The sequence below is a fragment of the Chionomys nivalis genome, chromosome X (genome assembly GCF_950005125.1).
Source record: "Chionomys nivalis chromosome X, mChiNiv1.1, whole genome shotgun sequence".
NCBI classification, from domain to species: Eukaryota; Metazoa; Chordata; class Mammalia; order Rodentia; family Cricetidae; genus Chionomys; species Chionomys nivalis.
The window spans coordinates 14694988-15848420 of NC_080112.1; the positions used below are offsets into that span (position 1 = coordinate 14694988).

The window sequence follows — 1153433 nt, forward strand, 5'->3', positions numbered from 1 at the left end:
ATGTCAATATTAGAAGAAACCAATCAAGGCTTTTATGTCCTCAGTCTCATTGTAGAAATGCACATCTTTCCACTTGAAAATCAGGGCCGATGGTTTCAAGGATAAGAGGGGTGTGTGGTCATAATGAAAGATTTAGACATTGCTAAGCTTCTCCTTCACCTTCTCTTGGAACCATGTACAGAGGCAGTCAGTGGGGTAGAGAATGCTCCCTTTGGCTAGTTCTGTTTGGCTCAATTTCCTACCTTAGTAGATGTTTCTTGATGTTTGTAAATTAGACAGCTTTGCTAAAGGCCCCCCCCCCCAGTCACGTTACAGAAAAGCTTCGCTTCTGCTGAAATGTAGCAATTGTGAGCTTTCTGGTTTGAACCTCCCTCTGCTGGTGAGAATAATCCACATGTGTTCTGCTCAGAAGCTGAAATTTAAAGCAAGGGAATTAGCGTTGCCTGGTAATAAAATGCCTTCACTTACTCCTAGTTAATGATTTTGCCTTTTAAGTACAGAAAGAGAAATGAATATTTTTTCCATTAGCTATTACACTCTGATCATTAACTGGCTGTGGCTAAAAAGGAATACAAATTCTTGTGCACAGTGTATTTATATGTAACACATTTCACAAATGTGAAATACAGCAATCCAGATTGGTACTGCCTTGTTTTATCCTTTGGCATTTAAGACAAATTTCCATGATGGCTGGAATGACAAATGAAGTTGAATGGGATAGAATAGCCTGCTTCGGCTAAGGCTTTTTATATTTTCTTTGGTGTTTTTCACTGACTGTGGGACATGGGAATCCGGTATCTATTCCAGTTTGACTCCTGCCACAAATAAGAGGTAAGGGTTCAAAAGTGAACTCTAGGCACAGAGCAAGTGCACATGCTCAGTAGCTGTAATGAATAAACAGAAGAGCTAGCAGAGTATATTTCTTTAGTTTATTTTGGTGGCTCAGAGGAATTTTCTGCTTCCTTTTGTATTTAAGTGACCTTCTTGCTTTTTGAACATAATAAGTACATAGCTTCCAGATACACTGGGTGGTAATTTGCTATTTGTGAGTCCTAGGTCTTAAATGAAAAGGAGACAGCAATGAGAAATTAAACATCATTCTCATAGAAAATGTTTTCTTTTCTTTTACAAAGATGATCATTTCTACAACTTCAGCTCTGCAGCATCCATCCATAATTTATGAAAGCTCCTTCGCTGAGGGATGAAGTAGGGCAATATACTGCAATTGCGGCATCCTTTATCAGTGTTAAATATGTAACTCTTGTATCCATTTGGATCGGAAAATGCAGATGTTCTGTCTTTTCTGTATGCTATCATCATATGTTCTACCTGCTTTTCAATTGGTGTGCTAATTCTGAGGGATATGCAGAGGTGATTAAGAAACGGCTTCTGCCTTCATTCTGCTGATAACTTATTAGGGAAAAGAGATCATGAATACGAACAGTGTTGATGGGATGTGCGGATGAAGGCCACAGTTTGGGTTCTGCTTCCAATAGTATGGCTTTGAACTTAATTGGTTTGAGTTTAATCACCTGTAAATAATAGCTTGTAATGACATGAAAGTTAATTTATGAATCTAGGATTCCATAATATCTTCAAGGAAAATATATGGTCCATAAGAGCAGGGTCATCCCTCTATCGTTTACTGATGCTTCCTTAGCACTTATGGGGGAGTTAGCAAATAGACTCATTTGTTCTCTTAATGATCTAATGAGCAGAGAATGTGCTAGCAAAATCAGAGCAAGGAAAGCTTATTTTAGATTATATGATCAGTGAGGCGTTTATAGAAGAGATAATATTTAAAGATATAGTGATTTGTATTTAAGCTGGGTGTGGTGGTGCATGCCTTTAATCCTAGCACTTGGGAAGCAGAGTCACGTGAATTTCTTTGAGTTTAAGGCCAGCCTGGTCTATGTAGTGAGTTCTAGGATAGTCAGGGCTATGTAAAAGAGACACTATCTCCAAAACTAACAAACAACTAAAAAAATTTGCACTTAAGAGAAACTTGTAGAACAAAAGCTTGGTGTCCAGGTCCAAGCTTTAGTAACTACTAGAACATGTCATCACTGGAGCCACCAGACTTCTCGAAGTTTTAGCTTCCTTAGAGATAAGGTTAACAATGAGAGAAGATAGAAATCACATGACAGATTTGCTATGAGAATATGCAGAGGAAGTGAAGACATCTCATGTAGTGCTAACCTGTGAATTAGGAAGTAGGAATAAGGAAATTTGAAGGAACCTAGAGGTATGAAAAGAAGTTCCTGTATATTTGCTTGCCACAGGTTAGATGCCATATTAGATTCAGAGTGCACAGAAATATGTGTGATATGATTAAAAATACAAATGAATCTAACTATGCTGTATATATTGACGTTATAGAGAGAAATAAAAATAATGCAACATGGTCTCCCCATCTAAAGTCTGTGGCTTCCCCTCCACTCAAGGTTCACATTGGTTGTTCTTTTATAGAAAGGAATCCACACAAAAGTTAATAATAATACATCTTGCTTGATCAGCTTAGCAGCATTCATATTTATAACTCCACGTCACACCAAGAATACAATGGTTATAATACCACAGTATTTCAAGGCCTTACCTCTAAAAGAAGAACTACAGGTGATGAATGATTTCTGAGAGAGGGAAAATCAGTCTTCCCCAGGGGTATGCCTCATGATAGGTAAGTCAACCTCAAAATGTCAGCTGCTAAACACATATGGGTAATACTAAATGATCTTAACAGACTGCATTGACCTGTGTACATTAGGTAATAAATACAATTAAAGAATACGATGCCATGAATTTGGGTAGTGTGAAGGACATGGGAAGAAGTGGAGGAAGGAGGGGATGAGTGAGCAAAACAATGCTCATCTAAGAAACTCTCAGTAGATATCAATTTAAAATGAACAGCAAAAATAGAAGTAACAAAATATGGCCTACAATAGTTAAGATGAACCAATGGGGTTAGAAAGAGCAGGTGGGGCCCGACATAATCCCTAGATTTGGGGCCCAGAAGAAGAGAGGTGTGGTGAAAGAATACAAATTTGTCTGAAGGAACTGTAGCTATTGTTTCTTTTACATAATGTTTTTTATTGATTATTTGGAAATTTCACACCAACCACCCCAATCATACCCAGTTATCAGTCCTCCCAGGTTTACCCCCCACCCTTATGACCTCCACTAAAAAAAAGAAGAAAAAAGTCTAATTTGTGTTGCCCATGTACTCCCAATGGGCAGCCTCTTAAAGAAAACAGTTCTTCTCCACCTGCACCCCCACCGTACATCTTCAGTTGTGGAGAGCTACACGTCAGCATCTTTACGACAAGTTTGTAGAGTTTCTTTTTATTTATTCTTTGTTTCTTTCACATCATGCATCTCAATTCATTCTCCATCCCTGTGTATCCACCCTCTGCCCTTGCAGCCCCTCCCCGACAATAAAATTCAAGAGAAAAAAGAAAAGAAAAAAGGACAAATCTCATCTTGGAAACTGTAGCATGACACAGTGAGTCACGCAGTAGACCCTTTTATCCATATATCTTTACTTGCCAGTGTTCATTGCACAGAGCCATTGATCTGGTCCAAGGCCTCTGGTTTCTACTACACTGTCGATGCTGGGCCCTCAATGGGACTCCTCTTGGTTATTCTGCTGTTGTCCTGTGTCGTGGAGATCCTGCAGCTTTGGGTTTGCAGGACTGGCCTTCCTGTGCTCCAGCAGATCACAGGTGGGGTGGGTGTTGGGGTGGGCTAACACATAGCCCTGGTTCTGGGCCTGGGTAGTTGCAGGGTTGGTCAGCCCACCAGCTCTCCCCTGTCTTCACCTCCAGGGCGAGCTCTCCAGCATTGCCCTGATGAGTTCATCCCCTGCAGCCATGAGCAAGGGGTAGGACTAGTTCTCCTGATTTTTTGTCCTCAGGGTCAGATCTTCCACACCTATACCCTCAGGTCCATCTCTACTGTGTTGCCCAGGCATGGTTTAAGAGCCATTCTCCTGAGTGCTGTAGCAGATGAGGGTAGGACTAGCTCTCCCACATGCCTCGGGGCACTGATGGGTGGGGGGCAGGGGTACATCTCCCACTCATATACCACATGACAGGTGGGTGGTGGGTACAACTCTTCCATGCTCACAATATTGGGGCTGGCTTGCCCACACCTCTGCCAGTGGGTCGACTCTATTTTGCTGCCCACCTGAGGTGCAGGGCCTGCTCTCCTGAGTGTCATAGCTGGTGGTGGGCAAGGGACACTCTCCTGCCCTTCTGACATCAAGGCCAGCTCTTCCACCTGCCTAAGGTGTTGATGGGTGGGGTGGGGGGCATCTCTCCCTCTTTACCATAATTTTTTTTTAAATATTTATTTATTTATTTATTTATTTATTTATTTATTTATTATGTATACAATAGTCTGTCTGTGTGTATGCCTGCAGGCCAGAAGAGGGCACCAGACCTCATTACAGATGGTTGTGAGCCACCATGTGGTTGCTGTGTGGTTGCTGGGAATTGAACTCAGGACCTTTGGAAGAGCAGGCAATGCTCTTAACCTCTGAGCCATCTCTCCAGCCCCCTCTTTACCATCATTTTTAAGAGTTCTCCATGATGGCTTTCTGTTTAGGCCGTTACTTTCTTTTGGGTGGAGTGGGGGTGGAGTGCGGTGGACTGTGGTGGGGACAGAGTAGGGACGGGATGGGGGTTGGGGTAGTGGTAGGAGTTGTTACTGTATATACCCCTCTTTCTAAACTGTGAGTCTGCAGTCATTGATACCACTGCAAAACTAGCTTGCCTGCCATTACTGTCAATGGTAGCATGGAACATGGTCTTCCACATGGTTTCTGGAGACAGCACAGATCACAGACACCCACATGGTCACAATCTAAGGAAGATGTTATGCTTGCCTAAGTTTGAGAGTGAAGCACTGATGAATTTGATCTGTCAGCAGCCAGTTTAAGAAAGATTTGCCAGAAATAATACTTTTCAGGGTCATTTACATGGAAGCCATAAGGAACACACAACAAGTTGTATAATGTCATATTCCTTTTCCAGTCATTATGGCCCTTGATATGCTTCCAAATACTAATATAAATAAACATCCCTTGTAGAATTATGGTGTTCAAGGAAGTTTTCCTAAGTGGTTTACATGGTTTTCCTCTTTAACCCTCACAAAAATCCAGGCAGTGGGCACTATTATTATTTCCATTTTTCAGATTAAGAAAAATGACATATTACACATAAAATTAAAGCAATTGCCCAACTGAATCAATGTGGTTCTGCCATTCAAGTACATAAATCCTTCCTGAGTAGGGTTGCCCAGGTAAATCTACATTTCAGATAAACAGTTATTTTCAAAGTATAAGTGTGTCCCGTTACAAAGCATATGTGCTTATGCTAGAAATTATTCACCATTTATATGAAATTAAAACTAAATTCTAGTGTGTGTATTGGCATTTCAATTGTATTTTAATAAATAAAGCTTGCCTGAAGATCTGAGAGTAAAACAGTCCCACTGGTCAGCCTTACAGACCAGGTTATGGCAATATACACCTTTAATCCCAGTAGGCTCAATAACACACACCTTTAAGTCCAGAAGCCACAATGACATGCACCTTTAACCCCAGTGGTGCACACCATTCTTCCAAGACCGATAGAGGAATATAAAACGGGGGAAGACAGTTCTCAGACACAGTCTCGTTCTGAGATTCCAGGAGGCAGGATCACCATTTCTGACTGAGGTTGAGGTAAGAGCCAGTGGCTGGTTGTTTTGCTTTTCAGATCTTCAGAATGAACCCCAATTTCTGACCCTGAGATTTTATTAATCATGCTTTAAGTGTGTGTGAGTCCTGGATTATTATTTGATAGATCTGGCAGGCCCATTACTGCATCAATTTTATCTTGCTTATTTTGCAATCACCAAGAGAGTGGTTTGTCACGAAAGATACCAAGGAGTGAAATTATGAGTTAACATGCAATGGGAATAAATCCATTCCGAGTGTGGAGAGTGAATGAGCGACTTTCCAGCGAGAGGAATGGCACATGGGAGTGCAAGGTGAGATAACTGTACACAGTGTGTTTACTCTGCTCTAGGCATTTCTTCTTAGTGGTTCCCACTTTCTCTGCTGAAAACTGGCTGAGTAACATATCTTTTGGATGATTTTCCTTCTCATTAAATCAGTTAATTTCTTCCTTCTGCTCTTCAACTGGACCTTGGGAGCTCAGTCCAGTGCTCCGATGTGGCTCTCTGTCTCTATGTCCATCTGTCTCCAGACAAAGGTTCTATGGTGACATTCGAGATAGTCATCAGTCTGACTATGGGACAAGGCCAGTTCAGGCACCCTCTCCTCTACTGCCCAGGGTCCTAACTGGGGTCATCCCGTGGACTCCTGGGAACCCCTCCAGAGTCAAGCCTCTTGCCAACCCCAAAATGGCTCCCTTAATTAAGATATCTCTTTCCCTGCTCCCATATCCATCCTTCCTCCATCTCAACAATCACACTCCCCCAAGCTCTCCCCAACCCTCCCATTCTCCCCTCTTTCTCCCCCTCTCCCCTTTCCCTCACCCCAAGTAAGGACGGACTACGAGGGGTTGGTCCATTCACTGAGACAGTGTGCCTGATCTAATGGGAACTCACCAACTTCAGCTGGACTGGGACTGAACCAGCATGGGATCAAACTGGACCCTCTGAATGTGGCTGACAATTGGGGCAGACTGAGGGGCCAATGATAATGGCACTGGGATTTGTCTCTACTGCATGTACTGGCTTTTTGGGATCCTAGTCTATTTGGATGCATACCTTCCTAAGCTTGGATGTAGGAGGGAGGGCCTTGGCCTTTCCACAGGGCAGGGTACCTTGCCCTCTCTTAGGACTGGAGGGGGGTTGGGGGGAGTTTGTATGGGGGAGCAAGAAGGAAGTGTAAGGAGGGGAGGAAGTGGAAATTTTGATTGGTATTATTTATAAAGTAATAAAAAGGAAATTTAATAAATAAAAAAGACATAAACACTTGCAATAACTGAAAAAAATCAGTTATGTCCTTTGCCTTGTTACATGTGTATTGATAGGGCTTTAAGAGAAAATTCCATACATTACTAACTTAAAAACATCCCACCCATTGTTATGTACAAGTAGTCACAGCTGCGGAACATGCTCAAGTGAATTTGTAAATAGAGTTCAAATATTCAGTGATTTGGGTTCAAACGACTTGAAGAGATAAAAGAATATGGCCTGATAGGTATGTGGAGATAAAGATACTGCTTGATTCAGATCGGCTCTTAAAACCTGAGCTTCTATTTGAGACCTCAGAATGCAAGGGTAGTTTACTCAGCGGGATACTCTCTCTTCAGAGACCAATACTGGCTAGAACAAAGTCATTTCTTTTCCACTTGAAATAGTTCCCAGAAATGCCAAAGTCCCACTCAACAAGTGATGGTGTCCAAACTCACAGTGCAAGCTACTTTATACCAAAAGGAAAGCTTTCAAAAGCAGAAAACGATGCCACTGTCTCATTGAATTTCCTTTTTTATTTTTGAAAAGAATTTAAGATTACTTGAATGAAACATTGCATCAGATGAAAAAAATAAGTGAAGGCATTGTGAATAGAAATGAGGAAAGGCAAAGTGCTCATACCTACCCTTAGCTGTGTCCTGTGAGGCTCCTCTATGTTCTCTGCTGGGTATCTTTCTGTTGATGGTGGTTCATTTTAATTGTGTGAGTTTATGCTCTTCTTTTTCTGACTTAACTCAAAAATTGAAATTCCTGACCACATCCCCACTCTACTAATGGCAACATGAAGAGCTGGATCTTTCCTACTTTAGAAGGTCCTGCTTCTCTGGACTTCTCTCTAGAAATATTGAAGTTGTGGCTAATGACTCTCCAAGTGGGAAGTTTAAGGTCATCCTTCATTTTCAATCAGAACAGGGGCCCAAATGTCTTTTTAATTGGGGGCTAATCACATCATGTGCTATCTGCTTTATACCATCAGAGGTCATTGGGAGACAGTACTAGTAACTTGTAACTAGCTCTGGGCTTCTCACTGAAAGTGGTTTGCTTCTTCCCATTTAGATAAATAGATTGAATGTCTTATCTTAAAACCAATTTGTTAATACAGTTATCATTAATGTAATTGATACCTTCGCATGCCATGCAGTCATCATTATCACTAATGATAGCTCAAGGATAGGTCTAAAGTAATTATAATTATTTCCTAGTGAATATGCATGTGGAAGTAAACAACATCACTACTTTAGGAAACATAGCATATCTGCAATCATGTCAATGATTTGATTTTTGTTGACAACTCCCAAAAAGAGTTTCATGTTAATGCTAGAAATATATTTAGTTGAATTTGGGTCTACCATGGGTCTTCTTTCTTGATAATCAGTAATCATAAGATTTTTCCTTTCTTATAGGGAATTATTTAAAAATTCTCCCTGCAATATATTGTTCTTTATTTTTTACATCCCAACCACAGTTTCCCCTCTCTCCTCTCTTCTCAGTCCCCCCTCACCTCCCTTTCCCTCTAAATCCACTCTCCTCTTCTATTTCTCTTCAGAGAAGGGTGGGTCTCTCATGGATATCAGTCAGCTATGGTATATCAAACTGTAGTGAGACTAGGCACCTCCTCTCCTATTAAGGCTGGGCCAGGCAGTCTAGTTGGAGGATAGGGTCCCCAAAGCAGGCAACGGAGTCAGTGACAGTCCTTGCACCCACAAGAACGCCAAGTTACACAACTGTAACACATATGTAGAGGGCCTAGGTCAGTCCCATGCAGGTTCCCTGATTGGTGATTCAGTCTCTGTGTGCCCCTATGAGCCCAGGTTAGTTGATTCTGTGGTTTTCTTATTATGTCCTTGACCCCACTGGCTCCTACAATGTCCCCCACTCTTCTGCAGGATTCCCTGAGCTGTGCCTAATGTTTGTCTGTGGGTCTTTGCATTTGTTTCCATCAATTGCTGGATAAAGCCTCTCTGATGACAGCTGGGCTAGGCATCAATCTATGAGTATAGCAGAATATCATTATGAATCATTTCAGTGGCCTTTTCTTTTTACCAATCTTGTTTGGTTCTATCCTAGGTTTCTGGGCTATCCCACCTCTGTCCTGGCCCTCAGGGGTGGGCTCCTTCTCATGGGATGGGTCTTAAACTGGACCAGGTATTGGTTGGTGACTCTCACAATTTCTATGCTACCTTTACCCGAGCACATCTTGTAGGCTGGAGGTGTTGTAGCTGGGTTGGTGTACCTATCCTTCCTCTAGAAGTCTTGTCTGGTTACAGGAGATGGCCGGTTCAGGCTCTGTATCCCCCATTGCAAGGAGTCTTAGCTAGGGTCACCCTTCCAGATTGCTGAGAGTTTCCATTGCACTAGGTTTCTACCTGGTCCCAGAGATGCCCTGAGATTCATGAAATATATTTTGATCATATTCTTTCCCCTCCTTCAGTTCCTCCCAGATCATTCCTACCTGTCTACCCACCCAACTTCTTGCTCTTTCTCTCTCTCAAAAGAAAAGAGCCAATACCTCCAAAGAAAACATAAAAGAGCAAAAAGCACAGAAGATAAAACCCCACAAAAATATAACAACAACAATAGAAGCACACAGAAAAATCATAGAGGCCATTTTTTGTTAATCAACTACTCCTGGGCATGGGGCCTGCCCTGGAATGTGGTTGATAAACCCAATCATTCCACTGGAGAGAAATGATCTTTCCTTTGTAAGCAGCTGTCAATTGCAAATAGCCTCTTGGATAGGGAGGGGACTGCATGTGAACTTCCCCCTCTCAGTGTTGGAATTCCAGTTGGCTTGAACTTATGCATGGTTTGCGCATGATTTCACAGTGAGTTTATATGTACATCCATCCTGTTGTGTCCGGAAGACATTGTTTCTCTGGAGTCACCAACCACCTCTGGTTCTTACGATCTTTCTGCCTCCTCTTCCATATAAAACCCAGTGCAATGAAGGGAGGAGCTTGATAAAAGCATCTTATTTAAGGCTGGGTGCTGAGACATTTCTTACAGAATCTCTGCACCTTGGACAGTTTAGGGGAATCCGTGTTAATCCCAGTCTTCTACAAGAAGTTTCTCTGATGAGGAGTAAGTGATGCATTGATCTATGGGGATAGCAGTATACCATTGGTAACATACATTTTAATCTTAGTTTATCTATCTAAATTATAGCAGAATGAGACATTTAATTTATTTCATGTTCTAGATGAAATATGCTAGAAATCGTGTAGTCACAATGCATGCATGGTATGAATATTTAAATGGTAAAATAATTTGTTCTTAGTTTTTTTGGAAGATAAATTATGTAATTATATTTACAGAAAACTTAGCAGTGTACATTTAATCCACTTTAGTGGTGAGTTCTTTGGTCTTGGCCTTTTACAGCTTGGCAGTGCGAGTCACACATTAGGACCCAGAATATTGCTGTCCCAGTGGCAGAGGATTTCATCATATCTGTCAGCCATTGTAATTGGTCCTAATAACTCCCACCAGCTTATCCAGAGCACCCTTGTCTTCCAAGTTAACCTGTGTGAAAGCAGCAGTGGTGCATGTCTTCCTGTGGACCAGCCATCCCAGCCTGGCCTTCCCCTTGATGATGCAGTAGGGGAGACCCATCTTTCGACACAGGGCAGGCAGGAAGATCACCAGCTCAGTGGGGTCCACATCATGGGTAGTCACCACCAGCTGAACCTTCTAGTTCTCCACCAATGTGGTGGCTGTATTGACTTCTGTTCAAAGGACGGTTGGTCACTTAGTTGGGACGTCCCCTTTGCTAGTAGCTTTCCTCTCTGTCAGGGCCAACAGCCTTTGCTTCTTCTCTTGCTTTGTCTCTGGCCTCAGCAATCAGCAGCTGGGTAGCTGTTTCTGGTCCAAGAACTGGGTGGACTGATTAACAGCAAGAGGTACTTTGAGCCACTTATAGAAGATGGCCCTTGGCTGCTGAAGTTTAATATAGCAGGGCCATTTGACGAAGTGTGTGAGATCTCTTTTGGGCTGAATATCCTGCCCAATGCCGAAGTTCTTTGGCCTCTTCCCAAGCAGAGGATTTACCACCTTTTTGGTCTCTTGTTTCTTCATGACAGTGAGGACCAGTCCCACCTTCTTCTCCTCGGTCTTCTTTCCTTTGGGCATGTTGCTCAGCTGGAGGAGAGAACTTTTCTTACCAGTTTTTATTGTATTATTCTTAGGTGTTGAATGGTTTATACGGGAAATTCTGGAATATTTTACACTTTTTTTTACTTATTTTTTCCTTATTGAGCACACATAACCTGTATGTTACCTGAATTTTTCTTATCAGTAATCACTTCAGTCAATTAAAATTTCTTTGCCATTTATATGTATATATAGGACAATTTTAATAATTGAAATTTTTCTTTAGTAATTTTATCCATGTATATAAATCTTTTCTAATTGTTCTTACTCCTTCTCTTTCTCACCTTCTTCCTTTCCCTGTCCACCCCATCCTCTTCTCAGCTAAACCCATTCCCACATTCATGGCTTTTGGTTATGTTTTTGTCTTTCTGGGTTTGACAGGACCATCTGTGTGGTCTTTGGATTGAAACTATTGGTATTTTATGGGTTCCCCAGAAGATATACCAGATAACAACGTGGCTTCTTCCAGAATCTATTAATCAGTAGCAGGTAGTTCAGTGGTAAGGTGCTGGATCTCATGAGCCCCTTCTCCAGTCATGATGGACCATTGAGTGGTCTGTTATGAGTAGGCCCAGTTCTAGTAACTATAGTTTCTGAATTCACAGGATTTTTAAGAGGAACTTCTAAAGTACAAACTTTTAAAAACTCTTATTCATTAATAAAAATTAAAGTTTTTTGAAATAATTGTAGGATCATATGAAGTTGTAAGAAACAACACAGACTGCATTCATTTCTTCAGTGGTGATATTTTAAAAATTAGAATAGGATAAAGAATCGAAAAGGCTTCCTAGAGCCTTTACAGTGATCATGTGTTAAGGAACATGTGGTGGAAATTGTGGTAAACCTTAAAAGAAAATGTAGAATTATTGACTCTATTCCAATGGTATGTACATCCAATAAGAAACTGAAATATTGAACAATGTAAGGTAAATTTCTCCTTGACTATAGCCTCTATGAAAAAATAGAAGTTCTCGTCTGCATAAGTATGTGTGTGTAACGGGGAGCACGTGTCAAGAGGGGGTAATATTTTTATGTCAAGTAGTGGGTTTCTTTTGTAGAAAGTGCTGAAGTATTAGTTGTATGTACTGAGAGCAGGATCTAACTTACTCTAAGAGAAGACTCTTCAATGTTAGAGTTAGATGTTACTGACTTAAAGCGCTCATATTCTGTCCTGGAAAGAAAATGAGACAGAAGGTTGTAAAAATAGACTTTATCAATAAAAGAAGGCTCCAAAAGGATCTTGACTTTCAAACATTCTAGATCTTAGTTTCACTCAGCATTGTTTTTTATTTACTGTATGTGAAGTTATAGAACATATGTAGAACTTACATAGTTATAAACCTTATATAGTAAGGCTATAATGCTCCTAGTTGTAAGGAACTTGGGTGCCAGCTGATATAGTAAATATCAAGCAGAACTAGGGTCATAAAAGATAGGGTGGATCTCATTTTCTTTTTTGGTGCTTGGAATTGAACTCAGAGCTTGAAACCTAGTAAATATGTGCTCTACCCTGAGACATATGTTCAGCTCCACCCCTCATTTTTGACATACCTGAAGCTTTCAGAAGTCTCTCTGCTATGGTCAGTGTTTGTTTTAGTATCTAATATATTTTTTCCACATATAAGGTATTACTAGAGATTACAATTGAAGAATGATATAGAGATGGACAGGTAGATAAATGATGCATAGATAGACAGAAATAAGGCTCACTACTGCAGCAAAATGCAAAGACTAACACTTTATTCATTATGAATGCTTATGTTCAGAAAGAACATTTAACACTCAATGAAAATTGAATAACCAAATGATGTCATTGTGAACAATATCTGTGGTCTGGAAAAATCCTATAGGTAATTGAAAAATCTAAATATTTTGTTTAGGGTAAAAAAAATCATTAATATCTTTAATCAATGTGGTAAGATATCAAATCATTTTCATACCTTATTGTTACCTTAACCAGTTATAAAAATTTTACGAGGACACAATGAATTGGTATGTGACCTAAAATCAAGAGTGAATAGTCATAAATCAAGGAAGATACTATTTTAGGAACAAAATTATTTGAATAGCAAAGCCAAATGTCAGTTTTTGACTGAAATATACGCTTGAAAGTATTGGTTTACTGCTCGTGTAAGACACGGGACAACTCAAGGGCCCAAGTCTTATTAAAAAGAAATTTAATTTCAGACTTCTGTTATCATTTTAATGTTCAAGAACTTATGCTTTGATTTCCCACCACTGTTACTTTTAGTGCTTTATTGTAACATGCTTTCTTTTGAACCACCAATTAGTTCCCAAATAAAGACATAGAGAGTTAATATTAGTCATGAATATGGACAGAAGTTTCTCTCCTGCTCAGTCCCACAGCTGTTCAGTCCCAAAGAAACACACAGAGGTTTATATTAATTATAAACTGTTTGATCTATTAGATCAGGCTTATTACTAACTAGCTCTTATAGTTAATTAACCCATATTTTATGTCTATGTTTAGCTATGTGGCTTGGTACCTTTTCTCAGTGCAACATTCTCATCTTGCTTTCTCTGTGTCTGGCTGGTGACTGACTCTCTGCCTTTCCTCTTCCATGAATTCCATTAGTCTGGTTGCCCCACCTATACTTCCTGCCTGGCTACTAGCTAATCAGTGTTTTATTAAACCAATTTGAGTGACAAATCTTTACAGTGTGCAAAAGCTTTATATCACAGCAGTTTCCCATTTTTTTCTTTTCAAAACATGACCCTATAAACAAAGACAAACATCTATAATCTATGTTTTGGGAATGTGGGTGTGGCTTTTCTAGACTACTACCTGCTGATTGAAGGCACTGGTAATTTTATGGAGACATACAAGGAAAATGTAGAATTATAGTTAAGTCCTGACTGGAGTATTTTGTGAGGCTGATCATTTCAGCCAACAGTCTTGAAGCTGTTCTGGATGTAGAACTCAGAGGAAACTGCAACATAGGTGCTCTAAAACATTGGATCTTCTGGTTCATCTGCTCTTATAAATGATTTTTCAGGGGATCTTCTTGATCAAACCTTATTTCTCTTAACTCAGAATGAATCCACAGCCTCTCATTGCCTGTGGAAACAGAAGCAAAACCTCTTCTCCAAAGTAACAGATCTTTTGACCTAAATTTTGAAGTCAAGGCATTTTCAAAATATATAGATTGGATTAATCCAGCAGCATTTATAACCAAATATTTTTAGCAGCTCTTGTTCCTTCGTCAGCAGTCAAACAATTCAAAGATAATGCAATAGCATACAGTATCCAGATTCTCTGTGTATTTTTCATTTTTACATTACTTTTTAAAACTCTATTTCTTTTATTTTTAATTTTTACTTTTTGGTGTTTTGAGACAGGGTTTCTCTGTGTACCTTTGGCTCTTCTGTAACTCACTCTGTAAACCAGGCTGGCCTCAAACTCACAGAGATCTGCCTTCCTCTACCTCCTGAGTACTGGGTTTAATGACATGTGCCACCATACCCAACTACTCTGTTTCTTTTTTCTTTAAAGGACTTTGTCTATTCTTTTTTTTTCTCTCCCAAGCCTATGTATACCTTTAAATACACTGTGACTTTTTTAGAGAATTTTTTAAAATCTGAATCTGTCTTTACTGTACATCTTTTTATGACCACATAAGTCTTTAATCTGCTAAGCAATATGGCTAGGATTAAAGCTGCAACTTTGGCAGCTGGCTCTGCCCCATTCCTTAGCTTTCTAAGAGTCTAGGTTCGTGGCAGAGGTACTTGGGGGAGCCATGTTTATTGCTACAGCTATGTGGAATTTCAAGGTCCATACGAACACCAGGAAGCCTGATGACAGCTGTTCATAAACAACCATTTAAGTGTTTGGTGTCAAGGCCTCTTAATAGAGCTGCAAGGTTTTTGCTGCTAATGTTAAGTCAGGAAGTCTCTCTTAAAGGAGCTGTGCCTCTGCTCACCACCAGTAGAAAGAGTCTATCAGAGTAAAGATGGTTACCAAGAAAGTGCATTTGACTCTGTTCTTATTTGTCTAGAATCCTTTTTTTTTTTTTTAAAGGCTTTCTCGGGCTTTATGTGGAAATTCTAGCCATATGTTTGGGCACCATTTGTAGACAGAAGTTTCTGTCTTGCCTGGTCCCACAGCCATTCATTCCCATAGAAACACATGGAGGCTTATATTAATTATAAATAATTTGACCTATTAGCTCAGCCTTATTAACTAGCTCTTACAACTTAAATTTACCTATAATTCTTGTATATGTTCAGTCACATGGATGGTACTTTTTCTCAGTGCAGCATTCTCATCTTGCTTACTCTGCTTCTGGCTAGTGACTGACTCTGCCTTTACTCTCCCCAGAATTCTTTTAGTCTGGTTGCCCCACCTATATTTCCTGCCTGGCTATTGATCAATTAACATTTTATTAAACCATTATGAGTGAGAAATCTTTACAGTGTACAAAAGCTTTATCCCACAGCATACGAATCCTTGGCCTTAGCTTTTGCTTGTATTCTCACTAACTCTTATAACTTAATTAACCTGTTTCTCTTCATTTACATTTTCCTTGGGACTTTTTACCTTTCTTTCATTCTGGTATGTCCTACTCCATGTCTGTCTGACTGGCAGGTGGATGTTATTTGACTGGTCCTGGGCATCTCCCTCTCTTTCTCTCTTGTTCTCTTTTCTTTTCTATTCACTCCTCCTAATTATTCCCTCTGCCCATCAGCCTGAACTTTCCCTCTACTACCTAGATATTGGCCACTCAGCTTTATAATAGACCATTCAGGTGCCTTAGGTAGGGAGGGTGAAAGAGCAACACATTATACATAATTAAACAACTGCAGCATAAACAAATGTAACACACCTTTACCTAGTTAAAGTAAACACAACAATTTGTTATTCCTTTGCTTAGTTTGCCTGTTTTCTGTTCTTCATCTTGAAGTGTTATTCTATACATGTCTTGTTGCTTTCTTCCATCTCTCCCAAATAAGGTACTCACAAGGTTAGACCCTGGAGAAGGAAGTAGGATGTCTGGCTGTGTGGAGAGCAGCATGGCTTTTAAAACGAGTCTAGCCACATATTCTTATTAATTTAACAGATCATCTATGCATGTTAATGACAATATAATAATTATTATTAGTCATGCAAAGTTCAGTGTTCTTCCTGATTCTTTGGTTCTGGGTAGTTTCTTTCTAAATTATGCAGCCACTTTCTTCTTGTGATGCTATCATCTTCCACGATCGTCATAGAAGGGAAACAAAGTGCAAGGATGATGTATTAGTTATATTTCTGTTGCTGTGATAAAATACCATGACCAGTGAAATTTATGGAAGGAAAATTTTATGTGGACTCACAGTTCCAGAGGGGTAAGAGTTCAGCATAGACAGGAAAGTCTCACAACAGGTATCTGAGGCAGGAAGCTAAGAGAACACATCTTTATTTTCACACACCAACCAAAAGAAGAGAGTGAATTGGAAGTGGGGTGAGGCTATTGACTTCCAAAGCCTGCTGCTAATGATATACTTCTTCCATCAAGGCTATACCACACCTTTAAACAGTACTACCAGCTGGGGAACAATTTTTCAAATACCTGAGGTTATGAGGGACATTTATCATTTAAACCGCCACAGATGACATACTCAACATGATACACACTTCAATTATCTTTTCCTTCCACTGGACACTAATGGTCGCATGGAACCATACAGATGCAAGAGTAACTAAGAAATGTACCTTCTGGCTATACTGCTACATCTCAGTGATTCTCTATGCTTTAGTGTACCTCTATCTATTTCTAATTTACTACCCTTTGGTTAAGGCAAGCATGATGGCACATGCATTTAATCTCAGCACCCAGGAGGCAGAAGCAGGCAGATCTCTATAACTTCCAGGCTAGCTTGCTGTACATAGTGACTTCCAGGACATTCAGGATTACACAGAAAGACTGTGTCTTAAAAACAAACAAACAAACAAAAATCCTCAGTTGCCTACTGATCTCTAAGAATCCTGTTCTGTTTCTTATTTCTACTTCTATTAGGTATAATTGTAAAATCTTCCTCAAAGCAAAGCCACCAACAAGAAATGCGGTGGATATCTTGGAATTGTAGTGTATGAATATATTTCTACCACCCAGAAAGCTTGTGAGCTATAGATAAGTCTGAGCTGTAAAGTGAATTTGAGGAAAGCCTGGACTATTTACCAATATCATGTTTCAAACAAACAACCAGAGCTAAAGCAAGCAAACAAAAATTTGCAAAGAAAAAACAGAAAAATATATTCTTTCTTTACTTAAATAGTATATCTTGATAGCAGTAGACACTCCTTATAAGTAGATAGCTTTACTATCTTGTTGCTTATGTTTTCTGGAGGCAAAAATATCCCCACTAAAACTGAACCATTACAAATGGAAAACAAATGCTGCATGATCTCACTCGTATGTGAAATCTAATAATGTCAGACTCAGAATAGTTGGTGGTTGACAGTTGTTGAGAGAGAATAGGAGATGTGTATCAATAGTACAAATTTAAATTTGTAATTAAATAATTTTTCATAACTGAATGTGCTACATAGAATCTATAATTACTAATGATGTGTTATGTACTTGAAATTTGCTAAAAGAATAGATTTAAGTTTGTGTGAAGTAAGGGATATATTGATTAGCTTGATGGGGATAATGTTTCACAATGTATAGTATAGATATATCTAAACATCACATTACTCTTTCAATAAGTACATTTAATCAATTATACTTAATAAGCCTAGATCATCACTGAGAACACAACCAAATAAATAATAAAAAAGTTCTGATCATATTTGTTGACTTGGAGTCATTGTTTTTAAAAAATTTGACCTACTTTTCTTAAATGGGAGCTAGATTTTTTAGTGAAGCCAGTTGCATTTCCTGACCTGTTTCTCTCGTCCTGTTTTCTGACATGCACAGTTGTAAGAGTGGCTTCTATTATTCTGGCATTAACCACCTTGCTCTGGGGCACCTTTTAGCACAACACATCAGCAACAAGGGCTAAATATATGTGTATACAGAGGGTTCCTTGAAAGGGCTAAAAATAGAACATTGGATTATTGTATCTCCGTGGATTTTATTAACTTACAGAGACCAAGGAATCATCTGGAGTTCTTAATCTTCTTCATTTAATTTATGTACTGTTATATTTACATAACCATTGATTTTCTGGCCAAGGACTGCTGCTCTCTGTAGATAGAGACATGGTTAAATAAAATATACTACTTCTATATGTTAGACTATTAAGAAAGCTTTAAATTTCTTTTCTCATTTTCTTTTCAAAAACTTTAATGCCCATTACTGTGTGACATCCCATAGTACCCAATGACACTAGGATGAATGAAGAGGTGTTGAAAAGACAAAGGTGAGAGATGGATTACTTTAAATGATTTTTTGTAGAGGCTCTTTTGTGGGAACACTACAGGGGTGAGAGGGATATGGCCAGATTGGGAGGTGAGCGGGACTGTATGATGTGAAATTCCCAAAGAAACAATAAAGAATTATGTTATAAAAAACAAACAAGCAAGAAAACAAAGAACCAAAAAAGTTAGTGATGACAATGATTTTTGTGTCTGAAGAAACTCTTCACTAATATCAAGACCTTTAGGGAGGGTTCATTCAGCTAACAGCCTGAAAAGGTCATTGTCTTAGTTTGGGTTTCTATTGCTGTTATGAACCATCATGGCCAAAAGCAACATGGGCAACAAAGGGGTTATTTCACTCACAGTTCCATATAACTTCTGTGGGAGGACCCTTCTGTATGCTGTGAATATATGTTGTTTTCTTTGGTTGATAATGAAAGTCAGTTTGGCCTAGCCAGGCAGAATAAGGCTGAGTGGGAAAGCCAAATGGATATATAGGGAGAAATGAAGATGGAAGTTACAAAATAGCCCCACACTAGCTCAGAATTGCGTATAATAAAGGGTTATTTATTTAGAGGCAGACTCATAGATCGCAGTCCTCTGAATGAATGAGAACAGGAACTAAATCCAGAAGCTGGGAGAGAGAGAGTGAGCACAAGCTTTATATTGTCATTTATAGTATAAGATGCCATGCCCAAGTGGACTGGTATCTTAAAGGCTACTGGCTGAAAGAGTTCCTACAGCACCTGCACCTTTTGTTTAAATAAAAGAGTTCTAAGCCTAATACAAAATTATATATAATAAGAACAAATAACAAATATAGAAATTAGAACTATAACCAGCATAAACAATATTAAGCAAGGAAAATGTGCTAAATGTTTCAATAATCATTCTATCCTAAGGAGTCAAAGTCTTGTATTAGAAATGGCATGGTTAAATCATAAGAGGAAAGTAACTGTGCCTATCAAATCTTCTATTCCATCAAAGGCCTGAGAAGGGAGATAATATTATTTGAGTAGGCAGGAAGTACAATCAAGCAGCTTCCAAAATGTGCAGTAGATGACAGAGACAACTGGCTATCTGGGCATTCACCCAAAGTCTCATTTGCAATGTTGAAGTAACCAACTTTGGCTAAGGCCTGAAATAACTGACAAACCATTTTTAGAGGCAGGAGAATTTTCAGAACAGTCTTACCTTGTTTTAGCGAAGCTTGGCAGTCTTTTTTCTTGTATCCTGCTTGTCCTTTCTGGACATTGTACATTTTGTCAGTGGTTGAGGTGTGGGCAGTTTCTTGCCCAAAGGTCAGTTTTGCCAAAAAGAAAACAAGCCCCCAGTGTAGTGTCTTGGGTGCTCAACAGTCTTTCGGAATAGATCAGTGCTTCCAGGAGCAATCTTGTCTCAAGTCAACAGAACCCTAAGTTATTTAAATGCCATATTCTACAGTTCTTTGAAATGGTTGAAGATTACCTATCTATGCAGAATACAATCTCTATGTATCTAAAGAACCTGATTAGTCTAACTATAAGTATGACAAACATGAATGAGCAGGGCTACCACTGCTTTTTAAAGCAAAAGAAACCATGCCCAAGTGGGCTGATATCTTAAAGGCTATTGGCTGAAAGAGCAGAAGGAGCCCCTGTAGCATAAGGGCTCATAAGGATCACAGAGACTGAACCAACAATCAGGGAGCCTGCATGTATTTGACCTATGTCCTGTACATATAGCACTCCTTATCAGAGAAGACTCTAGCTCTTGCAACCTTTCTATCCTCTGTTCCACAGTTACATGAATTTTTTGGGAAAAGGTGTGATAAAGATGTTCCTTTTAGGGATGAGCACTCCACAGTCACTTATTCTCTGCATTTTCCAAGTTGTGGTCTCTGTATTAAACTCTGTTATGGTTGTGTAGTTTGGTGTTCTTCTGTGACTCTTAGAAGTGGTAGCAGGATCTGTCTCCAACTCTTTTGCCTGTTTTTGGGACCCTTTTCCTCCTACTGGATTGCCTTATGTAGCCTTAATATTACAGGATATGCCTAATCTTATTATAACTCTGTTTACTACAAAAGAGTCTTCTCTGATAAGGACTGATAGTATAAAGACAAATATTTGGAAGTTCTCTTTAGGGTTTATGACTTCCCCACCCTGGGGTTCTTGACCAGATTTACAGTACTAGGCTTGAGTTCCTGTCTGTGCTGTAGGCCTTAAATCCAATCAGAACGGTATTGGTTACCTTAAGATATCCATGCTACTATTGTACTAACTAGCATATCTTGCTGGGCTTGTCATTATTATAGTTTCCAGGCTTCACATCTGTGCAAGGCTAATGATAACTTTCTCATACTGGAACTGAATAGCATTTTCAGGCACTATGAAAGAAAACTATCAGTCAAGGTGAGTGCTAGCTTGTTTTCTGTATGTTTAGAGAAAAAAAAAGAGTGTATCTTATTTTCTGAATGTTTCTTCTCTCTCTTTATGTCCTCTCTCTTATCTTTATAACCTAGGTTCATCTGGAACTCACTATGTGGAACTTCAGATTCTTCTGCACCCATCTTCCAAGTCCTAGAAACATAGGCTTGTGCCAGCATGGCAGCATTTTATTTATGTTCATAAATATTTGTGGCATTTTTTCTTGTTGACTTGTCCTGTTTGTATATCTTTACCTTCATTTTATGGTATTTCAAAGGAAAGCACATATAATGCTGAATGATTTTGTTTGTGACAATTGAAAGTCTCCCTAACTCCTCCTAGGGACAGATTCTGTTATTTCTTCACTGACTTAACAACTCCTCTATTACACATGGGGTGCTCTTTGTTCTTTGATACTCCTGCCACAGCAGTTAGAGGAAAGAATCTATGGCTAGAGATATGGTTCAATGGGTAAAGTCACTTGCTGTGCAACACTAGGACCTAAGTTCAAATCTTCAGCGCCCAAGTAAAAAGCTACATATGGCTGCATGGGTACCTGTAATGGCAGTAGAGTTTCAGGTTCAGATAGGCTGCCAATTTAATTCCACATTCTGTGAGAGGTGCTGTCTCAGAGGAATAATCCAGAAAGTGACAGAACAGAACCTTTTGGGTTCTGTGTGTATAGGTGTATGCCCTTGCACAAATATATTACATATGCATGTAAGGACAAGATCTGCTCTGCACAGAGGAACTATTAACTCTTAGGTCTTGTTTTTATTTATATTTAGAACAAATTTGGATTTTGGCCTCTGACAAAATTGTGTTCAGATCTTCTACCAGTGATTATCTTCCACAAGGCATAAGAAAACTCAATTAGCTTCTTTGAATTTTCCCTCTATCTAATGGACATAAGTCAAAAGTTTTGCAGCACAATCTAAGTTACCCAAAGCATTAAAGATTCAGTAAGAGAGCTATGATTATATTCATATAAGGGAAAGGATGCATCTGAATAACTGATTATTTGCATAGCTGGTTACATCAAGGAGTGAGAAAGTACATGAACTGAATTAATTATTTGCAACCAAACATAAGAGAAAAAAGTGTTTCATTAGAAAGTCTGATTTGTCTGCTGTAGTCAGTTTAATCAGGAGAGATATGGAAAGAATTCTTAATTAAAGCAAATAAATAACTTATTGGATTTCCCGGTACACCAATGTCTTTGGATCAGTGCTTTACTAAAGTGAAAGCATCCTTCAGATGAAGTATATTGGCCATTTGGGAGGTTGTAAATGTGTTTCAAATACAACAGAAGTGAGTGTAGCAGACTTACTTTACTCTTTCCTGTGCTCTGAAATAAGGATATCTGAAGGAAAACTGGTGTCATTTAAGAGACACAGGACACTGATTTGAAGGAACATATGTGAGATGCATCTCAAGCACATGCCAAAAATGTAATACATACCAAATAAGTTCTAAAAGCTCATGGTTGTCAGATTTTCCTTGAGCTAGATGTGGTTTTTCTGCTGGGAAGCATCTGTTTGAGACATTAAAGGGTGTAGTTTTCTTTTTTTTTTTTAGGGTGTAGTTTTCTTAAGTGGTAATTTGGATTTCCCAGTTTCTGACTTCTGAGTGTAGTAAGGTGTAGTAAGCATTAGCAGCACAAAGCCACAGGAGGCAAATGGGTAGCATGAATCCCAACATAAGAAGTGATGCTGTTCATAGATGTAGTTGCAATATTAAAACTGATGATACAATAATCCCATAGCCATCTCTTGTCAGGGTCTGGAGGTTTGGGTCAGTCAGGGTCTGACAGATCTAAGGCAGCTGCTCAGTCTCATACATCTTTGTTTGAACAATTAGATTAAGGTGATACTTTGATATATTGCTAGTCATCTTTTATGTCCCCAAATTTCTGACACTCTTGGCCTCCTAGATTATTATATGCCTGTTGGCTGGGGCAGTTCTGTGAGTATAGCATTTCGAGAGTCAAAAGAACACAGAGTTTCTATTCTTATTCAAGGATATTCTGAAGCCTTGATTAGAATAGTCAGCTGGATGGCAGATGTTTGGCTTCCAGATGTTTCTCAGTTGATAATATAAATCATTTACTACCTGTGCCGTTTACATAATGATTTTGTTACTACATAATACTCAGTTGACTATCTTTCTGATGAGATATCAATGAAGGAGAACTGATGACTCACTTGCCTAGTTTTATTTATTCTTAAAAGATGTAGTTATTTATTTTTAATATGTATAGGCATTTTTTCCTGCATTTATGTCTATGTACTGTACTTGTGCATGACATCCATGGAGTTCAGAAGAGGGTATCAAGCTAGAGTTGCAGATAGTTGTAAGCTACCACAGGGGTTCTGGGTATCAAACCCAGGTCCTTTGCAAGGGTAATATGTGCTCTTGCCATTAAGTCATCTCTCTAGCCCTTCATTTCTTCATACAGGTTGAAGTGTCATATTTCTTTTTATTATCCATTGATGATAAAATAGTAGCATTAAAGTAAGACAATTTGATAGGACTACTACAATTATTTACTCTTAAAATAATACTATTATAAGAAGGAGAATATAGTGGATTGTCACTGTATATACTTACTTCTTGCTTATGAAGGCCCAGAAACAACAGTATAATTGAAGATTTATGGAATACACAGTGACTCAGACTGACAGCAATTATACTATATTTAATACATTTTTTTGTTTTGTCATTCAACTTACAGATAAGGAAAGTGACCTCATGTGTAAGTTGGATGGGAAGTTGGTTACATAATTCAGCATAGTTTATTTGGTTAGAACTAAACCACATGATCTCACAAGGAGGCAAAGGGTACTGGGAAATTTACTATTTGATTAGGCTGCTATTTCCCAGCATCAGTTCTCTTTGGTACAATTGCAAACAGCTATTAATTTCAATTTGGTGTCATTGCAATCTATTACACTATTTTGTATTCTTTTTTTGGTTGATAATATAAAACCTTTACTGTCTGTGTAGTTTGCACAATGACTTTTTGTTGGCACATAATACTCAATTGTATTGGCCAGTGTTAATTCATTAGATCATTATTAGACATTCAGATTATTTTTCTTTTTTATTAGTTTTTTTTAAATACCAATCCAAGTTCCTACTCCCTCTTCTCCTCCCATTCCACATACCTTCCCACCCCACCCCTATCTAATCTTCAGAGAGGGTAAGGCACATTGCTTTTTGAAAGGTACATGGCCCTCCCTACCATATATAGGCTGAGCAAGGTATACATCAAAAGAGAAGAGGATCCAAAAAAGCCAGTACATGCAGTAGGGATAAATCCTGGTACCACTGCCAGTGGCTCCTCAGTCTGCCCCAGCCATGCAACTGTCAACCATATTCAGAGGTACTAGTTTGATCCTATGCTTGTTCATTCCCAGTCCTGCTAGAGTTGATGAACTCCTATTAGCTCAAGTAAACTGTTTCAGTGGGTTTCCCATCATGTCTTGATCTCTTTGTTCATATTTTCACTCCTTCCACTCTTCAACTGGACTTTGGGAACTTAGTCCAGTGCTCTGATGTGGGTCTCTGCCTCCGTTTTCATCAGTTGTTAGATGAAGGTTCTATGGTGATATTATGGATCTTCTCTCTGCCTTTTGATTAATTTGGATAAAGGTTTGTCAATCTTGTTGATTTTTTTCAAAGAACCGGCTCTTTGTTTCATTCATTCTTTGTACTGTTTTTTGTTTCTATTTTGTTTACTTCAACCCTCAATTTGATTATTTCTTGTCCTCTACTCCTCCTGGGTGAGTCTGCTTCTTTTTGTTCTAGAGCTTTCAGGCGTGCGTGCTCTTAAGTCACTAGTGTGAGATTTCCCCAGGTACTTTATGTGGGCATTTAGTGCTATGAACTGTCCTCTTAGCATTGCTTTCATAGTGTCTCATAGATTTGGATATGCTGTGCCTTCATTTTCTCTATGATTTTGTTGAATATATTTTCTATGCCTTTGAGCAGGAGTTCTCCCTATTCTATTCCTATTAGTCTTAGGTTTGGTCTTTTCATGGTGTACTAGATTTCCTGGATGTTTTATTTATTTATTTATTTTTAATTAATTAATTTATTTAATTATTAAAGATTTCTGCCTCTTCCCCGCCACCACCTCCCATTCCCTCCCCCTCCCCCAATCAAGTCTTCCTTCCTCCTCAGCCCAAAGAGCAAGCAGGTTTCTCTGTCCTGTGGGAGGTCCAAGGACCACCCACCTCCATCCAGGTCTATTAAGGTGAGCATCCAAACTACCTGGGCTCCCACAAAGCCATTACATGCAATAGGATCAAGAACCCATTGCCATTGTTCTTCAGTTCTCAGTAGTCCTCATTGTCCATTATGTTCAGCGAGACCGGTTTTGTCCCATGCTTTTTCAGTCCCCAGCCAGCTGGCCTTGGTGAGTTCCCGATAGAACATCCCCATTGCCTCAGTGTGTGGGTGCACCCCTCGCAGTCCTGAGTTCCTTGCTCGTGCTCACTCTCCTTCTGTTCCTCCTTTGGATCGTGAGACTTCAGTCCAGTGCTCCAATGTTGGTCTCTGTCTCTGTCTTCTTTCATCGCCTGATGAAGGTTAATATTCAGGGGGATGCTTATATGTTTTTCTTTGGGTTCACCTTCTTATTTAGCTTCTCTAGAATCACGAATTATAGTCTCAATGTCCTTTATTTATGGCTAGAAACCAAATATGAGTGAGTACATCCCATGTTCCTCTTTTTGGGTCTGGCTTACCTCACTCAGGATAGTGTTTTCAATTTTTTTTTTTTTTTTGATTTTTCGAGACAGGGTTTCTCCGTAGCTTTGGAGCCTGTCCTGGAACTCCCTTTGTAGACCAGGCTGGCCTCGAACTCACAGAGATCCGCCTGCCTCTGCCTCCCGAGTGCTGGGATTAAAGGCGTGCGCCACCACCGCCCGGCCTTCCTGGATGTTTTATGTTAAGAATTTGTTGGATTTAATTTTTTTCTTTGACCAATGAGTATATTTCCTCTATAGTATCTTCAGCGCCTGAGATTCTTTCTTCTATCTCTTGTATTCTGTTGGTTATACTTTTCTCTTTAGTTCCTGTTCATTTACCCAGATTTTCCCTATCCAGATTTCCCTTGGTTTGTGTTTTCTTTATTACCTCTATTTCAGTCTTCAAGACTTGAACTGTTTCTCTCACCTGTTTGATTGTTTTTTCTTAGTTTTCTTTGAGAGATTTGTAACATGAGGTTCTGCTTGTTGGGGTTTCTGTCCTGCCCAGTTCCCACAGCTGGCAAGTCCCAAAGAAAATCACAGAGAGTCTACGTTAGATATAAACTGGCCCATTAGCTCAGGCTTTATATTAGCTCTTATAATTTATGTTAATCCATTATTCTTATCTATGTTAGCCCATGGCTAAGTACCTTTTTCAGCGGTGCAGGACATATCCTGCTTCTTTGGTGAGCTGGACAGAATTCTAGGAAGAGCTTCCTTCTTCCCAGAATTCTCCTGTTCTCATTGCCCCACCTCCACTTCCTGTCTGATTGACCTGCTTATACTTCCTGCCTGGCCAATCAGTGTTTATTTAAAACATGATTGACAGAATACAGACACTTCTCCTACACCAGAGATTTATTAATTTCTTCCAATTTTTTGTTTGTCTTCTCCTCCATTTCTTTAAGGGACTTTTTCATTTCCTCTTTAAAGGTCTCCATCATTTTCATGAAGTTACGTTTAAAGTGTTTTCTTCTACTTCTTCTTGGTTAGGATGATCAAGTGTTCCTGTTCTGTGACTGCTGGTTTCTGGTGTTACCATATTGCTTTTTAGGTTGTTGGAGGAATTCTTGTTTTGGTGCCTACCCATAGGCCGGCAGTGTCTTGGTCCAATCCTTGCACTGGCTGTCTGTTTGGGAGTTTTCTTGGTCTCCTCTTACTGTCAATGTCTGTCTCAAAAAGCCTCCAAGATCTCTGTATCCCTGCTCTCGTGGTCTTCTCTCCTGATTTGCTTTCTTGGTACTCTCTCTTAATCCCCTCAGTATTGTAGCAAGCTTTTGGTCCCCTCAGTATTATAGCAAGCTCTCAGATCTTAGGCGAGGTATGGTTAGTAGCTTTGGGGGTCCAGTGGATGAGTTTGGGTTTTGGGGGAGCCTAGGTGCAGGAAACTCCCTGCTGGCTAGCTAGAAAAGCCCAGGGAGTTGGGGGAGGGCCCCGGGGTTTTGTCCCACTGAGGTGTTCCTAGAGAGAGGGGCATCCTGCCCCATGGCTGTTCACTCACCTCTTAAGTCCTCTCAGTATTGTAGCAAGCTGTGTTTCAAAGTTCCACGGAGGTTGCAGGAGGATAGGTGGGTTTGTGGGCGGGATGTGGCTAATAGTTTGGATGGCTGCTGGATGGGTCTTCCAGATTATTTTTCTTATCTTGACATTTATACATTTTCTATGTACATCCTTTTTTTCAAGACATTCTTTTTCATTAATTATTTTGTCAGAGAAAATTGTTGTTGGTTAAATTAGTGAGTCAGATGTAAATGGTTACACACTGCTATGTTGTTTTCAAAATGATATTTCAATTCACAAGACCACTAATGAAGTGTGAGGATTTCTAGCTCTACTTATCAAGTGAAGAGAATATGTTGTTTTCCTAATTTCCAGAGAAGCCTAGAGAAAACACAGACTTATTTCAGACTTATCACTTGAAAACTTATCCTTAAACATGAGAAGAAATGTTCTTTGTTTAAGAGAAATATGAACAAGTTCTTCTCAAGTGAGTGAAAAAACTTTGTACATCAATACAGCGGAGGACTGTGTATATCCTTAAAAAAGTGGTGAGAAGAACATCCATGAAATAATTAGGAATGAATATCACAAATAATGCTAAGTAGTATGACAATAATGAGGCCAGAAAGCCTGGTGTCGTGAATTTGATCTCCAGAATCCATAGCAGAAGAAAAGAACCGACTCCTAAAATTTGCCATCTGACCTCCATCCACTGGCTATATTACCTGTATACCTGTTGTCATACACACACACACACACACACACACACACCTCTCTCTCCCCTCCTCTCTCTTCCTCTCTCTCTCTCATGCACACACACACACACAAGTAATAATAAATAAAACTGAAAAGTATAAAATACTATCTAAGACAGTCTAATATTTATGTGATTAAGAAAAAGATATTATAAAAATATGCATTTACACACACACACACACACACACACACATATATATATATATATATATATATATATATATTTGTACAAAAGGGAGGGGAAGAATGAACCAGAAAGTAAACAATGGACACTTATAGGATCTGAGTGAGAAATAAATAGAAAGGTGTAAAAAATGGGATATAGTGACAAGGATAGTTCTTTTTTCTTATGATTTATTTAACACTTATTTTATGTGCAATAGTGTGAAAGTGTCAGATCACCCAGGAACTGGATTTATAATCACTTATGAGCTGCCATGTAGGTACTGGGAATTGTACCCGGGTCCTCTCGAAGAACAGTCAGTGCTTTTAACTGCCCAGCCATCTCTCCAGCCCCTGACAAGGGTATTTGTTAATGTTTATATTTTTGTGTAGTTTTGACTTACAATTGTGGTAATGTTTCACATGACCCAGGGTGATGGTTAATTTTAGTTGTTAAATGGATTAAAAAATCATTAAGAGAGTATTACAGACAATTAAATAATTCCTTTATTTATTTTTTTCTCTTTTTAAATTGATTGTTATTGAGCTCTACACTTTTTTTTTTGGTTTTTTTTGAGACAGGGTTTCTCTGTGGCTTTGGAGCCTGTCCTGGAACTAGCTCTGTAGACCAGGCTGGTCTCGAACTCACAGAGATCCGCCTGCCTCTGCCTCCCGAGTGCTGGGATTAAAGGCGTGCGCCACCATCGCCCGGCCTCTACACTTTTTTCAGCTCCCCTTTCTGCCTCTTCCCTTATGTATGTGTTAGTGTGTCTGTTTGGTATATGCATGGGGATACAGTGGCCACAGGTGTTGGATGCTCCTGGAGCTGGAATGAAATAGGTAGATGGGAACTGCCTGATGTGGATGCTGGGAACCAAACGTGGGTCCTCTGTAAAGGCAGTATGGGGGTTTGTTTAAGATAGTATCTCACTATGTAGCCTTACCTGGCACAGAACTCATTCTGCAGACCACCCTGAGCTGGAGCTCACCTAGTTCTACCTGATTCCGTCTTTGTGCTCAGATTAAAGGTGTGCCCATTTTACCCAGCTTAGTATACATTCTTAACCACTCTAGCCCCCAAATGCCTAGAAGACCAGTGAAGTACACCTCTAGGTAGGCATAAGAGGGCAATTCCAGAGATGATTAGACCATGACCTAATAAAGATAGAAGCGTTATGGCATTGTTGGAAGTTGGGCTAGGTTAAAGAAGTAGGTCACTGGCTGGGCGGTGGTGGCGCACGCCTTTAATCCCAGCACTTGGGAGGCAGAGGCAGGCGGATCTCTGTGAGTTCGAGACCAGCCTGGTCTACAAGAGCTAGTTCCAGGACAGGCTCCAAAACCACAGAGAAACCCTGTCTCGAAAAACCAAAAAAAAAAAAAAAAAAAAAAAAAAAGAAGTAGGTCACTGGATCCTGTCATAATCAATGAGCTAAAATAGTCTAGCACTGCCACAGTTCCTTAGAGTGCTGTAGTATTTGTGTTTAGTAAAGCTTGCCTGAAGATCAGAATGCAAAGCAGTCACACTGGTCAGCCATAGAGGCCAGGCAGTGGTAGCACATAACTTTAATCCCAGCAGCCACACTAGTTAGCCATAGAGGCTAGGCAGGGGTGGTTCACACCTTTAATCCCAACACTAGAGATAAAACAGGAGGAGACAAATCCCTGGCTTAGGCACTGTCTGAGGATTCATGGAGGCAGGATTACTATTTCGGTCTGAGGTAAGAGTCTGTGGCTAGCTGCTTTGTTTTTCTGATCTTCAGACTGAGCCCCAAATTCTGTCTCTGAGTTTTTATTATTTGTACAACATTTCCCGGAAAACTCAATTTCTGGAGAGGGCAAGAGTTAATGTCAACACACTAGCTGACAGCACACCAAATGCACAGTCTTACTTTCTAATATAGGAACCAAGATGTCTTGGAAAGAAATGACTCAGGCTAGTTTTGGAGAGTGGGTAATATAAGATCAATATGAAACATCTCATGGTACCAGAAAAAAATTAACTATTTATGCAGAAAGATACTGTCACATAAAATGAAATTGGAATCCAAAATGACCAAAAGTGGGTTAGTTTAAGGAAAGAAATAATGGTAATATTGTGTTATTACCCATAGAATATAGTAACTCCCTATTTGTCCATACTGGTTTAGAGAAATGATTGGGTAAATAAAGAAGACTTTTTCTTAAATAAAATTCTAATTAATATATGTAAAGGGAATAGGCTAAATATAAAAATGCCATTAGTCAGATATTAATGTGATGATTATTTATAGTAGGATCCACCAATGAAGTAACAAATGCATTGGTTGAACGCTTGAGGAAAAATAAAATATTAGTGTGGTTTTAAACTATCACAGTTATTTATTTGAAGAGAGAAAATACTAACCTTATAGAAAATAAACCATTCAAATACTTTCTTAACTAAGTCAGATTAACATCAATACTGATAAGTAAACATGATGTATTTCTTGATAAGATGCCATTTGAGGAATACAGTGTGACTTATTATTCATGCTCCAACTGCATAAGCTCAGTTTAGTCCCGAGTAAACATCCGGTGAACACACATTGTTCATTCTGAAATATAACTGGTCAGTACCATTTTAAAAAGCCTAGGTCATGGGATCCTAGGAGATGGCTCAGTCAGTCAAGTAGTTGCTCTGTAAGCATGAAGATCTGAATTCAATCCAAGAATCCACGTAAAAATAAACCCAGGCATGGTGCCTGGAATTGTAATTCCTCTGCTGGGAAGGCAAATGCAGGAGACTCTTGGGGGCTGGCTAACTACTGGCCTAGTCTAATTGGCAAGTTCCAGGCAAGAGAGAAACACTCTCAAAAGAGGTAGATGATGCCCAAGGAATAACACCTGAGATACACCTCTAAACTTTACATGTACCGGCACAAATGTGTATGTCTACTTGTATACACCCCAGACACACACACACACATGTGCACACACATGAGCCTAGGTCATAAGCTACAGAAAGACTGACAATTACAGGTCAGAGAATCCTAGAGAAATGACAAGTGACTTCAAGAAGAACTCTAGAAGAGAAAACCAGTAACATTTAAAGATTGAATGTAGCATTTTGCCAATATTTAGCTTCTAGTTTTAAGGACTGTGGTATTGATATGCAAGGTGTTAACATTAAGGGAAGCTAGAATAACGGCATTAATGAATGATTTACCATAATCACTGTTTTCTGCTAGTAAAGTTCCTTTTTGAAGCTCTCTGATTTTATCAGTGATGACAAGACCAGCATGGATTTGAAGAGGAGAAACTTGGTTCCTATTTTATTTCTAAAGGACATACAATTTTATTACCTATGTCTTCTGTGGGCTGAAAATTCATCTTCAGATTCATAAGTTTATAAATAATGATTCTGAGCCACAAACCTGTGACTCAGAATTATGAATTATGCTATTTCTGCATTCTTCCAAATAGGCATTGTCTGTTGCAGGCAGTGCCTGGCACAATGTATTGTGACACCTAGAATGAGCATGCACATTGAGTGGTGGAAAGCCAGCACGGTCACCAAAGTCTCTATCAGCCTATGCGGCTGTGTCACGGTGCTATTTGTACTAGGATCCTTTGTTTGCTCTCTGAAAAGCTCCTTAAACACAGTCACAGACAATAAAATCCTTGGTTCCCTCTTTTGCTCACAGCATAATTTATGTCTTCTGTCTGTGTTTTCTTGGATAGACATTATTTTATCACAAACAAAAGGAGAAGGAATTACATGCAGGCGCATATAGGCAGTACTTGTTCAATGACTTAAATACATTTGCAATTGACCAAACTGATGGCCCTGTAGTCATTTTGACTTGGGAGACTTATGGTTAAAGGCTAATTTTAAGGTCAAAAATAAATACTTAGCCAACTCTTTCTCTTGTTTCCCTCTAACATTCAATGATCCTGTAATTTGTTTAATAGGCATTTAAAAATTGCAAAGGCTATGGTTGAAAAATTATGAAGAGCCGGGCGATGGTGGTGCATGCCTTTAATCCCAGCACTCGGGAGGCAGCGGCAGGCGGATCTCTGTGAGTTCGAGACCAGCCTGGTCTACAAGAGCTAGTTCCAGGACAGGCTCCAAAGCCACAGAGAAAAACCAAAAAAAAAAAAAAAAAAAGAAAAGAAAAATTATGAAGAATAAGTATATAAAACATATTTATTATTTTATGTGTATGAATGTGCTTCATGAGTCTATGTGCACCACACACAGACAGGTTCCCCAGAGGCCGCATGGAATTCCCTGAAACCAAAGTTAAAGGTAGTTGTGAGTTACCTGACGGGACTGGGAACTGAACCTGGGACCTCTGGAAGAACATTAAGCACACTTAATTGCACAGTCATCATTCTACTCCCAAATATATACTTGCATAAGTTAAAAGAAATTGGATTTCAGCTGGGTGGTGGTGGCACACGCCTTTAATCCTGACACTTAGGAGGCAGAGGCAGGCAGATGTCTGTGAGTTTGAGGCCAGCCTGGTCTACAAGAGCTAGCTCCAGGTCAGGCTCCAAAACCACAGAGAAACCCTGTCTCAAACCTCCCACCCCCCCCAAAAAAAAGAAAAGAAAAGAAATTGGATTTCATGTATGAGTGTGTGCGTTTGTGCTTCCCCATGTATGTGGGGGCCACAGTTTGGGGTCTTCCTCAGCTCTTTCTCCACCTTAGGTTTTGAGACAAAGTCTCTTCTTGAATATGGACCTCAATTATTTAGCTCTGTTAGTTGAACAGCAAGCCCCAGGGCTTTTCCTGTATGATTTGCCAACACTGGGATTGTAAGTGTGTGGCCCCGAGCCTAACATTTTACGTGGATGCTGCGGTTCTGAACTGAGGTCCTCAAACTTGTGAAACAAACACTTTACTCACCGAGCTGTATCACCAGCTCCCAAATATACTTTAGAAGCAAGTAATAGATAGCATCACACATTGTGGCTAATATTATAGTGTTCTAGGTGTACAGGTAAAACATATGTGAAAGGAAGAGACCATATAAGCAGCATGTTATTAATTTTAATATGAAATGCTATTAGACTTGTCTTCTGATTTAACAAGCTAAAATGAAGAAATCACTACACCACAGGAAAATCTTTCTTTGCTAAAAGCAATAAAGGATCACTTTAAGATAAAGAAAATGGATTCTAAAGATCATTAAGAAGCTGGGCTGAACTCCCAGAGTCCAATTGAAGAATGGGAGGAGTGAGAATATGAGCAAAGAGGTCAAGACCATGATGGGGACACCCACTGAACAGCTTACCTGAGCTAATGGGAGCTCACCAACTCCAGCTGGATAGGAAAGGAACCAGTATAGGACCAAACTAGTTCCTCTGAATGTGGTTGATAGTTGCATGACTGGGGCGGACTGAGGGGCCATTGACAGTGGCACTAGGATTTATCCCTACTGCATGTACTGACTTTTTGGGAGCCCATTCTCTTTGGATGGATATGTTGCTCAGCCTAGATATAGTAGGAAGGGCCTTGAACCTTCCACAAAGCAATGTGCCTTTACCCTCTCTGAGGAGTGGATGGGGGGTGAGTTGAGGGTACAGTAGAGGGAATGAGAGGAGGGGAGGGAGTGGGAACTGGGATTGGTATGTAAAAATGTAGATAGTTTCCTTTTTAAAAAAATAAAGTAAAGTAAATTATAAAAAAATGAAGTTGAAGTCTTGATTTCTTGTAGGACTCCATATCTTAATTTGTACCAGTGTGAAATGAAGGAGCCTAGCACCACCTTAGATGAGTGACAGCTTTCTTATTTCCCTCGAACTCCCCCCACTCTGCCTTACATTTTTGATGCTTGTCTGTTTTATTTAATCAAGGCTTATAATATTTACATGCTATTCTGCAGTCCCAATTCTCTCTTTTAAGTTCCACATCTAATTGGTTTCAATACTTAACTGTCCCATTACTTTATCTTGCCCTAAGTTCCTCATTAGTTTCTTCTCTTGGTTGACTGAATTTCATTATCAGTAGTATTTTTTGGAAAAGAGAGCTCATTAGGGTTACATTTCCTGAGTCCTTAATTTATTCATGTCTGAGATATTCTGCCTGTTGCTTTTATACTTGAATCACTTGTCTGGGCAAAGTGTTTGAAAGTCACATTTGCTTTCCTTTAAGAAGGCAGCATGAAACTGGCAGGTAGCAAGTTGGGGGGTCTAGGAAGAGTTGAATGGGGATGGGTATGACCAAGATACAATGCATATGTGCATGAAATTCTCAGAGAGAAGCAATAAAAATATTGTTAAGAAAAGAGTTAGGTCTGTCTTCCAGCTCTGAAATCTCTAAGGAAACAGATGAGAAATTCCCCTTTACTCTTTTCCTTGCCAGAATATCTATATGATTTTATTTATACTTAAGATTTAGTAACACACAAAATGGCGTTTTAAGTTTGTTTATTTAATGTGTATTATATTTGTTTGAATGTATGTATGCCACATGCATGCAGGACCATGGAGATCAGAAAGAGGTACTAGCCCCAGGAGCTGGAGTTCTAGGAGGTTGTGAGCCACTATGTAGTTGTGGGGAACAGAATTCAGGTCCCCTGTAAGAACAGGAAGCATGCTTAACCATTGAGCAATCTCCATAGTACCTCAAAATATGGTATGATGCTTTTGCATTGTGTTCATGTTTCTGTGCAGTAAGCTCTTTGATTGGAAGGCCCTGTCTTTTCCATATTTCAAAGATTCAGCATCTGATCATCTTTCTCTGTGCACCTTATTTATTATTTTCCTGTAGTTGTGTGGTGTTCTTTTTCTTGTACATCCATATTCATTATCTAAAATACTTTCTCGATTCAGTTTATTTCATTTTTTTTGATTTTTTAAAAATTTATTTATTAAAGATTTCTGCCTCTTCCCCGCCACCGCCTCCCATTTCCCTCCCCCTCCCCCAATCAAGTCTCCCTCCCTCATCAGCCCGAAGAGCAGTCAGGGTTCCCTGCCCTTTGGGAAGTCCAAGGACCTCCCACCTCCTTCCAGGTCTAATAAGGTGAGTATCCAAGCTGCCTAGGCTCCCACAAAGCCAGTATGTGCAGTAGGATCAAAACCCAGTGCCATTGTTCTTGACTTCTCAGCAGTCTTCATTTTCCGCTATGTTCAGTGAGTCCGGTTTTATCCCTTGTTTTTTTAGACCCAGTGCAGCTGGCCTTGGTGAGTTCCCAAAAGATCATCCCCATTGTCTCAGTATGTGGGTGCACCCCTTGCTGTCCTAAGTTCCTTGCTCGTGTTCTCTCTCCTTCTGCTCCTGATTTGGACCTTGGGATTTCAATCCGGTGCTCCAATGTGGGTCTCTGACTCCTTTCATTGCCTGATGAAGGTTAATATCCAGGAGGATGACTATATGTTTTTCTTTGGGTTCACCTTCTTATTTAGCTTCTCTAGGATCATGAATTATAGGCTCAATGTCCTTTATTTACGGCTAGAAACCAATTATGAGTGAGTACATCCCATGTTCCTCTTTTTGGGTCTGGCTTACCTCACTCAGGATAGTGTTTTCTATTTCCACCCATTTGCATGCAAAATTCAAGAAGTCATTGTTTTTTACTGCTGAGTAGCACTCAAATATGTCTATATTCCATTTGACTTAGGCTCTCCTCCAGAACGTCTTCACTTTTCATCTCTTCCTCCATCCATTACCTGCTTCTTCATTTCTAACAATGGTCTGCTTGTGAAGTTTTTCAACTTGACCCTGTTTATCATTGCCAGCTTTGTCTGAACTTTCTGATTTGGGCTAGTTAATTTCTTTCTTTTTTTCAGTCAGACTTATTTATATGCCCAGACTGGCCTCCTGCTGTTGTTTGCTCTGTTGCAGGACAGTACAATGATCTTTACATTATTTCTCCTTATCTAGATCTGTCTGTCTTTTGAACCCAGGTCCCTCTGTATTGAGCAATGCACTTTGGTTAGTACTGACAGGGAATTTTCAGAAAAAACAAACAAAAAACCAAAATACTGTGTTGGGAACATATTCTCCAAACATCCCCTTAAATACCCCATCCTCTTTTTTGGCCCTATATGTGTTAGTATAATGGCATGAATATGAATATTATAAGGCAGTTTGGCTACATGTTGACTTAACCTAATATCAATAGTAAGTTTTACCTTAGGGCCTATGACATCCCAAGTCATAGGTTTTTTTCCCCTCCAGGTTTACAGTACCAGGTATGTATTTCTTCTCATAGAGTGTGTTCTCAAATACAGTTAGAAAGTGATACATTACACCCCAAAATCATTTTACTACTTTTGCCAGTTAGAAATATAGGACTGGATGGAGAATTAGAGAGGATAACAATGGGGTTCACAATATATTTCATATTGAGATAGTAGAAATGTCATAAACATTATTTTCTAAAGGAATTATCCTAAAAATCAACTTATCATGGAGAAAAGTGGAATGAACTGGCCAGGAGATAGAATGAGACTATGAAACGGATAGTGGGTAATTACATAATATCTGTCTCTAGCTAGCTAGCTGTCAATCTACCTACCCATCTAATAACACTGTAATACACACACATGCACGCATGCACACACACACACACACAAATTCTGTTAAATATATCAATATCCCTGTATGGAACCAACATTATTTTTATAGTGTGGGTTTTACTCCAACTCACACATGCCTTTAGCAAAGGCAATGAATACTGGTGAATTTTCTTGTTATTGCTCAATTCTCATAAAACCAATGTGTTGCCTAATTGTTCTACAGATTGATACTTATTAAAATCTCCAAGCTATATTGTTGCACTTGCCCCAGTTCTTCTAAGTAGTTGGTATGGAGTTAGATGCTTAGGTTTGATCTCTTATGGTTCACTGTTTCTTACCTATTTTCTCAGGTAGAGTTTATATTGATGTGATAAAACACCATGTCCAAGTCAGCTTGGGGAGAAAGGTTTTTTCTTCAGTTTACCCAATGAACACTTTCAATACCTTGGAATGCTTGAGGTGGTCCATGGGACCTTACTGACCGACAACTCAAAAGAAGATAGCTATAACTGGTACTGGGCTTTTTACTTGATAGCCCATATTGTCTGGGAAAGGCATTGTCTTAGGACATTGCTGTGATAAACACCATGACCTAAAGCAACTTGGGAGGAAAAGATCTATTTAATCTTACAACTCTCAGGTCATAATCCACCATGTAGGAAAGTCAGGACAGGAACTCAAGCAGGACAGGAACTTGGAGGCAGATGCTCAGCTGAAGTTGCAACTGTGGAAGACTGCTCCCTACTGGTTTACTCTCCATGGCTTGCTTGCTTAGCTCAATTTCTTATACCATTCTGGACCAACTGCCCAAAGGTGCCACCACCCAGTTAGCCAGGCCCTCCCACACCAATCATCAGTCAAGGAAATACATCACCAACTTGCCTACTGGACAGTAGTATGGAGGCATTGTCTCAATTCAGAATCCCTCCTTCCTAGGTTTGTGTCAACTTGACAAAAGCCAACCAACATACCTATCATTTAGCTTCTCCTCTTTCCTCAGTTTATATGACATGCTCCATCATTATACTGATCCTGTGAAGATATGTCCTCTAGCCATCTGCCATCGTTTCTCACATGCCTAAAGCACAGCCCTTGTTAAGTGCAGCTCTGCCTTCTCAGAGCATTTACCTGTGCAATTGCACCTGGCATGGGAGTCATTATTCTTGTGAACTGTAAGTAGGCCCAAGGGACCACCTAATAATGGCATTACTTTATCTTACTTCAGTTTCTGCAACCACTTCCCCACATGAAAGTTTCACACACTCTATCCTTTCAAATGTCCTCTTCACACTTCTTAGTCATATAGAGTTCATATTGCCTGCTTCACGGATGATGCTGAAATAGTGAGAAGGATACTTTATATCTTTGGAGTGGCTAAAGCTTACACCCTGGGCTTTTAAAAATATTTATCTTAACTCCTGTGATTATTTTTCTGGTTTTATAGATAGAGCTTGTCTAAATATGTCCACTGATATTCATACTTGTATGAGAAACATCTTGAATAGCTTACAAGCATCTCTAAGCTAACATGTCAAAAGCAGAACTTCTCATTTATATTTACTCCCTGATCTGATTTCTCAACTCTTTTCCAGATAATAGTTAATGCTAACTCAACTATTCATTTTTAGTAAGTTAGGCATAAATATAGGTAAACGCCTGGTACTTTTCTGATTCATATTTTCTTATACTCACCCAATCCATTGGACAAAATTCCTTTCATTTTACACTGATAGCTATACTATTTCCCTCCCTTTCATGTCCCCTGCTTTCTTCCCCCTCTCTTCGGTCTCCTTCGTCCTAGTCTTTCTATCACTCTTCACTTTTTTCTCACCTCCATCACTATGATATGTATCTAAGCCACCGTCTTCTTTTTCTTACAAGATCGCACTAGCTTTCTCATTGTTCTGCTTTCTTTCCTTCCCTGGCCTCACAGTCTATTCTCATAGGGACTGTTTCAGTGAGGTATCTTATTCAAAACTGTACATTAGCAATATATTTTACTTAGGCTGAAACAAAAAATTCTTACAATATTCTACAAGGTCTTACATTATCTCATGCCTTGCTGCAATGTTAGCCTCCCCAGTCTCTTCATTATTTGTCAAATTTTCCAGGCACACTCTTTCATATGAATTATCATTGCCATTTAATTGGGCAGGGTAATATATGTTATCTCTGCCTAGAGCTACTGGACAATGCAATACATCAAATTGAGTTCACCAGGATCACAAATTAAGCAATGGGTTTTCTGACTATAGAGGACACAACAAATATAAACACTATTCTTTATTCTTCTTTGTGTGTCAGCTTCAGGTGTTCCCTAGAGAATTCCTTCATGGTTTTAGTAGGAAGAATGGGGAAGACACGAGCTTCCTCAGATTCAGATGACAGTGCCTTTCTTCATGTGAAGCAATTTTCCTAGATGTCAGAGGTCTTCTCTCATTCACATATATGCTATCAGAATCTGGTAAGTCTGAGTATGGTCTTGCATTCCGCTTCACAAGGCAATAGATGTGCTCAGAAGGCACGCTTGGTCACTTTATTTTTCTGTCATGATCAGCCATTTACAATGGTGTTTACTAAACAGTTTGATTTAGTTTGAGGATACTACATTCAGATTGATGTTTCCTTTGTCTTGCTGAGGTAGACCATTCTTTTTAGTGCAGCATACATGTATTTGTGTTATGTTTAAGTCAGGGAATTCTTATAGTGACATCTTGACTTCCTGGGGAGACATACTTGGGGGATTTTAGTCAACAACATTGATTCCAAATAATTAATCTCATAAGTAACTATTTTCTTAATTAACTTGTCCTTGTTTAATATGCAGACAAAATTTATTTATTACATTACCGTGTAATTTTCTAATGCCCAATTTGACTTTCAAAGATCACTGGCATTTCTGGTTGCTAGTTACCTTTAGCATTATTAAAAATAAAAGTAAAGTGAGATTTAGTTTTAAGGCTAAAAAACATTAATATGCTTGGAATGTCTTTGATGTGTAAGCAGAGAGACTAGTAATAAGAAACAAAGAGGGCAGTTTTGTCAGGGATTTGTATCACATTAGGTTAAAAAGTCGATTCTTTCAAAGGACACGGATTGCTCATATTCATCAGGTCTATGAGAAATTAACTGTGTTAAACAGTTATTGGTACTACCTGTGAGTCAAAGGTCTCACTGGAGGTTTTTCAACTCAGAGAGAAAATGCTTCCTGAAAGTACTTTTATTGGTATAATCATCGTACCTTTTATCTTTCAATTTTTGATCTAATGTGAGTGACCTTTAGCAATACTCAGCTAGGGGCAAACTCATTTGCTATGATGAAAGAACTTGTCTTTGTGGGAATTTATTTATCTATAACACTATGACTTTTAAAATTTGAAAAAAAAAATCAGTGAAATGTAATTTTCTGGGTTAATTTGTTTCCTTTTTGCTATGTCTTAACCTCTGTCTCGGAAGTGTTTCCTTAGTGAGCTGAAAAGGTCCTGAGAACCTTTCTCCATAGTTATGTGGAACTTTATTACAGTTGTAAAACACTTTTTAAAACCTAAAACTATTTAACATAAATGCTCATAGTTTCCTGTGAGCATTCAAGAAAAATGTCATGGCACATTAAAGAGGATCAGGTTATAGAATTGTGATCTACTGAACTCAGCAGAAGTCAGTAAGTCCAAAGTGTCTTACTCGTTTTTTTTTGGTGTGGGTTGAAATGTGTGTCCCCCACAAAAGGGGATAATAAAGTATTAATTCCCCTGTGAATGTAAACTTATTTGAAAATAGAATCTTTCATATTCAATCAAGTTAAGAAGAGGTCATGTTCAAATAAGGTGAACCTAATCCACAATAATTAGTTTTCCTTATAAGAACAGAAAAGAGACACAGATATACATAGAGTGAAGAGGACTCTATGCGGACACAGGGACAGGAGTTATACTGCCATAAAGCAAATGATGCCTTGAAGCCACTAGAAATTTGAAATTAAGGCAGAGGTGTCACTGGAGAGTTGTGAGAGCACATGGCCTCACCAACACCTTGACTTTGGACTTCCAGCCTTTAGAGCTGAGGAGAAAAAAAATGTATGATCATTTAATCTACTAGGTTGGTTGTATTTAATTATACCAATCCTGGTACTCTAATACAGTTGCTTCAAAAATAGACAAAACATACATAAAAGAATAAATTAAAACTGCCTAGTGCTGGAGAGATAGCTTGGTGGTTAAGAACACTTCTTGCTCTCACAGAGGACCATTGCTCAATTTCTGGCATGCATATGGTGACTTTTTGGAACTTGTATTCTAGGGAATCAGCCCCTTCTTCAACCTCCATAGGCATCAGGCGTGCCTGTGATGTGCGCTCTCTCTCTTTCTCTCTCTCTCTCTCTCTCTCTCTCTCTCTCTCTCTCTCTCTCGCACACACACACACACACACACACACACAAACACACACACTGTGTAGGCAAAATATTTGTATGCATAAAACAACATAAATAAATCAATTTTAAAACCTTGAAAGAAACTGACCCTGCATTCATGGAGACACAACTTGATGGGCAACAGTATGTATGGTTCTACAAATGTCCAGTATGTGGAATTGTGCACACGTTTTAGAGAAAGTGTTTGCTTAGATCTTAATGACTCATTGAGCAAATTTGAAAGAGATTACAGTGAATTTGCTGTTCAAAGACAAGGCGTGGATTTCCTATGTGTCCATCAACAGATAAATGGGTGGAGAAAATGTAGTATGTATGAAATGGATTTTCTTTATTCATAAGGAAGAAGGAAACTATGACAGTTGTATGCGAATGGATACAACTAAAATCACTATGTTAAATTAAATAAGCCAGACTAAGAAAGACCAATGTTTTATGTTTTCCTTCTCAGTATGGATCTACATTTTATATAGACAGAGACATTTATACATGCATGGCATGAAAGCAAAAGGGAGGCTGGGAAGGGAGAAGACTAGAGGAAGGGAGAAGAAGAGATAAAGTGAAGGATATGAAAGAGGGAATATATATTTTATATATTATTGTTATACATTATATATATTATTGTGTATGTGTAGTTGTTATAATTGTTTTATGGGACCTAGCTCTATGTAGAATGAATATATATAAATAAAGAAAGGAGCAAGCTAGTTTTTCATGGTCAATTCATGTTGAGCAAGTTCCTAGAGTCCTTATCTGAATGGTACCATAGCACTGAGGACAGTATCTGTCTGAATGGGATATTACATACAATCTCCTTCAGGGTATCATCGGTATCATCGCTATAGTGTATGGGTGATGTGATTAAACTTGAAGATATCACACTTACATGATTTTCTATTTAAAAAACATTGCCTCCACTCATGTGCACAGGAAGATCAGTGAGCTGATTTAGTCTGCCCTAAGCCTCTTTCTGCAGTACAGTATTGGCAGTGTGAGAAGTGGGCGGGGAAAAAGTCTGTGCCAGTTTTGTGAGGGATTTTCACAATATGCGTCAAAATTTTGCACCTCTGTCCAATGCCTTGTCTAAACAAGGCTAGACGAGAAGTAAAGTTATTGGTCTGTGTTCTCTTCCTGTCTGTAGCACTCTACTAAGAGTCCCCTTCCTGATAGTCCCTTTCATTTAGCAGACATAGGGAATCTCGGGAAATGGTGTCTTCTTTCTGTTTGCGTCCTGTCTTCATAGTAAGAAAGAGAACACTACTGACTTTCCTAATCTGAATTTTAGGTTAACTGACACAAGGAAGACAAGACCCAACAACACTAATAACGGTAACCACATCATTGCCATCGTGGTTTGTTTCAGGTCTACCATTTAAAGAAAAACAGGTTAGGTTATATAAAGACAACAAAAACCAAACAAAATAAAAAGAAAAGATGTGTCTCCTTGCTCTCAATAGTCAGGAATTCAGTTGAGAATAGAGTGACATTCTTTACAGTATAGCACATTAACATTCGGGCCAGTGAGAGTTTTAGTAAGTGCTATAGGAGTATGAAACAGACAGGCACTTTCAAGGAGATACGTTTAGGAAAGACTCTGTGGGATACGTGGGACTCCAAATGAGCCATTACAAGGGATAATCGATCAAACAACTTAGGAAAAATTGGTAAAGTGCCTTCTACATCTAGATGGAAAGAATATAGTAGATGAAACTCCAAACAAGGAAATATACCAAATAGGTTTAGTTTGACATACTGGAATCCATTTGTCTAGATTGGAAATTTTTTTTTATGAAAAGCAGAGCTGAGAATATGGGAGACTGCTGTGGATCTGTTCGAAGTTACTTCTGGGAAGCCACAGAGAATAGTAGTGACATCTGCATCGCAGGATTTCCAGAGGAAAAGCTAAGGGAAACAAATTATAAAGCTTTCATGGAGCTTTGATGATCGAGAATAAAGTACTAGACACAAAGAGGAAGTGAAGGAGGTGACTGGAAAAAAACATCATTAGGGTACATCTTGTTTATAGGAATGAGAAGAAAGAATATAGAAAAATAATTAAAATAATAAGCAAAAATACCATCCTCTGATTTTAAGTTACCATTTTTTTGTGCCTGAGAAGATTTCTATTTTCTTTTGAACAACAACCATGATGCTCTGATAGCGTGCTGAGCCTCATGGTAGGTACGGGGAACATAAAGGTGGATAAGGAATCATGCCTAGTGTTCAGATGCTTCCTCACTTGCTCTATATAGGAACCATTGGTTCCTGTGATTATATAGTTCAGAACCCTTTGAGACTAAAGAAACCTACACTCTTTCTTAAGTACATAATGCAATAAATTACACAGCGGTGCCCCCACACATTCTAAAAGGCTTCATTATAGGTACAATATAAAGTGATATATATCTCAGAGGAGGATTATAGCCTATTATAAGAGTGTTATGGGAAGTCTTTGTAGAAGGCATATCATTTGAAGGATAAATGGAAACATGATGGTAGTTCATGGGACAGTCATTTCTTGCAGGTGGGGTGTGAATGGGAAAAAACACAAATGGAAAAGGCAGGTGATAGAAACTCGTGACAAGCATATAACACTTTTTGAAACTACACAATGTAAGTAATAGAAATAATATTATAACTGCCTAGAACTCCAGTTTCAGAGGATCTGATGCCTTCTTCTGGTCTATGTAGGCTCTAGGTATTTATATGATATGCAGATATACACTGAGGTAAAACACACATCCACAAAAAATAAAATAAATGAAAGAGAATGTTTATATTGTATCATGTAAGTGCTAGGAATCCATCCAATATTTTAATGCAGAGAAGTTGTATAAGACATATAATGGGAAACTGCTCTAGAAACTTCATAGTATTGGTAATACAGATCATGAAATGAGGAACTAAGAGCTTAAGATCAGACAGAGCAGGTAGGAGGCGATCCCAGAAGCCCAAGTGGAAGTACACGAAGGTTTGGAAAAATGTGCCATCTAAATAAAGAATCAGGTTTTCATAGGTGTGTGGATTTGTGTCTAGGTCTTTGATTCAATTCCATTGATCAATGTGTCTATTTTTATGCCAACACCATGTCATTTTTCTTACTATATCTCTGCAGTACAACTTGAAATCAGGTATGGTCAGGGATGGTGAGATGGTGACACCTCTGACCTCTGGAAGTTCTTTTATTGTACAAGATTGTTTTAGCTATCCTGGGTCTTTTTTTTTTTTTCTGAGATAGGGTTTCTCTGTTACTTTGGCACCTATCCTGGAACTTGCTCTGTAGACTGGGCTGGCCTCAGATTCATAGAGATCCACCTGTCTCTGCCTCACAAGTGCTGGGATTAAAGGTGTGTACAATGACCGCTTGGCTCTCCTAGGTCTTTTGTTTTTTCCATATGAAATTGAGTATTGTTCTTTCGAGGTCTGTGAAGAATTGTGTTGGAATTTTGATGGTGATTACATTGAATCTGTCAATTGCTTTCAGTAAGATTGCCATTTTTACTATGTTGATCCTACCTATCCATGAGCCTGGGAGATCTCTCCATCTTCGGTCACGATCCCTGAGCATTTGGAAGAAGGGGTATGATATAGTTATTTCATTTAGGGCTGAGCATTGTACAGTCTTTATTTCTCCACATGTCGATCAGTTGTAGGTCTTTAATGCTAATAGCCATCTACTACAAAAAGAATCTTTTTCGATGATTATTAAGAGCTTCACTAATCTATTGGTATAATAAATCATTAGGAGTCAGTTTAATACTATGTTCATTTGGCAGAATAATAATAGTATTTTTTCTCTAGGACCTCTGGCACATCTAGCCATAGGTTCTTGGACTTGTTAACACTGTCAGGTATGTATTCTAGCTCATGGAGCAAGCCTTAAATCCAATCACTTAATGTTTGATTAGTCCTACAACATTCAAGCCACTATTGTACTAGTGGGCATGTCTTGCAGGGGTCACAGTTGGGTGAGATTAATGATTAGCTTTTTTCTCTGGCAGTGTGCCTAGCATCTTCTGGAATTAAAAAAAGCTAGCCTATAGGGATGAAGTTTTCCTATCAGTACCAATTTCGTAACTCCTAGTTCTCTGACTTAAGCATGTGGTGTCTTCAGCAATAGAGGCTTACCATTAACCTCTAAAGTGAAATCAAAAACAATGGCACTAGCCTGTGATGTTTGGGAGGCTGCTCTATGGGACACTAGTGGTTATCAGTGCCCAAAGAGATAACCATTCCTGGCACAGAGCTTTTAACTTACTAGCCTATGTTTTCTAGTTAAGAAATTCGCTCTGCATTATAGGGTAACCTCATTTAAAACCTTAAAAAATACATAGTGCCCAGTGGTGGTGGTTCAAGCCTTTAATCCTAGCACTCGGGAGGCAGAGGTAGGCAGATCTCCGTGAGTTTGAGACCAGCCTGGTCTACAAGAGCTAGTTCCAGGATAGGCTCCAAAGCTATAGAGAAACCCAGTCTTGAAAATCAAAAAACCAAACCAAACCAAAACAAAAAACCCAGAATATACATAGCCCAAATTTTCTTCCACCTGTCTGAGTTGGTTTTTATGCCAGTTTCATACAAATTACAATATCTCTTTAATATATGTGATGCTTCTGTTTCATTTGTTTATTTTTTGAAAATCATAATTAATTCAGGTATTTTATGTCTTTGGGTGTGTCTGCATGAATTTTAGGATTTTATTTTAGTTTCTTTAAAAATTTTAGTTTCTTAAAAAAAATGCTTTGGAGTTTTAGTAGAGGATTGCAATTAATCTGTGTATCACATTTTGTTTTCTTGTAGTTGGAATCTGGAATGTCCCCTACAGGCTTATGTGTTTGTACATTTGGCCCTTAGCTGCATCTTAGGTAGATTTGGAAACTTTAGGAAGTGGGTCCTAGCTAGAAGAAATAGTACACAGAAAGCAGGGCTGCAAAGGTTATACCTGGCTCTAGTTTCCTCTTCACTGTGGGGGTGAAAGATCTTCTCTACTATAAATTCTTACTTACTGTGGTGTATTGCTCAAGCACATGGATACAATTCATGGACTAAAACCTTTGAAATTATGAACAAAAATCAATGTTCATTGATTGGTGAGTGGATTAGCTAAATGTAGCATAGTCATACAACAAAATTCCTAACAATACACAAGAATAAAGTACTGCTAAACACAATGTGAGAGAACTCCAAAATAGTGCATGAAATGGTGGAAACTAGATGCAAAAGGTACTTGGTTTTGTGATTCAGTTTACATGGAATTCTGAAAAGCAGTATTATTGTTTCACAAGGTAGATTTGTGATGACTCAGGAGGATAAACAAAAGTGACTGTATATTACCTTATGGAGTCTGAATGGTGAAGGAAAGTTCTACATTTTGTGATGGAGGAGTTACTTTCATTTAATAAAGGAACTGCCTTGGCCCATTTATAGGCCAGCCCTTAGGTGGGTGGAGTAAACAGAGAGAATGCTGGGAGAAAGAAGCCGAGTCAGGGATCGCCATGATTCTCCCACTCCAGACAGACGCAGGTTAAGATCTTTCCTGGAAAGCCAGCTCGTGGTACTACACAGAATATTAGAAATGGGTTAGATCAATATGAAGAGCTAGCCAATAAGAGGCTAAAACTAATGGGCCAGGCAGGGTTCAAAAAAATACAGTTTCCATGTAATTATTTCGGGGCATAAGCCATGCGGGCGGCCGGATGCCAGGGACGCAGCCCTGCCGCTTTTATTACAACAGAAAAAATACAGTTTCCGTATAATTATTTCGGGTAAAGCTAGCCGGGTGGAGGTGGGAAACAGCCCTGCCGCTCATATTACAACAATTTTGATTGCTGTCTGTAGTCATTTCACCTTATATTTCCATAAACCTTAAAATAATGAAAAATTTATTTTATGGTTTATACAACCACAATAAATTATTTTTATTTTTAAAATTACCATTCCAATCCAAACATAGTGGCACATGCTTTAAGTCCTAGTACTGTAGATAGAGGCAGGAGGATCTCTGTGAGTTTATGACCAAACATATCTATATAGCAAGTTTCAGGCAATCCATGAATATATAGTATGGTATTATCTTTCAAAACAAATTAATAAAATATTTTTTAAATATTAAACTAGTTTAAAACCAAATTTCAGGTAATATTAACAGAATAGATGATAGAAGTACATATAAATTGTTAACTAACTTCATTGCTGTGGGACAAATAGTTGATTTATTTTATTTAAACATATTAGAAAATATAAATTGATAATAAAATATGAGAATATAATCTAAACTTACCTGTTGATATACATATAAAGATTAAAAATTTTTGAACTAACAAAAACATGGGACAATAAAAACATTCATTTAAGTGAAAACATTTAATTTGACCAAAAATCCACGCAAAATGTAAGAAAGCATAGTTAAGAGGAAAGGATACTATGAATTAATGTGCCTGACTATTTTTTTTTAACCATGCTGTTTTTAGCTCTCCTGGGTTTTTGTTTTTCATATGAAGTCGAGAATTGTCCCTTCAAGGTCTGTAAAGAATCACATTGAAATTTTCTTTCTTTTTTTAAAAATTTATTTTATTCTTATTTATTTATTTATTAAAGATTTCTGCCTCCTCCCCGCTACCTCCTCCCATTTCTCTCCCCGTCCCCTGATCAAGTCCCCCTCCCTCGTCAGCCCTAAGAGTAATCAGGGTTCCCTGCCCTGTGGGAAGTCCAAGGACCACCCACCTCCATCCAGGTCTCTTAAGGTGAGCATCCAAACTGCCTAGGCTCCCACAAAGCCAGTACGTGCAGTAGGATCAAAAACCCATTGCCATTGTTCTTGAGTTCTCAGTAGTCCTCATTGTCCGCTACGTTCAGCGAGTCCGGTTTTATCCGATGCTTTTTCAGACCCAGGCCAGCTGGCCTTGGTGAGTTCCTGATAGAACAACCCCATTGTCTCAGTGTGTGGGTGCACCCCTTGCGGTCCTGAGTTCCTGGCTCGTGTTCTCTCTCCTTCTGCTCCTGATTTGGACCTTGAGATTTCAGTCTGGTGCTCCAATGTGGGTCTCTGTCTCTGTCTCCTTTCATCGCCTGATGAAGGTTAATATCCAGGAGGATGCCTATATGTTTTTCTTTGGGTTCACCTTCTTATTTAGCTTCTCTAGGATCACGAATTATAGGCTCAATGTCCTTTATTTATGGCTAGAAACCAAATATGAGTGAGTACATCCCCTGTTCCTCTTTTTGGGTCTGGCTTACCTCACTCAGGATAGTGTTTTCTATTTCCGTCCACTTGCATGCAAAATTCAAGAAGTCATTGTTTTTTACTGCTGAGTAGTACTCTAATATGTGTATATTCCAAACTTTCTTCATCCATTCTTCCATTGAAGGGCATCTAGGTTGTTTCCAGGTTCTGGCTATTACAAACAATGCTGCTATGAACATAGTTGAGCATATACTTTTGTTGTATCATAGGGCATTTCTTGGGTATATTCCCAGGAGTGGTATTGCTGGGTCCAGGGGTAGGTTGATCCCGAAATTCCTGAGAAACCGCCACACTGTTTTCCAAAGTGGTTGCACAAGTTTGCATTCCCACCAGTAATGGATGAGTGTGCCCCTTTCTCCACAACCTCTCCAGCAAAGGCTATCATTGGTGTTTTGTATTTTAGCCATTCTGACAGGTGTAAGATGGTATCTTAAAGTTGTCTTGATTTGCATTTCCCTAATCACTAAGGAAGTTGAGCATGACCTTAAATGTCTTTTGGTCATTCGAACTTCTTCTGTTGAGAATTCTCTGTTCAGCTCAGTGCCCCATTTTTAATTGGGTTGGTTAGCCCTTTACGGTCTAGTTTCTTGAGTTCTTTATATATTTTGGAGATCAGACCTTTGTCTGTTGCGGGGTTGGTGAAGATCTTCTCCCAGTCAGTGGGTTGCCATTTTGTCTTAGTGACAGTGTCCTTTGCTTTACAGAAGCTTCTCAGTCTCAGGAGGTCCCATTTATTCAATGATGCCCTTAATGTCTGTGCTGCTGGGGTTATACGTAGGAAGTGTTCTCCTGTGCCCATGTGTTGTAGAGTACTTCCCACTTTCTCTTCTATCAGGTTCAGTGTGTTTGGACTGATATTGAGGTCTTTAATCCATTTGGACTTGAGTTTTGAGCATGGTGATAGATATGGATCTATTTTCATTCTTCTACAGATTGACATCCAGTTTTGCCAGCACAATTTGTTGAAGATACTCTCTTTTTCCCATTGTATACTTTTAGCTCCTTTATCAAAAATCAGGTGGACCTATCTATTGTTCTGATAAAGCAACCTAGGAATAAAATGGCTCCTTAATAACATTCTGCTATATGCATAAATAAGTGTCTTGCTCAGCCAGAATTCGAGAAGTTTCCTTCTCCAAGAGATAGGAACAAATACAGAGGCCCACACTGGACAATGGTCAGAGAGTGAGACCCTGGAACATTCAGTACTAACTGGGATGTCTTCATCAAAGCCCTCCACTCAAGACTCGGGAAACTATGCCGAGGAGGAGGCAGGAAGAGTGTAAAAAGCAGTGAGGATGGAAGACACCAGTCAAAGAGTGCCTGCCAGACACAACAGGACTGAAACCCATATGAACTCTCAATGACAGTGGCTGCATGCACAGCACCTGCACAGGTACAAGCCAAATGGGATCCCAGCACTGACCAGGGAACTGAACACAAATCCCCATCCCTAACCCAGAAGCTATCTCCAATTAGTAATTTCTCTTAAAGGAAAAAAAACAGTTTTCTTCAGTGTTGTGTTACTGGGTATACAAACCACACTTCAGGGAGAGCTCAAGCCCAGCAGTAGATGGCCAACACAAAAACCACAAAATGAGCTCAGTCAAATTTTTGGAGATGTTTTGTCTCATAACTTTTTTGGGGGCAATTTTTTTACCTTGTCTTTTGTTTATCTATTATGGTTTCCAACTTTGTGTTTTTATGGTGTATGTGTATGTGTGTGTGTGAGAGAGAGAGACAGAGAGAGACAGAGAGACACAGAGAGAGTGATACTTTTTCTTTTCTCTGTATGTTTGCTTTGTTTTTTTTTTCCCCTGTTTTTTATAGGACCGTGTTTTCTAAAGAAAGAGAGGAAGAAGTTGTGGAGTGGGATAGGTGGATAGGTAGGTAGGATTTGGGTGGAGAAAAGGCATAGGATGAGAATATACTATATGAAAATATTTAAAAAAGAAAAAGAAAAGAGGTTACACAAAATAAAATGACAGGAATTATCCTAAACATGTCAAAATCACAATAAATAAATTAATTATAACAATACTGGGCTGCTATTACAAAGATGATCAAAGTTCTCAGGTCTAAAGAATGAGATTTTCCTATCTATGGGAACATTCTAGGTTATAGGACACCTCTGTTTCCTGTAGGTTTTATTTCTATTGTGAATTTGTTATTATATGAATAACATTTGATTTTCCAATGTTATACAATTTTAACGTTTGAAGATGAATGATTCTTTGGAATTTGTTCTGTGCCCTTAAAAATGTTTCATGGTCGCCTTGGCCTCTACAAGTTACTACATTGAAAGACAGCACCTCCATCTTACTCCAAAATCCTGCAAGTGCCAAATGTCCTCCAAGGGACAAAATCCATCCCACTCAATTGAAAAACAGTTGCCTTAGCATGCTGGTGCTCTCCATCTGGGTTGACAGGATTTCAACCATCTGAGTAGTGGGAAGAGAAAATGGGTATAGAATATGCATGGCTCTTCCTTAAGAGCCAGGCCCAAAAAGTAGCACATCTGAATTTCCATTTATAGTCCATTGATGAGTGGTTAGTCATATGGGCCTGTCTAACTATAGTGGAGGCTGGAAGCATAAGTACAGCTCAGTCACAATCCCATGTGCTCAGTGACAGTTCCATTTCTGTGAAAAAAAGGAAATGGATTTTGGTGGGTAGCCAGTGGTTTCTGTCACCATGTGTATGATTCTATTAAAAAGAAAGACACACTTACACTGGAAAGTTAATATGTCTAATTCCTAGTCGTTTAAAAAGTATAAATTTTTGACATATGGAAAAGATAAAAATTAGGGGAGAGTCACACATTAACAAAGAAAGAGGAAAAAACTCTGTAATGATAAATACCATATGGAATATCAGTCAAGACAAAGCTTATTGATATCATAGGTATCATTCATATCAGAAACAAGCCATTATTTATTGTAAGAATGATTTTAATACATAAATAAATTATATTTCATGTTAATGGAATCAGTCAATTTCCAAAACACTGTAGCATTCATGAAAATTTAAGTATTACACTCACACTATAATGAATAACAAACCCAAATTGGTCCAATGAAAAGGAAAAGGGGACGAGTCACAGTCTTCTTGGAGAGCAGTCCACATCTCTTTGAAACCAAGACATATACTAGAAGCAGATAAGGACATAGAAGATTTGAGAAGCATAACTAATTTGCATTAACTGTATTTCTGCATTGTTCCAGCAGCTAGAAGAGAGTCTTGAACACAGTTGGTACCCACCAAATGTTTTATGATTTAAATAGACAAAGTTTATACTATAGTAGTATTTTTGGAGACTCAAATAGGACTATTAAAAGCTACCTAAATTTATATGGAAATTCAAGGAAACTAGAATATTTCAAACAATCTTATAGGAAAGTCCATGAAGAACACAGTTAAGCATTGGAGGATATGTATCATGTCCATTACAATGACTATAATAAAAAAGTAATTAAAACTATTTTGAGAATACAAAAAATTGAAACTCTCATTCATTGCTGGATTAACTTTGAAGCAATATGCTAACTAAAAGATATCAGTCACAAAAGATCATACATTGTAGAGTACCATGTAGATAAAATGTCTGAATAGAAAAGTCTGTATGAAAAAAAAAAAAGAAAAGTCTGTATGAGACTTGAGAGATAACTTAATGGTTAAGAACACTGGCTGCTCTTCCAGAGTACTGTATCGTAGCTTGCAGACATCTGTAATTCCTGTTCCAGGAAATCCAGCACCTCTTTTTGGCACTATAGCACCAGGCACTCATGTGGTGCACAGATACATAAGGAGGCAAAACACACATTCACATAAAAAATAGTGTTCTTTAAAAGATAGTATAGATTAGTGATTACTATGGTTGGGGTTCATGCTGAATATACTGTGGCTTGTAGCGAAGGGATGAAAGTTTTCTATCTGTGGTGGTGAAAAGTATTCCAACATTAATAGTGGCAGTGTTGGCATGACCAGGTGAATACTAAACGCTGTTGAATTGTATACTTTAAAGATACCAGTTCTGTAGTATGTAAATTATGTGTGACTAAAGTAATTTTAAATAGCACTTTGTTGTTAGAATAAATAAATTCAGGAAAATCAAAACAAAATCAACATGGATGTTTCTATAATAGTGAACTATTTGAAAAATATCAGGAAGATATTCTCATTTCTAATAGATATGTAAATTAAAATACATAGGAATAAATTTAATTAAAGAAGTGAAAGATTGTTACATTGGAAACGGCTCATGTACTGATGTGAGAAATTCAAGAATAGGCATAAATGGAAAGATATTTAATGTTTATAGACTGAGAGAATTAATATGGCTAAAAGGTACATAGTACCCTAAATAAAATATAGACTCAGTGCTGCTTTATTGAGAGTTCCAATTCCATGCGCCACCACATCTAGTCTTGGGGGTTTTGTTAGATTGCGCATAGTTCTTTGTGGGAAGCACTATCACCTCACCTAACACAACTGCTAAAACATATACATACATAGAGGGTGACGTTTCCCAAGTGGAGTCAACAAAGTCTGTCACATCACTTTGAGGCAGGACCGAGGCCATCTCTGCTATATCTAGGCTGAACGAGGTATCACTCCAGAGACAATGGGCTCCATAAAGCCAGTTCAAGCACTAGGAATAAATTCTGGTCCAACTCCCAGTGGCCCCACAGACTGCCCAAGTCAGACAATTGTAACCTACATATAGTAGGCCTAGTTTGGCTCTATGCAGGTTCCCCTGCTGTCAGTCAAGAGTCAGTGAACTTTCAGTAGCCAGATCCACTGTTTCTATGGGTATCCCCAGATGATCATGACCCCTTTACTCGTATTATCGCTCCTCCCTCTATTGGACTGGTCTCCAGAAGCTCAGCCCAGTGCTTAGCTGTAGAACTCTGTATCTACTTTCATCAGTTGCTGGATGAAAGTTATATGGTGGTATTTGAGGTAGTCATCAATCTGACTACAGTGCAAGGCCAGTTCAGGCACGCTCTCCACTATTGCTTAGGGTCTTAGCTGGGGTCATCCTTGTGAATTGCTGGGAATTTCTCTAGTGCCAAGTTTCATACTAGTCCAATAATGGCTCTCTCAATCAAGATATCTCTTTCCTTGCTCTGCCTCTTTGTCTTTCTCCCATTTCAGCCATCCTATTCCCTCAAATTTTTCTCCTCCTCTTTTCCTCTCCCCCTCCCCTTCTGCCCTCCCTTCTCCCCCAACCCCCACATTCCCAATTTTGTGGAGTATATGTTTTCTGTACTAATGAGTCTCTGGATTTTCTCCTGGTCTGTTGTTATGTTCCCCTTTTCATTTCTGATTTTGTTGATTTGAATGTTCTACTTCTGCCTGTTGGTTAGTTTGGATAGGGGTTTGTCAATCTTGTTGATTTTCTCAAAGAACCAGCTCTTTGTTTCTTTGTATTGTTTCCTTTGTTTCTGTTTTACTCATCTCAGCCCTCAGTTTATTTCCTGTCTTGTATTCCTCCTGGATGAGTCTGCTTCCTTTTATCCTAGAGCTTACAGGTGTGCTGTTAAGTCACTAGTGTGAGATTTCTGCAGGTTCTTTATGTGGGCACTTAGTGCTATGCACCTTCCTCTTAGCACTGTTTTCATAGTGTCCCATAGGCTTGGGTATATTGTGTTTTATTTTTGTTGAATTCTAGGAAATCTTTAATTTCCTTCTTTATTTCTTCCTTGACCCAGGAGTAATTCAACTGAGCATTGCTCAATTTCCATAAGTTTGTAAGTTTTCAGCAATTTGTGTTTTTGTTGAATTCTAACTTTAAGACATGGTGATCTGATAAGGTACAGGAGGTTGTTCCAATTTTTTTTTTTTGTATCTGTTGAGGTTTGCTTTGTTACTGAGTATGCAGTCAGTTTTAGAGAAGGTTCCATGAGGTGCTGAGAAAAAGGTATTCTTCCGTGTTTGGGTGGAATATTCTATAGATGTCTGATAAGTCCATCTGAGTCATGACATCTGTTATTTCCCTCATTTCTCTGTTAAGTTTCTGTCTGACAGACCTGTCTATTGGGGAGAGTGGAGTGTTGAAGTCTCCTACTGTTAGTGTGTAGGTTTTAATATGTGATTTAGACTTTAGTAATTAATGTTCCTTTTACAAATGTGGCTGCCCTTGTACCTGGGGCATAGATGTTCATAATTGATACTTCATCTTGATGGGTTTTTTCTTTAATGGATATGAAATATCTTTATCTTTTTTGATTAAGTTTAATTTAAAGTTTATTTTGTTAGATATTAGGATAGCTACACCAGCTTGTTTCTTAGGTGTATTTGAGTGGAAAATCTTTTCTCTATCCTTTACTCTGAGGTAATGTCTGCCTTTTAAGTTTAGGTGTGTTTCTTGTATGGAGCAGAAGGATGGGCCCTGTTTTCATACCTATTCTTTTAGCCTGTGTCTTCTTATTGGTGAATTGAGTCCTTTGATATTAATAGATATTAATATCCATTGATTGTTAATTCTTGTTATTTTTGGTTTTGCTGTTGTTGGTGATAATGTGTGTTTCCTTTCCTTGTGGTTTTGTTGTTGTGAGGTTATTTATTGCCTGTGATTTCATGGGTACAAGCTAACGTCCTTGGGTTTGAGTTTTTCTTCTAGTACATTCTGTAGGGCTGCATTTGTGGATAGGTATTGTTTAAATCTGATTTTGCCATGGAATATCTTGTTTTCTCTGTCTATGGTGATTGAAAGCTTTGCTGGTATGTCTGGGGTGGCATCCATGGTCTTTTAGTGTCTGCAGATTGTCCAGAACGTTCTGGCTTTCAGAGTTTCCATTGTGAAGTTGGGTGTAATTTTGACAGGTCTGCTTTAATATGCTACTTGACCTTTGTTCTTTGCAGCTCTTAATATTCATTCTTTATTCTGTATATTTAGTGTTTTGATTATTATATGGTGAGGGGACTTTTCTTCTTGTACCTTCATAGGCATATCCTTTTTTAGGAAGGGAATTTTTTTTTTTTTGTATCTTTGAGCTGGAATTCTTCCCTTCTATTCTTATTATGCTTAGGGTTGGTCTTTTCATGGCATCCCACATTTCCTGGATGTTTTGTGTTTTTTGTTAAGGATTTGTTGGATTTCATTTTCTTTGACCTATGAATCTATTTCCTCTATCGTATCATCAATGCCTGAGATTCTTTCTTCTTTTCCTTGCATTCTGTTGTTTATGGTTGCATGTGTAGCTTCTGTGTGTTTATCCAGGTTTTCCATTTCCACAATTCCCCTGCTTTGTGTTTTCTTTATTGCCTTCATCCCAACCGCACTCTCCCTCCTCTCTTTCCAGTCTCTCCCTAACCTTCTCCTTGCCCCCAATCCACTCCTATATTAGTGTAATTTAACACAAGATATGGTGATTTCTTTAACATGTTTCATTATCCTAAGGATTTCTTTGGTTTTCTAGGGTCTTTTGTGCTTCCATATGAATTTTAGAAGTCTTCCTTATTTGTATCAAGAATCTCACAGGGATTCTTTGCATTGAAACTTTTGGTAGCATGCTCATTTTCACAATTTTAATTCTACCGGTTGGTGGACATGGGAGATATTTTAATTTCTCAGTAACTTCTTTCATCTCTTTCTTTGGAGATTTAATATCTTTATTGAAGGAGTTTCTCATCTCCTTGGTTATGTTTAGTCCTAGATACTTTATTACTTTTGTTGGTTACTGTGCATGGGAGAATTTCCATGATCTATATCTCTACATACTTGTTATTCGTATATACAAAGGCTACTGATATTTTTAAGTTGATTTTGTGTCCTGCCACTTTGCTGAAAGTGTTAATCATTTCTAGAAGTTTTGTGGTGTTATTTTTGTATCTCTTAAGTATGATATCATTTCATCTGCAGAAAGATGGTTTGATTTCTTTCCTATTTGTATCCATTTAATACAATTTCTGTCTCTTATTGTTCTAGTTAGCACTTCAAGTACTATGTCGAAAAGCAATAGTATGTTTTTTAATCTCCATGAGTTCTTATAATTTATAGTGATTCTTTTGCTGTGGTAGGATATGCTACAGAATGTTTTTATTTAAGACTAATTTTATGTCCCAGTATATTGTCTATTTCAGAGAAACTTCCATGGGCTGCTGTATATTTTTGGTATTTGGATGGAATATTGTGCAGGTTTCTGTTAGGTCCATTTGATATATAATATCATTTAATCCAACATTTTTCTATTTTAGTCTAGATGATCTGCCTATTGAGAAAGTGTTGTATTGAAATCAGCTGTTATTATTGAGCTGGGGGTTCATTTGTGTCTTGAAGTCTGTAGTTGCTTTTTATGAGATGCATTGTGTCAGAGTTTGCTGTGTTTATGTTTAGGACTGTAGTGTTTTCTTTGTTAATTGTTTCCTTCATTATCTCTTCTGATAAATTTTGCTTTGAATTCTCTTTTGTTGAATAATAGGATAGCATTGCCTGCCTTTTTCTGTCCCATTTTCTTTTTATTATGTGATTATTTCCATAAGTTTTTTATTTTTCTATTCAAAAATTTATACTTCCTCCCCTCCTCCCATTCCCCTCCCGCTCCCCCATTCACCCCCCTCCCTCCTTAAGAGAGGGCAGAGAACCCTGCCCTGTGGGCAATCCAAGGCCCTCCCCACTACATCCAGGCCTATGATGGAGGAGGGCCATCTTTCTATCTGTTGCTTTCATTGGTTAATTAATAAAGAAACTGCTTGGCCTCTGATAGGGTAGAATTTAGATAGGCAGAGTAGACAGAGCAGAATGCTGGGAGAAAGAAGCCGAGTCAGTGAGTTGCCATGATTCGCCCACCAGACACAGACGCAGGTTAAGATCTCCCTGGTAAGCCACCAGATCATGGTGCTACACAGATTATTAGAAATGAGTTCATCTAGATATGAGAGCTAGCCAGTAGGAGGCTAGAGCTAATGGGCCAAGCAGTGTTTAAAAGAATACAGTTTCCTTGTAATTATTTCGGGGCATAAGCTAGCCATGTGGGCAGCTGGGTGCTGGGGATGCAGCCCTGCCGCTCATATTACAACAGGCCTAGAAAGCTATGCATCCAACTAGACTAGGGTCCCAAAAAGCCAGTACATGCAGTAAAAACAAGTCCCAGTGCCTTTATCAATGGCTTCTCAGTCAGTCCCCATTTTCAGCCACATTCAGAGAGTCCTGTTTGATGGCATGCTCATTCAGTCCTGGTCCAGCTGGATTTGGTGAGCTCCCATTAGAACAGGCACACACACTGTCTCAGTGGGTGGAGCAACCTCTCGCAGTCCAGACTTCCTTGCTCATCTTCTCCCTCCTTCTGCTCTTCAACTGGACCTTGGGAACTCAGTCTGTTGCTCCAATGAGGGTCTCTGTCTCTATCTCCATCTGTCACCGGATGAAGATTCTATGGTGATATTCGAGATAATTATCAGTGTGGTCGTGGGGCAAGCCCAGTTCAGGCACCCTCTCCTGACCAAGGACCTAGCTGGTGACATCACGTGGACACCTGGGATCCCCTCTAGAGCCAAGTCTCTTGCCAACCCTAAGATGGCTCCCTTAATGTAGATATCTTCTTCCCTGCTCCTATAAATAGCTTTTCTCCCATCCTCTCATTCTAAGATGGATTTTTAGTTTTCAACCCATTCAACAAACCTATGTCTTTTGATTATAGAGTTGATGCCATTAACATTTGAATATTGATAGCTGTGTTTTGATTGCTCTCATTTTGATGTATTTTTAGTTTGTTTTCTTAGTCCTATTTTATGTTTCAGTAATCATAGCTTAATTTGTTTTCTTTCTATAACTTCTTGATCATGCTTATGTATCTTTTTTGTCCAAGTGTTGCTTCCACTATTCTGTAAATCTGATTTGATTGACATGAATTCTTTCAACCTGTATAGATCATGAAAAGTTTTTCTCTTTCAACTATGGTGGATAGTTTCTCTGGGTAAAGTCGACTGGGCTGACTTCTGATATCTTTAAGGATTTAGAGTACATCTTTTTTAGCATTTAAAATTTCCATTGAGATGTCAGCTGTTATTCTGAGGAGTTTGCCTTTATATGTGATGTGTGACCTTTCTCTTGAAGATGTTATTGCCTTTAATTCTGTGTGTTTAGTCTTTTAACAATAATGTGCTTTAAGAATTTTCTTTTCTTGGCCTGTCCATTTGATATTCTGTGTTTGTTGTTTCTGTATGTGTATGTCTTTCCTCAGTTTGGGGATATTTTCTTCTCTGATCATGTTAAGATTGGTCTACACCATTGACCTAGGAGTTTTCCTCTATGCCTATAATGCATAGATTTGGTCTTTTCATGGTGTCCCAAATTTCCTGTATATTCCTTTTCTAAAAAGTACATTTTTAAAAAAAATTTAAAGGTTCAATTCCTCTATTTTATCTTCAAGCCCTGAGATTGTCTTTCCTTTATTTGATGCATTCTATTAGAAAGGGTTTCCCCCGAGTCATCTAATTGGGTCTTTGGATTTTTCAGGTTTTTTTTCACTTTAAATATCTTTTATTAAGTCCAGTTCTCAATTCTCATCTTGTTTTATATTTTAATATATATCTTTGTGTTTTCTTAGACTTATATTGGAAGTTTATCTCTTTCGAGTATAGGCAAAAGACACCCAGCACATGCCCGTGGCCTCGCAGCATGGGCGAGCAAGTATGTGGTGGTACAAAGAGAGAGATAGAAAAGTGGAGTTGTAAGTGAAATGTGGAGAGAGGCAGAACTGGAGACACCACAGTGGTAAGGGCCAGGTTGTTGTGCGCATTCTACAATCCCATTTGAGTTCTTGGTAATATTCAGGTCTGTGCCACTGCTTGGTGCCATGTCTGGGGCTGAGGTCCTACTGCAGCCAAGGTCATACAGATGTCTAAGGTCTGGGCTACCACCTAAAGCCATGTTGAGGTCTGTGGGCCATGCTGCTATCAGGGGCCATGCTGGCCTGAGTGGCTTGCACTACCTCCTGAGGCTATGGTGATGTGGAAGCAGGGCTACTGCTAAGGAGCACGTCTAGCTCTGTGGTCCTCCTGCTGTAGCTGTGGTCTCTGTTAACTGAGTTCTTTATTGTTTCATATTTTCCTTAGGTCAAAGATTTCTAATCTTTAGACGTATATTAACAGGTCGTTTTAGGTCATATTCTAATATTTTAGTATCTATTTATATCTTCTAATATGCTTAAAATAAATCATTAGCTCTATCTTACCATACACATGAAGTTAATTTCACATCATGCACTGACTGTGAAGAGCAGGGAAACTGCTTTTGCAGTGCTATCCATGATTGCAGAAGCACAGGCAAGAGAGGGACATGAAAGGCTTCCATGACAATCCTACTCCAATCCCCCCAAAAGAAAAGTAGTGACTGAGGAAGGAAGTCATTGAGAAGAACTCTCAAAAGGTGTGATAAGGATGGTGAAATTAGTTCTGTGTTACTTGCTGGATCATGGTCAAACTCTCAGTGGCCTTCCCCTTTCATAGAACTGAGTTGATGGTTTCTGGAAGGCGTGCAGGATGGGAACAGCTTGTTTCTGTGTGAGGGGCAGGACGCTGAGAGTTTGGTCATAATCCAGTAATGCAAATTAGACTTTTTTAATTTTTGTATTTTTTGTGGGCGTGGAGGAATGTCACAAGAGTGGAGGGGCATGAATACATAGAAGGATTAGGACACGAGTGTGATTGGGGTACATGATGAGAAGTTGCCAAAGAATCAATAAAAATACAAAATAAATTTTTAAAAAGTTTCTTTCCTTTGTGAGTTCATTCAGTTGGGTGCTTGTTTACATTTTAATTCCTTATTTCTTGATGATGTTTATAAATTTTTCTTTTAAATTCAGTATCCTGAGTTTTATCTAGATCATTCCTATTGGAGAACATTTTTATAAAACCTGTCATCTTTGGGGGAAGGTGATACATATTGTCATGGTTTTTCAATTGGACTAAGATGCATAGATTTATTTCATTCTTTGTATCTATGGTATGAAATTCTAGACTGCCTATGTTGAGTAGTAAAAATTTATTTATGTTTTTTCTGTTGCTAGAACTTGATTGATTTCATATTAGGTAGGCAGAGTTCTTCAGATACCAAGCATTGATTATTGATTGAAGAAAGTGGAATGATGTCAATTCAGGGGTAACTGATATGGTACTGGGTTCTTAAAAAATCTCAAGAGACATTGCTTGGGTGAAATCCAAGAGAGTCTTCTGGTGCACCTACCAGCTAAGCTTGGAAAGGCGTTGTTATAGGGAAACTGCTTGTTTGTTTGTTGCTACCTAGAACCAAAATTATCACACAGAAACTATATTGTTTTAATCACTGCTTGGCCCATTAATTAGCTCTAGATTCTTATTTGCTAACTCTTACATATTAATTTAACCCATCTCCATTAATCTATGTATCACCACGTGGCTTTGGCTTACCGGGTAAAGTTCTATCCAGCTCCAGCAGGACTACATGGCTTCCCTCTGACTCTGCCTCCTTTCTCCCAGCATTTACTTTAGTTTTCCCCTCCTACCTCTGTGCAGGCCCAAGACAGTTCTTTATTAACCAATGGTATTCACAGCATACAGAGGGGAATCCCATATCAGAAAGGCAGTGTGTAGTATAGGACCAGGCAGATATTTTGAAAAGGCATGTGAATATGGCTCCCAGCTGGACCTGGGCCTGGAGGGCAACATAGATCCAGGACACTGGGTCAGATTCAACAAGGGTGCATGCAGGTATGGATGTCTGCTGGGTCTGGGCCAAGAGAGCTCAAATATGTGGCTCAGGCCTGAGACTTTAAGTGCAGCCTATATGGGCTCAATAGAGTGAGGATCTTGTGTCGGGCTAGGGAATAGAGAACACAGATGTGACTCCTTCTGGGTCTGTGCTTAGAGGGAGATGGTGAGAGTAGAGGAGTGGAGGCACAGGGAAAGGTCAGTCCTGAATCCAACTCAATAAAAAGATGTATGGACACAGTTCCTAGCTAGGCCTGAGCCAGCCTTGATGAGTGCAGAAAGAAATTTTTGGTTAGTGGGGAAAGTATAAGAGATAATGTTTTGCTTAGGAAATTTTTCCAGAGCAGAAAACATGCATGATTAAACCAGTCATGGTAAATAGATTGAGAAAATCCTAAAGTGTATTTCCAACCAGTTGTTGTGACCTGATAAATCACGCTTTTTACCCTGTAGGGATATTTACACCTGGCAAGCCATATGGATGCTTAAGTGAAGATTTTGTAAACATTCAACCCCATTGATTAGATAAAGAAGGTTTTAAGCTAAAACTGAAAAATGTAAGGAAAACACCATGGATAGCTTTGGTTATACTATGGAAAACAGGATGAAGCAAATTGTGTCATATGGAGCTTTATGACTTTGAAGACAGACCTCTGAGACTAACACAGATGGCAGAGAAATGGGAGAAAAATGGTCAGTACCCTTGCACCTGCTAAAGCAGAGCAACTATAATTTTATCTATTCATCTTTTGAGATTCTCCTTAAGACCTCACTGAAAAAGAATTATGCTTTTTAAAAGATTTAAAAACCTGGCAAAGAAAAACAGAAATGGAAGAAGGTGCCCAGTAATTTCCAAGGTAAAAGTCTGAGGGCAATTTTTCTGGCCGCAGGAATTAGTTTCCAATATATATAGATGAGATCATGACTAAAGTGAGCTTAAGTATTTCATACATTAACTTCTAGTGATTCCTTCAGATATGCTGACTCATGTGGAATGGCCTTCATGGCTAGAATGCTGTAAAAAGTGTATATACTTTATGTAAAACCTCATCTGAAAGGAATTAAGTGTTTCAAGATATTACACCCAGTGATTCAAACCCACAGAGCTAATGGAAAACTGGGCAATGAAGTGAGGTGTGTGACAAGGTTGCTGGAAGAATACTGACAGCTTCTTGGACAGGTATCTGTTTAAGGTGATTGTTTTTTTAACCAATAACTTTTAAATCTTAGCAACAATCAGCAAGGAGGATATCTATATTGTACACAAACAGATCAACCAATGCAATAATTTTCTTTTATTCTTTATTTTTTTTAAGTTTTTTGAGCCAGGGCTTCTCTGTAACTTTGGTGCCTATCCTAAAACTTGCTCTTGTAGACCAGGCTGGCCTCAAACTCATACAACTGGCCTCAAACTGCCTGCCTCTGCCTCCCTAGTGCTGGTATTAAAGGCATGCACCACCACTGTCAGGCAATGCAGTAATTTTCTCATGAGAATGTACATTTTGAGTTCATAACATCATGCATGAAGGTATTTCTCATTTCTGGTGTTGATACCCCACATTATCTGAAACTTATCTTTGCAGATGTATGATAACTTAAGTTCAGACACTGACAGGAATTTTGGTGCTTTGTTTTTGGTGCTTTGTTTTGTCTTTTTATTTTCTTTTTGTTCTGTTTTATTTCTTTTCTTCAATGTTTTTTATTGAGCTATATATTTTTTCCTATCCCCTCCTATCCCCCCGATCCTCTCCAAGGATCTCCACACTTCTAATTTACTCAGGAGATCTTGTCTTTTTCTACTTCCCATGTAGATTAGATTCATGTATGTCTCTCTTTGGGTCCTCTTTGTTGTCTAGGTTCTCTAGGATTGTGAATTATAGGCTGGTTTTTCTTTGCTTTATGTCTAAAAATCACTTATGAGTGAGTACATATAATATTTGTCTTTCTGGGTCTGAGTTAAATCACTTAATATATTTTCTAGATCCATCCATTTGCCTTCAAATCTCAAGATGTCATATTTTTTTCTGCTATATAGTACCCCATTGTGTAAATGTACCACATATTTATCCATTTTTCAGTCAAGGGGCATTTAGGGTGTATCCAGGTTCTGGATATGACAAATAAAGCTGGTATGAACATAGCTGAGCACATGCCCTTATGGTATGATTGGACATCCTTTGAGTATATACCCAAAAGTGGTATTGCTGGATCTGGAGATAGGTTGTTTCCTAATTTTCTGAGAAATTGCCGTACTGATTTCCAAAGAGGCTATACCACTTTGCACTCCCAAAAGCAATGGAAGAGTGTTCCCTTTACCCCACATCCTCTCTAGCATAAGCTGTAATCAGTTTTCTTTTATCTTAGCCATTGTGACAGGTATAAGATGGAATTTCAGAATTGTTTACATTTGCATTTCTCTGATGGCTAAGGATGTTGAGCATTTCAATTAGTGTCTTTCAGTCATTTTAAATCCATCTGTTGAGAGTTCCCTGTTTAGGTCTGTACCCCATTTTTATTGGATTATTTTTTCTTTTGATGACCAATTTCTTGAGTTCTTTGTATATTTGGAGATCAACCCTCTGTCTGATGTGGGGTTGGTGAAAATCTTTCCTCATTCTGTAGACTGCCATTTTGTCTGGTTGACCGGGTCCTTTGCTTTACAAAAGCTTCTCATTTTCAGGAGGTCCCATTTATTGTTTCTCTCAGTGTCTGTGCTACTGGGGTTATATTTAAGGGTGGTCTCTTGTGCCAATGAGTTTAAGTGTACTTTCCATTTTCTCTTCTATGAGGTTCAGTGTGGTTGGTTTTATGTTGAAGTCGTTTATCCATTTAGACTTGAGTTTTGAGCATGGTGATAGATATGGATCTATTTTCATTCATCTACATTTTGAAATCCAATTATGCTAGCACCATTTGTTAAATTGTTTTGTTTCTTTTCATTTTATATGTTTTGCTTCTTTGTCAAAAATCAGGTGTTTGTAGGTGTGTGGATTGATATCTGGGTCTTCACTTTGCTTTCATTGTTCCCCCTGTCTGTTCTTTTTTTTTTTTATTTATTTTTTATTTTTTATTTTTTTTTTACTTATTTATTTATTTTTATTCTTTTTTAATTAAAATTTCCACCTGCTCCCCATTTCCCATTTCCCTCCCCTCCTCCCAAATATTGCCCTCCCCCCACTTCCCTCCCCCTATCCCCACTCCTCTTCTCCTCCCCCCACTCCATTCCCCCTCCCTCTCGATACTGAAGAGCAGTCCAAATTCCCTGCCCTGCGGGAAGACCAAGGTCCTTCTATCTACGTCCAGAAAGGTGAGCGTCCAAACAGGCTAAGCTCCCACAAAGCCAGTTCATGTATTAGGATCGAAACCTAGTGCCATTGTCCTTGGCTTCTCATCAGTCTTCATTGACCGCCATGCTCAGAGAGTCCGGAATCAACCCATGCTTATTCAGTCCCAGACCAGCTGGCCTTGGTGGGCTCCCAATAAATCAGTTCCACTGTCACAGTGGGTGGGTGCATCCCTCGTGGTCCTGATTTTTTGCTCATGTTCTCCCTCCTTCTGCTCCTCATTTGGACCTTAAGAGCTCAGACCGTTGCTCCAAATTGAGACTCTGTCTCTACCTCGATCCATCGCCAGATGAAGGTTCTAAGGTGATATGCAAGATATTCATCAGTATAGGATAGGGTCATTTCAGGTTCCCTCTCCTTAGTTGCCCAAGGTACCAGCTGGGGACATATTCCTGGACACCTGCGAACCCCTCAAGAGTCAAGTCTCTTGCCAACCCTAAGATGGCTCCCTTAGATAGGATATATACTTCGCTGCTCCCGTATCCATCCTTCCTATATCCCAACCATCCCAATCCTCCGAGCTCCTCCCATCCTCCCCTTCTCATATTTCTCATCCCATTTCCCCTTTGCCCCATGCCACCTCACCCGCAAGTTCCCAGTTTTTGCCCTGCAATCTTGTCTACTTCCCCCTCTCCATGTGGATGACTATATGATTTTCTCACTGATCTGAACAGAGAATTCTCAACAGAAGAAATTCAAATGGCCAAAAGACACCTAAGGTCATGCTCAACCTCCTTAGCGATAAGGGAAATGCAAATTAAAACAACTTTGAGATACCATCTTACACCTGTCAGAATGGCTAAAATCAAGAACACCAATGATAGCCTTTGCTGGAGAGGTTGTGGAGAAAGAGGCACACTCATTCATTGCTGGTGGGAATGCAAACTTGTGCAACCACTTTGGAAATCAGTGTGGCGATTTCTCAGGAAATTTGGGATCAACCTACCCCAAGATCCAGTAATACCACTATTGGGAATATACCCAAGAGATGCCACATCAAATGACAAAAGTATCTGTTCAACTATGTTCATAGCAGCATTGTTTGTAATAGCCAAAACCTGGAAACAACCTAGATGCCCTTCAATGGAGGAATGGATGAAGAAAGTGTGGAATATATACATATTAGAGTACTACTCAGCAGTAAAAAACAATGACTTCTCGAATTTTGCGTGCAAATGGATGGAAATAGAAAACACTATCCTGAGTGAGGTATCCCAGACTCAAAAAGAGGAACATGGGATGTACTCACTCATAATCGGTTTCTAGCCATAAAATAAAAGACATTAAGCATATAATGTGTGATCCTATAGAAGCTAAATAAGAAAGTGAACCCCCTGTCTGTTCTTATGCCTACACCAGGCTGTTTTCTGTATTGTAGCTCTGTAGTAGAGTTTGAAATCAGGGGCTGTGATGCCTCCAGAAGTTCCTTTATTGTACAGGATTAGTTTGGCTATCCAGTTTTTTTTTTTTTTCCATATGAAGTTAGTATTTTTCCTTCGATGTCTGTGAAGAATTTTGCTGGGCATTGCATAGAATCTGTAGATTGCTTTTGGTAAGATTGCCATTTTTACTATGTTAATTCTACCTACCCAAGAGCATGGGAGATCTTTTCATTTTCTGGTGTGTCCTTCAATGTCTTTCATCAAAGATTTTAAGTTCTTGTCATACAGGTCTTCCACTTGTTTGGTTAGAGTTACTCCAAAATATTTTATTTGTGGCTATTGTGAAGGGTGATGTTTCCCTGATTTCTTTCTCAACTCATTCATCATCTGTATAAATAAAGGCTACTAATTTTTTGAGTTAATCTTGTATCCTACTACATTACTGAAGGTATTATGAGTTGTAGAAGTTCCTTAGTAGAATTTTGGGGGTAACTTATGTAAACTGTAATATCATCAGCAAATAGTGAGAGTTTAACTTCTTCTTTTCTGATTTGTATTACCTTGATCTCCTTTTGTTTTCTTATTGCTCTAGCTAGAACCTCAAGTACTATATTGAATAGATATGGAGAGAGTGGACAACCTTGTCTTGTTATTGATTTCAGTGGGATTGCTTTGAGTTTTTCTCCATTTAGTTGAATACTGACTTTTGGCTTGCTGTATATTGCCTTTAACATTTTTAGGTATGTTCCTGTTATCCCTGATCTAAGACCTTTATCCGGAAATGATGTTGTATTTGTTGAAGGCCTTTTCAGAATCTAATGAGATGATCATGTGGGTTTTTTCTTCAGTTTGTTTACATGATGTATTACATTGACAGATTTTCATATGATGAACCATCCTGCATCTCTGGGATGAAGCCTACTTGGTCATATTGGATGATTTTTCTTTTGTGTTCTTGGATTTGGTTTGCCAGTATTTTACTGAGTATTTTTGCATCAATGTTCATGAGTGAGATTGGTCTGCAATTCTCATTCTTAGTAATATCCTTGTGTGGTTTGGGTATCATGGTAATTGTAACCTTATAAAAAGAGTTTAGCAATGTTCTTTCTGTTTCTATTGTGTGGAACAATTTGAGGAGTATTGTCTGTAGTTCTTCTTTGAAAATCTTGTAGAATTGTGAACTGAAACCATCTGTTCCTCAGCGTTTTTTGGTTGGGAGACTTTTGATGACTGTTTCTATGGTTTTTTTTTGTTTGTTTGTTTGCAGTTATAGGTCTGTTTAATTTGCTTATCTGGTCTTGATTTAATTTTGGTGTTTGCTACCTATCCAAGAAATTGTCCATTTCTTTTATATTTTCCAATTTAGTGGAGTGCAGACTTTTGAAGAATGACCTGATCATTTTCTGGATTTTTCTATTTGTCTGTTTTTATGTTCCCTTTTGGTTTCTGATTTTATTAATTTGTATTGTCCTCCTTAGTGAATTTGCTTCTTTTTTTTCTAGAGTTTTCAGGTGTTCTATTAACTCACTAGTGTGAGATTTTTACAGCTTCTTCACGTAGGAATTTAGTGCTATGAACTTTCTTCTTAACACTGCTTTGTGTTGTGTGGTCATTTTTGTTGAATTTTAGGAAATCTTAAATTTTTTTCCTTTATTTTTTCCTTCACCCATTGGTGATTTAGGTGAGCATTGTTTAATTTCCATGTGTTTGTAGGCTTTCTGAAATTAGTGTTTTTGTTGAATTCTAATTTTAAGCCATGGTGATCCAATAAGATACAGGAAGTCATTTCATTTTTTGGATCTTTTGAGGTTTTCTTTGTTATCTAGTATGGGATCGATTTTTGAGAAGGTTCCATGAGGTGCTGAGAAGAAGGTATATTCTTTTACCTTTTGATGGAATGTTCTACAGATGTCTGGTAAGTCCATTTGAATCATAACATCTGTTAGTTCCCTTATTTCTCTGTTAAGTTTCTGTCTGGCAGACCTCTCCAGTGGTGAGAGTATGGTGTTGAAGTCTCCCACTATTAGTGTGTGGTGTTTAATGTGTGATCTGAGCTTTAATAGTGTTTCTTTTATATAAGAGAGTGCTCTTGTATTTGGGGCACAGATGTTCAGTATTGAGATTTCCTCTTGATGGATTTTTCCTGTGACTAATATGAATTGTCCTTATTTGACTCTTCATTGATTTTCGCTTGATGTTTATTTTGTTAGATATTAGGATAGCTGTTCCAGCTTATTTCTTGCGTCTATTTGATTGGAAATATTTTTCACAACCCTTTACTCTGAGGTGATGTCTGCCTTTGAGGTTGAGGTGTGTTTTTTATATGCAGCAGAAAGATGGATTCTGTTTTTGTATAAAATCTGTTAGCCTGTGTCTTTTATAGGTGAGTTGAGTCCATTTATATTAAGTGATATTAATGAACAGTGATTGCTGGTTCTTGTTATTTTAGTTTTCATTCTTGGTGATGTTATTGTGTGTTTTCCCCTTCCTTGGGATTTGCTGCTGTGAGATTATCTATTGTTTGTGGCTTTGTGGGTATAACTAACTTTCTTGGATTGGAAATTGCAATCCCAGAGGTCATTCTTCAGTCCCATGGAGTTTGCTTGCTCAGGCCTGGTCCCATGGTGATCACTTGCTTGGATATGTTCCCACGGAGGTCGCTGGCTTGGGCCTGGTCCCACAGAGGCCATTGGCTCAGGTATGCTCTCTTAGAGTTTACTCCCTCACACCTGCTCCTATGGAGGTTGCTGGCTTGGGCCTGCTCTGGCAGAGGTCACTGGCTCAGGTCTGGTCCTGTGGAGTTTGCTCACTTTGGCCAGGTCCTGAGGAGGTTGCTATCTTGGGTCTGCTGTGGTGGAGGTTGCTGTCTTGGACCTGCTCTGACAGAGGTCACTGGCCTGGGCCTTGTCCTTCAAAGGTCGCTTGCTCAGGTCTGCACTGGTAGAAGTCACTGGCTTGGGCCCGTTCTGGTGGAGGTTGCTTGCTTGGGCCTGCTCCTGCATATTTCCCTGACTCAGGCCTGCACCTGCAGAGGTCATTGGCCTGGGCCTGCTCCTGTGGAGGTCGTTGGCTCAGTCCTGCTCTGGTGGAGGTTGCTCGCTCCTGGATGATTGTTTTTAATAAAAGTAGAAGGAAAGAAAGACAGAACAGTGACGACATAGTTCAGTTGGATTGATAACAACACACTTTCTCATTCCTCCCGTGGCATTCACAAGTTTCTTGATTCACCTTGCAGGCAAATTCAGCTTTTCCACAGAGGATTTTATGAGTTTAAGAGTGTGTTAAGCATAGGCAGAAGGCACAGACTTATACTTCTAAAGTAGGTAACTATTGAAAAAATAACTTGTGAGAATTTGGTTTCAGAATTTACATCATGATTTTCAGTAACAGTTTTGGCAGGGGATAGAGTCTTTTCTTCACAGTAGCATGTTCATTTGGAATCTCTTTTCCTTCATGCTTTCTAGTTAGTAATCTAAGTTTAACCATCCTCGTTTCTGTAAGAACTTATGTTATGTAATTCCTTCCCTACACGTGCTTGAATTCCTTCTCATACTCAGCCTACTTTAGAATTAAGAATTAAGACTGAGATGGGGTTGAGTAATGGGGCTCTGATTTTCAGGAATCCCCACTGCCCCCATATTACACCTGGAAGGTAGAGTTAGAAGGCAGAATTTAATGAACTAGAAATGTTGTCCAGAAGAATGACACCAAGCCTGATGTTGTATGGTCTTTCCTATATACAAGGAAGAGGAGTTTGTAAAACATAGCTCCTCCAATCAGTGTAAGTGATGCAGATTTTGAACCAGAATTCTAGTGAAGCATCACAATGAGCATTTGTCTCTAATGTCCTAATCAATAGTATGGTCTCAACAGAAAATGGATGTGAATCATAGATTTGGTGATCCTCAGCTTAGATACAGTTCACTAAAATTAAGAAAAGTAACTGTGAAAGATAAGATCAACTACCACATTGACTAAAACAAAGACAGAGGGAGGAACTGCATTTGAAACACTGCCACAGATTGTTTATAGAAAGTCAATGAACTAGTCAAGTATCACTCCATGACTAAAGACATTAGAAATCAGGCCCTGTGTTGTTATAGGCAAAGGTGGGTAGATTTTTGTGAGTTTGAGACTAGCCTGGTCAATATGGCAAGTTCCAAGAAGGACAACACAGTGAGACCCCATCTGAAAAGAAAAGACTTTAGAAAGGAACACAGGTCTATAAAGAAGCTTCAAAAAATGAAGGCAATATTCTTTTTAATTCTTTTAGTATATTGAATTACATGAGACTATTTTCATGCAAGTACATAATTTGCTTTGTGTATATCTCCCAAATCTGCTACATTGCATTCCCTCTTTCTTCTCTCCCATTAGTACTATTGTTACCCTAGTTTCACTTCTACTTCTAACTAGATACATAATTTTATGTATCTACAAAATACCAACTAATGAGGGAAAACACATGATCTTTGATTCTCTGAGACTAACATAATTCAATTAATTGTCTCCATTTGCATCTATTTTTTGAAAGTGAAATTACTTCATTTTTATGGCTAAAATACACACACACACACACACACACACATATATAATTTTGGCATCCATTCTTCTGTTGATGGATACTTGTTTCCATAACTTAGCTAAGTGAATAGCATTGCAATGAGCATTGTTGTGCAAGTATCTCTGTGATATGTTGACTTGAAGTTTTTTAAAGTAAGTACTCAAAAGTGAGGGTTAGATCTGGGTCACATAGTAGATCTGTTTTTAGTTTTGTGGAGTACCTTCATACTGGTTTCTATAGTGGCTGGACTAGTTTACATTCCTACCAGTATTGTATAAGTCAAACCAACCATTCTTGATTCTGGTACACAAGTTGAAGAGCAGCTATAAAAATATTGCTGTGTTCAATAGACGGTGTTGGAAAAAACTTAATGTTTCTCTGAAAAAAATAAAGTTGAACCTGATATCATATGAAAATATTAACTCAAAATAGATGTAAATCTATGGTTTAAATACAAATCTTGTAAAAGAAAGCACAATTATTTGGCAATGGTTTCTTGGATGTAACATTAAAAACCAAAACAACAAAGATAAAATAGATATATTGTATTATATCAAGTATTATATCACCTGAACCCACGTGATAGGAAACACTTGGAACCCCAGTTCTTTGGGAACTGAAGCAGGGGGATTACAAGTTGGGAAATCTGAGATACATAGGGCATAGGGAGACTTTGCTAAAAAATTTTTTTGAAAGGAAATAAGCAAAGATATATCTATATATATGGGAGAGTTTAGACAGAGCAAAGCACAGGGGGAAATGATATAATTATAATCTCAAAAATAAAAGTAAACCCATGTGACAAAAAATAGAACAGAGTGAAAAGGCAACCTACGGGTAGGAGAAAATATTTGCTAATCATTTTTCTGAGGCAGAGTCAATACCTAGTGTAAAGGACATAAAACAACAAAATACTCTATAAAAGGCAGACAGAAGAAATTAAGTAAGCATCTCTTCAAAGGTTGTACAACTAACCAGGAAGCACATGATATGAAGCTAAACACTGTCAGTCATTAGCGACGTGTAAGCAACAAGCACACTGAGCTACCACACGCTGGTATGGCTTCTATACAAAGAAAAAAATTCTGAAAACTTTTAAGTGTTCGCAGGGAGATGGAGAAGTTGGAACCCTTATGCACTGTTGCTGGAATGCAATGTGGTACAGTATGGAAAACAATATAGTAATTCCTTAAAAAGTCAAAAGAAAACTATCACGTAATGTAGTCATTATATCCAGAAGAATTCAAAGCAGGGAGATAGGATCATATGCCAATGTTTATAGAAATTTTCAAGACAGCCAACAATCATGTATTCAAAGGCAGATGAACTGAAAAAGAAATGTAAAAGATACATACAGTGAAATAGTAGTCAGACATTAAAAGCAAGGAAACTGTGACTTATGCTGTAATATGAGTGAACCCAGAGGACAGTATGTTAAAAGGAATACACCAATAACAAAAAGACCAACAATGTCTGAGTTCATTTGGATAAGGTATCTAGAGCAGAGGCAGGGACAATAGCCTGGTAGGACTTGGGATGGAAGGATAGGGACAAGAAAATTTGTTTTGTGAATCTAGAACTTTGTTTTCAACCAATGAAAGGTCTGTAAAGATCTGATCCACAACAATATGAAACACATAGCATTAATATATACTCCAGTGGTTAGAACAGACATTTTGTTATGTATTATTGAACCACAATCAAAACTAAAAACATCTGGGTCTGGAGATGCCCAGCGCTTAAGAGAGCCTACTGCTCTTACAGAGGACCCAGGTTGGGTTACCAGTCGCCTGTAAGCTTCAAAGGCTCCAAAGTTCTCTTCTGGCCTTCATGGCAACTGCACTTATGGGCACATATCCACCCCCTAACACATGCATACACATAATTTAAAAACTTAAAAACATTGGAAAACATTTAAATGCGGCCGTGAAATAAGCTTTCTGGTGGCTCCTGATGAAAGTACCGAGCCATGTTGTGTGCTGTCAAGGAGTTAAGAAAGGACTGTGAGGAGGTTAGAGCTGAGGCGTAGGGGAGGGTATGACAAAAATGTCTCCCTCACAGGGGCAGTGGGAGACTGCAACACGGGGCTTGGTTTCTGGGACAAATGACATGTTATAACAGGTGTTTCGTAGAAGACACATGTGTGCTCAATTTTTCTTTTATACTAATCTAATTCCCCTTTAAGAGAATTGGCCTTCAAACACTCACCACCATGAGATAGTGGGATTCTTGCTTCTCGGGTCATGAAGAGGACTATAGGCAAAGCTTATAATTGCTCTTCCTTTTTGCTGCCTCTCTTTTGGCCTACCTCTATCCGACTGCATCATTGCTCCTGGTATTCGCGCGGGACTTCCCACACCACATGGGTAACAAGAAGACTTAGAACCACCGTCTCTACCACTGGTGCCCCGTGCTACTAGTTTTGGCTCTATCTCCAGCCTACTGTTGCTAAATTGCTTGTGGTCCATTGAGATGTGGTTTAAGTAAGTCAGACCCAAGTCCCAGTTCTAGCTGGATCATCTACTGTTTTTATGAACCTGGAGAGTTCCTAACCCTTTTTGAGCCCCTGCTACCTAATCTGTCAACATATTCACACCACCCCAAGGTTTTGTGAACGTTAGATGGAATGTTTTAAAGTCTCTCAAACAGTGTCTCACTCACAGTAAGAGCTTAGGAAACATGGTTTCTCCTGTTGAAAATTTGTCTGGATACTAGGTCCTTAAGGTATGCTACTGTGTCCACACAGCTGCTTTAATTGCAGGTCCAATGACTAGTAGAAAAGTTTGTCTCCGGAGTCCTAGCCTGGATAGTTAAAGCTTGAAATTTGCCTCTTAAGCAGTTTTTGGATCATTCATTTTATTGCTACCTAAACTGAGAAGTGTGCCAGCTTTGTTAAACTACAGAGCAGAGACTGGCAAATGCACAAAACTTCTTGTGGATATATATGCTATGAAGACTTAATTTAATTGAAAAATTATTGATGGCCCTTTTTATATCCGTCTACATTCTTTGGCATACCACAGGGTCTGGAAAGCTGTGAACTCTACAGATGGGCTTTACTTTAAAGAAACCTAATAAAAGAAAGAAACCTCTAAATTTATAAAGCATATGCAGAGAATTGTGTACCTCAACTTGGGGAATTATTGTCTTTGGGGGCTTTGTAAAACCTCAAACATTCCCACATTTATCATTTTCTCTTTTACTTACTTCTTAAATACTCAGCTACTAAGACATATAGAACATGGATAGTTAAATTTTTTTAAACCCATAAGTGATTCTGAAAAATTCCTGATATATTTACTTGATCAAACTTTGACTTATAGAGTTACTTATCAGTGATATCACTGGGAAAATAATTGTTAGAACTCTGCCCAATGGGGAGACACAACTCCCTTTACAGCAACTCACTCACTTTCAGAAACACATATCTTGCCTAATGTAAGGAATGTATGGGACTGGGATTGCTATTCCAAACTCTCCAAAGTGTTCTAGTGTTTGCTCAATGCTGTGTACTTTCTTTTGTGAGAGAAGAGCTAGGTCACAGAGAACAAGGAAGGTATGAACAAAGGAGATTTCTAATAAAAACCCTGTGGATATGCATATTGGCTCCCTCTTCCCCCACCAATTTTCTATCTACAAAGCACAAAAGGACCAGTGGCTTTTGTTACCTCATTGCCTCTGTAAAAATAAATTCAAGGGCTGGATGAAGCCATGTTTATAGAAAAAAGCAACAGTAGGCTGCACGGGGCAGCAGGCCTGGTGGTGGCTTTTGGTGCTCAGTCTTCGTGTGTGTGTGTGTGTGTGTGTGTGTGTGTGTGTGTTGGGGTAGGTAATGAAAGGCTGCTTGAGTACTTCTCAGGAGATAGCTACTGGCTGGACACTAGAGAGAGATAGCTACTGTCTGGGCAGTGGATAAAATAGCAGCAACTTTGTGTTTGCTTCTCAAAAAGCAACCTAATCATATAGCCTGCTTGAACCTTAAGTTGCCTTAGAAAAACAAAAACTTAGGCTGTACTCAATGAGTGTGTGACAGCCCACTGTATTTCCAGATAAATTAAACAAAGTAGCATAAAACAAGTTTGTTTTCATAAATGATATTGGGATAATTTAATATTATTGTGCATAGAAGTCAATGTAAATTTACAGCCATGCACTATGTCATCAATAGTAAAAATTAAGCTGTAAGCCAGGTGGTGGTGGTGCTCGCCTTTAATTTCAGCACTTAGGAGGCAGAGACAAGCAAATCTCTGTGAGTTCTGGGCCAACCTGGTTTACAGAATGAGTGCCAGGGCAGGCTCCAAAGCTATACAGAAAAACCCTGTCTCGAAAAACCAAAAAAGAAAAAAAAAAAAAGAAAGAAAGAAAGAAAAATAAATAAATAAATAAATAAATAAATTGTAAAATGTGGCTGTAGAGATGGCTCAGAGGTTAAGAAACTATGCTGTTCTTCTAGAAGACCTGACTTCCATTCCTAACATCCACATCTGCTTACGCACAACCTTCTGTCGCTCCATGTTTAGGGACTCTGCTGCCTCTGACCTACATGGGTACTCCCATGCATGTGCATATACCCACCTCGACATATACAATACACACAAGTAATTAAGAAGTAAAATAAATTGTAAAAAAGTTAACATATAAAATATGAAATATTGGGGCTTGAGGCTGGAGAGATGGGCTGGGGAGTGAAAAATGCTTGCTGTTCTTTCAGAGGACCAAGCAATTACATTGGTGGCCTATAACTCTAGCTCCAGTGCAGTGTAATTTTGTTCATAATCTAACAAATAAAGCTCGCTTGCAGATCAGAGTGAGGAGCTAGCCACACTAATTAGCAGTAGAGGCCAGACAGTGATAGCATATATCTTTAATCCCAGCACTCAGGCAACAGAGACTGATGGATCTCCATGAGATCAAGGCCACCCTAGGCTCCCTGAAATTGATCCATCCATTCTAAAAGAGAAATAGAGCCAGGCAGTGGTGGTTCACACCTTTAATTCTAGTACTTAGAAGTCACATGTTTTTAATCCCAGCCATGGGGAGGTGGAGACAGGAAGGTATATGGCCGGGCAGACAGAAGAATACAGTGTGGGAGGAGACAGGAGCTCAGGATTCAGTCTGAGGTTTGGTGGAGACATATGCAATCAGAGGATTCAGTCTGAGAGGCAGTCTGAGGGTTCATAGAGACAGGATTGCCCATTCAGTCTGAGAATTCAGTAGAGGTAAAAAAATCTCACTAGTGGCTGGCTGCTTTACTTCTCTGATCTTTAAGCTTTCACCCACTAATATCTGACCCTGGGTTTTTATTCTTAATACCAATTAGAATTCGTGCTACACTCTAGAGGGCCCAACACTCTCTTCTAGTTTCCATAGATACCTGTACACATGTGCCAATATACTCAACACACATGTACACATTCATAAATAAAAATTAATACTAAAAATATTAAAAGGTAGCAGAAATTAGAACATTTATTCAATAGTTGGAGGTAAAATATTAAAAGAGAAAACTTAAAATGGAAAAATAGACAATGTTGTATAATAAATTAATACAACTAAAATACATAAAAATTTGGAGAGAAGTTAATTGACAAAATAGAGGATGCATTTCATAGTATGATTCTAGATACATTTCAGGACATATTGAGAGTTTGTAGAAGTTTATATTAAGTTTCCTGGGTGGTGATTGAAGAATATGAAGAATGATCACATACGCTGAAACAGCATTAGCATATTAACATTGGAAATGGTGCGTTCTTGACAACAATAAATGAAGTGCAAATTAAAACAATGATGGCATGTCACTTTATACCCCTAAAATGAACAACAATAAGGAGCAATTTTAAAACAGTGATGAGACTAGAGGGAAATTGAAACATTTGGACATTTCTACTGGCATTATAAATGATTTCAGTCAATTTGATGAACAATCTGGCAGTTTTTAGCAAGAGCCGTAAAAATGTTCCTACCTTTTTACTAAATAATCTCACACTTGGACACTTGTTTTAAAGCAATAATTCAGGAGAAGGAAAGTAATATATGTTATTTATTATCATAGAAATCTGGCTATAACCCCAATAGACATTAATAAAGATGCTATAAACTGATGACATTTTAAATTAACAGAATTACATGAAACCAATGAAAATGATTAATATAAAGAATAATGTGATATATGGAAAAGTATATTCAAAATATCAAATTCAAAGGTTGAAATTGAAAGAGCAAATTATCTGAGTTTATGTTAAGATATAAAGTAAAGCTGAAGATGTAGTTAAGTGATAGAATGCTTGTCTAGCATCCATGATTCTAGGTTCTCTAGCCTCGGCAACACACACACAAGGGAACAAGGAAGGGAGAGAGGGATGGAGGGCGGTAGAGGGAGGGGAAGGGTTGGGAAGGAGAGACAACATGAATCTAGAGGAACTAGAGTTCACCAGGATGCTCTTTCTAGGATGGAGTCCCATACTGAAAGAAAAATTTTGACAATTGAGTAGAATTAAAATGTGTTAGAAATAATAGAGAAAATAGAAATAAAAAGCTTAAACTAAAGAAATAGACACAGAAGGAATCTCTGAAGCAGGTTTCCATGTTGTTTAACATTGCATACAGAAGAAGAGGACCTGTGAAGTTAGAAAAGCCATGAGAATCATGTCTCTGCCTAAAAGACTAAGGGAGCTAGAGCAATAGCGCAGCAGCTAAGACAGGTGTTGCTCTTCCAGAAAGCCTAAGTTTGTTTAGAAATAGAAAGTACAAATTGGAAGCAATATTTTGGGACAAGACTATTATTTGCATAACTTTAGCAACATGAGTAAAGAAAAGTTAATTATATACACAATCAAAAATTTGTTAAACACTTCTGGGTGGATAGTAACATGAAGATGACTAGTCAACATCAAATATGCAGTTACTCTTACCATGAATGCCAAAGTGAGAGTGAAGAGAAAAAGAATACAGTCTGGAAAAACAACTAGGTATCTTTTGCATAGTACAACCAAATCAGATGGTAGATGCGTGGAGTGTTTAAACTGTTTTCAACAGGTCAGAGAAGTACTACTCTGTAAGTATAATTGTGTCTTATTTTCTATTTTTTTTGAGAATTGTATACATGAGAGATGTATTAATATAAGTTTCATAGTATACTCTCCAACCTCAGACTCCTTTTGGGTCCCTCCTCAATTCATGATTTCTTTTCAAAAGATAACAATTAAAGAATTGTTATTGTGACTTACATATGTATGTATATATGAAGAAAACCCTCTGAGTCCATTTAGTGTTGCTCATCTTCATGTGTGCTTAGGACTGACCACATGGGTTTGGATGACCTATCAGGGGGCTCATCCCCAGACCAGAGTGATCTTTCTCTTAGCAGCTATCAATTACCTGTAGCTTTTCATTTAGTGGTAGGGCCTGGGAGGATTGTTTTCGTTTTTGAAGACAGGATTTTGCTATTGTAGACCAGGTTGGTACTGAATTTTCAGAGATTCATCTTTCTCTGCCTTCCAAAATCTGGTATTAAAATCATGCACCACCTTGCCTGACTTTGACCTGTCTTATATTAAGAAAAAGCAAGTGAGTAATTACAGAATTTTCCAGGTAATGTCCATGGGCCTATCACCTACAAAAGGACAAAACAAGATTCTTGAGAAACATTAGTATGTCTGTATCAGTGAAAAAGACAAAATTCTTAGTGATGAAGAAATGATTCACAAATGGGATATAGAAGAGATTAAGCAGTATGGCCCTGAATCTGAAATAAAGATGTCAGTATGAAAACAAGAGTCATTTTATCTTTACATGTATTTCTCTTTGTTGGTCTACTGAGATGGCCCAGAGGCATTGGTGAATATATTAGCAGTGAACATCCTTAGTGCTCTGATTTTAGCTTTGGAATATTTCATAAAAAAGAAACCAAGGCTCTTGCAAAAATGGTTGATTTGTGGTTGGATGCAAAAAATGAACAAGACGTATCTGAAATATCTTAATATCTTAGGTGGGAAACTGTCTAACAGACTCGGAGTCAACTTAAAGAAACACCCATTGGCAGAAGGTATAAATTGAAGTGTGATAGTTAAAAAAATCAATAGATTCAAATGTATTATATATAATTCAATTAGTGAGTTTTTAATCTTTTACAAATAAGAATTAAATTCCCCAATCCTACTCTATCTACAAAACTACAAGTGTAGTTTAATAACCAATACTAATGAACACTTTTTCTGTGTGAGGTGCCTTTCCTGATAATAGTAGCTACCACCAATCATCAAAGAAACCTCTCTTTATAGCCAATGCAGAACAGCACAGAAAGCGATAACTGGACACAATGCAAAGATCAGCAGGTTGTAGGAAACCCGTCTCAATGGATATATCTACAGCATAGCTGATGCATCTGTTTCTTAGGGAACATTGCAGTAGAGAGAATGGAAAGATTGTAAGAACTAGAATACCAGGCAGTCTGCTATTAAATAATCTCTCCTAGGAATAGCTTTATAAACAAGACCAGAACAATACATGTATCAATAAACATGTTAACATGGAAAGGAAAACATTTCAGAGGGTTTAATCCCTAGACAAGGAACTACAGGCAACTACTGCCGTGAGGACTGTTAGCCTTTCCCAGGGATAAGGCCCCTTTATTTATTGTCCAGTGCACATGGGTCAGTTGTGAAACCATAAACACAATAACAAAAACAGAGTCAGCAGGCTATGTGTGTATTTATGGAACCATATTCAAAGAAAAAGAGGCTGTAAACTTGAGCGGGAGGCATGGAGGAGTTTGAGAGACAGTAGCAGGAAGGATCTTAGGGGACGAAAAGGAGAGGAGAAACTGACATAATTCTGTTTCAATTAAAGCATATTAAAATTGTTGTTTTTCAACAATAACTTATGACTTTCCAAAGATGGTAGGGTATAAAAATAGAACAAAATACTCCAGAAGTTTTCTTTTCTTTTTTTTTGGATTTTCGAGACAGGGTTTCTCTGTAGCTTTTTGGTTCCTGTCCTGGAACTAGCTCACTCACTCCAGAAGTTTTCTATTCCTACTGTATAATATGAAAGTATTTTAGAAAAAAATTATTTTCCTTTATTATATCTCTGATAATTCCTTCATCTACAAAAGTACTAAGAAAATTGAGAGAGAGATTTAAAAATGTTTTAAGAATCTTGGAATTGACATCAGGCTAGTAGAATCTTAGGAAGTTTTAAGTTAAGAAAATGACTTTATCCCAACAAGAATTGTAAGCTTTGTGGCATTTTTCTATCATTTCCACCCTGTCTCTTTATCTCCATGGCAGCCTTGAAAACAAATAGCTCCATCACCTAGCAAAGCATCACAGCCATCTTAGCAACCAATAGATGGGGGCTGGATGGTACTGAAGACCTTTTGAAGCCTTATTTTCAGAGAATTGTGGAGATATGATAAGCCTGATGGTTTCCTGGAAGCATCTTGGTTTCAGAGATTGGCTTGATCACACCTAGCACATAGACGATTTTCCTTGGACAGTGTTGTTGAAGTTTTCTGGGACAGTAGGCAATAAATGGAGTAATCAATTGGCTACCCAGAAATATTAAGGTGAAAGATATGATATGAGATGTCTATTAGAAATTTCCGAAGTCCTGATAATATAGTATGTACATATTTTGGCTCTACTCAATGTCAACATGAAAATGCACTGTGCTTTTTACTGCTGGCTTAAAGTCATTCTCTGCAAGAAGGGAGTGAAGGCTAGGCATAGTTAACACTGATGTATTGAAAGAATTCTCCATCATGCACCTACTAACACATATACACAAACTTGTTAAAACTGAAGACTTATTCCCAGACTTTAATGAAATTTCTAATAATCAATTGACCACTAATGTGACCCCAGAAGAAACTTCAGTGATAAACACACACAACAAAAATGCAGCGTTATCAGAAGAAACAGAGAAAAATAGCAAAGAATATTGATGGTCATGAAACTTAGTAAATGCACCAATAATCACAGAATCACACAGAATTGTTGATTATGTGACATACAAACTATTTCTTAACAAAATGAAATTTCAACCAAATGAAAATAAAATGATAGAATATGGTAATTTATAATTGATAATTAATAGATGTGGTAATATAAAAGTGAAAACCTGAAACTGAACATTGTTCACCAGGAAACAGTGAGCCATATGCTGAATTGTACCAATAACTATGTAATTAACGGCATGCAGACTGTGGAGAAGTTCTACAGGAAAAGCATCATAGACACTTTAGCATCTATATTGTAAAAAACAGGGTGAGAACACCTATAGATTAATATATTTATTAATATTAAATTACTTAATAAATAATTATTAAAATTGATGAAGTATTTTAAAGTCTTTTTCTTTAAACATATTTATTCATTCTTATTTTATGTTTACCTACATGTTTGTATGTGCACCATATACATGCCTGCTACTTGTGGAGGCCAGAAGAAGGCAACAGATTCCCTGAAACTGGAGTGGTAGGTGGTTGTGAGTTGCTCTAAAGGTTTTAAGAACAGAATCCAAATCCCCTGGAAAAATAGCAAGTTTTTTTTAACATGAGTGAAAATATAAAAGTGAAAACCTGAAATTGAACATTGTGAGTCTAGTCCCATAGTGAGTCTTTAATAAGAATGAGTGAAACCATATTATATTGTCTAACAATTCAGTCTTAGATATTAACATCATAGGAATGGTGAAAAATGATTACTGTGGAATTCTGGATAGTAATCTTATATGGAGAGAGAGAGAGAGAGAGAGAGAGAGAGAGAGAGAGAGAGAGAGAGAGAGAGAGAGAGAGAGGAGTTATATTTGGAATTAGACATTTGGAAGCATATATGTGGTGACTGAGCAATCATTTTAATTTAATAGGCAATATAAGATTACCATTTGTATAAGAATTTACTAAGCTCTGTATTTTGTGCGACTGTCCATTTTTATGTTTCAAAAAAGGAAGATTTAAAATGATGCAAATAATGAAAATGGTTGGAAAAATAGCAAACATGGAGTCCATAAACACATTACCTCAAGTAACATTAATAATAATGCTGAGAAAGGTCAATGATTTGGAGCAGGTTTTCCAAGCCTTAATGGAATAATCCTTAAGGAAAAATCATCTTGCATTGTATCTAGACTATGACAGATCAATGGAATTGTTTAAATGGGCCACTGTATACCAGGGCATCTATCTTGTAGTCATTGAATAATTGTCTAAAAATATTTATTTGAGTCAGTGTCTATAGTCATTTTTCAAAAACCATAAACAATAGAACCTTTATTTAAGGATGGTATGTTGATTTAGGATCCTTGATGCAGGATTTCCATCATTTTAAAACTCAAGGACGTTCCTAACATCATCTCTTTAAAAACTATTTTAAAATTACATTTGTGTGTGTGTGTGTGTAGGGGACAGGGCACACTAATGCCATGGTACATATATGAGGTCAAAGGACAACTTGTAATAGTTTGTTCTTTCATTTCACCATTTGAGTGCTGGGACTCAAACTCAGGTCATCCAGCTTAGTAGTAAGTGCTGCTGCTACCCATGGAGTCATCTTGCTAGTCTATGACAACATCTCTTTTAGTTCTCGGTTAAACTCTTTACTCATCCCAGACTTAGCATATGCCTTTTTATGACTTTCTGAGGCTGGCTTGTTTCTTTATTGTCTTCTTGCCTCAACTTATCTCTGCTTTAGTATATATTGTTACATTTTTGTCTTCAGTCTGAGAAAGAATAGGACCTTCTGCCTCTCTTAAACCTACCTCTATGTCTCTGCGACAGTTTCCAAATTCTGTTGGGCAGTCCAGCTTTACGGCATTGTCATAGACCAATTATTTTCCTCAGATGAACTCCTAAGGTAATTCAGGAGACTGCAAGATTCTTTGAGTGACCACTGATGCTGAAGACATAGATAAGGAAGGTGATTGGTTTAAGAAAATGAAGAGTTACATTTTTGATATGATCCACTTGGAAGAATGGGACCTTCCCAAATGAAAGTAGATGGCTTGTGGCCGTTCTGTTATTTCCTTAACAATATTGGGGTGTTTTGTGTTTAAAGTATTTATTGTTCACTTAGTGAGTGCAAAGTAATACAGAGGGTAATAAAGAAGGGAGTAAGTGATGGGTGAGACATGATCCTTGCCTTCAAGGACCTGAAAGTATCTATTTTAATATAAGTAGTGTTATACAATACAGCAGATAAAATGAGGGTGGGTGAGTGTCAGGATCTGTGGGAAGAAACAGAAATGCTGGGTGTTTGTTGAAAAGGGAACAAACATTTGGAAATTTTTCATTTGGGAAGTTCTGGAACACATATATGAAACGAGAGAAAGTCACAATTTAGAGTACTATGAAAGTAACTTGGGATGCTCAGGGGCAGTCTGCAAATAAAGAGCTAAGTACATAATGGTGGGTCATACAGCCACTGTGTTAACAGAGACCCATTAGTCCTGATGATACTGTCCTGAGTTGTCTATCTTCTCACAGTTAGTGTTCAAATTGTACCAAAATTATTTCTCATGTAAATTCTGAGGATTCTAATAATATGCCTGAAATTCCGGTCCTAGCTCTATCACTTGGAGCTGCCTGATTTGATGAAATATTTGCCTTCCTTCCTTTATGCTGGAATATATAGTATTTTTCAACTAAAAAGAAACCTAGCATCAAAGGCAAGTGTGGGTTTGGTAACATTCATGGCAAGCCCTGTTTGCCTTGAATGTAACTTCTATTGAGTGTCTCCAAAATGTATTTGATATCAAGGAGATTATACTTATCTGAAATTTCTCAGAAAATAAAAAAGAATGTGAACATCTCCTCTATTTTACAAGTTTTTGAGAAGATGTAACAAAGGGGCACTCAGAAGTCTTTCAATTATCAAAAGGAGGATTGATCTTGGTCCTCTTGAGAGCAAGGGAACACTGATAGTTTGGGCCCCGGGGAAAATAATCTTCAAATGCAGATTTCAATTTTAGGCAAGTGGGTTTTCATCAGTCAGTAAGTAACCCCGATGTAAAGTATCCAAACACCAGATTTGCCTTGCTTATGTGTGTTTTCCCCTATACTTAGGCACACTGTAGTAACAACAACATTGTTACTACAACATTGTTACTATAAGTAACAACATTGATTGTGTAACTGAAAGAGGGATAGGAATGGTTCACTCCATATTCACTCCTGAAGTGAGTCTAAGGGTTTTTTTGGGTGGGTGTTGAGTTCTGATCTCTCACTTTAATATTGCTGAGGCCTTGGGAAATCCTTTCTGTTTCTAGGACCTTAGTTAATTCATTAGAAAAGTGATTTTTTATGTTGTTGTGTTTTCAGTTCAAGCATCTTTTAGCAATAAATGTGGTTCATTATAATGTATCGACTGAAGTTTCTCTCATTCAGTTTACCTCATATTTGAGTAAAAACAGCGAGAGGATTATACTTCTTCAGACTGATGATACATAGGCCTAGAGTAATATTCATACCTCTAAAAGCATCTGGAAATTTTATGGCCCTATATTTGATTAACAGTTATCCCTTTATTAAGAAAAAAATATGGCCTCCTGAAAACCCTTATTACTGCACAACATCTCAGCGACAAGCCAGACATTCATTTATTCAAGAGGCCATGGCATTGAGACATTGCATCAATGAAGTGTACTGTTCATGGCATAAAACTTGTTCAAAGAGGTAATTAGAATAGAGGCGCCTAAGTATTGCAACTATTCAATGTCAGCCTCAAGCGGCTACTAACTAATGTTAGGGATACTGTTGCGGTTTTTAATCAAGATGTAGGCAATACAGATTGTCTATTCAGCACAGAATGAACAATGCAAGCTTTGCTACTTTGATAGGAACTTTGACTTCAAAAACCACTGTAGAAATTCGTTTGTAAAGATAATAGAGGTCCTTAAAAGGTTATAAACAAATCTCTTAAAGAAATTGAGGAAAAAGACAAGTGAAAAGTTGGAAGAAAAAAAGTCCTAAGAACTCTGTCCTCAAAGGCCTAAAGCACACAGTTCCAAACAGTTAGTTATGCTGGCTCATATGTCTTTCATTCTTATCTAGTTTGTGTTCAAGCTGTTGTTCTCTTTTCCCCCTTTACCTCTAAGGATCCTTGCAGACAGGTAAACAGTAACCAACCACTCTGCCCTCACTGCACACACTTGCACACACCTGGTCACATGAAAACATAGTTCTCTTGTCCATCTTGTCCAATACTTACACATATTCTGGATCTGAGAATGCAACTGTTTTAGATCTGGAACAGAGTAGAAACATGAATTGGGCCAACTCACTCATTTTATAAATGTGAAGGGGAAGGCTGAGAGCAAGGGTGTCTAAAGCACTGCCAGGACCACAATCTGGCTGTCAGCACTAACACTATGGCTCATCACCGTGAACTTGAGATTTCAATGATGTACAGCAATTGCTTGATTCAGAATATATGTATTTAAGTCTCTTTGTATATGAAACATTGTGCTTACCCCCCAGATGTGCTTCACAGGGGAAAGAAACAGAATCCTGACCTTGTGGAGAGTAAATTTATAAGTATGCAACTATTTTCAGTATGATCAGATGGAAAGCCTACAAGGGACCAAATTAAGCCCTCTGAATGTGGGTGACAGTTCTGTGGTGGCTTGACAGTCTGTGGACCCACTGACAGTGAGACCAGGACTTGTCCTGGGTGCATAAATTGGCATTTTGGAGTCTACTCCCTATGGAGGGATACCTTGATCAAGCCAGGGGAGGGCCTTGGTATTGGCTCATCTTGGTATGCCAGATTTTGTTGACTCCTCAAGGAAGGCCTTACCTACTCTGAAGAGTACATAGCAGGGTGGTATTTGGGGAGGTGTGGGGGCAGGAGAAGAGGAAGGGGGTGTTACTGGGAATGGTATGTAAAATGAAAAATATTTTAAATAAATAAGAAAAACAATATACATGTCATAGTAGGGATGTTAACTCAGTGGTAGAGCTCATGCTTAGAGTGTAAATGGCTCTGTATTTCATTCCCAGCATTGTGACAAACAAAAATGCATGGCAGAACATGTTCGCAAATCAAAGTCTAAAAGCCATATAAATGACTTGAGTTTGCTTGGAAAGGTGATAAAGAGTAGAGTAAGAATCAAGTAATTTTTCTCATATAGTAGACAGCAAGCATCGAAACATGCTTATTTCAAATACTTCTTTCTCTCTTTTCACCAGCTTGATGTTTTCCTGCTGTACCCCCTTTCTCTGAAACCCTTTTAATGACTTAACCACTTTCTCTTGATACAATCTGTCCTTCTTCCATTTTTTGCCAATACCATAATAAAACCTTTTTATATTCCTTAGTGTATCCAATAGAATTTTCAACAATGATTAGAATACTTGGTAAATTTATCTATCTATGCTAGCAGTCACTAGCCATATGTGGCTATTGATTAGAGTGTAGCTGGTTCAACTGAGAAAGTATAATTTTGATTGCATCTAGTTTCATGGTTCAATAATGTTTATTTTTAGAATATAGAAGTGAAATGTTTATATGTTGTTGTTTTGAGAATTTCATACATAAGTACTGCATTTGTGTTATTTCATCCCTTCCTCTTCCCTCCAACTCCTCTCATGTCCCTACCTCAAATTCATAGCCTTTTCTCTTAAAATTACTATTGTTTCACTTCACAAACACACACACATACACACACATACACACAAAAGCAAACACACACTCACACAAAAGCACTTCACAGCATTTATTACCATCCTCAGGCTTTTAAAGCCCTCCCACTGGTTCTTCTGCAATGTTTACTGATCCTTCTGGATTGTAAATGACCCTTCTAAACCCAAGTACTCAGAATCATGTATTCTCAGCACTCTGACTAGCAATGTATCTCACTACTTTCTGAAAAAAAAAAAAACCTTGTCTTATGAAAGATGTAAGCAGCAGAAATCCATGGGTATAAATCTAAACATCAAGAAGGTGCTTATCAACATGAACATTTATTGAAACAACAGCAGTAGATTACCCCATAGGACCTATGACCTCCACAGCCCTGTGTTTTTGATCAGGCATGAACTCCTTTCTGTGGAGCAAGTCTTAAATCAAATTTTTAAAAAAATTATTAGATTTTTAAAAAATACCAATCCAAGCTCCCACTTCCTCCCCTCCTCCCATTCCCTCCACCGTTCCCCCTCTCAGCCTCCATACAATACTCAGAGAAGGTAAGGCACGTTGCTTTGTGGAAGGTCCAAGGCCCTCCCTACTATATCTAGGCTGAGCAAGGTATCCATCCAAAGAGAATAGGATCCATCTAAAGAGAATAGGATCCCCAAAAGCCAGTACACGCAGTAGGGATAAATCCTGGTGCCACTGCCAGTGGCCCCTAAGTCTGCCCCAGGCATGCAACTGTCAACTACACCCAGAGGGACTAGTTTGGTCTTCTGCTTGTTACTTCCCAGACCAGCTGGAGTTGATAAGCTCCTATTATCTCAGGTAGACTGTTTTAGTGGGTGAACCCATCATGGTCTTGACCTCTTTGCTCACATTCTCACTCCTTCCACTCTTCAACTGAACTTTGGGAACTCAGTACAATGTTCCGATGTGGGTCTCTTCCACTGTTTCCACCAGTTGCTGGATGAAGGTTCTACAGTGATATTTAAGATAATCATCATTCTGACTACAGAGCAAGTCAAGATTAGACCCCCTCTCCTCTTTTGCTTAGGGTCTTAGCTGGGGTCATCCTTGTGGATTCCTGGGAATTTCTCCAGAGCAAGGTTTCTGCTAATTCTATAATGGCTCCCTCAATCAAGATATATCCTTTCTTTGCTCTCATCTCTATTCTTCCTCTATCTCGATTATCCCATTCACTAAAGTTCTACTCAACCCTCCCCTTCTTGCCTCCTCTTTCCCTTCTACCTTCTTTTATCCCCCATCCCTATACTCCCAATTTTATCAGGCAATCTTGTCTGTTTCCAATTTCCACGTGGATCTCTATATATTTTTCTTTGGGTTCACCTTATTACTTAGCTTCTCTAGGATCATGAACTATAAGCTCAATGTCCTTTGTTTATAGCTAGTATTCACTTATGAGTGAGTACATACCATATTCATCTTTTTGGGTTTGGGTTACTTCACTCAGAAGTCTGTTTTCTAATTCCACCCATATGCATGCAAAATTCAAGATGTCATTTTTTTTAAAACCACTGAGTAGTACTCTAATGTGTAAATGTGCCACATTTTCTTTATCCATTCTTTAGTTTAAGGGCATCTAGGATGTTTCCAGGTTCTGACTATTACAAATAACGCTGCTATGAACATAGTTGAACAAATGCTTTTGTAATATGATTGAGCATCTTTTGGGTATATGCCCAAAGAACAACATCAACTTCATATGGAAAACCCAGGGTAGCCAAAACAGTCCTGTACAATAAAGGAACTTCTGGAGGCATCACCATCCCTGACATCAAGCTCTATTACAGAGGTACAGTAATAGAAACAGATTAGTACTGGCATAAAAACAGAGAGGTTGACCAATGGAATCAAATCAAAGACAAACATGTTAATTCACACATGTATGAACACCTGATTTTTGACAAAGAAGCTAAAATTATACAATGGAAAAAAGGAAATATCTTCAACAAATGGTGCTGGCATAATGGGATGTCAACATGTAGAAGAATGAAAACAGATCTATATCTATCGCCATGCACAAAACTCAAGTCCAGATGGATTAAAGGCCTTAATATAAATCTGACCACACTGAACCTGATAGAAGAGAAAGTGGGAAGTAACCTTCAATGCACGGGCACAGGAGATCACTTCCTAAATATAACTTCAGTAGCACAAACAGCAACAATAAATAAATTGGACCTCCTGAAACGGAGAAGCTTCTGTAAGGCAAAGGACACAGCCTACTAAGTGGGAAAAGGCAGCCTACTAAATGGGAAAAGATCTTCACCAACCCCACATCAGACAAAGGACTGATTGCTAAAATATATAAAGAACTCAAGAATTGAGACGTTAAAATTCTAAATAACCCAATTAAAAAAATGGGGCATGGAACTAAACAGAGAATTCTCAAAGGAAGAATCTCAAATGGGCAAAAGATACTTAAGGAAATGTTCATCATCCTTAGCTATCAGTGAAATGCAAATCAAAACAACTCTGAGATACCATCTTACACCTGTCAGAATGGCTAAGATAAAAAATACTAATGATAACTTATGCTGGAGAGGACGTGGAGTAAAGGGAACACTCATCTATTGCTGGTGAGAATGCAAACTTGTGAAACCACTTTAGAAATCAGTATGGTGGTTTCTCAGAAAATTGAGAATCAACCTATCTCAGGATCCAACTCCTGGGCACATACCCAAAGAATTCTCTATCATACTTAAATCAAATTTTTAAAATGTGGCTGGTTACCCCTTAACAGACATGCATCATGCCATTATTGCAGTAGTGGGCATATCTTGAATGACAGGTCAGTATTATAACATTCAAATGTTAACGTCTTTTATTTATGGCTGTGAGGAAAAGGGAACTTTTTAAAAGCTTTTTATTGATTCTTTGTGGATTTCACATCATACACCCAATTCCATTCATCTCCACATCACTTCATACTCATCTTCTGCCCTTGCTACCTTCCCCAACGAATAAAATAAAAAAAAACCTCCTGTCATGGAAGCTGTAGTGTGTCACAGTATTCACACAGTGTACCCTTTAGTTCATACATCTTTCCCTGAAAATGTTCATTGCAATAAGTTATTAGTCTGGTTCAAGATCACTGTCATCTGCTACACTATTAATACTGGGTCCTCACTGGGGCTGCTCTTAGATATTCTGTTAATGCCCTGTGTTGTCGAGGCCCTGCAGCTTTGGATCTGCAGGACTGACCCCTTCACATGTTCCAGGAATTAATAGCTGGAGTGAAAAAGGGAACATTTTGCACCACTGGTGGGAGTGTAAAGTAGTCATTTTGTAAATCAGTTGGGAGGTTTCTTTAAAAACTAGATATTGAATTTTTAAACGACCCAGCTATATCATTCTTAGGCATATACTCAAAGGGCAATATATCTCACTACCAAATATACTTGTACATCTATGCTCATTAATACTCTATTGATAGTAGCTAGGAAATAGAACAAATTTAAATGTATATCAACTGTAATTAGATAAGGAAAAAATGGTGCATCCACATAATGGAATTTTGTTCAACTACAAAGAAAACTGACATCATAAAATTTGCAAGTAAATGGATGGAACTGGAAAACATATAGAGTGAGGTCACTTGGGCCTGGAAAGACACATGGCATGTATTTTCCTGTAAAGCAGCCTAGTTTTGAATCTTTTGTTTTGTGTATTTAACTTGGAGTATATATAGAAGCCTGGATACTCTGGAAATAGGCCATCAGAGGAGATTCATTATGAGAGGAGGGATAATGAAAAGTAAAAATGGGAGTAAGAGGGAGACTACTGCAGGTGGAAGAGTTCAAGCATGTAGTGGGCTAGAGGATGGAAAATGAGAGTGTGGCTGCAGAGTCAACCAAAATGAAGGGGACATAAAAAAGCTATATGGAAACCTATGATATTACAACCCACGTAAAAAATAAAATCAGAGGGGGTAGGAGAACACATATGAAATAAAAGAGCATGGGAAACACTGGGGCTTAGATGTTTAATAAAGGATGGAATCAGAGGATGAAGGAGAGGAGGGGGAAGATTAACTAGAATTAAGGACATATGATGAAGCCCTGTGGAAGCCCACTGGTTAGTAAGCTAATGTCATTGCTGCTCCCAGGAGATATGGAGTATTAAACACTGCCAGGAATGTGGTACCTCCCTATAAGTTATTGATTAGGGAGGATGCCGAGGCCCTTCAAACAGTATAAGCTGCTGTTATTGCTCTTCATTGCCTATCAGAACTAGGTGGTTCGACCCTATTGCTGAAGACACTGAGGACATAGAGAAATGAGTCTCATACTAAAATCTCTTTTCTTGCTGGCCAGCTTTCATACTGATGAAATTGATTTTTAAAATTATATTTATTTGTTGGGAGTATAAGTCAAATTACCTACATGTGGCTTGGCTTGTGACCACCAAATTGGACAACGTAGCTTGACTATAAACTAGATCTGCTTACCTCTTTATCTTTGCTTTTTGGGGTACAGGAGATATGAGGATGGTCTAGTGATGTCATCTCAGTATCCACTCAGAAAACATTAACAAAGATGGGAGGATCGTGTATAACTAAATGTTTATTTTGCTTTTAAAGTTATGCATAGAAACAGACATAAATAATAATGGTTGATTTATGTGTAGTAGTATTAGTATTCTTAATTGTTTTCTGTTTCCCAAGTGATTTAGTGAGGATTTATAACTTTCATATTTAGAGAATGATATAGTAAATATGATTAAACATGCCCTCAGCTATGATTTTTCTGAAAAATGTGAAACAGGGAAGGCATCTTTCCTAAGGCTTCTGTAATCAGCATCCACAGCAAGCACTGCCTTGGCAAACGGGGAGAGGCCCGATGGCAGGCCCCTCTGGAGTATGGCCCGGGAATGGCATGTGTAGATGCTCTCCCAGCTGCTTCCTCACAGCAAATAGTTAACAACCCAGAGCTCCAAAGCCAAGCCATTTCCTACTGTCATCATTGATGAAGCCTGTACACAGATGGAAAAGTAAATAAAAGGGAGAAAGGGTGAGTTTCTATATTTGACCCAGTTACTATTTTTGCCAAAGAAGGAGGAAAAGCTTTGAATTTCAAGCACGAGCAAATAGATCCTGATATTGTGAGCAAAAATCCTGCTGCTCTTTTTTAGGCCTTTCTAGATGTGAATTTCCTTCTTGGAAATCAGGCCAGAATTTGACATAATATATACAGGCACAGAGTTGTAACATTACAACCCAACCCAGAAGAGAGGGATCATCTGAGATAAGCATACAGCAAACACAGTGTTGTTGTTTAATTTGACTTGAGAAGCCATAGGATAGGCACAAGGCCAAAACTTTAGAGCTGTCATTGCTGAGCCTACAAATTTGGGCTCTGAGGCAATTTAAAGACAGAGGCTTGTCATGAAAATGGTAAACACCGCTCAGAAGAGTGAAGTATTTTATCCAGTCTGATCAAGCGAACGACCATGTGTTTAGTCCTGCTCCTCCTCAGTATCTCACCACTGTAACGCAGCACCAGCGGATCTTTTGTGTCCCACATTTACCGTCCCAGTGTTTAACATTAAGGGTTTGTCCTTTGATGCATTTCAGGAGTTCTTATGTTTATTCCTTAGACAGTTCTAACAGGCGGAAAAGCTTTATGGGTCTCTAAAGATATTCAGACAAGGTAAACGAGGGGCACTAAGTGAAAGATGGCATACATGGTCCTTCCGAAAGATTATGGCCATCAAACAAGCAGATATTTTCCATTTTCCTTGCTGGCTGAATGAGTCTTCAGAGACAAGTGCCTGCTTCAACACAGCTGAAGGGAGGTGTGTGCCTGAATTCTAGGCCTAGTTGTGTAACAACAGAGGGTAAATTATGTTTTGACTTTCAATTTTGTATTTATTTTCATTGGTTATTTTTAGTTAGCCAAAGTCTAAGAATATTTAAAAATCACTCCTTCCTGAAATAGCTTTTGTTCTCTGAAATTGGAAAACTAAAATGCTTTCAAGTTGCAAATCATTACATTGATGGTTGTAAAATGTTCTTTTTATTAAACAGCCAGAGATTAAGTGAGCAGGAAATAGACCCTCTGGGGTCCTGAGGCTTTTAATGATTATACTCAGCTTGATGATGTTGGCCTTGAATACTGCCTGTTAGTAAACTTTCCATTACTTTAATAAATACTTGACATAACTAACTTCTAAAAGCTTAGGGGTTATTTTGGTTCACAGTTTTGCAAGTTCTGGTCCATGATTGATTGCTCTCATTTCTTTGGGCCTGTGGGGAGGAAACATCATGGCAAGAGTGTATCACAAAGCAAAACTCCACAGCTATGGGGCAGGAAAGAGAGGAGATAATGAAGACCAGGTCAGGGTCCCATAATCTCCTCCATGATATACCCTTCAGTGACCTAAAGACTTCTCATTAAATCTAAAAGTTTTAGCCCCCTTACTCCCTGGGGACTCAAGTTTCCAAAATATGGGTCAGTGAGTGATGCCAACGATCCATTCTATAGCATTTGACTTTAGAGACCCAAGAGTTTACATTCATCTTTCTTTTTGAAATGTAAAACCGTACTTTATTTTATGTTTACTCATACTGTTTACATACTAAATAGCACTGTGGTAAAATAATTTGATGTAGTTTTACAAAGAAGAATGAGAGGGAGGAATTTCAGGCTAAAAAACTTCTCTCCCCCAAACAAATTAACAAAACAAAACAAAACCCCTTTGTTTTTAAGTGTGCCAGAGCAGCAAATGCATTCACTGACCAGGCATGTTTGAGTCCTCTTGAGTTCACGGCCAAGGGAATTAAAAAGCAAACCTGACTCTCACATTCACTGTCTCAAAGGAATAACACATTGTTGGTTCTTTTGGAATGCAAAATGGTTCTTGTTATTCCAGTACCTGGAAAGTTGAATTCTCATATCCACTAGGAAAAAAAGAAAAAAAAAAAACTATGGTAGAGTTGAAATAAGAAAAAAAATAGCTTTATATCCTTTTCCATGACTCATGTCACTTTGCATACATCCTGTCCTTTCTTATTGGACACTTATAATACAGGCATGTGCGCACGTGTGCACACATGCATGTGTATATACACAGACACATACACTCATACACATGTGGGCCAATAGGAAATGGAAGGGATTAATGAGAACTGGAGGATATAAGAGAGGGTGACAAGAGGCAAATAGTATTGAAATACATTATGTATATGTATGAAAACATTACAATGAAATCCATTTTGTGTATAATTAGTGTCACTAAACATTAAAACAAAAAACTAAAGGAAAATATGACAATTATGTCTCATTGAATAATGAATAGTGATAAGAATGAGCCGGGCAGTGATGGCACACACCTTTAATCCCAGCACTCGGGAGGCAAAGGCAGGCAGATCTCTGTGAGTTCGAGGCCAGCCTTGTCTTCAAGAAGTAGCTCCAGGACATTCATCTTAAATGCAAAGGATGTCCAATTTGTACTTAAGAAGTCCCATAGTCTTAAGTCAAGCACTGCTCAAAAGTCCAAGTCCAAATTCTTCTGTGAGATATAAGGTTTATCAACTGTAAGATGCTATAAAAACAGAAAGTTATAGCAGTGACATGAACACAGAGTAACAATGGTATTTCAAAAGAAAGGAATAGGGAAAAAATAGCAAGTTAGTGCAATGCAAGGCTAACACCCGGCAAGGAAGCATTAAATCCTAAGTCTCCTGACAGTATTCATCAGGGGAGAGCTCATCCCACAGCATTCCCACCCCTCGCCACAGGTGTGCACCTCTCCTGGGCAACACACTAGAGCTGAACCCGTGGTCAGGGGACTAGGGTAAGCTGACCCTGAGGGCATGAGAACAGGAGAGTTGACCTCACTCACCTTTGCCTGCCATATGGTGGTGTGGATGAGAGAAAGATGTCCTCCCCCCTTCAGTCATTGCCAAGTGTGGCAGGTGAGAGATCTAGTCCCGGGGTCACTAGTGTGAGAGAACTAGCGCTGCCCCACACTAGCTGCAGCACACACGAGAGCCAGCCCTGAACTCTGCCGGGGCAGCACACTGGAGCTGACCCTGTTGTCAGAGATGCAAGTGTACCAGCCCTAAGGGCATGAGAACTGGAGAGCTGCCCCTGCCCCTGAGAGTATTCCCCCTACAGGAATCAGGAGAGAGGGCCCTGTACCTTGCCTGGGCAAAACAGTTGAGCTGGCCCTGGTGATATGAGTATGGGTGACCTGGACGTAAGGAACTAATAGCAGAACTGGCCCTGCTCCTTGCTGTAGGCCACAGTGGATGAGTTAACCAAGGCAGTTATGTACAGCTCACTCAGGTGTTGATGATGAGGAAAAGCTAGCGGGCTGACCAATCCAGATATGGTCCAGGCCCAGAACCAGAGCTATGAGTTGGCCCATCCCAACATAGATTGAATCTATGAACTATTGGAGCATATGAAAGTGAAGAACCTCTGATTCAAAATAGCAGGATGCCCTACTACAGGACAACAACAGGATACTCAAAAGGAGTCTCATTGAGAGCCCATTATTGTTGGTGTAGCAGAAACCAGAGGTCTTAAGCCAGACCAACGACTCTTGTCAATGAACATTTGCAAGTGTGGGCCACACTACAGCTTGCACAATAAGATACAAGATTTCGATTTCTTCTTTTCTTCTTTTTCTCCTTCTGTCTTGTTTCTTTGATTTTTGGTTTTTTCTCTTAGATTTAGTTTTGATTGAGGGGAGGTTGCAAGGGCAGAGCCAGATATAAGGGGACAGGGAGATAAGTAGGATCAGAATGCATGATGTGATATATACAAAGAATAAATAAAAGTTAATAAAAGAATACTACATCTCCATATACAACATCTAATACACAGTCGTAGGATGTTTATTCCTAAAGGTCTGGGAAAGCCTGTCTGTATGGCCATTCTAGTTACACCCTATGGCTGGCTTTGATCACTGGCAAAAAGTCTGTTAGCAGGCACTGCTCATTATAGGTGCCTATACCTTCTTAGTATCTCCACTGAACTTTTGGCTTCCTTCTCTTAGCTCCATATATTACCCTGTGGGGGAATCCTTGCATGGCCTTGGATCCTGTAGTACATTGATTAGCCACCAAGGGTTTCTTTTGAAATATAAATGAAACCTCTATGACTCATAACTCCTGCATTCTGCAGGTGTACAAAATCAATATCACGCTATTGCCAAGTTGTAGGTGAAAGTTTCTGCTCTGCCAGGTCCTGCAGCCATTCAGTCCCAAATAAACACACAAAGGCTTATATTAATTATAAACTGTTTGGTCTGCTAACTTAGGCTTATTATTAACTAGCTCTTACAATGTAAACTATTCCCTAACTCTTGTCTATGTTTAGCTGTGTAGCTTGGTACCTTTTATCAGTAAGGCATTCTCATCTTGTTTCCTTTACATCTGGGTGGCAACTGACTCTCTGCCTTTCCTCTTCTCAGAATTCTCTTAGTCTGGTTGCTCCACATATGCTTCCTGCCTAGCTACTAGCCAATCAGTGTTTTATTAAAACAATGCCAGTTACAAATGTTTAAAGTGTGTAAGAGCATTATCCCATAGCATTTACGTTTATTTTCTTTTCAAAACAAGACCCTGAGTCTAATCTCCCTTGTTTAGGTTTTATCCTGATCACTATCTATAACAATTTGTAATCAATACACTAAACAAAGACAAATATATGTAATCCATTTTTTAGTAATATGGGTGTAGTTTTCTAGGCTACTTTCTGCTGATAGGGGGCACTGATAATCTTATGGGGACCTAAAGAAAATTTAGGATTACGGTCAAGTCCTTACTGGAGTATTCTGTGAGACTGGATTTTCTCAGCCAGCAGTCTTGAAGCTGTTCTGGATGTAGTAGAAGTCAGAAAAAACTGCAACAGAGGTGCTCTAAAAAATTGTATCATCTGGGACATCTCCTCATTTCAGAGGTTTTTCAGGGGGTCTTCCTCAAGCTAACCTTATTTTTATTAATCTAGAATGAATCCATAGCCTCTCATTTCCTGTGGAAACAAAAGCAAAGTCTCTTCTCCAAAGTAAAATATGTTTTGTCTTAAATTTTGAAGTCAAAGCATTATATATATATATATATTATATATATATATATATGTTGGATTAATTCAGCAGTATTTATAATCAAATGTTTTTTATAAAAGCAAAGCCTCTTCTCCAAAGTAACATATCTTTTGACTTAAATTTTTAAGTCAAGATGTTTTCAAAATGTATATGTTGGATTAATTTAGCAGTATTTATAATCAAATAAATGTCTTTTAGCAGCTGTCGCCCCTTCCTCAGCAGTCAAAAAATTCAAAGACAACACAATAACATATAGTATCCAGATTTTCTGTGTATTTTCCATCTTTACCTGGCTTTTTAAAAAATCTATTTTATTTTACTTTTTGGTATTTTGAGACAGGGTTTCTTTGTGTATCTTTGGCTGTCTTGAAACTTACTGTGTAGACCAGGCTGGCCTCAGATTCATAGAGATCTTCCTGCCTATGCCTCCTAAATTCTGGGATTAAAGGCTTGTGCCACCACATCCAACTACTCTATTTCCCTTTTTAAAGGACTTTCTCTATCCTTTTTCTTATCTCTCCCAAGCCTACATATATTTTAAACACATTGTAAACCATTTAAAGTTTTTTTTTTGTCTGAATCTGTCTTTACTGTATATCTTTATCTTTTTCTGACCACATGAATGGTCATTAGAATTTCTTAATCTCCTAAGCAATATGGCTAGGATTAAAGCTGTGGCTTTGGTGGTTGGCTTCACCCATTCCTTAGCCTTTTGAGAGTCTAGCTTCATAGCAGAGGTACTGATGCATGCCAGATTTATTACCACAAGTCTGTGGAGTTTCTAGGTCCATGCTTCCAGCAAGAAACATGATATCAACTGCTCATAAACACCACTTAAGGGTTTTGTGGCAGAACTTCTTAAAAGAGCTGCAAGGTTTTTGCCACTAATGCTGAGTCAGAAAGCCTCTCTTAAAGGAGCCATGCCTCTGTTGGCCTCCAGCAAACAGAGCCTACAGGAGAAAAGATGTTACTAAGAAACTCTACTTGACTCTGTCCTTGTCTGTCTAGAATCCTTTTATGTAAAGCTTTCTCAGACTTTATGTGGAAATTCTTGCCAAATGTTTGAAAGTTGTAGATGGAAATTTCTGTCCTGTCCAGTACCTCAGCTACTTAGTCTCAAATAAACACACAGAGGCTTATATTAATTATAAACTCAGTTGATAGAGCATGAGATTCTTAATCTTTGGGTCATGGATTTGAGCCCCACTTTGGGCACCAAAGGTAGCACAATTAATTAAAAATCCAGAGATAGAAATCAAGGTTCAACATGAAGGTCAGAAAAGCAAAACAGCCAGCCACTGGCTCTTACCTTTACCTCAGTCTAAAATGGTGATCCTGTCTCCAGAAGTCTCAGAATAAGACTATGTGTGAGAGCTGTCTCCTCCATTTTATTTATATTCCTCTCTAGTGCTGGGATTAAAGGCATGCACCACTACTACTCAGTTTCTATGATAAGCTAGTGTGGCTTCTGGGATTAAAGGTGTTTATCACCACTGCCTGGTCTGAAAGGCTGATTATTGTGGCTTTTTTATGCTTTAAACTTCAGGCAACCTTTATTTATTAAAATACAAATAAAATATCACTATATACTGAAGTCTGCTGCTAACATAAACTGTTTCTTGGTCCACTTGAACCATGGATGCTATGGATTCTGATTGTCTTGTAAGATGATCACAAGGAAATGAATTCCTAGGCAGTTTTGGGTGCTCAGGGTCACCATGGCTTTCTTCTGAAACTCCAATCCCCTGTTGACTTCTTCATTTCTGACTCTGCAACAGTCATTGCATATTATTTAGATTTCATCAAGGCCTCATTTCTACTATCCTTGTGTAAAGGGCTTGAGTTGTTTTAATAGGCCAGTAACATTATTTTCTTCTTTGTTCACACTATTACATGGCTTTTTTTGTGGCCACACTATGAATTTTTCATATTTTTCTATTCTGCTCCTTTGTAGCTGATCCTCACAGTAAATTTGTTTAAAAGCAGTTAGTGATATGCATTTGTTTTCCTGAATGCTTTGCTACCTTAAAATTTCCTCTTTCAAGTAAATCAGTCAATTACTTTAACCTCAAACTACCACAAAGCGTTGAGTGCTGTTTGCACATTCTTTAACACAATATATCCATCTATCAGTCCACTTCCCAATATAATCTTCATTTCTATCTTAACACTCATTAGCATAGTCTTTACATATTTTGTCATAGTCAGGTTTTATTAGGTAGTACTAGAACAACTCATTGAACTCTACTTATAGTATTCTAGGCATTTTGTAGCTTGCTTACACAAACTTTCAAATTCCCCCCATAAAGCAGTTGTAAAGACACTTATATCTTGCCCTATGTATAGTAATGCCAAATATTCATCTTCTCAGTACCAATTTGTATTAGTTTTCTGTTACTTTACTGAATACCTGAGACAAGAAACTTAAAAATTGAGTTTATTTTGGTGCAGTTTTTTTTTTTTTTTTTTTTTTTTTTTTTTTTATTCTTTTTTAATTAAAATTTCCACCTGCTCCCCGTTTCCCATTTCCCTCCCCTCCTCCCAAATATTGCCCCCTCCCCCCACTCCCCTCCCCCTATCCCCACTCCTCTTCTCCTCCCCCCACACCATTCCCCCTCCCTCTCGATACTGAAGAGCAGTCCAAATTCTCTGCCCTGCGGGAAGACGAAGGTCTTCTATCTACGTCCAGGAAGGTGAGCTTCTAAACAGGCTAAGCTCCCACAAAGCCAGTTCATGTATTAGGATTGAAACCTAGTGCCATTGTCCTTGGCTTCTCATCAGTCTTCGTTGACCGCCATGCTCAGAGAGTCCGGAATCAACCCATGCTTATTCAGTCCCAGACCAGCTGGCCTTGGTGGGCTCCTAATAAATCAGTTCCACTGTCACAGTGGGTGGGTGCATCCCTCGTGGTCCTGATTTTTTGCTCTTGTTCTCCCTCCTTCTGCTCCTCATTTGGACCTTAAGAGCTCAGACCGTTGCTCCAAATTGAGACTCTGTCTCTACCTTGATCCATCGCCAGATGAAGGTTCTAAGGTGATATGCAAGATATTCATCAGTATAGGATAGGGTCATTTCAGGTTCCCTCTCCTTAGTTGCCCAAGGTACCAGCTGGGGACATATTCCTGGACACCTGCGAACCCCTCTAGAGTCAAGTCTCTTGCCAACCCTAAGATGGCTCCCTTAGATAGGATATATACTTCGCTGCTCCCGTATCCATCCTTCCTATATCCCAACCATCCCAATCCCCCGAGCTCCTCCCATCCTCCCCTTCTCATATTTCTCATCCCATTTCCCCTTTGCCCCATGCCACCTCACCCGCAAGTTCCCATTTTTTGCCCTGCAATCTTGTCTACTTCCCCCTCTCCATGCGGATGACTATATGATTTTCTTTGGGTTCACTTTCTTATTTAACTTCTATAGGATCGCACATTATATGCTTAATGTCTTTTACTTATGGCTAGAAACCGATTATGAGTGAGTACATCCCATGTTCCTCTTTTTGGGTCTGGGATACCTCACTCAGGATAGTGTTTTCTATTTCCATCCATTTGCACGCAAAATTCGAGAAGTCATTGTTTTTTACTGCTGAGTAGTACTCTAATATGTATATATTCCACACTTTCTTCATCCATTCCTCCATTGAAGGGCATCTAGGTTGTTTCCAGGTTTTGGCTATTACAAACAATGCTGCTATGAACATAGTTGAACAGATACTTTTGTCATTTGATGTGGCATCTCTTGGGTATATTCCCAATAGTGGTATTACTGGATCTTGGGGTAGGTTGATCCCTAATTTCCTGAGAAATCGCCACACTGATTTCCAAAGTGGTTGCACAAGTTTGCATTCCCACCAGCAATGAATGAGTGTGCCTCTTTCTCCACAACCTCTCCAGCAAAGGCTATCATTGGTGTTTTTGATTTTAGCCATTCTGACAGGTGTAAGATGGTATCTCAAAGTTGTTTTAATTTGCATTTCCCTTATCGCTAAGGAGGTTGAGCATGACCTTAGGTGTCTTTTGGCCATTTGAATTTCTTCTGTTGAGAATTCTCTGTTCAGATCAGTGCCCCATTTTTTTATTGGGTTCATTAGCATTTTAAAGTTTAGTTTCTTGAGTTCTTTATATATTTTGGTGATCAGACCTTTGTCTGTTGCAGGGTTGGTGAAGATCTTCTCCCAGTCAGTGGGTTGCCTTTTTGTCTTAGTGACAGTGTCCTTTGCTTTACAGAAGCTACTCAGTTTCAGGAGGTCCCATTTATTCAATGTTGCCCTTAATGTCTGTGCTGCTGGGGATAAACGTAGGAAGTGATCTCCTGTACCCATATGTTGTAGAGTACTTCCAACTTTTTCTTCTATCAGGTTCAGTGTGTTCAGACTAATATTGAGGTCTTTAATCCATTTGGACTTGAGTTTTGTGCATGGTGATAGATATGGATCTATTTTCATTCTTCTACACGTTGACAACCAGTTCTGCCAGCACCATTTGTTGAAGATGCTCTCTTTTTTCCATTGAATACTTTTAGCTCCTTTATCAAAAATTAGGTGTTCATAAGTTTGTGGGTTAAAATCAGGGTCTTCTACTCGGTTCCATTGATCGACTTCTCTGTTTTTATGCCAATACCAAGCTGTTTTCAATACTGAGGCTCTGTAATAGAGTTTGAGGTCAGGGATGGTAATGCCTCCAGACGATCCTTTATTATATAAGATTGTTTTGGCTATCCTGGGTTTTTTGTTTCTCCATATAAAGTTGATTATTGTCCTCTCAAGATCTGTGAAGAATTTTGATGGGATTTTAATGGGGATTGCATTGAATCTATAAATTGCCCTTGGTAGAATTGCCATTTTTACTATGTTGATCCTCCCTATCCAAGAGCAAGGGAGATCCTTCCATTTTCTGGTATCCTCCTCAATTTCTTTCTTCATTGACTTAAAGTTCTTGTCAAATAGATCCTTTACTTCCTTGGTTAGGGTTACCCCAAGATATTTTATGCTATTTGTGGCTATCGTGAAGGGTGATGCTTCTCTGATTTCCATCTCTGCTTCCTTATCCTTTGTGTATAGGAGGGCAACTGATTTTTTGGAATTGATCTTGTATCCTGCAACGCTACTAAAGGTGTTTATCAGCTGAAGGAGTTCTTTGCTGGAGTTTTTGGGGTCGCTTATGTACACTATCATATCGTCTGCAAATAATGAAAGTTTAACTTCTTCCTTTCCGATTTGAATCCCTTTGATCCCCTTATGTTGTCTTATTGCTATTGCTAGAATTTCAAGCACTATATTAAAGAGGTATGGAGAGAGTGGACAACCTTGTCGTGTTCCTGATTTTAGTGGAATAGCTTTGAGTTTCTCTCCATTTAATTTGATGTTAGCTGACGGCTTGCTATAAATAGCTTTTATTATATTTAGGAACGACCCTTGTATTCCTAATCTCTCTAAGACCTTTATCATAAAGGGATGTTGAATTTTGTCAAATGCTTTTTCCGCATCTAATGAAATGATCATATGGTTTTTTTCTTTCAGATTATTTATATGATGGATTACATTGATAGATTTTCGTATGTTGAACCAGCCCTGCATCTCTGGGATGAAGCCTACTTGATCATAATGGATAATTTTTCTAATGTGTTCTTGGATTCGGTTTGCCAGTATTTTATTGAGTATTTTTGCGTCGATGTTCATGAGTGAGATTGGCCTGTAGTTCTCTTTCTTGGTTGTGTCTTTGTGTGGTTTTGGTATCAGAGTAACTTCAGCTTCATAAAAGGAATTTGGCAATGACTTCTCTGTTTCAATATTGTGAAATACATTAAGGAGTATAGGTATTAGGTCTTCTTGGAAGTTCTGGTAGAATTCTGCATTAAAGCCGTCTGGACCTGGGCTTTTTTTGGTGGGAAGGTTTTTTATAACAACTTCTAATTCTTCGCGACTAACGGGTCTATTTAGATTGTTCACCTGGTCCTGGTTTAACTTTGGTATATGGTACTTATCTAAAAAAGTGTCCATTTCTTTTACATTTTCCAATTTTGTGGCATACAGGTTTTTGTAGTAAGATCTAATGATTCTCTGAATTTCGTCTGTGTCTGTGGTTATGTCTCCCTTTTCGTTTCTGATTTTGTTAATTTGCGTATTCTCTCTCCGCCGTTTGATTAGTTTGGATAGGGGTTTATCAATCTTATTGATTTTCTCCAAGAACCAGCTTTTTGTTTCATTGATTCTTTGGATTGTTTTCTGTGTTTCTATTTTGTTGATTTCAGCCCTCAATTTGATTATTTCCAGTCTTCTACTTCTCCTAGGTGAGTCTGCTTCTTTTCTTTCTAAAGCTTTAAGGTGGGCTATTAGGTCTCCAATGTGTGCTTTCTCCGTTTTCTTTATGTGGGCACTTAATGCTATGAACTTTCCTCTTAGCACTGCTTTCATAGTGTCCCATAGGTTTGAGTATGATGAGTCTTCGTTTTCATTGAATTCAAGAAAGACTTTAATTTCTTTCTTTATTTCTTCCTTGATCCAGGTGTGGTTCAGTAGTTGACTGTCCAATTTCCATGAGTTCATAGGCTTTCTGGGGATAGCATTGTTGTTGAATTCTAACTTTAATCCATGGTGATCTGATAAGACACAGGTGGTTACCGATATTTTTTTGTAACTGTGTAAGTTTGCTTTGTTGCCGAGTATGTGGTCTATTTTCGAGAAGGTTCCATGAGCTGCAGAGAAGAAGGTATATTCTTTCTTATTTGAGTGGAATGTTCTATAGATGTCTGTTAAGTCCATTTGATTCATTACCTCCCTTAATCCTCTTATTTCTCTGTTAGGTTTCTGTCTGATTGACCTGTCCATTGGTGAGAGAGGAGTGTTGAAATCTCCTACTATTAGTGTGTGTGGTTTGATGACTGCCTTGAGTTTTAGTAACGTTTCTTTTACATAAGTGGGTGCTTTTATATTAGGGGCATAGATATTCAGGATTGAGACTTCATCCTGGTGAATTGTTCCTGTTATGAGTAAAAAATGTCCATCTCCATCTCTTTTGATTGATTTTAGTTTGAAGTCAACTTTCTTAGAAATTAGTATGGCCACACCTGCTTGTTTCTTAGGTCCGTTTGCTTGATAAACCTTTTCCCAGCCCTTTACTCTGAGTAGATGTCTGTCTTTGTGGTTGAGGTGTGTTTCTTGTAAGCAGCAGAATGTTGGATCCTGTTTTCGTATCCAATCTCTTAGCCTGTGCCTCTTTATAGGTGAGTTGAGTCCATTGATATTAAGTGATATTAATGACCAGTGGTTGTTAACTCCAGTCATTTTTCCTTTCTTTCCTTCTTTCCTTTGGTAGTAGAGTTTGTGTGTTTCCCTTCTTCAAGTTGTGCTGGTGAAGGGTCATTAGATGTCTGAGTTATTGTGGGCATTGTTGGACTCCTTGGTTTGTGATTTTCCTTCAATTACTTTCTGAAGGGCTGGATTTGTGGCTACGTAATGTTTAAATTTGTTTTTATCCTGGAAAATTTTGTTTTCTCCATTTATAGTGAACGAAAGCTTGGCTGGGTATAGAAGTCTGGGCTTGCATCCATGGTCTCGTAGTTTCTGCAGTATATCTATCCAGGACCTTCTGGCTTTCATGGTTTCCATAGAGAAATCAGGTGTAAGTCTGATAGGTTTACCTTTATAGGTAACTTGACCTTTTTCCTTTGCAGCTCTTAATATTCTTTCTTTATTCTGTATGTTTTGTGTTTTGATTATTATATGACGAGGAGATGTTTTTTTTTGATCCAGTCGATTTGGTGTTCTGTATGCTTCTTGGACCTTCAAAGGAATATCTTTCTTAAGGTTGGGAAAGTTTTCTTCTATAATTTTATTAAATATATTTTCTGGACCATTGAGCTGTAGATCTTCTCCTTCTTCTATCCCTATTATTCTTAGGTTTGGTCTTTTTATTGTGTCCCAGATTTCCTGAATGTTTTGTGATGAGAATTTGTTGGTTATGCTGTTTTCTTTGATGAGAGTGTTTATTTTCTCTATGGTATCTTCAGTGTCTGAGATTCTTTCTTCTATCTCTTGTAATCTGTTGGTGGTACTTGTCTCTGTAGTTCCTGTTCGTTTATTCAAATTTTCCATCTCCATCCTTCCCTCGGTTTGTGTTTTCTTTATTACTTCCACTTCATTCTTCAAGTCTTGAACCGTTTCCCTTACCTGTTTGATTACTTTTTCTTGTTTCTCTTGGTTTTCTTGGGTATCTTTGAGAGATTTATTCATTTCCTCTACCTTTTTGTTTGTAATCTCTAATTGGTTGTGGCAGTTTTTCACCTCCTGTTTAAGGTCCTCTATTATTTTCATAAAATTCACTTTTGAGTCGAATTCTTCTAATTCTTCTGGATTAGGGTGTACACTTCTCATTTCGGGATTCCTGGATCCTGGTGATGTCACGTTGCCTTTCAAGTTGTTGGGGGAATTCTTGCATTGGCGCCTGCCCATCTTTTCCTTCAAATGGAGCCAGGAGAGGCCTGATGTCTTGGACCAGTCTTTGCTGTGACTAACTCTCTAGGTGTATCTCCTCAGTGTAGGGGCAGGAACCGTTCTCTTCCAGGTGAACTCCTCAACACCAGAACATGGATGCGTGGTATTCCAATGACCCGCGTAAAGAAGGCCGAATGCAAGGGGTCGGGCGGGGTCAAGTAGAACACAGGCGACACTGCAGTACAAGCTGGAGGTGCCTGCGCTCCCTTTCGGGGGTTGCTGAGGCCTGCCCGCTAGGCAGGCACTCACTGCTCTGGTTGGGTATCCTTAGTGTAGGGGCGTTTGTGCTCTCTACCGGGACCGTCCGCCCCAGGATAGTACACACTCACCCGTCCCGATGAAACTTCTGGCACCTACACAGGAACTCCTGGATGCCCCAATGAGCCAGGGACTAAGGGAAGTAGGGCGCAGGCTGAGCAGGTCCAGGAGATCACAGCAGAGACTGCAGCCCCAGCAGCAGGGGCCCGCTTTCCCTGGCGGGGACCTTGAGGCCTGCCCTCTAGTCAGGCACTCACTGGTCTGGGCTGGTAGCCTTAGTGAAAGGGCAGGAAACTGTTCCACAGCTAAGGACCTTGCAGACAAGGCAGGCTTGGGGGTGGGGGTGGGGGCGGGTGTGTGGGAGAGAAAGCCTTGCAGCAGGAGCTGGGGGAGGGGTGTTTGTGCTCTCTACCGGGACCGTCTGCCCCAGGATAGCACACACTCACCCGTCCCGATGAAACTTCTCGGCACCTACACAGGAACTCCTGGATGCCCCAATGAGCCAGGGACAAAGGGAAGTAGGGCGCAGGCAGAGCAGGTCCAGGAGATCACAGCAGAGACTGCAGCCCCAGCAGCGGGGGCCCGCTTTCCCTGGCGGGGACCTTGAGGCCTGCCCTCTAGTCAGGCCCTCACTACTCTGGGTTGGTAGCCTCAGTGAAAGGGCAGGAAATTGTTCCACAGTAAAGGACCTTGCAGACAAGGCAGGCTTGGGGGTGGGGGTGGGGGGCGGGTGTGTAGGAAAGAAAGCCTTGCAGCAGGAGCTGGGGGGGGGGGGCGTTTGTGCTCTCTACCGGGACAGTGCGCCCCAGGATAGCACACACTCACCCATCCAGATGGGACTTCTCAGCACCTATGCAGGGATTCCTGGTGGCCCCAATGAGCCAGGGACCAAGGGAAATAGGGGGCAGGGAGAGCAGGTCCAGGAGATCACAAGCAGAGACTGCAACCCCAGCAGCAGGGGCCTGCTTCCCCTGGCGGGGACCTTGAGGCCTGCCCTCTAGTCAGGCACTCACTGGTCTGGGCTGGTAGCCTTAGTGAAAGGGCTTTGGTGCAGTTTTATAGGTTCTAGTTCATGATCAAGTAGTTACATTCATTCTATGATGATGCTGATAGTTCTGAAAGCTAATGCTAAGCAGTACATGGACAAATAAAACTTATGAGCAGAAAGCAAAACATTGAAAGTGTAAGAAACTAGGGTCTGGGTGTCATAGCTTATTATCTAAATATGTTTCACTGGACTCTAGCTCTTAAAAAGTTAACCTTCTTCCCATAGCACCTCCTTAGGAACTAATTTTTTTTTAACACATAGTCCTGTGGGAAACATTTAAGATTCAAATTATTGCTGTGAATATAAAACAGTTTCTACAAAACATCATTCCATAGAAGAAAAGTAGCTCTAAAGTTGTGACTGTTCCTTATTTATTATTTGCAGCATAGATACCAACAGTCTTGGTACCATCAATTTTCCAGAAGATTTTCTTACCTCTAATATAGAAGTGCCTTAAGGGTATTATTTATAGCAAACCCATGCTAGGCTAATCAGCTTTCAGTTATCTAGGAACCAGCTTCAATGATTCCAAGGTCATGGTTGGAATCTCAAATGACCCATTTAGCTTTTGACAGATGCTAGAAACTCCTCTTGTGCTTGCCATGTTGAAAATGCACTGCACTCATAAAGAAGACTTGGTGTCCAGCCTATCTGCAGTTTTATTCAATATATTTATAGTAGGAAAATAAGGGTATGATGAGTGTCCAGAGCTCTTGAGTATAGTAGAAGAAAATTAGAAAGACATTAAATCCAGATACTATGACCCTGACTTCTGGCTTTATTAATATCAGTTGTCCCAGACATGTGACATTCATTCTTTAAACCTTCATTTCACCATCTACTAAATGATCATGTTAAGACACAGTTCATAGGATTGGTGAGAGTAGAAAAAAAGCCATTAAACACACTGAAGAATAGCACGGTGGTTGAAACATAGTGGGCAACCAGATGGATGTTTGAAGGTTGCATGTGAAATCTCCTCATTGCTTCTTGAAAGTGAAATTTGGAATGTTGGAGGAGATAGAAGACTTTCATGTTTCAGTGGTGTGGGAGGTACTTCTGTCTGTGTTTTGCTTTGATTGGTTAATGAATAAAGAAACTGCATTGGCCTGATAGGGTAGAACTTAGGTAGCCAGAGAAGACTAAACTGAATGCTGGGAGAAAGAAGGGCAGAGTCAGAGGGAAGTCATGCAGCAGCTGTAGATAGATGCTAGGAACTTTAGCTGGTAATTATGTGGCGATACACAGATTAATAGAAGTGGGTTAAATTCATATGTCAGAGTTAGCCAATAAGAAGTTAGAGCTAATGGGCCAAGCAGTGTTTTAAATCATATAGTTTCTGTGTGATTATTTCAGGTCTAAGCTAGCAGGGTGGCTGGGAGGAACAAGCAAACCTCCCTCCAACATTTCAGTTAATAATCTGATGATGTTTTAAAATTTATTAATAATATCTTACTTTTGTAATTTTTGTAAGTACCAGAGGGCACAAATGATAAAGGAAGAAAGTCTGTTGTCATTGTATGGTCCCAGTGAATATCCAAGTAGGCAAAAATATCAGAGGCCATCTAGCCCATTTCTCATGACTCTAAGGATAACAATGCTACCATCACACTATGAGGGCTTTTCCATGTTCCATCACCCAATTTTTCAGGACCAGATTTCATGCCTGGACTGTTTTCTTTTTCATACAATTCAAAATACTATACACTTTCTTTGTAAGCCCAAATCTGTCTGCTTATGATACCCTCCAGCTGGGCCTACCTGAGTTTGCCTCTTGGAGTCACCTAGAGAAAGCTTATTATATGCTACTGTTTCTGAAACCTTGTGACAAATCTTGATATATTTGAAGAGATCTCATGCCACTTTGAAATTAGCTCTTTTCAGAGACTCCCCAAATGTGTCAGTATTCTTCATATGAAATAACTTCTTCATACTGTCAGATTCTGTTCTATAGAAGTTGATGTTGAAATGAACTTTAAGGGGAAGGATATTTATTATTTATCAGTGCCTGAAAAAGGAATGGGGGTGGAAAGTAAGGATTGGGAAAGAAAGAATTTGAATTGTTATTCAAGTTTGACAAACTGAGCTAATTACCTCTAAAGAGAGTATTGACTGTGAACATTTCCCATTGGTAGACTGAAAGGGCAACTTCTGTCAATCATCAGATGTGGGGAAAGATATCATGTTGGATGAGGCAGAAATCTATGGCTGAGTCTGTCTGTTGACTACCTTCATCTAGACAAGAAGTACTACCCTGGAGACAGGCCTTAGCTAACACATCCTTTTGTAACATATTGTCTACTGTTCCCTGTGCCCTGTGGTTTCATGCATGCCTGTGCCCTGTGTTCACACACATTTAACACATATTCTTCTAAGAATCACTATCCCTCTGTTCCTTAGGAGCTTAGAAAAAGCAGGTCAAAGATACTGATTGGATGAATTTTAATTCTTTTACAACAGTTGGTTTCAGAATCTCAATTAATACCTTGTCCCCCTTTCCCTATCAGTTATACAATCTCAACCTCAGTTACTTCCTCCATGATTCTCATCCCTGAAGTTTTGACATCTCTCTAGGCAACCACTGCCTTACTTGCTTATTTATACTCATACTTGGATAAAGGGCTGCAAAGAGATGTTCCAGCAGATTACCTAGCTTTCAAACCATTACTTAATTGTAGTTATATTTTTTCCTCAACTATATGACACCTTTTTTGTTTGCCATGGGAAATAAGAAGCTTCAAGTACCTAAATTGTAGGTATTGTGTATAAGTCAATGCCTGATGTAGGTGTGTCTTCTATCTATCTGTTACTTTCATTGGTTAATAAAGAAACTGCCTTGGCCCTTTGATAGGACAGAGAATTAGGTAGGTGGAGTAGAAAGAACAGAATGCTGGGAGAAAGAAGCAGATTCAGGCAGACAATATAGCTCTCCTCTCCAAGATGGACACAGGTTAAGATCCTGCCTGGTAAGCCACCACCTCGTGGTGCTACACAGATTATTATAAATGGGTTAATCAAGATGTGAGAGTTAGCCAGTAAGAGGCTAGAGCTAATGGGCCAAACAGTGCTTAAAAGAATACAATTTGTGTGTTGTTAGCTTTATGAATTGGCCCAGAAATTATAAATATTTTTATTGTGGAACTTTCCATAGGGTCACAGTAATTCAAAGTTATTTTTTTCTCATTTGTTCAAAACCAAGTAGCAGCATTGTTCACTGCCAGTCTGTTTTTCCTATGAAGATTTTACCAACAATTTTACATTCTAATAACAATCTACCTAACACTATCGTGAAACAATAACAAAACTCATTGGCTACCATGCTGATCTTGCTAGTCATTAAACTCCAGTTATGTCTCTACAGTTCTGGCATCTTTTCCTATACCTTGATATCACTCATCTAAGTTTGGTGACTATTTCTCTTACACCAACCCTAGATACAATAGTGTACATACCTCTTAAGATTGTTGCTCCTTCTGCCATCAGAACCCTTCCTTTAGTTTTGACACATAATGTGCCTCCAGGTCCATTCTGTGGATCATACTCACTTGATGAGTTTTTCTCCTGCCCTATGAAATAGATCTAACATACCATGACTGTTTCTCTGAGCCTTTAAATATTTCTTCCACCATCTACCTTCACATTTCCACTTCACTCAGTATGAACCATCATCTTTTCTATGTTATTTGGAGTTCTATACTATTTTCTGGAATCCTGACCAGGGTGTAAATTCCTCCATCTTTGGATAACACTGATAAGTCAATCGATTTTTCCACATTCAGTTTGTCTTGCCTTTTTCTGTTTTTTAATTTTTTATTGATTTTTTTGAGCTATACATTTTTTTGGCTCCCCTCTCTTCCCCTTTCCTCCACTTCTACCCTGTCCCATGATACCATGCTCCCAATTTTCTCAGTCTTTTTCTACTTCCCATGTAGATTAGATTTATGTATGTCTCTCTTAGGGTCCTCATTGTTGTCAAAGTTCTCTGGGATTGTGAATCGTAGGCTATTTTTTTTTTGCTTTATATCTAAAAGCCACTTATGAGTGAGTACATATGATAATTGTCTTTCTGGGTCTGAGTTGCTTCACTCAATATGATGTTTCCTAGATCCATCCATTTGCCTGCAAATTTCAAGATGTCATTTTTTTTTGCTGTATAGTACTCCATTGTGTAAATGTACCACATTTTCCTTATCTATTCTTCGGTCAAGGGGCATTTAGGTTATTTCCAGGTTAAGGCTATGATAAACAATGTTTCTATGAACATAGTTGAGCACATGTCCTTGTGGTACAATTGAGCATCCCTTGGGTATACACCCAAAAGTTGTATTGCTGGGTTTTGAGGAAGGTTGTAGTGGGGAGCTGCGGGCTGTGTTCCTGCCACCCTAGCTCCTGGTCACCTGGCTAGCTTATGCCCCAAAATAACAACACACAAACTGTATTCTTTTAAACACTGCTTGGCCCATTATATCTAGCCTCTTCTCGGCTAACTCTCGCACCTGGACTAGCCCATTTCTAATAATAATAATGTGCTTACTGGGAAGATTCTAGCCTACGTCCATCCTGGGTTGGAGCTTCATTGCATCTGCCCTGGCGATGAGCTGCATTGCGCCTGTCCCAGAGAGCAGAGCTAAGGTGTATGAGCTCACTTCCTCTTCCTCCCAGCATTCTGTTCTGTTTACTCCACCCACCTAAAGGCAGGCCAATCAAATGGGCCAAGGCAGTTTTTTTATTAGCCAATGACCTTCCTCCATCATTTCCCCTTTTTCTGTTTAAACAAAAAAAGAAAGGCTTTAACTTTAACAGCAAAATTACATATAACAAAACAGTTAACAAGAAAGAATTACAGTTACAATATTTACATCTACTTTATCTTTTATCATAACAAAGGAAAACAATAACTATAACTAACTATTCTTCAACTCCATCAAAGACTCCAGAAAGATACAATATTACCTAAGCAAACAAGAAATAAGCAACTTCCAAACTTTAGAAATGACAGAGACATCTTGCTGCCTGGACAGTCACCCAAAGTTTCTCTGTACCATTGGGGCATCCATCTTCGGCCTACAGGCCCATGATATTCAGCAGACATTTCCATGAAGCAAGAAAATTCAAAGGCAGTTCAGTCACTATCTGCTGTGTCCTGCAGAATGTCTTGCAGACTCTTTCATGAATCAGGAACCCCGAAAGATCATCTCACCTTTAGGCAAGTTCAGTAGTCCTCTCTCTGTGGGTTCTCTGCGTCCAGTTTATGCAATAGTCCAGGCAAGAGCAGTTTCTTGCCCAAATGGCTATCAAACTTCATAAGGTGCCTCTTCGATGCCCATCTTCCTTTTGAAGTAGATTAGTGCTGCCAGGAGCAGACTGTCTCATTGTCATGAAAAGCCCTAAGTTATTAAAACATTAAATAGCATATTCTGTAGTCTTTGAAAGATATGAAGAATGTCTCTCTAAAATATATCTATGTACATCTAGAAAATCTAACATGACTACAAACTTGACTATTATAGATAACTATTCATTAACAACTTATATACATAACATTTTTACATGAGCTACACAATCACAATACCTTAATCAATATCAGAAATATATATACATATAACAAAATTGACCTTAAATTTAAATCACTAAAGCAAAATCCATATCAATGCAAATTATTCATACCTATATCATATCCCCCTTTAAATGTAAAAGAACATTTATAAACAATATATGGGAACACGGGCACAGTTATTTCTCTCCAAACTGCTTCCTGCTGAATGGGGGCGCTGTTATTCAGGTCTTTTATGGGATAACCTGTCTGCTAGGTTCATCTCAGGCGGCAGTTGAGCAAAGTAATTTTTTGAGGGTGTTCACAGCAACCTTTCGGGAGGGCATGGTCAATCATACCATTTTGGGATGGAAGCAATCCACAGGGTGTCATCGTCTGTGAAAACAAAAGAAGAATCTCTTTTCCAAAGTATCATATCCTGAGATCCAAATTCTGAAGTCAAGGTATTTTCAAAATATCTATGTTGGATTAATTCAGTAGCATTTATAAACAAATATCTTTTAGCAGCTGTTGCTCCTTCCTCAGCATTCAAACAATTCAAACAGAGCATAATAGCATCCAGTATCAAAATTCTCTGTGTATTTTCCATCTTTGTGTGCTTTATTTTAACCTCTATTTTGTTTATTTTTACTTTTATTTTTTGCTTTTTGAGACAGGTTCTCTGTATCTTTGACCTGGAATAACTCTGTAGACCAGGCTGTCCTTGACCTCTCAGAGATCCACCTGTCTCTGCCTCCCAGGCATTGCGATTAAAGGTGTAGGCTACTACCCCTTGAACTCACAGAGATCTGTTTGTCTCTGCCTTTTAGGCACTGGGATTAAAGGCGTGTGCTACCACACCTTGAAGTCACAGAGGTCAATCTCCTTCTGCCTCCCAAGTGTTGGGATTAAAGGTGTGTACTACCACACCCAACTACTTTCTTTCTTCCTTTTTTTACTTTTAAAAACTTTAACTTTTAGCCTGCATATATTTTTAATATCCTGTAAATCATTTAGAAGTTTTCTTTGTTTTTTTGACACTCTCTTTACTGTATCTCTCTCTGTTTTTCTGACCACATGAGTCTTTAATTTACCAAGCAATATAGGTAGGATTAAAGCTGTGGCTTTGACGGCTGGATCCAGCCCATTCCTTAGCTTTCCTGCCTCATGGCTGAGGTACTGCTGGAGCCATTTTTATTGCCACAACTGTGGCGTTTCAAGGTCCTTGCCAGCAAGCAAGTTGCAGCATTCTGCTCACAGATCAAACTCATTTTCGGACTGACTGTCTGAAAGAGTCAGAGTTTACTCTGGCAGGACAGACCAGAAAGCCAGCATTTTAAATAAAACAGCACAAATTTTTTCCTGCTATGGCTGAAAACAAACAAGCATGCAGCCAGCTTTTATCAATACCATTTAAGTGTTTCGTGGCAGGACCTCTTAATGAGCTGCAGGGTTTTGCAGCTAAAGCTGAGTCAGGAAGCCTCTCTTAGATGAGAGCGCTTGCTTGCCTCTAGCAAGCAGAGCAGACCCGAGAAATTGCTGCTACCACGTCGGGCGCCATTTTGTTTCCTAATTTTCTGAGAAATCATTATACTAATATACCAGCTTGCATTCCCACCAACAATGCAGGAATGTTCCCTTTACCTCACATCCTCTCCAGCATAATTTGTCATCAGTGTCTTCAATCTTGGTCATTCTTACAGGTATCAGATGAAATCTCAGAGTTGTTTTGATTTACATTTCTCTGATTTTCCCTGCCTTTTTAAGTCACCAGTACAACTCAGTTCTATGTGTTACTGTCTGGAATCCTGCTGATATATACTGGTTCATTACTGTGGCTACTTTGGAGCATAATCCCTTTCTTCTCTCATCAGACTAAGCATTTTTTTCCATCAAGATTATGCTACATTGTAATCCTAGTGATGGCTTTCTTTGTCTGTAGAGGTGTTAGCAGATAGAGAACTAATTTTTACAACGTAGAATATTTCAGTAAACTCACAGGATTCAGAAGTATTTGAGTTTCACCATAAACTATTGATGATCCTGTGCTCTTTAGCTTCTTTCTTTTCATAAATGAGATCACCCTCTCAATTCTGGAGTAATTTCTAAATGAGTTTATCATTAATTTGTGCCAGAAGATGCATGTGATGGTTTGAGTGAGAAACATCCCTCATTGGCTCATGTATTCTCATGTATTTTGACACTTTATCCCCACTTACTAGTACTTTCTCTGGAGGCTTAAGAGGAGCATCTTTGCTGCAAGAAGTATGTCACTGGGGGGCAGGCTTTGAGATTATATCACTCTATATACATCATACTTGTGGTTGAAGTGTACACGTTTAGCTTCCTGCTGCCATGTCTACTCACCATAATGGACTCTTATCCCCCTGGAACCATAAGCCAATAAATTCTTCCTTACATAAGTAACCTTGGTGATAAGTTACAGAAAAGTAACTAATACAATGCCTAGTCCTCATTGTCATAAAAGTAATGAATTACCCAATTCCAAAGGTCTGTCTTCTGCTCCTGTGTACCATTCCCAGCACTGACTTCTGCATGAAGAGTCTCTGATAGTAAGATGGTATTTCAAATGCAGGGTATATTTTAGGGATCAACTCCTGTGAAAGCACGATTGCACATAGGACGTATTCAATATGCAATATAGCTTTTTCTCTTTTTTAAAAGAGATTTTTTTCTGTGCCATATATCTGATTATGGTTTATCCACCCCATATTCTTCTCAGTTCCTCTCCACCTCCCTTACCATCTAGATTCACACTATCTATGCCTCTCATTAGGAGACAAAATGGTATGTAAGGGATAATAATAAAATAAGATAAAACAAAACAAATAATAACATGACAAGAAAAACAGAAGAAAAAAGCCAAAGGAAAAGCACAAAGAAACATATAGATGCAGAGACATAGATTTGCATACACAGGGATCTCTTAACAACACAGAACCAGAAGCCATGATATATACTCAAAGGCAAAGGACCCATAAGTTAAAAAGAATTCCCCATCTCAATTATGAGTCTAAGAACCTCCAACTTGCCATTGAGTTTGTTTTGTTTTGACCATCTACTGCTGTGTATGGCCTACCCTTTAGAGTAGTTTACTTCCCCAGTGAGACTCCCTTGGAGGAAACTAGTATTTCGTTTGCATGAGGTTATCAACTGGAGATAGCTTCTGGGTTAGGGATGGGGTCTCTAGGATCTCATCTGGTGCAGACTTGTGTAGGCTCTCTGCATGCTGTCACAGACTCTGTGAGTTCATATGAGCATCAGTCATTCTCTTTAAAAGGCCTCATTTCCTTGGTGTCTTCTATCCCCTCTGGTTCCTACACTCTTTCTGCCTCTTCTTCTACAGGGTTTCCTGAGGCCTTGCAAGAAGGATCAGAGGGAGACAGCCCATTTAGGGCTCAGTTTTCCTCCACCATTCTCTACATATAGTCTGCCTGTGGGTCTCTGAATTTGTTCTAATGTGCTGCAGAAGGAAGCATCTCCAATGATGGTTGAATAAGGCACTGATCTTAGAGTATAGCAGAATGTCATTCAAAGTCATTTAACTGTTGCATCCTTTTAGGACATCAGTAGTATTTGATTCTACAATAGATCTCTGGCCTATCTCAGGTTCTTTACACATAAGAAGCATTAGACATGGTTTATATCTCATGGAGTAGGCCTTAAATCAAATCAGATCTTGGTTGCCTACTCCAAGTTCTGTGCCACTACTGCACCAGTGTATCTTGCAGGTAGGTCACCACTGTAGGATCTAAGGTTTTGTAACTGAATTTGTGTTTCCCTTTCTCTTTTGGTAGCATGCAGAATAACTTCCAGAACCATGAAAAATATGGCCTTACTGTTAGTTTGTGGAGAGCAACCAATAGCCTTGGCAACAGCCTGGCTTGTTTGGGGGTTCACATGGGATGCCTTTGGCCAACAACTTGATTGGATGTAACCCATTACCAGTATTGGAAACTCTATTTGGTGATGATAGATGGGCCTCTACCTCTCCCATTATTTGACAATTATCTGATCCCTCACTCCCCTCTTCCCTCCCTCTCCAAGTTTGATCCTCTTATTCTTGTCCCCCCTCTTCTATTCTATTTCCTGTTGCTAGGGAGATCCATCCCTCCCTCCAGTCCCTCACTCTGCACCTAACCTCTGTGGTTAGCTTGGTTATCATCGACTTAACAGCTAACATTCACATATATATATATATATATATATATATATATATATATATATATATATACATACATATACCATATTTGTTTCTCTGGGTCTCAGTTAGCTCAGTCAGGTTAATTTTTTCTACTTCCATCCATTGCTTGTGAATTTCATGACATTTTTAACAATTGTGTAGAATTCCATTGTGTAAACATACATTTTCTTTATCTATTCATCTGTTGATGGACATTTAGGTTGTTTTAAATTTCTAGATGTTATGAATAGAGCAGTTATAAACATGACTGAACAAGTGTCTCTGTGGTATAATGAAATGTCCTTAGGTCAGATGCTCCAGAGTGGTATCTTGAGGTAACTTGAAGTGGATTGATTCCCATCTTCCTGGGAAACTGCCACGCTGATTTCCACAGCAGTTGTATAAATCTGCACTTCCACCAGCAATGAATAAGTGTTCTTCTTACTCCACATCCTGGCCAGCATGAGCTGTCATTTCTTTTATTGATTTTGGCCATTCTGACTAGTATAACATGAAATCTCAAAGTAGTTTTGATTTTCGTTTCCCTGATGACTAAAGATGATGAACATTTCTTTAAGTGTTTCTCATCAATTGAATTTTCCTCTTTAAAGAATGAAAATTCTCTTTAGATCTGCACTCCATCTTTAGTATATATACTAAAATACTGCAGTGTATATACATACATATATGCATGTATAATTTATTCTCTCAGGTAATATGATCCTGTCTGCAGTTTCCCCTCCCTTCACTCTACCCAGCTCCCCCTCCTGTGGCTACGCTCTACCCCAGATCCATTTCCCTTCAGAAAAGAGCAGGACTCCCAGGGATAGCAACTGAACATGGCATAGCATATTATAAAAACAGGTACAAACCCTCATATCAAGAGAGCACAAGACAAGCCAGCACTCCATTTTTAAATTGGGTAATTTGTTTTCTTTATATCTTGTTTTTTGAGTTCTTTATATAGTTTGGATATTAGCTCCCTATCAGATGTGCAGTTGGTAATAATCTTTCCCATTATGTAGTCTCCTATTCTTTCCAAACGACAGTGTCCTTTTCAGTTTCATGAGGTCCCATTTATTTGTTGTTTATCTTAGTGCCTGCATCTGTTCAGAAAGTCTTTTCCTGTGCCAATAAGTTCAAGATCTTTCTGTACTTTCTCTTCTATCAAATTCAGTGTATCCAATCTGTACAGGCTGTTTCCGTGTCAAGTTTAACACAAGCTAGGGTCACCAGAGAAGAGCGAGACTCAGTTGAGGAAATGACTCCATGAGATCCAGCTATAAGGCATTTTATTAATTAGTTATTGATGGGGAGGGCATCAGCCCATTGTGGGTGTGGCCGCCCCTGAGCTGGTGGTCCTGGGTTCTGTAAGAGAGCTGGCTGAACAAGCCACAGGAAGCAAATCAGTAAGCCACACCCCTCCGTGGCCTCTACATCAGCTCCTGCCTCCAGGTTCTTTCCCTGCTTAATTCCTATTCTGACTTCCTTTAGTGATGAACAGCAATGTGGAAGTGTCATCTAAATAAGCCTAAGACAAGGCCTTATAGATTCATACTTATTGCCCTTCAAAAACCTAACTCCAAAGGAACATAGGTTTTAGAGCCTTGGGCAACCTTGTGGAGAGCTCAGGAGCAAGGGTTTCCTTTTATAGTTGCCCCAGCTGAGCTGAAATGGCCAAGATCTTTTACCCTCTCACCGAGTTTGCTCAATCACCACTTGATGGCAGCCTTGGGAAGAGCATTCTTTTGTAAGTGTTGCCTATAGTGGTGATCTAGGATCAAGTGGCTCTTTTCAGGTAAGGAATCCTAAAGAGGGTGACAGCCAGAGGATGGGTGCCAACAACACTCCCTGACTACATTCTGGAAAGCTTTGTGGATAATGGTTAGAGTTTGCAAACATCTAATAGTCAAAGGGTCCTGAGCACAACTCAGTATTGACTCAGTGGCTCCTTAGTTTGTGCACAGTACCCTGGGACTATCATCCTTTGAGAAGGATTCAGCACATGGTCTACATCCTCAATATGAACTCATATTATGCAAATAAGAAAGGCTTCTATGAAGTCTTTTCCTTATGCATGAAATGAGAATCATAAATATTTACTACACATGCTTTATCTGAGAATGAAATCAAATAAGATAATTATGAAAACTTGGTCATTGCTTCATAGCAAACACGAAGGACATCTGGCCCATGGATAACACTCAGATATTAAAATAAATGGATGCATGAATGAACCAATAAATGTGCTATTCCATAAATTCTAGCTCTTTTTATTATCAAAATGTACTGAATAGCTTTCATGTATTAACTTATGTAAGCTTTGAAGCAATCTTATGACTATTGTGGTTTTTCTACTTTCAGATGAAGAACTGGGAGCATAAGATTGCCAATAATCACATGAGCTGGAATGAGAGCTCAGAGTTTCATATCTTGACAACATGTGTTCTGTCTCCTGGGAGACACTTGCTTTTCCTGCTGTCTGTAGCATCACACTGTGAATCCACAAGGTGGTGGATTTTCTGCCAGGTCAACCTCTTCAGAATAAGGCGTTCTTATTTTCTGTAGCTGAGGATGTTGACAATTTGGTATTTATTTAGACTCTATAAAGAATAGACATTTTGCTTCTAAGAATAAATTCACTCTTCCATCTTTTTAAAAAGGACCTCAGAGTCCTCAGAGACTTTTGGCAATGGAATAAGCATCAGAAGGCTGAGAAACAAGACTAATTCACTTATGAAGATTTGATACCAGCTGTAAGACAATGGTAAAATTAATATCATAAAACATGCTTTACACACTTTTAAAAGGACATTTCCCTCTGTTGCTGCAAATCCCCCACCCCGAAACACATTTTTGCCATCATCTTCTACTAACATTTACTGGCATCTTGAATGCAATATGCTGATGAACTTGAGCATGACTCTTTCAAAGGAAATTGTCTTGCCTTGAGCCCATCAGTACACTCCACTCATGAGGCTCAAGTTCATTAAATGCCTTTGAATAAAACATACATTTCAAGATACCCAGACTGGTGCTCTTTGTTTTCCACTGCCTTAGTGTCCTTTTAAGGATAGACCTTCCAGAATGTTTCACTTCCTGGCAAGGTGAAGCTAGGCCATAATTAGCCTCGCCTTGGGCTCTTGCATGCACAGCCAGGCTCAGATCATCATCTCATATCTGCATGATCAGAATCTCGAGTGTTTAAATCTTAACTGATAAATGAACCTTTCAAATTTAAAGGCTAAAATAACTATCAGGCTTCCTGAATAAGCAGCAGCATGATAGCACATGTAGTAGGAAGGTGTGGGGGAACATTAAAACTTTAAAACTAGGCATTTTATATTCGTTTCAGTTTTCTGGCACCAAAAGGAGCCCTGTTTGTGATATAGCACAATACTTAAGAAATGAGAACAAAGTTGACCCTAATGGAGTGGGTAATCAAGCCATGGGTGCTGTTGGAAATGCTCACCATGTTCTTCATTTGAGTGTTCACTCGGATAGATAACTGCCATCACTCACTCACTCACCATGTTCTTCATATGAGATACCTGCCTGCCCTTGTTTCTTTTTGTGTTATTGTGATAAAAAGCAACGTAGGGGAAAAGGGAGTTTATTATGGGCTACAGTTTGAGGGTACAGTTCATCATGATGGAAAGTCACGGCAACAGAAGCCTAAAGCAGCCGGTTATATGGCATCCACAATAAGGAAACTGGGAACAACAAACACTGTTTGTAGTTTCTATTTTCCCTTATATACAGTCCAGGAGCCAGTCCATGAACAGGGCTACCTACAGTGGGCAAGTCTTCCTACCTCAATTAATACAATCAGGATAATTCTGCCACAGGCATGCCTAGCGGCCTATCTGTCCAGGTAACAGCATTAATCATCACGATCACCATAACAGTTATAAGCTAAGTCCATTATTGGCACATCACTGTCAACTCCAGCATCGTCATCTATATATCACTCTCACGTGTGATCATACTTCTATTTGTGTATTCCCCAAGTTTGTTTTCTATAGGTTCCCTCATCTAAACTACTTCCATTGTTCACTCTGATAGTTAACTGCCATCACCCATTAGAATTAATTGCTAATATGCTCCTTAGATATAGTGTATAACTACTTTCTTCAATTTGACTTTCACACAATATATGTGTGTGTTTATATAACACTCACTACAAAATCTAAGTGCCTCTATCTTGAAGGTAAATATTGAATATGATTATGCATATGTGATGTGGGATGTTCTGTATATGTGTTCCTTTTATTGGTTGATGAATAAAGCTGCTTCAGCCAATGAAACCAAGGCAAAATATAGCCAGGCAGAATGTCCAAACAATGATACAGGGAGAGGGAAGGCAGAGTTAGGGAGATACCATGTAGCCACCCGAAAACAGAGATGCCAACAGCAGCCTAAGGAGAAAGGTGCCAGAACAGAGATAATGCCACAGCCTTGTGGAGATACACAGATCAGTAGAAACTGGTTAATTTATATAGGAGAGAGTTAGCCAGTAAGAAGTCCAAGCCATTGGCCAAAGCAGTATGTTTACAAGAGTTATCCTTTAAAAGCAAAAGGAAGTCATGGTACTCTCTTGCTCCAAGTATTTCTGACTACATACGGAATAAAACCTGTACTTCTTGTCATGCCCAAGAGGCTGTACTTGATCTGGGCCCTTGTGAGTTTTAAAGCTTACCTTTAAAGCTCCTTTCCTTCCTTACTCAGTACTAGGTGAACACTAGCTGAACTGTGGCAAGCGATTTTTATGACTTGCATGTTGGAACTTAGGCTGAGAATCAAAACTCGGGGCAATGGAGTATTACTAATTGGGAACAATTAATAATAATTTGTTATCTGGTAGCAAACATTTTTCTAAATGCTTTACCATTGTTTGTGTTATTTAAACACGATGCCATAGGGGCTGTAGCATCAATCAAAGTATGAAGATGATAAAGTACCTTTTCTGTAGTCATACAAACAGTGAATGCAGGGACGTAGGAGATTTAATTCCAGAACTCACACCCTTCAAAGCTGCATTCTAAAATAAATTAGTCTGATGGATTTAGTCAAAGAGCTTCCAGATTCCCTTCTGTATGCTTGTCAAGAGGTGATTGTACTACTTCTCTAGACCCTCACTCCCACTGTCCTATCTAGCCTAGAGAATCTCTGAAAGAATGTAAAAGATTTCCTATATGAGTACTAGATTCACATAATTTTCACCTCTCTTTCTATCACCCTCCAATTTCTCTCATGTTTATCCCACTCCTTCTTAGAACATGACCTTTTCCTTCTCTCACTCTCTCTCCACACATACACATAGACACCCATAGAGACAACCCCCCACCCCCCCACAGACACCCACATACAGACAAACACAGAGAGGCACACACAGAGAGACACATAAACAGACACACACACATACAGAAACATGCACAATCTGCAGAGTCCATCAGTGTTTTCTTATGTACATGTGTTTAGGGCTGACTGCTTGGAAACAGAGAACCTATCGGGAGGCTTGTCTAGAGAAGATCAATCCACCCACTTTGAGCTTGCCTCACCATCAAGCCAAATGAAACTGAGCTGATATATCCTAGTGTGCTGGTTGCACAGAGCTCTTTCCTACCAGGGTGTTGTTTTCTGGCTCTGTATCCGCAGTTTACAGCATCAGTGAGTACCAGGCACATGAGCTCAGTCCACTGGCAAGTGAGAGATAGTTGTGCTAGAGCACTTGTATACAAAGTGCTTCCCCTAAGTAGCTGGGAACACCCAGGAAGGGAGATAGACCATTTGGGCCTTAAGCTACTTGTGATCTAAACAAGGGGGAATGGAAAGCAGAGACCAGGTGCAAAGAGTTAAAGACAACTACAAAAAGACACAGAGAAAAGTCCAGTTGTCGTGCATGAAAACCAAAACAGGCTTGCAGAGGTCTTAATAATGTTTGCAGTTATTATTATATCCAAAAAGGAGATATCAAAACAAAAGACACATAAAGATTTTGAAGGCCATGGATTTGTGTCCATAATGCAATCAGACGTACCAGAAAGATTCAGTCACTTTGATTTACTGGGCTTATCTCTCAAGTCCTGGGACTGACTGAAGGCCAAGACTTGGGAACATTATTACTGGAAAAAATATATAATGAAACTTCTTAGAGAATAATGACTACATCTCATGGCTGCATATGATACAGCTACATCTGTGCCCATCAACTCAGTAAACAGTGCCAGGTTCTCTTGAGTAATTGTAACCAATAATAGGGCAGCTGGCAGCTATGGCCCTGGTGCAGTTACTAGATATATGTGATTAATAGGTAGGCAGCAAAATTAATTAACACATAGCAAAAGCCATTTATGACATAAATATTTTGTTGAGATAATAAGTAATAAAAATATGTGTACACTGAATATTGTAAGTATAAATATTATTTCATTAAATGGGTCTCATGTATTTCTATATATGTATAAATATGCTCATATATCTCATGTACATGCATACACATAACCCATATGTGTACATAAACATTGCACATGAAAATATCTAGCTTTATGGATGTAAATATGTGCATCTGATACATGCATAAGTTATAAAAATGTATATGCTCACAACATATACATCTCTTCCTAGATATGCAAACTATAAACACATGTGCACGTGTATACAAAGAGACACATGTATTCTTGTATATACATAGAGACATATGCATACGTGCAAATTAATATACAATCAGCTGGCACATACAATGTTCACATATACAGAAATTAATGTGTATATACATATGTATATTTTGATACAAAACACAAAATTACACGTCTAGGTATACATTGGAGTATGCAAATATGAGATGCATTCACAAATGCACAGACATATATGTAGTATACATATGTTTGTATAGATCTATATGTATACATAGATGCAAATATTCAAAGACGTAAATAACTGTTTACAAGAATGAAGACTTTGAGACTCTACTAGTACATTGCTTATTTGTTTGTTTTTTTTTTTGTCCTCCACACAGAAATGAGCAGGGTTCTGAAGACTCCAATACAAGATAGTCCATGATCTTTAACAGTCTCGGGCTCTCATCTTATCTTTACTCTCTCAGTTCTGGGCTTGATACCCTAGAAGCTGTGATACAGATGGTGAACTGCACAAGTTCAGATTTCCCTTTCATTTTGTGACATCATTGCTGAGAAAGTGGCTTTGTGGTCAAGGGCAATGTTTCCAGGTTTTTGTTATCATTTGAAGGAGTTGTATGCCTAGTTCCTGCCAGGGACCTAAGAGTGAAAGGGGAAAGCATAACTTCTGGAGAAAATGTGAGTTTTTTACACCTAGTTTTCCTTTGTACCAATCTAATGCAGAGGAACAAAGTGACCTGGGAAGGCATTTATTGAAGATGGTGGAGCTACAAGGTAAATGAGAAGCTGTGTCTAAGCTTTATTGGGAAGAGAGAGAGAGCTGCCGCCTAACAGGAATATCCATGTGAGATTTTAAGTGTGTGGGAAGAAAATATGTAGATGCTTGTTCTGCTTGTTCTAGAAGCGACCTTCCTCTAATTAACAGAAACACCCAATGTGAGATGCATCTTTCTGGATTCATAATTTGTCTCTACGTTTGGTCATTAATTTAAAGTGATATAAAGTCATTTCAAAGTTTTCTGCTGATTACCACCATTAGTGTTTGCACTCTGCAGGCGGGCTACAGGTTTTTAACAAAGCAGAAAAACAGCAGAATTACTCTTGACCTTGAGATAATGTAGGCAGTGCCAAGCATATAAAGATGATTTATTTTTCTTAATAGCTATATAGCACTTACTCTACCAGGCATTGTTATAATTGATTTATAAGCACTAAATCATTCAGTTTTCTCTACACTCCTAGGAGTGAGACTCTATTATTCTCTCCACTTTACATATGAGGAAACTGAGGCACAGAAAACATAGTGCCCAAGGTCTCAGAGATAAACTGTGAAGGTACGGAAACAAGCCCAGGCAATCTAAGACTCCATGGTTTTATCTACAGCAGATTCCCTGTCCTTAATGAACGGACTGGGGTTTCTCCCCTACACTTTGTGAGGAACACATTTGTTCATGTTCATCAACCTCAAAAGAGAGAGAGAATTCCTGCTGCTAACAGAGTACTCAGGACAGTTCTTTTGCTTCCAGAAGGATACAGCTTCCCACCCCTGAACTCTTGTGGGTTAGGAAGTCAAGGACTGGAACCTATTTCCTCCATGATGCCAATTTGAGGTTCATTTGTGTGTGCGTGTGTGTGTGCATGCGTGTGGATGGAGGCAGCAAGCCCTGCAGAGCTGCTTTCCTTGTGAGAATTAATAGGATCACAGCACACAGTGGTATGATTGCAAATAGAAAGACTGCTCTGTTCAAACAAATCTGTTTCTCTCTTCATGCCAAGAGCTAAGTGGGTAAACTTGCATTCAAATTGGCCTTGGTGCATAGAACACCATTTCTTGTATGACAAACCCTTGGCTATGACCAGCTTTTGTTAGTCCACAGTCCCTCCCAGTTTATAAGCTCTGTGGGCAGAAGTGGCCATACTCTGTGGGTTTTCAGGGGCACACCATCTCTGTGGGTGAGGCAATGGGAGAGATAAATATATCACCATCATTGATCTCTTCCTGTCTTCATTGGGTGGTTAACTCTGTAACCACTTCCTTATTCCATGCTTGTAAATTTCTCTGAAACTTCTACACCTCTCCCTTCCCCCATTTTAGTCCTATAGGTCAAACTCATCACTGTCTACATAAATTAACTCCATTGTTGAGGCATTCCTTTCCCCCATCTTTTATTACATCATGAAAACCCCAAGAATATGATGTCTCTGTATACTTATACAAATGTAAACTCATAGGGCCCTAGGATATCAGAGCTTCTGGATCCGTAATATGATCTATCTTTCATCATATACAAGAGAACTGAGAGGCATAGGGGAGGGATATTGCGTGAAAGATGCATGCTTGAAAGTGTAGGTTAGTAAAACTACCGTTGAGATTTGGCCTGTGTCCAAGTCAGTTTTATGATACCAATGGGCTAAATGCTGATGTGTGTGTGTGTATAGTAGACACTTAGGCAGTTGGAAGAATTATGTTCAAAGGTCAATGCAACTTAATGAGTATACTAGACTGGCAGGAAAACAATGCACAACCCTATTCTATCTTTGCCATTGTGTTGTGTTCTTATAAGCTCCAGATCTGTGGAAAGTGAGGGTTGGTTGATATAGCCACATTATTTCAATTTAGTTTCACTGTGATCTGCCAGTGCAAGGTTTGTCGTCTGCTTGCTCTTACCCTTGCCGGCAAATCGACCTGTTCTGTTGCTGTGGCGTTCCTTCACAGGTAGAATTAACATCTTCAGGATTTCAGTGTAGACTGAAGACCAGAAGCTCCTCAAGCATCCTCCAGGTCTTTAGTGCTAGGTTGGAACTGCTGGGAAATTCAGCCTCGTGGACTGAATGATTAGTGGATTCTTGGCCTTTCTAGTATGGGATAGCCATTGTTGGATTACCTGGACCACACCCCATAAACCAATCTAATAATCCCCCTCTGAATATAGTTATTCCTTCCATCTGATATGTACCTTTAGAGAAGGTATTACATAACTTGCCTGGGGTCACCTAGCAAGTACTCAAAGAACCACTTTATGTTTCCTAGTTTTGTTTGACCACACAGTTCATTTGTCAAACACTGACCTGTGTTTTGTTCAGGCTACTTGGCCATAATACGAGACTCTCAGAGGATCTCAGAAGTTTACCTGGACTTGATTTGTCAGCATTCTGATTGCTGTTTGCCCATTTTCCATGGGAGACTCAGTCAGAAACAACCAAGAGCCATGCTTTGGTTGGCAACCAGAATTTGCTCTAGAGTCAGTGAAGCCATAGGAGGTGTTTGGTTTTGGTTCTTACATCAGCTGCAGCCTGTGTTCTCAAGCCTACAGTAACTCATTTGCCCTCAGGTCATCAGTTAGGAGGGAGTCTGATGACACTGCCTTCCAAATGGTCTGTATTGTAATGCCTTCACACAAAGGTACTAGAAATTTTATGCATTTGATTTCTGAGGAGCTGTTGCAATTCAAAAAAGCAAGCGGTTGATTTGCATTTTCATTTAATTCCCAAGTGAGAGAAGGCAAATCTTGGGCAGATGGCTGACTCATTAATGGTGAAACCTGTAGCATTCATGGGTCCTTGGAGGGACCAGGGGAAGGAATGTAGAGCTGAGATTAAAACTCGTTGATGTGAAGTACGATTCCTATTCATACCATCTAGGATCCACCTCCTTTCCTCTTTTAACCATGTCAAAGAAGGGAGAAAAGTGTTTGTTCCCTCAGTACATGTGTCTTAGTTCTTCAGTAACTGGCACAATCCAGTAATAATAGCTGTTTGCCACTGAGTGTTTGGAGCTGTTGTAAGTGCTTGGTCTGATCATTATTTTCCTTAATTATTACACCAATTGTGAGAGCTATAGGCCTATTTTCATTATCATCATCCCCATTTTAAGCATTTAGAGACTGAGACCACGACAGGTAATGCAACTTCCTCCGATCACAGTCAGGAAGTTGCGAATTGAGCAGTGAGAATCTGAGTAGTCTGATGGGAGCACATAACTCACCAGACCATATCTGATCTCAGAGAGATGCCAGGTGGTCATGGTGTGATCCCAAGATGCCAGGTGGTCAGAGTGTGATCCCGTGCAATTACCTCAGGACAGACCACCTGTGCTTTAACTTGGCTCCCGTGCCTGAAAGGTTGTTGTTAAAGCCTGGAGTGCAATATAGGAACTTCATGCTTTTTGTGGGGTTGTGTGCTTGTCTTCTTGCACTTGGTGACCTCAACGCGAACTCCATCCCAGAGCTATCAAGAACAAGAATGATTGACACGTAGAAAAGAAATAATTTTTGGCTTGTGGCTCTTCTCTTGAAAAATTTCAGCTTGATCATTTTCTCTAGTCAAATGTTTCTTCTCTTGGCGATTCTGGTGTAGACCAGATAACCCATTTGTTCAAATGAAAGGAAGCAAATCCAACACTCGACATGCCATATTCCTGAAAGAGTGTGGGCAGCTTTATTTGCTAGTGGTATAGTCTAACGCTTTCTGAAACAGTTTCAAGGGCATGGTAATGTGTAGCAGGATTCTGTCCACTCATACCAACTGATAAAATTATTTAAAACACAACCTCAGAAATTTCATAGTCCTCAAGTGACAATTTCACTGTAAAGGAAAAGCAGGTGCTGAGGAAATTTTTTCGTTTCCCTACATTATAGGAAAAAAGGCCCACAAGTGGTTTTAGTATTCCACATCTGTTATTTTTAGAAGCATCCAAACTCTTATTCATGCTTAGTTTAGAAGGCTGACCAAAATAAATTAAATAAATAAATTGCAGTGGTTTCTGCCTAAATTAGGTATGTCTTGGTTTCCATGGCATCCAATCTGTTAGCACCAACGTTGTAGCCAGGAGCTGTGCTCATCTTTAGGATGGCAACATTTGCTTTAAGGTTTCTAGGGCATATCAGAACTCATTGCGTTTCTCATGCTCAAGAGTAGCGAGAATGTGTGGGAGCCCACCAGTGGTGCTGATGTGATTTCTGGATTCAGTGTTTAGCCACAGCTTTCCCATGGCTCTCTGGGTAACTGCGACTTGGCTCAGATAGTTGTCTCTAGTTATGTCATTCTAAAGCAGTCACTGCAGGTAGCATTAATAGGCTGACCCTCAAAACCGTCACCTGGGGAAACCATTCCAAGGCAGACAGTTCGGAAACAGAGTTTGCACAATTCAGAACTCCTCAATTTTCCACTTCCGGAAGTTTCTGGATGACTCATAAGTACTTTCAGGTGCAAGTATGTCCATTCTAAATTCCCACTGCAGATAGACGAACAAGCAAACTATACACTTGTAGGCCTTCCTTAGACTTCATATAAAATGTAATTCAATGGGTTTTGAACATTTCTTCACAGAAACTAACAGGGTACTAGTCAGAACTAGACAGTAAGACCCCATTATTTATGAAACCAGGAACTCAGGATACAGGACACAGAAGAACCAAACTGAAACTGAGCTGCAGCCTTCCTCCTTGCTGGCTAGTGGTCATAGAGCCAGAAAGTACTATGCAGGCTGCTGGGGAGAAGAGGCATCAACAATGACACTGCGCTGTAGATATTTCATCCTACATTACTGAACTGCCTGACAAAATAGATTCAATGGTAAAATGGCGGTAACCAAAGGCACAGGCCCTGTATTCTATTACTGACATTTTGTCAAATGAACATGTAAATTGCCAATAAAAATCATGTTTATATCCATAGAGTAGTGTTGCTCTTAGACTTTATGAGAAGCTTCTTTTGGTAGTGGGCAACAGCTAATGCAGAGGCTCATCACTGGTCAAATTTCTGAGAATAAGTGACTATTGAATACTCAGCACTAAACACACACACACACACACACATACACACATAGACACACACATGGGCAGAAAGAATGTAGGAACCAAAAGGGGTGAGGAGTACAGTGGGATGCTGTCTTCTGGACATGATGTGGTTATGTTCATCATGAACATATAGTAGTTATGATTGCTTGCACAGGACTTAAAAGAAAAAGGCAGGAGAGATGTGAGGGTAGGAGGTGGACTAGTTGAGGGCAATTGGTATGAGTGGGAAGAGCAGGAGAGGTCGTTCTGAAGGGTGGGGCAGAGGGTCATGAACTTCAGGCCAGCCTGAGCTGCACACAGACGCTCTGTTAAACATGTTCCATTTGTGTACTCAAGCCTTACATTTTAGTAAATTCCTCCAAATTCTCAAAGTTTATTTATAGAAACTTTTATGACTTAAATAAGGGGATATCTTTTCTTAAACTATGTCTTCAACTCTTGTTTTATGTTTTCTGTGCTTTAGGGTCTGGAAAGATGGCCCAGTCAGTAAATTTCCTGACATGCAAACATGATAATGTGAGTTTAGGCATCCTGAACTCATATTTTAAAAATTCAGACTGGGCCATATGCATCTATAATGTGTGTGTATGTATGTGTGTGTGTGTGTTTTTTGAAGAGAAGTGATCATTGGATTTCACTAGTGAGTTGCTAGCTAATTTAGTGACTACTAGATTCAGTATGAGGACCTGTCTCAAACAATATGTTGGAAGGTAATCAAGGAAAATATCTAACACTGACCTCTGATCTCTATACACACACATGTGCACCCCCATGCACACACATATGCTGTAACCTACTACCTCTCCACACCCAAAACAAGTTTTCTATGTTTTAATCAGATTGTAAGTGGCGATCCCTCAGGAGATAATCTTAGAATGGTCTTTTGCTCAGCCTCCTTCTTTTGTGTGTTTTGTTTGTTTGCTTTTAAGATAGGGCTTTGCTACATAGCCCTGGTTGATCTCAAGCTCACTGTGTAGACCTTTAACTCAGAGTGGTCATTCTGGGAGAATGAGTACACACTACCAGTGCTACCTTGGCTCAGCTTCCGTGTCTTTAAATGGAAAAGGTTGCATAAGAATACAGCATCTTAGTTTGTGGATGGGTTTGTCTTAGGGTCTCTATTGCTGTGATAAACACAGTTTTGACCAAAATAAACTTGGAGAGGTAAGGATTTATTTCAGGTTACAATTCTCTGGAAAGAAGACAAGAAAAGAACTCAAGGCAGGAACAAGGAGGTAGGAACTGACACAGAATCCATGGAAGAGTGCTGTTTACCGGCTTGATCCTAATGGTTTGCCCAGTTTTCTGTCTTACAACACCAAGGACCACAAGACCAGAGGTGGTATCACTATGGTAAACTGGGCCTGCCTACATTAATCATCAATCAAGAAACTGCAGTATAGACTTGCCCACAGGCCAATCTGGTGGGAGCCTTTTCTTGTATCAAGTTGACATAAAACTAGCTAGTGCAGTCTTCAAGAAGGAGGAATATGTAATCACTAGGAAACTATGTAAAATTGTGTGTATAAATATAAATGTGATTTGTTCTGAAGACAAAGTATATTGTTTTTATGTGAGTCTCAGATGTTCATATAGCCGCTAAAATTGAAAATTTTATGAAGTAGGTGTATTTGAAGTTCCTATGTAACTCTAAAGTTTACAATTTTATTATAGCTTTTTCTTGTTTGACAGGAGGGTAATAAAGAACTCAACAGGTATCCTAGCAATGGCTATATTTTGTTTGCCACTGATAAGTGTAATTGAAAATCTGGTTATGGAGTGAAATAAGTTAATGTGTGTTTTAAATTAGTCATGACAAAGGTAATAAAGACCAGTAATCAACAAACCTGAATAATTTGGTGGCAGATTAGAAATGCTAAAAATATTTATTTAAGACTGCTCTATTGCCAGTTTTATTATTGCATTACCCATTCACATATTATTCTAACATATTGAGCTAGCCAATGAGCTTTCAGAGAAGTTACCCAAATAGAGAACAAACATGTGAGTGAGACAAGATGAGAATGAGCTGTCTGTGATTGCAACTAGGTCAAATCTATTAATATGTGATATTTATGTCTCTGCAGGGTTGAAACTGCAAATCCTTTTGCATAACATTTCCTCTCACTTTTATAGAAAATTCCTCTCCCAAATAGTTCAAAACTACCACTTTAATTTTTATCACCCTAAAAATTTCATTTTTCAATAGAGCACAATGTTATTATGCTGAAATGGCATATCACCAGATTATATCACTCTATATGGTGTGAAACTCTTTCCTTAGACTTAAGTTCACTCTTGCCTATCAGAAGTTTCCCTGTAAACTTGGGGGATTAGAGGACAGAGCTAATGAGGACAAGGTCATGGGTTCAGTCTCTGCATGCCCATTAACTCAGTTACATTCTGTGGCTAAAGATTGTACCCTAAACCCAGCAAGAAGATTATTAAGGTCAAAATCCACAAGAGAGAATGGAGCTGACTCAGTGTAAATACATCAAGCTTTATGACTGGAAAGACAGCCCAAGAATATTCATCATAGAATCTCCTAATGAAACATTTGGAAGAAACCCCAGGATTCTTCTATTTTCTTTGGAATCTGTTCCACTGTTACTTTTTCAGTGACCTATCAAGTCTTCTTTTGAATACTTCCAGAAACAGGAAACTCATCGTCTCTTAGCATCACCATTTATTCTGGAATAGTTCTATTAAGTTTTGCATATATGAACTAGAATTAACCACTAATCTATACTGTGGTCCAAGCCTTTCCTTGTGGGAAGCACAGAACACGTAAACACTTAAGGTGAAAATAGCAACTGGGGGCTAGAGAGATGGCTCAATGGTTAAGATCATGTTCTGCAGAGGACCCAAGTTCATTTCCTAGTTCCTAGTACCCATGCTTGGTGGTTTATAGAAGCATGTAACTCCAGTTCCAGAGGCATTCGATTTATCTGGTCTTTTTAGGTACCTGCATTTCTGTGAACATATGGACAACACACACATATATGATTGAGAAACTCAAACTCTTGTTTATAAAATAAAATAGCATCTGGGATAAAATAAGAGCTTATAGTTTTATCTCCGCATGCTGACTCTTATTAGGCTTGTGAACAGAGAGAATCCTTGCTGAGAGATCCTGGAAGCAACAATTTAATCAGACGATATAATTATTTTTTTATTTAAAGGACTTGGAGTATAGCATTTCTGGAAGGGTTTTGAATTGCCACCCAGATTTTGAAGACTGCTTCATGTATAACATACCTAGAGGATAAAAACAGGACCACAAAGCAAGTATCTATCAACCCATAACCTACAAAGAATATTAAAATGCCTGTAGGCTGAAAATGTAGTGATTGAGTATCTTCTTTATGTTAGGTGTTAGGAGAACAATGAGCTAAACAAATTATGTTTACTGAGGGATGTAAAACTTAACAACTACACAAAGTAACATACATTCCAAATCATCTTTCATGATACAAATGAAAATTACATATTGTTGGGATAAGCATTCTGGACAGAGGAAACAGCATGCACCAAGGCTCTTGTACACCTGGGAAGAGCCTCAGTTGAAGCATCGCCTCCATCAGACTGGCCTATGGGCCATTTTCCTGACCAATGATGAGCAGGAGGAGCAGCCCACTCCGGGTGTTACCATCCCTAGATTGGTAAACATAGGATATACATTGTAGCTGAATGTGACTTTATGAACAAGTGGTGACTGGGATGTGCAAGCCAAATAAAGATTTTCCTCCTTGTCCTCCTTAGGGTTTTTATTGCCGTGATGAAATACCATGACCAAAATCAACTTGGGGAGGAAAGGGTTTATGTCACTTATATTTTCATATCACAGTTCATCACTGAAGACAGTCATGGTAGGTCCTCAAACAGGAACCTGGAGGCAGGAGTGGATGAAGCTGTAGTTAGTTTTTTTTTTTTTTTTTTTTTTTTTTTAAAAAACTCATTGAAGGCCTGCTGCAATCTATGTTCGAAATAAATACACAGACTTATTCTTACTTATGAATACCTGACCTTAGTTTGATTTGTAGAAAAACCAGCTTTTCTAACTTAAATTATCCTCTTTCTGTTTTACTACGTTTTGCCTTTGAGCTTTTTACCTCTTTTTATTCTATATATTTTGCTTTCCTTCTCACTCCATGGCTGGCTGGGTTTGTGGCTGGCTGGGTTTGTGGCTGGCCCCTGGCGACCCCTCTCTTCTCTTCTCACTCCTTACACTCTTCCTTTTGAGCCAAGTTTTCTCCTCTTATTTATTCTTTCTGTCTGGCAGTCCCACCTGTCCCTCTCTCTGGCCTAGCTATTGGCTGTTCAGGTCTTTATTAGACCAATCAAGTGATTTAGATAGACAAATTAATACAGTTTTACAGAGTTAAACAAATGCAAAATAAAAGAATACCACACATCTTTGCAACCTTAAACAACTATTCCACAGCATAAATTAATGTAACACATCTTCAACTAATACTCCACAACAAGGAGCCATGGAGTGCATGTTACTGCCTTAGTCTCCATGGCTTGCTCAACCTGCTTGCTTATAGAACCCAGGGCCACCAGCCCAGGGGTCATACCACCCACAATGGACTGGGTCCTCTCACATCAATGTCTAAGTAAGAAAATTTCCTACATGCTTGCCTGCAGGCACATTTTATTGAGGCAGTTTCTCAATTGAGGTCCCTCAGAAGACTCTAACCTGTGTCAAGTTGACACGAAGCTAGCTAGCACATTCCCCAAATTGCTTTAGGTCATGGTATTCATAACAGTACCAGAAAACTAGAACAGGCCCTGTGGGAAGGAAGTGTTGGAGAGATGTAGAATATCCAAAAACCCAAAGAAGGGTGTTGTAATAAGAGCGGCAGGGCTGCGTCCCCGGCACCCAGCCGCCCGCATGGCTAGCTTAGTCGGTAGAGCATGAGACTCTTAATCTCAGGGTCCATGATTCTCCCACTCCAGACAGACGCAGGTTAAGATCCTCCCTGGTAAGCCAGCTCGTGGGGCTACACAGAATATTAGAAATGGGCCAAACAGTGTTTAAAAAAATACAGTTTGTGTGTCATTATTTTGGGGCATAAGCTAGCCAGGCAACCATGAGCCGGGCTGTGGAAAGAGGCCCGCAGCTCCCTACTACAGAAGGGTCGTTGTGTTTAGCAATAAGAAGTAAGAGTGCTATTACACAGACAAAGCCAGGCAGGTCATTGGAGTAGTTCAGGGAAGACCCAAAGTCTGCTGTCAAACCCACTGTCAGATCTAAAGGAAAGGGCACAAATGGCTGCCTGTGGTGCCTATTAGCCTCCAGGTTCACTCTTCTCGCCCCCCTACCCTAAACTTCTGCTCATGGGCTTCCCTTCCCCCAGCTTCTCATTCCTATATAACTGTGCCATTTTGTCCAGATGCTTTTTTGGTCCACTTGTCCTCTCCCTTGGCCCCCCTCTCTTGCTCATCTGTCTGTCTCATGCCCCCCTTTCTCTTGTTCTCCTTTGCCCACATTTTCTTCTCTTCCTCTCACTCTCATCTTCCCACTTCTCCTCTATCAGCCATGTGTAGTCGACGACTTTCTCTCCATGCTATGAACTCTTCCAGATGCCTCTGGCTACTCTGTCCTTCATATCTACAATAAAAATCCTTCTCCTAAACCATACAAAGGAATGGCTATATCCTTATTTCATTCATCCATGTAACTTTGTGTTTCTCAAGACCCATTTTCCCTATAAAATCTCTACTGTTTTCAACAATTGTCTAAATCACCCAACTCTTTCAGGTTTTTCATTGCTCTTGTGCCCATGAATGTACCCAGTTCCCATCATACATCTCTCACACAATATATTTTCTAATATTCTTGGAGCTTTGGTTGCTAGAGCATGACAGTGAAAGGCTTTTAATGTATGTAAAGGAACTGTTAATCACCAAAAAAAAAAACCCATGCGTCCTTTCTATTTGTGATTGCTAACTCTTCATTGTAATATGCGAGGCAAAGCCATTTCTATTGTTTTATAGAAGAAGAAACTTGGACTCAAAATTCTTGGGTAATTGGTCTAAGGTAAAATAATAGTAAAATTAATGAACTCACATAGAATAACAAGAGCACATAATGGCAGAGTTTCTGCTCATTTTCACCCAGCAAGTTACTTCTATATGCATTTCTCAGTAGTAGGGTCAAGACCAAATTTATTTTGATAGTAAGGTTCCATTTAAAAAATATATTTAATTTTTATTTATGTATATCTGTGGGAGGTGTGTGCATGTGAGTGTGGGTGCCTCTTGGAGACTATAAACCTTGGATCCCCTGAAACTGGAATTGCAGGTATTTATGAGTTAGCTGATATTGGTACTAGGTATCAAGCCTGTGTCCTCTGCAAAAGCAGTAAGTGCTCTTAACTGCTGCTCCATCTTTCCTGGTCTTGCACAGTCCCACTTGAAATGTATAAATTGAATAAAATCCATGGTGGAGTTTAAAGTCATATTCAGGGAACCTTAATGGTAGTCAAACTACCCTTTAGTCACTAGGATCCATTCTAAGAAAAGTCTGAATGTAGAATATCAACTCTGTTTTAGTCCTTTGAAACCAAAAACACTTGATGTAGCAATTTGTTAGCACTTTCTCCAAGAACTTTTATGTAATTTCTAATGTCCTAATCTACTTGAGGTCTCAGTCTTGGCATGAGATCATCATCAAAGAAACCGTGTTGTGAACCTCATGAAAATGGTTGCAATGAACACAATAGGTGCAATCTAGGATGCACTAAAGGGGGTGTCAGTCTCAAGGTTGGAAAATACTCATAAAATTATTATAAAACTTCCTTCTTCATGCCATTTCTTCAGAAACTCCTCACCTGCTGCAGATACTCCTACACCTCCATCATTTCATATCCCAGATGTCTTTCTATATATAGATGGGACTGCTTTTGTTCCTGGCCACCTAGACCTGAATAATCACACAGAAACTATATTAATTACAACACTGTTTGGCCAATGGTCCAGGCATATTTCTAGTCATCTCTTATATCTTAAATTAAGCCACTTGTATCAATCTATATATCACCATGAGTCTGTGGCCTACTGGTAAGGTTCTGGTGTCTTTCTCCTTCCTCAGCTATATGGCATCTCCCTGACTCTGCCTTCTTTCTTTCTGCATTCAGTTTAGTTTTCCCTGCCTACCATTATTCTGCCCTGCATAGGCCAATACAGCTTCTTTGTTTTTTTTTTTTTTTTTTTTTTTTTTTTTTTTTTGTTTTTTGAGACAGGGTTTCTCTGTGGTTTTGGAGCCTGTCCTGGAACTAGCTCTTGTAGACCAGGCTGGTCTCGAACTCACAGAGATCCGCCTGCCTCTGCCTCCGAAGTGCTGGGATTAAAGGCGTGCGCCACCACCGCCCGGCTTACAGCTTCTTTGTTAACAAATGATAATACATCATATTAATAACATACAGAGGGATATCTCACATCATTTCTATCTCCTGAATTTTCCTCAAATCTAAGTGATGCTGTTAGATTTTGTTGGTTTTACTCTTTCTTGCCACCTTTAGGATTTATCCAGCTGTTTTTCCCCAGTGCCTTTTTACTTAGCCCAGCGTACATCCTTCAAATGGTCTCAGGAGTCAGAGAGGTCTGTCCAATTAGGAGGAGACCATGCCTTAAGTATGTCAACTTTAAGCTCATTATTCTTTTATGTTCATTTTTTGTGTCTCATATAAAACTTCATTTAACTTAATAACAGTGTTTAAAAGTGAGAAATAATCTTCTTTCCATTTGGTTGTCTTTGCAGAGGTTTTATGTGCCTGTAGATAGCCCTTACCTGCTCTTGATTTCCTGGCCTTTTATTGGCAGTTTTTAAAACCATAACACTATTTTGAGTTTAGAGAACCAGAGTGGAAGTGATATGTGTTACTTATATATCTTAAGTTTCTTGTTTGTTTTGTTTCTTTTTTGTGTGTGCATGCACGTGTGTGCTGAGGCCAGATATTGCTGCTGAGTGAATCACTCTTCACCTTATTTTTCATATATATTTTCAGTTTCATATATTTATACAATGAATTTTAGTATTTTTTTTTACCACATAGTCTCATCTTTTCTCTCCTCTATCTTACTTTTTTAAGTGACAGTCTCTCATTGAACCTAGAGATCTCTGATTTGGCTAGACTGGGTGGATACAGAGATTTTAATATCTCTGCCTACTTCCAGACACTGGGGTTTATAGGCACACACTACCATGCTGCTTCCTAATGTGGGTTCTAGGGATAAAACTCAGGTTTCACGATTGCATGGCAAGCACTTTACTGACTAAGTCATCTCCCTACTCCTCTGGTTTGCCTTTTCTAAACTAAGCCTGTTTAATCTTCAATATCAAAATATGATAGGCTAAGTCCAGTCCTCTGATGTGGGTCATTGCCTCTGTTCCCATCTGTTGCTGGACAAAGGTTCTCTGGTGATATTTGAGATCATCATCAGTCTGACTACAGGGCAAGGCCAGTTCAGACACCCTCTCCTCTATTGCTTAGAATCTTAGCTGGGGGCATCCTTGTGGATTCCTGGGCATTTTTCTAGAGCCAAGTTTCTTGCTAACACTATAATGGCTCCCACAATCAGAATATCTCTTTCCTTGCTCTCATATCTGCCCTTCCTCCACCTCAACTATCCCATTCCCCCAATCTCTCCCCAACCCTCCTCTTCACCCTTCCTCTTCCCCTTCTCCCCTTCCTTCTACCCCCTGCCCCCATGCTCCCAAATTTTGCCAGGCAATCTTGTCTGTTTCTAATTTCCAAGTGGGTCTATATATGTTTTTCTTTGGGTTCACCTTATTACTTAGCTTCTCTAGGATCACGAATTATAGGCTCAATGTCCTTTGTTTATGACTAGTATCCACTTATGAGTGAGTACATACCATATTCAGTTTTTTTGAGTCTGGGTTACCTCACTCAGGATAATGTTTTCTAATTCCATCCATTTTCATGCAGAATTCATGATGTCATTGTTTTGTACCGCTAAGTAGTACTCTAATGTGTAAATGTCCCACACTTTCTTTATCCGTTCTCAGTTGAGGGGCATCTAGGTTGTTTCCAAGTTCTGGCTATTACAAATAATGTTGCTATGAACTTAGTTGAACTAATGCTCCCAAGATCCAGTTGAAGAGTAGAAGGAGTGAGAGTATGAGCAAGAAAGTCATGACCATGAGGGGTTCATCCACTGAGACAATGTGCCTGAGCTGAACAAGCATGGGATCAAACTAGTTCCTCAGAATGTGGTTGACAGTTGGGGCAGACTGAGGGGCCACTGATAGTGACACTGGGATTTGCTCTACTGCATGTACTGGTTTTTTGGGATCTATTCTCTTTGGATGTAAACCTTACTCAACCTAGATGTAGTAGGGAGGGCCTTGGACTTTCTACAGGGTGGGATGCATTGCTCTCTCTCTCAAGGGTGGGAGGGTGTACGGAAGGACTGGGAGGGGAGTGGGGGGGAGGAGAAGGAATGGGAATTTGGATTGGTATTTTTTAAAGTAATAAAATAAAATAATAATTTAAGAAAGAAAATATATGAACAGAAAAAATAGGCTGGGTAATTTTTAAAACAACATTTTGTCCCTTGCATTTCTTGGTGATACTGTGGTGAGGAGTAGGATTGGAATCTCCTGGAAGATGATCTCATCGGACTATAGCTATGTTGGAACCTCTCATGCACTGGCCTCATAGCATTAATAGCACTGATATTGTGTGGTGGGAACCAGGCTGGAGCTTCTTGTGTGATGATCTCACAGGGTTGTTGTCAGGGTCACAGACTTCTGCACTGAATTCAATAGGTGATGAGCAGAATTGGAGCCTCTTAGGCTGAACTTGTGATACAGCCTCCGGGGATGTTTCACAAGCTGATCTTGTGGAACCATAGCTGAAATGAGATCTTTCAGGTGCTGATCTTGGGAGAAAGAAGAGAGATTAACGATTATTGAAGCATTTATACTCCCTTTTCTTGTTACATTTTTCTCTCTCTCTCTCTTTTTTTTGATTTTTCGAGACAGGGTTTCTCTGTAGCTTTTTTTTTCATTGAAAAAAATTTTCCGCCTCCTCCCCACCTCCCATTTCCCTCCCCCTCTTCCCGCCCCTATCCCCCTCCCCCCACTCCTCTTCTCCTCCCTCTCCAATCCGAAGAGCAGTCAGGGTTCCCTGCCCTGTGGAAAGTTCAAGATCCTCCCCCCTCCATCCAGGTCTAGGAAGGTGAACATCCAAACTGTCTAGGCTCCCACAAAGCCAGTTCATGCAGCAGGATCAAAACCCAGTGCCATTGTCCTTGGCTTCTCATCAGCCGTCATTGTCTGTCATGTTCAGAATGTTCGGTTTTATCCCATGCTTATTCAGTCCCAGTCCACCTGGCCTTGGTGAGCTCCCAATAGATCAGCCCCACTGTATCAGTGGGTGGGTGCGCCCCTCGTGGTCCTGACTTCCTTGCTCATGTTCCTCCTCCTTCTGCTCCTCATTTGGACCTTGGGAGCTCAGTCCGGTGCTCCAGTGTGGGTCTCTGTCTCTATCTCCATCCATCGCTAGATGAAGGTTCTATGGTGATATGCAAGATATTCATCAGTATGGCTATAGGATAGGGTCATTTCAGGTTCCCTATCCTCAGCTGCCCAAGGAACTAACTGGGGATATTGCCCTGGGCACCTGGTAGCCACTCGAGGTTCAAGTCTCTTGCCAACCCTTAGGTGGCTCCCTTAACTAAGATATGTGCTTCCCTGCTCACCTATCCAACCTTCCTTTATCCCCAATCATCCCGTTTCCCCAAGTACCCCCCATCCTCTCCTTCACACTTTTCTCTCCCCATCTCCCCTTACGCCCATCCCACCCTACCCCCAAGATTCCAATTTTTTGCCTGGCAATCTTGTCTACTTCCCATAGCCAGGAGGATAACTATATGTTTTTCCTTGGGCTCACCCTCTTATTTAGCTTCTTTAGGATCACAAATTATAGACTCAGTGGCCCTATCCATGGCTAGAAACCAATTATGAGTGAGTACATCCCATGATCTTCTTTTTGGGTCTGGGTTACCTCACTCAAGATAGTATTTTCTATTTCCATCCTTTTGCATGCAAAATTCGAGAAGTTGTTTCTCACCGCAGAGGAGTACTCTAATGTGTATATATTCCACACTTTCTTCATCCATTCTTCCATTGAAGGACATCTAGGTTGCTTCCAGGTTCTGCCTATTACAAAGAATGCTGCTATGAACATAATTGAACAAATGCTTTTGTCATATGATAGGGCATCTCTTGGGTATATTCCCAAGAGTGGTATTGCTGGGTCCAGGGGTAGGTTGAATCCAAATTTCCTGAGAAACCGCCACACTGATTTCCAAAGTGGTTGCACAAGTTTGCATTCCCACCAGCAATGGATGAGAGTATCCCTTTCTCCACAACCTCTCCAGCAAAGGCTATCATTGGTGTTTTTGATTTTAGCCATTCTGACAGGTGTAAGATGATATCTCAAAGTTGTTTTGATTTGCATTTCTCTGATCGCTAAGGAGGTTGAGCATGAGCTTAAGTATCTTTTGGCCATTTGAACTTCTTCTGTTGAGAATTCTCTGTTCAGTTCAGTGCCCCATTTTTTAATTGGGTTAATTATCATTTTAACGTCTAGTTTCTTGAGTTCTTTATATATTTTGGAGATCAGACCTTTGTCTGTTGCGGGATTGGTGAAGATCTTCTCCCAGTCAGTAGGCTGCCTTTTTGTCTTAGTGACAGTGTCCTTTACTTTACAGAAGCTTCTCAGTTTCAGGAGGTCCCATTTATTCAATGTTGCCCTTAATGTCTGTGCTGCTGGGGTTATACATAGGAAGCGATCTCCTGTGCCCATATGTTGTAGGGTACTTCCCATTTTCTCTTCTATCAGGTTCAGTGTGTTCAGATTGATATTGAGGTCTTTGATCCATTTGGACTTGAGTTTTGTGCATGGTGATAGATATGGGTCTATTTTCATTCTTCTACAGGTTGACATCCAGTTGTGCCAGCACCATTTGTTGAAGATGCTTTCTTTCTTCCATTGTATACTTTTAGCTCCTTTATTGAAAATGAGGTATTCATAGGTTTGTGGGTTAAAATCCGGGTCTTTTATACGATTCCATTGGTCGACTTCTCTGTTTTTATGCCAGTACCACGCTGTTTTCATTACTGTAGCTCTGTAATAGAGTTTGAAGTCAGGGATGGTAATGCCTCCAGAAGTTCCTTTATTGTATAAGATTGTTTTGGCTATCCTGGGTTTTTTGTTTTTCCATATAAAGTTGATTATTGTCCTCTCAAGATCTGTGAAGAATTTTGATGGGACCTTGATGGGGATCGCATTGAATCTATAAATTACCGATGGTAGAATTGGCATTTTTACTATGTTGATCCTCCCAATCCAAGAGCAAGGGAGATTCTTCCATTTTCTGGTATCCTCTTCAATTTCTTTCATCAATGCCTTAAAGTTCTTGTCAAATAGGTCTTTCACTTCCTTGGTTAGAGTTACCCCAAGATATTTTATGCTGTTTGTGGCTATTGTGAAAGGTGATGATTCTCTTATTTCCCTCTCTGCTTCCATATCCTTTATGTATAAGAGGGCGACTGATTTTTTGGAGTTGATCTTGTATCCTGCCACATTACTAAAGGTGTTTATCAGCTGTAGGAGTAATTTGGCGGAGTTTTTGGGGTCGCTTATGTACACTATCATATCATCTGCAAATAACGCAAGTTTAGCTTCTTCCTTTCTAAAACGAATCCCCTTTATCCCCTTATGCTGTCTTATTGATATTGCTAAAACTTCAAGAACTATATTGAAGAGGTATGGAGAGAGTGGACAGCCTTGGCGTGTTCCTGATTTTAGTGAGATGGCTTTAAGTTTCTCTCCATTTAATTTGATGTTAGCTGTCGGCTTGCTATAAATAGCTTTAATTATATTTAGGTATGACCCTTGTATTCCTAATCTCTCCAAGACTTTTATCATAAAGGGATGTTGAATTTTGTCAAATGCTTTTTCAGCATCTAATGAAACGATCATATGTTTTTTTTTTTCTTTCAGTTTATTTATATGATGGATTACATTGATAGATTTGCGTATGTTGAACCAGTCCTGCATCTCTGGGATGAAGCCTACTTGATCATAATGGATAATTTTTCTAATGTGTTCTTGGATTCGGTTTGCCAGTATTTTGTTGAGGATTTTTGCTTCGATGTTCATGAGTGATATTGGCCTGTAATTCTCTTTCTTGGTTGAGTCTTTGTGTGGTTTTGGTATCAGAGTTACTGTAGCTTCATAAAAGGAATTTGGCAATGACTCTTCTGTTTCTATATTGTGAAATACATTAAGGAGTATAGATATTACGTCTTCTTGGAAGTTCTGGTAGAATTCCGCATTGAAACCATCTGGTCCTGGACTTTTTTTGGAAGGGAGGTTTTTGATAACAGCTTCTAATTCTTCACGACTAACAGGTCTATTTAGGTTGTTCACCTGGTCCTGGTTTAACTTTGGTATATGGTATTTATCTTAAAAAGTGTCCATTTCTTTTACATTTTCCAGTTCTGTGGCATACAGGCTTTTGTAGTAATATCTAATGATTCTCTGAATTTCCTCTGTGTCTGTGGTTATGTCCTCCTTTTCATTTCTGATCTTATTAATTTGCAAATTCTCTTTCTGCCGTTTGATTAGTTTGGATAGGGGTTTATCAATCTTGTTGATTTTCTCCAGGAACCAGCTTTTTGTTTCATTGATTCTTTCAATTATTTTCTGTGTTTCTATTTTGTTGATTTCAGCCCTCAGTTTGATTATTTCCATTCTTCTACTCCTCCTAGGTGAGTCTGCTTCTTTTTTTTTCTAGAGCATTCAGATGGGCAGTAAGTCTCCAATGTGTGCTTTCTCTGTTTTCTTTCAGTGGGCACTTAGTGCTATGAACTTTCCTCTCAGTACTGCTTTCATGGTGTCCCATAGGTTTGAGTATGTTGTTTCTTTATTTTCATTGAATTCAAGGAGGAGTTTAATTTCTTTCTTTATTTCTCCTTAATCCAGGTATGGTTCAGTAGTTGACTGTTCAGTTTCCATGAGTTTGTAGGCTTTCTGGGGGTAGCATTGTTGCTGAATTCTAGCTTTAATCCATGGTGATCTGATAAGATACAGGTGGTTACTAATATTTTTTTGTAACTGTGGATGTTTGCTTTGTTACCAAGTATGTGGTCAATTTTTGAGAAAGTTCCATGAGCTGCAGAGAAGAAGGTATATTCTTTCCTATTTGGGTGGAATATTCTATAGATGTCTGTTAAGTCCATTTGATTCATTACCTCCAATAATTCTCTTATTTCTCTGTTAGGTTTCTGTCTAATTGACCTGTCCATTGGTGAGAGAGGAGTGTTAAAGTCTCCTACTATTAATGTGTGCTGTTTTATGGCTGCCTTGAGTTTTAGCAACGTTTCTTTTACGTACGTGGGTGCTTTTATATTAGGGGCATAGATATTCAGGATTGAGACTTCATCCTGATGAATTGTTCCTGTTATGAGTAGAAAATGTTCCTCTCCATCTTTTCTGATTGATTTAAGTTTGAAGTCAACTTTGTTAGAAATTAGTATGGCCACACCTGCTTGTTTCTTAGGTCCATTTGCTTGATAAGCCTTATCCCAGCCCTTTACTCTGAGTAGGTGCCTGTCTTTGTGGTTGAGGTGTGTTTCTTGTAAACAGCAGAATGTTGGATCCTGTTTTCGTATCCAATCTCTTAGCCTGTGCCTTTTTATAGGTGAGTTGAGTCCATTGACATTAAGTGATATTAATGACCAGTGGTTGTTAACTCCGGTCACTTTTTTAGTAGTAGAGCTTGTGTGTTACCCTTCTTTGAGTTGCGCTGGTGAAGGGTCTCTAGATATCTGAGTTATTGTGGGCATTGTTGGACTCCTTGGTTAATGAGTTTCCTTCTATTATTTTCTATAAGGCTGGATTTGTGGTTACGTATTGTTTAAATTTGTTTTTATCCTGGAAAATTTTGTTTTCTCCATTTATAGTGAACGAAAGCTTGGCTGGGTATAGTAGTCTGGGCTTGCATCCATGGTCTCTTAGTTTCTGCAGTACATCTATCCAGGACCTTCTGGCTTTCATAGTTTCCATAGAGGAGTCAGGTGTAAGTCTGATAGGTTTACCTTTATAAGTAACTTGGCCTTTTTCCTTTGCAGCTCTTAGTATTCTTTCTTTATTCTGTATGCTTTGTGTTTTGATTATTATATGGCGAGAGGATTTTTTTTTTTGATCCAGCCTATTCGGTGTTCTGTATGCTTCTTGAACCTTCATAGGTATATCTTTCTTTAGGTTGTGAAAGTTTTCTTCTATAATTTTATTAAATATATTTTCTAGGCCGTTGAGCTGCGCTTCTTCTCCTTCTTCTACTCCTATTATTCTTAGGTTTGGTTTTTTTTATTGTGTGTCATATTTCCTGAATGTTTTGTGATGAGGGTTTGTTGGCCTTGGTGTTTTCTTTGATCAGCGTGTTTATTTTCTCTATGGTATCTTCAGAAGCTGAGATTCTTTCTTCTATCTCTTGTATTCTGTTGGTTATGCTTGTTTCTGTAGTCTCTATTCATTTACCTATATTTTCCATGTCCAGCTGGCCTTCCTTTTGTGTTTTCTTCTTTGCCTCCATTTCAGTGTTCAAGTCTTGAACTGTTTCCATTATCTGTTTGATTGTTTTTCCTTGGTTTCCTAGGGTATCATTCACTGATTTACTCAATTCTTCAAACTTTCTGTTATACTTCTCATCCATTTCTATAAGGGCATTTTTTACATGCTGTTTAAGGGCATCAATCACTTTCATAAAGTCAATTTTTTCCACTTCTTCATGATTAAGGTGTTCATGTCCTCCTGTTGTGAGGTTGCTGTGTTCTGGTGGTTTCATATTGTTTTTCAGATTGTTGGGTGAATTCTTGCATTGGCGCCTGCCCATCTCTTCCTCTGAATGCTCCCCTATGGATCTTCTTTTACAGGATCAGGTCTCCTTGCCTACTGATGTACCTTCCCAGTGTTGGCACTCCCCAGTGATGGCTCTCCTGGTGCTCCAGTGATGTCTCTCCTGGTGCCGATATCAGATCTCCGTGCTGGTTGGGTAGGTCATAAACAAAGCGCCTACCTTGCTTGGTGCAGGCAGGCCAGTGAAACAAAGGAACTCCCGCCTGCCTGCTTGCCCTGAGGATTCACCCCCATGGCCCTACAGGCTGAGCTGGGTGGTGTTATGTTCCCGAAGAGGGAAGGGGGCAGAAGGGAGGAGGGTTCTGGATGCAAGCTGGGTGGGATAGGAAGAGAGAGGCAGTATGTGGGGAGTAGAGTCCCTGCAGGGAGCCCAGGAAGTATAGGGTGGGGAATGAGGAACTTCTGAGTTCCCTGTCCCAGGCTGCTGCCATGGGTCGGAAACTCACCCCAATGATGGCTGTCCTGGTGCTGAGATCAGCTCTCCGTGCTGGTTGGGTAGTTCATAAACAAAGTGCCTACCTTGCTTGGTGCAGGCAGGCCAGTGAAACCACCCGTAGCTTTTTGGTTCCTGTCCTGGAACTAGCTCTTGTAGACCAGGCTGGCCTCGAACTCACAGAGATCCACCTGCCTCTGCCTCCCGAGTGCTGGGATTAAAGGCATGCGCCACCACCACCCAGCATCTCTTTTTTATTGATTTTATTGAGCTCTACATTTTTCTCTGCTCATCTCCCTTCCTCTCCCTTCCCCTTCAACCCTATCCAATGGACCCCATGCTCCCAATTTACTCAGGAGATCTTGCCCTTTTCTACTTCCCATGTAGATTCGATCCATGTATGTCTCTCTTAGGGTCCTCATTGTTGTCTAGGTTCTCTGGGTTTGTGAATTATAGGCTGGTTTTCTTTGTTTTATGTCTAAAAGTCACTTATGAGTGAGTACATATGATATTTGTCTTTCTGGGTCTGGGTTACATATATTTTTAAAAGTGACATTTGTATATCTGAAGCTAGGTTCTTGGTTGAATTTAGTATGTTAAAATATTTTTAGATTACTGCAATTATTTTAGATAGAGTTTTAGCAATGTTCAAGAGGGACTCTGCTGTTGTAGAGTGAAGTGTTCTGTCCCTTTGCTAGTTTGGTGACCTGTACACCAGTTTTTATTCTCCATTATTCAAGAACCATAGCTATGAAAGGTTAGGACCACGGTTAAAGCACAGCAATAAATTGTCAAAGAAAATAAAGATCTGCCTTCCAGTGTCAGTGGGAAGTAAAGTGGTAATGATGGTACCATGTGCAATAATACAATGGTTATTGTTGGTATGAGTGGAAAGAAAAGGTAAAAGAAAAGAAAAGGACTCGGGGCATTTCTAGTGTTTAATAGTGAGTTAATAGAGAAAATAGGGAAATGGAGTATATAGAAAAGAGCCACCTGGAGGAATAAAGTAGCATCACAAGAGGCTATTTTGGCTAAAGGTTGTGTTCAAGGAGAGGGTTACAGAACTACAATCAAGTAACATAGTGCATTCTCAGTGATATTAAGTTTGTCTACTAAGAAAATGCTCAAAAGCATGGATGATAGTGCAGTATACACAAGGGAAAGTACCCATGACAAATAATTTAAAAAGTATGGGCAAGATATCAACATGCATTTTTGTTTATATATATGCAAAAATATCCACTGATCATTAGCTGCTACACAAACCATGGCTTGACATCACACAGAATACCAGCTGTCCCAATGGGGATTGTATCAGAAGGTCTTATGCAAACAATGAACTAACAGAAATGCTGTAACTTTATTGCTATCATTAATGTTAATATTGAATGGAGTAATAGGATCAAAGGTGATGCTTTCAGTGGTCAGAGAAGATATGTCTTAGGTAGTTACATATAAGCAATTAGAAGGAAAGTCCTATTCTATTTTTCTGGCAAAGGGAAAAGCAAATACAAGATAACAGCTAAGGGAGGGTATTGTCCTAGTTTGCTTTTCCATTCCTGTGATAAAACACTGTGCCAGAAACAACTTGGGAAGGAAAGGGTTTATTTCACAGTCTACTGTGAAGGGAAGTCAAGGCTCAAGCAGGGCATAGCATGGAGGCAGGATCTGAAGCAGAGGCCATGAAGGAATATTGCTTACTGGCTTGCTCAGTTTGCTTTTTTTTATGCAACCCAACACCACTTGCCCAGAGGTGGCACTTCCCACAATGGGCTGGACCCTTCCATGGCAATCATTTATCAAGAAATTCCCCACAGACTTACATACAGGCCAATCTTATGGGAGCAGTATTTCAGTTGACAAAAAATAATAAAAATAAAACTAGTCAGCACAGTTGTGCTTGTTGCAGATGTAAGAAGAATGGCAGCGTGGTGCCTCCAGAGTGGATTAATTGGAAATAACAATGAGAAGAGTGATAAGAGGTGTACTTTATGAGAGTAGCAGGTGTCAGGCCATCAAGAGTTTCCCAGGATTCATTGAGGAATTGGGATTTTATACTTTATGGAAATCCAGTTGTATGTTTTAAATAAAGCGTGAATATGATCTGGTCACTTCTTGAGGAAGGAAATGTAGCACATCAGGAATGGCATTGGAAGCAGTAATATACTCTTATGAATTATGTCAACAGAGAAAAACAACTTTTTTTGCATACAGTGTCGCTATAAGAATGGCTAAAATCTACCCTTCCCAAGCTTTGGACTTGGGAAGTCAAGCAAAAGTATATAACACATTAAGAATTGATCATGTATTTAACACATTAAGACTTGATCATGTATTGTATATTTCAAAAAATGTTGTAAGAGTGGATTTTTAATTGTTTTCTTAAACCATGAATAAATGATAAAAAGATTGAGGAAATACACACTTTTATGAAAATATCACACAATCTACACATAGGTCAAAACATCACAGGGTACCCTATTACATTCTGTTTTTAATATGTCGCTTAAAAGAAAAAAGCAACCACTGCATCTCAGATAGGGCCGTCAGATCTCTTTTCATCTTGGCTGCTCATATTCTCACTATCTCCATCAGTGCAACAATTCTAGTAAGGTAAACAATTTTGCTTTAGAGGTAGCTGATTTGATTAGGAGTGCATCAGAGAAACCTCTAAACTCCCGAGAATAGAAAACAGGGGGTCTTGGTGACAAATGAGTGGAGGAAAAAAAACACCACAGTTTGACTTTGAGATATTTGTTGGTAAGCAATATTCTTGCAGACTGGTCTAAAGTTAAACAGCAAAGTCTGAACAGTGAGACAGAGTATGGTAGGCCTTGATAAATATCCACATATCTCTGGAAGTCAAGGTTGTGCATGTGCAGCAGGTATGCAAAGGAGAGGCCAAAGAAGGTATTATCAACCTGCAAAACCCTTGCACATGACATGAGAAACATAAAGATGCCCAGTAGAAAGAAAATCTGAAACATACCTATAAACTGCTTGAATGTTGAATTCAATTTCCCACTCAGACATAGGGTGAAAAACCTTGCAGTATTTGAGTACATCATACAAATGAATGTTGGCTACTTAAGAAGATAGACTTTGCAATAGCTAAGTTGAATTCAACTTCCTTAGATTAATACCTTCCAATAAATTAAAGATGCTCAACTCTGGGTGTGGATGTAATTTTTCCCAGTGTAAGTACTCTGATATAATGAACAGATAAATTACTTCATAGATTCATGATATGAAGGCATTATTGAGGGGTGTTGAAAATTAGGAGCTAGGGTCTAGTTGGAAGAAAACAGTCTGTGTGACTGTGTTGTTGGGGCATATCTCATCTTTTCTCCTTCCTTTATTGACTCTTCTCTCTGCTTCCTGTCTACCAGTAAATAAAGAAAAGCTTCTAGCACTCTCATGGAACTCAAGTACATAGAACCAAGTTCATAGGGACCAAACCCTTTGAAATAGTGAGCTAAAATAAATCTGTCATCTGCAAGCTGTGTCTGTCAGTTTGTCTTAGCTTATTCTGTTACTGTGATAAATTACCCCAACAAAATAACTTAAAAGTGAAAGATTTATCCTCGTATATAATTCAAGGTACAGCTCACCATGGTGGGGACTTAGGAACAGAGAGTAATGAATTCATGTTAGTGCTTGGTTACTTTCTGTAATTGGATGTTTCTCTCTCACCCACATGTCCCCAAATACCTGGCAGCTGCTTCCAAAATACTTGACTCAGAGACTTATATGAATTATAAATGCTCAGTTAATAACTCGGGCTTATTACTAACTAACTCTTACATTTTAAGTTAACTCATATTCTTTATTTATGCTCTACCACATGGCAGTAACTTTATGAGCATGGCACATTCATCTCCTGCTCTCTCTGCATCTGGCTGGTGTCATTTGACTCTGCCCTTCTCCTTTGAAACATTCTCCATTTGGCTTTCCTGCCTAAATTTATCCTTTTCAGCTATTGGCCAGTCAACTTCTTTATTAAACCAATCACAGCAACAAATCTTCACAGTGTACAAAGGGCTTTTTCCACAACAGCTTTCATCATTTGATATAGTTCAGAATCTCCTGCAAAGATCCCCTGTCTTGTTCACAATCAAGACAAATTTTCCACAATAAATTAACATAATTTACAATGTAGATTGGCTTGATCTCTTAATATACAACTATTTTTACTACACATAAACTTAAGAGAAATGGAAACATATGTCTATACCAACATACACATTTAAATATATGTAGAGACATTATTCTTAATGTTCCAAAACAAAGTATAATAATTCAAATGAACATAAATCTGGTTGTTGTGAGCCACTTTTGGGGGTGACATTTGCTGTGATTCAGCCATGGTGGGTTGATACGTTCCAGGGTAGGGACATGAGGATTATAAAGGTTAGGTAAGAGGAACAGAGATAAGAAAGAAACACAGAGACACAGGATAGTAACAGGAGGGCAACTCAATGAATCCTGAATACTGAATTTTTGCCTGCATTTACTTTCCATACATTTTTATACCCCAATACAAAGGGGGAAGAAAACAAAAGACTGCTTTAATATAATAGAAAAAGGACAACCAGAACAGTTATTTGCTCAAATACTTGACACATCAAGTCATTAATTCTTAGGAAAAGCATCTGATGTCTGGGACAGTGAACACAAACTAGACAAATATCCTGAAGGCAGCTACTCCCTAAGTCAAACCTCCTATTTCAAAAGAAGGAGCAGAAGTATGCTTGAATTCTCTGACCTTTGGTCAGGATGGAGCGGATCTATCTCTTTGGGCCATCTTAATGTCCAAAACACCAAGTAACCACAACCTAGGTCAGGATATCTTATTTTGTAGTTACACTTGTTGTCAACAACTTTGAAAAAGCCATATAAGCTCAAACTCTCTGACCTTTAGACAAAGTGGAATAGGCTCACAATTTTGGGTTCCCATATCTGGTAATGATAAAGGAAATGTAGTATGAATATAAAATAGATTGATGTCTGCAATAAAAAGGATAAATTACTAATATATGCAACAACACAACTAAAGCTTTAAAAAAGCATTGTGATAACTAAAATAAAAGCTATTTCCCAAGCTCTGCATTTTGTTTGATTCTCATTGTATGAGCTAGAGCTAGCCATAAAAGATAAGTTCACAGAGACCTGAAGCAAATCAGTCTGGAGATGGAGGCATGGTTTAATTCAAAAGGATATCAAGAAACCAAGTGTATGAAATATTCTAAAACTAGACTTTTGTTATGTTTACATAATTTCAGATCTTCACTAAAATCATTTTCTAATGCTAACATGGGTAAATTTTTCACTATTTCTATTGAACTTCAATAAAGGTATCAAAATAAAGATTTTTATGGATGACCAAAGGCCCTGTCTTTGAGGGATCTTTATTCACATGAACACCACACTATGCTCCCTTATGAGTAACATCAGGAGGGCAAGAAGAACTGAACAAAATAAGCTGTACAGCAATAAGTGATCAGGTATTGGATATTTCTGCATCTCCTAGTTCTTTACTCCTACTAAGAAGTACCAGCGCAATTTGAGAAATCTGTAAGGGATCTCTACATAGCTTCCCCATTACTAGGACACCTTGTATCCTAACAATGACATTTCCAAGTCCCATCGGTGCTAGAAAGAAATAGAGGGTGCACCAATGGCACCATCTTAAAGAAGCTGACCAAAGTAACACCATTAAGTCTGCCATTGCAACTATAGTCCACAATATGGGATGTTTGTATAATGTCTCTCTTCCAAAGGCTCAGGAGTCTATTTGGAGAGGGGACAGAAATATTTTAAGAGCCAGGGAGAGAGGATAACTTCAAGGAAACAGTTTTCCGATAACAACAAGGTAGATGAACAAAATAGCTCATAGTGATTGGGACAGCATGCAAGCTCAAGCCAGACAAAATCCTAATGTGGATAAAGAAAAGTGGGCACTAAGTACCATAATTAGCCAAGGAGCTATTAACATTGATTGCTACTGTTGAGGGAAAGTCAGTTTTCTTCATTGATGTGACACATTTTTCATTAACCACTCTCCAGGGGTAATTGGCCAACACAAACCAGACTCCATGGAACATTCTGTTCAGTTTTAAAGAGAGATATAGAACATGGAGTTGGTTGTGTAGGGAGGTGGGGGAAAATTTGACCAAGTTGGGAGAGGAGGTTAAATAAGATTAAAACATATTGAATAAAATCCTTAAAGAAAAAATGATATTTATTAAAAAAATTAGGTCAAGACCTGTGTGCTAGACTAAAACAGGGTGATAGCTTGTTGGGAAAAAATTATAACCTTCAGAGTGTCCTAAAATATGGACACAATGTCCAAAATAAATTTAAAAACCATCATAAAAAGAAAATCACAACTTGAATGAAGAAAAAAAAATCAATTGATGCTGAGACTAAAATAAATCTGATGTTGAAATTATCTGACAAGGATTTCAAAGCATTTATCATAAAGAAGCTTTTGCAATCAATTATATATTCTCTTGAAATAATTGAAGAAAACAGAATATAGCAAAAACAAGTCAAAAAGAACCAAATGAAAATTATAGAACTGAAAAATACAACAACTGAAGTAAATGGCTTGCTGAATGGGCTTAATAGGAAAGTGGAGATGGCAGAGGACATAGGTTTAAGGACAGACTAATAAAATCTATCCAGTTTGAACAACAGGCAGAAAATAATCTGAAAAGAAATAAAGCATAAATGACCTAAAGAATAATTAGAAAATATTCCAACATTTATATAACTAGTGTCAGAAAGGATATGAGTTTGAATTTAGGAGACTGAAGCAACACTTGAGGGTAGAAAGCCTGAAAATTTTTATTTGTCACAGAAAACATAAATTCAGAGGTCAAAGAATCTGAGTGATCCATAAAAATCCAAGACAAACGACATCATAAAATATATGATAGTTCTTTAAAAAATTAAGACAAAGAAAAAAATCTTGAAAGCAGCCAGAAAAATATGACATAATCACCTATTAATAAAATCAATTTGAAATTTTTATTAAACAAAGGGGAAAGTGTACATCATAAAGAAGTATCAGATTGTCTATAATTAAAACAAAACTGTCAGCTAAAATTTGTATATCTATTAAAATTAAGAAAAAAACATAGTCTTCCTTTTAAAAAGACTTATTTATTTTTATTTTATGTATATAAATGTTTTGCCTGCTTATGTGTAAATGCACCATGTGCATGCACTGCCCTCAGAGGCCAGAGGGGAGCATCAGATCTCCTAGAACTGGACTTATAAAAAGTTGTGAGCCAGTGTGTGCATGCTGGAAACTGAACCTGGGTCATCTGGAACAGAAATTGGTGATTTTAACTACTGAACAATCTTTATAATCCCCAAAGCTTTCTTTTGACATGGGAAAATTAAAAGAATTTACCACTAGTATAATTAGTATCATATGCTGATTCAGAGTTCTTTAAATAAAAGGATGAAAGAGTGAATGAACTTTGGAGAATCAGAATAAAAGATGGAATGACACAAGGAAGAGGAATATATAGGAACACACCTTGAGACTGGTCATTTTCTCATGAATTTTATAAAGCAGATATTAAAAATATAAAATCCATAGAATCATCTAATACTCAAGATAATTCTGTTTAGAAGTTAGGAAGGTGAGGATATTGAAATGCATGTGGTTTCCTCACTTAATATGATAAAAAGTTGATAATAGGAATCATATTTTCTAATTTAAAATTATATTACAAAGATTCCATAAAATACTTAAAATAGTATGGTCCTGTCATGAAAAAAAGGAAAACAAAGTTCAATGGACTCTGAAATATACCCAAAGATTGTTTAGTCAACTAATTTTCAACAATTTCACCAAAAGGACACAATGGCCTAAGGATATTGCCTTCAGAAAATTGAATTTTAGTATATAGGAGAGTAATACTGGAAGTTGAAATTCCGACATTACACTAAAAGTTCAGTTTTTAAACCAAAACCATAAAGAAAAGTGAGTACACTAAGTTGGGAGGGAAAAGTGGTGGAGGGCATGGGAGGAGTTGGAGTGGAAAGAAAGGGAGTGGATTTGATTTAAATACAAAGCCATCATACTCGTGTATGAAATTTACAATAACATAATAAAATTACATGAAGCTAAAAAAGCTTCTCCATAGAAAAGGAAACATTCAAAATGGAAATGCAACCTACATACAGGAGAGATATTTGCAAACCACATATCAAATTTACAAAACAAATGAACAAAACAAGAATCTGTATAATTTATAGTAGAAAATAAATATTCTGATTTTTTTAATGGACAGAGACAAGAAAATGGCAGACAGCATTGTGAAAAAAGATTGTCTCCTTGAAATTTTCATTGAGATAATTAGAGATTTATAGACCATTAAACCAGTTGGTAACATTTTAGAATCTATTCTAGATGTCTGTAGAAAAGATGAAGAAACTGAACTTTATAGTAATGAAAGGCTTTCCTGTCCAGTGGGAAAAAGCTAATGGAACAGTTGTGTAATGTGGTCCTGGTTATGGTGGGAAAGTTTACATGCGTACAGATGTAGAAGGGAGAGAGCTGTTTGTTGGTTCCTGGCCACTTGGCTAGCTTAGACCCAAAATAATCACACAGAAACTGTATCTGCTTGACCCATTAGCTATAGATTTTTATTGGCTAAATCTTACATATTAATTTAACCCATTTTTATTAATCTGTGTATTGCCACGTGACAATGGCTCACCAGCTAAAGTTTACAGTGACTGTCTTGGGCAGCTTTATGGCTTTTCTCTGACTCTGCCCTTCTTTCTCCAAGCATTCAGTTTAGTTTTAGCTGCCTAGCTAAGTTCTGCCCTGTTGTAGGTCCAAAGCAATTTCTTTATTCCTTAATGGTAACAAAATACATAATAAAATTACATGAAACTAAAAAGCTACAATATACAGAGGAAAATCACATATCATACAGAGCTGTATCTTGGCATGAGAATTTGCTGGAGGGAGATATAAGGAAATGTGGAAGTAATGACATTTTGGCAGTCAAGGTTGTCAAGGTTAGAGAAGGTACTTTTAAAATATGCTTCTTAACTCAATGAATAAAGAGAAATAGCTTTCACTTACCACCTAACTTAAGAAACAGAACATATTACCAAGTAGCTTAAAAGCCACATATCCTCTCTCAAATTACATTCCTCCCATTATTTCCTCCAGTGGCAACCAGTATCCTGAATTTTCTCTGGCCTCACCTCAAAATCTATTGTCGACTATGTATACAGTCCTAAAGCACATTTAGCTGATGAACAGATTATTAAATATGGTACATGATACATACAAACACAAAATGCTCTTTTGTAACACTTCTTAAAAATCACATGTATGTATTACTTGTATTCAAAACCTCATACAAGTATCTCAGGCAATATCTAGACTTTCAAACACAGAACTTTGTGCTTAATGCAATTGTAAGTACCACAAGGAGTCAAAGCTTCCATATGGACACACTTCACAGAGTTCACCCAATTTTGCTAGTTTCCTTGGAGGAGAAAATTTTCATTGAAAAATGATTCACACCCTGGAGATTCTGTCCTGTATGCCTGTTCTCAGGAGGAGTTGTCAATTATCTCCATCTGTCCTCTCTCACCTAGTTGTGTGCCAGCATACCATTAAAAGATTAGATGGGCATAAACGTGATCTCCCTGGGGACTCAGAACTGGTTTTTGGGTTGCGAACCAAAGGCTGACGATGATGATCATTTTAAAGTGGATAATGATGAAAATGAGCACCATCTGCCACTAAGAATGGTCAGCTCCGGGGCTAGAGCAACAAGATGATTCACACAGCACTGAGGCAGATGCAATGAATTTGGAAGGTCATCTAGTGAAAGAAACAGTGACAGTTTTGAAAAAGTTTGTAGAGTCAATGGTTCCCTTGGGGGCTTGATATTATGGCCTTAAGTGCGTGTGGCTCATGCATGGCCTGTGGAGATTAATTAGCAACACTTACCTGTGCAGTGAGGAGACTCAGAAGATGAAGAAAAGGAAGTTGTATAGCTCTTAAGCATGTTTGGAAAGTGATTGCACCCTGAAATGGTATGATAGTACAACAGAACTTGAGACTTGAGGCTAGCAAAGATGATGCGCGCAGTGCTGGAGATGGGAACAATGATAAGGAGGAACCAGAATTGAAAGTTACTGCCAAGGAATCTACACAAGGTACTCTACCCCAAACTGCACAGAAGTCAAGCCAGCATAGAAAACTCATAACCAGCAGGATCAAGTCAAGAGACACTCCCTAAGCAACCACCTAGGATCTAGTTATTCAGAACACAATTAAGTAAAATGGCAGCAAGTACAGAAAAAGGTGGTCTTCCCAAAGTGGAAGACAAGTTGATCTGGTAGGTGAATTGCTTCACGGTGATTGGCCAGGAGGAGGCTATGTAGGATCTGTGACAGTGTTTAAATATGTTTAGGAAAATAGTTTAAATGGTGTGTGGAAAATTTCTCTTATTTCATGTCTGTAACAATTGATATCAGGCTTCCCTTTCATAATCAAAATGAGAACGTTTTCTACTGTGTTTGATAAATATTGGTCAGGTTCTCTTGCCAAGATTGTGTTGTATAAAATGTCTGGTTAGCTAAAAGATAAAATTCTATTTTGCTAAGGGAATAAGAAATATGGAATAATATGCTGTTCCATATTTTCCTCATTCCCCTTCAAGTCTAGCTGGATTGCAGAGTTAAGTTTATGATTATGAATAAAAACTAAGTAAGAAAAAAAAGAAAGCCTGGCACATTCAGTTGAGGCAGGACCAAGCCCCTCCCACATTCATCAAGGCTGAACGAGGCTTCCCACCATAGGGAATGGGTTCCAAAAGGCCAACTCATGCACCAGGGATATATCCTGGTACCACTCTCAGAGGACCCACAAACAGACTAGGCCACACAACTGTCACCCATACACAGAGGGCCTGGTCCCTTGCAGGCTCTCCAGCTGTATGAGCTCCCACTAGCTTGGGTCAGCTGTCTCTGTTGTTCCCTCATCATGATTGTGTCCCTCACTGTTCATGTAATCCCTCCTCCCTCTCTTCAACTGGACTCCCAGAGCTCAGCCTGGTGCTTGGCTGTGGATCTCTACATTTGCTTCCATCAGTTTCTAGATAAAAGCTCTGTGATGACAACTAGGGTAGTCAGCAATCTGATTACAGGCGAAGGCCAGTTGCAGCACCCACTATTGCTTCTAGAAGTCTTAGCTGGGCTCATCCTTGTGGATTCCTGAGAATTTCCTAGCACCAGGTTGCTCCCTAACCCCATAATGGCTCCCTCTATCAAGGTATCTCTTTCATTGCTCTCCCACTCCATCCCTCTGTAACTGGACTATCCTGTTCCCTCGTGTTCTCATACCTCATCCCTTCACATCTACCACCCCAACCCCCAATTTACCCTGGAGATCTCATCTATTTACCCTTCTCAGGGTAATCCATGCATGCCCATTTAAGGGTCCTCCTTGTTACCTAGTTTCTCTGGGGCTGTGGATTGTGGCCTGGTTATTCTTTGCTTTACATCTAGTATCCACTTATGAGTGAGTATATACTGTGTTTGTCTTTATGGGTCTGGGTTACCTTACTCAGGATATTTTTTTCTAGTTCCATCCATTTGCATGTAAATTTCAAGATTTTTTTTTTTTTTTTTACCACTGAGTAGTACTCCATTGTGTAAATGTATCATTTTCTTTATCTATTCTTCAGTTGAGGGGCATGTAGGTTGTTTCCAGGTTCTGGCTATTACAAATAATGCTGCTATGAACATAGTTGAACAAATGTCCTTGTAGTATGACAGAGAATCCTTTGGGTATAGGCTCAAGAGGGATATTGCTGGGTCCTGAAGTAGATTGATTCCCAATTTTCTGAAAAACCTCCATACTGATTTCCAAAGTGGCTACACAAGATTGCCCTCCCCCCAGTAGTGGAGTGTTCCCCATCCTCCACAAAGTTAATATTTTAATAAGAAAAAGAAAAGAAAAAAGATACCCATTGTTTTAATATCCTTGTTATTCTAGCCTTGAGATCATAACCAAAGATAGTGTGTGTGTGTGTGTGTGTGTGTGTGTGTGTGTGTGTGTGTTGCACTTAACTTAAGAATCAAGGATTCTAGCCGGGTGGTGGTGGCGCACGCCTTTAATCCCAGCACTTGGGAAGCAGAGGCAGGTGGATGTCTGTGAGTTCGAGACCAGCCTGGTCTACAAGAGCTAGTTCCAGGACAGGCTCCAAAACCACAGAGAAACCCTGTCTCGAAAAACCAAAAAAAAAAAAAAAAAAAAAAAAAAAAAAAAAAAAAAGAATCAAGGATTCTTTTCCTATGGAAGCTGAGACTTAAGGGGTGATGAGTTGAGGATGGAGGACTGATGGCTCAGAGGTTAAGAGCACTTGCTGCTTCTGCACAGGACCAGATTTTTCCATTGCCAGCACCCACATGACAACTCACAAGTAGCTATAACTCCAGTTCTTCTGGCCTCCCAGGGACTTGTACTTTGATGCTAAACTGTATAGAAGATATGGATTCTTTGTGTTTGTACTTTGTCATTTATGCTGCCTTACCCATCACATTTTAAGTCTGTTCAAGAAAATGGCACATATAATTTAAAAGTTTTGAATCCCTTCATGCTTGATGGTGAATATCAATAGTATCGACAGCAGTTGGTAACATTTCCTAGAGCCTATCAGTAGGGAAGAAAGGAACCAATGTTTAGACTCTAGAAATCAGCCAGGCATGATTTGATGCACATCAGAACTCCTGAAAAGATTTGATCTATTCTGAGTAATTGAGAAAAGCTAGGGAACAAGTCTTCAGGCCAATTAACTGATAAATTCTCTACGATTTTTTGAGCTAAATGTAAACCTCAGCCACTTTAGAAGCAAGACTGCACAAATGAAAGAGTCCGGGCAAACAGCAAATGTGGTAGGTAACATTTAGGTTATCTAAGGGCAATATAATTTTGGAAGTGTTTGGCTTTTTCATATTAATGATTGTTATCTGACCTATTAGTATTCTCAGTTACATTTTCATTAGAACACCTAAATTTATTTATTCCTTTAATTTTACTCTTATATTTGACCTTGTATTCTAGGAAGGACAAACAGTATTGTTTCTCAAACAGTCTCTTAACAACAAAATGACAAAAAAAAAAACAATTAAGCTGACTTAAAATGACCTAATCTGAATAGACATTTATCAAAAGAATATGTACACATATGTACAATAGGTATGCAGTAAAGATAATTCAACATCATTAATCATCAAGAAACAGCAAGTCAAAACCACATGAGATATTAACTCTCACCTGTTCGTTGGCTTGCATAAAAAAATCAATGTTTTTGAAGTGCTGATAATCCTCTGAGAAGTGAATGGGGGGTGAACTGGGGGAGGTACAGGCAGGAGAAATGAAGAAGGGAAAATGGGATATATGTAAAATTTTAAAGTTTTTAAATAAAAGGAATTTAAGACTTTAAAAAAATAAAATTAAATAAAAAAGAAGTGCGGATGACATCAGGCAGTGGTGGCTCATGCCTTTAATCCCAGCACTTGGGAGGCAGAGGCAGGTAGATCGCTGAGTGTAAGACCAGTCTAGTCTTCAGGGCATGTTCCAGGACAGCCAGGGCAAAAGCCTGTCTTGAAAAAGGAAACAAACAAATGTAAACAGACGTTTCTTTCCTGCCTGTCTGTTCCCAAATACCTGAAAGTACTTCCTAAGTAATTGACTCGGAGGCTTAATATTACTTATAAGAATGCTCGACCGATAGCTTAGGCTTCTTACTAGCTAACCCTTATACTTAAATTAACCCATATTTTTATTTATGCGTTGCCATGTGGCTCACCACTTGTTACCTCACTTCCTTGGTGGCTGGCTGTCATCTCCTCTATCCCCCACTTCTCTCCTATCATCCTTAGTTCAGTTGTCCTGCCCATACTTCCTGCCTAGCTACTGGCCAATCAATGTTTTATTAAACCAATTTGAATGACAACTCTTTCCAGTGTACAAGAAGATTACTCCACAGAAAAGAAACGAACAAAACAAGAAGTGCTGATGAGCATGTGGAAAAGGTAATACTTGCACACTATTGGCATGGATGTAAATTAATATGGTTACATGGAAAACAGTGTGAAGGTAATAATTACAGAGAGTTACCATATGATACTGAAGTCCCACTTCTAGTTCTATAGTCAAAAGAAATGAAATCAGTATGTTGATAAAACATCTACATCAGCGTGTGCACTGTGGCATTACTCAGTGACAAAGATATGATCTTATCTTAAATGGCTTGCTCTCACTCTGCTTCCTGATTGCTAGGCTCGCTTTTTACTCCTCCTGCCATGTCTTCCCCCACTTTTATGGTCTGTAGCCCCTTTGGAAGTGCACTATAGCAACAGAAAAATAACTAGCACTGTGTAGCACACAAAGCCTTCTACAGCATAACCTCCTACCAATCTGAGCCATCTTCTCCCCATCCTCTCCTTCCCACAGCAGACTTCTTTTCATGTCTTATTTGTCAGTCTTTTCATTTCTCCCACCATCATGGACAAACTTTTACTTGTACTTGTGAATATAGTAACTATTGAGAGGAAGTCAAAAAGGTAAGTTGCGTATCCTCAACGAACTTATCTCCTGGGAGTTAATTTTAAGTGGCCTTGAGCAAATACAAGAAGTAGAGAAGTTGTGCTTGAGTACTCCTAGGAACCAGGGGCACTTTCACTGCAGAAGTAACATCGAAGCTAAGGTGTAAAGTATGATTAGTTGGGGATGCTTAGTTGGCTCAGAGGTTAAGAAAAAGTACTTGGTACTCCTGCGCAGGTCCAGGGTTTTTTATTTTTGTTCCCAGTACCCACATAACAACTCAGAACTGACTATAACTCCAGTTATTCCTGTTTCTGTGGGCACCAGGCACACACATACTTCACATACATACATTCAGGCAAAACATTCAAACATGTAAATAAGAATAAATACATCTTTACAAGAGAATGTGTCAAATTTGAGAGATACCATATACAAGGGAATAAGAAAACAATCATCCCAGAATCTGTGTACAATTTTGTAATCTAAGAATAAAAATGGGAACAAAAATGGAAGAAGGATGATGAGAATTGCAGTTCTCTGCTGGAACATTGACTGGCTTGATCCTGTGTAGTCTTGTACAGTCAACTACAGCTGCTATGAGTTCAGGGCTCCAAAGGTGCTGTTATGTCCAGAATTCAGCTTTCTTTGGAAAATAGTTTATCTCCTATTTTCTATATCTTGACTGTTTTTCACATTTTCTGGAAGATTTCTGCAATGTTGTATTCCAATATTATTCTACATTTAGTTCTCTGGAGGGACACTAAACTTCTACTCGGCAGGAGAGACGTGTAAATTGGTCAAGCTGACCATGAGGTCCTCTGATGGACCATATCATGTATCCTTCATTTTGGCATCACAATTTTAGCAAAATGCTAGTTTTCTCTGACCATTATCTCTGAAAACAGAAATACTTACATTTCTTCACATTTGGTATAAGTTTAAAGATATAGCTTCTATAGTAGAAAGAAATGTTGTCAAGACTTTGAATGTTATTACTTCTCAAGGTTCCAAAAAAGCTCTTTTCTCTTTTCCCTGGGCTACTACTAATCCCTATTTGAGTAACCAAAAATAAATTATCTAGTCAGGCTCTATGACCTGTTCTTCATACAAGACTAAAAAGAGTATATTTTCTCCCTTGGCTCATTTTGTTAGCCAGTCAAAAAGTATGTGAGTCCTCCAGGCATCCTGGGATATTTTGACATATATCAGCAGCAAATCTTTTCTTGTCCCACGGTTCCCCCAATAGCATATTTGATCCTGATACTATTAACCTTGTCAATAAAAGCAGAAAGTGGAGGGTTATACCCCACTTCTTCCTCTCTCCTCCCTTACTTTGCATATCTTATCCATTCTATCTGACAGGCTTGCTTTCGGTTTGGCTCGTTTCCAATTATTATATGACCATTAGTGTGACCATAGTTTAACACATAGTATCTTATCTGCATCATTCACACACATCCCATTTTTGAAGTTTTCTGCATTTTTCTTAGTACTTTCCAAATAAAGACTAGAGTATGGAGCTGCTCTATTCAAAATACTACAAAGGCTCCCCAGAGTTTTGGCTGAAATCTAAAATCCTTAACATGAGCTAAGCTTAACCTATTAGGCCAGGTATACTCTTTAGTCACACGCTCATGTTTGCTAATGGCCTTGGCATTTACCAGCAATATTTTGTGTGCTTTACTCTAAGCCTTTGAGAATAGTATAATGGGAATCCTGGCTTCCCTATTCTATTTTCTAAGGGTGTTTATGATGAAATTAATTTTCTTTCTTCCTAATCTCCGTCTCAATCTTCCTAATCTTTGTTTTGATTAAAGAACTTCTCCTAGCATTTCTTTCAGTGCACTTTGTCTTATTTATAGTTTTCTTAAACTTATAATTTCACATTTATAAAATAAGTAAATAAAATAATCCAAATGCTAGTTTACCTATAAGTAGGATAGGGTCCCCTACATTCCTTGGTATATTAGCTCTTACTAAATTTGGTGAGTTTTTATTTGGTATAGGATTCTGCATATAGAAATAGGAGACATCTTGATTAAAATTTCAGCTTTGGGCAAAGAGGTAGAGTGGACTGAGCTCGGTATTGTCCAGTCAGCCAGGCAGGAAGACATGAGAATTTAGTTTGTCAAAGTCTATTACACATTTATTCTCTTGAATGCAAATTACATCCTGTATGGGCATAAAAAAGCACTGGGTGTTTACTAAGGCCTCCTCTCTTTTTAAGATTTGGCATTTCCTTAACAGCACACTAAAGTCTAAAGTGCTCCTTATCACCTCTATTAGCTTCCAGGTTCTGGTCATAATCTGCTCCTTAATACTAAATCTTCACTGACAAACACCTTTAGAAGACAGTGCCACTATTGATTCTGAGGTCAGTTTGCCTTCTTAACTGTATGATGTCTAGAAAACAGACAGTTTAAAAGGTGCTTATACAACTTTTAAGTTATGCTTGGTAAGAGATTCTTATTTGCTATAAATTAGTGAAAGATAGGATTTTATGAGTATCGTGTTTTAAATGAGAACTGTTCCATATAGGCTTATGTATTTGGACACTTGAAACCCATTGGTGGTATTGTTTGTGGGGGCTATGGAGCATTTAGGAGGTAGAGCATGGCTGGAGGAAGTGCTTCACTGGAGGTGAGGTTGGTAACCTGCCTTGGCTTCCTCTTCTGTCTCTGCTTCCTGTATGTGGATGAAATGAGATCAGCCAACTTCCTGCTTTGGCTTCCATGCCTTTCCCACCACTATGGATTCTATCCTCCTGGAACTATAAGCCAAAATAAACACTTTCTTAAGTTGATTCTGCCATTTTATTTAAAAATAGCAGCAAAAAGGAACTAATATAATGAAATTCCCTTTATTAAGTTAATGAACTTCCCATATAATCATGACTTTTAGTAAAAGGCATTTTTATAAATAATGAATAATATTAATATTTCCAACAAAATATTTTTGAGTTTGTATTTTTTATTGTAATCTGAAGTAGAAAGAATTATACTGATATGCTTTCCAGAGTACCACCATTTTGGTGTTTCTAGAAAAAAAATCAGGGAAATTGTTTTTAGCATCTTAACTGCTTGAGATATTGCAGACAGCAATCGAACAAATAGCAAACAAAGCAAATTACCAAAATGATGACCTGAGAGCAACATGTCCAATTCCTTACCTATACCAAGTTTTCTCCAGTTCTTAATAAGGTATTAGTACTCAACCAGTCAATATAAATAGCCCTTTCAAGTCTACAGATGCTACCAGAGATTCTGAGTAAAGATATAGAACCCTGCTGTAACTTTTGTTCCCTAGAAACCTAGGCATCAGTGGCGGAGAGGTCTGTTTCTACAATACTACCTAGTTGTATTTGTGATCATTGTTTTATATGAAATTTAACTGCTAAGCTCAGTATACAAACTCTGAGTTTGGGTGACATGTTTTTTTAGCACCTTAAGTGTTCACAGATAGCAATACTTTGGATCGCCAGTATAATGGGGGCTAACGGTTTTCAAACTGCTACTAAATAAGATATCAAATATGCTTAATTGTATTGTGAGGAAAAATCAAGCTTCTCTGTTGCTATTATAAAACCTTAAGCAAACGCAGCTTTTGGAGGAAAGGATTTATTTCATTTTATGGCTTACTGTCCATCATGAAAAGAAGTCAGGGCAGGAGCTCAAGGCAGGAGCCAGGGGCAAGAACTGAAGCAGAGGCTATGGCAAAGTGCTGCTTACAGGTATGTTCCCTGTGGCTTACTCAGCTTGCTTCCTTAGACAGTCTAGGACCAACTCCCCATACTGAGCTGAGCGCTCCCACAGTCCATCACTAAACAAGAAAATGGTCCACGGACTTGCCTACAGGCCAGTTTGGTGGAAGTTCTGTTTCCTCGGTGATGTTAGGTTTTGCCAACTTGACAAAACCTAACTAGCACAGAGATCTATTCAGAACATTGTTGCCTATATTTAGAACTTTAAGTGTTTTTGTTTTATTTTCTTATAGTGGTTTTAATATTTCAGATCTTTGATTAATCTTGAACTGATTTTTGTTTAAGGTGAGACACAGGGATTTAGTTCACTCTTCTACATGTGGGTATTCAATTTTCCCAGCACCATGTTTCATAAACTGTCTTTTCTCTAACACTTTTTTTTGTTTTTAACTAGTTCTTTTATAATTGATTTTATTGGGCAACACATCTTCTCTGCTCCTCTCCCTTTTTCTTCCCTCCCCTTCAACTCTCTCCCATGGTCCCCATTCTCCCAATTTACTCAAGAGATCTTGTCTTTTTCTACTTCCCATGTAGATTAGATCCATGTATGTCTCTCTCTTAGGGTCCTCATTGTTGTACAGATTCTCTAGGATTGTGAATTGTAGGCTGGTTTTCTTTGCTTTATGTCTAAAGTCCACTTATTTGGCAATACATATAATATTTGTTTTTCTGGGTTTGTGTTACCTCACTCAGTATGATGTTTTTTAGATCCATCCATTTGCCAGCAAATTTCAAGATGCCATTATTTTTTTCTGCTGTTTAGTACTCCAATGTATAAATATACCACATTTTCCTTATCCATTCTTCAGTCAAGGAACATTTAGGTTATTTACAGATTCTGAATATGACAAACAATGCTGCTATGAACATAGTTGAGCATGTGTCCTTGTGATATGACTGAGCATCCTTTGGGTATACACCCAAAAGTATTATTGCTGGGTCTTGAGGAAGGTTGTTTCCTAATTTTCTGAGAAATTGCCATACTGATATCCAAAGGGGCTGTACCAATTTCCACTACCACCAGCAATGCAGAAGTGTTCCCTTTTCCCACAACTTCTCCAGCATAAATTGTCATCAGTGTGTTTGATCTTGGCCATTCTTACAGGTGTAGGATGGAATCTTAGAGTTGTTTTAATTTACATTTCTCTGATGACCATAACCCCAGTAGCACAGACACTGAGAGAAGCAATTAATAAATGGCACCTCCTGAAACTAAAAAGCTTCTGTAAAGCAAAGGACACAGTAAACAAGACAAAACAACAGCCTACAGAATGGGAAAAGAGCTTCACCAACCCCACATCGAACAGAGGGCTGATCTCCAAAATATACAAAGAAATTAAGAAATTGGTCATCAAAAGAACAAATCACCCATTAAAAAATGGAGTATAGACCTAAACTGAGAACTCTCAACAGAGGAATCTAAATTGACTGAAAGACGCTTAAGGAAATTCTCTACCACTATTTAAAATTAATTTTGTCAAAAATGAGATAGCCATTTCAGTGGGTATCCCCATCATGGTCTTGATCCCTTTGCTAATAGTATTGCTCCTCTTTCTCTTTGACTGGACTTTGGGAGTTCAGTCCAGTGCTTCACTGTCATCTCTGCCTCTGCTTCCAACAGTTGCTGGATGAAGATTCTATGGTGACATTTAGTCATGAATATGACTACAGGGGAAGGCCAGCTCAGATACCATCTCTGAGGAGTGAATGGGGGATGAGGTGAAGAGGAAGATAGAGGGAATGGGAGGAGGGAGGGAGTGGGAACTGAGATTGGTATGTAACATGTAACATGATAAAATATTTTTAAACATTAATTAATTAAAAAAGAAACTGGACTAAAAAAATCAGATAGCCATATGTATAGATTCATTTCTGGGTCCTTGATTTTATTTCTTTTTTTTTTTTAAAAAAAAAGGACTTGCTTTTTTATTTATTTGCGTTTTTCACATCATGCATCTTGATCCCATTCATGCTTCATCCTTTCATATCTGCCCTCTGCCCTTGCAAAATCCCTTTCAAATAAAATGTAAGAAAAAAAAGAAAAAGAAAAATCTCGTCATGGAAGCTATAATGTATGACACAGTGAGTCACACAGTGACTTTTTCCCTATAACGTTACTTGCAAGTGTTCACTGCAAAGAATAGTTTGAGGCCTCTGGTTTCTGATACACTTTTGATGCTGGGCCCTCACTGGGACTCATCTTGGATATCCTGTTGCAGCCCTGTGTCATGGAGATCCTGCAGCTTTGTGTCTGTAGGACATGCCCATTCCTGTGCTCTAGCAGATCATAGATGGGGTAGATTTTGGGGTAGGTCAACTCATTGCCCTCGTTCTGGGCTTGGGTAGTTGTAGGGTTGGCCAGCCTGTCAGTTCTCCCTAGTTTTCTGGCACTGCCCTAGCTAGCTCACCCTATGCAGCAATGCAAAAGGTGCGGGGCTGGTTCTCCTGCTTTCATGTCCTCAGGGTCTCCCACACCTATACCATCAGGGCTAGCTCTACTGTATTGCCCAGACAAGGTACAGGCAGGGGCCACTCTCCCGTGTGCTGCAGCTGGTCAGGGGCAGGACCTGCTCTTCCGCTCTTATGACTTCAGGGCTAGTTCTCCACCCACTATAGGTGGTGAGGAGTGAGATGGGAGAGGGCACCTGTCCATGCCACAATACAGCAGATGAGGGACGGGCCACATCACCCATGCTCACTTTCTTAGCCCACTGGTGCCAGTCAGCAGTATCAATTCCACTGTGCTGCGCAGAGGAGGTGCACGGCCCACATCCCTGAGTGCTGCAGCTGGTAAAATGGAGGGCCAGCTCCCTCACTATTATGATTGTATCCGATTGGTAGCATGTCTGTTTTATACATATCCCATGATATTTTTGTTACTGAGACTTCATGAAATACTTTGAGATCTAATATTTTGATGCCTCCAACAAATGTTCCTGCCTAGGATTCCTTTTGCCACTTATGGCCATTTCTCTTTCCGTATACTCTCTCAGCATGTTCATTATTTGTAAATAGAGCTTTTCCTGATTTTTATAGGGTAATTTTGGGAATGGCTTCTTTGCTGAATATGTTTGTCATATCTACAATTTTTCTGCTGGAATTTTTAAGGGTTTTTTATTTAGAAAATTGTATTTATTACAGAGAAAGATAATTGGACTTCTTTCTTCCCTGTTTGTATTACATCTGTTTCCTTCACTTGCCTTAAAGCTCTGGATAAGATTTAAAGTACTACATAAGATAATTGAGGAGGATGTGAACATGTTTGTGTCATTCATGGTTTCAAGATAACGTGGGCTATAGTCTTTATTATGTTGAGGTATGTTTCTTCTATTGTGAGTTTCTGAAGACATTTTATCATATAGGGATGTTGAATTCTGGAGGTGGTGTATTTTGTACACATGCATATATGTGTATAAGGATGATGCACTTGTGTATAGTATATGTGCATGTATGGGTATGTGGTGGGTACACGTAGAGGCCAGATGTGCATGCTAAACATCCTGGAGTATCACTCTTGGTATATTCCCTTGAGATAGGTCTCTTACTGAACATGGATCTAGGCTGCTAGATAGCATCCCTAATCTTCCTGTTTCCACAATCCACAGTGCAGGAGTGATAATCACATGTATAGCCAGACCTAGATTTTTATGTGGGTGGTAAAATCTGAACTCTGGTCCTCATGCTTGTACAGCTAGTGTTCATATATACTGAACCATCTCTCTAGCCTAGGATGTTGAACATTGTCAAAACCCTTTTCTGAATCATTGAGATGAATCATGTAATTATGTTTATTAATTTATCTATGTTGAATCAAACTTGAATCCCTGGAATTCTCTGTATAGCTTGTTTGGAGCCTGTCCTGGAACTTATTCTACAGATCAGGCTGGCCTTGAACTCACAAGGATCAACCTGCCTCTGCTTCCCAAGTGCTGTGATTAAAGGTATGTGTCACTACTGCCTGACGAGGTTTATTTTTTGTTAATTTGGCTATTAAATTTGATTGCAAAAATTTTATTAATTTTGGTTAAGTTATATATAGTATCAGGGTAATTCTACATAGCTTTGTGCAATTAGTTTTAAATTATTCCTTTTGCTTCTATTTTATGGAGCAATTTGAAAAGCTTTGGTGCTCTTAAAACGCTTGGTGGAATTCCATTAATATATCTCTTCTTAGGCTTATATTTGTTAAGAGACAATTATTGCTTCAATCTCATTATTAGTCTGTTAATAAACATAGCTTAATTTTTGTAGATCATACAAATCTAGAAATTTATTTCTTTTTTGCTTTTTAAAGTATTCATATATGTTTCTAAAATAGTCCCCAATTTTCCTCTGTATTTCAGTGGTATCGGTCATAATATCCTTTTATTATTTTCTAATTTTAATTTGAATGTTCCCTGTCTTTATTATGCTTAGTTTGACTAGGGATTTGTTGTTCTTGTTTGTTTTAAAAAGGCAATTCTTTGTTTTATTGTTCTTTTGTATTATTATGCTAATTTGAGTTTGGCTTATTTTAGTTCTGTTAAGACCTTGAAATATAAAACTGAAATACTTACTTGAGATACCTTTGTTTTTTAATGTAAGTACTTGTAACTATAAAATTATTTCTTAAACTTGGCACGGTGGTGCACACCTTTAATCCCAATTCTCAGGAAGGCAGAGACAGGCAGATCTCTGAGTTTGAGATCAACTTGGTCTACAGAGTGAGTATGTAATTCTTTATGATTACACAAAGAATCCCTTTCTCAAAAACACAAAAGAAAAAAAAAGCAGAGAAAAATTGCCTCTTAAAACTGTCTTTGTGGCTAGAAACCAAATATGAGTGAGTACATCCCATGTTCCTCTTTTTGGGTCTGGCTTACCTCACTCAGGATAGTGTTTTCTATTTCCGTCCATTTGTATGCAAAATTCAAGAAGTCATTGTTTTTTACTGCTGAGTAGTACTCTAATATGTATATATTCCATACTTTCTTCATCCATTCTTCCATTGAAGGACATCTAGGTTGTTTCCAGGTTCTGGCTATTACAAACAATGCTGCTATGAACATAGTTGAGCATATACTTTTGTTGTATGTTTGGGCATTTCTTGGGTATATTCCCAATAGTGGTATTGCTGGGTCGAGAGGTAGGTTGAACCCGACTTTCCTGAGAAACCGCCACACTGCTTTCCAAAGTGGTTGCACAAGTTTGCATTCCCACCAGCAATGGATGAGAGTGCCCCTTTCTCCACAACCTCTCCAGCAGAGGCTATCATTGGTGTTTTTGATTTTAGCCATTCTGACCGGTGTAAGATGGTATCTTAATGTTGTCTTGATTTGCATTTCCCTGATTGCTAAGGAAGTTGAGCACGATCTTAAGTGTCTTTTGGCCATTTGAACTTCTTCTGTTGAAAAGTCTCTGTTCAGCTCAGTGCCCCATTTTATAATTGGATTGATTAACCTTTTACGGTCTAATTTCTTGAGTTCTTTGTATATTTTGGATATCAGACCTTTGTCAGTTGCGGGGTTGGTGAAGATCTTCTCCCAGTCAGTGGGTTGCCTTTCTGTCTTAGTGACAGTGTCCTTTGCTTTACAGAAGCTTCTCAGTCTCAGGAGGTCCCATTTATTCAATGATGCCCTTAGTGTTTGTGCTGCTGGGGTTATACGTAGGAAGTGTTCTCCTGTGCCCATGTGTTGTAGAGTACTTCCCACTTTCTCTTCTATCAGGTTCAGTGTGTTTGGACTGATATTGAGGTCTTTAATCCATTTGGACTTGAGTTTTGTGCATGGTGATATATATGGATCTATTTTCATTCTTCTACAGATTGACTTCCAGTTTTGCCAGCACAATTTGTTGAAGATGCTCTCTTTTTTCCATTGTATACTTTTAACTCCTTTATCGAAAATCAGGTGTTTATAGGTTTGTGGGCTAAAGTCAGGGTCTTCTATTCTATTCCATTGGTCGACTTCTCTGTTTTTATGCCAGTACCAAGCCGTTTTCAGTACTGTAGTTTCTAGCCATAAATAAAGGACATTGAGACTATAATTCGTGATTCTAGAGAAGCTAAATAAGAAGGTGAACCCAAAGAAAAACATATAAGCATCCCCCTGAATATTAACCTTCATCAGGCGATGAAAGAAGACAGAGACAGAGACCAACATTGGAGCACTGGACTGAAGTCTCACGATCCAAAGGAGGAACAGAAGGAGAGTGAGCACGAGCAAGGAACTCAGGACTGCGAGGGGTGCACCCACACACTGAGGCAATGGGGATGTTCTATCGGGAACTCACCAAGGCCAGCTGGCCAGGGACTGAAAAAGCATGGGACAAAACCGGTCTCGCTGAACATAATGGACAATGAGGACTACTGAGAACTGAAGAACAATGGCAATGGGTTCTTGATCCTATTGCACGTAATGGCTTTGTGGGAGCCCAGGTAGCTTGGATGCTCACCTTAATAGACCTGGATGGAGGTGGGTGGTCCTTGGACCTCCCACAGGGCAGAGAAACCTGCTTGCTCTTTGGGCTGAGGAGGAAGGAAGACTTGATTGGGGGAGGGGGAGGGAATGGGAGGTGGTGGCGGGGAAGAGGCAGAAATCTTTAATAATTAAATAAATTAATTAATAAAAAAAAACAAAAAAAAAACCTGTCTTTGTGGCTGGAGCACCAGACTGAGCTCTTAAGGTCCAAATGAGGAGTAGAAGGAGGGAGAACATGAACAAGGAAGTCAGGACCATGAGGGGTGCACCCACCCACTGTGACAGTGGAACTGATCTACTGGGATCTCAGCAAGGCCAGCTGGACTGGGACTGAAAAAGCATGGGATAAAACTGGACTCTCTGAATATGGCGGACAATGAGAGCTGACGAGAGGCCAAGGACAATGGCACAGGGTTTTGATCCTACTTCATGTTCTGGCTTTGTGGGAGCCTAGACAGCTTGGATGTTCACCTTCCTAGTCCTGGATGGAGGGGGGAGGACCTTGGACTTTCCACAGGGCAGGGAACCCTGACTGCTCTTGGGACTGGAGAGGGAGGAGAAGAGGAGTGGGGGAGGGGGAGAGGGGCGGGAGGAGGGTGAGGGAAATGGGAGGCGGGGAGGAAGCGGAAATTTTTTTTTTTTCAAAAATAAAATGTTAAAAAAACTGTCTTTGTGGCATCTCAAAGATTCTGGTAAATTGTATTTTTATTTTTGTCAGTTTTATACAATGAAAGGTATGGACCCATGTTTTCTGTTAATAAAATTAATCAAATATTTAAGTCAGAGGTAGTTCTAATCAGACACAATCCACTTCAGTTTAAAAAATGAAAGTAGGAGGGCTAGTCCTGTTTTTCCATGAAGCTACAAAACTTTGATATCAAACTCTTCTAAACTATTACAGAAAATTAATAGAAACCAATGTAATGTACCTTTTTCAAATAGATCCAGAAGTCCTTAAAATATTTTCTTAAAACCCAGAAGTTTTAGACGGGCAGGAGAAGCACACACATTTAATTCCAGTACTTGAGAGGCAGAGGCAGAGGCAGAGGCAGAGGCAGGATAATCTCTGTGAATTCTAGGCCAGCTTGGTATGCAGAGTTCCATGACAATCAGGGCTACACAGTGTAATCCTGTCTCAAAAAACCAAACCAACCAACCAACCAAACAAAACAATAAACCCAAATCAAAACAAACAATCCCCCCAAGCAAACACTCCCCCAAAACAAACAAACAAAAAACCACAAAAGGATATAAAACAATACTACATCATAACTTAGTGGTATTTTTATGGTTTATAAATGATTTCATGTTCTCTACACAGCAGGCAAAATTCTTCACCACTACAGAAATACCTTATTGAGATTTTGGAAAACACCATAAAGCAGGCTAGAAAGAGTCTCCTTGTCTGATAATTGCCATCTCTCATGATATTTAGCAATGAAGTAAAAACATTTGTTCCAAAGTTCAGAATTAGGCAAAGATGCCAATTACTACCATTTCTAGAATTTTTCTAAAGAAAAAGTACAATAAGTCAAGATAAATAAATTCAAGATATGTTGGAAAAGAAAATGAAAAAATTATTTTTATTCACACACATATTCTTTGAGAGAATTCTAATGAACCTAATTTAAGGCAATATTTAAAACTGCTAAGTGAACTTAGCAAAGTGGTTTAATAAAAAAGAACACTAACATCTTTATTTTGGCAAAAGAACACTTGGCAAAACTTAAATAGTTCTCTTTAAAGTAGCTTTGAAATATAACATACATTAGCAAAATCATAACACATGTATATGATCTTTTAACTTAAACTTAAGAAAGATGGGGAGATGGCTCATTTGGTAAAGTATTTAGAAAGGAACTAAGATTGAATTTGATCCTCAGTATCCATGTATAAGTCTAACACAATGGTATGTACCTCTAATGCTAGTTTAGGAAATGCAGAAACAGAAATATTTCTGGGCTTTCCAGCCAAGAGCTCCTAGTTTAGTGAGAAACAATCTATAAAAAATAAAGTAGAGAGGTTGGAGAGATGGTTCAGTGATTAAGAACGCATTATTGCTCTTGTAAATGGCCTGGGTTTGGTTCCCAGCACCTACAGGGTGCCTCACAACAACCTGTAACTCTAGTTCCAGGGAATCCATGCCCTCTTCTGACTTCTGTGGGCATCCCTCTATGGGCACCAGGTATACATGTGGTGCACAGACATATATGCAGGTAAAAACACTTATTCATATAAAAATCCAGCAAAATAAGGTAAGTAGTGATTGAGGAAACTAATGTCAACCTCTGATCTTCATGCACACATGTGCATACACACACATAAACACAAACTGATTAATAAAAACTAAATATTGTTAATATATTCACCTTCAAAATAATTGCTAGGTTTATGCTTGTTAGTTATTTTGGATTTATAATGACCAAATCTTCAATACACTGAGCAAGACTGCTTTGTGAGCTGGCTCTTTAGATCATGCCAATGTTTAGTCAACTCATACTGATCATTGTATACATACTATCTATTTATTGATCATGTAGAGAGTACACTTAGAAGCAGAAATGGTGCATTTATTTACTGAGGGGTCTGCAGCTTTACCTTTCTTGGATCAGGCTGGATTGATCTTAGAGTTCCGTACTGGTGGCTAATGCTGAGTCCTTGTTCCATGTTTGTGATGCAGAAAGTAGACTTTGATGCCTTTGGGTTTTCAGAAAACTGTGCGAGCCTTCTAGACTTGTGTTTTTTCTTGATTTATGCTTATAATAAGCTAGTGTTGTCCTATGTTTCACACCAAGTTTTTTTTTTTGGCTTAGAGTACGGCAAAGCCTAAGATTATCATGGATGCAAAATTATTTTCACATATCAATGAAATTATGTGTGCGTTTTCAGCTCCAGAGAGAACGGCTTCAATGAACGGTACATGATCTTAGTGCAGGAAACATTGATGTTTGTGTTCATTACACAGGGAATCCATCTACCTCATCTTATATCCTAAATGCCAGCAAAACTGTAGCTCATTAAGAAAAATTTCACTACTAATTGTTTGTATACCAATCAGTGTTTTAAAAAATTGCTTTCAATTTCTAAAAATAAACTTTTTATTTGCATACAAGGAGCAGAATGTCAAACCCAAATTTGCACCTAAATAAACGCACCTAATAAATAAATACTTGCATTGGATAACATTTCTACCCACCATCTGGAAGTGAAGACATGGGTAATTTGCAAAGCTGTGTTTACTGTGAATAAATTTGAGAAATTCTATTTCAGTATATATTATTATATACTTAATAATAAAACATTATATTAGACAAGGTGAAGATTACTGTTTGAAATAATTGTTAAAGAATAGCCACCTTTAACTATGACCTCAACTGTCCAAGTTAGAAAACATCATAACATGCTGTGATATGTGAAGAGAAAACCACAAGCTGGCTTTGAGAAGATTCCTGCGTTACCCTTGTGGTGTTCACGTCCATTTCAGTTATTCATTTCTGGAGACTTCCCTTGGTCATATGTTATTTTTTTTTTTCGAGTCATTGAATCTATTGAGGCCACAATCAGACAGCTTTACAAGGAAGTGCCCCAAACTCAGACGCTATGATGAATTTGAACCTGGTATGCAGAGTGGAAAACAGGAAGCATGCTGGTGGCTCCGTTTAGGAAGACATACCTTCTGCAAACCAATTTTCAACAGTTGATGACAGCATCATGGTAGAACATTGTCCTGTGCTGTGGAGATCCAAGCCAAGCTATAGTCCAACAACGTCTAGTTGTGATGGAGAGTCCAAGAATCTAGTAGTGCTCAGTCCCTTGAGACTGGATGTCCCAGCTGGTCTCCAGTATATGCTGGAATTCCAAAGACGTAGGCTCCCATGTCAGTGAAGAAATGGATGTGTTGACAGGTGAGGGCAAACAAGGAAAGAACAAACCCTTCCTTCTTCCACTGGCCTAATATAGGCTTCCAGCAGAAGGTGTGATCCAGGTTAAAGGTGTATCTTCCAGCCTCCATTTCGGGGTTAAAGGAGTGTGCCGCCATGTCTTCCCTCCTCAAGGTCTTGATTAAAGGCATATTGTCTTCTTGCCTCAAGATCCAGATGGTAAGTGAGTCCTCCATTTCTTTTTTTTTTTTCTTGCTGATTTTTTTTATTAATTAATTAATTTAATTATTAAAGATTTCTGCCTCTTCCCCGCCACCACCTCCCATTCCCTCCCCCTCCCCCAATCAAGTCTTCCTTCCTCCTCAGCCCAAAGAGCAAGCAGGTTTCTCTGCCCTGTGGGAGGTCCAAGGACCACCCACCTCCATCCAGGTCTATTAAGGTGAGCATCCAAGCTACCTGGGCTCCCACAAAGCCATTACGTGCAATAGGATCAAGAACCCATTGCCATTGTTCTTCAGTTCTCAGTAGTCCTCATTGTCCATTATGTTCAGCGAGACCGGTTTTGTCCCATGCTTTTTCAGTCCCTGGCCAGCTGGCCTTGGTGAGTTCCCGATAGATCATCCCCATTGCCTCAGTGTGTGGGTGCACCCCTCGCCGTCCTGAGTTCCTTGCTCGTGCTCACTCTCCTTCTGCTCCTCCTTTGGATCGTGAGACTTCAGTCCAGTGCTCCAATGTTGGTCTCTGTCTCTGTCTTCTTTCATCGCCTGATGAAGGTTAATATTCAGGGGGATGCTTATATGTTTTTCTTTGGGTTCACCTTCTTATTTAGCTTCTCTAGAGTCACGAATTATAGTCTCAATGTCCTTTATTTATGGCTAGAAACCAAATATGAGTGAGTACATCCCATGTTCCTCTTTTTGGGTCTGGCTTACCTCACTCAGGATAGTGTTTTCAATTTCCGTCCATTTGTATGCAAAATTCAAGAAGTCATTGTTTTTTACTGCTGAGTAGTACTCTAATATGTATATATTCCATACTTTCTTCATCCATTCTTCCATTGAAGGACATCTAGGTTGTTTCCAGGTTCTGGCTATTACAAACAATGCTGCTATGAACATAGTTGAGAATATACTTTTGTTGTATGTTTGGGCATCTCTTGGGTATATTCCCAATAGTGGTATTGCTGGGTCGAGAGGTAAGTTGAACCCGACTTTCCTGAGAAACCGCCACACTGCTTTCCAAAGTGGTTGCACAAGTTTGCATTCCCACCAGCAATGGATGAGAGTGCCCCTTTCTCCACAACATCTCCAGCAGAGGCTATCATTGGTGTTTTTGATTTTAGCCATTCTGACCGGTGTAAGATGGTATCTTAATGTTGTCTTGATTTGCATTTCCCTGATTGCTAAGGAAGTTGAGCATGATCTTAAGTGTCTTTTGGCCATTTGAACTTCTTCTGTTGAAAAGTCTCTGTTCAGCTCAGTGCCCCATTTTATAATTGGATTGATTAACCTTTTACGGTCTAATTTCTTGAGTTCTTTGTATATTTTGGATATCAGACCTTTGTCAGTTGCGGGGTTGGTGAAGATCTTCTCCCAGTCAGTGGGTTGCCTTTCTGTCTTAGTGACAGTGTCCTTTGCTTTACAGAAGCTTCTCAGTCTCAGGAGGTCCCATTTATTCAATGATGTCCTTAGTGTTTGTGCTGCTGGGGTTATACGTAGGAAGTGTTCTCCTGTGCCCATGTGTTGTAGAGTACTTCCCACTTTCTCTTCTATCAGGTTCAGTGTGTTTGGACTGATATTGAGGTCTTTAATCCATTTGGACTTGAGTTTTGTGCATGGTGATATATATGGATCTATTTTCATTCTTCTACAGATTGACTTCCAGTTTTGCCAGCACAATTTGTTGAAGATGCTCTCTTTTTTCCATTGTATACTTTTAGCACCTTTATCGAAAATCAGGTGTTCATAGGTTTGTGGGCTAAAGTCAGGGTCTTCTATTCTATTCCATTGGTCGACTTCTCTGTTTTTATGCCAGTACCAAGCCGTTTTCAGTACTGTAGCTCTGTAATAGAGTTTGAAGTCAGGGATGGTAATGCCTCCAGACAATCCTTTATTATATAAGATTGTTTTGGCTATCCTGGGTTTTTTGTTTTTCCATATAAAGTTGATTATTGTCTTCTCCAGATCTGTGAAGAATTTTGATGGGATTTTGATGGGGATTGCGTTGAATCTATAGATTGCTTTTGGTAGAATTGCCATTTTTACTATGTTGATCCTCCCAATCCAAGAGCAAGGGAGGTCCTTCCATTTTCTGGTGTCCTCTTCAATTTCTTTCTTCAAAGACTTAAAGTTCTTGCCAAATAGATCTTTCACTTCCTTGGTCAGAGTTACCCCAAGGTATTTTATGCTATTTGTGGCTATCGTGAAAGGTGATGCTTCTCTGATTTCCCTCTCTGCTTCCTTATCCTTAGTGTATAGGAAGGCAACTGATTTTTTGGAGTTGATTTTGTATCCTGCCACATTACCAAAGGTGTTTATCAGCTGTAGGAGTTCTTTGGTAGAGTTTTTGGGGTCGCTTATGTATACTATCATATCATCTGCAAATAATGAAAGCTTAACTTCTTCCTTTCCAATATGGATCCCCTTGATCCCCTTATGTTGTCTTATTGCTATTGCTAGAACTTCAAGCACTATATTGAAGAGGTATGGAGAGAGTGGACATCCTTGTCGTGTTCCTGATTTTAGTGGGATGGCTTTGAGTTTTTCTCCATTTAATTTAATGTTAGCTGTTGGCTTGCTGTAAATAGCTTTTATTATATTTAGGTATGCCCCTTGTATCCCTAATCTCTCCAAGACCTTTATCATAAAGGAGTGTTGAATTTTGTCGAATGCTTTTTCAGCATCTAATGAAATGATCATATGGTTTTTTTCTTTCAGTTTATTTATATGGTTGATTACATTGATAGATTTGCGTATGTTGTACCAGCCCTGCATCTCTGGAATGAAGCCTACTTGATCATAATGGATAACTTTTCTAATGTGTTCTTGGATTCGGTTTGCCAGTATTTTATTGAGAATTTTTGCGTCGATGTTCATGAGTGAGATAGGCCTGTAATTCTCTTTCTTGGTTGGGTCTTTGTGTGGTTTTGGTATCAGGGTAACTGTAGCTTCATAAAAGGAATTTGGCAATGACTCTTCTGTTTCTATATTGTGAAATACATTAAGAAGTATAGGTATTAGCTCTTCTTGGAAGTTCTGGTAGAATTCTGCATTGAAACCATCTGGCCCTGGGCTTTTTTTGGAAGGGAGATTTTTGATAACTGTTTCTAATTCTTCGCGACTAACAGGTCTATTTAGATCGTTCACCTGGTCTTGGTTTAGGTTTGGTATATGGTACTTATCTAAAAAAGTGTCCATTTCTTTTGCATTTTCCAGTTTTGTGGCATACAGGCTTTTGTAGTAAGATCTAATGATTCTCTGAATTTCCTCTGTGTCTGTGGTTATGTCCCCCTTTTCATTTCTGATCTTATTTATTTGTGTGTTCTCTCTCTGTCGTTTAATTAGTTTGGATAGGGGTTTGTCAATCTTGTTGATTTTCTCCAAGAACCAACTTTTTGTTTCATTGATTCTTTGGACTGTTTTCTGTGTTTCTATTTTGTTGATTTCTGCCCTCAGTTTGATTATTTCCAGTCTTCTACTCCTCCTGGGCGCGTCCGCTTCTTTTTTTTCTAGAGCTTTCAGGTGTGCTGTTAAGTCCCCAATGTATGCTTTCTCCGTTTTCTTTAAGTGGGCACTTAGTGCTATGATCTTTCCTCTTAGCACTGCTTTCATCGTGTCCCATAGGTTTGAGTATGTTGTCTCTTTGTTTTCATTAAATTCAAGGAAGATTTTAATTTCTTTCTTAATTTCTTCCTTGACCCAGGTGTGGTTCAGTAGTTGACTGTTCAGTTTCCATGAGTTTGTCAGCTTTCTGGGGGTAGCTTTGTTGGTGGCTTCTAACTTTAATCCGTGGTGATCTGATAAGACACAGGTGGACACTGATATTTTTTTGTATCTGTGGAGGTTTCCTTTGTTTCCAAGTATGTGGTCAATTTTTGAGAAGGTTCCATGAGCTGCCGAGAAGAAGGTGTATTCTTTCCTATTTGGGTGGAGTGTTCTATAGATGTCTGTTAAGTCCATTTGCTTCATTACCTCCAACAATTCTCTTAATTCTCTATTAGTTTTCTGTCTGATTGACCTGTCCATTGGTGAGAGAGGTGTGTTGAAGTCTCCTACTACTAGTGTGTGTGATTTGATGTCTGCCTTGAGTTTTAGCAATATTTCTTTTACATAAGTGGGTGCTTTTATATTAGGGGCATAGATATTCAGGATTGAGACTTCATCCTGCTGAATCGTTCCTGTTATGAGTATAAAGTGTCCCTGTCGATCTCTTCTGATTGATTTTAGTTTGAAGTCAGTTTTGTTAGAAATTAGTATGGCCACACCTGCTTTTTTCTTAGGACCATTTGCTTGAAAAACCTTTTCCCAACCCTTTACTCTGAGTAGATGCCTGTCTTTGTGGTTGAGATGAGTTTCTTGCAAACAGCAGACTGTTGGATCCTGTTTTCGTATCCAATCTCTTAGCCTGTGCCTTTTTATTGGTGAATTGAGACCATTAATATTAAGTGATATTAATGACCAGTGGTTGTTAACTCCGGTTATTCTTACTGCTTTTGGTAGAAGAGTTTGTGTGTCTCCCTTCTTTGAGTTGTGCTGTTGAAGGGTCGCTAGATGCCTGGGTTATTGTAGGCAGTGTTGGCAATGTTGGATTCCTTGGGTTGTGATTTTCCTTCTATTACTTTCTGTAGGGCTGGATTTGTGGCAACGTATTGTTTAAATTTGTTCTTATCCTGGAATGTCTTGTTTTCTCCATTGATAGTGAACGATAGCTTGGCTGGGTATAGTAGTTTGGGTTTGCATCCATGGTCTCTTAGTTTCTGTAGTACCTCTATCCAGGACCTTCTGGCTTTCATGGTTTCCATAGAGAAGTCAGGTGTAAGTCTGATCGGTTTACCTTTATAAGTTACTTGGCCTTTTTCCTTTGCAGCTCTTAATATTCTTTCTTTAATCTGTATATTTTGTGTTTTGATTATTATATGGCGAGGGGACATTTTTTTTTGATCCAGTCTGTTTGGTGTTCTGTATGCTTCTTGAATATTCAAAGGAATATCTTTCTTTATGTTGGGGAAGTTTTCTTCCATAATTTTGTTAAAAATGTTTTCTGGACCTTTGAGCTGTGCCTCTTCTCCTTCTTCTATCCCTATTATTCTTAGGTTTGGTCTTTTTATTGTGTCCCAAATTTCCTGAATGTTTTGTGATGAGAATTTGTTGGTTTTGGTGTTTTCTTTGATCAGTCCGTTTATTTTCTCTATGTTGTCTTCAGAATCTGAGATTCTTTCTTCTATCTCTTGTATTCTATTGATTATGCTTGTTTCTGTAGTCTCTGCTCGTTGACCTATATTTGCCATATCCAGCTGGTCCTCAGTTTGTGTTTTCTTCCTTGCTTCCATTTCAGTTTTCAATTCTTGGACTGTTTCCATTACCTGTTTGATCGTTTTTTCTTGGCTTCCCAGGGTATCATTTACGTATTTACTCATTTCTTCAAACTTTTTGTTATACTTCTCATCCATTTCTATGAGGGCGTTTTTTACATGTTGTTTAAGGGACTCTATTGCTTTCAAAAAGTCAGTTTTTTCCTCTTCTCCTGTGATAGGGTGTTCAAGTCCTTGTGTTGTAAGATCATTGGGTTCTGGTGTTTTCATGTTGTTTTTCAGATTGTTGGGTGAATTCTTGCCTTGGCGTCTGCCCATCTCCTCTTACCGATGCTATCTATTGGGTTTGATTTAATTGTAGCGGGGCAATCTGTTCTCAGTGCAGGCTTCACTGTTTCTTGCCCGCACTATCCTGCATCCAGTGCCTCCGCCGCCCGGGCCTGCCTGCCGGTGCCTCCGCCGCCCGGAACTGTTTGTGTGCCGGTGCTTCCACCGCCTAGGCCTGCCTGCTGGTACCTCCGCCACCCGGAACTGTCTGTGCGCCGGTGCTTCCGCCGCCTAGGCCTGCCTGCCGGGCCTGACTGTCGGTGCCTCCGCCACCCGGGCCTGCCTGCACGCCGGTGCCTCTGCCGCCCGGACTTGCCTGCGTGCTGGTGCCCCCGCCGCCCGGGCCTGCCTGCACGCCGGTGCCTCTGCCGCCCGGACTTGCCTGCGTGCTGGTGCCCCCGCCGCCCGGGCCTGCCTGCACGCCGGTGCCTCTGCCGCCCGGACTTGCCTGCGTGCTGGTGCCCCCGCCGCCCGGGCCTGCCTGCGCGCCGGTGCTTCCGCCGCCTAGGCCTGCCTGCCGGTGCCTCCGCCACCCGGAACTGTCTGTGCGCCGGTGCTTCCGCTGCCTAGGCCTGCCTGCCGGGCTGGTCATATGTTATTACAGCCACTCATTTCTTATACATATACAGCATGCCTGGTGCTAGATAACACCTCTACTCCATGTTTTCATTTACAATGAATTTTTCTACATATAATTTCATGTACTCCACACAGTGTGCTTTTGTTGAACAAAAAGGGAAACTAAGGTCCAGAGAATGAAGTACTATCATCATATTACTTGTGGGTGACAGAGCAGATTCTATTATAATTCTTCTCTGTCACTTCAGGTACATTTTTTTTTTGTCTATCAACAGAGGCAAAAGCAGTAAGATACGTGAACTCAGCCAAACCACTTAGAGACCAAGGTAACAAGTGGAGTGCCAGAGTCGTGTAGTCTGGCTCTTCTAAGGCCTATGTCTCAAAAACTGTTTTCTTAGGAATCATGTTTAATTTTCTCTGTGAAAATTGATTTGGAGAGCCCACCAATTTCTCAGAGCACCATGTAGGCCATCCCTGAGTTGTTTTTATATCCATTCCCTCCTGAAGAAACATCCCCAGGTCTCTGCTGTAAGAGTGCCGACTTCCATCTGTAAGGGTAAGGGAAGCCTTTGGAGATGAAAGCATGGCCCTGGTGTCCCTTGGCGTGGGTCCTTTCTCTCTTCTTCTGGCCTCCAGGTAACCGGGAAATATATATGATTTCCTGCTCCCAGGATAAAAGAGAAGACAATAAAAGTAAATCTTGTTCTCAGGGCCTCAGTGAAGAGCTGTCCTGAGAAACTATTGAGTGAAATATAGGATACAAGGCCCTTTCCTTATGTGCACAAGAAGCAGATACTGCAGATCTGGAGGAGCCTGTGGGACCCAAAGCCTAGGTGATTCCTGTGGATGAGAGGAGAGGATGGTCCAATTTTCAGGGTCCTCCTTGATTAATGAAGCATTATCTGGGAGCTTAGCTCAGCTCTTTCCTGCAGACCTTCTTAGCCTTCTCTTCATTCCTTTGTGTATAAAAATGTTCAAAACATTCAGTCACCAGGGAAATGCAAATAAAAACTATTTTCAGATTTCATCTTATACCAGTCACGATGACCAAGATCAATAAAATAAATGTCAGCTCACGCTGGCAAGGATATGGGGAAATTCATTGCTGGTGGGAGTGCAAACTTGTAGTCACTATGGAAATCGGTGTAGCAGTTCCTCAGGAAGATGAGAATTGATTTATCTCAAAAATCTAGCTATACAACTCTTGGGTATATACCCAAAGGATCCTTCATCCTACCACAGAGATATTTGCTGAACCATGCTCATTGCTCCCCTATTCATAGCAGTCAGAAAGTGGAAATAGCCCAGATGTCCTTCACCTTAGGAATACATAATGAAAATATGGTACATTAATACAATCGATTTTTTTCACTTGTTAAAAGAAAAGAAATTATGGGATTTTTAGATAAATTGATGGAGCTAGAAAAAATATGCTGGCTGAGAAAACTCAGATCCACAAAAAACAGTGTATGTTTTTCTCTTCTATGTAGATGTTAGCTTTTAAGCCTCTGAGCCTCTGATAACTATGCTACAGGGCATATAACCACAAATATTAGCCAAGAGTAAGGGACTGGGGCATGAGAGGATGTCTCAATAAAGGGGAAATAGAATATATAGTTATGGAGAGACAGAAGGCAGACTGGAATGTGAGGATTGAATGGGGAGGAAGATGCAAGAGAAAAAGTAAGGGAGGGAATATGAGGAGGGTCAACTAACATTAATGAGTATTTGAGGAGCAATATGAAAACTTACTAGTGCAGAAGTTTCATAAAATATGCATCTATATAAAATAAATGTAAATGAAGTCACCTAATAATGGGGGAGACAATGCCCTACTAGACATCTTTTGCCATCAAATGAAACATCCAGTGCTAGGAATGGTCTATATCTAATTGAGTTGTTGGCCAAAGGGACCAAATGGAAACCCCCAGACAACTCAGGCTTTTGGCAAGGGTATTGATTGCCCTCAACCAACTGATGGCAAGGCTCCATTGCTGAAAGCAACACTTAGATAGCCTATGGAACATAGAGAAGTTGAGCTGATGCCTCACTAGAGCCTTCATCCCTGCTGACCAGTGTTCATGGTACTGGAAGGAACTTTTCACACTACCAAAGGAGAAAGGTAACCATCAGCCCAGCTACAAACCCTGCAATCTACACTGGTAATCTTCCTGCAAAATACATTAGTACAATAGTGGTACAAACATTGAGGGAGTCACAAACCATTCTCTGATTAACTTTAAGGCCTATTTCATAAGATGGAACCCAAGCTTAGACACATAGGATCTTACTGTCTGCAACTGATCCCAGCTTGCAAAGAAAAAATTAGTTTTCTCCAATGGGCTCTCACTGGCTATATTAACCATGCTTAAGAGTAGGACTCATGCCCTAGATAGACAAATGCCATTTTTAAAAGATTTTTTTTGTCTCATATTGCTTTGTTTGAACATTTTTATTACTGTCTTTTGCTTGTATGTTTTGGTTTCCTATTTTGTGGGTTTTTCTTTTATGTGTGTGTGTTTGTGTTATTTCCCCCTTTGTTCTGTTTGTTTCTTTTTTATTTGCCTATTTGTTTTCCAAAGAGAGAGAGAAAAAAATGCATAGATGTTGGTGAGTGGGAAGGTGAGTTATATGAGGTTAGAGTTGGGGAGGGATAAGTATGAGCAGAGTATATTATATAAAATTATCTTTCTATAAAAAATAGTACATTGCAATGTTTTTACTTAATTGGGAAGCTCAACAGAAGATAGAATTGGGTTTATATTCCAAGAAAACTATTAATTTTATTTAAGGCAAAATTATGCAAAACTGGCTTATTTCAATACATCCTAGGGGAGTTTTTAATAACTGTTCAGAAGACATGCATGAGTCGCAATGAAATAAGTACCTGGTATGTTACTTGGCTCCAAGTTTGTTGTTTTGTTGACAAGACTTAAACACTGTGATTTAAAAAATAATATTATCTTCATTATTTGGAGGTGATATATTTACTTGTCAACATATTCAATTTAATTTTCTCAAATAATATAAATTGTATCTGTGAGGAGTGCAAAAGCACACATTATAAAACCTTGAATTAGAAAAAAATTCTGATACCATTCAGAAAAAAAATTTAAAAAGAATGTCACCTAATCCTTTGGTTTTCAGTTTCTTCATCTGTAAAGCAATGGCAAACATTATACTTGTTTCAAAGGACTGTTGTGAAGTAAAGGCCAAGAAAATCTCAACCTCTGACCTGGTGCATAGTAAACACTCAAGAAATGATGGCCAACTCAAAACAATTAGCTAAAATTTGTTAACATTACACTGATTAGCCAAAATACATTGTAACTAATAAACACCTTGGCTGCTCAGTACACCAAGAGAACTCATTTAAAAATTTTCAATCCTCCCCTTGTTCTGGAGTACACCAGTTACTTTTCAGTACACCTCGACATCACTAGGATGAGTGCTATAATATCCTAGGACTTTCAGGTTTGTAAAAACTTAATCATAAGTTATATTGACGTCACATATGAGTTGAGTATCTATGAAATATCACGTGTATCTCAAGAATATTGGACTGCTGTTTAATGACTGGGGTGTTGCTCCTATTGACCTTTTGGAGAGAGATTTCATGGGATTTGAAATGTGCAAGCTGTGTGAATAATATTCAGTCAAATAAAGTATGGTCAAATTGTGTTTGCACTTTTCTTTAATATTAAAAAAGAAATTATGACCAAATTTTATTACCATGGTGACATATTAAAGCGCTCTCTGGGATCTTTTCTAGCTTTAAAATTCTAACATTGTAGAATGAGATCTTGTTCTTTAGGTCTGGGTATGAGTACTATTTTTGAGTCTACGTCTATCAGAACACTTTTTACAATCTGCTGTGATAAAGAGTTTTCTTGCCTACACTTTCCATAAACACTGTTGCACTGGCTTGGTAGGTAAAAGCAACTGGTGCCAAGCCCGATGAACTGAGCAGAAGGAGCAAACTGTTTCCTCTAAGTTGTCATCCAATCTGCACATGTGCCTGTGTGTGCATGAGCACATGCACGCACGCACACACACACACACACACAGACACACATATAAGCACACACTAAAATAAATGTCATTTAAAAGATTCACTGGACTTCTTGGGGGACAATGGTTAGGTCATTTTTTACCATTGTATCTGATGCCTTGTACTCAGCATTTAACAAATAATCAAACATTTAAATTAATGTATCAATAAATAGATTATCATGAGTTCCTTTGAGCTGAACTTTATTTTCTATGTGTACTTGGTGGCAATGGCTCCTTTCTCTCACAGGTCTTTATATCCAGTTAGCTATATAGATGTTACACAAACATGCAAGATAGATCAATTCTCACCATTTCTATTCAGTAAACACTCTTTGGAAAGTCAGTCTCGGGTGTGCAGTTTTATAACCCCCACTGTAAAGGAATGGGACTGTGTCATTTTCTGTTTTGGTCATGGACTCTGCACAGCCTGTGTCCATGTAAACACTCAAGAAATGATGACCAAAATTTTCTACCGTAGTGACACATTAAGGTGCTTTCTAGCATCTTTTTATGTGGGGATATTTTTCCTTGTTTTAGTCTATATGTGTGCTACAGCATATGGCACCTGGGCAGTGGTGCTGTTTCTATCTGTTCCAGGCAGGAAGGGTATAAGGTCCTTTGTTTGAAGCATGAGAGGCATAGGCGCTGATTGGCAGTGAAGCATGATTGTGCTCTATCTCTTCTTTTGGAGTTACGGATTTCATCATCTACTCCTTGTGTAAGTCATCCCTTCCTTGGAGACTCCAAAGCTCAGCGAGTGCTGAGATCCTAGCGTGGGTTTATGGCTGCACAGATGCAGGCATTTCCATACTATGTGCCCTCTATCTGCTGTGCAGCAGGACATTTTCCTTGGAGATGGTAACAAGTGTCACTTCCTCAGCAGTTCCCCAAGAACTTAACAGTTTTCAAGTATCATGTAAGCAAAGAACTGGGGAATTATAAAAGTAATTTAAATCTGGTCTGCCTGCTTCAAGAAGCTCAGAATTTATTAGGTAGTAAAGGTGCATAAATAAAAGTCATTTGCTAATTGCCTACTTTCTGGTCATAGAACTAATGCCAGGTAGAGCCAGGCTTTCTCTGAACCAGTGCTCTTTTTCATTGTACTAGGCATGGAGTTACATAGAGCTCTTAGTTTCTCTTGGAGAGTCTTGGTTTATTCTTGTTGTTTCAGTGAACTCATTAATATTTTCCCTCTCATTCTCAAAATGCATCAGTTTATAAAGTAATTCATACATCTAGCCTAACTAAAGGATTTGAGTTCTCACATATGATGTAGCAGGAATATAAAGAAGAGGATGTTGTAAAAATCTTAGGTCAAAACCAATTTGTTCTTTCTTGGAGCATGTTGTGGTTTTAATGGGAATAGCCCTCATAAGCTAATATTGGAGTAGACTTTTATATTTAAAAATCCCAAACCAGGTCCAGTCTAATTCTCTTCTTGCTTTATGATTGTGTATAAAATGTGAACTATTGCACCAACACCATGCCTACCTTCCTGCTGACATGCTTTATACCGTGATGATCTTGGATTGACCCTCTGAAACTGTAAGGAAGTTCCCCAGTTAGATGCATATATATATATATATATATATATATATATATATATATATATATATATAAAATCAACCTTGGTTATGCTGAGTAAGTATCTTACTTAGGATTTTTATTGCTGTGAAAAGACACCATGGCCATATCAACTCTTTCTTTCTTTCTTTCTTTTTTTGTTTTTCGAGACAGGGTTTCTCTGTGGTTTTGGAGCCTGTCATGGAACTAGCTCTTGTAGACCAGGCTGGTCTCGAACTCACAGAGATCCGCCTGCCTCTGCCTCCCGAGTGCTGGGATTAAAGGCGTGTGCCACCACCGCCTGCCTTCAACTCTTTTAAATAAAACATTTAGTTTAGGGTTGCTTGCTTACAGTTTCAGAGGTTCAATCCATTATCATCATGAAGGAGAGCATGGCAGTCAGCAGGCAGACATTGTGCTGGAGCTGAGAGCGCTACATCTTGCAGGCAACAGGAAGTCAACTGATGGTCACACTGAGGGAACCTTGAGCAAAGGAGACCTCAAAGCCTGTCTCCAGTGACTACTTCTTCCAACAAGGCCACACCTCCTAATAGTGCCACTCCCTTTGGGGGCCATTTTCTCTCAAACCACCACACTGAGACATGATGGATACAGGAAAAGGATAATAAGAGAAGTAGAATTTAATTCATACCAAAGAGGTTTTTTGAGAGGAAAAAGGGATGCTTATTGAAAAGATTTTACTCTTTCTTCATTGTCAGTCTGTCCGTACTTGAATATTCCAAACCAGAGTCTTTGAGTTTGGGTACATTTAAATGCAGGAAGAGTGTATGAATAAAAAAATGGAAGATAATATTTATTGAATAATTAATACATGCCATGTGTGTGCTAAAAATACCATGTGAATTATTTCATTGAATTCTTTTAAGTCTTTAAGATATGATGATAGATAAATCTTCAAAACATATTCTTTATACTTGGGAAATGTCACAGTTATCTTCAGTTATCAACTTGACATACCTGAAGAAAGCAAACCTCAATTGAGTAATTACCTCCATCAGACTGGCTTATGGGCACGTCTGTGGGGTTATTTTTGATTGCTAATTGATGCAGGAGTGCTCATCCCACTGGAGGTGAGTACCATTTGTAGCCAGATAGTTGTATAATGAAGGTGGCTCAATGTTGTGGGAGCTGTGGGCTGTGTTCCTGCCGCCCCAGTTCCTGGTCGCATGATTAGCTTATGCCCCAGAATAACAACACACAAATTGTATTCTTTTAAACACTGCTTGGCCCATTATATCTAGCCTCTTCTTGGCTAATTCTCACGTAATAATTTAGCCCATTTCTAATAATCTGTGTAGCACCCCAAGGTGCGCTTACCGGGAAGATTCTAGCCTACGTCCATCCTGGGTTGGAGCTTCATGGCGCGTCTGCCCTGGAGAGCAGAGGCATGGAGTCTAAGCTCACTTCCTCTTCCTCCCAACATTCTGCTCTGTTTACTCCACCCACCTATGTTCTAACCTATCAGGGCCAAGCACTTTCTTTATTATTTAACCAATGACCTTCCTCCATCAGCTCAATATGACCCTGGAAACAAACCAATAAGCAGTGGTTTTTAATGTTTCCACCTTCAATTCCCAAATCCAAGTTTCTGCCTTGAGTTCTTGCCTTGGCGTCTCTCAAGGATGGATTATAAACCAGACAAGCCTTTTTCTCCATCCTCAGTCTGGTTTGGGTCATAGTGTGTATGACAAACCAGGACAGGAGGAAATGAAAGCCAAGGTTAGGTGATATATAAAGGGTCATATAGTCAGAACAACATGGTGTCAGAATTCTGACAGAGGACAATCTAGCTTACAAATTTATATTCTTACATCCTCCACTATCCTACTTCCAGAAATTTCCATCACCTAGAAGAGAATCCCACTATTGCCCATGTAAGCTTAATTTTAGCTGATTAATAGTGCTTGTAGCCCAAATTTACTGAGTATCCATGATGAGCCAGACAATTTCGATATAATTCTGAATCTTGGTAACAGGCGGGCTCATTCATGGGTCTCATTTTATGGATAAGCATTCTGACATGAATAGAAATTAGAATCCATCTCCTAATTGTGAGCTTAATGTCATTTGAGACAGAGAAGAATGCTGTGCTTCAGAATAAAGTTGGAGAGCACAGGAGCTGTATATTACTCGACTTCATTAGATACTGCCTGACCTGGCGAGAAAGGCACGGACCTTTGAGAAATAACACAGACAGTTATCGCTATGCTCTCTCAGAGGCATCAGCCTTGTCACCCTGAGCAAATTCATTCTTCCCTATGAGTCCATTTCCTCATTTGTGCAGGAGATAACTTCTGTGTCACACTTTTGCCATGAAGATTAAATGAGAAAGTGCATGCCATGTATATAATCCAGCATCTATTAACTGTCTTTCCCTTACCTGTAGTCATAGATACTTCCTTTCTTTAGAAAGTTGGCTGCTTTCAGTTTCAGCATTGCAGTAATCATTGCTGAAATTTAATAATGTGCAATCCGTGCTACATAAGAATTTGGATAAATTGGCACACTGAGCTGGAGCAATCTTGTACTTGAGTTTTTCCTCTGAAAAACCCATGCATTCTGTTCTCTGTCTGCTTACATGGAAATTCTAGCCCCTGAAAGAATTAGTGCATCCCAGAGGTTTCAAAAAATTAAATCGTTTCTTACTTTCTATTTGAAAAGTATGTGCTCAAAGGGGGAAAAAAAAGCAGAGCTACCAAAGGTCACTGAAGAGCAAGTTTCTGTTTTCTATCACCCTAACTCGCAACTCATTATTTTAGAAGTAACCATGGCAATTATTTCTTTTTTCTTTTATTTCTTTTTTGTTTTTTCAAGACAGGGTTTCTCTATGTAGCAGCTCTGGCCATCCTGGAACTTGCTCTGTAGACCAGGCTGACCTTGAACTCACAGAGATCCATTTGCCTCTGCCTCCTGAGTGCTGAGATTAAAGGTGTGTGCTACCACAGCCCAGCTTTCAAGAAATATTCTATCCAAGAATGTTTGCATAATGTTCATTATCTTGCTATTTTCCATGGACTTGATTGTTTTTTTTTAAACTCATTTAACAGTGTATCTTGGCCATTTTTCCCTACGAATAGTTTTTTTTTTCTCTCATTATTTTTGTTTGTTAGTTTTGAAAGAGGGTTTTACTAAATAGCCCAGGCTGGTCTCAAATTCATGGTCTGTCTGCCTCTGACATTCAAGTGTTAGGACTATAGACATGTGCCACCATACCAGGCACTAATTGTTATTTTTAATGACTTTGGTATATTGAAACATATAGATATCCCTTAATTTATGCAAACAATCACAGGATAAATGACTATTACTAGAAATATCATATCACATTTAAACATTTTCAAGTTTGATAAATATGGTAAAATTGTTCTTTTGTTCTTCAAAGAGATTGTATTGATTTACTTATCAACAATGAACAAGGATAGCTCATCACATCCTGGACTAACACCTTGTGGTTTTATCAATTGGGAAATGTTAACTCATTTTGATTTATTATTGTACCTTTTCCCCCCATGAATCAATTGATTATCTTGCCCAATATTTAAAAGTAATTCATGTTTTATATGTATATGCATATAAATATATACTCTTATGTATTCATTGTCCATGTATCTTACAGATAATTCAAATTATTTACTTCTGTGAAAAAATTCTTTTTATGTTGAGAATTTAGATTCTTTGCCATGTATTTTGAAATTATTTTAGCTAACTTTGTTCATGTAATGCAAATGATATTGGTACATTAAGAAATTTAACATTCACCCTAAGGTACTCATCATTGTTTCCTTTTAATGACTTTGTGGCAATGCCTCAGGCTTATTTCTGAGAATGTGGAAAGTAAGTCTTTCCTGTTAACTTTTTTTGGTGGTTTTGTATTACTAAAGAAATAACATCATTTTTCCATCTAGAATTTATTTTGATACAGTTAGTGAGATAGGTAGGTGATCACATTTTCCCTCAAAGACTAGTCCGTTTGCCCCAAAAATTTATTGTGTAATTCAATTATCCCTATTGACTTGACATAATTCCTTTACAAGGAATCAATTTTAAAAATGTATTTGGGCCTGGTGAGATAGATCATTGAGTAAAGGTGCTTGCTGCCAAGCCTGAATACAGAGTTCAATTTCCAGGACCCACATGATAGAAGATAATAAGTAACTAACTCTTCTGACATCTTCATGTCTGTCATGGCATTTGCATGCTAAAACATACACATACATACATATATGTGTATGTATATATATATGTATACATATGTATTTGGTTTCAGTTTTAAAAATCCTTGAGAAGATAGACATGAAACTCAAATCACTGTCCTAGAAAGTGATGCAAAGACACTAATGTAACGGAGAGCACTCTGCATTACTGTTGGAGGTGAATGCTTGCCCGTATCCACTGCAATATATATATATTGCAGAGAGAGGGTTTGGTTATAAGAGCATTTGTTGCTCTTCAGTTTTTAAATACATGGCTATGCAAACACCCCCTAAAAGTTATTTGTAGGGTTTGTACCAAAATGTCTGTACCAAAATGTCAACCTTGGTTTTCCTGCAATAGTAGATGATGATAGTAAATGATCTTTAGTGTGTTCCTTGTATTATTTAGTTACCTTTTCATTATTTCTTGCACTGTATATTCACTAATAGTATGCCAAGAAGAAATGTCTTTTAAAGAGAGTTGATCGCATATTTAGAAGATTAACTTTAGGGGGTGGAGAGATGACTCAGTGATAAGAGCACTTGTTGTTCTTGCAGAAGACCTGGCTTTGGCTCCCAGCACCCACAAGGTACCTCACAAGCAGCTTTAACTCCAGGTCCTCTGGCAGCATTTTTCAGCCTCTGTGCATACTAGGACTGCATGTGGTGCACATATACATAAATGCAGGCAGAATACTCATAAACAGTAAACAAAATATTTTCTTAAAAAGAAGATGTACCTTTGGAATGTAATAGTGGTGCTCATAAAAGGATTAAAGAAATAATATGTGATAAGTTACATAATCAGAGTAGGCTAACTGCTATAATGAGCAACTTTCAAAATACTTAGTTGCTGAACACAGAAAAAATTACTTCCCCATTACAATGTAACTTATGTTAAGGGATGATGGGTGCTGTTGACTGCTATAGGTTTGGGAGGACTATCCTGGAAGGTTATAGTGAGTTCTCTCTTTCCATTGGCCAGTGATCAGTTATATGATAGCATCAAGCTGCAATGGTATCTAGAAAATGTGGTCTACCTCTGTACCTAGCGGGATGGGCAGGGAGCAACCATTATCTTCTCATGAACTTTTAAAAATGAGACAGAGTATGTATCCCTAACTGTCCTGAAATTTGCTATGTATATCAGGCAGTAGGAAGAGACTGCTCATTTCTCAGCCATCCAGATGCAAATAATCACAAAGAAACTATGTTAATTATAACACTGAGCAATAACTCTGCTGTATTCCTAGCTAACTCTTACATCCTAAATTAACCAATTTCTATCAATCTGTGTATCGCCATGAGTCTGCGCCTACCAGTATGGTTCCTAATGTTTCAGCGTGCCCTTTTCCTTTGGCAGCTACATGGTGTCTCTTTTACTCTACCCACTCTCTCTTTTGATCTCTGTTAGGATTTTCACCTGGCCTCACTCTGCTAAACCATTGGCCCAAACAGCTTTATTCATCAACCACTAAGGCAACACATATAGAAGACATCCTATATCACCAGATTGCTCTCAAACTCACAAAGCTTCCCTTGTTTCTTCTTCCAGGTGTGTACCACCACAGTATACCACAAAGACATTTTTGAAGTTGTTGAGATTATTCAGATTGTCCATGACTAATGAAACAAGGAGGAATGTGACCTCCCTACCCATGATTCCTACATAAAATTTTTGGTAAGTGTGCACAGTGTAGCTTTTACTCACATTGAGTCATTGCCAATATTTTGGCAAATCACCAGACTCTCGTTTCACACTGTTATCCTACTCTAGATAGTTTCCTTCTGTCATTTATCTTAGTATGCCCTTGGTCTGCATTGAATGAATGTTGTTTGCTCTACATATAACAGTTTGATCAATTGTTTGAATTTTTTCATATGTTTAAAACTCCATCTATCTCTGGGTTCTTGTCTTGACACTGGGTTATGATGTTGGGGTTTCAAAAGGACTCTGAGCTTTCTTATCTGAACTGATTTCATCTTGGAAAATGTTTGAATAATTGTAACTGCCTGGGATGTTGGAGCATGATTAATGAACCATTTGCTATATGGTTCAATCTGTCTCTTGCCCAGTGTTCTTTAATACCTCAAGTTTATATATGGAAGCTCATATCAGTATGATCTGATACATCTTATTTGGAAAGGATCACTGGTGAGAGGCAGAGTTCATTTACCATGGTGCTAGACAAGTCTCTAATTTTGCCAGCTATATGCCCAGATGGAAAGAATTTGTCTGCTTTTGATTTTTACTTAATTATTTTCTTTCCATTGTTCATAGTTTACTATCCAGCAAGCTTCCAGGCAAACAAAGTACCTGGAGTCTCTGGCCAATAGAGGTCTCTAAAATAACATTATCTTTCTGATTATGAAATAATCAGAATTAGTATTGCATAATAATCACAAACTTTTTAAGTCCAGTTAAAGTTCCAGTACATGGCTTATTCTTATGCCTTCATTGAATAGTCTGTAAAATTTTTAGAGGTAACTATTATTTTCCATTTCATATAAAAATGAAAGTCTAAATAATTTCTTGTTCTAAACGTGGTCACAGACAGGAAGTGGCAACACATGAATTTGAACCTGGATTTTCTGTACACTTTCCCACTACTAGCTTTTGTCTTCATGTGCTGTCATCAGAGGAAAGTTGAAAAGAAAAAGGAGTAATGACGAAAACAAGGATAAAATGGATACAGAATCGCTTTACCTATACGTTTCCATTGTGGTTGATTTATCTTCTCCAAGTCTTAACCCTTGATGAATAGGCAGATTTTTCTAATAATTAACATGTTTTATTCATTGTTCACTGGTTTTAGCATTTAACCTTTGAACAACTTCATTCACTCATTAATTTGTATGTATGTATGCTTGAATGTGCCATGACACACTTGTAGCTGTCAAAAGACAACCCACTTATGTGGGTTCTAGAAATTGAACTCAGGTCATTAGGCTTGGAGGCAAGTACCTTTATAAACTGCTGAGTCATCCCGAAGGCCCAATATTTGGTGTCCTACTGTGAGAATTTTTTTCTTTTCTTTTTCTTTTTTCTTTTCTGAGACAGGGTTTCTCTGTAGCTTTGGAGCCTGTCCTAGAATTAGCTTTTGTAGACCAGGCTGGCCTCGAACTCACAGAGATCCATCTGCCTCTGCCTTCTGAGAGCTGGGATTAAAGGCGTATGCCACCACCGCCTGGCTGAGAATATTTCTAAGTGATTTAATTTTGCTGAAAACATATCATAGTTACATATCATTCAACTGTATTATACATCATTTAATCAATCTCCAGTTCCTCAGCACTAAACATTTTATTGCTTTTAGCATTTGCTACTAGAAAAAGTAAATACAAAAAATTGACCATAAATTTAAATATATACACATTTTAATATCCTTGTCAAGCATAGCATTCTTGATAAATATGTATTTTACTTAGTCACAATGGACTTTGTTATACCTTCTAATTGATTCTACTCAATACTACAGGCATCTTCTTTTATGTATACTGGATATAAAAGTGATGCAGATTATTTTTAAGTTGTTATCTTCTTACTTATCCTAAATCTTAAAAGGGGGTTGAACATCAACCTTATCAAAATAAAAAGAGCTTCTTGACCTCAGAGTTATGTGATGTGTGGCTGGATAGCATTTATAACAGTATATGTCTACCAGGAGGGAGAACTCGCAGGTTATATGTTCCAGGAATTCTGTCTACTTTAAGGATTTTACAAAGATGCAACGTTTGGGATTGACATTGACTAAGAAAGGTACAGATAAGTGGGCTTTTAGAGTCTCTTCTGACTTACACATTGCGTTTAAAATGCTATGCATTTGGAAGTATCATTGAATTTTCCCCACATGACATTCTCACAACAAAATTAAGTATTTTTATCCATATTTAACAGAAAATAACAATAGCGATAGTGGAAAATTGCTAAACCCATACTGTGGGACATCATTGTGCTAAGCTCTTTGCACGCTATTTGCCTTAATCCTTGAAAGAATGTGCTGTTAAACAGGTGCTACATATCATGGATAAAGACAAGGAGGCATGACAGTTTTAAACAGCTTATTTAAACTCACAAATTTAGCGACTGGTAGAAGTGAGAATCAAACCAAGTTAGTAAGAATCTTTTGAATTTTCATGGCTCAAACTTCTGATAACAAGAAAATCACTTACACGGCCATTATGTTGTTTTCTAATGGTTTGCAATTAGTGTGAAGTGCCTAAGCTAACATTTTAAAAATGTCCAGTCTCCTATGAGTAATATTCTTATGAATCAATGTTCTTGGAGGAATAGATGGTGGAATAGGTCCTGTGGACTTGTTTAAATGCAGCATCAGTGCAAATATTTGCAGTTGATAATGCTGTATATACATAAAACAATTATGTCATTTTGAATTATGATATGACTTATTTCATTAAATTCAAATAATAAACATTATTTCAGCTACTTCAATATATGTTAAAAAAAAAAGAATCCAGAGTGCTTGGAATGAATAATGCTCTTGTTTAAAGCAACCAAGCAGGAAACCATGTCTCGGTGCTCAGTAAGTTTTCTTCTTCTAAGGGTGCACTGTACCAATTTGGAAGTAGTTGGCAATTTTAGTCCTCATGTGAAGTACTCAATACTGTTAGGAGTCTCTCAAAGACAGTTCAGGTTCATCCAAAAACACATAGTGGCAAATCATTGGCTTCACTCTTGACACCCCCACATCTCTCTTTCACGTTCTCTCTTTGTGTGTATGTGTGTATGTGTGTGTGTATGTGTGTGTGTTTGAACCTGTGAGGTGAGGTCAAATAGTTGCCACAGACATACTTTTAGCAATGAATCTATAGAGGAACTGAAGAATAATGTGACTTGTCCAAGATGGTATATCTGGGAATGTATTGATGTCACAGTACCCTCTCTCTGGCTTGCATGCAATGTTACAAAATAAGTATTCAGTAAATAATCACAAAACTTAGCAATGATGATATCATTTTGTTATCATAGGGCAATGGATTCTTCTGCTTTATTAGTTAGTCCTTAGCTTTTCTTTTTTTTGGGGGGGGGATTTTTCGAGACAGGGTTTCTTTGAAGTTTTTGGTGCCTGTCCTGGAACTAGCTCTTGTAGACCAGGCTGGCCTCGAACTCGCAGTGATCCGACTGCCTCTGCCTCCCGAGTGCTGGGATTAAAGGCGTGCGCCACCACCGCCCGGCAGTCCTTAGCTTTTCAAATAACAAGCATTAGAGGAGTCATGCATTGTCTTATTGGTACTACATAGAAGATTTGTAAATATAGATTATAATTTACATGAAGAATGACCCAGTCCTAGTTTGCTTTCTATATGACAAATTCCATGAAAAAATGAACTTAGAGATGAAAGGGTTTATTTCATCTTAGAGCTTACATTTTACCATGAAGGGAATTCTGAGTAGGAACCTGGAAAGAGAAACTGAGCAGAGGCCATGGAGTAATAATGCTCCTTATTTCATTTCTCCCCTGATTTGCTCACCTTACTTTCTTATGCCACTCAGGACCACATTCTCAGAATGGCAGTGCCCATAGTGGGATGGATGCCAACACATCAATTGTTAAACAAGAAAATGTCCCATAGATTTACCTACAGTCAATATAATGGAGACAATCCTTCAGTTAACATTCCTTCTTTCCAGATGATACCGAGTTGGCAAAACAAGAACAAGGACAACAATGACAACAAACTAGTCAGTGCTGGCCTCTCATGAAATAGCTGATATGCTGAGAGAAGTTGGCTCAATTCGGAGACTCTCCGAATGTGCTCAAGCTCCAACAGTTTTTAATTGGAGTCATTGTCTTCAACTGAATCAATCTTACACATTTTTTGAGAAGCAGGGGAACTTCTACTTTCACAAAAATCCTGTTCTTGGATATGTCTAAGTCAACATGCTGTGGAGCAACAAGCTTCCTAATCTCTCCACTATTTCAAGTGTTTCATAGCAACCCCTCCCCCGAGCAGTCTAGGAAAGTTATCTTGCAGAATGTGCTGACATAGTGGAAGGGAATTAAATGGGACATCATACCTTGTGTATTTCACATCCTGCATGTTTTATTCATCCTCGCCTGACTGTATGAATGGGCAATTTCCCTTCTGGATGAAGCAGTGCTTTAGTAACAGAAATATAATTTTCTAAAGAGCATTATTGGGCCCATGTTTGGAAGTGATAGGTCATTTTGTCTGGAAGAAATTAATAGCTTCCTGGCACAGTATTCTCCTTACCAGTAAAAATATGGTATGCAGAATCTATCTTGGTTCTTTTTTGAACAAGTAAATGCACGACTTTCCAGGTATGTACAACCTTTTGACCCTGCCACATGACATTATTGTCATGTGAGCTCAAGAATTAAATAATCAAGTTGCAATTAAAATTGTAACACAGTCTCATAGTATTTTAGGTGAGCTTAGAAATTTGAGGTCATATGCAGCCCATGGGACAAGTCTATCAGTCCTCCAGTATAAAAGTTATATATACCCTGGGGAAGTTAGGGCCATTTACATCTCTGGTGTATAAGATAGCTCTATGCTAAGTGATCTGATGATCACTGCCATATATGAAGTGCTTGCTGGGAAACTAGAAAGAATGGCAAACAATTTTCTTCAAAAAGGCATAGTGACAAAAGAAGGCTCATGTTACTGTCTCATCCTTAATCACCATGTATTCTATATTAACATGCTCATGGCTAGCCGCAAAATATGTAGGGCATTGAGTCTTCATTCTTGTTATAAATATATCAGTTATGACATAGAATTAATAAAATTAGTACATCACTGAGCATGAATTTCGTGAAAAAAATCAAGAGCCTACAATTATTTAGTAACTTCTAAGCTCAAAACAGTCATATGGGAAAAGGACTGTTATCCTTGCATGACTGTTATCAAAAGCACTTTATAGACAAGGAAACTAAGATTGGAGAAGGTATTTTTCTCAAGGTTAGACAGCAAGGAGGAAAAGATGATTATTGAATTTAAGTAGCTTAATTTCACAACCTCTGCCTTTTTATTGTGATTTTAATTTTCCTTTGGTAGAATTTTGTTGCATTTTAAGTGTTATTTTATTTGATTTTAAATTCTTTTATTGAGACACAATATTTAGGTACATTTGTTGAGTGTGAAACATAACATTTAAATTATTTTTAAAAATTATAGTATAGTTCCATCATTTATTGCTGGGTAGAATTGTTGGTTACTTCTCTCCTTTGGAAGCTTGTATAGCACTTCTGGTATCATGAATGCTAGTCTTCCAGGAGGAAGCTTTTAGGTCCAACTAGGGTCCTCTAGACCCTGTGTCTGAAGTGCATGGTGTCTTCAGCAATAAAGGCATACCCTCAACCTTTTCGGGCAAGGGGAGGATGATGAATAGGGTTTTTAAGGCAAAAACTCTTAGCCAGACTATTTGTCATTAAATGCAGGTTTTATTTATAAAAGGAAATGCATATATCACACACTGGGTATTAATCCTAAGCCCCTTGTTTGTCTACAAAGACACTAGCTTTTGTTTTAGAGCAACCATATCTATTATCCTTTCAGCATTCAGTGTGTTGATTTCATGTTTTCAAAGCCATTCTATTCCATCACTATTAAAATGAAAATTTTTGAGATAAAGGAAGACATTTAGAGAATTATGAAATGAATGCTAAAATGAAACATTGTGTTTCATATTTACAACCTTTTGTACAATGATGCTGAAAGATTTAGATTTCCATTGTATTTTCTAAACTGACATTAGTGTTTTAGATATTACATCTAAAATTTAATTAGAGGGTGATGTCTATTCGTGTAATTGCTGTCCAGGGTAGTTAGTCACTTGTCTGGGTAGCTAAAGCTACATTTCTTTTCAAACCACAAATTTATGTAAGCTGTTTGATACATAAATCAAGCCCTGGATAGAATAAGCTTAGGAATTCAAAGCATTGAATGGGCTTTTGATTTTAATATTCAATATACAACCAAATAATCCTAAAGGCTTAACATGCCAACTTCCAGTCTTTTCTTAAAGTGAGTTATTAGTTGATTGCTAAATGTACTGTATGTGTCACATAGATAATTTTAGAGTAAAGTTGCCTACAGCCTGGATAAGTGGACAATTATCCTCTCCTCTGAAAGCAAGAATGTTATAGTTTTTAAGCAAAACAAAAGTCACATGTACACATAAACCAAAGACAAAAACCCTTCCTTCCTGGTATTTATTACAGATTCAAAAAACTAAATCAGAAATTTCTAGCAGGGCTACTTCATGTTACTTCTCCACTATTCAATGGTCATTAAGGTTTTTTACTTTTTTCTTTTTTCACTGATATATATATATATATATAATTTTACATCCTGGCCCAGGTGCCCCTACCTCTCCTTCTCCAACTCAACCATCTCAGCCCCCATCCACTCCTTTGAGTGGGTAGGGCCTCCCATAGGGAAACAACTGTCCAGCATACCAAGTTGAAGCAAGACCGAGCCCCTCCCTATTGTATCAAGGCTGGACAAGGTATCCCACCATAGGGAATGGGTTCCACAAAGCCAGTTCATGCTCCCAGCATAAGTCCTGGTCCCACTGTCAAAGGCCCCACAAACAGATCAAGCCACTGTCACCCACATTTAGCCTAGTTCAGTCTCATGCAGGCTCCCCAGCTATCAGTCCAGAGTCCGTGAGCTCCCACTAGATCAGGTCAGCAGTTTTTGTGGGTTTCCTCATCACAGTCTTGACCCCACTTGCTCATATGATCCCTTCTCTCTCTCTTCAACTGAACTCCAGAAACTCATCCCAATACTTGGCTGTGGATCTCTATATCTGCTTCCATCAGTTACTGGCTGAAGGTTCTATGATGACAACTAAGGTAGTTATCAATCTGAGTACAGGGCAGGCCAGTTCAGACACCCTCTCCACTATTGCTAGGAGTCTTAGCTGGGGTCATCCTTGTGGATTCCTGGGAATTTCCCTAGCACCTGGTTTCTCCCTAACCCTATAACGGTTCCTCCTATCAAGATGTTTCCTTCATTGCTCTCACTCTCTGCCCACCCCCACCCCCGCAACTTGACAATCTGGAGCCACAATGTTCCCATCCCCTCACTTCTACCCGTCTCTCCGTTTACCCAGGAGATCTTAACTATTTCCTTTACCTGAAGCCTGCCATATATGTCCCTCTTAGGGTCCTCCTTTTTACCTAGGTTCTCTGGGGTTGTGGATTGTAGCCTGGTTATCTTTTCTTTGTGTCTAATAACCACTTATGAGTGAGTACATGCTGTGTTTGTTTTTCTGACCCTGTTCTCCTGCCTCTCTCATATTTGAGTTCTTTGATTATATTGGTTGTTTTGTATAATCTAGGATTAACTGTTCCTATTAAAATGCTTAATTGAAATCTGCCTGCTAAGCCCCATTTGCTTTATAAGATAATATATGCACAAACTTCAGGAGTGTGTACATCTGTGAGTAGGGTGGGATTATTTTCCATCTTATCATAACTGATAAAACTCTTTGGAAGTGAAATCATAGAAGGAATGCCAGTATGGAAATTCCATCCAGATGGAGATGCTCTGAAATTCACCATTCTACTCCATTCTTTCTGTCCCACTGTAGTTCCAAGGATAACCCAAAGTGGGACAGCCTAGCAATGACTATAACACCAAAGAAAGCTGACTCTCCCTCCCGAGTAGCATCAGCTTTCAATAGCTCCTCAGCTAGGGTAGGATTTTAGGAGCCCATCCTCCATACCTGTTAGATTTTTACTTTTTTTTTTATTTTTTTTTATTCTTTTTAATTAAAATTTCCACCTGCTCCCCGTTTCCCATTTCCCTCCCCTCCTCCCAAATATTGCCCCCTCCCCCCACTTCCCTCCCCCTATCCCCACTCCTCTTCTCCTCCCCCCACTCCATTCCCCCTCCCTCTCGATACTGAAGAGCAGTCCAAATTCCCTGCCCTGCGGGAAGACCAAGGTCCTTCTATCTACGTCCAGAAAGGTGAGCGTCCAAACAGGCTAAGCTCCCACAAAGCCAGTTCATGTATTAGGATCGAAACCTAGTGCCATTGTCCTTGGCTTCTCATCAGTCTTCATTGACCGCCATGCTCAGAGAGTCCGGAATCAACCCATGCTTATTCAGTCCCAGACCAGCTGGCCTTGGTGGGCTCCCAATAAATCAGTTCCACTGTCACAGTGGGTGGGTGCATCCCTCGTGGTCCTGATTTTTTGCTCATGTTCTCCCTCCTTCTGCTCCTCATTTGGACCTTAAGAGCTCAGACCGTTGCTCCAAATTGAGACTCTGTCTCTACCTCGATCCATCGCCAGATGAAGGTTCTAAGGTGATATGCAAGATATTCATCAGTATAGGATAGGGTCATTTCAGGTTCCCTCTCCTTAGTTGCCCAAGGTACCAGCTGGGGACATATTCCTGGACACCTGCGAACCCCTCAAGAGTCAAGTCTCTTGCCAACCCTAAGATGGCTCCCTTAGGTAGGATATATACTTCGCTGCTCCTTCCTGTATGGGCCTTGTGCAGGCAAGCACAGCTGCTGTGAGGTCATGCGTGCAATAGTTCTGTCAGGCCCTGAGAACACCATTCCACAGCTCTTACCCCATCCTCTGAGGTTTACTTTTTTTCTTTTTTGTGTTAATAAATTCCATCAGACAAGGACTTGCTCACTTACCGCAATATTCCTAGAGGCTAAAGTCCTCAAATTGTTTGAGTGAGGAATAACTAATCAATGAATTATGAGAAAAAAATTGCTTAGCCAGCATCTCTTTTAAATTGTCTTCCTCACAATTATTTATGAGTCAGACCTTATATCAGCATTGCTGGAAAAAGGCCAAGTGGGAATGCTGCCACTAGATTCAATCCCAAATCATCTATATGTGTGTACATGCACCAAGTCTCAGTAGAACATATTCTTTCATAGTGCCTTGCGGACATCTTGTAAACAGCCCCTTTCTTTCTTTCTTTCTTTCTTTCTTTCTTTCTTTCTTTCTTTCTTTCTTTCTTTCTTTCTTTCTTCTTTTCTTAAAAATTTCCACCTGCTCCCCACCTCCCATATCCCTCCCCCTCCCCCTCCATCTCCAGTCCTAAGAACAGTCAGGGTTCCCTGCCCCATGGGAAGTCCAAGGTCCTCCCCCCTCCATCCAGGTCTAGGAAGGTGAGCATCCAAACAAACCAGGCTCCCACAAAGCCAATCCATGCACTAGAATAAAAACCCAGTGCCATTGTCCTTGGCTTCTCAGTCAGCCCTCATTGTCAGCCACCTTCAGAGAGTCCGGTTTGATCACATGCTCCATCAGTCCCAGTCTATCTGGTCTTGCTGACCAATGAAATCAAATAGAAGACCCAGATAATGATCCACAAACCTATGAACACCCGATTTTCAACAAAGAAGCTAAAAGTATACAATGGAAGAAAGAAAGCAGCCTCATTCTTTAAGGAAAGATTAGAAATCAGACAAAGTGTGTTAGAAATGAGGGATCTTTAGTGCCTAAAGGCAATTTAGTTAAAAGTTTAAGAAATAAGGAAATAAAGTCCTTCTAGAGATGTAATTTACAGTCAAGAATTGTAGGTAATAATACTGCATTGTATACTTGACATTTGCCAAGAGAACTGATCTTAAAGATTCTTACCATATGCTAACTATGGTAGTTATATGGAGATGGATATGTTAATTAGCTTAATTATTGAAATTAATTCACTCTGTGAATCATATTAACACACCACACTGTAAACATCAAATGCACAATATTTAAATTAATTTACAACTTTTCAGTTTCATCTTATGCAACGATGACTAATTCTCGGGAGGAGGGGATGTGATATAGATTTTCATTTAGAGCTGAGAATTCTACAATCTCTTATTCTCTATACCTTGACCAGTTGTGGGTCTCTGTAGTAATTGCCATCTACTACAGATAAAAGTTTCTTTGATGAGGGTTGAGAGATATACTTATAACAATAAATCATTAAGAATCGGCTTAGTACTGTCTACATTTAGCAGAATAATAGTGATATATTCTCTTTTGGGCCTGTGACCTATCTTGCCACAATTTCTTGGCACTGGTAATTGTGCCAGACATGAGTTTCATCTTGTGGAGTGTGTCATTAATACAATTAGAAAGTGATTGTTACTCTAATAACATTTGTGCCACACTATGGGTAGGACAAATTGGACTTGATGATGGAGGAAGGTCATTGGTTAAAAATAAAGAAACTGCTTGGCCCTCATAGGTTAGAACATAGGTGGGTGGAGTAAACAGAACAGAATGCTGGGAGGAAGAGGAAGTGAGCTCAGATGCAGGGCAGCTCCTCTCAGAGGCAGACACGATGAAGCAAGCCGCCAGGTCAGACATGCTGAATCTTTCCAAGTAAGACTGGTGCTACACAGATTATTAGAGATGGGTTGATTGGGATATGAGAATTAGCCAGTAAGGGCTAGAGCTAATGGGCCAAGCAGTGTTTAAAAGAATACAGTTTGTGTGTTGTTATTTCGGGTAAAGCTAGCTGGGCAGCAGTGAGCCGGGCTGTGGGAAGAGGCCCGCAGCTCCACACTACAACTTGATGGTTTGTGATTTTAGAGAAAGAGAACATAATAAGGGATGGTTAAGAAAGGTGGGTGTATTGAGGTGGAGTTGGGGAAGAGGCGAATATGATCGAAATACATTGTATGAAATTCTCAAGAAATTAATAATGCATTTTTATAAGGAAATAGCAAACTATGAAATGCATTACAAAAATAAAGAATAGAGACTTGTATAATATTATAGAGTATAATATTAGAAGATATGAAATGATACCTAAGTCTATTTTGAATAAAATAATATCTTTTATTCAAAATAGAACAAAGAATATAGTGTTATTTTCATTTTTAATTGATTTTTATTGAGCTCTACATTTTTCTCTGCTCCCCTCCCTGTCTCTCCTCTCTCCCCTTCAACCCTCTCCCAAGGTTTTCATGCTCCCAATTTACTCAGGAGATCTTGTCTTTTTCTACTTCCCATGTAGATTAGATCTATGTAATTCTCTCTTAGGGTCCTCATTGTTGTCTAAGTTCTCTGGGATTGTGGTTTGTAGACTGGCTTTCTTTGCTTTATGTTTAAAAACCACCTATGAGTGAGCACATGTGATAATTGTCTTTCTGTGTCTGGGTTACCTCACTCAAAATAATGTTTTCTAGCTCCATCCATTTTCCTGCAAAATTCAAGATGTCATTATTTTTTTCTGCTGTGTAGTACTCCATTGTGTAAATGTACAACAATTTCATTATCCATTCTTCGGTTGTGGGGCATTTAGAGGTTGTTTCCAGGTTCTGGCTATGACAAACAAAGCTGCTATGAACATAATTGAGCACATGTCCTTGTGGTATGATTGAGCATCCTTTGGATATATACCCAAAAGTGATATTACTGGGTCTTGAGGAAGGTTGTTTTCTAATTTCTTGAGAAATCACCACACTGACATCTAAAGGGGCTGTGCCAGCTTGCATTTCCACCAGCAATGCAGAACTGTTCTCTTTTCCCCACAACCTCTCCAGCATAAGTTGTCATCAGTGTTTTTGATCTTGGCCATTCTGACAGATGTAAGATGGAATCTCAGCGTTGTTTTGATTTGCATTTCTCTGATGACTAAGGATGTTGAACATTTCCTTAAGTGTCTTTCAGCCATTTTAGATTCCTCTGTTGAGAGTTCTCTCTTTAAGTCTGTACTCCATTTTTTTTTTTTTGGATTATTTGTTCTTTTGATGACCAATTTCTTGAGGTCTTTGTATATTTTGGAGATCAGTACTCTGTCTGATGTGGGGTTAGTAAAGATCTTTTCCCATTCTGTAGGCTGTCGTTTTGTCTTGTTGACCATGTTCTTTGCTTTATAGAAGCTTTTCAGTTTCAGGAGGTCCCATTTATTAATTATTTCTCTCAGTGTCTGTGCTGCTGGGGTTATATTTAGGAAGTGGTCTCCTGTGCCAATGTGTTCAAGTGTACTTCCTAGTTTCACTTCTATAAGGTTCAGTGTTTCTGGCTTTATGTTGAGGTCTTTGATCCATTTAGACTTGAGTTTTGTGCATGGTGATAGATATGGGTCTATTTTCATTTCTCTACATGTTGATATCCAGTTATGCCAGCACCATTTCCATTTAATATTTTTTGCTTCTTTGTCAAAAATCTGGTGTTTGATTAATATATTTTATTAATATCTTTTATTCAGTTCCATTGGTCCTCCTGTCTGTTTTTATGCCAATACCAGGCTGTTTTCAGAACTGTAGCTCTGTAGTAGAGTTTGAAGTCAGGGATTGTGATGCCTCCAGAAGTTCTTTTATTATACAGGATTGTTTTGGCTATCCTGGGTTTTTTGCTTTTCCATATGAAGTTGAGTACCATTCTTTCAAGGTCTGTGAAAAACTGTGTTCGAATTTTGATGGACATTGCATTGAATCTGTAAATTGTTTTCAGTAAGATTGCCATTTTTACTATGCTAATTCTGCCTACATAAGAGCATAGGAGATCTTCCCACTTTCTGGTGTCTTTTTCAATTTCTTTCTTCAAAGATTTAAAATTGTTTGATGTTTTTATGCTTGCTACTGTAAATATGGTCAAACTCCATGGATAGGAAGGGCAGAGATCCTAGAGTTGAAATTTGCAGGTGTAGCATGAAAAATAAGAACCCAGAGATAGTTATTAGAGTTTAGGCTAAAGATCAGAAAAGCAAAGCAGCCAACCACTAGAGAGTTCTTAACTCTACAAAATCTTCAGACTGAAAAGAGAACAAGTTCCTCTCTCATCCTTCCTTATATTCTTCTCTAGTGTGGGATTAAAGGCATGCACCACTACCATCTGACCTCTACGGCTGACTAGTGTGGCTAGCTTTGCTCTATAAACTTCAGGCAAGCTTTATCTGTTAGATCATAAACAAAATATCACTATATACAGGTATTGTTTGACTAACTGGTCATATTGTCAAAGTCCCTTCTAAATATTTATGCTTATATTTGTAGAGTTGTGATGCTCTCATCTTGGTCAGATGATGTGCGATTTCTTTCTGTATGCTGTGATTACCATTGATAAATAAAGAAACTGCTTTGGGCCTATAGCAGATCTATACGGGAACAGAACTAGGTGGAAAAAACTAAACAGAATGCTGTGAGAAAGGAGGTGGAGTCAGAAAGAAGGCATGTAGCCCCACCAGAGATAGTTGCCAGAACTTTAGCCAGTAAGCCACAGCCACGTGGCGATGCACAGATTAATAGAAATTGGTTAAATTAATATGTAAGAGTTAGCCAATAAGAAGCTAGATCTAATGGGCCAAGCAGTAATTTAAATAATATGGTTTCTGTGTGATTATTTTGGTTCTGGGCAGCCGGGATGAACAAGCAGCCTCTTTGCAACAGTCAGAGGAGCTTCTTACTGTAGTATGTAGGCATTGAGTCATAGTGCCATTCAAAATGCTGAGAAAATAGGTGACTCTGAATGTTTAACCATAGATGGGACATCCATACCAACCTTCCCTAGATCCCAACGCTCAGGGAATATTGTGGAAGCTGGCACAGATAAAATGGGGGGTGCTATATGATACTGTCTTCTGGACATGACTTAGCTGTTGCACATATAAATTCAAAGCATCTGTGGTTGCCTACACAAGGCCTATACTGGTAAGTTTCTAAGGAGAGCAGGTATGTTCCATTTAGCCGGTATACCCACTCCTTTCTTTTACCTTGGTTTTGTAGTACTTGGGACTGAACTTAAGATCTCACAGCCCAGACAAGTGTTCCACTATTGAACTATATCTGCACCCTACCACTTTCTAGTGTATTCAGTTAATCAACTTCAATAATTTGTGCTTTATATTTGAAAGTGGCAGCTATTTCAAATTTTTGTCATTGTATTAAGCAATCAAACTCTACAACCAAATTGCTGTTTGAGGACACAACCTGTATTTCTGCGTATATTTCACACTGCAGCATAAAAATTTGTTTGATAGAATATTTTTATTAAATACTTATAGCTCAGAAAATACCATAATAAGCTCATAATTAGGACAGTGGGTGAGAATTTGGAGATGATGAAGCAGAAACAGACACTATTTCTTTTTCTTCTGAATAAATCTTAATTGACTTGCACTTACCTGGCATTTTCAACACCAAATGCATTGGAGTCCTTAATTCTCACTCTAGGCAAAATTTGTCTTAGTGACTTGGACTTTCACAATACAATCATATAATATATGGAAAAGATGATTGCAAAGCTAGTTATCTCAAATTTGGGGCATGAGCTCAGTGTGAATTGGGGAAGCAGAACAGAGTTCCAACAGCAGCAAAGAACTGGCATGCTAATCATTGTGACTGGATACACACAATGAGATTTGAAGAGAAGGGTGCATTTCAGTCAGCAGAGCAAGAATCCCTAGGCTAAATTACTCCAGAGAGCAAGTTTCTGGCAGCAAGCATGAGATGAAGCCTACCTCTGAGGAAATGGAGTTTTAGGTATCCTACACTGTGTATATGAGTTTTGCATACAGAGATTAGAGTTACCACATTTCTAAGCATATTATCAGTTGGTCAAAGTCTGTTGCTTGAGCCTATGGATTAGAGGTAATGCCAATATGTATAGTAAAATTATGCAGGTGTATCTTGAAGATATTTCAGGGTAAGTTCCAGACCATTGTAAGAAAGCAAATACCATAGTCAACAAGTTAGAATATTTTGTGACAAACCAGGAAATTTTTGTCTGCAATTTTTTAAGACCTTTTTTTCAGGGATTAGAAGTGATGTTAAATACTGAACATGGAACTTTCAAAAACATTGATTCTGCCACAGAGTATTGATGTGATTTATGTAAATAAAAATCATCTCTTTCTAAATATTTTTGGTTTTTGATTCTTTGAAATTTTCATACATTATACACAACATCTTAATCATATCTACCCCATACCCCGGAAAGCTCCCCTAGGTCCCCCAACACATCTCCAACTCAGCTTCATGTCTTTTCTGTTTTTAATAACTCACTGAGTCCCATTAGTGCTGCCTATGTGTGTATGGGCATGGAGTCATTCTCTGGGGCACGGGCAGAGAACAGATTTGAAAAGGCAAAGTGACAGATTTCAACATTAGATGTAATAGGAAGGACTCTATCTCTATTTTAGCAGCAGTCTCATCTCTTGGGAGCACAACTCTAAGCAAAGCTATCTTAGCAAAGGCACGAGCACAAAAGCTGTGTTGCATCCCGAGTCAGCCACTGATGTCACACAGCTGGGAGACTACCTTGATGGTCTACTCCCTGGAGCTTATATACTGCATAAGTGATAGTGACAGAAATGCAATTTGTACCAGAAATAGATCCTGGAGAAAATGGAATATAAGCTCCACAAAGACATAGCTTCTGTTTGTGGAGCTTACCATTATATTACTTTAATGTAGAATACGTGCCTGGCACAAGATGCTTGTGGGAGTCTTCCAAATGCCCAAGAAATGTTTTGTTATCCAGGTTCTGAACAACTCGAAAAATATGTAAAATCAGGGTGGATGGTAGTTAAAACACTACTTTATGACTTTTGAATAGGATGGCAGATTAGAAATCTCACCATTAAGTTGGGGCGGGACCAGGCCCCTTCCCCTCTGTATTAAGGTTGAGCATGACATCCCACCATAGGGAATGGGCTCCAAGAAGGCAAGGCTTTGTTGACTCCCCATGGGAGGCCTTACACTTTGGGAGGAGTGGATGGGGGTGGACTGGGGGGAGGTGAGCAGAGATGGGAGGAAGGGTGGAAGGAAGAACTGGGGTTAGAATGTAAAATGAAATTTTTTTAAAAATTAAAAATGAAACCTCATCACTAAAACTGTAAAATAAAACAGTTGAGAATACTTCTTATTCTCTAAGAGACAAATTCTGTAAATGGTCTTATTAAACCAGTGGAGACTGCTGCAGGAAAGCTAGTGGGAGAGCTGAGAATCAGAGCCCAGCTTCTAATCCTGGAACCCAGCTGCAAGGCCCCTAGAATCAGTACAACAACACAGCATAATTAAGTTGTACTCCTATAGCAGCAGCAGCAACTTCAAGGGACATGCTGTTACGGGGGAAGTTAGGACTCCCTTTTGTCTTGTTAATAAAATAAAAATGAAGTCATTGGGAAGCTGAAGGACACTTTTATCGGAAGGGAGACAGAGGAGAGGAAGAGAAAATACCAGGGCACTTCTGAGCAACCAAGCGGCAGACAGGTAGTCACGTGGCAGAAAGATGGGAGAGGTAGCAGCACAAAAAAGTGAGTGACATAATTTAGTGTCTAGAAAAGAATGACCAGGCCTGACTCAGTTTCTTAAAGAAAATAAGATGACAACGATGATGACAACAATGAAGAATTTTGAGCAAAAAATATGTTTTGGGGTAGATATCACCATACTTAATTTCAAGTTATACCACAGAGCCATAGTAATGAAAATAGCATGGCTCTGGGATGAAAACAGACATTTGGATTAGTGTAATGTAATAGAGAACATAGATATAATGCCATACAACTATAGTCACCTGATTATTGACAAAGATGACAAAAATACACATTGTAAAAAAGACAGTATCTTCATCAAATAGTCCTGAGAAAATTTGATAGATGCACGCAGAAAAATTAAGGTTGAAACTCTGTTCTCAGCCTTAACAAACATCAATCCCAGATTAATCAATGACCAAAGGAGAATGCCTTAAGCTGAAAAATTGCTGAAGGAAAAAGCAGGGAATGTACATCAAGATCTTGACACAGTTAAGGATTTAGTGAATAGGCTTCTAATAGTTTATGAAGTAAGGCCCGTAATTGGCAAATGGGATCTCATCAAAATAAAGACCTTTGAACAGCAATGGAAACTGTCATTCAAGTGAAGATGCAACATTCAGAGTGGAAGAAAATCTTTTTTAGCTACGTGTCTGGGGGAGAATTGGAATATAGAACATAAACAAAATCCAAGAAACTAAATAACAAGAAAGCATCAACCAAATTAAAATTGGCCTCTGGGCTGGAGCAATGGCTCAATTGTTGGGAATACTTATTGGTTTTTCAGAGGATCTATGTTCAGCTTTCAGCATCTACATGGTAGCTTACAACCATCTTTAACTTCAGTTCCTGGAGATCTGTCCTCCAATTCTGACCTCCATTAATGCCAGGCATGAACATGGTGCATATACATACATAGTCACAGGCAAAACTCTCATACACATAAAATACAATTAATATATTTTAAAGTTAAAAATGGGCTGTGGAATTGAGCAGGGGATTTTTAAAAGAGTATTCAACATCATTAGCCATCAGGAAATGCAGATCCTACTTTGAGATTTGATCTCATGGCAGTCAGAATGACTATCATCAAAAATCCAGATGATGTAAGCTAGCCAGGACGTGGAGAAAGGGAGAAATTTATCCATTGTTGGTGAGAGGATGAATTATTATAGCTACCATGCCAGTAATTGCAGTGGTTTCTAAAAATGTTAAAAATCGAACTTCCAAAGCCGGGCGGTGGTGGCGCACGCCTTTAATCCCAGCACTTGGGAGGCAGAGGCAGGCGGATCTCTGTGAGTTCGAGACCAGCCTGGTCTACAGAGCTAGTTCCAGGACAGGCTCCAAAACCACAGAGAAACCCTGTCTCGAAAAACCAAAAAAAAAAAAAAAAAAAAATCGAACTTCCATATAATACAGCAAAGCACTTTTCGGCCTATACCTAAAGAACTCCATAACCTATTACTGAAATATTTACAAATCCACATTTATTAACACTCCACTGTTAAAAATTGTATCAGCCTAGGTGCCCATCAGCTGATGAATGGATATTGAAATGTGGTACATAGACACAATGGAATATTACTCAGATTTGAAGAAAAACGAAACTATAAAATTTACAGGAGCCTGAATGTAACTGGAAAATATCATACCAAGTGAGTTAGGCCCAGAAAGACAATCGCTACATGCTCTCTCATATGGTGACTCTAGGTTTGTCTCTTAACTGGTGTGTTTTATTAGGGGTGCCGGTAGAGCCCGGAGACTAGAAAGGGCCCATGATATCTAGGAAGGGAGGATTCCTGTAAGGACAGAGGAATTAGTAGAATACATGTAATGTGAAAGTTGAAAGTGGAGGACTGAGTGTAAAGGCGTGAGAGTGGAAGCAGAGAAATGAGGGAGAGAATATAGGGCTGAGCGAAGCAAAATTAAGGATTGTGAAAAACTGTACTTTAAAAAGTACAGTTGCTATTTATTTATTTGTTTACATAGGAAGTAATGTGGATGGAGGTACTCTGTATTGGTGAACAATACCTCCAGAAGACATGAGTTATTAAATGAAAATCTCAGTACTAGGTGTGAGACACGTCTATATTTATTATGGGCCAGGGAGGCAACAGAGATCCCCAAAAGAATATAGGCCATTGCTACTGCTTTTGGTTGCACACTAAAACAAGATGGCAAGAGCCTATTGCTGCAGATACCCAATATGGGTACTTAGGACTAAATTGGGGTACTCTGCAAGGGCACTCTGTGCTTTTAGCTCTGAGCCATCTCTCCAATCCATCATTAGCTAATATATTCAATGGATATAAAAGTTGCTTCATCCTAAGTAAACATTAAAGTCAAGTCACATCCATATGTGTCTGGAAGTCCTGATCAGTAGACTCCCCAAGTTTTGGTTAGCAAGAAGCTAACCAATCAGAGGCTAGGAGTGGTGTGAGTCCTTAAGATTCAGATAATGTAAGATTTGATCAGATTTTTTTCTCTCTTTTTTTCTTTCTTAAAAAATACCAACCCAAGTCCCACTCCCTCCCCTCCTTCCACTCCCCTCCCTCTCCCTCCACAGACCCCCCCACCCCTCCAACCCTAAGGGAGTGCCATGCACCCAAGGCCCTCCCTACTACTTCTAGGTTGAGCAAGGTTTACATCCAAAGAGAATAGGATCCCATGAAGCCGGTACATGCAAGTAGAGACACATCCCAGTGTCACTATCGGTGGCCCCTCAGTCTGCCCCAGATGTCAACCCCCTTCAGAGGGGCTTGGTTGTTCCCATGCTCGTACACTCCCAGTCCAGTTGGAGTTAGTGAGCTTCCATTAGCTCAAGCAAACTGTCTCAGTGTTCAGATTTTTCTACCAAATTGAAGTATCTCCAAACATTGTTTACTTAGGACTTTCTAGCACTGCCTCTAACACCAGTTCTAGGAGATCTAACATCCTCTTTGGCCTCCATAGGCCCCCACATACTTGTAGCACACACACACACACACACACACACACACACACACACACACACACACACAGATAGAGACAAAGACAGAGAAACAAATCTTAAAAAATACTTAAACTTGAAACATAGTACAACGAATACTCACCAATTAAAAAATACAGCAAAACCAAACAAATAGGCCTTGTAAGATGATTCAGTAGATGAAGACACTTACCAAACAAACCTGATGACATGAATTCCTGGAATATATACTGAGAGAGAACTGACTCCCAAGAGACCTGCTCTCTGATCTCTACACACATTGTAGCATATGTGCCTCTGTAATCTTTCCGTAATCTCTGTCTTTGTCTCTATCTCTCTCTCCACACACATATATACACACAAATAATAAAGTAGAATAAATGAATATGCAAGGAAAACTTAAAAACCAGACTTCTGAAGGTTTTACTTGTGGTCTCTTTTCATCTTAGATAATTTATGTGATATATTTCTGTGGAAATGAGATAAATACAAGACCTGGAGAAGCCTGTTGAGAATTCACATTCCTCTAAAAGAATAAACCAAGGTTTAAATAGTATTGGGAACACAATAGGTTTGAGCCAAAGCAGTTGTCCTTCTAGCAGAATCAAGAACTATAATATATTGGTCACAAGTGATACAAGGGCAAGAAGGCCTCTTTAGCATGGTATTTCTATTATGGAGGATACATTACTAGATTCATGGATGGTGATGCCTGTTAAACTGGCTTCTTTCTCAAATAAGAAGACCTTCATGGAGTTCACTGGGTGTAATCAGGACACAGGGCAGCAAAGCTCAAGAGTGCTAAGGAGGCCAGTTGGGAAGAATGTAAACTTTCAGAAGGAATTTCTATCTGAATTAAGAGATTAGCACACATCACATTTGATTTTCTGTACTCATAATTGTACAGCATTTTCATGCTAACCTGGATAGATACCGCTTATTTGTTCCTAGTAGATCCAAACACAGCCAGAGAGTAAGAGGGAATCATTTTACCCAAGTGTTAAGTGGTCACTAATGTCTTTGTAACCAACCTTAATAAGAAACTTCAAAGGAGATGCTAATGGACAGACTTCTACAGAGAGGTAAATCTAGTTCTCTATATTCAGAGTCTTCTTGTATAAGAAAGTAACAACTGGTTTTGAAACAGAAATTGAATTGTGATCCTGCATTTGACTGAATTAATTATGTATTTTTGTAGTTTTAAATAACTGTCCACTTCTTAGTGACATCTGCATAATCAATTTTTCTTCTTTTTTTTTATTCTTTTTTTATTTTATTTTATTTATTTTTTTATAGGTTAAATTTTTTTTTTATTTATTTATTGAAAAAAAAAATTTTCTGCCTCCTCCCCGCCTCCCATTTCCCTCCCCCTCCTCCCGCCCCTCTCCCCCTTCCCCCACTCCTCTACTCCTCCCTCTTTTAATTAAAATTTCCAACTGCTCCCCGTTTCCCATTTCCCTCCCCTCCTCCCACACATTGCCCCCTCCCCCCACTCCCCTCCCCCATCCCCACTCCTCTTCTCCTCCCCCCAGTCCATTCCCCCTCCCTCTCGATACTGAAGAGCAGTCCAAATTCCCTGCCCTACAGGAAGACCAAGGTCCTCCCACTTCCATCCAGGCCCAGGAAGGTGAGCAACAAAACAGGCTAAGCTCCCACAAAGCCAGTTCATTTTTTAAGATGAACTTTTTTTTTAAAATCTGATGCTTCAGTAATCTATTCTGTGCTCTAATTTCTACACACCAACCCAGAGCTGAGGAAGGTTACTGTGAGGTACCTAGAATACTAAGCAATAAGATGTGTGCATGAAGTCTGATTTGTTCGCTCACTTATTTATATAATTATCTGATGATAATAGCTTTGAAAACACATTTTATACTATGGGAGTGAAAACTACTATCATTTCTGAGCCCTTGAAAAGTAATTGTAGGAATAAATTGTAGCTAATGCACAACTATTAGCCCTTAAAGGAAAAATGACATGAAGCCAGAATGAGGACCAAATTAGTGATAAGTGGTAGTTATAAAAATGATGCCTGGAACACCAATCAGTTGGGAATAACCCAGAGACCTGAAAGACCAGATAAACTGTACTGGAGGTGGTTCAGCACGCTAACAACTTTCTTAAATCACACATGGGTTTGGAAAAGCTTAAAAGGCCCCATGAGGAGCTAGATGTGGGGCCATACCCCCAAATTAATGCCCCTCACCAGGATAATGCCTCTCAGATAAAGAAGAAGACAGGAATGATTACATGTGTGTTGCTAAGTTTAATGGACATTTTCAGTCTTCGTCTCTCATGTGCCATCTATGCCAGAAGCCACATCCTCATGAAGCACTCTCTATGCTAGGATGCCCATTCCTGAATGAGTCTCTTCACTCTCCTGAGTTTACTCTCTCTTACCTGATTTTAACTATTGGAGTTGACCAGAGGCCTTTCTTGGTTCTTCTTTTGTGTTCATGATCCATTCTGTCTTGGTGAATTCTTTCACTCTCTGGCTTCAGTTTTCACCAGTGTGCTGAACTGACAACAGGCAGATGTCTATTTCTAGGTGCTCTCTTTCCTTCCTTAAGTTCCAGATCTATTTATCAAACTGCCTACTTTCCTGTCTCAAATTCATTTTAGTTCAATGTCTCAAACTAAACTCAACATACTTTGACCACATTGCAAATGTGATCTTTCTCGCATTCGCCATCTTACTATCTATCCATGGCACCTCCATATTCCATGATCACTATGTCATTCTAGTTACGATGATGATACTAATTTCAACTCACTTTTCTCATTCTCTCTTACTATCCCTTAGTCCATGAATCTTGATGGATAATCCCACCTATTCTGCCTTCCTAGATCCCATTTTGTATATAATAGCCAGGTCTCTCTCATGAAAATGTAATTATGAAATTTTCAGGAAATTGGGTGGATTTGGAAAGTATGATATTAAGTGAAATAACTCAAACTTAGAAAGAAAACCCTGGATGTTCTCTTGTATATATGGCTCCTAACCTGTAATGTATACATGTATATGAATAAATGGGTGAAATTATGGGTAAAATTTAAGAAACCTAGAAAGAAGATCAAGAGAAGATAAAAATAGGTGATTAGGAAGAATGAGAGTGGGCAAAAGGACGTATGACATGAAAAAGGAAAAGAGATGGGGTAGGAAGAGGTTACAAGGGTAATAGGTGTAGCAGGAGGGTAGGAAAGATGGCTGAAAGGAGAATTAAGTAAAAACATAGTTTTTTGATTGTAGTAAGGAGGCCGCTAGTTTGTTCCCAGCCGCTTAGCCCCAAAATAATCACACAAAACTGTATTAATTAAATCACTGCTTTCCCCATTGGCTCTGCTTCTTATTGGCTAACTCTTACATATTAATTTAACCCATTTCTATTAATTTGTGTATCATCACGTGGCTGTGGCTTATCAGCTAATGTTTCAGCATCTGTCTCCAGTGGGGCTACATGGCGTCTTTCTGACTCCTTCCTTCTTTCTCCCAGCATACAGCCTAGCTTTTCCCACCTAGTTCTGTTCTGCCCTATCAACAGGCAAAGGCAGTTTCTTTATTCATTAACCAATAAAAGCAACACATAGACAGAAGGACCTCCCACACCATTTGACACTATAGTGAAGCTGTGTGCGATGGTGCACACCTTTAATCTTATCACTAGGGATGGAGGCAGGCAGATCTCTGTAAGTTCAAGACCACCCAGGTCTACATAGTAAGTTCCAGGACAGCCAAAGCTATATAGTAAGACCTTTCAAAAACAAAAAAAGTGAAAATTATAGGATGGAGTCTAATTCTTTGTGGGCAGATTAGAAAACCTTAAATTATTTTTTAAAATAAAAATAGTCAAATTGAGTCACTCTATTGCTTAAAATCTACCAATACTTCTTTCTACTACTATCCATAAAAATGTACAAACTGGACATTAGGTCCAGGCCACTAAGGTTATTATTTCATTTTAGACCATTCTTCCTTTTGCTTATTACCCTCAGCTTTTTTCCCAATTCTTTAAACTTGTCTCAAGCTTTTCTTTCTTGTAGACGTCCCTCATCTTTCAGCTGGTCTTGTTTTTCTCACTCAACAATTTGTTTCATGCTCTGGTTTGTATGTGGTTTCTTTCCCCAGAGGTTCTTGTACCTGAATTTTGGTCACCAACAAAATACTATGGAGGTAGTATGGCCTTCTGTAGATTATCAGATTTCAGAGCACAACCCTTGGAAGAGATAAATTTAGTTATCCCAGGGCCACGTTTTTCTCTGTGAGAGAAGATTGTTATAAAAGAGTAGAGCTGTCCCTTCCCTCGTCTCTTGTTTCTTTGTTCACTCTTCTGTCCCTTAACCTACATGACTGTTTCCTTGTCTGCTTCTCTGTCATAAAGTGATGTAGGTGAAGGCCTTTGTCAAACCATGCAACTTGAACTTTACAGCCTTCAGAATCATGAGCCAAATAATTGTCTTTTCTTTATAAATCGTTTAGTCTCAAGTGTTTGAGATATAGACACACAGAATTAAGATGCCCAGGTAACTCCGCATCCTTCAGAGCTCAGGCCAAATGTGATATCCTTGGAAACCTCTATAATCCTTCAGCTTGGACCAAACTCCCTATTATTTTTTCTCTTAGGAAACTACACACCTGCACCATTACCTAGAGATCAAAAAAGCAAGCAGTTACAATAAGTATATGGATATATTATTCATTCCTCTTTGCTAGACTGTACATAACATGTGGCCTGATTCAATGGGTTAGTTACTTTATTTCATTGCTATGATCAGATATTTGTTAAAAAAAAATAAAGAAAGAAATAGAAAAAAGCAACTTAAAGGATAAAGGGCTTATTTTGACTGCTGTTTTGAGAAACCAGTGCAACATGAGGAAGAAAACCAGGAGCATAAATGTAAGGTGGATAGCCACTTTGTATCTGTAATCAGGAAGCAAAGAGAAACAAATGCTGATTCTTTGCTTACTTTCAACTTCCTTTTATGTTCTGTACCACAGGTCATAGAGTGGTGCCATCCACATGTAAGGTGGGTCCTCTTACTTCAATTAATCTGCTCTACAAACTCCCCCAGATGCTCCCAGAAGTTTATCTTCTTGGCAACTCTAGATCCCATTCTTATGGAGAAAATGAGGTCTTCATTGGTGAGGGACTTCTTGTCTCTTACCTCATGCGAGCATAATTCAGTGTTTTAAACAAACTAGTGACTCTCAAAGCAACTCCAGCCAGGTGGATTCTGGTTCCTGCTTGATAACTCAATGAATTAAAATTTTGAACAACAAGAGCATGAGTTTAGAAAGGACTCTTCTAGAATTATAGATTGGACCTTAAGGAAAAAAAAAGAGGCTGGAAAGAAGGCAGAAAGGAAGAAAGAAAAAGAAAAGAAGAGCATCTGTGTAACAGGAATGGGTCCCAAATTCAGGGTCCACTGAGATGTTACTGTGAGGCGGCATATTCAGTAATAGAGCTTGACAGGCAGCTCTATGCCAAAAAGGTAGAGAACTTTCAGAGAAAAAGTAGGAAATCACAGAGTGTCAGAAAGTATGCTAAAGCTATTGGCCATTATCTGTAAAATCAATAGATAGAGAAAAACGAAAAGTTCTACTCTCTGTGTAGGAACTCACTGGAGTGGGCAGGCTTAGACATGTTGCATGCCAGCAGCTCTATAACCAGCTGCATCAGAGGAAGGGCTTCTGAGAAGTGTAAGTACATTATCTCATTAAGGAGATAATTATTCTTCCCATCTCCTTAATATGTCTTCAGTTGAATCAGATTTCCTGTAGGGCAATCTCCTGACCAGGTGATTGACAGACCAGGAATTAGATTAACTCTTAAGAGGGGGAGAGAAGAATATTCTATTCTTTGATGCAGATCAGAATGCAATGTCTGCACCCAGGGCTAAAGGTAAAATTAAGAATCCATTCTTTTGACCAGAAAGAAGTAACTTTCCGTTAATGGGCCTGATAGCTCCATCCATTCATGTGCTATTTAAAACCCCAAAGAAAGGCAGCTGTGATGTTTCTCTTTCTAATGTTCCTGGGAAAATAGGAGGTGGTGGACAAAATTGAATTTGAGTCAGGGGTTCTTTCTCAATGGTTAACAATCCCTTCAAATCTGTCGAGTAAAATCAGCATTAACCATGAGTGTCTTTTTATTCATCAGTGCAGTTCTAAAATACAGCATGTGGCTTGGCACAAAATATAAACTCAGTCCACGCCAGTTAAGTAAATAAATGAACGAATCACCTTGTTTTGTTATTTATTGTTTTAAATTGAAAGTTATTCCAGATTTTTGAGTACTAAGTCCGTATCCTTCTTGCTCACCATTATATTTTTATATTTAGCTCAGTGCATAGTGAGTCTGGTCCAGAAACAGGCACTAGCTTCTCCTCAGAGACAGGAGAAAGTTTGTCTGAGCCTGTTACTGAAAACCAAGCTGATAAGAGTATACTTATCTGGAGAAGCCACAGTTTGCAAGGTGGGTCTGTTCTGAAGAGATCCCTGAGGCAATCCTTTAAAGCTTTTTTTTTTTTTTTTTCTAAAAGGAGAACCCAGATCAGAAGCACAGAGTCAGGACCTTCCGCTACCAGTGCCTTCAGAATAGATGGTATCTGTAGTGATACAGGCCCCAGGTCCAGGAGTGGTTGCCTACACAAAACAGACTCTGGATGTGTTCTTTTTGTTTTGATGTTTCTTTTGTCTCATTAGTTTTTGATTGCTTTGATTTTCAATTTTTGGGTTTTTTAAGGAGGCACCATGAAGGTGGGTGAATAGGGAGGTGAGGAGCACATGGGGGTAGTTGCTGGAGGAGAAAGAATATGATCAAAATATGGCATGTGAAGAATTGTAGTTAGAAATACGACTGCGGCGGCAGGGGGAGAAAACAAGGGAAACCATGCAAGATGGTGTTTAGGAGCAGAAGAAGTGGGAGAAGAAAACATGACTGACGGGGAATAAGGTTCTAGAGAATTAGGGAAAACTTTTTTCTTATCACCATTCTCTCTTTTAATTCCTTTTAAAGTTATAATAGAATGGGTGTATAAAGGAAGACTAAAAACAAAGAATAATCTCAGCATTGCAGAAAGGAACACAAGAACAAAGTGAAAGTACCTCAACAAAGCAGTTCTTATAATAAAAAGTGTGTTCCATGACCCAAACCAGTCTAGCAAGCATACTGGGACAGTATGGCTTCTGTTTTTTATCTCTAACGTAGGTGGTAACTGTCCCACATCCCATTGTTGGAGTCTGGCTAATCAGAGCAAAGGGGAAAATTCAGGAAACATGAATTCTTTCTGGGTTAACTACCTTTGATAAAAACAAACAAACAAAGAACTTTAAGACCCTTTGGACAAGGGCAAAAAGCAGCCACTTTCTTAAACAAAATATCACAAGACAAATCTCTAGCGAACATACTAAAATTATTCTCCTCCAAAATCTCTTGAGCACACTCCCAAGAGTTCAAATTATTCTCAGCATCATTATTTTCCATGCACCTACTAATTTAACCCATGAAGCGGTTCTTAAAGCATTCTACTGCTTTCCTCTCCCAAAATACCAAAGTCCAAATTCTTCTAACAAAAACATGGTCAGGCCTATCACAACAATAGTATCTAGTACCAACTTCTGTCTTAACTAGGGTTTCTAATTGCTGTGAAGAGACACTATGACCATGGCAACTCTTATAAAGGAAAACATTTAATTGGGTGGCTTATAGTTTCATGGTGAATTGCTGTCCTGTATTGGGCATAGCCTTTATAATATAAATGGTTTATTTGTGTTACCTAATTTGGTCCTTCCTACAACCCTATATAGATGAATCTATTTATGTTCATTTTATATCTAAAAAACAAAATACCAAAGATTTTCCCTTAGAAAGTGATCATAAGGGAATTCCAACACTGATTCTTTTCCTCCTGTACTAACTTCATCCCCCTTAGTATTTATGTTGGACTTGACAAATAACAAGTCTCTCTAAGGCTAATCTAAGAAAGGAAAATGACAAAAGTGCCAATTCATAGTGTTGCTATGAGACTCCCAAGGCATAATATGCATAGCTAATATATTGTGGATGTTCCATGCACTGTAGTAATGGTTGTAGTAGATGTGGTTGGTATTGATGCTATATTCTTACCACACTAAGCTGCTCAATTGAGCTCTTGCAACCAGAGATTCAAAAGAGAAAAGAAAAGGTTTCTTCTAGCAGGGGAGCATGGTGACATTTTGTCTCCTTATAGTCGCTACATACATTCTATTCTTTCTTCTCCAGGAGAACCAGTGCCAGCATGTGTCACAGCTCTCCCCAGGTGACAATAATTGATTAGATGATGATATACATAATATAAAAGTGAAATTCTTGCACCTAACCAGTCAATGCTTTTAAATAAAACTGAAATGAAATTAAATGAAAGAAGATATCTTTACGATTGTTTAAATCTCTGCCTCTTGCACCTGTGGAAGAGATTTTGTAGCACTCACATGTTGAAATCTAATATGCAAACTCTAATCGCTTAGAACTGATTACTTTAATGAATTTTAAAGGTAGAGCTTTAATTAAAACCAGTCTCTATGGACTGAAAGCATGCTATTTTGTAAGCTCTGTAAATATTGTCTTTTAAACTAATAAGTTCAGTTACCAGAAATACTACTGTGTATAAACAGTTGGCTGTTTTCCCCTGTGCTGTGGAAACATAACGAGATATTGAAGACAGGCAAGCTGTATTTCAAAGCTTGGCATCTGGATTTCAAAATAATAGTGACTTAAATTTGTAAGACATTTTTCTTCCCTGGAACACCAAGAATTATTGAGGCATGATCTCATCCTGTCTCCATACATCCCCCTATGAGGTTGGACTGAAGGAGCCAGTGTCACTATAGTGGCATCTCCAGATCTTTGTGACTCACATGAAACCCTCCATTAGATCCCAATCTCACCCTCTACAAGACTGACAAGTCTGAGACCAGGGAGAGACACACCATAATTTCTTTCTCCTCACCATGACCATGTCACTTTCACCTTTTCAGAAGAGGAATAACACATATCGTTACAGTGATGATTGTGATGCACCAAATCTTGGCTAAGGGTCGACAGGAATTACTTCATCTAATAACATTGAGGAAACAGACTCTAATGTTACTCGAAAAAAAATCTTGTTCAAGTTTGGCTTCTGTGGCTCTAGATAATCCTTTATTTGGAAACTCTTCCCAGGAGACTTTAGATTGTGGCAAGTTGAAAATTAAAACCAACATAACAAGCTTTACACCAGTTACTTTTATGCAATTTACACGTCTAGTAATTCTGTGAGAAAGGTGTCACTATTGATGAGAAAACCCAGGATTGAAAAAACTGAGTTGTTCTTTCAAGGTCTCAAGCCTGGTAACTGGCAACACCAAACTGTTTATCACCAGATCTGTTCTCTTTCTTTTAAATCCAATCCTCAAAAGAACAGACATCTGTTTGAAGGCACATGGGCACTGATGTAATGTTTTATTCATCTTAATTTGTTCAACTTTTAAGTAACACAGTCACTGTTATAGGTTGGGAGGCAGTGTGCATGGCATGGATCACCTGTCATTCACCTCCAATTATGTGACTCAGCTACTGAATACTTTACTGTCACAAAGCTGCTCCTTTCTGTCAGTTAAAGTTCTGTCTTTATTCAGATAAACTCTAATTTGGTACATTGAATCTCCATCCTAGGTTATTTGTAGGATGTATTAGTCATGCTGTGGTCAGTTTCAGGATCCCACTTATTGAGAATTCTAATAACTTGGTGATTTCTCTTCCTTAATAAAAATCAAAGAATGGGGACCCTTGGCCTTGAAGGGTATGGAAGACACTCTTATCACATTCATACCAACATTCATGTTTTATTCTTCTAAGATAAAAACCTCAATTATAGTTACAAGATTCCTGCATGTTAAGATTATAGCTATGCAGCCATGCCACAAAATAGACATAAAAATTTATGTGCACTGACCGTATTTAGACCATTGTATGCTCAGGTGATCCTCTCTTCATGGTTCTCTATATGAAAGTAATGGAGAAAATGCCGGGAACATAGTAAAATCTTGGTCCTAGATCACAATGTGAGAGGCACTCAACCATGAAGGCTTGCACTGGAATGTGTTATAAGTTAGAAACACTGTAAGAAACACTAATTAGATTCATAATGTTGTTTTTACACATTTCTATGTATGTAAATGTATAACAATAACAATTAAAGAAATAGAAAATAACAGATGATAAATGAACAAAGAAAGAGGGCCTAGAGGTAGTTGAAGGTAAACAGTGGGAAGGGATACAGGATATGATAACCGAAGGATACTGTTATGAAAGTAAGCTATAATGGTTGAAGTTTTTGTACAATTAATAAGTCCTATTAAAAGTTTTCTAAAAGCTTTTTTTCTGTGAATCAGGTGATATTTGGATCATAGAACATAGTTTTATTTAACTCCTGCACCTAAGATTCAGAGTACAATGCAAAAGAAGGGGATTCTAAAAGTCAGAGGACCAAGAATTCTGCTTTGAGAATGTGTCTTCTAGAAACTGCATGGATGCTGCAACATGATGCTTCAATAATAAGTCTACCTAGATGAGATCCAAGCTATGACAATGACAATAGAAATGCTAATGAGGAAGGGAGAAACAGTGGGTGGTTCCTCTCCTAGACCACAAGACATCTAATAACTGTTGAGAGAGAGAGAGAGAGAGAGAAAGAGAGAGAATTAGTCTTCCCCAGGGATGAGCTCCTAATTAGTTGTGCAATACAAAGGATCATCCCTGAAATCATGCACATAAAACAATGAAAATAGACTCAGAGGGTTGTATTTATATATTTATGCATTTATATATGTAACAATAGTAAATTTATTTAAAAGCAAGTAGGAGGAATCAGAGGGTTTGGAGGGAGGAAAGTGTAGAAGTTACCATAATTTTAAAGTTTTAACGTTCTGTGAAACAGATGATACTTGAGTCATAGAGCATAGTTTTATTTAATTAATATAGAAGAAAATAGTTTCTGAAAGCCCATAAAGTCAAGAGAGAGGGTTGAAGAAGAAAATAAAATCAGAATCACCAATGAGAAAAATGAGATATGTGATGGAAAGAAAAACTTGATCTTCTGATATGCTTCCTTTTATCCCTTTCCTCTTCTACCTGGAAAGTAAGCAACAGGAAGTTACTAGGTGTGATCTTTTTCGCTCTGTGGACAGCTGATAAAAGTTGCACACACCAATGGCTATTGCATCCTATGCATATGCAAATGTACTGATGAACAGCACTGTCACTCCAACTGCTGTAACATCTCAGAGACATGTTTTAAATACACTCTAATATGTCATTACCTCTACAGAAGAAAGGAGAATAGTCATCCTTATGCAACCTACCTCTTGTGTCTATCTTGGGATGAACCTTTCTTTTTAAATGTCAGCATCCACTATGACCCACAAGGGTTAATTTAATCAGAACTGACCATCGGGGGAAAGGGAATATGTGTAGTTTATACAAGAAAACCCAATCAAGATGGGACAGGAATGCAGTTTTTTTTTTTTTTTTAATATTTGGATCAAGTGACACTGAGCTCAACAGGCAAGGTGGATAGACCTACTCAGCATTCCACAGCACATTAGATCCAGAGTGAGAACTGTACCACAGCCAACTGCTCATGACCCTTTGAAAGCAAACTTGGGTTTTATCATCTCGTAAAGACAAAAAGTTATTTTAATGCAATACATCATTTTCTGTACTGCTCTTAGAGACATTTTTCCCCAAATGCAAGAAACCATGAAAATACAGCCAAGTGAGTAATCTCTTTGTGTATATATTTATTTGAAGATATCAAAATGTTGTAAATGAAGTGTTTCTTTTTGAAGTATTAATTTGAAGGTTTGTCTGAAATCATGCCAATTTTTCCTCTGCTGTGTTATGTATGAAATTTGTTCCTTAATGACTGACTAATAGCTGTGTATCTGTTTATCATTATTCAGTCATTAAACATTTATAGAACACTTATTAGGGGCACCATGCTAGACTTTGCTTGGGGGAATCTTTGGTCAGAGTAGTTTTGCTTTTGCAACTGATTCTGGAGCTCCCAGGACCTAGCTCTGCATTCCTGCATAGAGCCTTTCACCAGTATTTGCCAGAGCATGCCATTCCATCTTCCCTGGTTGGCACCATTCACTTTGATCAGGATCCTTTTCAACTTTGTAGTTTCATTCTTCATTGTTACTTAGCCTCCTTTGAATCAATCAGTTTGTCTTTTTTTCCCCATTGTTAACATTAAACTTTTAATTAGGAAGCACTGTATATTCTTTGTAGATGAGTAACGGGGGACATAATTTATCGAATGTTTTCTATTGTATATAGAGTCTAGACTTTTCAATGTATGTATGTCATATGAAAGCAGAAAGTAAGTTATTTGAGGGGAAGAGGTGGGTCAGTGTGAAAGGAGGAAGGGTAATATAATGGGGAAAATATGAGCAATGTACAAACTTCTAGTTTTTCACTGCAATAATTGTTTCAATATTTCTATCTATCTATCTATCTATCTATCTATCTATCTATCTATCATTATTTATTTATTTACAATTCTCTCTTACTATCCCCAAGGAATAATCTTCTAAAACTTACTTTACACCAAAAGGATATGTACTTTACAAATGTTCTTTTTTTTGTTTGTTTGTTGTTGTTTTGTTTTGTTTTTCGAGACAGGGTTTCTCTCTGGTTTTGGAGCCTGTCCTGGAACTAGCTCTTGTAGACCTATCCCTATGTATGTGACATTTTATCTGTTTTTCCACATAATACTTGCTCTTAGACTGCTTCATTTTTAACTACATAAACTGCGGGTAGTGCTCCACTTGTCATGACTTCAGATCATACAGATGCTAACCATTGTCAGGGCTGTGACTAAAACCTATATTTCTTGACCTAGTGCCTCTGAAACATTTGAATCTCCACTAAGGGTTAACTAGATTCTGCCAGCCTTTACTTTGTGCTCTGGATGGTGTCTGGAAGGAGAATCTGGTCTGCAATGGAGCCCTGGCTTATCTTGGCATTTTAATTTATTTCTAAGTGCAAATCACATTATTTGAAATACAAATATAATTTAATGACTAAAAAATGTAGCTGTCTCCATTCTAATTGCCAATTAGGTAGAGAAAATGCCTTTAGAATAGTTTATAAGATGACACACAGATAAGTGTGAAGCTAAGAGAGAAAGGATGTAAGAGACAGACTGGTCTAATAGCAAAGAGCAATAGGAGCAATAGACCATGGTTCTAATTCTACTCTTCTACTACCTGTAAATGACTTTGAGCTGTTCTGCACAGTTGGACATCAGTGTACACAGAAAAGCAGTTAGACAGCGACCTCTATGATTTCATCTAATGTTCCAAATTAAAGCATTGGAATTTGCAATTAATCTCTACTTATTATTTTCATGCAATGGGTTTTATTGGGATGGTAGTGATTTGGATAGTTTAATTATACCTAGGGTTGTCAGAGACCTACAGAATAAATATTATCTGCCCCCGTATAAAAAAAGCTTGAGTCAGCTTGCAGTGAATTAACTGTCCTGAAAGCCTTCTGAATAGGACTGTCTGAATGTACCTCATAGACTACGTTAATTACGTAAACTGCTGTCTTATAGTATATGCCACTTAGAAACATTTTAACAGTGAAAATTAAACTATGATGCAGTGCTGTCTTAATATAAATTTTATCGTGCATTCCAAAATCAATGATGCTAAAACTCATAAATACCTACCTTGGAATCAACAGTGTTCGTGTATTTCGTCATGAAAGTTTTAAATTTGAATATAGTATTTCACTAAGTAAAAAAACAACCTTAAGATATTCTAGATGTTATAATTGTAGATACCCCTATAAGGAAAAGAGCCAGAAAAGTAAGATGAATTTCCCCAAATTGAGACAATATGCATTTAGAATCAAAAGAAGGAAAAGAAAAAAAATAAAAGCTTTAGAAAAGGGGATGGGCTTGAAGAATAAACAACAGCATAAAAACATCCAAAAATATATCTCCATAAAGCAAGGGAAACATTGGCAAAGACTGAGAAGATCTAATTTATTTTGATTTGTTGATTTATTTATCTTCTTATTAAAAATTAGTTTACATGCCAACCACAGTTTTCCCTCCCTCCTATTTTCCTGCTCCCCATTTGCTCCCTATCCTGCCCCCCCCATCCAAACCTTAGATGGGGTAAGGCCTCACATTGGGCATCAACAAATTCCAGCATAGTAAGTTGATGCAAGCCCAGGCCCATTCCCTCCTGCATCAAAGCTGAGCAAGGTATCCCACCATAGGGAATGGGTTCCAAAAAGCCAACTCATGCACCCAGGATAAGTCCTGGTCCCACTTTCAGGGGCCCCACAAACAGATCAAACCATTAACTGTCACCCACATTCAGAGGGTCTAGCTTGGTTCAATGCAGGCTCCCCAACTGTCAGTCCAGAGTCCGTGAGCTCCAAGCTTGGATCAGCTGTCTCTGCAGGTTTCCCCACCATGATCTTGACCCTCTAACCTTGCTAATATGATACCTAATCCATCTATTAACTGAATTCCATGAGCTCACCACAGTGCTTGACTGTGGATTACTGCATCTGCTTCCATCAGTAACTGGATGAAGGTTCTATGGCAACAATTAGTATAGTCACTAATCTAACTATAAGGGAAGGTCAGTTCAGACATCCTCTCTACTATTGCTAGGAGTCTTGGCTGGGGTCATCCTTGGGGATTCCTAAGAATTTTCCTAGCACCTGGTCTTTCCGTAACCCCATAATGACTCTCTCTATCAAGATATCTCTTTCATTACTCTATTCTTCAGTCCCTCTGCCAACTCAACCATCCTGATCCCTCATGTTTCCATTTCTCCATTCTACCTCCCCTCATTCCCAGTTTACTCAGGACATCTCATCTATTTCTTCTTCCCAGGTAGATCCCTGTGTTCCTCTTAGGGTCCACCTTTTTACTTGGCTTCTCTGGGGCTGAGTATTGTAGTTCCATCCATTTTCCTGCATATTTCATGGTGTCATTGTTTTTAACCATGGAGTAATACTCCATTGTGTAGATTTACCACAATTTTAAAAATTCATTCTTCAGTTGAGGGGCATCTAGGTTGTTTCCAGGTTCTGACTACTATAAATAATGCTACTATGAACACAGTTGAGCAAGTGTCCTTGTGGTATGAGAATCCTTTGGGTGTATGCCCAAGCGTGGTATCACTGGATCTTGAGGCAGATTGATTCCCATTTTTATGAGAAACCACCATACTGATTTCCAAGTTGGCTGTTCATGTTTTTAGTTTGTATTCCCCTTACTCCAGATCTTCTCTATCAGGCTGTCATTAGCACCTTTGATCTTAGCCATTCTGACAGATGTAAGATGGTATCTTAGAGTTGTTTTGATTTGCATTTCTATGATAGCTAAGGATATTAAACAATTCTTTAAGTATATCTTGGCCACTCGAGATTCTTCTGTTTAGAATTCTCTGTTTAAATCTATAGCCAAATTTTAATGGAATTATTTGGTATTTTGATGACTAGTTTCTTGAGTTCTTTATATATTTTGGAGATCAGTCCTTTGTCAGGTGTAAGGATGGTGAAGATCTTCTCCTGTTCTGTAGGCTGCCATTTGAACCTTTGTTATGCAGAAGCTTTTCAGTTTCAGCAGTTCCCATTTATAAATTGTCAATCTCAGTATCTGTACTACTGGTATTATATTCAGGAAGTGTTCTCCTGTGTCAATGCATTCAAGGCTACTTCCTTCCTACTTTCTCTTCTATCAGCTTCAGTGTAACTGGATTTATGTTGAGGTCTTTGATCCACTCAGACTTCAGGTCCCATGAGGTGCTGAGAAGAAGTTATTTTTTTTTTTGTTTGTTTTGGTGGAATGTTTTATATATGTCTATTGAGTTCATTTGAGTTATAACACCTGTTGATTCCATTGTTTCTCTCTTAAGTTTCTGTCTGGCAGACCTATTCATTGGTGAGTGTGGGGTATTGAAGCAACCCACTATTAATGTGTGGGGTTTGATGTATGATTTAAGCATTAGTAACCTTTTTTCTTTCTTTTTTTTTTTTTTTTTTTTTTTACAAATGTGGGTGCCCTTGTATTTGGAGCATAATTGTTCAGAATTGAAATTTCATATTGATGGATTTTTCTTTTTACGAATATGTAATGTCCTTCTCCATCTCTTTTGCTTTAGCTTGAAGCCATTTTGTTAGATATTAGGACAGCTACAGCAGCTTGCTTCTTATGTCCACTTGATTGGAAAATATTTTCCCAACCCTTTACTCCGGGGTAATGTATGTCTTTGAAGTTGAGGTTATTTCTTATGTGCAACAAAAGAATAGATCCTGTTTTCATATTTATTATGTGAGTCTTTGTCTTTTTATTGGTGAATGGAGTCCACTGATATTAAGAGATGTTATTGACCAGTCATTGTTAATTCCTGTTATTTTTGTTTGTTTGTTTTGAAGGTGGTGGTAGTGTATGTGTTTCCCTTCTCTGGTTTTTGCTGTTGTGAGATTATCTTTTGCCTTTGTTTTTGTGGATGTAACTGAGTTCCTTGGGTTGGAGTTTTCCTTCTAGTACTTTCTGTAGTGCTGGATAAGTATTGTTGAAATCTGATTTTGTCATGAAATAGCTTGTTTTCTCCCTCTATGTTGATTGAAAGTTTTTCTGGCTATAGTAGTCCAGACTGGCATCCGAGGTCTCTTCATGTCTGTCAAACATCTGTCCTTTACCTTGTCACCACACTCCCATTCTCCCAATTTTCTCAGGATATCCTCTCTATTTCCTCTTCCAAGGGGGATCTATGTATGTTTCTCTTAGGGTTCTCCTTGTTACTTAGCTTCTCTGGGGTCACGGATTATAGGCTCCTCATCCTTTGTTTTACAACTAGTATTTACCTATGGAGTGGGTACATACCATGCTCATCTTTCTGGGTTTGGTTACCTCACTCAGGATATTTTTTCTAGTTCCATCCATTTGCAGTTGCATGAATTCTTACACCGGCATTTGCTCATCTTTTCTTCCAATTGGTGTGCCGTGCTTGTGCCTGCTCTTCCAATTGCTGTGGTTTGCACCTTTTTCTATTTTTCCAACTGGTATGGTTTGTGCCTGGGCTTTATGCCTGTGGTTTGTATCTGCTGGAGTTTCAGGGGAGGGCTTTCCATTGGGAGGATGGATGTTCAGGTATGTAGGGTCGAGCCACAGAGTATGTTTTGGAGGGATAGAGTCCAGTGGGTGGCTGGGAGTGGGAGAATATCCTGGAAGCAGGTCTCTCATCTGCTTGGAGGCTGATGGGAACTCTATGTATGTTTATACTAAAGAACTAATGTTGCTCTCTGTTTTGGGCAGAGAAACTGTTTTATACACTGGAAAATAGTGACTGATGAGGACTTAGCATTCATATGTTGCCTCCCAAGGCCCTGGGAAATAAAGAGGAGAGATAAAAAAGAATTTAAGAACTAGAGGTTGGGGAAGTGCATCATTAAGTACTACCATCCTGATATACAATTGATATTGCAACAATGAACACACATCATCCATGTGTACCTGCACAGGAATGGACTTTCCAAGTTTCTGTTATAAACACAAAGGGTTTCCATTTTCTTTTCCCAGTCCCCAGACTCTAATCATACAGAAACTATATTACTTACAAAACTGTTTGGCTAATGTCTTAGGCTTCTTACTGGCTACGCCTAACTAAATTAACCCATTTCTATTAATCTGTCTATTGCCATGAGACTGTGGCTTACTGGTGCAGCATGTTACTCCTGTGGCAGCTGCATTGCATCTCTTTGACTCTGCCTACTCTTTCTCTCTTTATCTCTGGATTTCTCACCTGGCTAAGTCATTGACCAAAATAGCTTTATCATTTATAAATAAAAGCAACTACATATACAGGAGGACATCCCACATCAACTCACATTTCCTGTCTAAATAAAAAGGAAGGTTTTAATTTTAACATAGTAAAATTACATGTAACAAAACAGGTATCAATCAAGAATTACAGTTACAATATTTGGTCTTTTTTTTTTTTTTATTCTTTTTTACTTAAAATTTCCAACTGCTCCCCGTTTACCATTTCCCTCCCCCTCCTCCCACATATTGCCCCCTCCCCCCGCTCCCCTCCCCCTATCCCCACTCCACTTCTCCTCCCCCTAGTCCACTCCCCCTCCCTCTCGATACTGAAGAGCAGTCCAAATTCCCTGCTCTACAAGAAGACCAAGGTCCTCCCACTTCTATCTAGGTCCAGGAAGGTGAGCATCCAAACAGGCTAAGCTCCCACAAAGCCAGTTCATGTATTAGGATCGAAACCTAGTGCCATTGTCCTTGGCTTCTCATCAGCCTTCATTGTCCGCCTTGTTCAGAGAGTCCAGTTTCAACCCATGCTTATTCAGTCCCAGTCCAGCTGGCCTTGGAGAGCTCCCAATAAATCAGTTCCACTGTCACAGTGGGTGGGTGCACGCCTCGTGGTCCTGATTTCCTTGCTCATATTCTCCCTCCTTCTGCTCCTCATTTGGACCTTAAGAGCTCAGATGGTTGATCCAAATTGGGTCTCTGTCTCTCTCTCGATCCATCGCCAGATGAAAGTTCTTGTGCCATTCTCCTTGGCCTCTCGTCAGCTCTCGTTGTCCACCACATTCAGAGAGTCCGGTTTTATCCCATGTTTTTTCAGTAGCAGTCCAGCTGGCCTTGGTGAGCTCCCAATAGATCGGCCCCCCTGTCTCAGTGGTTGGGTGCACCCCTCATGGTCCTGACTTCCTTGTTCATGTTCTCTCTCCTTCTGCTCCTCATTATAACCTTGGGAGCTCAGTCCGGTGCTCCAGTGTGGGTCTCTGGCTCTATCTCCATCCATCACTAGATGAAGGTTCTATGGCGATATGCAAGATATTCATCAGTATGATTATAGGATAGGTTCATTTCAGGTTCCCTATCCTCAGGTGCCCCAATGAACTAACTGGGGACATTGCCCTGGGCTTCTGGTAGCCATTCCAGGTTTAAGTCTCTTGCCAACCCTTAGGTGGCTCCCTTAACTAAGGTATGAGTTTCCCTGCTCCCCCATCCAACCTTCCTTTATCCCCAATCACCCCGATTCCCCCAGGTCCCCTCATCCTCTCCTTCACACTTTTCTCTCCCCATCTCCCCTCATCCCCATCCCACCCCACCCCCCAAGATTCCCATTTTTTGTCCATCAATCTTGTCTATTTCCCATAGCTGGGAGGATATCTATATGTTTTTCCTTGGGTTTACCCTCTTGTTTAGCTTCTTTAGGATCACAAATTATAGACTCAGTGGCCCCTATCCATGGCTAGAAACCAATTATGAGTGAGTACATCCCATGATCTTCTTTTTGGGTCTGGGTTACCTCACTCAGGATTGTATTTTCTATTTCCATCCATTTGCATGCAAAATTCGAGAAGTCATTGTTTTTTACCGCAGAGTAGTACTCTAATGTATATATATTCCACACTTTCTTCATCCATTCTTCTATTGAAGGGCATCTAGGTTGCTTCCAGGTTCTGGCTATTACAAATAATGCTGCTATGAACATAGTTGGACAAATGCTTTTGTCATATGATCGGGCATCTCTTGGGTATATTCCCAAGAGTGCTATTGCTGGGTCCAGGGGTAGGTTGATCCCAATTTTTCTGAGAAACCGCCACACTGATTTCCAAAGTGGTTGCACAAGTTTGCAGTCCCACCAGCAATGGATGAGGGTACCTCTTTCTCCACAACCTCTCCAGCAAAGGCTATCCTTGGTGTTTTTGATTTTAGCCATTCTGACAGGTGTAAGATGATATCTCAAAGTTGTTTTGATTTGCATTTCTCTGATCGCTAAGGAGGTTGAGCATGACCTTAAGTATCTTTTGGCCATTTTAACTTCTTCTGATGAGAATTCTCTGTTCAGTTCAGTGCCCCATTTTTTAATTGGGTTAATTATCCTTTTAAAGTCTAGTTTCTTGAGTTCTTTATATATTTTGGAGATCAGACCTTTGTCTGTAGCGGGGTTGGTGAAGATCTTCTCCCAGTCAGTAGGCTTCCTTTTTGTCTTAATGACAGTGTCCTTTGCTTTACAGAAGCTTCTCAGTTTCAGGAGGTCCCATTTATTCAATGTTGCCCTTAATGTCTGTGCTGCTTGGGTTATACATAGGAAGCGATCTCCTGTGCCCATATGTTGTAGGGTACTTCCCATTTTCTCTTCTATCAGGTTCAGTGTGTTCAGATTGATATTGAGGTCTTTGATCCATTTGGACTTGAGTTTTGTGCATGGTGATAGATATGGGTCTATTTTCATTCTTCTACAGGTTGACATCCAATTGTGCCAGCACCATTTGTTGAAGATGCTTTCTTTCTTCCATTGTATACTTTTAGCTCCTTTATCGAAAATTAGTTGTTCATAGGTTTGTGGGTTAAAATCCGGGTCTTCTATATGATTCCATTGGTCAACTGCTCTGTTTTTATGCCAGTACCACGCTGTTTTCATTACTGTAGCTCTGTAATAGAGTTTGAAGTCAGGGATGGTAATGCCTCCAGAAGTTCCTTTATTATATAAGATTGTTTTGGCTATCCTGGGTTTTTTGTTTCTCCATATAAAGTTGATTATTGTCCTTTCAAGATCTGTGAAGAATTTTGATGGGATTTTAATGGGGATTGCATTGAATCTATAAATTGCCCTTGGTAGAATTGCCATTTTTACTATGTTGATCCTCCCAATCCAGGAGCAAGGGAGATCCTTCCATTTTCTGGTATCCTCTTCAATTTCTTTCTTCAATGCCTTAAAGTTCTTGTCAAATAGATCTTTCACTTCCTTGGTTAGAGTTACCCCAAGATAGTTTATGCTTTTTGTGGCTATCGTGAAAGGTGATGATTCTCTTATTTCCCTCTCTGCTTCCATATCCTTTGTGAATAAGAGGGCGACTGATTTTTTGGAGTTGATCTTGTATCCTGCCACATTACTAAAGGCGTTTATCAGCTGTAGGAGTTCTTTGGTGGAGTTTTTGGGGTCGCTCATGTACACTATCATATCATCTGCAAATAATGCAAGTTTAACTTCTTCCTTTCCAATTTGAATCCCCTTTATCCCCTTATGTTGTCTTATTGCTATTGCTAAAACTTCGAGAACTATATTGAAGAGGTATGGAGAGAGTGGACAGCCTTGGCGTGTTCCTGATTTTAGTGGGATGGCTTTAAGTTTCTCTCCATTTAATTTGATATTAGCTGTCGGCTTGCTGTATATAGCTTTAATAAAATTTAGGTATGACCCTTGTATCCCTAATCTCTCCAAGACTTTTATCATAAAGGGATGTTGAATTTTGTCAAATGCTTTTTTAGCGTCTAATGAAACGATCATATGTTTTTTTTCTTTCAGTTTATTTATATGATGGATTACATTGATAGATTTGCGTATGTTAAACCACCCCTGCATCTCTGGTATGAAGCCTACTTGATCATAATGGATAATTTTTCTAATGTGTTCTTGGATTCGGTTTGCCAGAATTTTGTTGAGGATTTTTGCGTCGATGTTCATGAGTGAGATTGGCCTGTAATTTTCTTTCTTGGTTGGGTCCTTGTGTGGTTTTGGTATCAGAGTTACTGTAGCTTCATAAAAGGAATTTGGCAATGACTCTTCTGTTTCTATATTGTGAAATACCTTAAGGAGTATAGGTATTAGGTCTTCTTGGAAGTTCTGGTAGAATTCCGCATTGAAACCATCTGGTCCTGGACTTTTTTTGGAAGGGAGGTTTTTGATAACCGCTTCTAATTCTTCACGACTAACAGGTCTATTTAGGTTGTTCACCTGGTCCTGGTTTAACTTTGGTATATGGTATTTATCTAAAAAAGTGTCCATTTCTTTTACATTTTCCAGTTTTGTGGCATACAGGCTTTTGTAGTAAGATCTAATGATTCTCTGAATTTCCTCTGTGTCTGTGATTATGTCTCCCTTTTCATTTCTGATCTTATTAATTTGCAAATTCTCTCTCTGCCGTTTGATTAGTTTGGATAGGGGTTTATCAATCTTGTTGATTTTCTCCAGGAACCAGCTTTTTGATTTATTGATTCTTTCAATTGTTTTCTGTGTCTCTATTTTGTTGATTTCAGCCCTCAGTTTGATTATTTCCAGTCTTCTACCCCTTCTAGGTGAGTCTGCTCCTTTTTTTTCTAGAGCTTTCAGGTGGGCTGTTAAGTCTACAATGTGTGCTTTCTCTGTTTTCTTTAAGTGGGCAGTTAGTGCTATGAACTTTCCTCTCAGGACTGCTTTCATAGTGTCCCATAGGTTTGAGTATGTTGTTTCTTTATTTTCATTGTCTTCAAGGAAGACTTTAATTTCTTTCTTTATTTCTTCCTTAATCCAGGTATGGTTCAGTAGTTGACTATTCATTTTCCATGAGTTTGTAGGCTTTCTGGGGGTAGCATTGTTGCTGAATTCTAGCTTTAATCCATGGTGATCTGATAAGATACAGGTGGTTATTAATATTTTTTTGTAACTGTGAATGTTTGCTTTGTTACCGAGTATGTGGTCGATTTTTGAGAAGGTTCCATGAGCTGCAGAGAAGAAGGTATATTCTTTCCTATTTGGGTGGAATATTCTATAGATGTCTGTTAAGTCCATTTGATTCATTACCTCCATTAATTCTCTTATTTCTCTGTTAGGTTTCTGTCTAATTGACCTGTCTATTGGTGAGAGAGGAGTATTAAAGTCTCCTACTATTAATGTGTGCGGTTTGATGGCTGCCTTGAGTTTTAACAATGTTTCTTTTACGTACGTGGGTGCTTTTATATTAGGGGCATAGATATTCAGGATTGAGATTTCATCCTGATGCATTGTTCCTGTTAAGAGTAGAAAATGTCCCTCTCCATCTCTTCTGATTGATTTAAGTTTGAAGTCAACTTTTTTAGAAATTAGTATGGCCACACCTGCTTGTTTCCTAGGTCCATTTACTTGATAAGCCTTATCCCAGCCCTTTACTCTGAGTAGGTGCTTGTCTTTGTGGTTGAGGTGTGTTTCTTGTAAACAGCAGAATGTTGGATCCTGTTTTCGTATCCAATCTCTTAGTCTGTGCCTTTTTGTAGGTGAGTTGAGTCCATTGACATTAAGTGATATTAATGACCAGTGGTTGTTAACTCCGGTCATTTTTTTTAGTAGTAGATTTTGTGTGTTTCCCTTCTTTGAGATGTGCTGGTAAAGGGTCTCTAGATGTCTGAGTTACTGTGGTCATTGTTGGACTCCTTGATTAGTGATTTTCCTTCTATTACTTTCTGTAAGGCTGGATTTGTGGCTACGTATTGTTTAAATTTGTTTTTATCCTGGAAAATTTTGTTTTCTCCATTTATAGTGAACGAAAGCTTGGCTGGGTATAGTAGTCTGGGCTTGCATCCATGATCTCTTAGTTTCTGCAGTACATCTATCCAGGACCTTCTGGCTTTCATGGTTTCCATAGAGAAGTCAGGTGTAAGTCTGATAGGTTTACCTTTATAAGTAACTTGGCCTTTTTCCTTTGCTGCTCTTAGTATTCTTTCTTTATTCTGTATGCTTTGTGTTTTGATTATTATATGGCGAGAGGATGTTTTTTTTTTGATCCAGCCTATTCGGTGTTCTGTATGCTTCTTGAACCTTCATAGGTATATCTTTCTTTAGGTTGGGAAAGTTTTCTTCTATAATTTTATTAAATATATTTTCTGGACCGTTGAGCTGCGCTTCTTCTCCTTCTTCTATTCCTATTATTCTTAGGTTTGGTCTTTTTATTGTGTCCCATATTTCCTGAATGTTTTGTGATGAGAATTTGTTGGCCTTGGTGTTTTCTTTGATCAGCGTGTTTATTTTCTCTATGGTATCTTCAGAATCTGAGATTCTTTCTTCTATCTCTTGTATTCTGTTGGTTATGCTTGCTTCTGTAGTCTCTATTCGTTTACCTAGGTTTTCCCTGTCCAGCTGGCCTTCTGTTTGTGTTTTCTTCTTTGCCTCCATTTCAGTTTTTAAGTCTTGAACTGTTTCCATTATTTGTTTGATTGTTTTTCCTTGGTTTCCTAGGGTATCATTCACTGATTTACTCAATTCTTCAAACTTTCTGTTATACTTCTCATCCATTTCTATAAGGGCATTTTTTACATGCTGTTTAAGGGCGTCAATCACTTTCATAAAGTCGATTTTATCTACTTCTTCATGATTAAGGTGTTCATGTCCTCCTGTTGTGAGGTCGCTGGGTTCTGGTGGTTTCATATAGTTTTTCAGATTGTTGGGTGAATTCTTGCATTGGCGCCTGCCCATCTCTTTCTCCGAATGCTCCCCTCTGGATGTTCTTTTACCGGATCAGGTCTCCTTGCCTACTGATGTACTTTCCCAATGATGGCACCCTGCAGTGATAGCTCTCCTGGTGCTCCAGTGATGTCTCTCCTGGTACCAATATCAGATCTCCGTGCCCAAAGACGGCTCTCCTGGTACCCAGATTAGCTCTCCCACTGATGGCTCTCCTGGTGCCAAGATCAGATCTCCGTGCAGGTTGGGTAGTTCGTAAACAAAGGCCTTACCTTGCTTGGTGCAGGCAGGCCAGTGAACCAAAGGAAGTCTCGCCTGCCTACTTGCCCTGAGGATTTGCCCCCAGCGCCAGACAGACTGAGCTGGATGGTGTTATGTGCCCAAAGAGGAAAGGGGGCAGAAGGAAGAAGGGTTCTGGATGCAAGCTGGGTGGGACAAGAAGAGAGAGGCAGTATGCAGGGTGTAGAGCCCCTGCAGGGAGCCCAGGGAGTATAGGGTGGGGGATGAGGAACTTCAGAGTTCCCTGTCCAGGGCTGCTTCCGCCGCCGCCGGTCAGGTCACAAACTCACCCTGCTGCTGTCTCTCCTGGTGCCTAGATCAGATCTCCGTGCAGGTTGGGTAGTTTGTAAACAAAGGCCTTACCCTGCTTGGTGTGGGCAGGCTGGAGAAACAAAGGAAGTCTCGCCTGCCTACTTGCCCTGAGGATTTGCCCCCAGCGCCAGGCAGACTGAGCTGGATGGTGTTATGTGCCCAAAGAGGAAAGGGGGCAGAAGGCTATTTGGTCCATTTTTATCTGACAAAATTAAAGAAAATATTCTATCATCTACCATATCTTTGTGAGTCTAAAGTCTCATATCTAATTTATTGTTTATCATAACTAAGGAAAGCTATAATTATAACTATCTAGTCTTCAATTCCATCAAATTCCACAGAAGGATATGATATTACCTAAATAAACAGGAAGTGCATTGTAAGCAACTTCCAAAACTCTAGAATTGACAGAGACACCTGGTTGCCTGAAGAGTCACCCAACACTGTTTTGTAATGTTGGAGCATTCATCTCCATCCTACACACCCATAGTATCTGGCAGACATTTCCAAGAAGCAGGAAATTGAAGATCTGTTCTGCCTTAAACTGAGAGTTCATCAGTTGCTTTCTTCTGTATTCTTCAGAGTGTCTGGTGTTTTTGTGGTAGAGCAGGAACCCTGAAGAACCATTTCATCTTTTGGCAAGTTTAGCAGTCTCTTTTCTGTGGATTCTGCATGTTCAGTTCATACAACATACCATCAAGCAGTGCAAACAAGAGCTTTTTCTTGCCCCCAAAGCTAGCAAACTCTATAAGGAGCCTCTTCAATGCCCATCGTCCTTTTGTGCTGCCTGAAAGCAAACATGTCTCACTGTTGAAAAAAATATAAGTTCTTAATCCATTTCAAATGTTATATTCTGTAGGTCTCTGAAGTGTTAAAGATTATCTATCTAATGGTTGCTGGAGGAGGAAGTATCATTTTCTCTAACGGTGTAGCCACTGGAAAAATTGGTATAAAGAAGGAAGAGGTTATGGAAAAAAGATGTGGGACACTAGAGTGTAATGGGAATATATATATATATATATATATATATATATATATGAAACTGTCAAAAATAAAGGAAATAAACAGGAATTCTAATATGTGCTAAAATATGTGTGAACTATAAAAACACTATGGTAATTGAAGTTAGGTTATCTCAATAAAGACAAATAATATAGAATTTCCAGACTATGAGGTATCTGTTGCAGTCAAATTCATAGACTGAAATTAAAATGGTTATTCCATGGGGATAATAGATAGAGGAGTTAGAGATTAATTGGTACAGTGTTTCCTATTTTGATGATATGAAATTCTAGAAATTGATAATCATAGTTGTCCCGCAACCATATAAACATTCTTTTTAAAAAAAGTGTGGAGAGGCATGCACATAGGGATGGTGCTAGTAAGTTTGCCAGGTTGTACATGTTAATGTCAGAGGACGACTTTCAGGACTCGGTTCCCTCCATCCACTGTGTGGGTCCTGGGGATCAAACTCGTGTTTACAGGATTTGTAGCAAGTGGCTATCCTGTAAGCCTTCTTATCAGCCCCCATTTGAACACTCATTTTAAATTTAATTTTTTCATGCAAAATATTTTGGTCATGTTTTTCCCTTCCCAACTCCTGCCTGGTCTTCCCCAATCCAATATCTAGCCAACGATATCTATATGATCTCTCTCTCTCTCTCTCTCTCTCTCTCTCTCTCTCTCTCTCTCTTTCCCTCCCTCCCTCTCTCCCCTCTCTCTCTTTCAAAAAAAGTATAAAAGAAAAAACAAAATAAGAAGCACTCACAAAATAACAAAAACAAAATTTCTCACAAAATTAAAATCAAACAAACAAAAGAAAAATGAGAAAAATGCCAAATCAAAACAAAATAAAAAGTTAAAAAAAACATAACCAAGTTCATTTTATATTAGCTACCTACTCCACAGCATGGGGTCTGCCCTGGAGTGTGGTTGATACTGCATTTGAGAAAACTGATTTTCCTTTTGCTAGCTGGCACAAATTGCAGATATCTTCTTGGTTAGGTGTGTGATTCTGTGTGCACTTCTCACTCTCATTGTTGGAACCAAGTCTGACTTGAGCCTATATAGGTTGGTGAATACAGAAAAACAAAATGTGGAAATTTCTTCTATAGTTCTTCCAACTTTCCTGTAAGTTAAAAATTATATCAAATTTACATGTGTTTCTATCAGTGCTTGTCAGTGTTTCAAGCAATCAGAGCTCCATTTTCTTCTTTACAACAGTCCTATGCAAGGTACTATCTACAACTGAAGAACTGAAGACAAAGACAACGTAATTTGTCCCTAGATCTAGAAAATGACAGAGCTGTCTAGCTAGCATCCTACTCCATCAACCCAACCATCATAAATTCCCTAATGCTAAGCTCTAAGTATCATTCACATTTATACTTACCTTTCACTACCATCTCTACAATGATAGAAAGTGCCTTTAAAAACAATACATGTGTCTAGAGTGATGGCTCACTGGTTAAGAGCACTGGCTATTCTGATAGAGACTTGGATTCAGTTCTCAGCATACTCATAGAGCAACAAGCATCTGAAACGCCACTTCCAGGGAATTTCATGCCCTCTTCTGGCCCATTTGGGCACTGTACACAAATGATGAATATACATACATGCAGGGAAAAAAATCCTAAACAAAAAATAAAAAGATGGATCTAATTTTTAATGACAACACAATGCTTACTCTGCTAGGCTTGATTAAGACCTATTTCATTAAATCATTTAAATCACTTTTACTATCACAACAATCTTCCCAGATAGGCATAATAACTCCCCTCTTACAAGCAAAAAAATGAGTTCTTATTGTGTTGAATGGTGTCTTTTGATCACTCAACTGAAACATGGCAGGAGATCCAGGATTTGATCCCAGGTCAGCCTAATTCTGGACCTGTACATTTTCTCATCTGTCTACTATTGTGATGCTATTCATACATTCTGGGTATTATAGCTGCTCAGTTCTGGAATTATCACTGCCTCCTAACTGGTTCTTTGTAATCTATCACATTCTTCAGATGTATCTTAGCATTTTTTGTGGTTATGCTACAGCCTGAAAGCTCCTTAGTTTCCTGCCCTAACCCCTTCAATTATCAATTTCAATATCATAGTTAGTGATCTATGGCTATGACTTTGTTCTAAAGTGTCCTTTTCACAGAGTATTTCGAATGCATCTGTGTGAGTGTTGGGTGGGTGGATAGTTGTGGAGGCTGGAAAGCACACATGCACATTATTTATATCTGAGTCTTTCAAATTTAACAAACCTCCATATTATATATATTCTCTTCATTGGATCTCTCACTGTGTAGACTAAGCATGCATGCTTGGAACTCACAGAGATCCATGTAGTTCCCTAGGACTAGGATTAAAAGTATATTCTACAACACCGGACATTGAACTTTAAAAATATTTTTATTCATCCTTTGAGAATTTCATATAATGGTATCTTTCTGCCTCCCTTTCTTTGAAGTTCCTTGAGACCCAGGTGGAGGGGTATGGTAAATCTTCCCATCAGTGCTGATCAATCCATGGTCTCTCAGTTTTCTGCATGCTGACCAGTTGAGTATCTCCATGATCATTTCTACCTACTTCAAGAAAAGGCTTTTCTGATAAAGGCTGAGAGATGCACTGATCTATGGGTTTTTAATGGTTGGGCCAAACAGTACATTTTAAATTTCATAGTGAAATCTGAGATGTCAACACAATTGAATGCCAGGAAAAAAAAACAAATGTAATAAACAAGTGTGGCTTTTACTCTGCCAGACTTGAGCAAGCTGTCCTTATTAGGTTCCATAACTCACTGCCAAGTGCGGGTGAACTGAGTTAAATGAGATATCATATATACACAAGGTATAGAGAACACTAACATAGACCTCTCTATCTGGATACTCCAAAGTAATAAATAATAATAGTTTGCTTCCAATTTTTTCATTAATTATATTTCAGATACTTTTAGCTTTATGATAGTATAGTAAAATTTTGTCTTGAGAATTGGAATGATTAAACATCCGGAAATAGACCCTATATGAACATTGGTTCATATCATCTTGTGTATTCACTGTGAAAACTCATCTCCTTGAGAAGATTTCACTATGGCTGCAGGCATGTGCCACTGACAGTTTATTAAACACTAATTTAATTTAATTTAGCTTAACAAATCAAAATTGTGTCATGTAAATATAACATGGCAAATATGCATCCATTGGCTATTTTGAATTAACTTCACCTAATTTTCAATTTCTTGTAATAATTAAGACTTCAAACCTGTTCTGTCAGCAATTTTCAGATAAACAATATATTGATTTTAGTCAGTATAATGTCCAAAATGTCCTAAAATTATCCTTCTATCTAAAATGATCTAAAATCATCCTTCTGTGTAGCTGGAATTTTATATACTGGTCTCCACCTAAAAAGTGGCGCAGAATGGCATTTTATCCAGATAGTTGAACAGGAACTCCTGGTAAACAGCATTTTACATTCTACTTCTATGACAACTTTATTTTAGACTCCAAACATCAGAGAGGTCTCTTAGTATTTGTCCTCCTTTTCTTTCACCGATAATGCCCATCAGGTTCATCTATGCTGTTAAAAAGAGCAAGGTTTCCTTATTTTTAAAAGTTGAACAATATTCCATTGTGACTATATATCACATTTTTCTTTATCCATTTTGTCTGATGATAGACACTCTTGGTTTCATAGTTTGAGTTTTGTTAATTCTGTAAAGAAATGTTGAGTTCTTTACCATATGGATTTTTGATTTTAAATATATGCCCAGTAATAGGATTGCTAGATTATATGCTGGTTTAATTTTAATTATTTTTGAGGAACATTCACATGGTTTTCTATAGTATACATACCAATTTAACAGTACACAAACCCCTACTTTCTGTTATGTTTTAATATGTTGTGGCTTGTAACTAGGGAGTTCAAAAGAGGATTAGAATCATTACATTCAGATTCTTTCTAGTATTTGTTTACATGACCAAATTTTCTCAGCTCTTATTTGTCTAAGAAAATGTAGCAGTATACTGTATCTCATCCTGTCAAAAATAGTGTTTATTCTTTTGAAAGTACTGTTCACCCTGACATGTTGTCAGTGCAAAAAACCACAGAGCTCTTACCTCAAAGAGAGTAAGAAATATTTTACTCTGGACCCAGATTTGAGTGACTATCGCCCAGAAACATGGAACTACTAAACTTTAGGTTCCATGTTCCAACATGGAAGCAGTTCAATGGAATTTTCACAGTACCAGAACAAAGAGAGTTATAAACAAAGGCATTTAAAAAGTACTTTGGTGGAAACTAATTGGGCAGTTATAGCAGGCAGAGAAATCTCAACTATAGACCTCGGACGCTATTTGATCGCATCCTTAGTCCTTCCACTGGTGGATCTGAGGGTTTTGTTAAGCTGGTCTAAGAATTTTTATCTGTTCATCAGGATGTTGTATCTATTACAGAGGTGGTCTAGGAATGGTTTATTAATGTCCAAAAGATAACCCAGATGAAACTATAGTCAGGCTATCAGCAACTTTCCAATATCCCAAGCTCTCTATATTCATTGAAGTTTTTATCAGCCCATCAGCCTTTGTAGGCAACTTCTTTCTAGGAATCCTCTTCTTTACAATATAGGAAATGGAAACCTACCCTCACCCAATACATTAAGAAATTAATTTGTTGTGTAATATCTGGCACTTCTCTTGGTTGTGTGTCTGCCAACAACTAATGGTAACCCTGCATCATTCTCACCCACCATAGATATGCATTCCACTTTCAGGTCTCAGCCACTGTAACCCCGACCAGCACCTTGCAGCCACACCTTGAAGGGGTCTTGCCAATGTCAATGCACCCCTATTGAATGAGTAAACGAATGAAGAGAAAGGAAGAAATTAATTTGCAACATTTTACTTTCAGGTCTCATAAGTTTTTAAAAGATTTGTTTAAAGTTAGGTTTTAGTGTTTTCAGTCGGGGATGGGGTATGTGCACCTGAGTGCAGGTTTCCTTGGAGTTCAGGAGATCCCCTGTTGTTAGAGTTACAAACAGTTCTGAGCTTTATGACATGCCTACTGGGAACCAAAGTCAGCAATATCTGTTCTTAACCATTGAAACATCTGTCCTGCCCAGGTCTTAAAACTTTTATGTAATTTTTTTTACTCATTTATATTGATTTTAGTTTTATAGTTGTGAATAATACATAATTTAATCTAGAAAAAAGGCCATAACACAGACACTTGCATTCATACAAAAATATAATTATATTTTACATCTATATTTGGGTATAGGTAAATATTCTATAATATGCTTCAATATAGAAAAATTTGAGGAGCAACTAAGATGGTGGTAGGAAGTCAACAAAATGCAAGGACTATATGTTTGGAGTAGATAAAAATACTTAAGAAATGTTTTGCCACTGTTATAATATGTGAGAAATTTTTCTGTCCATGTAACCATATGACAAAATGTCAACTTGAAAATGTGCAAAGTGGCACATTTTCTTTAAAATTTCTTTTAGGGAATGAGAATGACAGTACTTGAAGATGACCAAAGTGAAGAGATGATAGTCTCTCTCTTCTTAGAAATTATTTCAAGTCAACCAGTGGCAAAAGAAACCAGGATTAAATATACTTTCCATCAAACAGGAAGACATCTGCTACCTAGAATGAAAATATATGAAGAAGTGCTGCCAATTGCAGTTCCTACAGGTGTGCGTGTAGGTATGGGAAAACACCAAGCAGGACATCTTGGCAGTAGATGGAAAATAAAGCTGGCAGGAAAGCGCATTCAACATGTCTGGGCACAACAGAAATAAGATAATAACATGAAATCATTGCTACTTCAAAAATTTTAAAAAGTGCTCTAAATTTTTATATAAATTGATCAAATCCCATGAAAACTCTGCAAGAGTATTTCTTGGTTCATACTAGATTTATACATTATCTTGTGGAACACAAATGCTATGTTTTTGTTTTTTTCTGAATTTTTTGTTTTTGTATTTCTATTTACAAGCATATCATTTTGTTTAGATTGTCTTTCATGTTTGTCCACAACATTTTACAATACTTTTTTTTATAATACTTTTTTTAAAATCAGTGCTGGACATTGAATCTAAGGCCTTAGCTATAACCCCAGACCTAGGCATGGTTTTTTGTGTGTAATTTATTCACTAGTATATTCCTTGTTTTTTAACTGGACTGGTGGATACACCTATTTTTTTGTGTGTGGAAATACACAAATTCTCAAATCTTATTGGGCAATGATGTTCCTTTTGACAATTCGTAATAATGTTTTTGGCCAGATACTCATTATTAGTAACCCATTATTAATAAAGCAATAAAAATGCTTTTAGTTTTCACTTTTTTGTTTGTTTTTTTGTTGTTGTTTTGTTTTGTTTTTGTTTTTCGAGACAGGGTTTCTCTGTAGCTTTGGTGCCTGTCCCGGAACTAGCTCTTGTAGACCAGGCTGGCCTCAAACTCCCAGAGATCCGCCTGCCTCTGCCTCCTGAGTGCTGGGATTAAAAGTGTGCGCCACCACCACCCGGTCCACTCTTTTCTTTTTTTGGACAAAATTTCAACATATAGTTTGGGCAGACCTGAAACTCACTCTGTACATCAGAATAGCCTTAAACTCATAGAAGTCCTCCTGTATCTGCCTTCCAAGACCTCAGATTAAAGACACAAATGGTCATGCCTGCCCCTTTCTTGATTTTGGTTAGTTTAAGTCAGCATAAATTTCATTATAACATTTTTGCATATATTTTGTTCTTATTCATCCTTCTACCCTACTTTCCTCCCCATTCCTTGTGGCCTTATTCTTCAGTCTTCATCCTTTCTCCTAAGAGCCCTCTTCTGCTTTCATGTTATCAACATTCAATTTTCCTTCTAATTTTCTAGTGCATGCATGCACATCTATGTGTTCATGTTTGTACATGGCCATTTGGAGGCTAGAGGAAGGTGATGTCAGATGTCTCCCACCCACCCACTGTATATTTTGAGACAGTCTCACTTAACCTGGAACTCACCAATTTGGCTAAACTGGCTGAGTAACAAGCCTCAATGATTTTGTGTCCTTACCCCTCTAGTGCTGTGATTATAGGCATAGGCCACAGAAAACAACTTTTCAGTGCTTACTGGGAATCTGACAAATCCTTTTCCCATTGAGCTGTCTTCCCAACACTTGTTATTCTTCTTCCCCTTTCTCCCTTCCTTAAGCTCTGTTCCTTCTTTCTCATGGTCCCCTTCCTCATTTCATAACTTATAGTCTCTTCCCATACACATATTAAAAAATAAACTGTATTACGGGAACTCACCAAGGCCAGCTGGACTGGGTCTGAAAAAGCATGGGATAAAACCGGACTCACTGAACATAGCGGACATTGAGGACTGCTGAGAAGTCAAGAACAATGGCACTGGGTTTTGATCCTTCTGCACATACTGGCTTTGTGGGAGCCTAGGCAGTTTGGATGCTCACCTTAATAGACCTGGAAGGAGGTGGGAGGTCATTGGACTCCCCACAGGGCAGGGAACCCTGACTGCTCTTAGGGCTGATGAGAGAGGGGGAGTTGATTGGGGGACGGGGAGGGATATGGGAAGTGGTGGCAGGGAAGAGGCAGAAATCTTTAATAAATAAATAAATTAATAAAAATAAATAAATTAAAAAACAAAACAAAAATAATAAACTGTAGTATCTCCATGAGAGAAGATATGAGTCATTTGATTATTAAATTCTAAAATATTCATTCTTCTACAATTTTGTGCATATATATATATATATATATGTTGTTTATCATAGCTTCTTCCATTATTCTCTCTTATATCACACTGAATCCCTTCCTCCCAAGTTTCCTTCTAACTTTCATACCTTTTAGAGGGATTCGTTGCATTTACTTAGGGTTGCATGTGTGAACATGGGTAGAAGGTTATTTGCTTGAGTGGAGGCTATGCCACTAAAAAACTTCTACTGTCTATAGCTTCTCTGGGTGTTGTGTAACTAAATTATGTGTAAGATAACTCATGTAACAATAATTTCACCAAACTCTTGGCATCCAGATTAGCCTCTTCAGGAGGTAAATATTCAGCTTTTAGCTGTTTATTTGCAGAGAGGATAACATTAGGACATGTTTCTTTTTTCTTCCTGTTTTTTTTTCTCTCAGTTATAGGTTTTTATTTTTCTTTTCTTTACTTTTTCTTAATTTTGACTATGTCTTCCACTGGGTCACACAGAGACGGTTTCTAGTTTGCAATCTTATCTGCTAATCCTTCTGTTCTGATTTTTTTTATCTTCATCAGCAGAGAGTGCCAATTAATAAGGAATAAATGAAAAAAATTATTAGCCATCTTTATAACTTTGACTTCACTTTCTAACATTTAATTATAAAGCACACTGTTTGTTGCATTTTTATAAAAAACTCTTACTAGGTTAAAGAAAGTCTATTTTGATAAGAACATTTAGATCACACATTTATGGAGAGTTTAATTGAGTGGCTTCTTTGCACTTAAGGAGTAGAATCATTTTCTTGTTTCTTCATTAATTTCTGGAATGAATCCAGTTAAGTCCTGAGACATTTTTCAACCTCCTAAATTGATGTAGCTTATAAATATCTCATTTGGAACTTTTGAATTTATGTCCCCAAGTTTAATTTTCCTATAATTTTACTTTTTATTTTTTAACCATGACTTTTTGTTTCTTTATTTCAAGATTGAGGTTTTCTAAGATCATAAAGAAAGTGATAACTTTGCTCCTTCTTTTTATTTTTTTTAGTTGTACTCTACATTTTTTGCTCTGAGAAATTTTCAAAAAAATTGATGCTCTGCTTATTTTTTGAATACTAATTAAATTTCACATTGCTTTTGTGTCTGTATATGCATCTTTATCAAGTCAAGTAACTTTTAAAGAAATTATTCACTTTGTCTGCATTTCAGATTATCAGTCTGTAAAGTTTGTAATATTTTATTATGTTTGCATTAGTAGTAATATTCTTCTTCATTCTAGCACCTACTTATTTTTATCAGCGAGCCACTCTTTGATTTTTTGTGAATATTTTATTTTCATATTGTGATCATAGCATTCTTTCATGTTGATTGGCTTTTTTCAGTTATTTTTCTTATCTCAAGTCTTATATTTATTTCTAAATTTCAATCTTTTTTGGCTAACATATGTGCTTAAAATGATAAAAAAATTTCTTTTAAATATTCCCTGATAGTAGTATATTATTTGTATTTTAATAAATAAATCTTGCCTGAAGACCAGTGGCAAAGCTATAGCCACTAGAGGTCAGGTAATGGTGACACACACTTTTAATCCCAGGATTTTGGAAACAGGATCTCTGTGAGTTCAAGGCTACCTTGGGCTACACGAGGTCAATACAGAAACAAATCTAGGTGGTGGTGTGTCACTCCTTTAATTCCAGTCCTAGAGAGTCATACACCTTTAATCATAGCACTAGAAAGACTATCAAATCAGAGGAGAGATATACTTAGTCTGGTTAGTTTACAGTCACCCAGCCTTGGTAGTTTGTAGTCACCCAGCCACTCTTCTCTAGTGGCTTGGCTGCTTTGCTTTTCTGGTTATCGGGTTGAACCCCAATTTCTGCCTCTGAATTTTTATTATTTGTGCTACATTCCCCTTTTACTGTATTGTACAGTTTTTAACATAGTTGCTTATTGAAAATGTATAATACTTGAAATTTTTATTTATTATTGTTGTGTGTATGCACATAGTATCCATGTGCAAGTGTGTTTGCTATGGTATATTTGTTGAGGTCATTGGACAATTTACAGTGTAAATCAACCTCTACATTGATTTTGGAGATTTCATTATCAGGCTAGTATGTCAACTACCTTTACCCACTACATGATGATGAAAGTTAGTTATAAAATAATCCTACACTAGCTCAGAATTGAGTATAATACATGGTTATTTATTTTGGTGAAGACTCACAGATCACAGTCCTCTGCACTAACAGAGAACAGGAACCAAATCAAGCAGTCAAAAGAGAGAGTGAGTGTGTGCTTTATGTTGGCATTTATACTGTAAGAGGCCGCACCCAAGTGGGCTGGCATCTTAAAGACTAATGGCTGAAGGAGTTTCTACAGCACATCCCCCTTTTGTTTAATTAAGAGAGTTCCAAAGCCAATACAAAACTATATACAATAAGAACAGATACCAAGTATAAACAATATCAAACAAGGAACATATGCTAAATGTTTCAATAATTATCCTATCATAAGGAGTCTAAGTTTTGTATTAGAAATGGCTTGGCCAAGTCATGAGTGGAAAGTATCTGTGACTATCTAGACTTCAGCCCCATAGAATGCCTGAGAAGGAAGATAATATTATTTGAGTAGGTAGGAAGTGCAGTCAAGCAACTTCCAAAATGTAAAATAAATGACAGAGACAACCAACTACTTGGGAAATTACCCAAAGTCTCATTTACAATGTTGGAGCAAACAACTTTGACTAAGGCCTAGAGTAACTTGACAAACCATTTTCAGAGGCAGGAGAATTTTCAGAACTGTCTTACCCTGTCTTGGCAAGGTTTGGCAGTCTTTTTTCTTGTATCCTGCTTGTACTGTCTCAACACTGTACATTTTGTCAGTAGTTGAGGCATGGGCAGTTCCTTGCCCAAAGGCCAGTTTTGCCAAAAAAAACAAGCTCCAAGTGGAGTGTCTTTGGTGCTCAACATTCTTTTGGGAATAGATCAGTGCTGCCAGGAGCAATTGTGTCTCACATCCACAGAACCCTAAGTTATTTAAATGCCATATTCTACAGCTCTTTGAAGTGATTAAAGATTACCTATCTATGCAGAATATAATATCTATGTATCTAAAGAACCTTATTAGTCTAACTGTAAATATGAGAAACATAGATGACTAATGATCTATAATTTTTAATACCTATATAACTTAAAGACTAAGACTTCATATTAGAATATTAAGCAATCTTTAAACAACTGTGCAGCAAATGAGGACAATGACCTTAAAATTTAAACAATGTATAAGTATCTTGATCAGAGGTAGAAATATATATTGCAATATGATAACTATATCTGAAAATTGTATCAATGTGCAAAATGTCTTAAGCAGAGGTAGAAGCATGCATGCATACAATATGACAAAATAACTTTGCCTAGGTGTACAAATATTGTAAACAGAAATAGGAGATTATTCAATATAATTTGAATTTGTATCAACAAAGAAGAACCTATACCAATGTAAATTATCTAAAAATAATAGATCACAAATATTTACTCTATTACTATTATTATTAGTGCGAGTAAGCTCGCACTAATCTACGTGTTATCCCATCCCATCCCTCTTCTTTTTTTAGAGAGATCCCTGATCCTACTTAATTTCCACCCCCAACTGTATACCATTTATAATCAACCCCGAATTGATGTCCCTAACCGAGAGGACAAACTTTGTTTGTAGAGGGGAGGTCGTCTTCTAGAATTACTTCCAGCTCTCATGGGGGTGATGTTCTTTCTATGGGATCCTGTAAAAGTTAAGTATAATTGCAAATAATCTCTGAGCATTTGGTAGAGTTTTTCTGAGGTTCCTATTTGTAGTTCTGGCCAAAATGTTGTAAAAAGGTACACCATTTCAGCTAACCAAGTTGGAACTTCTTAAACAGCTGGTATCCAAAACTGGTCTTACAGTAGTGCTATCAGAATGATGACATCTTAACAATCAAGCAGAGTCATTGTCGTGGGGCCCCATCTTCCTCCTGGAAACTTCAAATATTATTGCAGGAAAATTCATTGTTCAATATGGAAAACTGAAACATTATTTATATAGATAGACATATGTTCAACGAAAGGTACAATAGAGACAAAAATAGGTATGGAGAAAAGTAAAATTTTTACTAAATTCTTTCTGTCCCATCAGAGGGTTCCTGACATGGGACAGAAACTCTGAATTTTTCTTTTAACAGCATGCTTGGATTTAGAGAATGATAGAGCAATTGTCCAACTCCAAAGCCAGCTTTGATTTTTAAGTGAGTCATGACTATTATTCTACTGGGCACGTGAGTGTGTGTGTGTATTTATGTTCAGTGATTTTTGCTCTCAAATGACCTGTCCTCATAAGTCATAATTCTTTTTGCTTGGTGATCCTATCTGGATAGTTATCTTTTCCTCTTTAGGCATCTAGATGTCCAGGGTCTCTTGAATTTTATGAGTATTTTCCTGCAAAGACAAGAACAGAACCCTCCCACAACCCTTATGAGGTTTCCTTACTATCTGCATGGTTGTCACCTTGGCGTATGAGCCACCATTTTACTTTCTCAAGAGGTTTCTCTTTTTCAAACCAAACCTTTATTAATTTTGACGGTATCCATAGCTTTTCTTCTCTTGCAGAAACAAGAGTGAAACCCTGTCCTCAACATAGCACATCTCCTTGTTTCCATTGTGAGGTCAACAATACTTGAAATACACCAGCTAATTTAATTCAGAAGATTTTTTATTATCTAATGTCTCTCTGCTGCTGTTGTTTCTTTCTCATTAGCATTACAAAAATTCAGGGTTAATAAAGCATTATGTAATCTATTTCTGGGGGTATTTTCCATCCCTTTCTGTTTGTTTAACATATCCTTTATAGTTCGATTTGATCTTTCTATAACTGCCTGACCTGTAGGATTGTTTGGTATACCTGTAATATGCTTTATATTGTAATAAAAAAACTGTTTCATTTTCTTAGAGACATATACTGGACCATTATCTGCCTTTCTTTGTGAAGATCCCCATGATGGCAATAACTTCTAATAAATGTGTGATTATTGAATCAGCCTTCTCTGATTTCAAAGCAGTTTCCCACTGAAAACCTGAGTAAGTGTCAATGGTGATGTATACATATTTTAATTTTCCAAAATCTGCAACGTGGAACATATCCATCTGCCAGATTTCATTCCTTTGAGTACCCTTCAGGTTACTTCCTGAAGGTAGTAGTGTTTGGTTATAGAAAGAGCAAATAGGACATCTCTTTATAATCTACTTAGCTTTTTGCTGTGTAATAGAAAACTCTTTCTTTAAACCTTTGCTATTGACATAATGTTTCTTACAAAATTCTGAGGCCTTTAGCACACTTCTAATCAATCAGTCAATTTCTGCATTACCTTGTGACAGAGGACCTGGCAGATCCCTATGGGATCAGATGTGTGTTATGTATGTGGGACAAAGTCTATTCCTGATTATATTTGAACCTGAATGAATGATGAAGTCAATTCTGCATCATCGGTTATAATTTCAATATGTAAGACAATTCTTTCTGCATATTGTGAATTATAAGTATATGGGAAATTCTTTAAAACCCATAATACCATAAGACTAGCACATAATTCTGCCCTTTGGACAGAATTATAGGGTTTTATTCCACCTTACTTAAAACTTCTGATTTGAAACCTGCCATACCTCCTAAGTATTCCAGAAGATTGAGACCTCCTGTTTTTGCCATTACCAGAGGAGACATTATTTGTAGGAATTCCTTGTCTACAATCTCTTCTCAGATATCCTATTATACCACAATTAAAACATTTGGCATTCAATGTCTCCTTATACATTTGGAAATTCCTTCTCCTACACAAACCTTTGCATTATAGTCAAATGTCTATAATGTAATAAACATTCATTGTATGAAGCATCCAAGTATTTTTTTTGCATTCTAAGTTGGCATTTTCAAAAGCCAGAGATTCAATAAGTACTCATCTAGCTTCTTGGTCTGTTACTCCTATTAGTACAGCCTTAGCTAATATTTGTAAAAAGTCAATGAAGTGTTCTCTTTGGCCCATTTTAACCCTAATATATGATTTAATTTGTTTTCTTAGATCTTGAATCCTTCCCCAAGCATTTAAGGCTGCTGTGTGGCACAGGAACACTATGTGTTCATCATGAAGGGTTTGATTCTGTGGCTCAGCACAAGTGGCCTCGCCAAGAATTTGATCTTGGGAAGTCTAAAAATCCTTTTGCTCTTCCCTGCTGTTCTAAAATTTTTGCCTCCTCTCGCCAATAACATTTCCACTATATTTGCAGCCCATCTTCCAGGACCACTGAAAGTAATTGAAGCCAATCATGTAGGGTTGCCTTATTGCTGGAAACCCATCTCTTTACTATCTCCCCAACAAATGGTAAATGCAAGCCATAAGATCCTTCTTCTTACTTAATTTCTTTTAGATAGTTAATACCTATAAGTATTTATTTACATTCTTTGGATCCTTTTGGGCATTTAGAACTTGATGTTTTTACAGAGGAGATACAGGGTAGGAAGCTAAAACTCTGGGTAAGCCATCTCTGACACATACTGGCAATGTTAAACTCTGTTCTCTTACCTTCTCTCCCTGTTCGTCAGCTCTGATAATTTCCTCAATTGTTTCAAATCTTTTCACTACTCTCTTTTGTAAAACCTGAATACCTTGGCCTGTATATAATTCTAGTGATTTCATTGAGGTACATAGCCTTTGGTTCTCATTCTGCACATGTGAGTCCAAAGTATGAAATTTTTCCTTTAAAGATAGCATCTTATACTTGAACATTATTTGGATAGCATGCAGATTGCCTTCCTGGAGAGATACTCTATCTGCTAACCTATTATAATGTTTTAACAGATTTTGATTGTCAAATTCAACAGTATAAATTCTTTCAGATAATTTCTCAGTGCCCTTTGACATGGATTGAATTTTGTCCATCATATTGATGTCATCTTTTTCAATGGTTTTAATTTTTCAGCTAACTTTTGATTTTTGATAATATTAATCCTGTCAGCTTGCTGTTTATTACTAGTCTGTAAAAGACTGTATCATTTCTAAAAGTGCCTGATTCTTGGCTCTGTTATCATACCACTTTTAAGGATATAATAATTTGCAGAAGAAAACCGAGTCCCAATAAATGAAAGGATTAGAAAAAACATATAAGCCTTGCAGAATACCATCTATAGTATAAGCAGAAAGGTTATTAAATTGTTGGGTGATAATATTGTCTGCAATACATAACTTTCAAGTTTATTGATTTATTGATTAATCCCTTGGTTATGGGATTTTGGTTGTAGGTGTAATAATCTTTATCGACCAGCAGGTGTCATGGTTGCAGCCGTGTGGTGGTGAGATGTGATCAACAGCGTCCCAAACAGTCCTGCACTGCTTTGGCTCCTCACATTGGTGCCTAGTTAAATACTGACAAATATGCTTTATTCTTTTCTTAAGAGCAGCTTGTGATCAGGGAACACAAACTCGAAGCTGCGCATGCACCGCACAATTTACTGTGTGGCAAGAAAATTGGCAGGGGTGGAGGGAAGTGTGTGTGAGCCTAGGAAATTTTCAAGTCACCATGCTTATGTCTGCTGTGGTGGAGTTTTTGAAAAAAAAAATGCTTAGTAGGTAAAATCATGTCAGGCAGGCAGGGGTGGGAGACCTTCTGGGCCATGAATCTTTTGGGCCTTTTAAGTCAGTCCACGCAGTAGGTGTAGAGTTGGGATTCACGTTGGGTGCCAGATAATGATGGAAGTTACAAAATAATCCCACACTAGCTCAGAATTAAGGATAATAAAGGGTTATTTATTTAGGGGTAGTCTCATAGGTCACAGTCCTCTGCATGAACAGGGAAGAGGAACTGTGTCCAGAAGCCAAAAGAGAGAGCTAGCACATGCTTTATATTGGTATTTATAGTATTAGAGGCCATGCCCAAGTGGGCTGATATTTTAAAGGCTACTGGCTGAAGGAATTCCTACAGCAACTAAGCCATCTTGCTGGCTCTTGAAATTATTTAATTGAATCATTGATGATCTATTCACATCTTTAAATTAGTCTTCATTTATAAATTTTGGGAAATCTAACTTTTACTTTGTTTTTTAAAATATATTTCTTTTTTATTGATTTTTATTGAGCTTTATATTTTATTCTGCTTCCCTCCCTGCCTCTCCACTCCCCTTCAACCCTCTCCCAAGGTCCCCATGCTCCCAATTTACTCAGGAGATCTTGTCTTTTTCTACTTCCCATGTAGATTAGATTCATATATGTCTCTCTTAGGGTCCTCATTGTTGTCTGGGTTCTCTGGGATTGTTATTTGTGTGCTGGTTTTCTTTGCTTTATGTTTAAAAAACCACTGATGGCAATAAATGTGCTTAAGGAAAAACAACTATATATTTTGGGGTGACAAGGCTGGAACTTAGTAAATTGTCCTTTGTAGCATATGACATGTGCACATGAAAAGAAAGTAAATTCTGTCATAACCAGTTAGAAAACATGTATTATTCAATCTTTTGTAGATTTGCTGTTTTGTTTTTGTGAACCATCCATTTTTGCCTTCCTTCCTTGCTTCCTTTCTCCCCCTTCCTTCCTTTCTTTCTTTTACATTCTGCCCAGACCATAGTTTCCCCTCTCTCCTCCCCTTCCAGTCCTTCCCCACACCTCCCCTCTTCCTCCATCCCTGCAGCTACTTCTCCTCCATTTCTTTACAGAAAAGGGCAGGTCTCAAAAGGATGCCAAGTTGTAGTAAGACAAAGCATCTTCCCTTGTATTAAGGCCAGACAAGGCAATCCACTTGAGAAGTAGGGTCCTAAAAGCCAGCAAAAGTGTCAGAGATAGTCCTTGCTCCCACTGTTAAGAGTCCCACAAGAACACCAAGCTTCACAATGACCCATATAGGGTCCCTGGTCATCAATTCAGTCTCTATTCAGGAACCCTGAAATCTCCTATGAGCCCAGGTTAGTTGTTTCTGTAGGTTTTCTTGTGATATTCTTAGTCCCTCTTGTACCTGCAATCCTTCCTCCCTTTCTACAGCAGGATTCCCCAAACTCCACCTAATGTTTGACCGTGCTCCACCTAATGTTTGACTGTGGATCTGTTTCCATTAGTTGCTGGATGAAGCCTCCCTGGTGATTATTGGGCTAGGCATCAATCTATGCGTAATATAGACTATGGGGTCAAGTGAGGGTGTGGGGGGAGGGTACTGAACAATTTGCAAATGGGGGGCATTTGAGGGTCATGTAGAAACATGATACATGGGAAACTTTCAGGAATATACAAGGATGACCCCAACTACGTCTCCAAGCAATAGGGTATATGTAACCTGAACAGACCATTTCCTGTGACTAGGCAAGGCTTCCAGTGGAAGGATTCCATCAACCCAGGCACATAAACTTCAATTTACAATCTGTCCTGTCTACGGAATGTGCTGGGATAGGAGTGGCACAGAGATTGTAGGAGTGACTAAGCAATGATTGGTCCAGCCTGAGACCCATGCCATGAGAGTGAGCCCACTGCTGACACTGCCTAGAATGACAGGACCCAGAGGCTGGATGGTCCAGAGACCTAGGGTAGAAGCAAATACCACTGGATAAAAAATATCAATATTATAATGCCTAACAATATTCTGTTGTACTCATAGTTTTTTGTTTTGTTTTGTCATGATAGGGTTTCTCTGTGTAGCCCTGGCTGTCCTGGAACTCACTCTGCAGACCAGGCTGGCCTTGAACTCACAAAGATCCTCTTGTCTCTGCTTCCTGAGTGTTGGGATTAAAGGCATGTGCCGCCACTGCCCAGCTGAACCATCCATTTCTTAGCAAAGTTAAATCTACTCTATCACTTTATCAAATTTTATAATACTGCCAATATCTTTACTATATATTAACATATATTATAAGATAATAACTGTGTTTATTTGTTTTTTCCCTTCCTTTTATTTTGAAAAACTTTATTATTTTTACTTTATGTGTGTGAGCATTTTACCTGCATGTATGTAAATGTACCACATTCTCCTGCTGGGGTTAAGAGAACACTTTGAATCCCCTGAAACCAGAGTTACAGATGGTGGTGAGCTGCCATGTCAGTGCTAAAAAAGAAACCTGTGTCTTCTGCAAGAGCAATACATGTTGCTAACTGCTAAGCTATCTCTCCGGTGTTCTCTCTTTTCCTATTCTAAGACAGAGTCTCACTATATAGCAGTCCAGTATGACCTCAAACTCATGATCCTTGTGTATCTAACTCCAGAGTGCTGCAATTGCAGATATGTGTCATCATACCCATCTGAAGTTTTCCTTTGATTTTTAGTCAGTATGTCTCTTTCCTAATAGTATGTTCTATTTTGTTTGATATTAATACTATAAATTTAACTTCATTTTGATTAATATTTAACTGGTATAATTTTCTCCATACCTTTATTTCCTATGTCACTGCTTTTAAGTGTACTTTTTCAAAAGTCTGTAACTGGATAATTCTTAATATTTGAGCCTCATACTTTAGACTCACTCATTTAGTAGATATAGTCTATTTTTATTCATCATTTAAGTGTTTGACATAGTTCTTTGTTTTAATTTTCATTTTCCTTTATTATTGTGTTTGTTACTTTTTATTATTGTGATAAAATGCTATAAGTAAATGCAACTTATAGAAGGAAGAGGTTCCTGGGGATGAGGGGGAGCTTATGGTTCCAGGTAGGTAAGCGTTTATCATGTTAGTGAAGCATGGTAGCAAGTGGCAGACATGGTGGCAGAAGCAAAAACCTGAGAGCTCACACGTTAAAGCACATGCATGAAGCAGAGAGAGGGAACTTGGAGTGGCACAAGGCTTTAATCTTAAAGACCATCCCCTAGTGATGTCTTTCCTCCAGCAACTCTACACCATCTTAACTTGCCCAAATAGAGTCACCAACTGGGAACCAAATGTTTAAATGCCCAGTGAATGAGTGACATTTGTCATTCGAACCACCACAACTATGCATTCAGTACTATTTTCATTACCGTCACCTAAGATTCTTCATTCCACTCTTTTCTAAACTCAATTTGCTATGTATTTTGTTTCTGTTCTTTTCATGGATAGCTTAAGGTGTTTACTCTTTCTACTTCTCATAAACTCAGATTAATATGAAGTTCTATCCTCCTCAACAATGTATGTTGCTTTTCATCTTACATGTTACTGTTATTTAAACATTTAGGTTCAACTTATATTTAGGACTTTTATTACCATTTTATAATTGGTGCTTACTGAAGATTTGATGGAGTAAAGTGGTTATGAGCAAAGGTTCTTTAGTCTGCCTCTGTACTTACTAGCTATGAATCTACAAGGGAGTTGCCTTACTTTTTCACGTCTTAGTTCTCTCATCTATAAAGTAAATTTATATCAGTAACAGTCTCAGGGATTGGATTAAAGTCTTATGAGAGTGTCTGGATGGTGGTAAATTCTTTATAAGTCTCATATACCACTAGTGGAAATATATTTAGATTTATTGAAGGATTTAGGAGGCTATTTGCTTACAGTGCTTTTTGTATCAAATAGTTTCTAGCCCCTACACTCTTCTTAAGCTGACAAATCACTTAGTAATTATGTTAGTCTGTGAGTAATAGACTCAGGATTTATAGGCCTATAAAGTTCTTTCTTTTATGCTCCCTGTAGGATGATAGTTTAGTGGTATACAGCTTGCTTGATTGTTATTTTTCCCTTTAAACTATGAATACATTATTTCACTGTTTTCTGCTACCCCTTTTTGTGATATATTATCAACAACCAACATGATTTTGTTTTGTTCGTGGCTGCTAACGGTTCAGGAAATTGCACTACTTTTAAATTCTCACAAAAAATAATCTGTTATACATTTCTAAAATCACTGGTTGTCATCTATCCTCTTCATGTTTCTGGAATCTTGTTCAGATTTCTTATCTCTTTGTGCTGCATTTGCTGTGATATCCTCAGACTTTCCTTCTAGTTCATTAAGATTTATTCATCTATATTTAACATGTGTTAGTAAACCGATATTAATTTATTTAAATCATCACATTTCTCAATTTCTGAGTTCTCTCTGTTTTTGTTTCCTTAAGATAGGATCACACAATCTAAATCACACTGGCATGAAATTGGCAATCTTCCTCACCCAGCTCCCTAAATTCTGGGATTAAATAATATACCAGCACATCCAGCAATATTATCTGTAGTAGGATACTTGGGTTTTTCAATATATACTTAGGAATAGTATAGCTTGGTTATATGATAGCTCTCTTTTTCATGTTTTGAGAAACCCCTGGGCTGACTTCCAAAGCAGCTGCAATAGTTTGCACTCCCACCAACAGTGTTTGAGTTCTCTATTGCTGTATTCATGCCAATATTTATTATCCTTTATATTCCCGATGATGGCTACTCTGACTGAGGTTTAAAAGTAGTTTTAATTTGCACACCTCTAATGGCTAAGGATGTTGAACCATTTTGAACATATTTCCTATTCATTTGCACAGATACTGCCTGTACTAACTGGGGAACAAGATGGGTAGGCACCAATTCAAGAATACATTTAACAACCTAAAGAGCAATATAACACTATCAGAACCTAATGGTTCTACAAGAACAATACCTGAACACCCTAATGCAGAAGAAGCAGAAGAAAATGAGCTTAAAAATAATTTCATGAAGCTGATAAATAACTTTAAAAAAGAAATGAAAAATTCCCTAAGAAACTGAGGAAACGACTAAGAAAAAATTAAAGGAAATCAATAAATCTACTAAAGAAATCCCTCCCCCCAAAGAAAAAGCAATCAAACAAGTGAAGGAAGCAATTCAAGTCTTGAAAATTGAAAGAGTCAATAAAGAATACACAAGCTAAAAGAAATCTGGAAACAGAAAATCTGGGTAAATAAAAATGAACTGCAGATGCAAGCATAACCAACAGAATGCAAGGGATAGATGAGAGAATCTCAGGCATTCAAGATGATAGAGGAAATAGATTCATTGGTCAAAGAAAACGTTAAAGTCAACAAAATCATAACACAAGATCTCCAGAAAATCTGAAACATCATGAAACACAAAACCTCAGACTAATATGGATAGAAGGAAAATAATTCCAGTCCAAAGGCACAGAAAATATATTCAACAGTGATAGGGATTTTATGTGATCCTATACTTGACCTAAGAATGTGATAGACAAATCCAATGGATCAACTGTGTCAAGTTAAGTTACATGGGTTCTGATTGGATCATTTCCAATACCTTAAGGACCACCAATAACTCCCCTAGTTGTACTGATCCAGGATTTGGTTAGGTATAGACCTTTTCCTTACTATTAGCTCCCATTATTATTAACCCAATTTTAGTTTTATTGGCATCTGTAAAGGCTATAGTGGCCTAGGGGATATTATGTTTGATGTTGTTGCATAATTTTTTATCTTTAATTTGAAAAGAGGAGGGGCAGAAAGTCATCTGTCCACAGGAAATGACTATCCAGCCTGTCCATACTGGACCTAGCAATTGCTTTAAAACAGACTTTCTCTCTAAGTGGTTTGTTGTTTTTTTCTGGCTTTGCTTTTGACAATGTCTCTACAGTTTATATCTATAATTGTAACTACTGGGTCAGGGAGTACACCAAGTACCACGAGCGGCTGCTGACTGCCCTTCAGGGCAGGAAACAGCTTATTTTTATAGACTGTCCCAGGAAGCTGGCTGAGCACATAGAGCATGAGCAACAGAAACTCCCTGCTGCCACCTTAGCTCTGGAAGAGGACCTAAAGCTGTTCAGAATGCTCTCAAGCTAACTCACAAAGACAACAAAATCTCTGTTAATTTTGGTTCTACTGCTCTTCGAGTAACCTCAGCAGAGAGAACAAAAGTATTGGGGCAATCTATCTTTTAAAATGACAGTTATTATGTTACTGAAATCAAAGAGATTTGCCTAGTGGATGAGAACCAGTTCACCTTAACCATTAAAAAACCAAGGCATACCACTTACCTTTATGCAAAAGGAGTGTTGTAGAAGGTGTGGTGGACTGTGTTCCCACCTGGCTCCCACATGGCTAGCTTTACACCCAAAATAACAACACACAAATTGTATTCTTTTAAACACTGCCTGGCCCATTAGCTCTAGCCTCTTCTTGGCTAACTCTCACATCTTGATTAACCCATTTCTATTAATGTGTGTAGCACCATGAGGTGGTGGCTTACTGGGAAAGATTCTAGCCTGTCCGTCTCGGGTCGGAGAAGCATGGCAACTGCCTCACTGCCTTCTACCCAGCATTCTGTTCTGTTTACACCACCTACCTAATTTTTTGTCGTATCAAAGGGCCAAGGCAGTTTCTTTATTAACCAATGAAAGTAACACATAGACAGATGACCCTCCTCCATCAGAGTGTGAAGCCATTGTATAGTCTATATCATTCATATCAGGACCCTCTGAGAGCTTCTACAGTCTCATGCCCAATGATAGCCTTCTTGGCATTTAGGACATTTGGTCTTTGGATGGACCCAGGGACAATCCCAGGGCCAGACATTCCATATACCCAGCAAGTACAGTCTGGCAGGGAGGAATTAACATCCTTATCAAGTTTGGCATTGACCAAGGTATTGATGGAAGCTGTAAAGGCCGAAATGGGCCTGTTCTGTGTGTCAATATCATGGGTGGCTAAGATTCACTTTTGAATATCTTCATTTCTAACAAGTACAATGGCATTACAGATGATGGGGTTGAGACCCCCCCCCCCGTTAGCATTTTAAGAAGGATATCTTTGGTATGGCCAGATGGGACGTGCTTTTCAACAGCATTGCTGACATGGGTCAAAAATTCTGGAAATGGTTCTTCAGCCTGCTGGACCAAATTACAGAAATCACCTACACTGTCCTGGGGTGTACAAAGTTTGAGGGTCTTGAAGACTATGTCAGACACTTGTTGGTAATAGGCATGCAGACCAATCATGGATTGTGATACAGAATCAGTGTATTGTCTAAGGCCAGTAAGCATGCCAAGGGTGACATTAAGTCTAAATTGCAAATTTGTATGGGCTTGGGTCTCTGTTGCATCATCAGAGGCTGAGAGTCACTGGAGGAAAATCGAGGGGTCAAGAACAGACTTTAACATAGTGTACCAATCATAATGCATTGCCCATTATCTGGGTACCTACTCAAAATAAGGGGAATCAGAGCTAAACTCATTAGCTGCCTTTCTAATTAGGGCCAAATCTGAAAGCAGAGTAGGGACCCAAGGTTGAGCGGCAGCATTGAGGCCCATGTTGACAGGGAAGGTGAAAGGTTTGGTTGTGTGTGGGGGTAGCTGTTGGCAATTGCAGATCACTTTGAGGGGGAAATTTAGGGACAAGTGACCTTGCCATGGGCCTAGTTCCAGCCTTCATAGGGGCAGAGGGCTGAATATTTTCCCCAAAATAGACAGACTCAGTGGGATGAGGTACCTTGAGGGACACGGAGCTAGAAGGCTTATATGCTGGCTCCATCACATCCCCTGTTTAGAATTCACAATACAGCAGAGGGGCCTCCAATGAAAGGGAGAATATCTTTTGCACAAGGTAGCCCATAACAAGGTATGAAGGAAAGGGTCAAGCTAGGGAAAGTAGCTGATGTCTGAGGAGAACTTCCCAATCACAAAAGAGAAAAGGGAGTTAACTACCAACCACAGTTGAACAGTCAAAGCCTTTCCATGAATTAAGTGACCAGCTATCACCCCCATGGCTTTTGTTGTTGTTGTTGTTTGTTTATTTTTTGTTTATCAAGACAGTGTTTCTCTGTAGCTTTGAGGTCTGTCCTGGAACTAGCTCTTGTAGACCAGGCTTGCCTTGAATTTACAGAGATCTGCCTACCTCTGTCTCCGTAGTGCTGGGATTAAAGGCGTGTGCCACCACCACCTGGCTCTGATGGCTCTTAACTGGTGGTCACATAGCAGATTAATTGAGAAGAGAGACTAGGAGAGGAAGTGCAACAGTCCACACTCTGAAGAGCCATCAGGATGCCCTGTAAAGCAAGAGAACCTTTGGACAATCCCAGAGAGTGGCTCCAGGCAAAAGTCATCAGTTGCTCTCAGGCTGTGAGGGAGTCACATAAGGAAAAGGACTGAAGGGCAAGGGAAAGTTGTGTTTGCAGACCAAGTGTGCTGTTTATAGTGAAGGACTTCTGCAGTTTATTAGGCTGTGGCCCTATGCTCACACAGTGTTTCTAGGAAAAAAGGACCTATTGGAGGGTCCTTTATTGTTTCTACCTCCTAGGTGGTCAGCCCTTATGTGGAGGTGGAATGAACTGAGTCACAATGGAGAGTTCCTAACCAGGATGACAAACAGGGGAAAGAAAAGAAAATGTAGGGATAGGAAAGAAAGTCCAGACTCACCCATTTCTTAGAAAATTAAAATAGGGTTCAACTCACTGAAAACAGCCAAAGGGGCAAACTAAAGATGCAGGCGGAGAATCAGGATGGGGACAGCAGCGGGGGCAGCAAGGAAGAAAGAAAAATGCCCAAAAGAGGGTAAAGAGGACCCAAAAAGTGAGCAAAAAGAAAGGGTCCATCCAGATCGGGTGCTTTTGGTTGGCTGACAGGTTGTCTTGGCCAATTTTGCTTACTCATTGTGAGTTTGCATGTGCTTGCTTGTGCTTGTGCTATTGCCTTGCATCAAACTCAAAGACAAACATTACCTCAGAGTAAAGGGTTGAGAAAAGATTTTCCAACCAAATGGACCTAAGAAACAAGCTGGTGTGGCTATCCCAATATAGAACAAAATAGGCCTCAAACTAAAGGACACCCAAAGACATGAAGAAGGACATTTCATATTCATCACAGGAAAAATCCCTCAAGATAAAGTCTCTATTCTGAACAATTAGCCCACAATACAACGGCACCCACATATGTAAAAGAAAAATTACTAATGCTTAAATTGTACATAAAAACCCCACACTAATAGTGGGAGACTACAACACCTCACTTTCACCAATAGACAGGTCTGACAGTCAGAAAATTAGCAGAGAAATAAGGGAACCAATAGATAATGTGACTCAAATGGACTTAAGAGAAATTTATAGAACATTCCACCTAAACACAAAGGAATATACCTTTTTCTCAGTACCTCATGGAACCTTGTCTAAAATTGACTACATACTAGGTAGCAAAGAGAACCTCAACAGATACAAAAAAATTGTAATATCCCCCTGTATCTTATTGGATCACTGTGGCTTAAAGTTATAGTTCAACAACAATAGAAATTACAGAAAACATACAAACTCATGAAAACTGAATAATGCTTAGCTGAATAAAGGTCAAGGAAGAAATAAAGTAAAGATGTTATAGAAGTCAATGAAAATGGATGTACAATGTACCCAAAACTTATGGGACACTATAAAAGCAGTACTGAGAGGAAAGTTCATAGCACTACATGCCTACATAAAGATGTAGAGAAATCTAACACTAGAAAAATTAAAAGCACACCCAAAAGCTCTAGAACAAAATGAAGCAAACTCATTCAGGAGGAGTAGATAGAAGAAAATAATCAAATTGAGGGCTAAAATCATTAATATAGAAATGAAGAGAGTAATACAAAGAATCAATGAGACAAAGACTTGGTTCTTTGAGAAAATCAACAAGATAGTCAAACCCTTATCCAAAGTAACTAAAAGGCAAAGAGATAATATCCAAGTTAGAAAAATCAGAAACAAAAAGAACACAATGATAGAAACTGAGAAAATCCAGAGAGTCATCAAGTCATACTTCAAAAACCTGTACTACACAAAATTAAAATTTGAAAGAAATAGAAAATTTTCTGGATAGGTACAAAATTAAATCAAGACCAGATTTACAATTTACATAGATCTATTACCCCTAAGGAAATAGAAACATTCATTAAAAGTCTCTCAACCAAGAAAACCCAGGACAGGATGGTTTCACTGCAGAATTCTACCAGAATTTCAAAGAGCTAGTACCAGTACTCCTCAAACTATTTCACACAACAGAAACAGAAGGATCATTGCCAAACTCTTTTTATGAAGCCTCAGTTACCCTGATACCCAAACCACACAAAGATACAACCAAGAAAGAAAACTACATGGTGGTGAACTTCCTTTAGCCAATGGCCTTTTGAGAGGCTGGACCAGATTGGATGTGGCCTTGGGTATCAAAAAATACAGGCCCTCCTGTGCACTCTCTCTTGCTTCCCACTCTCTCTCACTCCCCACTCTCACACCTGGATTCTGGATTCCATTCCTGTTCCCCCTTGTGATCTGTGAGTTTCCCTTTAAATAAAGAACCCTTTATTATACCCTATTCAGAGCTAGTATGGGATTATGTAGGAGGAAGACAGGTGCTTGTTGATCTCAGCTGCCCAGCTAGCTTAGATCTGAAATAATCACACAGAAACTGTATTATTTGCAATACTGTTTGGCCAATAGCTTAAGTGTATTTCTGGCTAATTCATATTCTAAACTAACCCATCTCTATTAATCTGTGTATCGCCACATGGCAGTGGCTTACCCAGTAATGTTCCCAGCATCTGTTTCAGGAGGAGGATCCATGGCTTCTCCCTGACTCTGCCCTTCTTTTTTCCAGCATACAGCCTATCTTTTCCCATCTAGTTCTGTTCTGCCCTTTCCATAGGCTCAAAGCAGTTCTTTATTCATTAACCAATAAAAGCAACAAATAGACAGAAGAATCTCCCACACTAGGATTACTTCATCTTTTGCTTTCCCCTTCATCTGGTGATTTCCCATTTACCTGGCACATTCCCCTTCAACTTCACACTGATCTCCCTCATGAACATTGATGCAAAAATACTCAATAAAATACTGGCAAATCGAATCCAAGAATACATCAAAAATTTATCCACCATGATCAAGTAGGCTTCATCCCAGAGATGCAGGGTTAGGTCAACATATGGAAATCTGTCAATGTATTCCACCATATATACAGATTGAAAGAAAAAAATCCCACATGATCATCTCATTAGATACCGAAAAAGCCTCTGATAAAATTCAACACCCCTTCATGATAAAGGTCTTGGAGAGATCAAGGATACAAGGACAATATCTAAACATAATAAAAGCAATTTAAAGCAAACCAGCAGCCAACATTAAGTTAAATCAAAGAGATTCCACTAAAATCAGGAACAAGACAAGGCTGTCCACTCTCTTCGTATCTATTCAATATAATACTCAAAGTTATAGCTAGAGCAATAAGACAGCAAAAGGAGAACAAGGGGTTACAAATAGAAAAGGAAGAAGTCAAACTTTTGTTGTATGCAGATGATAAATCAGTATACATAATTGATTCCAAAAATTCTACCAGAGAACTCCTACAGCTGATAAACACCTTCAGTAATATGGTAGGACACAAGATTAACTCAAGAAAAAGTAGCCTTCCTATCCACAAATGATAAATGGGCAGAGAAAGAAATCAGAGAGTCATCACCCTTCACAACACTAACAAATATAAAATATCTTGGATAATGCTAACCAAGCAAGTAAAAGAGATATATGAAAAGAATTCTAAGTTTGAAAGACCCCTGATGGGGCTACAAGGAAATATTCATGGTGCATGAGCTAGCTATTTGGAGCCCATTTTGTATGGTGGGATGCCTTGCTCAATCTCGATGTAGGTGGGAGGGGCTTGCTCCTACCTCAACTTAATGTGGTAGGCTTTGTTGACTCTCGGTAGAAGCCCTTATCCTATGGGAAGAATGGATAAGTGGTGTGGTGGAAAGAAGGCAAGAGGGACAGAAGAGGGGTGGGAGGGAGAACTATGGTTGTAATATAAATGAAATTAAAAAAAACAAACAAAACAGAATAGAATAGCAAAGTTAACAGTGGAAAAAGAAAAAATAACACAATGGTATTTTTGGAGTGTTTGTTTGTTTGTTTCATATGCTTTGCCTGGACATTTTAAACCTTACTATTACTTTGTTTGTATATTTTTTTTCCAATTTTATGTTTTTGTTACCTTTGTGTGCCCCTGTCTGTGTGCATATGCTTCTCATGTCTTTCCTCCTTTTAGAATTTACTCTTTCATTTCAGTTACATAGTTTTCTTATATAACACTGACAAAGAGGTTGAAAAAAGCAACAGGGGAAAAATTCCATTGATAGAAGTCACAAAAGAGTGCCATGAATAAACCTAACCAAGGAAATGAAAGACCTTTACAGTGAAAATCTCAGGACATTTAAGAAAGATATTGAGGAAGACAGGAGAAAATTAAAAAGTCTCTAATGCTCATGGATTGAAAGAGTTACTACTGTGAAAACGATCATCTTTCTCCAACCATTCTGCAGATTTAATGCAATCCCAATCAAAATCCCAAAAGCATTCATTTTTTATTTTATCTTGTCTTTATTATTATTATTAAAAATTTTCACCTCCTCCTCTCCTCCCATTCCTTCTCCCCCTCCTTCTCCAGTCCAAAGAGCAGTCAGGGTTCCCTGCCCTGTGGGAAGTCCAAGGTTCTCCCCCCTCCAGGTCTAGGAAGGTGAGCATCCAAACAGATTAGGTTCCCACAAAGCCAGTACATGCAGTAGAATCAAAACCCAGTGCCATTGTACTTGGCTTCTCAGTCAGTCCTCCTTGTCAGCCATGTTCAGAGAGTCTGGTTTGATCACATGCTCCATAGTCCCAGACCAGCTGGCTTTGGTGAGTTCCCATTAGATCAGCCCCACCTTCACAGTGGGTGGGCTCACCCCTCACAGTCCTGACTTCCTTGCTCATGTTCTCTCTCCTTCTGCTCCCCATTTGGACCTTGGGAGCTCAGTCCAGTGCTCCAATGTGGGTCTCTGTCTCTATCTCCATTCATCGCCAGATGAAGGTTCTATGGTGATATGTAAGATATTCATCAGTGTGGCTATAGGATAGGGCCAGTTCAGGCACCCTCTCCTCAACTGCTCTAGGAACAAGCTGGGGACATCTCCTTGGACACCTGGGAACCCCTCTACCGTTCAGTCTCTTGCCAACCCTAAAATGGCTCCCTTAATTAAGATATATACTTCCCTGCTCCCATATCCATTCTTCCTCCATCCCAACCGTCCCATTCCCCCCCAAGTTCTCCCCATCCTCCCCTTCTCACTTCTCTCTCCCCATCTCCCCTTACCCCCCCACCCCCAAGCTCTCAATTTTTGCCTGGCAATCTTGTCTACTTCCAATATCCAGGAGGATAACTATATGTTTTACTTTGGGTTCACCTTCCTATTTAGCTTCTCTGGGATCACGAATTATAGGCTCTATGTCCTTTATTTATGGCTAGAATCCACTAATGAGTGAGTACATACCATATTCATCTTTTGGGGCCTGGGTTATCTCACTCAGGATAGTGTTTTCTATTTCCATCCATTTGCATGCAAAATTCAAGATGTCATTGTTTTTTTCCCACTGAGTAGTACTCTAATGCATATATATTCCACACTTTCTTTATCCATTCTCCCATTGAGGAGCATCTAGGTTGTTTCCAGGTTCTGGCTATTATAAACAATGCTACTATGAACATAGTTGAACAAATGCTTTTGTAGTATGATAGGGCATCTTTTGGGTATATTCCCAGGAGTGGTATTGCTGGATCCTGGGGTAGGTTGATCCCGAATTTCCTGAGAAACCGCCACACTGATTTCCAAAGTAGTTGCACACGTTTGCATTCCCACCAGCAATGGATGAGTGTTCCCCTTACTCCACATCTTCTCCAGCAAAGACTTTCATTGGTGTTTTTGATTTTAGCCATTCTGACAGATGTAAGATGATATCTCAAAGTTGTTTTGATTTGCATTTCCCTGATTGCTAAGGAGGTTGAGCATGACCTTAAGTGTCTGTTGGTCATTTGAACTTCTGTTGAGAATTCTCTGTTCAGTTCAGTACTCCAGTTTTTAATTGGGTTAATTAGCATTTTAAAGTCTAGTTTCTTGAGTTCTTTATATATTTTGGAGATCAGACCTTTGTCTGTTCTTAACAAACAAAGGAAAAAAATTAAAATTAATATGTAGGCACAGTAGACCAAGGATTGCCTAAATAACCTCAAACAAAAAGAATGCTGTGGGAGGAGTCACAACTCCTGATTTCAAGGTGTACTGTAGAGTTATAGTAAGGAAAACAGCATGGCACTGCCAGAGAAACAGATATGTAGATCAACAGAATAGAACCCAGAACCCAGACATAAGACCTTGCAGGTACATATACCTGATTTTTCACAAAGATGCCAAAATAGAAAATAAGTGTTGATGGTCAGACTGGTAGCACAGGAAATAAGAAAATCAATCAAGAAATGTAATCTCAAGAAACTAAAAATTTTCTGTACAGCTAAAGGAGCTGTGAAACAAATGAGCAGTCAGATCACAGAATGAAAGAAAATCATATCATTGGCTGTTGTTCATATGACAAAAAATTAGTGTCATGAATATACAAGTAACTGAAAGATAAGAACATTAAGAAAGGAGGCAAGGTTCTGGAAAGATGCCTCAGTGTAGCGAGCTGCGTGAAGCCACACCTGATGGCAATGTAGAGAGCTGCATGGAGTCGCACCTGATGGTGCTGGCTCCCGCCCTCCGCGATCCCGCGTGCTCTCTGTGATAATCAACTCCTATGGCTAAAGCCTGACTTATTCTATTATCACGCAATGATTGTCAGCTGCTTGCATATGCGTGGACCTATGAGCAGTGCCCACCTGGCAATCTGAGGTTGGCGGCCCAGGCCTACTTAAGGGCTGGGAGAGCTTTGCCCAGGAGGAGAGAGAGAGAGAGATTTTACAGTTGTCAAAAGGTCCTGAATAAAACTGCAGTGAGAAGAGCTCTGGTGGTCGCGTCATCCTTGCTGGACGAGGGGGGCCGCGACACCTCAGTGGTTAAGAGTACTTACTGCACTTCTAGAGGACCTAGGTTCAATTCCCAGCACCTAAATGGCAGCTCACACTGTTTATCACTCTAGTTTTAGGACACCTGGCACCCTTACATAGACATACATGTAGGCAAAACACCAAAGCACATAAAAGCAAACAAATCTTTAAAAACATAATTCAATTGAAATGAGCTGTTATTTTATTTTAAAATTCATTCAAAGAGGCATAAATAAAATTTAAATATTAAACTATATCTAGTTGGGGAAATCCCAATTTTCTCCTCATGTAATTTTTGTTTTCTTATAAATTTTAATGTCATCTAATCTTTAAAGGGAGCTACTGTCAGGATTCCAGATCCTTACTTTGCATATGAAATCCTATAGGACAATTGGCAGTTTTATTGACATTCCTACATAATTTGCTTTCTTAAAAAATAATTTTACATTTGTTTCATCACTTTAGGTTTTTTGAACACACAGTATAGTATTGTTCATTTGTATCTTACAACCTCTATCAATGCGTATTTGGGAACCATTCTGTGTGTGTGTGTTCCATATATATATATATATATACATATATATGTGTGTATATATATATACATATATATATGTGTGTGTATATATATATATCCCAAGATAGTAAATATATAAAGTAGCTCATGAAGGCGTGTGTATATATGAATCACACCATCAAAAGTATACTATAAACTATAAACATTTGGAAGCAAGTTATAAGTAACTGGCCATTCATGTCCTATACTGGTCTTACTGGCCTCTTGGTGGTGCACATGGAAGTAGGACAAAGAAGTGGGCTGGTCATAGTTTCAGCCATGCAAGAAGCACAGTGGTCAAACAGGAGGTGAGACCAGATTATAAAACTTCAAAGCCCACCCTCTTTGACCTACTCCCTCCAGCAAAACTCCACCTCTAAAGGTTTTATATATAATCTTCTCCAGAATGCTACCAACTATGAACTGAATGCTCAAACACATGCACTAATGGGGGAGTTTCTCATTCAAATCACCACATATCCATGTCTAATTTGCCTTTTGGATCTTTTGCTTTTTCTTTGCATTTTTCGTGTGAGATGATACATCACTAATTTCAACAGTTTTAATCAAACAATAATATAAGTGATCACATTTCCATTTGAATTTTGAAATATCACTAAGAATTCATATCATGCATATGCATTATTCAGATACTGCTAGGAAACATAATTTATGTTTTACTTGTACTGTCTGCTTTGGGAAAATCACTAATTTACATCTTGAAATTACTATTATGTTAAAATGTTCCTGGACAGAAATCAGATATGCCAACTAATACATTTTCTAAAAGTCACCCACTCTTCTCTCTTTTTAATGATTATGGACAGCACTACCCACTGGTCAGTCACTGGCTTTGAAATAGAAAACAGAACCAGATCCCAAACATTTGAGAACAGATTTGAGTGGAAAAGCAAGAACTGACACGTGAGTTAATTCTGACACAGCAGCAACTCTGAGTTCAAGTTACTGTAACTCCACAAGGGTCAGAAAACCTTGGAAAAGTTGTTTAATGTCTCTTGGTCTCCATTTCCCCCTCTAGAAAAGTGGGGCTAATGCCAGAACCTTTGTCAGAGGATTGCTCTGCAGATTCAGTAGTTACATGTAAAACACTTTGCCAGCATATAGTAAGAATTCAATAAGTATTAGTATGAGCTGACAAACTGGAAATTTGGTAATTAAATGTCTAGATAGAATAGAATCAACACATGATTAGGTATTGTAATGATTGGACTGGACAACACTTGTTGTGCTTGCAAAGGATCCAGGTTCAGTTCCTAGCACCTACATGGTAGCTCACAACCATGTATAACTTCAGTTCCAGGGGAATCAATGTCTTCTTTAGATCTCCTCCAGCACAAGGCATACAAATGGTGTACAATATATATACATTGTGTGTGTGTATATATATATATATAATATATATATGTAGACAAAACACTTGTTCATGTAAAATAAATGCAACTAAATTTTGTAAAGATGTCTTAATAAATCTAATGACAGTAATGTGACTTGGAAAGTACCAGTGTTTGTTTACTTGCAATAGATACCGTGTATCCATGTTAAATAATAACACATTGCATTATGAGTTTGATTCAGTTGTCCAATAATCTTATGGAATAAGTATTAGAATCTCCAGTTCATTTACAACATAACACAATGGTTAGGAAGTCTTGTTGAGTCAGAATTCCATGTTTTGGTTTGCTTGTTTTTGAGACAGGATCTTTCTTTATAGCCCTACCTTTCCTGGAACACAGTATATAGACCAGACTGGCCTCAAGCTCACAGAGATTTGCCTGCCTCTGCCTACCAAGAGCTGGGATTAAAGGCATAAACCATCACACATAGCAGAATTCCATGTTTTAATCTGAAAGAAGAGGAATTTAAAAACTAATAGCTTTCCTTCCTTCCTTCCTTCCTTCCTTCCTTCCTTCCTTCCTTCCTTCCTTCCTTCCTTCCTTCCTTCCTTTTTTGCAGGCAGGTTGAGATAGAGTTGCAATATATAGTCCCGGAGTGTCCAAAACTCGCTATATAGGCCAGACTGAACTCCAACTAAAAGAGATCCACTGGCCTCTGACTCCTCAGTGCTGAGAGAAAGTATGTCAATGCCTGGCTAACTCTCTTCTCTTGGTCTCAATAAAGATGAGCATCTCTAAAATGAGTATGATCACAGTCTATGCTAGGGTTCTCTTGGTACTCTAAGAAACAATGAGTCCTGTGTGAATATCAATTGTCTAAATTGGTAATTATGTGGCAACAAGAGTGTACCTGCCTGAGAAACACATGCCAGTAAAAATATAAGGCTTGAAGTGACAGATGAGGTGATAATGGTGCTGCTGACTACAGTTCTGGTATTTTGTGAGTTTTTATTTATCCCATTGTGTTTTTCTGGTGGTTATTAATTTAGAGCAAACATGGTACACTAATCTGACAAACACTGTTGAGAAGTATACCACATAAGAATGGGAGTCTGGCTAAACCAAAGATAAACTTTGTAGTTGGCCCTCCTCTTTGGAGGGATGGAAAAATGGTGTCTCAAGAGAAATGTTTCTGTAAGACAGCAAAGAACTTCGCAAAATAACAACACTGGGATAGTATTGGATACTTCAGGTAAAGTCTCTAAATTCACAGCTAAAACATCTTGATTTCTTTTTGTAACCCAAGAGAATCTTTAGGTTCCATGGCTCCAAAACCAAACCAACTTCAGATTTTTTAATTTGAGCAAAATGATTAGATATTTTTGAAAAATACCAAATAAAAGTGCACCATATTTTTAATCTTCATTTTTGCAAAGGAAAGTTTTCCAGAGCAAATTAATCATGAAAATATAACTTCATATGACCAATACTAATTTTAGGCAAAGCAGAAAAAGCATATTAAATCATTTACATAAATTCAGTTATGCCATTAATGTGATTACCAGTATTTTAGTTCCTACAACTGTCAAGCCAAAGGTTCTTCTGTTCAAAATATACTGATATTGGGACTGGAGAGGTATCTCAATGGTCAAAAGCTCTGGCTGCTTCTCTAGAGGACCCAGGTTTAATTCCCTACCCACATGGCCACTCACAACAATGTATAAATGCAACTCAGGATTCGGTGCCCTCTTCTAGTCTCTGTGGGTACTATATGCACACGGTGCACAGACATATACGCAGTCAAAACACTTATACACACAAAAATAAATCAATCTTCTTTAAAAAGATAAACCAAAATAAAATTGAAACCAAAAACTCCAAATACAACTAAAAGCTGCATTAAAATGGCAAGCTTTTCAAATACATGGCAATAATACAGTGAAGAAGAAGAAACCTCTTTGTGTCAAAACCCAAGAACAACCTCAAAATCAGTGTGTTAAATGGTTACACTTATATAGCACTTCATGGAGCTACAAGAGAAAGGTATGGGAGTTTGTATTATAGTATATATACTGTCTACTCCAGAAGAGCAAATAAAGATCCAAGACATGCAGAATGCTGTAAATATGTTCTGTGTATAAGGCCACATGCCACAAGAAATATGATCTTTATAGGAAATAGGTAATAAGAAAACTGCTCACCAGTCAAGGTAGATTACCATCTTCTTTGCACAGTACATACTAAAAGCCAAGTCTAACTCAAAATGGCATCCAGGGCGCTAGAGAAATGTTGAGTCATTAAAGTGCTTACCATGGAAGCATCCTCACGCTGTATTCAGATTTACAGTATCCCTGTGAAATCCCGGGCATGGTGGCATGCACCTGTAATCCCAAAGCTGAATGGGTAGAGACTAAAGAATGCCTGGAGTTCATTGGTACATCAATAGACAAGCTTTAGGTTTAGTGAGAACTATTGTCTCAAAACAATGATGTGGAAGTTACTAAAGAAGGCACCCGGCATTGACTTCTGGTCTTCAATGGATACACAAAACAGCACAAACACATGCACAGCTCTCCCTACCCTTTCCTTCCTCTCTCTGAGTTCACAGGTACCATTCTTCCATGCAGAACACTTATCTTGTGCTTGTAACTGATCTAGTATGAGAATTCCTTTCCCCTCTCCTAGGTGATGGGGAACTTGGAGGATCCTGAGGCTGATATGAATCCCACATATCTTTCAGGAACACAAAGGTTTTGCTACCTGAGACAATGCATTTCATCTTATTTTACAGGGACAAAAGCCTTTGCTCCTATATCCTTCCAGGAACTTTCAAGACCTGGGCCAATTAGTGGGTTTTGGTTCTGGTAAGTCTGGAGGATGACATTTACCCTTTCCTGTCCATGCCTCTGTCACACAAGAAAGTTCTCTACAGTTCTTTGCTTTTCCTTTACTCTTTCTAGTGAGTTTTGTGATCATCAGTTCTGATCCACACATGATCATTAAGAATCAATTGAAATAATGCTGATAATGTTTTTTAAAGACGTATTTATTTTTATTTTATGTCTATGGGTATTTTGCCTGCATTATATCTGTGCACCACATGTGTGCCTGGTGTTCATGGAGGACAGAGGGGCATTAGATTCTTTGTAAGTGGAATTTCAGACTTTTCTGAGACTCCATGTGGATTCTGAGGATCAAACCTGAGCACCCTGAATGAACAGCCAATGCTCTGAACCACTGATCCAGTTCTTCAGCTACCGATGATTTCTTTTTAACTATACATGTGACACTTTCATTTCCTCCTCTGCCTTAACAAACATGAAATAGATCTGTCTCCTTTGAGGGTTTGCCTATTCTGGAATCAATTTAACTAGGTTGTTTTATGTCATCAGATAAGTTTAAGAAATGTTTTATAAATGGCATACCCCTTAGAGTAGAACTGATATTTTATTACTTCATTTTACACCATTATCAAAAGCCTCTAATCAATTCTTTCTTTGTTTGTTTATTTAATTTTTTACACCCCAATCAAAGTTTCACCTCTCTCCCCTCTTCCCAGTTCTTACCCCTCCCACGCACACCCCATCCATCCCTCCTCCACTATTTCTCTTCAGATAGAGTTAGGCTTTCCATGAATAGCAGCCTGCCATGGCATATCAAGTTGCAGTGAGACTAGGCACCTCCTTGTCTGTTACGGCTGGATGAGGCAATCCAGTAGAAGTAATGGGTCCCCAAAATATGGAGCACAACCACAGATAGCCCCTGCTCTCAATTAGGACTATCATAGGAAGACCAAGTTACACATTTGTAACATATGCAGAGACTTAAGTCAGTCAATGCAGCCTCTCTGATTGTTGGTTCAGTCTCTGTGAACCTCTATGAGCCCAAGTTAGTTGGTTCTGTGGGACTTCTTGTGGTGCCCTTGATCCCTCTGGCTCTGACAATCCTTCATCTTACTCTTCCATATGATTCCTGGAGCTTTGCCTAATGGTTCACTATGGGTCTCTGCATCTGTTTCCATCAATTTCTGGGTGAAGCCTCTCTGATGAGTTAGGCTAGGCATCAGTCTGTGAGCACAGCAGAATATCAATAGAAATCATTTCACTGACTTTTTTTTTTTTTACCATTTGTGCTTGATTATAGGTCTCTGAGTGTCCCACCTCTGGGTCCTGGGCTTCAGGGGTGAGCTTTGTCTCAGGGTATGGGTCTCTATATGTACCAGTCATTGGGTGCTCACACCCACAGTTTCTCTGCCACCTTTACTGCAGTATATCTTGTAGGCAGGACAAACTGTAGGTCAACGTTTTTGTGGTGGAGTTCATGTCCCAGGCCCTCCCCTGGAAATCTTGCCTAGTTACAGGAATGGCTGGTTCAGGCTCCATATCCTATATTACTAGGAGTTACCCTCAGATATTACTGGGAGTGTCCATTGCTCTAGGTTTCTAACTCATCTCGGAGATGCCCCGGATTCCCATTGTCTCTCCCAGCACTCTCTTCCTCCATCCTCCCCAACCTGATCCCCCCTCTTCCCATCACCATTTCCCCTTCAAGGCCTTTCCCCCCTCCACTGAGATGTCTATTCTATGTCCCCTTCACAGTGAGATTCATGCATCCCCTTGTGAACCCTCCATGTTGTTTAGCTTTTTTGGGTGAATGGATTGTAGCATGGCTTTACTTTACTTTACAGCTAACATTAACTTATGAGTGAGTATATACCATGTTTTCTTTATTGGTTTGGGTTACTTCACTTAAGATAATCTCTTCAAGTTCTATCCATTTGTCTGCAAATTTTCTTATGTCATTGTTTATAATGGCGAGTAATACTCCATTGTGTAAGTGTACCATATTTTCTTTAACCATTTTTGGTTGAGGGACATATAGGTTGTTTCCAGGTTCTGGCTATTTACAAGTAAAGCTGCTCTAAACATAGCTGTGCAAGTGTCCTTGTGGAGTGGTGGATTGTCCTTTGGGTATATGCCTAAGAGAAGTTTAACTGGGTCTTGAAGTAGATTGATTCTCAATTTTCTGAGAAACTGCCATACTGATTTCCAAAGTATCTGTACAAATTTGCACTCCCACCTGCAGTAGAGGAGTATTCCCTTTGTTCCACATCCTCTCCAGCATGAGCTGTCATTAGTGTTTTTGATCTTAGCCACTGTGACAGGTTTAAGATGAAATCTCAGAGTAGCTTTTATTTCCATTTCCCTGGTGGCTAAAGATGAAGAACATTTCTGTAAATGATTCTCATCCGTTTGAGATTTCTCTGTTGATAATTCTCTGTTTATATCCGTACTCCATTTTTAATTGGATTATTTGGTTTGTTGATACCTAGTTTCTTGAGTTCTTTATATTTTGGGGATATTAATCCTCTGTCAGATGTGGGTTAGGTGAAGATATTTTCCCAGTCTGTGGGCTGTCATTTTGTCTTTTTGACAGTATCCTTTGCCTTACATATTTTTTTTCAGTTTCATTAGGTCCCATTTGTTAATTGTCAAGAAGTTGTTTCCTGTGCCCATGTGTTCAAGGCTACTTCCTATTTTCTTTTCTATCAGGTTCAGTGTAACTGGATTTATGTTGAAATCCTTTATCCATTTGGACTTGAGTTTTATGCAGGGTGATAGATGTGGATCCAGTTAGACCAGCACCATTTCTTGAACATGCTTATTTCCATTGTATAATTTTGGCTTCTTTGTCAAAAATCAGGTGTCCATAGGTGTATGGGTTTATGTCTGGGTATTTGATTTGATTCCATTGATTAACCGGTGTGTTTTTATGCCAATACCATGTGGTTTTTATTACTATAGTTCTGAAGTAGAACTTGAAATCAGAGATGATGATACCTCTGGAAGTTCTTTTATGATACAGGATTGTTTTAGGTATTCTGAGTTTTTTTGTATATGAAGTTGAATATTGTTCTCTCAAAGTCTGAAAAAAATTGTGATGGAATTTTGATGGAGATTACATTGAATATGTAGATTTCTTTTGGTAATATGGCCATTTTTACTATGTTAATTCTGCTGACCCAAAAGCATGGGAGATCTTTCCATATTCTGATATCTTTTCAATTTATTTTTCAAAGACTTAAAGTTTTGTTGTGCAGGTCTTTCACTTGCTTGGTGAGAGTTACACCAGGATAATTTATATTATTTGTGACTCTAGTGAATGATCTTGTTTCTTTGATTTATTTCTCAGCCTGTTTATTGTTTGTTTATAGAAGGGCTACTTTTTTTTAGTTAATCTGATATCCTGTCACATTACTGAAGGTGTTTATCAGCTGTAGGAGTTCCCTGGTAGAAGTTTTTGGTTCACTGATATATATTATCATGTCATTGGTAAATAGAGATACTTTGACTTCTTCCTTTCCAAATTACATCCCCTTGATCTCCTTAAATTGCCTTATTGTTTTCCTAGAACTTTGAGTACTATATTGAATAGAAATGGAGAGAGTGGTAGCCTTGTCTTGTTCCTGATTTTAGTGGAATTGCTGTTCAACTATGTTCACAGCAGCATTATTTGTAATAGCCAGAACCTGGAAACAACCTAGATGCCCCTCAATGGAAGAATGGATAAAGAAAGTGTGGAATATATACACATTAGAGTTCTACTCAGTGGTTAAAAAAAAAAAAACAAAATAACATCTTGAATTTTGCATGCAAATGGATGGAAATAGAAAACACAACCCTGAATGAGATAACCCAAACCCAAAAAGATGAACATGGTATGTACTCCCTCGTTAGTGGATTCTAGCCATAAACCAAGGACATTAAGCCTATAGTTCACAAGCCTAGAGAAGCCAAATAACAACGTGAACCCAAAGAAAAACATATATAGATCCTCCTGGAAAATGGAAGCAAACAAGATTGTCGGGCAAAAGTTGGGAGCATGGGAGTGGGGGTAGGGGTGGGAGTGAGGATGGGGGAAGGGGAGAGGGGGAGAGGGAAGGGAGAAGAGAAATACTGGCGAGAGCTTGGGGGAGTAGGAGGATGGAGATGGAGGAAGGGCGGATATAGGAGCAGGGAAGAAGATACCTACATTAAGGGATCCATTTTAGGGTTGGCAAGAGACTTGGCTCTAGGGGGGATCCCAGGTGTTCACAGGGATGTCCCCAGCTAGGTTCTTGGGCAGCAGAGTAGAGGGTGCCTGAACTGTCCTTGCCCCACTATCACACTGATGATTATCTCGAGTTTCTCTCCATTTAGTTTGATGTTGGCTGTCATCTTACTGTATATTGTATTTATTATGTTTAAATATGTTCTTTGTATCCCTAATTTCTCTAAGACCTTCATCATGGATGGATGTTGGATTTTGTCGAAGACTTTTCCAGCATCTAATGAGATAATCATGTGTTCTTTTTTACTTTAGTTTGTTTATGTGGTAGATTATATTGACATATTTTCATATGTTCAACCATCCCTCCATTTCTAGGATGTAGTGCACTTGATCATGGTGGATGGTCTTTTTGATGTGTTCTTGGATTTATTTTGTGACTATTTCATTGAGTATTTTTTGCAACTATGTTCATAAGAGTAATTGGTCTGTAATTCTCTTTCCTTTTTTAGTTTGTGTGGTTTGGGTATCAGGGTGACTGTGACCTCATAAAATGAAGTTGGAGATGTTCCTTCTATTTCTATTTTGTGGGTTTAGTTAGGTGTGAAGAGACACCATGAGCACAGCAAGTCTTAGAAATAAATCATTTAATTAGGTGTTTCTTGCTTACAGTTTCAGAAATTCAGTCCATTATTATAATGAAGGGGCACATGGCAGCATGCGGGCAGATGTCATGCTGAAGCTGAGAGAGCCCGCAAGAGTCCAGCATCTTGCAGGCAACAGGAAGTGTACTGACTGTCATACTGTGTGAAGCTTGAGAAAAACGGAGACCTCAAAGTCTGCCCCCACTGTGACACAATTCCAACAAGGCCTCACCTCCTAATAGTGTCACTCCCTTTAGAGGCCATTTTCTTTCACATCACCACATTCTACTCTCTGGCCTCAAAGTATCATAATGCAAAAATGCTTTCAGTCTAACTTCAAAATTCCCCATAGTCTGCAACAGTCCCAAATGTGATTCAAAGACCAAAATCTCTTCTGGGACTCATGACAATCTCTTAAGTGTAATCACCTGTAAAAATCAAGTCAAAAAGCAAATAACATGCTTCCAACATATATAGGACATAAATCACTATTTCAAAATGCAACGAAGGGAGCACATTGAGGAAATACTGGAGCAAAGCTAGACTGAAAACATCTCCATGTCCGATTTCAAAATGCCCTCTACATCTCCAATTCCATTCAGCTTCGTTGACTGTAGCACACTGCTTTCTCTTGGGCTGGTTCCACTCCCTGTTAGCAGCTCTCCTTGGCAGTAATCCCATGACTCTGGCAACTCTAACATCTTGGGGGTATCCAAGGCAATCCAGGCTTCAATTTCACAGCTTCCTGTAATGATCTCTCTACTAGGGCTCCATTCAGGGATAACCCTGACACCTGCCTGGCCTCGGTGACTCTCCTAGATATGGAGGCACATTCTATAACCCCTTTCTTCTATCCTTAACTGTGTAGCCAGGATCACATGGACAAAGTTGCCATCTTCTGTTACTTACAAAAGCTGGAACAGGCTTTCTGTGTTTAATTACATCTTTATCAGCTTTTTCTTTTCTTTTGCTGCCTAAGCTTAGCTGCCCTTGAACTTTTAGTTCTGGCTGGCCTCAAACTCAGAGAGCCTCTGTCTTTCCCTGTGTTTGGGATTAAAAGCGTGTACTACCACACCCGCCTCTAAACTTTTCTTCAATTCCTTTCCACAAGCTTTAAACTTAGCTTGGTAGAATCATGCCTTGAGGTTACCACTCCCATTATTCTATTTCTTAATCTGTTTATCTTCCTGAATAAAAAATTTAGCTCCACTCCACTTCCTGGTGCTCTTTTTCTCCTCAAAATTTCCTTTTTTCGATGTTCCCCAATAAGCTTATACCTTTTTATTATGTGTCTTCATTAGAGTTAACACTAATATTCACATGACAGAGTCTATACTAGACTGTTTTGAGATTTCTTCTGCCGACGAAATTAATCCAAACTCTTCACTTTAGCCTCAGGCAGACTCTTTGGACAAGAACAAAAGGCAACCACTTCCTTCACCCAAATATCACAAGAATGATCTCTAGGCAGCATGCTAAAATTCTCCTCTGAAAACTCTTAAACCAGCTCCCAACATTTCAAATAGTTAGCAAATCATATCGTTGTCCTCCACGCTCCTACTAATATACCCCATTAAGCAGTGCTTAAAACATTCCACTACTTTTCTAAGACCAAAGTCCACATTACTCCAAACAAAGGTATGGTCAGGCCTATCATAGCGATACCCAATCCCTAGTACCAAGTTCTGCCTTAGTTAGGGTTTACTATTGCTATGAAGAGCCACATGACCACAGCAGCTCTTAGAAATGAAAATATCTAATTGAGTGTTTCTTGCTTACAGTGTCAGAAGTTCAGTCCATTATGATAATGAAGGGGAGCATGGTAACATGCAGGCAGACATTGTGCTGGAGCATTGATCTTGCAGGAAACAGGAAGTGGACTAACTATCACAATGGGTGAAGCTTGAGAAAAAGAGATCTCAAAGCCTGTCCCACAGTTACACGCTTCCTCCAACAAGACTACACTTCCTAATATTGCCGTTTCCTTTGGGGGATGTTTTCTTCCAAACCAACGCAGTGGGAAAATTTGAGAAGTATTGGTATTAGCTCTCTTTTGAATGTCTGATAGAATTCTGCACTGAAACCATCTGGCTCTGCCCTTTTATTGTTTGAGAGACTTTTAATGACTAGATAGTTATAGTTACAGTTTTCCTTAGCTATGACAGAAGATAAATTAGGTACAGGACCTAGAACTCACCAAGATAAGATAAATAATAAAATATTTTCTCTAAAACTGTCAAATACAAATTGGCTAAACATTATAACGGTAATTTTTCCTGGTAACTGTTCTTATTATTTATAGTTTTATTATGTTAGAGTTAAAACCTTTTCTTTTTATTTAGGCAAAAAGGGTAAAATGTGGAATAAACTTTTTATACACAGTGAGAATTTATCACTAGAATTTGGTTAATAAAAAGCTGAACAGCCAATAGATAGGCAGGATTTTTGTGGCAGACAAAACACTGGGAAGAAGGGCAGAGACATGTAGAAATAGAAAGGAAGCAACCAAATAGAAAGGAAGCAGCACGTACAGAGTACATGTAAGCAGTGTGTAAGGAGTTCAGAGTAAAGGTAACAAAGCCACAAGACAGAAAGCAGATTGATAAAAATGGGTTAATTTAAGTTCTAAGAGCTAGTTAGTAACAAGCCTATGCTATTAGCGGAGATTTTATAATTAATAAGAAGCCACCATGTAGTTATTTGTGAGCTGATAAGTGGGACAGAAAAATGCACCTACACAAAGAAGTAGAAGTGACAACAGAGATGTTTGTATGGCCCGTGAACATCATGGAGGCAGACCTTCTGGATCCAGACTTTGGCGAATCACCTCAATTTTTTTCAAGAGTATAAGGAGTATGTAGGATCGAGAAGCCTGATGACAAACCCTAATTTGCATTATTAACTGTCATGGTATTATCATAAAGTTTCTTATGTGGAGGTAGGGCAAAGCTCTTAGCACAGGTCTTAGTTATCATATGTGCAGCAGGGGAGGCTTCTAGCAGTGATCTATGCCAAGAGATCAGCTAAAGATAAATCAGGTATCTGCCTTAGAGACGGGTCTCAGGTAAGGTCAGTCCTCTGGGCCCAGAGACCTTCTCCAGATAAAAGGTAGATAGACAGGTTTTGCTGGAGAGGGAGGGAGGCCTGTGTCTTTGGTAAAAGCTGCCAGGCCATGATAGACTGCAACCTTTGACCTGCCGGCAAGGCTTCCCAATATTCCATCTCTTGAATTTCCTCAGTTTGGGTTTTCTTTATTGTTCCCATTTCAATTTTAATGTCATGAACAATTTCTTTCACCTGTTTGTCTGTTTTTTTTTTCTTGGCTTTCTTGGCATTCTTTAAGAAATTTGTTGACTTCCTCTAATTTTTTTGTTGTCTTTTCCTCAATTTCAAGAGAATTTTTTGTTTCCTCTTTAAAGATCGTTCTTTCTTTCCTATTTGGTTTTTGGAAACAGGGTTTCTCTGTAGTTTTGATGTCTCTCCTGGAACTAACTTCATAGTTAGACCAGGCTGGCCTTGCACTCAGAGATCTGCTTGTCTCTGCCTCGAGAGTGCGGGAACGAAAGGCCTGCACCACCACCGACTGGCTCATAAAGTTGTTTCTGAAGTTGTTTTCTTGTGCTTCAAATGAATTGGGCCACTTTATAAACTGGTTATGACAAAAGAGAGAAAAACAGAGGGAACAGAGAAAAGCCTATAAAATTATCTAGATAGCACAGCTCACAGGAAGAAAGAGGTACCTTCTATTCCACTGTAAAGACACAACTCTCTGCTCGCTTGTATGCCTCCTACCCACATCAGACTTCTGCTTCCTCTTCCCTTTCCCATCATGTTTCTTCTGTCTCCTTATCTTCTCTCCCTTTTGGAAGACTAACAAAGATGGTAGAACTGATATTACCAACATTTGGATTAATGATGGCTAACAGAGTATGTCTGGGGGGAGGGTAGAGGGGAAGATGACTCAGCAGTTAAGAGATTGGCTGCTGTTCCAGAGGATCTGGGTTCAGTTTACACTACTCACATGGCAGCTCACAACTACTCGTAACTCCAGTTCCAGGGGAATCCTATGTCTTCCTTTAGCCTCTGCAGACAACAGGGATGTATGAGGTATACAGATAGACATGCAGGCAAAACACCCATGCACATAAAAATAGAAGTAGAAATAAGATAAATTATAATAGCTCACACTGCATAAACAGTGACATTGAACTAGAGGAACACTGAGAACTTTCTACAGAGTAAGATGTGACAAAAGTAAGGTAAAGAGGGTGGATACGAGAATGACTAGCCATCCCTGTTTGTCTCTGACAGTCACTGTTTTTGTACCCAGTTCCTGTATCTCTACCATACACGTACTTGAGTAGACCAGAGTGACTGATCACTCTACTGTTTCCTTATACTCAACCATGTCCTGGTAATTCAGCTTAGAGGGAATAAAAGATCCTTTGCCAAAGACTCAGTAATAACCCTTACCAAGTGGTCCTGCCTGTAGATGTACTGCCATATGTGACTGCTAGACTTTAGAAGCACAGTACATACTACACATAGTACACAGATGGAATGTCCTCTGTGCTCGTACACAATTCCTCACAGACTCATCACAAATTCTCCCTTTCTCTCTTACTATACAGTATAAATTTAAAAAATATTTAGTTTATTGATTTCTATGTATGTGTGTGTATTGCTTTCTATTCAGGCTGTGTGTGGCCCATGGTACAATATAGGAACTGCTTGAGTGTTACTAATAGACTCTTGGGGTTCCCCCAAATTTATTAAATTAGTATTTGTTTTATTATAAGAATGAAAGTTTGAGCTGTATCAGCATCAGTATCACCTGAGAAGTTGTAAGTCATGTAAAGGTTTAAACTTCACCGTACTGAATCCCAAACTCAAGAATTGAGGCCCAGCATTCTGTTTTAACTAGCCCATCCACCTAGAGATTCTGATGTCAGTATAGCCATGATATTATACGTGTTCTCAATTCAGAATATTTAGCCTATGGAAAATATGGCTATTTATTTGTTGACTCTATTTCTAATTGAACCTGGATATAGTCTCAAAGTCTTTGACTAAGCAGAATCCTATCTAGTCAGTCACTATCAGATCGGAGAGACCCTTTGTAAGTCTTGGAAAAGCAGGTATAGGACGTTTTCCACAAGAACCTCTTCAGATATTGACAAAGGAGAGATACTCTCGTGGAGGTGACACACATCTCTATGGAGTTTCTATGAAAATATGGGAGGAGCTACAATGATAATTATGTCCTTTTATTGGTAGTCATATATAGCAATTTTATGGTAAACTTATATTGTCAAGTGCAGTGGTCAAAAACCACACTTACCCCCCCCCTTGTTTAATATGATATATAGCCGCCCCCACTTTAAATGCTCGTGCATTCTGTATGTTTCAGTTACTTACTCATGGACAACAAGTCTGAAGACATTAAGTGAAAAATTACAGAAAAAAGTTTTAAAGTTTCCACCGCAATATAGTGCTGTAATTGTTCTATTTAGTATTAGAGCTGTTTATCATACTGTGCCTAACTAATGAACTGAATTTTATTATAAGCACGTTTTTACAGGAACAAATATAGTCCTGAACAGAGTTCAGTACTGCTTGTGATTTTAAGCATCCACTGGGGGTATTAGAAGGTATTCCCCATGGATAGGTGGGAACTATTATCAGCCTCTCAGAACCTGCAGAAAGCACAGAGCATAGGATAGGGCTAGGCATGAAGAAGGTAATGAAAGTGATCATTGAGTGGAATTATTGCCAGAGTCAAAGGGTACCCTATTTCCTCCAAAAAGTGCAGCCCCTCTGACTTGGTCCAAAATTGAATCTAGACTCAATTCAAGTTGGACTATAGAGAAGGATTTCTGGTTGTTAGATAGAAGCCTTTTCCACCTTCTCACTTCCAGGCTATTACATATTACCTCTCTCTTTAGAAGGGCAAGGTCATGTCATTCTTCCCTCACTTCCACCCCAGCACTATTTTCCCTTCTCATGCACAGCCCTCGCAATAGTCAGTCTGCTTCTTTTACTCTCTGCTCTAAACTCAGATGCCTCTGATATCTTCTCTCTTATCCACAATAAAAAACCTTCCTCCTTAGTCACCGAGCAGCCATTTTCATGGTTTTTTAACCATACCCCTTGCATACAATTATAGCCATTCTGTCTTCTAGACACTCTTGGTTTGGTAAAAACTCCAGCAAAACTCTTATGATAACTGTGATATTCAAGACACTGTAAAAAACGTGCTTGCACAGAAGAGAAGAAATGTTCTATGAGAATTTCAGAAGAAAGAGACATGACAATTAGTGAACCCCTGTTTGGTTTTATAAAAGTAACCATCCCTAGGTTGTGTCCTAGAGAACAGTATGCAGAGGAGGTTTGGGTAGAAGAGTTTGAATAAGGTATGGGGGTGGAGTTGCTTGTCTGACATTGCTGGAATATGGGCTTAACAGAGAAAGGAAGAGAAACAAAGATTGAGAGGCTCAAATATTAACATATTCTAAAAGCTGTGCTAATAAGTTTGTTGAGCAGACAATAGGCAGTCCTCAAAAGTGGTTTAACCAGAATCTTGCATGCACATCGAGTATGTTTTAGAAATAGTGTTTGGAAAACAATGGCTTGCAAATACAGAAGGACATGGATACTACTTGAGATCCTATTCTATTATTCCAGTAAAGAGATAAGGAAGCCCTAATCTAGGTAGGGAGGAGGGGCAGAGAGAAAAGTAGAGGTATAGTGCAAGTTGCAGAGATGAAACCAGTAATATTCAGTAATAAGGGCTGAGGAGGGCTCAAATATCTGGCTTGTCCACTATCACATGAAATTGCCATAAATCCTGTTAGTAGTTTGGAGTACAAATACTACCGATTGAAAGTGACTAGACATGCATCTCACTTTAAGGTCAATTTAAAAAAAAATCAGAGTGTGTTTGTTGCCGTGATAGAGCTAGGAGAAAGAAGAGTGCAGCTAGCATGAGGACCAATGGTGTTAGAAAAGAATGCGATCAGGCATCTCTTCCCTCTCTTGCCTCTACTCTTCCTTTGTTAGCATCCATCTTTCCCAGGGGAGGCTGATATTTTTCAGCTATTGAGGAACAGTAGTACAGCCTCTGCCCCTAACTTACTTCTATGTAAAAACAATCCCACACAAGGATGTGAACTAACTGGGCTTATAGATTAGACATACTATGTACTTGAGCTTACCCTATCATAGCAGCAGCAAAGATAACAGCTTGGATGATTGAACTGCATGTCTCTAGAGTCATATTATCATGCCAAAGAGGACCAGGTCTCAAAAAATAGGTGGGGGCCAAATGCATAACACTGGAGGAGACTTGTGGGATCAGAACCATTATTAAAATGTGAGACCCACAATAGATGAATGTGAAGAAGGTGCTAAAGTGAGCTGAAGGTTTATCTCATATCATGTTTCCAACCAGAGCAAATACTTGGCTGGCTGTGATGGAACATACCTACAATTCCAGACACTGGGGATTCTGAGGCAGGTTTACATAATACAACTGTCTTAATTAATTAGTTGTAGTTGATTAAGAAAGTCTAAGGGTGTAGCTCAATGATATAGTTCTTGTGTGCTATGTGAAAGTCTCTGGGCTCCATGTTGAAGATCCTGGAACAAAGAAAAAACAACCCGCAGTAGGATACCTGATATGTTGTGGAACATAGCTGTCTAGTTGGGGCTGTGTTGTTCTTGAGCTCACGTAGGCATAGTTAGACTGTGTTTTGGATAACTTTTCAGGTTGAGCAAGCACAGTAATAATATCATGGTGATAACATTGGGAAGTATGTTAACGACACTGTCAAAACATCATTTCTCACTCAACTTATCCTTTTATGCTGTCTCCATCATTCATATACTATGTCTCCCTAGATCCTTATAATGACTGTGAGAGGCCTTGAGGATCACTAAGAAGGACAGTGTTGGCCAAATTCAAAGACACAGGTTTATGTCCCACTGCTATCATGCATGAGCAAGTCATTGTACTGCTATGAGGTAATCCGTCTGTAAAACAGAAAGAACCATAACAATTCCACAAATTTCCAGGACAGACTCAACCAGGAAAAAAAAAAAGACACCAAAATGCCTGCCATCTTGTAGACGTTCAATAAACGTAATCTTATGATTTTCTTTCAGCTCTATTACCTTGGGCAAGTTACTAACCCTCTCTGTGCCTTAGATTCCTCTTCTGTGGGAAAGGAGGGACTATTAACAGGGTACTTAACTGGCTGGTTTGTGACATTGGCTATGTCTTGATTTGTGAAGGACACGGAAAAGTGCTTTGCCCAGGGATTGTGCTTGGCCAGCTAAGTTTGATGAATCAGGCACAGATGAGCTTGAATAACAGCTTTTCCATGTATTAACTCTCATAAACTTGGAGAAATCACAGAAACATTCCCAGCCTCATGGAGGTGCTGCTACAAAGGATGGGAAGATAAAATGAGGTCATACATGAAGCTCCTAGCCCTTTGTGTGCTATCAGTTTGTAAATGATTTTATTTTCTTTTTTTATTTAAATGTAGTAGTAATTTTGGAAAAGCCTGAGTGTCACACTAGAAAAGTCGGACTTTTTAAAATATATATTTATTTGTACTTTATATGCATGATTGGTTTTGCTTGCAAATTGTAGCTGTACCGCATATGTACTTGCTACTCACAGAGGCCAGAAGGGAGTGTCAGATCCCCTGGACCTGGACTTACTGACAGCTTTGAGTTTCCTTATGGGTGCTATGAACTAAGCCAGGGTCTTCTACAAGAATGGCAAGTGCTCCTAACTGCTGAGTCATCTCTCTAGTTCTGAAAAGTTAGACTTCTGGTTAAGAAATAAAATCTATAGTGTGTTGAACAGTGGAATTCCTCTGCAAAAGAAGATTTGTTCACATCCCAATTGTTATGAATGTGATATTGTTTAGAAAATGGATACTTGTAGATATAATAAAGTTAATGATCTTGAGAGCAGATCATTGTGGGTTATGATCTGGATGTTCCTTAAACTGCAGGATGGGGGTGTGAAGGAGAAGGGAGGAGAGGAAACAGAAAGGAAAAGAAAAAGGAAATGGGAAAGGTGAGAGAGATGAGGGAGCTGACATAGAGAACTACAGAGAAAAGAGAAAATGGCTGCATACATGGGAATACTACATTTATAGGTGACATACACAAGGGTTGTTAGCAATCACACACACACAATAAACTGAGGGGGAGGTAACAGAAATGGTACTAATGTGTGATCTCTGTTATAACAGTTCAAGGAAGTGGATACAGTCCCTGGTAGAGCAGTTCTTAGCAGAGAAGCTAAATTTGTAGTTTGAGAGTTCCCCTTGAGGCTTGACACAACAACTCCAGCCCACTGCATTTCTCTTAAAATTGGAGACTGGTATACAACTATGGATTTCTAAAAGTCTGAAAAGAAAAAGGCACTGAAGTCATTTCAGGTAGAAAAGCTTTTCCCAAAGCAGAGTAGGAGCTACCTCCTGCTTTGAGCAGTGATCTGACCTCTAAGTACCCTAAAGGACTTTGAATAATCTATGGGGTTGGCTCTAAGAAGCCACTTGGGAAAATGGGGCCAGACAAACTAACCTCTGTCTTAGAGAAAGTGCGAAGAAACAGACTCCATCTGAAAAGAGAAAAGATCATTTCACCCTCTTGGCTATTTTGCCATTCCAATACTTTTGAAAATTAATTTCCACTTAGGAAAAGAAAACAGAACTCTGACTTATTGATTGCCAAGACTCTGCAGGTGCTTAACACACAATTTTGCATTTTCCATCATAACCACCCTAAGAGGAAGACAAGAGCTGTTGTTACTTTCATTTTACTAATTAGGTAACAAAGCCTCACAGCTAGCCAGTGATGAAGTTAGATTTTAAGCTCATCTCTGAAAAAGGCGAAATAGATACACAAGTACACTTATTATTTATCTTGAGAAATAGGACTTTTGTCCAAATTCTAAGGGCACTGTGCTGGACAGTTTTATATCAACTTGATAGAAGCTAAAGTCATCTGAGAGGAGGGAACCTCAATCAAGAAAATGCATCCATAAGATTGGACTGAATGCAAGAATGTAGGACATTTTCTTAATCAGGGATTGATTGGTGTGGAAGTACACAGCCTAATGTTAGTGATGTTAACTCTGGGCTGGTGCTCCTGCGTTTTATAAGAAAACAGGCTCCGCAAGCCATGGGAGCAAGCCAGTAAACATCATCCCTCTATGGCCTCTACATTAGCTCCTGCCTTCATGTCCCTGCCCTCTTTGAGTTCATGTCCTGACTTCCTTCTTTGCTGAACAGTTATGTTGAAGTGAAAGACAAATTCTTTCCTCTCCATCTTGCTTTTTGGTCATAGGGTTTCATCACAGCAATAGAAATCCTAAGACAAGTTGCTACCATGAGTGGGGTTTTGCTATGACAGACCTGATCATGTTTTCCAGAAGATTGCAGAGTAATTTTGAAATTTTGGTCTAGAAAAGTCGCGGAGTGTTGAGAGCTCAGTGGGATATTCTACAGGAGTTTGGAAGATAAGAATGTTGAAAGCAGTGCAGAGGATGGAGGCCAGATTTGTAAAGTTTCAGAGGGAAGTTTAAAGACCCTATCAGATTCATTTGCTATTTTAAAGTAAGATTCTTTTGTTGTGGTTAGCTGGGACTGAAGAGTCAGCAGTGATTAACAGGAGACAACACCACTGAAATATTCGTGTTACTGGGATCATTGATGCTGGTTAGTTAGCTGGCACTAATAAATTAACAATTATTAAGAAGAAACCAGCATCCTTGAGGTGAAATATTCTAGGAAGTGTTTCCTCAGGGTCAACATGCAAAAGCTGTGTTCCAGAAGTGACCAGGGTTGTGTCTGGCAACTGAACTTGGTAGTGTATGAGTCACCTAGGTGATACTGATTTGGAAGGCATGAAGCGGTCATGGAGAACAGCTGAGATTTGGCATTGTGTGCCAGGCTGGAGTCCCTGAGGATCAGAAGAAGCGATTGCTGAAACAGCCCATTTGCAGCAAACCCTTCCCACCCAAGCACTTTTGGAGATGCCAGTGCCATGGGTTGACCACCAAGAACAGAAGCAGCAGTGGAATGGAGGCCCCTGGAGTCTAGAAGACAAACTATCTGTGTTGCAGTGGGTGGAGCCAGAGAAGTGACCCAAGTCCCTTGGATGAGCCCAGAAGACTGTGAATGAACCTCAAATATTGGGCATTGGGTTATATAGTGTTTGAGTTAGATTTTGCTTTGCTTTGATTGTGACTGTGCCCTGGTACTTCCCTTTTGAAGTAAGGATATACTAAATTTACTTTTTATTGTATATGAGCCCACAGACAAAAGACTGAATTTTAAAAGAGATTTTGGGTTTCAGAAGAAGCTTTGAATTTTTAAAAAAGACTGAATTTTAAAGTATTTGAATTTGTAAAGACTGTGGGACATTTTAAGTTTGTAAAATGTTTTATTTTATGATAATTATATTAATGTGTCATCTTGGGGATGAACAGGAAAGGAAAGGAAAGGATGTGGCTCAAGAGGGATATGTTTGTGCGTTAAGTTGAGAAGAGCTCAATTGTACTGCATAGTTTTATGTCAAATTGACTCAAACTAAACTCATTTAAGAGGAGGGAACCACAATTAAGAAAATGCCTCCATAAGATCTAGCTGTAGGTAAGTCTGTAGGGCATTTTCTCAGTTAGTGATTGATGGTGGAGAGCCCAGTCCATGATGGGTAATGCCTTCTCTGGGCTGGTTGTCATTGGTCCTATAAGAAAGCAGGCTGAGAAAGCCACTGGGAACAAGCCAGTAAGCAGCACCCCTCCATGACCTTTGTATCAGCTCCTGCCTCCAGGCTCTTACTCTGCTTGAGTTCATGTTCTGACTTTTTTGATGAAAAGTGATGTTTAAGTGTGAGCCTTTACACCCAAACCTTTTTGGCCATAGTATTTTATCACAGCTCTAGAAACCCTAAGACATACACTATGACTTTAGAAGCTGAAGAATTCTTGCTGGAGTTCTCTAAATGTCATCCTTCTTAACGATCTTTTTAAAAGCCAAAAGCTCCCTTACGTATTTCTGGATTGCCTGAAACTAACTACATAGATCAGACTGACCTTGAACTCATGGAGATCTACTTGCCTCTGTTCCTGAGTACTGGAATTATATGCATGTGCCATGATGCAAGGCTTCTGCTCTGTGGCTGCTTATTCCTATTTAATACTCCTTTACTAAACTGTGAATAATCAAACAGTGGTGTTGTGTGTCCTTTCTGTGTTCATATCACTAGGGAACAAGTTGGTAATACACTGTAGTATGAGGTTGCTTGTTTGTTCCTGGATGATCAACCCAGAAATAACCACTCAGAAATTATATTAATTACAAAACTGCTTAGCCTATTAGCTTATGCATATTTCTAGATAACTCATATATCTTGAATTAACCCATTTCCATTAATCTGTGTATTGCCATGTGGCTGTGGCTTACTGGCAAGGTTCCAACACATCTGTTCCCGGTGCCTACATGGCCTCTCTCTGACTCTGCCTTCTTTCTCCCAGCATTCAGTTTAGTTTTCCCTATCTAGCTCTGTTCTACCCTGCTATAGGCTCAAAGCAGTTTCTTTATTCATTAACCAATAAAAGCAATACATATACAGAAGGACTTCCCACAGCAATAGACAGAGGAATGAGGGGAGGGATGGATGAATAGGTGAATAGATACGGGAATATGCAAGGGACAATAGATGCTGACAGAGTCTTTCCAAGTTTAATATACCAATATTTTTCCATCAGTTGAAGCTTGTGCTATATTAAGAAAAACCACATTGCAAAAACAGAGTTAATACACTTGATCTGTTCAAAATATTAACATACAAACTTAATGAGCATGCACAATGTACGTAAGTTTAATTTTACTGGGATCTAATGGATTATTATTAATAAAGGCTCAGAATAGAGCCTGGTACATAACAAGTGTTCTATGTTGGTTATCATTGTATAGTCATTTAAAGATTATGCCTATAATTTAGTTGTGTGTGTGCGCGTGCATGCACGCACGCGCATGAAGAGGGCATACTGTGGTGCATGTGTGGAAGACAGAAGATAGCTGGAAGGAATAAGTTCTCCTTCCCTCGCATGTGGGTTCTAGGAATTGAACACAGTCTTGGTAGTGTGTGTCCCTACTCACAGAATCATTTTTGGTCCTACAATTTAGTTTTAAAGATTTCTACAACTATGTGCTTCAGACTCAGGGGATGACTTCCCTCACAACCTCCACAGCACAAAATTATCTCTAGTTGGATGAATATAAGAATGAGTGTTCTTTGCAGAGTGTTGCTCATTTAAGTCTCTTGCCCTTTTTCTTGAAAGATGTTACTGTAATGATATATTGAGACAAGCCGGTTTAGATGATGAGGTGTATTCTATTTGGTAAAAACACAGGGAAAGCTTACAAGGAGCTATGCATCGGTAGAAAGAGCACTGGGCTTTCAGTCTCAGCGTTTACCTTACCTCTGTCCCTGAAATAGTATTTGGTCACAAGCCAACTCTTCTCTTTTTAGAATTCAGTCTTCTTGTCTATAAAATGTGAAAGAAAAAATAGATAAGGTGAACATCCTCCCCCCGCCCCCTTTAAGCCTCACAAGTTTTGGAACCTCCCAGGCACTGATAGGGAAGGATCTTCAGAATGAGGAAACTAGTAATGTCCTGAGATTCCTGGGCCACATGGGACATGGACATCCTCTCTTTTTCTTCCATGACAAAGTCAGGGAAGCAGGCTATCAGACAATTTCAAGTAACATCAAGGAATGAAAGGAGACTGGGAAAGAGTGTCTTAGTTCTCTGAGGGCTTTCTACCTGTGTTATAGCAGGGCACAGATTCCTTTTAGAAAAGGCCATGGCTTTCTGTTATCACTTTGGGGTTTACTCTCACTTTCGATGCTTTATCATGGACATGGTGGGAATGCTGTATATTTTCAAACATATTATTATTGTTATCATTCTTCAAGTAAGAAAACCAAAGCTCAAAATCTTTGTCCCCAGTAGATGGACAGACAGCGCCACCTTCATGTCTGCTTGAGTCCCCTTCCGCTTTTCTATTTCCTTATTGAATTGTCGCGTCCTAGATTATCTTCATCACTTCCTTCCGCCGTATGCTTATGTTTTATTCAGGGGTTTATTTTCCTTAAGTTCTCTCCCTTTACTTTCATTCAGCTATTTCTTTGAGTCTTCTTTAAATTCCTTGAATTCTGTAATGAGTTTGTGATTGCTCTTTTAAATTCTATGTAGTGGTTTGTGTAGGTAATTTTTAAAGAAACTTCTAAATTGTATTTGGAACAAAAAAAAGGCTGCTACAGAGACAAGGCCTGGTTCCATGATGGAAAGTTTGTATAAACTATACAGAACAAATCAGCAATGACTGATCTCTGGCACTAACATAGGGAATTCCTTAGCTGTTTTTTCAACATCTAGATTGCACTCAACATGACATTATTTGCTGCCTGACTTTTACATTTAAATTATCTTAAAAAGGTAAAGTCCTGGCTAATTTTTTTCTGGAGTCACTATACTAACTATATTAGCTGTGAGTGCCAGAGATAATGACTCCAGTAATATAAATTACTAAAGAAAATGTTGAGAGAACAATTAAAAACTTTCTCTGTTTCCATATTGAAAGTATAATAGCCAATTAGCCAACAAGCCAATCCTGAAAATCAAAATTTAATGTTTTCTTTCTCTAGAGATTATGCCTTGGAACAGTGTCCTTGTTGAAACACCTGGATTTAGAGAGTGGTGGGTGCTTCTCTAACAACTTAGGTGTATAGATTAAACCCATTAAATACTGTCATTATTAGTGTGGTAACAAAACAGCATCAGGACAAAAACAAACAAAAAGTTTACAAGTCTCCAAGATGTGCGGCTAGAAAAAGTGGTAAACTTGTAACAGCCTATTGGTTTTTCCATTTCATGGTGGCTATGAACTACTACAATCTCTCATAAATAGACTAGGTAGATATTGTTTTCAGGTTGCACTGTATAGGTTTATTTTGAGGTGGTGAGACCTTGAGAAATTACATGATTGTATAAAGATGGAGTTGATCTAATGCTGGATTCTTCCAATCAAAATGAACTACCAGGAGGGGGGATATTAATATACATCTATGATTTCAGCACTCTTAAAGAGCTAGGAGGATCAATCATGAGTTTAATGTCATTGTTGACTACTCATGTAGGTAGCTCTCACTGGCAAACATTTCAGTAGGAGTGGTAGGTTGGGATATAGGCATTATGAATTCTGACAGAAGTCTAGAAGTTGATTGCTGATGAGGCAGGGGTGATCAACAAAAGCCAGGACATTGGATGTGGGATCCAGGCTAGGCACGGTAGGTTAGGAAGAATGCCTGTATAAAGGATTCAGAGAGCTTCGCCAGACTAGAATCTGGAGAAGTCTGTGTAGAGGTTGAATATGGTATGCGTGGGACCTCTTAGTTTCTTTTAAAGCTCTTTAAAGTCTGTCTTATATTATATCTTTCCATATTATTTTATATAAATGTCTTTTATTATATATTAATTTATTAATATAATTGCATCACTTTTCCCATTCCATTTTCTCCCGTCCAAACCCTCCCAATATCCCTACTATCCAATTCTTCCCATATCCCCCAGTCCCTCTTAAATTTATGGCCTCTTTCTTTGATTGTTACACACACATACACACGCAAATGCACACATGCAAACACATATACACTGACACACGCATATGTGTAAACATATAGGTATAATCCATCAAGTTCATTTCATATGGAACGACTGTTTATGATTTTAAGAATGACCACTTTGTACTGGATCACTGATTAGGGGCTCATTTCTCAGAGAGTCTAATTCTCCCTCTCTCAGAAGCCACTGGCTACCTGTGATTTTTTTTGTCAAGGAGTGGGACCCTGAGAGATTTCTCTCTTCCACATTAACATGTCTATTGACATTGTCATTGTTCAGGTCCTCTTTAGTCAGCCACATTGTTGTGGCATCATGAGTGCAGCTCTCTTGTCATTTCGTGGAGATACACTCTTACAACAGCCTTCCTGATCTTCTGACTCTTCTAATTACTCTGTCCTATCTTCTGTGATGTTCTTTGAGTCTTAGGTGTAGAAGTTGTGTCAGAGATGCATCTATCGAAGCTAGGCCCTCCATAGTCCAGATCTCTGTATTATTACCAGTTGTAGCTTTCTCTAATAGTCTTCATTGTGTATAAAGAGATGCTTCTTTGGCAAGAAGCGAGAGCTGCACTTACCTCTGGGTGTAAGGATATGATTTAGAATGCAGTTAGAAATTATGCTGATCTAATAAAACGCTAGTTGGTAGTAGGTTGTCTTTTAGATCCATGCCATCACTATTCCAGGTAGTTGGCTACATTTCGAGTACCATATTGATTTCCTTCCTATTAAATAGGTCTTAAGTCCAACTAGATACCTATTGGTTACCACAAAGGTATGTGTGGCACTATTGTGCCTTTAGGGATATCTTGCCATACTGGCCATCACAGCTGGGTAGGACTAAGGATTGCTTCCTTCCCTTCGCAACTTACTGTATTTTCTGGTACTATGAAAGCTGGTTTGGAGGAAGGAGGCTTTCAGGTTATTTCTAGCACAAATCATCTGAGTCCTGTGTCCTAAATGTGTAGTAAATGGACTTGCTTTCTACCTCAGAGAGGTAACCAAGGGCAACAACAATAGCCAATATTGGTTTGGGAGTCACTTGAATTACCTTTATGGAAGTTTTTCATGCTTGATAATTGAAGTTTTGTTACATATTCCATGACTCTTATGGGGAACACTGTCAACCCATGTTATAACTTTATTTTTGTTGTGTGTATGTTATGTAAAATTTCAGGTAAATATAAAGTAATATAACTAATTCCTTGAGGCTTTATCAAATATTATTGTGATTTTTTCTTCTGTCCTCCATAATTGCTGAGTGATATATATATATATATATATATATATATATATATATATGGTTTTAATCAAATTCAGCTTTCACTCCGTCCCTTCCAACTCCTTCCATTCCCCCTACTGAACACTTTTGCTTCCCAACTCTTAAAAAAGACTTATTTACTTTTATTTTTTAATTTTTTCCCTTTTTATCAAGAACTTTTTAATATAGCCTTTTCTCAATTTTTATAACTATCCCCATTCCCACTCCCTCCTTCCCCCAGCCTTCCCCCCACCTCAAGCCCCCATCTACTCCTCAGAAAAGGTAAGGTTTCCCATGAAAGTCAACAAAGTCTGACATTTCACATTGAGGCAAGACCAAGGCTCTCTCCCCTATACCTAGGATGAGTAAGATGTTCGTCCAAAATGAATATGCTCCTAGATGCCAGTTCAAGCACTAGGGATAAATTCTGTTCCCATTGCCAGTGGCCCCACAGACTGCCTGAGACTTACAACTGTTTCCCACATTCAGTGGGCCTAGTTTGGTCCTATGCAGGCTTCCCCACTATCAGTCAAGAATCAGTGACTTCTCACTAGCTCAGGTCAGCTGTTTCTGTGGGTATCACCATCATGGTCTTGACCCCTTTGTTCATATTATTGCTCCTCCTTCTCTTGGACTGGCCTCTGGCAGCTCAGACCAGTGTTTCACTGTGGATCTCTGTTTCTACTTCCATCAGTTGCTGGTTGAAGGTTCTATGATGAAAATTAAAGTAGTCATCAATCCAATTACTGGGGAAGGCCAGTTCAGACATCTTCTCCACTGTTGCTTAGTCTTAGCTGGGGTCATCCTTGTGGATTCCTGGGAATTTCCGTAGTGACATGTTTCTTGCTAGCCCTTTAATGGCTTCCTCAATCACAGAATGAATGTACTTTTATTTTATGTGTATGACGGATTTGCCTGCATGTATGCCTGTGGACTACATGCATGCAGTGCCTGCAGAGACCAGAAGAGGGTCTTAGATCCTTCGATACTGGAGTTACAACTCGTTGTTAGCTACCATGTTGGTGTTGGAACTGTGTCTGGGTCATGTGCGTGACCAACAAGTGCAAGAGCTGAGCCACCTTTGTGACACATCCATTTACTTCTGTTTCTTTTAAAACCCACTCAGTCCACTTAGTGCTGACAAGGTGTACGTGTTCTTGGGGCCATCCACTGGAAGGTGGGCACGGTCATGGGCCATATCCACAGAAGCTTGACTCTCCATTCCTTAGCAGCCACCAGTAACCAGTAGTTCTTCAGCTATGGGAATGAACCTTGTGAGTCACTCTCCCACCCACTGCTGCTGTAGTAATTCTGGAATTTTTATTGGAATGATTGGGAGAGATGTCTCTTCCCACTAGATATAATAATTAAATTATCAAGGCCAAGGTGAGCCTAGTAGAGGAATCTGTTGTATGAAATTCTGTTAAAGTGTTGGTTTCTCATTTACAACCACAAGTCCTATAAATACTTTTTAAGATCCAAAGTTCTTACTTCTTGTTCATCAACCATTAATTCTCAACAATCTGTTGGTCTCTTTAAGAAGATACCCTAAGCATAGTCAGGTTCTGGCCTAGAGGACTTCAAATGCTCCAACATTGGCTTGCTTTCTCTCCTCCTCTTTCTCTTCCTCCTTGTTCTCTTTATTCTTCTTTGTATTTGTTCAACAAAGCCACTACTTCCCTCTTTTCTGGATCCCCTTAACCTGATGCCCTTATCTCTAGTATTGCCAATTCTGTTGCTGATCCAGGCTTCTGGAATGAAGGTGCATTGCTTCCCTTGCAAATTTCATTTTCCCAGATGACAAACTCTTTGGCTATTCAGGGCACTTCCCTTGATTAAATTATTTTGGACTAAATATAATATGGCTTATAAAAGGCTAGAGTCCATGATTTACTGCACTGGGCACTTTTTAATATATATATATATATATACACACTCACATTTAGTATATATATATATATATATATATATATATATATATATGAAGCAAATGAGGAAAAGTTATCTAGATAGCTTTATATAGGAACATTAGTGTTTAAAGAACTTTGGAAATATCTATTTCCTATGTTTAGTTATGATAAACATTATTGTATTTTTCTTTATGTTCTTTGTATGTCCTTTCTCTGTGTCAATCCATGTACTAGGTTCTCTAGTCACTGAAAAGGGAAAAGAGAGAAAGAGGAACAAATAAGTCAGTCCCAGATACACACAAGTGAAATTATTTGCTGAATGACTTAGTATGTCATTTCTCTGGCCTTAGCCTTCTTATTTCACTTCCTATCTTCATCATATGTCATTGTAAAGAACAAATGAATTCATGCTTGGAAAGTAAAACTCAAGTCTCTCCAGGGGAAAGGAGGAAATGGTAGTGACCCCGTGGTCTTTCTTGGGACTCTTAGATTGATCCCATCTTCTTGTCTTTGACTCTGCCTTTGTCACTCTTCTAGGGGGATAAACTCATTTCTCAAAGGGCAGTGATAAGAAACTCCTCAAGAAAGCTCACAGTAAACCCAGACACAAGACAAAGGCAACAGGAACAGCAGTGAAGAATGGAGGACCATGTCAGTCACCCTAGATTGCTTGGCCTAGAAATTGTAGTTCTGCTCAGAAAGCACCAAGAATCTACCAGAGGGTAAACTAATCTCATTTTCTTTATCTGCTTTCTAAGTTATTTTGTCCTAACTTGCATCTCTGTGGTTAAGCTGTTGTGGCCAGAACCCTGAGTGATTCCTGATGTTTCCATTTTTCATACTCATCCTAACACCCTGTTAGAATTTGAATATGAAATCCTCCTCCTCCTGGCTTATGTTAGTGAGTTCTTGGTGCTATTTCAGGAGGCTCCCGAAACTTCATGAGGAACTAGGGCACTAGGTGACAGGTATTTAAGGCTATCTTAATCTGTTTCCCTATTTCTGTTTCCTGCTTTGAAGTGAGAAGCTCTCCTCTGCCATGTGCTCCTGATATCAGGGTGTTCTGCACAGCTGAATACGGCTAAGCAGCCATAGACTAAACTAAACCATCTGAAACTGGGAGCCAATATAAACCTTCCTTCTCATAAGTTGTTGCTAAGGAGTAATTGTTCACGGAGATGACAAAAGTAAATGATAAATAAGCCTTTGCAGACCACTGTTGACTTTTCTACTGATTTCTTTGTGTGTGTGTGTGCATGTGCAAGTGCCCGTGAAAACCAGAAAGAAGAAAGTATTAGATTCCCTGGAGCTAGAGACACAGGTCACTGTGAGCTGCCCAACGTGGGAACTGGGAAGCAAACTCCAGTCTTCTTGAAGAGTAAGAATCACTCTTAATGGAGAAACCTTCAATCCAGCCTCCCACCCCATGCTGACTTTTCTGTGATTCGCTGTAATAACTGACCCATTAGACCCTTTCTTCTGTTCCTATATTTACCAGTCAAGTTCCATAATATTGTCAGCAGTATGTTTCAAAAATGCAAATCTTAACATTCAAACCTCTAGCTTAGAACACTTAAACGACTTGCAATTGCTTCAGGGGATAATGTCCTCATTATATAATGTGACCCATACGGCTGTGTATAGTCTGTTCCCTTTCTGTCCTCGTAACATTATGTCAGGCTGTGTTCTTAGCTTTACGCATTATGATCATGTTGATTGTTTCTTAATATCTTTTCCCAATTCAGAATCTTCTTTTTAACTTGAAAAACTTTTCTTCCACCCTTCATTCCTCTGCTATCACATTCCTGTAACTTCTGGTCTTGATTTCCTTTCCAATCATCTCCTTTTGGAAACCTGCCTTGTAGGAGTGATCGGAGTAGGGAGGCTTCTCTCTCTCATACCTTCTCTGCAGCCCCCTTTAAGCCCTTTTAAGGATTTAAAAAGTGGAATCAAATGAATGTTCATTTAGCTGATGCTTCTTACCCACAACCCTCCCATCTCAACTGTCACAAGACAGTTAATTTTTCCCTTGTCTGATTTTTGGGGTCTTGACTGTGGCCTAGTAGGGACTTGACACAGAGCTGGGGAGCACTGAATTAACTCATTATGTGACTAAATCATATGAGTTCTATTCCCTTTGCTTCTGTAGCTCTGAAGCTGAGGGAGAGTGCCATGGAATCCACTGAATCCAAAGAATACATTCTTTGCCTCAGGGCTTCAGCCTCTATCCTAGTTCAGGCCCTTACCCTCTCTCTCCTACAGCTGCCTTTTGCCCGGTGCACTTTTCTCATTGGAGTCAGCTCTTTCATGCCACAAGCATACTTCTGCTTTTGCTGTTTGCTCCACCCCAAATGCCCCTTTCTGATATTGCCTTCCATTTGTACTCATTTTTAAAGACATACATTAACTGATAACCTCTGAATTTCCTCTTCTCTACTGTTCCTTGCTTCTGTTTTCAACTCCACTGGCGCTTTATCAGTACTTCTTTAATTTTCTCAGTGCTTTCAGTTCCATATTGTGGCTGTGGGTAAACATGCTATCTTCGCAGCCAGCTTGTGTCAGGGTCGTGTTTACAAAAGGCTATCGTTATAGCTCTATGGTGCCCCGAAAGGTGCTTGCTGCTTCCAAGTGGCACAGTGAATATCTGTAGAATGAATTCCTTCTCTAACAAGGCTCCTTCAGCTGCATTGGTTTCCCAGGGCTTCCATAGCAAGCAACATGTGTAGGAACTCAATGGCTTCCTATTTTTGACTGCTGATATTGCCAGTTGTTTGCTATGGGAGGTCACTCGCAGCCTCTCAGACTCAGTTTCCCTAACTTAGAGTCTAAGTCCATCAGACATTAATCACTTGGTGAGCCAATGATAGTGAGAGAAACCACACAGGGTCCCACATCCGTCAGGGCTGCTCCTATCGTGTTTTTTTAGTGTACCAGCTAACATTTGTCTGAACCCACACCAATGTACTGGGATCTTAGGTTTCTTGACTGTTGCAACTCATAACCAATGCCTGTCCATAAAGTGATCCAGGGAATGCAGACTCTGGGGATTGTTTGAGGATAAATGCAATATGATTTCTCTTCTTAAAAGCAACAACAAGGCTCAGTGGTTAAGAGCAGGTACTGCAGAGATCCTGGTTTGGTTCCTATAATCCATGTCAGAGGGCTCACAACTGCCTGTAACTCTAGCTCTGGGGGATCCGATGCTCTCTTGTGGCATCTGAGGGCAGTGCATGCATATACACAAACCCATGCTCTCTCACACATGCATGCAAGTACTTGAAAATTAGAAAAGAATCTTGGTACTGGAGAGATGCTACAGTGGTTAAGAGCACTGGTTGTTCTTCCACAGGACCTGAGTTCAATTCCTAGAACCCAAAGGACAGCTCCCAACTGTCTGTGATTCTAGTTTTGGAGTATCTGACACCCTCTTCTAGCCTCTGTAGGTACCAGGCACACACATGGTAGAGAGACATACAAGTAGGCAAAACACCCACATACATAAAATAAAAAACATGAATAAAAATTTAAAAGTCTTTTAAAATAAATAAGCATAAAAATCTATTACAGAAAAATTCAAGTACATGCAAAATTAAAAAGTAAATGCAAAATACCTTGTGTTTATTATTTAGATGCAGCAATCATCAACTCAAGGGTCATTTCTGTTTTCATCTGTACATTTTACCCATTCCCATCAATCTCAATAATTTTAAATTTTTGCTTTTTTACCACTGGGTATGTGTTTTTAAATGGTGAAATAATTTTAACCCAGTAGTTATAGTATATCTAAAAATGAATAGTCCTTTCACTATTAAATAAACAGTAGTAGCCAAATTGTTTCAAATCTATGTTCTTACATTTGGTGTGATTGATCCATGATCCAAACAGGGCCCACACACTGTGTCTGATGTATCTCTCAAGTCCTTTGCAATTAAGGATTTCTCCCTTCCTGTTCTGCTTCCTTAGCATTTATTTGTTAAAGACACTGGACTCTTTAACTCATTCATCGTGGAAGCTGGAGAGAACTGTGAGATTTCTATGGGGCGAATGGGAATGAATGACTGAGCAAAGGAACACAGCCTCATCATCCTAGTACAGTGCTAATGGGATCTGCTTCCTAGCTCTTCCTGCTCATTGTTCATCTCTGAAAGAGTCCCTTTGCACTGGTCCCTCAGTCTCCTGGTCTGCAAAGTGGAACTGTGGGTAGCTGCCTTCTGCTCTAGTTCTCCGGGGAGGTTGTGACAAAGGCTGGGATTTGGAAAAAAATAAAGACTAAAACAGCTTTCGGCAATTGATGCTATAAATAACATAGGAGGGATTCTATTATTAAATGTCCTTTGTTCCTAGAAGCTTCAGACAGAATGGAAAGGTTGAGAAGTAGAACCGTTTCACTTTGTTCTTGCCATATTGCTTCCACGAAGGTGGCAGCTGGAGCAGTTAAGGCCAGGAGCATGCCCTGGCCTGGGAAGCCCTGGGACCTGGGATCCCTTTAAACAAATCAGCCCAGCTCTGACTGGAGCAGGCCTGTAATATATCCTATTCCAGCCAGGCAAAAATAGAATATCCAGGAGAACGCGAGGACTGAGACAACTGTTCCTGTTTTGAAAGCCTCGGAAGGATGTGGCTGCAGGTGGGGTTGACTGCCTGTCCCTCAAAGTGAAGCGAAGACAGGAAACTGTAGGTTCCATGGTAGGAAACTGAGATTTGGACTGTACTCCACAGGGCGCCCATGGTCCTACTGCCTGGTGAAGACTTTGGTAAAAATGGAGACCATTTTGCTGGAGAAGTTATACACGCTTGTGATTCAGTTAACTTTTGCTCCATATAGATCAGAAAAGTTCTAACAAGTGGCCAGGAACTGCTACAGAGGAGCTAACAGGTCAAATTTCAACCTTCTCAGGTTTGGAGAGAATTTCATCATGAAAATCACAGCCTTTCCCTGTTGCTCTGGGTTGTGCAAGAAACCAGGAAACACAGGGAAACTGCCTGTGGGACCTCTTTTGCCTATTCAGAAAAAGGGCTCCGCAGGATGCTGTATTCAGTGTTTGTCCCTTTATTAACACCACCACCACCTCCACACAAACCTCCTTTTCAAATGGTAGACTAGCTGAGGCAAGTGCTTCTCTTCTAGAATACACTGGGCACACACACAGGGTGTGTGCCGTGCAAACTACAAAAACAACAGAACCCGGGAGTTTGCAAAATGAGCAAATCACTAGGAACTTAAAAAATAAATTTAAAAGTAATGAGAACCTAGACATTCCCATATGTGAAGTGGGAAGTTTGAAAGTTTCAGCCTTCTCTGAGCTTTCTGTGTACCCAAAAGAGGAGTTTATTTTGGAAATGGAATAAATATGATTTTTTTTTCCTCATCAACTCCAAAGTGGTTGAACCGATTTAGCTCAAACTATAAAAAGATTAAAACCAAATGTGCCCTGGGACAAGATTTCCCAGTGGAATTGAATGGGAGCAACTTGAGGGGCAGGATCGTGAAAACAACAAGCCTTTAGCTCTTCAGAGCCTTGAGGTGGGATTTGGGGCATGGGGTTGTCAGTCAACTAGCAACACATTCAAAATGATACACTCGGTTTATGAATGATTACTGCAAATTTCTATGAATTTGACGTTAGTTTCTAAACATTTCCATGCTCTTTTATTACAAGTTGTCTACTCTTTTTTTTAAAAAAAAATATTGATTTTTAAGTGTGTGTGTGTGTGTGTGTGTGTGTGTGTGTGCCATTTGAAGCCCTTTAAGGCCTGAGGAATTGGATATCCCTGAGCTGAAGATACAGGTGGTTAACAAAGCACCTCACAGGGAGGCTGAGAGGAGAACTTGAGTCCTCTGCAAGAGTAGAACATGCTATGCTGTTAAATGCCAAGCCAATTCTGCACCCCTTATCTTTTATATAAAGCTATCAGTACAGTGAATATTTTTATAATTGCATAACTAATGCTTTTACCCTTGTAAATGATCAATTAAAGAGAGAAGGGTCTTAAGTTATTAAGAGCACATACTTTGGAGACAGACATAGATTAATGCACTAACTCTCTTCTATTAATAAGTGCTTGAGCCTGGCGTGAAGTTTCAGCTAAACTCCAGCTCTTTCTCCTGTAAAATGGAAATGAACCTACCATTGTGAAAATATCTAGGAAAAAGGAGCAGAGCAGTGTTTAATACATAATGAATGCCCCAAACTAGGGGTTGTAGTTGTAGTAAAACTTACAAAGCTCAAGATGGCCTGAAGATTTATATTCTTTTCTACAAAATGTTCCAGATCAGCTTTTTCAAAAGTGAAGTGATGCTGTGATAAACAGTAAGAACGCCATTTTCTGTGGTGCATACATGGAGAGAAACGGAAGTTTTACAGAAGTCACCCTTATTACAAACAATGCACTCTTATCTATTCTTGATTCGGTTTCATTGAAATCTGTTCCAGCCATTTTATTTATTTTCATTTTTTTAAGTGTGGATGGCAGCCTACTAAATAGACTGTATTACTGTCTAATGGGTCACAGCCCACACTTTGTAAACCACTTACCTAGATGAATCTGAGAAGGCAATTAGCACTCTCGGGAACCCAGAGAGCTGTCTGCTTCTGAATTAACACCTGTGGCCAAAGTCTGAAGCCAAAAGAAAATCTTCTCTGAATCTCCTTTCCCCCTAAAATGACCCCTAGAACAACGAATGACAGCTGCAAAGTGCCTAGACACAAATTCTCCTCATACTTCATCCCTGGCTTGGCACAGGGACGATGCCAGTCTTAAATCTGGCCAAAATGTGGTTATAATCTTCAGAACCTGCTCTGTGTGTGTGTGTGTGTGTGTGTGTGTGTGTGTGTGTGTGCAGTATGTTGTTTATAGGAGCCAGAAAAGAAAGTGAAAGGCCTGCCAGTTTTCCATTTTTTTCCTCTCATGTCATCTATGTATCATGTTTCGGCCGTAACAGAGGGGAATGCCCACTACCCGGGGTGGTAACACTTTCCTTTCCAAATGATCCTCCTCCTCCTCTGGAGATAGTGAGGTAGTGATAGTTTTTGGGTCAAAGCACCAAAAACTGCGAGCTTTGCTCCACCTCCCCGCTTTGGTTCCTTCGCCTTGACATAGACTTGGTCCAGTAAGATGATCTGCCCACAGCTGGTCTCCTACACTTAGAACAAATTGGAAGCAGAAGAACTTGGGGAAGGAATTTAGTTTCACTAAAAATAGCTGCAATATAGACCCTGTGACTTACCACTCCTCAGAACAGTCGGATGTGAACCGAACAGGGTCCACTGGCCCCTGAAATTCTTCTCCACTTGTTTTTCCTGCCTGAAGCTCTTAAAGTCAAGGGGAAATTTAAGACTTGATAGTCCTTTGGCCCTGATGCAGACTCTTGAAAACCTCAGAAACGAATGGTGACGATATGACCAAGAATCTTTTTGGCCTCAGGAGTGCATGACTCTTGGCACTAATAAAAACCAGGCCCTTTAAGCGTTTGGTTCATGGTGGGATCTGGCTTGCTTCTCACTACCAGGCCCATTGCATCTCCACTTCTAAGGTAGGTGAACCCGAACTCACTGGGGGAAATGCTTTGGGATTTGGGATCCTGTTGGATAACACAGGCCCAAGTTTCCTCTGCCTGGGGCAGGGTGAAAAATGTCAGGGCAGGATATAGCCTACAAATCAAAAGTCTGTGCTACTAAAACACCAAAAAGCCATGATAGTATGTGGGAATTAATTCGTTTCCTTTCACCTTTTCACTACAAAGCCAAATGATTAGTCAGTAAGAATACACTTAGACTGTTCAGTTAAAATCTATCTCAATTTCTTTACCAAGATTTGCTTTATTTTGGCAAGGTACCTTCTTATTGCTTTTCCCACTAATGCGTGGTTTTGAATTTATCTCAGGGCATCACTTATCCCTATTTGCCTTTTCTGCTATGTAGCAGGGAAGAGCAATCTAGAGTTGACTAGAAATCCCTGTAGTTCAGGCAGTCTCTAGGAAAGTGGGATTCCAACTCAGATTGACAAAAGATTTGATGGTATTCTATTTCCCTTCTAAAATATTTCTGTTATGACTGATTTCTGGGTTTTAACCAGCTCATAGCCATGAACCATGAGGAAGGAATGAGAACTGAAGGAGAGCTGTGTTGTAGGAAGGCTGCTTGTTTGTTTCTGGCTGCTCAGCCCCAAAATAACCACACAGAAGCTGTATTAATTAAATCACTGCTTGGCATATTAGTTCTAGCTTCTTATTGGCTAGCTCTTACATCTTAATTTAACCCATTTCTATTAATCTCTGTATTGCCACGTGACTGTGACTTACTGGCAAGGTTCCATCTGGTGTCTGTCTCTGACGGGGCTCCATGATTTCTCCCTGATTCTGCCTTATTTCTCCCAGCATTCAGTTTAGTTCTCCCCACCTAGCTCTGTTCTGCCCTGCTATAGGTGCAAAGCAATTTCTTTATTCATTAACCAATAAAAGCAGCACATATACAGAAGGACTTTTCACACCAGAACTGGGAAGGTTTGGATGAGAAGTTAGGAGCCACTGAGAGGAAAAGAAGCAGCTTAGCTTTTGGAAAACTCAGAGTTGGCTTTCAAACACTGTGCTAAGCAAACTCCTAGGCCAGCAACCCCACTTGTCAATAATGGTGTTTTCATAGAAATGAAGATGGCTTTCTAAGAGATAAACTTTCTTTAAATGAAAATGGCACTCTTAAAATATCACAACGCTTATGGAAACAAGCCTCCTGATGCAGAATCATCTTTGTATACTTTTCAAAAATGAATTAGATCAATACTTGAACATTATATATGTCCTCTCCACTTCTTTGTGTCTTCTACGCTTAAGATACATGTATTCAAATAAAAACATGAAAATTTGGAGCTATAAAAATCACCTTTAAAATTATGCAGTCCAATCCTCATTAAATCGTGGGTTGCAGCATATTACTATTTAGTCTACCTACATTATTGCTTTATCTTTCCCTGCTACCTCAAAATGACAACTTGCACTTAAAGTTCTTCTCAGTATCACATCCTACTAACACTTTCTCCTTTCTTTCAGCATCTTCTTGAGGCTCATTCACTGTGTTAAGAGACTAGGTGAAACTTTGAACATTCACAGTATTTTTTCCATGGTACATTTAGTGCAGCCATATGACTTTATAACACTAGGTGCTCAAACATGTAGCAATTTATTGAAAATTGTCAAGGGTTTTGATTTAGCCTAGGTATGCATTTTAGGAAAATGATATGGAGAACATAATTTCTTTTTCTTTTGCTGAACAAGGAGATTTACTGGAGGTTGCTTCTAAATAGTGCACTTACCTAGTACTTTGAACAAGTGATTGCCATAATCCAATCTTTATGTACAAAAACAACCTTCCAGGAATGTATTCATCAGTAAAGAAGTGGTTTCCAAACCCAGTCACGAGCCACTGCGAGACTGGCTGCCCAGAAATCACCCTGAAAGATTCTTTAAAACTTAAATCTGGGCTATATCACTGAAAATTCTGATTCAGAAGGGGTTAGCACTCCAGAAACAGGACTTTCAGCAAACAACCCTGGCAATTCTGATGTATCATTCAATCTGGAAATCACTGGCAAGATCCGAGCTCCCCATTGGTGTCTTACTTGTTTGTTTAAATGTGTCAATGATTTTTACTTGCTTCAGAATCAAGTTTAGGCTTCTTACCTCGGCATTCATAAAACTCCTCACACATCTTTCCAATTGTATTCGTTATCTTTGTCTTTACTAACCCTAAAACCCCCAGTTGAATTGTATGAACTACTGTTTTCCATTTTGCTTTCATGCCTGGTCAGTTTCCTCCAGCTACTGCCTTAGATTCCTGTGTCTTTCCTCACCTCTCTGCATACCCATGTCTATGTACTATGGTCTACACAGCAATTCTGTATGTAAGAATGACGTAGAGGACTTTTTCAACATGCAAACTCTTGGCTCTCAATTATTGGACTTCTAATTCAGTAAATGCGGGGTTTTTAAATCAGACATGAAACAAACAAAAACACAAAACAAAAAAAAACAAATAAATGAAAAAAGGGGTTCTTTCAAGATCCAAAGCTCCATAGAAAGAGATACTAGAGCCTATGTTCCTCTGGAAACACCTTAAGCATGTGTGCCCATCACGGGCAAGATAACACTTAAGTCTCTATTCAGGGTACAGGATATGACCTAGAGGGTGAAGTATTTGTTGTGAAAGCATGATGAAGATTTGGGTTTCCATCCCCAGAACCTATACATGTCAGATTCTAGGTGTGGTGGTACATGCCTATAATTCCAGTGCTAGGAGGTAAGGCAAGTGGATTCCAGGGGCTCACTGGTCAGCAAATCCAGTCAATTAGCCCCTCACTAAACGAGAGACGTTTCTCAAAAAAGTAAGGTAAAGAACAAAATAAAAAGATACCTGGCCTCCATGTGTTGAAGCATTCCCCTGCATTCACATGTGCACATGCATTCCTATGTCATAAACAGAAAGTAATAATAAATAAAAACTTAAGTATGAGATCTTTCTGTTATAGATGAATGCAAGAATAAAAGATCCTACAATGAAGTTTTATTTTCTCTAGGATGTAAGACTACGAGGCAGATCCTTTATTTCTCAAATCTGAGATTTATGTAGGGGTGGGACTTAGAAACCTTCTTAGGTTACACAATTTAAGATAGCAATAAATGGATTCCAGGGAGTCTCTTGGCTTCAGTAGGATGGGAAACACCTGGCATTTCTAAATACAGTTCTTCTGCCATAAGGGAGGAATGAACACAATGCCAGGGGGTACAAAGGAGGAACAAGAGGAGTTAGGCAGTGGAGATGTGAATGAACTTGGAATAGGCTTCCTTTTCTTTAATACAGAAAAGTAACTATATCTGCTATAGAATTGCCCATTGTTGAAATGTGGCTATTATTTAATTTCCAATTCTCTCTCTCTCTCTCTCTCTCTCTCTCTCTCTCTCTCTCTCTCTCTCTCTCACACACACACACACACACAAAGTATTAAGATACAATTATAAAATACATAACTATATTACTAGACTAATATGTATGCTTCTATATTTCTATTCTCATAGAATTGTATTAAACATATATAGTTTACATATGTGCACAAATGCCTATGCCTTCCCTTTAAATTATAATTCATACAGAAATTACATTATCAGTCACACTTTTCTGTATTATACTTGTGTAGCCTTTTATTAATAATGTGACTTTACATTCTCTAGGGCTCTGTTTTGTTAATCCAGAAAATGAGAGTGACAATAGTACCTACCTCATAGGGTTACAGAAATGTGAAACAAAGCCAGGCAGCTATTTGTAATCCCAGAACTTGGACAGCTGATGCAAGAGGACTGTAATTTCAATGATAGATATAGTTCTAGGCTAGGCTAGGCTACCTGAAGTACTCAATATTTACATAAATCAGTATTTGCTGTTATTCTGCCATTATTCCCATTTAACAAAACCCACAAATCAACTACAATTGTTTAATTTGATTCTTTATTGCAATATAAATGGAAGTAAGTTATCCAAAAAAAACTTTTACTACTAAAAGGCAAACAAATAAACCTTGACTATATACATTTGCATACTGCCATTTTTCTTACTTTGTAATAGATTCCCAAGAATAAAATAACATTGCTTTTAGTTTCATTCAGTGTTACCTCATTCCTTTCTAAAAAGTATGCAATAGATTCACAGTTACACTAGCAATGGGAGTACACTTCATTCTGCAATATCACCGTGGTGATCTTTCAGCAGGTTCTTTTGTTTTTTATTATTATTTTTATGTGTGCATGCCTTAGTGTATGTGTATGCGCCATGTGTGTGTATAGATTCACAAAACTCATAAAAGGGACTATTCCCTGAAACCAGAGGCACAGACAGTCATGAGTTACTATGTGGGTGCTGGCAACTGAACCTGGGCCTTCTACATTCTGAAAAAGCAGGAAGCACTTTTAACTACTGAGCTTTCTCTCCACCCCCTTTACTAGTTCTATGGGTAAGATGACTTACTGTTCCTGGTTTCACTGGCTTCAAATCAGTGTGAATTCTTTAGGGGAGAAAAATGTTGCCCATTTAAATCCCAGCTCTGGGAAGTGGTTCTTCTATTCCTTTTCTTTCTGACCCACCATTACCACAACATCCTCCTTCTCCTTTCAGTTTGTGTTTCTTGTATTTTTGGCTGTGAGCATAGACTTTACATTATCACTATAAACTCCTCATATATTCCCCAGGTAGAGCTGTGTTTCCAATGTCTTGTCAATTTGTTTGAATTATGGTGAGTTTCGCTTAAATTCTGAGAACTGTATGTTGTAAAATGACTTTTATATAACTTCAAAACTTTTATTTTTGTTTTATTTTTATTTTTTGTTTCATGACTTTAGGGCCTGTCCTGGAACTAGCTCTTTTTTTTTTCTTTTTTTTTTAATTCTTTTTTACTTAAAATTTCCAACTGCTCCCCATTTCTCATTTCCCTCCCCCTCCTCCCACATATTGCCCACTCCCCCCACTCCCCTCCCCCTATCCCCACTCCTCTTCTCCTCCCCCCAGTCCATTCCCCCTCCCTTGGATGCTCACCTTCCTGGACCTAGATAGAAGTGGGAGGACCTTGGTCTTCCTGTAGGGCAGGGAATTTGGAACTAGCTCTTATAGACCAGGCTGGCTTGACCTCACAGAGATCCTCCTGCCTTTGGCAGGGATTAAGGAATGTCTCACCAGTGCCCAGCTATTATTTCAAAATTTAAGGAATTGGTTAAGAGGCTCTTTCCACGAATTGGTTAAGAAGATCTTTCCACTGCACGATTATGTATATCATTTCCTAGACTATCTTAGAGAACTTTTTCTATTCTTCAAATTTGTCTTTACTGGAATATATTTTAGGCTAATAGAGGTCTGATTTGTTTCAAATTAATAGCTAATTGCACCCGTACTGCAATTTCAATTTATCTTTGGCCAACTGAAATGAAATACTAATTTTATCATGCTTTAAATTTCTTTAATTATTATATATGTATAATTCTGCATTATTGATTTTATTCTTAATCATGCTATTAATTTGATTACAGTGACTTTAGTGTGTATGTGTATATATACTATATATACATATGTATGTGTATATATATATATATAATATTCCTCTTTTTCCCTCCCTTCTTGTCTCTCTTTTATTTTTTCATACTTATTCTAGGGCATTTATTCTTACATATAAGTATTAAAAATTTATTATATGAATAAACATCCTGTTTTTCTACTGAAAGACCACATTGGGGATTTAAATTGTAATTTGAAGATATAATATTGACATTGTCAGGATTTGTTTCATGTCTTCCACACTAGTGTTGCAGTTTTCTTCATACTGCCTTGATGTTTTTCTTATCAAATTTATCTCAGTATTATGTGTGGTATTTTTATTACTGTGAATATAATTTTATTTCAGTGTTTATTACTTGAATAGAGAAACACTATTGTGTAAGTGTGTGTGTATGTGTGTGTGTGTGTGAACCAACTTGATATTCAGAGCAACAAAAGTCTCTGAATAAGATGCATAGGTTCTGTTAAAGTATTTTCTTTCTCTAGCTCTACAAATGTAACATTAACAGTTAAAGATATCAGGATAGTTTGTAATGTTTACATTAGTTCCCTTTGGTGTTTTTTATTAGCTAGAAACTCCAAGTCAATGATGAATAATAACAGGGATATGAGGCATTCTTGTCAGGTTCTGAGTTTTATTTGATTGAGTCAGTGCTTTGCCATTTGTGATTATTTTTGGCATCCATTTTTGGTAAACTGTACTGTTTCAAGATACTTCCTTCTAATCGTATTTAATTTTAAATGTATTTTTAGGAGTGCAGCTAAATATTATCAAGTGAGTTTTCACACAATATTAATATCATCATTTATATAATTTTCCTCTTTAATTTATTGATGGCATAGATTATCCTGAGGGATTTGCTGATACTGATAATGAACCTAATTCACATTTCCATATTTAGTAGTATATATAGATTAACGATTTCTGTGAAACATTATCTGCTAGATCCTCAGTGGTCCAGGGTGTTTTAATTGTGATATATATATATATATATATATATATATATATATATATTAATACATATCCATATAAATTCACACATATATATAATTTATTTACTATTTATCTTCTTGTTAGTCAGGGTTTTCTTGTTCTATTGTGATCCTAGGTAAGTGACTCTAATTGTCACTGTAGGTCTGTCTGGCTCTGTTGCTTCAGGTCATGGTAGTTAGTACCAGTTTTTCCTAAGAGAACTCTCATCTTCTACCAATCAAATAAAAAAGACTCATGTAGCTAGTCTCAGGGTGACTGTAGGAATGCGAGAAGAAAGAGAAAAGTGGACAAGACCTCTTGGAGCCTCCCATTGGGAAGAATCACATTTCCAACTCCTTTTATTACTCATGTCAAATCGCTTAGCTAACCTCAAAAGTAAGGTGCAGGAAATGAATACCTTGAAAACACTTCCTGAATGAAGGGAAGGGTGAAATATATCCTAAATTGGTCATATTTTTTATTGAAAGACTCCTGGGTTGTATTTTTTAGTGTTTCATTATAAATGTCAACATATATATGAAAAAATAAGAGTACCTATAGATTTATCTGTTTATAGCCTTTTGTGTGTTTAGAGATTAAATTTAGACTAGTGTAACTTAAAAAGGAATTAAAGGAATTGCCTGCTTTTTTCCTTTTAAAATTGTATTATTATTATTATCATCATCATCATCATCAATTACATCCCAACCACAGCTACCCATCTGTCCTGTTCCCCAGTCTCTATTCCTCATCTCCACTCTCCTTCAGATCCATGCCTCCTCTGTCTCCCCTCAGAAAAGGGCAGTCCTCCAAGAGACATCAGCCAAGTATGGCATAATATGCCACAATAATACCAGGCATATACCATCACATCTTGGCTGGAAGAGGCAATCTAGTAGGAGGAAAAGGATCTCATAATTAGGCAAAAGAGTCAGCAACCGTCCCCACTCACACTGTTAGGAATCCCACAAGAAAACTAAGCTACTCAGCCATGACGTTAAATTAATTAAAGGGCTTGCCTAATTTTTTTTTGCAGCTTTAGAGAACTTAAATGATATTGAAACATTGTTTCCCCAAAATATTTATAGTTATATAAAAACCCATGAATTCCCTTTCTGTCATGACTTGCTCAATGGTAAATATTTATTCAATATTTAATTCTCTTATTTGATAAATGATGAATTGAAAAATTCTGCTTTCTAATGAGTTGATTTAGTTTATTAAGAAAGCATTTCTTTTCAGAATTTTGGCTGTGCTGCTGAAGAATTTTTTTTTTTTTTTTTTTTTTTTTTTTTTTTTTTTTTGGTTTTTTTCGAGACAGGGTTTCTCTGTGGCTTTGGAGCCTGTCCTGGAACTAGCTCCGTAGACCAGGCTGGTCTCGAACTCACAGAGATCCGCCTGCCTCGGCCTCCCGAGTGCTGGGATTAAAGGCGTGCGCCACCATCGCCCGGCCTGAAGAATTTATTGTAGAATTCTTTATATCTGTTTTTACTTCTGATTATGTTCCCTTTCACATTTCAAGACTTGGAAAGATTTGTTTTCATTTTTTTTCCTTAATCAGACTTCAAAAAGGGTTTTCTGTTCATCACTTTTTCTCAAAGGACAGCCTTTAACTATTTTATTAATCCTAGAACTTTTGTTGTTTCCTTTCCTACTTCCTTCTCATTATATTTGGGATTTTCCCAAATATCATAAGACAAGTACTAAGCTAATCTCTATTCTCATATTTGTTTGTCAATGCTCTAAGTACATATAGTTTTTTCCCTTAGTAAAGTTATCCCTGTGCCATGTGTATTTTTGAATAAAATGATTGATTTCCATTGCTTTTCAGATTGTTTGAAATTTCTCTTTGAATTCACTGGTATTCTAAGTATATTTCTTAAGTATTATATGCTTACTTTTGCATCTTTTAAATTATTTCTGTTATATAGCTGTTGTGCTCAAAGAGCTAATTTTCCTTTTTTGTTTTACTGTATCCTCTTTTTTCATCCCTTTCATAGTATCCTTTTAGATTTGTCTTTGAAGTCTCATATTCTGAGTTTCCCCTCAGAATTTGCATTTTAATATTTTTACTTTGTGCTTGTTTTTTCCTGCTATGAGTTATCTTCCTGGTCACTGTTCTGGCTCTCAGCTACACTCTCCTCTTCTACACTTCATCTACTAAACTGTTGATTTAGTAAATCATATTTTGAAGTACCACAAAGTCTGTTTAATGTGGCCATTCAAACTCAATCAGCATTCCTCTTTTGTTGTCTTCATTACTGGCAATGGTTGTAGTTTACAAGCTATTACTTATTCCTCCTTTTACAAAAAAAATAGTTAAAAATTATTTTTGATAGCTTATTGAAGATGGCTTATGGTAAAGGAAGCAGCCACGGGAAAGGACATGTATTTCTAGGTTTGTAGTGTCTCCACCTGCTCTTTTGTTTCATTTCTTCATATCCTCTTGAAGTCTTAGGGCAGCAGGAACATGGTTCTGATATTTTCACAGTCACTGATCTCTTCCATTTTGCAAGGTCTTTATAGTTCTGGAACAGTGATTTACTTTGCACTTAGCAGAGGAAGAAAGACAACAGTTCCTTTTGTTAAGACTTTCACAACATGCAGGACACAACTCCTATTTAGTGGTGTTCTGTAATCTTTAATAAATAGTTTGGACTGTGCCATAAAAAACACTGCAACCTTAAGTTCTCATGACTGGACTCTAGTTATCCTACTTCACAAGGAGTTGCATTATAATAAGACAAGGCTGGTGGTGAATTTAGCATAGATAATTGTAGTAGTTTTGGTGCTGTTGTAAAAATAATCACTAAAATATGATGATGTTGAGCCACCAAGTTGGTCCTAACAATTAAATTCACTTGGTGTCTACAATTATGACCTAAGTTTGATCCAAAACCAATATAGTAGGAGAGAACAAATTCCCACAAGTTGTCTTCTGACCTCCACATGAATGCTGTGGCATGCATATCTGTGACTGTGCACATGTATGAACATGTGCACCCACATACATGGGTACATACACACTCACACAAATGCGTACATATATACACTAAATATCTAATAAAATTAAAATATATTACAATGTTAAAGAATATTATTTATTTTGAATTTAATATGTTTTAATATAACTTTAGAACTGGAGTCATGCGAAGAGTGAAAATACAGACAATTTATGCTAGGAAGAGATCAGACAAATATCTCTAATCACTGCAACTTGAATCCCTGCAGGAGGCAAGAAAATAAACAATTGCTAGAATTCTGTAAAGTTTCCAATTGTTGCTCCATAAGGATAATAGGAAGCAGAAATTCAGATATTGCTATTCATTTGTACTGTCTGACCATCATATCATCGTAAGAGTAGTGAGTCTGTTTTACTCTGGAGTCTTTGATAGAGTTGAAGAATAGATAGTTATAGTTTCCCTTAGTTATGATAAAAGATGAATTAGATCTAATATTGTAACTATAATTCTTTCTTAGTAACTGTTTTGTTATATGTAATTTTACTATGTTAAAATTAAAACCTTCCTTTTTATTTGAACAGAAAAGGTGAAATGGTGTGGGAAGTCCTTCTGTATATTGTTACTTTTATTGGTTAATGCATAAAGCTGCTTTCACCCAATGGCTTGATAAAGTCATGCGGGAAATTCAAACAGAGATGTAGAAAGAGTAGGTGGAGTCAGAAAGAAGTCATGTAGCCGCCACAGTAGACAGACACCTCCTCCAGAGCCTGCCAAACTGTGACGGTAGACCAGGACCTCGTGGCAATGCACAGATTAATGGAGACAGGTTACTTTAGGATATAAGTATAGCTATAAATACACTTAAATGATTGGCCTAACAGTACTGCAAATAATATAGCTTCTGTGTGATTATTTTGGGAGTCTGGGCAGCCGGGAAACAAACAAGCAATCTCCCCCAGTAGATAGGTAAGTTCACAGTTATGTGTTATTGATAGTCACTCAGACTGTGTACTACTAGGCATACATCCACTCTACCAGTACAATATCCCAGAAAGGAAAACAAAGAAGAGAGAATAGAGTTGCAGGAGTGTTTAAAGAAGCCACTGGAAGGGACTCTCTGTCCTTCAACACCATGTCATAACTGGCAAACTTTAATGTGGGATGTATGAATATCATTTCCAGTAACAATAAATTTTGAACACCACTCATTATGGACAGAATCTTCCAGAATCTTTTAACTCATGTCAATCAGAGCCTTCTTGAAAATGTCAGCACAGGTTTTTGAAACAAAAAAAAATTCTGAGGTTAAGTCCTGATGTTGCTATTCAATATTGATGATAACATGAGCAGATATCTTGTCCAGTCTTCTTCCTTCTCTCTCTTCTCTCTCCTCTCTCTCTCTCTCTCTCTCTCTCTCTCTCTCTCTCTCTCTCTCTCTCTCATCTTTTTATATAGCCCTGACTTGCCTGGAACTTCTTATACAGGTCAACCTGGCCTGTACTTTATATTCCACAGGTCTAAAAGCAAAGAACTAAGTAACCAGTACACAAGAATTCTTAGTTTAAACAAAGTTTTTCTGTCTAAAAGTTGATTGCTTTGTGTAGGTTCTTGCAATAGTGGCACTCTGGCTGCCGCACAGAACAGCATGGTGACCGTTTCAAATGAGGGAAGCACAGGCATAAGCACCTTATCATTAAGGAGCCAGGATGTCACTTTTTTCATTTTTGTTCATATTTCAATATTGGTTCATAGTTCTTCTTTCCCTAAAATTTTGTAGCTACATTTAGCACCATTTGAATAACAGATCTTTAGGATAGACATATAATCAGGTGCCTAACCTTCATACTGTAGAAAATGCCTCAAGGTACTATCTAAGATGAGAGAGGGATCTTAATCCAACTGATCACTTAAACCAGGCATGTCCAATGTATGGCCCATAGGACACGTATATCCCCTGATAGCTATGGCTCAACAAATTTGTAGATGACAATGTCATCACAATGTTGAAAGGTTGGATACCTCTAATAAGCTGTAAGAAAAAAGGGAAGATTCCTAGCAAAGGTTTGTACTATATAAGACAGGATTTGAGAGAAACAGGGAGAAATGTCAGAGGCTGAATTCCATGAAAGTATGTGACAAGCCACCATGAAGTTTGTAGTGGGAAGTTTTCCTTAGGAATCAAGAACTGGGGAAGGAAAGGTCAGAAGGTATGACTGAGCAGAATGAGTTGACCTTTGAAAGAGGACAACCACAGCCTTAGCTAAAGCCGGCATGAAGCAATGGAGTATGTACGAGTGATCTCAGGCCAGGTCTCATTTATGCAATGTGAGGTGTTGCAGGAAGGCCATGGCATCTGATGAAGCAGTTTTGCAACTGAGGCAACCCTGATGGCAGTCACAGCTGGAGGATGCCCCCTGACCACAATCCACATGCCTGTTCAGCACTCCTTTTCTGGAAGTGGAATGTGGGAAGAAACAGCTCTGTGTCAACCATAGAGGGGTGGAGTCTGGCATTGACAGAGAATGAAGTAGCTAGTAAGTCCTGTTCTAGTGCCTGAATTTCCCTTTGTGTAACTTTCAGAGTTACTGATATTCCATAAACTGCAAAAATCTGTCAAGTTCTGGAGAAGAAGGAGTAATGAATTCTGGAAGTGAAAAGACAAACTTGAGCCCTTGTCCTGGCTTCCTACTATTTATATTTGTATAAGTTGCTTCACCTTTCAGAATTTGTTTCCTAAACTGGAAAATGGAGCTGATAATAGTACCACAGTATTGCTATGAGTGTAAGATGGAATAATATAAATATTTGGGATAGGCAAAAAACTTAGTGACTCTGTAAATGACATTATGAAGCTGGTATGATGGAGGAAGGTCATTGGTTAACTAATAAAGAAACTGCTTGGCCTGATAGGTTAGAACATAAGTGGGTGGAGTAAACAGAACATAATGCTGGGAGGAAGAGGAAGTGAGGTAAGACGCCATGCCGCTTCTCTCCAGGACAGACATGATGAAGCCAGCTGCCAGGTCAGACATGCTGAATCTTTCCCGGTAAGACTGGTGCTACACACATTAAGAGAAATGGGTTAACCTAGATGTGAGAATTAGCCAGTAAGAGGCTAGAGCTAATGGGCCAAGCAGTGCTTAAATGAATACAATTTGTGTGTTGTTATTTCGGGTAAAGCTAGCCAGTGGCTGGGAGCTGGGCGGCAGGAACGCAGCCCACAGCTCCTGCAACACTGGTATATTTGTTCTGTTTTTTATGTGATAGGTGTTTTGTTAAGTCTTGGTTGGAATGGAATCTGGTCATTTGTTATGAATAGTTACATAGAGTACTCATCATCTGTGGGCATCTTTGTCAAAGAAGTGAAGACACAGTCAAACGCAAATCTGCTAACAACTAAATATTACACCAAAGAATTTCTCAAGAAAAGGAAAATCTTTAACAGTTGTCAGAATGATTGCTAGAGTAAAGGCAATCGGAAAAACTTTGGAAAACTGACCTGGGCCAAAGCGTTTTGTATGTTGTGTGCTGAGCAATGATGTGAAGTCTGTTGTTTGACTGTATCTTTTTGAAGATTGCTTTAATTTTTTGTGTATGACAGTTTTGCCTGTATGTGGTGCCCACAGAGGTAAAAGGGGAATGTATGATACCCTGTTACTGGGGATAGAATGGTTGTGATCTGCCATGTGAGTTCTGGGGATCAAACCCAGGTCCCCTGAAAGAACAGCTGATGTTCTTTTGCTCCAGGCTCCCCTGAATACTGAAAAAGTTGGTTGAGACAGACTTTAGAATGAATGTAGATCATGTTGTGAGAGAAAGGCCAATATTGATCATTAACTCCTCCTTGCTATAGGCAATTCTGAGAGCTGTGGAATGATAGGAAGTCTTGATAGACAGCCTAGACTTCCCAGTGGTATCTATTGTCTTGAAATAAGGAGTGATGGGCAGTCTATGCTGCATAGTAATATCCATTGTTCTGGATTGTGATTGAATTCTTCAGTAAGTCCTATTCAATATTTTCCCCTTCCCTAGAAAAGCAAGTGACAAAACATTTAAAGATGTCAATTTCTCACAAGCATTCTGGTATCACATTGTAGTGGTCCAAATGCTCAGTTTTATAGAAGAAAGAAAATCACCTATCTGCTTGCTGTGGGTTGTGAAGGTCTCAATGTCAAGCTGCTAATGGATAAATTATTGACATCTCTCTGTCTTACAACTGTCATTCACTTCTAAAATCCATTTTGATCGGTAGGAGATAGTCAAACAGGAAACAAAAATCACAGGTCCAATATAAATCTAGGATTTTCATTTTCTTTATCAAGTGTTTGTGTAACAGAGCACCCCAAAACTGAATGTCTTAAATCAATAGCCGTTTGGATCACAATCATGTGGATTAAGAATCTGGATAGAGTGCAGAAAGAAATTTTGTAGATTTTAACTCTGGCAGCAGGCTGAGATGGTCTGACTTGGGTCATATAGCTATAATGTTGGTAATTGCTATCACCTGTGTTCTTCATGCTCTGTCACATGACATCTTCTAATGGCCAGCATTTGGTATCCTGGTTTGCTTTCTGTTGATGTGATAAAAAACTTACCAAAACCAACTTGGGAGAGGGTTTATTTGGCTTACAAGGCAGGAACTCAAGGCCTGATTCTGGAGACAGGGACTGAAGCAGATGCTTGAAAGAAATGCTTCTTACTGACTTGATTTTCTTGTCTTTCTCCCTTCCTTCCTTCCTTCCTTCCTTCCTTCCTTCCTTCCTTCCTTCCTTCCTTCCTTCCTTCCTTGCTTTCCTTTCCCTTCCTGCTCTTTCCTTGCCTGGCTTCCCTGATCCAAATAATCACACAGAAACTGTATTAATTACAACACTGTTCTGCCAATGACTTAGGCATATTTCTAGAAAGAGCAGTCTCTGTCTAAACCTCCCTTCTTACCTCCCTCCCTCCCTCCCCCCTCCCTCCCTCCCCCCTTCCTCCCTTCTTTTCTCCCTCCTTCTCTCTCCTTTTCTCTTTCTTTCTTTCTTTCTTTCTTTCTTTCTTTCTTTCTTTCTTTCTTTCTTTCTTTCTTTCTCTTTCTTTTCCAAGACAAGCTTTCTCTGTGTAATAAGCCTGGCTGTACTGGAGTTTGCTATGTAGTTCAGACTGGTCTTCAACTCACAGAGGTCTGCTTGCCTCTGCCTCTCTAGTGCTTCAGCTACCTTTCTTTTTTATTTTATTGATTTTTATTGAGCTCTACATTTTTCTCTGCTCTCCTCCCTGCCTCTCCCCTCCTCCTTCAACCCTCCCCCAAAGTCCTCATGCTCCCAATTTATTCAGGAGATCTTATCTTTTTCTACTTCCCACGTAGATTAGATCTATGTAAGCCTCTTAGTGTCCTCATTGTTGTCTAAATTCTCTTGGATTGTGATTTGCAGGCTGGTTTTCTTTGCTTTATGTTTAAAAGCCAACTATGGTTGAGTACATGTGATAATTGTCTTTCTGTGTCTGGGTTACCTCACTCAAAATGATGTTTTCTAGCTCCATCCATTGCCCTGCAAAATTCAAGGTGTCATTATTTTTTTCTGCTGTATAGTATTCCATTTTGTAAATGTACCACATTTTATTTATCCATTCTTCAGTCGAGGGGCATTTAGGTGGTTTCCAGGTTCCAGATATGACAAACATTGCTGCTATGAACATAGACTAGAACATGTCCTTGCGGTAGGATTGAGCATCCTTTGGATATATACCCAAAATTGGTCTTCCTGGGTCTTGAGGAAGGTTTAGCTCCTCTGCCTAAGAGGGAACCAACCACAATAGGCCCTTCTACATTAATTGGCAACCAATAAAATGTTCCACAGACATGAACACAAGCAAATCTGATCAATGCAGTTCCTGAGTAGAGATTCTTAGGTATTGTCTACATTTGTGTCATTTTGATAAAAAGTAATTGTGACATTGGGCTTCACATCATGGATTCAGGATGTCCAATGTCTTACATGCTGGCTGGATTTTCCCCAAGGGAAATTTCTTCCAGATCTTTTAAAAGCTTTACCAGGAACTGACACAGCATAACTTCTATCACATTCTATTGCTAAAAACACAAGGATATCTTGGAGTCAACAGACATTACCTGTGTATTGTGAAATGACATGAACTCACAGGTGTGCAAGAACTTGTGTGTTTCTATTACAATTACTGATGCCACATGGAGTATTACCCTAAAACTCGGCATTTATATTAATCAGATAGGCATTACTACAATGAAATACCTGAGGCATCTAACTTCATAAAGGCAAAAGGCTTATTTAGCTCAGTTTTGGAAAACTGTAAGTTCAAGCAGCAAGATGCAGAACCTCTGGAAAGGTGTTCCATGGCTGATAGGGAATGACAGTGGAAGGAGTGTGTATCAAGACAAGCAGTCACATCCTGTGTGCTGTAGGGGAAACGAGAGATGTATGCTGTATTGCGCATATAGAAGCCCTTCCTAGGTTAATAGAAAGTCAGATAAGCAAATATTGCTGTCTCACTACCCCTTTCGTAGTAGGTCACACATGTATCTACAATATCCTCCTTCTCAGTGGCTCTTCACCGTTTAACGATATCACCCTAAAGACCAAGCATTTAGTTATAATTGACACTTGGGGGATACTCAGACTACACCTAAAGCACTGAAGTGGTGAAAATAATGACAATAAAACTACTTAACTACTTAATTTTGACCACAATTCTTTGGGCCAGGAATTTGAACAGGATCCCATTGGCTATTTCTCCATTGAAAGGGTACTCTCACAAGAATGCAGCCAGATGTCAGAGGAGGCTGATGTCATCTTATAATTTGGACTGGTTATCTAAGATGCAGTTCTTGCTTGATTTGACAGCGATGTGGGCTGTTGTCAGGGAGATTAACATAAACCATTAGCCAGAGAACCTAGTGGTAAAACCATCAGGATGCTTTTGTCAGGGTGGGAACGCTTCCTACACAATGGTGGGCTTTCCCCAGAATGCATGTGAAATAGGCCACCAGGTGGGCCAGGCAGCTCTGTCTGATAATTTCCAATTTAGTCTAAAAGTAACAAAGCATCACTTCAGCATATGCTGTAGGTTCAGTGCATTAGAAACCCTATGAGGGTTCTCAGCACTTAGGATGGAGTCATAACAGGATTGTTAATTTGGGGCCAGCCTGTGACTCACAATGATACCTTGTCTCAAAACAAAATAAGACAGATTAAATCTCTTGGTGGTGGTGGGGACCACTTTCTGCTCATCCTAGCACACATACCAGAGCCTCTTTCAGCAGGTCATTTTGCATACCAAGTATCTTGGGAGTTGGACACTGGAGGCTGGAATATGCCTTCTTTAGAACCAGTGCAAACAACATTTTCATATTAAACATGTCAGAGGGCTTAAAAGAAGGGACAGACCCAATCCCTACAAAAGAGGCTGGGTATAACCTCCCTGGCAGAGTCTTCAGGAAGTTTATTTAGATAACATTGCTTGTCTGTGCACTCGAAGAGTCATAATTCCTAGTATCTGGCACTAAAGTTCTTATGATGATCATTGATTTGTTTCAACATGGGTACACATAACTAGTGTTTTTGTATGGGTTGTCTATTATCTTTGTGTTCTGATTCTTTCCTTTGCAGGATGACTTACAGTGAGGGAACACATTTTTACTTACTTGTGCCCATGGACAGGCACCTTTCATTCATTCTCCCAAGCAGACACTGCTCTTCATCAGCTCAGGCATATCAGCTAAGCTAGGTTTCACCCCGTGTTTACTGTTTCATTGTCCCTTAAGGAATAGAGTGATATCTGGCTTCCAACTGGGTGTTATTCTTGCTGATTATAATGCTGGGGGCAGAGCTTATCTGCAAAGACAGAGAACCCTCTAAAATCATCATGTGGAGTTTACCAGGGGGATATAGACGAAGCAAATGGTATAGATACACAGGAAGTGTGTGTATGTGTGTGCATGCGTGCTTGTGTTATATATATATATATATATATATATATATACACACACACGTGTGTGTGTGTATGTGTGTGTGTGTGTAGGTATGTATATTTAGGGATGTTGAGAAAAACTTAGAAGTTTGTGATTTAAAGATATGTCCAGTTAAAGTGCTTCTCCCCTTTTAAGGGAAGTGCTGTAAGATGGCGTGATAAAGAACAATCTCAGTGTTAGAGATAAACAATCTGGATTCCTACCCAGGTTCTACCAATAACCATTTGTGTGACCTTTTTGAAAATTACTTAGTGTGAGCTAGTTGGACTTGGTGGTTTATGTCAGTAACCTTAGCATCAGGGAGTTCAAGGCCAACCTGAGCTCCATAGTGAGACTTGATTTTTTAAAACACTGTACTTAATCACTCCAAGGCCTTGTTTCCTCATTTGTAAAATGGAAATAATAATACCAATACTTACTAGGGATGTTGGGATGGTAAGATATTGATTTAATGATTTAGCACTACTACTTGGCACAGGTTAGGCACTAAATGCATGATAACAATTATTTGGCTTAGGTCATATAGGAACTTGTTTTTTTCCCCCTCTAAAAACACATAAAGTTCCAGCCCTTTTAAATTTCTGTCTTTTGTAGAGAAATTCCTTGTTTATCAGAATACTGATAATAATTAATGGTCTAACCTTGGGTTGGATAATTACGTTGTGTCATCAAGCTCCAGATTATTAGATATTATTTGCAAGAAAACCAGGCCTACAGTTCCTTCCAGACTGAACATGGAGGCTGCAAATTGAGTTTAGAGGATTACTGACCTTTAGACCCTGGCTGGCATCAGGGGCAGCCCACACTCCCGGTCTTGAAAGCCACAGCAGGCTCTTATAATTGAGTTATTGCCTGGGATTCAGTAGGACTAATCCATCTATATGATTTCTTCGCCTGGTTTAATATCATTAAACCAAACCAAATTAAGGAGAGGGTGGGAGTGGAGTGGAATGAGGTGAATGGCTTTTCTGCTTAGAACTCACTAGCTCATCTCCACGGCCAGGATGAAGTCTATGGCTGGATGAACGGGCTGACGGCTCTGTGGACTAAGTCATGCTATTAACAGTCACCCCACTCCCTAACAGCACACATTTGTCCCCACTAACAGAAAGGAGAATAGGGGGAAAGGTTTCCTAATGGTCAGGGACTGGTTGTTGACTTCCATATTTCTGCTTTCCTATTCACCGACTCCTTTCCCTTATGGCCCATGTACAACGATTTCTGCTTTCTGAGCAGTTTTTCTTGCACTTCTAACTCTCAGGGATCTTCCATGGGTTGTCACAAGCATAGTCGGGAGACAAGCTGAACCTAGTTATACTTCTGCAGCTCTAGAGGCTCGTCTCACCTCACTCCACATGAGGTTGGATAACCTGAGCAGTGGGGACTGTGCGGCCAGTTTGCCAACCAGGGCAGACAGCCCTAGGAGGAGGGGCTAGCGCGTGGGGTGTGGGAGTGGGAAGCAATCACCACATCAGTTTCACTCTCTGCCCTATGGGCACCCAGATCCCAGCGCCCTTCTCTCCCTTCTAGGAGAATCGGTCTGTCTCAACTTGGACAGCTGGCCAGAGGTGAAGAACCACAGACTCCAAGACTTGAGATTTCAGCGCAGTTGCCAACAGCGGAGTCCACAAAGTGTAGGTGGTGACCAGCGCAACCAGGAAGGCAGGCACTAGAAGTCTAGGGTGTAACAAGAGTGGAGGCTGGGGACTCCTGGCTCGAGAGAACCCCCTGTGGTAGCACAGGAGGGCCCTGCCTGTCCAAACGGAAAGGGGACACACCGCTGACAAGCTCGCTAGCTCGCTAGCCGGACTCCTTTGGGCTGCCAGGCTTTTGCTAGGCGGCAGCTGACGTCGGCGCGCCCCTGCCGAGCTCTGCTTTTACTACAGCCGGCAGGCGGCTTTGTGGGGCCCCGCCCTCGCCGCCCCCTTCCTCCCCCCGCGTGCCCACACCTTGTCGTTTATATAGAACGCACCCCAGTGCTGATTAGTGGCTCTCTGGGATCGGAGAGTTCTTTGCTGGGAGAGCGGCAGCGAGGGAGCAGGCGAGCTCCAAGGGGGTGTGGGTGTAGAGAGAGAGAACAGGTAAGGGTCGTCGGTTCCCGCTTATCTGCCAGCTAGCAACTGGAGCCCCTCTTTTAGCCAAAAGACAGGAACCTGAAAATGGATTAAATAGAGAGAGGCGATTCTCCCTTTCCGAATCCCCGCGGGTGAGAAGCTGAGCGGCTCTGCGGTGTAACAGGCTCACACGTTGCTCATCACATGTTCAAACATTTCCCTTTCGGGGAGACTCGTTATTTTTAAGTGAATATTTTCGTCTTTGTTTTGATTTTTTTAAAACCTTCCTCGGGGGTTTTATTTTGATTTAGTTGGTGGCCCGCAGCAGATTGGGAGAGGCGGGGAAAAGCAGCCCGTCAGAGCTTGGGCAGCCCACCCAGGCAACTCCCTGCGTGGCCGGTGCCCGCGGAGCGAGCGACCCGCACGGAGCCCGCGCAGGCCAGCGGCGAAGCCGGGGAGTCCCGGGCGCGCCTCCCGGGTGCCCCAAGCTTGCAGAGCGCAGCTGTCCGCGGACTGGTAGGAGTGGTGGGGCGCTGAAGCAGCGGCCGCACCGCTTTGTCTCTGCACTTCTAGAGCGCGGCGAGCGGCTCCTCCCGCGGCCGGCCGCTCGGGCTCGGGCGGCGGCTCCTCCTTCACCCCTCTCTTTTCCTCCCCACTCTCTCGCAGGCGGCAGCAGCGACAGCAGTGGGGAAGAGCGGATTCCGCCCGGAGCCACACTGAGAGCTCGCGGTCGCGACTTGCCGCCCTAAGCGCTCTCCCAAGTCCAGCCCGCTCGGCGAGGACTTCCTTCTTCTGGACGAACCTTGTCAAGCAAGCTGGGATCTATGAGTGGAAAGGTGACCAAGCCCAAAGAGGAGAAAGATGCTTCTAAGGGTAAGCCCACCGGCCAGTCCTCCTTTCCTTTGCTCGGTTGCCCTCGCCCCCTTGTGTGCGCGCCGCCCGGTGGCTCCTAGTCTCCCTGCCAGACCCTAAGCTGCCCATGACCTCTGCGACCCAGGACAAAAATCCAGGAGGTCAGGGCCTCTGAGAGAGTGTGGGTTTGCAACACTTTCCCTCCTTCCTAGCGGAATTGTAGCCCCTCGAGTGCCTCAAATCTCTTCCACTGCCCCTCTGAACGCATGGTGGCGGCGCTGCGGGTAGACGAAGCTGCTGCAGCCTGGAGCGCCAGGAACCGTACTGCCTGCTACATACTGAATGCTTGTCTGTATGTGTGCATGTGTGCGCTTGTGTATATGTGTGTGTGTGTGTGTGTTTGTGGGTCTCTGTGTGTGTCTGTGCGTGCGTGTATGTCTGAGTGTGTGTATCTAAGTGTGTGTATGTGTAAGTGTGTGTGTGTGTTTGTGTAGACGCTCCAGAGAGTGTGTGTGCATATGTGTGCTGCGCGGGTGCAACATGGTGACATACTCAGGAATTTGTCCCACTCTCAGGATCCAAGCTCAGACCCATGTTCAACCCCCCTCTCCCTTCCCCCAATGCAAACAAAGAGCCTGGCCCATATGCAGAACCCCTCCCCCATGCTTCTTTTCACCTCACACCCCTTACTCCCCAACTTCCTACCCATCCCATTCAAAGGAGAAAGCAGAAAAGGAATGTGCACCTTTTGACATGCCGCGTGCAAAAGTGAGCAATCTGGATACCCTGGCGCCGCCCGCGTTGCGCCTCAGTAGCGCAGCCTTGCCAAGCCCCGGGAGAACAAAGGCTCTTGTCCCCTTGCCACTAGTGCCTGGTGGTAGTGGGCCTCTGCAGGAGGGCACAGTCCCTTTTCTCAGCTGCCAAGGATACAACTACTTGGCCCAAGGCGCCTCTGGTCCCATGTCCCCTAGAGTGTACTTTTCGGCCTGGGGCCTCCCGCCGGCAGGATGGGGACATGCAGCAGAGTAGGCTAAGGCTGGGACGAACTCAAGAAAAAGAAGGGGTGTCCTCAGCTACACCAGCTCCTAGTAGTGGTCTCTTTGCTGAGGACCCAGCAAACTGGAGGAAGCAGCCTTGAGGACTAAGGCACAGAGACAGGCACAGGGAGGAGGTGTTGGCGAGCCCCAAGCTCAGATGCAAGTGTCTGGAGAGTCACAGTAGACGCTGGGGTGGGCTAGGTCCTAAGGACCACATGCACCCTCAAAGGCAAAGACTCACTGCTGTTGAGGTGGATTTTCAGCACCTGGGAGTGGGGAGAACTCCAGCTCTTGTTGATGGGGTGGCGGGAGGGGGGAGTTCAATTCTTCCCTGAACCCTAGGGTTCTCTGCCTCTCACTCTTTCCCCATCCCCCTTTCTCCTCGCTTCAGGTCTACTCTTCTCTCAGAGCTTACTTTCTCAAGAGTTTCTAGGTAGTGCCAGCCCACCCCCTGGGAAAGTTGTCAAAGTCTTCTTCATTTCAGGGCTTTTATCCTTATTTCTAAGTGGAGCTGCTTCTCTTCCCATTAGGCAAAGCAGTTGACTAAAGGCTCCGAAGTTTGGGGTCGGTTAAGTCTGTTGTCAGAAAGGTCAGAGGTGTCAACTTAAGGTTTGGGGACCCACTCAAACATGGTGGTCGTTTGGGACACACATACTAACTGTAACACTAAGTTCTGAGACTAGAAGTGCAGTTTCCACGTTTCCGGGGCTCTCTTAATCGTGAAAGGTTGCAAAGATACCTTCATGATAAGGAAAAGCGACTGATGGGTCCTGGACATTTATTTTTGACATGCTGGAGATTATATATGAGGGTCTTAAGGTGAGGATAGCACTTTATGGTTGAGCAACAGCCCAATACCTTCCCCTCAGGTGTCATTTTCCACTTAGAGCTGAGAGAGGGAAAGGCAACCTCAAGGCTTTTGCAGTCTGATTGCTCCAGGTACCTCACTCCGGTCTGAAACTTTTTTGTTGGAACTTTGTTTCCTTATTTCTAGCAGGATTTGTTTCCCGCTACATTTGAAGGATTCTGAGCCAAATTCATTCACAGAAAACGGCTTGCTGTTTTGGGTATACAATTTGCAGTTGTTCAGAATGGATAAGCACATCTCGAAAGAGGAGCACAGGTCTCTGTAACTCAGTAATGAAATCTTCTTGCCAGGCGTATGTCATGACATTTCCTTATGTTGCTTCATCACATTTGAAAACACAGGCCTCTCTGTAGGGATCCTATAATTAGCCATTAGAATTGTGGTTGGAATTAGAAAAATTAATTTAATAGGGAAAATTGATAGAAGGGAATTTACTTTCCTGCGGAAGTGGGGCTTTTCTTCTGGTTAAAATCAAGATTGCCATTTCAGCCATGCTGTTAGTTGTTGACTTCAGAGAGTGTTTTACATAGTGGATGTCAAGTATTCGTTAGTTCCCTCCCCCTCCTTTCAAGTATTTTATATGACAAAGATAAGTTTGGAGATGAATAGTATCAGATCTACTCATTGTTTTAACCAATAACATTTATTTACATAGTGAAGAGATTTGGTTATTTTCAAATGTCCTATATGTAAGTCACATTTGTCCTTTTCAAATCTCAGGTGTTCATTAGCATAATCTTTGAAACATAGTAAGATATGGGATCAAACATTTAATAGATATTTTAAAAATACATGTAATTTTGAATGATGCTGCGACAAATGATTGAATCAAGTCAAATAATTCAGTAGCAACTTGAATGAACTTGGTAATATGTTTTGCAGTCTACTGCTCATTTAAATTCATCCTCCCACCCTATCATTTGGGGCTCATGCCCACAGTTATCATCACTACATTGAAGGTTATTATAGAGCACTGCATTTCCAGACTTTCTCAATCACACACAGTGAGTGATCAGTAGCTTATTTTGTACGACTGAATGAAATGGGGTTTGGGCTGGGTGTAGTGATTATCACTTGTAAGCTCACTACTCCAGAGACCGAGGCAGGTTTAACGCCAGTCCGTCTTACAAATTGAAACTATGTCTAAAAAGCAAAAACTTAAAAATTAAAAACAAAAAGCACTCCCCCTCATGAAAGACAAAGCCCCACCCCAAACAAAGAAAAAGAAACGTAGTATTTAGAGCATATAAATTATCAAATGCCTTTTTTTTTTTTTTTTGTAATGTACTTCAACTCTTTGGGGCCAAGGCTTGTGAATTTTGGTAATACTTTAAAAAATTGTAACCAGATAGGCTAGACTTTTCTTTCTGGGAGAGGGCAGGGTAGGGTACTTGATTCTATTTGAAATTTATTAAAAGGACCTCCTGAATAGCTAGTAACCTTTTGTACTAATGTATGCTTTTCATATACTTTAAAGTTTATCTAAGTGTATATCGTTTAGGTCATGTAGTTCTTGAACAAGATGATGTATTTCCTTCACAGGGAAATAAAATGCATAGCATTTATTTATCCAAACAGATATTTGCATGGTTTTTGCTCACCCCTTTCTGTCATATCACATCAGCTCTATCAATACTCTGGTGTTAGAAAAGTACTCAGAGCTGTGTCCAATTTACTGCAGCTGTTCTGTGACACTGAATAACTTGTAGCAGACAATTGATACCAAATGACTTCAAGGATCAAGTAAAAGTACTAGGTGATACTTTATTCCAAATGGCTCATTTGAGTCATTGCAACACATTTGGACTTAGATGTGTTGATTTAACCACACTTTTCTTTGTGCTTAGCCCTACGGCCACAGGCCAGTTTTAATCCCAGCACTCGGGAGGCAGAGGCAGGCGGATCTCTGTGAGTTCGGGCCAGCCTGGTCTACAAGAGCTAGTTCCAGGACAGGAACCAAAAAGCTATGGAGAAACCCTGTCTTGAAAAATCCAAATAAATAAATAAATAAAAAGAAAGTCACACAGACTGTGGTTCTCTGGTGAGAGCATTTGCATCACCTGAGTTCATGGTGGCCACTGAATGACAGAGAGCAATTCCATGCTATCCACTTACATAGCTGTTGTTATACTAGATTGTGAGACGTATGGGCCCATCTCATTTTCCTTTCCTTGCTGGACAGTTCTAGTAGTCTTTCTACCCTACCCAAAGAAGCACAGGACTTTGTGGTTAGTCAGTCAGCATAACATGGCTTGAATTCTGAATTCCATTACCAAAGGTCATCTTGGCCACTGACACCTACTGTCAGCCTTACTCTTGGGCCAAGCAAAGCAGGTGTTTAGAGCAGGTGCTCACTGGCAAGAAGTCTTGACTTAGATGACCTCTTATTTAAAAAAAAACAGTGATCATAATCTATTGCTCATGTAGAGATTAGTTTAATTGTTTTTTCCCATCATTCTATCATAGACCCAAGGTTTGTAGACAGTTACCATGAGCCCCATAGTCTCTTCTGTGGTGAATGTGGTGATTGCAGCTTCAGGAAGATGGTATGCCAGGATTGGTCTCTAATCAAAAGTGTTTGACTGCTTTGGGGGTACAGGGTAGAGATGAGTGGACACAGTTGCCAGATTTTCTTCTTTCTTATTTCTGGATATGTACAGCTTCTTTATTGACATACACAGAAGCTAGAAGGGGAAGCAAGTTAAAGCAGAGGATAAAGATGCTGTAACTTCTCCCTGTCTTACTACCGTTTTCATGAAGTCCCTTTAGAATAGCAGCCAAGTCATTAAGAGGGGCCAGGCTGCATCCTATGGCTAGTGATAAGGGTGAATCTGGAGTGGAAATAGATGTTGGGTTAAGTCCTAAGTGAAGCAGTGTGGGCTGTGACAAGAAAGAAGTCGCTGAGCACCGTGCTTATGGCAGGGATATAGATTTGTAGTAGTTGTGAAGACAAGTTAGGGGGCGAGGACATTGGAATCCGAGTTTGAATGGTAAGTCAGAATGCTCGTTTTTGAAGCCGTGAGTAGGAAGCTGAAGCTGTTAACATTTCAGGTTTCTCTGCAGCTGTGCTGTTTTATGTCCAAATCAACTCCTCATTCTGGGAATTACAATCAACATAGAACAACCAGAATGTGTTGCAGCTCCTCAAATATAGCCAATAAAAAGTCTTTTTAGTGTCTACTCCATTATGGCTTATATTTTTGAAGTTGAGAAATTTGAAAGGAATGGACAATAATTGCCCAGATTAAACAATTCAAAGCAGAAGAAACACATGGATTAAAGACTGATGGGTAAAGCAGAACCTACGTGTCTGCTACTGTGCCCAGTTAAATACTGCCTTTGAGGTGTGATGATAAGGCACATAATACAATCTTAACAATTAGTACAGAACACAGATATCTGGGTAACTCGTTTTGTATAGTCACTGTTGCACATTGTTCTATTCAGAAGACACAGTTGTCACTACGGCTTATCAGTGCAGGCTGAGGAGTAGATTTCAGTAGGTTACATTGTTCTGTGGAGCGTGGTTCATGTTTAACTTGAAAAATAGGTTATTTATTTATGGTATACAAGGCGAGGAAATTTGGTTATATCTTATATTTGTCATTTTTCCCTTCTCTTTTGTACTTTATGAGATAAGTTTGGAAACTAATCTTGAATATTCTGTGAAATCCAGGCTGGCCTAGAGTTGATGATGCTTCTGCCTCTACCTTCTAAGCTTTGTGATTAAATGTGTATGCTACCATATCTGACTGGGTGTCATATCTCGATGAAACAATTTTAGGGGTGCATTCAAGTTTATCTGTAGGCAAATTCACATTTTTTAAAATTATAGTAGTCCTTTATAGTACTATTCCAGTGCTTACCTTTAATTTCTTTTGAGTGGATGGCCATTTATTTTTCCCAGAGAAATGTTTTCTACATTATTTACCTTGAAAATGGGGGGGTTATTTTTTTTAAAGAGGTATATTCCTGATCTTGAGGTATGGTCAAAAATAAGGAACTATTTTGTTAAGAAAGCTTAGTTTCAATAAACATTAAGCATAAATTATAATTACTGAATGTTGAGATTACTGTAAGGGGAGGTCTCATGCCTTCCCTTGACTCTGTCTCTGTTACATTCATTTAAGCTTTCAACTTCAAATGGAAATGGTATTAGTGTCCCTGACTAATGACCTTCGGCAAAGGCTAAGGCTAGAGGGTAATGTTTTCCTTGTTGGTTCTCTTAAATATGGCAGTACCCTTGACTTTTTGCTGAAGTATAGTTTTATTGACATTGTAGAGAGTACAATAGGTCTAGTCTGAGTTGGGGTACTTGCTTGGCCTGTCTGTCGAGACATCAGATTTGGTTTAAAGGGATTTCTAGTTATGTATCCTGTCAGCAGAGCCTGAGAGGAAAGAAAGAAAGAAAAAAGGAAGAAAGCAAGAGAGAGAGAGAGAAGAAGGAAGAAAGGAAGTAATGAAGGAAGGAAAAAACTGATGAAAGTTAGAGCTGATCAGAAGCCAAATTATGAAATAGTCAATGAAAACATAGTATGAACCCAACATCCTTTTTGGTTCTTCAGGTTTACTGTAATAACATACACATCTCTGAAGGATGCATGTTGATGAATTTTGGGAAATATTCACATCCATATAATCAGCACTAGTGTGATATCTGGAATGTTGTCAACCTACCCTATTCTTTCATGACTCTTTCAAGTCAAAGAATAACTGCTGTGTTGAATTCTATTACTATCAGTACACATTTGTCAGATACCAAAGTATGTTGTAGTCCTTGGTATATGACAAGCCACCACCTCACCTTTCAGCATACTTCCTCCTTGTTGATACCACTCCTTGTCTTGTTCGCTTGTTTCTTGTTTCTTTGAGGACCTCACTCTGCCTCACCCTAGGGCACTTAATAGTTTTATACTTGGTAAGACAATAAAAAGTAGTTACTGAATTACCTAGACAAAGCAGAGGAATCCTTCAGGCAGCATGTTCTAGTTCAACTACTGAAAAACAATAAACATCACTATCATTATTATTGTAGCACCTACATTATTGAATACTTGCTACTTATTAGGCATATTTCATTTTTATTTATCTCATTAAGTCTTTTTATACATTGTGGCACTGATTACCTATCTATCTATCTATTTATCTATCTATCTATCTATCTATCTATCTATCTATCTATCTATCTATCATCTAACTACCTATCTGTTGATTGATTGAACTATACATTTAAAATTATTTTTATTTATATGTATGCTATATATGTGTGTGTTGAGTGTGTATATATGCACGTGAGTACATTTGCCCACATGACCAGAATAAGATGTCAGATGCCTTGAAACTAGAATTATAGGCAATTGTGAGCTGCCCAATGTAAATACTTGGAATGAAACACTAGTCTTCTGGAACAGTAGCAAGCACTCAGCCTCCAAGCTAGTGGTTCTCAACATGTGGGTCGGGACCCCTTGGAGGTCAAATGACCATTTCATAGGGTTTGAATATCAGATATTTACATTACAGTTTATAACAGTAGCAAAATTATAGTTATGAAATAGCAACAAAAATATTTTATGGTTGGTAGTCAGCACAACATGAGGAGCTGTACTAAAGGGTTACAGCATTAGGAAGGTTGAGAAACATTTCTCTAAGTCATCTCTCCAGTCCATTTTTAGCTTTTATGGTAGCCAAATAAATAGTGATTGGTATGCACTGTATGACTGTTGAATGATGTGCTGTATAAGTCCACCAAAGGTCGTTAGTTCTTCCATGTATAGTGCTACATACTTGTAATCCTAGCACTTGGGACATAAAGTCAGAGTGTAAGGCCCTCAAGTCACACCTTTCCATCTGGGATGTAATGCTCACACAGAGGGTCGGGAATTTAATGCCAATTGAGGTTATACAGTGAAGTCATGTTTCAAGTAAACCAAATGGTAAAACAAAAGCACGATTATACGATGTTCTGTTATTTTATATTATGTTATGCTGTGTCAAATTCTTGCTTTGCTGTCTTGTCAGAAAGCAGTACACTGGAGAACGACTCTGTCATTGCCTCTTGGTGGTTTAATCTGATACACACCTGAACATATTTATATTGTAACTCAGGACCACCAGAGTCAAAGCTTTAACCTAAATGAAATGCTTATCAGTGGTCGGTTAGTTTTTAATACCTCTATACGTAGGAGATACAATTTTCATTGAGCATCCTAAAACCAGATGCCAGGGTTTTGACATGAAATGCTTCACAAAATCTTTATGATAATTTATGCAAGATAGAATATACATAGTTTCTTCACTTTTGAAAGATGAAAAAAGTGAGGTGGAAGCTATCTTGTGTGATGTCACTCATCAAGATGTCAGAATGATTGTCCAAAGACTGGGAACGGTTACTAAAGGGGTTCTTACTCTATACCTTTCATGTTCTATAATGCTTACCCATCATAATGACTATGGTGTTGTCAGTCTAGTCTGATGTCATTGTCAGCCTGTACTGACTCTGTGGTTCTACTGACAAGGTCTGAGCCACAACGCAGGTCTTTCAGGAAAACCATTCTGACTTTTGTGATGTCCACACACATTAATTTAAATGTACTTGGAACTGGTTAATTACTATGAAATAAGTTCAACTTCCACTTTATAAAAGGTTTTATGTGTATGCTTTTAAAATAAAAAAGATAACGGAATGAGGATTTGAGCCAGGTTTGTCTGAGGACGGATTTACTTGCTAAGCACTATGTTATATGCTGTATCCCTAGACAGCACGTCTACATCCTTTCAAATCCTGATCTCCACAAATGTAAGTTTAGGCATATCCATCAACATAGATGTAATTAGGGGGAATGTGTTCAGACATGCATGGTTGTTATACTATTGTGGTGTCTACAATGGAACACATCTGATCTTTATTGTTGCTGCTGCTGCTATGTAGTGTACTGTGGTGGGCCTTGGACTGCAGTAGTTGAAGAAACCAGTTGCTACCATAAAAGCTGTGCGAAGAAACCAGTTGCTACCATAAGAAACCAGTTGCTATCATAAAAGCTGTGCGAAGAAACCAGTTGCTACCATAAAAGCTGTGCTTTCTTTTCCTACCGGCCTTGGATATTCTAACTTCTCACTTTGAAAGTATGTTTCACATCACTTACCCATTTCCCTGAGCCCTTGTGGTAGAGAATTGGCCTTTTGACTATGGCTATCAACAGTTAAGCAGTTGTTAGTTTGGATACAATAGCACAATTTTCCAGCGCTGTATCTGGGAAATTTTTACCCATGTACTTGAGCACACACTTCTTAATTCACTGCTGAATAAAATTCCACTTGTTTTATTTTATTTTTCATTACATGGTATATGATTTCAGTCTGCTGATCATCAGAATCATATGTTTCATTTCCCTAGTAGGTCTTCTTCAATTCTCCCTCCCTCTCTATTTTCTCTCCTTCCTGCTCTTGTCAACAGATGTCACTGGATATATTAACTGAATGTGCTTCCTTTGTGTACACTAGGCTAATTGAAGGAGTCTCATTTCTGGCTTTTCTCACTTGATAGCTATATTAACAGCAGTGAGTGAAATCGCCCCCACTTCCTTGAAATGGAGTTGTATTGGATAAACTTTTCACTACTTATTATATAACTAATTTTAAATGGAAGAATTAAAATGTGAGCTTTAGTTTTCATACTACTTGTGCTGCATTCAGTTAGATAATATTTCCAAAAATATACCTTGTTAACAGAGACACCCGCTTTGAACAAGCATATTAATTATAGTCCTCAAAGTTGGGAATCATGTAATGTTTTCCTCTGTGCTGCAGCAACCTATGTTTAACAGCCATAATTAACAGTGACAGGTCTATTGAGTGGTTATAGGTAAGTTTAATAACAAACACGAGACCCAGCTCTTCTGAAATCCCTCCAGGTAGTGTAGGTAGCATTTCAACTGCTCTGAAACTGAGGATTAGTAAACAGTTCGAGTTCTTAAAATATTTATCTTGCTGATAAAAGTAGAAGTAAACAACCCAAAGAAGGCAGGCTGAATGCAGTTCTTGAATATGCCCATAGATATTTTCAGAATCTTTTTTTTTTCAAACCAGACTTTGAAAGCATTGAGAATTGACCTGCTTATTTCGCCTTTGATTCTCTGTGTGTATGCTTGCCTCTCCCCTTGGGGGGTTTATCAAATGTTAAGTCTTCCAAGAGCTCTAGGATCTGCACTGGTTTTCAGAGCTCACAGAACAATGCCAGCCATTCTCTTCGAAACAGGGCAAAGGCGCACCTTCCATGCTCTCCTTCCAGGGAGCACTTGTTTTCCAAGTTGCTGGGAACTGGGCAGTCAGGCATTCTTGCTGTAAGGTCTGGTCAAGCAATGTCCCGCAGTCGCCATGTATCTGGCAGGCAGTTTTATTACAAACCTCAGCGTGCTCATTAACCTCGTGATGTGGCAGGTGCCTAAAAAAGAAACACGGAAAAGTTGTGTCACCAAAGGTGAAACTTGGAGAGGAGCTGCATGGTGCCCGGCATGACAAAGCTCCTTCCAGGCAGCAGCAGACAGCAGGGGCAGCAGAGGGTTTTGCCCCCTTGCTCTTCATGCCTATGATGTGACCCCTGACCCGCTGGAGTGGAAGGGTCACAAAGAGCAGTTGCTGCAGGTTCAGGCCAGGAGGCCTTTGTTTTGAACATACAAATCTCTGCCTGTAGCAGCGAATACTGTGGATTCCAGTGCGCTCCAGCTGATGAGAGACCTGGGACAGGTGTTAAGATTTGCAGCCCCAGCCCTGGGGTGGACTGGAGGAGTTGCCTTTCTCCCTGTCTCCACCCTGGTACTTAGTTCTCTGACATGCTTGCTGGGCACCTCAAAGACCAGAGACAAAAGACCCAAATTGCAGAGAGAGCCTGGAAGTTATGACTTGGCCAATGCAAGAGCTTTTGCATTACAGAATGCAAAATTCTGGTTAATGCTAGTTGTTCCAAAACTGAGCATGCATCTTGAGCAAAATGCTCCCAGCTCTTTTGAATTTATTTATGACTTTATGTTGCTTATGTTTCATTGCGTTGCTTTTTTGAGATTACAAAATAACGCATGTTTGCTGAGGACAATTTGGACTATCATAAATACACAAAGAAAATATCAATCAAGGTTTCATTTGCAGATTAACTTTTAAAAATATTTTCTTTCCAGTCTTTCTTTTGTGCATGCTGAACATACTCATAGACATTGATAATTTTAACTGTGTGTGGAATCACACACTATTAACCATTAACCTTCTAATTTTTCTTCCATTATATGTTCGTGTCATTAAGCAGCCTGTGCCCTCAACCTTAATAAGCCAATTAAAAGACTCAATAGTAGAAAGTGGAAAAAGGAGATTGATTATTTAATATGGCCACATAGTGAAAAGGGCAGAAAGATTTAGGATCTTCAAATCTGCCTTGAATTTAAACAGAAGGCCATGGATTTGCACATCTAAGAGGTCTGGTCAAGGTGTAGCCCTGGCTACCAAGGACCCATTTGTATCTGGGCTTCAGTCTCCTCTTATAAGGTGGTCTGACAGGTTATTAGGACTGTGGCTGGTGTCTTTTCCTTCTGCCAGCATGAGTTTCTTGGGACAGTGTTCGTTTCTTTGGGGTCCATTATTTTAATAGTATAACAGTCAGATTGGGAGGCCCATGTATCTCTTTAGGATATCTTCATTTTTGCCAGGTCCCATACATTAGAATGATCTTTTGTCTTGAATCTGTCATCATTTGTAGTGTGTACTGGGTGAGGACTTGATTATGATAAAAGAGACAGATGGTAATTTTGTGACTGTGAATCAAATTTTTTTTCCTACACCTCCTTGAGATCCTCCTCATTGGACTCCATATAAGTTATATACTGCATAAATGATAGTACATAAAATGCACACATAAAACTACAAATTCAAAATTAAAGACACACGGATACCTGGTCATATGCCTAAATACACAACAGATATAATCCTAGAACAATCCTTTAGGAATATACACAAAGGAATGGAAATATAGCTCATTGGTTGAGTGTTTCTCTAGTACGTACCATGTTCTGGATTCCATCCCCATCTACCCCAAAGGAACCTTTAGGTCAATGGTTCTCAGCCTGTGAGTTGCAACCCCTTTGTAGGTTTGAACTACCCTTTAGCAGCGGTTGCCTAAGACAATTGGAAACATATATATTTACATTATGATTCATAACAAAAGCAAAACTACAATTATGAAGTAGCAAAGAAAATAATTTTATGGTTGGGGTTGCCACAATATGAGGAACTGTATTAAAAGTTCAGAGTTTTAAGAAGATTGAGAACCACTGCTTTAGGTAGTTCATTTAGATATTCATAGTTTCTACTCGTATTCTCAATTTTCAATGGATACATACATAAATATATAATTAATGTTGTAATGTAACATGAATAAAATATTGCTATTGACTAACTTCAAGCTGGCATTTCTGCTCTAGTTCCTGCAATTCCTTGTTCTGTATTATCCGTATTCTTTCTATATCTTATGACCCTTCAAATGCAAGCTTAACTTTTCTTCTTCAGGAAGTCTTTCATTCTTCAGAGAGTCTTTTCCCATGGAACAGGAGCTGCTTGCTCCCTGAACTAGTCTGTAGATTACCATTTGACAGTATGTGTGACTCCAGATAGCTAGCTCATGCTTCTGTCTTTTTGACCCTATTAACTTGAGATCTCCTCACAAAACAAGTGTTCAATAAATGTGTCACCTAGTAACAATGTTCAACACCTTCCCTTGATTTCTGTAAATGGCATTAAAACTTCACACTCAGGTTTGGAGAGATGATTCATTCATTGAGAGAAGGCTGCTCTTCTAGAGGATCCAGGTTCAATTCCCAGCGCCCACATAACGATTCACACATGTCTGTAATTCCAGTTCCAGGACTTCTGACACCCTGACACAGACATACATGCAGGCAGAACACCAGTGAACATATACAAAAATAGTTACATATGAAAAATAAAAGCCACTATCCACCCAAAGCCATTAGAAAGTCAGCAACCACCCGGATTAAATATCACTAACACGTTTTGTGACAACTGCTACTTTACATCTTCTGTATAAAAATGGATGTCTCATTGAAAACATGGATTTTAGAGATTTCAGCTAGTATTTAAATTTCTCTATTATTTGTTTTCTAAACTCCAATTACTATGAGCTATAAATACTTATAATTATCTTACATGATTATTTTAAGAATATGTTATCAGAGACCCTTGCTATAAGGCCTAGATTTATGTTCAACTATTCAACAGAATAAAAGTAAAATAATATAAAATTTATAAAATATGGAAAAACCACCAGAGATTTACATACATTTTGGGTCCAAACTAGGGTGAGAATCATTCCATATGTCTCTTACTTCCCTATCTATTAACAAAGCCAGGTATTGTGTATAAATATATTTAACTCTGAGATGCAGGAGGTTTAACTGGGGGAAGAGTTAAACAAATTACAATTCTGGTGCTTGTAGTTCTTATTACACTCTTTTGAATTCTTGAGTCAGGGTTTCTAGTATGTCAAGGCTGTCTCTACTCTCAGCATATATATATGGAAAGGACCAAAGAGAAAAATAGTTTCTAGAATTTCGTCATTAGTAATATTGATAATGTTACTAAAATAATAGTGACTTTCATATTTATTATTCAAGTTAGAGGATTTTTATTAAAGGGCTTGTGGACAATAGAAAAAATTTAAATTTGTATGTGTACCTGACAGTCAACTACCAATCTAAAGGATTTCTAATTCACTAGTTTATGTTTTAATTTATTAATTGATTGATTTACTTAATATTTATAGAGCCTTCAGTGTGCCAGGTGCTTCTTTTGACACTCAGAAGACAACAGTAAATGCAACATATAATGGTCCCTTGCCTTTATGGAGTTCATAATTTACAAGCTTAAGTTTGGGATGCAGGCTGTCTATGTAAAAGGCCCTTTGTTCCCTTTCAATTGTACCTGTCAAGCAGATTTCATTATTGTTGTAATATGAGCGGCAGGGCTGTGTCCTCGGCACCCAGCCGCCCGCATGGCTTATGCCCCAAAATAATTACATGGAAACTGTATTTTTTTAAACATTGTCTGGCCCATTAGTTTTAGCCTCTTATTGGCTAGCTCTTACATATTGATCTAACCCATTTCTAATATTCTGTGTAGCACCATGAGCTGGCTTACCAGGGAAGATCTTAACCTGTGTCTGTCTGGAGTGGGAGAATCATGGCGACTCCTTACTCGGCTTATTTCTCCCAGCATTCTGTTCTGTCTACTCCACCCACCTAAGGGTTGGCCTATCAAATGGGCCTAAGCAGTTTCTTTATTAGTTAACCAATGAAAGCAACAGATAAAGACCCACCTCCATCACATTATTGTTGATTTTTGAGACAATGTCTCACTCTGTAACACTGACTGATCTGGAACTGTCTATATAGACAGGTCTGGCCTTGAACTCATAGAGGTCTGACTGACTCTGCCACTCAGTGCTTATACTCACTGGGGCTCTGGCTAGGGTAAACTATTAAAGATGTCAGATGATATGTATTCAAGACACAGAGTGTTGATCTTCAGTTCAGGAACCACTAAAGCTGTGGTTCTGCAACCTACATGGACATGAGTATGATCTCTTATCACATGTATGCTCTTCCATGAGAATCTGATTCAGCAGACCTGAGCAGAAGCTATGTACACATATACATGTAAATCTCAATCTCTCTCTCTCCCTCTGTGTGTGTGTGTGCATGTATGGTTGTATGTTTGTGGATGTTTATGTATATGATATATATATATATATATATATATATATATATATATATATATATATCTGGGTATCTGGTTGCTTTTTTTTTTTTTTTTAGTTTTTTTGAGACAGGGTTTCTCTGTAGCTTGTCCTGGTGCCCTGGAACTGGCCTCAAACTCACAGAGATCCACCTGTCTCTGCCTCCTGAGTGCTAGAATTAAAGGCGTGTGCCACCCACCATTGTCTAGCTATCTTGGTGAGTCTTAATTTCAGATAAGTTTGGAAAAAGTTGTCCCAGAAACAATCACAGGGCTCCCATAAACTGCATGAAAATGTGCACTTTTCTGGTGAACAGAGTCCTTAGTCTTGTACAGACTTTTGGAGGTTAGACACTCCAATAATTACCAACTATTTGGTGAAATAGTGCCCTGTGATCTAGGCACAGTGTTATTGTCAGTTGTGAGTGCTTCAGGTCCTCAGTTCGCTCCCATGCTCACAGGTAGAATAGAATATTTAGTTGTTTTCTCTCTTTCACTGTTTTTCCTGTTCCTCCCCTTTCTCTTATCAAGCCCATTTTTCTATTATTGGCCCGTTCTTTAATAAAACATGGTGATAGAAGAAATTAGAAAACCTGGTTCCTTCCAAAGGACTGGGAAGAAGTTTTGAAGAGGATGTTAAGAGCTGGCAAATCCCTGGACAAGGTTAGGATGGAAGATGCCAATGTCCATGTCTAGACCATTCTGTTAACTTGATAAGAGGTGAGAGATATTCCTCTGCCAGTCTAGAACAGGAAGAGGTAGGATGAACGAGGGAATGGCCCTTCTTAAGTATTGCTTTCCTGTTCATAGTTGGTAGCTCTAAGGAGGCAGGACTGCAAGTGTGAGGAGCAGGCTCGGCCTAGGTTCACTTCTACTCTTCGCAGTGTATGGTTATCAAGCAGTGTGTGCTGCAATTGGTTCATGAACAATCAATTGCATTGACCTATTACAGCTAGTTACTTTGCGTTATAAATGGTGTCTATTTCTCTGAATCAGAAATTCATACTGCATAGGATGACCTGGTTTGTATCACATGAGTCTTTGGGACTTTGACAGATTTCATCATTTCATAAAACACCCAGCTTCCTCCTTCTACTTCACTGGACATAAAAGCAACTTTTGAATTTATGACACAAAGAGCATACTTTGAAAGGGCACAATGCACAAAAAGGAGAAAAAGGAAGTGAGCAGTCCACCTCCTCTTCTGAGGCCATTGTCTCCAGACATGCGACAAAGTAATACGTTAAACAATCTTGTATTGATTTTAGTGCAGATCTAGGATGTGAAAAACCTAGTGAGTCATAGGTGACTTGCTTAGTTTACCTGGATAGAAGAGATGAGTATGGCTTCTCTCCTGAGAGTAAAACTTTGTCTAGGATACATTTTTCTGAAGCAAATTATATAACCACAAAGCTCAGTTTACAGAAACTCTACCAGGGACTAGATATCAGTGGTGAATGGGGAGGCAGTTATAATATTGGAAGAGTTTGATGAAGTTTTTCTTTTAATAGCATTATCTGTAGTATACCAAGATGTTTCTTGAGAGATCAAGAGCAGCTTTATTAAAAATAAAGAAACAAAAGCCAAACTTAGTGATCTCTTGTTGAAGTCTTTAGCAATTCTAGCTATTACTCAAATAGCTAAAAAATAATTACTGTTACTTAAAGTGCCTATTTTTCTGCTAGCTTGCTTCTGAGATCTTTAAATTTTTTTATTACTTATGATTTTATTTTCTCTTTCTCCCTCTTCCCCTATTCCCTTTCTCTCCCTCTGTGTGTGTATGACTGAGTCTTAGTGCCTAGCTAAGCCTGAGCTCAATCATTATCCTCTTACTTCAGCCAATGCTGGGATTACAAGCATCTACTAGCATGTCTGACTCCCCAGATTCTGAGTCATAGATTCAATGGCTAGAAGGAACACTGTATGTCATTCATTCAAGTCCAACCTTCTCATTCTAGAGAAAACTCAGGCTTCAGAGAAGCACTGACATATATCCGAGGTTAGGAAACAAGGTAGTGGCCAAAGCCCAGTCCGACCAATTCCACATTAACACAGGTAGAGTTTGAAAATCTGTGGTCCCCTTTACTGATGATAGCAAAATCCAGGTTTGGAATAAATATTTGGGTCTTTTTTTCTGATTATTTTATCAAATGAAAAATTGTGATGTAGAGCCAGAAGTCCTTTCAGATATTGTCAAATCCAGATTTCTTTGTCTCATTTTGCTATTTCCAGACTTAAAAGAGGTTGTTTATATCCTGATTTCTATGATTGAAAAGATTTCTCTCTCATCCTTCCTTCCATTGACTCTGTGACATGCCATGGTTGAAACCAGGTCCTTTGAGGGTGGCTGTTATTAAAAAGCTTTCCTTGGAGTTTTTACAGTAACTTCTGTGACCTAAATAGGTAGGCTTGCATTGTTTTCCTGCATAAAAAGCAAGAACAGTTTCTAAAAGTATGTTCATCTTTTTTCATAACGTTATATTTACTGGTGACTAAAGAACCAAAACATTTTGTTTTTTGTTTGTTTTTTTATCTCTGTGTTAGGTGAGCACATGCTATTTCAACAAAACTTACACATTTGGAACTTTGTGTCCCGCAACCATATTTTCTTAGACAAGAGTTTCACAACAGTTCTACAAAGTGACATTACAACAGAATATCTCTTTAAAATTTTATTTTATTTTTAATTGAGATAAAATATACTTTAAAATTTACCACCTCAAGTATGTGAAGATTGGTAGCATCGAATGTATAACCCACATCTATAGCTTTCTTACGTGAATTTGAAACTCTAAGTCCATTAAATAACTTCCCATTGCTCCTTTCCCATTCTCTGACAATAATCGCTCTAATTTACACTTTTATGAGTTTAATTTCATTAGATACCTCGTGTAGATAGAACCACATAGTGTTTGCTGTTTAGTGACTGGTTGATTTTACTTACCATAATATCCTTGAGGGTTATCGCTGTTGTAGCATGTGTCATAATGTCTACCCCTTTGAAGGCTTAGTAAAAATTCATCGATCACATTTTGCTTATGTTCCCATCCATGGATGTATATGTAGCTCATGTCCACTTTTTGGCTATGAAGACTAATACTTCTACAAAAATGAGTGTGCCACTAGGCCTAGTGGTACATACCTTTAATCCCAGTACTAGAGAAGCAGAAACATCTCTGTGAGTTCAAGGCCATTCAAGCTGGGCTACAAACCAAGTTCCAGATCAGTCAGGGCTATACAATGAGAAATTGTCTTGAACAAAACAAAACAAAAGCTACTTTGATTTCTGCACTTACATTTGTGGACATAAAACACAGATGTAAAATAAAATAAAAATAAATAAAAATCTCAAGAAAATGAGAGTAGATTTTTTTTCTTCTAATTAATGGGCAAATTATTTTAACGTACTTGATGGGTTTCCTTACCCCTTAGTCTTAAATAATTAAAATAGCATGATAAATTAACTACTTTCCCCATGGTTGTTATCAAATATCTGAGAAAAGTAATCTAAGGAAGGAAAAAGTTACTTTGGCTTATGTTTTTAGGGAGACAGTTCATTGTGAAGGAAAAACCATAACAGTAGGAGTGTGAGGTGACTGGTCACGTGTATCCAAGTCAGAAAACAGAAGGCTAAGTGTTGGCAGTCAGCCTACTTTCTGCTTTTTAATCATCCTGGGATCTCAGGCTATGTAGTGGTGTTGAGTTCATGCATGGTAGATTTTTTTCCTCAGTTAAGTTTCTCTGGAAACACTCTTTGCTTTCATGACTAGACTTGTGTCCTCTAGGTAATCCTGGATCTAGTCAGGTTGACAATAAAGATCACCACATGTGGTGAAGAAAATGAAGCAAGATTCCCAAAGGTCAATCCCAGTGACATTCAGCTTTGAGAATTTGAGAGCAGAGACTGATACAATTCTCAATCGCCTTAAGAGGTCAATGTGTTTGTTTAAAACGTGTACTTCCTGTATGGTTACTTCTGTTACCCTTCATGTCTGCATTTGGGCTGGCCATGCCTTCCCATGTCTTTTGGACTATAGTACAAAATTGTTAGACACAGAACCTTTGTTACTATTCTCTTGATTCCCAATACCTGTGACAGAAATGTCCCTATAAAGAAAATAAATTAAAGGATTGCATGAATAGAAATTTGATTCCTTCTGTCATTTAGGAAAAGCTTCCACCCTAGTTTTGGAATAACTACATTTTAATTTGTTTTTTATCTGTTTCTTCCTTGTGTAAAACAAGGCTTATGTCCAGGAGCACGAATTAGATTCAAGTATGGCGCAAAAATTTTCCTTAAATCTTTGAGAGTAGTAACAACATTTGTTGAATGCTTGGCATCAATGGAAGAATGACTCAAACCAATTGTTTAGTTTGGATTTGGGAAAACTCCTCCCACGGTGTCCTTAGGAATTTTCTTTCCTTCCAGCTACCATTGAAAATATGTGCAAAGGTATTACATGTGACTTTGGGGAGTGCAGCTAGAACTCTGAGTGTCATGTTTGTATTAGGCTCCTAACCCTGTTTTTCATCCCCCCCCCCGCCCCTGCCGTCAACTTCTGAACCTACTCTAGCATCTTTATAACTTTTTAGAAACAGAAATCTCCCAAAGTAGATTCTGGTTTCTGATAAAGGTTCTACTTGGAACACACAGATACATTTATTTTCTGGTGAAAGACAGCCATTTATAGACACATGCCTGTGAACCTTAACTCCACTTGCTCAAAGAGCCTTGATGACATGGAAAGTTCGCGCCATGTGCTAAGGAAGCAGGAATGTGGAGGAGAGCTCTCGCTCATCTTCTTTGGGAACTGACAGTAGGGTAAATGGCAAGGAAGCTCGGCTCCAGCTGAGAGCCAGAGCACAATGCTGTAGATGCTCCAGAACTGATAGCAAAGGAAGCTTAATGTCATTGGTGAGGTAGTAGTAGGACCCAAAATCTGTCAAAGGTTTTTCAGTTAATGAGGACGAAGAAGCATGTTTTGAAAAGCAGGAACATTACTCATAAAAGCTGAAGGATGAGCAAGAGCATGGCTGACTTAGAAAATGGAAGAAAGTCCCTTATTGCTAGAGGAGAGACTCATTATACCTACATGGACAACCCCTGCAAATATTGAATTATAGCATTACAAATTCAAGGAACAGTGACATTGATGACACAATTTTCAAAGAGGATGTATAAAATGCCACTTTCTATGCAGTCACAGGGAGGTTTCTTGAAAGGAATAAAGTATATGAAGACACAAATAGACCCAATGTTAATTCTCCTTTTTAAATGCTGGTTTCAAACAAAACCTCAGGCTATCTTTTTTTTTTAAAAAAAAAATGAACAAAACTCATTAGATACCAACCAGAAGTGTTGATGTACACATTTAATCCTGGCACTCAGCACAGAGGCAGATTCCCGTGAGTTTCGGGTCAGCCTGATCTATATAACAAGTTCCATGCTAACCAAGGTTGCATTAGGGAGCATATCTCAAAATAACAAAATGTCAAAAAAAAAGAAAACAAACAAAACAATAAACAAACAAACTTCATTAGATATCAAGTAGAAGCCTCAATTTATTTTATTTTATTTTTGCTGGAGCAAGGTTGGAGGCGTCAAGGTTTTGTCAGTTGTATGCTCCGTGATCAGAAGGCCATAAATGTATTGCAGCTGTGTTCTTTTCTTTATTGGAATCAGAATGAAGGTTCCTTAACTTGGAAAATGAACTGCTTCGCAGCATGTAAGGCGCAAGAGACCAGAAAGCATCCTGATCCTCATTATTCACACAAAATGTAGTTAGATGGCTGCTATTAGTAGGTCATAAATTTTTATTAGGTCAAAAAGACTAACATTATTTAGCATACAGTATTATTCTTGACACTTTGTAGATAGGTAGTCAGTAGGCAGAACACAACTCATTTCTGATTTCAAGTTAATATTGCCTCTGAGTCTTGGCTTCAGTATCTACACAAGAGGCAAGCCCTCTATCAAGATATTTCCCCAAATATTGCCACATGAAAATTTCCAGATAGTTCAGTTCATGTAATTTATCCTTTAGAAACAATCTATTTATTTATTTGGCTATTATAAGTGTGTGAATGTTTTGCCTACATCTATATATGTATACCACATGCATGCTTGGTGCCCACAAAGGTCAGAAGAGAGCACAAACTCCCCTGAATCTGGGCTTGTGGATGGCAGTGAACTACTATATGGGTGCTGGGAACTGGGTAATCTACAAGAGCATTTGGTCCTCACCTTTAGACTATCTCTCCACGACCCTCGTGCCATTTATGTATGATTATGTACTAGGTGTCAAATGTGTGCAAGGCCTGACTCTTGGCACAAAGTGACGGCACTATGTATGACGCCTGCCCTCTCGAGCACTTTTCCCACTGTAGTAAAATGACAGACACGGAGTAGTCAGGATAAGGTGTGGCCAATGATGTCACAGTAGACTTCTTGGGAGTGCTGCAAGCTCAGGGACTAGCACTTGATTCAGTCTTGAAGAGTCATGGAAAATTCCCTGAGGAAGGAATCAACTAGGATCTAAAAAGTGTGTTAGGAACTGGTCTGATAAAAAGGAGGCAAAGAGATTCGCAAACAGACGACAGCGCACATCAAAAGACAAAATGAAGAATGGGCCAGCGGAAAGAAGATGAAGAGAGACTGCAAATAGAATACAAACATATATAGATAGTCATGTGCCATGCTTTCTAGATGGCAAGACATGAGATTCTATAGGAAGAGTAGGTACACAAAGGTCTGAGACCTTGTCTATGAGGGTGAGGAGTTGCATTTGAGAGATTTAACTCAGGTCATCAGGTATGGCTGAAAGCACCTTTACCCACTGAGCTCTCTCTCTCTCGAGCTCTCTCTCTCTCTCTCTCTCTCTCTCTCTCTCTCTCTCTCTCTGTGCATGTGTGTGTGCGCAGGTGTCTCAGACCCTGAATTAAGGGTGCTATTATGAGGGAAATGACAACTTTTAACCATTTCCCTCCAAGAATTCACAGGCAATTGTTAAGGAGAAGGTCTGGTATTGCAGAGAAAAACCCATTAAGAGTTTTGGAGAAAACCAGTATTTTAACTTTATTTTTACTCTGGCGGGAATGGAGGATAGGCATGCCCCAATAGGCCATCAGTGGTCAGAGGCTACCTTGGCTCACAGAAAGAACCCCCTGTGCACAGGTTTGTGTATAGTTCGTTCTTTTGTTTTCAAGCATCAAATTCCAAAGTAAAAACACCTATTGAGAAGAAACCATGCAGGATGGTGGTGGCACACACCTTTAATCCCAGAACATGGGAGGCAGGCAGACCTCTATGAGTTTGAGGTTGTCCTTGTCTGCAGAGCTAGTTCCAGGACTGCTAAGGCTGTTACAAAAAGAAACCCCGTCTCAAACAAACAAACAAACAAACAAACAAAAACAAAAAATAAACAAACAAGAGAGAGAGGGGGGTAACCATTTCTAGTTAAAGGAGAGATGGACATGGATTGGTAATGCGCTAAGTGAAGGTGAATTAACAAACCAGTGCTGGAAAGAAAGGCATAGTCATTTGGAAGCCTCCATCAGAGAATAGATGTCTGAACAGAAGTCTGGAACACTGGCGTTATGTTATGGCTTAAAAAGGGATAGCTACCTTTATTATGTACAAATACATAAAAGAACCAAGACTTCCATTTAACTAAATTTATCAATTTCATCATTTGTCATAGTGAAGAAATGCGTCTTTTTTCTGGTTGTTTTTTCCTTTTTATTTAATTTTTTTTAAAAAATCAATCTTTTTTTCATTTTACACACCAATCCAAGTTTCCACTCCCTCTGCTCTTCCCATTCTTCTACCTTCCCCTCACCCCACTCCCCATCCACTCCTCAAAGAGGGTAAGGTACATTGCTTTGTAGAAGGTCCAAGGCCCTCCTTACTGTATCTAAGGTGAGCAAGGTATCCATACAAAGAGAATGGGTTCCCAAAAGGCCAGTACAAGCAGTCGGAAAAAAATCCTGGTGACACTGCCAGTGGCCCTGCAGTCTGCCCCAGTCATATAACTGTCACCCACATTCAGAGGGACTAGTTTGGTCCTATGTTGGTTTCTTCCATGTCCGGCTGGAGTTGGTGAGCTCTCATGAGCTCAGGTAGAATGTTTCAGTGGGTGAACTCATTATGATCTTGGTCATTATAGGGCTAGGAAGAAATCTGACACTAGAGAAATTCTGGTTGCTTTTGAAGGTAATTTTTGCATCAATAACCTTCAAAAGTGTTATGAAATACTCAGCATACCCTTTCCCTATAAGTAGTTAAAGGTTGTGACCCTATGGTATTTATGAATTCCTTATTATTGGCTCTGCTTTAATGAGTTTTTTTTCCAGTACAAGACAAAGCTAATACAGGTATTGCCTAGGGCTGGTTTCAATTGTGCATGTGCTAGAACCAAATGGTTTTCATTTGAGGTGATCAAAATGAGTGTTTTCCTAATAAAGAGTCCTAGAGCATGCATTAATGCTTCTCTCTGAAGAACACCGTCATATATCAGGAATGTGTTAGCAAGTGAAGAAATGGAAAAGATTATTCACTCTGAAATAACACCTAGAATTTATATGGGATATTTTATTTTGACTTTGAAAACTAGGCTTTCTCACTCAACTTTCTGTCACCAGCTGCTCATTGTCTACTGTCTTGGTTTAGGTTTCTGATGCTGTGCTAAAACGGCTATGATCAATTTATCTTGAGGGAGGACATTTCATCTTATAGCTTTATAGTCCATCATCTGGTGAAGTCAGGGCAGGAACTCAAGGCAGTAAGCTGCAGGCAGGAACTCTTTGTTGTACTGGACATGAGAAGTGTGCTGCTCCCTGGCTTGTTCTCTTGCTTAGTTTGCTTTCTTACATCCAGTACCACCAGCCCACGGGTGAGATTACCTACATTTGGCTGGGCCCTCCCACCATAGCCACTAATTAAGAAAATGTACCATAGGCTTGCCCACAAGCAAATCTTGTAGGTCACTTTTCTTAATTGAGTTTCCTTATTCTCAAATTGCTCCAGTGTATGTCACATTGACATGAGCTAGGCAGCACACATGCCCTTTATATGGCAGTTATTGTTCTAGATGTAACAATATAGTAGTAGGTACAAATACTTTAATTTGTGTGTGTATGTGCTTCCATTCCCCCAGATGCACACTGTAAATTCTTATACTTCTGATTTTGGTGATCATGGATGGATTCACTGAGAAGATAACATATGAGTAAACCCCTAAGAAGTAGCTATGAAGTTATGTGTGAAGAAGAGTGGGTTGCCATATTTTTCGTGTTGCCTATGGAAAAGGAAAAAAAAATCATCACCCAGAAGCCAGGTGTTTAGAATCTTTTTTATTAAGATGAGTGAAATCCCTTCTTTTAAATACATTTCTGTAGAATTTCTGCAAGGCAGAGTTTCAAATGTAGTCTCCAGTACATTTAGTTACTACATTAACACTCTTAAAAGTGTACTAACAGCTTTTTTTTTTTTTTTTTGCATTGCAGTCTTGGAAATTTCTGTACATGCACAGAGATAACATTTACAAGTACTAAATTGCTATGTATCTATGGCTATACCTGCATTCGCACAGAAACTACTTGCTGATTTACAAGTGTAAGCTTGCTGGATTTTCATTTCTAGGAAAGAAAGCATGAAATATTCTGAATTCTGAAGAATAGCCTCTCTCTGGTGCATGCTTTAGCTTGAACTGTTCTGAACCATTTGACTCTTGAAAATAGGAGGGATTATCAGCTAGAATGATCAGTCTCTCCTGAGTGCCTGCAATGTACAGGTGATAACAGTTGTTTTACTTGCCTTGTGTACGGGATGAGTCAGAGTGATGGAGAGGAGTGACTCCTGCTCAGTATTTGTTGAGAGTTAAGGGTTAGGAGTATTAGATACTTCCCATCTCCTTTAACAATGTTCTGCTTAACTCCTGTCTCTTCCAAATAGGCAAGTGGGCTAATGCCCACTGCTTGGGAGGAGTACAGTTGATCTGGTAGTGGGAATATCCCAAGCCCATATTGAAACGTGATTGCTCCAAGCTCCTTTGGAAAAGGTCTGGACATGTCATATTTAAATCTTTGTGTCTATCTCTAAAGAGCAAGGGCATAGACAAATAACTGTTATATGTGGGAAGGGGGCCACATGTTTGATTCCTTTCCTTGATGTTCAGTAAAGTATTTGTCTGTTACAGGATCTGGGTAGGGAGAGTCTAAGGTGGAAGTGTTCTTATGAAAAGAGAGCAAGAACTTGGCACCTTGGCACACTTCTGTTTTATGGATCTTTATAATCAGAGTTATAATACTAAGTACTTACTAAGATTGAAGAATATATATGGGATCACCATACTTTGTTTAAATGAATATATTTAATATTTTGGAAGACTTTTATTGGTCAAAGGCTGTTCAGTCATCCAAAGAAAATTGTTTTTAAAATTTTTATTTTTATCACGACACTCTCCCAAATTAGCACTAGACACGTTTGAAATTATATGTTTGGTTGCACCATATAGGTACCTGGTGCCCTCAAAGGGTCTTGGATCTCCTGGAACTGGAATTGCCGATGGTTGTGAGCCTAACCCAGGTCCTCTGTCCCAGATAAGTTGTCTGGATATCATTTTCCCACACCCTAAGGAACATGTGAACCATTTAATATTGACAAATAAAAGATAATTTATGGTGATAGTGACAGTTTCAAGTCAGCAGGAGTCCCTTCATTTCTGCTGCCTCACTGTCATTAAATGATGAATATTATATAGCTCTGTAGTTCTATATGAACTAGAGGAAATTCTAATTTTAGAAGAAGCACCCTGATGATGCTTCAGTTTGCTTAACAAAAAAGATCAACAATCCTGCTGAATTTTAAATGATGGAGGGATTTTTGGAATAAAATTTTAAATTATTTAGAAAATTCCCAGTAGCCCTAATACTTGAACTTTTTAAACCCTTTTGAAATTTAAATCAAAACAACCCTTAGACAGCTTACTGTAGTCATTTTCCAGTGAGAACATTTCATATCTTAAATTGAAGCAGTATTTTGAGGTGGTGCATTGGATAAACACATATAGTATGTACCTCAGCTTTGCTAATCAAAATGGAAATAATAGTAGTAATAACTCATCATTGTTGCTGTATAGATTAAATTATTTAACATATGTGATATTTATAATAGTAAACACTGTAGAAATGTTTGCTCTTATTATTGGTATTGTTATTACACTCATTATGGAGATTATAAGGAAAAGGTGGTCATGAAGGAGATGGGATCAACAGAAAAGCAAAAAAAAAATACCTTCCACATAAGAGAGGCACTCATGACAATTGTTTCTGGACTGGGACTGAATAAGCATGGGTTGAAACTGGACTCTCTGAACATGGCGGACAATGAAGGCTGATGAGAAGCCAAGGACAATGGCACTAGGTTTCGATCCTAATACATGAACTGGCTTTGTGGGAGCTTAGCCTGTTTGGACGATCACCTTCCTGGACCTAGATAGAAGTGGGAGGACCTTGGTCTTCCCACAGGGCAGGGAGTTTGTACTGCTCTTCAGTATCGAGAGGGAGGGGGAATGGAGTGGGGGGAGGAGAAGAGGAGTGGGGATAGGGAAAGGGGAGTGGGGGGAGGGGGCAATATTTGGGAGGAGGGGGAGGGAAATGGGAAACGGGGACAGGTGGAAATTTTAATTAAAAAAATAAAAATAATAATAAAAAATTAATAAAACGAGTTTGGTTCCGAAGAATAAAAAAAATATTATTTGAAAAAATTTTACATGTATGGGTGCTTTGTTTGTGTGTCTACAGGCACCATGTGCATGCAGTGTCCTTGGAGGTTGGAAGAGAGTGCCAGATCCTTTGGAACAGGAGTTGTAGACCATTGTGAGCCTCCATGTGGGTGCTGGAAACTGAAACTAGGTCCTCTGACAGAACAGACACCGAGTGCTCTTAACTGCTTAGCCATCACTCCAAGACCGGTGATAATTGTCTTTCTGAGTCAGATTTATCTTAAGGTTATATCTAGATCTATATATTTTCCTATAACAATGCGATTTTTTTTCTTCTTTTGAATGTTTGTTTTTGATAGTTTCTCATGCAATCCAAGCTGCTCTTAAATTTATCATATAGCTAGCCAAGGATGACTTTGAACTTCTGATCCTTCTCTTACTTATACCTCTCACTCAAATGTCAGGATTGCAAGTGTGCACCACAGTGTCCTGCTTTACATTGTTTTATTCCTTTTATTGTTTAATTTTATTTGTATGTTTGTGTTTCACCTAAATGTATGTATGTGTGCCACGTGTGTATCTGGTACCTACAGAAGCTAGAAGGCATCAGATTCCCTGGGACTGGTTATAGATAGTTGGGAGATGGCATGTGGATTCTGGAAAGTGAGCCCGAATTCTCCTCAAGAGCAGAAGAACTCTTAACTATTGAGTCATGTCTCCTGTGCCATTGTATCATTCTTAATAGGCAAGTAGTACTCCATTGTGCATATATACCGTTCTTACCTTATCCCTTCATCTATTAATATTCCCACACCTTTTTCAAGTTGCTTCCATACAGTTTTTTATAGTGACCATATTACATTCCATTAACAGCATTTAAGAGTATAGCTGTATTTTAATATATATAAACTATATATATATATTCTGCTTAGAACTGCTTTCACTGTATGCTATATGTTCTGGAAAAGTGTATTTTTATTTACTTCTAGGTTTTATTTTGTAATTCATCCTGATTTCTTGGATGACACACTGATTGTTCGAATGTACATTTTAATCTTGATTTTAAAAGATTTCTGTATTTTTCTTGCTGTTTATTTCTCATTTTGTCACTATAAACTGATAAAATATAAGATATAATTGCAACTTTCTTATATTCATTTTTACTTGCTTTATACCCTACTTTAATTCTCTCTCTCGCGCGCGCGCTCTCTCTCTCTCTCTCTCTGTGTATGTGTGTGTGTGCGCGCACGTATGTGTGAAAGTTGCTGTTATTTTGATAGGTTAGCTTTTCTGTGTGACCTGGCACTTCTCTCTTTCACCTTTCCCTATTTTATTGTTGATTTTATGTATTTTTAAACTATCATGTGATATGGAGTAGTTCTTTTCTGTTCAAATCTGCTAGCTAACACTCTACAAGTCTCCTGTGCCTCTTTCTCAAGATTTAAGAAAAATTTTGGCGTTATTTCACAAAGCATTTTCTTAGGCCATTTGTTTTTACCTTGTCTTCTATGCTCATGGCTTATAACCCTGGCTTTTTCGTGGTGTCTTAAAGGTCTTGTTATCTCATTGTTTTTAAATTGTTTTATTGAGCTATATATTTTTCTCCACTACCCTCCCTTCCTCTCCTCTTCCCTTCTTGCTATTCTATTGTAAATACCTTATTTTTCTTCATCACATGAGTGTTCAATTCATTACCCTGCCTCCCCACCCCCATCCTTCACTGTTCTACCTTCCATTTTATTCAGTGAGGCTTTCAATTGTTATTATATTTGACTTTGGGGCTTTGTATTTCTAAAGCTTCAATTTGATTCTTTTTGAATCTTTGGTTTGTTATTGAGTACTTTTTTTTTTCATATCCTTCGTTGTCTTCCTGTTTTATTCAGCTGCTTATTTGTATTTTTCGAATTCATTATCTAGAAGTTTTTACTTTTTGTATTTTTTTCAGTTAAAGTTGTCAGTGATATTCAGGTTGGATAAGGTTGTGACAGAGGTGTAGTTTCTCACAGATATAGTTCAGTAGGTAAACGCATATCAACATGTTCTCGCCACCAGACTTGATCCTTAGAACCTCTCAGAGATGAATACCAGTCTATAAACAAAAGTTAGGGAAATGCAATAATAAGCAATTAAAACAATCGGTCTTATAATAACATTAGAGGAAAAATGATTAAAGAGGTGACTGCTTGAATTCAGAAGATAATATTTAATAAGGATATGAATGAAAAAATAAGAAACACAATACTAAGGAATAATACTAGGAAAAATAGAAAAAATAAAAGAAAAAGTAAATAGAAGGGAAAAATGAAAAGAGATGAGACAGAGAAATCTAGATAAGAAAATGATTGCATGCAAATGGACGGAAATAGAAAACTATTCTGAGTGAGGTAAGCCAGACCCAAAAAGAGGAACATGGGATGTACTCACTCATATTTGGTTTCTAGCCATAAATAAAGGACATTGAGCCTATAATTCGTGATCCTAGAGAAGCTAAATAAGGTGAACCCAAAGAAAAACATATAGGCATCCTCCTGAATAGTAAGCTTCATCAGGCGATGAAAGGAGACAGAGACAGAGACCGACATTGGAGCACCGAACTGAAATCTCAAGGTCCAAATCAGGAGCAGGAGAGAGAGAACGAGCAAGAAACTCAGGACCGCGAGGGGTGCACCCACACACTGAGACAACGGGGATGTTCTATCGGGAACTCACCAAGGCCAGCTGGCCTGGGTCTGAAAAAGCATGGGATAAAACCGGACTCGCTGAACATAGCGGACATTGAGGACTACTGAGAGCTCAAGAACAATGGAAATGGGTTTTTGATCCTACTGCACGTACTGGCTTTGTGGGAGCCTAGGCAGTTTGGTTGCTCACCTTACTAGACCTGGATGGAGGTGGGTGGTCCTTGGACTTCCCACAGGGTAGGGACCTTGATTGCTCTTAGGGCTGACGAGGGAGGGGGACTTGATTGGGGGAGGGGGAGGGAAATGGGAGGTGGTGGCGGTGAGGAGGCAGAAATCTTTAATAAATAAATAAATAAATTTAAAAAAAGAAAGAAAATGATCTAAAGGAAAAATATAAATTAACCAGTAAACACTACACTAACAACATTTAAAATAAAAATTATTTGAAGAACAGTTATATGAAAGAAGAAACATAAAGCAGATTTCATTGAACACAAAGATAATTTAAAAATAGAAGGATAATGTAGAAAAGAGGGCAAAAATTCAAATATTAAAATCTGGACCTGGCAACTGATGTCTGAACAGCCACAAGCCTGAGGCCAGCCTGGTTTCTATGACAAGAGGCCATTTTGAAAAAGAAATAGCACAAGACAAATGTAGTTAAAGACACTAGATAGTAGATGTAAAGAAGAGGTGAAAGAACGATGTGAGACGGAAAATGCTGCATACAAAGGAGTAACATTCATATGTACATACTTAAAGCTGCTAATTTGAATAAAAATATCATACAAAAATTTAAGAAAAATTGCAAAAGTACCGTACTAGAAAATAAAAAAAAAAAAACAAAGAAAACAAAAAGGAAAACCTAATAAAATAGAGTTTTAGAAAATAAGAACACAGGTTTCTAGTAGTCTAAGGAGGTCAGTCATGTGCATAGCAGTGCAAAATTAGGACTGGTTCTCCATTCTATGCCCACTTAGGCTTGACACCACCTAGGGAGAACAGAGTCTGAATGCTATTTGACTTCTTTTTTCCCCTGTGTTTGCCTAGCAACCAGAAAATATGGCTCATGGCCCCAGCTTGCTGTGATTACTCTGGGATGCCCCACTTATTTTAATGAATGAGGTAGAATCAACAAGATTTCTGCAGGGTGGTTCTAGTCACCTGTGCCTTTAAATGTCTGACTGTGGATGGGGAAGTCTCAGGCAGCAATCTGGCTGTTTGCATCTCATTTGCTTCACCCTTTGGGTCTCCAGAATTTTGCAGCTTATCTCCTTCACATAAGGAAGTAACGGATGTACCCACACAGAGGTCTGTTAGTTTCTCTAATCGGCACCCCCACACAGAGAGTACTCTGCTACTCTTCTCTGTGATTCTGAATGGTTTCTCATTTTCTGTAATTCTCAGGGTCTCTGACTCCAACTGTTTTCCAGATTTCTAGACCAGCTCTGGACTGGAAGCTCCTGGATATAGTATGGGAATAACTTCTGTAGCCACAGACCCAGAACAGCTTCCTGTTGCTGCACTACTATGGTTCCAGAAAGTAGAGAGTACTTTCCCATGACCAATATGGCCTGCTGATTCTGGGATCCCTGTCAGTATAGATTGCAATTCTATCAGTGTTGAGATCAGTGCTTTTTGATGCTTTCTTTTTTTTTCTTTTTTCCTCATACTTTGGAATAATGTATCATAGAATAATTACCACAGAGTTAAATGTTCTATATAGTAAAATTATTGTTAAAAAGTCACTTGTATATATGATCCATATGTATGTGCCAATTCTTTATCTTGTTACTAACTTTTGATCTCACACAGTTCTTTTACTTTTAGAATTATGGAGCAAATACAAAGCCAACAGGTCAATCAAAAAAATTATGAATAATCTTAGACAAGTGAACAAATCCACTTCCAGACATGGTAGAGGTTTGGGCATTATATGCCTAAGAAGTGAAGAGAAGAGATAGGCTGATACAAAGAAAACATTTTCATATGTTTTGGGAGAATTAGTAGAGATTTTCTAGAATTTAATATTCTGTCCATATGACATTATCAACTGTCATGAATCTGTAATAGGTACCACTTAGCATGCATATGAAATTGTCATGAAGTTAGATGTTTGTTAATGGATTGTTACTCTGTCAGCTATCATATATACAACCAGTTTTGGGTAGTCTATCTGAAGAGGGAGGGGCTTTGTGGCCTCCTGGTATCTTGGCCTCAAGGGAAAACAAACAAACAAACAAAAAAAAACAAGATTAGTGCAGCATAGAAATCCAGCTAGGTAATGTAGGAAACACAAAGGTAAAGCAGTATAAAATCATTGACTTGAAATTTATACATTAATTTTTAAAGAGAAAGAGTTTGTTAGCTAGTTTGGATAGTTGATTTCCTTTCATTGAGTCAAAGTATTTGTGGAATGTGATATACAAATGATCTAGAACATAGATGGATGTAACCCAATCCCTTATTCTTCCATGAAATCAGAGGATGAGATAGGTGGATAATGAGAATGAAGCTGTGACAAAGAATTAAGGAAATTGACTATGATTATAGACTTCACACCCAAATTATGATTATATAGCTACAATGATGTATCCTATAGATGGAGATCTGCATAAAGCACACTGAAATGGTTTTTACAGGCACAATTCATATCATGTTGTTTTTAAAACCCTTAACTGTAAGGCTGTCATTTGGGGGTATTCTATCTCTGGTAGTTACCTTCTGGATGTACCCCTTTCCATCCCCTAAATTTTTCATGGAAACTTTCAAACTTCACAGTGATGTAAAAGTTCTTTATCTGATATGGTGGTTTACAGAGTGGGCTCTAAGTTCATGACTGGGAAACCTAAGTTAATATGATAAAGCCCATAGACTTGCCAGCATTGTTTATGGTACTATAAACAACAACAGTTGGGAGAATATGGGCAGGAAAATAATATTATTCTGATATCATATAGGAAGTAATAGATTTCATATCCTCTACTTCTACTTCCATCATCTTACACTCAAGTTATCTTGGAGAAGAAGCCACCATTGTATCTGCAGTTGAAGAGGCTATAATGAGGAAGCTTTTTATAAGAATTGTCCTGGGTAGAGTTTGCCAAGCTCTCATTTCTAACTAGTCCTTGAAGATATTAAGTATTAAATAATCTCTCTTTACAACTCCAGAACCTGTAACTTCTGATGTTATTTCCAACGTCTCTCCTTAGATTTTAGTTTTCTGAACAAGAAAAAAAAAGAAAAAAGAAAAATCAGGCATACCTACTAAATGAGCAAGAGCCCGTTATTTTCCTGCCCATTATCTCCCTATCCTTTGTAAAATCTCTTTGTGCCCCAAAGTGTCTCCAAAAGGCAGCAGGTTTTCCTGTCTTATCAAGACTTCAGACCCTCAACTGCCTCTGATTATATGAATTCTCCTCTTCCCAAGTTGGCCTTCAAACAGCAGGCAATCTGGATCTTTAATTCTGGTAACAGAACTGAAGCCTAGAGAGGGAAAAGGACTTGCTCAAAGATTTGAGGATATCAAAATCTAGATTCTGGAAATTGCTTTTTATCCAACATATTTCATGCTCTTTAAACCTTGATGAATAGCCGGGGCAAGTTGTTTTTGTTTCACTGTATAAAAGAGACAGTTGAGAACCAAGGAAATGAAACTAGTGGTTCAGGGCACACAAAAATAGTGGCATATCTGTGAGTAAAAGCCAGGTCTCTGGAATTTTGGTAGGACATCATACTGTTCTGGTCCCAGGGAATCTCAATGAACAAGGCTTGGTCACTGATCCTGGAAAGACAAGAGTCATTGAGTGGTAAAGGCATGAATGGAAATTAATTATTAACATGACCACCCTGGGAGATACAAAGGCTTAATGACCAGAAAAGTCTGTCTTTGAAGAGCTCACAGCACTCACTGTATGTTTTAAAGGGAAGATAAACAAAGGTAAGGATTGGGGGTTTCCATGGTAGCAGACAAGGTTATCTGGGTCTGTCTGTAGTCTGGTTGAGCATTACCTCACACCATTATCTCAGGATCTGTCATGCAGAGCTATGGGAATGCAATGAGGGCTTTCTTGCTTAGGATATCATTTTGGCCCATTGACCTAAGATTTTCATTGATTATACCTGTTGATACTGATATCTAAGGTGGTTGTAGGAGAGGCAGACTCAAAAGAAAGGAAAATGGACCAAATAGACTCAAAGTGAAGGTTAAGTATGTCAGTGACTGGGCCTTTGTTCAAATACTCACAGTCAGGCATCATCCATTTCTATGGGAGTGGGACAGAAGGTAGGGGTCTGCTATACTGAATCTCACAAAACTACCTCCTGTATCATTTTTGTCATCATCATTCACTGACACTGCCTTTTGGTGATGAAATTATAAAATCTGTAGCTATTTTGTTTTTCTATGTCATAATCAGTCTAAGGATTTGGGCCAGCCACAATTGATCTTGTTTTGGAATCTACCTGCATACTTATCTTGAAATATATGCTTGATGAATGTTTGTTGATAATCTGGTTTGGAAGTCACCTAAGGGATAGAATATTTTTGATATACACTTGGAAGTTAAAGTGTGTTTTGGTTCTTGACTCCAAGTTAAAAAAAAAGATATTTTGGGTAATAAATATTTGCAGGTCTTCTAGTCTAATCAGGTGTTATGTAAAATTTGTAGCTTGATTTGAAAAATTTCTGTGCCTGCCAGCAGATTCTAACTAGTGGAACACGAACATAAAGATTAATGTGAGGTTTCACAGTTCTGGCATAGGGTTTGTGGAATGATATCTAAATTGTATCCAGAGATTTGTGGTGCCTGCCAATCATGAAAAACTTGGCATTTATTTTCTTTTGAAGATTTTTGTCTTTAGAACTTTGTATAGTGTTTCCTTGGGTAACATTGCACTGCTGAAAGCAGACCCTTACAAACCAAGGATGGATCAAATACCAAGTGTGTGCTGAGAGCCAGGGAAGCGGAAGTCAGGTTGCCTAAGGGTCGAAAATGGAGAGAGGGTGAGAGGAAGGAAGAAACAGAAGTGTAAGCAATGTGAGAAGGAGTCTGGACACAAGCCTGATGCTTGAACCAGGAAATAAGTCTGGTGTTGGCTTGACTGCTGGTCATCTCCCCAGACGACATACTGCCCAGAAAGAGTTAAAGTGTCCCTCAATTAAGGCAAGCCTCCTACTCTGCTCAACTTGAATTTCACTGATATTAATGAGCTAAGAGCCATTTCAAACTTTTCCAAATGTCTGTAAAAACATGAGTGACTCATCAGATGGCAGAGAATTTAATATAAATGAAACAGAAACACAGACATATTTGGGTTTTAATGTTTGAGTCATATATTGAGGAAGCTCCTCTAAAACAGTGACATTTATTGAGGACCACTAGGGGAAAACATTCTAGAGAAGCTTAGATTTGGAATCTTTTTCAGAAAGGAAGAGGCAAACTTTTACATTAAAGTGAGTTGAGAGTCTATGAAAGAATCCTCTGGAACAAAGCACAGTTTTCACCTGTGGAAAGTTTGCGGCAGCTACGTGTCAAAGCAATGTCATAGTCACACTTTGGTGATGATAATCCAATAATTTCCGGTGGGAACTTTGTTTCTCCCCCTCCCTTAAGTGCCTGCTTTATTATCTTTCAAACATAAATCAAACTTGTACCTTCTTCAGTGGGCTTATGTGAAGATTAAAGAAGATAATTTATATAAAGTGCTCAACGCAGTGCCTGTCATATGGTAAGTGCTTGATACATTTTGCCTATTAATATTCTTTATTTGTAATCATAATACTGTCTACTTGTCTGCTTAATTATAACATTGGCTTCAAACTTCATATTTTGATAAATTTTTCTTTACTAAGAACACCTCCAAGTTAAGAAAGTGAGTGTCCTTTTACTGTTAGATACATCTTCTGAAAGGAATTGAAGGAATTAACCACAACATGGACTTTTAAAGTTGCTGCAAAATATTTCAGCTATGCAAACAGCATAAACAGTTATCAAGTAAGAACTCAAGGATCCCTGAGCTTGTAGAGCTCACAGAATCTAGACAGACAGCTGGAGAGCCTGCATTGTACTGAACTAGGCTCTCTGCATGTGGGAGACAATTGTGTATCTTAGTTTGTTTGTAGGACCCCTGGCAGTGGGGCCAGGTTCTATCTTTGCTGAATTATCTGGCTTTTTGGAGCCCACTCCCTATGGTGGGATGCCTTGCCCAGCCTTGATGCAGGAGCTTGGTCTTGTTTCATCTTGATGTGCCAGACTTTATTGACTCCCCATGGAAGCCTTACCCTTTCTGAGGAGTGGATGGGGGTGGGTTGGGGGGATGGTGGGGAGGAGTGGGAGAAAGGGAGGGAAGGAAAACTGTGGTAGGTGTGTAAAATGAGTAAAAATAATAAAAATGAACTTATGGACTACCTTACCACTTAGTATAATCTAACATTTACGGATGCAGTCACTTATTTATGGCTTACTGCCTTCATGCCTGGGGGTTAAATAGGATTATGAATTTGGTGCAAGTCACAACCATGCTTCATTATTGCTGTTACATTTAAAACTATCCAGAAAGAACATAATTCTCCATAGATTTCTGGAAGGGATTCCCTCCTGGATGGAATGTCCAAGGATGCCCAAGCCATGTACAGAAAATTGGCTATTTTCCTATAACCTATGCACATCCTAGTTTGTACTTTAAATGATGTCTGAATTGCTTTATCCATCCAAGAAGTTGTTAAAACCCATTGCTTATGGAAAAATGACAAGGGAAAAAAGTTGTTTGTATTTAATATAAATCCCATTTTTATACTTTTAAATATTTTTCATTTGTGGTTGGTTGAATCTGTAGATGTAGAAGCTTTGGCTATGAAGAACTGATGGCATATCATTTATTTTATATTATTTCAGCTTCATGTAAAAGAGCTCTGATTGCATTAACCCTTCTGCAGCTGCTTCCCCCTTAAGCATTATCTAACATAGATGCTAATTTAGACTTACATAGTATGGAAGGAAAATTTGCTATTTATTATCAAGAACACAGTTCTTTTCTTATTGTAAAAGCAAAAGGGATTATATTTCAGATAGCAGATTTAAAACTGAATTTTGGTAACAAAGCGATTTTGAAGTTTTTACTTATAATTAAAGACTCATCAAAAATATTATGTACCTTTTCTGTTATGGTCTCCATTTGATATAAAGAAAGTCGTCTTCGATGAGGAATTATCCTGATCTATCAACATAGTAACAGTAGATACTTTTCTAAGGACCTTGACATCACTAGACCTGGGAAGCTGCCTAAATTTCTAGTATCAGGCATGATTTCCCTCCTGTTGAGACAGCTGTTGATTGCATATCTTGTCATGGTTTATATGTGCTGCAACTAAGTAGGACTGTTTGTGTCCCCACTCCACCCCACCCCCGTCGATGGCTCGCACGGTATTTTCTGGTGTAGAGATCAACAGGTTGTAGGGATCCCTGTCCCAACAGATGCCTCTACATTACCACTCGGGGCATCAGGGGTCAGGGAACTTTGTCAAGAAAAGTTTGAGGATGGTTAAGAGCCAGAATATCTGGAAGTCTATAATGAAACAACCTTTTATTTAAGAAATGGGTGCATAAGCAAGACCAGACTAATGGCAATATCAATAGGAATGTTAGTATTGATATGGGAAAATTTCATAATACCCCTCTCCTAGACAAAGAACTAATAACTGCGGAGAGACAAATTAACCTGGTCTTGGGATGCATCCCCTTACTGGTTATCCAATGATGAATGGTCAGTCCTAAAATCATATATACACAAAACAAAGGCAAACTAAGCATATTTCATATATATGCATATATATGTTGCAATAATAATCAAAGAAGAACAGTATATCAACTTGAAAATGGGGGAAATAGGAGGGGTAGGGGTTTGAGGAAAGGAAACTGTGAGGGGCTACGGGAAGAAAAGGATGGAGGAAAGTGATGTAATTCTATTTCAATTCAATTAAAAACATATTAGAAAATAAAAATAAAAATACTGTGTACTAAACTTGCAACTTACTTACTAGACCTTTGTTGAGTGATTTTATTGTTAGAATTTTCGAAATTCAGTATAAGTAACAGTTGTTTGGATTAAGAAACTTGGCATCTTGCCCATCAAGCATGAAACTGTCATTAAATGTAGTTCATTTCACAGAAGGTATCAGATGAAGCATCTGTGAACTCTGCTCTTATGTGTATGAATTTAAGTGTTTAATTATATTCTAATTTTTCACTCTCAAATCCTGTCTCATATTTGTGCAGTATGACATTTCTTCCTTTTTTATACTTTTAAAATTCAAATGCACAGTTTCTCTTCCCTCCACTCTTCCCATCCCCCAGGATCCATTGCTCCTCCATTTCCCTAAAGAAAGGAGCATCCTCCAAGTGTTACCAACCAAACACAGGATAACAAGATGCAATAAGACTGGGTGCAAACCCTCATATCATGGCTGTATGAGGCAACTCAGTAGGAGGAAAGGGATTCTACAGGCAAAAGAATCAGAAACACATCTTCTCCCATTGTTAGGAGTCCCGCAGAAACACCAAGCTAAACAACCACAACATATATGCAGACCTAGTGGAGACCCGTGCAGGCTCTGTGATTCTTGCTTCAGTCTCCATGAGTCCTTATGAGCCTTGCATAGTTGATTCTGTGTGCCGTGTTTTCTTCTTAAGCAAAATTGCATCATGCTTGAAAGGATAGGTGCTTATAAATTGTGTTTTGGTAAAGTTGCATTGTTACAACTTGTCAAAGATTATTCCAAATATTAATTCCTCAGTGTTTGAAATGACTCCTGTGCTTAAAAAAATTTCTGAAATGTTTATTATAGCACTGTCCCAGAGTTTTAGCTGTTTTAAAATTTTATTGTTATTTGTTAAAATTACTTCATGTTTATTATTACTACTACTATTATTATTATTTTTATTATTATTATTAGTGTGTGTGTGTGTGTGTATGTGTGTGTAGAGGACAACTTACAGGAATTGGTTCTTTCCATTATATCAGTTCCTGGAATTGAACTGAAGTAATCGAGTCAAGCTTGGCAGCAAGCTCCTTTACTCAATGTAGCTGTGTCATTGGAGTGCTTCTTGTGGGAGCCCAAGGATGTGAATTCGGTCCACCTTGACCAAAGGTCAGAGAGTTCAGGCCTAATCTTGCTCCTTCAGGATTATGGCAGGAGGTTTGACCGAGGCTGTGGCTACTAACAGGATATTTTGACCTAGGCTATAGCTACTTGATGCTTTGGGTATTGAGGTTCCTTGTATTGTGGTAAAGAAGTCTTTTGTCTTCCTCTCCTCTTTGGATTGGGGTATATAAAGCCTATGAGAAAGAATCACAGGACGAATTTCAGTACTTAATGGATGCCCTCCCGACTCTACCCTGTATCTCTGGCTTTTCTTTTGTATCTCTGTTTTTTCTATCTGCCATTTCTTAATCCTCATGCTTCCCTCCAAATACCGATGAATAAGCCTGGTGGGACCTGGCTGATGTTGTTGCCCAGATGTGGGATATGACAGCTATATGGAATTTTTTATAGTTTTGTGCTTCCCTTTTAGAACCAGTGTGTGGCTTAACAGCTCAGATTCTTGTTCTTAGATGTTCTGCTTGCATTGCGGAGACATTGGTGGTCAGAATCATTCACAGTAGCATTACATATCCTGTGTGAGGAATTGAGGTCAGTTGAGGTTTGGACACCTGACCAGGTATTTGTTATATTGTTGTTGTTGGGTATAATTCGTCTGGCATGTTATTATTACCATAGTTCTGAGTGAGATGGCTTAATTTGCAGGTGTTGGCATCATGTTGATAATAGAAAGTTACTCATGAAGAAGTTAGAAGATTGACATCAACTGGAGTGAAGGTTGCTAATGCAATCGTGACATGTTAGTTTGGCGTGTGTGTGTGTGTAGACATGTGATTTATACATTGGCTTGCATACTTTTATCTCTGTAAGTAAGATATGTTTGAATTGATGTTTGCCTGTTACCTTCTCAGAAACATTTATCAAATGTTAGTATATGCTAGCTACTAACTGGCTAATGCAATATATGTAGAAGTTATGTCATCTTAAAAGAATCCACACTCTAGTAAGGGAGACAACAGTTATGAAGTATTCCAGCGACTTTCTATATTGTGTATTAGAGGAATATTAAGAAAAGAAGTATTATTTTATGTAGGATAGTTGCTCAAGGGAGACAGTTCAGAGGACTTGCGTCTTGGTGAGTGAATCCGAATTTTCCACATTGAAATGTAAAAGAATATCATTTGTAAATGCTCGGGAGCAGAAAGAGAATGATGAACATGTGTAGGGGTAAGAGGGAGGCCGGGAATATTAACAGAGTCTGGGTGTACTGATTACTTTTCTGTCACTGTGTCCAGATCACCTAAGAAAAATTCAGGAAGGAAAAGTTTCCTTTGGACCACTGCTTCAGAGGGCTTCAGTCTAACATTATGGCAGGGAAGGCACAGCACAACAGCTAGGTCTGCACGGACAGGAACACGGGGAATGGAGGCTCTTTATGTCACAGTGGAGCCAGAAGCACAGACTAAGGCATGAAAGACTTACCCTATTTACCCACTGTGACAACTGAGCTCTACCTCCTAAGGTTTCCAAAGGATTCCCGAATAACACCACCAGCTGCATAGCAAACATTCAATTAGCCTCTGTGGGACATTTCATGTTCAAAACCATAACACTGGGTCAGATCCGGAAGGGCTGCAGATCTCATGGCAAGAATCTTGGCCGTTATTTCTTTGGTAATGGGAAATAGGTTCAGAAATTTACGTAGGAGGAGTTGAAAATCAGTCTAATGGGTTTTATGAAGGATTCTCCTCTCTAAAATAGTGAGCTGAAAGCAGAGGGTAGGGTCCTCTTTTGATCTGGTGTAGTCCAAAGAACCTGTTGAAGCAGAGCATTGTGGCTGAGGCCTAAGACCCTATTGTCGATTTCCCATTTGACCGAATGCTCGAAGACTGAGTCAAGAACTGAGAGTTCATATCTACAACTGGAGACCTTGTCTAAAGCCAAAATATTTCTGGGACTGAATCAGGAAGCTAAAACGGTGTGGATTAAGTCCTAGCTCTACTATGTAGTAGCTATGTGATCTTGACAATGATATAATTTTTCTGAGTTGCAGTTTGTTACCCATGAGATGGGAATGACAATGGGCTACTGTGGGGACCAAATAATCATAATAGTAACCCCAAGCACACTATGGCAGCTGTCCCAGTGTTCATAGGATGTCAGCAAATGTCATATTCCTTCCCACTTTTCTCATATTGACAGTCCTGTCCTTCAAATTGTACCTGGACTTATGTACTTTGCTCTTGGGTTTTCCTAGTAGCTTCTGCCTATACTTTCAAGTGGCTTTGTGTTTACTAGTTCTTTTAGCTTTAAACTCATATCTGTGTGACAAAAGCCATTGCATAAGATCCTAGAACTTTTTCCTTACTCTAATTTATTGTATGCTATAAAACTCAAATGTGTTTACCTATAAATTCTAGTGTTCCTTGTTTGACCTATGGTGGGATATGGTAATATCCTCAGCTTAGAAAATTTTTGATGACTCCATTTATCCTTCAGTATGCTGAATTCATTTAGCAGTTACTATCCCATTGGATCAAATGATAGTGACTTTCCAAAAGATGCCCTAATTTATTTTGTATGTCTGTGCTGTAGGTTTTGTTTTATCTTAACATTCACTTTATTACAAGTGACTGCTAACCCTTGGGCCAAGCAAGGCACTGCGAACTGTTCAGCCACAGTCTCTGCCTCCCCAGTGCTTGCTTTGTGACAAGGCAGAAAGGCTTGTCAGTCACCATGTGAGTGGATATGCAGTTCTATGAGCAATAAACATGAACAACTAAAACAGCAAATAGCCTGTGGTAGGGGAGCATAAAGGGATACTTTCTTTTTTTTTTGGTTTTTCGAGAGAGGGTTTCTCTGTAGCTTTGGTGCCTGTCCCGGAACTAGCTCTTGTAGACCAGGCTGGCCTCGAACTCCCAGATATCCGCCTGCCTCTGCTGGGATTAAAGGCGTGCGCCACCATCGCCCGGCAAGGGATACTTTCTTCACTAAGGGATCAGAGAAACAATTTTGGAGGAGGTGGCTTTCGGCATGAACCTTGAAAGATCAACAAGAAATCTAATGGTTCTGGTAATGATTTAAAAAAAAAAAAAAGCATCTTTCCAAACTGACTGCACCGTGATAAGGCATATGGTACATAAGTAAGGAAAAACATGTTTTTCACTGTGGCCAGAGGGTAGGTGTATTTGGTGATGATGCTGAGCCAAGTAACAAGAATCCTGTTCTTTCTGGACACCAGGTTTAGTAGAGTGAACTTGACTAGAGAAGAGCTATGCATTATTTATATAACATGATACTGTTATTTATATGCTTATATGCTATTTATATTTATATGTTATAATATGTTCTTTACTACATGTTCATTATATGAAACTTGGAAAATAAAGATATACAAAAAAGGGTAGCATAATTCACCAAAAAGGGATAAAACAATCACATTTTGGGTGAATTTCTTTTTAGTGTTTCTTCAATGGAGAATCATGCATTATTCTTTTCTTATATCATTGGGAATGCAGTTTGATGTGACTTAATGGCCCTTAAAGCAGCATTAACGATGACTACATAATGTTCTATCATGAATATGTTTTGTCTAATTGTCCCCGGATAGTTGATTTCTTTATAAATTTATTTTTTATATAAATAAACCTGTTAAAACATTTGAATTGTCAATGAAGGTTTTTGAGGAAGAGGTGTGACCTCCTCATATAGTTTTAGAAAGATTATACTTATGTCATTTTGGAAAAAAAGTTGATGAAAGAGTTAAAATATTTAAGATAAGGAAAATGAGAATATTCAGCTAGTACAGGTGAGAGAAGATGAGAACTCAAGAGAAAGGGCTCGTAAGGGCAACACTCGGAGGCAGAAAAGTGAATGGTTGCCACGATGCGCTGTTAGACCAAGTTTAGCAGAAGAAGCACCATTTGGATAAACAACAGTTCCTTCCACCCGCCTTTGCCAAAGGTTTGATGCAGTACCTGGGAGGGAATCCCGATTTATAATAAGCTCCCCAGGTTAGCTTCATACTTATTAAAATTTATGAAACAAGAAAATCTATCTATCTTTGAATAAGAATGGCCACCAGAATCTCTGTGAGTTCGAGACCAGCCTGGTCTACAGAGCTAGTTCCAGGACAGGCTCCAAAACCACAGAGAAACCCTGTCTCAAAAAAAAACCAAAAAAAAAAAAAAAAAAGAATGGCCACCAGAGTTTCATAATTTTTATACTTGGTCCTCAGTTGGTGGAACCGTTTGAGAAGAATTAGGAGGTATTATTTTGTTGGAGGAGGTGTGCGTCTCTGGTTTTGAGATTTCAAAAGCCCACCTCATTCCCAGCTCTTTTTCTGCCTCACATTGTGGATCAGAAGGAAGCTCTCAGCTACTGCCCCATTCCCACGCCTGCTTGCTGCCCTGCTCCCTGAAATGACAACCATCAGCCCACTCTTTAAAACTGTAAGCCCTAAGTAAACTCTTATAAGTTGCCTTGGTCATAGTGTTTTATAAGCTAATCGGAAAGAGTTAAATGGGACATTCTGATAAAACATAGTTATGCGTGTATTTTCACACACATCTTGTTACCTTTCCAATGTGCTGTTGGTCAGAATCAAGACATACTCAATGGCAGAGAATTACACAGAGGTGCTAATGCTGGGAATGGGTTGTATGGTGTCAGTTTAGAATTGCCCAACTATAGAATGTAGGGGTAAATATAAAATGATGAGATCATTTTTTACATATGATATTTAAGACATTGTGTGTGAAGATATATTTATCATTAGTTAACCTAATGATTTTGTGAATAGGCTCACTTCTTGGCAACATCCTCTCCAAAGCTCTATGTCTAATTTTATATTCACAACCTTGAATTCTGTCCCTAAAATGGGATTCACAGATAGTTTGTATTTGTTCAAAACTTAGCAAATGTTGATCTTTCTTGATAGATCTTTGTTGATAGCTTCTGGGTGAGGAGCTCAATGGATAGTCAGTCAGTTCCAGTACTCAGGAAACCTCTTATAGTCATGGGGAATGATTCCAAGAAGAGCAGCCCCTGGACCCAATTTCCAGTGATTTCTTTGCTCTCGTTGGTGAATTGTCTGCTGTCTAAGATTTACCCTAGTCAATAGCAAGTCTGTGACTTGACTATCCATGGCCTTGCCACTGCTTTGAAAAGATGGTTTAACAACAGCCGTAATAATGGTAGAGGAATCGCTAAGTCAGTGTTTTAAGTACATTTGGAAGAGTGGAGAGGATAAATTTCAGAACACAGTTTTGTTGTCTGGCCTGGTGTTCATCGGGAGTTCACACTTAGCAAATAGGACATGTTGTACCTTCAGGGAAAGCACTTGCTATGCTCTTCTCTAGCCACTGGATGTCCACCAGGGGCACACATATCCTATTAAGCCACCACAAGACAAAAACATTTTGAACTTCCTTTTTGTTCATAGGATATCACAAGTTCCTATTCTACTAAAGTGAATCAGCGAGTCCACAGCTTCAGAATGCTGATGGCAAAATCATAGGGTCCTCCTTAGAAGTCAAAAAGTTAAGCAAGTCCTCAGCGTGAGGATCTCAAGTGCAGGGCTAAGCTGGACGACATACTGAGACCTTGTCTCAAATGATAAAATTAAAATTTAGATTACTTGGTCATTTCCTACCTGAGTATCAAAAGATTTCTTTGTCTGTGGCAGCTTGAGGGATTTTCCTTCTGGTAGCAACTTACTTATCATTGCGGGCAAAGGAGAGCTCTTATAGGAAGATAGCTGGACTAGACTATACCATATCTTCTGCCTTGGGTCCTATGTTAAAACCCAAGCATGTGGTCCTGGGATACTCTTGATGCTCTACATAATGAACATTTAGTGGGTATAAACTCTAGCATATAAGCTACAAAATGTGTGATGATGCTTTGCTTCTCGGTCCTAATCTAGAAGATAAATGCCATAAGGATATTTACCTCACAGTGTTGCTGGCTTACATTCGATATTTTATAATAAGAAGGCTTTCATGAGTAATTGGCACAATAGATTAATGCTATTGCTATCATACAAATGAAAAGAAAGTACATAGTGATTCTTTGTGATTCAATGTTTTCTACATCAAATGGCATTGTTTTTATTTTTCCTTACAAGAGTGCAGATCTGACTGAGGCCTGGGTTCCTGGCTATACTTTTCTTATCCTTTTTGTTTACATAGACTGTACATTTTGTCTCAAAACCTTTGGTTTGTGAAAAGTAATTGAGCTTTTTGTTATTTTCAGTGTTTAGTGCCCATTGTCATTTTAGTATTGGAAACATCTTAAATTAAAACATAATGGTTGTTTAGGCTCACTCCCCCAATTGATATTCCCAGAAGAGCTCTTGTTCATAATTGTTTGGTTTGAGAATCATGTTATATCCCTGTCTATCCCTTTGAGATAACAGATATGTTGTCTAGCTCATTTCAGCTTGATAAATGCATCATTTCATTGGTGGTCTTCAAATGATGAGTTATGGTCTGCTTTGTGTTCAGCACAAAATGTTCTTAGTAGAAAAGCCTCATAGTGTCTCTAAACAGGGCTATTTTTTTTTTGTTGTTCTCCGTTCTGGCTCTTACGCATGTGCTTGTTTTCTGTGTCACGAGAGCCCCATCTTTCTAGACTATCTAAGAAGTTCCACTACCAAAAAATGGGGAGTTGCTTATAAGGAGAAGTCTAGGCATGTTAGAATATATGTTAGAATATGGAATGAGAAGATCTCTTTCTGTTTGTCATTTTCTCAATATGGCATCTGTGATAGTTTCCTAGAACTGTAGTATCAAATGCTCATACATTTTGTTCCTTGGAACAACAGAAGTGTGTTCTCTGTACTTCTGAAGACTGGAAGTCTGAGATTAAGATACTAGTAGAGTTAGTTGTTTCTCAAGACCCTAGAGTATTTTCTTGGCGCTTTTAGCTTCTGGTAGTGGGTAGCAGTCCTTGGTGCTTCAGTCTGTTTTCTCTGTCCCACCAGTGCCTTCTATTTGTGAGCATGTATCTCCCCTTCTCTGTTTCCACGTTTAAGTTGACATCACCCTCTCTGATCTAGTATCACCTCATCTCAACTTGATGACTCACCAGGAGATGCTATTTTCAAATAAATTCCCATCCCTAGGTTCATAGGGAAGAGATTTGAACCTTTCTCTCTTCAAGTCACAATTTAGTACATAGTAGCTCTTTTCCTATATATTTATCCTACTTCTGGTACTGAGGAAAATGAAGTCTCTCCATTTTATGTGGTAGAATAGGAATAATTTGATTCATATGTCTTAAGTACCATATAACAAAAGAAACTGAAGAAAGAAGAGAGGAAACTGTGTCCTATTCATCTTAATTTCATTCACTGAGGCAAGGTGCTTGGAGAGTCAAAAGTTTGATAAGAGACAGAGCGAGTTGATGCTCAGATTTCTTAACTCTAAGTTGAGGACCTTTAAAATGTCTTCATAAACATGTTAGAAGTTGTGACTGAAGAGTCTCTTGTAGCAACAGACACTAAAAAAATTCCTATAAAAACAAAAATAGATGGAAACATTGAATCCATGTTGGAACTGCCCATAATTGACATTCTGAGCTGTCTATAGAGAGTAAATTAACAGTCCAAACCCTTGCCAGGTGCCAAATCTCTCTTCCATGCATTTCAGTTGAATCTGATCAATATTTGAATGAGTTGTTCACCTGGTGTAGGTGCTGGGGACTCACAGATTAAAAGGGTAAGACCTAACCCTGCGTCTACTGAGCTCACAGTCCAGTGAGCTCTTCAATACTCCTGGATTCGTTTACCAGAGGTCTGAGATAGAAGGAACAGTAGGGAGACCCAGTTCAAATTCAGTCCAGAGTGAACATGGGGGAAGTTGAAGGACTGAAACTTAAATGAGAAGGAAGAAGGAGCCATACAGCAAAAAAGAGTACAAGAGGATGGGAGTACACATACATTCCTCAACAATATGAGGGTCATGTGTGAGAACCTGCTGGTGAGTGAGTAACAGAAGTATGGAGATAAATTCAATTTTGTTATACGAGAAATCAAAACTATTAAAACGATCTTTCAGAGATTTAATTCTTCCTCCCATGGCAGTGGGAAGTCAGTTCAGCTTGTCTAAGCCAGGAATGATCAATCATTCAGTCTAGGGACCCCCAGTTTCCAAAACAGAAGCAGAACCTAGTTTACAAAATGTCCATTCTGGGTCAAGCCATTTTTCCAGAGATGCCTTCCCACCCAGGACATTGCTTCACAATTAGCCCCAGCATGTCGCCCATGCCCTAGAGGTGGATTGTTCCCATTGGTTCATCAGTTTTCAGGTTTTAGAGTATGGTTAAGGACTTATGTGTGTGTGGCCTGTGTACTGATCCCCACAGGAACTCTTCAGCTCAGTACACACTGACCTTGTTTTTTAATTTAATCACCCTGCAATTGCTCCAGGGCTTCCTCCATCTTTTGTACTTGTTCATTCTGAACTTACTCATTCTCTGGATCTGTTTTGACCTTGATGCCTATGATTTAAGTAATGATTTCCTCTTGCTGAAGTGATCCTAGTACACAAATGTACTAGTTAACTCAAACTCTGCCCACGGTGCAATTTGCTCTTGTCTGGGCAATGGAGGACTTTATCTCTACTTTTTTCCAGATTTTTAAAATTTTTCACTACTGTTCTCCAAAAAAGTGTTTTTAATGCTCATGCCCAATGGCCACCCATGAAGTTTTAATAACAAAGACATATTGGATATTTTTTATCATGTATATAGCTATGCTTTATAAAAAATAGAAATACAAAGCTTACTTCTTTTTATAGCAAACAATATTACATTTTTAAGTGAAAAACAAAATTACAATTTAATTAAATTGTTAACACTTGTTAATGATCTTTTCATTTATGGAGTAACTAATTTACTCATAAACTATAAAATAATTATAGATTACCAATTTATAAATATATGCCATTTTGAAGATAACACAGTCCATTTTTTTTCTATGACTAAGTCTGGTCAGTGACTCTCAATTAGTTCAAGCTGGCTTCCAACTCCTGATTTTCCCCGACTCAACTCTACTATGTCCAGGTTTAACACTGTGATCAAAGTTTTGCTTTAAAAACTATCTAGAGCCGGGTGGTGGTGGCGCACGCCTTTAATCCCAGCACTCGGGAGGCAGAGGCAGGCGGATCTCTGGGAGTTCGAGGCCAGCCTGGTCTAGAAGAGCTAGTTCCGGGACAGGCACCAAAGCTACAGAGAGACCCTGTCTCGAAAAACCAAAAAAAAAAAAAAACTATCTAGAGTGTGTGTGTGTTCCTGAGAGTATGTGTGTGCACCATGTGAATAGATGACCCCTCAGAAGTCAGAAGACAGTGTTAGATGGCTAGAAGTTGAGAGACAGGCAGTTATTCAGCATTATGTCAGTGCTGGGAACCAAACTTAGATCCTCTGCAGGAGCAGCAAGTGCTCTAAACCACCAAATAATCTCTTTAGCCCCATGATCAAATTTCAAAGTGTAACTTAAAACTTCTATTTTTATGAAAAATAAATATTATCTTCTTTCAAATGCAGTTACTCAACTATTTTTAACTTGTTCTAAATGACTTCAAATTTAACAACTGTTAGGTAAATTTTACAAGAATTTCTCTTTCCATTTGATAAAATTAATGCTGCATTGAATAGTAGTTTTATAATTAAAAAATAAGCCAAGGATCAAATGTCAACAGCACTCAATAACCACTGACTGTCAGGAGATAAGCATTTACTACTTTGTTATATATCCTCTAGATAAACGAACATTCGTGGAGAAATTGGGCTACTGCACAGTCTAGATGAGTGAGGAATCTAAAAAGGAAAGAAAAATTGCATTATTCGAAGCCACCATGTCCAAAGAAAGTCTCTTTTACCCAAACCTCTAGGAGTCAGTATGGATAGTTAAAGGTGATCACTGACTAAACAACAGAATATTTGAAAAATTGGAGAGGCTTTTCCTCTAAAATGTACTAGTTACCACTTAGCTTTTTGGAAGCAAATGCTATTGTGGAATACAGCTCATCTGTTTGAGGAAGACTCAAAAATCTTCCTAATTCCTATTAGTTCATAGGTTTGAGGATCGTTTCACCATGCGCCAGGTGGTGTGAGACCAATCTTTCAAATTCCTGAGCTGACCTTTCAGAGTCTTTCTGACCTTTTCTTTTAACAGGTTTAGTAACTATCATTTTGGGCTATGTTTAGGGACCTACTGGTACTATGTCAGATTATGGTTATAGGATGTTCAAATATATCTGCGCTCTGAGGAGATGCCTTAATGGTTAAGATATCTGGCTTCTCTTGCAGTGGACAGAGATTCAATTCCTAGCACTCACATGGCAGCGACCAACCACTTGTTTCAGGGAATCTGATACCCTCTTCTAGCTTCCGTTGGCATTACTTGCATGTCTTACAAGTGAAACACCTATACACATAAAATAAAAAGAAATAAATTTCTACACATATTACTAGCCAACTCTGGGACTTGTGTAAAGTAAGGTAAAGGAAGTTACCAGTAAAGATCCGGAATCCTTTCTTGTGAATACAAATTGTGTACCTTTGTGTGTATGCGTGTGTGCTTGTGTGCAGCACAGGCATGCACCTCCTGGAGACTTGTTTTGTTCCTCTTCCTATTTTCACCTGGTTTGTGGATGGATGAACTAATTAGAGGGGACTTTTGCTTGGTAAGTCAGTGACTGATTCATATTAGCTGTAAAGACTTCATAAAAATATACACATGAAGTTACTTCTCCTAATGAGCTGTTAATGTGCCTTTAGTGGGGATACACCTTTGAATAAAGGAGAATAGATTTTCAAGTCATAGAAAAAGTTATCTGTGAGGGTACCTGCACTGCTTTCAGCATTGTGGACATGCATTTGGTCCAATAATCTAACCCTCAGTGTTTTTAAGGAGTTAGTGTTAATTAGCATTTGGTTGGGAAAATGTAATTACTTGAATGGGAATTTTGACCCAGATACTCAGCTGTTATTCTTAGCACACTCTAAACTTAAGCACAGTTTTCTTTCATCACACACCCTAGACGGATACATTGAGTGGGAATCCATTACAAATGGCAGAACTTTCAATCCTCAACATCTGTGAAGATTAAATCCCTGTGTCTGTTACACAAACTTTTCTTACTGTAATATGGGGTGTATGCGCCCTTTTCCTCTCAATTCCTTATTTCTATTGTAATTTTACAGGCTTAATCTCATGTACTCCAGTAGTTTCTATTGTGTAGACAGGTCTAGAAATGGAAAGTCTTTAAAATGATGCAATGAGTGATGTGTTAAGTATTACAATTTCCAAAAAGGTGGTGCGAGCATTCTGAAAGAATAGAGGGAGAGGAAAAGTTGAAAAAAGGCAGAGAAAAAAAGTTCCTGAAGGGGAATAATAGGGTTTTGTAAATACATTACCAAATCATCCAAATTGACAGCAAAAAAGGTCAAGGCCATTTTAACTTTGTGGGGGACCAAGTCCAAGTTGCATTTGAAAAGTGATGCTGTTTTGAGTACCTCAAAATTGTACTTACGATTTGATACTAGTGACAAAAATGAATCAATGCAGGACTCTGTGCCGCCTACCCACCTGTCTGACAAATTACTTCGTTATGGGCAGGGAGCTCAGGATCCTGCTAGACCCTTCCCATGATTATCCTCATAAGCCAGATACCCATGCTTCTGGGATTACAGGACCTATTATGCTTGCATGTCCCATGTTTGGAGCCTCTTCTTTAAAGTGAAATCTGCTCAAATGCAGATTTCTGAATGTGTGCTGTTGAACTTTCCTGACCTTTGACAGACACGCAATGTTTACATATTCATGTTTTTAACAATGCCTTTTGGAGATTTATTATAATATTTTATGTCTTTATAAGCTAGTGGCCATTAACATTAGCCAGCCCACTTATACTGAAGCCTTCTGGCTCTACGACTTTGGGAAGTATCTTTAGGGTAATGGGTTTCAGAGTTCTTCTTTCATTTTCCTCATTTGAAGAACTAGACTTTGAGTTACTAAATAGTCAACACATAAACATACTCTCTTACCAAGGAAATATTATCCTTAGTAATGAGAAATTTCAGCATGGATTATAGTGCCGAAATAGAAGAAGGCCAATTTCTGGGTAGCATATGAATTTCTATTGTAAATAAATAGGTGGTATTCTAAATGGGACTGGCCATGTGGATGTGGGGTGAGAGAAGAAGAAAAAGCACAAGAAACATACACCTCACTAACAAACCATAAAAAGACAAAATCAGAAACTATACGATACAAGCAAAAGGACAGTAAAATGAATACTGCCCAAACAAAGCAATATGAGTGGAAATGTCTAAAAAATAACATTGAGTTCATACTGTGTTGGCTATCTACTAGTAGGCATGAGGCCTACCCTTACATGGAGTTTCTATACCCAGTGAGACTCCACTGGAGAAAACTAATTTTTTTCTTTGCAAGCAGGTACTATTTACAGATAGCTTCTTGCTTGCCCGTGTTCACTTCCCCCTATCAATGTTGTTACTCTGTCTGGCTTGGACCTGTGCAGTCCCTGTGTGCTGCTGCCACAGCCTCTGTGCATTCATATGTGCATCAATCTTGTTGTATCTGAGACACTGTTTCCTTAGAGTAATCCATCACCTCTGACTCTTATTTATAATTTGCTATTTGACATTTGTATGTACCATGCAACTGTTGCCATGGTTAATAAAATGATGCTTTCCTTCTCTTCCCAAGGTCTCCCTTGGGATCATTCTTCTTTACCTCTCACCTATTTTGAGGAAGCTGCCAATGCTCATTTGAGTGAGACTGAAATATCTTGTCTTTAATGGGTACTATATATGTATTTAAGTTTCTTCATGTATCTCAACAAAATCAATATATTACCAGTTGACTATAGAAGCAAACATAAAAATCTAGCTGTTTTTCATTAAATTAGGCATTAAAGAGATTTGCAAATATATAAAAATTGTTCTTATTTGCATTTTTGTTGTTTTTAAATTATGGTAATTTTTCATCAAATAGAATTATTTTGCAAAAATTGCTTTATTAATATGAATATGTACTAGGTAAATGGTTGCCCATTTTAAATTAAAGCATACCTCCATAGCTTTAAAAATTTATCCCTATCCTGGTGTATTTTATTTTTATTTATTTATGTTTTCTTTTAAGGCAACATTTTGCTATGTAGTCCAGCTTGGCCTTGAATTCCTGGTCCTCCTTCCTCTTCTTATGGAGTGCTGCAATTATAGATGGATTCTACCATGCTTGACTCAGGTTTTATTGTAATACAATAAATACTGACAAATATAATCCATAGCAATCATAGCTTGTCATAGTAGGTGTTTCCCTAGAAATTTGCTTTTTGTTCTACCACTTCTAGCTTATTTTTAAGACCAGACCCTGAGATCAAACTATTGAGTGTCAATGCTGTGGAAGCTTTAATGCCATTCTAACATTGGTGGAATTCTCCCCTTAACTTGTTGGCCCTTATTGAGGTTCTTCTCAGTAAGCAAGAAAATGTCAAGATTTTTCAGGATTTGAGAAGGATGGATGCCCTCAAACTCAAGAATACTCAACAAACTCAATACTCAAATTCAACAAACAAGGCCTTAGCCTTCTGAGAGCTAGAGTTCCAGGCATGTGCCATCATGGTTGGCTTGGAACCAGATATTGTATGTAGTACCAATTAGAGCTGCCCTTCCATAAAATAAGTTCTCATTTCCTCCATACCTGACTGGGCTGTGGTAGAACTTCATCGAGATAAAAGACAAGACTGTCCAGATTAGGACTGGACTGCATGCAATAAGTCCCTTTGATACAGTAGCATTGATCCAGGCTTTCTTAGCTCATAGGCTTCCAGTAGAAATAGTTTGACTGTGGTGGTGAGATTAGTGGTACCTACTGAGAACAGAAAGGGAAGTTTGAGAGGGGGCACTGCATTCTGCATGACCCACCCATCTATCCTTTGGGCTGAATAGTTTTCAGCTTGGGAGTGGATGGTTTCTAGAACTGATCATTGGAAAGTATGAAAGTGGGAACTAAGAGATTTGGAGCTTGCAGTTATGTAACTGGGAATCAAAGTAAGTTTGGACTTTGAACCTGATATGCACTAGAAGGTTGGGTAGATTCATACAGTCAGCCAATCTTAAGAGTTACTATACTTGGAAGTTTATTTGAACTAGTGTTTTTGTATGTGTGTGTTGAGACAAGGTCTCACTATATTGCCTAGGCTAGCCTCTAACACACAACAGTTCTACTGCCTTAGCCTTCTGAGAGCTGGAACACTAGGCATGTACCTTCATGTTTGACATGGAACCAGATATGGCATGTCATGCCTATCAGAGCCCACTGCCTGAAGACCTTGCATGAATGACTTTGTGGTTTACATCCACCTCGGATGAAAACAACATTCAACACCTCGACACTGATTAGGTTAGCTTGCTTTCAAGTGTAGAAAACAGTTGGTTTAAGCATGTGCAAATCGGAGAGATAGGGATTCTCTTCCCTTAGCTGAGCCTTCACTTCTACAGAGGACTTATCTTGCGGAAAAGTCTCCTCTCATCCCAGGAAGCCAACAATAATGAAGTATATATCCTTTTGCCCTGTGTTAAAGTTCCATTCATTTGAATGTTTTGATTCCAAAATTAGTGCATATTCCAATGGGAGCAGGGGTATAATGCCTAATTTTACAACTGTTATTATTTTGTAAGCACTTCACTTTCAGCCAGGAACATGTTATGGCTGATGTGTGGAAACCTGTTCATTTTCACAAAGCATGGCACACTTGGAAATGTGTTAGGTACTGCAGATGCCCATGGAGGCATTGGGGATTTTCCAAACTACTGGGTCTATTAATAGAGACAAGAGTCATGTGGAAACAATAACCTCGATTACCAAATAAATATCTAGACTCAAATGTGTTAGCATGGCTCCGGGTAAGCCATTTCCCATAGGCACTGCAATCCCATGGGTTGTTTGTATTATTTATTTGGTTTATCAAGTTCGAAGACAGTATTTACATTGTTAAGCCCTAGGGCTGAGTGCAAAGCTCAGTGTTAGAGTGCTTGCTTAGCCTATGCAAGATTCTGGGTTCAATTACCAGTACCGGGGCGGTGGGGGGGCAAGAAAAAGTACACTGCTAATAGTGTGCTGTTACATTTGTGGATGGCCTTAGATGATTCTGTAAGTATCCATTTTTCTTTTGATTTAAAACTCTACCAAAACTTCCACCAAAAGTTCGTGTTATGTGTGGATAATGACAACCACCACTACCATGGAAGTAAATCATATTCGGCTAGTGTTCGTTATGCTCTTTTTCTATACCAAATGCCTTTATCCTTTATAGAAACCGTTGAGACTGGCATTATCTCTGCTGTTTCAAAGGTGGGGAGGAGACCAAGGCTCAAAAATATAACCCAAGTCACATGATTGAAAGTGTATAGGCAGTTCTTGTTCTTAACCATTCTGCACCTGAAATCCTAAAGCTATTTATTCCCTTAAACTATTAAGAAATAAAAATATGCTTTTTAGTAGCAAGTTTTTAAGAGCTGTGTGTTTAATTGAGGTATTCTCGGAAAGCATTTTGATAGTCTCTGAAATTTTACACTTTGTCTATTGGATTGTCTGTGATGCCATTTCTGTTTTCATATGGTGATATTTTGATCATCTCCCTTTCACTTGTTACTTGTGTCCACAGAACCTGTAACTGATTATCTGTGCTATTTTTCACTTGACAACTAAAATATTGACAATAAACATTTCAGTCACTGCTTGCAGCTCCGAACAAATGTGATGAAACACGTTTATTGTAACTGGGTTTTGGAAGCAGATGCGCTTCAAAAGAACCAGTGTTTCCAGCAGTAGTTCAGGTCTCACAGAGGGCACAGGGTTGGCTCGCTTTGCCTCAGGGATCCTCTGTAGAGCATTTACTTTGAATCTTGAAACGTCTCTGATTAGTCTTGAACCCCAGTCCTGAGACTAATTGGTATGTAAATCTTAAAGTGTATTAAAGCCACATTTTTTGTTGTTGTTGTTGTTTACAGGCTATCATTTTGACTGTGTTGCATTATCAGACACTTGCTTTGACATGATTACTATAGCTACTATTTGGCTTCTAGGAACCAGAAAACTGTGTAGGATTGGATATCCATCTTTATAGTTGTGATGGTTAGTCTTTATGGTACACTCAAGTAGATTGAGAAAGACCTAGGGAGTTATTAAAATCCAACTCTGGATATGTCTTTGCGGGCAATAAATCCAGACAATAAATCATTAAATCTCCTATCAATGGAGCAATTTATCACTGGAGTCATAACATGACAGGATGATTGGCACACAGTAATAAGAGCAGATGGAGCCTAGCTGAAGGAAGTCGTTCACCAAGGACATGGCCTTAGAGGCTGTACCTTGCCTTGGCCTCATTCTGTACTCCCTTTCTCTGCTTCATATTGGCTCTGTAGTTAACAGCACGGGGACAAATATTTGGACTTTGCCCTCTGAATCCATGAGTCCAAATAAATCCTTCTTTTCTTAAGTCTTTTCTGTCAGCAAGTTGATCACAGTAACACAAAAGTAACATGTAAAAATCTTTAATACGAATAAAGAACAATGAAGAGTTAGAGATGAATAAGTTACCAACAGAAGGGTGAAAGACTATATAACAAAGATGCACAGGCCACTGGGCCTTAGTCTAGATTTCCAAGACTTCCACAAGAAATGTGACCTTTCTGCTGAGATGGAAGGGTGTGGAGAGGTTCGTCTATGGTAAGAAGAGAGGCAAGCAGTGTGGGGAGTAGGGCCAACATGCTGGAGGGCCTATACATAGCAGACATAAAAGCATTGTGGTAGTAGAACAGACTCCAGGAAGCCTGAAGCAGAAGGAACAAAGGTGCTGTCACAAAATCATGCTGGATTTTCATCCTTTTCTAAGAGGAAAAGGAAGTCATTAAAGGTTTTAAGCCTGGTATTACATGATCCAACTTACATTCGTATTTTGTGAAGGTCAATGTAGTTACAATTCATTGCATGAATAATGATTGAACATTTACTACACTCCAGATAGTGTCCTAGGCTCTGAGAGTAAGCCAGGGACTAATTGACAAGAAAAGTCTTGTCCTTGTGGAATTTGCATTCAAGGAAGAGCAGAGACAGTAAAGTAGGGAGGGTGTGACTACGGTGTGCATGAGAAGTAAGGGATGCTGTGACAGGCAGCAGAGGTCCAGGGTGACATATAGGTAAAGGGCACTAATTTATAGGGAGTGAAGACTTACAGGACATGGCATTTTAACAGAGGTCTAATGGTAGTGGAAGAGGGAGCCACGCAGGAACAGACCCTTTTAGACACAGACAAGAGCAGGTTCAGATACCCCAAGGAAGGAGGTAATTGGCATATTTAAGGCTCAGTGAAAAAGTTAAGTGGCTGGAGTACTGTGAGCATCACAGAGTGATGGGAGCTGAAATCCCTGACATCGTAGGAATCAGACTCTGAAAAGCCCTGGAAGTCAATGCAGGACTTTTAGTTTTCATGCTGAGTTGGATAAGAAGCCACTAGAGATGAGGTAGTATGCATGGATTTTAATTAGTTTTCTGATCACTACTCTTTTCATACACTGTGCATATACTCAAGCATATACATGCTACCAGGTTATGCTGCTGAAGTAGACTGGAAGATGGATGTAGAAACAAAATGATGAGAAGAACCAGGGAATTAGTGTGTACTGTATATAAGATCAAAATGGTTCAATGCAGAACACATTTGAAGCAGGGAGAGGGTAGAAGCACGGAAACCCATTAGTTGGCTGTTATATTAGGCCCTTTTAAAGTTACCTTTGTGTAGAAGTGACAAAAATACCTGAGAGAGAAAAACTAATGGAGGGAAGACTTATTTTGGCTCATGTTTACAGAAGGTTCCGTCTGTGAAAGCTGGGGCCATGCACTAGGGCAAAACATGGTAGCAGGTGACTGAAGAGAGCTGTTTACTTCATGACTAACCAGGAAGCTGGGCTAGGATGATAGAGGGAGACAAGGATAAATAGGAGGGAGCAAGAGAGAAAAAGAGGGAGGAAGGAATGGAGTCCAGGTCAAGACGTGCCCATCTCTAATTAGGCCTCACCTTCTAAAGTAAACAGATGTGACTAATACAGTAAGGTCTAAACTTCCATCCTCAGTCTGTATTACACATAGAAGTTCCAGACTTCAGTAATAATTTTCCCTTTTTATACCATTTCAAGCTCTTTATGTCTTTCTAATAAAGACATTGATTTGAACTAGGATTGGTTTAGAAAGACAAACTATCCTGGTAAATCACAACACCATGCTACTCCATTGAGACAACAAATTGAGACTCCTTGGTCCTCACGGAAAAATTCTACACTTGGCAGCTAGTGCTGCAGGTGAGCTTCTTGTCTTAGTCAAGCAACTTAGGGAGCAAAGGATTTGGCTCATGCATACATCTATGTAACAGTTCAACATCAAAGGAAGTCAAGATAGGAACTCAATCAGGGCACGAACCTGGAGGCAGGAGCTGATGAAGAGGCCATGAAGGATGCTGCTTACTGGCTTCTCATTATGGCTTGCTCAGCCTGCTTTCTTATAGAACCCAGGACCACCAGCCCAGGGATGGCATCACCCATGGCTGGGCCCTCCTCCATTGATTAGTAATTGAGAAAATGCCTTCAGTCTAATCTTATGGAAGCCTTTCCTCAGCTGAGGCGCCCTCCTCCCCTATGATTCTAGCATGTCTCAAGTTGGCATACAAATTGTGTTCTATCCAATGTGCTTACAGCCCTGCAAGTGTAAATCAGAATTCAGGTACCAAGCCTTGAATGCCTTTTGAGAACTTGTGGAAACTTCTTTGGCCTGTGTCTAAAAACATTTTGGGGTTCTCTTCTCTCTAACTATACCATTTCTGTTCCTCTGTTCTGTTTGCTGCTATTCCATTCTTCTCAAATAGCCACTGTAGTGCTACGGAAAGACTGGCATGGTTTCTGTACTAAGCATCCAGGAAATCAAATTCTAGCCTTGTTGCTGGGACTCTGAATATGCTTTCTAACTGCCTGGAGACAGTTGCTGTCTGGTCACTACCATAATAAGGATGTTTTGGTTACTGGATTATTGTGAACAGTCATGGGATAACATAAGTGATTGGTCTGTCTCGTTGTCTGCCACTCATTCATTCTTCGTGCATTGATGAATGAATGCATATTCTGTATCAGGATCAGTCCTGGGAATTATGGATTGTGAAGAGTTGACATAGAAGGCCTGCTGGCTCTCCTTTGAAAGGCTAGCTTTCGTGATTGTTCGTTGGCTGCACCTGAGAATTTGATTGTCAGAAGATTCTCAACTGTTTTCTAAATAACAAAGTGTCTAAATTGAACAATGTGGCTCATTCTCTCATTTGGGGTGTCTGGAGCTTTGCTATGTTTGACAGAAAGTATTCACATGACCAACTTCTGACTGCCGAATTTTTGAGCACTGTGTTTAATGAGTGTTTTTGGTAGATGAAATTTCACGTTTCAGTTTGCTGTAAGGATTAAGGGTGTTTTGCGTGGCTTCAATGAGAGAGGACCCTTGTAAACTTCACCCGGATTCTTCTATAATTTGCTTTATGTGTGCTTTCCCCTACGGTGATTTTCTTTTGTGTGTTTTCGTTGGGCTAAATTGTAGATGTGATTGTGACAATTTCCTGAATCTTGGGAATCCTAGCGAATTCCCCAAACTGGGAGTGCTCTTGAGCCTTCTGACATGCGGATACAAATGTAAATGTAATCATTGCCTTTTCCTTCCTGAAGTTCATGCTTTAGTTAGAAATCCTACCATATAAGCCTGTAGTTACAATATAGTGAGTAAAGTTTAGTGACCTCTGGTAGCACAGAGTAGGAACATTTACCCCAGCTTTAATGGGGAGAGACAGGAAGAGCTTTGTCAAGAGTTGGTCATTTCCATTTAATTACGACCAATCAGAAGTTGTTTAAGGACTTTATACTCAATTGCTGTATATATAGTCTTGATAGTGAACCACAAAATACCTCTTTTTAAGACAGCTTTTGCTGTTAATAAATTGACCTGTGTGCAAATCATCATACTAGTTGATAACCATGAGTGTATGAGGAAGCTTTGCCTTTGTGTGATGTCAGGTAAAGCAGTTGTATTGGTGGTATTTTCAACTAAGACAGGAAAACTACTAAGACGTAGTAGCATATGCAAAGGAACAGTGCCAAGAGAAACTGCGATATAGCCTGTGACAATGAAGCGAGTCAGTGCAGTGAAAGAGTTGCAGGTGAAGGGGATGTAAGAAGGAACTAAGTTTCAATAGGTAACAAATGCAAGATTGAAAAGAGACAAATAGATGCGGTGAGCTGTATTGAGAAATAGGAGAAAAGTTGTACTTAGACAAATAGGATGGTTTCCAAGCAGGATTTGAACAACCACATGAGGAAGAGAGATGGCACATGTAGTGGCACCCATTAGTATGGTCTGTCGGCATGTGTTCTGTCATGCTACCTGAGATTATTGCTTCTCTGGGTGGACAAATTACAAGGAAAATTGCACAAAGAAGTTAAGTATGCAGACAAAAATTCCTTATACACTTACACTAATTGTATAATATGGAAGGTAAGAGGGCTCTGATACACAGTGGAGAGACTTCAGAACTCCACTCTCTTTATGTTCTATACAAATATTACACAAGTAGGAACAAAAGGCTAATAAAACTAGTAATAGAGATACGTTTTAAGAATTGGACTGTTCTAGATGAGCGTACACTCCAAGGGAGAGTGTGCTTATGCCACTTGATTTTGCAAGTCATCGGTAGGTAAGCTAGGTGGGTAGAGCAAGACGGGAAGATCTTTGCTGTAGTCATTGAACACCATCTGACATTCTTATTCCTTTGGTTGGTTGCAAACTGGAATTTTGTTAAGCTAATAGATTCCAAAAGCTTTATACCTATTTGTCAGGATGTTAGGTCCTACAGAGAGGGGTAAGAAGGAATGATTACTTAGTAGACTAAAGATTGCCCATGTTCAATTGTAACCTGTCTTCGGAACAACATCATTCCATCCTCTCCAAACAACTGAGGTTCTAGCTAGTAAATTCAGTTTTTCAGAAACATCTTACTTCCAGGAATCTTCATTCATAGTACCCAGGTACCAAAGCCACTAGTGTATGTAAGATAGTGTCCACGAGGCCCTAGGGACCAGCAAGGAGATAGAGTGAACCAACCTTGAGTACGACCTGAGATGGAAAGTGTCTTTGTTCCTTCAAAATGTATACAGTAGCCGCTGGACCAGTCCTTTCACAAGAAACCCCTTAAACCGTTGTAATTTCTTTGCTCCACTCTCCTATTAATATTTGGGTTTTGTTCATAGTCTTTTAAAAACTACTTTGAACTTGAAAAGTCTTCTGCTAGAGCAGACTTTTACAAGCCCGGAAAACTGCTTACACAGGCCATACAGCCCTGCCTCTGGAAATCGGCTCTGGTTATTGACCAGCAGTGTTTCCCAAAGCGTAACTCATAGAAGATGCAAGTTCTGCAGCATGTTGAACAACAAAGGGTTACATGGCCAAACACTGGGAACTGACGGCTCTCTTAAAGGTTTGTAATCTCCATAAATCTCTAAGAAAGCTAAGAACATTTCCCGAGAGAATGCCTTTGTGTGAATGTTTTTGTCTGCAGGCTTATTTCTTTTTGCCAAAAGTGTATGGCTTCTTCTCTTATGAGCAATTGCCATTTATTTAGAAATTGGTGCATCTCACAATTGTTGAATTTTTACTCTGCTAATAGGAGATCTTACTGTGTTAGTCACATCAAATATCATGAATTCCTGTATTTGATTAAAATTAACACATTGAAATATTTTGCTTAAACTGACTGTCATTCTTATGTTAAGTAGCAACATGAGGGAATTAAATAACAACATTTCATTTTCCTTTGGAAAAATTCCCATAATTAAGATTAGGATCTGAAAAGGAAAACATACATTTCCAGAGTCCTCTTGCTTTCATTTTAATTAAAAAAGGACAGCATAAATTTCAAACTAATCATGTTATTTACTCAGAATATGATGATAAGATTTGTTCACAAATATGTACAGTTCATTCATAAGAATTAGTGATATATATATATATGTATATTCAACTGCTTCTTTTGTAAATATGAAAAGAGAAAAGTACTAAGAAAGCATCTGATGAAGCCATCCTAAGAAGTAAATAGCAGATTAACAGCATACTCCCAAAACAAAACGAAACAAAAACAGCTAACACTTTGATTCTGAAAGAGGCATGGAACCAACCACTCATACATTTAGTAAGGCAAATAGTGTTTTTAAACTTTTATGAATTAAACAGAGTGATATAATGTGGGGAGTTGCTTACATGGTGCTTAGAGGGAGATGAGTTTCATTAAATGTTTATGTGTCTAAAGAAAAAAGGGTAATACGTAATACACAATGAATTGCACTTGTATCTCCTATCTTCAAGTAGGAGCAATGCCAGAAGGCAGAAATAGTGGGTGGATGAGTAATTAGCCAAAAATCTAAAATGAAACTCTGGAGAATAGGCTGATAAAGTCTATAGATGACTTTTAAAAATAAAATTTGCAACTGTGTGCCTAACTTAAAAAGGAGGAGGAAACAGAATCATTAAATTAGGGATGAGATGGAAAGTCTGACAACAAGTATAAAAGATTCAGAAATTTGATGAGAAACAGTACTTTCCACTGTATTGTAATAATCAGATAAATCAGAATAAAATGGATTTCCTGCAAAATTACAAAATATAAAAACTTGTGCGAGACCAATGATAGCCTTTGCTGGAGAGGTTGTGGAGAAAGAGGCACACTCATTCATTGCTGGTGGGAATGCAAACTTGTGCAACCACTTTGGAAATCAGTGTGGCGATTTCTCAGGAAATTTGGGATCAACCTACCCCAAGATCCAGTAATACCACTATTGGGAATATACCCAAGAGATGCCACATCAAATGACAAAAGTATCTGTTCAACTATGTTCATAGCAGCATTGTTTGTAATAGCCAAAACCTGGAAACAACCTAGATGCCCTTCAATGGAGGAATGGATGAAGAAAGTGTGGAATATATACATTTATTAGAGTACTACTCAGCAGTAAAAAACAATGACTTCTCGAATTTTGCGTGCAAATGGATGGAAATAGAAAACACTATCCTGAGTGAGGTATCCCAGACCCAAAAAGAGGAACATGGGATGTACTCACTCATAATCGGTTTCTAGCCATAAATAAAAGACATTAAGCATATAATGTGTGATCCTATAGAAGTTAAATAAGAAAGTGAACCCAAAGAAAATCATATAGTCATCCGCATGGAGAGGGGGAAGTAGACAAGATTGCAGGGCAAAAACTGGGAACTTGCGGGTGAGGTGGCATGGGGCAAAGGGGAAATGGGATGAGAAATATGAGAAGGGGAGGATGGGAGGAGCTCGGGGGATTGGGATGGTTGGGATATAGGAAGGATGGATATGGGAGCAGCGAAGTATATATCCTATCTAAGGGAGCCATCTTAGGGTTGGCAAGAGACTTGACTCTTGAGGGGTTCAGAGGTGTCCAGGAATATGTCCCCAGCTGGTACCTTGGGCAACTAAGGAGAGGGAACCTGAAATGACCCTATCCTATACTGATGAATATCTTGCATATCACCTTAGAACCTTCATCTGGCGATGGATCAAGGTAGAGACAGAGTCTCAATTTGGAGCAACGGTCTGAGCTCTTAAGGTCCAAATGAGGAGCAGAAGGAGGGAGAACATGAGCAAAAAATCAGGACCACGAGGGATGCACCCACCCACTGTGACAGTGGAACTGATTTATTGGGAGCCCACCAAGGCCAGCTGGTCTGGGACTGAATAAGCATGGGTTGATTCCGGACTCTCTGAGCATGGCGGTCAATGAAGACTGATGAGAAGCCAAGGACAATGGCACTAGGTTTCGATCCTAATACATGAACTGGCTTTGTGGGAGCTTAGCCTGTTTGGATGCTCACCTTTCTGGACGTAGATAGAAGGACCTTGGTCTTCCCGCAGGGCAGGGAATTTGGACTGCTCTTCAGTATCGAGAGGGAGGGGGAATGGAGTGGGGGGAGGAGAAGAGGAGAGGGGATAGGGGGAGGGAAGTGGGGAGAGGGGGCAATATTTGGGAGGAGGGAGGGAAATGGGAAACGGGGAGCAGGTGGAAATTTTAATTAAAAAAGAATAAAAAAAAAAACTTGTGCGAGATTAAGTAGGAAACATGAATAAATCAAAACCAGAGAAAAAATGTAAAAAGTCATCGAATTATTACCAGGTAACCAACACAAACCATGGATCTTTAGCCCCAGTAGATTAACATAGACGAATGAAGGTCAGAGCAGTGCTAACAATCATTTTATCCTTTGTACTATTCTTGACTACTTGGCTGTGTCTACTGCCGCCATGGCCTCCTCTCCTTCCTTTCCCTCATCTTCTAGCTGCTCTCCATTGTTCTCCTTTTCTGTTCTCTTCCACACACTTATGCACAACCGTGTGTATATACGTTCTAATCTATTTACACATTATATATGCCTATTAGTAAAATAACATAACAACTGATACATAGACTTAAGAGAGTTCAGTATCTTACTTGAATTACACAGCAAATAAATGAAGGAGCTAGGAATTGAGCCAAGAGTTCACAGTACACAGTTCAGTCTTTTCATATTGTCTATTTTCTATAATAATAAAAACTCTCATAAATTATTTTTAGTTGTTTAACTGATACTAGTTTATCTAATTTCGAATTTACACTTTGAGGAGATTTATGTCAGTAATTAAACTGGAAAAAGGATAAAGGACGAAACTTATAGGCTAACCTTACTTTTGGATGTTCATTATTTGTGGAAAAATTATGAACGAGAAATAATACCACTTAAATTTTTTATCTATATTATTCATGGTGTTACATGTCTTTTAATCTAAGGGCTTGAGAACTGGAAGAGAAAAGATCATGAGTTGAGGGCATGTCTGATCTATATAGTGAGGTCCATTCTAGCTTGGGGAGGTCCCGTCAGAAAAGAATTGAACTCAGGAGTATAAGATAGAATGCTAAATTGACAATAAATATTCTAATAATATATGAAAAGATAATCAAACAATATTTTGGGGCAGTGGAAATAGCTACGAACTCTGAAGACCTGACTCCAATAACCAAGATCCACAAAAAAGTTATACCTATAATCCCAGTGCTGAACAGATCATGACAGGAGAATATCTGGAATTTGCATGGCAGCTAGTCTAACTGAATCAGTGAACTTACTCTGCATCTATCTATCATCTATCTATCTCTATCTATCTATCTATCTATCTATCTATCTATCTATCTATCTATCTATCTATCTATCATAGAAAGTGATTGAGTAAGACACTCAACATCAACCCTGACCTCTATACATATGTGTGTATGTACCTCCCACATGAGCAGGCATGCTCACTTGTCTCAATGGTTATTGAAATAGTTTTTGGGGTATCAACTATTTTTGAAGAATTTTCTGAAAACCTGTAAGATTATATGAACTCTATTTTTTTAAAATATAAAATCCAATACTTTATTTCATGGAAAAGAGTGCATCCTCATAAAAATAAGAAACATTAAAGTGATGAAGACAGGACTAAGATACTATCATTGCAAAAGTAATTTTAGGAACATGAGCCATTGGCATTAGTAAGGAAAAAGAAATTAGATGAACGCCATCTGCAAACAAAGTCAAAACAATCTTCAATAGATCTAGCAAATATTGTATATAAGGCACTGTGAAAGTGTATCTAAGGCATACACACTCACCGTAAGATGGTATGAATAAATGAGCTCAGCAACATCATAAAATCCAAGAGAAATTATGCATGATTTTAATTACAAACAACTGATAAATATAATGAAGAGGAAAATTCATTTGCACCGAAGAGAGAATACATTAAATACTTGGATATTAATTTAATTGGGTACATGAGATTTATTTGAATAAAATTATACAGTCTTTATGGGAGGAGTAAAAGACAATAAATAAATGGAGAAATACCTTGCTTCAACTGCAAAGACAAAACATGGGAACAATTATAATATTTGCTGAGTTAATGTATAGATTCAGTACGTGGCAACTAAAGACCCAGTACAATAAAATATAACCCATTGCTATAAAAATACATCAAAAAAATAGGCAGGGAGGAGAACAGAGAAAAATGTATAGCACAATAAATATAATAATAAAAAAGAGAGACAATATGAAAAAAACAAAAATAGGCAGGCAAAAAATGCTAGTTTTCCAAGTGATTACTGGAAGTCCTTCTGTCATACAATTGTTTCCCCTTGAGTACTTGAGTTTCTATATCCACCCTGTTGTAAGCACTGTACTCACATAATAAAAAAGCACTCCAAAAATATTTGGTTGGAAGGGATCCTCACTGCAGGGTTTTAAAAATTTCCTAGGAACAAACTAGTAGTTTTCTGAAAAGTCTTAGATAATTTATGAAATAGAAGTTCAGAGACTGATTCTCATTTTTAAGTAAGACAGGCATGATCATAGTTTGAAGAGAAAGGTGATCTTGATCAAGAAGTCTACCTATATATGACATCTTTTAAGGAGAAGAATATTCAACCTGGATGTCCCAGTGTGGGGAAGATTTGGAGAGTGCCACCGTACCATGATAGTGGCATTTCTCAATCACTATCTTATATTTATTTATTTATTTTTGTTGAAAAAAATTTCCTCCTCCTCCCTGCCTCCCATTTCCCTCCCCCTCCTTCCACTCCTCTCGCCCTCCCCCCACTCCTCTCCCCCTCCCTCCACTCCTCTCCCCCTCTCTCCACTCCTCTCCCCCTCCCCCCACTCCATTCTCCCTCCCTCTCCCGGACTCTTTGAACATGGCAGACAATGAAGGCTGATGAGAAGCCAAGGACAATGGCAGTAGGTTTCGATCCTACTGCATGAACTGACTTTGTGGGAGCCTAGCCTGTTTGGATGCTCACCTTCCTGGACCTGGATGGAGGGAGGAGGACCTTGGTCTTCTCACTATCTTATTAAAGAAGTATGAGAAGCTTAAGTGAGTATAGTAGCCTGTGGTCTCCTTACTTTCTACCACAGCTTTGGGTATGGTCCCTCTCACTTTTCAGAATAACGAATTCTTTCATCTTTTGGAATCATCTCTGGGATGAAATCTTTCTTGATTCTGATATCAGAATTGCCTTTCATTACTATTCGCTTATGCAATAGTTTACTTAGTCTATGTGGCTTACCTACAGCCATTTAGACTCAATAAATCTTGATGTATAATTAATGATAAACATATTTCATGGTATTACAAATCTTGCATGTTTTATTATACCACTTTATATATAAATCTTATAACTTACATATGTATATAGGGGAGAGTAGAAAAGATGGATTCAGTTAATTACATGCATATATATATATAGTATATATGATTATAATAGAAATTTACACATAGTCTATATCACATACACATTTTATTTTGCCAGAGAATCAGGATTGGGAAAAATGACTACATAACATTAGACAGAGTGCCTTGCCAAAGGAGCTCCTTTTTACTTAATCTTTTCTAGCACGAGGGACTGAACACAGGGCCTTCTACTTCCGAGATGAATGTTCTAACAGTGGACTAAATTCTCAATTAAATTAAGTGCAATGTTTTGGCTAATTATAAAGTTGCCTTGCCCAAATAGCTAAGGCAGGTGCCAGGATGAATTGTTGAGTGTCTGGTAAACACTTGAAATGAAATGTTCTCTGGCCATTGTTATCATTGTTATAAGTAGCCGTTATAAAACATTTATTAATCTCCATGTTTGTTAGCTGCACTGGACACTTTTCTATTTCCTGGTGACTGACTAATAGAACACCTCACAAAGGGAAAAGTCTAGCCATTAATAAATGAATACAATATTTTAATTCTTATAATAACACTATTTTCTCTTCTTCATCCTTATCTTCCTTTCTTCTTACCATCCTACTCTTCTTCCTTATGTCTCTCTCATTTTGTTTGAAACAGGCTCTTAATACATAGCCCAGACTTGTTTTGTATGTGTCATCCTCCTGCCTCAATCTCCTAAGTAATGGGATTATAGTGTGGACCACCATACTCAGCAGACAAGAAAGGAACCCTTCTTATCAGCATTTCATAAGTGAGAAACTTTAGTTAAATTATTCAAGGTCATACAGCTAATGAACAACAAAGTGGAAATTTTACTGCATGGCTTGACTGTACCAAAACCCAAGCTTCTAACAGTTAGTCCATCCACTAGAAAGGACCTTTTTACAACTTAAAGAAGGCATGGATCAGGTGAGGAAGAACATTGGTGCGGAATAGTACATACTCCAGACTGGTTAGCTCAAGCTGTGATTTACATCAAGACTTTAGAGAATATTTATAGTAGGTGATTTGGAGAGCCAGGTGGGATTGGCAACAGAGAATTGAGTAAAGATTCGAGTCATATTTAGGGCAAAGATTACAATTCCCAAGCCTTCTGATATCAGGAAAAATTAATACAGTAGCATATACTTGGAAGACTTGGGGAACACACTTACTCTTGGATACAGAAAAATAAATGCCTTTTATTGTGTTTGGCGTGACTCACTCTGAAGATGGTGAATAATGCTGGCTTATGAGAACTGGTTCCCAGGACCCAAACAGTTCTAGTCTTTTTTAAAATATATATATATTTAAAATATATATTTTAAGTATATAAAATATATATATATCCTAATTGCAGTTTCTCTTTCCTCCTCTCCACCATTCCCTCTCCCACCTCCCCTCTGTCAGCATATCCACTCCCCATTCCTCCTCTATTTCTGTTCAGGTACAATGAGCCTAAGCCCCTCCCCTTGCATTAAGGCTTGACAAAGAAACCCAATATGAGGAATAGAGTTCCAAAATCCAAATCCAGAAAAAAAAAAAAACATAGACAGCCCCTGCTTCCACTGTTAGGAGTCCCATAAGAACACCATGCTACACAACCGTCACAGATGTGCAGAGGACCTAGGTCAGTCCCATGCCGCCTCTCTGGTTGTTGTTTGGACTCTGTGAGCCCCTATGAGCTCAGGGTAGTTCGTTCTGTAGGACATTTCTAGTCTTGATTCTGGGACTCTTAGAAATGGATAGAACTGGAGCTGGAAGTCTAGGTTAAGGGACTTCAGACATAGATGCTGATGTAGGTTCAGGATACAGAGTCCACAATTATCTCTGAAGCATAATGAGACCTAAAAGAAACATCAATCCCTGTATCAAAGTAAAACATGATTCCAAGATAGACAAACATTCCCCTGCTATATTTCCACCAAATTTCATGTTGAAACACCATATTGTATAAATCTGGCTACAATCAGAATACATATACAATTACTTTTAAAGCAATTTTGACTCCTGATGTTCCAGGGCTTGATGGGGTCATGATTTTATATATATATAAGCATTATGTTCCAGGCTCCCATTTTATTGGCAGAAGTAGCTATAGGTGTCTCCTTTACTTCTGAAAGGAAGTATTTGAAATTTGAAAGTCCTCTTGGGCACAGCTTTCCAATGTTATACTAAAAATGAGTTAAGGTAGTGTGCTGGCTAGATATCTATCAACTTGACACAAGCTAAAGTCATCTGAGAAGAGGGAACCTCGATTAAGAAACTGCCTCCATAAGGTCAGGCTGTAGGCAAGCTTGTAGGATATTTTCTTAATTAACGATTGATGTGGAAGGGTGCAGCCCCCCGTGGATGGCACCATTCCTGGACCGGTGGTCCTGGGTTCTCTAAGAAAGCAGTTTGAGCAAGCCATGAGGAACAAGTCAGTAAGCAGCACCCCTCCATGGCCTCTACATCAAATCCTGCTGTGACGGCGTAAATGAATGCAGACAGATTATAAAAATATATACAGCTTTAATAAGGAAATAGACTTACAGGACCACAGGTTCCCGTGGAGAACAGGAAAAGCAGAGCAAAAGGGGCTGCTGGGATCAATCCCAGCAGATTTATCAGTAAACATTAGCCTGAGGCGAACACGCCCCCAATGGGTGGGGCTATATCCCTACATCTCCCCCTTTTGTCTAAATAAGATAGAACTAAATCAAATACAACTATATACAATAATAACAAATAATAAATATAACAAACAATATTGAGAACAAAAGTTTTGCTAAACATTTTATCTTAAGGAGTCTAAATAACATAGAGAGTAACTATAATTATATAATCTTTAACTCCGTCAAAGATCTGAGAAGGGAATAAATATTATTTAACAAATGAGAGATATCCAAAATGTGTAACAATTGACAGAGACAACTGATTACCTGGGCAATCATCCAGTCTCGTTTGCAATGTTGAGTCAACCAACTTTGGCTAAGGCCTAACATAATTGACATACCATTCTTAGAACTATCCTACTCTGTTTTGGCAGGATAAGACAATCTTGTTTTATCCATTTAGAGATATTTTGTATCTTTGTTAGAAGTTGAGGTATGGGCTTTTTTTAACCCAAAGGCCAGTTCTGCCAAGAAGACAAGCTCCCAGTGGAGTGTCTTCGGTGCTCAACGTTCTCTCAGGAGTAGAGTGGCGTTGTCAGGAGTAATTGTGTCTCGTTGGCACAGAAATTTTAAGTTAGATTAAAGGCCATTTTTTACAGCTCTTTGAAGAGGCTGAAGATCATACTATCTATACTAAATATAATCTCTATGTAACTAAAAGACCTGATTAACTTAAAAATAAATATGACAAACATATAATTTTCAATACCTATCTAACTTGAAGACTAAAAGAATAAATAACTGTGCAATATATGAAGACAATGATCTTTAACTGTAAACAATGTCATAGTATCAGAGGTAGAAATGTACATTGTAATATGGTAGATGTATCAATACAATATAGACAAAGTTATAAGTATACTCATACAAAAATAGAGGTAGGAATATTCACATTTAATATTTAATATATCAATATACAAGAAACAGTACCAACATAATTTTTTATAAACAGTAATTTACAAATACCAATCATCCCATAAAACCAGTTGAATGCAGACAGATTATAAAAATATATACAGCTTTAATAAGGAAATAGACTTACAGGACCACATATTCCCGCGGAGAACAGGAAAAGCAGAGCAAAAGGGGCTGCTGGGATCAAGCCCGGCAGATTTATCAGTAAACATTAGCCCGAGGCGAACACGCCCCCAACGGGTGGGGCTATATCCCTACATCCTGCTTCCAAGTTTCTGCCCTATTTGAGTTCCTGTCCTGACTTTCTCCAATGGGGAGCGACGATTTGGAAGTGTAATCCAAATAAACCCTTTCCTCATCAATTTGCTTTTGGTTGTGGTGTTTCACAGCAATAGTAACCCTTAGCTAAGCAGATGTGCTTGGCATCTTGTTCCCTCAGTCTTCATGACTTCCGGGAGTACTGATACTGAGTTTTCCACAACTGGTTCTTCGTTCACAGCATACCATTTGAGACTAGCATTCTGTGCTAAGCATCAAAAATAAGTGAAAAGTTGAGAGATACCATTTGAACCCCATTTCTGTTGGGCTTGCTCACCCGCACATTACAATGTTCTCTTCCATTTGTACAGCATAGGCATTCTTTTCCTATCCCAGACCTTTGAAAGACAAGAGCTACTAACTTGGACACAGGTATTTAGCCTACTTCTTTAAGATCTTTTATTTTGTATGTATGGGTGTTTTGCCTGCATGTATATCTACGTACTGTATGCTTGCCTGGTGCTACAGAGGCTAGAAGAGGGCACTGTGTTTGTTAAGAGTTGTGATCCACCCCCACGTGTGTGATGGCAATTGAACCATCGTCCTCTGGAAGAACCATTGAGCTATCTTTCCAGCACCTAACCTAGTTTGGATTTTTAGGACAGGAAGGATGGACTCCAGATCTTTCCAGGGTAGCATATCATGCTCAGGTGACTTTGAAATTTCAACTTAGGGAAGTAGAAATTCTCCTATATCTTGAGAATTACTACTTGTAGTTAGGAAAGAATAGGTCAGATGTCAATGTGTTCTACAAATTATACAAAAAGAAGCTGAGGGTTTGTGTCATTCCAGGTCCTCACAGTCAAAGAGTGCAGGAGCCAGTAGTAACACCTGGGTCTTCTGACTCCAAGTCCAGTGCTATTTTTGTGGCACTGCATCCCATCTGCTATTGAGATTAATACCAAAGAAATAGTCAGGTTGAAGATCAACACATGAACATGCTGATATATAGGGAGGGAGGCAGTACTCAAAACATGGTGGGCATGTGTATGGTGGGCATGTGGTATGGTGGGCTTATGTTTGACTGGAACTGATTATGGAAAACTGGAATGAAGGAGGTAGGAACCCAACAGTCTGGGTTATGGCTCAGCCTGAAGACCCTGGTTAAGTTGTGCTTAAGAGCTGGTAACAGAGTGGAGAATGATTTGGAAATAGCCTTTAGGGCTCAGGGACTAGTAGAAGAAATTTCCCAGTAAGTAGTAGGGTAAGTTGGCCTTTCCTGCTGACTGTCCTTGAACTTCGCCTATCTAGTAGAGGAAAGCTCCCTCAAGTGGTCAATGAATGACTGCCTGTGACTTAAAATAAGTGTCCAGGTATAACAGTTGAGGGTCTACTGGTATATCTTTGTGTGGCATAAAAATGTATTTAGTACTTTTTCAAGTACTTTTCAAGTACTTTTTCAAGACCACACCCTGTGTCTATGGTAATAGAATCCATAGATGAATGAGCCTGGGCCCAGAAAAGCTGTTGTCTTGTATGATTAATATTTTGATAGGGGTATAAATTGAGTACAAAGTGGGGGTTTACATACAGATACAAAATCTCTTGGCTTACTCCTTTGGAAGGGCAAAAGTTCTTGGAAAGTTTCCCAGAGGAGAGATTCTTAGCTGAAGATATTTATCCAAGTAGCAAACCAGGAGGACATTCCAAGACAGAGGTTCTTAAATGTTTATGAGACAGACACAGATGGTAAATAGTGTGCATTTTGTGTGTTAATAGTCTCTTTTCCAATGCCTTAAATCTATCTCACCATGGGCACACCATGGGCTCTGTAGAAATAAACTTCATTTTGTCCCTATCGTGACTGATTGCTTACATATAAGAAGTATACCCTGTTGTTGAAGATAAAGGTATGCTTGCCTTTTCCACTCAACTATGAGGAAACAGAGACTCATAGGAGTGAAGTAATTTGCTTGAGGCCAACCAGTTGTCAAATCACTTCATGGGAACAGATGAGGAATCATCAGTTGATACAATCATCTGTAGCAGGTACCTGGGGGTATGCACGCCATCTGACATGTAGGTAATTTGGAATAAGTATGCATGGATTGTGCCCGAAGAACCAGGACTTATCCTAGCACCCTGCACTTATCACCTGCTATTCATTCCTAACACACTACCCAATTCCAAGTTATTGGCTCTATGGTAACCTGTGTGCCTGGCAGCCATGCATCTTCAATCATATAACCTCTCCTAAGGCCTGGCCTAGCACAGAGCCTAAACCCAGCCTACATTTGCTTAATCAGTTTACCTAACATTCAGTTAAGGGCCAGGGAATCATGTAGTAAATAAAGAACTCTTCCAGAATATATATATATATATATATATATATATATATATATATATATATATTGGCATTTCCTCAAAGGCAAAAAAAAATTGTTTTCATTCTTCACTAATTATTTTTTAAATGAATGGCAAGTGGAATGCTACAAAATCCATAATTTTGCAAGTGGAAAGAAATCACAGAGCATCATTTTATTGCCAAAAATGCTGATACTGAAGACAATTGTTTCTTTTTTTCTGAATCAGATTGAAGACATTTGTGAAATAATCAGTACTAAATGTGAATATCCCCACAGGGAGGCTGTTTCTAGGCAGACTTAAAAATATTCTTGAAATATCAATTTTTATTTTTGATGACACCTCCCTTTCATTCCAGTATGGATTTAACTGATGGGCCCTTTTTCCACGTCATGACTATTTTGTTCTTATAATGGACAAAAGGTCTTATTTTTGCCTTGTAGACAGCAGCACAAAGCCTGGACCATGTGCTTCGGGTAACTGGATTCCTGTTTTGGAGTCTGATAAAATGAATGTTTGCTGTATGTTCAGCTTGGATGGGGTTTAGCAACAGCATCTATTCCCAAAGGAAGTGTGTCAAAGAGCTCCCATTTGGTTGCTTGGGCAGGTTATGCTCAATTGTGGCCCATACTCTCTCTGCTCTTCTCTTTCCATCTATGCTTATTCCTGTATCCTATGTGACTTTTTCTGGCTTGATTATGGTACTAATAGCCTTTATTGAGTACCAACTGTAGACAGGGCATCTGTGGTGCTCTGAATGAGCACCTCCCCATAGGCTCATATGTTTGAATGCTTTGCTCCTCATTATTGGAACTGTTTGAGAAGGATTAGGTGTGCCTTTGCTAGAGGAAGTGTGTCACTGAGCATGGGCTTTGAGGTTTCAAAAGTCCACCCATTCCCATTTAACACTCATTAACTTCTGCTTATGGATCAGATGTAAGTTCCCAGCCACTTCTCTAGTGTAGTGCCTATCTGCCTGCTGCCATACTCCCCCCACAATGATGGGTATGGCTCTAACTTTCTGGAACCATGAGCCCCCAAATTAAATGTTGTCTTTCATAAGTTGCCTTGGTCATAGTGGTTTGTTTTCAAAGGACAATAGAAAAGGTACTAATACAAATAGACTTCCAAATTATCCTTAGAAAAACCAATGGAGAACTTTCCCTTGTTTCATTTTCCTGATGAAGAAAGCAAGACTCCAAGATAGAAGGTACTGTCCAGATGACTCACAGCAGGAACTACAGGGCTTTGATTGGATTCAGAATGCTTAACACTAGAGCCTTTGCGATTTTGCTTTTAAAAATTACTTTATACATATGGATGTTTTGCTTTATGTGTCTTTGCACCATCTGCATATAGTGCCCATGGAGCCCGGAAGAGGATGGTATATCCCTTGTAATTGAAGTTACAAATAATTGAAAGCTACCATGTAGGTGCTCAGAATTGAACCTCAGTTCACTGGAATAAGAGCTTCTGCTCTTACTTTTCCCTTTTATTGAAAATGGATATTTTCCCTCACATAATATATCCTGATATGGTTTTTCCCCACTCTACTCCTTTCCCTATTTCTGCTCCCATCCAGATCCACTCTTTTTATGTCTCTCATTATTAAACAAACAGACCCCTAAGGGATAAAATTAAAAAAAAATAAAAAGATAAATAAAGCAAGTTGTAAAAATATAATATAATATAATAAGGTAAAACAAAAACAAATACACAAGAATTGGGCAAAGCAAACAAACAGGAAGAAAAGGGCCTAAGAGTAGACACAAGAAGCAGAAACCCACTCATTTGCACATGAAAGCCATAATATATATGCAAAGGACCAGGTTCAGACCCATGCAGTCCCTGCATTTATGCCATGAGATGATGAAGACTGCTCCAAACATGACAATTCCTAATACACAGAGAGACTGACAGAAAATTCTTAGACACATATACTCATGACTTGTAAGTGAAGGTATCAAACATAATTTAAAGATGTATGGGTTTCACATGTGAACACAGTGAGACAACAGGGCTGTGGGAAGATTCTGTAGTATCCACAGGATGAGATATTGTGGTTCCTTGGGAGTATGTGATTGATTAGTTTGAGTAACTCTTCAAGGTGGCATGGAATAGAAACATATTGCAAATATATAAGTAAAAAGCATTTCTGGTCATCTCAACAAGGAGGCTAGAGATCCTATGTTCTGGAGTAAAGGGACAGGGACTATGTGATCAGGACATTTGAGACCCTTCTGATTTTTCTACCTGTCAAAACAGCACAAAATGGTAGGCCATGATTTAGACAGTAGATCACATTTAGTCAGCACACACTGCATGTTGAGAACTTGTCTCACTGTTGGAGATAAATTGAGTGAGAGGCTGCCATTCTAATAGAGAAAACACACCATGAAATATTCAGGATCAGGTTGTGATCCGCCACCTAAAGGGACAAAAGAAGGGGTTCGTCTTATAGCTAGGGAAGGTCACTTGCAGGAGAATATGGTTAAGTTGTGATCTCAGTATTGTGTAGGACCCTGTGAATTCAGGAGCAGTTCTGGCTTGGTCATGCAGGGCCTTCTCAGTGATAAGAAGTCTGGGATTTGAAAAAAAAAACCCAATGAAATATTTTAAAAGATTTTTCAAGAGGGAGATAATGATAATGTGATTTTTGCTTCATTAAAAGACTGAATGCTTATCTTGTCTGAAAACAAACATTAGAAAAACACAGAGATGTTACCCAACCTCCTAGTGCTTGGATAAAGGTAGTGAGAAGTGGTTGATTTAGGGAAGCAGTTCTCAGCCAGGGTTAACCCCTCCTCCAGGGACAGCTGGTAATTTTTGGAAACTTTTGATTTCTAAAACATGAGGATGCTGCTGGCCTCTCACAGGTTAGAGGCAGGGATGTGGCTAAAGGTCACAGTGTACACAATAGACTTACATACCAAACAGTTACCTGCCCTAAAATATTAATAGAGTTAAACACTACATTAGAGTAAATTCTTGAAGATATTTCTAAAAAGATTTCAAGATTTGCTAGTGGGTTGAATACTGAAGGAGAAAGGAAGCAAGGATGATGTTACTGAGTTTTGTCTGAGGTGCTGAGTAAATGACATTTCCCTTTACTAAAAACAGGAAGCCTGAGGGGAGAAGGTTTGGATGGAAGTGATCAGCTTAGCTTTGAATAGGACAAATTCGAGAAGCCCGCTATGTGGCTAAAGATTCTTTAGAGAAGCTGAGCTGTAGCCAGAGAGGGAGAGGGAGAGTCATCACTGGTCACAGTCCTGTTCAGAACCGGTTTCAGTATCAGATTCCACAGGAAAGCTGGGCGAGATGAGAACTGAAAATTGCTTTTAAAGAAGCAGCAATGGGGAAGCGAATGGTGAACTTTGCACACACAACCCCAATGAAGTGGTATTGGTGAAAATCTGCTTGGATAAGGTTCTGCCTTCCGGTGAGTTTTTAACCAGCGGCTTCATTTCTTTGTGGGTCTAAAAGATCGTTGAGAGACTTGCAGTTAGAGCTAATGATATTTGCTTCCAAAATAACCCACTGCCATGATTGCTATCTCCTGCTTTAGCTAATGGAATTGGGGTTTTTCATAACCCTATCTTCTGTTTTCTGACACTTGGATGTCATAAGGACTTGATGGCCCTGAAAGGATGTCCCCTTCCAGTGTTAGTAATATTCTAGAGATTAAAAACAAAGTGCCTTATTTTACTTCTAGCCCAACCACATCCTTTATCGAGCTCATAGAGTCTCACCTACGTTCTCTCACCTCAGTCACCCCAGGGTTAACTTAGGGTGAAAGCCCTTGGAACCAAGTGTCTGAACTGATTAAAACCACACAGCCTTTCCCCTGCTTACCTTACCTCACCTGGTTTATGGAGACCCCAGTCAAGACCCATGACTACATTTGCCTCCTGCCATTTACCTCCTGACTAGTCCAGGTTCTTCTTCACCTAGAACGATATGGTATGGAGAACACCCTGATGTTAGGGGACTGTTAGTATTAAAACTTTTCTATCTTGATTATCACTTCCATGTCTATGTTTTCTTGCTGTTAACTGGGATCTAACATGCTGACTGCCTTCTTCATGATCACAAAAGTGGGGCCACTTCCTGAATCCAAATTTCCCAACTAGACCCGTGCTTTTCCTCTCCTTCCTTCTCTTTCCTTCCTTCTCCTCTCCTTTCTTCTCCCTCTTCCTCTCCATCTCTGTCCACACTTCTTTCCCTTTCTCAACCTTTCCTACTTATGTTCCACTTCGTCTGGAGACGTTAGTCTCAAAATGCCCCACACATGTACATCTATTTTGATTATTTCATGGAAGATGAGAATTGGTAACACATTCTCTGACAGGCTCTATCTATTGATGAGGAAGAGACGAAAATGTAATCAATTACAGTGGTGTCAGAATCGTTGCATTGGAAACCCTTAGGGGACATAAAAACAACAATAAATGATTATGTGCTGCTCCCAACACCATTCTTTCCTATAAAAAATGCTCCTATCACAGGCAGAGAGTCATCCTTCCTTGTCAGGAGAGTGCCACCTGAAATTATTAGTGAGTAAGGTTATAATTGTACGTTTGTGGATTTAAAATGAGTAATACACTTGTCATTTTCCCCTGCCTCCTCTGCCTTCATTAGTCATCTGGGTTTCAGTTGGGAATCTGACTGTCAGTTCAGAACTGACTTCAGGCTGAGGCTAGGAAAGCAGGGGTTTAGGTCTTTGCAATGACCTATAATATACAGGAACATGCAGCTGCTCATGGCATATTCTAAGTTAAAGGAGATCAGAGACCAAAGATGGTTCTTTGGAGGCCTGTATCAGTGGCGGTTTTAAATTCTTTTCTTTGCTTGGTACCTGATATTTCTGGTTGGTGACTAAGAAAGGATGTATCTTGGGGACTCAAGAGGAATAATAGGTTTTCAGGGACTATAGTGTTATTGAACTTGGGATCACAACTTGTTCCCCAAGGCAGGTCCAGCTATCCATCCTCAAAAGTCCAATTAAAAGAGCCAAATTAAAAATAGAAAGCAGAAAAAAAGAGTTTTGTTCAATGTGACTACATCAGGAAGAGATGTAGTAAGATTCAGCGACACCGCTATGCCAGTTAGTCTCTGGGTTCTGAAGTGAGATCAAAGTTTAAGTAAAGGGCCAAAGACATGCACATCTAAGCAGTCCTGGTCTAGATGTGCTGCCACCATTGACCTCCCATTATTTGGGTTTCAGTTGCATCTTGTAAGGTGGTCTGAAACGGAAACAGAGTCCTCCTCTGGATAGCGTCGTTTTTCTTTTCCCAGAATGACATTCCTGAAGAAATTCCTTACGTTTTTCAGTTCATTGTTTTCAATACTTCAGTAGTCTGGTGGAGAGACAAAACTGTATCTTTAGAATAATATAGTGTATGGACTGGAGAGGTGGTTCAGTCACCTTTATTGCTCTGGCAGAGGGCCCATGTTCTATTCCAAGCCCCTACATGGTAGCTCACAGTCATCCATAATTCTAGTTACAAGGGCTTGAAGCCCTATTCTGACTTCCTCGTGCATCAGGCACAAACATGGTGCATATACATACCTGCAGGCAAATTATCTGTACACATTAAAGTTCTTAAAAATAAAAATTATAATATTGTGAGTACTTAGTAAATATGAACTCTGGAACCAGACTCGATTCCAATCCCAAATCTTTTTTATTGGTTGTTGGATCTTGGTCAGCTTATTTAAAATCTTTGAAATTCTGGTTCCTCATTTGTAAATATAGGAGCACTTATATCTACTTGCTAGAGCTAATGTGTAGATAAAATGAGTTTGAATGCATGAGGTAGTGATTTGGAAGATGAGAGACAAAACTGCCTAAATTTAAACCTGGTTTCATGGTTTGCTAGTTAAGAAGCCCTTGGCAAGTAAGTGTCTTTAACATTTTGTGCCTCATCTACTAGGTAGGAATTAAGATAATAGGATCGTCGTCTAGAGTAAATTAATGGACCAATGTCAGCCAACTGAAAGGACACATGTTATATGGAAAAACTATTTATTGACATATTTGTTGGAGAGTTTGTTTACATGCCTGCATTTATTGCTACTGATTATTTATAGCAGTAAGCAAAGGCAATATGGAGAGTAATAGTTATAAAGACCATGTGCTTCAGAATTCAGCAGAACAAGGTAGCTGTTAGAGATGGGGTTTCTGGAAGGCATCAAAAAATGTGTATCCCTTTAGTGTGCCATGTAGCACAGTGTAAAGTAGTCATCTGTGGGCCTACTGGAACTGAGTTTGAATCCCTGTTCAGATCCCTGTAAAGGGAACGATCTTCAGCATCGCATATCACTTTTCTCTGCCTTTTTTTCCTATGGTAATATGGAGTTGAAAGTGTATCTTTAGGATATGCATTTAGGCTCACAGTTTCAGAGATGTCACCCCATGGTTTGCTGAGTCCATTGCTTCTGTGATGAAATAAGGCAGCATACCCTAACAGACGGGTGGAACAGAGAGATCTCTTCACCTCATGTTGGCCAGAAAGCAAAGAGATGCAGAAGAAGAAACCTGAAATAAGTCTCCAGCAATGCAACACTCAGTGATATACTTCCTTCACTGAGGTCCCATCTTGTAGTTTTAGCATCTCTTTAACTATTAAGTTATAAATCTATAATGATCAGTTTATATAAAAATCTAAATTGATCGGTTCATCAAGTCAGAGTCCTCATGGTCCAGTCTTCTCTCAATGATTTTACTAATGCTCTAGGGACAATGAGTCTTCAACACCAAAGCCCTTTGCTTCAACAGTAACACCAAAACATAAAACAAAAAAGATCTGGGATTTGTAATCAGTGAGTGAAATGTTCTTTATCACTCACTACTTACTCATCTAGTTGTCATGAATACAATGAGTAAGTGTAATAGTCTTTGGGGGAGTGCAAGTTACCAGTGAGTATAAAATATAGCCAAAAGCTTGAATGATCTAAAGAGAGGTGTAGACACTGGCAAAGGCAGAAAGGGGAGAAATATTCAGACATTTCTGCTGGTGAAGTGCAGGCAGGTTGGGATCCTTGGACAGGTTCATAAAACAGGAGATTAGGCTCAATGTATGAAATGAAGAGTGCTAGATACCAACATAAGACTATGTTGATAGTCATTGAGTAGGGCAGGTAAAATGATTCCAGAAATATTATGTTAGTTTGACTCAATGTCCAAAACTGTTAGAGCAGAGATGATTTGCTGATCCTTCTTTGTGTATTTGCCCAAAAGGCATATACATTTCTATAAATGTATAGTCTATTGCTTATCTCTGATCATTCAGGATCCATGTTACTGTTACTTCATGCAGGGAACCCTGTTGCCATTTCTTCCCCACTTCCCCATTTTGGTACTTGCAGAAAACTGTGTAACCTCCAGAGACTATTATTTAACATCATCTGGTGGAATATTGTTCATGCTAAAGCTCCGTTCTTCCATTATCTTGGGGAGTCCCTAGTTGAAAGGAACTGTCTCATTCATTAGAACATCTTATCTCCTACTCCGGTCAAAATTACTTTCTTGTACCAAGGAGTTGATCCAAACTGCATAGACCAGTGAGAAAGCAGGAATGCTTTATTAGGCAAATGAATGGGGAACAGAATAATAGAAAACTCATTGTCTGGGTCCTAAGCAGTAAGGATGTATTTATGGGGTGTATTTGTGTGTGTGTGTGTGTGTGTGTGTTGGTTTTAGCTCTGTGTGTGTTGGATTTAGCTCACAGGATTATATACCTTTCTGGATAGCAGCAGGCTTTTTGAGAAGGGGAAGAAGCACCTGCATTTCAACTCATCCACATCCCTGTAGGTTGTGAAGTATTTCTCATAGCAGCATCCCATATTCAAGTAAAAATTTAAGCTAAGAACAATAGATAAAAGAATGGATGCATGAGTGGATAGATGGAAAGACAGATAATATGAGAGACATATTACAACAGATAATATGAGAGACATGATGAACGCATACTCCTTCTAAACCATAATCTCTTCTTTCATACCATAGCAAAAGGGCTTAAATGGTATTTCTCGACCACTATTACTGTAGACTTCTTAATTTTCGTCCAGCATTGGACTACCCTATGCATTTTAAGACAAACATTGTATGTACTCACTCATAAGTGGCTTTTAGACATGAAGCAAAGAAAACCAGCTTACAATTCACAATCCCAGAGAACCTAGACAATAATGAGGATCCTAAGAGAGACATACATGGATCTAATCTACATGGGAAGTAGAAAAGACAAGATCTCCAAAGTAAACTGGAAGCATGGGGACTATGGGAGAGGCCAGAAGGGGAGGGAAGAGAAAGGGAGGGGAGCAGGAAAAAAAATGTATAGATCAATAAAATCAATAAAAAAGATGTTTAACATATCCCTGACCTCTACTAGTTAGATACTAGTAGTATCCTTTTCCCAGTTGTGAAAATCAAATGTGTCTCCAGATATTACTAATTCCTACTAGAATCAGGTGCAAAATCAGCTCCAGTAGAGAGCATCTTCAGTTCTCCTTTAGTGGTAGTTGTTATTGTCGTTACAATTTCCTTCAGAAATTCTTACAGTTTAGCAATTTCACAGCTCACATGGTGACTATTATTCTTAATATCTAAGCTGGTAGAAAATTTCTCCGATTTGCTTATTTCCTTTTTCATTTGTGTTCCCGAGGGACGTCTATCCATTAGCAATCAGGTGGTTGCCATGGAAGAGACAGGAACATGTTCACTGTGAACTGTCTTCCCACCTGCTGTATGTTCTTTGATTTAACTATTTTGCCTCACTAACATTCCCTCCTATGGCCTTTTCTCTCTTCTTGGTTAATGAGCCAGAATACAAAACTTAATTTTCCCTTCTTCCCTTTTCCTTTTTTCACCAACTAGGAGCAACAAGGTTCAACTTCCAGAACAACTTGTAATATTGCTTTCATGAAAGTCAGTGTCTAGGCTAGCAATGGGAAGAGACACTTTTATATTAATATTTATAGCTTCTTGCAAAATTCATGAAGATGGCAAGAGTGTTTATAGAGAGAATTTAACTACCAGAGTGGACGCTGCTACAATTGGATTGTTATACTCTGTTGTATATTAATTACCTCAAACAAGTTGGTCTTTTGGGACAAATTACAAATATTGGTTTGTTCATTTTTATGGAGAAAAAACATTGATGGGAAAGCAATATTTTAAAAGTGAGAAAAGTAAATTAGGATATTAATTATAATACCATAATATGAGTTTTTCGCTGTCTTGGAAATTGTGTATTTTAAAGAAAAATTAATAATGAGCACTCATTCTATATTCGATATCAAGATTTTAAAGTGGTCCACAATCAGTTTGGTTGGTTTTGTTAATCTGCAACTAGTCGATACTCAATAATAAAGTTTTGTGGAGTTATATTAGCACAACTGATAAAGTGTATTTGTGTATTTGGTCATCTATTATTGAATGAATGTACCTCTTGTGGTTTTTTTTTAAAAATGAGAGAAATATAATGTGTCCGTGACATATCACACCATACTCAAGCTTGAATATTCATCTAAAAGTGCTAATTAAACTCCTGTTATGTGTCAGTCATGGGCTGCATGATTGCGAACCAAGCACTGTGGAAAGTCAAAGAGTTGCTATTCCTACTTGAGGAAACAAAGAGCAAAATGTCAAAACAAAGAAATAAATACGTGTAGAAAACCGATAGGGAACACTATAAAGGAAATAAACATTTGAGAGGAGAATTCTTATCAGAAAAGCTATTCAATTCAAAATGACAGAAAGCTTTCAAAGTAGTAGGCTGACTGTGTAAGAAATCTAGAGGTGAATGGTTCAGAGTAGAGGGTGTGCTATATACTATATATAATGTTACCAGGACACAAACACTCTCCTTGAGTGGTGTGGGAAGCCATTCTGTATATGTGTTGCTTTTACTGGTTAATGAATAAAGAAGCTGCTTTCAGCCAATGGCTTAATAGCCTGGAAGATACACACACACACACACACACACACACACATACACACACACACACACACACACACACACATATATATATATATATATATATATATATATAGAGAGAGAGAGAGAGAGAGAGAGAGAGAGAGAGAGAGAGATTGTAGATGGAGTCAAGGAGATGCCATGAAGCTGCCAGAAGAGAAAGGAAAGATGCAAGCCGCCAGCCGGAACCTTGCCAGTAGGCCACAAGCCTTATGGTGAAATATAAAACAATGGAAATGGGTTAATTCTAGATGTAAGAGCTAGCTAGCAATATGCTTAAGTGATTGGCCAAGCAATTATTTAATTAATACAGTTTCCTGAGTGTTTATTTCAGGAGTCTGGGTGGCCAGGAAACAAGTGGCCACCCATAACACTTGAGCTCCCCTAGAATTAAGCTTGCTTTGAGACCTTAAATTTGATTCTTGGTCTAACTTGTATGGTGGCTTTCTAATCAGGGAGGAGGTGGAAGAGGCCAAAGTGTCTTTCTTGTAGTTATAACATTTCCATTGGAAAACAATGTTTAGAACCTCACCCAGTGACTTTCACTTACTCCTTGCATACAAAGAGGGCTTGAACAGGTCTTTTATCTAGCCTCATAGTCACATTGAATAACATGGCATCTTTGCTGCTAAGAAAATTGAAGGCTATTGGGCAGATCTGAATTAGACTGAAGGGATTTGAGGAGGATGAATGAATGAACATTTCTTGAGGGGTGGAAGGCTGTGAGAAAGAGGTTTGGTGGATATCAAAGGTTTATTTTGGGATACATTGCCTTTCAGACTGTTGGTAGACTTCCTGTGGAATTTGCAGGAAGATGTATGACTACTTGAGTTTCCATGTCCACAGAAGGAGTAGCTGGGAGAGCTAATGTGAACATGTAATGTGTAATACATATTCTGTTAACTCAGATTAATTTTATAAATTACTAAAAATAAGAAAGATGCCTTCTTTCCTTCCTTCCTTTCTTCTCCCCATCCTCCTTTCTTACCTGGCCCTTTCTAGAACTATCTAATGAGTATAAAGTACTGTTCTAAATAATGTACATATATGGAGGTAGAGAAAAAATATCTTTATCTCTATGATAAAGATATGATAAAGGTTGAGAGGAGCTGGGTATGTGAACTCAAACCCTAGAAACCTTTCTATGTAAATGTCTATTCTACCCATTATACCACACATCCTTGTTTGCAGGAGATTTTTATTGGGTCTGAGTTCCTATCTTCTGACTCTGAATTGGGAATTCCATCAGTAAATGACCATTTGTTCATCAGAACTGCCCTTACTTCTTTCTTTTCATAGAATTTAATTGTCAGGGTCAGGATTAGAGTTCCTATATCTACCTATCTCCTTTTGTTATGTGATCAGTTGTCCCTGATTCATCTATTTTGTATATCTAGATTTTAGATCATCATGTTTTCAAAAGAAGAACTATTTTTCTTTTCTGCTTAGTGGAGTTTGTTTACTCCAAAAAAATAATAATTCTGACCTGCTATGGGAAACTATTTTCTACAGAAGCCACTTTTCTGATAAATGTGAATTTTTTCTCATTTCCTTCAATAAGCTAGTTTCTAGTTCACCAGGACTTGGGGCTTTGGAAAGAGATCTCAGTTCTCTACCCTTCTCCAAGTCACTCATGATTAAGGCACTTGATGGCTTGTCATCAGAGTTGCAAGGACATTAATTATTTAAATTAAGCGGGTGTTGAGAAACTCCAGCATCAGTTTTGTGTTGCCTAGAGACACCAAATAATCTTAGAGTAGTACAGCCGGAAGAAGTCTTAGTCATCTGCAGTTCAGTCTCCCTAATTTTCTGGAAGAGGAAATAGAGATTCAGATGAGCAAAGGCAGTTGGCCAAGTCAAGCAGTTAGTGGCCTTGTATCTGCCTCCCACTCCACTGCTCTTTCTAGTCTGTCACGCTGTCACATATACATTATGTGAAACACATTATTGCCAAGTGTGAAGAATTGTGAATGTGTCTTTACTAAAGAGGAAGGAAATGATTCATTAAAATTTAAGCTTGCATTCTGAATAATAGACCAAATATAATCAACCACCACCAGGGTTAAAAGAGTAATGTTTACTATTGAATGGCATAGCCTTTTGAGTTCTTGAAAAGAATACCAACGACTTTACCAAGGTTGGAGCATAATATAGCCAAAGGAGTGCAGTGGTCCAGGGTGTGAGAGGACCTGTTTCTAAGTTGTGACTTCACAGTCTACTCACTTTGTGAATCTTTAATTAAAATTTCTCAGAACTGTCAGAGATCCTGATTGGTATGAATTCATATACTGGAGGGAAGAGAGAAGCCTGGTAGAGGGGGACATAGTGGCTTATTTTGGAGCTAAAAAATATGGCTTAATTTCACTGAGTTTCTATAAGTGACCCCAGTCACTAATTTTGATATTTGGGCAACAGTGTTGATAGACACAGTTCTTAGATAAAATTATCTGCACTCAGCATTAGATATCAATGTCTCTATGATTTTTTTATTCACCATTGTTACTATTAGAAACACTTTTATTTTTATTTTATTTTCTGTACCAAGGCTAAATAAAAAGAGAAACACAAGTGATTAATACATGACATTCATGTTGTGTTTATCACACTTGAGGTGTTGCTTTAGAGTTTGGGGATTCCTTCTACCTGAATGATATAAAGACAGGTGAGGGGGGCTAAGCAGAGTGCATTGGAGGGATCAGGCTGCAATAATAACAACTGCCCCTTTCCTGGCACTCACTATGGGTTAGCAATGAGTAGGTACTATATTTCCATTACCTCACTGCATTGGTGCAGTTGACCTATTGGACTGGTAATTTTGTTGCTTCCCTTTACCGTGGAGAAACTGAGGCTGAGTAATAGGAAGCCACAAACTGAGAGTCACACAGCTACTATATTGTAGATCTCAGTTTTGACTAGCTGCAGGGGAGGGAGAGAGAGAGAGAGAGAGAGAGAGAGAGAGAGAGAGAGAGAGAGAGAGAGAGAGGTATATGCATGTGTACTTATGTGCACGATGCTCCTGTACACCCATGGAAGTCTATCAAAGTTGATATTGGATATCTTCCTTGGTTGCTCTTTATTTATTGAGACAGGGTCTTTTGGTGAATCTTGAGCTTGCCAATTCCTGCTGGTCTATCTAGGCAGCTTGCCAGCAGGATCCTCTGTCTCTTCCTTCTGTGTATTGGAATTATAGGAGGCCACCAAGCCTGCCCTGCCTTTATGTGTGTTCAGGGGATTCAAACTCCATTCCTCATGCTTGGTGTGGCAAGATTTTAAGATGAAAATTGCTAAGGGCTACACATGTGGGATTTTAAAACAAATAATCATTGAATTGCACTCGTTAAAAGAGTGAATTGTGTAGTATGAGGACTGTATCTTGAGTTGTGATTATAATATGGCTGGGTAACTAAATGCTTAATGCCAATAGAGAGCTTAGTACATGTGGAACAGTGTTGAGTTTTGTAAATAACTAGTTTATTGAATGTCACAACAGCCATGTGAATTAAAGCAAAACACAGGCCACAATTTAGAGTTGAAACATTGAAGGCTCCAAGAAGTGAAGAAATTTGAACAATGAGAGCCAAGACTCAATTCCAATGTCTATTTGACCCTAAGGCCTATGGGTTTTCTGTCTTCCTACAATAAGGAAATAAGCGGTTTTCTCTTTCTTGTAAAAAAACAAAACAAAACAAAAACAAAAAAACACAGGACCTCAGTTTTTGTTGATCTTAGAATTTATTTTTGTGTCTCCTCTCAAATGGCTTTAGAATAAAACTTTTCAGTGTCTCTGACACATTATAGCCTGCATACCTTATTTTTCTAAGTATCATCTGAGAAGGAAGGTGTTCTTTACACATTAATTTGATGATTAAATTTTAATATGTCGTGTAAAACCTCTAGATTGAGGAATGCTTCATGTGTAAGGAGTTTAGAATGGGGAATGTATGAGCCATTTGTTGTGTTCATTTTGGCAATGCTAAAAGTGTTTTATTTTAAATGTACTGTTCATTTTGGGTGTTCTGTTTTGTTTCTCTTATGTAAACTTCTCCCATTTATGACAAGCAGCAGTGTGCTTTTTTCCCTCTAGAAATAGATAGCATTCATAAACTGAAACAGTTTCATTGGGGACATTTTCTGTGGTGGTGCAACAGAATTTTCTTGGCAGAAATGCTGGAATCCTATAAAATAAAGTTAATATTGATATACTTTAATCAAAAAATTTGTTTAGAAGTAATAAAGTCATTCAGGGTTATGCAGCCCCAGTTCTATCCTTCTCATTGCTGCTGAAAACATCCTTGATCTTTGGAGTCTGAAGATATGTATTTACAGCCTCAGATGGTCCTTCCCTCAGAAAATTCCTGAGGGTTGGAAGGCACCAAGGATCTCCAAACCTTGTATCATTGGGGCACTGGGCAGAGATGAGCAGTCTTTGCTCATATCTAATACTCAATCATGAACTACCTTCTAGTCCCCATAGCAAACATTTGCCAGATATTCTGCAATTGTCCCCTTTCTCCTCAAGGTGACCAGAATGTGTGGTGCAGTTCTCTCCTGTTGTGCTGCTTTGCTCAGGATGTCTCCAACAGATGGGGTGCATTTACCCTCTCCCCTTTCCTAGCTTTGCTTTTAGTCCCTCTACTCTTTCCTCCCCTCCTCTCTCCTCCCCTCCCCTCCTCTAATCCCCTCTTCTGTTCTCCAACCTCCTCTCCTCACCTCCCTCTCCTCCCTTTCCTCTCCCATTCCTCCCCTTACCTGTTCAACTCAGTTATCACTGGACAAGGGTCTAAGTATGAAGAAAATGGAAATTACAAAGTTTATGGTGGTTCTGATACCGTTTCATCTCATTTCTTCCTTGCATTCATCATATGTCTTTCTTTTAGAAAACCAACTTATCTTATTTAAAACTGCTTGCTTTTTGTGTGTATGACTGCAACTTTTGCTTTTTTTACTTGCATATATTTGTATGTATGTATGTGGAGGTGAGCGTTCCTGTTTAGGACAAAGGGCTAAATCTAGTGTCTTCCTTACTATCTGCCCATTCTAATATGTGAGAGAGAATCTGTCACTGAGCCTAGAGTTGGTGACAAATTTGAGTATACTGGTTGACCAGGATGCCTAAGAGGGCCTTTGTTTCTGACTTTCCACCTCAGTTTACACAGGATTTGTGGATCTAAACTCATGTCTTTATGCTCATTCAACCAAACCACCACTGAAGCCTGCCAAAGTCCTTTCTTTTAAAAAAAAAATCATTATATATCATTGTTATTTAAGTCCATTTGCAGATGCACAGAATGAAATCCTAAAATATACACTGAAATGCATTAACCCTGGGTATCTGTAGTTGTTAGATTCATAACACTTTTTAGTTGATATGTTTTATTTGCACGTATATTCTGATTATTTCTAGGATAAGTTGGTACGAGTTTTGTTAAGAAAAGAAAAATAACAAAAGAAAATTCTGCCCATGATCTGATTTGGCATAATGTGAAACATCACATCTATAATATGCCTTTCCTTGTGTTCCTGCCGCTGAGGCTAGCAGATGCAGCATTCTTCTATGGGAGCTGCACAGGTATTACTGCTTTAACAGAGCTTTACTTAGAACATTTGCCCAACTGCCCATAGCTGACAACGGCAGGTAATCAGTGGGCTATAGACCTGGGATCTTTGAACCACTGGATTTATTTTTGTGCATGAATTCCTAGGTATACAATGAGCATATGAAGTGAAAACATCAGTAAAACCAGGCCTTCTTTAGGTCTACGATTCTTCAGGGATGTGGGAACGGGCATTCTTTGTGGTTTTCTTTTGAGTCTTCTTATAGAGTGTAAGCTGCCTTTTGAGTTGAGACCCATTGTCTGCTGCCTCCTAATTGCTGGGATTACTGATGTGGGTCACTATATCTGCCTTAAAATACACTATTTTATGGCAAAATCAGTGTTTCATCATAAGAAAAGAATTTGAGGTAAAATGAGAACTAACGTTCTTACAGGTTGTTCACTTCCATCATCTCTTTTGGTCTTCAGCCCTGACAGGTAGAATAGAGGTTATAAATTCATTTCGAAGATGGCAAAGCCAAAGTCTTATGTGGGTAGGAAGGAAGTGATAGAGCCAAGACCTGAATCCAGATTCTTTGGCATTTGCTACTTCTCCACAGAGTATTCAACAATTAAGGGAGATATTACAAGGTGCTCATTGACATGATCACTATTGCCACTTCTGCTTCTCATTATCTTCCTCCTCTTTATATCAGTTTGCTATCACTGTCTTTTCTTCAATATTCAATATAAAAATATTCAATGTCAGTTAATGTTTTATATTCAAATGGACTCCATATCTATTTATGAGTAAGTCTTCATGATCCATGTTCACTGGACTCTTCAGAAGGTGAGCCATTGCTACCAAAAGCACACAGCCATTCCCTTCTAATTTCTCCCCTACATTTCTTACTCTTTCCATCTTCCTCCTGTTCTTTAGTTACATCTATAAATATTTATTTTAAGCTCTCCTTCCAAAGATACACCGGAGATTCAGGCTTAGCCTTGGCAGATGGCCTGAGAGGGCAGCTTTCATAACCCAATCCAGCAGCAAAGGAGAAATATTTCAGGGTCAGCATATTTTATTAGTGACCTAAGGCCTTTTTATTACTTTCCATATGTAAGGCTTAGGTATTTTCCCTTTTCTTTTAAAGAGTATTTTTAATAGATGTTTTGTTTGTAATAAATAGCTAATTGCTCTAGTTTTGGGGAACCTCATTGTACAGAAACAAGTTACAATATGCTTCTCCCCTCATTTTATGGCTTTACATGTTAACTTACTCTGTAGATATTACCAGGGGCTGCACGTCATTTATGATAGTACCTAGTGTGTGCCTCTATCATAATTTTTTGATCGTGTCAATTTACTTTTCCACAGCCCACCTGTCCATTTTACTGAGTACCTTAAGGGAGGGACTATGTCTTAATCGCTTTTATATCCTCGGGGATTCATTCATACTAAAGGCAGAATATCAGCGGAAAACATAGCATTGTCTCTGTGCAAAGAATAAGTAGAAGCTGCTGAAACCTAACCTTTTCTAGTTGCTTGTTCATTTGTTCTTCAGGAGTAGTAGTGGCCACACAGATGCTGCGCTGGGACTGTCCCTCATGCTTTCCTCCCTCTCACTCCTTGGAGTCATCTTGGTTTAGTGATGTTTCTTGCATAATTCAGTACAGTTCATTTGTCAGAACAGAGTTGAAAACCCATCTATAGAGAATGTCAAATCCCAGCTGAACTCTATGTATACTATCTTAGGCATATTTTCATTACTACATTTGTAATCCTAACTAATGCCTAGGTGTCTCCTTCTTTGGGACAGGAGGGAGACCTGTGAGAGGGAGAGAGGAAGGACTCGAGAGAGGCCACAGGGAGGAAACATGAGAAAAGTTATCACTTATTTCTCATTGCATTTAGGATGATATTTAAAGTCCTGTGTATATACTTTTGTTGTATGATAGGCCATCTCTTGGGTATATTCCCAAGAGTGGTATTGCTGGGTCCAGGGGTAGGTTGATCCCGAATTTCCTGAGAAACCGCCATATTGCTTTCCAAAGTGGTTGCACAAGTTTGTATTCCCACCAGCAATGGATGAGTGTACCCCATTCTCCACAACCTCTCCAGCAAAGGCTATCATTGGTGTTTTTTATTTTAGCCATTCTGACAGGTGTAAGATGGTATCTTAAAGTTGTCTTGATTTACATTTCCCTGATCGCTAAGGAAGTTGAGCATAATCTTAAGTGTCTTTTGGCCATTTGAACTTATTCTTTTGAGAATTTTCTGTTCAGCTCAGTGCCCCATTTTATAATTGGGTTGATTAGCCTTTTACGGTCTAGTCTCTTGAGATCTTTATGTATTTTGGAGATCAACCTTTGTCAGTTGCGGGGTTGGTGAAGATCTTCTCCCAGTCAGTGGGGGTTGCCTTTTTGTCTTGGTGACAGTGTCCTTTGCTTTACAGAACACAGGGCAGGGAACCCTGATTGATCTTTGGACTGATGAGGGAGGGGGACTTGATCGGGGGAGGCGGAGGGAAATGGGAGGCGGTGGCAGGAAGGAGGCAGAAATCTTTAATAAATAAATAAATTAAAAAAATAAAAATTAAAAAAAATAAAGTCCTGTGTAGATTGTGCTGTGAGAACATACAAGGCATGGAGTGAATATTTCCACTGGGGGAAAGGTGGGAATGAAAGTATGCTTCTAGAGGCTTGAGCCCTACACTGCCTTATCTTCCCCATTGTCATTTATGGCTCCAGGTATTATTTTTCCAATTACTTCATTATTATTTTACTTTTAGTGTGTTCCTCCTGCTTGAAATTCCTCCTTGGTCTTTAGCTGTCTAAATGAGACTCCAGTCACTACCTTGACCAAAGCAACTCAGGGAGGACTGCTCATCACGGAAGGAATCCAGGACAGAAACTCAAGCAGGGCAAGAACCTGGAGGCAGAAGCTGATGCAGAGACCATGAATGCTTATTGACTTCCTTCCCCTGGTTTGCTCAGCCTGCTTTTTTTTTTTTTTTTAAGAACATAGGACCACCCACTCAGGGGTGGCACCATCCACAATGGACTGTATCCTCCCACATCAATCATGAATTAAGGAAGTGCCCTACAGGTTTGCCTACAGTCCCATCTTATGTAAGCATTTTCTTAACTGAGGTCCCCTACTCTCAGATGATTTTGTGTCGAGTTGAAATACACTAGCCAGCACACTGCAGTTTCAGGGAGCTCTCTTTCCCCTTTGTCTTAAGGCTCTGATTGCACTGTCTGTATGGCCAGGTTAACTGTCAGCTTTCCTATTGCCTCACTGAATTATTTCCTTTACTGAAATGGTAATCCCTCAAACTCAAGGATCAAATATGACTCATGAGCAGGAGCACAATAATAATCTCAATAATTTGTTTTAGGCATTGTCATGTACTAGGCCCTGACCTCGGTCTTTTTTTATCTGTTTTATCATGTATTTACTTATTTATATGTGTATATGTGTGTGAGGACCAGTGTGCATGCAAATGCTGGTGTGTAGATATGGAAGCCAAAACTCAACCTTGGGTGTTTTCTTTTGACACTGTTCAACTTTTGGGAAGAAATTTATTTATTTTGATCTTATATGTATTAGTGATTGCATCCATGTATCTATGTATACCATGTGTATGCCTGATGTATTTAGAGGTTAGAAGGCATTGAATCTCCTAGGAGTGGACTAAAATGCAACTGTGAAATACATGTAAGTGCTGTGAATCGAACCTGGGTCCTCTGTAAGAGCAAGTGCTAATGTAACTGCTGAACAATTTTCCCAGTACCTCATCTTATTATTTTTTAATTTAATTACATTACTTATTTATTCATATAGTGCTCTGTATGTGTGTGAGAGAGAAAGAGAGGGGGAAGAGAGAGGGAGAAACATACCGTACTGCTTATGGAAGTCAGAGGACAATTTGTGGGAAGTAGTTTTCTCCTTCCACTCTGTGGGTCTCAGGGATTGAACTCATGCTATCAGTCCTGGCGGCAGGCTCATATACCTGATGAGCCTTCTCTCTGGCCCTCTACTGTGGTTTTTGAGACAAAGCCTCTATTTGAACCTAGAGCTTACTGATCATGTGAAACTTGCTAGTTCATGAGCCCCAAGGATCCTTCTTTCTCTGCTCCCACCTCTCACAGTGACGGGGCTACAGGTATGAATCACGCACTGGTACACAGAGGGTATGCTTAGCTTTTTTGATGTTGATTCTTGGGATCTGCACATCAGATCTCATGTTTGAGTGCCAGGCCCATTGCTGGCTGAGCTATCTTCTCAGCCTGGCCCTTTCATTAGGTAACAACAAGGAGAAGTTATCAAGAGCAGCTATTCGATTTCATAAGAGAAAAAACCGTTTTCCAGGGTTGCTGTCACTTCTGTTAAGTGTCTCAGTAGGGGTGTGACAGAACCTAGGTTGAATGGATGTTAGGGTTCCTCCTATTTTCCACTTTATCAAAAAGATATTAAAATGCAACAAAACAAGTCACCTTTCCAAAATCATGTACTTTATAAGTACAGAAACCGGGGCTTTGAAATCGGAACTTCTGTCTCTACACATATTTTTATTTTCCTCTTCTGTAGTGTGGCATTAGTGTATGTTGGGACCTCAACTTGCTGTTTGGTGATGATAATTATCATGCTATAAAACAGCGGGGGAGGAAGAGATGTGCATGCATAAACAACCCAAGTAGCGGTAATACTACAATGTATTATAAATGTCATAGATATTTTGAGAAAAGTCACGACTGCTTCATCTCTCCCTTTAAGGAGGAGATAATGAAGGAGAGAGGAGGCAGACAAAGCCAGGTGCTAAGGAGAGGCTCCAGTCATCCTGAACAGTCATTCTCCTGCACTGACCCAAATTCTCAGAGAGCCTTAGTGATCTTTTCACCACCACTGGGACAACTGTTCAAGGAAAGCAGATAGTTGCATAATATGGAAGATGGCTTGAGGCTTTGTACTATGCTTATGTTTCTCAAAGGCACAGGGAAGGAAATTATGTAATGATAATGACCATCAAAATTACCTCAATTTGGAAGCTCTATCTTAACTACATTTGTATTAGCAAGTATGTCAACACCATTATTAACAGATATAATTTGCGAGAGGGTTCACAAACCAACCCTCTGTGTATCAGTGCATGACTCATGCACAGGCACGGTTCTTATGACGGTAGGGAACAAGTCAACTCTTCTTGGGAGGGCAGTCTAAGCAAAATCCTGCCCTTGTCAGTTGAACAGTGCTGTAGCAGGTGCGTGGTCTGCTAAAGCAGTAAACTTGATTTCCAATCTGTATTTCCCTTCTTATACCACAAGACTGGGGCATTAATTGATTTCATCCGTGGCAGACATTATATTTGTTCTGAAAAGTTTATACTTCCATACATTCTCATTTACAGTCCTCAAGTTTTCAATTTTCTTAAAAGAAAGTAATACCAAGTCCTTCAAATGTTCTTATTCAGAATTGCAAGCCCTTTCTCATGTAAAAATGTGATAGCTCATTTGATTATAAGCAGACCTAATAGCATGCGTTCTAAACAAGGACTGCAGTTGAAGCAGCAGTAAAAGAAATCACATGGGTTTTTAGATATCTGTAGCAGTATATTCAATAGCTTGGGCTTCAAGGATGATTGTAAAATACATTTGTTGTTTTCCAACCAAATCACAGTATTAATAATCTCTGTAGCAATGACACAGTATTGACTTCCTGTCACTCCGGCTCTGTGGAGAGTACAGGTTTTGATACAAAAAGCAGTTGGTTAGCAGGTCAGCATTGTGCCCTGTGTACAGTGCATGCGAGACTGAGCTGCGAATTGTTCCCAGGCTTGGTGGGACTGTGCAGGTGTCAATAGACGTGAATACATTTGCGTCCTGAATGAATACAGAGAAACGAGCTCCTCATTTGACTTGACTTTTCTGTTTCTTGTCTAGATGGTAATTCATAGCAATCAACCTTCCTCACTCACGGTATGTGGGAGAAGAGCCAAGGAGGAGTGGTGGCTTCACACTGGAGCCAAGCAAAGTGGCTCATGTGAAAGTTGAGGGCCAGTCTTTTCTTTTCAGCACACAAGAAATCCCATGCCCGAAGCCAGGCTTTGGGAATGCTGTGATGATTTCTTCAGGGCAATGCTTGTCTATTTCTACACAGTGATCCTTGCAATGAGCCTCTTATGGACCTCTTCACCATGCAGTCATGGAATCCTGTTCTTCTGGGTATTTGTATTTTGCAAAAGCCAATGACCTTATGTTCCTCTTCCCTGTGTTGTAGTTCTTCTTAAGAAGCCTCAGTTTTTCCCAGTAAGAACCCAGGATTGGGGTAATGGTGTGCTTTCTTCTTTTTTTTTTTCTTGCTGATTTTTTTTATTAATTAATTAATTTAATTATTAAAGATTTCTGCCTCTTCCCCGCCACCACCTCCCATTCCCTCCCCCTCCCCCAATCAAGTCTTCCTTCCTCCTCAGCCCAAAGAGTAAGCAGGTTTCTCTGCCCTGTGGGAGGTCCAAGGACCACCCACCTCCATCCAGGTCTATTAAGGTGAGCATCCAAACTACCTGGGCTCCCACAAAGCCATTACATGCAATAGGATCAAGAACCCATTGCCATTGTTCTTCAGTTCTCAGTAGTCCTCATTGTCCATTATGTTCAGCGAGACCGGTTTTGTCCCATGCTTTTTCAGTCCCCGGCCAGCTGGCCTTGGTGAGTTCCCGATAGAACATCCCCATTGCCTCAGTGTGTGGGTGCACCCCTCGCCGTCCTGAGTTCCTTGCTCGTGCTCACTCTCCTTCTGCTCCTCCTTTGGATCGTGAGACTTCAGTCCAGTGCTCCAATGTTGGTCTCTGTCTCTGTCTTCTTTCATCGCCTGATGAAGGTTAATATTCAGGGGGATGCTTATATGTTTTTCTTTGGGTTCACCTTCTTATTTAGCTTCTCTAGAGTCACGAATTATAGTCTCAATGTCCTTTATTTATGGCTAGAAACCAAATATGAGTGAGTACATCCCATGTTCCTCTTTTTGGGTCTGGCTTACCTCACTCAGGATAGTGTTTTCAATTTCCGTCCATTTGTATGCAAAATTCAAGAAGTCATTGTTTTTTACTGCTGAGTAGTACTCTAATATGTATATATTCCATACTTTCTTCATCCATTCTTCCATTGAAGGACATCTAGGTTGTTTCCAGGTTCTGGCAATTACAAACAATGCTGCTATGAACATAGTTGAGCATATACTTTTGTTGTATGTTTGGGCATCTCTTGGGTATATTCCCAATAGTGGTATTGCTGGGTCAAGAGGTAGGTTGAACCCGACTTTCCTGAGAAACCGCCACACTGCTTTCCAAAGTGGTTGCACAAGTTTGCATTCCCACCAACAATGGATGAGAGTGCCCCTTTCTCCACAACCTCTCCAGCAGAGGCTATCATTGGTGTTTTTGATTTTAGCCATTCTGACCGGTGTAAGATGGTATCTTAATGTTGTCTTGATTTGCATTTCCCTGATTGCTAAGGAAGTTGAGCATGATCTTAAGTGACTTTTGGCCATTTGAACTTCTTCTGTTGAAAAGTCTCTGTTCAGCTCAGTGCCCCATTTTATAATTGGATTGATTAACCTTTTACGGTCTAATTTCTTGAGTTCTTTGTATATTTTGGATATCAGACCTTTGTCAGTTGTGGGGTTGGTGAAGATCTTCTCCCAGTCAGTGGGTTGCCTTTCTGTCTTAGTGACAGTGTCCTTTGCTTTACAGAAGCTTCTCAGTCTCAGGAGGTCCCATTTATTCAATGATGTCCTTAGTGTTTGTGCTGCTGGGGTTGTACGTAGGAAGTGTTCTCCTGTGCCCTTTCTTCTATGCTGACCATGTTTGGGTCTCCTCATAAAGTACCTTGTGCTTCTAGTTTGTATTCTTGTTCTTCCTTTGTTCGCTGTTTTCTGTCTCTTGACCTTCCTCTTTTTCCATTTATCTGCCCCTGTTTCTTTCCCTGACCACTATTCCTCAATTTCTGTCCCTTCTTATCTCTAGTTCTGACCCCAGCCATGGCTGTGGAGCCCAAAAGGAACATTGTGTTCTTTGCTTATACTTCAAGCAAAGCAGCTTCATCCTATTAATGTCCTTGGTACATAATCTATTATACATGGGGAATCAGTATTTTGTGAACTGTAGGTCACACCCAATCTTTGTTATGCCATGTTGTGATGTGAAATAATTTTGCCATCAAAGAAATTATGTATTCTTGTTGAAAATATGTGAGGTGTGTGTGTGTGTGTAGACTATGCACACTTTTTTATTGAAGAGCAGAATGATAGATAGGGCCATTGAATTGCATTGTTTGAGTGGGGCCCAGCCACGTTTACCCATGTCTCTCAATTGCTGTCAGTATTTCAAATGATCTTTCTAAGCTTTAGAACTTAATGATCTTGGACCTAGTTCTTTTCATGACCAAAGGCTTTGTAATAGTCAGTTTCCTACCTCTTCAGTTTGTTTTGTTTTGCTTTGCTTTCTTCTAAGTAGGAATTTGCAACCTTCTCTCAGAAATCTCATGATCAATCTAATATTTCCAACAGGTCGATTGGCACTGCTGTGCTTGAAGTATAAGTGGGGAACCCAGAGATCCTCTTATTGTTCCACATCCTCAACTGGGGACAGAGCTGGCAGAAATGGCTCGAGGACAGGAAAGCGAAGTGCCTTTGGCTGATAGCCAGTGACTGATGTTGAAGGAACCAAAGGACAATTCTTGCTTCTTTATTAATGTCAGTAGCACAGCTTTAGGATGTGGACTACTTGTTTCCGAAACTGAATAATATCATCCCCTGCAGTCCAGCACCCCAGGTAGAACCTGCTGCTGCGGGTAGCAGCTCGTCAGGGTTTGTTGTCTTTAATAGAGATTATTTAAGTAACACATGTTCTTATCTTGAGATTCCCTTGTTCCTTCTCACTTGTATTCTAAAAAGCAAAGCTAGGTCAGCTAGACCTAGTGAATACCTTTGTGCTTAATCCAGTTGGTCATCACATTCCAAGGCCAAGGCAGACATGGTCTGTGCTCAGAGGCAGACAGCGGCCAGAGCAAAGAAATCAGGAGGCTGAGATGAGTTTGCCAGTTATAGTCATGAAAGATACTCCCTATAGACTGGGGTGCAGGGGTTACTGTTTTTCAGGGTACTCTGGGGAAGGATCCTCACAGACGGAGAGTAGAGACTTCCCGGTGCTGATCTACTCAGACTCTTTTGCTTTCTCCACATTTTAAGAGATCTGGAGATACTGGGTCTTCTTGATTTTCAACTGAAATACCTTAGGATATCTTATTGTAGACTTATGATATTTTAAAAATATTTTTAAAAAGATAGCTTTTATCTGGTTGGAGAAGTCATCACTTAGTTTTATTTCTCATAAAATTAAGTATGAATGAATGTTCGCTTTTACCGAATTCATTTTCTGTCTTTTGATATTATCATTTAGCATAATTCTTTTCTGTCTCTTTATCTTTGAAGCCTTCAAAATAATGTAGTATTTTAGACTCACAGATTTTGAGCACTTAAACAAATAAATTCCTGGAACAAAGCCAACTTAGTCATGATTTTATTCTTTTTATACATGGCTAGATTTCCTTTGCTAATATTTTGCTTAGCATTTTGCATTTATGCAACCAGTCATATTAGCATGAAGTTTTCATTTTTCATTTTCATATTTTTTGGTGCTAGGGTGAGAGTAGTCTCATAAACTGAGTTGAAAATGTTTTTCTTGTCTTCTTCTCAAATACTTTACATATAACTAAATTATCCGTATCTTTAATAAGCAGAATAATTTATTTGGCATTTGTTTAATGAGAAAAAAATTTAAAAGTAGTACTTATTAGACCATAATTGAATCAATTTTGAAATATAGTTTCTGGTAATCTTTTGGGATTTTTCTGTAGCCTAGCTTTCTGTTTTTCAAAACTGTCTTCCTACTTATTACTTTGAGCTCTATTTATATTGGATTGATTACTTCCCCTGATCAATCGATCAGTCTACCTGTCTGTCTGCCTGTCTGTCCATCCGTCTGTCTATCTATCTATCTATCTATCTATCTATCTATCTATCTATCCATCCATCCATCCATCCGCCCGCCCGCCCGCCCGCCCGCCCGTCCGTCTGTCCGTCCATCCACCCACCCAACCATCCATCCATCTATTTCATAATCTAATGTTTTGTTTATGTTATTTCCACCATTTTCACGATTGTGATGCTGCACTGCTGTTGCCACCACTGCCCTCCGCTGCCAGCGCTGCTGCCGCTGCTTATGATAATGATGACTATACCACTATGACAAGGCACAAAGCAGAAACTATGTAAGGGATGAATGATTTGTTTGGTCTCGTGATGCTGAGGAATGCAATTAATCCTGGCAGGGAAGGCATGGTGGCCAGAGCATATCTGGCCTATGGGAACATGTGTTGGTAACTTGTTCACATGGCTTACACCAGGAGAGAAGTCCTGAACCAGAAGTGGGAACAATAATCAAAGGCCCTTTCTCAGTGAGCTGAATCTGTCAATTAGTCTCCATATTCCAAAAGTTCTACAACCTCTCAACACGGCACCACCAGCTGGTACACAAGGTGTTCAAATGGAGTACTTTTCTTGATGAAATTTATTGCAATATTATTTTTAATGTTCCTTTCAAATTCTTCCTGATCTATGAATTTCATTTTTCCCCAGGCACAATAAAAGATTTTTGCTTCTACTCCTTATTCTCCCAAACTTCCCCACAGGAAGTGGCTTTTAAAACTGTTTAATGGCTTGCTTATATGTTTGTGAACTCTGGCTGGCTATGAGTCTGTGGACGGAAGACCCTATACTATCTGTTTCTGTACTGTAAACACCAAGAAAGACTTTATTCATGACCTGGTTGTTGAAATAAGAGCGGCGGGGCTGCGTCCCCACCGCCACCTGGCTAGCTTTACCCGAAATAATTACACGGAAACTGTATTCTTTTGAACCCTGCCTGGCCCATTAGTTCCAGCCTCTTATTGGCTAGCTCTTATGTATTGATCTAACCCATTTCTAATATTCTGTGTAGTACCACGAGCTGGCTTACCAGGAAAGATCTTAACCTGCGTCTGTCTGGAGTGGGAGAATCATGGCGACTCCTGACTCGGCTTCTCTCTCCCAGCATTCTGTTCTGTTTACTCCGCCTATCTTAATTCTACCCTATCAGAGGCCAAGCAGTTTCTTTATTAATTAACCAATGAAAGCAACAGATAGAAAGATGACCCACCTCCATCATTTCCCCTTTTTCTGTTTAAACAAAAAAGAAAGGCATTCACTTTGACATAGTAAAATTACATATAACAAAACAGTTATCAAGCAAGAATTACAGTTACAATATTTATATCTATTTTATCTTTTATCATAACTAAGGAAAACTATAATTATCTATTCTTTAACTCCATCAAAGACTCCAGAAGGATATAATATTACCTAAGCAAACAAGAAACCCAAAACTCTAGAAATGACAGAGACATCTCGCTGCCTGTACAGTCACCCAAAGTTCTTTTGTACCGTTGGGGCATCTGTCTTTAGCCTTTAGGCCCATAGTATCCAGCAGACTCTTCCATGAAGCAGGAAATTTCAAAGACAGTTCAGTCATTTTTTGCTGTGTCCTGCAGAATGTCTTGCAGACTCTTTTATGAATCAGGAACCCCGAAAGACCATCTCACCTTTAGGCAAGTTTAGCAGTCCTTTTTCTGCGGGTTCTTTGTGTCCAGTTTATGCATCAGTCCAGGCAAGAGCAGTTTCTTGCCCAAATGGCTATCAAACTCCATAAGGAGCCTCTTTGATGCCCATCTTCCTCTTGAAGTAACTGGTACTGCCAGGAGATGTGTCTCATTGTCATGAAAAACCCTAAGTTATTAAAATATTAAATGCCATATTCTGCAGTCTTTGAAAGATATGAAGAATGCCTATCTAGCTGAAATATATCTATGCACATCTAGAAAATCTAACTAACATGACTAAAAGCTTGACAATTATCGATGATTATCCATTAACAACCTATATACATTACATTTTTAAATGAACTATACAGTCACAATACCTTAATCAAGATTAGAAATATGCATATACATATAACAAAATTGACCTTCAAATCCACACCAAAGCAAATTATTCATATCTATATCATATCCCCCTTTAAATGTAAAAGAACATTTATAAACCATATTTGGGAACATGGGCGCAGTTTTTCTCTCCAAACTGCTTCCTGCTGAATGGGGGCGCTGTATTCAGATCTTTCATGGTGTAACCTGTGTGTCAGGGTCATCTCAGTCGGCAGTTGAGTGAAGTAATTTTTTTTGAGGGTGTTCACAGCAACCTTTCAGGAGGGCATGGTCTATCATACCATATTGGGACAGAAGAAATCCACAGGGTCGCATCCTCTGTGAAAACAAAAGAAGACCCTCTCCAAAGTATCATATCCTTAGACCCATATTCTGAAATCATAATACCCTTATATCCATTCTGGTTTAGCTTGGCAGCCCATATAATGAAATGTCTCTCTGTACTTAGCTCCTTCACAGTCAAAAATTTTAAAGAAAACACAATAATACAAAGAATCCAGACTCTCTGTGAATTTTCCATTTTTACGTGGCTTATTTTTCTTTATTTCTTTTAATCTATAACTATCTGTACTCTGTCTCTTTAAAGACTTTACCCTTTTTTTAAGACATTAACTTTATTCTTTATATATATATTTTTTCTCTCTCTCAAGCCTACGTACATTCATCCAACAGTGTCTGAATCAGTTCTATTGTGAATCTATAATTTTTTTACTATCCAGAAGCATTTTTTAAAATGTTAAGCACTTCTCAAAAACTTAAGTTGCACCATGTAGGGGTAATACGGTACTGCCTGTGTCCTGCCCAGCTGAAACCTTAACTGTGCTGTTATTATGGTAATTACAGTAGTTCCTGCCTGAGACCAGCACAGTTCAGCATGGCGGAGCTGAGCTGCTCCTGCCTCAGAGCCATTTGGTGCCCCTGAGCCACAGCACGCAATGACTTCCTTTTAGGCACACAGCGAGTCTAGTTGCCATCAAACAAATCGTAGCACTTTATTCCAAATGCTCCATTCAAAGACTCTGTCTCCCGCAGGAGCCAGACAGAGATCGCGATGGCGGCATAGCCCAGAAAGCCGGCATTTTAAAACAGCCAGTTTTTTTCCTGCTGCTGAGTCAGGACAATTTCTTTGCGGCACGCAACCCACAAACAGCAAAAAGCTGTCTTAAATTCTCTCTCTCTCCTTTTTAAGCCCTCTCAGGTTTTACATGGAGTTCATTATCACGCTGGGCGCCACTCTGATGTAATAAGAGCGGCGGGGCTGCGTCCCCGGCACCCAGCCACCCGCATGGCTACCTTATGCCCCGAAATAATTACACGGAAACTGTATTCTTTTAATCACTGCCTGGCCCATTAGTTCCAACCTCTTATTGGCTAGCTCTTATGTATTGATCTAACCCATTTCTAATATTCTGTGTAGTACCACGAGCTGGCTTACCAGGAAAGATCTTAACCTGCGTCTGTCTGGAGTGGGAGAATCATGGCGACTCCTGACTCGGCTTCTCTCTCCCAGCATTCTGTTCTGTTTACTCCGCCTATCTTAATTCTACCCTATCAGAGGCCAAGCAGTTTCTTTATTAATTAACCAATGAAAGCAACAGATAGAAAGATGACCCACCTCCATCACCTGGTATTTTCAGTGGTGCTGAATTAAACTCAGTATACTTAATTAACAGGTATGAATTTTTTAACAATGTGATGATGTCTTACCTCTAAAAACTCCTCATCAACCAACTGGATAAAGTTTGAATTTCACTATTTGCCCTTCATTCATGTGGTGTAACTTTTTGATCTTTACTAAACGTGCTAAGTTTCCTGGGTAAGTGGAGGAGGTGTCATTTGGGGGATTAACCTAATCCCACAGTTTTTTCTACTCTAGCAAATAATTTATACTGATAGATCATAAGTAAAGAGTTGGTATAGAAAATGAGAGCTTAAGAAATTTACTTACGGTTATTCAAGTAGCTAATATCATAGTTGAGATTCAAAGGTTCAAAGGATTATGTTCATCTATCAGTCAAACTATCTCTTTTTTCACTACCTCCTCTCAAAATCTCAACTGTTTATTGAATTGTTATTTGATTAGTCTGTGCCCCTTGCTACACTATCCTATGATCAAGTTTTCAGATATCCTAATGGTCAAAAGAGACATCTTGTTTGTTGTGTTTGGAATCTCTGTATCTTGCCCCAATGTGAAGAAAGGAAGCTTCTCTTGAAGAGACATTTTCTAATGGATGCAAGCCAAAAGGCACCAGAGAGGGACTGTATGAAGAATAAATGATATCTAAATTGTTTATCAGGCATACTAATCTTTTCATCATTCACATCTTAATTTTAGACTGAAGTTCTACCCCTGGCATTAAACACAATGGCCTCATGCAAGTAATTTCATCTTTTTTAGACTCTGTATTTTCATCTGCTGATATAGATTAAAAAGCCCCACTCTGGTGTGTTAGGAGAACCTAGTGTACTAATGTCTACCAGTGCACTTGGTAATGGTGTAGGCAGCTTGTGATTGAAGAACTATGAAATAATAAGTCCAGGTGTAGGAGTTGTTACCAACTTATGCTCTTATGTCTCTTCTCTAGACACAGTGTTCTGAGAACTACCTAAAATGCACATCTGGATTTCATGGAAAGCTAGCAGGCCAGAACCAATCATGTCCCCACCACTCAATAGGATTAGCTATTCTGCCCTAGGAGAGTAGTTTTTAAACAGTAGATAATTCTTCCAAGGAGTGTTTTATGCCATACCCTCTATTAATATCTGCAATAACTGCAAGCCCATAGGTTTAGAGTATCTTTGGGATTTCTGGTGAAAGGCTAGGAATTATTTTCCTTTTTTTGAGTCAGTTCCAGCTTCCAGTTGCTTCTTCACTGTCTGCTGGCTCCCCTAATAACAGCAGATGTTTAAAAGCCCAAGTCGGCAGCTTCCAATCAGAAAGAACCAGATTTGATAGCAATATATCATATAGCTGTGAAAGGTAGGGTGTGACTGTGCCCAAAGTTTACTTTGAAGCAGGCCTTATACCTGGTGTGGAAGGTTGACTGGCTTAATTTTATATCTCTTTTTCCGTGCAGATGAGATTCCTTACCATTGGATTGGGTCAGCAGTGTTCCACAGGTGTTTATGGCAAGGCACAGTGCTTATTCTGGGAAGAGGGCTGCTTCCCTTTTATAAGCCTTGCCTCTTGTTTGTTGTCCCATATTTGCGGTTCATCCCCTCTTTGTTTTTATGGGAACTTTCTATGTGGGAAGATTTGATGTATACTTGACAAAGTGTACCAATAGAATGTATTATAAGATAAGTAACTCACCTTAGATGAGGAAAACAAAAGGACCTTATTATTTTCCAGCAGATATTGTCATTGAGTATTAGAAAAATGTGCACATAGTTCTAAGTAAGCTAAATGTAAACATGCAACTCCAAAGACTGTTTCCTCTTCTGAGCCTCTTGGGTGTCTGAGAACAGGATGGAAAACTAATCAAGGAACTTCCTCTTCTCCACAGCTACCCATTATGATTGCAGTTTCAGTGAACAAACACTAGATTTTGGGTGCATATGTTTCATGGTATGGTACCATTTCCTGTTACCTTCTGTCCAGTGATTCAGATGTCCTTGTTGTTTGAAGTTCAATGCAGTGAAAATCTCTAGCTCCTAATCAAGATCTTCATTAGTCATAGAAAAAAAAAAAAAAAGAAAGAAAGAAAAACGGATGTCAGAATTGATGCCCACACAGTAAGGATAGTAATTTGTACTTCCTGGATTCTACCTTCCATCTGATGCCCAAGCTGCTTCCTGAAAAAAGAACAACAGTAGAATAGTATAGGTGAGGTCATACAATTTAAGATTGGAAAAGGTGTCCCCTTATGCCAGTTTTGACTAAAGGCATCTCAGTATTGAAGTACTGAGTAATCAAATTCTTTCAGGGATCAAAGATCACTGGGTAGGGAGGGAGATAGAATGTGGGGCTATACACGTAGTGAATCATGTGGGTTTCATTTCCTGATGTTTCCCAGACCATGGAAGAGAAGAAAAAGTAAGTCTGGTCTATGTACCTCGCCACTTCCTGGGCCATTTTCTTATTTCAGGAAAGCTCTCAACACCTTTTGTCTATGTATTGCAACAAACAGACTTCCAAATGTTCTCTAGTTTCCCACACTCCATTTTCTGGCTTTTTTCCTTTCTTGCTTTTTACCATAAAGCAGTGCAAAACATGTATTTCTAAGCCCCAATTCCATCAGCTTAGTCTTATACTCAGAATCCGTCAGAATATCCCTTGCTCAACAGCTTGTCAAAGGGCAGCTGTCCCAATAGCTCTGTAGTTGATTATGTCCCTGTCTTTCTTAAGATCATTCCCCACCAAACTGACTGAAAATAAACTGAGCTTTTTGGTCTTAACCAGATTCTGCATATTATAACTTTTTTTCCTGTCACTCCTTGTTATCTCTTCTGTTTTATCCAACTTTCCTTGATGCCCTAATCCAAGTTAGGCAGAGTGTGTAACTCTGAACTCACATACCATGATGATGAAATGTCCCTGAGGCTTTTTACTCAAAGTAAAAGGTGCATGACTTCCTACCTCCTCCAGTAGATGGTGGGTACCTTGAAGGTCAGGTACAGTGCCGAATTCATCTTCTGCCTCAGGACCCTGATATAACCGTGAGTAGATAGTGGAGCAGTTCCTCTCTGACTGTCTGAAGAAAGCTTGCACAAGCGTCGAGATTTTAGGGAAGGCGATGGTGAGGCATTGCTGCTTTGCTTCAGACATTGGGACTCTGGCCTCCTACTAAGAGAGGGTGTTAGCAATATTTGCTGTCCAGTGTTCTAGCTAGCTCCAGGATTCAATGTCCCGAGTTGCCAAGAAAGGTTTGTGTATCTGAAATTATTGCTTCAAGCTCAAATTGTTTCCCTGCATCATGGACTTATATTTTCAGTATCTTTCTGATTGTGGTCTAGGATTCTATGGCCATGAGGACTGTGTTGGAAACAGCTGTGACACACCACTTATCTTAGCTACTAGACCAAGGTTGTAATAAGAACTTAATGAATATTTGCTTTTAATTTTTATACCTGTGCTTCTGGAGAAGGGACCCAGGCTCTGATACCTGCTAGGTAAGTGTTCTGCTATTGACTTATACCTCAACCTTTGTTGTTCTACTTTTGCTATATTTATTAATAATAACTTTCAAATAAATAATATATCAGTTAAAATTCTAGTTGTGACACTACTAGTGTCTTTGTGCTGTTTATTTCTTCATCTATAATGGTCTTTACTGAGCACGTCCATTGTAATTGCATTATTAATACTACACAAGTTACTTCATGTTAAGATAACTACTATGATCAGGCTGACACTGGTTCAGCATGATAGTTACTCTTATTGTTCATGACCCATGGTTCAACATTGTAGTTACTCTTATTGTTAATGATAGCAGTACTAAATGCCTTGTTATAATACTGGGAGTGAATAATCTCATTCAATGGTTAGTTTTAAGCACCTACGATACCTGAGGGATAAAAACATCTTAATTAAAATAAGAAAGAAAAATATTTGGAATATATGTCATTAGCCCTTATTGAGACTCCCTGCCTTAGGCAACTTGAAAAACTCTACAAGTATCATTTCAGTAACTCCTTTAAAATACCTAGAATATGCATATGCTTACTCCTTTTAGTTTATAAAGAAAACAAGGATACAAAATTGAGAAAATTGTGGAATGGTATCTGAGGATATAAGTTCAGAAGAATTGAGTAACAAAGAATGCAGTATCAGAGGCAAAGTTAGGCCAGGTAGTTTGCTTCTAAAATCTGTTAGTTACACCAGATCTCAATAAAAACAGAAGCTTAATGGTGGGAAGGTCTAGAAAGACATGAACGGGACATTCAAAACCTTGTTTCCACAGCTTCTTAAGAGTTCTGCTATGCTTTATCTGCATGTATGCACAAAGGCATCTGGATCTTTAAAAGTCTTCTAACCGTAATGCTATATTTGATTCAATTAAGTTATTTGGATGAGCTCAAATGATCTTACTGTTTACATAGTTCAGAGACTTTCAACTTTGATCTACTTTTTGAAATTAAATTGTGCTGCCAGAGTTCATGAGCCACCTGCTGTCCTATATACCAAGACTCCCCTGAGTGCTTCTGCCACCTGTTCTGAGCTGCTTCCTCTTGCTCCCCCTCTCTTAAACACACACACACACACACACACACGGACTACTTTGGGGGATTTTTTAAAATCATATTCTGGGTTTTTTGGGCTACTATAGCAAATACCATGAACTTTGTGAACAGCTCGCAAGCTGCAGATATTTGTTGATAATAAGTTTTCAGCTAGGAAGTTCAAGATCAGGATTTTGGCATACTTGGTATCTATTGAATGTCTACTTCCTGATACATAAATTGTGCCTTCCCACTGACTGTCACATAAACTGTGAAGGAGTACTCTGTGGGCTCTTTTAGAAGGACATTATTCCTAATAATCAAAGGTCATTGTGAATCACTAGCTTCCCAAAAGCCCTACCTGCAAACATTTTTGGGAGTTAGGATTTCAGTACATGAATTTTGAAGAATACAAACATTCACACCTACCTGTTAACCCTTCTTAGAAATATGTTCCACAAACATTTTTTTTTCACTGTAGAAAACTGTAGTTGTGAAAAATCATGCCAGCTCTTTAGTCTTCTACTTTTATCCCAAGACTGGAAACTCTAAAAGTGGTGAGATTTTTAGGAATTTTGGTGTTTGTTCTACATCTACACATGTATTTAATTTTAGGAAAAATTGGGTGCGTTTTTTGGGGGTGAAGTTTCTGAATGATTGTAGCAGACTTTGGTGAAGCTGCTTAGGCCTGTGCAGGCTTTTTCTTTGCATTAAAAGCCTTCACTGTAAAACTGACCTTTATTCCAAATGATGTGCACAGATAAAGAAACATTGCGAGAAAGCATTCCCTATGTTCTCTCCTTTTCACTCAGCTTACCACTTAGAATGTCATCACTCACGCTGGATATTTGATAAGAAATACACAAACTGAGATTCTTCTTTATCTTTTTCATTCTGAAGTCTAGAAATGAGCTCAAATCAGTATGGAGACCTTCTTTGTCATGAGTTCCAGGAGTATAAATCTTTGGAGACTGCCACCAAGACTCAAGTCAGAACAGACCCTCCAAGAGTATTCAGACTTCTCAGAAATCCAGGGTTACCCAGTTCATTTTGAAAAACTGCCATTTTGCAGGAAAAGCATACTTCAGTTCAGAATCTAAATGATTATGTGGAGATGTGGCAATCCTGCAAATTGGTGACATGTGACTAAACAAAATATTCCAAAGACTTCTTGCTGCACCCCTCACGGTCCTTTGATTTTAAAGAGCAGATCACAGATAATTCCTCATGTTTCTTTGATTTTAAAGAGCAGATCACAGACCATTATACATTCCAACTCAAGGGGGGGATACATTCAAGAGTCATTTGATCATATCTCTTCTTAAATCGATCCATACAAAGAACAAGCAAGGTATAATTTCCTTGGCTGTGGATAGCAATACATTTTTGTCCTTCATATAAACAATCTAGCGGGTTTATGGCATCAGGACAGTTTGAGCTGTGCAAGCACACACACTGCTGTGTTAATGAAAGTGTTTTGGAAACCCAGATGAAACCTTGAGCTTCCCTGGGATAGAGTGTTAGAGTCAACCATTACTGAGTTAATCCATAACCCAGTGCCTGTTTTCACAACTGAAGTAACTCCATCATACAAGGATGTGATTGCCCAATACAACTATCAAAGCATGCTGCTAATGTATAGTATAGCAAAAGAATTTGGGTGCACAATGCCAATTGAAGAAAATATCATGAAGGCTCATCATTTGACCTAGCTAAATATTTATTTAAAATAATTTTCTTTAAAGTAATCCAGCAAGTTAGATTAATACAAAACCAACAACCAATTATTGCAGAGAGAACATTAGACAGGGGCACTTGACTTCTAAATCTGTTCATAGCTTTTGTGTTCTCTATCCTGTAAAATGAAATATTTGACCTTTTAATCCTGACATCTTGTGATAATGATTAAAGTATGATTAAAGACTGTGGTTTTAAGTGATACATTTATTTCTCTAAAACAAAAGGACAAGGCTTCCTTTAAAAGTTTTATCTATGTGTGCAGTGTCTGCACATTGGACAGATAAAACCAAAAGAGGATTTTTTTACACCTTTAATGAAGTTACTGTTGTGCAATGCCTGTGGCTTAAATTTGTTTTTCAATTGAGGTGAAAGTCATATAATATAGAACCCACTTAAACATAGCATATAGTCCATACACTATATTATTTATCCACCAACTCTTATCTAGTTATTTCATATCTATTCTCAACAGGGAAGGAAGCCCATACTCATTTGCACAGTCTCTCTCCACTCCTTCCCTTATCCAAAATTATACATCCTTCCTTTTTTCTGTCTAAGAGAGTGAATTTGACAGCAATAGAAAAATGCCTATTTGTGTTTCCTGGGGGTTCCGAGACCTCTAAAACAAGCATATCAGCCTCCCAAAAATATTTTGGCTTTTTTGAACTACTTAGTGCTAGATTCTCTAGGTGTTGTTACTTCAAACAAGTACAAATTCATTGCTTAAAAGAAATTATTAAAATCCAGGTGTGATGGTGCATGCCTTTAATCCCACAACTCAGGATATATATAGGCAGATCTCTATGAGTTCAAACCCTGTTTCAAAAGAAAGATTACTTAAAAACATTAGAGAAAGTTTTCCTACAGTCAAAGAAAAAATAAAAACCATGTAAATTCCAAGTCTAGGGTGAATGATCATTTGGTGTCAGACCTCTGATCGTTTTCCTATGCATTTTAACACACATGGAATATATTTACCAAAACAGGGTTATGTGGTACATCATTATAAACCATGTGTGGTTAAATTAGCAAAGCAACTAGTTTGGTAACACTTTGGAGGTTGAAACAAGAGAAGGCTAAATTAAAGGCAAGCCTGGACTATATAGTAAGAAAGTTTCTCAATTAAATAAAGAAAGAAAAGAATCCAAGAGAATTTTATAAAGTACAAAGCAAGACACTTGTTTACCCATGTCTTGAGTTTGGTAGAATTCTCATGTACATTAAGAATTAGTACAAATTAGATTGAGGGGCCAAGTGTCCAAATAAATTAATCATTTAAAGACACTAAAAGTATTAGAGAATAAATTTGCTGAACTTCATTTTGTTTTGCACTGAGAAACAAGTGACAACTTGTGCTATATATTTTTTTTTTTATTTTCAAGACAATCTTATTTTACACACAAATCCCAGTTCCCTCTCAGGCCGGTCTTCCCACTCCTCCCACCTTCTCCCTACCCCACCCCCATCCACTCCTCAGAGAAGTTGAGGCCTCCTATGGGGATTCAGCAAAGTCTATCACATCATTTGAGGCAGGACCAAGTACTTCCCCACTCCCAGGTATCTAGGCTGAGCAAGATATCCCTTCATAGGGAATGGGCTCCAAAGAGGTAGTTCATACATTAGGGATAAATACTGGCTCTATTGCTAGTGGCCTCACAAACTGGACATGCCACACAACTGCCACCTACATTCAGAGAGCCTAGTTCAGTCTTCAGTTCCCCTGCTGTCAGTCCAGAGTCAGTGAGCTCCCACTAGCTCGAGTCAGCTGTTTCTGTCGGTATTCCCATCATGGTCTGTTGACAGGGGTTTCTGTCCTGCCTGGTCCTGCAGTCATTCAGTCTCAAAGAAATACACAGAGGTCCACAATAATTATAAACTGATTGGCCTAGTTCTCAGGCTTCTTATTAATTCTTACATCTTACATTAACCCATCATTCTTGTCTATGTTAGCCACATGGCTTCGCACTTGTTTTGGTGAAGCAGTCACATCTTGTGCCCTTTGCATCTGGGTGACAACTGCAGACTGAGTTTTTCCTCTTCTGGGAATTCTCCTGTTCTCATTGCCACACCTCTACTTCCTGCCTGGTTGCCCCGCCTATACTTCCTGCCTGGCTACTGGCCAATCAGCATTTTATTAAACAAGTACAAAAAACAAATCATTACAGGGTAAAACCATTGTCCCACAGTACTTCCCCCTTTTTTATATGAAGTTTATTAAGTTTAACAAAGACAAACATCTTCTTAGCTAGGTTTTAACCAAAGATTTTATGAGTCATATACAACAGTATTTTAATATTTCTTTTTTATCTTTAATTAGTATATTGTGGGAGTATTTGTGTGTGTATGTGTGTGTTTATGTGTGCACGCACATGCATGCACATGTGAATGTAAATACCTATCGATATCAGAGGTGTTGAAACCCTGCAGATGAAATTAAATGTGTTGAGAAACATCTGATATGGATTCTCAGAACTAAGCTAGGGTCCTCTGGAAGAGCAGTATGTGCTCTTAACCACTGAGCCATCTCAACATTCTTAAGCATTTTTGCACAGTCTTTCAGTTCCTACCACTTTACACTTTAAAGTTAGTATGCTCACACATCTTTCTTTGCTCATTGCAACTTCCCTTATATCTTCTTTGTGCTCAGTCAGTATGTTAGATTTGTTGGTTTAGGTGAAAGTATAAATGGAATTCTGCTACAAGTCCTCTATTCCTTGTATGTATAGAAATTCTAAAAGGGGTAGGTAGTGGAAGAGCAGGGGAGATAGCTCAGCCAATCAAGTTTTTTCTGTGTAAGCATGACAATCTGAGTTGGATCCCTAGAATCTGGTTTTTTTTAAGATTTACTATTATAAATTTTAATTTTACATTTTTATTCATTTTACATATCAACCAGAGAGTTCCCTCCTTCTTCTCATCCTCCCATTTCCCCCAAATTCCCACTCCTACTCCCCATCCACTCATCAGAGAAGGTAAGGCCTCACATAGGGAGTCAACAAAGTCTGGCATATCATGTTGGCAGCACCTGTTTATACTTCTACCACTGGGTACACATAGACAGATGGATTTATGGATCTTGCTATGTGATCACTCTAGCTTAACTGGAAAATTCCCAAGAGAAAAGTCAATGGATGACACCTGAGAAATGGCACATGGGGTTGGAGTCTGACCTACACAGCATGCATTTCCTCTCACGTATTTATATTTACATGCATGCAAAAGTAGAGTAAAATCTAAAGGTGGCTGTAGGAAAGCTGCTCTTTGTTTACAAGGGTTTCTAGAGACTTTTCTTCTGAGCCAGTGGTGCCTAATCTGATGACTAAACTGATAGAACTTTGTTTCTGCCTCTTTCATCTCCATATCTAGTTATATCTTCTTTTTTTTTTGGTTCCATGTGTACTACACTACCTTTTAGTTCAACCTACCCTGTCCCTGTTTCTTTCTACTTAGTGTGAAATATGTTCCTGGCTTCTACTTTATCAGAATGGGCATAACATACTTAAAAGTACCATAGTTTCTGCCCATATTTTACCTACCTCTCCCATAACCATTTATAACCAAGTATCTTATTTCATTGTCATTAAACCTATAAAAGAAATGCATGGTGGGAAAAGGTTATCCCTATTAGAGATGATCAAAATTGGAGAATTCTGTAGATTGTATCCATCCTAAGCAGGAAATTAGCTGTGCTTGAATTCAGCTGCTACATTTTGCTTGCTGTGAGTTTTGTCCGCTCTTCTATAAAATGTATTTTGTGACACTGCAGAAGAAATTCACATGATTGATTAGAATAGGCACAATTTGTGCATATTTCTGCTGATTTTAATTGTAGTTAGTTACTGCTTTAAAGGCCAAGAATGATACTTTAGCCAATTTTGCTCCACTATGAAGTTTCCTTGAAATCGTAGCCAGTATATTTATGGCTAAATCTGATCATCTTCCAATGATAGCTCCTTATTAGTAGTAGTTTAGGGTTCTCATTGCCTGAGAAGATTGATTTGCCATTTTTGAAAACCATTTGAACTGAAAAACAAATTCTTTGAACTTTGTTCACTAATCTTATCAAAGAAAATAGAAGCATAACATGTAGACATAAAACTGGAAATTAAATTTACCTTTCCAATTCCAATGTATTTGATCTATATTCATTATGAAACTGGGACAGTAGCTGCTTCTTGATTCTACAATAACATTTTGTTTTAGACCATTTTCCAAAGTCTTTATAAAATCATTGGGGAAAAAACTGATTATGTTAAATAAGAAGAGATAATAGTCATTCTTTGGTATTAAATTAGTATATTATATAGATAGTGTCATTGTCTTTCTACCCTTATTTATTGAGAGTCATGTGTAGTAGCCCTATCTCTGAAAATGATTGGCCTATCCTCAGTACACGATGAGAATTGTAGGCAGAAATAAATGATCCCACAGTTTTGTGAAGTTCCAGCATGGAAATAGATAAACCTCCTTCCCTTCCTCCTTCTCCTCTTTCTCCTCCTCTTTTCCTTCTCTTTTTTATTTTCCTTCTCCTTCTCCTCCTCCTCCTTCTTCTTCTCTCCCCTCTCCCTCCTTAATTTACTCTTATTTAACCACCCATTATAATCACTATGGAAACTAAATACATAAACTGCAAACAAATCAACAAAATTGATGTGTCATGGTTATGATGCACTAAAGAAACTGATTAAGGAGACAGTGGGAAAAGAGGAAATGAGATGGACTTTGGTGAGATGGGCTTTGGTCTGAATTTAGATCCCCTCACTTGTTAAACATGTGCCCTAGGACATACTATCCACTTTCTTTCAAAGCACCCTCAATTTCTCCATTTCAAATAGGAAATGCCTGCCTTCCCAGGTTCATTGAACAAGTGTCAGGGAGACAGTGCACAGTGGCCAGTATACTGGTGACAAATACTTTTAGTATATGAATGCTTCCTGATAGTAAATCTGAAGTGCCAGTCATGCCTTTTATTTTAAAGAAACTGATACACTATTTAGAGGCACATCCAGAAACTACTCTCAAAAGTTTCTCCTCCTATTTAGTTTGGTTTTAGAACATATGTTAATATGTCAAGTGCAACACGTGAGCATGATAGGTTCTGATTATAACAGGAAAATTAAAGTTTCCCTCTCTGCATCATTTATTTGTTGGGAGATTTTGAGCTCCTCCAAGTCTTAATAAAATACATAAAATGTAGTTTTGAGCTTTAGCACCCCACTGTGCTGTGGAACATGAGGACACATATACCTCTTTCTGCTTTTTTAACGTCTTGTCCAATTCTCCTTCATCTCCTTCACCCCCTCCCTTCCAAACAGTTAGTAATCATTAATTTACCTGTAGGCCAGCTTCTATCCCACCCGGCCCCACAGTTGTGCAGTCCTAAAGAAATACACAGAGGTCTACATTAATTATAAACTACTTGGCCTATTAGCTCAGGCTTCTTATAACTTTTATAACTTATATTAGCACATAATCTTGACTATATTAGCCATGTGGTTGGGTACACTTCATTAGCAAGGCATTCTCATCTTGCTTCCTCTGTGTCTGTCTTCCTGTACAGCTTGGTGATAACTGCAGACTACTTTTTCCTCTTCCCAGAATTCTCCTGTTCTTATTGCCCCCCTGTACTTCCTGCCTGGTCACCCCGCCTATACTTCCTGCCTGGCTACTGGCCTGCCGGCACACCATGCCCGTGTCTGTGCTCTGTGCACTGGCACCCAGTTCGCGAGCTTCGGGCAAGGGGGCTGGAGGTTAAAATACACAAACTCACACAGACAGAGAGACAGCGAAACGGGTCATCCTTGAATTCCCCAAGAATGCCCTCTTTATTGTGTTCAGGGGCAGATTATATAGAGATAGCCATGCCCCAGCCAAACCCACCAGAAACCACTCTCCTGCCATCAGGAACTCCTGAAGGTCTCGTGCTCAGAGCAACTGTAGGCACTCAGATCAGGGGATTACAAGAAATTCAGGATCTGGGGTCTCACTGCTCCCAACACTGGCCAATCAGCATTTTATTAAAATACAATTGACAGGCTATAGACTATTGTCCCACAGCACCTCTCTTTTACTTCCATATGTTAGAAACATGTGTTGTTTGTTGTCTGTTAAAAGATGCCTTTTCATGATGCTTTCCTCAAGTTGGTGCCCTGGGACTGTTTTTGATTTCTTTTGCTATTATTTTGGTTAATAAAACCAAACATATGTATCTAGGTATGAATATATGAGTCAGGTGTTTATGCAGTGTCTGGCACTGGGCTATGGGATGGGAACACAGAGATGATGAAACATTGTATGCAATCATTATATGGAGCTACCTTATACTGGATTCCACTCTAAAGTGAACTTAAAAGAATTTCCAAATGTTGTATGGTACAAATTTGGTGTGAGATTTAAAAAATGGGTTTTCTTCTCTTTTATTTTTTCTTCTCTCATATCTTACACCCTGACTGCAGTTTCCCCCCCTCTCCTCCCAGTTCTTCCCCACCTCCCCTGTCCCCCATATCCATTCCTCCATTTCTGGTCAGAAAAGGGCAGGCATCAGAGGGATATGAACTAAACATGGCATATCAAGTTACAATAAGATTAGGCATATCCCATCATATTAAGGCTGGACAAAGCAACCCAGTGGGAGAAAAAAAAGGGCCCTAAGGGCCCTAAAGCAGTCAAAAGAGTTAGAGACATCCTCTGCTCCCCCTGTCAAGAGTCCCACGAGAACACCAAGCTTCCCATCCATAACATATATGCAGAGGAGCCACTTCACTCCCATATAGGATCCCTGAATCCTGACTCAGTCTCTTTGAGCCCCCCTATGAGCCCAGATGAGTTGATACTGTGAGTTTTCTTGTGATGCCTTTAATGTTTCCGGTTCCTACAATTGTTCTTCTCCATCTTCCACAGGATTTCTGAACTCCGCCTAATATTTGGCTGTGAATCTCTGCATTTGTATCCATCAGTAGCTGAATTAAACGTCTCTAATAACAGTTATGCTAGGCTCTGGTCTACAGTTATAGCAGAATATCATTAGGAATCATTTCGTTGGATCTATTTTCCCATGCCAGTCATATTTGATTCTATCCTAGGTCTCTAGGCTATCCAGCCTCTGGTTCCTGGCCCTCCAGACAGTGTCAGGTCTGGGATCCCTCATATGGTCATGTGAGTCTCAAGTTAGACCAGTCATTGGCCACTCCCACAAGTTCTGAACCATCTTTATCCCAGCTAATCTTGAAGACAGGAAAAATTGTAGATTGTAGGTTTTGTGGCTGGGTTGGTGTCCCCATCATTTCACTGGAAGCCTTGCCTGGTTACAGAAGATGGCCTATTCAGGTTCAATATGGCCCCACTACCAGGAATTTTCACTAGGGTTACCCTTGTAGATTCTTGGGAGTTTTCATAACACACCCAAGAATCTTTCCAAAGAGATTTTCCTGTAAATGAATCAGTAACAAGCACTCATTTGATAATCATTAGTAATATTCCAGAGGCTGTTTTCAAATGGAGATATGTTTTGTTAAGTTTCAACCAGCATTTATTCTCTATTTCTGATGGGTTTGGTAACTATGTTAAGTGAAATCAACAAGAAAGCACTGACATTAATGTGGAATTAATGCATTTTAATGAAAGCTTTGCTCCAAATGCCACTCATTCTGTCTTTTTGCATTACAACAAATTGATACCAAATGCAGTTCAGATGTACTGATATGAGAAAAAAAATGACCTGTTGTCCAGCTAGGCTTACCTCTTCAAATCTGAACATCTCATGACATACTTTCTTCTTGCCTGTAATATCTGTGCTAAATACTGCTTTTTCTGTGTACTGTAGTGGTAGGCTGGCTGAAATACATGTGACATTAATGGGCAAACCCCTGAGAACAATTTGTCAAAAATGCCAGCAGACTCTTCACCTTCAAAGAAGTGAGTTCTTTAATAAAATTCCCGAAAGATCAGAAGATGATTGAGAAAAGAAATAGAACTTTTCCCCCTTCCTCAATTTCCAGGTGACAGTCCTTTAAATGATTCTCTTTTTGTCTTTACGGTGTTCAATTCTGCATAGACCTGGATGGAGGGGGGAGGGCCTTGGACTTCCCACAGGGCAGGGAACCCTGACTGCTCTTTGGACTGGAGAGGGAAGGAAGGGAGAGGGGGAGTGAGAGGGAATTGGGAAGAGGTGGAAATTTTTAATAAATAAAGAAAGAAACATTCTGATTGCTGAGTGCAGTATCTTAGTTATAACTTTATTTAATGTTGATATTTTACCAGATGATGATATGACAGAGAAGAAAACATTAGGTCATTAAAATATAAGAGAATACATTAATGTTGAGTACATTAAAGCAAATTAATCTTTGTACATGCTGAAGGTACTGTGTGGTCCTTCCCTCTTGAATCTTGGTTTTTAGATCTGGTGAACATAAAAGCTATATACAGGGAAAGCAAATAGTTAAGAGCCCAAATGAGTGCACTTTATATTTCCATCCCAGTGTATTTATTCCAATGATTGCACTGATTGTATTTGGCCATGTGATAATTAGGCCACATTCAGGTCAGAAATTTCCATTTTGTACTTTTTGAGTTTTTGAATCCAGAATTTACTAATGGCCCACAGAGTGCTTTGGCGAGAGGTGACCAGAGAAACCATTTATGTGATGTTTTTGCTAATGGCTAACTTAAATATAGGGAAACCCATCTGCATGGATGGAGCTCTAAATGGTGAGCAGAGGGCACTAGGAAAATAATCAGTAATGTAGGTTGCTTCTTAGATTCAAGCCATATAAAAGAAAATATTTGGATAAGTACACACACATATAAACAATTTGTCACTGATGTGATATTCATAATCTCATATACAAGTGCATTTAGGTTTGAAAATAAATTACAGACTCAAAACTCATGGCAAACCAAAAAACAGGCAGGAAGGGAGGCATATGTAGTCTGTGGACAAATTGAAAGTCTTTGGTTTCTCCTTTACTTCTTTAGATTTCCTTTCTTTCTCTGATTATGTGAAGCATTCATCCCATATGACCCAGAAGGGGAAAAGTGGTTTTCAAAACTTTGAGGTGTGCATAAAGCTAGTATTCCTTTCTTATAATAGGCTTTTGGACAGTTTGAAAGAGGACTTCATGGGAACAGTTGTTGTAATAAGAGCGGCGGGGCTGCGTCCCCGGCACCCGGCCGCCTGCATGGCTAGCTTATGCCCCGAAATAATTACACAGAAACTGTATTCTTTTGAACATTGCCTAGCCCATTAGTTCCAGCCTCTTATTGGCTAGCTCTTACATATTGATCTAACCCATTTCTAATATTCTGTGTAGTACCACGAGCTGGCTTACCAGGGAGGATCTTAACCTGCGTCTATCTGGAGTGGGAGAATCATGGCGACTCCTTACTCGGCTTCTTTCTCCCAGCATTCTGTCTGTTTACTCCACCCACCTAAGGGCTGGCCTATAAATGGGCCAAGGCAGTTTCTTGATTAAATGAAAGTAACTCCTTCATCAAACAGTCATCTTTACTGAAGTAACCATGCCCCGATCATAGTGTTTTAGGCGTTTTTTTACTGTGTCTTCTACCCATAAGGAAGTTCCTACCAGGGCAGAAAGCAGTAGCTAATGTGTATTTAGACAGAAGTAGAAATAACCCTGATGAAGCCAGTATTATTATTTTTCAATATTATCACTAATAAATGTGAGTCAGAAAATTGGAGCAATGTAGAACAGAGGGATGAAAAGAGAGCTAGTCTGAAACAGGATGGACTAGGGAGATGCTGAATTCTTAGGTTCAAATCCTGAATGGATTATTTACTTAGTCATGATCTTTGCATGGTTTAATGCTGTCAAGAAGGATTGGTAGTAAAGAGATCTATGTATTTGGCAGAAAGCTGCTGAATTTCACTATGTCACCACATGGTAGGTCCTGTAAAGAAAAAAACTACATGTTATTAGAGACCTGACTCAAACTGCGACATTACTGGTAGAATTTCATGTTCCTAGGAAGTGAAACATGAGTTGATAAATGAAGTTGAAATATAAAAGAGGAATTTTTTAGCTAGCGGTGTGCAAGAGGAACAATAATGAAATAATAACTAGCTAAAAACTCCTAAGGCATGAGAAGAGAATACAACCCATTTTTAATGGACTACTCAGCAACCAGCACAAGAGAGAACACATCAAAAGCTGAGAGTGAGGCAAAAAGAAAGTAGTTGAGCCTTCCAAACCTACTTTGCCTTGATGAAGGACCTGATCAGAGTGTAAGGCCAATGGGAAGCCATTTCCAGGTTTGTTGAAGGCATCATTTTCAGTAAACGACACTGTTAATTATAAGCTGGAGAATGGATGGAACTCTGGAGGCCCGAAGACTGGGTAGCTGTTGGCAGTAATCTAGAATATACATGGTGGTGACTTGATCTAGGGAGGAATGGCAGTAAGGAGCAGAGAAAAAGATAGACTCTTTTTTTGACCCAGGGCAAGGTATTTCATCTCCTTGAGCCTAATTAGCTTTATTACTTTCCACATTTGGCTGAGCATATTTTATGAATCAACAGACAGCAATTTTGCTCATTTTTGCTGCTACGTCTATCCTAACTTTAGGTTGCAACTTTTCAATAAACATATTTTGTCCACATTTGCTTGATGCAAGGAAGATAGATCTACCTTGGAATCACTCAAATTCTTGAAAATTGTATTTAGTCCAATGTGTTGTGTTTGGTAGTCTATGTGAGTTCCTCATTTGTGATTAAAAACTGGCTTGGAATTGAGTGGAAAAATATTGACATGACACTACAATCCTCTCATCCTAGAATACTAACCAAAATGACCAAAAGAAGACATCCCAGCAGTCAACAGTAATTACACACAAATACATTTATTTAGCAAACTGATAACAGTAACACGAAATGTCGTGCCAGCTACCAGAAAAGACAGTCCAAGGACTACATTTTGTTCTGAGTTATGAACACTTCCAAGCATAATTAAAAATAAAGTGCCTTTCAGAGTTTGAGCATCTTCCTCTAAATCTTTGAAACTTGGCAAGAATTTCTTGCCTGCTCATCACACTAAAGCCTGTAATAATTTCACATAATGTCCAAGTGGAATAGGGAAGAAATAGCTGGGTGAGTGAAGATGTGAATTCAGTGTGCCCAGACAACATTCCCAGTTAATAGGAGAATAGCACTCAGCTAGACACTTACTTTTCTCCAAATGCTTCAGTTTTGTTTGATTTCTATTATTTGAAGAATAAGTTCTTTAGGCAAAATTTTGGGTTTGACAGCTTCATGGAAAATGTGGGAAGCCTTCCTCTTTCTCCTTGGTTAGGTAAGGACCTTTTCTCCCTATGTTTTGAAATAAGCGTTTGCATATACACACATATACATACGCTTGTCCTTGCCTACGCATTCCACAGTATGAGTATGGTGATCAGAAGACATGTAGGTCTGGGGAACCTGTCTTAGGTCCTCAGGAATTATTGGGCAAGTGCATTTACATGCTGAGCCATCTTGATGACACCTAGACTTTTCTTCCCTCTTTTTCCTTATTTCTTTAGATTGTAAAATTTATATATATTTTTCATTCTTTGGTAAATCCAAACACACAGTGAAATATGATTGCATATACCCCACTTACCTCCCAACTGACCCCATATCTATTCCAACACTTACTTTCAACTACATGCCTTCTTTTATTATTTTGAATGATCCACTCAGTACAATTAGTGCTGCCTATATGTTCATGTGTGTGGAGCCATCCACTGGGAAACCTACCAGTGACCAAACCCTCAATGAAGAATGATTCTCCCTAAAGAAATATCAGAAATTTGTTTTTCCTAATAAGGAGCCTGAAATTAGTACACAAGATTCTAGAATACAAGAAAGAGATAACTACTTTCTAACCTTAATGCATGGGAATAGAATGAACAGAATATAGGTGGTTGGACTACCATTTATTATTTATTATAATCTTCATGTTTGCAAGATGGCTCAGCGAGTAAAGATGCTTGCTGCCAAGGCTGATGACCTGAATTTAATTTCCAGGACCTACATCATAAAAGGAGAGAACTGACTCGAGTACTTAGGTGTCTTCTAGACTTACCCCACACACACACACACAGACACAGACACACACACACACACAAGCATATATGCACTTAAAAATTTGAGTCTTTCCGTATGTTATCTATCTTAAGCTAATATTCTCATTTAGGCTTCATAACAGGGATTATGAGTTTATCATTCTCATTACATAAGTGAGTCAGAGAAAACTCAAGCAACTTGTCCAAAATTGTGTTGTGAGCTATTTGACTCTAAAACATGTAACCTTGTCTGGTGCTGGGCAGGATCAACTATACATTCTTGAGTTTTGTTTTAAGAAAACCAGAGAAAGAACTCAAGTTCCAAACCTCCTGAGGAAAGAGAGGGAGTAATGCAAGACAAACAAAAGAGGTTGAAACAGTCCCCAAACTAGAACAAACAAAGCAAAAACAATAACAAGTTTTAAGCTTACTGATTTTGAGTTGATAAAGACGGGTTAACAAGAGTATTGTTGAAAGAGAATAAAATTAAAGCTTTGTAAGATGAAAACATTGGGTAGATTTATTTGGTTTATAAAATAGAATATGTTGATTGCAGCAAAGAATTCATGGGTTGCAGCAAACAATAGGACTAATATTACTGACAAACAATTATAAATAGAGGCTACCATTGGCTACATAAAACGATAGTATTACTTTCAGAGTGTTAAAAGAAGATGGGGTTGAAATTCTACACGAGAAAGCATGGAGGATGGTGAGAAGGAATAAGATTTAAAATCTTCTATACCCTTGCATTATATAGGAGTTTGGTAGTGGTGTTGATATACAGTTAGAAGAATGAAATTAAAGCTATACAAATCAACTCAAGGTTGTTTCAAAAACTGTATGTAAGAAGAAAAATCAAAAAAGTGCTATGGGGAAATGCACAAATGAAACTTTCATGACCTTAATCTGGTCAGTATTTTCATTGTTTTTTATTTATACCACCCCCAAAGAGCAAGAGTTATCAGGAAAACTAAATGAAGGAGAACATGCAAAATCCACCTGTATAAAAAATTCAAATGTATCTTTAAAATGGCAGCAATACTGATTTTATCTGTTCCGTAAAATTATAAATGATTGTTTAAACTACATTCATTTGTAAAACACATTTGAATTACATATGTTAACACAAATGTCAAATTTCCTATTAACGTTCTCTCTCTCTCTCTCTTAAATTTTTAATTTGATATCTGTGCACCATGTACATGCCTGGTGCCTGCAACAGCCAGAAGAAGCCATCAGATTTCCAGAACCACAGATGGTTGTGAGCTGAAATGTGGGTGCTGGGAATCGAACCCAGGTCTTATAGAAGAGCAGCCAGTACTTTTAACTGTCAAACAATCTCTCGAGCTCCCATTTTTTTTTTCTTTTTGAGAAAGGTTTATACTGTATAGTGTAGGCAGATATGGAGCACACTAGCCTCAAAATTGCCATAATCCTCCTGCCTCAACCTCTTGATTTTAGTTACAGCTACTCAGGATGCTGCGGCAGGATAATTGTTTTAGCACAGTTTTAGACAAAACTGAGCAATGTGGCAAGCTCCTAGTTTAAGGATAAACTTCCTAAATTTCTATAATATGATTTATAGACTCTACCATTTCACTACTGTAAAAAATTCAACCTCTGATCAGTCTTTTTCTAGGACTAAAAATCGGTTTTGGAACAACAAAGTATGTCATCAACTCAAGGAATTGCTACTTGTGAATGTTTTTGTCTGTTTGGAAAAAGAACTTGTATGATTGTAGATATTATTTGAAAATGGTTATGAAACCATTTTTTAAGTTAGGAACTTCATTTCACAGTACATAAATCTCAAATATGCAGATGCATATGTTAGCAAGTTGGAAAATTTTTCTAAGTACTGAATTCCTGATAGAAACCTACATCTAAAATAAGGACTATGGCAAAGAAGATGCTGTGTCCGTAAGAAGAGCTATTCAAAGATGAAAAATTTAATGAACAAAATAAGAGCAAAGTAACTAGAAGAACAAGTAGAAAAGATATATTCCTAACAAACAGGATAAATAGTATTAGGAAGAACCACTTAAACAGGAAAAAAACAGCAAAAACCAAGATAATTGCTTTATGTGTGTATAAGTAATACATGCTCTAAATGTAGAGAATTCTAAAAAAAAAAAAACTTTTTTTCAAAAATAAATATACATTAAATGAAAATTAACCACCAACACATCCTAAAGCTTTGAAGAAAGAACATCCTTTGCATTTAGAAGAAACAGAAGAGGAAAATTAACTTTTAAAAGAAATCATATTAAAAAATGTTTCTGAAGTAAAGTTTCAGAAAACAATTTTATACAAACTAAGAGACACACTCTTTTAAAAACAGCCATTGCCCTAGTTTGTTTAACGATGTAACAAAATTGATAGAAAATTGTTGTGCTCAGGATGTCATTGTATAATATAATTCAGTTTCCTTAGGTATTTATTTTATTTGTGGAACTACACTAGAATTAGAGAGTTGCAAGGTAAATACTGCATTAGAAAGGGGAAAATCCTACTCACACTATCAGTGAAATGGGAAGAAATGTTCCTTATTGTAGAAATGTCCCTTGATATATATATATATATATATTGTCTTACAGGAATTAATTGAGATATATAACATGAAAATATTTGAAGTAAATGGGAAATGCTATTGAAGATCATGGGTATAGACAAAGAAGAGATAAGACATTTTAACTGTTTAGAAGACTAAATATTTTAACAAGGTTAAATTCTTCATAGAGCAATTTGAAATTCTTCTAAAATTTACTTGAGAAGAGAAAGAAGGCATGTTAGCTCAGGTTCTTTTGAAGAAAACAAGTGAGATTAAAATAAAATTTTTTTGTCAGAGATATGAATTATAATTTATCCATATTAACAGAAGTTATGATTTCAGTATTTGGAGAAACATATATGCCAATGTAACCAAAAGTACCAATGCACCAAAGGGACTGCTTGAAACAAGCTTCCAGGAGCAAAAGGACATGGTAAGCTACCTGTAGTGACACAAGACTTTCAACCTACAATTCAAGGGGCAGGAAAAGGAGAATTACCTTGAGTTTGTAAATACCTAGCTTAGGCTACAGAGTAAATTCCAGGTCAGTTTGGGCTATGGAAAGATGTTTTGTCTCCAAAAGTAGAAGTTCTTGGTGGATAACACTGAGAATATTGGAAATTAATTAAAAAAGAATGTTCACAGACAACTAGCTGTACAAATAGAAAAAAACCAAAATATTTCAACCCACTCCACACACAAATTTGATAAGGATTTAAAAACTAGACATGAAAAATTAAAAAATGTTGCTTCCCAGTGTTTTAAATATTTTAGTGAATGGAGGATGAAGATTGTTTACAACTCCAAGAGTAGCCGGGCGGTGGTGGCGCACGCCTTTAATCCCAGCACTTGGGAGGCAGAGGCAGGCGGATCTCTGTGAGTTCGAGACCAGCCTGGTCTACAAGAGCTAGTTCCAGGACAGGCTCCAAAACCACAGAGAAACCCTGTCTCGAAAAACAAAAAAAAAAACAAAACAAAACAAAAAAAAAATACAACTCCAAGAGTAGACTGTGAAAATAACTTGACAAATTTCTATTCATTAAAAATAAAAATCAAAGCTGTTATTTGTTACAATAAATCACAAAAAGTAGAAAATAATGACCCTTGGGCTAATAGAATGTATTTTTAGCTTCTGTAAATAATGAAAAATTGATATGTAGAAGCTATAAAGTACTTAAATCGCCATTATGGAAAAGGCAAACAGCTCATTAAAACACATGCAAAGGATGTGGCCAGAGAATTTATTTTTCTTTGATAAATACGTAAGATCCCTCTTTTATCTATTTACCATTAAAACAACCTTGTATTTGAATATAGGGACACACAAATAAACATTTATTGCATATAAAAATGAATGTCCAGTGGCACGGAAATGGGTAGAGAATGAAAAATTATTTGGCCATTTAATTGAATGAGCTATATGTCCACAAAGATGGAAGAACATAAGTAAAACAAAGCAATCTAAGTAAGGGGATGTATAGTCCATTTGGGAAAATTGCCCATGCCTATAGGAGCCCTTGGAACTTTGTATATTGAGCCATGTGAGGAGACACTTGGCAAAATCCAGTCCTATGACTGACAAGCAAGAAATAATGAAGTAGAAAGACCCTTCTGGACCTTTCCAGACTGTGTTAAATTGAGAATAGTCTTCTCCTACCCTTGAAGAAAAGACCAGCAAAGTGCTCCCTATAATTGCGGTGGTGACTCAGGTACACTATACGACGGCTTTCTGCTGAGCAGAGCGAGGGGTCAGATGACTCAGGATTCTAGATTAAAAGCTTCAAATTGCAAGCTGAAGAATAGCTTAAATTGTGTAATTTTTCCAAAAAACCTTTATTCATCACTGAAGAGATTTTGAAATAAAATAGCCTGGTGGTTACTTTTTTAAATCATTTACCTTTGAGTTGCTTTTTGTTAAAGAATCGAAAAGGATTTCTCAAAGTTCAGCAGAGAATTCAAGCCTTTGACCACACTACTAATAAAAGTGATATCCAAAGGTCTTTTCTTTCTCCATTCTTCCTTACTTTCAAACATGAAAGATGAAGTTGGCTCTGAGGAGTAGCTTTTTGCTTGATTAATCCCCTTGAACTCCTAAAACTTTCTAAAGAGAAGAAAATAAAGGCCAATAGAGATTATCCTAAGCAGCCAGCCATGCTTCTATCACCACAGTTTAGATGGTGGGTCTGTGGGTCCTGGTATTTGATCTGAAATTCTGTCTGCACATACAAAAGAGCATGCATGAATTAGATATTCATTTGGAAGTTTTCTTCAGTTCATTCTGGAAGCTTGTAAATGTTCCATGTAATGGTTGATGTTGCTCCGAGCTTGTGAGAAGTTCTGACAGTGCAGTGATTCCTTTTTGTTATTGCAACAAAGTATCTACGAAAGATCAACTTTCAAAGGGTAAGTCTTTATTGTGTCTTCTGATTTCAGTGTCTGTAATTCAGAATGGGCTGGCTCAATTGAATTTAGGAGTCTAACGTGGGAATATCACCATAGCAGAGAGAACAATAGCAGTTAGGAGGCAGAGAGAAATAGAAAAGGGAAGTGGAAAGGGAGAGAAAGGAAGAGATGGAGGGAGGGACAAAGGCCAGAGAAGTGATAATTCTCTTCAGAGAGAGGCAACAGTTATTAAGTTCCACCAGCTCCACTTCCTTTAATAATATTTTTACTTATTTATCTGTGTGTGCATGCACATGTGTATGCATGCATACATACATGTGTTCATGCATGTCGTGTGTGCAAGAGCTCACTGAGGCCAGAAGTAGGCTTTGGGTTCCTTGGACCTGGAATTGCAGGTGATTGCTTGCTATGTGATATAGGTGTTGGGATCTGAATCCATGTCCTCAGAACAGTAAGCTCTGTTTACCACTGAGCCATCCCTCTACTACCATCCCCAGCACCCTCTGCCCCTGCCTAATTCATCCATAAATTCTAGAATGGATTTGTTTATTAATACTGTTGAAACTTTTATGATTCAATCATCTCTTAAAAGTCTATAAGATAAACACTAGGACTTTAATACATGAGTCTTTTGGGGATACTGTTACAATCAAACTAGAAGAGATGTAATTTTTGATAACTTGCTTTTTCCCATGTCTTATTTTGATGTAGTTCTCACATCTGTGTAGAGAAAATTTTAATATCATTAACTAATTGGTAAACTAAACATCTGGATAGGAGATTGGACCCAGTCAACTCTCCAAAATAAGGGAAACATTTCTCATCTATGTAACTGTGGAGGCTTAAAGTCAATATTTGTTAGATATATGTGTCAATGAGTAGTAGGAGAGGAAAGATGAATGGAAGAGAACAATCTGCTGGAATGAAAGCTTTTATGAAGGTGTTTATTCATTTTACTTGAGAATTGCTTCACATCAGCTACTCAGACTGTAGGTCACAGATACTAAGTCCTGCTAGGGAGTAGAGGAATAAAATTGCATCAAAGATATACCACTCTTTACCAGAGTTTTGTTCAAAGCTTTCAAGATGACGTGTGTATTTTTGATTGTATAGCATTAATATTCACCCAGAAGACAGCAATATTGGAATTATAAATATCCTATTTTGACATGTTAAATTACGTTTTTAGTAGAATGTTACTCTTATAGGAACGTCCACCAACCATAGCTATGTACTTCATTGTGTGCAATTGAGCAAATCAGAATAATTAACACCCAAATCTAAAAGATGAAGCTCCTAAACACTTTATCCTTCCCCTTGTTAGGTATGATTTTCTCTTCACACAGTGACTACTATAACCTGGAACACTGAAGAATTTACTGACGATATATCATAGACATGAAATAATGTAATATGTACCTTTTGTCTATCTCAAAGTCATTTCATGTAGTAGTGAGCATTGGTACTCCATCATTCTTCTTGTCAAATAATAGTACATTGTATAAATACACTAATAATTGTTTATCAACTCATCAGTTTATGACTATTTGAATTGTTTCTTTGTCACAGCTTTTATGAATGATTTTGCTGCATAGGTTTTATGAAGTCGAATGATTTGAATGCACTTGATTAGCAATATACTTGTTGGTATAATTGTTAGGGCATATGTGAAACTGTTTTTCGATGTGACTATAATATGATATACTCATACCAATAAAGTGTAGAAGTTTCAGTTGTTTTGCATCCTTTTTAATGCTTTTCTTTCATTTTAGCTACTCATACAGTCATGTATGCATTCATGTATACATACATACATACTTACACACATGCATATATACATTCTTATGTCTGCACATCCTATACATATAATACTCACAAACAACTTCAAGACTAACTTCTGTAAATTAACTAATCTTAGATTATTTAAATGAACGGTTTAATTGGAACAAATATATCCCTATCTTTTCCAAAAGTTCCTGCGGGCCATCAAAAGTGAGCTCAGAGGTGACTACTACAGTAAAGCCTCCCTAACTGAGGCATCTTTATTTAGCATGTTTACATGTGTGGCTTTGCCCTGGTGACTTGTTTCTTTTAAGGCCCTTCAATACAGGTCAAGTTGGACCTAGTGAGCAGACCTGACTTCAAGTTCTCATGTTTAAGACTCCCTTCTAGGCACTTCCTTCACTCATCTTTTCTTCCTTGCCTTATTAATTTTCAGAGATTCAAATGAAACTTTAGAAGGGGGTAAAACTGTGTCTAGATCATAAATTTAAAGACAAAAAGCCAGTCTCCTGCCATTGAAATTTTGCTCCCTCACTTAGGGCTATGATAATTTAAGCCAAAGAAAGAAAACATAAAATGACTTTTCAGCAGATCGTTTTTAATGACATACATATAATATCTTGTTCTGTCTTATACTCTGATCATGATTAAGAATTTCAAATAGCTTGCAAAGAATTAAGAAGATTTACACCCACATTATTACTCATAACCACTTAGAGTAGAGAAAGAAATCTTTTAAAAAGATGTTTATTGCTTTCATACCAAATGAGAATCTGAATTAAAATGATTCCCAGAACAATCTTCCATGTTGAAAGTACATTCAGCAGTTTTCAAAATCTCTTGTAATAACAACAATGCTCTGTAATTTCATGGAATTTGTTTTTTTTTCAAAGACGATTAAGAGAAATGCTATAAACACGAACTTGCTAATCTTCATCACGTGACAGCTGCCTTGAAACAATCTTGTTTTTTAGTCTCACATGGAGTTGTTAACACTCCAGTTGCTGTTCAGGTAGCAAAGTTTCACTTTGTGGTTTTCTACTAACGTACTCCACCTTAGTTCTTTGGTGATGGTTTTGATCTTTGGTGTCCAGCCTGTGAAATGTGATCACACATTCTTTTATAGAAAAATCATTTGCAGAAAGCAGTTTGTGCTAGACCATCCTTATTTGGTTCTAATTCTGAGACTCACTTAAAGATAAGATTGTGGACTAGGGATAAAAATAGTGTACTCTACTAGTTTTTTAAAGTCCAATACTCTTCATTTATTCATTATTAAAAAGAAATTTAAATTAATTGATTTCTAATCTTTATATACTGATTTTATTATTTTTAACTTAAGGGGATTTTTTTTATAAATAATCATTATTACCAGTACTAGGTTCTTTATACCAAAACAGTATTAACTACATTGGAAAGTGTTATAAAGCCTAAGTTAGATGGAAATACACCAAACAAACTGATCCTTAGAGTTCTTTAGATCTCATAATTTTCTGATATCTGAATCACCAAACCAAGTATGTGAGACATTTAGTATAATATCTGCTTGTAGCATGGAAGCCAATCTTAGGACTGAACTCATGACAGTACTAGAGTTTTCAAGTGGTTAGTGACTTACATGCTACTTAGTTACATCTTATACATGACTTACTAATTTCAGTGTTTTTGAATTACTGACAAAAGGTCAAAGTGACTTAGTGCTATTTGCCATCTGTACATTTCTACACGTGGTATGAATTTGGTCAAAATACACCATCCATCACCTCCCAAAAAACAAACTGGAAGAATAGTATACATTCCATTTAAAGTACCATGAACTTCCTTTGAGACTGTTGCCACTAATTCACTTGACTTCATGACACTCATTGTTTTTGTACATTTCTCTATTTTTTCAGATTTTTTTTACCTATTTACCTATTTATTTACCCATTTCTGCCTTAGTATTTATTTCTGTAACCTCTGATACTTTTGAGCCCTGTGCTAATTCATAGGAAGACTCCATTATGTACTGTTGGTGATTGAGACATGTGGTGAGCTACACTTCTTGGTATATTGTTGCAGCTGGGACATAAAGTCTTGAAAGATTACTGCTTCTGAGAGACCCTTAGTTAAAATCTGAGAAAGAAAATCAATTGCTGTATTGGAGATGGTTGCTAAGTGGAAGGACTTGCAACGTGTAAATCTTATCCTTATTTCTTTTATTGCTCCATCTTTCACTGTATCACATTGATTTGTTAACACATATCTCTTCCCTGTTAGATGTAGTGCATTTACACCATCATGTTAGTTCAGGTGGCTTGCTCAGTGCCAGTTACAATGTTTGAATTTGTCTAGGCATATATTCTTTGAATAACTGAAATGAAACAGACTTATAACTTTGAAGGAAATGGTTTAAAAAAGTAGAAAATTGTGAGAGTTGTTCTAGACCTTTATTGACATATAAGCATAGAGTTTTAATTGATTGGGCTATGAACTATAGCAAGTAATGTTTCCTGTTTCTCCCAAATGAGGACAATTTTATCCAAAAGGGAGTCTAGGTTCTTTTACTGACTGCATATCATGTAAATGGACAGATCCTAGAAGTCAGAAGAAATGGGAAGGGATTCTAAAATGCATTGTCTTCTGTGCCAGATATGGCTGAAGTCATCCAGTCAGCAAGACAGAAATAACATCTGCACAGGCAGACCACTTAGCAGACTCAGACGACTTTCCTCTGTAGTTCATCTGCCTTTGTTACTCCTGGATATTCCTTGCTGAAAACTGCCAAGAACTGCAGGACAGAAGTGCCCTATTCAGAGTAGACCAGAAATGGTGGGACAGTATATAAATCAAGATTTCAACTTTGCCAAATAAATGGTAAGTTCCAATTAATGTCAGTAGAACCAAGTCTATGGTTTTTCAGAGATAACTTGGAAGAGAACAGCAGAAAAATACATTGACGTTAGGTTTATTTTAGTAAGGGACAGTTTGATTCAAAAATAGGTAATTTATAAGTATGAAAACACACTTAATATTTTTGAGTTGAAATAAGAAAGCCATATGATCAATAATACAGTCAAAAGAAAATATGGAGTGTAAACACCTGAAAGGAATGCTTAATGTTAAGTACAATGGAAATAGAAACTCATTTTTGACATGGTGAAGCATATTTGACATAAATCAAAAGTAAACATCAAAGTAAATTGGGAAGTACAAATGACACTACTCATAAATCACAAATAAGACAAGGGTTCTCCACATTATGAACATGTATTAGCATTGTTTTGTAGACTCTAATTAATGCTATATGTCTATGACAAGAAATAAGTTTTATAAGTAGGAAATATGACAAAACTTACAATAATATGACATATTTATAAAGTCAAAATCATAACAAAAAAGAATCTAGTAGGATAGCTCAATGCAAAATAAATGGAAAATCAATTGGTTTTGTGTATGCCCACATAAACTGCTTAGAAACAGGATGAAGCAACATTAGCAAATAAGGTGATAGCTTAAGAAAAGTGCAACAGAATAGAATTAATTGAAATATATAATATCTTTGAAAAGTTTTGGTTTGTTTCATAGCATAAAACAAGATTTCTATAAAATGAGAGACGTCTCCATATTCCTGCATAGCAGGAACTATTACTTGACACACTCTTTATATTTTTTAAAACTCTAAATAATATTTATATAATTCATGTGGAAGAACCAGTATGCTAGAATTGCTTGAAATTAATGTATAAAAAAAGAATGAGGAAAATACTTCCCTGTTAGATGTGAAATTAAATATAAGCAAATGAATACAAACATGGGCAAGGAAATCAATACAAACATGGGCAAGAAAATCAATGGCAGCAAACGAAGAATACAGATCTAAGTATATATGGACACCTGCTGTATGAAAAAAGGTGTTGCTGAAGTCAGTAGGTAAAGTGTGGCTTTTTCAGGATATGGTGTTAAAAGAAAATAAAAATAGGCCTGCTTATTTGCAACATAAAGTAAATTCTGTATACACTAAAGCCACAACGTAAGAGGGAAGCTATCTAAGTATTAGGAAATAGCACAAAAGGATATTTGTTTGACTGATTATCATTCCTTAAGCATGGCATAGATTCATATATTTAAAGAAAAAAGCCTCTGTAAATTCATGAAACCAATGGAGAGAATACTTTTGCATGTATTTCACTGTTGTTGTTTAATCTAATTAAAGCCTTTAAAGTATGCCCACAATACTATGCAACTAGTAGATCATACAATAATTTAGTAAAAGTATAATGCACTAATCAAAATCCAGGATTAATTGAAAACCCACCCAACTCTGTGAAGTAGAAATATAATATTATACAGTGATGTCTTAAATGATGAATGACCTCACTTTCATAAAATATTTAAAAGGCCATGTTCCGAAGATTTCACAAATTCAGCTGAGATGAACACTGCCCAGGAGAGGATAAATTACAATGTTTCATCTGTCTTTTAAAATAATATTTAAATTAATAGAAGAAACAGGATTAATATCTGTACTTTAGTATTAAAATCAAATATTCCATAAATGAATGTTAATAGATAGGTAATGTTCACTGTGGTCATTATCACACAGTATTTATCCATTTCAGTTACAGCTGTGAGAATGTACTATCATCATATATAATGGGAAAATGTCTTCTTGAATCTGCGTGTGGCCACTATCAATGACCTGCTTCTATTTCTATGTACTCTACTCAAAGATAGTATGAGACTAGCATAGTGTACATATTCTTGGTGTAATTCCTAGATGAAACCATTTATTTCTCACAGTTTTGCCATCATGTCCTCCAAACCCATGTTTGGCATGACTATGTACTCTGTTAGTGTGAGCCAAAAAGAACACCCATCTGTTGCTAAAAATAAAAAACACTATTTTATGGCTGGCATAATTTAGAATTTGAAGTAAAAAACAGATACAAATAACTATACCTCTTTTATTGCTCTGTGGGTTTATTTCAATTAGGTAAGTTAGGTATAATCTTATAATTAATAGACAAAATGCCCAGTATTGTTAATATTAAAATGTAATATTCCGATAGACAGATTAGCAATTTCACTCATGCTCTTGAATAGTCAGATATGCTCCTGTCCTTATAGTCAGTTAAGCAACAAAAAGAGATTGATGTGTGTGTTATTGTTGTTTATATTTATGTAGATTCATGTAAATGTAGATGCCGGAGCCCAACTGGATATTGTGCCACAGAATTTGTATGCTTTCTTTATTTATTTTTCTTTGTTGGTTTTTATTGAGCTCTACATTTTTCTCTGCTCCCCTCCCTGTCTCTTCCCTCTCACTCAACCCTTCTCAAGGTCCCCATGCTTCCAATTTATTCAGGAGATCATGTCTTTTTCTACTTCCCATGTAGAGTAAATCCATGTATGTCTCTCTTAGGGTCCTCATTGTTGTCTAGGTTCTCTGCGATTGTGATTTATAGGCTGTTTTTCTTTGCTTTATGTTTAAAAAACACTTATGAGTGAGTACATATGACATTTGTCTTTCTGGGTCTTGGTTACCTCACTCAAAATGATATTTTCCAGCTCTATCCATTTGCCTGCAAATTTCAAGATGTCATTATTTTTTTCTGCTGTGTAGTACTCCATTGTGTAAATGTACCACATTTTCCTTATCCATTCTTCTGTCCAGAGGCATTTAGGTTGTTTCCAGCTTTTGGCTATGACAAACAATGCTTCTGTGAACATAGCTGAGCACAGTTCCTTGTGGCATAACGGAGTGTCCTCTGGATATACACCAAAAAGTGGTATTTCTGGGTCTTGAGGAAGGTTGTTTCCTAATTTTCTGAGAAATTGCCATACTGATATCCAAAGCAGCTGTGCCAGCTTACATTCCCACCAGTGTTCCCTTTACTTCACAACCTCTTCCGCATAAGTTGTCATGAGTGGTTTTGATCTTGGCCATTCTTACAGTTGTAAGATGAAATCTCAGAGTTGTTTTGATTTGCATTTCGCTGATGACCTAGGATGTTGAACATTTTCTCAAATGTCTTTTAACCATTTTAGATTCCTCTGTTGAAAGTTCTCTGTTAGGTCTATACTCCAGTTTTTATTGGATTATTTGGGTTATTTTGATGACTAATTTCTTGAGTTATTTGTATATTCTGGAGATCAGACCTCTATCTGATGTGGGGTTGGTGAAGATCTTTTACCATTCTGTAGGTTGTCATTTTGTCTTGTTTACCATGTCTTTTGCTTTACAGAAGCTTTTCAGTTTCATGAGGTCCAATTTATTAATTGTTTCTCTCAGTGTCTGTGCTACTGGGGTTATATTTAGGAAGTAGTCTCTTGTGTCCAGTGTGTTCAAGTGAACTTCCCAGTTTCTCTTCTATGAGGTTCAGTGTGGCTGGATTTATGTTGAGGTCTTTGATCCATTTGGACTTGAGTTTTGTGCATGGCGATAGATATGGATCTATTTTCATTCTTCTACATGTTGATATCCACTTATGCCAGCACCATTTGTTAAATATGCTTTCTTTTTTCCATTTGATATTTTTTGCTTCTTTGTCAAAAATCAGGTGTTCGAAGGTGTGTGGATTAATATCCAGGTCTTCAATTTTGTTCCATTGCTCCTCCTGTCTGTTTTTTATGGCAATACCAGGTTGTTTTTAGTACTAAGATACAAATCAGAAATGAAGAAGTCAAGCTCTTACTATTTGCTGATGATATGGTAGTTTATATAAGTGGCCCCAAAAACTCTACCAAAGAACTTCTACAATTCATAAACACTTTCAGTAATGTAGCAGGATAAAAGATTAACTCAAAAAGATCAGTAACCCTCTTTTACACAGATGATAAATGGGCTGAAAAAGAAATCAGAGAAACATCACCCTTCAAAATAGCCACAAATAGTATAAAATATCTCAGAGTAAATCTAACCAAACAAGGGGAATACTTGTATGATAAGAACTTTAAATCTTTGAAGAAAGAAATTAAAGAAGACACCAGAAAGTGGAAAGATCTCCCATGCTCTTGGGTAGGTAGAATTAACATAGTAAAAATGGCAATCTTACCAAAAGCAATCTACAGATTCAATGTAATGCCTATCAAAATACCAGCAAAATTCTTTTTTTTTTTTTTTTTTTTTTTTTATTTTTTATTCTTTTTTAATTAAAATTTCCACCTGCTCCCCGTTTCCCATTTCCCTCCCCTCCTCCCAAATATTGCCCCCTCCCCCCACTCCCCTCCCCCTATCCCCACTCCTCTTCTCCTCCCCCCACACCATTCCCCCTCCCTCTCGATACTGAAGAGCAGTCCAAATTCTCTGCCCTGCGGGAAGACGAAGGTCTTCTATCTACGTCCAGGAAGGTGAGCTTCTAAACAGGCTAAGCTCCCACAAAGCCAGTTCATGTATTAGGATTGAAACCTAGTGCCATTGTCCTTGGCTTCTCATCAGTCTTCGTTGACCGCCATGCTCAGAGAGTCCGGAATCAACCCATGCTTATTCAGTCCCAGACCAGCTGGCCTTGGTGGGCTCCTAATAAATCAGTTCCACTGTCACAGTGGGTGGGTGCATCCCTCGTGGTCCTGATTTTTTGCTCTTGTTCTCCCTCCTTCTGCTCCTCATTTGGACCTTAAGAGCTCAGACCGTTGCTCCAAATTGAGACTCTGTCTCTACCTTGATCCATCGCCAGATGAAGGTTCTAAGGTGATATGCAAGATATTCATCAGTATAGGATAGGGTCATTTCAGGTTCCCTCTCCTTAGTTGCCCAAGGTACCAGCTGGGGACATATTCCTGGACACCTGCGAACCCCTCTAGAGTCAAGTCTCTTGCCAACCCTAAGATGGCTCCCTTAGATAGGATATATACTTCGCTGCTCCCGTATCCATCCTTCCTATATCCCAACCATCCCAATCCCCCGAGCTCCTCCCATCCTCCCCTTCTCATATTTCTCATCCCATTTCCCCTTTGCCCCATGCCACCTCACCCGCAAGTTCCCATTTTTTGCCCTGCAATCTTGTCTACTTCCCCCTCTCCATGCGGATGACTATATGATTTTCTTTGGGTTCACTTTCTTATTTAACTTCTATAGGATCGCACATTATATGCTTAATGTCTTTTACTTATGGCTAGAAACCGATTATGAGTGAGTACATCCCATGTTCCTCTTTTTGGGTCTGGGATACCTCACTCAGGATAGTGTTTTCTATTTCCATCCATTTGCACGCAAAATTCGAGAAGTCATTGTTTTTTACTGCTGAGTAGTACTCTAATATGTATATATTCCACACTTTCTTCATCCATTCCTCCATTGAAGGGCATCTAGGTTGTTTCCAGGTTTTGGCTATTACAAACAATGCTGCTATGAACATAGTTGAACAGATACTTTTGTCATTTGATGTGGCATCTCTTGGGTATATTCCCAATAGTGGTATTACTGGATCTTGGGGTAGGTTGATCCCTAATTTCCTGAGAAATCGCCACACTGATTTCCAAAGTGGTTGCACAAGTTTGCATTCCCACCAGCAATGAATGAGTGTGCCTCTTTCTCCACAACCTCTCCAGCAAAGGCTATCATTGGTGTTTTTGATTTTAGCCATTCTGACAGGTGTAAGATGGTATCTCAAAGTTGTTTTAATTTGCATTTCCCTTATCGCTAAGGAGGTTGAGCATGACCTTAGGTGTCTTTTGGCCATTTGAATTTCTTCTGTTGAGAATTCTCTGTTCAGATCAGTGCCCCATTTTTTTATTGGGTTCATTAGCATTTTAAAGTTTAGTTTCTTGAGTTCTTTATATATTTTGGTGATCAGACCTTTGTCTGTTGCAGGGTTGGTGAAGATCTTCTCCCAGTCAGTGGGTTGCCTTTTTGTCTTAGTGACAGTGTCCTTTGCTTTACAGAAGCTACTCAGTTTCAGGAGGTCCCATTTATTCAATGTTGCCCTTAATGTCTGTGCTGCTGGGGATAAACGTAGGAAGTGATCTCCTGTACCCATATGTTGTAGAGTACTTCCAACTTTTTCTTCTATCAGGTTCAGTGTGTTCAGACTAATATTGAGGTCTTTAATCCATTTGGACTTGAGTTTTGTGCATGGTGATAGATATGGATCTATTTTCATTCTTCTACACGTTGACAACCAGTTCTGCCAGCACCATTTGTTGAAGATGCTCTCTTTTTTCCATTGAATACTTTTAGCTCCTTTATCAAAAATTAGGTGTTCATAAGTTTGTGGGTTAAAATCAGGGTCTTCTACTCGGTTCCATTGATCGACTTCTCTGTTTTTATGCCAATACCAAGCTGTTTTCAATACTGAGGCTCTGTAATAGAGTTTGAGGTCAGGGATGGTAATGCCTCCAGACGATCCTTTATTATATAAGATTGTTTTGGCTATCCTGGGTTTTTTGTTTCTCCATATAAAGTTGATTATTGTCCTCTCAAGATCTGTGAAGAATTTTGATGGGATTTTAATGGGGATTGCATTGAATCTATAAATTGCCCTTGGTAGAATTGCCATTTTTACTATGTTGATCCTCCCTATCCAAGAGCAAGGGAGATCCTTCCATTTTCTGGTATCCTCCTCAATTTCTTTCTTCATTGACTTAAAGTTCTTGTCAAATAGATCCTTTACTTCCTTGGTTAGGGTTACCCCAAGATATTTTATGCTATTTGTGGCTATCGTGAAGGGTGATGCTTCTCTGATTTCCATCTCTGCTTCCTTATCCTTTGTGTATAGGAGGGCAACTGATTTTAGCAAAATTCTTCATAGACCTTGAAGGAACAGTACTCAACTTCATACGGAAAAGTAAAAAATCCCAGGGTAACCAAAACAATCCTGTACAATAAAAGAACTTCTGGAGGCATCACAATCTTTGACTCCAAACTCTAGTACAGAGTTACAGTATTTATTTATTTTTACAACAAGGTCTGTTATTGGCCTAGAACTCACCAAGCAGGCTAGGCTGGGTGGCCGGTAAGGTTCAAAGATCTGCCTATCTTTTTTTCCCCAGGACTGGAATTGCAAGTGTTGATCACAATGACTGGCCTTTTAAATGTGGACTCTAGGGAATGAACTCAGGTCCCTGTGCTTTCGAGGAAAGAACTTCATTGACTAAGCAATCTTCCTGTCCCCAACTTCTGACTTCTTAAGAGACTTATTATCTATTTTTGTGCTTGTGAGTTGTTGTCTGTATGTATAAAAGTGATGAATGTGCATGCAAGTACACATGGAGGTCAGAAGAAGACATCTGATCCCCTGAACACAGTGATAAAGACATTGAGGAGGTTCCTTGTGGGTGCTAGAATCTGAAGCTAGGTCCTCTCTGAGAACAGAACATGCTCTGAACCACTGATCCATCTCTCCTTTCTGATAAAAATGTATTTGTTTTTATTCTATGTGTATTTGTGCTTTGGCTACACGTGTATCTGTGTCATGTATGCCTGGTGTCTGTGGAAATCAGAAGAGGACTTCAAATCCCCTGGAACTGGAGTTACAGATGGTTGTCATTTGCCACATGAGTACCAGTAGCCAACCCCAGTCCCTTTGTCTAGATGAGCAAGAACTCTTAACTGCTGAACCATCTCTCTAGTTCCTGAATTTTCCATAAGAGATGAGGGTCCACGTTCTTTCAACAACGTATATGGTTTGGAGAACAAAGTCTATTAGTGGGTTTTCCAAATTGTTCTACCCACAGTCACCAATGCCTGTAATATATTCAAATGCCTGCTTTTTCATTACATCAAAATTCAATTTGGTGTGGTTAATGTAATTTAAAAATAGCTATTGTGATTACTTGAAGATAGTTAGAATCACAGTTATAATTAGATCAGAATCTGCTTTACCCAAGTAGTGAGATAAACTTCATGAAACTATGTAGGTGTTTGTGGAACTGGCAGGTTAACGCCAGAGCAGGGAGAGTGCTGAGTATACATGATATGCTCAATGAATACTAGTTAAGTGCCTGATTGTCTGTAGTAAGGAAAAAGAACTCTTTTAGATCTATTTTTAGGAGCCAATAGAAAGAGTCTATCCTGTGGGTGAGAGTTCTGGGAGAAATTCTAATTATAGCATGGCTAGGCACACAGGAATGCACTGCATAATCATATCTTTGGACAACAAAAGGCAGCATTTACAATGATGTTCACATAAGATCATATCTTCCTGCTTCATCTGAGCTTTCATAGTCTAAATACACTCTCTATGATGTTTGCACACTGATGAAATCACCTAGAGATTGAGTGGCACGACTCTATAAGCATCAATGCCTCTTTATATGTGCTATAATCCTGGCTAATCCTCTCAAGAGTGCTATTCTATTCATTAAATGTGCTGTCATAGAAAATGGATTTGACATTTCTATTATACATAATAGGAAATTAAAAAGAACCTTTTGCGGTATTAGCATGCACATTTTCTTGGCCAACTAAAAGATGTCTGCACATATGTTTGCTTAGGTGGTTCTAAATTCCCCTCCACCAATCCAAGGACATTGGTTCTTAAGTTTCTTTTGATGTTTTCAATCTCCTATAGATGCTATTTCTAGTTATATTGCATCTTCCCTGCCCACTCTCATAAACTCATTCCTTATGCAACAAATTCTTTTTTTTTGTGATTCTCTTCATTGACTCGTAAAACTGCAGGTGATCTCCTACTTCTCTGGCATATTGCTGCTACACTCATGCAATCAGGCAGTGAGGTGGGCAGTCTCTAAGAGTCAGAAGAAAGCAAGTTGCTCAATTTCCCTCACCTCACTCACTCATATGTAAAAAGTGAATATATGGCATCACTCACTTTACAAAGCTATGTGGTGATGAAAGAGAATAGGGAACTTGGAATATTTCACACAGTCACTGCAAACTTCTCTGAGATGCTACCTCGTTGACCTCCTTTGTTCATTTGAATACATCCAAGGATCTGGAGAGAAAGCACTCTTTATGTCTGGGTACACTTTTTGTCTGGATGCTCTCTACAGGTGCCAGGGTACTTAATTCACTCATGACATCCTCAGAGTGTTTTTGTTGTCCTAGAGACCAATGATAAACAGATCAACAACCTTGCCATCACTGAACCCCCGTTCCATAAGTAGAAATTCCTAGGGCAGCCAGGAATGTTTTCAGCCTTCTTTGCTAGCTCTCTACCATTCTATAATTCTTTCACAAACTATCTCATTTCTGATGACACTATCCCCTTGCCCCCCACAATTCTGGCTACATGTCTTCAATCTGAAATCATACTGTTTCAAGTGTCTCAGTTCCTGGGCTTGGATTAGCAGCATGTGCTTCTGCATCCCAGCTGTCTTTCTCACTCAACTTACTTCCTTTGATGGAAAACATAGAAGCAAAGCAGGCCTTAGACTTTAACTTCTCCTTCTCACCTGTTTCTAGTGTGCTGATCTTCCCATTAACAAACATTGCTTCATATTTCATCTTTTCAAGAGGATCAGAAGCACATTCTTTTTAGAAAGACCTACCTGATTCTGAACATTGGTGTCTCTTACACCATGGCTCTAGCATTACTTGAAAAAAGGAAGGAGATTTGGTGTAAACAACTGAACTCGCTCTGAAACTTCGCCATTTACTATGTGTGTATTCCCTGGAAGACTATAATCAGCTCATCATCCTTTTGTACTTCACTTAAAGTAGGGATTGTGGTTTCCAATCTGCGAGGTTGTCATGGGCTTTCAATCAAAGAAGGTCGATAAAGTACTTTGCTCAAGCCCAGCACAAATAAGTGCTTTATAAATATAAGCTGTTATTGGTATGAGTCACACAGCAATGGATGCCTGGATTCAAATATCCCTTCCATGCTTCTAACTGATTAACTTGCAGAGAGTTACTTACCTTCACTGAGTATTGGTTTCCTGTTTTGCAAGAGGAAATTTAATATCTATTCATCCACATAATTTTCATAAGGATTAAATGAGATTAAATATTTAATGATACTGCAGAACATAGTTTTTCCACTGTTTCATCTGCTGTTCACTACTAAACACATTTAATCCCATATGATCAGCCTCAGGTTTGGGGGAATCATAGTGAAGTATGAGGTATGTTGATCCTTTGCCCTTGTGGAAGTAGAAAAGCAAACAAGTTAAATGATTACAAGTGAAGAAAAAATTACTTGAGGGGAGCAACCAGTACTATTATATAGAATTCTAGTTGTCTAATTTAAATTAGAGGATCCCTGAGGACTTCTGTTTAGAGATGTCCACTGCAGTCATGATGCTAAAGAGCAGTGGAAACAAATATTTAGATCCAGGGGATCACATATAAAGAAGCTTTCCTTCCCTCTCTGTCTCCCTTTCCTTCACTCTTTCTCCTTCTTCCCTCCCTCCTTCCTTCCTGCTAGTCTGTCTGTCTGTCTTATTTTGCAGTGCTAAATATTGAATCCAGGTCTTTTTAGATGCTAGGTAAGCACTCTACTCTGTGATGAATACCCAGTCTGCTTTTTCACTTACTTATTTTTAAGATTAGTTTTTAGTATTTTTAATTATGTATACATGTGTTGTCTTCATGTGGGTACATATACATGAGCATAGGTACCCAAGGAGCCTAGAAGTCTGCCGCGCCAGTGAGGGCTGGAACCAAGAGTCTCGGCAGAGGGTGTCCAGGTTGAATGAATACACAGAGCAGGAGGTTGAGGTGGAACAGCTTTCTTTATTGTCTGCTGGGCTGGTTTTATAACATGGCACCAAATGAGGAGGGGCTGCGAAGGGACTGTAACCTGACCCTGGCAGGGATCAAGGAATGGTCACCATGCACTCAAAATTCCTTCCTTCCCCGCTCCAGGAGCAGAGGGAATTTATTATGTTTTCCTTGCAGATAAGCACCTCAAATGGGGGCGGGGATATCAACTCGGGGCTGCAGTTCCCACAGAAGTCTCAGATATTTTGAAGCTGGAGATACAGATGGACATGAGCTGATGTGGATACTGGGAACAAAACACAGGTCCTTTGGAGGAACAGGAAGTACTCTTAACCACTGAACAATCTCTCCAGAACCTTATCTATTTATTTTTGAGACAAGGTATTTCAAAATTTCACAGACTGGCCTTGAACTTATTTATTAGTTAACTCGATGACCAAAAGCAACTTAAGAGAGAGTATATTTTGGTTTATAGTCCCTGGGCAAAAAGGAGTTCATAGTGGTGTGGCAGAGTCTTGGAGACAAGCAGCAGATATGGTGGCTGGAGCAAGATGTTAGCTGAGAGGTCACATCTTGATTCCCAAACTCAAAGCAGAGACATCAAGCTGGAAGTGGATAAGACTATGTTCCCCAAAAACCTGCCTTCAGTGATATACTTCCTCTATCAAGGCTGTAACCATCCTCCGAAAGCTATACTAATTGGAAACCAAGTGTTCAGATACCCGAGGCTAAGTTTTTTTTTTCTTTTTTTTTTTTTCTCTTTTCTCATTCAAACCACCACATCTAGTCTGTCCTCAAACTTAAAATCCTTCTTCCTCAGCTTCCCAGGTAGCTGGGATTATAGCTCCCCCCTGTACTGGTTTAGAAAAGTTTTGAAGTTGAGGTAATCTGACACTCTAATTATTTTGCCTGAATCTATGTAGTCTTTCTTTTTAAGAAATAGAAACCAAGCTGTGGAATTCTCAACTAGACAGATCAATGGTGTGAGACCAGAAAAGGTGCATGGTGACTTTTCAAAATTATTCTCATTATTTTTCTCAGTCGTATGGAGTCTCAGCAGGAAATGAGTGGCACATGAAAATGAGTGATTAGAGAATAACATAAAAGGGTCTACTTATAAAGCTCAGGTAAGAGTTTAGAGTTAAGAGAAGATAGTACAACAAGGTAGGAAAATGCACACTGTGCTGGATAGTTTTGTCAACTTGACACGAACCTGAACATTTCTGGTTTTTTGTTTGTTTGTTTGTTGTTTTGTGGGGTTTTTTGAGACATAGTTTCTCTGTAGCTTTGGAGCCTGTCCTGGAACTGCCTCTTGTAGACCAGGCTGGCCTCAGACTCACAGAGAACCACCTACCTCTGCCCCTCGAGTGCAGTAATTAAAGGCATGTGCCACCACTGCCTAGCTAAACCTGGACATTTCCAAGAAGACTAAATCTTCAGTGAGAAAATGTCTCCAGAAAATTGCCATGCAGCCATATTGGTAGGGAATTTTCTTGATTAATGATTGATATGGTAGAACCCATTCCACAGTGGGTAGTGCCACCCTTGAACATATGGTCCAGGATGGTATAAGGAAGTGGGCTGAACAAACCATGAGGAGCAAGCCAGTATGCTGTATTCCTCTATGGTCTGCTTTGGAAACATTCCATCTCCAAGTGCCTGCCATGACTTATTCTCAGTGAGGAACTGTAAATTCTAATGTGAAATAAACCTTTTCTTCTTCAAAGTTGTTTTTGGTTATGGCCTTTGTTACAACAATAGACAAAAAACTAGAACATATTCTAAGGGGAGCAACAAGGAGTCCTTCCCACCTCTTGGACTTAGGAGAGGGTGTCAGGGAGCACTTACGGATTGGATAGCAGCTGCATGGATCACCCCTGCTCACAGCAATGTTCTATAACAGAGGACTGCAGATTAGCCCCAGCACCTAGGAAATCAGCAGTGAGAACGTTTCCATCCTCCTTCCCTCTTTCCTTCTGTTCCTCCCTCCCCTTGACAACACTCTACCTATTGGCCAAACCTGACTTGAAGCCAGAATCAGTCTTCTGGGGGCAAGTACACGTGGAGAGGCTAGATTGTAATCTAGAGGGATGAATCAAGGATTCATTCAGCACAGTGCTACCATATAACTGCCCTAGACTCATGCCTTCCCAAATCACATCATGTCCTAATCCCTGAAGCATGTATGCTTTCTTACAGTGTGAAACAGAATTTTGTAGTTTTGGATAAGGATATTGTGATAGGTAATCATTTTGGGTCATACAGGTGTATGCACTACAATTAGAAGAATCTTTTCAGGGTGAAAGTAGAGAAGTTGATGTGATTATAGAAGGAGAAATGAGAGTGATGGCATGACTTGAGCCAGGATAAGCCACAGGTTTCTAGAAACTATGCCGCACACCGCGCCCCCATGTCTGCTCTCTGTGCGCTGGCACCCAGTTACCGAGCTTTGGGCAAGGGGCTGGAGGTTAAAATACAAAGACACACACAGACAGAGAGACAGTGAAACGGGTTATCCTTGAATTCCCCAAGAATGCCCCCTTTATTGTGTTCAGGGGCAGATTATATAGAGATAGCCACGCCCCAGTCAAATCCACCAGAAACCACTCTCCTGTCATCAGGAACTCCTGAAGGTCTCGTGCTCAGAGCAGTTGTAGGCACTCAGATCAGGGGATTACAAGAAATTCAGGATCTGGGGTCTCACTGCTCCCAACAAAACTGAACAGGACAAATGAATGGACTCCACTCAAGATTCAAGAAGAAATACATCCATATTGATACTTTGATTCTACTCAGAAAGACATAATTTTGACTTTTGACTTCTGGAACTATATGCATGCGTGCACGCATGTGTGTGTGTGTGTGTGTTTGTGTGTGTGTGTGTTGGTTGCAACACAAACTTTGATTTTTCTATAAAAACAATAGAAAAAGAATGTGCTATCTTCCTATTTCTATACTGTTTTTCAGTTATAGAGAGCAGGCTTATGAACATTGTCTATTTAATGGTCAAACTCACCCAAGTGAGGTAGAAATTATTTCCTTTGTGTATGTATAGGGGAAATGAGAGGCAGAGATTTAAAAACCCTGGTCGTAGCTGGAAGATTCAAAAGAGGACCCCAGCTTCCTTGGCTCTTCATGTAGTTTCTGTTAACACTATGTTGACTACTACATACCAGTCTAACAGTAATAGGATAAGTAGGTAGTGATGTGAAAAGTGACATAAATGGTGGCAGCACTTTGTCTTTGGAGCTTAATACATTATAATGTTGAGTTTGAGACTACCCTCAGTTTCAGGACAGAGATTCTCACCTAAAACTTGCTCACTACCAGGCAGTGTTCTTGGTTCCATGGAGCCTTGGGGCTTTGGAGAATAGATGTGAAATGATTAGATCCTTAAACCATAAAACTGATTGATCATGTAGCGTATACATGGAACATTTGACTCGTGCGTGATACTTTCTTTGAAAAACACACTAAAGGATTATGAGGCTATAAAGGTGATTGAAAATAATGGTAAACCTCCTCCAGTAAGTACTACCTCAGCGATGATGGTCAATCAAACCTTATGTGTCTCAGGGAAAAGAGATGTGGACAGAACTGACATTTTGGAGACTCCCAGAGGTCTAGCCTTTACACTTCCAAGCAGAGGGTGGCTGTGAGAAGTAACAGACTGCTATGGGTTTGGAAGTATCTGGGTTGATTTGACTTCTAACATAATTTGGAAAAATAGGAACTCTGTCACCCAAGAGCTCCAACACATTTATGATAACACTGTTTTCGTTTTACTGGCAAAGGTTAAAATCAATAGACTTCTTAAATCCTGCCCAATTTCAAGTGTGCTATGATTTCATAGATCACTAATCACTTCTCTGCGATTCTTAAGTATTTTTGATGTAAAAAATAACTATTTAAGTTTACGTACTGGTCCCTTGGCCAACTAAGGATACTTCATGTTGGTACTGTCTTAAATATATCATCAGGAATTATGGCACACTGAGCTGCTTCTTTGCTGGGATGCTAAGAAATGTGCTTGAGTTTCCGCAGAATCCTCTTGGGAATGGTTGAGAGAGGAATCACTGTTTTTCTGTTTGTTTCTTTAGAAAATGTTCTTTTGGTATGAAGTGAGCACATTAAAGACCTGTGTCCTGGAAATTCCCTGCTATCCTCCTACTTCTACCATCTCTGAACTGTTCTTTGGCATTAGGCCATGAACTACTAATAAAGTATTCTCTATGATTCCTCATTGGGGAATCACATTTATGATATGGATAATATTGTATTGTATTGCAGTTTCCAGTTTTTCTATACGCTTTATAAATCCCATGGGAGTGGCTACAGAGATGGCTCAGTCTTTAAGCACATTTTCTGTTCTTGCAAAAGACCCAGGTTCAGTTCAAATTACCCACATGATGACTCATAACGGTTTGTAATTCCAGTTCCAGGGGATCTCATACTCTCTTCTGGTCTCTTCACCCTTCCGCATGCATGTGATATGATACACACACACACACACACACATGCATACTCACATGTCATGCACACGGATGCTTTCTCTGTCAGTATTACAGGCTTTCCTTTCTTTCCCCATACGTAGCCACTCCCATTCATTCCTTATGTTGGTCTAGATGCCACTTCCTGCTGAAATGACTCTGTCTTTTTCTGAATTATTTTCTTGTTGTTAGGTACTTTTCTCGGTGGGCAACTTATTTTACTGGCTAATGATTAGTTGGGGGAACATTCTTCTTGGTAGACTATTATCTTTAGGACATGGGATTAGTTTTATCACTATATTTCTAGCAACTGCTACAGTGCCTGGCACAGAGTCAGTTTTGGTAAATGCATTTTGCTGCAATGAATATAATGTGTGCTCTTTCAGCATTTGAAAGGCAATTGGAAAATATCTAGAATGCTGGCAGAAGTTATTTTTGGAGAAGGACAAACTTGGTTGTTTAGTGAGTGTAGAAAGAGGGTTCAGGCACACACTTTGTACATGAACGTCACTTTTCTCTGTTTTTTATTTTCTCTGCAGATGTATTATAGATTACAGTAAGACATAGGCTAATGGAGAAAAATCAGCTCATTTCAAATTAATTTTCAGTTTTGACATTTTCTCTTTGCTTGAAAATGTCCATTATTAGTTGGTAGTCTTAATGTTTCCAAAACCATTACTGCCTTAAGCAATTTGTAAAAGTTTCTGGAGCTCTGACCTGTGCAGGGGTTGTTTGCAAAGCAGAGGAGTTACTTAAGTATGAAAGGTACAGAAGCACAGAGGTGGAGGCCATGAAAGAGCACATGCATTCTCATTGCATATTTCCCCCAAGGACATCTTAACTCTTTTTCCTTTAAGAAACAATCCATGATAAACTAGGAATACTTTTGATCCTGGATCCCAAATTTTCTCACCATTCTATGTCTCAATAATGTCACCTGGGAGCAAGTCAGAGTATCATTTCAACCTTTCTCACCTTTAGAATAGACAGCTTCCTGGCTACTTGATGGCATTTTTCTCACCTAAATACCCGACTTAATCAGGTTTGTTCAATTCAAATGTCAGGGAAGGCTTGGCCTTTGACATGATGAGTAGGTGTGAATTTCTAGCTCTTTCTTCTCAAAATTTGTGACCAAATTTCATCCTTCAACACTACTTATTTATACAGTATCCTTATACAAATAAGACAGAGAAGGAAAAGTGTCAAAAGTAATTTACATTTCCAAATAAAATTTATGTATTTAATAAAGCAAGAGCTAACAGGAACCCAATTTTGCTTTGATATAATCCAAATGCAAATGGAGAGTTTTCCCCCCTACCGCTGAGGAGAAAAAGAAGGTCTACAAACATAAATTAGCTGCTGAATATGCTCCACATATCTTCTAGAGTATCAGCAGACTCTGGTCCTCTAATTATTTTATCATTTCAGGAAAGAAGAGCTGGCAAATAAGCCCGTCTTCCTGCTACGACAAAACTTAAAGAACTAAACACCAACTGCAGTCCTGCTTGGTGCCATTGAAATGTTGCTGATGTTTCAGCTCAGAATGTGCGTAGTTATAAACTTGCAACAGAAAGGTGGAAGAGAACTGAATAAAGAAGCATCCATCCTTATGAGTTATCCTGGATGCTCTGTCACTGAGGCCCAGCAGAGTATAAAGCAGTGGGCACTGAATACATACATGAGCTCCTTCTTGCCTATACTGGCATCACAGAGATCCTTAGGCTTTTAAGTGACTTGGCTGGTTCCTGTATTCCAACTGATTCATCCCAGTGTCTAAGCAAAGTCGTCTTTGATTCACAGTACTAAGGATTCTGTCATTTTTATGGAATACCATATCCTCATTAACTACCAGTCTCAAACTACCACCTTGGGTGAAAACATATTTTATACTTATTTGGGGCTTAAGTACAATATACATGTTCTGAGAGGATTCCATATAGTTCCAATGCTAGATTTCAAACTGTACTTCAAGGAGTCCTGGAGGTATAATCTGGAAGAGTCTCAAGGGCTACATAAGTAGGAAATTAGAGGATGAATTCTTTGGCACCCATGAAAGAAGTCCCATTTTAGTGTGCATTTCCAATTTGGCATCAGCAGAATATTTTATTTAGAGAAAGGGAGTCTATGGCCAAAACAATTATTGGGGTAAGCATCTGCTTAGCTATGTTGCATAAGCTTGGAGGGTAGAAGCCTAATCTGTTTTATTTATGCTGTTTCATACCTGTTGTCATTCATAGATATATTTTCTCACTGCCAAAGTAGAATGCAACCTCATAAAGATCACTACATCTCGAGTTTATGAAGAGATATCTGGTTAGTTGCCCCTGGGCATAACTGCATTCTTCATAAATTTGTTACTCCTTAACTTTTTGAAGTTCAATTTTTTGAGGGTATGACCAAAGTTGTAGACCCAAATACCTTGAAATGTATCTGTAAGCAGAATAGCTTATACATTCTTTCAAGGACTTCTGATGTCACTAAGACCCAGCTATGTATTCTTAAGACAAGTTTCTCTAACTGGATCGATTTTCTGATGTAACATGTGTATTATTGGGGATGAATCACTAAAGGAATCATGTATTTTTCACTAATACTTGGGACTGTCAATATTATAGTTGAAATTTTCATAATTGAAGCAATACCTGAATATTTTATGCATACATATATTGGTTGTCATGGGGGGCAAGAAATGATAGTAGGAAAAAAAGCCCATTAGTTTCAACTGCCATTAGCCACAATTACCTTTGATATCACTGCTTCCACCATGTCCACAGATCCTTGGGCAATCATTTCATTTCTATGCATCTCAGTTTGTATCTTTAAAACAAGAATTCTGTTATCGTATACTTAACCATGACCTCATTGAGTTGTTATGAGGAATTAGTGGAATATTACGCAAATCATTTAGCAATATAGAGAAGATAAAAGCCTTGGTGAAGATGTCAGTTCTCTGAACTGTGTTGCATATGGAGGGCTTGACATCTGTAGAAAGCTGAATACTTTCTCGGGCTCTCTGCAATTTGGGGACTGAGTCCCTGGTGCTTTAGTCTGTCTTCTATGTTCAGTTGAATTAAACAGAAACTGTTGTAATCTTTCTTAGTTTTTCACTTCAAATAAATTTCATGGGTAAAATCTTGGGCAATGACTGTGTTTCTCCCCCAAAGGTCACCTTTAAAACTTTTTAAAAATATATTTGGATTCTTTGAAGAGTTTTACATCTTCACTACAAAGTGTCTCTGCATGTCCCTTAGGAAGGTGACCAGCCTTTGTCCAAAACTTCTGACAAGATGTAATCTGTAGTCACATAGCCTTGAGAAATACGTATTGAATTATGACCAGATGAGTTTAGTTTGTGATATGATTCGATTTAAGGCTTTTTACATAAGCCCATCAAGTACTGTTCAAAAAGTGGATCTTTGAAATCTGTATCTTCTACTACATTTATTGCGAGTCGTGCTTCCCTATACTCAGGATGTCCCTTTGAATCTGGGTTGACTTTAAGCCTATGAACTGATAGGATTGAAACTGTGTGTCTTTCCACACTAGATTGTAGAAAAACCTTGCAACCACAGTTTGAGTTTCTGGGAATGGATATTTTAGTAGGAGGTAAAATTCACATAGGAAGGGTAACTACATTGTGCAGAGGAAACATTTACTAAAGAACATGTGGCTAAAACTATGCCTGCTCCTAACTGTTCTTACTGTTGCACCATGAGGAACCACATTCACTACATGTATGAGCAGTAACATTTAGTGCTAATCAAAAACATCTTAGACATCCAATCGGAGTGACCCATTATAGGCTTCTAGATTCCATCTGATTATATAATCACAATATAAACCTTGCTGCTTAGCCCGCTTAACCCACAAAAACTAGAGCACATTGTTTGGAGTTACTGTTTTGAGGGCATGGTTTTACACAACAATGGATAAGTAAAACATGTCTCAATTTTACAAGGACACATATAAGTGCTGATATAACGAGGACAGCTCTTTACAGGCAAGGCTTATAGTAGGACTGCTAGGGACCATGGGAATCCCTTCTAATGGGGCTCACTTTGATTGCCAGTGACTCAAATTACCAAGGCTTATCTCCTAGGTCAATAATATTATTTATTATTAGGTGAAGTCAACTGAAATAAGAATACAGATAACACTCCCACTGGACTCCTTGGCTTCCAAATTCATAGTTTCTTTCTTATTTTTCATGTAATTTTTTTTTTATCTGAGACAAGGTGTCATTCTGTAATCTAGTAGTCTAGGTTGGCATGAAACTCACTATACAGTCCCGACTGGCCTCAAACTCATCCGCAATCTTCTTGTCTAAGCTTAGTTAGTGCTGGAATAACAGGGATGGACCACCGCATCTGATTGTGTTATTCTTAATTCTGTGGAGGAGTCTATCCAGACTATGCAGCAGATTGATCACATGCAAAGGTCAAAACTAGAGCTGCTGTTGGCCACTTGCTTTTATAAATAAAGTTTTCTTAAAATAAGCTAATTTGTTCATATGAAGGTCTGTAGCGGTTTGAATAAGAAACTCCCCCATAAGCCCAGGTGTTTGAATAATTGGTCCTCAATTTATGGAGCTATTTCAAGAGACTTCTGCAGTCCTGTTGCAGAAAGGACATCACTGGTTGCCGGCCATGTTCATAGCTTTGTCTCCTACTTTCCTTTCTCTGCCTGTTATGTGTAATTGAGATGTAATCTCCCAGCTTCCTGTGCTGGCTGCTTGTTCCCATGCTTCCCTGCTGGAATGACTCTGCTTCTGAAGCCATAGGCAAAAAGAAATTCTTCCAGAAGTTGCTTTGAGTCACACTGTTTTATCACAACAACAAAAAGTAACTAATTTATGGTCTATTGAGGCTTGTATATTATAAGAACAGAGGTGTATAGTTGTAACCAAGTTTGTATGATAGTCAAAGCCACAAAATTTCCTTCTGACATTCATTGAAAATGTTTCCCCAACCCTAACCCAATCATGTACCTAATTCATTGATAGTATTAAAATTTATTTGATGCTGTGCTTAACCCAAACATAAGAACTTCTTGATAAAGTTTTAATTTCATATTTCCTGGAGATTACCAAATAGACAGGCTCAGAATTATTTAGCTCATTTAAGGGCCTATTGTGAACTAGCTACCAAGATATGTGCTTTCTTTTACACTATACAGTAGTGTATTAAATAATCTTTTGAAGTATTTCTGTTTCTAATTTCTAGAAGGAAATGTGAGATTTTTTTTAGAGAAAAAATGATGTTCTTATAGTATCTGATATGACTGAGCTAGGATGTGAATACAATCTATAGTTTTCAAGTGCTTGTTTCTATTTTCTTCCATCAATGCTCCTCAAATTTGTGTTTTTTTATCATAGGTATATAAGTGTGTGTGTGTATGTGTCTGTGTGCTTCTATGTGTGTGTGTCTGTGTGCTTCTATGTGTGTGTCTTTGTTCTTTAGCAGACTATTTTATGTAAAGACGTAACTGAGGTTTCTAATATGAATAAAACTAATTAAAGCACAGTGGTTTTTTTTTTTTTAATCAGAGTGGACCTGTAGTAATAGCACCTTTCTTTCAAGCTTATTTTCCTTTTCTCTTTCTCCTCTTGACAACCTTGAACTAAACATAGAATGTACCTTCTAAGGTTTTAATTTAATAATGTATGTTTGAACCAACCATCATTTATATTTTCTCATAATATGGGTGTCTGATTTCTCTTTGGCACTGAAAAGTCAAAGTTTATCTATTAGTATAAAATGTGAATGTTTTCATTATCCCCAAATTAGACATTTTCTTTTCAGACCCATGATTACCTGTTTGACTAGTTGTGTGATGTTTTTATATGCGATTTTTGCTAATATGATGTAATTTTACTGAAAATGAATTATAGAATTAGAACAATTTCCCAGGGGTTAAGAGCTCTTGTTGCTTTTGCAGAAAAATGGAGCTCGGTTCCAAGCACCCACATGGTGTTTCACAACCTGTATCTCCAATTCCATGGACTCCAAATCATTTTCTTGCCTCTGCAGGCACACCTATGGTACACATACATACATACATTCAGACAAAATGATAATATACATAGAATAAATAAATACAAAATGAATTGCATATAAAAATACTCAAGCTACATTTTTAATGTTAAGTATATTAACAATACAATTATGTGATGCTGATTAAATGGACTACACAGTCATTGTGTTTGGTACTTTGTATTGAGATGTTCATATTAGCTCATTTTCCCTATAGGCAAATAAAATAGAGCAATTTGCCCTTAGTATTGGTGGTTATCACTGAATAGAGAGTTTTTACTTGATGCTACTTGACTTAGGTGTTTCAGTATCATTTACAGCACATGTGTAGAAGCCACTAGTTTATGAGGAATATTAGTATGAACTGTATTGTGCAACTTCATGGTGTTTCACATATTTGAGAAACAGGAAAATGTTGGGTTAGAGGAACATGTGTATATTGGTACCCAAATTTCCTTACTAAGAGTTTTGGCTTTGTCTATCTATTTATCTATCTATTATCTATCTATCTATCTATCTATCTATCTATCTATCTATCTATCTATCTTTCATTCTTTGTCTACCACCTGCTTTCTTGTGCCTCTTTTTAAATAGTGACATTAAAGAAATAGGTAAAAATAAAGGCCCTTGGCCTTTTATTTAGCATGTTTAAAGATGTATATATACTTACCAATATTTGAATGAAAAAACTGACTTCAAGGAAAACTGTCTGTGTTTTCAATAAACAAAGCACTGGTGTTAATTGATATTGCAAATGCCATTGTCAGCATGTATATCAAGTTACAAATTAAATCCATGAAGTCAGTGAAAATTATAATGAGATTATATTTAGGGACAAATGGTTTGAGACATTTAAAGACTTAGAATTGAGTCTTTTAGAGTCAGGAAAGATAATATATAACATATATTTCTTTGAACTAAAAGTATACTACAGAGTTTATTAACCATGTGGTCAAATTCTAAACAATTATATTTTTCAGAAATGTAGAGAAAAGGAGCTTTATCCCATTACTGGAAAGTCTTGTACATTGATGGTACCCTGAAATTCAAAAAGATCAGTGTTTCATTATGTAAACAGCTCTGTATCACTTAGATTGCAAGTGACAGTATGTTTTATAAGGTTTAAAGGAGCTTACATAAGAACAAATATTTTCCCGAACAATCAGATGCCACTTTGAATAAGGGGCACCGTAGAGGAGATGCAATGGATATGTGTAATGTGTGCTAAATTTGTGATTGCCTTGGGCACTACTAAAGCCACACTGGGTAATTTCACTTGACAGCCAAAAAAGAGGAGCTAAAGAAATGTGGCAGTTTCACCTCCTGTGTCTATTCACAAACTCCCATGGTGACCTCATTAATCTTGGGAGGAGAAACACTCAGAGACTGGCTGCATAATGCCAAAATGACTGCTTGCAAAAATCAAGACCTAGTCCATCTGCCACTGGTTTTCACTACACTGGTGTTTGGTAACTTTGTAACAGGCAATGCCAAGGTATACTAGGTTATGGCTCAGGGAGAAGGCTGAGTGTATGTTGGAGAGTGACACAGCCAATGGCCCCCATGCCTGCTGCTCCTATCAGCTGTTTGAGCACAGGCTCCAGCTCTCTCACCTTATTCAGGGCTCCTGGTTGCTGGCAGGAATGCTAAGGAGGCACATGGAGGCAGACACTAGGCCTCTCCCCCCCCCCCCCCAAAGCAAAGGACTAGCGAGCAGTCATTTACATTCTGGGTAAATACACGGAGCTGTTAATCTCTGGTCTCCCTCTGAGTACTTTAGACAGCCAGTAGGCCTGCTGAGCTTTCTTTGCTTTCTCTACTTTGTGTTTTTTTTCAGTTGGCCAACTGTTTGAGAAGGACGCTTAGCAACTTTAGATTTGAGTTCGACAAACATTTTCTGTATGACTCGCATTGTGTCAGGCAATGCTCTGGTCACTCTGAAATTTTTATCTAATTTAATTCTGAAAAAAATGGGCACTATTGATATATTTCCACTTTAAAATTATGAAATCAAAATCTTTTCTAATATCCTATACTGTGGATCTCTTAAGTTTATGGAGAAATCATTAACATTTTTACAAATAGCATTTTATTGCATAATATGACATAAAGAATCAGGGCATTGTCTTTTAAAAGGCATGTATCATTGTTGAAATCTTAATTGGGCATTGAAAATTATAATAAGACTGTTTCACTGATGAAATGGCATAAGAACAAGGCATTTGGAACAATGAGAATTTGAATATAATTAGCAGAATTAAGCATATACATGCCAAGATTAATCCAGAATGTTTTAGCAGGCATTACAAGAGTGCCCTGAATTACAGAGACGTAGCTAGAACTTGGTGTGTGCACTGTTGCAGTTATCAAGTGGAAGTAGAACAGTTCAAGATGTAAAAATGGCTAACACTGTCACACATGTAAGAAAGTTCTAGAATGGTAAAGTCTAGAACTAGCCATAGGAGTTTGTAGTTGGGAGATCAAAGCTGATTTTGTCATTATCCCCTCATGTAAAACTGAAAGAACCATAAGTCAATATATCAAATTTAATATAAGAAGGAGGTGCAGAAGGAGAGAAGACTAGAACAAATAGTCTGTCCTTTCAAAGGTTTTGCTAGGGAGACGGAAGAGTTTGGTTTATACAGAGAAGACATTCTCAATGAATGAATACCTGTTATACATTCAAAAACAATTAAGTGTATTTGTCATTTGAGAGGAAAACAGAGAATGACTTGAGCTGTAGGATGGCACTTGAGAACCAGGGGCCACATACAACATGAATAATTATTTATAAGTATCTATAATTAGATGAAGAATTATTAAAGGGATAAAGACTGAAAGTCTCAGTTGTTTTGGTGAATCAAGCATGCTAGCCAAATATTAAAATTGGAATGGGTAGTTGTTGAGCAGGGGCTTCAGGCAATGCACAAATCTTTCTTAACAAAGTCATTGATAATAAGAAATTGACCTGATGAAAAGTATAAAGGAGTGTTACAAAAACTTCAGAAAAGTGTACAGATCATAGATTTTTTTCAGTTATTTCTTTTATTTTGGAGATTATAATATACTTACATCATTTACCCCTTCCATTTCTCCCTCCAAACTATATCATATACCCATTGCTTTCTTCCAAAATAAAGGCTTTTTCATTAATTGTTGTTACATGCGTATATGTTAATGTAGGTACATATATATTTCTAAATATAGCCTTCTCGGTCTGTATAATTATATTTGTATATATGTTTTAGGGCTTACCAATGGATATTGGGTCACTAATTAGTGTGCTCTGGCCTAGACATGTCACGGATCTGGGATGAAAACCTATAACCACCACTTTACTAAACCAAAAGAATCCCCACTACATTCCATATATTTGTTCTTATACCCACAGATAAATGTAGTCTGTACCCCTCATCAAGCAAACTTCCCTTTGCAACAGATGAAGACCATTACAGAAAACCACAACCAATCAAAATGCAGAGTTGTGGAGCCTAGTCAAATGGATACATCTACAGACGGACTCTCACACCTAAGGCTCAGGGAATATTGCAGAAAAGGGGCCAGAAACATTGTAAAAGCCAGAAGACCATAGAGTTTAGTGTGAGATCATGGTCATTTTTTTTACTTAATTTTTTTCATTTTGCATAATATCCCCAATTCCTCCCTCTTCCCACCTTCCCCCATCCCACCACCATCTACTCCTCAGAGTGGGCAAGGTGTCCTTTGGGGAGTAAACAAAGTCTGGTATACCAAGTCAAGGCAGGACCAAGTCCCTTCACCCTGTATCAAGGCTGAGCAAGGCATTCCACTAGAGGGAATTGGCTCCGGGAATGGGCACCAAAAGGCTAATTCATGCACCCTGGATATGTCCTGGTCCCACTGCCAGCCCCCCTCCCCCCACAACAGATCAAGCCACATTACTGTCACCCACATTCAGAGGGCTTAGTATGGTCCTTGAGATAATGGGTATTTAATGATGCTAGACTTCCTAACTGGCGTGACTTTCCCTTGCTGTGTGCATTTGAAAGGATGCACTACAGGATTAAATCAGGATTTGTGGTTTGGGGAAGGACATTGGTAGAAAGACACTGTGGGAGCTGAGTGAAGGGTAAGCAGTTTGCATTGGTAGTCATTGTATACATGCAGGTAGGGAAGAAAGTGAAGATAGGGAGTGTATGGTAGTCTGAGAGAAAATGAAGACATTAGTGGATTGTTGTATTCTCTAAGGATACTGTTAAGGTGACTGGATAACACAGTAAATGATAATCCAAAGTCATCCTGGATAGGACATGACTGTTGAAGTTTTTAGGTTGTTTGTAGAAGTATACATCAGGAACACAGTTTAGGAGACCAGAAGTTTTGACATAAAGATTCTACAATTATGATAACGAGAGCCAGATAACCAGTGTTCTAACGCTGAAATATGAGGCATGAGTGGAAAATTAGCTGCTTTCATCTGAGATCCTACATGGAAGACAGACAGTGTCATTGGAGGAGAGATAGGTTGCATGAAAGGTAAAGAGTCAGAAAATCATTCTTTCAAGATTCAAAAAGCACAAGAATCATTAAAGATCCCGAACATAGCATACAAAATCTGTATGGACAAAAACAGCATTGAGAGTTTGAAGCAGAAAAGGGATAAAGGTGAGACTTCAGATAAGAAAGGGACTTGTAGTTTGAGCAGATACAGTTGAGCAGAAGAGTTCAAGATAGAATGGCAGGTGTGGGAAGGAAGAATATTGAGATTTCCTGGCAGAGAGGAAGCTTTATGGAGCTCCCTTTCACTACTGTGAATGATTTGAAACCAAGTTACTTGCAAGAAAGTAGTAACAAATGTGTGAGGTTCAATAAAGAAGAACCCCATCTTTTGGCAAGTAGTGTTTGCCCGTTTGACCATTTTCTTGATTAGAAATATCAAATAATAAACTTTTTTACAGTATTTTAAATGTACTCCATGGAAATTTAAGGTCCCAAATTATATTTGGAGAACAATGTGTAGATTTCACTAATTCTTGCTTTCCTGTTGCTTGGTAGCTTGGCCTTATCTATCTTGACTGTCTTCATTGTGTTCTTCATCAACACAGCCAGTTCCTTGGGGGAAAATTAAAATTTTGTTCCTGTAGACCAAATCCAGACATACTTTAAATCAAGAGATGTAGTCAGAAAAGTTTTATAAGTTTTATCATGATGCTTAACTAGTATGTAGACATGATGAAATTTGACTATTTTATTATGGGTTATGTACAAGGTGTTGGAACTGAAAATTCTCCTGTCTTAGTTTCGGTATTGGTATGACAGCCACATGATACCATATGCAGTGTAGAACAATCACTTTAATTTCCCAATTTGTACATAGTCACAGTTCTCATTTTACATATATTATTCGATGATTTCATATCTATGTTCATATATGTTTCAGCAAAAGTGAGACCATAGCCCCACATTGTCAACTTTTTCCTCATTGCATCATGAGTATGATCACATCATGATATTCAGTGTAGTGTTCCACTGAATAACCATGCCCATTGAGCTTATTTCCTCATGCTATTTATCTGTGTTATTTTCCTTTTTTGAGCTATGATTCAGGCTAGTATGAAGACCCTAAGGAAGAAATTAAGTAAGATATTACTTATTTAATTTCTTATAAAGTGATGAACAGTTCAAGATAGTTTATCTTACTTCCACTCTTTCTTTGTTTTTGTTTTTTTCTATTTCTGCCTTCTTAAAAAGGCACTCTGTTTGCTGATGTTTTATGAAATATAATAGATAACATGTTTATATTTGCAATTACTATGCTGTGGATGCTCCTGATATAAGACCGACCATGTGTGGGTCAATAAATTCACAGGACAGCTTACTTACTAGCTTTGTATCACCTACAAGCTAAGAATTTATTTCAATTATTAAGTAGTGAAAGAATATTTTAGATTTTAAAAATAATGATCCCCTATAATAATGAAAATGATATGAAATTTAATTTTTGCAATCCATTAATAGTGTTTGTAGCATAGCCAAAGCCTCTTGTCCTTATACAACATCAGCAACTGCTCTGCCACTGGTGGAGCAAAATGGATTAGTTCCCTTGGAGACCACATGGTCCACAATACTTGAGTTCCTTTCAGGAATTTTTGTAGGAATGTATTGATGTGTTCTTATTTAAACCATAGGGGTCTAGGGAGTTATTATAGATAATGTCATCATCTATTCTACTTGATTTAAAAATAATTAGCTTATAGTGTTCTATTTGAATTGTGAATCTGAGCAGCAGTGGTGATCTTTATTCTATAAAATAAGGCTACTAATAGGGACAACGGTATATATAAGCCGTGAGTGATTTGAGATACTTGGATTCTACTTGCTTAGAAACTAATAATCAGCATCATAGAAAACTTCAAAGTTTTTACCTAGTATTCCAATGAAAGGATGCACTCACTATTCATTTCAAATGTGAAAAACAAGCATGTTTCTTTTGAAAAAGCCCATAAAAGTAAAAATTGGTCTCCTTTTGAATTTCTGACCTTAATGGGGACATTTTCTAGTACATCCAGTGGTTGACTGTGGTTTATTATGTTCCATTCCTCTACACAGTCACTTTGACATTATTTAAGTTACAAATGTTCATGTAACAAATTTCAGTACAAAAATGATGAGAACTGATTTAGATAAACAGTATATGAGAAAAAAGGCATTTGATATAAAGAACAACAGTTTTTCTTTAAAAAGAAGACATAAAAATGAGATAAATATTTAAATTTAAGTAGATATATTAAATAGTTTTCAAATATGTTGTTCATTGTATGCATTTAGTACATAAATATAAATGTTTTGGGAATCCAATTGCTGCCATGATCAAACTTTGGGGTTTGTAATGTTTTATGTAACTTGCTTGGTTCCTTTTGTACTTCCCTTCACTACCTTCCCCACCCCCCTTACTGGGTTTATAAGAATCTAGTCCTTTCTTTTCTATAAAAGACTTTCCTTTACTTCATTTCTTGTGTCCCACAGTTTATGTGGGCTGTCTTTCTTTGTTCTGCAAATATGTGCTGTTGTTATTGGTTGATAAGTAAAGTTGTTTTAGCCTATGACAGGACAGAATATAACTACGTGGAAAATCCAATCATAGATACAGAGAGAAAGAAAGTAGGGTCGAGAGAGGTGCAAGCAGTCACTGGAGGACTAAGATGCCAGAGCCATGGGCTATGTGGCAATACACAAATTAATATATATGGGTTAATTTATACATAAGAGCTAGTTAGTAATAAACCTGAGCCTTTGGCCAAACAATTATAATTAATATTAAGTCCCTGAATGATTATTTTATAAGTAGCTGTGGGACTGGGTGGGATACAGAAAAACCTCCTACCACATATCCTTACCCAGAAAGTTCCTTGCCATGCTTCATTGACTATCCCTTCCATATTCCCTAGTCTTTTGACATTCCCTTTTAAAGATTTCTCCAGAAAAATTTATCAGGGTTCTCTGATATTTGGTAGAACACAAAACAGAGCATTTAATGTGAGTACACAAAGCCAGGCATTTGTATTATTTCTCAATATCCAAGGTGAAAGAACACCAAGTTGACACGATGACTGAAGTATTTGCCATTTTTATCACGTGTCATGCTTATGCTGTCTGAAATATTTTCTTTGAACCATGAGCTAGTTACACTATCTTTTTATTTTCTGAATACACCAGTGGATAGACCTCTTTCCAACTTTTTTTCCTTCTCTTTCCATTGTTAGTATTTGTTAATGGGTGTAGGAATGTTGAAAAGAGCTTGTACTGTTTACCAAAGCAATTATTGTGAATTTGCAGACATTTCTTCATGCTTAGTATGTGACTAGATTTTCTAATGTCCTATGTGTACTTGGACAGAATGTGTACTTTTTAATTATTGAGTGCAGAGTTTTATATGGTTCAATTACATCAAGCTTGTTAATTATATATTTCAAATCACGTATTACTATTCATTTTTTGGCTAATTGAGCTGTCATTTTCTGAGCGATGTGTGCTAAACCTCCTATTACAATTTACAATTGTAAATTTGTTTTTTCACTTAAATGTGTAAAATTTTTGTCATTTATTTTTAGGCTACATATACTTTATTTGTATATTATACTTAATTATCATACAACAGGTCCTTTTATTACCAGTAAATTAATAAAAATAAAACTTAGAAATCCTTTTAGATACATAATACTTAAGAGATAAAGAAGTGATGTTTTATTTAGATATATTGGTTTTTTGAGATGGTATTTCTTCAAAGCTTTGTGGCCTGTCCTGGAACTAACTCATGTAGACCAGGCTGGCCTTAAACTCACAGAGATCCACGTCTTTCTGCCTCCTGAGCACTGGGGTTAAAGGCATGTGCCACCACTTCCCAGCCAGAAAAAATTGAATGATGATTGATTTTCTTCATCTAGGCCAATGGTTCTCAACCTTCCTACTGCTGGGATGCTTTAATACAGTTCTTCATGCTATTGTTGCGGGAGGTCTTTCCGCTCCTCCAGCCAGTAGCCGCTGAGATACTGGCCCATTAGGGCGTGGTCTCTCTCCCTTTAAAAAAGCGGCCACTTCCCTCCTCACGCTCTCTTACTTCCTGCTCCACTTCCGGCAACTAGACTCCCTTCCTGATTGCGCAGAGGGCTGTTGTCTGTGACAGTGATCTGTAAGTATTTTCCCTTTTAAATAAATAACCATTTTATTAATCATACTTCCAAACTGGTGTTTGTGACTTACGCCTTCGCCTTCATCTGGCGCCCAATGTGGGGCCCGAACCCACGACCCTGAGATTAAGAGTCTCATGCTTTACCGACTAAGCTAGCCGCAACATGTTATGGTGACCCCAACCATAAAATTATTTTTGTTACTACTTTATAACTGTAATTTTGCTACTGTTCTGAACCATAATGTAAATACCTGTGTTTTCCGATGGTTTTAGGTGACCCCTGTGAAAGGGTCATTTGATTCCATAGGGGTTGCAATCCATAGGTTGAGAATCATTGATCTATACAATTTAAAGTATCACAGTAATTGACATAAAATATTTGCAGGTATGAAATACACTGTGTTGCTTTCACCCACACATTGTATAATGTTTAAATCTGAGTAACTATCATATTCACCACCTCAAGCATTTATGATTTCTATGGTAATAGTATTAAAATCCTATTCTGGGTATGATGAAATATATATTCATTAGCTATAGTTACCATGTGATTGGATGCCAGAACTTATTCTGGCTATATTTAACTTGGTACTCACCAATTTCTCAAAATTTTCTCTTCTCTTTCTCTACCTCTGGCACTACAGCAAAACAAACAGTATATAATCACATTAATGTAGAATGCATATATCTTGGCAGTATTATCACCCAAGTTCAACAGAACTTCTCTCTGGCCTGGAACTTGCCAAGTAGGCAAGGCTTGCAGTTCAGCAAGCTCCAAATATCCACCAGTCTCTACATCCAAGCACATGCCATTGTATCTGACTTTTAGAATATACTCCCTATAAACTTATGAGAAAATATAATTGACTTGTTATTAAATTGGAAGGAACAAAATCTTCAAAAGATAGAGTGATTTCATGTGCCCATACTATTAGTCAGGTTTTCATGTGCTTAATTTGATTGTTTTTCTTTCCTCTGGGCTGTATCTCCAGAGTTCAATGTGGTAGTTTCGAATGAAGGCAACAATTACTGAAAATTTTCTGTTTCCCATGCATATATATATATCATATTTGCTTAGGTACAAATCTCTTCCATGATTTTTGTTTGACTTTTGGGATACCCTTTCATCAATGTGATTAAGCTTTTCTTCAACCCAAAGATCTGATGTTTTGGCTTTTAATCCTTGTCTTGTAATTGTCTCTCTCCCTACTAATGTATATGATGCCCAAGTCATCTCTTCCCTTTATATTCCTTTCATTTCATCTCCAAGTTCTTAAGATCTTTAGAATTTAGAATTTGGAGTAGTATTTTCTGTAGTGTTCTTTTTAGTTCTTTGTTTAATGTGTCTCTATAGACCAAACTTTTTCTTGCTTTTTCTACTATTTCAAAAAATTGAGCCTTCATATCCTATTATTTCAAACAAGAGGCTCTCAATGTCTGATTCCATGCAGAGGAGTCCTCAGTAAGTATTTCTCATTGAGTGTCTAAAGAATGTGTTGGATTATGCCTCTTTATGCATCAAAAGAGAGACTAATGCAGTGTTGGAGCCTAGGTCCAAAGTAATATTGGCTTTAGATCCAAGCGTACTCCAGTTTAGTTTATAATAGTTTACCTTATGCCTGCCCCCATTTTCTACCTTTGTGCTCTTGGAGAAGGAGGTTATATTTTTCAAAATCTTCTCTGGATATGCATTTCCCTTTTATAAGAACTAAACACAGTTACATTTTGTAAGTTAAAAATATTTTTAATTCCATTTACCTAAAATGTATCGATTATGCAAATCTACAGTGACACAAAATAGATCTCTGCTTGCTAGACATAGGATGATTTGATGAGGAAGTAGCAATTTGATTTACTAAATAACATTGAGTTTTTCTTTGCAATGATGAGAACATTCTACAGTTGGTTGTAGTGTTGGTTGAATATTTGGTGAATATGATAAAATTCCTTTAATTTTGAACTTGTAAAATAAATTGTGAGGTATATTAATTATATCTCAAAGTTGTTTAATAGTTATGAAAAACAGCATATGAAATTCTTGAAATGATCAAGAATGGAGTTATATTGATAATGAAGCCTTTCTAGCTGCTAGAGGTTGGCCTATAACAATTTGACCATTGAAAATCCATAATGACATAGTTTTAAAATTTTTTATTAAAGTGAAAATAGTTTTTTTCATATAGTGTATTCTGATTATGGTTTCCTCTCCTCGAACTCCTCTCTCATGATCACCTCCCCTCCAATACAAATATACCCTTTCTTTTTTTCCTTTCACATAGTTTTAAGCCTGAACAATGTCTCCCCAACTACAATGCAGTTCTCTTGTAGTAGGATTCTAACTCATTAGAGATTTGGAGAGTTATGTTGGGCAAATACCAAAAGGAAATTCAATGTAAGAATAATTTACTATCTTGTGTTTTATAGAAGGTGGAACAAGTGGCCATTTAACATCCATAGATGAAGGGTTGAGACATGCTTAGATGTTTCAAAGGACTTCAGTCACTTAAGTGTAGGGATTTATATCAGTGGTCTTCAACCTTCCTAATACCCTTTACTGCAGTTCTGCTTCTTGTAATGAACCCCAACCACAGAATTAGTTTTGTTGCTACTTCATAACTAATTTTGCTACTGTTATAAATTGTATGTGAGACCGGTTTTGTCCCATGAACATAATGGACAATGAGGACTACTGAGAACTGAAGAACAATGGCAATGGGTTCTTGATCCTATTGCACATAATGGCTTTGTGGGAGCCCAGGTAGTTTGGATGCTCACCTTAATAGACCTGGATGGAGGTGGGTGGTCCTTGGACCTCCCACAGGGCAGAGAAACCTGCTTGCTCTTTGGGCTGAGGAGGAAGGAAGACTTGATTGGGGGAGGGGGAGGGAATGGGAGGTGGTGGCGGGGAAGAGGCAGAGATCTTTAATAATTAAATAAATTAATTAATGAAAAAATAAATTGTATGTGAACATCTGTGTTTTCCAATGGTTTTAGGTGACCCTGTGAAATGTTTGTTTGACCACCCCCGTCACGTGCCATAACTCACAAATTGAGAAACTGCTGACTTAGGTAACATAGACACATTTGATAGAGTCTAAAAGATCTAAGAGTTAGAGACATGACTTGGGCCTCTGTTTTGCAGGAGGTCATCCTATCTATTTTCACAGCTGACCATTCTAGCCTGTTACACTCTCTTGAGCCATGTCATCTAGGATGCCGAACAGATGTGTTTCATCTCTTAAGGATTTAGACCTAGACTTCTCTTTAGGAACATATTTACTTGCAGTAGTGTTGATTTGCACAAGATATTTGATGTAATCTGAAAAGCATTAATAGCATATATTGCTGATGCTTAATTTTATGGAAATTGTTTAATATGAAATGGAACATAGAAGCCATGGAGACACACTTTTTCAAGAATCCACCTCCATTTGTTTCTAATATGAACCATTCTGAAATAATGCCACCTGAAGTACAGTTACCTGATTTATATTTTCTTGACACCTTCTGTATGCTCAGGGAGCATGAAATGTGAATATATGTGATGTATCTTGGAGGACATCTCAATGTCACTTGTCTCATTTGAAGGCTTAGTTCATGTGTTAAATGAAATGGTACAGGACCTGGTACTCCATGGTTTCTTAATGAATTTTGCTTCCTTTTCTCCTGGACTCTGCTCATACCTAATCCTTCATTCATTCAACCAATGGAGCACTAGCATCTGTACGCACACACGTGTCTGATATATATGTCTCTGGCTATATAATTTTTATAATGTTGATAGATATTTAAGATTAAATTATTTGAAAAGAATAGCAAGACTGTTTACCACAAGAGTCCATTACTGGTTTGAAGGACATGAGTATTTTTGGAAAGATATAAAAACAAATATGGCTCTGAAAGGAATTCCTGCATTTGCATCTTTTAAAACACAGAAGCTCAAATTACGAAAGAGCATGTTTGTGTGGTAGAAAGCAATAGCACCTTGAGTGGCCCATTTCTTCATGAAGTTCCATGCATTATGCTCACTGGAGATGGGCTGGGAAAGGAACTGGGGGAGGGGTGGAAGTACAACCTAGATAGGACATCAGCAGGGAGGCCATGTGATTGGCCCTGAGGCAACTCACAGACTGTCATCTCAAGTACTGTTGTAGAGCCAAATGCTGAAGCAAATAAAATATGTTCTAGTTATGCATGGGAGACCTCCCAGAGCCAGCTGCCATCCTCTGCCCCCTCTCCTTTATTTCGTCAAGGTAAAGCTAAAATAGAAAGACTAGAGAAGAGTCAAAGACTGGGTCAATTCTATCACTAAACTCTACATGTTAACTTTATATTTTCACTATGAAAAGCAGAGAATGCCTTCCCTCTCTGCAACAACATAGTAGCTTCAGTTTGGGAGAAAAACAAGACTGTCGAAAGCTTTCATTTTCCCCCGACCTTGGGAAGACAGCTTCAACTTTCTTTCCCCCCCCCTCATATTATTATCCAAATACACTTAATATCAGGAAGATAATATACCTGGCTCCATCCATTCACATAATTCTCATATAAGTGGGACTAGAATGCTATGTCAGCTCAAGGAGGAACAAAACGATACATGTAAAAAATTTTACACATTATAAGATCAAAGATTACGAAAAGGACGGTGTGTTAAGAGTACAGGTACTTATGGTTAGTGATGAAATGATGCTGTTTCTCTGAGATCAACTTGGTAAACCTTGGAAATTGCGAAGCCTTTGATCTAGCAATTTCACTGGAAGTAATTCATTTGAAATAAAGAATCAAAGATGTGCATCAAGCCATTTCTTAAAACAAGGAACATTCGTTGTGAGTTCTTTTCTTCTTGTAAAATATTAGAAAATTCTCTCTAGTAATAGGAATTAAAAAGCATATTTACAGAAAGTTCATTAATGTAGGGTAATGTTCGCAGTAGTGGATATTCTTTTTTTTTTTTTTTGGATTTTTCGAGACAGGGTTTCTCCGTAGTTTTTGGTTCCTGCCCTGGAACTAGCTCTTGTAGACCAGGCTGGCCTCGAACTCACAGAGATCCGCCTGCCTGTGCTTCCCGAGTGCTGGGATTAAAGGCGTGCCCCACCACTGCCCGGCAGTAGTGGATATTCTTGCTTATGTTTCTTTTAGCATACTGTGTCAATAACGATACAATAACAATAAGAATATCATTGAGTGAACAAAACACAAAAATGAGTTTGTCATATAATATATGCTCTAATGAAATATCAAGCAGTGTTAAAAAGAAAACCCACAAATTTCCAGTACTTCTTAATTAATTCTATTACAACGTTGATGCAAATACTAAGTTTACAAACCATTATATGTTGCTTATCAATAAGTCAAACTTTCTAGCAAGATTGACTTTTAAGACATAATAAAAATGATACGCATTTTATTTTTGTTTTCCCCAAAATTCATGTTTTGGACCTAGATCACTTTAATTTCAGGCTATTAGGAATTGGACTATGAGCAGTGATTATGTTTAGATGAGCTCATGGAGACAGGACCCAGTCATTGAATTTGTGTCCTTACAAGAAGAAAGGGAGACAGCAATGCTTCTTTCTTCTGCCAGGTGAAGACTCTACCAGAAGGCAGCCATCAGCAATGAGATTTTGTCTGAGACATCCTATTCCAGCATTCTAATGGCAGACACAGAAAAATAATGATAACAAAAGTGAACAGACTGCTTTCTACTGTAGGGTTGCAATCGTCCCTTGAGGAGTTGAATCATGACATCTCTAACTACCAGAACTAGTTCAATAAATGTAAATTTATGTGTTGGTCCCAAGAGGAAAGATTGGCTTAGTTGTAACCATTTGCTACTTATTTTCTCTATTAGGTTTCTGGTACTGTGAGAGATACTTTTTATCTCAACTCACTTCATCCTTAGGGTGACACTTTGTATCATTTCATTTTTGTCTTTTCCTTTCTGTTACTGGATATTGAACCCAGAGCCCCCAGTATGCTAGCCAAATGCTTTTCAATAGAGTTACATTTCTAATTCTTCCTAAATTTTGTTTGAGACACTCTTTCTAAATTGCCTGTAGTGACCTGGAACTCACACTCCTCCTTCCTCAGTCTCAGGAGTAGCTGAGGATGCAAGAATATTTCACAAAGCTTGGCTTCATTCAATCTTTATTGTATGTTATGGCTTAGGAACTAAACAAAGCAAATTCTCACTTTGGAGCATGACATATTTTATGATATTAAATGCCTTCTCTTATCACCATTCTTACAAGGTATAATGAGGAAATATTTTCTAAGGTATTCTCATGTTTGATTGTGAAATAATTTTAGGCTATGGGAAACTAACAAAGTTAGACTTCTTGTCTGTTGTAGTTCCCAATCTTTTCTTCTTTATCTTTAATCTTAAATTATTACTGCTTAGGTATGTTTCAGAATGTTTTTCCATGTGAACTAGTATCTCTCTCTCTCTCTTCCTCCCTTACCTTCCACCATTCTTTCTTTCCTCCCTCACTCCCCCTCCCTCCCTTTTGTCTCCCTCTCTCTATTCTCTTTCTCTCTGCCTTAGGGCACATTAGGCAAGTGCCTATCTATTAGCCAGACTCTCAGACCTATACAAAATTTTGTAACGGTTAAGTTAAAATGACAGAGTGATATGTTCTGATTTTACATAAAGTCCTGATTTTGCCATGTCTCATAAGTGGCGATGTTAATTTTGATGACGTGATATGATGTTAGCAGTTTACTATGTTAAGAGCTGATGGTTTCCTTTTTCTGTTCGTACTATCTCTTCTAGTTTTCTATTAGTAGGCTAATACATTTTGACCAAATCTAATTTGGGGAGGAATGGGTTTATTTGGCTTACCGTTCCAATTCATAATCACTAATTGAGGGAGCTAGGGGCAGAAACTTGGAGGCAAGAATCATGGAAGGATATGAGTTTTGGACTAGCTTGTTCTATGGATTATTTTATGGCTCAGTTTTGAACATGTCGGGATTACCTTCCAAGGAATTGGCACTGTCCACAGTGGATAGATCCTCTTGTATCAATTAATATTCAAGGCAATCTGTCTCAGACATGCCCACAGGACTTACCTGATAGATACAATTCCTTGGTTGAGGCTTTTCCGCTCAGAAGGCTCCATGTCATGTTAAGTTGACAGCACAGCTAGTCAGGGCAAGAAATAAGCTAATCTCGTGTTAATAACAAGTTTCTTTACTAGTATGCTTGCTTTCTAAATTATGAGTCAGTCTTTTTCCTGCATGTATGTCTGTGTACCACGTGCATGCTGTGGTACCTGAAGAGCTCAGAAAAGGGCATCACATCTCCTGGAGCAGGAATTACAGATGGTTCTGAGTTATCCTGTTGGTGCTGGGAGCTGAATTCACATTTTCTTCAAGAACAAGTGTTCTTAATCACTGAGAATCTCTCCAGCATTTATCTTTCATTTTTATGTTGTTACTTGAAGCATTTTACTGTAGAAAGTAAAATCTAACTAAAACAGGGTCTGTTACAGCTCCAAATGAAGTTTGTGTTTGCCGTAGTTAAATATGTGCAAAATAAGATAAAGCTACAAGAAAATTTATTGCAAGGCAAAGTTTTCTACTTATCATTTAAATTCTAGATGCCTAATAATTAAATATATACAAGAGTAATAAATTTGACTACATGAAACCAAAGACTACTGTGCTCTAAAATCACCTTAAAAACAACCAATGGACTGGAAAAATATTTGTAATATAGCACAAAAGGTTAATATCCCTGATACACAACTCCCTGTTAAATTCAATGATTAATTTAATGATTTATTGAGTAAAAACATGACAAAACTGAGAAAATGATTATGAAAAGTTTAAACTCAATCATGATTAGAAGAGTATAAATTAATATGCTAAGATGCCATTGATTTCTTATCAAACTGGTAAGAATTTAAAGTCTGCTGATATATTATGTGTACAAACAGGTATTCTCATTATTGTTTAAAGATGAAATAAAGTAAATTTTTCAAGACAAAGTCTGGCTATGTTGTCTATGTTTCCCAGACTTGTGTTGAGCTTGTGATTCTCTTGTCTCATTCTTCACGTAGCTGAAACTATAAGCACTCATCACAATGCTTTCTTTCTTTCTTTCTTTCTTTCTTTCTTTCTTTCTTTCTTTCTTTCTTTCTTTCTTTCTTCTTTCTTTCCTTCCTTCCTTCCTTCCTTCCTTCCTTCCTTCCTTCTTTCTTTCTTTCTTTCTTTCTTTCTTTCTTTCTTTCTTTCTTTCTTTCTTTCTTTCTTTCTCTCTATTTTCTTCCTTCCTCTTTCCCTGACCCCTCTCTTTCTTTCTTTATTTCCCTCTGCATGTTCTTTCTCTGGAAAAAGAAAATGGAAATATATACTGTTGTGGGATATTATTTTAAGAAGTGTTATATTTATTTATGCTGTGGAATATTTGTTTAATGATGGAAAATGTGTTTGATACTTTTACATTGCATTTTTTAACTCTCTAAAGCTGTGTTATTTTGCCTGCCTAGAACACCTGATTGATCTAATAAAGAGCTGAATGGCCAACAGCTAAGCAGGAGAAAGGATAGGTGGGGCTGGCAGGAAATGAGAATAAATAGGAGGAGAAATCTAGGGAAGGGAGAGAGGGGCAAGAAAAAGAGGAGAGGAGGATGCCAGGGGCCATCGCCACAGCCACATAGACATGGAGTAAGAAGGAAAGAAAAATGCTGGGTGATGTGCCCCCTAAGAGTAAAAAAATAACTACAGTATGCTTATAAAGATAAGAACAGAAAAGCCCTTCAGAGAAGACCATTTCTGAATGATTTAGGGGGATAAATTTGCTACAAAGATGGCCAGGGTTATGTGCAGATCATAGAGTTGGTCTAGGTTTGCAGACAAGAGTATTGACTAGAATTGTCTAAGTATCTTGCAAGGTAGGTGTGTCACAAGAAACATGCACTATATCTGTGAGTGTGACAAAACTACTTCTTTAAAAGATTGAAAGAGTTTTCATTTTAGATTACTTTTGTTGTTTTTAATTGTGTATCTCTGTGTATTTTTGAGTATTGGTATGTGCATCTGATTTAGGTGTCAGTGGAGTGTAAAAGCATTAGATTCCTTTGGAGTTGGAGTTACAGGAAGCTATGAGCTGCCAAATGTGTGTGCTCGTTCCTCTGCAAGGGTAATACATGCTCTTAACTACTGAGCCATTTCTATAGTTATAAGATCTACCAGTTTGGTTGTTTGTATGTAATTTCTCTTCTAAGTACCAAAGCTGAGGGAAACCATGAGCTCTGCTTTGTATTAATTAAATTTATTTTGACAAGTTACACCCTTTTGTATGATTCATTCTGATTACCCTTCTCCCATCTTCTCTTATCCCCACCTCTATGGACTCCAGCACTTCAGCCTTCCCTACAAATTCTCTTTCCACATTTGTTTTGTTTGGTGATCCACTGACTATAATCAAGGTTGTCTATGTGATCACAGATTAGGATCTGTTTACTGGAGCATGGGTACAAAACTGAAGACAACCAATATTCCTCTTCAGAATCTCTGTAGACAATAGTCCTGAAGGGAGGGGTAGGGCCTTATGGCCTCTCCGCCATCCATTACCAACCTTGTCATGGCCAGTATTAATCAATAATACTCTATTTTTATTACCACTAGTAATATTTCTTCTAGGATCCTTAGGTGACAGCAATTCATTAGCGTTTACGACTTTCTCACGTTAGTGTGGTGTGGTCGGATTATCCTTTTTTCCTGATGGTTTAGCGCTATATACAATGGGCCTGCCCTAGACTTGGAGTCTTGATTTCAGTGGAAGTTTGGGATTTATAAAATGCCCAAAGACACACAGTTGATGAGAAGTTAGGGACTAGAATCCAGTTTATGTGCTCCTAAGGAAGGGAAACTTTTGCCAAAGGTTCAATGTACTTATACATATAAGATATTGTTTCCTTTGGGGAAACATCCATTCTCCTTACCTAAAGTTCCTTGCAGGTTGCAAGATAGGGTAGTTCCTGTTGTAAATCAAATCCAAGTCTTTCTAAATCTAAAGCTTTTGTTATTCATCTTTATTAAAACAAAACCCAATTTGTATTTTCCATTTTTTTAAACTAAGAAACCTGGATGCTTTAGAAAATATCTAAGCATAATCTTATCCTTTATAGACCACAATTTTGGATCAAGTTGCCTAATTACTCTTCATATGGCCACTAATCATTTTATAATACATACATTTATATTTAATATTTTATAACCAAATTAGTTCAATTTGTACCGCTAATGCATGCATCGCTAAAGGGTGCCATGCACAGTAACATGGCCACGTATCTGGCATAAGCCACACCACTGAAAAATACAGAGGTTTTTTTTCTCCCAGTTGCCATCAGGGGTCAATAACTCCTCAGGTAGGGGTGGCATCTTGTGAATCCCCTCCATATCTATGCTGGAGTATTGACTGGCTTGATATTTTGCAGGTCCCATGCAAGCAACTACAGTTGCTATGAGTTAGATAAAAAGAATGCATGAATTTGGGAGGGAGAATTAGCAGAGAAGTCTGGTAGTATTTGGGGAATGTTGAGATGAATATGATCTAAACACATTGTATTCATCTATTAAATAAATAAATATAAAAAGCTCACTTTACAGGTAATACACATAACAGTTTTTACAAAAAGAAAAAGGCTGAAACTTTTCAAATGTTAGCTAAAACCTTTGTGCTCAGAACTTTATTGGTTTTATAGGTTTTAAAAGCCTTTTGATAGGAATTCATGAAAAATGTTTTAATAATTTAAGACTGGTGGTTGTTTTAACTTATTTGGAGTCTCTAGCCTTTAATAGAGATGGTTTTAATGTGACAGGATTATGAACATAATTTGAGATTGGATAATTTTGACTCTTTATGTATGTTTCATATGTTAATTCTATTATTAGACAGGTCATTTAACCTTTCTCAGATGTATAACCTGATTTTTTCCCACTGAGCAGTAGATTATGAATATTTTCCCATGTCATTATACTTTTACATCATTTTTTATGTCTACACAGAGTTCATTGTATGACTCAACTGTCAAATTTAATCAGTCTCCCATTATGGTTAGATGTCTGTGCTATTTCCCATAGCTATGACGTTTTTTCTTGTAGCTCTGTCTCGGTTAGACATCTAATTATGCAGACTATTTTCAGATGGGATCTGCCTACTTTTGGTGTTTGTGACAATATCAGAAAACTTGTTGTAGCTCAAAAAGGACTAAATATGAAAATAAATTATAGTAGTTCCTATTTGTCTGGCATCTCAATTTACCTAAAGTTTTCTATGGAAGTACTTTAGGGTTGGAATTTTTTTTTTTTTTTTTTTTTTTTTTCCGAAACAGGGTTTCTCTGTAGTTTTGGAGCCTGTCCTGGAACTAGCTCTTGTAGACCAGGCTGGTCTCGAACTCACAGAGATCCGCCTGCCTCTGCCTCCCGAGTGCTGGGATTAAAGGCGTGTGCCACCACCGCCCGGCTAGGGTTGGAAATTTTTAAGGTGCGTATCACGAGCTGTCGACTCTGTGATCCAGTCCAAAAAGGTAATTGTGAAAAGATTGGACATGATCAACGTTTCCTCTTGTTGTTCTGAACAGCATTTATTTGTAGTAAAATAAAGTCCAAGGCCATCAAACAAGTGGCTTAAGGGAAGTCTGTATTGATCAATTCTCTTTCAGAGTAGCCAGCTTTCACTTTGTTTAGTAAATAATAAATCCTTTATTGTAAGAGTGCAAGTACTATTTCTTTTCATTGGTAGGGATGTTTAAAACATGACATTCGATCTGGAGAGACTGTTCAGTAGTTAAAACCACTTGCTGCTCTTGCACAGGACTGAATTTGCTCCAAATCCATATGACCACAACTCCAGGAGATCAGAAACTCTCTCCTGGGTTCTGCAAGCACCCACACTCACATACACAAACAGACAGACAAACACACATACACACACACACATACACACAAATAAAAATAAAATAAATCCTTTTTTAAATTTAAAATGTTATATGCATAAAGTGAGAAATGTGTTTTCCAACTTTCCCTGCAGGCTGAACACAGATTGGATTCCTGTGTGTATGGTGACAGTAGATAGTCAGTGAGGCATATTAGAGAGAGAATGTATGCACCCCAGACTTTAACTTCTAACATTTGTACAAATCATCATTAACTTCCATTCCTCTTAGTGATCACTGGAATATTTGTATAAACTGATGAACAGCCTGAGGAGGAAATGTAGACATTCCAGATCTCCAATAGGAAATATCCTAGCAAATGTGTTCTTAATACGCATTACTTCTTCAAGTCTGTTTCTTCTGGATGCTTCTGAAAGTGCAGAGCCATTTTGAACGACAACATTCACATTCAGAATCTGGATCATGTCTAACAAATAGTAACTAATTTTCTTATTTTTATAGCCATGTGCTTCCTAACCTTTTAATGTACATTCCTGCTGTGTCATATAGCTAAGGCATCTGCAATAAACAACAACTTATCACTATACAGCATAGATCCATTTACTTACTCATCCATTCTGAAAATAGTTAGAAGGCACTTTCTATGTTCCTTCTCTCCTGTAATGAGGAATTGGAAACCTGGTTTACTGCCTTAATTGCCAAGGAAGTGTACCACAGAAAATAAGGCCATTTGAGGCTCATTAGCATATGGATAGTTGAACCAGAGGGTAGATGATATTCATAGCAGGAGAGAGGAGAACTGTAGAAGAAAAAGGGGTTAAGGATGCAGTCTTTGGAAAGCCTAGATTTCCGCTAATGATAGTTATGTAAAAGAGCTCACCAAAGAAACTCCAAGACAAAGGACTGTGAGTTAGGTGGAAAGAGATTCTGCTAGTTGTTGCTCACTAGGAAGTAGAAGCAGAGAAAGCTGCTATTGCACTTTATACTCAAACTATTGTTTTGATATGTGGCTATTTACATTGTTATAATGAAACATCTTTCATCTTTTCTAAAGTATTATAGGTTACGAATGAAATAATGCAGCATGTATTTTTATTCACTGGTCAATGTTTAAAAATTAATTATCAGGATATTTGGTTTATCACCAAATTATTCAACATATATTTTATCGCCTAACACTGAATAATTGCTCTTTGGGTAAATGTTAACGATACTGAAATCACAGGGAAGTTCTTATAAGATTTTAGGAATTCATTAATATTCTTTGATGCATGTCACTGCTAGTGCCATCAGTTAATTTAGTACTATTAAGATTTTTAGACACCATTTAGAGCCGAAAATTTTATTCATTCTTCAAGCCAAGAAGAAGTCATTTTTTTTTATTAAAATACTGAGTTTATTTCACATGTATATTTGTCTCCCTACCATTTCCACATCTGACCACCACTATTACTATGTCCTATCATAACATTCCATACATACTTAAAACCAAGTAAAGGGTGGAGCTCCATCCTTGAAAACTAAACAGGCATTTTAGACAACACATTCTTGGCAATGGAACCTGGACAACATTTATCAAACACAGTAGGGAAAGTTCTCACTTTGTATTATAAAAAGGACAGCCAGATATATCAACTGTTACAGAAATTAAGTAAGACGGAATATTTCAAACTGTTTAAACCATTTTCTTAAAGAGACTTCCTCCACTGCCAGAGATCTTGAATAGCCTCCTGGTCAGTCATCCGGAAGCAATTCTTCACATAATTAATGAACTTGGCTTCCACTTTGGGAAGAGAGCCACCTTTTTCTATACTTGCTTGCATTTTTGCCTTAATGTCTTCTACAGAACTAGGTCCTTTTGGTGTTTTAGGGGTTTTTTCCTGTTTTTTGAAGGACTCTTGACCCTTTGATCTTGGTGTTGATGGTTTTAAGTCTTTTCCATTTTGGTTTGATTTTTGTGCATTTTTGGCTGGAGTATCTCGTACAGATTTCTTAACTGGAACTTTTTCTTCAGCTTCCTCATCATCAAAATCATCGTCGTCATCATCTTCATCATCCTCATCATCCTCATCATCTTCATCATCATCCTCATCAAGTTTTACTTTTTTCTGTGGCACCTTGTTGCTACCTCCAGGAGCAGATCGCTTTCCAGACATACTCAGCAGCTTTACATCCTCCTCATCTTCATCTTCTGACTCTGCATCTTCCTCTACAGCTACTAGATGCTGTCCACTAATGTGCACAGGTCCAGAACCACACTTCAATCTTAAGACCACAGGAGGTGTTATTTCAAATCCCCCAAGAGAAACTGTTGGCTGTACAGACATTTTCAAAGTTGCCAGTGTTACTTTAATTGGACTGCCTTCATAGTTCATTGCTTCTGCCTCTACGATGTGTAATTCGTCTTTTGCCCCAGCACCTAAACTAACCGTTCTTAGAGATAACTGGTGCTCGTTCTCATCATTATCCACCTTAAAGTGATAATCTTTGTCGGCTTTTAGTTCACAACTGAAAAGGTAGTTCTGAGGCCTTAGAGGGCTCATGTCCATGGAGTCTTCCATGAGGTGAAGGCGCATTCTTCGGTGGCAGAGAAGTCGGACGGAGGGTTCTGCCTGCTGCTCCTCAGAACAGGCACGCAGGACGGAATCACGCCAGGGAAAAGCAAGAAGAAGTCATTTTTGTCAGTGACAAAATTATTCAATTTAATGAACACCAGCTACATCTTCACTTTTCCTGAAAGTTCTCCAGTTTGGTATGCAGGTTTTTACATTTAAGCTCTGGAACTGCATATATGGACCTACTTGCTAGACTTATACTTTCCATTTTGGTTTTAATACTTATTTCAAGTTCCAGTATCTGGGCAGGGTATTTAGAATAAGCCCGATGATCATTACTGGGTTAGGATCAGAGTTTAGGGCCTAACACTGTAGAGGACAAAAAAGGATGGTGATCCAAGAGAATGCAAATACTTAAGTCATTACATATTTAGAAAAGAAGATAATGATTTACCTCCTTCTACATATGCTGTTGTTTTTGCAGATGAGACACACATTCCTGGTGTATCTCAAACGATTCTTAATGAGATCTTTGCTGCTTTTTACCCATATATCCAGTTCCTTAACTACATGCTAACGGCATTCACATCTCTTGGACTGTTAAGTTAATGAGGCATTTACTTCAGATACAGCTTCATATTCTCAATATGTTCCATTGCTCTCTTCCAAGTTTTTTTTTGTGATTTTATTCATTTCAAATATTTGTTGTTCAACCAATTGTAAAGCAGTATTTGAAATTTGCCCTGAAGTATTAGCAAGATAATGAATAACATTTTTGTGTCCATTTTCTTTATGTTAATTTTTCATGTTTTCTTTCTGTAATTCCTTCTTTCAATATGTTGCTCAGAAGTTCATGTGGTAAGAAAATTGAATATAGCACATTTTTATTTCTAAAATAATTTCAACTAGAAACTACATTGCTTCTTAAACTCTCCAGCTAAGTTTGTTGATGTGTCAGTCTTCACATAATACTTCTGTTGGGTAGATAATGTGCTCATATCTCTTCTTTGGGAAGCTGTACATGTTCCTGATGCTGAAATGATTAATAGTATTGCTAGTTTTCTCAAGAGCAAATTCAGTTTCAAGTGCATGATATTGGCAGAGGAGACTGGGTCTATGGTTTCATTTCCATTCGTCCATTGTTTGATCTTGAGTCAGGCTTTTGTTTCAGTTTCTTCATGAGTGAATCAGGCTTGTGTATGATAGAGTGGGTCTGTCCATGGTTTTATTTTCATTCACTCATTATTTGACTTTGAATCAGGTTTATGCATCAGTTTCCTCCTGAGTGAAAGGAGACAAATTGTATAGATGGCCACAAAGTGCTATTTTCGTTATAATTCTCATGATTAGTATAGGACTTAGGCTTCATTGCCAACATTGAACAAAATCATAAAGCACCTGTGTATATAGGCAGAAAGGCAGTGGCTATGGTTATGCAGCTAGCTGACTTAGATTTTAACTTTATCTTTGTCATGCACAAGCAGTGTAGCATTAGGTGAGTTTTTTGGCTTTCCTGTGCCTCAGTTTTCTCATTTGTCAAATAAGCTTAGTAATAGTGTTTAGACAACCAGGGAAAGTATTCAATGAGTTGATGTAAAGTGATAGACACAATAGTTGGTTGTAAACAGAGTACAGGTTTTAATAACCAAAGTATATAAATTTGAAGTTCTGTTTGTCTCTGTCTGCCCTTTTCTCTGAGAATGGATAACAGGCATGCTCTGCTTTAGCACTTTGTCAAATCTCTCAAGATATCCAATTAGAAAAGAATATTATGACTAGTCTTTTTCATGTAGCTATATATCATCAAATTTAGTCATATTGGAGTCTAGAACAGGATTTCCATATTTTAAAATCCCAAACAAATTCATTCCTTTTACATAGTATTTTTCATAAATTTTATTAATTAAATTTATTTTTTGACAATTCACATATGTACAGAATGTATATTGATGACACTCACCTCACAAACTTGTGGAAAACAGAAGGTGTATCTTACTCATTTTTGTCTATTTCTCATGTTTCAACCTAAGGTCTGATATATATTTTATTGTTTATTTACTGGATATATAGTTGGTAATTCTACTCCAACTTCTCTGGTCTACCCTATTTGACCATGTTTGGCAATTTTTCTATGAACCCAAAGATCTTAAAGTCAGTCAAATTTGTGATAATTGCTTGGTAAACCCTGATTTTTAATTGTTCAGGAAACAATCTGAATTTCTGTACTATGATATTTTCCTATGACTTTCTGCTTTTAATGGTACAAAGTACGTTTGGAAGCACCCATAGTGCTGACATTCATTCAAGGTCTCAAAAGATTTTTGACAGTTATCAGTCAGCAGTTACATGAGAGGCACATTAGGAGTTGTTTCCCATTTTATAGTTAATTGCAGGAACAAAGTGGCCACTGATACAAAATCTGGTTTCTAAAAGAAATCATTCTGTCCCTAATGAAGTCCGCATGGCAAAGGCAGCATGAAACTATTGGTCATCAGTGGTCACAAGTCAATACACACATGAAGGATTTTATTCTTTCCAACTTCCAGTTAAGAATTTGCGTAGTGTGATATTACATGCTGTAAGGAATCCAGTCAGACTAATTTTAAAGATATAAAATCAAATGAGGTTTTTCTCAAGAATTAAAATGTTCACCTTCCTAGATCTGGATGGAGGGGGGAGGACCTTGGACTTTCCACAGGGCAGAGAACTCTGACTGCTCCTGGGACTGGAGAGGGAGGAGAAGAGGAGTGGGGGGAGGGGGAGAGGGGCGGGAGGATGGGGAGGGAAATGGGAGGCGGGGAGGAGGCGGAAAATTTTTTTTTCAATAAAAAAAAAATGAGAAAAAAATTAAATTCTTATAGAAAATAAAAAAAAAAAGGAATAGGTAAAAAAAAAAAATGCTTCAGAGCATTTGAGAAGTCCAGATTGATAGAGATGGAAATAATGCTTCTGGTTTTGTTGTTGTTGTTGTTTTCTCTTGTATCTTAAATAAATGGCTATGGGTGTTTTAGGACCCTCTGTAATTGTTCTTGTCTTTAAGATGTTTTTGTGTATGTGTGAGTGTAAATGAAGACTGAACTTTCACTTCCCGGCTGCCCAGACCCGAATAATCAAACAGAAACTATATTAATTACCATACTGTTTGGCCAATTGCTTAGGTGCATTCCTAATTAGGTCTTATGTCTTAAATTAACTCATTGCTATTATCTATGCATTAATCTATTTATCACCACAAGGCTGTGACTTACTGGTCATTTTCTGGCATCTTTCTCTTTCAGCAGCTACATGGCGTCTCCTTAACTCTGCCTACTTGCTCTCTTTCTCTATCTCTATTCAGATTTCCTACTTGGCTTTACGCTGCTAAGCCATTAGCCAAAATGGCTTTATCTAACAACCAACAAAAGCAACACTTTTTTCTTTTTTTGGTTTTTCGAGACAGGGTTTCTCTGTGGTTTTGGAGCCTGTCCTGGAACTAGCTCTTGTAGACCAGGCTGGTCTCGAACTCACAGAGATCCGCCTGCCTCTGCCTCCCGAGTGCTGGGATTAAAGGCGTGCACCACCACCGCCCGGCCCAAAAGCAACACTTAATACAGAAGGATAAATGGTGCTTGAGAGCATAGATTTCAGCATAAATATATCACATACTTTTATTTATTTATGCTTTATTTTGACATTGCTCAGTTAGTCCTTTCAGTTTCGGGATTATACGTACAATGTAACCTCAACAATGAAGCAATTTTTATTGTCAAATTACTATGCTAATTCAGATTGGCTTTTTTATAGAAAGAGTGCATTTTCATAATTCCCTGTGACTAGCATGCCACCACTGACTTCTTCAGAATAAGGCCAAAAGCATTGTCATGGTTTGTAATCTGAATGAAATAAGACACCGAGTCATCAATACTTCTTTCATAAGTACACTCTTCTCTATATCCTGTTCCAGTCCTTTGTTGTTTGGTACTCTAGGGAGACTATCCCCCTGGGAGGATGCAAATAATGTTCTACACTAAAATGCAGACTGCTTAGAAGTTTTACCTCACGCATTCATTGGGAAAACGAATGTGTGAACATGGTAGAAAATCTATAAATGATGGATAGCCATTCAAGGATACTCACCCTTTGACAAGTAACATACTCCAAAGTCAAAAATTCCCCTTTTTGGTTACTAATGGACTGATAAAATATTAAGCAATTATCGCAAATTTGACTGACTTTAAGACCTTTGTGTTAGTAGAAAAATTCGTGTTACCTAAGAGGACAATGCGTGTAACCCACTGTAACTTGCTAGTATTCAAATATTTTGTTTTCACATTTTGTATACCTCTGCCCCATGATGTCTCAAAAATCTGTCCAATATGTCCAATATTCTGCTGACATTGTTGACTGAACCACTGACTGAGTCATCTAATCTTAGGAGCAACTGGAGGTGTAAATTGTGGAGATTGAGTAGGTCAGAAAGCGCAGGGAGTTCTACTACGCTGCTTTTTGGTTTTTCAAGACAAGGTTTCTTTGTGTAACAGCCCTGGCTGTTTTGGAATTCACTCTACAGACTAGGCTGGCCCTGAACTCACAGAGATCCACCTGCCTCTGCCTCCCAAGTGCTGGGTTAAAGGCATATTCCATCACCTACTTGCTAAACAATGGGTTTACATAGAGTCAAAGTTTGAGTATGGGAGAGAGTGGATGGGTGGGCAGTGTCTTTAAAGTTTCTCCAAGCCACATTAGAAATAATGGCTTAGCACAGTACTCTGTCCCCTGGACCTTTCTATGAGGACAGAAATTCTATTTTAAATTTTTTTTCATTTACTGAAAATAGGTTCCTTTCTCATATAATATCTGTTAATTATAGTTTCCCCTACTTCTAATCCTTCCAGTCACTTCCCAAGTTCCTTCCCCTCCTGATCTATTCCTTTTCAAGGACAGACATTTTTTTTTTGTTTATAGTCTTTCAAATGGTACTCATAGTCACATGAGCACCTATGGACTTATACCCTGGTTCCCCAAATGATAAAATGAATTTATTATTACATTTAATTTGAACAAACATACAGTTACATTCAAATAACCACACTTGTAAGCCAACATAAATGTAGCACAACCACATTACAAAAAAACACTCAAAGACAGAAAAGCTGTGTGGCTAGAATTGGTGCCAGAGAATTAGGAGGCCTCTTCTAAGTGGGAATTCATATGTCCCTCTTTCAACTCTGTCATTTTTACCTCCCTCTTTATGTCTCCTTTTTCCACTCACCTTTCTTGCCTTTTATCTCTTTCCTCCTCTTTCATTCCTATTTATTTCTAATAATCAGAATCCTGAGCCAAATATGTTCTCATATGCATGTACTTAAAATATGTTCATATCAATTAAAGACAGTAAAATATCCTTGAGTATGAATATTAAGACACATTTGATGTATACATTAATTCCTGAGGAATGAAAGGTGATTTGAGGAAGTTACAAGCACTGGCTGGAACTAGCCTTCTTCCAGTACTGTATTCATACAAAGAGTGAGTCCCTCGATCTAGTGTTGATTCCATTCATCTTTTAACTAACAGACAATGTAGAAGATCATTGCAGAATTTGGGCGCTCTTGGCAAAAGCTGCCACTACTTTCCAGGACTTAACACAATGGTATTTCATACAGTGAAGGGTATGAGACTGAACTTCACTAACTACTTGGAAGGAGAAGAGGTGGGTGCTGGACCATAGGAACTGAGAAACACTCATTTTTTTGCTAAGACTACTTTTGTGGCTATTGTTTGTAGTCTGAACAAAGTTACAGACTTCCTAAAACAAGTCCTTTCTCATCTATAAGTCAAGCGGTTAAAATAGTCCATTGTCGGTATTTTGGACATTTTAAACATACACTGAGTCATAGTTTGTACCTTAAATGACTTGAACATTTCCTGTTTAAAAAGAAGCTATTTTATAGAGCACTGTAAAACTTTTAATTTGTGGAATCCATCCATATTAAAATGATAACTTTAGAAACCTTCTGTAGAGAAAATGGTGACTCTGACCTTTTATTCCATTTGGCCATAGATAAAAGAACTATAATTTCAGCAATCAAATTGCAAATGTGTTACTGTGCCTGTGTTCTTTATACAAAATGCCATTTCATCTGTCAGTTTATAACCCACCTAAACCCATTTTCAGCATACTGTTTTTTCTAGTAAATTCTCACATATGATTCTACTTTTGTGTAATATAAAATAGAATTGTTGAAAACTCTCAGACATGTTTTCAGAAAAAATAGTTTTATGGATTCAAGCTGGGCGTGGCAGTACACACCTTTAATCCCAGCACTTGGGAGGCAGAGGCAGGTGTATCTGTTAGTTTGAAGTCAGACTGGTCTTCAGAGATGTTCCAGGGGCTAGGCTTGTTACATAGAGAAACACTGTTTCAAAAGCCAAAACAACAGGAAGAAAGAGAAAGAAAGAAAGAGAGAGAGAGAGAGAGAGAGAGAGAGAGAGAGAGAGAGAGAGAGAGAGAGAAAGAAAGAAAGGAAGAAAGGAAGAAAGGAAGAAAGGAAGAAAGGAAGAAAGGAAGAAGAAAGGAAGAAAGGAAGAAAGAAAGGAGCAAAAATAGAAGGAAGGAAAAAGGAAAGGAAAGAAAGAAGTAAGAAAGAAAAATTTATTTGTAGTTTCTCTTTGTCCTGTGCATAATGTAGACAATACCATGTCAGAACACCAACCTGAAGATAACAGTAGCTAGTACATGACTCAGAGGACAGTCCATGCTTTTAAATTTCCAATTTATCCTATAGGGCTGGTTATATAGTTCAAGGTAGAGCATTTGCTTAGAATTTGTTGGGCTCTGGGTCCAATCCCCAGCGCTGCAAAACATATTTTTGACTAAGAGAACAAATATATATCCCGAGAACAGAGGTTCAAAACCTGATGAGTAGGTCCCATACAACTCCATCAAATCCTGTTGCTGTGAGCCTCACCCTTCTGAAACATGCCATAGTAAGCCTTGCAGATGCATGCTTTCCCAGCCTATACGTTTAAGCATTTTTTTTTTAATTATTGCTTTTTTATCATTGCCAACCTTCCTTCCCCACTCTTGTATTTTCCTGCAGCTTCCAAACTGCTCTTAGCTTTGTTGGTATCCCCATGCTCCTCTGCAGTCTCTGTTTGTTTATGCCACACTCCTCTGGGTTTTCTGACAAAAGAACTCTTGGGTCCTTCTCCTCCTTCTTATCCTCTTTCTGGTACTCATTTGGGTAGCCAGACTAATCTCAGATGGAGAACAATTTTTTTGCCCAGCCTCAAAGTGATGAAATTGCAGGCATCTGTCACATGCCTGGATTTCCCAATCTTGTTGCAGTTCAAACATCACCTCGTCCAGTGAGTCATCTGGGCGAGTAGTTTTGGTACATTGCTGTAATTCTAGCATTTGGGATATAGATCATCTCGATTTACAAGATCATCTCGATTTACACAGTGAATTTGAGCTCAGTTAAGGCTACTTGAAAACCTATCTCAAAACAATAACCAAACAATACGAACAGTAAAACCTAGGGTACCTGTAAATATAGCACTTGATTTCATGGTGTCTGATTATCAACAGGCCAGTACTGATCCATTGAATAGTCTATTTCCAGAGTTGTGAAAACTGTACAGAGCTATCACATCATATATGGAAGAGAAGCCATAGCTGTTAGCCTCTAAAACACAGTCGCATGAATACTGTTGGATTTATAATGTGTTGGTGTCTTTTTCAGGGTTGAAATTTCTTAGATTAATAAGCCTCCAAGAGTAGAAAATTCAGAATCAGAGAGGAGATAATGACTCAGTGGAAATGTGGAGTGATAGGTTTGAGGACCCAGCGTTGAAAGTTATCAGAACTATGTAGGCTATCAGGCTTGCCTGACCTTTTGTTCCTGGGACTAGAGTATCCCAACTGGCTTTATACAATTAATAGAATATCCCCAGCCAGACAGAAACTCTGTACATCCTCCATTCATATCCTTTTCGTCAATGACCTCATGGACCCAAAACCCAGTAACCACAAGCTACAAATACTTTGGTTCTGATAACCTCATAATTTTTCAGCTTTTTAAATTATTTCCAATTTTATACAATCTCCTCTTCTCCTATTCTTAGTTTACCTCACTTACCTTTCTGACCATCATTTTCCCATCTACCATTAATATTACATGTTGACCTGGGCTTGCTACTGACAAAGAACTTTGAGGCTAAGCCTTTAATTTTTCCTAAGGCTCAATCTCATTTGAATTGTCCTGCCTCTGTGTTTCTTTCTCACACTTTCTCAAATTCCATTCCTTTCTTGTGACTTATTATACGTTTAGGCAACCCCTGGAAGAAAACTAATACCTTTACTTCTTGTGGCAATTTGGACAGAGTAGCATCTTTAGAGTATAAGTAATATGCCCAAAAGTAACCAGAAATTCACATCACTCCATTTTTGTGGCAGTCCTTGGTGATATGTAGTGGGAGCTGCAGGCTGTGTTCCTGACGCCCCACCTCCTGGTCGCCTGGCTAGCTTATGCCCTGAAATAACAACACACAAACTGTATTCTTTTAAACACTACTTGGCCCATTATATCTAGCCTCTTCTCAGCTAACTCTCGCACCTGGACTAGCCCATTTCTAATAATGTCTGTAGCACCCCAAGATACTCTTACCAGGAAGACTCTAGCCTACGTCCATCCTGGGTCGGAGCTTCATCGCATCTGCCCCAGAGAGGAGAGCTATAGAGTCTGAGCTCACTTCCTCTTCCTCCCAGCATTCTGTTCTGTTTACTCCACCCACCTATGTTCTAACCTATGAGGGTCAAGCAGTTTCTTTATTTTTTAACCAATGACGTTCCTCCATCAGTGATACCATTTTATGTTTTCATAGAAAATATCCAAAATGGAGACTGTGAGGTCAGTGCTGCACTAACTTGCTTATAGTCTTTCTTCTAATGCTGAAACAATTTCTAGAACTCCATTTATTTTTGTTAACTGCTGAGACTAAGTATGGTTTTTTGAAGTTGACTCAAGTTGCCAGTGAGTGTCCAATGACATGAAAGTACCATTGTGTTCTCAGTTGACTTATGTAAGTGTCTAAATGTAAGATTTGTCTGTAATTTCTCGAAACTACTACATGAAAGCATAGTATTCCTCATTATATGTAAAAATAGAATTTGATTACCAAGAAAAATATGGCTAATAGGTGAGGATTTAGGGGACAGACTCTGAAAATCTTGACGGAAAGTCCAATAGACAAAGGCCTATTTGGAAGTGATCTATTGACTCCCAAGTGTACTTTTCTTTGTCACTAGTCAATTTCCTGAACACCCATAGTGCTTTGCAGGAACAGAATTTCTTCTAACAGCTCTTAGGCATAACATAACTGGAAACTAGAGACGTGATGGAAAGTTCTAGATCAAAGAGTTTTAGAGAAGATTGCTTTTAGGAGCATCAGAATTGGCACTATTTTTGTAGCCCACCCACCCCTGAAGAGAACAAAGCATTGTTCTACTTCTCCCCTTCCAATGTCATTGTGGAGAACAATCCAGCAGAGCAAACACAGCAAAGACTGTGGAAATGGCATCTAAATCCCCACTGTGTCCTTTACTCGCTGCATGACTCACTAGAAAATGGGGCTTGACAACTGTCTGCCATCCCTCTCTCCAGTGAATTATTGAAAAAAAATGCTTATTGACTGCTCTACTATGCCAGGCACTCTGTTAAGCACCGCGAACACAATGGCAAACTCAACAAGCACTGTTCCTGCCCCCATGAAATTTAAAATGAGCATGCTGTGAGGATTTAATAAGAGTAGTGTCCAAAACATATCACAAAAAGGGGATTTCTTTTTCGTCTCTCAATTTTGAATCCATAGTGTTAGGTATGGTATGCATGGCATATATATGCAATGTAGCCTCAAGTGGGAGTATGTGTTGTGTGTGTGCATGTGTGCGCATGTTTTCGTGTGTGTACACACATGTCTATGGACACACATACTCTCAGATCTCTGTGACTTTGATTTGTTTTATACTAAGACATTTCCCTGTTCAGCCCTTGTCACAGACTTCGCTTATTTGTTTTGAGGGACTTACCTGCCAGCAAAGCAGGATGGATGGATGGATATAGTACTTGAGCCAGGTGCCTTTCGAGGATTCCATTGGCTTTATGATATCGCATTTAGTTTCCTGTTCCTGGTTCTCTGTGGGAGGATATGACAAGAATGAACTCTCGCTTTTTGTTGCAGTGATGTCCTAATTAAAATGAATCCCCGAAACATCGTGTTTTGAGTTCAAAGCCAAGTACTCTCATGAGAAAATAAGACTAGTAAAAAACCTTCCACCATGTTGTCTTGGGGCTTGTTTCATATACATGACATCCCACAAGTCATGGGATTTTATTTTGAGGATGTTATGTAAGCCATATTTGCATGTATGTTCTATTGAATCCTCTTATACAAGGGACTCTCCCCTGTGTGTTTCATGCATGATACTACTGGAAGAGTCAGAAATGTGCAGTAAACCTAAATGTTTTATCCTGATACTCCTTTCCCCAGATCTGTCTCATCACAAAGTTCTCTTGAGTTCCCCCTTAAACATAGCCTTGCCCCACTGTAATTACATTATTTTATGTTCTTATTGTCTCAGTCACAGTTTCTGACAGTAACCAAACAGGATACTTACCTCCAATCCATTCTGCTTCCCATTTTCTATAATTGTTACTCCAATGTCAGTATTCTGATATACTGTTGACCTTTTCACTGTCCTGTACAGTCCTTTTTAGTGATTCCTCTTTGCACAGAATAACAGGCTAAGCTCTTAGTATGATGTACAAAGTTTTGTCTTCTCTTTTCTACTCTGTATTTTATTTCAACTTTTGTTATCCCTGCTTATTTTCTAACCATCTAAAACACGCATGGCTTTGCAATACAGCATTTATTCATTCTCTGCACATCTGTGTGCCAAGTACTTGTCTAGACACTGGGTATATCTTAGCGACAAACAGAGACAAAAATCCTTTCTATCATGGAATTTTCATCCCAATTGGAAAAACAAATAAGAAATACATATACTCTTTCATTATTACTGCCTTTGTGTCTTTCCATATGCCGCTTCCTCTGCCTGAAGTAATTTCCTTATGCACTATTTTTCTAGAAATTGCCTATTCCTCTTTCACGCATGCATTTGTGAGAATTTCGTCTAAGGAGTATTTCTGCTTGCTCTCTACCTTTCTATGGTTTCAGGTTGCTGTTTCTCATTAGTTCCTGTCAGACTTGGCCCTCATGACATTCTCCCTCTAACAGGACAATATCTTTTTCAGCTTTGCCTTCTTATTACTCATCCCTGTGCTGGCACATAGGCAGGACCCTGAAAATGTGATAGAGACCATGAAAGAATGAGGAGAAATAAAAAAATGGAGGAAGGAGATCAGAAAAGAAAAATGCAAAGGAAGGTAAAAAGGGAAATACAATGTACTATAGGGATAAGAAAGGCTCAAAGGAAGAGGTGGAAAAACACACTTAGTTCTACCGCTTCTTAGCTTGAAAGACTTATAACTGATTTTTGATTTTTTGATAATAGATCAGTAGAGATTCAAATCAAGAAAATGCCAGAAAATTTAATAATTAAAATTTGTTTTAAAAAATGAAAGGAAAAGCTATTTCCTCCTGTAATTTGGACTGTGCACCATTGTTCCCACAACTTATTAAATTAAGAAATTAAATGAAATCACCCTCACACCTTCTTGCTATGCAATAATTACCAAAGAATGCAGGAAGTATGTTTTTCTTTTACTTATGTCATTGTTCTAAGCAGCATCAAGATGAAATATTACAGTGTTGGGGCATATGAGGTACAGATTCAGTGCAGCCCCTTAGTAGATAAATGAATTAGGAAGAGCAAGTTCTCAGTGAGGGGCTTTGGTTTCCTCAGCTGGCGAAGGAAGGATACGGGACAATTGTTCTTTCACTGTTCTCCTTTGCCAGTTCTGAGAACATACTAATTTGGTGGTGATTAGTTACACACGGCCTTCATTTTCATTCCATTTTCTCCAAATGAACAGCTTTGTGTTTTTCTTTGGATATAAATAAATCCCATCATAGTCTCTCCACTCAGATGCCCTTGATGTTATCTAGATGTTATAGCCCACCACCCCTTGGGACTTGCCATCTTCCAAAGATGTCGGCCTATCTTTGTTCTGAGACCCTTGCCCATCTCTACTTCATGTCCCAAGGAATTCTGTGATGATGAAGGCCTGCCACTGAAAGTCTGGTATCACACAAGTTTCTTTTCCCTTAATGGTACTTCCTCATAGAGAATCATAAAATTCCCCTCTAAGCTGTGTTGATTGACCTGGACTTGCTACTGACAAAGAAATCGAGGAAAAATGAACTGGAATATTCAAGTGATATTTGGAACATGTTGGGTAGCTTTTAGAATATTAAAGGACAGTATCAAATCTAATTCTTACCCTGTCTTAACATAGACAAGGGAATTTTTGATATGTTAAGGTATAAACTATAAGAGGAAGTGAAAAAGGTTATAATAAAGTTACATATTTCTTTGGGGTCTAGAAAATTTTGTTTTGGAAATGTAAAGACAGAAACATCAAATAAAATGATTGATACATTTGATGCATGAAATTTAAAAACAAACATAAAATTGAAATCATCCATTCATCAAATGCCAAAGCATGCATAAAACCCTAGGATTGATTCCCAGCCTCCCACCCAAGTCAGTACTCAAAAAGCAGAAACAGAAATGAAGTTTTTGTTAAATTTCCAAATGAACATTTGCTAGATTTCTTGATGTGCTCATGAGAGCATCCATTGACCTCAAAAACTGGACTCAAGAGTGATGAACCCAGGATATCTTCAGACACTTTTATAGCTTTAGTAATGGTTAGAACCACAGTGTGAGTTACCTCACAGTTGGCTTCTGGAGAGGGAGTAAAAGGAGAACTGTATCCATCATTTAATTTTTAGGTTAAAACAAACAAAGCACCCAAATTAAGCTCCTTGTTCAGCGCTTGATAGAGAGTTACAGCTCAAAAAGTGGTTAGTTGAATCTGACCACAGTACATTATAAATGCCCTGAGAACATGGGTAAAAACAAACAAGGGGAATAATCAGTGTTGCTGTTTTGCCTGGTTCCTTATCACTTACCTTCGATACCTCATTTCTGAGTATCCTCTTTGAGTGCTTGAGGGTAAGGTGGTTAACTAGAAAGGTATTTCCATTTTAGTATCTCCCAGTGAGACTCAAGAGGTTTTAAATAGGGCACTGACTATTTTGAAGTGAGGGCAGAGAGAATAGAGGCATGTGCCAAGACAAGTTAACTAAGTCATCTAGAATGTGGCAGTCCAGGGATTATGCACCTGGTCATTGTCAATGGGAAGGGAAGTGACCAAAAATCTCTGTGACAGCTATGAAGGAATACTTTTCCAGGCATTTGGTTTCCTAAACTGCCACACAGTGACACCGTTTGACAATGAGAGTGGTCGGAAAAGTATTTAGTGAGATGGGTTCTGGCATTTGTCTAGAAGTTTAAAAGAGGCATATGTGGCCCATGAAAAAGGTCAAGGGCATTTGAGAGAGTTTAATTTTCCTAGCAGTGAATGATTAGGGGCAATCTTATAGACCATCAGCAAGCATTTATTGAGTGCCTACTGTGTGCCAAGAAAGTAGAATGGGGATTCTATTTCAGGCAGCTGAACTTTTAACTCCCATCTGCTTTCATTGTCTTAACCATAAATCTGATCTGAAGGAGCAAAGTAAATCTATTCTTGTACTTGTTCATTCTTCCACCACCTTCTAAATAGCACCCAGCAGCTGCACATAGCCTTTCTGAATACCATGGAAATCATTTACACATCTGATACTCTGTTAGGATTGCATTAATTGTTTTTCTTCACAACAATGCTTTCTAATTAGCTTGAACAATACCCTCTGTCTCATGTTTAAAGAGACTTTGTGGCTGGTGATGATTTCTCTAATTCTGACAAGCGAGATTAGATGGGAACTGATCTTTCTCTTGTTCTCCTTTCTTTCGCTTTTCATCTTTTTATAGATGTATACTAATATCCGAATTTATATCTGCTCTTTATTTAAAAGTGTAATGGCTTAATGAAGTCTGTCAATCTCTTAGCAGGAATTCTTCACTCCTTTGTAGATCTAATGAATGCTGTATACAACCTTCCCCCAGAGAAATACACTGTTCCATATGTACATATAATTCAATTTAGCCAACACAGGGAGACTTGGGCACAGTATGGAAGGAATGCTGAATTTCAATGAGCCTTTAGATAATCAAGGCCACTGCCTCCCAAAATTATTTTAATCACAGAACTCTGTGGTTGAAGAAGATAGGAGGGAGGGAGTGGTTGAATGGTACTTATTCCTACTCCCCTACAACAGGTATTCTGAGGAAAACAGCAGGTAAGCTAGTCATATAGCCCAGTCTCTTCACTCTTTCATATGAGAAAGGTAAGTCACATAAAACACAGTGACTATCACACGGTCATGGACCCCTTCATTGGCAAAACTTGAAATTCCAAATTTGCCTCGCAACGTATCTTGGCACAATGTATTTTAAAGCCCTTATTTATATAAAAATACCATCATTTGAGCAATTAAATTGGGAATGCAAATTAGTTCTGTGTTGTGGCTACATCAAGGTTTTCTTTCTTTCCCCCTTATTTCTGCCACTTCTCTTGTCATGGTGTCCTACATTAGTTCATGATATGTCCTTCATTAGAGTACACACCATAGTCAAAACCAATGCCTTTGTTCTCAACAGTATACATCATGCCGATTTTACATAAATGTATCTCTAATTCTGTAACTCTTAAAGAAGTGGCCCTGGCCCTGGAATGGTTCCTGCTGGACTTTAGGCCACTGACTAGACAACCCAGGCTATTATTTTGTTGCTCTCCACCTTTCAGCCTGCTTTGTCATTGTCAAGAAACTTGCCTGAGATTCTTCTGCAGTATTGACTTGTGGACCGACTTATGGACAGACAGAGTCAGTCTTCTGTGATCTTCATTTTTGTCTAAAGATCCAAAATGAGGAAACTTCTTTAGAGTACCAGAGCCAAGAGGGAAATAAAATCAAGATGGCCAAAAGGAAATTCACAGAATCCTTAGAGACAAGGTGGCCCTTAGACTTCCTGTTTTGAAAACCCATGTAGCTTTGGGTGTGTTCTTTCCCTTCAATATGTTAGAAACAAAGTTAGTTCATCTGCCACACCAGAGATCTACTTAAATATAGCTTAATCTGATACAAGAGACCAAAAAATAAATGAAAGATTAACAGGATGGAGTTCTAAACTTAGAGAATAGCATGTTTTGTTAGGGGTTTGGATTGAGTCAAATATGAAGGTGAACCCTGGCTTTGCCATGTCTTGTATGATCTTGGCAAGGTTAACTTGCTCATTTTAAGCCTCCAAGACTTCATCTGTTCAAATTGAGAATGTGGTGCCCCCATAGTAGACTACTTTGAGGATTCAGAGACAGACAGGAGCAGATGTTTGCTCCCTTTACTTATCTTCCTTGAAATCTCACAGCTGACTTTAGATTCTTCCTTTTTTTTATGTGCCTGTATGTAGTAAAAAGTTGTGGCGGGAAGTAGCACTGGCTGCCTTGTTAAGTTACTCCCAATCTTTTTTTAAATACAGTATATCACACTGAAATTGTAGCTCATCAGTTTGGCTAGTTTAGTTAGCTAGTAAGCTCCAAGAATCCTCCCGTCACTGCTTCCCAGTACCAGAATTTCAGGCATGTTTCTCTGAACTGAAATATTTTGAGTGGATCTTGGGGGGTCTGAACTCAGATCCTAATGCTTTTCTGATCAGCCCTTTACCCAGTGAGTCATTTCTCCCAAGACCTAGGTTTTGCCTTCTGCCTTCTGTATTCACTTCCAGTCATTTGTATTCCCAATAGATGGAGAGAGCATAAGAGACATGGCTCAAAATGAATATAAAGATAATGGTTTATCCCAGAACTCTAATTTTCCAAGAAACAAGAGGCTAAAGAGAGAGAAGGAAATTAAATCAGAGTTCACAAGTTCTATCTGCTGCATTTATAATAATTTTCACTTATAGTGTTCCAGTCTTACCAAGAACTTTTAATGTCACAGATTAATACAAACAGCTCCTTATACCAGCTTGTAAACAGAACCATAGAACAGAATTGATCCACCAAAAATAGTCTGTATTTACCGACATAATTCTTTACATAGAAGTTTAAAATTCCATCTTTATACTTTCATAAATACTAATGAAAATATCTTAGCACAGATATGGCAGACATGGTTATACAACTCCCAGAGGTAAGAACAATTTTGTTTAAAAAAATGTAATTATATGGACAGAATCATGGACTAGTGTTCCAGAATGTGATATTATAGTTTTATGTAAGTAAAGATTTGTTTGTTGTAATATTTGGTTGGTATCATTTCTTTGGAAATAAGCTCTCACTTAGATTGGCCTAAACTCCTGCTTCCACCTCCCTGCTGCTACGATTACAGAAATATCATCATGCCTACTAGTTAGTTTTAAATAATGTTGTGCAGCAGGAAAGGCATGGAGTTTGATATGAAATAAATATGGAACACTAATACATGGATACATTACTTAATTACTGTAATCCAAGTTTCTATCCACTCCAGAATGAAGTTTTAGTGTGAATTGGAAATATTTTTAGTGTTTTATGAACTGTGGATATGTAATCTGGAGCATAGTAAGAACCCAAGAATAAGAATTACTGGTTATCTTTATGTTTAGAGTGACTTGTGTTATTACTTCTAAACATAAGAACAAGCTAAGGTGAGATATTGAATTTCAAATGAGTTCTATCTGGAGAGCAATGGAACGGAGGATAGTTTAATTTTTTACATAGGTTCCTCTGTGGTGTTATAAAATTATATGTATGATATGTGAGGCGATTTTTTCAGGTCACTCATTGATTCAATGCATTTTAAGGTCATAGAGGAGGCTCCCTGGCTATTTATCATGTTTGGATGATAGAAACACACATTGGAAAGAATCTTTGTAATAGAGAAGAATGGGTCTTTTGCTCCAAACACTTCCTCTTTAGATATCTTCCAGTTGTGGTTAATGGGCAGAGGGAGGACACTAGATAATGCATATGAGTTGTTCCTTGCTACTGCTTTTGCTCCTATTTTCAAGATGAATATAGGGAGCAAAGAGTGTAAAAGTATTTCTTTTGCTTTTTGAAGGCATCGAACACTTTAATCAAAGCCTTTCAGATCTGTGTGTATTTGTCCTCATACTCTGGTCTCAGTCTACTTGTGGAAATTTACCTCTTTCTTGACACAGCAAACCATTTATTGTTTTCCCAATAATCTTCACCTTTAACTTGTTCTACATCTTTATTCATAATATGTCTCTTGAAAAACCTTTCTGTATCTATTTGCTCAAGTGTGACATTTTCCCAGAGCCTTTGGCTAGATATGATTGTACTATTCTACTGTAGTGGGAAGATCACAGACTTTGGTTCCATCACTTGTAAACTAGAAATACTAATGCTTACCTCATAAATTTGAAGTATCAGCACATTTGATACTTGCTACTTCTTTCAGTTTATTTTGCTAATTCTCTTTCATTCAACTATCATTTTGGAATAAGAGCAATGGTTCTATTTTAAATAGTTTAGGGGCTAGATGGAACACAGTATATGGTGACATTTTTAATCTGTGAAATAGAGCATGGTCCCTGCCACTACTAAGTCAAGATGTATGTGAACTGAAATTATCAGAAGGAAAGTTTTCTTCACTTGGAATTTTGGCCCCATAACTTAAGTTATAAAATACAAATGATAAATACTTTAGAATCTTTTAACTCTAGAGTTTTAATATGTCATGTTGATTTTGTTTGAATGGTTTCATGTGAAACATAATTTTGGGTAATATCAAGTGTTTTCTACTGATTAAATGCTCCTTATGAGGTAATATAATATCCTTAGACATAGCTGCTTATTCTTACAAAGCCAAAGCATGTACCCCTTAATATTCTACTTGCTCTTCTTCTGGGATGAACTCCTAAAGGTCTAGGATCTGGAGGATATTTTTTTCTATTTATTCTTTTACGCTTAGAGGATTCTACAAGCTGGGGTTCACTATATACTCCTTGTCTTTAGGTTTTTTTTTTTTAATATTCTCAGACCCAACCCTTAATGAATGTTGTTGTAAAAAGTCAATGGTTGTATTATCTCTAAGTTTTAGTTGTCTACTTTTCTAGGCATATCATGAAAATTAATTTATAGTGAATCATCGTCTCATATCATAGTAGAGAGTACTCAGTTAACACAAGGAAGTAAATAAATATAATATACCCATTCCATCTATCTGGGTAAATTAACCTATTGGGACTAATATGATAAGAAGAAAACACAGTAAATGGTTAAAAAAAATGGACTTTGTTTTTTCCTAGTTCTGGAGGCAGTCTGAGATTAGGAGAGTGGTCACTGTGCAGCCCTCTGTCATGTAAACGACTGAGTCTTCCCTTTGTCTTCAGATGATTTTTCCTCTGCCCACATCTGTTTCCTAATTTAATATTTTATAAGGATACCCATAAGATTATATTAGAGGCCTACATATATGACCCCACTCAACTTTAATTATCTCTTTATTGACTCTTTGCTTCAAATATAGTCACCTTCTAAAGTACTGGACATTAGTACTACAACGTGAATTTTGGCAGACCACAACTGCCCTAAAGTGAATTTGTGATCATGATTAAATGGATTTAAACTTTGTGACAGATTTACTATTAGGCTTGACTATCTGCATAACATATCCTCTAAGGTAAGTGAGTCTAGACTCTTTATATAGGCATAGGTGTTACTCCAATATGATTCACAAGTCACCTTCATCTCAGGAGAGGCAAATGAATCAAGGAAGTTTGTATGTGAAGCACAAATGGCTTCTATTCAGGCTTTAGGATAGGATTTGAAAGTTTAAACACTGGCATCACTTGTCAAGATAAATATTTGCTTCTCATTTCGCAAATGAGAAAAATAACATTTTGACATGCCAATATGATTTGTTCAAAGGTGAAAAACTACTTAGTACTGAACTTGAGATCCAAATTAAAAAATCTGATTTTAAACTCACACTCTTCCCACATACATCCTTTTATCTGGATTTGAGATGATAAACTTTCTTTTCTCATTTCAATCCATTTTGTTAAGTGAAACAAATTCTATGTAAGAGTTTCTACATGTTCACAGTGATAGTTTATTCATATGTCCTTTTACCATATGCCCATGTTTAATATGAGTTGATTGTCTTCCTACATGTGCTGTCTCTGTTATTTTTTTTTTTTGAACTTGTCATGCAGACTCACACAAGTGAAAAATCAGGAAAGGATCACAGAAAATGTTTAATTATAGATTTAAAAAAAACTTGGGGGTGAGAGTGCAGAGAGCTTTTTCAGCCACACTGATGCAATGAAGTGATTCAGATTTGTCCTATGGCCTCTGCAATCAAGATCCACACATCACTCTATAGTAGCCAAATGATTTGTTTGAATCATTTCTTAGGAAATTTTCCTTCCATATCCACAGGCTAAACTAGAAACATTCTGGCTCTCTAAACATTTTCTATGCGTGTGATAGATTTGGGGCTGCTTAGTCTTTGCGAATGGTTTAGTTCCTGAGTATTGATTCTGTGCAGAGAAATGGGGTGTTAGGAGTTTTAGTGACAGATACATTTCAGTGTACTGGAGGGCTATTTATAACTAATGAAGGTTGTGAAAATAACAATGTGTCCTACTGTTGAATTCGTTAAAGATTACACAGCCTTCTATACCTCATCTGATTTTCACAAAACATACTGAACTGATCAGTCAAAGATTGTTATGTATACTTCCTAGACTTAGAAACTGGCATTCAAAGAAGTTAAATGCAGGCAGAACAAACATCCAAGTCTTTTGATCACCCTCAACTTTCTTTCTAAATTATTCATTCTAAATTTGACATCCTGTAGTCATTCACTTTCAACTTTGGGGCAACCTTTTTACTTTTGCAAAATTTTCTATGTACAATTGTGACAATTGATAGTTCCTTACTAGTTTTGAATGCCCAGGCAATTGTCTGAATTCTCCGTGGACTCGATGAAGCAGAACACTTAATAGAGTCAATCCACATCTCAATTTTCCTTTCTAGTGTTTTCCTCTTGATGTTAATTTATACCAAATATTCACCATGTATCGAAAATCATTCTTGTGGCAGCTGCTGCTTTTACAATCTTTCTAAAGTTTGTAATATTTCTTTAAGGGAGGTATTATTCTCTCTTCCTTACAGATGGGGAAAAGGAGGCTTGGAGCTATTAAGTAATGTTCTTTTTCAAAATCACACAGTAAGTTGTACAGTCAGAGCTTCAACTCTTAGACTGTACTCAGATGATTACAAGTCTTTAAATTTGGTGAACTGATTTTTTAAAATATGAATTATTTAGAAGTTATATCTCAGAGAAAGTAATTTCTTAGAAAAGAAATTGATAAAAGTTTTTCATCTTAAAATACTATGGAATAAGATGATCTACATAATTCAATAAGATAACAGTCTTCTTATTGATTAGATAGCTTATATAAAGTTGTGAAGTTATGGGTGATTCTGTTAGAAACTTCTCTGAGTAGTAGACCCTATGAGTAGTACATAGAGAGACCTTTTCTGCTCATTCCTGCATCAAATATTTCTTTGGGTTCTTATCTTTCTAACCAACCAAATTCCCCTTCCCTTATAGCTATCACTTTTAGTTCACATAAAATCACTTAATGAGAAACATGCCATTATAAATGTCAGTGCCTGATTGCTGTCTTGATTCTGAGTGTCAGCAATTAGTATTAATTACCACATAATGTACATCCATTGGAAAGGAGGATCTCTTCTACTAGGACGATCCTTACTGTTTAATTTGAGCAGGCAGAGTTGTCAAACTAAGCTGATTTCCTTCATATTCACTACCTGTATGATCTGGAAACATCTAACTCCTTCTTCTGCTGCTACCTGCAATCTACTTTCATCACAAAGTATCACAGAGGTCCGCATCTGGGCTGGACAAGTAATCCATACAAAACTGATCTTCATCATATTAAAGGTCCACCCTATAGAGTAGACTGCTACCTGTTGTTGTACTCAGACTTCTTCAAAGTGTATTATGTTTTGGTAAGCTGAACATGTCCCTTCTGCCCATGTACCTCCAAGAAGACCAGCAAGGGTCCTTAAAACCATGGCTACAAATGACTTTAATGGGAAATTAAAGTGGGAAAAAAACCCAGTGCATAACATAGCTAGCAGACATAGGTTCAGAGGCAAGGAGGGATACATTGTTTTAATATTAAAATAACTTTATGGTGTTAGAGTTCATGTATAGTCATACAATCAATTAGTTAAAAATATATTCATCAATGACTAGGCAATATTTATTCTTCCAAATTTAGACCACCTGGAGCTGGAGAAATTGCTTACAGGATAAAGTAATAAGGTCTCCAGTGACCACATGATAGGGTACATCTCTAATTCTGAGCACAGGGTGTCAGAAATAAGATAATCCCCGAGGCATATGGAATGGCTACTCTTATAAATCCACTGCTCCTAGGTTCAATAACAGATACTGTTTCAGAAAACAAGATAGAGAGTATGAGAGGAAGGCACCCGAAGATGTTGGCCTCTTCCTTGTGCTCATATCTCCACCCACAGCTGCACACACATGCAGAGACTACTCATAGAATTATATTACCAGACCCAGAAAGATGATTATCACATGTACTCACTTGTAAGTGTTTTTTAGACATAAAACAAAGAAAACAAGCCTACAAACCACAATCTCAGAGAACCTAGACAATAATGAGGACCCTAAGAGAGACATACATGGACCTAATCTACATGGAAAGTGGAAAAAGACAAGATCTCCTGAGTAAATTGGGAGCATGGGGACCTTGGGAAAGGGTTGAAATGGAGGGGAGAAGGCAAGAATCTGTAGTGATGAGGCGAGCAGGCCTGCTTTTCGTCCCACCCATCTCCCACATGGCTAGCTTAGCCCCAGAAATAATAACATGGAAACTGTATTCTTTTAAACACTGCCTGGCCTCTTATCTGTAGCCTCTTATTAGCTAACTCTCACAACTTGATTAACCCATTTCTAATAATCTGTGTACCACCACGAAGTGGTGGCTTACCTGGATGATTCTAACCACTGTCCATCTTGGGTAGGAGAAGCATGGCATCTAACTTACTTTCCTTCTTCCAAGCATTCTGTTCTGTCTACTCCACCCACCTATGTTCTGACCTATCAGGCCAAGCAGTTTCTTTATAAATTAACCAATGAAAGCAACACATAGATAGAAGACCCTCCTATATCACAGGAAGGGGAGCAGAGAAAAATGTAGAGCTCAATAAAAATCAATAAAATTTAAAAATATATATTACCCACTTTTTGAATAGAAAAACACTTATGATAAAATTGTCCCTACCACTAAAACTTTACTATGTAGGCATAGATACTTAAGGTGTCATAATACAGGGACTACTTTAAAAGATTTCAACCTAAAGTTAGATTTCCCAGTTTGAAGATGTAGTACGTGGTCTTCATAGAAAAAGTGTGTGCTATGGGATAATGCTTTTGTACTCTACAAAGATTTGTCACTCATATTGGTTTAATAAAACACTGATTGGCCAGTAGTCAGGCAGGAAGTATAGGAGGGGTAACCAGACTAGGAGAATTCTGGGAAGACGAAAGGAAAGAGTGAGTCATTAGCCAAATGCAGAGGAAGCAAGTGTGAATGCTGCACTGAGAAAAGCTGTGGGACCAGGCAGGAAAAAAACTTCCATCTACAAGTGTGTCGGGAGGTTTTGTGTTGGAAATGACAGTCTATTTCCCATAATCAGGTGTACCTTTGCTTTCAGCTGCATTCTGTATTTTGAAGTATGAAGCTTATAAAATTATTTTTCTTATCTTATAATTTCTGCTCCTACTGTTTGTTGCTCAAAGTCATTAATGACTACCCATTTTAACATCTATTTAGCAGGAAATTACGAATGCAGCCTTCATACTCTACAGAATACCTTCTCAAGGCAACAGCATTTGATAGTTAACTTAGCCTGGGGCTGGTTTGATCTTCTTAGGTCTTACAGTTTGTCTCCTTTAGTAACATAGATCTATACATCTATATATTTATGTATCTATATTTATCTAACACATGGACCACCATCATGGCCTTCTTCAGCTATTTGTGAATTCCCATTTGTTGTATGTTCCCATAAAACAAGGCTAAAAAACTAAGAGTTAAAAGGGAAAAGTGATTGTTCATAGATAAAAGAACATTGTAATGACAAAGGGGTACTAGGAATCACATTTCTTAAGTCTCAATCATATTTTTCCACACCCACAATTGTCCTATATCTTATTCTAAAAGTTTAACACTAGGTTTTATTCTTTGATATCAAGAGCTTCCCAATGAGGAATCTGGAAGGAATAAAACTCATATCCGAGGATCTTTGAAGATGGCAGTTAGATGACAGAAAGGCATCATGAAAGCTGAGATGAGCTTCTAGTCCTGTGGAAGAGACACGGGTTTAGTAGTGAGATACACAGGTTCAGTATCTGCCTTGCTACTCTAGAAGCTGAGTAAGTCTAGATTACTTTCTTTTTTTTTTTAAATAGCTATTTATTTATTATATATACAATATTCTGTCTGCGTGTATGACTGTAGGCCAGAAGAGGGCACCAGACCTCACTACAGATGGTTGTGAGCCACCATGTGGTTGCTGGGAATTGAACTCAGGACCTTTGGAAGAGCAGGCAATGCTCTTAACCGCTGAGCCATCTCTCCAGCCCTGGATTACTTTCTTTACACACTGCACACTCTTGTCTCACATATGAAGGGCATTCACAAGTGTTTGGTGAGACAGTAGAAGGGAAAAATTACTTGCCTCATGTGGTTATATAGGGAATAAAAAATCCATAATGGAGTTAATAGATCAACTGCAAAATAATGATAATGGCTAATTTTGTCATGTACTTATAGCTAACCCCCTCTTCTTTCTGTGCTTGATTTCAAACCTCACCTAATACACTATCTTTGTGGTCATTGCTCTTGTGAAAGCTCACTTAGGCAGTTAAGTGGTATCCATGTTTTACTTTGTCCCTGAGAGGAGAAAGGGGGACTGGACTAGTTTATTCTCGGCAGTTATGAATACCTGATAAAGTGATACATTGTTTCTAGACTTACTATATGAAGTTATAGTGAAGGACTTTTTTTTCAAGACAGGATTTTTCTGTAGATTTGGAGCCTGTCCTCTTGTAAACCAAACTGGGCTTGAACTCACAGAGATCTGCCTGCCTCTGCCTCACAAGTGCTGGGATTAAAGGTATGTGCGACCACTGCCCAGCTGTGAACGCTTGTTTGATTTCTGAATTTCCCTTCCTTTTTAGTTTGATCTCTCTGTTTATTACTGGTCAGATCATCTACTATGTGAATGTATTCATTTGCACACTTAATTTTAGGGATGCCTGTATATCATGCATCTTTTCTCAGTTCGCTTATGACAGTTCCTCTAAGTTCTTTGTCTTTTCTCTGCACAGTGTGGATATGCAGATGAGATCCATTACAGGTGATCATATACTACTGCCGGATATATAGTTTACCTCTTCTCTTGCTCTGAGTGACTTCTGAACAGCCTGAAAGACTAGATGATGAGGCCCTACCCCACATTTCAAACTGGCCCTGGTAGGATTCTCTGAAAGTCATCAGCCAGAGATATTCCTAATCAAAGTCTTTTGTTTCTTTGATACCCAAACTATTACTGCACAATCCTTGTCTCTGTGTTACCCATGGGACAAAAAAAATTTTATATCTGTAGTGTAGTTCTTATGGAAGATTTAACACTGATAGAAAAGAATAGGAAGATCTGGGGAGAAGAGCATTACAGTGGAGTCGTTATAAATTTCATGAACAAAGGAAAAGGTAGAACGGTATAATGCTTGCAGAGATGATGTCAGGCTCAAATAAAAAAATAAAATCTTGTAAATGGCCTAAAACAATCCCTAAGATAAAGCTTCTATGTTGAATAGCAAAGCACACAAAATCCTCGAAGAACTCAGTCCAAAAAATCGTCAATAGAGTGAGAATTTCTTTAGTTACATTCTTCAGGAAATATTGAGGGGTTCTCCCCTTGTGTACTAAGAGGTAAAAGACACCTCTGAGTCTAGATAAAACTGGATTCATGGATTCTTAATGAACCATCTAGAGATTTGCTGTTTGAGATAAAACCTTGAGAAAGGTTCCTTCATATGTACAGGAAAATTTGCTTTGTAGTCAGCAAACTATTCCTTAATGGCTTTTACAGAGAAGCTGGGGGAGGAGGAAAACAAAGAGGAAATTTTCTTATCATTTAAATGATCAAGTCTGTAGCTGAATCAAAGCTGAACTAAGAGGTAGTCTGTAGGTAGCCACCAATATGCTTGTTTCTTTGCTCAATTGCAGTGCAGTTATGTTCGGGGTCAAAACACCTACCCTAGCTATTTTGGGAACACCTTACTTCCCAATGGAGATAACATTCTGTGCTTGTTGACTCAGAGAGATACTTTGCTCTAGAGGAGCCAGAGTGTAGGAATAGGAACATGGGTTCTGGAATCTCATCTCTTTCATTTGTTTCTCATTTACCCAGGGCAGATGATTCACCCCCTTTCAGTTTCAGTCTTCTTGATGAAGAGATGGAGAGAAGAATAGTATCAACTTCTGATTCTCTAACTCACCCAAAAACACTTCTTTCCAGGACACACAGACCATCAATATAATTGTTCAAGGAGAGACTGCTGAAAGCAAGTGCTGTCTTTAGAACCAAGACTGTTGATTTTGTTGACTCTACCTCTTTGAACATGATGCTAATGGGAGGGTTTCCTATTTGGGATCAGTGAGTACCCATTAAGAAAAAGTGATACATGTATTGTCAGGTTACATGTTAAAGGTATTGTTTGTTATTTTTACAGACTGTGGCATCGGTTTTGAGGAACTCTGGGTAAATGACTGATTATTTTAAGACAATAAGAGTAGAGAGGAGCCATCGAATTTATATAGATTACTGAAAGAGTCACTTTTTGAGAACACAAGTAGACCATAGATACATCCCAATTTCACCTTGAATTTCAGGAGTATAGAATCCCATGTAAATACCATCAGAGAAGGTTAGGGAATTTCTATATATGATGAGGGCTGCATCTCTTTCTTTTTGCTTTTAGTGTATGAGTAAGGAGAGATACCACTTGATTTGGGTCTTTCGTGGCCAGTTGATTTACGGCTTAGTTTCCACACATATATTCTGTCTAGCAGTTTTGGTACTGCTATTATGTGATTAGAGGAAGTCCAGTTGCTTCATATCCTGGCAGTTTAAATCAAGCATGAACATCTCTAGAAAAAAAAATCCAATTTCCAACGTTTGACTGCTGTTGTTTTAGAGAATAACTTTAACCACCATCCTCTGTTCCCCAAGTATTTGGAAGCAAAATACAATGATGATTGTTTTTAAAGACAATTACCAAAGCACAGGGATATTTTACCAAATATACAGCGAACAAGCCTCTCATCAGAGTTGGTCTACCCATAACTTTGCTCCACACTCTAATCTTGCTGGAGAGAAAATAGCACATTTTGATATATATGAGAAATGTACCTAAGTCTCTAGGTTTAAGACTCAATGTATAGCTGGAAAGTTTCTTGAAAGTACATCAAGCTGAGCCTTAAATCTGAGTATTTGGGGTGGGGAGATCAGTATTTCGATGTTTTCTTTATTGTTGAATAACACATTTAGTTGTAATTCCTACTTGATGTATTCCAAATCATCTTTCATCACAATGAGATCATTAGTTGTACATATAATTGGTGGTTGTATGATAAAAATAGGCCACACATTCCTATTACCTACAGAATCAAAGCCTGTTTCTTAGAACAATGTATATGCATTCATCCACGGCACAGACGTACGTGCATACACACACACACACACACACACACACACAGTACTTGGAATTATACCAGGGACTCACATATGCTCAGCAGAGACTCTGCCACTGAACTATGGCCCTGCTCCCAACTTATTTTACATTCATAAACAATATTTGAACATCACCAGGGACTTCTTGTTAGGCTTTTCTTACTATATTCATACATTAAATATGAATTTATTTATCTGTGTAGTATGCCTCTGAGATTTCGCAAAGAACAACATTTGCCTCTGCTCTCTCTCCTTGTATAAAATCAGAGATGCACAGACCACCACAGATTAACTATGGAAGGTTATTCACTTACAGCTACATCAGGTGTGTTGGAGTCTGGGGCTAATTTGGCCACATAGTTGATTTTAGGAACGAAAACTCAGCCCCCAAACTAGATAACGTGACATGCTACATTTTTAATGAGTTTATATTTCTCCTTCATCTTAGAGGAGTTGGTTCATCATTTTGATTCCTGACAAAAGCATTCTGCTTAGACACTCAGCTCCCGGGTGGGTTGGAGTTTAAAAAAAAAAATCTGTGTTAAAGTAAAGGGGATTCATATTTTCCTAGATAGTGTTCCCATGAAGGTTTCCCACAGCGTCTGTAACCAGAGGTGTCCCTGTCAATCTCATTGCTGGCTAGGGAGAAGTCCACAGTTACAAAACACAGGATTCTTTTCTGTCATATTTGTTTGGTAAAGACCCAGATATGCTGTAGTAAATGCATTGCATCCAGTGCTTAGGCATGCTGGTAGTTCTCTCATCATTGCTCACTACTGCTAATGACTTTGGGTAACTCAGGAGTAAATGCCCTCGAAGATGGAAGTAGGATTGGAAAATGACCAGAATACAGGTTATGGTCAAAAACTCTTTTCAGTTTACAATGTATAAGGAATTTACTTCAGAACAGGGTTAACTTTGCAGGTTTCTCCCTCAATTCTGTACCTTCTTTTCATTTTTCTTTCCATTCACATCCCAAGTTATTATATTCAGGAGATGTGCACCTTGGTGAGGTTTGGGGTGTTTCTATAGCCCTTGACTTTTTGACTTCGATTAAAATCCATTTGGTAAAGTTGTGGTTTGAGCTGTGTGGGCTCACTATGTCAGGCTTTTGGAAAACATGTGCGGTACAAAAGTAGCTAGGACTCCTTTGTGATTATATCCACTAAGCTGTGTGGAGAAGTGTGTGGGGAAGATGATGCAGCAAGGAGAAACTGGTCTAGTTTTAGCGTGCAGGCTCTTGTTCTTAGGTCAGTGTTGGAAATGACCTTTGGTTTGATTTTAAAGAAAAAAAGAGTAAAAGATGCCAGATCTGTCTTCTTTACGTAGCTGCAAAAATATTTTGTTCTTATTCCTTTTATTTTACAATTATTCATTATGTGCATGTTTAAGTGTGCATATATGAGGAAGGGTTACATGTGTACGCCATGAAACTTCTGCGGAACTCAGGGGATTACTTGCAGGAGCTCACTTCTTCTATAATTTGTGTGATCATGATCAAACTCATGTTATAAGTCTTGACAACAGACATGCCTACCAAATGAGCTTGCTCATCGTGTATCCTCATTTGTGTGTGTGTGTGTGTGTGCATGCGTGCACATACATGCATGTGTGCATGTGCCTGCACAAAGTCACATTAAACTTTTGTATGATTGCAAACCATCTGAACTCAGGCCCTCATGCTTTTTCACGGAGCCATCTCCTCATCCTCACCCCTTATTTTTGCCTTATTTTTTGGATTCTGAAAAGTCATCTTTTGAGGGAGAACTCTTCCCCAACCAGAAAACAGTAGATCATATTTTCCCCCTCTATATGCATCTCAGTATTCATGTACCTCGTGTTTGTGAACATTAAAGTAAACAAAACCCTCCCATCCAAATTCTGCTTTAGCTAAGGCAAAATGAGTGAACTTAGTAGTTACTTGCTGAATTGAAGCTGCTTTCAGATGGAAACAGTTCTTCATTATGGTATAAACACAGCAGGGAAAAAAAAAAACAGGCACCCTGCTGCAGCACATGTTCCACTGGGAATCTGACAAACATATTGGCCGCAATGTAAACAAGCAGTATTTGCCTGGATTTGTGAAGCTCGTTAACCCTTTCAGAATCCTTGCTGCTAGCTACCTAATACTCTACTGCCTGGAATCCATACTTTTGAAAATTGTCATGTTTCTGCCAGAGCGAGACTTGGGAAATAGAAATGACAAATTAAAACACAGGCTGCATTTGTTAGACAAGTAGTTATTTATTTATTTATTTATTTAATTATTGTATTGCTGGTGATAGAATATAGGAGCTCTGCCTTATCTTCTCTGTCACCGAGACATAGTCCTAGCACTAGTGATGTATTTATTGAGTACCTATTCTGGCCCAAAATATTACTTGGTACTGGAATTATTACATAGTGAGAATTGGGATTTTGGTTTTGTTAGTCTTTTGAGAAGATCAAACACACACACACACTCACACACACACACACTCACATACATGCACACATGCTCAAATAGAAAGCTCAGGCATTTTTTGACAGTGATCTTGGGTAAATGGTGTAGCACAGTTGCTCTAGGGAGAGGAGCTCATTAATAGGTTCTCATAGGGCGAAGGAAAAGACTCTGAAGAGGACAGGAGAAGGATTCATGGCAATATCTACCTGAACACAAATAATTTTTGAGAGCCTCTCACTAGCCAGATGGCAGAGGCACGTTGAAAAAAAATGTGTCAGGCATGATCCAGACTCTCATGGTGTGTATTCATTAGTGTGGAGTCAAGCATTGTATTGTTTTTAACTGGTTAATTCATTAAAAATGTGCAAGATACTGTAATATCTTGATAATTAAAGTGAAAACTTAAGTAAAAGAGATGGGAATATTGGAGGAAACTTTGGATATCACCTGCTCCTGGATTCTGTGGAAGAATTTAGAAATTTGAAGATTAAGAGCCCAAGAATGTTTTCCTACCATCTTCTGTTTTATAAACATTAATTACTCCTTCTAAGTCTGCTTTAAATCTACCACTCAATTTTCCCGTACTAAAACTATACAGACATAGCCATCTATGTATTCCAGAGGACTTATTTTTCTGCTTTGGCACTCCTGTGGCAGCATCAATCTTAACTTTAAATCTATTTCCTAGTTTGAGAACTAACAGAGATTGACCAGATTTCCCATTTCCTGATGTCAGAGTGACCATTTTCCATTCTGACTCAATCAACCATTAAAACTCCTCTCAAAACTGTATGACTTCCTCTTGCACTTATCGAGAGAAGTGATTATCAATTTAAGTAAAGACAACCATTACTGAAGAAAAGAGCAGAGACCCAAGCAGCAGCACCTCAATATCTGACAAGACATGCCATATTTGGTAAGCAAGGAGACTAGGGTTGATGTAAAAAGGGCTCTATGTGGCAAGGGGTGGAGAAAATTCAGAATGGGATGATAGTAGAACGGGTATAGATTTTAGGAGATTATTTGGGGTATGAAAGGAAGCAGTCTTCATTTGTCTTTAGCTTAGAATCATGTTCTACCCCACAGAAAAGCCAGAAAAAAAAAACCATAAGCGTACTGGGTAATTGCAGAACTAGAAGGTTTACTAAGACTGTTTATCAGCCTATATCATCTTTGATTTGGGGTGCCCACATATCCCTCTCAAAGAAACTTCAGCGTTTTCTCTCTTCCAAAGGGGAATGAGCCACCTTCTCTGTAATAAGGGCTTCCTGGAACATGATCACGCTTTCCTTTGAATCTGTACTTCAACTGACTGACAATACTGTGCAAATATTTTCCTACAAGAGAACCATTTTGCAGAGACAAAAATGAAACAAACCTATAAGTCTCTGCTTTCAAATACTGGATATTATGGCAAATGCTTATAGTCATGATACCAGGGAAACTGATGCTGTAGAATCCTAAGTTCAAGACCAGCCTTATTTACACAGCAAGTTCTGGTTGCATGAGACTCAGTCTCAACAAAACAAAACATCTGACCTTTTGTTCTGTAGGTGCAATATCCCACATATCACACACACATGCCTTACTCAAGGAGAATATATATATATATATATATATATATATATATATATATATATATATATATAGAGAGAGAGAGAGAGAGAGAGAGAGAGAGAGAAAGAGAGAGAGGGAGATAAAATTTTAAATTCAATTTCCCTATATATAAAACTATGTACAAATAGTTTTATAAATAAATATAGTTTTATAGGCATTTCATTATAATAGTGCCTAAATCATGAACATGGAGAGAAAATTAAGTTGGTATTATTGTATCAGTTGTAATTTTCCAATATCTTATTCATATATGCAATATAAAGTTTCAACAATAATATACCTTTGTATCCATTCTTAGTGATATGATATAGACTGAACATTTTCCCATGTCATTAAATATTCTTGATTGATATATATACTTATACAGAAGAACATTAACTACATATTTTTGTGTATTTAACTGTCACGCTTCCTCTTGTGGCATGATACAAATGAATACCTTTGTGTGCAAATATATGTCCATGTGTGTGATAGGTTCACATGCAGCCGATTAATGGAAGGGACCATGACATTTTCTTTTTACTGATCTTATTACCTGTTAGGCTTAGTTTTCATGCTTCTTGAATAGACCATAGTCAAAAGGGAAGTTAGTAATCTCCATGGAGGTAGCAAGTAATTTGTTCTTAGTTGTGATGAATTCAAGAGGAAATTAACTTCAGCATATATAGGAGGAATTAGTAGAGAGGTGGAATTGAAAAGTGAAGGACTAGTAAGCAGTGCTGTTAAATGTATTGGAACTCAATACAAACAAATAAACTGAGTAGACAAACTTGTAGCATGTCCTCGTCCACAGAATACAACACAGGTAGCTGAAGAACACATCAGTGTAGTGGTGAGCACTGTCAACTTAATGTGTAGAAGGCAAGTCTTCCAGTCCACTTGTGCAGGCTTTTCTAAATTGAGCTTAACCTTTGAGAATCGCTGTGAGATATTGTCTTGACTATGTTAATTGATGTGAGAAGGCCCATATTAAGTGTGGGTAGAATCAGTCCTTTGGGTGAGTATCACAGACTATAACAAAAGGCCAATCTCAAGATTAGTATGCATACATTACTGCATTGCTCTTTGCTCTTGCTTGGGTCTGGATGTAAAATGACTAGCTGCTTCAAGTTGCTTCGTCCTTGACTTCTTGCAATGATGGACTGCAACCTGGAATGGTGAGTCAAAGAAACTCTTTCTTCCTTAAGTTGCTTTTCCTAATGTACTGTATTATCATAACAGAAGAGACTAAACCAGCTAGATTGCTCCTAAATTAAAGTCCTGGTTTCAAGAGATCAGACTGGGATAATAAAAGCCAGAATTTTACCTTTATTTGTTCATTCATTCATTTATCCATATAGCATACATTTCTAAGTCAGGATTGTGTTCATATTCATGACTTCTACAACATGGGGGTGAGAGGACAAGCTTTGACTGTTGCTCCTAACATTTCCACCTTTATGAGACAGTATCTCATTATCGCTGTGTAAACCAGCTTAGCTTGCACGAAATTTCAAGAGCTTCTTCTGTCTCCAATCACCATTTCCATGGGTGTGAAGCAGTGAGAGAGCTGTGCTACAAAGACCATATTTTACAAGAGTTTTGAGTATCAGGCTTGAGCAGTGTTCTGAATATTTTTTTTCTTCTCGTTAAAAGAGGCTAGACTTACCTGGAAAGAGGGAAGCTCGATTGAGAAAGTATTTTTATCAGATTGGTCCATAGGCAAGTCTGTAGGGGCCTTTTCTTTATTAATGATTGGTGTGAAATGGCATGCCCATTTTGGGCAGTGCCACCTCTGAGCCACAGGTAGTGCTGTGTCCTGTATATAATAAAGCAGGATGAGCAAAATGTGAAAAAAAGCCAGAAAACACACTCCTCCATGTCTCTACTTTAGTTCCTGCCTCCAGGTTTCTTCCCTCTTTGAGCTCCTGTACAGACTTCCCTCAATGATGGACTCTGATGTGTAGTGAAGAGTGGCAGGACTGCTTTTCATCCTGCACAGCTAGCTTTACACTTGAAATAACAACACACAAATTGTATTCTTTTAAACACTACCTGGCCCATTAGTTTCAGCCTCCTATTGGCTAATTCTCACATCTTGCTTTAACCCATATTTAGTAATCTGTGTAGCACCACAAGGTGGTGGCTAACCACGAAAGATTCAGCATGTCTGACCTGGCAGCTGGCTCCATGGAGGCTCTCTCACTGCCTTCTTTCTCCCAGCATTCTGTTCTATCTATTCCACCCACCTAATTTTCTGCCCTATCAAAAGCCAAGGCAGTTTCTTTACTAACCAATGAAAGTAACAAATAGACAGATGACCCTCCTCCATCACTGATGTGGAACTGTGTCCTGATTTTCCTCAGTGATAGACACTGATGCAGAACTGTAAGCTAAAATAATTTCCTTTCTTTCCATGTTACCTTTGTCCATGGTGTTTTATCATATTGCTATAACCCTAACTAAGACCCACAGCAAAACATTTTAACCCCTAGGGACACACTCTTGTTATTATGACACCGTAAGTAATAATGAAATGGACTTCCATTTTGGGTAGTTTGTTCACAGGACTTAGGTACTAATGCTGGAGAAAAGGTTTTACTCTCTCCCTAAATGCATTTGCATTGTTGTCTAAGACTTTGACAAACAAATATTCATGCTTTTCTAGATATATAGACCTCTTCTGATTTATCAGGCATATGGTCTTTGTGATACCTATTCTTTAGCCTGGAACATGTCTTTCTCAGATATCCATTGGATCTAATGTATCATCTTGTTCAAGAATTTGATCTTTAATTGTTATGTCATTGAGATTCCCATTTAGCACCCTGTTTAACACTATAATATACCCACGCAACACCAATTCTAGAATTCTTGGTCTTCATTCTGCTATCATTCTTTTTTCATAAAAATTTACTTCAATTTTATTATAATGTGAAATTTATTCACTTATATTTAAATTGCTTATCAATTATTGTCTGACACTCTATTTTTTAAGAGAAGAATTTTTGTTATTTTTGTTTAGTTCATGCTGTGTTACTAGAGTCTAAAACAGTCTCTCTTACAGCCCTTATTTTATGTGGAATGAATAACTGATCATAAGAATAACAAGAGACATTGAAGATGATGTTTCTAACTTTAGAAGAATCTTTGCATTATTGACTATGGATTCCCCAAACAAAGACTAATGAACTACAAACCACTTCCATCTATTCCACACGTTTGAGGGTGACATCAGTAGAGAAGGCAGGGCAAAATCAAGGGGAGAATTTGAGTTTACCTAGTGTCTTGAGAATTTCTATCATAGTGACAATTTAACAGACTAACATTTTCAGCTCCTAAAGAAAGGTACTCATCTAAAAATTGAGACCAGGTTTCTGTAACTATTTATACTCCTAAAATCCTAGTTTTTTTCCAAAGTAAAGAGGTGTTTAGTCTCACTATCGTAGGCCATACCCCAAAGCCCAGTTCAGTTACACCCAGTTCAATACCAGCACAATAGATGGTTATGTGAAGAAGAACTAGCAGGAAAGACTCCCGGGATCCTGGTACAAAAGCCTCAGTATAGGAAACTGGTTGGACAGGGAGCTATGTAGTGTTTTCTTAGCAAGTTTTTAAAACCTTTGTGAACTTGGAAGATGTTACTCATCCCTTTTGAGGTGTTGGTAATAGGGTACACGGAGAGCCACAGCTGGTTTGTGCTGAGTCATATACTTGTATTTGTACTTTGCCTTGCATGGAGGAATCCAAGGTTGCTTCACAATGACTTGGTTAAAATTAGCACTGTCAGAGCGCCTCTTAAAAAGCCTTGTGAAAGTCTTCTAAAATAAATCAACCTTCCTGTTGGGATTTAGTCATCCTCCTTGCTTCCTTCTTCAACTGGAAATTATTTTAATGGGAACATAGGCCAGCAGGATTGTTGTGGTTGTCAGTTATGAAGCTATATTGTTATAAACCAGGCTAGTATTGTGGTAAGGGTCAGATCATAGTAGAAGGTCAGAGGATTGATTGCTCCATTAACCTGTGTGCTGTGTGACCATATGCGAGTTCCATTACTTTCCTGAATTTCATGTTTCCCATAAGTAAAACATGGGACTAGTAATGTCTATTTTGCAAAGAGCTACTTGGTATACAATTAAAGTACTTATACTGTATACACACTTGCCTTTTTTATCCAAACAGGTTCTCAACCAATGGAGAAAGGAATGATAATGCTCAGTACTTTTCATCAATCCTCCAAATTAGCATGTCTCGGCACAATATCATCATTTCTGGTCTGATTTCATGGCTAACTTCTGCATCTTGGATTTCCTTTCAGGTCTCTCAGTGCCACCTTTCAGCTAGACTCACTGAGTGCTCATCTCTTCCTCTCAGTTACCATTTTCAGAGCTCTATATCCATGCACTACTCCTTTAGATATGGAATCTTTGACCAGTATCTTCCCATTTCTTTCACCCATTGGAAGTTCCCTGGTTAGAATGGACCATAGCTTTGTTTAGAATGCCTTCTACATTTTTCACTTTATTCTGCTTAAACTGGATGTTTAGTAAACTTATGTAGTAGAGCATAACATGTCCTTCAAGGGCAGTGAGTTGGTTATTTAACTCTCTACCCCAGCCCTTTGACACAGGTAGCTGCTCTGGAAAGATGGGATAGAATAAAAATAAATATGTGGAAAGTTTTGACCAATATGTCCTAAGGGTATATTAAGTAGTACTTGTTACAACCTGAAATTAGCCTTTTCTATTTCTGTGCTTGTACATGTCTATCTTGCTATTGCTTGATTTGTTGTCAACTGTATTCTTGTATTGTGTTAGACAAGGATAAATGCCTAGGCAGCTCATCATTCACCATGCCACCTCCCAGAGAACAGACAGCATATATTTTTGTTCATTGTTCTGTTTCTAGTATTGCGCTTAGTGATTCTGTTTCCTGTCATGGGGGATGGCTTCACAAAAGCAAAACCAAAGACAACAATAGCATCAAAAAGCTAACAAAGAGAAAAGTAAAACCAGGTTACAGAGAAGAGGCAGACTATTTCAGATATTGTTCGAAACCTCTTATCTTGTCATGTTTAAGGCCAACATACCCTCTTGGACATTCCATTAATGAACTAATAAAGTTCCATTGTTGCTAAAGAGAATTTTAGTGGGGTTTTGCCATTTACAACCAAAAGGGAACTGACATTCTCTCTTCACTACATTCTAGAACTCCAGGAAAATCAAAGGGAACTTTTCATCAGCAAAGGGTTAGAAATTCTAATATCAAAGTTTCCACATGGTTATCTTTCCCTGCCTTGATCAATTTAGGAATGCAGAGATAATGATGCCACTAGAGACAGAATGTCCTGGTAATGGGCAAAAGAACACCCAAAGTGTTAGAAAGGACTGTTCCTTTAAATAAAGGAAGTGATATCTGAGCTAACATCTGAATGATAAGAAGTAACTAGATATGCACTTATCTAATTCAAAACATTCCATGTAGAGAATACAGCAAGTACAAAAATCCAGAGACAGAAAAGAGCTCAGCATTGTGTCGAGAACTGTGCTGAAGACCCATGGAGCTAGAGCTGTGCCCTTGCTGAGATGAAAGAAGAAAAGGTAGTCAAGAGTCGTCTGCTTTTTTCAAAAGAAACATGAGTTGGTGAATAATGAGCAGTCTGGAAAGCTAGCCCCATTTTGACACAATCCAGGAGTGAAAATGGGCAACAACAAAGACAGTAGAGAATAGTCCAGCACTATTGCAGTGAGCTCAGGGGGTAACTTGTCTTCTGCCAGCATGTCACCCAGTGGAGCTGTGCAAGACAGTGTCCACAGGATTGTTCCAGCTCATCAGCTGATGTAGTATAACCTGGAAAAGTCAGTGAATCATCCTTCTGTTTTGATCATATAGTAAAATATATTCTGTTTGATCATTTAGTAAGTTAGTAGTACTGAAAATAAATGGATTTGGTTTTGGAAATAAATGAACCTCTCTCATTCCACTGGGGCTTAATTATTGATTGTTTCGTTCTTGTCCTAGATGGACTAGGGGTATGCCCTCTCTCATCATGGGTACAAAGAGTGGAGTACTAAATATGAAATAATTGTAAATTGATCCTAAGAGCTTATAGTACTATATTAATGTTGAAAACAAAGATGGTAAATGTGCCTGCCTCCAGGTGTGATATTTTGAGTTCCATTTCTCACATATAGACATATACACACATGTCTATAGTCCAGAGACTGTGCTCCTCGTATTGAGCATGAGTTGGTGGATACAGAACACTTAACCACATATCATCTAAGCACCATTCTAGTAATAAAGTTAAGGAAAATACTATCACACATTATAAAAATCTGTGTGTGTGCACTGGATATGTGATGATTAGTGTTTTGTCAATTTATTAACACAAGTCAGGCTGGGAAGAGGGGTCAATTGCCATATAGGTCAAATTTGTGTGGTCATATTTGAATTAATAATTATGGGGCATCCCATTGAAGGCAGTAGCACTCCTGCACAGATAGTTCTGTGTTGTGTAAGAAAGCAGGCTGAACAAGTCAGTAAGTAACATTACTCTTTATTTTTCTGCTTCGCCTTCTGACCTACTTGGGTTCCTATTATGTGTCCCCTTCATGATGGACTCTGAGCTTAAAGATATTCCATGATTGTTGTCTTTATGACAGCAATAGAAAGAAAAGGAAACAAAATACTTGTACATATTTGGGACCTAAATTATCAGGGCTTGGAGACAAATTACATGTTGGTTATATAGATAGGGAGAGATAGGATATGGATGTGAAGTCAACAGTATATAACTAGATAAATGATGGTACTCTTGTTAGAGGTGAGGGTCTATATGGAAGTCTAGGAGATTATAGCAAGTGAATATATGGAAGCTGCTTTTATAGATAAGCATCAAAATCCAGATGTGAAGATTAAGATGTTTTGAAAACCATGCCTCTAAAGATAAATGTTGAAGACATAGAAATTGCTTTTCTATGCTCATTCATTGACATGAGGGGATGAGATACATGGAGAATAGCTTTCTTCTGAATAAGGCTTCATAGGCCTATGAAGGCCATTGTGAAGTAAGTTATATTGCATTAACAGTGATCAGAACCTCTGGTACTATCATAATTTGAGATGTAAAATTTAGTGTATTAAAGATTGAAACTGACAATGCTAAAAGTCCACTGGTTGTCTTGGAAATAAATCTGATATATTGAGAGTTAACCTTGTTTTCATTCTGCATACCTAGTAATCTCTAATTTAGATTTATTAGTTATGACAAAATCACTGGAATGTTTTCAGAAATAGAAGGTGGTATTTTTGGAAAGTTTTATTTGGAGTGCAAGAATAGCAAAATTAGCTACTGATTCCCTTGAATATAAACTTAAGATGAGAAAAAATGATACAATCGTTTTCTATCATTTTTGAGGTCCATGAGGTTATTCTTGGCCTGTTTTTTTAGGGTTTTATCATCTCTAGTGAATTCTCAGATCTCTTGAAGTGTTCATCCTTCTGTTTAGTAATTTTAAAAAATCCCCCTCTGGTGCCTAGCACAGTGCAGAACTAGCATAGAATGTAGCCAAATATCTGCTGTGGGAAAAGTGCATCATGAGTAGAATTATGAGACTTGATAGAATGATACTTGAAATACCATCAAGTGTATTCACATGTCTCTGTACAAGATTGCAATCAGGCTGACCTATAAATATAAAATCTCTTATAAATCACAAGATACAGTTCTTCATCTGAAGCCAAAAAGACATGTGGAGAAACTACAACGTCAAGGGCTCTTTACTTCTGAAATTCAGAAATACCAAAGAGATTTACAATAAAGGGGATGTGAAAGTATCCGTGGATGGTTTGTTCTAAAGAACTACAAAGTAGCATCTCCTACACTACATGACCCAATAAAAATGTCACTTAAAACTAAGAATGTAAAAGGGGATAATAAATATGTTATAACAGGAAACCTTTACATTCTTGAGTCTATATTGCAGTTTTTACATAGTAGTGCTGATGAATAGATGAATATTCTTACTCATTTCATTTTTTTTTATAACTTCCAATTCCCTTTAGAGCACTTTGGGGTAAAATGTCATGATCAGTAGTGATTACTTCTGATGTAAGCAAAACTTTATGGTTTGGAATGTGAATATGAATCATAGGTAATTTTCAAGTGTTTACCTGACATCATACTGAGAATTGTATATAGATAATTTCATTTAATGTTTAACCTTCTAAAATGAGTTATGGAGGTATTTGGTAATTTGTCTCAGTGCTGAATGTAAAGCATGTAGCCTAGGAAACCCATGAGTTTCTGGGGTTACATACAAGAACATGGATAATTTATTGAGGAATAATCCTTTACCACTTTAAATAGTTGTTAGTTGCTTATATACCATCATGTAGTGGTGGAGCCTCTTTAAGCTCCTTCCTTGTTGTCTCATTGAAGCTTTCTGCACCACCTTATAGGCCTTCTAATCCTACCTCCCTTAACATGAGGGAATATTAATGGATCAAGTCTTCTGAAGGTCTTGTGTGATCAATCTCAGATGATTTGTTTTCTGCACAACAATACTTGTGATGCCCAGAACACAGTCACACAATTAGCATAGAACTAAAAACAGATCTGTGAGATAAACTAGGTAAAACTAATTGTGTTTTAAATTACTTTTATTATTTATTATAATCAAAAAACAATTTAAGTTAGCAATTTACATGTCTACCAATAGGATCAAAACAAAAGTGAATATTTTGCCTGATTTCCATCCAATCTGTTCTTCCCTTTTTAATTGATAATTACAAATTCACAGATAGTTTCAAAGAACAATACAGGGAATTCCTGTGCCCTTTTGTGCAGCTTCTTCCAATATTAACAGCTTTTATAACAAGAATGCAGTGTCAAAAGCATTGAAAATTTCCAGTTATGCATCCATTCATCTGTTTATATGCATGTGGTTTTGTACAGGTAACTGTATTTCATTATATGCAAGATTCTCCATCGTTACTATATTCTCACCCCTCCTTTCTTCTTTAATTCCTAGAATGTTGTGTGTTCTCTATCTCAATAATATTATTTTGCAAATATTAGATAAAAGAAACTATATAAAATGAAACTTTTTATGATTGATTATTTCCCTTGAAATAATTTCTATGAGGCCAATTCAAATTTTGTATTCTTTAATAGAGTGACATTTAGTATTAATTATGGCTGTAAAATTAAGTCATCAAGAATCAAAATGGCACTGGCAGCCACAGGGGGCCTGAGCACCATGCTCTGGGCTCTTGTTGGTGGCTGTAGCAGCTGTATCCTTAGCCATGGCCTCACTGTTTTTTTTCTGGCCTGGAGAGAAGGGACCAAGTGAGGATATCTCCTAAGAGAAGAGGCTGTGAGAAGTGGCAAAACAACAGGACTAGAGCCCCAAAGGACCATGATTGGGCTCATCAAGAAGCAGATTATGGGTCTGGATTACCTCCCTCAATATGATGTTTTCTAGATCTATAAATTTGCCTGCAAATTTCAAGATGTCATTTTTTTCTTCTGTGTAGTACTCCATTGTGTAAATGCACCACATTTTCCTTATCCATTCTTCGATCAAGGGGCATTTGGGTTGTCTCCAGGTTCTGACTATGACAAATAATGCTGCTATGAACATAGGTTGGGTACAGGTCCTTGTAGTATGATTGAGCATGCTTTGGGTATATGCCCAAGAGTGTTATTGCTGGATCCTGAGGTAGGCTGATTCTCAATTACCTGAGAAACTGCCATACTGATTTCCAGAGTGGTTGTACAAGTTTTCACCCCCACTAGCAATGGAGGAGTGTTCCCTTTACCCCACATCCTCTCCAGCAAAAGTTATCATCGGTGTTTTTGATCTTGGCCATTCTTTCAGGTGTATGAGGGAATCTCAGAGTTGATTTTTGCATAATATGTACTCACTTATAAAGGACTTTTAGATATCAAGCAAAGAAAAACCAGATTACAATTCACAATCCCAGAGAACCTAAACAACAAAGATGACCACCATAAGAGAGACACACACAGATCTAATCTACATGGGAAGTAGAAAAAGATAAGATCTACTGAGTAAATTTGAAGCATGAGGATCATGGGAGAGGGTAGAATGGGAGTAGAGAAAATATATAGCTCAATAAAAACATTTTAAAAAAAGAATAGTTACCAAGCCACATGGCTAATCATAGATAAGAATTATGGATTATTTTAAGTTGTAAGAGCTATTTAATAATAAACCTGAGCTAATAGGCCAAACAGTTTATAATTAAAAAAAGAAATAGATTCTAACCGGAAGAGCAGAGAGAACACCATAACCATACCTGGCTAGGAGAGGTGGGAAGTGAGCAAGTAGATGGTGGAGTCATGGGAGAGAAAGAAGGGAGCAAATAGAAGGTGGGGAAATGGAAAAAGAATGGTTTGAGCACTATGAAGTAAAGTGAAACTAGAAACCCGAAAGGAGTTGCTGTTCTTGTGCTTCGGGAAAAGGTGAATTACTTTGCCCCAAAAATGAAGCCAGTAAAAAACACCAGTGCTAGAGGGCTTATGCCTTCTTCCTTTGGGAAAACCAGCCACCTGCCATGAGAGTCACTGTGACTCCCAGAGTTGCATCCTAGTCCAGGAAGAAGATTGGTTTCTGCAGAATGGAGATCCACAATTAACTGGACATGTTATGCTGTGTTGTATCTTGTCGTTGGTCTATCTATGAATCTCTCTAGTTTGTTGTGGTGGAGGTGCAACCATGAGAGTGGATGACCCCATGTTGAATTACAGTTTTACCATGCTGTGTCTAATTTTGGCCAGAGATTTCTTTCCTTAGGAAGCTTTGGGTTGGAGAAACACTTGAAGGCATCCAGAGATTTTCCCACAGCCACACAGAGTGGGCAGAATGACACCCAGAGATCCCACCCAATGCATGGCCCTCCTGGAACCACTAAGACGTAAAAGTATGGGGTGGCGAGCTGGTAGAGAAAGAAGCAGAACAATTTGTGCACTGTGCAGACAGTCGGGTTTGGAGATGTGAGTGTGGACAGGCACAACATGATGTGAGACATTTGCGAAGTCACCTGAGGCCAGGGTGAAATCTGGCTTGTGCTGCCACTAAGCCAGCACTCAGGACCATGGCCCCGACACCTTGCCCAGGACCTGGTGGTGGGGCAACCAGCCCAGAGGGGATGAGAGCCCGATAATTGGCCACATCCATCATCTGCCATGCAGCAAAGCTTTCCATGACAAAAACATATTTAAACAATATGTATCTACAAACCCAGCCTTACAGAAAGTACTAGAAGGAAAACCCCAACCAAAGAAAGCTAACTTCACCCACAAAATCTCAAGCAACAGATAATCTCACATCAGCAAAAACCAAGGAAGGGAAACACACAACCACTACCACTGAAAAATAACAGGAATTATCAACCACTGGTCATTAATATCTCTTAATATCAATGGACTCAATCCACCTATAAAAAGACACAGGCTAAGAGAATGGATGGGAATATAAGATGCAGCCTTCTGTTGTGTACAAGAAACACACCTCAACATCAAAGACAGATACTACCTCAGAGTAAAGGGTTGGGGAAAGGATCTAAGAAACAAGCAGGTGTGGCTGTACTAATATCTAACATTAGATTTCAAACTAAAATAAATCAGAAGAGATGTTATACTCATAACAAAATCAATCTATCAAGATGAAATCTCAATCCTTAACATCTATGCCCCTAATACAAGAGCACTCACATATGTAAAAGAAACATTACTAGAACTGAAATCGCACATCAAACCCTACACACTAATAGTAGGAGATTTCAGCACTCCTCTCTAGACAATGGACAGGTCAACCAGACAAAAATTTAATAGAGAAATAAGAGAACTAACAGATGTAATGAATGAAATGGACTTAACAGACATCTATAGAATATTTCACTCAAACAGCAAAGAATATACCTGGTGTGGGTGACTGAGGTATATATGCCCTTCCCCCAACCCCTTCCTAGAACACGTCCTACACTAGCTTGGAGAGCACAATAGAGCTGACCTTGTTTGTAGGCTGCACACCCCTGCCCTTGCTAGTGAGCTGGCTCTGAGGGTGAGGGCATGGGAGCACGAGTATAGGTCCTGCCCCTTTTGCCTATGGCATTAGGTGAGTTAGAAGGGGCAGTAGTGGAAAACGCACACTGGTGGGGAGGATGTAGGAGAGCTGGCGGGCTGACCAGCTCACATACCACCAAGGTCCAGATTCAGGGCTATGAGTGATCCACCCCAGCACCCATACCATCTATGAGCTTCTGGAGCATATGAAGGGGCCAGGCCTGCAGATTCAAAAATACAGGACCTCCAGAACAAGGGCAGCAACAGGATATTGAAGAGGAGTTCCAGCGAGGATCCAGTATTCATAATGTAACATAAGTCAGAGTCCTTGAACCAAACCAATGACTCATTGCAAGGAACATTTGCAAGTAAGGATTTAGAGACTAAGGGTATATACTGTGTGACTCACTGTGACACACTATAGCTTCCAAGATGACATTTTTCTTTAATTTTATTTTACTAGGGGGAGGATGCAGGGGCGGGAAATGAGTAAGATTGAAGTATATGATATGAAATCCATATAGAATCAATAAAAATAAAAATTAAAAATCAACATTTCATTTCTCTAGGGTAAATCTCCAAGAGTGCAGTTTTGGGGTTGTATAGCAAATATATTTTTATTGTTAGAAGGTCCTACAAAAGCTATCTTCCTGTTTGGTTGTACCTCTTCTATTTTTTTTTTATTCTTTTTTACTTAAAATTTCCAACTGCTCCCCGTTTCCCATTTCCCTCCCCCTCCTCCCACATATTGCCCCCTCCCCCCGCTCCCCTCCCCCTATCCCCACTCCACTTCTCCTCCCCCTAGTCCACTCCCCCTCCCTCTCGATACTGAAGAGCAGTCCAAATTCCCTGCTCTACATGAAGACCAAGGTCCTCCCACTTCTATCTAGGTCCAGGAAGGTGAGCATCCAAACAGGCTACGCTCCCACAAAGCCAGTTCATGTATTAGGATTGAAACCTAGTGCCATTGTCCTTGGCTTCTCATCAGCCTTCATTGTCCGCCTTGTTCAGAGAGTCTAGTTTCAACCCATGCTTATTCAGTCCCAGTCCAGCTGGCCTTGGAGAGCTCCCAATAGATCAGTTCCACTGTCACAGTGGGTGGGTGCACCCCTCGTGGTCCTGATTTCCTTGCTCATGTTCTCCCTCCTTCTGCTCCTCATTTGGACCTTAAGAGCTCAGACGGTTGATCCAAATTGGGTCTCTGTCTCTCTCTCGATCCATCGCCAGATGAAAGTTCCTGTGCCATTCTCCTTGGCCTCTCGTCAGCTCTCATTGTCCACCACATTAAGAGAGTCCGGTTTTATCCCATGTTTTTTTCAGTAGCAGTCCAGCTGGCCTTGGTGAGCTCCCAGTAGATCGGCCCCCCTGTCTCAGTGGTTGGGTGCACCCCTCATGGTCCTGACTTCCTTGTTCATGTTCTCTCTCCTTCTGCTCCTCATTATAACCTTGGGAGCTCAGTCCGGTGCTCCAGTGTGGGTCTCTGTCTCTATCTCCATCCATCGCTAGATGAAGGTTCTATGGCGATATGCAAGATATTCATCAGTATGATTATAGGATAGGTTCATTTCAGGTTCCCTATCCTCAGGTGCCCCAATGAACTAACTGGGGACATTGCCCTGGGCTTCTGGTAGCCATTCCAGGTTCAAGTCTCTTGCCAACCCTTAGGTGGCTCCCTTAACTAAGGTATGAGTTTCCCTGCTCCCCCATCCAACCTTCCTTTACCCCCAATCACCCCGATTCCCCCAGTTCCCCTCATCCTCTCCTTCACACTTTTCTCTCCCCATCTCCCCTCATCCCCATCCCACCCCACCCCCCAAGATTCCCATTTTTTGCCCATCAATCTTGTCTATTTCCCATAGCTGGGAGGATATCTATATGTTTTTCCTTGGGTTTACCCTCTTGTTTAGCTTCTTTAGGATCACAAATTATAGACTCAGTGGCCCCTATCCATGGCTAGAAACCAATTATGAGTGAGTACATCCCATGATCTTCTTTTTGGGTCTGGGTTACCTCACTCAGGATCGTATTTTCTATTTCCATCCATTTGCATGCAAAATTCGAGAAGTCATTGTTTTTTACCGCAGAGTAGTACTCTAATGTATATATATTCCACACTTTCTTCATCCATTCTTCTATTGAAGGGCATCTAGGTTGCTTCCAGGTTCTGGCTATTACAAATAATGCTGCTATGAACATAGTTGGACAAATGCTTTTGTCATATGCTAGGGCATCTCTTGGGTATATTCCCAAGAGTGCTATTGCTGGGTCCAGGGGTAGGTTGATCCCAATTTTTCTGAGAAACCGCCACACTGATTTCCAAAGTGGTTGCACAAGTTTGCAGTCCCACCAGCAATGGATGAGGGTACCCCTTTCTCCACAACCTCTCCAGCAAAGGCTATCCTTGGTGTTTTTGATTTTAGCCATTCTGACAGGTGTAAAATGATATCTCAAAGTTGTTTTGATTTGCATTTCTCTGATCGCTAAGGAGGTTGAGCATGACCTTAAGTATCTTTTGGCCATTTTAACTTCTTCTGATGAGAATTCTCTGTTCAGTTCAGTGCCCCATTTTTTAATTGGGTTAATTATCCTTTTAAAGTCTAGTTTCTTGAGTTCTTTATATATTTTGGAGATCAGACCTTTGTCTGTAGCGGGGTTGGTGAAGATCTTCTCCCAGTCAGTAGGCTGCCTTTTTGTCTTAATGACAGTGTCCTTTGCTTTACAGAAGCTTCTCAGTTTCAGGAGGTCCCATTTATTCAATGTTGCCCTTAATGTCTGTGCTGCTGGGGTTATACATAGGAAGCGATCTCCTGTGCCCATATGTTGTAGGGTACTTCCCATTTTCTCTTCTATCAGGTTCAGTGTGTTCAGATTGATATTGAGGTCTTTGATCCATTTGGACTTGAGTTTTGTGCATGGTGATAGATATGGATCTATTTTCATTCTTCTACACGTTGACATCCAATTGTGCCAGCACCATTTGTTGAAGATGCTTTCTTTCTTCCATTGTATACTTTTAGCTCCTTTATCGAAAATTAGTTGTTCATAGGTTTGTGGGTTAAAATCCGGGTCTTCTATACGATTCCATTGGTCGACTGTTCTGTTTTTATGCCAGTACCACGCTGTTTTCATTACTGTAGCTCTGTAATAGAGTTTGAAGTCAGAGATGGTAATGCCTCCAGAAGTTCCTTTATTATATAAGATTGTTTTGGCTATCCTGGGTTTTTTGTTTCTCCATATAAAGTTGATTATTGTCCTTTCAAGATCTGTGAAGAATTTTGATGGGATTTTAATGGGGATTGCATTGAATCTATAAATTGCCCTTGGTAGAATTGCCATTTTTACTATGTTGATCCTCCCAATCCAGGAGCAAGGGAGATCCTTCCATTTTCTGGTATCCTCTTCAATTTCTTTCTTCAATGCCTTAAAGTTCTTGTCAAATAGATCTTTCACTTCCTTGGTTAGAGTTACCCCAAGATAGTTTATGCTTTTTGTGGCTATCGTGAAAGGTGATGATTCTCTTATTTCCCTCTCTGCTTCCATATCCTTTGTGTATAAGAGGGCGACTGATTTTTTGGAGTTGATCTTGTATCCTGCCACATTACTAAAGGCGTTTATCAGCTGTAGGAGTTCTTTGGTGGAGTTTTTGGGGTCGCTCATGTACACTATCATATCATCTGCAAATAATGCAAGTTTAACTTCTTCCTTTCCAATTTGAATCCCCTTTATCCCCTTATGTTGTCTTATTGCTATTGCTAAAACTTCGAGAACTATATTGAAGAGGTATGGAGAGAGTGGACAGCCTTGGCGTGTTCCTGATTTTAGTGGGATGGCTTTAAGTTTCTCTCCATTTAATTTGATATTAGCTGTCGGCTTGCTGTATATAGCTTTAATTAAATTTAGGTATGACCCTTGTATCCCTAATCTCTCCAAGACTTTTATCATAAAGGGATGTTGAATTTTGTCAAATGCTTTTTCAGCGTCTAATGAAACGATCATATGTTTTTTTTCTTTCAGTTTATTTATATGATGGATTACATTGATAGATTTGCGTATGTTAAACCAGCCCTGCATCTCTGGTATGAAGCCTACTTGATCATAATGGATAATTTTTCTAATGTGTTCTTGGATTCGGTTTGCCAGAATTTTGTTGAGGATTTTTGCATCGATGTTCATGAGTGAGATTGGCCTGTAATTTTCTTTCTTGGTTGGGTCTTTGTGTGGTTTTGGTATCAGAGTTACTGTAGCTTCATAAAAGGAATTTGGCAATGACTCTTCTGTTTCTATATTGTGAAATACCTTAAGGAGTATAGGTATTAGGTCTTCTTGGAAGTTCTGGTAGAATTCCGCATTGAAACCATCTGGTCCTGGACTTTTTTTGGAAGGGAGGTTTTTGATAACTGCTTCTAATTCTTCACGACTAACAGGTCTATTTAGGTTGTTCACCTGGTCCTGGTTTAACTTTGGTATATGGTATTTATTTAAAAAAGTGTCCATTTCTTTTACATTTTCCAGTTTTGTGGCATACAGGCTTTTGTAGTAAGATCTAATGATTCTCTGAATTTCCTCTGTGTCTGTGGTTATGTCTCCCTTTTCATTTCTGATCTTATTAATTTGCAAATTCTCTCTCTGCCGTTTGATTAGTTTGGATAGGGGTTTATCAATCTTGTTGATTTTCTCCAGGAACCAGGTTTTTGATTTATTGATTCTTTCAATTGTTTTCTGTGTCTCTATTTTGTTGATTTCAGCCCTCAGTTTGATTATTTCCAGTCTTCTACCCCTTCTAGGTGAGTCTGCTTCTTTTTTTTCTAGAGCTTTCAGGTGGGCTGTTAAGTCTCCAATGTGTGCTTTCTCTGTTTTCTTTAAGTGGGCAGTTAGTGCTATGAACTTTCCTCTCAGGACTGCTTTCATAGTGTCCCATAGGTTTGAGTATGTTGTTTCTTTATTTTCATTGTCTTCAAGGAAGACTTTAATTTCTTTCTTTATTTCTTCCTTAATCCAGGTATGGTTCAGTAGTTGACTATTCATTTTCCATGAGTTTGTAGGCTTTCTGGGGGTAGCATTGTTGCTGAATTCTAGCTTTAATCCATGGTGATCTGATAAGATACAGGTGGTTATTAATATGTTTTTGTAACTGTGAATGTTTGCTTTGTTACCGAGTATGTGGTCGATTTTTGAGAAGGTTCCATGAGCTGCAGAGAAGAAGGTATATTCTTTCCTATTTGGGTGGAATATTCTATCTATAGATGTCTGTTAAGTCCATTTGATTCATTACCTCCATTAATTCTCTTATTTCTCTGTTAGGTTTCTGTCTGATTGACCTGTCCATTGGTGAGAGAGGAGTATTAAAGTCTCCTACTATTAATGTGTGCGGTTTGATGGCTGCCTTGAGTTTTAACAATGTTTCTTTTACGTACGTGGGTGCTTTTATATTAGGGGCATAGATATTCAGGATTGAGATTTCATCCTGATGAATTGTTCCTGTTATGAGTAGAAAATGTCCCTCTCCATCTCTTCTGATTGATTTAAGTTTGAAGTCAACTTTGTTAGAAATTAGTATGGCTACACCTGCTTGTTTCCTAGGTCCATTTACTTGATAAGCCTTATCCCAGCCCTTTACTCTGAGTAGGTGCCTGTCTTTGTGGTTGAGGTGTGTTTCTTCTAAACAGCAGAATGTTGGATCCTGTTTTCGTATCCAATCTCTTAGTCTGTGCCTTTTTATAGGTGAGTTGAGTCCATTGACATTAAGTGATATTAATGACCAGTGGTTGTTAACTCCGGTCATTTTTTTTTTTTAGTAGTAGATTTTGTGTGTTTCCCTTCTTTGAGATGTGCTGGTAAAGGGTTTCTAGATGTCTGAGTTACTGTGGTCATTGTTGGACTCCTTGATTAGTGATTTTCCTTCTATTACTTTCTGTAAGGCTGGATTTGTGGTTACGTATTGTTTAAATTTGTTTTTATCCTGGAAAATTTTGTTTTCTCCATTTATAGCGAACGAAAGCTTGGCTGGGTATAGTAGTCTGGGCTTGCATCCATGGTCTCTTAGTTTCTGCAGTACATCTATCCAGGACCTTCTGGCTTTCATGGTTTCCATAGAGAAGTCAGGTGTAAGTCTGATAGGTTTACCTTTATAAGTAACTTGGCCTTTTTCCTTTGCTGCTCTTAGTATTCTTTCTTTATTCTGTATGCTTTGTGTTTTGATTATTATATGGCGAGAGGATGTTTTTTTTTGATCCAGCCTATTCGGTGTTCTGTATGCTTCTTGAACCTTCATAGGTATATCTTTCTTTAGGTTGGGAAAGTTTTCTTCTATAATTTTATTAAATATATTTTCTGGACCGTTGAGCTGCGCTTCTTCTCCTTCTTCTATTCCTATTATTCTTAGGTTTGGTCTTTTTATTGTGTCCCATATTTCCTGAATGTTTTGTGATGAGAATTTGTTGGCCTTGCTGTTTTCTTTGATCAGCGTGTTTATTTTCTCTATGGTATCTTCAGAATCTGAGATTCTTTCTTCTATCTCTTGTATTCTGTTGGTTATGCTTGTTTCTGTAGTCTCTATTCGTTTACCTAGATTTTCCCTGTCCAGCTGGCCTTCTGTTTGTGTTTTCTTCTTTGCCTCCATTTCAGTTTTTAAGTCTTGAACTGTTTCCATTATTTGTTTGATTGTTTTTCCTTGGTTTCCTAGGGTATCATTCACTGATTTACTCAATTCTTCAAACTTTCTGTTATACTTCTCATCCATTTCTATAAGGGCACTTTTTACATGCTGTTTAAGGGCGTCAATCACTTTCATAAAGTCAATTTTATCTACTTCTTCATGATTAAGGTGTTCATGTCCTCCTGTTGTGAGGTCGCTGGGTTCTGGTGGTTTCATATAGTTTTTCAGATTGTTGGGTGAATTCTTGCATTGGCGCCTGCCCATCTCTTTCTCCGAATGCTCCCCTATGGATCTTCTTTTACCGGATCAGGACTCCTTGCCTACTGATGTACTTTCCCAGTGATGGCACCCTGCAGTGATAGCTCTCCTGGTGCTCCAGTGATGTCTCTCCTGGTAGCAATATCAGATCTCCGTGCCCAAAGACGGCTCTCCTGGTACCCAGATTAGCTCTCCCACTGATGGCTCTCCTGGTGCCAAGATCAGATCTCCGTGCAGGTTGGGTAGTTCGTAAACAAAGGCCTTACCTTGCTTGGTGCAGGCAGGCCAGTGAACCAAAGGAAGTCTCGCCTGCCTACTTGCCCTGAGGATTTGCCCCCAGCGCCAGACAGACTGAGCTGGATGGTGTTATGTGCCCAAAGAGGAAAGGGGGCAGAAGGAAGAAGGGTTCTGGATGCAAGCTGGGTGGGACAAGAAGAGAGAGGCAGTATGCAGGGTGTAGAGCCCCTGCAGGGAGCCCAGGGAGTGTAGGGTGGGGGATGAGGAACTTCAGAGTTCCCTGTCCAGGGCTGCTTCCGCCGCCGCCAGTCAGGTCACAAACTCACCCTGCTGCTGTCTCTCCTGGTGCCTAGATCAGATCTCTACCTCTTCTATTTTTAAGATTATTAAGATTATATGTGAGAAGGCCCTAATTTCCTGAAAACTGTTTCTCATTTGATTTGTTCAGTTTCCCAAATTTAGGAAACTATTTTGAAAACTGATTTCTTAGAGCTATGTATTTACTGTTAGTACTTATTTGTTTGCTAAACTAGTATGTGCATATTAAAGTCACCTCTTCATGTCTTTCTAATGGACATATTTTTATTTTTTACATATTTTCAATATAATTGTGTTAGATTTTCCTTTATAGATTGTCGAGATTTAATAGCTCTATGAAAATAATTGAAAGAATGTGGAGATATGGAGAGGGAAGAAGTAAAGTGTGTCGATATTTTTTACAGTTTTGATCTCAAATGTGTTGGTATTATGATTCTGTTCTCTTACCACACAGACACGTGTTCAATCCAGGGTGAGGCTTTATAAAATTACCTACAGTGTCTTTTTCCAGATGAAGAATAAGCAATCACCTTTATTACTTACAGTCTCATCATAACTCAGGAAAATGGTTCACATGCTGAATGAGGGGACGGGGGCTCCTTTTCTAGTCAGTTCCTGCTGCTCCTAGACTTTGATTGCCATCACAAAGTAAGAAGTCTATTTTTAATTAAAGAGCTGAAAACCTGCTCTTATGTCATGGTGACCTGTGGGATCTGACACACACACTTTCATGCTGCCTGAACCAAAATATGCTCAGATCAAAGCAACTTAAAAAAAGAAACTAAAAACCAAATTCTAGAAAAGCACAAAACATAATTAATATACTGGAAGCAACTGTTCAGAAATGAACCACTATCTAGGATTTACTGTAAGTAATAAAAAAGTAAGTTTTATTGGCTGATATTTCATACTCTCAGTGTAAAATCTGAGTGTTTAGTTGGTTTGGGATAGTATAAAAATGCCATATATGACATGGCTTAAGTAATGAACATGTTTTTATTTGTCATACTTTTGGAGGATAACAATCCAAGAATTGCATGAGAGCATGTTCAAGAAACAGTGATGACTCTTTTCCTCATCACAGATGTGTATTTCCTTGCTTATCCACCTTCACAAACTAGAGAGAAGAAATCCAGTGTCTATTCTCTCCTTGTGAGGACACCCATAGTTTCCTGGGATCCCCAGTCCCTTGAAATTATCTAATCCTAATCACCTCGCAAAGGTACCACCTCCTAATACCATTACACTGTCGGGGATAATACGATACAACATAATGGCTCTTTTTAGGGACATGAATATTCAGTCCGTAACAACAACAGGTGGTGTCAAGACATACCTGTGTTCGCATAGCAATTTATTTAGTTTTCAAGATAATACCGCTTTCACAATTGCTTTTTATAATTAACAGTTTTATTGAAAAGTCATTATATGAAGTTAGCTTTCTAATAAAACAGTATTTCCTACCTCTGAATTTAAAAATAATCTCATATGTTAGAAGGAACTTCAGTATAGAAGTTAGGATTTTACCTGTGCTCCACTCTTGGCTACTAATCCACTATGTTAACTTGTGCATATTCTTTTATTTTCATGTAAACAAGTGTTCCTGTCTATAAAAGAAATTGGTGTAGCTCTTTTTTAAAAAAACATTCAATTTTTTGGAAAAATGATTTTTTTCTGCCTCTTTTGTTTTTATGTTTCTCTTAGTGGTATATTTGTCAAGATCAGAAAAAGGAATTTATCAATATGATTCACTAGATAGTACACTTTTTCTCACTTGTTGCTGTGCACTTCTGATGGTATTTTATCAGAATGGAGACCTTTCCTTTGCATCATCATCCAGAACTGTGTCAGATCAGAAGTGCCTTAATATGTGTATGGGAATTGTTAAACATAACAGACAGAAGTTCATGGACTAGCTAGCTTAAAGTCTTGAGTATTTGGGATTCCTCACTCGTAGATTACTTCTAACAATGGATGGCAATAAGACAGAAGCTGGTAATGAGGCTTTAATGTGTCAGTAAGTACCACCGCTTTGCTCCCCCTGTTAATCATGAACAAAATGATAGATAACATTGAGATACATGGAAAGGAAAATATCACTGTGTTTCTGCCTTCTGATACTGTAATGTGGAGCATACAGCTGAGCTCTGTACCTAATATATTCAAATATATATATATATATTTATTTGAATTATTTCAAGGAAAAATTTCAAGCGTGGAAAAAGAGCTGAGATGAACATAACCAGTTTCTACTAAATATATTTTGTCTGATAATGATGATGGCAGAAAGAGTGATAAGACTTTAATTTGGCTTCTCCTTGAAGTAGACTTGAAGTCAAGATTTGAGTCCAAGCGGTTTATTGGTAAGATTGTTTCAGAAGGACCATTCTAGAAATTTGAATGAAAATCATAGATATATGTTCATATCTTTGAACACTTGGTCCCTAGCTGATCAGACTATTTGGGGGAAGGATCAGGAGGCATGGCCTTGATGGAGTTGGTATGACACTGTGTCACTGGTGGGCAGGGGGTGGCTCTGAGGTTTCAAAAGCCCAGGGCATGAGCAGTGTGTCTCAGTCTTTCTCTCTCCCTTTCTCTGCCCCTTCCTCCTTTCTGTCTTCCAACTTGTGGATGAGATGTAATCTCTCAGATACTATTCTTACATCTTTCTTGTTTGCTTGCTACCATGATCCTTAACATGAATGTCACGGACTCACCCTTTGAAACTGTAAGAAAGCCCCCAATTAAATGCTTCTTTAAATAAATTGCTCTGGTCACAGTGTCTCTTCACAAATAGAGGAAGTTCCAGAACAGCAGGAAATGTTACATAGAGAAACCCTGTCTCGAAAAATCAAAATAAATTAAATAGAAAAGATAATGTTCTTTGCTTTAGTTTTTCTGTTGGTAAGGGGAAAGTGAGGATCCAAGAGGAAATGAGAACCAGTAGTAAGTTCCTGGCTTCTGCAAACCTTTGGAAATCAATCCTGGCTTTGAGAGCGCTCACTGTGTTTGCCTGCCACTCACAGATAGAAGGGTATCTTGCACCACGGATGTTCCAGTCTTGCTGCCTCCATCTTTTAGCCATGGAGGGAGTAGGATAGATCCAAGGAGCTAAGTATACACTCTGGGTAGCTGTAAAATGATGATGATTGGAATATTCATCGAATGGGATGGAGCTGAAAGGCATGTATGAGAAACGATGGCTGCTCTGAGGCAGAAGTAGATAGAAACATCTGGGCAGTGTCCCTTTTTCCTAGATCTTAGTGCTTGACTGATTGGAGTACAAAGGAGCAGTAGGAGGGGAGGGTGGAGAGCTCTCCCAGTGGGAGTCGGGAAGGTAGCTTTTCTAAAGGGAACTGTGATTGACTTCTAATTAGTGAAGGAATTTGTCAAAGACCTGGAGGATTTTTTCTGTGGCATTTTGTATTTTCTTTATTTTTGAGACTTAGAAGAAGAGAAATTATCTCAGTGGTGGCCCTGCTCTCATTAACGAGGCATTAGCTTACCTGGCTGAAGCACAGTACAAATAAAACTAACAGCCTAGCAGTGAGAGTCCTTCCTTGGGCTTGGTCTGGATTTAGTCCTGCAGTGAAGACATGTTGTTTCCATTAAGTTATTTCTTCCTGGATTCTTATCTTTGCACTAGACCAAAAACAAGCTGCTGAATTCTGCCAATCATTAAGAGATGACAAAATTGGTCAAATAATGTCATTATTTGTTAGTGCTGATTTTTAAATGTTTCCTGTTCAATGTATAATTTTTTTCTTTTCTCTTTTTGCCTCATTTGTTGTAATGCTAGGTAACTTAATTCATCAGATTTTCACAGGTCTAACAGTATTCCAACTATAATTGGGGTGTCTAAATAGGAGAAACCTTTTTCTTACGAGGTGCAAGAGAACAAAATCATAAAAAAGGGCCTATTCCTAAAAGAGGAATGATGCTGTCTGGTTGCAAATGTCTCTGAGATGTAATGAAACTGTGTTTTCTGTTTATTGTTATGGGTTCGAATGAGCTGCCTTCGTTAGGGACTTGTTTTCTCTTTGTACAAGAACAACACAAGAACAAGAAGCTGGCTTTGATGAAATGTCGAGGACGGGTACTGGGTGCAGCCAGAGGGAGAATGAGACTGTCTTCTTCTGGATTCATGTGCAGAGCTCTTGTTGGAGTTGTTGTACTGGAAGCTGTATATCTTGTTGTTAGACAAACATGTGACATTAAACTTGCCTGCCTAACAGAATATCTTAAAGTACAGTAAGTGAAGCATATATGTTCCGAGAAGCTTCTTACATTACTTTGCACACAATTTTATTTCTTTGGGTAGCTGGCTTGCTGATTAATATGTCTTCAGAGGCCAAGTCTCTAAAGTCAGTGTTCTGTTCTCAAATCAGCCTCTCATTTGAAGAGTGACCTTTAACATCTCCGTGGTTCCTTCTTTTTCTGTCTCCCACGTGAATCCAGCTCTTGTTTAGCATGCTAAATTCAAAAGGAAAATGATTGTGAAAAGTTCAAAATGTAAATTGCCATGGAAACATTATGGCATCGGTAAATTATGTATCCTCAGCAGAGGATGAAGAAGACAGATTAGAGAGATAAAACTACCCATTCATCAACCTTGAATTAATCAATCTCTGTTTGTCACCATAAATAGAATGGTTTAAAAAGAATTATAGGTTTGTGGTCACAAGTTGTCTGGGCTAGTATTTTTTTTTATGTCAGCTGCAAACATTTTTACAAAATGCTCCTTCTCCTGGGATATATGAAAAGACTAGACTCCCAGAGTTGGAAGCTATTTGCTCAGGAATCTAGGATGCCATCAGTCTTTCTTCCTTTTTCTCCCTGGAAGATGGAAGAAGATGTTCTGTCAGGCTGTGCTTGGGACATTCATGTATCCATTAAAATATAACAATCGTTTCCAAGTAACTCCTGGGACAAGGTTTTATTCTGGGTGTCAGAGCAGATAGATCTTAGGAAAATGCAGTTCTTGGACTGACATGCTTACAGTAATGATTACTGTATGAAGCATACAGGTCAGTGGTTAGTTTTTTTTTTTGTGATACAAGAGAAAATATATGCTATGGAGACTCAACAAAAAATGTCCCCACATGTTGAAAGAATGAGAAAGAATTAGAAACACCGGGGATTTGGTTTGACACAGGCACACCTGTTGTACAGTATTTCTGGAACAAGGGCCTGACAGTGTATACTGTGAAGTGATATTTGAAATTGTTTTCAAAATCTCCTGAAAGACTTTCAGATAAATCTAGGTCATGTGTGTAGAGGCTAAGCTTAAAAAATTGAGAGTAGATATTCACTTGTATTGCCATGGAGCGAAAGTCTATTTCTCTAGCACAACAGTATTTATTACAGCATGATGTGTTGTCTTCAACTTGACTTTAGCTGAGATTAAGAAATCTCATAGCTTTCTGGACCAAAGAAAGATAAACTCAGAATTTACAGAGACTTCTTCTGTAGAAGGGACAGTCATTTTGGGGTTCTTTTAAACTGCGGATCCCATTGTTTAGTTTGTTTGTTTGTGTTTGTTTGTTTTGAGTTAGAATCTTGAAATGTAGCCTAAATTCAGGTTTGACTAAAATCTACCACCCACCTGAGTTATCCCCTAGATTGCCAGTGTGCATTCATTAATGCACCTGGCTGTGAAGCATCTGTGTTTTATTTACTCATTCATTCATTCACTCATTATATGTGAAATATATATATATATTGGTACATGCACATGAGTATGTGGGTATGCACTACTTCTGTGCACATACACTTCGAGAACAGATAGAACAACAGGTGTCTTCCGTGATTGCTATCCATCTCATTGCCCCTGGAAAGATTTACTGAACTGGAATCTTGCCATTTAGGTTATTCTGGTCTTTCCAGGAGGTTTCTTGAACCTACTGCCTCTTTCTCCAGTGTTGTAGCTCCAGGAATGCATAGCAGTGCCTGAATTTTTGTGTGGGTACTGGGGTCTCAAGTCCAGGTTCTTGTGCTTTTATAGCAAATGCTCCTCCCATGGATTCACCTCCCAGCACCCTGATTTGTTTTATTCATGTAGTAGGGGGTCTTGTTACATATTCTGAGAATTTTATTTCCTTTATACCTTCTTAAATGTACTATTTTATTTTTAGTGGCAGGTCTTGTCAGACAGTTTTGCAGGGTACTGCTGGTAGTAAAATAAATCGCCTACCTGATCATGAATGAGAGCCATGGACAGTAGTTTGCTTGGGGCCATTCTGACCTTGACTCTGACTCCTAAACATTAAAGAGGATTCATGACACACCCTTAGGCAAATTCAGCCAGATATGTGGTTTGTAGATAGATCTTGTCTCTATACACTCAGAATGAATGAGCTGCTAGTCTAGAATAACTCCTTTGGGCAACCTGGCGACCTTAACCTGCCCTGAGTTATCTATAGGGCATCTTAAACATCTTTGAGAGTTCATGGTAAGACAGAAAGTTAATGGCATAAGAGTTTTGTATGTGGTAACCTGAATTTTAAAACCCAGTCTTCCTGGGTGCTAATTCACATACTCGTTTACCAAATACCCATTAATATGTTCAAATAATATTTTCTTTCACTTTAGCAAGTTCTAATTTAACTCTCAGGGACATAGTATGAAAATACTAAATTTTCTTTGTTTTATTGATGCAAAGAGTAGAGTTCAAAACAGGGTTTTTGATCCTACTGTACGTACTGGCTTTGTGGGAGCCTAGGCAGTTTGGATACTCCTCTTATGAGACCTGGATGGAGGTGGATGGTCTTTGGACTTCCCACATGGCAGGAAACCCTGATTGCTCTTAGGGCTGACAAGGGAGGGGGACTTGATTGGGGGAGGGAAATGGGAGGTGGTGGTGGGGAGGAGGCAGAAATCTTTAATAAATAAATAAATAAATAAATAAATAAATAAATAAATAAATAAAACACTTCTAGTACCTATCTAATACCTCCTTGCTAGCAAGTTATACTAACTAACACACCAATAATTTGCTGTTCTAATAACTTGCTAGCCCTGTAGGCACAAGACTTGTCGTTGGCTCTGCCACATTAGTACAAAGTTCCAATGTCTCTGATAATCAGAACCTGTGTTTAACTCCCTGAGTCTTACAGCATGAATAAATTTGACTTTTGGGTGGAGTGGTACTGAATCAATTCAGGGATGCGAGGAAGCGTCCATTGATTTGTCCCTCGGTCTCGTGGCCAGGAGATTGCTGTGGTTCAGCTGCCATATTCACCTCTCCCTGGATTTGGAATAGTTCTCAAATAGGAGGGGCACAGACCCTAATGTAATTAGTACTTGCTTCACTCCGGGCCTGTTTCTTTCTCTTCTACACCTACTCACAAACCTCCTGCTCTGGCTGAGAGCTGTAGTAGGAGCTCTGGCAGTACTATTGTTATCTCTAGGCTCCAGGGATCAGGAAATCAAGACAGCAAAATTCTTCTTATTCAAGGATATTGCATCTTTAAGTTACAGAAGAAATCCAATTTAAGACAATTAGAAACTCAGAAACTCCATCAAACCAACCTATTCATTTCTTCCTGCAGTAAGATTCCTGGAATAGCATTCAGCATGGCTTAGAGGATACATGCTCAAATTCCAGTGCCTTCTAAGTATTTCATCCTTTATAAAATGGGGATAATTAACGGATTATAATACTTGGTCCTGATTCTTAGTATAGTTGTAAAGATTAAATGAAATAACTGATGTAGCATGTTACATATTTTTTTTTTTACAATGAACACTCCATCACAGAATTTGAAATAAAACAATTGCTTCCACCAAGGGCAGATGTTATGAACACTTTGTTACTACACTTCAGCAGCAATAGCACTTCAAGATCCAGCGTCAGGCCAAATGAGACTCACCAGCAAAGCAGAATAATACCTGTGCAGTTTGAGTTGGAGAAGTCAGAACTCTGCAGATAGGATTAGCTCCTGAAGCACGCAGTGACTCTGGTCATGGTGACTTGAAGTAGTAATAACGCCCAGGTTTTCAAATTGCAGGTCTCCCTTTACCTGTTATGAGAAAAGCTTAAGCATCCACAGAAAAGACATACACTGCCTTCAAAGTGATACAAATAACGAATGATAAAAAATGAGATTGCAACTAAGATCTTTTATGTGGAAAGCACCTTCCTTATTTGAAATGCTCATTGGATGACATATATATGTCTATCTGTCTATTAGTCTGTCTGTCTGTCTGTCTGTCTGTTTGTCTCTCTTTGTCTATCTATCTATCTATCTATCTATCTATCTATCTATCTATCTATCATCTATCTATCTATCTGTCAATATGAAGATCAGGAAATCCATACTACCATTCCACAGGATTGCTGTTATTGCCATTTTATCCAATGTTTTTTTTTTCTGTATCTTCTATATGCACTTTATTTGAATCCCAAGACTCTGACAAAACATTTAGTGTTTTGACTAGAATACCAGGATGACTTTCTAATCAACTTTTGACATTTGATAAACGTTTAGGTTTTAAATTCTACAAGGGAAAGATTCCAATAAGCTTCTAACCACACATGATTCATTAATAAGATGGATTCCATAATGAAATCACAAAAACATAGTTCAGTAGAATGGCCTAAATCAGAGAATCAAGCACAACCCCATCCTTACTCTCTAGAGGCATGCTCAGGGGTATGCCCTCTATCCAAAAATAGTGTTCAGGTTCATGCTCATTCAAGCACAGGGATGGGGCAGCAAATGAGAAGACCACATGATCTTCATACACTCAGTACTTTTGGTGTCAGAAATGCAGAGCCTAGACACTAGGTATTTGGAATCAACTTCTGTTCTCCCTCTGAAGGCTGAATTATTTCAACTCCAGCTGCAGCCTGCATTTCAAACTCCCTGTTCTCTTTCCAGCCCACAGTCTTATTAACAGCTTATGTAGCCTTTGTTTATTAGTGACAAGGGAGGGGGTGTTTGCGGAAAAGTGCCTGAGGTAGGTCATAATGTCCTTCTATTAGAGTCTGTCTTAATGGAGGATGTGCTGTACCGTCCTAGGAAATGGAGGGAGTTGAGGAAACTCCCTGTTATCCCCAATCCCTTAACTAAGATGAGCTAAGTTGTTTTCCCAGGGCTCATCCTGTGCTTACTGACTGGCTGGCATTCCTTGGGGAAGCAGGAACTAACTCTATTGTCTTATCCAACTTGACTGATAAATAAATGAAATGAGGAGCCAAACAGCCCCCTTGTTAGATAGCATCTCTGTGAAGCAGGTGTCTATGTTTAGAGAAGAATGGGCAGGGAAAAGGTAGGGGTTTATTTTTCAGGGCTGGGCAGGTAGAATAACGATCTGCCAAACGTTAACATTCAAGATTTTTTAGCTAGGCTGCAAATGAGACTTTTGCCTGCCTTGGTGCAGTGCTGTCAGCGTAATTGCACATCCCTGGGCAACAAGCACATGAACATCAGAAAAAAAAAAAAGACATATGACCCGTGCCTTAGAATTGAGAGTTATGGGATCATGGTACACCAATTGCCTAGATGATTGAATTAGGAGGAAAATAGCTGGCCTAATAGCCAGATATATTGAATCCTCAGGTCTCAGCTCAAATACCATCTTCAGTGAGCTAGCTCTGCTTTGGCATGCCGTTTCATGAAACTTTTGACTGACATAGTGTTCTTGCATTGGTGATGCTGAAGGACTTGTGCCTCTCCTATTTGGCCACTGGCTTTGGGGATGCCTTTCCCCTGCTCTTGGCAGAACCACACAAGGCTTGACCTGTGTACAGTGGCTGTCTCCTTTCACTGCCTCTGATGAAGATGGTTGAAGGTGTTGGTGATTACCACTTCTCTGGCTTCATTGTGCTGTACGTCCAGCTCTCACCTTAGTGAGATGTGTCCTGAAGCTATTAAGGCTCTTTGGGTAGCTGTGAACACTGTTGCTTCCTGCCACTTGGTCTTTTCTGTATTTTTTGAATTGTAAAATTCCTGAGCCCCTTCTTTTTTTTCTGAGCCTCCCAAGTGTTAGTTTCAAGTATTCTTTTAGGTTTCAAGTTTTCCTTTTAATTTTCTTTTGCGTGTTCAAAAACCATTGCTATATACTTTCCCAGACACCTAGGCTTCCCAGTTATCTGACCACATGCTTGTTTGCTTTTAGTGTATGTGTTACTGTATCCTTAAAAATGAATGAATGAATAAATGAATAAGCAAGCAAGATTTTATTATACTCTACCCCTTTAGCTACTATTTTGGGGTTTTCCTGAACATGTAATAACCTGGTTTTAAAAATCTGTTTATCAATTCTTTCCATTGCCATTCTTACTAGAACATAAAGCTCTATTCACTTCTGTGTTGCAAGATCCTATAGGATCAGGTACTCGAGAAATGTTTCAAACCAGTGAATGAATGTGTAAATGAAGAGATCTGATATAATGAAGACAATGGAATTTATATTAGTAGTTAATAGTTGCTGAATATTGCACTTTTGCCCTTTAATCCCTAGTAGTTAATAGTTGCTGAATATTGCACTTTTGCCCTTTAATCCCCACAGCAGATCTACATGAGCTGTCTTTATCCTTTTATTTTGCACTTAAGGGAAATTGGACTTGGTTTAGTGAATTAATTCTGTGGTCATGTGATCACATCTTAGAAACAATGACAGAGTCAATGTTTGATTCCAAGCCAGGAAACAGTGATTTAGACATACCAGTCTAAAGGAGTCACTTGGTAATACTTTGAATTAAGTTGTGCTTTTGAGTGCTTTTCCGTTTTTCTACCCAGCTTTGCAAAAAACTATGTCATTAAAATGGCCACATGAGGTGAATATTCCTTTTTCATCACTTAAACTATAGACCACATTGTCATATCATGTCATAGCTCAATATCATAAGCTCAGAATAGCAAAGCAGAACACGTCCCATTGTTTGATGATTGAAAGAATCTTGTATATTCCTTGGGTTCCACTGTCAGTTCACGTAGAAGCTACATCAGATGGTGGATAAAAATTCCCTTCTTTCTATGTGTAGAAGGGAGCATTGAAGGCCATTGTAAGGAATTACATGGATCTAGACTTGTTGGAGGTGAGTGTTTTTTAATGCCAGAGAATGTGATGACTTCTTACTCATTGTTTGAGTTGCTTCCATTTTTGACATTTCAATTGGTGTGTAACACTAGTCCCCCAAATAAAAGGCAACAACAATCAATCAGGACACAAAACTACACAGACTCAAAGATGCCTACTAAGGTCCTCAGAGATAGTACACATTTTGTGTGTTTTATTTGCAGTCTAAAGTTCCAGTGTTCCTTCAAAGGATGATTTCTTCATGGGAACTCCCAGGCACTACCAACAAGCTGGCTGGAAAAATTGATTAAATTGCATTTTCATCCCGATTCCTAGCACCTGGTTCAATTCCTTGTCAGAACAGCCACATCATTATCTTCTGTTTATAAAAATTAAAGTTTCCATTGTGATTTTGTATTATAATTAACCAATAAAAGTCATGATGCTCCTTTTAGAGGAGACCTACATTTGAGCGGGAGACCACGTATCTGTGACAGGCTCAGGAGGTCACTCTCTTCTTTCAAAAATTGACAGACAGGCAGCCATGGCGCAGACCTTTAATCCCAGCACTTGGGAGGCAGAGGCAGGCGGATCTCTGTGAGTTCGAGTTGAGTTCCAGGACAGTTCCAGTTCCAGAATAGTTCCAGTTCCAGTACAGGCTCGAAAAAGTACAGAGAAATTCTGTCTCGAAAAACAAAAATAAATAAATAAATATAAAGAAAAAAATCGACAGGCTCTAGCACCTTCTACTCCTTTCAATGTCTCCTTTCTCCAAGAACCTCAGACTATAAAATATTTCTATTTTACACAATGAAGGTAGAACTAACTGGGTTCCCTCTTAGTGTTGAAGTGCCTAGCAGTCTCCCTGAGTCATTCTTCTCTGTTTCTGTTTAGATGGGTCAAGATTATACTTACATCTTTTACAAATTCACTGAGATCTTGAAGTTCTCTTCAATAATATGTACTGAAGCACATCTAATGAATAAATCACCGAAGGACATATAGGATCCTGTCACTTCAATTTCTCTCATGTTAGAAAAAAGCACTTATTTTTCTTTTACCACATCTTAACTCCAAATATATTTTATCAGTTTACTGAGCCCTACTACTGAATATATTCTATCAATTTCAGTTATAAATTGTCCAGCAAGAAAAATAGCCCGAGTGATTCATTCCCATATCTCTTGAAGCAGAGGCTTTTGAGTTTGCAGGCAGCTTGGACACTTAGAAAGCTCTTGTCTTTAGAAAAGTGCTGGGCCTGTGCTCGGTGGTAAAATGCTTGCCTAGCACACAAAAGTTACTAGATGAGCCTCTAGCATGACTAAAGCAACAGCAACCACTTGAGAGGGTGTGTACAAATGACCAATGCTGAGGAGCCGCTGTAGGCCTTGCAAATCAAAGTGGTAGAAGTTAATGTGTACCCAAGATCAGAGACCACAGAATTATTTAACTTCCACTGTGCCCTAGGCCCACAGTTGTATTGTCTATGATCGATATCGATTAAAAATTTCTAATCAAGAAAGAATTTGAATGTTGCTTTTTTTTTCTTCTCTAGTGCCCAGTAAAAGGCCTGAATTCTTGTAGGTCCTCCACATATGAACAAAGAGTTAGAGATGCTCCAAAAATTTCATTTTCATTGATTAATATCTGTCCATGCCAGAAATGCCAATGCAATTTCAATTGTATTTCATTCAGAACTTCCAACTCCAGGGACCAAAATATTAAGTAATATCTTCTTGGAAATTACAAAGAACCCTATGGAAATCTTTGAGTTTCTTCTGTGTACTCATATTTAAGCATACCAAAAAATGCCAATGTATTTTTGATCTACTAGGTTGGAGTTTGACAGATTCTTATTTGAAAGGAGTCATGATTGTGACTCAGCCTGGGCCCCACTTGGCAGGCACCTTTCTGTCTTATGAAACAGAGATGTGAACCCAAACTGTAACTAAGGTATTTTAAATACTCAATGAAAAAAAAAATCCCCCTCAATCTCAGCCTGAGCTGCAAAGAGATTGAGATACAATAGAAGCCTCTAAGCAACATTTTGGATAGTTTAGAGTTCTGCGTAGCACCCTGGTAAACAACTGTGGACTTGACTACACTGGGAGAAATCATTTCTCTGGACCAGACTGATTGCTTTGTAGCCGATGAGGTATAGTTTTATTGATCCCTACTTGTTTTGCTGTTTTAAATTTTTATAGACTTGTCAGATTCCTGTCTTCTTTTCTGCAGTAACATTTTCCAGCAGTGTATCAACCTTCAAGATGGACTGCTTGTGTATTTCGTAATGGCAATTTGAAGAGCTGATTTTTATTGTTCTCCTAGAAGTAGTATGTAAGGGACAGTCATTAAGTGTGTCTCTTGATGAATGACAGTATCTGCTAATTAATGTTTTTGTTTTGTCAAGCAGCTTTAAAATGTTAAACTGCTAGGGACTAGGGACTAGATGCTTTTCAGAAAAACAGGTCTTTCCCTTCCTACTTATCACTCTTTACTATATCCAGAAACAAGAGCAAGTCTAGGTTTCTCTGAAATTGATTGTTGTTTAAATGTTTTTAAATATAGCAGATAATGAAAACTTGACCCCATTTATCTATGAATTTAATATTAATAATCAGAAACTGTCCATTCTCATAAAACTCATAACATTCTTGTCAGTTGATTAGTTTTTGATATTTTATTAAGTCTATCTCAGAAAGTAAAATTCTTTAGTTGAATGTGGCAATGGACCAATTATAGTGACTTAGAAGTGATCTGATTGTGTTATTTTGATATTTAGCTTATGTTGTATATAATTCTAGTTTTTCAATATAGAGTATATTAGCAAATATATTCAGAATTTCTTCATACATTTAAAAATTTCACTCAGGAAGCATAATTTTCTTATTTAAGTATTTCTCAATAGCTATTTCATAAGCAAGGTTTCAACTAATATGATGTTTCTCTTTGTGATACCTACATATATGTACACATACATACATACACACTCATGCATGCATATACACACAGAAGTAAATAAATAAATGTAATAAGTATAATTTCAAATACTTTTTTTCCAAAGAATCTTTATGAGCCAGGTGAGGTAGCTCACTCCTATATTTTTAGCACTTGGGAGCCTAAGGCAAGTGTGAAATCTTGTGTCAAAATAAAGACTTTTTTTATGCCACAAAACGAGTGCCATGTTTATCCTGTTATGGTATGACCATCCAAATAACCACTTCTATTATGTGTCTTCTTTAAGCATGGTAACAGGTATTTAATATCATCAACTCTGCAACTCAGAAGCCTGTGAGTTCAGACAACAGATTTTAACATTCCCCCATGGAACACTCACAACCAAGAACAAAACTCTTCTTCATGTGTTTTTGCTGGTTTCCCTTAAAATGTTGCTTCATGAATCTAAAATTATTCAGTTTTTCTACTCTCTCCCTGAGAATTGTAGGGAATGTTGAGTGTATTAAATCTGATTCCCCAAATCAACACACACAGAATCCTTCTATCGATGTGTTCACATCCATCCTGTTGTCACACACTCTGCATTAACTATCCCTTTCTTTATTGTCTCCAGGTAAGTAGTTATCTAGGTTGATTGTCCCCTTTCTTACTTGCCAAGCTTTCATACACACTGCTCTTTGCATCTGAATTTAGTTGTCTTCTGCTCAAACTGTAGTATATAACTTTCGTTAAAGTTCTTTACACTGTTACTTCTTTCAGTTCTCCTTTGAAAATGGTAGTTGAGATTTTCCTTTTCCTCTTTTAATGGCATGTTAACATGGCAAAGCTGTCTCGGTTTCTACCAATAGTATCAGTGCTTTAAGGAAACCACCCCCTTTAGTTCAGATAAGAAGTCTGTTACAATAAAATCTGTCTCCATAAACAATCTTGTTTTCTTTCATTTCCTTGAAATACGTTTACTCTTTAGACTCCTACAGTTCCATTATAATGACTCCAGGCATGCATGGTACTGTTTTAGTTAATCTTTCCAGGAATTTAATATGTTTATAAAATCTCAAGATTTGTGCCTTTTCCTTCATTCTTGAAAAAATACTCTTATTATATCTTTGAAGGTTTTAATGCATCCATTCAATTTTTAAATCTCTGTTCAAAAAAATCTTGTTACGCTTTCATTTGAATTTTCATGTCTATGAACATTATTTTTATAATTCCCATATGTTTACCTGTCTGTACTGCAGTCTGTTTATTTATTCTCAGAAATCTTCCAGTTTATTGATTCTTCAGATCTGCATGGATTCAAAATAGCAAGAAGCTTTAATAATTCAATTTCCATGAATCTTAACATCTTCAGACTAACTGGAAATTCACTTTGAGTTCACTTATTATGTCACCATTGTGTTGTAATAGAAAGAGCCTTTGATATTTTTCCTGATACTAAGTGCCTAATAAATATTGAAAGAATGAGCCCATTCCCCTGGATAACAGACTTATGTCAAGTGAAGAAATGTATATAAATTATATGTTTATAAAAAATAAACCTGATCTTTTCCTTTATAGAACATGAGTTTGTATGGTACTTATTGAAAACACAGTGCACAAGAGGATGCCATGTACGAAAAGATCATTGGAAGTTTCTGGGGGGCTGAGGTATAGAAGATAGAAGGGACACACTGTGTTTCCACAAGCTCAGAAACTCACAACTGCCTTGTCTGCACACTCTAGCACCATGCAAAGGCAGGTCAGCTGTGCTCTTGGCACAGTGAGATCCCCCCTCCTGTGCAGGTTTTCTGGTGACAGGATATGGAGAGGTACAGGATAGCATGAAGGTCGCTGCAAACAGTCCTCCCCTCGGTATTGTAATTAAATCAATGAGTATTAGTCCAGTGTTAAATACTAAAAATGGGGAGGGAGGAGGAGTCATCATTTTAACAGAAACACAAACTGGTCTAACAAGCCTCTTTCCACTTATTTATTGATTTTTTTATAGGAAACATGCTGTGTAAATCACAGTGTCCAAGATGGACTTTGTATGTGCTGATATCTTGGAGGCTATGTTGTTAGACATTTGGATTTTATCCTTAGTGATCTAGGAAACTGCACAGATTTGAGCATAGGTAATCCAGTAGAGTGTAGTTCTAAATGGCTACTCTGGTGATTGTGCTAAGTGGAAAAAATGAAGAGAAAAAATCCAAGGCTAAAGCCAAACTAGAGGAGTCCAGCAGAGTAAGTGTAGTAGTTTGGGCAGGTAAAGGTGGTGAACATAGATTATTATTCAAAGTAGTAAGATTGGAACTAAATTTGGAAGCACATAGAAACTGCAGATGGAGTCTAGTAGTTTAGCATATGGAGAAAAGAAAACAACCAGCTGCATTCCTAGGTGTTCTTTTCTTTAGGATGGGGAGAGAAACAGAAGGAACAGATGTGAAGAAATGAGGAGCAAGAGATGTAGTTTCTTGTACAGACATCGTGGAAATCAGTATAGCAGTTTCTCAGAAAATTGGGAATCAATCTACTTCAAGACCCAGCAGTAGAACTCTTGGGCATATACCCAAAGGATGCTCAATCATCCCACAAAGACATTTGCTCAACTATGGTCACAGAACCATTATTTGTAATAGCTAGAACCTGGAAACAACCTAGATGCCCCTCAACTGAAGAACGAATAAAAAAAATGTGGTACATTTATACAATGGAGTAGCACTCAGCGGGAAAAAAAAAAAAAAACACGTCTTCAAATTTGCAGGCAAATGGATGGAACTACAAAATAACCATCCTGAGTGAAGTAACCCAGACCTAGTAAGACAAACCCGGTATGTACTTATTCATAAGTGGATATTAGACATAAAACAAAGGAAAAGCAGCCAACAGTTCACAATCCCAGATAAGGCAGGAAACAGGGAGGACCCTAAGAGAGACATACATGGATCTCCCTTGGAAGGGGAAATAAACAAGATCTCCTTAGCAATTTACGAGCATGGGAGTGTGGAAGAAGAGTGGAGTGGAGAGAAAAGGATAGGGGAGGAGAATATGAAGGATTGGGAAAATGAAGTTGTGGGAAAGTCAGAGAAGGAGAACAAGGAAATAGATACCTTGATTGAGGGAGCCATTATGGGGTTAGCAAGAAATCTGGCACTAGAAAAATTCCTAGGAATCTACAAGGATGACCCAGCTAAGAATCTAACCAATAGTGGATACAACGTTTTAACTGCCCATCCCCTGTAGGCAGATTGATGCGTACCTTAACTGTCATCATAGAACCTTCATCCAGCAACTGATGGAAGCAGATGCAGAGATCCACAGCTAAAGAGTGGGTCAAGCTCCTGGAGCTCAGTTGTAGAGAAGGAGCAGAGATAATATAAGCAAATGGATCAAGACCATGATGGTGATACCCATAGAAACAGCTCACCAGAGCTAGTGGGAGCTCACTGTCTCTGGACTGACAGTTGGGGAATCTGCATAGGACCAATCTAGGCCCTCTAAATGTGGGGGACAGTTGTCTGGCTGGGACAGTTTGTGGGGTCACTGGAAAAGGACCTGGTATTTATCACTAGTGCATAAACTGACTTTTTGGAGCCCATTTCCTATGGAGGGATACCTTATTCAGCCTAGATACTGGAGGGAGGGCCTTGTCCCTGCCTCAAGAGATATGTCAGTCTTTGCTGCCTACCCATGGTAGGCCTCACCCTCTTTGAAGAGTAGATGTGGAATGGCCTGGGGAGAAGGCAGGTAGAGCAGGAGGAGGGCAGGGAGAGGGAACTGGGATTGATATGTAAAATAAAAGAGACTGTTTTAATAAAATAAAATTTAAGAAAATGCTTGTAGCTTCCACATACAGTATTGTTAACTTTTCCATTGATGTAATGATGTGGCATGTGAATATATTTTATTACCATGGGTTAACATAGAAGCTGTTTGGGGCCAATGAAAGAGCAGAATAAAGCCAGGTGGGAAATCAAAACAGAGATAAAGAGAGAAAGTAGGTGGAGTAAGAGAGATGCCATGTAGCTGCCAAAGGAGACAGACACAGGACAGAGCCTTACCCAGTGGGTCATAGTCTCGTGGCAATACACAGATTAACGGAAATAGGTAAATTTAAGATGTAAGAGTTAGTTAGAAATATGCCTGAGTCATTGGTCAAGCAGTGTTACAAGTAATACAATTTTGTGTCATTATTCGGGTAAGGGCGGCCAGGAAACGAATGAGCAGTCTCTGCCTACAATATGATAAGATACCAGGAAAAGACAACTCATAGAAAAAAAAGAGTTTATTTGAGCTTAAAATTCCAGAAAGGTAAGAGTCTGTCATGGCAGAGAATCATGGGAGCAAGCAGCAGGCATATTGAGAGCTCACATTTTTAATCCACAAAGGGGAAGCAGAGAATGAACTGGGAATGGCACATAGTTCCTCCAGCAAGTTTACACTTCCTAAGCCTACCTAAACAATACCACCAACTGGAGACCAAATATTTAAGTATCTGAGCCTGTTGGTGACATTCTCATTCAAACAACCACACTTACTAACTGATAGAGGCCATACATAGAGAATATTGTGTAAGGACTGTTTGTTAAGAAGTTTGAATACAGTCCTGTATGCAAACCATACAGTTGGTGGAGATTTGGACACTAGTATATAGTGTGATCTACTTGTGGCATTAAAAATGCTGTTCAGCTTTCACCTCAATTAGATAGATGTCTAGGCATTGTGGTGCTAATTCAAATGTATTCTCGATGAATTAAAAGAACATCATGACATCCCAGGTCTTTTCCATTTAAATTTGTGTTCTTGTTCCATTCTCCCATTTTCTCTAAAACGTAGATCATTCCCTGATCATAAACCCAGAGTGTATGCAAAGATGATCACCCACATGTGGACACTGACACATTCATATGTGCAATCAAGTCAGAAAGTCTTTTAGGGATCTTTCCCACCTTCCTGGTTCATACGTCTGAGTTACAGACAGTATTCTGAGAGAAGAATGTACCAGTTACTTTTGGATACATGTATTGCATGGAAATTTCTTTGGTGATATCCAAGTATTAGCAGGCCAATTCATTTTTGTCCTAGCTTGACATGTTTGCCATTTAGAAATTTCTTTCTCGTTTTGGCTGCTTTATAGCTTAAGATTCAGAAGGCTTTTCTGAGTATACACCACTTGGGACATTCAGTGTCAGTTTTTCTTGAAACCACCCCAGGTTTTTCTAGTTTGCCACCCTTGACAGCCACTTCCACCAAACTGAAAGAATCCACACGGTGTCCCTGGCTTGTATACTGAAGAAAAAGGTGATAATATGACCTTCCCTAGCCTTGGAAGGATGTTCCATGGGATGTGTGCATAGGGGAGAGCTTGAGAAAGGTACTCTAAAGCAAACAGCAGTGGCATTATAATCTGCTTAAGAATCGTGACATTTGGAAATTATATTTAAACATGGGGTTCTATAACCTCATGTTTCTCCTACTCACATATATCAGCTGTAGTCTATAGTCAGTAAATGCTCAGTTTTTTCAGAGTCTGATAACACCCACCCCACCCTCATAAGTTTCTGCTTTCATTTCACCTCTTCTATATCCTTCTAATATTCAAGATCCAGAAACACCCAATTTAGGATTGAATAGAGAACTAAATAATGGTTAAAGAACCCAAGACAAAAAGACAGCGTGTTGACCCTAAGTTTCACATCTGCCAACCTGACAAGTGGAATTAGAGCAGAGGGAAGGCAGTCCCCCCAGCAGAGAAATAAATGCTAAAATAAACTTCCTCAAGGAGAGGAATGTCTACAGCAGTTTTAATGCAAGCATATCATTCTGAACCCTTGTGAGAAGCCTGAGAGAAAGAGAATAGGTGAGAAGGTTGGAGACATTAACTGCTCGCCAGATTCTCTCCCTCACACAGAGTAGCAAGGAGATAATCTGCATCTACAAAATTGCTCTGCTATCTTATGAAGATGTTAAGAGAAATGATTTCATTCTTTGCTTCTTACAAATTCCCCCTTCTTCAGAAGATGTGAGGGGTTTAATCATATCGTAGTTCTTTCTGAATCATCTACAAAAAGAGAAGCTCGGGATGCTTCAGCATGGTGAGGAAAGACGCCAGCAAACAGGATTTTAGAAGTACTGACTGAAAGGAAAATATTCCCTCTGTTTCTCCCTCAAAGACATGAAGTGGGTGCTCAGCCTGTCACAGTTCTTCAGTGCCTGAGAAGAAGTAAACCACCTACACCTACGGTGTACTCAGTAGCGCGTTCCTGGCTTGGTCCCTAGTAGATGTTTGCCAATGTTTTTCTCTTCTCTTTGACCTCGTGCTAGTTTTTGGTAACAAATAAGTGAGTCATATAAGAGGTACTTGCTCTCAGACAACTTACAGCTTTTAGACAGTTGCCTAGTAGGTGTTCACGGGATCTATACTCCTCTGCTTTCCTTTTGCTAATTTCCACCTCTCCTAGGGATCTCTCTTTGGGTTGTTATTGTTAATGGAGGGAGGGTATTTAAACACAAGAGCAAATATGCCACTTGTTGAATGAGAGAGACCTGCTGGTCCCCTGACATTTCTTCAGGCATGTGTAGTTTGATCTCAGAGGCAGTTGGTGATTTGTTGGCAGCATTTCTGAAACCCTGATTGGGGTTACCTAACCTGCCCCGTGAGTTTGGAAAGGTCCTCATCTAGGCCAAAGAAAGACAGGGACTATGGGTCATTTGTCATAGAGAAAATATTCCTATAATCCTGAACCTAGATCAGTGTTAGGATACTGAAATGCCTCTTTGCGATAAATTGCCAGGGCTGATCTTACAACATGGTGTGAAAATTGATATCCATCTCCAGCAGCTTGGTATAAATGAGAGAGACCTCTTTGGGCCCAAGTCTGCTTAATGAGCAGGTGTTTCCAGCCTCAGGTGTCCCTCTCACAGTCTCCTGAGCTCTGGACATCATATATAGTTCTGGAACAGCAAAGATGTAGCAGCTGTAAAACATCTGTTGTAACTCCCTGCTGCTCGGCTGTTTCACCGGCGACTTTCTTTTGTACATTCCCAACAACTGCCCAATGTCACGTGGCTGGAGGGCCTTCTCTCACATCGTTCACTATAGTTATTGATCTTTATAGTATGATCAAGCCTAAGCCTTGAGATCTATGTGCATTAGCCAACCAAGGCAGACTGGAACACCCTTCTGCAACTTTACATTAGATGATGGCTATAAATACTCATTGCCAAATGTATTATCACCTTAGTCTAATATCCACAGATGCTGCTACAGCAGGTGGCATCTTAGCATGTAAGGGTACATGGAGCACCATCCAGAAAGTGATATCAGAGGAAGATCTGGGAAGGCATGCCAGGCAGGGCAAATAAAACGTAAAAGTCCCAGACGCAGAATAGCAGTTGATTTAGCAAAATTAGGTATCCTGGTAACATTCCAGTAGCTGGTGAGTAGCCAGGTCAATCCACTTATCTGTTTAACACCAAAGTCTCTGTTTTTGCCCAAATTTAACCTGATGAAGGCAAAACTAGGAACATCTTATTAAGAATCAGGAAACCATTTAAAATATATGGAGGAAACGTATTTGGTGAAAGCAGTATTTTAGGAAGATTGCTTTGGGGACTATGTCCAAGTTGACTAACACAGTGAGAGACTAGAAATAGAGAATACTTGAGGTATACTCTGAAAGAATAATTTAGAACTCACTGCTGTGTGCTTAGACATTGATATTTAATTCTCCTACCATAATATTTATCACATATGTTTTTAGCTGACATAATATTTATACATTTATATGCTCTAAATGGTGCTTTGATGTATGTATACATTGCAGAATGATTAATAATCAAGCTGATTAACAAGGCTCTCGTTTCACATAATTATTTTCATGATGAGAATATTTGAAGATTATTTTCTTAGTTATTTTAAGTATAAGCTACATCGTTGACCATAGCCACAACATTATACAGTAGAACACTCTCCTCTGGTCCACCTGAAACTTTATACACTACCATTGTCTTCTCTTCTGCCCTACTTCTGGAAACACTGTGATTTCTCCTTACTTCTATATTTGATGATATTAGGTTCTCTCTGTAAGTGAGATCATTCAGTATTTATTTTCCTATAGTTCACTTACTTTGAATGGCAGAATATTCTCCAAGCTAATCTGTGTGGAGGTCACAAATGATAAGATTTCCTTATTTTTTAAAGACTGGATCATATTCTAGTTTTTATATGTACCACAGCTTATTTATTCATCTGTTATTAAAATATAGGTTGAGAAAATAGGTTGATTCAATGTCTTGACTGTTGTAAGACACACTGCAGTAAACACAGGAGTATGAATATCAATATATCAATTTTGTTTGCTATGTATATATACCTGTAATGGCATTGATAGATTATATATAGTTCCCCATTCAGTTTTATAATGAGTCTCCATAGTGTTTCCTACAATAGCTCTACTAGTTCATATTCTTGTATACAATAAAGATTTCCTTTTTCTCCACATGTATGCCATCACTATGCTCTTCTATTTTTGGTAATTTCCATGACAACAAGTGTCCAGTGATACCTCATTGTGGCTTTGATTTGCTTGTCTTTGGTGTGGCTCGATTGTCTTAATTTACTCTGTTGAAAATAAAACAAATAAGGGGAGTTTACTTAGACTGCAGGTCGCATTCCATGGTCTTGAGGAGCCAAGTCAAGGACTGATGCAGACACCATGGAGTCATGTTGCCTATTGGCTTGCTCCTCCTGACTTGCTTACTTTTTTTTTTATTTTAATGAAATGTTTTATTTTTCATCTTTTTAAAATTTATTTTACACACCAAACACAGTTTCCAATTCCCCCTGTCCTCCAGCTTCATCCCCCCACATCCCACTATCCCCAAATCCACTCCTTCATCTCTTCTTAGATGGGGTAAGGCCTCCTATGGGAATCCACAAAGCATGGTACATCAAGCTGAGGCAGGAAGGACCAAGCTCTTCTCCCATGCCTCAAGGCCGAACAAAGCATCTCACCGTAGGGAATGGGCTCCAAAGAGCCAGCTCATGCATCAAGAACAGGTCCTGCCACTGCTAGAAGGATGCACAAAAGAGCAAGCTACACAATTGTCACCCAGATGCAGAGAGCCTAGGTCGGTCCTATGCAGATTCTTTATCTATCATCCAGAATCTGTGAGCTCCCAGGTCAGTTGTCTCTGCAGGATTCTTCATCGTGATCTTGACCCCTCCCCCAGTTTGCTCATACAATTCCTCCACCCTCTCTTCAACTAGACACTCGAGTTTGACCCAGTGTTTGGATGTGGGACTCTGCATCTGCTTTCATCAGGTACTGAATGAAGGTTCTATGATGACAACTGGCGTAGTTACCAATCTGACGACAGGGGAAGGCCAGTTCAGGCGTCATCCCCACTATTGCTAGGAGTCTTAGATGGGGTCATCCTTGTGGGTTCCTGGGGCCTTCCCTAGCACCAGGTTTCTTCATAACCCCACAGTGGTCCTCTCCCCCATTACTCTCCCACTCCATCCAGCCCACAACTCGACCATCCTGATCTCTCATGTTCCCATCCTCTGCTCCCCTCCCTTATACCCTCCCTTGCCCCCAGTTTACCCTGAACATCTCATCAATTTCCTCTTCCCAGAGGTATCCATGCATCCCTCTTAGGGTCCTCCTTGTTGCCTAGCTTCTCTGCAGCTGAGGATCGCATCCTGATTATCCTTTGCTTTACACCTAATATCCACATATGAGTGAGTCCGTACTGTGCTTGTCTTTCTGCCATTTAGTCTTATTGACAATGTCCTTTGCCATACAGAAGCTCATCCATTTCAGGAGTTTCCATTTATTGTCAATCTCAGTGTTTGTACTACTGGTGTTATATTCAGGAAGTAGTTTTCTGTGCCAGTGCATTCAAGGCTACTTTCCACTTTCTTTTCTACCATTTCAACTACTTTTGTTATGCAGTCTATGCTCACCTGCCCAAGGGATAACATTGCCCACAGTGGGTTAGGGTCTCTGATATAAATTAAGATAATGACAAACATACATGACCACAGGTCAGTTTGATGGACACAATTTTTCAGTTGAGCTACACAATTCCTAGGTGTTTCTAGTCTAGGTCAAGTTGAGAAAAACTAAACAGTACACTGACACTGGCCAACTTTTGGTATGCATGTTGTTCACTTGTGTATTTTCTTCAGAAAAATATCTGTTCATTAAGTTATCTATTTTATTTCATATTATTATTGGTTTGAGTTCTATGAGTTCCTTGTGTATTTTTTTTGTTTTTCTTAATTTATTAGATTTTTTTAAAAAAAATACCAATCCAAATCCCCACTCTTTCCCCTTCTCCCATACCCTCCACACACCCTCCCACCCCACCCCCATCTAATCCTCAGAGAGGGTAAGGCACTTTGTTTTGTGGATGGTCCAAGGCCCTCCTACTATATCTAGGCTGAGCTAGGTATACATCCAAAGAGAATGGGTTCCCCAAAAGCCAGTATATGCAGTAAAGATAAATCCTGATGCCACTGCCAGTGAACCCTCAGACTGCCCCAGCCATACAACTGTCACCCACATTCAGAAGGATTAGTTTGGTCCTATGCTTATTCCTTCCCAGTCCGGCTGGAGTTGATGAGCTCCCGTTAGCTCAGGTGAACTGTTTTAGTGGATGAACCCATCCCGGTCTTGACCTCTTCTCATATTATCATTCCTTACACTCTTCAACTGGACCTTGGGAACTCAGTCCAGTGCTCCGATGTGGGTCTCTGCCTCTGTTTCCATCTGTTGCTGTATGAAGGTTCTATGGTGATACTAAAGATAATCATCAGTCTGACTACAGGGCAAATCAAGATCCTTGTATGTTTTATACATTGATTTCTCATTATATATGAGTATCCTCACTGCATATTCATAGATGTTAACTACTTAACAATGACTGATATGTAAATTTGATTGTAGAAATCACTATGTAATATATATTAAGTCATCAAACTGTTTCTTGCATATGTTCAATTTTATTTGCCAATTATACTTTAATAGAGATATAAAAAATAAGTTTCAAAGTAAGAGAGGCCCAAGAGAAGTATCAAATATATTTACAAATTACCTGTGTTTTCCTAGTGCAAGAGTGCAAACACGGATATATTGGGGCCATTTCAAGGGCAAGACACAAACTACAGCCTTGGGAATTCAGGGTGTAGACATGGAAGAAAGAACAAAGGGTTATTACTTTCTTCTTCTTGCTTACAAGGGGTCAGGTGGCAGTAAAGGGTACATGTAAAAGCCCTAGAGACAGGGACTTATTAATTGTTCTTGCCAGCAGCAAACATGGACGAATGTTCTGGTGATGTTGCTGTTGCCCAGAGAATTTTATTGAGTTCTTATTGCTCTGTGGTCTAGTCTCTGGAACTCTCAAAATGATCTTTCCATCTCCTAGAGGCTGTACCATTTGACTTAGGCTATCCATCAGAGCATAGCTATGGCAGAGCAGTTGTCTAAATAATGGGAGAAGTAGTGATGCCTGCTTCACCCTACCTGCTGAATGATTTGGTTTCGCATGCTTGCTTTCACAAGAGAGTTTTGTTTTCTTTGTTTCGTGTCTTGTTTTTTGAGCACCACAGCCCTCAGATGTCAATGTGATATAGTTACTGGTTAGTTATTGTCTTAGGGTTATTATTGCTGAGATGAAACACCATTTCCAAAAGCAAGTTTTGGAGGAATGAGTTTATTTGGCTTTCATGTCTGTATTATAGTCCATCATTGAAGGAAGTCAGGACAGCAACTCAAACAGGACAGGAACCTGGAGTCAGGAGCTGATGCAGAGGCCATGGAGGGGTGCTGCTTACTGGCTTGCTCCCCATAGCTTGCTCAGCTTGTTTTCTTATAGACCCTAGGACCACTTGCCCAGAAATGGCCCCACACACAATGGACTGGGCTCACCCCCATCAATCCCTAATTTAAAAAATAGCCTACAGGCTTGCCTACAGCCTGATCTTATAAAAGTAATTTTGTTAATTGAGACTTCCTTCTCTCTAGTGACTCTAAATTGTGTCAACTTGACGTAAAACTAGTTAGTACAGGTATTATCAAGAAACTTTTAGTTAGCTTTGTATTACTGAAAATAACACCTAGGATAGTTAGCTTATAGAAAGAAATGTCTTATTTTAGCATATAGTTATAAAGTTTTCATTCCATGATCTCTTGAGCCTATTTGATCTTAGCTTATAGCATGCCATTGGGTGCATGTAGGGGAGAAGCCCCACTTAACTCATAATAAAGAATTGACGATAAGAGGCCAGGATCCCACAATCCTTTTTGAGGTTATGGTCCTAAGAACCTAATCTTTCCACTAGGTTAAATCTCTTAAAGCATCCACAACTTCCTAATAGTTCCATTCAGGCAACCAAGCCTTTAACAGATGTGCCCCTGGGAGATATTCCAAACTCAAACCATGCAATACTCCCAGTGGGATCATTTCTTAACTCATACAATCCTCTTAAGATAAGAAATGAATTGAATGTGAGAGGCTAAAAGTCATGCTGTCTGTCATATTCCATTCCATACACAGAGGTAGAAACTTTTTTTATCGTAATCTTTGATGATTAATTATTAATGCACTTTTTTTCAGAGCAGCCATTCTCCTTGCCCTTTCACTGCCAGGATGGAAAAGAAAGATAGCTCAGAGAACATTGAAACTTAATGTGTTTTTACACAAAGAGTCCATTGGCTGCCCATATCTACCCAATGTCTATCACCTTATCTTGTTCTACCCATCTTCACTTGCATACAAGCGGATTCAAAGAATGTATACTCCATACATGTTAGCCTAAATATCATAAACTAACTACTTAAAATCACAGTCAGCTTTGACATAAGAATGTTTCTTTGTTTTGTTTCATGACACAGAGTGTTGCTATTTAACGCTGACTGGTCTGCTGTTCACCCTATTAGCCTGGTGAGGACACCATAGAAATCCTTGTACAGCAACCTCCACAGTGTTGAGATTATATTCATGCACCACCACTCCTTAATAAGATTATAGTTTTGATAAACAATATAGCGAGGTTTTTGTTAACTGATAAACAGATCAACTATCATCACTATATGTGGAAACTCATTTTTTAAATTTCTTTTTGAGATTATATTTATAACATTTCCCCTTCCTTTCATTCCCTCAAAACCCTCCCATATAGTGCTCCCAGTCTTCAAATTCATGGCCTCATTTTTCACTAATTGTTATTGTGTGCATATAGTGTATCAGCTATATTTCTAAATATAATCTTTTCAGTCTGTATAATGTTACTTTTATGTAAGTTTATAGAACTGACTGGTTGACACTGGACAACCAATTGGTGTGCTCTCCTCTGGGGAAGACCACCTCTCCCGTTCCTGGCTTTTCTCAGTTGCCTATAGTTCTTTGTGTAGTGTTAAGGCCTTATGGGCTTTTCCCGATCCATGATGGCATGTCAATTGTGTCATCCTTGTTCAGGTCACATTTGAACAGTCACATTGCTGAGACATCATGGGTATAGTTTCTGATACTCTTCTTCAAGTGTGTTTAAGTAATATACATATTAGATGAGGTCAAAAGAGATAGACATGAGCTGTTCATTCCTTTCTCTGTCTGCTCCACTTCTACCAGTTGATGTGTGTGTCATGTGTCTTCATCTTCAATGAGGAGCAGCATATATGTTAGGGTCATCCAGCAGCAAATGTGATGGCTTCACCATAAATGAGACACTGAATCACGAGCATGTTGCACACCAAGTGTGTGTGTCTCAAGAGTCTTGGTACTAGACAGATGTTCCCTAACTCTGTAAGCCAAAGGAACTCCTGCTATCTTTAGGGACATTTGTCAAAATTCTAGGAGTGCTTAGTATTATTATACTGATTGCAAGAAATTATTGGCATGTTATGGGATGATACCAGAGTTGTAAAATTCTCTGCATTGAGTGTAATTCTTCCCTCAGCAAGGAATTATCTGAATCAAATACCAATGTATCACTATGCAGAAACACTGGAAAGGAAACTCTCTATGAAATTTCAAGGATTATCAAAGGCTATAAGAAACAGTTAAAGTGTTTCAGCTTCACAAACTGGTGTCTGTATCACCAACATCAAAATTACTGGGTTGTTTATTAAAATTTATTTTTTCCTCCATACATACTCTCTCGTGGATAAAGGAACGTATGTTTTGAAGTGTGCTGAATGTTTACTATGTGCACTAAAAATAAGAGTCATTGGAGTTATCACTGGACACTTAAAAGTTATATTTAAAAATATGTATTTTAAATAGCAAGGGTAATACAATGAGACATGTTTTTGAAAATATTAAAAAATTAAAAATATGGGGCTGGAGAGATGGCTCAGAGGTTAAGAGCACTGACTGCTCTTCCAGAGGTCCTGAGTTCAATTCCCAGCAATCACATGGTGGCTCACAGCCATCTCTACTGAGATCTGCTGCCCTCTTCTGGCATGCAAGCATACATGGAAGGAATGTTTTATACAAAACAAATAAGTAAATCTTAAAAAAAATTAAAAATATGGTCTCAGAACCTGCTTGCTCTTTGGGCTGAGGAGGGAGGAAGACTTGATTGGGGGAGGGGGAGGGAATGGGAGGTGGTGGCGGGGAAGAGGCAGAAATCTTTAATAATTAAATAAATTAATTAATAAAAAATATGGTCTCAGTCTCAGATGAGTTAGTATGTAAAATATAATCTATGCATCGCCAATAAACTTATGAGGTGTTCAGTTTCTTTCTGTAGTAAAACAAAGAAATCCAAATTAATAAAATACTTGTTTTAAATGATTTATTTTTTGAGAATTTCATACACGAATACAGTGAATTTTATCATGTTTAGCCCTTCGCAAACTCCTCTCTCTCTCTCTCTCTCTCTCTCTCTCACACACACACACACACACACACACACACACGCACACACACACTCACACACACACAAATTTATTATTATGTACAATTATTGTTGCCAGAATGCACAGAGTTATAGGGCTGATAGAAGTTATTTTCTTATATGTATTTGTGTTTTAATCACAACTGTTGTTAATGAGCATAAAATTTATTCTGACATTGAAGCACACTACTGTTTAAAGGGTTAATTCAAATAATGTAGAGATCATACAGACAGATATATCGTAAGTCCTTAAGTGTGGTGCATACTTGTAATTATACACCTAGACCACAAACTGATATTTTCTTTGTCATTCTTTTGCCTGAAAATCTGTTATAGATGTACATTTCTGCTTTGGGTATTGATGTTTAATATCAACATATTATGTGGCTGCTTACAATTTCAGTTGAGCACATGCTTTATTAACAAAGATAATGTGGACAGCCTATTAAATGGCATTAGGTGGAAGATCAGAGAAAAAAGTTTAACTCCAATTGTGTGGGAGGAAAAAATCCACATTATCTTGGGAGAGGTTTAATAATGAAATTATTGCCAAGATATTAGTAGAGTATTAGATCTATTTGGTGGGTCTATGTTTACTTGTTAGCATGTTTGGAGTTTCAGAGTTTTCCTGCAAGAACTTACTCAACCACAAAAAGCAGAAATAAGTTCATTGAAACATCTACAGCAGCAAACAGAGGTGAGAAAGATACTAAACATTGTTCAGCTAAATTTCAGTAATTGGAGGCAGTGTGAAGAATCATAGATTCCATTTAAGTCTTGATCACGCCTTTGTCTCCTTGCTCTTATAAACGTAGCATTATTAATAAGAGAAATTTGTCCTCTGCAATTTGATACACTGTAGTACACGTCTCATATTATTCTGATGTATAGCTAGCAATGGGAAGGTGGCTAGAACTGAGTAGCTGTTTGGGTGACAGCAACAGATTGAGGTTTGTTCATTTTAATTTACATTTTATGAATATCAAGTAAACTGGATGTGTCATATAGTTTCAATAACACATCAAAAACTTTTAGAAATAAATGATTTTTTTTTTGTTTCATTTCCCCCTGAATGTTCCATCTGCATTCCACTACACTCCCTTGAGTTACTTATTATTTGTTGTCTTCATAGATACTAAATTGAATCTCAGAGGTTATATTATGAATACAGTAATATCCTCATGGGGTCATTTTGACAGGAGAACTTGTTTTCCCCGTGAATAAGAAACAGCTAAACTATTGTTAAATTCAAAGCCACTCAAGGCCATATTAATTGTATTTGGAGATGGAGCCTGGGAATGTAAGCCATCATTATAGAGTGCATGCAAACATATTGATTATGACTATATGCAGTACAACTTTGCAGATTCCTAAGAAAATTAGGAAGAGTTGCTATAAGCTAGGGGATTTTGTTTATCAGAGATTTAGGCTGATGATAATATGTCATGTGTCACACTTGGCTCAGTTCTTCAGATAAGAGGAGTTAGGTTTTAGTTATTTGTGCAGGTGTGATTACATTCTTACAAACAATAACATGCTCATCATAATCAGATACCTCTTTGACTCTGCAGTGTCACAGAGCTGATAAATAGAATTAGGTACCTCCAATGCTGGTTTCCTTTCTTTGTAAGGAAGGAAGGAAGAAAGAAAGAAAACGAGAAAGAAAGAGAGAAAGAGAAGACAGTAAGAAAGATTGACTCAGGGGATTAGTTAGAAAGGCCCGGAAGAAGTTTCTTCTAAATCAAATATGGGAAAATAAGAAACATCTATTCTACAGGAAATCAAATTTCCAGGCTAAGGGGCACATGGGAGACAACCTTCAACACACATCCATCCCCTGGCTCTAGTACAGAATTGGTAAAAGTCATTGGATTTCTTTTATGAAGAAATAAAACCAGAGTTCAGGTAAATCTACTGGATCACTTCCATTGAATCGTTGGCATATCATTTTTCTGGGAAGATGAAACTCTGATCTTTTGTTTTTCAGTGATCCTTAAATCACTGCAGTCAATTAAATTGTTGTTTATAAATACAAATTTGTCCTTCTAACTCCAATTAGGAAAATGTGGGATAATTTGATAATAATTGATAAAATGTGATTTGTTTTTGAGACAAGGACTTAATATAGACTTGGTTGGTCTGGAACTTGTTATGTTGACCAAGATTGGCATCAAATTCATAGATAGCCTGCCTCTGCCTCCAAAATGCTGGGATTAAAAACATGTGGTACCATACCCAACTCAATCATTTTGACTGTCACCAAGCCTTTCTATCCTGTGGTCTCCTATGATAGTCACACTGATTTAAAATTTCTGCTCAGAACCACTGAATCTCATCAGCAGGGAAGGAGTTGGAAGTTCTTTAGTCTCAGTTCCATGTTCCCCAGGTCTCAGCATGTTTTAGGATATGAAACAGTTTTGGTATATTAATATGGTATATTACTTTTGTAGTAAGTGTTCAAATGGCAGTTCATGTCAAAATTTTCAGCCAAACAAGTTCACTTCAAATAGTATAATACCACAAAATATGTATCTTACAGTTGATTTCTGAAGTTTGAAATTTCTGATGGTAGTAAAGTGTAGTGGACCTTTTATCTTAATAATTGTGAATATAAGTGAAAGGGGAGAATAAATGTCCTATTATGCCCTCTGCTCGGCTCACTGGACTATGACTTTATTGGAGTAGAGTGCTGAGGTACATTCTGTGGACAGGCTAGAGGCAGGTCTATTATCATCATTGCTATTTTTGAGGGAACATCTGGACACCAAAGTTGGGTCTTATGCCAAGTGCCTAAATATAGGTTAGATAACTTACTCACACATACTTAAAGTTACTCACCTTGCAAGGCATCAAACAAGAGAGCTATCAGGTAACGCTTTACTCTAAAATCTACCTTTTTTGTTCCCACTCCACAGTGACCAATAACTTTAAATCAACCTCATTGGGAATCTCAGCTCACTCCAAGTATGTCTATACGGTTGGGTGAAGAGAGGATAGGGATAGGCATACCTGATCTGTCATTTATTGACTGCCTAATGTGAGTTCTCAGGCTAGTCATTTCAACTCTAGAGGAGGCAGCTTTCTAATCTGTAAAATGGGGCGATAATTGCTTTCCAGACCACCTAACCAATAGGCCTATGGTACTGTACCGGTTACGAAATCAGTGTGAGAGCACTTTGTAATGTTCAAAGTGCCACTCCAGTCATGGAGGGGTGGAAGTGGAGGGGCAGAATGTCTTGTGTATCAATTGCTGACAGTCCTTTGTCCTGAAATGAGAAGTTTACCTCAATAGTATAGTAAGTGGTTCTCACGGTTTGGAGTAGAAAAGTCAGTAGGTAGTTACCCAGGCTACCTGACTGGGCAGGTCCTTCCTGTTGCTGAGGTTCTTCATCCTTTGTTGAGTCACCTGGTTCCTCCTTTTCCCACCTTTCACTGGGGTTTCAAGCCTTGCATGCATTTATTCAGCTGCCATAGTCATGTTAATTTAGTGGCCTCTTTTAGATATCTACCCTAATCTCATTTCCTTCCTTTTATCTCACTCACCCTTGTTTTTTCCTTTGCTTCATTCTCACATTTATCTATAAATCCTTGAATCCCAAGGGAAAATATTTTGAATGAGTGAGTCTTTGGGCACTGTGATTCTTTTTTTTTTTTAATTAAAAATTTCTGCCTCCTCCGTGCCTCCCTGTTCCCTACCCTTCCCCCCACTCTTGTGATTCTTAAGTGAGATGCACAGACTCATGGCTTAGTGTATTTACTGCCCAGATGTCTCTGCCTGAATTCTAAGCCCAGGTCTCTTGAACTACTTGATATCTGAGCTCTGCTTCCCCTTTCTGGCATTCAAGGGCTCAGCAAATCCAATCAAGCTTATAACTAGAGGCTTCCAGAAAGCACAAGCTATTCTTGGAAGTCCAGTCCTCTGGTCAGTCCATGCAGACTTCTGCTTATTTCCAGGCCTATAGCACAAAGCTCCAGCTGTTCCCTCCCTCTTAAATATCATTCTTTCTCTACTCCACTTGTTCATAAGCATCCCGCATCTCTCCCTTCTCCACATAGCTGTCTCTCTGACCTGCAGTTTATTCAGATCCAACCCTTGCTGCCCCTCTGAAGCACTTATTCCCAGAACCATTGGTATCTTAATTTATTCTTCTGTTGCATATGTGTTGCACATTTTTGCTTAGTCAGGTGCAATACCTACAACGTCGTGATTTTACATAATTCTAGTGATTTAGTACTTTCACTTTGCCCATTTTACCACATTCAGAATAATCAAATAACTTGCCTGTGGTCACATTTCTTGTAGGTATAAAATAGTGATTTAAACCCAGTTTGTATATATTTTCAGAATCTGCTAACCAATTGCTCTACTATCCAGTTGTTACTAATTACTAACCAATTGTTCCACTACATGATACAATACTATCTGTGCCTTAAAAAATGGCTCACGCTAAGTCTGGAAAAGAAGCATTGAATATTTGCTGGTTATGAAATGATGCCCATCCCTCCTCAAATTTAGATCCTGAAGCCCTAACTTCCAAAGTAATAGCATTAGAATGTTAGAATTTGAGACCTTTGGAAGGTAAGTTTTATTTAGATGAGGTAGTGGGCTGAATAAAGTCCTTAAATAAGAAAATGGATGCAAAATGTAGAGCTCAATAAAAAGAATAAAAGAAAAGAAAATGGATGAATCTTATATCTCTATATAGCTACTGCCTCTATATCTTAGGCAACATTGAAGAAGAGGGGACTGTAGTGGCAGTTCAACTGTATTTTAATGATTGAAGACTGCCTGAAGATCCGGGAGTAAAATAGTTCCTCTGCTTAGCCTTACAGACCACACACCTTTAATCGCAGTAGCCAAACTAGTTGGCATAGAAACTGGGCGGTGCATACCTTTAACGGTGGTGGTGCATGCCTTTAATCACAGCCCTCGAGAGGAATACAAGATGGGGGAAAGACAGTTTTCAAGGACAGTCTCATTCTGAGATTCCTAGAGGCGGGATTGCCATGTCGATCTGAACTGGAGGTAAGAGTCAGTGGCTGCCTGTTTTGCTTTTCAAATCTTCAGGTTGAACCCCAATTTCTGACCCTAAGTTTTTATTAATTAAGCTTCAGGGGGCAGAAAGATTGTAGGAGTCAGAATGCTTGAAATTTTGTCATGAGTCACTCATAAAAATGACCGCGTAAACAAGAACGAAACAATGGCTTCATCATTGGATATGTTAACATTCAGTGACTAAAATGGCACAGGGTTTGACCCCTAAATAATGAAATAAAGGCAACTAATGGGTACTGGGAGAAGGAGAATAGTGTCTCTCAGGGATAAGCCCCTTACTAGTGCTCCAATGGAGAGTGTACAGGACCAGGAGGGACAGAAACAGGACTAAACCTGAAACTATATGCATGCAAAATGAACTCAGATGAATGTATTTATATACATATACATGTGTTTATGCACACACACACAGGTACACACACATGTGAAGCAATAATAGTCAAAAACTAAAAGAGGCTGTCAACTTGAGAATAGGGGCAGAGAAGAAGCTGGATGGAGGTTAGTAAGGAGGGTCTGGAGGAGGAAACGGTAGGAAAAAGTGATGTACTTCTATTTCAATTGAAAATATATTAAAAAATATGAAGACAACCAAGACTTTCCTTTGTCTACTATGTGAGGTTATAGGGAAGCAGTCATGTGCACGAGGGCAAAGAACAGTCTCCAGAAGCCAGGTCCTTAGCATCAGACATTGCATTTTTATCTTCTTTAAGTCTTAGGGGTAAATTCTGCTTTTTAAGGCAATCTTAGGTATTGTGTTGTAGCAATATCTTTTAGCACATTGAAATAAGCCCTAAGACTTCTCTGAAGGTCCATATTTGTAGGTTATTTGATTACTTAATAATTAAGAGGCAACTAAACATTGGCAACGGATAGCACAACATATCTCACTTTTTTTTTTTATTATATATTTTTTTTTATTCTTTTTTAATTAAAATTTCCAACTGCTCCCCGTTTCCCATTTCCCTCCCCTCCTCCCACACATTGCCCCCTCCCCCCTCTCCCCTCCCCTATCCCCACTCCTCTTCTCCTCCCCCCAGTCCATTCCCCCTCCCTCTCGCTACTGAAGAGCAGTCCAAATTCCCTGCCCTACAGGAAGACCAAGGTCCTCCCACTTCCATCCAGGCCCAGGAAGGTGAGCATCAAAACAGGCTAAGCTCCCACAAAGCCAGTTCATGTATTAGGATCGAAACCTAGTGCCATTGTCCTTGGCTTCTCATCAGCCTTCATTGTCCGCCATGTTCAGAGAGTCCATTTCAACCCATGCTTATTCAGTCCCAGTCCAGCTGGCCTTGGAGAGCTCCCAATAGATCAGTTCCACTGTCACTGTGGGTGGGTGCACGCCTCGTGGTCCTGATTTCCTTGCTCATGTTCTCCCTCCTTCTGCTCTTCATTTGGACCTTAAGAGCTCAGACGGTTGATCCAAATTGGGTCTCTGTCTCTCTCTCGATCCATCGCCAGATGAAAGTTCCTGTGCCATTCTCCTTGGCCTCTCGTCAGCTCTCATTGTCCGCCACATTCCGAGAGTCCGGTTTTATCCCATGTTTTTTTCAGTAGCAGTCCAGCTGACCTTGGTGAGCTCCCAATAGATCGGCCCCACTGTCTCAGTGGTTGGGTGCACCCCTCATGGTCCTGACTTCCTTGTTCATGTTCTCTCTCCTTCTGCTCCTCATTATAACCTTGGGAGCTCAGTCCGGTGCTCCAGTGTGGGTCTCTGGCTCTATCTCCATCCATCGCTAGATGAAGGTTCTATGGCGATATGCAAGATATTCATCAGTAAGATTATAGGATAGGTTCATTTCAGGTTCCCTATCCTCAGGTGCCCCAATGAACTAACTGGGGACATTGCCCTGGGCATCTGGTAGCCATTCCAAGTTCAAGTCTCTTGTCACCCCTTAGGTGGCTCCCTTACCTAAGGTATGAGTTTCCCTGCTCCCCTATCCAACCTTTCTTTATCCCCATTCACCCCGATTCCCCCAGTTCCCCTCATCCTCTCCTTCACACTTTTCTCTCCCCATCACCCCTCATCCCCATCCCACCCCACCCCCAAGATTCCAATTTTTTGCCCATCAGTCATGACTATTTCCCATAGCTGGGAGGATATCTATATGTTTTCCCTTGGGTTTACCCTCTTGTTTAGCTTCTTTAGGATCACAAATTATAGACTCAGTGGCCCCTATCCATGGCTAGAAACCAATTATGAGTGAGTACATCCCATGTTCTTCTTTTTGGGTCTGGGTTACCTCACTAAGGATCGTATTTTCTATTTCCATCCATTTGCATGCAAAATTCGAGAAGTCATTGTTTTTTACCGCAGAGTAGTACTCTAATGTGTATATATTCCACACTTTCTTCATCCATTCTTCCATTGAAGGGCATCTAGGTTGCTTCCAGGTTCTGGCTATTACAAATAATGCTGCTATGAACATAGTTGGACAAATGCTTTTGTCATATGATAGGGCATCTCTTGGGTATATTCCCAAGAGTGGTATTGCTGGGTCCAGGGGTAGGTTGATCCCAATTTTTCTGAGAAACCGCCACACTGATTTCCAAAGTGGTTGCACAAGTTTGCAGTCCCACCAGCAATGGATGAGGGTACCCCTTTCTCCACAACCTCTCCAGCAAAGGCTATCCTTGGTGTTTTTGATTTTAGCCATTCTGACAGGTGTAAGATGATATCTCAAAGTTGTTTTGATTTGCATTTCTCTGATCGCTAAGGAGGTTGAGCATGACCTTAAGTATCTTTTGGCCATTTTAACTTCTTCTGTTGAGAATTCTCTGTTCAGTTCAGTGCCCCATTTTTTAATTGGGTTAATTATCCTTTTAAAGTCTAGTTTCTTGAGTTCTTTATATATTTTGGAGATCAGACCTTTGTCTGTTGCGGGGTTGGTGAAGATCTTCTCCCAGTCAGTAGGCTGCCTTTTTGTCTTAATGACAGTGTCCTTTGCTTTACAGAAGCTTCTCAGTTTCAGGAGGTCCCATTTATTCAATGTTGTCCTTAATGTCTGTGCTGCTGGGGTTATACATAGGAAGCGATCTCCAGTGCCCATATGTTGTAGGGTACTTCCCATTTTCTCTTCTATCAGGTTCAGTGTGTTCAGATTGATATTGAGGTCTTTGATCCATTTGGACTTGAGTTTTGTGCATGGTGATAGATATGGGTCTATTTTCATTCTTCTACAGGTTGACATCCAATTGTTCCAGCACCATTTGTTGAAGATGCTTTCTTTCTTCCATTGTATACTTTTAGCTCCTTTATCAAAAATCAGTTGTTCATAGGTTTGTGGGTTAAAATCCGGGTCTTCTATACGATTCCATTGGTCGACTTCTCTGTTTTTATGCCAGTACCACGCTGTTTTCATTACTGTAGCTCTGTAATAGAGTTTGAAGTCAGGGATGGTAATGCCTCCAGAAGTTCCTTTATTGTATAAGATTGTTTTGGCTATCCTGGGTTTTTTGTTTCTCCATATAAAGTTGATTATTGTCCTTTCAAGATCTGTGAAGAATTTTGATGGGATTTTAATGGGGATTGCATTGAATCTATAAATTGCCCTTGGTAGAATTGCCATTTTTACTATGTTGATTCTCCCAATCCAAGAGCAAGGGAGATCCTTCCATTTTCTGGTATCCTCTTCAATTTCTTTCTTCAATGCCTTAAAGTTTTTGTCAAATAGATCTTTCACTTCCTTGGTTAGAGTTACCCCAAGATATTTTATGCTGTTTGTGGCTATCGTGAAAGGTGATGATTCTCTTATTTCTCTCTCTGCTTCCAGATCCTTTGTGTATAAGAGGGCGACTGATTTTTTGGAGTTGATCTTGTATCCTGCCACATTACTAAAGGCGTTTATCAGCTGTAGGAGTTCTTTGGAGGAGTTTTTGGGGTCGCTCATGTACACTATCATATCATCTGCAAATAATGCAAGTTTAACTTCTTCCTTTCCAATTTGAATCCCCTTTATCCCCTTATGTTGTCTTATTGCTATTGCTAAAACTTCGAGAACTATATTGAAGAGGTATGGAGAGAGTGGACAGCCTTGGCGTGTTCCTGATTTTAGTGGGATGGCTTTAAGTTTCTCTCCATTTAATTTGATATTAGCTGTCGGCTTGCTGTATATAGCTTTAATTATATTTAGGTATGACCCTTGTATCCCTAATCTCTCCAAGACTTTTATCATAAAGGGATGTTGAATTTTGTCAAATGCTTTTTCAGCATCTAATGAAACGATCATATGGTTTTTTTCTTTCAGTTTATTTATATGATGGATTACATTGATAGATTTGCGTATGTTAAACCAGCCCTGCATCTCTGGTATGAAGCCTACTTGATCATAATGGATAATTTTTCTAATGTGTTCTTGGATTCGGTTTGCCAGAATTTTGTTGAGGATTTTTGCGTCGATGTTCATGAGTGAGATTGGCCTGTAATTCTCTTTCTTGGTTGTGTCTTTGTGTGGTTTTGGTATCAGAGTTACTGTAGCTTCATAAAAGGAATTTGGCAATGACTCTTCTGTTTCTATATTGTGAAATACATTAAGGAGAATAGGTATTAGGTCTTCTTGGAAGTTCTGGTAGAATTCTGCATTGAAACCATCTGGTCCTGGACTTTTTTTGGAAGGGAGGTTTTTGATAACAGCTTCTAATTCTTCACGACTAACCGGTCTATTTAGGTTGTTCACCTGGTCCTGGTTTAACTTTGGTAAATGGTATTTATCTAAAAAAGCGTCCATTTCTTTTACATTTTCCAGTTTTGTGGCATACAGGCCTTTGTAGTAAGATCTAATGATTCTCTGAATTTCCTCTGTGTCTGTGGTTATGTCTCCCTTTTCATTTCTGATCTTATTAATTTGCAAATTCTCTCTCTGCCGTTTGATTAGTTTGGATAGGGGTTTATCAATCTTGTTGATTTTCTCCAGGAACCAGCTTTTTGATTCATTGATTCTTTCAATTGTTTTCTGTGTCTCTATTTTGTTGATTTCAGCCCTCAGTTTGATTATTTCCAGTCTTCTACCCCTTCTAGGTGAGTCTGCTTCTTTTTTTTCTAGAGCTTTCAGGTGGGCTGTTAAGTCTCCAATGTGTGCTTTCTCTGTTTTCTTTAAGTGGGCAGTTAGTGCTATGAACTTTCCTCTCAGAACTGCTTTCATAGTGTCCCATAGGTTTGAGTATGTTGTTTCTTTATTTTCATTGTCTTCAAGGAAGAGTTTAATTTCTTTCTTTATTTCTTCCTTAATCCAGGAATGGTTCAGTAGTTGACTATTCAGTTTCCATGAGTTTGTAGGCTTTCTGGGGGTAGCATTGTTGCAGAATTCTAGCTTTAATCCATGGTGATCTGATAAGATACAGGTGGTTATTAATATTTTTTTGTAACTGTGGATGTTTGCTTTGTTACCGAGTATGTGGTCGATTTTTGAGAAGGTTCCATGAGCTGCAGAGAAGAAGGTATATTCTTTCCTATTTGGGTGGAATATTCTATAGATGTCTGTTAAGTCCATTTGATTCATTACCTCCATTAATTCTCTTATTTCTCTGTTAGGTTTCTGTCTACTTGACCTGTCCATTGGTGAGAGAGGAGTATTAAAGTCTCCTACTATTAATGTGTGCGGTTTGATGGCTGCCTTGAGTTTTAACAATGTTTCTTTTACGTACGTGGGTGCTTTTATATTAGGGGCATAGATATTCAGGATTGAGACTTCATCCTGATGAATTGTTCCTGTTATGAGTAGAAAATGTCCCTCTCCATCTCTCCTGATTGATTTAAGTTTGAAGTCAACTTTGTTAGAAATTAGTATGGCCACCCCTGCTTGTTTCTTAGGTCCATTTACTTGATAAGCCTTATCCCAACCCTTTATTCTGAGTAGGTGCCTGTCTTTGTGGTTGAGGTGTGTTTCTTGTAAACAGCAGAATGTTGGATCCTGTTTTCGTATCCAATCTCTTAGTCTGTGCCTTTTTATAGGAGAGTTGAGTCCATTGACATTAAGTGATATTAATGACCAGTGGTTGTTAACTCCGGTCATTTTTTAAGTTGGAAATTTTGTGTGTTCCCCTTCTTTGTGTTGCGCTGGTGAAGGGTCTCTAGTTGTCTGAGATATTGTGGTCATTGTTGGACTCCTTGGTTAGTGATTTTCCTTCTATTACTTTCTGTAAGGCTGGATTTGTGGCTACGTATTGTTTAAATTTGTTTTTATCCTGGAAAATTTTGTTTTCTCCATTTATAGTGAACGAAAGCTTGGCTGGGTATAGTAGTCTGGGCTTGCATCCATGGTCTCTTAGTTTCTGCAGTACATCTATCCAGGACCTTCTGGCTTTCATGGTTTCCATAGAGAAGTCAGGTGTAAGTCTGATAGGTTTACCTTTATAAGTAACTTGGCCTTTTTCCTTTGCTGCTCTTAGTATTCTTTCTTTATTCTGTATGCTTTGTGTTTTGATTATTATATGGCGAGAGGATGTTTTTTTTTGATCCAGCCTATTCGGTGTTCTGTATGCTTCTTGAATCTTCATAGGTATATCTTTCTTTAGGTTGGGAAAGTTTTCTTCTATAATTTTATTAAATATATTTTCTGGACCGTTGAGCTGCGCTTCTTCTCCTTCTTCTATTCCTATTATTCTTAGGTTTGGTCTTTTTATTGTGTCCCATATTTCCTGAATGTTTTGTGATGAGAATTTGTTGGCCTTGCTGTTTTCTTTGATCAGCGTGTTTATTTTCTCTATGGTATCTTCAGAATCTGAGATTCTTTCTTCTATCTCTTGTATTCTGTTGGTTATGCTTGCTTCTGTAGTCTCTATTCGTTTACCTAGATTTTCCCTGTCCAGCTGACCTTCTGTTTGTGTTTTCTTCTTTGCCTCCATTTCAGTTTTTAAGTCTTGAACTGTTTCCATTATCTGTTTGATTGTTTTTCCTTGGTTTCCTAGGGTATCATTCACTGATTTACTCAATTCTTCAAACTTTCTGTTATACTTCTCATCCATTTCTATAAGGGCATTTTTTACATGTTGTTTAAGGGCGTCAATCACTTTCATAAAGTCAATTTTATCTACTTCTTCATGATTAAGGTGTTCATGTCCACCTGTTGGGAGGTCGCTGGGTTCTGGTGGTTTCATATAGTTTTTCAGATTGTTAGGTTAATTCTTGCATTGGCGCCTGCCCATCTCTTTCTCTGAATGCTCCCCTCTGGATCTTCTTTTACCGGATCAGGTCTCCTTGCCTACTGATGTACCTTCCCAGTGATGGCTCTCTGCAGTGCTAGTCTCCTGGTGTTATAGTGATGTCTCTCCTTGCTTGTTGCAGGCAGGCCAGTGAGACAAAGGAGGTCTCGCCTGCCTACTTGCCCTGAGGGTTTGCCCCCAGCGCCAGACAGACTGAGCTGGATGGTGTTATGTGCCCAAAGAGGAAAGGGGACAGAAGGAAGAAGGGTTCTGGATGCAAGCTGGGTGGGACAAGAAGAGAGAGGCAGTGTGGGGGGGTAGAGCCTCTGCAGGGAGCCCGGGGAGTATAGGGAGGGGGATGAGGAACTTCAGAGTTCCCTGTCCAGGGCTGCTTCCGCCGCCACTGGTCACAAACTCACCGCCCTGCTGTCTCTCCTGGTGCCGAGATCAGATCTCCGTGCAGGTTGGGTAGTTCGTAAACAAAGCGCCTACCTTGGTTGGTGCAGGCGGGCCAGTGAGACAAAGGAGGTCTCGCCTGCCTACTTGCCCTGAGGGTTTGCCCCCAGCGCCAGACAGACTGAGCTGGATGGTGTTATGTGTCCAAAGAGGAAAGGGGACAGAAGGAAGAAGCCAACATATCTCACTTTAAAACATGAGAGATATATTTAAAAGATTTACAAGATGATCAACACTCAATTGAGTAAGAAAAAGAATGTCACAACTCAGTCAAGTTCCTTTATATTTATGTGTCTTTCTGAAATGGTAATTATAATAAACCTTTCTCGTTTTTTTGGCTTTTTTTGTCATTGCTACCGCCATTGCTGTTAGTTTCTACAACTTGAGACAAAGCAGAAATGTTACAGTTGGTGACACCTACCATCCATATCTTTTAGGGAAACAAGCCTTCTCATTGCCTCATCTGAAACCTTTCAGTCTTCCATACAGTTAAGCAAGTACTGTAACTATATTTGTATTATGAGCAACTTGATAAGTGATATCAAATCCCCGTGGGCCCATTGTACTTACATAGAGAAAGTTGAAAAGGTACAGTCTGGATAACATCTTTTCACTTTAAAATGAGTGGATTTTCACTGCACATTTACATCCAGCCATTCTGATAACCCTGGAGGGCAGTTTCTGTCTCACTATACAAGCTGCTGTTTAGACAATAGACCTTTCTTCGTTTGTCACTTGGTTCACAGTTCTCCGAAATGGTGCCCCAGTAACAACTCCTCTCTGTCATATGAATATGAAGGATTTTTCTTTGATCACTCTCCAATGCCTGCTGCTTTGGATAATTTGTTATTTCCTTTAGGGGCTTGTTCAAGAGAGCCAGGCTAAGCGATGTTCTAGGAAAATCACCCATGTTGTCTTCTCTTTGACACTAGAGAAATTGGATGGGTTTCCTTTTTTTGATTCTAAGGAGATATCCTAATCTTGAACAGAGTGCCTGTTGTCGCCTGGGGTTTGTCAAGGGAGCATGAAACCAGAGGACTTTTGTACTACAGGGAAGAAAGAAAGAAAGAAAAACAATAAAAATTTCTCATTGAGGGCTCTTTGAGTGCATCTGGTTAAAAGATCCAGCTATTGCCAGAGACTATACTTTCCTTGTTTCTCTTTACATTGCCAAGTGTGTACCTCTATACTTGGCACAGAGTAAGCATACAATAAGCATCTGTTGACTAAATGAACATCTAGAAGGAATACTAGAAATGTTTGGTTTTAGCCTGTTGAGATTTGGACTGTCTTATCAGTACTGTAGCATAGAAAGTGTTTTCTCTCTGCTTTTCCTAGCATTTGGATTATTGAGATCATTTCTGTACTTCTGCAGTACTCTGCTCCATTCATGTACTTACTGAACTGTAATGACTGTTGACCTCTGTATTTTTTCTCTCCACTCCCATTCCTGAAATTCCACATCTGTTTCACAAGTATCAACAGCAGTGCTGGGCCTATAGTTTCTGTTCAAAAAATATTAGTTGGGCAATGTTTATCATAGCTATTTTAGAGAGCAAAGGTAACAATTACAGTGCTATTACCATATTTATATTACACAAGGGGCTTATTTTAGACAATTTGATAGCAGAAGACTGGTGGCAGACACAGGAATGCAGCCAGGGTGATCACTGGTCATAAAGACTCTTCATTCAAAACTTTGAGGTAACAATAACACTAAATTTACAGGAAGGTCATAGGGATTCTGCAGCAAGATCTTCAGTGGGGGAGAGGTATTTCATAGATCTTATAGCAGCATGTAAAATTTTGCTTCCCTCATTTTTCTTGGTCTTGCTTTCTGGTAGGAAGATAGAGAAGGGAAAATGGCTCTGCTTTGCAGCTAGAAACTACTGTCCTTCCCATTTCCATTTCTTCTCTTTCTCCTCTTTCTTCTCCAAAGAAACATCCTGAATTGTTAGTAGCTTCACTTAGGAAATGTGGGAAGGACTATCCGAGTGAAGGACCTGTTGAGTATAGATCTCAGAGGAGCAGAATAGCAGGGTACTAAATCAAACTCATGCCAGGCTAACAAGATGGGAAAAGGGAGATGAAATTCCGAGCACATAAGAATTCTCTGGACTGGGACTGAATAAGCATGGGATAAAACCGGACTCCCTGAACATGGCGAACAATGAGGGCTGATGAGAAGCCAAGGACAATGGCACTGGGTTTTGATCCTACTGCATGAACTGGCTTTGTGGGAGCCTAGCCTGTTTGGATGCTCACCTTCCTGGACCTGGATGGAGGGGGGAGGACCTTGGACTTCCCATAGGGCAGGGAATCCGGACTGCTCTTCTGACTGGAGAGGGAGGGGAAATGGAGAGGGAGGAGGGGGAGAGGAGTGGGGAGAAGGGGAGAGGAGTGGGAGGAGAGGGAGGGAAATGGGAGGCGGAGAGGAGGCAGAAATTTTTTCAATAAAAAAATAAAAAAAAAAGAATTCCCTTCCCTTGAAATCTGCATGATGCCGATTGGTGGTCAAAACACCTAAGAAGGGCTGCTGTTTTTTTCCATCCCAGCGCCTGAGAATTTTAGATAGCGCATGCATGCTGTGAAATAATAGGCCTCACGGAGCAGTAGTCTTAGGATCTTTGAAGGAGGACATTGCCAAAGAGAGTCGATAATCTGAAACTCCTACCCTGTACATTCTGAAAGGTGATGGAGTCAGGACGGGAACTGCACTGTTTTCTCTGTTTCTCATTTGTTCATTTGCTTATTCATCCAGAGAACAGTTACTGAATTGTTTTATAGCTAGGTAATTGGCTAAGACACAAGAAACTATGGTGGCTAGAAAGATAGGCATGAACTCGTTTGAAAACTGAAGTTATCATACAGCTATCTTTGAGTTTCACAGAAGACATATGAGGAAATTTATAATAGTATGTGAGCCTGAGCAAAGCCTTTTTGAACTAATGATTGATGTATAAAGAAGAACTGAAGTCAAAACCTCTGCAAGGAGGAGAAAAAGTTTGAGATGTTTTACTCAATGTAGAAATCAAACATAAAAATATAAGTACATAAATGCTGGATGAAAAGAGAGATGTTTGTTTGAGTCCTTGTTCAGTCTCCAAAGAACTTAGAGAGATAGACAGGCAGCTTTTATTACCCTTGGGTGCCTAAAAAAAATCAAGACATAGATATGTTTATGTTTTTAATTCATAAAATGAAAATGTTTTTGAGTAAATCTAGGTTGAAATTACTGGCCATTCCTCATCAGAATATTATAATAGGCTAGTGGTAAAGTTGAGAGAATTAATGTGTATCATTTGACTTGATGTCCAGAGGTCTTAACATGGTGTCACATTGTAGTTCAACAAGAACGAGGTCCAGTTAGTTACATTCACAACACCTTTGCCAATTGAGACAGTTGTGCTTTTGTTCTAACCATTGTTCGGAGCTCTTTTCTTGTTCATTGAGCACAGTGGGAACCTGAGATTGAAAAAGGTGAGGCCGATACAAAAAGGGAATTGGGGAGCAGCATGTCGGTACTACAATCATAACTGGCTATTTCTGCGTTATTGTGGGCTAGGCATTTTACACACTAAATACATTCAACAAGTCTCACAATAGCCTCCCATGTGAGGTCAATATTCATTTTTGTACTCATTGATTTGCTTTCCAAATGAGGATGTCTAGGCTCAGGGAGTGTGTTGGAGTCTGCTTAATTTCTGATTCAGAACTGTAGTATGCAAAACACGCAGTTCAACTGTAGGCTGTGCTCCTAATCACCGTGCTCCACTGAATTATACATACGAGGCGCAGATGAAGTCAGTAGTACTAGACCGGAGACAAAGGAGTAGTCTGGGACACGGGCCAAAGATTGCTCTTTCTGGCAGGGCTCCCAGCACGAGTTATTTAACAGGTACAGAAACGCAAGATTAGACTAAGATGAGCAAACTGACCACATCTGCTAATTTCTGATGTAAAGTAGCTGCTAAATTCTAGATTCCTACCATCATGTTCAAAACACTTGGAGAGAGAATTCACAAAGTCTTTCTAATTCCTCTACTATCATCCCCCCAAGTGATGAAAATTATGAAGAATAACTTTTATCCAAGCTGTGGTAAGAGGGTGATAAGCAGCCCAGTTTTCTCACACCTTCTGTGTGTCTCATGTTTTACAGACTTCTTTGCTTCCAATATCTCATGGAATCCTCGCAAAGATGCCATTAATACTTATTCCCACTTTCTCCTTGAGAAACTTCAAGACTGAAAGTAATGTGTTCTGAAACTACCGGGGCATTGAAGTCTGCTAGAATCTTTTCCTATTGACCATGAGTGAAAGCAAATGTGGGCGTGTGATAGATGGCTTAGCAGTTATGAGTGCTTACTGCTTTTTAGGGTATGAGAATTAGGTTCCCAGTACTTACCTCCAATGGCTCATAACTGCTTCTAACTTCAGCAAAAGGAGACTTAACACCCTCTTCTGGATTCTGTGGGCATGCCCCTAATCCCCAGAAAATTATAAATAAAATTAAAAAAAAATAAAGCAAACAAAATGATTGAGAAAGACACACACATTGACTTCTAGCCTCAATATATATGCACATGTACATACCTGCACAGCACAAATACATACAAAGTATATTTAAGAAAGAATAAAATACATTCTTCCAGAGTTTGCAATTGTTTTTGTGCCTGCCCTGAGATGGACCAGCAAGTGAACGACTCGGTTTTGAAATACTGTATATGAAGAAGCACAATGGCACCTTTATCCTTTCAGATCCAACATTGTCTTCATAAATACTGGATTGTACCTCATAACATGAATATAAAAGTACCATGCACTTATGATTCTTAAAAGAAGAAATATATGATGAATATTTTTGGTGGATGTGTGCTACATGAATTTCTCTTCCCATACAGCTTTTAGGGCTTGGAGTCAGGGAGTTATTTCCCTTCTAGCATATACAACATACATCCATTCCCTTTTCATTTTATTTGTGCACTTGGTAAATGACAATGGATTCGTTCTTAGAATCTTTTGTCCCTCGTGACCAGCAAAATTGGTAGCTTTGAGCATTTTCTATTTCCAAACAAACATGAATCATAACCCATGTGGATGCAGTGACTGTAGTTGATTTGCTGAACATTTGAAAATACAAAGTAGGAATAAACAAGACCATTACTGTAAGTGATTTTTAAAATGAACCTAATGCACTGGAAATAGTGTAGATGAAATTGAGGGAGAAAGTGTGAACATTGGAAAACATTCCAGTCAGCTCAGGCATAGAGGAAAGTTGGGTGATTTGCCTATTTATTCAACAAATAGCTAACGACTCTGGCATCGTAATAGGCATTGGGGCTACATTAGTGAATTTCTAAAAAGTGACCTTCCCTCTTAGAACTGACATGTGGAAAGGAAAAAGAATAATAGACACAAAGGAAACCCATTTTGCTAGATGGTGATTAGTGGTGGTGGGGAAGAGTCAAGCAAAGCTGGTTGCGGACCAGTATTTACAGTCTTTAGAGCAGGCAACCTCGAGAAGGAGACATCCCAGTAAAGACCTGAAGGAGAAGAGAGGAAATGAGGCAGACACTTACATGAAGAAAGCTCCAGGGAAACGGAGCAGCAGCTACAGAGAATTTCTGATGATGGTGTACTCCAGTATGACTGCAAGGGAGTGAGCCAAAAATGTGATATGAGAGGGAGAAACATCACTGGTAGGCCTCTAGTAAGAAGTTTTATTTATACAGAATCCAACAATGTCCAATTAGATAAATGTGTGGTGTTCATCCTCTGTCTAAATTCCTTTTCTGGAGGGCATGGACCTATACAATAGCAACGAGCATGATTAATCACTAAGGCTTACATCTCCTTTTCATTATCAGGAACTCTCTAACCCCGGAAACTTTTGTCTATCTAGACCTCAGGCAGTACAAGCAAGATGCTCAAGCCCTTTGACTGTAGATAAGAATAACCGCCTGGCACAGTTCAAGCCGTAGAGCGCTCCACAGGACCAAGTTAAAGCCATATGTCAGGGACCACAGCCTTGCTTTGTTGACTCTGCACCCATCTCTCCTGCTGACTGCAGTTTTCTGCAACAATTCCCTGAGTCAGCATCTGATTCTAGAGACCCTGGCCCAAGAGAACTGTTAGGAAAATCATTTTCGAAAGCTAATGCGCTCTGTTTTTCTCTTCTTGTACCAAATTTGAGCTACATTTTATTTTGCCAGTTGCCCCAAACTGAGACAGATTGCTCATGCCCTTGTCCACCACTTCCATTGTCTAAAGGAGCCAGGAAAGGTCATTTTGAAGCTAGAGATCACAGAAGATCATTGTGGACACCTGTGAATGTCTTTCTAATTTGCTGCTCAATAGAGGAGAGCATTTTAACGAGGGTCTTGACAGCACTGGGTTACAACGATTGATTCAGTTTTCCACTGGTAGGTGAATGCATGGGGATGGGGGCACTTTGACACTTCATTTTTGTTATTTGGGATCTTAGTCGATACATATCGACCTTCTACCTCACAGCTGTGTGTGAATGAATATCATGCCTGGCTTCTGAAAACCAACAACAATTTACAGACCTCTTGTCAAACTACAGCTTTTTATTCCCAATTCTCTACTTTAGCAAGAGAAAGTAAGTTGGGACTAGAAAAATCTCAACTCATCTTCATAACATGAAATAATAAATTTACCTTTCTCCTACTCCTCATGAATGTAGGAAAATTGATGTTATTAACAGGGAAATGTTTAGAGAGCAAATCTCTCAGGTAATAAATATCTGCTTATAAATATAGACTTCAGCAAGGAGTGTAAGGAAGTTCCTACTGAAACCTCTTACGTGATATAATGAACAAATCCAGGGTCCTGAAGTATCCCCCTGCCCAGACTACCCGTTGGTGACATCAGATTTGAATATGGTCCTTGGGACATTTGATCCCCCTTCCTAGTGCTTGCTACTAAGATGTAAAGTCAGAGCAACTCACATGAGTTCCTCATTGTCCTGCATTCTTCCCCTAACATATTTCTGCAGAGCAGTCCTAATACTGGACACTACCCTACCTCCCACTTTAAATAATATTGCTCTGTGAAGTACACAGGGAAGTGTAGTTGTCCTTACTTGCAGATGTAGAAATGCGTATTCCAAAATAGAAGCGATTCACCCAAGATCATTAAGCTGGTAAGTTGCAGAGATAGAAATATTCCCAGGTATTATGACTATTATGCTGTTCCTGAGATCAGTGGTAAGGGAGGGCACTGATTTATCATTAGTTTATGTATTATTTTTCATAATGCAGTTGGTCCATTTCCACTTGCTGTGGAGATAGATTCCATTTGTTCCAGCCAAATCCTTATTTTGTTTGAGTAATTTGCTGAGGTAGCAGCACTCCTCTCAATAAGGCTTCCTGATGACTGGCTGTGCTTCCTGTGGCATGGTGCTCTGAGCCATGTGATGATGGACTTGGGATTTATTATTATTTGGCATCATTTTATATTTCTTCTCTCATTTGTTGCACAGCCATGTGTTTCCTTGTCTGTCTTTATATCCTTATAGCATATGAGAACCTCTTTTGTTTTTTTGTTTCTGGAATCCTGGTTGGTTATTAGTGAAATGATGATATGCCATGCTGAATTGGTCTTAGTACTGTCAGACCCTGTGTCCTCAAGTTCTTTTTCCTCCTGTGATATTTGCTGATAGCAAACATGCAATGAAAAAAAAAAAGAAAAAACATACCAGTCTACCTCAGATTGTTGAGGCTGGCTTGCTTCCAGTTCTATTGGATGATGAAGGTTTTGGAGAGCAGATGGCAGGTGATGAAATGGCCAAGGGATGGGTGAATAAATACCTTGCACCCTGTAGAGAATCTGGTGGATATGTATGTTAGTTTTCTTTTATTAATTAAAGTAGGGTTCTCCTAATGACTTTGTGCTGTGAGGATGGTAGGAGCTTACCTTGCCTACTATTATGTTTTGGTAGTAGACTTGCTAACAAGGTTCTTGCAAATCTTGCTGTGGAATGAGATCAAAGAGTTGCAACTCAAAAATATTGTCTGAACTCCTACTCTGTCTATTGTGGGAAAGTTTCTTTATCTATAAGAGTCTGATGAGTTATTGTTGTAGTCTATCATACTTAAGCTTTCTGAAATTTGATGGTATGGATAATTGCAATACTTTCACTGATGCTATGAACTTTAATTTTAGGTTGACTCATAACTTACTCATTCTCCTGTGCCCAAAGCCTGAATCCTCATATGATTGGTCAGGCATAGGGCACAAGCCTGAATCTGCCATCAGAAATCCATCTATTATATAAAGAATGCCCAAATGAATTCACTACAAGGTAAAACTAGGGGAATGAGGAAAGCCCACCACTCCTCTGTATGGATGCCAGGACATATGCTAGCCTGGCACATTACCCTATCTTGCAGGAAAGAATAAGTCTGATCAGGCATAAGATGCTATGAAAAATCACTGCCTGGCATTGGGAAGTTACTATGAGGCATTTGGCAAAAATGGTACTTCCATTTTTCCATCTTTGAGTGCTGAGCGTGAACATGCATCTAACTGGCAGCATTCACAAATTGGGCTTTATATTTAGATTCATGCCAAACCCAGGGGGCACAGCTACTTATAATTTTCTTGCCAAAACATGGGAAAATTAGAGGTTGTTTACCTTTAAGTCCATGGGGAAAACGCATTAGCATCTACGCCAGCAGCTCACTATGTGGGGATACTGATTAAATATTTGTGTTCCACTCTGAAAGCAGTTTCTTAGCCTGTTTTGGGAGTACCTTTTGATTCTTGTTGTTGTTGTTGCTGTTACTCCACTTAAGTTAAAAAACAAAAACAAAATAAAATACTTGTCAGGAGCAATTTGCTCTCAAGAGGCAACAATGTTGACAGACCTTAATTGAATAATCCTTGTCTAATCGGGTTTTGCTTCTCAGGGTTGCTTCTCAGTTAGCCAGCAGGCTCCCAATCGCCTTGCTCAGAAGGTGGTCAGGGTGTGTACACATTTGTTCTTAGTGTTTAGCCTGGTGCCCTGGAGAAAGAAAAGGCTATGTGCTCATGTCAATGTACCTGTCATGCATATACCTTCCCTCTCTGAACTGCTATGTAACGTAACACTGGAAGAAGTCAAAACTGATGTAACATTCATTGTTTTACCCAGTCCTGTATGCTCAAGACAGAGTATAGAACAGCATCTGGTATGTAATAGTTGCTTAACCAGTCCATATAATAATAAATTTATTTAATCTTCCCAGGAACAATGTAAAAGTGCATTTCTATTTGTTCTATACATTTTGGTAAGGAAACTTAAGGCAAATAACTCTCTCAGCCTCAGCTTCCCTCAATGTTACAATCACTGTCCTTCTTTATTTTAGTTGCTAAGAAGACCAAAATAAAGTAAATTGGGAAAGGATTTTTCACTTGGAATGCTAAGTATCCCAATTGGTTGGTAGTCCCGTGGTGAGACCACATTGTTTTTGCATCTTCTGTATTTTTCATTCACTTTATCAGAACATTTTGATAGTATCTGTTTTAAGTTATTTACTGACTAATTTCATTGAAAATGACAACCTTACATGTAGGAGAGCATATTATGTTGATTTTAACTTTTTACAGGACATAATATAAAATACCTTTGCTATAACTAAAAGTTAACTGTGCCACAACACCAAAGGAATCTGTGGAAAATCTGCTTATATCGTATACTTCCCAGGAAATTGGGATTCATACACAGTGATAAAAAAAGAACTATTGAGACTCACAGTTATGAGATTGTTATTATTATTATTATTATTGAACTATATGAGTTTCAAATCTGGAAAAAATAATACATGGCATGATAAGAGTGACTGGGAGGTCGTATCCTGTAACCTTTGACTGATCTTTCTGTTACTTTCCAATTGGTAAAAAATCTGTGTATTTTTCTTATCTTAGCACTTTAAGAGGTACTTGAGAATATTTTGAAAAATAGCAATTGGAATAGAACTTATAAGCAAACAATAAGCACTAGCTGCTATCATCATTGATGTTATTAGTATAATCATAATCTTCATCACAATGTAAGAGAGGTTGAAATTCACAGTTTGTCCTTAGGTATTGGCACCCAGATTAGTGTCAGCCCTCCAGACTATCTTGTCTGTTTTAAGCAAATATAGCCTTGATGTCTTCCAACAGCATCTTTCCAGACAAAGAAAATGATAACAGGATCCCAATAGGGTTCCAAATTGCCATAGGTCCCACAGATATGAGTGACAGAAACAGTAGCAGAACCTAGGACTCACTATCCCTGAGACTTCTTTGTCATTGACTATCCTTTCTCTCTTTCATTAGTACTGGAGGAATGGGCATTCTGCATCATGAAGGGTGATGATTCACTGTCGGGTGATCCTGTCTTATCCACTAATTCTTCTGAAAGACATAGGCATTTCTATACTAAGTCTGTGTCTTCCTATACAACAACAAATTCAATACAATTTTTTTTGATTTTTGATTTTGAAAATTATATGGCCGAAATAACTGATTTCATTGCCTTGTTTATTATGCTTTTGGTGGCCATAGCTGCATACTCCAGAACCCTGGTCACATGCCCTCTACCCAGTTAAAAAGACTGATTGTTATCTCCTTTCACCCATGCATGCTTTGCTAACTGTAGGCCCTGGTTTTCTCTTTTAGAGATAAGCTGTCATTTATGACAGCAGTTGACACATCCTGGTCTGGATTCCTCTGTCCCTACCAACTACTGTTGGAGTCATACAAATTCTGGCTCATGAAGATGCAATTGGGTTTCAACCTACAGACCAGATGAGATTACTTTTACTATCACTATAAATTTTATATTGAAATGGAAGCAGTTGCAGCAGCTGGCTTTGTTTACTTGGGACCTAGAATAGTAGTTTGCGATGAGTGCTGACACTGCAGTAGAATGCCTCTTTGTTTGAGCTCGTGAAAATCTTGAAAAACTGGTTATCAAAATAAAAATGCTGTCCATTTACCCAAGTCTATGGCTTGTCTCTCCATTTGTGCCTTATTTGGCAGTTCAGAAGCAGGTGCTGGCTGCCACTGACCTGGAGATAGAGGAAATGGTAATGTGTTTGGAACCAGGTCTCTCTCCATCCTTTTTTTTCTAGTCTTAAATCCTGTTTAATAGGGCAATACTTTTCAAATATGTCAGCAGGAGGAAGGTTTAGGAGATGGGAGGTGGAGTAGCACAGCTAGGATCCTTCTGTACCACGTAAACCATAAACCAGATTAACATATTATGTTTCTGTGCAAGATTTGCTTAAACAAAGGGTTCAGCTATTGAGTGCTGAGATTATAGGCATGCACTGCCATGCCTAATTATCATGGTAATCTTTAGAGAACACAGCCATTTAAAAAACTTTTTTATAACAAGACAGCTTGTTTCTTTTCAAGTCATAATTATTAATAAGCATTAATTGCAGATTAGTGGATTTCTTTATGATGTTTTTCCATGTATATATTGTGCTTTGATTGTACATACCCACTTGGAAACCACCATTCCTTATCCTGCCCTTTCTGCCCTTTCTTGTCAGTCTCCCTCTACTTCCTCCTTGCTCTCATTTCTTTTATTGTGTGTCTTTTAAATATCATATATGGGAGCATATATGATGTTTCTTTGTCTGGATTCTTTGGCTTTATAAGGAAAAATGTTCAACATCTTTAGCCATAATGTAAGTGTAAATTCAAACTGCACTGATTTTCCATTTTACCTCAGTCAGAATGATAGTTTCAAGGAAACTAAAAGCATCATACGCTAGTGAGTATATGGGAGTGGAAAGAGAAACCTTTTTACATTGTTATTTGGAATTGAAACTAGGATAGACACCTTGGAAATCAGTATGGAAGTACCAGAAATATTAAAATAGAGCAAAAATATGACTCAGTCTATTTCTTAAGTATTCACAATCAAGACTTCAAAACCAAGAATGTTGGCAGAGGCTGTTTGTTCATTCCAACCTTTCTAACTTGAAATAATCACACAGAAACTGTACTATTTAAATCACTGCTTGGCCAATCACTTAAACATGTTCTTAGCTAGCTCCTCTATCTTTGGTTAACCCATTTCTATTAATATGTGTATTACCATGTGGCTATGGCTTACTGTCAAGGTTCCAGCATGTCTATCCCCGTCAGCGGCTACATGGCTTCTCCCAACTCCACCTTCTTTCTCCCAGAATTCAGTTTAGTTTTCCCCTCCTAGCTCTGTTCTGCTAAGCCACTGGCCAAAACAGATTTATTCATTAACCAGTAAAAGCAACACATATGCAAAAGGACTTCCCATACCACAAGAGCATTTATAGCTAGCAAAATCTATGCAACTAGATATTGGTTGACATGGCAAAATGCATGACATATCACTGGTTGCTCTACTCAGGACCACACAAGATCTGCTATAGGTATGGACTATACTGTATTACTTTATGAAACACAGGCTTGTCAGTTCCTTTGATGGTTGACAGAATTTAGTGCTTATAAGATCAGCATCCCTGTTGATTAATGAATGTCATCCCATGGGCCATTCTCAGATCCTTAACTGCCCAGAGTCTCTTGGACCCAGCACTTTGCCACCCTGACCACATGACACCTCACTTTTCAAGGTCTGTGGGTGACTTTTCTGTTTTAGTGCCTTCAAACAATTTTGCCAAGCTCATCAAAATCAGTATTCCTTTATTTTATGTATATGAGTACTTTACCTGCATGTACCTATATTTATTATATATATTTACCTCATGTGTACAGTGCCTGTGGAGGTCAGAAGGGGGACTCCAATCCTTAGAACAGGAGTAAATGATGGTTATGAACAATAATGTGGGTACTGGGAACTGAACCCAGGTTCTCTACCAGAACAGCAAGTACTAATAATGGATGAGCCATCTACCCGTCAATTTAATGTCCCCTTTGAGGAATTTAAAATAAACTGATAAGTAATATAAACTGGGCTTTTAAAATATTTTACCTTTGCTTCATTTTATTGGCTAAAAGCTTATTTGAGATTTTGCTTGACATTGTGAATGTATGTGATGGTGGTTGGGTGTGGGTGTGTCTACTACTAGAACTGGAAAGCTTTTATGTGGAGTCTGGTAGTCCAGACTCTGGGTCCTCATGTTTACATAGCAAGTGTTTATCAACTGACCCATCTCCCCATGTAGGAGGGAGCCACTTGTTCTTCCTGGTCACCCAAAACTGAAATAATCACACAGAAACTGTATTAATTAAATCACTGCTTGGCCCATTAGCTCTAGCTTCTTATTGGCTAACTCTTATATTAATTTAACCAATTTCTATTAACCTGTATATCACCATGAAGTCATGGCTTACCAATAAAATTTCAGCACATTTATCTCTGGTGGCTCCATGGCATCTCTCCCACTCTGGACCCTTCTTTCTCCCAGAATTCCATTTAGTTTTTCCTGCCTACCTAAATTCTGCCCTATCAACAGGCCAAGGCAGTTTCTTTATTCATTAATGGTAATCACAGCACACAAAGGGGACTCCCACATCATCCCCAGGCCTGCTAGTCATATTGTAATGGAAGAGACTACGTAACATTATAACCCATTGGGCAGCTTAAAGGATATGTCTACCACAATACTGAATCATGAATCACCACAACCAGGTTGAAGTGGGAAGGAAAAGGATGTGTTTTACAATAAAAATCATTGTAATTAAGTCAAACTTTGCTTGAAAAAATGGGAAAATTCTTCCTCCTTATCCTTAAACAAACATCTTAGATGTTTGCTGTAGTTGGAGTTCTATAGAGCTGCATGCTTGATAGTGTGGTGATGGTGGTGGTGGTGGTAGTGGTGGTGGTGGTGTGTGTATATGTATGTGTAGACAGTTTATAACTAACTGTGTCTCTCAGGATTATAGTGATAGGAATGTTTTAAGATGCAAGTTCTATCTACTAGGAAACTAGAGAACGAGGAGAATTGATATATTAGTTCAAGTTCTTAGGTCAAACAAAAGCTAATGATGTACTTCCAAATATACATTATATATTGAGACAGGGTTTCTCTGTGAAAGAAACCTAGCTGTCCTAGAACTCACTCTGTAGACCAGGCTGACTTCAAATTCACAGAGATCTGCCTGTCTCTGCCTCCTGTGTACTGGGGTTAAAGGCATGCATCACCACTGCCTGGCTAATTTTTTTCTTTCTCAGAAGTGGTCAGCCTTCAGTTGTTATTTAGACATTCAACTGATGATTGAATGGATGTCATTCCTATTGGGAATGACACTTTGGTTTACTTAGTTCAGTGATTTGGAAAACACCCCACACACACATGGTAGACACACCCTCAAATAATATTTAAACAGGTATCTTATTATCCCATCTCATAGGCATATTCACACATAACTAACTAGCAACCTACTCTTCACTAATTTTATGTCTCTATTCCAAGGAACTGGACTTGTCCCATAATCATACCAGGTTTCTTTGAATCCCTACCATTCTCAGTGTGTCTGTGAACCTAAATCATGGGTAAGATACTTTTCTCAAGATATGCATCAGTTGGCCAACAACACATTATAGTGGGTTGTTGTGATTTAGATTGTACGCTACCAGTGAGCCGCTAAGTAGAGATAAGCAAACCCCAGTCCAAAGAAAAGTGATAAGCAAAAATGAAGCAATCAAGAGTCTTCTGCTTCCTGAAGTCTATCTTGCAGGCTTTCCTGCATGCCTATTTTTTCTGTTTCTTCTCTTCACTGTAGCTATTATAAATATGTATATTTAAAATGAGATTCACATTCATTTTATGCTTCCCACAAATTTCTTAAGGGACTCCTATAGTTTCTTAAAGAATAGCGAGCAATTATATGCAATGGCTTTCCTGAAAAAAAATATTGAGAATACAATGTTGCCTGTGGATGGATCCATGTTTTTATTACTTCCTAGATATGAGTGTGACCCATCTTGCTTTCAGACCAAATGTTTCTTCATGGTTGCCATAGCTTCACCTAGCGATGTCTCTGCCAGATAAGAATTTGAGTCAAATGATGTCTTGAGGAGCTGAGAATATCTCATGTATATTATGCTCTTCTCTGAGTGCCTGTCAGTTAAACAGGTGTTACACAAAGCCATGGGAGAAAAAGAACAGAATGAATCCTCTCTAGACAATTCTGAAAGTATTGTGTTTCTTCTGTCATTTATAGCAACTTAAAAAATATCTCTTCAACTACCCACAAAATAAATACTTCATTGTCTAGGACAGAATTTATGGCGACCAATTTCCATGGCTTTCCTGCCAAAAATCTTGAACTTCAGTTACCTATCCTTATGAAGAAAGCAGAGGGTATTCTTCTGTATGAGAACTGGGGAATGCTTCTACTCCTTCAAATAACACTTTTGAGCATTGTAAAGACTAGTATATTCCAGCCAGGTGGTGGTGGCGCATGCCTTTAATCCCAGCACTCGGGAGACAGAGGCAGGCGGATCTCTGAGTTTGAGGCCAACCTGGTCTACAAGAGTTAGTTCCAGGACAGACCCCAAAGCTACAGAGAAACCCTGTCTCAAAGGAAAAAAGACAGCATATTCCAATTTCTAGATGACACATTCCTTACTTTCAGTATGCATTTTATTAATATAAAATTTCATGCATATCAGTGGGTTCCAAGTGGAAAGGCCATCAGAAAAAGAGATAGACACCACATTCAGGACATTCATTCTTCTCTGCAACCTGTTGTAGACACTTGTCTCCAGTGCAGTTTAAGAGGAATAACTTCAAGTTAACATTTGTTCCTTGTTTTTGAGCATCCATGCAGATATATGTCCTACATTCCTGCATTATGTTTTCCTGGCCCTTACTTTTGTTTTTGTCAGCCCTAGACTCCTCTGGCACTACATGAATATCAGACAATAACTGGTTATTTCCCAAAGCAGGATTTTAAATTAATATGTTGCCTGCTTATTCACATCTGTGAAGGAGCAAGACACAACTCACCATTTCAGTCACAACAGAACTCTGTTTTTCCTTTTCTCTGTTCATCTGCTTGAAGCTCTTTTCCCCTTCATAACTCTCTGGTAACTCTTTCACACTTCCAGGCTTCTACTCACCTATCTCCTTCTTAGTGAGTCCTTCCATCATTTCTCCATTATAGAAGATTATACCCAATTTGGATCAACCGTCTGAGCTCTTAAGGTCCAAATGAGGAGCAGAAGGAGGGAGAACATGAGCAAGGAAGTCAGGACCACGAGGTGTGCACCCACCCACTGTGACAGTGGAACTGATCTATTGGGAGCTCACCAAGGCCAGCTGGACTGGGACTGAATAAGCATGGGTTGAAACTGGACTCTCTGAACAAGGCGGACAATGAAGGCTGATGAGAAGCCAAGGACAATGGCACTAGGTTTCGATCCTAATACATGAACTGGCTTTGTGGGAGCGTAGCCTGTTTGGATGCTCACCTTCCTGGACCTAGATAGAAGTGGGAGGACCTTGGTCTTCCTGTAGAGCAGGGAATTTGGACTGCTCTTCAGTATCGAGAGGGAGGGGGAGTGGACTAGGGGAGAAGAAGTGGAGTGGGGATAGGGAGAGGGGAGTGGGGGGAGGGGGCAATATGTGGGAGGAGGGGGAGGGAAATGGGAAACGGGGAGCAGTTGGAAATTTTAAGTAAAAAAGAATAAAAAAAAAAAAAGAAGATTATACTGCAGCAAAAGCTCTATCAGGAGTTTAAGTCATAAAGATTGTGTCTTGCCTACATGGATCAAGGGGACAGTCCAATGAAGCTCTCTTCTAAACAGTGACCTAGAAACTCTTGGCATTCTCATCTTACCACAGCTTGGTTCACAGCACCCACATGAAACCTCACAACAGTGCGTAACTCCTGTTCCAGGGAATCTGTCTCTATCTTCCAGCCTCCATGAACACTAGCTACACATGTGGCACACATACAAAGATGCAGACCAATCATTCATACACATAAAAAAATACATTCTTAAAAAGAACTTAGTGAATATGATAATTTTACACACAGGATTTGACAACTGATATTAAAATCACTTTAGAAACCTATCAAAGCCACCTGGGTTTTAAGAACAAGACTTGAGTATTGTATTTGTTTTCTATTGCTGCTATAACAAATACTATAAATTTAATAGATCAAACTACACCAATGATCTTACATTTCTGTAGGTCATAAATCATGCATATATTTTCCCATACTACATTACCCATATATTTTCCCAACTATGTTTCTTTATGGAAGATGTAGGTCTGCTCTCATGCTAATTGTCTTCATTAGCATAATTAAGTTCCTTAGAGATCAGCTATCTCTGTTTCCCAGTTGGCTGCCAAAATATGATCATTCTTAGAATCCAGATTCTTTGGCTTATTAGTCTCTTCTTCTATCTTCAGAGGCAGTAATATCAGAGCAAACCCCCTCTTATTGTTAGTCTTTCCTGCATGTCTTGTTTGTGTCTTTTAGACCCACTCTTCTATCTCCCTCATCTGATTTTATGATTCTGTCTCCTTTGTAGGAAAATAGATGGAACTAGAAATTATTGCATTAAGCCCAAAAGTCAGACTCAAAAAAAAAAAAAAAAACAAACAAGTAACCCATGTTTTTTTCTTGCAAGCAGTTTTCTAGTTTTATTTCTGTTGCTGTGACAAAAATTAACCTATGAGGGAAAGGGCATTTTTTTTTGTAAGTGAAGACAGCTTTTTCATTTCCAGACCATAAAGACCCAAACGATCACACAGAAACTATATTAATTACAACACTGTTTTGCTGATGGCTCAGGCATATTTCTCAATAGCTCTTAATTCTTAAATTAATCTATTTCTATTCATCTATGTATCACCACAAGGCTGTAGTCTACCTGTAAGGTTCCAGCATTTTTTTCTCCTTCGGCTGCTCCATAGCATCTCTTTGATTCTACCTACTCTCTGTCTCTCTATCTGTCTCTCTCTGTCTCTGTCTCTGTCTCTCTGTCTCTGTCTCTCTGTCTCTCTCTCTCTGTCTCTGTCTCTCTCTCTCTCTGTGTATATATATATATATATATATATATATATATATGTTCATATTTCCTACCCGGATTTATTCTGCTCTGCCATACACCAAAGCAGTTTCTTCATTAACCAATGGTAATAAAACATATTCACAATATACAAAGGGGAATCCCACATCACTTTTTCTACTTACAATGCCAGGTTATAGTTTCTTCTTGAAAGGAAGTTTAGGTGTAAATGTCAATCAGTTAGTGACATCACATCTAAAGTCAAAAGGAAAGAGAAATCCATCAGTTTATACGTGTGCTTAGCCTCTTCTTTGTACTTACATAGTCTGAACTCCTGTGCCTGGGGATAATGGTGCACACAATGTTCTGGCTCTAATTCTGATGTGTCATTTTTGTCTTATTTTATCATATTTTTATTACCCTCTCTTAGAAGTCTATTTTCTAATGAAAAACAGAAAGGGGTGGATCTGGATGGAATGGGAAGTGGGGAAGAGCTAACAGGAGTAGATTGAGGGGAAATCATAATCAGGTTACATTATATGAGACAAAATAACTACTTTCAATAAAAGGAAAAAACAAAACAACAACTAAAATCTAAGTGTTTATGATTCATTTATACTTAAATCATTAAATGCTGTTTAAGGATATTTGATGGCTTTGAGCTTTTAAAATAACCATAATGCCTTTTTCTTAAACAGAAATGCTGGCAATAGTAAGCAAACTCAAATACCATTTGCTTTAAAATCCTTCCCAAACAAATTTGGAATGGATTCTAACCTGGCACAATCTATTCTTCCATCCAACTCCCCTGCAGTGACGGCCTTCTTAAGAAGAATAGCTAACTCTATTTACTGAATAGGGAGTAAGAAATTGTGGCAGGCAAGGGTACAAAGGAAAGCACCCATTTAATTGGAATGCTTTTTTATTACAATTATTTTGTGGATTTCAATTATTTTAATTGAGAGTTATGTTCCATTAGCTAAAACTGTGCCACTTTTAACTATATAAGGAGGATGGATCCCTCCACGGCATATAAGTTAAGAAAAGAAAAACCTTTATTTCCTGGAGGTATAGGAGACCATTTGAGCACACAAGTTGATGAATATGATGCTGAAGCCAAATTATACTAACTGCCTTCTGATGAGCTTGAGTACAGTTCATTACTAACTAAGGAGGGAAGGATTTAATGAGTGCATACTTTAAATGAAACAAGAGGACTGGGTATATTGTCTTGATCAACAGAATACACCTTGAGTAGATCAAGGCATTCTTGATCCTTTCATTACTACTCTAATCAACATAGTCAAAGACCATGGCAAGTCAAGGCATACAAAACCATGCTGACAGTTGTGTATTTCAAGTTTCTGAAAGAGAATTGTTAGAAGAATAACCTATATATTGGTGCATGCTTCATGGTTTCTGTCAAAGATTAGTTAAGAGGGGTCACTAATGTACTTGGAGTGTTTTTAATAATGTCACTGGGGGTGGAAAAAGGCAAGAATGGTTCAAAGAAACACACATGAGGAAAGAATCACACATGAGGGTAGAATCAGAATGAAAAGAAAATTGCTTGCTTGAAAATGAAAGTATTGCTTGATTAATACAAACGAAAATGAGTGTGCTAATTACATAAATTGGGAGGCTATGAAGAAGTGGAAGTAAGGTTGATGGCATCTGTCATTCTTCCAGTCATAAATGTTTTAGATCAATATTTCATTCTGATTTTCCAACCACCAATACATAGCAGTTGGCAGAATCCACAGCATGAGGTTTTCTTAGCTACCGAGGCAGGCCAGGAAAATTGGAACAACTACCAGGACCAAACTTCTCTCTAGGCTCATAAGAGCCAGGTGAGCTTTCAAACCCTTGAATGCAATGTTGAAGGCAGTACTGGGGAGAAGTAGTACAGAGTCCTTGTAGCCTGCACTCTGAGGAAGTATGGCACGGAGACATGACTTCTTGGAAGGTGGGGTTGGAGGGCTTGCAAGTTTATTCCAGAGTGTTATTGGCACAGAAATTACACTCCTTCCTATGAGATGCAGTATTTTCAAAATGGGTAAGACATGGGGGATAAAATAGGCTTTCCTTAGCAATTTAGTCTGTGATATTGCATGAGATAGGTCTGAAGATCAAAGGCTTTGAAGACTTCAGGCAAAACTATTTCTGTGAATAGATATGACATCATTCTGTGAGCCTAACTGGGAATTCTGTACTAATAGTTGTTAAAAAGAAAGACATGTGTCTAGTACCCACACGACCACCACCACACTCTACATAGCTGGATGCAAGAGCATGCATGGGCCAATGAGTCTGGGAATCTTTATATTGAAGGACAGTAGTGACCCCCATCTTTGTACATAGAGTATGATGGGAAAATGTGTGTAAACAGAATAACAGGGGCCAATCTGTAAGTGATTTTAAAATGAGTTACAGGTTTCTTTCCCTAGAACAATGTAACCAGAAACAACTTGCATTGTCTGACAAACAAGTAAGTTCAAACAAAAGTTTTCAAGGTAGTCAGTAACAGTGGAATATTTTCAAGCAATTTCAGATGACATCTTGAAAGACATGGCCTGTGGGTCAATTTGATAACCCATAAGTGCTATAGACATCTCCCTTGGGCCTTTCCTCCGTCTTCTACTGCAAAATTGCACGGAAGATCATGGAACAGCCTTGTTATACCACCAATAGTCTAAGTGGTAGAAGTTGGTTCCTGCTCTCCCCCAGGAAAGACACCTTCACTGTACACTCAAATTTAGCATCAGTTTAACATATTTAAGATGTACTTAATATGTATGAGATGGATATCAATCATGGGCATATTTCCACTAATACCACTTTTTTATAATCATTAAAACAACTGTCTTGGGATTTATTTGGTTATCTATAAAAGGTAGAAATTTTTTTCATGGGGTTACACTGTAGGTGACTTTCTTCACTCACCAGTTGTGTTTCCATAAGTATATTTTAATATCTTCTAAAATAAATGTTCACTCTCAAAAGAGAAGGGGATAAAACCATATCCAATACCTACTATATGAGAGTGTGCCTACTAATGTAGTACGTTTACCTCAAATCTTTTTTTTCTTTTTTTTTCTTTTTTTTTTTTTTTTTTTTTGGTTTTTCTAGACAGGGTTTCTCTGTGGTTTTGGAGCCTGTCCTGGAACTTGCTCTTGTAGACCAGGTTGGTCTCGAACTCATAGAAATCCGCCTGCCTCTGCCTCCCAAGTGCTGGGATTAAAGGCGTGCGCCACCACCACCCGGCTTACCTCAAATCTTAATGTGTATAGCAGTTAGCTTTGAATCTTGAGGAAATGTCAGCTATGATTCTGGTTATGTGGTCATGACAGGATTGAGAATCTTCACGTCTGTGTTTGTCCTTGGAGAAGCTATGCAACTGGACTAGAACATACCCTTAAAAGTAGCCACTATATGGGGGCTAAAGACACGGCTCAGCTGGTAAGGGTACTTGTTGCTCTTGTAAACCGCCCAGCATCACTTCTCAAAACCCATTGGTAGCTCACAAGCTTTCAAAACCCCAGCTCCAGGGAATCTGACACCCTCTTCTGACCTCTCTGGGCACATACATAGATGTAGGAAAACAGTCATATAAATAAAGTAAAATTAATAAGTCTTAACTTTGGGGGGTGGAATAAAAGAACTGGCATTTTATTTTAGGGCTGAAGAAACTAAACTTGAAAGTGATCTCTGCCATTCCAAGGGTCACATTGATGGTACTTGATACAGGAGCTATAACTGAAAAGCACGGATTCATTGGAAGATGTTGGTCAGTGACTTTACTGCACTACTGAGGGCTTTTGAAAATTTCCCTGTGTGTAAGCCATTCATAGTTCACACATGACCAATGAGCCTGGCACTTTAAAACCTTGCTTCTTTTCAAATTCTTTTCTTATTCAGGAAAATATTGGTTTTTTTTTTTTTTTTTTGCAGTTCATTGTGCTTATATTTCTGTTTTTTTTTCCTCCTCCAGTTAGACTCCTTGTCAGCCCCCACTGCACACTGGAACCAGCATGAAAACTGCTTCGACTATCAAGGCCCAAACTACACTTATAAGCCAATTAAATCCAAATTTCTAGACATGCATCCTAGGCAGGGACACTTCGTTAAAAGCTCCCAAGGTATTTAGTACGTGCAGTGTTAGAATACTGAATTAGAGAACTTGAAGCAACAGTTTATGCAAAATTTACTCGCAGTCTCCTTTCTTATGATGTTAAAAGAGAAAATCTAGTACTCAACAAGGTTTCCTGTGAGGTTTTAGAATCATTTTGTTCTCATGATCTTGGACTGCCCTGACCTTACAATGGCATAAAGTCTGAAAGAGAGCAAGATGGTCCCATGATGGGGTCATATAGAGATGAGACCAGAGTGAGGAGATGCAGCTTTGTGGAATGGCTTTAGCACGTGTTCCGTAACCCAAGTTCCTCAAGGGCATTAATAAGGACAGAGTTTAGATCTGTTCAGTTAAAGAAAACTGACTAGTGAAGAGACAATCATTTTAAAATGCTTAATACAGGCAAGGGTTGAAATTAGCTGTAGTGAACGCTGAGAAATCCGCTATGGTTGTTTAGGCTGGAGCATAATTCCTGCATAGAGATGTGTGCATTGGCTTAATGTGGTCCAGTGAAAAGGAGAGTGCCACTGCACGCGGATACATGGCATCTCTGCCCTGAGGTGTGGGAAGAATGGAAAGACAAACAGAGAGCTGAAGCTGCCCAAGGAAAGGAATAGCAGGATTTTCATTGTACAAGGGGAGACAGAGGTTTACTTAGAATGCTAATTCTCCACACTGGCAATACACTCAAGTCACCCGAGGAACTTTGAAAGCCAGGAATGCTCAGAGTTCAACCAGAAGAGTCTAGTTTAATTAGTCTGGCATGCAACCATGGGTATTTTAGCTTTAACCCCCTAGATGGTTCAAATGCTCAGTTGCACCTAAACAACCCCTAGTTTATAGAGTTTGTACTATACTACAAGTATAGACTACACATAGGCAGAGATACCGAGAGAGAAAAACCCAAACCCTTGGGATAGTGTCTCTTGGAATCGGAAAATTTACCAGCATCAGCACCATCTACTCGAGACCTTGGGGAAAAATGCCAGTTATGGGCCTCATTCTCAACCTTCATTGTTTGAAACAGTGGAAAAGGCTCCAGCATAAAGGCCTTCACTATGTAAGTGTGTAGGGACACTTGCTATGGCCTTAGGCTTCATAGGTGTTTGTAGGAGGGGAATGCAAGCAGATATGAGCAAAAAATATGAAGGTAGAGTAGTGTGGTGTCCATCCCTGTGATGGTACAATGCTCAATGTTCTAAAAGGGAATCTACTTTGCTCATCTTGCCATATTTTCCTAAATGCGTTATTAAAACAGTGTCAAGAATAAAGTATATGCCATTCATACAGTACAGAGGACCATTAGAACTGCACTGCCTGTTCAGTGAAACCGTACTGTCATAATGCATCCCTTTCTGTCTGTCAGCAGGCAGATGCATGCTCCCTGGACACATGGGCCCTTGCATAAATGGCAGGTTCAGCTTTGAGAAAGCTGCTTACATGAAGCTAGACAAGAAGCTATGCATGTATCTGTGTGGCTAGAATGCTTGCTGAGCAGGCGTGTAGCCCAAGTTTGATCCCCAGATGTGGTGGCAGAGCCCTCTAACCCAGAACCAATGAGGTGGTAACCAGAGGATCGGGTTCCAGGTCATCCTCAGCCAAATAGGAAGTTCAAGGCCAAAATGAGGCCATGTCTCGAAAACAAGAAAACCAAAAGCATAGAGTCAAAATGAGTTTCCACAGCCTCCATTTTTGGCTTCTTCCCTATACTCAAATGAGTATTTTGATTGACTGGGACTTGTCTTCTATTTGCCAGAGACCCCTAGAAGTTATCAGCAAGTGTTAAGTAGTGTCAGTCCGTGGAGAAAGCCTTTACTCTAGACTGAGAAAAGCCCCCACTGATGTGTAACATTGGGCGTTTCAACTGTACCAGTTCAGTAGAAGCTTTCTGTTCCCTGGCTGACAGGCATGGTCACCAATGCATCCTCTTTATATGAGCATCTCCAGGATGCAGATGATGTCCCATGGTCACAAATGGGTTTCAGGGATTCATTATAGTTCCTCATGAAGGAACTTGTAGGCCAGAAAGTTTTTATGAATCACCAATTCCAGTGATTCTCGAGTAAGGTAACTTTGGCTTCATTAGGTGAGGGCATGTTGTTGACTTGGCAATACTTGGAGATATTTTGGGTTGTTACACTGTGGAGAGTGCTCACAGCATTTGGTAGGTAATGATCAGAGCTACTACTCAGAATCCTTCAGCGCACAGAACAGATCCCTCCAACAACAAATCATTGGGCCTCAAGTGTTAAAAAAAAAGAGCCATGTTCTGGAATCCTCTTGAGACACAATGTCTTTTATCCATGGAGCTTGTGTTCTGTGAGTAAAACCCAGAAAAGAAATCAATCAATATATAGATAAAATAATTACAGTTCTCTTCAGACTTACTTAAGGTTGCAAAAAAAAGAAAAGAAAAAAAGAAACATTTCTGAGGTATTGCATTTTGCTAGGTCCATGGGGTACACAGAAAGGCAATCAGAGAGAACAGAAAGAATAAGGCCTAAGGCAGCAAAACCCAGTATAGTTCAGGGACTAGTGGAATCTCCTGTTAGTACACAGGTAGGCATGTGTTGTAAATGAGAAGATAGGGACCAACTATGGTAGTAGTGGGTTTGCATTTCATTTCATTATGAAGAAAGCAAAATAACCTGAAGATGGGAGAGAGAGAAACACACTAGTTTTTGCCTGGGAACTGGAGAAAATCAGAAAGGGAACTATTACTGAAAATTTCAAAATAACAAAAAGGTTGTTTCTACCTTCATCAAATAAAATAATGTTAGCACTAAGCCCTTTCACTCACTGAATCTTCTCATCTCCTAAACATTTGAATCTACCACCTTGAAAGTATCTGCTGCAGCAATAAAGCTAAGCATCATTTCCAGTTAGATAGTTAGCTGGGAGGCAAACTGGAGGTGTCAAGCTAAAGCATCGTGTGGCTATTTGTACTTTTCAACATGACAGGTGTTCAGAGACATGGAAGACTAATTGTGGTAATTAGTCCATTTTCTCCTCCCTGTCTTTCTGATTATGTGAGAATATTTGGTACTCTCTGGATTTTGCCTTATTTTTGAGTTTCATAAGGGCTTGAAAGCCTTTGCTTCTTGGAGTCACTAATAAATATCTGTTAACTTTGATTGGAAGTCCCTTTGATAGGTTCATTCCCCTTGCCCTAGTGATCTCCAATTTGCTAGGCTTTAAAAATGTGTATCGTTAATTATGTTGAGTCATGTTTGGGAAGATTCAAAAGCAGAGAAGACTCATGGTTGTGTACATTCAAAAGCAGAAAATTCACATCATTAAATAATCAAGGGCTTATTGACTGATTCTTTTTGATGGCAGAAAATACTGAGAATTATAGGGGCCTGGTAAGGGGGCAAGTTCCTTGTGTGGTATTGTCCAGTCTCTTAGGCTCTTTCTGTTTTTTTTTTTTAAATGTATTTGAATAAAGACAGAAAATTTCATGGAGCCAATTGGATTCTTTGGAAGTAAGAAGCATGATGGTCCTCAGTGTTGGATAAGGATGACTTTATGAATGACTTACTGTTTTGACCTGGAGGCTAACACTTGTGGATCTTGGCTTCTAAGCTAAATTTTTTCCAGTCCTTGACAGTGTGGATTTTATTGTAGTGTTTGTCATTTTGCTGATACTTGGGCAGCTGTTCTTTGAGGTCAATGCTGTAGCAATTGGTGTCATTTTCATAAGCTAAGAAATTAACTTCCCTATACATGTGGAAGATACATTATTAACTTCTTTTATTAAAATACATTTAAAGGTTAAATCCATTGGAAGTTTTACCAGATATAATTACATTTTATTAAAGATTGGTACTTTAGCTATAGTTTGAAATGAGAGTATTTCTGAAAGGTTATCTTGGCTTAGTCTCTATAAGTAGTTTTTCTCTTACTGTGACTGACTGCTCCTTGGACTTTGTGCCTGTCCTTGATCTTGGTACTAGCTGAGATGGCTAGAGAAGAGTAGGGATTTTCTAGTACTATTTAGCCCACTGCTGCTACTGAGTAAACAAAGCTAGGTCTAGTCTGGCCCACTCAAAAGTTGTCAATCGCTTTATGTCTTGCAAGGGTAACTAACTCTTCCATAGTGTGCTCATAACAAACAATCATTTTCATTACTACAATCTTGTTTCACTCTTGTTACCTCTGTGTCCGAGTATGCCACCAGTCAGTGTCTGTCTGGGAATGTGTGAATTTGTGTGTATGCACTTCTCTTCTCCAACTCTGGACTGCTCCTGAGGGAATGTGAACTCTTGCATGGAGGGTTTTGTTATCAAGACTGGGGCACCAGCTATGTCGTTTGCGTTTTTGCACAGGAACCTATTCTTTGGTAACTGCTCAAAAAAAAAAAAAAAAAAAAAAAAACAGGAAAAAGAAAAAGAAAGAAAACAGAGATCAAGCTAAACCTTTGAAATGATGGAAAACTTTGTCTAAATCAAGTTGTAATATAAATCCACGTCTGGATGGATCTATTGTTGGATATGCAACAGTTAGTTCTTAGTCCGGTGGGAAGTCTTAATCTTCTGCTCCTGTCAACGGCATAACCACTCTCCCATTTGAGGAAGTAAACAAATGAATTCTGTATTACTATATTTTTATTGAAAATATCTCCAAGTTCCAGGATTTTATAGACTCAGCTGAAGTATTGCTTATCCAATGATATCTGATAAGAAAAATCCAGATTATTTCTAACTCCTGGTCAACAGAGCACCAAGATACTGTTAGAGTAACTATCTTTTTTTTTTCTATTTTGCCTGAGTTGAGTAATGTTTGAGGCACTGAGTAAAGACAGCCTGAGACCCAGAACAAAGCCATTAAGTCCCAGATGTTCAGGATTTCCAAGGAAATGTTCTGTGCCTTTGGTTATTACTCAGATGGCTCCTTAAATGCTCTCATCTTGGCACCTTTTGCACTTGCTAAATCCAATTTGAGGAAAGAACTGGAGAGAGGGGGAATTTTGTGGAAAGCAATTAGCCTGCACTTTGGTGACCTTCGTGCTTTTCCCATCATGATGAAGGGCTGGTTCACTCTTGGATCAGTCAGCAGGTTGCTTCTGCTAGAATTGTGTGACATGTTATAGATAACCAGTTTTATCTAATTAAACAATAATGATGCCAGTGTATGACATTTTCTGGGAATTAATGAGCAGCTGGGAAAAACTGATGGCTGGAGAGTCAGCCAAACACTGTTAGCTTCAGTCCACCATTTATCTCCAGAAATGCCCACTTGTGACATCATTGTTGGTATCGAACAATGAAAATAGAAGACAATTTACTGATATTCAGTGTGCAGTCCCTAGTAACACGCTCTCCTTATGCATTATCTGAAAGTTATGGCTTTCCTTTTTAGCCCCAATTTCCCCTTAATCCTAAAAAACAACAACAAAAAAAAATGTTTTCTATATAGCAGTTCCGAAAAATGGGTTTCTTTACAATGATAGTGTGTTTTTAACAGTTCAGATTTGGAGAATTTTATTTTAATATTTTGCAGGGTAAAACCAGAATGTTTCTTCAGCTGTGATACTGGAATTTGAGACATGTATCTATTATCATGACTATCTCCTCATGGCAGGAAATGGTTGCAAATGCGTTGAATAGCAGCTGTTGCTAGCAAGCATGTGAACTTACCAACAAGATTCTTAGAAGTCATAGTAACACTGCTAGTAGATGACAGGAACTCCCTGCCAGGAAAAGCTGAGATGGCGTGTCTACACAATGTTTTTGATTACTGCTGCTGAATGCTAGAGGAAAATTGGACTAAAATATTCACTAGCTTCTTACATAATTTAATAATATTTCTATATACAGGTTCATGTGTGCTATCTATCAAGAACTTTTTCTAAATCCTAAATGGGAATTTTTTTTTCTTGCGTTGTTTTCCATACCATTTGCCTCCTACAAGAAAGAAAGTTCTTTAAGGCCACTGAGACCCCATCCAATGAATTTTGAATTCTTTGCCAAACACAGCCTTTGGATATCATCTAAATTCAGCCATAAGTTGTTTATTTTGCACACCACAGGCATTATTCCCTGTAAGAAATGGGCTGGTGGTAGCCATCAGTCCTTCTAAATGCATGTTAAGTATCTACATTTGGGGGAGTAAAATGAGTCAGCATGCCATTAATCACAGCTTCGGAGGCACTGACTCACTCCTAGGGAAATGTAATGGCCTCACTGGGGAAGGGTGTGAAAGAAAAACTCCATTCTTGGGTCAGTTCCCTGTTTCTGCAAATGCAAATCGAATTTGCACCCACTTCAGTGGGTGGTTTTCAAACTAAAGAAAGTAGCTGTGGACATTATAAAGACACACATCCAGCTTTTCCAGGGAAATACAGTAAGGAGACAGAACCCTGCTTAAACACACAGTGAGCCTAGGAAGAAAAACAGAGCTCACAAGAGACTAGTGGGCATCTAAGCCCCAAATTTGTAAACCTGGCCCTATTCTTGTCAGGTAGGTCTTTGATCCACTGTTAATTTGGGGGCACTCAGTAGAAAGCTCTCATCTTCAGTAAATGGCTTTGAACTTCTGAAAGACATTTACAAGGACTTGGGTCCTTTTTGGAAGTCAAAGCATAGAGAGCAACTTGGAAGTCAAACTCTTGTTAGGTTCAGATTGAGAAGAGAAACAACTGATTGTTGGTGGACCTTGTGAAATTTCATCTTTAAATGGTTAGATAGCCTCTTAAGTTGAAATGTGGGCTCTCTATGGTGTTTCTTTAAATACAACATGCTTGTCAACATAAAAATATTATACTATGGGTACAATTTAACGCTATTAAATTTTATTGTATTAGCAAAGCAGGTATAGATTATCTAGTAGTTAGCTTTTCCCAGGATTTTTTCAGACTCCTTAAAATAAAATTGCCAAGTTGTTAAAACTTTGTATAAAAATGTTGCTTTGTTAGTCTTCCCTGGGAGGAGGTTTGATTGAAGATGTTCGCTGCTTTCATGAAGCTCTAACTTGAGTTCATTTTGTTATGTGGTGACCACAGTTCTGGATGACGCCCCCCCTGGCACACAGGAATACATAATGTTACGGCAAGATTCCATCCAATCCGCGGAATTAAAGAAAAAAGAGTCCCCCTTTCGTGCTAAGTGTCACGAAATCTTCTGCTGCCCGCTGAAGCAAGTGCACCACAAAGAAAACACAGAACCCGAAGGTTTGTGCAAGACAGACACATGTTTTACTTGTTTTATCCTCTCTCTCTCTCTCTCTCTCTCTCTCTCTCTCTCTCTCTCTCTCTCGTTTTGGATTGTGCATTGCCGTGTGGTGTGCTGTGTGTTGTTCAGTCCCTGTGACAGCTGTAGGGGACCCTGGCTCACTGGTGACTGTGTTATGCAGTGTCAGATGGGACACTGTAGAACACAGTCATCTCAGCACAGCGTGCAGCATCCTGCTTCTTGCGGCTAAAATATTTTCCGTTGATGTCATGACACTATTTCATTTTGGCTGCCAAAGTTGCTTGCTCCTGTAACCAACACCTGCCCAAATCTGTTCCCATCGCCTTGCATTCCTGAAGCAGCAGCCAGCTGAGGAATGACACTTCTAAAAGGAAATAATGAGAAGACTGTTTCAAATTTTTCTTTCTCTTCTCCACCCCATAAAGCTTCTGCATTGCTTTGGAAGAATGCTCATGATCAACTTAGTTTGCTAAAGCAGTACCAGACTCCCTACTTAATGCACGTCTACTTGCACTTTGCCACAGTAAAATGCATGTCTCGAGGAAACAATGGGGTGTTTTTATCTTTTTTTTTTCCAGCTCAATACAGGTTTGGAGAACTCAACTTATTACTTCCTTAAACTCAGATTGATATGGTATTCTTTCCACTCCATGTCACAAATCTATCTCTGACGTAACTATTCTGGCTAGAATGCATATTTATCCACTTTCCAACATTTTTGCATGTATCAAGCAGGACGATTTTACACAATACAAATGCAATGAGGTGATTTTATTGTTGTCAAATGTGCATTTCCACTTTTAAAGTGATCTTCGCATATTGCATATTCATGTGAGGGGCTCTTTTACAGTAAGAAATTATCTTCTGGTCATTCATGATTGATGGAGCTTTCCAGTGTACAACATTGGATATGACAGCAGTCATCTCAATGGCAGTTGGAGTATACTTTTTGCATAATGTCTTCATATATCCTGTAAGTGACTTTGTTCCTATATCAAGTTACTCTTTTGCAGCTTCATAAGAATCCTCGTTACACCCATGTTTCTCATGTGGAAAACAATGACACCTGGTTTCGTTTAAAGTTTGGTATGTAAGAAAATGACACACAGTGAGCTCCACTTCATAGTTTTCAAAGTGAAATGTGTCACCTCAAATGTCCCTTTCTCTTTCTTCCAAACAGGATTTTAAGTGCTTATAGGCAGAAAATTAGAAGTCTCTATCTAGGCTCAGGTCTATTTTGGTAGTGGTATAAAACACTTGCACTTATTTCCTACCAATAGTTTTGCTAATCTAAACCATCGACTGTGGCTGAGAGTGCTAATGTTCATAAGTAATCACCTGCAGGTATTAATGGTGACCCTTTACAATGGGTAAGATCCACCTCAGGGTGCGTTAGTTGAGAAAAATTTAACTTGATTTTAATGTTGCTGAAACAAGAATTTTCATCAATGATGATTATTTTATTATATACAATACAATACAGTATGTTCTGCTTACTTTTCTCTCATACTCTTTATGTATGTATATATATATATATGTACACACACATAAATATACATATATATATTATACTGGTAAGCAAACTGAATATTTTGGTTTGCATAATAAAAATGTTGTTTAAGAAATTACTGGTTAAGTTCAGTAAAGCCTTTGGTTAGAAACTTTAAATTTTTCTTGACAAGTTTAGATTTTAGATTAAGTAAACAGTCTAGTAAATGTAAGGCTCCTCCATTATTATTGCATAACTTTGGCTGAATTTGTTCATTTTCAAGCACTGTCTGGAGTGCATTGTGAATACTGTCATAAATGTTTTTAGATATCAATTATTAAAAATGGGTAGCCATCAGACTCTCTACAATGGATGCACTGTTTTCAATCTTTCATTTCAAATCCATAAATTCAATGGTTGTCAATATGTTGAATATTACTGTTATCTTCATGCCTGTAATGTTTTGAAGATAGATGTCATCTTCTTTCAGATGATTGGTTGTCCTCCTGGCAGATACTTTGACATACCAGAACTAAAACTTCCTTTCTTATTCCTAATAATCATTTATAAATAGCATTAGATTCATCAGAAGCTTTCTTTGGAGATATTGTAAGACTATTTTCAGTCATACTTTATCCATTCAAACAAGGAAGGATTCCTGTGCTATTGGTGAACATAGACAAATTAATTAAAACATTTTGTCCCTATACAGATCCATAGCAGGCCAAGTATCTTAGATGGCAGCATTCCAAACGTGTTGTGGACAGACCTTGGAATAACATGCTTATTTTCATGTAGGAAATGGGAGTTTGTCATTTCCAGGAGGTGAAATGTCTATTGATTTGGAAGGGTTCAGTGGCCAGTTTGGCAACCTGGAAGATTTTTGCAAGACTGATTTTTCAGTGCTGTAAGGTATCGTTTCTAGTTCGGTCTCAAAGCTGTAACATTTTGCAATATTTACTAGAAATAAAATGCTGCTTCCATATTTTAAATGGATATTGGTGATAAGTTGTATGGCTACATGGAAACATTTTACTGTCATATGATTCATTGTAATAATGTGTTCCCTTTCATAGTCACTGTATTCTAGCATCAGACTATAACTGACATTAGATGTGGATTCCTATAATTTCAAAGTAGGAACAAATAATGATCAATCTTTCCATTGTTTGGATATTCATATAATATTGGAAACCATCAACCGAAAAATGAAAAAAAATCACTAAGACTTGAAAAAGACAAAAGTTTGAATAATAGCAAAACATCTGTGTATATTATGTAAAAGCTGCTTTTCTCTTAATTAATTGACAAAATATCAACCTGTTTATATTTTTCTGTTTTTTCTTTTTTTTTTTAACGTGGTGGTGAGAATCTTTTATTGTTTTTTTTATTCTTTTTTAATTAATATTTCCACCTGCTCCCCTTTTCCCATTTCCCTCCCCTCCTCCCAAATATTGCCCCCTCCCCCCACAAGTTTTGGTGCTTCTTTTGGCTGTCAGTGGTTATGAAGAGCCAGGCTATTTCCATTGTTTATGACCACTTGAGATGATTAAAATAGCATAGTTAATATTGTTCACAGTCATCTATCTTTCAAAGACATTTTTGGATTATGTTCAAGACCTTCAGAATCCATGCAAAAAGTTCCTAGAAATATCTCACTATTTTGTTGCTTTTTTTGACACACTAAAGCCAATTATAGTTTGCTAAAAGTAAGTTTATATTAATGAACAGCCAATTTCAAAACAAAATTTTAAATCTCATCCAAATTCTTCTGAGTTTATATGATGTGATTATTTCTATATAATCTACTTATGATATAATTGAGCACTTATACATAAACTGGAATTTGGCTGAAGAAGACCATATGAATATCTGAGAGTCTGATTTGGCTCAATACCAGCAATGTTCTTTGTTAGAAGAAAGCTGCTGCATGGAGAGTAGAGATCATTACCAACATATTTTTCTTGTGGTTCCAGGAGCCTTTGGCAAGAGAAAGCATAATCTTCCGAGCTTTGTTCCTTTATTCACTTTCTCTTCCTATACCATGGGTGCCAAAATGAAACCACTGATTTAGTACAACTTCTGGAAGCCAATCTATTTTCAGCATAGCTTCTATTTCCTAAATGCTACTCATTGGGTTTTCTTAATGTTTAAAGATTGCTAAAAAGAGAGTCACAGCCAAGATACCCAAGCTTGAAAGTAGGTAGGTAGTGTTTAAGATCCAGAGAGATAGCTAGTGAATTTCTAGTGTTTGGTTTTACAAGTGAAAATTTTTATTATAATAGTAATTTTTGAAGTTAATGTGATATAAAATAGCATCAAACTCAGTGATCTATCAACATCTTGTAATCTGAAACTTGGATTCTGGCCTGTATACTGTTTTGTATTCATTGTGAATGTGGGTATGTATATACACACATTTTTATCCCTGGGGACATCTCTAATGCTTTTATTCCTGCAAGTATCATTTGGGGAATAAAATATGTCCTAGAGCTGGGTGATAATATACAATACCAGCAAAGTTCAAACAAAGTTTTCTGCTAAGTGCTTAAGAGGTTGTGTTTATAACCACAACAATGGTGTTATTCTGACTTCCATCCCTGCTGTCTCCACCTCACAGCAAGCACATGGCACCATGAGCATCAGTCTTGCTTAGCTAATATGAGAGAGGAAAAGATAGGAGACTATTAAGCAGTATGGATAGGAAAATGTAGGGTTTTCTTTTTCTCATTTTTTAAAAAACAAATTTATTATTTGCTCTTGTTGTGACTTTTTCATTTTAATACCAATTTATCTTTTGGGAAACAAGTTCAGTGTTGATTTGAATTACTACACAATTTGATAAAACTAAACTACTGTTATCAAACCTCTTTGTTGCTAAGTTACAATTGAGTAACCACCTCTGATACTGGATACCTGAAAAGGTCATAAAGGTCTTTTAGGAATGATATATCTGTGTGTCCCCTTGAGGATGACAATTGAGAAGAAATTAATTTTCTATTAAAAAACCTAGAAGGGTATGTTTAGATGATATAAATATAAAGATTTTATGCTTAATCATTTTATTGCATAGCAAATATGACTTAGGTCCCCCTGCCTTTGCTTTATGATCTCAAGAATAAGTAGAGGACACAGAGAAAATCTTCTGCACTCATTGAAGCAAATGGCAGCTTAATTGTTGTCTGTCAGAAATGATAAAGATATTGGTTAGCATAAGATTCAGAAATAAGAAGACCATGCTGATCAGCAATGACTAACATTTCCCCACCATGTATCCAGGTGTGTTTCTTTTGGTTGCATGTCAAGTATTTCCTAGAAGAGAGCTTGTTTCCTAATAACAATAGGAAGCAATCTATGGACTTGAAACATAATCTCCATTCCTGCCTATTTCTTCACCCTATATGAAATTAAGTCAGAATTTGGGCATCACTTTTCTCTTTGAAAAAACTCATGATCTAATCAAGGAAGTATACTTAGCAGCTAATAATTCAATTTCAGCACACAATGGGCATTTATTATTATTCTCTTATTGAACATATACATTCCAGTTCCATCTCCAGGCTAGCTTGTACAGTACAAACCAATAAACATTATTTTCTTTGAAAATATGATACTCTTCTTAAAGCAGAAGACTTCCTAACACATTTAGTTTTATGTGTTTCCATTGTAGTGGCATTTTTCCCTTGTTGAGGTTTTCTTAGTTAATATTAGGATTAGAGATTTCTGCTAGATGAATCTAACTCTGATGATCGATTTGATATATTTATGTTTAATATGGCTATTATGGGAAAGTGCACTGAAGTTTTATTGGGTGAATGATGGTGTATGGTAGTGATTTTGACTACAATAAAATGGCCAAAGTCAAAATCAAATTATCGTATATGAAAAAAAAAAGTAAACCATTCAATCATATTGATACTCTCCCATTCAAAACTATCATATCAGGGATCATGGTGCCAACATTCTCTTGGCTATGGTATCTCAGCAACTCTTTTTTTTTTCATAGTCAGTTGATAAGCCACTTAAGAGAATATGTCCTTTTGACCCAGCTTGTTAGGGCCCAGCTCAATCATGTCCCATGCCCATAAAAGCCTGAATGACATTTTGCTGATGTCCCCAATTAAAGTCAATTATAATGTGCAGAAGTTTTCCTTTATTGAAGAAATATTACTAATGTGCTGCTGCCTCTGATCTGATGCCTACCCTGTATTTTATTACTTGCAATGCTAGGGCATGGCATCCAGGGCCATGTGCATAATAGGTAGATAATCCTAACAATGAGCATCATCCAAACACTCATTGTTTTGTTTTAGATGACCACATGCTTATTTTGTTAATCAGATCAATGCTTTCCAATTATGTTTCTTAAGCCATCGATTGTGTCAGATACTATCATATAAAGATGAATTTTACAGCAAAATATATGTTTGATAAATTACCTACCACTCCTAGAGACACAATCGATGGCTTAAGAAACATAATTGGAAAGCATTGATCTGATTAAGAAAATAAGCATGTGGTCATCTAAAACAAAACAATGGAGAGTGTCTTTTCTCCCAGCATGCCATTTAGTTTTCCCTGCCTATCTAAGTTCTACCCTATCAACATGCCAAGGCAGTTTCTTTATTAACCAAAGGTATTCACAGCATACAGAGGGGGAATCCCACATCACCTCCCCTTTTCTATTTAAATAAGAAGAAAGGTTTTAACTTTAACATAGTAAAATTACATATAACAAAACAGGTATCAAACAAGAATTACAGTTACAATAGTTATATCTACTTTATCTTTTAGTATAACTAAGAAAAACTATAACTATAAATTCTTCAACTCCATAAAAGAATCCAGAAGGATATAATATTGCCTAAGTAAACAGGAAGTGCATTGTAAGCAACTTTTGAAACTCTAGAAATGACAGAGACATCTCTCTACGTGGACAGTCACCCAAAGTTCTTTTGTACCATTGGCAAATCCATCTTCATCCTACTGGCCCATAGTATCTGGCAGACTTTTCCATGAATCAGGAAATTTCAAAGACAGTTTCACCTATATTAACAGTTTGTCAATTACTTTCTTCTGTGCCCTGTAGAATGTCTGGCAGACTCTTTCAGACAGCAGGAACCCAAAAGGATCATCTCACCTTTAGACAATTTCAGCAGTCATTTCTCTGCAGGTCCTGCATGTCCAGTTCATCAAGAAGTCCAGGCAAGAGCAATTTCTTGCCCAAATGGCTAACCAACTCCATAAGGAGCCTCTTTGATGCACATCTTTCTCTTGAAGTAAATTGGTGCTGTCAGGATCAGATATGTCTCATTGTCTTGATAAGTCCTAAGTTCTTAAAACATTTTAAATGCCATATTCTGAAGGTCTCTGGAAGATTTCAAAAATACCTATTTAACTGATATATATATATATGGAAAACCTAATTAACATGAGTACACACTTAACTATTATAGATGATTATCTATTAACCTATATTTCTTACAAATACAATACATTAATCAAGAGCAGAAATAGATATATAACAAATTTGACCTTAAATTTGTATCAATTAACAAAGATCCATACCAATGCAAATATCTATAGCATATTCTGATTTAAATATAAACAAACATTTATAGACAATATTTGGAAATATAGGTGTAGTTCTCTCTATACTGCTTCCTGCTATTTGTTGGGCAAAGTAATTTGGGGGGGTATTCAAGGTGACCTTTGGGAGGCCTTTGTCCATTAAGCCACATTAATCTACACAGGTCCTCATATTCTGTGGAAACAAAAGAAAAACCTTTTTTTCCAAAGCAACATATCCTTAGATACACATTTTGAAGACAAAATACCTTTTAATATATATGTTAGTTACTTAGCTCGTTCACAGTCAAAAACTTCAAAGAAAACATAATAATATACATAATTAAGACTCTTTCTGAATTTTCCACCTTTGCATGACTTATTTTTACTCTATTACTTTTTAATATTTATTGTCTTTACTCCTTTAATCTATGACTATCTGTATTCTGTCTTTTTAAAGACTTTGATATATATATATAAAACCATTTACTTCTTTTCCAACTCTCTATACTCCTTTTCTTCTCTATCCCAAGCCTAAGTACATTTAACCAACACTGTTACCCATTTAGTGGTCTTTTCCATCTGAATTTGTCTTTATGTGTATCTGTAATTATTTTCTGACCAGAAGTGCTTCTTAAAATGCTAAGCACTTAAGACTCTAAGCTGTGGCATTGCTAGGGTATATGTGGAACTTCCTGCTTGCCCTGCCAAGGCCAACATGGTGGAGCTGTTTGCTGCTTCTGAGAGTCATGTACATTGCCCCATTTTTAGACACGTGGCAGGTCTAAGTTGCCATTATGCAAGTTGCAGCATGTTACTCACAAACTCCATATAAATGCTAGGCCTTCTGAAAGAGCCCGGAGTTGCACTGGCAGCTACAGCCCAGAAAGCTGGCATTTCAAAATGGTGCAGCTTTTTTCTGGTAACACTGATTCAGGGAAACCTCGCTTAAAGGAGCCCTATCACTTCTTTCTTCTAGCAAACAGAGCCTACCCAAGAAAATGCTGCTACCAAATCATGCTTAACTCTGTTCTTTTGTGTCTAGGATTCCTTTGTAAGCATTCTCAGGTTTTAAGTGAATTTTATTCAACTATATTGGCACCAATTTGTTGGAGGAGGCCACTTGCTGGTTCCCGGCTGCTCAGCCCTGAAATAACCACACTGAAACTGCATTAATTAAATCACTGCTTGGCCCTTTAGCTCTAGCTTCTTATTGGCTAACTCTTACATATTAATTTAACCTATCTCCATTATTTTATATTTTACCATGAGGCTCATGGCCTACCAGCAATGTTCTGGCATGTCTGTCTCTGCCGGAGGCTCCATGGCTTCTCCTAACTCTGCCTTTTTTCTCTCAGCATGCCGTTTAGTTTTCCCCATCCAGCTAAGTTTTGCTGTATCAATAGGCCAAGGCAGTTTCTTTATTAACCAATGGTATTCACAGCATACAGAGAGGAATCCCACATCAATGTCATTTACATGGGCCTCTTCAGGAAGTGCCCTGAGATTAGAGGTCACAGTTGGACAGGCAGCTTTTATGTTGATCTTTAGAAGTTGAAGACATGGAAGAAATCCATAGTTTCTAACACACACACACTTTCAAAGTTTAAATGTTTTCTTGTATTTTTCCTCTATTATCCATGTGTTTTTAAAAAAGTAACCAGGCTTTTCCATAGGAGTGTAGAAATCTGCCACCTTGTGACCAACATTCTTTCTTACAAGCAATTGTAGCACATTCTTTTTTTCAAAGTGTAGTTAATGGAGCTCCTAGATGTGGGCAGAAGAGTTTTTTCCTGACCCATGTGTGAATGTACTTAGAGTATAAGATGGAGAAGTGACAAAGGATGTTTGGAGATGCAGTAAAATCACTTCTAGTTCTTTACTATAACTCTGGAACAAAATGGTAAATTAAGCTCAACTCAAGCTACTTTGTGACCCCAGGTGTCAGTCCCTGAGCTATTCCAGAGGCTGTCATCATTGAGCCATTGCCTTCTTAACACATGGGCATAATCAGCTACTGTGGCCTAAAATTATCACCGCAGCATGTATTTGAAAACTGATTCTGATGGGATTGGGAGGCTTTAATTGCATCCTTGTTTACAAGTCATTCGGAGTATTCTAAATGGTATGAATTCTGGAATTCGTTTGTTATATGTCACAGCATTTCTTAGTGTTCTTAAGAATAAGCAGCTTGAATAATGCCTAGGAGAAAGTGTTGAACAAGAGACCTTACATTCTGTATTTTATCAGCACTTACCCTTGTCTTGCCTCAGCCAAAATCCACACTCACTTCAACACATGAAAGTCACATGTTCACTTCCACCCAGGTGTTAGCAGATATCTGTTTATGAGACCTGGCTATTTTAAGATATATATTCTCCGAACAGTTCCAAGTTTAACTTGGTCAACGTGTTTTTTATTCTACTGTGTTCAGAGTTATTGTTTAGTGACTGTGCTGGGATAAGCTGCTCAGGTACTTAGCACTTAGTGATTACCTTAAGTCAGTGGACATTCTACCTCAAAATCCTGTTTCATACAAAATCATCTGATGACTTAAGACCTGGTATGATTAAACAGTGAGAAGAGACTTAAGCCCTGCCAAACTGCTTCTATCACTGTCCACCTAGAGGTCTTTGTGACTTTCAAAATGACTAAAATTATACAAAATAGTCCATTTTATGAAACATGAAAAAAGAGGGACCAAATTTTTCTTTGTTGTGTTCTTGACAGAATGTTCTATATTATAATTCAGTTAGGGATAGATGGTCACCTATCATTTCTGTGCCAGTAACTTCAGGTTGAATTCTGCTAGTCTTCACAATCACACAAAAGATAGGCTTCAGCCGGGCAGTGGTGGCGCACGCCTTTAATCCCAGCACTCGGGAGGCAGAGGCAGGCGGATCTCTGTGAGTTCGAGGCCAGCCTGGTCTACAGAGCTAGTTCCAGGACAGGCTCCAAAACCACAGAGAAACCCTGTCTCGAAAAACAAAAAAAAAAAAAAACAAAAAAAAAAAAGATAGGCTTCATTAGTCTTGGAGGGCAGGATGTGGAAGCTGAAGTGTAGATATGTATAACAACTTCTTTACATTGTCACATAGCTAATCAACGTCCTAACAGGGATGTGGAGTAAAGCATGCATGATGTACACATCTAGTCTTTCTTCTGCACTGTGCAGTCTCAGCTCCTCTGATACCTTAACTCCTCTTTTTAAGCCCAGGACAAGAGAAAAGAGCTAAGCAGCATCTTATCCACTGCTGGAGAGTTAGTATTCACAAGAAGGCTATAGAACTATCTAGAATCTCTGAGTAGATTACTGACTTAGTTCAATGGAGTACATTCTTTAGGTATTCTCAACACCGAATATTATCATTCAAAGAAGGTAGGGATTATGCAAACCCACCCCTCTGATACTGTGTTACACGTTTTAATTCTCCATTGTCCCCTGTATGAACACCTGTCGGCTACACGTCATTTGTCCTACAATACTTGTTTAAGTGGAGGAATACTCCAAACTCATAGTTTATCTCATGAAAACACTGGGCCTTTACATAGGCTTTGCTCATTATTCCGTAGGCCACATCGCCATACTCCAAACTCATAGTTTATCTCATGAAAACACTGGGCCTTTACATAGGCTTTGCTCATTATTCCATAGGCCACATTGCCATGCAACAGTTGTGCTTCTCAGGTGGCACCCACAGAAACCTGTATTTCTAGACTTGGACACTTCTAGTGGGAGAACTCACATGTTTAATTATTTCTCTACAAGTCTAGGCTCTTTTTTTTTTTTTTTTTTTGGTTTTTCGAGACAGGGTTTCTCTGTGGTTTTGGAGCAAGTCTAGGCTCTTATACATATTTTGCATCAAAGAAATTCTGTGCACTGAGGGGAGCACTATGCTTTTTGTTTACTCTATACATCGGGACAGGGAAATTGGAGTGATCAACATGTGCATATTAGAGTTGTTCTGTTTATTTTCCTCTCTTTATCTTTCTTCACCTTTCCCTTTCTCCCTAATTTCTATCCTCTATAAACACAAGCATCGTTCTCTGGCCTAGGTACAGACCACTCACTGCAGACTTCCACAGGCAGGAAATGTCTTAGGCAAAGTCTACTAGAGACTTGTCATTGTTTCTGTGGTGACACAATTGATTAAAACACACATACCTACATATACACACATGCACATACACACAGAAACTAGGAAGTTGTTCACTCTGTGGTCATTGGATACAATTCAAGATGGATTTGGATGTACGCATAGACCATTCATTACACATGTGGATATAATCACTATTTAAAATTGTTCATTAGAGGAAAACACAGCAGAGCAGTGGAGCTCACAGGGTTGTTCTACTGGAGCCTTTTCTGGGATACATCCAGCACAGCAAAGCTCAAAATAATCATAGCCCTCAACGGGATAATGTGAGTTCAAAAAAGCCATTCATACAGGGAGGACATTTGTCTAGCAGACTGCCTCAGGCTGGGAATAAACTCTGGCTCTTTTCATGTAACAAGAGTGGAACAAAGGGTATTTCAAAAAGTGGGGATTATAGAAGCTGGCAGCCAAAAACTTTGCTTTCTTCTTTCTTCTTCGGCTATTATTTCCTCTGTACTCATTTGATTTTCCTCTAAGAAGGTAGCATTTTGGATCCATGTTAGAAGATGCATGAATTGATTCAGTAAATCTTTAATTGGCATGCATGGTTAGCTGTTCACTTAGGGGGTAATTGGTTAAATATACCCGGCATATTTGCTGAGGAAGGAAAAAAGTTCCCAAAGTGAAGGAGAATAGTTTGAGAACCTTTTCCTACAGTGCCGTTTTTGCTTTGGGAAAAGCTACGGATATGTTAGCCAGCCTCCTCCTCTATGAAGACTACATTAAACCATGCAGCCTTTATTTCCTTCCTGTCAGTAGAGCTGTACTGAAGAGATACCACAGGCATAGCATAATGTCTGGCAAAAAGAAGCACTCAATAAATATTTATCATCACAAACAGCTAACAAATTTGGATATTTTGAGTTCAATGGGCCATTTGCCCTAATTCCAGGCAGCAAGTGACTGAGTGTTTCTAATCACCATTAACAGAATGGATGTATTTGTCAATAGATATTTACTGAGTGTTTTGCAAAGTGAGATATTATGCTGTGTAGTAGGCACAGCATGACAAGAGAGATACTAAATCTGCCCTATGGAATTAAGGAATGACAGGAAGACACGAATTGGGGCTAGTCTATTAGTTATATTCTATTGCATTTTTAATCATTCTAGAACATGGCAGCTAAAACAATGCCATATACTAATGTTTGTGCTCAGTAGAGAAGCCAGGGTAGCAATACTGTGATGTGTTTGGTCCTCCATGCTTTTCTCATTCATACCCTATGAGTTATTTCTGTTTTTTTTCCTTTCTTTATTATTTATTCTTTCTTAATTAAAATTTCCACCTGTCCCCGTTCCCCATTTCCCTCCCCCTCCTCCCAAATATTGCCCCCTCCCCCCACTCCCCTTTCCCTATCCCCACTCCTCTTCTCCTCCCCCCACTCCATTCCCCCTCCCTCTCGATACTGAAGCGCAGTACAAATTCCCTGCCCTGCGGGAAGACCAAGGTCCTCCCACTTCTATCTAGGTCCAGGAAGGTGATCGTCCAAACAGGCTAAGCTCCCACAAAGCCAGTTCATGTATTAGGATCGAAACCTCCTGTCTTAATTCATGGGTTCATGCAACACTGGTTGAGATGCCTTTCTTTGTGTCAGATACCATATGATGTGATCCTCAAATTTCTCAGGAATGTGTTCTAGGATGTTGATACTCACCTGCCTGTGCCTAATATTCAAAACTAAAAAGAAAGCATCTCTTTGATGATATACTGATTGTGATTCTTTCAGGTAAATACCAGTAAGTAGATTGCTGAATCATATAATAATGCTATTAGTTTGTTTTCAGGAGACACTTAACAGTTTCCCATGATGATTGCACTAATTTATATTTTATTTTTCACTTATTTAAATTTGAAGATGATTTTTATCTGATTTTAAAATAAAGATCCCAGTGTGAGCAAACTGTAGAGCTTGGCAACTGCAAAGAAAAGGAAAATGAAGAAGAGAAAAAGCCATGCTATTTGAGTGACACAGGAATAGAGGTGAACCACCCACGTGATAGGCAAGAGGCATGCAGAAAAACAAACTTATGCTCTGGCTAACATCTTTTAGAAAAACTGAGATAAGAAAAAGGAAAGGGTATATCTTTCTGAACCATGGGCAGACCAAACAGAACTTCATGATGACTCTGTAATGACTGTACAGTGCTTGGGATTCTGGGAAGGAAATGTGCATTGTCTTATTAAAGGAAAGGATATTTCTCCCTTCTCTTTAATAAGGCATTCTGGAAATCACCCTTCCTGAAGGTAATCCCTTAGCCATGCTTTTGATTTGCCCAACAGGATTAACTCTTAAGTGTTTTGTAATCTGGAATGTTAGATCCACTCAGGCCAGAGATTTCATTCTCATGACCCGAAGAAAGTAGCTTCAATTGGTGTGTCTTTAATGCTTGTTACTCCATCATTCCTTCCTCTGAAGAGGTAACCCTCAATTCATCTAAGAGATGGGCTGAAATCAGAGAATGGGTAGAATCCATTTTTACCCTGAATATCTCTCAAACGAATAATTCTACAGCCATTCACCATAAGGGATTATTATCTGACCTAGGGACTCAGTCCTACCCTCACAAGTAGCCTTTTAGGAAGATAAAGAGCTGGAAGTCTTCTGGCATTTCTGATCAGAAAACCAAGAACATTTCTGCATTGTTGTTTCCAGGGACCCCTGTCCTAAGTCTGTTCCACCTTTTGACAAGTCTTCTTCTAATCTACATCTTGATCAGTACTTGCTGTCTTTTTATTGTTAAAAATAGTTTTTCTAGCATATGTATGAGTTTATCTCATTATATCTCATTTAATTTACATCTCCATACTGATCAGTGATACTGAGATATTTTTAATGTATCCATTAGCCATTTATCTGCCTTCTTTTGAGAAGGGTTTATTTAGATACTATACCCATTTGTTAATAAGATTATTCATTTTCTCCCTGTAGAGTTCTTTGAGTTCCTCATAGTTTTTATTATCTATCCTTTATAAGGTGTATAGCTTAGAAAATATTCTCCTAGTCTCTAAGTTGTCTTTTTAACCTTTTACTTATTTTTTGTTGGGGAGAGTCTTCATTTTTATTTAACCCTAATGCACGAAACAATCCCATGCCAGTTTGGATTCAAAGGGGTATTTATTTTAGGGGAAAAACTTACAGAACACCTACAGCCAGGAAAGGAGTCTAATTGCTGGAGCAAGAGCCTGAAGCAAGAGAGGGAGCAGAGGGCTGCTGCTCTTTTTAAAAGAGAAATAGACCACGCCCAGTGGGCTGCTATTTCAGTGGCTATTGGCTGAAGGAGTGGAAGGTGCTCCAGCAGCATAACCATGTCTGTATATTTTTACCTATCTTTCTTCATGTTTTCCCAAAAGATTTAAAGACTGTATGACAAAGTGATATTTAGAGTGCAGCATTATTCACTGTAGCCAAGCTAAGGAATCAAAACTAAAGGGCTATCTCCAGATAGTAGGATAATGAAAATGTTTCTTCTTAAACATATACTTGCATACATACATACATATATGAAAGAAGAAATTCATACATTTACAATAACTTGAATGGAATTAAACAACATGGTGCTGAATAAAATAAGCTAAACATAGAAACATAGATACTACATATTTCTTCTCTTCATGTGGAGCCAAAGCAATTGAATCAATAGAAACACAGAATGAACTAAAAGCTTACACAAACTGAAATAGGGGTATGGACAAAAGATAATCAAAGGATATGAATTCTCCTCTATTCTATAAAAGAAACCAATTTGATTCTCCTTTTCCTTCTTTCCTTCCTTTCTTCCTCTTCTTTCTTTATTTTCCTTTTTTACTACTCCATGAGTAGAGCTAATGTTCAGTGTTCCTGGGAGAGTGGATCTCAAAATGTTCTTATCACTGAGGATATCCAGTTTTTTATCTAAAGGATGGCTTTGTGGATTTTGACTTCCACACCACATTAAAAGCTGTTATGTCATTTCATACCTCCTAAATATGTATATAATAATATAAACTGAGAATAAATCATGACAGCAGTGGACACAGCTAAAGAGACTGGGTTGGCAGTGAAGTCCCCATGAGTGAAATAAGTAAAGTAGGGGAATGAGGTACTAACAAAGCAAAGTGGAGACTTGGGTTCTAGCAAGGAAGTGTCAAAGTAGAAGGAAGTGCTAGTTAATGTATGCCTCTTGTGTATTTCTTTTAACATCTGGGCAGTGTAGTTTAATTTCCTTCAGTGTGTCACTGAATTCTCTCTCTACATATTACACTATGGGGACTAATTGTAAGAGTCATCGAAGTGGTTTAGATTAAATGACTCTCTGTAGATGAACATGAGGAATCACATACAGTCATAATCCTGTCATATCCAATGGTGATCCCTTGCCAGAACTGATTTTTTTCACTTATTATGCTAGTATGTAAGTATGTACATTATGTAAGTATGTACACCACGTACATGCCTGTTTCCCAAGGAGACCAGAAGACGACACAGAACTACCTAGAATTGGAGTTACAAAGAGTATTGAGTTGCCAAGTAGATGCTGGGATTTGAAAACATGTCCCCTGGAAAAGTAGCCAATGCTTTTTACCAACTAACCATCGTTGTAACCCTAACGGTTAGCTGGGGAAGCTGCATGGGACAGAACTTGGCACTCTGAATGTGGGTAACAGTTATGTGTCTTGATCTGTTGGAGGAGCTCCTGGCAGCGGGACCAGGACTTATCCTGGGTGCATGAACTGGCATTTTGGAACCCATTCCCTATGGTGGGATACCTTGCTTAGCCTTGATATAGCGGTGGGGGGTGCAGTGCTTTATCCTGCCTCTACTTGGTATACCAGACTTTGTTGACTCCTCATAGGAGGCCTTAACCCTTTCTGAAAAGTGGAAGCGGGGTTGGGTCAGTAAGAAGGTGGGGAGCTAGTAGGAGGAGGGGAGGGAGGGGGAACTATTTTTGGTATGTAAAATAAACTTTTTTTTAAATAAAAGAACTTAAACCTGACATACCTTCAAGCTGTATTTATACACTGTAATCAAGGATGGTTTGGGGGCCTTAAAGTTTTCTGCCAACTTGACAATGACATGCACTCAGTCCTCTGTGAAAATTGATTCCTTATCTAGTGGTGAAGATATCTTGCTGAATCAAAGTGTTTGCAAAAAAACAAGTTTGATGGTGAAGAAATGTTGAGTTAACAATATGTTATGAGCTGAGTGTTCATCTCAGATTTGAGAATGTAGATCCCAAGAAAATGTTAACTCACCATGAAAAAATGGATATAAGTTTTTTGAGTAGACCATGCTTTTGAACAAAGTCAAATAATTCTTTCTAAATGGCCTCATGAGGGAGAAAATGCTTGTGTCATCTGGATGAGAAACTTAAGAAATTCAGCTAATTCTTTTTTCATTGTTCAAGGTTGATTATTTCTTTATGATAGAAACCTTATAGTTGAACTATTCATTATTATTGAATTATGCTCAGCTATAGTTACTTGCTACTCTAATACCAGGTGGTGAAGTCCCTAGATAATTTTTGGCGAATGACCTTTTTCTCAAGAAAATGAAAATGTCATAGTACTATAAATATAGATTAGGTCTCAGTAGTGGACCATGGAATTTTACTATTGAAAATATATATTCCTGTTACATGTGAAACCCTCTGATATCTAGTATTTTTCCTCCCCCATACCTTAACGTTGAACAAGGCTTTGAATAGGAAAGAGATATCAACGGTAGAAGAGAGAAAGTTAGTTTTTAACTATAACTTAACTTTATCTTCTCTTCTGCTGGGAGGAGGTTCAGTGAGTAGACATAGAAGATTAGAAGCTGGAATTGTCTCCAGAATTCTGTAGGACTTTGATATTTTTCCTCTTTTTACAACAGTACCTAAATTTTCCATATGTATTTGAATACATCAACCAATGCATTTTAATAATTAAAAGCAGTTACCACTGGATAAAAGCATCAATAATTTAATATGGTATATGTGAGATGCAAAGTCCAGTGGAAATGTTTGCTACTGCTTCTTTCTTGTAAAAGCAGTTGATAGATTTATCTTCTCTTCAATCATTTATCCCAGGGTCCCTGGTAGATGTGAGTAGGATATAACCCTATTGATATTGATATTGGGAGACAGATACAGTGACTGTCTTGTCAATCACAGATGCTTGAGAAACATCCCTTGACTCTTCCCTATAGGTAATGGCATCTCCTCAATATCAAAACAAAAAATGTATGTAGAGTCTGCCAGATGTCAAAAAAGAGAAAAACATTTTAAGATAAGTCTTGTAAACTCAGTAGATATGTTTAGAAGATTATTTAGAGACAATGAAAACATTTCTATTTACTCATAACCAAAACTTCTTTTGGGGACTATGAAATAATAGTTTTGACTTAATTCAAATTCTGTGCTTGTCCTCCCAATCCTCCCTTGACTCCTTGAAGACTGTCCTGTTGAACTAAGGTTGGTTCCATGTAAGAAAAGTGAGACAGGGCACTAAATTAATCATTCCACAGTCATTTGATGAGTATCAGATTGGTTTCCCCATATGCCTACCATAAAATAAAAGGAGAAGTGGAACAAAGTCTCTTCTCAGAGCTGAGAGTGGAAGCTCTTGCCTATGGAAGTGGGTTGAAGTAACTCTATCCCATACCCTTGACTCAAATGAAACCTCATTCAGCAGAGTGCTGTAGGCCCTTTGGAAAGTTTTTGTGTAGCCTATTATTTCTTTCCAGGGTTGATTAAAAGTAGATAAACTGTATCATTTGGTTATTTTTTCATGTTTTCATAATATAAGTCAATATGCTAAAGCTTAGTATATTCAACTTAACCATTCAGATCCAATGAACACGGCTTAACTATAACTGTGTTCAGCACCAGACTTGCTGTTTCACTTGTTGAGGACAGAGCCTGAGACAATCTAAAGAAATTAAAAGAGTCTTGATTTTCTCCTGTATCTGCTAGCTCATTTACTCTGCCATTAACCATGATATCAGGAGCGAAAATAATTCTGTGAGATGTCAAATATTTTTTGTGGGATATGCAGGAATTGAACACATCAAGGTTCAGAGAAATTAATACTCCAAAGTATTATCAAAGAACAAAATTCAATTTGGCTCTTTGATAATTTCATATGTTTTGCTTGATTTTCTTTTCAAAAGCAATTGTAATCTAGCGTGTTCTTGTTTTTTTTCCTTTTTTTTGAAAAAAAAAATTTCCTGCTTCCTCCCCACCTCCCATTTCCCTCCCTCTCCCCCTGTCCCTCTCCCCCTCCCCCTACTCCTCTTCTCCTCCCTCTCCAGTCCCAAGAGCAGTCAGGGTTCCCTGCCCTGTGGAAAGTCCAAGGTCCTCCCCCCTCCATCCAGTTCTAGGAAGTTGAACATCCAAACTGTCTAGGCTCCCACAAAGCCAGAACATGAAGTAGGATCAAAACCCCGTGCCATTCTCCTTGGCCTCTCGTCAGTTCTCATTGTCCGCCATGTTAAGAGAGTCTGGCCTTTGCTGGAGAGGTTGTGGAGAAAGGGGTACCCTCATCCATTGCTGGTGGGACTGCAAACTTGTGCAACCACTTTGGAAATCAGTGTGGCGGTTTCTCAGAAAAATTGGGATCAACCTACCCCTGGACCCAGCAATACCACTCTTGGGAATATACCCAAGAGATGCCCTATCATATGACAAAAGCATTTGTTCAACTATGTTCATAGCAGCATTATTTGTAATAGCCAGAACCTGGAAGCAACCTAGATGTCCTTCAATGGAAGAATGGATGAAGAAAGTGTGGAATATATACACATTAGAGTACTACTCTGCGGTAAAAAACAATGACTTCTCCAATTTTGCATGCAAATGGATGGAAATAGAAAATACTATCTGGAGTGAGGTAACCCAGACCCAAAAAGAAGATCATGGGATGTACTCACTCATAATTGGTTTATAGCCATGGATAGGGGCCACTGAGTCTATAATTTGTGATCCGAAAGAAGCTAAACAAGAGGGTAAACCCAAGGAAAAACATATAGTTATCCTTCCGGCTATGGGAAATAGACGTGTTCTTGTTTTTTAGCTTTGCTTTTATTCCTCTGAGTGAAGTGTTCTCAGTGATGTAGGTTACAATGAGTAAGATATTTCTTCCTCAGGTCTCTATATCCTTACCTGTAAACTAAAAACAAACAGGCAAACAAGGTGCAAACAGACTGAGTGAATACTAAAATCCCTTCTTGATGTTTTGTGTAATTTGAATGGTACAACTCAAGGTGTTGTTCTTTTTCCTAACAATGTTATGGTCAGCCAGGATGGAAATAATTAGACTAATAGGAACTGTTTAAGCCTGATCTCATAAACATTTAAAATTTTTTTGGTCCTGTAATAAATCAGGTGGAGGGGTTGTGGCTATGGAGTAACAGTTACTGGCTTTTGTCAGAACCCATATTCTTAGTTAGGACTCTATTGCTGGGATAAAACATCAAACCAAAAGCAATTTAGGGAAAAAAGGGTTTATTTCATCTCTCAGATTACACTCAATCACCGAGTTAAGTCAAGGTAGAAACAGAAGGCAGGAACCTGGAGAAAGGAACAAAAGCAGAAACTTGCTCCCCAAACTCAGTCAGCTGTTTTACATAACTCAGGTCCACCAAACCAGGGATGGTACCACACAGAGAGGTCTGAGCCCTCCTACAGCAATTATTCATCAAGACTGTATTCCACAGACTTTTCCACAGACCGATTTCATGGAGGCATTTCTCAGTTAACATTCCCTTTACCCAGATTTGTCTAGGCTTATGTCAAGTTATCAGAACCATTTCATAACCCTCATGATTTTGATTGTTGGATATCTTTGAGAAAATTAAAGGCCACACACGGTAAAGAAAAATAACCACAATAACACTTTTGGAGCATTTTGTTCTTTAATGTGGTTAAATTGGACAAGAAAATTGCTTAATAGCACAGGATTATAAAGTGGAGAAATTGAGATAGAAAACCATACTGCATTTCCTATGCTATTCTCAGTTTTCTCCAGAAGGGAGACTCCCAGGACTCTACTTGAGAGGAATAGTAACTAAGCATGCTTTACCATTTTGACCCTTTGACTATTTTATTTTGAAGTTCTCTGGTCTTGACACCATGAACCTCCCTATTGTCTTGTGATCCTGATGGGATTAATGCTCCTTTTGTGGTCTTTTACAGAAAAAATATTATAAAGAAAGGCAAATACTTTCACCATGGGCAGAAAGTCAGCAGCTCAGAGTTATAAACTCTGATTGTTTAGTAGGCCAACAACACCTCAGCCAGTATACCTCATATTTATTTCTGAGTGAGGAGAGACCAATAGAAACCATATTTTATGCCATTCTTCATTAGCCAATCCCCACAATTTGTCTTTCCTAGGATATTTCCCCTCATGCTCACCTGTAGCCCCTTCTTTTCCTGCCAGATACACAGGTAGATTGGAATGGCAATGGGAGGAGAGGCTCTATTTAAAAGAAATTAGAAATTCACTCTTATTTACCATATTCATTAGAGATGTGTAGTAGGAGGTTGCTTGTTTCACAACCGCCCAGGAGCTCAGACCTGAAATAATCACACAGAAACTATATTATTTAAATCGGTGCTTGGCCCATTAGCTCTAGCCTCTTATTTGCTAACTCTTACATTTTTAATCTGACCCATCTCCATTAATCTGTGCATCACCACGAGGTTGTGGCCTACCAGCAAAATTTCAGCACATCTGTCTCCAGCAGCAGCTCCATGCTCCTTCTTGACTCTGCCTTCTCCCTCCCAGCATTCAGTTTAGTTTTCCCTGCCTAGCTAAGTTCTGCCTGCTATAATTCCAAAGAAGTTTCTTTATTCATTAATGATAATTACAGTATACAGAGGGGAATCCCACATCAGAGATGTGCTGCTTTTATTGTTGGGAAGTACATGATGGCAGAAGGACTTGTGAATATCAAATTTAGCCATCTACCTACTCCCTAGTTTTCCTGTCTCTATTGGAAAGTTAATGATAGCCAACATTCTTTCTGCGTAGAAACTGTTAGATGAGAATTAGATACAAATTTGAGGTAGTTTTCCAGGTTACTCAGATAATTTATCTGTTAGGTAATAGTCTGTCTTCTCACAATAAATTTTGTACCATTGTTCTATGAACATCTCAGCTGCTACTTAAACCTCTAATATTCCTATAACTAGTCCAAATCTGGATTGTTTTCAAGGTGTCCAACTTACTGAGCCTGTGATCTACAGATGTGTTGGGTTACATTCATATCTAATATGATCTCTGTCCTAAACATTGGACATGCCTGGTATGGAGGAGTTTAAAATGAGTAGTTAGGATATCTGAGAGATGTTTCAGTTTATAGGAATCTTTTGTGAAATAGTGCCTTCATGCATATAGCTACTTCGTATCCCTTGACCCTTGACCTGAGGCTTAATTAAGATTTTAGGTTAGACAAATGGAGGGTGTAAATAGATTAGAAGAACAATGTGATTAGAAGTTGAGACTTTAGGTAATCTAAACTAGATAGCTATTCTAACTGCAGTGTTACCTTTGTTGGTAATACTGACAGGTTCTAAGAGTTGATTAAATTCATATTTTATTTACAAAATATTATAGAGTAACCACTATACTAAACATATAAAACAACACATTTGTGAATCTCCTGTTAACAATAAAAATAGTATCTAAATATATAGGCTTCAATTTTTATCTATTAATAGGAAACCTGGTATATTTAGTATCTATATAATCTATATATTAATGTACTTTTCCTTTTTTACAGTTTATTTTTCTTGTTCTCTTTTATTGTAGATAAAGCAATGCATCAAACCTTGGTCAAATACAAACATTGCTGAAATTCAACCTCATAATCTTCTTTCCCAGATCTAGTCTTATCTCTCACATCCTGGGATACCCTGGGAATCAGCCCCTTGGTCTCTACTTCATAGCACTTTATGGAACTTTTGTACATTGGTTCTTATTACTACCTGCCTGAAATTGAATGGTCTTGTTTTCCTATAGAGGATGCCCTATGTTATCCTGACATTATATATGACCAATACAAGTTTCTCAATTAAGACCATATGGTTCCACTTTAGAAAGTGGGGGATGGAACAACTCTGTTACCTATTAATTGCGAGTGTTTACATTGGTTTTAAGGATATGTTTGTCTTACCACTAAATGACGTTCATAGACTATGTCACACAAGAAGATCTGTCTCTTGGGTGCTGTTACTCCTTAATGAAAATTTAAAACGCGGAGTGAACAATAGATTTATTACTTTCCCAAGGCAATTAGCCTCCATATGGGATTCTCTTGCAGGTTACTACTTTGGATTAGAAAAAAAATAACCCTTCTGGTAACTGATATTCTGCATTCCTTTATCATGAGCTATAAAAATCCACTCAAACATATCATTTGCTGCTAGGATCTTCTCCTGTCCATGATACCATGAAAGTACCTCAGAATTTATTTTCAGTGGTGTATGTTCATGACAGCCAGCTCAAGCTGAATGGGAAGAACACAAAATTGGTTACAATACATAACTACTTCTTCCACTTCATAACTTTGTGATTAGGAGCAAAAAGGGTAAAGTAGACAATGCCATGGGATCTACTTCATGTGGTAATTTTAAGTGTTGATAGAAAACAACAAAAATTATAAAGGATAATTTTTATTGTTAAGGACTATTATTACTTATGTCTAAATGAATCTTTTAAAGTTTTTTGAGAACTTTATACATGTAGTTTTTTTTCTCATTTTAATTTCCCCATTACCCTCTCCTATGCCCCTCACACTCTTACTGAATTTCTGTTTCTTCAACAAGTTCACATTTTGTTTGATTATAGTTGTTTGCATGAGTGTATGTGGGGACTTATTTTCTGGAACATGGACTGCTTCTCAGTGGGTACACTTGGACAAATTGATACTACTAACTCTAGCAAAAGTTATCTACCTATACTCCCTCAGTGGAGTGCGGGACCTCATGAACCCCTTCCTAATACATGACACAATGATGTTGGGCCCAATCTCATGTAGATAGCCAAAACTGCAATGAACTCCTGGGTGCAGGGCTATGCCATATTCAGAATTCCTGGGTGCAGGGGCTATGTCCTATCCAGAAAATATTTTTCCTGAGCATTTGTCACAATCCTCTGGTTCTCACATTTTTTAAATCCCGTATTATCTGAATCTATTGTAAGCCTTGGAGGAGTTGATATAAATGTCTCATGTGGGCTGAATTCTGTGCTTAGTAAAAGTTTACACCAACATTATCCTCTTTGTCTAGAGATTATTCCAGTATTTCAGCATGCTTTAGTAGCTAGCATATTTTTTAATATGAGCTGAACTTTCAAATGTGGTTAATGTAATGGTAAGTATAATCTCATATATAGAGGCTGTGTGCCAAATATGCACCTCCACATGATTCCCCATGTGACAGATAGACTTTGACTTCTCTTTTCAATACCATGCATCAATATACCAGTGTACCAGTATAATGTTATAAGGTCCATCTTACAATAAAACTTGCTTAAATTATATAGCAATCAGGAAGGATTGCTTGGACCATAAGTAAATCAGATTTTAAGCATTACTCTTTGAATATTTGACTTAAGAGAAGAGGTAAATAGGAGTAATTATTCATTTACTAATGGATCTACTGCAAGATTGCTTTGTAAAGGCATTCCAAAGTGTATTTAAATAAGCATTGATTTATGTGCAACTTTCTAAGATCAAACCACTTTATTAGATAAAGTAAGGGGTAGCTGCCTCAGGCTAGTGGTTTGATTTTATCCCCTAGAAACAGTCTTTCAATCTGATGCTTTTGTTTCTGCCTAGTGGGCAAATTCTGAAGGAGATTTTATGAATGGAATATTTTTGAGAAACAGCAACTAAGTCTTTTTGAGAAATGTATATTAGATCTGCTCTTCTTTGTTTCTTATTCCCAAGAAAAACATCATTGTTTTGTTTTGTTCTGTATTGATTTTCTTTGAACGATATAAATGACTTGCTGGAAATGACTTAGGCATTTAAGGGGTGTGCCAACTCTTGGGCCACATGGGTGCTATTAGTTCATTGTAGACACGTGTTATCTAATGTTATTTATTTAGCCTAAAAAGAGTTAAGAGATTTCCAGAAATAAACTCTTTCTCAGGGGTACTTAATGCTTTGAACAAAGCATTGTGAAACTGAAAAGTTATAACACTAAGTTCCCTTGGGAAATAACACAGTGAAACATTTGAGAAAGAATGCTTAATGTTATTCTAGAATGTATCTTTATAATAATAAAGCCAAGCTAAAATTATTGATAACTTTTTAAAAGTGGAAAGTTAAAATATGGATCATTTTTAACCAATAGCTTTTTGTTAAAATATAACATATTTATTCATTATTTGAAATCTTTATGCATATATACAATATCTGCTAATCATGTCCACTATACATTCCCTCCTCCAAATCCTCCAGCAAGTCCCACCAACTTCATTCCAACACCATGTCCTTTTATATGCTTTACTATGTTCAGTTAGTGCTGGACTTAGTTGTAGGGTCCTGCACTGGAGTATGGGCAAAATATTAGGGATCCGACCCATGAAGAAAACTGACTCTCCCTCTCCCAGCAACCATCAACTGTCAATAGCTCCTCATGTAGTGGTAGGGAATTATGAGACCCCCCACCATCTCTTTTGGAATGTCGAGTGCCTAAGTATTGAAGAAGGTTTGTGTAGGTAGTCACTGCTGCTGTAAGTTCATAAGAGTAATGGTATTGCCATGTTCACAAGACACTGTTTTGTTTAGTGTAGTTCTCAGCCCTCATCAGAGAAGTTTCTTTTAGCAATGTACAACATGTTAACACAAGGATTCATGACTATAAAAGTGCAGCGAATAAATGTCTATGGAATGGACCATCTATATCATACCCCTCCTTGCATGGCACAAAGAAGATTAACAATTAGAATGAGAAAGAATCTAAGAAGAAAAAGATTAGCTATCATAGCTAACCTTTATTACCAGTGCATCTAGAGGTGTGTTCTTGACGACATTTCCTTAGGGGACTTCTTCATATCAAAGGCTTTTTATTAATTGCATTTCCCACAAATTCCCGTGCTATTATTGTGACAGCCATAATTGGGCATGTAGTTGTCTTCATCATTTGACTCCGTCTAACCACACAATTTCTTCATTGCCAAAGGAGTTGGAAAATGCTAGTTTAAGAAATCAAACATTAAACCATCCTGATGTGAATTTGGCTACCACTTTGAAAGCAGTATGGAAAAAGTCATTGTACAATAGTAAGAAACCTAGATGTCATTGTTTCCATAAGTCTGCCTCTAGAAAATCTCAGCTGACTTTCCTAAGTTAGCAGTGAACTTATGCTAGAATATCATGTGTATATGTATGTATGCATATAATTTATTTCATATTGTAAAGATGAGAAAAAGGAATCATAGATAGATAGCTTCCCTCAGATCAAACAGTTTAGAAGAAATAGAAGCAGAACTCAAATCTTGTCAGACATTCCAGAGGCCACGTTCTTTAACCACATAGTCTATTTAGAGAGTGAACAGTTACCACAGGGGTTTTGAAAGGTAAGGGACCAGGATGTTATTTTTCCCACTGAAGCAAAAGCAAGAGAAAGTGTTTGGTGATTGTCACTGATCCAGTGTAATGTTAAAGTCTCTACATTTAAATCCATAGTTTCCAGCCTTCAAAGTCTATGTTGTTGTTCGCATAACTATTTTTCATGTTAACTGAACCAGCATATTCTTAATTATATGCAATAAGGAGTCAAATGATGACATTTTATGCCTAAATATAATAAACTTTGATTATATTCATCTTCTCTTTTTCATTTCTTGCTTTCTCATGTCCTCCATATTTCTATATGTGCTTTATGGCTATTATATATGTATTACCATTATATGCAACTTAATGAACCTTGAGACAGTCACAATCTGCTTCAAAATAAAGGCATTACGGTTAATGGCAAGGTAAGAGAAGATGAATGAAATGATGATCCAGCTTTCTTATGGTCTTATTCAGTGAGTCTAGAAGCATGCTATTTGGAGAAAAGCTTTCTTCAGGGCTCTGGACCAGTGATTCTATATGCATAAAAATGAATTGTGAACCACCTGATAAGAAAATGCCCACAGGAGAAAATGACTGAGCACGAGTATCATTCTTCAGCACAAATCGAGTAGGGCATATAATGCCCCTACAGCAAAAGGCAACAGTCTGCTTACTGAAGCAGTGACATTGCTCCCAGTCCTAGGGGATCATAAATCTAAGTGAAGGGAAGGATGTATATTAGATAATTTTTAACATAGAAATATCTAACCACACAGTATCCTTTCTCTTTTGAAGAGTACATGTGAATATAACATGGTTTCTGAGAAACTGCTTCAAAGAATATAAGGCAACTTTCAGTGGAACTTACCCTTTTTTTTGTAGCTGAGGTCACTGACATAGCTCCACCCAATATATACTCTTAACTGTTATGATAGCTAATATTCATTACCAGTGCACCCACAGCTGTGTCCTTGAGGATGTTTCCATAGAAATTTAATTGAGAAGGGAAGACCCACACTGAATACTGAAGTCAGAAGATTAGTCAAATCATTGTCATGGTTATCACCCTCTGTTCTGTCTGGGAACTAGCAGCAAGTTGATCTTATAACCTTATAGAAAACAAGTTAGGGCCATGTTCTTCATCTTTCCTCATCTGTCCCTTCAAACTTACCCATATCTTCCACCCCATATCTCACACCAAGAGAATTGCACATAATTTCTACATGTTCAGTATGCATTGAAGGTTGCATCCTTTCTGACTCCTTCAGTGACTTTGATCTAGAGCACTCTTCCTTACGTTACATTTCTAGCTTGTTCATACTGGGTTTCATGCTCTAAGTGGATGAGGATGACTGACTAGGTCTCTTCCTCAGTCCTTTGTTATAGTCTTTTATATTTTATAATATAACAAAATAACAAAATATAATAATCTCATTTTTCTCCTCATGTTGTTTCTTCTCAATATTCCCCCTTTCTCGATCACATTATGCCATTTCCTGTCCCCAGTCAGAGAATTTCATGCCTATCTGTTCATGCCTATCTGTCCCCTTGCCTTGCACTTTTTCCCCATAAGACTTTCCTTCGCACATGTGCTTCTACAATAGTTCTCAAATTCCCACCCTACTCTGGTACATTTGTTTTGCCACAGCCTCTGTGTCCTCTACACTGCAATTTTGTACATATTTTATTGTATTGCTCTCTAAATCCTGAAGGACTAGCCTTGAGTTCATTTGAATGTATGACTGAATCTGTACTCAAATTGTGATTATTATGACAATGGAAAACAACTGTGACTTCATAAAATAACTCTCCAAGTAAAAGGATCTACATGGCTATAATAAAATTCTGATGACATACACTTTCTTCATTTTTTTTCAAATTTTAGACAATGAAAATAAAATCATCATTTATTGGATATTCTATATTTGGGAAAAAAATACCATCTTTAGTTTCTTTCTGTTCCAACTGATGGTCAGAAATGGATTTGTTTAGCTTTTTGACTACAAAGGGCAGAAGCATTTTAAAAATAATTGACTCCAATAAAGAGAATATCAGCCACTCTTCATTTACCTTTCATTGAGGTGTGAGTTATGTTTTTTTACCACTGATTCACATGTGTTATATTAATATCTTAATTCTTGTGATTATAATGCTGTTGCTGTGAACATGTAAATTCAAAGATTTCGTCAGTATGATGGCACCATTTCTTTGTTTATCTACACAGAAGTAATATTTCTGAATAATGTAGTACTATAGCTGTATTTAATTCTTTCAGGAATTAGTACAGTGTCTTCCCTATGGCTATTCTAAGGTACATCCTCATTAACGTTATTCTCTGCATCCTTTTGAATTTTTTGAGCTATATTTTTTTCTCACTCCCCTTACTTCCTCCTTTCTCCCCTTCCTATTTACCCTTCAACCGCCATGCTCTCAATTCTCTGGAGCTGTAGTCTGGTTATCCTTTGTTTTGCTTTATATCTTCTATTTACTTATGAGTGAGGACACATCATGTTAGTCTTTATGAGTCTGGGTTACCTCATTTAGGATAATTTTTGTCTACTTCCATCAATTTGCCTGCAAACTTCATGTCATTATTTTTTGTAACTGAGTAATACTCTATTGTATAAATGTACCACATTTTCTTTATTTCTTCTTCATTTGAGGAACATCTAGGTTGTTTCCAGGTACTAGCTATTACAAATAATGCTGCTATGAATATTGTTGAGCAAGTGTCCTTGTGGTATGATTGAGCATCCTTTTGGGTATATACCCAAGAGTGGTATCACCGGAGATTGAGGTAGGTTGTTTCCTAATTTTCTGAGAAACTACCATACTGATTTCCAGAGTGGTTGTACAAGTTTGCATTCCCACCAGCAATGGAGGAATGTTCCCCTTACTCCACATTCTCTCCAGCATAAGCTCTTATTGGTGTTTTGATCTTAGCCATTCCAACTGGTGTAAGATGACATCTCAGAGTCGTTTTGATTTGCATTTCCCTGATGGATAAGGATGTTGAACATTACTTTAAGTGTCTTTTGGCCGTTTCAGATTCTTTTTTTTTTGTATTGATTATCTTTTTATTATAATTAGTAATGCAGATTGATTATACAGATTAATTGGTTCACGCTGACATTTCCACACATGCATATTGTGCTTCCGTGGTGTCTACCCTCTTTCCTAGGTCCTCATCTACCAGCGTTTCAGATTCTTCTATTGAGAATTCTCCATTTAGCTCTCCACTCCATTTTTAAATGGATTATTTGGTATTTTGTTGTCTCATTTTTTGAGTTTCTTATATATTTTGGAGATCAGTACTCTGTCTGATGTGGGGTTGGTGAAGATCTTTCCCCATTCTATAAGCTGTCATTTTGTCATGCTTACCATGTTCTTTGCCTTACAGAAGCTTCTCAGTTTCTGGAGGTCCCATTTCTTGATTGTTGCTGTCAGTGTCTGTGCTGCTGTTGTTATATTTAGGAAGTGGTCTTCTGTGCTAATGAGTTCAAGGCTACTTCCCAATTTCTCTTCTATCAGGTTCAATGTAACTGGCTTTATGTTGAGGTCCTTGATCCACTTGGACTTGAGTTTTTTTCAAGGTAATAGATATGGGTCTATTTGCAATCTTCTACATGTTGACATCCAGTTATACCAGCACCGTTTATTAAAGATGTTTTTCTTTTTCCATTGTACCTTTTTAGTTTCTTTGTCAGAAACCAAATGTTCATATTTGCATGGATTAATGTCAGAGTCTTCAAATCAATTCCAATGATTCCTGTGTCTGTTTTTATGCGAATACCAAGTCATTTTCTTTTTCTTTTTTAAATATTGATTTATATTAGAGCTTCAAGTCTGTTATGGCGATGCCTCCAGAAGTTCATTTAATGTACAGGAAATTTTTAGCTATTCTGAGTTTTTTGTCTTTCCATATTAAGTTGGGTAAAGTTCTTTCAGTGTCTGTGAAGAATTGTGCTGGGATTTTGATGGGAATTGCATTGAATGTGAACACTGCTTTTAGTAAGATTGCCATTTTTATTATGTTGATCCTACCTATCCACGAGCATGGGAAATCTTTCGATTTTCTGATGTATTCTTCAATTTCTTTCTTTAGAGACTTATAGTTCTTGTCATACAGTTCTTTCACTTGTTTAGTTAGAGTTACCCCAAGATATCTTGCTTATGTGGCTATTTTAAAGGGTAATGTTTCTCTGATTTCTATTTCAACCCATTTACAATTTGTGAATAGGAGGACTACTAAATTTTTTGAGTTAATTGTGTATCCTGACATATTACTAAAGGGGTTTATCAGTTGTAGGAGTTCATGGGTAGAGTTTTGGGGGTCACTTATGTATATTATCATGTCTTCTGCGATAAACAATAGTGTGACTTCTTCCTTTATGATTTGTATCCCTTTGATCTCCTTTTTGTTGTCTTATTGCTCTAGCTATAACTTCGAGTACAATATTGAATATATCTGGAAAGAGTGGAAAGTCTTGTCTTGTTCCTTATATTAGTGGAATTGCTTTGAGTTTCTCTTCATTTAATTTGATGTTGGCTTTCAGCTTGCTGTAAATTGCTTTTATTGTGTTTAGATATGTTCCTTGTATCTCTGATCTCTTCTAGACCTTTATCAAGAAGGGGAGTTGGATTTAGTTGAAGGCTTTTTCAGCATCTAATGAGATGATCATGTTTTTTTTTCCAGTTTGTTTATATGGTGGGTTACATTATCAAATTTTTGTATGTTGAACCTACCCTGTACCTCTGGGATGAAGTCTACTTGGTTATGGTGAAATATTTTTTAATGTGTTCTTGGGTTTGCTTTGCCAATATTTTCTTGAATATTTTTGCATCAATGTTCATGAGGGATATTGGTCTGTAGTTCTCCATCTTTGTTGTATCTTTGTGTGGTTTGAGTATTAGGGTAACTATGGCCTACTAAAAGGAGTTTAGTAATGTTCCTTATGTTTTTATTATGTGGAACACTTTGAGGAGTATTTGTATTATGTCTTCTTTGAAGTTCTGGTAGAATTGTGGGCTGTAACCATCTGGTCCTGGGCTTTTATGGTTGGAAAACTTTTAATGACTGCTTCTATTTCTTTAGGTGTTACAGGTTAATTTAAATTGTTTGTCTCATCTTGATTTAATTTTGGTATGTGGTACTTAACCAGAAAATTGTTCATTTCTTTTAAATATTTTAATTTTGTGAAATACAGGGTTTTGAAGTATGATATGATGATTCTTTGGATTTCCTGAGTGCCTGTTGTTATGTCCCCCTTTTGTTTATGATTTTGTTAATTTTGGATATATTCTCTCTCTCTCTCTCTCTCTCTCTCTCTCTCTCTCTCATCAGTTTGGATAAAGGTTTGTCTATCTTGTGGATTTTCTTAAAGAATCATGTCTTCTTTTCATTGATTTTTTTTGTAGTGTTCTCTTTGTTTCCATTTTATTGATTTATTTGTCATTTTGATTATTTCCTGGCACCTACTTCTCCTAGGTGAGGCTGTTTCTTTTGTTCTAGAGCTTTCAAGTATTCTGTTAATTCACTAGTATGGGATTTCTCCAATTTCTTGATGTAAGTATTTAATGTTATGAACTTTCCTCTTAGTACTGCTTTCATAGTGCCCCATAAGTTTGGGTATGTTGTACATTTATTTTCAGTGAATTTTAGGAAGTCTTTCATTTGTTCATTTATTTCTTCCTTGACCCATTTGGACAATATTCAGTTTCTATAAGTTTGTAGGCTTTCTAGAATTTGTGTTGTTTTGAATTCTAACATTAAGACATGGTGATCTGATACAACACAGGAGGTTATTTAATTTTTTTGTATATGTTGAAGTTTGCTTTGTTACCTAGTATGTGGTCAGTTTTAGAGTGGGTTCCATGAGGTGCTGAGAAGAAGATACAGACTTTTGTGTTTGGGTGGAAGGTTCTGTAGATGTCTATTAAGTCCATTTGAGTCACAACATATTTTAGTTTTCTTATTTCTCTGTTAAGTTTCTGTCTGGAAGACCTATCCATTGCTGAGAGTGGGATGTTGAAGTTTCCTACTATTAGTATATGTGGCTTGATGTGTGATTTAACCTTTTTGCAATGTTTCCTTTCAAATGTGGGTGCTTTTGTATTTGTGGCATATATGCTCTAAATTGAGACTTCATCTTGATGGATTTTTCCTGCTATGATATGAAATAACCTTTTTGATATCTTTTAATTACCCTTAGTTTGAGGTCAGTTTTGTTAGATATTAGGATAGTTATGCCAGTTTGTTTCTTAGGTCCATTTGCTTGAAACATCATTTCCCAACTGTATATTCTTAGGTAATGTCTGTCTTTAAAGTTGAAGTGTGTTTCTTGTATGCAGCAGAACTATGAATTCTCTTTTCAACCCAATCTGTTAGCTTGTATCTTTTTATGGGTGAAATGTGTTCATTGATACTAATGGATATTAATAATGAGTGATTGTCAGTTCCTGATATTTTTGTTTCTGTTCGTGGTATTGTGTGTGTGTGTGTGTGTGTGTGTGTGTGTGTGCATTTCTCTTCTTTGGGATTTGCTGATGTGGAATTATCTATTGCCTGTGTTTTTGTGGGTATGGCTAACTCCCTTGGGTTGGAGTTTTTCTTCAAGTACTTTCTGTAAGGCTGGATTTCTGGATAGGTATTGTGTATATATGGTTTTTTTCATGGAATATCTTGTTTTCTCCATCTATGGTGACTGAAAGTTTTGCTGAGTATAGTAGTCTGGGCTGGCATCTATTGTCTCTTAATGTCTGCATAATGCTTGACCAGGACCTTCTGGCTTTCATTGTTTCCATTGAGAAGTCAGGTCTAATTCTGACAGATTTGCCTTTATATGTTACTTGGACTTTTCCTTTGCTGTTCATAGTATTATTTATTTATTCTGTATGTTTAGTGTTTTAACTATTATGTGACAAGGGGACATTTTTTTTTGGTCCAGTCTATTTGGTGTTCTGGAAGAAGCTTCTTCTACTTTCATAGGCATGTCCTTTTTTAGGTTGGGAAAGTTTTCTTCTATAATTTTGTGGAATTTATTTCCTGTGCCTTTGAGCTGGACTTCTCCTTCTTCGATCCCTATTATTCATAAGTTTGGTCTTTTAATGGTGTTCATGATTTTTTGGATATATTGTGCTAAGAATTTGTTGGATTTAATATTTTCTCTGACTGATGAATCTATTTCCTCTGTCATATCTTCAATGCCTAAGATTCTCTCTTCCATCTCTTGTATTCTATTCTTTAGGCTCACACCTGTAGTTCTTAATGGCTTTCTCGGCTTTTCAGTTTCCAGAATTCCCTTAGTTTTTATTTTCTTTATTGTTTCTATTTAAGTTTTTAGGTCTTTAACCATTCCCTTCACCTGTTTAATTGACTTTTCTTGGTTTTCTTTAAGAAGTTTGTTGATTTCTTCCCATTTTTGTTTGTCTTTTCCTACACTTTTTTAGAGAATTTTTCATTTCCCCTTTAAAGACCTCAATTATCATCATAAAGTTATTTTTAAGGCTGTTTTCTTCTGCTATATCTGCATTGGGATGTTCAGGTCTTGCTGTTATAGAACCACTAGTTTCTGGTGGTGCCATGTTGCTCGTTATGATGTTGAGTGTATTATTGCATGTTGTCTACCCATCTCTTTCTCCAATCAATGCAGTCAGAGCCTGTGATTCAAGGAGTCCCTCTTCCTCCAATTGATGCCATTAGTGGCTATGAGTCTGTTGATCTCTCCTCCAGAAGCAGGCAGGTCAGAAAGCCTCAGGTGTCCACTCCTGCAGGTTCAAGTGGACCCAAGGCTCAGATGGTCATTCCTCAAGATGCAGATGGAGTAACGGCTCTGATGTTAGCTCCTCTTGGTGCAGGCAGGTCTGTGGCTCTGGTGCTTGCTGATGCAGCAAGGTATCTCATACAGAGGATGGTACTGGATGCTGGCTGGGACACAGGTGCTCTTTCTCAGAGGTACTTCTTAATATAAGTTAATATACCTTCTGGAAGCCGCTGCTCTTGATGCTTCCAGGTCACCACAGCAGGAGCCACACTCTATCTCTGATGCTTCTAAGTGATTTCCTAGCAAATTGAATGAAAGATCTCCCATGTTCCTTGTTCATTGTGTTTAAAACCACGTAAAACATCTGGAGTTATCAGTTATCATCGACTCATTCGAGATGCAAAGTTCAGCTTCAGCATTTAACAAAAGTTTTCAAAGAAGAGAATGCAGTTGGTTGGCAAGGTCTGGAGTACCTAGCTGGTAGAGAAGAAATGGATCGAAGAATAATCAAAATGTAGGGTTATTCTGGATAGGAGAAAGAGGATATTGCTTGCTTTTGAGCTTAGCAACCTTGTGATAGCTAAAGGGTAAGTTTTCTTTTAGTCATTAGGTAGAGATAACTTAACGATCTTTTTTAATTCATCTGTTTATTTTACATTCTGGCCACAGAATTGCCTCCCCTCCATCCTCCCCTCCAAAGTCCCTTCCCCACCCCTTCCTAGCTCCCCAATCCCCTTTCTTCCATCTCCACCCAGAAAAGTGTGACTCGCCTATGAGTATCAATAAAACATGGTATATAAAGTTGCAGGAAGATTAAGCACTTCCCCTATATTAAGGCTGGACTAGGTGATCCAGTATGAGGAGTAAGGTCCCAAAAAGGAACAAAAGAGTTAGAGACAGCCCTTGTTCCTGTTGTTAGGAGTTTCACAAAACACCAAGCTATACAACTGTGACATATATGCATAATGCCTAGGTCAGTCCCAGATAGGCTCCCTGGTTGTCAGTTCAATGTCTGTTAGCCCCTGTGAATCCAGGTTAGTTGATTCTGTGGGTTTTCTTGTGGTGTCCTTGACCCCAATGGCTCCTACATTACTTTCTCCTCCTATGCAGGATTCCCCATGCTCTGCCTAAGGTTTGGCTTTGAGTCTCTGCATCTATCTCCATCAGTTGCTGGATGATGCCTCTCTAATGGCAATTGGGCCGGGAACTAATCTGTTCAGAGGAGACAGCCAGTTTAGAAGATGCCTTAATGATCTTGATTAGCTTTTCCTACAAGGAGAACATCAGAGCCTGCCTATTTTTTAAATGTGAATTTTCTACAGTTGTTTCGAAATGTCCTTTTTAAACCTTTCTTGAACCATTTCAACACTTTCTGCAACTCTATCTTGAGCATAGAAGTTAAGATTCTGAATTCTGCCATTGACCAAATATATGATGATGAGAAAACCACCTAAACTCTCTCAGCCACTACAAGTGCAAAATTATTATATCAATACCTGTCATTTAGTATTATTACAGATATTCATTAAGAGAAAACAGTGAAAAAGTTCAAGTTTACTTAAATTAAATGACTTTAATATTTTATTCCCATCTACTCGCACCACTCTCATTGTGAGACCATAAAGAATAAGGTCAATTACTTTTAATATTTGAAAGTATGTGTTCATTTCCAGAAGCTTCAGAAGATTTATTATGTGCTAGGACCTCCTGTTGGCCATTTTCTCCTTTAAGAATTTGAATGCAAATGGCTTTGGGAACAGATAAAATTAAGAATATTATATATTGTTATCAGATGTTGGAAATTTTTCATTCCATGAGTAGTTTGGAAGACTGAGGCCTGGCTATACAGTAATCTGAATATTGTAAGAAAGCCACTCTAAATTCAGGCCCTACATTGTTTTGTTGTTACACAATATTTTGTATCAGGAATAATATATTTTGTAATGTAAGGCTACACTGTATTTTTGATTTTTACAGACAAAATCTTTGGGGGTTTTAATTTTATTATTTTAGCCCTTCACTGTCTCACATTTTTAAATCAATTGGAATGTTTGCATTTGAATTAAGATTTATTCCCTCGGCATTATTTATACTTAGAGTCAGAGGACTGTTATGGAGGGGTATCCTATGCATTGTGTGCTGTTTTGTACTATCTATCTATAGTCTCTCATTCTCTGACATAGGAGCAGCTTGCTATCATTCTCTTAGGTTCAGAAATAGAAATGTCTCCTAAATTGCCTAAACATCTCCTAAATAACTTTAATTTGAGAATCACTGATTTAAAAATACTTTCTCCACTTTGAAGTCTTTGTATCAGAACATGGAAGAAATTCTTCTGAAAGAGAAACAAATTTTGAAAGATGGACAGAGGTTTTTTTTCACCAACAAACAGCAACAAAGCAATTGTTCATCCGCTCCCAGATAATTTACTGAGTTTGTGTCACCATACAGGCTTGTATATACATTTTTAGTCCTGTTAGCTGATTTGCCATTTTAGGGTTCTTCATGATCTGTGCATCAGTTTAACCTATGATTTAGTTTCTACTTTAGGCTTACAGCTGAAATACATGAGCTGAAGTAAAATGTCAGATAAATTTCCCTATTTGCCCCTCTAGCTCTGTACTAGTTTCTATGTGTTATTTATTTTAAACATCTTTTATAATATTTTATCCCTGCTCTGGTCAAAAGGTATGGGGTTGGTGAATTACCCTGAAAATCTTGTTGTCTAGTTTCACGTTATTTCAGTTAAAAGCTGCTAATGGAAAGTCTTAGCAAAAGCTTGGAGGATACTGTCAGTGGTGCTTCTGGGCAGCAGCTGTTCCTGGGTTTCAGTAATTACTTTTAGAGATTTACGTGAGATAACAACTTTCTGTTCTTGCCCATCCAGGTGAGTTTCACCATCTCTTCAAGTACCCTTATAGCTTTATTAAGCAATCACTTTCCAGTTACTCCTTTTAATCTACCATCTGTTTCTGTTCATATGTTCATATTTTCCTTCTCATATGAAATGTTCATTGTCTTTCAATGAACACCTGTAGCTCTTGGTTGTAATGGTTTAGGTAAAACAGCACCACCATTCCCTGAGTGGCCTGTGGGCCATGAGGGGTAGCATGTCCCAGGCAGGAATCCACGTGGCTGGTAAGAGACTGAGAGTAGAAAGTTCTGAAGGCAGCTAGTCACAGGCAGGGAGTCCCTGAATGGCCTGTGGGTCATGAGGATAAATGGGTTCTAGGCAGGGAGTCTCATGGTGGGAAAGAGACCTTGGTGGGTGATGGAGGAAGGTCATCGGTTAATAAAGAAACTGCCTTGGCCCCTTTAATGGGACAGAAAATTAGGTAGGTGGAGTAGACAGACAAAATGCTGGGAGAAATAAGCCAAGTCAGTGAGTCACCATGATTCTCCCACTCCAGACAGACACAGGTTAAGATCTTTCCTGGTAAGCCAGCTCGTGGTGCTACAAAGATTATTAAAAATGGGTTAATCGAGATAAGAAAATTGGCCAGTAAGAGGCTAGAGCTAATGGGCCAAACAGTATTTAAAAGAATACAATTTGTGTGTAATTATTTCGGGTAAAGCTAGCCGGGTGGCGGGAAGTAGCCCGCCACTCCTCACTACTACAGGTGGGGCAGCCAGTCCCATGAGGAGCTGCAGTCACGGCAAGTGAGACACAGACAGATAGGCATGCCATGCAGAGTGAGGTTGGTTTATTTATTTATTTATTTATTTATTTATTTATTTATTTATTTATTTATTTAATGGGTTACAGAAGGGAAGGGAAAAGATGGAAGGGGAGACGGGAGAAGAACAGAGAGAGAGGCATACGAGGGAAAGGGAAAAGTGGGAAGAAGGGAGCAAGGCAGAAGCTGCATCCTTGGGAGAGAGATGAAAAGAGGAGAGCTCAGGCCAGAAGAAAAAGGAAGATCTGCCTGCCTCAGCAGTGGATAGGGAGAGAGTGGGCAGGGCTTGTCTCTTACAGGGACAGGACAGACAATTACATTGATGTCTTGTTTTCACTGAGTTACCAACTGCCATTGAAGTATCCTGAAAAGTTCCCATCTGTAACTTTCATTCAGAATAATTTAGGCTTATTGTGTAACTATTGCCTGTTGCAGCAGAGAAGGTATGATCTAAAAGTCTAAAATACCTGTTTTCTGACCTTTTATGGGAAAAAATTAGCCTATATCAGTTCTAGGGGATTATTTCAACATTTTATGCATTTTCATTGTTAAATACAATACAGACACATGACAAATTCTCAATAAATGTTTTGAGAATTGATTGGTAGATAAGGTGAAGAAAATGGAATTGATTAACTCTCAATTGAATTGAATATATGGTATCTTTGTATGGATAGTGTTTTGAGGACAGAAATATTTCCAGATACCTTTTTAGAATTCTTTATGATTTTTGCCTTACTATCACTGAATAACTTAGGACTTGAAAGAAAAAAATATTTCATTTTACTACCATCATTCATTTTATTGCACCACATATCATTTTAACAACATTTTTGTATTTTACTTTACTTGGTTCTCAAAAATTGATTATGTCCTGAAATGCTGAGCACTTCTGCCATAAATTTAATGGGCAGAATTTGTGAATTCAAGTCTAGACTTTATCTTTGACCTTATCTATTGTTTTGGTTAAAACTCTTAAGCTAGTTGATTTATATGATTCTCTAACTTGTTAATGAAAAGGATAACATCCCACCTCAAGTTGCTGCTTAAAGTGAATGTGAACACAATATGCAGTTTTATATGTATTATGAACATAATATTGATTTTTTTCTAAAATAAGCTATTTTCTTCCCTAGAGAATGATAAATAAGCACTGTACATACAATTTAAATATTGTTTTTAGTGAGTCCTCATTATTGAAAATTTCCTATTTGGAATTAAAAATTTATAATATATACATGAAAATTTAATACTAACACTAAAAGTATGTTTGCCACTACATTTTAAAATCAGAGTTTAAAACAGAGCTATAATACTATGAATGACGAATTTGAAGGGCAAAGACAAGGTCTAGGGTATAAACAAAAAGGTAGAATGTCATTAAGGAACACCATATGGAGGAGGATTTCAAGTTGCTACCCTATCCATAATACTATACTTTTAATTTTTAGCTTGCTTCTTTTCCATACACCTAGGTAATACCAGGTTGGTTTAATGAGAATAGCTGTGTATCTGCATATATTTATATAGTGCAGTTATAGCTTTGGAAGTTAGGAACTAATAATGTATGTGTGTGTGTGTATGTGTGCGTGCATGTATGTGTGCATGCATGTGTGTGTGTGTGTGTGTGAGAGAGAGAGAGAGAGAGAGAGAGAGAGAGAGAGAGAGAGAGAGAGAGAGATGAAAGAACCAAAGTGTCTCCAATGAATATAACTAGAAAGTATCATATCTGGGATTTGATCTCAGTGTGAGGAATCTGAGGAATCTATGCTGTTAGCCAGTATAGATTAGGGACCAGAGATCTAATTTATCCCAAAGGTCTCAAAATACTTGTGTAAGTTAACTAGCTAAGTTAATGGGACATTTAGTCTTTCATCTCCCAAATCCCAATCTTCTGAAATTTATAATACATACCAGTTCACAATAACTGAGTATATACCCATCTCATTTTAAAATTAGTTTTTAGAAAAATACTATGCTTAAAGGAAGAAAAACCTGGACTCCAAAGCACAATTAAGAAATCTTTTTACCAAATATGCAGGAAACCCAATAAACCAGGATGTCAGCACATTCTGCTTGCCTAGTGAAGGTATATGTTGGGCCAGTCTTTTAATTTGAATGTGAATAAAATAGGTCATAAGTAAGCAAATTGTGACTCAAAGACTAAACAGCACTTATCATTTATCTTTTTAACAAGGAATTTTAAGATTTATTTTATAATTATATATGTATGAATGCTTTACCTGAAGGTATGTGAATCATATTTATACCTGGTACCCATGGAGGCCAGACAAAGACATCAGATATCCTAAACTGGAGTTATGGATAGTTGTGAGCCATGATACAAGTGCTAGAAATTAAATTTTGGTCTCTGCAAGAACAAGAAGTGCTCTAAACCACTGCACCATTTTTCCAGCTCCCTGAAAATAAGTAAATTAAAACTTTTCAGAAATATCATCACACCCATTTATTTTCATCTTGTCTTTGGTGCTTATGTGCTATAATAACAGAAGGAAGAATATGCACATATTTGGGGGTCAATAAGCAACTCACAAAGGCTAAAGTATATTCTGTTTGATTCTGTGTAACAAGTTATAAACCTTCATTGCAGACAAACATGTATATCTATAATTTCAGTTTAGCATCCTAAGCATGAAAAATGGGGAACCCACAAAGACATCATACAATTATATCTGTTAAAGGATAAGAAATTTTTTACAGGACTTAAGCCATATAATCATGCTATCTTTCTGTTGAAAGAGACTTTAGAGGTCACAAATCTCCTGATTTCATGTCTGTTCTCTACACATTTTGTGTCCAAAATGGAATAAATCATTGCAGCACTTCTACCCCTTTTCTTGGTATTGTGAAGCCTTCAGATCTCCCTATGTGAGTCTAACCTCTTGTCCTTTGTCTCCAGGATACATCACTGACATTTCTTTCAAAAGAACAGCGTACATGCTCCCTACAGAGAAGTAAAAAAAATGTATAAAATATATTCAGAATGACGGAAAGAGCCATAGGTGACCTTTGCATTGTAAAAAGGATTAAGAATCACGAATCTTCATGTTACTGTTTGACTTTCAAATCAAATGCATATGAACTCTTTATGTGTACCATGCTGAGAATATCAATCAATATGAAGTCCTTAAGGATACAAGGACCTATGGTCTGTCCTCTTCCACATCTGTAGAGAGTAACACCTGTCTCTGGTCGATATTTTACTACTCCGGTCCAATACCCAAGTTCTGTTAAGTATGATTCATAGATATTCATAACATGTTTAGAAAGAACATGGGAAACTAACAAGAACCACCTCTATAATTTTGCTGTAATATTCTGCATCAGGATGTAATGAAAACACTGACATCATGAAAATAATGTGGAGGCAATAGGTCAAGAGGGCAAGAAAACATCTGTTGTAAGTGAAAGTTAAAAGATCTAAGGATGTTGAAGGTAAAGAAAAGGCAACTTAGGGTACATATCTGTCTTCCTGAGTGGGTGTCTGGAACTCATCAATACTTTAGGAATCAGAACACAAAGTAACGAGAAACAGGACAGCTATCACCTCATTTGACCAAAGAGATGGGGAGGAGATAAGATAGAGAATCAACTAATGGACTATTATACCGGAGCAACAGTAAAGACAAAGTTTATCCGGCTAATGATGGAGAAAGAGATGGAAGATGTGGTTTGGCCTAAAGCAGAACAACTCTAGACACAATGAAAAGGTTTATGGTTTAGGTATTGGCCATCTGGCTGTTAAATAATATTTATGGAGATTGAAAATTTGAGAACAAAACCAGGATAGAGTAGAGGTAGAATGAAAAATCAAGCACTCTTTGATTAGTGAGATTTTAGAATGTCTGTGAAACATTGAAACAGAAATACTTCATAAAAACAAAAGCTTCTGAATGTAGAAATAGAGGAAAAGATCACTAATGAAGCTGTTGATTATTTGCAACCTTCTCATATTTAGGTATTTTCAGAAATTTGACCAAGAGTTGAGCACCTCATTACAATATGTTACATGGCATGTGTCTTTAGATTTGTTTGGCAGGCAATAAAACGATATAAAAAGAATTCAGGAAACATAACTGAGTGGTTTCAAAGTGCTATGCTACACTGGAAATTAAAGTCCTACAATGTAAAGATCACTTTCTGGGCTTGAAAGCTATTGCTGTGCTCAGGGAAAGAGGAAGGTTCTAAGTATTAGAGCTGAGGAATAATCATACTAAGTTCTCCATGAGAATGCGCTTTATTGGGGCCAGTCTTGACTTCGACATTTCCCAAAAGTGCAGATTACACTTTCCTCTACTCTGCTTTCAAATGGAAATGTCCTAGTTTCGCTGCTGTGTGAACTCAGGGTTGAAGGATATGGGTGGCAGAATGACTTTCAAAGAATGTCGAGAATTTATGACCTGTGTGGCCTGTCTCTAGCACCAGAGATAATCACTGCCTCCTGGAATGATATGCTGTGCCCGAACCAGGATACCAGGCCTTAGAGTCACGTCTCCTCAGATTCCCAAAGAGAGACGTCGTAGGAGAATGATACAGATACATCAATGGCAAACTACGTGGAGAGAAAAGTTCATGGTACACTTGGAAGTGTTGACAGATGCAGTTGCCAATGTACCCTGGCTGTCATCAGCAACTTCTGTGGGTCTGCTGAAGCAACTGCCACCAAAGCCCAGTCTGTGCTATTTTGGGAAATTCCCATAATCTAGTTGTCTCTTTTGCCTGTTTTACTTTGTGATATAGTCTTTCAAGTTACTCAGTGTGGTCTAGCTCCAAACATATGTCCTTAGAGCCTAATTATGCGATAGAACTTGGCATTTATCTATCCTTGCTGGAGATGTATTCAAGATCCACCATTTTCACTTTACCTTTGAGAGTCCTTTAGATATCTAGGCTTCAAAGTTCTGACAGGAGAGATGATGTCGGGGGAGAGTATGAGGGTCAGAAACAGGTATTTAGAACATGGTGAAATGCCACTCCCCTATGCATACTGACACTATATTTGATTGTTTTACACTTTGTGCATAGTTCCTGCTATGTAATATTTGAAATATACTGTTCTAAAAACTACACCTAATAGATTCAAAGTCCTAATGCTACTAACCTTCTACCTTTCATTAAATTGGAATAGTTTCTATCAGAATTTTTCTGTTTATGGCTGCCAGTAAAATATAAGAACATTTTTATTATTTTGATTTGGGACATTATATAACAGTAAAAATATGGTATTTTGTGACAAAGTAACCCTTTAAAATTAACAAGAAAATGATTACAAAAAGTTGGATATTTAAAGCTGTGTATGCCATATTCATCACTAAGTTAAATATTATTCCTCTATCTTCTTGTTTATTAACACCTATTTGTTGAACAAGATCATACCTCATCCAGGTGCCATGGACTGACATTCACTCAACATTTGGAGCCAATTGTCTTTCAGTAAATAGGCAACACAAGCTTTTAGAAGTGCTCGATTATTTTTTTCTCTTTCTGTAAGATTAAAAATAGGAAGGAGTAATGGAGATTTTGAAATGAAAAGGCATAAACTTTTAGTTAAGCAAGATGAGTACATGCCAGTATTTTTTATCATCTGTTTTCTTGATGTTAGTAATTGTGACTGGTTAAAATGAAAGCTGAATAGTTTTAACTTGCATTTTTCTGATTGGCAAATTTGGTGAATATATAAAAAGCATATCTCTTAGACATTTCTATTTATTATTTTGATAATTGTATTTATTTCCAGAGTCCAGTTTTCATTGGGCTGTTTGTTTTCTTGATCTTTAGTTTTCTAAAAAATATTATTGTAGATATTAATCTGATGTAAAGTTCATGTCTTAGTTACTGTGAAGAAACACCATGACCAAAGTAACTTATAAAAGAAAACATTAAACTCTGGGCTAGTTTATAGTTTCAGGTGATTAGTCAGTTACCATCTGGGAGCATGGCGGTATGCAGGCAGGCATGTTGCTGGAGAAGTAGCTGAGAGTTTTTTATACCTTGATTCTCAGGAGAGAGAGAGAGAGAGAGAGAGAGAGAGAGAGAGAGAGAGAGAGAGAGAGAGAGAGAGAGAGGCAAATGTGGAGCATGGCATGAGCTTTTGAACCCTCAAATTCCACCCCCAGTGGTACACCTCTTCCAACAAGGCTATACCTACTCCAATACAGCCACCATCTACTAACCCTTCCTAGAGAGTGCATCAACTGGGGACCAAATATCTAAAACAATGTGCCTCTGGAAGCCATTCCTATTCTCTTTTTTGCCATTCTTATTCTTATTCCCATAATAGGTAGTGAAGATCATTTTCCTTATTCTAACACTTCATTTAATTGAGAGTATACTTTTCTGTTAAGAAGCTCTTTGGTTTTATGAGTCCCATGTGTCAATTGTTGGTCTTGAATGTCCACTTCACCAAAGTAGCAATTTAGAAAGTTCTTCTCTGTGTCTGTAAGTTGAAGCTTGATTCCTATTTTCTTCTCTAGAACATTCAGTTATCAGGTCTTAAGTTGAAACTCTTTATTTGTAGTTGAGTCTTGTTCAGGGTGAGAGATAAGAATCTAGTTTCATTCCTCAATGAGTGGCTATTCAGTTTGACAAGTACCTTTATTGAAGATGCTCTCTTTTCTCCAGTATGTATATCTGCTGTCTTGTCAACAGGTAGCTGTGGGAACATGGCATATATCTACATTGTCAATTGACATCAAATGATACTACACATGTGGAAAGGAAAGGAGAACTCATTCACTATTGTTAGGGATGCAAACTAGTGCAACCATTATGGGAATCAATGTGGCAGTTCCTCAAAAAACTAGAAATAAATTTACAGTATAACCCAGCTATACCATTCCTGGGCACTCCAAACGACTTTATATATCCCATAACAAAAATACTACTTATTCATGTTCATTGCTACACTATTAATATGGAAACTCTAGATATCCAGCAAAGGATGAATGGATGATAAAAAAAGTTTAAAAATTAAACTTACATTGATCTTGAAACTTGATCTGTTACTGACTAGCTTTCAGAGTAACTTGGATAGAAAACTAATTAGTAGTCTCATGCAACTTTTAATCTTGTGAAATACAATAATTACCAGCCTGGAAAGATATGCTCATTGATGTAATAGTGGCCGGAATACTTTTCTGTAACCAACTTCTTTCTTATTTGATTTAAAGCCTCCTCCACAAGCTGGAATTTGTGCCTAGCACTGATAACTGGGTCAAGAACCAGTCATTTGTTATGTCAAAAGTCCTATGGCAGAGAAACCACTATATTTTGCTAATGTGCAGAGTATTAAACTGCCTCTAAATACTTTTCTGTATACCCATAATTTAGTTTATATTCCAACCCTCAACGAAGGGTCTACTTTTTGCAGTAGGTTATGATCAACACAGAGTCATACAACTAGTCTAGTTCCAGAAAGAACCTGTGGAATGCTCAGCCATAAATGGAACATCGGTATCACACCCCTTTCTCTAAGGCTCGGAGATTATTGTAGAAGGTGCAGAAAGATTGTGAGAGCAAGAGGTAATGAGATTTGTCTTTCTGTGTCTTATTTCACTCAATATAATGATCTCCAGCTACATCCAGATTCCAGCAAACAGTATAATTTGATGCATTTATGATTTAATTAAACACTATTCTGTGTATATATACTTTCTCTCCATTCATCTATTCATGGACACCTAAACTAATTCCATGACTTGACCATTAAAATTAACAATGCAAAAGAAACATGGGTGTGCTGGGTCACTTGATCATTCTATTTCTAGATTTTTGAAAAATGATGATATTAATTTCAATATTGGAAATAAATCTAAACATATGACAAAATATTCAAAAAGGGTTTAAGGGCAATAAACGATGACCTTTTCTTAGATAACTTATCTGAAAAAACAGAGCATATGACATTTCTTTGTATATTTATCTACCTCATATCTATTACATGTTGATGGCTTGTAAATCTATATTTCAGATTATATTCATAAGCTTAAATATGAAAGAAGTATACATCTACATACTTCTGTTTTGTAGCATGCATAAAATCATGTCAATTTAACATCACACATTAACTTCACAACCAGCTGAAGTGCAGATTCTTTCACTTTCCTTGGTAAAAACCAAGTAATTATTGTGATTTCTTAAAAATATCAAATGAGCCATAATATTGTCAAATACTAAATAATAATTGCCTTGTTCTTAAGCTAGTATTAGGATCTACATTCAAAAATAAATCGTGAAGTTATAATGAATTTTGTAAACAATTCATTATGTAAGTTATAATTGTGCAAAATTGTTTGAAAATTTAAAACATTTAAGACTGAAGGTAAACTGATTCTCTGACATACATTCATGTTTTAAATTCCAGGAGGCCTTTTTAAAATAGACTGTGCGTATTTGAATGAAAAGATTCTAAGTTAATTAACAAAACAGAATAGTGCAAGAAGCGGATGACTTAATCATGATTGTAGTTTTATCATTCAGGATAATAGCAGTAAGATAAGTGACTTCAAGTATATATGGTGTGCTCATGCATTCTACATATATACACTGATATGCATATAAAGTGATATAATTATTGATAAAGAATTTTGGTAAAAGCAGGCCACTTATAGAAGAAATGCTTGTTGTGAATAGTGATTGTGTCTTTTTTTCCTGGAAAACTGATGTCTGATGAATTTGAAAATATCACATTCAGGTGGCACATGACAGGTAGCCCTGATGGCAGGATGCATGATGACAAAACTAGAGCACATTTAATGAGACCACATAATGCTAACATTTAAGAAATTTGACTGTCTACAAGAGAAATGTGAATGGTAGTAATAAACTCAGGAAGGGATCTGAGTGGATATAAATTCTAAGCAGAGTACTTGCTGCTTAGCATCGACATTTTCTCCTCAATTAGGAGGCAAGGATGTCTTAAGTAAATCGAAAAGAACATTGGAATTACGTGCGTGCATATTAAGTCTAAATGTGATAATATGTGCCTCTCTTCGGAGCAATCACCTAGATAACTGACATTTTACTAGGACTCAAGTGGAAATTACACACACCACACCAAAGTGAGTTTTATAGTTTATCGTAGAGACTTCAATCTTGGTGCTTTGAATTTTCTTTTCAGTCTCAGACCACACATGATGCTGCATCAAGCATTGTATCACAGGCCATCTCTGTGTCATAGAAAGCAAATGTAGCTGCAAAGGTCTCCTTTTGCAAAAGCTATGCCTTTGCTGATTTCTGAATCTGAAGTTTTGTGAACGAGAAGAAGGCTTAACCATATCTCTGGGCCCAAACAGCAGCAGCCTGTAAGGAAGGACACATAATTAGATGACTCTCGTAACCAAGAGTTACTTTACAGTGGCATTCTTCAGGAACTCGGGCACTGTCTTAGTTATCTGGGACTCAGATGCCATGCATAGCTTGTTCTCTAAAATAGTTCCTGTAGGTCATACTAAGTCCCACTGAGGCAAGATGTTGGCGTGGAAATTCAAAAGGTCCTGTCTCAACTATCAATATTCAATGATGATAATACAGTATGACCATCCAAAATCGAGCTGTATGGCACAGAATGGACCCCACCAAACATGAAGCAAATAGCCCTCTGAAGTTTGGGTATTTGTTTTGGTTCCATGAACTATACATCACATGAACAATACATGTGACAAGCTCAATTGTGTGGCTAACCCCAAATTTCTTCAGTTCAGAAATGAGCCTTAAACTATTTGAGCAGGTTGTTAAAGAGTTAAGTGTTTTAGCTCAGGCATTTGAAAATCCAGTCTGTGCTTATTTCTCAGGTTTATAAATAACTGAAACCTACGTAGGAGTTAATTAATTTGGCTCTATTTCACCCACAGTTTAGCTTCTTGAGAGAATAACTTGACCCTTCACATACTCTGTTCATAGTTGTAAGGAGAACTCCCAATAGAATGCAGAAAAACTCCTTCATATTGTCTGCATTTGACTTCTTGTGTACTTCCAGGGACAAGCTCTGTGATATCAGGCATAGTACAGAATGTCAAAATACCTCTCCAGTTAAGGACAAACACACACTGCACTATTCCTCGTTTTCCGTATTTAGGACTGTCTTCTTGCTCAGTTGCTTTCCCTCTTTGTTTTTCCTTCTTTTCCTTTCCTCCCCTCCCTTTCCCCGCATACTCCCTTCCTTCTCCTAAACTTCCATTTAGAACAGTTAACCAAGGACATGAGGAGAGTAAAGGAGACTGCTAAAAGCACATAGACTCTTACTCCATCCTGACCTCCTCTTTTCTGAGAGGATATTTAAAATAAAAATATTGCCTTTGGGACATGAGGTCAATTTCTTCTCCTCTGAGGTTGCCAGTGATTAAATAAGAAGTTACACGAGTTTTCTCGGTTGTCAGATTCCCAACACGCAGGGACAAGGAACAATAAAATTAAAAAGACCACTTGTCATGTTGACAGATCTTCCCTGTAACACCCTTAACTGGATCTGACAATTTAGACTACAGGTAAGAGCTGTGAACCCAGCATAACAGATGAAAATGAATTGAGTCATTTGATGTCAAAATGCAAGTCAAGTGTGACTTCATAGAAAGCAGTCCTTCCTAATGCTATGTCCCCTGAATCGTTCAATCACCCTAGCTCAAGTACATACCATCATCCAGTAGCATACCAGAGCTCAGCCCATTAGCTGTCCTTGCAAATTATGTACTTTTGTAGGCTTCATCTTATTGCGAGACAGGAGCTTGCTATGTTGTAAAGGATACTCTTAAACTCCTAGGTACTAGTGATATACTTTAACCTTTTGAGTAGTTAAGACTGTGGGTGTGTGCTACCACACTTGACTCTGTTGATCTTTTTATATTTGTTGGAGGAAAGAGCCACTTGTTGGTTCCCAGCTGCTTAGCCCCAAAATAATCACACAAAACTATATTATTTAAAACATTGCTTGGCCAATTACGTAAGTGCATTGCTAGCTAGCTCTTAAATCTAGAACTAACCCATCTCTATTATTTTATATTTTATCAGAAGGTTCCTAGTCTACCAGCAAGGTTCAAGCATCTGTCTCCAGCAGGGATACATGGCTTCTCTCTGCCTCTGCCCTTTTCCCTGCGCAGGTCCAAGACAGTTTCTTTATTAACCAATGGTAATCACAGCATACAGAGGGAAGTCGTACATCATGTATTTAGTTTTATGTGTATGTATGTGTGTTTTGCTTGCATATATGTCTGTGTATCACATGAGTACAATGCCCTCAGAGGCCAGAAGACATTGTACATCCCTGGAGTTGGAGTTACAGATGGCTTTGGACCACCATCTGGGTGACAGAAATTGAACCCAGCTCCTCTGGAAGAGCATTCAGTGTTCTTTACTGGTGAGCCATAGCTACACTCTTAAAAAAATCTATCTTTTATAACCATTAGTTTCCCACATGTGACCAAATTTTATTTTAATTTCAAAAAATGATTGGTTGCAATCATTAAAAAACAGCCAAGTTAATTTACTCAAGACCTTAGAACCAGTTACCAATAAAGAGAGAAGCCATCATCTCTTTTCAAAAATCCATAACATACTATACTTCACCACCTCTCTGTTTTGAAACCTGCAGAATGCAAAGTCATCTTTCACATAGGTTGCAACATTAGGTTTGAGAATTGGGCCTCTGTCCCTCATTACTAGGTGAACTCAGAAGAAGAAAATCATACAGTCCTCATCTGAGGTTTCATGATGGTTAGACTACAACTATAATTTAGTGAGTACTGGTGTCAATTGCATATTTATGTGAAATATCTCATATTATCAGAGTAAGGCAATAATTACTATATTTATCCTATTTTACATAAAAGGACATTTCTTGCCGTGTCAGCTCCATAAAATGTAATCTTACACAGGGCCAGAATTCTAATCCCGGTTTTCAAGCCAAAGCCGGTGGCTTATTTCAACATGTCATGAAACTTTAAGTGAAGTTTACGGTAAGTCGCTCTGTCTAAAATCTAAGTGAAGTGTTCATGGTTTGAGACTAATATATTTTATGAGGTATTGATTCCTCCTTGATAATATCCTAGCTTTTGTATGCATCAAAAACTTCCTGCAATGCTTGTTATACCTGGAGGTTGCTGAAGTCAAAAGCCATTAAGGAGTCCTGACTGTCACCACTAAATTGACTTTTAATGTATGAAGGTGAACCTTTGTTCTGTATGTGAAATAAACAGTTTCCCACATAGGGATTAAACGGAATTAAATACTTAAATTGGGACATAGATTGAACTGTCCTCTTGTATGAGTAGAAATGGAAGTACCTCAAGTCAGGCTCGGAGCCTACGTTAATTATCTGTGGTTACTCCAAGAAATTCCCACATACTTGATAGTTTAGGACAACACCATTTTATTTTCCTTTCCCTTTGAGAGCTACAAGTCCAAACTCTGCCTGCAGCATCCAGAGGTGAAACCTTGTTTTTTCTAGGGCTAAAAGATTCTAGATGCTCCTTGGCTATTAGATATGATACACTAGTCTCTCTTTCTGTCTTCAAATCATTTTATCTTCATTCTCTTCCATCCTGTCTTAAAAGTTTCTCTGTCTTTCTTTGTAAAGGCCATTTACCAGTAAATTTAATAACACTCAGATAACCTATGATAATCTCATTTTAAAAGCCTTAGTATTATCTACAAAGCCTGATTTTTCAAGCATCAGAATACTCAAAGGTTCTGTGGACTGTGCTGGGAATATATACTTGTGGAGCTCTACATTCTACACATTACAGGGAGCTCAACATTCTGCAACTTTACTCTGACTGACAGGAAATCTGGTTGTTCAGGGACAAATTGGGACAATAGGAATACGAAGATAGGATCACGGTTCCTCTCTTTTTAAAATGGCACCCCTCTTCTAGAATGCTCCTTAGCCCCCAGGCTCTCCTACTACTTGATGGAATTAGCCTCAAACCATCCTGGATCCATTTGCTCACTGAAGCAGTGTAGTACTAAGCAGAGTAGAGATTCAGGAATGTGACAGAACTGGGTTAAATGTTACTTCTGTATGTACTGGCGATTTGACCATAGGCAAGTTACCTGAATCTCATGTTGAAATGAGGGAGAATCCAGTTTTATTGGAAGATTTTTGGATATGGGGAGAAAGACCTCCAAAAGACATGGGTTTAGTGTCTGGTTTTGTCACATGCTAACCAGGATAATTTGTAACAAGGCAAGAAAAACTCAAATCCTGTTTTGTGAGCAGAGGAATATACACAACAGCTTGTAACACTGTAACTCATAAACATGTTAAAATTTTATAGTAATATATATGTATGTATATACTTGGTAGTAATATAGTACTTATTAAATTTATTGCTGCTAGACACAATTTATGGAGTGTTTAACCTGAGGTAAATATACTTTTATGTATGATAGAACAATGCAGAAATGTACCTTAGTTCTCCTATAACTAATTTTGGCCTCTAAAGGTGAAAGAATATTATTCTGAGAAACTAGCAGCACTGGTGCGATAACGCCACATATAACACTATTCAAATAATGCCCACTTAACAAACCTTTCAAATTGTTTCTATGGGATAAACGTTAAGTCATCTGCAGTTTGGGGAAAGATTGTATAATATGTAGGAATTTTGAGATATGAAGAAGCTGGTGCTGAGTTAAATTTTAAAAAACCAACATTTTAAACATGGTAAACATTTCAACATCACGACCACATGTCAAACCTAATGCCTTCTCTAACAAAATTCACAAGTCTTAAATATGTCTTGGAGACAACGAGCGATATTAGATGGCTAACAAATGAGCCTTTTATTTTCATATTTCTGACCAAATGCTTAGGAACGTCTTTCCCTACATATATATGAAACATTTTGACCATTTATACATCTATGTTAAACATAGAGACTGTTTTTTGCTTGTATAGCTTTCACCATTTATTAAAAATTATAAGTACTCTAGAAAGGACTTAAAGTAGGTGAGTAAATGTTTTTAGATTATGTACAGACACCACAACTTATCCATGATATTTGAACTAAAAAGTCTCACAGTTATGAGTCGCCTTGGAACTAAAACCCTGCAAATTCTGAAGAATAGCTGTACTTTCAATACATCAGTCGCAGCCCATAGTCTCACGATAAAGAGTTGGAGAAGAGTCTGCTTTCATAGGAAAAACTGATAATGTTATAATAATAGCCCACAGCTCCTTTTACTCACTGAGCCATCTTGCCAGTCCCTTGGTTACATTTTAAAGAATGAGAAATAACCATGGGGTTATATATAAGTGTAGATTTTACTAATGTCAGAGAACAAAGTCATAAAATAGACAAACATCAAAAATAAAACCTGAGGATAAAAATGTTTTGTAATTAAGTTCTAGACCTATCTGGGTAACAGCTCTAAGGCAATAGATAACATTGTGAAACAACAGAGCATTCTGGCCTTAGGGTTGTGAAGCCTCTTCTTCAGTTAGTCACTAATCAAACAATTCAAGGAATTATTTCATTGACTCTTTTTTTTTGCCAGTTGTGTTTTGTTCTACCCTAGGTCTCTGAGCTATCTAGTGTCCTGTTCCTGAACATCCAGGCAGTGTAGGCCATGGGCTCTCTCCCATGGCAGGTACTTCAAGTTAAACCAGACATGGGTTGGCCACTCCCACAGGTTCTCTGGCACCATTACCTCAGCACATCTTGCAGGTAGGAAACATTGTAGATTAGGAGTTCTGTGGCTGGACTGGTGTCCCAGTTTTCTCTTTCCATAGCCTGCAGAGTGCCTTCCTGGACCAGAGAGAATAGAATGCTGGGGTGAACGCACTATGCAGGCACTGGTTCAACCTCTCTAAGTTCCATGAGATATCTGGATGTTCTCCCCATCCTCAGTGGATTCCTACTGTCAGGTTTCATAGAATGGACCTCTGCCCTAAAATAAGCCTGAGTGGTTTATGGATCTCCCCAGGAGACCGTTGGCTGAAAACTCAACTGAATGCAACTCAATCCCACCACCAGATTACCTGGCTACAAAAGATGACCTGACCAGCACAGACTCCATATCCTCCATTACTAGGAGTCCTCACTAGGGTCACTCTCATAAATTCCAGAAACTTGCCACTGCACTAGGTTTATACATCAAATCCCCATATGAATGGTCCCAAATTCCACCAATCTCTCCTCTCATTCTCTCCATCCTTCCTTCCCCTGATACCTGATTCCTTCCACTCTCATCCGCACCTTTCCCCAAAACACCCATAAAATCTATTCTATTTCCCCCTTCCAGGAAGATCCATGAATCCCATGTAAGTCCTCCTCTTTACCTAGCCTTTCTGGGTCTGTAGATTGTAACTTAACAGCTAATATCCACTCACAATTGACTACATACCCTGTTTGTCTTTGTGGGTCTTGGTTACCTCACTCAAGATAACTTCTTTATAGTTGCATTTACCTGCCTGCAAATTTAATGATGTGGGTCCCTGTTTCCTTGCTCCTCTAATTTACCCTCCCAGATCTCTCCTCCTATGTATTCTCTCTTCCTGCCAGTCCTGCCTATCCTTTCTCCTGCCCTGCTATTGACCATTCAGCTCTTTATTAGACCAATCGGGTGTTTTAGACAGGCAAAATAACACAGTTTCACAGAGTTAAATAAATGCAACCTAAAAGAATGCAACACATCTTTGCATCATTAAACAAATGTTCCACAGATTTAAAAAAATATAACACTTATTAAAATAATATTCTACAACACGTTGGCTTTTAGAGTCTCAATTGAGAAGTCATGGGTAATTCTTTTAGGTCTGCCTTTATATGTTAGTCTTTTTCCTTTGAAGTTTTTAAATATTCTTTTTTTGTTCTGTATGGTTAGTGTTTTGATTAGTAAGTGGTGAGGGAACTTCTTTTTCTTGTCTAATTTATTTGATGTTCTGTATGTTTCTTGTAACTGTAAAGGCACCTCCTTCTTTATGTTAGGAAAATTTTATTCTATGATTTTATTGAAAATGTTTTCTTGCCCTTTGAGTAGGGATTCTTCTTTTCCCTGTATTGCTATTAGTCTTAGGTTTGGTCATTTCATAGTGTTCATTCGTAGTTTCGTCTTTTCAAATTTTTTGGATGTTTTGTGTCAGGATATTTTTTAGATTTAACATTTCTTTGGCTGATGTATCTATTTCTTCTACCATATCTTCAGTTTCTGAGATTCTGTTTTCCATCTCTTATATTCTGTTAGTGAAACTTGCCTCTGTTATTCCTATTCACATTCCAAAATTTTTTATTTCCCAGATGTCCTCAGTTTGTGATTTCTTTATTGCTTCTGTTTCCATTTTCAGGTCTTGAACAATGTTATTCTTTTTCTTCAACTATTTGTTTTTCTTGAATTTCTTTAAAAGATGTATTCATTTTCTCCAACTGTTTGTGTTTTCCTTGATTTCTTTAAGGGATTTATTCATTTCCTCCTTAAGGACCTCTATCATCTTTATATAGTTGCTTTTAAGGTCTTTTTCCTGTGCTTCAGCTATATTGTAATATTCATAATCTGCTGTGGGAAGATAGATGTGCTCTGGTGGAGTCATATTTCCCTGGACGTTACTGATTGTATTCTTATGCTGGTGTCTAGGCATCTGGGTTTGTGGTGATTATAGGTCTAGGTTCTGATTTCTGAGTTTGTCTTTGTTGGTTGGATGTTTTGTCCCTTGGTTTCTGTTTCCTCTCTGGATTTTCAGAGTGGGTTGAGAGTGTGTTTCCTGTTTTACTTGCCTGCTTGGCAGATGTATTCATGGGGGATTTGTTGCTGGCATTGGAGGAAGGAGAGGTCAGTGAGAATTGATCTGTGAGATCCACAGAAGGCATGCTTCGGGAGACTGCCGCTAGGGTTCTGTTGCAGTGTTAGGGGTGACCCTGAGGGTTTGCTCCCAAGGAAAAAGAGATATTGGAAAAGGTCCATGGGCAGCCTCTCAAGTAGTTCTCTTTCTTCCCTGTGAAAATATATAAATAAAGTTGGCCTTCTGCAACCTGAAAAAACTTGAGCATGTAGACACCCTGGTCTTGAACTTCTATTATCTAGACTATGAAAAATAAATGTCTATTGTTTTATCCAGCCAACCTATGCTAAGCTGTATTAGAATCCCTAACAGACTAAGATGCTCTGTGTCTCTTTTGTGAATCTGCATCCTTTCTCTGTGCAATAAGATCTGGGCCACAAAGGCCAGTGCCTCCATGAAAGTTTCACAGCCCCATCTGACTGATTAAGGGATAATTCTAATACAAATTAATCATTCCTCATTTATTTCTTTTCAAACATTTTTACAGTGTAAATAACGAGGAGAAATCTTCTCCTTTGAAAAGCCAGGCAGCAACAACCATGGTAGACAAATTATCTAAAATGGTTGCAAGTGTAAACTATTAAGTGGGCCGATATTGACAATTTCATTTGGAAGCTTAAGATTTCTCTGCTTCTCAAGAGACAGATGAAAGCATTGGCTAACTAGACAGGCTTTACAAGGGAAGAAAAGAAAATTAACTATCGTATTTTGTGACTTCGATGTAGTGCCTGTAGAACTCATGTTTTACTGTTAAAAACTAGAAGTAGATTGTAGAACGTTAGTGTTGATAGAGACTATTTTGGCCATTTTAACAGAGGAGTTATATGGCTTGCATTATTTCACACAGTTCCTAAGAGACAGATTTAGCTGGATTTAGCTGGACTAAATCCTTGAAAGATTTCAGATGTGTTCTGTTTGGTCAGTGCTGTTCCCTGGCCTTGGTGGTCAGTGACGTTTGGCTTTGGGTAGGTGTAAGACATCAAGAGGTCAACAGTAGGGATTGGTAGCAGAATCTTACCAAAGTCTTAGAGGCACATTTTTTTTCAATCACCGCTGAAGCAGGTACTGTAGATTAGAGAAGTCTGGAAATTAAACTCTGAAGGAAAGTCCTGGAAGTATCGGGCTGAGTAACTCTTGGAGAGCGCAACTGTGCCACCTTTATTCTTTACTTTTTGAAATAGAATATATTATTACACATTCCATGCTAGTCTAAAACTTTCTTTGTAGACCAAGCTAACCTCAAACTTGACAACATCCTCTTGCCATATATTCTGAGTTCTGGAATTGTGTACCCACAAATTCAGTGGCCTTTTCATTCTCTACAAATAAGGCTTTATTTTTATAAGAACGAGTGAGAAATGGTGAGGAATTTATGGATTTTGTTCTTTTCATATAGCATTTGAGTTGTCAATTAGCTATCTATGTGGAGCTGTCAGGTAGTCAACAGAACCTGTAAATGGATGTTTGAACTTAAGAAAAAACAAACATAGAATTTGGAAACTATTGGCTTGAATGAGGTTATATAAGATGAAGAAAGAGGTCCTGGAAAACACTGAAACAAAAAAGTCAAGAAGATAGAAATAGATGTAAATGTGTAAACTTTTTCAGAAACTGAGGGAAGAGTGTATCTTATCAACGATGGGCTAATTTTTCATTGTATGTTCTACTGTGAACTCAAGGAAATGAAGTCTAGAGAAATAAGTATGTAGTTATTTGACTGTATGAGGATTGTTAATGATTTTGACAGTGTTTGCATCCCTAGAGCATAGAGACAGAAACTAAACCAGAGTGAGTTCAATTTAGAAACAGGGAGATGGAAAATAGTGGCTACTGACTAATAAGAGATGTTGGCATATAAGAGGATGCTAAGCAGGGGTAGCAGCTGGAAAACAGAGGTGGCACAAGATTGTTTATACACTGCCCATTTCTATTCGTGGGTGAGGATGATTCTACAGAGAAGAAAATTATATAAGATCCAAGAACAAAAGGATACTTAAGAAAGCTGGATGCGATGCAATGCATATGGAGGAAAGGAATGGGTAAAAACAGATTCAGAGACATTTTACCAGTGTTGGTACTTGATCCATTAAAGCAAAGACAACATCTGCAAGTGAATGGCTGATTGTTGGGTGGGTTTTTAGGTTTGTAAATATGCAAAAAATTTAGTGTCACGGTGGATAATAAAGTAATAGTAGTAGGAAGCCCAGAGATAATAGGAGTATCACTTCAAGTTTATTGTTATCATTAAAGAAAGAAGTAGTGGTGAGTATGTTGGGTACCAACTGATGCACACAATATGCAAATCAGTATGGAAGTCCCTTTTTGTGTTTGTTTGTTTGTTTGTTTGTTTGTTTAAGACAGAGCTTCTCTGTGTAACAGCCCTGGTTGTCCTGGAATTCACTTTGTAGACCAAGCTGACCTCAAACTCACAGGGATCTGCTTGCTTTCACCTACTATTGGGATTAAAGGTGTGCACCACCACTGCCCGGCGAAAGCTCCTTTTTTAAAAAGGCTGGGAACCATAGTATTTTCCAGCTCTGCCACTTGTGGATATATACCTGAAGGAGTGTGCTTCATCATACCACAGAGATATTTGTGCTTACATATTTATTGAAGCACTACTTACAATAGTCAAGATATGGGAGCAGACTAGATGCCCATCTACAGGTGAATGCATAAAAAATATGATATACAGTGGGGTTTTATTTAGCCATAAAGAATAGTAAATTTACTCTATTTCCAGTAAAAATAATGTAACTGAGTTAAGCAAAAAAAAAAAAAAAAAGTCAGACTCAGAATGAGAATAACGTTTACTCACACATGGATCTAGATTTAAATATATATGTGTGTGTTCATGTATTTATGATTTATGACATGAAATAAGGGGGATAATATGAGAGGAGAATGATAAACACAAAGAAAAACAAGAGATAAAAATGGATGGATTAATTAAGAGCAATAAACAGTACTATGTATATATTAAAGGATAAAAATAAAAGTACAAAGTATCATAATAGCAAAGCTATTATGGTTAAAATTAATATTCACTAATAACTTTAATATCTCTAGCCATGACGTCAAAATGGATCCTGCCAATATAATGGAGGGTTGAAGAAGCTGATAAGTTAAGCTTGTTTGGAAGAAAATGAATATCCAGCACTATCGAGCCTAAGTTCTGGACGGTTAGATATGGTCAGATGACATGGGACAATAGCTAAAATTATATTGTGGTAGGAAGGGGGGAAAAGTAGACAAGTAGAGCAATAAAGGCCCAAGCATGGAATTAAAGAATGTCGAGTGACATAGAGAAGAGAGGTTGCCCTAAGTAAAATAATGGTAGTAAATGCAATATTGGATGGAGTACAGAAGCTCACTGCTGATGTTTGCAAGTTGGAGAAATGATTACATCATGAAAAAATCGAGATGGGAAAGTTAGAAGACTTTCTAAGTGGTTTGGCTGCATTGGGAGTTTTTAAAAGGCGATGGGGGTAGCTACATAGGAACACGAGGCTCCATGTGGAGGGCTTTTACTTTATTTTAGTTGAGTGACAAGGATGTTTCTAAATTGCAGTTGATATTAAAATAATTATCTGAAAGAGTACCCAGAGACCCACTGCACAGCATCCCTAGATTTTCTCAGTTGTAACATCCCACAACTATATGACACAGTTTGGATATTGACACAGAAAAGAGCAATTCTACCTGGAGTTTTGCAGCCTCATCTGCACTTGTCTGTGAGTATGTGTTCATTTCGGTGGGGTTTCCCTGTTTTACCCCATTGATAAAGCGTAGCACAACTTCTATGCTTGAGGCTCTACTCTGATGCCCTGTTATAACTATGCCTGCCACCCTTGGTTATTACATGTGTTAGCTGTCCTGATAGGTTTGTAGTGCTATCTTATTGTGATTTTTTTTTTTTTTTTTGGTTTTTTCGAGACAGGGTTTCTCTGTGGTTTTGGAGCCTGTCCTGGAACTAGCTCTTGTAGACCAGGCTGGTCTCGAACTCACAGAGATCCGCCTGCCTCTGCCTCCCAAGTGCTGGGATTAAAGGCGTGCGCCACCACAGCCCGGCTATTGTGATTCTTTTTTATGATTATTATTTTTCCCATGATAGCTAATGTAACTTTTTTCAAATTTTTATTTGCCATTCATATAGCCTCTTAGACATAATATTTTTGTGTATTTTTGAACTGGACAATGTGATTTTTTGTATTTGAGCTTTAACAATTCTCTACCAGTTATTTGCTTTTGTTCTCTTTTTAAATGTTCTTTGTCAATTCCTCGAAATTTCTGTACAAGGTATTTTGGTCATATCCACCCTCCCCAACTCCTCTCAGATCCCCTCCCACATCTATACCCATCCAAAATCACGACATCCTTTTCTGTTTTTTAAATCCACCCAGTGCAGTTTGAATTCCTCAAATACCCATGTATGTAGAACTTGCCCTGAAATGTGGTCAACCCACCAGGGGTCACACCAGTGAAGAAAACTTCCCCTCCTTCCAGCAGCTAATGGCCTTAGATCCTCAGCTATGGGTGTGAATATGTGCCCAGCTCCCCCTTCTCCATGCTGAGATTTTGTCTGGCTTGAGCCTCTGCATGTTGTCACAATCCCTGTGAGCTCATGTGTGCAGCCCCATTGCATCTGGAAAACACTGTTTCCTTGAATTCACCTATAGTTTCTGGCTCTTACAATCTTTCCATCACTTCTTTGACAAAGATCCCCGAGCTTAAGAAGAACTGAAGGGGTTGCTAAAGATGTCCGATTTAAGGCTGAGTATTCTGCAGTGTCTTACTGCTTGCAATGTAGCCCATTGTAGTTCGCTGTGTTAATTACTGTCAACTGCAAGAAGAAGCTTCTCTCACAAGGCACCACATGCCAGCACTATGCAAGCTAACCAGTAGGGGTCAAGTGTAGTTGAACACCAGCCTGATCTCTCCATGCTCTAGACTCTAGTATGTGTTGTGCTCAGCAATCAGGCCTAACTGCCCAGTTTTCTAGTATAACCAGGAGCAATGGCAATCACCTGCAATGTTCTAACTGCCCAGTTCTGTAGTATAAGCAAGAGCAATGTCAATCACCTGCAGTGTTCTAACTGCCCGGTTCTCTAGTATAACCAAGAGCAATGGTCTAACTCTTTCTATTTTATATGGAAACCCACTATTAAATCAGCTTCTCTAAAGGGTTTAAATTCCTGGGGGAAAAAATGACAGATGCCTGGTTTGCAAAGGTTTTTTTCAAGTCTGTAGTCATTCTCCGCATACGGTCTTTCACAAGAAACAAACAAAAGAGCACCTTTTAAATTCTGTATTTGGGAAATATTTTTTTGCTTCCTTCTCGTCTCCATGGTTTCGGATGAGTAATCTACTGTCATTCAAATTGATGCTCCTTTATGAGTAATGTGTGGTATCTCTCTAGCTCCTTGTAAAATTTAGTACTTGTTTTTTTTTTCCAGAATTTTAATTATTGTATGTGTCACCAGTGATTTCTTTGGGCTTTTCCCATTCAGAGTTAGCTTCCAGAACCCCGAGGAGGTATATAATTTTAATCAAATTTGAAGAGTGTGCAGTTATTTCCATTCACATTCTTTAGGCTCCGTTTTCTTTATCTTCTTAGGACTCTTATGATGTGCAAGTCGGGGCTTACATTGTTCTTACTCATTTTCCTAGTTTCTGTTCAGGTTTTTACATTTTATTATTCTTTTCTCATGATTATTGCTGCTATCCAATGTAATCTCCTGTGTACTATTAAAATTCTATTTACAATATTGCATTTTGCATTTCTATATTTCCCTTTGGGTTCTGTCTTTTAGTTTCTAATTCTTCCCTGAAAATTTGCTTTATTTTCATTGTGTCAAAAGGATAAATAAATGCTGTTAACTGTTTTCATAATGGGTGCTTTAAAAATCTTATAGATAACGCTCAATTAACTCAGTTTCAACTTGACCTAAATACTCATTACCTCATCTTAAAAATTTTTCTAGTTCTTTATATGAACCTGAGCATTTTGAAAAAAATGCTCTTTATATTTTTGTTAACGTGTTCAGAGGGTATGGTTCTAATTATGTTCTTTCTTGTGTAGGCATTTACTACACAAAGATTTAGTGTGATGGCCATGCCCTAGTTAGTGGATTGCAATGTTAATAACACTTTATTTGCCCTTCCTTGCTTCCATCTTTTAAAATATACTAAACATAACCATATCCCCCCATTTTCTTGCCTCCCTCCAGCCCCTCCCATGCTCTCCCATCTCCTTCTCAATGGAATGACCATCTTGTATTTGATTCTTTTTGTTCCACATCTGTATTGAGATGCACAAATATACGCAAACAGTCTGCTGAGTCCATTTTTGCTGTTTGTATATATAAGATTGTAGGGCTGATTACTTTGTATTGAATAATGAATCAGGGGCTTATCCCTAATCTAGGCTAGTTATCCCTTTCTCTTCACTCATTAGTTGCTTTGAGTTCTTTGTCTATGGCTGGGACTCCATGAATCGTTCCCAATGGCTGCCTAAATAACACCTGAAAAATCAAAACTTAGTTTTTGAATTAGAGCTGTTTTTATCAGCCTGGAACATGAGATATTTCAGGCTCTCCTAGTAGTATCTGTGGGAGAAGGAGAAACTTGTGAAGACAATAGGAAGCAAGAACTTTCTTGGAGAGGTCCTTCTTGTCATTTCTTCCCACTCACTCTATCATTACCTGGCAAGAAGAAGAATGCAACCTCAGGTCTCTTTGTCCCCTTTGTGGGAACAAATCTTTGTTAGGCAGAGGGTAGGATCTTCTTGTTTGGTTTATCCTGGGTTTCTGATGTCTCTTAAATAAGGAGTACATAAAGAACTATGGAGATGAACATTGTAGATCTGCATTTTAGAGTGGATGGTCCTTGTCAGTGCTATGAGAGCACTTGGAGTTTCTAAGGGATCGGAGTCCTGATAGGATGGACAGAGTGCATCCTTTGACTGCTTATTGTGACCAAGACTCGTAACCAATCTTCCTTTCCTTTGCTATTGGTGTCATGATCACCTGATATTGTCAAGGGGTTTATCATATCCTGCAACAAATTAGCCTGTCAGTTGTTCAGGAAGGGATCAGGAACTGTTGAGCCTACATTCCTTATTTGTTGATAACAAGAGGTCATAAGATACCATGCCTCTTCTCGACTCCTTTATAATTATAGCAGTGAGCAGCTCTTTAGGTTGTTGCTTGACTTATTCCCATGGTATATGATGGTATCTTGTGCAAAGGAGCAAATAGAGATGTATCTGTACTTTCTTATCTGTGATGGAGGCCTGGCATATATTAATTGTACAAAAACAATGTTTTCATTGTGACATTTTCATGTATTTACACAATATGGATTAGTTCTATTCACTGTCCTACCCCTTCTTGTCCCTTTCTTCCTTATTCTGGTCCCTATTATCTCCGCAATAGCCACATTTGTATTTCCATGCATTTTTATTTTAACTTGATTTTGTATTTGAGAGGACACATGCATCATTTGACTTTCTAAGTCTGGCTCATTTAGTTTATCATGATGATTCCCAGTTCTTCCTGTTTTCCTGCACATGATATAATTTCAGTCTTTATTATGGCAGAATGATTTGTTGGGTGTACCTCATTTTAATTATACTTCATATATTGACGGACAGCTAAGTTGATTCTGTGCCTTAGCTATTGTATTATATCAGTGAATGTGGGCATCATTAATGTATACTAACATGGATAAATTCGGATATACCCCAAAGTGATATAACTGTATTTAATGGTAATTCTAGTTTTAGTCTATTTTATAGAAGCTATAATAATTTATATTCCCACCGGTATAGTTTGGGAGTTCCTTTCTCCCTAATTCTAGCCAGGATTATTGTTAATTGGTTCTTAATGTTTTTGGCCTGATTATTTCTTTTTTCCTGTGGATTTAGGATTTGACTTATTCTTGTTTTTATGACACTGAAATACCTCTGTGAGTTATTTAGTTGCATTCTGTCAGATATTTTTTAATCTAAATCCTCCCAGCTATGAAATATAATATTACATTTGTCATTGCTGTACCTCAATGTTTTTAATAAGGTGTGTTTTGATTTTCATTTGATTCTAGGGATGTTTATATTTTCTTCCTGGTTTCTTCAATGGTGTACTGATCATTCAAAAGCAGATTTTCCATTCGCCATATGTCTGTGTAGGATTTTTTGCTATTTATGTCTAACTTTATTCTATTATGATTTGATAATATAGAAAAAGTTATTTGTTTTTTTTTTCTAGTCAGTAGCACTTAATTTATGGCCTAAAATGTGGTCTATTTTTGTAGAGCTTACATTTGCTTTGGCTGCTAAGAAGAAAACACATTCTGCAGGGAGGGGTTGGATGCAATCGTCAATATTAGTCTATTATGTCCGTTTGGTAAAAGGACAATTTCAGCTGTCATTCTTTAGGTGCTGTCTGGTGTGTGTGTGTGTGTGTGTGTGTGTGACGGCTTCTGTCACTAGGCTGGAACTCATTATTGCAGACTAGGTTAGTTGGTCAGGTAGTCACAGCCATCACACCCAGCTTTAATTTGGGTTCTGAGAGTCAAACCCAAGTACTCAAGTTTAAGCACTTTCCAGTGGAGCCATCTTTCCAGCCTCAATCCTTATATAATATTTTGGGTTTCTTTTATTAAGACATGCTGACCTTTTAAAATAAAAGATTTCTTTTATTTTGGGCTATAGAGTTGTGTTCCTGTGAGTGCATATGTGATTTTGTGTTCAGAGACTCATGGAGGCCAGTTATTGGATACCTCTGGAATTACAAGTGATTGTGAGCCTCCTGATTTAGGCACTGGGAACTGAATGAATAATGCAGGTCCTCTGGAAGAGAAGTACCTGCTCTTAATCTCTGGATGGTCTCTCCAGCCCCTCAGGTGATCTACTTTATCTCCACTAATTTTGTGTGGGAGTATACTTTATCAGTGACGAGTGCCCCCACACCAGCTTACCTTGAGTTTCCATTACTCGGTATATTCTTTTACATTTGGGATGGATTCCTTTGTGACCCTTGTTTCTTTCAAACAACAACAAAATAAAACTGGTTGGATCTTGTTTTCAGCGCATCTTGCCAGTCTGCAGCATTTAATTAGACATTGGAGACTGTTTACGTTTCAGATTATTGACAAGAAGAAGCTGCTGAATCTTAGACTTTTGCCAGACGGTCTCAAGCATTGTTCATTATCTTCCTTCCCCCTTTTTCATCTCTAACCTTCCTAGTTCATTAGTCGAACATGCTTGATTCTTTCCAAGTTTTTATTTGGTCATCTATTTCATATATTCTATCCTGACTATTCATGTTTGTGACTCTCCCTTATCTGTGTAGGATTTCTTCAAGTGTCTTCTATAATGCTGTAGTTAGTGCTCATTTAGAAGGATCTTTACTCTTCCATTAACTATAAAGTATAAATTCTCTATTTAGTAATATTGGTTGACCATTCTTTACTCATAATCCCCAGAATATGTCTTTCCTGTTCTCTTTTACTCCAGCTCCATTGTGGCAGTGGTTTCTCCCATTTTGCCATCATTTTGCTCTCTGTTATTTGCACAATTTTTAGTATAAAATGTACTATTTCAGAATTTCTTGTGGTTTCTGCCCACTGCTTACTGTTATTCATTATTGTCTTTTTTAAACCACTCATCCCTTTCTCCAGCCACATGCTTGGTGATTTATTTCAAATTATTAGTGGGAAGTACAATTGCTGAGTGTCTCTGAGCTCCAAATTCCCCTGTCTCTATCTCAATTATGTTTTAAATGCAAAATGCAAAGCTTAAAGTGGAAAGACAGATGAGTAAGGTTTTAAATGTGGCCAAAAGAAAACAGCTCAAAACAGAGAAGTGAATATAAGCATGAGGAAGGGAGGAAAAAAAGATGTCAACTCAGGAACATTTCTAGACTTAGTAGTAAAAACTTAGGGAACGTGCTTGCCTTCTGTCCCTAATTTATTTTGCGTTTATTAAATGGAGTTGGAGTATTGGATTTTAGATCCTAGAGTTTTATATCCATATGTGTGATGAACCCTACTTGTATTATTTTCCAGTAAGGAGAATTTTTACAAATCCTCTTCTCTGTGTAATATAGCTTCAAAATAGCTTCATGGTGATTAGTTGAAATTATTTAATATTTGAGAATTGCCTAGATGATTAATAAGTATCTGTTATATACATAAAATATCTCATAAGAGTCTTCTTATAGTTTATTTTGTATTTAAAAGTGTTTTTCATACAATATATTTTAATCTTATTCTTTTCCCTCTCCCAATTCCTCCCAGACCCTTCCAACCTCCTAACCCCCTCCAAATGTCTTTTTATTTCTCAAACAAAATCATCTAAACTGAAAACAATAAGACAAAACAAAAACTCAAAGAAGAACAGGGTCCACTTGTATTGGCTAGCTGCTTTCATAATGCTAAATGAAAATAAACTTTCCAAACTGCTTAGCAAACTTCACGGTATGTAGCATACAGTAAATGTCCCTATAATTTCATGGTTATTCCGTTCTTCCTCAAGATGCTTGATAAATTCAGCTTGATCCTTTATGTTTGACATGCATGGTTTAATGCAAAGGTTGACATAGGCACACAGAACCAGTGTGGGTAGGCAAGGTGGGTATAACTTATATGGGTATGAGGATCTCAAAATGCAGTTCAAATGTCCCTGGGAAGAATAAGGTGATAGATATGTCTAGACCTCCTACCCTGCACCAACCTAGTATACATGCTACTGGAACTCTGCTTGCCTGCAGTGTTCTGGGCAGATTTTTACTTTTTGCAACTTAAAGCTTGAGTGTTTTTCTAGTATAGTGGCTCACAGTAGAAAAGAAATAGTCCAACTCACTGACAGCACAGCATGTATCCATGCTCTAATACATACCTGTATCCCCCACAACACTTGGAAACCTGAAAGAAAACCAGATGTTTTCAAGTGGCCGATATATGTCAATATGATCACTCAGTTAAGTGAATTTAGGAGTAGCAATTACGGTTCTAGTTTTTCGGCAGCTATTATAAAGAGCAGAGATAGATGCTTTTATCACGATGGTGAAACAAATGCAAAGAATTAGGAGTGCCATCTTGTGGAATGATCTGTCATTGCCACTCAGGAGTCAACCAAAATCAAACACTAGTAGAAACTGGATGTTTTCTGTGCATTAAGACCCAATCTGGAAGGAATTCCTGATAGTCACCTGTCGAATTAATAAATTAAAGGTTGGATACTCTTCAGAAGACAATTTAGTTAAGGTAAATATCACCTTCATAGTACATCTGATCCATTGCCCATTGTTAATTGGAAAATAAAGAATAAAATAATGAAGATGTTCAAGATTGCCTAGTTCCTTCCTGTTTGGGTCTTGTCAGCTGTAATGAGTAGATCAGGTGGGATTTTTCAGTTTCCCTAATGATTAAATTATTAAAAATTAATAAATCATTTAAAGATCATAAAGAACATTGGCAGCTCCAGAGCTAGTGGGAGTTGTCTATTTTCTATTAAGTTAGATTAAATGAAATTTCTTATTTTAAATTGAAATAATGTGTATTTCATCTCACTTAACTTAAAACTATGACTCCAGAGCCAAATACAATAACTGCTTTCTAGCCCTAGCACTCAGGGAGTAAAAGTGGCATGGCCATGATGTCAAATGAACCTGAGCTCCACAGAAACTTCCTGACTACCTGGAGCTACAATGAGACTGACTGCCAAAAAGTGAAGGGATGAAGTGTGGCTCAGTCACAGAGTGCTTGGCTAGCAAGTCCACAGTCCACGTTTGATCCCCAGCACCACAAGACCAATTCTGCTGATTCCTTGTGTAACCGAGGAGACAAATAAGAACGAGTCCCTGACATCCAGGATTTCAGTAGTCATTTTCTTGCCTTTCAACTTAAAATGTGGACATTTAACATGTGTTCTGTTCTGCTCAATGCTGTTGGGTTTCTAGAGTACGCCACATTTTGTGGAGGTGCTTGTGGGAGCTTTAGGAAGGCATAAAGAGTTTGTTTGGATGGCTAGCGGCAAGGAGTCTGACACCAAACTGTTTTGTCTGACTGTGAATTTTGTCACTTGCCAGCTGCATGGCTTTGGGCAAAGAGCTCTGACATTCTATGCCCCACTTCCCTCATCTGTACATGGGAATCATATCCTGCGGGCGCCACATGAAGATTAAATGAGGCAGTGTGTACAGAAGAGTCAGAAGCGCTCCTCCATTAGCAATACCGTACAAGTTCTGCATCTTCATTAGCATGCCCATCCTCACCTACCAACATCATCTGCCGCTACAAAGGAAGGACTTGACTTGGCTTTGTAGTGTAAATTAAATCGCATGCTCCATTCTGTCTTTTCAACATTTTGACCAACTTAGTTAAGTTTCTGCTTTTCTCAGTTACTGTGTGGACCATGTAGGACCACTCTTATCTACTTCTTTCCACTAGATTCTCTCCTCTGGAAAGTCAGGACCAGAGGCATGGGGAAATGAAATGCTAGAAGATACGGAGACTGATGTCTCTGGGATATAAGGGGCTTGCATGCCAGCTGTGTTTAAGAGTAAGGCAAAGCCTGGATAATCCCAATCTGTTAGTGTACATGCTTGTGTAAAGCTGAGGGAACCAAACAGAAGCCAAAAGCAACGTGCAATTGCAGGCATGGAGTAGTTTCAGCATGCTGTGTGAAGTATTTGGTCATTGCTAAGTGCTATGTGTGTTCAAGCTGTGATATCACCCCTCTGTGACATATATTTTCCAATAAATTGCTTAATCAGATTTAATTGCTTTGCCATTTCCAATGTGTTTAGAGCAAAGAACTGAGACCATAAAAGTTAACTGCTCTCAAAGAAGTGCAGTTAAAATTCATTTTGGCTGCAATGCCCAACTCTCCTAACAATCTTCTCTACCCCAGCTTCATGAAATGTGGTTAATATTCACCATCTGAGTCTTGAGATCCAACTTCAGTGTTTCAGAGGTTTGGGGCTACAGGGCTCTTATTATTGGCGGGTGATGTTTTAGAATATGTGCTTGATTGAACTGTAGGAAACATAGCAATTTCACGCACAGTCAAGACCACACTTGCTTCCTTGGCTTTTAGGAATCAAGTGAGAGCGGGTTTCTCAGCAAGGCCTGCATGTGGCCAAGTGGGAAGAGCACTACCGTACATCGGGACAGATTTCGGGCCCACTACACACTGGATAACAGGCTGTATGATGACCTTAGTGATTTCATGGCTTTGTGTTACATGACTTGTGTCACAGTGTCTGTGCCTCAAATGATTTCTTTCATTATTTTTCAGAAACTTGTTTGTTTGTTTTTTTTTCTTTACCAAAATATAGACAAGTCATCAACTTGAAATTAAAACAGCGTAGCAGTTATCTGAGGTGGTGATGTGGAAATACTCTTTTCTGCTGCTATGACTGGGACCCACTAAAGATACTTTTACATTTAGTTTTGCCACAAAGCCTCAAAGAATAATGTGTTTCTATATTCACTTGGGAACTAATAATTGGAGTGGTCACACCAGCTTAGCGTAAGATATATGTGAAGCTGGAGTAGTTTATGCATTCTAAAGTATTTCAAAGTAATGATCCATTAAATAGGTCACAGAGACTACACGTGGCTTGGCTAAAATTATAGTTAGTCAATTGGTGTGAGGCATCAAGCTTCTGACTCACAATCTAGTAATTGGGATCTGCTTTTAAACAGCAAGTAAAAGAAAAATTCTGCTCTCATTTATAACTCAACTTATTTATAACTGAACTTGGTGCAGTCTGTCCAATGTCATTTTAAAGAATTCTTTCATTCTATTGTATTGCTATTGTGTGTGTGTGTACATGTGCATAATATCTAGGCATCAGTAATCACATGTGTCAGGGCATACATGTGAAGGCCAAAAGATAGCTATAAAGTGACTTCTTTTCTTTGAAGTTACATGGAATCTTGGAGTTTAGCCCAGGATGTTAGATTTGAGTCTCTGCATTGTCTTCTAGCCCCGAATGTTAGTTTTTAAAGAATAGTTAGTGGTGACATAATTGGTAAAATACTTATTAGGGAAGCTGATACAGGAGGATTCCAAGATTGACATCAGGATAAGACATAAGATAGAGGGAGAAAAAAGAAAACAGAAAGAAAGGAAATGAAGGTGAAGGAAAATGGGAAAAAAGAACAGGTGTGACAAAGGGGGGAAGAAGAGTATAAAAGGGGAAAGAGAGGAAAGAGAAACATGAAGAAGAAAAATGAGGGGGAGCCTGATGTGAGGAGGCTGATATACAGTATAAGGAAGGAAGAGAAACAGCAGAAAAAGTCTGTTTGCTTAAAAGACTAGCTGGAGTTGAGAGTGTCCAAATAAGAGAGCACAAATCCAGTCTTGAAGGTGAAGTTCAATGTCTGAATTTTCTTTTACAGCAGATGCTTTCTCTTCTTTTGTGCATGATATAAAGAAACTTGTGTTAGGTAAATTGCTCCAGATGTAAAAATAACAATAGACAAGATCATATAATCAATATTCATGTCTACAGTATTTCTTCTTTGATGGTATTACATCAATTCTTGCTTTTATAAAAATATGGAATGCATAAAGAATTTACACAGGGGTCATGCTAATCTTTCCTGTATCATTCCAGTTTTAGTATACATGCTGCCAAAACAAGCACCAATTCTTGCTTTGATAAAACCCTCATGCACAGATAGTTATATGTTCCTCAGGGTAGTATTTTAAGCACTTCATTTTAAAGGATGCATAAAATGCCTTTGCTACATGGACACATGCACAGAGTAACCTAACCAGTCAACAGCAAACACAAAAGCATTGCCTACTTCTCGCATTAACAATGACATGCATGTGTTACAACAGCCTCCGCAGAGGCAACACAACCTTGATGTTCTACTATAAATCTTTCCAGAGTTATTTTCATCCCCTCCTTTGGGGACAAAAAGACTGCTTTCTGGAGACTGGAGAGAAGGCTAAGCAGTTAAAAGTCCTCACTACTCATGCACTGGACCCAGACTTTGTTCCCAGTACCCAAGTAGTGGTTCATAACCATCTGTAACTCCAGTTCCAAGGACTCTGACACCCTCTTTTGACTTCCACCCATGCTTCACTGGTGATGCACACTCATTCATGCAGACAAACACTCATACATACAAACTAAAAATAGGTAAATCTTTTAAAAATAAGAGAAAGAAAATCTTGCTTTTTCTTCCAGAATCATCACCATGTGCCTTTTTGTTTATATCATCTGGCAATCAAAGGTGAAACAGATTATTCTCAATTGACTCCCTAATTCCTGACCCAAACGTGCCTTTTATCTGGAAGGGTAGCATAGATATTGCTAACTGGTCATATGCAAAAGCATCACATATAAGATTTCCAGATTTAGCAAACAAAAATCAAGGCTTCTCATGTAAATTTGAATTTCAGAAAAACCACCATGAAATAATAATTAGTATGATTTTTCTAAACATTGAATAAGACAGACAAGTATTAAGATCCATAGTTCATTTAAAATTCAAATTTAACTGGGCATCTTCTATTTTATCTGGCAACCCTTAATGTGATTTATAAATAATATCCAGATTACATAAATAAGAGACAGCAATAAGACCAATTTTTAACTGTAGGATGGGAATCCTGCCTACTGATCACTGCTTTCTTTGAGACAAAGGAGCAGCAGATGTGGGATTTGGTGAATGGCTATCAGCTGAGTGTAACCAACATATAAAACAATTTCAGTAAGAGAAAGGAAACTTGCTATCTCTGTTGATTTGCATAAAGTATGCTTGTGTTTACTTATTTTATACTTACTTAGTTCAGACAAAAGTAGCAACTGAGATCAATTTGTGTCTTAAAATATCCTACTCCAGTCCAGGACCTGCTTCCTTCCAGAACTGCAGACTCAGAGTTAACTGCCAGGCAGAAAGGTCAGTTGGCTTCATGTTTTACAGCCTCAGATTCGAGGAAAGGGACCCCCAACTTCCCAGTGTCCACACTTTTCATGCATGTGCCTTATTCTTGTCAATTCGTTCTCTCCCACAGTGTGCCTGCTTATAGCAGACAGTTTTTTATAATTTCCATAAAGGCACTAAGCTATTTGCCTAGACACACACAAACATTAACACACATTAGCAAAGACACTACTGACATTTTTTTCTGAGAATGAAGAATGGATAAGCCCCTTGCTTTTACAGAATGTGATGAGGGATAGACAAGAATCCTTAATAATTGTGTCATGACAAGGTATCTTGCAAAGGACTGAATGAGTACTGGAATCATTAATGACTTTTTAGAATTTGTTGTTGCTGTTGTTGCTTTTGGGTTAAGACATGGCCTCGTGTGGACCAGGCTGGACTTAAACTTGTTAATATAGTTGAGGCTGCCCTTAAACTCCTCATTCTTCTGCCTCTAAAGTGCTGGGCCACAGACCTCAATCAACTAAAGTCACTTCTTTTTACAGAAGTGAAAACTGGTATTTCAGAATGGGTGAATTCCACATTATACCTCCTATGGTTAGTAAATAGTTGTGTCAGAACATAAAACCACATCTGGTTGACCACAGCTCCCGTTGTCATCATTGTTAAGCCTGAAATATCCCAAGCTTCCCCAGGAGTTATTTCTTTAAAGAAACCTAAGCTGTGACTTTCAGAAATGTATTGTGATGGCTTGGATTTCTGTTCCTTGCAGATATTTTAGAAGAAATTTTCAGGCCCCCAAATGATCATTAATCACATCAAGTATTACTGATCATGTTAACGAAAGACTGACATATTGCGTAGGACCTTGCTTCTCAAAGTATGGTCCATGGACCAATAGCACTAAACGAATGATCTCAGGCCTTATTGCAGAATTCCTGAGAGAAAATCTGAATTTTAACAAGTAACCATTGGGCTTTGTGTTCACATTAAACTTAAAAAAAAAAAAAACATTGAATGCTGACATGGGATTATATAGTACTTATATATTGGAAGATAGGAATAGTGAAATTATTGTTTTGCTCATTTTAAGAAGGAAAAGAAGTCACTGCTGCAGGCTTACTGAGGCAATGAGAACCTGTGAGGAGATGATAATAGAAACAACCTCCCTCATTCACTTTGCTTTTTTTGTACACACTTGCAACATTAGCATGAACTGGATTTACAGTATTCACACACCTGCTGAAGAAAATAGACACCTTAATTTGCTCCAGTGTAAGGAAACATCAGCCATCTCAGCTATGCCTTTGTAGACATTACAAATTATGTGCAATTTCAAAAAGATATTTAAACACCCTAAATATGGGCTGCATTATCTGGCTTGTAATAGCAGTGTGATTAGCAACAGCAAAGGGAAACCGCATTGGAACTGTGTTAGCAGGGAAATGGCAACTGTTCCTCAGAAGGTTCCCTCTTGCTCTCCAAGGTGTTTTGTCAACAGGGAAGTGACAGCGCTGAAATCCTCAGCCCTTGGGCTCTCTGTGATAGTGTGTTAGTTACTTTTCATGTTGCTGTGTCCAAAGAAGTGACAGGACGAAACTCAAGGAAGGGTTTATCTTGGTTTTCAGTTTGAATAGATACAATCCATCATGGTAAGGCTATTCCACGATGGCAAAACTGTGTAGCTGGGACTCTCAGATAAATGTAAAATGCGCATCTTTTTTGATCACATTAATTTATAAGCAAATCAACATGTTACAATAATTGTGGAAAGGGAGTTTTTTTAATTGCTTTATAAATAATACCATTCAAATTTCCACCTTCTCCCCTCCTCCTATTTCCCTTCTGCTCCCCCACTCACCCTCCCCACTTCCCCTCTAGTCCTAAGAGAGGACAGGGTACCGTGCCCTGTGGAAAGTCCAAGGCCCTCCCCCCTCCATTCAGGCTTAGGAAGGTGTGCATCCAAAATAGACTAGGATCCCAAAAAGCCAGTACCTGCAGTAGAGACAAATCCCAGTGCCATTATCATTGGCTTCTCAGTCTGGCCCCAATTGTCAGCCACATTCAGAGGTTCCAGTTTGATCCCATGCTCATTCAGTCCCAGGCCAGCTGGCTGTGGTGAGCTCCCCTTAGATCAGGCACACTGTCTCAGTGGGTTGACCAACCCCTCGTGGTCCTGATTTGCTTTCTCATATTCTCCCTCCTTCTTCTCTTCAACTGGACCTTGGGAGCTCTAAAATGTGTGTCTTTGTTGCCTTTCAAGGACCCTAAGAAGTACAGGTGAGATACATGATAGATGGATAGATAGATAGATAGATAGATAGATAGATAGATAGATAGATAGATGATAGATAGACAGACAGATAGATATTCTAATTCAAATTTCTATAGAACTCTAAGCACACCGATTTGGTTAATAACTGTATTTCATAAAACAACACTGAAAGAGATTCATGCATCATTTCAGTAAACATCTAGATAATACATTTTTTAGGCTCTACCATTTTAGTTCTAGCTGCCAAGTTTACTACTGTACTTAGAAAACAGTCATCCAAAAACAAATGGATAAGTCTGTGTTATCATAAAACTGTAGTTAGGTACTCTGACCTTTGAAGTTCATCTGATTGCCATACGCCATGAAATATGTATCTTTGAGCTCTTTTCGGCCATTTAAAAATGTAAGAGTTGGCTTGGTATGTGAAGTGCTTCTTGTGCAAACATGAAGATCTAAGTTCAATATGTCAGCATTAAGTTCAATATGTCAGCACCTACTCAAAAGCCAATTGCAGCGGCACATGTCTTTCACTCCTGTGTTTGGATGTAGGGGCAGATGAATGCCAAGGCCTCATTGGACAGCTCATGCAGCTGCAATGGCAAGCTCCAAGCTCAGCAAGATTCTATTGCAAAAATATAAGGTGGAAACGTTATTGAGGAAGATTATTTTGATGTTAACTTCTAGTCTCCACATGTCCACATGATCAAGCACACTGAAAAGAGTGTGCACGCACACACACACACAGAAAGAGAGAGAAATAGAGAGACTACACATACACATCACACCACATCACACAAATATACACACACCACACACACATACCACATATCTCTCTCTCTCTCTCTCTCTCTCTCACACACACACACACACACACACCACATACACCACACAAAGAGAGAGAGACCACACACATACACCATACATGCAACAACAACAACATGCATATTCCACACACATACAGATGGATAAATAAATGAAAGTAATTCTTGCGGCTGTTCTACAGCAGAAGTCAGTGGACCAGGTTTGAAAAGTACAACCCCTGGAATTTAACAACTCCTGCCAGAAGCAGATTCGTTCCTGATAACTGCCCTGTTGTTTGTAAAAGTTTCATGTGTAATTAGAAATTTGCCCATTGTCAACTTTACTTTCCAGTGTAATAACTGAACTTGATTTTATGCAGCCAGTGTTTCTGAGGGTTAATTACACATGTTTTCATCAGGAAGAGCTGCAAAGAGTTCATTGACCCTGTCTTAGAGCTAGCATGTTGTCTAAGCTGCTACTCTGTTATCCTGGGCCCTGATCCAGGGCTCTCCACTGATAGAAAGAGTTTCTTAAGTGCTCAACAAAAACCAGACACATAGTCAACAAGGGGTCTTTATACGGACAGAAGAGAAGGTCATTTGGAACAACTCAGCTGTAGTAGCACTAACAGTCTTTCCCCTTTGCTGCTCGGTGCCATATCGCCACTCATCGCCACTCCCTATGCTGGAAGCATGGCTTCAGGACTAGTCCTTTCTTGAGTTCTGCTACCTAAAGCTCTGGGGCTGCGGACTTCTTTAAGAATTCTCATTTGAAATCTCAACCCCCAAAGTCCCTAGGCTTTACATCAGGTGACATGTCCAAATCAGATTTATCGAACTTGGATCGACTTAGCTGTAACTATTATTATATGCCAGATGTTGCACATTTTAAGGCATGCTTTCATTTCATCTGCACAAAAGCCTGTCAGGTAAATAGTACCATCATCCTCATTTTATAGTGGCGTAAACCAAGACATAAGGAGAGTCTGCACACGTCCATGTTGAATAGCTTATCAAATGGTAGGGCTAAGATTGAGATCTAAGGTATTTGACCACTGATACGAGTATCTAAGCCCAAACACTCTGTAGCCTTTCCAAAGGCCAGAATCCAATCTTTCTACATCCTAAGTTTAGTAATGGGATAGAATCAGTGTTGAGAAAAGCATATATTTTACTCTCAACTGCTGGTCAATTGCTTGGACATTTTTTTTTCCAACAAGTTCTCTCTCACACACACACAAAAACAATGAAATTAAAACTCATATGTCTTTTGATAAGTATTTATTTTAACAATTTTTTCTTCTGTAGACTAGGCTTCTAAATAGAGATATTATAAAGTATGGAGTTATGCACTCATTCCATATGTATTGAATATCAGTTAATAAAAAAAACAATCTTGGGGATTTAGTACCAAACCAAAGATACTGAGGAGTCATATTGATGGAGGAGATGCTCAAATCTCTAGGGTGAGGTAAGACTGCCACATGCAGATATCTGTAGTGATATTTCATTTTTATTTTAATGAATAAAGCTTACCTGAAGTTCAGAGAGTAAAACAGTCCCACTGGTCAGCCTTACAGAACAGGCAACAATGACACACACCTTCAATCCCAGTAGTCATAGAAACCAAGCAGTAGTGGTGTATGCCTTTAATCCCAACCCTGGAGAAGAATATGAAACAGGAGGTGATAGGTCTCGGTCACAGTCTCATTCTGAGATTCCTGGAGGGGGCAGGATTGTCATTTCAGACTGAGGTAGAGTTAAGAACCTGTGGCTGGCTGTTTGGCTTTTCTGACCTTGAGGTTGAACCCCAATATATGTCTCTGGGTCTTTATTAACCATGCTACAGATATCTATCCAAAGGCTGTACTATCCAAAATGATAGGAACCTGCTCAATACGGCTAATGAAATTTAAATTAAGTATAATTAAATCAATTTGAAAATGCAGTTCTTCAGCCGCACTACCAACGCTTAATTACTCGATTGCCACCTATAACAAGTAGATAGCATATTATATAGCAAAAGCAGAAAATTCCTGGAATCCCAGAGAGCTCTACTGGACAGTACTGATTACTGACCTGGAGAGAAAAGAAGAGAGAGGACAAAAAGAGAGATATTGACAGACCTTGGATACCATTTACCAAAAGAAGTGAGAAAATGGAAAATGTTGTGATAACAGAGATGATAATGATGATAGCTTGCAAGATTGCTAGGAGAATGTATGGTTGGGAAAGACAATGACAGAAGTGTGACAAAGACAAAAAATGAAGTGTGGATCTCAATGTCAAGTGCCACCAGGAAGACTTGAAGTTAAGGATTGAAAAATGTATTCTGCATTTTGGTAAATAAGTGGTCATTTGGTGCCACCTTGGAGGGCACTGTTGATGGAGCTAATTTCTCCCTGGTACAGCGATAGATAGGGGTAGTCCGAAGGCTCAGCCAGTGTTCTCAAAGCCAGTGTGCAAATGTGGTACATAGACACATCTTTCAATTTGGTCTTTGAGAATTTGATTGTGCCAATAGTTTTAATATTGTGGATGGCAGTGTAGAGCATGCCTCCTAATTTGCCTGCAACTCCGTGTCCTACTTAAGGCATTTGGTCTTGGCCATTTCCAGAACAATTTGGAAATGGCAAAGTGCTCAGAGCCCTAGAAGGGAAGTACTAACCTATTCAATGATGGAATGGTGGTGATTGAGTTTGGTAATGAGACCTTTTAAAAATTCCCCAGCTTGGTGTGATAGCAAGCCAAGGCAAGATAACTGTGTGTTTAAGAGATTGGCCTGGTCTACATAGTAAAATCTTGTCTCATAAAATTAAAAACTGTGATCTTTGTCAAAATCCTTCATGAGTAACCATTAAGTTTTGAGTCACACAGGTGAGAGATCAGACAGTACTGTGGAGACTTTTAAATCTCAAGCGTGGTCAGTAGTATTGGCACACGCCTTTTTAATTGACTGAAATTTGCTTCCTGGGTTCCTCCTAGGCACACTTAACCTGCTGCTTCTGCTAGATCAGGCCAAAGAGAATTTAAATCTGTATATTCAGGAGTCAGAGTCAGGGAAGAGAGGAAAATTGGGTTTCCTACAATGTTTGGTAAAGTCCCAGGGAATGGAGGTAGGCTGAGAGGCCACCCGCTGCAAGTGATTGGCTACAGGGCTGGGCATGAGATTGGAGAAACTGTAAGAAAGGACGGGAAGGAGAGTGAAGATCACTTACTTGATTCTCAGAGTGGTGTGGCCGCTGGCTTTTCAGGTGGAGAATGTTTCTGGATACAGGCATTTGACAGGAAAGGGAGAGTCCTGACTGACAGATGTTTTCAGAAGTTGGGAGAAGCTTTCATTTTTGTTTAGATAGGCCCTCACTTGATTGTTCTGGGGCTTCTCCTTTCCTCCCTCCCTCCCTCCCTCCCTCCCTCCCTCCCTCCCTCCCTCCCTCCCTCCCTCCCTCTCTCCCTCCCTCCCTCCCTCCCTCCTTCTCTCTCTCTTTCTTTCTTCTTTCTTTCCTAAGTACTTCTCTTATGGTAGAGTGTTAGAAAGTCTGTGTAACAATTTAAACATGCATCCTTGTTCAACTCTGCCATTGACTCAGTTACTCGTGGATAAAGACCCTGTGGAGTACTGTGATCTAGGAGGATACTTGGCAGCCCACATTGAGACGTCCTACTAGCTCTGTGGTCTTGGACAAGGTAGCTAAGAACTCTGAGCCTCAAGATGCTGTGAGGGGAAACCCGCTAGCCCTCTCTGTCCTCTAGCCTCCAATGAATGCCAGGAGTTTTTTTTTTTTTCCTTTAATCAAATCTCTACCACTCTGCTCCATCTAGATGGGAAAGCTCCAGAAACTCGGTTTTCCTTTTGGTTGGTTTTGTGATAGAGACTTGTTATGTAGTCCAGACTTCCATGAGATCTGGGATTCTTCTGTCTCGGTCTTCCAAGTTCCAAGATTCCAAGCATGTACCACCACATGAAGTTTCAGAACTACAGTTCAGTATGGGAGGTCAACACCTAGGGATTTGCCTTAGCTGCCTGCTGCTTTGTCCATGGATCAACACTGGAAGGAAGGGCTTGATGTAGAGAAACAGCTTTTCACCGGCTTGCAAAGAGCTTTGATTTTCCATCTTTCACTTTAGAACTAGTGTACATATGAGTACATAGGCACACAAAGACATTCAAAGTGCCTGGTGTCACAGGTTTGTTTATTCCATTTATAGGGAATGCAATGGATTGATGGAAGACAGGATAAATGTGCTTCAGTGAAATGACTTTGTGTTTGGATGCATTGACTGTGCCTAATTCAGAGACTCTCATATGAGCATCTCTAAAATTAATAACAGTTGCTGAGGGCAACAAGTTCAAGATCCAGAAAACTTATTTAGCTTTAACAGTCATCTGTCCATATACCCTGATTACACCCTCACACAACCCACTGACATGCATGACACTTTGTAGAGTTTTCAGTACATAGCAAGAGTCTGTCAAAACCTTTCATTTATACAGTCACCTGGTTAGACATTATTCAGAACAGAAGGGGTGATAAGATTTTGGACTTCAGAAGTAGCAAGAAAATTGAAAATTATTGAATGTCTCAGATCTTTTTCACTCTTAGTCCTGCCCACACAGCCCTAAATTATGGGTAAAGAATTAATACTCTAAGCAGTGACATAATTCCTCAAATTCACCAGGCTTCTAAGTAGCAGAGTTAACGTGGGTCTGACTTATAAGTTTGCGAACTTACTATTTATTCATACTGGGATTGGGGAGTAAATAGCAGGATGTCTGATCCCTAGGCTAGTAGCTATCAGCAATCAACAGTTGTGAGAGGGAGGAAATTTTCCTCAGTGGTGTAGTCATTAGAAAATTGCCCATGATCCAGAAAATAACCCTGTATCTATGCACATGCAAGCAAGCAACTTATTAGAGAGAGAGAGAGAGAGAGAGAGAGAGAGAGAGAGAGAGAGAGAGAAAGAGAGAGGAAATATAAAGGTAGGATAAGGTGTTTGGGGAAGAAGCGCTCCAGAGGATCAACAGGAAACAAGAAAGGGTAATGGTGGTAAATATGATCAAAACATATTATGCATATTAGATTATCAAAGAATAAAGTAAAATTACATATACTTGCATTGTACTTATTTATTTATTTTGTGGGGCCTGGAACACATGTGGACATCAGAGGACAACTTGCAGAAGCTGGTTTCCTCTTTCAACTGTGCGGGTCTTAGGGATCTAACTCAGGTCCTCAGGCTTGGTAGTAAGTTCCTTTACCCACTGATCCATCTCACCAGGCCCCCAAAGTATACATATTTTTAAAAAGAAGGGGAGCAATAGTAATAATACAGTCTCCAGAACTTGACCTTGGAGAGAGACAAGCAGCGGCACTGCCAGACAGGGCTAAAGATATCTTCTTTTCTGTCCCCATGTCTCTTAACAGTAAGCTGGACCCTTGGAGCTGATTCTCCATATTTTCTTTCTTCTCAGCCTATATTCACACGCCATTCTTCTCTTGTTTGCTTGTCCAAGGAAACAGGTGATGAGAAAAGCACACAGGAGGTGTCTGCCGGAGCAGTGCCCTGCTTTGCTTGCTATAAATATCTCCCTCTCTCAGGCAGTTGCCATAAATGGCATTTTATAGGGGAGGTGACCAGTTGGAAATGATGCCTAAGGAGATGTTAGGATACAATAGCTTCTTGGTGAACACAGTGCTCCCATCGTAGAAGGTTAGGGATGCGGATATCGTGAAACAGAAGTGGGTTTATTATTGGTTTCATGATGTCATCCGTAGCCCATGACCAGAGGATGTACAATTAATCAGAAAGTTGCTGCTTTATTTATGAACAAAGGAGCCAGTGACTCAGACCAACTTGTATTGAAACGGAGTGCAGACTATATGCAAATAAAACGTTAGCCCTTCCAGCTTGCACTGATTCCAAAAGCACTGTAAACTGCCTATTACTGCCATGTCAGTCCTTAAGAGTACATGTGTAATGAAGGAACCTGCCTGCTCTTTGGGCCTGCCTGCTAGTCAGATGCATTTACATTAAAGTATATGCATACTTTCCTAAAGTGACTAATAAGGGAAATGGATGGGTCTGAATTTATTCACACAACCCCATTTCAGTATTTTCCATTAGCAAATAGACAAAACATTGATTGTGGATCTATCATTTCATTAGCATAAGTGAAATGACCATTATATGAGATAGAACACATATATTGATTCTGGCTGTATTCTCTTAACAAAGATGAATGTTTTTATTTATGAGAGCTTTATAATAAAAATGATTATTTTTTTGCTGAAAAGCAACCAAGAATTAAGGGTCTGTTGTGCTGTCTCTCACACTAAGATGCCTGAGGCAGGAAAACTTGGTCGAAGGTAAAGACCAGCCTGGGGTATACATTGAATTCCAGGCCAGTCTAGGCTAGAGTATAGTCCTCTATTTCAAATATATAACAGTGAATGAAAAGAAATGAAAATAAAGAAACAAAAGAAAAGGGGACAGAAGCAAAAAGGACAGAGGGCTGTGGGACCAAGATGCTTCCGGAAGAAGATCAGGAATAGATCATCAAGAAGAGACTAATGACCTGGCTGATACCTCCTGGATGAGAGGAGGAATTTAAGATTCTTTTCTGTCATGGCTTGTTCTAGGAGAATAGACTGTTGAGGGGGGCTGGGAGGAGCAGAGAAAGGAAAAGAGAAGAGGAAAGAGGAGTGTAGACTGAAGAGGAGGGGGGAGGGGCGGGGCAGGGGGGAAGGGCGGGGCAGGGCGGGGCCAAACAGTAAAGGCCAAAAGAAGAGAAAACGTGAGTGAATAAAGGCTGGTCACTAAGACTAAGAGTTTTTGTATCACGTGTCAGGTCAGGCCGAACTGGTGAGTTTCCAATGTTTACTTCCTCCCCTATTTAGACCGTGCCTGGAAAGACTGTGTACAAAGGTTGATGATCACTAGGAGAAAGTATATCTTCCACATACAGGGGAAGTATCTTGAGTCTTGATGATCTATTCCTGATCTTCTTCCGGAAGCATCTTGGTCCCACAGCCCTCTGTCCTTTTTGCTTGACTTGTAACACGGCAATACATGCCAGGCTCCTTTTTCTTCTGTGGGGTGTATGGAGGGAGGGATACTAAACCCTGAAGGTGTGATGAGAGAAGGGTACTAGGTGACGTCTATGGGGTTTATGAATTGCTCACTGACTGTGTTACTTAGTTCCTACTAAGGAAAAGTCTAGTCACCATGAGATCCCAGCTGATCGGGCACATGAGACCCTGCCAGTATAGCACAGCTGCTAACAACAGTCAGATCTCTGCAGAACAACTGACCTGGGTTCTCAGATCTCCGTTTTCTTTGTAATGGAGCAAGTCAAGTATCTTTGCTTCACTCACTTTAGAAATGAGTGTTGCAACAGTCCTTCTGTCTCAACATTGTGAAAGGAACTGAATTGGGCACTCCGTGGTGTCCCCCTTGTCACACGGTATATATAGTAGAAACTCAGCAAATGGTCCTCCCCTGCCCCACTCACTTGGTGTTTTCATTCTACTCCCCATGTCCTTGTCCACTTCTCACTGTAATCCTCAGTATGCCGTGCCCCTTATTAATCTAAATGCTTCCATGCCGAAAGTCCTGTGCGAGACATTTTTATTTTGCTGTATTTCTTCCTGCACTTGAGCCAAGTCTGATATACTCATTGCCAAATCTTCTACCTTATACCTATTTCTAGGCACAGTGAGTACAACACCCAGAAAATTTCTAGCCTTTCTTTTAAGCCTCCAAATGACATTTTGCTAATAATTGAAAATGAGAAAATACTGATTTATAGGTTTTCTCAGAAATGTACTAAGGTAAACCAGATATGGTGGTTTATATTGTAATTCAGCACTCAGTAGGTAGGAGAATTGCTGTGAATTTGAGTCAGCCTGGAGTACAAAGTGTATTACAGGTCAACTTGGACTACAGAGTAAGAACTTGTCTTTAAAAAATGGAGAAGAACAGGGATGGAGAGATGGCTCAGCAGTTAAGAGTGCTGGCTGCTCTTCCTGAGATCCTGAGCTCAGTTCCCAGCAACCACAGAGTGGTTCACAACTATCGACAGTGGGATCTGATGCCCTCTTCTGTTGTAAAGTTGCAAATACAGACAGAGCATTCATACATAAAATAAATAAACCATTTTTTAAAAATGGAGGAGGGAAGTAGAAAAAAGGAAAGAGGAAGGGAGGGAGAGAGGGAGGGAGGGAAGGAGGGAGGAAGGGAGAATAAATTTACTGAGGTATCACACTGGATTTAATTCCCCTTGTGGATGTATATTCAATGTCTACTAAATTCAGAGCCTTGTAAGCATCTTTCAAGAAAACTTAGTGGCAGACATTGCACAGAAAGCGTAAGTGATGAAGGAGGGATGGAAATGGGATAAAGTTGGCAGAAGGAGTGCTGAGAAAGCAGTGACCAACATAATAACATATGTGCTACTACCTAAGAGGTGAAGACTCCATACTTGGTCCTCCAGCAACATGTGGTTAGATGCCAGGCAGTCAGTGTCACAATAGGCATGCAGAAAGCATTGTACCCATTGCCTGTACCTGCTTCTGTGTCTCTGCGGCAGCAGTTTGCCTACAGCTCTACTATGTCTCGGGGACACACTCAGGAAAAGACCTCATTGATTATTGTAGTCCTCAAGAAAGACTTTAAGGGACATAGTCCAGCCTGGAAGTGGGCAAAGAGATGAATGAGACAAAGAAAAAGAGGTGATTACAAATGGACTATGTGGAGTAGACAACGGGATCACAAGGCTAGAGCTAGAAATAGGCATGGTTGGTCATTAGAGGAGGGGTCACAAAGGGAACAAGGCACATAGGGAAGAGGGCAAGAGGGACTTCTGCAGTGCAGCAGAAAGGAGGAACTTGCAAGCCAGACTGAGCAGTGCAATGATGTAACTGTACCCCAGGCAGCCTGGCTTGCAAGAAGGCTTCACTTGCCAAAAGGCGGAAGCAAGAGGATTGCAATTAACTAAGAGAAAGTGATTCTTTTTCAAAGCTTTCCCCGTCCTTGTTAGAAGCATATGACCCTGGGTTCCTGCTTTTCTTTTTCGTTTTTATTTCTTTTCTTTTTCTTTCGTTTTTGTATCCTGCGAATCCTCTTTGCTGCAAATTGTTTAGAAAGAAGTGAAAACGGCTGTCAGGCTGCTTGGAGGAATAATCATTAACAAATGCTGCCATCTCCAGGAAGCTGCCTGTTACTATCGGGCAGACTGCAGTAGGCCAGCCTCAAACAGGCTGCCCAGTAATGCTTCTGCCTTCCACACAGCTGCAATGGCTCAATTGGCTTATCCAGCTTGAAAATTGACTGCACAGCTGGTGGAGAGGCAAAGCTGTCCAGGGATTCTAATGTCTACGACTTTCTGCTGCCTTCTCTTTTCTTTGGTTTGCCAGGAATGTGTAGCAAAAGTCAAAAGTTACATAAAGGACAAGAAGGCCCTTGTGATTGTTTGCTGGTGCTACCATAATACTAGATGTCTTTAGCACTTCTAGAGGCTAAACACTGAAGATCGGAATGGCAGGAGGTTTGGATTCCTCTGGGATTTCCAGGGTTTATCGAACTCAGTGTAAAGTTGGATGAGATTTCCTTTGTGTGCATACATCCCCAGTCTTGGCATGTGCTGATCTCTTCTTAGAACTCCAGTCAGATTGGCTTAAGGCCCACCCGAGTGACCCCATTTTAGTTCAGTCACCTGAAAAAGACCTGTTTTCAAACACAATGACATTCTGAGCTGTTCGGGCTTCATCAACATGTAAATAGGGGTAGCACAATTAAGCACAAACTTCCATAGTGCTAACTGAATACTCTTATTCTTTCTTTCTCTGGAGATTTGTTTCCCCATTGTTCCCAGAAGAAACTAGAGTTGATCATATAGATATGGTAGACCTGGTATACCAAAAATTCTAGCTGCCCAGAAGAAAAACTGATAGGTGTATAGCGCAAAGAAATTGTGCAAAACTTGAAACATAGTGAACCAATTTAATGTTGAGACAACGCTTCATTTATCTTCCTTTAATTTCACAGAATTTATTATTTAAAAAGATTGCAAATAAAACAAAAAACATCACACAGCAAAATAAACGAGACCCAGAGACTATACAACTCGGTGAACTTCTATACAGTTGGAAGAGGCATTTGGAACCAAAGCTGTGGAGCTTTACATTGAATTGGAAACTTTCAGCACTAAATTTATTTTGTGGACTTATCAGACACAAAAAGATCTATTACAGAATTAAAACTATAAAAGCAATTAGCTTTATATTTTCTTTCATAACTCCTTCCCAATATCTGCATTGAGTCCTTCTTATTCCCATATACTTAGCCTTTCTTCTCCTCTTTTCTTCATGTTATACTGTGCCCACATATACACTTGTTCAGATATTTCATATATACATACATATTTCTATACACTATTGACTAGATTCTACATAAACCATCTAGCAGAAACTTCATTTTAATCAGTGTAGGAAGGGTTTTACTAGTGAAAGGCAATCTGTGCCATCACGTTTTTCTACGACAGCAGTCTGAGGTCAGTTACCATGGTAGAGCTACAGCAGGAGGCATTCCTATATACACTGCAAATAATAAATCCAAATAACAACATTAGAAGAATGCAAAAGCTGAGGAGAAGATGAAGGAAGGAAGTAGCAGCCTGGAAATGGAAAGAAATTTGGCAGGCTAAAAGGAAGGCAAAAGAGTCAAGTGAATCAAATTAGCAGTGATACTTGTATCTGTTCGGTATTGAGTGTCTATTATGTACTGAGAACACAACAGAGAGCCAAACAAATTCCCATGTCCTCATATAGCCTGCTTTTCAATGGATATATATATATAATTATGTAATATATATATAATTATATAATATATAATTGGGTTTTTCCTCCAGTTTTAAGAAGAATATCAGTATTTACATATATGTAGCACACTCCCTGATTAGAAGAAACACAGGTAAATAAGCTTCTATCCAATAATCACTTGTAGGCCTGCATGTTAGTAATCTATTGCTAACATAATAAATATTGATAAAGATGACTGAGTAGGAAATCTCTTGATATTTTGATCAGAGGCCTTTGCGTTTTGTGAGTTGCAGGTCCTAAGAACAGAAATCCATTTGTGTGCTTGCAGCAAGTCTTCCTCCTCCTGTTCCTCCAGAAGGCTGAGTTACAATGCATTGCTCCTTAGAGGGCAGGAAGACATGAGAAGTCCAGAAAACAGATAAAGCAGCCTATTCCAACACAAAAGCACCAGCTGGGATGAGTAGAATACGATAGAGTCTATGTGTGTATGACTGCTGCTGTAGTTTCGGTTGTATTTTTATTGTTTTATGTGTGTGCGCATGTGCGTGCCATGTGGAGGCCAGAGGAGTCAGATCCACCCTTGGAGCTAGAGCTACTGGCACTTGTGAGCCCCCTGAATTGGGAGCTAGGAACAAAAGTCTGGTCTTCTACAAAGAACAGCACATGCTCTTATGCACTGAGCCATCTTTCCAGCCCTGGTTGCTGTTATTCAATAGACTAAACTAGTCTTGATAACTTGTAGTGTTGGCAGCCAGGTCACATCTCAAGGCTAGCTCCATATGCATCACCTCAACTGGCTATCATCAGCTTAACCCGAGTCATTTCATGAAAGAAAAATTTGTATTTACAGATGTTACACTTAAATTCCAACATCGCCCAGATTTGGCCACGGAAATAGAAAGGTTGAGACGATTGTAGAATTCATACGCTCAACTCAAACGCTCCAGGAGTTTTACGGTTTAGTATTGTTTATTTTCAGCCGAATTCAGTTCTTAAAACTCATGCATTCCAAATAGGCAGAGTCTTGATAAATCAGCTATGTCCTGATGGCTGCACTCTCCAAATCCAAAGTATCGAAATGGAAAAGGGCTCCCACAACTGCGCCATCATTTCCACAACAAAATATTTCCTCACATATTTACTAGAGCTGTATTCTTATCTGATAATTGAAACTAAGTCATTGGCAGTGCCTCCCCTCCTCTGCAAGTGGCTCTGCAGCTTTCATGGGTCTGACAAATGTCTGAAAGAACCCACTTCTAGGAGGAGGAATTTGGACTCCTGATTTCAGAGGTTGCGGGGCATGCTTGGCTGCTTTTATTCCTCTCAGCCTGAGGTGAGGCAGAGAGGGCATGGTAGGGCGATACTGCTCACCTGATGCTAATCAGAAGGCAGGAATGGTGAGGCAGGGAGGGGACGACAACAACGGATTTTTTTCCAGGCTACCTCCCTGTTACCTCCTTCTTTTAAGTAGCCTTCAACCACTGCCTTTCACTTCCTATTATTAATCTGTCAGTTCAGAGGCTTCCTTACACAATCACAGCTAGAAATGCCCTCAGCAACACATACAGAGGCTTGCTTTTCCCAATCCAATCAAGTTTGTAATCATGATAAACCATCATAGGGACTAAGTCACAGTAAGGGAAAAAAGAAAAGAAAACCTTCTAGCATTCAGTCTTTGAAAATGACAAAATTTCAAGACAATGTAAAAATTGAATAACTATTTCAATTTCTTAGTGCCTAGAACTATGCCTGGGATCCACTGTGCTCTCGGTAAATATCCAATGTATGAATAACAGGATTAAATACATAAACACAATATGAAAAATGAAAAAACCTGTAATACGGTCAGTTACCTAGGTACATATTTTACATTTCAAGATTATTTTCATGTTGCAGCTATAAAACAATCATCAATAAGAATGAGTTATGGAAGGTGCTGATTCAAACATAGATACCTCTGACTTTTCCTGACAGTGAGTAATAGCCTCAGAGGATAAATGTCTGTAAAATAAATTGTTCACAAAAATACATTTGGGATTAAATCCATGGTCCATGCTTTGACCAAAACAATGCGAAGGATTTGTGCACTTCAAGGCAGTGTTAGGTGGAAGAGCTCAGCTGCAGGGGTTTGGGGGCTAGACAGCCCTATGTATGATCTCACTGATAGAAAGGTCACAGATAGGGTGGTCTTGTTTCATTGGTTCTGGGTGTGCCATCTTCAGACTGCTTGTTCACACTTGAACTCCTCTACCTGACCATGCATGCTTATGTACAAATTACAAACATCTGTATCTAATGTCTTACATTTGAATTATTTGTCAGTATACACACACATCATATTTAAATTGAGTGATGGACCTAAATATGCATGACCTTGCAATATGCTCTCCTTACATCTAATTGTCCCATGGCTCATGTGAGAGTGGAGAAATCTCTTACCTAATATGGACCATCATAGGTGATTATTAATATGCTGGGCACTGCCATGCCTTATATCTGGTGCTAAACTGTGTATATACATCTGTGTGTGTGTGTGTGTGTGTGCCTGGTACACACCCTGGCCCAAAGTAATTAGTTTTTAGTATCAGAGCTGGGTGTAGTGGTACACACCTTTAATGTCAGAGAGGCAGAGGCAGTCAGATCTGTATGAGTGTGAGGACGGCCTGATCTACATAGTGAGTTTTTGGACAACCAGGGCTGTATAGTGAGACTGTATCCAAACATTCAGAAAGCTTTGGCCTATAGTGGTTACCTGCTGCTCACTTTTAAAATAATGTTCAGTAAGTGTATTTTCATTACCTGTACTAATGAAAAAAATGTGGGGAATGAACTCTGCAGTTCACTGTTGCAATGGATGATAACACCAGCACGAATCTTAGACTACTTTCTGACATCTCCTTCTGTCTCATGGCTCCATCCCGAGTCCTTAACTAACTTCTTCAGATTCTACATCCACATTGGATATGTTGCCCCTTGTATTTTCTCAGTCACTGTATGTTTGTCTTCATTAAGGTTGTTGTCATTGCTCTTTAATCAGATGACAGTCTCAAAAGTCTTTCTTCCTCTAGTCCTAAGATCTGTTACCACTCACTACATCAGACTTCATGCTGCAGTCAGTGAGATCTTTCTAAACTGTTCATCAAATGAGATGTATCCTTTGCTCCAAACCATAGCTTCATTCCGCTCTAGCATTTGGTACTCTCAAGTGTCTTTGTTGACCAGGAATTCCTGGAAGAGATGAGCACTAGCAACTTCCACAGCGTAATCATCCATGTCATCCCTGGCATTCTGTGTTCCAGCCATCCCTAACAGCTTTGTCTTACGTCTTTGAACTTGGTCCCCATACCTTCAATCTCTAAGATTCTATAGTCTAAGGAAAACAAGCTTTCAAAATTAATCTCCAAACCCCTGCTCTAAGAAGGGCTTCTCTGATCACCCTGGGGCTAGGTTTGATAGCCTTCATCTGTAATTAATACCTTATGGTTCATCTCTGTCACTACACTTACTACCTTGTATACACAGGCATGTGTGTTGATCTCTTTCTCCTGGGAGCTAGGAGCCCATTGGGGCAGAGGCTCTTTATGATTCCTTTAGATTCTGCATGTTTATAGAACAGTTACTTTTCTCCATGACTGCCTCTGTCTCTTCTGTCATGTCTCAGCCTCTGGAACGCTTTCTCTAACTCCAGCCTCCCAACTCAGTTAATGAGTTAGATGCCCATCCACGTAACAGAGAACTCCTTAGTATGTTTGGGTTTCTTTCCCTCCCCTCTCCTTCCCTCCCCTCCCCTCCCCTCTCCTTTCTTTTCTTTCCATATTTCCCAAAGCCCAGAACTACAATGAAGGCCCTGAATCTCCATTTCTAGGACAGGAGACTTCTTTATAGGAGGGAGGGCCTTGGTCTTGCCTCGAAGTGAAGTGTCAGACTTTGTTGACTCCCCATGGGAAAACTTACCCTTTCTAAGGTGTGGATGGGGAGGTGGGGTGGGGAAAGGTAGAAGAAGCAGGAGGATGGGAAGGGGTTAGAATGGGGATAGCTATGTAAAATGAGAAAAAAAATTATACTAAAGTTTTTCTTAATATTAAAAAAAAAGAAAAAGACGTGAGTTTTGTCATTTTTTAAATACCAAGTATCCAAACCCCTGCCATTGTGAGCTGCAGTTCTGCTCACTGACCACCTGCACAGTGGTTTCCCATAATGCCAAAAGCATTTGCCTTTCATCTTGACTGGGCCACCTTCACCTATTTGCTTGTCCTTTTATTGCCCACCTTGTTCCCAGGTTCCTTGTTTTCTGGTGAGTGCAGGCAGTTTCCCAGACTAGGCCTTGAGAACCCGGTTTATTGCCAATGGCATGGTCTCTGCCGTTATTAAGAGGAAAGCACACAGATGAAACCACCAGATCCTTTGAAATCTTTGAAGCTGCTGTTTCTGCCCAGGCTACAGGAGTCTGGGGAGACCCCGAGGGAGAGTACCAGCCATCTCACAAAACTGCTTCACTTGGGTACACTGGCCAAGAAGAGGAAAATGCAAGGAGCTAGCCCTTCTCAAGTGCTTATAAGTAAGGCACGATAGTAGGTGTTTGTGTTATGCAACAGCACTTTTACAACTACACTGGGAGATAGGATCTCTATACTCATTTCACAGGGAAGGAAACTGAAGTAGAAAGAGATGAGGAAATAGGTTCATGGAAAGCATAGCTTCCAACTAGAAACAAACTCCAGAGCTTTTCTTGTAGTTGCAGAGACCACACTTTTTATTACTTTGCCTCTTGCTTCTTGGTCAACCTAAAGGGTAAATCCCACCTTCATTATGTTTCCACACATAGTGCCATGGATATCAATAAAAAATACTTACTGCTTGTCCTTCCCCTAACTCCAGAGCCAAACATGCATGGAAATTTCTTTGTAGGTAGCAGAACTAGGTACCTAGGCTGTGTTCCAGGTTTTGGTAGGGTCCTTTCTTTTAGAGACAGGGTTTTACTGTGTAGCTCTAGCTATCCTAAAACTCATTATGTGAACCAGACCAGCCTTGAACTCACAAAGATCACCTGCCTCTGCCTCCAGAGTTCTGGGATTAAAGGTGTGTGCACCACACCTGCCCTATCTGTATCTCTCTCTCTCTTTCTTTTCATTTGTTCTATGTGTCTTTTACATCATGTATCTTGATCCTATTCATTTCCCTGTCCCTTTGCATCCACCCTCTGCCCCTGCACCCATGCAATGAAACAAAATTTGAGAGAAAAAGGGAAAATTAAACATCTCGCCATGGAAGCTGCAGTGGGACATAGTGAGTCTCATTATAAACCCTTTTGTCCATATATATTTACTTGCAAATGTTCATTGCAAAGAGCCATTGGTCTGGTTCTAGGTCTCTGGTTTCTGCTACACATCACTAGATGCTGGGTCCTCAGTGGGACTCCTCTTGGTTATCCTGTTGTTGTCCTGGGTTGTGAAGTTCCTGCAGCTTTGTGTCTGAGGGTCAGGTCCTTCACATGGTCCAGCAGTTCAGAGATGGGGTGGATGTTGGGACGGGCCAAGTCATAACCCTGGATCTCTTATAGAGTTTCCTTTCTCCCTTCTTACCTTTACCTTAGCACATTCTCTGTACTGCCATACAGGTCACCTTTCTGGAAACAGTTGATCCTTTTACAGAGTAAAATTCAATTGTCCTTAGTAGAAAGTCCAAACTCATTGATCTAGCTTACTAAATTCCATACCATCTAGTTCTTCAGTGTGCACCAACACAATCATATCTTCTGTTCTCACTGTTACTGCTACAGTTACAGGATAAGTTTATATATGATATATATGTGTGTGTGTGTGTGTGTGTGTGTGATTAGAGGTTCAGAGACTGCCTAGTGCAATCTTACACAGAAAGAGGCTCTTGGCCAAACGACAAATCTTTTTTATAATGTGTCTTCAGGGCATGCTTCTTATGTTTACAAATTTAAACAATAGAGACAATTATTTCACTGGGCAGTTGTCATCAATAGTTTGCTTGTGTGTGGAATTCTTTTTTTTTTCTTGCTGATTTTTTTATTAATTAATTAATTAAATTATTAAAGATTTCTGCCTCTTCCCCGCCACCACCTCCCATTCCCTCCCCCTCCCCCATTCAAGTCTTCCTTCCTCCTCAGCCCAAAGAGCAAGCAGGTTTCTCTGCCCTGTGGGAGGTCCAAGGACCACCCACCTCCATCCAGGTCTATTAAGGTGAGCATCCAAACTACCTGGGCCATAAATAAAGGACATTGAGACTATAATTCGTGACTCTAGAGAAGCTAAATAAGAAGGTGAACCCAAAGAAAAACATATAAGCATCCCCCTGAATATTAACCTTCATCAGGCGATGAAAGAAGACAGAGACAGAGACCAACATTGGAGCACTGGACTGAAGTCTCACGATCCAAAGGAGGAGCAGAAGGAGAGTGAGCACGAGCAAGGAACTCAGGACGGCGAGGGGTGCACCCACACACTGAGGCAATGGGGATGATCTATCGGGAACTCACCAAGGCCAGCTGGCCGGGGACTGAAAAAACATGGGACAAAACCGGTCTCGCTGAACATAACGGACAATGAGGACTACTGAGAACTGAAGAACAATGGCAATGGGTTCTTGATCCTATTGCACGTAATGGCTTTGTGGGAGCCCAGGTAGTGTGTGGAATTCTTAAACATTGTTGGAAGGGATTCAGCCTCCAATTGAAATATAGTTTATGTCCACTAGGGGATGCTATAAACACAGAAAGAATGAGGAATTGAAGAAACCAAGTAAATTCCTGTCTCTTCTGAATTGCATGCTACTGTGGAAGGAATGAACTCTTTCATCCTGCTTGCAAAATACATATATTTAAGAACAATCCTTACTTCTAAGCCTAGTACGCACGCACACACACACACACACACACACACACACACACACACACACACACACCCGTAGCACCTTTAAAAGGTCTAGGTATCAGGGACAAAGGCATATTATTGGGATGTGTCTTGAATTGATCTTATTACAAATTTTGGCATTATATTCCGTCACAGGAAGAATCAAGAGGGATAAAAGCATCAAGAGGGATAAAAGCATTCACTATATTGCTGCTTTCTCTGGCAGAATATGAGAAGACTGTGCAGGGCACCAGGGGTGAGACACTAGTCAGCTCTTTTCACTTAGAGGCACTGGTACCGGTTACTAGACACTCCCTTATACTGGTTTCTTAAAGCTGAAGCAGGAGCAGTCAACCAAACCAGTGTTTATGGATGCTGAAGTTGGTGAAAGCACAGATTTAGATAAAATCCAGTCATGCCTGCAACATCTTTGATCCTGTTTCTTTCCTCAGCATATATCCCTTGTTTTCTTGGGTTCTAGGTATTTTAAAACTATATTCATGTCTATCTTTCCATATGGAGACCACAGGCTCTATAAGATTATATATTTTCCATATCTATAGTTCTTGCAGCATGAAAAAAGTCCTAGTATAAAGACTGCTAATATCTGTGAATTACTTGCTTATTGATCTGTTTTCACAAAAAAAGAATGTTGCCAAAATGTCAGAAAGGATAGTGGTGAGATTGCACAGAAGATAAGCGAATGTGCAACACCTGACTGAGGGTAGGGGGCAAGGGCTACCTTTCATTTACTGCTCACAAGGCGCGGGTACTGCACTAAAGACTTTATATGAATATCTGACTTAATTGCATAAGTGTTCAATGAAGATATGATTGTTACACAAATTTTACCACTTTTTCTTTAAACCAAATTGTTGGGTTGTGTGTGTGTGTCCCCGTGTGTGTATCTCTCTCTGTGTATACAATATATGCTGTTCTTAGATATGTACAGGATAGCACCTGTGGTTTTCTTATCTCTGGATGTCAGTGGTGCTAACTGGACTTTGGGTGGTGGGCAGGAAAGCCAGTGGGATGTTGTCAAAGCCAGCCCCTGTATTCACCGAGAAGAGGGTATCTACCTGCTTACTATCTTACTATCATGAGCAAAATTGGAGGGAGTTGCAGCTCCTGGGAGCAAGAGAGTGTCTGATGTGACCAGGTGGGGGTTCTGAACTTCATGACTCTTCTCCCCAGGACACCTTCGCAATGTGAAAAATAAGGGTCTTGTTCAGTCCTGATGGACTTCAAATTCGACACTCTGGGGAATGCTTTATGGAAGAGGAGAAAAAGTCATTGAAGCACTGGCCTGGAAGAAGCTTCACTACAAAGCAAGCTTCCAAGCCCCTGTCTGCTTTGCCACTCACTTGCTAGCCTGTGGTCCAGGACATGATCTTCACATTTGTCAGCTCTTACCTAAATCTTTCTCACCTGAAAAGAAAGGAGGCAAGCAGCAAGCAAAGAACAATTTTAACTGAAATCTTATGTAACTATTATGAGGCCAAAATGAGAAAACATGTACTCCTGAAATGTGCTAGACTTTGTATTTTTTTTTTAATAAGCTGCACTTTGAAAAAAACAAAACACTGAGCACAAGCCTTTAATCCCAGCACTCGGGAGGCAGAAGCAGTTGGATCTCTGTGAGTTTGAGGCCACCCTGATCTATAAGAGCTAGTTCCAGGACAGACTCCAAAGCCACAGAGAAACCCTGTTTCAAAAAAAATAAATAGCAAAATAAAACCAAAAAACACCACCACTACACTTGTATTTTAAATTGACTTCTTTCTCAAGTGATTTTGGGCACACAGCAAAAAGTTCACAGAGGTCACATAGACACTCTGTGCCATGCGCACCCCCCCCCCAAACAGTATATCATATTAGAGTGACAGATTTTTCTTATAATAATGAGCCTACATGGATACCGCACTATCATTCAAAGCACCACATTACGTTAGGGATTCCCTCTTGACTATATGTTCTGAGGGCTTTAACAGATGCATATGAGTGTAGCTACATTTATAGCATTAAACAGAATGGTTTTGCTGTCTTCAAACAATCCTCTGTGCTACGCCTCATCATCCTTGCCCATTCCTAGCTCTGGCAGCCACTCACTTCTTCAAATTCTCTTCATAGTATTGCCTTTTCGAGAATGTCATGTAGTTACAATCACACAGCATGCAGTCTGGAAAGACTGGCACTTCTTTACCTAGTTGAAAGTGTCTGTTTCGTCTGTGTCTTGTTATAGCTTGTTAGCTCATTCCTTGTTAACAATGGATAATGTTTCATTTTCTGGTAGCCCACAATTTGTTTATATGTTCACCTCTTGAAGGACATCCGGTTCACCACTAAAGGTAGCAATTATAAGAATAGTGTAAACATCCGTGAGTGTGGTTATGTAGATATTAGGTTTCAGCTTCTTGATACCCAACACTTCTAAATGGAAACTGCATCTGACCATACTCATAAAACTCCCCCTGCAGTTAACTCTTTCTCCTGTGAAGGATCTGTGCAACCAGGATGCTCAGTTTGCAGCAAGATGTTCTTATTAATCAGCTTAGAAATGGCAGAGGCAAGGCAAGTAAACATTGTTCTACAAATTTATTTACACCCGCTTCTGAAGACATTTCCAAACAATTAAACAATCAAGGGGACCTGGAGACACAGCTTTACACTTTAATGCCAAATGATTAAATCTCAGGCAATATTGCCTTTGATGTGTCTGGGCTGGAAGAAGAGGGCAGAGTATTGATTGGGGCCTCCAGGAAGGCAGGAAGCTTACTTAGGCTGCCTGACCACAGACCAATGAAAGCCTGGAGATCTGCAACCTTTTGGATTTAGATTAAAGGCCACTTGCCAGAGAGATAACTAGATTTGCCAGCTTCTGTTTAGTTGGACTGTGCCTGAAGGGACTGTTGATGGATTGTGACTTTGGAGGGGTTTTGTTGGTTGATTGGGAGAGAGGAGAAACTGAGGAGAGGAATGGGAACAAGATAGGGAGGGCAAGAGGGAGGGAGGGAGAGAATATCCATTAGAACAGGATGAGTGACATAGCACTGAGTTCTGACCCTATCAGTGACTGTTGGAATTAAAATTGTCATATGCATTCAACTGGGTAGCCTATAAGTGTCTATATCCCTTGGGTATAAGAGCCACACAGTTCCCAAATTCCAGTACCCTCACCATTGAGAATACCACTATTCCTTGTTGATTTGATGTATTCAGGATGCTTATCTTATTGTACATCATCCGTGACCTCTGGCTGATCCCTCCACTAAAATGAGGGATCATGAAAGCAGCTGAATGGAACCAAGTTTCATGGAGGAGGGATTGAACCTTATGTTGGGTACACTGTGGTCAAAGAGGCCATAATCAACAATAAAAAGTACAAAGAGGCTCCCAGAAAAGTCTTCCTAGAAAAGGCTGAGATATTCATATACAGAAAAAATGAAAAAAATGGTTGAACTAGTGGATGTATGGAAGAAAGTACAAAAGCAGAAAACAGGCAGGTATAGTAGCATTGATGGTGGTCTCCTGCACCAGCAGCTAGTTCAACTTCAACCTGCCTTCCAGGAACTTTCTAAAGGGTACGTTTTGAAAATAAAATTAATAAAGAAATGTAGGAAGAATAAAAAGACACCCTTACAAAGATAAAGAATACCAAATGGGCCCTTTGTTGTTTAGAATCCCTTCCATTTGTCATGGCACCCGAGTGCATGCCTATCGGAGAGCAAGAACTGTGTGTCCATGACAAAATTACCTTTGCAAAAATTGACAAGTTTTGTAAATCTTTGTAACCTCATTACTTTCCTCCACAATACTCACAGAGAGTAGCTATACATACAGTTAGAAGAACAGGTTGATGCAGAAGGCAAGTGATAGGTAAAAGGGCATGTGAAGCAACCAGGAGTGAGCCTTGACATTGGGTTGGAGGTGTCTTGAGAGAAGCAAAAGTGTACTGGTGACTAGGAATTGGTTCATGGGGAAGGAACAATAGCAGGCAATGAAGAAAATAATTTCACCTTCTTTGCCACTTGGATCTAGGTTAGCCCTCATTTTCTTCATTTCAGTGTTGTCTAGACATCAAATGACTGAGCTGCTCTCAACCCCGAGGAACCCTTCCTACTGCACTGACCTATACTGCCCCCCAGGGCCACTCAAAGGAGCACAGCTCAAAGACTGGACCTCTTGTTTAGACCTGATAAGACCACTCAGATGGAGACAACTTAATCTTCTCCCATGGGAAGTGCCTTTTTAAAAGAGCTCTCAAATTGGCCAAGAGACGCTGCCTCCATATTAGGATTTTCTATTTTTGTTTGAAGGAAGTTGGCATCTCTCCTGTGTAAAGAGTTCACTGAAGACTAAATTCTTCCATTAGCCCATTTGCTTTGCAAACAGAGATCCGAGGACATATGACTATGCTCCTGGTGGTCTGAGCATGAGCTCAGCTGCCCAGAGAAAGAGCAATCAATGGGTAAGATCCCATGGCCCCTTCTGAGGCTCATTGTCTCTCTATCCTTTCAAGCAGAATTGGTTATTTAACAACCACTTCTCATAAGGGATACAGTTGCCTGCAAACCATGTAGAATCTGCTGTAAAACAAAAATATAGGGTTTCTTGTTCAAAAACTATTAGTGGATTTCCAAACAATGGCAGCAAAGTAGGAAACTAAGTGTGGGATCCTTTCTAGATCAGTGCCCTACGTAGCCACATAGGTCAGGCGTCCAGGAAATTAATGCTGCCTCCCAAGGAATAGGTCTCCTGCCCATTTGGATTCTAAGAGATCCTGATGCTCAGGTCCTCATGCTATGGATAGTTACTGGGAGGTGGGGGAGGATGTTTGATGTCAGAGCAGAACGAATTGGCTCCATCCTTTGCCTCCTGCTGAAATCCCATCCATACAGCTAACCCAATTCTGCTCCAGGCTGGCTCCCTCTGGGAGGGGCTCCTGTTTGCAGTTGTTGCTGCTGCACTCTTAGTGTTGGATGGAGAGTGGAGGGAGCGAGTGCTCAAGGCAATTTTGATTAAGCAGTGAAGCTTAAGGAAAAATCTGTAAGTTCATGGATTGCTTTTGAATATACATCATCTTTCCATAAAGCTGTGAATATGGGTGATGGCGTTCCATAAATATAGCTCCCTGTGGGTGTCAGTAATTCTTCAATATTCATTGATAGTGACAATATTCAGAACTTGAGACAGATTTCCTTTCTTTCTGACTCAAGGGAAGTTTTCCCAGAGCCACACAGAAGGAGAATCCAATCTGCTCAGTAGAAAAGACTCATTTGCTCCCAGAATAACTTCAATTTCCATTCACATTTGCATTTTTAACCAAAATAGTGGATTTTCCATCAAGCAAAAATTTCAAAAAGGATGGAGACTTAGTTTATGGTTATGCTTTTCCTTAAAATTTTGATTTTTGTATTACGAGCTTCCGTACTTTCTATGATACAATGCTGTCTGCTTGGTGCTTTTGTTGCATTTCATCGAAAGTTTTCTCTTGGCTGATAATTGTTTCTGTAAATATTTAACAAAGGATTTTGATAGAAAAATGTATTTTGAGGGCAAAAATCTTAAAGTTGAAATGGAATCTCAATCTTTTCCACATAATGTTCAAAAGCCTGAGCAACTGTAATTTTTGCAAATGTCTGTTTTGCTTGCAGCATTTTCTATTCATCAATAATTCAATTTCAAAATAAAAGACCCATTTCTATGTCCCAAAAGCTATTGGGGAGGCTTTCAGGCTACAGTATTTCTGACCTTAGGAGAAGCATCTACCAAATGAGGCAGCTTAGCTCCAAAAGCTCCTCTGCTATGCTGAAGGATCCTGTTACATACCATTTTTTCGTAATTCTAGAAGGCAAAAAAAAAAAATTATGCTTGGAAATAATAAGTTTAAGCAAACAGTATGGGCCAAGCTTATATTTGCATCCAAGCAATGGTCTGATTACTGCCAGAATGATACTGCTACACGATGAATCATTAATGATCTGTGAGAGTCATAATGGTCTGTCACTAATGCCCATTAATGATCTCTCTATACCGCGAGTACGAGCTTGATGTTTCTGGCCAGTACCTTGGAGAATACTTTAGATATGCCTTAAACTTTCTCTGATCTCTCTCTCTCTTTCCCTGCGCGTGTCTGCTCCAAATGTAGACAGCAATTGTCTGGGTAGCACCATCTTATAAAGAAGCATGGCTTTGTTAAGGAAGTCGTATTCAGGTAAGATTGATTTAAACAATGTTTTTGAAGGATGTAGATTTGAAAGATAATCCTGGGAATTGATGTCTTTGTGGAAAATAACAAATTAATGCTGGGGGAAATCTTTCTGTTTAGGTCTTTTTTTTTTCTTTTCTTTCTGGATGGGATAGGGATTCTGCATTCCATGTTGTTTGGTTGTTCAGCTTGACTCAGAGAAAAATGAAACCTCTGTTTTGCTTCTTCTAGGAAGAATTTAAGTTTCTGTTATTAAAAACAAGTGTGTAGCTTTGATGGTTGAAAGCCGTTTATAATTAGAAAATGCTGCTGCGCTGATTCAGAAGAGTTCCTACTTGTAAACTTGCATCAGCTCTACTCACATATCACAACCGTTAACTTGAATTGATGTAGGAAGAAAGAGAACAAGTCGCTGTCATTAGCTTTAGGGGTATTTTTCTCTTGTCTTAGTGACAGGAAATTAAGAGAAGCTGACACACGGCTAGGGAAAGGTGAGCATGCTCTAGTTCTGTGAATCCTATTAGGTGTATCTTCAGGGAAATCACAGATGATAGGCAGTCCATAATGCCACAAGGAAAGTGGGAGAGGATGTTTTCCTCCATGGCGGCCACAGACATGCTGCAGGCAGCCAGTGGAACCAACGCCCAAGAACCTCCAGCTTGCGGAAAAACAAGTGCGGGAGAGAAGGTCGCCAGAGCCAATGGCCACTTCAAGCCTCTGAAAACAGCAAAACAGTGATGCTTTTAGAGGGTTGAAATTGCTCCAGTGGCGACTTTTTGCTGGGAAATTATAACACGTAACTAAATGAAAAACATGACATCATTTCTCGGAATACTTTTTTCCCAGTCTTCTTGTAATTTAAATAAATCAACCTCATCAAACAAAGATTTTCATTGAAACCTTTTCACTTTCTATATCACTAAACTTGAAAGGATTCCAGCAAGTGTAAAGCTCTCTAAATGTTTTATTTTGCTAGAACATTTTGTCCAATGAGTGATGGCTCATTGTGATATTTTTGTTTCTTCAAAATAAGTCCCTGTCCCAAACTTCTGGGTAGAAATCCTGTGTTCATGTGAGTAATTGGGATTGGCAGAGTTTCTTTTCAAATGTCTTTTATGATCGACTACATTACTTGGGGTGATTCTATAGCAACCCCAAATGAAAATTTGGATTGATTTGCCATGTTACATGGGCATCATTTGTTTGGTTATTTTGAGTTGAGCTTCCCAAGCAAAAGAGAAAAAGGGCTTACATGAAAGGTTACATCAGCCAAAACAATAGATCATCAAATAATTTGTGAGATTTGTTTAGTGTTTAAAAGTTTATGTTTTTACAGTCTATGCCTCTGATAGATGCATGAGAGTTTACACCTGATGGATAGGGACAGACCATGATTCCTAAAGGACTGCAGACTCTATTTCCCCTGATTTATAATAGAGCATACGTGGCTGAAGAGTTTCTGTTTATCACTCTGTTTGTAAAATATATTCTCTGCTGAGTAAGGTCTGTGACACAGGTAATTCTTACTAATCAATTATTGCACTGACATGTTCATCTATTCATTGGAAATGGCCATGTTGCCCAAACCGATTTTATGCTTACAAAGGACTTTGAGATTGACTGACAGAATGTTACAAGTAGGTGTGCTCATTTTAATAGGCTCATCTTAACATGGGAAACCTAGATCCTATGCAGAAAGGACCACAAGCCAGGATTCACGTCAGCCATGGGGCAGTTGCTTCAGTTGTTCTTTTTAGAAACGAATATGAAAAGTACCTGATGTGACAAAAAAAAAAAAAATGTTGCTAAGTTCCTGGTAGAACAGTGCAAATGGGAGCAGGAGAAAGAATTATACAATGAAAGAATAGCAAATCCCAAGAAAGGTGAGGCAGTTTGTTTTGTCGCTTTCAGGTAGGAAAACATTTCACTCCTCATGTACAGGGAAGACTGGCTCAGCCGTCAGATCTACAAGCTCTCTAAGGAACTCACTTGAACAGCTCTCAATGCAAGAACATTCACCTTAAGTCCCTAAACTCCCCTTTAGTTCACTCCGATGCCTGTCGGTTGGCCCTTATGGATGCTAAAGAACAGAGCTTAGCTGTTCTCTGAGTAACCTTTCGCAGTCTGAAAGCCTGCATGATCTTATATAAGGAACCCGAGTTTTGTTAGCTTACTCCTTGAGGTTTGTTTGTTTCTGGTTTATAGATAGGCTCTTTTATAACACTGGCCACTGGCAGCTGCTGGCTTTTGATGCCTTATCCCCCTTTCCTTACCTCCGAAGTGCTGCGATTACAGGCATGTGCCACCACACTCAGGGATTACAGACGTGTGTCACCACACACTGGTATTACAGGAGTGTGCCACCAGACTCTGGGATTACAGGCATGTGCCACCACACTCTGGGATTACAGGTATGTACCACCAGACTCTGGGATTACAGGCACGTGCCACCACACAGAGCCCTTAGTCTTACCCTTATTTCTAGCATACTATATTTCATCAGGACCATTTTCTACTCTTGGGGTTGTTTCTCCTTGCCCTGCTGCCATTTGCTTCTCCATCTGGTCTCAGTTTCTCAAGTGTCCTTCTTGTTTTTCTTTGTTTGGTACTCTATTCACTGACCATTCTTATACCTACCCATTAATTCAAATATATAGACTTAGAGTTTTCAAATTACAGAGCAGGTGAAGGCAGATTTTATTCTCTTAGGGAACTTTAAGAAACATCACATAAAAATCATCTTACTATAGTTACTTGTGAAATAATGAAGTTATTTAGTTGTTTGTTGCTTTGATTATTATTGTGTGAGTGTATGTATATGATATGTACATAGACATGTATGTGACACAGAACTTGCACAGAGGCCAGAGAACAACTTTGTAGAGTAGATTCTCTTTTTCCACCTTTACATGAGTTCTGGAGTTGAACTCAAGTCATCAAACGTTTATAAGAAGCTTCCAAAAAAAATTAAAAAAAAAAAGAACCCTTTTACATTTACCTGCCAAACTCTTACTAACCTAAGTTATAATGTTTTAGGCAACAATTCTTTAGTATGTTTTACATGGGATGCAAAATGAACTGTAAAAAAAAGTGAACTCACTCCAAACATTAAAGCATTGCTGCCTGGGCACTACTTGAAAATGCCGTCTTATAATACTGCAGTTTTTATTGCCTGGTTTGTAGATAGTCAACTTGTATAGATAGTCAGTTGCTTATTTTTGAGTTGCTATATAACAAAAATGGCTACAAAGAGCACTGAAGACATCAATATATTTCTCTCTGAAATTATTAAGTAATGTGTGTTGATCATATTCAGGAAAAACCCAAATCTCTCCTTACTTCCTATCTTTAGAACACACAGTGATAGCCTGTGTTTGTCATTCAGAAGAAAGGTAGCCTCCTGTGTGGAAAGTGCTGAGAAGTCTCCAGGGATTCTGGTCTTAGGAAAGAAAGATGAATGTGCTATACTTTTTCCTCCCAGCCGTGCTATTGCTTGACAAGTGTGTCTTGTTGTATATAATAGAATAGTTTCCCAAAAGTTATGTGCAAATTGAGTTGCATTTGAAATTAATCTGGGGTTTGTAGTAAGAATATGAAATTGCTTTATGAGTTTGTCTAAAGTTGAGATACCTTGTAGAATGGATATATTTGATGAATCACTCTTTAATATATCCATTAAAAGTATGCTTTTAATACTAGCATGAAAATATGGCATCTACATCCTGTTCAAAAGGACACAATTGACCAGTGCTTGCCAAGGTCATGAATACTACATTTTAACATAATAATGCTTCATTTTGCGGAATGGATGTTAAAAATATTTATATTTAAAACTGCTTATCACTTTAACAAGTATGGGGATGACATATCAGTGTTTCTAGTAGTTACTATCTGATTTGACAAAATAGCATTGCCTTCCAGCATGGGAATGTAAAATCACACAAGCAAAGCACTCCCAAAGGGACTTGTAACAATTTACAAGTCTCTTTCTATGTAAGAGACCTTACTTTCCTGTGAATACTTTCCTTCTTTCTCAAAAACATAGCTGTTCTGCTTAACTGTCCTACTACCCAAGACATCTTCAGTTCTGACATGATTTGCACATACAAATAATATTGCAAAGGCTGCTGCTGGAAGTATTCTTTGTCCCAGTTTCTCTCCACCCACCTGTTCCCAAAGCCGTTTATGAAAAAACCACTTTACGGTTATTATCAGTTACAATCGTTTGGTCAATGATTCAGGTCTCTTACTGGTTAGCTCTAACTCTAAATTAACCCATTTCTATTCATTTATATTTTGCCATGATGCTTGTGACTTGTCACTTTACCTCTTTCTTCCCCAACAGCTATATCTCCCTGACTCTGCCTTCTCTCTCTCTCTCTCTCCTTTTTTCTCTCTCTCTTTACTTAAACTCACTGCATACCTATATTTTGTTCGTTCATTGGCCAAAACAGCTTTATTCTTCAACCAATAAAAGCAACACATATACAGAAGGACATCTCACATCAAAAGGGAAGTTGTAGGTTTCCACACTTCCACATATGTATTTAACAAAAGCATGTATATTCTTCATGAACCCAAGGCTCAAAGTGTTTCTGCAGGTGCATTGTCCTAATTTAGTACTTCCCCAGCAAACTCTATGCCCTTCTCTGTTCCTAGAGAACTGAGTTACATACAGGACCTTCTCATTGCAAGAGAGAGTGATTGTTACTTAGACATCCACAAAGCCTCTAGAGGACCCAGAGCTGAGAAAGCATATTGAGATTCTTTCTTTGGTCACGTGCATACATTTTCTTTGTAAAAACTCAATATAGTAATACTCTTTATAAGAAGCACAGTTTAATATCCTTAAAAACATTTGTAATTTGGGATCTGAAGAGATGGCTCAGTGGTAAAGAGTGCGTACTGCTCTTCTAAAAAACCTGATTTTGATTCCCAGTAACCACACTGGACTCTTGCTCCAGTGGATCTGAAGTCCTCTTTTGGCCTCCATGAATACCTGAACTAATATGCTCATTTCAATATACAGACATATGTGTATATAATTTAAAAATAAAATAAATACTTAAAATCAGATTTTTAGTTCTATTGAAGCAAACTTATAGATGGAGACTGCCTGTTCATTTCCCTGCCACCATGCTGCAAATCATCACACAGAAGCTATATTAATTACAACACTGGCCAATAGCTTAGGCATATTTCTAGCTAACTCTTACATCTTAAATTAACCCATTTCTATTAATCTGTAAATCACCACGAGGCTGTGCCCTACCGGTAAGTTTCTGACTGGCAACTGATGCCTTTCTCCTTCAGCAGCTGCACGGCATCTCCCTGACTCCGCCTACTTTCTCTGTTTGGATTTCTTGCCTGGCTTTACTCTACTAAGCCACTGGCCAAAACAGCTTCTTTAATAAACAATGGTAATAAAACATATTCATAGCACAGAGGGGAATCCCATATCAACAAGTATATTGATAAGGAAGAAGAATAATTCCTAATCACCCCCTAATGTAAATCAAATAAGATCTTTAAATGTCATGCTCCCCACACCCTTCCTCAAAGAAAAACCCTTTTTGTTTTCATATTGATGCCAAGTTAGAGTCAGAGAGAACTGACTTCCTTTTTGGTGAGCAAAACCCAGAGCACTGTGACAACACAATCTAGTGTTACCTTCTTCCTTTTCAAGAATTACTGTTTCAGCCACCTAGTCTTGTTGATTGAATCCAGAGGAAGCTTTCCATTTCATTGCAGTGTACTCCATGTAGTATCCTGTAGTATACCAGAAATACTAAAGAAGGTACCACAACGAAAGGACCATAACCCCAATTTCTAGAAAGCCACAGTCTGGTTGCCAGGCTATCTTACATCAAATACACCTTGAGAAGGGTTGTAATGACAATAAAAACCCCACTAGAAATCAAGATTAAGCCAAATGCCTTTTGTTAGCTAGATTTGGGGTAGCTTCATTGAGATACTAATTATTTATGTGTTACATTTTCATTTTGAGACAGAGTGTTACTATGTTAAAAAAGTATATTTGAGTAAAGAACTTAAATACTTGTGACTTCAGTACATGTCCTTCTAGATGCTGGTCTAAGATGCACAGCTAAGTGGGGTTTCTTCCCTGCCTAGAACTTCCACAATACTTTCTGATCGAGCCACTTATATGCCATTAGTCCTAAACTCACCTGTATTGTATTATTTGTATGTTTGCTTTCCCCACTGGATATAAGGTTTAGGGAAGCAGGGCCAATATCTTTTAAATATTTTACTATACGTATTTATTTCTGTGTATGTTTGTGAGTGCATATGTGGGGGCACACATGCGATAGCATGCCTGTGGAGATCAGAGGGCAGCTTTCAGGGGTTGGCCCTTTCCTTCTGCCATGTCAGTTCTGGGGATTGAACTCATGTCATTAAGTTTGATGGCAAGCACCGTTATTCTCTGAGTTACCTTGCTTGCCCAGTGCTTCTTGTTATCTCACTAATAAACAGCACTAGACTAATGATGATAATAGCTGGAAATATTACATGTCAGCTAACATTGATTGGGTCCTGATAATTGCTTGCCTTCTGAAGTAAACACTGATATGTAGAGGTTTACTAATGTAATCAGGAAAGAAATCTTGTTGCAGTTACTATTACTAGTCACGAGAACAATACAAAACTTAACAGGATGGCCTAACAAGCTTAGCAAAGTACACACAAGTTGTGAAGAATTCTTTTGCCCTCTTTGATAAACTCACCAATTATTTACTAAGAACTTACTGTGTTCCAGACAGAGAGTTCATGCCTGGGGATAAAATACAGAAGAAAATATAGGTTTTATAGACTAGAAGTGACAAAGGAAGGCTTTTGGCCTCATTCTCTAGGTTGCACCATAACCTGCTACAAACACGAAGAAAAGTAGATGTAAGAACAGAAAGTCACTTTCTAATTTTTCTCCTCTCTACGATATTTCCTTTTCTTAGTATGTGAGTCACTTTCTCTTAGCTGTAGCACTTTCTTTGCTTTTCTTCTTTAAAAAAAAAAAAAAGAAGCATGAATAAGTACCCTAATGGTTTGACTGGATGACCAAAAATGACAGCTACTATTAATTAATCTTCAACTCTGTGTCCACCTTAAATATTCCACAGATGTAACTCATTCTCCCAAAACATCTACAGTGTAGGTGAATAGTCCGTATAGAGAGAGCTGGGACTCAGAGCGGTTCAATACATGGACAAAGCTGTCTATAAATGAACCCTAAAATCAGTCTTTCAGATACAGTAGATTTGAAACATGTTGATTTATTGATTAATTGTTGCAATTCTGGTGGAAAGATCTTTGCATATTTAAAATTTCACTGTAGGATGTTCATAGTATTTGATGACATTCAATGTTGTCTAAGTACAGGATTTCTATAGGACAAACATCTATATTCTGGCCTGAAAATGCTACACAACATCTGTTGCCAAACTATAGCATGTATCATTGTCATCTTCTGTCAAACTGGTTAAAGCTGGAGACTCTAAAGTGATTTTTTTTGGAACACAATGATCTATGTTTGATAATGCTCCATTGGCCACTAACACAGGAAGGCCAAATCCATTTAGTTTTGTATCTTCCTGTAAATAGTCTTCTCCACTAATGTCTTGCTTATTGGTGCTTATTGTTTTCCGGTACCAACTCACTTGGCCCACAAAAGTGAAGCATGAAATGCTCTTTAAAGATGTTTTGCTATTTGTGCATAATAGATTTACTTAGATGTAGTATGCATTTTATCTGTTTAAAAAGTGCACACAAGTAACCTCTTCCGTTTTCAAGAGGTAGAAGATTTCTATCATTTTAGAAAGGCTATTTTTGTAGTAAAGCACCTCTTTCGGTCAACAATTACTACAACCAGAAATAACTACTGAACTTATTTCTATCAGATAGGTTACTTTTCCCTATTACAGAAATTTATGTGCATGGGGCATTCAGTCTGAGGACTTGTAGGGACAGGATTCCCCATTCGGGCTGAAGATTTCATAGAGGTAAGAACTAGTGGCTGGCTGCTCTGCTTTGTTGCAAGGGAGAGGGTGGCCCTTTGTTTTTCCCTGCCGCCCAGCTAGCTTACACTGAAATAATCACAGAGAAACTGTATTAATTTAAACACTGCCTGGCCCATTAGCTCTAACTTCTTATTGGCTAACTCTTACATCTTAGTTTAACCCATTTCTATCGATCTGTGCATCACCACGAGGTCATGGCCTGCCAGAAAAGTTTCAGTACATCCACCTCCAGCCACGGATCCATGGCATCTCCCTGACTCTGCTTTCTTCCTCCCAGAATTCAGTTCTGTCTTCTCTGCCTACCTAAGTTCTGCCCTATCAGGCCAAGCAGTTTCTTCATTGATTAACCAATGAAAGCAACATATAAACAGAAAGACCTCCTATACCACTGCTTCTCTGATCTTTCAGCTTTCACCCCATTATATTTGACTCAGGTTTTTATTATCAATTAGAACTCATGCTACATCATGGAAGCGTTACACTATATGCTATTTGCTTCTGTCTGAACTTGTCTATTCATGATACTTTTGAAATTCATTCATGTTTTTATGTATGTTAGTAACACAACATTTTTTAATGAAAATTACAAACATATTTATTTAGTGTACCTAACTTGAAAAACTGACTAAAGGATAACATAACTAATCCATCCAAGGGTTCCTAAAAGGTTTATATACAAGGCAAAATATATGAAAAACTAAGTAATCTAATGTAGACATATAACCAGCTACCCTTTCCAAGACACACTTACTTGAAAATAATACTCACACATTGCCTCATATGTAAATGAACAATGAGCTATTGAGATGATGGTTATCCCATTCTACACATTGCAGCAGAAAATGTCTCTAAGGTAACACAAAATTTTATTGCAGAGTACTAGTTTATTGCAGGATCATGACAGTTTGCATATTTATGCAGTCAGGACCATCTAGATTATTTTGCACACTGGACTTTAATAAGCAAATCTTCTGCAAACACCTTTAGAGTGAAGTTTCTTTGAACAAATCTTTTCATTTGTTTTGGACCAACACCTCCAGTGAAATCATTGGTTCAGAATGTTGCTATAAATTAAACTTAAGCTGCTGCCCAACATCTTCTACAAATGGTTGCACAAATTTTTACCCCCACCAGAAGTGCAGGAGAGTTCTTGTTGCTCACATAATCATCAACACATTTTATGGCTTTTGGTTATTTTCATTGTTCTCCTCTTGTGGGTGTATTGTGGTCTTGCATTGTGGTTTAAATTTGCATCTTTCCAGTAACTAATGCTATTGAGGCTTCCATGTCTAATTGTATATCTTTTAAGAGAATTATCTGTTTAAGATTTTTTTCTATTTTTGTTATTTAATTGCTTCAGCACTCCTATTATCTTTTAGATGTCTTTGGCATCACTTTTATTTTTCATAATAATGGTGCAGTGGGAATTTGTATTAATAGCTTTTGGTTTCTTTATAGTGATTTAAAATTTTATTATTGTTTTCTTGCCTTATTCTACTAGTGGTTTAAAATTTTACTAATATTTTCAAACAACCACATAATTACACGGGTAATCATTCCCATTCCATTCCCTTATCATTGAATTTTTTCTAAATCTTATTACTTTTTCTTACTTATTCAGAGTTCAATTTATTCTTCTTTTTCTAAATTTTTGAGGTTGTAACTTATGTCACTTCTTCTATTACTTTCCTTCTGTTTTTTTTATTTTTTTAATTAATATTTCCACCTGCTCCCCATTTCCCATTTCCCTCCCCTCCTCCCAAATATTGCCCCTTCCCCCCACTCCCCTCCCCCTATCCCCACTCCTCTTCTCCTCCCCCCACACCATTCCCCCTCCCTTGTATTTATAGCTACAAATTTCTTTTTAAGGGTTGCTTTAAATTCACTTCATTTTTACAATATATTGTACATTGACTATCAACTTACTCTCTGAATATTTCTTTTACTCCTGATTTATTTACATTTAGAATGCTTGATTTCCAATTTTGAAGCCTATAGTTTATCCCTGATTGAGACGCTATGCTTAGTATTTTTATAGTTAAGTCACATATTTTATTTGTCTTAAGCCATGGAAACTTGTTTAGATTTATGTCATATTTCAGTGTATAGTTTACTTACTAAACATTCCATTTGCATTTTTGGAGTGTTTTGTTTAGCTTCTTTTGTCCTGAAAATGTATTTTATATCTCTTTATCTTTGAAGAATTATTTTTTGCTAGCTATATAATAGAGGTTTGACAGATTTTGACTTTCTTCCAGAATTTTAAAGACAATATGTTTTCCATTATCTTCTGTGACTCATTATATATGTGTATATATATATATATACATATATGTATAGGAAGTTATACACCTCTCAGATAGCTATTGTACTGTACATGGTATTTTGTGTTGTCTTTAGACTTCAGTTTTGTAGTGTAGCAGTTTGGTTATAAATACCTACTTCTTTCACATTGTTGCTTGTTTTCTTAATCCTTCTTGGTATTCCCTGAGATTCTTAGATATGTAAGGTATTGTCCTTCTTTAATCTTTGAAGCATTGTAGGATATTTTCTGCTATTTTACTCTCTTGCTTGTCTCTTCTCGGGACTGTATTATGACCTTGCTAAATGTTTTGCTGTTGCCTCAGAGATATACAGTATTATGGACTTAAATATTTCGTTTCATTTTGTTGCTTTTTGGATACTTTTAAACTGCACACAACAACTAAAACATTCCTTTTCCTGCCATATTCAGTCATCTGACTACTCCTTAAAAACACTCAGTATCTCTGGTGGCCTTTGTTTCTTTTCTTGCTTTTTCACTTTTTTCTATTTATAGCTTTCTTCTCATTGCTGAAATTATTTCTTTCCAACCAAGCCAGTTAAAATAGTTATTATGCTATTTTATTTCTTCTGATACCAATTCTATAAACTCTATCTTTTAAAATGTTTTGTATTTTCTTATCTTTTAGCAACTTTCCCCCTGGTTATTGTTATTTATCTTTTCTGGATGATACCATATGGGAAAAGCTCTAGCAAATAAACGGTGTCAGTGTCACATTCTCTAAATGTGAATACATTTTTTCTTTTCCTTAAAGCAAGATGGAGTTGAGCTTTGTTGTTGCTTTAGTTATTTTCATTTCACCACAGGCTTTGCATCACTTACCAGCACTATCAACAGCCCTGATTTTCCCAGGCTTTTATGTCTGGCAGCTTGGTAGGTTTCTTTCTATTCTCTTCTTCCCTTAACCTCTTTCTTCTGCACACTATTTGTACCAGAATGTTGACAAAAGTGGATTTTCTTTGTTGTATCACCTGTCCCTCCTGGAAATAAAGGGTCACTGGACAGTTTTTTAGTGTGCTAGTGCATTTTCCCTGTGGTATTATCTTAGCCCTTCTCATACTGTGTACTTAGAATTTTATTTTGGGTAAGAGCTTCCAGCTCTCTTTCCAATTCTCCAAGTTAGACAACCACTAATTCCCACTCATCAAAAGTCTAGAATGTGGAAGCATTCTGTTTCATAATTTCTTAATGTTAAAATAAATAAACTTTTTAATATTGGAATAATATACACCAATCATATCCCTCAATTACGTGCATGTTTGACTACGGAATAACTACATATCAAGGTCATTCATCTCAGACCCCAGTCCAAATGTCAGAATTTGGTTACAGTATATTTTGAATGAAATACTACTGATAATTCTAGGGCCTGTGCATCAGCAGATAAGAGTATTTGGAAATAAGATAAAGGGAAAACTTGGCCTTTGTCTCTCCATGGTTAAATACTAATTGGAGATAAACTGTAATCTGAAACTTTAGTGAACCAGGAGTTATATATAACCCATTTAGCCAGCATAGGAAAGCTGTGAAGAATGTATAAGGTTAGAGTGGAATGTAAGTAAATAATCCATTCTATGATGGATTTTTGATAAAATGCTTTGATTTCATCTAAATTTGTTCATATTTTAATTCCTATAAGAATACCGAGCAAAGAAAGAATTCACACATTTTTCAACTTTTGCTAACTGTAGCTTTCGAAAGGCTCATATAATATTAGAATACTGGGGAAGGAAGCCGGGCGGTGGTGGCGCACGCCATTAATCGCAGCACTCGGGAGGCAGAGGCAGGCGGATTTCTGTGAGTTCGAGGCCAGCCTGGTCTACAAGAGCTAGTGCCAGGACAGGAACCAAAAAGCTACGGAGAAACCCTGTCTCAAAAAATCCAATAAAAAAAAAGAATACTGGGGAAGGAAAAGTCACTGTAAAAGCACAAGTTTTCCCATCTGTCTTCATTTTCATATTTAGAATTATGACCTTGTGAACTTAGAAGACATTTTTACAGAAAATTGAATAAGGATTCTTATGAAAGTAATACCCAATGAGGAAAAACTTCTAAAATCAATACCAGTATTCATATGTATTTAAGTGCCTTATTGTTCATAATAGTATATTTTGGAGCAGTCTTTCATATTAGTGGGCTATACTTTGCCATCTAATTTGAAGATAAGGAAAGAGTAATCATTATCCTAATTCTACATTTTGTTGGACATTTAAAATACATCATAAGAATGTATTCATCTCATTGGTGTCTTAAAGCATTTCTAAAGTAGGTCTAAGAAAGGCATTCTCTAGAAGAATTAAATAGTGTGTATTCATTCCACAGTTATTTCCCCATTGCCTCTCATAGTACTTCATCATGTTAAAAGGTGGTGTGAACACGGATCTTTGGCAATGTTACTTTGAGCACTTTCGACACATTCTCAGGAAGCTTGAACTAACTTGAAGATCCTCTGAGATTTCTTTAGGTGGTTCAGTTATTTTCTCAGTTCTGTTGAAGAGATCTGCGGATATCCACAGGGCCACGAGCCTTGACTTTGGGAAGTTTGCATTGAAGCCTATCATTTTCTATGCTTCATTAATACAGGTGATTGCATATTTCTCAGAAACACTATTGGTATTGTAATCATCTAACCCATTTATACATTTGACACTGATAATATTTGCCTTAATCATACAGGAAAGAGAGAGAGAGAGAGAGAGAGAGAGAGAGAGAGAGAGAGAGAGAGAGAGAGTTTTACAAGTAAATGGATCTCCAGTAGTAACAATGCCTCATTAGGTATCTTTCACCACCAAGTGAAACCTCCAGCACCAGGAATGTCATTGGCCAAAGAAGCCCCATGGACGCTTACACACAAGAAAAGGAATGGATCTCATTCTTGCTAAGAGACCATGTGATAGAGAGGACATGGGTTATTGAAACAGAATCTAAGACTCCCTGGGTCTTTGATGTTTAACAAGCTACTTAATCTTTTTAAAAGATATATTTATTTATTTTACCTTATGGGTATTCTACCACATACATGCCTAGTACTCACAGAAGGTGGTATAGAACTGGAAATATGAATAACAATGGGTACTTGGAACTGAACCCAGGTCCTCTGCAATAGCAGCAAGTGCTCTTTACCTCTCAGCCATCTCTGCAGCCCCTAATTACTCTTTTTTAGTTTTATTTAGCATATAATATCTATACTTATTTATGTGGAAATATTTTAATTTAAAAATGTTATACAACATAAAAAGATGAACTAATTTAGCATTTATCACTGCTCAAACTATCATTTTTATGTTAGGAAACTTGTCTCACTACATTGAGGTATATGGTTACATCTTGTACACTGTAATCGATATCTTTCTGCACTATAGATCTTCAGAACTGTTAATATTTTCCCATATTCTAATCGTTGTTTGTAACTGTTGTCCTCTCTTTTCTACTATCTCCCTTCTCTAGGCTCTAGTGACTTTTCTTCTGCTCACTCCTCTGAAATTTATTTTCTCAGCTTTCACAAATCAGTGAGAACATATACTACTTGCCTTCCCATGCCTGAATTACACATTTTAACATAATGTCCTCCAGTTTCATTTGTCATAAAAGATAAGATTCATTCATTGTGTGGCTGCGCAATAGTACATTGTGAATATATATTGCATTTTTATCCACTCATCCATTATTGAGCATTAGTTGATTCTGTAGTTTAGATGTTGTGAATAGTGCTGCTATAAACACAGGAGTGCTGGCCACACATTGGTAGATTGTTGATTCCATTTTCTTAGAACCCACACCTAATAATGGAATTGCTACTTCTTTTAATAGTTTTGGTTTTAGGTTTTTGAGGAATCTCCACATTGTTTTTCATGATGGCTATACTAGTTTACATTCTGACCAGCTTTGTGGAAGAGTTCCTCTTTCTCTATAGCTTCCAAAACATAGGGGAGTTATGTTGATAAGGCCACGAGGCCTCAACCCTACTAAGAGAACTACAGGCAACTCAGGAATGCTTAGCAGAGGAGAAATGGTCTACCCCTAGAGAAGACCACAGCAACTTGTTCTTCAATACCAAATGGCCATCCTGTAAACATATATAAAAGTAACATTATACAGACTAGGCACATTAGATTTAGGAATATATGTTTATATACATATAGTCATATAATAACAATTAATGAAAAGATGCATGTATTTAAAAGAGAGGAAATGATGCAATTATATTATGATCTCAAAATAAAATAAATAATAGAAGTGTAAGGGAAACTTCACACTGCTAGGTCTTTCTGAGAATCACTTCTGTTTCTATAAAAACTGTGGTAAACACAGCTTTAACCTTGCAAGGATGTTCTAAGTATTAAAGGCATGGTTTGTAATGTTCTTGACAATTAAAAAACAATTAACAAACACAGATTATTATTATGGAAGCAAGCCAAAATATTAAAAAGGGGGACAAAATAGGCAGCATTTTGGGGGTCCAAATCCTTACTCTGCTATTCCCTATCTGCCTCCTAGTCAAGTTACTTTAATTTCCTTATGCTCCAGTATTATAATCTAAAATATAAGTATAATAATAGTACTTCCTCACCAGTAGACTTAGATTAATTCATATTTCAAAGGACCAATGTTTGACACACTGTCATTGTTTTCTTTTAGTTTGCTGTGATAAAACACAGACCAAAAGCAACTTGGGGAGAAAATGGTTTATTTTATCTCCTAGGTTATAGCTCTCCATGATGAAAATTTGGGGAAGAAACACAAGACAAGAAGTTGGAGGCAGGACTGGAAGCAGAAATCTTGGAAGAACAATACCTGTTGGCTTTCTATCCATGGCTTTTTCAGCTACCTATTTTCATTTCTGTTGTTTTTATTGAGCTATCCCTTCTGTTGTCTGATGTTTCTCTGTTCCACCAGTTCCCACATCTGTTTAGTCCCAAAGAATCACAGAGAGGTCTACATTAATTATAAACTGGTTGACCTAGTAAATCAGGCTTTTCTTATTAACTAATTCTTAAAATTAGCCCAATTTCCTTGTCTATGTTAGCCACGTGGCTTGGTACCTTTTTTGGCGAGGCAGACACATCTTGCTTGCTCTGTGTCTGGCTTCCTCCACATCTGGGTGAAGACTGCAGACTGAATCTTTCCTGTTCCCAGAATTCTCCTGGTCTCATTGCCCCATCTCTACTTCTGCCTGGTTGCCCTGCCTATACTTCCTCCTGGCTACTGGCCATCAGCGTTTTATTAAAATAACAATTGACAGGGTACAGACCATTGTCCCACAGCACCCTTCCCTTCCTCCCCTCTTTCCTTTCTACCCTCTCCTATGACTCCCTTGCTCCAAATTTACTCAGATCTTGTCTCTTTCTTCTTCCTATGTATATCCATGTATGTCTCTTTTATGGTCCTCTTTGTTTTCTAGGTTCTCTGGGGTTATTGACTGTAGGCTTGTTTTTCTTTGCATTATGTCTAAAAGTGACTTATAAGTGAGTACATATTATATTTGTCTTTCTTGGCCTGGCTTACCTCATTCTATATGGTTTCTTTCTAGATTCATCAATTTTCCTGCAAATTTCAAGATGCCATTATTTTTACCGCTGAGTAGTACTCCATTGTGTAAATGTACCATTTTCTTTATCCATTCTTCAGTTGAGGGGCATCTAGGTTGTTTCTAGGTTCTGCCTATTATGAATAATGCTGCTATGAACATAGTTGAGCATATGTACTTGTTGTATGATTGAACATGTTTTGGGTATATACCCAAAAATGGTATTACTGGGTCTTGAGGTAGATTGTTTCCTAACTATCTGAGAAATTGCCATGCGTATTTCCAAAGTGGCTGTACAAGATTGCCCTCCCACCAACAATGGAGAAGTATTTACCTTATCCCACATCCTTTCCAGTATAAACTGTCATCAGCGTTTTTGATCTTGGCAATTCTGATAGGCATAAGATGAAATCTCAGAGTTGTTTTGAATTGCATTTCTCTGATGGCTAAGGTGTTGAGCATTTCCTTGAGTGTCTTTCAGCCATTTTAGATTCCTCTGTTGAGAGTTCTCTGTTTAGGTCTGTACTCCATTTTTATTGGATCATTTTTTTTCTTTTGATGTTAAGTTTCTTGAGTTCTTTGTATATTTTGGAGCTCAGTCCTCTGTCCGACGTGGGGTTGGTGAAGATATTTTCCCATTCTGTTTGCGTTGACACAGGAGGTCAGCTACCTATATTCAAGGCAGGACCAGGTATCCAGGCATGGAACCTCCCACAGTGGGTTGGGTCCTCCCACATCAGTAATTATTGCCCCCACTATGTCCACACAGACCAGTCTGGTGGAGGGCATTCCTTAGTAGAAGTTTCCTCTTCCCACATGACTCTAGTTTATGTCAAGTTGACAAAAATTAACCAGCATCCACATTTAGCAAGTGTATTTTATGTATTTCTTACTTAACTTTTCTATTTCAGAAAGCCAAGACTAGGGCAAGCTGGGTAGGTAGGAGATCACTGGAGGACCTCATCTCAGTATTTCTTCACTGAGTTGAAAATAATACTTAGATCTTTACATATATTAAAAGTTATTTGCTACATGCCAAATAATACTTAGGTCTTTACATATATTAAAAGCTATTTGCTATGAATTCTCTGGGAGGTATATACTATTATTATCATCAATACAATTTTACAATACAGTAAGTTGAGAAATATAAATTAAAAAGCACTCTGTGGGCATATATCTAACATGTTATTAATGATTCCATTTCATGTTTCTTCATTCCAATATCTATATTCATAACCCTCTGTCACCTTCTTCATTAAGTTGTGTTCTTGACCTGGGACATCACAATTCATGATCTTTTCCAATAGGATGGAATAGCTATTATGATTTATAAATAATTTGTGACTATATAATCATATCCTACAACTATTATCTTACTGATCAATGGCAGGTTTATTCAATTCAAAGAAGTTGCAGATCTAGACATTTTGGAAGTCATCTGTGTACTTTTGCCAATTTAGGTCATGCCTGTCCACAAGCTTTGTGCCAATTCAATTATTATTTTTCATTATCATATGGATTTTTTGCATGCAGTTTGGGAAAGTCAAGTTTCCTGAGCACAGAAGAACATGCCAAGTACTTTCAGTTAGGAAAGAAGCCATTCTACTACCAATACTGTTTGCCCTAAAAAAAGTAATTTATCTACTAAAATCGTGAACATCATCTATGGCTGGCTCCTCTGAAGATGTGTTGATTTGAAATTCATAATGTGTGCTGCTGACAGGCTTAATGTTGAGAAATCTCATGGCATTGCTTAGAAAAAATAAGAGTGATGTTTCCCCTGGTGACATGAAGAAGCCATTCTTAGCTTCATTTGACTTCTTGTGCACTGACATCTCCAGAAAGTTGTGGCCCCTAGTATATAACGGTATCATGGGTATAGTGTACCATTCTCTGGAAAGAAGATGTGAGCAAACAGTGATTCAACTCACAGGTAGGGGCATCTATGAGTGGCCAAAGAAACAATTCCACCTGCACCTACCTTAGTTAAACAAATAAAGTTAAGTAGGATTTCTTACAGAAGTATGGACAACTTGTATCTCCACTGTAACAAGTCCATCACCCCACGCCAACTCTGAGCAATTGCTAACTCATTTCATGCCCTTGAGAAGACTCTATATTTTGCTCAAGAATGTGCCCTGTAAACTTGTGAAGGCTTCTTGAGGGTAATCATATCTGTTCTGATTTCAAGATGCTAATGGCCATGACTGCTTAAAAGACAGATACCAATCTTCACTTGCTGCTTTAAGAAATGAGTGACCAAAGCAGGTAAGTCTTCCCCCTATAATCATGATGGGACTATAGGAAGTAAGTGATCAAATGGTAAGTCTTCTTCTTCCTATAGCCATGATGGGACTATATTATTTGTATGCTGAAAGGAGTCCCTTCACCTTGAAAGATCATAAAAGTAGCCAAAAATGGTCTTATCTTAGGCCATCTGCTGCAATACCATAAAATAGTATTAGTTATTTCTTGTGTTAAGTGGAAACACTTTATACTAGGTAACCTGTAAGGTGGCATCCAGATGAAGATTAAAACAAAATAAAAGAAGAACAACAAAAAATCCAGTCTGTGAAGACGATCCAGTGGTAGAGTGCTGGGCAGGCAAGTGTGAGGACCTGGGAGTTTGAGTCCCAGGACCCACATAAAATCAGGTGCAGTAACAGTTGTCTGTAATCTAAGTGCCCCTACAACAATAAAAGAGGTAGAGACCAGAGACTTCTGGGAAGCATATGGGCCAGCTAGCCTGGCATATGAATTGGAACAAAATTCAGAAGTCACAGACTAGCACCAGAGATTGTCATATGACCTCCACATGTAGCTACACACATACATGCAAATATACACATGTATCATACACACGTCAGAGAGATTAAACAAATAAGAAATCACAAGGCATATTGATCTATCACATAATAGATGTGAAGCAAGCCATGAAATACAGGAACAATGGTGTAATAAAATTATTTTTATTAAACTAAGTATTTTTAATGATTTAATATTTAAATAGAAGTTATATAAATGGTAAGCATGTTCCAACACACCCTTCATTCAGTTTACTCCCAAAGTTAATATCTTGTATACTACAATACATGTATCAATACTAACCTATTAGTATTAATACACCAGGCATGGTGATACACACCTTTAATCACAACACTCAGGAGGCATAGATATCTCTGTGAGTTTAGGGCCAGCCTGGTCTAAGAGCTAGTTACAGGATAGCCAGGACTGTTACACGGAGAAACCCTGTCTCAAAAAAAGGAAATTAATATTGCTATCAGTCAAGCCATACTTTCACTTTCCCAGTTTTGCAACTATCGCTTTGGTGCCACCCCAGTGTCTATACAGGATAACACAATACATTTAGTCATCTTGTCTTCGTAGTTTTCTCTGATCTCTGAAAATATTTTAAGCTTCATTTTTGTAACCTTATGGTATTTTAACAGTCAGTCCACATGGATCATGTATCTTAATGATAGCATCACTGACTTTCAACAACTTAACCTTATTCACAAATTTGGCAAAGAATTGGTGAGAGCTTACTTACAAATGCTGTCTTGAAAGTATCATTTGACCAAATTCAGTCTCTAAAACCCTGTAAGTACCCTGCTAATTCCTCTCTTTTGAACTGCTGCTGACACAATTAAATGATTCGGTCATTCAATAAATGTAATAATCCCTTCTATGTCATCTAGTAAGCACTGGCACAGGGCTATGTAACACCTTCCACCTGCCTCTCTGCACAAATGCACTGATTACCTCTCAAGATAAGAATGTGTTATCTACTTTTGAATAGTTTGTACTGTTTATAAAAGGCTTTATTAAAATGAACATTAATCTGGTCCTTCCCAAGTCTTCTTTATTTAACCTATTTATTTCCTGTAGAGAACCAAGATACTAAAATCTAGTATAATACTATTATAATATAGATAAACTCCATATATAATCCAAACCCAGATATATTGGATTCCCCAGAGATACTGGGTTTAGCTACATTCAATTGGATCTAGATTTCCTTACTAGGACTGTTTGTTAAATATCTCAGTTTGAATATATGATTCAGTCTTAAGGACTTAAATTCCTTATTCTGTAAAAAAAAATATAAGATTATTACAAAAAATAGATGAGCTAACACGAGTAGAAACACCTATCCCATTAATAGGAACAGGTGTAGAGAAGATGCTTGATAAGTGATGATATATATATATATATATATATATATATATGTTTTCCAGAATAATCAACTCTTGAAAACAAAGGGTTAAATACACCATTTCTGTTGCATTTTATTATTCTTTCTTTTGTCTGTCATGGGTGATTTTTATCTTCCTATTCTTTTTATTTACTTCCTTTTGTGATTACATTTTATATTTCTGTTGACCTTTCTCCTTCAGGTTTTAATTAAGTTGTTACTGAGCAGAACTGAAGTATTCCATAACTTGAGAGGGTTGGTTGCTTACTTACTTTCCTGAATCTAGTATATGATCTATTGGAGGGATTAGTCATGACAGCCAATGGAAGGGTTTGGCAGGGATTAATAAATTCTCCTTACAATCAACAAAAAGTAAAAAGTAGACCCTGGTTCAGAATATTGATCTAAATTGCATATCAATAATAAGATTAACTATTTCCATATGAAGAACAGATTTCAAAACTGTCAAAGATGATGGAAAGTTTTAGAACTCACTTGGCCTTATTTTCTTCATCTATGGCATGGAGGTAATAATAGTTCCTATTTCATATGGTTGGTGTGAGCCTTGAATAAGTTAGTGTGTATCTAAAACAGTCTTTGATTTAATGTAAATACTTGAACAACGTCAGTGCTAATGTTATAACTGTCACTTTTGCCATTAACATCATCACCATCATAGTCATTATCATTATCATCATTGCTGCATTACTGTCATGATTCTCAAACAGATACTGTCTTTCATTTTTTAGGCCATGTGAAGAAGCTACAGAGCTAGAAAGGTTATATTTTCCAATTTCTAATTTTGTTTGTGATAGAAAAAAGATTTGGAAATGTCAGCACTAGAGAGATTTTATAGGTATTATAATTTTCAATTTCAGTGCTGCCCTTAAGAAAATGGTAACTGTAATTCTAGAGGCAGAGGATCTAAGTAAAACACATTATTGTTTAATTTCTCATCAAAATATAGGAAGATGTGAATATCTGTAAAATGTTATGGGGTCATAAGTTTACTTCAAAAACAGAGTTGCTTCATATATACATATGTATATCTGCAAAGCAAAACCAGGCCCCCGCCAGAGCAATTTTCTCTGTAATAACTGCTTCTTTGAGCTTGTTAGGTATGTAGTCAAAATAGGGTAATTACAGTAATTCACGGTTGAATTAGGTTTTTGGTGTGTACATCTGATGGGAGATTTTTCTTTTCAAATGGATGCTGGGCTACAGGCTTTCTGAAGTAAACTTGTTAGCGCGGCTTATTTTATTATTTATTTTTTGTGAATGCCAACAAAATTGCCAGTTATCATTCTTAGCATCACAGAGTTCTGGTGACAGTCTTAGGAGATGGAAAGTGGGTGTGATAGGAGGAGTCACAAACCTTAGTTTGGAACTGATCAGATTCCTGTATTGACTCTTAGCTCTTAACTTTCACTTCAGTATCACTTTTTATTTCAGGTTAAGTTTCTTGTTTCCCATTTTGTAAGTCAGTTTACTTCTTTGGATTGAGATGAGCCCTATATCAGTTCATAAATAAATGCACTGTATGATATGTTGGACAAGTTGTTGAGAGTTTTCTGGTATCTAAAATGGAGCCAATTCAAATCTACTTTGGCTTCATCACTAATTCCCATGCTTATCAAACAAAGACAGGATTGTTAAAGAGTTTAATCAAAGCTTAACAAGTTGTGTACTTCCAAATGATTATTTTCAATATAACAGAGCTAAAATTTGGACCAATGGTAACCTTGTTCCACATTCCCTTTTACATGGAGCTGGCTGTCCTAGTTCTATAGTTCAATACCTGAACACTACTTTCATCCACTTGTAATGAAACCATGGTAAAAAGTCTTATATGGTCTTATTTGTATTATACACGAGCCCACTTCTTTAAAATGTACCTGTATTGCATTCTTTTGTTCCAGTAGCTCCTGTCTACTTTCCAAAGGATCAGTTAGCTAATTAACTTACGCATGGCAATATCATTTACTGAGTTCCTACTCTAGAAATGGAGACACAGGAAGGAGGTTTCAGGGCTTGTTTTTCGAATCATTGCTTAATGGGAACAACCAAAGAAATAGATTAATGTATTTTATGAGTATCACAGCCACTACTGTAAAAACAGGGCACTTTGGAAAAACAAGAAGAAGCTGGGATTTTGCATATGTGTTGTTGTGGAAGGTTTCCCAGAGGACACAATGTCTAAGAAAAATTATATGGACTTTTATGTTTTATGGATAGAAGAAAAAAATTTACAAGAAGACTGTAATTGAGTTGCCAAAGGATTGGACGGATATACTTTAAGGAAAGGAAGTATCCTGGTATAGAATACTTCCTCTGAGGAGAAAATTCAGGAAGCAAGCATAACAAAAATCTAGGGCCAGATAATGAATGACTATACACAATGGAGAGCCACTCAAGACTTTTTAGTGTAGGCTTGATCAGATTTGAAGGGAATATTTGAAACTCTTTGATCAGTGGCAAAAGAAGAGCCATAAGAGGCCTTTATGAAGTTATGATAAATTTCATACAAGTACAGGAAAGTCTTAAAAATTGGAATTTTGAAGAGATATTAAGAAGGTAAAAATCTACAGTCCTTGGTTACTCCTTGATTACAAGGTAGTAGAAAAGGGAAAGGCTAATGGGAGTTCAGGCTAATTTTGGCTGAATTGAAATAGTGGATGCATCCCGAAAGAAGTAGTATACAAAAGAAATGCACCAGTGTAGTGATATTACTTCAGTTTTGAATTTACTTAGTTTGCTACCCTATGGATAGTTGAGTAGAAATATCCATATATGGCACTCAGAGGAGCCAAAAGACCTAATGAAAAAAACTGGAGAATTTTGGCTGTTAACATGTATTTGTAGTTCTTTCCTGAATTATTTATATATCTGTGTCATTATCAAAATTTGAGTCAGAAAAAATATTCTTTCCTTTTTGAGGCTTCTGTTAGACACTCCAATCCCTGAACTACTCCTGAGTATAGTTTCATCCTTCTGTTTTACAATAATGATCACATTTTATAGGTATAGGAGGTCACAATGTATTTTATTGTATAAAATCATTAAACTTCAATTTCTATATAAACAGGATCACTTCCTAAATATCTACAACTCAGCCTTACACAGGGGAGATGTTTGATGAATAGACACATGAAATCAAGAAAATTGGAAATGGTAGGACACAATCATAAAGGACTTAGATTATGCAAAGGACTTTGTAAAAAAGGCAGTCATTAAATACAACTATAAGGGAAAACAATGTTATACAATGGCAGAGAAACCAGAAAAAAGAGCTCATAGTCAAGAAAATGTAACTATGTGTTTAAAAATAACATGTGTTTTTTACTTTTTAATACTGTTTTGTGTTTTGAAATTATAATATAATTACATTACTTCCTCTTACTCTTTCCTCCCTCCAAAGTGCTCCAAATATGCTCCCTCACTCTATTTTAAATTCAGTACCTCTTATTTAAAAAAAAAATCTGTGTGCATGCCCACACAACCACAACACAACCTGCTAAGTCCATATAATGTTACTTTCATGGTTATGTTTTCAGGGCTGACCATTTGATATTGGATAACAATTTGAAGTGATATACCTGTCTATTTTAAGAAAAATTATTTAATAGCAACAAGTGTTGATAATAATTTGTGAATTATTGAAGAACCAATCACAGGATTAAAGGATCTATTTTAATTTTATAGATATGAATGTTGGCTTGCATGTATGTAATTTTATTATGTGAGAGTCTGGAGCCCATCGAGGATTTAAGAGGGAATCATATCACAGGGAGCATGGAGTGGTTGTGGACTGCCACATGGGTGCTAGAAATGAATGCAGCAAGTTTTCTTAATGACTGAGCAATGTCTCCAGATCTGTAGAAGGAGCTATGGGCAGGCCTGCTTTTCATCTCGCCCAGCTCCCACATGGCTAGCTTAGCCTCTGAAATAATAACACAGAAACTGTCAGTAGAGCATGAGACTCTTAATCTCAGGATCGTGGGTTTGAGCCCCACATTGTGCGCCAATCTGTAGAAGGAATAGAGGGCTGCATTCCCGGTGCCCAGTTGCCCAGCTAGTTTTCACCTGAAATTACAACACACTAATTGTATTCATTTAAACACTGCTTGGCCCATTAGTTCCAGCCTCTTATTTTCTAATTCTCACATCTTGATTAACCCATTTCTAATAATCTGTGTAGCACCCCGAGGTGGTGACTTACCGGGAAGGATCTTAACCTGCATCCATCTTGCAGAGGAGAGCTATAGCATAGCATCTGCCTGAATCTGCTTCTTTCTCCCAGCATTCTGTTCTGTCTACTCCACCTATCAAAAGCCAAGGCAGTTTCTTTATTAACCAATGAAAGTAATACATAGATAAATGGCCCTCCTCCATCACAGATCAGTTATAAGATTTAATCACATAAAAGTTATATGTGATCATAATTAGAGCATATTTAGTGCCACAGAAGCAGTAAAGAATGAATGGTAACATCTAGTCAGTAAGTTCAACTTTTGCTTACCTATTTCTAAAAATCACAGATACATTAGATCAAATATTACCTTAGGACTTTAACAATACAAAGAGAATTCAAAAGCCAAAATCAAAAACTACAGGTGACAGAAAGAAGGAATTAGAAACTAATGGATTCTCCAAGAGTAGCAGAAACTAAAAGAAGCATGGGTAGACAGACAGACAGATAAATAAATGAAACCTGTATTTATTTCAGCTGAAGCCATCACCTTAATTTGGAACTCTGAGCTTTCACCATATGAGCAGAATGCAATAAGAAGTATCTGGTTAATGAAAAAAATCAACATCCGAGGTCCAGGGATACAAAATATAGGTTGACTGAGTGTTTAAGAAATTAGACCCCTCACTTGAGTTTAAATTATCACGTACTAAAAAAATGTACCCAGAACCACAGAACACTGAGAGATAAAACCTCTAAATCACAGAGATCAATGGCTAACCAGTGTTCACTTGGGAGTTTTGAAGATAAAGACCTTTCTGAAGCCAAACCCATGCTCAGATTTATGCAGCAAAAAGAAAAACAAAAGCCTATCTAGGTGAGTTAGTAGTATTCTGGAAATAAGGTAGCACAAAATATACTGAAAGAGAAGTAACTGGATGTGGATATGCATGCCTATAATTCCACCACTTTGAAAGCACAAGCAAGATGTATTGTTTTAAAATTGTCCTATTGCATACACCATAACCAGAGCAACTTATAAAAGAAAACATTTAATTGGGAGCTTGCTTATAGTTTCAGAGAGTTGGTTCATGACCATCATGGCAGGGAGCATGGCAGCAGGCAGGCTGGATCAGTAGCTTAAAGCTTACAGCTAGTCCACAAATAGCAGACAGAGAGCTAACTGGGAATAGAATGGACGTTTGAAATCTCAAACAACCCCCACTGACACACCTCCTCTAACAAGGTCACATATCCTAATAGTTCCACCAACTGTGGACCAAGCATTCAAATATATGAGCCTACGGAGAACATTCTCATTCAAACTATCACAGATATGTGGAAGGAAAATTAGTCTTAAATGTGTTTAAGACATATTAGCAAAGACAAACTATAAATTGTAAAATATAAACATATATACTTTTAAGTCATATACAATTTTAGTGTATAATATTTAGTATAGTATATGTATGCGTATATTCTATTGAAATAAAACATGACTGGTAGACTCAACTCTCCTAAGAGAATTAGTGATGCATTCTTTTATTCATAAAAAGATGAAGAAATGTAATGAAGGAAGAGAAGTAAGAGAGCATGAAGGACAGAAGAAGTTTAATATACATAAAATAGAAGTTGTGGAAGAATAGCATGAGGTTAAAAAGTAAATAGAAAGGCAAAAATTCATGGGTAACTTTCCAAAAATGAAAAAAGAAATGATTAAATGTCTCAAAACATATAGGAAAAAAATTAAAAACTATTTTCAAGAAATTCTAATATCAACTATATCCTAGTTGTCATCTCTCTAGTAAATTTTCAAGGAAGAATTGCTCAAGATATAAAATAAAATTACACTAAATACTAAATACAAAATAAGGGCCTCAAGGATAGTGGGTATCTGAACTAAGGTGTTGGCTTGACAGAGTTGCCTGAGACTTGCAGGGAATGTGCATACATGCAACAGATAAACACACGTACACACACACATCCCACATACTATATTTTCTTTATTTAAACAAATGGGACATTACTGCTTCCTTTAAGAATTCTTTTTCAAATCAAATAACAACAGTATTCTGTAAATGAAAGTAGGTAATATCGTAAAGAAGAGGAATGCAATGAATATGGAGATTTTAATGTTTTCAATATTTTTATTTTGTAAGTTTTACTTATTTTTATGTGTTTGGCTGCTTCCATGCATGTATGTCTGTGCACCATATGCATGCCTTTTTCCAGGGAGACTAGAAGATGGTGTTCAGTCTCAAGGGACTAGAGCTACAATGAGCTGCCATATGGCTGCTGAGACTCAAACCCAGGTCCTCTGGCAAAACAGTCAATCCTCTTAACTAATGAGCCATTTATCAAGCTCCTCAATGCTTAAATACCAATCAAATCCAAGTTGTCTTTCTGCAATAAGAGTAGTGAATCTTCATAGAGACATCGCCAGGATTAATTGACTTAGACAATTATTTTATGACAATTTCAATTTAATCACTAGGTTAAATTTTTATTATAATAAAAATATTTGATGATGCTCCTGTGCAAATATCGGTCACCATGGTCAACTGTTTCTTAAGAAAGACTTAGTTACCGTGGTATACAAGACAATGTAATTTTATTTTTGATTAGCATCTTTCTAAAGAGATTATTGATACTAAACCGTGTGTTGATGACAGTAACAAATTGATAACAAGCATATATTTTTATTTGCTGATTTCTCTATTATTATTATTATTTAAAAGGTTTTTTTTTTCATTTTACACACCAATCACAGTTCCCCCTCCTTCCTCTACTTCTTCTTCCTCCCACCCAACCCCCTCCAGTCCTCAGAAAGGATAACTGTTGAGAATATGAACTGAACTGAGCTCTGTGGAAAAGACAATGGGTTTACAAGAAAGATAAAGAAACTTCACAAATGGACACTAGAATGTCCACATAACAAATCAACTTCCCACATTTCTTAGGCTGCTTCCTGTCCATAATCATAATCAACATTTCAGAGAAGTACACTACTGAAGAAGGTTACACAATAATCTCATCATACTGCCATGTGTTTCAATTATAATAACATAAAAACCCAAAGTTTCTTACGTTGCTTCAGCAGAGAAAAATACGTATGACCTGGAAAACAGAATCCAGTCAGTTTGGGAATCGAATTAAAATTACTTAGCTAGGTAGTTTTCTCATTCTCTAAACATCATTTGTCTTGAGCTGTGTTTTCTGAAGCTGAACACATTTCCTGCCCTCTTACCCAGTGTTCACTGTGCATTTTTGGGAGGAGTTTCTTCCCCCAACACACTGGACATTAAGTATAGTTTTACTTGTAACTATTAGTGTCTATGACGCTTGTGCTTCTTATGTTTGCATTTTAATTACTTTTGAACTTCTATTTGGCCTTCACTTGATGCCAGGAACAGTCATGGATAAGGCAAAGAACATGAGGGACCTGACGTCAAAATGCATGAATTCAAATCCTGGCTTTGTCACTTCCGAACTGACCAAAGTAGTTACTCTCTTTGCTTCAATTTCTTCATTTGGAAAATGGGGTTAAACCCTTAATGTTATTGTACACATTATATGAGCAAATAAAGTACTTAGACTAGTAACTACGGTACAGTTACTATTCAATGAGTTATAGATATTAGTATCTTAGCATTCCTTGGGTACTTGGCAAAGAATTACAAGTAAATACTGAATGAATAAATAAATGAAAGAGTGAACAAATGGTTCAGATCAAATTTTTTTAAAGTGATATCTTGCCCCTGATCTCTTCTCTAAAAATGGAATCCATGGTGAGCATCCATCCTCTGTTATGAAAGCTGGTTTAAAACTTGCTTGAGGTCTTTAGTGGTTGCAAGATAACTAACTAACTAAATTCAATCAGTTGATTGTGCTTTTTGCTGTTTGTCAGAAGGAAAAAGTGAGAGCGAATTAGTGAAAATGGATACTGGAGAAACCCCTGATTGCAAAAGGATAGTCATGGGCTTCCAACCATGGAAGTAAATAGTCTGTGTGTAATATTTTTCTCTCTTTTGGCTGAACCCAAGCTTCCTGTAGCTGAAAGCAGATGGCACAGAAAAGCTTACACTGTGGAAAGCCAGTTTTCCCTGTATGAAAAGAACTGAGAGAATTGGGAGTGCTTTAACTTCTTGTTTCTGCTAAGTGGTGATGGAGATAAAGACTGAGAAATTTCCTTTGGGTCTTATAGTGTTCAAAAACCCTGGATTACCAGGGACAGACCCATGCTAATGTCTAATTATTTCCTGGACTGCTAATCCCCAGAATGGCATTAAGCAGTGATTTATAATAACCAAATTTTCATGAAAAAGTGATATTTTCTTCAAGTATCACTCAAAGAAGTTATTGTAAAAGTATTATGAACTATGGTTATAGCCTGCCGGTGTTATTTTCATTTCTATTTATTTTAAAATTCACTCTTATCAAACAAAGGAAGAAACACAATTCAATTGAGAATATGATGTATTCTTCTTCACTTAACCAAGCCAAGACAGAGCCATATCCAGGCACTACTTCAGCAACCCAAATTCCAGACCCAGTGCCAAGGAGGAAAGCCTTGTACACATATATCTTATTGGCTGAGAATTCCTAATTTAAATACTGGCACTGCCACTTGGGTAGGTGCCAGGGAACCACTGATACAACACTTAGTCTCGCTAGACTTCACTTTCTTCACCAGCAAAATGGCAATCATGATAATATCGACTATATAGTTTTTTTTCAAAGAGCACCTGCTTTGTTCATTTATATCCACTGAATCTACTGAGTTCTAGCATATCTGTGACCTTGAGTAAAATAATTTAAAGCAGAGAGGAAAGTGCCATGCCCACTTAGGGCATCTACACAGCTCTCATTGGGCCATCACTGTCTCTTTCAACTTTTCCTTAAGTTCTATTGAATTCAGCAGGTTCTTCTAGAACACTGGTCTGGTGTTAGAAAGCAGTGAGGAAGCACTGAAGAATCCTTCAATTTCCTCTGCTCCTTCCCTTGGGAAAAGAAAATTCTTGATAGAAACCGGTCACCATGCCATTAGAATGTGGGAAATCAAACCAATGTTCTTTACACTGATTTTTGAGCCCTCCCCCATATGCTAAATATTAATTTACATTTGACAATTTACAATTTCTACCCTGACTTCCTCAATTCATGGGTTTAAGTCTTCTTCTACCAGTAACCTTAATTACAGAAATAGCTTAGATGAAGAAAAATTAGATGGTCTTCTTTTTCTTCAAATCTTCCCACTATTTTTCTATAACTTTTCATTTGGATAACCTAGTGCTTTGAGCCAGGAATGAATGTAGTGTTATGAATAGTTTATGCCCACCTCAATGGAAGAAGAGTTTATTATGTCATACAAGCCTCCATAGAAGGAAAATCAGTCATCAATTACACTATCTGACTACTGAAAAGTATACTGGCCTCCTAGAAAATGTAAATCTATACATACTGACACCTAACGCTTATTCCCTATGGTCTCTTTGGATGATCAAGGAGGACTCTGCATCTCAGCAATCTGCTATTTATTTTCATATTCTCTTGATTAAATGGCCAAGCAGGTAACTGGAGGCCTTGAACTCTCAGCTTTTCAGCTTTCATGGCTAATTAAATGGCAAGGTGCTGGATTCATAGCTATGATTAATATCATCAGGGTTTTTATGGTCTTAGTGTTCATAAATTGTGACTGAACAATGAAATTTTATGAGGGTTATAGGATTTTTCTTTTTTAAAGATCAGAATTAATCAGTGTTTTCTCAATTGATTTTAAGTATAAATCAGAGGTGGCCTGAATAAATTCTATGGCTTAAGTATTAAGAGAATGCTCTCAGAGAAAGGATACAATGAAAACCAAGCCACCTTCCCAGTGCAGTGCAGGCAGACAGTCCTATGACTTTTCATTCTGCATGCAAATAAAGACAGCCAATTGATTTCTGTAAAAATTAGTTCTGGATTCTTTTGTGCCTGAAGTAGAAGTCGTCCAAGTGATATGACTAGGAGAGACTCTTTGGTAGCTAGTAAATGTGCCAAGTCATGTTATAGAATATAATTGTCACTTTTTTGTACCTGGATTTTCAGCATGACATTGATAATATCTTCTTAAATTGAGTTTTCTTTTCCTGCTTAGTGTTAAGTGGCAAGAACCTATGCTAAAGGCTCTTCTCCACTTCTCATTTGTATTTCTATCCAGTTGGTTTGGGGGGAGGCTTTTTGACAAAATTAGAGAGAACATACAACGTGTTTCTTGCTGTTGTGTCTTCTACCACCCATACCTTATTTGATGAATGAGGAGATCCCAGTGTTGCTTGACCCTAATACACTTAAATCTGACCCTCTTCCCTCTTGTAGAGCTCATTAGCAGTTCTTGACCTGTAGCTGACTAAGTAGTGATTTGGATGAAGTGTTAAGGGAGGGAGAGAGGAAAAGAGGGCGAGCACGAAAGGGAACTGGCAAGTGGCTGTGATCATGTTTATCTTTACAAAGGAAGGGTGTTTGAAATCTCTCATTTTCAGAGTTGAAGAAAGACAGCCAATTCCTTCCTGCTCAAAAGGTTCTGAGACTGTTCTTGATTAGGCTGTCTCAACTCTCTCGTTTTTGCTCATCACAGTCACATCTGTTTCGGTTTCTGTCTGTTTCCTGGAGAAGCCTCTGGAGAGCAGGTCCCCTCAGCTTCTTACAGCTCATCCGAAGCCTGCCAAAAACACTGGCAGAGAACCATCAGTGTTCTACGCTCTGATAACTCCCATAAATTTTGGAAAACAGTACCACAAACCTGCTTCTCAAGTAAAGTTACAGAGAGGGGAACCAAAGGGCTTAAACCATTTTCTTTGGAATTCCAGTGATACTTTATATTTTGGTAAGGTAAAGAAGGGAAGAGAAAAGAGGCAAGTACCAAAAGATGAGGCAGTTGGAGGAGCAGCGGTATACACAGACTCACAGACCTAAAAAGCCTTTTAAGGAGCAGCTCACCCAGGCATTTTCCAACATTCTGTTTTTAGTAGCTGAATTTTTATGTTTATTTTTAAAAGAAATCACACAATGAGCCGCAGTGCACAGAATAGATGAAAGTAGAAGTTCTATGTTTAAAACAATGTCGAGGGAACTCATTTTATGGTCATGTACTTTGAGGGAGCTGAAGAATACAACTTGAAAGTGACTGATGCTGAGTATACTCCTCACCATGAGAAGAACAGCACAGCCACCAAAGGCACATGGCCAGTTAGTCTCCTGACTAGCAGGGTGCAGAAAAGAATCCTGTGGGGTTGAAAACGGAGAAAAGTGCTAAGAACACATTTGTCTGAACATGGTCAAGGAGTGAGCTTGGTGGCTGCAACAGGGAATAGGAGATTGGTTGGGGAACAAAGGAAAGTAGACCCACATAGCCTAGAAGAGTTCAAACTTTGAATCTGGAGGGAATCCAAAAATCCCAGAGGAGAACTGCTGTGGATAAAGCAAGTCGGGAGAAAGGGTGGTTCAGAAGGCAGGTGTCAAAAGAGAGATCTTGTTCTGCCTCCCACTCAAATGCCATCTATGACGGCAGTGGAGAGCAAAGAAAAGACAAATGGACTTTTCTAGGACAGGCTGCAATTCTGTCTTTCATTTTGCCCTTCTGAGATGGATAGGACTTTTGTAAAATTCCTCTTTGAGAATTTGAAGCTGATATTAATGCTCTTCTTTGAGTTACTAAGCACCTGGGAAATAGAAATGCATGTTAAGAGAGCATAAAGAAGGCCTGCTTTATTTATAGTTAATTGGATAATATGAGTTAGGTGGACCCATTTCTTATGTGTATATGCTCACTGTGTGTGTATGCGTGCTTGTCTGTGTGTCTACCACATGTTGGTGATGGTTCCCATAGAGACAAGAAGACTGGGTTAGACCTCCATGAGCAGTTTGGCATGAGTACCTGGAACCAAACTTGAGTCCTATGCAATAACAGCAAATACTACTACCCACTAAGCCAACTATCCGTCTCCAAGGCTATTTATATTTTTCTTTATGTTCCAAATTGGACTGACCATCCAGTCACAGACATCTTAGTGGGAGAGAGAGGGGAATGCATATGGTCAGGAGGAAGACAGAATACGGAAAATTAGAGACACCCTATTCCAGTCTTATCACCAACACATCAGATATTTTCCTGTGGAAATGAAAGAATGAGGTAGAGGATATAAAGAAGTAGAAGCCGACAAGAAATATGTCTTATTCATTCATACTCCTCTTGTGTGGGAATTAGCAAGATTAAGCGGGGGGAGTTGTTCAATGCGTTAAGTAGCAGTTAGATGGGAGAAAAGATTTCTGTTGTGCCATTGCATAGTAGGGAGTGCCACTGCACAGTAGGGAGACTATACACAATAATGTACTATATATTTCAGAAAGCTAGAAGAAACAATTTTGCATATCTTGACTTGATTTAAGCATTCCACAATGAATATATGTATTAAAACATTGTGATACTCCAGTAATGGTTTTCATTTTTATATTTTATGCAATGGTTAAAAATAAAGTTTATGAGCTGGGTGGTGGTGGTACACACTTTTATCCCAGCACTCAGGAGGCAGAGGCAGAGGCAGGTGTATCCCTGAGCTCAAAACCTGCCTGGTCTACAGAATGAGTTCCAAAACAGTTGTGGCTACACTAAGAAACCCTGTGACAGAAAACCAACCAACCAACCAATCAATAATTAAATAAAATTTATAGAAATAGTTGAGCAGAAAATGATTAGGGCAGGAAAAGCATTTGCAGATACCTATGGGCTCAACTTGTCAGCTTTGGACTAGTGAACCTGAGTACACATGTCCTAGAGTTCAACTATCAATCAAAAAAATGAAGTTGGTGGTAGATAGGGACTAGAAAGGAAGCAGATGATGTTTGCATGTTTGTGTTCACTCCTTTATAACAATAATTGTGCCTCCTGGTTATATATGCTGAAGTCTACCATGGGGTCTGTTTACTGCCGATATCCAGCATAGACCGGCCAATAAATCTACAGGCACTCTGAAGATATTTTGTGGATATTTGAGCAAATGGTAATAGTTTTCCTGGAGAAATGAGGGGGGGAAAGGAGTGTAGGAAAGCTTTTCTCATTTCCCTGTAATATCCTTCAATTCTTTCCATTTTAACATTTCCTAATTCTATCACTTTCCTAAATAAGAACTTTGTCCTTGTTTAGCCTTTTTATACACTGGAAAAAGGATCCCCAAAGAGATATAAGTTGCAAAACAGGGGTCATTGGATACGGTACTAGAGAGAGTCCATCCCACATCCCAACTATCTTAACCTTGTCAAAGTTTCTTCTGATCTAGATTTGGTGAAATTATTTCCCTTCATAGTTCCTGAAATTAAGCCAGTACCTCTTTTTGAGCTGAGACCCCTTTCTTTCCTCTTGGAATCAATACCAACCAGGCACTCATCAATTATTTTCAATGAAGTTTTACTTACTGTAGACTATTCATGAGGTTTGAGCCAGGAAATACCAATTGTTGGAGGCATTTCAGACACAATGGTGCAAAACAGGGTTTCTTCCCACCTGTGAATTAGTCTCATGTGTCCTTTCCTTTCTTGGAGCCTTGGGTACAAGCTGAGCATTGGTTTTCCGGTGAAGTAAATTCTGAAAAGATATAGGAAGGTCTAGTACCAAAAGTGCAAAGCAGCCCTCCTATTAGGAGCTTTCTATTTATTCTCAGAGATCAAATAAAATAAGATAACAGTGTCTGAAGGTATAGAGGTGGATAGACTATTAGTTTTGTTCTTGCATTTCCAAGGATTAAGGAAAGAACTCGTGAATACAAATACAGCCAGCAAAAGGCAAATTTAATTCCAGATTTGGGGGTGGGGGATAGATGAACCTTCTTGGTTTTGAGGCGCAGTTAAGAGAAGAAATCAGGACACAGAAGATAAAACGGAGCTTTCTTTTTCCAGTACTGCCTATATGGTACATGTCCAGGCTCGCTGCGTTTCTCGCAAATGGCCAGATGAGGGGGCAATGAGGAAAGCCGGGTTTTGAACAGCACACATTGGCATGGAATGAAAAGTCAGCAAAAACCACTGGGTGGCAGCGTGGTGTGCGGGAGCAGCTCTGCAGTGCCTGCTGCTGCCACAGTGGTGGGGGCTGAACCCCTCTGGGAGCCCTGGCCTCTCCCGAAGGGCTACAAGTGTCGCCATGCAAAATACCTCCACAGGTCTCTGGTTGGACGCGGGCTATACCTGAGCCAAGTGCAGAAGTTTGGCCAACTTCCCGAGGCTCAGGCTAACTCTGAGATCTGCACTCAAGTCACACTCCTGTCCCTCTTCCCCCAACCCCAAAACCCAGTAAATCTCAGCTCCTGCAAGGCAACTATCTCATATTTCAGTACTTCCTCCATCACCCTTTCTCCCTGAGATTCTTTTAGGGAAAAGAGGGGTTTGGGCAGTGGGACAGTGTCTAGATCCCCTACAGGTGTTAGTGGGAACTGGGACTCTGCACCTGGGGGGTGGAGGGTGGGGCGTTTGGGGGCGGCGGGCGGGCGGGAGCCAGTAGCTGGGTTCCAGGAGGGAGGGGCCGCCGAGGCAGGGAGGGGGCCGCCGCCAGGCTGTCGCGCTCTTCTGGAGGGTGCCTGCAGCGACTGAATTCCTGTGCTGCGACTGTGCCGCGCCCAGAGCAGCAGCCACAGCGACGATGCCAGGCCATTACCTGTTTGATCCCTGCGGGAAAGCTGGCACGGGCCAACTTTTGCCGATTCTTGGGCCGAGAAGTTGCAAGGACTAGTGGAAGCGCCGGAGGGGCCAGGGCGAGGGCGCGCTCCCCCGTGCGCTGCCTCCTCCCTCCTCTCGCCGGCCGCCCGCGCCCGCGGCCTCTCTCCCGCCCGCGCGCTCTCCCTCCGCCCGCCTCCCTCCTCCGGCCCCCTCCACGCGGTACAGGGCGGGGGGTGCCGCGAAACTCCGACCCGAACGCTTGGACTTGCACAGTGTCCTCGGGGCTCAGTGGCCGAGCGCACGCAGTCACAAGCGCAGCTCTCTGCCTCCTCCTGCCAGTCTCGCCTGCGATCCCGGCCCGGGGCTGTGGCGTCAGTTCGGACCCAGGCAGCCAGAGCCCGCGCGGGAGCCGGACCACCGTCAGAGGAGCTCGGACGGCATGCTGAGCCCCCTCCTCGACTAAAGCCCGAGTGCCTAGGAGCCCGGGCCAAGCAAGTGCAGGCTAAGGAGACCCAGGAGGCGAAGGCGCGAGCCGGCGGCAGCGCAGCAGCGGAGGAGCAAGAGGAGGCAAAGGCAGAGAGGGGCCCCCAAAGAAGTGGTGGTGGTGGGCGTCGTGGCCATGGCGGCGGCTATCGCCAGCTCGCTCATCCGGCAAAAGAGACAAGCCCGTGAGCGCGAGAAATCCAATGCCTGCAAGTGTGTCAGCAGCCCCAGCAAAGGCAAGACCAGCTGCGACAAAAACAAGTTAAATGTCTTTTCCCGGGTCAAACTCTTTGGCTCCAAGAAGAGGCGCAGAAGGAGACCAGGTCGGAAGGGGCTTTCGCCTTTCTCTTTTCCCCTTTCTTACTTTACGACTGTGGAGGGGGTTGGGGGTAGCATGGCAGCGTAGGTGAGTTAAGAGCCCAGCTTGTGCAGAGAGGCCCCCTAGCTGGTGTGCGTGCTTGAGGAGGAGATTGCTTTTTTGCCTCCGTGACAGTTAACAACAGGCTTGCTGCATTGCAACTGCCCTGGGACAGGCACAGAGCCCAGGAGCATAGCTTGCTCTGGAGGGGCGCCCTCAGCTTCAGACATGTCACATGCGTGTATGAGTGTGCATGCCCGTGGGCTCATGGAAGGCGTAACTCAGACAAGCTGTCATGTGGTATGGAAATTACAAGAGAGAGGCAGGACTGACACCATTGCCCACCCCTCCTGGAAAACGCAGGGAATCCCTCCCTGTCTGGCTTTAACCTCTGCCTACCAGACCCTTCCCCTCCACATACCATCCCCAAGGGACATGAGTTTTCCACTGTTTAGGCATTTCATTTCTTTTTGGGACAAACTTGACTTGTGGGGCAGCTTTGAAACGTTTGCTGGGGGATGGGACGAGGGGAGAAATATTTCTAGGACCTTGCGTCAAAGATCTTAGTAATCTGGTCAGACTACTAAAACTGATTACTTGGCATTAAATGCAAGAGGAAAGAAGGGACTTAAATCATCTTTAGGTTGTGGGTCCTTTTTAATGATTTCAGTGCAAAGAGTGGCAAGACATTCCCACGACAGGAGAAATTCAGAGCCTTAGGTGTCTGTCAGGTTGCGTCAAGGTAGACCTTCAGGGGGAGCATGCAGCTTATTTCTCATTCTTAACCAAAGGAATTGTTCGCACCATTTTCTTATCTTTTACTTGACAAGTATTACAGCAATGCAGACCTACTCATAGATCAGTTATTTCTCTGTGTGCTCTACACACCCTGGAAGGGAAAAGCAGGCATAGGTCTTCAGTTTGCACGAAGTTTGTAATGCATTAGCTGTCAACTAGGCTTGTTTTGAAAAGACGTAAGCAGTTAAAATGTGTGCTTATGTGACTCCAGTAAATACTATTTCAGCGCAGGTGTCTGTATTCAATAAAAGCAAATTGTGGATATCATGGCTGTTACAAATAAATTAAGTGCTTGATTAATCTACAGTGATTCATAATTGAAGATCATTTTAATCAAGAACCTATGTTTCAGGTAATCATGTTTTTGATATCAAATTTGAAAATAAGTACAATTTAATTTTCCTTTCTCCTTATCAACAGAAACTGTTCTTTTCAAGTCCATTTTCCACAAGCAAAAACCGATCTGATAGGGATGGCAACGGCTGTTTCTTCTGCCCCCTTCTCGTTGTCTTGTATGGGAAGCCTCAGTTTTATAGATACAGGTCCTTTGATGAGATTCTAGGTTAGATACATAACCTTCTTAGAGTGATGGGGATTATTTATACAAATTGTGCTGATTTTTAAAGGAAATCTTTGCTGGTAGGTTTTGGCACCTGGTTGGTAGGTTACTCTAAATTATTTTTCTATGTATTTTCTTCCTCATGGAAAGTAACACATCATTAAGACGATAAACTGTGCCGTTTGCCAACCCATTCAGAGTGTCTAATGAGGTGGAGTAGGACTAAGCCAAAGGACCAGCTATTGCAAATAATGGGTTTTGTCCAAAGCTCTAGTGCATCGCCAGTGTTTTGAACTAGAAACCAAATGTTTCTTCAGATACTATAAGGTTTATTCTGAAACTTTTTATTTGTTTGCTTCTTTTTCTTCTTCCAGAGGACTCTTTGAAAATATGGTTTGATTTTTTCCCACTAAAACTTGTAAACAAACTTAGAAATTTGAACCCGAGTCTCATGAATTGACCTAAACCATTGTTCTCTTTGCAGAACCTCAGCTTAAGGGTATCGTTACCAAACTATACAGCCGACAAGGCTACCACTTGCAGCTGCAGGCAGATGGCACCATCGATGGCACCAAAGACGAGGACAGCACTTACAGTAAGTGACTGCTCGATAAATAGTATGTACCAGCATGTTGTTGACACTAGGTTCTTTTTATTTATTTTTTCATTCAAGCAAACCTTGCTAAATCCTTAGGTGAATGCAAAATCTGGTCATGTGAGACATAACCCTGTTTACACAGGCTCCCCTACAGGAAGCTGAACACAGACACGTCTAAAATAAAAAGTAGAGCAAATAATGTTGACACCATCTGAAGGTTGATCCAAATGTCATCTCCATGGTAATCTCGATAGATTTATGGCTGTCCTTTGGATTTTATTACTTTTTCCCCCAGAAAAATTTCTCACCCACACAACAACCCTGAAATAGCATGCTATCTCTACTCTTAAAAATGAGTCTCATCCCAAGAGGCAGAAGTGGCTTCACACCATGGTATTTTCTTGTTACAAGCTTTTGCTCCCCCTACCCTTGTCACATATACCAGTAACTCTAAGGCTAATTGTTACTTTAACACTGAGTTACTTACACGGATCTGCAAGGGAATTTCTCTTAGACCAACCTGGAGACTGTAATGCTGGATCGAGAAGGAAAGGCATCAAATGGGAGTTTTATTTCTAATTACCGAAACCCAGTGATCTGAAGGGATTTGTTATGTAACCTTTGCCTAAAATATTTATTTAGAATAATTAAAACAAAGACACAAAGAATGCCCCCTTTTCTTCAATATTAATTGCGGTCTTCTTGCAATTACTGATGTCCGCAGACTTACTCATTTGTTTCTGAGACCTAAAGTTCCTAGTTCTCATAATTCATTCTCTGTTTTCTAAAATTTGGATTCGTTTCTCTCGGATTTGTTAATTCCTAGAAATATTCCCATTGTTGGCTGAGAAAACAGCTGAGGAAAGTAGGTCTGGCTGCTAAGGAGTTCTCTGTAGTTCGTTCTTTTGGAACTGCATTACTGAAGACAGTAAAACCATGGGATAAGTGTCCCAGTATTAAGGATTAAAGAATTTCACACCTTTAAACAATGCTTCCTGGACTGGGGGTTGAAATTTTACCTCAATAGAAAGTTACCTTCGATTACCCTTGAAGAAACATCTCTTGGCTCCTAGGATGGAGGCCCTGTATACTGAAAGGCTCTTCAGTGTTGTGCCAAATGCTCTGTTGCAGTGATGACATTAAAGTTTTATAACAAATCCTAGTTACTCCTTCATGCATACTATTCTATTTGAAACAACTACCCAAATGAAGTAGAGCACTTTACTGCCATCAAGTAACACACATTAATACATAGTGATCCGTAATACAATTTCTACCAAATTATGTATACAGATCAATGTTTGGGAAAGGAATTAAGGTTTGTATGCTACTCTATTCTATAGTGTCTCAAGAAAATGAACATTGTTAAAGGGAAGTTTGTGATGAGCTACGAGTCAGGATTGCTCTCATATGCTTTAAATATCCAGGTTCAAATCGAGGAGAAATATTTGTTTCCAGTGTTTATGCAGTTACTCAAAAGGAACAGTTTCGTTTTGTTTTAAGTAGATGATTCAGTGTGCTGTGTCTTAGTGATATGTCAAACTCATAAAGATCATGCTGTACATATTCATTTTAGGAAGTAAACAGTGCACGCATGCGTGCGTGTGCGCACACACACACACACACACACACACAGAGATCTATTTCTTATTATGGATCTTTATATTGTATATTAGGTTATTCTCCTCCATTCCTACAAATACATTGTTTCTTTGGTTGCATTACAACTCTGTCTGACATGCCATTTCTAAATACTAATGACATTCAGAGACCTTTAAAGAACATAGCCAGATAACAAGAATCCATGTCTACTCTGATTAAAACATATAGCCTTAAGTCAATCAAAGGTAAGTATTACCCTAATATGCACCCTGCGAATGGAAAGTATCCCAAAAGTAAAAGCAAGCTTGTCTACTCTGGGTTGAAGAGCAACCAGAAGTCTAGGGGGTTGAAGAGCAACCAGAAGTCTAGGGAACTAACTTCACTTCCCTGTTGCTATTGTGCCATATAAGCCATCATAAAACACAGATGCCTGTGGATTATACTGGTCTATCAAATTGCAAGTGTGGCCATTAAGATCAATACTCACTCAAAACCAAGCAATTTTTTGATATTAAGTTGAAGCAATTATTTAAATGAATGGAACTACGATACAAGTTTTTTTCTACCTGTGACTCATTGTAATAGTATTTCCTTAGCATGCATTCCCAGTATTATGTTTATATTTTTCTTTTTATCATAGTTTTTCATTTAGTTCAATTTAATTGATTTTATGTTATTTTAGCTTTGATATAGTAAACAAGATCATATGATAAAGCAAATAATTTCATGCTTTATTCATGTCTATTTCTAAAACCGAGTTTTATACTATGCATTTAAGGTTATCTTATGTAAATTTATTATAATGGTAAATGTCAATCCAATGAAATCTCATCATGGGCAAGTAAGACATTATAAATTATGTATTTTTCCTTGAAAAGCAAAGATGATAGACATTTCATGAAGGCAGTTTTATTATCAGCCTTGGATATAAAGAATGGATTTTTAAAAGATAGCTCCCCCTTTTTCTTCAAACCTACAATAGTTTTGCCACTTCAGTGTATCATGGTTCTCCAAGTACATTAAAATAATACCTTTGTTAATTATTAGTCTCTTAGAGAAACTGGCCTTACCTTGAGCACTGTGAAGCAGAGCTTCAGTGTAGAGGTCAGTGTAGAGCTCAACTGTGAATGCCAAGCAGGGAGCATAGCCTTGAGAAAGTGACCCCTTTAAGGTATAAGTTTTTTTATATATATAGGAACACTAGCAAACAAATAAGAAGCAGCATGAAGGTTATTAATTAGAATTTTTTAAAAATGCACAAAATGAATGAATGAGTGAATGAATGAATAAATAAATAATATAAATAAATAAATAAATAAATGCCACTACATTTCCCCTTTTTGTCTAAAATAAAAAGAAGGCTATAACTAATATAAGGAAAACTATGTGCAAGAAGTACAATGACTATATACTATATACAGGCAATGAATATGTTGACAATGTCTAGTCCATTTGCATTTAACAAATTCAGAGAATTTACTCCCTATCTATCCAATCTTGGTGAATCCAAAGTCTTGTACCTAATTTAGTTTCTATCATAACTTTCATTACCTTCCAAAACTATCTTTTGATATCTCAGCCTTATATACTTTACATTTCTTTAGTGCATTTCTTTTCTGAGTCTCATAAATAAGGGAGACTATAACTATCTAGTCTTCAACTCCCTCAGAGACCTGAGAAGGAAAATAACATTAGCTGAGTAAACAGAAAGTGCAAGCAAGCGAATTCAAAAACATGTGAGAAATGACAGAAACAGCTGGCTACCTGGACAGTCACCCAAAGACCCTCTGCAACGTTGGGACGTCTGCCTTTGTCCTATAGGCCTAGCATAGATGTAAGTAAGTAAGTAAATAAATAAAACGGGCTGGAATGGTAGTGCACACATTAATTCCAGCACTTGGTAGGCAGAGGCAGGCAGATCTCTGTGAGTTTGAGGCCAGCCTGGTCTACAAAGTGAAGTCCTGGACAGTCAGGGCTCCACTGAGAAACCCTGGCTCAAAAAGCCAAACCAAACAAAGAAAAACAGACAAACAGACCTCTTAAAATCTAGCTAAAAGAGAATAAAAGATTTTAGGTATTTAATTGAATATGTTTTAGAAACACAAATGAAATCAATTACTTATAATATTGATAAATTTTTCAACTTGATCAAAATATTCTTCTTTTGTTACTGTTGTCTAGCTCTATTAACTGTGAGTATAGTTTTCTGGCAAAAAGCAGCAAGCCATAACAAATGCAGTGCACATGACTCAAAGGTGTATTGTAGAGGAAGTTGTGGGTTACTATTGAGATTATTCACGACAAAATCCATCGCTCCTAAAATTGGTATTACCCTAGGTTTCATTTATCATTGTTTATGTTCTGAAGCCTAGCCTCTGACTAAAATAAGCCTGAATTTAAATTCTTCTTGCCATATCTTAAGTGCATAAAGAATTACTCCAAGTTTAGAGAAGGCAATGCAAAGCTATGAGTGGTAGTGCATGCCTGCAATCCTAATACTAAGGAGGCTGAGGCAGGAGAATTGCTCATAGGTCCTGATCAGTCTGCGTTGCATAGCAAGCATCAGAACTGCTAGAGGAAGCAAGATTCTATCTTAGAAACAGGAAAGAGAGCAAGATCACAGTGATTCTATCCAAGCATACTTCTGGTTTAGCTTTTTGCATTTTAATCTGGGAAGACTGCCTCTTTGGAAAAATTCAAAGACATCTCAGTGTGTACTTCATCTTGAATATCTAAAGAAAATATTGGACTGGTATGTGATATATATGATCAACTACTTCACATTTTTCTACTCTCTTCAGTTTTGGCGTACATCTGTCTGTCTGTCTCTGTATCTAAGTTAATAAATACTTAGATTACATAATGAATGGCCTCCTACAAATACAATGCCATTATTCAGGAATAGGTAATATAGATTGATGTTCTTTGCTGCTCTTTCTCCTTTAACTGTCTACTGTTTGAAATTTAAACATTTCATCTCACACTAAAACACAAAGCAATGAAAAGCAACACAAAACTCAAGCCACTATCAATCTCTTCATTTTCTACCTCCCTCCATGCTCATTCCTGACATGAAAAGCTAAATTCATAAAACTAATAAGGTTCAGAATGTTGGTTTATAAAATAAGATTCTAGAAATCATTTTCAATTTCATTTACATTTTTCTCTCTTATATGTTACTATCACCCAATTAGGTTTCAGGCATGTTTTTATATTGACTTTAAACAAACTCATGTGGAGCTTTTTGTTTAGTTTATCATAGTTGAGATTTTTTTAAGTATGAAGTTTTATATAACATGATTATCAACTATTATTATATCCCCCAAACACATGGTCATATTTTCATGATGCAGTTTGGTATCAGTCTACAAATGTGTTGTGAGTACCTGCTGTTAGCAAGGTATCCTCAACAAAAAGAAACATGACTTATATATGATATGCTCAAAGATATGAGACTCATTTTCTGTACATTACATTGTCAATTATAGCACATGATCCTGACTTTCAAACTGTGCAATTAGTTTTCTTTCCTTCACATAACAGAAGGGCACAGCTTTTTATATGGTGAGTATTGAATGAAGTGCCATCAGTGGCATGTGGTGGAAACACTTGTATTTTGAACTGTACAATATGTCCTAGCTCCTCTTTTATAGCACCCAAATTTTAAGGGAAAGATGTATTGTAGGCTTCACAAGGAATATTTTGTTCCTTATTAATATTTTTACCCATATTACTTTATCTAGTGCAACAGAGTGCTCAAAGCTAAGTGATTCTAGAAAAAAAAAAATCTTATATATGGGGGTGACACCTTCAAATTCTTGTTCATGGAAGTAACAGGCCAGTTTATCATCCCCAACAAACTTATGAAACAGGGCAAAAATCATCAATATTGGTTTGTGGCTCTCAGGAGCAAGGTGCACAGGCTATTTTCAAAAGATGTGTGTGGCAAACACTACGTTTTAAAAATGTACTGTTTTATTTTTGTTCGTGGTGTGGGAGGGCGGAGACAGCTGGCAGTGGGAGAACACCCACTGGTTGTCTCCAGTGAGTGGTGTGTGCTTGTGAGGAGCCCTTGGGTGTAAGTTTGATGCAGTAAGACCTTCAGATGGAAAGATGAAGACCTCATTAGCCCACTTGCAAAGATTTTGCAGAAAACATTAGAAAAACAAATAGTACTTTTATTCCATGCCTTATTTTAATACTATAGCTATTGTCTTTGAGACTAAATGCCAAGAGCCTGCTCAACTCTATCATCCTGTGAAATGCCACTTCTTTATGGAATATAAGAATACAAAATAACCTGTTTTGTTTGTTTTGTTTTGTTTTGTTTTTTTGCAAGGCCAAGGTTTATTTCAGAGGTTTTTGCACTGGAAATAATACAGATAATTTAGATGAAAATGTTGGTGTAGTATGTCTGGGGAGAGTACAGGAATTTGTCCTCAGCTAACAGTCCCATCTAACAGTGCTTATGAAAAGTTCAGAAGCTGTCTAGAAGAGCAGGCTAAGAACTTAGATTGAGAAGGATGATATTTTAGTGGGCAGAGTGATTGCTAATACTTTGCCGCCCCCCCATGTAAATATTCCCCACCTCCAGTGCTCTAAAAATCAGGATGTTAGAACCCAAATCTTCCCTTCTTCCTGGAGTATTTGAGAATATGTTGTTATAGACCCAGTTAAGCAAATATAATCAGTAGTCAGATTCACGAGAAAGTAGAACAAGGCTACATTTGTGTATTTCTAGACTCACTGAGTCTCCACTGATTTGAGGAAGCCCCGTGTTCCTGTTGAATACATTGGAGAGCTATCAAATTGGAATTGTAACATTTTCATATTCTTTGAAATTTCAGCTCTGTTCAACCTCATCCCTGTGGGTCTTCGGGTGGTGGCTATTCAAGGAGTTCAAACCAAGCTGTACTTGGCAATGAACAGCGAGGGATACCTGTACACCTCGGTGAGTCTTTGTGTGCATGTGTTCATGCATCTGGTTTTCATCTGACAGGAAAAAAAATGTATGATGTATATTCTTTTGTCATAAATTTTGGTTTTGATTGGAATATATCAGTTGTAAGGGCAAATTATTTTCTGGTGAAAATGATAGCCCTTCCTAATTGAAAACCAGCATGGTCAATATAAAATTAATAGTATTCCTAAAAGTTTTGTATATAGTGCTATTGGAATATTATGTACCATTAAATAGGGAATTGGGCTTTGCAGCTGTGGGACGCAAAGTTGTTACTTAACTACATAACCATATCTGCCCCATTTATTCCTGAAAAATTAATGAGATCTCTCTCTTAGATCAAGTTCAGGACACAAAAACTGGTTTGAAAAGTGCTCCACAGTTGTTATTGCCAATTTGTTCAGTTAGTACAATTGCCATCTGTTTCCATTTTTAATTTTTTTGTCAGAAATTTATGGTTACTGTGTGATAATTTAATAATTGCATACAGTATTATAATGACCAAACCCGGGAAACAAACATTTCCATCCTTTAAAATACTTAAAAAATGTTTTGATTATCAGTCATATTTCTGGTGCACAGTGTGCTATTTTATTACGGTTGTAAAATATTTCCCAATCAGGATCATTATGATTCATCTCTTTATCATAATTTTGTATGTGGAAATATAAAGGTCATCTCTATTCATTCATATTGCATTGTTATATTAAATATAATATAAAGATGAACGTGTTATATTTTATTATACTACTAATGCCATTTTTTGTCAAGTACAACTTAACCTTTTCCTACACACACTTCTTGCTGGTATCTAAGAAGAATGAGGACAGTCATATCTATAAGTTTGTTTGGGTATTATTGATAAATAATATAGGCTACAGATTACTGAGTAATTTGGGACCAAGTGTACTTGGTTAAGCAAATGTTTTAAATTTATATATAATTTTAAAATGCCACAGTACTAGAGTTAGGATTTTACTTCTATAAATAGATCTACCTACCAGTTATAAAAGATCATTGCTATTTTTATTATTTATTTTGAATTCCTGAATTTTAGGAAAGGTACAGGATGTTTAAAATGAAGAAATTGGACTGGTAAAATTGCTTTGTGTTAAAAGGCGTTTGCTATCAACTTTGATTGTCTTAGTTTAATCCTCCAACCGTTCGTCATTCAATCAATGTAGACAATCTTTAGGCTTTCAAAAATGGAAAACATTGCTTATCAAACTGCCTACTAGCCATAAGAATGAGGTGATTACTGACTATCAAAACCCATTCTTCAAACTGCAAATTAAACAATAAATCTGCTTTAGCTCTTGGTCTGTCTTGTTAGCGGAATTTCATTCAAAGTCAGATATCTAAAGACTTGACATACACTGTAAAAATCCTGCATTCACCTTGGTTTTAAGTGACCAAGAGGGAAAGAGATGTGAGAGATGAACAAGCCCACAAAGGCTCACTCACCGCTAGGCACCTCAAACTCTGAGCACCTCTCAGCATTTTGTCTTGTTGCTCATGACATACAGATTTACTTTGTTTGATAAACTAAAACTTTGAATTCATTGCAAGCTTTATGAAATCTATTATCTATCAATACAGTGCTAGTATTATAGGAAAAGCAATGGAATACTTTTAGGTTTGTTAGTACTATAGCACAATTTCATTTCAGGTAACTTCTTTTAGATCAGCAGGGTCAAATGCAAAAGTAGGCATTTAATCTGAAAAATGACTCCTTGAACTAATATGCAGACATGGAAAGGAAATAAAATAATGAATATATTTGAGAAGATAAATGTAGAAAAAGTCTATATCGTTTTAGATAGGGTTTCTATTGCTATGATAAGACATCATGACCAAGGCAACTTAGAAAAGGAAGAGTTTATTTTGGCTTTTGGTTCCAGAGGTTTAGAGTCTATGATGGTGGAGTCAAGGCAAGGTGACACGTGCACAGAGTATCATCTGAGAGCTTACATCTCATTCCCCAAGCAGAAAACTGGACACATTGGGAACGGCATGAGTCTTCTGAAACCTCAAAGCTTACCCTAGTGACACATATCCTCCAACAAGGCTACACCTCCTAATCTTTCTCAAACAATTCTACTACTGGGAGACCAAGTATCCAAACATGAGCCTACAGAGGTCATTTGCATTCCAAACACCACATTTCATTCCCTGGCCCCCATGAGCTCATGCCCATATCATAATGTGAAATGTACTTATTCCAATATCAAAATTCCCTATAGTCTTTCAGTCTAAACACTTTTAAAAGCCCAAAGTTTCTTCTGAGACTCAAGGCAATATCTTACTTGTAAACCCCTGTAAGATTAAAAAATGTATATTTCTAACATACAATGTCATAGAATATATATTCTAAAAGGAACAAATCAGGCATAGGGAGGGAATATTGAACCAAAACCTAGCAGGTAAAAACTGAGAATCCCATTGCTTCACATCCGTTGTTGAAGGGTCGTATGACTCTACCCTTCCAACTTTGCTGCCCTCAAGATAAATCTTGCTCTTAGGATGATTCAACTGCCCATGCACAGCTCGCCTTGGCTGATATCCCTTATCTCTAGCATGTCCAGCATCTTGGGGGTTTCCAACACAACCAGATTTCACTTTACACAATTGCTTCTCAGGGCCTTCATTCAGGAGCTGCCCTGTCATACATTGCCTGGCCTCAATGGCTCTTTAACCATGAAAAAGATTTCACAACCATTTTACTTGTGATTCTCGAACCCGAATCAAATGGAAGGTGCTGCTATGTTTGGCTGTCTGTTTGGAATGCAGTCTGACCCCACTGAACACATTTGCTGTGGCTTTCCTTGGTTTCTCTTTTGAGAAGCAGAAAGTTACTTAGGCATTTTTCTCACAAGTTGGAAACCTAGATGGGTAAGGTCTTGCCCTAAGGGCAATCATCCTTTATTCTTTTGTGGATCAAGCTTCTCCTCAATCTCCTTAGCTCTTTCAGCACAAGCCTTGACTCCAATATTAATTTTTTTCTTTTCAGATGGCATTTTTTTTATTTCTTTTTGCCCCACTGGTTTTTTTTTTTTTTTTTTTTTTTTTTTTTTTTTTTTTTTTTTTTTTTTTTTTTTTTTATCATTGTAGAGCTGCTTAATAGTGGTTACTGATAACCCCGTCCGGGCTGCCTTGAAATCTCTTCTACTGAAGAAATTGGTTTATTTTAAATTTAGCCTCAGAAAATTCTTAGGACAAGGGAAGAAATCAACAATAGCCTTCGCCAAAACATCCTAAAATGATTTCTAACCTAGTTGCAAATATTGTTCTCCTCTGAAATCTTTTGAGTTGGGTGTCCATTGTCTGTGTAATGGTCAGCATTACTATCTCCCAGTGTCCTACTAAGATGACTCATTCATTTCTGCTTACTGCATTCAATCCCTTTTCTTGTCCAAAATCCCAAACTCTGCCACATCCCTTCAAGAATCAGTATGGTCAGTTCTGTCACAACCATAGCACCATTTCAGCACTAACTTTTCTTAGTTACTTTTCTAGTGTCATGATAAAACACCATGAACAAGGCAACTTATGAAAGAAAGCATTGAATTGGGCATGGAGTTCCCAACATTTAGATTCTATGATGGTAGAGGGAAGACATTGCAGCTGGAGCAGCCGCTGAGAGCTCATATTTCAATTCACAAGTAAGGTGCAGAGAGCCACACTGGGGATAAAGTGAGTCTTTTGAAACCTCAAAGTTGCCCCCAGTGACACACCTCTTCCCACAAGGCCATACCTCTTAATCCTTCCCAAACAGATCCACCAACTGGGAACAATATTCAAATATATAAGCCAATGCCTGCTTTTCTTATTCAAAACCCTACAAATACGTATTTCTTATTAAAGGAAAATACCCTTAAATAAGCAATTGAAAACTATGGAAAGTAATTACATTCTTGTTGAAATATTTCTCATTTATACCAGAGCAAAATGTAGGTATAAAATATTCAAACTGTCCTTTTCTAGCACTGAAAACTGAGTCCTCTCAAGATAAATGTTCCAATTCTTTCCATTAGTCAGTATCCATTATGACTTTAGGTCCCTTCAACAAATTTATCACCATCCCCTCTGGAACCCTATTTTATTTTCATCTCATTTAAAATGTTATCTTTGGACCCTAATAGGATAGAATTCTATCCTAATGACTTCATAGTCAACTTACTTGGTAATTAATTTAGGCTCTATAAGTTGGCCATAAAGTGTCTGTCATATCCATTCAACTTTGCTCTTATAGCACAAAAGCAATCATGGGCAGTAAAATAAATGAATGAATCACTATATTCCAGTAACCAGTTTATTCACTAAAACAGATAGCGGGGTGCATTTGGCTTATGGCTACAGTTTTCCACAAATAGCTGCTCTTTGCCTCCTCCATCCCCGTGTTTGGGATTTTCACTGATGACCTTTCATTGTGTGTTAATGGGAAAAAGAAGTAATCTGGCAGAATATCCATTTTACTCCATCACATGCAAACATGGTGCACTAACATCTGCCCCTGTCATCCCGTTATCCTTGCCTCCTTGTAGAGGGTTTCTTTCTCTCTCCTACCCTTTATCTTACATTTCAATCACCTGCCCTTTTACCTTTTACCTTGGGACTTCCCTTCATATATCTTTACGCCCTGTCTACTAGCTCCTGTTATTTAGTTAACGTTCACAAAAAAAAAAAGAAAGAAAGAAAGAAAGAAAGAAACCAGACCAAACAATCAAAGAACCCCACCTGAAAGGCATCATTAAGCTCTACCTCACCTCCCCCACCCCAGATAGTCACTGGTGTCTCCAGGGTATTCAGAGAAATGAACTTTCCTATCCCTCTTCTATCGACTGCCCTGGAAGTCTTTAGCAAGATCACATTTCTTATTTTACTTTGTTTTTTTTTTCAAGCTGTTGATGTTTTTGACCCTGCTTAAAACTCTCTCCCGCTCTAGTGTTGGCCATGCCATTAGATATGCTAAAATTTCTTTTTTCTTTGCTAGCCACTTCCAAATAATATTTGGAAAACTCCTTTCCCTTTGCATGCTACATATTTCCTCTATGCTTGCCATAGTAATAAGTACCATTCATAGTCACTGAATAGATAGAAATGATGTGTCTGCATATAGTGCATTTTAATGAATGTGTGCAATAAGGCTCAGAGGAGGTCATGAATGAAAATAAGAATTTGACCTGTGGTATTTCAGTTGATGGAAAAACCATTATCTAAATGGAAATAAAAGAAAACAGGCAGATTTTATGATTGATATACCAGGGTACAGGTTTTCTATTCCTTCTACAAGTTGTCTTTACATTTCTGAAGGAATGTTCTGAGGCAATGAAAACTGCTGATTCTTGGAAGACCTTTTTAATATAATCTGTTTTCTTCTTTTGATTTCTGCTTGATAATTCCATTTCAGTTCAATTTTCTTTCTTACCTTTATTCATCAAATACAATCACCTACATGTTATTGTCATAGACAACAATTTATGTCTCATGGTTAATCTTAGGATGCTTGTACTGTACACTGTTTCCCCATTTTTATTTCTTGTTGCCACAGGGGACAGACTTGGTGTAGTCTCAAGTGGCAGTGACAAACCATCTGTGGCACAGATGATCATAATTAACCATTATTTCATAACATGTTTACTTTTAACCATGCTATAACTATCTTTCTAGAACAACAAAAAATTACCGTTCACTGTGCATAAAAAATTTCTTACCTTTGGGTTTTTTTAAACTAATAATGAGTTCCATATAAGGGTTTAAGAGTTCTCAAAACTTCATAGCATAAATATTTTATAACATGAAGCTTTTGTAATAAAATTTTAAGTGTGCTTGAAATATATATTAGCTATAAACTCTCAAGAGTTTTAAATATGGAAAAATTGGTAATGTTTTAGTATTTATTTAATAGAATAGTAATATATACTAGGCACAGATGATAACAATGCACAGATAAACAAAAAGTATTTCTTTTTTCTTTTAGAATATTCTAGAACTCATGGCACCATGTTTATCTAATTTCTTATATTTTGTCAAAAGCAGTTGACTTTTTCTGGGATACTCAGTGTCAGTTCTAGCAAAAATGTGTAGATAATAGAGATTTTGAAAGAAGAAAGGCTTTCCAATGTATATATCACCAATAATTTGTGAGAATAATATAACCAACATGATTTGTGGTTTTGGAACTGCCAAAGCAAACCATACGAAGGAAACAAGTTCCTCCAAATTATCTAGTTTCATACCTTAACCATAAGGCAGCCTTTGTTACTGACTCAGGGGCTCCACTCAGTTGTTCTAAATTAAGGGTACAGGTTTTTGTTTTTTCTTTCTCTAATAGATAATTTACACATACTTTAAATTTATCACTTTTTTCTCACATCACATGCAAATAGACTAATATATTATTCGCGACATCCTATGATGCGTTTTCATTCAGGGAAATCACTATCAGAAATACAGAGAAGTCAGGTCATAACAGTCCTCTAGTAGCTATAACATAGAAACATTATTTTTCCTTTTCTGATAACCTAGATTTGCTTCTAATTAAGATCAATTCCTGTATGTAAGGCTCAGGGAAAATTGTGGAAGAAGGGTGCAGGGTAGTTGGAGATTGTGGAACCAGTGGAACAGGAAATCTGCTATGAAATTATGTATACTAGAAATGATAGGGGAACTGTACCCATGAAATCTCACCAACATGGCTGCTAAGAAAAGACCTAGACAAATACAATACCAATAAACTTATTGATATCGAAAGGGGAAATTTCATGAGGCCCCAACCTTCGACAAAGAACTACAAAGAAACTAAGGAATAATGCGACAAAGATAAATAGTCTTCTTCAGGGATAAATGGACTGACCAGATTGTTTTTATGTATTTAGGCATATATAGCTATGTATGCATATGACATTCAAATATGTAACAACTAAAGAAAATATGCCCGTGGTTTTGGAGGAGCAAGATGGAATGCCTGGGAAGGGTTGGGGGGAAGAAAGGAAAGGGCAAAATGATAAATTTTAGTTTTTTTTTATAAGAATGTCATATGGATCAATAGAATCTTTAGTTTAAGTCCAGATGCATTAGTTGTTTATGATTTTGTATCATCTTTCACAAGATTTTAGCCATTGTGAAATTAGTTAAACCTTGCTATTTAAAACAATGTAAGTGTCCCAAAATATTTAAGGTGATAGAAATGCTAACTAGTACAATGTGATCAATGTACATCAACTGTCACACTGACTTGGTAGAACTAAAATGAAGAAAATAAATATAAATGTCAAGTGGAGTATGTTCCCCCCAAACGTTACCTTTCCATATTCATTTGCTTACTCAAGTGTATACATGGGCATGAGTGTTGCAGTATATCATGTGCTTTACATTCTCTATCCCCATTACCCTCTCCTGTTCCCATTAGTCGACTTCCCTTTTCCCTTTCCCCAAATAGTTTCCCTTCTACTTTCATGTCATATATGTCATTGGCAACCTTCCCAGGAGTGATATAATAGTATAACTATAGTTTTATTTTTAGCTTTGTAAAGAAATTCCACACTAATTCCCATGGTGGCGAGAGTAGTTTATAATCTTGATGACTTAGAATCCCTGTAGATTATACACTCTGAGCTCTTTGGCCTTTTTAGATATAGGTATTCTCTATTCCTTGGCCTTCCTAATCTTTTGGCTGTTGTAATACAAGCGGTGGGGCTGCGTCCCCAGCACCCGGCCGCCCACATGGCTAGCTTATGCCCCGAAATAATTACACGGAAACTGTATTCTTTTAATCACTGCCTGGCCCATTAGTTCCAGTCTCTTATTGGCTAGCTCTTACATATTGATCTAACCCATTTCTAATATTCTGTGTAGCACAACGAGCTGGCTTACCAGGGAGATCTTAACCTGCGTCTGTCTGGAGTGGGAGAATCATGGCGACTCACTGACTAGGCTTCTTTCTCCCAGCATTCTGTTCTGTTTACTCCACCCACCTAAGGGTTGGCCTATCAAATGGGCCTAGGCAGTTTCTTTATTATTTAACCAATGACCTTCCTCCATCATTTGGCTACACCATTGGACTTTTTTTTTTATAGTATTTCAAGCCATTGACTATATTAACTGTATTATTTCCTCCTTTTTCTCTTTTGTTCTTTATTTTTTGTATGTATATATGTGTGTGTTCATGTGTGTGAAGATGCATGTTCACACAGAGATCAAAGGTGAACATTGCATATCTTTGTCAGTCATTTTGGAGACAGAGTTTCTAACTGAACATTACATGCACTGACTCTGCTAGAGTGGTTGATCACTGGTCCAGGGATCTACCAACTTGTCCCTGCATCTTAGAGCTGGGAAGACAGATGTCTACTGGGAGCCTGTCTTTTGACATGAGTGGTGCATATTTGAACTAAAGTTCTCATGCTTTCACAACAAACAATTTACCAACTAATCAATGCCCTCATCCTCAGCCTCCTTCCTTCCCTTTTCTTCATAAAAAGCTGCCTTGTTATCCTTGCTCAGGGGCCATGCTAATCTTCTCTGTGTAGTTCCAGTATATGCGTTGTGAAAGATAGTCTAGCCAGGCAGTGGTGGCACCCACCTTTAATTCCAGCACTCAGAAGGCAGAAGTAGGGAGATCTCTGTGAGTTCAAGGCCAGCCTGATCTACAGAAGATAGTTCCAGGACAGACACCAAAGCTATGTATAGAGAGAGCCTATCTCGAGAAAAAGGAAAAAAAAAAAAAGCTGTGTTGTTGAGATACAACTACTAGACCATAAAATTATTCATTTAGAGTATATATAATTCAATAGTTTTTCACATATTAACACATTTTAGCCAACATCATTGCTATTAAGTTCTAGAACTTATTATTACTATGAATGATAAAATTATACCAACTAGCCGGCATATCCCATCCCTCCTCTCACTTCTTGGTAACTGTTAACCTATTTTTTTCTCAGTGCATTTACCTATTTTAGGTAATTCATATAAATGGTATTATACACCATATAATCCTTTGTGGTTGGTATCTTATCACTTAGAATAAAGGGCTTTGATTAATGTATCTGACTTACTTCTCAATACATAATTGACTGACTCTAAGAAAATTGGAGATTAGCACTTGTGCAAAAAACAACACATGCCTTTTGCTCAGATTCAACCCTAATTGCTTTCTCATTCATTCTATTTATGTAGCTATCTATCATGTATCTGTATCAAACAATCTTATTGTTTTCTGCTTTGGAGCCACTTAAGAATACATTAAATTTTGAGCCTAAGGTGGCTGAGGAGATTGCTCGGTGAGTAAAGTGGTTGCTGTGGTGAGGACTTGTTTAGAGACCCAGCACCCACTTAAATCTCAGTGTAAACCAGCACAAGATTGGAATGGAGGGCAGGCTGAGGAGGAGCCTCCTATTTACTCACTGGCCAGGCAGTCGAGTTGCAACGCCAAACTCCAGCTTCAATGAGAGAGCCTGTCTCAAAAAATAAAGTGGAGAGTGATAGAAAAAAACTGCTCAAAGTCATCCTTTGGCTTCTACATGTGTACTTAGAGGCAGGCAGAAGAGACCCCACTCCATATATAGACATCTTCACTAGATGAACAGAGTAGATAAATAAAAATCAATTTGAAATGCTTCATATCTTATCCTTTATTTACTAGCTATAGGTGCAATTCTTAGATAGCCACAACAACGTATATGCCTCAAGTTCAGTAGATTTAACATAAACATATACTGAAAAATTTTAGCCCATCTACTGTCCATTTTCTCGTTTTGTGAGTTGACAGATATGTTTGTTATCACATTTTCTCTACAGTATAGGATCAAGTCTAGAGTAAGAGAGTATATGAAGCTACATAGTCATATTCCTGTAATATCCTCTGAACTAGATCATTTCCAGTACTTTTATTTTACAATATTGGCAGGTTTTTTCTGAGGTAGAGTGTCATCATGTAGCCTCTTACCTAATTTTTTATACAAATTGACATCACTAGTGCAAATGCTAATGTAGAAGTATTAAAATCTGCACAAATTCATTGACCACTTCAGAGCAATTAATGCACTCCAAGAAGTTTTATGTAACATGGGAAATGTTTGGATTATGTCAAATCTGTATAACACCAAGTAGACATAACTTAAGGTCTGGGGTTATTATCATAGAGGATTACAAATTTAATAAAAACGCAACGTAGAACAATGTTTTAGTCATTAAAACTCGTTGAGGAACTGGCGTTATCTCAATCATAAAAGAAAGGAAATTGAAAACTAACATGAGCAATATCATATCCAAAGCAGAAGAAGTTATCATCAAGCTAAAGTGCTAAACCAAAGAGAGTGGGTGCAAAGAAATATTAACTTCTGTCTCTAAGTTTTTCGTGGGTCAGTGAGATAGTGCGGTGGGGAAAGGTGCTTGTTGCTGAGCCCAGTGACCTGAATCTGACCGCCTGAACCCACACGGTGAAAAGAGAGAACAAACCCCTTCAAGTTGTTCTCTGACCTCCGTATGTGCACTGAGGTTCATGGCCCTTCCTCTTCGCACAGTTACAAGTAAATATAAAAATCTAGAACTTTTTCTCATTGGTATACTTTAATGAACAGTTATTGCATTTTTATATAGTATAAAATTAGAAGTTCTAACTGTCCAAATTTCCAGTTTCATTGCATATGTTTTTGTGAAAACTATGATCATATAATCTATATATGCACTCATACATTTTTATGGTGCTTTTTGTTCAGACAAAAGGATTATAACATTATAAGGGTTATTGTATAGACACATTTCTGAGTCGTATCTTTTGGGATTTAAATCGGATGAGATTTGAGAGGAAGCAAAGCTTCATTTTCAAGACCAAGATAGTTTCCCAGACCACATTTGTTTCACCTGTTTACTATTTTTTGTACTACTAAGATTTTTAGGAAAATATAAGACAATCCAGCTTGGTATTTAAATATCCTCTTTTCATGGTCTCTATTAAAAATTAGCCAAAGCTAGTAAGTTATTCATGGTGAAATATATATATATATATATGTTCTTAACTGTAAAAATGAATGAGGATGTTACTTTCTCAGAAATCAGAAAGACAATAGTGGTGGTAGCTAAAGACAGATACCGACTCAGTGATCGACTTCCGAGGGCAAGTTGGAAAATTAATCTAAATTAGAAGTCATGGGGTGCATATTTAGCAGAGTATCTCATGCTTTAATTGGGAGTTAAAGTCATGTTTATAGAAAAACATAATTTGTATTGGAACAAAAATATAAAATAATGGTCAAGACAGACAAAGAAGAATTTCAACAGTTAAAGTAACATGTGAAGAGATTGCTTTTTCTCCTTTTTTTCCCCCTACTTCTCTGTCTCTCTCACACACAAAGACAAATGGAGAAACCAAACTCATACTCTGTTGCTATGATGACACTAGTTTATTTTGGAATTCCTAAAATAATTCTAAGCTTCTAATATATAACCTACCCTGGCCATCAGAAGATTGCTCTAACAGTATACTCAGTAAAATTTAGTAGATATATGGAAGAGAACCAATGGTCTTTTAGCATTATTTTATGTTCGTATACCACGAATAACATGAAGACATTATTCAATGAAGGTGCTATTTTCAGTCCTTACCTTCTTGTTTATTTTAATCCACAATGAGATAAGGAAGAAAAAGTTGTTCACTAATAGGTTTTTCCATGTTGTTCTTATTTCTATGGAACTTGTACTTTGAAATAGTTCGTTTCTAAATTCCAGGATCATTAATTAATAACTGATTTCCCCCATTCTACCCTTAGCCTTATATAAGTGTCTAGCAAAAGTACATTTTTATATTTATTCATTGGCATAATTAATATATGTGCATAATAAAATATAAAGGCCAATCACGATTTCTGTCAGTCCTATTTGAATATTTAAAATATGTTAAAAGACTCAATGATTGCCAATTGCTAATCTATTAAGGGTTAACATTTCAGAATTATGTAAGTCAGTACATTGCTAAGACACAGGAAAAAAACTGAAGGGTTTCAATGACCACCAGTCTTCGAGGGAATTGTGAGTTCTGAATAAAGAAACTTTAAATGAAAACATTTCTCTGATTATTATAATAGCTGTAACCAAGGTTAATAACTGGCAATCCCCTGACTAATGCATTAAATATGTTTTGCTTGAGCTGAATATGTCTAGAGATGGCATGTCTGTGCAAAAATTCTGATTAAGTTATTCATCAGCTAGTCTGATGCTAACTACTTTTGACAACCCTGGAAGTAGAACTACAGGGAAAACCTCAATTGATTTCTTGGATGGGTTTTTGCATATAGCCAGTAGCAATAATACATAACGCCTCCTTTCATAGGGCATCAGATATTCATAGGAGTTCTGGCATAGCACATAGCAGGAAGAGTCAAAATTAGAAATGGCATTCAATTTTACTCAGGAAAATATTTTCATAAAGATTTGGAAAAGTCAAGTGCACATAACAATTCTAAATATTACTATTTAGACTGCAAAAGTAGAGAGGATTACAAACATTCGACAGAGTTTATGAATCGTTCCACAAAACTTTTATAATTGGAAATGAGACACTAGACAATGAAAATGATAACTTAGGAAGAAATTCAAACAGATAGAACTACATTATTTATGGAAAATACTATAACCCATAACAAACAAGCAAAAACTCTGTGCACAACAAGGTCTACCCTGCTCATAAAATCAGGACTACTGCAGCAGTCCTTCTTAGGTGATTGGTAGGTGGTCTCATAAAAGATTTCTTTCAAAGTTCTATATAAAGTATTCCTTTCTTCCTGCCCATATAATAGTGTGGATCACTGTAATGAAAGTTTCCATGCAAAACCCTCTTTTCAGGTGATTTGCACTGAAGAAAATAGAGCCTAGGGGAGTCTAGAAGCTTAGCTCTTTCTGTGTTCTGTCATAACCTTTGAAACAGAGATTCCTAAAAAGGATTTTCATTCCCTACTTTCAGAGAACTCAGTCACATATCTAAGCTCCCAGGGGACCAGAAGCTTTCTGTTGCTATTTTTTTGTATTTTTTCATGGACCATTTCATTAATGTTTGGAAGATTTCGGACATTGTGTTTTAATCATATTCACCTTCCTATCCCAACCCTCCCTGGAGTCCCCCTCCCTTTCCCGCTCTTCAACTTCATGTTTGGTGTTGTTTTACCCCATCAAAGCTAGTATGTACTGCCCAAATACTCTTGGATGTGTGCCTAACAACTATTGGCAATACTCTTAGAGAAAACTGATGTTTCTCAGCTAAAGGATGGGGTTATATGCCCCATTCCCCTCCCCATGCTGGGACTTGGTCCTCCTAGAAGATTTTTATTTATTTATTTATTGATTGATTGATTTCTTAAAGATTTCTGCCTCTTCCCCTCCACCGCCTCCCATTTCCCTCCCCCTCCCCCGATCAAGTCTCCCTCCCTCGTCAGCCCAAAGAGCAATTAGGGTTCCCTGTCCTGTGGGAGGTCCAAGGACCACCCACCTCCTTCCAGGTCTAGTAAGGTGAGCATCCAAACTGCCTAGGCTCCCACAAAGCCAGTACGTGCAGTGGGATTAAAAACCCATTGCCATTGTTCTTGAGTTCTCTGTAGTCCTCATTGTCTGCTATGTTCAGCGAGTCCAGTTTTATCCCATGCTTTTCCAGACTCAGGCCACCTGGCCTTGGTGAGTTCCCGATAGAACATCCCCATTGTCTCAGTGTGTGGGTGCATCCCTCGCGGTCCTGAGTTCCTTGCTCGTGCTCTCTCTCCTTTTGCTCCTGATTTGGACCTTGAGATTTCAGTCCGGTGCTCCATGATCAATTAGTAAATACCAATTAAGTCTCTATAAGTATTGAGTACCCCAAAATGCTATGAGATTGGTCCATGCCGATAATATCTGGAGTTTATAATGTACATAATGAGGTTTATGCTAAATTCTGAGCTCTAATTGCTAATAGATAATTTGCTGTGGGAAGGATTGACATGAAGTATTTCATTTCCAACCTGACCTATAACACTGGCAATGCTATTTGTAGCATAAGACTCAATGTAAAAAAAAAAGTGAAAAAGATTCCTTGAAGGGAAAAAGTTTGAATGCCCTTGAGGTTGGGAATAGGTAAGTGTGTCTGATTATGGAAATATACCAGTCACACCAAACAATATTTAATTGGTTATGCAGCACAATAGTCTCCAGTAGATCACATTAATTCCATGTCCGTATGTTATGGGCAGTATGATTGAATATGACAGAGACACGTTCTTCAAATATATCAAGAAATGGCATTGCTTGAAGTTTACAAATCTCTGTAAATCTGTGATTCTTATACACCTGCTTCCCTGACTCCTGTTTGGAATCAGAGAAACTGCAGGCTCTTGCTGTGAAACTCCACTCCTTGGAGACCTAAAAGAGAAGACCTGACACTCCATTGACTGTTTTCTTTACGTACCTGTTCATGGCAGACTGCTCTAATTAAACTTCTTACCTCCAATGCTCTGCCTCAGTATCCTTGAATTTCTCATCTGTGACCATTCACACACTGTATCTATAATCAACAAATAATAACAAGAAAAGTCACAAGTGTTGGTTTTGTCCTTGGTTTTCACTCCTTGATCTAAAATGCTATATAATTTCTGGTCATGATGATACAGGGATATTGAGGTGTCTTCGATAATAATGGCAACTTCTTGGGGACTTTGAGTCCTGGAAAACCCAACAGCCACAAAAGCCCCTCCCAGCCAGTGGCTTTCAGGTTCTTGTTGATGGTGGGTGTGGGAGCTTGAATAGGAATGTCCCTGTAGGCTCATATATTTGAATGCTTAGTGTGTGGCTTTAGGAGGTGAGGCCTGTTGGAGAAAATATATCACTGGTGGTGGGCTTTGGGGTTTCAAAAGATCAAGCCGGGCACAGAGGCCCTCTCTCTTCCTGCTACCTGCCAATCTGGATGTGGAACTCTCAGCTATTCTTCCAGTACCATGTCTGTCTTCAGGTTGCCTTTCTTCCTGCTATGATGTCAGTGGACTAAAGCTCTGAAATGTAAGCAAGTTGCAATTAAATGTTTTTCTTTATAAAAAATAAAACCATGTCCCACCTGAACAACACAAGTAGATTATAGTAGTTTCTAGTGACTGTATCTTTTAGGTGTAGCAGAGTCCACTTCACCTTTGGACAGTGACATTGAGCTAGCATTCCCACTATTTTTCTGTGAATTGTTTGCTTCAGAAGTGGGAAAAGAGAACAATGTGGACCCATAGATACAACTATGAAGCTACAATAATCAAGGTGCATTAACACAGTGCATTTTTTTTGTCATAGCAGAGTTACCATTGACTGATGGGTGATTAGACAACACAACAGAATTTTGCCCGTTCCATTTGCTCTTACTTCTTTAGAATTCTGATGCATATTTGACTTTTGCAAAGCTCTAAGACTAATTTGCCACTGCCCTTTGAGTAGATGAGTGGCTAGTTCTAGAGTAGGTAGATGCAAACCATAATTATTAAAGCTATTTATTACATTTATAGTCCTAAAATTCTTCTCAGCAGGGAAAATCACCAGTTACTTCATGTTTCTTTTATACTTTTCCATTCCCAGATCTAAGTATTAACTCATAAAAAGTTCTGCTTCCAATTTGGCTATCATTAAAGCATTTAAATGACACCAGGGGTTCAGTCTAACAGGTTTAAAGTATATGTAACAGGCTCAGCCAACACGGCTAGTGTTTCTGATACAGACATGCAACTTTTCAAACAGATGATTAGTTGTAAGAATATGGAAGAACAGAACCATGACGCATGGTTTCTTTCAGCCTCTTGCTTTGCCACAGTCCTTGGTGGTACTTCTGTTGACACAGAGCACTTTGATACGAATCCAGGCATTTTTCCTCTCCATAATTTATACTTGAATTCACCATTCCTACCGAGTAACACCTGTCTTTAAATCTTTAACCTCTGAACTTCTTTCTTTCTTTCTTTCTTTCTTTCTTTCTTTCTTTCTTTCTTTCTTTCTTTCTTTCTTTCTTTCTTATTTATTTATTTATTTTATGTATGTATGTATGTGCTTGAGTGTATGTATGTGCACCATATACATGCAGTGCCAACTGAGGTCAAAAGAAGTTATTAGATTTCCTAGAACTGGAATTACACCATGTGGGTGATGGGAACCAAAGCTGGGTCTTCTGCAGGATCAGCAAACACTGTTATTAACCATCTTTCCAGTCCCAAATGTGTGAACTGTCAATTTTGTTAGTAAAGCTTCCGTGTGCTTCAGGGATATATTGTTTAGTCTGTCTTCCGTATACATTCTTCTGATGTTCCTGTGTTTGCATGAGCTACTCATAATTATTGCTGTCAGGGAAGCAACCATTCTGCTTTTCAGAGCTTGCATATGGGTATGGATCCAGAAAGTAGTCATTTGACAACATACTGCCTATATAGTATATTGTTGGTTATAATATGTATAAAATCAATACATGGAAAAATGCAAGCAAACAAATGGAGAATAACAGGAATCTCAGATGTGCTGGGACAATTCTAGATGTGATTGGTTTTAGACCTAGTTGATGTTATTGACAATCAGGACCCTTTAATCGTGACAGTTTCAGGACGCCAAGATGAAAGTGAAACAGTTTCTTCCATAAGTTTTAGTAGTCTATGAGATTCCAAGTAGCCTGCTAGTCCTAGACTGCACTCTCTAGGTTCACCAATGTGGAAACTTCAGGTCCAGTTGCACTGTTGTTCCTGTCCACTTTTGAAATTCAAACTACAGGAAGTTAGGTAAATATGTATAGGAAAAAATATGATGGCAGGAATTTTCAAATATGCTCAGTGTACTTATCAAAACTGTGATAATAATTATGTACATGTCTGCGAAAACATGTTTTAAATGATTTGGTTACATACATAAGATCAAACTGTCCTGTTTATGTGGCATGTTTGCTAAATGAAGACTATAGAAACATTTGTACACAGTCTTTTTATCGGGTCAATTTTCCATTTGGAAAAATAAGCACTTGTGATCTTTGTCAGAGTTATTATAAACTCCTTTTTTTAAAAAAATGGAAATGAAATGGGATCTGGTTGTTGCTGTGGTGGTAGGTTGTTGGTTATTGGACAGGAGCACTGACCATAAAAGCACCCAGAGAGAAGGTGGACCATCAGTTTGCATTTCTACTTTGCTTGCCATGCTCATGTGTGATTGTTTTTATTAATATCTCCTGAAATGTTACTATGTATCAGTGAGTAATGATTTAAGCCTCACTTAGAACACATTCTAGTCTTTTTCTAAGCATAGCTAATTCTAGCATAGTTATAGTTTACACAGATTGTCATTCTTTAACACGATATAATTTTCTTTGCTAATAGTATATATTGATTCAAATCAAAAATTCACAATTCTGAAAAACTCTACCAATATGCAAAGTCATAGATATAATGGTGAAACTACATTAAGTGCTTTCTATATGTGAGGTGTAATGAGAAGATGCAATTTAAAGCATTGATATATATATATATATATATATATATATATATATATATCCCTATATATTTGTATTTCAAAACAGAGTTTCTCTGTAGCTTTGGAGCCTGTCCTGGAACTAGCTCTTGTAGATCAGGCTGGCTTTGAACTCACAGAGATCCACCTGCCTCTGCCTCCCAAGTGCTGAGATTTTAAAGGCATGCACCACCACCACCCAGTGTACTGGTATATTTTTAATACATAGCAATTGACAGTTAACCATAGATTTTTCAAAATGTCATAGCTGCTTTCATTTTGACAACCCTCAAAATTCTTAGTGTGTTTTTAAGTCAGAGGCAATGAAAATAGAGCCCACTGACAGACCTGGAAAGTATCAACAAAGAAGCTGCTCATTTCTGGCATGGTAGATAATTACTTCCCAAATTTGTTCATTGTGTTCCTTCATCATTTTATAATGACAATCACATTTCTTAAATGTTACTAATATTTAGGTTCTCAGTGAATCTGTGACTAAATTACACATGCTATAAATTAGAATATGAGTGTGCCCAACCAAATAACTTCATTGTGTTCTCAAACATTTGTTGGCACCTCAGAAAAAAATTGAAACCAATTATAGTGACTTTTGCATTGCCCATTTTCCTCTCTTAGATGCCACAGCTAATCTTTGCTACTAAACAGTAGCAGTAAAACGTAAAATAACTTTTTTATAGGAATATTTTCCGAGTACAAATAGAGTGATGAGTTTGCATTTTTATGAGATTTTAGGAAACCTTTTTTTACTGTTATTGTGGCCACCTAACCTATTACCATCTCATCAGGGAGGAGTGTCTAACTCTGTATAAATGAGGAAATTGCTCTTTTGAGAAGCCCCATGCAGAACTGCTATAAGCAGAATTCATGGTGGGTTAAAAGTTCACTGCAGACCCTTGATATAAATGTTTTCTTATATGGAAAGATCTCATTTCAGAGTTAGTTTGTGGTATGACACAGAAATTTTATGACTATAAACAGCTCTCATTCTAACTTTGTCCTGCCTTAAAAATTAGTAAAGGATTTTAGACACAGTCCAGTGTTGCTGTATGAAGAGGCAATATTTGGCATAGTAGTTTATACACTGAAAGGAATCTTGCTTGCACTGTATCACATGGCAGTATCCCCATTTGCATGTCATGTGATCACAAAATACTGCAGCATTTTTATATGAAACATTGTACTGTTGAGTTAAACGCGCAGTTTCAAAAAATTGTCTAAATGTTGTGGGAACAAATAAAAAGGATAGCTTGAAATTAATTTTGCATTCATGTTTGGCACTTTCATCATTGTGCCGTTAAAGATGCCGTGAGTAGAGCCTTTAGTGTTTTAGTCTCTTCTGGCTAGAAAAACATTTCTAGGTAGTATTCTTGAAAGATACATGAGCTTACCTTTAATTGCTGCTAACTCTCAATCATGTACACATTCCGTAGGCTATTAAAAGAGTTTGTATAATTTCCATAGGTCTTCAGAACAGGAACACCAAGACAATTAGATACATTCTTTGTCATCTCACAGAATTCAAGAGAAAGGTCCTGTTATACAGGTTTGGTTGGTTTGAATTAGTTTTCTAAGACGGGTTTCTCTGTAGCCAGTAGCCACAACAGGCTCCAAACTTATGGCGATCCTTCTCCCTCTGCCTCCCAGCTGCTAGAATTACCTTCATGATTAACTCTAGACAGTTTTTGTATGTGTGCACGCTAAATGGGTTTCCATACATACTAACTCAACTGAAAGTCTTGCTTTTAACCAGCACTTTCTTCAATATGAATACCTCTAAAATCATTTTCCCTTCAAAGAAACATGGCATTCTGATTTCCAATGAGATAGGACTTCTTCTGGGTTTTTCTTTGTTTATTGTTTGCTTCTGATTCCTTCTGCATTCATTTTGTGTGTTTCTAAACTGCTAATTGGAGAACTTGACTGCTGAGTTTATTCAGTGAGGTTGGATTGTGTGTCCTTAAATTTCTAATTATTTGTATTTAATTAATTCATTATGAATGTAGAAATTGGAAGAAGCTACCGGGTAATGATCAGACTAGCCTCCCATTGTGTTATGTGTTCAGAAAAGCCTTCAGAACGTCTCGTGGCACCTTATCTTGTTGAGGCTCTCGGAGTACTATGTATATGCCATTTGCACACATCTCTTATTTCCAAATGTTTCTTGTATGTAGAACTATCATTTCATAAACTATACTTTAAGATATTTGAAGGTGAGAATGGCACCTTTTTTATTTTCTTCTGCATCATTTTCACTTTCAAATGCCCAGTACACAATCTATAAATGTATAGCAAATAAGAGAACAAAACTTGAGTGTGTAATAGGTCAATAACTGAGAGGAAATGAATGATTTCTCTAATGTAGTAAGAAAAGGTTGACTGAAGATGTGACTGTTTAGTAAAGAGCTATTTGGAAATTCAAATGAGATCCGTTTCAGTGTGCCTTCATTTACTTATGCCTTTCTCCCTTTTCCTTATGAGTGCTGCGTACACCAAGACTTTATCACCTCTACCAAAATACTGATGAATAAAATGCTGTTTCATTAAGCAAGTCTTTTTCTGTACACGGGAATCACTAGCTGAATACAGTTGTATTGGCAGTTACAATGTGGGTACAATGAGATCCAGGAATGCAGCATTCAATGTACGAATGAGTATATGAATTCGAGCAGCTTTCTTCCTTTGTCGCCATCCCTTTTGCCTTGAATATTAGACAATGCTGTTGGTTTGTTTCCTGTAGTTCCTTGTCTCGTTTTTCTTAAGGTCATAATGACTCAACTTTACATTCATGATGGATTTTTAAATAAGATCCACACACTGAGGATAAGGAGAGCAGAGATGTGATGTGCTTTTTATACCTGGGAGCCAGGTTTTCATCTTAAAAATAGATGAGGTAAACCTAGAAGAAATGAACTTCCATTTTTATCTACTCTCAATCAGAACAGTGGGATAGATTTCTGTGAAATCTTTCACAATAGTTTTCTTTACTTTTCTGCCTTCAATTATCTAGTTCATTTATATAAAAGTAGCATTAGGGTTCTACTAGAGACATAATTATTTTAAGCCAATAAAAGATTATTGTGCCTTCTAATTGCCTGCAGTTAATGGTCCTGCTCCTCATCCCACAGAATAATGTGGAAAATGTCACATTTGAGTTTTCTATGACTCATACAAGAAATGAATGTGTGTGAATGGTGTCAAAACACAGCAACTCGCTGTATGCAAATGATATGATACATAACCAGATATTGCTAAACTGAAAATATTTGCTCATGTGGACTTATAAATACACTTTCTGGGCCCTAAGTTTTTACCATCATGTAATGAGCACTAAATCTGTATTCTTGACCCAGAGTAATGGTCCAGGAAGCAGACCAAGTGACCTCGAATCTGAGCTATCATTATCCCACATAAGAGAAAAATTCATGGTTTCCCTCTGTGTTAATATCAGGTTTTTGTTTCTTTGAGCCTGTTTGTTTAGTTTCCCCGTAGTGCAGTCTTCCAAACATTTGTTATTTTTCCTTTCATGCAATTTGAATTAATGTGGGTGATTGTGGTAGTTAGAGGTTTTTCTCTCCCAGTTAGTAATTATCCAATCTATAGTTTTCATGCCAAACTTAGTGCAACGGAAATAGGAAAGTTGAGACTTCTCAGATGAAATCTTGGTATAATTGACTACATATGATATGTAGGCATTGATAGGATTAAAATAAATTTACCCCCAAACGTGCTGTAGTTCTGTGTTAGGAGGTTTTAGGAACACAACTACCAAATGTCAGGAATCCTCTGGTATATTCATGGGACTCTTGTCTCTTCTATGAATTTGTCAAGTTGTAATTGCTGAGAATTTCCATTATTTTTGTTGCCAAGAAAGTCTGCTTGGGAGTTCTTCGGAGGAATTCTTAGCAGCTGAAACACTAAGCTTTGGTCACCTAAGATGAGAGGAAGTGTGAAAGCACTGGGTTTGCCTTAGTTTTGCTTATTATTTCTTTACATTTTATTTCATTGTGTATCAAAAATGCTGATCTTTGTAATTTTTACAAAGCTAAACTCAAATAGTTCCATGCTCTTCTCTTACAGATGAGGTAGGAAAAAATCATGTCATAATGCATGCATTTATTTTATAAGTCTCTTAAAGGCAATGAACTTAAAGAACACTTTTAAACAACAAAATCTTTCATGAAATTCCTATTTATGCATAAATGTATTTTAGAGAAATAGTAAGGTTGAGATTAATATTCCCAGGTTCATCCTGTAAAATGAAGATGGGGGATTTGTGTAATTCTTCCAGTAACTATGAGAATTGAGTATCCATTTCATTATAGAATGATGTGTAGAGATTCCGCGATGGCGCTCTCAACCATTTGTACTTGTTGCTTGACTGTGCATAAAATTTTCCATCTCATAATCTAGAGGTGCCTAGAGGAAATAATTCCTGTGGTAGCCACTTACAGCCTTGATTTTCAAATATTTAGGCTTACAGAAAATAGAAATATAGAGCCATCCAGACCTGAAACCAAACACAAGCATCATAAGTTTCAATAGCCTATGACATACCATCTCTGCCCTTGAACAAACTACCTTAACTTTTGAACTTCAATAAGAATGGCATTATTTAGTTCTAAAATTCACTGAGATTACTTTTGTGAATTGTCTGTCAAATGTATATGTTCAATAAATACCTGGGTCCCTATCATTCAAATGAACATTGAACTAAGGATATTTTTTAGATAACAAATGTTCTAAAACATTTCTAAACTTTACTATTAACTAAGAAGTATGACTTATGGAAAGGTACTGTTTGTAGACCTTTTGAAGTGAAACATTTTAAAATGAGATGCATCTCTTGTAGGTGCTTTGTTCCCTAGTTGTATTTGGTTGAGAGTATTTCTCTGTTCATTATTGACTGAAAACTCTTCTTATATGAGCTGAAAATACCATTATGAAAATCAAAGTACTGTACTTATTTAAGTTCAAGTTTTGTAGTATAAATCTGAGATCATTTCAGAGATCAGAATTTCCATGGTTCACCAGCTTAACATTAAAAACATATGATTCAAAATCTTAGCACGGAGAGGGGAGTTGGACATGAACTTCCACCCCTAGCTAAGGAGCCATTGGCAATTGCTAGTTGCTGGGAATGAAATAGTCAGGATTTCCTAAGAGTATAACCCCTCATAAGTCAGCCATACTCCAGTGGAAGGACAATTATCAGAAAATGTTTGGGCAGCACAAATTGGCACTGGTGGGAAAACACATACATATGTACACACTCACACACAATAGGTTGGGAATGAAAGGAGCCACCAGGAAAGGTTGGGAAACAAGGGTGGATATTATCAAAACATGCAAAATTCTCGAAGAACTAATAAAATATTAAAAATTAAAAAAGCATGATCCTGTGAAAATATATAAAATAGAGCATTGTGATATGCCCAGAGTTGTAGTCTTCTTTTTATCTTTTTGCATGGACCTAAGAGCACTGTATATGGTATTCGATAAGTATCTGCAGGTGATTAAGAATGCACAAAACCTACCAACAGATTGCTACACACATCAAGAGATAATTCATTTGGAATTCTAAACATTGTTGTATATTTTCATCAGCAGTCCATTATTCTATTTAGGATTTTTATTGTTGTGAAGAGACACCATGACCAAGGCAAAAAAAAAAAAACTAAATGCTTTCTTTATGGTTTCAGAGATTCAGTCTATTATCATTATGACAGGGAGCATGGCTGTGTGCAAGCAGAAGTGCTGGAGTAGTAGATGAGAGCCTACATCTTGCAAGCAACAGAAAGTTGACTGAAACACTGGGCAGTATCCACAGCATAGGAAACCTCAAATCCCACCCCTACAGTGGCACATTTCCTTTACCAAGGCCACACCTACTCCAACAAAGCCTCACCTTGTAGTAGTGCCACTCCCTATGAGATTATAGGGGCCAATTACGTTCAAACTATCACAGTATTTAAATACTTATTTAAATTTATGAATGATTTATTTTTGAGAACTCACAATCTTGGGAATTCTTTATAAATAAATGATGACACTCTCCACAATGGTGATCTATTTTTGTATTTAGATATTGCTGTCATGTACTCTTTATAGCCTCCTTTCTTTATAAATTGGAAGACTGGACACCTAATTAAGGGCCCTCACTAGACATCGCAATGGGCTTTCTAAGTATACTAATGTCACCCAGTTTTTAAAAAAAATACCTCTGAACCTTGAATGACCTCATAAACTTACCCTATACCTTAGTCCCAATCCCGTCAGTCTGAGGGTTCTAGGCTAACAGATTGTGTGGAATTGGTAATAGAAGGATTAGGTAGGTGAGAATTTAAGGTATCATACAAAGGTTCATATAAGAAAGTGTTGTTTAGCCTTTCCTTCTTTATGTTTTGGTCTACTGTCCAATGTTTAGTCAAACCTCTGTCCGTCTACACTCAGTCATTTAACTGCTGAAAGAAAAGGTTTCTATTAATCCAGAATAGTTTTTTTTTCCTCTGGAATAAACACCTTAATTAATAGTACTGGTGCCTTTTAGCAGATATCATCTCTTTTCTGTATGAGCCTCGAGAAACATGAATTGCAAAAATGAAGGTGAGGCGCAACCTCTTGTAGGCGGCACTCAGGACTCATCTTTAGGCTCCCATTTTCTATGCTGTTGTTGCTGTAAGACAATGTGCAGTGCTGTTTTACTCCAAATTCATGACTGTTGATGACCATCTATGGGGGGCATAGAGGAAACTGTAGAGTTGAGAGATTTGCACATGTTATCGTATGGAAAGAACCTTAGAACAGTGCCTGGCACCTAGTAAATTCAGTGTAAACTTCTTTTCGACTCTAATTTTTCCTTTTTCCTGCTCCTTTGCTATTATTATGCTAAATTCTCCTGCTTTTCTTATGGGTTATTGTGTTTTTTTGAGGCAGCCTTATAGATGTTGAGTTCACCCAGATGTGAATTTAAGGAAGGCCTGGAGAAGTTGCCTGTTGGGTCATAATGGCGGGAGATACAGAAAGTGAAACCAGCTATGCATAAGAGAGTGGTTACCATAATGTATAGTAACCTAGGCCACAGAAAAATTTCTTTATACTCTCATCACCATACCTACTTGCCCACTTATATCTCTCTTCATTCTCTGTCTTGTTTGCATTATTCTTCAGTTTCCTTCTTCCTACATAAGGGCAGCCTATACATTGCTGCTGAGAATTCAGCTCTGTCTTACCAATTCCGAAACTGTTCAGGTTGTCTTTGTCTCTTTCATCAAATTTCTCTCTCTGTCATGCCATCCCCATTAGCAAAAACAAATATTAATCATTCCTGTTTACAAAAGAAAAATCATCTTTTTTATTGCATGCTTCACCAGCTGTCCTCCATTTATCTAGGAAAACCTTTCAGAGACTTATATACCCCTTGTCTTCACCTCATCTCATGCCACTCTCTTCCATTCAGGGTTTTATGTCTGTCCTTGTTGGGTGCTGTTTTGAATGTCACATATGAGCTCCACTTTTCTAAATTGAGTATCTGGTCCTCAGTCCTGCTCTCATCGACAACCTGACAGTCCACCACTCCTTTCTCCTAACATCTTTGTTCTCACTGGGCATCCAGAGCACCACATTCTCCTGCTTTTCCTCCCACCACACAGGCTGATCCCTGCAAGTCTCCTTTTTCCTCTTTGTCTGATCTCTTTCAGCTTTAGCCTTTGCTGAGTCCCAGTTCTTTAACTTTTTTCTTGCTACATCTGTACTCTAAATCTATCACTCTCATGCTTTCAAATATTGGTGACCCCAGCCTAATAGACCTTTTGTGTAATATGCAATTATATTTCCAGCTGCTTCCCTAACATCTCCACTTGGAGATTTAAGTAGTGTTCTTCAGTTAATACATCTAAAAGATAACTGTTTATAGCCTGTCCCTAAATAGTCAATACCCTCCCAGTATCTTAGATGTTATCAATTTTTCTTTCTCTTTTAATATGCCAAGCACCAAGATATCTTGATTTTCCTTTAAAATACATACAGTCCAGAAGCAAATAAGTTCTCATCTCCTGCCATTTTAATCTATTCCAGTGGTTCTCAACCTATGGCTCACGACCCCCTTTGAGGAGGTAACTCATGGTAGGAGGAGTCAAGGCCAAAGGCAGAGTGAGAACAAAGGCTCCAAGGCAGGGGCAGAATCATCAGGGTGTAATGAAAGACATCAAGATGTCCTATATGGCCAGAGCATAGTGTGGAAGAAGTGAGAGATAGTAGGTATTAGGAGGGTGTAGTCACACAGTTGATAGACTTCCTCATTGCCTTCTTGTCTCTGGTCACGCATCCCTTCATCAGAAAGGTTTCCCTGATGGATTAATTCAAAATAGCACTTTGGCAGTGTCATTTTTTTTAGATTGATTTTTTTGTATCTATATTATATTTACACAAATTATGTAGCACATTTTAGTGGGTCAAGGCTTGTTGAATTTGTTGAATATATCTGTTAAATCAAATGTTTATGTATATACAGTCAACCTGTATCTGTGTGGGTTCTGCATTCTTGGATTCAACTAAATATAAATTGAAAACACTAAAATTGTACCTGTTCTGAACCTGTAGAAACATTTTGTCCTCTCTATTCCTTGCATAGTGTATGGCAGCTGTTTATATAGCATTGGCACTGCATATATTATTATAAAAATACAGTAGTAGCAGAAAATGTGGGGGAGGCTGTACATCATTCATTTGTGAATACCATGTCATTCTGCATAGGATACTTGAGCATATGTAAAGTTCAATATGGAAGAATGACACGAAGAAACAGATATCGTTAGACAACTGTGCTGCTTGTGTCTGTACTCTAGAATATAAATTCTTTGTAGGTGAACTTTTGGTTTTATTGAATGAATATGTTTATATCTACATATTGCCGCCCCCAAAAGAATGACAACTTCTTTAAGGCAGGCTTTTTTTTTTTATTTAAGGATCTATCCCAGTGCCTGAAACAGCATCTGGCATATAGTGGGTGCTTAAAAATGTTGTTTGAAGTATTTCATTAATTAGTTAGTTCGGAGATTGAAACAACTTCTAAGGGTAATAATTACATTCAATCATAATGATGAATAAATAACCAAATATTTAGATGAGGACAGTCTATTGTTAATATTATTTGTGTTTTCCAAATTCATAATCTTATTTTATCTTTTGCTGTGGTGATAATAATTTTTCAAAGATAATTTTATATAAACAAAAACTGGAGGCTCTATGTGAATTAAACATGTTTCTTAATTTATCTTAAACATCTATAGCACAGTCAACTATTCATCAGATATACTGCTAGGGAGCCCTCTAAGTATAAAGTATACATTTATAAGTAAGTTATTCATTACAAGTCAGGTATACCTGTCTAATTCTCTGTCTGATGGTGTTATTGATATTACATGTGTCATAACTAGTTAACTGGGAATTTGGATTCAGTTTGTATATGTGTACCACACGCAGCCTACCTATCACTAAAATAAGAATGCTGAAATGGCTGTTGTATAAAGTATTTTTAAATATGCAATCACATCTGTTTCCCAGAGAAGTTCAATCTATGTTAGTCCTTGCTTTGTACAGGTCTTGGAGGTAACTGGCTATAGTATCTCAAGTGTTAATAAGGAAAGTTAGGTTATTTGAGGATTCTAGGAACCTTTGTGTACAGGTACTTTGTTCGCTTGCATATGTCTTTTTTGTTTGTGTGTTGGTTTGTTTGATTATTTTCTTGTGATATTTGCAGGTTGCCCTGTAACCCCTAGTGCTGTCTCAGATTCCCTCATGCTAAGGTTACAGTTGTGTACTTGAGGTACTTTTTTCCCTTTTACATCCTGGCTTTTAGTTTATAGTAGAATGAAGGCAAACACTGCTCCAAATCTGCCATCCAGAGATTTTAGTGACTGTTATTCGTATGAGCATATATGGATATGGATGTGTATACATATGTACCTCTGCACTACTATGATAATTCTCTAAAGGGTCTCCTTGCTTAAGTTTTTATTTTCTTTAATTTCATTTATATTCAACTGAAGTCTAAATTTAAAAGAGAGCTTCTGAAAAAAATCCATAGTTTTGAAGTAACAGTTATTGTGGGTTATGATTTTAATTGTTCCATTGTTGTTAATATTTTGTTCTTGATTTATAAATTAAAATTTATCATAGAAATGTACATATAGAGACAAAACAATATATAATGGAACTTAAGCATCCATGGTACAAAGTAATGTTCAGGAACTTGCTCTTTTCCTCTACATCTTATATATATTTTATATGTCAACAAGTTTACAGTTATGTTGTAATGTTTTTAAAGCTTAAAAGTATTCTGTAGTCTGTTTAGACTGAAATTTGCTAATCCAGTTCTCTGTTGATGAATGGTTGCCTTTGTATTTGTTACTATAAACCAGTTCTGAAGCAAATATCTTTATGCATGTATCTTTTAAATTTGATATGAAAACCATTTCAAGATTTCTTCCTTACTATCATGATGTTGTGCTCCTGTATATAAAGGAATCACTAAACAAGTTTCTCCCTATACTATTTTTAAATGATTATAAAATCCAAAGTAATGAAATTGAATAAATGAGATTTTACTCTGTACTTTATACCCAGGAGAAAAAAAAATATGCTCAGAGGCAATGAAATAATAAAATAGCTCATTAACAGAGACAGACAGACAGGTAGACAGATGAGAGAGAGGGGGAGAAAATAAGAAAGAGAGAGAGAGACAGAGAGAGCTATTTAAGTGAACTATCAAAATCTCTTGAACATTTTCACCTACAAATACCAACCTTATCTTCTTGACATTTTTGTTAGATTTGATGCTGACAATAAAAACTTGGGAATAAGCTATAATTTCTTCATCCATGCATATTCAGGTCTGAAAATGAAAGAAGGGTATGACAACTTTGCATGTAGAGCTTCCCACCCACACATTTCTTTCCTTTCTGATTCTGACACTTCAGCCTTTGAAACAGTTCCCATGAGCAACACTGAGATTCAGACTATTCAGATCTGAAGGAAAAACACAAGCTTTTCAGCTTATATCTAGCACCTGGAAACCTCCTTGAAAATGTGCCGAAATGCAAATGGTGCCGTTATTTTTTCTACATACAGGAGAAATCCTAAAGTATTTTAGGAAGAAAGAGGGGAATTTAGAGATAATAAGGACAGGAGTGAGGGAGGAAGCTCAAATTCATATTGCTAAAAAGGCCGGTTTCCACTGTATGCTTACAAAGTTAGCAGGCAAATTGCATGCCATTTTCATGCAAAAGGTTTTATGCTTTATTCCTCGTCTTTGCAAGTGGACAGGCAAACGAGGGAAGGAAATGTTTGTTGAATAAGAAGCATGTGTGGGCTGGGGCGATAGCTCAGTCAGTGAAGTACTTGCCTTGTAAGCATGAGAACTGAGTTGAACTTACCTTCAAAAGGCCAGGCACTGGGGTTGAGGGTGGGCATTTAAAGTCCTAGCACTGGGAATGTAGAGACAAGTGGATCCCTGACAATTGAGGGATAGCTAGTCTAGCCTATCTGATGAGTTCCAGGCCAGTGAGAGACCCCAAAACACATGGTGGATGGGTCCTTGGGTCCTAAGGAACATATGTGATTGTGGCCTGGGCGCACACATAAACACACACACACACACACACACACACACACTATAAATAAATAAAAAGAAAATGGTGTGATAGTAGTATATGGTTATGATCACAGCACTCAGAAGTCACATGGAGACAGGAGGCAGAGTTTCAAGACCAGTTTGGTCTACATAACAAGTTCAAGGACAGCCTGAACTACAGGCAACCCAGCCTCAAGCAAACAAAAGGATAGCCAGATACAGTGGATTAGTATTATAATGGCACAAGTGTTACCAGAATACACATTAAGTTCCAGGCCAGCCTAGATACAGAAAGAATGAAAGAGAGAGAGAGAGAGAGAGAGAGAGAGAGAGAGAGAGAGAGAGAGAGAGAGAGAGAACAGAGACAGGAGACAGAAATAGAGCTTAGATGAGGCAAAGAGCTTAGTATTTGTAGGTAACGGACAAGTGTTCTATCCCACCCCCTTGTTTGTTTTGTATCACATCAAATCAGCCCAAGCCCACAGCAGTGCACTCCGTTACTGGATTTTGAAGTCTTTTACAGTAGCTCTTAATTTTTTAATCCTTTATTGATGAATATTAGTACTGTGAGAAGCCTTATTGGCAACCACTCTCTTTCAAGTAAAAGACCCTGCATCTTTTCAGGGAAAACCTTCTGTATTTCCGCTGATTCTGTTTCTCCTCAGTGTTCTGTGAACATAGATACATTACCCTTCTTACTGCACTTGCACTAACCGCTTGTATGTGGATCATTTCAGGACTCTCTTCTAAAATAACCCACCTGGGATTCTGTTCTCCCTCCCAACTGTTTACCTGTTTTCCTTTGACAGACAAACCAATGTTGCCTTTACTTCCTTCATTTTTCATCCATTTTTTTAATTCTTTTACCTCTACTTTTTTTTATTATATCCTCTGCCCTTATAAACAAACTTACCTTCCTCTTGCTAAGGTCTTCAGTGATTGCCAGTTAAAATCCAGCTCCTTTCAATACTTACTTCCTCTTACTTCTGCAGTATTGGATTCTGTTTGTCACCTTTGGTAACTGAAACTAAGGCTTCTCTCGATTTTCTTAATGTTACTTTCTCTCTACTCTATATCACCAGTTTTTTTTTCTTTACTTACTAGTCATTCTTTTATACATTTTAAAAACATTTGATGTTTTCTCCACCTCAAGTTTCCTGTTTCAGTATTTGCTTTTTGTTTTTTTTCTGTGTCCTCTCACCATTAGTAAATCTACTTACTCCTGCGACTTAAATTACTGCCTATAAACATACAGGTAACTTCCTTTCTGAAAGCCAGATATGTATAGACTACTTGGTACTGCACATTTGCCTACCAAAATAAAAATAGTCACCAGTGAAGACATTGTCTTTATGTTTGCAACAAAATACAGTATCCTTTTAGCTTACCCTAGTGCAATAATCTTTTGATGCTCTGAGGTTTAGTGGGTACCAGCATCATTAATAAATGATACATACTATTTACTTTCAAAATGCCTGCAGTAGGTAAGAGTATTCTGCTAGATTATATGAGTTTGAAACTTGACTGAAATGCTTATAAACTTCATGATTTCTGGCAAGGAGTTGACCTTACTTTCCTTTCCTTTCTTTATATATATAATATAATCATAGTGCATATCTTATTGGATTGTTAAGAGGATCCAAGGAGCTAATACAAACACAGCATTTTGCAACATTATACACATCAAGTTAGTAAATGTTGGAAGTTACTCTTTACTCTTGCAGTCCATAGGAAAGCATGTTGATCTCGGACCACTGTGTAGCAATTATATGTATGTATGTATAATCTGAGAAAACTATGGGAAACACATCTGGCAAATAGTTCCAGTTTGTTTCAAGGCTGAATTAGGTAGATTTATATAAAGTCTCACAGTCAAGTTCTTTACAGACACAACGTGATCCATATTGCCCCAGTGTCCTCCCATCTGCCAGAGTCCCTCACTGAGACAGAATGATTTGAAAGGAAAAGGACACAAGTGTCATCGCTTTCCCACATAAAATCACAGCCGAAGAGAGAAAATCTGGATTGGAATGTTGAAACTGCTGCTGTTGGGAGACCCTGGTCTGCACTCTTTCTGTAAGCTTACTGAAGGGAGAGCAGGGCAGGGTTTCCCATACAGAGGGCACAGGCTACCATCGCATGGCCAGAAGGTTGATGAATACTCAGTTTCAAAGCTGGGATCTACACCAGCAATCCAATGCTTCAGGAACTTCGAGTGATTTGCTGTGAAGAAGAGACTCATTTTTGATAATTCTCTCTAGTTAGTTATTTGAAATGTCCTTGTTGTTGATGTTGAAAAAATTATTTTGAACGAGCCTCCCTCCCTGTTTTTCTCTTTCTCTCTTACCTATGCACACACCCCCACCAGTATTGTATAGTATGCATAGTTTTCTATTTGCATGTAGATTTGTTATTACTCTATACATACCATGTTTAAAAACAGAGTATTAAAATTATATTACTTCACATTGTAAAATGTTTTAAGTTATCATTTTAATGACTGACTAGTTAGATTTTATGTTAGTTTTCATTGATTTCATTTTGGTTTTGTGAAAAAGCAAATGTTAATGTCAAAATGTGAATGCTATCCTTGTCTAGATCAAGCACTTGAATCATCTAGTAAACTTTTAGGAAACCGATTTGTTAACAGTCATCTTTTCTTGCAAGATATGTATGCTTCTGTATCTTGTTCATATACAATAGTAACATATATGGCTAAGAGTCATAATATTTCCACATTGATTTCCGTATTTGATTGCTGGAACTACATTGTGATATTAAATAGAGAAGTTATTATTATTGTGTCCTTACCAGTGTGTAAACTCGTATTCTCAAAATTGTTTCCTAGAGGATGAAAGGAATAGATTGGAGGGTAAAAAGATAGATTTTGGAATTTGGAACCAAATCTTCTGATGCCAGCAGTATTTTTGGTATATTTCCCTGTATTCTACCTACTCCACTTTATTTCAGTGTTTCCTTTTTAAAACCCTTGTTCAGATATTTTCTTATTACTCATTTTTCAAATCATACTGTGGGAGAATGTATGGTTTTCATCAATTTCTCTATTAACAGAAAACTGAATGTGTCTAGATTTTAACAAAAAATACATCTTTCCTTTCAGGAATGTAGATGTGGCAGCCACTAATTCTATGGGAAAGCACTCTTAGACTTTGGATCCTTATTAATTACACTGCTATGGTAATAGAGCAATCCAGTCTTCTTTTATGGACAAGGGAATCCACTGTTTGGTTGACCAGTTCTGAGAGAATATAGACAGCTGCCATCCTGATTTTGAACATCATAATTTCAAAATGTGAATAGTTAAGAAAGACAATAATTGCATCCATATCATAGATATGACCAAAATTCTATTGCAGCAACTGAAAAATAGGGACGCATGTAAAAATAAGAACCTGGGTATGTGGACCCCTTTATCCTAATTTCCTGAGAAGCAGATGCCCATGTAACTTCTGCTCCTGCACCAGCACAAATTCAGTTCATAGTGTTACTGTGCAACCTCTTGATTTCACAGCAGAGTGCTGTTCCTTAAGAGTTTTAGAGTGCCACTTGCCCTCCTCTCTTATCTCATTGTCTGTTTAGACAGTACTCAGGCATATATTTTTTTCTGTTATCTTATATGAGGGTATAAACAAGGCCTTCTGTTTTCATACTCTATCCCAGTTGAACTGCCTTCATTTACTGAACATTCAGGGAACACTGATGCACAATCCAGTGCAAAGTGTCTGCTGCAGATTCTTCATAAATAGGAAGCTTAACCAGTCCCTCTGCTTAGAATCTGTTTGGTAATTTACTACAGTATATTCTGTGCTTATATATTTGCAATAGCAAACTAAGAGAATACTTGGCTTTGAAGTGTTTATGATGTCTTCCTAATTAGTTTTCCCTATTTCTGTTGAAAAGGTGCAGATACCCTCTCCCTGGTTATCCCTACAAACCACAGAGGAATGATTGCAGTAATTTACAAAGGTTGAGGGAGAGTGCATAGGATGTAACGAGCTTAATTACATAGTAGATCAAGAATAGCTTGGGATCATAAGAAGCAGAACATTATTGGCTGTCTCTATGTCTGTTTCTTTCTCTCTTTCTCTGTCTCTCTCTCTCCATAGTTCTTGGTCTTTCTGTCACTATTTCTTTTAAAAGAAGGTAATTTTTCTTGGCCCAATGTGGGAAACCTTCCTGGCATTAGTGCTAAATGCTCTATAACTTGCCTGTAGTAAGGAGCGGCGGGCTGTGTTCCTGCCACCCCAGCTCCCGGCCACCAGGCTAGCTTATGCCCCAAAATAATTACATGGAAACTGTATTCTTTTAAACACTGCTTGGCCCATTAGTTTTAACCTCTTATTGGCTAGCTCTCACGTATTGATCTAACCCATTTCTAATATTCTGTGTAGCACCATGAGCTGGCTTACCAGGAAAGATCTTAACCTGTGTCTGTCTGGAGTGGGAGAATCATGGCGACTGACTGACTCGGCTTCTTTCTCCCAGAATTCTGTTCTGTCTACTCCGCCTACCTAATTTTCTGTCCTATCAAAGGGCTAAGGCAGTTTCTTTATTTAACCAATGAAATCAACACAAAACAGAAGACTCCCACATCATTTCCCCTTTTTCTGTTTAAACAAAAAAGAAAGGCTTTAACTTTAACATAGTAAAATTACATATAACAAAACAGTTATAAGGCAAGAATTACAGTAACAATATTTATATCTACTTTATCTTTTATCATAACTAAGGAAAACTATATCTATATATTCTTCAACTCCATCAAAGACTCCAGAAGGATATAATATTACCTAAGCAAATAAGAAATCCAAACTCTAGAAATGACAGAGACAACTTGCTGCCTGGACAGTCACCCAAAGTTCTTTTGTACCGTTGGGGCATCCATCTTCAGCCTACAGGCCCATAGTATCCAGAAGATTTTTCCATGAAGCAGGAAATTTTAAAGACAGTTCAGTCACTATCTGATGTGTCCTGCAGAATGTCTCGCAGACTCTTTCATGAGTCAGGAACCCCAAAAGACCATCTCACCTTTAGGCAAGTTCAGCAGTCCTCTCTCTGAGGGTTCTTTGTGTCCAGTTTATGCAACAGTCCAGGCCAGAGCAGTTTCTTGCCCAATGGCTAACCAACTCCATAAGGAGCCTCTTCGATGCCCATCTTCCTCTTGAAGTAGATTGGTACTGCCAGGAGCAGATGTGTCTCATTGTCATGAAAAGCCCTAAGTTATTAAAACATTAAATGCCATATTTTGCAGTCTTTGAAAGATATGAAGAATGTCTATCTAACTGAAATATATCTCTATATATCTAGAAAATCTAACTAACATGACTACAAGCTTGATTATTATTGATGATTATCTGTTAACAACCTATATTTTCTAATTATACATTACATCTTTAAATGAACTACACAATCACAATACCTTAATCAAGATCAGAAATACATATACATATAAACTTGCCATCTGCGGATACTTTTATTTCAAGTTAGTTTTTATCAGTTCCTCCCCCGACAAACACTAGTGTTTGAAGATGAATGACCTATTGGTCTCTCTTAAAAACTCCCTGTTCTTCAGCTGAACTTTTTTGCTTTCTTTTCTCAACAGTTTCTCTTAGAATCACATAAGGAACTTAATCGCAGTGGAGCAAATGATGTGGCTTTGGGAGATGTGCAGATGTCAAATATATAACGTTTCAGGTCTTACAAGTAATTTGGAATATCAATGAACTTTTGAGGGCACTGAACAACAAAAAGTTAAAACAAGCTTTGACATTACTGTCTTAAAGGATCCGTTCTCACTAAAGTTCTGTCTCTCTCCAGTGGCCTTCATGCCACAGCAGTCTCCATATTTCTGTGCATCAATTCCACAGTTTTTCTAGTTGCTAGTTCCTGGGGAATTTACCAACTCAAAGATTGTACTATTGAGCCAAAATGGACTACTGAGCAGCCATACCATTTCATTTATTTCAATAGAGCTATTTGAGAAGATGCTATAGTCTTGGGGTTTGTGCTAAGTAAAACCTTAATTAGACCAAGAAATGAACAAATGAGACAAAAGTATCCTAAGAGTAAGGTGCTGTGGGACTTTCTAGAGGGGTTTCCCACTGTGACTCTGGAATGACATTAAGTGAAGACTGCAAAGGACAGACCACATTGACCACAGTTTATTTTAAATTTGGGCTTTGTATAGGTGACCAAAAGTAATTGTTTACATTGTAATTAAAGAAATATCTCCCTGTTCATTGGAATGTCCACTGGTGAGATTCTCTGCTCCATGTGTCTATGTATTTATTATGTGCTTTCGTAGGAAAGAGTGAGGGAGAGTCATTGGAGATGACTCATTTGGTATTTATTATTTTTCCTTCCTCAAAACTTGAGTGGATGTCTGTATGCAAAATTTGAATTTAGAAATAGTCATTCTAAGTTTGTGGTGAAGATATAATGTGCACTTTATTATGGTTTGGCTGTCTTGTAGATTTTTCATTTCTTGGAATTTAGTATACACATTGTAATGATATGTGCAGAAATAAACTAGATAATGTTACCTGCTTTAGGAATTTTGTTGAACCATTGAGCTCAGGATCGATTAGAGGCAGTTGGTGGGAAAATGTAATTTGTATCTGTAGAAAATTTTAATTCCAGCCTGGCTTAGCCTGACCACATCTCCAAATTACTCTTCCCTGGCTGAGGAAATCAGAAAGTATTTGATCATCTTAATATTTACCTAAACAAAATATAATTTGGAAGATTAATTCCTGCCCCAAATACCATGTTGCACAACACAAAACTCCAAGAGCAATCCAATTGAGGTAGTTTGTCCTCTTGAATAACTTATGCTGCTGTTTGCCTCTCCATTAGCCCAGAGTCTAGCCTTTGGGCATGGAAAGAGACTCATCTTATCCAAGCTGCTACTCCTTTCAAAGCACAGGTAATTTACAAACCCTGAATAAAGCTTTAGACTAGATAATAAAAATGGAAATACCAAAGTTCACAGCCTTCTAGAACACAGGCCCATTCCAACTCTTATGTTTTCTGCTTGCTGGTGAATAGTACCCAACAGCTACCCAGTACAAATCCATCTTCGAACCACAGCTGATGCCTCTTTGGACCTAGAGAGGATGAAAGCTCACTGAAAGCTTTTCCCTACTTCTTAATGATGCTCCATTAGCACACCAAGATTTTTATTGCAGAACAGATGAGAAACAGCAATGGAGAGGCTCTTAATGCTTTTAGTGTGTATATGCATCTTTTAAACAGAATCAAAATGCCCCTCCCCAATTCAGATGTGTCATTGCACCTGAATTTCATGCTATTCCTCTCTTGTGGATAATAATTCAATATATATCGTTAATGTCTGTGTTTAATTTAAGATGCTTTTTAAAAGGCATTGTTTAGTGAGCTAATTTTCTCATGCTGAACTACGTGTATTAAAATGATGGTGGAAGCGTAGTCCATACTCATCTTTTCACTCACTCAGTAAGAATATGGAACTATATTGACTGCTCCTGAAACAGTAGTCATTCATTGTTAACTATGGACTTTTTAATCTGCCTGTCATTACCTATTCGTATTCGTGTCCGAAAAGGATCCATTTTATAGAAAAAATTAAAAGACCAATAGAGCTAATTTTCTAAATAATCAGAGTGATTCATTTAATGTTAGGCCCATAAAATACAGGAAAATGCCATTAAGAATTCATGCATTTCAATTTTCCTAATATGGAGAGAGATTTATTTATTTTTATTCATTTTACATACCAGCCACAATTGCCCTTCCCATCCCTCCTCCCAATCCCCACTTGCCTCTCCATGCCCCCACCATCCACTCCTCCAAAAGCTTAAGGCTTCCCTCCCATGGGGAATCTACAAAGCCTGGTACATTCAATTGAGGCAGGACCAAGCCCATAACCCCTGCATTAAGGCTGAGCAAGGCATCCCACCATAGGGAATGGGCTTCAACAAGGTAGCTCATGCACCAGGAATAGATCCTGATCCCACTGCCAGGGGCCTCTCAAACAGATCAAGCTACAAAACTCTCATCCACATGCAGATGACCTAGTTGGGTCCCATACAGGCTGCACAGCTCTCTGTCTAGAGCTCATGAGGCCCAACGAGTTTTCCTATTCTGTTTCTCATCTACACTTAGATGAGGCTTCATGAAAATGAAAATTTAATTATTTATTATATTAAGACATTTGATTGTTTTTCTGCAGTCTCATGCCAGCTCCTCTAAAGAGAAGCAACGTTTGGTAAATATGCAAATGAGAATTTCATTGAGGATTGTGCTTTATTCTTCCCAGGGACTAAGGTGATAAAGGTTAGACTCCACTGGTAAACTTTGCATCACATTTAAAAAAATAGTCTCAGTGAATTTTCTTCCATGAGCATTTTCACAGCTTGATGCTGCTTCTCATTATAATCCAATTATTGAATCAAATAAAACAAAAACATTCTAACAAAATGAAGCACATGAAAATGACCAACTTCCTTGGCAAAGGAACAAAGAAATGCTGATATGAAACTACTCCCATAGTTTCACATTTTTGCATGATGTAGGAACTCACACTATGATTTTTTAACCAAAGTAATATGAGAAATATAAGTTAAATGACTATCTAAAATTATTCATCAGGACAAACGACTATAAATAGGGAAAGCTCCAAATAGCTGCAGATACCTGCTGGACTTCCTAATATCGTATGCACATAATCCAAACTTTTAACACAGGTCCATCAAGATGGCTCAATAGTTAAAGAAGCTGGCCTTCAAGCCTGACACCCTGAGGTAAATCTCTGAAATCCACGTGGTAAAAATTGAGAACCAATTGCTACAAGTTGGCCTTTGACTTTCACATGCATACCCAGCATGTGTTTTTAATCCACATAAATAAATAAAGACAGAGAAATCGATGTTAAGTAGAAATGAAGTGATATGACATCAATAACACCTTCTGAGTTCACAATAGAGGATTGCCATTTCCACTGGAACTGCAAAAGCCGGGAGTGGACCCGGTATCACAGCTTGGAAAATGAGGTCCTTCCTTAATTACAGCTTCCTCTATAAACAAATAGAAACAGAGTTCACAGCTATAGAAGAGACTCAAAAAGAGAAAACATTCCACTACCCTGTATCTGTGAATACCAATGGTAAAAAATTTCAAGCATTTGAAAGGGTGTAATTTGAACGTTACATGTTTCTAGTAAATTTACCCAGTTCTTATTTAGTGTTCAATGAAAGGAGACCTGTGATAGTGCAAGGGACAGCATGGACCACTATCTATCAGGTCACCGAGTTTTTGATTATTAGACAAGATTGTTCTAGTAAATTATTTACAACAACAGCAAACTTCTGAAAAAAAAAACAAGGCAATGTATTTAACTAAAGCAGCAGAGTTAATGTTTCTGCAGAATATGAAAAATGAAGACTGGTGTTTGGAGAAGTGATTCTCCTTACTTAGATTGTTCTTCTGAGGTTTACAAGAGACCATCTAAAGTAGTTCAGGCTTTTCTCCAACCAATTTCCTATATAGCTGAAGTTGACCTTAAATTCCTGATCCTCTTGCCTACACTTCTCCAAGTGCTGGGATTACAAACGTACCTTTATATTCTTATAAGGTGACCAGGAAACAACAGGATATTCACTACCTGTGCAATCTCCCACATATAGTATATTTCAAATAAAATTTATTACCAAGTACCTCTAGAAAGTCCCGGCCAAATTATTGATCTATCTTGCATAGACAAGGTACAAATTATTTAAACAAATGAAGTAAAATAACTGGTGTCACCCTTATTAGTTTGTAAGGTTGTCAAGGAAGGCTATAGAATTTCACTTTTAAACGAGTGGGTTCCTTTTACAAATGTTGCTGGAAACCAACTTGTTGTGGTGCCTCCCTCCTTTAACTCAAGTTCTCAGAAGGCACAGGCAGGTGGGCTTCTGTGAGTCTAAGGCCAGCTTGGTCCACATACTCAGTAGAGCTGTATAATGAGACGGTCTTTTAAAAATTCTAGTTAAAAATGCAGTTAATTGTCAGTTCCGGTGACCAGTTTCTGGTTAATAACCCATATGGTACCTTGATTTATATATAAACATTCAACACATGTATAAAATTAATAAAAATACATGACTTATGAAAATGAGAATATGGGTAAGTTCATAATGGCCATTTTACACCAAGTTTTTAAAATCTCTTTACAGAACATTTTTGGCTCACTTCTTTGGAAGATAATAATGTGCTAGTGAATATATGTCATTCAAAATTTCAAGTTGCTACTCATGGCCTTCATTTTTCAGAGGATTAGAGCCATAAGAAGACCAATTTTCCAAATTACATAAAGTTGCTAGGAAATTCAAACCAGTATTCCCCCCATCAGCTTGAGTTAAGATCCTATATTTTGACTTCTATCATTGAGGTGTGATGTGGGTGGTTTTCGTTCAACTTAAAGTATCTGTCAGAATATGCGGAAGATGAGGGTTTACTCACACGTTAAAAAATAACTTCTCTTTTAACCACAATTTTGAGAAATAAGTCAATCTGTGATCATGTAGCCTTATAAAAATAATGCTCACCATGACTCAACTTGTAAATGAGAAAGGTCAATGTCATTATTCCATTATATAAGCTAGGAAGCCCAATGCTCAACATATTATGTGAGATGCAATGGTGTTTGTTAAACCAGTGACATATCCAAGGGCCTCTTCCTAGAACTCCTGAATCTAATAGACTCCAAACAGATGAATACTCAGCTTCAGACAAACTGAAAACTTATGTCCTGCATTGCCATATGAGCGATTATTCTTCTGTTCATAAACTGAATTAATATTTGTCATAATTAAAACTATCTAGTTATCTGCCCTAGCCTAAGTAAAACAAAAAAATTTAATTTAAAAAGTCTAATTAGAACAATTAGATTAGCTTCTCAGTTTCATTTAAGTATCTATACAAGAGGAAATGAGGTTTTAAGGATTAGTTTCTTACATGTGCTGCGCAGCCTAGCTGATAACTGTTGTAGTGAAGGCAGTTTCTGGCCGTAATTGCTCATTGTGTTTGCTCACACCTTCCTTTAAAGGAACCTTGTTTGTTTTGACGAGTTCACATTTTTGCTTGTTCAGAAAATCACTTGAAAATTACTTGAGTGTAGAAAACTTATTTTTCCTTCTACCTTAAAAAATATGTCTCTCATCTGAGCACAGATATTGTCCTATTGAAATCTAACTGTTCTGCTAGTTGCCTTCGCTTTCCTTGCAGTTTTTCTGTTGAAAATTGGAGCCTAGATACATTTCCACATTTCATGATTATTTCTCAAGGAAAGAAAAGAAATGCGTACTAGTAATTGAGAAAAAAGCAGAATTATCAAAGTGCTGCTTTAATGTGATGTTTCTGGTTGTGATTTCTGCAATGTATAGAGTAATCAGATGAGGACTTTTGTTGTTTTTATGCTGTTTTGTTTTCTATCAGGCACAATTCTAAGAAATAAACTGAATTTAGGTATTGGTTACTACAGAATACGTCTTTATAAAGCTGATTCAAAAGAAGGTACTGGCTCTTTGGAGCAAAGAGGCAAATATCCCTCTTTAACTTCTCATGCTTATATGAGGTCAATGTTGGTGATTCTAATGAGATAATTAAACATGAAATGATGGGCGTTATTTTAATAGTAGATGCAGTCACATGTGCCCAGTTTGTGTGTTGTTTATTCATGATGCATGAGACCTCAGATGATAAAACTTAAAAGGATCCAACTAAATGTTTTCATCTATTACTAAGAATCTGGTATCATAGTACTTTGCCTACAGGCAACATGTAGGTACATGACAGCTAATTAGCTTTGTTCTTGTTAAAATTGATTCCCTATAATTCTTAAAGAACTAGGCTTCATTCAAGAAGAATAGTATAGGAATTGAATTTAGAGTGCATGGGAGTAAGCTATGCAGGTCCTGTGGTCATTTTTGAAAAGCTCCAGTGGGATTATTAAATACAAGAGATTAAATACATGATTACTAAATACAAGATTATTGCACTCATTACTTGTACTAATTGAGGATGTTACCTGAGCAATGGATGGCTCTTTTCACTTCTCTCATTATTAAGATACTTCATGCTCTGACATCAGCCTACTGTCTTCCCTGGACACTGCAGGACCATTGCTGGATTCCTACTGCTCAGCACAACAACTCAGCATTTTATGCATGTAGTATGTGCTCAGTGTTTAGTGAATGAATGCACTGTTCTGCTGTCACAGTGATTGAATGGCTCCCACAGGGAGGTCCTGATGAGCAACATACATTCTCAGTTAAGAAGTGACTGGGGCTGAAGGGAGATGGCTCAGCTACTCTCCCAAAAGATTCAAACTCAATTTCCAGCACTCACATAGTGGCACGTCAGTGTCTATAACTTCTATCCCTAAGAATCTGATACTTGCTTCTGGCCTCCATGTATACCAGGCAGGCACGTGGCACACAGACATACATGCAGACAAAATACTGATGCACATGAAAATAAAAGAAAGAATATTTTCATTATCAAAAGAAATAGTTATGATTTCCTCAACATTCGGCAACGTTATTTCTAAAATCTGCTTATGGCAACAGCGTCTAAAACTTACTTTCCTTCTCCAGCAACTAATAGCCACAGCTACACCACTCTTGGGCATGTACCCAAAGGATATTCAATCATGCCTCGAGGACATGCGCTCAACTATGTTCACAGTGGAATGAAAATGTTTAGATTCTTAAAAACAAAGGACCTTACCCTGTGCTCTGAGAATGAATGATTAAGGACACAAAGAAAAATATACTATTCCCTCCTCAAAAGGTTCACACAATTTTAATGCCTGCTACCACCCCACTCTGGGAACCCCATCAGCTTAAATCTGTACTGAAGTAGACTGGATGCGGCATGCAAAGGCCACTGCTGCCATGGTTTATACACGGGGATGAAATGATTCTGTTAGCAGCATTCACTGTGCTGACAATTTAACTTCAATATATTGTTCTTGTTAATGGGACTAATGGTCCTTTTGCAGATGTGTGCATCCTGTTCTCTATTATCTACTGCCCTCTCAACCACCAGTCATCACTAAGTCTTAGTAGAAGTGTAAATTAGTGCAACCATTGTAGAAAACAGCATGCAGCTTCTTTATTAAACTGCAAATATGTCTGGCATAAGATCCATATGACTGAATTATCTGGGTTTATATGCAATGAGAATATGTTGCTATTATATTCAGTTGTAAAGTAATTATATTTTATGTGGCAGTGAACATGGTACAATACTGCCCTCTGTTTTTAATATACAAGCATTTAATTAAAAAAATCAAATTTGCTGGACATGGTGTGACTCCGCCCTTTACTGCCGGCATTTGAGAAAAAGAGACAGATCTGTGTAAGTTTGATGCCAGCCTGGTCCACAAAGGCAGTTCTAGAACTACATAGTGAGACCTTGTCTCAAAAAAGAGGGTTAGGGAAGAGGAAGAAGAAACCTGTCTTATTATGAGCTATCTGACTTTTTGTAAATTTTAACCTACTTTATCTCCCCAACAACTGTATAGTAAGAACACTTTTCTTTTCTCCCCATTGAAAGATAAGGAACTGAGGCACAGTCTGTATATAGCCCTTGCCCAAACACAAGGAGATTTAGATTATTATTACTGCTTTTCTGCTTATTTAATCTACAACCTGTTCACAAGCACTGTAATCCAAAACATAAAATGAATAACATAGGAGTGTACAGTACAACAATTTGGGGTGGTATTTGCCATCGATACTTCATTAGGAATGCTCGAAGGGTGCATCTTGTGTGCCTTTTCTCAGAATGTGAGAATCAACAAGGAAAGATAGTCAAAGAACGTAAGAGGGTGTGCCTTCAAAACAACCTGGCTGTGGAAAGAACAAGCACAGGGCCCAAAACGCTTTCTGCCTTCCCCTGCTACAAGTTCAGTATCCAGTCCATCACTTCTTTCCAGAAGAATTACATCACATAAGGAACACAGCCAACCTTCATTACGTTCCATCAGGCCTCTGAATCTCTACTTTTGTCAGAGGCATGGGAAACATTTGGTTCATTTGATTACTTCTGAGTCCAGTTATCAACAAGACAGGCATTTCATTCTCATATCCACTGACCTCACCATGCCTGCCAGTGATTGCAATAACATGTCCTGTCACCCATTTTTGAGACATGTCCTAGTTGACTTCCTATTACTGTGATAAAAGTCATGATGAAAGCAACTTGGAGAGGAAAGAGTTGATTTGTCCTACACATCCCAACTACACTCCATCGTTGATGGAATTCAAGGCCAGAATTTAATGGCAGAAACTGAAGCAGAGGCCACAAAGGGGTGCTGCTTACTGGTTTGCTCTAGGGCTTGCTCAGCTCGTTTATTATACACCCCAGGACCACCATCCCAGAAGTGACACCACCTATAGTGATCGGGGCCCTCCCACATGAATGTCAGTCAAGAAAATTCCCCACAATCTAGCCAACAGGACAGTCAGGTGAGGCCATTTTCTTAACTGAGGTTCTCGCTTCCCCAGTGACTCCAGCTTGTGTCTAGTTGAAAACAACGAACCTAAACAGTACAAAAGGGACAAATATTTATTTTTCTATAAGGTGTAATTTCCAAATCAAACTGAGTCAGTCTGGTGCTGTGGGCTGAACTCCAGGACCTCATGACTTCTACCTAAATGTTCCTCCATAGCAGTACACTTCCAGCTAAAATACCTTTTCTCCTTTGTTCTCCATTCTCATCTCAAATTAGTACTCTCTCTGAAGAACAGCGTGATTGTGGTCATGGAGTGATTGCTTTAATATTCTGTTCTATTTAATTAGTAAGTTAGGATATTTATCACTTATTTGACATCATTCCTTCTAATTTATTGTTTTGGTAAAGTGTGATTTGTGGCAAATAAAAATGTCCTGTAAGTCCTTCTATAATATCTCACTCAATCATCCACAGAACAATTGTGAGCTATTTAAGCCCTAATGCTCTTAGCTTCCCAGTCCAGTGATACACCCATCAAAATTTGATGCTAAATCCATAGCTCACCTCTTCTCAAATGTTTAATGCCTTAATCTTTAACAAATCTTAATTAGCTCATGAGAACTCTAGCATTTCATTGGAAATATATAGTTTTTTGTCCAACACAATAAATGGACATTTCCAGTGTCTTCTGGGGATGATTTACTTTCATATATTACTGGGATAATTAATTGAAGTTGGTTATCCTTCACTGCTCTTAGTGATTAATTACTTGCTGACACTCTTTTCAAAGGTGTTTAGCTATTTGCCTTCATCTTCTGCTATTTTTTATGAAAACTCTTTCATGCTTAGCTCAAAAGAATATTACTAAGTTTATTTGGAGATGGAATTAGTTATTTATAATGGCAATCCAGTCCAAAAGCACACTAAAAATAAGGGACCCAAAAGTACCTAAATGGAATAAATATTTTATGAGAAATATAATTTTAAAACATCCAGAGATCTTAATAATATTATAATGATCAGACCTTTGCATCTACCAATAAGTAAGTATTCACCCATCTTTTTCTCCAGTAAAAAAAAAATTTGGCAGAAATACAAAGTACTAGTCACTATTCTGCATACTGAACAGCAATAATTTACAAAATAATGCCCAGGTGTGTATGGAACCCATATTATAGAGGAATAAACAGATATTGAACAAATGACTGCTTGTATAATTTACCATAGAAAATGTATCAGCAGGATTAGGTGAGTAATTTGTTCTGAGAGATCTAGCATAGTTTGAGAATGTCACTGTGTTAAAGTGCCATTAGACAGATCAGGGTAAAAAGGTCATATGGGTATTTAAGCCATAAAGAATCTTCCAAACAGAGGCAGCAAGTTCAAAGACCCTGAGATGGGCATATACTTAACATGTTCAGGAGATAAGCTAGGAAACCAGTAGGATCGCTGTAACATGAAAAAAGGCAAGTAGTACCTGAGAGAAGTATTAGTGGTTGCATCACATGTTATTAAATAGATGAAGGCAAGAACTCATCTTTGACTCTAGGTAAGACCGAAATCTATTGAACAGTATCAAGTAAATTGCTAACATCTATGTATGTTATACTGTGGTATTTTACTGCAGTCATAGCTTATCTGATGTTAATGGCCAACTAGGATAGTGAAAACAGGTGCTTTCAAAGAGCCTGGAAATCCCCCCCCCCCCCCGCCTCCGTGTAGCTTCATTGGCGTTGCCTTGTTCCATAGCAGCAGAGTGTACTTGTAACTTTAACCAAGTACCACAGACCTTTTTTTCTATAGGTCACAGTGGAATTGGCAAGACCATCCCATCCATATTGCTAGAAGGACAAAAAAGGAAATATATTCATTTAACTCAGCAGTACAGAAAAACCAACTCCCACTGAAGTGAGTCAGAAACATACTCAGAAACCACCATAAGCATCTTATGCCTTAAATGATGGTACAGTGGCCTGAAGGAAGTAGAGCACCTTCTAAGCATCTAATTTACTACTAGGCTATGACTCAGACTTGAAGAAAATCGAAGCTATCATTGCTTATTCAAAACATAACAAGCGACTGTTGCTAAATATTGACTCTTTTTTAAAAATGGAGTTAATGAGCCGGGTGGTGGTGGCGGGCACCTTTAATCACAGCACTCGGGAGGCAGAGGCAGGCGGGTCTCTGTGAGTTCAAGGCCAGCCTGGTCTACAAGAGCTAGTTCCAGGACAGGCACCAAAGCCACAGAGAAACCTTGCCTCGAAAAAACCAAAAACAAAACAAAAAAAAATGGAGTTAATGTCGCTAAAATATATATATATATATATATATATCATGCAACTCTTATAATACCCCATGTGTGTAGATGTCTGTCCTCAAGCAACTGCTCCTTTGACATCTATCTCTTTGTCTTTTCATTGAGTCATACATGCTTGTTTGGAACTAAATATCCCAACTCTAATAGCTTGATAGGTGTTTGATTTATAGGGTCTATTTTCAGTTTTCAAAATGAGTAAGTCTTCACCGGACATAACATGTAGATCTCCCACAAAACTGTGAAGTCTGAAGGTCTGTCAGTGTTTCCTTAAAGTCTTCATTCTGCCCTTATTTAGCTCACTTGGTTTATAGTCCCTCTGTTCCTTCTTTCTTTGCTGTGTTAATTTTTTTTACAGATATGCAGTTTCTAATAAGCATTCTTGCAATTGCAGAATTGTAGCTTCAGTGTTATCATAGTGTCTGTGTTGTACATCATGGAGCTAAACCTGAGAAGGCACATGCTTATCTTCAAAGTACTAAGTGCCATGATTGTCAGAATGTGGTTTAGGAAAGCCAATGCATATATTTGGCACTTTATTAATTTGAATAAATTACTCCCTCATAAAATGGTATATATAATTGCCAAACTCCATAAGACAGACAGGTGATGTCGTACATTCTATAACAACACACATGATACACTACAGGTATTCATAGAAGCCCTGGCCTTCTACACAAATTACACGCTGCAATTCTTCATAACAATTCCTTTTGGAGTCAAGAACCTTTAGCTGTTGTTCACGGAAATGGGAAGGGTAAGATCACCTGAAAATCCTTGCTTCGATTGGAATGAACACATACATGTACACTTTTATAAACCATTGGCATTTGCGTGTAGAGGAACAACTCTGTGTTTCTTTTCCCTTCTAGTAGACTTCAGAGGATGAGGAGATGGAGAGGGATAGGACAGGGAGGAGAAATCTTGGTCCTAATCCCACTCTGCTCTGCTGCTGCTGCAGTTCTAACTTGGTCAGGAAAGGAAGAGGCTAAACATTAACGACACCTTACTTCCTTTATGATGCTTACTTTTCTTCTCATCAACCCTATTTATTTTCATTGGAAGACAAACTTTACCAGGGTCTGCCAGAAACTAAGTGGGGAGAAACTGTTCTTGAAAAGGTCACATCTTTCACTTATTCTTTGGGAAAAGTGTTCTCTGTTTCTTCCTGATATTGAGAAATGTCATAAAGATGATGGTCCAACAACCTCCCTGATTTAGGGTTTCTGCAAACTTAAAACAAGATAAGCAATCCAAATGCTGGTATGATTGAGGAGTGGAGGTGGCACACCTATGCTTGAGGCTATGTTCTCTCATATATTAGACATAGACACTTAGAAGAAACTTGGTGTGAAATTAGTGTGAACAATAAGCCCAGACATAGTGTCACGTACCTGAAATAACCAACATTGGCTTTAATGTTCATGAAACCAAAGCCAGTCAGTGTTTCACAGTAAAACCCTGTCTCAATTTTTTTTTCCCTGTCTCAATTTTTTGAGACCCAAAAGGCTAAATACAAATGTATTGTGAGCACTTAATATTTTAGTCTCCCCTGATTATCTTTAAGGTATACTATATATGTATAGTGTACTTGCTGGGAAAGATTTTTCATCACCAGACAGCTGGTAAAAATTAGCCTTAGATAAATAATTTATCTTCCTTCTGTTCAGATACAGTTTCACTACCCTCTTCCTTGATGCTGTGAAAAGCCTTCAGAAATAATCAATTGTAAAGTGCTTTTGCATCCCAGCCAAAGCTGAGCCTGAAAGCTTCTGACATGCTGACGTCTGACTATTTTTTTTCTCTATGCTCTGTGAAAAGAAGAGATGCCAGTTATTAGCAAGGGGCCTCCAAAAAATCACATGCCTGTTGGCAGTCTCAGCACAAGCACACTGCCTGAAAAAAAATTCACAGAATGGAGAACCATGACACAAGACAGCATAGTTGTTCAAGAGCTGCAAATCATTTTGGGGGGTTAAACATAATAATTCATATCATGAAAAATAAATTTAGTAGTGATTAACTACATGTTCCTTGTGACCCAGTGAGTCTGCAATCACAGTGACTATCCCAGACTTGGTCAATAGGAGAATTTCTTTCCATTTATAAAAAGAAAAATATCTCTGCTACTTTTTGCTCTGACTTGTCTTGCTAGAGCTCTCAAAGAGCAGATACCATATTGACCAGGGTCCTGTATGCCAGGCCAGGGAGTTGATATTTTATCTTGTGGGCAGCAGGGAGCCATAAAGATTTTGAGCAAGAGAGATGTAAAAAAAAGTAGAACTTGATTTGGTACATGTTTGGTATAAAAGTACAATGATAAGCTATATTAAGGGAGTGTAGCAGTTCTGTTCTCAGCATGAATATTACTGGAAGATTCATCTCCCCTAGCTGTCTAGTTCAGCCTTTCTAGCATGCAGCTTTTCAGAGCCAGCTGTAAGAGTTCCACAGTAAAAGAACAAAGTAAGAACTAATCACTTGGGTGTAATTACGAAGAAAGGGCATTTTCATGATGAATATCAGAATACTGGTGTCCCAGGAAATCGTTTTAAAGGGTGTCTGTAAAATTATTTGTTATTTGGAGCTTTGTGAAACCATTTCTGTTATATAATTGCCTTAAGGTTTAAGTGCTCCTTGCAAAAGATAATTTATGCATCTTGAATTCACATGCAAATGCTTTAACAGTCTATACTGTTGGAAATGAATGCCAAAAATTACTCCAAATAAGTAATAATTGTCCAAAGCTTGTAAAGCACTAATTATTTTTATATATTCTCAAAGTGCCTATTATTTTATTCATTTCAACTACAGTTTTACTTAGCTAACAAATATTTGAAATTTGACTTGCATGTTTTGATAAAGAACATCATTTGCCTACTTTGAAAATTTAATGTCACCAAGCACATTTTTACATTTTTATTTAAAAGTTTTTTTTTTCATTTTACATACAAACCACAGTTCTCCTTGCTCCCTCCCTCCCCTCCTCCTTCTCCCACCTCTCCCACTTCCTCCTAACCACCCCCCATCCACTCCTCAGAAAGGGTCAGGCCTCCCATAGGGAGTCAACAAAATCTGGCTAATGGAGTTGGGGCAGGACCAAGTCCCTCCCTGCTGCATCAAGGCTGAAAAAGGTATCCCTCCATCATAGGGAATGGGCTGCAAAAAGCCAGTTCATGCGTGCACTAGGGATAAATCTTGGTTCCACTGGCAGTGGGACCACAGACTTCCCCAGCCACACAACTGTCACCCACATTCCGAGGGCCTAGTTTGGTCCTATGTAGGTTCCCTAGTTGTCAGTATAGAGTCAATGAGCTCCCACTAGCTCAGTTCAGCTGTTTCTGTGGGTTCCCCGTAATGATCTTGACCTCTTTGCTCATAATAACACTTTTCCCTCTTTTTTACTGTACTCTGGGAACTCGGCCCAGTGCTTAGCTGTGGAGCTCTGCATCTGTTTCCATCAGTTACTGGATGAAGTTTCTATCATGATGATTAGGGTAGTCATTAATCTGATTACAGGGGACGAGCAGTTCAGACACCCTCTCCACTATTGCTTAGATTCTTAGCTGGGATCATCCTTGTGCATTCCTGGGAGTTTCTCTAGCTCCACTTTTTCTCCCTAACCCTATAATAGCTCCCTCTATCAAGATATCTCTTTCCTTGCTCTCCTCTGTCTGTCCCCAAAATCCTCCATTCAGTTATGTCATGTTTTCTTCCCTCTCCCCTTTAACTCTTCCTCCTCTCCTTCTGCCCCCCTATCCCTGAAGGCTCCCAATTTTCTCAGGAGATATTGTCTATTTCCCCTTCCCAGGGCATCCATGTATGTCTCTCTTAGGGTTCTTCTTATTACCTAGCTTTTCTGGAGTTGCGGACTGTAGCCTGGTTAACCTTTTCTTTACATCTAATATCCACTTACGAATGAGTATATACCGTGTTTGTCTTCCTGGGTGTGGTTTTTTTCTAGTTTCATTCATTTGTCTTCAAATTTCAAGATGTTTTGATTTGGGCCATTTTGACAGGTATAAGATGTTATCTCAGGGTTGTTTTGATTTGCATTTCCCTGAGGGGTAAGGATGTTGAGCAATTCCTTAAATATCTTTTTTGGCCATTTGATTTTTTGTTGTTGTTGTTGTTGTTGTTGTTGTTGAGAATTCTCTATTTAGATCAGTACCCCCATTTTTTAATTGGATTATTTGGCAGCTTGATGCCTAGTTTCTTGAGTTCTTTTGTTTTTTATCACATTTTTTGTTTTTTATTGCGCTATGTATTTTTTCTTCTATCCTCTCCAGTGACCCCCATGCTCCCAATTTACTCAAAAGATCTTTTGTTTTTATCCTTCCTAATTAGATCCATGTATGTGTTCAATTCTTGAGTTCATTGTATATTTTGGAGGTCAGCTCTCTGTCAGATGTAGGGTTAGTGAAGTTCTTTTCCCATTATATAGGCTTCCATTTTGTCTTATTTCCTGTGTTCTTTGCCTTACAAAAGCTTCTCACTTTCAGAGGTACCATATATTAATTGTTGGTCTTAGTGTCTGTGCTACTGGTGCTATATTTAGGAAGTGGTTTCCTGTGCCAACACATTCAAGGTTGCTTCTCACTTTCTCTTCTCTCAGGTTCAGCTTAACTGGATTTATGTTGAGGTCTTTGATGCCCTTAGACTTGAGTTTTGTGTGTGGTGATACATATGGATTATTTTCATGTTGGCATCCAGTTATGCCAGCACCATTTATTGGAGATGCTTTTTTTTTCCATTATACAATTTTGGCTTCATTGTCAAAAATCATGTTTTTATAGGTGTGTGGATTAATGTCAGGGTCTTTGATTCAATTCAATTGATCCACATGTATGTTTTTATGCCAATACCAAACATTTTATTACTATAGCTCTGTAGTATAGCTTGAAGTCAGGGATAGGGATCCCTCCAGAGGTTCCTTTATTATACAAGATTGTTTTGGCTATCCTGGGTTTTTTATTTTTCCATATAAAGTTGAGTATTATAACAGGCAAAAAACCTGTATGACAAGAACTTTAATTCTCTGAAGAAAGAAATTTAAGAAAATATCATAAAATGGAAAGATTCCCCAAGCTCTTGAATAGGTAGGATCAACTTAATATAAAAATGGCAATCCTACCAAAAATCAATCCACATATTCAATGCAATTCCCATTAAAATCCCATCACAGTTCTTCACAGAACTCGAAAGAATAATACTCACCAAGCACATTTTAAAGAATTCATATTAAGTAAAATTTTTCAGTATTTCAGGAAATAAAATTTTTAAAACTGAGCAACTAGGAATTCTAGCATGAATATTGCATACTTAGTCTCTACAAACAGAGAGAAAGCTGAGGCTTCGCTGTAGTAGTTTCTGCATAACCATGGTATTAGGTGTTGTAAGAATCAAGAGCATCGTGGCGATGGCAGTTTGCACATAGAGAGCTGTCATCTTGCTTACTGCAACATAGTGACACATTTATATGTACCTTGTGAAAGTATGATTCATTTTGTGATAGTGACATTCATATTTCAACATGCCTTGTTTTAATTTCACAAGACTTTACACCAATACATACTCTTTAAAAGACCTGGCTTTCTTGTTCCGTTTTAGAGAGGGATGGAACTTACATATAGGAATATCTCCCAGAAGAAATGGAGTTTCTTTTGTGTCTGGTTGATCTGCAGATAACCGGATCTGATCTCTGAGCACGCCTAATTTTTGTACCAGAAGTAGACATCTTTGGCAACAGAGAGGAAAAATCTTATTTTTCTATCTTTTCTTTAAAATCTTTGTCTCACGGGATCATGAGTTGAGAGAAACAAATCAACACACTCTTGACTTTTTCACTCAAATTTTTCTAGGTGCTGTTTTGCTTGCTGAGTTCCTTAGACATGCCCATGTGGGTTTGCCTACATTCAATTTTCCTTTGTCACCTACATCTGAATCTATACAAGTTAAAAGCCAAGTTTTATTTGGTAATGCTCTTGTGGAGTCGCTTTTTAAATTTTCTAGGGTATGGGAGAAGTCACTGGAGAAGAAAAACCCCAAATCAGCTGAAATACTTGGTTAGTATTTTTCAAAAGAAGAATCCAAGCGATAGTAGCTTGCTTGGGTTAGGAGAATGTTAAGTGGACAGATTTGCATGAGGAAAATGCAAAACTGCTTCCTTTTGTGGAGAGAGAAGCAGCAGGCTAAAAGGCAATTTTCCTTGTTTGCAAATCTGTATGAAAACTGCTCTTTCCTCTGGGACTCAGGTCCAAGTTTACAGCTGAAGTTGCCTTAGCATGAGGACCTGTCGCTGGTCAACTCCAGCTGCCTTACACTGAGTCCAGCTTTCTCTAGCAGGAGCTGTTTCCTTGCTCTGAATTCCTGGCACAGCTGAATGTTTCAGCGCCAAAGCTACATTCTAATGTGTGAGCATTTCTCGTTTCATTTCTTCAACACACACACACACACACACACACTGGGGGGTGCGGGGAGGTAAAGAGCTCTTGAGAGAGTAATTTTCTTTTGCAGATCTCTCCCAAATTCATTGTAATCGTTACCTTTGTTATCATTATCATTATTAAGCTGTCCATACCTGTCGCCAAAATGTCGGAACTGTTCAGATTAGGAAACTTTAAATGTAGGCACTGATTAAAGATAGGTATTGTTAGATTTTTTTCCTTATTATTTTTATTATCCGGCTACGTTATGAAAGTAGAACTAGTGAAACAGTGGTTTGGAGCAAAAGAAGTAAGATGACGATGTTGTACTTCTTTGAGCATAATTAGCACAATACATGAAAATGTCATTGGCCATTAGTACTGCACTATTTCAGAAATACCTTTAGTATCATATGTGCTTACTGATTCACATTATAGTAATTCTTGTTTTATAATCTTAAGGTTTTTTAAGACCTAAATGACAGCCTTGCATATTGTTACCTTTGCCATGGAATCAGCACTGAGAGACTGCTTGTCTTGTCTGTATGTTATTAACCCCTTAGAGGAATGGAAAAGGACTCCTCTAGTGCATTTGTCTTTATTGATTGCCATTACTTTTTACAGCTATTTAAGGTGGACAGTGGGATGGACAGGATGGTGCCTTTTGTGACTTATTCTGCAAACTAAAAATGAAGGCAGGAAAGGGATTCTGTGGTCACTGAGCATTTGTGTGTGTGTGTGCTAACCAACTGCCATGCCCTTTCCATCCTCATGGTGAGGCACGTGGTTTAGTTCCCATCTTGTAGATGGTAGGCAATCACAGTAATTGATCAAACAAAATGAGTGATTTGGTAAGATTTTTTTTTTCTGTGTTGAAAGGACATAAAACACTTAGAATGGAAGGTAAACTTTCAACAATTGTTAAAATCATATATTAATCATCTGATTTAATTTAGTTTAATTTTTCTGAGGCAGTGTCTCCCTATGTAGTCTTGGCTGTCCTGAAACTCACACTGTTGACCAGGTTAGCCTCGAACTCACAGAGATCTGCATGTGTCTGTCCCCTGAATGCAACACTATCATTGTTTGATATTTTTTACATTTTATTTACGTATCGTGTGTGTGCACACATGTATGTGCTGCCAGTAACTACAAGTTGGATGAAGTGTTTTTAGAATTAAGTTGACGAAGAAATTATTTGGACTGACAAGATCTCTCAGTGAATAAAGGTGATCACTAAACAAGCCTGATGACCTGTGGGTCAATCCCTAATTTTAAAAAGAAAATTGCTTATTAAAGCCTGCGTTCCTGTTTCTTTTGTTGTTGTTTTCCACACCTTTAAAGTGGGAAATTTTCTTAGGTTAGAGAAATGAGAATCAAATGTATGTGCTATTAAGATTAAGATTAAATCAAAGTACAGCAAGTGAAGGAATTTGCCACCAGTCTAATAACCTGAGTTTGATCTCCAGAAACACATGAGAAAAGGATAGACCTGAATTGCACAAGCTGTCCTATGACTTCCCAATGTATACACACACGTGCACACACAATAAATAAGTAAAAGAAATAATTGGAGATGTTATGCAAAGTAGCAGCAGTTCAGTATCTCTTTGCGAGTGTGCTTTCTCCCTCATTTACAGGAGAGGTCTTTTTGCTCTGCCCTCCCATAGCAGATTCAGTGTTTGCAGTAGTCTACATATTGTAGGAATTTAAATTTCAGCCGTCTGGTGCTCTTAGTTAGCACCACTTTGTACATGTGCAAGTGGGACTGAAAGAAATCTTCTTGGTAAAACGTTGAAGAAGCAGATTCCTGGTTATTCTAAGCTATACTCTTCTGCAGAGATGGACTCCATGCTATTTGATTTAATGCAATTCCTATCCAGCACAAATCAAAACAGTGACTCCAAAGGTTCCTGAAGCAGTCAAACATTCTGTGACCCACCTCGGTTTGCTTTTTATTTAATAGACTATTGTCATTACTCATCTGTTTCAGTTCGTATTGGAACAAAGAACCTTCCTCATTTCCCTGCAGGGTTGTGGGATCTTTGGGAAAATTTTCAGAACTCCTAGGCTTTCATTTTTAGCCAGGAGCTTACAGGAGCTATTTTAAAAGATTCGACCTACTAAGCTTGCTCTCCTGCTGACTACAGGTCCCTCGGAGGTCATTATTTTGCAAATGGATTTAGATGACATTATGAAGTTATTACAAAGAGGAGCACTCCACAGATAAGAAAGCACCAGAGTAATGGAGTGCTTAGACAACACTGTACTTTTAGAGAGCATATCTGATAGTTTTTTGTCTTTTTTTTTTTTTTTTTTTTTTTTTTTGCGGAAGAGTTTATTTGGCTCAACGTTTCAGAAGATTTCACCTTATGACAGGAAAGGAAAGGCGGAGAGAACAGGTGATGGGGGCTGTTCACATCATGGCGTGCTAGAAGGCAGAGCGAGGCAGGGATGAGGAAGGGGTGGCTGTGGTCTTTAGTACCCTGCCTCCAGTGGTGTACTTCTTCCAGTCAGACCCCACCTCCTAAAGGTACCATGACATCATAACTAGTTTTCATGTTGAGTTGACATAGACTAGAGTAGTGGTTCTCAGCCTTCCTAATGCTTTGACCCTCCTGTTGTGTAACCCCCAACCATACAATTATTTTTGTTGCTACTTCCTAACTGTAATTTTGTTCCTATTCCTATTATGAATTGTAATGTAAATATCTGTTATGGAGGCTATCTGATATGCGACCCCTGTGAAAAGATTGTTTAACCCCAAAGAGGTTGTGACTCACAGGTTGAGAACCACCGAGCTAGCGTTATCTGAGAGAAAGGAACCTCAATTGAGAAAATGCCTCCATAAGACTGGGCTGTGGGCAAACCTGTAGGACATTTTCTTAATTAGTGATTGGTGCAAGAAGCCCCAGCTTATTGTAGGTGAGGCTACCCTTGGGCTGGTGGTCTCGGGTAATGTAAGAAAGCAGGCTGAGCAAGCCATGGTGAACAAACCAGTAAGCAGCACCCCTTCATGACCTCTGCATCAGTTCCTGCCCCCAGGTTCCCACCTGGTTTGAGCTTCTGTCTTGGCTTCTCTCAAAGACGGTGTCTTGCTATTCAGTCTTTGCTGGCTTAATACTCACTCTTCAGCCCAAGGTGGCTTTGAAGCCATGACAACCCCCCTTCTTCAGTCTTCCAAGTGTTCAATCTACAAGCATATTCCAGTATACCCAATGCATCCTTGGTACTTGTTATTCACCTTGCGAACATGTAAGTTAGAGACTGAACAGATGGCTCAGCTGTTAGTGGGTGTACTGCTCTTTCAGAGGACCCAAGTTTGTTTACCAGCACCTGTGAAAGCCAGCTCACACTGCCTCCAACTTCAGCTCCAGGGAACCCAATGCCCTCTTTTGACTCCCAGGGTACTGCACTTATGAGCAAATACCCACAGAGATATACACATACATACACACACACACACACACACACCACTTTAAAATAAAATATATCTTTCACAAAATCATGCAAGTCAACACTGCCATTAAAAACCCAGTGCATGAAGTAAAAATACACAGAAAGGAGATATTTAGGGCTTTATTCCTCTAATCCAGTGGTTCTAAACCTTCATAATGCTGCAACCCTTTAATATAGGTCCTCATGTTGTGGTAACCCCCAATCATAAAACTATTTTTATTGCTTCTAAATAACTCTAATTTTTCTACTATTATGGAACATAAATATCTGATATGCAGATGGACTTAGGTGACCCCCATGAAAGGGTCACTTGGCCCTCAAAGAAATCACAACCTACAGGTTGAGAACCATGTCTCTAATAGATGAATGCAATTTACTTAGGAAAAAAAATCTCTCTACTGATTTCTCTGCAATAATGATGTCCCTTATTAAGATTAAACTATACTTTGCTTATCTCAAATCTGTCTGAACAGTATTTTCTTTATTTAAATGATGCACATCTGTTCATTGTGAAAATTCAGTTAAACAGCTCTCACCTCAGATTTCATTCATTTATGGTAACATTCAGGATCTTTTCTTCAGACCTTTCAAAATGCACAGTACATTATTGCTCTCTGCAGCTATCCTGCTATGTGGGAGCACTTCAGAGTTCGTTTCCCATTCTACTTATCTTCTGTGAGACTGTGCAGTACCTCTCCTTCTGTGCCCAACTCATTTAACTTAACCTAATGATCTCCACTTCCACTCATGGTTTCACAAAGGGCAGAATTTTATCTTTTTGATCACTGAATACTGTTCCATAGTGAGTGTTTTCCACAATTTTTTCATCTAGTCTTCAACTGATAAACACTAAAGTTATACCCCTGTCTTCACAATTGTGAACTAAGTTACAATAAACATTGGAATGCAGATGTTACTTAAATTACGTTGCAGGTTTCATTTCCCTTTGATGTGCATTAGGTAGTGAAATTGCTAGACCATAATTATAATTCTATTTTAAAGTTGTAGTTATTATTATGTGTATAATGTGTGTGTTTATGACATGGGGGAGTTGCTAAGGTGCACATTTGAAGGTCAGAGAACAACTTTCAGGAGGCAGTTCTTGCCTTCCAGCACAAATTCCAAGAATGGAAATTTTTGTCATCAAGTTTTCACTTCCAGAACTTCTGCTAGAGAACCATCTTGATGGCCTCTTTAAAAAAAATTGAGGAGCATCCATGGTGCTTTCTGTAATAACTGTACTGACTTATATTTACCAATTGTGTGTTGGAGTTCTCCATTCTTCACATCCTCAATATTTCTTCTTATCATATATCTTTGTGATAATCATTCTTACTAAAAAGGATATCTCAATGTGCTTCAAATTGAGATATGTGCCTTGTAACTAGTGCTGTTAAGCATTTTAATATACTTATTTAACAGTTCTTTGTCTTCTGAGAAATGCCTTTAGTTACAAATCGAGTATTTGGGTATAGCAATGGGAAATTATATAGTTTTCTCTCTATCTATCTATCATCTATCTATCTATCTATCTATCTATCTATCTATCTATCTATCTATCTATCTATGGATTTCTTGTTGGTTCCTGGCTGCCCAGCTAGCTTAGACCTGAAATAATCACACGGAAACTGTATTAATTAAATCACTGCTTGACCCATTAGTTCTAGCTTCTTATTGGATAAATCTTACATATTAATTTAACCCATCTCCATTAATTTGTATATCACCATGTGGCAGTGATTTACCAGCAAAGTTTTAGCATATCTGACTCAGGCAGTGGCTCAATGGCATCTCTCTGACTCCACCTCCTTTCTTCAGAATTCCGTTTAGTTTTCCCTGCCTAGCTCTGTTCCCCTATAGCTCTGCTATAGGCCCAAAGCAGTTCCTTTATTAATCAGTGATATTCACAGCATACAGAGGGGAATCCTACTCACCTCCCTCTTTCTGTTTAAATGAAAAGGAAGGTTTTAACATTGTAAAATTACATGTAACAAAACAGGTATCAAGCAAGAATTACAGTTACACTATTTATATCTACTTTATCTCTTATCATAACAAAGGAAAACTATATTATTACTATCTATTATTCAACTCCATCAAAGACTCCAGAAGGATATAATATTACCTAAGTAAATAGGAAGTGCATTGTAAGCAACTTCTAAAACTCTAGAAATTACGAAGACATCTTGATTGTCTGGACAGTAACCCAAAGTTCTTCTGTACTATTGGGACCTCCATCTTCAGCCTATAGGCCCACAGTACCTGGTAGACTTTTCCATGAAGCAGGAAATTTCAAAGGCAGTTCCACATATATTGGAAGTTTGTCAGTCACTTTCTTCTGTGTCCTGCAGAATGTCTGACAGACTCTTTCATGAAGCAGGAAACCCAAAGGATCATCTCACCTTTAGGCAAGTTCATCAGTGATTTCTCTGCAGGTTCTGAATGTACAGTTCATCAAGCAGTCTATACAAGAGCAGTTTCTTGCCCAAATGGCTAACCAACTCCATAAGGAGCCTCTTCGATGCCCATCTTCCTCTTAAAGTAGCTTGGTGCTGCCAAGAGCAGATGTGTCTCATTGCCATGAAAGAAATATACATATGACAAAATTGACCTAAAACTTATATAAATGAACCAAGATCCATGCCAATGCAAAATATCCATCCCTATAGCATATTCCCCCTTTAAATGTAAAAAAAACAAAAACAAACAAACAAAAAAAAACCAATATGGGTATAGTTCTGTCTAAATGTCTTCCTGCTGTTTATTGGGCAAAGTAATTTTTTAGGGTGTTCACAGCAACCTCTCGGGGGGTCATGATCTATCAAATTATATTAGCCTAGAATGAATCCAAAGGTTCTCATCCTCCGTGGAAACAAAAGAATAGCCTCTTTTCCAAAGCAACATATCCTTAGACCCAAATTCTGAAGTCAAGATACCTTTATAATATACATGCTGGTTTAGCTTAGCAGTCCATGCAATGATGCGATGAAATGTCTCTCTGTACTTAGCTCCTTCACAGTCAAAAATTTCAAAGATAACACAACAATATACATAGTCCAGACTATCTGAAATTTCCATATCTATGTGGCTTTATTTTTCTTTACTCCTTTTAATCTATGACTGTGTGCTGTCTCTTTAAAGACTTTGTTTGTTTTTTTAAATAATTTACTTATTTTAATTCTTTATATTCTTTTTCTTCTCTCCCCCAAGCCTATGTGCATTTTCCCAACACTGTGACTCATTTAGAGTTTTTATGTCTGAATCTGTCCTTATTACATTATCTGTAATTCTTTACTATCTTGAAGAGCTGTTAAAATGGTAAGCAGCTTGGGTGAAACTGCTCTGGATGCTAGCTCCACCTTTCTCCACTTTCAAAACGGTGGAGCTACCATTACTGCCAGCTCTGGGGCTGCCAGGTAAGATCCATGATCAGGACTTTAACTCTGAAAATGAGCGTGCAGCATTCAAACCCTTTTTATCTGAATAATGGCTAAACATGCCTTGCAGTGCACTGCTTGGCCTCGAAATATCTCTGTGTATGGTGGCAGGAATCTGCCATGCTATCCTGTTTGTGTATGCCTAGCAGTTCTGATCCTAGCTGCCTCCCCAGGTGGGAGGGGTGCTGAGATGGTCTCAGCTACTTTCCTCTCAACCCTGAGTGGGCACACAAACACCCAGGCTCACAAATGCCATTCAAATGCTCCATAGCCAGAGTTTGTGCTGGTAGCAATATATATAATATGAAAATCATCAATCCCTTTTCAGATACATAGTTTGTACAAATTTTATCCTATTCTGCGGGTTGTCTAATTTTCATTTCCCCATTCATTGTACAGAAGCTTCTTTACTGGATAGAATCCTCTTTGTTTCTGTTTTTGTTTTTGTTTCTTCTACTTTTAGGCTGTTATCCATAAAGCTAAAATTCTGTGTCTACGCCAGTATCCTGAACATTACCCCTATGGGTCCTATCGTCATTTTACAATTCCAGATATTATACTTAATCATTAATCGGTTTTTAGTTATTTGTGTTTCTTTTGTTTATGAAAGTAATGAATGATAGAGGTCTGGTTTCTTTCTTCTACATATGCATACAAAATTTTCTCAGCACTATTTATTGAAAACACTGTTCTCCAATGTTAGTTTATAAAATTTTTGTAGAAAGAAAATTATCTTTTGGTATATAGATTTACTTCTAGGTTTTCTCTTGTGTTTCATGGACCTTGTGTCTCTTTTCATACTTAGCTTTATTTTAAGGTCTGACAAAATAGTACCTTTAACTATTTTTTTTCTCATTTGCTTTGGATTATGGAGAGGGACAGGCATGTTTGTATGGTTCAATACAAAATTCTACCACTTTTTTCTAGTTCTGGAAAGAATATTATTGATATTTGAGGGATATTTCACTCAAAGGACAGATCATTTTTGGTACTACAAAATAATTATTAAAATTATGTATGTGTGTTTCATCTGTACATATGTATGTGTACCATGTATATGTCTGATGCCCATGACATTTAGAAGAGGGCTCAATTATTCAGCTGTCAGCCACTATGGCACATGCTATAAGTCAAACTCAGATCTTCTACAGGAGTAGTAAGTGTCCTTAACTACTGAGCCATTGCTCCAGCCCCCAAATTGGACATTTAACAATATTTGTTCCTTCAGTCTATGAATGTAGAATGCCATTCTGTTTTTATATAGATAGATCTCTTTAATTTTTTCATCCATGTTTTCTACTTCTAATTGTAGATGACATTACCCTTGTCTTGGTTAGTGTATTGCTGTGATGAAACACCATGACCAAAACAACTTGGGAAGGAAGAAATGAAGGAAGGAAGGAGTTTGTCTTACACTTCCACAGCACTGTTTTCATCAATGAGTCAGGACGTGAGCTTCAATAGAGCAAGAACCCATAGGCAGGAGCTGATGCTGAAACTATGAAGGGGTGCTGATTAATGACTTGCTCACCATGGCTTGCTCTGCCTTCTTTCTTATAGAACTGAGGACCAGCAGCCCAGAGATGGCACTACCAAACATTGGCTGGGACATCCCATATCAGTCACTAATTTAAAAAAATACCCTACAAACCTCCTATAGCCTGATCTTATGAGGCATTTTTTTTTAATTGGGGTTTATTCCTCTCAGATGAATGTAGCTTGTAACAAGTTGACAAAAAAATAAATAAGTAAAATAAAATCACATCCTTTTTGGTTAATTGGATTGCCTTCATTTTTTAGACAAGATTCTACTATGTAGCTGAGGCTGATCTCAAACTCATTATATAGCATAGACTGGAATTGAAAACCTGCCTCAACTTACCACATTGTCACTTCTAATAGATATTTTTTGACAGAGCCTCTGGGGATTTTTTATGTAAGAGTGTATCTACAGATAGTGAAACTTTTGATTTCCTCTTTCCAGTCTCTTGCCTATTTGTTTTCCAGTATTGAAGGGGAATAATGAAAATGGGTCTCCTTATATTTTTAGAAGTTTTCGGAGTTTTCCAATTCAAGATAATGTTAGCTCTTGCCTTATAATATATGGTCCTTATGTTGTTGAACCTGTTCTTCCTTTGCCTAATAGTCAGTGTTGTTATTATGGAGGAATGGTAACTTTTCTCACATGTCTTTTCTGCAATCACTGGGATGATCTTATGCTTTTGTTTTATTTTGTTTTTCATTACATGGTGGTTGTGATTCCTGGTTGTATGTTTGTGAAGAGTCCCATTTGATCATGGTCATTGCTTAATATACTGTTACATTTATTCAGTTTGTTGAGATTTGTTCCTTATATGTCTGTGAAGGTTTACTATTTCTTCTTCACAATTCTGTTTTGGTAACTTACATGTGCCCAGGAATTCATCCTCCCTTCTAGTTCTTCAACTTTATTAGAATATATAATTATTCACAATACATTCAAAAATATTTACATTTCTAAGATGTCCATAACAGTATTTCCCTTTTCATCTGAGTTCATTGATTTCCTTCTTTCCTCTTATTTTAGTGAAGGCTTAGTCACTTCTGTTTCATTTAGAAAACTAGCTCCTTATTTTATTGATCTAGTATTCATTTATGCTTATATATTTATCTTGCTTTGTCACAAATCTTAACAAATTGCTTTCATTTTAAACTATGCTGACCAATGTTAGTGAGGAATGAGACCTTTGAATCATATAATTTTTATATACTGACAAAAATAACCCATTAGCCTTTGTAAAGGGGGTGTTTGTTTTCCTTTATTTCTGGCTTATTTTTAATATACTTTCTTTTAATTTTTTGTTTTGTTTTGTTTTGTTGCGATAACAATTCTCTAAATAGCTCTGACTGTCCAGGAACTTACTATATTGAACATGCTGGCCTCAAATTCAGAGGCCTCTTCCTCCTGAGTGCTGGGATTAAAGGTGTGGACCAACAGGCCCAACTGTGGGTTTTGTTTTGGTTTTTTTTTTTGTTTGTTAGAAATTATCAATAGTTCTTGATCATTATTTATTTTACATTATATAGATTGCCAATGCTTCTTCCAAGAGCCAACAGCCATCCAACAAACCCCCAACACTCAGCTTTGTTTGTAAATTTGAATAGAGTGAATAATCCATTGCATTGCACATCTTCATGGTACTGGAAGATACAGGATGACCAGTACAAAGCTGTAAGAGAACTATGGAACTAAAACATAGTACCTGATCCCTCACTGAGAGGCCTAGTGTTGTTCTAGTTCTTATTGATGATTAATTGTAAGGAAAGGGCAATATGTTGCTATGTTTGTGATGTTAACCTAAGGTAAATTAAAATGCCATAAACTATCCTGGACTATAAAAATGACATCAAGATTTTTTTAACAATATGAGGCAATAGAAAATAGACACAACCAAAAAAAAAAAAAAAGCCAGGCGGTGGTGGCGCACGCCTTTAATCCCAGCACTTGGGAGGCAGAGGCAGGTGAATCTCTGTGAGTTCGAGACCAGCCTGGTCTACAAGAGCTAGTTCCAGGACAGGCTCCAAAGCCACAGAGAAACCCTGTCTCGAAAAACCAAAAAAAAAAAAAAAAAAAAGAAAGAAAATAGACACAGTTAAGCATAATTTGCATTTATTTTCAAATGATTGCTAATTACCATGTGTATTTTTTTCATTTTTCTTTTTTTTATTCTTTTTTTAATTAAAATTTCCAACTGCTCCCCGTTTCCCATTTCCCTCCCCCTCCTCCTACATATTGCCCCCTCCCCCCGCTCCCCTCCCCCTATCCCCACTCCACTTTTCCTCCCCCTAGTCCACTCCCCCTCCCTCTCGATACTGAAGAGCAGTCCAAATTCCCTGCTCTACATGAAGACCAAGGTCCTCCCACTTCTATCTAGGTCCAGGAAGGTGATCGTCCAAACAGGCTAAGCTCCCACATGGCCAGTTCATGTGTTAGGATAGAAACCTAGTGCCATTGTCCTTGGCTTCTCATCAGCCTTCATTGTCCGCCATGTTCAGAGAGTCCAGTTTCAACCCATGCTTATTCAGTCCCAGTCCAGCTGGCCTTGGTGGGCTCCCAATAAATCAGTTCCAATGTCACAGTGGGTGGGTGTACCCCTCGTGGTCCTGACTTCCTTGCTCATGTTCTCTCTCCTTCTGCTCCTCATTTGGACCTTAAGAGCTCAGACCGTTGCTCCAAATTGAGTCTCTGTCTCTATCTCGATCCATCACCAGATGAAGGTTCTAAGGTGATATGTAAGATATTCATCAGTATAGGATAGGATCATTTCAGGTTCCCTCTCCTCAGTTGTCCAAGGTACTAGCTGGGGACATCTCCCTGGACACCTGCGAACCCCTCTAGAGTCAAGTCTCTTGCCAACCCTAAGATGGCTCCCTTAGTTAGGATATATACTTCGCTGCTCCCGTATCCATCCTTCCTATATCCTAACCATCCCAATCCCTCAAGCTCCTCCCATCCTCCCCTTCTCACGTTTCTCATCCCATTTCCCCTTAGCCCCAAGCCACCTCACCCGCTAGTTCCCAGTTTTTGCCCGGCAATCTTGTCTACTTCCCCTTTCCAGGCGGATGACTATACGATTTTCTTTGGGTTCACTTTCTTATTTAGCTTCTCTAGGATCACAAATTATATGTTCAATGTCCTTTATTTATGGCTAGAAACCAATTATGAGTGAGTACATCCCAAGTTCCTCTCATTTTTCAAGACAAGGTTTCTCTATGTATCCATGGTTGTCTTTGAACTCACACTGTAAGACCAGGCTGGACTCAAAACTCAGAGATCTGCCTGCTTCTGCCTCCCAAGTGCTGGCATTAAAGGCATGCATCACCATGTCTAGCCCTATGTATTTTTAAGTAATTTTGTGTCATGGAATTTTACAAGATCTATTTTATTCCTCTATCTCTCTTTTTTTATTTTTACTGCCATGGTTTACAGCACTGCAGCCATTTCATCCTGCTGCAGACAGAAATAAAAAAAGGAAAGGAGAAAAAAGGTTTCCTAATAACCAAACTTTGAGAACATTAAAATTCATCTGTAGCCCTAATTTGGGGTACAATTTATATTCTTTTATATTAGTAAAATACACATAGGCTAATCTTATTCTTGGAAATTGATTCCAGATGAAAAAGAACTCTGAAAATGAAAGAATGTATTTTGACCTGATTTTCTGGTTACTTATTATCAGAAGAAAGCCTTCAGTGAAGCTTCAGTCATATACAGCTTTTCATTGGATCTTTGAGCAAGAGCATAATTAAGTTAACAGAACTGGTAGACTATTACATCATTTTACAAAAATAAAGCCAAAGGATTCGATTGAAATGTTTAGTTATTTGGACACACAAAGATCAGGATATAATTATGTGCCTATGTCTTTCTTACAAGGATCTCTCTTTAGTCTTACTTCAGCTTAAGCACAGTTTTGTATTTCTTTTTTTCCAGATTTTTTATTTTATTTAAATTTTTTTCAAAAAAGAAAACAAACTTTTTTTTTTATTTTACATACCAATCCCAGTTCCCACTCCCTCCCTTCCTCACATCCCCTCCACCTTACCCCACCACCACCCCCTATCCAATCCTCAGAGATTGTAAGGCATATTGTTTTGGGGGAAGGTCAAAGCCCTCCCTACTACATCTAGGCTGGGCAAGGTATCCATCCAAAGAGAATGGGTTCTCAGAAAGTCAGTACATATAGTAGGGATGAATCCTGGTCTCACTGCCAGTGGCCCCCAAGTCTGATCCAGCCATACAACTGTCACCCACATTCAGAAGGTCTAGTTTGGTCCTTCCTATGCTGGGTCCTTCCCAGTCCAGCTGGAGTTGGTAAGCTCTCATTAGCTCAGGTAGACTGTTTCAATGGTGTGCCCATCATGGTTTTGACCTCTTTGCTCATATTCTCACTCCTTCCATTTTTCAACTGGACTTTGGGAGCTCGCTCAGCCCCAAGCTCTGCTGTGGATCTCTGCCTCTGTTCCCATCAGTTGCTGGATGAAGGTTCTATGGTGATATTTAAGATATTTATCAATCTGATTACAGGGCAAGGCCAGTTCGGGCACCCTCTCCTCTATTGCTTAGGGTCTTAGCTGGGGTCATCCTTGTGGATTCCTAGGAGTTTCCTTAGAACCAGATTTCTCCCTTACCCCATAATGGCTCCCTCAATCAAAATAACTCTTTCCTTGCTCTCATCTCTGTCCTTCCTCCATCTTGACTATCCTGTTCCCTCAAGTTCTCCTCCCCCTCCACTTCTCTCCTCTTCCACTTTTACCCTCCCTTCTCCTTCCTCCCCCATGCTCCCAACTGTCTTTCTTAAATTGATTTTTTTAATATTTTTAAAATTTTATGTGTGTATATTTTCCCTGTGTTACTGTATGTATACCACATTTATGTGTGGTGCCCACAAAGGTCAGAAGAGTGTATTGGATCCTCTGGAACTGAAGTTACATATAGTTGTAAACCACCATGTGAGTGCTGGGAACTGAACATGGACCATCTGCAGAGGCAGCCAGAGCTTTCAACTGAAGAACCATCTCCCCAGCTACACTATTTTGTCTTTTTTTTACCCTCTTTTGTTTCCTTCCCCCCACCCTTCTCTTCCATGTCTTGAAGATTGGATTTATCAGGCTGGCGATTTGGCTTATTTGGTAAACTGCCTGCTGTATAAGATGAGGCCCCCATGTAAAACCCTAGCACTGAAGTTTGATTGTCAGAGATAAGTAGATCCCTGGAGCTCAGTGGTCAGCAGCCTGATGAGCTACAGGTACAATATGAGAACCTGTTTCAAAATAATTGCATAGAAAACGAGCATGGAAGACATATAACATCAATTTCTACCTTCCACCAGAATCACCTGCACATGCACCCATAGGCACATGTGCACACACCCACATGAACATGCAATATAATACACACACTCACACATATACACTGGAGTTATCTCTAGGCTCCTTTCCTCACTTTATCACTTACTGTTTCTCCCCTAGGAGGCAAGTACTGTCCGCTTATGTCTCTCCTCTGGAAGAGCCTTCTATTTATTAGGTAGATGCAGTGCCAGAATTAACTCTTTATTTGAATTTGTACAAGGCATTTTCAAAGGTCTCATCATATGACATTGCACTTCACAGATATTTTCATCATATATGTATAGGTCAATCCTGTAACCCATGCCTTATACCAAGAACTGTCCTTAATTATCTTAGTCCAATGGGATTTTTGCATAAAATATTCCCCTTATCATAAATTAACACATTTGCTTGGCTACAGAGCACAATTTGTTGATTCCTGTTTCCTCAGCATCTTCCTTACCATGCTTTGAACTCGGTAATAATGCAGTTTATTTGCCTCAAATATACTCTTGGAGAGAATATCAAAGCTCTGGATATAATAATTAGTCCTGGATTTTGAGATCACTGATGTAAGAGAAGTCAATCTGGGGAATATAGGTAGTTACCTTGTCACCCCATGGGTATAATTTATATTTTAAAATTTCATTTACTTATCTTATAAAAGAGCTGAGACTCTGATTTTAATCTAGTCACGATTTTCAATACGCTAGAGAATAATTGACATACACAAATCAGACCTGCTTAAATAACCTGCACATTTTAAATCCAGAAAATTAATTCTCATTAGAACATGGCTCAAGATTAGATGAATGACCCTTGCTAGTGACAGTAATTGCTAAACTAATTGGAGGATTACTCTGCTGAAAATGTGCTGGAAGATAGAAGGGGAAAAGAGGTCACTGGGAGCACTAAAGAGAAAGGAAAACCTGTTAAAATATGATTATTGAACTTGCTGAAAAAATCATGGTTCAGGACTGTTAGTGATGCTTCTCTTCTTGTTCACATATAAATCTATAAACTGTTTTTATTTTCTGCTTTTTATTTTTTATTTCCTACTTTAAAAATGTCATAGGTGCAGTAAGCAAAATCTATTGAGAACAATAGCTTATACCAGGATCTGTGATGAGAGTCCTTGCTACCCAGGTTTAACATTACCAGATTTTGTAGGAACCACTTCAGTAGACAATTTTGCTCTCCCTAGATCCAAAAGAATCTATGCTGCCTACCTAAAAATATGTTGTGGGGGCTAAATGTGTAAAAAGGACATTTACAGTCTACATGGTAGTCCTGAAAGCTTCTCATCCTGCCTAGATACAAATACAAATGTAACACTGTCACCTTGCAGTGACATCATAGCTTAATCTACAAGAGAATGGAGGTGGGGTGGGTGGATGAGAGTTATTATGGCCTCTGTTTGCTAAATTATTTTTTTAAATTATAAAAGTATTTAATCTTGGTGCATCTGTTCTAATGCTGGAGATGTGCTTATAGAGCCTGACTGACAAATATACACAGAAACCTTAAGCTCTGTTGTTTGAGGTCATGGTTCCTGGTTGCACAGCAATAAACCATAGCCCTACTGGCATCATTCTAGATCAGCTGCTCTTCTAACCCAAGTCTCCTTTAACCAAGCTTTAGCTCCAGCAAGCCAAAGACTAGGCTGTCTCCACACTTTACCACTGTGACTGAAGCAACACAGAGCAGAGCTACATCTGTAGACTCTAAAAGAGAATAATGATTTACACTAGTCTCAAGTTCTGTGTTTTGGGACAATGTTTCTGGCACACCATTAAATCTTGTGTTTATTTGTATATGAATCCAGTATTACCCATTGTGCCTTAAAATGTCTATATTGAGACCTTATCTGTATTGATAGCAGCAGCTGACTCTTAGCATCCTTGGCTTAAAGAGTTCTCTAGTATGTTCTATTGATGTATGAGGGTTTTAAAATGATTTATTCATATTTGCTATTTTCACCTTCAAATAATTATTTACTTCTGAATAATATGAGTAAAGTGGGTTTGGAAAAAGAACTGTTCGATATTACTCTTGGATCTCTGTATTCTCTAAACTTCAATCCCTCATTTCTTGGCCAAAATATGATAATAACTAACTAGTATGAACTACATATAGATAAGAAGTTTAATAGTCACCAAAAAGAAACAAATCTTGAACTTGGAATAAAATACAAATCACCAACAGAGAAGGTCTTTGAGACAGATTATTTCATGAACTAAATATTATTTATCTGGAAAATGTGTATGAGCATGAGAGGTGAACAACATTTAAGAGAAGTTAATGCATTAAAAGTTATTAGTGGGCAATGATGGTGCACACCTTTAATCCCAGCACTCAGAAGATAGAGGCAGGCAGATCTCTGTGAGTTTAAGGCCAGTCTGGTCTACAAAAGCTAGTTCCATGATGGACCCCAAAACTACAGAGAAACCATGTCTTGAAAAAAATAAGTTATAAGTTCCAAAGTACCTTTTATTTTATACTCATATTAAGTAATTTCATAGGAACTATGCAAGGAATTTGTGACTCATATGCCCATTCTGATAGGAGATATTTATCTACTGCCTTTTAAATATAGGGCACAGCTATTGCTGCCTTCATTCAGTGCCTCTTTTGTGTTCACTTTGGTACCTTCTTTCAGGGAACCAGTGTTGAGGCATCCACAACCAATCAAAGTAAATTTGTTCCTTGATGTCCTTTTTACCAGGTCTCCTCAAAATAGGACTTTCTTGGCTTGGGCCAAGTACAATTTCCATTATTGATATTGCTTATATGTACTGAAGAGATGCAGTTGCACCCATAGCTTCTTTGTTGGACTCTTCTGCATAAAATGGGATGCTAAATGTTTCCACATTTTAATAGAATCAAGCCTCTACTGCCTACTCATTCTAACACAGGATAAAAATGACAGTGTCACACACAGAGAACAGAACACTCCCTTGGTTGCTTCAACGTGTTTTTTTTTTTCTTCTCGTTTTTGGCCTCGTTTTCTTCTCTGCTGAGCTTTTGAGTCCAAATTTAGTAGGGATGACTAAGAAATTGTCAGGATGTGACAGAGCATTCAGTTCATTGAGTCCTTCCTTGCCATTTTCCGATAGTTGTAACAATTGCCAAGACTTCCTCTTAGCGTTGTAGGTGCCACATTATTCTTAACAGCTGTTAAATCACTCATGCAAGATCTGTCCATGCAATGACAGCCTCCTTATAAATATAACTGAATTTATTCTATGATATAAAGGAAATTCCCTGCAGACGTTTTGGAAGCTGATACTCTAATAAGTCATGTAATTTTCAGTATTTAGTCTCCATCACTGCAATCCAACATTCATACTAGTCAACTGGTCTACCCTGAGCTTGGGGGATACAGCAGGATAGATTTTTGAAATACAAGTGCTTATCTCCCATGCATGGGTACCATGCCAATGATCTAGGTAGAGCCTCTGGGTGTCGATATAGATTTAATCAGTTCTGATTAGAAGAAATCATGTGTGATCCAAAGAGGAAATATATTTAAAGTAGATCTTGAGGGATGAGGAGAAAACTAGGAGATAGAGAAAAAGAAGGATGAGTTACTAAACAAGTAAATGGCATTTGGAAAGCCATGGAGAACCAAAGAATGGTGGTGACTGAATAGGAAACAACCAGTCAATAGTTGCTTTTATTATATGCGAGGTGAAATCATCCAGAGTTTATGAGGAAGGGAACCTTACTTTAAGTAAACAAATACATCAGGAGAATAAGATAGACCAATTATGAGATCCTGTTGAAGAGGTCCTAAAGTCATCTACTTGCCATAAGTATGCAAGGTGATGGCTATGGGAACATGAAGTAGAAAGCATATGAATGCACATATCTCCTGGATTTAAGTGTGAGAAGCTGCAACTTGGTAGATTCCAGATAATAAAAGAAGAGTGGAAGGATAAGTTGAGGATGGAGTAAGTGTTGACCTGTGCTTCAACCATTATTCCTTATTTCTGAGTTAAATTCATTCCCATGCTTCAAGACTCAAATATAATGATCTCTTCTGTCTATGAAACTGTCTTTAGTGTCCCTGTCAGAATTAGGTCTTATTTCTTCCTCTCTTCTCAGACAATATATATTTTTTTTTGAACTTTCTTTCTGTATTTCTGGCAGTATATACATCTTGTGTGCTAGTCATTTGCCTGATCCCTTCAGATATAGAGAAGAGTATATATTAATTATCACTGAATTTTTTAGTGTCATTCAGATATGTAATAGACCATCTGAAAATGTATATAAAATTAATGAATAATCACTCCTATCACACATAATGCTAAGCATGGCATGGTATGTTTGGGAGACTTAACTTAGGACACATTTTGGTCCTATCTACTCATTCTGTAGTCAGGAATATTTTCTCATGTGGTTTGCTGTGGGACAATGGTCTTATACCCTGTCACTTATATTGTTTTAATAAAACACTTATTGTCCAGTAGCCAGGCAGGAAGTATAGGTGGGGTGACCAGGCAGGAAGTAGAGGCAACCAGAATAGGAGAATTCTAGGAAGAGGAAAGGTTCAGTCTTTAGTTGTAACCCAGACACAGAGGAAGCAAGATGAGAAGGCCTCACTGATAAAAACTGCCAAGCCACATGGCAAACACAGATAAGAATTATGGGCTAATTTAAGATGTAAGAATTAGTTAATAAGAAGCCTGAGCTAAACAGGTCAACCAGTTTATAATCAATGTAGGTTTCTATGTGTTTCTTTGGGACTGAATGACTGCAGGACCAGATGGGCATTTCAGAGGGCCTCTGTTAGAGTTTCCTCTGAGTAGTGGGATCCTCTGGGCCAGTGGTTGAAGAGTGTCACCTAACTTGATCATCTGTAGCATTCAACAGATTTCCCAGGAAATTATTTCTGACATTTTATGAAAGAAAAATCTACTTTCCAAGGAAGAATATTTTATCCAAGTGATGATTTAATTCCCAAGAACTCCAGATATTTTCCTCATCACTAGAGAAACTTTGACTTTCTCTGTGTTGAAAAATCCCACAAAACAGAAAATTTCAGAACCCATAAATAGAACTCCTTTAAGTTTCTCCCATGTGACAGTTGCCCCAGAAGTACATTTCTGCTTTAGTAGGTTGAATTTGTGTGAATCCTGGAAGATCTATGGTGTATTCCTAGTCTGAATGAAATAACCCCCAAATATACTTGACCAAGTACATTCTGCAGAGCAAATAGGGACATAGTACTGAATGAGGTAGGGTTTAATAAAAAAGAAAAGAAAATTGGTTGCAAGCTTCCCTTTCAGAAAAATGCTGAAAAATGTGTTCCCCTTCACTAAAGTAACTTTTAGAACATTTCAAATCTTGTTGCTCAGCTGGCGTATATACTGAGCATGATATTAAATGTGAAAATGAAGGAAAAAAGAAACACAGAGACATTGCTTTAAAAAGACCAGTAGCCTAGAAAACATGCAAACAAGGCTTTGTAAATACTGGGCAAAATGATTAACTGTTGTTCCTGCTAACATTTCAGCAAATTAGGGGAAAGATCTGATAACATCGTTGGTATCTACTTTATTTTTCTTTTTCTTTTCCACTCCAAGTGATCATTCTGCTACTCTATGAATTTTTTTATAGGTTAAAATCTACTGTTTTATTTAGCTTAGAAATGACCACTTTAATATATGTGTATTTCATGTATATGTGCATATATACACGCAATCTAAAAAGAAGGCTGATTTTTGTCCTTCAAACAATCTACTATGGTTAGAAAACTTTCATCTGAATGACCCATTCTAAAGAAAATATGGCACAGTCCAATACAGGAAACCAGAACTCCAGGGTTAAAGTCCTCTGGGTTATTTGCTTGCGTTTGTTCATAGAATTTCTGTAAAGTATTTACTACCATATTGATTTGCTTGTGACTGTTAATTTATGAAAATAATGAGGTTAGAGGTCAATTCTATTTTGAATTAAGATCCAATAAACTAAAAAATATCAATTCTATTTACCTTATGGTGAAAAATAAACTTTTTTGTAAAACTATTTTAGAAAACTAGGCAACCAGCATCCTAATGTTGCTTTAATATTCAGGCAATTGATAACCATACTAAATGATAACCTGAGAATTTATGAAAATCATTAGTCGGGTGAGATGACTCAGCAGGCAAAGACACTTGGCACACAAAGCCTAAGTTCAATCCCCAAATTGTAAATGAAAGTGCAAGGAATGAACATATTTGTTTTCTGACCTCCACATGTGAGCCATACACATCACACACACTACTCACATACACAATAGTAATAATATAAAAATAAATGCAAACTAAATCTTATTTTCCTTTTATTTATTGTTAAGGGAAACAAGACTCCTATAACAGCTTTATGCTTGTCTTCCAATCCCTTTACTCTTGAATTAGTCCAGCATACATTTTTGTGGCTTGTCCAAATCTTCAAATTGCTTACTACAGAGTACCAATCACTGATCAGCCACATTCTCACTTTGGGTGCTCTCTTAGAAGATAACATAAATTGCTACATGTTGTCTTTTGTTTTCCAGTGGTAATAATTTGTTCTATTCTAATAGAATACCCTTCATACAAGTTTTAATAAAGTATTATCTAAATTCCTGAAATGCATTTTTCTTTCTATTCTACCTGAAATTCACACCCTTATAAATACTGACTTTTTTGTTTATTTACTTTTGTTGCAGGAACATTTCACACCTGAATGCAAATTCAAAGAATCAGTGTTTGAAAATTATTATGTGACATACTCATCGATGATCTACCGTCAGCAGCAGTCGGGCCGAGGGTGGTATCTGGGCCTGAACAAAGAAGGAGAGATCATGAAAGGCAACCACGTGAAGAAGAACAAGCCCGCAGCACATTTTCTGCCCAAGCCACTGAAAGGTAAGTTTGCTTGCCTATGGATTCTGCTATGAATATTACTAGTTTAAATACTTCCTTTTCATCCTTTTGTACGTGACACATAATTCTTTCATATTAAGACATCTATACATACATTTTCAAGCATTTTACAGTACTAAAAATGATCAAGGTCAAAATGTAAAAGCCATGCCAACATTCAGACATTGACAGTGGCATCTACTCTCATTTTACCTTAACCATAATAACACCTTTATTAGAAGTAAGTACCTAAATTACAAACTGAAGGCAACTAAGAACCTTACATTATACCAAAATGGCTTGTAGAGATTAACCATGGAGTTTAAAATGTATACATATTTAAACTTTCTAGGAAAAGCCCTTGGTCAATATAGTCTTAAGAATTTTCTTTCACAATTTTTTTTCAGATTAAGAGAAATAAAAGAGTGATCTCAGGGTTTCTATTGCAGTGGTAAAACAATATAACCTAAGACAACTTGGGAAACAATAGGTTTGTTAATCTTATACTTCCACCTCACAGTCCGTCATCCATGGAAGTCAGGACAGGAACTCACACAGAACAGGACCTGGAGGCAGAACCTGATGCAGAGGACATGAAAAGATGTTGTTTACTGACTTGTTCCTCATGTCTTGCCCAGCCTGCTTTCTTATAGCACCAAGGTCCTCCAGCTCAGCCTGATTTCTTATACCACTCAGACCATCAGTCAAGGGTGGTACTGTCAAAAGTGGTCTAGACCCTCCCATGTCAATCATCAATCAATGAAACGCCCCCACAGGCTTACCTGTCCAGTCTGGTGGGAGAATTTTCTTCGCTGAGGTCTTTTCTTCCTAAATAGTTCTAACTTGTATCAAATTGACATAAAATTAGCCAGCACAATTGACTACTTATCAATTTGATACACAAGTACACAAAAACTAGAACCTTCCCTTGTTTATTTGTCCCCATGATGGCATGTCAATATTAGTATTACAGTATAAAACATTCCAATTTTTTAAAGTCCTATGGTCTTTAAATTTTCAAACATTTTAAAAGTTTAGTCTCTTCAAAACGTCCAACATCTCTTTCAAGTTCAAAGTATTTCTGAACTATCTAAAGTCTCTGTAAATTCCCAAACTCTTTCTAAAATACCTAAAGTCATTTAACGGTGAGCTTCTGTAAAATCAAAAACAAATTACGTACTTTCTTACTATAAGAAAGAATAAACATAGGACTACAATCAAATCAAAGCAAAACAAATATTCAACAACGTAAAAAGTTTAGTGCTTGATGTTTGGGACCAATTTATGATGCTCTTTGTTCAAAAACTGCCTTGGGAGCAGCCCTTCTTGAAGCTTTGCTATTCACAGCATACACAACTTCTCTTCTAGATTCAAGCCAGCTCTGCTCCACAGCTGGTGCTCTCCTTGATGATTATGCCATGTTACTAACATCTCCCAAATGTTCACATTTTTACTCCACCTGGGCTGTACCTTCACCAATAGGTTCTTTTGGGCTCTTCTCATCAGGGACTCTTACCCTGCACATGGGGTCAATTTCTCAACTACCCCTTCAATCCTGGAGCTTCTACTTCAACTGAAATTTACCAATGGCCTCTCCTGACCTCTCAAAGTGCAAAACCTTATTTGCTCTCTATTAACCCTTCAAAACTAGTAATACCTGGTAAACACACATCATCTATTTTGACTACCAGCACAAGGTACAGCTTTGGCCACCTTTGAACTGTAGCTCTGTGTGCTGCCCCTAAGCCAACACTTCCCAGATGCTGGTATCTTCTTAATTACATCATATTCGTTAACCCATCTGACAGGTATCAATTGCCCCAACAAAGCAAAAGTTTTACATTGGTGGGTCTTCATTTAAAATATCAAGTAGGTCCATAGAGTCTTTAACGTACACTCAAAAAATCCCTCTGAAACTTCATAAGCCAGGCTTCCATTATCTGCACTGTTCTATATTCGTTGTTCTCACAACAACTCCCTACGTTTTGAACAATCAATGGGTTTTCCAGTCCAACATCCCAAAGTTCACGGTCTTCCCTAACACATGCTCAAGTCTGTCACAGCAATACTTCATGATCTGATACCAATTTCTTTTTTAGCTAGGGTTACTATTTGCTGAGATAAAGCACTATTACCAAAAACAACTTGAGCAAGAAAGGGTTTATTTCACTTCCACTCCACACCACAGGACATCATAAAAGGCAGGAACATAGAGGCAAGGACTAAAGCGAAGGTCATAGAGAAATGCTGTTTCGTGACTTGTTCAGCCTGCTTCCTTACGCATCCAGTCATCAGCTCAGTGGTGGAACCACCCACACATAGGCCCTCTTGCACCAATCAAGAATACCATAATCAAGCTTATAGTTCAATCTCCTGGGGGCATTTTCTTAATTAAGGTTCTCTCTTCCCAAATAACTCTAGCTTGTGTCAGGATAAGACAAACCTAGCCAAAACAGATATAAAGATAAAATTGGTAATAGCAATATCAGAGGGAAAGACATAGACACGAGGCAGAAAATACAAACAAAATAGAAGAAATTACCCACATGAGATTACAGTAGAGGCTTAAAGTAGTAGTGATTGAAATAAATGTTACATTGTGTTTTACAACTCATTTCCTGGGCCAGAATATCCAAAATCAGGTTCTAGCTTCATTTTCACTATCAGAGAGATGGGACTGTATTTGTGTTTGAAGTCTCAACTATATAACCGGGCTTTCTTTCTCCTCCCAGTTGGCCTCAAATTCATGATCTTCCTTTCTAAACCTCCAAAGTGCAAAAATATCAGCATTTGTAACCATGCCCCAATGTTAACTGAATGATTTTGAAATAGTCCTTTTCTACATGTGCCTCATGATTTTCGGTAAAATATAAGTAAGAGAATTCACTGGGCTACTTAGTGATACCAGAGCATCATAGGCTACAATCAGAATCTATCTCTAATAAAAAAAATGAGTTTCTATATCATAGTATTCTTACAAGGTGATGCATGTACTTCACAGGTATACACTAGTACTGTGATGTATAGCCCAACAATAATAATTGTTACCATTTATTTTTCTACGAATCATACTAATACATTTAATCTTATAGAGTTTCATTTAAAGTGTAATAGAAATCAATGTTTTAAAATTGTAAAATTTTACTATTACACTTTCTCAGTGTGTTATAGATTATATTTAAATATCTGAGAGCTTTATTAAATGTGTTTTCATTATTCCCTGCATATAAAACTGTAAGTGATAGAAGTTAGGTATTAAAATCCTTTATGTATGACTATATGAGGACTAGAATTCATTTAATTTAATCTCATCCACACTGCTAAGTACTTGTATGTTTAAGTTAAGACATAGGAAACTTAGTAACAAAACAAAATTTTTGTGTTTGTTCCTTTTCAATGATCAAAATTAAATCTTTTGATAATACAAAGCTGTTTATTGTTTATAAGATATTATATATATAATATATATATATTGCAGAATATATATATATTGCAGAATGACTAAGTTGAGATGATGAACATGAGCTTTGCCCCTGGACTTAGAAGTTTTAAAATGTAAACACCAGATCTATTTTAGAAATTTGGAACAGTGAAATACATAAAAGGCCTTTTCCACCATCTCTGTGCTTTTCAGTGGCCATGTATAAGGAGCCGTCTCTGCATGATCTCACGGAGTTCTCCCGATCTGGAAGTGGGACCCCGACCAAGAGCAGAAGCGTCTCCGGTGTGCTGAATGGAGGCAAATCCATGAGCCACAATGAATCAACGTAGTCAGTGAGGGCAAAACGAGGGCTCCATAACAGAACCTTATGTCCAGGTGCTGTTGAATTCTTCTAGCAGTCCTTCATCCAAAAGTTCAAACTTCTCATTGAGGTTTAACAAACACACAGGCAGAGTTCCCTATTCTATCTGCCATTAGACCTTGTTATCATCCATACTAAAGCCCCATAATTTAGAGTCAGCTTGTGCAAAAGAATGCCAAGCATTATCAATGAACTAAATCTGGAAGAAGGACTGCCAAATAGTCTCATGATCTCACCTATACTTTGGAGATAACAGCAAAAATATTTCACAGCACTAGTGCTGGTCAATTTGATTCCCAACTAAGAAAATTTGAAAGACCACAACTATTCTTTAAAAAAATAAAATAAAATTAACTGCTTAAATGTTTTGTAGAGGCAAACGAATTCTGTGAACTGTGTTGTTTTCTTGGCTTCATGTTTTCTATCTATGCTTGATTCAAGTGTACTCTTAAATATAGTGAAACTGTATGATTTCTGAAATTCTGTAGTTCTATCCACTCTTTCACTTAATCCAAAACAACCAAATTCAAGGTTAAATCTGAATTGGCATAGCAGGCTCAAGGTAGCAGTATTATCATGGGTTGTTTTCTCTCTCCCTCTCCACCTTTATCCCTACCCCCTTCTCCCTTTATCTCTCTTTTTCTCTCTTTTTGCTGTTAATTAGAACTGTAGTATTCTGGTCAAGTTCTTGTGCTGTACTTTGTGCGTAGAAATTGAGTTGTATCGTTAATCCCAGTCAGTATAGATAAATTGAAACAGGATTATCCTCAAGTGTAGATTACTCTTAATTCCATTCGTGTATCATGTTTATCTATTGTTGTGGCTTCTTGTGTAAAGACAGGAACTGTGGAACAGTGGTGTTGTCTCTTGTGTTGTTCAAATAAGAACTGTATCATCTGTACAGGTACAAGTCCTTCTGTTCTCGTACTTGGCACGTGACCATTGTATTATGTACAAGGTAATGTTGAGACTGGTTCCCCCTAAACAACATATATTATACTTGCTACTGGAAAAGTGTTTAAGACGTAGCTAGGTTTCCATTTAGATCTTCATATCTGTTGCATGGAAGAAAGTTGGAATCTTGGCATAGAGTTGCATGATATGTAAGATTTTGTGCATTAATAATTGTTTAAAATCTGTGTTCCAAAAGTGGACATAGCATGTACAGGCAGTTTTCTGCCCTGTGCACAAAAAGTTTAAAAAATTGTTTAATATTTGTTGTTGTATACCCAAATACGCACCAAATAAACTCTTTATATTCATTCAAAGAAAAAAATCTTCAGTGTGTGTTTATTATCCATTTAATGCTATCAAATATATTAGAAACTGGATTTAAAAACTAAATTTCGTAGATAAGGCCACTAGCTTCAGATAAGTTACAATATAAACATCTGTTTTCACATGAACACTCTTTACAGTGTGTCTATTAATCTTAAACTTTCAGATTGGGCATTCAGAAATCAAAGTGTACAAGGATCTATAGTTTGCCATCCCTTTTGCATTCACAGCATCATCACTGCCTCTTTGCCTCACTCCTTTCTTCTGTAGACGAAAAACACAAGACTAGATAGCTAACTTCTTCTCTACCTGGGAGAGTAGAAGGAAAATACAAGCCTTCCTTCCTGTGGATGCCTTTTTTTTCTAGCTCTCTAGAGCTGCTGATGTCTAACAATAAAGGCTTTGGGAGTTGTCAACATGGGAAGAATGGTGGCATAAACCAAATAAAGGGGTGTGTTTCAAAGCATATATAACATAGTTACCATGGCACCAAGACTTTTTACAGAGAAATAAAGGTGATGATTCCCAAGATGTTTGGACCAGATTCAGCAGAAGCTCCTCACCAATCTCATCTGTAGACAGAAGTTTCTTTCCATCCCAGTCCCATAGACATTCAATCCCCAGTAAAGACACAAAGACATATATTAATTATAATCTGTATGGCCTATTATCTCAGGCTTATTATTAACTAGCTCTTACTACTTAATTTAACCCAAAATTCTTATTTATGTTTAGTCACGTGGCTTGGTACCTTTTGTCAGTGGCATTCTCATCTTGCTTCCTCTGCATCTGGCTGGTGACTGCATCTCTGCCTTTTCTCTTCCCAATATTCTCTTAGTCTGTTTGCCCGGCCTATACTTCCTGCCTGGCTACTGATCAATCAGTGTTTTATTAAACCAATATTAGTGACAAATCTTTACAGTTACAAGAGCATTATCCCACAGCACTTAGCCCAGTTACTTTGTGGCTTCATTTTAAGGCCTGTTCCTCTTGCTTCATCTGGTCAAAGCTCAGAAGCACACCTGCAGGAGGAAAGGCTCTTGTCTGTCTTGAACTCAAAGGCTCTTGTATAAGACCAGTACATTCACTTTGCTCCCTATGCTGATCTCCCTTTGTCCAAGCAACTTAATTTTGTTTTTTGGCTGTTTGGGTTGCTGATCTTATTTTTCCATTGTTCAGAAAAATGGCAGGTTACTGGTTATGAACATATGAGCACTTTGTTGTGTCAGGGAAGCCCTTCAAGTACAAAAAGGGTCAAAATGGTCAGTAACAAAGTATACTCTCAGAAGAGTTCTCTTTAAGCTACCTTGCTTTTCATTTTATTTTGTTTTGTTCAAGCAAAGTCTCACTATGTAGCCATAGCTGGCATAGAACCCACTAAAGTAGACCAGGATGGCCAGGAATTCACTGTAATTCACCTGTGTCTGCTTGAAATTCTTTTGAACAGTTTTCATTTATTAAAACACGTCAACAAAGAATTCAAAAAATTCAGAACCCTCTATAAGTAGCTGTGATTGTCCATGCTTTACTGCATGTGTGTGTGTGTTTGTGTGTATATTCTTTATGGCAAAAATATTGGTCCTACCACATGCTTTATGAAAGTAAAAACATAAAACGACTCTATCATGAAACAAAAGACTGAAAACACTGTTGCTTCTATGATTTTCACACAAAAGAAATCAGGTTCATCTGGGAGGATTAGAAGTCCTAGATTGCTGGAGCTTGCTTCCAATGGTTCTAATTTATAGTGGGGCCAAGAGTTTGAAAGAGCTGCATTCTTCACCCTCTTTGAAATATAGGTATGTTTGAATCCATTGCATTCTTCAGAGTCACCAAGATAAGGAGTTCTGTGTAACTTTAAAAAAATTAGGATATTCAAGGCAGACAATCAAGCCTTATTTTCACAGAGCATCTTAAGGACCACAGTGGAGAAGTGGCCCTCAAACTTTTTGTCAGTTCTAGAATCCCACTGTAGTATACACTTGCTTGGTTTTAAACCGGCTCTGAGAAAGCTCCTAAAGTGGGTGGTGGCTGTAGTTTGGAAAAACAATGTTCTATGGCATAGCACCTGACCTCACATTACCACAGGGAGTATGTATAGCTAACCCTTACACTGTGTAGAGCCTAGAATCAAATGTGGAAAATATTGGTTTCTTCATGATAAATGCAATTCTGTGAAAGCAAAACAAGTTCTCTTCTTATCGTGTACCTCAAGAGGGCTCAGGTACATGTTTTCAAGCATTCATTTCTCAAGTGAATATGTGGAGAGGGTGAATATTTAATAAGAACATCTTTCCATCTGTGGAGGCTGATTATAATCATTCTGTGCATGAGTGGTGGTAGACTCAGAACAGATAATCACTTCGAATAAATTTCATCCTAAAGTTCCTTAAAAGCCTCATAAGTCTAAGTGCACTATTTGAGGGTTAAATTGATAGGTGCTCTCTTTAGGATGTTTCAGAAATATCCAGCTTTCTACCAACAATCTCATCAAGAAATCTATACATTGTCTATGATATTTTCAAAATTTTTTCAACCTCTATTCAATGCCAGCTCCATCTTTTAAGTATCGATTATAGCAGAATCTCACTAGCTAGTACCAAAACCTAGACTGGGTCATAGTAGTGCCATAAGATAAAATGATTTATAGTTACAAAAAGAATTGTTGAGTTGTAGCCAAGACAGGGCACTATAACCCCAAAATCATAATCATATTTATAAGTATAATTTGTCATGACTCTATACACAAAATATTGTACCATGGTATGGCCTGCTACATTAGCTATTCTGGAATGAATGATGCCTAGGTATCCTGCCATGAAATTACCTGGTTACTATTCAAGATTTCTCTGTTGCCTCAGGTGTACTTCACTTCTTAATTGTTAAGAATCCTATAGACAGTAATGCACTCAAAGAGTTGCCTGTATATGGATGACAGAAAGATTACATAGTACTACTGGGTCAAACGGTCCATCAGCCTCCTGCCACCTAATAGCTATGACTAAAAGCATATGCCACGGTGTTTGTTTTCTACAAGGGCATTATTTTGCTATGCTGAGGATTAGATCTCAATTCTAGGCAAATATTCTACTACCGAACTGAATCCACAGTCCTCTGTATATAAACATTCAGTTGGTTTTTGTTGTTGTTTTGCTTTTATTGCAATTTTCATACACTGTATTTTCATCAGATTAACTGTAGCTCCTCTCAGATACAACCTTATCCTTCTCAATTTTCTGTCTTTTTTTTACCCATGAAGTCCAGTCTATGTTACTCAAAAGCTCATAAGTGAGGGGGCCAGCAATGTGAGCACTTCCCAACCATGCTAGAATATTGACTGGCTTTATCTTGTACAAGTATAGCACAGGTAACCCCAGCTACTGAGACTTAATGAGTGTGGAGTTATTGTCATATTCAAAAGACATTGTTTCAGTATGATTCTCCCTGACCTTACTATCTTTACACCAACTCTACCATAATGCTCCCTGAACCTTAGGATGAAGATGTATGATATAGATGCCACATTTATGGTTGATGCGTTATCACTGACATTTTATTCTCTGCACACTGACCAGTTGTGAGTTGCGGAATTAATTGCTGTCAAATGCACAAACAAAGAGCTGTGCTAAACTATGTGTCTAAAGATGAATTTATAAATCTGTCCGACACCATGTCTATTCAACTGAACAATCAGAGTAGGTTCATTAATGAGATGTATGAACTTCCTCACCATAGATTCTTGACCAGATTTACAGTACTTTGTATTTCTGCTGATGTTGTCGACCTTCAATCCAATAGTATAGAGACTGGTTATACCCAAAACATTCATACGACTATTGCATCCATGGGTAAATCTTGCCATGATAGTCACTGTAGCACAAATTCTAATTGGTTTTAAGAATAAAAACCCAGAGCCAGATATAGGGGTTAATGCTGAAGATCAGAGAAGCAGAGTGGCCAGCCACTAGAGTTCTTAGCTCTGTCAATGCTTAGACCAAAAGAGCAATCCTGTCTCTGTGAATCCACTCTATAAAACCTCAAACTAACTACCAGACTGAATCTTCAGACTATATCCTCAGACTGAATCCTCAAACGGCATATATCTCTATGATTCTTCAGACTGCATCTGAGCTCCTGCCTTATATTCCACTCTCTGCCTAGCCATATCACTCCTGTCTCTACCTCCCTAGTGCTGGGATTAAAGGTATGTGGTATCAAGTGCTGGGATCATCTTCGTATGAGCTCTATTTCTATTTTAGACCAATTCAATCTTGTGTGTCTCAAGGTGGCCTTGAACTTACAGAAATCTGTCTGCCTGTTTCCCAAGTACTGGGATTAAAGGTGTGTGCCACCACTACCTGGCCTCTATGGCTCACTAGTGGCTTAGCTCTGCACTCTGATCTTCAGGCAAGCTTTATTTGTTAGATTACAAACAAAATATCACTACAAATTGATGTGGGATTCCCCTCTGTATGTTGTGAATACCATTGGTTAATAAAGAAAATTGTCTTGGGCCTGTGTAGGGAATAGAGCTAGGTGGGGAAAACTAAACTGAATGCTGTAAAAAAGGCAGAATCAAATTGAAGCCATGTAGCCCTGCCAGAGACAGACACTGGAACTTTAGCCGGTAAGCCACAGCCATGTGGCGATACACAGATTAATAGAAATGTGTTAAATTAATATGTAAGAACTAGCCAATAAGAAGCTAGAGCTAATGCCAAGCAGTGATTTAATTAATACAGTTTCTGTGTGAGTATTTAGGGGTTTAGCAGCCGGGAACAAACAAGCAGCCTCCTCCTACAACAAGTCACAGTTAAATAAGAAAATAATTTTTTTTTCACAAGTAGCCTGCGTAGTACTTTCCAGTTTTAAGAAAGCTAGCCAACCAGGTAAAAGCTTTATGTGGACATTCTTTTTTTTTTTTCTTTTTTTTTTTATTCTTTTTTAATTTAATTTCCAACTGCTCCCCGTTTCCCATTTCCCTCCCCCTCCTCCCACATATTGCCCCTTCCCCCCACTCCCCTCCCCCTATCCCCACTCCACTTCTCCTCCCCCCACTCCATTCCCCCTCCTTCTCGATACTGAAGAGCAGTCCAAATTCCCTGCCCTGCGGGAAGACCAAGGTCCTCCCACTTCTATCTACGTCCAGGAAGGTGAGCATCCAAACAGGCTACGCTCCCACAAAGCCAGTTCATGTATTAGGATCGAAACCATTGTCCTTGGCTTCTCATCAGCCTTCATTGTCCGCCATGTTCAGAGAGTCCATGTGGACATTCTTGAAGAGGTTTACAACTGTTGTAGTAAGAGCGGTGGCAGGGCTGCGTCCCGCCACCCAGCTAGCTTTACCCTGTTGTATTTGGAGCGGCGGGGCTGCGTCCCCGGCACCCAGCCGCCTGCATGACTAGCTTATGCCCCGAAATAATTACACGGAAACTGTATTCGTAATTCTGCAGAAGTCTTTCTAGAGCATGTAGTATTAATGATGTTAAGCTTTAGAATTCTAAATTAACCCTACATAAGCCCAATTTCTCAGGATTTTTTTTGTTTGTTTGTTTCAAATATTTTCCCCCTGTGTATAAATGTCACACATGCATAAGCATAAACCCCTTTAGTTGGAGATTGTTCATAGGGAGACTAGAACAACCAAACTTAGAAATCCATGATTTTCTGTCTTCAGAAGCAGTCCTGAACTTCCTTAAACTAAGGATTTACTCAGGTTTTCCCTACAATATGTTAACATGGTTGCATACACTTTGGATTCTAAATAATTATGTATATTCTTAAAAGGCTTTGTTTCTACTTTTACATGAGACTAACCATTGGAGTAAAAACATTGGCTAATGAGTGAATGAAAATCCAGCATCTTTGAGTCAATTGCTCAGCTTGTTGTGCTGTGTATATTTATTAACTTATAAACTGTCACTGCTGCACAGCATGTTACTGTGGTTTGGATAAAGCATGCACACAAAGAAAAATGGATGAAAACAGAATCAGTCATAGAGAAAAAGACTTTCTGGAGTTTAGTGACAAGGAAATGTCTTTCTTTTCTGGAGTTAATAAAGTAGAACTCCAGCACTTCATATACATAAAACTCTGTCATAGTCACCTTTGTACAGACTTGATATTTACAGGCAATACTGTCTTTCATTCTTTGAAAATTTGAAAACAGGAATGGACTAGTCCTCAAAGGAGCAGTATGCAAGCTCTGTCCTCCATTTTTAATGTAAAATAGTTGACCAGAACACTTTGACCAATATTTGAGCTTTAAATATTTTGTTTTGGTTCGGTTTTTGGTTTTTTGAGACAGGGTTTCTCTGTAGCTTTGGAGTCTGTCCTGGAACTAACTCTGTAGACCAGACTGGCCTGGAACTCATAGACATCAGCCTGCCTCTGCCTACTGAATGCTGGGATTAAGGCATTCGCCACCACCACCTGGTTGAGCTTTACATATTTTAAGGGCTTTCCAAATATATGGCCATTAAATTCACCAACATACTAGCATTCAAGACACTGTGTGTGTGTGTGTGTGTGTGTGTGTGTTGGATCAGAAGACTAAATAAATCTTTCAGGAAGGTTTAGCTAGAGAGAACTCAATGTTCTTAAAGTCATAGTAAACAGCATATCATATGAATAAACTGTGCAGAGGTTTAGTTTTCTATAAACTCTAGATTTCTAAAATGATAGAAAGCATACAGCTACCAAATTTAAGAGTGTGATGAATTCTGTGTGACTGTAGTACACATTAGAGATTCAATATGTATGTGAATATGATGCAGGAAGGTCATTTGTCAATAAACAAACTGCCTTGGCCCATTTGATAGGCTACCCCTTAGGTGGGTGGAGTAGACAGAATAGAATGCTGGGAGGAAGAGGAAGTGAGCTCAGATGCAAGGTAGCTCCTCTGAGAGACAGACGCCATGCTCTCCTCTCCAGAGTAGACGCGATGAAACTCCAACCCAGGATGGACGTAGGCTAGAATCTTCCCGGTAAGCGCACCTGAGGTGCTACATACATGAACAGAAATGGGCCAAGCAGTGTTTAAAAGAATAGAGTTTGTGTGTCGTTATTTTGGGGCATAAGCTAGCCAGGCAACCATGAGCCGGGCTGTGGGAAGAGGCCCGCAGCTCCCTACTACAGATGGCGCCCACGTGGATAACTGCATCCACAGAAAGCCTGAGAAAGCTTGGGAAAGAATAGAGTAAAGCGTGTTTTCTTGGTAGCAGCAATTTCTCGGGTCTGCTCTGCTTGCTAGAGGCAAGCAAGCGCTCTCATCTAAGAGAGGCTTCCTGACTCAGCTTCAGCTGCAGAACCCTGCAGCTCATTAAGAGGTCCTGCCACGAAACACTTAAAAGGTATTGATAAAAGCTGACTGCATACTTGTTTGTTTTCAGACGTAGCAGGAAAAAAGTTGTGCTGTTTTAAAACTCTGGCATTCTGGTCCATCCTGCCAGGGCAAACTCTGACTGTTTGAGGCAGGAGGGCCAACTACAGAGAGAGGACTTGAGTGTTGTCTGTGGATATAGTATTGCAGCTTGTTTGCTGGCAAGGACCTTGAAACGCCACAGAGTTGTGGTGGTAAACATGGCTACAGCCGGTACCTCCGCCATGAGGCTGGAAAGCTAAGGAATGGCCTGGATTTAGCTGGCAAAGCCACGGCTTTAATCCTACCCATATTGCTCAGTAATTTAAAGGCTCGTGTGGTCAGAAAAAGAGAGAGATACAGTAAAGAGAGATTCAAAGACAAAGAAAACTTTAAATGATTTACAGTGTGTTTAAAAATATATGCAGGCTGAAAGATAAAGTTCTTAAAAGTAAAAAAAAAAAAAATAAGGAAGTAGTTGGGTGTGGTAGCACACGCCTTTAATCCCAATGCCTGGAAGGCAGAGACAGAAGGATCTCTGAGAGTTCAAAGACAGTCTGGTCTAAAGAGTTATTCCAGGACGAAGATATACAGAAAATATAAAATAAAAGTAAAAGTAAACAAAATAGAGTTAAAATAAAGCTGCACAAGATGGAAAATACACAGAGAATCTTGATACTGTATGCTATTATGCTCTCTTTGAATTGTTTTAATGCTGAGGAAGGAGCAACAGATGCTAAAAGATATTTGTTTATAAATGCTGCTGAATTAATCCAAGATAGATATTTTCAAAATACCTTGACTTCAGAATTTGGATCTAAGGATATGATACTTTGGAAAAGAGTTTCTTCTTTTGTTTTCACAGAAGATGAGACTCTTTGGATTGCTTCTTCGATCCCAATATGGTATGATAGACCACGTCCTCCTGAAGGGTTGCTGTGAACACCTTCAAAAAATTACTTTGCTCAACTGCCGACTGAGAGGAACCTAGCACACAGGTTATACCATGAAAGACTTGATTAACAGCGCCCCCATTCAGCAGGAAGCAGTTTGGAGAGAAATAACTGCGCCCATATTCCCAAATATTGTTTATAAATGTTCTTTTACATTTCAAGAGGGAGATGATATAGATGTGAATAATTTGCATTGATATGAATCTTGGTTTACTGACATTAATTTAAGGTCAATTTTATTATATGTATATGTATTTCTGATATTGATTAAGGTATTGTGATTGTGTAGTTCACTTAAAAATGTAATGTCTATAGGTTGTTAATGGATAATTATCAATAATAGTCAAGTTTGTAGTAATGTTAGTTAGATTTTCTAGATGTGCATGGATATATTTCAGATAGGCATTCATCATATCTTTCAAAGGCTAGCGAATATGGTATTTTAAATGTTTTAATAACAGGGTTTTTCATGACAATGAGACACTCTGCTCCTGGCAGCACCAATCTACTTCAAGAAGACAGAAGACGGGCATCGAAGAGGCACCTTATGGAGTTTGATAGCTATTTGGGCAAGAAACTGCTCTTGCCTGAACTATTGTATAAACTGGACACAAAGAACCTGCAGAGAGAGGACTGCTGACTTGCCTAAAGGTGAGATGATCTTTCGGGGTTCCTGATTCATGAAAGAGTCTGTGAGACATTCTGCAGGACACAGCAGATAGTGACTGAACTGCCTTTAAATTTCCTGCTTCATGGAAATGTCTCTGGATACTATGGACCTTTAGGCCGAAGATGGATGCCCCAACGGTACAGAGGAACTTTGGGTGACTGTCCAGGCAGTGAGATGTCTCTGTCATTTCTAGAGTTTAGAAGTTGCTTACTTTTTGTTTGCTTAGGTAATATTGTATTCTTCTGGAGTCTTTGATGGAGTTGAATAATAGATAGATAGTTATAGTTATAGTTTTCCTTAGTTATGATAAAGATAAAAGAGATGTAAATATTGTAATTTTTACTTGATAACTGTTTTGTTATATGTAATTTTGCTATGTTAATGTTAAAGCCTTCCTTTTTTTTTTTTTTTTGTTTAAACAGAAAAAAGGGAAATGATGCAGGAAGGTCATTTGTCAATAAACAAACTGCCTTGGCCCATTTGATAGGCTACCCCTTAGGTGGGTGGAGTAGACAGAATAGAATGCTGGGAGGAAGAGGAAGTGAGCTCAGATGCAAGGTAGCTCCTCTGAGAGACAGACGCCATGCTCTCCTCTCCAGAGTAGACGCGATGAAACTCCAACCCAGGATGGACGTAGGCTAGAATCTTCCCGGTAAGCGCACCTGAGGTGCTACATACATGAACAGAAATGGGCCAAGCAGTGTTTAAAAGAATAGAGTTTGTGTGTCGTTATTTTGGGGCATAAGCTAGCCAGGCAACCATGAGCCGGGCTGTGGGAAGAGGCCCGCAGCCCTTACTACATGAATATTATAAAGGAAGGTGGAAATATAAACAATTTTCTGTGCAACTATGTTTATGATTTATTAATGGACTAAAGACCTCAATATCAGTCTGAACACACTGAACCTGATAGAAGAGAAAGTGGGAAGTACTCTACAACACATGGGCACAGGAGACCACTTCCTATGTATAACCCCAGCAGCACAGACATTAAGGGCATCATTGAACAAATGGGACCTCCTGAGACTGAGAAGCTTCTGTAAAGCAAAGGAAACTGTCACTAAGACAAAATGGTAACCCACTGACTGGGAGAAGATCTTCACCAACCGCGCAACTGACAAAGGTCTGATCTCCAAAATATATAAAGAACTCAAGAAACTAGACTGTAAAAGGCTAATCAACCCAATTATAAAATGGGCACTGAGCTGAACAGAGAATTCTCAACAGAAGAAGTTCAAATGGCCAAAAGACACTTAAGGTCATGCTCAACTTCCTTAGCGATCAGGGGAATGCAAACCAAGACAATTTTAAGATACCATCTTACACCTGTCAGAATGGCTAAAATCAAAAACACCAATGATAGCCTTTGCTGGAGAGGTTGTGGAGTAAGGGGTACACTCATCCATTGCTGGTGAGAATGCAAACTTGTGCAACCACTTTGGAAAGCAGTGTGGCGGTTTCTCAGGAAATTCGGGATCAACCTACCCCTGGACCCAGCAATATCACTCCTGGGAATATACCTAAGAGATGCCCTATCATACAACAAAAGTATATGCTCAACTATGTTCATAGCAGCTTTGTTTGTAATAGCCAGAACCTGGAAACAACCTAGATGCCCTTCAATGGAAGAATGGATGAAGAAAGTATGGAATATATACATATTAGAGTACTACTCAGCAGTAAAAAACAATGACTTCTTGAATTTTGCATGCAAATGGACGGAAATAGAAAACACTATCCTGAGTGAAGTAAGCCAGACCCAAAAAGAGGAACATGGGATGTACTCACTCATATTTGGTTTCTAGCCATAAATAAAGGACATTAAGCCTATAATTTGTGATCCTAGAGAAGCTAAATATGAAGGTAAACCCAAAGAAAAACATATAGGCATCCTCCTGAATATTAACCTTCATCAGGCAATGAAAGGAGACAGAGACAGAGACCCACATTGGAACACCAGACTGAAATCTCAAGGTCCAAATCAGGAGCAGAAGGAGAGAGAGCACGAGCAAGGAACTCAGGACCGCGAGGGGTGCACCCACACACTGAGACAATGGGGATATTCTATTCGGGAACTCACCAAGGCCAGCTGGCCTGGGTCTGAAAAAGCATGGGATAAAACCGGACTCGCTGAACATAGCGGACAATGAGGACTACTGAGAACTCAAGAACAATGGCAATGGGTTTTTGATCCTACTGCACGTACTGGCTTTGTGGGAGCCCAGGCAGTTTGGATGCTCACCTTACTAGACCTGGAAGGAGGTGGGTGGTCCTTGGACTTCCCACAGGACAGGCAACCCTGATTGCTCTTAGGGCTGACGAGGGAGGGGGACTTGATTGGAGGAGGGGGAGGGAAATGGGAGGCGGTGGCGGAGAGGAGGCAGAAATCTTTAATAAAGAAATGAATAAAAAAAAAAGAAAAGTATACTAATCACCTTTGAATTTGGTAACACTAAACTTATTTTTAAGTAGTGTTTTACATTGTGTGACATCCTTTGAGCTTCCCTATTGTTTGCTGACAATGATCCTGTATTTCTTTTTGTTTTAATCATGTATTTTATTTAATTCCGCATATCAAAATAACTGTCAAGATGTCATCAGCATAGATGCTAGGATCCTTAGCATTCTTCCCTTGTATCAGTCATCACAGTCCAATGGGTATTTTCACAACAGCAGAAAGTTTCTGTTCAAAGGAGACATTATTATTTAGCGTATATAGTGTTTGAGCTCAGAACCTGGGATCCAGGTCTCGGATTGTCTTCTCTCATCTCCTTTCCCCTCCCAATAAAGCTCTACTTTTCACAAAAAAAAAAAAAAGAAATGCACTATTATAAATTTAACATACATTGGGAATCTGAAGACAACGACCTTTGTGGAAAGTTGTATACCAAGAGATTACAATTGAATTAAGGTAAAGCACTATAAAATAGCTTGTTCAGAATCCCCAAAAAGAGACAGTGAAAAGGTGAAGATAAACAACATAGAATTTAAAACAAATAGAAAATAAATTGAAGGGTTAATAATATGGTTCCATGTTTCAATAAAGATATTTGCCACTGAGATTGCCATCCTGAGTTTGATTCCTTAACCTTATATGGTGGGGAAAACTGACTCTCCAAGTTTGTCCTATGACCTCCACACACATTCCCTGCATGCACATGTGGGCAAACATGGAAAGGAAGGGTTGTTATAGAGAGAAGAAAATGTCAAAATACAACAGGAGAAATTTTTTTCTATAGAAAAAGAAATAGTGTGAAAAGAATTCAAGACAATTTATTACCTGTTTGATAAGTAATTAGAAGTTATAAGTTCTAAGCTTCCCCATAGAAAGAAATAATAATTGAATGATATTACAATGTTAATTTATTTTATTTGGTCATTACATATTGAATTGAATTTTCACACTGTTCCCATAAAATTCACAAGCTTCATAATTTTATTAACTGAAAAATTTACTGGATTTTCCATGGCACTAAATTCACAGGTAAAAAGCAGCTTTGTTGGATTCATAACAATAAATTATTTGATCTAATTCACTGGACACTATTTCACATTCTATTAATGGATAATTCAAAAAAAATTAAGAAAACAATTCCACTCATTTCTTTTATAATTATTTATATGATCTAATTAATTTTGCCATTCATAGTCTACATATATTAATTCACTCATTCTTTATTACCTAACAAGTTTTAGAGTAGAAGGGTAACAGGAGAGTATAATTGGTGTGACTATGCTAAAATAATACACTGTATATATGTATGAAAATGTTATGATATAACCTATTTATATTCTATTTTGCATAATCATCAAACACTAATCAAGTTTCTTTTAAGATGATTTCACTCACAGTCCCATCAAAAACAGGTTTTCTACTTGTGGGTCGTGACCCCTTTGGAAGTCAAATGACCTTTAAATAGGAATCATATATCAGATATCCTGTATATCAGATATTTATATTACAATATATAACAGTAGTAAAAATGCAGTTATAAAGTAGCAATGAAAATAATTTCAGGGTTGTGGTCACCACAGCATGAAGAACTGTTTTAAAAGTCACAGCATTAGGAATGTTGGGAATCAATGATCAAAGAAAATTAAAGTCTTAAAATTAAAGAAGTAAAAAAGTTACACACTGAAAACTGTAAATCACTTTTGAAAGAAATGAAAAATATAATAATATATTAAGATAGTCCATGCTTCTTTATTAGAAGGCCTCATATACTTTAAAGTTAACATGCATTCCTGATGTGGGATTTCCCTCTGTATGCTGTGATTATCATTGGTTAATAAAGAAACTGTCATGGGCCTGTGTAGGGAACAGAGCTAGGTGAGGAAAACTAAACAGAATGCTGGAAGAAGACAAAGTCAGAGAGAAGCCAGGGAGACACTGGAAACAGATGCTGGAGAACTTTACCCAGTAAGTGACAGCCAAGTGGTGATATACAAATTAATAGAAATGGGTTAAATTAATATAAGAGTTAGCCAAAAAAGAGCTAGAAATAATGGGCTAAGTAGTAGTTTTATTAATACAATTTCCATGTGATTATTTTGGGTCTAAGATAGCCGGGCATCCAGGAACCAACAAGAGACCCTCCTCCAACAGATTGGCATGCCAACATGGGTAACTACATCCACATAAAAGCCTGAGAATGCTTAAAAATTAATTCTAGACATAAAAGAACAGAGTTAAGCATGGTTTGCTAGTGGTGTTTTCTTGGATGGGCTCTGTTTGCTAAACAGAGGCATGGCTCCTTTAAAAGAGATTTTCCTGACTCAGCAGTAGCAGAAAAGCTGCACCATTTTGAAATGTCAACTTTCTGGACCATGCTTCCAGTGTGACCTCTTTTGGCTCTTTCGGGAGTTGGAGAATTTGGATGGGGTTTGTGAGCATCATACTGCGGCTTGCTTGATAGCAATGTGGACTGGCTTTATGCCTATAAGTGGGGTGGTATGCATGGCTCTTGGAAGTGGCGAGCAGATCTGCCATGTTAGAATGGGCAAGGCAGGCAGATCGTACCATATTTCCCCAAGCAATAGTGCAGCTTAGATTCTTAAGTGCTAAGCATTTTAAGAAGTGCTTCTGGTCAAAACATAATTACAGATATGTAATAAAGACAAGTTCAGATTTAAAAAAATGATCTATAAATGGTTCACAGTGTTGGATAAATTTACATAGGCTTGGGAGAGAGAAGAAAAAGAATATAGGCAGTTATGAAAGAAGTAAATAGTTAAAAAATGGTAAAGTCTCTAAAGAGACAGAGTACAGATAGCCATAGATTAAAAGAAGTAAAGAGAAATAAACCATGTAAAGATGGAAAATTCACAAAGAATCTGGAATATGTATATTATTATATTTTCTTTTGAATTTTTTGATTGTGAAGGAGCTAAGTACAGAGAGACATTTCATTGTATCAACTGCTAAGCTAAACCAACATATATATCTTAAAAGTATCTTGATTTCAAAATACAGATCTAAGGATATGTTGCTTTGGAAAAGAGGTTCTTCTTTTGTTTCCACAAAGGATGAGAACCTATGGAATCATTCCAGACTTATGTGGTTTTATGGACCAATACCCCCTGAAAGGTTGCCTTGAACACTCTCAAAAAAAATTTCTTCACCCAATAAACAGCAAAAACCAGTTTGGAGAGAACTATGCCCATATTCCTAAGCATTTTTTATAAATGTTTTTCTTTTTACATTTAAAGGGGGATATGCTATAGAGATTTGCATTGGCATGGAGCTTGGTTTGTTGATACAAATTTAAAGTCAAGTCTGTTATATATATATTTCTGATCCTGATTACGGTATTGTTTTTGTGCAGCACTTTAAAAAATTAATGTATAATTAAGAAATATCGGTTAATAGATAATTATCTATGATAATCAAGCTTGTAGTCATGTTAGTTAGGTTTTCTAGATGTATAGAGATGTATTTCAGATAGATAAGCATTCTTTAAATCTTTCAGAGACCTTCAGAATATGTCTTTTAAAATGTTTTAAGAGCTTAAGACTTTTCATGACAATGAGACACATTTGCTCCTGGCAGCACCAATCTACTTCAAGAGGAAGATGGGCATTGAAGAGGCTTCTTATAGAGTTGGTTAGTCATTTGGGCAAAAAACTGCTCTTGTCTTGACTGCTGAACTTGCCTAAAGCTGAGATGATCCTTAGGGGTTTCTGCTTCATGAAAGAATATGCTAGACATACTCCAGGACACAGAAGAAAGTCAATGACAAACTGCCAATATAGGTGGAACTGTCTTTAATTTTTTCTGCTTTGTGGAAAAGTCTCCTGGATATTATGGGCATATAGGCTGAAGATGGATGCCCCAACAGTACAGAAGAATTTTGGTTGACTGTCCAGGTAGCAAGATGTCTCTGTCAATTCTAGAGTTTTGAATGTTGCTTACCATGAACTCATTGTTTACTTAGGTAATAGTATATCCTTCTGGAGCCTTTGATGGTGTTGAAGAATTTATGGTTATAGTTATAGTTTTCCTTAATTATGATAAGAGATAACATAGATATAAATACTTTAACTGTAATTCTTGCTTGATACCTGATTTTTATATGTAATTTTACTATTTTAAAGTTAAAACCTTCCTTTTTATTTGAATGGAAAAGGGGATGTGATGTGGGATCTCCCTCTGTATGCTGTGATTACCATTAGTTAATAAAGAAACTGTCTTGGGCCTGTTCAGGGGACAGAGCTAGGTAGGGAAAACTAAACAGAATACTGGGAGGATGAAGGAAGTATCAGAGAGAAACCACAGAACCCTGCCAGAGACAAATGTTGAAAATTTTACCCAGTAAGTCACAGCCACATGGTGATATAGAGATTAATAGAAATGGGTTAAATTAGTATGTAAGAGTTAGCCAATAAGAAGTCAGAACTAATTGGCAAAGCAGTGATTTAATTAATACAGTTTCTGTGTGATTATTTCAGGTCTAAGCTAGTCAGATGGCTGGGAACCAACAAGTATCCCTCCTCCGACACATTCCCTTTATGAGTGTGGATTTTACAGAAAATGAGAACCAATAGGGAGAATAAGAGGAAGAAGGAAAAAAGATAGAATTTTTGTTAGGAAGACTATTTTATTTCCTTATTTACTAAATGGAATCAGCTCCCTTGGCTATGAAAGCAGGCTAGAAACTCAAACTCCAGGGATTCACACCAAATCCCTAAAAACTTGCTTTACTCTAGAGGTCCACCACCTCATCGCATAAGTCCCACCCACATTGTCAAAGGCAATTTTTACTTAACATAATTGTGGATGTTAATCCCATGTATATTCATGCTTGACTGAAAAAGAATACCAGCTATTACATGCATCAAATTGACCCATGACCTGATGCAATTTCTCTGAAAATCCAACTGTTGATTTTGTATTAAAATGCAGTTTATCCTGATAATCATTAGGAAAGAAAATACATGAGCATAGCCAAAATGAACACAGAATGCCAGGAAACTTATTTGTATCACACATAGAAATGACCTCAAATGCATATTATTTATGCGTGCACTTAAATATCAAACTTCAAAACTTTAAAATTCTTGAAAGAAATATAGGTATAAACTATGTATTATCTATTTATTTAAGAACATAATGCATAGTATAATTTGTTTTGACCCAATAAACTTATTTCCTCACCTCTGACTTCTTCTATAACCCCTACCACCTTTCCCTCCCAACTTCCTGTACCTAAAAAGAAAGAAAGGAAGGAAGGAGAGAAGGAAGAAGGGAAGGAAAAAGAAAGTTACTGAGTCCACTTAATGTTGTAAGTGTGGCATGGATTTAGGACAACTAAGGGACCATGAGCAGCCTCCCTGGATCTATAGCACAGAAAAAAACTGACTTTTCCTCCTACAGCAGCCATAAGTTACCAATAGTGCCCATGTGTCCCTCTCCATCCATGCTGGGATTTTGTGACTGGATCATGAACAAGTCTTGAGATTGCTGTCAAAACTACTACACATTAAAGTATGCAACTGCCCTGTCAAGTCCAGTATATTGCCTGTTTTTCCACAGTGAATAATCTTTAAAATTCTATCCTGAGCCTTCTGAAATAGAGCATTAAATATGAAAGTGAATAAAGTTGACTGCATCAAAATTGAAAAAAAAATGCTTTTATGCTCCAAAATTCATAAAAGGGAAATGGAAAAAAACCTACATAATAAAAGAAAATGTTTGCAAGCCATATCTATATGGCACCGAACTTGTATCCAGAATTAATAATTATTAGTTACTACTCAACAATAAAAAGTCAATGACCCATATAGATGCAATCAAATTATTTAAACAGACACTTCTCCCTGGTCTATAGAAGAATAGTCAATAAGCACAAGAAAAGATATCCAGCATCATTAATTATTTAAATAATGCAAATAACAATCACAATCAGACATTCATGAACACATTCCCTGAAATGACTAGATTAAAAAAATCTTATATTTCCAAGGATATGAAAACTACAAAATCCTTGTACACTGCTGGTAGGAATGTAAACTGCTATACCTCCCTTGAAAAATAGGCTCAGATTCTAAAAAAGTTAAATGTGAAATTATGATATAGTTATTTCACTATTGCCTATGTAGGAAAGAAAAACAAAAAAAACATTGGCTCTTCAAAAAATTATACTTTGAGGTGGCTAGAGACCTAACTCAGTGTACTGCTGTTGCAGAGGACCCAAGTTTAGGTCCAGTCCCCACATGAGGTGTAACTTCAGCTCAAAAGGGATCCGATGCTTTTGGCCTCTGCAAATACTCATGTACATATTCACACATAAACACATGATTAAAATCTAAAATTAAAACTTGTACAATGAGCCTAGTATGATGACACATACTTGTAATCCCAGCATTTAGGAGGATGAAGGAAGTAGATGGAAGTTACAGGTCACCCTGCATATATTATTATTCATAACAATATCCTGTCTCAGAAACAAATAACAGTAACAACAACAAAAATCCAAAATCAAACAATCATTGGGAGTATAGTAAAGTTGTGGTACTGATACCCTTCAGTAATGGGACATTAATTTTAATTGTACGTCAGCCAGTTGCATGATGATGGTTTACGTTTGAGTTTTATCTACTGGAACTCTATGTCTACTGGAGAGAAGATTCTCTTCAAGGACCCACTTAAAACCCTTTAGATTGTCTTGTGCTTCTAAGGCCAGTTAATTTTAACACTGAACACTTTCCTTTGTCGTTTTATCCAGAGATGATAAACACAACCAGCCAGCATAATTGTTTTTCTTTTCTTAATTTTTGTAAAGAGTCAAAAGTTTATTCAAGAGTCACTAGATTCCTTTTTCCTCACAAAAGGTGAATCAGCATCATCAAATGCAATTGATTAGCTAGGTAAGTTTTTTGTAAATAGTTCATACCCTGGACTTTCAGTGCTCTTCATGCTACCAGAGAAGTCTTTAGTAGCTGTAGCTTTCATTGAGTTGGAAAGCCAGCCAAAAATACCACCAATCCCACTAAGAAAATTTGTCCAAGTCTTATTACTAAGTAGTTCTTACAACTTAAATTAACCTGTAATTCTTATCTACAGTTAGCCACGTGAGTCAGTACCTTTTCTCAGTAAAGCATTCTCATCTTGCTTTCTCTGCTTCTGAATGACAACTGCCTCTCTGCCTTTCCTCTTCTCAGAATTCGCCAAGTCTGGTTGCCTCACCTATATTTCCTGTCTGTCTACTGGCCAATCAGTGTTTTATTAAACCAATTCAAATGACAAATCTTTACAGTACACAAAAACATCATTCCACAGCATTTCCCCTTTTTTCTTTTCAAAACAAGAACCCTGAATTTAATCTCTTTGTTTAGCTTTCTCCTGACCACTATCCATAAAAATTTGTAACTAACATTGTAAACAAAGAAAGACATCCATAATCTATTTTTGGGGAATGTGGGTACAGTTTTCTAGGTTACTTATTGATGATTGGGGGTACTGGTAATCTTATGGGGACCTAAAGAAAATTTAGATTTATGGTCAAATCCTAACTGGAATATCGTGTGAGGCTGAATCAACTCAACCAGTCATTTTGAAGCTGCTCTGGATGTAGAACTCAGAGGAAACTGCAACAAAGATGCTCTGAGACATTTGCTGCTTATTCTGGGTCAGGAAGCCTCTCTTAAAGGAGCCACACCTGTGCTTGTGCCTAGCAAACAGAGCCCACCTGAGAAGATACTACTACTAAGAAGCTGTTCTTTTGTGTCTAAAATCCCTTCCCAAGTTCTCTCAGGATTTATGTAGATGTAATTGCCCACGTTGTGAATATATATATATATATATCTCACAGGTTCTAATAGGTTTTAATAATAAAAGCCTGGATTCAGATATAGGAGAAAATGCTGAGAGATCAGAGAGATGAAGTAGTAAAACCATAGCAACCTTACCTACTCAACTTTCCAACCAAAAAGAGAATGAGCTTCTTTCTCCTCCCATCTTTCCACTTCCTCTCTCCATCCAGTCATATCATTTAATGTTCGTCTGTACAGACCTCCAGACCTCTGTGGTTAGCTAATGTCTAGCTCCACCCTCTGATCTTCAGGTAAGTTTCATTTGTACACACAAGATATCGCCACATAGTAGCTTTCTTCTAAGTTCCATAAGATTGAATTAAAGAGGTTATAGTAGGGCCTGTATCGTGTTGAATGAGATCTATGAGTTATATTTCACAGTGTAAAATAAAGGTATAAGGACAAAAATGAGACTCAAATGACACTTAATATTTTCTCCTTGCTATTGTTGCTACTACTATTTCTATTCTATTATTACATAATATCATCTGGAAAGTGATATCAGTATATTACTCAAATCATTGATCTTTGTTAAGCAAACCTTTACCTAAATGAGTATTTCATTATGGGGGGAAGAAAATAATTTTTATATGAATTAAGCATACAATATACGGTTCTGTAGAAATTTATAAACTGCAGGAAGGCAGTGATTTAAAAATGTAAAATAATAAAATCAAACCTAACTACCCTGTTCAAATGTGTATAAATCTGTATATCTTTTCCTTTCACTCATCTATGTACATATCATTTGTCCATATAGTCATTACAATGTGAGACCCTTTGATAGAACAGTGTGGTATTTACAATAAATGTCTTATCCCACATGTAAACAGATTATATAGTATACTATTAGGGCTAGAAGAACTCTTAGTACATTGGCTAATATTCCATTCCTGCCATGCAAACAGATTCTCTCTGCTAGTTTCATTTATTCCTGATGTTCACATCATAAATACTAGATAGTTAAGTATTCTTCAGTACAATTTTGCATGAAAAATATAATCTAAATATTTTTCAAGATGTGAAAATAGAGGCTAGAGAGATATATCAGTGAATAAGAGTACTTGCTGCTCTTCCAAGGACCCAGGTTTGTTTCCCAGCATCCACATGATGGTTCACAATTACCCATAACTCCAGTTCCAGGATCATGGTGCCCTGTTTTGGCCTCCATGGGCACCAGGTACACAAGCATTTAGACATGCAGGTAAACATTCATTTATATATTCATACATGTAGTGGCATTTCATTTGTATTTTAATAATAAAGCTTGCCTGAGGATCAGAAAAGTAATACAGCCACACTGGCCAGCCTTGCAGACCAAGCAGCAATGATGCACATTTTTAATCCCAGTAGCCACACTCGTTGCCATAGAAACCAGGTAGTAGTGGTGCACACCCTTAATACAAGAACTAGAGATGATTATAAAATGAGATGAGACAGCTCTCATAGTCTCATTCTGATATTTGTGGAGGCAGAATCATTATTTCAGACTGAGGTAGAGGCAAGAGACAGTGACTGACTGTTTTGCTTTTCTGACATTCAGTTTGAACCCCAGTTTCTGTCTCTGACTTTTTACTAATTGTGCTTAACAAACACATAAAATAAAAATAAACATTATATTAAAATATGAAGAAATTATTTTTTTGAGCTTGTCACATTAAACTGTACCATAATGATTGGACTTAAGTATACTAGATTCAATGACATACGACATGCAGCAATGCAGCAAGGCATTTGCATCACACACAGGCATGCTTAATTTTCCTTCTGAATGCCCATGCATCTTCATGTTTAACACAAACTTCAAGAAATCTGTATAAGACCATACTTAAATAGAAGTAGTTTTTTCTTCACAAACATGAAAAACAAAAAAAGTAATTATGATTTTTAGAAGTGTCTCACTATGTACCCCTGATTTACCTGGAACTCAGTATGTAGAATAGGCTGACCTGAAACACACAAAGATTTGTCTGCCCTGCCTCCAGTGTGCCACTATGCTCAGCCCAAGCAAAGCAAGTAAAAAAACCAACAAAGAATATGTTTCATTTCTAGAAATCAGATTAAGGTACCAATACAACACTAGGTACTTTGGAGTCTTTCTTGTAAATTTTACATGTCAGCATATTAAAGAAAAGACACACCTAGAAAACCAGGCCCCCTAAATCAATATTAGCAAAGTTTATATAAACTCACAGAAACTAAAGAAGCATGCACAGGGCCTACATGGATCTGCACTATGGCCTCTATGTATATACTATGCCTTCCAGTTTGATGTTCTCATGGGACCCCTGAGTGTGCAAACCAGTGGGTTTCTGATTCTTGTGCCTTCTCTTGCACTCTTTTCTGATTTGTCTTGTCTAACTTCAGTGTGATGGCTTTGTTTTTTCTCAATATATTCTATTTTGTTTATTTAAAAATGAATGAGTAAATAAATACCTGGTCACTATAGTAAAGGCTAAGAACTGAATTTAAATCTTTTGAGAGAGGGAAAATTGCTTCTCTGATATAACAACACTGGGTATATCAACTACTTCAGGGCAGGTCTAGTGTTCAGAAGTAGTTGATCAGCACAAAATGAACATCACAATTTTTTGTGTATTTTTATTTGGTTATAGCTTTGTGGTTTGGATTGGGAGGCATTTTATTTTGTTTTCTTGGTTTGGGAAGGTTTTATTGTTGTATTGGTAACATGTGCTTATTGGTGCAATAGTGTTTTATTTGGTGAGGAATAACCAACTACTTTTTCTTTGGATATGAGGCCTGATCAAAAAGAAGGGTTCCATGTCTGGTACTGTAAACCTAGTCAAAATCCCATTGCTGGGGGGCATCATAGACCCTTAAGGAAAACTTGCTGGTGTTATTTCAGCAAATAGTTGTGTTGTTAAACTACCTTATTAATGCTTATATTCATAGATTTGTGCTGCTCTCAACTTTTGTCAGAGAAACTTTTTCATTCTTCTGGTGGTAGTTAACTGCCCTAAGTGCTAAAAATAAATAACTGTTAACTTTCATCCATAGATGGTTCCTCCATCTCAATCTCCCCCATCCAAGGCTTAGGGAACACTGCAGAAAGGTGTGTGGAAATAATGTGAAAAACAGAGAAGAGCAAAACTGTGAAACATTGTATTCTGGACATGACATAGTTGATTCAAATATCAACTCACAGCAGCTGTGGATATCTACCAAGAATTTGTACAAGATCAAGTCAATAAAAATTCACAACACAAATTGGGGCAGGGCCCAAGAGAACCCAGCAATAGCTGAGGAGCTATTGATAGTTGATGGTTACTAATGGAAGAAAACACACTTTCTTTGGGGTTGTGTCTGCCAGTAGGTTGCCCAATGGATGACCCCATACCCATTTGCACATGGTCAACACTAACTGGGAACAATGTAAATAATAATAATAATAATCAAAGGGGCATGAAGTTGGGAGGGAGGCAGGTTGGCATGTTCTGGGTGGCATTGGAGGTAACAGTAGGAATGTAAAGATAATAATACATTGTATATATGCATGAAATTTCTAAATAAATAAATAATTTTTCAAGAATCATGATCAAAACTACAGCAATAGGTTGTCCCTTTCAAGAACCTATGACTTCCATAGTCATGAATTTTTAAGGAAAGTTATAGTACCTGAATATAGTACATAAACTTATAGTACCTGAATATAGAACATGAAATTATAGTATCTGAATATAATATATGAATTCCCTTCTTTAGAGCACATCTCAATTCCAGGCAGAAAGCACTTAGTGGCCCCTATAGCAATCGAGCCACTATTGCATTAGTGAATTCAGCTTGCCTAGCAAATTGATATTGTAGCATGCATCGTTCAAAGTTGGTTGAGACCACTAATGTTTTGTTTCCTCCAGCAGTCTACATGACAATACCATCATGAAATCACAGTAGCTGTTTACCTTCCACAATAGATGGGGGAAAGATTGGGAGGCCCCACCCCTACTTGAAGACCCAGTATCAATCAATAAACAGAGAAGGAGAGATATTTGTTCAGCAACATATGTATTCACAAGTTTTATTGCCCATGTAAATAATCCTTTACTCATATTTATTTAGCTGGCACTAATTAATCTTGACACAAACTTCAAGAACACGGTATGAAACATCAATAAAATTTTGTACCTTTTTAAAATATGCAAAAATCAAATAAGCAAAAATAAATTTAAAATATGTCAAGGAATCTTTTTGACTTCTAGGAATCAATTAGTGTACTATTGTACACTAGATGTGTAGAATATATCCAAGAAATAGCCAATATCATAGCTCCATTTGAGAAGGGCAATTGTTTCAAGTTAAAATGAATCTTAAAGAATATGTGACATAGGTCTCTCCAAGTTTCCTTTGTCAGTAGAGAACCATAATATCAAGAAACTACAGTAGAAAGTGCCAGGATACACATAACAACCAAGAACAGCTAGCTAGATATACAGATGGCTGCATTTCTGACATCTGTCCCAGAAAGGAGGCCAGACAGAGCCATCAAATAAGTAGAATAGAGGCTAAGCTGAAAAGACATATGAATACAAAATGCTGTCCCATGGCTCAGTGAATTTACTAAATGGATGGACAATATCACAGAAATAAGAAAATTTCTGTCTGATGCTTCTCTAAGCATGACTCCTTGCTTTTTCTCTATATTATCACTAATGGTTCTTTTGAATAGCTATCAACCTGCTGTCTAGTTTACAATCTGCTATGATAACATCAACAGTCACCTAGTATAGAATGTATATAAGGAAAAGCCTTTACACTTCTGCACATGGATGAGAAAACCTGATTGACAGAGAATAGGAAGGTGACTAACGAGAAGAGCAGAGGTGGACAATCCAGAGCTGGTGCAAGTATTCAAGATGGCAACAGAGATGCATTTACAAAACACTTCTGCTGCTAGCCTATTTTTTATGGCTTTTCATTTCATGATTACCTATTTTATTCATAAATTTTATGTTTGCATTTGCATTTTACACAGGACTGCAAAACCATGTCAAAAAGACATACTAACTTATTTTGCTCACAAAATTGCATACGTTGTTAGTATGTTTAATATAATATTTGTAGTAAGACTGACATATGATCATTTGTGAGTATACCCAAGATAGTTTAACATAGTCCCAGTGAGCTGTAAGAATGTATAGCAAGGTAGTTTAGACAGCCTGGTTCCATAATGAAGGAAAGCAAAGGTAAAGAATATTCTGAAGGTTTTAAGGGTATCAAATCCATATGTTAAAATAAGCAAAATAACAACATGCATAATTTTAACTATTTTAAAAAAGAACTTACTTTCAAAATATGATTTTAAGAAAATAAAAATATAAAAATGATCTTTTCCACAGTCTGTTTTTAATTATTAATCTTTCAGATAGCCACCATAAAGATTAAATATGAGCATAAGAATATATTGCAGCCTGTAGCGCAGGCCACTTGTTGGTTTTCAGCTGCTTAATCCCGAAATAATTACACAGAAACTGTATTATTTAAATCACTGCTTGCCCTATTAGCTCTAGCTTCTTATTGGCTAATTATTACATATTAATTTAACCCATTAATCTGTGAATCACCTCTTGACAGTAGCTCACCAGCAAAGTTTCAGTATGTCTGACTCTGGCGGCAGTTCCATGTCATCTCTCTGACTCCACCCTTCTTTTTCCCAGCATTCAGACCAGTCCTCCCCACCTAGCTCTGCTCCGCCCTGCTCTGCTATAGGCTCAAAGCATTTCTTTATTCATTAATGGTAATCGCAGCACACAGACGGAAATCCCACATCACTTCCTCTTTTCTGTTTAAATAAAAGGAAGGTTTTAACTTTAACATAGTAAAATTACATATAACAAAACATATATCAAGCAAAAATTAGAGTTACAATATTTATATCTATTTTATCTCTTATAACTAAAGAAAACTATATTATTACTATTTACTCTTTAACTCCATCAAAGACTCCAGAAGGATATAATATTACCTAAACAAACAGTAGGCACATTATAAGCAACTTCCAAAACTCTAGAATTAACAGAGACATCTCCCTGCCTGGACAGTCACCCGAAGTTCTTCTATACCATTGGAGCATTTACTCTTTAGCCCACAGGTGTATAGTATCCAGCAGAATTTTTCATAACAGAAAATTTTAAAGACAGTGTTGCCCAAATTGGCAGTTTGTCAGTCACACTTTCCTGTGTCCTGAAGAATGACTGGCAGACTCTTTCATGTAGCAGGAACCCTGAAAGACCATCTCACCTTTAGGCAAGTTTAGCAGTCATTTTTCTGTGGGTCCTGTATGTCCAGTTTATCAAACAGCCCAGGCAAGAGTAGTTTCTTGCCCAGATGACTAATCAACTACATAAGGAGCCTCTTCAATGCCCATTTTTTTCTTGAAGTAGCTTGTGCTGCCAGGAGCAGATATGTCTCATTGTCATGAAAAGTCCTACGTTATTAAAAAAATATTTTTAAATGCCATATTCTGAAGGTCTCTGAAAGATTTGAAGAACACCTATCTAACTGAAATATATCTCTATACATCTAGAAAATCTAACTAACATGAGTATAAGCTTGATTATTATAGATGAGTATCTATTAACTTATATTTCTTAATTATATATTTCATTTTTAAATGAGCCACACAAGCATAATACGTTAATCAAGATCAGAAATATATATACATACAACAAAATTGACCTTAAATTTGTATCAATAAACCAAGATCCATACCAATGCAAATCATTCATATCTCTATCAGCAGCTTTGGCTGTGTGTATGTATCTCTGCATATATATGCATGCTTCTCTGTGCATACTCTATGCTATATATCAGGCAAAAGTAACATGCACCAGAAGTCTGGAATTGTTTAATTCCAAAATGTTATATTAAAATCATGTTTACAGCAGTGGGGATTTCTGAAATAGGTTAAGCACAGATTTAATTCTAAAAAGCTGGAATTTTATGTAGCTTATCATTTAATGATCTATTTCCTCATGCATATGAGCATCTGTAGAATAAAAATTATGAAAACATGTCATTTTAATGTCGATGCTAAGTATTCCTGTGTATGATTTTCAAAGAAACTGCCATCATGATTCTCACCACTCATCTGTAAGTAGTATAACTTTGAAAGGTTGAAGACTGAGAAACTTAGAAACAGTTTATATACTGTTCTTCAAAATCACTGATAAGTGTCAAGCCTAAATTATTTTCCTTTGGCCCCGTGGTCATAAGGGCGGGAGATCTACCTCTGCATGCCACCAGATGCAACACTCGGGAGAGAAGGCCCTGCACCTCACATGGGCAGTACAATTGGTGGAGGTGTGGGTGTGGGTGAGGCAGCGCTGAACTTGTGAGCATGGGAGAGCTGTTTCCATTATTAATGTGTCATGTAGTAGCAGAGGTGGTGGAGAGTGTTTCTCCTACACTCTTCTTCCCCAGTCCCTGCTCATCAATGCCTCAGGCAGGTAGGAGAGCTGACACTGAGGTCTTAAGTGCGCTGTGGTCCTAAGTGCAGGAGAGCTATGCCAGCCCCTCATCAGTTGCAGCATTCAGGAAGAGTAGTCCCTACACCACAGCTGGGCAACACAATAGTGCTGGTCCTGAAGGTGTGAGTGTTAGAGATCCAACCCTGAAGACATAAAAGCAGGAGAACTGGCCCTGCCCCTTGCTCATGGCTGCCAGGGGTGATCACACCAGGGCAATGTAGGAGAGCTCACCCTGGTGGTGAGGACAAGGGAGAATTGGCAAGCTGGCCAATTGTACCCAGGACCAGAACCAGGATTACGTTCTGGCCCACTCCAACATCTATTCCATCTGTGATCTCCTGGAGCACGTGAAGGGACTGGTTCTTCAGACTCGAAGCTGCAGAATCTCAACAGCAGGTTAACCAAGAGAAATGCCAGTGAGGGCCCAACATCAATAGTGTAGTAGAACCCAGAAACCTCAATACAGATCAATGATTTTTTACAATGAACATCTGAAAGTAGAGCTATATGGATTAAAAAATCATTTTCCTCCACCTTATAAAAGTGAGGGTCCTTCATGAGAATGATTTGGTGAGCTTGACATGTGTACGCTAAGGTCTGTATGACGCAGCGTGATTTTTTTTTTATTTCCTGAAAATTATAAAAGTGAAAGGCTATGGCTAGCCAGCTGATCTGTTGACAGTATGTTGAGAGTGGCTTTGCATTTAAACTTTGATAGATTGGATAAAAGATTGTTCTATGGTTCTTCATTATATGTTTCAGGAAATGTTATTTGTCAAGTAGAATTATTTTATACTTTTTTGTACCTCTTACCTTCTTTGTAATTATCACAATAGTTCCACCCAATAGCACCTAGGAGAAAGAAAGAAATTGAAACCAGCACCAGCATCTCCTTCCTTCCTCCTCAAGAGATTTACCAGGCTGTGGTTACCTGTAGTTAAGGAAGCACATGATAATTTGAATGAGGTTTGAGGCCTTAATTTTACACTGAACTGAACTTTTCATTAACTAAAAGTCACTGGGGATTTGTTTCTTACTTGAGAATGACTAAGAGAGCTGTGGAACATGCTGAGTATTTTCTTTAAGCAGCAGAAGGTGTAAACTGAAATAGTCAGGAGATGTCCCCAGTGCCCTTCTGTGTCCAGTTCACTTAATAAAAAAATTCCATAAGTCATATGACATACTTTAAATTGTAAGTAATTCTTGGAAAAGATGCACAAAAATATAAGAGCAATCAGTTTGATCTAAATTTCCATGGACTAAAGGGATAAGCAGTGTGACTGTACTTGTAGTGTGCAATTGACCCAGATGCTGATTGCCTAATATCGTTTCCATTTCCCTCTTATCTGTTTCCAAATTCAGTTTCCTTGGGAACCTGTTTGATGGCCTTCTAATAGGAACCTCCTTTGGAGTACTTAACTGAGTGACCATCTGGCCTGGACTGATCACGCATATCATTTGTTAACTCAATATAGTTGGTTCAGAAATAGCACATGTCCCAATCTGGGCTTATTACAGTCCTGTCAGAAACTTTGGCTGAAGATGGGCTTAAACAGGTACTTTACCATCTTAACTGCCAAAAGAAACAGGAAATCTATCTAAGATGAATGAATAGAAAATGAAGCAGACCTAAGAGACAGCAATATAACATTGATAAGATCATTACTGTATTAGGTTTTGAGTGTTGTGGTAAAGCATCATGGCCAAACAGATCTGGAGAGGAAAATGTTTACTTCACCTTACAGCCTACAGTCTTTTTGAAAGGTTGTTAGCATAGGAATTTAAGGCAGGGATCTGGAGGCAGGAGAACTGAAACAGCAGCCATGGAGAAACATTGCTTATTGACTTGCTCATCATAGCTTGCTCAGTCCACTTTCTTACAGGACTCAGGAACACCTGCCCATGGGTGGCACTGCTCCTCCCAGTGGTGACAGTGAGACCTTCCACATGAATTTTTAATCAAGAAAATTTTTTCATCTGCATAATTTTAACTGTTTTCTTATTGTTAGGTATTGGTGTTCTCTTTAATAACTTGTAGATCTGTATTGAATATTTTGTAGAATTTCTTTTTAATTTTTATAGCTGTTTATTTATATGTAAATTCAGTATTTGAAGTTTATAGGTGACAGACTTCCAAGTCTTAGAAAGCATGTGATTGCACCTAGAAACAACTTTCTGTGATCCTGGGAATCATGGAAGTGAGTTAAGACTCCAGATACTCAACAACATTCAGGTAGCACCATATAGCTGAAATGTTTCTGGGTCGCAGACTACACAAAGCATTGAATTGCTCTTATTTTTCTTATATATAATACAGAATTCCCCTTCCTAATTTTATTAATTTTAGCACATATCAACAGAGTTGGAAATGTCCTGTATTGAATAACTTTTCATTTTATCAGCTCACGTTCCAATTGCATACGGTGTCTTTTTGTTTTGTTTCTGAGCAAGGATCTGTCCTATAACCTAAACTGGCCTGGAACTCTGTGGTTCTACCTCTGTCTCCCAACACCTGCATAAGAGGTTGCACCTTTGCACCTGCTTTGCTGCCTTCTACTAAATGTGTCCTAATGTCAAAATAAAGAATTCTCCCCCCACCCTCTCTCCATCTCACCACCTCAACAAATATGAGCGTGGTACTCAGAACTTTCTGCAAAATGGGAAAAATGTAGACAAAAGAAAGGAAAAAATGAGGAATTTGGTGAATTTTACTGTATCAAGTATTGCTGTTTAAAGCATACAGCTAAGAAAATGAAGTGGAGCTATTAAGACAGCTCAGTGGGAAAAGGCATATGCCATCAGCCTGACAAACTGAGTTTTACTCCCAGAACATATATGGTAGAAAAAGAGAGCCTACTCCTGAAAGTTGTCCTCTGACTGTTTTAAGGACACTGTGGTATTCACGTGCCTGAGCACCAACATACATACATAAATAAAATAATTTTTGGATCCTGAGGTAGGTTGACTCCCAGTTTCCTGAGAAACCACCACACTGATTTCCAAAGTGGTTGCACAAGTTTGCATTCCCACCAGCAATGGATGAGTGTACCCCTATCTCCACAACCTCTCCAGCATAGGCTATCATTGGTGTTTTTGATTTTAGCCATTCTGACAGGTGTAAGATGGTATCTCAAAGTTGTTTTGATTTGCATTTCCCTGATTGCTAAGGAGGTTGAGCATGACCTTAAGTGTCTTTTGGCCATTTGAATTTCTTCTGTTGAGAATTCTCTGTTCAGTTCAGTACCTTCATCTGGCGATGGATGGAGGTAGAGACAGAGACTTACATTGGAGCACTGGACTGAGTTCCCAAGGTCCAAATGAGGAGCAGAAGGATGGAGAACATAAGCAAGCAAGTCAGGATCACCAGGGGTACGTCCACTCACTGAGACAGTGGTGTTGATCTAATGGAAGCTCACCAAGGCCAGCTGGACTGGGACTGATGGAGCATGTGATCAAACTGAACTCTCTGAATGTGGCTGACAATGAGTGCTGACTGAGAAGCCAAGGACAATGGCACTGAGTTTTGATTCTACTGCATGGACTGCCTTTTTGGGAGCCTAGTCTGTTTGGATGCTCACCTTTCTAGACCTGGATGGAGGGGGGAGGACCTTGGACTTCACACAAGGCAGGGAACCCTGACTTCTCTTAGGACTGGAGAGTAAGGGGGAGTGGGAGTGGGAGGGAAATGGGAGGAGGTGGAATTTTTTAATAAATAAATAAAATAATTTTTAAGTAGTTAGTAATTTAATGACGGACAAATGTTACTGTCAGCCAAAATCAGAGAAGTCTCTTTCTGTACTGAATGACAACTTCTTAATGTGTAGAGAATGAATAAGTGATAGTTGAATGCTCAGCCTGAAATCAGATATTTATGCCATTCCCCCACCTTACTTTTCTATTGCTGCGATAAGGCAACTTATTGAAGAAATAGTTTATTTGGGGCTTCTTGTTTCAAAGTGTTGGAGTACATGATCATCATGGTGGGGAGCTGGAGAGCAGGCAGGCAGGCAGGCATGGTGCTGGAGCAGCTGCTAGCTTAGATCTTGATCCACAAGCAGGAAACTCAGAGACACACAGAGACACACAAACACACAGAGAGACACACAGAGACACACAAAGACACAGAGAGACACACAGAGACACACAAACACAGAGAGAGACAGAGATAGAGAAACTGACCCCAAAACCTCAAAGTTCACCCTCACTGACACACTTCCTTCAACAAAGTCACAGTTTCTAATTTTTTCCAAATAATTCTACTAGCTGGGTATCAACTACTCAAACATAGGAACCTATGGGGGCCATTCTTATTCAGACCACCACACCCTCTAAGCTGCAGAGAACATTATGGAAAAAAGGATAAGAAAAATGTAGGAACTCTGAGAGAGGGATAAGGGTGGCAGGATGTCATGTTCTGCCTATTAAATAGTGTTTGTAAGCATAAAGATCACAGCAGCTGTGGTTACCTGCACTGGGTGGGCACAAGACTGAGACTTATCAACTATTAGATGAGAGGTCACAAAACAAAACAAAATGACATGGATATGGAAAAGTGATTTGTATAGGAGAGGGGGAAGGGTGGACAGCGATGAGAGGTAGATAAAGTAGGATGGGTATTAAAATAAAATAATCAGAGTGAATTACATTTATACACACATGTACATATATATATATATGAAATTGTCAAAGGAAAATTTGATTAATAAGAATAAAATGAACAATAGAAAAAAGAAGAAAGTGTAATATATTGAATTTGCTGGAAAGTTGTCTAGCCAATTGGGCATGTAATTGGGTATATAGGAAATCAATTGTGTGTGTTGAAATCAAGGATTTTATTTAGGTTACTTTAATATTTACAAAATTATGTGACGTGAATACATACAATATAATCAAAGGAAGAAAATCAAACCAAGTAGTAAAATCTTATGGACTCCAATGTGTAGATATTTTCTAGAAGAGGTGGGAAACGCAAAAGATGAGGTAGATGTGGAAAACCACCCAGTTGGATACCAGAAACCCCAAGCGGCTAGGTAATTATAAAAACAATGGAAAGGAAATACTTTAAGGTAGATCGAATTTCTCAAGGTAAATGTCTCTTAAAAATAGATTATTTGATTTGGTTAGATGAAATTGTCTCAGATAAATAGAGGAAACATTAATGATTTTTGGCATGTTGCTTGGTAGAATGCTTGTCCAGCATGCCTGGGGTCCTGGGTTAAGTCCCTACAACCACATAAACTGGGCATGGTGGCACACATTTTCAATCCTAGCATTTGAAAAGTGAAAGCATTAAGATTAGGAGCTCATCTGGAGTATGTGAAACCCTTTCTTAAAAAAAAAAAAATAAAGGACTCTTCCAAAGGTCCTGAGTTCAATTCCCAGCCACCACATCCATCTGCAATAAGGTCTGGTGCCCTCTTCTGACCTTCGGCATACACACAGATAGACTGTTGTATACCTAATAAATAATAAATAAATATTTTTAAAAAAAGGAAAACAAAGAAGCAATCGAAACTTATCAATGTGTAAGATGAAAAAATGACATAAATAAGTATATACTATTGCTGTGGGATAATGTTCTTGTACACTGTAAAGATTTGTCACTCATATTGATTTAATAAAAAAACTGATTGACCAACAGCCAGATGGGAAGCATAGGCAGGGCAACCAGACTGGGAGAAGTCTGGGAAGAGGTAAGGCTCAATCTGCAGTCACCACCACCCAGACAGAGAGGAAGCAAGATAAAAATTCTGCACTGAAAAAAGGTACCAAACCACATGGCTAAACATAGACAAGAATTGTGGGTTAACTTAAGTTGTAGGAACTAGTTAATAATAAGCCTGAGCTAATAGGCCAAACAGTTTATAATTAATATAAGCCTCTGTGTGTTTCTTTGGGACTGGATGACTGTGGAACTGGGTGCGACAGAAACTTCTGTCTACATACTATGCATTTAAAGTATGTAGCTCACAGTAATAAAGAACACACTAAACCAAGTTTGTATATCATAGATAAATTATTCTCAGCTATGTTGTATAGTTCTAACAATATGCTGCTGAATTCAGTTACCTGGAGACTTCCTGGAGAATTTTCATATTTATTTCTATCAATTATTGACTCACAGTTTTTAATGTTGTCTTTTTTATAAACCATAGTACTGGTTTTGCCATTCTACAGATGCATCAAGAGCAAACAAGGGTTCTATGCTGCCACACCTTTATCGACACCTACTTCATGTGTTGTTTCTCACCATAGCCAGACCCTGTGTTTCAGTGTTTGTACCTCGCCTTCAGAATTCAGGCTGAAGCATACTCCTCAACATAAGGGCATTGACAGGTGGGGATGCTGAGAATGTGATTCAGTCCAGAGGACTTTGATCACATGAATGTTATGAATTAGTGCCCTTTAAAGAAGTGCCTATGTTACCCCACCATTCTGCTATGTCAACACACGCCATTAGTTCCTCCAGTCTGGAGGACATACAACAAAGAAAAATCTTGGAAACCAATAATGAACCCTTAAATCTCATTATGCCTGTTGGTGCCTAATCTTAGATTTCCTAGCCTCCAGAAATGTGAAAATAAATCTCAGTTAGTATTGGTCTTAACTTTTCATCTATCTATCTATCTATCTATCTATCTATCTATCTATCTATCTATCTATCTATCTATCTATCTATCTGTCATCTATCATCTATATCTATCTATCTACCTATCTATCTATCTATCTATCTATCTATCTATCTATCTATCTATCTATCTGGGGAATATCCATGTCACAGTGTTTGTGTTGAGGTTGAAGACAACTTGCAGGAGTTAGCTCTGTCTTTCCAACATGTGGATCCTGAAAATCCAACTCAGGTCTTCAGGTATAGAAATAAACTTCTTTACCCAATAATCTACCTTACTGGTCCCAGTTAATATTATAATGGACTCATTCTGTGGAATTTTGCTGTGTCAGCATAGACAGTTTATGATACCATCCCAATGGTATGGAGTCGTATAGAAAGACAGGCTGATGGCTGTGATTTTCACTAGGAGAGTATGGTTGGCAGGGTAAATGACTGTAGAGTGAGTCTCCATTCCCTAGTAGTCACAAACCTGTGTAATCTTTTCTTCTTCCTCTCTGGATGTATTTAGTAACACTCCTAATCTTAGAATTTGGCAAACTGGAAGCATGAGTCATTTATGATTTGAATTTACAAAACTGTGTATCTTCTTTCGTAACCCCCCTCTCTCTCTTTTCTGTCTCCATACACTGGCATGGGAGAAGTAAGCTGCCATCTAGTGAGCAACTCTGTTGAGGCTCAAGTAAAATACTAAGTTCCTCCATCCAATAACCAAAACCTGCCAGTGAAATGAATGACTGTGGATGGGAATCTAGTTCTAATCAAAGAATCAGAGCGCCAGCTTCTAGCCTGATGATGGCCTCATGTAGCTGACAATTGGGGCCGACTGAGAAGCCAATGATAATGGAACTGGGATTTGCTTCTACTGCATGTCCTGGCTTTTTGGGATCCTAGTCTGTTTGGATGCACACCTTCCTAGGCTTGGATGGAGGGGGGAGGTCCTTGGACTTCCCACAGGGCAGGGTACCCTGCCCTCTCTTAGGACCAGAGGGGAAGAAGGGAGGGTCAATGGGGAATGGGAGGGAAATGGGAGGAGGGGAGGAAGTGGAAATTGTGAATGGTATTATTTATAAAGCAATAAAAATTTTAAAAAAGAAAATCTGAGCTTCCTCAAACTTCTATGCTACAGCCACATCTGGATCCACAGAAACTGAAAGATAATCACACTGCTTTTAGCTGAAAGTTTTGGGGGGGTTGTTACCCAGTATTAAATAATTAATATGAGCCTATAAAATGAGAGGAATAAGTACAGACTTGAGGACAAATTTATTTTACTTTTAAAATAGAAGGATCTTTTCAGGTCATTCACATTTCACATCAGCATATGAGAATTCAGTGGAAAATAGTGGCAGTTTTAATGCTTGTGTAGGGAAGGAAGATCTGGCAATAATACTATTGCTTCAATAGTTCTGCACACAATGTAGTCTGCTGAGCAAATGCAGTGGCAGAAGAATACTGCAATTCTCTAATTGCTTTCATTTCCTTAGTGAAAGAAGAGAGACAATCTGACCTGAGAATGAGGATAAACAGTGAAAATGCATTAGTAATATGTAATTTTAGAAAAAAACATTTATTCATAGAAATAAGACACAAAATAATTTGATATTTGCATATATTGTTGAGTGATATAATCAGGATGTATTATAATGTAGAATAATCTACTCGGGCCATTTTTAATGCCTCAAAAATGATTGTTTCTGTATATTGGAAACCTTAGGCTCTGTTTCCCAAGTTACACTAATATGTATTTCTAGTAAAAATTAATTTAAAGACAGTTTATAGATTTTGAAAACGAAATCTGTGATGTGTGCCAAATGTAACAAAATACTCATTTCAGCATTTAAATATCCCTGTTCCTAAATTATGAATGATCTGATAAATATAAACTTTGTCCCAGCCAAGTAGAATATCCACAAAAATTCCTGGGCAATTTTCTTTGCAGCAAGTATCTATGAGGAACATATACACAGGTGTATAGTGTCAAGGAGACCATGTGTTATGGAGAACAGCACATAGGAACTTCCATTGTAAAAGCTCATAATAATCTAAGTAAATGCCAAGAGTAGGATTGGGATTCCACGAACTATTGAAATCTGGCTCAAATCATTTTCACTCAGGGTTATTGAATCTAAGGCATGGTAATGTTTAAAATCGTCACCTTGATGACATTTCAACTCACCATGGAAACAAACTTCTAGGTTTGTGTATAAGAGAGGTTAATAGAGGTTGAAAGGAATAATCTAAAAGGGTTGGGCAATCCCATTGGCTGGAGTCACAGACTAAATAAAAAGGAGAAAGTGAGCTGAGCACAAGATTTCTTCTCTCCATGCTTTTTCATCATGGATACAATGTGACCAGATGCCCCATGTTCCTGCCACTATGCTTTTTCTGCCAGGATAAAGTATATGTTCTTGTACTGTGAGCGGAAATAAAGCTTTTCTTCATTAAACTACTTTGGCCATGTGTTTGGTCACATCAGCGAGAAGACAAGCTAACACAAGTGTCAAAAGCTGGACACTAGAGAATAGTATTGACTGAAATCTTATCTAAGCAGAAAATGCTTTAAAATAACAAGAGAGCCGGGCGATGGTGGCGCACGCCTTTAATCCCAGCACTTGGGAGGCAGAGGCAGGCGGATCTCTGTGAGTTCGAGACCAGCCTGGTCTACAAGAGCTAGTTCCAGGACAGGCTCCAAAACCACAGAGAAACCCTGTCTCGAAAAACCAAAAAAAAAAATAAAATAAAATAAAATAAAATAAAAAAAAATAAAATAAAATAAAATAAAATAACAAGAGAATTAGAAATCCACGAATAAAGGAAAATGATCTAAGAAGCTAGATCTATACTGAGGCTCGGAATTAACATTCTAATAGCACCATCATTTCTAAATGAACAAATAAAATGTGTTTTAAATTCAAATCCATTGAGTTCTCAAAGCATGATTAAAAAGCTTTGAATAGTCATTCAGTGAACAGTGTACCGCATGGACAGCTTCACCGTGTAATCCCTTGATGCCTGATGTCTAGCTACTATTCTAAAGCACTTTACTGTAAGATTCTCTCTCACTATGCCAGTATTTACAGGAAACATTTCTGATATGACTCCACACATTCATAAAGAAGGCTTAATGGCTTGATGCTCCAGTGTACTCATAATAAAAACAAGTGAATAGGATTATTTGGCCAACAGGATATGAAACCTATGATATTTAGAGATCAGGCTCACAAAATATCCCTCTGAAAAATCCTGTCAATACCTAATCTTTTATGTAAGAAGGTAATAGTCTCAAAATGCATGAAGCTCATTTCCATCTTTTTATTACTGCGGCATGCAACTCTGAAAACGTGTCTTTATCACTCTATTATTGAACCTGTGTAAAACATGAGCTGTTTGAGAACAATAAAAGTTAAAGCACGGCACTCTTCAACCTGCAGTGGAAAAATTACTTGAAAAAATCAATATTGTTCACTGGATAATAGAATAGAAGAAACACTAACGAATTTTAAAACTACACAAATTGAGTCAATCTGTAAAAAATATAGAACGTCTAAATTGGCATAATGATTTGCTGCTTCTTAGTTTGCAGAATACTAAGAATAAAGCCATATAAAACAAAACAAAACAGCAAAGCAAAAGAAAACAAAAAATCAAACAGCTTCTCTTCAAATATTTATTAGACTTAATTATCTTAATTTTTATTATTCATTACCATATAATGAGTTAGATATCATTTTTATATTTTCAAACAAAGCATGGTAGAGTGATTATTCTTACTTCCCATTGTCCCAGCCCTTGACACTACATCACCTCCCACCTTTTCTTTTTCTTTTTTTGGAAGGATGGAGGGTTGGCAGAAAAACACATGGGACTTGCAAAAGAACAGACCCAATTTTTGTGATTTATTTTATCAAATTGAAACAATAATTAACTCCTATTTTATACAAATTTCTTTTGACTTTTTGAGACATGGCTTCTCTGTTTATCCTTGACCACTTGGAACTCACTCTATAAACCAGGGTGGTCTTGAACTCACAGAGATCTGCCTGCTTTTGTTTTCCAAGTGCTGGGATTAAAGGTGTGTACCACCACCACATGGCTAACCATAATTTTTAATAAATAATTTTCCTTATTATTTACTCATTTGTATTCTTCCTTTGTGAATGAGGGGGTAGGGCAGTGGTTGCAAGAGGAATGTTTCATATATCATGAAGCAGGAGTTACAGGCAGTTGTATGCAAGTGGACACGCTGCAATCTGAACAGATAAGTTTTCTTAATTTATGAAGTATCTCTCCATTCCTTATATAAAGTTTTGACAGAATATTTATATTATAGTGATTCTAAAGACTTGACATCAAAATTAAGTATATTCCAAGAAAAAGATGAGAAAATTTCAAAAAATATTCATTTAAATATATAACACAATATTAGTTATTTGAATTCAAATTAAGACAAGCCCAGGAAAAATAATACTTCATAAAATACAGTGTACTATAAGGAATGAAGAAAATATCCTATATTTTCTAATTAACTAAGCATAAAATGGGTACTTTTGTTGTAAAGGTATTTGTGAAACTGAGAATGGAATGAAACTTCTTTAACTTCATAAAGATTATCTACAAAAACTTAAAGCAAATACTTCTTAATGGAGAAAATATGTGTATGTTTTCTATAAACTCAGAAACTAAATACACATACTGACTGCTACCATAACTTTGGTTCTGACATAATACTAATTTTGAAAATGCAATTTGTTACATCATGATAAATATACTGAGAAAATATTAATTTACCTTTGACATTTTTATGTGATTTGCTATGCAATTTGAGGTGGTAACAATGAAGTAAAGATTATTATAATATTAAAATAAAGGATATCTCAAAATGCCATATGGTAACAAAGATGCCAAGAACATAGTTGAGAAAAGAAAGCATCTTCAACAAATGATGATAAGAAACAGGATTTCCACATACAGAAGAATGAAATTAGATCCAAGTTCATCACTTGGCACAAAAAAGAACTGCAAATGGATCAAAGACCTAAATATGAAACTTGAAACACTAAAACTGTTAGAAGAAAACACAGGTAGTACTATACATGATGCAGTCTTGAATAGGATTTTATTTGCCCAAGAATTGAGGCCAACAATTAACATGTGGGATTCATAAAACAAATAAACATCAACTACAAAAATTTCTGCCCAGGTAAAAGTAAACAACCAACTTAAGAGGAAGCCCACAGTATCAGAGAGAATCATCATCAAAATACATCTGACAAAAAGTTAATATCCAGAATATTTAAAGAATTCAAAAACCAAAAAATAAAACAAAATAACCCATTTAAAATGGCTCTGAGATGAACAGAGATTCCTCAGAAGAAGAAAAATGACTAAGAAATTTCTATGGGAGCTTCTTCAGCCAATAGCCTTTAAGATACCAGCCCATTTGGGCATGGCCTCTTATACTATAAATGCAATTATAAAGCATGTGCTAGCTCTCTCTCTTCCGACTGCTAGATTCAGTTTCTTTTCCCCATTTGTGCAGAGGACTGTGATTTGTGAGTCTAACCCTAAATGAATAACCCTTTATTATATGTAATTCTGAACTAGTGTGGCACATTGGACACTGAATTTGCCACCCACGGTTCTACCCAGCACTCAGAGGCCACAGACTGCTGCTCAGCACTCCCCAGCTCTGTGTTACATGACTGCCCACAGGCTGCTGACTGCAATCCCTGGGGCACACTCCGTCCACACCTCACACTGACAGAAAACCCAAAGTTTTCTGTTTATCTTGGGCCCCAACTCTCTAAATTGTTTCATTGCCTTAATAACCGCTCTTCATTTGTTAAACAAAGCATATTTTTCAATACCTAAGTAAGCAACATGTGCTGTTTACTGCTGCTAGTGTCTCTTGGTAACGTGGCTGCAACAGCAACACCTGCTGGCAGATAATGATTATTATACCTACTTCAATTCATTGTAATTGCCTTATGACAGGTAAGATCTGAAAAACTACAGAAATTATTGATAGCATAACACCATTACCCTCCCTCTCGATACTGAAGAGCAGTCCAAATTCTCTGCCCTGCGGGAAGACGAAGGTCTTCTATCTATGTCCAGGAAGGTGAGCGTCTAAACAGGCTAAGCACCCACAAAGCCAGTTCATGTATTAGGATCGAAACCTAGTGCCATTGTCCTTGGCTTCTCATCAGCCTTCATTGTCCGCCATGCTCAGAGAGTCCAGTTTCAACCCATGCTTATAAGAGTAAATTTAGAAGTTAAAAAACAGAAGGGAGTGAGATTTTAATCTCAAAAATAAAAGAAATTTTATAAAAAAGTTCTGAAAGGAACAACCTGAGTGGATAATAATTTAAGCAAAAATGATCAACTGTATTAGTAATTAGAAATCTGGATGGTGGAACAGTACAAAATTCTTTCATTATATATATCAAATAACCCGAACCTTGAAACCTGAATGTTATATAGTGCTATAAAGAATATGCAAAATTTGGAATCCTCATTTATGCTTACAGAGTATCTAAAGTAATGGAGCCATTTTGCAAAGCCATTTGGAAAGTTTTAAAGTAAATAGAAATAGGCATCTTCCTGAATCCATTTCTTAGTAATAAGTCCAGTGAAATTATTACATAGCCACTCAAATACACATAGAAGCACTATTGGGAAAGTAAGAGAAACAGCCTAAACATTTGCAAATAGAGAACTATATAAATAAAATATTGGATATTTCATGATAAAATATTTTATAGTAGTAAAACAAAATTTATGAGAATACAGTTCAGCCACATTTATTTTATACATAAAGAGAAAAATATAGAATACTACACTTTTTCTCAATATAAAATACAAAATTAATATTATGGATAGTTAAATATCTGGAAAGTTGATTGGCGTGATCCTCACAATGTAGATCATTTTAGTTCCTTGTATGTTATATTACTTCCAAAAGCTCTTTTTCTGTATAGTATAACCCAGATGTAAAATGATCATGCCATGTTTTCTTTAATACTGCCTATAATTTTAAAATAAGAAGATAAGTAATAAATCCCCATTTATCTTCTTTTTACCTTCCTTTTTCACATGTTCACAAGGTAACCAGAGCTTTTTGTCCGGTTTATCTGTTTTTTTTTTTTTCCTGGCCCAGGTTAATCATTAAGAGATCATGAATTTTACTTTGTGGATGTCAATGTAAAGTTTTATGTGCAGAGGATTATATAATGAGAATATTTAAATCATATCACATTATCATTTGATCATTCATGAACTCTTAAAAGAAATTATTCTTACTATTAGTTTCCCAGATCCTATCCACTTTAATTTTTGTATTTTTTATTATTTAATGCATATGGGTGTTTTGCTTGCAAGTATGCCTGTACACCACAAGTGTACATATCTGGTGCCCATAGAGGCCAAAAGAGGACATCAGATCAGTGACTGGAATGACAGACAGTTGTGAGCTGCCATGTGGGTATCGGGAATTGAACTCCAGTTCTCTGGAAGAGAAGACATTGCTCCTAACTGCTGAACCATCTCTCCAGTCTCCCCCCCTCCATTTACTTTAAATATATGTAAAATAGTAGCCAGGAAAATATTTACAATTAGACCCATATTTAACCTTGCTGATAATCGAGGAAAGATCTTTGATAGAAGGCACCATAAAGTCATTTTTACCTATATGTTGTAAAAGTTAAATCATAACCATATTATTTCATTCTGGCAATAGTATAGCTGGATCAGTATCCTCAAATGCAGAATATTTTATTGAAAATTTTACAGACCTCTTGGAAAGTAATCTAAAATATGCAGTAAAATATTCATGGTGTCTCACTAATTAATTCCACTTCTGGGACTTATGCTTGGGAAATTATTCAAAATATAGTAAATGTAATGTAGATGAAAATGTTCAATGCAGCATTACTTAAAAAAACTATCTTAAATTCCTAATGAAAGAGGAATTGTTTTAAAAAGTATGTTACATCTTTAATTGAAATGCCATACACATTAATTAAAATGATAATTATAATAAATAGAGATTACAAAAATATTTTGACTCAAAATAAATATAATCAGACTATTTAAGGAGAAAACAAATAAGTAGAATAATGTAAAATATAAAATTATTGGCAAGTTCTATTAATTTTACATAAATAAACAGCGGTAGTTTTAATTTATATCCAAAATAGATGTGAAATTGAAAAAGACATTTGAACGTGAGAGAAACTTCTGTCTTCTATGATAGCAGAAAGTCATTTTAAAGTAACAGGAATAATTAAAATACCCAGAGCTTCCAGCCTTTTGTTGATACAGAGTGGTTATCTTTAATCTTGGGTACGTGTAAGAATAGGCTGGAGGATTCGAAAACACTAGTCATGGTCAAGGTTAACCTATAGATGTTCTGATGTAAAGAAATTTGGAATTCCTCTTCCCTACAGAAATTCATCAGGTACATTGCTTAAAAGTCAAGGGTCTAACATATTAGTAGAAGACATGTGACATAGAAAAGGAAGTAGGAGCTGGTGAAAGCTGATCTGATGGGGACCAGCAGGAGAGGCAGCCAGGTCCTGAGGTGGGGGCAGAACTAGTGACTGGAAGAGAGATAACAAGAACAAAGTCTGCATGAGGATCCCATGATGAAATCCACTAAGAATGGCACAGGAACTTTCATCTGGCGATGGATCGAGAGAGAGACAGAGACCCAAATTGGAGCAACGGTCTGAGCTCTTAAGGTCCAAATGAGGAGCAGAAGGAGGGAGAACATGAGCAAGGAAATCAGGACCACGAGGCGTGCACCCACCCACTGTGACAGTGGAACTGATCTATTGGGAGCTCTCCAAGGCCAGCTGGACTGGGACTGAATAAGCATGGGTTGAAACTGGACTCTCTGAACAAGGCGGACAGTGAAGGCTGATGAGAAGCCAAGGACAATGGCACTAGGTTTCGATCCTAGTACATGAACTGGCTTTGTGGGAGCTTAGCCTGTTTGGATGCTCACCTTCCTGGACCTAGATAGAAGTGGGAGGACCTTGGTCTTCATGTAGAGCAGGGAATTTGGACTGCTCTTCAGTATAGAGAGGGAGGGGGAGTGGACTAGGGGGAGGAGAAGTGGAGTGGGGATAGGGGGGAGGGGGAGCGGGGGGGAGGGGGGCAATATGTGGGAGGAGGGGGAGGGAAATGGGAAACGGGAGCAGTTGGAAATTTTAAGTAAAAAAGAATAAAAAAAAACACATATAAAAGGGGAAAAAAATCAAACCCTAGTTAAAACATAATATATTCATTTTAATTTAATGTGGTAAATTAAAAAAATCAAGTTACGATCCTTTTCTCAAACATGAACATTTCCCTACTGATCCCACAGAGAAAAAGTACTTCTAGATTCTGGCTGAGAGCTCAATGCCAGCATATGCAAAACAAAAAGACTTACGTGGACTCATGTACAAACTCAGTATGAGTTGTAGAAGCACTGTCACATCACACTGAGGCAGGACCAATGATGGAGGAAGGTCATTGGCTAATAAAGAAACTGCCTTGGCCCATCTGATAGGGCAGAATTTAGATAGGTGGAGTAAACAGAATAGAATGCTGGGAGGAAGAGGAAGTGAGCTCAGACTCGACAGCTCTGCTCTCTGGAGCAGACGCCATGCTCTCCTCTCCAGAGCAGACGTGATGAAGCTCTGACCCAGGATGGACGTAGGGTAGAATCTTCCTGGTAAGCACATCTTGGGGTGCTACATACATGAACAGAAATGGGCCAAGCAGTGTTTAAAAGAATACAGTTTGTGTGTCGTTATTTTGGGGCATAAGCTAGCCAGGCAACCATGAGCCGGGCTGTGGGAAGAGGCCCTCAGCTCTTACTACAAATGGCGCCCACGTGGATAACTGCATCCACAGAAAGCCTGAGAAAGCTTGGGAAAGAATAGAGTAAAGCGTGTTTTCTTGGTAGCAGCAATTTCTTGGGTCTGCTCTGCTTGCTAGAAGCAAGCAAGCGCTCTCATCTAAGAGAGGCTTCCTGACTCAGCTTTAGTTGCAAAATCCTGCAGCTCATTAAGAGTTCCTGCCACGAAACACTTAAATGGTATTGATAAAAGCTGACTGCATGCTTGTTTGTTTTCAGCCGTAGCAGGAAAAAAGTTGTGCTGTTTTAAAGTGCTGGCGTTCTGGTCTGTCCTGCCAGGGCAAACTCTGACTGTTTGAGGCAGGAGGGCTGATTACAGAGAGAGGACTTGAATGTTGTCTGTGGATATAGTATTGCAGCTTGTTTGCTGGCGAGGACCTTGAAACGCCAGAGTTGTGGTAATAAACATGGCTACAGCCGGTACCTCCGCCATGAGGCTGGAAAGCTAAGGAATGGGCTAGATCTAGCCGGCAAAGCCACGGCTTTAATCCTAGCCATATTGCTCAGTAATTTAAAGGCTCATGTGGTCAGAAAAAGAGAGAGATACAGTAAAGAGAGATTCAAAGACAAAGAAAACCTTTAAATGATTTACAGTGTGTTAAAAATATATGCAGGCTGAAAGTTAAAGTTCCTAAAAGTAAAATAAGGAAGAAAGAGAGTAGTTGGGTGTGGTAGTACACACCTTTAATCCCAACACTTGGGAGGCAGAGGGAGATTGACCTCTGAGACTTCAAGGTGTGGTAGCACACGCCTTTAATCCCAGTGCCTAGAAGGTAGAGACAAACTGATCTCTGAGAGTTCAAGGACAGCCTGGCCTAAAGAGTTATTCCAGGACGAAGATATACAGAAAATATAAAATAAAAGTAAAAGTAAACGAAATAGAGGTTAAAATAAAGCTGCACAAAGATGGAAAATACACAGAGAATCTTGATACTGTATGCTATTATGCTCTCTTTGAATTGTTTGAATGCTGAGGAAGGAGGAACAGATGCTAAAAGATATTTGTTTATAAATGATGCTGAACTAATCCAAGATAGATATTTTCAAAATACCTTGACTTTAAAATTTGAATCTAAGGACATGATGCTTTGGAAAGGAGTTTCTTCTTTTGTTTTCACAGAGGATGAGACCCTGTCGATTTTTTCTATTCCAATATGGTATGATAGACCACGCCCTCCTGAAAGGTTGCTGTGAACACCCTTAAAAAATTGCTTCGCTCAACTGCCAACTGAGATGAACCTAGCAGACAGGTTATCCCATAAAAGACCCGAATAACAGCGCCCCCATTCAGCAGGAAGCAGTTTGGAGAGAAAAAAGCTACGCCCATGTTCCCATATATTGTTTATTAATGTTCTTTTTACATTTAAAGGGGAAGATGATATAGATGTGAATAATTTGCATTGATATGAATCTTGGTTTACTGGTATTAATTTAAGGTCAATTTTATTATATGTTTATGTATTTCTGACCTTGATTAAGGTATTGTGATTGTGTAGTTCATTTAAAAATGTAATGTATATAGGTTGTTAATGGATAATTATCAATAATAGTCAAGTTTGTAGTCATGTTAGATTTTCTAGATGTGCATGCATATATTTCAGATAGGCATTCATCATATCTTTCAAAGGCTAGAGAATATGGTATTTTAAATGTTTTAATAACTTAAGGTTTTTCATGACAATGAGAAACGTCTGCTCCTGGCAGCACCAATCTACTTCAAGAAGAAAGAAGATGGGCATCGAAGAGGCACCTTATGGAGTTTGATAGCCATTTGGGCAAGAAATTGCTCTTGCCTGGACTGTTGCATAAACTGGACACAGAGAACCCACAGAGAGAGGACTATTGAACTTGCCTAAAGGTGAGATGATCTTTCGGGGTTCCTGATTCATGAAGGAGTCTGCGAGACATTCTGCAGGACACAGCAGATAGTGACTGAACTGACTTTGAAATTTCCTGCTTCATGGAAATGTATGCTGGAAACTATGGGCCTTTAGGCCGAAGATGGATGCCCCAACGGTACAGAGAAACTTTGGGTGACTGTCAAGGCAGCGAGATGTCTCTGTCATTTCTAGAGTTTAGAAGTTGCTTATTTCTTGTTTGCTTAGGTAATATTATATCCTTCTGGAGTCTTTGGTAGAGTTGAAGAATAGATAGTTATAGTTTTCTTTAGTTATGATAAAGATAAAATAGATGTAAATATTGTAACTGTAATTCTTACTTGATAACTGTTTTGCTATATGTAATTTTGCTATGTTAGAGCCTTTCCTTTTTGTTTAAACAGAAAAAGGGGAAATGATGGAGGAAGGTCATTGGCTAATAAAGAAACTGCCTTGGCCCATCTGATAGGGCAGAATTTAGATAGGTGGAGTAAACAGAATAGAATGCTGGGAGGAAGAGGAAGTGAGCTCAGACTCGACAGCTCTGCTCTCTGGAGCAGACGCCATGCTCTCCTCTCCAGAGCAGACGTGATGAAGCTCTGACCCAGGATGGACGTAGGGTAGAATCTTCCTGGTAAGCACATCTTGGGGTGCTACATACATGAACAGAAATGGGCCAAGCAGTGTTTAAAAGAATACAGTTTGTGTGTCGTTATTTTGGGGCATAAGCTAGCCAGGCAACCATGAGCCGGGCTGTGGGAAGAGGCCCGCAGCCCCTACTACAGACCAAGGTCCTCTTTTCTGTGTCTAGGTTGAGCAAGGTATCCCTCCATAGGCAATGGGCTCCAAAAAGCCAGTTTATGCACTAGGGATAAATATTCCAGGGTTTGCTGATGCAGTGAGGGGTGGTTGGGGTTGTTTGAGGTTGCTGCCTGATCTCAGGGGCTTCAGTGCATGGGGGAGGGGTATGGGATATGCTCCAGACAGTCTTGGGTCTAGAGAGCAGGGTTGTCCTGCTGGGAGCCCAGACACCCACCTCCTCCAGGTGCAGCCATGGCTCCAGTGTTTGCTGATGTGGCTCGGGGTGGGGGTGGATGGTTAGGGGTGTGGAGAGGCTACTGCCAGGTGTCTGTGGCTTCAGGGCGGTAGGGAAGGGGCTTGGAATGTGCCACTGGAGGCTAGGACCTAGAGAGCAGAGCTGTGTGGCTGGGAGCCCAGACACTCAACTATTTTATGATGGTTTATACACTGTGCAACCTGTGAATGAATATGCCCAGAAAGAAGTAACAAGAGAACTTTTTGCAAGGCTGACTAGTTTATCAGAAGTTGAGTTATTCTGTGCAATGGTTAGAATGTTGCAGGTCCAGAGCCTAATATAATTTGGGAGTGGTCTCTTTAGTCCCTAAATGGCAAATACTTATACATCTCCATGTGGTAAACCTCTGTCACTAACAGATACAAATAAATGAAGTCAGCAGAAGCTGAAATTCCTAATAGAGCTACTCAAAGAAGCATGACTGTTCTTTGAGCTACTGAAGTATTGGAGAAGTAGCGTTTTTTTTGTTTGTTTGTTTTAGTTTTTGTTTTTGTTTTTTTTACATGATGGTTGTATTACAAACTAAATAATAGAGAGAAGATTCTGCAAAGTGAATGTAGATACTTCCTAATATTCTTTCCAAACTCTAATAACTTCAAATCATTAACATTCTCAATTACGCTCTATTGGGTGACTTTAGAGGACATTGATATCAAATGTCCCAAACCAGGTTAAAGTCTCCTCAATAAGTGAATTAAAAGAGCCAGACTGATAAAGAAAAGTAGGAACAGGTGATTTTGGTGTGTTACAGGAAATTTCTGAGACTTCTACAGAATGCTTGCATTTCAAGGAAAAAGCTGTATAACACTGCCCTCAACTTCAGTTCAATCCTATGTAAATGGATCTGGACATAAAATTTCATTTCTGAGGTAACTGTTGCAGTCTGCAGCTTTGGGTTCAGATTAGTTCTGCCATGGAGTTTAGAGAATTCTCCTTTAGTCCCTTTAGTCCTGCTTTTCCTGACTTCTCATCATCTGCTTTGGATCAACTCATGTTCACAAACTCTTTAAAGTCATATGAGGCCCAATCCCCAAGATGATTATAGCTAGCAATAGTGGCTATCCATTGGAAATTAAGGTCAAATTAGGTGAGATTCTGAGATGATGAGACTATTGTCTTTAGGAGACAATCTGAAATGGGAGTTCATTTATTTTTTCTCCATTCATTGGAGGAAGAGGTGACGTGAGCAGTGAGAGGCTAAGTGTTCATAATAAAAGATGGAAGCCTTCACCAAAACTCACTATGCCCTCACCCTGATCACAGACTTTCAGTCTTCAGAAGGATGGGGAAATAGATGTCTGCTGCTTACAATTATTTTTTACATCTATATGAACAAAAGAAAAAAAAACAAATTTCCCATAATCCATATTCTTTAGCAAGTCACTTGGGTTCTCTTTTAAAGTTTGAGATCAAGTGAAAGGGTGGTCTTTCTTTATATTGGGTTACATCACCAAAAGAATTGCTGTGCCATCATCGTGCAGCCCCATGGTGATCACTGCTAGATTCTTCTTCTTCTACAGGCAGAACAGACCCTCTTGTTACCTTGTTAACAGTACTACTTTGGCCCAAACACTAAGGAGTTCAGTGAAGATGGTTAGCTTTCCAGGTCGTGGATGTATTGAAAGCTCTTTATTTATGAGAAAGGATGAAGTAAGATCTCATCTACAAAGTTATGAAATAAATTCATTCACAGGGCGTCAATGGCACAGCTTCCAGGATTTATTCCTTTTTGTTAAGGGGCAGAGGATGAGTATAATAAAGTTCTTTCTTCTCCTTGACAATTTATTATACTGAATTATCGCAGATATCTTGCAATCATTAAGGGGAAAAAAGTCTATTATAAAGACACCAACTCAGAGTCCTGCCATTATAGGCCCCAGGAATATCTAACTATAAAATTTATTTTTATCGAAGTCAGGTAAATAAATAACCATAATAAATAAATAAATGAATAATAAATCCCTATAACGTTGATATCTTTTAGCTGTTTATTCTGTTACCAGGCACTCAGTACTCGAGCAAAAAGTATCTCAGAAGTATTTAGGTTGCCTGCATTACAGTTATTATGTAACATACAGGTTACATACTTGCATAATTGAGTTATAGAATAACTAACTGGGTCTGTAGAAATCAGTCTCAGAGCTTCTATTGTTGTGAAAAGACACTATGGCCATAACAAGTTTTATAAAGAAAAATATTTAATTGGGGTTGTCTTACAGTTTCAGAGGTTTAGTCCATTATCATCATGGTGAGAAGTTTAGCAACATGCAGTCAGACATGGTACTGCAGAAGGAGCTGAAAGTTCTACATCTTGATCTGTAAGTAACAGGAGGAAGTGATCTGTATGCCATACTGGGAGTATCTAGAGCATATATGAGACCTTAACGCCTGCCTCCACAGTGATACACTTTCTCCAAATGGACCACACCTATTACAACAAGGTCATACCTCCTAATAGTACCATGCCCTATAGGCCAAACACTCAAACACATGAGTCTATGGGATCCATACCTCTTCATACTATTACAGAATCCAAATATTGTCATTTTATATGCATATGATTATCTACCACATATATTATATATACATATAATTTTAAGTATCTATTTAAGTGTCATATGTTCCTCAAACCAACAATCTAGACTACAAGTTCAACCATCAAGAAGGGGCCTAAAGGATCATGCAATAAGATCAAACTGCAATCTGACATGTGTAAGAGCATTGTACTACTCCCTATATTGAAAGATAATATAATACTTGGAAGAGTAAGAGACTCTCCAATTACTAAGAGGTTATAGAAGCTGAGTGCCAGCAGCAGTGCACAAGATTTGTTTTCTTGGAGCTCAAAGTCAAAAAGAAAAGCTTCTTATGGGGAGTGAGGGAAGGTAAATAGTGTGTGTGTCAGGGAATGGGAGGAGATATATGTCACATTTTCTTCCATATGCAGGTTCTAGATTTAAACACATACATGCACACACGTGTGCACACACGTGTGCACACACAGAGAATGTGCATGCATCATACTTACAAAAACAGAAGTGGACTATCTGAACAAAGAGAACTGAACAAAGTAATAGCAAAGTAAAATGGAAAGACCCAGCAAATACAGCTAATACAGAAATCTGCACAGCTATTTGAAGATCTGCAAAATGGACTGCCGCTAGAGAAATCCCGCTTCCCAACATAAAGCCATGATGCTTCAATGGGAAGCAAACGATGTGGGTCAGGTCTGAGATTAATGCTTTGGGAAACAAAACCCTCCCCACATTCCTATCTCTGCTATCCCACAACAAACGTTACATCGTTTCAGGGGTTGAGCCCCTTTGTGTGTCCCTCCGGAGTCTTTGAGAGAAATGCTGTGGAAACTGTATGTAGAGGGTAACTAAGTGGTGACATGAAAAGCTGTGTAATTTACACACCGCACATACTCTTTTGAGACAGGGTCTCACCATGTAGCCCTGCTGTACTGAAAGTCACTGTGGAGATCAGGCTAGACTTGAGGTCACAGAGACTGTCTTCTTTGGCTTCTTGTTTACTGGAGTTAAAGGTGGGCACCACCACTCCTAGCGACTTCCTTTTTAAGACTCGTAGCTCTAAGACTAGCTGAAGAATGCCAAGGAACTGAGCAGGCATGCCTGGTGAGTAAAAGAACTGGGTATTAAAACACCACATCTCTGCAGCTGTCTTATTTCAAAAAGTCTCCCACATCCATAGTCTTCAGGGGAATACAAATCAAGAATCTATTAGGATTATATCTGTCTTGAAAGACTGTCCCTGGAGCCAAGAACTGCCATCTTAGAAAGTTCAGGTGCACTTGCAAAAGATAATATCAGCTGTGCTTGTTGATGGTTTATATTCCTCCATTCCCCACTCCACACCCATAGTAGGGCATGGGATTTTTTCAGTTGCTCAGTACCACCGGGTAACTCTTCATACGGCTTAGGGGTCGGGCTTGAGTATGTAGAACGCTGGGAAGACTGGAGCGGGGATCCATATATACAACTACCGAGAAACTTTCATTCCTGCTGGGTAAAGATTTTCGGGTGTTGACCTTGGAGTGCCCACACTCCTATAAGTAACCCTTCATGTATTCTCTCTATGGAAGTCAAATAAACTCATTGGTTTCCAAGTGAACCTTGGTGGAATTGTGCCTCCATTTGTTGTTGGGACCTTGGGAAAAGAGGTAGATGTTGCTTTTTGTCTCCCCTGCTAAAGAATTTTAGGAACAACATCTCAACTTAGTAGTGAGAATGACTATTATAAGAAAATATGTCAAGAATGCAGAGGAGGGGAACAATACACTCTTGGCAGGGAAGGAAATTAGTGCGTTCACTATGTGAAGAAGTATGACCGTAGAATCTATCCAGAGCATACTTTGATGGATTGTCCAATTGATTGAATCAGGAATCAACTATCAGAAATGTTTCTGGACAGGTCTGTGATTTAATGAAGTTGAAAGACATAACTTAAATGTGAGTAGCACTTACCAGTGGCAGCCAAATGAAGGGGGCCAAAGGGAAACCTTTGGTTTTTGCCTCATTGCTTTCCTGTGTCACTGGGAAATTCATCTATCCTGATGTTGCTGCTGTTCTCACCATTGTTACATTCTTTCACTCTTATTGGAACTCAGCTTCTTCAGGCTTCCCATATGGAACGAAGACCAGTGGCTCTCCAGGGATCCTCCAAGCCTTCATTTACAGGTTTTAAGTGCTGGGTATCCAGACTCATGAACTGAGCAGCTACTGGGTTTTCAGCCTTTTTAATGTGAAGACAGTCATTTTTAGACTGCCCAATTCATATTGCTTAAGCTATTTTAATATCCACCTCTTTACTATGTATTCATCCTATTAGTTCTGTTCCTCTAGAGAACCTTGACTATCATAATACTCAAAGGAAATGAAGTCAGCATAAAAAATAGTTTCAGGGCTTTTTTATTGTAAGATTATTCTTAGTAGTCAAGGATCATCCTGGAGTGTCCATCAACAGATGAATGAATTTAAAATATAGACTTTTATGTATCTATAAGGGATAATCATGCTATTTTCAGGAAAAAGAATGGAGTTGGAAGATTACAGAAACTGGGCAGCCAGAGAAATAAAAGTAGTGTATTTTTCTCTCATGTGAGAAAACTTAAAATAAAATGATGGCCTAAAAATAATGATTGCACTTTTAGGGAAGGAGACAGATAAAGAAGAGAGGTAGGGAGAGACAGCAGAAAGGAGTAGTGCATTGATTTACTCAAAGTATAGTGTATGCACATGTGGAATTGTTACATTAAACTTGCGTATTTCTACATTTAATATAAGTGAATAGCAATTTAAAAATAGTGCTCATGATAGCAGCTTAAACAGTAAACCATCCCTCTTTTGTATAGGCAAAAATTGTCTAGCGAGGAGTCTTGGCATGTAGGTACCAATCCCCAATGCTTCATGAGTAACCTAAAGGAAATAATCCAATACCTTTGACTCACAGTACCTCCAGGTATAACATAACTTCTGGCAATACTCGAAGAATTAGGGGGCACTAACACAACCCACATTCTGCAAAGCAGAGATTATATGGTAAACTGAATCATTAAGCAGCCATCACATTCCCAGAGAAATCTATTAGTAGCTATTCTTTCAAAGACCACAAAGTAACCGCTAGAGGGGTCTGTACTTGGATGACAATAATATATTCACATCAATTTGCAGCATATCATGATGGTGTCAGAGATTGATGGACTTTTTCCCCTAGTTTTATCTCCATTACAGGCAGAGACAAATAGTCAGATTTCATGAAGCTGGAATTTATCTGCAGCTTAGGTGCCTGAAAAGACACTAAATGCCAGGAAGAGTTTTTGTGAAAGAATCCTGAATTCATTTTTGGTTTTGGCTAGCTACTGTCAAACTGTAGGAAGTATAGGCCTTAGGGAGTGTGATGGATTGACAGGTCTATATCTGCATCTCAGGGGTGGAAGAGGTCTGTTCATTACAAACTGGCTGATTCCAAAGAACACCTCATTCTTAGAACTCGTCCTCATATCTTTAAGTTATCTGACAGCATCACTCATGGTCCAGCCCATTTCCCTTGATTAACATCAGTTAATTTCAATAAAAATGTTACTTGAATGTAACTGTGATTTTAAGTAATTATAAAATGTGATTTTTCACAGAAAAGGCTGACCTGCATTTAAGGAGCTGAAGAGAAGACTGAAACTGAAAGGAAGGAATTACTCGGAATAATTGCAGGACTTTGTTAGTGTAGGACATCAGCATTTGTGCCTTCTATAGAGTACATATTATATAGTTGACTAACTCATAATACAGCAAATGTGGGTTTGAATTCTCACTTATATGACCCCGGGTTATATATTCATTTTAATTGCTATATAACCTTTATTCTTATTTATGGTGTATGATATCATTTATTTTATATATAATTAATATTTATGTTTAGCTGCTTTTTTCTTCAAGGTGAAAGTAAATACTAATATTCAGGATTTTTCAGATTTATTCATTTTACTGAGAATAATTCAAATACTACTACTAATAAAACTTTCTTAAGATAGTGAAAAACTCAAATAAGTCCCCTCTGTGTCTGCTCATTCAGTTGAATACCACCTTGGTAAAAAAAAAAGTGTAGAAAATCATTTTACCTGCACACATGTTAGAAGTGGGCTACAACAATGGCACAAGAATCTAGGGTTGATTCCTACAACTCACCCTCAATAGCTAAATGTAGTAACACTGGAACATGCTTGGAATCTCTCCACTAGGGAAGTGAAGATAGGCTGATCTTTTGGGATTGCTGGATTGCCAGCTGAGCCTACTTAGGTGAGCCCCAGGTCCCAGTAAAAGACTCTTCCTCAAAAAAGTACTTCAATTTTCTAACTATTGTGAATAAAGCAGTAATGAAAGTGGATGAGCAAGTACATTTGCACTAGAATATTCCTTTGGGAATATGCCCAGGAGTGGTATACCTGGACATATGGTAGATTTATCTCTAGCCTTTTGAAGAATCTCTGTACTGATTTTCATAGTGACTGCACAGTTTGCACTACCACCAGCAGTGAATAAATATTACCCTTTTTCCACATCCATGCCAACACATGTTGCCTAGATAATAAAAATAATATTCTATATATGCACATATACATAATAGAATATTATTCAACTGTAATCAAAAATAAAATTTGAAGGTAAGAGATGGAGTTGGAAATAATCTTTATAAGTGAGGTAAACCATGTACAGAAAAACAATGCTACGTGTTCTCTCTCACATATATTTAAATACGTGAGAGAGATGCTATATTTAAGTCTTTAGATACGTGTGTTTAAATTGGAATAGTCATAGAAATCAGAAAACTGTAAGGGTCCATTGTGGGAGACATTAATGGAAAGGTATAGAACATAGACAGTGTAAAGTAGAAAGGTGGAATACTAGATTAGGAAGAGTTAAATGGGGTTAGGCATGGGAAAGCAGGGATTATGGGACATATGACTAATGCTTAATACATTTGACATTCCATATGAAAGCCTACTAATATATCAGCTTTCTAAAAGATATACAAATGCATATTTAAAATGAATGTAAACTGAATTACCCTATAACAAGAAGACAAAAATCTCTCTTAGATACCATAAGCCAGCATATAAAATCCCATGGCAGATGTGGGTTACCTATTTTAGAGTTATTGCTCAGTAGGGTTCCAGAGACATCTCAAAAATTACAAGCTATTATCCTTGTTTCTTGGTTGTTCTACAAAAATTGATGTTAAGACTCTGTTGCTGAAGACTCTTGAAAAAAATCAAGCTGTAACTGACCTGAAAGCTTCATCCCTCCTGGATAACTTTCAAAGGACAGGAATGTGTTATGCATTGTATCAGAGGAGAAATGTGATGAACTGTCTTATTCATCTGTGAAACCTTAGAATTATAATAATGTTTTGTCTAACTAAATGTATTTACTATTGCTTGCAATAGTGCCATGGATGTTGTAGCAGTAACCAACTATATTCTAATTGTATTTAAAGAAGCCTCCACCGGATAGAACTCACACCTGAAACAATTAATTGGGCCAGAAATTCATTCCTGGATAGGTCATTCCTCTCGGTCCTCAGAGAAACTTTTATCATTGATATTGTTGTTTGAGTATATGGTGATTAATACAGGGATTCACAAATGGTCAGAATAAAGAGAATGGAGTAGATCACAATTCCTTGACTCCAAGTCTTGGGTATCATCATGGAAGAAGGTGCAGAAAGAGTGTAAGAATCAGGGGCAGTGGTAATTTGCAAAGACACAGTGTTTGCTGGGCATGACCAGGATATTGCATAAATGAAGTCATAGCAGCTATTATTGTATGAACAAGTACTAAAAAATATCAAATCAGCCAAAATTCTATCACAGATATGGGAGAACCTATGAAGTCTCACACCCAGCTGAAAAGCTACTGGCAATTAATTGTTGCTAGGGGAGGGAAAGTCAATTTTATTTAGGGATGTAGCCACTGAGAGATTATCCATACTCCAGTGGATGGTCCTACACTCATGTATATATAGGTAGCAGTTAGTGGAAAAAGCAGATATTTTTAAGGAGGACATGAAATTTTAAAGGAGAAGTGGTTGGTAAAGAAGAGAGAAGGGAATGGGTAATAGATTTGTTCAAACCACATTATATTCATGCATGAAATTCTCAAACAATAAAAAATTAAAAAGTGCAGATTTTATCTGAAGTTTTACTCCGGCCTCAACACACATACACTTACAACATGCGTACACACCCACATGCAAAAATCTCAAAGTTATAAAAGTGGGATCTATAAGTTCTATTTTCCTCATGTTAGCCTTTAAAATTATGTAAGTGCCATCAAAGTTTTGGGGTGATTTCATAAATTTTAGCAACTGCAAAGTATTTAATGTATGTATAGATATGGCAACTGGTTACATTCCTGCCATTTAGCATCCTAATAAAATTCTCTTAAGCAAAAGCCTCAAAAACACAACTCAGAAAACCAAAACAGCCTCTGGCTCCAGAGTAACGTTTGGAAACAAAAAAAACATTGTTCCTCCCAGAGCCCCATCAAAACCTGACATATTCTTTCCTTTTTCGTCTCAGAGAGAATCATATATACTCTGCCTCGGAGAACTTCAGTAAACAAACAAAAGCAAGCAAACCAAAGTTTTCCCCATATGTCAGGAACCATGCTCAAATTCAAGTGCCCACAGAGCAAGAGAAATAACTAGTCGGTTAGGCCACAATATAAAATAAAAATTCCCATTTTCAATACAATCACAAAAATGGTTGTCAACCGAATCAAGTATCAACAAAAACAATTTTTCCTTTATGACTTCAGGGTAATACAGCCTATGCAACATTGTACATCTTCCTTTAAAACATCATTTAGGATACAGAAAATGCAAACAAAATGACAGTGGTGACAAGGGCTGACAGAGAACGTGATGTTGGGACTAATTTCCAATTAACTGAATCTGGAAAAATGATTGGTTCTATATGAATGACCCACAATATGAAATTAAGTGACAACCAAATAGGGAAGCTTTCATTTAGTATCTGCCCCACAACACAGAAATCCCAGAACCAATATAGGCCTAAAAATTAGAAATGCTTTTCTCTATGTCAAGGGCCTTGTACTTTGAAGTAAACTATGCATTATCCCACAACACCACATATCTTTATGCAGCAAATTCAGCAAATGTATCTACTTTTCATATTTATAAAATGGATATATGTTTACTGTAGAACTTTACAAAATTTATCAACAAAATATTTCCAGAGATACTCACTATTAACATGAAATCATATATCCTTTTTCATGGAGTATTCTAATATTTCAAAACAAGAACATGTTATATATGCCTATGTAACCTTATATTTAGTTTTAAATTTTAAATGATCCATTTTTTGCTTTGTACAACTCCATTGTGCTAATTTGTTTTATCTTATTATATTATATTGTATAGAGTATATATTATACTATATATTATAATGACACAATCTATGTCATTTAACGTATTTTGTATGTAAATACTCACATATATTGAAACAAATACATGTATTCTACTCTTCCATTTGCACATGTGTCGTACAAATTTGTTCAGCTTTAAGATTGCTACCTGAAGGTGTTATGCAAGTACCCAATAGAGAAGAGTAATAAATAGTCCTACCCAGCTGTAAAGACTGCAAATCAAAATAACTGGCCTGACAAAATATTCCCAAGGCTCCAATAGTGGCACTTAGATTTTGAGGTTAATCAACAGATGCTTCTTGGACATACGGCTCTTTCAGTAGTAAAGTTCTCATTCCTGGTACTGAAAACCTGGCTAGTGACACCATAGAATCTAGAGGGCTTCTGATTGCCATTTTTCTAAACCAGAATAATTTCTAAATGCCTTCTATGTAGTTATTTTTCCTTATACCCTCAAATAAGCTTATCTCTCATCCCTCATTATAGATGTTCCCTTTTAAAGTGGAAAAAGGCTTCTACAGAGATTTACATCTGATCTGGTCAAAATGCAGAAAATATGTGATAGTTGAGATCTCTGCCTGCAACCAGTGCATCTACAATTTAACAGCTACACAAAAGGTTCAGAAAACATCACTGCCGAGAAAGTGGGAGTATTTAAGAGGCAGAAAACCTGGATGCTTGATGTGATATAGTGTCTTCTAGACATGACAAACATACTACACTCGTGAAATCTAAATAACTAGATCTGCCTCAACAAGGCAACATGGATGGGGAAAGTGTCACAAGTCAATGGCTACTGAAGAAGGGAGAATCCATTATTTCCAGGTATCGATTCCCAAGTCCTCAGTTGAAGACACATAAACATATGAGCAACACTAAACACTAAATGGAATCAGAAGGTTTTGTTCTCTCTCTCTCTCACACACACACACATCCGAACACAAACACAAACACACACAAGATGGAAGGATGTAAATACAGGATATTCATGTGTGAAACTCTAAAATATTTAAATAAAAATCCACCCATATAAATATTCAATGAAACTTGAACATGAATGTTGGGTTTCTTTTTAACAGTAAAATGTCAGTTGGCTATCTTGAATTTATATGCTCCTGACTATAAAACTGGAATGTATATTTATATGTAACTAAGTGATTGCACGCAATTTTTATTACAAAACAAATTAAATTACAGAAAATAAATAAAAGATGATTGCTTCCTGGGGTTGGAGAGATGGTTCAACATTTAAGAGTGGTTGCTCTTTGCCTTACAGAATGAGAAAAGGAGTGCAAACTGGTACAACAGCTTTGGATATCAGTATGGCGATTTCTCAGAAAATTAAGAAACAACCTTCCTTAAGACCCGGCAATACCACTTTTGGGTATATACCCAAAAGATGCTCATGCATACCACAAGGACATGTGCTCAACTATGTTCATAGCACCATTGTTTGTCATAGCCAGAGCCTGGAAACAACCTAAATGTCTCTTGACCAAAGAATGGAAAAGGGAAAAGAGAGTGCATGTCCTTGTGGCATGATTGAGCATCCTTTGGATATATACCCCAAAATGGTATTATTGAGTTTTGAGGAAGGTTGTTTCCTAGTTCTCTGAGAAATTGCCACACTGACATCCGAAGGGGTTGTACCAGCTTGCATTCCCATCATCAATGCAAAAGTGTTCCCTTTTCCCCACAACCTCTCCAGCATAAGTTGTCATCAGTGTTTTTGATCTTGGCCATTCTTACAGGTATAAGATGGAATCTCAGAGTTGTTTTGATTTTCATTTCTCTGATGACTAAGGATGTTGAACATTGCCTTAAGTGTCTTTCAGCAATTTTAGATTCCTCTGTTGAGAGTTTTCTGTTTAGGTCTGTAATCCATTTTTTATTGGATTATGTGATCTTTTGGTGTCCAACTATGTTCATAGCAGCTTTGTTTGTCATTGCCAGAACCTGGAAACAACCTAAATGTCCCTCAATTGAAAAATGGATAAGAAAAATGTGGTACATCTATACAATGGAGTACTACACAACAGAAAAAAAAATAATGACAGCTTGAATTTTGCAGGGAAATGGATGGAACTAGAAAATATTATTTTGAGTGAGGTAACCCAGACACAGAAAGACAATTATCACATGTACTCACTCATAGGTGGTTTTTAAACATAAAGCAAAAAAGACAGCCTACAAACCACAATTCCAGAGAACTTAGACAACAATGCCGACACTAAGAGAGACTTACATAGATCTAATCTACATGGGAAATAGAAAGTATAAAAGGACAAGACCTCATGAGTGAATTGGGAGCATAGGGACCTTGAGGGAGGATTGAAGGGGGGAGGGGAGAGGCAGGGAGGGGAGCAGAGAAAAATGTAGAGCTCAATAAATATCAATAAAAAAAAAAAAGAGTGGCTGCTGTTCTTAGAGAGGACCCATGCTGGGTTTCCAGCACACATGGAGGAAACCTCATAGCCATCTGTAATGCCAACTCCAGGAGATCCAATGCCTTTTTCTGCCTTCTACTATCAACTAGCTGTGTTCAAGTTTATATACACTAACACAAACATACATACATACATACACATAAACAAAAATAAAAATAAATCTTAAAAACAGATTACTTTCTCAGCTTTTTGTTTTCTGTTGTTAATAATGTTCTATTGAATTACTGTGCATTTTTATTTATATTCATTTTTAATTTTAATTTTTTTGCTTTAAAAATTCCAAACAATATTTTAATCATATATTTTTCCCTCCTACCCCCAATTCCTCCCAAGTCTTTCTCATCCAACTTAATGTTCTTTCTTTCTTCCAGAAAAACAACCCAAATTAAAACAAATAAAACACTCCAAGAGAGAATAAAACAAACAAAAACACACACACATGTGCACAAACACATACACACCTGCCTGCCTGTACATACACACATACACACACACACACAACATGATCTAATATCTGTGCTTATTCAGTTTGAAATAAACATTTAAAGCTTAACAGCTAACATTCACATCTGTGTGAAAACAGGGAGTGTGTGTCTGGGTCTGGATAAACCCACTCAGGATATTGTTTCTAGCTCTATCCATTTACCTAACAATTTTATGACTTTATTTTCCTAGACAGATTAATTCCCAGCACTTACATTGTAGCAGCTCACAGCCATCCATAACTCTAGTTCCAGAGGATTTGATGCCCTCTTCTGATCTCCATGAATACCAGCCACATAATTATATACAGGGAAAAATATCCACACCCATAATATTTTCACAAAACCTAATTTAAAAAAGTATAAAATATATTTCATTTAAGTCATCAACTTTAAAGTTTATATTGCTCTTAATTTTACAAGCAAATAAATTTCAAATCTTCTAACACTTGTCAAATTGATTGCACTGTAGATCAAAGGCATTAATTTCTTCTTGAAAATGTTCTCTTTTTTAATGCTCATTTTGTTTCTTCCTGAGAATGGCTAATGAAAATACCACTAGCGTCATAGGTAACTCACTAGGCTGTTATGTGTCAGCCCTGTTTATCATCATCCCAAGCATCCTCAAAAATCTTGAGGTTTCCTTTTTATTTCAGTGTCTTCCTTTAATTCTGTTATTCAGTGCACATTCCATGAAAATTAGCTTGTCTTTTTTTTTCCTAAGGCATCATTGACATTTTCCTCGTAATATGAAAGAAACAGCTCCAGAAATAGCTTATATTTTTGTCAATATCCTGAGGTAATAGGGGAAAAGGTCACATCTCAGAGCCTTAACAGGATGAATAGATTGGATCAATTACCACCTACTCTAAGAATGGACTCCAAAGGGCTATATCCTCAGTGTAAATGGCACCAAGGGTAAACAAGCCACAAGTAGTCTTGGGTGTCTAGACAAATGCAACATTTAAAGCTGCTCCTGAAGTAGTCTACCCACAGGTACTTATTATAAACAGAAAGTTCTTTCTGGGGAAGGAAAATCCTATTATAGGTCTCATATCATTTCAATTAGTAAAATTTCAAATACAACACCAAGAAAACAGGCAGCTATAACTTTTCACACAAAGAAATGAGCAACAGAGACCCAAGTCAATTAAAACACGGTAGTATGTAATCCCTTGCAGCCCTATAATTCTCTTTACAGTGACTGAAGCAAGGATGCTTCAAAAGAATTTTCAGGATGCATTTAAGTCAGATTGCTTAAGTAATGAAAAACTTATAACTAATCCAAGAACTGAAAATAAATGACTATTAAATGTCACCTCTTAAAGAATCATTGTATTACACTTTCCAAGGCTCAGGGAACACTGTGAAAGACAGGAAGAATGTAAAAGACAGAGAAAGTGGTGTATCTGTGTGGTGTATGTAATACTAACTCCAGAGAATGATATGGCTGCCAGATTCTTGAATGTATAGTTCCTGAGATTACCGACAGAGTTTCGTCACAGGATTGGGTTTCTCAACGTCATGTCCTAGAATGTGGAAAGTCTCACAGGGCCCCACTTCCCACTGAGGATTTAAACCCAGTTAATGGTTGACAGGGGAGAGAGGGTCATTTTCTTTTGTTTTTCAAAGATTTGTTTTTATGTGTGTAGTGTGTTTCTGCCTGTGGTTATGTGTATACATGAATGCAAATACTTGGGAATTCCAGAAGAAAGAATCAGAACTCCTCAATCTTCAGTTACAGGAGGTTGTGAGCCACCCAACTGGGGTAATGGGAACCGAACTTGGGTCCTCTATAACAGCAGTATGTGGTTCCTAGCTGTTGCATAAACACATGAAATCATGTATGTATATAAGGCAAAATTATCTATGGGAAAAAAGGCAACAGAAGGGGAAAGAGAGAAATCGTGTTCCCAGCATCATGATGAGGGGGTTTTCGGGGGAATATACCCAAAATAAAATATATGCTTTTATGGAATTAGAAATACGTTCATGTAACACAGCCCTGTGTACAATGAAGGTTTTTAAAAAGTAAACAGTCAAAACATTAGGCTTCTTTTTTTACTTCTTTTTTTTATTAAATTTTTTTATTAAAAATTTCCGCCTCCTGCCCTCCTCCCTTTCCCCTCCCCCTCCCCCCACTCCCCAAACCCCACTCCCCTCCCCCTCCCTCTCCAGTCCAAAGAGCAGTCAGTGTTCCCTGACCTGTGGGCAGTCCAAGGTCCTCCCCTCTCCATCCAGGTGTAGGAAGGTGAGCATCCAAACCGGCTAGGCTCCCACAAAGCCAGTACATGCAGTAGGGTCAAAACTTAGTGTCATTGTCCTTGGCTTCTCAGCAGCCATCATTGTCCACCATATTCAGAGAGTCCGGTTTTATCCCATGCTTATTCAGTCCCAGTCTAGATGGCCTTGGTGAGCTCCCAATAGATCAGCCCCACCGTTTCAGTGGGTGGGTGCCCCCCTCGCGGTCCTGACTTCCTTGCTCATGTTCTCCCTCCTTCTGTTCCTCATTTGGACCTTGGGAGCTCAGTCCATTGCTCCAATGTGGATCTCTGTCTCTACCTCCATCCATCGCCAGATGAAGGTTCTATGGTGATATGCAAGACATTCATTAGTATGGTTATAGAAGAACTTTAAGTCTTTGAAGAAATTGAAGAGGTTACCAGAAAATGGAAGGATCTCCCTTGCTCTTGGATTGGGAAGATCAACATAGTAAAAATGGCAATTCTCCCAAAGGCAATCTATAGATTCAATGCAATCCCCATCAAAATCCCATCAAAATTCTTCACAGACCTTGAGAGAACAATAATCAACTTTATATGGGAAAACAAAAAACCCAGGATAGCCAAAACAATCTTATACAATAAAGGAACGTCTGGAGGCATCACCATCCCTGACTTCAAACTCTATTACAGAGCTTCATTATAGAAAACAGCTTGGTATTGGCATAAAAACAGAGAAGTCGATCAATGGAATCGAGTAGAAGACCCGGATTTTAACCCACAAACCTATGAACACCTGAGTTTTGATAAAGGAGCTAAAAGTATACATTAAGTTTCTTTTGAAGAGAAGTTTTGAACTGAGAAGTGTTTGACACATAGGTTTTTGTAGATGGGTGGGGTCAATTGGCAAAGGAAGCAGAAATCTGGGACCTGAATGCACACCCACCCTTGCAGCCCAGCTGATGATCATCTAGGCAGCAGAGCATTCAGGCCACACCTGCAAAAGTCTGCACTTGAAGGAATACGAAATTGCAGGTGAAACTTCAGCCTGGCGAAAGCCCTTGGCTCTAGCAGAGAACTCCACCTGAAACTCCAGGGAGCACTACTGTGAGCTACTATAATACTGGTTGCAGATATTGGTTGCAAATAAATTCGTAATAATGTATGGAAAAAAAAAACAGAACAATGATGACCAACAGAGGCCAGAGAATTTGGAGCAATTTTAAAACAAACAACTAAGTTTACTCAGAATAAATAAAAGGCAAGCTTTAAGATGTCAGAAGTAAAAGGGAAATTTCTCACAACTGTCTGCATCCATCTATGCTATAGTAATGTAGATTTCACACAAAACATCACAAACATCAAAACACCACAACTGTATAATCTGAATGCATATACATTTCTTACTTGTCAATTGTATCTCACTAAAGCTGAAGAAAATTGCAAAGGAGTAGTCTATTGCTTCCTGAGTATATGCTTCCTATGGTATTCTATTACTTCCTTAGTTTAAACCACTAGTAAGTTGGATAGCACCCATGAATCAGCAGTTTTCCGACTGGACAACAGGCAGCACAAAACCATTTTCACAAAGAGTAGGCAAACATGTGAGGTATTTCCTTGAAATGTTCCAATTTATCACCTAAAAAACATATTCACTGTAAAGCATCAGGCTGATAAGTTCGCAAAGGACTGAGACCATTGTGTTGCCACCAGCTAGAATTGAAAAACAAAATGAAAACCACACTCTGTAATATAAGCCATAGGGTAGAGCTCAGCAAAGGGCAGTATCATAGTTGAAGAAATAAATATAGGCCGGGCGGTGGTGGCGCACGTCTTTAATCCCAGCACTCGGGAGGCAGAGGCAGGCGGATCTCTGTGAGTTTGAGACCAGCCTGGTCTACAAGAGCTAGTTCCAGAACAGGCTCCAAAACCACAGAGAAACCTTGTCTCGAAAAACCAAAAAAAAAAAAAAAAAAAAAAAAGAAAAGAAAGAAAATAGCAAGGTGAAAAGTATACCAAATTTATCCCAACTAATTTAACTGTATGAAGTAACTAGGTCCAAATTTAATTAAAGGGATAAAACAAGTAAAGACTTTAAGTATAAAAATGTAATGTTTATTATCTAACCTCCACAATGCACCCATTGAAAAGCAAAAAACAAAACAACAACAACAAAAACAAACCAGGAAAATACTGTTTTCTTTTTAACAATATGTCTCAGCTCCCTCATCTGCAGTGGTCCTTGAACGTGCAGGGTCAGTGTCTTGTAGATGTGCCCTTTGTGGATGAGCATTCCATAGGCTCTTCCTCTCTGCACATTGAGCAGCTGCGAGTTTCTGCACTAACCACCCTCCACTCCCACAGAAACCTCTCTTACCTGGTCTGACAGTGGCACTCCCGTGGGCATAAAGGTAGGAATTTTCTATTAATTTTAAGTTATCATATAAAATAAAATAATAGGTATCATTTTTATATTTTTATACATGTAGATCCTAACACTCATAAAACTTTTATGTTAATTTTCATCAACTAGGTATAGGCTAAATATTAAAATATTTTATTCATTCATGTAAGATAAAAAAGAATTTTTAAAAAGGCTGTGGCTCTGTATCTGCTTCCATCAGTTTCTGGGTGAAGCTCTCTGATGACACTTCGACTAGGTACCAATCTGGTCATAGAAGATAGCCAGTTCAGGCTACATATCCACTATTGTTAGGAGTGGGAACAGGAGATGTCTTCGACTCTTTTACTGACATTTGGGACTCTACTCCCCATACTAGGTCGCCTTGCCCAACCTTATAAATGGGTAGATGCTTACTTAGTCTTACTGCAACTTGATATACCATGTTTTGTTTATAACCATGGGAAACCTCCCTTTTCCTAAACAGAAACAGTGGAGGAATGGATTGAGAAGTGAGAACATAGTGGGGTATGGGGAAGGGACTGGGAAAAGAGGAAGGAGGGGAAACTGTGGATAGGAAATAAAACAAGTAATAAGTAAGTAAATAAATAATAGTTTAAATAAAAATATATAAATAAATTTGAAAAAAGAAAAAAGAAACAAAAAGGAAAGACACAATTTTATAAGGAAATTAATAATAAATGGGCAATTCCAAGTGTAACTATGTTAATACTTGCATTAAATATAAAGATACAAGGTATCTCTGAAGGTGTAATAGTAGCATTTATATCTTGATGGTCACAAGTAGCCACCCAATTAGACTTAAGGCCCACTCAATAGAAAAGAACTCATGCCTGCTACTGTAAACATAGCTAACCACCCAGGTCTGGTGAATCTATGAATCCTAGATAATGCTTTTTCCTTTCTCAACCCCTCCCAGAACCTCCCCACATCCCTAACCAGTCAGCACCATGAACTTCTTTTCTCTCTCTTAAAAAATACACTTGAAAAAAAAACACATACATACAAAAGACAAGAGCCATTCCCCACACAAACCCTATAAAAAAAGTAATCAGAAAACAAAATATGCAAGCAAAAGACCAATGAGACTAAATATATACAAACAAAACTATGAGGCAAAAGTTGTACAAAAATACTATTCAATTCATTTTGTGTTGGGTATCTATTCCCGGGTTACCATGAAGTATGAGTAGTATACCCAGTGAGACCCCACTGTAGAAAACAAGCTTGCCTTAGAAAGTGAATTACCAACTTCATAGAGATTCTCAGCTAGGGATAATTTATTCTCTATAACAAATTGTGCTGTGGGACAATGTTTTTTTATCCTGTCACTTGTAATTACTTTTAATAAAATGCTGATTGACCAGTAGTCAGGCAGGAATTATAAGTGGGGCGACTAGAACAGGAGATTTCTGGGAAGAGGAAAGAGTCAGTTTGCAGTAGTCACCCAGATGCAGAGGAAGCAAGATAAAAATGCCTCCTTGAAAAAAGTACCAAGCCACGTGGCTAACATAGACAAGAATAATGAACTAATATAAGATGTAAGAAAGAGTTAATAAGAAGCCTGAGCTAATAGGCCAATGAGTTTATGATTAACGTAGACATCTGTGTATTTCTTTTGTGACTGAAAGGCTGCAGGACCAGGCAGGACAGAAGCCTCTACCAACAAAATTGAACCCAGGGCAGCATAATTAAAGAAAGTGATAGAGAATATATAACCCATAAACAATACATGCACTGTAAAAATAGAGTAGACAAAATGTTTTTCTTTAGAGATGATAGTACAATTCATAAAAGCATGAAAGACGAAGAAAATAATGAATAAAAATCACAGATATTTGCTTTCAAGAATGAATGAACATATTCCTTCACATTTTATAATTTTACATGATTTATATAATGGCAACAAATTAGAAAAAAATTAAAAACACAACTTATCAAAATAAACACTAGATGAAAGAAAAATGTCTGAACTGTCTTGTATCTGTCAAGATAATTGAAGTCAGAAGTAGAAATATCTATATAAATAAAACCTGAAGCTCAGATGATTTCATTGGTGAGTTCTGACAAACATTTCAGTAACAAATCATGTTATACCAACTTAGAAAAAATAGAAAATAATTTTATGGTCTAGAAGAAAACTGAAAATAAAACTTTCTGCTTTCTCTTGGGGCTCTTTGCATTCTGTATGTTTACCTTGTCCAACTTCAATAGGATGGTTTTGTTTTACCTTGTTATAACTTGTTTTATAATGAGATACAGGTCATTCAAAGAAGAGAAAAAAGAGTGCCATGTCTTGAACACACAACTCTAAAATGATCATTCCAACAGTCATGAAATTGTATTCATTAATATGTTAAAACATTGAACACATTATAACCAAGTAGATTTATTTCAGTCATGTAAGATAAAATCTTTCCATATCATCTATAATATAACAGAAAATATTATGTATTAAAAATTAAACTTGATAAAAATTGATATTTCTCCTTTCTGGAAAGCCCTCAAAGAGGTGAAAATGTAGTGATTATCATGGCACCTACATGTCATAAAAATTCCATAAGCACAGTTTAAATCATACTTCTATCGTGGCATGGTATCCCTGCTCTACTTCATTCCCCAATTCCCAGGTGTTTCTGTAAATGGGACTTGACAATATGGATTCCTCAGTCTTGGTTTCTAGATATCATCTCAGATATCAAGTGGAATATTTGAAAATGCTGGAGATCCACTCTCCTTCCAAAGTTTAAAAGTGGCCATTAATTTTGTGGTAATTCTTGAGTTTGTGGCCCCAAACACATGCTAACCATACATTATTCCCCATCCAAACATGGCTTCATTCTAGTTTTAATGATTTTCTGTGCTGTACAAGTGAAATATTCATGATGCTATATTCTGTACTATAAGAGGTAGCTATAATCCAAAATGAACCCATTTAACAAACATATCATGTCTGACTATAATGATTCATCAGTTATAGGCTAACAGATACTAGAATATTAAAAGTTAATGTCTTATATAAGCTCATTTGGGGCGTTATGTGATCATGGCATTTTATATGTTATATTGTCATTGGCAAAAGGAAGCTCTTCACTGCTGGTTGCCTAGGTAAGTTCTCCAACAATTCCATCAAAAGGTTTAAGTTCTGCTTGACTAATGTTAGAAAGGCTTAATGCTCTCTTCAACAAATTACAACCTTGTATCAAGATAACATTTTTAATCTAAGTTCTTTAAATAGTTGTGATAAGCATCGTGTGGTAAAGAAAACTTGGAACATTTAATAAGGACATATCCAAATGAGGAGCAGAAGGAGGGAGAACATGAGCAAGGAAATCAGGACCACGAGGGGTGCACCCACCCACTGTGACAGTGGAACTGATCTATTGGGAGCTCTTCAAGGCCAGCTGGACTGGGACTGAATAAGCATGGGTTGAAACTGGACTCTCTGAACATGGCGGACAATGAAGGCTGATGAGAAGCCAAGGACAATGGCACTAGGTTTCGATCCTAATACATGAACTGGCTTTGTGGGAGCTTAGCCTGTTTTGTTGCTCACCTTCCTGGGCCTGGATGGAAGTGGGAGGACCTTGGTCTTCCTGTAGGGCAGGGAATTTGGACTGCTCTTCAGTATCGAGAGGGAGGGGGAATGGACTGGGGGGAGGAGAAGAGGAGTGGGGATGGGGGAGGGGAGTGGGGGGAGGGGGCAATGTGTGGGAGGAGGGGAGGGAAATGGGAAACGGGGAGCAGTTGGAAATTTTAATTAAAAAAGAATAAAAAAACAAACAAACAAACAAACAAACAAAAAAACCAAAAAAAAAAAAATAAGGACATATCCCACTCCTAGTAAAATGATGCTACTGCTGATAACGAAGGGAGAAGAAAAAGAAGTTTTTGTCAACCTATGAGTGCTCACGGCAGCTTTTTTCCTCCTTAAAGATAAAAAAGGTAATCCTGCACAGGAGATCTGTTTATTAGATATTAAACCCACGCTTGGCAGAACCAAAATAACGCTTCAGGAATTTCCTGCCAAATTCACAGCTAAACTGTTATGCAAATTAACTCCATTTAAATTAAAAGTGCTGAGAGGGCACAGTGGATGGACTCAGAAGTATGTACCATTGTTTTTGGTGCTCTTGGTCAAAAAGTTTGGGGATGCTTTAAAGTAAATAACATGCACCACACTTTGTTTTGTTTCCTGTTTGCTTTTGGATTTATAATATATAAGAAAATCCTGAAAAGTGATAAGAAAATAGCCAAGGGAGAAAGGAATTCAATGCTTAAGTGTTGCATTTAAGGACAGCTGCAAAGCTTTCACAAAACTAAATTGAAAAAAGCAACTTGATGAAATTTTAAGTAGACTCTATAGCTCATATGAACTCTGCATACAAGAAGGAAAGACACACTTTATATCTTATAGGTTAATTTCTGCTGTGATGGTGAAATACATCTGTAACCCTAGTGCTTGGGAGGTGAAGGCAGGAAAGTAATGAGGGAGAGCCGCCTTGGCTACAGAGTGTGCTGGAGGTCATCCAGGGTTATGTCATGAGAGCCTGTCTCAAACTAATAAGTAAATAAATAAGATATAATAAAATAAGGTCTCATTTAGATTTTTATGTGTTCATGCCTTGTTCCCAACTAGATTCTAAAGTAACTAATTATCATGAATAGAGAATCTATCTTTTACATTTGACCACTTACTGAACTATAAATTATAAGAAGGCATAGTCTATTTTCTGTATAATTACCACTTGTTCAAAACCTGATGTATACTAGGTCCTCAATATAAATTCAGAATAAAAAACTGGCTATATGAATATGAATCCTTACATATAGAAATTTTTGTGGCTAAATCTTAGTTATCTATTAATTTATGTGCTTTGTTGTAGGACTTATGTCATTGCTGGGGACATAGTTGTTATCAAGACACTTCTATTCTAATGAAAAGATTGCTATCCAGGCAGCATAACTGAATGAAACTTTGAATTTTCTTTGATACTAAGTTTCAGAAAGAAAGTCCTCAGTACACTGGGGGATATTTTACTCCCCCGGTACTTTGCTTTTGTAAGTGACTGTGATTAAAAGTGGTTTGAAATGACTATTGTAAGCACATGTCATTATTGCAATTGAATAACTTCCTAAGATAACATATAAAAATTACTACAAAATTATACCATTTATTATGACCACATCCTAGGAGTCAGGAAAAGAGATAGTTTCCAACAGAAACACTGATTTCTTTTATTGACAAAGATGAATTTTTCTACTATGGCTCTCTTTCTAATTTCCTGGGTAATGGAGATCAATCAATACTCCTTAGACGGCACCCACTTTATGCTGTGACGAGTGTTCTTTTTTGGAGGCCATTCTTGAAGCTTTTTCATTAATGAAAAGCAGTATTGTAGCATCTTCAGCTACTTCCACTGTTGTCTGGCCTTGCTCCTTCTGGTTCTGCTACTGCAAACAGCTGAAATTAGTACACTGTGATACTATGCAAATGCTCTGACAGACTGAGCTAAGAATAGAGTACATTGGCTGTTTCACTTCGTCACATAAATAATTTTGTATTTTAAATTAAAGAGTTGTATGGACATCAAAATATGTGTCTCCATTAGCAATGCCTTTTCTTGTGGAATTGAGATGAACACGGGTCTGAGGAATCACCTTACCAGTATAGAGTTAGAAATGATAAATTGAGAATGTAGACTTGAGTATTTCTCATAATACTCTTTTGGAGGAGAAGTATAGGCTGACAGCCCAGTAGAGCTTGCTGTATTCAGCTTTTTTCCCACTCACTACAACTAGAAAGGTTCTGAGTATTCTTCACTGCAATTATAAAGCAAACTGGCTAGCAGCGCACTGTAGCATGTGGGCTGCCCTGTTTTGTAAGTTTTTAATAACTTGGATAAGGACATTTATAACATGTATAAAAAGTTTGCTCCTGACAAGAATTTAACAGTAGAGACAATGAATGCATTAATAAGCATAATCAGGAGCCTTAGAAATGTCTCTAAGCAAGACACTTGTTCTGAATCTAAAATTATCAAAATTGAAGGACATAGTTAATGTCATTGTGTTGAATAAGACCTAATCTGCAAGTGGCCTTTTGGGAAATTTTTACCTTATATTAGAATAGCTGTTAGCCAAAGATCAGGGGACATACTTTCTTTCCAGGCACTAAATTGATTAGCTGATTATTTCATAATATTGTTTAGCAACTCCAGAGGACAAAGTAAGTCTCGACTGCCAAAGATACTTTACACTCCAGAAACATAGCTTAGAAGCCTCTGAATTGGAATAGACCCAAATGCCTCATCCCTAAGGAGTAATTCACATGGTACCATGCAAGATTCCAAAGGAAGGAAGCAAACAACAGTCCTACCCAGTCATGATGTGTATGAAGCACAACAATGACCATCAGGGCATGTTAACCCTAAGGAAGCACTGGTGGCAACATACCTTTGTGGTAACCAGCAACTCTAATAGACTCAATATAAGTAAACCATCCCCGGTACTAGAACCTAGCAAACAACTCAATGAACTACTAACAAATAAGGAATGCTGGGACGTAAAAAATCATCTTTTTCAAGGAACAGCATACAAACTGATCATCCAATATCAAATGGTCAGCCCTGAAAGTTGCATATGAGTGACATTATAGAGATTAAATAAGTTATGTTCAGAAATATGTGGGCATACATACCAACAATTAATAAAAGAGAGACTATGAATTTGAAAGAGAGGAAGGAAGGGTATGTGGGATGTGTGGTTTGAATGAAATGTTTGAATGATTGAATAAAAATGGACAATGAGGACTACTGAGAACTGAAGAACAATGGCAATGGGTTCTTGATCCTATTGCACATAATGGCTTTGTGGGAGCCCAGGTAGTTTGGATGCTCACCTTAATAGACCTGGATGGAGGTGGGTGGTCCTTGGACCTCCCACAGGGCAGAGAAACCTGCTTGCTCTTTGGGCTGAGGAGGAAGGAAGACTTGATTGGGGGAGGGGGAGGGAATGGGAGGTGGTGGCGGGGAAGAGGCAGAAATCTTTAATAATTAAATAAATTAATTAATAAAAAAAAACTCAAAAAAAAAAATGGCCCCAAAGGCTTATAGGAACTGACACTATCGGGAGGAGTGGCCTTGTTGAAGTAGGTGAAGCTTTGTTGGAGGAGGTGTGTCACTGAATGTAGGCTTTGAGGTCTCAAAATTTTAAGCCAGAGTTAGCAATTTACAGTCTCTTCCTGAAGTCTACTGATCCAGATGTACAAGTTCTAGCTCCTTCTCCAGCACCATGACTGCCTGCATGACACCATGCGTCCTGCCACTACAATAATGAATTAAACCTCTGAAACTGTAAGACAGTTAAATGTTTTCTTTTATAAGAGTTGCCATGGTCAGGCGTCTCTTTATAACAATAGAACCCTAAAACAGAAGTGTTGAGAGCGTCGGTTCTCAACTTTTCTAATGCTGCGACACTTTAATACAGTTCTTCATATTGTCATGACTTCCAACCATAAAATTATTTTTGTTGCTAGTTTATAACTGTAATTTTGCTACTGTTATGAATCATAATGTAAGTATTTTTAGAGACAGAGGTTTGTGGAAGAAGTTGTGACCCACAGGTTGAGAACTGGTATAGAGGGACAAAAAGAAAGGGGAAATGATATTATTATATTATATACTCAGAAATAAAAGAAAATGGAAAAAAAACAGATAAATTTCCTAGAAGCCATCTTTATCATAATAGATTACTATTGAAGGAAATTTCTAGAAAGGGCATACATGTGGATAATTTTGTCTGGGATTTGTCTGAGTTTTGCTACTTACATTTTTTTCTGCTCAAGCAAATAACTTTGTGTTATATTTTTCTAGCACTTTAAGGAAAAAATACTTCATAAGATCTCTGCCATTAACTATAAAAGTAGTGAAATGATGTCAATTGGATGACGATAGAAATGATGATGGAGGTAAGCATTAGATAGAGCACGAGTTTTTTTTTTCATTTTGCACAACTTGCCTTCAGTATCTATTGCTCTGTTAATTTTTGCTCTCTGACACAAAGGAAGTTACTTAATCTTTCAAGCTTCTGTTTTCCCCTGTGTCAGTGTGATTAGTAATATTGACACTGTTGACATGATAAAAATGATAAAGCAATACAGTACTTGGTACAGTAGCTGCTTTCCAAAATAGAAAAGACTGGCAAATACTTTGAACAAAGATAGTTTCCGCTAAAGATAATATTAAGGTGCAATTACATTTCACTCACAATAGGTTTTTAATACATATGAATTTTGTCTTATGTTTTAAACATTTGCAAGTCACAACTTTCTCAGGAGAATCAAACTCACGTATTACTTCTCATGTAAGTATATATGATTTCTTAAATATTATCTTCTTATACTGCTAGACTAATATGGTAGTCTTAATGCCTAATTCCAAGTCTTACTTTCATGTTTAGGACACTGAAAATTGGGCGTCCTCTCCATTTAGAAAAGGTAAAATGCAAGCAACACTTCAGTTTCTGCCTGGCCCATTGCTCTCTTAGTGTAGAGGCGGGAAACTATTCGTCCTAAAATTATGTAATCAAAGATGTCTCAGGATATAAAACAAGGTGAAGCAATTTTGGAGGGCATCTTATATTTTATTCTGTTCTGTTGCAGTGCATAAATTATCATTTAGTAATCCAATGGCCCAATATTTATGGTAATACTCTCTAAGAGGATGAACAACAGTCCACTAAGCTCAATTTTACAGATGAACAATTACACAATGAGAGTGATATAAAGATCTTGGTTTGGAAGGTCAGAATTTTTAGAGCACTACTAGCATGGCGTTAGGAGAGGCACATGAAAGTATTGTTTGGATGCAGTGGCAAATACCTTTAATTCCAGCATTGTGAGGCAGCAGGAGAAGGAATGCTACAAGTTTGAGACCAGCCTAATCTACATAAAGAGTTTCAGGCATACTAGGACTACATAGTCATCTACACACTGCCTCAAAACACAATAAACAAGTTAAGAAAATAGATTGAGACAATGTATTATGTTTACTATTTGATTGGGGGTTAAATAGAAATAGGTAAACTACAAAACTAGTTTCTCAAAAAGCCGATACACTCTTGGTTTGCATTACTCAAAACTGAACGAGTTTAAAGATAAAGCAATAACAGAACAGATTCTCTTTGCTATATACCAATCATACCAGCATTGTGTATTGTGTTACATTCTGTATTTTCACATAGTATATTTTGAAAGTAAAATTGTCCGACAAGTGCATTTCTATTTCTGGTTCTTTATAGAGATGATATATGAAAAGGGGAAGATGGTGAAGGTCCTGGAATGTTTCATGTACTGAAGAAAGGCTAAAGAAGAACATGACAATCAACTTTAATTGTTCAGTGTCTTATGGCAAAGGCTTGGGCCATTCTACACATTGAAGTATGACTGCCTGCAGAGGTGATGCTTTAGGGATGAAAAGTGTTGCTCTGCTAAGGAGCATCCATGTAGCTGTCCTCTCCAAAAATGAAATGGACAAGCATAGGGGAAAAGATAATCATATTATTAGTGGTGAGCAAATCTCTTAGGCCTGTTAATAAAGGGAACATGTGTATCAGAAGGGCTTCAGGCAAAGCAGTTTCTCCTATGCAGAAGTTTAAATATGGGCAATGGGGACTAATTGTGAACACTGAAAGAATATTTATATATTGTCTATTGTTCTGTTGTGTGTCATTTAACATATTCCTTAGGCTCTTCCTTTACATATCTCCCATCATTCTTATTTGTACTTTATACATATAAGAATACATTTTTATAAGTATTTTTGTATGTATTGTTCTGAGTGTTGCAATATTCTCACAGTAGGAACAATCTACCAAAATAAAAGAGGGTCACATATTTGATGAAAATTTGTTTTGAAAGATAATAATTTCTGTAATATTCTCTCATTCTGTGCATGTCTTTGCAATGCCACTTTGTGCCACCTTCCATCAAAGAGTGGCTTACTTGAATTGGCACTGTATCTCATCTATGTCTTAAGAGGTTTTGCAGCCTCTGGACTTCACTCACTTGGGTCTGAAGAGCTTTGTGAGCAAATGTGACCTAATGTCTTTGGCAATGAGAAAACAAAGGAAAAGGACCACGTAGAAAGAAAAAGCCATTTTATGGAAACCTTCACGCCAAGGCCTCACGTGCTGAGAAAGGTCATCTGAGACCAGTTCAGCCCCAAACAATCCACCAAAAACCTCAAAATGCATAAACACTTCCAAGCAGCATCTGGTGCAACAGAGATAAGCCAAGCTACATGAGCCCTGTCCAAATTGCCAATCTACAAATTTATGCATAAGTAAATGAGTGTTCTGTATGTAAGTTCATTCTGCAATATTGTAATCTGACATATACTTTCACCTAGAAAATTTTGCTTTTTAAAGCTAAATGAAGCCGGGCGGTGGTGGCGCACACCTTTAATCCCAGCACTCGGGAGGCAGAGGCAGGAGGATCTCTGTGAGTTCGAGGCCAGCCTGGTCTACAAGAGCTAGTTCCAGGACAGGAACCAAAAAGCTACGGAGAAACCCTGTCTCGAAAATAAAAATAAATAAATAAATAAATAAATAAATAAAAATAAAAATAAATGAATGCTGTGGGATGTATATACACACATGTATATCACAGTATTCCTAACAAGGATAGAAAATTGTATGCACTACAGATGATTGAAAAATCCATAGGGAGACGATTTGTGCTTACTTAAAATGTATATATAATATTCATAAGTATGTATGTATACATATATAAGTAATTTAATTGAAGTTAGGCCAGTTGGGATGCTAATGCTCCACCATGAGCCATAGACTTTCTAACAAAAACCTCAGTGCAAGGCAAGATAATCTCTCCTTCAAATTGTTCACTAGGTGATTCCAAGAGAATATAGGCTACTGCCATTATTCTTGGTTGACTCCCAGGACTTGGAGGTAAGAGCATATTGATAAAGACACCACACTTTAGACGCAAGACTCAAAAGAGTCAAGCTGGATCTCACCTGACAGAATCCTCCCTGCAAACTATCTCTGTGCATCTGAAAATGCGATGTAAGCTGCCAAGGAAGCAAAGCAATTAAAATTTTTACTCAGCTGCAAAGTCTAGGAACTATAACAATGACCAGCATGGCAAAAGACACATAAGGATGCAATAACAGCACTAATATCTTGGGAGTGTGTTCCCAGAACCATCTAATTTTTCTTAAATACATCTCAGGAGGAGGGAGTTCATGTCTGGTATTGGAAATGTAGCCAACTGCCTGTGACTGGTGAAACCCTGGACCCTAGAGAAATACCAACTATAGCTACTTTGTCAAGCCAATATAATTTCCAACTGCATTCTAAGTATCTATTCTTAGAGCCGCAGTTAAGAGTAATTCTTATCTCTCATCAAACAAGTTTCTTTTTGTAGTAAACAGAAACTACCAAAGAATCCAGAACAGGTCACAATACAGAAAATGATGATGGGGCTTCATCTCCATCTGCAACACAACATCTAAGGTTCAGGGAACAACCTAGAAAAGGGAAAAAAGGATTGTAGAAGGACTTTTGCTGTAAAATAGTATCTTCTACATATGACAGAGATCTGCACGTGTAAAATCTTAACAAGACCTGCACAATGACCCCACCTGTTGACATTCTCACATGCACAGAGGGAATCTCACAAGGCCCAGCTCCTAAATGAAGTTCTATGGAACATTAAGAACTGCTAAAAGAGGGAAAAACAGTCTTCTCTGGGAACAAGCCCCCAATAGGTTATCCAATTCCAAGTGATCTGCCCTAGACACAACACTAAATGGACTTAGCATGCATTATAGTTATATAGTTATATGGTTTGGTATATATAACTACTCTCTCTGCCTCCAGTTTTCTCCTTGCTGCAAAGTGATCGGTATGTAACACCAAGCTAATGATATATATATAGTAATGCAATATATATTGTGATATATAATATGTATTATATTATTATATATTGCATAACCTGCTGTTACCATACCGATCGCTCTGCAGAGAAGAGAAAACTGGAGCCAGATGGAGCAGTTCTTTATGTTCTTTTTTGCTTGGGGATATTTGCACGTATATAGGTGTGTGTGTGTGTGTGTGTGTGTGTGTGTGTGTGTATCAGTCTCACTAAATGTGCTCAACCTTCATCCCTCGGAAAGACTGGGGCATCTTGCTGTTCCAATAAAGCACATGTATACTCTCTATATTTAGATATATAGAGATAATAATAAAGAAGAGCTCATGAATTTGAGTGGGAGTTGGGAAGGAAACAAGAAGACTATGAGGAGGGACAAGACAGAGATAGAAATGATGTGAATATGGTATTCATATAGAAACTTCTCAAAAAATAAAATATATGTTTTTAATTATATTTTAATAAAATAAAAATTAAAAGACATACTTTGACTAGAGAAAAATATATACATATACAATACTATTCAGAAGGATGGACAATAAATTGTCAACATTTGTTAGCTGTAAGGAATTCATCTGAAAGTTGAGGAAGGGAGGAGGAATTTATGCACATTATTATTTACAATACTTTCTGCAAGTGTATAGTACTTTAAATGTCAATTAAAATATGGAAATAAAAACAAACATAACCTTTAACTGCCCTCTCTGTCTCCAGTTTTCTCCTCGCTGCAAAGCAATCTGTATGTATCACCAGGTTAATGTAATTACAACACATTTTTATTTGGGTCAATTCTCTGCTCATGACATCCAACAGTTTTACTCTCTAGCAAAGGTTTCCAAAATTGGATAGGTTCTATTTATATATTTGGGTTCAAAAAAAATTGTCAAGAAAATCCACTTCGTGTAATAGTGAATATGTTGGTATGTGTTTTACTTATACCTGGTGCCTGTAATATAATAATAGAAGAGAAGTTACATGAGTTATCCTGAGGAGGGATTTATTGAAGTAGTCTTGTTCAGTCACTCACTTGCCATTGGCTGCACTACTTAGAGTGGCTGTGAAGCCAGTTGATTTAAGTTGATTATTTTTATTTACTTATTTTTATTTTTTAATTTTTATTTTTTTTATTTTTTGAGACAGGATTTCTCTGTAGCTTTGGAGCATGCCCTGGAACTAGCTCTTATAGACCAGGTTGGTCTCGAACACACGGAAATCTGCCTGCCTCTGCCTCCTGAGTGCTGGGATTAAAGGTGTGTGCCACCACTGCCCGGAGACTATTTTTATTTTTAAGCTTTAGTTTGAAATAAACTTTTACATATTTGATGGGTGACTTCAAATGTTCATTAAAAGACATGCTCTGTTGATATTAATATAAATAACAGAATCCCAAATCAATGACAAGGAAATGACAACTATGACACATCTCCTGCCTTCTATTGTGTCTTCTTCTTAGTAATCGATATTGTAAGATAAAAGCAATGACTGTCTAGTAGAGTTGACAAAGAGAAAACCAAAAGGTAAAAGAAAAGGAAAATTTACTCCATAATTATAATTTTTTAAGTAATAAAATATTTGGATAATTTATTCAAGTTCATTTCACAATGATCAATGGCTTGAGGTTTCTCTTGAGGTTTATTGCCAAGCAACACATTACAGAGGATCACACTTTATTTGTCACATTCTTATTCATTTATCATGATAAAATTATTAAATAATATATGGAAAAATATTATAATCAATTGAAAATTTCATTGAGAGATATATAAAAATTATTGTGGTTATATGATAATATGAAGGATTCTCCAAATCACCAAGTGAAAAAATATAGACATAAGCATACATAATTTTATTCCATGTATACTAAATTTTAGAAAAATCAGGTTAAAGTATAGTAACAAAAGTAGTAGCAGTTTTCTGGTCTAGGATCAGGGTATGGACAGATGGGAGAGGGACTGGAGTAGCCTACTGAAGGTGATGAAAATATCCTAGTTTTTGTATGTGGTATTTATGTTATGGCTATTACATTTATTAAAACTTGAGAACTTGTTCATTTTACATGAATAATATCAAAATAGTATAATGTAACTACTACTAAATACATTAAATTGAGTATAAAAAAAGGAAACTGGCCCTAGGCTCTGTGCTAGAGGTTTTGTAATCACAATAATAAAATTAACTTTCAGTTTTCCTTTGATTACAGGTCATATGGGGAAGTGTGACCAGTAATACAATAATCACGAGTCTCTAATTAGGAAAAAAAAGAGTTAGGAAGAAGAGTGGAAGTTCTTGGAGGTCCTATAAGGCATAAAATAAAGAATGTGCTCCACCTTGTGAGATTAGGAAAGGAAGTTGGAGACTGGTGCAGCGGTAACTAATTGCAAATTTTCATACTTTTCATTTATAAGCTCTCCCTCTGGCTTGGCATCCAGCATACACAGCGTAGGTAGGACGGATATGCACAGCTCTTGCCACTCCCCAAACAGACTGGAAAGAATTGGGGAGATTTCTCATTTTTATATCTTTTTCTCTCACAGTATCTAAAAGGAGAGTACACAGAGGAAGTTACTTTTGATTAATTCACCAATTTGCCTGCATTAAAAAAAAAAAAGACAAGCAACAACAAAATCCAGGCTTGTGGTTGTCCTTCCAAAATTAAACAGAGGCAATGATATTTGAGGTCTGTTCTCCTTTGCCGGTTTTCTTCCTAGGCCTTATATACTGGGGTTCTTTCTGACTCTTGTTGTCTTTCAGAATCACCACAGAAATTTTTAACACAGACCCCAGTATAGTTTTAACTTCACAATTTTGATCTCTACCTTAAAACTCTGTTTTTGCCTTCTACCTCCATCAAACAATTTAGTCACTTTGACAGCCTTAGATACCTAGCGAAACTGGAGAAATATGTGTCAATCAGTTGAAATGTCAACAGTAGCACTTACAAGTGCTTGATCCAATGTCCCAGAGCATAAATTCAACATCTATTTGGAACTGAGATAAAGATAATTCTCCTAAAGTTGTGCTCGGGGTACCACCTTTAACCAGCTTCAGATCTCCCTGGCATCTCACATAACTTTTAAATTCCAACATTTTGAACTGTGGTGGCAGGTCTGCATGCCATCGGTCTTAACATGCTGGTTTAGGTCAATGTTTGGTCAGGTTGCTCCATTGTGAGAAATGTTGTGTGGAGCTGCGGGCCTGCTTTTCATCCTGCCCGGCTCCTGGCTGCCTGCACGGCTAGCTTCATACCCGAAATAATTACACGGAAACTGTATTCTTTTAAACACTGCTTGGCCCATTAGCTCTAGCCCTTACTGGTTAATTCTCATATCCCGATCAACCCATCTCTAATAATCTGTGTAGCACCAGTCTTACTGGGAAAGATTCAGCATGTCTGACCTGGTGGCTTGCTTCATCGTGTCTGCCCCAGAGAGGAGAGCTATTGAGTCTGCCTGGGAGAGGGGAACATGGCCTCTGAGCTCACTTCCTCTTCCTCCCAGCATTTTGTTCTGTTTACTCCACCCACCTATGTTCTAACCTATGAGGGCCAAGCAGTTTCTTTATTATTTAACCAATGACCTTCCTCCATCAGAGAAAACGACCTGTTAGAACAGTTAACACAGTACTGATTCTTCCATAGATTTGTGACTTAATGTATAAGGATATAAAAATTATTAGTTTTGTAGAACAAAGAGAATGTCTCTCAGCTCCGAAGAAAGACTCTCCCAGGAAATTCTGGGGGAGGGAGTTTAAAATTATAAGTAGAAAAGCTATCATTAGGATTGCCCTCAGCAACACCATTGATGATAGTCTTTTAATTTACTTAAAACAGTAGCTCTTTAAAAAAAAAAAGAAAGAAAGAAAAAAGGAAGGAAGGAAATGTAATAAAATACTTTGTAAAACAAATTCTGTGTAAATTGTGAGATGTCCATTATTCCTGATGTATATAAGGGCAGGAACACAAAGAAAGGATTAAATTAGAGTGAAAACCATAGCTCTATGTTGAATTATAGAGTTCTTGTTCATCAGAATAAGATCATTCTTCAGTTCAAAGGCACTGTGCATCGGAATACTGACAGAGCATGTTTAAAGTCAATATTGAAGGAAACCATAGACCTCCAAACTTCAAATCAAGAGGCATTGCACTACCCAAAACTGTATCAATGAATCATGCTATGAGGTGCAGCGCATGCTATGCCAGATTGGCTATTATTCATGTCACTATGCTGTATTAGTCTGGATATTGGAAAGAAGACATGAAATATAAAGGCAGCTATTTTTGCATTTGTAAGAAATCAGAGTGATGGTGTGATAGGCAAGACTGTAAGTGAAAAATGGCAACAGCCAGCATAGGCAACGAACTCTGATGAGCCATTCCAAGTCCTGCAGAAAATTAAGAAATTAGTCATTCTGTAAATTGTCAAAAATTTTATTTTTTTCAAAAACATGTTACTATTTATCTTCATGATGTCAATGAAGATAATTTTCCTTGCTTAACAGGTGCTTTTATTTCTTTATATTTAGTTCTTACAACATCCCTAATAATTTGACAAAAAAATCATACATATAAAGGATATAACTTCCCTCACTGTCATCATCATCATCTTGTTAAACTTCTCTTTCTGAAACCTTTACTTAGCACATCATTAATATAATTATTACAATTTCTTGTACTGATTTCTGATTTTTGAAAAATTTTGAAACTGGAATTTGGTTTTGAGGCTACAAAATATTCATTAAATCAGGCTGACTATTAGAACTCTGTCCTTCATCAAGTTGAAGGTGTTGTACCTGACCTGTAATTCCAAGAATACATGGATCTGGACTTTGCTCTTCATGGTACTAAATAACACCATCCGGGGGAGGGGAGTGACAACATGATGGAAAACAGAAATATACAAATTCAACTAAGCATTCTGTATAGGAGTTAGGGTGATGGGTAGAATTTACCATTGGCAAAGTAGAACCGTGACCTGAAATATAAGACCAGAGCAAGATGGATTGTAAGCAGAGGTTTCTCCCTCTCATCAAGTAATACAGCCACTTCTAAATAATCACTCAGAGGCCTAATAGGGATTACAGAATGTTTGGCCTTAATATTGTTTACAGAATGTTCAGGCTTACTAATTACTAGTCTTACGTTTAAATGAACCCATTTCTATTAATCTATGTATTGTAACATGGCCGTGGCTTTTACTTGTCTGGTGGCATCTTGTTTCTTGGGCAGTTGTTTGTTTCTCTCTTGATTATGCCCTTTTTTCTTCCTGTATTCAGTTTGGCTTTCCTGCCTAGCGATATTCTGCCTTACTATAGGCCAAAACAGCTTTTATTGTTAACCAGTGAAAGCAACAAATATTCACAGCATACAGAGGGGTTATCCCAAAGCATTTTCCTCTTTCTGTCTAATCAAAAAGAAAGGTTTTAGCTTAAACATAGTAAAATTACAGACAATAGAAAACAGTTATCAAGTAGGAATTATGATTACAATATCTAGTCTATTTGTATTTGACAAAATTAAAGAAAATATTTAATTTCCTATTCTATCTTGGTGAGCTTAAAGTTTCATATCTAATTTACCTTTTTATCAAAACTAAAATAACTATAATTACATCTATTCTTCAACTCCATCAAATACCCAAGAAGGAAGTAATATTACACCTGAGTAAGCAGGCAGTACAAGTAAGAGGCTTCCAAAAGATGTGAGAAATGCCAAAAACAGCTTCCTGCCTAGACAACCACCCAAGGTCTCTCTGTAATGGTGGAGCATCTCACTAGACTATCTGACAGATTTTCCAGTAAAACAGAATTTTGGAAGAATTTTCTACTTTCTCTTGGCAAAGCTTAGCAGTTACCTTTCTTGTGTCCTGTTGGTCAAGTTTGGGCAGTATACTAGCAGCAATGAGGCAAAGGCATTTTCATTACCCAGATGGCTAGCTTTTGCCATAAAGAGAACAAACTCCATTCAGAGTTTCTTTATTGCCCCTCACAAGCTTGATGCCTCTATCATTAGGTAACATTTCTCCCTTCTGGAGTTTTTCATTGAGTTGAAGACTAGATAGTTATAATTATATTTTCCCTTAATTATGATAAAGTGGTGAATTAGATGTAAAACTTGAGAGTTGCAAAGATAAAATTGATAATAGAATATTTTTCATAATTTTGTCAAATACAAATAGACTAGATATTGTAACTATAATTCTTACTTGGTAATTGTTTTTGTTGTATATATACTTACTATATTGAAGTTAAAACCTTCCTTTTAATTAGACATAAAGGGGTAAATTCTGTAAAATAATCCTCTTGTACACTGTAAAGATTTGTCACTCAAATTGGTTTAACAAAACTCTGACTGGCCAGTAGCCAGGCATAAAGTATAGGTGGGTTGACTAAACTAAGGATGATGGGAAGGATCAGATTGGGGTCAGAAGTTGCCAGAAGGTGATCAGGGAGTAGGAAATGAACGTGCAGTGCTAATAAAGGTATTGTCATGTGGCAGAGCATAAATAAGGAATATAGGTTAACTCAAATGTAAGAGCTAGTTAGTAATAAGTATGTGATGTAGGAGGGTCTTCTATCTATCTGTTGCTTTCATTGGTTAATTAATAAAGAAAACTGCTTGGCCTGATAGGTCAGAATATAGGTAGGTGGGGAAGACAGAACAGAATTCTGGGAGAAAGAAAGCAGAGTCAGGCAGATGCCATGCTTTTCCTATCCAAGACAGACAGTGGTTAGACTCATGCTGATAAGCCACAGTCAAGTGGTGATACACATTAATAGAAATGGATTAATCAAGATGTAAGAGTTAGCCAGTAAGAGGGTAGAGCTAATGGAACAGGCAGTGTTTAAATGAATACAATTTATGTGTTGTTATTTCGGGTGTAAAGCTAGCCATACAGGAGCCTGACAGGATGAAAACCAGGCCTGCTCGCCTCATCACTACAAGTATGAGTTATTGACTGAGAATTTATAAGTAATATTAAGTCTCAGTGTGTTTTGGGGGGAGTTGTTGGTGGGATAGAAACTTCTACTTACAATATATATAAAGAGTTAGATGAATGATGAAGGTAGATCTAAAGAAAATTTACTGAGCTTCTTGGGGCCTCAATTCAGCTTTGGCAATTTGTGTAGAAACAAAGACTTTAAGCCATTTCACATGCACTCAGATACATAGTTTGAGCATAAATACAAGTTTAGAATGCCAGCTCTCCATGTATCCATTTATTTATTTTCAAGATAAAATGTAGAAATGAATGGATGCTGAATTGTGAACTTGTCAAGAGATCTGTTATCAAAAGAAAACTTCACAATGTTTTAGTAAATTATTATTTACCAAACACTGAACATTCACATAGAATTATTTGTTAATTACCTTCAATGTTTAAATAATCATTCTACTCAGCTTGCAGTATTTCATAAAGTAAAATTGCCAGAAAAATAAATATAACAATGGGGTAGAAGGAGGAATACAAACTATAATGAAATATATGTCAGAAAATGCCATAATAAAATCTATTGCTTTGCTTGACAACTAAATCAATTTAAAGGTCTTCATGGAGGAACTGAAATTTAAAAAGTCATAAGGTCATTAACTTTTGATAGAAATGAAAAGAAGACTGTAGTTAATTGAGATAAGTATTACCAAGATGGGAAGATACAGTTTTATTCTGCGGATTAAGAAAAAGTGTTGAAGTTGGTGCTTGATATTAGAATCCTAAACTCAGAGATCACTTTAAATGTAGCCACTGATAACTGGCCCATGCCCCGGTGGATGCCATCACTGCTATGCTCATATAGGCAGCACTAATTTGACTCGGTGAGTTATAAAAGAAAGGCCATGAAGTGGGGAGAATGATGTGTTGTAACTGGGAGTCAGAGCAGTTATAATAAAGATGTAGTGTATACACGCATGTAATTTTCAAAGAATGACTTACATATTATTCAAATAACTAAGATGAAAACATAAAAAGTAGGTAACAGATAGATAAACAGAAATACACAGACATACACAGGAGACAGAGAAATACAGAGAGAGATCACCTTGGGACTAGCAAGATTTCTCAGCAGTTAAGGGTGCTTTTTGCCAAGTTTGATGACCCAAGTTTGACAATGCCCTTAGGGTTCCACTTGATGGAAGGATAGAATTGACTCCCACGAATTTTACTCTGACCTCTATGTGTGTTGTCATAGAAACATGCACAAGCCAACACACAAAAGTAAATAAATATAATTTTTAATAATATCACCTAAGTGGTAGTATGAAGAATGAACTGGAGATAAAGAGAATAGAATGAAATGAGTTATGAGGCTTTTGCTGCAATATTAGCAAAGGAAGAATGTGGGCCTGGATTAAAATAATGTGAACACAAACAGAGGGCATATACCACTACTATATCAATATAGGAGAGGAATGATTCAAACTGTACTGGCAATAATGGTTCAACAGCTAGTGAAAACTGATTTTTAAAAGTAGTAAATAGTTCTACCAAATACAATGCAGGAATTGGGACACGTGAAATTTTAGATATGAATTTTAAAATTCCTTAATGATTCCCACTGGAAAACACTTTGAGTTTAAAGAATCTGAAACATTTACCTCTAAATATCCATGCAGTAGTTGTTAAAGCATGATCTGGAGCTTAAATTAAAATATAAAATTGGATTAAACAATGCTTGGAAGAAAGATACCGAAGAGAATTTCTTCATCAAAGTTACATTAGGGGTGAATTAGATTCAATATTGTGGGGGAATAATTCTTTCATAAAAATAAAAACAATGAGGGACTGACCAGAAGTAAAACAGGAGAACTTTGAGGTAACCCAATCCATTAAAAGATGGTTTTAATCTTAAGTCTTTATGGTAAAAGTGGAGTTGAAAGTGAGAGTAGCTAAGGACAGTTAGTAACTTGACTTTTATGCCCATTGTTCATAACATGTCATACTGAGGAAGCAACCAAAAGTGTTCAACCCTATCTTAGCCTGGGAAGCAATCTAATATGCTTGCACACATTGTCAGAACAAAATTGTAGTGTAATACAAGTTGCTATAACACAAGTATAAGTTAAAATTTAAAAATGACCAGTTCAAATTAAATCACTCTGTTTTAAAACCACAGTGATTTCTAGAAGTGGTTCTATTTTATAAACTCAAAGTGATTCCATTAAAGCCAGGAATAAGACAAGGCTCTCTCCATATCTGTTCAACATAGTTCTTGAAATTATGGCTAGAGCAATAAGACAACAAAAGGAGATCAAGGCATTCAAATTGGAAAGGAAGAAGTCAAATTTTTGCTATTTGCGGATGATATAATAGTATACGTAAGTGACCCCCAAAACTACCAGGGAACTCCTACAGCTGACAAATACCTCCAGTAATATGGCAGGATACACAATCAACTCAAAATGTCAGTAGTCCTCCTATATAAAACAGTAAAGAAGCTGAGAAAGAAATCAGAGAATCATTTTACATACCACCTCCCCCTCCTCCAACTTCTCCTCACCTCCCCTCATCCCCATCCATTCCTCAGAGAGTTAGGTAAGGCCTCCCATGGGAAGTCAACTAAGCCTGGCATGCCAAGTTGAGGTAGAACTAAGTCCTGCCCCCATGCATCAAGGCTGAGCAAAGGAAATGGGCTCCAAAAAGCCAGTTCATGCACTGGGGATAAATCCTGGTACCACTGTTCAGGACCCCACAAACAGACCAAGCCACACAACTGTCTCCCATATTCAGAGGGACTAGTTTGGCCTCATGCAGGCTCCCTAGCTGTCAGCCCAGTGTCCATGAGCTCCCACTGTGGTCAGCTAGGGTCCACTGCCTCTGTGGGTTTCTCCATCATGATCCTGACTCCAGTTTCTCATATGATCCCTCCTTCCTCTCTCTCTCTCTCTCTCTTTTTTTTTTTTTTTTTTTTTTTTTTTTTTTTTTTTTTTTTTTTTTGGTTTTTCGAGACAGGGTTTCTCTGTGGCCTCCTTCCTCTCTTCAACTGAACTTCAAGAGCTCATCCCAGTGCTTGGCTGTGGATCTACTTCCATCAGTTTCTGGATGAAGGTTCCATGATGACAATTAGGCTAGTCACCAATCTGATTACAGTAGAAGGCTGGTTCAGGTGTTTTCTCCACTATTGCTAGGAGTCTTATCTGGGGTCATCCTTGTGGATTCCTGGGAATTTCACTAGCACCACACTTCTCCCTAACCCCATAATGGCTCCCTCTATCAAGCTATCTCATTGCTCTCCTGCTCTTTCCATCCCCCAGCTCGGCCATCTTACTCCCTCCTGTTCTCATCCCCCATCACCTCCCCTCTTTCTCCCCTACCCCCAGTTTACTTCGGAGACTTTATCTATTTCCCCTTCCTAGGATGATCCATACATGACATTCTTAGGTTCTCTTTGTTGTCTAGTTTCTTTGGAGCTGTGGATTGTAGCCTGGTTATCCTTTGCTTTATATCTAATATCCACTTACATGTGATTACATATTGTGTTTGTCTTTCTGGGTCTGGATTACGTCACTCAGAGTGGAATTTTTTCTAATTCCATTCATTTGTCTGCAAATTTCATGATGCCACTGTTTTTAAAAGCTGAATCTATTTTTTAAATACTCCAATGTAAAGACGTACCACATTTTCTTTATCCATTCTTTGGTTGAGGGGCATCTAGGTCATTTCCAGTTCTGAATAATGCTGCTATGCACATAGTTGAGCAAGTATCCTTGAGGTAATGACTGTTTCGATTTCCTTAGGGGTTATAGGTCTATTTAAATTGTCTATCTGATCTGGATTTAATTTTGGTATGTGGTACCTCATTTCTTTAAATTTTCCAATTTTGGGGAGTACAGTATGATCTAATGATTCTCTGAATTTTCTCAGTGTCTGTTTTCTGATTTTGTTAATGTGGATATTCTTTCTCTGGCTTTTGGTTAGATTTAGTAAGGGTTTGACTATCTTGTTGAATTTCTCAAAGAACCAACTCGTTTCATTCTTTGTATTATTCTCTTTGTTTGAATTTTATCTAATTTAGTTCTGAGTTTGTTTATATCCTGTCCTCTACTCCTTGGTGAGTCTGCTTCTTTTTCTTCTAGAGCTTTCAGGTGGTTGTGCTTATTAAGTTGTTAGTGTGAGATTTCTCTCAATTCTTATGTAGTCCTATGAACTTTCTTCTGAGCACTGTTTTCATAGTGTTCCATAAGTTTGGGTATGATCTATATTCATTTTCATTGAATTCTAGGAAGTATTTAATTTCTTTCTCTATTTCTTCCTTGGTCCAGTGATAATCCCATTGAGCATTATTCAGTTTCTATAAGTGGTTCTACGTTTTTATTTTTTATTCATCTTACATCTCAACCATAGTTCCACCTCCTTACCCTCCTCCAACTTCCCCCCACCTTCCCTTACCCCTATCCATTCCTCAGAAATGATAAGGCCTCCCAGTCAACGAAGCCTGGCAGCTCAAGTTGAGTCAGGATAGAGTCCCAACCCCTTACATCGAGGCTGATCAAGGGAATGGTTCCATGAGGTGCTGAAAAGAAAGTATATTCTTTTGTATTTGGTTGAAATGTTCTATAGATGTTTGTTAGAACTGTTTGAGTCATTAACATCTGTCAGTCCCTTTATGCCTTTGTTAAGTTTCTGTCTGGCAGACCTGTCTAATGGGGAGAGTGGGGTGATGATGTCTTCTACTATTAGTGTGTGTGGGGTGATGTGTGATGTGTGATTTAAGCTTTTTTTTTTATTGAAAAAAAAAATTTTCCGCCTCCTCCCCGCCTCCCATTTCCCTCCCCCTCCTCCCGCCCCTCTCCCCCTCCCCCCACTCCTCTTCTCCTCCCTCTCCAGCCCCAAGAGCAGTCAGGGTTCCCTGCCCTGTGGAAAGACCAAGGTCCTCCCCACTCCATCCAGGTCTAGGAAGGTGAACAACCAAACTGTCTAGGCTCCCACAAAGCCAGAACATGAAGTAGGATCAAAACCCCGTGCCATTGTCCTTGGCCTCTCGTCAGTTCTCATTGTCCACCATGTTCAGAGAGTCTGGTTTTATCCCATGCTTTTTCAGTCACAGTCCAGCTGGCCTTGGTGAGCTCCCAATAGATCAGACCCACTGTTTTAAGCTTTAGTAATTTTTTTATAAATTTGGGCACCCTTGTATTTGGGGCATAAATTTTCAGAATTGAGACTTCATCTTGATGGATTTTTCCTGTAATGAATATGAAATGTCCTTCTCCATCTATTTTGATTAATTTTAGTTTGAAGTCTATTTTGTTAGATATTAGGATAGCTATACTAGCTTGTTTCTTGAGTTCATTTGGCTGGAAAACCTTTTCCTCACCCTTTACCCTAGAGTACTGTCTTTCTTCAAATTGGAAGTGTATCTCTTTTTACAGCAGGACTGATCCTATTTTTGTATCCATTCTGTTAACCTATACCTTTTTATAGGTGAATTAAGTCAATTGATATTAAGTGATATTAATAGACTGTTACATTTTGGGTTTGGTGGTGGTGGTGGTAAATTGTGTGTGTTTTACTTCTTTAGTTTTGCTGGTGTGAGATTATCAATTGCCTGTATTTTTATTGCTACAACTAACTTCCCTTGAGTTAGAGTTTTCCTTCTAGTACTTTATGTAGGGCTGGATTTGTGGATAGATATTGTTTAAATCTTGTTTTGTTGTGGAATATCTTATTTTCTCTGTTTATGTTCATTTACTCAAATTTTCTCTTTCCAGTATTCTCTGGGTTTGTGGGGTTTTTATTGCCTCTTTTTCAATTTTCAAGTCTTGAAGTGTTTCATTCACTTGTCTGATTTTTTTTTCCTCTTGGCTTTCTTGACTTTCTTTAAAGGATTTAATGATCTCTTCCATTTCTTGTCTTTTCCTTCATTTCTTTAAGGGGATTTTATATTTCCTCTTAAAGAGTCTCTATCATTTTCTTAAAGTTATTTTAAGGTCATTTTCCCTGCTTCATCTGCATTGGAGTGTTCAGATCTTGCTGTTGTAGAATCGTAGGTTGTGGTGGTGTTATATTGCTCTTTTTGTTGTTTAATGTACTCTTACATTGCTGTCTACCCATCTGTGTTTGGGATACCTATAGGTACAGGTGTTGATTATTCTTTCAATCAGTGTAGGCCTGTGACTCTGGGGCCTCTGCTGACCTGTGGCTGGAGCGCAATGGGTCGGGGAGAGGAGCCTGATATGCCTGAATGTCTAGGGCCTAGAAACCAAGGCTTTCCAGCTGGGAGACCAGTTGCTCACCTCCTAGAAATAGTTTATTTAAATTATTTTTTATACTGGCTATTCGTCATTTTTCCCACATACTGTGCACCATTCTACCCAAAACTTTTAATAATATTAATGTTAGAATTTAAGAAAATATGTCTTGACTTTAATCACCTGAGAAATTGGCCAGATTTCACTTTTAGTTATAATAAACTTTTACAATACAAATCCATTCTTGAATATCACATTTTGCAGGATCTCAAACCATTTAATTTAAGTGGTATAGACAAAGTGGCACATAGAAATTGTAATCTGCTTTTGCTGAGAGTTAGATTCAACTGCAACCCTTATACAATCTGTTACAGAATTTTTGACTAGTCCATTCAAATTACCTAACTTACTGTATTTATTTTAACTGAGAAATGAATCATAGCTTTCTTACTTCAATATCATTGCTACAGTAAAGGAATTTGTAAAGACTTGACACTTTGCTATAGAGCAATAGTCAATTTAACCTATGTTGCCATGGTTACTCTTCACTTACTTGAGAAAATACGCAGACATCACAATTTTTGCCAGTGAATAATATCAAACACTAACAAAATAAAAGCTTTCTTCCTGATCCTATTTTGTCTTTTGAAGTAGAATTTTTATACATGTAAATAGATATTGGATGCCAAAGACAATTCAGAAAATTGGTTCCATCAATTAAAGTGATGCATCTATGCACATAATAATAGATCATAGGCGTGAGAACCTGAAGAGGAATTCTGAGATCTGCATTGTGTCTTCTCATTTTAACAAGAACAAGTTAGGAAGGAATTGTTTAAAGGCACACAGATACAGAAAATCCTATAACAGAATGAGATAATAATTTTATTTTGCATGATGATGATGGAGATATATGAAATACTCTTGGAATAGAGAAAAAGGAGAAATTAATATGGTCAGGTGTATTGTCTTATGTTTATATTCAAAGTAACACTCAGGAGAGAAGGATAGAAAGATCACTGTAAACTCCTGGCCAGCCTATTCAATACAGTGAGTATCAGGCTGGCAGGAGCTACTGATAAAGACCCTGTCAGAAAAATAACAAGAAATCAGTATATTCTAGCTGTATCAACAAGGAACTATACTTTCAATACCTAAGAAGAACAAGGAGTAATCCTGTAAGGAGAGTGTTATACAAAGTAGCCACGTCCTAGAGGTTTGTTACATATTCTAAAGAAATATGGACATGTCTATGTAACGGAAGTATGTTGTATCCATTACTATTTTAACTTTTATTAATTTTGATTCTACAGTTCCTTTCTGGGAGAATTCACACTCAAATAATAAATGTGTATCTTGTTCAAGATATGAATTTCCTTGGTTAACTTATGGCCATCACTCTTTAACTGTGTGTCATGCTCTGTCACTTATACATCATGTACATCCTCACAGACCTGATAGGTGCATAGGCAGCATTATAGGAAGGAAGTCAAAGCCTTAGAAATAGGTGCAATGATTGAGTCAAGGTCGCCTGGATAGTAAACAGTATGATTACGTGAAGAAATAATTCTTCAGATTGTAAGTTCTGAATTCATTTCAAACCCAGTAAGATGGCTCTATGAGGAAAGCACTTGCCAAGTCGAATGACTCATGTTTGATTTCCAGGATCCGAATGGTAAAATGAGAGAACCAACTCTCACAAATTAGCATCTAACTTGCACATGAACACACTGGCATGATGAGTTCATATCCACATGTATCCTTGTGAGCACACACACACAGAGACAGAGGCATGCATGTGTGGATGCACACAATTAAATAAATAAAAATAAATGTAAAACAAAAAAGATAAAAAGAAAGGAAAGGGGAAGAGACCTTTTAAATGACAATTTGTTCTATTATTTTTATCCTAAAATTATATGAATTTACATTAAAGTCAGGTCAAGACTCATAATATTCTTACAAAAGCACAAATTAACTGAAGAGCTATTAAGAATATTTGAATGAAATAGGAATGTTCATAGGAACATTACAAATAACTTATTTGTACAAGGCAATGATTTACTGTAGTAGATTAAACCGTTTAATCTCTTCAGAAGGGTGTGTCTAAAAATTGAGACATCTCAATATGCATAACCTCTAACAAAGTATACTACCTAATTAAAAGCATTTTTCTTATGAAATAAATCATTCAAAGGTTACATTTATTTTATTAGGCAAGAAATTCAATAATGAATCAATGAAATAAAAGCTGATAAAAATGGGTCTCAATAGAGATATCCTTCAAGTGTAAATGAAGTTGTTCCTAACGTCCACAGGTTATTAAAATTCCATTGCCAGATATGGGACACCTTTTACTAGTTGTTCATCAGTGAGAACCCTGAGACTCTCAAAACAATGAGGGTCTTGCTATTCCTCTTGGGTTCCCACCAGAACTACTTGATAAGATTCTGTTGCTTACTATATCAGATACTTTTTTTGGAGGGGGGTTTTTTTCGAGACAAGATTTCTCTGTAGCTTTGGTGTCTGTCCTGGAAATAGCTCTTTTAGACCAGGCTGGCCTCACACTCACAGAGATCTGCCTGCCTCTGCCTCCCAAGTGCTGGGATTAAAGGCATGTGCCACCACTGCCTAACTAACATCAGATACCTTCGTTGCAAGATATATTGAGCTGCAACTAAGGTTATAGTTTCCTCCTTACTGTTTGCTTTCATAGTGCCGGAAGATGCTTTGCAGGCTGCTGGAAGAGAAAAGCCATTTCGTCGTTTAATTCACCTATGAACTTTATGAACTATGATACTAACCTTCTAGGCAAGATGTGCACACTAGTGCAATAATGGCATATCTGTTAGATGGGTAATCAACTGCATTCTGTTTGAATTTGAAACCCTGTCCAGAGAAGAGAATTCATGCCTAGTTCTGTTGTTGGACCCTGAAGTCCAACTACCGGAAGGAGTCGCACCAAGAGACCATCTCTCACACCACAGTTGATGTAAAAGCATGAGGATTTTATTAATTCTCTCGCAACAGGGTCTTTCAGCATTCAAGAAGTCAGAAAGACCCCGAATGGCTGGTACAGGCTACTTTTAAAGCAAAAAGCCACAGAAACAAGGGGGGGAGTCTGAGGGGTTGTTATTTAACTATTATGATTGGCTTATTCAAAGGGATATTACCAATAATTGGCTGGAGAGCAGTTGCCAGATCAGGTGAGGTAAGAGGAAACATCTGAGGGTTACTTTGCCCTTTTCCCAGAGACTGAGTCAAAACACCAGGAACTGAGTCAACATTTTAAGGGTCATCTTGCCCCTATTCAGTAACTGAGTTCTATTTGGAGAACATTCACAAGGACTCAGGGAGATGGAAAGTTCCAAACATTTCAGTATGTTCATGTATAGTTGTTAGGTCCTTGGTTCTCAGGGGAGAGGGGAGCATTACTGCTGATAGGCCTCAGCTTAAAGTTCTATCTACACTGTAAACCTAGTTAAAAACACATGGCTAAGGAGGGCTGTGCCTGGAGTAAGGATATCACTACTCTTTTATAGGTAAATTAATATAGAATTAAACTGTATTCTAAATATTTCAGTTTATACCTATAGACAAATGTTACTCTCCACCTTAGATAGAAATGTCTCTTTTCCATGTACAGCAGTAAATGTAGAGACTCTTAGCTGGCAAATGTAAGGACAATAAATGATAGGTGAGCATTCATCCCTAAAAAGGACATTTAAGTATTTAAACCATTCTCTCTATGGTTCAGAGATCATCAAAGAAGAGGGTGCAGAAGGAGTGTAAGACTAGAAGACTGGGAGGAGGGCTGTAAAATTCTGTCTTCTGAGGAAGATGCACTCATTGTAAGCATGATCTTATAGAAGCTGTGGCTACCTGTGTAGGACCGGACCTTTCAATGGTCAATCATGGATCAGTAAGAGACTCACAGGTCCCTACCCTTCAATACTGAACTATTTATTGACTACCAATTGATTCTAGGGAAGAGGCAGTCCTCATCTACGTTTGCATAGCTACTGATGAAACAATCAGGTTTCAATGGCCCTGGTTAAACTCAGTCTGTTGTAAAATGAACATGGGTGTGGAAAAGGAAATTGGATGGAGGAGCAGGGCACTCACAGGGGTAGGAAGGAGATAAGAGGGAATGGAGATGTGAGGGCAATTAGAATATATAAGTATACTGTATAGTATTATCAAAGAACAAATTTAATAAGAATTGCTTCTTGAGACAGTGTTTCTCTATATATCCCCAACTATCCTGGACATATCTTTGTAGACCAGACTGGCCTGAATATTAGAGAACCACCTGCCTCTTGCTTGCCAAATCCTGGGATGAAAGCTATGTGCCTGGCAACAAAAATTACTTGTAATAAACTGCTGATGAGTTCTGTTAATAAAGTGGTCTTAATAATTGCACTTTGACCGTTAGGGCATGGAACTTTTAAGCAAGTGTAGGAAAATGGCTACAAATATGTCTGTTCTACATTCCTACTATCAGACAATTCATCAGCCCATCAGAGAGCCCACAGTGTAGCAAAAGAATGGTTTCTGTGAAGTTGTAGATTAACTATTAAATTTTAAGTTTCATTTTTACTTAATTTTGTACTCAAGGCTGTTCAAATAGCACAAAACTAGCCAGTGCATTGAGGAGAGAATGGTACTGGAATATACTAGTCCTTTGACATTGGAATACTACTCTTACCCTAGATTTTTGTTTCATATTATGAGGTAGTTAATGGTGTTAAGTTTTCTTCCATCAAGCGGTTAGTTTATGGTTACCAAGGTATTGTGGTTCAGTCATATAATGCCAGCACATTGGAGGAGAAGGCCGTAGGATCATGAGTTCAAGGACAGCCTGAGATACATACAATAACTTTGGAATAAGAATTCAAAGATGATGGGCTGGAGAGATGGCTCAGTGGTTAAGAGCATTGCCTGCTCTTCCAAAGGTCCTGAGTTCGATTCCCGGCAGCCACATGGTGGCTCACAACAATCTGTAATGATGTCTGGCGCCCTCTTCTGGCCTGCAGACATACACACAGACAGAATATTGTATACATAATAAATAAATAAATATTAAAAAAAGAATACAAAGATGACAAAGAAGGGGAAGAGAAAGAGGGGGAGAAAGAATATAGGGAGGAAGAGATAGCAAAGAAAGAAAGGAGGGAGAGGGAAGAGAACGAAAAAGAAAATAAGTTATTTATACTTAATAGTTGCAAATTATGAACTATAAAAGCTTACAATAGAGCAAACTATGAGTATAGATTGTAAGTGTAGTGTGAAATACACTAATTACAATAATATCAATTACTTGTTACTGAATAAAAGGTGATATCCTGGGAAAATATAGCTGTTATTGGTTTCTTTATAAAATATTTCACAAACAAGGTGAAATCACCAAGTTGCTTAGGTAGATTGAGTCATATAGTATAAAAGTCAGGAAGGGCAAAATAGCTCTTGAACTGATTAATCAGCAAAGGAGATTAGTTTCAAAGCCATTGGTTTGCAAAGAAGATACAATCTAGTTTAAACTGCATGTTGTACCTTGTACTGATAATAGTTTAAAGAGATAAAATGATTTGTTTAAAAAATTAAAAACACTATTTTGCAACTTCCATTATTTTGCAAATAGTAGACAATGCTTTAACTGCGCTTTTAATAAGTGCCACAAAGCAAAGCTTTTAGGCATGATTTAGAAACACAGTCGGAAATTCTTTATAATAGGATGAGATCTAAGATCCTAAAGAAAAAAATGGAAGCAATTTTCAGGGCCAAGAAAATGAAATCAGTGCACAGTAATTGGATGAGCCCTCAAAAAAAGAACAAAGAATAAACAATAACATATTCAATTATTGTTAATTGGAAAAGTCAAGACGTTCCTCCAGGCAGAAATCAGTAATTAGAATGTAGTGAAGCTCATTACCCTCATCTGAGTTGAAAATAGAAGCGGATTGTATCACTTTGCTACCTGTTTTCTCAGCCAACAATATGTAGATTCTTCTATTGATCAGTTGGAGCAATTGATAAGGTAAAACTTAACATTGACAAGCTCCCTTTCTGTAAAGACACAGCACATCTACAGGCTTTTGAAATCCTTTCGCCAATCATAACCTATGAGCTCAGCTCCACCCACACACAGCAGAGAGTAGGAAGCAAAGCAGAGATAGCTGACTGTATTTGAAACCATCAACATTTACAGATCTCACTGATTTCTCCTAATTGGAAAGTTGTCTGACTAGACCTGTGACTAACACTTCCCTACCTTATTTGATCTCTATTTCCACCCTGCACTCCTTCAACCTTGATTGGCATTAATTCCATTTGACCTGCCTACTCCACTGTCACACATGCCTCTAAGGTTGGAGATTTCTTAAAGCCCTTGTCCTAGACCAAATTATTGGCTTCCCCAGCTAGTCTTCGGCACCAGTGTTTGAAAAATCATCTCCCCTGAGATGAAACTTAAGTCTGATTGGACACGATGCATGTTCAAATGCATATGTGGGTCTTCAAATGCATATCTACTGAATGAGAACAGTTGGAGTTGGATCCCAGAAATTGTAATTTAATTCATTACATAGTGTAAATTCAAATTTTTAGAAAAATAAAAACATATCTATGTTAAAGCTTCTGTAATACTGATTGACCAATTAGAACTTGTGTGGGTTTTGGAGAGCTGGAAATCTGCAGGTTCAGAACTAAGCTACTTTGGTAATCTTTAGCCCTTAAATAACCATCCATTGCACACCTCTGTGTGAGTTCTAATTTTTTGTAGCTATCAGGTAAAAATCCTTTGCTTATGAAATGTACAGAAAGATCCCTAGTTTTCAACAACCCCAAAGCTAAGGATACCATCCAGATAGCATCTAAGGAAGATCCAGGCATTATTGCAACCCAAGAGACTTCTCATCAGCATATTTTAAAAAATAGCTTTATTCCTGGGTTTCTTTATCATTCCAGTAAAATTTTCATGAAAATATTGCCATATTGGAACATGGTATTCCTGAAATGTGAAATGGAGGTTATTGGACTACAGTCACTCACATTTGTCTCGAAATTATCTCTTATTCCTTTTGAACTGAATTTCATGTTTTTGCACTGGTAATGGAATATTTAAGAACTGTTGCTTATTTTTCATATCCTTCATGTTCCTTCACTTGTGTTTTCCTTTAGATTAGTAATTCTCAACTTGTAAGACACAACCTCTTTGGCTGTTGAACAACCCTTTGTCAGGGGTTACCTAATGCTAGTGGAAAACACAAATATTTACATTATACATCATGATAGTTGTAAAATTAAAGTTATGAAGTAGTAATGAAAATAATTTTATGGTTGAGAGTCTCCACAGCATGAGAAACTGTATTAAAGTGTTGAAACGTTATAAAGGTTGAGAACCACTGCTTTGGATTCATAGGATTACTCCAGGCTCAGCTCACACATGACCCAAAAGATTTCCAGGGCTCCTCTACAGAAACATGCTTTAGCCTCACTCAGATGTGCCATGTCTCCACAACCTCCCAAAACTGGAATAAACTTTATAATTGTGCAATTATTATGAAAAAAGGATAAACAAGGGTTACAACAATAAAGATTAATCCTTAAGTGAAAACCTATGTTAACAATTTAATGGAACTGCTTTCATAATTTATTTTGTATTTCTTTGGATTATAAATTATTAAGCACAAGAAAATGACTTATGTTCTCCTGAGCAAAAATGCCCATGTATTCAGACATCAGGGACTCATTCAGCATTGCCTGAAGCCCCTTTATCAGAATGTGTAAGATGTAACGGTCCTTCAAGTACACAAATTTATTCTGTTAGTTTAACAATGGTTTCCTGAACATCTGAATTCTATAGTCACTCTTTTGAAGAAGGTAAGTTATTTAATAAAATGCCAGAAAGTCAAATGTTCGACAATCAGTGTTATTTTATGTTCTATTTTAAGGTTCAGTATCATGGGAATTAAGATCTTCAAGGAAAACTCATTCTACTCAAATGTCTACATATGATATATATCTGTATGTATCTATGTATGTATATATACATATATTTATATATGTATGTACATGAATATATGCATATATACATATAATAAAAAGTTGCAATCTTTTATTGCTGTCTTTACCTTACAGATGAATAACAAAGGCTCAGAAAACAAGAAACTTGCCTAATGTTCACATGGAAGAATGAGTAAAAGTACTTCCAGCAAGGAATTGCTTGTCTATTTGTATTACTTGCACAGCCAAGACCTGACTGCATTATAAGTCTATATCTTTCTTTGATATAAAAGACTTGATTATTTTAGTTTTTCATGTATATGAGCATTTGCCTATGTGTATATATGTGTATCCTGTTACAGAAGCTTGATAGTTGGCATGTGTTTCTGGGAAGCAAATCTGGGTCTTCTGAAAGAGAAACAAGTGCTCTTAGTCACTGAAATATCTCTCCAGCCCCAACAAGTTGCTTTTAACAAAGAGTTGCTTTTCTAAAATATTTTATGAAATTAATTAAGAAAAACTGCATATAAATATATAAATGTATTCCTTTTGACTATTTGAATTTATCTCATTTTATTGGAAATACATGTTTTTAATAAGATACATTTTTATTACAGTTTTCTGTCTCCCAACTCCGCCTAGATTCTGCCTATTCCCCCATCCACCCAAATCAGCACATGTTCTTTTCTCTCTCTCCCTTTAGAATACAAAGAGGCACCTAAAACAATAACAATAGTAGAGTAGGGCAAACAAACAGACAATGAAATACTTGAAGCATTCGAGTTAGAAAAGTGGTACAGTGAGCACATGCTAATTTATTTTTAGAATTAACTGTTACAATTCCTACTTTGTCATTTATCTATCCTTCTCTTCACTAATTTACCTCATTTTCTTTAAAGAATTTCAAAACAAATAGTAGACATCCATTTAATTTTGTTGAAAATACTTCAAGGTGAAATTTATATAACAAGGCATGAGAAATCTCAAGTGTAACATTCAGCGAATGCTGACTAATGATTACAACATGTAACTCAAATCTCTATCAAAATATGGGAACATTACCATGAGTTCCTGAAGCTCCTTAATGCCTCATTCTCAGTCACATCCCACCCACATCCTCACAGAGGCAATGCACTGATTGTTTTCCACAACAGATTAGTTTTGCTTGTTACAGAACTTTGTGTCGGTGAAATCATACTGTCTGACTTTAGTTCGTACGTGAATTTAGAAGTATGTAATCTCTTGTGTAAAGTTTCTTTCATTGGGCATGAGTTTTATATTTTCTATATTGTCTCATGAATCCAGAGTTTGTTCTTTGTATTACCAAGTTCTTTTTAATTGAACAAATGTGTACTTTATATTCATGCCAATGACACATTGTTAATCTTTGGTTATGATGTCAGTGACTGAGCTTCATCATTCTCCAAGATGGATAGCCAAATCTTCTGTTGCAATTTGTTTAAAATACATTCCTTTCATCAAAAGAATGCCTGAAAAACATTTAAGTATGAAGAGTGTTTTCTGAACTATCCTTCTTCAATTCTTCTGACAATTACCACAGTCTACAGTCTTAGATTTACAGTAATCCTTAAAATAAAGTACTGTGTCTCTCTCTGTCTCTGTCTTTCTGTCTGTCTGTCTGTCTCTCTCTCTCTCTCCTGGAAGCAACAATCTACTCCTGAGAAAATGAGGGCACTGAAGATACTCTGTATAGAACTTGTTTTCTTCTTGGCAAAATAGCTGGTCACACAAAAAACTGTCCGTGCCTTGACTGCTGACAGTCAACACACTCTCCAATCTGGACAACCAAGATACAAGGGAAAGTGACTGCTGCATCTTGCCAAGACAGAGTAGTACAGTCTTTCAAATTGTCCTGCTTCTTAAAATGGTCTGTCAGGTATTCTAGCCCTACAGCCAAAGTTGGTTGTCCCAATGTTGCAGAGGGACTTTGGGTGACTGTCTGAGCAGCCAGTTGTTTCTGTCATTTCTTATTTTATTTTGCAGGTCTTTGATGGGGTTGAAGGCTTGATATCAGTTACTAACCTCTCATATCTTAGATAAAGCATTTTATGTAGAAAACTTAGACTCTTCAGGATGGGACAGCTATTGGAATAATCTCTGTTATTGGCCAATTATCTATAGCCTGGACATTTAGTATTTATTTCTTGCTTGACATTATTTTTGTCTGTTGTAGTTCTGATTTTGTATATGTTATTACCATTTCTTTCTCCTGGAAGAACTTGATAATTGTTCTTATTTTATATAGTTTTGTATTTGGTATAGAACCCTATTATTTAGACAAAAGGGGATGTGCAGTGGATATTCACTCTGCCAATGACATTGGGCTATCTGGTCTGATAGCAGTAGCAGTGGAGCTTTTGTCTGTCTACATGACCTCTTTAAAGGAAGGGAGGGGCAGTTGCACTCTCTCATGAGATGGTCAGAGATTGGACTTCTGCTTCCATTCATCCCCAGACAGAATGGAAGACCACAGTAGCTATTCTACCTTGCTCTGCATCCATGATTGTTTTAAAATAAATCCTTAATACCCATTTGATTTGGTTCTTGTGAATTTACCTACAGGCCTCTATATTATTTATTCTACTATTTCTCCCTGGGTTAATTGATATTTTTCTTACAAATTTTATTTTTCTTTTGCGACTGTTTTGGGGACATGGTTTTTGCTCTTATTTTTGTATGTATTTAATATTTGGTATTTACTCTAGAGGTTATATTATGCTTCTTTAAAGTAAATATTTTTATTAGGTTTAAAATTTTGTTACTTTCTATAAAATATAGAAAGAAGTCTTGGAACTGTATAAGCCCACTTCCATTCCAATCCGTAATGTTATCTTTGTCACATTCAGTGTACACTTAGAACCAAAAATATTTGTTGGCTTCAAGAAAAGTTGAAATTTCTCATCATATTCAAATGTAATAATTTGAGGAAGATGCTCTTATTGGTTCCAAATTTTAGTGATTTATACATTAATATAGTGACTCCAAGGGAAGTAACAAACATCAGAGATTGACGAAATCATAAAAATCACCCAGCCTAGTGTTTAGTCAAAGAAATTTGACTGGCTTATAAAGAAGACATTTTTTTTATAGAACTGGCAAGACCATTTTAGTAGTATCATTCTCGTCTACCTGCTAAATGCCAAATGCCAGCATGTTTTGAAAATCTTCCCTCAGGGTCAAGAGCTTATAAGCATTGGAATCCATTCTTGTCATTACAGAAAGAAAGAGTCTAAGACCCAGAACATGCAGGTAAGGTATAAATATCAAAATTCTTATTGTATAACACCAAGTAACCTTGGTCCTTATTCTAGTTCTCTTACAAATGTGTCATGCTCCATCTTACTTATTAAATTATTTCACCTATAACCAAAGCATAAGCTAAACTAGAAAATAATTTTAATTTTTGTCTCCTAAGTTAATGTAATATGGCTGAAAAAAAGTAATTTCAAAGAAGCTAACAGCATGGGGTTTTGAACACAATTTTATTCTAAGTGTCATGGACCTTCCCTAGCATTTAACTACTGTGAGGTACTTGCATTTACTATTATTCTCCTTGCAAAACTGATATAATTAGATTTTTTTTAAGTTCCATACAAAACCTTCATAGAAAAAGCCCATATAATTACTGCAGAATAATTAGCGTTTTATTTCATTTCTTCTTTAAAGACTAAAATATACTAATATTTTTAAATACTGAAAAACTCAGTTTTTAGCTTTGCCTCCCTACAATTTTGTGAACATGCAAACAACCTTATTCTTCTTTTTGTCATAGGCACAGCTACTCAAGCAGCTTAAAAACTAGTGTCTACAATTGTACTGTCCACACACAACTTAGTCAGCCTGTCTGTATACTCCAATTATGAAACAATTGCTTGACTCAGTACATTAAATAGCTGAACTTGTTTTTGGATCAGCAATATGGTGAACACGGTAGGTAGTTTGGCTGTATGGTAACCATTAAGGAGATGAGTCTGTAGCGTCAGAATACCCAAGCAAAGAAATAGCACTAAATCTTGAAAAAGAAATGGCTAAATATGTACTACACATTGAGATTATGCATTTTCCTTTGGGCAAGAAAAAAAGTTTAGATGGGACTGAAAACAAAGCTGCCAGCCAAGTACATGATTAGAAACAGTTAACAGATGGATGGGGTAAAGGGGAATCTAAGTGGGTGTTGGCAGAAATTGTCATAGTTCTTGGATTCTCTTCTGCCAGATTGATACTGCTTAAGCAAGCATGGTTGTTGTTAGCATTTGTTAGTAATTATTAGGAAGAATTACCATTTCAATTTATTTATTTTTATTGGCATATATCCACTAGAAATAGTATTGGGTTTCATAAAGTTTATTGCTTTCAAGTATAGCATTCCGGAATTCTCATTGGAATTTTCATAGGAAGGTTTCATCAGAATATGTGTTCAGTTTTCACAAATCAGTATTTATTGAACATTTTTTAAATGACTAGTATTGTTTTCAAAATCATGTGGCTGTCATAGAAAAACAAATAAAAGATTAAAAATTTATTCTGGTGAGGCTAAGATTTTTTAAGGGGTTCATAATGTGGTTGGTAATCAGAAGGGGAAGAAGTCAAGGAAGGAGCATGTTGAAATATTATGTGAGTTGTGACCTGGAGAAAGTGAGGAAGAAGGCAGTGAGAACATCTGGGAGAAGATGGGATAAGGCAGAGACAAGTATACGTATTTTTTTTTAAGTCTGGTAAATTGCAGTACTAGTAAAAGGTAGTACTGAGGGCACAGCTCAGTGGCAAAGTGGTTCCCTAGCATGTGGGGGAAAAACAAAACACCAGCTCACTAAAGGGATGGGATGGAACAAAGAATAGAATGGATATGAAGTTGGTAGAAGATGAAGCACACTATAGTTTCCCTGGAAATTAGAGCTATATGCTGGTGAGATTGATTTTGTGATTTAGGCAAAGGGATCAGTGGTAGCATCCGGTGAAAATTTCCTCACCGTTTACTGCAAATTTATTTATGTCTTTTTCAAGAATAGCACCTCCAATTCCTTATCATCTGTCTTCATACACCTCTTTTTGTTGCCTGTTTTGTGCTTGTCAATCAAACCAGAAGCCAATGCAGACTCGGTAGAAAACACACTAACATCAGGTGCCATTTTATTGCATTGAACCATTATGATGGCTAAGTATCATCCTTCGTAGCAGGTTTAAGATCATCATGACCATGAACAAGCTAACTTCTCCCTGTGAAATAAGTACAAAGTTCTCAGCTCCTGCATACTACTACACTCTGTGGATATTTTCTCACCACCCACAATTCTAGAATACTTCACAGATGAAGATGTATCTTTCATATTACTCTGCTTACTGATTCATATCCATTCTTCTGTAAATCTAGAAATTAACATACTGTCCCAATCACCTGTTGTGGCTTCTCTTCAGTGGCACGAATACTGTTGAGTTGAGCCTTTCCAACTTCTCAGAGCACTTTGCAATATGCTGCAAGCCTACAGTGCAAGCAAGGTAAAGTAGAATAATGGTGGAGCTGAGGGGGATGTTGTGATTGTTCCAGAAAGGGAGAAATTCAGAGAGAAGCGAATCGTATTTAGCTGGAGAGTTGAGTAGGACTTTGTGAAACAGATATTGTTAGCTACAGATACAGAAAACTTAGTGAGTTTGTAGTGATGTCCAGAATTACAAGCTACAAACTAGAGTGAATGTAAAACTATTCACTAAGGCGTGAGATCTCCTGGTAAGACTACACACAGAAAAGCTTAGTTTGAAATGCTCTTAAAAATCAAAAAGCAAAAGAAAACAAAACATCAAGTAGACAGTGAAACAGGTGCATTTCTGGAGAAAAAAAAACGAACTTTGCTTTGAAAATAATTTTTAGACTCATGGGCATATAGATATTAAATCTATATTTAGGTACCTAGGGTATCTGTATCAAAAGAGAAGAAATATCCCCAGAATTGAATTACTTACAAGGTTGCCCTGTTTTGAAGTAGAGTCAAAAAAGGACCAACAAAGGACAACTAATGTGATTAAAGAAAAAAGAGGCTCTTGCAGTTTGGTTGACTTATTTATTAAGGTTAAAAGGTTTCATGAGTACTGTAACGGGACTTTTTCAGATGAATAGATTAAATGTCTGCATTTCCCATGTCATATGCCATTGGGCAACCATTTTAGAATTGCAACTCTGGGTTATGATGTCCGTTAAGTTATAGTAGCCAACTAAATTTAAGTGTTTTAGAAGATCTATTTAACACAATCTTCTAAAACACTTAATATTTAATATTGCTGAAATACTGGAAACCTTTTATTTAAGTTAAACAGATATAATTCTATTGAGTTGTTTGGTATTATGTGGGGAGGCTGTAAAATTTAAAACACTCGTCTGAGTTTTACTGTGACACTCAAATTCATAAAATTTTTAAATAATTGAAATAGTCTGACCCATGAAGCATAATTATTCTAGAGTTTAATACCATCCGTGGCCAGTTAATATATATCATGACAGGTCTGATGGCAACAGCATACAGAGAAGACATTTATATTCAACCAAAAAAAGTGGAAACGCTGGAGACAATGAAGATACATTTGTAGATCATACTCAATGGCCACTAATGAGGCACTATTACTAAATATACTGAGGTCATTCCTCTTGTGATTTTGGCAGCTAATTACTTGCACAAACATAGTTTTTTTTTTTTATTAAAATCCACTCTTTTTCCATAGTAGTTGATAGTAGAGATACTTTGGAATGAAGAAGACTAATTATTCCTGTTCCTAAGGAGACAGAAGCTCCAAATATAGATGTTTTGTATTGCTTCCAAAACGGAGGGTGGGATTTGGGGTAAAGTGGGAGGGGAAAAATTTTGTTTACAAATCACAGCTAAAAAAAGTTCAGTATTAACACACAGAGAAATTGCCTAAGATAATGGGTAGCATGGATGAGTGCTCAATAAATATCTGACGTGCTTTTCTGTTTATTTCCTTTACCATAGGATAATTGTAGTTAACTCACCCTAATCAACCCTGCATGCTGATATTATGTCATAAACAGAGCCTGAAAGAGCTTAGGTATTGACATTTGATTCAAGTGTTTAGCTGTATATTGTATGCTTGTGGTTTATTTATACCAATAGCCCAGTTCCTCACAACACTTCTGACAATTTTTCAATACTTCTTAGTGACAATTGAGCAGGAATGTTCTGTAAGTGGAGGGATATTGACCTGTTTGCTTTAAGCAGCAATTTACTCTTACAAGAGGGAATGGATTTCCATTGTATAAATTAAACACCTCCTATGACATCACATAGAATTTATGTACATGGATTGTTTGAAACTGACCATAGGGCAAGATTAATCTTCCCAAATCATAGTGTTAATCTTCTGACTCCACACACATACATCTTTTAAGATGGATCTCTATAGACTCCAGAATATAATTGACCTCTTAAACCGGCTCTATCTTTAAAGGTCAAAGCATGCTCCTTCCGTTTTCTGACCCTAATGTTGATCCAAATTGTTCTTGATGTTTCCTTGTTTCTATACCCAGGGTACTGTCCTCATGCTATGCCTTCCAGCATGTGTGTCCATCCTCACATTCAAGTTCATTCACATCCTCATCATCCTTTAAAGTAGACTGGGTTCAAAATTTTACCTTCTTCATTAAGTTGCCTTTCAGTCCTTCAGAATAATTTTGTAGTTAATTACATGAAAAATATTTGCACTTATTGTGCTTAGCATCCATAACCTGACCATATCTTTCTTACACTCCTTAACATATCAGTGCTATGGAAATAGAAAAATATTAACAGTTTCTTAAAATAACTGCCCTGACCCACATTTATTGCTACTAAATATTAACCAAGAAGTGATGTGGGATTCTGATTTTATTATTTATCCTTCATTTAGTGTTAACAATCATGTTTCAGTTCAGACATATGAATGCATCAATTGCAATTTGTCTCAACATTACTCTTTTTTGCTGGTTTATTATTATTTTTTATTTTACATACAAACCGCAGTTTCCTCTCCCTATTCTCCTCCCACTACTTCCCCCACCTTCCTTCTTACCCCCTGTCCACTCCTCCTCCATCTCCATTCAGTAAAAGTAAGGCCTCCCACAGGAGTCAACAAAGCTTGGTATATCAAGTTGAGGCAAGACCAAGCTCCTCCCCTCCCCTCCCACATAAAGTCCAAGCAAGGAATCCCATCGCAGGGAATGGGTTCCAAAAAGCCAGCTCATGCACCAGGGACAAGTCCAGTTCCCAATGCCAGAGGTCTGACAAACAGACCTAGCTACACAACTGTCATCCACTTGCAGAGGGTCTAGGTCGGTTCCATACAGACTCCCTAGTTGCTGGTCTAGAGTCCGTGAGCCCCCACAAGCTCAGGTCAGCTGTCTCTTTGAATTTCTCCATCATGATCTTGACCCTCATTGCTCATATAATCCCTCTTCTCACTCTTCAACTGGACATATTACTCTTCCAAATACAAAGAATTGTAATAAGAAGTAGAGTTGGTTCTTCCATTTTGAAATTAAAGAAGTATAAGCATGTTATATTTTTATACTATTTTGTCTTTTGAGAGGATACCTAACTTCTAAACTCTTCTACTCTGTTTTAGTCATGCTAAGCCTATGTTAGAAATCATGAAGTATCTAGGCACTCTGTCATGGATTCATACTAGACATGACTACTTAAATGAACTGCTCAGGTATTTTAAATTTTGTGATACTGTGAATGGAAAAATGGATTTCAAACATGCTAAGAAAAACCATCTATCACTAAAATACATGCCCAGAACCTTGGTATTTAAGTCATGAAGAAGTAATGTAAAGAAAAATAGACAGTGATTATTTCTCGATTTGATAGTTATGTGGCCAGAGTCGGTGACACTATTATTAACTGTCCCTGAAGAAATAAGGGGGATACATTTCTTGTGACTTAGCTAACTTTAGTATTTTATCATCTTCTGAACTTATTTTTCTAGATATCTTACTGCTTTATAAACTATACGATGTTTTGTCAATAATTTTATTTTGCTTTAGTTACTTACAATCAGATACTGTGTTCATATTCAAAACACATAGCTATCTTTGTTCTCCATCTCCATTCAAGATCCCTAAAAATATAAATTATTTACTTCTTTTCTCTCTATACTTAAGGCACCAAAATAATGGCAAATTGTTGATGTTTTAGTATGGCAATTACAAGTATTTTAGATATATAACTCTAAAATATGAAAAATGCAGGAAATGGAAATATCAAAATAATACAGTAGGCCGTGAGAATGTCATGATTAGTGTAGTATAAGCAGACAGAGGGAGAAATTCTATGAATTAAAAAGAAGTTTGATGAAGTAGATTGATCAAGATTTGGTTATTAACTGCTCCTGCTTCATGATAAGGAGGAGGAGAAATGACTACCAAATAACACGTCTATGCATCCTTACACGACATGAAAGGTCAATGAGATCTTTAGGGTCACGTGCATAAAGGTACTAGGCCCATAATTATTGATCTTCCCCTCATCACATAATCACCTACCCTAATGACTCATTTCCTAATATCACCACTTTGGGTTGAGACTTCAGAACATGAATTTCGGAGAAAGTTGTTCAATCCGCAGCAGATGGTACAGCTATGCAATTGAGCATTGGACATCAACACATGAATCTAAGAGAACACAAACATTCAGACCAATGCATAAACATAAGGCTTGTTTTTTTTTTTTAATTTTCTGTAAAATTCAGAAAAGTAGAAAATGAGAGAGCTAGGAACCTAAAATGCCTTTGGTGGCAGTCTTTGTAAAAGATTAGATATTTTCCCCCTTTGGAGCAGCTTTCATTTTTCCATGAAATGATCTCCCAAAACATCTCAAAATTCAACGCTGTAGCCAAGTCATCAGCTCTACTGAAAACCACATTTTGATATTAAGGCTAAAAGCTAAATTCATGCTTCCCAACCTCTGAGAATACATAAGTACCTGTTTTTTTTTTCTAATTATTTTCTACTTTTTGGTTTCCCATTGCATTCCTCTTTTTATCCTATTCATAGCTCCTTAATTTTTAGTGCATATTATTCTCTAATGGATGTAAGACATTTAGAGTGGTTTAAGTTGCTATTTACCTGGGCCTTTGTGGATTGTATACACACCAACAGGGATTAGTACAAAACTGTGCAATTTACCCTTAAGAGACACAAATGATAAATGCTGTAGTACACAACAGAGATGAAAAAGTATAGGCAGTACAATGGTAATCTTGATTGGCAACTTGATTAGAATGAGAGATTCCCAAGAGATTTATAAGTATACTTCTAAGAATATCTAGGAAAACTTTTCCACAGAGGATTAACTAAGAGGGAAAGCCTGCCCTTGAGTGTGTGTATTACCATCATACAGGCTAGGAACTTATATGGAATAAATGGGCTAAAGAGAGAAAATGATAGGATATGCCCAGATGAGTCCTATCTATTTGCTTGCTGAATGCCCTGATGGGAGCTACTCCACCATACCCTCTAAAGCCATGAGCTATATATGGTTCATGTTTAACATTACTTCTTACAAGTGTTTGGTGGCATCGATGAAAAAGAAAGACACAAGAGGTTATATTAGGTTAGGAGGAATGGGGAACCTGAGAGCTTGACAAGGAGCCTCTTCAGTAATAAAGGACAAAAAGTAAATACATGTGAATAGACAAAGAAGGAAGGAAGACTTTGATAGAAATCTGTCTTATTAAAAGGAAATAGTCTCTGATAAACTGAAGTGAGAGATACTACCCAAATAGAGATTTCTAGGCATGACCCCAAGTTTTACAGATGACTATCCTAAGAGAACAAAAGTGTTATTATCAGGAACAAAGTTATTGTGAAGTGAAGTGACTGTGATGTGAATAGTAGCTGTAGGAAAGGGAGTTCACTTGTGGACAAAATTGCATTTGGGGAAAGTGCCCACAGTTTAGAAAGATGCGTCCAGTACCCAGCACCAGCTCTTAGTCCTGACACTCAAATCCAGGCTTCACACTGGAAACAAGTGACACCTGAAGCCACAAGAGAATGCATCAGTTAAAACAGACCAGGTCACTTGCTTGAAAATAAAAGTTACAATTTCAGTGTCCTGATTACAAATTTGAGGTAGGTTCTAGCTGAAATATGAAGTCTCTTTAGACATTAACAAAATGATTGTTTAGCAGGGATAAAGCTTATTAATTCTTTTGGCAGAATGATAATAGGAATATAATAAGCCAGGCTATAATCACAAAGCTGAACATTAAGGAAGTACAGTTTTGACCTAGCAAATTGCCATGCTTGTCTGAGTAATTTATGAAAGTTTTTGCATTGCAAATTTTTTACAACTAAACTCATAGCCTAATTGCAACTGTCTTTAGATTCTGCAGACTTCTGTTATTGTGGAATAGTGGTTCAGTATGTACTTGGGGTTGATTGATCACAGTAGGTGTGGAAGTACATCTGTCCAATGTCTGTGTCATAATCCAGCTAACTGAGATTCCAGGAGTCAAACAAGCAGATTAGAAGTTTTGGTTTACTGAGTTCCATTTAAAACAATTAAGTTAACTGAACTGAACACAGATGGCATAAAGATTGGTTGTCTTCAAGATGAAGTTCCTATGTTAGCACAGTGGCCATATTAAAGCAATGGGGTTTATTTTAGGTGTGCTTATTGCTAAGTAAAGATTAAGTCCTTTCTCAAAACCTTGTAGGAAACAAATATTTTCTATACATTGAAGACATTTTATAGGTGAGGATGGGAGCAGAAAAATTCCAGAATGCATCCACTAATTCAGTGATTGTATTTATGATAAAAGCATGAAACTCCTTGGATATTTGCAGTGATACAACTTGATTCCTTTTTTTAATAGCTTCATATGTTGATTTTTCCAACCGGTTTTGAAACAGTGTGTTAAATGCCAGTATTTAATTTAGTTACACATAATGTAGAGTTTGCATTAAAAAGAAGGTTTAGCGTATTCGGTAACTAAAACTAACAGAAACCAGGTCTGAGGAGAAGCTTTGTGCCTGAGCAAAATAAATCCTGTTTCCTAAGCTATAGTGTGCACAAGGCTTTCCCACACATCTCCCGTTGCTACGGAAACCTCTTTCGTATCTGGGCTCTACACAGCTGACACATTTCAAAGTCAGCTCTCAACCCTCTCTGCTCACAGCTTAGAGTGATAAATGGAAACAAAGAAAAACACGGGAACAATGAAATAGCAATATATACTGCTTGATTAAAAATAAATGCAATGCCGCACATAGGGGGAAGGTTGAGGTAAGGCAAATCCTCAGCTGCTACAGACTCCAGCTGCAACAAAAGATACGGAAACATCAGCAGAGTTCGCAGCCTCTAAGAAAGATTTTTCTCCTTTGGACCTAGTGACACAGAATAAAATGGAAGCTTAAGGGGAGATTCTCAGGAACTCTGCCATGTTAAAGCAGTCCCTGCTCATCAAAGCAGTGCGCATGAACTAGGAGAGGCAGAAAAAGAAGTGATGTCTGCAGGCAATTTAGAAAACCCCAAAGCAGTCTTAGGATGTGTTCAAATATTGAAAGCCTACCTTCTAAGAATGTCCTACAGGGACCTTCCTACTTTAATCTCTTTCCTTAGCATCACTCAGCCAATGTATTTGATGAATAGTTTGAAGACATGATTGTTAAAGGGGAAGATTCCAGAAACCAAGTAGATACTGCTAATAATGCCCACGTGTACTAGTTTCAGACTGAAGGGGTAAATACTCCAGCTCTTGTTTTCATTGGTTAGTCCAGAAGTTATAATAGAATTTTCACACTTTTCAAATATTTTTAATTTAATAATTGCCACAGATTCCAAAGGAATATCGACATTGAACTCCTCAGAAACTATATTTCTTTTATTTTTTAAAAATCCATCTTAGTTCAACAATAACCCAGTTTTGAGCCCCAGCATAATAATAAATAGAAAAATCCTCCTATTTAGATGCGCTTTCACATTTTAAGTGAGAATGTATATTTCATATACGTGCAGATATACACATTGATGCTTTTTGTATCTTACATGCTGATGAAGAAGAGACCTACCCAGTTGTGGACCCCACCAGCTAGAATCGTGACGTGCATGGCAAGATAGGCTCAGTGGTCCAATAGAGACATGATGATTGTGAGGAAAACAACCCATTTTATGACTGGACTTGAGGACTTTTTCAGGGGGGAGAATTCAGACCTACTATTGTGTATTAGTCAGGCTTCCCTAAAGAACAGAACTGATAGAATTAGCTAATATATCAGAGGAGATTTATTAGAATGACTAACAGGCTGTGATCTATGTAGTCCAACAATGGCTGACTCGTGATGGAAAGTTCACGGATCTGGTTCGGTCCATGAGAATGAGTGTCTCAGCAGTTCTAATCTGGTTCTGGAGTTCCAGGGAAGCCCTAGAGAGCTGCCAATTTTCAATCTATGTTGGAATCACAAAGAAGTGGGTGCTAGTATCAGTGAAGAAATAGCCCAGATCAGAACAAATGAAATTGCCAGTGAGAGTGAGGTCATGCTGGCCAAAAGCAAACACTTCATTCTTCCATGTCCTTTTATGGAGGCTGCCGTCATTGGCCTGGAATTACAGTGCATCTTCTATCTCCAGTAATACAACTGAGAAGAATCCCTCACAGATGGCTGCTGGTGTTTTAGTTATTTCCAGATGTAGTCAAATTGACAGCCAGGAGAAGGTTATAGGCAACAGAAGAAAATCTACTACTGTTGTTTTGACAAATGGGTAAGTTATCAAACTATTTTAAGAATACTGATGCTTCTACTGGTAAATTAGCACTGCCTCTCCCAGGGAAACTTCTTTTGCAGTGCACTGTGGTTAATTCAGAGAGTCATAAATGATTAAAGTATGAAGAATAAGTGAGAGGAGAGTAAGTATCCTAAACAGAACATTGTATCACCCCTCAAGGTTTGGGGACTATTAGAACAGAGCGGGTGGAAAGAATCTAAGAGTCAGAGGTTGGGGAGAAGTGTTGTAGAGCACGGACTTCTGGACAGGATCTAGCCACTAGACTTGGGAGCTCGCTGCAGGTGTGGTTACCTTCACTAGATTTGACTCCACCAGCTCATCATGCACAGGAGAGGGGCTCCTGAGGCAGCTCCTGGAGGGAATATGGGTAGTGGATGATTTTTGGAGGAAGGGTAGCATCATTTTTAGTGGTGTATCCATTGAGTAGTTACCCACGTTCCCCTAAATAACTTCACACCTCATATCCATACAAGCAACCATAGGTAGACAAGAGAACATGGTCCACAGAATCAACTAAGCAGGGCTCCACGGAGACTGAAATGACAATCAGGGAGCTTGTATGGGTCTCACCTAGGTCCTCTGCATATATGTGGCAGTTGTGTAACAGTGGGATCCCAGATTGTATCTGACTTCAGTATTTTTAATTTTATTGGTTTTTGTTGAGCTCTACATTTTTTTTTCAGTTTTGAGATGGTTTTCCTCCTATTGGCTTGTCTTGTCCATCCTTGATATGAGGGATTGTGCTTAGTCTTGTTGTTACTTGATATGATGTGTTTGGTTGATATCCATGGAAGGCCTGCTCTTTTCTGAAGGAAAACAGTGGAGGAGTGGATCTGGGGGAGAAGAAGGATGGAAGATTGGAAGGAGAAGAGTGAGGGAAACTGCAGTAAGGATGCTATGTATGAGAAATGAATAAATAAATGTCAAAGTAGGAGGAAGATTCTTGGGAAGAAGAGTTTTATCAAGAGAGGGAGAGATGAGAAAGAAGGCTCATAGGGGCTGAAAATGACCAAAATTCAATACATATGCATGAAATTTTCAAATAATTACAAAAGAACAGGCTGTTTTCAGATTGGATTGTTTCTATTTTCTTCTGTTTCTTGAGAATATTTAGCAATAGAAGTCGATTGAATACATAAGTATGGGTTTGTTCTATTTAGAACACAAATCATCATTGTGCTTTTAATATTTAAAAGTGCAAATCAATATTATAACCATCAAAGGAATATTTTGTGAACAATCATACAAAAAAATTAATCAGTATATATTAAACTTGCCAAATATCACGATATTGGCTCCAAATAGCAGGAAATGTGAATGGCCATAAGGAAGAATTATGCCTGTAGCACAAATTTTATTAATGGGACTGGAGAAATGACTCAACGGTTAAGAGCACTAGCTTTTCTTCCAGGGTACCTGGGTACAACTGGTCTAAATAAGAAAAATGCAAAGTCAGGTATCAGGGTAAATGCTGAAAGGTCAGAGAGGCAAAGCAGCCAGCCACTAGTTCTTACTTGTATAAAAATCCTCAGAACAAATGGGGTAGCCTGTCCCTACAAGTCCTCAGACCGAATGCCTTGAGATCCTGTCTTCACACTTTATATTTCTCTCTCCACCCAACCATATCCCTTCCTGTCTCCACCTCCCTAGTGTTTGGATTAAAGGTGTGAGCCACCACCACTTAGTTCTGTTTCTCTTTTAGACTGGATCAATTTCGTGTAGCCCAGATTTGTCTTGAACTCAGAAGTCTGTTTGCCTCTGCCTCCGAGTGCTGGGATTAAAGGTGTGTGCCACCTCTGCCTGACCTCTATGGCTAACTAGTAACTTAGCTCATCATTCTGATCTTCAGACAAGTTTTATTTGTTACAGCACAAACAAAATATCACCATACATCTGGAGAAGTCAATCAGTACATATTCAGCCTTTGTACAGCTGGCAGATTGACTTAACTGCAGCAATATACTGAAATTAAATTAACAGATATCATTAATAATCTAAAAAAATCAATTGAATCCATTACTAAACTGCTAAATCAAGGAGTTGCTTTTAAACTGAAATGTCTGGATCCCAGTAAAAAGTAAAACCATCATGATAGATTAACTAATGCCCCCTCAAGTATGTTCACATCCTAATTCTCAGCACCTACAAACATGTTAATTTTCATGGCCAGAGTAAATTTTCAGATGTACCTTAAACATGTGCCTTGAGATTGGAATACTCTTCTGAAAAATCAACCTGAGTTAAATGCATTCAATCTTATAAAAGGAGACAGGAGAAGAATAATTTCTAGAGAGAGCGTTAACCTGAGGGAAGGGATGCTTGTAGTGATAGCAATGGAAGATGGAGGGCCACTAGACAAGGGGAGCTGATGGCACTAAAACCTGGCAGTGGCAAGGACAAATATTTCTCTTTGGAATCTCTAAGAGGAGCACAGCCCTGCTGACACCTTCATCTGAGAAAAAGCCTGTTTTACATTTATGCGTTTCAGAACTGAAAGACAATAAATTCCTGTGATCTTTAAGTTTTTAAATGTATGGTAATTTATTATAGAAGTAATTTAACAATTTAATAAATGATGGAGGAGGGTCAAATGTCTATGTATTACTTTCATTGATTAATAAAGAAACTGTCTTGGCTTTTGATAGGACAGTAGCTTAGATAGGCGGAGTAGACAGAACAGAATGCTGGGAAAAAGAAGCAGATTCACGCACTTGCCATGATTCTCCCACCCAAGACAGACACAGGTTAGAATCTTTCCTGGTAAGCCACACCTCATGGTGCTACAGAGATTATTAAATATGGGTTAGCAAGATATGAGAATTAGTCAAGAAGAGGCTAGAGTTAATGGGCCAAGCAGTGTTTAAAAGAATACAATTTGTGTGTTGTTATTTTGGGTATAAAACTAGCTGTGCGGGAGCCGGGTGGCAGGATTCAGTTCGCCACATCACTACAAATAAATAATTTCACTACAGCCTTAAGAACAAGAGGGGGAAAAGTAGACAGAATGGCAAGACAGGTGAGTGGCATTCATTTAATATTTTCCTGAGAATTTCCTATGCGACTATTGTATTTACATCATTTTCCCATTATGTCCCCTCCTTCCATTTCCTCCCAGTGCCTCACATACTCCCTCTCAAATTTATGAACTTTATTCTTTAATTAATATTATCATCTATATAATAGTATATTTATATATGGAAAGAAATTCAATGAGTCCATATAGTGTTATTCACATATGTATGTGCTTTGGACTGACTGGCTGAAATTAGATCACAGATTAGGGAGTCTTCTGAAGAAGGCTGATTTTCCCTCTCGATGGACATTAATTGCTTGTAGTTGTTCATTTAGGGGTGGGGCCTTGTGAGAATCCCTCACCCATGTTCTTTGAACTACATCCCCCCCACCCACACAGTAAATAAAGAGATATATTTTAATTTAATTTAAATTCTATCAATAAAATATAAACGATTAATCAGGTCCACAGCAAACAACACAAAGCAGTAACTAAGTCTCCTCATAAAGAACATCTTTTCTATTTCTGTTTTTCCTTTTTATAAAAAATAGATTCTTGTCTCATACAATACATCCCCACCACAGTTTTCCTTCCTCCACTCCTTCTCAATTCCCACACATCCCCTTTACCCCAGATCTACTCCACCATTTCCTCTGCAGAAAGGAGCAGGGCATCAATAAATGACAGCCAGACAGGGCAAAACAAGATGCAATAATAAAGGGCAACCGCCCTCATATTGAGTATGGAAAAGGTAACACAATAGGAAGAAGAGAGTCCCAAGAGCAGGCAACAGAGTCAGAAACTCTTAGGTTTGATTCCAAGCACCCACATGGCAGTTCACTGAAGTGATCTGTAACTCCAGTTTAGGGATTAAGGATCTTGCACACTCTTATGGTCTGCCTCCATGGACACTGCTCCCACTGTTAGGAGTTCCACAAAACACCAAGCTAACAGCCATAATATAAATGCAGAGGACCTAAGTGAACCTATACATGCTTCCTGATTGTCAGTTCAGTCTTTGTGATCCTCTATGAGCTCTAGTTATTTGATTCTGTGGGCAGTGTTTTCATGGTGTCCTTCATCCCTTCTAACTACTAGCATCTTTCCTTCTCATCTTCTATGAGGTACCCAACATCATTTAAGGGATGACCTCCACATAGTCACTTGTCCAGACTTCAGAAATGTGAACTAGGCAAAACAAAAGACTTTGCATCAGTCCTTTCTATAACTGCCAAAGAGTAGCCTAGGGGATGGAAGGATGAATAGTGGTTAAGAGCACTTGTGTACTTAGGTTTGATTCCAAGCACCCACATGGCAGTTCACTGAAGTGATCTGTAACTCCAGTTTAGGGATTAAGGATCTGGCACACTCTTATGGTCTGCCTCCATGGACACTGCACACACATGGGGTAAAGAAACATCCATGTAGGCAAAAGACTCATATACATAAAATATATATATATATATATATATATATATATATATATATATATAAATTTTAAAAATTTAAAAGACTATTCCAGCCACTATGGACACCAGTATGGGAGTTTCTCAAAACTGAAAATTGATCTACCACATGACTCTTTTGTGTATTTACTTTTTGGTATTTAATCAAAAGATTCAAAGTTACATATCAAATATGTTTTGACATCAGTGTTTATTGCCAGCACTAGTCATGATAGGTAAAAACAGCACTTAAGGAATGGATAAAGGTTTTTTCAGCCACAAACAATGAAATTGCATCATATTCAAGAAAATTGGCATAAATGGAGATAATAATATTAAGTAAAATAAACCACTCTTAGAAGGGCAGATATCATGCTTATTTTATTTTGTTGTGAATTGACTGATTATGGTTCCTAGATTTTTTACAGCTAGATAAAATTCTGTATGTTTAAATGACCTGAAAGTGAAAGTCTGGGGGAACAAATAAGACTAATTGGAGAAATAGGGACAGAAGCTGAGGGTGGCATGAGGATGGAAGTAAAATGCTCCAAGTGTAATACAGACTTGTTTGAAAACATCTTTATATAACATATTACCAGGGACAATGAATATACATGGTGAAAATCAAAACAAAATAATTAAAATTAATGAAAATTGAGACAAAATTAATTAAAAATAATGCTTTGAGTATTAGATCTCTCCTATTCCCTTCATAAAACATGAAACAATCCCACACCACTTTGGATTCTAAGGGTTATTTATTTGAGGGGAAAAAACTTATAGAACACCATCATACATGATAGCCAGGAAAGGAGTCTAGTTTCTGGAGCAAGAGAGAGAGCAGAGGGCTGCTGCTGCTTTTTAAAGAGAAAGAGACCACGCCTCAGTGGGCTGGTATCTCAGAGGCTATTGGCTGAAGGAGCAGAAGGAGCTCCAGCAGCACCTTCAGAATGAAAAAGCAGACCTCCATACCGAGAATGTAAGCTGCAATCTTCTAAACAACGTTGAGGCCAACAAGGTGGACAGAGGGATATGAAGATAGCAATGATGGAGAAGTAAAGACAGCATGAATCTTTCCTACTAGTTTGAAGTGTTTTCCTTATTCCTTGATTTCTTGGTTGATTTGATTTCTGTGAACATTCATATTCTAGAGTTAATATAAACTTGATGTTTATGCATAGAAATGACCTCTTTTAGTTAGTTAACATGTCAATTCTTATTGACGGAAGGATCAGTGATTACCAAGAAGCAGAGATGGCATGGGTTGATATGATTAAATACGTTCAGTGCAAGGAATTTCTATGTTTTCTACCTATTCAATATCTCACTATCATCATAGATATAAACATTTATATTTGCTGAAAGCTTAATCATAGAGAAAGAAATTGGGCACCAATTTTCATGTAAATGAGGATTTAGTTCACAATCAAATATATTTTTACTTTTTAAAATAGTGCAGTTTGAGAAATATGCCCGAGTGTTGAAGCATGCACTACTCTTGCAGAGGATCTGAGTTTGAGGGCCAGAACCCATGTTGTATGGTTTACAATACCTTCAGCTCAGTTTCAGAGGATCCAGTACCTTTTATTTTGTTTCCATGAGCACCTGATTTCATTTAGATATGCCAATGTACAGACACACATGCACATAATGAAAAAAATTAAAAATCACATATATGTGTGTGTGCACTTGTGTGTGTGTGTATCACTATACATTTATGTGGGGGTATATGTGCACATGTGTATGAAGGCCAGAAATCAATCTTATATGTAATTTCTCCAGAGAACTCCATGGTGAATTTTTTTACAGAAGTTTTCTCATGGGGACATGGAGCTCACCAAGTTGGCCAAGCCACATGGATCCACCTGTTTTTAATATCCAAGAGCTTCGTAATAAATTCAGACTACCATGTTTTTAAGGTAAGAATTTTTTTTTAAAAAAAGTGGTTTATTTCACCACACTCCATTAATCAGTGTATCTTACAATGAGTAGAGTGGCCATAATCAACTTGAGTTTGATTAATGATTGTATTACATATTACGTCAAGCTGATTAATAAACTATATTGTGTCCAGAAGAGGTTAGTATGTTAAAACATCTATAAACCATATCAGTTGTTATGAAAAAATAAACTTCAAAATTTAAGGAAATGATAATAATATACATTTTTCTTCTCAGAGTTTTCATGGGACACTAAATTAAGAGAAGTTTATCAGATTGGTTTTGATTCAGTGTCCATTTTTTGGTGAAACTGTGTAACTCATGCTGACCTTGAACTTGCTATGTAACCCAGGTTGATTTCAAACTTGTGGCAATCCTCTTGCCTCAGCTTCCCAAGTTCTGCGACTATGGGTGTGTGTCATCACACCCCATATTGTTTCTAAGGCTGCAGTCAAGATACCACCCATAGATCATTTGACAGGAGCACCAAAAATCCATTTTCAAGGTGAATTTTTCATGTGATTCTTGGTATAAGAACCTTGATGGATTGTGGCATATAGCTTTACTGCCTCACTACATAGAGTTATCTATAGGGTTTATTACATGGCTTTAAAACACAACACTAACCATTCCCTAGAGTAAATAATCTTCAAAATAAGTAGAAGCAATATGTTTTAGTGCTTTTAGTGACATAGTTACACATGAGCACTTCTGCCATAAACTATTTGTTAAGCCAAACTACTCTGGACTGAGAGCTGGGGAGCCTGCATGGGACCTAATTAGACCCTCTGAATGTGGATGACAGTTGTGTGGCTTGATCTGTTTGTAGGGGCCTTGGTAGTAGGACCAAGACTTATACCAGGTGCATGAACTGGCTTTTTGGAGTCTATTCCATCAGCTTTGATGCAGCAGGGAGGGGCCTGGTCCTGCCTCAACTTGGTATACAAGACTTTGTTGACTCCTCAAGGGAGGGCTTGTCCCTTCTAAGGAGAGGATGAAGGGTGAGGTGGGGTGATGTGAGGGGAGGTAGGAGAGGCAGGAGAAGGGGAGGGAGCAGGGATTGGAGTTGGCATATAAAATGAAAATAAACGAATAAATAAAAGAACAAGAGGGGTGATAAACAGTATGACTGAGCAACCACACACACACACACACACACACACACACACAAAGGAGAAAACCAGCACTACATCTTGCATCTTGAAAGAATCATATCAATGAACATGTGAATGTAAAGCTATTTAAAAACTTCCACCCAAATCTTGCAAAGAAAAAGTGAAGGAATTTCATGAAGAGAAAAGCTTTGTAAAAATAAAGGAGTTACCTCAAAATGGTCTTTGAAAAGCAAAATGTTTGATTCTGTTTCCAGAAGACACATGCTGTCAAATAAAAATCTCAGTGGTAAGCACAAGTTGCCACCCTATGAGTTATTGATCAGAGAGGCCCCGGGGAAACTAGAACAATAGAGGATATTGCCGTTCCTCTTGTTTGCTCATTGTAACTCAATGGTTAGACGTTATTGCTGAAGACATCACAACCATTGGTTATAGGACATAAAGATGTTAGTCTTGAACTGGCTAGAAAAATTCTTCCCCTGCTAGCTAGTTTTCATAGTGCTGGAGGGTGCCAAGCAAGATGCTGAGGGAGAAAAGGCATCAGTGGGCTTACACAGCACTGGATCCTGAATGTTACAATACTAGCCAACCAGGCAAGACATGCCTACTAGTCCAATAGAGACTAGAGTGTTTATGCAGATAACCAACTACTATCTTCAATAAAGAGAAAATTTATGCCTGATACCATAAACATGGTCAAAATTCATGGCTAGGAGAGTCAAGGGTTCTAGAGAAAAAACCATTGATGTTTTCTAAATGGTCACATTATCAAACTGCCTTCTAGGTTAGTGGTTCTCAACGTGTGGGTCAAGACCCTTTTATGGGTAAAAGGACTATCTGTCAGGAGCCATGTCCCCCCCAAATTATTATAGGAATCACTGCTGTGAGGAGTTTTGCAGAGAGCCCCACTTCCCAATTGTATTGAGAATAGTCTTATTGACAAAGCCTATCCCACACCCAAATTAACTGTTAATAGAGAGTTATCTGTTAACGGAACCCGCCTCACATTCCAAACTATCTAGAGAACTAGGTGTGTCAACTTGTGACTTCCTGACCAAGGAATTGTGACCTGACCGATCGTAACCTCTTGGCCTACGTGACCGGCATGGACCACATAGCAAGATCCTGTGCCCCAGCCCCCCAAGCTCCTCATCCAGGGGCTATATAAGCTGTAACCATGACTCTAATAAACGAAGGCTTCGACAAATATGCTTAGCCTCATTCCTCTTATCAGCCCATGTCTTTCAGATGGTACCTCTCTGTGACCCTGGAATAACTGACCAGCCAGGCGGGTTACAGACCCTAGACAGAGTAACCCGTCAAGGCGGTCTACAAAGGACCTTTTCACAGGGGTCATATTTCAGATATCCTGAATATTAGATACTTAGATTATAATTCATAACAGTAGCAAAATTAGTTATGAAGTAGCAACAACATAATTTTATGGTTGGGTATCACCATAACATAAGGAACTCTATGAAAGGATCAGCATTAGAAAGATTGAAAAACACTGTTCTAGATACTTATGTTTCCATCCACAGATTTGTGCCACTTCCAACTTGGTCAGAGATGCTTCTTATTGCATTGGAGAGTGATAAATTAAGAGACACATTTCTGTGCAAAGTGTTAAAAACAGGTAATGGTCAGTGCTCAGTCAAAGACAGAATGAATATGGATACCGATATGCCCTTCACCCCATCCCCCCTCCACAAGGGTTAGGAAATATCTCAAAAATGGAGATGGAAAAAACATAAGAGTCAGACTCTGGACACCACACAGAATAGCTGTTGCATGCACAGACTCATAAGCAGCAGTGATTATCTGTATAAGACCTAGCCAGTTACAGATCTAGTATTGGAGGAGACCTTCCAGAGGCCTCAATCCTATTAGCAATTGATGGTTGCCGGAGGAGGGAAGTACTTTTTATTAAGAATGTGGATACTGGAAAGTTACCTATATGCCAATGGATGGCTTCATGCCATGAACATATCAACAGCACTACTTGGGCTCAGTAGTTTTTTTTTTTTTAAAGAAACAATTACAAATGGAAATGATGAAACTGGAAGGAGAGGTGATTGATGGTGGGTCAGAGTGGGAAGTTAAAGGAGGCAGTGAGGGGAGGATAAGATAAAGCTATATTGTGATTAAAATATATGTAGGAAAATTTCAGGAATGTATTTTAAAAAATAAAAGTAACAAAATTATTTTTAAAATAAAATACTGAAAAAAGCAAAATATTATACAAACTGTGGTTCAGTATAGACATATTCTATCTTACCATCAACAGAATAAATAAATGTTCTTTGTCCTGATATTTGCTGCAAAGATTTTGGCAGACACCAAAAAGTAGATTTCAGGACTATTGGGGGAATTCTTACATAGACAAGGTTAGATTATCCTTGAAACAGTTTTCAACTCTGCATTCTACGTCTCAAATCTAGGAAGATAAATTGACATATGGCAAAACAAAATGTTGGGTACTTAATTGCATAGTTGTTCAGAAAAGGAATGATTTATGCTCTGCTAGTCCTCTTGACAAATTATATGAATCATAAACTAAGCAATAAAATCAGCAATGGTTATTTTGACAATGATAAAATGTAATTAATCTATGTATCAGAATCTGCATTTCTTGTATGCATAATTGCACATATATCCCTAATTTTGTATATAACTATCTTTACATATATGATGGCACATATTCATACATATTGTTATATTCTTAGTATGTGTGATATTTTGTAATACATAGCATATTATCCTTTAAGAATGTTTTTGAAATTACTGTTTCTCTGTAAATATGAAATACGTTCTCTGATTTTCAATTTTCTCAGTAAAAAAGAAATGGAAAAACCCATATATCTGTTCATGGGTTTTCTTTGAAGATATTTATTAAGTAGCAAATTGTTTAGTTTCATGCCAGGAACATTAGCCTTTCAATAATCCACCCACAATGGTTTATGAATGTACATAGGTGAGGACTTCATAGGTCATGACTCTGTTTTATTACATAAATATCTATCTCTCCAAGTTAATTTGTTCATCTGAAGTCCAACTTCTCACCCACATCATTCCATTCTTTGATATTTATCTAGAAAAACTCATTTCTATCTAAAGCTACAATCAATATTAGAGAATAGAAATTTTAAATTACAATGAAATAAGTCCCTTTTACAGATGCTCACACAAGAGCACATCAGTCATATTAGTGTTTACATAGGCTATGCTCTGTGATGAGAGTGGCAAGGGCATTTTTAAATAGATACTATTTCTTAGCTTTTTTTCTTGCATTTTGGCCTCTTAGTTATAGGCCCTTACATTATATCCAAGTGTATTAAATATGAAATAATTCAACAAATAAGGTAAGCTAGAAATTTATCACTAGGTCTTTGGCCAGAACGGTACATTAATCTTACAAAATCTTCTTTTTACTGTATTGATGTGTCAATATTAGAAGAATCTTGAGGGACAGTTTCCCTTCAGAATGATTTTAATTCTACCAACTCCAGTTTAAGTGTTATTGGCTTTCTAGATTTTATAATTTTAACATTATCTTAACGAGTCCTAGAATATATTGTCAACATAGACTGGCAATTTCCAGATGGCTGGCCCATGAGAACTAAACAGTTTATTTATTACTTAATATATTTTTTCAAAGAAAATTTAAGAACTAGGTATATAAACATTTCCATTTTGTCACTGAGAAAAATGAAACTCAAGAGAATTTATTACATATTTATAGAGAAACAAATTTTGAATATCAAAATAAAAACCACTAGCAATTTAACATGTCCAAATATAACACCATAACAAATAAACAACAGTCACCTCCAACTAGTCATACGAATAAGCTTGTTAAAAAAAAAAAAAAAAAAAAGAATAAGCTTGTTAGGATAATCCTAAACTTCTTTTTAATAGCACCAATTATTTAGCCATCAAAACTTCCAGATTTTGCTTCTAAAAGTTTCTTCTATCCCCCTTTTTTCATTCCTACCAGTCATTTTCAACTACCATTAGCTCTGTTAGATTCATCCAACCTTAGACAATTTTAATATTTTCTCTGTCCCCCCTTTATCCATTTCAGTGAATTTACCCTGGGTTGTTAAAAAAAAATCTAATTAAGCTACTGCTCTACTAAGAACATGTTAGAAGTAAGTATAAGTGGGCAAAACTACATTTTCATGATCTGATAAATACCCAGTACTATCTCACAATGTATGCCTTTTTTCTTGCATTATTTATTGAAACTATTTTAGACACAATATATTCTAATCATGGTTTTCTCCTCTCACATCACCTCCCAGATCCTGTCCACCTCTTCATTCATACAACCTTCCCCATTCTTTCTTTCTTTTTGGAAAACAAACAGGCAAAAAAAATCAACAAATGAAGCAGCAAAACACACACACAGAGTATTTCTTATACTTGATGTTTCCCACAATGTAGAAATACATTCCATTATCCACATATAAAATTGACAAGTTTAGAAAATATAAGATATTTAGTTAGATTTTAATTTCACATCAACAGTAAACACTTTTTAACTGTACATATAATATATACTTCTTATATGTAGTTTAGTTCATCCAAATTATGTCCTTATAATTGTCTTTACCATTTTATGTCTACCATTTTAAAGATTGAGGTTTGTTCCTATAGGACAACAATCCTCCATCCTGAGTGATTCAGATAACTTTTATTGTCATTATGTACCAAAATGTTCATTTCGTGCCTTTTCTTTTTCATACTTTATTTTTTAAATTTATTTTACATACCAACCACAGTTCCCCCTACATTCTCTCCTCTCCCTCCCCCACTTCCCCCAATCCACTCCTCAGAAAGGTTAAGACCTCCCATGGGGAGTCAACAAAGCCTGGCACCTTTAATTGAGGCAGAACCTAGCCACCCCCCACCCCCAATTCAAAGCTGAGCAAGGAATCCCACCAAATGGAATGGGCTTCAAAAAGCCAGCTGGAGCACTAGAGATAAATCCTAGTCCCAATGCCAGGGGTCCCTGAAACAGACTAGGCTGTGTATCTTCTTATATCAGCAAAATTCCTTGAGAATTGGAACCATACACAATTTGTCTCTCATCGTCATTGTGTGTGTATCTATGAAGGCCAGAAGAGGGCCAGAGAGATCCCCTGGAGGGTTGTGAGCTGCTGTCCAACACTGGCTCCAGGAACCAAACTCTAGACACCTGCAAGAGCAGCAAGCCCTTTTAATGGCTGATTCAGCTCTCCAGTCCCTCATTAAAACTTTGATGAGTGAATTATTTCCTGATATCCATATTCATTTTTCTTTGTCTTTCAAAATAAAAAGGCCATGTTCATCATTGCTCAAGATAAAGATATAAGTGAATGTTTCACAAAAGCAAGAGGGGTGGGGAATCTTTTCTAGAAGAGATCGCCAATCTCACAATATTTCCACGTAGAATGAAAATGAAAACACATTTAATGGAAGCAACTATGTATCTTTTGGGTAGGAAAAGTTGCCATGGAGGTCTAACTATTAAGCCCAGGCTGACTTACAACTCACTATATAGCTACAGCTGCTTTTGAACACGTAATAACTTTCCTGCCTGAGCCTCTGAGATCTGGGATTACAGGAAAGCTATGATTGCTTCTTTTACTTTTTTTTCTTTCTCTCTCTCTCTCTCTCTCTCTCTCTCTCTCTCTCTCTCTCTCTCTCTCTCTCTCTCTCTCTCTTTCTTTCTTTCCTTGGCAGTCTCACTATGTAGTTCAGACTGGTCTCAAACTGGTTATCTTCATGCCCCAATCTCCCATATGCTGCATTCATGTGTGTTTGCTCTCTCTTCCTCCTTCCCCTCCTCCTTTAGACAACTTTGTGAAATCTGTTCTATAATGAATTTAAAGCAACACTTTTGACCTCAAAACAACTTGATTTACTGCTCTATAATGTTTGAATTTGGACTTATGAACTCACCCATCTTTATAAACTCATGTGTTTTTCAAATTTAAAAGATTTACATGTAGAGGAGACCAGGTATATATCCTGATTAACACACACGGAAAATATTCATTTGTTCTAATTCATATCTGTCAACTTGAAACAAACTAGGGCCACGTGGCAAGAAAGAACTTCAACTGAAAAATTGAATCTAAGACATTTTCTTAATTTCTATGTGGTGTGGAAGGGCCCAGTGGCCAGTGCCATCCCTAGCCAGCTGGATCTGGGCTGTGTAACAAAAGCAGCTGACCAAGCCGGAGAAGCAAACCAGTAAGCAGTGTTCCTCTGTAGTGTCTTTGCTAGGTTCTCTCTTGAGTTACTGCCCTGACTTCTTTCAGTGATGGATTGGTACTTGGAAGTGTAAGCCAAATGATCCCTTTTGTCCCCAAGTTGCCTTTGGTCATGGTGTTTATTACAGCAATAGTAAGCAAGTTAGGGCATCCTTCAAGCAGTTCCGTAGGTAAAAATTTATTTCAGATCATTTCCTGCATTTTATGTTACCAAGTTTTTTCAACTTGGCATTTTTGAAAAGGGTGTATTGAACTATCCATTACATAGTGAGTCAGCTGCAAATTTGATATTCAGCCCTATGCTCATGGAAAGCACAAACACATTATTCAATGAGTAAGCAAAGGTTAGTGAGATGGAAAATCAGAATGAAGTGTCTGTTCCCAGGTTTTCCCATTTTCAAAGCACGTTCTTCAGTAATTCACTAAACTATGTGAGGATCCTAAAAGATATACTATCACTCACCTTTAGGTGTACAAGTTGGAGCAAAATACAGTTTATATTATATTCAAGGCACCTTGCATCTAGCCATTGAACAGATTCTAGATTTCATAGACACTAAGAGAGACTTATATAGATCTAATCTACATGGGCAGTAGAAAAAGACAAGATCTCCTGAGTAAATTGGGAGCATGGGGATTTGGAGGGAGGGTTGAATGGGGGAGGGAAGAGGCAGGGAGGGGAGCAGAGAAAAATGTAGAGCTCAATAAAAATCAATAAAAAATGCAGGTGGAATCTTAAAGGCAAATTCATTAGGTATTTTAATGAATAATGAAACAAAGGACCATAGAATGGGCAGCATAGAACAATAGAAATAGAAATTTATTTTTGCAGTTCTATGTAGAAGTTCAAACCCATGATGTCTCCAGTGTTTGTTTCATTTGAGTTCTCTTAGAATAAACTTCTCTTTCTCTCTCTCTGTTTTTCTCCCTTCCACCCTCCCTACCTCATTCCCTCCTTTCCTCTTGGTTACAGTTCCTTGTTTTGTAACTGCATTACTCCATTACCTGATGCCATCTGCACATGACACGGTCAATGTCTTCCTAAGGACACCTGCAATAGTGAATGAGAGCTTAACCTAAAATTCTGAATTTATCTGAAAAGAATGTATTTCTAAATAGGCTCCCTTTCATAGGTACTAGGAGATAGAATGTAACCATATGTTTTAGAGGGATACAATTTATCTACGAACAGTTCACTTTCTGCCTTCCCAAAATCCAGGTCTCTTTCATAACCCAAATATATAACTCTGCCCTAATACCTCCAAAAGTCTCATCTTATTCTAGCAGCAGCTTTAAATTAAAATATCAACTAGATAAGGAACTGTGAAGCCTAGGACACATATATGCTATTTCACAACATAGAACTCAGAAGGCAGTAAGAAGATTGCTAGTCTAAAACAAATACACAACAGAGTAAGATAAATTCTGTGCCACCAAGTAGGGAAACATTGGAGGTATATGTCATATGGATACTACACTCTTTGCCTTCATCTTCATGTAGCAATCTTCTTTTGTCTCTGTTCCAAAATGTTTACTTCTTTTTTGTTTTTGTTTTTTTTTTTGTTTGTTTGTTTGTTTTTTAGACAGGATTCTATGTTTATCTCTGACTCTCCTGAAACTCATTCTATAGACCAGACTGGCCTTGAACTCCCAAAGATCTACCTGGCTCTACTACATCCCTGAGTACTGGGATTAAAGGTATGTGCCACTATTGCCCAGTTTTATTTACCTCTTTTTATAAAGGTGCCAGTAATGCTGAAATAGGGTTTCCTTTAGTGCCTTCCATATATTTTCAAAAAGCACAGTCACAGGTGCTAAGGGTTAGGATGAAATCACTTTTATGGGGATACAGCTCAGTCTATAACAGACAGAAATCTACTAACACTTTGACGTTATAGCCAAACATATGAGTTGTATGCACATATTAGGGGGATTATCTTGACAAATTATCATTCCTCAAACTTTCTTCACATTATGAAAAGAGCTCACAAGGAAAAATATTAAGAGGTGCCACTGAAAAAGTTCTCAAGTGTCTCTTGACAGCTACCTTGTGATTTCCTGATGACAGTGTTATATATCAAGTCATAATTCAGAAAACAAAGCAAAGCAAACCCCCAAGAAATGGAAAGTGAAAGTTCCATTTCATACTTTAATTATATGGGTAACTATGGTTTGTCCTGTCTTCTATCCACAGCAAGGAATTATTCCTTTGTTTTGATATACCAAATTATGAGACTGTCCTAACTCCGTAATTATGTAACATGGCTTTTGTGCTAGTTCTTTTGGAAAACAAACATAGAGAAACACACTTTAGAATTGCAGAATCATTTCTGAACTGAATATAAAATTATTTTGTGAGCCCTCCAAGTTAATTTTACTTACATTTTAAATCATACATCTGATAACAACTGGGTTACTTCCATACTATTTATGTGCTCTAAGAGATTTGTTAAAATTTTTAATTCAATTGAACATGAAACCATTTAACTATTATCTATCTATCTATCTATCTATCTATCTATCTATCTATCTACCATATTTATATATCATATTTATATATCTATCATATTTATATATCTTGATTAGAGATCAATGGGTCATAAACCTGTAAGATGAATTTTAAGCCTTACATAATTTCCTTTTCACTTCACTTACAGTTGAGAAACAAATTACTTACTATTTGGAAGCAGATAATAAATGTAAATTTATCTCCGCTACTAACAGTTTTACTCAATTTGAGTGATTTAAATGGCTTGACAAGCATACCAGGTAAGCTGCTTGATTCATATAGCTAATCTGTATGCCAATTGCATTACAGATGACACTATCACCAGTAACTTTGCTAGTACATTCACACTGGACTTTAAATCGACCTGACCCCAATGCTTACAAAAATGATCCCCCTTTCATAGTTTACCCTTATCAGGATAGGCTATGGTAGGCTAGAAGAAGGAACAGGGTCCCATCATTTCCTGCCTCCAATCTATTCTATCCCTCCAGATTCACCCCTTCATTCTTCAAAATAGCTGTGATCATGTCAATATATTTCTCAGGAATCATGAGTGACTTTCATTGTTCAACATATTAGGTATGAATGCCTCCCTCATCAGTATTAGTTTTTATCATAGAAGGTCCACACCCAGACATCTGAAAATTACATTATATATATATATATAGTCATACTAACTCATACTTTAAATAAATTGTGGAAAATTACATACTATTTTGTATTGAATGGCACTGTGTCAAAATTAGTGGGACTCAAATAAGACTATTTAACAAGAAATATATGTTACTAAGTGTGCATATTAAGATGGAAGAAATATCTTATTTTAATGATATCAGCTTTAATCATAAGAAACTTTATACATAAACAAATTAAACTTAAATAAAGAAGAAAGATAGTAGTAACAGAGATAAAAATATAAATTAATGTAATTGAAATTAGAAATAAGATAAATAATATCAATTGAACAAAAATGTTTTTTGAAAAAATAATAAACCTTGTTGGGTCATACACAAGACCCTAGCAATATACAATACTACTAATAAATATACAAATAAATAAGCAAATATGAAAAATCTAAAGTGGTTGAAAAATTAAAAAACTATACAAAATATGCATATATAAAAGACAACAGAAATATGCAAAAGGGGCAAAAATTGATGAACATTTAAAGTAATCACAGAAATGATCAAATATCTTAGGATTATTCTTAGTTTGCAATTATTTAAGAAAATGGAAAAGTAGCTAAAAGTTATATGTACAGGAAATGAATACAAAATGAAACAAGATACATGAGGGAGCACCACTTAATAGCAAGGAAATATTGTTGTGAAATACAAAATATTGGTGCCAAAAATTGTATTGGGAAAGATATTTGTGGTTATAAATTCACTTAATTCTTTTTTTTTTTTTGGAGAAAAATGAACTTGTATTTCAAAACAGCAAGATCTAAACCAAGTAGAGTGGCACATGCCCATAATTCTAGCATGTAGGAGCCATTCAAGTCCAGCTTTGTCTACATATTGACTTCCAAGATGGTCTCATCTGCACAGTGAGTCCTATCTTATAAAACCAAAACCCCCAAATTAAAGCAACCACAAGGAAAATATTTAAATATTTTAATGAAATTCTATTGCAAATAATGTGTACCTAGTTTATATCTGAAAAGCAGTAGCGATATCTTTAAGTCAAAATAAGTTGCTGAAACGTGGATATTGATATATTCCAGCAAAAGAGGCCTCATCCAAAGAAGAAATACAAAATGTTCACCTGGATCAATAGATTGTCTGTTTCTTCTAGAAGGGAGAATAAAGGAATAAATCGTGTTGTGGTCAAATCATGTGAAATCATAGGGAATCATTTAAGTGACCATTTGTAGTTTCATTAGTACAATGTTTGAGCGAAAACATTAAAACTGTGCAGCACTAAGTGTAGAAAATAAGTGTGTGGCACAAGTATATAATATGTGTGGCTGAAAAGCACTAATAAAGTCATGAATCACAGCCTTTTTATATTTTCTTGTGAACAATAATGATGCACCAACTTAAGAAACCATGCTTACTCGTATGCTATAAAGCTAGATTTATGTATGCATGCATGTATGGAAGTTATAAAAGTAGGAAGGGATATCTATGAGAGGTGAAGAACAAGATAAGGAGGTTAGAGAGGACAATGGAATATAGGCAACCTGAAAGCAGAAAGAATGTCCATTTAATGTAAGGAATTGAACTACAAAGATGTGGAGAAGAGACAATAGAGAACGAGTAAGAATAAAGTAATAGGATATATATGGATGAAAAATGTCACATTGAGACATATTAATTTGTATGATAACCGAAAATTAAAATAAAATATTCTAGTTATCAAAAAAAATGGGTTGAGTGATAGTTAATGAAAGAAAATGCCAATGTAACATTATGTAAATGTTACATTGTTTATAGAAATTTAAGGAGTAATAAATATATTTTTAGCACAATTTGGAATAAATGGTATCACTCACTGATGAAAATATATTTGTAATGTAACTTATGTGTTATGAGATTTTACAAGACATATATATAGCAACAAATGTAATTACAAAAGTGATCCTTGAAATCCTTTTTTTCAGTGTGGTCTCTATATTGTCCTTCAAATAAATAAAAAGATGCAACATGGCCTGATGAAGGTTAATATTCAGGGGGATGTTTATATGTTTTTCTTTGGGTTCACCTTCTTATTTAGCTTCTCTAGAATCACGAATTATAGTCTCAATGTCCTTTATTTATGGCTAGAAACCAAATATGAGTGAGTACATCCCATGTTCCTCTTTTTGGGTCTGGCTTACCTCACTCAGGATAGTGTCAGAGACCAACATTGGAGCACTGGACTGAAGTCTCACAATCCAAAGGAGGAGCAGAATGAGAGTGAGCACGAGCAAGGAACTCAGGACTGCGAGGGGTGCACCCACACTCTGAGGCAATGGGGATGTTCTATCGGGAACTCACCAAGGCCAGCTGGCCGGGGACTGAAAAAGCATGGGACAAAACCGGTCTCGCTGAACATAATGGACAATGAGGACTACTGAGAACTGAAGAACAATGGCATTGGGTTCTTGATCCTATTGCATGTAATGGCTTTGTGGGAGCCCAGGTAGTTTGGATGCTCACCTTAATAGACCTGGATGGAGGTGGGTGGTCCTTGGACCTCCCACAGGGCAGAGAAACCTGCTTGCTCTTTGGGCTGAGGAGGAAGGAAGACTTGATTGGGGGAGGGGGAGGGAATGGGAGGTGGTGGCGGGGAAGAGGCAGAAATCTTTAATAATTAAATAAATTAATTAATAAAATAAAAAAATAAACTACAAAAAAAAGATGCAACATGTCTTTGAGAGTACATTCAAGGAGTAAACATAATATACATTTTCAAATGGAACTTGACAATTATTTTTAATTGACGGCATTAAAAACCAGGCAGTTTCTTCTCTGTGCAGCATTGCATTTGAAACTGTGGGGGAAGACGGATGACTAATCATGGCTTACTAATTGGATTGCATCTTTTTTCTTACTAGTTAAACAAGCAGGAGGCTTGCCAAAAGCTGGCTAGAATCCAGCAAGAGGTTGGTCAGAACTGTAAACAAACAATCTAGAGAACATGTGTTTATTTTTGGTAATCCAAAGCATATTTTTAAGTATTTGTAACATTTTCTAATTATAAAAACAATGCAAGGCATATGTGTTTCATAAATCATAGAAAAATTCCAAACTATAAATAAAGTAACAAGGAAATTTCTTATATATTAACTAACAAGAAGAAATTTTTTTTTTGGATTTTTGCTCAATACTCTCAGTTGTACTGAAGTAGTCTATATAAACGTTTATAAATATAAGTCCTGCAGTCCTTTAGTCTTGATTCTAACTTGAATAAGATTGAAATTTGGGGACATTTGTCTTGCCTAGGCAACTTTGATCTTATATTTTGGGTTATAGAGCTTCTATTCTGTGTCACAGCACAGCAATAGTGACTGAATTTCTACTATACTATAAGAAAAAAATCCATATGAATTCTGTTGAACAACAATTTTCAATTTATTGGACATTAGGACATTGGAGGGCAGTGGTTTTACAGAAATAGAAAGCAAATAACGTGAAGCCTTTTATCGCTGCTGCTTCTCACCCGGGAGATAATGCAGGCTATAATGCATGGCTAGGCACAATCTCCTTGAATTGAGTATATAGATTTGGGAGTACAGATGGGCATATGTAAGCTGGAATCTGTAGCATGGAATATTAGAAGTAAAGAATTCCATAGGAAGGAAACTCCAGAGCCCACATGAAGCTAAGCATACTTTTTCCTATGAGTCAGAGTAAACATCCTCATGATTTATGAGGCAGGAGGTAGAGTATTCTGAGGAGTTCTGCTTTAGTAATGAGGCAATATTAGCCAACACTAAGCCTTGCTTTCCCCAAAAAATTCAAAGCAATGCCCAAAAAGATCATACTGTTTCCAAATAGCTTAACTATGTCCCACCATAAAGGTCAAGGATATTTATTTATAGAATTACAAATATCTAGAACCTAACAAGGTAAATTCACAATTCAATGTGTGACAACCACTCAAAATTATCAGGCATGTGAAGAAGCATGAAATTAAGATTGTTACTGAGGAGGAAAAATCAATTGATTAAAACTGACATAAATAATAGAGTTAATAGGCCAAGTTTTTGAAACAGTTATTATAACTATTTCATATGCAAATTAAAAAGAAGTCAAACATGTTGAATACAGACATGGAAGGCACAGTAAAATCATAAATGAACTTGAAGATACAGGAGTGTGTGCTTTCAAATTAAATAAGAAAAATGGTCAAATTATTAAAAAACTAAAAATGATAGAGTTGTAATAATCTATGGGGCAACTTGAAACCAAATCATATTCAGTTGGAGACCTCAAGAAAAGGACTCAAGGAGAAACTGAAAATTTATTTTGAAGAAATGATAAATGAAAATTGGACCAATTTGATGCGACATATAGCACATTATTCCACCATTCTTTGCCAAAACTTAAAGATTTGGTTTCTAGCAGTTAGAATACAGAGTTAGTATAGCAAGCTCCTTGTCAGACTATCTTTGTACTGCCAGTGTAAAAATAATAACAGGGAGGCTTATTATTAACTATGAATGTTTAGCCTTAGCTTAGACTTGTTCCCAACTAGCTCTTAAAACATAAATGAACAAATTTATATTAGTCTGTGTTCTACCACGCATCTTGGTTACCTCTCTTCCATCTTGCTCCTCCTGTTTCCTCTCTGTGTCTGGCTAGCAATTCTGCCTTTTGTATTCCCAGAGTTCTTGCTCTGCCTGGAAGTCCTGCCTATCCATTCTCTGTAGCTATTGGCCATTCAGCTTTCTATTATAGCAATCAGAGCAATACATCTTCACACAGTGTATAAATAGCCCACACCAAGTTACAGTAATCTGGCTTTTATTAAGCAATCTCATTGCCACCTGAGATAAGTTTCATTCACTGATGTAGGTGGGTCTTCTGTCTATGTGTTACTTTCATTGGTCAAATAAAGAGACTGCCTTGGCTTTTGATAGGACAGCAGCTTAGATAGGTGGAGTAGACAGAACAGAATGCTGGGAGAAAGAAGCAGAGTCAGGCAGACGCCATGATTCTCCAACCCGAGATGGACACAGGTTAGCATCTTTCCCGGTAAGCCACCACTTTATGGTGGTACACAGATTATTAGAAATGGGTTAATCAAGATGTGAGAGTTAGCCAATAAGAGGCTAGAACTAATGGGCCAGGCAGTGTTAAAAAGAATACAGTTTGTGTGTTATTATTTCCGGGGCTAAGCTAGCCGTGCGGGAGCTGGGCAGGACGAAAAGCAGGCCTGCTCGCCTCATCACTACAATGCACCTTCATGGAAATGATTTACTTGGATGTATATTCCTTTTTCTGGATTCTAAACTCTACTTTCTACATGTGAGGCCCAATAGTTGCTTCTCCCTACTTAAGGATAATGAATGAGGATTTAATCCCTCCAAATGCAGCAATACTATGTGTCATGAAAATCATACCAAGGGATGGTCTTGCCATGAGAAGTGGCTCACACACCTGTAATCCCAGCAGTCGAGAGACTAAGGCAGAAGGATAGTCAATAATCTGAGGTTAACATGAGCTACAAAGTAAGACTCTGTCTCAATACAAATGACCAAATGGAAGGGATGGGAGAGAGGATGAAAGGGCAAAGAGGGAAGAGAAAGGGGAGAGGGAGATTATGACAGAGGTTAGGAACAGTGAGATACATAGCTTCTCCAGAATTTTTGAATGCCATTTGAATATTGGAGAGATGCTCCAAGAATTAAATGGATGTGTAGTGCGAGTTATTATTTGAGGGAGAAGAGGGTAGTATAAAAATTATTTTAAGGACAGTCAACAATTTCAGAAACAACAAACATGAACCAAACTATGTATATGGATATCATATAAAACTGTGCTAAGAGAACATCTTTATAGAAGCTAAATATTTCCTTTTAAGAAGAAAAAAATAAATACTATATAGAAAGGATAAACTAGAGAATTATACATACAATGAAAGATTTCAAATCAAAAATAATGAAAACAAAGGAGAATAGGATAGCATCTTTAAAATATTTAAAGGTAAAATGGCAACCAATGTTTCTAAACCACAAGTAAAAAAATTATTAAAAAGGAATGAGACATGTATATGTTTCAGATAGAATACAAAAAGAATACACAAAAGAGTTTACCAAAACAACTTTGTGATATAATAAGTGTTCAAGAAATTGTTCAGATAAAAGGAATATGGTGCCAGGTAGAAATATGTATACTTCACAAAAGTGAGAGAGAACAAGAGAAACTGCAACTATGAAATAAATAAAACATATGTTTACTTTGTTAAATACATGCCTTTAAGAGAAAATTCATAGTTTAAAATAGAAATATCACCACTATACAGAGGGAAATATAACAAGTGTGGGCATAAAATAGATAATGACCACATATCAAAGGCCAGAGAGGAGAGAGAGTGAAAGACACACACAGAGGAGTATGCTTGTCTAGTTTTATGTTTGTTTGTTTCTGACTAGAGTGTGCTCCAATGAGTAAGATGAGATGCTTACATTTTTATAAGCAAGGCCTTTTCACTGCAGTGAACAGATAATCTTATACATGCTAGGGAATCTAAAACTAGGCTGCTCATGCTCCACTGGATGTCTCCACACCCGTGCATATACAGGTAGTACTAATTGGACTCCCTGGGTAAAAATAAAAACAGAACATAAAGTTGGGAGGCAGGGTTGGTGGTATAATAATGGCGGGGAGAAGGCAGAAACCTTTAATAAATAAATTAATTAATTAAAAAAAAGAATGGCTAGTGAAAGGTGTATATGATCAAAACACATTGTATAGATGTACAAAATTCTCAATGAATAAATGAAATAGATTTTAAATAAAAATATCATTTAAGTTTGGAGAACATGGTTATTAGAGTATGTGCCATAAAACCCAAATTAGTTTTCTCAGCTCCCCATATGGAATGCTTATAAGAATAAATTTGCCTTATGTTCTGGAAAGGAGTTAAGACACATATATTAAGAGATTTGAGTTGAGATTAGGCAATTTGAACATCAATCCGAGGTGAATAAGAAGCATGTGAAAGAGGTAGGCTATCAGATTGAAGTAAAATGATCTAGGTTCTCTGTAGGATGGATAATAAAAACCCAGAGTCAGATATTGGGGTTCAACTCAAAAACAAGAAAAGCAAAGCAGTCAAGCTACTAGAGAAATCTTACCTCTACCATGGCTGGTGAATGCAGACTAAGTAGCACGAGCTGCTCTCTCCTTACATTCTGTATTCCCTCTTGGGCTGGAATGAAAGGCATGACTTCCTAGTGCTGGGATCAGAGGTGTCATCTACCACCACCTGGAGTTGTTCCAGCACTGATCTTGTGTAGCCAGCGTGGCCTTGAAGTCACAGGGATCCATCTGCCTCTCTCCCAAATTCTGGGATGAAAGGTGTGTGTCAGCACTGCTTGACCTCCAGGGGCTTAGCTTTGCCCTTCTGATATTCAGGCAAGCTTTATTCATTAAAACATAAATAAAATATTACTGTAGCTTTCTACTCTTGTTAATAGAGACCTGACAGTAAGGTAAAAAGAAGAAAACTTACTGTGGAAGTCAGAGAAATGTCTTTATTGCTCGGCAAAAGAAATAGCAGGGACGTTTGACCTGTACAAGAACTGAAAGGTCAGATAGAAAGTAGAGAGAGGATAAGAAGAGTTTCTGTAAAATCTGAAGGGAAGATGATGCATCAGAAGGAATTCAGTGAGGTTGTTGCGAATGACACAGATGAGTATCTGGGGGTCAGGGTGTATGTATGTATGACTAGCTTTTAAGGCAAAGAAGGGGTTGGAAAAAATAGACTGTAAGGTTTGCTGGAGATACAGAGATTGATGTGCCACAGGATGCTGACAGTACCAGAAATTCTGACAACAAAATTGGAATTCTAAATATTGAGTAAAATGAACTGCACATAGAAGGTTGTGATAAAGTCTGGGTCTGAGAAAGGGTCTTTCTGATTCACAGGGTCTTTCTGATTCCTTAGTTGTACTTATAGGAAGCCTGGAGTTTTTCAGTCAATGTCAGAACCCACTGGACCCAAGCAAGAAGAAACTTTAGAGAGTGAGCAGAACTCTAATTGTATTATTCTCACAATAATATGATAGAGTTGCTTTGGCTTTCTCATGTTCATTAACTGGATTTCTATGGGAAACTTCATTTTAAATGATGAGTCCCTCACGCAAAATTTGGACAACCACTGCCCAACAATTACCTAGGATACATGAGGGGATCCTGGCCTCTAGGTACTTGGATAAAATATTATTTACAACCATTTTGTTTGCTAAAAGGAACTGTAGTTATTGCAGGGCTTCTAGATATCTGGGTTTAGCATTTACAGGAACAGAGACTTATTGAATGTTAACAATCCACACATTAGGGTCCATCCACAAATACACATCCACATGCACAAACATGTAAATGTGTGTTGAGAGAGATGGGGAAGGAGCAAGGAAAGGAAGAAGATTTCTCTGTGTATTTTCTCACTTTCCATTGCTCTCTGGATTTATTAGGCTTCATGTGGTTGTGTTTGAAAACTGCCATGCTTTCAGAAGAGAGATTGTTATATGCATATATATCTTCTTTTCCCCTATATCTTTATTATCAAAATGACCTCTGTTGATGCAGCACAACCTAATCTGCCGGTTAAATTAATTTTCTCAAACAATATGCATTCAATAAATGTTTGTCAGATGAATGAACCAAGCAAAGTATCAGAGGGTCACATTTACAGATCCAAAATACTGAGCATATCAACACCATGCAAGTTTTCTAATGCCACCATTGGTCAAATAACTTCAGAATTTCTATGGGAAAGTACTACAGGATGTCAATATGGGTGTGTCATCCTCCGTCCTAAACCACACTTCTAAACCTGGAGATATTTTCAACAGGATGCCTTCTCGTACTTTCTGCCTTGGAACACATAGATTTCTGCTGATACAATGACTAACTAGACCATTCCTGGTGTAGAAGGTCATTCTGTCTATGTGTTGTTTTTATTGGTTAATGAATAATGAAGCTGCTTTGGCCTATAGCAAGGCAGAATTTAGCTAGGCAGGGAAAACTAAACTGAATGCTGAGAGAAATAAGACAGAGTCAGGAAAAGCCACATAGCCTCACCAGAGACAGACTCCAGAATTTTAACCGGTAAGTCACATCCTCGTGGTGATACACAGATTAATGGAGCTGAGTTAATTTAAGATATGAGTTAGCCAGAAATACACTTACGCTATTGGCCAGAGTATTGCAAATAATATGGTTTCTGTGTGATTATTTCATTGCTGAGCAGCCGGAACAAACAAGTAGCCTCCTACTACATATTCCCACTCATTTCCCACTTACCTTGAAAATGCCTGTATCTTGGGGCTCTCTTCTACTCCCAATAATATATGGTGGCAATGTAGGCCAATAATAAGAGCCCTAGGGCAGCTATCCTCCAGAGTCTTGTGGTCTCAGAATCCAAGGAAGAAAGTAAAAGTTGAAGATACCATCTGAAACATATTTTCAAGGCATGTTCAACCAAGTCATTTCTTCAGTGTTACTAAATTAGATCCAGGACATTTTCACTTCAGTTTCCCTTCTTGGACAGCTTACTTCTTTTTACTTCTTATTAGATTTCCTGCCTGTCTCATCTGCAGCATCTATCACTCATGCTACTCAATTACACAGCCCCAGCTTTTAAGGATGAATCACATGAAGGAGGAGAAACATACGCCCTCCTGTAGGAATCAAGACAGCTCTCGGTTCCTGCATATCAGCCACAGTGCATTTCACCACTAGAGCACCAATGATACACTGAGACAGGAAGTGGTGTCTGCAATGCCACTGATCAAGGTATCCATCCAAAGAGACTTGGTTCCCAAAAAGCCAGTACAAGCAATAGGGATAAACCTTGGTGCCACTGCCAGTGGTCCTGCAGTCTGCCTCAACCATGCAACTGTCACCCACATTCAGAGGATCTAGTTGGAATCCATACTGGTTCCTTCTCTGTCCAGCTAGAGTTGGTGAGCTCCCATTAGCTCAGGTAAACTGGTTCAGTGGGTGTCCCCATCACGGTCTTGACCTCCTTGCTTATATTCTTACTCCTCCCACACTCTGGACTTTGAGAGCTCAGCCCACCACTTGACCATTTCTTAGATCTGCCTCCTTACATAGCCTTGAAATATCTGACTGGTACTGATTCAAACATTTTCCAAGTCTATTCATGTACAGTATCCTGTATTACAGCCAGATTGATTAGCAGATTCCCACCTTCTCTCCTCCTAGACCCTTCTCCAGGCTATACTGAACTCTGGATTATTATTCCTGATCTCTGGATTGAGTTTACATACAGTGTTACATACATAAGTTTTTCCTATGCTTCCATTACTAGATGAGAGGCTAAGGAAGAGATGTTGCCCTACACTGGCTCATAAACATTTGAACAAGTCTGTAGTTCTTTTCTTGTAAAGGAGAAGAGTTCTGTCAGCATATTGGATTTATAAAACCCACCCACAGGAAGTCCATTTGTCTTGATATCATTGCCTAAATCTAACACTTATTGGTGAGGAGTATTTTTCTGAATGTGCAAATGATAAAACACCTCTAGGAGAAGTCCATGGAAGGCCTGATCAGAGATGGGGGAGGAGTGGATTGGAGGAGGTTAAGTGGGAAGCAGGGGCGGGAGGAGAGGAGGGAAGGGAAATAAATGAAAATAAATGAAAAAAAAATAAAAACACACCTCTGGGGCCAAGAAATTCAAGATTAAGTGTCAAGTATATAGATATCTTATGAAAGTTGCTGTCTGCTTCTAAGGCAGCATTCTGTGGGGGCATCTCCCAGTCAGAAGGCTTAATGTTTCATTGCATGGTAGAAAGGATAAAAGAAAAAAGATCTCCCTCTTCAAACTCCACACCTTTTATAAGAGTGTTAAACTTATTCATGAGTGCTTAACTTGCATGACCGAACCATAATCCAAGGGACCATACCTCTTCATTTTATTGTACTGAGGGTTAAGGTTTGCAATTTACCATGAATTATATACATGATACCATCATTAAACCAACACAGGAGATTCGGAAGGAGGCATATTATGTTATGTTATGTTATGTTATGTTATGTTATGTTATGTTATGTTATGTAAGGTTAGATGAATCTGGGCCTTTTTATGAGATATAAAAAGTTGCCTTTGAAGGCAACTACAGTGATTAGCTTGTCAGAAAGGAAGGTTATTGAGTTGGATAAGAATGTATAAGGACATGATGATGCCGGAAAACGGTGGGACAGGACTGAGATGCCACAACGAGAACATAGCCAGGGATAAAAATTCCTGGTTATAAGAGCAAGAGTACCCAAGCAGTAAGTAAAAACAAATCACACATTGTCCTAAGCGCATTTCTGCTTTAAGTATTGGACAGTGTCCTTTTGTCAGCTGAGATATTTTCTAATAGTCAGAAATAAAGTAAGAAACAAAAGCCTGACTTTGGATGGGAGGAAGGGAACAATATGTATGCTAGATAAACTCTTGTCTAGTCTTGAAATGTTTCAGCTATGTGATTCTGGACTAATCCCCAAGGACTAGAAATCTTTGATTGTTCTCTTAGAAGCAGGAGACAAACTGGCAGCCGAGTGAGAATGCATTGACAGTAAACACCTGGTACCATGCCCAAAGATATTGGACATGAATGGAAGTTAGTTTGAATATCATTAATGTGACCCAGATCCTGCCATTCACTCCTCTTAATTTTGTTGCTATTATCCAGAGTATGTCAGAAGATGAAACTCAATAAAAAATAAAACACTGAATCCAAAAATTTGCACACATGTGTGCGTGTGTGTGCATGCACACACAGAGACACACACTAAAGAAACAAAAACAAGCTATGCTTTTCAAATAACAACTATAATATTTTCCCTCATAGATGATGTATTATTTTGGGGCTAAGTCTGCTATGCTTAGATGATAAAATTGAAAATTATCCTAGTGATAAGTAATAAGTTAGCTCTTCTCTTCCCTTTCTGTTCATTCTCCGTATATACTGTGTACAGTAACTTCACTGTCATTAGTTTCTTGACCTTGCTTGAATTTGGACAGATGGCAGTCAAGAACACCTACTTTAATGAATTGTAAGAGAGAAGGCTCTGATTCACAGAGCAGGGGAAAGAATGATGCATTGGAAGGTTTAGGCAGCAACCCAAAGGATCAGTGCCCTTCTGAGTAGAAAATTCAGAGCATGCACTGGGTCCAGGTGGGCCAGGACAAGGCTCAAGCTCACCCTTCACACAGGAAGCAGCTAGGGATTCTCTCTGGTTTTGCCAGAATCTCAAGGGAACTTCTAAGAGCAATTTTCATTTATGACTTTTCTCTTTCCTCTAATACCAAAATTGTGACCCGTGACACCTTTTATGGCTGAATGGAAAGTTCACCACCATGACACTTTTCATGGCTTAATGTAAAATTTAACCCCAAAGTTTTATGGGTTCCTAAGGCCTCAAAATGCATTGGGAGTTTCTCACACAACTTCTGATAATTAGAACCCCTCCTCATTTGTTCCTTCTTTCCACTTGTTCTTTGTGTCTTGACACACACCTCACCATTCCCTTCCATTGTCTCAGCAAGGACGTGCCTTCCTTTTCCATGTACCCACCCCAGTGTCATAGTACTTTAGTACCTGATTGGAGATTATAAAGCCACAATAACAAAATCAACATGGCACAAGCACATAGATACTTAAATAGAATGGAATAGATGTCTCAGAATTGAGGTGCATGGTGTGTAATTCCCAAAGAACCAATAAAGAATTATGCTTAAAAATATCTGATTAGGAGCTTGCTAGGCTCCCTATAGATGAAGTGCTCTCTCCTTCATATGCTTTTACTATCCACAGGAATTTTTAGATGCTTTTTCATGGTCCCTTGCATGGCATCAAATCTAGCATACATTTCAGGTATTAAAAGATATATACAGTAAAGGAAAGAATTAATAGAATAAAGAAATAGCTTTCAGAATAGAAAAGAATTTTCATAATTTTTATATTTGATGGAGAATTAATATCTAGACTACATAAAGAAATAAGAAAATTAAACACCAAAATAGTAAATGATGTAATCACTAAATAGGCAAATTACTTGGACATATAATCTCCAGTGAACAAATACAAATGGCCAAATAAAAAACACATGTTTACCATTTTAGACATCTAGAAATAAAAGCAATATTGTAGTGATGTCCCATCCCACCCTTTTCTGAATGGCAATTATCAAAAAAACAAATGATAATAAATTCTGGTGAACATACAAAGCAACAAGGAGACCATATATACTTTTTGATGGGAATGTAAATTAGTCCAACTATAATGGAAGGAACTATGGACCTTCCTCAAAATAATAGTATTGTAATATGACCCAGCTATAAAAATTCCTTGGTATATATTTCAAGGAATTTAAGTCAATATGTTACAAAGATACTTGTAGAGCAATTTTTATCACAGTACTATCTACAAGAGCCAATACTAGAACCACTCTAGATGCTCATCAACAAATGGATAGGGAAAGAAAAGTTCAGAATATACACAATAATGTTTTATTCAGCCCTACTTAAAGATGAGTGAAATTATGTTATTTGAAAGAAAATGGAAAATGGATGTAATTAGAGAAAGATATATCAAGAAAAACAGGCCAAACATGGGAGGACAACTTTGTTACACACACACACTCACACACACACACACACACACGTTTCAGGAGGCAGAGACATACAGAGAAAGAGGAAGTTGGAAATTGGACTCTGTGAGGAGAGGAATGAATCAAAAGGTTAGGGGAGAGGAAAACCAAAAAGGAAAGAAAATGTTACTAAGAAATATACTAGAATACTTAAAAGTTTTATTAATGATTGCACTAGCCAACTCTAATACCATATATTATATATGACCAACTTTTAAACTGTCATGATGTAGGAGGCTGCTTGTTCGTTTCCTGGCCACCAAGACTCCTGAAATAACCACACAGAAACTGTATTAATTAAATCACTGCTTGGCCAATCACTATATAAAATTCTTAGCAAGCTCTTACATATTAAATTAACCCATTCTATTATTTTATATTTTACCACGAGGCTCATGGCCTACCGGCAAGGTTTCAGCTAACACCTCACGTCTTTCCCCTCTAGCAGCTACATGGTGTCTCATGACTCCACATTCTTTCTCTCAGCATTCAACTGTCAGATGTTTTATTGGGATCATACTAGATAGCATTCAGGATCAAGTAAAGCACTTCTCAGTCAGGATGCCACACATAACAGAAACCTATTCACATGGAATAAGGAACAGAGCAATATGCCTGACACAAACTACTCACCTGACTAATCAATAAATATACCAACTCCATAAAATGGAAGGACTGGGTGGCAAATCACTACTCACATGAGCCAGAAAGCAACTCATGGATGTGACACCTGTCATTCATAAAAACTGTTGAATGATAAAATCCTTTCAAACTATGAGATGTAGATTAGTAAAGATACAGAAAAATAACTGTCCATTCTACCTACATTGCACATACCAAATATTAGCTGTTAACCATCAGTCATAAGTAAATTATAGGAAAGATTATTAATTACTCAAAGAAAAAATAATAAATACCTGCCTTGATTAATTACTTTAATACCTGACCATGGCCAGCTTTATAATCTAATGAGTTATAGGTTAATAGAAGATTACAGGAACTTAAAATAGATATACTTGATAAGTGCATTATCAGACATGTGGAGGGCATTCATAAGATTAATGATTGCACTAGCCAACTCTAATACCATATATTATATATGACTAACATGTAGTAAGAAGAAATATAACAAGATAAACCTCAGATATGTTCTTTGTGATATAATATCTATATATAAAAGGATCATCTCAGTCAGCAGTCTTGAATCTGTTCTAGATATAGAACTCAGAAGAAACTGCAACAGAGGTGCTCTGAAATGTTGGATCATCTGGGATATCTGTTCCCATTAAGGATTTATCAGAGTGTCAAATATTATTTTTATTATTATTATTATATTACTTTTAAAATTACCAATCTAAATTCCTACTCCCTCCCCTCTTCCCACTACCTCCACATACCCTCCCACCCTACCCCCTCCAATCCTAAGAGAGGGCAAGGCACCTTGCCCTGTGGAAAGTCCAAGGCCCTCCCTACCAAATCTAGGTTGAGCAAGGTATACATCTAAAGAGAATAGGATCACAAAAAGCCAGTATATGCAGTAGAGACAAATCCCAGTGCCACTGTCAACGGCCCCTCAGTCTGCCCCAACTGTCAACCACATTCAGAGGAACTAGTTTGATCCCATGCTTGTTCACACCCAGTCCAGTTGGAGTTGATGAGCTCCCATTAGCTCAGGCAAACTGTCTTAGTGAGTGAACTCATCATGGTTTTGATCACTATGCTCACAGTCTCACTCCTTCCACTCTTCAACTGGACCTTGGGAGCTCAGTCCAGTGTTTCCATGTGGGTCTCTGCCTCTGTTTCCATCTGTTGTTGGACAAAGGTTCTGTGGTAATATTTAAGATAATCATCAGTCTGACTACAGGGCAAGGCCAGTTCAGGCACCTTCACCTATGTTGGTTAGGGTCTTAGTTGGGGTCATCCTTGTGGAATCCTGGGAATTTTTCTAGAGCCTGGTTTCTTGCTAACCTCATAATGGCTCCCTCAATCAAGATATCTCTTTCCTTGTTCTCATATCTGTTCTTCCTCCATCTCAATTACCCCATTCCCACAAGTTCTTCTCAACTCTTTCCTTCTCCCCTTCTCCCCTTCCTTCTATCTCCTGCCCCCATGCTCCCAATTTTGTCAGGTGATCTTGTCTGTTTCCAATATCCAGGTGGGTCTATATATGTTTTTCTTTGGGTTCACTTTATTACTTAGCTTCACTAGGATCATGAACTATAGGCTCAATGCCCTATGTTTATGGCTAGTGTCCACTTATGAATGAGTACATACTATATTCATTCTGGGGGGTCTGGGTTACCTCACTCAGGATAGTGTTTTCTAATTCCATCCATTTGGATGCAAAATTTAAGATGTCATTGGGTTTTTTGTTGTTGTTGTTTTGTTTGTTTTAAACCGCTGCATAGTACTCTAATGTGGAAATGAGCCACACTTTCTTTATCCATTCTTCAGTTGAGGGGCATCTAGGTTGTTTCCAGGTTCTGATTATTACAAATAATGCTGATATGAACATAGTTGAACAAATGCTTTTGTAGTATGATTGAGCATCTTTTAGGTTTATTCCCAAGAGTGATATTGCTGGATCCTGAGGTAGGTTGATTCCCAATCATCTGAGAAAAAACCCAGAATAGCCAAAACAATTCTATATAATAAAGGAACTTCAGGAGACATTACCATCCCTGACATCAAGCTCTATTACAGAGATACAGTAATCAAAACAGCTTGGTATTGGCATAAAAACAGAGATGTTGATCAATGGAATCAAATTGAAGACCTGGATATTAAACCTAATTTTTCTTAAGCCAGAAAGAATGCATAGCCTCCCATCTCCTACGAAATCAAAAGCAAAACCTTTTCTCTAAAGTAACATGTATTACTTAAATTTTGAAGTCAAGATATTTTCAAAATAAATATATTGGCTTAATCTAGCAGCATTTATAATCAAATTCTTTTAGCAGCTATTGCTCCTTCCTCAACAGACAACCATTCGGAGACAATACAATAACAAACGACGGTATCCAGATTCTCTGTGTATTTTCCATCTTTACAAGGCGTTTTTAAAACTATATTTCTTTTATTTTTATTTTTTATTTTTTGTTTTTTTAATACATGGTTTTCCTGTGCTTCTTTGGCTATTCAGGAACTCACTCTATAGACCAGACTGGCCTTGAACTCATAGAAATCTGTCTGCTCTGCCTCCCAAGAGCTGGGATTAGAGGCATGTACCACCACACCTGACTTTTTAAGATCTTTATCATTTTTCTTTTCTCTCCCAAGCCTATGTATATTTTTAAACACACTGTAAACCATTCAGAGGTGCTTTTTTTGTCTGAATCTATCTTTATTGTGTCTCATTATCTTTTTTTGACCACATCAGCCTTTAGTTTGCTAATTGATATAGCTAGAATTAAAGCTGCTGCTTTGGCGACTGGAATCTCCCCACTCCTTGGTTTCCTTGGAGTCTAGCTTCAAATGGTGAAAGTATTGGTGGGAGTCACATTTTTGTCACAACTCTGTAGTTTCAAGTCCCATGCCACCACCAAGAAGTATGCTGCTGGCTGCTCATTAACACCATTTATGTGTTTGGGGGCAGGCCTCTTAAAAGAGTTGCCATGCAGTTTTTTGCTGCTAACACGGAGTCAGGAAACTGCTCTTGAAGAATCCATGCCTCTACTTGCCACCAGCAAACAGAGCCTACTGGAGTAAAGAAGGTTACCAAGAAGCTGCGCTCAATTCTGTTCTTATACATCTAGAATCCCTTTTTTAAGCTCTCTTTACATAGAAATCGTTGCCAAACGTTTTGGTGTCATTTGTACATGGAAGTTTCTGTCCCACTTGGCTCCTCAGCCATTTAGTCCCAAAGAAACTCAGAGTCTTAACACATTTATAAACTGTTTGGCCTATTATCTCAGGTTTATTATTCACTAGTTCTTACAACTTAAAATAACCCATAATTCTTGTCTATATTAGCCACTTGGCTTTGTACTTTTTCTCAGTGAAGCATTCTTATCTTGCTTCCCCTGCATCTGGTTGGCAATTGACTTTGCCTTTCCTCTTCCCAGAATTCTCTTATTCTGGTTGTCCTGCCTAAATTTTTGCCTGGCTACTGGCCAGTCAGCATTTATTAAACCAATAGGAGTGACAAATGTTTACAGTGTACAAGAGCATTTCCCACAGCAAGGAAACCCTGTCTCAAGAAACAACAAACAAACAAACAATTATCTGGTTTGTTTAAATTTTTTATACTAGAAAATGTAGACAGTGTTTTCACAGAAGTAAATGAATAGAGATTTCAAACATAATAAATGAAGGTGGTTGCATGGCTTTCCAATAACAGATATGTGAAGACTGAAAAACAATGTTACCCAGAAATGGCATATAAAATGCTCTTCAAGGGCCAACGAGGTGTCTTTACAGAGGAGACATGCAAGGTGGAGACAGACTAGCCATAACTTTTTCAGAGAAGAGAACATACCATTCCAACATTGAGAAATGGGGTCCGATGTGATCAAATAACCTGCATTTTATGGTTGCATTATAGATGAACAGGCCTCATATCTCTAGGGAAGGTGAAAAGGAGAGTAGCAGCCCTCAGATTCTTGGAAAACATGATATTCATCAAAGTACCTTACCGTGTGCAGTACAGTTAAAAGGCAAGTTCTGTATTTCCAGTCATAGACAATCAGAAATGACATAGCCCTATATTCATACAAATGGCCACAGAATGAGCATGAAATAAGTGCCAAACACCGATGACTATGCCAATAGTGCAAATAATCATAAGAAGCCTCACAAAAAAGCTAGAATCTGGGTCACACAGATATTCAGCATGTAAAAAGGATGATTCTCAGGCAACTATGTATGATGACCAGTTAGACGCAGCAACAAGAAGCATAAACTTAGAAAACAAAACACACAAGTTAAAAGAAATCTGAAGTGTCTGATTACTGCATAGATCTACTTCCACCTATAATACTAAAATGGAGGAAATTTCCAAGGGGCCAAACATTAAAATCAAAAGTAAAAAACTATGATGTGGAGACATGAGTATATTAGAATCTAAGAAATCCTGAGGTTAAATGTGACTTATGGACACTGTTATTGAATCAACTTGGAGGAACTCAAAGCTGCATTTGATGCATTACATAGACAAATGCTAAATATAAATCATTCAGTTGAGAACATAAAGAATATAGCTGTAATACTAAATGCAAGCTCATTTGCATTGGGCAAAGATATTGAACTATAGGAACGGTGAGATGCCTCAACAGAACCCGAAAATCCTATACATGCACACGTACACATGTACACACACAGAGCTACACCCACATGCTGCATGTGTATACAGGTACACAAACATGCCCAAACACAAATAATGAGCCTTAAAAAAAAAGAAATAAAAGGTTATTCCACTAAGCCAAATCTCTTGGGTATACATACCATTTGCAGGCTAATGGTATACATGGAACTCTCTGACCTGGGTTAAGATTGGTTAGGATAATGTGACCACCACAACTCAGCGTCATCTAAAAGAATCAGATTTTCTTCCTGGCAGTTATATTTGGATTCCACTTGCTTAAGATTTGCACCTTCAGTCTCTGCAATGCATCAGGTAAGAAAATGAATGTGCGATTCTTCTTGCTAGCTACAGAGCTGTTTCCTGCTCTCAGGAATCCTGCAGTGGGTGGAGTGAGAAAGACTGGGCCTGCTCTGAGTTATTCCATGTAGTACAAAACTCCAGGTATCAGGCTGTGCCTATCTTTGAATTACTTTAATTTAAAAGCAACAGTTAGACCTAAGTTGCTCCTTTTAGAATATAACTGCAGACACAATGACCCTACTATTGTACTTACACAAGTAAACAGCTACTATCTGTCAGCACACTGGAAGACACACATTGATAAAAAATGAATAAGACACCTGTAAATATACAAATCTCATAAGCACATGAGCGTATCTGGTACACCAGATTGAACCCTCTCACCTGGGACTATACATGAAGGGTCACCTTAAGACTGAGATGCTAGAGGCTCATGGAACTATCACCTCATCCCAACTGGCATTCAGAATCGCAACAGGCAACATCCTTTGCCTCTGTCACTAAGCTCCAGGTCCACAGCAGGACCTACTTGTGGGACACAATCCTCTTGAAACTGACACTCAAAAATTCCTGCTAAGAAGTCCTGCATTTAAACTCTGAACCTTGACTAACTCTGCAACAGAAGTTAGCAGAATGGAGGAGGTTCCCTACAGAGACTTTCTGCCTCTGATTTTATAACAGCATCTCTGAATGACAGCTTCTTTGAACTCTGCAGCCCCTTTAACCTTTTCTTAGGAATTCTTTTCTTAGCCATTCTACTACACACACACGCACACAGAAACGCTACAACATGATATGTAATGTGAAAATTGTGACTTTGAAGTTCATATGGTAATTGAGATTGAAATAAAAGAACCTGCAATTGTGGTCACTTTTATTACATCAAAACAGGAATATTTAGTGATTTGCAGCCAACAAATCTGATCTATCTTATGAATTAACTGTGGTTCAGTAAATTCAGACATGTTGAGGAGGCACAAATTTCTCCACCACTGTAACTGACACAGTGCTCTCACAACACTGAAAAGTCAGTATAAGTCAATCAGGGGTAACTGCCAAAGCAGAGAGCACTTCAGTGGAATCAGGGGAACGGTGGGAGTACTCCCCTGAACTGCTATCCTTGACAGTTACCAAACTATGTGTTCTCCACTACTGACTCGAGTCCAGCCTCCACCCCAAAAGCTTCACTTCACTCAACTGATGGGGAACCTCTGTCAGCCAATAATCTTTAAGAGGCTGGATCAGGTTACGGCGTGACCTTTTTATTACCCAGAGAAAACCACCAACCTGTCCAGGGCTTACTCTCTCTCTCTCTCTCTCTCTCTCTCTCTCTCTCTCTCTCTCTCTCTCTCTCTCTCTCTTTCTCTTTCCCACACTACAAAGCTGAGGTTGGACTTCTTGCTCCTGTTTCAGGAGTTTGCCCCTAATAATAACAAAAATATAATTAAAATATTTTGGAGTTAGCCTGGGATTCTTTGACCTGTGTCCTCACCCCATCAATACTCAACCTCTCCAAAGGAAGCCCTGAAACAGCATACCACTCACCCTATCGGGAGCTTCCTATGGATGACTGTGTGGGAATGGAAACATCTCAATCTTCCCTCTTGCTTCAATTCCTTTCTGGCATACTGGCCTTGCTTCCATATATCTCTAGACTAGAAATACTCCATGCTGACCCAGTCCACCTCCCTCACAAAAAGCTTCCATTACTATGGGTTTTAGACACCATATAGAAGGGGAAATGGTACAAAGTTGGGCCTAACTTGGGGCCTCCCACAGCATCTTCATGGACACGCTGGAATAGGGCCCCATATTACTGTGTGGTAAGGAAACTTCCAACTTCTTTTCCAAGTTGTTGCCCTCAAGACTGGGTATACCAACACCACCCCAATACCAAAGTAACTCTTGAACAGAAAGCCTCCCTTATTCTTCTGACACAATGCAAAATGGAAGGAAACAAAAATTGGGAGTAAAGATTTGGTCTGAAGTCTACCTGTGTCTCTTCTGAAGCAACCTGGGCTACCCTATTCCTATGTGTGGGGGACCCTCCCATTCCTCCTTCCAAGTCTTCTTAGTAAAGACTAAGACTCCTCCCCTGCTTATGCAAGTCCAGTTCCTCATTAAAAGCCTTGAAATGACACTCAAGCAATGACAGAAGTCCCAGAGTCTTGGATCTTTGGTTCATTACTACTAGGGCAGATGGAATGAGAGCTTCCTGTGTCTATGGATACATAGAACTCAGTTTCATATTTCTCAATGCTGAGACAAGTCTCTTCTTTGGAAAAGCCTCATGAGATTGAAACTAGAGAAATAAACAGTACATTTCTTGCCACAAGTGCCTCTCGGTGCCAGCAGCTATCGGTGGCCAGACCAGAACCACTCTCTTCATAGAGAAATGTAGTATGAGCGGCGGGCTGCATTCCTGGCGCCCGGCTGGCCACATGGCAAGCTTTACCCAAAACAATTATACGGAAACTGTATTCTTTTAAATTAAACATTGCTTGGCCCATTAGTTTTAACCTCTTATTGGCTAGCTCTTACATATTGATTTAACTCATTTCTAATATTCTGTGTAGCACCACAAGCTGGCTTACCAGGAAAGATCTTAATCTGCGTCTGTCTGGAGTGGGAGAATCATGGCGACTGCCTGACTCAGCTTCTTTCTCCCAGCATTCTGTTCTGTCTACTCTGCCTACCTAATTTTCTGTCCTATTAAAGGGCCAAGTCAGTTTCTTTATTTAACCAATAAAATCAACAGATAGACAAACGACCCACCTCCATCATTTCCCCTTTTTCTGTTTAAACAAAAAAGAAAGGCATTCACTTTAAAACAGTAAAATTACATATAACAAAACAGTTATAAAGCAAGAATTACAATTACAATATTTATATCTACTTTATCTTTATCACAACAAAGGAAAACAACTATAACTATCTATCTATTTTTCAACTGTATCAAAGACTCCAGAAGGATATAATATTACGTAAGTAAACAAGTAAGAAACTTCCAAAACTCTAGAAGTGACAGAGACATCTCGCTGCCTGGATAGTCACCCAAAGTTCTTTTGTACCGCTGGGGCATCCATCTTTGGCCTTCAGGCCCATAGTATCCAGACACATTTCCATGAAGCAGGAAATTTCAAAGACAGTTCACTCACTATCTGCTCTTGCAGACTCCTTCATGAATCAGGAACTCCAAAAGACCATCTCACCTTTAGGCAAGTTTAGCAGTCCTCTCTCTGAGGGGTCTTTGTTTTCAGTTTATGCAACAGTCTAGGCAAGAGCAGTTTCTTGCCCAAATGGCTAACCAACTCCATAAGGAGCCTCTTCGATGCCCATCTTCCTCTTGAAGTAGATTGGTGCTGCCAGGAGCAGACATGTCTCATTGTCATGAAAAGCCCTAAGTTATTAAAACATTAAATATCATATTCTGCAGTCTTTGAAAGATATGAAGAATGCCTATCTAACAGAAATATATCTCTATATATCTAGAAAATCTAACATGACTACAAGCTTTATTATTATCGATGATTATCCATTAGCAACCTATATTTCCTAATTATACATTACATTTTTAAATGAACTACACAATCACAATACCTTAATCAAGAGCAGAAATACATATAACAAAACTGACCTTAATATCCATACCAATGTAAATTATTTATACCTATATCATATCCCCCTTTAAATATAAAAGAACATTTATAAACAATATTTAGGAATATGGGCGCAGTTTTTTCTCTCCAAACTGCTTCCATCAGAGAAACCCCTCATCTTTCCCTCAATATTTTCCCAATCCTTTCTCTGGGCTTTTCCTTACTCCTAACACTAACACAGGCTGTGATTCCCTCTTCAGTGATCCCAGTCACTTCACAAAATGCCTCTGTTCTACATGGCAATTGGAAAACAAATGGTAGGAGATACATCCTGGGGTGTAGAGAGTTCTGTCTCGGAAATATGCTAATATCCTTATTTCTCTTGGTGAAAGGACACTTTTTGCTCTTCCTTCAGAGTTTTTTCCCCATATACAAGTCTGCCACTCATCCATTCTATATCCAAGCCTATCCACCTCAAAACAAACATCACCCCTTAACATAGAAGACAAGTCACAAGCAGGAAACTCTATAACTTCCTGTCTGCTATTGCAGAGTCAGGAGGAATTGTGGTACCTATTTCTGTATAGGAAAGTTACCATTGCTCCACCTGGAACTTCTCCTGCTATTTTCCAAAGATGAGACTCCTCATCTCCTACCCATCTTATTCTAGTTGGCTCACAAAAGCCTCCTCTCTCTCAAACTCTGCACAACAAACCTACGAAATAGTGAGAGTTATGATTCTGCCTGGAACCCACGGGGGAGAATCCACTGGAGTGGCTATACTATCAGCCATATGGTCGTGTGTAGAGGGAGAGATTCCAATCAGCCTCCGTTGAACTCCTGCTTATGTTTTCCAAGACTAACACTAGGACTGCTTCTTTGATGACAGGAATTGAAAGTCTCAGTTCCCTAAGATAAAGCTTAGCAAATTGCAGAGATGGGGTACCAGGCTTGGAGCCTCAAAGAAAAAACTGCCCAGAAAGAATGGTATATCTGCAATGGTATGGTCTCTCAGTCATGAGTTTCTTCCACTGATATTCATCTAGGCTAAGGGGACTTCCATCTGCTGATCTGAAACCACATCCCTCACAATATTCAGATAGAAGTCTGAGTAAATCAAATCTGGCACAGTGAAACTTCTAGGGCCTGGCAACCAGAACTTGTATTTCAGGTATGGTATTTCTTCTCATGTGAGAAGATGCTTTACTCTTCCTTCTATTTACTTACATGATGCCTGAGATTCACCCTTCTGTCAGCAAAAGCTCAGCCTTCTCATATGAAATGTCACCTCACTAAGACCCCCAACATGAAAGGCAGGATACACAATATTCAAGTCTCTTCTTGAATCCTTAAAAGAATGCCTGTTAGGAAAAGGCATGGCTAGGAATTTTCCCTTTCTGTGTGGCATAGAAACAATCTTAGTTTATAACCCTGGCTTTGTTCCTGACACTTCCTGAACTTTCTCTTCCTAGACCTGAAAACACTGGATTCTTGGATGATCAGTGTGTCCAACTTATATTATTTATAAGAGCATAGGTAAGGGTTTACCTACAAGAATGTGGACAACTTAGGGAACACTATAACATTAAAGAAAAATCTGCCCTTAGACAACAACTACCCAATTCTATATCTTTGAAGAGGAGATGGCCCTACACACTCTCTTAAATCACTTACAAATTATGTCATGAAGTATTTGTGAGCCCCTTCCCCTTTGTCATGAAATGTTACTGGATCCAAACTTTTGAGAACCTCATCCCCTTCATTCTAACGGCTCTGATTTCAAGACAGAGGTTAAGGGTCACATCATGCTAGAAGGACAGGGGTCTGCAAAATTCTATCCTTTCACAGACAGGGAAAGGAGTAATTGTGGGGCTAGGAGCATGGAAAACATGCAGTCATTTAAACAGATGCATTCTGGTACACTAAAAATAGAATCTGCTAATTTCACCCTTCTGGTTTTTAGTCTTCTGTTTATCTTCCTGTTCCCTGAACCAACATGGCCATGAAATACTGGCAAGTCTATAAATTGATACATTCAAGCTGCATATGTTATCAGATGAAGCAGTGTACAAGGGATGGCTCTAAGGACAAAGAAGAATTTCCAAGGAATGTATACAGATGTTTATATATTTAGTATAAAGTTCTTATCTAAGCTGATACATAACTGTGTTTAATAATCCACTTTCTTCCCCTCTCAACCCAGGTGCTTTATGCACCATTCTCTGTGCTTCCATGCACCTCGTGAGTTCTCTTCTCAGCGTGCTTTTCATTTCTGAGCTGTCGCTGAGAATTTACCTGTTCATCTACTCCATTTAACTATGGGGTTTGTGGATGCAAAGGCCATGCTCTGTCTCCCATGATAGCCACAGTTTCTGCAAGGTACTCACAGCATAGTGTGCACTGTCAATATTTGGCCGTTAAATCACTTGACATCTTGTTGCCTTTGAATTGTTAAATCAATGACATAATTATTTTAACCATATTTTTCTGAACTCAAAGGTCACATAAAAGATAATGATTTCAGTGTTATAAATACAGAAAGTAGTTATGGCAACCTCTTCCATCAAGTCATATAATACTTTTACTAGGAATAATTAGCATCAACTATTATCTGACCCAGGAATCCCATTTTTCACTATATTTATCAAGTACTTAGGAAAATAACTTTACAAACCCAGTAAAGCTGTGGGATGAAGAGCATATGAGAGAAAAATGTTGATAGCCTGAAGGAAATAAAAACCCTTACATTTAGTTTTCTTGTTTCCCATAAATTACTTTAGTAGTAAAATTTTTAAGAATGTGAGTAGAAAATAGAACTCTAAATCTCAAAGACTGATAGGGTATATTTCTATTCAGGACTTAATAGAAACATAGACATGACCACATAGCATAAATGCCCACATGACTTCAGTATTGCACAGCTGTCTAGCTGGAAACAAGTTCTCTTGATAGTCTAGCATTTCCAACACCAGATTATACAACCACAGATCTACAGCACATGAAAGGACTTGAAAATTCATCTTGTCTTGTCACCTGTCCCACCTTAGACATACTACATCTTAGAAAGTTCTTTATAGAACATACAATGTTTCCCCATGAAGCTATTTACTCTGTTTTATTTCTGTCATGGGACCATAATGAGTTTATCAAACAACTGTCTGTAAATCCTTTATTTTTAATATTAAAAATAGTATATATGAAACTGGTGACTTTTTCTTTGATCATTATTGTTACATGCATATTATATATTCATTCACAATATAAATGACTGCTACCTGCTGAAAAAAAATAGTATATATGTATATCTATGTCACTGATGTAAAGGCACTCAGAGAGGCCAAAAGAGGCTCTTGAGGCCCCTGAAGCTGGAGATACAGACAGTTGTGAAAGGTCTGTTTTACAGACTAGGGAGCAATTCCAGGTCCTCTGGGAGGGGAGTGGATGCTCTTAACTGCTAAGATATCTCTCCAGCCCCCACATCTCCTTTATTGGTTTGCTTATGAGGTAATACACACACACACACACACACACACACACACACACACACAAAAGCATACTTGCAGAAACCGGAACACAACCTGTGAAAGTGGGTTCTCTGTCTCTATGACGTGAGTCCCAAGGATCAAATTCAGATCAACCGTCTTGATAACAAGTGCCTCTATCCACTGAACCATCTCACAAGCCCCAACCCTTGATTTGTGACTTTCACAAATAAGCTGCCACATTATTCTCAAATTTTTCTCAACCAAAATAAATATCAGAATCTTTCAAGGTTTCCTTAAAAAATGAGTTTCTAAATCTTTGCTCTCCATTATATTAGTCACTTACCTCATGCAATTATTTATATTAAAAGCAAGTATTCTCCTTTTTAGTTAAACTAACATAATTTGATGTGCCAATAGCCTCTGGTAGTGAATAATTAATTATTGCAAAAATGTGCTGTTGGCCAATGCTGGTCTAGACCTTTCTTCATTCTGGTCTTTCCCTGTAGAAACAATGTTTTCCTTTGAAATTTTGTCAGAGATGATTAATATCTATTTCAAGCAGAGTTATTTCAAGTTAAAGGACTCACTCCCAAGGTTTCATATAAGAAGTCAGGTGTTTTTTGTGCAATATGATCATCTAGAAATTCGATTCCTGATTCTAGGTCTGAGATGTTTGTCTTGCAGTGTTGTCGCAGAGTCCAAAACCACAGATTCTACAGTCTGAAATATTTTAAAAACTTTGTGATACATATCACATATTACTATGATATTCATTCTCTCCCAATTTTTCCCTTTCTGTCTCCCCCCTTCTTTTATTAGACAGTAATTTACTAAGATGTTTTTTTTTTTTCTTGAACGCAGGCAGATTCTATCCTGACATTAAACACAGAGTTTAATATTTTTGAAAAGGCTGCAGCATCAGACTCTGGGAACAAACAGATATGTAAACTTCTTTGTTTTCTAGTCCAGTAGCCTGCATCTACAAACCACAGCTACTGATATCACCACATCCCCTGATATGGATCCAGGTACTAACCTTGATACTCCACTGGGATCTCTTGCTGTCCTGCAATGCTCTAGACCTCTGGGGACTCATGCCAAGCCAGAATGTTCTACATCTGTATATGTGGCCTGGATGGTCACACAATCTACTCAGCATGCACAGGGCCTGCAGCCCTCATTCAATGCCTAGCACATCTCCCCTGTTTATGCTTCATGGCTCCATCAGACGCAATCCATAGAACACAGAGTCAGAGAAAGAAATTCAATTTGGCAAGAACAAAGCATTAAACAATCACTCGGCCCTTTTAAAAGCAGGGCCACCATTTGAAATTCTCCTATTAAGAATTCTCTGTTCAATTCAGTACCCCATTTTTTAAATTGGGTTATTTAGAATTTTAATGTCTACTTTCTTGAGTTCTTTATATATTTTGGAGATCAGACCTTTGTCTAATGTGGGGTTGGTGAAGATCTTCTCCCATTCAGTAGGCTGCCTTTTTGTCTTAATGACTGGGTCCTTTGCTTTATAGAAGTATCTCAGTTTCAGGAGGTCCCATTTATTCATTGTTCCTCTTATTGTCTGTGCTACTGGAGTTATATGTAGGAAGTGGTCTTCCATGCCCGTGTATTGCAGGCTACTTCCCACTTTCTCTTTTATCAGGTTCAGTGTGGTCAGATGGCTTTTGGGATCCTATTCTATTTGGATGCATACCTTCCTAAGCCTGGATGTAGCTGGAGGACCTTGGACTTCCCACAGGGCAGGGTACCTTGCCCTCTCCTAGGACTGGAGGGAGAGGGGATGAGGATTGTGGCGGAGTGGGAGGGAAGTGGGAGGAGGAAAGGAAGTGGAAATTTTGATTGTTATTATTTATAAAGTAATAAAAAAAATTTAAAAAGCAGGGCCACACCCCCCACTGGAAATCTGGCCTGGTCACAGGAGATGGCCAGTTCAGGCTACCTAATCACTATTGTTAGGAGTCTTAGCTGATGGTATCCTTGTAGATTCTGGGAGTTTCCCTTGCGCCATGTTTCTATCTGACCCCTAAACGCCCCCCATATCAAGACATCTCTTTCAGTACTCTTTGTCTCCACCCACATACAAATCTGATCCTCATGTGCCCATCCTCACCTGTCCCCAGTCCACTCAGGAGATCTCTTCTATTTCCCCTTCCCAGAGAGATCCATATATGCCCCCTTGGGCCCTCCTTGTTATCTAGCCTCTCTGATGCTATGGGTTATAACATGGTTACCTTTTACTTTACAGCACATATCCACTTATGAGTACATACCATGTTTGTACTCATCTAGGTTCTAGGTCTGGGTTAGCTCACGCAGGTTGATTTTTTTTTTCTAGATCCATTCATTTGTCTGCAAATTTCCTGATTTCACTGCTTTTATCACTGAGCAATACTCTATTGTGCAGATGTACCACATTTTCATTTTCTTTATCCATTCTTTAGTAGAGGGACACCTGGGTTGTTTCCAGATTCTGGCTAGTGTGAATAAAGCTCCTATGACCATAGTTCAGTAAGTGTCCTTGTGATATGACTGAACATCCTTTGGGTATATGCCCAAACGTGGTACTGCTAGGGTCTTGGGGTAGATTGATTCCCAATTTTCTGAGAAACTGCCATATTAATTTCCAAAGTGGCTATACAATTTTGCACACCCACCCGGAGTGTTCCCTTTGCTCTGCATCCTCTCTGGCATAAGCTGTTATTTGTGTGTTTGAGCTTAGCTTTTGGGTGTAAGATGGAATCTCAGAATTGTTTTAATTTGCATTTCCTTGATGGCTAAGGATGTTGAGCATTTCGTTTCTCTACCATCTAAAGTTCTTCTGTTGAGAATTCTCTATTAAGATCTGTACCTCATTTTATTAAGTTGGATTACTTGGTTTTTGATGTCCAGTTTCTTGTGTTTTTATGTATTTTGGAGCTCAGTCCTCTGTCGTATGTGGAGTTGATAAATATCTTCCAGCAGAGGAATATGGGACACCAGCTCAGCCACACAACTTGTGACCTACAGTCTGTCCTGCGTGTGAAAGGTGATAATGGTGGCACAGAAATTGTGGAAGTGGTCAACCAATGACTAGTCCAGTCTCAAACCCATGCCACAGGAGTGATCCCACTCTTTACACTTTCTGGGATGCCAGGACCTAGAGACTAGATGGCCCAGAGACCTAGGATCGGACTGAAAATGTTTGGAGAAAAAATGTCAATGTTATTATTGCTGACAATATTCTGCTTTATTCATAGACTGGTGACTACACTAATTGTCATCAGCAAGTCTTTGTCTAGTAATGAAAATATATGCAGAAACACAGCCAAACATTAGGCCAAGTTTGGGGAATCCTGCTGAAGAGAAGGAGAAAGGATTGTAGGAGTGAGAGAGTTCAAAAGCATCACAAGAAAACCCACAGAAACAACTAACCTTAACTCATGGGAGCTCATGGAGTCTTAACTGAAAACTAGGGAGGCTGTGTGGAACTGACTTAGGCCCCCTACCTGTATGTGACAGTTAAATAGTTTGGTGTACTCATGTGACACCTAACAATGGGAGCAGAGGCTTACTCTAACACTTTGCCTGGCTTTTGGGAACCTATTCTTCATACTGAATTGACTTGCCCAACCTTAATGCACGGGGAGGAGCTTAGTCTTACCACAACTAGATGATATGCCATGCTTCATTCTTACTCTTGGGCAGCCTGCTCCTTTCTAAACAGAAACAGAGGAGGTGTACATCAGGATGGGAGGGTAGTGGGGGAGGGAATGGGGGGATAGGAGGGAGGGGAAACTGGTGGGGATGTAAAATAGATACATTTAATTAAAACCAAAGAAAACAAAACAGTAGGTCACATATATCTGTTCAGGTTAAATTTATATTAATCTAGTCCTACAATAAGTTCAGCTTCTCAGCAAGTGAGTAGCATGTTACAAAACTAATAGAGGTAATTGTAGGAATGGATGAGTAGATGAATTAACAGAGTTTTCCTTAGGCCTTTTAAGAATAGGTAATTTTTTAAAAAAGCAAGTCTAACCTCATATAAAAAAGGGGAAATTAATGGCTCATTTAACCAAATCAAAGGAGGGGTCTGAACCCAGAACAGTTGTAAGCAAACTTCAAATAGCAGCTGCTTGCTTACTGTGATGTTCTCATCCTAAGTTCTGTTTCATTCTCTCTTGCTCTTGATCCCTCTCACTCTCCTGTTCTGTCCCTCATCTCCCTCTATTTCCCTCCTACATCAGAGACCGAGAGCCCTTTGCTGATCTTTTGGCCTATCCTGGTTTGACTAAAAATAAACAGTTTCTTAACAAGGAGACAGACATGTCCCTGAGATAAATGAAATGAGGGAACAATAAATCAAGTAATATAAACCATAGACATAGTTTATAAACAAACATCAGAATCTTGTCAACATTTTTTAAACATAGATAAATGCTGCAAGAACATGGATCTTTTTTTTTTTTTGAATGGAAGGAAGTTTTTCTATCCTTAGGGCATTCTTTTGGGATTTATAGGGTATAGGTAAAAAATACCCACAGAGCCAAAGGGAAGCTTTTAATTCTGTATGTTCTTGGGGTTTTCCACTCCGTTTTTCATCTGTATTAACAGTATTAAGGCCCAAATGCCAGAATCTATCCCAATAAAACAAACACTAAGCAGTCTGTCTTTATACTCAGGAAATCCACATATGCTACACTCCTACCTGTATAGGTCGGTACCTTTGGGTAAACTGGGAGCCAAGATTTTTCCTATCGTCTTCTTTTGTAGTACTTATGGGGCATTGACCCTTAAGCCTTGGGCTTGCATATCACTGAGCTGCACCTCCAGAAACAGACAAGAGACTGTGGATAGATGACTAAACTTCGTTTTCTTTTCCCATTAGAGATAGAATGTCCACTAAGGAACAACTATTTATCTTCTAGGGTTTTAGAAATTTAGCTTCCTATATGCGTTTCTCATCTGTCTCTTATGCAGGAGGCTTTAGTTTTTACCCATCTAAGTAAGCTCATTCATCTATATATTTCTTCAATGGCCTGCTTCAAATCATATACCTTCCCCCTTTTATAAAACTTAGATTCTTTTCTCAAAAATATATCCTGATTATGGTTTTCCCTCCCTCAACTCCTCCCAGTTCTTCCCCACCTCCCTTCCCTTCCAGATTTACTCCCTGTCTCTCATTAGAAAAGAACAGGTTTCTAATAGATAACAATCATACATGACAAAATAAAAAAGTAAGATGAAACAAAAATTATCATTTTGAAGTTGGACACAGCAACTCAATAGGAAGAGGAATCACAAGGGCAGGCACAACGGTCAGAGATCTGCTTGTTCTCACACTCAGGAGTCCCATAAAAATTCTAAAATAACAGCTCTATTACATATGCAAAGGAACTGCTGCAGACTCACATAGACTCTGTATTTGCAGCTTTAGTCTCTGTGAGTTCATCTGTGCCTTGTTTAATTTATTCAGACGGCCCTATTCTCCATCCCCTCTGGATCTTACACTACTGCTGCCCCTTCCTCTGCAGGGCTCACCTGAGCTCTGAGAGGAGGGCAAATAATATATAATTAATAAAACCCTAATGCTGCTTGTTAATTTCAAAATCTCTCATTTTCCCCTTCTTTCCTCCACATTAAACTTTGGTCACATCTCATTTACAAAGCAATTTGAGAGTATATTCAAGGGGTTCAGTGGGTATGACCAGGAATCAAAGCATTTTTCACAGTCTATCACATACTGAAGCAATGATGATTGGATCAGAGGAATTCCCGACGAGGGCTGGGACATCCGGAACTCCTCTGCAGAGAATGGGACTGCTCTGTCAGGGAACTGATATGGGATTGTTCCATTGGGAGCAGGATATAGCCTTCAAAAGAGGTTCTGCTAGTTTCAGCAGACCAGTTTCCAGAGTTAGACCTGAGGGACAGGGGCTTTCAAAGGGAAGGGTGCTGTAATTTGACAAAGTACTGGGGTGAAACAAAATGGCAGCAGTTGGATGGGGTAGATCTTTTGAATTCTGGAGCCCAGGTTAGAGGACCCCAGTAAATGTCAGCAATGAATCTCAGATTTTTTATTTCATCTTCCTTATTCAATTCTGTTTTCCATGCTTTGCTTAAAAGTTCTGTTTTGTTTTGCCAAAAACATTACTGAGAAATGAACTATGAGAACAGGAATAGTATAGGCCTTGGTGAACTCGGATGAGGAATTAATTCTCAGACATGCAATTTTCTAGTCATATATTTTGGGCAAAATGCCAGGTGCTATTAGTCTCAGAGTTCTTCGCTGTAAAAGATTTAAGTAAGATTTGGGGTGTTTATGGGATATATACAAAGTACTAGACATATTTGTGTGGTGTGTATTGTATTTCTAATATATGTCAAGTTTTCAAACAGAACTCACTAAAATTTCCTTATTAATAATATACATATTATTTAAACCTATTTAGTTTGGAATTTCCCCAAGTTCTATACAGTTCACAGGATGTTTGTCATTTATAGTTTCTAATTTATCCAAATCATTTTTTTTCATTCATTTAACTGCCACTAATTTTCTAACCCTCGCTTAAAGTTGACAAAACAAATGTCAGGCTCACCTAATTATTAACGACCTCACAGTCTAAATGCGTGAGAACTGGACCTGCCTGGCACCAGCTGCGGCACTCAGGAGAGAGGCCATGCACCTTCCTGGGCAGCATAGTAGAGCTGACCCTGTGGCGGGGGGAGCTAGCCCTAAAGCTGAAAATGTGGGACAGCTGTCCCCACTACTCATCTGTCATGCAGTGGTGTGGGTGGGGGAGAGATGTTCCCCCATAGCCCTCACCTACTGCAACAGACAAGAGTGCTGACTCTCCTCCTAACCAGCTGCAGCACTTGGGAGAGTGGGCCCCGCACCTTGCCTGGACAGCACAGTAGAGCTGACCCTATTGACTAGGTGCAGGTCCATCCGAGAACATGAGCATGGGAGATCTGGCCTCGCCCCTCATCTGCCATATGGTGGTGTGGGTGGGGGAGAGAGCCCTCGCCCCTCACTGCCTGTGGTAGGTGGGAGAGCTGTCCCTGCCCCTCACCAGCTGAAGCATTCAGGAGAGTGTCCCCTGCACACGCCTGGGCAACACAGTAGAGCTGGCCCTGAAGGTGTAGGTGCAGGAGATCCAACTCTGAGAGTGTGAAAGCAGAATCGGCCCCACCTCTTGCAAGGGGAAAACGAGCTGGGCAATGCTGGAGAGCTTGCCCTGGAGGTGAAGACAGGGGAGAGCTGGTGGGCTGACCAACCCTGCAACTACCCAGGCCCAGAACCAGGGCTATGTGTTAGCCCACCCCAACATCCACCCCGTCTGTGATTTGCTGGAGCACAGGAAGGCCAGTCCTGCAGACCCAAAGCTGCAGGATCTCCACGACACAGGACAACAGCAGAATAACCAAGAGGAGTCCCAGTGAGGGCCCAGCATCGACAGTGTAGTAGAAACCAGAGGCCTTGGACCAGATCAATGGCACTGTGCAATGAACACTGGCAAGTAAAGATATATGGATAAAAGGGTCTACTGCGTGACTCACTGTGTCATGCTACTGCTTCCTTTTCCCTTTTCTTAAATTTCGTTTTATTTTGGGGAGGCTTTGTAAAGGCAGAGGTTGGATACAAAGGGATGGGAAATGAATGGGATCGAGATGTATGATGTGTAAGACTCAAAGAATATCAAAAGGAAGTTAAAAAATAAAAAAAAATGACCTTACAGGAGTGGGTTCTCTGAGACCAGGGTTAAGGCTGTAACCTAGAGAATTCTATCCACCACGTGAAGGCAGTATTGTCAAAGTTCCCAGAAATGTTTTGTACACAACGCTTAGGTAAGACATTATGTTCAATAGCACTCAGAAAGAGTTCACGTCACCTTCTATAATGGTCCCCGTCCCCAGTGGAGGTTTATTTCTTATTTAGCCATACTTCAAAGAGAAGTTCTCTGAGCACTTTTTTTTCCTTCTAAGTTTTTCTCTCATGTATTAGACACATTGCCTGAGAATCTGGTCCCTACCACCATCTACCTTAACAGAGGATTTGTGATTTTCCAAAGCCCCCAAATGCCTTGGCTCAAAGTACTGATACTTTATGGCTGATATTTGGTATCCCACCTCCTCAGGCCTTTAACTTAAGTCTTTGTTTTTCACACTATTTCATCATCTTCCTCACTGATATATGAATTTCCCCTGATATACACATGCCTTCCAAAGAACAGACACTGCTTGCTGGGAAAATAGGGCAGTGCACTTTATTAACCTTTAACTGCACATGCATTGTTCACTAAATCAACCAAGTAAGAGGTGCATATGTTTAGCTTCACAAAACAGACAAGAACAATAGAATCTGTCATTTTTTTTTAGATCTTTCACATGTCCAAGGAAAGCTCTGTTGCAATGCTATTTGATCTTCCTCTACACCTCAAAGCTGAGAATGTTCTTAACATGCTTTTCCCAGCAGCAAACTTCTTCTTCTGAAACAAATGTGGGAGCAACAGTTAATGAATGGAGACTCTGAAGCTAATAAACCCTTTAAGAAGGAACAAAAAGAAAAAGAACACAAACTCTCTTCTACATGAATATGTGACTGCTGTCTTTAATCAGTGTAAAGAAGCAGTCTCAATTTACTCAGGGCGGGAGAAGCTGCTGGGCTTGTCCACAGAACCCGAGTCTTCTGGGGCAACAGGACTGGCCATGGAGGCAAGGGCGGTCTGGGCTCTCTCCTCTTCATCCTTCAAGGCTTCCCTATACAGAGCTGTGAAGGCCGTGGGGCTGCTCCGGACAATCTTGGAGAAAAACTCCAGGACTTTCATCTTGCTGGTTTCAGCACGGGCCCTTGGGCCCCACAGAAACTCATAGCATGGAGGATCACTGCCGGGTACCAGCTGGTATTCCAGGTATTTCTCGGAAACCAATTCCTCAGTGATGAACTTTCTGGGATTCCCACAGATGAAATCATGTTGGTCAGGAAATATCCCAACCGTATTCAGCATGTCCCAGATCTTCTCCTCAGGAGCACGGTTGCCCTCCATGAAGATGGCACCAAGGATGAGCACCAGGAGGCCTATCTTGGGGATGCCCTCGTCGTCATCACCACTCGAGCGCCCATCATAGGTGAGGTCAAGAACTTTAAGGAGCTCATAGGAGTGGTTGATAGCATCCACTTCCTTCACTTCTATGCCAAAAACCATTTCCATGCATTCACAGGCATGCTTGAAGATCACTTGATAGTAGTGCTTGTACTCTTTGACAACACTCAGAATTTCTGCCTCGGTGACGGGCTGCTTTGTTGTATACTTGAAACTCAGAAACTTCACCAATTCGGTCACCTTATACTGTAGCTGACTGTTGAGCAAGAACCTGGAGAAGAGGTAGGCCTTTGAGATGCTCTGACGTCTCCCTGCTTGACGAGCAGAACCTTCATTTGGTAGAGTGGCTTGGGCGGGAGCAGAGGAGGAACAGGGAACCTGAGCAGCAGATTCTCCCTCTGAGGTGCCCACCTCCTTAGCTACGGGAACCTCCTCACTGAGCTGACCCTCACTCTCTTCTTGGGCCTCACGGCCCTGCTCATGCCTGTGGGACATTATAATTTGTTTTGCAGGTGGCAAGAGAAAGTTGACAAAGAGTGGCCTGAGGGTGAGAGAAAAAAAATGAGGGTTTGGTAAGCTGTCAGCAGTGACAAAGGTTTTCTCAGTATTTATCTTAGGTAGTTCTCTTAGGTCTCATGGGCCTGCCTCCTACCAACTCTATTCTACTCTATAGTCTCTGGCTATGACTCAGTACAGTAACTATGTCCTTTGTTCCTGGAACCTCCATATAAGCAATTCAGGAGAGGGGCTCAGGTCCCAGACAACAAGCACAGACTGGGACTAACCACTGTATAGAAGTACACTCTGCCAGGTCCACACAGTTATGGAGTGAATGGGTCCTCTTAATAGCAGTGTATGAGACTAGGTTTACCTGTTGTGTGAAAGTGTCTTCTTTCCACCCTCCAACTGACTATGGCAAGGCCTGAGACACCTCTCTCTGATAAACTGATTCTAGTCTCTCGACACTACGGGGGCGGGGGGATACTGGCACAACAAATCAGTATATCAGAAAGTAGGGTCTCTCAGGGTAAGAGCAGCAAATCTCTAAGGGCTCAAGAATTCCCTCCATCTTTGTTCAGGGTCCACATACTGTTTGCTAACAGAACTTGTCTCATTCTTTGGTTGGGCAGATAGAGCCAACTCCACTCACTTAGAACAGTGCCTTCCCCTCACTAAGACCAATAAGACTAAGGATAGTGACCTCTACTCACTATCCTTTAGACCTTGGCAGTGGCAGAAGAATCTAGTATGTACTTCCCTCAGAGTCCTGCCCTCTGGCAACCTGAATTTCCCCATCTCAGATTCCACCCAAGTTAAAAATATCTAAAACAAAATAGTCAACATATAAACAGCCCCACCTTTGTAAAATACTGAACTACCTGGAAATGACAGGGGTCTCATACAGACATGTTTGTCTGGGGCCTTCTTGGGCTAATATTAGAAGAGAAGTTTCTTATTTTTTTTATTGAAATTATTTTCATAGAATATATTATGACCATTGTTTCCCCTCCCTATCTCTTCCTAGATAGATCCTACCTTCTAATCCCAAGCTTTCTTTCTCTCTCTTTTAAGAAAACAAACAGGCAAATAAGATAAACAAGGATAAAACAAAATGAACAAACAGCAAAAAGAAACAAAATGGGAAATAAGCTGACACACAGGTGTATGTGCACACACATTCATGGACACACAAGTGCCACACACACTTACCCAGCACGTACACATACGCAGCATGCATGTGTATGCACGCACACTTACATGCACGTACAAAAGCAAACACACGTAAGCAAAACCCATAAAAACTTAAAATCTGGCAGGGGCAGTGGTGTTGTAAGCCTTTAATCTCAGCACTTAGGAGGCAGAGGCAAGCAGATCTCTACATTTATTTGAGGCCAGCCTGGTCTACAGAGTGAGTTTGAGGGCAGCCAAAGTTACACAGAGAAACCTTGCCTTTGAAAAGAAAACCCTCAAAGTTGGAAACCATAAATAACATAGAAACAAAAGACTAGTGGGGGGGAGGGGTGGGGTAGGGGGTGGAGAGAAAGGGGAAATGGGGAGGAGCGGGATGGGGTGGGGGAGGGGCCTGGGCAGTCAGTCAGGGCATTCATGGGGGCAGGGGATATGGGTTGGCAGAACGGAGGATGGGGGGGCAGGAAGGGGTCCAAATAAAACATTACGACGGAAAAACCTCCACAATACCTCTGAGTTTATTTTGTGTTGGCTATTTACTGCTGGGTGGTGGCATGGGACCTGCCGTAAGCGTGGTTTGGATATCCAGGAAAATTCCCATGGAGAAACTAATTTTTCATTTGTAAGAAGCTGTTAATTTAGAAAAGGTGCTTGTTGTTGGAGACAGGAGCTCGTGCATACTTCCCCATCTCACGGTGGGACCCAGTTTGGTTTGGAATTGTACAGGCATTGGAACTGATGCGCGCCATGAGACACGGCCATGAAACTCTAGCAGTTTGAGGGCCATGACACAGCAGTTTCTGTGGGCTCGTAGCTGAGCGCATTTCCGTAAGCTTTGTTCTGTCTGAAAAAGGTCCCCAAGACTCAACAATATATTCCCGTACTTTGGCGTTCGTCCGGAATTGTCTGGAAGCTTCCCTCTACTGACTAGAGTTAAACTCTGTCAGAGAAATCACCCCTCAGGATTCCAAAATGGAGGGCGCCACCATAAACCAGATCCATGTAACAGGCCTTCCCCACCAGCGCCGGCAGTAGAGGCATGGTAAGGAGCAGAGGCCCTTCTATTTGTGAGGAAAGGTTTATACACCAATGTACCTAAAACTTTTCGCATATCCTTACCTTCAAAACCACCACAGGGCCTACAATCCCTCAGGCAGCTGAAGAGCAACGGCCGTACCTCCTTCGCCCGCCCGTCTTCGCCGCTTCTGATAGCCGAAGCGGAAGTGGAAGTCAGTATACGTCACATTCACTTGTTACCGGAAGCTGTAAAACAAAGACCTCTTACCTCAGATCCGTTTTCACTAGAGGTAGGATGGGTTATAGAACAAGCTAAAGGCCCAGGAAAGGTTTTAGGAAACAGAACTAGAACTTGTGATAGTGATAAGCTGGTACAAAGGAAAATACTGGGAGCAAAGCATGGAAGCCTTCCAGCGGCAAAGCGGCAAAGTGGCAAAGTGCAGCAAGTCCTTCAACATAAAATATGAAAGCATTAAAGGAACCACATTATTTTGTATCTTAATTTTTTTATGAAATAACACTTTTATAAATCAAAACTGTTAACTATCTCCTTAGAGCAGGCCTTTAATCCTTCATTAATATGTCATTTTTAATAAACATAGTGACTATTTTTTAAAAATAGCCTTTATTCTTAGCTCGGTGTCTACAATTCCCGGCACCTTTTTATCTCTTCCTCTTCTAGAGGCCACAACCCCTCAAACCAATATCTTTACTACACTAAGATCAGCAATATGGTGGAGGGGACAGCCCTTGTTTGACAAATTTATAAGAGATTCAGAAATAGCTATATAGGTTTGGGTGGGATTTTTCTATCATTCAGGTTGGAGACTCAAAGCATTTGTATTCTTCTTACTATGGTCTGTATTCCTTGCTTCCACAAGGTCTTCTATTTCCCTGAAACACTTTCCACAAGACTATGGAGTGTGGTGATGGAAATACCTGTCCCAGAAAGCCCTGCCCTAACATTCACAGACAAAGAGGGTGATGTTTCTATGTGAGACCCTCTCAAGGGATTTTCTTACCTTCGTTCATGGGCCAGAGTGCCTCTGTACAGACTGAGTCTTATTCTTGTAATCAGACTCTCACTTCCCTGAGAACAAAAAAACTCTTATTTTTCTGGCATCCAGTTACTGATGTCAATGTGAGTCTTTATTCAATTTTTTTGTTGGTGATGTCCAGAAGAACAGTTGATTGTTGTTTAAAGATATGGTTTGCAATAATGTTGCTAACCTCTTGAAAAATGTGCCTGTATATTCCCTTGGTTTCTATGGAGATAAACTTCTGCAATTAATATCAGTATTGTTCATTTCTAAAGCAAACTTTTTTCTTGCTTTACAACTAGGTAAGCATTCTGGTACAATACTCAATAGTATTGGTGCAAAGTCCATCTCTTAGCTAGATTCTAAGAGATTCACAAACATAACAACATAGGCTTGATATATCCTGAAGTTAATCTGCCAATAACCACATAATACTACTTTATTTCAGAGGTGTACATGAGGTGGTGTTCTCTCTCTCGCTCGCTCTCTCTCTCATTCTGTGTGTGTGTGTGTGTGTGTTTGTGTATTAATTAAACTCATTAAACTCAATATTTCTTTAGATAAAGATTAGTATTATTTAATATTTTATGGCACTGGGAATTGAATTTAGGGCCTCATAGTTACAAAGTAAGCATTATACCACTGAGCTACCAAGCTATATTCTCAGCACTAAATGTCTTATTGCATTTATTTATTTATTTATTTATTTTTATATTTATTGTGAGTGTCCATTAGCACATGCATCATAGTACACATGAAGATATCAGAAAAGAGCATGTGGAAGTCTCCAGACTTGATAGTAATTGCTCTTACCCACTGAGCTATCTCACTGGCCCTTTATTTTACACTATAGTAGATGTAAATAAATATCAGCTAGAATGTGTTACTTGTTCCATATCACTCAAATCATTAGTGTGGGGCAGAGTTCTTTTTTTTTTTTATTTTATTCTTTTTTACTTAAAATTTCCAACTGCTCCCCGTTTCCCATTTCCCTCCCCCTCCTCCCACATATTGCACCCTCCCCCCGCTCCCCTCCCCCTATCCCCACTCCACTTCTCCTCCCCCTAGTCCACTCCCCCTCCCTCTCGATACTGAAGAGCAGTCCAAATTCCCTGCTCTACATGAAGACCAAGGTCCTCCCACTTCTATCTAGGTCCAGGAAGGTGAGCATCCAAACAGGCTACGCTCCCACAAAGCCAGTTCATGTATTAGGATCGAAACCTAGTGCCATTGTCCTTGGCTTCTCATCAGCCTTCATTGTCCGCCTTGTTCAGAGAGTCCAGTTTCAACCCATGCTTATTCAGTCCCAGTCCAGCTGGCCTTGGAGAGCTGTGGGGCAGAGTTCTTAAGGAGTGTATCCAGAGTCTATATTTCTACCTACTATGTCAAATTGAAATATAATTTTATTATGATATGCTTATTTAAAATAACATCTCATGGCTAGAGAGGTTATTAAGCCATTAAGACTGTTTCCCGTATATGTATGAGGACTGGGGTGTGAATCCCAGCACCCACAAAATAAGCTATGTATGTTCTTGTAAATGGCTATAGCCCAAGCACTGAGGATGTCAGAGGCTAGAAGATTCTTGAAGCTTGCTGGGTGCTATCCTAGGGAAAATAAAAGAAGCTCCAGTTCCAGCAAGAGATACTTCCTTAAAAGAATAAGGTGGAGAGTGATGCAGGACACCTGATGACCCCCTTTGGCCTCTGTGCAACTCACATACATGCATGTGCATACTACACAGACACTCTCTCATATGTTTAAATAAATTATATGAAATGAAATCATACTGACACGTATACGACAGACAGTATGTATTAATTATTTTGAAGTTATAATGGGAGTGAAATCCACCTGAATTCATAACTAAGTGGAAATATAAAGAGACATTCCAGTAGCTACTTTGTAATTTCTCTTATCTTTTATGATCACACACAGAAAATGTGGATCATGTTCTTCAACAAAATAAACAATTAAAATCCAACTGAATATCTAAAGTAAAGCAGTGATCAAACACCAGTAAACTACCTGTCCTTATACCATAATGACTCATGAAAAAGTTTATAATCAGCCGGGCGGTGGTGGCGCACGCCTTTAATCCCAGCACTTGGGAGGCAGAGGCAGGTGGATCTCTGTGAGTTCGAGACCAGCCTGGTCTACAAGAGCTAGTTCCAGGACAGGCTCCAAAACCACAGAGAAACCCTGTCTCAAAAAACTAAAAAATAAATAAATAAATAAATAGTTTATAATCAGAACTTGCCACACAAAGCCTTTTTTACTTCAAGAAGACTCATGCTGGAACTTCCAAACTCAACAATCAAACTGGATTGGCAGAAACCTGAGCCATATGATTCATTTGCTTATAACTTCTGAATGAATAAATGGGTGGAAATCATTCCAGTTTTGTTTTGGTTACTCTCCCTTTGTAAACAAAATGAGACTTTGCAAGAAGTAATATTTGCTATCAGGGTAGAAGGCAGTATTTCTCAGCTCTGACCTAATGCTAATCTCATGAGATATGGCAGTGGATAACCTATGAATGAAATGATTCTATAATAAAATTAATTTACAAAATGCTTATACTATGCTTTTCTTGCTATTGATTAATGAGAAAACATAGAATAGAGATCTAAACAATTCTGCAATACATATACATGATCAACTTATTTCAGTGTTCTCAACTTATTTGACTATAAAACATTTTATTGTGACATACTAATTTAATACATTATTGTCTGTTATACCCTTACTAACTGTATATTAGGCATAGACTTGTTTTCTGGTGTATCAGAAAAAGCATTAGAAAACATGCAGGCTTCAGCTACTATTCCACTATCCCTTTTCATTATTATTGTGTATGTAATCATATTAACTCATGTCTCTAATTCTTACAATAATATCTATTTTCAGTCACTCTTTAAGATTAAATGAAACAATAAACAACAAATGCCTCATGTAGATGCACAGCACTATATGTAGCCATTTTTGCTCACTCACCCTAAAGTGTCTTGTCTCCATCAACCTCTGTGCATCCTCTCCGAATGCTTCAAAATTGTATCACAAGACATACAAGAATGCTCCTTTGCTCCTCTAGGTTACACCACAATTTTGTCATACATTTCCCTCCGCATGAGACTGCTCTGGGTATGAATCTGCTCACAATTGCCCTATTATCAGACCAATTTCAGACACTTCTCATTTTGTATCAAATACACTTATAATAAATTCTAAGTCACAGAAATATAAAGCAAAGAACCGTGCTATGTGTACTTTATTTTTTTTTGTCCTAGAAGAAAAAGAATACAACATGTAGACTAATTAATAGTTGTGGTGATATTTTGTTTGTGCTATAACACACAAAGCTTTCCTGAAGATCAGAGTGTGAATCTAGCTAGTAGTTAGCCATAGAAGCCAGGCAGTAGTGGCACACACCTTTAATTCCAGCACTTGGGAGACAGGCAGACAGATCTCTGTGAGTTCAAGGCCACCTTGGGCTCCACAAGATTGACTCAGTCTAAAAGAGAAACAGGACCATGCTGGCTCATAACTTTAATCACAGCATTAGAGAGGTAGAGATGGGAAGTGATATGGCTGGGGAGAAGGAGGAATCTAAGGCGGGAGGAGAGAGGAGCTCAGGATTCAATCTGAGGTTTTGTAGATACATTCAGTCTAAAAAAATGTAGAGAAAGAATATCCCATTCAGTCTGAGGATTTCATTGAGGTAAGAACTATTGGCTGGCTGCTTTGCTTCTCTGATCTTCAGGCAAGCTTTATTTGTTAAAGCAAAAATAAAATATTACCACAAATAATACTGTATAATAAATGATAGACTGAAATAAGGAATAGTGTAACTATGTCTTAGGAAAGGGGGATCTAATTCTACTTGAAAATTTGACAATTCTTAGAAGTCATGCTGGTTATTAGGTTAAGGGCACATGGAAGGGTAATTAGGTAATGATCATTAACTGCTTTTCGTTATTTTATTAAAGTATGTATCTGTTTTTTATTTTTATGGGTATGAGCAAATGTTTTGTCTGCATGTATATTTGTGTATCATGTGCATGTCTGGCGCCTGTAAAGGCCAGAAGAAGGCATTGGCTGTTGTAGAACTAGAGTTACAGAGGTTGTGAGCAACCAAGTGGGTACTGGGAACTGAAGGCGGATCCTCTAAAAGAACAAAAGTGCGCTTAACCACTGAGTCATCTTTCTAGAGCTCCAAAGATAACAACGTGAAAAATTAGAGGTGGGAGCCCAGCTTTTGGTGCTTTATATTAAATCATCTACTGACTTCTTTTGTGGCCTGTTTTCTTTAATTTTGGAAAGCCTTATTTTTTGGTTAAAATTCTCCTAAATCTAGAACTTTTGCACATAATATTCTTCTATCAAGACATAGAGATACTAGAAAGGATGTGAAACTATTTCCAAATTTTCTTATGTAAAATTTAAAGTTATGTATATTTAACAAAATATTGGGTCGCAGTACTTGGATGTCCTAAAAACATTCCAAACTAGACATATTCAAAATTGAACTATCTTTTCATCACAAAGGTTTCCAAAATCTAGCCCAATTATTGAAGTCAGACCTAGGGGTCACGCAGATAGCCTAATAGAAATGATGAATTTGCTAACTCTGCTTCTGGTGGCTTTAACGTGATAAGGGAAGCTTTACAAAAAATTCCACAGAATAGGTAATACTAAAAAAAACCTTCTATGACCAGCATGCTATTAAGACATATGCTCCTTCTATATATAATAGATAAGATATGTATATATATATTCAAGCTAAGTACTCATCAATGAATGAGTGTATATAGAAATGTAGTCTTTATTCATTGTGGAATGCTTTAAACCTTAATTTTTTCATTCCCAACAATATGGATGTACCTTGAAGATATTGTGCTAAGTGAAATCAGTCAGCACAAAAAAGCACATACCACATACTCTTATTTGTATGTGAAATCTCAAACAGTCAAAGTCCTAGCAATTGAAAATGAAAACAGTCGTTATTAGCAACTCGGAATGGCAATATGAGATGATGCTAAATCAAAAGGTAGAATGCTTTCAGTTGTACTGAAGTAATAAATGGTAAGTATTTAAGGTGATAAATCCATTAATTTTCTTGATATATAGTCATTAACACTATTTAAATCATTGCTAAGTACCTCAAATTACATATAATTATAATTTGTCAAAAAGGAAGGATCCATAAGGGAGATAAAACAAGGTAGCCAAACATCATGTGTTTAAGAATGTAGGACATTGCTGCTCTATTCACAATAGCCAGGAATTGGAAACAACTTAAATGTTCCTTAACAAAAGAACAAATAAAAAGAATGGGGTACACTTGCAGGGTGGATTATTATACTTGACTGTTAAAAAATGACCTCGTGAAATGTATAAGCAAATAGATAGAACTAGAAAAAATTACCCTGAGTGAGGTGATCCAGACTCAGAAAGATAAATATGGTATGTACTTACTAGTAAGTTGGTAATAACTGTTAAGTAAATGGTAACCAAGCTACAATCCACAAACCCAGAAAATCAGGTAACTAGGAGGGTTCGATGAGGGAGACACAGGGATCCCCCTGTGGGAAAGAAATAGAATATATTTTATTGTTGAACTGAGGGGAGAGGGGAATGGAAAGATCATGTGGCGAGGGGAGGGAACATAGGGAGAAAGAGCTAAAACTGGGGGACATTTAAGTGGTGGCTTGGAGACCTAGTGTAGTGGGAACTCCCCCAAAATATAAAGGCAATCCTAAGAAAGCCTCTAAATGATGGGGAAGACAGAGGAGTTCCAAGTACCCATCTCTTGTCACCAAATGAACTTTAGGAATATATTTTATCCAAATGAGTTGTTGTCTGAGAGGGTCTCATGGAAATACCCAAACAACTCAGGATGTTGGCAAAATAATAGGTTGCTCTTCACAAACTGGCTGCAAAGCCCCCGTGCTAACAATAACACCCATACAGCTCACTGAACATAGAGAGGACTAGATGGTGCCTACGTAGAACTTTCACCCCCATGCTGTCTTTCATAGAAGAAGGTATCTGCAGGGTACCAAAAGGGAATATTATACCAACCCAGCCACAAAACCTTTGATCTGTAATACTGCCTTGTGTGCAAAATATGCTAGGACTTGGGTGATGAAGAACAAGAGATTCAATAACCCGGATACCTTGGGTAAAATCAAGTACTATTGGTATTTTTTAAAGGTAGTGATGAAATGATTCTTAATGACATTCTGCTACACACATGTAAGTACCTTATTCTTATTCAGCCCTCATCAGATATGTTTTCTCCTGCAGCAGATGGGAACCAATACAGAGACCCACAGTCAGACATTACATAGAATTAGAAAGACTGTGGAATATAAAACTCTAAATGTTGTGTCTCCATAAACTCCCTCCCTTAAGAGCTCAGGGAACCTCACTGAAGGGGAGATGGAAAGAGTGTAAAGGTCAGAAGGGATAGAGGAAACCAGGAGAACAAGGCTCCCTAAATCAGCCGAGCTAAGCTCATACGAACTCACAGAGACTGAAATAGCAAGCAAAAGGCCTAAATGGGTCTATACCAGTTTTTCTATATATATGTGTGTGTGTGTTTGTGTGTGTGTGTGTCTCTGTGTGTGTATGTATGTATGTATGTATACTGGCTTTCAGTTTAGTGTTTTTATAGAATTCCTGAGTGTGTGAAGCAGTGGTCTCTGATTCTTATGTCTTCTCTTGAACCTGTTTTTCTTCAATTTGTTTGCCTTGTTTAACTTGAATGTGGTGTTTTGTTTGTTTGTTTTGTCTTATATTTTATTTTGTTATACTTTGCTATTTCTTAGAAGCCTGCTCTTTTCAAATGACAGAAAGGGAGCAGATCTGGAGGCAAGGGGAGGTGGTCAGGAACTGGGAAGCGTAGAGGGAGAGAAAACTGTAACAAGGATATATTGTATGAGAAAATAATCTATTTTCAATAAATGGAGAAAAAGAATCTATGGCATGGGAATTCAGCTTCCTGAGTCTTTCCCACTCTTCTTTGCTTTTTATCTGTGTGCTTGCTCTATGTGTGTGTTTCTCCACCCATCCCTAATAAAAGCCTTTCTTCAAAAAAGAAAAATAATCTATAGCATATTGAAAGCTTACAAATATAATACTAACCAGATAAGGTAGTTTGGTCCAGAACCCAGTTCAGGAAATTCTATTACCAATAGCTACATAGTTTGTCAATCTATAATTTTATGTACATTCTTTTGTTTTATATAAAATGATCCTAGTTTCCATATTTCTAGTTATGACTCATCACATAATAGGCAATATAGAAAGTACATGTTGTTTCTCTGAAGTACTCAATATCATAAAGAGATTTTAAAAATATGTTCCTAATGGTGTCATAGTCTCATTCTTGAATGGTTCTTGTAACATATAGGTTTGTTGCATGTTCCAACTACAGTTGTCTCAACCAAATCTAAAGCTAGTCAAAGAGCAGTCATGTAAATTCAGCAGTGAAGTCAACAGCTACCTGTTTGATATTAGAAATTTTATCTAGTGGCTACATTTTAAATGTTTTACTATGTTTCCCAAGAAATTGTCAGAAATTAGAAACTGTATAGGATAAATTAATGTCAGAAATCCTTCACCTGGGACATAAAGAGGAACAATATTGTATCATCAGGAAATCCATTTCTTACACACACAATTAAAATTGGCTGAAGAAGTATTTAAAGAACATTGGCTTGAGTGGTATCAAATTACTAGGCATCCTGAGAACATCACTTTTGTAAATTTTGACTCTGAATGTGGAGAAGTAATGAGATAAAAGGCAAAGGATATCACTAGGGGACAAATAACTATCAGGTTACATATGCAATGCAAAACATAGTTTCTCTTGTGTGTCTTTGGGAACTATGGTAAGGAGTTAGCAATGATATTGGCATAATCCCATTTAAATTTCTGACACATCATTCTGCCTGCCATATATAGAAGATTCTCAATACAGGAAGAGAAGAGAAAATGATTAAAAGCAGGAAGGAAATCACCCAGAAGGCTGTTGACACAATGTAGCTATGAAATGATGAGACATTAATCTAGTTTCGGTTGCAAGTATAAAGAACCTAGAAGAGTCAGACTCCCTTCCTGGAGTTATGCCACACGTCCACTGTTGTTGTGAAGGATGACACAAAGTTAAAAGTCCAGCGTGGTTTACTTACACATTTGCATTAAGATGCATGGTGATGCTTAATTGATTGTTGACTTTTTTTACACTGAGAGATAGCTGGGGATTTGTAGAACATGGTTTTGGATATGTCTGTGAGAGAATTTCCAGAGAAGAGTGACATATGGGAGAGGAGCTGAAAGAAAAAGACCTATACTGACAAGGGCCACATCACCTTCCAGTAAGCCGAGAGCATCTGTAGAATGAAAATGAAAGAAAACAAAGCTAGTCAGTATGCACAGGCTGTGTTCTTCCTGACCAAGTGTGTTTATTGCTACTGTCTTCTGTGGATATTAAACTCCTGATCCTTCAGCCTTTCAATATAGACATATCAGCATTTCCCTGGAGTTCTTCTAGGCCTTTACCACTGTTATCAAGAACAGAAATTGTTTCTACTTCTGTGCTTCTAGGACTTAGCACAATGCATGAACACAGTGATGTGGTACTCAGATGTTCTTCAGTCATTGCCCTAGCTATGGGGAATACTGACAGCAGACCATCCGCAGTAATTAGAACAGAGATCATTTTCTTTGCAGAGAGATGCCTTACTAAATAACATAACTCACGCCAAAATGGCCTAGACACAATAAATAATTGATTGAGGCATATGTAAGACTGGCCATATCCACACTCTGTGGAGTGGGCCACCTCTGAATTGCAACAATAGTTAGAGATCCCTGTGCCTGCTATTGGACTGCTTCACAAATTAACTTGTCTCACAGGATGTTTATGCTTATTTCCTTTTCCTCTCCATTGTTTTCTATCTCAAGGGTACTTATTAGAAAATATATGCCACCATGAATCCATCTCAGAAAGACTTTCTGGATAATATAACCAATAGAAGGACTTCCTGGGTAATATAACTAACAATTAGGAGATTTGGAATAAAGTTTAGTTAGACGAATGCTCATCCGATTTTGGCTGAAAAGGGTGAAAATCATGGGCTTTTTGTGTTATTAATTTTATCCCAGTCATCTCAAAGAGAATATAGTAAACAATAAGCTCTGAGATGAAAATATATTCTTTCTTCTCTGTATATTCTTAAGTGCACAGAAATAAACTATACTCTGACAGCGTGCAAACTTCTGTGCCAAAACTATTTCTGTTGGTTTCTTTCCATGTAATTAAATCATGCACTTTCTTGCTGATATTTTTAAAAGAAATGCTTAAATTTTAAGATAACACTAATAAAATGTGAAAAGAAGCTGTGTTGATAATGTATTCCTGGAGAGATTTCAAATTCAAGACATTTTTACAACGTGACTTGAGGTAACTCAAATCTGTGTGTGTGTGTATATATATATATGAAAATTCAGTTTCTCATCATTAAAGTTTTCATATGTGTAGAAAAGAGCTTTTGATCTTGTTTTCACTTATTTGCCATGCTCATCTGTTACTAATGTGTAAGTTCTTGAGCTAGAAATAAAAAACCTTCATAGATCGTTCAAATCTACTGAATTGAGATGAGAAAGGGGTTCAAAATGTTGAAAAATTAGGAAGCTCCTTTTGCAATTTCCCCCACATACATAGAGGCATAAATCTAACAATAATAACTATGCCTGTAGCTGTTCTATTGAGAATTTCAACCCTTGCAGAATGCAGTCAAATGTGCAGAGATGTGCATAGTAGAAAATATACTAAATGGGGCTCCCAAATCATACACATGGATAAAATTCTGAACTGTTTTAAGTGATGGCTGACTTAATCAGTGATAATGATTGTAATAAAGTTTGAATGGCTATCTAAATTCTGATTTCCAAGAGAAATAATGATACAAATGTGTGATAGATACATTTGGAAAATCAAACATATTAAGCCAGACTGTCAATTCAATAATGATGATGGTGCTGGGCTTCTTAGAATAAATAAATACCAGGTTATCTACCCCTGTAGCCAGTGTACATATACAACATCACACACACACATATACACATACATATACACATAGTTTTGTGTATGCAGGGAGACCTCTTAAAGTCTATACCTTCCAAGAATGTCCTACAATTCATCACTGTAAATGAAGGCATTACCATTTGCTGGATGGGAATCTTGAGTCTCAGATTCCTCCATGAGAGAAAATTACACTTATAATAAGTAATTTATGCTGCAAGTAAGAAATAACATGCCACAAAAAGAACTCTGTATTGGATCTATTCTTTGCATACTATGGTAGGTCCAAAGGGTACTAGAAAAATAAGTTTATCAGTAGACATCTGTATATGAATTCAGGAAAAGTTATTGAATCTTCCTTCATATTGTGAAAAAGAAAGAACTTGGATTTATTTGGATTCATAGTATTGAAATTCAGTAGACCTAGGTGTTCAAATTAGAAAAGGAGCCAAGTACCCATTTGCACTTTTATGATATCTCTCCTGATTTCATGACATCATTTTGATATTAATATGAAATGAGCAATTCAAACATTTACCGAGGACTTCTGTCAATTGTTTGAAATTAGGAAATGGATCCTATATCTTACTATAAACACGGAGGATATACAAAGTTTAATAATAAAGAAAATCGGAACCATCTGAAGACAAAAAGGGAAAGGACAAGCAGAGTCAACTGTGCCTGAAATGTGATGTGATGAGGACACAGTACTTCATATTGGTCTTAAAGTCAATTACTTCATGTGTACTTTTGTGGGTCGTGGTATTTATTCTTGAGCAAGGATAGTTGAACTAGTTCAGTTTTGTGTAGTTATTTAGTTCAAACATTTGTTACTCTTTGAAAGTAAATAACCCATTAAGTTAAAAGTAAGCATTGATTGTAAGGAAAATCTATCTCATCTCATTTTACAGCATTTAGGATTAACATCATGAATCTTGAGAAATTAAATCACTTTGCAAATATATTAGCTACCCGATTACATGTGTGTTCATTGATTAAGCAAATGTGCCATTGAACATAAATGGTGCAAAATCTGAGGGCTCACATATAAATAAGCCTGTCCTTGAACTCAGAGACCTCTTAGTTATTTTGTCTGTTTGTTTCTATAGATTGAAAGAAGGGGTAGAGTTGGTGGGTGGGGAAGATCTAGGAAGAGTTGGGAGAGAAGAGACTGATTAGAATATATTGTATGAAAAGAACTGGCTTTCAATAAAATTATTTAAACAAACTGGATACTGCAATGAAGTATAAGAACAAGCAGCAGTATGAGAAGCAAGAAGCAGATACAGGATACCAAGTACACAATGAATTAAGATGTACACAGGAATGTATGCTAAGATAGCTTTGGAGAAGGTGATGAGGCCCAAGTGAAGTGTCATGTGATTATTAGGAGCGAATTCAGGACAGATAGGAGGTGAGCCAGATGCATCAGCTATCACCAACTTCCTTGTCCTTACCTGAACATACTCTGTCGGACTTGCACTTTGCTTGTCAATCCCATTTACTGAAATTCTCTTTCTCACTGTAGACACATATTTTGGATTCACATCCCTAAGAGCTAATACATTTCTTCTCATGGAGATTATTGCACTCTTTTTCTACTAAGGCCACTTATCTCTAATTGAACAATGAAATGCCAGTCCAAAAGAACTGTCTTTACATCAGGCTGTGAGTTTCACTAGCTATGGAGCCATGCACCTATTATCTGGCCATTCTAGGACTTCATTATCTCATTTGTCAAATGAGCATACTGATGATACTTTAGACTAGAATTCTGAGATTATATAGCATAATGACCATCCAACTCTCAACATGACTAGCATGGAAAAATCACTCAGAAACATTTTTTGTGGTCATTAGTATCAGTCTTCTTTCTTAGACTGAAATCTTCTCAAACAATGTCTGGAAATATACAGCATTTGCCTCGGGGTTTATAAATAATGAGGATGCAGGAATCAGCTGTTAAAATGAATAGATTCCAAAGGAGTTACGACAAGTTTCCTAATGGAACAATGGAATAGCAAGTAGCTGAGGACTTGTACTGAACCAATGAATTGTTTCAGACATATATTTACCTATAACCAAAATGTATGATTCATTTAAGTTTCAGGGAATTCTGAGGACACAGTACCATCTGGATGGTATGAGGCTTTTTAATGTGTTGAGTACAAAGTCTGTTTTTTTTTTATCAAATTAAATACATTAGCTGTGATATTTCAGAGCAGTGTTGAGCTGTCTTTAGCTTTGGTAGGCTCACACACCCAATATAAGCCTTTTTTAGATGTGCATTCATGTACTTAAGTTTCAGACTGTGGAAGAAAGACTCATAAAACAGTTTCATTATTGCCTCACTCTGACAATGGGTTGGCTTCGTTTTCCTGACAATGTCTCACTATGTAGCCTTGCAGTTATGATCTTCCTATTTCCAAAGTGCTAGGATTACAGGAATGTTCTCCCATACCAAGCTAAATAGCCATTATTGAAAGTCATTAAAATCCTCAAAATACATCCTTATATTTATGATCAACTAACTGGTATTTATCACAGTTGTACGATGAGTATAGTAGAGTGATAATTCCTTTTAACAAATGGTTTTGTGGTTTTAATTTTTATTTTTTACTTTTGGTTTTTCAAGACAGGGTTTCTCTGTAGTTTTTGAGTGTCTCCTAGAGCTAGCTTTTGTAGACCAGGCTGGTCACAAACTCACAGAGATCTGTTTGCCTCTACCTCCCGAGTGCTGGGATTAAAAGGCATACAGCACCACTGCCCAGCTTCGGTTCTGTGGTATTTTAATAGCATATGCAAATAATGAATTTACACTACTGAGAACATACTCAACAACATCAAAATTAATTCTAAAATAAAATTTATCCTCTCCACATGTCAGAGGTAAAATTTAAAACTTTAAGTATAAAAAACTTTGACTTTGGGATTAGGTAAATTATTAAGTGCAATACCAAAGGTATGGTTGATAAAAGAAGATATTGACAAATAAAATTTTAAGTAAATATAAAGTTCTTGAGTTGTAGAAGATAAATCTTGATGTTAAGTAAAATAAGTGAGAAGCACAAAGATGAATGTATGCACAAAGACAATTGCATGTTTTCTCTCATATGTGAAATCCAGATTTAATATGTGTGTGTGTGTAGGTCATGAAACTGGAGAGAGGATCATGAGTAGAAAGGAAGAGATCCTAATGGAGGGGGAATTGAGAGAGTAATATAAACAATATGGTATGAAAGCTAGAGTGAGACCGATTGGGGAAAGAGGGAACCAATCAATGGGGTAGGCAGTGGGGGTTAGGGAAGACAAAGAAGGGAACTAATCAGAATAAAATATAATGGCACAATATGTATGAAAATTCCTTATTGAAACCCCTTAGATTAAGTGTGAAAAAAGCTAAAATTAGATCTATCATCTGGACCAGTCATAACATTTTTGAGTATACACCCAAAAGACTCTAAGATCTACTGCAAAGATAGCTGCACGCTATATTTATTGTTCCGTATTCACCATCATTAGGAGATGCACCCAGGCTAGGTTGCTATCAATATATATACAAGGGAATTTCATTCAGGTGTCATAAAATTAAACCATGGCATTTTAAGGAAAGTGGGTAGAAATAGAAATCATCACAATAAGTGAAATAAGTCAGACTATGAAGGAAAAATATCACACGTTTTCTGTTATATGTAGAATTTATATGTAAACCTGTGTATTTGTATACAAGTAGTGCATGTGTGTTTGTAGATCATAAAAATGGAGCCGTGAAAAGAAAAAAGATCTTTAAAGAGAGAAGAAAAGCTAATGGGATGCATTTAACTTGAAATTATTAGGCAGCAGTATTGGGGGATATATGGGGAACAACAATAGAACGAGTGACAAGGTAAGAAGGATCAACAAAATTTTATATCTATCTATATATATCATACATATGCAAATAATTATGTGTATATGAACTTTAAAAGTCAATAAGAACAATGGGCATGAGATTCAAATAAAGACTTCACCAGAAATGCATTGGTGTAGTAAATAAGCATATAAAAAGGTTCAACATTTGTTATTATGAAAACATAAATAGAAATTACAAGATCTGGGGAGAGGACTCTGTAAGCACACACATAATGACCAAAGTTCATATTTCAAGTACACACAGAAAAGCAAAATACGGGCAGCATACACCTGTAATCTCAGTGCTGTGACTGTGGAGACAAGAGGATCCCTGGGACTTTTGTTTCCACCAGCTGAGCTGGTGATCTCTGGGTTCATTGAGAGACTAACTCAAAATATAAGGTGTAGAACAACTGAGGAAGATTTCCAACATAGATCTCTGGACTCTACATGTACGTATGTGTGCATGCATGAACAATTACATACATACACACAGAGAAAGACAAAACATAAGCACATAATAGCATACAACCAATAGAATGACTACAAGCAAAGAGAAAATAGCAAGTGTTAAAAAGGAATATGGAAAAAAAGAACCCTTGTACATTAATGATGAAAATGCAAAATGTCTCAAGCCATAATATATAATATACCATATAATTCAGAGACCGTTAACTTTAACCTCCACACTCCCTCTTTATTCCATTCTTCCTCTCATTACTCTCCTGAATTACACATTTATTCTCCTTATACTTTCATAAAAAGTTTTGACAATTTTTTCAATTAAGCATAAACATACCACATGACAATTATCTGTCCAAATGGCTGAAAGAGATGTTCTCTCAAAGACTTGTGAAGAAATGTTCCTCAAAACTTTTTCATGTGAAATAAAAGCTACAGGAGCTGGAGAGATGGCTCAGCACAGTACTTTGTTGATCTTGGCAGAGGACCCGGGTTCAATTCCCAGCACCTGTATGATGGCTCACAATTATCTGTAACTCCAGACTCAGGGGATCGAACGTCCTCTTCCCGCCTGTACAGGCACTACATACATGTGGTACACATAACCCACATACATAAAATAAAAATAAATTATTTTTTTAGAATAATGGGGGTTGATCTACAGTCCATCAACTGGCGAAAGAATAAGCAATATGCTTATCCATCCAATGGAATACTCCTCATTTTTTTTAAAGGGAAAGACTACTGATAGATTCAACAGATTCAACAGGAATGAATTTCAAAAATATAATGCTAAGGGAAGAAATAAAGAAGTAAAATACTGTATATTGTTTGATTTTCTTTATATAAGTACATTTAAGGGAGAAATTTATGATTACAAAAACCATCACTGGTCCCCTGGGCCTGGGTGTGTGTGTTGCCAACACATGGCTATAAAACCTTTCTGAAATGATATAAATGTTCTAAAACTGTACTGTGGAGGCAGATGAACAACACTAAAAATATTAAAATTCATAGAAATGTATAATTAGACTGAATAAATTATATGTAATATACATCACACAACAAGGAAGCTATGAAATGTCACATGAAAACATATACTTCTTTGTGGTACCATTCTAAATTCCATTAAAGGTTCACAAAGAAATATCACACATCTAAAGTCAAACTGCAAAGAAAAAGAGAGGAGATGATAGCAGAAGAGAAAATAAATGCAAAATTGAAAGATAAACAGTAGAGAGGGGTAGTAAATGATTTACCAAACAAAATAACCCTGAAGACTAGGCAAATACAGAAAGAAATAATTGGTTGTTATTTATTTGCTTTAATATAAGACCTTCCCAAAAGCTCATAAGTTCAAGAATTGGACCCCCAGTAGGTTGTGCCATGATGAAGTGATTGGGTCACGAGGACACTCTCTTCTTTAAGGATTAAGTCATTGGTAAATTCATAGCCAAGTGAGCTCTTTAAAGTTTGGAAGAAATAAGTTACCGGCACATGACCCTGAAATATATATATATATATATATATATATATATATATATACATATATATATAGCCTGTGGTTCTTTGCTGACAGTTTCTGCTTCCTAGATAATGTTCTACTTCATCACAGAACCAGAATAATGAGTGCCAAGAACTGTAGGCTGACACTTTTGAAACCATGAGCCAAAATAACTGTAATGGTTAATCTTGTCAACTTGATAGGATTTCAAATTACCCAGGGGGTGAGAGGGAACAGATCACTGGGCATGTCTGTGAGGACATTCCAAGGGTGGGTTAATTGAGGTGGGAAGACCTAACCTAAATGGAGGTAGTGTCATTCCATGATCCATGATTCTGGACGGAAGTAAAAGAGAAAGTCAAATGAGCATCAAGTTTATGGTCTACTTCCTGACTGTGGATGGGGCTAGTATTATCTCAGTGGTCTCCTGCTCATTCTGCCATACATATCCCACCTCGATGGACTGCACACCCTAGACTATAAGCCCAAATAAAGTCTTCCTGTCAGGCATGCTGTCACAGCAACAGGAAAAATAACTAAAATAGTAACACTTTCCTCCTTCAAATGGTTTTTCTTAAGTATTATGTCACGGTGATGAACAACTGACTGACACAGCTAAGTTCTTTCTTTGACACATTTGAGCAAGGCTTTTGATTGGAAGCTCTGTTACACACATATATATGCAAAAATCATATCCGATATTGAGGTGCTGCGAAAGAATCACGTTGGGACTTCGACAAATTCTCAATATAAAACTACTGCAACTGATTTAATTGGGATTTCTATTTCTGTGATAAATCACCATAACCACATTCATCGTGGAGAAGAAAGGGGTTTTATTTCATCCTACAACTTGTAGTTTATCATCCAGAGAAGTCAGGAGAGAAACTCAAGGCGGACCATGAATGAAGGAACTGATACAGAAGCCTTCAAGGAGTAGAGTTTATTGATTGCACCCATAGCTGGCTCAGTTTTCTTTCTTATAGCACCCATTGATAAACAGCTCAGGGATGACATTGCTTGCAGTGATATGGGTCCTCTCATGTCAATCAAAAGTAGAAAAATGCACTACAGGCTTGCCTCCATGCCAACCCGGTGGGGTCATTTCTTTCAATTGAGGTTCCTTTTTCACACATGGCTTTAATTTGTGTCAAGTTGACTTAAAAAAAGCCAGCACACTAACCATGTATTCTGGAACTGGATAAATAACCACAGGATGAATGTGGGGATCCATTGGACCCACTATGAGTGTGACTTCAGTCAAAACACTACCAATCACCTGAGCGCCATATGCTTTTTTTTGCTTCAACTGGAAAACCATGATGTTTTCTGGGGTCTTACAGAATCAGTATCAATTTAGAACCAGGACCTAATAGACCTTGGAAAGTCTTACTATTTCCTTTTCCCAGTGTACAGTTACCCTAGTAAAAGTTTGTAGGTTCCTTTGGAGAATGGTAGAAGAAAAGTTGACAGCAAACTCCAGTATTTTAACAAAGTCATTCCCCAAAGGACTTGGTTTTCTCTCCATTCAATGAGCTCTGGCTCTGTAAATTGGCTCAAGTCTGGAAATTGTTTGATGGGCTAGGATTCCCTATTGATATGGCCCAATGCTGCTTTATTTCCTTTGTTTATGAGTTTTTCTGCTTAGATAGATCTGACAGAAACTCAGTAGGCTTCTAACTTATGTTGTTCCTGGAAACACCATGATTGATTATCCAGTCCCAAAGGCCCATACATGCCATGCCAGTATAGACAAAGTTTTGCCCGTGGTGCTCATTACGGTAATCACACTCACCAAGCCTTTGGCAAATGAAGGCTGCTGCCTGGAGCCTAATAGCATTAAACCCATTATATTTAACTCATCCAATTGGGTTTCTCTAACCCTAAGGTATTGCACATTGAGAAGTGCACGATTGCTGGTGGCCATGTCAAAGGAACAGTAGATGGTAATTGACTTCATGGGCCCACCAGGAAACGAAATGCTAAATGGGTAAATTTTAAACAGCAAGGCCTCAAGACCACAGACCCCAGAGTGTCTTTTGTGCTTCTGCTGTGCCTTCATGTTTACTGTTGCCATCTTTCTCTGGTATCTGCCAGGGAGTGAATGGGTGTGGGGAGACCCCCCCATTGCTTGTAATGCAGTGTGTTTGTCTCATGGAAATACCCCATTCTACTGGGTATTTTTACGTGTGCCTATTATGATGAAGATATTTCTTTTTAAGCTGTACTACGTAATTGATAATAATAATATTAATTTAAGTAGTTTGGGGGTGAAAATAATCAAGGAACTGTTACACAGCTAGAACACATGAGTTTCTATTGAGGAGCCATATAGACTGTGGCTTAGGGTCAATGATTAAGAAAAACAATAGAGTCCTAGTAGCCCAGCTAGTTTAAATTCTTTTAATCTTAATGCTGGGAGATGTGTTCACAGGTTTCTGGGTGCATCACAGCTGAAACATGAAAATAACTTAAGGTTAGACTAAGATGTTTCTGGCAGATAGCTTAGAGGTAAATAACATAAGACAATCTGAAGTTTTAGAATGGCACAGTTGGATCAAGAACTTACTACGGTCAGCGACCGAGAACAAAGCAGCCCAATTATCATTAGTTGATGTGCCTTTCTTGTTAGGATGTACCCATTTCTGCCCTCAATCTCCTTATATAAAAGAACTGTTGATGAGTGGATATGCACTGTAAAGATGTAAAATAGAGCCGACTGATTGTTTTTCATACATAAAAGTTAGGTTTATGATTCCTTTAAGATTCCTCATAAGATTACCTTTAGAGATAAGTCATAAAATTTTTGGCCCTTTCTTTGTAACCCCAAAACATATCCTTCCAGTAAAAGAATTGACTGAGAAAAATATCCTGCTTGCTCACACTCTGTTAACCTGTAAGAAGTTACTTAGACGGAAATGTATGTGGGTTTTGGGATGACTTTGTTTTAATCATGTAAGGGAGATAAAAAATGTTTTACCTGCATTCACTATCATCATTCTTTTGAAAAATAGAATGTAACCACATGGTATTTCTATATTGCGGATGAATTTTGTTGGGGTATATAAGCTGTAGGGAGAAAACAGAGAACCAAGAAAAGAATACAGGAGATGACTAAAGAAGGAAATGATAAATTGAGTGTAAGTATTTTTGCCTAACCCCCACAGAAAATATGCTACAGTACATTGACTCTGAAATTCCCTTTGAGCCCTGCACTGCTGGAGACTGCCCACCCCCCCACGGCAGCGGTTCTTCAAATGTGCAAGTGCCCTCTCACCATTTCTCATCTTACAGCATTAGTGATGCAGATGTTTTATGGCCCTTCACATTGTAGGGGATTAGATTTTAAAAAGTGAACTCATTTGAGTCTTCTGATTTCCCTGAGCCTGAAATCCCTCTACCAACACTAAACTAGGGGATGCCAAGTGTCTCCAGCTTCTTCTCAGAAGGCCACCTTTTGACAAACACTTTAGCCAGCCAATCAAATAAACTCTTGACATCTTTTTAAACCACGTGAGCTTTATCACTAAACCTAGAATCTCCACTCAGTGTGTCCATAGTAATAAACTCAGCCTGATCCAGTTTTATCTTCTTTCTACTATTATCCCACATTTTTAAAGCCCACTCACATACATATTCCCCAGACTTCTATTTGAATAAATTAACAAACTCACTAAGATTTTCATGGTTACATAACACCTCCTCCTGGGACACACTTTCTATACCATCTCTAAGGGCCTGCTTAGTGTAGAGTTTGGTTCTAGGTTCAGAAGCAATGATAGGTGGTTCCTGGGGAACATCAGTGTTGTCTTGCCTGGTACCTTTCAGGGAAGGTCACTGTGGATTGATTCTACAGACAATGCAGGATCAAGTCCCCCAGTAAAAAAGTGGATAGGGCAATACTACACAGACTGAAGGAGATAATGTATCCTATGATAAGGATAGGTAGACTATTTTTTAGGTGAAAAACTTCCAAATCTTAGGGTTCAAATCCTAAGCCTTATTAAGGTCCTGTTATATGTTTTTACCCCCAAGTGCTAGGATCCTACAATTTTTCAGTAAGTCTCTTTGTTTGAACATCTGATATTCTTCAAGTCTAGGATTTGAAACTACACTGTAAGTTAGCCAGTTGTATAATGAAGATTCAAAGTTGATTTTGGCAATTTGCTCTCTGTGTCTGCAGGAGAAAAGATTCCCTTTCAGAGAAAACTTAGAAACCATGTTTATACTAATCTGGAGCTGGTTAATTTTAATCATTGAGCCAGCTTTATTTCTTCAAATGGCCAAAAGTTTTATGTATAGAGTCACTGAACTCCTTGCTGTCACAGAGGCGAATCAGGATCACCAAACACACTTATCTTGACAAGTTCTTTAAATGGTCACCATGGGTTTTCAGTCCTGTCCATGCTATCAGAGGAGGCTTTAGTAACTGTAGTTTGTCTAGTTGGAAAATCAGCACCAGGTAATGCCAAATTAACTAGAGAAATTCATTCCTATTATTCTGTTTGTTCAGAACCACTCCTGGTACCACAATATGTATTAGGGTTCTCTAAAGGAACAGAACTGATAGAATGAGTTATCAACATATATGTTGATAACACATATATAGATATTGATAAACATTTAAAGAGTTTTTATTAGAGTAGCCTACATAAAATGGCCTAACCATAGACATCTCACAATGGGGAGGTCAAGAATACAATCGTTGGTTAGGCCACAAGGCTAAATGTCTCAGCAGTCCCAACCTGGTGGGGAAGGCTTGGAGGAGTCCTGGAGAACTGTTGCTCTTTGGTCTATGTTGGTAGGCTGAAGAGGTTTATTCTAATATCCCTGAAGGGATTCCACAGCAACAGGATAGATGGACTTGCCAGTGAAAGTGAGGACAAGCAGGCAGTAAGGCAAGGTTTTCTCTTTTCATGTCATTTTATTTGGGCTACCACTAATAGGCTCCTTCCACATGTAGGCTGCCTCTTCCTGCTTTGTCTGACAAGGAAATCTCCAAAAAGAGCCCCCAGCAGCTTATGTTTTAAGTTTTAAAATTCAAGGTGCATTCAAGTTGACAAGCAAGATAAGACTGACCACAACATACAAGAATAATTTTGAAATATCAATAAAGTGCTATTAGATTAGATTTGGTGATTCTCCACACCACATCATGTGGTCACATGTTTAATTCAATAAAGAAACACACCAGGACCAGCAGGGGCAATGACAATAGCACAAGGTGGCAGTTAATTAATTAGAGAGGGGATGTGGGAACAGGATCGACAACAAAATATGTATTATGACAATCCTGTGCTGAAACTTGTTATTTTGAATGCCGATCAGAGAGAGGTGAGGTGAGATTTACATTCTGAAAAAAAAAAAAATACCGTTGAGAAGCTCAAGGATAGCTGATGGATACCTTCTCATTAATAAGATTAGAATGCTTTCCATTAACCTACATTTTAAAAACATAGTAAGTTGTTAAAATGTTATTAAAAGTCACTTTTAATGCAAACTTTCCCTCCATTACTAAAGAAACAACAAACCAAGCCTGGTAGCATAGGTGTATAAATTTTAGGTACTCAGGGCCCCCACCCCCACCCCCAAGCCTGCCTTGTCTGCAAGGTCCTTAGCTGTGGAACAGTTTTCTGCCATTTCACTAAGGCTACCAACCCAGAGCAGTGAGTCCCTGACTAGAGGGCAGGCCTCAAGGTCCCCGCCAGGGAAAGCGGGCCCCCGCTGCTGGGGCTGCAGTCTCTGCTGTGATCTGCTGGACCTGCTCTGCCTGCGCCCTACTTCCCTTAGTCCCTGACTCATTGGGGCATCCAGGAGTTCCTGTGTAGGTGCCAAGAAGTTTCATTGGGACGGGTGAGTGTGTACTATCCTGGGGCGGACAGTCCCGGTAGAGAGCACAAACGCCCCTACACTAAGGCTACCCAACCAGAGCGGTGAGTGCCTGCCTAGCGGGCAGGCCTCAGCAATCCCCGAAAGGGAGCGCAGGCACCTCCAGCTTGTACTGCAGTGTCGCCTGTGTTCTACTGGACCCCGCCCGACCCCTTGCATTCGGCCTTCTTTATGCGGGTCATTGGAATACCACGCATCCATGTTTTGGTGTTGAGGAGTTCATCTGGAAGGGAACGGTTCCTGCCCCTACACTGAGGAGATACACCTAGAGAGTTAGTCACAGCAAAGACTGGTCCAAGACGTCAGGCCTCTCCTGGCTCCATTTGAAGGAAAAGATGGGCAGGCGCCAATGCAAGAATTCCCCCAACAACTTGAAAGGCAACGTGGCATCACCAGGATCCAGGAATCCCGAAACGAGAAGTCTACACCCTAATCCAGAAGAATTAGAAGAAGTCGACTCAAAAGTGAATTTTATGAAAATAATAGAGGACCTTAAACAGGAGGTGAAAAACTGCCACAACCAATTACAGATTACAAACAAAAAGGTAGAGGAAATGAATAAATATCTCAAAGATACCCAAGAAAACCAAGAGAAACAAGAAAAAGTAATCAAACAGGTAAGGGAAACGGTTCAAGACTTGAAGAATGAAGTGGAAGTAATAAAGAAAACACAAACCGAGGGAAGGATGGAGATGGAAAATTTGAATAAACGAACAGGAACTACAGAGACAAGTACCACCAACAGATTACAAGAGATAGAAGAAAGAATCTCAGACACTGAAGATACCATAGAGAAAATAAACACTCTCATCAAAGAAAACAGCATAACCAACAAATTCTCATCACAAAACATTCAGGAAATCTGGGACACAATAAAAAGACCAAACCTAAGAATAATAGGGATAGAAGAAGGAGAAGAAGTACAGCTCAATGCTCCAGAAAATATATTTAATAAAATTATAGAAGAAAACTTTCCCAACCTTAAGAAAGATATTCCTTTGAAGGTCCAAGAAGCATACAGAACACCAAATTGACTGGATCAAAAAAAAAAACATCTCCTCGTCATATAATAATCAAAACACAAAACATACAGAATAAAGAAAGAATATTAAGAGCTGCAAAGGAAAAAGGTCAAGTTACCTATAAAGGTAAACCTATCAGACTTACACCTGATTTCTCTATGGAAACCATGAAAGCCAGAAGGTCCTGGATAGATATACTGCAGAAACTACGAGACCATGGCTGCAAGCCCAGACTACTATACCCAGCCAAGCTTTCGTTCACTATAAATGGAGAAAACAAAGTTTTCCAGGATAAAAACAAATTTAAACAATACGTAGCCACAAATCCAGCCCTTCAGAAAGTAATTGAAGGAAAATCACAAACCAAGGAGTCCAACAATGCCCACAATAACTCAGACATCTAATGACCCTTCACCAGCACAACTTGAAGAAGGGAAACACACAAACTCTACTACCAAAGGAAAGAAGGAAAGAAAGGAAAAATGACCGGAGTTAACAACCACTGGTCATTAATATCACTTAACATCAATGGACTCAACTCACCTATAAAGAGGCACAGGCTAAGAGATTGGATATGAAAACAGGATCCAACATTCTGCTGCTTACAACAAACACACCTCAACCACAAAGACAGACATCTACTCAGAGTAAAGGGCTGGGAAAAGGTTTATCAAGCAAACGGACCTAAGAAACAAGCAGGTGTGGCCATACTAATTTCTAAGAAAGTTGACTTCAAACTAAAATCAATCAAAAGAGATGGAGATGGACATTTTTTACTCATAACAGGAACAATTCACCAGGATGAAATCTCAATCCTGAATATATATGCCCCTAATATAAAAGCACCCACTTATGTAAAAGAAACGTTACTAAAACTCAAGGCAGTCATCAAACCACACACACTAATAGTAGGAGATTTCAACACTCCTCTCTCACCAATGGACAGGTCAATCAGACAGAAACCTAACAGAGAAATAAGAGGATTAAGGGAGGTAATGAATCAAATGGACTTAACAGACATCTATAGAACATTCCACCCAAATAGGAAAGAATATACCTTCTTCTCTGCAGCTCATGGAACCTTCTCGAAAATAGACCACATACTCGGTAACAAAGCAAACTTACACAGTTACAAAAAAAATTAGTAACCACCTGTGTCTTATCAGATCACCATGGATTAAAGTTAGAATTCAACAACAATGCTATCCCCAGAAAGCCTATGAACTCATGGAAACTGGACAGTCAACTACTGAACCTCACCTGGATCAAGGAAGAAATAAAGAAAGAAATTAAAGTCTTTCTTGAATTCAATGAAAACGAAGACTCAACATACTCAAACCTATGGGACACTATGAAAGCAGTGCTAAGAGGAAAATTCATAGCATTAAGTGCCCACTTAAAGAAAACGGAGAAAGCACACATTGGAGACTTAATAGCCCACCTGAAAGCTTTAGAAAAAAAAGAAGCAGACTCACCTAGGAGAAGTAGAAGACTGGAAATAATCAAGTTGAGGGCTGAAATCAACAAAATAGAAACACAGAAAACAATCCAAAGAATCAATGAAACAAAAAGCTGGTTCATGGAGAAAATAAATAAGATTGATAAACCCCTATCCAAACTAATCAAACGGCGGAGAGAGAATACGCAAATTAACAAAATCAGAAACGAAAAGGGAGACATAACCACAGACTCAGAGGAAATTCAGAGAATCATTAGATCTTACTATAAAAACCTGTATGCCACAAAATTGGAAAATGTTATAGAAATGGACACTTTTTTAGATAAGTACCATATACCAAAGTTAAACCAGGACCAGGTGAACAATCTAAATAGACCTGTTAGTCGCGAAGAATTAGAAGTTGTTATAAAAAACCTCCCCACCAAAAAAAGCCCAGGTCCAGACGGCTTCAATGCAGAATTCTACCAGAACTTCCAAGAAGACCTAATACCTATACTCCTTAATGTATTTCACAATATTGAAACAGAGAAGTCATTGCCAAATTCCTTTTATGAAGCTGAAGTTACTCTGATACCAAAACCACACAAAGACACAACCAAGAAAGAGAACTACAGGCCAATCTCACTCATGAACATCGACGCAAAAATACTCAATAAAATACTGGCAAACCGAATCCAAGAACACATTAGAAAAATTATCCATTATGATCAAGTAGGCTTCATCCCAGAGATGCAGGGCTGGTTCAACATACGAAAATCTATCAATGTAATCCATCATATAAATAAACTGAAAGAAAAAAACCATATGATCATTTCATTAGATGCTGAAAAAGCATTTGACAAAATTCAACATCCCTTTATGATAAAGGTCTTAGAGAGATTAGGAATACAAGGGTCGTTTCTAACTATAATAAAAGCTATTTATAGCAAGCCGTCAGCTAACATCAAATTAAATGGAGAGAAACTCAAAGCTATTCCACTAAAATCAGGAACACGACAAGGTTGTCCACTCTCTCCATACCTCTTTAATATAGTGCTTGAAATTCTAGCAATAGCAATAAGACAACATAAGGGGATCAAAGGGATTCAAATCGGAAAGGAAGAAGTTAAACTTTCATTATTTGCAGACGATATGATAGTGTACATAAGCGACCCCAAAAACTCCAGCAAAGAACTCCTTCAGCTGATAAACACCTTTAGTAGCGTTGCAGGATACAAGATCAATTCCAAAAAATCAGTTGCCCTCCTATACACAAAGGATAAGGAAGCAGAGATGGAAATCAGAGAAGCATCAGCCTTCACGATAGCCACAAATAGCATAAAATATCTTGGGGTAACTCTAACCAAGGAAGTAAAGGATCTATTTGACAAGAACTTTAAGTCTATAAAGAAGGAAATTGAGGAGGATACCAGAAAATGGAAGGATCTCCCTTGCTCTTGGATTGGGAGGATCAACATAGTAAAAATGGCAATTCTACCAAGGGCAATTTATAGATTCAATGCAATCCCCATTAAAATCCCATCAAAATTCTTCACAGATCTTGAGAGGACAATAATCAACTTTATATGGAGAAACAAAGAACCCAGGATAGCCAAAACAATCTTATATAATAAAGGATCGTCTGGAGGCATTACCATCCCTGACCTCAAACTCTATTACAGAGCCTCAGTATTGAAAACAGCTTGGTATTGGCATAAAAACAGAGAAGTCGATCAATGGAACCGAGTAGAAGACCCTGATTTTAACCCACAAACTTATGAACACCTAATTTTTGATAAAGGAGCTAAAAGTATTCAATGGAAAAAAGAGAGCATCTTCAACAAATGGTGCTGGCAGAACTGGTTGTCAACGTGTAGAAGAATGAAAATAGATCCATATCTATCACCATGCACAAAACTCAAGTCCAAATGGATTAAAGACCTCAATATTAGTCTGAACACACTGAACCTGATAGAAGAAAAAGTGGGAAGTACTCTACAACATATGGGTACAGGAGATCACTTCCTACGTTTATCCCCAGCAGCACAGACATTAAGGGCAACATTGAATAAATGGGACCTCCTGAAACTGAGTAGCTTCTGTAAAGCAAAGGACACTGTCACTAAGACAAAAAGGCAACCCACTGACTGGGAGAAGATCTTCACCAACCCTGCAACAGACAAAGGTCTGATCACCAAAATATATAAAGAACTCAAGAAACTAAACTTTAAAATGCTAATGAACCCAATAAAAAAATGGGGCACTGATCTGAACAGAGAATTCTCAACAGAAGAAATTCAAATGGCCAAAAGACACCTAAGGTCATGCTCAACCTCCTTAGCGATAAGGGAAATGCAAATTAAAACAACTTTGAGATACCATCTTACACCTGTCAGAATGGCTAAAATCAAAAACACCAATGATAGCCTTTGCTGGAGAGGTTGTGGAGAAAGAGGCACACTCATTCACTGCTGGTGGGACTGCAAACTTGTGCAACCACTTTGGAAATCAGTGTGGCGATTTCTCAGGAAATTTGGGATCAACCTACCCCAAGATCCAGTAATACCACTATTGGGAATATACCCAAGAGATGCCACATCAAATGACAAAAGTATCTGTTCAACTATGTTCATAGCAGCATTGTTTGTAATAGCCAAAACCTGGAAACAACCTAGATGCCCTTCAATGGAGGAATGGATGAAGAAAGTGTGGAATATATACATATTAGAGTACTACTCAGCAGTAAAAAACAATGACTTCTCGAATTTTGCGTGCAAATGGATGGAAATAGAAAACACTATCCTGAGTGAGGTATCCCAGACCCAAAAAGAGGAACATGGGATGTACTCACTCATAATCGGTTTCTAGCCATAAATAAAAGACATTAAGCATATAATGTGTGATCCTATAGAAGTTAAATAAGAAAGTGAACCCAAAGAAAATCCTATAGTCATCCGCATGGAGAGGGGGAAGTAGACAAGATTGCAGGGCAAAAACTGGGAACTTGCGGGTGAGGTGGCATGGGGCAAAGGGGAAATGGGATGAGAAATATGAGAAGGGGAGGATGGGAGGAGCTCGGGGGATTGGGATGGTTGGGATATAGGAAGGATGGATACGGGGGCAGCGAAGTATATATCCTATCTAAGGGAGCCATCTTAGGGTTGGCAAGAGACTTGACTCTAGAGGGGTTCGCAGGTGTCCAGGAATATGTCCCCAGCTGGTACCTTGGGCAACTGAGGAGAGGGAACCTGAAATGACCCTATCCTATACTGATGAATATCTTGCATATCACCTTAGAACCTTCATCTGGCGATGGATCGAGGTAGAGACAGAGTCTCAATTTGGAGCAACGGTCTGAGCTCTTAAGGTCCAAATGAGGAGCAGAAGGAGGGAGAACATGAGCAAAAAATCAGGACCACGAGGGATGCACCCACCCACTGTGACAGTGGAACTGATTTATTGGGAGCCCACCAAGGCCAGCTGGTCTGGGACTGAATAAGCATGGGTTGATTCCGGACTCTCTGAGCATGGCGGTCAGTGAAGACTGATGAGAAGCCAAGGACAATGGCACTAGGTTTCAATCCTAATACATGAACTGGCTTTGTGGGAGCTTAGCCGGTTTGGACGCTCACCTTTCTGGACGTAGATAGAAGGACCTTGGTCTTCCCGCAGGGCAGGGAATTTGGACTGCTCTTCAGTATTGAGAGGGAGGGGGAATGGAGTGGGGGGAGGAGAAGAGGAGTGGGGATAGGGGGAGGGAAGTGGGGGGAGGGGGCAATATTTGGGAGGAGGGGAGGGAAATGGGAAACGGGGAGCAGGTGGAAATTTTAATTAAAAAAGAATAATAAAAAAAATATAAAAAAAAATTTTAGGTACTCAGGAAGCTGGGGCTTTTAGGATATATAGCCTTTAATCGACTGAGGATATTATTTTCTATTAGATTTCTAGAACTTTTTCCTTTTATCATAATACTAAATTTTCTGAAAAGCATCTTCCATATCTATTGAAATGATTGTATGGTTTTGTTCTCTCACACATGATTATGTTTACCTACTCTAACTGACATGAAACCCTATTTATTCTAAATGCATTCTCCTCTTTTATGCATTGTGAGCTTATATTTGGAAGTATTTTATTGGAGATTTTTGAATCAATTTTATGAAGGACTTTAATGTACGGTTTTCTTTGTTAGAATGTCTTTATCTGATTTCCTTAGGAATATAATGCTGGTCTCATAAGTTGAGTTATGAAATAGTCCTTTTTATTATGTATAGTGGAAGAATTTTTGCAGAATTGCCATTATTTCTTCCTTAAGCACTTGATAAAAATCTGTCAGTGAAACTTTCTGCAGTATGATTTTTTCTAGTTGGAAATACTTCAACTAAAAATTCAATTTCTTAGAGTTACACAGCACAATTCAGTGTCATCCTGTGAGCTTTGAAATCTTTTAAGGAATCCACATGCTCCATTTAAATTGTACAATTTGCCATTGTGCTGTTTTTAGTAGTTGGTTATTATGATTCTAATACTAGCATTGCTTATAGTGACTCCGTGCCCCCTTTCTCAATTTCTTCTTTTCAGACAGGCTCTAGTTGTATAATATGGCCTGAGAATCTGCATGCAGACCAGGTTGACTGAATTTCTGGTCTCCATCTCTTTGGTGCTGGGATTTAAATGTGCACACCACCATACACAGATAAACTCTTCACTCTTGGACCTATGCTTGAGGATCCCTTTGTCTTGGCTAGTCTGGTGGCATGCTGTTCAAATTTTTAGTGTAGGAGGTCCTTCTTTCTATGTGTTGTTTATGTTGGTTAATGAATAAAGAAACTTCCTTGGCCTGCTAGGGGCAGAACATAGGTAGACGGGGAAGACAGAATTGAATTCTGGAAGAAAAAAAGCAGAGAGGGAGACACCATGGAGCCACCAGAATCAGACGTGCTGAATCTTTCCTGGTAAGCTGCTACCGCATGGCAATACATAGATTAATAGAAATGGACTAAATCAAGATGTAAGAGTTAGCCAATAAGAAGTTAGAACTAATAGGCCAAGCAGTGATTTAATGGACACAGATTCTATATAGTAATTTCAAGATTTCAAGGCTAACCTAGCTGGGCGGCCTAGACAAACAAGCAGCTTCTCCCTACAACACTTTGTTTTTTTATTTTTCTAAGATTATGGTTTCTCTTTGGCCCTAGTTATCCTGCTATTCACTCTATAGACCAGGCTGGTCTTAAACTTGGAGCTCCGCCTGCCTCTGTATCCCAAGTGCTAGGATTAAAGGCATGTATCACCACCCCCCAGAAAATTTGATGACTTTGGAAGAAATCTGTTTTCCCTTTGATTCTCAAGTTCAGAGCTTTTATCTTTTAAATAAATACATGTGTGTGTGTGTGTGTGTGTGTGTGTGTATGGTGTGTGCTTGCCCAAGCATGCATGTGGACCACATGTGTGCAGGAGCATATGGAGGTCAAAGGAGGCATCAGAACCTCTGGGACTTAAATTAAAGATAGTATTGAACCATGTTGTAGGCACTAGGAACCAAACACAGGTCCTTTACAGAGAAAAATGTGCTTTTAACTGAGGAGCCATCTTTCCAACCCCACTGCTCTTATCTTTACATTTTCTCTCTTCATTGTAGTTAGGTGTTCTTTTCTTTGCCTAGTTTTCTTTGTTAAATATTAAAGACTGGGTGTCATTTCTTTCTTTTATAGTCTAGAATTCAATGTCAATTTTCCCTTAGAGTTACTTCAGTTATAATTCATAGAATTTCTGATATGTTACATTTTTGTTACATATTCAAAATGTCCAATTTCCCTTGTTAATTTATTTTGATTTATTTATACATTTTTCCAAGCTTAATTTTATTTTAGTCAGAACAAAATTTATATAGTCTAATCTATTTTAAGCATATTAATATTTGCTCTATGGCCTTGAACATGTTTGGTCTTGGTGACAGTCGTAGGCTTTTGTTTAGAATGCCTTGTGTGGTGATTTGAAAGAAAATGTCCCCCAAATGGAGTAGCACTATTATGAGGTGCAGCTTTGTTGGAGTGGGTATGACCCCCCCTTAGTGGAGAACACATGTCACTATGGAGGCAGGCTTTGAGGTCTCATACATACTGAGGCCATACTCAGTATCTCAGACTACTTCCTCCTGCCTGCAAGTCGAGACATAGGACTCCCAGCTATTTCTCCAGCACCATGTCTGCCTGCACACCAGCCTGTTGCTCCATGAAGAAAATGGACTGAACCTCTGAAACTGTAAACCACCCTAATTAAATGTTTTCCTTTATAAAAGTTGCCATGGTCATGGTGTCTCTTCACAGCAGTAGAAATCATAAGTAAGACAGAAGTTGGTACCAGGGACTGGGGTATTGCTGTGATAAGCCTTACCATGCTTTTATTTAAACGAATATGGTCCTTGGTGCCATGGATTATAAAAGCACTTGAATGCTTTAAGTGCTATGTAGTGAGCTATCCTATTAGGAACATGGAAAATGTTAGTGCTCAGTATCATTTTAACTGTGCCTGCCTCGATCAAGAGGTTTCAGAGAAGAATAATGTTAGTATATTGGGCTAGATACTGTCTTGTGATATTTTGGTGATATTTCAGAAGAGTTCGCCTAAGTCTAAAGAGTTTTTGGATTAATTTCGTTGGCATAGAAAATCTCAAAACAGCCTAGAATAGACTCTGTTTTGTGGTTACTAGTGTTACCTTTAATGCAAAGGAGCAAGCAGAGCAAGGAAAACTATTTGAGGATAAAGGGAGCACCAGAAAGTACAATGGAGCTAAGTACTATATTCAAGGAGGTAAACAGATTAAAAAATGGAATAAAGGGAGTGGTGACCTCAGGGAAGAACTTGGCAGCTTTGGCCACATGGTTCAGGTTTTAGGAATAGAGAATGGGGCTACAGAATTTGTCTCCATAACTAAAGAAAACCACTGAGGCCAGGCAAGTGTCAGGGGTGCTCCCGAATGGAGGCCCGGAAAGTCCATTGCTTGAAGCTGTGAAGTTGAAGCCTGTACTTCCTTGGAGACACCAAGATGTTGGAGATGCCAGATCCATGGATATCTGCCCAGGAAAACTGCTAATGGCTAGGACCAGCCAAGAGAGACAAGTGTATTGCAGTCAACAGAACTGAAAGAATCTGAAGATCCTTTTAATGTCAGAGATGGAGATGCAGATTTTGGAGTTTGCCCACCTAGTTTTCAGTCTTTCTTTGGTCCAGTATTTCCTCACTATGCTCTCTTTCCTACATTTTGAAATAATAATGCATATCCTGTATCACTATATGTTTCATATATATTATCTGCTTTTGTATTTTGATTTTTATAGGGGATTGCAGTTAAGAGATTACATGAATCTCAGAAAATACTTTGAACTTTTAAATAAATTTGAGACTGTTGTAGACTATGGGTATTTTTGAAGTTGTACTGAATGTATTTTTGCATTCTATGGCTGTAAGCCTTTGGGGGCCAAGAAGTGGACTGTGATGGTTTGAAAAAAATAACCCTCAAAAGGAGTAGCAATATTAGGAGGAGTGGCTTTGTTGAAGGAGGTATGGTCTTGCTGGAAGAAGAGTATCACTGTGGAGGCAGGCTTTGAGTTATCATATATGCTCAAGTCATACCCAGTGTCTTAGATCACTTCCTGTGGCCTATGGGTGAGAATATAGAAATCATGGCTCCTTCTTCAGCACCATGTCAGTCTACACACTGTCATGTCCTGACATGAAGATAATAAACTAAACCTCTGAAACTGTAAGCCATTCAATTAATTTTTTCCTTAGAAGAGTTGCCATTGTTATAGTGTCTCTTTACAGTAGTAGACATCTAACTAAGATACCTTGTGAAAAACAAATGTTTAAAATTTTGATGTAGTCTAGGAACTACAACTCCTGGTTGTTGACTAAGTTGCAATGATACCCTGTAATGTACTTTGATAGCGTACCAAGAGACATCAAAGTAACAGAACAGGCAGCGCTAAAGAGGATAATCTGTAGGATGAAGGCTCTATAGGAATTTAGGGATTTTGTTTTTGTTTTTGTTATTTTGTCCAGAAGCTGAACACCATTGTGGATTTAAAAATCAATGGCTCTTCAATGATGGAAGAAACTGTAGAGGCCTCCCCAGTGCGAGACAACTGGTGCCTTCTATCCGCTGAGATGTCGTCTCCTGTTTCCTGGTATCTAAACCAAGAGCTAAGAGTAAGCTCCTGTAGGACCTGATATAGTATGTCATGATTCTGAGAAGAGGATCAACATTATACATTAAATGAGTACAACCCTTTGAACCCCTAACCTTCCTGCCTCTACCTCCCTAGTGCTGGCTTTGCAGATGTATACCACCATGTCTGCTTTTATGTGTTTCTGTGGAGTGAAGTCGGGGTTTTGTGCATGTTGGGCAAGCACTGTATTAACTGTACTACATATCCAGCTCAATTTTAATCATTTTGGAGTATTTCTATAGATGGCATAGATTCCCATTGAAATCAATTCTGGGCATGCTTCTACAGGGTAGCTGGAGTTCAATGATGAATTATCAAGAATCCATTGACTTAGAACACTTTGTAAGGGCACAGTATTTAATACTCTGTCAAGGACTCTGATGGGAAAAACTCACTGCACACATGTGTCTTGAAAGAGAACATGAAACATACCTCATTCTGTGGGACATGGAAATACCAGAATTGTTCTAGTCAATGGTAAAAGAAGCAAAAGAAAGTGTCAGGGAAGTGAATATACAGAATTGGATATATTCTGTATACAGAATTTGATATATTCTGTAAAACCCACTAGACAATTAGGTTCCATGGTGGAATCCAAAGAAATCACATTCTTTTGGATCCTCAGGAATGTGCTAAGGAGAACCAGTAAGAATTTAAGTGGTAACTTTCTTCTGTGGGCCAGGAATGATGGTAAGAGAGATGTTCATAGTCTTTGGCTTGTTAATATGAGAAAATGATACAGCATTATAGGCCAGAAATGACATAGTCTCCAAAAATTACCATTCAAAAAAGCTATTCTGTATGTTGTGTTATTGGGTTCATCTAGGTTTAAGATCTCATCTTTAATATATTTTCTTCTAAGTTGATGGCTTCTTCATTTAACTTTGATGATAAGTAATTTATACCTTCTTTCTTACAACAAAATTCTATATTGTAGAAATGTAGGGGAAAATTAAGGAATAACTTGGAGCATGATGTATCATATTAAAGTGGGCATTCCTTCATCTCAAACTGATTTCCAGGATATTTCCTCCAGATCAATTCCTAGAAGCAGAAACGTTGTCTTGCAGCGGCTGAGTGTTTTCAGAGTTTTTGGCTCATGTTGCTAGATTGCCATCAGAAATTCACTAGATTGCTCTCTCAGTTGCAACCCATTGACATTCCTAGTTTACATTCTATTGCCAATGCCAGCTTTTAGAATTTTACATGGATTTACCAGTACAATAAGTGAAAAGTTATCTCTGTTTTTGTGATGCTGAATTTTGCCATATTTTATCTTGTTTTGTATTTATTATTATCTCCTTTTATTTATTTCTTAAATTCATATAAGTGACAACTTATGACAGTTGTTGCTCATTTTGAATTGATAATAGAATATTAGGTAGTAACTATGTCTAAAATATATTATTTGAGTTCAGCTTTTCTATGGTAGTTTTTCCTTTTATATGGTTAAACTGGATTTGGTTTCATCATATGTGATATATCTCTTTTGCCATCAAATTAACACAGAATTTTAATTATGTATTTATATATGCTCTGTATGTGATGTTTTTCAAAATTGTTTTGTTATAGAACTGCCCTATTTCTTCTTTTACAAAGTTTTCTTAATAAATTGTATACATTTCTTCCTCTTGTTAAATATAAAATTATTAGGGTGTTATCTTCAAAGTGACATTGTTTCTTAATTCTACATCGTTCTTCCTTGTCCTCCTCATTACAGATTTTCCCAGTTATGTATACCCTTAAACCACTAATTCCCCAGCCCTAGCAGCTTGTTGTGCTTCATAGAAAATCAAATAAGAGTTTTCACACACTCACACACACAGAGAGAGAGAGAGAGAGAGAGAGAGAGAGAGGGAGAGGGAGAGGGAGAGAGAGAAAGAGAGAGAGAGTAGCTAGTACACATCTGGTCAACTCCTTAATGGAGAAAGTTAGTTAAGAAGGGACTAAATCACCAGGAAATTCTAGAGGGCAAGGTTAGTGTGCTATGATACATTTTTAGGTGGTTAGTAAGAGCTAAAAAGGTTTATTTTCAGTAAAATTATGAAGAGGGCATGAATTGTTTAAGTCAGCACACCATTTCTTTTCTTCCAGTATACATAGAGGATTTCAGGTAACTAGGCAACCTATGTAAACAACCAAGGAGAAGCTGATGGCTCTTCATCAGATCCCACATATACCAGATGCTGTAGTTTCTATGGGCCTAAGTCTGGAGTTAGATTTACTGCTCTAAGCAAAGGAGAGACCCAGGCCTCTAAATTATCAGTTCTGGGCTATGCTGTTATCCGCTGCTTTGATCATGGGTGTTGTCAGTCTTTCTCTGGGCTGCAGTTAATTCTCCCTTCTGCTGTTCTGGAGAGTCCTGATCTAAAATCATTTGCAAACTGAGGTTGAAAGTGAGTGTAAGGAGTTAAGAATCTTTTGAGTGGGGGTAAAACCACAACAGCAGCTTTGGACAGGTAGTAATTCTATGTCCTTGGGGATCTGTGAATATCTTACTTAGATAGGCTGCTCTCTGCCTGGACCCTAAGCACTGACCAAATGCCTGCTGTTAAAGATAATTGCAGGAAGGCAGATCTTTGGCTTACTTAGGAGAGAGGAATGGAGGCCTGGCAGTGAGAAACTGTCCTCACGAAACAGTTCTATACTGTGGGAATTAATTCCCAAATATGTGATAGAAAGGGATTTAGCTATAGCAAAAATTTACAGCAAAGGACAGCCACTTTATTCACAAGCAATAACGTCCCAAAGCCTTGCCTTTTGGTTTAGCCTTTACCAGATCCCTTTGTTCTGATAAGTTGCTTGTGAAAAGATGGCTGAGTTTTTGCTGTATAATGTTGCAGCTTGTAGCAATAATAAAAACTAATATCTTATTTATTCTTCTTCATACTCTTACCATCTTCATTATAATTGCTATTAGGTAGTGTTACAGTAACATTCATTTCTTCAGCCTACTACATATAGCATGCATCTTTTCCCAAAATATAAAATGAACTGATAGATGAAAGAATTCAAAAGAAGGAAAAATACTGAGATAATGGATATATAAAGGAGGAATGGTTGTCCTTTAGGGCCTTGGAGACGATGCATGATGAAAGTTTGAGTCATTGATTCAATAAAGCAGTTTAATTGATTCTCAGAGTTTGGTGTAATAAATTGTTAGCTTCTAACTCCAGGCGGTGGCTATTATAAGGCTGGCATTTCACACTGATGATGAGGAAAAACTCCCTCCAGCAACTGAAAAAAGCCATTTGGGCTGATAGAATAGATACAGTGTCAATCAGTATGGATGTGTTAGTAGAAAGCAATCACCGTTCCCATCAGAGGTATCCTTCCAGGTAATGAGCATCAGATCTTAATGGCATTGTACACCATTACGTATGTATGAATGTTTGCACATTCCTAAGTATTAAAAAAAAGAATAAATGATGTGAAAACTCTGCAGGTATTCCAATTACTGAGTTTTGACAGAAAAAGTTTTGTCAAAGCATTGTCCTGAAAGAAAGAAAATAAGTCCTATGGAGCACCTTATGATGAATCCTGGTCATTATTTATAAACAGTCTATCAGTTTCTAATATGTTTAATTTTCATTTTCTTTAGGGGAATGTATGTTGACAATGTTAATTCAATCTCCCCAATAAACCTTTGACTATTAACAACGCACATGCAGAGGTACACTACATAATATTGTATGGTTGAAGCTCACACATAATACTGGATTGTCTAGTGAACTAAAATATTGTTGATAAGTTACTTCAACATACCTTAAAATTTCAATATAAAGTAATGCATATCATCAAGCTGAGTAAAGGAATACAGACACAGGAAAACAAACTATTTTTTCTCTCATATGTAAAATGTAGATTATGTATATAATTATTACAATTAGAACTATATTCACTTTTTAACTATATTTTGAAAGAGAAATGAGAAGGCCAGTGAAAGGGGAAAAGATGACAAGGAAAGGTAATACGGATAAACAGGAGCCAAGTATGTGATACACACATACCAAAATGTCATTAAAAAACATGTCACTTTGAAGATAACACCCTAATAATTTTTAAAAGTTTAAAAAAAATCAGCCACAAAAATTTAGTTATTTTTGACATTATTTGAAAGTATGGAAAGTAAAATTTCTGTAATATCGATTATAACAAATGTATATGTTCAATCCTGAGTTACATTTAAATGACACATTGTCTGTTGCATCTGTTCTCGTTATCATTTTTAGGGAGACTATACTGAAGATGAGGGAAGATGTTGATTAAGTTGAACATATAATGAAGTTTTATCAACTCAAGAACTATAAATTATAGATGATACAATTTACTAAAATACTATATTTTAAGGGGATATTTGTATACATGTCAATGCACAACATCAATTAATATCTGTATTTATTTTGTGAGAAAATTGAAAAGAAAATAATTACAAATTATTTTAAGTATTCTATTAACTTGCTTTTCTGCTTCCAAAAAACGCTAGAATATAATTATAAAAGAGCCAGAAGTAGTTCAAAGTATAGATCCTCAATTTGTTGTTGGAAAAGTCATATTCTATCACTTGATCTCTTTTTCTCATGTACAAAGACTAGGTTGTATACAAAGTTCCTTTTACTTCTATCACTAAATAGTTACTAACTTTCAACTCTCACTATTTCTCTCAATCCCCTTCATAAGAGCTAATAAGATTAGTTCTAATTCTTGCCAACCTAATGAAAATGATAATCTTCCCAACGGAGAAAGTAACTTTCCTGAACTTTCATCGGAAATATTGAGTAGCGACTTTTTTCCCCTGTCCTTCCTAGAAGACAGTCTGTGCCTTCTATTGTAGAGGATGAAGTGTTTTAAAGTGAGTGTTAGATGCTGTTTTCTATAGTATGAATTCCCTAGAGCATGACCAAAACCATTTGTCTCCCTACTTGTCACTCCATTGCTAAACATAAGACATCTTACCCTTTAAGGCTACCTCAAGCACTACCCTTCTCTCTGAGATTCCCTTCTTTCTGCAATATATGTGGTCTCTAAAAACTTGGGGGAAAAATATCCCAGTCAACCACTTGCTTAGCAACTAAACAACATTGTTCTTTTAAAGACTGCTATTTGTCATGTAAGAACTAGCTGTTATTTGTCACATACAGTAAGAATTAGCTATTGAAGTAGGTTATACTCAGTACTTTAACATGGAATTTCTTGACCTTCAGGAACACAAAGACTCCTCTCCTTGTTTTTGCAGATTAGATCTGCAGCAGAACCTAAACTTTTGGTGAAAACAGGATTAAGTCTAAGGTAACAGCTTAAGAACATCTCGGCCTCTTTTCAAACATAATGTCTGGCAATGCATATGCATATGACTACCTAAATTACCTGTATCCATTGCTACTTATAACCCCCCACCCACCCACATGCACACAGGGTTCCTCTGCCCACATGCCTTATGTGATGGTTTGAGTCTCAAGTGTTGCTGTAAATTGTTAATACAGTTTTCTTTTTAAGAGTGTTTAGCTTTGGTTCCATAGTTTCTGACACTTGGAAATATAAAAGCATGGTACTATAATCTGTTTATCTTTTGGTGAGGGTTTCATGTTGTATCATAACATGGCAGAGAGGCTGAAAGCCTCTCACTAAATAAGGCTAGCTACAAGTACTGGGAATAGGTTATATCTAAACAAGTTCTTGTCTGAAGAATTCCATGGGAACCCTCAAACAACCAAGGATATTTCCAAGACTCTATAAACTGATGCTATAAACTGACAGCCAGGCTCTATTTCCTAAAGGCAACACCTACACAACTCATTGAACATGGAGAAGTCAAGCTGGTGCCTACCTATAGCCTTTGAACTTTTATGAACAAATTAATATCCATAGTATTGGAAGGTTCTCTGCACAAAATCAAAGGAGAATGGCAAACACCAACCCAGGTATAACTCTTTAATTTACAATGCTGTCCTGCCTGCAAGATACATGGGTGCAATAGTGGCATAAAGCTTGCGGAGTAACCACCAATATCTTATTTAAGTTAAGGCCCATTCTATGAGATGTAATGCATACCCAGCATGGCTTAGGTGGGTGAAGACCTGAGACTAGACAGACCAGGGACATAAAATAAAACCAAATGCTGCAGTTGTACTAAATGAATTTAGCAATAAAATGATTCCCACATTCTGCCATACTCTTATATTCGTGCCTTTCTTGGCCATCATCAGAGACGTTTCCTCCTGCACTATATGGAAACAAATACAGGGATACACAACTAGACAATATGCAGAAAGTGAAAAACTTCAGATCACTCAGCCTTAAAAGAGAGGTCTCCATCAAGTCCTTCCCCTTGGGGCCGTCTACACCCAGCAGGGCTGGCACACATATGAACTCCTGGAGACCGAGACAGCATGCACAAGTCCTGCATGGGTCTGCAACAGATAGGATTTTAAAGCCAAGACAGGAAGCAGACATAGACTCCCATCCCTAACCCAGAAGCTATCTCCAATTGATAGGCCACTTGCAAATGGAAAATTAATTTTCTCCAAGGTAATCTCATTGGAGAAACAAGCTGCTCTTAAGGTTAGACTACATGTACGTCAGTAGATGCCCAACATCAAACAAACTCAATAGCATCTTTGAGGTTCCATGTCTCATAATATTAAGTTGGGGCATTTTTGTTAACTTACAGATTGCTGTGTATTTATTTTGACTTCCGTTTTTGTGTCTTTATGGGATTTCTTTGTGTGTGAATGTGTCTCTGCCTATCTGTGTTTCTTATGGGTTTTGCTGGTTCTTTTTCTTGTTTGTTAGCTTTTCCTGCCCTGCCTATATCTTTGTCAAAGTGGTCTGTACGTAAACCCACAGTCATGTATCCTACATGGTCACATCATCTTTGTCTTATTGGGACTCTGATACAGCAGTGTTTAAGAAATGCAAGTGATTACTTCCTTTGAAATGTTAATGGGATAACACAGACTGGTTTGCCAAGGACTAAAAACATGAATAACCTTCTAGTAAGTATCTTACAATATAGGTTAATTTTAGCCTCTTATGTAAAGTTCTAAAACACTAGGAAAGGGAAATGAGAGAATGAATTATGTTACTGGCAGGATTTTGAAGTAATACTGGATAAATTTAGAACAGAAATAGAGTCCATACTTACTGCTCTATCTGTGAGCTTCATTATTTGGGATATGTAATTTCATTTCCTAATGGCTCTGACTTGGCTTAATGAAGTCAGCTAATGCTTCCCTTTAATTTTAATGGAAACTAATTTTATTTCTTTCTTTGCCTTTCTAAATTATAATATCTCCTTCATCACAAAAAAGAACTATAGCAGACACACATGGATTGCCTGGGTGCTCAGAATCAGAACTTAATAGATTTTAGCTATAGCTAATGGAGATATGAACTTGGTGTCAGTGTTTTGACTCCATATACACAATTGAGAAGCCAAACATAACTTCTGCTGTTTGATGACGTTTTCAGCTGATTCTGCTAATTGGTCATCAGCACAGTATAACCAATGAGAAAGCAGTTGCCCAAATGCTTGCAGTTGTGTTCCTTTGTGCTTGCTTCATTATGAATCAAAACTTCTTTCCTTTATGGACAAAAGAGGCCCTATTGAAAGAAAATCTGGACTTAAAAAATTGTTTCTAATGCTAATTTTCAAGCAAATTGAGCAGAGTTCTAATTTTCTGTATACAATTTGTGGTGGATTTGTTAATGCATTTGATTTTTTTTGGCCATTCTTAAAGCACCTGCAGAGTTTAGCAATGGAAATAATTTGACTCCTAAGTACTTGCATCTTTCTGCTATTTTATGATTTTAGCTCTTTGTATTTCTGGGCTTTGGGCCACTACCCCATGAGGACTTATCCTAGGTGAGGTTACTATGGCAGCTTGCTTGGCACTCGCTCTTGTTTATATCCTTTCCAGCAAAAAAGATGGTTTTCTTGGTCCGCAATCTCACAAAATGCTGCCCACAATGTTAATGAATTTTAGCTTATCCCTTCAAATTCAAGACTTCTCTGATGAATCTATGTGGGATTTAATGAATGGGGACCATTATCAGGCATTTGCAGTGAAAATCCCAGTCTTCCAAGTGAGCACACTGAACCTTTCCAAGCCTGTCCCCTAGCAAGCTCATCTTGCTGCTGAAAATCTTCAGAGCGAAGATGCACAAAGCAGACCAAGGAGGCCTAGAATACAGCTATTTTTCTCCTGCCTCTTGTCATACCCATTAAATGTTAAGACTTAATGAACTGTTTATTTTAGTTGCCTCTCTTTGTGCCCCAGATTGCTATAGAGAAGCCTTTCAGAGCCCAGATGGCAGAAGTAGTTTGTCATTAGCTATAGTCTGGAGAAGAGAAGTACTGTGCTTAGTCATCTTTCACTTTTTAGCTTTCCTAACCTGTGTCGGGGTCTCGAGCCCCTGTAATCCATGAGGATGAAACAAGGGACAAAATGGGGCAAAAGTGAGAATTATTTACTGAGTTTATATTATGCAGAATATGTTTATGGTATACAATGTATACTATATACCATTTAGTAAATTTGCATTAAATATTAATAAATTGGTGCCATTAGTAGGTCCATTTGAGAAATTAGAACACTTAAATTAAGGTGATTGAATGCACAAAATGTACATTTAATGAAACATCTGGGATTGAAACTGGTTTCTTTGGCCTGCAAATCTGTTTACTTCTTATACCAAGATAACTCCTACTTTGTAAAGCAAACAGCCCTCTGGGTTCTCTATATATTTTGCTTTGGGTTCTCATGGATGAAGAATATATCTGATAGAATTTTATAAAACTATGAAAAATTACTTACCATTTCAGCTAATTCTTCTGTCTCTTGGGTAGACTATATACACACTCCAAAATGACAAGTAGGCATCTTGAACCTTACGCCATTTCTAAGACCTCCATGTGCTGCTTATGAGGGAGTATTAATCTTCTATATAGGAATAATTGTTCTGGAGCTGTCAGGTATGCTCTTAAGTTGCTAGTATGAGATCTTTCCAATTTCTTTATGTAAGCACTTAGTGCTATAGACTTTCCTCTTGGCATGGCTTTCCTTGTGTCCCTAAGTTTGAGTATGATGTGTATTCATTTTCATTGAATTCTTCAAAGCCTTTCATTTCTTTATGTCTACCTTGACCCAGAATTCACTCGGTAGAGAGTGGTTCAGTTTCCATGAGTTTGTAGGCTTTCTATTATTTCTGTTGCTATTGAAATCTAGCTTTAATCCATAGTGATGTTCTAGGATGCAGGGGGTTATTCCAATTTTTCTTGTACCTGTTGAGACTTGCTTTGTGACCAAGTATGTGGCCAGTTTTGGAGAAGGCTCCATGAGGTGCTGTGAAGTTATATACTTTTGTGTTTGTGTAAAATGTCCTGTAGGTATCTGTTAGGACCATTTCCTTTATAACATCTTTTAGCTCTAGTATTTTCCTGCTTATTTTTGTCTGGCTGCCAAGTCTGTTGGTGAGAGTAGGGTACTGAAGTCTCCCACTATCAATGTGTGGGGTTCAATGTGTGATTTAAGCTGTAGTAGTGTTTCTTTTACAAACTTGAGTGTTCTTGTGTTTGGAGAATGGATGTGCCTAGTCTTGTTAGGCTATGTTTGGCGGATATTCCTGGGGCCCTGCTCGTTTCTGAAGGGAAACTGATGAGGAGGAATGAATCTGCTGGAGAGAGGGGACACGGGGTAGAGAGGGTCAGGATGGGGAAACGCCCTCTGGATGTATTGAAAACAAAAAATAAAAAAGAATATGAATAAATAGCTTCTAATGCTCCTTTTCTCACATTCAAAGCCTCTCTCAAATCTACACCTCAGATAGGCCTGCCGTTGGCATTGTTCTGTGGTTTTCCCTCCTCACTCAATAACCAAGTGCTAGACTGAAAAGACAGCAGGAAACTAGAGCCATGAGGCCAAAGACACCCAGTCTTCCAAATCTCAAGAACCATTTAGGCTTGGGATCATATTCTGGAATCTGTTAATCTCATGCCATATTTAAACCATGTTGTTCTTCTGTGGCTTCAGCTCTTTTACATATTTCAGGTGCCATTTGGGAAAACTCCTAGAAGAATGTTCCTGCAGTGTCTCAAAGTGTGCTCATGTCCTGTTAGCTCCATGACTTTTAAAATAGAAGATATAGATTCTGTATGTTCCCGCTTGAGTAAGTGGGTCAATCAAGAGAATCCCCTGCAGGCAGCAATAGAAGAAGACAGAGCTGATAAGGGAGTGCTTAATTGGCTCTTCCTGGGGTCCCTAAGCTATAAGCTACCTTTCTGTTATTTTAACTTGTATGCACTCCTTAATCAAGTCTTCTCTGGTTTATTGACATCATTGGCCTGTTAAATAGAATACCACTGTCAAATGTAAGAATTTGGAAATTTTGCTTCATGTGCAATCCCCAGATCCCTATGGATCACATCAAGAAAGCTCAAGGTCAAATTTCGTGTCCAGAATTCTATCAGAAAACACATAGTTTAATTGATCACTAACCACTTAGAATGTATACAAACAGTATATTAGCATACTAGTTGCATATCAGTTATGTTGACTTAACAATCGAGTTAAGCCTTTCCTTTGTGCTATTAAGAAGACAGTTGAGTTTTTCTGTCTCCCAGGATCTACAAAGAGCTATATTGAGGACTCCTTCACAGCTGTCTGCATAATGGTTCATAAGTGTTGCGACTTCTGACTGCTTCTCTAGATGCCTTTCTTTCTTATTATTCTTTCATTTCCAGATGCTATTATCTGGCCACTTATCATATGCAAAGTTCTCAGTCCCATGTTAATTTTCATAATGTCCTCATTGAGGAATTATGGCTAAGCTGCTGGAAATCAGTTGATCCAAGCATCAGTGGGGAAAGTTTATGCGTTATTAAATTTGTTTCCTTGGGGTGAGGTAGTGTTGCTTTCAAACTTTAGTTTGCATATGATAGCGATTTGTTGTTTTTCTTAATATTTCGCCTTATGTTTCAGAGAGCAGACCCCATAGATCACTGCAAGGGAAAAGGGAATACTTGATGTTTCTTATCCTTCACTTTTCCCTTTGTTCTTCAATACCCACTTTCCCTGTTTTCTGTGTCTGGAAACAGGCAATGACTAGACAAAATATTGAAGTTTTCCCAGAGTTTCACAGTCTCCCTTTATCCTTAGAGGTATTTTGCTGACTTTGAATGAATAGAAAATGAATAATCTATAATGAAAGCCAGCATGGAAGTTATACAAAAAAATAGTAGGTGGTTTGAAAAGTGAGGTTTCTTTTCCAGCTTCATGGAGGGTGGTTATGATTAGTAGAACCATACCAATTTCATGACTGATTTTGAGATTCATAGTTTTTGCCTGTCTCAGGACCTGGCACTTTGTCACCTGTCAAAGCTTTGCTCTTTGTGTCATTCATTAACTGCTCTGTCAGCTGTAAGGTCTTCAAATGTCACATAGATAAGAAGATTCTCTTACACTGAGTCATGTAAGCGGTTGAGCCGGACTGAGCCAAGAGAATGAAAACAAAATCTCATTAGTAAAATTTACAAATACGTATGTGCAATTGTTTTCCTTGTACATTTGAAGGGGAAGTACAAGCAGATGAATTTAAGGAAAGATTAACTCTGTTTTAATAAGAGTCTATTATTCTTCCTGGTAATTTATTTCCAAACGTTAGTGTAATAAACTACTTAGCCTGGTGTTTACCTCATATCCATGCCATTCAAATGCTCTAATAAATATAATTAATAAAACATGGACACAGTAAAGAAATTTTTATGATAGGAAGGAGGTAAAGGGACGTGTGCATGCCCAAATTCCAAACTCAGCAAGTAAATGTCTTAGCATTATTATAATGCTGTTTTCAACTCTTATATAAAGGAGACATTTCATTGTATTTTGGGGGAAAATCATTTTAGGCAGTTTCCTGTTTGCTCTTTGCTGTCTTCCCATCTCTCATTAACGTAATCTTACTGTTTTGACAGCTTACCTTTTCTGAATTACAGGTGCTGTCCAACCATTCAATATCTTATGGCTCATAGAGCAATCATCTGCATCTTCTGTTTAGACCAGGTATGCTTTCAGAGCACTTAAAACATCCCCTTTGCAAACTCCCTTCAAATTCCATATGTATTGAAATAAACAAGGGTGAGTATCAACTTAGTGGGAGGCCAGAATGAGAACTTAGGTATCGTGATTTCTAAAGAAGCAGTCTTGACAATGGCCAATAGTTCCTACCAGAGTGTTCTCTAAAAGGAACACATTAGCTGTCCCTGGAAAGGGCCACTTTAACATCCACTAGAGTGGTTCACATTTCAATGGGCATCATTCTAACTTCAATTAGGCCTTTTAGAAAGCATTTTTGAACAGCAATCAAAATTGCTTACATAAGCATCAGACACCCATTTCGGTAATACTTATGTTGGTATAATACTGGTTGAAAACGTAACAATGATTAAAGTTGAGCGTTTTAATACTTTTTGGTTGAGAATGTCAGAGACCATAGTGGTAGTCTACTATTATTGCTATTTTGCTAAATGGTCATGTTGTCAGACTGTTATCTAAATATTTGTGTTTATATTGACATATTTGTGTTGTTCTCAGTGTCGCTCAGAGAAACACTTATAGCAGAGGGTAGTGGTTAACACCAAGCCTCATAACTGGCCAATGCACTGAGCATAAGGGACTGTGAAAGACTGGCTCTAAATGGGGCATCTATATCAGCCCCCTCCTCCCAGAGCTCAGGGAATGTCACAAAAAAAGAGGGCTGAAAGAATCTAAGAACAAGAGTATGGGGAGAATTTCTGTGAAACTGTCTTCTGGATATGACATGATCCCACAGTAACTGGCACTACCTGCATGAGACCTGCCAGTCACCTTCCCAGCTTGGATGAAGGAGGGCCAAGTTGAGTTTATTGGCAATTGGTGGCTACTGCTGGAGGGAGAATAATCATTTGAAGGGGAGAAGTCAGCCACCATGACGTTGCCCATGCTCCAGTGGTTGCTCCTTCACTCATGTGTGCATATGGGCAACTCTAAGTGAATTTAGTGGGTTACAAAGAAATAAAAGAGGACACAAAGTTGGGAGGGTACATATTGGGGAGGCTTTGGGGGAGGTGCAGGGGAAGTAGAGCATAGATATACCAAAATACATTGTATTCATGTAAAAATATTATAAAGAGGAATAGATATGTGGATATCCATCAAGTAGTTCCAATGATGCGGTAATCTTTACTGTAGAAAATACTTCTTTCAAAATATGCATACTAAAATGCTTATAAACAACATGTGCATTTTTTAAAATATATAATTTCACCAAATGGTAACATTGGTAATAGCCAACCCATCAGATTCCTGATGAATTTCATTTTACTTCTGTGTTTTTCCAAATCTCTACAATGATGGTGGATTAGTCTATGACTAACAGTTATTTCTCTTTTGAGGTATGAGATTCTCATATTTCATACACATAATCAAACCAATGTCCCCATTAGCAAGTGTTACTCCTTTAGAGTAAGTACTCTTACTTTTATGTCAAATAAATGAGGTATATTTGTTCACTATTACTTCATATTGAAAGGGATGCAATTTAATCTCCACTATTCTAGTACATTTATATTATGACATTAGGCCATCTCTTGTCACTTGTGTCTAAGTCTTATGGCCCAAAGAAGTTAGGTCAGCTATAAATATTAGCTCTTTGTAGGAACTGTCTGGCTAGATGTCTGTCCATACAAGAAGCCACTTAATCATTTTGTTCTCTATGAATCTATTAAATGAGCGCTATGGTCCAAATAGAAAACATTTTGTTATGCTTCAGTGTTATCTGGTTTTAATGAATCCCTAGAGGTTTCCAGATGCAGTTTTCTGCCAAATGTGATTCAGTCTAACACTGGAAGAGAAGCACTGAACTCGGTGCACCTTGTCTGCAAATAGATTTCCACTTGAAGTAGCAGCCTATACTTTTCATCACAAGGCTGTCCCAATGAATTTTATGTAGTTTGTTGTACTTGAGACCAAATGTGCATATATCTGTCTTCAGATAAATGCTATGAAAACATGACATACTTACATTTAATAATGAAACCATTGGATGGGTTCAAGCTGAGGTGCTGTGACAAAGTGATTGTGCAATATTTGTATAAGTAATAGGGAAATCAGGAGGCAGCTGTTTTATTATAGGGAGACAAATGCAAGTATCAAGAATTTTTACAGACTGACAGTTGATAAAAGAAATTCTTTGAAAAATTGTGAAACTACCTTTCTGCAGGGCATTTTACAATATCTTTCTTGGTATCCTATATGTAAATAATTTAGAACAAAACAGTTGTATGTATGTATGTATGTATGTATGTTTAGCTAAATAATCTTAGAGAGAAAAGATGACAAGCACTGTGAACTGCTTCACACAACACCCTTTTAATTCTTCTTTACTATACCTCCCTTATTCAGAATCTTGCAGTCATACTTCTCACATCCCAAGCTAACTTACATCTAAGCTTCTGAATATGGTGTCCAGGTCACCAAGTCAGAAGTCTTCTGCCTACTAAATTTTAGAGGAAAGTGACTGGGAATAAGAGTCAGAATCTTCAGGAGAAATTAGAGCAGAGATTTTATTCTTTGTTGTTAGAAACCACATGGAGTGGTGGGAACTTATATTAGTGGAAGTTTTACTACATAAGCCCTATGGCTTGGTTGGGAATTCCACACTGCTGGTTTAGAATGGCCAACCTAGGGCCCTTCATACTCTCACACATGTGCTGAGATATTTACCAAGCAACCCTTGGTAAATCTTATGTTTAACTAGAATAGATTCTATCATAATGACATATTATTAATAACCCTGACATATAAACTGGTATAGGTATCAGAAAAATAGCTGAGTGGTACATGTAGGAGCATGTAAAATATGCTATTTATACAAATTTCATTATAAAAATGATAACTGTCTTTGAGGAAAAAGCATGTTCCTCCAAAATATATTTTCTGAATGTTCTGTACCTACTCCATCCTCTTTCTTCATAGTTTCCAAGAGAGGAGGCTAACACCAGCAGATATTTCATAATGTCTTGAATCACTCATTGCACAAAGGGGGAAAGACATATATAAACAATTAAATAAAATGTCACAATGTATTTAATCATCTGAGTCAAATTAATATAAAACTATATAAATACATAGACAGATGCTCCTCAAATTAGAGTGTGATTACATCTTGATGCAGGCATTGGGAACTGAAATTTTCCTCTTACCTAACATTTTGAACATCCTTATTTAGCAACACAGTACTTTATAGGTCTCTATCTTGCTGGCATTCACTGTTTGGACTTGCCAGTTTTCATGAATGCAAGTGCAAAGTCCTTATGACACTTTTATGACTACTTTCATCCATTTTGCTCAGGAATTCTTGTTTTCCTATTTAAGCCTTGGAGTAGGTTTTTCTAAGAGATGAGAAGAGAAAGAAGATGGAGGGAAGGAGAAATGGAGGGGGGAGATGAAAGATAAAGGGGAGAAGGAGGAAGAGAGAAAGATTGAGTGAAAGATTGAGATGGCATGATTTGAGGGAAGCTTTTTAGAATGGAATTTAATTAACTATTGGCTATAACTTAGTCTGCAGAAATGGTTTCAGATGTGAAGTTCCTTACATCTGAAACTTTTAAAAAAGAAAAAATTTCATCATTTGGACCTGGTCACAGTAAATACTTACACTAATTGAGAAAACCATTACTGGTACTTACTTCCCAGAATGCTATAGTCTTTGCACCCCTGAGAAAAGCATAAGGATATCCAGGGGAAAGTCTTAGGTCATTAGAGATTGAACATTTATCATGTTTTCAGAGCATACTAGCCTGGCTAGGACTCACAAGAGGCATGCTCTGCTTATACACAGCTTTATTTGAAAGGAAAATGGAGCCACTTGCTTTTTAAAGAAGTCAAGGAAAAAATACACGTGGTAATTCAGAATTCAGTGATTTGGGGAGTAGGTTTTGAAAGATAAAACAAGGAGAGACCTTTATGATCATAAAAGCTGGTCCTTGGATTTTCATCTTCATGCTTCCTAGTCTTTTTATCCTTTGACTGTAATGAGCAGGGTGGCTTCATTGGTCTCTATTCTTTTTTTTTCCGAGATAGGGTTTCTCTGTGGTCTTGGAGCCTGTCCTGGAACTAGCTCTTGTAGACCAGGCTGGTCTCGAACTCACAGAGATCCGCCTGCCTCTGCCTCCCGAGTGCTGGGATTAAAGGCATGTGCCACCACCGCCCAGCTCTCTTAGTATTCTGAAACATTAAATATATGCTCCTCCAAATCTAGAGGCCTTTGACATGTCTAAGACTTCTATATGTGGCAATTAATTTGAATGGTCAGAGAGCTAACCAATGTTCTTCCTCTCCTTCTGTCCCCACTTAGCCTTTCTTGCACATTTCCTCTCACTGTCTACTTGACAGTTAAAAATATCCATTTCTTTTGGTTTAGAGTTGAAACGAGTTTTTCCCCAGCAGAGAACCTTATCTCTCAACCACATTTCATGTACCTAGTTCATTCAGTTCTTGCTAATGGGCCTACCTGCTTTCACCGTTAAGCCTGTATATTCTTAAAAACAAGCCAGCCAGAAACAGCCATTTTTAAATTAAAGTAGACCATGACACTCTCCTGAAGAAAAAATAAGAAGTCCAAGATTTTCCATATCACTTTGAAAATAATCCAAATCTCATGATACCAGATCTCCCTGACTTTCTTGGCTTGCTATTCTCCTACTCACCCCTCACTCTCTATGCTGTGCACACATTAACCTCATCCCCATTTTTTCAGTCATTCCATCACGGAACAGCTATTCTTTCTCATGATACCCACTTCTCTAAAAGCTAGAGAACATTTCACTTCTTTGCATCTTACCTTCAACATCTTCTCCTCAGAATGTTGTGACCACGTCCTAAACCAAAGTAACCTCATTTCATGTATGTGAGATGTTGCAGTGATTATTTTTCCTGTGTCTGGCTTCCTTAAGTTACCACAATTTCCTTTAGGTTGATCCATCTTATCACAAGTGGCAGGATTTCCATTTGTGGCAGAGTGATATGCCATTACACATAAACAACACATTCTATTTGTTAGGCTTGTATTTTCCCATACATATATTGCTCCCACACTGTGACTATTGGGAATAATGGAAGGATGAGAGGAGGATCTGACACAATGTTTGGACAGTTGGTACAAAGTTTAAATTATGACTAACGGAGAAGTTCTGGAACAAGAATAAAAACGTGACAATATTTAACTCTGAGTTATGTATCTGAAATAAATTAGAAAGTAGACAGAAAGCTTTCCCATCATCAACAACAAAAACGATGGAGAACAAATCAGTAAGTATGAGAGGTGAGGGATATCTTAGACTACATGCTTGTTTCAGAATGTATACACATATCAGAACACCAAGGACTGGGACTGTAGTTTGATGGAGGAAGGTCATTGGTTAAAAAATAAAGAAACTGCTTGGTCCCTCATAGGTTAGAACATAGGTGGGTGGAGTAAACAGAACAGAATGCTGGGAGGAAGAGGAAGTGAGCTCAGACTCGATAGCTCTCCTCTCTGGGGCAGATGCGATGAGGCTCCGACCCAGGATGGACGTAGGCTAGAATCTTCCTGGTAAGAGCACCTTGGGGTTCTACAGACATTATTAGAAATTGGCTAGTCCAGGTGCGAGAGTTAGCCGAGAAGAGGCTAGATATAATGGGCCAAGCAGTGTTTAAAAGAATACAGTTTGTGTGTTGTTATTTCGGGGCATAAGCTAGCCAGGCGACCAGGAGCTGGGGAGGCAGGAACACAGCCCACAGCTCCTACTACAGTAGCTCAGTGGTAGCATACTTATCTAGCCTGTAAAAGTCTTGGAATATATCATCAGCATTAAACACACACACACAAACACACACACACATATCATCATCATCATCATCATCACTAACATCGTCTTCTATATGTTAACTATATGCATCTTTCAACTGTCAATTATATTATAACACAACTAAAAATAGATAACTCTAAACTACTTACCTTCTTTTACATAATGTGTTTTATTTTCTTTCTCTAAAATGTCTAACTAAAGTTTCTCTTTCTACATATTGTGTTTTTTCCCTTCTAGAATTAAAGGTAAGTTTTAGGAGAGAAGAAAATATAAGCAGTGCTCTATTTGCAAAGCTTGGAGGAATATCTAGCATGTGATATGTACACAGTAAATTATAAGTAAGTGGACTAATAGATAATCTAGGGCAAATGGTAAAGAGTATAGCCCATAAGAAGCAGACTGCAAGAATCTGAATTTTGACCCACTAATTACCAGTCTTGAGGAAGGTGCTCAATCATAATCATTCTATACTTAAAATTCACTACTTTCAGAACAGTAATAAATAAGATACACTTTGTGATGATGGTGTAGTCAAATTCATATTCTTGAAATTGTGCCTAACACACAGTATGTGTTAAGCAGGTATTCAATAATCACTCCTGCAGAAATTCCTACTACTGCTACCACTACTGCTCCTGAAACCACCAAGTGACAAGGTCCTGATACAGATCAAAGAAGTTAGACAAATGTAAAAATTAACTTCCCAGGGCATACTTAGAATTTATAAAATACATAATGTTGTACATGTGTGAGATACTTTTATTTGGATCCACAATCAAGTCAATGTGATAATCCTTATCTTTGCTTGCCCTTTTATCACCAGCAGTTGCTAATCTGGGTCCAATGTGCTGATGCGTGAACTTTAATTTCAGGACATGGACAGCCGAGGCTGGTTTTAAACTAATTGACTATGGAATGAGACTCTACCTCAGGAACAAACAAAACAGAGAGATTATCAATCCAGTCAGATAATAGGAGTAAGGTAGAAATGGTTCTGGGAAGAAGTGCTTGCCTTGAGTTTCTATACCATTTATGATATATGTGTAATCAAAAGATACTTTTTGATGTTGATGCATTTTTCATTTCAAACTAAAAATCCATACCAGTGCAGTCATGAATATATGAAACAACTTTAACAGAAAATGCTTGAATAATAAACTATATGAAATTTGGTTTAAGACATCTTAATAGTGGTTTTTAGTATTATTTGTGATTAAAAAACATTTAATTCCATGGTTCTGTTGTTTACAGACATAGGTTAGCATGGTGTGAGAAACAGTTTTCTGACTATTATATCAAAGAGAATTGTTGCACTGTTACTCATAAAAACTTATTGGTTCTCTTCACATGGAGGAATTCTAATTGACTACAGATGTTTAAGTGTTTAAAAATGACTCAAAAAGTAGTCTTCCCTTCAGTGGTCTTTTACAAAGGATGATTTATGAATATATTATAAAGGGAAAACTAGTGCAGAAAGAGCTGTAATTTTGGAATCATGTTTGCTACCATTTTTCATAGTAAGGAACACCTGTTGTATTTGATGGAAACATAATACACTGTTTTGACTGCTCGCACCTAACCACATTTGAGAGACACTAGCAACACAAAAGGAGGTTGGCTGTTCCTTGCTATCATTTTCTTTTTCAAATTTATGCAATCATTTTGCCATGTGACCATATCTGAAAGAGAAGGTACAGTCTTTTTGATTTAGTCATTAGTGATTTTCTTAATATTTTGAATGTTGGAATCCATAGACTGTCATGGTCTTAAGCAACTGGCAATAAATTCATACATAAATGTGAAGTCTGAAAGAAATGTTTGATGACTCTGTTGTTTCCATTTCCTGGCTATTTAAAATAGTGCAGTGCTAACATCTTTGTGATTTGTTCCTTACCCAAGAGTAATATAATGGAGCCATGTGATTGGTAGCCTTATCTCTATCTCAAGGACCCTCAATATGTATTTCCATAATGGATGGAGAGGTTGATACCCCGCAATCACTGAATAAGGGATCCTCTTTCTCCACATCCTCACCAGCATTTGTCGTCATTTTTGATGGCAGTCTTTCTGACTGGTATGAGAGAATGTCAGAGCAGTTTTGAAATTCCTTAACATCTACAGATGTGAATCTTCTTACAAATATTTAGTATTCTACATTCTATAGTCGGTATTCTCTTCTTCCAGAACTCTCTATTTAGTACATTGCATCAATTATTGGTGGATTTTTTTAGACTTGAATTTTGCAGTTCTTTGTCTTTTCTATATATGAATCTCTTCTCTAAAGTATAGTTGGGAGAGATTTCTTTCCCTTTCTATAGGCTGTCTTCATCCTGGTGATACTTTCTTTTGTGGCAGAGAAACATTAAACTTCCTTATAACCTCATCTGTCAATTTGTGGGATTGTTTATTTTCTTGTTTGATCTTTCTCAAAGTGAAAGATCTATAAAACAAACACTTAAAAACACCAACGGAAGAAATGAAAGAAGACACCAAAACATGAAGAGACTTCCCAGGTACATGGATTGCTAGTTTTAATACTGTGAAAAATGGCCATTTTACCATACACTGTTTCACTATCTTGGTCAGTTATTCCAAGATACATTTTTGATGCTACTTATGAATGAAAGGTATTACTTCCTTTTCAGTATGCCTTTCATTTGGATAGAGGAAGGCATAAAGACCTCCGACACTGTGTGCACACATCGCTGAAGACACCACATGCTTTGGTCACAGGACATGGAGGAATCAAATTGGTACTGACCTGGAAGCATTCTCCTGCATGCTACCTCTTAAGGATTATGTAAGCTGCTGGGGAGAATGAGTCATCAACATCCTTACCAAGCTGCGAACCATTCAAGTTGCCAACCTACAGTAATAAACAGCATGCCAATATATGCTCATGGGCACAATAGTGGTGCAAATTCCTTGGCTCACAGTGATGAGAAAATTCTAAGTATGTCTTTTATGGGATGAGTTCACTGCTTCTACCAATATTTGCTTCATATATATATATATATATATATATATATATATATATATATATATATATACACACACACACATGTAGTTGCATAGTTAAAATGAGCAAGAAATATAAAAGTAAAGGATCAAGACTGCACAGAATTACCTGTGTGCTTTTTTTAAATAATTAGATTCTTCAAAATTCACTCTGCAAAATCTAAGGGGCATATGCTCATTACGAGGAATTCAAGGTTTTTAATGGTCACAATCCTATGCAGCATTTTTCTGGACAGTCTATGCCCATGTTTACTTCCAATAAGTGTGTGACTCATGTTGGTTGTTTAGTACATTTAATAATAAATTCTATAAACGAAATTGCTTAGTGTAATTGCTACTTAACTCCCTCTTCACAACCTATGTTTTTCAGGTAATCAGTTTATAATTTAGAAAGACTATAGTTCACAGGCACCATGCTGGATCTTGTGGGTCCATAATCAAGGTTAAAGAAGTTGCCAAGGAAATCAGGACCACGAGGCGTGCACCCACCCACTGTGACAGTGGAACTGATCTATTGGGAGCTCTCCAAGGCCAGCTGGACTGGGACTGAATAAGCATGGGTTGAAATGGACTCTCTGAACATGGCGGACAATGAAGGCTGATGAGAAGCCAAGGACAATGGCACTAGGTTTCGATCCTAATACATGAACTGGCTTTGTGGGAGCTTAGCCTGTTTGGATGCTCACCTTCCTGGGCCTGGATGGAAGTGGGAGGACCTTGGTCTTCCTGTAGGGCAGGGAATTTGGACTGCTCTTCAGTATCGAGAGGGAGGGGGAATGGACTGGGGGAGGAGAAGAGGAGTGGGGATGGGGGAGGGGAGTGGGAGGAGGGGGCAATGTGTGGGAGGAGGGGGAGGGGATGGGAAACGGGGAGCAGTTGGAAATTTTAATTAAAAAAGAAAAAAAAGAAAAAAAAAAAAGAAGAAGTTGCCATCTCTGAGAAATTCACAGTTTAAGTCAGGAGGTATCTCTTTGTCATCGGATAATCGGGAGTAAACTCTTCTAGCTATCTAGCACATGAAATAAATAAAAAATTTGCATATGACCTGGCAAAGCCTGGTTACCAATTTTAATATTGGCATTTGAAAAATCTCCATTCTTGGTATATCTGGGCAAATGGCTATTAGTATGGCATTTATGTTTACAATGACATAACAAAGTGGAAAGTTAGGGAAAGTAGCTTTAAATGTTAATTCTAAAACATGCATCTGAGAAATCAAGACAGCTCAATAGATAAATATTCCTTTATGCTAATGATGTTAATAAAACACCTGCAGAAGACTGTGAATACCATATCAGTTCACACATATCTCAAAAACACCATTCGCATGGCACAGGGTTTGAGATACATACATAGTAAGTCAATATTAATAATGATTCACAAAGGAATTATGATATGGAAAAATAATATCTGGTGAGATTATGCTATAAAAATATTTGCATTTTTAGTCTTTGAATTATCAGTCAAATCAAATGGAAAGCTAGCTTGTAGCTACGCATTATGAAAAGACTGGTTTAGAAAAATGTGATCAAGGCAGGACCATCTGTGGAAACTTCGCGACTTCTAGCATGTATCATAAGCACACTTAATAAGAAATGAAGAACTAAAAGGAAGACCATTTCAAACAGTAAAAAAAGAATTATAGTATGGATATAATTGTCTGATGATTGGATTTTAATTCTCTTGCAATAGGATATCATCATTAGAATTGGAAACCAGAAGAGAAAAAACAAACTCCCTGAAGGCCTTTATTTGCTCATTTTGCAAAATTTAAAAATCATACTAATCTCCCTGTGTCTTATTTGATATTTCAGTTGCATAGAGAGGCTCAGTTGGAAAAATGGGAGGTTCTAGAGATTTTTACTTTAGTTCCAATAAATCACTCACTGAAAGGGTTTCTAACTTGTTTCATTGGTGGAAAAGACAGTTTTCTCTCCACTTGGCCCTATTTGGATAGTTAGGATTTATTTCATGAGATACTTTGCTCAGAATCACATAGACGTATTACCCAGCAGTAAAGACAATAAGCTAGACAAGGTAGGAACTCTGTTACCATGTTTATGGTTTTAGCCTACTTATAGAATTAGATAAAAAAAAGTATAATACAGCGATGGCCTAGTGGGTTTAGAGAATGACTTTTCTATTGTCAACTGAAGTAAATGGAGCAGCAAACTTAGACAAAGAAAGGAGATAAAAATCTCTTTGTAGTCCACTAATAAATTCATCAAAATAATTTCCCTGTATTGAAATGTCATTCCATGAGTAATATCGATAATAATAGTAAGGTCAGGAAGTCCAAATGATGTTTGCTAATTTAATATAGTTCACACGTTGTAAATACAATAAAATCAAAATTCATTCTGATTTGGCTCACAGCTGTTCACTGGAGAACCTTTCAAACCTTATTGGTTTTCAATCAGCCTTTATTAGTCTTTTTATTAACTGCCTCAGGATCGTAGCTATTATCATTTTTAAGATAATGACAATAATACAGAACTAGTAGGTAAATTGTTTCATCACCTCTCAGACCAGATTTTCCTAATAATTTATCATCCAGCTGATTTTAAGGAATATTAAACAGTGTTGTCCTTTGGCAGCACGTTCCCTTAGATGATACTAAGGAAAAAAGGGTGCATGTGTTTCCATTAAAAGTACCTACATGATGAGTACAAAGAACAGGAAGGGTTGGAGCTTCAGGATGAGAATCTACAGAGTTGTATCTATTAATTGTTAGGGTTTAATCTCATTTATGCTTCACAGAAGGTTGTTTCAAAACATCTAGCATGGAATGATAGCACCTTATATTCTCAGGGTTAAAGAGTAGCCTGCACCCTGCTTGCATCTGTGAATGGTGAGGAAGAAAGAAAAGCCATTTCTAAGTCACATCAAACATCCATTCTTTCCCTCCCTTGGGTGAAGGCATTACAATTTCAGCCTATCTTCCTTGAGGAAATGCTTTCTTCATTTAATGGAGAGGGGTGAGAGCGTAGTTAGTTCTCAATTGTATAAGGTTTTATGTTTTACCCATGTTTTCCTCTACAATATCTGAGTAGTCACAAAAATAGTTTCTGATGATCAAGGGAGGTTGGAGGAAAACAATCACCAAAATAAATGGCAGGCAGTATAAATAGAAGGGATCAGTAACTAAATCCACCTCGATTCAAATATGAGCTGGCTGGGTGCTTAAAATGTCCGCTCTGCTGCACAACAGGAAATTTTAACAACATCAGACTAATTTTGCACCTGAAACTCTATCAGCATGAGAATCCCTTAGTGAATAAACGCTAATAGAGTTTCATGAGCACAAGAACACCGAAGGCTACAGCACTGGTAGACTCCAAATAAGGAAGAGAATAAGTGAGGCCCCTGTGGTGGTGGTGCTATATATACTTCACTTAAGTCCAGATTATCAAAGAAAATTCTTAAATTAATGACATTTTCATGAACACGAGAACTTTTCAATGATAAAATTCTCCAAAATGAAATCTTTCAAATAGTGTGACTATTCTGGTTTGGAAAAATTACCAACTGAGGACTAGTAAGATAGCTCAGTAGGTAGCCTAGCAACATGAGTTTAATAAACAGGACCCACACAGTGAAAGGAGGGGATCAAATTCTAACAAACAGTCTTCTGACTTCCACATATATGCTGTTGTTAGCATATACACATATTCACATGCCTGTGTACACACACACACTGCACACACACATGCAGACATACACACGTGCCCATGCAAATGTAACAAAAAGGTACAGTTTCAAGTTTAAGCCACTCAATTTTAAGGGTATTTGTTCTGCTGTCATAGATAAGTAACAAAGAATACTACAGTATGTCAGGTCTGTCAAAAATTAAGTATATAAGATTGAGGTAGTCTAGTATCAGTCCAGTAACAAGTAACAGCTTTTTCAGAGTAACAATTTTTTCAAAGTAACAGTTTATTCAAGGTAACAATTTTTAGTAACTATTTTCTTCAAACAATCATAGCAGGGATGCTAAGATCAGCCCATATCTGAAATCATAGTAACACCCCTAATGAGACCAGGGGAAGTTGTTCTGACAGCATACACAATAGCTCTTACATCAAGGGACCACTGATTTTCAGCACATGAGCAAACAGACCTCTAAGGAAGAAACACGGAATCAGTGTTCAACATATTTGTGTCAAGATCTTATCCTAGAGTATCCTTTGATAAACTGCAATAATACAAAAGGCAAACTGAATCATTTTGTTTAAATATTGCTTTTTTAAACTTGAGATACTTCTTTTCTCAAAGAAAACGATGAACCCAATTTTAAAAATTTTATTTGTTGAGCAATCATAAACAAAAAAATAGAATCAGCTCTAATTTTTCCAGCTAATGAATCACTGATTTCCTCCACATTTTTCTAGTATTTATCCATATTTGTATAATAATTAATCAGTTTTAAATGTAGGATAGACTAAGTTATATATTAGAGTAAGGATTTTTGAAGAAAATGACTAGAACTTTTCATTTCCTATATAAAGCTTGAAATTCTTACCAAGAAATTTGATTATTAACTCCAGATTGAAGAACTTCAAGAATTCTTTGCTACCAAAGAACACTTTCATTTCAGGCATAACTACATAAAGAATATTTACGCTTTTCTCTGAAAGTCAAAAAAGAATGTGAATTTCACATAAAGGAAATTGAATATCCAAGAAACAGGATACACGAGTGTAGTTTTGTTTCTCTGAAATGCAGGAAGATGTGAACACTAAATAAAAATCTGAGAGTGTAAGTCAGAAACTGACAGTGTGCTCCATCAACTGTAGACCACACAGCTGCTTCGTGAGGACAGTTTGGCTGGGGCACTGCCATTCCTTCTGCGCATGTGACAGTACATTAGCAGAGCTTAGTTGAAAGGGGGTCTTACAATTTTTGATAATATTTACAGAAGAAATTGGCTAATTCCTGACGTAAAAACTTTTTTTGTTTGGCAGGAAATTTTTAGCAATTTCAAAGGATGGATTTTAATGGTATGTCATAGATATATATTATTTGAATTTGCTTATTTTTTCTTATAAATTACTCTTCCATTTTCCTACCCCTTTTTCCTCTGACTGCTTCTTTTTTCATGAATGTGTATATATCCATTGATAGATACACAAGTATAAGTATATATAAATATGTATATATATGTTTCTGTGTGTTTACATACATATATGTGTACATACATAAATGTTTTTATTCATTGTGTACATATACACATATGTGCATACATATAGTATTGTGCACTCACACATATGTGCATGTTTACACATGTGTGCATACATATATGTGCACATACACATATGCGTGCATATATGCTTATGTGTACGTATGCACACATGTGTTCGTGTGTGCATGTATTACGCAAGCACATACGTGTGCACATGCATATGTGTATATATACATACGTGTGTTTACATGCATATATATGTTTGTATACATGCATATGTGTGTGAGTGTGTGGATTCCACATAAGAGAGAAAGTATACAATTTTTTTCATGTTTACTATTTGGATATGATATGACAAAACTGAAGTAGAACAATAAGACTAAATGAAAATAATAAGAAAAATAAGATGGACAAATGGAGTTATAGCTAAGATCCTTGAAACGCCCCATAGGTTAGAGATATTAGATGTTAAAAAGATAAAGATATGATCTTGCATATAGAAAAACTGTCTTGGATTTAATACTGAAAGTTGAAATTATATTCAAGTGACTTTTAGTGTGATGATGTCATTATAAGCCTCTTTTTCACACCCTTGGCAGCTTTCAGTATTCACTTGGATGGAGCCAGTAGATGAACCCAGTGAACTGGAAGGCATTTTCCTCTGCAAGTGGCATGATTGTTCTCCAGTCAGCCCTATGTAATTCTAAGTGATAAAACCTTATGTGAGAAAGACTAGCACCCATAAAAGTCAATTACAGGTGATGCATGTGAAAACAGAATCCAAGAAAATAACAATTTCAAAACATAGACCAGAAGTTTTATGGAACAATCTATATATATTTTTAATATATATGAGCTTTGAAACTTAAGAGTACATTCCTGTTTAGATACAAACAACTTCTACATAACTGTTAAAAGTTACCACTTCACCGACTCCCAACTATACAGGAATATACTAAGGCAGTAATTTTATGGACTACTGTTTCAACTTAAAGAAAGAAAAATCTGTATGGGCTTATTTGAAATAGGGTCCATGTTCCCCAAGCTGGCCTCAAAATTATTATGCAGCTAAGGATGGCCCTGATCTTTTTTTTTTTTTTATGTTTTTCGAGACAGGGTTTCTCTGTGGTTTTGGAGCCTGTCCTGGAACTAGCTCTTGTAGACCAGGCTGGTCTCGAACTCACAGAGATCCGCCTGCCTCTGCCTCCCAAGTGCTGGGATTAAAGGCGTGCGCCACCACCGCCCGGCTAATGGCCCTGATCTTATGATCACCCCACTCCACCTCTCAGGTGTTGGGATTCTATGCATGCACTGTCACAGAGCTATTTTGTAAAAAATTGTTTTTCTTATAATACAAATCATTTAGGATTAAGTAGATAAAGTCTAACTTGTCAAATGTGACACTTCTTTCTATCAGTTATTTTTGCTTTTTAAAAAATCTGCTATATAGATAACAAGTTAATCCAAGAAAAATATTTGAGGTAACATACTTTAATTTACAGAAGCCAAACTGCATTGGGAACAGTTTTCAAATTTCATCTTTAAAACTATTTTAAAATAATTTTATTCCTCTTTAAGAATTTCAAGCACTAAAGCCAGCAGGAGAGTTCCCTGCAGGTAGGCTGCTCTAATACCCCCATTCCATCTGTCGAATTCTGCAAGCTACAAGTCCCACCCTACCTCCAATCTTGCCTATCCCCCACAACCTCAGAAGAACTCTGAAACAGCCTGCTACTACACAGAGAGGATCAAGAGGTGAGTGACCAGCCACCTGGTAGGACACCCCACTCTCTAGACCCTCCCATACTCGGGCACAACCCTAGGCCGCTCCTCCACCTGTCTGGGCATCTATAGCCAGACAGTAGGTGAGTTTCCTGCAGGTAGGCTGCTCCAAAACACACATCCCATCCATTGGACCTGGAAAGTTCAAGTCCCACTTCATCCCTAAACCCTCCAACACCCTAGCACAACCTCAGAGGAATAATGAAACACAAGCTGCAACTTGTGACCAAGAGAGGAACTCTGAAGTACAGACTGTGACTACACAGAATAAGCCAAGAGATCAAACCAAAGAGAGTGGACCAAGTGAGCAGTGCAAGAAGGCCAAGAAAGACATCAGTGGTTCCCTGAGACACAGGCACTGACAGTACAGAGCAGACCAAGAACAGTTTCCAAGACACAGACAGCCACTGCAAGGATTAGACCAGGATGGAAAGACACTGCCTGCATTCATTGAAGGAAAAGATGGGTAGGTACAAATGCAAAAATTCATCCAGCAACCTGTAAAAAAAAATATGGTAACACCAGAAGCCAGTGATCATACAACAGACTTGATCACCCTATCCCAGAAGAAGCAGAAGAGAAACGATTTTAGGTGTAACTTTATGAGGATGATGGAGACTTTTAAAGAGGAAATGAAAAACTCCCTTAAAGAAGTGGGGAAAAATACAAACAAAAAATATGGAAGAAATCAATAAATATCTTAAAGAAAGTTGAGAAAACCCCCCCCAAAAAAATCAAAGAGGTGAAGTAAACAGTTCAAGACTTGAAGACAGAAATAGAGGCAATAAGGAAATCACAAACCGAGGGAATTATGGATATGGAAAATCTGGATAAACAAACAGGAACTAGAGAGGTAAGGATAACCAACAAGAAATGGAAGACAGAATCTCAGGTGTTGAAGATGCTAGAGATGAAATAGATTCATTGGTCAAAGAAAACATTAAATCCAACAAATTCTTAACACAAAACATCCAGCAAATCTGGAAAACCATGAAAATTCCAAAACTAAGAATAATAGACATAGAAGAGAAGAACTCCAGCTCAAAGGCACTGAAAATATATTCAACAAAATCATAGAAAAAAACTTTTCCAACCTAAAGGATATTCCTGTGAAGGTACAAGAAACTTACAGAACACCAAAGAAAATGGATCAAAAAAAAATTACTCTCACCAAATAATGGTCAAAACGCAAAACACACAGAATAAAGAAAGAATAATAAGAGTTGCAAAGGAAAAAAGGTCAAGTAACATATAAATGTAGACCTATGAAAATTACAGCCAAATTCTCAATGAAAACTATGATAGTCAGAAGGTCCTGGGTAGATGTGTTGCAGACACTAAGAGACCACGGATGCAAGCCCAGAATACTATACACAACAAAACTTTCATTCACCATCGATGGAAAAAGCAAGATATTTCATGACAAAACCAGATTTAAACAACACCTAGCCACAAATCCAGCCCTACAGAAAGTACTAGAAGAAAAACTCCAACCCAAGGAAGCTAACCACACCCACAAAAACACAGGCAAAACATAACCTCCCACCAAGAAAACCCAAAGAAAGGAAACCACTGAAAAATAACAGGAATTAACAATCACTGGTCATTAATATCTTCTAATATCAATGGACTTAATTCACCCATAAAAAGACACAGGCTAAAAGAATGGATATGAAATCAGGATCCAGCGTTCTGCCGTATACAAGAAACAATTCAACCTCAAAAACAGACATTACCTCAGAGTAAAGTATTGGGAAAAAATTTTCCAATTAAATGGACCTAAGAAAAAAGTGGGTGTAGCTATCCAAATATCTAACAAAATAGACTTCAAACTAAAATCAATCAGAAGAGATGGAGAACACTTTATACTCATAACAGGAACAATGCATCAAGATGAAGTCTCAATCCTGAATATCTGTGCTCCAAATACAAGATCACCCATATGTAAAAGAAACTTTACTAAAATTTAAATCACACATCAAACCCCACTCTCCCCAATGGACACAACTAGATAGAAACTTAACAGAGAAATAAGAAAACTAACAGATGTCGTGACTCAAATGGACTTAACAGACATCTACAAAACATTCCACCCAAACACAAAAGAATATACCTTCTTCTCAGCACATCATGGAACCTTCTCTGAGATTGACCATATACTCGGTAACAAAGCAAAGCTCAACATATACAAAAAAAAAAAATTGGTGTAGCCCCCTGTATCTTATCGGATCACCATGGTTTAAAATTGAAATGCAACAGCAACACTAATTTCAGAAAGTTCACAAGCACATGGAAATTAAATATTGCTCTGTTGAACCACTCCTGTGTCAAGGACAAAATAAAGAAAGGAATTAAATATTTCCTAGAATTCAATGAAAATGGCACAATGTACCCAAACCTATGGGACACTATGAAAGCAGTGCTAAGAGGAAAGTTCATAGCACTAAGTGCACACAAAAAGAAAGTAAAGAGAGCTCACAGTAATGACTTAACGGTATACCTGAAAGCTCTAGAAAAAAAAAGAAGCAGACTCACCCAGGAGGAGTAGGAGACAGGAAATAATCAAACTGAGAACTGAAATCAATAAAATAGAAACAAAGAATACACAGAATCAATGAAACAAAGATCTGGTACTTTGAGAAAATCAATTAATATAGACAAACCCTTATCCAAACTAATCAAAAGAAGGGAGAGAACATCCAAATTAACAAAATCAGAAATGAAAAGGGGGGCATAATAACAGACACTGAGTAAATCCAGAGAATCATTAGGTCACACTATAAAAACCTGTACTCCACAAAATTGGAAAATGTAAAAGAAATGGACATTTTTCTGGATAGGTACCACAGACCAAAATTAAATTAAAATCAGATGGATAGCTTAAATGTTCGATAACCTGCAAGGAAATAGAAGCTTACGGAAAAAAAAAAAAGCCCAGGTACAGATAGTTTTAGTGCAGAGTTCTACCACAATTTCAAAGAAGAACTAATACCTATGTTCCACATATTAGCAACAGAAGGAACATCGTCAAACTCTTTTTATGAGGTTATAGTTACTCTGATACTGAAACCACACAAAGACTCAACCAAGAAAGAGAATTACAGACCAATCTCCCTCATGAACGTAGATGTAAAATTCTCAATAAAATACTGGCAAACCAAATCCACGAACACATCAAAAAAAATTATTCACCATGATTAAGTTGGCTTCATCCTGGAAATGCAAGCTTGTTTATCTTACAAAAACCTATCAATGCAATCCACCATATAAATAAACTGAAAAGAAAAAATATGATTATCTTATTAGATGTTGAAAAAGCATTCATCAAAATCTAACAGCCCTTCATAATAAAGATCTTGGAGAGACAAGGGATAAAAAGGAACATATCTAAACATAATAAAAGCAATATAAAACAAGCTAATAGCCAACATCAAATTAAATGGAGAGAAATTCAAAGAGATTCCACTAAAATCAGGAATAAAACAAGGCTGTCTGTTTTCTTCATATCTATTCAACATAGTTCTTGAAGTTCTGGATATAGCACTAAGACAACAAAAGTAGATCAAAGGGATTCACATTGGAAAAGAAGAAGTCAAGCTTACACTATTTGCAGATGATATGATAGTAAATATAAGTGACCCCAAAAACTTTACAAGGGAAATTTCTGCAGCTGATAAATCTCTTTAGTAACATGGCAGGATACAAAATAAACTCAAAACAAAACAAAAAAAACAGTAGTTTTCCTATGTACAAATGATAAAGAAGTTGAGAAAGATATCAGAAAAGCATCAACCTTCACAATAGTCACAAATAACATAAAATGTCTTAGGGTAACACTAACCAAAGTGAGAGACCTGTTCAACAAGAACTTTAAGTCTTTTAAGAAAGAAATTGAAGAAGATATTAGAAAATGGAAAGGTCTCCCATGCTCTTGGATAGTTAGGATCAGCATAATAAAAATGGCAATCCTACCAAAACCAATATATAGATTCAATGCAATCCCTAACAAAATCCCAACACAGTTCTTTGCAGACCATAAAATAACAATAATCAACTTCATATGGAAAAATCAAAACAAAAAGAACAGGATAACCAAAATAATCCTGTACAATAAAGGAACTACTGGAGGCATCACCATCCCTGACTTCAAGCTCAATTATAGAGCTACAGTAATGAAAACAGTTTGGTATTGGCAGATATAAAGACCCAGTTACTAATCGACACACTTATGAATGTTGGAAAAGTTGCCATTTGTTCATCCCAGCCACCCAAAACCAAAATAACCACACAGAAACAGCATTAATTAAAACACTCTTTGGCCCCTTACCTCTAGCTTCTTATTGGCTAACTCTTATATTTATTTAACCCATTTCTATTAATCTGTATATCACCACATGGTTGTGGCTTACCAGATAAAGTTCACAATGTCTATCTCTGGCGGCTCCATGGCTTCTCTCTAACTCCACCTTCCTCCCCCCATGCTATAGGCCAAGCCAGTTCTTTATTCATTAACAAATAAAAGCAACACATAGGCAGAAAGACCTCCCACACCATATGAACACCTGATTTTGGACAAAGAAGCTAAAATTATACAACAGACAAAAAGGAAAACTTCTTCAACAAATAGTGCTGGCATAACTGGATGTTAACATGTAGAAGAGTGAAAATAGATCCATATTTATCCCCATGCACAAAACTCAAGTCCAAATAGATTAAAAACCTCAAAATAAGTTTGACCACACTAAACCTGATAAAAGAGAAAGTGGGAAGTAGCCTTCAATGCATGGGCACAGGAGACCACTTCCTAAATATAACCCTAGGAGCGCAGACACTGAAAGCAACAATAAATAAACAAGATGTCCTGAAACTGAGAAGTATCTGTAAAGCAAATGGCACAGTCAATAAGACAATAAGGCAGCCTACTGGATGGCAAAAAATCTTCACCAACTCCACATCAGACAGAGAACTGATCTCCAAAATATATAAAGAACTAAAGAAATTAGACATCAAAATTCTAGCCATAAATAAAGGACTTAGAGCCTATAATTTGTGATCCTAGAGAAGCTAAATAACAAGGTAAACCCAAAGAAAAACACATAGTTATCCTCCCGGATATTGGAAATAGACACGATTGCCGGGCAAAAATTGGGATCTTGGAGGTGGGGTGGGATGGGGGTAAGGAGAGATGGGGAGAGAAAAGTGAGAAGGGGACGATGGGGGGAACTTGGGGGAATGGGATGGTTGGGATAAAGAAAGGGTGGATATGGGAGCAGGGAAGTATATATCTTAATTAAGGGAGCCATCTCAGGGTTGGCAAGAGACTTGACCCTAGAGGGGTCCCCAGGTGTCCAGGGAGATGTCCCCAGTTAGTTCCTTGGGTAGCTGAGGAGAGGGAACCTGAAATGTCCCTATCCTATAGCCATACTGATGAATATCTTGCATATCATCATAGAACCTTCATCTGGCGATGAATGGAGATAAAGACAGAGATCCACATTGGAGTACCAAACTGAGCTCTCAAGGTCCAAATGAGGAGCAGAAGGAGGGAGAACATGAGCAAGGAAGTCAGGAGCGCAAGGGGTGCACCCACCCACTGAGACAGTGGGGCTGATCTATTGGGAGCTCAGCAAGGCCTGCTGGACTGGGACTGAAAAAGCATGGGATAAAACCGGACTCTCTAAACATGGTGGACAATGAGGGCTGATGAGAAGCCAAGGACAATGGCACTAGGTTTTGATCCTACTGCATGTACTGGCTTTGTGGGAGCCTAACCAGTTTGGATGCTCACCTTCCTAGACCTAGATGGAGAGGGGAGGACCTTGGACTTCCCACAAGGCAGGGAACCCTGACTGCTCTTTGGACTGGAGAGGGAGGGGAAGAGAAGTGGGGGGAGGGGAGAGGGCTGGGGAGGGGGGGAGGGAAATGGGAGTCTGCGAGGAGGCGGAAATTTTTTTCAATAAAAAATTCAAAAAAACCCAAATAAATCAATTAAAAATATGGGGTAGAGAACTAAACAGAATTCTCAACAGAAGAATCTCAAATTGCCAAGACACTTAAGTAAATCATCAACATTCTTAGCCATCAGGCAGATGCAAATCAAAACAACTCTAATATACCATCTTACGCCAGTCAGAATGGCTAAGATCAAAAACATCAATGATAGCTTATGCTAGAAAGAATGAAAGGAGTAAGAGGAGCACTCCTCCATTGCTGGTGGGAATGAAAACGTACAACTACTTTGAAAATCAGTGTGATGGTTTCTCAGAAAATTGGGAATCAACCTACTTCAGTACCCAGCAATACCACTCTTGGGCATATACCCAAAAATGCTCAATCATACTACAAGGACACTTGTTCAACTATGTTCATAGTAGCATTATTTGTAATAGCCAGAACCTGGAAACAACCTAGGTGCCCCTCAATTGAAGAATGGACAAAGAAAATGTGGCACATTTACACATTAGAGTACTACTCAGCGGCAAAAAACAATGACATCTTGAGATTTGCATGCAAATGGATAGAAATAGAAAAAAACGTCATCCTGAGTGAGGTAACCCAGACCCAGATAGATGAACATGGTATGTACTCATTCATAGGTAGATACTAGCAGTAACTCAAATGATATTGAATCTTATAGTGTATGATCCTAGAGAAGCTAACTAACAAGATGAACCCTAAGAAAAACATACATATATATCCACCTGGAAAGGGGAAATAAGACCATCTGACAACATTGGGAGCACACAAGTGGGGGGAGTAGGGAGGGCAGAAGAGGAAGAGAAGGGGAGAAGGGAAGGGGCAAGGAGAACTCGAGGGAACGGGATAGTTGAGATGGAGGAAGGACAGAGATGAGAGTAAGGAAAGAGATATTTTGATTGAGTGAGCCATTGTGGGGCTATCGAGAAACCTGTCACGAGGGAAATTCCCAGGAATCCACAAGGATGACCCAAGCAATAGACCCTAAGCAATAGAGGAGAAGGTGCCTGAACTTGCCTTGTCCTGTAGTCAGACTGATGAATATTTTAAATATCACCATAGAACCTTCATCCAGCAACTGTTGGGAGCAGAGGCAGAGATCTGCATCAGAGCATTGGATTGAGCTCTCAGAGTCCATCTGAAGAGTAGGTGGAGTGAGAATATGAGCAGAGGGGTCCAGACCATCATGGAGACGCCCACTGAAACAGTCTACCTGAGCTAATGGGAGCTCACTAAATCCAGCCAGACAAGGAAGGAACCAGAATAGGATCAAACTAGATACTCTGAATGTGGGTGACAGTTGCATGGCTGAGGCAGACTACGGGGGCACTGGCAGTGGCATCAGGATTTATCCCTATTGCTTGTACTGGCTTTTGGGGAACCTATTCTCTTTGGACGGATACTTTGCTCAGCATGTACATAGTAGGGATGGCCTTGGACCTTCCCCAGAGCAATGTGCCTTGCCGTCTCTGAGGAGTGGATGTGGGTAGGGTAAGGGGGGATAGGTGGAAGGGATGGGTCGAGGGGAGGGAGTTAGGAGCTGGTATTCATGCGTAAAATGAAAAAATATAGTTTGTTTTCTTTTAAAAAATAATAAAGTAAAAAAAGAATTTCATGCACTGTATCTTGATCATATTAACCACCATCCCCCAACCTCTCCCATATCCATCACCCTTCCCTACTGGCCCATTTATTTGAGTTAATCTAGTCTAATAACTGCTGCCCAAATACTCTTGGATGTGTGTCAACCTACAAGGGACTTGCCTGTTCTAATGGACTCTCCCTTTCCCAAGAGTTATCAATAATGAGTTTCTAAGTTAGGCGTGGGACTTCATGCCAATAACCCTGCTCCATGTTGCAATTTTGTCTGCTTTGAGTTTGTGAAGGTCTTGTGCATGCGGTCACAACTGCTATTAGATCATTTGCTACATTTGGAAACACTCTTGTTACAATTTTCTCCTACCTGTGGCTCTTGCTGTCTTTCTACTCCTTCCCTGATAATCCATGCTTTGGGAGATAAGTGTAAAATGGATTTCCCACTTAGAACTGAGTCCCTACAGGTTTTATTCTCTTTACTTTGACCATTTATAGGTATCTGTTAATTTCTATCTACAGCAATAAGTAGTTGGGTTGAGAGATGCTCTAATCTTTAGATATAGCTCTAAGTCAATAGAGGTCATTTTAATAGTATGCCCATTTAGCAGATTAACATTAACAGGGTTTCTCTTTGGACCTATGAGCAATCTAGATATAAGTATTTGGCCCAAATAATGGTGCCAGGTATGGATTTCATTTCATAGAGCAGGCCTTAAGTCCAACCTGAGTTGTGAGCTATTCCTATAACACTCATTCCACTATTATATCAGTGGACATGTCTTGCTAGGCCACTTGTTATTGTAGCATGCCGGGTTCACAACTGGGTAAGACTGGTGATTGCTTTTATTCTCCAGTACTTTGCATAGCATTTTTCAGAACTAGGAAAGCTAGCCAGTATGGCTGAAGTCTCCAGTTAAATATTAACTGGATTTGTTTCCTCTATGACTGAAGTATGTGGTACTTTCATCAACCAGGTCTTCCCATCAACTTCTGGAGGAGAGCCAAGAACACCAGCAACATCCTGTAATGTTTTGAGGGTATATGAGACTCCCACTAGCCAACATCTGCAAAAAAAAAAAAAAAAAAAAAAAAAAAAAAAGCCTTTTCTAGCACTGGGGTTTTCAGCTGTTAACATGTAGTGTGTAGTAAGGCATTGCTGCCCCACGGTAGGATAACTAACTCTTTTGAAACCTTTGACATATGGATATATTTTAAGAGTTTGAAAAGCATAGTTTTGGAAGTTATAGCCAAACTTACAGTGACAAAAGATAAGCAGATGCAGCCATGATCACATTATGTCTTCTTTCCTTTAGAAGACTCAGGGTTCTTTAAAGGTAGATCTAGTCACCACTTTATCACAGGATCTCAAATTTATTTTTATGGCACACTGCATTGAAATGTTGAACTGAATTGAACTCGTCTCCCTATTCTTAGGATAGGCTTTATTGTAGATTAACCTAGCCCAAACATTAATGTAAAATAGCTTCCTGGCCTGATTCAATAAATACAATCAAAATCAAATCTTGAATGTCTGCAATAAATCTTAGAATTTAATGTGCCAGATTAGACTTTTCTGCCTTAATTAGTTTAGCTTTCTTTGACTTGTACATGGGCCATTAATTTAAATTAAATAAGTAATTCAAAGCATTCAAAGCCTGTGGACAATAAATTAGATAAATGTAAATGTCAAGGATTAAAATCCTCTGGTTATAGTTTATAGATAGTAAATATGGAAGACATCAGAACCAGATATTTCTTTTGATGATGGTAATGAGATGTTCCAAATTAGGAATAATACTGGGACTTATTTTAAAACTCACAGACACTAAAATCATCCCAGCAATAACATCTTCTTGTTTCTGCTGTAGATGTTGTCTCAGTTCTCATATAATTTTAGAAGTCCCCACTAAATCATATTCATCAAGACCCAGGTGATGGTGAGTTATGACTAATGTTGCATTCTCTACCACATATGCTATTCTGGTAAACAATTGTGAATGCTCATCATAAAGTTCACTACTTTTCTGTCTGCAATCCACTGTTTGTCAGAATGTCACCTCTTTTATCTATTTACCTCTTCTACAGGAAACCACACCAATGAAGAGTTTGGTCAAATTAGTCACCAATAACTGTAAAACATACAAGTGACGTGAATCAACTAAAATTTTGTAGCATTTAAAGTATCAGCAAATCCAACAAATTAGCCTGATGACATTTTCTTCTAATGCCAAATTAATGTTTGTGTGTGTGTGTGTATCTCAGGCTTTCCCAAAGCTGCTAGGGTGGGGATTTGAAAAACCTTTTCAGTGTCAACGTAGTACTGCAAAACCTTCCTCTTCAAATGTTTGTGCTAATTGGAGCTGCTTGATGAGACTGAGGTGCAGTACCTAACTGCCAACACAATAACCCATTCTTAGGAGATCTCTATTTTGAGAGGAAAAATATAGCCATGGACGAATCAATTTGCATTTAAAATATTTGTATATAAAGAAATAGCTCTTAGAACATTGAAAATATTCTTTCCATAAAAAGTTACTTCTTTTATTTACAGTAAAATAGTGTTAAGGAAGTCACTGTACTAAAGTTCTACTGCCTGCATTATTATTAATTGAAGACTAGGTCTCAGATTTACTGGTACACTCTTGACTGCATGTCAAACCCTAAACATTTCAAACAAATCCTACCCGTCTAATCAAACTGTGGTATTTGTGTGTATCCTGTGTTTGTGATATGATTTTTATTCATTTACTATACTTAGAATTTAAGGATAAGGTCTTTGGCTCTTCAGTGTTGTATCTTTAACTATTATACTCATGCAACAAAGTCATGGACAACTTTTAAGACCAAAACCCACCAACGGAACATGAAGATTTGGAAAAGAGTGTGAATGAGTATACCCAACTCAATATGGCAATCATTAGTGAGCCAGGTATTTATGTGAGAATATTATTAGAAATGGATATAAATAAACAGTGGAAGTATGAAGGCTTTCACCAGGATCTGAGCCAAAAACAGATGTCTTTGAACTTGAGGAGAATTTAACACATAGGACAGAATTTAGGAATAGTAGTAAGCAATGATGATGAAACCCATGACTGAAAACAGCAGTGTAGGATTACTACTACAAAGCTTGAAACAAAAAAGGAATGATTCTTAGAAACCAGGCAAGCTAGATAGCTGGGAAGAGACATAAGACATAACATACCATTTTAAGTAAAGAGATATTGATACGTCACTGAAGGTCAATATGAGAGATGTCATGGAATATACGCTCTAAGCTAACTTTCCCCTGTTTTCTCTCATTTGACAGTGGTACATACTGACCAAGAAGTTGAAGGCAAGTGAGTTCCTACAAATTAGCAACATGGAGTAAAGAGCAAAGTGGAGAAGGATACAATAGTTGATGCTGTACAGATCCGTGGGTAAAACCTTCCCACATGCCTACCTCTGTCCCACAATGGATAGAATTGCTAGTTGGGTTTACTAAGAAGAAGTGAATTAATTCAATTGAACAGAAGTGAAGATTACCTTTGATCAACTTAATAAAACTCATAATTTCATGGTATAATTTGCTTTGTAAATATATTACAGACTTTAGTAAATAAAATGTGTAATTTATAAAGAACTAAGGATTGAGTATCAAAGGGTCTTTGTTTTTACTTTAACTGTGCTTGGTGGCATTGGACAAGTTACTGTACTTCTCTGAGCTTATACATGGGCAAGATGGACAGTAACACGTCCCATGTTTGTTCCTACTCAAAAGGTTGTTTAAGGGTCAAATGAAAACATGTCTGAAAAATATTTTATAAATGGGAATGTCTCTTTCTATAGATATGTGTCTTCTTCCAGTATTGGAAGATAGAGTTGAAGTAAAAGTGCTAGATTTGGGGAAGAATAAGCTGACTTTCTACTGTTTCTTTTCAGAGATATATCTGTCTCCTTCCACTCAGACAGGCCTCTGCCAGCTTCCCACCAGACTTAATTAGGTTTTAAATGAGATTCAAGAAGACATAATAGCTTATTCTGATTGTTCTTTTTATATCATACAGTCTCTAAATATTCATTGAGCTCATATTATTAAGCTGTAAATCAATAGAAAAAGTCAGTGGGCTTCTTTGAATTTTTTTGCTTTTCCTCATATTTGTTTATATAAGAGTCATCGCAATCTCATATGGGTTTTTAATCTTTCTCATGTGGTGTCCAACCACCTGCCTCATCAGAATGGCTCCTCGGAATTTCTCAAGACCCAGAGTAAATGCCCCCATCCTAAGAAACCTGTCTGGACTCTCATCTAAGATGGCCTTCCTTTCTCTAGTGCATCCTGTGTTTTGCTATTAGTGTAGGTATCGTATCACATTGCATTAGAATTATTTATTTTCATCTCTTTATCTTCCACTAGACTGGAAAGGCATATTGTGTAAAAGTGTTTCCAATCTATGCTGCTATTCCTCACCAGAAAGCAAAGTGTCTAGCACTTTGTCGGGGCTCAGTTAACTGGAATTCAAATTCTGGGCCTATAATATAAAAAGAAATGCTGAGTCCTAATTTTTCTGGTGTTCAGAATTTAACTAGTATTTTTTCCCTTGCAGAATATATCAAGAATCAAAAGAAACTTTGCACAAGTCAGCATATCTAAGTTGGAGGACTGTTTGAAGAGGGTTTTTTCTTCATAATGAAGTTAATGCAGCTAAACCAATAGTGTTACATTTACCTCTATTTTGCCATACGATAGAAAGGTTATGATTTGAATATAAAGTGTCCTTCAAGGGCTTATGCTCTGAGGGCTCAGTAGCCAGTGTTTGGCACTATTGTGAAGGCTGTAGAGTCTTATGAGTTGGAGCCTGGTTGCATGAAGCAGTTCACAAAGACTGGCTGGGTCTTACAATGTGATATTGGTCAGTTTCCATACTAAACTCTCGGCCTTGTGGTCTGTCATCACATAAATAAGGCTCTTGATTCATTTTCCCAAGACCATACATGGAACTCCTTCCACTGGCATGCCTCCCCTCACATGGCGGATAGAAACACTGCTGGAACAGGAGGCCAAACCATTCTTTCAGCCCTTATGCTATGCCTGTGAGGTATTTTAGCACAACAAGAAAAAATACTAATACAAAAATAGTATCAGAGACATGGGCTTGTTGTTGAGCTTAAACCTGATCATGTGATCTGTACACTTACTGCTTTTAAGAGAGAATTTGGGAGAGGGGCTAATACTGTGGGCTTCATTTAATGGCCAAACTGGGGGGGGGGGGATTTTGGAAGACCTAAGTGTCCGTATGAATGTAAGCATAAAGACTGTGCTCATATAGTTTCAGTTGGTCACAAAGATTCTCCTGGGAATTTGTCTAGTGGTCATTACATTCTGGCAAAAAAAAAAAAAGAATTCTATTTGATCTGTACTTAGTAGGACTGAACTGAAAATAAATGGGATAGTTTCTTGGGTGGTAGGAAAACTTAAGACAGCATAAGTATCCAGATTGTTGTATAGTTACTGTTTGCTGCTTTTACGCAGGGTTATAGTCCGAATAGGAAGCAAAAAATACAGAAACATTTGAAAACTTATGCATCTTGGGAATACAAGGGGATTTAATGTTGCTTGAGATGCCAAGTATGGATAAAGAGGCTAAGTTGCTAAAGAGAAATGCCATTAAAAAGAAGCTGCCTTTGTTTACACTAGAACAGAGGGAAAGGTTTCCTGAGGAAAACAACTCTTCCATTGAAGGCTTCAGGGTGCAAAATGCAAATTAATTTAGAGACTTTGATTTAAGAAGCCAGAGCCTGACCAGGGAGAGCTCCCAGGGTCCCCAACTAGAAGATTCAGGTACAGCAGCATTTTCCCAAGTTCAGGCACCTAAGTACTCAGAGTTTCTTTTTTTGGGGGGGGGGCTTATATAGGGCTTTTATTTTTTTTATTAATTAATTTATTTAATTATTAAAGATTTCTGCCTCTTCCCCGCCACCACCTCCCATTCCCTCCCCCTCCCCCAATCATGTCTTCCTTCTTCCTCAGCCCAAAGAGCAAGCAGGTTTCTCTGCCCTGTGGGAGGTCCAAGGACCACCCACCTCCATCCAGGTCTATTAAGGTGAGCATCCAAACTACCTGGGCTCCCACAAAGCCATTACTTGCAATAGGATCAAGAACCCATTGCCATTGTTCTTCAGTTCTCAGTAGTCCTCATTGTCCATTATGTTCAGCGAGACCGGTTTTGTCCCATGCTTTTTCAGTCCCCGGCCAGCTGGCCTTGGTGAGTTCCCGATAGAACATCCCCATTGCCTCAGTGTGTGGGTGCACCCCTCGCAGTCCTGAGTTCCTTGCTCGTGCTCACTCTCCTTCTGTTCCTCCTTTGGATCGTGAGACTTCAGTCCAGTGCTCCAATGTTGGTCTCTGTCTCTGTCTTCTTTCATCGTCTGATGAAGGTTAATATTCAGGGGGATGCTTAATCAATCCAATTATAAAATGGGGCACTGAGCTGAACAGAGACTTTTCAACAGAAGAAGTTCAAATGGCCAAAAGACACTTAAGATCGTGCTCAACTTCCTTAGCAATCAGGGAAATGCAAATCAAGACAACATTAAGATACCATCTTACACCTGTCAGAATGGCTAAAATCAAAAACACCAATGATAGCCTCTGTTGGAGAGGTTGTGGAGAAAGGGGCACTCTCATCCATTGCTGGTGGGAATGCAAACTTGTGCAACCACTTTGGAAAGCAGTGTGGCGGTTTCTCAGGAAAGTCGGGTTCAACCTACCTCTCGACCCAGCAATACCACTATTGGGAATATACCCAAGAGATGCCCAAACATACAACAAAAGTATATGCTCAACTATGTTCATAGCAGCATTGTTTGTAATAGCCAGAACCTGGAAACAACCTAGATGTCCTTCAATGGAAGAATGGATGAAGAAAGTATGGAATATATACATATTAGAGTACTACTCAGCAGTAAAAAACAATGACTTCTTGAATTTTGCATACAAATGGACGGAAATTGAAAACACTATCCTGAGTGAGGTAAGCCAGACCCAAAAAGAGGAACATGGGATGTACTCACTCATATTTGGTTTCTAGCCATAAATAAAGGACATTGAGACTATAATTCGTAATTCTAGAGAAGCTAAATAAGAAGGTGAACCCAAAGAAAAACGTACTCAGAGTTTCTATGGCTGTGATAAAAGAGGGCCCTGTTGCTTCTTGTGGTGGCAGCAGAACTCCGTGTATCTACCTGGTGTTGGTTTTGCAAGCATACAAAATGAGAGAGTTACAGGGATAGGGGTGCTTGCACCAAGGTTAGAGAAAACACCCAGAAGCTAGGCAGTGTGTCACAGGGTCAGAATCCTTGCAGGCTGTAGAGTCCAACATGCTGGATATTCCAGAAATGTGAGAGAACACTAGAAAAGCTATAATCACCAAATACAGCTGGCCCAAGAGAGAAGGCACATGTGCTACATACGATAAGACCAATAGGGAGAGGGATACCCGAACACAATGAAAGTCACATCCTGCCAGCATGTGCCACGGATTCTGGGCATAGAGCTACAGGATCTAATGTTTGCCCTCTGGGTTTCATCTTCCTTTGATCAATTCTTTCCATGCTAAAATTTTCCTCCTTTTTGTAATGGGAATGTTAACTCTGTGCCATTGTATATTGGAAACACATAACTTTCTTTTTGATTTTATAAGTATTTGTGGCTAAGAAATTGACACGAGTCTCAGAACAGAGTTTGGACTTCGCAACAGTATTAGGATTTTCAAAGTGATTATGATTTTTGAAGTTGTACTGTATGCACTGTTTTTATGATGGAATAGTGATGAGCATACAGTGGCTGGGAGAAATTATGATTTGAACTTGAAATTTTCCCAATAGGCTCATGTTTCAAATACTTGAGATCCAGCTTTGAGTGCCATTTTGAGGGTTCTGGAGTCTTTAGAAAGTATGGTGGTTTGATTAGAAATGACCTCCATAGGCTCATATATTTACTCATATATTTAATAGTGTGGTTATTAGGAAATGGCACTACTTAAAGGGATTAGGAGGTGTTGCATTGTTGGAGTTCATGTGGTCTTGTTAAAGGAAGTGTGTTATTAGGGGTGAGCTTTGGGGTTTTAAAAGTTCAATCCAGGACCAGTGTCTCTGTTCCTTCTCCCTGTGGATTAGGATGTAGAACTCTCTGCTCCTTCTCCAGCACCAAGTCTGCCTGTGTGCTGCCATGCTTTCAGCCATGCTGCTACTAATAGACCAAATCTCTGAAACTATAAGCAAGCCCCAGTTAAATGTGTTCCTTTATAAGAGCTGCTATGACCATGGTGTCTCTTCACAGCAATAGAACACTAAGAAGGAAAGTGACACTTGATTGGTAGAAGTCAGTCATTAAAGATGGCTTCTAAAGCCTATACTAATTCTTGATTCTCTTTTGCCATCTATGTTTCCTGGTTGGCTACCATATAAAGCAACATTGTTGTATGATCCTTCCATAAATGGAACCATTTCCGGTGTATGTCCCCATTACCAGGCTAAACTGAAATCCCACAGAAACTATGAGTCAAAACAATGCTTTCATCTTCTAAGTTGTGTGTGCTTTGTATCATGTCAGAGCAGTGGGTAAAGCAATAAAGGATGCAGCGTATCAGTGAAGTGTAAGTCCTTCCCCAATCATGACAGTCTAAGTTTGGGAGAGAGGGACCAGGGCAAAGCTACCTTCATGGGTAGATAGTACCCTAAGATCCAAACTTCTGGCATTCTTGGAATGGGAAAAACTTAGGGGTGGGAGATAACAAAGCCCCCATGCAACAGAGTCCAGTGGTGTACTAGGTGGCAATAACCCTGGACCCTAAAACTACCATCCACGCCTAACCCATGAAAATAGATTGTAGTTCTCTGTGTTGATGACATATCTGGTTTCCATGACAAATTAGCTGACAGAAGCAGCTATGAGGAAGAACTCATTTGGTTTTGTGGCTTAAAAGCAAAGCAGCCCATCATGGCGGAAAAGCAGACTGGTGGGTCCATGATATGGCTGGTCACATTGCGTCAGTAGTAACGAAGCAAAGAGAGATGAATGCTGGTGCTCAGCTCCCTTTGCCTTTTCATTTAGCCTGGTTCCCCAGCCCATGGAACGGTGCTGCTCACATTCAGGGTATCTTCCCTTCTCACATACATCTCTATGGAAACACCTTCGAAGACATACCCAGAAGGGCGTCTTTTAGGTTATTCTAAATCCAGTCAAGCTGACAATGGAAGTAAATCATAAGAGATCCCATATTCTCTTCAGAATCAATGCTAGTTGTCTCAGAGCATTTGCAATGATTAACGAGTTTGTGATAAATTCAATATGGGAATTCAAAAGATACAGAAAAAAATGTAATCTTGAAAATAAATTTGAACAACTTACTACAATGTATAATTTCAAAAGATAGTATGGTATTGGTCTCATGGCATGCATAAACATTGATAAAAACAGAATCGACAGCCTACAGACAAAGTTATAGCTATAAGTTTTCATAAAGGTACCAAACCACTCAATGACAAAAAATAGCTTTTTAGAAGCTATTTTTATTTCATATGCATGAGTGTTTTGCTTGCATATATGTATGTGAATTACATGCATGCCTGATGCCCATGAAAATAAGAAGACACTGGATTCCTCTGAAACTGAAGAACTATTGATAGCTGGAAACTGCTATGTGCGTTCTTCAACCTGAGCCTTAGTCCTGTTCAAGAACAGCAGGTCCTCTTAACCACTGGGCCATCTCTCTAGCCCCAGCAGTCTTTTAGAACAAATAGTGTCAAGATATCTGTGTAAAAGAGTATAATTATATAGCTTTCTTACACCATAAGTATTTTCAAAAATGAATCATTAATCTAAACATAAGAGTGAAAATTGTATAGTAATATTAGAAAACATAGGAGTAAATCATGTGACCTTGACTCTGCAACAATCTTAGATATAACACCAAAAATCACAGTAACAAAAGAGTAGATAAATCAGACTTTATCAAAAAAGTATAATTATGATCCAAAAGGTATCAGCTATACATAAAAATACAAATGAATAACTCAATCCCAGTATATTTGTACAATGCTATTTAGCAATAGAAAAAAATAGTGTACAGATGTATGACTAAGCAAGAATGACCCCTGAAATCATTATGCCAACCTAAAGAAAACATACATAAAAGCTACATATATATGATTCCATTTATATGAAATATCCAAAAGGAGCAAATTTATAGAGACAGAAAGCAGTTTATGATTTTCAGTGTTCCTAGGAGAGAATAATTAAGTATATATTAAGTATAGGGTTTTACTTGCGGAGTCAAAATGTTGATTGGAAGAGGTATGCCTAACTCCAAATATACAAAAGTCATTGGAGTTCTCACCTTACATTGGCAAATATTTGCTATGAATATTATACCTCAGTAAAACTGATTAAAAATATAATATCTTCAAATAATTGCACTTTTAAAATATTGAATGATTTGTAACCACTTGTACGTCTACAAGTGGATAGCAGTACATTTTCTAGTCATTAAAAAAACCCTTGAACCTCCTCCCTTCTTCCTCCCTTCTGCGGGGCCACGGAATCCACCAGCTCAGCCTGTTTGGGTGCTGAGACAGGGTGCTGAGAGCAAAGGGGCCGGCAGGAATTGCTTTGCTTCAATAGCCTGTCTGCAGCAAGGTAGGCCCTTTGTTAACGAGGTTCCTGGCCACCAAGGGAACCTGATCCTGTTCCATAAGATCCATAGGATAGCATTTGAAGGAAGAGATGGGCAGGCATCAAGGCAAGAATTTCTCCACCAATCTGAAAAACAATACGAAAACACCAGAACCCAGTGATCAGACAACAGAGGGTCTTGAACACCCTAATCCAGAAAAAGAGGAAAAAATTGACATTATGGAAGTGATAGAGTCCCTTAAACAGCATGTAAAAAACACCCTTATAGAAATGGATGAGAAGTATAACAAAAAGTTTGAAGAAATTAATAAATATGTAAATGATACCCTGGGAAACCAAGAAAAAAACAAACAGGTAATAGAAACAGTTCAAGAATTGAAAACTGAAATGGAGGCAAGGAAGAAAACACAAACCAAGGGCCGACTGGATATGGAAAATGTAGGGCAATGAACAGAGACTATAGAAACAAGCATAACTAATAGAATATAAGAGATAGAATAAAGAATGTCAGACTCTGAAGACACCATTGAGAAAATAAACGCACTGATCAAAGAAAACAGTAAATCCAAAAAATTCTCATCACAAAACATTCAGGAAATATGGGACACCATAAAAAGACCAAACCTAAGAAATAGGGATAGAAGAAGAATTACAGCTCAAAGGCTCAGAAAATTTATTTAACAAAATTATGGAAGAAAACTTTCCCAACATAAAGAAAGATTTTCCTATGAATATTCAAGAAGCATACAGAACACCAAATAGACTGGATCAAAAAAATCCCCTCACCATATAATAATCAAAACAAAAAACACACAGATTAAAGAAAGAATATTAAGAGCTGCAAAGGAAAAAGGTCAAGTTACTTATAAAGGTAAACCTATCAGACTTACATCGAACTTCTCTATGGAAACCATGAAAGCCAAAAGGTCCTGGATAGAGGTACTGCAGAAACTAAGAGACCATGGATGCAAGCCCAGACTACTATACCCAGCCAAGTTATCGTTCACTATCAATGGAGAAAACAAAATATTCAAGGATAAGAACAAATTTAAACAATACATAGCCACAAACTCAGCCTTACAGAAAGTAATAAAAGGAAAATCACAACCCAAGGAATCCAACATTGCCAACACTGCCTATAATAACTCAGACAACTAGCAACCCTTCATCAGCACAACTCAAAGAAGGGAAAAACACAAACTCTACTACCAAAAAAATAATAACAACCGGAGTCAACAACCACTGGTCATTAATATCACTTAGTATCAATGGACTCAATTCACCTATAAAAAGGCACAGGCTAAGAGATTGGATACGAAAACAGTATCCAACATTCTGCTGTTTACAAGAAACACACCTCAACCACAAAGACAGACATCTACTCAGAGTAAAGGGTTGGGATAAGGCTTATCAGGTAAATGGACCTAAGAAACAAGCAGGTGTGGCCATACTAATTTCTAACAAAGTTGACTTCAAACTTAAATCAATCAGAAGAGATGGAGAGGGTCATTTTCTACTCATAATAGGAACAATTCATCAAGATGAAGTCTCAATCCTGAATATCTATGCCCCTAATATAAAAGCACCCACTTATGTAAAAGAAACAATACTAGAACTCAAGGCAGACATCAAACCACACACACTAATATTAGGAGACTTCAACACACCTCTCTCACCAATGGACAGGTCAATCAGACAGAAACCTAATAGAGAAATAAGAGAATTAATGGAGGTAATGAAGCAAATGGACTTAACAGACATCTATAGGACATTCCACCCAAATAGGAAAGAATATAGCTTTTTCTCTGCAGCTCTTGGAACCTTCTCAAAAATTGACCACATACTTGGTAACAAAGCAAACCAAATGTGTCTTATCAGATCACTACGGATTAAAGTTAGAATTCAACAATGAGGCTACCCCAAGAAAGCCTACAAACTCATGGAAACTGAACAGTCAACTGCTGAACCTCACCTGGGTCAAGGACGAAATAAAGAAAGAAATTAAAATCTTCCTTGAAGACAATGAAAATAAAGAAACAACATACTCAAACCTATGGGACATGATGAAAGCAGTGCTAAGAGGAAAGTTCATAGCACTAAGTGCCCACTTAAAGAAAATGGAGAAAGCACACACTGGAGACTTAACAGCATACCAGAAAGCTCTAGAAAAAAAAAGAAGCAGACTCACCCAGGAGGAGTAGAAGACTGGAAATAATCAAACTGAGGGCTGAAATCAACAAAATAGAAACACAGAAAACAATCCAAAGAATCAATGAAACAAAAAGTTGGTTCTTGGAGAAAATCAACAAGATCGACAAACCCCTATCCAAACTAATCAAACAGCAGAGAGAGAACACGCAAATTATTAAGATCAGAAATGAAAAGGGGGACATAACTACAGACACAGAGGAAATTCAGAGAATCTTTAGACCTTACTACAAAAGCCTGTATGCCACAAAACTGGGAAATGCAAAAGAAATGGACATCTTTTTAGATAAGTACCATATACCAAAGTTAAACCAAGACCAGGTGAACAATCTAAATAGACCTGTTAGTTGCGAAGAATTAGAAACTGTTATCAAAAACCTCCCTTCCAAAAAAAAGCCCAGGACCAGATGGTTTCAATGCAGAATTCCACCAGAACTTCCAAGAAGAGCTATACCTATACTCCTTAATGTATTTCACAATATAGAAACAGAAGAGTCATTGCCAAATTCCTTTTATGAAGCTACAGTTACCCTGATACCAAAACCACACAAAGACCCAACCAAGAAAGAGAATTACAGGCCTATCTCACTCATGAACATCAACGCAAAAATTCTCAATAAAATACTGGCAAACCGAATCCAAGAACACATTAGAAAAATTATCCATTATGATCAAGTAGGCTTCATCTCAGAGATGCAGGGCTGGTTTAACATACGCAAATCTATCAATGTAATCCATCATATAAATAAACTGAAAGAAAAAACTATATGATCATTTCATTAGATGCTGAAAAAGCATTTGACAAAATTCAACATCCCTTTATGATAAAGGTCTTAAAGAGATTAGGGATACATGGGTCATATCTAAATATAATAAAAGCTATTTACAGCAAGTCGACAGCTAACATCAAATTAAATGGAGAGATACTCAAAGCCATCCCACTAAAATCAGGCACACGACAAGGCTGTCCACTCTCTCCATACCTCTTCAATATAGTGCTTGAAGTTCTAGCAATAGCAATAAGACAACATAAGGGGATCAAGGGGATTCGAATTGGAAAGGAAGAAGTTAAACTTTCGTTATTTGCAGATGTTATGATAGTATACATAAGCGACCCCCAAAAACTCTACCAAAGAACTCCTACAGCTGATAAACACCTTTAGTGATGTGGCAGGATACATGATCAACTCCAAAAAATCAGTTGCCCTCCTATACACCAAGGATAAGGATGCAGAGAGGGAAATCAGAGAAGCATCCCCTTTCACAATAGCCACAAATAGCATAAAATATCTTGGGGTAACTCTGACCAAGGAAGTGAAAGATCTATTTGACAAGAACTTTAAGTCTTTGAAGAAAGAAATTGAAGAGGATACCAGAAAATGGAAGGATCTCCCTTGCTCTTGGATTGGGAGGATCAACATAGTAAAAATGGCAATTCTACCAAAAGCAATCTATAGATTCAATGCAATCCCCATCAAAATCCCATCAAAATTCTTCACAGACCTTAAGAGGACAATAATCAGCTTTATATGGAAAAACAAGAAACCCAGGATAGCCAAAACAATCTTATACAATAAAGGAACAATTGGAGGCATTACCATCCCTGACTTCAAACTCTATTAAAGAGCTTCAGTATTGAAAACAGCTTGGTCTTGGCATAAAAACAGAAAAGTAGATCAATGGAATCAAGTAGAAGACCCGGATTTTAACGCACAAACCTATGAACATCTGATTTTTGATAAATGAGCTAAAAGTATACAATGGAAGAAAGAGAGCATCTTCAACAAATGGTGCTGGCAGAACTGGTTGTCAACCTGTAGAAGAATGAAAATAGTTCCATATCTATCACCATGCACAAAACTCAAGTCCAAATGGATTAAAGACCTCAATATCAGTCTGAACATACTGAACCTGATAGAAGAGAAAGTAGGAAGTAGTCTACAACATATGGGCACAGGAGACCACTTCCTACATATAACCCCAGCAGCACAGACATTAAGGGCAACATTGAATAAATGGGACCTCCTGAAACTGAGAAGCTTCCGTAAAGCAAAGGACACTGTCACTAAGACAAAAAGGCAACCTACTGACTGGGAGAAGATCTTCACCAACCCCGCTACAGACAAAGGTCTGATCTCCAAAATACATAAAGAACTCAAGAAACTAGACTTTAAAATGCTAATTAACCTAATTAAAAAATGGGGCACTAAACTGAACAGAGAATTCTCAACAGAAGAAGGTCAAATGGCCAAAAGACACTTAAGATCGTGCTCAACTTCCTTAGCAATCAGGGAAATGCAAATCAAAACAACTTTGAGGTACCATCTTACACCTGTCAGAATGGCTAAAATCAAAAACACCAACAATAGCCTTTGCTGGAGAGGATGTGGAGAAAGGGGTACCCTCATCCATTGCTGGTGGGAATGCAAACTTGTGCAACCACTATGGAAAGCAGTGTGGCGGTTTCTCAGGAAATTTGGGATCAACCTACCCCAGGACCCAGCAATACCACTCTTGGGAATATACCGAAGATATGCCCTATCATACTACAAAAGTATTTGTTCAACTATGTTCATAACAGCATTATTTGTAATAGCCAGAACCTGGAAACAACCTAGATGCCCTTCCACAGAAGAATGGATGTAGAAAGTGTGGAATATATACACATTAGAGTACTACTCAGCGGTAAAAAACAATGACTTCTTGAATTTTGCATGCAAATGGATGGAAATAGAAAACATTATCCTGAGTGAGGTAACCCAGACCCAAAAAGATGAACATGGGATGTACTCACTCATAATTGGTTTTTAGCCATAAATATAGGACAGTGAGCCTATAGTTCGCCATCCTAGAGAAGCTAAATAAGAAGGTGAGCCCAAATTAAAACATATAGTTATCCCCCTGGATATTGGAAGTAGTCAAGATTGCTGGGCAAAAATTTGGGAACTGGGGGGTGGGGTGGGATGGGGGAAAGGGGAGATGGGGAGAGAAAAGTGAGAAGGGCAGGATAGGGAGAACTTGGGGGAATGGGATGGTTGGGATAATGGAAAGTTGGATATGGGAGCAGGGAAGTAAATATTTTAATTAAGGGAGCCATTTTAGAGTTGCAAGAGCCTTGACTCTAGAGGAGTTCCCAGGGGTTCAGAGAGATGTACCCAACTAGGTCCTTGGGCAGCTGAGGAGAGAGAGCCTGAAATGGCCCGATCCTATAGCCATACTAAGGAATATCTTGCATATCACCATAGTACCTTCATTTGGCGATGGATGGAGATAGAAACAGAGACCCACATTGAAGCAATGGACTGAGCTCCCAAGGTCCAAATGAGGAACAGAAGAAGGGAGAACATGAGCAAGGAAGTCAAGACCGCAAGGGGGGGCATCCACCCACTCAGAAGGTGGGGTTGATCTCTTAGGAGATCACCAAGGCCAGCTGGACTGGGACTGAAAATGCATGGGATAAAACCAGACTCACTGAATATGGTGGACAATGAGGGATGCTGAGAAGCCAAGGACAATGGCGCTGAGTTTTGACCCTACTGCATGTACTGGCTTTGTGGGAGCCTAGACGGTTTGGATGCTCACCTTCCTAGACCTGGATGGAGGGGGGAGGCCCTTGGACTGCCCACAGGGCAGGGAACCCTGACTGCTCTTTGGACTGGAGAGGGAGGGGGAGGGGAGTGGGGCTTGGGGAGTGGGGGGAGGGGGAGGGAAAAGGGAGGCGGGGAAGAGGCGGAAATTTTTAATTAAAAAAATTAATAAAATAAAAAAACAAAAGAATATAAAAACTTGTCAGTTTCTGCCTTTTTCTCAATTTAGTTTAAACTCATTTATACATAATAGTTTCATATTCTCCAGCTTCTTCTATTGTATTAGCTGTGCCAGGAGGCTTGGATTACTGATTGATAGGTATCTGTGTGCCTATCTAAATGAGCTTAGTCATTCCAGTTCCTTTACACACAAGACTGCACAGCTCTGAAAGACAGGGCAATGTCTGAGCCACCCAAATTCTAATGTAAAATAAGACAGTAGTCATTATTCAAACCAAGTGACACCGCTGGCTTCTTCAGCTCACTGAAAGTTACTTGAGCATATTACTTATATCGTACTTGGAAAAAAAATCTTATCGTGTGGGCATTTTTTTGTATGTAGTATAACTGTTGATCATTTTCTGAAATACGGAGACAATGTTCTGGACGTTCTCCATTATTCTGTAAGCACTTCAATTACATACTGATAAGTGATTAATTATATCGCCTAGCAATGAATAAAGGAATATATGTACCCAAAGCTCAAGAATATCTGATGCCTTTTGATGTGAAGCCTGTCTCTTAGGTTATTAATAGATTGAACTACAAAAAGAAGAGTTACCACTTAAGACCACACCTTAAAGTTGTATTATTTTATTCCAATTTCCAGATGAAGAAATAAGACACACACACACACATGCACACACAGAGGGGTGATGGCTGGCACAGCAGGAATAATGTAAGCAATATGGATTTGAATTCTATATCTTTCTTGTTGGAACACTCGTCTTCTATGCACTACTATATTATCCTTTTAATAGACTGGAGTTCATTTCATAATATGAAAACTAACTACGAATTGCCACTAATAATTTACAGGTAGTAAAACATAATAGCATAACTATTTTATTGTTGTAGGGTATGATCATACTGGAAAAGGAACCCCTTTCATAACTCTAGTTAGAATGCCAGAAAAATAAAATATCCACATGCTATCTCCAAGGTAATCATCAAATGTTCAGGGATGGCTGGCTCTCCCTATTGCATGAATGAAATTCACTTTTTAATTTAATGTGCATATGCTGGAAGGTTGTTGATCTTCTCTGGGGGGGTGGAGGATGGTGTGACGCTTTTAGCTACAGTTTTACACAATGGGAATTTACTGCCACTTCACATTGAACCCCCTTTTCCTTTAATTTTGTTGTTTCTTTGACTTCTCATAAATTATGAATTGTTTATTCTCATCAGTATTCTTACAGACGAGTCATTTCAACAAAGGAAGAGGCTAGAAAGTAAAACAAAGCAGAAAAGAGATCAAAGGAAGCGGGTTAAGGAAAATAGAGAGTATATGACCAAAAAAGATTAAGAATATGCATGAAATGTCACAATGAAACTGATTATTATGTATTATTAAAGACGCCAATAAAAACATCTTGAAAATGAAACTTGATAAACTTTGATGGCTGCATTTGCTGGTACTTTGTAGTTGAACCAATGAGAATGAACTGAAAACAACCTCAGCATTATTGTTGTACCAAATAGTTTTGAACAATACTAATTAAATCATGATATTGTGGAAGAATCTTCCTAGAAATGCATATTGTTTGGGGGTCGTTATTGTATATCACCGATATGATGGAATAGTTAAAAGAAAAAATACCAGAAGACCCAAATCAAAACTGTAAGCAGTTACTCAGCCCACTTGCTAGCAAGACAGTCTTTCTGCCCTCTAGTGGTAAGGTAATGTAATTTGACTATTTTCGTCACAGAAGAGTAGAGCCTAGAGTTCTGTTTTCTGACCTGGGAATTTACTGTTTGACTCCTTGGATTGTTTTCTATAAGAATCTTCCAATAATGCTCTTTTTTATGTTTTTATGACTTTATCTGAATAATTTCTATATAGGGGTATCTGGTGCTCATTTATTTATCATATGTATATTGTGTGTCTGGCACTAAAAATTTATTTGATGTGTAATTTTAAGTGTGGCACATTATAAGAATGTATTGAGTTTCCATGTGGAGAATGACATTACTTCCATCTATTGAACATTTTTGATGTATAATGTTCTTGTATATATTTTAAATACTTAATTTTATTAAATTCTTATAACACCAAAAGGAATATATATTATTTATCCAACTAAAAATTCAGTAAAATAAGGCAGCTAGAGATTCAATCAGTAAACAGAGGTGTGTGAATGCAAGGATAATAGTGCTACAGATTACAATTTCTCATATTGAATCAAACATAAAACAAAACCACTGGAACATTGGCTTAAACTGTCATTCAAGCATGTCTAAAATTGTTTATAGCTTTGTGATAAATATATTAACAATATTAGTCTTTTTATATTGAAATTTAGTAATCATCATATGAAGGACATTAAATCCCTTGCTTTTTGGTTCCCATCAAAGACCCAGAAAATATGAATTATTCTTTTCTTTCATTGATGGTAAATATTTGCTACCAATCTAATACATTTTTTCTCTTTAATGCATTTGGAATCTAAATAACTCCAGCTGAAAGTTCAGAGAAACTAAATATGTACTGTATCTCAGATTTTAGTCTTATAACCTTCTTAAGCATTTGGATATCTTACACACATTTCCTATTCATTTTTAAAATCCCACATTTTACTCATCTAACACTCTATTTTTCCATTTCCTCTGAAATAAAGTTTTTAATGGATGAATCCCAACGGTACTAAATATAGCACCCCGAAAGGTCCATCATTTGAACTGCTTAATACTTCATCAATGTGCAGTTATTTTTAAGCCTGTTACTTGTTATTCTGCATGCCTCCTACTTCCTTTCACATTAATGAGCTAAGACATTATCATGTAGGGTTGTCATTTACTGGTTGATTTGGAAGGGTGTGTGAGAGAGCAGGACAGAGAAAAGCCAAGGCAGAGGTTTTTTTTTTTTTTTTTTACAAGCTCTGCCTTCTCTTCACAAAACCAATAAAGCTCCTGATGCTGGAATAAAAATACAGGAACGGTCTCCAGGAAACCCAGTCACCAGTTAAGCGACATCACTGCATAGTTTTCATGAGAAGGTTCTGAAGCTTCTTTTTCTAGCACATGAAAGAACCCCGTTGGCCTTCTTCTCTGTGATCAACCTAGGAGTTGTATAATTCTAAAGCAATTACACGTCAAGTTCTTTCCAGCAGGCTTACCTCTTCTGCCGTGACCTATTTTCTCTGCTTTTGTAGGTCAATACTTAACCTATCAAATGGAATCATTCCGACCCCCTGCCTGCCATGGAAAGAAGAATGGGTGTTTTATGCACTTCTCCTCCATCCCTATGGCACCAGACATTTAAAAAAGACAGAGCATACCTAACTGCAGATTAATCAGAAAATTGGTGCCTACTAAAGAAGTATTTTTATTCTATTCTCTACACAGATAAAGAAACAGAAAAACTATATTTTCCCACTAATGTCAGTACATGTTTATAAGCTGTGATCAAAACAACCTATCAAAAATTCTCTGAATTTGTGTTTGTGACCAACATGCTTTCTGAAAAAGCTTGTTTTAGTAGATGATGTGGCAAGAATTAAAGGAACTGTCTGTGTGGGTGTTAAAGAAATATCAAGGAAGTTTTTAGGAGACAAAAGTTTGAGTATATAGATTAAAAGAAAAAATATTAAGAAATAACCAAGATAACACAGAATTTATAACAGGCCAGTGAGAGAGGTAGCAATACTTCCCTCTATATCAACTCCCCACATCTTGTAGTTTGAAAACATAGATATATTGTCCATAATGTTTCCTGTGTGCTTCCATCACTAGGTACTGGTAATTGCATGATAATTGCAAACAACAATTAGGGAGGATTTTAAAAGCTAATAAGGTTTCTAATCAAAATAGACAGTTGGTTTGCCTTCCCATTAGAAGCAGCCATACTACTGGACAAGGCCTCTAAGGCAATAGTTTTCAGACTTTGGACAACAAAGAGGTTTCTGTTTGAAGGCAACTCCCTAAACACAATACGGAGATCTGGAAAGTAAACACAGTGAATTTAAGCACAAGATAAACTACAATGAATGTTCTAGGAAGCGGAAATGGCTGGGACCTGAACAGAACAAAACTGAAAAGGAAGGAGCTGAACAGATGGAAGCTTTGGGATCTGACAAAGGCTGTTGCATGACTTCGTGAATAGTCTGCAGGCACTGAGGGTTGGGGAGTATACAGGGTATATGTTCTGGACAGCAGCAGTGATGAGCTTGTCAGCTGCTGTAGTCCACGAGTGCTAGCAAACTTGGACCAGAGTGTATTTCTCCCTACCCCTTCTGTATCATCCTTAGTATCTGAGAGACCAGAAAGGCTTTCCCCAAAGAGTAAGAACTACAGTGAGGCTGACTCCAGATCTATCCTCAATAAAGAACAAAAAAGACGGGGTGCACATTTAAAATTTTTCACTGGACATATTCATTGTATAACGTACTGTGTTACTTAAGGACACTGTCCTACGTGGATATGCTGGAAGTCAAGCATAGGCTTCCCATGCTACCTTCCCTTCTTCCCTTCCCTCCCTCTCCTGTTAGTCCTCTTTGTTCTATTAGACAGCCCCACTGCTACTTTTATGCCATATATACATACGTGATTTTATGTGTCTATAAAATCTAAGAACCACAAATGAGAGAAAATAAATCATAGCTTTCTTTATGAGCTTAGATGCATAGTTCGGTTAAGATCTAGTTTGTTTAATATGGTTGCATCCATTTCCCTACAAATGACATAACTTCATTCTTTTGGGGGGGATATTAAATTTGAAACTCAAGACCCAGAAATTTGGAGAAAGTTGGAAATACTGTTCTATTTTGAGAGTTGTTACTTACCAACATATGATGCCACAAGAGAATAGACAAATACTTAAAATTAAACACTTTCCAAATTTAATGTGATTAAAATGTGCCACAAACAGTATCCAGTCCAGAAGTAAGTGAGTAGACATACAAAGAAATAAGAAAATGTGATAAATAGTCAAAAGTTAAAAAAGTCAATAAAAATTGATCCACTGATGACTCATGTTTTGGATGTAGCAGATAAAGAGATTAAATGAACTACTATAAAAATAGAAGGGGCTATTGGGAGAGTAAGAAAATTGGAAAGTGATGATGAAAATTTCCCAAAAATGATAGAAATTATTGACTTATGACTGCAATTTGCTAAAAAATAAAAACTCAAGCCAAAACTTAAAGTAAGTTAAACTAGGTCATGTTTACAATCCCATTGTGGGACTGAAAATAAAGACAAAATATTGAAGACAACTACACTACCAAACAAAATTATACTCATGAAACAAATATTAAGAATGGATGCTGGCTTTTCATCAGACAGGGTATAGTACAGAAAACTATGATATTTTAATGAAAAGAAAAGAAAGACTCCCAGTCTGTATACATCCCGCAAAAATATTTTTTCAAGGCAAATGATAAAATTTATCTTCCAAATAAATGAAACTGACACTGTTATTAACAGAATTGAAATAAAATAAATGCTAAAGTATTCTCAAGACAATAGAAGGAAATTATGTTATATGGGAAACAAGATCTACAAAAAGAAGTTCAAAAAGAATAAGTAAGTGGATACATATAAGACACTACATTATATTTTATATTCATGAAAATAACAGACAATTTAGTAAAAATAACAAAGCTGTTAAATGTGTGTGGAAGATATAAATATTCCCACAATGACACAGATGATAAAAGGTGAACTGTGGAGAGTACTATGGAGCGGAGAGTGAGGTGTATCATGCGCTAAGTGGGAAATATGAAGCAGTATTATGAAGAGGCAGGTATGGAGAGATGCAATGGTGACTAGAAATGAACTTTCATAAATTAAGGATGCACTTTGCTATTTCTAGAGCAAGCATACAAAAGTAAGAATAATAATCTTGTTTTCAAAAAGTTAAAAGATATGCTTCTCAAAAGACACAACTAGAAAAAATAAGCAGAGAAGCCATACATTAAAAAATATCAAATTGTATACATCTGGCTATAAACTTCTATTCAGAACACCCAAGCAAGTTCTGCAGCTGAGAAAACAAATAATTCAATTAATAATGGGCAAGTATTTGAGCGTACATTTTATTAAGGTCAAATAAGCTGTTGAAAATACTCTAAGCAGATGCCACATCAAATGACAAAAGTATCTGTTCAACTATGTTCATAGCAGCATTGTTTGTAATAGCCAAAACCTGGAAACAACCTAGATGCCCTTCAATGGAGGAATGGATGAAGAAAGTGTGGAATATATACATATTAGAGTACTACTCAGCAGTAAAAAACAATGACTTCTCGAATTTTGCGTGCAAATGGATGGAAATAGAAAACACTATCCTGAGTGAGGTATCCCAGACCCAAAAAGAGGAACATGGGATGTACTCACTCATAATCGGTTTCTAGCCATAAGTAAAAGACATTAAGCATATAATGTGCGATCCTATAGAAGTTAAATAAGAAAGTGAACCCAAAGAAAATCATATAGTCATCCGCATGGAGAGGGGGAAGTAGACAAGATTGCAGGGCAAAAAATGGGAACTTGCGGGTGAGGTGGCATGGGGCAAAGGGGAAATGGGATGAGAAATATGAGAAGGGGAGGATGGGAGGAGCTCGGGGGATTGGGATGGTTGGGATATAGGAAGGATGGATACGGGAGCAGCGAAGTATATATCCTATCTAAGGGAGCCATCTTAGGGTTGGCAAGAGACTTGACTCTAGAGGGGTTCGCAGGTGTCCAGGAATATGTCCCCAGCTGGTACCTTGGGCAACTAAGGAGAGGGAACCTGAAATGACCCTATCCTATACTGATGAATATCTTGCATATCACCTTAGAACCTTCATCTGGCGATGGATCAAGGTAGAGACAGAGTCTCAATTTGGAGCAACGGTCTGAGCTCTTAAGGTCCAAATGAGGAGCAGAAGGAGGGAGAACAAGAGCAAAAAATCAGGACCACGAGGGATGCACCCACCCACTGTGACAGTGGAACTGATTTATTAGGAGCCCACCAAGGCCAGCTGGTCTGGGACTGAATAAGCATGGGTTGATTCCGGACTCTCTGAGCATGGCGGTCAACGAAGACTGATGAGAAGCCAAGGACAATGGCACTAGGTTTCAATCCTAATACATGAACTGGCTTTGTGGGAGCTTAGCCTGTTTAGAAGCTCACCTTCCTGGACGTAGATAGAAGACCTTCGTCTTCCCGCAGGGCAGAGAATTTGGACTGCTCTTCAGTATCGAGAGGGAGGGGGAATGGTGTGGGGGGAGGAGAAGAGGAGTGGGGATAGGGGGAGGGGAGTGGGGGGAGGGGGCAATATTTGGGAGGAGGGGAGGGAAATGGGAAACGGGGAGCAGGTGGAAATTTTAATTAAAAAAGAATAAAAAATAAAAAAAAAAAAAAAAAAAAAAAAAAAAAAAAAAAAAAAAAAAAAAATATTAGTAACCACCTGTGTCTTATCAGATCACCATGGATTAAAGTTAGAATTCAACAACAATGCTACCCCCCAAAAGCCTACAAACTCATGGAAATTGGACAGTCAACTACTGAACCACACCTGGATCAAGGAAGAAATAAAGAAAGAAATTAAAGTCTTTCTTGAATTCAATGAAAATAAAGACTCAACATACTCAAACCTATGGCACACTATGAAAGCAGTGCTAAGAGGAAAGTTCATAGCACTAAGTGCCCACATAAAGAAAACGGAGAAAGCACACATTGGAGACTTAACAGCCCACCTAAAAGCTCTAGAAAAAAAAGAAGCAGACTCACCTAGGAGGAATAGAAGACTGGAAATAATCAAACTGAGGGCTGAAATCAACAAAATATAAACACAGAAAACAATCAAAAGAATCAATGAAACAAAAAACTGGTTCTTGGAGAAAATCAACAAGATTGATAAACCCCTATCCAAACTAATCAAACGGCGGAGAGAGAATATGCAAGTTAACAAGATCAGAAATGAAAGGGAAGACATAACCACAGAAACGGAGGAAATTCAGAGCATCATTAGATCTTACTAAAAAAGCCTGTATGTCACAAAATTGGGGAAAAAAAGAAAAAAATGGACACTTTTTTAAGATAAGTACCATATACCAAAGCTAAACCAGGACCAGGTGAACAATCTAAATAGACCTGTTAGTCGCAAAGAATTAGAAGTGGTTATCAAAAACCTCCCTACCAAAAAAAGCCCAGGTCCAGACGGTTTCAATGCAGAATTCTACAAGAACTTCCAAGAAGACGTAATACTTATACTCCTTAATGTATTTCACAATATAGAAACAGAAGAGTCATTCCCAAATTCCTTTTATGAAGCTACAGTTACCCTGATACCAAAACCACACAAAGACTCAACCAAGAAAGAGAATTACAGGCCAGTCTCACTCATGAACATCAATGCGAAAATCCTCAATAAAATACTGGCAAACCAAGTCCAAGAACACATTAGAAAAATTATCCATTATGATCAAGTAGGCTTTATCCCAGGGATGCAGGGCTGGTTCAACATACGAAAATCTATCAATGTAATCCATCATATAAATAAACTGAAAGAAAAAAACATATGATCATTTCATTAGATGCTGAAAAAGCGTTTGACAAAATTCAACATCCCTTTATCATAAAGGTCTTGGAGAGATTAGGGATACAAGGGTCATACCTAAATATAATAAAAGCTATTGTACAGCAAGCTGACAGCTAAAATCAAATTAAACAGAGAGAAACTCAATGCCATGCGACTAAAATCAGGAACATGACAAGTCTGTCCACTCTCTCCATACCTCTTCAATATAGTGCTTGAAGTTCTAGCAATAGCAATAAGACAACATAAGGGGATCAAGGGGATTCGAATTGGAAAGGAAGAAGTTAAACTTTCATTATTTGCAGATGATATGATAGTGTACATAAGCGACCCCAAAAACTCCACCAAAGAACTCCTACAGCTGATAAAAACCTTTAGTAGCGTGGCAGGATACAAGATCAACTCCAAAAAATCAGTTGCCCTCCTATACACAAAGGATAAGGAAGCAGAGAGGGAAATCAGAGAAGCATCACCTTTCACGATAGCCACAAATAGCATAAAATATCTTGAGGTAACTCTAACCAAGGAAGTGAAGGATCTATTTGACAAGAACTTTAAGTCTTTGAAGAAAGAAATTGAGGAGGATACCAGAAAATGGAAGGATCTCCCTTGTTCTTGGATTGGGAGGATCAACATAGTAAAAATGGCAATTCTACCAAGGGCAATTTATAGATTCAATGCAATCCCCATCAAGGTCCCATCAAAATTCTTTACAGATCTTCAGAGGACAATAATCAACTTTATATGAAAAAACAAAAAACCCAAGATAGCCAAAACAATCTTAATACAATAAAGGAACTTCTGTAGGCATTACCATCCCTGACTTCAAACTGTATTACAGAGCTACAGTTTTGAAAACAGCTTGGTATTGGCATAAAAACAGAGAAGTCGACCAATGGAATCAAATAGAAGACCCGCATTCTAACCCTCAATCCTATGAGCATCCGATTTTCAATAAAGGAGCTAAAAGTATACAATGGAAGAAAGAAAGCATCTTCAACAAATGTGGCTGGCATAACTGGATGTCAACTTGTAGAGAAATGAAAATAGATACATATCTATCACCCTGCACAAAACACAAGTCCAAATGGATCAAAGACCTCAATATCAATCTAAACACACTGAACCTGATAGAAGAGAAAGTGGGAAGTACTCTACAACATATGGGCACAGGAGATCACTTCCTACTATAACCCCAGCAGCACAGACATTAAGGGCAACATTGAATAAATGGGACCTCCTGAAACTGAGAAGCTTCTGTAAAGCAGAGGACACTGTCACTAAGACAAAAAGGCAACCCACTGACTGGGAGAAGATCTTCACCAACCCAGCAACACACAAAGGTCTGATCTCTAAAATATATAAAGAACTCAAGAAACTAGACTTTAAAATGCTAATTAACCCAATTTAAAAATGGGGCACTGAACTGAACAGAGAATTCTCAACAGAAGAAATTCAAATGACCAAAAGACACTTAAGGTCTTGCTCAACCTCCTTAGTGATCAGGGAAATGCAAATTAAAACAACTCTGAGATACCATCTTACACCTGTCAGAATGGATAAAATCAAAAAGACCAATGACAGCCTTTGCTGGAGAGGTTATGGAGTAAGGGGTACACTCATCCATTGCTGGTGAATGCAAACTTGTGCAACCACTTTGGAAATCAGTGTGGAGATTTCTCAGGAAATTCAGGATCAACCTACGCCAAGACCCAGCAATACCACTCTTGGGAATATACCCAAGAGATGCCCTATCATATGACAAAAGCATTTGTTCAACTATGTTCATAGCAGCATTATTTGTAATAGCTAGAACCTGGAAACAACCTAGATGCCCTTCAATGGAAGAATGGATGAAGAAAGTGTGGAATATATACATATTAGAGTACTCCTCAGTGGTAAAAAACAATGACATCTTGAATCTTGCATGCAAATGGATGGAAATAGAAAACACTATCCTGAGCGAGGTAACCCAGACCCAAAAGGAGGAACATGGGATGTGCTCACTCATAATTGGTTTCTAGCCATAAATAAAGGATATTGAGCCTATAATTTGTGATCCTAGAGAAGCTAAATAGGAAGGTGAACCCAAAGAAAACATATAGTCATACTCCTGGATGTAGGAAGTTGACAAGATTGCTGGGCAAAAACTGGGATCTTGGGGGTGGGGTGGGATGAGGGTAAGGGGAAATGGGGAGAGAAAAGTGAGAAGGGGAGGATAGGGGAGCTTGGGGAAATGGGATGGTTGGGATAAAGAAAGGGTGGATTGGGAGCAGGGAACTATATATCCTAATTAAGGGAGCCATCTTTGGGTTGGCAAGAGACTTGACTCTAGAGGGGCTCGCAGGAGTCCAGGGAGATGTCCCCAGCTAGTTCCTTGGGCAACTGAGGAGAGGGAACCTAAAATGACCCTATCCTATAGCCATACTGATAAATATCTTGCATATCACCATAGAACCTTCATCTGGCGATGGATGGAGATAGAGACAGAGATCCACATTGGAGCAATGGGCTGAGCTCCCAAGGTCCAAATGAGGAGCAGAAGGAGGGAGAACATGAGCAAGGAAGTCAGGACCGTGAGGGGTGCACGCACCCACTGTGACAGTGGGGCTGATCTATTGGGAGCTCACCACGGCCAGCTGGACTGTGACTGAATAAGCATGGGATAAACCTGGACTCTCTGAACATGGCGGACAATGAGGGCTGCTGAGAAGCCAAGGACAATGGCACTGGGTTTTAATCCTATGGCATGAACTGGCTTTGTGGAAACCTAGCCTGTTTGGATGTTCACCTGCCTGGACCTGGATGGAGGGGGGAGTACCTTGCACTTCCCACAGGGCAGGGAATCCGGACTGCTCTTCAGACTGGAGAAGGAGGGAGGGGGGAGTACCTTGCACTTCCCACAGGGCAGGGAATCCGGACTGCTCTTCAGACTGGAGAAGGAGGGAGAGTGGAGTCGGGGGAGGGGGAGAGGAGTGGGGAGAAGGGGAGAGGAGTGGGAGGAGGGGGAGGGAAATGGGATGCGGGGAGGAGGCGGAAATTTTTTCAATAAAAAATTAAATAAATAAATAAAAAAAAAAAAAAAAAAAAAAAAAAAAAAAAAAAAAGAAAATACTCTAAGCATTATATGTCACCCGGAAGAAGCAAATCAGGAATATATGCCTTTGGGATGCCACTTCTTACTCAATAAATTGGCAAATTGGAAGCTAATTATTAACAATGACATATATTGTACTGTATCACACATATACTCTGCACAGCAAAAACATGGGACAGTTTGTTATAATCATATGAATTGGATGTTTTCAGTAGTTTGTTCATAAGAATAAATCTGAAGGAATAAACTGTACAGCCACACAATAATTTTTATATGAATGTTTATAACAGTTTTGTACTTGGAAGCTGAATGTCTGTCAGAGAGTGAATGAATGAACTAGCTGCACAATTTTATGATATAATGTTATTATATATGATATAATATTATTTGATGATAAGAAGCAACATAAGCAATATAGTACTTTGTCCTAATTTTATGCTCTTTAAAACTCAAAACCTAATATATATTTGGTAGAAAGTAGTCACATGTGGTGGCACATGCCTTTAATCCCAGCACTGAAGAGCCCTCTGCAGGCTGATCTCTGTGAGTTTGAAGCCAGTCTGATCTGCAGAGAAAGTTCCAGGACAGCAAGGGCTACATAGTGGAACACTGTCTTGAAAAAACAAAAAGAGCCGGGCGGTGGTGGCACAGGCCTTTAATCCCAGCATTCGGGAGGCAGAGGCAGGTGGATCTCTGTGAGTTAGAGACCAGCCTGGTCTACAAGAGCTAGTTCCAGGGCTGAGCTCGGTAATTGACAGAAAAGTGCATAAGGGAAATGGAGTAAGGGAAATGCTCTAACTAGACTTTTGTCTTCTATGCAGTAATACACTTGTCTAGACTTATCAAACCACACATTTATGATTCCAAATTAATTACACATTGATAAGTATAACAGAAAAGTTTCTGTGTAAGTGTTAGGTGATTGCAGAGGAGGAAAGAAAATAGGGAGAAAAAACCATGGTAAATATTGTGGCTACTCATCTCCCTATATTGAATGTCACAGACATGGTAGAGAAAGCAGGAACTTGTGGTACATAGAGAAGGTCAAAGACTCTCTTTTAAAATAAATCCTTGAAAGAATTCACAATGTAGATGAGAAATAGTGATCATCAAACATGGATACAAATACTCCAAGAATGTCATGCCCACGGTGCAAGTAGCTAGATTATATATCTCCCATAGCTAAGCACCAAAACGTGAGAAGAAAACAAGGGGCCACAAACTATGAATGTATATCTGAGACAGACAGACAGATAGAAGAACAATTATGATCCAGTAAAAAGAAAGGCAGGTTAAAATGTGGGGAATGAATAGCTTTGGAGAAAATTCTCTCTGTGCTTCTGTTTTATAGCTTCACTTTTACTTTAGTTTTGGTTTTGAAATGACATTGTGGAGCACTGACAAATTAGTATCCTGAACAAGGTCTGGGAACCCAGTTCCCATTTGAAGTGAATGCTGTCTTTGGACTTCCTAAGCTTCTGTTTCTGATTTATTCTCCAACTAGGCATTGGTGTAGACTCATCTTTGAGTATCTAAACAAGTTTTTGTGAACAGCCTATCAATGGTTCTTTCTTACTCATCCACATCAGCATTGCTCAAGTGCTTAGACTATGATGATAGCACCACAATAAGGACCACTTCCTAATTGCACCAATGTTTTACCCCAAGCTTCCAAGATGCTACACTAGGGACCAGTTTCACAGGCATGTAATTGGTACAGTTGCAAAAGCTCATACACTTGGAAAGGCTTGGCATTTCAAGTTTGAGATGTTTCGTTCATTTTGTCTTCAAAATTGTGACACTTTTAATGTCAGAAGGAGCAGGTGGCATGCAATGAATTCTGTGAGTTTTGGCCCCTATGCAGTCTTAAATGCTGTCAGGTTACCAGGAGAGATTCTTAGTCATTAATCCTCTTATCAATCAATATCCCTGCTGTTCCTTTTCTCCCCTTGTGCTTATGCTCTGTACCAGGCAAGAGTCATGTTGAAATATGTAGAACTGAATTCTGGTGAAAATTCCAATGACATCTCATGGTAGGGCATGGTGGCAGCCATTCACAACCTTGCAGCACGATAAAATATCTCAACATTAGCCGGCGTCTTGGTGAAAGGGATTCTCTTGCTTGCCCACTCCAATACTAAGTACCACACACATTCCAGTTCAGAGATTTTTAAATCTTTGGGAGTTATTTGCATGCCTTGGGTGTATAAGATGTACATTACCAGGATCCTTCATTCTTAAGTATCCATTGCATAGGACAAATGGATAATGGTAAAAATGACATGACAGAACATGGGTCTAAAACCATGTGTCTAGAATGAAACTGTATGCAAATACCTTGCTAGTGTACTGGGGTCAAAGAGCAGACCTCAGATAATTTCAGGTTCTCATTCTTTCAATTTTACCAAATCTGGATTGTACTTTTTTAAATTCATTTTTCCAACTATAGGCATGTTCCTGAGATAATTCAGAAACTATTAATTTTATAACTTCAGTGATTTTGTATAAAAGTTAAAGTATTTGAGAGTCATATCAAGTTGGGAGACCATAAAAGAAAGAAAAACTTATATGTATTTTTAATAACACATTTTCGGCTCTGAGTCATTTTAAAAACAAGGGAACCCACTACACCAGCATGAAAACACAAAGTCAAATCCCCAGAACAGACATAAAAAGATGGATGGGCATGATCAAACATGCCTGTAACTCTGACATTTTAACAGGTGGAATGGGAATCTGGAGATTGCCAATCATCAGCTTAGCTCTTGGTTCAGTGAGAGACACTGTGTCAGGGAAACAAGACAGCTAGTAACAGGGCAGGATACCACAGCACACATATCCACACCCTCAACCACAAAGAGAGAGGACAGAAACTACATTCCAAGCAAACAGTATCCAAAAGTAAGCTAAAATAGCTCTAATTGTAACAGGCCAGGCACAATTCAAGATGAAATTCGTTTCAAAAGACAAAGAAAATCATTGCATATTAATAAAGGAAACAATAAATTAAAATGATACAGCAATTGTAAATATACACTGAGCATTGGTATACCAATTTCATAAATCTACTGTTGGAAACAAAAGAAAGATAGAAGGCAATATAACAATGGTCAACCAAAAATCCCAATTGTACTCATTAAAAATTCAACAAAGTAGATTGGCTACAAAATACCAAATTGCCAGTCCTAAAATACACACCTATGAGCAATACTAAATGTGTTACTCTTCCACCCCTTTGTGTGTTGGGGGTGAGTGTGGTGTGTGTTTGTAAAGTGAGACTATGTAACGTCAAAATTAATGGTTTAAAGGATAACATTTTTCTCCATTAAGATGCAATTTTATAAAACAAAGAAATCTACATAGTAAGGAGAAAAAGACAAGGTCTTCTGAGTAAATTGGGAGCATGCAGGACACATGAGAGGGTAAGGGGAGAGAGGAGTAAGGGAGGGTAGTGGAAAAAATATATAGCTCAATAAAAAATATAAATAAATAGATGCATTTTTTCTAGGCCTTTAATCTAGGTTGACCACACAACTTAAATGACCAATATGACATTAACGAATATGATCCTAACAGATATGCAGAAGGACATCGTTTTGAGCCATCTTTTTTCCTTGGGATGGCCACCATGTGAATGAATGTCACCACAATGTAGGATGCATTCTGTATTCCTGTGAGCCCAGTCACTCACGCTAACTACATGTCAAATATCAGAGATGGGAAATGGAGTTACCCAGGCTATCTGACCCTTCACCAATGAAATAATATATTGTTCACACAGGAGTGAAGTCAGGAGAGACATGCTGTGCTGATGTAGATGAGAAATACTTCTCAGCCAGATGGTGCTGGTGCATGCCTTTAATCCCAGCATTTTAGGGAGGCAGAGGCAGGAGGATTTCTGTGAGTTTGAGGCCAGCCTGATCTACAAGAGCTAGTTCCAGGACGGCTCCAAACCTACAGAGAAACTCTGTCTTGAAAAACCAAGAGAGCCAGGCAGTGGTGGCACACGTCTTTAGTCTCAGCACTGGAGAGGCAGAGGCAGGTGGATCTCTGTGAGTTCGAGGCCAGCCTGGTCTACAAGAGCTAGTTCCAGGACAGGCTCCAAAGCTACAGAGAAAAACAAACAAACAAAAAAAAAAAAAAAAAGAAAAAGAAAATCAGAGAGAGAGTATGTGTGTATGTGTGAGTGTGTGTGTATGTTTATGTATGTGTGTGTATCCAAATTGCCAGTGTAGTCACACAAGACCTTAAACTTTGGGGTTCAGGACATGTTTCCTAAATTTTGTTGGGAGTCTTAATTTATTCATGAGTTTGTGTCTAAAAAGTGAAGTCGTAGTGAATGTTGGCTAATGAGATATGAAGCAGGCAGGGACTTGGAGTCTTAGCTGATGGATTTGTCCTACTATTCCATTAGGGCAGAAAACTTTCCTAACAATACGTCACAGTCTTAAATAACGATGCAGTTAGCTATAAATAAATTCCATTAGAAAGGTACTGCTAGCTGAAGAAATGCTGTTTCAATACTGAAAAGTCATGTCATTGTGTTAAATAGTAGCATCGTTGTCTCTCTGTGATCAACAGGATTCTAGTCCAGTATGCTATAAATGAGCATGAGAAGTATAACAAAATATTTCATAGATTTAACAATTCATCCTGTTACCAGTTTTTCTTTCTTTTTTTTATTAAAAAATTCTGCCTCCTCCCTGCTTCCTCCCCGCCTCCCTTTTCCCTCCCCTCCCCCCACTCTGCACCCCCCCTCCCCCTCCCTCTCCAGTCCAAAGAGCAGTCAGGGTTCCCTACCCTGTGGGAAGTCCAAGGTCCTTCCCCCTCCATCCAGGTCTAGGAAGGTGAGCATCCAAACAGGCTAGGCTCCCACAAAGCCAGTACATGCATTACGATCAAAACCCAGTGCCATTGTCCTTGGTGTCTCATCAACCCTCATTGTCCGCCATGTTCAGAGAGTCCAGTTTCAACCCATGCTTATTCAGTCCCAGTCCAGCTGGCCTTAATGAGCTCCCGTTAGATCAGCCCCACCGTCTCAGTGGGTGGGTGCACCCCTCATGGTCCTGACATCCTTGCTCATGTTCTCCCTCCTTCTGTTCTTTCTTGATTTTCTCTACAATTATTTTCCATTGTTAACATTTCTATCATCTGTGTATTATTTTATTAGTTTTTTCTTCTCTTTTCTATTAATTTTTTTCTTTTATTTTGATTGTGTTCTCTTGTTCTTAATATTTACATCAAAATTTTGCTGTATACACAAATTGGTACCTTCTGAATAAGATTAGCTCTAAACATTGCCAACTCTGACATTTTCCTTTTTCTGAAAAGAATGTAGAATTCTATACCTATGGTTACATCATTTAAGTTTCCAACTAAACCCAAAATATGATTACATTTTTCATCCAAACCAAAGCCATTGAGACACACTGTTCTGTGAATCAATGACCTCCTACAGCCTTCATGCTAAGTCTTATTATCTCTTAGTTTCTTGGAACCATGTTCTGCTGCCTGATCACTGTCAGGTGGCAAAGTGTTCCTGGTTGTTAGAGGAACAGAGATTGCCTGCAACAAAAATAAGCCTTAGCAAGAAGCTCAGAGAATATCATACATGCCTGCTCCTCACACTGATATTCAGTATAGACAAGCAGGCAAAATCATAGGGCACTATTAACAAGGAGACTTGTATCACTTTCTCAGACAGGGTATCATTCTGCAGTTCAGGGTGACCAAGAAATATGTAGCTCAGGGTGACCTAAAACTCCTGAGTATTCTTCTGTTGTACAACTATAAAAACCCAGAGACAGACATTGGGGTTCAAGCTGAAAGATCAGAGAAGCAAAGCAGGCGAGCCTCTAGATAGCTCTTACCTGTATGAAAACTTCAGACCAAAAAGGGAGTTCCTGTCTCATCCCACCTTATATTCCTCTCTTGTGCTGGTATTAAAGGTATGTACCACTTCTGCCTGGCCTCCATGGCTACCTAGTGTGGCTGCTGGGGTTAAAGATGGGTGCCACCACTGTTTGGTCTGTATGGCTGACTAGGTGTGGCTAGCTTTGTACTCTGATCTTTAGGAAAGCTTTATTTATTAATTACAAATAAAATATGGCTATATTTTTCCTGCCTTACTCTCCTGAGAGCTTATATTATAGAGTCCACCACCACACTCAACATTCAAGCATACTTGGCTGGAGTCTACTTTTTTGTATGACTACATGAGTTAACTGCTGGCAGTCACTTGAAAATTTCCAAACTTTGTGAAGTGTAAAAGAAGTACCTCTTTACCTACAGCTGTTCAAATATAAATATATAGATGTGTGTATATGCATTTATACATACTTGTGCACTTGTAGTGTGTGCCAGGGATCAAATGGGAACTTTACATACACTGAGCTACAGGCCAAATCTATCATTTTGAGTTTCAAATAAATCAAGTTACTTTCTCTGGGAAATCTTCCCTAACACATAATCAACTTTAAGTGTTCCTACTTTTCCTCCGTGCATAATATTTACTTTCTGAGTATTTATCTCAATATGTCTGTATATAATCAATAATACATATATTTATTAATTTGTTTAATATTTGCATGTCCTTACTAGAATGTTACACTGATGAGTCCAGGGGCCAGATCTTTAGGTCTACACTGGGCAATATTTATTAACATAGGCTATGTATGTCAATATAGTTACAAATAGGTATGTGTATATATGTGTGGGTATAGAATAAATGAAAAAATCCTCAGCACAATATTATGTATTTCAAATAAGGACATACTCAAGTCAAGAGCCAATTTCAATACAAGTAAGTAATGTAATCCTTTCTAAGTTCCTTGACATAAATTGGTTTTGACACCTCCCCAGGCAGATTCTGCAACAATTTAAGTACTCTCTCAGCAGGGCTCAATGTTGAGGGCTTACTGTATTCATTGCTTATACATTATAAAATGTCTCTTTTCTATCACTGGTAGAAGTATAGCTTCAAGTTTTTGGAGGTAATTTTCCCTATGAAGGAAGATTGGCCTTTCAGTAGCCGGTTTTGTGGCCATTCATTTTTGTACTGAAGGGTTATCTTCCTGACAGTGTTTCTACAAGGTTTAATACTTATTGTTTTGGGAAAAAAAATCTAAAGCGCAAAATAGTCAACACACATGAACTATATATTTTTACCACAACCTACACATATACCTGATACAAATGTTACTGTAACCAAGGGTGCCAAGACCAGGTTCCAGTTTATGTACTTTAAGCTCAGTTAGATGCCATCAAACTCTTCTACAGGAGCACTGACTAGAAATGTTAACCAATGGTCAGGACCCTTTATTTTTTATGTCTGTGCTTAATTAAGTGAAGGCTTGTAAGGACAGGATCTCAGGGTGTAGCTCAGATGAGCCTAGGATGTGCTATGTACTCCAGGCTGTCCTCAGACTCACAATCCTGTTTGCACAGTCTAGAGTTAGGAGATTACATACAGTCCTGTGCCACTACCATTTTGCTGAAAATGTCTTTTATATTATCAACAATACCTGTGACATTAATAGATGTCTCATTTATATTTGTTTTGTCCTAATAGCTCAGTGTCAAAATAGTATCAGTACCTTCTTCATGCTTTGCAAGTTTGATAACTCATTTCTCTCTGAAGAAAATAAATCAATGAAAAGAACTCTTTAAATTTCCCTCCACATACTTGACATTTCCCTTATGTTCTCTTTGCCCCTTATCATTTATCTGAATCAGAATAGATGGAACATACTAATGCACAATGTTGTCTATACTAATGATCTAGTTTATAAGATCTTCTAAAAGCAAATAAGTGGAGCTACTGGTATAGCTATTATGCACAGCAAGTATGCACTCACTAATGTGATCTGTTACATATTACAAACTCACTCTTCTAACATTTTATTTTCTCTAACACTTTCTCACATATAAACTTTCACTTATTGATACCTTGGAAAATGAAAGTTGACAAGGAGTTCTGCACATAAATCTCAGTATCTGCCTGTAGACACACTTCTTTCAGGGCCCTGTGAAAGTGACAAGATAGTGACAGAAATGTGGAGCAGACAACCATACCATTATTTTCCCACTTATTTTTCAAACTTCTCTACAAGGACATCTTTGTTTGGTGCACACATTTCGGGGCCATTCTTTTTTTTTTTTCTAGCTCTCAGCTATAGAATAATTTCCCAGGCTCTGAATAATGACTGGCAGTGTGGTTTGTCATATAGCATCACTTTAGAAAGTGCGGTCTCTACATGACAATAAGGAGAACCTACCTAGATGCCTGACAGTTATTTCCTTTTGGAAAAGATTTCAAGGTGAAAGGAATGTGCTATAGAAAGAAGTGGGGCCTGCGAAACTGCGTGAGTACTGGAGACGTGTTCAGACAGGAAATGCTCTGAAGCTTCACAGCAACACTGATCACTGGGCCCTGGGCACAGCACTTGATCATGACAGCTGCAAACCCAGGTTCAGGTGACTTTAGCCCATCACCAGCATGTCTTTTTCTTATGTATTTTGTTGTTTCCCTTATCAATATTCAATAGTTGACATTTTCTAGGATTTGTGCCACGATATACTTAACACTCTACTTCTCATCCCTGCAGAAATGCTCCAGGGGACCAATTATGCCACTCATCTTATTTAAATGATATGGCATTAACTGATAATAATTGTTTGAGACAGGGTTTCATGTATCCCAGGTTGCACCTGAATTCACATTGCAACCAAGGATGCCTCTGAACTTCTGATCCTCCTGTCTCTGCTTCCTAAGACCTAAGATCATAGGTTTGTAGCATCACGTCCAATTTATTCAGTGTTGGGGGTTGAAACCAAGGCTTTGCTAATATTAGGTATAGTTTGAATGTGAACTCTCAGAGACTCGGGTGTTGGAAACGTTGGTCTCCAGCTGGAAATTCTATTCAAGAAAATTGTAGATCCTCCAAGAAGTAGTAAGTTGCTGAAGGACAGGTGTCACTGGTGGCAGGCCTAAGGGTTTTATAGCCCGGCCTCATTTCTGCTTACTCTTTGTTTCCTGGGTATGTATCCACCATGACTAGTCAGACACCTGCTAGTCTGCTTGCTCTCCTGTCCTCCCCATCAAGATATACCCCTGGAACTATAAGCCTAAACAAGCCCTTACTCCTTTAAGTTCTTTATATAATGATATAATTGACTCCTATATTCTACTAATGCAAGCACCACAAGAATGGAAATGTTTCTTTTGTGTTAACTACTGAATTTCCAGCAACTAACGCCTAGGAGGCATTTCTTAAATATTTCCTTAAGTAAAAAAAAATTATGATATATGATTATATAATGATAGTTTACTAATCATTTCAGAAGGTGTACATGTATTTAAACATCACAACCTACCCCAAGTGTGTGTGTGTGTGTGTGTGTATATATGTAATTGGTCAAATAAAAATAAGGTAGAACTTTACTAAAGAGTAATGAGTCGAGAAATCTATAATTTGTTTTTCTTCTTTGATTTTGTTTTTGGCGGTGGCTCAATACTAAATTTCATAGTTGTCAGATTAATTTATAGTCCCATAGAATTTACACTAACAGTAAAATATGAGTTCTTTTTTCTTAGTTCCTCATTAGTATTTTCATTCTGATTTGGATGAGATAGAATTTCAATACAATTTTAATTGTGGTATTTAACCAGAATCATCTGAGTGAACGTGAAACAAAGATACTTAGAAATCCATTGAAGCACTATTCACAACATCTGAATTATGGAATCAAACTCTTTGTCTACAAACTGATGGATATCTAAGGAAAATGTAATTCACAATGGCATTTTATTCAGCCATAAAGAACCATAAAATTTTGTCATTTGAAGGAAAATGGATCCAACCCCAATTATCCTCTCATATAAACCAAGTCAGTTTCAAAAAGAGAACTATCCACATTTTTGTTCATTTGTGTATCCTTGATTGTACAGGAGACAGAAAATCATGTGTGAACACATGACATAAAATCAAAAACAAAACTGACAAAGAATATTGGGAATAGAAAAAAGAAAGGGAGAAAATGTGGGAATGTGGTCAAAGAACAATATATACCTTTATGAAAATTCCCTTATTAATCACAGTACTGTGTATAACTAATATATATTAAGAAAAAAGAAAGAAAAGAAGACTACTCATAAAATGAACAGTGACCACTACAAGTACTTGAGAAATTCCCATTGTATTCGGCTTCCATTGCCTCTACTTTCATTTCCCTAGAAAAAGTGTCCTTCTGAACTGTGTTTAAATTGTTCATTTTCATAGTTTATCATGTAATTATGTACCTGTATACATATAAAGCCCACATAAAGATGCTATCATATATGCAAAGCAAACAATATATCGAACTGAACATTGTACCATTTCATCATGTTCCTTTCCCCATTCTCCCCAGACTCTGATAGACAGAATTCTTCAATGAGTTTAACAGTTTTAGATTCTGTATATATAAAAGATGATCTTCTTTTTCTTTTTTTTCTCTGAGCCTGACTTATGGCGTGTTTAATTAGTTTAATCATTCTAAAACACAAACATAAATGTAAACATGACACTGTAGCCTGTAAATATATGCAATTATTATTTTTCAATTAAAATTTAAAAATAAAACAAATCACAGAAGAGAAAAAAACCACTAGGCCGGGTGGTGGTGGCATATGCCTTTAATCCCAGCACTTGGGAGGCAGAAACAGGTGGATCTCTGTGAGTTCGAGACCAGTCTGGTCTACAGAGCTAGTTCCAGGACAGGCTCCAAAACCACAGAGAAACCCTGTCTCGAAAAAAAAAAAAAAACAACAACAACAACAACAACAAAAAAAAACACTGAAAAATCCAAAAGGTCTTCATTTCATTGTCCCCAGTAATAATAATTAGACAAAGGCAAAAGTGGGAAAGTGAACTATTTAGGCATATGGCAGGGCAGAATAGAGCAAGGCAGGATTCCAAGCAGAGATAGAGTAGAAAAGAAGGAAGAGCCTGGGAGATGTCATGTAGCTGCCAAAGGAAACAGAAAACCCAGAAACTTACCAGTAAACCATGAGTCTTGTGGTGAATGCAAAATGATAGGAATGGGTTAATTTAAGATGTGAGAGTTAGTAAGAATCCTGAGCTAATAGGTCAAGCAGTGTTTTAATTAATATAGTTTCTGTGTGATTATTTTTGGTCTGGGTAACCAAGAACAAACAAGCAACCTCTGCCTACAGGAAAGTAATTCTGATGTATTTCTGGCAGATCTAGAGTAGATAGAAGACGATCCACTCATGAATAGACTAGAGGACAAAGGAGGAGTAAAGGATTTACTGATTTGTAGACTACAGGAAAGTTCTTAATAAAGAAGAAATCATTAGAGAAAAATGTTGCATCAAAGAAGCCGGATTTGTAAGTAGTTTACACCAAAATATGCTAGTAATGATCACCAGGTGGAGGGAAACAAGTATTCACATCATAAGGCATTTCTAAAAACATTAATGGTGTTTGTAGAGATACTGGGACAGCATGTGCAACTATTAGCACCTGTAGAGTGAGTTGGCTTCTGTGGATCACTTTGCGAAAGTTTGCTCTCATAAAAGCAAGATTTCTGTGTAAACATGTTTCTATTATATAGACAAGGATGCCTTGAACTACTGATTCTCTTGTCTCTACCTCCCAAATGCTAGCATTTCAGGTATGCTTCACTACATTTGCTTGATGTGGTGCTGGGGAACAAATCCCGGATTTCATGTATACAAATGCTGTGCTGGCTGAGCTATAGCTCCAATGTGTGATGTTTTATTTTCAAAGAAGAAACATAAGTAGTTGCATTTTTTGCACATAAAAATTAAGAGGGAGGCATAGGAAATTTAAAATTTAGATATGACTGCTAGTATGGGAATACTATGAATCTGTCCTTGGGTCCTATCTTATTTACAAAATAAATTTATTATTTTAAAGTATTTATTAAATACTTCTCTTTTGAATTGTGAACCTAATTTGTCTAAACGTTACAATTATGTTTACAATGACAAAAATTTGGATTAACTATATTTGTTTTTCTGAGTTTCTGTTGTTTTTCTTAACACAACTATCTTCAGTCCAATAATGGCATAATTTTATTCTTCTTTGTGGCTGAATAAAACTCTACTGTGCATTTCTACCATATTTTCCTTATCCACACATCTATTGTGCATTCACAGTGGTTCCATATGTTGGCTATTTTGAATAGGTCAGCTATAAGCACAAATAGGTAATTATGTCTGCCTATGTTGACTGGGATGCCTTTGGCTATACTGCCAGAAGTGGTAAAGTTAGATCACATGTCAATTCTATTTTCAGTTTGTTGTGAAAAGCCATAGTGATTTTAATAGTGGTTACATCAGTATAATTCTCACAGCAATGTTCTTTTATCAGCACACCCACAATGGTATTTGTAGTCATTTGTTTTCTTGATGAGAGTCATTCTCACTAGGGTGGGATGAAATCTCAAGATAGTTTAATGTGCACTTCTCTAATGCCTTACAGTGTTCAAAATATTTTTGGCCATATTTGTTTGTTCCTTTGAGAATTATCTATTCACTTATTTTGCTCATTCATTGAACAGGTATTTTGGTGATCAGATGTTTAATAATCTAAATAATTTTTTGTTTATTCTAGCTATAAATTCCCAGTAACACATACAGTTGTTAATTTTTCCACGTTCTGTTCTTTTTCTTGTCACTCTGCTGATTGCTTCCTTTGCTGTGTCCAAGTCTTTTAATTTCATGCAAGTCTATTTGTTCATTTTGGGAATTATTGCTTGTGCTATTAGATAAGGTTTTTTCAGAAAATTCATGCCTATGCCTATATCTTGGAGAGGTTTATCCATATTCTACTAGCAATTTTAGTGTTTCATATCTTAGATTAAATTCTTTTGATGTACTTTTAATTGAATTTTGTATAAAGTGGGGAGATACAAATCAATTTCATTATTTCTATGTATGGATAGATTTCACAGCACTATTTGCTGAAGTGGCTCTATTTTTCTGATGTAGTTTTTGATAACTTTGTCAAAGATTGGATATGTGCAGTTGGGTGGGTATACTTCTGTGTCTTCTATTCTCTTTTATTGGTCTATTTGGTAGACTAGTTTTTTTTTTGTAGGATATCTTTGTAACCGACTTTTCACAAATTGGTTTGAATTGATTGCTCTGAGGTCTTGCTAAGATTCAATTTTTATATCTCATTATATTCTCCAATGTAAGCTAGATATGAGGATATAATAGGCAGATTCAAACTCTTAGTGCAAAGATGCTCCTATAAATAACCTTAATCTCATTGATTCACCAAAAGAAAAGAAATCAATTTTTAAAATAAAAAAAGCTAGTGATGTCGAACAACACAGATTTCTTTCTCAGTTGTAGTATGTATTCATTCTGGATATTCTTTGGATTTTGAGTATTCATTTCCCTCTGACACTATCCTTTAGATCTTGCTAGTTACACTGATTTAGAGAAAGTAATATAGCAAGCATAGAGCTCTAACATTTCATTGATAAATGAAACGTATGCTCATATTTTTATGGGCGCAAACAAGACTTATGACAACACCTAACTTGCAATAGCAGAGAAGAACATTTTTTTCACATGCCATGGAGATAGAATTTGACCATTGGAGATCAGGTTTAACAACTGTCATGTTCATGTCCCTTCACAAGAGAGTAGGGACTATCAAAAGAGGCAATGAATAACAGCAGAACTTCATAACTTTGAAAGTAGCACAGGATGTTTTAAATACATAGAATATGTACACCACAGCCTAACATATGACTAGAGTTCATCATAATTAGCAAAATTCAAATATCAATTTGAGACAGTGATATAGAATCAATTGGATACATAAATTTTCATTGTTCCTGAAAAAAAAAGTCCACCCAAGGTAGAATATGTAAGCTGTTCCTTGGTTCTGTATTTTCACTCTGAAAAAGAACTAAAGCTTTTCTTTCCATACTAGTGCTGAGTGAAATTGTTGGGAGTAATTTGAGGTCTCTAGTGAGCTGTTACTCTGTCTTGATAAAACTTTGCTTGCTTGCCCTCATCTACTGTTCTCAGTCATTATTTTTTTTGTGATTATGAGGCAACAAAGTCAGAAGTCTTTGGCTTGGGGTGACTTAAGAGGCTGCTTACTTCCAAGATCAGAGTCATCTGAGATAATAAGATCAAGGGTTAAGAAAGGCTCCTCTGTCACACTAAATGTCTATTACATTACTATTATCTTCATATTATAAAACAGATTATTTTATCACAAGAAGAAAGGCATAGTCTTAGACTCACAGTACACAGCTTTCTTGCTCCCTTAAAGGGAACACAAAAAATTAAACTTTTGTTGTTACTTTTTCTTCTTGCTTCTCCTCTTCTTCCTCCTTCTCTTCTTCCTTCTTCCTCTTCCTCCTTCCACTTCCTCTTTCTTCTACTTTCTCTGTTTTCCTTCTTCAACTTCCTCTTTGTTTTTCTTCTACTACTTCATTCTTCTTCTTCCTTCTTCCTCCTCCTTCTCTTCTTGGTTTATCGAGACATCTTTCTCTGTGTATATTTCTGGCTGCCTGGAACTAGCTCTGTAGACCAGGCTGGCTTTGAACCCACAGAGATTCACCTGCCTCTATCTCCCAAGTCCTAGGATAAAGGCATATGCCACCACAGCTTGGTGTTGTTTCTTCTTTTAACAAAAGGTCTTTGGGGGCATGAAGATTGCACAGTGCATGAAGTCCCTGCCACATGAGCTTGAGGACTTGAGTTTGGGTAACCAGCACTCAAGTAAAAGTTGTGTGTGGAATGTAATCCTTTACTAGATTCTAAATGTTTGCTGTTAAACATACAGATAAGTGGAGTCCTCACCCCTCATCAAGGAAACTTCTCTTTGTTTTTTTAATTTTTTAAAAAAAATTAATTTATTTTTAAAACAATATTTCTCATTTTACATACCTATCCCAGTTCACATTCCTCCCCTCTTGTTGCTCTCCCCCAATCCCCACCCACTCCTCAGAGAGGGTGAGGCTTCCCATCGGGGAATGAAGTCTGACACATCAGTTTGAGGCAGGACTGAGACCCTCCCCCTATATTTAGGCTGAACAGGCATCACTCCAAAAAGAATGGGCTCTAAAAGGTCAGTTCAAGCACCAGAGATACCTTAATTGTCATCACAGAAATTTCATCCAGCAACTATTGGAAACAGATGCAGAGATCCACAGCTGAGCACTGGGCTGAGCTCCTGGACACCAGTAGAAGAGAGGGGGGAGCAATAATATGAGCAGAGGGGCCAAGACCATGATGGGGATGCCCACAGGAACAGCTGAACTGAGCTAGTGGGAGCTCACTGACTCTTGACTGTCAGTGAGGGAACGTGCATAGGACCAAACTAGGCCCTCTGAATGTAGGTGACAGATGTGTGGCTGGAACAGTCTTTGTGGCCACTAGCAGTGGGACCAGGATTTATTTCTAGCACTTAAATTTCTCTTTGTACTAGACAGAGACCATTACAGAAAAACACAACCAGTCATAATGCAGAGTTGTGGAGCACAGTCCAGTGGATACATCTACAAAACACTCCCACCCCTAAAGCTCAGGGAACATCGCAGAAAAGGAGGCAGGCAGATTGTTAGGACAGAGTAATGTCAGGATCTACACTCATTGTCTCACCAACATGACTGTCTATACATGAGCTGATCAAGGACAAAAACAGTGGACATGTCAATGTTGATGGTAGAAAGTGCGCAAAGCCTAACACTGCACAAAGAGCTACAGGCAACTAAGCATGCTAAGAATGGGAGAAATGAAGACTTCCCTAGGGAAGAGCTCACCAACTCTTTTCCAACACAAAATGGAGACACATACTCATCCGAGTAATATTACACAGATCTGACAGGTTGTAATTATATATTTAGGAACACACACATGCACACATGCAGGAAGTAACAATAAAAATAAAAGAACCCATGAATTTGAAAGGGAGCAGCAATGAGGAGTGTGTGGGAGGAGATGTACGGAAGAGACGAAAGAAGGAAATATAATCTCAAGAAATAAAAGAAGTCATTTTTAAAAACTAAGACAGATAGGAGGGGTAGTAAACACCTGCACTGGGAGGCAGGACAGGTGGGTAAGATGGGATCCTGGAGCTCACTGACGGCTCAGTCAATCCAATCTGTCAGCTCCAGGCTCAGTGAGAAAGTCTGTCTTAAAAACCAAGGTAGAGGGACTAAAGTCAGGACAGTGGTTAAGAGCACTGTCTGCTCTTCCAGAGGACAGGGACCCTATACCCAGGACAAATATTTAGGTTCCAAACTATCTATGCCTCCAGTTTCAAGGATCCAATGCTCTCTTCTGGCCTTTGAGATCATCAGGCACGCACATGGAGCAGAGACATACAGCAAAACAGTCATACACAGTTCAATAATAACAAATACAAGTAGAGATTTATAGAGGAAAGGTACCTGATGATAATCTCTGAACTCCATATATACTATACACTTATTCACTTATATATGCACATGCGCGAGTGTACACATGCACACACACACACACACATGCAACCTATATACACAAAGAGAGTATGCCTACATTATACAAAGCAATGGCCTTAAGAGTGATTTTCAAATGATTTCATTTATGCTTACATGTGTGTCTCTATGTGGGTATGTATATGTGAATGCCCATGCCTGCAGAGGTCTGCAGTTGGAGCTGTAGCCACAGACAGTTGCGAGCTATCTAATATGGGTTAGAAATGGAACTCGGGTCCTCTGCAAGAGCAGTATACTCTTGGCTGCCATAGATTCTCTAATAGTTAAAACTGACTGTAGATTTGACAGAATCTAAGATCACCTAGAAGAAAAAAAACTCTGGATGTATCTGTCAGAGACTATCTTTATATAAGAAAAGGTAAAAAGCAGGAAGAGGAGATTTATCTAGGGCAGACACATTGGTAACAGAGGCAAAGAGACTCAATGAACCCAGAAGCCCATCTTCCTATGATACCTCCTAAAAGTGCGCTATATTATTCCTGTGGTTGATGTCTTAGACCAAATAAAAGGAGAACGTGAGTTGAGAGCTGGCACTCACTTCTTTTTGCTTCCTGACTATGGATTCAATCAGACCATGCTTTTCCTACCACAATAGACTGTTACTTCCCTACCACCGCAGACGGTATCTTCAACCTGTGAGCTAATACAAACCTTTCCTCCTTTAAGTATATGTAAGCAATAAAAGAGTAACTAATACAGAGACTTTGGGGCATATAACCAGGAGTGGTACAGCTGGATTTTATGGACATTCTATTTTTAGTGATTAAGGAACACACACACTGATTTTCCTAGTGGCTATACCTGCTTATACTTTCACCAGCAGTGGATAAGCATTCTCTTTCCCCAAGCATTTGCTGTCATTTATTTTCATACAACAGTCATTCTAACTAGGGTGATGGAATTTCAAGAGAGTTTTGACTTCTATGTTGCAGAAGGTTAAAGATGTTGAACACTTCCTCGCATATGTATTGGTCATTTGTATTTATTCTGTTGAGAACTGTTCCTTCAGTTCATTAGCCCCTTTATTTATTGATTGGCTAATTTGTTCTTTGAGGTGTTTAATTTTTCAGTTCTTTATATATTTTTTAGATATTAACCCTGTGCCCGATGGATGAGTGACAAAGGTTTCCTTCCATTCTGTAGGCTGTCTCTTCATTTGATTTATGCTTTCCTTTGCTCTGAAGAAGCTTTTAAAATTCATGGAATCTCATTTGTCACTGTTGGGTTATTTCCTGCGCTGTTGGAACCCTTTTAAAAAGTTCTCATCTATGCCTATACCTGGAAACTTCTTACTATGTTTCTCCTACAGCACCTTCAAAGATTCAGATCTTATATTAAGGTCTTTGGTCCATTTTGACTTGATTTTACATGTGGGGTGAGAAATATGAATCTAACATCATTCCTCTACATCTGGATATCCAGTTTTCCTAGCATGGTGTCCTTTTCTCCAATGTACATTTTTTTTGACACCACTTTTTTACAAAGTTCAATGACTATAGCCAAGCAAGTCTATTTCTAGGTCTTCTCTCAACTTTCAATGCACTTCCTCCAACTCACAATTTTCCTACTTCTATCTCTTGAATGCTGATATCACAGGCATGTGTAATGAGTTGAAAGAAAATGGCCCCCAATGGGAATGGAAATATTAAGAGATATGGCCTAATTGGAGTAGGTGTGACCTTGATGGAAGAAGTATCTTACTGTGGGGAAGAGCTTTAAGATCACTTGAGCTCAAGTTATGCCTAGCGTCACAGACCACTTCCTATTGCCTGTAGATCAAGATGTAGAACTTTCAGCTCCTTCTCTAGCACCATGTTTGCCTGCGTGCTGCCATGCTTCCCACAATGGTGAATCATGATGATAATGGACTGAACCTCTGAAATGGTAAGCCACCCCAATCAAATATTTTCCTTTCTAAGAGTTTCGTGGTCATGGTGTCTCTTCATGGCAACAGAAACCCTAACTAACACAACATGTGTTACAGCATAAAACATTCACATTTATTCAAATATTTTTTTCTGGAATGTTAGAGAATTGGAGACAGAATATTCAGCATCCCATGGGTGTTGATTTTAAGGATTTGAACAAGAGACTTTACTATTTGCAAATATTGCTTCAAATTAAATAATGTTGACTGATGCTGTGATTTTTCTCACTGGTTATATGGCATATGGGGCTGGAGAGCTGGCTAAGTTGTTAAGAGCACTGGCTTCTCATCCAGAGGACCCAGGTTAAATTATGAGCATCATACAGGATCTAATGTCCTCATCTGGCCTCTATGCACATGTGGTGCACAGGGAAAATAACCATATACATAAAATAGTTTTAAGGTTACATATCAAACAAAAATTAAACACCACAGTTCTGACAGGCTTGATATTGCAAAACTGAGCAATTATCTATTCATCCTGTACTTTCTACGTCCTCTTTACAGAATTCAGATTGCAAAGTTGGACTTTGTTCAGATACACATACTATTAAAACATTTTCCTAGAGTCTTTTCTAGCTACATGCTGCTATGTGAACTGGTTCTGGGTTATGGAATTTAAGTAAAACTCCTAACTACTCATTTCAGATAAATAAATATATGTAGCCAAAGAGCAAATAGAAACCTAGTCAAGATATTTTCTGGTTTAAGAAATTCCTGAACCTACGCTACAGTCCTTTCTCTCTTCTCCAAGATGTTCAGCTAACATACTTCACATTTTAAGTCCTTAGCCTCCAGTATAAGAATCAAACCCATGAGCTGAGGCTAGTGGCACACACCTTTAATCACAGAACCCAGGAGGCAAAGGTAGCTGTTTGCTTTCTATTTCTTGAGTATGGTGCAAGGAGGCAAGGTGAGCAGCCAAGCCCTTGCTCCTGTCACCATGCCGTCTCTGCTTGGTGCTATGTTTTCTGCACCATGATTGACTGTATTATTCAGGAATTGCAAGCCAAAATAAATTCTTCTTCCCTTAAATTGTTTTGTCAGGGTATTTTATCACAGTCACAGAAAAGTAACTAAGACACCAACTTGTCTCCTTTAAATTAATGATCTGTTCCCTGAAGAGATTGAATTAGATGGTGTTTACCTTAATGCCCAGTTGATAGTGCCAAATAGCATAAGCTCATTTGAGAATAATATGATCACAAGAAATGTGACCATGATTGGGCAAATTCTTTCATTTCTATTATAATGAAAGTGAATTAAAAAAAAACAGTTCTCAAGGATGAACAACATACATTTACAGGTTATTTTCTGGCTTCTGTGTCTATATCAAATTTCTCATCCTTTGCTTTAAAACAGTCTGAAAAGACCTAAATGGTCTGCACATCCTGCAGAATAGTATATTGTCAAGTTTGATGCTTTAAATCAATGACTTCGCATAAATCGGGCCACATGAGTAACAGAAAGTTACTGGATAAGAGGCATAAGATAAATTCTAAAAGATTCATTGTTTTCCAATCAGCATAACTTTTCATGTCCAGATGTCAAAAGTGTGCTAGGACCCTTCCACTGGAGAAAAGACTTTGTTATACTTTCCCCTCAGCACAATGAAGAAGGAACTCTTCTGAAGGTCCCTTTAGGATCAATAGTCTTAAACTTGCTGGTTATAGTCCATCAGTACAGGGAAACTGGAAAGCAAGGAATTTGAAATAGCTGGCCCTATCCTATCTAAAGTTAGTGACAGAGAGAAAGGAATGCACCCAGGCTGCCTTTTTCCTTGTTCTCACTGGCTTTCTCCTGCTTTGCAATGTTTGTAGACCAGCTTATAAAATAATGTTGCCCATACTCAGTACAAAAAGGGTTCTTTTGGGAAGTCAAGGCAGAAAAGTTTATATTGCCATGAAAGTATTTTTTAAAAATCTAGAATAATGGTATCTTCAATCAGGTCAACAAGAAGAGATAAAGGATGCAAAAGGGAAGATAAAGAGCTACAGAGTATACAATGATGGCATACAGATTAAGGGAATACTATGTTTTTAGCAGGAGACTGAACAGATTTGCCTTTTACCAGCGATCCTCAAAATGGAACCCAAGAACAAAAGCATCATCTGAAAGCTGGCAAGTGTACAAGTGCCCTGCTAATTCAGAACGTTGGGAGACTTAATAACTGCTCCTGGCAACTCAAATGTCCTCTAAACGTTGAGACTCGTTGACCTAGGATTGACTGCCATGAAGAAGAAGGAAAAAAAGGGGTTGGTGAAGATAGAAGTAAATAAAGCTTGTCTTGGTTGGAGCAATTAAACTCTTTGGAAGGTTCAGTTGAGAGATGATGTGAACACTTGAGAAGCCACACTTGAAAAATCAAATCAGGTAATCCTTTTCACTAATATCAGTTTTATCAGTCTCCGTAACTCCTACTGACTCTAGCCTCGTTTTCTGACTAGCTTCTCTTGTAAATTTTTCATAAAACATAATAATTATCACTGAAGAGAACACAAACCAGACCTCACCCTGCCTGCCAACTGTGCAAAGAACTCTAGGATGACATGTACGTCGTCTGCAATCTACTCTTACCACCTATGACTGCAAACCTTTGTTTATGGCACTTAACCTTTATATAGGCTACCGCCTCTGCGTAGAGGCCAGGTTACTCAGGCCAGGCTGCTAAAACAAAAATTTTATAAGCTGGAGGGTTTAATAATAGATACTTATTTTTTAACAGCTGTAGAGAATGAAAGTTCAAGATCAGGGTACCAGCATGATTGGGCTTCGGGCTTTGTAGATGGTCATTTTCTCCCTGTGTATTAAACTCCAGGTGAGAAAATGCTGATCCTTACTCTTCCTTTTGGAGAGTTGCCAGTTCTGCTAGATTATAGCTCCATCTTTATGAGTTCATTCCATGTAATCCTTTGCTCAATATCTAAACATGAATATATAGGGGTTAGGGCTAAGACAGATAAGTTGAGGAAGAGATGAAACAATATTTCCCAGATGTCTTCCCTTTACTCCTTAATTTGGCTCTTTTCTATTCTCTTTTCAAAATGCAGACTTCCCTGTCTCTTCTCTTTTTGTACTAGATGTTGGCATCGTGCCCTTGAGAGTAGGAAAGAATTAGACTTCAGCTCTGTGGGAGATGTTGCTAATGAGAACTATTACTCCCTAATGAGTTGATGTATAAACAAATCTATGGCATGGCAAAGTTCATTAGCAAGAACTTTACTGAGTATTGAAGAGCTAATTCTTAAAAAACAATTTGGTATCCTTAAATTTAATTTAAAAATATAATACAAATAGAGTTTAGAAACTGGCAAAGAGCTTTATTTCACCGTGAAGATTTAAGCTTTTCCCAAGAAATGACCCAAATATAAACTATGGACTTAGGGTGATAATTATGTGTCAACATAGGCTTATTGATTATAATAAATGAACCTAGCATTTTGGTGAGGGATGTAGACAGTAGGGGGTAATATTCTGGAGAAACAGGTTGTGTGAGAACTCCATACTTTTCATTCATTGTTGTTTGAGCTTTCTTTGTTAAAAAAATGTTTTTAGTTAATTCAAAAAACAGTTCTCAACTATGTTCATAACAGCTTTGTTTGTCATAGCCAGAACCCGGAAACAACCTAAATGCCCCTTGCCTGAATAATGGATTAGAAAAATGTACATTTACACAATGGAGCACTACACAGCAGAAAAAAATAATGACATCTTGAGTTTTGCAGGAAAATGGATGGAGCTAGAAAACAATATTTTGAGTGAGGTAACCCAGACCCAGAAAGACAATTATCACATGTACTCACTCATAGGTGGTTTTTAAACATGAAGCAAAGAAAACCAGCCTACAAACCACAATGCCAGAGAACTTAAACAACAATAAGGACACTAAGAGAGACTTACATAGATCTAATCTACATGGAAAGTAGAAAGTAGAAAAAGATCTCCTGAGTAAATTGGGAGCATGGGGACCTTGTGGGAGGGTTGAAGGTTTGGGGGGAGTGGCAGAGAGAGGAGCAGAGAAAAATGTAGAGTTCAATAAAAATCAATAAAAAATAAAAAAAAAAGTTCAAGCCAGTGTCCTGAAACAAACAAAATGGTTAACAGGTTATAGACAACTTGTACCTTAAAAAAACATGGTTCTAAGAAATAGTCCAACTGCTGATATTCCACTAAACCACTTTTTAGAAAGGTGTAGGTAAGCCGGGCGGTGGTGGCACACGCCTTTAATCCCAGCACTTGGGAGGCAGAGGCAGGCGGATCTCTGTGAGTTCGAGACCAGCCTGGTCTACAGAGCTAGTTCCAGGACAGGCTCCAAAACCACAGAGAAACCCTGTCTCAAAAAACCAAAAAAAAAAAAAAGTAGAAAGGTGTAGGTGGTTTAGGCACACAAACAGGAAGGGAGACTCCTGACGTGGTTACTGCAAAACTCTAGTTGAGAAATACAAGTTCCTTCTTGGGGCAGGAGTAAAATGGTAAATTCTGGAATTTAGTGCAATACAGGGATTTTGGAACCCATTAAAGTTTCATTCCTCAGTGTGCTTGCCATTGCACAGTCCCAGAAGGCAACCCCAGGGAAGATTTCAGAGAAGGTCCTCTGTGTATTAAAATGGATAGCTGTGTGTGGTATGACTTGGCATAATCTGCTGTGAACCATTTTCACATAGAAGTAAGTGGGATGCTCAGGTCCTGTTGTCCACTTCTATAAGCTGTGCCCATTGTGTTTCTATGGTGACAACACCTCTGCAGCTGCTGCTATTTCAAAGTAATTGGTTGAGACACGGCATTGTAATTGCAGGGTGTCTGAAATCTGTCCTATACTTGCTTCCTAAAGGTGATTACTGCTCTTTTAGCATTCATTCTAGCTATAAAGGATCCTAGAGAAAATTTTCCTTAAGAAAATAGAAGGAACATACTTGATTTCCAAGAAGAAAGTTGTTTTGGATGTTTTAGGACCTTTCTGTCAATTGGCTAATTATCCTCAAATTGCAGTCAATCCTGTAAATATTTTTAACTTCAATTTTTTTGTACCAATTTGTTGCTGAATTCAGTCTTGCCAAAATCTTGTCTTTTTGCTCTGACTTTGCTGCCCTAATAGACTGTGTTAGAATCAAGCTGATAAAAGGCTCAGTAGTTAGACTTAGAAACTATCAGCCACTTTTCACACTGTATAATATTCCTTAAACAACAAGCAAGCAAGCAAGCAAAAAGAAGTCTTGGGTCACAAGGCTCATTAGCTCACCATCACACATGCTCCAGAGTAAGAAATTCTAAAACTCCTAAAAATAGAATTAGCAATGTTGACAAGAAAACTCCATGGAGGCTATTACAATAAGGAATTAGGAACACAAGAAGTCAATGCATAGTAAGAGTATCCCCTTTCCCCACCACTAGCTCGTTGTGTCCCCAAGGACAACATGCTGTACTCCACTGAGTCTATTACTCCCTTGCCTGAGTATGTAAATGCAGTGTCTGCCTCACCAGGAAATTTTCTAATTCATTTCAATAGTTATTTGTAGTTAGTTGCAGAGCAATTTTACAATCCTTACCCCCACAAATCATATCTTCATTCTTTCAACTACCTAGCATGTGCCTGGATTTCTGGAAGGTTCTGAGGATGCTGGCATGCCTACCATCACAAAACCGTGGCTCACGTGTAAGAGGCATACCAGAAATCAAACCATTAAAAGCACTCTGTAGTAAGTATTATGGGTGTCTCAAGTATAGAATACTGTGAAATCTTTACAAAGTCTCAACAAGGTTGACAGAGAAGCAATGATCACCTCAATGTCATACATAAGGGAAATAAAGTTCAGTTCATAAAATAACTTTTTCAAGGTCCCACAGGTAGTTGATGGTAATCTGAGAACTTAAAACACAATTTCCCCGATGCCCTGATGCCTTGATTTAATATCCTTTCCAATTCAGAACCTTGTCTCAAGGGCTCTCCAAGGCAATCAAAATGAATAATATATCTTGGCAATATGTTGTCAATGTCAAACGCATTCTTAAACAGTCAATAATTCTAGTGCGGGGTTTACAAAAGAGCTGGTAAAGTTGAAAGCCTGAGGAGAAGCTGTGCATATATTGAAATAAATCGCAAAAATCCCATAATAAAACATTACACTGGGTAGAGATTTGGTTGTCTTAGGTGACTGTAGCATGACTGACTGAAAAGAATTACGCATGCTCAGTGATGTTCGAGAGTAGACCTACAACCAATGTGCTTCCTGCTCCCAAAAATCTTAGATAAAAGGTTGAGGTTACTGACCCAATCAAAGGCACGCACTTTAGACAGGATGTAGTTTACATGCAGGTGTACATAGGAAAACAGTAAACAAAAGATGGGGAAAAGAGAAAGATATTAAGGCAAGGATCCACAATAATTTCTTCTACAATGACAAACTCCTGCTTGCAGAAGTGGGTGGTACTTTAGAGTAGAAAAGCAGAAGGCTTGGCAGGGGAAGGAAAATTATTGTGTTCAGGCGGAGAGAATGACCCTGAAATGACTGGTGCTTTTACATGAAATAGCACTGGTTTTGGAGTATAGTGGCAGGTAGACAAGATAACACTCTAACTTTTCCTTAGACAAAGAACAGAGATCTAGTAACAGCCACACTTAAGAGGAAAATATACTGCAATTCTCCATTTTTAAAATCACCAATGTCCATCCATATTTTTCTCACTATCCCCATCATCATCAACACTGTCATCAATATCAACATCATCAAACCATTATTTTAGGGCCATTTACATAACACCTCACAAAGAATGTTCTCAGATAACACATCCACTGAATCAGGTGTGTATAAACCTCTTCTGTGCAGCACATAGAATATGCAAGTCCCATAAAGGTCAACCAATTTCAAGGTCACTTAGCAAGTCAAAAAGCTATTCCATCTCTTAAAATACCCAATCCTGAGATTGCAGCAGATCCTAAACACATGGCATTTTGATTGGCATCTTCTTGAGGAAACTTTAGAGGCTTGCTTTCATTTCATTAGCAACACATTTTCCCGTCATCTCTTAGGGCTGGCTGCTTCTGAAAAGATTTCCACAGATGGCTAACCCCATCTATTTCATTCTCAATTCTTATCCCAATCAGAATGACACTGCCTCTCCTTGTCCCCTGTCTTTTGAGACACCCTGTAAGGAAGCTTGTAGCCTTCTATTCCTAACTAACTTGCCAACAAATATAAGGTAGTGAAATTATTTTAATGAAGAGGCCGGAGAGTGACCCCACTTTACCTTTTCTGTCACATGTTGCTTTCTTTAACAATGTAGGCCTCCTGGTGACCCAACAAGAACAATTTAAGCTCTCTAATCTTTTTCCTGCCCCACTGACCGCAATTAATAATTTCTAGCTCTTTCTCTTTTGATTTATTTTCAAATATTCACAAACAAATACCTTGGTCACTTACCAATTGTCTTCTCAGCTGCACAGTTCAAATCGAAGTCGTGGTGGTGGGGGGGGACTGGTTTGCTAGAAATTCTCAATTAGTCCTGATTACAGGACCTCTAGCTTGACTGCATGAGGTCAGGCCATATCATTTTTATAGATTGCCACGATATGTTCTTGTTATGTGATGTCAGCTTATAGGCTATTCTGCCAGAGCCTGACCTGAAGGCTTATGTTCTGATTTATTTGTAGCAGCCAGAGCAGGCAGAGGGCTGGATGCAGACAAAGCCGAGCAGCTCCCAGAGCTCTGTGCTTTTAGATTGCAGCTCCCCGGAAGTCAAGGAACAGGCAGAACTAATGATTACATTTCAGTCAGGCCTTTCAGGTAATGATCAATTCCCATGTGCGGGGACTTTTCCTTATTGGGATTCTGCCTGATGAGTAGTAAAGTTTTCCTCTCTTTGCATTCAATAAACAGACATTAAAACTTGTGTCGCCTGTGCCAGAAAGCAGTGTGGCTCCCCAGGAATCAAACACAAGGGACTTCATCCACTTTACTCAAGTGTGCTGTGGGAACATGGGGGATGTAGTGGCAAGAAAGCCACAGGACAGTTTGAAGAGAGCGAAGTAAATACAAGAAGGAAGTTGATTTGGTTGGCCTTTTACAGATGGTCACACATTCAAACGTTTTTGATCCATTTGGAGCAGAGCTGTAAACATGACTTGAAAAAAAAAAGGAGAAAAAGTTGCAAGCCATAGGGCACAGGGGCTGGGTGAAATCAGATATGAATTACTTTCACATTTCAGAGGGAGGGCAGCAGCAGGTATTGACTGCAAACTGAACAAGAACTTGAACGTGCAGGAGGAGGAAGCTGAATATGGAATGTGTGTGTGTCGGGAACCATCAGAACAGGTGTCGTTCTTGAGCAGCCCCAGTGGACTAGGTACCACATTAGGGGCACGATGTTTATAATTTCATCAAAACCACCTATTAGGTTAGCACGTTGATCACCATTTCGTGGATGAACAAACTGAAGCTAGGCAAGGTTATACAAGTTATTTCTTGTCAAGAAAAAGTGTGACGTAGAACGGAAGGAGCCCGTTGGAAGTCTGAGGAGCTCCACAGCCTTCTCTGCTACATGTCCAGAGAACCTTCACATTGCTCCCCAGTTGACGGATTCCCTTTTATTCTGGACGTTCTAAGACTAAGTTATTTTAAGTGTACATTTTTTTTTCTAGCTGTTTAATACTTGGGCATAGACAAACATACACACACACACACACTCACACACACATACAAGTATGGTGTTTCATACAGCTTTGCCTTTAGAAACTTTAATCTTTCTAGCCAGAAACTGAAATTGATGGTTCCTACCAAAAACAATAAGTAAGAATTAGAGATATTCTAAAACTTTGGCTTCTCCTCTCGAAGTGGTGCCGAACAGAATGAAAATACATGTCAGAAACCCTGAGATAAGGACAATCCTTCCTTAAAGCATGAAATGACTTATTCAAGCGTTCCCACTAGAGGAACAGCCTGACCCTAGTTTCTGCTACAGTTTCGATCCTTGCTGACTACGGTGTAATTGCAAACTTCTCATCTCAGAGGAGACCCTACAACTCTTGTGTTCCAGGACCGCGTAGCTGCTGCTTTCTGGTACTCTTCTTGAAGCCTGTTTTCCACCTGCAAGGCCATGCTTTTGGAGACCTAGATAGATGCTTTGTTTCTGCTTGTCCATTCAACAACACCCTTCATTAGCTGTAGCAGTTCTGCTCATAAATTTGGCTGCAAATGTTTTAACTGGTACCCCAATGAAGATGGTGAAAGCAGTCAACTGGATCCAAATTCCTCTGACTTCACGTAGACTCGCCTGGACCTACTAGGCTCTTCTTTTACCAGTGATGTGAATCTTCCACCCCCATCTTCCTGCTCATCTAATTACTTCACCAGACATTAATCTAGGACCTAGTATGTGTTTGATTTTGGCACTGGATTCAACGCTGGCTACACAAAGGTAATATATCATTTCTTCAAGAATTATTTTTCCACTTTCATGTGAGTATGCATGTGTGTTGTGGGTGGGGGGTATATGGGTGGATACATGCCTACAGGTGCCCATATACATGTGTGCACACACTTGTCAAGGCTCAAGGATGGTGTTAGAAGTCAGCCTCGATTACTCTTCCGCCTTTAATCATTGAGGCAGTGTTCCTAGTCAACCCCAGAACTCACTGATATGTCTAGTTTTCCTAGGCCAGCTTGTTCCAGGGATCCCCTTTCTCTGATTTCCAGGGCTTGAATTACAGGCAAGACACCACAGCCACCCAGAATTTACATGAGTTCTGGGGAACACAAAATCTGTTCTTCACACTTCTTGCATGGCAAGCACATAAGCCATTGATCCTTCTCCCCAGCCCGAGGACTGAAAATTTAATAAAACAAGATGGGCACATGCCCAAGAACCTAATAAAATGTCATGAGTGAAACCAAAAGGACATAGTAGCCAAACTTGTGAGTAGCTTCTTATGAGTAACATTTGGAAATGAAGGTAAGAAAATAAATTAAAATAGTATTGGAATATAATTTGAAGTATAAAATAAAAACCTGTGGGCCCATAATGATATAAGCAACCAAGTAAAAAAATGGAGAGAAAAGACAAATTATCTTCATTATAAATAAGGAATCCATTGGGGGGATAGAAAATCACTACTGGAACACTAAAATGATAAATGCTGCATATAAGATTTGAAGGAGGAATTGAATGTAGCCTAAGATTCACACAGACATTTATTAGTTCCCCTGGTGGCTTAGCAAACACCTAGGAATTCTTGTTTTTTCCACCTAAGAAAGAAGTAAAACATCATTCTTCTCTTCAATGTGGGCTGGATGTAGTATCTCCTAAAATACGATATTGAAAAGGAAAAGCAATAACCTTTCAGTAGAAAAATTACGGCATTCTTAGAAACACCTGACCAATATTCCTCAAAAACATCAAAGTTAAATGGTCAAGGGAAAACCAAAAACTGCTGCAAATTGGAGGAGACATGCCAGCCAAATGAGACGATGGACTGTCTTGGATTAGGGCCAAGAACAAAAGAGGATATCAGTGAAAAAACTGGAGAAATCCAAACAAGTCTGGTGCTCATGTTCTAGGATTCAGACTGTTGGTACATTCTTCATCTTTAGGAACTTCCAGTGATTTTAAAATAATATTTGATGACGCATTGTTCTTAAATGATATCTGTTATTGCCTTTGCAACCCTTCTATGAATGATAAAAGTAGTGTGTATGTTTAAAGATGCTTAAGTGGGAACTTCAGACATAGCTGAGTAGATAAGTGCCTTCTGTAATCCGCAGAATCCATGGGAAAGCCAGGCATGGTGCTGCATGCTTGTAATGACAATGCTGGAGAGGTGAGAGCAGGAAGATCCCTTAGAATGACCGTCACCCAACCTTGCCTCCTCTATAAATGCCGGATCCCTGTGAGAGATCCACTTTCAAAAACAATGTGGAAATCTTTTCTTAGGAACACAAGAGGCTGACTTCTGGCCCCTCCATAGGTGCACATGGAAGTGCATGCACACACACACATACACGTGAACATACGTGCACATGTACAAACACTCAGAAATAAATGGATCAATAAATCTTTTAAATGAGGAATTTAAAGTTGTCAAGGGTTTGGTCCAATGGAAGAGGATGGGCTTAGCATACACAAAGACCTAACTCCACATTTCTAGCAATACAGTCAAATTTAAAGTTCTAAAATGTTATAGACTTGTGGAAAATAAAAATAGTCTTTGTCTGTTCCTGGAGAACTTTTCAAAGGGGGTAGATGATGGAGGTGGGTCATCTTTCTATCTGTTGCTTTCATTGGTTAATTAATAAAGAAACTGTTTGGCCTCTGATAGGGTAGAATTAAGATAGGCGGAGTAAACAGAACAGAATGCTGGGAGAAAAAAGCCGCGTCAGTGAGTCGCCATGATTCTCCCACTCCAGACAGACGCAGGTTAAGATCTTTCCTGGTAAGCCAGCTCGTGGTGCTACACAGAATATTAGAAATGGGTTAGATCAATATGTAAGAGCTAGCCAACAAGAGGCTGGAACTAATGGGCCAGGCAGTACGCAAAAGAATACAGTTTCCGTATAATTATTTCGGGTATAAAGCTAGTTGTGTGGGCGGTCGGGTGCCAGGAACGTAGCCCGCCGCTCCTAATACAACAGGTAGACATGTGTGGAGTCCGAAAAACAAAGCAGATCAATCAGGGGGACTAGGAGAGGGAAACCACTCGAGAGAGGACTTCAGGTACAGTGATCCGCTTGGGGTAAACTCTAGGGAGTCAGAATAACTAGACAGTGTGGAACCAACAAACTGTGTGGAGGATTTGAAATTTCTGTCTGCTGGATTCCTTTTCCTGGATTTGTAATACTGATTGTGGTTTTTCTTCCAAACTAAGTTTCATCCTCAGGGAAGGTATGTTGACTTTCTCATCTAGTTCCTATTTCTCTGTGGAGTGTTTTCCTTTATACCTGTGTTTGCTCATGGAGAAGAAGCTATCATCTGGGAAGCAAGATACTTTACATTTGTGGCAAATTAAAACAGAAAGAGCTTGTGATGAAGCTTTAGTTACAATGTGAATAGTCTGCTGGGTATCGTAGCCAAGTTATTAAGCTTAGCTCCTAAGGCCTTCAAATGATAAAGCACTCCTCAGTGTGTTTGCTGGACTGACATTTCTGGGGCAATTGCAGCGTTGGGGATATGATGGATACAGAGACTATAAAAACATGAAGCCTAAATGAAATAACATGTCCTACGATCTGATCGCTTGTCCCTTGGCCTGCAACCCCCAGTCTCCTATCCTTGCTAGATCCTTTTTCTTTTCCATGGACTTCTATATGAGCTGTTGGCAAGTAACATAAACATCATGTAAACAAAAGAATCACATTCTATAGCAGTTGAGCATAGAACATTTACCTCCAAGGAATCACACAGGAAACAATATGGTCTCCTGGGATGGAGAGCTGAGATGCTATTTTTTGCTCACCCTGAAATGGCTTCTGAGCCAGGACACTACCCATCACTTTGCAGATTTTTATCCTCTCTATAAAGAGTAGTCATTGTCTTACTCTTCATAAAAGAGTTGAAAATGAAGAAAAACATCATCATCACAGTGAGAGGATAAAACTTTAGGCCTGGAAGTAAAAGAACATAGATAATAAGGCATTGTAGGATTGGGCCCATGTCCAATGATTTCTAATCCACAAGGCCAAATCACAACTTCTCTTCCAACTGATAACTGGAAGAGAAAACTTGGAGCTAGGGGCATAAATTGAAGCACAGCATTTTAACATGAGGAAGAGTGGTCAGAAAGTGTCAGTACTGTAGTGTTAGAAAAAGCCAATAGCATTGGATTTTGATGGAGGTGGGTCATCTTTCTATCTGTTGTTTCATTGGTTAAGTAATAAAGAAACTGCCTTGGCCCCTTTAATAGGACAGAAAATTAGGTAGGTGGAGTAGACAGAACAGAATGCTGGGAAAAAGAAGCCGAATCAGGAGTCGCCATGATTCTCCCACTCCAGACAGACACAGGTTAAGATCCTCCCTGGTAAGCCAGCTCGTGGTACTACACAGAATATTAAAAATGGGTTAGATCAATATGTAAGAACTAGCCAATAAGAGACTGGAACTAATGGGCCAGGCTGTGATTAAAAAAATACAGTTTCCGTGTAATTATTTTGGGGCATAAGCCTTGCGGGCGGCCAGGTGCTGGGGAACGCAGCCCTGCCGCTCTTATTACAACAGGATTTGAGTAGGGGATTTTGGTGGAACTAGGCTATATCTACCACAGCCCCATTCCTATCATGCTACAGTGTACTAGACTTGGAGGTATCCTAAAACTTTTATAAGCATGGACATATATAAAATAACACAAAACCCTTATAGTTTTGGCTGTGAGCAAAAAAAATAACACAAAACCAGATGAGTGGTGGTAAGTATGTTTTACCTCACTTTCAATATGCATAAAGACAATACTCATAATTTCTTTCAAGCTTCCTCTTCCTCCACTTTTCCCAATCTCAATGAGGGTAATCCGTATCTACTTTTCCACTAAGGTTTTGGGTTAGTTAGTTGGTTAGTTAGTTACATATCTTTTGGCCACTCACATGGGGATGGAAAGTGAAGCCACTCAATTAAGATAGCTTCATTGCTCCAAAAGGATTCACAGAATTCTCTTTTGGTTAATCCAACTAGGTTTAGTAGTGAACTCTTAAGATTCAGTGTAACATTTGCACAATAATTAATGAAGATTAAGAGACATTTTTATTTGCGGTTTCTCTATTCTCACTTGGTAATGAGAGTATATTCGGCAAGCTCATCACAGAAGTCAATAGATGTTTTTTAAAAATGTGATCATTAGCCTAGAAGGATGGGAATCTGGAGACTCACCTTCTGTCTATGTTTGTAAATAATACTAGGTCCTTATGCTTTCTAATAAGTACTCTCTTTACTTGTAGATAGAGAAGCAGGACATTTCATCTTCCTTTCTGAATAGGTTTGTGTGCAAATGAGAAGAAACAAAGAAATTGAATGTATTAGAGGCCATGAGAATAAGGGCCCTAGTACCTCTTTGCTGTCTTTCATAGCCTACTCCACACCAAGGCAGTTATATACCACACACAGTGTAGGGAATGCTCAAATTAGAAATTGCTCTTAACCATATTGTTTTTCTTTTGAAAAATAAGCTTAATTTTTATAAAATTCAGAATTATGCATATGAAAATTCATTGAGATAAAATATTAGTACCATGCAATATAGATATTTTGTAAATACCATATAGTTTGATTTTTTTTCTTGAAAATAAATTCTTCCAACCTACCTCAGGATCCAGCAATACCATTCTTGGGCAATATATCCAAAAGATGCTCAATCATACTACAAAGACATTTGTTCAACTATGTTCATAGCAGCATTATTTGTAATAGCCAGAACCTGAAAACAACCTAGATGCCCCTCAAACAAAGGATGGATAAAGAAAATGTGGTACATTTACACATTAGAGTACTACTCAGCGGTAAAAAACAATGACATCTTTAAATATGAATGCAAATGAATGGAACTAGAAAACAGCATCCTGAATGAGATAACCCAGACCCAAATAAATGAATATGGTATGTACTCACTCATAAGTAGATACTAGCTATAAACAAAGGATATTGAGCCTATAGTTCATGATCCAGGAGAAGCTAAGTAACAAGGTGAAGCCTAAGAAAAACATATAAATTCCCTGGGAAGGAGAAATAGACAAGATTGCCTGACAAAATTGGGAACATAGGGGTGGGGGGAACAAGGGAGGCTAGAAGAGGAAGAGGAGTGGAGAAGGGGAGGGGTGAAGAAAACTTGAGGATTCTGGATAGTTGAGATGGGGGATGGACAGAGATGAGAGCAAGGAAAGAGATATCTTGATTGAGGAAGCTATTATGGGCTAGCAAGAGACCCGGCTCTAGAAAAATTCCCAGGAATCCATAAGGATGACCGCAGCTAAGACCGTAAGCAATAGAGGACAGGGTGCCTAAATCGGCCTTTCTCTGTAGTCAGACTGATGACTATCTTAAATATCACCATAGAATCTTCATCCAGCAACTGATGGTAACAGAAGCAGAGACCCACATCAGAGCACTGAACTGAGCTCTCAAAGTCCAGTTGAAGAGTAGGAGGAGTGAGAAAAAGAGGTCAAGACCATGATGGGTTCACCCACTGAAACAGTCTACCTGGGCTAATGGGATCACACCAACTCCAGCAGGACTGGGAAGGAACAAGCATAGGACCAAACTAGTCCCTCAGAATATGATTGACAGTTGCATGGCTGGGGCAGATTGAGGAGCCACTGGCAGTGGCACCAGTTTTATCCCTACTGCTTGTACTGGCTTTTTGGGATCCTATTCTCTTTGGATTAATGCCTTGTTCAGCCTAGATATAGTAAGGAGGGCCTTGGACCTTCCCCAAAGCAATGTGCCTTACCCTCTCTGAGCATTGGATGGGGGTGGGGTGGGGTAAGTGGAAGGAATGGGATGAGGGGAGGGAGTGAGAATTTGGATGGTATGTATAATGAAAAAGACTGATTTCTTTTTTACAAAATAAAAATTAAAAAATAAAATAAAATTTAAAAAGAGAGAAAATAAATTCTTCTCTTTTATAATATATCCTGACCACATTCCCCTTCCTCCACTCCCCCCAAATCCAGCCCCTACCTCCACTCTTTCCCAGATCTATTCTGCTCCCTTTTTTCTTCAGAAAATAAGAGGACTCCAAGTGACAAAAGCCAAATAGGACAAAACAAGATAAAATAACGCAAAGGAAAATCCTTCATATTGAGGCTGGATAAGGCAACCCAATAGGAGTAAAAGAATCCCAAGAGCAGACAAAGGAGTCAGAGAAACACGCACTCCCACTCTTAGGAGTCCCACAAAAACACCAACCTAAGAACCATAACACACACACAAGACTGCTAGAAACCAATAATTTTTCAACACAAATCATTGTTTAATATTTTCTATATCCTTCTTAATTATTTCTCCATTCATGTCTATTCATGTCTTCAGGACTAGAACCAGCCCTGTTACCTCTTAAGACACAATGTCTCTTTCCAGGATAACAACTCTTACTAATAGACATAGTAGTTTAATCAAGGAGTGGATTTCAATTTCATTCCAGACCTTTCAGGTTTGTAATGCTTGACCACATGCATCCATGATCATTGCTGATTTAAGCCTTTGGAACTGCAAATAGTTCAGGACAGCATATTTTCAGCACATTAACTCATCTTACTTTCTCTTGCATCCTGCCAAAATATAAATGTGGCCATAGTACTGTCATATCTAAAATCCTAGTGCGGGTTATAGTTTCTTCAAGGATAATTCCCAGATTCGGTAGGCCAAAACAAGGGGACCCCAATGAGCTGAGCCCCTATCTCTTTACTTTATACAAATTTCTTTATTCTTTTTCACACTAAAGCCAATGAATTAAGTATTGTGCTTCATATGCTTCCTGTTGTAGCCTTTTCTCCTGATGAGTCCTCTGCGTGACTTCTAATTCCTTTCTCCTTTATCTATATCCTATTTATTGCTAAGCTTCAATTTGTTGCATTTGTCTTTTGATTCTCACTACTGATATGATTCATCATATGAAATTTTTTTTTGTTTTGTTTTTCACGACAGGGTTTCTCTGTAACTTTGGAGCCTGTCCTGGAACTAGCTTTTGTAGACCAGGCTGGCCTCACACTCACAGAGATCTGTCTACCTCTGCCTCTCGAGTGCTGGGATTAAAGGCATGAGTCACCAGCGCCTAACTCATAATATGACAATTTTAATGTGCTATATATTATATAATGCATCATTGTTGAAGGAGCTGTGGGCTGCGTTCCTGCCACCTAGCTCTCGGCCGCCTGGCTAGCTTATGCCCCAAAATAATGACACACAAACTGTATTCATATAAACACTGCTTGGCCCACTAGCTCTAGCCTCTAACTGGCTAATTCTCATATTTTGCTTCACCCATCTCTAATAACCTGTGTGGCTTACCAGGAAAGATTCAGCATGTCTGACCTGGCGGCTGGCTGCATCGCGTCTGCCCTGGAGAGCCACGGCATGGTATCTGAGCTCACTTCCTCTTCCTCTCAGCATTCTGTTCTGTTTACTCCACCCACCTATATTCTAACCTATCAGGCCAAGCAGATTCTTTATTAATTAACCAATGACCTTTCTCCATCACATCATATTACAAACATATTCATTAATAAATATAAATAAAATAATATATATTTAGCAGTACATTTGCAGATCTAACAGTGTGTTTGCCATGGAATAATATCAAGGAATAATTAATGAATAATAATTAATTAATGAATAAATGAATGAATAGAATGGACAGATGGAAAATAAGAATAGTAGTGTCAAAGCGTCCTTCATAAACTATCTTACCCAGTTATCTTATTAAAATGTTAAGGAAATTTAGGCCCAAAGTTACAAATAATCAATGAAATGAAAGTAACATGGTTAACTTAAAAATTGATACAGGTTTAAGAACAAAATTTCTATGTTCCCATCTGTTGTTAGATGAAAGGCCTATGGTGATATTTAAGATAATCACCAGTCTGACTACAGGGTAAGGTCAGTTCAGACACCCTCTCCTCTATTGCTTAGGATCTGAGCTGGGTTCATCTCTGTGTGTTCTTGGGCATTTTTCTAGAGCCCGGTTTCTTGCTAGCTCCATAATGGTTCCCTCAATCAAGATATCTCTTTCCTTGCTCTCATATCTGTCCTTGCTCCATCTTGACTATCCAGTTCCCTCAAGTTCTCCTCAACTGCCCTCTCCCCTTCTTTCTACCCCCTGCTCCACTGCTCCCAATTTTTGTCTGATTCTAATTTCCAAGTGGGTCTATATATGTTTTTCTTTGGGTTCACCTTATTACTTAGTATCTCTAGGATTCTGAACTATAGAATCGTTGCCCTTTGTTTATGATTAGTATCTACTTATGAGTGAGTACATACTATTTTCATTTTTTGAGGTCTGGGTTACCTCACTCATGATAATCTTTCCTAATTCCATCCATTTGCATGCAAAATTCCAACAACCGATGGGAATGGAGGCAATGACTCACATCAGAGCACTGGATTGAGCTTTCAAGTTCCAGTTGAAGAGTGGAAGGAGTGAGAGTATGAGCAAGGAATTCAAGACCATGAGGGGGTCATCCACTGAGACAGTTTGACTGAGCTAATGGGAACTTACCAACTCCAACTGGACTGGGAATGAACAAGCGTGGGAAAAACCAAGCCCCTCTGATGGGGGTTGATAGCAGGGACAGACTGAGGGGCCACTGATAGTGACACTGAGATGTGTCTCTACTGCATATACCAGCTTCATGGGATCCTATTCTCTTTGGATGCAACCCTTGCTCAACCTAGATGTAGTAGGGAGGGTCTTGGAATTTCCACAGGGCCAGGGCGGGGTGCATGGCACTCCCTTAGGGTTGAAAGGGTAGGGGGAGGGTCTGTGCAGGGAGAGGGAGGGGACTGGAGGGAGAGGAGGAAGTGGGAATTTAGATTGGTATTTTTTACATAATAATAAAAAAGAAAGAAAGAAAAGAACAAAATTTCTTTCTCCTGTTGGATTTTCTGGTTTTTACACTACTGTTGGACTTCTTATCTCTTAAATATCCAACCACATATACAGGTACTTCTCTTGAGAGAATTTCACTTTAGAAATCTCTACATAAATGCCTTTCTTCCCTATTTTCTGGCAAGTGCCATCTGTCAACTGGTATTTTATGTGAATGGAATAACAGAAGGTTTGTGCTCTTTGGAAAGTGTTAGAAGTTAGTACTTCCCACTGTGATCCATATTTACTTGCTTAAAGAGAATTTTTCAGCATGAATAAGGGGAAAGATCAAATTGGAGCTTAACTAATCTGCTTACAAACTATGAGTTAGCTCAAGACTGCTCTGATTCTCATGAAACCATTTTGAACATGTGACAAGACTGATCTACAAGAGCTATTTTCAGGACAGGCTTCAAAACCACAGAGAAACCCTGTCTCGAAAAACCAAAAAAAAAAAAAAATTTCAAAAGTAACTCTATTCTCCCAATAATATTGCAATAAGTGTCTGAAAGCATTTTTATTTTTGATTCTATTCAAGAATTTAAAAAAGAAAAACAGATAAAGCAAACTAAATGCCTGTCAACACAAAAATACACAAAATAATAACACAAATAGCACATGAAAAATATAAATGTATCAAAGATTTTTATGGAAAGAAATAAAGAAAACTGTGACATGTGTGATATATCACGCACATATATGTGTATATATACATATGAATTTTATTCAGCTTTGAAGAATGAAACTATACCCTTTTCAACAAAAATACAACTATAGATTATCATATTAAGTGAATTAAATTAGATTCAGGAAGACATGTTTTCTCTCATTTGTGGATTATATATTTTAATAAATACAAAAAATCATACAGATACATGACATAAAAGTAGAAGTGAAATTGTCTAGATGCACAACGGAGATTGACAAAAACGGAGCAGAGGCAAAGGAAAAGGTAGCCATAAAAGGAACATGGCCAAAGTGCATTGTTTATTTGTATGAAAATGGGTTCATGAAATCCATTAGATGTACAAAGATTATATGCCAATAATAAAGAAGAAAAGAGACCACCTTTAAGAGACAATAATAACATATTCATTAGATAAGTAAAAATGGAATTGGACAATATATAAAAAGAAAATGCTGGTGGGGTAGATGGCTCGATGGGTGAGATTGCTTGGTCTGCAAGCATGGGGACCTGAGTCTAAACTGCAAACAGCATGGGAGCCGGGCAGTGGTGGTGCATGCCTGTAATCCCAGAACTCAGGAGGCAGAGACTCTGTGAATTCAAGACCAGCCTGGTCTACAAGAGCTAGTTCCAGGAGCGGCGCCAAAGCTACAACAAAACCCTATCTAAAAAAAAAAAAAAAAAAAAACAGGCATGGCTCCACATGCCTGTAGCCCCAGCACTGGGGGTGGTAGTGAGGGGCAGAAACATGCAGATTCTGAAAGCCTGCTGGACAGAGAATGTACAGAAAATGATGAACTCCTGGTTCAGTGAAAGAACCTGTCTCAGTGCAAGATAATAGTGATAGATGAATGTGATGCTTCTCATGGTCATTATAGCCAAAATCTTATTAAGGACAATGCTAAAAAAAAGTATAGTATATTTTCACATTTCCCTTTACTCATGGCAGAGTAAATATTTATACTTAGGTATAGGGTAGCCTTTGGCATAGTAACCACGCTTCTAAGAATTCACTCTCAGGAAACAATACAAAAAATAAAAGAATAGGAAAATAAACTAAAATCATACAAAGACAATTTAAGTATTGTGTAGAATAGAAAATTAAGCCACCTAAATATTTAATAAGGAAAAATTAACTACTAAAGTATCAGTGATTTAATGATGAGATATTATACACTCATTATATTTGAATTTGGAAGATGATGTAAATGGGACAGAAAATGACACAAACTGAAATGCATAGAGTAAGAAAGAAAAAATGCTATAATCCTGGATATGAGAAATAAATTTTGCTGGAGAATGCATTCTGTTTCTCTGTCCTCTTTTTCCAGGAGAGAGCTTTTGTTTCATCCCCAAGAGAAAGTGGCATCAGAAAGACATTTAAAGGTCCTGCCTTTGTTTCTTGCTTTCCCTCTCCTAGGGAAAAGCATGACTTATCTGATGGATAAGATACAGCAAGGTGTCACTAGGTACATGCATACATCTCTTTCTCTCTCTCTCTCTCTCTCTCTTTTTTTTTTTTTTTTTTTTTTGGTTTTTCGAGACAGGGTTTCTCTGTGGTTTTGGAGCCTGTCCTGGAACTAGCTCTTGTAGACCAGGCTGGCCTCAGACTCACAGAGATACGTCTGCCTCTGCCTCCCAAGTGCTGGGATTAAAGGCGTGTGCCACCACCACCCAGCTATACATCTCTTTCTCACTTTCTTGATTTTGAAAGCACTTTTTTCAACCCTTGCTTTCCTACATGGTTTTTACAGGTGGGTTCGAGCCAGCTTTCTATAGATAAGACTAGGAGTCTCTATTTCTGTTCCTGTAACTTCTGTTCAAGGCATTCCAAGTGCTTCGATGAATAACTGCCTAGTCTATAGACATACTTTTTTTCCCCCAATGTAGCTCTCGTGTTCCTAATGTAGACTTAAGGGGAAGTAATATGAAACCCTCAGTTTGGAAATGAGAGGCATGTGGTAAATACCTCTCTTACACTGACTCCAGGCCACAACATGTGGTTGCTATACAACTAGAAATTACTTCTCCAGGATATAGGTAAGCTTCACATGGGGCATAGGGAATCTTAATATTCAAGGATCATCTGTTTATCTAAATGAGGGGAGGCTAATTCAAAGTGAGGCATAAGGATCTTCGCCCTAGTATTTTAAAATCAAATCTTGGAGAATAAGCTTGACAGATATTTGAAGACAGACTGGCAATTAGGAAAGTATGTTCTGTTCACGGAGTAGTATAATTCTCTATTCCAGTCATTGTCAATTACCAGGAGACTCCTTTTACTTTTGGCAATATGAACCTGTAGATAGAGACTTTTCATTTGTTCCCAGCCACCCACCCGAATAATCACACAGAAACTATATTAATTACAACACTGGTTGATCTATTAGCTCAGGTTTCTTATTAAGTAATTCTCACATTTTAAATTAAAACATTTTTATTGATCTGTGTATTGCTATGAGGCTTTGGCTTACTGGATAATGTTCTGTGTTCTGTTCTGGCATCTTTCTCCTTTCGGAGCTACATGTTGTCTCTTTTACTCCTCCTACTCTCTCTCTCTCTTTCTATATATATATGTGTATGTACATGTGTGTGTATGTGTGTGTGTATGTGTGTGTATGTATGTATGTATGTTCAGATTGTCCACCTGGCCTTATTCTGCAAAGCCATTGACCAAAACAGGTTTATTCATCAACCAATAAAAGCAGCACATATACAGAAAAACATCCCACATCATCCTCCCTTTTCTGTATAATTAAAAAGGAAGGTTGTAAATTTAACATAGTAAAATTACATATACAAAACAGTTATCAAGCAAGAATTATAGTTACAATATTTAGTCCACTTACACTTGGCAACAATAGAACACTCTATCATCTATCCTATCTTTGTGAGTCTAAAGTTTTATATCTAATTTACCTTTTATCATATAGTAAAACTGTAACTATAACTATCTGTCTTCAACTCTTCAAAGATTCCAGAAGGCATAGTATTACCTAAGTAAATAGGAAGTGATGGAGGAAGGTCATTGGTTAAATAATAAAGAAACTGCTTGGCCCTCATAGGTTAGAACATAGGTGGGTGAAGTAAACAGAACAGAATGCTGGGAGGAAGAGAGGAAGTGAGCTCAGATGCCATAGCTCTGCTCTCGAGGGCAGATGTGATGAAGCTCCAACCCAGGATGGACGTAGGCTAGAATCTTCCCGGTAAGTGCACCTTGGGGTGCTACACAGATTATTAGAAATGGGCTAAATTATTACGTGAGAATTAGCCAAGAAGAGGCTAGATATAATGGGCCAAGCAGTGTTTAAAAGAATACAATTTGTGTGTTGTTATTTCGGGACATAAGCTAGCCAGGCGACCAGGAGCTGGGGCGGCAGGAACACAGCCCGCAGCTCCCTACTACAAGGAAGTCCATTGTAAGCAACTTCCAAAGTTCTAGAATTGACAGAGAAACTGCTTGTACAGTCACCCAAAATTCTTCTGTAACATTGGGACATCCATCTTGAGCCTACAGGCCCATACTATCCAGCAGACTCTTCCATGAAGCAGGAAATTTGAGGATCTGTTTTGCCTTACAATGGCAAAGTTCATCAGTTGCTTTCTTCTGAGTCCTGCAGAATGTCTGGCAGCTTCTTCTGTGAAACAGGAACACTGAAGAATCATCTATTTTTTGGAAAGTTCAGCAATCACTTTCCTGTAGGTCCTGCATGACCAGTTATTACAGCCATAAAACAATCCAGGCAAGAGCAGTTTCTTGCCCAAATGACTATCTTTTTTACATTGAAGGCAAGTTCCAAAATGAGTTTCTTCAATGCTCATCAACATCTCTGAATTATTTGGTGCCATTAAAAAAACATGTCTCACTGTTTAGAAAAGTCTAAGTTCTTGAATAAATGGGACCTCCTGAAACTGAGTAGCTTCTGTAAAGCAAAGGACACTGTCACTAAGACAAAAAGGCAACCCACTGACTGGGAGAAGATCTTCACCAACCCTGCAACAGACAAAGGTCTGATCACCAAAATATATAAAGAACTCAAGAAACTAAACTTTAAAATGCTAATGAACCCAATAAAAAAATGGGGCACTGATCTGAACAGAGAATTCTCAACAGAAGAAATTCAAATGGCCAAAAGACACCTAAGGTCATGCTCAACCTCCTTAGCGATAAGGGAAATGCAAATTAAAACAACTTTGAGATACCATCTTACACCTGTCAGAGTGGCTAAAATCAAAAACACCAATGATAGCCTTTGCTGGAGAGGTTGTGGAGAAAGAGGCACACTCATTCATTGCTGGTGGGAATGCAAACTTGTGCAACCACTTTGGAAATCAGTGTGGCGATTTCTCAGGAAATTTGGGATCAACCTACCCCAAGATCCAGTAATACCACTATTGGGAATATACCCAAGAGATGCCACATCAAATGACAAAAGTATCTGTTCAACTATGTTCATAGCAGCATTGTTTGTAATAGCCAAAACCTGGAAACAACCTAGATGCCCTTCAATGGAGGAATGGATGAAGAAAGTGTGGAATATATACATATTAGAGTACTACTCAGCAGTAAAAAACAATGACTTCTCGAATTTTGCGTGCAAATGGATGGAAATAGAAAACACTATCCTGAGTGAGGTATCCCAGACCCAAAAAGAGGAACATGGGAAGTACTCACTCATATTCGGTTTCTAGCCATAAATAAAAGACATTAAGCATATAATGTGTGATCCTATAGAAGTTAAATAAGAAAGTGAACCCAAAGAAAATCCTATAGTCATCCGCATGGAGAGGGGGAAGTAGACAAGATTGCAGGGCAAAAACTGGGAACTTGCGGGTGAGGTGGCATGGGGCAAAGGGGAAATGGGATGAGAAATATGAGAAGGGGAGGATGGGAGGAGCTCGGGGGATTGGGATGGTTGGGATATAGGAAGGATGGATACGGGAGCAGCGAAGTATATATCCTATCTAAGGGAGCCATCTTAGGGTTGGCAAGAGACTTGACTCTAGAGGGGTTCGCAGGTGTCCAGGAATATGTCCCCAGCTGGTACCTTGGGCAACTGAGGAGAGGGAACCTGAAATGACCCTATCCTATACTGATGAATATCTTGCATATCACCTTAGAACCTTCATCTGGCGATGGATCGAGGTAGAGACAGATTCTCAATTTGGAGCAACAGTCTGAGCTCTTAAGGTCCAAATGAGGAGCAGAAGGAGGGAGAACAAGAGCAAAAAATCAGGACCACGAGGGATGCACCCACCCACTGTGACAGTGGAACTGATTTATTAGGAGCCCACCAAGGCCAGCTGGTCTGGGACTGAATAAGCATGGGTTGATTCCGGACTCTCTGAGCATGGCGGTCAATGAAGACTGATGAGAAGCCAAGGACAATGGCACTAGGTTTCAATCCTAATACATGAACTGGCTTTGTGGGAGCTTAGCCTGTTTAGAAGCTCACCTTCCTGGACGTAGATAGAAGACCTTCGTCTTCCCGCAGGGCAGAGAATTTGGACTGCTCTTCAGTATGGAGAGGGAGGGGGAATGGTGTGGGGGGAGGAGAAGAGGAGTGGGGATAGGGGGAGGGGAGTGGGGGGAGGGGGCAATATTTGGGAGGAGGGGAGGGAAATGGGAAACGGGGAGCAGGTGGAAATTTTAATTAAAAAAGAATAAAAAATAAATAAAAGAAAAAAAATGTCATACTCTGGAGATATTTGGAAGGTTTGAAGAATACCTATCTATCTGAAATATATCTCTATACATCTAGAAAACTTAACTAACATGACTAAAAGTTTGATTATTATAGACTACTATCTATTAATCTGCAATTTTTTATTATACCTTACATTTTAAATGAGATGTATAAACATAACTCCTTAAAAAGAGCAGAAATACATATACAATGTAACAAAATTGACCTTAAATTTGTATCAATAGACCAAGATTCATGTCAATGCAAAGTATTCATTTCTATATCATATCCCTCTTTAAATGAAAACAAACATTTATAAACAATCATTTGGAGAATTTGGGCATAGTTTTCTCCAAAATGCTTCATGCTGTTTGTTGGGTGAAATATTTTTAGGGTTTAGGAAGATCTTTCAGGGGACATTGTTCCAGCAAACCACATTAGTCTGGAAATAATCCATAGGTTCTCATATTCTGTGGAAACAAAAGCAGAACCATTTTTCTAAAGCAACATATACTTAGATCCAAATTTTGAAGTCCAGATACCTTTAAAATATATATGTTGGTTTAGCTTAGCAGCCCCCCAAATTAAATATCTCTCTGCAGTCAAAAATTCAAAGAAAGCACAATAGTATACATAATCCATACTCTCTGTGTATTTTACATCTTTATGATATTTCATTTTAATATTTATTATCTTTATTCTTTTAATCTATGACCATCTATACTCTTTTTTATTATTTTTATGGTTCTATAACTGTTTATATTTTTCCTCTCTCTCCAAAGCCTATGTACATTTTTAAACACATTTTGTCTTGTTTGATGTGGTTATGTCTGAATCTGTTCTATCTGTATCTGGAATACTTTTTTGACAAAGAACATTTTAAAATGGTAAGCAGTGTGGTGACAGCATCCCTGGATGCTGGCTCCAACTCTCTTAGCCTTTCAATGAGGTGGAGGTACATTTACAGAAGGCTCTGGAACTGTTGGTTGGGAGCTGTGCTCACTATCTCAACTCTGGGATGCACTGTGCAGCCCATAAACACATTTTGTCTGATTAAATGCTAAATCTACAATACAGAATGTTGTGTGGCTTGGAATTGTCACCATGTATGGCAGCAAAAATCCACCATGCTTTCCTGCTTGTGCATGACTAGCAGACCTGATCCAGCTTCTTCCTTAGGCAGGTGAGCTGAATGGCAGCCATGCTCTCAGCTATTTTCTGCCTAACCAAGACACCAATTCAGAATACTCTCTTATTGGGAATTAAGGATTCAACTGATAGTAGAATGTTCTTTTGAATGTAATAATATTTCTGTGATTCTCATTTGTAGTTTGAACCAAATTATATCCTCAAATTTAAATCTCTGTGAAAAGGTAACTGTTCTGAAGATATGCCATACAAAGAAGCCATATTTTAAATAATCTTGATGCTGAGTATTTTTAAGAAGATTAAACAAAATTGTTCAACATCACTCACTATTGTCTTTCACCCACTCTGCTAGATTCACAGCAGGTATGAATGAGCAACAGATTCATGAATTTTGCATTAGTTAATATCTTTTCCCCAAGGCTATTTGTTTGCTTTATTTTTTTCTTCTATTGGAGCTGTCAGAACAAAGTGATGTCTGATAAGTCCTGTATCTTGATAAGACACAAAAGAATCATTTGATTTTGTGTAATTATACAATATCATGAAGCATGTTTCTTTTTCTCCCCACAAGCTCTTATCATGGCAAAAAGCTGGGGAAATTAGCACAATAAGCTCTAGGAATAAATATGTCAACAAACAGAGTTTATGTGTCTGTTGACTTTATTCTCCATGAAGAATATTGTGCAGAGTTAGTGTTTAGTTATTAAGTGGTACAATGTATGTATTATGTGTGTATATACATGAATAAACATATGTATTAATACAATACACATTGTAAATGCTTGCTCTTTGCTAAGTTAGGAGTTTCATTTTTAGCTCTAAGGAACTAGGTGTGATGATTACAGGAGCTCTCCCTTGAGACAGGTCATCTTTCTGTCTTTGGCACACTGAGAATTCTTTACTTTTATCAAGACTGTCAGGTAAACCTCATATGTCATTCAGCATTGAATTTCCTTTAAGTCAAAATTAGTTTCATATTTGCTGTGAGTGCCATATGTGAATACAGAGATGGCTGATGATAACCAGAAGCTCCATAACAGATGAATGCTAGAAGTCCATGTTAGCAGAATCCCCTCTAACAGCCTTCATCTTCAAATGAATAGGATCAACTCACCAAAAAATATGCCGTAAACACCTTATAGTGAAAAAAAATTGACAACTTCAGGTCAACTTCTCAATGCTTGTTTGAGAGTTGCATTCCAAAGCAATTTTGATTTTCCTCTGCTTCAATGAGTATCTCACAAAACAAGAAACAGAAATCAATATGTTTTGTCTTCTAATCTGCAGCACTTTTCTTAACCATGAAGCTGACCTCGAGCTACTTCTCTAAAACTTTGACTCATTCTATTTTATATTTTTCGCATTCTACTAAAGACTCACGTCAAGGTATTATCCCTCTGGGTTGTATATGTGTCATGGAATATAGGCTAAGAGAAAAGTGTAATCTCTTTGACGCTGATTGAGAAAATGGTGTGGGCAATGACAAAAAGCTTGTGGAAAAATCCCTGTGTTCTATATAAAGAAGTCCCTGAGGACTAAAAATTATAATAGGCTTAAAGCACAGATGAATAGTGCTCAACAAAGAATATTAATAAACTTTATACAGTATGAATATATAGAAAAAGCATAAAGCATAAAGTGAGTTTATCAACTTTGAGAAATAGAAAGCCATTAGTTTTTATAACAATCTAATTATTTGTTTATAAACTTAATAGTTTGTAAAATGCTTTCATTGCATTCCAGTAATCTCAGCATTGTTATTACATAATTTCTCATTTCATATTTATAATAAAACTCCTAGAACTACCTCATAGTCTCTCCTCCCATGGTTTCTGTTTTCTTCTTAAACAGCTTTTCTCAACTGCCTTTCTCTTTTACTTTCTCAGAAACTTTTATGTAGCTAATTTGGTAAACCAATTCTCAAGTTGTATGTGACTTCTGGCCTCTCTAACCTCATCTTACAACACTTCCTTCAGAAACATAATTTTCTGCTGTTTCTCTTGTCTCCTCTCTCACTAATTGTTTTTTCTTGTATTATTTAAATCTGTTTAACATCTTAGTCTTGTAGGTACCCAGGTTTAGTCTTTGACCTTCTCTTTATCTACACCTCCCCCTTTAAGAATGGATCTTAGAAAACAACCTTCCTCAAGACCCAGTAATACCACTTTTGAGTATATATCCAAAGGATGCTCAGTCATGCCACAAGGACATGTGCCCAGCTATGTTCATAGCAGCATTGTTTGTCATGGCCAGAACCTGGAAACAACTTAAATGCCCCATGACTGAAGGATGGATAAGGAAAATGTGATACATTTACACAGTGAAGTACTACACAGCAGAAAAAAATAATGACATCTTGAATTTCGCATTATTTTGAGTGAGGTAACCCAGACCCAGAAAGATAATTATCACATGTATTCTCTCATAAGTGGGTTTTAAACATAAAGCAAAGAAAACCAGTCCACAAATCACAATCCCAGAGAATCTAGATAACAATGAGGACCCTAAGAGAGACATGCATAATCTAATCTACATGGGAAGTAGAAAAAGACAAGATCTCCAGAGTAAATTGCGAGCATGGGGACCTTGGGAGAGGGTTGAAAAGGAGGGCAGAGACAGGGAGGGGAGCATAGAAAAATGTAGAACTCAATAAAAATCAATAATGAAAAATGGATCTTTTCCATCTCTATGGCTTAAAAATCATCTCTTCACAGAAAATCCCCAAACTTATCTTTTTATAGTTTATCGTGTTCTATTTAAATTCTAAGTATATATTTCCAACTACTGCTTCAACATTTTAACTTAAATACCTAACAAGAATGTCAGCCTTTGTATACCTGGAAGAGCTTACAACCCTCCCAGTCTGGAAAGTGCACACCTGTAGCTTAAGTACTCTGCAAGCAGAAACTGGGAAAACCACAAATTTGAAGCCAACTTGGCTACATTTGTGAGTTACAGGGTATCCTGGACTACAACGATAAAGCTAGTTTTAAAAAATACCAAACAACAAACAGGTAAGCAAAAACAAATTTAGAATTCTTGAAAACTACCCTGACTCAGCTGGTGCCACAACAAACCTTATGCTGCCTCATCATAAAAACCTTAGAATCCTTTTCAATTCCCTAAATGCACAGTGTATTCATTTCATCCAGAAACCACTTAAGCTTTATCTCAAACTTCTGTATCAAATCTGAGCATATCTCACCACCATTCTGATAGCAACCATGGTCTAAGGCAGCATCATTTCATGCCAGAATAACTGTTGTGTTTCTACTGTTGCCCACCTTACTACCAATTCTCTGTACAACAGACAGATGCTTTAAATATACAATGAAATTATATTTAAACATTAAATATATATGTAAATGTATTTAAAACACACACACACACACACATATATATATATATGCCCTTTACCACCACCTCACTTAAACCACCAATATCTTTCCTCTAAGTTTGATAAAGACCCCAAAAGCAATTTGGGCAGGAAATAGTTTATTTGGCTTACACATTCCAATCACAGTTCATCGTTGGGGAAGTCAGACCAGGGACTAAAGCAGATTCCATGGAGGAATGCTGCTTACTGGCTTGCTCTTCCAGGCTTGCTTGGCCTGCTTGCTTATACAACTCAGAACCATCTGTGCAAAGGTGGCAAAATCCACAGTGGACTGGACCCTCACACACAAATAATTAGTAAATAAAATATTCCGCAGATTTATCTACAGGCCATTCAGATGGAGACATTCTCTCAAATGAAGTTTTCTCTTTCCAGATAAGCCTGACTAGTTTGTGTCAAGTTGACACAAAACTAATGAGAACACTTTCACATCATATTTAGAATAAAACTGAAACTTATCATGGCTTACAATGTCTTCTAATTTTTATTGTACCTCTAATTGCTCTTAATATTCTCTATTTATACATCTATTCTCACTCTACCTACAATAGATGAAGGGTATTTACTTTAGACTCTGTATTTTCTGTCTCCTTCTGCCTAAGAATACTCTCCCTCTGAATCCTTAGATATCGGCATTCCTTCTCTTTTTTGTGAGTTTAAACTAAAATCTTCCTCCTCAACAAAGTCTTCATAGGACATTCTAACAAAACTTTACATGGCCATCCTCTTTATTTGTCTCTATTGTCCCCTTTGCTCATACAATATAGACTTCTCAAATTATAGTTTATGACTTGTTTGCATACGTACTGTGATCAGTCACTTCATTTAAACTATAAGTTCCATGAAGTAAAGCCCTTTTTCTCATGCAATGTGACTACTTTGATACTTAGCATTTAGTAGGTATGTGATAAATACAAACAGGATGAATAATAAGCATCTGTTTTACACAGTGAAAATTGGGACAGGCCAAAGTTAATGTGTCCAAAGTCAAAGACAAAGCTGTAAACTGGTCACTTTTTAAATTCATTTACTCTGGCTGAAACTGCCAATACTTATATTCATCATCTGAACAGAAATCTCTAAGGTAGAGGCACCAGTTTTTATATTATTATATCCACCAGCACTATATAGCACAAGGCAAAGCCCAGCAGAACAGCCTGCAATAAATTTCTATCATATTACTGATAGATGAAAGTTAATATTTCGCTTTCCAAAGAAAACATGATGCTGGTCTCAAACTTGAGCTGCTAATGACAAACTTTTCGCCTTAGAAACCCCCTTTTCTGTTTACAGATGGATTGTCTGCAACTCATCACTTCATATTGCTCATTACTTAACAAAGGAGCAGTGAAACGAAATTGTCACCCTTGCTTCCTTCTCCGAATGGAAATTAGGCTCAGATATCCAGCGCAGCACACTAAGCTGACTTTTTAAAAATAGGGACTGACAACATTAATAACTCAAGGCATAGATGTCTTTATAGTTGCACATGGGTCTCTCAGTCTTTGGGGACTAGGTTATAAATCATATCTTTGGTACAAGGTAAAAAGAAGGTTGTTTTAATTGTCATCTTTCATAGACAGCTCTACCTTACAGGAGTGGCTCCTTCCTTTTTCTTATGAGAATAATGCTCTGTCACCCTGGAGACAATAGGAGAGTTCATGAAATGAAAAACATCTGCAAATAATTTACTTCTCTCTCCATCTCTATAGACTGTTGCTATTTCTGACTGTTTTATCTTTTTAGACTTTAATGACTTTCTCCATTGGTTTCAAATACACAAAGTCAGGAATTTCTAGTCCTGGAACAAAAATCACTCTTTGAAGTGTCTCAGAAACCTAAAGACATTGGTGCATTTGGCATACCTTGGCACTGTGGGTGAGAGCATGGAATCATTTATATGTGTCAGGGGGAACTATGTAGGCAAAATCTTTAATTCTCTAATTAAAAGAGGTCAGTTAACAAATTTCTAAATCAGAAAATTGGCATTTGTGTATTTCCTCCTGGATTAGCCATGATTTATAATACGGAGCTTTTTTTATTGAATAGAGTAGAAACACTACTTGACCATTATATTTTTAAAGGAAATATCAGCCGGAAGCATAAAATTAAATTTTATACCTTTAGACAACTGCAAGATTATTTGTTGAGTGTGCTCTTACATATTGAGTCATCCTTAGAACTCATTTGCATTTATATATTCTATTTTAGCGAAAAAAATGTAAGGGATTTAGAGGAAAAAGAGACTTTGTTTCAGTCAACAGAATTCTATTCCTGTAACAAAATACCTGAAGTAATCAATTTTAAAATGGTGCAGGATTTATTTTGACGCATCAGTTTAGAAGTTTTAGTCCATAGTTGGCTAACTTTGTTGTTCAGGAGCCCATGATGAAGCAGTTATCATTGTGAAATTACATAGGAGAGTAAAGCATTGTGCTGGCTTGAATAAGAATGGTCATCATAGTACCATATTTCTGAATGCTTTGTCCCTAGTTGATGAACTATTAAGGAAGGATTAGGAGATATGGCCTTATTGGAGGAGGTGTGGCCTTCTTAGAGGAGGTGTGTCACTAGGGATGGGCTTAGAGATTTCAAAAGGCCACAGCAGGTTCAGTCTCTCTCTCTCTCTCTCTCTCTCTCTCTCTCTCTCTCTCTCTCTCTCTCTCTCTCTCTCTCATCTCTGCCTGTGGATCAAGACATATCTCACAGGTACTGCTTCAGTGTCATGCCTGCCTGTCTGCTGCCATGCTCCTTGTCATCTTGATGCTCATAGACTCTAACCCTCCGAAACTGAAAGCCCCAAATAAACTCTTTCTTCTATAACTTGCCTTTATCATATATATATATATATATATACATATATATATATATATCTTTTAGGAAATTGATAAATGGAAATATTTGGTTTGTGTAAGATCTAAGTGCTTTATCAATGTTTTGGATAACCTTAAAACTTATACAAGACACACTTATATAGTGTGCAATGAGTCTATAAATAGCATAAGCATCTACATGACATTAAATTATTTCCAAACATTCATGTGCCTGAGTTTAGGGCACAGTGATTCTTTAGAAAAATGTATAGTGCAGTTCATGGCTTAGTATAACATGGCATTTTCCAAATATGAAAGAAATTTTAATCTCCCTTTAAGATACAGAGTCACGTGTACTCAATTTCTATTTAAACTGCATTTTAAATCATTTTTACTAGAATACATCCCTGACTGCTCACGTGCACTTATGGTATTGATTTTATACTAAGAGTAGTTTTATAGGACACAGATAATCCAACACATTTCATTTTTAGCTGGCTTTTTACTTCTACTACTGTATTTTCATATCTAAGTCTGGTTATAGACAGAAAAACAGAAATAAAACAAAGGAGATTCAGGTAGCTTAGGTTATACTATAATTGGACCATATCTCAACTCACGGATTACATGCTATAGCTACCAGATGGGAGGTAACCACAATGGTCTTGATTTAAAATAATTGTCTCAATAGCCTTAAACAGTTCTTACAATCACTAATGTTAAATTCTTAGCTGTTTTCTAAATTCTGAGAATCTAGAAAGAAAATTGTTAACTGAAGTTCCGAGAAAAGAAGAAAGGCTACAGCTATATTAAGCATCTAAAAGGCTAATTGACTGATTAAAATTTCAAAGACTGTGAAGAGCTGGGATGTTTCAGGTTCCAAGCCAAATTATCATGTGCTATCTTACTTCCCTACATCGCCATTTTTGGCCACTTCTGTATATGATCTAATATCCTGGTTATTAGGTAAATAGTTTTAGAATGCACAAAAAGAGTCCTAGCTTTCAACAACCCAAAAGCTTAAAATGTCATAAATGACACATGGGTCTTATAGAAAAGATCTCCCCACTTTGCTGTTGAAATTGCATTAATGCATTTAAAAAAATTTGATTTATGACTTTCTTTATTCTATTACTATTTTAAAATCTTTATGAAACTCTTACCACGTTGGAACTTAGCATTTGAAGGAACCTCTATCTGTGTTCTTAGGCCATGGTCATTCATATTTGGTTTCAGAATAAATTTCATATTCCCTTTAAAGGGAAAGAGAGCTGTGTGTTATTTTTGATTGCTTGTTTGGTTGGTTTTGGGTTTTTTGTTTGTTTGCTTGTTTGTTTTTGGCATTGAAAAAGTGTCTTCCTCAGAGACATCTGGTGAATTTTAGAATTTATTTTCACATATATTTTGAAAGGTTGAGAATGTTTTCTCAGAAAACAAGTGATAACCAAAGTAGATATTTGTGAATTCCAATAATCAGCTCAGTAGTTGTAACAAATCATGACTCTTAGCTTTGTGAGGTTTTTTTTTGGGGGGGGTGACTATTGTTTACAAGGAGGAATCATAACTCAGTGGATTCCTTTGGATGGCTACCATTGTGGTCACCATTTTGAAGTAAGAGAAATATATTTCATCTATTTATACACACTTTTTATTTTTAATCTTGTGTGATACATGGCACGGAGAACATATAATGAATGTATTACTGCTACTTCTTGGTTATGTAAACAAAAGGCTTTGAGATCATAAACCTCTGTATTCAAATTGGAAAATGCCAGTGCTTCAGAATCTACTAAACCTTTTTTATTTGTGTTTATCAAAGACACTAGAAAATAAATATGTAAGTGTTTATGCTTTAAAAGCCTCTATAAAGCACATTATCTATGTGTTGCAAAATGTCTGTGCTTATAAAACAAAAGTGTCAGTGATGACTTCGTGCTATGATATCTCAGAAAACACAGTTTAGACTTTGAATAAGTTTAAAATTGTTTAGAGTGTCTTTTAACCAATCAAGATCAAGTGAATTTATTCTTTGTTGAAAGATAATCTAAAAGCTACAAATCCAATCATTTTCCTCTTCCTTTAAAAAACATTGCCTCTTCATTTTAATCAATTTTAATCACTTTAGCAAGGCACTAGGTAACCAGATTACAAGTTTTAAAAAATTCCATTTTTAAAAAGGAAAGTCTAAAAGAGAGTAAAACCAAATTAAATGTTCCTGGAATAAAAGGCTAGATAACTAATTAT

General features: G+C 38.2%; 2 protein-coding genes and 3 pseudogenes across 5 annotated transcripts; 1 reads left to right on the top strand and 4 right to left on the bottom strand.

The window, feature by feature from the left end:
* Positions 1-302553: 302553 nt before the first annotated feature.
* On the top strand, positions 302554-837260 carry Fgf13 (fibroblast growth factor 13). 4 transcript variants are annotated; one of them, XM_057759648.1, is made up of 7 exons: positions 302554-302831; positions 323029-323235; positions 617795-617962; positions 752493-752603; positions 759056-759159; positions 831993-832191; positions 835823-837260. In XM_057759648.1, the coding sequence occupies exons 2-7, from the start codon at positions 323187-323189 to the stop codon at positions 835957-835959; spliced, it is 768 nt and encodes a 255-aa protein (XP_057615631.1). In that variant the 5' UTR covers positions 302554-302831; positions 323029-323186; the 3' UTR covers positions 835960-837260. The 4 variants fall into 4 exon arrangements, with proteins under 4 accessions (XP_057615631.1, XP_057615630.1, XP_057615632.1 ...); XM_057759647.1 differs by lacking the exon at positions 302554-302831 and adding an exon at positions 321844-321942; XM_057759649.1 differs by lacking the exon at positions 302554-302831 and adding an exon at positions 322316-322389.
* LOC130867593 (nucleophosmin-like) lies at positions 495415-496587 on the bottom strand (annotated as a pseudogene).
* Positions 686528-686621, bottom strand: LOC130868703 (U6 spliceosomal RNA; annotated as a pseudogene).
* Positions 767646-767731, bottom strand: LOC130868707 (U6 spliceosomal RNA; annotated as a pseudogene).
* Positions 837261-999951: 162691 nt separating the features above from the next.
* On the bottom strand, positions 999952-1000911 carry LOC130867496 (putative MAGE domain-containing protein MAGEA13P). Its single transcript, XM_057759538.1, has one exon. The coding sequence runs from the start codon at positions 1000909-1000911 to the stop codon at positions 999952-999954; it is 960 nt and encodes a 319-aa protein (XP_057615521.1).
* Between the last annotated feature and the right edge of the window lie 152522 nt (positions 1000912-1153433).

Excerpts from the sequence above, each read along its gene's own strand:
- Fgf13 (XM_057759648.1), top strand. The coding sequence starts at position 323,187 with ATGAGTGGAAAGGTGACCAAGCCCAAAGAGGAGAAAGATGCTTCTAAG. Across the intron at positions 752,604-759,055 it reads AGACGAGGACAGCACTTACA|CTCTGTTCAACCTCATCCCT; the intron begins GTAAGTGACTGC and ends TTGAAATTTCAG. Across the intron at positions 832,192-835,822 it reads TCTGCCCAAGCCACTGAAAG|TGGCCATGTATAAGGAGCCG; the intron begins GTAAGTTTGCTT and ends TGTGCTTTTCAG.
- LOC130867496 (XM_057759538.1), bottom strand. The coding sequence starts at position 1,000,911 with ATGTCCCACAGGCATGAGCAGGGCCGTGAGGCCCAAGAAGAGAGTGAG.